Raw genomic sequence first — 1,153,433 nt, forward strand, 5'->3', positions numbered from 1 at the left:
TGTAATTAAACTCTGGAATTCATTGCCATAGAATGTGGTAAAGGCGGTTAGCTTAGCAGGGTTTAAAAAAGGTCTGGACAGCTTCCTAAAGGAAAAGTCCACAGACCATTATTAAATTAACTCGGGGAAAATCCACTGCTTATTTCTGGGATAAGCAGCATAAAATGTATTGAACGTTTTTGGGGATCTTGCCAGGTATTTGTGACCTGGATTGGCCACTGTTGGAAACAGGATGCTGAGCTTGATGGACCTTTGGTCTGTCCCAGTATGGCAATACTTATGTACTTATACAAACAATACTGAGTAAATCAACATTGCATGCATAGTAACAGTAAATGACAGCAGATAAAGACCAGTATAGTCCATCTCTGCTCTATAAGATGGCTAGAATTGTACCTGCCACTCTGCGCAGGTTACATTCTTCTAAACCTTGTTTGGAGGTCATTTAAGTTTTGCTTTGATTTCTACATAGCAAGTGGATGGAATCAAAGGAAAATTTTATATTTATTTCTTAATGAATATGTAAGGCAGTTTCCACTTGTGCCAATACTGCAGCACTGTTGTGTTGGTAGTCTCATGGGAAGTTAACAAGAATTGGAAAGCAGCCATAGAGGCACTAGTTTTCCCTAGCTGCTCATCCTTAAAAGTAACACTAATATCTGTTTCATCATATAATGAGACAATTTCACCAGTTGATTCATTAATAAGAAGGGCTGCTATTTTGCCAAGATGGGTAGAAAGATTAGAGAAAACAATAGATGAGCAAAATCTCATAGGTAATGTTTTCAGTCTGGCCTTCTTTTATGTTTCAACAGTTTTTATTGATGATAAACATTATGAACATAATAAAGTCAAACACTTTGTAATCGTAATAACATGTCTCAGGGGTATCCATACATTTTAACTACATCGTCAATATATATATATACAGTGGGGGAAATAAGTATTTGATCCCTTGCTGATTTTCTAAGTTTGCCCACTGACAAAGACATGAGCAGCCTATAATTGAAGGGTAGGTTATTGGTAACAGTGAGAGATAGCACATCACAAATTAAATCCGGAAAATCACATTGTGGAAAGTATATGAATTTATTTGCATTCTGCAGAGGGAAATAAGTATTTGATCCCCCACCAACCAGTAAGAGATCTGGCCCCTACAGACCAGGTAGATGCTCCAAATCAACTCGTTACCTGCATGACAGACAGCTGTCGGCAATGGTCACCTGTATGAAAGACACCTGTCCACAGACTCAGTGAATCAGTCAGACTCTAACCTCTACAAAATGGCCAAGAGCAAGGAGCTGTCTAAGGATGTCAGGGACAAGATCATACACCTGCACAAGGCTGGAATGGGCTACAAAACCATCAGTAAGACGCTGGGCGAGAAGGAGACAACTGTTGGTGCCATAGTAAGAAAATGGAAGAAGTACAAAATGACTGTCAATTGACAAAGATCTGGGGCTCCACGCAAAATCTCACCTCGTGGGGTATCCTTGATCATGAGGAAGGTTAGAAATCAGCCTACAACTACAAGGGGGGAACTTGTCAATGATCTCAAGGCAGCTGGGACCGCTGTCACCACGAAAACCATTGGTAACACATTACGACATAACGGATTGCAATCCTGCAGTGCCCGCAAGGTCCCCCTGCTCCGGAAGGCACATGTGACGGCCCGTCTGAAGTTTGCCAGTGAACACCTGGATGATGCCGAGAGTGATTGGGAGAAGGTGCTGTGGTCAGATGAGACAAAAATTGAGCTCTTTGGCATGAACTCAACTCGCCGTGTTTGGAGGAAGAGAAATGCTGCCTATGACCCAAAGAACACCGTCCCCACTGTCAAGCATGGAGGTGGAAATGTTATGTTTTGGGGGTGTTTCTCTGCTAAGGGCACAGGACTACTTCACCGCATCAATGGGAGAATGGATGGGGCCATGTACCGTACAATTCTGAGTGACAACCTCCTTCCCTCCGCCAGGGCCTTAAAAATGGGTCGTGGCTGGGTCTTCCAGCACGACAATGACCCAAAACATACAGCCAAGGCAACAAAGGAGTGGCTCAGGAAGAAGCACATTAGGGTCATGGAGTGGCCTAGCCAGTCACCAGACCTTAATCCCATTGAAAACTTATGGAGGGAGCTGAAGCTGCGAGTTGCCAAGCGACAGCCCAGAACTCTTAATGATTTAGAGATGATCTGCAAAGAGGAGTGGACCAAAATTCCTCCTGACATGTGTGCAAACCTCATCATCAACTACAGAAGACGTCTGACCGCTGTGCTTGCCAACAAGGGTTTTGCCACCAAGTATTAGGTCTTGTTTGCCAGAGGGATTAAATACTTATTTCCCTCTGCAGAATGCAAATAAATTCATATACTTTCCACAATGTGATTTTCCGGATTTAATTTGTGATGTGCTATCTCTCACTGTTACCAATAACCTACCCTTCAATTATGGGCTGCTCATGTCTTTGTCAGTGGGCAAACTTACAAAATCAGCAAGGGATCAAATACTTATTTCCCCCACTGTATATATGTTGTTTAACATCATTTTCTCCCCCTCCACCCACTCCCCCCCTGTTTGGTGCCAATATTGGTTTATTGATAACAGTACACTTGCTTTGTTCACAAGATAAAACCAAATATGCATATGTGTTCTTCAATGTCAGATGTACATATAAAATCATCAATTTGCCCCCCCCCCTTTTAAACCCATATCCTCCCTCATTAAATCCCCCCCTTTACTAGTAACAATCTGAACTGTAAAAATAACTAAAGAAATAACAGTCACTACAAAGGTTAGTACAATTCTAAAATTCAACAGTCCCTCTTTCCCCCTGATAGCCTCCCCTTCCCACCCAAGTCTACCCATTCATCAAACGCGGGGGCTTGTTGGATGTAAATTGTCTGACTGATACACCATCCGAACTCTTCAATAGTCATGTTGACCTTCCCGAATCATATTCTTATCGTTCGGCCGTATATCAGACTATTCCAATTATATGCTCCCTCGCATATCATCTTTTGTTCCGTCGCTGTTATCCCAGTCCCCTTTTAATGAAGCTGAGACCAACCCTCCAGATCCCTCCCCCACCGCTCCATCGTAGGTATTGCAACCAACTCGTACATGTCACTAGGGTCCTGGGCTATCCCATATAACTGCTAATCCTCCCTCCCTTCTTCCAAGTCGTCTGATCTTACTACTACTACTTCTACTATTTAGCATTTCTATAGCACTACAAGGCATGCGCAGCGCTGCACAAACATAGAAGAAAGACAGTCCCTGCTCAAAGAGCTTACAATCTAATAGACAAAAAATAAATAAAGTAAGCAAATCAATTAATGTGAACGGGAAGAAAGAGAGGAGGGTAGGTGGAGGCAAGTGGTTACAAGTGGTTACGAGTCAAAAGCAATGTTAAAGAGGTGGGCTTTCAGTCTAGATTTAAAGGTGGCCAAGGATGGGGCAAGACGTAGGGGCTCAGGAAGTTTATTCCAGGCATAGGGTGCAGCGAGACAGAAGGTGCAAAGTCTGGAGTTGGCAGTAGTGGAGAAGGGAACAGATAAGAAGGATTTATCCATGGAGCGGAGTGCACGGGAAGGGGTGTAGGGAAGGACAAGTGTGGAGAGATACTGGGGAGCAGCAGAGTGAGTACATTTATAGGTTAGTAGAAGAAGTTTGAACAGGATGCGAAAACGGATAGGGAGCCAGTGAAGGGTCTTGAGGAGAGGGGTAGTATGAGTAAAGCGACCCTGGCGGAAGACAAGACGGGCAGCAGAGTTTTGAACCGACTGGAGAGGGGAGAGGTGACTAAGTGGGAGGCCAGCAAGAAGCAGATTGCAGTAGTCTAAACGAGAGGTGACAAGGGTGTGGATGAGGGTTTTGGTAGAGTGCTCAGAAAGAAAGGGGAGGATTTTACGGATGTTGTAAAGAAAGAAACGAGAGGTCTTGGCAATCTGTTGGATATGAGCAGAGAAGGAGAGAGAAGAGTCAAAGATGACCCCAAGGTTTCGATCTGAGGAGACAGGGAGAATGAGAGAGCCATCAACAGAAATAGAAAACGGAGGGAGAGGGGAGGTGGGTTTTGGGGGGGGGGGGGGGGAAATGAGAAGCTCAGTTTTGGTCATATTTAATTTCAGGTGGCGTTGAGACATCCAGACAGCAATGTCAGACAAGCACGCTGAAACTTTGGTTTGGATGCAAGGTGAGATATCAGGGGTAGAAAGGTAGATTTGGGAGTCATCAGCATAGAGATGGTAGGAAAAGCCATGGGATGAGATTAATGAACCAAGGGAAGAAGTGTAGATAGAAAAGAGGAGGGGACCAAGAACAGAACCCTGAGGTACGCCGACAGGCAGAGGGATAGAAGTAGAAGAGGATCCACCAGAGTGAACACTAAAGGTGCGGAGGGAGAGGTAGGAAGAGAACCAGGAAAGGACAGAGCCCTGGAATCCAAGTGAGGACAGGGTATTGAGAAGTATCATTCAACCACATCAAACTCCAAACAAGCAACAAATATAAACAAAAAAAAAAAAGGGGGAATGGGGGGGGGGGGGGGGTAGGGACCCAAAATAAGGCCAACCACCTCCAGGCCTCAAGTTCTTAAGAAGAAGTTCCTGGATAGGCTATATTAAGCTGTGGGGCTTCCACACCCTATTTGGGCTGTTCTCACCCAACATTTAGCAGCAGGCTTCGTGCTCTATGCGGTAAGGAATCAATATACACTCCCCATACGTCGTGAAACTGCTTCATCCTCCCAGGAGCGCGCTTGGCATATCTATGCTCAAACGCGGCTAGGGTATGAAGTTTGTTCCTCCACGCCCAAAAGGATGGAGCCTCATCTCCTACCCATACCCCCATTATCACTTGTTTCCCCAGGTTTCCGGCTTTTCGCAGTAAAAGTGTGTGTGCTCTGTTTGCTAAATGATATTCCTCATAACAATCTAGCAAGATTGCCCGAGGGGAAAACAAGATGGTGCGCCCAATCAACCTCCCCAAGTACCTAATTATCGCCTTCCAAAAGATCTGAGTTTTAGCGCATTCCCAAAGTGAGTGATATAAAGAATTTGTATCCCGGTTACATTTTTGACATATCGGCGTATCCAGTGCGCCTATCTTGAATAATCTTTCCTGTGTAAAATATGCTCTGTGGAGAACCCGAAACTGACACTCTCGTAAGGCTGCATTAACCGAGAGTTCAGGGATTCGCCTGATTAATTTTAATGGTTTTATTCTGCTGCCCAGTTCTGGAGCCCACCTCATCACAAGATCCATATATGTCCTCTCTTGGGCACATTTCTGCATTGCCCCATGTATCCCTGAGATCGATAGGCCTCCCTCCCGGAATTTATCATAAAATCCCTGTAGCAAAGCTCCCAGTGAAGGGACCAAGACGCTGCTCTCCAGCGATGTGATATAATGCCTCAGTTGCAAATAGGCCATTACATCTCTACCTTCCACCTTCGCCTCCAAAAGGACCTCCCATGTATATATCCAACCCTCCTCATCTATCACATGTTGCAGTAAAGTGAGTCCTTTGGCTGCCTATCTAATAAAACTCGCGTTGTCATTCCCAGGTGCAAAACAGACATTTCCCTTAATTGGGAGCTGATCCGACACATCGCCCCGCCCCCCCAACAGTTTTATCAGGAATTTCCAGGTCTGTCGCATCGCCCTCAGCAAACCACTCTGCCGCAATCTATTTGGTAACTCTGTTTGCGAGCAATGTAACAAAGAATTTATGTGCCATGGGGCGTAATAAGCCGCCTCATATATTCTAGGTGTGTATCTATCCTCCTCCAGTATCCAGTCTCCCAGGTGCCGGAGAAGGCAAGCATAATTATACAAGGACAGATCCGGTATGCCCATTCCGCCATACTTCCATGCACCCACCAGATATTTAAACTGCATTCTAGGTTTCTTCCCCGCCCAGCAGAAAAAGGAAATCATCCTCTGGAGCTTTTTAAGATCCTTCTTCAATACCTGGAAAGGTATCAACTGTATAACATAGAGCCATTTCGGAAAAAGCACCATATTAAACAATTGAATTCTTCCATGCAATGATAGTGGTAGTTGATGCCAATGTGCTAAAGTCACCTTACAATGCTCTAGTAGGGCATCCATATTGATTCTATATAGGCGCGCTGTACGACCTGAGAGTTGAATTCCCAAATATCTGAACGAGTGAAACTCCCACTTTACTGGGACGGACTGTATCCAACTCGCTCTCAGTGCATGTTCCGTAGGCATTGCTATGGATTTATCTAAATTCAGTTTAAACCCAGAGTAATCCCCGTATTCCTCAAAACACTCCATTAATGTGGGAAAAGAAACTCGAGGGTTCGTAACATGCACTAATAAATCGTCTGCAAGGAGTCACGTGATGGGCTGAGGGAAGAGGTCGCATTCCTTTTCGCTCTCGGGTCCTCCCTCCCTCGAACCCTCCACAAACTGGATTGACTTGCTGATAAACAAAGGAAAGTAATCGGAATCAAACTTAAGACACATGGACTCTTATATCATCCGCGAAACTAGAGCGATGACGGGGAAAACAGCAAAAAAAGAGCCAGAGAAGCAGCGAGGGGTTGGCGAAAGCAAGATGGCGCCGAGCCCAGCGTCAGACTCGGCGCCAAGGTTCCATCAGGCCCAACTCGAACAGCTCACAGAAGCGGTAAAGTCCGCTTTGGAACCGCAACTAACCCAGATTGCTGAAAGGCTAACAAGCGTAGAAACGAAGCTTGGTGAAACAACAAAAAGAACGGGCGAACTTGAAGCACGTGTATCGGAAGCAGAGGACGCCGCAGTTAGCGCTGTGGCGTCGTTGCAAGAGATACAAAAAGAATTGAAAGCGCAGGCAATGAAAATGGATGATCTTGAAAATAGATCTCGAAGATCCAACTTGAGACTTATAGGTGTCCCGGAGTCGATACCGGATCGGTCACTGGCGGAACAATTAGAACGCTGGTTAAAATCAGAATTTGCCCTTTCTGACAGTATGGGACCACTCTGCCTCGAAAGAGCTCACAGGTTGGGGAAAAGACTTAATAATGGAACTCGACCAAGAGCAGTGATTGTTAAAGTACATAATTTTGTACATAAAGAAGAAATTTTAAGGGGAGCACGATTAAAATGGGATTCCTTAAACTTTGATGGAGTTAGTATTAAAGTGTTCCAAGACTATTCACAGGCGTTACAGGAACGCAGGAAAGCTTTTACCCCGATTTGCAGACAACTTGCAGAGAGGAACCATCGATTTTTGCTACTATACCCAGCACAATTAAAAATCAACATGGATGGCACTTGGAGATCCTTTGGCTCTCCTAAAGAAGCTCAAGAGGCACTTCAATGTCAGGATCATAAAAACTCTGAACAGGAGGGAAGCAACAGTTGAAGAGCACAACTTAATTCAATGAGAGCTAGAAACTCAGTAATCTGAAGTCAAGTCTCAGTTGGATGTTAGAAAGTTGGCTGAATAGCCTAATGTTGAATAGTAAGTACAATATGTAGTGATTTACAGCGCTGTGTTTTTTCCTGCAGAGAGAGATGAACCAGTTTGAACAGTGAGATACTATCTATGGCAAGTGTGGAGGGGGGAGGGAGGAGACCCTACCATCGTTGACTCAGCACACCTGATCTAAGATAAGAGAGGGGAGTGCAAGGTTGGAGTCAAGGGGGATAGGGGAGGAGGGGGGAGGGGGGGAGGGGAGGGGGGGCGGGAGAGAGGGGGGGATGGGTGGGAAAGTTAAATGTAGGACTTTCTGGGACATACAGTGGGGGAAATAAGTATTTGATCCCTTGCTGATTTTGTAAGTTTGCCCACTGACAAAGACATGAGCAGCCCATAATTGAAGGGTAGGTTATTGGTAACAGTGAGAGATAGCACATCACAAATTAAATCCGGAAAATCACATTGTGGAAAGTATATGAATTTATTTGCATTCTGCAGAGGGAAATAAGTATTTGATCCCCCACCAACCAGTAAGAGATCTGGCCCCTACAGACCAGGTAGATGCTCCAAATCAACTCGTTACCTGCATGACAGACAGCTGTCGGCAATGGTCACCTGTATGAAAGACACCTGTCCACAGACTCAGTGAATCAGTCAGACTCTAACCTCTACAAAATGGCCAAGAGCAAGGAGCTGTCTAAGGATGTCAGGGACAAGATCATACACCTGCACAAGGCTGGAATGGGCTACAAAACCATCAGTAAGACGCTGGGCGAGAAGGAGACAACTGTTGGTGCCATAGTAAGAAAATGGAAGAAGTACAAAATGACTGTCAATTGACAAAGATCTGGGGCTCCACGCAAAATCTCACCTCGTGGGGTATCCTTGATCATGAGGAAGGTTAGAAATCAGCCTACAACTACAAGGGGGGAACTTGTCAATGATCTCAAGGCAGCTGGGACCACTGTCACCACGAAAACCATTGGTAACACATTACGACATAACGGATTGCAATCCTGCAGTGCCCGCAAGATCCCCCTGCTCCGGAAGGCACATGTGACGGCCCGTCTGAAGTTTGCCAGTGAACACCTGGATGATGCCGAGAGTGATTGGGAGAAGGTGCTGTGGTCAGATGAGACAAAAATTGAGCTCTTTGGCATGAACTCAACTCGCCGTGTTTGGAGGAAGAGAAATGCTGCCTATGACCCAAAGAACACCGTCCCCACTGTCAAGCATGGAGGTGGAAATGTTATGTTTTGGGGGTGTTTCTCTGCTAAGGGCACAGGACTACTTCACCGCATCAATGGGAGAATGGATGGGGCCATGTACCGTACAATTCTGAGTGACAACCTCCTTCCCTCCGCCAGGGCCTTAAAAATGGGTCGTGGCTGGGTCTTCCAGCACGACAATGACCCAAAACATACAGCCAAGGCAACAAAGGAGTGGCTCAGGAAGAAGCACATTAGGGTCATGGAGTGGCCTAGCCAGTCACCAGACCTTAATCCCATTGAAAACTTATGGAGGGAGCTGAAGATGCGAGTTGCCAAGCGACAGCCCAGAACTCTTAATGATTTAGAGATGATCTGCAAAGAGGAGTGGACCAAAATTCCTCCTGACATGTGTGCAAACCTCATCATCAACTACAGAAGACGTCTGACCGCTGTGCTTGCCAACAAGGGTTTTGCCACCAAGTATTAGGTCTTGTTTGCCAGAGGGATTAAATACTTATTTCCCTCTGCAGAATGCAAATAAATTCATATACTTTCCACAATGTGATTTTCCGGATTTAATTTGTGATGTGCTATCTCTCACTGTTACCAATAACCTACCCTTCAATTATGGGCTGCTCATGTCTTTGTCAGTGGGCAAACTTACAAAATCAGCAAGGGATCAAATACTTATTTCCCCCACTGTATATAGAGATCATCGCGCTGTTGGACACATAGAAAGGGGAAGGGCAACAGAACAGGTCACTGGAGTCATGTGGACAGATAGGAAGGAACACGGGTGGAGCTGGGCCCCGGGGTTCCTCACAAACAAAAAATTTCACCGCTACTCGACAACCGGACATAGTAATGACTAAGCACAATTTAGTTCGGTTCCTTACTTGGAATGTGGGAGGTATTTCATCCCCAATCAAAAGAACAAAAATTCTAGCAGCCCTTAAAAAACATAGAGCGGATGTAGCCTGCTTGCAGGAAACCCGCCTCAATACAGAGGAACATCAGAAACTGAAGCGGGCGTGGGTAGGAGAAGTACATGCGATTCCAGCTGAGGGGAGGAGTAAAGGAATAGCTATTCTGATCCGCAAGGGATTAGTGGCCAAATCGGAAGTTATAGAAAGAGACACTCAGGGGAGATATCTGCTGATTCACCTATGGATTCAACATCGCGAATATACGCTGGTAGCACTGTATGGGCCAAATCTATTTGACAAATCATTCTATGAGCGGGTGGCCCAAAGATGTCTCATCCGCAAAACTATCCCCCTAATTATAATGGGAGACTTTAATCTCGTAGCAGATCCAACATTAGATTGTTCAACACCTAGACGGGCCAGCAGGGGAGGAATGAGATCGAGAGCCCTTCCACAATTCATGCAATCACTAAATTTGGTAGATGCGTGGCGGACTCTACATCCAGACTCACGAGACTATACTCATTTATCACGGGCACATGGCAGCTGGTCAAGGATAGATTACATACTTGTAGATCAAAACATGTTTCATATGGTAGCAGACGCAGTAATAGGGCCAGAAGAGGTCTCAGATCACGCGATGACATGGATTGACTTGACAGATCCAGGGTCATCTGGAGCCGGGGCGGGGTGGCGCTTCCCAACATACTTAGCCGCAGATACTGAATTCAAACGATACATACAAGATAGCTGGGAGGAATATGAAAAATTTAATGCAGTCCACAAAAGCCAGCCATCCTTGTTTTGGCAAGCAGCTAAAGCAGTATTAAGAGGGGCAATTATAGCCTTCACAGCAAAAAGAGAAAGGCGAATCACTAGAGCAATCACCAACCTAGAAAAAAGACTCCAAAAAGCAAAGCGCAGGTACATTAATAATCCCAACACACATTTCAAAGAACAAATGCAGTCAGCAAGAATAGCGTTAGATTCCCTCCTACAAGATCGAGCCTCTAGGGCATTAATACGTAGGAAATATCGGTTACAACGTTTTGGGAACAAATCGGGAGGCATGTTAGCACGTGTAATAAAAACCTGGGGAGGAAGCAGAGTAATAGTGGCGGTCAAGGATAAGGAGGGCCATATTCAAAACCAAAGAGACAAGGTAGCGAAGTTGTTTCGAGATTTCTATCAAGACTTATACTCTACGCCCATGCCCCACTCTACAGACTCTATTAATCAGTATCTAGAGCAGGCAGGGCTAAACAAACTTGGTGAGATGGAGTTAGAGGAACTCAATTCACCAATAACAGGGAAGGAGCTACAAGACATAATTAAAACGATGCCTAAACACTCGGCTCCGGGGCCAGATGGGTTCTCTAGTGCATTCTACCAAATGTTAACCCAGCAGATAATAAGACCTCTGCTCTCATATTACGAAGAGGTGGTGGATCTGGGAGAGTTCCCACTCTATGCTAATGAAGCGTTAATCACATTACTTTTAAAGCCAGGAAGGAAAGAAACGCAGGCAGACTCCTACAGGCCCATATCACTAATCAATGTGGATACAAAAATCATGGCCAAGCTTCTAGCAAACAGAATTCAGAGAGTGTTGCCGACATTAATAGATCCAGAGCAAGTGGGTTTTGTACGAAATAGACATGCCGCAGTAAATGTGAGGCGTCTACTTATGGCAATGGGACAATGTAGTTGTACAGAAACAAAGGCGGTCTTGGTGAGTCTGGATGCCGAGAAGGCGTTCGACAGAGTGGTATGGGAGTACATGTTTGCAGTGCTACAACACATAGGTGTCAAGGGATGGGCATATCAGGCGATTCAATCGTTATACTCGGGTCCCACAGCCGCAGTACTGATTAATGGCTCAAGAACAGCACAATTTTCTATAGCAAGGGGCACGAGGCAGGGCTGTCCATTATCTCCGGCCCTCTTCCTCCTCTCGATAGAACCACTGCTGAGGAGCCTGAAACTAGAAAGGGAGATAGCTGGGGTAGAGGTAGGGGGAGAGACAGTGAAAGCATTAGCGTTTGCAGACGACTTATTGATAATGACCTCTAAACCAACAACGTCACTGAGTGTGCTGATAAACAGGGTCTCCCAATTTGGTAAACTCTCAGGCTTTAAAGTCAATTTAGAGAAATCTAGTGTTATGCACATCCAGTCCAGCCCCGATGACATGAAGAGATTTAAATTCCCATTACGTAGAGCGGCAGGCGCCATCAAATATCTGGGGGTACAGATCCCGAGCGACTTATCCCAACTCTATAATCTGAACATTCAAAAACTGCTGACTGAAACAGCAACAAGGCTGGGTCATTGGCAGGGGCTACCTCTCTCTCTCTCGGGACGCATAGCGTTGTATAACATGATGATAGTGCCACGCTGGCTGTATATCTTTCAAGTTTTGCCATTATACCTTTCTAGTAAAGATGAAAAGCAGTTGAATGTAATGCTAAAGAAATTCCTCTGGCAGGGGAGAAGACCGCGACTGCCTCAGTCAGTGATGGAGATACCAAAAGAATATGGGGGAATGGGAGTGCTGAGCATGCGGCATATGACGGTGGCCTGTGCAATGAGACACATCAATGACTGGTTCCGTAACACATCAGATTTTTCAGCGACTCAAATGGAGAAAAACTTATTAAAACCCTTCCACTTCAGTAGTGCCCTTCATGGTTTGGGTAAGAGAACATTCCCAGTTTTGGCGGCCACTAACATTTTACAGACTGCGCAAAAAACCTGGAAGTGGATTTGCAGAATGCATCAATTCTCTTATAAAACTACTCCATACTTGACATTGAAGGGGAATCCAGACTTCCCTCCCGGAGATTTATACACGATGTTTAAACGATGGGAAGACCAAGGAATAATCTACCTTCAACAAATACTAACAGAGGAAGGGAAACTAAAATCATCTACAGATCTTCAAAGGTCAAAGCTGATAACTCCGAAAGACTATTTCCACTATTGGCAGCTACAGCATTATGTGTCTAGCCTGGAATGGGAAGACCTAACAGAAGATGTCCAAGTGGAAGTGGCAGAGGCATTCTCATTCAACTCTCAACAGAAAGTGCCTTTGAAATACCATCACAGACACATCAAAGATCATAAGCTGGAATTGGACTATGATAAATATGCTGGGGGATGGGAGAGTGACTTGAATATCACAGTAACGTCTGACATGTTCAAAAGACATGTCCTGACAATCCAACGATCCTCCTTATTATCAGCACATTGGGAGATGCAGTATCGATTTGCCCTCAGACTACACATTCCCCCACGGCGAGCGTTTCACATGGGAGCCTCCCCAGACGGAGAATGCCCCAAGTGTGGGAAGGAGGGAGCGACTTTGGGGCATATGTTCTGGCTCTGTGTACAGGTGGAGGAATTTTGGAAGATCATTCTGAGACAAGTCTCTAAATTGTGGGCTATAGATTGGCGATATTCCCCGTTGCTGCTATTTGGTAATCCTGAGGTGAATGCCCCGGTCCCAGGAGGCTGCATTGCATTCATAAACCGGGCCATAGTCATAGCGAAGGCAACAATTCTTGTAGATTGGCTTTCCCCAGATGGTCCCTCAGCACAGGTGTGGAGAATGAAAATGGTGGCATTAATGCGTTTGGAAAGACAGATGTGTCAAGGCAGGCCAGAATCAGACTTGCAGCAATTCCTAAAGAAATGGAACCCATTTATACAGACATTACCACATGCTTCAAAGAGTTACCTGTTGAACTTTTAGTGACAACAGCTTGTATTCAGACTGTCAGAAAGTATCCTAGATTTTGAAGGGAAGGGAGGGCAGGGAGGGAGGGTTTGATAACTGGGAAAGGTAGGAGAAAGGGGTTAATTGCGGATCAAAGAGTTACACTATGATTCATTGTGGAATGTGAAGCGAAACTTGACAACTCCATGATATAAGATTGTTTATTATTATACGCTCTGAAATAGTATGTGTGGTCTCTGTCAATATCAACTGCAATGGTTAAATATAAACAGATTTAAGGCAGAGGGATAAGAAACGGGGTTGGGGTGTCTGGGGATAAAAAGAAATTTCATTGACTGTGAAATGCTGACTGATGTTCTTGTATAAGATTTGTGTACAAGTTGATGTTTCCTGTTCATATGTATTGACCTTTCAGTCAATAAAAAGATTTAAATATAAATCGTCTGCAAAAGCAGAAATTTTAAAAGTGTGCCTCCCTATTGTAACCCCTTGAATCTCCTGATTACTCATGATGTCCCTAATCAAAGGATCCATAGTTAAGATGAAAAGCATAGGCGACAGGGGGCACCCCATGCCTGGTCCCTCGATATATTGCAAAATCAGATGATGTTACTCCATTGACTTGAATCCTAGCTCTGGGGGATTTATATAATATTTTTAGAGCTTCCATAAAGAAGCCGGGAAATCCATACCTCTGAAGCACTGTAAAAAGAAAACTCCAGTGCACCCGGTCAAATGCTTTTTCAGCATCAAAGCTGACCAATACAGATGGTATCTTGGCTGCCTCTACATGTTCCATGGACAGCAGTATTTGCCGCATATTATGCGCTACTGTTCTCCCTGTCACAAACCCCACCTGCTGTTCCGAGATTAGCTTGGGCAACACCCCAGCCAATCTATTGGCCAGAATCTTTGCAAAAAGTTTCAATTCGACATTTAACAGCGAGATTGGCCTATAAGAGGATGGTTTATTTGGGTCTCGCCCCAGCTTTAACAGTAGCACTATCTGTGCCAGCTGCAGTGACTGTGGCGCTTCGCCATCCACCAAAAACTAGGAAAAGTATGCTCTTAGCGTCGGTAAAATCGAGGGAGATAACAGCTTATAAAATTCGGCTCTAAAGCTATCAGGCCCTGGGGCTTTATAGAGTGAGCTCTGCTGAATAGCCAACTCTACATCTTCCAATGTTATATCTCCATTCAATCTACGCGCCTCTCTCTCACCCACCCTAGGCAGACACAAATTATCTAGATACAGATTTCCATCCATAGGGGCATTTGGGGTCCTGCCATATAGCTTTTGGTAATATTGACAAAACACCTCAGCTATCTCCTTATCTGTTCTCACAAATCCACCCCCTTCTTTTTCTAGCTGGAGGATGACTCTGGAACTTCCCGCCTGTTTTATTGGACACTACAGTGAAAATTTCAGGGGGAGTAAAAAATTGTGGTCCCTCAGTGGATTCTACTGACAAAGATTTTAGTGGACCAGTGCATACAGAGTAATTATAAGCATTCCTCAAAGTTACAAGTGCATTGGTTAAAAGCTTCTAATGTGTGACCTCAAGTGAACAGAACAACTGTGCAGTGTGAAAGCCCTAAACCTCACTTCTATCTCTAGCAGAGCAAATAACAGTTTGTTAAAGTAAACTGCTTTGACTGTATTTACAGAAAGGCAATATATCAAGTGTGGAATATATCAAATGTGGAATACATTTTATTGCTTAAAGTACTTGTGGTGTCAGTTTGAGGGGAAATCTGGACTGTTAAAATAAAAAGACTTGGGGCCAGATGCACTAAACTTTAACGACCCTTTTACAACCCTTTAACAAACAAGTTTTAAACCATGACATGCATTAAAGGCCTTTTTCCGAAGATGAAAACGGAATGCAGATGAGCAAATTGTTTAGAAACCCTATTGGAATGAGATGCACTAAAGTTTTCCGCTTGCCCTAACGCAGGAAAACTCCGTGAAAGCTAACGAGAGGTCTGTACCTCTCGTTAGGGTTGCCCGGCCTAAAAAAGTAAAACGTAAAAAAAAAAACAAATCGCGGGGGGGACAAAAACGCTCGTCATGAGCGTCTTAATGTAAAAACAACAACAAAAAATCGGGAGAGGGTAAAAACGCTCGCCAGGAGCGTCTTTTACTGACGTCCTTGCCCCCCCCCCGAGGTCGCCGCTGCTCCCCGCTCCCCCCTGCATCAAAAACACAAGTTGAGGCAGCCCGGCCCCCCCTCCTCCCTCCCTTCCTTCCTTGACAGCTTCCGTCATCCTCCGCCCCCGTGCCCCGCCGCTCCCCCCCTCCGTCTTACCGGGCCTGTGCAGCACCTCTCACCTCTGTGTGAAGGTGCTGCACGGGCAAGAACCGCTGATCGGCGATCAGTGAGGCCTCCTCCGATGTCCCTCCGTTCTTCCTGGGCCCGCCCTCCTCTGACGTAAGTTACGTTGACTAGGTAGGCAGTGGACTCTGATAATGGTAGCCTCAGGAGTCGGCATTCAATTTAAAGTCCACCAGGATGATGTAATCAAGTGGCGGCAGCCGCACTGCACTGAACCTCCTAGCACAGAGTTGAAACAGTAGAAATAGAAGTGCTAGCTGGAAAAACACCTCCTGTTGAGTTGACTAGGTGGGTGATGTCATCAATAGGCGCCAAAACCGAAACTGCAGCTGAAACCAAAACCAAAAATTAAAGTTGTTTTTGTTTACTCTCCCTACATAAAGGTTTGTGGCCATATTTATAGCTTCTTTCAGCCTGGACCACTGCCCTTCCACTTCTCGTATGTCCTCCCAGCCCATCAGCTCCTTCCTCAGGTATTCCCCCATTTTACTAAAGTCAGCATACTTGAAATCCAGGACTTTGAGTTTTGAGTGACTGCCCTCCACTTCAGCTGTTATATCAAACCAAACTGTTTGATGGTCACTGCTGCCCAGGTGGGCAACCACTCGGACATTTGACATACTATCCCCATTTGTGAGCACCAGATCCAGCGTCGATCTTTCTTAAAACTGATTCAAAGAAGTAAAATATCGCAACAGACCTGGAAAGGAATGCCATAATAATGGACCTGCCACAGAAAATGTACGTTTTGTTATTTCTGTATAGTGGATATGTCTCAAATCGGGTACTTTTGCTTTCTTATCATTACATGTTCTCAATGACCTAACTGATATCTGAAATTCTATTACATCAGAAAAAAAAGGAAAGATGCTACAAGTTTGATTAAAATGCTGCATCTTCATCATACCCAGCAGAGCCTGGAAATTCTTTAGCATTACCCAAAAAGTATCCAATTCAGAATATGTATATATAATAATTTAAATAATTAAAGACCATATTTTACCTCCAAGCAAAGTAGTCTCTGCACATTGGACGTCAGCTAATGAAAATTGAAACTAAAAGTCACAGTGCTTTTACAATGGCTGATGCCACATTTGGAGTGATGGCTGATGTCATGTCTTCACAGAGAGGCTAATTCCTAAGGAGCTTATCATCCCAACTTTATAGACTTAAATTCCTGCTAAACCTTCCTATGAAAAGCATTTATTTCCACACACATACACACAAAAGCAAAGAGTAGCTACCCCCCACTGTCACGTCTGTGGCCGTGCCTCCTCTCAGACTCACCTTATTTCCTGTGGTCAGCTTCTGAGCTGGCTTCTGTCTGTTCTTTGTGAGTTAGTTCTGTCTCTGTCTCTGTGTGCTGGCTGCATTAGATTGCCTGTGTGCTGTCACCCGTTCCAGATTTCAGCCCAGTCCGGTCCGGATCTTCCAGACTGCCAGACCTGTTTGTTTTGTTTGAACCTGCACAGCACCCTTAGTTGCCTGGTGATTGTTGCAGCTGAGTCTCAGCTGCTGCTGGGCTTATTAGCCATTTTGAAACCTTGCTGCTTTGCCTTTGCATTGCGTCTAAGGCCCTGGTGCTTTTGCACTTCAGCCTGAGTTTGTTTCCTTGCTCTAGTTCTTGCCTGAAGTCTTGCCTGTTCTAGTTAGTCTATGTTTAGTTTAGAGTATTGCTTGTTTCCTGTATTGCTTGTTTCCCAGTCTTATGTCTTGTTTGTACGTCTTTGTCTAGTTCTGGGTTTATCTGTGTTTGTTCCCTGCTTCAGTGGCTGCTTGCAGCTTTCACTTCAGTCTCCTGTCTAGCTGTGTTTGTTCCCTGTTTCAGTGGCTGTTCGCAGTTTTCAGTCCTGTCCTTTAGCCTATCCTTTCCCTGCCTTGCTGTCCCTGTGCTGCCCAGCTGCTATCCAGTCCTGCCCTGCCCTGTCCAGTAAGTCCTGCCGGCCACCTGAAGCCTGGAGCTCAACTCTTGGTGAAAGGTGGCCACGTGCAGGTGAAGCCTAACTGTTTGTCAGAGATCTGCCCTGTCTCTAGCGTGGGGTGGTTTTGCCTGCCACTGCCGCTCCTTGGCAGTGGCCCAAGGGCTCACAAACCCAGTTTCCAGCTTTGAAAACGTGACACCCCCCCAAACTACCTTACAATCCCCTTGTGGCTAGTGGTATAGTCAGGGGAGGAGTGAACCCCAATCTTACCCATGTCAGCTTTGCTCTCAAAATAGCTGTTGTGACCTCTTGCGTCAGTCTTGTGAGATTGCCAAAAGAGGTCATTGGCAGCCATTTTAAGAGTAGAGACAGCACAGGCAGGAGCGACTGGGGATCACTCCTGCTCTGACTACACCCCTAGACCACCAGGGATTGTAAGATAGGCCCTAGGGAGGCACCTACAGATGGGCAGGGGGGAACGGCAACTCCTGTTCAAAGGGAAGGGGGAGGGAGGGAGAAAAACAGGACAAAGCACAAATTTTCATCTTCCACCAAAAACACATGGTTAGTTTCGGCTGAAACCGAAACCATGGCCATAGCATTTTGGCTGAAACTGAAACTAGGCAGAAAAAGGATTTTGGGCTAGTTTCGGCACCGTAACCGAAACCAAAATTCAGTTGGCATCTAGAAATCATATATCTGCTGTGGTGCCAGCCTCTTGCATCTGCCTAAAGGGAAACCATGCATAGTAAATTTTTTTTAGATATATTAGAAGCCAGTAAAAGAATCAGTTGGATGGCTAGGTCACTGAGGGGTAAAAGGGGCACTCAGGGAAGTCAAGATCATAGTGAAGAGATTAAATTAATTATTTGCTTCAGTTTTCACCGATGAAGATATAGGTGAGATACCAGTGCCAGATATGGTATTCAATGCTGATGAAACTGTAAATATGGAAGATGTAATGGAGCAATTTGACAAATTGAAGAGTAGCAAATCGCCTGAACTGTATGGTATAGAGCCCAGAGTACTGATAGAATTGAAAAGTTAATTTGCGGAGATATTGTTAAATTGTTCCAATGACAAGCTTTGTTGCATCCATCAAGTTGAACTGCCAGTGTTTGATTGATTACTACCTTTCAAGAGTGTCCCGGGCCGGTATCCACTATCCCCTGAAGAAGCTGTATGGTGAAACGGGTCTGTTGGGTTTGGATACTTGCTACAGGGACAATCAAGTAAAATCAAACAAAGCTAAGTTCAATTTTGATTTATCAGAACTTCAGGATTGCTGTGGAGAGCTATTGCCTTAATAATGTTTTTTTCACAAGAGCAATACGAACAATTAAAAATCAGTGATTACACACCTAGGTTGGATTGAGGATTTTTATGACTGATGATTAAAGCTATGTACTGTGATTTCAATGTTTTTGATTCTTGCACATAACCAGCCAATGAGCTGGTGACCACAGCTTTCCGAGACCTTTCCCCCCGTTCATCCTTTTTAAGGAGCTCACTCTACTGTGGTGTACAGAGATATTGTTAACAATATGTAATTTATCTTTAAAATCAAGCATGGTACTGGAAGATTGGAGGATGGCCAATGTAATGCCAATTTTTAAAAACAGTTCCAAAGGTGATCTTGGAAATTATAGACCGGTGAGCCTGACTTTGGTGCCAGGAAAAATGGAAGAGACTATTATAAAGAACAAAATTACAGAGCATATATTTAAGCATGGATTAATGAGAAAAAACTAACATGGATTTAGGCAAGGGCAATAATGCCTCACTGATCTACTGCATTTCTTTGAAGGGGTGAATAAACATGTGGATAAAGGTGAGCCGGTTGATATTGAGGGGCATAATCGAAATGGATGGCCAAGTTTTGTTGAGGACGTCCTTGCAAAATGTCCCGTATCGAAACAAGATGGATGTCCATCTTTCATTTCGATAATACGGTCGGGGACGCCCAAATCTTGAAATTGTGGTCGTCCTTAGAGATGGTCGTCCCTAGACTTGGTCGTTTCTGATTTTCGGCGATAATGGAAACCAAGGACGCTCATCTCAGAAACGACCACATGCAAGCCCTTTGGTCATGGGAGGAGCCAGCATTTGTAGTGCACTGTTCCCCCTAACATGCCAGGACACCAACCGGGCACCCTAGGGGGCACTGCAGTGGACTTCATAAAATGCTCTCAGGAACATAGCTACTACTACTACTACTTAGCATTTCTATAGCGCTGCCAGGGTTACGCAGCGCTGTACAAGTTTAAACATGGGGAAGGACGGTCCCTGCTCAAGAGAGCTTACAATAGCTCCCTTACCTTGTCTGCTGAGCCCCCCAACCCCCCCTAAAACCCACTACCCACAACTGTACACCACTACCATAGGCCTTATGGGTGAAGGGGGACACCTAGATGTGGGTACAGTGGGTTTCTGGTGGGTTTTGGAGGGTTCACTGTTTCCTCCACAAACATAAAGGTAGGGAGGGGGATGGGCCTGGGTCCGTCTGCCTGAAGTGCACTGCACCCACTAAAACTGCTCCAGGGACCTGCATACTGCTGTGATGGACCTGAGTATGACATCTGAGGCCAGTGGCGTACCAAGGGGGGGGGCGGTCTTCCCCGGGTGCACGCCGCTGGGGGGGTGCCGCGCGCCTGCTGACTTTGCTCGTTCTGTGCTCCCTCTGCCCTGGAACAGGTTACTTCCTGTTCCGGGGCAGAGGGAGCATGGAACGAATGAAGCCAACAGGCGCGCGGCACCCCCCCCCCAAGCAGGTAAAAACGCACCCAGTGGGGAAGCAGACACAATTCAGACTAGGACCTACCAAACTGAAGCAGCTTATGCCTTGTGTTGAATGAGAAAAAGCTCAAAAGATTTAAACACGTATATATCCTGGAGGAGAGGTGGTTTTCAAAATACTGCTACCTCAAGAAGATAGATGAGCAACATTGAAGAGCTAAGAGCTCTTTTGATGGATAGGAAGTATTAAGATTGTGGAATCTTGACAGGAGACTGTTGTGGAGGCCTCAGAAAACGTTTCTCTCAAGCAATACATAAACGTCTGTGCCTACCCGAAGTGCCATGTTTTGCAGGTAGATCTCTCAGGGTGTAGGCCTGGCAGCAAAAATTGCACCTTTCCTTCTTGCAAATCAATAAGTACAGAAAACTAGAAAGGTCTGTAATCTTTTCCTACGCAAATAAAGCTAGAGTTTATTGTAAAAGCCAAACCAGATAGAGGGAACCCTCAGAGAAATCAGGTAAACAAGAGGAATGGGATCTGCTATTTGCACTGGGCAGCTTTGTTGTGAATGTGGAAGTTTTGGAGGCAGGCAGCCGGGTGGTGTCGTGCTGCACCCCGGGGGGGGGGGTGTCCTTTCAACTGGGGGGGGGGGGGGGCGCTGCACATGGGGGGGGGGCGCATCAGCGACCTGCCCCGGGTGTCAGCCACCCTAGGAATGCTACTGTCTGAGGCTGGCAATCAATATTTTGAAAGATGTTTTTTGAGGGTGGGAGGGGGTTAGTGACCACTGGGGGAGTAAGGGGAGGTTATCCCCGATTCTCTCTGGTGGTCATCTGGTCATTTCAGGCACCTTTTTGTGCCTTGGTCATAAGAAAAACATGACCAGGTGAAGTCGTCCAAATGCTCAGTTTTGGAGGCCATATCTTGCTAAGGATGTAAAAAGAATTGAAGCGGTGCAAAGAAAAGGTACGAGAATGGTATGGGATTTGCGTTACAAGACGTATGAGGAGAGACTTGCGGACCTAAACATGTATACTCTGAAGGAAAGAAGAAACAGGGGTGATATGATACAGACGTTCAAATATTTGAAAGGTATTAATCTGCAAACGAACCTTTTCCGCAGATGCGAAGGCGTAGAACGAGAGGACATGAAATGAGATTGAAGGGGGGCAGACTCAAGAAAAATGTCAGGAAGTATTTTTTCACAGAGAGAGTAGTGGATGCTTGGAATGCCCTCCCGCGGGAGGTGGTGGAGATGAAAACGGTAACGGAATTGAAGCATGCGTTGGATAAACAAAAAGGAATCCTGTTCAGAAGGAATGGATCCTCAGGAGCTTAGCCGAGATTGGGTGGCAAGAGCCGGTAGTGGGAGGCGGGGATAGTGCTGGGCAGACTTATACGGTCTGTGCTAGAGCCGGTGGTGGGAGGCGGGGCTGGTGGTTGGGGGGTGAGGATAGTGCTGGGCAGACTTATACGGTCTGTGCCCTGAAAAAGACAAGTACAAATCAAGGTAAGGTGTACACAAAATGTGGTACATATGAGTTATCTTGTTGGGCAGACTGGATGGACCGTGCAGGTCTTTTTCTGCCGTCATCTACTATGTAAGATGATAAGGAAACAAATAACAAAACAACAACAAAAAAAGAAAATATGTATAGGAGATACGCCCCTCCCACCTGCTACACCAGCCACTCCATAGCAAGTTAAGTCTCTTAATCTGATTCTCCAGATATTCCAAATGCTGCTGGGTAAAGTTCTTCTCCTTAATTGAGACTCTCTCCAAGCTAAGTTTTTGTACCTAGGGCAATGGAGGGTTAAGTGACTTGCCCAAGGTGACAAGAAGCTGTAGTGGGAATCAAACTTAGGTCTCCAGGATCAACGCCTGCTACACTAACCATTATTGTCTACTGCTGTAAGTCAGTCACTGTTTAATGTGTGTTCATTAACTAAAAGCCATTTACACGTTTGCTACCATTAAATATTTCTTTAGCAAAGATAGCAACCATTTTATTTTATTTTTTGTGTCTTTTTGTTTGTCCCTTCAAATATGGTAACCCTAGGGGGGAATGTATCTGAAAAGTTTCTGGGAATGCTACTTACTCCTTTGTGTTTAGGCATGAAGGAGATAAGATACCAATTCCTCTAGGAGTGGACTGTAGTTTCTTTCTTTTCTTTTTTAGAATGAAGGAAAGCGTTGAGGTGGTGTGCTGCTCAGAATTTCCCGCTTAAAAACAATTCCCTTTTTAGAGCTCTATGGCTGAAAGGCGAATCCACACCACCAACTGTCAATGTCAAAGTTCTGGGTGTGTATTATGTCTGTGTATGACTTCTTGCTTCTGCTGAGATAATAAAGCTAAGTTATTGAAAGAAAAAAATAAAACATTAGCGTTTCCGGTCTTCCCGAAGGCAGAGCGTTGTGATTGGCCGACGAATTTCCTTACATACGGCTAGGCCCCGCCCTGCGGCCTTCTCTTTCCTGTTGGCGTTCGAAGTGCTTGGTCCTTCCTTGGAAGCTAAGGCCGGAGAGCGGGGTTCCCTTCAATCCGGCGGCTAGCACCCTCAGCCCAGGCCATCCGATTACCGGCCAGCCACAGACGCACGCAGACATGGCATCTGTCTCCGAACTGTCCTGCATTTACGCCGCTCTCATCCTTCACGACGACGATGTGACGGTGACGGTGAGTCAGGGCCTGGCCCGATCCAGTATGGCGCGGGCTGAGATTCGTGGGTTTTTTTTCCAGGTGCCTATAGTAAAGAAGTGGCGCAACCGTGCTCTCGGGTTTTCAGTTCGCAGCTTCTGGGAGTGTGGCTCAGCTGGCTCAGGGTTTGTACATGCGCGGACAGGACCTGCTTTTGTTAAACACCCTGCACTGGGATGTTCTCTCTCAACACACACCCGTTTTTAAATATGGGGGAGGTGCGCTGGTGGTGTAATGTATCACAATTGTGTCCAGGGAGAATAGACAAGTCTCCAGTACTGACAGGTGTCACTCCTGAATAGGGACGTTCTGTTCTATGCTGAGCCACGAGGCTGGCAAAAGCAGGACCGGACTGCTCTGGCTGGTAGCACAGCGCTAACTTTTGTGATCGTCTTTTCTTAGTTAAATTAATGCTTGTCAATCTCATCAGTAGAAACTACTTCTGCTACTTTGGAAGAAGGTGGCAGCGGTTTTAGGTTATGCCCCTAACTGTGGGAGACTGAGACTTGTCAAGTTTGGACTCTATGGTCCGTGAGTGGGGAAAGACTACAGGATACTGTGCCATTGGTTTTGCTCCTTCGAGATCCCTGTGTCTGTTTTGAAGTAGAACCGGCAAATGCAATCGTAAATTGGGTTTGTGCATTGGCGGCGCCACTGGAGATGAATGAGCCAGATCCTCAAAGTGGAAATTAAAGTATCTGGTTCCCTTTTATCTGTACAGGTCAAGCTACTGAAGCTATGACTGTTTCTGAGTGGGGTCTAGAGGATCCGGTTCCTTTTGGTTCTTTGCTAGCAGTTTACCCATACATCATTTAAAAAAGGGTTGGGAGATCTGAGGATTCTTGCAAAAAATGATGGGGGGGGGGGGAGGAAGGATCTGGGTCCTATGCTTTCCACTGGGAGGATATGGCATATTTTCAGCAGCTCAAAAGCCCCCATCATCTGGATCTGTGGATTTATTTGTCTGATTTAAGGTGGAATATGCTGGATCCAGAGGATTCAGCTTTTACCTGTCTTCTGTGTGTTTTGCGATGCACTAACCTTCCCCTGCTGAGCTTGTCACAAGGCTGGCCCAGTGCTTACATTTTTTTTAGTGGTGGCTTTAACCACATGTTCTCCTTTTACACCACAGGAAGACAAGATCAATGCTCTCATTAAGGCAGCAGGCGTGACAGTTGAGCCTTTCTGGCCTGGCCTTTTTGCCAAGGTAAGAAACATGAGTGAATGCTGTTGATTATGAAGGTGGAACTTCTTATAGAAAAAAATGACTTTTGGAATACATGGAATAAAAATTGGTATTATATGAAGTATGATTCTGTCCACAATCTTCAGTAATGAGTTTGGTTGCAAGCTTAGGATTCTGCTTAATATATGCCAGTGGCCAAAAAAAGCAAACAATTCTGTGACTTATTAGATAAAATAATAGTTATAAAAAGAATATCATAGTGCCTCTGTGTTTCTGCTTAGTACGACCATAGCTGCGTATTGTGTGCAATTCTGGTCATTGCATCTCAAACATATTGTGGTAATAGAAAAGGTACAGGGAAGGGTGATGAAAATGATGAAGGGATGGAATGGCTTTCATGAGGAAAGCTAAAGAGATTAAAGGCTCTTCTGCTTAGAGAAGTGATGACTGAGGGGGAAATATGTTGGAGACCTGAAATATTTTTAGTGGCGTGGAATGGTTAGATGCAAATCAATTTACTCTTCCAAAAAGTAATGTATTTGAACTAATTGCTGGAAGATGTGTAAAGCAACTAGCGTAGCTGAGATTAAAAAAAAAAAAAAAACTTGTACAAATTCTTGGAAGTAAAGTGGGGAAAGCCACTGCTTATCCCTGGGAAGTAGGTAGCATGTAGAAGATACTTGTGACCTGAATTAGCCACTGTCGCAAAACGCCTAGAGCCCACCTCCCTTTGGCCACCTAAAGGGTCTGTCCCAGCACTGCTCAGGTCCACTACCACCTGCGCACATTCTCTACACTGGTGTACCCTCCCACCTGCTGGGTCCCACTTGCCACTGGGTGAGTCTCCCACCCTCAAATTATTTCCCTGTTGGTTTCTAAGGACACTGGGGTCACAATCCCAGGAGTCCCACAGTTAACACTCACAGACCAATACTCAAACCACCAGGATTCTTAGTCCAGGACAGCAGAGTCAATAAACTAATAAGGTTTATTGTCAGGAAATTGAACAATGAACTGTAAGAGTAAAAAATTGTTAAAATTATAGCAACAGTAACAGGCTATAGAAATGCTAAGTAGTAGTAGTAGTAAATCAAACAGGTATCAATATTAAAACTAGCTAAGCATTTGTTTACTACCTGAGTAGTACCTGGGGAGTTCAGGAACTATAACTGCTCAAAAGGCCTCTATGAAGAGATCTTTCTCTCTTCTCTCCCTATCTAAAACTAAGATTACCTCACATCTTGGTTGGGAAAAAAACTGTCACTTCTGTAACTGTTAAAAAAAAAAAAAAAAAAGACAGTCACTATCTGTTGGCCAAACAAGGAAAATCCACTGTTTCGCAACAGCCTGTGTTGGAAGCAGGATACTGGACTAGATGGTCTGACCCAGTATTGAAGGAAGTACTTTAAAGCAGTGAGTCTAGCTTTCTGTGACTGGAAAAATTAAATGCAATAAAACTGAAGGGTAGTGGAGTTTTGTGATGTTTCTTTTTTCTTTGTAGACTTGTTACACACTTACTGTCACTTGTCTCTATGCTTTTTGAAGCAAATGCTAAGTGCAGAGGAGTTCCAAGGAGGAGAAAGGGATTGTTATTGCTGTACTGGGACAGACTGAAGGTCCATCAAGCCCAGCATCCTGTTTCCAACAGTGGCCAGTCCAGGTCACAAGTACCTGGCAAGGTCCCCCCAAAATACAATACATTTTATGCTGCTTATCCTAGAAATAAGCAGTGGATTTTCCCAATTCCATTTTAATAATGGTGTATGGACTTTTCCTTTAGGAAGCCATCCAAACGTTTTTTAAACCCCGCTAAGTTTACTGCTTTTACTTTTTACTACATTCTCTGTCAGTGAATTCCAGAGTTTAATTACATGTTGAGTGAAGACAACTTTTCTCAGATTCATTTTAAATTTACTACTTTGTAGCTTCATTGTGTGTCCCCTAGTACTAGTATTTTTGGAACGAGTAAACAAACGATTCACGTCTACCCGTTCCACTTCACTCGTTATTTTATAGACCTCTATCATGTCTCCCCTTCAGCTGTCTTTTCTCCAAGCTGAAGAGCCCTAGCTGCTTTAGCCTTTCCTCTTAGGGAAGTCATCCCATCCCGTTATCATTTTCATCACCCTTCTCTGTACCTTTTCTAATTCCGCTATATCTTATGTACTTATGTAGATACCATTTCTCCTTCTTTGACATTGGAGGCAGCTCGTGGTGTTCTTTGTTGATGGTTGCTGCTTTGTTGCTTTCCCTATTCAGAGACTATCTGAACTATTTGGGAGGCTATCCAATCTCTGGGAAACTTGTTTGCTCTCAAGTAGATGGTGTGGTAGCAGTGTTAATCCACTTTTAAAGGAAATAAATCAAAACATAGAAAAGAAGATACCTTTTTTTATTGGATCAACTTAATGCATGTTTTGATTAGCTTTCAAAAGTAACCCTTCTTCAGATCGAAAATAAATGTTGACAAATATGAGAATATATAAGTGAAACACAAAAGCATTCCAATGACAGTCTCAAAGGAAGAAGGTGGGGTAGGTTAGTTGAGAAACAGGGAGAGATGGGTGGCCGATAAGAGAGTGACAAAGCAGTAGAATTTTATGGTTTATATCATACCCAGGACCGGCCCACCAATGGATGCAACATCCTCCCGCACCAAGGATGTGTCTCCAGGAGCCTCTGGCCAGGAGGGAAGGGCTAGGATCGCTGTCTTAGTCGGTGACTCGACCACCAGGCATGTAGACAGCTGGGTGGCTGGTGGACACGAGGATCGTCTGGCCACCTGCACGCCACCCATACAGGATCCGAGACAGTGCTGGGTAATAACCAGCTCTCCCAGCACACATGGGCACAAATGACATAGGAAAATGTGGGAGAGGCTCTGGAAGCCAAATTTAGGCTCTTAGTTCTAGGGTAGCACCCTTCAAAGTGTGAGATGCTCCACATGCAGGGAAGACATGCACTGGCTTTCCACTTCTGCTGTTCCCCCTCCCTACCCACTTATGAAGGTGGCATAGCTACTAGAGATCCTGGGTTCCCCACTTTGGGTTCAGGCCTCCTATATCCCACAAATTGTGGCAGCATCCGCTGCTGTGTCTGGAGGGGATCCCTAAGCCTTACCAGCAGACCATGTCCTCAATTCGATGCTTGTGTGCAAACTGAGCGGGTGTGGGGGGTGGTGACCGGCCTGCTGCAAGGGCCCATGGGAATCCCTGCCATTTTAGGTATTGGAGGTTGTGAGGCAAGATTTTGTGGGCCCCCCTCCCACTTTGTGCTCAGGCCCTTCCACAATTGAAGGTCTGATTATGTGACTGAGACATAATTACTGATGCAGAAGTAGTGCAGCCTTGCAGAGCTGGAGCTGTTTGCTCAGTATTTTGCTGATACTTGTAGCCCTGCCTAGCTGATCACTGTATGATTAGCAATCCTGCATCATTCATTGTTACCCGTCTTGGATAAAGGCAGGATATAAATGTAGTAAATAAAAATAAATTGCCAAACTGGCCAAAATTCATCATGTGAATCCAATGTCACTTATACCAGTGTTTTCCACATGGTGTGTGGTTCACTATTTTGTTGGGATTTGGCTTGCACCTTTTTCAGTTGTAGCTCAAGGTGAGTTAAATTCAGGTTCACTATCCTTTAAGGATCAGGATAGGACTAATGGCCAAATAAAGGTGGGTAAAGTTAACAGGGGTCTTTTCTTCTTATATTCATAGCATTTTAACTAGCCAGAAACAGCCCCTGGCTGGTAAATTGCTTGAGCGCAACTATTTGTGATAATTGGAGGCACTTTTTAATACTGCCGAATATTACCACAGACCACTGAAGTGAAAGCTAGTTATTTTGTGAGTGGTCTCTGGGCGGAGTCAGCAGTTAAGTGGCCATATCTTCTGATTTCATAAAACAGTCCTATCTTTATTCAGTGTTGCTTAGGCAGTTAAGTGCTGAATATCGCACTTCACTGCATAAGAGAGCTGGCTAGATATTTATTTCCAGTGTCCAAACATGACCTGGCATTGAATATCTGGGAATAATGCTGCCGGCAGCTAAAGAAAAAAAAATGCTCACCACTGTTGGGCTCTACCCCATAGTAAATAACAGTTAGACTAGTATGGCCCATCCACTTTGGGTAGATGGATATAAAGGATTCCCTTACAGAAATACCCTGTGACCCACATCCAGTTAAGTATATCTTCAGCTGTTAAGGTTCTAATAGCTGTTGTATCCATGTCTGTGGTCCCATGTCTTCTAGGGAGCACAATACTCAGCTCATTTGAACCAGTGGGTATGAATCGAAGAATTATTACCTCTTTGGCGGTAAACGCTGCTCTGTTCAAGTTACCACAAATTCATTTCCATCTCTTGCCACTGTGGCCCCCACATGTGAGTCTGTCATAATGTTTATTTTATAAAGTCAATATATATAAATAATAATTTGAGGGTTCTCAGAGAATCTGACTACATCAAGTTACTATTATAGGAGGGAAAAGCCTCAAGAAGCTCAAAAGGTTGCTAAAAGCAACATGAGCAGGACTCCTTTATCATTGGCTTTAAAACGGCATAAAATAACCTCCTAATACATTCAACCTGTTGTTCAATGTTATGGAAACGTGCTGAATTCTCAGTATTATTCTAAAACTCTATCCACAACAGTAATCTGACACGCTACTTAGCTTCGAATCGATCTTCCTTGCTATTAGCTCTTCACGCGCCTCTCATTTCAACTAACAGACCATAACCTACGGTGGCCAGCATTTTCGTCGCCTGCATCAGGGTTCATCGGTCATATTTTGAGTATAGAGAAAGCCTGGCGTGTTTCTTCTCGCTTCCGAGGTTACGGTCTGTTGGTTGAAATGAGAGGAGAGTGAAGAGCTAATAGCAAGGAAGATCGATTCGAAGCTAAGTAGCTTGTCAGATTACTGTTGTGGATAGAGTTTTAGAATAATACTGATAGAGTTGAGCACCTTTCCATAACATTGAACAACAGGTGGAATGTGTTGAGGTTTTTTAATGCCGTTTTAAAGCCAATGATGAAGCAGTCCTGCTCATGTTGTTTTAGCCACCTTTTGAGCTTCGTGAGGCTTTTTCCTCCTATAATAGTAACTTGATGTAGTCAGGCTCTCTGAGAACCCTCAAATTATTATTTATATATTGACTATAATATAGAGGGCTCTACCCTATTTTTTTAAAAATAATGTTTATTTTACAACATTTGGAGATTGCCTGTTACTGTAATTTCAAAGTAGTTTACTGGATGCATTTTAAAATCAATATAATAAAACAGCAATGCTCAGTGGCTTTTGAAATTAATAAATGCATCTGCCACGGCATGAGGCGATTGTCGCTCCACCATGGTACCAGCATGTACTGGATGTAGTTACATAAGTGTTTGTATGTACACACACAAAATCAGCATGCAAGTGTCTGCTACAAGTGTCTCTTCCCCCCCCCCCCCCATCTTTCTCCTTGGATTGATCCTTTGGCATTGGAGGATGAAGTATAAGTTATGTTTGTGGATAGAGTTTTAGAATAATACTGATAGAGCTGAGCACCTTTCCATAACATCGAACAACAGGTGGAATGTGTTAGGTTTTTTTATGCCGTTTTAAAGCCAATGATGAAGCAGTCTTGCTCATGTTGTCAAAGCAAATGCAAGGCGCAGATAAAGAAGGCCAAGAGGGATTACGAAAAAAAAGATAGCATTAGTGGCAAAATAAACATAGTAGTAAATTTTTTCAGTATATTAAAAGCAGGAAGCCGGCAAAAGAATCGGTTGGGCCGCTGGATGACCGAGGGGTAAAAGGGGCGATCAAGGAAGATAAAGACGTAGTGGAGAGACTGAATGAATTCTTTGCTTCGGTCTTCACCGAGGAAGATTTGGGTGGGATACCGGTGTCGGAAATGGTATTGCAAGCGGACGAGTCGGAGAAACTTACTGACTTCATGGTAAACCTGGAGGACGTAATGGGGCAGTTCAGGAGTTACGTACCAAGAAAGGGATCTGGGTGTCGTCGTCGTCGATAATACACTGAAACCTTCTGCTCAGTGTGGTGCTGTGGCTAGGAAAGCGAATAGAATGTTGGGTATTATTAGGAAAGGTATGGAAAACAGGTGTGAGGATGTTATAATGCCATTGTATCGCTCCATGGTGCGACCGCACCTTGAGTATTGTGTTCAATTCTGGTCGCCGCATCTCAAGAAAGATATAGTAGAATTGGAAAAGGTGCAACGAAGGGCGACTAAAATGATAGCGGGGATGGGACGACTTCCCTATGAAGAAAGACTAAGGAGGCTAGGGCTATTCAGCTTGGAGAAGAGACGGCTGAGGGGAGACATGATAGAGGTATATAAAATAATGAGTGGAGTGGAACATGTGGATGTGAAGCGTCTGTTCACGCTTTCCAAAAATACTAGGACTAGGGGGCATGTGATGAAACTACAGTGTAGTAAATTTAAAACAAATCGGAGAAAATTTTTCTTCACCCAACATGTAATTAAACTCTGGAATTCGTTGCCGGAGAATGTGGTGAAGGCGGTTAGCTTAGCAGAGTTTAAAAAGGGGTTGGACGGTTTCCTAAAGGACAAGTCCATAAACTGCTACTAAACGGATTTGGAAAAATCCACAATTACAGGAATAACATGTATAGAATGTTTGTACATTTGGGAAGCTTGCCTGGTGCCCTTGGCCTGGATTGGCTGCTGTCGTGGACAGGATGCTGGGCTCGATGGACCCTTGGTCTTTTCCCAGTATGGCATTACTTGTTTGGCCCCACTTTAATATAGAAAGGTATTGCCTCAGGTCCCTATCTTCTATCTTACTGCTCCCTGCCTCCACCCTCACCTGTCACTTAAGTTGGGGGTATTGCCCACATGTTCAGTTGCTCACTATGCAGATGCCTTAAGAAAAGAGCAAAATCCAATCTTGAGCTGCTTGCCATTTATTAAACTTCCATCTTCTATTATCCTTTGATTCTCGTCATTCAGAGCTCCCTATTTTCAGACTCAACGTTCTCTGTACAGGGTGTCAAAATCTGCAGTGAAGGCACCATCTTGATTAGCTGTGGGTAGGATATGATTATGTAGTTGCCGCTACCAACACTGGAACCCAGGACATGTTCTCCCCACGTTGCTCAGTCTGTGAATAAGAGATAACAGCATAAGAGTTGCCCTACTGGGTCAGACCAAGGGTCCTTCTAACCCAGTATCCATCCCTTTTCCAACAGTGGCCAGTCCAGATTACAAGTACCTGGTAGAATCCCAGAAAGTGGCAAGATCCCATGCAACTTAATCCCAAGGATAAGCAGTGGATTTCCCCAGGTTACCTTAATAGTTTGTGGACTTTTCCTTCAGGAATTTGTCCAGACTATTTTTTTTTTCCAAACCCTGCTGCGTTAACTGCTTTTACCACTTGCTCTGATAAGAGTTCCAGAGCTTACACACTGAGTGAAGAATATATTTTCATCTATTTCTTTTAAATGTGTTACTCTTCTACTTCATGGAGTGTCTCCTAGTCTTTGTACTTTTTGAAAGAGTAAACAGATTCACATTTACCCATTTCACTCCATTCAGGATTTTAGACCTCTATCATATCAGCCATTTTTTCTCCAAGTTGAAGAGCACCCTAACCTCATTGGCCTTTCCTCATATGAGTCTTTCCATCCCCTTAAACATTTTGGTTGCTCCTTTTCTGTACCTTTTCCAGTTTCTCTATCTCTCTTTTGAGGTGTGGCGACTGTATTGCACACAATTCTCAAGGCGCTGATTCACCATGAAGCAGTATAGAGGTATTAAGATATATTCTATGATTTCTTCTCTATTCCTTCCCTGATAATTCCTAACCTTCTGTTAGCTTTTTTGGCCACTGCCGCACACTATTGAAAGGACTCTTAGGAGGTTTAGGAGCAGAGGGAAGAGGTGCTGTGTGCAAATTAAAGGTTATCCTTACTTTTCAATGTTACTTAATTCCCACACTTTTTACTACTGGGAAAATTCTGTGTACAATATTTTAATGTACAATATTTTAAAATTCTGCATTGTTTGTAGTGTGTTTAAACAGATTTCCCTCATCATAAGCTCTGAAATCACCACCTGCCTTTTCCTTCCTCAGATTTCAGCCTCCCCAGTTCCCTGTCCAACTGTAGTTCTCTCTCACAGATGGAATACCCCCACCTGTCACCCTCCCCCATGCAGACACCTCTACCTGTCATTCTTTCTCTTCCCTCACTGGCAGACCATAAGCTTGTTCTGCCCCCACAGCATAATTTCAGCTTTTCTGTATAGCCTCTCCCATCCCCATGGCACACTCACCTTACTCTGCTTCCCCCCCCCCCCCCCCCCCCAAAAAAAAAAATCTCCATGGCATTTAGCAGACATCAGGTCTCTCCTCATTCTGTCCCTCTCCCCTGCAGAGGTTGCATGGCAAGTGGAGGAGGAAGTGAATTTGCACATCAGGCCACTTCCTCCTCGGCCTCCCTATAGCCATGCGGTTCACATAAACAGATGGGTCTAGGCCATCAGAGGAGGAAGCGGGTGGCCTGATATGCTGCAATTCACTTCCTCCTCTTGCTGCTTGCTTTCTGGGTAGGGGAGAAGAGTGAGGAGAAACCGGATGCCAGCACCTATGCATAATTCTACACAGTAAGTGTGGAGGTGTGGGATTCTGCACTGTTCAGACTTCCTCCAAGAGTAACTCTTGGGGGGGGGGGAGGGGTCATGCATTATCTAGGATGGAGACAGGAATGACTATACAGATGCTCAGAAAGGAGCTTCTTCCGATTTCAGCCAAGGTTGGTGCCTTGCTGTTGAGCTTGAGCCCAAGTGCTGATGTAAACTTCAGAAGCAGGTGACTCATGGTAGGCTGGTTAAGAAGCACTGGAGCGGGCAGTGGCACAGCCAGTTTGTGTTGCGTTGATCAAGCCCTGGTTTTACATGGTTTAATGGAGGAAGGTGCAGTGAAGGAAAGTATTGGCTTGTTTGGAGTTTTTGGCAGGAATAAATCATTAATAAAAGGAATAAAATAAATATATTAAACCAACCTATTTATTTTGTAGGCTTTGGCTAATGTTGACATCGGGAGTCTGATCTGCAATGTAGGAGCTGGAGGTGGGGCCCCAGCTGCTGGTGGCGCTGCCCCTTCTGCTGCCTCTGCTGGTGGTGCTGCTCCTGGTAAGATTTTAGGTTTTAACCCTAACACTTAGGGTCTCTTTTATTAAAGCTTTTAGTTCGTGCTAAATGTTGTACATCCTATTTTATACTTGCGGGCCACGTGACACAGCGCATGTTAATGTCAGTGTGTGCTAAGCTTTAGTAAAGGGGCTCTTTAGGACCACAATGATCCACTTGTAAAGGGAAAATGATACTCAAAAGGATTCATATAGCTAACTTTGGAGTTGACAGCTTTACTTTGTTTTTTTAGGTTTACATAGTCTGAATGTCTGGCCATGTTTATGCAGATAAATGGAAGGACTGATTTTAATAAATTTGATATACCACTTTTCCCAGTGGAAGCTGTATCAAAGTGTTTAACAATAAAATCAAAGATATACATAAATTTAGTGCTTACAAAGGTTATCAATAGAAATCAAACAAAATAAAACATGGAAAAGAAAATAAGATGGTACCTTTTTTATTGGACATAACTTAATACATTTCTTGATTAGCTTTCGAAGGTTGCCCTTCTTCGTCAGATCGGAAATAAGCAAATGTGCTAGCTGACAGTGTATATAAGTGAAAACATTCAAGCATTACTATGACAGTCTGACAGGGTGGGAGGATGGGGGTGGGTAGGAGGTATGCATGGGGACATCAAAGCATATCATTGATATTCTAACAGGATGGGTGTGGATAGGTGAGGGGTGGGGTGATCAACAGAGACATACAGCTTTATGGTTTATAATGGGCTAGGAACCCCAGATCCTTGTTAAGTCCTTTCTGTTGGGTGTTAAAATATTCAATCATTCTGACTTCAAAGGTCTTACGTTCTTGTATGGTTTTAAAGTTACCTTTCAGTACTCTCTCTGTGAAATCACTGGTACAGTGTCCTGGTTCTGTGAAGTGCTGTCTCACCGGGGTGGGGGCCCTACTGGCTGTATTGTTCATGTGATGTCTATGTAAATTGAATCTTGTCTTAAGCATCTGGCCTGTTTCTCCAATATAGCATCCTTCATTACATTTTTTACAATGAATGATATATACCACATTGGAAGATGAGCAAGTGAAAGATCCCTTTATGTTGAATATCTTTCCTTTGTGGATAACTGTGGGGTCCTGTGAAATATTTTGGCATAGTTTGCAACTGGATAAATTACAGGGACTAAACTGAGGAAAATCATAAGAGATCTACAACCTATACTCCAGGAGGATGAATTACTGAGAGATATTCCCATCCCCACCAGTACTGGCCTTCTGACAGCCACCCAACTTAAAACACAAGCTAATCAGAAGTAAACTTCCATCACAGACTGAAAAGGAACAGAAGGGCACACGTCCCTGTAATTTATCCAGTTGCAAACTATGCCAAAATATTTCACAGGACCCCACAGTTATCCACAAAGGAAAGATATTCAGCATAAAGGGATCTTTCATTTGCTCATCTTCCAATGTGGTATATATCATTCAGTGTAAAAATGTAACGAAGGATGCTATATTGGAGAAACAGGCCAGATGCTTAAGACAAGATTCAATTTACATAGACATCACATGAACAATACAGCCAGTAGGGCCCCCACCCCGGTGGGACAGCACTTCACAGAACCAACAATACAGCCAGTAGGGCCCCCACCCCGGTGGGACAGCACTTCACAGAACCAGGACACTGTACCAGTGATTTCACAGTGAGAATACTGAAAGGTAACTTTAAAACCATACACTACTACTTATCATTTCTAAAGCGCTACTAGACATACGCAGCGCTGTACACTTGAACATGAAGAGACAGTCCCTGCTTGGCAAAGCTTACAATCTAACAAGAACGTAAGACCTTTGAAGTCAGAATGATTGAATATTTTAACACCCAACAGAAAGGACTTAACAAGGATCTGGGGTTCCTAGCCCATTATAAACCATAAAGCTGTATGTCTCTGTTGATCACCCCACCCCTCACCTATCCACACCCATCCTGTTAGAATATCAATGATATGCTTTGATGTCCCCATGCATACCTCTTACCTACCCCCATCCTCCCACCCTGTCAGACTGTCATAGTAATGCTTGAATGTTTTCACTTATATACACTGTCAGCTAGCACATTTGCTTATTTCCGATCTGACGAAGAAGGGCAACCTTCGAAAGCTAATCAAGAAATGTATTAAGTTATGTCCAATAAAAAAGGTATCATCTTATTTTCTTTTCCATGTTTTATTTTGTTTGATTTCTATTGATAACCTTAAGAGTGGACTAACACGGCTACCACACTCCAGTGCTTACAAAAAAATTGTAAATTGTCAAGTTTTCAGGATACCCACAATGAATATGCATGAGAAACCTGAGGGCTGGAGTGAGAACCACCTGCCTTAGAGCAACAGTAGCTATTGTGAATCTCTCTACAGCTTCTCTGTTGGACCTTTTGTAGAACTGCTGTATGATCTAAAGTCCATACATTTGCTAGCCATATGGAACGTGATCTATTGGGTGATATGGGGAACAAATACATAGATGATGATGTGACACACATTTTTTCACAAACTAGAACTTTCTCTAGCTACCTGTGTCACATTATTAAGGGTTGCTTCCTGAGTATACTACACCTCCAAGGTAACACTCAGCTTTGCAGTCACCATATACAGTGTGCTTGCATCTTCTCTGTGGAGAAGGTGATTTACCTGTAATGGTGGTTCACTATAGATAGCAGGGGAATGCAGCCACACTTCTCTCCCTCTTTCCCCCTTCAAAAGTATACTTAGAATCTACTTTGATATGGACTAGTGTGAAAGGAGCAAGCCTGCCTAGAGTGGGAATACATGTTTGTCAGGAGAACCCCAGTTACAGGTAAGCAACTCTGCTTTATCCGTTGATTTAGGACCCTGCTTACTTGGTGAAATCAGATTTAGATGGGATGACCTTTATAGTGACTGCCTACTGTGCCATTTCTTTTAAGCAGTGGTAGGGAACCCTCTGTCCTTGAGGGCTGCAACTCAGTTGGGTTTTCAGGATTTCCCTAATGAATATGCATGAGATCTATTTGCATACAGTGGAGGCAGTGCATGTAAATAGATCTTGTGCATATTTGTTGGGGAAATCCTGAAAACTTGACTGGGTTGTAGTCCTTGAGGACCGAGGTTGTCCACCCCTGCTATGGGAAATGGGATTCTCCAGGCCTGCTGCTGTGGTACCATAGAGCAGTGCTTCTGAACCCAGTCCTTGGGGCACACTCAACCAGTCAGGTTTTCAGGATATTCACAATGAATATGCATGAGGTAATTCTGTACTGCCTTTTCAATATGCAAATTTCTCATGCATATTCGTTGTGGATATCCCAAGGAGATTTAGGTTCAGGTTGCATTTGTTTGATATACCGCTAAGGAACTACAGCAGTATAGTGTACGATATCAACATTAGAAGAGATATAAGGAAGTGATAGGACAGCAGAAACATAAAGGAGGAGTATTGTGAAGGAGAGGAAGAGATAAAGGGCTGGAAAAGGTACAGTCTCCAGCAGGCTATGCACTTGGAACTGTTGCAAGCTAAGGATCAGAAGAAGCCAGTAATCTAATTTCCATATCATCAAGCTGATCAATCCATAGACTGGTGGGTTGTGTCCATCTACCAGCAGGTGGAGATAGAGAGCAAACTTTTGCCTCCCTATATGTGGTCATGTGCTGCCGGAAACTCCTCAGTATGTTCTCTATCTCAGCAGGTGGTGGTCACACACAGCAGCAGCTCTGGCTAGGCCTCCAAGCCTAATTTTTAGGTTTTGTTGAGTGCCTGGGGTTGAGGGCTCTTCTTGAGCAAGTGCAAACCTGGTGGCGCCAGGTCCCTCCTTTTCTCCCCCCTCCCGCTGGCTCCGTTGAAAAAAAAAAAAAAAAAAATTTTGAACGTCCTTAAAGGCGTTTATTTCGACGTTTATTTAAACGTTTATTGCAGCTACTCACTGGGATACCAGGTCGTTACAGCTCGGAGCGGAAAGCAGGTAATTTTTACCTTTTATAGCAGGCAGGGGGTTCCCCGATTGGTCTCCACGTGGCCTATGGCGTCGGAGGGCGAGGGCGCAAAGAGTCGCTCCCCGGATCGCGTGTGCGCTTCTAGAGGGGATGCGGGGGTCTTAAAGTCTGATCGCCCTTGTTGGGTGACAGTTTCGTGACCGATGAGTGTCCCGGTCCTTCCTTCGGTGTGGCGGTTTTTCCCGCCATAAACGCCCATCCCCCGCGGCTCGCCTCCGCCATATTGGCCGGCCACGCGGCTCGGACGGCTTCTTCTTGGTCCGCCCTTGAGGTGGGAGACATTGATGCCATGAACGCCCTTAATTTGGGCGACGGCACAAAGCGGCTAAAGTTAAGCGCCGTTTTTCCCGCGCGGCTCCTTCGCGGAGTGTCGCGCCGGACGCCATCTTGGATGCGCAGCATGTTTCTCCCCCGCGCTTGCGAGCGCCGGTTGAGGGTGCGTCTAGGGCTGTAGCCCAGGCTGCGGAAGTGCACAGTCTGGGGGGTTTCTCCCCCGAGTTTGTTTTGCTGCTGCATCAGGCCTCCCTTATGCAAAACGCTGCCCCTGCTCCCTCGTCTGGTAAAGAGGTTGAGGCCCCGGAGGTAAACGCCCTCGGGTTGATTCCCAGGCCTTGGAGGACTTTGAGGCTTATTTTCAAAGCACTTAGCCTCCCAAAGTTCCATAGAAACCTATGGAACTTAGCCTCCCAAAGTGCTTTGAAAATATGCCTCATAGTCTCCTCCGATGTAGATGAGGGCAGCGTATCTGAGTTCTCCCAACGGTCCTTTGCGGATTCCTTGGAGGAGACTGATCCCCGCTTGGATGGAGCGGATGACCCCTCTGCAGCGCGGCTCTTTAGCTCAGAGGATTTGCCCAACCTGTTAATGCAGGCCATGGGCATTTTGAAGATTTCCTCTCCGGAGGACGTCTCTCCCTCAGCCCCTGTTGGTTCTGCCATTATGCTGGGGACGATGCGCCCGCATAGAACCTTCCACGTGCATGAGGCCATGCACACCTTAATTTCGGCTCAATGGGATGTCCCAGAAGCGAGCCTTAAAGTGGCTAGGGCTATGTCCCGCCTCTATCCTTTGCCTGAAAGTGAACGTGAGGCCTATCTGTGGCCTACCGTGGTTTCTTTAATCACTGCGGTGACTAAGAAAACGGCGTTGCCGGTGGAAGGTGGCACAGCCCTAAAGGACGCCCAAGACAGAAGATTGGAGGCGGCCTTAAGGTCGTCCTTTGAGGCGGCTGCTTTAAGTTTGCAGGCCTCAGTTTGCGGCTCCTATGTGGCCAGGGCGTGCCTGTCTATGGTGCAGCGGGCTTCCCCCTCGGATCATTCCTTGAGGGATGATTGGCCGGCCCTGGAATCGGGCTTAGCCTATTTGGCAGACTTGCTGTATGATGTCTTGAGGGCCTCAGCTAAAGGCATGGCTCAGACAATCTCTGCGCGGCGGTGGCTTTGGCTGAAGCATAGGTCTGCTGACCATGCCTCTAAATCCCGCCTGGCTAGATTGCCTTTTAAAGGCAAGCTGCTCTTTGGGGTCGAGCTGGACAAAATCGTGACCGATTTCGGCACGTCTAAGGGCAAGAAGTTACCAGAGGTCAGGGCTCGGGCTAGTGCTCGCCCCGGTACCTCCAGAGGACGGTTTCAGGAAGCCCGTCGGTACCGCCCGGGCAGGTCGGGCTCCTCTGCCCCCTCTTCCTTCAAGAGGAACTTCTCCCCCAAACAGCATTCCTTTCGCAGAGACCGCCGTCCCGGAGGTGCTCCCTCCGGTCCTCCCCTAGGATCTTGTACCCAATGACGGGGCCTTGGTCCATGCCCCAGTACAGATTGGAGGACGGCTGTCCTCGGTTCTGGACGAGTGGACCACAATAACTTCAGACGCTTGGGTGCAGGAAGTCATCAGAGACGGCTACAAGCTAGAGTTCTGCCGACCCTTAAGAGACGGGTTTGTACTCTCTCCCTGCAAGTCTCCGGTCAAAGCTGTGGCAGTGCAGCAGACCTTGGACAATCTGATCCGCCTGGGTGTGGTCGTTCCGGTGCCAGAAAATCAGCTTGGCAAGGGACGTTACTCCATTTACTTTGTGGTACCAAAGAAAGGAGGTTCTGTCCGGCCTATCCTCGACCTCAAAGGGGTCAATCAGGCACTTTCGCATGGAGACCCTCCGCTCTGTTATAGCGGCAGTGAAGGCAGGAGAGTTCCTGGCATCCTTGGACATCAAGGAAGCGGACTTGCATATTCCCATCTGGCCTCCTCATCAACGCTTTCTGCGTTTTGCAGTACTGGGCCGACACTTCCAGTTCAGAGCCCTCCTGTTCGGGTTGGCTACTGCTCCGCGGCCTTCCTGAGGAAGGAAGGAGTACAAGTCCATCATTATCTGGACGACTGGTTGATCCGAGCCCCCTCTTATGCAGAGTGCGGCAAAGCTGTGAACCGGGTGGTTGCTCTTTTGAGCTCCCTGGGGAGGATCATCAACTGGGAGAAAAGCCAGCTGCGCCCAACTCAGTCCATGGAGTATCTGGGAGTTCGATTCGACACCCAAGTGGGCAGAGTGTTCCTGCCAGACAATCGGATTGTCAAGCTTCAGGCTCAGATGGACCAGTTCCTAGTAGCCTCTCCTCTTCGGGCTTGGGACTATGTGCAGCTGTTGGGCTATGACGGCCACGATGGAAGTAGTGCCCTGGGCCAGGGCTCATATGAGACCACTACAACACTCTCTGCTGCAGCGCTGGACTCCGATGTCGGAGGATTATGCTGTGCGCCTTCCCTTGGACCCAGCAGTGCGCAAGGCGCTGAGCTGGTGGACGCAGACAGACAAGTTGTCTGCAGGAATGCCTCTGGTGACCCCGGAGTGGATTGTCGTCACGATGGACGCCTCTTTGTCGGGCTGGGGAGCCCACTGCTTGGGAAGGACAGCGCAGGGGCTCTGGTCTCCTGCAGAGGCAAAGTGGTCTATCAACCTCCTGGAACTCAGAGCCATTCGGTTGGCGCTTTTGGAGTTCATCCCGGTACTGGCGTTGAAGCCTGTACGGGTCCTGTCGGACAATGCCACGGCTGTGGCCTATGTCAACCGCCAGGGAGGTACCAAGAGCGCCCCTCTAGCCAAGGAGGCCATGAATCTATGCCAGTGGGCGGAAGCGAACCTGGAACAGCTGTCAGCGGCCCACATTGCCGGGGTCATGAATGTCAAGGCGGACTTTCTCAGTCGCCATACCTTGGAGCCCGGAGAGTGGCAGCTATCTGCTCAGGCGTTCTTGGACATCACGAAGCGCTGGGGCCAGCCGAGCCTAGATCTGATGGCGTCATCGGCCAATTGCCAACTGCCGCGCTTTTTCAGCAGAGGACGGGACCCTCGATCCCTGGGAGAGATGCTCTTCTCCAACAGTGGCCGACACAAGAGATTCTCTATGTGTTCCCGCCCTGGCCCATGTTGGGCAGGGTGCTAGACCGGGTGGCAAAGCATCCGGGCCGGATAATCCTGGTGGGTCCGCATTGGCCCAGACGTCCCTGGTATGCGGACTTGATCAGGCTCTCAGTGGACGAACCTCTGCGACTGCCAGTGGAGCAGGGCCTGTTACATCAGGGTCCCGTGGTGATGGAGGATCCCTCCCCCTTTGGTCTTACGGCCTGGCTATTGAGCGGCAGAGTCTGAGGAAGAAGGGCTTCTCAGACAAGGTCATCGCCACTCTGCAGAGAGCGAGGTAGCGCTCTACTTCTACTGCTTACGCCAGGGTTTGGCGTACCTTTGCAGCGTGGTGTGAAGCAGGTTCACTTTCTCCATTTGCTGCTCCAATTTCTTCAGTGCTGGCGTTCCTGCAAGAAGGTCTGGAGAAAGGCCTGTCGCTCAGTTCCCTGAAAGTCCAGGTAGCGGCCCTGGCTTGCTTCAGGGGCCGCCTGGAGGGTGCTTCCCTGGCTTCGCAGCCAGATGTGGTGCGTTTCCTCAAGGGAGTTAATCACCTGCGCCCTCCTCTGCACTCAGTGGTGCCTGCGTGGAATCTCAACCTGATGCTAAGAGCCTTGCAAAAGCCGCCTTTTGAACCCTTGTCGAGGGCATCTCTGAAAGACCTGACGTTGAAAGCAGTATTTTTGGTGGCTATCACTTCAGCCAGAAGAGTTTCCGAGCTCCAGGCACTCTCTTGTCGAGAGCCTTTTCTGCAGTTCACTGAGGCAGGAGTGACTATTCGCACAGTGCCTTCCTTCCTACCCAAGATTGTTTCTCGCTTCCATGTGAGTCAGCAGCTCTGTCTCCCTTCCTTTCGTAGGGAGGACTACCCAGAAGAGTATTCTGCTCTCAAATATCTGGATGTGAGACGGGTCATCATCAGATACTTGGAAGTGACCAATGATTTCCGGAAATCGGATCATCTGTTTGTCCTGTTTGCAGCCTCGTAAGGGTCTGCAGGCTGCTAAGCCTACAGTGGCAAGATGGGTCAAGGAAGCCATTGCAGCGGCTTATGTGGCCGCGGGGAAGGTGCCGCCTATCCAGCTGAAGGCTCACTCCACTAGAGCTCAGGCGGCCTCGATGGCAGAGGCCGGGTCCGTCTCCTTGGCAGAGATATGCAAGGCGGCAACTTGGGCATCGGCCCATACATTCTCCAAGCATTACCGCTTGACTGTGGCTGCTCGGGCGGAGGCCCGGTTTGGAGCTTCAGTGTTGAGGTCAGGGATTTCAATGTCCCGCCCTGGGTGAGTACTGCTTCGGTACATCCCACCAGTCTATGGATTGATCAGCATGATGATATGGAAGGTAAAATTATGTATCATACCTGATAATTTTCTTTCCATTAATCATAGCTAATCAATCCATAGCCCCTCCCAGATATCTGTACTGTTTATATTCTGGTTGAATTTTAGGTTCAAGTTTAGTCTTCAGTTCCTTCAGGAGGACTTCGTGTTCAAGTTTTTCACTTGGATTCTTCAAGAGTTGAGACGAGTTTGTGTTACAGTGAGCTGCTGCATTCCTCTCCCCTCCGTTTTACGGGGCTGGATTGAGACTTAAATTTTGCCGGCACTCCCTCCCGCTTCGTGCGGCTGTAGGGCAGCTTTGTACCCCTCCCGCTTCGGCGGTGTTAGGGTCAGTCAGCTCCTCCCGCGGTTGCGGTTGCAGGATAAGCCAGATCCCCCCGCATCGGCGGGTGTGGTGTCCCTCCCCCGCTTCGCGGGGATGAGCTGGATGGATTCCCCTCCCCCACTTGTGTGGGGATGAGCTGGGTTAATTCCCCTCCCCCGTTTCGGCGGTGGTGAGCTGGGCAGAGTGTCCCTTTGTGGATGTAATTCTCTAAGTGCTGAGTCCTGTGGATGGAGCTTTGATATCGACATACTGAGGAGTTTCCGGCAGCACATGACCACATATAGGGAGGCAAAAGTTTGCTCTCTATCTCCACCTGCTGGTAGATGGACACAACCCAGCAGTCTATGGATTGATCAGCTATGATTAATGGAAAGAAAATTATCAGGTATGATACATAATTTTACCTTACCACAACCTCACTTTGTATTTGTTCAAACCGATATTGGCGATCGCCTTTACGGTAGTATGTAAGCCATATTGAGCCTGCAAATAGGTGGGAAAATGTGGGATACAAATGTAACAAATAATAAATAATAATAATTGTAGATTTATACATCTGCTGAAAAAGATGTTTTTTTAAGGTTACCTTAAGTTCTGAGGAGAACGGGTTGGTGCAAATGTAAGGGTGAGCCCCAAGGACTGGGTTCAGAAGCACTGCCATAGAGGTCAGTGTTGGTAGCATTTACTTTTAATTGTATGAAAACAGCTTTGAAAATTGGTCTTAAAAATTGTTTTTATGATTATGAAGGCATTTTATTTCTGAAATGGGGTGTTAACATCTTTTTTTTTTTGCAGCTGAGGAGAAGAAAGAGGAAAAGAAAGAAGAGGAGTCTGAGGAGTCTGATGAAGACATGGGCTTTGGTCTTTTTGACTAAGTGATCTTTGTAACAAACTTTGTAATAAAGTGAATGAAACATTGAACTTTGCTTGTATGTGCTCATAGTAAATGATGACAAAAAAACTTAGCAGCCCCTCCAGGTGTGATCTAGCTGTGTTTCCTAAGAATTATTATACTGGGTCAAAGGCCCAGGAAATTTTGTTATGGATAAGTTTGCCCAGATGAATTAAGCACTTGGAAAGCATTGAATAATTTTTTACAGAACAAGTTTTACTCCAACAATTACCTGATCTACATCAAAGTTTTTGTAGTAAACAGTATATGAAAATGTAATGGAATAACAAAGTTTCAAAAAAGTCTCGTATTCCAGTTTAAAAGTCTTACTTTAGCAAGGCCCAGTACTGTTAAAAGTGCTTCAGGCATCTACTTTTGCGTTTGTGACCGGTCATATTTTCCTGTTGCCAAAACCAGCAGTAGTCCCCCATCATGTTGAGATTCCAGCGGCCTTGATATCTGTTCTCCATTGTAGAAATGTCTATGGAACCTCTCTCCATGTTTGTCACTTATGTATCCCAAATTGGGTGGGAAAAAGTTAAGATGGGAATGTAAGAAATGCATTTTCAATGACATTCGGCAGCCAAGTTGTTCATATGCTTTAAGCATGTTGTCTACTAGTTCAGCATAGTTTTCAGCTCGTCTGTTCCCAAGGAAGTTCTGCACTACTAGCACACATGCATCCCAAGCATTAATATTATAAGTGAATACGCTTTGCATGTATAACTTAAAATCTAGACGTGTCAGGCAAATTCGGAGTTTATATTTGGAATCGGTGGGTTCAATTTGTTACAAGGAATAATTTGTACTTGGGGATAGCTCTAGAGCACTCACTAATGTTTATAATTTATATATATATATAAAACTCACCCTCAACGTTCTGAAGACAGTGATGTCAGTGAAGCCAAGCCCTGACTTCCTTCAAAAAGGTTCGTGGTGGTGAAGCCACCAAAATCGCTCCGGGCTCTGCCCTCAAGGGCAGAGCAGTGGCAGAACGAAGGGGGAGGCGGGGGGTGGGAAATCACTACGGGCCCCGCCCTCGAGGGGCAGAGCAATGGCAGAACAACCAAGGGGTTGGAGGCGGGGGGTGGGAAATCGCTACAGGCCCCGCCCTCATGTCAAACGTCATGACATTGAGGGCGGAGCAATGCCACAACAACGAAGGGGTTGGCGGGGGGGGGGGTTGCCGACGAAAACCTTGCGCCCGTTCCATTTGCTCAGAAATGGGCCTCTTTTACTAGTTTTTAATATATTTTAATTCTCCACCAGTTGCCAATTAAAGCAACAAGATTCACAATTGCAATGAATTAAGCATTAAGTACATTTATTAGATTACATTAACCTTTCTTAAACCTGGTAATGCAGAACAGGAGCACTATATATTTAGATTCAAAAGGGTTTATTAAGTTACAATTTTAGCGATTAATGTTGCAGCGAGATAAGAGTCCTAAGAGATCTTACAGAGAATCTGTGCTTAAGTAAGGTAGCAGGTCTAGATCAAAAGTTATGTTACAAGTCCTTGTTACAAAGTATGAACAGCATGAGGTAAACACATGGTTGCAGGAGAGGTCCTCATAGCAGGCAGGTGAGCTTCAGGTCAGGTCCCAAGAGCAGCAGATCCCAAGAGCGTGAGCTGGCTATTTCCAGGCTTTTTTATAGTTAGCAGAGAAGCATGGTGGGTGCATGTCCTGGATAATTTGCTTCCTGGTTTGCACTGGATATTTTGCAAGGCACTGTGGTTATTGTAGTCTGTTCACATAATCACATAAGTCTTTCCTTTCTGCATATGTCCTTGCATCCATTTGTCTAATAGCTGATGGGAGGGGGCAGGTATACCTCTGATGACAGGCAAATGTTTTGTTTATGGTTTCTTCTCTGAGTCCTTTGTTTTCAGTATCTGGATGTACACTTTTCCAGACTCTCTGTCTGCTGGTGGAGGTGTCTTGATGAGCCTTCAGGTACCCACCTTAGTCATGCTTTGTTACTAGTCCTTCAGGTGGGAGGAGAAGGAAGTTTTATATCTCTCTTTTGTCTTTAAGTGTTTGTAATTGACTAGCCCTGCTATCAGAAATTCCCAGGAAAAGGGAGGGGAAGGGAAGATGTGTTTGAAATGAAAGCCAGTTTCTGCTGTAGTTTAAATTAGTCTTTTAAAATTGTATTTTTATATTGTTATATTGTATCTGATCCAACACAACATCATGCTACATATATTTCAATAATCCTGACAAACTGATACCATTACAAATTTAGTATAAATCACGCTTTTCTCTCAGTAGTAAAATCATTGTTGTGTTGTGTAGTATTTTACATTTTTCTTCCATCCTTTCTGGATAATTCCAAACATTGTTTGCTTTTTTTAGCTACTGCTGCACACTGAGCAGATCTCTAGAAGTTGTCCACAATGACACCTGGGTCCTTTTGCTTGGAGGTGATTCCAAATGTGGAACTTTGCATCGTAGAACTGTATCTGCATTCATTCTTCCCTATGTGTATCACTTTGCAGTTGTCCATGTTAAAATTCATCTGCTATTCAGATGCCATGTCTTCCACTGTCCTTACAAGCCACATATGATTTATAACAAAACAAGTTATATTGTCATTTGTGGGAGGTGATCAGATTCTCAATGTCATTATTTCTAGATCATTTATAAATGTTACAAAACGTATAGGTCCTTGTGCCATGCCAGTATTCACCTTCTTCCATTGAGAGAATTAGCTATTTATCCCTACTCCGTTTTCTCATTCAGCCAGTTCTGAATCCATACCACGGACACTGCCTATTATCCCATAACTTTTTCATGTCCTCTAGAGTCTCTCAGAAGGGGCTTTGTCAAAAGCTTTCTGAAAATCTAGGTACAACATCAACTACCTCACTTTATTCATACCTTCTAAAAATGTCATGTACTAAATTGCTGTTAACTCTGTTCCATTAACATGTCTGTGTTCAGTCATTTTTATTATTATTTTTTTAATAATAGTTTTCTTATTTTGACCAGCACTGATACCAGGCTCCTAGAGCTGTAGTTTCCCAAATTGCCTGGGGAGCCCTTTTATATCTGCCAGGTTCCCAGAGATTTGGTTTAGCTTCTTCTGAATTGTTGGTTTTAAGTACCATTCCTTTTCATTCTGCTAGACTAGTTATACCACCCTACCATGAGAGAAGCTGAAGCTTCTGGTGACTTCCAGTAAGGAGTGTTGCAGCCTGGAACTTTGGCCTTCAGCAGATGGTGCAGCATGATTCTTCAGGAGGCCTGTTCCCAGTGGTTGAGTCCAAGCCAGCTCCTGAGTAGGCCTTTGTACATTTGCTCTGATGAAAGCAGAGTGGGATGTCACTGGTGCCCCAAGTCTTGGTTCTGGGTCACGCTGGGTGAGTAGATGTTTGCCATCCTCACTTCTGCAACTACCATTTAAAAAAAATAATTACTCAAGATAGCAGAGGGTACTATTAACTATAAGGAAACAATAAAATGGGGGAGGGGCAGTCTCTAGGCCTGTGGAGCTCTGGCTTGATGTATAAGTCCAACATGGAGAGGGTCGAAGCACAAACAAAAGAAGCACCAAGGCCTCTAGTATGGGATAAACACCAGTTCTTTATTCAATGACCCGACACAGGCCATGTATTGCTACTATTTTATCACACAGGCAATGCCTATGTCTTAAAAGCTAGTGGGTTCATTCATTTTTTTTTAATTGAATGGAAATGCTTAATTCTGGACCTATAAGTTGAATTTTGTATATCTATTTGACCTGACACAGGCGCTTGGCATCTAAACAAGGCCTGTGTCAGGTCAAATAAAGGAGCAGTGTTTATCCCGTACTTGAGGGCCCTTGGTGCTTTTGATGGTATTATTTCTAAGGGGTTAAGCGCCACCTAAGAGCAAAAGGGGAGTGGGGGTCTTTGGGGTGAACATTTTTGTATTGGTGTGGATCCATGTTAGTGGCCCAATGTACTTGGGCAGGAAAAATAACACCCAATAGTTCATTGACCCCTTACACTAGTATCCACACTACTGCTAGGAGTTGCTAGTGCTATTTTGAACCTGGTGTGGGCAGGAATGATTGGAGATCACTTCTACTCCAGACCGCTTAGGCTACCAGGGATTGACTGAGGTAGGCCTAGAAGGGGCCACTAGAGTGGATGGTGTAGTTGGGGTATTTGGGGAGAGTGCATAGTTGGAGGGGACACTTCTGTTTGTGTAGTACCAGCCCCTTTAAGTTGGCACCTGGGAGCATCAGGCCGTATGTCAGTGGCCCCATCCATGGGGCACTGAATAATGCACCTTTTGAGGTTGATCCTATTAAATTTATTTACTGCTGGACAGGGACGTTGCATAATTCCAAGAGGTCGTTTGTTTCCTGTAAAAGTTTCAGTCTATTTGATTCAATGCCCTCATTAATATACAATGCTACTCCTCCCCCAATTCGGTCCACTCTCACTGCGATACAATTTGTATCCCTGTATGACAGTGTCCCACTGGTTATCCTCCTTCCACCAGGTCTTGGAGATGCCTATTATATCTATTTTTTCATTTAGTGCAATATATTCCAATTCTCCCATCTTATGTCTTAGGCTCCTGGCATTTGCATAAAGACTCTTCAAATAAGGTTTATTATTCCTAGTCACATTATGTTGATTACTTGACAGTATTAATTTACTATCTTCTGCCTGATTTTTATTATTTCTATTTACAGACGAATCTATTATGGTTGCCTTTGCAACCTCACCATCAGGAACTCCCCTATCCTCTCTGTTTGGGCAATATCTTTGAAAGATACCTCATTCCGAACCATTGTGCAACTGTCAGCCTTCCCCTCGTTTCTAGTTTAAAAGCTGCTCAATTTCTTTTTAAATGCCGATGCCAGCAGCCTGGACCCATCCCGGTCAAGGTGGAGCCCATCCTTTCGGAATAGGCTCCCCGTTCCCCAGAATGTTGCCCAGTTCCTAACAAATCTAAAACCTCCTCCTTGCACCATCATCTCATCCACACATTGAGATTCCGGAGCTCTGCCTGTCTCTTGGGCCCTGCGCGTGGAACGGGTAGCATTTCAGAAAATGCTACCCTAGAGGATCTGGATTTGAGCTTTCTACCTAAGAGCCTAAATTTGGCTTCCAGAACCTCTCTCCCACATTTTCCTACGTCATTGGTACCTACATGTACCAAGACAGCCGGCTCCTCCCCAGCACTATCTAAAATCCCATCTAGGTGACGCGTGAGGTCTGACACCTTTGCACCAGGCAAGCAAGTCACCAGGCGATCTTTCCATCCACCCAGCTATCTATGTGCCTAATGATTGAATCACCTATTACAACAGCTGTCCTATCCCTTCCCTCCCGTGCAGCACCGTGAGACACATCCTCGGTGCAAGAGGATAGTACATCCCCTGGTGGGCAAGTCCTGGATACAGGAGAACTTCCTATGTCACCTTCTGGGGGGGGGGGGGGGGGGGGGGGTCCTCCCTCTTCCAAGCTAGCACAGAGGCTATTTAAGCTATTAACCTGTCCTGCCTCTCTTGCTTAACCTGCCATGCTAGGATTTTCCCTGACCTAACCCCCCTGTTCACATTTGTGCAACTTAAGCTGAAATTTAGCCATAGGGGTGCCTTGGGGGCTCAGGGCCCCTCCAAACCTGAAGCACCCCCTTAAATTGATGGTGGAGATGCTGAAGCCCTACCAGCCAAAGAAATACAGTGCCCAAGCCACTCCCCTCCTCCTTGCACTGTGCTTCTGTAATGCAGATGTCTGCGGTGTGCCTCCTGCTGCTGACCCTGGGACTTCTCATGCATGCTCCAGAGTTCACATTACAGAAGTAATGCAAGGAGGCGGGGAGTGGCCCGCGCACTGCATTTCTTTGGCTGCTTCCAGCAAAGCTATATTTAATGTGTTCACAATGCAAAAGCAAATGACTGAATGATGAAAAACTATCCCAGCCAGGAACTTGAGGTCAACATGAAGCCTAACTTCAAAAAAGAAAAGAAATTTTACAAAAAACACTAATGGGAAAAAATCACTGTTGGTAACGGAATTAAAAAAATGCATGGGATAAACATGAAAGAATCCTGTTTAGAAGGAATTGATCTAAAGAAGCTTAGTGGAGACTAGGTGGCAACACTGGTAATTGGAAGGCAAGGCCAGTGTGGGGTGGACTTCTACGGTCTGTGCCTTGATTGTGGCTGGAAAAATTTGGATGGGCTGGAATGGAGCGTATCAAGGTCATCGAAAACAACTTCAAAGGTTTTTTGAACAAGTACAGTGCTGGATAGCGAATGATACATACCTGTAGCAGGTGTTCTCCGAGGACAGCAGGCTGATTGTTCTCATGACTGGGTTGAGGTCCACGGCAGCCCCTCAAGACCGGAAGAAAAATCTTGCGGGAGGTCCCGCACGCGGGATACGCCCACCGCGCATGCACGGCCGTCTTCCCGTCTGTGCGCGACCGCTCCCGCTCAGTTAAATGACAAGCAAAGAAATGAGGAAAAAACGCAACTCCAAAGGGGAGGAGGGGCGGGTAGGTGAGAACAATCAGCCTGCTGTCCTCGGAGAACACCTGCTACAGGTTATGTATCATTCGCTTTCTCCGAGGACAAGCAGGCTGCTTGTTCTCACGACTAGGGTATCTCTAGCTCCCAGGCTCACTCAAAACAACAAACAGGGTCAATTGGGCCTCGCAACGGCGAGGACATAACAGAAATTGACCTACGAAGAACAACTAACTGGGAGTGCAGCCTGAACAGAATAAAACCGGGTCCAGGAGCGTGGAGTTGGATTCAAACCCCAAACAGATTCTGCAGCACTGACTGTCGTGTCGGGTATCCTGCTGGAGGCAGTAATGTGATGTGAATGTGTGGACAGATGACCACGTCACAGCCTTGCAAATCTCTTCAATAGTGGCTGACTTCAAGTGGGCCACGGACGCTGCCATGGCTCGAACACTATGAGCCGTGACATGACCCTCAAGAGTCAGCCCAACCTGGGCGTAAGTGAAGGAAATGCAATCTGCTAGCCAATTGGAAATGGTGCGTTTCCCAACAGCGACCCCCTTCCTATTGGGGTCGAAAGAAACAAACAATTGGGCGGACTGTCTGTGGGGCTGTGTCCGCTCCAGGTAGAAGGCCAATGCTCTCTTGCAGTCCAATGTGTGCAACTGACGTTCAGGGCGGGTATGAGGCCTGGAAAAGAATGTTGGCAAGACAATTGACTGGTTAAGATGGAACTCCGACACCACCTTTGGCAGGAACTTAGGGTGAGTGCGGAGGACTTCTCTGTTATGATGAAATTTAGTATAAGGAGCATGAGCTACCAGGGCTTGAAGCTCACTGACTCTACGAGCTGAAGTAACTGCCACCAAGAAAATGACCTTCCAGGTCAAGTACTTCAGATGGCAAGAATTCAGAGGCTCAAAAGGAGGTTTCATCAGCTGGGTGAGGATGACGTTGAGATCCCATGACACTGCAGGAGGCTTGACAGGGGGCTTTGACAAAAGCAAACCTCTCAGGGGGAGGAATGCTGGCTTCGGCCTAACCCCTGGTAAGCCTTTCCTCAGCTGAGAGGTGCCCAGCTCTACCACCGGCTGCCTTTCAGGTGCTGTGGAAGACTTGCAGCTCATCTGCATATCCTTACAGCCTTCTCCGGGGTGACACCCAGGTCCACTCCGATCTACTCAGGGCCTCCGCTCTAGGTGCCCAGCGCTCCCACCAGGTGCTGTGGAGGACTTGCAGCCCTTCTGCATTTCCTCACAGCTGTATCCGGGGTGACTCCAGGTCCACCCCGATCTTCCCAGGGCCTTTGCTCCAAGTGCACAGAGTTTCCAGGTGCTTTTTGGCTAGGATCAGGCGACCCTCAGGGGGAGGAATGCTGGCTTCGGCCTAACCCCTGGTAAGCCTTTCCTCAGCTGAGAGGTGCCCAACTCTACCACCGGCTGCCTTTCAGGTGCTGTGGAGGACTTGCAGCTCATCTGCATATCCTTACAGACTTCTCCGGGGTGACACCCAGGTCCACTCCGATCCACTCAGGGCTTCCGCTCTAGGTGCCGCGTGCTGGGGCATTTTTCTCTTTATATCTAACCTTTTTCCAGTTGCTAAAGTACCTCAATCGTTTATGGCCCCTATTCACATTCTCTTCCTAGCTCTGTCCCTTCCTAATCTTTTCCCTCACCCCCTACCTCTCTCCACTACAGGAACTCACTGCCCATCCATCGACTTCATCACCTCACCTTCTCTCCTACCCTCTTCCTCCCTCTTGGCTTTTAATCTCCGTCTCTTTCTTCCCTCCATTTTGCCTTCCCCATTCCACCTAAATACCTCTCGCCTTCGACGCCTTCGTGGCCACACCTCTCCTACTCTCCTCCGCTCTCTTTTACTCCTTCTCTTACTCTCAGCCGGTGACATCAATCCCAATCCTGGCCCTCCTCACCAACTATTATCCAAACTCTACAGATCTCACCGTGACCTCTCTAACCTCATCTCTATTCCTCTACTCCACTCCTCTTCTCTGCCCTTCTCTTGCGCCCTATGGAATGCCCGCTCTATCTGTAACAAACTCCCCTATATCCTCGACCTCTTTATCTTGCGTCACACCTCCATCTGCTTGCCATAACAGAAACCTGGCTCTGCCCTGACTCTGCTTCAGTCGCAGCCCTTTGCCATGGCGGTTATCTTTTTTCACATACTCCTCGCCCTGCTGGTCGCGGGGGCGGTGTTGGACTACTTCTCTCTCCCTCCTCCAGATTTCAACCCCTTCTTCCACCTCAATCTCACTGTTTTTCCTCCTTTAAAGTCCACTCTATCCGCCTTTTCTCTCCTCTGCCTCTTCGAATAGCGGTCATTTATCGTCCCCCTGATAAGTCCCTTTCATCCTTTCTCAGTGACTTTGATGCCTGGCTTGCCTTCTTCCATGATCCTTCCTCCCCTTCTCTCATCCTTGGTGACTTTAATATTCCTGCTAATGATCCTTCCAACTCTTATATTTCCAAGTTACTCGCTTTAACATCCTCCTCTAATCTCCAACTATGCTCCACCTCCCCCACTCATCAAAATGGTCACTGTCTTGATCTCATCTTCTCCTCCACTGTTCACCCTCTAGTTTCCTTGCCTCTGATCTTCCCCTCTCTGATCACCATCTTATAACTTCACACTTAAATCTCCTCCCTCCCAGTCCCGTCCTATCTTATCTAATTTATCTAGGAATCCTCACGATATTGACCCTTCATCTCTATCCTCCCATGTTTCTAACCTCCTCTCTACTGTGGCACCATCCACGTCTGTCAACGAGGCTGTTTCTTCTTACAACAATACTCTATCCTCTGCCTTAGACACTCTTGCACCTTTGATGACCCGCCCTATAAGCCGTACAAAACCCCAGCCTTGGCTGACTTCTAATATCCGCTACCTACGTTCCTGTACCCGCTCCGCCGAACGCCTCTGGCGGAAATCTCGGGCCCTTGCTGATTTCTTACACTTTAAGTTCATGCTGACCTCCTTCCAATCTGCTCTTTTACGTGCCAAACAGGATTATTATATCCAACTGACCAACTCCCTTGGCTCTAATCCTCGACTTCTCTTCACCACATTGAACTCTCTCCTCAAGGTGCCCCTCCCCCAACTCCCCCTTCATTATCTCCTCAGACCCTTGCTGAATTCTTTCATGACAAGGTTCAAAAGATAAACCTTGCATTCTCTACCTCGCCACCTCTCCCTCCACTTGTCCGTTCCCCTTTCTCTCCTCCCCCTCATTCCCTTTCCTCCTTTCCTGAAGTTACTATTGAGGAAACTACACTTCTCCTTTCTTCCTCAAAATGTACCACCTGTTCCTCTGATCCCATTCCCACCCACCTTCTTAATGCCATTTCTCCTGCTCTTATTCCTTTTATCTGTCACATTCTCAACCTCTCACTTTCCACTGCGACTGTCCCTGCTTCCTTTAAACATGCTGTGGTCACACCTCTCCTTAAGAAGCCTTCACTCGACCCTACTTGTCCCTCTAATTACCGACCCATCTTCCTCCTTCCCTTTCTCTCCAAATTACTTGAGCGTGCTGTTCACCACCGCTGCCTTGATTTTCTGTCCTCACATGCTATTCTTGACCCACTACAATCTGGTTTTCGCCCTCTTCACTCAACCGAAACTGCGCTTACTAAAGTCTCCAATGACCTATTACTGGCTAAATCCAGAGATCTCTATTCCATCCTCATTCTTCTTGATCTTTCCGCTGCTTTTGACACTGTTGATCACAGCATACTCCTCGATACCCTGTCCTCACTTGGATTCCAGGGCTCTGTCCTTTCCTGGTTCTCTTCCTACCTCTCCCTCCGCACCTTCAGTGTTCACTCTGGTGGATCCTCTTCTACTTCTATCCCTCTGCCTGTCGGCGTACCTCAGGGTTCTGTTCTTGGTCCCCTCCTCTTTTCTATCTACACTTCTTCCCTTGGTTCCTTAATCTCATCCCATGGCTTTTCCTACCATCTCTATGCTGATGACCCCCAAATCTACCTTTCTACCCCTGATATCTCACCTTGCATCCAAACCAAAGTTTCAGCGTGCTTGTCTGACATTGCTGTCTGGATGTCTCAACGCCACCTGAAATTAAACATGACCAAAACCGAGCTTCTCATTCCCCCCCCCCCCCCCAAACCCACCTCCCCACTTCCCCCGTTTTCTATTTCTGTTGATGGCTCTCTCATTCTCCCTGTCTCCTCAGCTCGAAACCTTGGGGTCATCTTTGACTCTTCTCTCTCCTTCTCTGATCATATCCAGCAGATCACCAAGACCTGTTGTTTCTTTCTTTACAACATCCGAAAAATCCGGCCCTTTCTTTCCGAGCACTCTACCAAAACCCTCATCAACACCCTTGTCACCTCTCATTTAGACTACTGCAATCTGCTTCTTGCTGGCCTCCCACTTAGTCACCTCTCCCCTCTCCAATCGGTTCAAAACTCTGCTGCCCGTCTTGTCTTCCGCCAGGGTCGCTTTACTCATACTACCCCTCTCCTCAAGACCCTTCACTGGCTCCCTATCCGTTTTCGTATCCTGTTCAAACTTCTTCTACTAACCTATAAATGTACTCACTCTGCTGCTCTCCAGTATCTCTCTACACTTGTCCTTCCCTACACCCCTTCCCGTGCACTCCGCTCCATGGATAAATCCTTATCTGTTCCCTTCTCCACTACTGCCAACTCCAGACTTTGCACCTTCTGTCTCGCTGCAACCTACGCGTGGAATAAACTTCCTGAGCCCCTACGTCTTGCCCCATCCTTGGCCACCTTTAAATCTAGACTGAAAGCCCACCTCTTTGACATTGCTTTTGACTCGTAACCACTTGTAACCACTCGCCTCCACCTACCCTCCTCTCCTCCTTCCTGTACACATTAATTGATTTGATTTGCTTACTTTATTTTTTGTCTATTAGATTGTAAGCTCTTTGAGCAGGGACTGTCTTTCTTCTATGTTTGTGCAGCGCTGCGTATGCCTTGTAGCGCTATAGAAATGAGTAGTAGTAGTAGTAGAATCGAATGACTAAAGGCTCTCCAGAGATGGCTTTTCCCTCTACACGATGATGGTAAGCACTAATTGCACTAAGGTGATTCCTTACCGAGTTGGTCTTGAGACCCGACTCTGACAAGTGTAGAAGGTATGCAAGCAGGGTCTGCGCAGGACAAGAACGAGGTTCTAGGACCTTGCTCTCACACCAAACGACAAACCTCCTCCACTTAAAAAAGTAACTCTTCTTAGTGGAAAGCTTCCTAGAGGCAAGCAAAACACGGGAGACCCCCTCAGACAGATCCAATGAAGCAAAATCTACGCCCTCAACATCCAGGCCGTGAGAGCCAGGAGACTGAAGGTTGGGTGCACAAGCGCTCCGTCGTTCTGTGAAATGAGGGGTTGAAAAACACTCCAATCTCCACGGTTCTTCGGAGGACAACTCCAGAAGAAGAGGGAACCAGATCTGACAGGGCCAAAATGGCACGATCAGAATCGTGGTGCCTCGGTCTTGCTTGAGCTTCAGTAAGGTCTTCCCCACCAAAGGTGTGGAGGATATGCATACAGGAGGCCCTTCCCCCAATGGAGGAGAAAGGCATCTGACGCTAGTCTGCCGTGTGCCTGAAGTCTGGAACAGAACTGAGGCAGCTTGTGATTGGTCTGGGAGGCGAAAAGGTCCACCGAGGGAGTGCCCCACTCTTGGAAGAGCTTGCGTACCACCCTGGAATGGAGCGACCACTCGTGAGGTTGCATGAGTCTGCTCAGCCTGTCGGCCAGACCGTTGTTTACGCCTGCCAGGTACGTGGCTTGGAGAAACATGCCGTGCTGGCATGCCCAGCGCCACATCCTGACGGCTTCCTGACGGCTTGTTGATGTAGTACATTGCAACCTCATTGTCTGTCCGAATTTGGATAACTTGGAAGGACAGCCGATCCCTGAAGGCCTTCAGCATGTTCCAGACCGCTCGGAGCTCCAGGAAATTGATCTGAAGACCTGCTTCCTGGAGGTACCACACCCCTTGGGTGTGGAGCACATCGACATGAGCTCCACACCCCAGGAGAGATGCATCCGTCGTCAGCACTTTTTGCGGCTGAGGAATTTGGAACGGGTGTCCCAAGGTCAAATTGGTCCGAATCGTCCACCAGCGCAGCGAATTGCGACAACTGGTGGGCAGGCGGATAGCATCTTCTAGATTCCCCGTGGCCTGGCACCACTGGGAAGCTAGGGTACATTGAACAGGTCTCATGTGAAGACGAGCCACGGGAATCACATGGACTGTAGAGACCATATGGCCCAGGAGTCTCAACATCTGCCGAGCTGTGATCTGCTGGGACGTTCTGGTTTGGGAGGCGAGGGACAGAAGGTTCTGAGCCCTCGCCTCGGGAAGGCAGGCATGAGCCGTCTGTGAATTCAGCAGAGCTCCTATGAATTCGAGAGATTGAACTGGCTGGAGATGGGACTTCGGGTAATTTATTACAAACCCCAGCAGCTCCAGGAGTTGAATAGTGCACTGCATGGACCGAAGAGCTCCCGCCTCTGAGGTGCTTTTCACCAGCCAATCGTCGAGATATGGGAACACGTGCACCCCCAGCTTGCGAAGGTACGCCGCAACCACTACGAGACACTTTGTGAATACCTGTGGTGCAGAGGCGAGCCCAAAGGGTAGCACACAATACTGGAAGTGACGTGTCCCCAGACGGAATCGCAGATACTGTCTGTGAGCTGGCAGTATCGGGATGCGAGTATAAGCATCCTTTAAATCCAGGGAACATAGCCAATCGTCTTTCTGAATCATGGGGAGAAGAGTGCCCAAGGAAAGCATCCTGAACTTTTCTCGTACTGTTACAAGAAATGATTTATCTTGGGGGAAAGAGCTCTAGAGCACTCGCTACTGTTTATAATTTAAGAGCAGGCGCTGTATTTATAAGTTTTAGGATATTAATTTCTCCACCAATCACCAAAGGTGATAATTGCAATAAATTAAGTATATATCTCTGTTGAAATGCAGTATTCTGTACTGCAAGATTTGAAAGCATGTACTCAGAGCATGGCACTAAGTTTAAAAGTTTCCATGCGCTATCAGTATAACCTTAACAGATACTATATACTCAGAACACAGACTATATTTTTAGCTTCAGGAAAGGTTTATTTTAAAATACAATTGCAAACGAGAGTTAAGAGATCTTTACAGATAATCTGTACTTAAGGTAGCCAGGTCTAGATCAAAAGTTATGTTACTTACAAGTTCTTGTTACATAGTATGAACAGCATGAGGTAAGCACATGTTTGCAGAAGAGGTCCTCATAGCAGGTAGGTGGGCTACAAGAGAGAATCTGTAGAGAAGAATCTGTGTTGCAGTTGAAGGGAAGCATCTGCTTGTCTGGAACAGCTTCTATCTTTTATACTCTTGCAAGCTGCAGGAAGACATGCCATGTGAATATTTGTCTTGGTTTCCTGGTTTGCACACGACCCTTGGGCATTTGCAAAGCATTGTGGTATCTTGGTCTCATGTCTTATGACATCACAAGGCTTGCTGTCTGGATTTGCTGATAAAGGTTTATTGTAGTGCAAGGTTTCCCTGCTTGAATTCTGTGATAGATATTCTGATAAGATTTGTCTGGGGCGGCCAGCAGGTGTCCTTTGTATTAGTAGCTGTATTTCACACCTTTCCCACCTGCCTGTCTCCTTGCCTCTACTGGTTACCTTTGATATTTGTTGTGTTGATCAGCCAGGCTTTTGATTAGAGGAAGAGAGTCAATTTAACCTTGAGGCAGTCCTCTTATTTGAGAAGTCTTTTGTTAACGAGGGGAGGTGAGGTCAGCAGTACCTTTGTCTTTTAAATGTTCCCAAAGGGAGGGGGAGAGGGCTTTGGAATGAAAGCCAGTTGCATCTTCAAATATATTTTAAAGCTGTATTTTGTATTGCTATATATGATCCAGCAAAATATCATGCTACATATTTCAATAATAAACTGATACCATTACACTACTAGATATTTGTTCAGGCCTCTCAGGTCTATGATGGGGGCGCATACCCCCTGTTTTCTTTTCCACAAGGAAGTACCTGGAATAGAATCCCTGCCCTTCCTGCCCGGGCTCGACCGCATTGGCGCTGAGAAGGGCGGAGAGTTCCTCTGCAAGTACCTGCCTGTGGTGGGAGCTGAAGGATTGAACTCCCGGTGGGCAATTTGGTGGGGTGGAGATCAAATTCAGGGTGTATCCGCACCGCACTATTTGGAGAATCCACTGGTCGGAGGTTATAAGAGGCCACTTTTGGTGAAAAACTGTCAACCTCCCCCCAACCGGCAGGCCGTCCGGCATGGCTACCTTTATGGCGGCTATGTTCCCATGGATCCAGTCAAAAGCCCGTCCCCTGCTTTTGCTGTGGAGCTGCAGGGGCCTGCTTAGGCGCACGCTGTTGCCAGGAACGAGCGCGCTGGGCTGTCCCTGTGCCTGAGGAGGCCTTCGGGCTGGCTGGTTGTACCTACACTTGTTGTAAGCGTAGGGTGCAGCCTGCTGGGCCTGGGAAAAATGTCCACCTGTGGAGGTGGATGCTGAAGGCGCCCGGTGGGAGAGCTTGTCGAGAGCGGTTTCCTGCTGGTGCAGTTGGTCCACCAACAGCTTGACTTTCTCGCCGAAAATATTCTCCCCCTGGCAAGGGACATCCGCCAGCCGTTGTTGAGTCCGGTTATCCAGGTCAGAGGCACGCAGCCATGAGAGCCTGCGCATCACTATACCCTGGGCTGCGGCTCTGGATGCCACATCACAGGTGTCATAAATACCCCTAGACAGGAACTTTTTGCATGCCTTCAAGCTGCCTGACCACCTCCTGAAAAGGCCTGGACTGCTCTGGCGGGAGCTTGTCAACCAGGTCCGCCAGTTGCCGCACATTGTTCCGCATGTGGATGCTCGTGTAGAGCTGGTATGACTGGATTCTGGTCACGAGCATGGAAGAATACTAGGCCTTCCAAACGAGTCCAGAGTGCGAGACTCCTGCCCTGGGGGCGCCGAGACGGTATCCCTTGAACTCCTGGCCCTTTTGAGAGCAGAGTCCATGACCACTGAGTCATATGGTAGCTGAGACCGCTACCACTCCGGGTCTGTGTGGACTCTATATTGGGACTCTGCTTTCTTAGGGATGGTGGGATTAGATAAGGGCTTCAACCAGTTCCGAAGCAGTGTCTCCTTGAGGACATTGTGCAACGGTACCGTGGAAGACTCTCTAGGTGGTGATAGTCATCTCAGCCCTCGGTTCATCCACGGTAATCACTGGGAAGGGAATGCTAACAGACATATCCCGGACAAAGGAGGCAAAGGAGAGGCTCTCTGGGGGCGAGAGCTTCCTCTCCGGTGAAGGCGTGGGGTCGGAGGGAAGACCCGCAGACTCCTCAGAGGAGAAATATCTGGGATCCTCCTCCTCCCCCCATGAGGCCTCCTCCTCGGTGTTGGACATGAGCTCTCTGAGCTCAGACCGCAACCGGGCCCGTCTCGACCCCAAGGAACCACGTCCTCGATGATGGTGCCGAGAGGTGGACTCCTGCGCCGGCGGGGACGAAGCTCCCTCCATCGACTGGGATTCCACCTGAGTGGCAATCGAGACAGGCGGCGCAAGCGGCACCGGCATCGAAGACCGCATCATGGGGCCAGAGCCAGCCGGCGCTTCCATCGACGGCACCGCAGGTGCCGGCAGAGCCTAGCGCATCAGCCCCTCCAGGATACCTGGGAGGATGGCTCGGAGGCACTTGTCCAGGGCTGCTGTTGGGAGAGGCTGGGGAGTCGGTGCTCGAAGCTGCCCGGGTCCAGGAGACGGTACCAGGGTACCCGACGACCTGCGCATCGACACCTCTTCAATAGAGGGGGTGCGCTCCTCTCGGCGCGGGCACTTCTTAGGGATCGAATCGTCTCGACGTCCATGAGCTGCCCGTGCCATGTGCCGTGGGCGACCGATGACGGTGCTTTTTCGCAACCTTCTTCCGATGCCCGTCATCGGCGCTCCGCGGCATGGACGAGGAGGTGGAGTCTCCGCACCCTCTGGGGCTCGGATCCGACAGGGTTTGGTCCCGATGGCCCTGGGCGGCGGGACCAGCAGAGGCGGACAGCCCACTCGGTCGCTCACCGCCGCCATCGCTGGCAGGTTGTCGGGCCAAGGGAACCTGTACTCCTGGGATCGATGCCATGCTCGGCATCGAAGTCGTCGATGTCGGTATCGATACCGAAGTCCCAGCCGTCGACACCGATGCCACTGACATCAACGGGCCGGCGCAAGTTCCGAAAAGACGGTCCCGAAGAACTTGCCTCGCCACCTGCGTCTGCTTTTTCAAGCCGAGACACAAGGTGCATGCCTTGGAATTATGCTGCAGGCCGAGGCACTGGAGACACCAAGCGTGAGGATCGGTCTGCGAGATCTGCTGGCCGCACCGACCACACTTTTTGAATCCGCTCGGGACCTTCGAGGACATCGACAGAAAAATCGCGTCGGCGAAGTCCAAACCGTCGATGGTGGTGGTAAAAATAACACCACAAAAAGAAAGAAACGGTCGCATGATAAAAGAAAAAACTCAACGATAAGGATTTTTTTTTAAACGAAAAGAAGGGGCGTGCGAATGCTTGTACAGTAAAAGGAAATTGCGGGCTAGGCCGCAAAACGGTTTTCTGGGGCTGACACGGAAAGGGATGAAGCACGTCTCTCTCCAGTGTGGAAAATTGAAAAACTGAGCGGAAGCGGTCGCGCACGGGCGGGAAGACGGCCGCGCATGTGCGGTGGGGCATACCCTGAGTGTGGGACCTCCCGCGAGATTTTTCTTCTGGTCTTGAGGGGCTGCCGTGGACATCAACCCAGTCGTGAGAACAAGCAGCCTGCTTGTCCTCGGAGAAAGACTTCTACAGTCTTTGCCTTGAAAATGGCATGGACAAATCAAGTTCAGGTATACGTACGGTATATCACCTCATACCTTATGTAATGAGTTCATCTCTTCGGGCAGACTGGATGGACCGTACAGGTCTTTATTTGCCGTCATCTACTATGTTACTATGACAGTGACAGAACTCAAAGAAAATGTACAAACTGTAAATAATTTGGAAAAATAATGTTCCTAATGTGGAACCTTGTATTAATTACGCAGCTATAGTTTGGGTTCCTCATTCCCACATGCATCACTTTGCACTTGCTCACATTAAACATCATCTGTCACTTGGATGCCAAGTCTTCCAGTCTCATAAGGTTCTTGTGTAATTTTTCACAATCCTATTGCGATTTAACAACTTTGAATAACTTTATATCATCAGCAAATTTCATTATCTCACTAGTTATTCCCATCTCTAGATCATTTATAAATATGTTAAAAAGCAGCAGTCCCAGCACAGACCCCTGGGGAACTCCACTATCTACCCTTCTCCATTGAGAATACCCTACTCTCTGTTTTTCTATATCTTTTAACCAGTTTTTAATCCACAATAGGACACTACTTCCTGACTCTCCAATTTCTTCTGGAGTCTTTCATGAGGTACTTTGTCAAATGCCTTTTGAAAATCCAAATATAGAATATTGACCGGCTCACCTTTATTCACGTTTGTTCACCCTTTCAAAGAAATGTAATAGATTGGTGAGGCAAGATTTCTCTTCACTAAATCCATGTTGGCTTTGTCTCATTAATCCATGCTTTTGAATATGCTCTGTAATTTTGTTCTTTATAATAGTCTCACTGGTCTATAATTTCCTGTATCACATCTTGAGTAGAGAGGTGTGGTAGCCGTGTTAGTCCACTTTTAAAGGTAATCAATAGAAATAAAACAAAATAAAACATGGTAAAGAAAATAAGATGATACCTTTTTTATTGGACATAACAATACATTTCTTGATTAGCTTTTGAAGGTTGCCCTTCTTCGTCAGATTGGAAATAAGCAAATGTTGGTAGATCTGTGAATAAAGTGGTACTTTGTACATCAGTATCCCGTCTCCCTGGAGTCATTGGTCCACTTCCCTCTATCTTATGTCCTCTCTGCACCATGCATCTTTGTGATAAGCTGAGCCACGTGGTCCAGGAACTCTCCTTTGGTTCTCAGATCCCAAGAACCCAGCACAAGAGTTCTTGTATCACAGAGCTCAGACTCACAGAAAGTGCAGTACATGAGAGATGAACTTCCTGCTCCGGTAATGGATGGAAATTGTGTTGTGAAAATTCCCAGATGGAAATTTCTGGCTGATATGACAACCTGGCAGCTGAGACTTGTCAAGCCTGACTTAAGAACTGAAATCTATGGCAAATGTCCAATACTAATGAGAAAACAAAAATATTACACCACATTGTTTCACTGGTAACACCTTTTTAATTAGGTCAAAGTAACTGTACAGTTCATTATATTCTTCCTGAGAATAATTTATATCCCCCAACAAACAAAAGGGAGTGCTTTTTAAAAATCAAACAAATGGTATAACTGGAAACAAAGTAAAACAAATCAAATCAAAACAAAACAAAAACCATTCAGCATCAACTTTCAGACAAGACAAAGATAGGTTAGTAAGTACAACATTTTAAAATATCTAACATGGCTTTTCTTATAAATTATCTAAAAGTGAAAAATTTTATGGTTACAGAATCTGGCATGCATACCATCAGCGGCATGCCTGCAGCCCTGAATTTCTGCATTACAAAGTAGTATTTTTGCTTCCATGGAAAGTAGCTACATCAGTATTCAAAGGTACTGGCACTGGATAAAGACAACCAGACTACCTTGAATATTGACCAGAATATTTCTACAAAGAAAAGGGCATATCATCCTAGAAAAGAAAGGAGACGTACATGAATTTTCAGTTGTGTGTTACTGCTAGTATCCAGGCAAATACTTCACACACACCCCAAAGGGAAAGCAAAGACAGAAAGATGAAAAGAATCATAGTGTTAGATTTTAAATGACCAAAGACTCGAAAAAATACCTTTTTTATTTTCATTTCTCTTTAAATTGTGATTAGCATATTATGACTTAAGTGTAATAATTAAAAAAAAATTTTCCAGTCAGGACAATTATTGTACTGTGGGCAAGAACTCTCAGCCATTTGGTTTCCCAGAATTCTTTACATCACAGTAACTCTCATCTTCAGCTTGCACAGTTCTGGCTCTGTGATTTTTAACTTTTCCATGATTTTGGCTCACACTTTTTTTTTTTTTTTTTTTTTTTTTTTTACAAAATTGAAAGTCCCCCCCCCCCCCCCCCCACCTCAGAGTCCCATGCCCTTTCTTTAAGAGCTCCTGTACAATCTTCATTTTTTTTAACAGCACCAGGATCAGAATTTCAGACCGTCTTTTATTGTTTAAAAAAAAAATTGTGAACGGGAGATATCAACAGTTGTCGGTCAGGACTGATCAAGTAGGAAGCCCAAGAAATCCAAGACTTCAGAGGGTTAATCCTTGTTGCTGGTGGAAGGTTAGATAACATTCTTAAAGAAGAGATATTCTTAATAGAATCATAAGCAGAACTACATCCTAAAATATTAATGTGGTCTTGACTGTCCAATCATTTTTAGTCTAGCTTGGTCAATAACATCCAGTAAGTTTTTGGCATCTACAGCCAAAGCATGAGCAGCTGTAAGCATCTGTTTTTTGTATTCTTGTTGGAGGCTGGTCATTACATACTGCTGTGCCAATTTCATTTTATTGATCAGCTCAGCCAAATCAGAATTCAACAGCTTCTGTGCCATCTCAATCTGAAAGACAAAGAATAATATGCATAAAAGTTAATCACAGGGCTACTCTAAGATAATGGTTTCTAAACTTGTTCTCAGGGGTAAGCAATGCGAGCAAATTTGTTTCATGCATATTCACTGTTATGTCTTGAGTTGCTCTGAGGACAGATTTGGGAACTACCTCTCCTAATGCATCTACACATTGCTACAAGTCAGTTTGTGACATTAAGATGCCTGCATTTGATACATGTCCCTCATCAAGGACTTCCAGACTGAAGCGTTGCAGTTTTCTATTTAGAATTCCTTCTTTATCTTTTCAGTTTGCTGTTGAGCAAAAAATGAAACTGTTCATCTGGGCATCTTCTTTCTAGAGCAACACTCTTAAATTTAACTTCTCCCCCATCCTGATGTCACATGAAGTTCACCACTCATGTATAGTTAGATGTGAGAGGTAAAGATGGGTCCCCAGAGCGGGGAATGGAAAGTCAGACTTGAGTTATCCTGGGAGGGGGGAGGGAGAGGGGCTTTATAGCATGTGTTTGTTTATAAACAGATCTTGGTTTTGTATTGTGAGGTGATATTGGATGATATCATGGCCCTGAAAAATATGGACAATCTAACCAGCTTTCGCAAATCTTTGAAGACACATCTCTTCAACAAAGCCCACTAAAACATCTAATAATAAAACTCACCCTCAACGTTCTGAGGACAACGTTCTGAAGTCACTCAGACTCCCAGAACGGTTTGTAACTTCATGGTGGTGAAGCCACTGAACATGACTCGCTGCCCCGCCCTCGCGTCAAACGTCATGACTTCGAGGGCAGAAAAACAAAAGAAAAATGAAAGAAGGGAACGCATCCAGGCAGGGGGAGGAGTAGGGAAACACGCGGAGCATGTTTCCCTACTCCTCCCCCTGCCTAGGAAACGCTGGCCACCAACCTCACAAACCACCCGAAAGCTACAGAGTTAAAATGAAGCCCCGCCAACAGAATGACCGAGGTCCAACACCCCCCCCCTGCGCCCACCCCCCCCAAACAACCAACAAAGCTCATCAGAAGAAAAAAAGACCAGACCACAAAATGCTGGAGGTGCAACACCCACCCCCCGAGCCGCCCCCCCCCCAAAGCCACCCACCGTTGCGCGTTGCTTTGCTGACGGGGGACACGAAACCCCGCCAGCACAAGTCCTGTCTTCAGACTCTGGTGTGAACTTCAGCATTTACTAGCCTATGCAGGCAGGGCTTCTGTGCGTCTGACGTCATGCACGTGCAGGACGTCCGACGCACAGAACCCCACCCTGCAAAGGCTAGCAATGCCGAAGATCAAGCTGAGTCAGCAGACAACAAAGAACTTCTGCAGGCGGGATTTTGGGTCCCCCGCCAGCAAAACTACGCAACGGTGGGTGGGATGGCAGCAGGGGGGGGGGGGGATCGCGGTGGGTGGGATGGCGGCGGGGGAAGAACATCGCGCGGAGGAGGCAGTGACGGCAAAAAAACAAACCCCTGCAATCTGGCAGCGCTTCTTTCCATCATCTTCAAAGCACCGCTTCCAGAAACCCCTGCCCCCCCCCCCCCAACCACACTCACTCAATCATCTGGCAGTGGCTCCTGAACCCCCCACCCAAACACACACACTTACTCTCAATTGGCCACACTTCCTAAACCCCCCCCCACCACACACACACACTCTCTCATCTGGCAGCGCTTCCTGAAAACCCTGCCCCCCCCCACACACACACTCATCTGGCAGCGGTTCCTGAACCCCCACCCACACACACACTTACTCACTCTCATTTGGCCACACTTCCTGAACCCCTGCCCAACACCACACACACTCTCATCTGGCAGCGCTTCATGACCCCCTCCCACACACAAAATCACTCTCATCTGCAATCGCTTGATAAACCGCCCCCCCCCCCCCCACACTGACTCATCTGGTAGCGCTTCCAGACCCCCCACACACCCCTCTTCTTCCAAGCTGAACACCCCAACACACCCCTCCAAAACACACACTCTCTCTCTAAAAATCTCATCTGCCAGCGCTTCCTGAACCCCCCTCCCCCCCACAAACAATCACTCTGTCTTATCTGGCAGCGCTTCCTGAAACCCCGTACACACACACACAAGCTCTCTCATCTGGCAGCGCTTCCCAAAACCCCTGCCACCCCCAACACAGTCACTCACTAATCTGTCAGCCGTTCCTGAACCCCCCCCCCCCCACACTTACTCACTCTCATTTAGCCCCGCTTCCTGAACCCCCCCCCCCACACACACACACTCACTCTCTCATCTGCCAGTGCTTCCTGAACCCACGCCACAAACACTCACTATCATCTGGCAATGCTTGAAAAACCGCCCCCCCTCCCCCACACCCACTCACTCACTCATCTGACAGCGCTTCCTGAACCACCCACACCCCTCTTCTTCCAAGCTGAACCCCCTACCACACCCCCCACAAAACACACACACTCTCTCTCTCATCTGGCAGCGCTTCCAGAAACCCCATACACACACACGCACTCACTCTATCTATCATCTGGCAGCGCTTCCTGAACCCCCCCTACCCCCCACACATACTCACTCTCTCATCTGGCAGCGCTTCATGAAACCCCATACACACACACTCACTCTCTCTCTCATCTGGCAGCGCTTCCAGAACCCCCTGCCCCCCCCCCCCACACACTCCCTCACTCTGTCATCTGGCATTGCTTCCTGAACCCCCCCTCCCCCCCTTTCCTGAACCCCCCACACCCCTCTTCTTCCAAGCTGAACCCCTCCAAAACATCCCCCCCCCCACACACTCTCTCTCTCTCGCCCTCCTTCAGCACACCAATTGCTTAGGTGCAGTGGCGGCAATCTCAGACACCAGAGAGAGAGGGGGGCCTGACACCATAGAGAGAGAGGGAAAGAGGTATCTCTGTCACACACACACACACACTCTCTCTCTCACAGACAATGTCTTTCTGTCTCTCACTCACACACACTCTATGTCGCACAGTGTATCACATTCACTCTATATGTGTCACAGTCACTTACACACTCGCTTGGTCTCATACACTCAGTCTCACAGACAATCTGTGTCTCACACACACTCACTCTCACACACACTCTCTCTCTATCACACCGTGTCTCACATACGCAATTGCACACACTCATTCTCACACACACACTCTCTCACAGACACACTCACACCCAGACTCACTCTCTCTCTCTCACACACACACACACACTCGCACTTTCACTCTCTCTCTCTCTCTCACACACAGTCACTCTCACATACACTTTCCAAAACATACACACTATGAGGAAAACCTTGCTAGCGCCCGTTTCATTTGTGTCAGAAATGGGCCTGTTTTACTAGTCCTTAATAAATCAGTCCTCAAACTACTCAGGTGCATCAAACACCTCTCAACACCATACCTAGCACCTTGCATCTAAATCACCTACCTCCAGCCTATTATCGATTGTATTTAAGATCATGTAATGACTGCATCATAACAATACTCTGTAAGCCACATTGAGCCTGCAAAAAGGTGGGATAATGTGGGGTACAAATACAATAAATAATAATAACAATAATAATATTGGATTTGGATTTGTGGAAAATAATAAACATACGTTAAAAAAAAAAAAGATGTGAGAGGTAAGCAAAGTGCTTCTACTTAAAAGTAGTCCAAATATGACCCAAAAGTCATAGATTAAAGGCATGTGTAGAACCCAAGTGTCTTCAGCATAGAGAACATGCTTACTTGTAGAGGGGGGTTTCTGTAGACAAGCAGAATTAAATCATCCACATAACTGAGGATTCTCAAAATGAGGGATGCAAAGAAAAGTATGTCTGCAGAGACATTAAAGAATAGAAATGACAGATATGCTGAATGTTTGAATAGTAATCTTTAGTGAGCAACCTAGGTATAGAATGGAGCCTGGCAGACTTGAAGCTATTATTTAAAAAGACTTTGTAGGACTGCTTGATCAATCATGTAAAGTGAGCTGCAGTCTTGCATATTTCTTCTACAGGAGGCTACGTGGAGATGAGCCACTGATGTAGCCATGACTCTGACTTAATGCGCTTTGACACAAGCCAGCTTGTGAACAACAGCACTGAATGCATTCTACTATCCAGCTGGAGAGTGCTCTTTGTTACTGCTATTCCTGACCTATTTGGATTGGAATATAGAAAAAGTTGAGTTAATTTTCCATATAGCTGTTTGTCTGCTTAAATGTTCTTTTGCAGTCAAGAGTATGAGCAGCTTGCTCACTGTGAGGAGTTTACAGAACACTGCCCCTCCAATAGCCTGGGCCACCTTAAGAGCCAAGAAGGGTGGAGTTAATAACTGGGAGATTAAAAGACAGGGCCAGGCTGAGGTCCAGGGAAGGAAGAAGTGAAGCCCAAGTCTATGCATTTACTGAATGTGTTTAGCTGCTGTGACCTGACTGAGGTAAGCTTCTTGTTAAGGCGCTTGCAAGCTGTAAGTCAATGCATTTACTGAATATGTTTAGTTGCTGTGACCTGACTGAGGTAAGCTTCTTGTTAAGGCTTGCAAGATGTAGTGGAAGTGAATTTTAAAGATTGTTTTTCAACTCTGCCTTGACCGACCAGTGCACTCGGGGTCTGTATTTGTGATTAGAAGTAATTTTGTTTAAAAATGATTGCTTAACTTTGATTGTGTGAAAATAAGTTGGAATGTAGAAGATAAGACACAGCTCTAATTAATTTGTTATGTGAAGAGAAAGATGGGGCCTGTTTTCGAGCTCAGACTGGTCACCTGGATGACCACATTCCCACAGTATGGCTTGTTTACCTAAACAGAGAAGCATCCTGTAATTTTCCTTAGCTCTGAACATGAGTTTTAAGCCTAATAAAACGGGGAAGTTTCTTTCAGTGAAACTGGGAGCTCATCTGTGAGTAACGTACGAACTGCACAGAGAACCATGTTTCCTGGTCAAAGAAACTCCTGGCTTTCACTGTGAACTGCCCCCCCCCCCCCCCCAGCTCATAAGAGCCTGGATGATGTAAGGACCAGTGATGATTGTTTAGTTGCTTCCTTTCCTGGTCTAGGAACTCTTAGCATTGCTTAGATGTACAGACCGGTGATGTAATGATTGTTTATAGATAGGTATTGTTTCTTTATAGTTATATAGCTAATCATTGTATATGTCATAATCATTGTATATATTTTAATCATTATAGATTTTAGAACCTCTAATAAAAGTCTCATTTACCTAATATAAATCCAAAAGAATCCACAATAATTATTGAGTAGTCTGTGTCAGTGAAGCAGGCTGTAAATCCATAGCGGTACACAAGCCTTGCTGAGGTCTGGCAGGGACAAACCTGAGTTCTCAGAAGACCTGAGAACCTACAAGCTGTGTTTTGGGTGGGGCAGCCCCACAAGCCACAGGCTGCTTGGCCTGCTAAGTCAGTGGCCTAATCAAGACTGTTATTAAATAAGAGAACTTGTTGCATCTGATGTTCCTGACCTGTGAAGCAACAGGTCCCAGGGCCCAAGCAAATAAAGCGAATATACTTACCTGTATTAGGTATTCTCCAAGGACAGCAGGCTGATCATTCTCACAACTGGATTGACAATCTGCATTGGCCTGGGAATCGGCATTAAAAGATAGCAAAAATCAAAAGATTTGCTAAAGCCTTCTGGGGTGCGTGCAGCAATGCACCACGCATGTGCGGACTGATTTTCTGCCTGCTGCGCGAGTGCGTATCTCAATTAAGTCCAAAAACATAAAGAAATACACAACTCCAAGGGGAGGTGGGCGGGATTGTGAGAATGATCAGACTGCTGTCCTTGGAGAATACCTGCTACAGATATCTTCGCTTTCTCTGAGGACAAGCAGGCTGTATCCTTCTCACAACTGGGGTATCCCTAGCATTCAGGCTCACCCAAAACAATAAACATTGGTCACTTGGGCCTTGCAATGGCGATTAACCTGAAACTATAAACAGCTAGCTGAGAGTGCAGGCTGGAACAGAATAAAACGGGCCTAGGTGGGTGGAATTGGATTCTAAACCCCAAACAGATTCTGCAGCACCGACTGCCCAAACCAAATGTCACGTCGGGTATCCTGCTCAAGGCAGCAATGTGATGTGAATGTGTGGACTAAAGACCACGTTGCAGCCTTGCAAATCTCTTCAATGGAGACTGACCTCAAGTGGACCACCGATGCAGCCATGGCTCTGACATAATGAGCTGTGATATGGCCCTCTAAAGTCAGCCCAGCTTGAGCATAAGCGAAGGAAATGCAATCTGCTAGCCAATTGGAGAATGTGTGTTTTCCGATGGCGACTCCCCTCCTGTTGGGATCAAAAACAACAAACAACTGGGCAGACTGTCTGAAGGGCTTCGTCCGCTCCATGTAAAAGGCCAGTGCTCTCTTGCAGTCCAAGGTGTGCAAGCTGCTTTTGCCAGGGTGGGCATGAGGACGGGGAAAGAATGTTGGCAAGACAACTGACTGGTTCAGATGGAACTCTTGACATCACCTTTGGCAGGAATTTAGGGTGCTTGCGGAGGACTACTCTGTTGTGATGAAACTTAGTATAAGGTGCATCCACTACTAGGGCCTGAAGCTCACTGACCCTATGAGCTGAAGTAACAGTCACCAAGAAAATGACCGTCCAGGTCAAGTACTTCAGGTGGCAGGAATTCAGTGGCTCTAAAGGAGCTTTCATCAGCTAGGTGACATTGAGATCCCATGACACTGGAGGAGGTTTGACAGGGGGCTTTGACAAAAGCAAACCTCTCATGAAGTGAACAACTAAAAGTCTGTCCAGAGATAGGCTTACCTCCTACTCACTGATAAGCACTAATTGCACTGAGATGAACCCTTATGAAGTTGGTCTTGAGACCAGACTCTGACAAGTGTAGAAGCGGTCTGTGTAGCAGGGTCTGTGTAGGACAAGAAAAAGGATCTACGGCAAACCTCCTCTGTTTGAAAGAGTAACATCTCTTCGTAGAATCTTTCCTGGAAGCAAGCAAGACACCCTCCGGAAGATCCAAGAAAGTGAATTCTAGGCTCTCAACATCCAGGCCGTGAGAGCCAGAGACTGGAGGTTGGGATGTAGAAGTGACTCCTCGTTCTGAGTGATGAGGGTTGGAAAACACTCCAATCTCCATGGTTCCTCGGAGGACAACTCCAGAAGAAGAAGGAACCAAATCTGACGTGGCCAGTATGGCGCTATCAGGATTATGATTCCATGGTTTTGCATGAGTTTCAGTAAAGTCTTTCCTACTAGAGGTATGGGAGGATACACATACAGAAGGTCTGTTCCACAATGGAGGAGAAAGGCATCTGACGCTAGGCTGTCGTGGGCATGAAGCCTGGAGCAGAAATGAGGAACCTTGTGATTGGTTTGAGATGCAAAAAGATCCACCGAGGGGGTGCCCCATGCTAAAGATCTTGCAGGCTATGCCCATATTCAGCAACCACTCGTGAGCATTACCCTGCTCAGCCTGTCGCCAGACTGTTGTTTACGACTGCCAGATAAGTGGCTTGGAGAAACATGCTGTGACGGCGTGCCCAAAGCCACATCTGGACGGCTTCCTGACACAGAGGGCGAGATTCGGTGTGCCCCCGCTTGTTGATGTAGTACATCGCAATCTGATTGTCTGTCTGTATTAAGATGATTTGGTTGGAAGCTCCAGGAGGTTGATCTGAAAACCTGTTTCCTGGGTGGACCAAGCTCCCTGAGGGTGAAGCCCATCTACATGAGCTCCCCACCCCAGGAGAGATGCATTTGTCATCAGCACTTTCTGCGGCTGAGAAATTTGGAATGGCCAGCCCATGATCAAATTGGTTCGAATCATCCACCACCGAAGGGAATTCTGAAAATTGGTGGACAGTTTGATGATATCTTCTAGATTCCCCGCAGCTTGATACCACTGGGAAGCTAGAGTCCATTGAGTGGATCTCATATGTAGATGTTCCATGGGTGTGACATGAACTGTGGAGGCCATGTGCCCCAAAAGTCTCAACATCTGTCGAGCTGTGACTTGCTGAGACGCTCGAACTGTGGACACCAGGGACAGAAGGCTGTCTGTCCGTGTCTCGGGGAGATAAGCTTGAGCTGTCTTCCGAGGTGCTCCTCACCAGCCAACCATCGAGATAAGGGAACACATGCACTCCAAGTCTACGTAGCAATGCTGCGACTACTGCTATGCATTTAGTGAACACTCTGGGCACAGATGCCAAGCCAAAGGGCAGTACGCTGTACTGAAAGTGTTGTGTTCCCAGCTGAAACTGAAGATATTTCCTGTGAGTTGGAAGTATTGGAATGTGCGTGTAAGTATCCTTTAAGTCCAGAGAGCATAGCCAACAGTTTTCCTGAATCATGGGAAGAAGGATGCCTAGGGAAACCATCCTGAACTTTTCTCGTACCAGGAATTTGTTCAGGGCCCTTAGGTCTAGGATGGGACACATCCCCCCCCCCCCCTGTTTTCTTTTGCACAAGGAAGTACCTGGTATAGAATCCCAGCCCTTCTTCCCCTTTAGAAGGGCGGAGAGTTCCTCTGCAAGTACCTGCTTGTGCTGGGAGCTGTATGAATGAGCTCCCGGTGGGCAATTTGTAGTTTTGGATTCCAGATTGAGGGTGTATCCTAACCAGACTATTTGAAGAACCCACCGGTCGGTTACGAGAGGCCACCTTTCGTGAAAAAAACATTAACCTCCCTCCAACTGGCAAGTCATCCGGCACGGACACTTTTACTGTGGCTCTGCTCTGCTGGGGTCAGTCAAAAGCCCGTCCGTTGCTTTTGCTGGGGAGCAGCAGAGGCCTTGGGCACAGGCTGTTGACGGGAATAAGCGCACTGGGGCTGAGCCCGAGTATGCTGGCGAGACCCGGGAGTGTACCTACACCTAGCATAGGAATAGGGAGCATTCCGTGATCCACCAAAAAACCTCCTAGATGAGGAGGTGGTAGCAGAAGGTGCCCAGAAAGAAGCCATAGCATCACTTTGCTTCTTGATCTGGTCGACTAGGTCTTCTACCTTCTCTCCGAAAAGGTTATCTCCCCGGCAAGAGCATCCACCTCTCTGCTGGACCAAGGTCACAGACACGCAGCCATGAGAGTCTGTGCATCACTAAACCCTGAACGGAGATTCTGGATGCCACATCAAAAGTGTTGTATGCGCCCCTGGCCAGGAAGCTACGACACACCTTCTGCTGCCTGACCACCTGGCGAAAAGGTTCGGCCTGTCTGGTGGGAGGGCATCGACCAAACTAGACAGCCGTCTTACCGAGTTCTATAAGTGGACGCTCGTGAAGAGCTGGTAAGACTGAATACGAGCAGCGAGCATAGCGGCCTAATACGTCTTCCTCCCAAAAGAGTCCAAGGTTCTAACTTCTCTGCCTGGGGCGCCGAAGCATAGTCCCTAGAACTCTTGGCTTTCTTCAGAGCAGAATCCACCACTATGGAGTTATGGGGTAACTGAGACCTCATTAACCCAGGTTCTCTGTGGTTCTGATACTGGGAATCGGTATTCTTAGGGATCAAGGGTCCAGACAGAGGGGACATTCAGTTTCGCATAAGGACTTCCCTGAGTACCTTATGCAGAGGAGCTGTCACTGCCTCTTTAGGATGAGAGGTGTAGTCCAGGACCTCTAGCATCTCAGCCCTGGGCTCATCCTCTATGTCTTCGGGGAATGGAATGGCCTCAGCCATTTCCCGCACAAAAGAGGCAAAGTAGAGGCTCTCCAGGGGGAGATAGTCTCCTTTCAGGTGGAGGGGATGGTTCAGAGGGTATCCCAAAGGATTCATCTGAGGAGAAGTACCTGGGATCCTTCTCTGATTCCCACGAGCGCTCCTCTTCAGTATCGGAAAGCACTTCCCTCAGTGACCTCCAAGACTGTACCTGCCTCGACGCCAAAAACCTACAGTCCTGATGGCAATGTTGAGGGGTCGACGCCCGCATGGACTGCGGCGAAGCTTCCTCCACAGACGTCGATGGGGAGTCAACCTGGGTGGCGGCCGACACCAGAGCCGCAAGCAGCACTGAGCTCGGGGACCTCACTGCAGGTAGGGGGCCAGTCGCTGCTGCAACAGAAGACGCGGGAGGCGCAAGCACCCCCGACGCAACGCAGACTGGCGCAGTAGTCCTTTCAGGAGCTCTGGAAGTAAAGCCCGGATGAGCTCGTTGAGAGCCGCCATTGGAGAAGGCTGCAGGGCCAGTGGAGCAGTTGGTGGCAGAATCAGTTGAGGCTTGGTAGCAGGAACTGGACTGCTGGGAGGCGGACGCATCGGCACCTCCTGTATGGAGGGGGAGCAGTTCTCCCAGTGCCGACGCTTCTTGGGAGCTGAATCCCTCGGCGCCCCGGAGCTGCCGGCACCGTGTGTCGAAGGGGAATGGTGACTGTGCTTCTTTGCCTTTGCTGGATGTACGTCACTGAGGCTCTTTGGGGTCGAGTCCAACGATGGACGGTCCCGGGGGGCCTGCACAACAGGAGGCCTCGAGATAGGTGGAGACCCACTTGATGCATCACTGCTCCCAGCGTGCTGCAAGATAAGTAAGGAAGGGAAAAATAAACTTTTTTTTTTTGCAGAAAGGAAGCAAAAACCGAAGTGAAGGCTTCAATGTCGCTGAAGGCTCTTTCACGGGCTCGAACAGAACAACAGAAATCCTGTCACTCCTTGTTGCGGGTAAAAGAAAACTGAGATATGCACTTGCGTGGCAGGCAGGAAATCAGTCCGCGCACGCGCACCAAAAGGCTCTAGCAAATCTTTTGATTTTTGTTATCTTTTAATGTCGATTCCCGGGCCGACGCAGATAGTTAACCCAGTTGTGAGAAGGATACAGCCTGCTTGTCCTCGGAGAAAAACATTTACTTTCACATTTATATACCTTGTCTGGCTGAGTTATTCACAGGGCTACCCCATAACCCTCACCCAGGGTTTCATACTCGCCTGTATAAATATGAGGTCTGGGAAGAAACATAGGAAGGATGATGGACTGATTTAGGAGCAATGAAGTTAGTACTTTAGGCATAAACTTAAAACGGAGCACTCAGAACAACTCTGTGGAAGAATTCACTATATATTAAGACTAGTGATTGCAATTTACGCTCTGTGAGCAGATGTTACTGCTACTAAAAATAAGACCCTCCAAAAAAGGTGCTTTAAAGATGCTGAATCTAGAGCAGGAATTCTCAGCTCAGTCCATGGGACACACCTAGCCAGTCAGGTTTTCAGGATATCCAAAATGAATATGCATGAGATAAATCTGCATTCACTGCCTCCACTGTATGCAAATTTATCTCATACATATTCACTACGGGTATCTTGAAAACCTGACTGGCTAGGTGTGCCCAGAGGACTGGGTTGAGAAGCACTGATCTAAATATTAGAATACTGGCTGCATCAGTTGTATGAAGATCATAATAGCGACTTGGCACGGAATAAACCTTGCATGAATCTTGAAATCAAAAGATAAAAGAAATAGCTGATGTTGATCATAGTATACACAATAAAACTTAGGTGTACCTTTAGATATTTTTTAAAGTCGGTTTCCTGATAAGAGAAGATGGAGAAAAGGTGAATGTGTTTTGCCCTTTTGGTAAGCACCATGATGAAACTAATTTTCTATCTAAAGCTGTACTATCTTCTCATGGAAATCTTCATAGAATTACTGTTATCTTGAACTATTTCTGAAAGACGTTAGGTAAGAAATTAGAAAATACTTAGCATTCATACCATCAGGGTTAAGGTCTGGGTATTGGGATGTAGAAGGCTGCCCTGATTTTGTGTAATTAGCACATCTTCAGTCTTTCAGGTTCCTTGACAGAGTTCCAGTAGCAGAAAAAAAAAACAATCTGCCACGGCCAAAGGGGCTATAAATATAAACGAGCTATTGTCCTATTGTTAACTTCTGAAGGTCTATGATATTTATTTATACTTATTTATATTTTGGAAGTCATAAATGCAAAGTGGCCCCTCCTGTTTTCTTCACCTTTCAGGTTTTTCTTTGGTGCGAAGTGCTCTAGTGCATAAGTACATAAGTATTGCCATACTGGTACAGACCAAAGGTCCAGCAAGTCCAGCTGTTTTCAACAGTGGCCAATCCAGGTCACAAATACCTGTCAAGATCCCAAAAAAGTACAAAATATTTTATACTGCTTATCCCAGAAATAGTGGATTTTCCCCAAGCCCAATTTATTAATGGTATATGGACTTTTCCTTTAGGAAGCCGTCCAAACCTTTTTAAAACTCTGCTAAACTAACTGCCTTTACCACATTCTCTGGCAACGAATTCCAGAGTTTAATTACACGTTGAGTGAAGAAATATTTTCTACGATTCGTTTTAAATTTACTACTTTGTAGCTTCATTGCATGCCCCCTAGTCCTAGTATTTTTGGAAAGCATAAACAGATGCTTCACATCTCCGTTCAACTCCACTTATTATTTTATAAACCTCTTTCATATCTCCCCTCAGCCGCCTTTTCTCTAAGCTGAAGAGCCGTAGCCGCTTTAGCCTTTCCTCATAGGAAAGTCGTCCCATCCCCTTTATCATTTTCGTCGTCCTTCTCTGCACCTTTTCTAATTCCATGATATCTTTTTTGAGATACGGCGACCACAATTAAACACAATAGCTGAGGTGCGGTCGCACCATGGAGCGATACAAAGGCATTATAACGTCCTAATTTTTGTTTTCCATTCCTTTCCTAATAATACCTAACATTCTATTTGCTTTCTTAGCCGCAGCAGCAGCACACTGAGCAGAAGGTTTCAATATATCATCGACGACGATGGTGAGTCAGATTTCAAAATCAAGAACAGAATTTCTCTCTGCTGCAAAATTCTGCTCTTCTTTGCTCTTGCAGACATCATAGCACATATTGCGCAATCTGTCAAAATATAAGATGGGCCAAGATAAAGCAAAACAGATGTCAGCATGGTTAGTTATTGACATCTTAGGTGGAGCACGGGTGATTCAGTGGTACAATTCTCGGTTGCCATACAGGAGGTCTGGGTTTGACTTCTAACCACTGCAGCTGAAAATTTTCCTTCCTTCCTTTTTCTTGTGTCTAGATTTTCAGAAAGTTGTTGACAAAAAGCCATGGTATAGGAGGCAATGTTCCACTGTGGACTGATAGAAAACAGAGTAGGGTTAAATAGCCAATTCCCTCAATGGAGGAAGGTGAGCAGTGGCATGCCAAAAGATCTCCTACTGTGACTGGCATATTTATAAATGATCTGGAAATGGGGATGATAAGTGAGGTGACACAAAACTATTCAAAGCTGTTAAATTGTATGCAGACTATGTGAAACTGAAGGACCACCTTAGCAGGCTGGAAGACTGAGCATCCAAATGGCCAATGAAATTTAAAATGGACAAGTGCAAAGTGATACACATTGGGAAGAATAATGATGCTAGGTTCCACATTAAGAGTCACCACTGAGTAAAGGATCTAGGTATCATCATGAACGATATGTTGAAATCTTCTGCTCTGTGTGCAGTAGCAGCCAAAAAAAAGGAAACAGAATTTTGAGAATTATTAGGAAATGAACAGAGAATAAAACAAAAAATATCATAATGCCTTTATATAACTCCATGGTGAGACCGTATCTTGAGTACTGTGTGTAATTCTGGTCACAATCTCAAAAAAGATATAGTGGAACTAGAATAAATACAAAGAGAAGCAACCAAAATGACTAAGGGGCTGGAATGACTCATTTGAAGAAAGGCTAAAGAGGATAGAGCTTTTCAGCTTGGAAAGGATACGGAGGGGAGATATGATAGAGGTCTATAAAATCCTGAATGGAATGGATTGAGTAAATGCATATTGATTATTTACTCTTTCAACAAGTATAAAGACTAACGGGTACGCCATGAAGTCACATAGTAGCACGTTTAAAACAAACAGGAGGAGTTTTTTGTTTATGGTGGATAGAGAAGAGATCGGTACAAAGTACAGGGAAGGGTTGGGAGGGGGATTAATAACCTTGGAAATTTATCTAATGATATCTGTTTCAATACTGCTTGCCTTGTGTTCCTTTGCTGTCTGTCATCAATAAAAATGATTTAAACATAAAACAAACAGGAGAAAATATTTATTTACTCAATGTATAGTTAAGCTCTGGAACTCATTACTGAAGCAAGCGGTAAAAGCAGTTAATGTAGCTGGGTTTAAAAAAGGTTTGTACAAGTTCCTGGAGGAAAGGTCCTTATGCCATTAAGAAAGTAAACCTAGGGAAAGCCACTGCTTATCCCTGGGGTTAAGCAGCATGGCATTCTGCTAGGTACTTGTGACCTGGACTGGCTGGAAACTGGGCTAGATGGACCTTTCGTTTGACCCAGAAGAGCAATCTTTATGTTTTTATATTCTTATCTCTCTCTTATATTTTAGATCTCTTTTTAAATCCACTGGAAGATTTAACTATCATGGCAAATATTGATGAAACAAGGTCAAATTCAATTTTGAAATATATACAGAAGTAGAAAGTGAAAAAGGAATTTTTTTTCACTCCACAGGAGCAAAGGAAAAGAAAAGATGTTTTTGAGACATGGAGACTGGGTTGTAGGGAAAATATAACATGTCAGGTCACAGAACAGACAAAAATACAACCGAAGTAGCTTATGTAGAACTGCAGCACATGCTTAGAAAGTAGTTTCTTTGCTATACTGTTCTGTTTTGAGTCTGATGACATCACTCAACTGTTTCTATGATTTGATTCTGTTTGTCCAAGTGGCTTTTAGCAAATCTATCTCTTTAGTGTTAGTTCAACATATTTTCATCTTTATTTTCTTTTCATTACTGGATCACGGTTATAAGAAGATTATGTCAGCAAAATATATTTAAAAAGTCTAAAATACAAGTAGTTTCTGAATAGGGAAGCCAGCAGAGTCACCTCAGTAAGCCAGTGTAGGTAACATATACCACTAAGGAAGGAGTTATCAATGTGGGCTATTGTTAAGATAGATTATTTTATCAAAAGTCATACTATTTTATCACAGTGTCCCATTTTTATGCAATGACACCTTTGTTAAATTAGCAAGACTTGTGGTAAAATAACCTATCTTAACGGTAGCCCACTTTGATAAATTCTCCACTAAGTTTCACACTCTTGTAATAAATCAGATTTGTTTATTCCCAGTACTTTTTATTTATGCAAATTAAAACAAACTGGTTTTCTATGGGTGTCTCAGAGTTTAATAGCAGCTGATGTTTAGTAGAGGAGCAGCCTAGTGGTTAGTGCAGCAGACTTTGATACTGGGGAACTGGGTTTGATTCTCACTGCAGCTCCTTTTGACCTTGGGCGAGTCACTTAACCCTCCATTGCCCAAGTACCAAAACTGGGATTCTGAGCCCTCTAGGGACACAGAAAGTATCTGCATATAATGTGTACAGCGCTATGTAGTAGCACTATAGAAATGATTAGTAGTAATAGTAGTAGTAGCATGAGCTAAAAACGCTAGTGCACCTTAGTAAAAGACCCCTTTAATGTTTAGAAGATTACTACCTACTTTTAGATTTTGCACTACTAATTATACCAAAGATAGGACTATGAATTTTTGTTTTTTTACCTCTCTGTGCATGCTTGCTGGAAGTACTGGAATGGTTTCATCTACTGTTGCCAATAATGTTCTTAGAGCCAAACCAACACCCTAAATGAAAAAAACAAAAACATATATGAAAAAGCAAACTAAATCAATGCAAAAGAGTGGTTACTTACCTGTAACAGGTGTTCTCCGAAGACAGCAGGCTGCATATTCTCACAAGTGGGTGACGCCACGTCGGCCCCGGAGGATTTTAAAGCAAAATCTCAAAATCTCTTTACGGCGTTCCGTCGCGCGAGCGATCGTACTGCGCATGTGCGCACACCTCTTCCCGCTCGCCGTGCGGACACGCCCCTCAGTTAAATCCAAAAGATGGAGGAGACAACTCCAAAAGGGGAAGGTGGGAGGGTTTGTGAGAATATGCAGCCTGCTGTCTTCGGAGAACACCTGTTACAGGTAAGTAACCACTCTTTCTCCAAAGACAAGCAGGCTGATATTCTCACAAGTGGGGTATCCCTAGCTTCCAGGCTTACACAACACAACAAACAGTGGTCAATTGAGTCTCGCAACGGCGAGGCCAGAATAAAATTGACTTGAAAAGAAGAAATATCTAAATGAGTGTAGCCTGGAACAGAACAAAAATGGGCTTAGGAGGGTTGGAGTTGGATTCTAAACCCCAAAGAAATTCTGCAGCCCCGACTGCCCAAACCGACTGACGAGTCGGCTATTGCTGAAGGCAGTAGTAAGATGAAAATGTGTGGACTGATGACCACACCGCAGCTTTGCAGATCTCTTCAATAGTGACTGATCTTAGATAAGCCACCGACTTAGCCATGGCTCTAATTTTGTGAGCCGTGACATGGCCTTCTAGAGTCAGTCCAGCTTGGACAAAAATGAAGGAGATGCACTCTGCTATCCAAGAAGAAATTATGCAGTTTCCGACAGCAACTGGCATTAAAAGAAATAAACAACTGGGCGGACCGTCCGAGGGAGCTCGTCTGCTCCACGCAAAAAGTGCGGAGCTTGCTTTCGCCAGGGCTTGTAAGATGAGGGAGAAAGAATGTTGGCAAGACAACTGACTGGATCAGCTGGTACTCTGATACCAGCGCCAGTAAGAACTTTGTCTGCATGCAGAGAACTACTCTGTTAAGATGAGAAGTAAGGTAAGGCGCTTGAGCTACTATAGACCGAAGCTCACCGACCTTACGAGTTGAAGGAACAGCCACTAAGGAAAACGACCTTCCAGGTCCAATACTTCAGATGGCAGGAATCCAGTGGCCCGAATTGAGCTTGCAGCAGCTGGATGAAAACGACATTGGGACCCCAAGATACTGGATAAGGAGTGATAGGAACTCTGACCGAAGCATAAGAGCCAACTGTCAAAATTATTGTGGGTGCTAAGCCCAACAGAAATAATCTCCCCTAGACACATACAAGGAATTCTCTCAATATTGGGGGAGAGATAAACCTCTCGTGAAGTGGACAGCTAAAGGCTGACCTTTCACACGTTGATGATAAGCTCTATTGCACAAAGATGAATACTGACAGAGTTGGTCTTGAGACCAGACTCAGACAGGTGTAGAAAGAACTCAAGCAAGGTCTGTATATGACAAGATGCAGGATCTAGGGCCTTGCTGTCACACTAGACGGCAAACCTCTTCCATGAAAAAGAATAACACCTCTTTGTGAAATCTTTTCTGAAAGCAAGCAAGAGTCGGGAGACACTCTGGAAAACTCAACGAAACCCTACTCTCAACATCCAGACCGTGTGAGCCAGAGATTGGAGGTTGGGATGTAGAAGTGCCCTCTCGTTCTGTGTAATGAGAGCTGGAAAACATTCCAACTCCAGAAGAAGAGGGAATCCTATCTGACGCAGCTAGAAAAGAGCAATCAGAATCATGGCTCCACAATCTTGCTTGAGAAACAGCAAAGTCTTTTCCACCAGATGTATGGGAGGATACGCATACGGAAAACCTGTCTCCCAAAGAAGGAGAAAGGCATCCGATGGTAGCCTGCCGTGAACCTGCAGCCTGGAACAGAACTGAGGGACTTTGCGATTGGACTAAGCAGGGGCGTATCTGAACTGCGGCGATAGGGGGGGCCAGGGCCAGAGAGGGGGGGCACATTATAGCCCCCCCCACGCCGCCGCCATTGCCGATCCCCCTCCCCCCAGCCGCTGCCATTGCTAACCCTCCCCCTCCGTTGCTCGCCTACCTTCGCTGGCGGGGGACCCCAACCCCCGCCAGCCGAGGTCCGCGTCCTCCTGCCGCTGCCGGCTGCCTTTGGTCCTTTCATTCTTCCATTGAAGCTGGCGCCGACGAAAAAGTTTCTTTTGAATCTGACGTCGCTGCACGTTGCACGTTGTACGTGCAGGACGTCAGACTCAGAAACAATTTCTGAGTCTGACGTCCTGCACGTACAACGTGCAGCGACGTCAGACTCAAAAGAAACTTTCGTCGGCGCCAGCTTCAATGGAAGAATTAAAGGACCAAAGGCAGCCGGCAGCGGCAGGAGGACGCGGACCTCGGCTGGCGGGGGTTGGGGTCCCCCGCCAGCGAAGGTAGGCGAGCAACGGAGGGGGAGGGTTGGCAGCGGTAGGGGGGTCCAGGGCGAAATCTGCGGGGGCCCAGGCCCCTGAGGCCCCACGCAGATACGCCCCTGGGACTAAGTAGCAAAAAGATCCACTGAGGGGTCTTTCGAACTATAGGCATGCTCAACTGTAGCATTATCCTGCTCAGCCTGTCGGCCAGACTGCTGTTTACGCCAATTAGATAAGTGGCTTGGAGAAAACATGCCGCATTGCGGGCCCACCGCTACATCTGCATGGCATCCTAACTCAGAGGGCAAGATCCAGTACTCCTTTGTTATCGAGTACATCACAACCCGATTGTTTGTTGAATTAAAATAATTTGGTTGGATAGCCAGGAGGGATGCAACCTTCGTCAGCAGCTTTTGACTGAGTAAGATGCCTCAGAATCAAAATAGAGAGAATTAACCACCTCTGAGGGGGATACCGAAGACTGGCGAACAGTCGGGTTACATCCTCTAGATACCCTAAACTTGATACCACTGGGAAGCTAGGATGCACTGAGCGGATGTCATGTGCAAAAGTGCCATGGGAGTTACATGAACTGCGGAAGCCATGTGTCTAGAAGTCTCAATATGTACTGTGCTGTAATCTGTTGAGACGGGCAATCATCGTGTTAAGGGAACACATGCACTCCCAGTCCATGAAGATACGCTGCAACAACAGCCAGGCACTAGGAAAAAAACATACTCTGGATGCAAAGAGAGTATAAGTATCCTGTAAATCCAGAGAGCATAACCAATCGTTTTCCTGAAGTATGGGAAGAAGGATGCCCAGGGAAAGCATCCTGAACCAAATCTGTTTAGGCCCCTTATGTCTATGATGGGACGCAACCCACAAAGAAAGACCTGGAATAGAATCTCAACCCTTCTTGCCCTGGTGGAACGGGCTCGACTGCATTGGCGCTGAGAAAAGCAGAGAGTTCCTCTGCAAGTACTCACTTTTGATGGAAGCTAAAGGATTAAGCTTCCAATGAACAATGTGGAGGGTTTGATTCCAGATTGAGAATGTATCCTAACCGGACTAGTTGAAAAACCCCACCGGTTGGAGGATAAAGAAGTCACCTTTGGTGGAGAAAATGTAAACTTCCCCCCGACAGGCAGAATGGCCGGTACGGACATTTTTTTTTTTTTTTTTTTAGTGGCTATACTGAATTGGAGCCAGTCAAAAACCCCTCTGTTTCCTGGGGAATAGCTGCAGGGGCCTGATTAGGTGCACGCCGCTGACTAGAACGAGCGTGCTGAGGCATAGCCCGAACCGGCTGTCGAGAAGTAGGAGTATAGGTACGACCCCTTAAGGCACAAGGAAAACTACTCCTCTCTCTAAAGAACTTCCAAGATGAGGAAGTGTATGTACAGCATATCTACAGTTTTCTGCTGAGTCTCCTCCTCCAGGAGAGAGGCACACAGTCATGAGAGTCTGCGCATCACTGTACCTAGAGCAGAAATCTAGGTGTTACATTACAAGTGTCGAAAATGCCCTTGGACAGGAACCTGCGACACACCGTGTGCTACCTGACCACTTGGTGAAAAGGTCTAGCCTACTCCGGTGGGAATGCTCGTAAAGATCTGACAAGACTTGATTTGGGATGCGATCATGCCAGCCTGGTACGCCATTCTCCAAAAGAGGCTAAGGATGTATGCTCTGGCCCCGGGGGCGCCAAAGTAAGTTCTTAAAACTCCTATCTGTTCTGAGTGCAGAAGACTCAGGTGAAGATAGTAATCCAGGACCTCTAGCATCTGGGCATTGGGATTCACAATCTCCACTGTAATGTCAGATGACCATCATTGAACTGAACTAACTACTCAAACAGAGCAGCTCAGATCCAAACACGTCCGATATGGAGGCTACTATGGGTCGAGAAGTTGCCCCAGTAGGGTGCGAACACCCATACCAGAGGCAGCATCGGTGAAGGAGACCAGGTGAAAAGCCAGATGCCGCAGGAGGCGGTAGCACCCATGGCATCCAATGGTACCCATGGTCCCGAAGCCAAGGACAAAGTCTGGAAATGCAAGGGAATCGAAACCAGACTGCTAGACCATGGCACCGACGGTACCGATGATACACATGGTACCGATGGACCCCGGTACCAATGGTACCCATGGTACTTGGTACCGATGATAGTCATGGTATCTGGTATCGATGGTACCCATGATACCTGGTACCGATGGTAACCATGACATGTGGTACCAATGGTACCCATGATATCCGGCACCAACAGCACCGACGGTACCGATGGTACACATGGCACCGACGGTGCTCATGACACCTGGTACCAATGGCACCCATGGCACCGATGGTACCTGGTCATGATATCTGGTATCGATGGTACTCATGTGCCGACGGCATCCATGATACCTGATACCCATGTATCCACGGTACCGACGATACCTGATACTATGGTACCGATGGCAGTCATGATACTCGGTACCGATGGGCGATGATACCTGGTACCGATAGTCGATGGTGCCCATGATACCTGGTGCCGATGGTGCCCATGATTCCCGGTACCGACAGCACCCATGGCACCGATGACACTCGGCATCAACGGCACCCATGGTACCGATGATACCCGGTGCCGACGGGACCCATGGTACCGATGATACCCGGTACCGACGGGACCCATGACACCGACCATGGTACCAATGTAGTTGGCATCGATACTCCTCGGTACCGACGCACCGATGATATTCGGTACCGACAGTACCCATGGCACCGATGATACTCGGTACCGACGGCACTCATGGCACCGATGATACCCGGTACCGACAGCACCCATGGCACCGATGACACTCGGCATCGACGGCACCCATGGTACCGATGATACCCGGTGCCGACGGGACCCATGGTACCGATGATACCTGGTACCGACGTACCGGTGCATCGACGTCCAATGCCAGGATACCTCCATAACAGAGGGAGCAACGCTCTCGGCACCGACTGATGTCTGAAGCCCGGATACCTCCATAACCGAGGGAGCAAAGCTCTGGGCATCTCCTTTGGGCATCCCTGGCAGAGTAGAATACGTCTCGTTACTTTGAGACACTACTTGCGCTTCACAGGGAGATGATCCGGCCCAAGACACATCCGCCGATGCGCCCGAATGACCTGCCAAGCAGGAGGCGCCGAGGCAGGTGGAGACCTATTCGATGCATAACTATACCCAGCGTGCATCGGTCTCTGTCGGACTCCAGAATGATCTCCTTTGGGCATCCCTGGCAGAGTAGAATACGTCTCGTTTCTTTGAGACACTACTTGCGCTTCACAGGGAGATGATCCGGCCCAAGACACATCCTCCGATGCGCCCGAATGACCTGCAGAGCAGGAGGCGCCGAGGCGGGTGGAGACTCACTTCAAAGGTTACACCACTGATATTGTGTCACCAGGTTGCCCATTCAGTGGCTGACCAGGGATGCACCTGCTTAGGTTCCTGGTTTTTCCTGTGACATACACCTTTACCACTTGTGGGGCTTAAAGACAGTGGTGTGCTGGAGCAGGCTGTCACAGCTCTGGAGAGCCGTTTGTAAAGTTTTAATAAATGGATCATAAAAATGTGGGCTTGTTTAGTTTGCTGGCTAGAGAGAGCCCACAGATAACAATATACCAGCACTTTCAAGAAAAAAGAAAAGAGAAGCTTATATGCTTTGTTCAGGCACAGCCCCTTGTGACTCTGGCAATTACTTAAATTTTTTCTTGCCTCAGGTACAAAAAAAAATACCTGTATATATAAGCCACAATGAGCCTGCCATGAAAAGTACAAATGAAAAAATAAAAAAGAGATTTAACTCCGAAGACCTGAAGAAAACACGAAGCCCTAACGAACTCCGTGTCTCCTCAGACGCGGAAAAAGAAAAACTGAGGGGCGTGTCCGCACAGCGAGCGGGAAGAGGTGTGCGCACATGCGCAGTACGATTGCTCGCGCGACGGAACGCCGTAAAGAGATTTTGAGATTTTGCTTTAAAATCCTCCGGGGCCGACGTGGCGTCACCCACTTGTGAGAATATCAGCCTGCTTGTCTTTGGAGAAAATAATTTCACCAGTATATAAGCAACAGAATTCTAAACAGAGAACTAACCACAGGCCTTTTTTTTTTTTTATTGCGGGCAATGTCTCCAATGTGTTATTTTTGTGCATATCATGACCCTGTGGTAGATTTTTCATGATCCTTCAGGAAGTTTGCAAAATCTGTGGAGGCTTCTAAAATTATGTAGCATGTGGTGTATTTGCACTAAATAAGAATATATGCACATTAAATTAGGTAAACTTTTTTTAAATATTTTACTTTATAAAAATAATTTTCTGATATTTCTTACATGTCCAGTTAAAAAAAGGTTTGGATATCTTCCTAAAAGTCCATAAGCCATTATTAAGATGGACTTGGCAAAATTCACTGCTTATTTCTAGGATACAACTATAATATTCAAAAATAGAAAAGTTAGTGCCACCAGGTACTATTCTAACTGAATATCAGGGACGTCTCATATAGTCACATTTGGCTGTATGTACAAAAGAATACTCGTATCTTCCAGCCATGACAATCTTTAATCATTGACGACCCCCACCATCCAATTTTTATAAATGTTTTTTATGCAAAAAATATTAATGTGAAAGTGCTTGGGGCACACACTTAAAAACAGTAGGAAGGCATCAGTTTACACCACCACTATTTGTGCAATATCATGTGAAAACTCTGGCATTCAACAACTACGTGAGACTTTGTCACTTATCTGTATGTGTATTGAGGAGCGTCCAGGAACCATTATGAATAGCCATGCCCACGTGATTAGCTGTGCACAGGAAGTACGTAATAGTTTCGGTGCAGGCTTTAAAAAAATGCCGCCGCCATTTCTCTGTTTGCACAGAGAGAGCGTGAGGCATTCCAGGAAGTTGAAACCGTAAGTCTCGAGCTACGTATTTTAGGAAGAAGACATTTGGAAAGCATCCATTAATTTTTTATTTTGTATTGGTGGTTTTGCAGGATTATCCCTTGACAAAGCAATTCAGCGAAACAGGTTCTGTCGGGATAATAAAGGTTCCTGGACGCTCCTCAATACACATACAGATAAGTGACAAAGTCTCACGTAGTTGTTGAATGCCAGAGTTTTCACATGATATTGCACAAATAGTGGTGGTGTAAACTGATGCCTTCCTACTGTTTTTAAGTGTGTGCCCCAAGCACTTTCACATTAATATTTTTTGCATAAAAACATTTATAAAAAATGGATGGTGGGGGTCGTCAATGATTAAAGATTGTCATGGCTGGAAGATACGAGTATTCTTTTGTACATACAGCCAAATGTGACTATATGAGACGTCCCTGATATTCAATTAGAATAGTACCTGGTGGCACTAACTTTTCTACTTTTCTATTTTTGAATATTATAGCTGTGTTCTTTTGGACATAACAAGTAGAACGTCTTATAGTATTTTGACAGTATTTCTAGGATAAGCAGCATAAAATTGTACTGTTTTGGGATCTTGCCAGGTACTTGTGATCTGGATTGCCCACTGTTGGAGACAGGATACTGGGCTTGATGGATCTTCGGTCTGTCCCAGTATGGCAACACTTATGTTCTTATAGTCTACTTTGATGAAAAAAGGATTTTAGTGATCAATGCTGGAAAAGGAGGTGGTGACCAGAGAACAAAGGGAAAGGGAGGGAGATGAGGAGAGAGAGTGGATCTGAGAGAAGGAAAATGGAGAAATAATATCAGGTAGGACAAACAGGGATAGGATGGAAGGGGAAGATTGGAGTGCCAAAGGGGAAATCAGGGAAAGGAGGAAACAGGATGAGGGAAAAGAGGAGGATCCTGTAAGAATAAGGGGGATCTGGGATCAGAAGAACGATTATGATACAAGAGTTGATGGTTAAAACAGACAGACTTGTTTGGTTCTGCTTGACCAAAAGCACTATGTGCTACTGAAGACTGATCTAGGCAGTAGTGTGTAATAAATGTATGTAACAAAGACCAAACAATGCTTTGCATGAGATTTCAAGCAAAGCAGCTCCCCCCTACCCAATAACATTTTATTAGAGCTATAACCTTGTGACTCTGGGCAAGTCACTTAACCCTCAACTGACCCAGGTACAAAAAAAGTACCTGCATATAAAACATAAACCGTTCTGATTATAATTACAGAAAGGTGATATATCAAGTTCCATCCCCTTTCCTTTCTGAGCCCACTGCCCAGTATTCAGCATGATGATGCTCCATCTTTCACCCTCCCTTTAGAAACAGATGACAAGATACTTAAGTAGAAGTTACTCATTCTAGTACAAAATTTCTTGAACCAAGGTTGATAATTCCCCTTCCAATACTATGCTATTTCACACTATGCAGCTACTAGGAGATATTTTAGACATTTCCACTCATTACGACCTATACCCTGGAGTCTACTATGCACCAAAAAAAAATCTTTGTATTATGGTCTAACACAATACGATCTAATACTGATACAATAACTCCCACAATTTCTCGCACCCCCACCATATATGCAGATATTTACCCTCCTCTCCACATTGCTGCCAACACTCTACTGGAATAGTCTTGTAGATTTTTTTTTTAAAGTCTTGTGGGATGCCACCTGTATAGCAATTCATATCCACTTTTTACCAGTTTAGTTGCTATAGAAATAACAGCAATATCTTGAAAAATTTGCTCCCATTCTGATGCCTCCAAGGAACCTCCCAAATCCTCTTCCCAAGCCTGAATGTAAGAAGGCTTACATGCCACAGGTAGAATGAGGGTTTGGTTACAGCTTAGATATAGTACCCTAAACCCAAGGTGACCTGAGCATACAGCTTCAAAGAGCATTTGCTTCACCTGAATCTCTTAAGCAATTTGGTTAGTATGTATACAGTGTCGAAGCTGCATATAGCATGTATCAAAATCCAGAATCTGTCCAATCCATTTAAGCCCTTTATCTTCCCAAATCTTAAACAGCCCTGGGGGTGGGGTGCCAAACATAATACAAATTATCCCTTCTTGGATACAGTGAAGGAGCTTGCTCAATATTGCAGGTGCTCAGTATACAGGGAGCTGGCTCTTATGCCTCGCATACTGTACCGTTTTCTTGGGTTTTGCAGCCCAAATGAATGACCCAGTTTCTGACAACTTACCTAATATAATTAAAGAGTTAGCGTCTTGTATAAAGAAAGTTTATAACTGGGCTCTGAGCAACAGATTAAAGTTAAACACTAATAAAACACAAATCCTATAGTTTAAAATCCATGGAACGGTTACTCCGAGCTCTGTTGTGCATCCCATTGGGTAGCTCTTTTCCTGCTGAAGATAAGTCTCAGGTTTAAGGGGTGATTCTTGATTCATAACCTCAAGTAATTGAAATATATTTTATTAAGATTGAAATAGAAAACAATAAGATAAAGCAAAGATAGATACTTACATGTTAGCAGGTATTTTCCGATGACAGCAGGCTTCATATTCTCACAAGTGGGTAGACGCCGATCCACGTTGCCTGGTCCGGCATCCATGCCATGGAAAAGAACAAGAGCTTTGAGGAGCATGTGCTGCACCCCACTGTGCATGCTCAAGTGCCTTCCCGCCCGCTGTGTTAATGTGACTCCCTCAATTTAATACTAAAGCAAAAAAAACCCAAAACAAATAAAAACATGAAAGAAGACAACCCCAAGGGGAGGCGGATGGGACTGTGAGAATATGAAGCCTGCTGTCCTCGGAGAATACCTGCTACAAGTAAGTATCTTCACTTTCTCCGAGAGCAAGCAGGCTCCAATATTCTCACAAGTGGGGAATCCCTAGCATCCAGGCTCACCGAAAACAACAAACATTGGTCAATTGGACCTCTCAATGGTGAGGACTTAACGCAGATTAACCTGAAACTATATACAAACTAGATCAGCCTAGAACAAAAGAAAACGGGCCTAGGAGCGTAGAGTTGGATTCTAGACCCCAAACAGATTCTGCAACACTGATTGCCCAAACCAACTGTCGCGTTGGATATCCTGCTTAAGGTAGAAGTGAGATGTAAATGTGTGGACTGAAGACCACGTTGCAGCCTTGCAAATCTCTTCAATGAAGGCCGACTTCAAGTGGGCTACCGACGCAGCCATGGCTCTGACATTATAAGCCGTGATATGACCCTCCAAAGTCAACCCAGCCTGGGTATAAGCGAAGGAAATGCAATCTGCTAGCCAATTGGATATGGTTGTGTTTCCTGATGGCGAACCCCATCCGGTTGGGATCAAAAGAAACAAAAAGCTGTGCGGACTGTCTGAAGGGCTTCGTCCGCTCCATGTAAAAGGCCAATGCTCTCCTGCAGTCCAAGGTTTACAAGCTGCTTTCGCCACAATGGGCATGAGATCGGGGAAAGAATGTTGGCAAGACAATCCACTGTTCAGATGACACTCCGACACCACCTTCGTCAGGAACTTAGGGTATGTGTGGAGGACTACTCTGTTGTGATGAAAGTTAGTATAAGGTGCATCCACTACTAAGGCTTGAAGCTCACTGACCCTACGAGCTGAAGTAATAGCCACTAAGAAAACGACCTTCCAGGTCAAGTACTTTAGATGGCAGGAATTCAATGGCTCAAAAGGAGCTTTCATCAGCTGGGTGAGGACGATGTTGAGATCCCATGACACCTGTGGAGTTCTGACAGGGGGCTTTGACAAAGGCAAACCTCTTATGAAGCGGACAACTAAAGGCTGTCCAGAGATAGGCTTACCTTTTACACGGTGATGATATGCACTAATTGACTAAGGTGAACCCTTACGCAGTTGGTCTTAAGACCAGACTCTGACAAGTGTAGAAGGTACTCAAGCATGGTCTGTGTAGGACAAGAAAGGGAATCTATGGCCTTGCTGTCACACTAGACGGCAAACCTCCTCCATTTAAAAGAAGAATACCTCTTAGTGGAATCTTTCCTGGAAGCCAGCAGGACTCGGGAGACACCCTCTGAAAGACCCATGGAAGCGAATTCTAGGCTCTCAACATCCAGGCCTGAGATCTAGAGACTGGGATGTAGAAGTGACCCCTCATTCTGTGTGATGAAGTTCAGAAAACAGTCCAATTGTCACAGATCTTAGGAGGATAATTCCAGAAGAAGAAGGAACCATATCAGCCGTGGCCAGTACGGCGCAATCAGAATCATGGTTCCACGGTCTTGCTTGAGTTTCAAAAAAGTCTTTCCCATTAGAGGTATTAGAGGATACGCATAAAGAAGGCCTGTCCCTCAATCAAGAAGGAAGGCATCTGACGCTAGTCTGTCGTGGGCCTGAAGCTTGGAACAAAACTGAGGGACCTTGTGATTTATCTGAGTGGCGAAAAGATCCACTGACAGGGTGCCCCATGCTTGGAAGATCTTGCGAGCTACGCTCATATTGAGAGACTACTCGTGTAGTTGGATTATCCTGCTCAGCCTGTTGGCCAGGTGGTTGTTTGCACCTGCCTGATAAGTGGCTTGGAGACACATGCCGTGGTGGCGAGCCCAATACCACATCTGGACAGCTTCCTGACACAGAAGGTGAGATCCGGTGCCCCCTCTTGTTGGTATAATACATTGCAACCTGATTGTTTGAATTAGAATAATTTGATGGGATAGCTGATCTCTGGAAGCCTTTAGAGCATTCCAGATTGCTCGAAGCTCCAGGAGATTGATCTGAAGATTCGTTTCCTGGAAGGATCAAGCACCCTGAATGTGAAGCCCATCTACATGAGCTCCCCATCCCAGGAGAGATGCATCCGTCATCAGCACTTTTGGCGGCTGAGGAATTTGGAATGGAAGTCCCAAGTACAAATTGGCCTGAAATGTCCACCATTGAAGAGAGCGTACAAGCTCCGGGAACACTTGGATAACATCTTCTAGATTTCCTGTGGCGTAGTACCACTGAGAAGCTAGGGTCCATTGAACAGATCTCATGTGCAGTTGTGCCATGGGTGTAATGTTCACTGTGGAAGCCATGTGGCCCAACAATCTCAACATCAGCCGAGCTGTGATCTGCTGCAATGCCTGAACTTTGGATGATAGGGAAAGAAGATTGTTCACACGCGTCTCTGGGAGATAAGCTCGAGTTGCCCTCATGTCAAGCAGGGCTCCAATGAATTCCAACTGCTGAACAGATTGGAGATGGCTCCAGACCCAGAATAATCATTCCCATGGACTCCCGAGCACCGTCCTCCAAGGTGCTCTTCACCATCCAATCGTTGAGATAACAGAACACATGAACTCCCAGTCTGTCTAGCGACGCTGTGACTACTACTAGACACTTGGTAAAGACCCTGGGAGCTGATGTAACGATATATATATTCCTTTTAAACAAGACATTAATGAAATCTCCAACGAAATCAACCAAAGTCTACACATCATGAACACCTGGGCAGATGCATTCTGACTGAAACTGAACGCAGAAAAAACTCAATGCCTCATACTCACCTGCCAATACAACACGAAGAAATTTATCGCTATCAACACACCTAAACTAAATCTGCCAATATCAGAAAATTTAAAAATCCTTGGAGTCACTATCGACCGCCACCTAACACTTGAGACTCACGCAAACAGCATAACAAAAAAAAATGTTCTACTCCATGTGGAAACTGAAAAGAATAAAACCATTCTTTCCAAGATCTGTCTTCCGCAACCTAGTGCAATCACTCGTACTCAGTCACCTGGACTACTGCAACTCACTATACGCAGGCTGCAAAGAACAAATATTGAGAAAACTTCAAACAGCCCAGAATATAGCAGCCAGACTCATCTTCGGAAAACCAAAATACGAAAGTGCAACACCCTTACGTGAGAAACTACACTGGCTCCCATGCATGTTAGGTCACAAAATCATTCACGGTGAAGCCCCTGCATACATGTCAGACTTAATAGACCTGTCACCCAGAAATGCCAAAAGATCATCCCAAACTTTCCTCAATCTCCACTTCCCTAAGTGCAAAGGCATAAAGTACAAAGTACTACATGCATCTACCTTCTCCTACATGAGCACGCAATTCTGGAATACATTACCACGCAACCTGAAAACGATCTACGAATTAATCGACTTCCGCAAACGATTGAAGACTTATCTCTTTGAAAAAACTTACGGCAAGGATCAAAACACATGAACTCCATACACTCTAACAGAAATGCATCAATACACTCCCTTCTGAATTCTCTTCCCCTGTATTCTCTCCACACCTAAAATCTACCCACAGATAAAGTTGTCATACCCTAACGCCCTCTTACTATTATTCGATCATCCTATCATTTCCCCAATGTCACATTCCATAGTTTCTATGCCCCAAAGATGTTTTGACTTGACTTTGTCTTCCATAATCCTTCACAATGTAACTCCGTCTTCCATAACTCCTCACAATGTAACCTATAATCGCATTGTAACAAACTGTATTTCCATCATTCACAATGTATTGTAAGCCACACTGAGCCCGCAAATAGGTGGGAAAATGTGGGATACAAATGCAATAAATAAATAAATAAATAAATAAATAAATAAATAAATAAATGCGAAGCCAAAAGGCAACACATGCAGTACCGAAAGCGATGTTTTCCCAGTTGAAACTGAAGATACTTCCGGAGGGCTGGAAGAATCGGGATGCAAGTATATGCACCCTTCAAGTCCAGAGAGCACAGCCAATTGTTTTCCTGAATCATGGGAAGAAGGGTGCCTAGGAAAACCATCCTGAACTTTTCTCGGACTAGCAATTTGCTCAGGGCCCTTAGGTCTAGGATGGGACGCCTCCCCCTTGTCTTTTTCTGCACAAGGAAGTACCTGGAATAGAATCCTCGCCCTTCTTTCCCTGGCGGAACGGGTTCGACCATATGAGCCCTGAGAAGGGTGGAGAGTTCCTCTGCAAGTACCTGCCTGTGCTGAGAGCTGAAAGAATGGGCTCTCGGTGGACAATTTGGAGGTTTCCACATCAAATTGAGGGTGTATCCGAGCCGGACTATTTGAAGAACCCACCGATCGGATGTTACAAGAGGCCACTTTTGGTGAAAATATTTTAACCTACCCCCAACTGGCAAGTCATCCAGGATGGACACTTGTACTGTGGCTATGCTCTGCTGGAGCCAGTCAAACGCTTGTCCCTTCCTTTTGCTGGGAAGCAGCAGGGGCCTTGGGTGCACACAGTTCACGAGAACGAGCCATATGCCTAGAGTAGGAATAGGGAGTACTCTGCGACTTGCCAAAATACCTCCTAGATGGGAGGCAGTTGCAGAAGATGCATGGTGGGAGAGAGAAGATATAGTACTGGTGTGTTTCTTGATTTGGTCAGCGACATCCTCAACCTTCTCTCCAAAAAGATTATCCCCCCCCCCCCCCCCCCCCGGCAAGGGGCATCTGCCAACCTCTGATGAACAGCATGTTCCAGGTCAGAGACACGCAGCCATGAGAGTCTGCGAATTGCTATACCTTGATGCCACGTCAAAAGTGTTATAAGTGCCCCTGGCCAAGAACTTACGACATGCCTTCTGCTGCATGACCAACTGGCGAAAAGGCTCAGCCTGCTCTGGAGTGCATCGACCAAGTCCAACAGCTGCCTCACCGAGTTCCGCAAGTGCACGCTCGTAAAGAGCTCTTATGACTGGATATGGGTGATGAGCATATAGAGACCTGATACATTTTTCTCCCAAAAGAGTCCAGGGTTCTAGCTTCTCTGCCTGGGGGAGCCGAGGCACAGTCCCTAGTACTCCTTGCTCTCTTGAGAGCGGAGTCCACCACCATGGAATCATGAGGTAACTGGGAGCCTAGCTGTGTGTACTTATCGCCGTAAGATACCGAAGGCAGTTACACTGTCCAGATTGTAAATGTAAAAGAACCCTTGAAAAAGCCGTTACAGCGGAACAGGCACCTGTCGGGGGGGGGGGGGGGGGGGGGGGGGGGACACCAGTACCTGGGGCACGAGAAGTACCTGGACTGACTGAATAGCGAAGGACAGTATTAATACCAGATAAGTACACACGGATAGGCTGAATGTAGATAATACAGCTGACAGAGCCATTATTACTGATTGATACCGGCTGCAATTCTCTGATTTGTAAGGGAGTATGCATAACTACAGCTGAGAAGCATAGAAATTATATAAGCTTAATCATCGACTGTATGAATGTGAATATTGACTAGTGAAAAAACAAAAAAGTACACAAAAAATATACAAAAATTAAATAGAGGTAGGATGGAGGCAGTCAATGATTAAAATTGTCGCCATTTAAAAAACATGCACCGAAGTGGTGTTAAAGATTATTGTGGTGACTGGATGAGACGCTCCCTTTATTAGCAAACTAGTGAAAAAGGCCCGTTTCTGACAGAAATGAAACAGGCGCTAGCAAGGTTTTCCTCGGAGTGTGTATGTTTGAGAAAGAGTGTGTGAGATTGACTGTGAGAGAGAGAGAGTGAATGTGCGAGTGTGTGTGTGACAGAGAGAGAGTGAGACTGGGTGCGAGTGTGTCCGTGAGAGGGAGAATGTGTGTGTGAGAATCAAAGTGTGTGCCAGGGGCCCCTCCCTCCCAGTTCCCCCCTCCATCCCTCCCTCCGAGTTCCAGGGTCATCCCCCCTCCGAGTTCCACGGTCCCCCCCCACCCTCCCTCAGAGTTTGGGGGTCCGCACCCTCCCAGTTCCAGGGTCACCTTCCCTCCCTCCCAGTTCAACGGTCCTGTCCCCTTCCCTTCCTCCCTCCCTCCGAGGTGCTTGGGGGGGGGGGGGGGGTTGCTAATTGCTGTCAACCTAAGGAGAGACTGCTTCTGGCATCCAGCAGCTAAGTCCTGTTGTTACCCACAGGCAGCTGGAGCTCCCTCATACTCTGACACACATTGACAGGCAACGGCGGGGCTGACGCAGCCACGGGCACTTACCTGGATAAAGTTTGTATTGTTGACAAATGATCTGACAATACAGAGTTTAAAATTGCTGTTTCTACCAGGTAGAATATTTTTTAAAGCTGTTTTAGTGATATTTAATTTAGATTTCATGATATTCATATGTACAGATGGGTAGCTTTCAAATAAATTAAAAAGGTGTGCAGTAAGAAACCAAAAACAAAACCCTTTTGTCCTTTACCTTTTAAGGCGCAGCTTATCCAGTTGAAACAGCTGTAGACGTGTTTCAGATGGAAGAAGAAAAAAAAAAAACCCGACAATGTGGATCAGCAGCTCCTAGGTGCGTTTGGTTTTGAGTGTATGGGAATGACGGCAGCGTTGTGGAGTGGAAACAGATTAACCAATGGGCTTCCTTGATTTGTTGAGTGTCAGTGCTCCGCCCTCGACGTCATCACGTTTGACGCGAGGGCGGGGCAGACACTCATGGGCAAACCGGATATCTATGCCACTTCAAGTTTCCGGCTTGAGGCTTCATTAGAACGTTGGAGGTGCGTTTTATATATAAAGATAACATTAAGTTGCATATTAAGATAACAACATATACTTCTGAGATCTTCTCTACTGGATTAAGTATTGGATATTGAATTGTTACACTACAGTATTGCCAGTATTTATTGACCGTATTCTAGAAGTAAGCAGTGAATTTTTCCCAAGTCCATTTTAATAATGGTCTATGGACTTTTCCTTTAGGAAGTCATCCAAACCTTTTTTAACCACGCTAACTGCTTTTACTACATTCTCTGGCATCAAATTACTAATACAAATCAATAATATAACAAAACAATTACAATATAGAAACAAACAACACTAGTGTCTAGTGAAAATCAAATAATATTGTAAAGTGTGTCTCTATACTGAAAATTACAATATTGAACTTATGTACTAGTATATTTTATTACAAGTATCCAGATTTTTTCATAAGCCAACGTACTTTTATTTTTTTTCTGCTGCAAACTTTTCAAATTTAGAGATTAAACACAAAGAGTTCCGTAGTTCACACGTAGGTAAATAGTAAGGATGGCACCTCCTTAGGGGGTGGGTAGAGGGGAGGGATGGGGGGATGGAGGGACTTCCGGGTGGAGAGGAATAATGGGGTGGGAGAGGGATAACAGGATAAACGTTTGATGATGGATTATATCATTTGATGTAACGAGTCCATTTCCTTTGTATCAGTGTATTTTAGTAACACTGGATGTATCTTTCGCCTTGTCATCCATAAAACACAGATGAACTACAAGTGAAGGAGGGGGAGGGCAGGGAAATAGATCAGAGCAGGAAAATAGTAAGTAACACACAGTAAGAGTTGTTATTTGCATCCAATACTTTATTTTGACATTTGTTCAACAACAAAGATATAAACATCATGTTCACAGTACCAAGGATTGAGGGGGGAGGGGGGGAAACAAACAAAAAAAACGAGCTAACAGAAGTTTATGAGCTATGTATATAAGTATGTTATGTTATTTCAGCAACTCTATATAGCGAATGCTACATACCTGTAGAAGGTATTCTCCGAGGACAGCAGGCTGATTGTTCTCACTGATGGGTGACATCCACGGCAGCCCCTCCAATTGGAAACTTCAATAGCAAAGGCCTTTGCTAGCCCTCGCGCGCCCATGCGCACCGCGCATGCGCGGCCGTCTTCCCGCCTGAACCGGGTCATGTTCGTCAGTCCCTTATGTAGCAAGACAAGGGAAGACACAACTCCAAAGGGGAGGCGGGCGGGTTTGTGAGAACAATCAGCCTGCTGTCCTCAGAGAATACCTTCTACAGGTATGTAGCATTCGCTTTCTCCGAGGACAAGCAGGCTGCTTGTTCTCACTGATGGGGTATCCCTAGCCCCCAGGCTCACTCAAAACAACAAACATGGTCAACTGGGCCTCGCAACGGCGAGGACATAACTGAGATTGACCTAAAAACTTATCCAACTAACAGAGAGTGTAGCCTGGAACAGAATAAAACATGGGCCTAGGGGGGGGGAGTTGGATTCTAAACCCCGAACAGATTCTGAAGCACTGACTGCCCGAACCGACTGTCGCGTCGGGTATCCTGCTGCAGGAAGTAATGAGATGTGAATGTGTGGACAGATGACCACGTCGCAGCTTTGCAGATCTCTTCAATAGTGGCTGACTTCAAGTGGGCCACTGACGCAGCCATGGCTCTGACATTGTGAGCCGTGACATGACCCTCAAGAGCCAGCCCAGCCTGGGCGTAAGTGAAGGAAATGCAACCTGCTAGCCAATTGGATATGGTGCGTTTCCCCACAGCCACTCCCCTCCTGTTGGGATCAAAAGAAACAAACAATTGGGCGGACTGTCTGTTGGGCTGTGCCCGCTCCAGATAGAAGGCCAATGCTCTTTTGCAGTCCAATGTGTGCAGCTGACGTTCAGCAGGGCAGGAATGAGGACGGGGAAAATATGTTGGCAAGACAATTGACTGGTTCAGATGGAACTCCGACACTACCTTCGGCAAGAACTTAGGGTGAGTGCGGAGGACTACTCTATTATGATGAAATTTGGTGTAAGGGGCCTGGGCTACCAGGGCCTGAAGCTCACTGACTCTACGAGCTGAAGTAACTGCCACCAAGAAAATGACCAGGTCAAGTACTTCAGATGGCAGGAATTCAGTGGCTCAAAAGGAGGTTTCATCAGCTGGGTGAGATCGACATTGAGATCCCATGACACTGTAGGAGGCTTGACAGGGGGCTTTGACAAAAGCAAACCTCTCATGAAGCGAACAACTAAAGGCTGTCCTGAGATCGGCTTACCTTCCACACGGTAATGGTATGCACTGATTGCACTAAGGTGAACCCTTACAGAGTTGGTCTTGAGACCAGACTCAGACAAGTGCAGAAGGTAGTCAAGCAGGGTCTGTGTAGGACAAGAGCGAGGATCTAAGGCCTTGCTGTCACACCAGACGGCAAACCTCCTCCATAAAAAGAAGTAACTCCTCTTAGTGAAATCTTTCCTGGAAGCAAGCAAGACACGGGAGACACCCTCCGACAGGCCCAAAGAGGCAAAGTCTACGCTCTCAACATCCAGGCCGTGAGAGCCAAAGACTGGAGGTTGGGATGCAGAAGCGCCCCTTCGTCCTGTGTGATGAGGGTCGGAAAACACTCCAATCTCCAGGGTTCTTCGGAGGACAACTCCAGAAGAAGAGGGAACCAGATCTGACGCGGCCAAAAGGGAGCAATCAGAATCATGGTGCCCCGGTCTTGCTTGAGTTTCAACAAAGTCTTCCCCACCAGAGGTATGGGAAGATAAGCATACAGCAGACCTTCCCCCCAGTCCAGGAGGAAGGCATCCGATGCCAGTCGACCGTGGGCCTGAAGTCTGGAACAGAACTGAGGGACCTTGTGGTTGGCTCGAGATGCGAAGAGATCTACCAAGGGGTGCCCCACACTCGGAAGATCTGGCGCACCACTCTGGAGTTGAGCGACCACTCGTGAGGTTGCATAATCCTGCTCAACCTGTCGGCCAGACTGTTGTTTACGCCTGCCAGATATGTGGCTTGGAGCCACATGCCGTAACGGCGAGCCCAGAGTCACATGCTGACGGCTTCCTGACACAGTGTCCCCCTGCTTGTTGATGTAATACATGGCAACCTGGTTGTCTGTCTGAATTTGGATAATTTGATGGGACAGCCGATCTCTGAAAGCCTTCAGAGCATTCCAGACCGCTCATAACTCCAGGAGATTGATCAGCAGATCGCGTTCCTCGAGGGACCAGCTTCCTTGGGTGTGAAGTCCATCGACACGAGCTCCCCACCCCAGGAGAGACGCATCCGTAGTCAGCACCTTTTGTGGCTGAGGAATTTGGAAGGGGCGTCCCAGAGTCAAATTGGCCCAAATCGTCCACCAATACAGGGATTTGAGAAAACTCGTGGACAGGTGGATCACGTCCTCTAGATCCCCAGCAGCCTGAAACCACTGGGAAGCTAGGGTCCATTGAGCAGATCGCATGTGAAGGCGTGCCATGGGAGTCACATGGACTGTGGAGGTCATGTGGCCAAGTAATCTCAACATCTGCCGAGCTGTGATCTCCTGGGACGCTCGTACCCGGGAGATGAGGGACAGCAGATTGTTGGCCCTTGTCTCCGGGAGATAGGCCCGAGCCGTCCGAGAATCCAGCACAGCTCCTATGAATTCGAGTCTCTGTACTGGGAGAAGGTGGGACTTTGGATAATTTATCACAAACCCTAGTAGCTCCAGGAGTCGAATAGTCATCTGCATGGACTGTAGAGCTCCTGCCTCGGATGTGTTCTTCACCAGCCAATCGTCGAGATAAGGGAACACGTGCACTCCGAGCCTGCGAAGCGCTGCTGCTACCACAGCTAGGCACTTCGTGAACACTCTGGGCGCAGAGGCGAGCCCAAAGGGTAGCACACAGTACTGGAAGTGACGTGATCCCAGACGAAATCGAAGATACTGTCTGTGAGCTGGCAGTATCGGGATGTGTGTATAAGCATCCTTTATGTCCAGAGAGCATAGCCAATCTTTTTGCTGAATCATGGGAAAAAGGGTGCCCAGGGAAAGCATCCTGAACTTTTCCTTGACCAGATATTTGTTCAGGGCCCTTAGGTCTAGGATGGGACGCATCCCCCCTGTTTTCTTTTCCACAAGGAAGTACCTGGAATAGAATCCCAGCCCTTCTTGCCCGGATGGCACGGGCTCGACCGCATTGGCGCTGGGAAGGGCGGAGAGTTCCTCTGCAAGTACCTGCTTGTGCTGGAAGCTGAAGGATTGAGCTCCCGGTGGGCAATTTGGAGGCTGCGAGGCCAAATTGAGGGTGTATGCTTGCCGGACTATTTGGAGAACACACTGGTCGGAGGTTATGAGAGGCCACCTTTGGTGAAAAACTTTCAACCTCCCCCCGACCGGCAGGTCGCCCGGCACAGACACTTTGATCTCGGCTATGCTCTGCTGGAGCCAGTCAAAAGCTCGCCCCCTGCTTTTGCTGGGGAGCTGTGGGGCCTTGCTGAGGCGCACGCTGCTGATGAGAGCGAGCGCGCTGGGGTTTAGCCTGGGCCGCAGGCTGTCGAGAGGGAGGATTGTACCTACGCTTACCAGAAGAGTAGGGAACAGTCCTCCTTCCCACATAAAAACATCTACCTGAAGAGGTAGATGCTGAAGGCTGCCGGCGGGAGAATTTGTCAAAAGCGTTATCCCGCTGGTGGAGCTGTTCTACCACCTGTTCGACTTTTTCTCCAAAAATGTTGTCCGCTCGGCAAGGGGAGTCCGCAATCTGCTGCTGGATTCTATTCTCCAGGTCGGAGGCATGCAGCCATGAGAGTCTGCGCATCACCACACCTTGAGCAGCGGCCCTGGACGCAACATCAAAGGTATCATATACCCCTCTGGCCAGGAATTTTCTGCACGCCTTCAGCTGCCTGACCACCTCCTGAAACGGCTTGGCTTGCTCAGGAGGGAGCTTGTCCACCAAGCCCGCCAACTGCCGCACATTGTTCCACATGTGAATGCTCGTGTAGAGCTGGTAGGACTGAATCGTGGCCACGAGCATAGAAGAATGGTAGGCCTTCCTCCCAAAGGAGTCTAAGGTTGTAGAGTCCTTGCCCGGGGGCGCCGAAGCATGTTCCCTAGAACTCTTAGCCTTCTTTAGGGCCAGATCCACCACACCAGAGTTGTGAGGCAACTGAGTGCGCATCAGCTCTGGGTCCCCATGGATCCGGTACTGGGACTCGATCTTCTTGGATATGTGGGGATTAGTTAGAGGCTTGGTCTAGTTCACCAGCAATGTCTTTTTCAGGACATGATGCATGGGTACTGTGGACGCTTCCTTAGGTGGAGAAGGATAGTCCAAGAGCTCAAACATCTCAGCCCTGGGTCATCCTCCACGACCACCGGGAAGGGGATGGCCGTAGACATCTCCCGGACAAAGGCTGCAAAAGACAGACTCTCGGGAGGAGAAAGCTGCCTTTCAGGGGAGGGAGTGGGATCAGAAGGAAGGCCATCAGACTCCTCGACAGAGAAATATCTGATGTCCTCCTCCTCCTCCCACGAGGCCCCACCGTCGGTATCAGACAAGTTCATGAACCTGTGTCTGAAGCCGTGCCCGACTCAACTCCGTGGAAACACGGCCACGGTGGGAGCGCCGAGAGGTAGACTCCCTCGCCAGCACCGGCGAAGCTCCCTCCACCGACGTCGTCGGGGAGTCTTCCTGGGAGGTGGCCGCAGCCGGTACCGATGTCGGAGACCTCACCCCGCGCAAAGGGCCAGCCGGCGCCTCACTAGACGGTACCGGTGGCGCAGGCATCCCCGGTACCGGAGGGGAAGGGCGCAACAGCTCTCCCAGGATCTCTGGGAGAACGGCCCGGAGACTCTCGTGCAGAGCGGCTGTGGAGAAAGACATAGAGGCCGATGCCGGGCGTGGAGGCGGTTCCGGGCTGTCCAAGGTGGAGTGCATCGACACCTCCTGAACAGAGGGTGAGCGATCCTTCCGGTGCCGATGCCTACTGGATGCCGACTCCCTCGGCGACCCAGAGCTCTCGGTACCGATGCGAGAAGGAGACCGGTGCCTATGCTTCTTTGATTTCTTGAAACCAAGCATGTCACCAGAGCTTCCCAGTACCGACGAGGAGGACGTAGAATCCAACCGTCTCTTCCTCGGGGCCGAGGAAGGTCGGTCTGGGGGGGGGGGGGGGGGGGGGGGCTGTACCGCAGGAGCCCTCAGGGCAGGAGGAGACCCACCCGAAGGCTCACTGCCACCAGCAGGGGAATGGACAGCCCTCACCTGCACTCCAGACGAAGCACCACCGTCCGACGACATCAGCAACAGCGGAGGTCCCGGTACCGCCGACGCAGCCTTCCGATGTCTCAGTACCGACGAAGCAGAGGGTCGAAACCTCGATGCCGTCGATGCCGAGGTCGAAGACTTCGATGCTGTCGACGTCGATGCACTCAATGCCTCCGGTGCTGTTGTCGATGAAGAGCCCGAGAACAAAACGTTCCACTGGGCCAATCTCGCTACCTGAGTCCTCTTCTGTAAAAGAGCACAAAGACTACAGGCCTGCGGGCTGTGCCCAGCCCCCAGACACTGAAGACACGAAGCGTGCCTATCAGTGAGCGAGATTACCCGGGCGCACTGGGCACACTTCTTGAAGCCGCTGGGAGACTTCGATGACATGAGTGGAAAAATCACGCCGGCGAGATCAAAATTCGCGATGGTGACGAAGGGCACCAAAATCAAGGGAGAAAGAAAAAAGCCGTACCGAGGCCACAAAAAAGGCCTACCCCGAAAGCAAAAGGAAACTTACGCCGGGGAAACAAACTGGACACACGGGAAGGGACAAAGGTCTCTTTTTTTTTTGTAGCGAAATCGCGAAGACGCGCGAGGGTCAACTTGAGGGGCACGAAACGGCGGCAAAACACGACCGTCCCGAGCGCGGACAAAAGAAGACTGACAAACACGAGCCGGTTCGGGCGGGAAAACGGCGCGAGAGCTAGCAAAGGCCTTTGCTAGTGAAGTTTCCGATTGGAGGGGCTGCCGTTGACGTCACCCATCAATGAGAACAAGCAGCCTGCTTGTCCTCGGAGAATGAAATGTACGTTCATGTGTAACATGCTGAACCATCAATGAAAAACTGTTGAAATAAACACAAAGAGTTCCACCAGTGGGTATATTTCAATTTAGAGAAGTCTTTCTAATGCAGTAGTATCAATTTTATTGCAGTGCGCAACAATATAAGCAACAATTTAGAGCTATGCACATCTATTATTTATTATTATTAATTAGGATTTACCGCCTTTTTGAAGGAATTCACTCAAGGCGGTGTACGGTAAGAATAGATCAAACATGAGCAATAGGCAATTAGAGCAGTAAAAATATTTGAATACAAAGTATGGCATGGTATACTACTTGCAATGACAAAACAATATGTACTAGAACATTATAATTGGTAGTGAAGGGTAAGGCAAAGTTGTAACATATAGATAAGTAAGAAAGTAGGAAGAATTAGAAAGTAAGGTGATTGATTTGAAAAACGTTGCACATGAGGTCAGAGAGATGATTAAATATAAGTACATACGTACATAAGTATTGCCATACTGGGAAAGACCAAAGGTCCATCGAGCCCAGCATCCTGTCCCCGACAGTGGCCAATCTAGGTCAAAGGCACCTGGCAAGCTACCCAAACGTACAAACATTTTATACAAGTTATTCCTGAAATTGTGGATTTTTCCCAAGCCCATTTAGTAGCGGTCTATGGACTTGTCCTTTAGGAAACCGTCCAATCCCTTTTTAAACTCTGCCAAGCTAACCGCCTTCATTACGTTCTCCGGCAACTAATTCCAGAGTTTAATTACGTGTTGGGTGAAGAAAAATTTTCTCCTATTTGTTTTAAATTTACTACACTGTAGTTTCATCGCATGCCCCCTAGTCCTAGTATTTTTGGAAAGCATGAACAGACGCCTCACATCCACCTGTTCCACTCCACTCATTATTTTATATACCTCTATCATGTCTCCCCTCAGCCGTCTCTTCTCTAAGCTGAAAAGCCCTAGCCTCCTTAGTTTTTCTTCATAGGGAATTCATCCCATCTCCGCTACCATTTTTGTCGCCCTTCGCTGCACCTTTTCCAGTTCTACTATATCTTTCTTGAGATGCGGCGACCAGAATTGAACACAATACTCAAGGTGCGGTCGCACCATGGAGCGATACAACGGCATTATAACATCCTCACATCTGTTCTCCATACCTTTCCTAATAATACCCAACATTCTATTCGCTTTCCTAGCCGCAGTAGCAGCACACTGAGCAGAAGGTTTCAGTGTATTATCAACGATAATACCCAGATCCCTTTCTTGGTCCGTAACTCCTAATGTGGAACCTTGCATGACGTAGCTATAATTCGGGTTCTTTTTCCCCACATGCATCACCTTGCACTTGTTCACATTAAACGTCATCTGTCATTTAGCCGCCCAGTCTCCCAGTCTCGTAAGGTCCTTCTGTAATTTTTCACAATCCTCTTGCGAGAGGACTTTGAATAACTTTGTGTCATCAGCAAATTTAAATACCTTGCTAGTTACTCCCATCTCTAAATCATTTATAAATATAATAAAAAGCAGCGGTCCTAGCACTGACCCCTGAGGAACCCCACTAACTACCCTTCTCCATTGTCAATACTGCCCATCTAACCCCACTCTCTGTTTCCTATCCTTCAACCAGTTTTTAATCCACAATAGGATATTTCCTCCTATCCCATGACCCTCCAATTTCCTCTGTAGCCTTTCATGAGGTACCTTATCAAACACCTTTTGAAAATCCAGATACAGAATATCAACCGGCTCCCCTTTGTCCACGTTTGTTTACTCCTTCAAAGAATTGAAGTAAATTGGTCAGACAAGATTTCCCCACACTAAAGCCGTGCTGACTTGGTCTCAGTAATCCATGTCCTTGGATGTGCTCTGTAATTTTGTTTTTAATATTAGCTTCTACCATTTTCCCCGGCACCGACGACAGACTCACCAGTCTATAATTTCCCGGATCTCCCCTGGAACCTTTTTAAAAAAATCGGCGTTATATTGGCCACCCTCCAATCTTCCGGTACCATGCCCGATTTTAAGGATAAATTGCATATCACTAACAGGTCATACTACAAAACTAAAATAGGGCCAGATTACAAAGACACAAAGAAACTATACCATCTTGTGAACAAACTACTAGACACAATGCCGATCACCACAACCAATACTGACATTCCATCTGCAGACAACCTTGCTAAACACTTCAATGAAAAAATTGCAAACCTACGCAAAAAGCTACCTCAGGACAACACGGACATCGAAAACTTCATCAATGAACTGGACCCATCCCCTGGTGAACACCCAGCGGATCGAATCTGGTCAAATTTCGCTCTCCTCATCACCGATACAGTTACCCAGGCAATCAAGAGGTACTCCAACAGTCACTGTCAACTGGACAACTGCCCCAGCTACCTATTAAAATCCGCTCCCCACCGCTTCATAACAGACCTCACATCCCACTTAAACTTCATGCTTCAACAAGGTACCTTCCCTAAAGAAAAAGGCAACAGCCTACTCACCCCAATACCAAAAGACACCAAGAAAAAAAAAAACAAATGACATTACCAACTACTGTCCAGTAGCATCTATCCCACTGGCAGTCAAATTAATGGAAGGCTTGGTAACCAAATTAAATGATTACATAGACAAATTCACAATACTACACGAATCACAATCAGGATTCCGCCCCCAACACAGCACCGAAACAGTATTACTTACTCTCAACTAAATTCAAGCAAGAAATAGCAAGAGGTAAAAGTTTACTTTTCCTACAATTTGACATGTCCAGTGCATTCGACATGGTCAATCATAATAGATTACTTCAGAATCAGTGGAAATACACTCAAATGGATCAAGGGCTTCCTATCCACAAGAACATATCAAGTGAAAGCTAGCACAAACATATCATCACCTTAGAAACCTGACAGCGGAGTACCGCAAGTATCACCACTATCACCGATCATTTTCAACCTCATGATGACCCCTCTAGCCAAGTCCTTATCCATTCAAGGCCTTAACCCATTGATATATGCTGATGACGTCACAATATATATCCCCTACAAACACGATCTGGCAGAAATCACGAACGAAATCAAGCTCAGTCTGAACATCATGGACTCATGGGCAAATGCATTCCAATTAAAACTCAACACAGAAAAAACACACTGTCTCATCATCTCATTCCAATACAACACATACAAACCCACAAACATAAACACCCCAGGTTATACCCTTCCTATTGCAGACAGCCTGAAATTTCTCGGAATAATAATCGACCGGAACCTCTCACTAGAGAACCAAATGAAATCTACCATAAAGAAAATGTTTCACTCAATGTGGAAACTTAAACGTGTGAAACCATTCTTCCTGAGGGAAATATTCCACACCTTGATACAATCAATGGTACTGAGCTATGTAATCTATGCAGGCTGCAAAGAACAAATTATAAAGAAACTTCAGACCGCTCAAAACACAGCAGCCAGGCTTATATTTGGAAAAACACGTTTTGAAAGCGTCAAACCCCTCCAAGAAAAACTGCACTAGCTCCCAATCAAAGAACGTATTGCTTTTAAAATCTGCACCCTGGTTCATAAAATTATCTACGGCGCAGCCCCAGGATACATGACAGACCTCATAGACCTGCCAACCAGAAATGCAACAAGATCAGCACGAACATACCTAAATCTTTTTTTTTAATTTTATTATTTTCAAATTAAATTGACAAGCAGTTTATTACATTGTCTTGAAACTCAGCATCATAATGTTAAATAAAGTAAATGGATACAAATCAAGTAAAGAAAAACCAAAACCAAAAGAAAATATTCCCACCTATTTACCGTCAGTATCCACTAAACTATTAGTCCATAGCATTCAAGTAATTTGCTTCCTTAGACCACATGTGATAAGGGGGGGACAGGCAAACATACCTAAATCTTCACTACCCAAGCAGCAAAGGACTCAAATACAAATTAACGTATGCATCCAGCTTTTCCTATTTAAGTGCACAACTATGGAACGTACTGCCAAAAATAGTAAAAACAACGTATGACCACCTAAATTTCCGGAAAGGACTAAAAACAAACCTGTTCAGAAAGGCATATCCCACCGACCCAACATAAAAGCCTGAGCAACTGGAACACAACAAAACAAAACAAAAAAATGGACACACCCAACTTCCCTCTTCCTTCCTAAGTTCCCTAATGTACCTACCTTACATGAACCTATTCTACTACAATAACACCTGTATTTGTTCATTCCGGAACTGGCGAACGCCACTACGGTACTATGTAAGCCACATTGAGCCTGTAAATAGGTGGGAAAATGTGGGATACAAATGTAACAAATAAAAATTAATAGATAGATTTGTCTGAAACATTTAACAAAGTTGAGATTAGCATACATACCCAACTGGGCATTAAAAAAAAAGGCAAGTGCATTTTTATAATATACCACTGCAATCCACAAAACAAAAGAAGCAAGTTCCCACATGCCATCTTTTTGTCTTTTGATGCAGGCACAGGTAGGAAAAAAAAGCTTTTAAATGCTCCCAGGTTTCAACCTAATTCATGTTTAATGTGGGATATAAATGCCATAAATAAGTAAATAAATAGAAACTCTGAACGTTGTGCACCTGACTCTCATAACATGATGTCTGATTACATAAGTACATACATATTGCCATACTGGGAAAGACCAAAGGTTCATCAAGCCCAGCATCCTGTTTCCAACAGTGGCCAATCCAGGTCACTAATACCTGGCAAGATCCCCAAAAAGTACAAAACATTCTATACTGCTTATCCCAGAAATAGTGGATTTTCCCCAAGTCCATTTAATAATGGTCTATGGACTTTTTCTTTAGGAAGCCGTCCAAACCTTTTTTAAACTCTGCTAAGCTAACCGCCTTTACCACATTCTCTGGCAACGAATTCCAGAGTTTAATTACACGTTGAGTGAAGAAAGATTTTCTCCGATTCGTTTTAAATTTACTACATTGTAGCTTCGTCGCATGCCCCCTGTCCTAGTATTTTTGGAAAGCATAAACAGACGCTTCACATCTACCCGTTCCACTCCACTCATTATTTTATAGACCTCTATCATAGCTCCCCTCAGCCGCCTTTTCTCCAAGCTGAAGAGCCCTAGCTGCTTTAGCCTTTCCTCATAGGGAAGTCGTCCCATCCCCTTTATCATTTTTGTCGCCCTTCTCTGCACCTTTTCTAATTCCACTATATCTTTTTTGAGATTTGGCTACCAGATTTGAACACAATATTCGAGGTGCAGTTGTTGCACCATAGTGCAATACAAAGGCATTATAGCATCCTCATTTTTGTTTTCCATTCCTTTCCTAATAATACCTAACATTCTATTTGCTTTCTTAGCCGCCGCAGCAGCACACTGAGCAGAAGGTTTCAACGTATCATCGACGACGACACCTAGTGGCCCTTTACCAGGCGAAAAAACATTCTCTGCATGAACATACAGTACTAGGGTGTCCCTTTAACCAGCCCCTCCAAATGACACACTGATTAGATTTATAACAAATTACTACTCTACCTATAAAAAGTTATTCTGTTATAATACTTTCTCTGTGTACAACCCGTATGCACAAGCCGTCATGTTTGAAAATCTAAGTGAAATTAAATAAAAATTCCACCAACAATAAAGAAAGACAACGTGGATGCAGCAGCTCATAGGTTTGTTTGCTTTGTTTTGAGTGCAGAGGGATCTGGCTGCGTGAAGGAGAAACAGATTAAAAAAAAAAAAAGTTAACAGGATCCTCCCCTCCCACATATTCCAGACCTCCTTTCCTAGCCGCAGGGTGTCCTCCCAGCACATACCTAAAGTCACCCTGGTGGTCTAATGGATTCTTTGGGGCAGGAAATATCCCCCCCTCTTTCATGTCCGCTGCCTTATCTTCTTTAGAATGACTGCAGAGACTTTCAGCGGTGGTCTCACAACACTTTAACGGAAGTCTCATGAGGCCTCCATTGGAAGTCTCGGCATCCATTTTAAAAAAGCGATGTGGCAGCGGGCAGGAAAGACTGTGGATCTTTTCTGTCCCGAAGAATCTACTAGACCACCAGGGTGTCTTGTGGTATGTGCCAGAAGGGCACCATGCAGCTCGGGGGAGGAGAGGCAAAGCTCAGATCAGTGTGCATTTCTGCAGGGACCCCACAAGACCTGAGTCCATCCTTGCGGGATTCCCCGCAGACCTGGAGGGGATCCCCGCAGTAATCCCATCATCCCTGCTCCTGTGCAGCTCTCTAACTTCTTGCTAGGGATTCTTGAGCTCTTGTCGGGGGGGGGGGGGGGGGGGGGGGGGGGGGGGGAAGAGAGGGAGGAATTCTGTGGGGAGGATTATATACATAATTGTCAGTTTCAGTTTGGGGCCTAAGAGATTTGGTCCTAGACTGCTACTGTGTACTTCTCTTTCTATAAAGTGCATCATTTGTTTGCTATGTGCATGATGTCGGGGTTGGGGAATTATGTATGTGGATGGCTGTTGATGTACTTGTTTATATTTTAATAAAAAGAGTCTAATAAAGAGAAAATGAAACAATGTCCTCTCTACTAAGAAAAAAAAAAATAAAGCAACAGTTTTCCCAGAAATATAAAATTAGAATTTAAATAAACCTGTTCCTAAAATAAATGTAACAAATACAAAATAAAATAAAAAAATAAATCAGGTACAGCACTTGATGCAAACAACAACAAAAAAATTTACTCCAATCAATAATGTCTGCCTCCTAATTGGCTGGAGCCTATAAATCAAAGATTAGCCATAGCGTGAGAGGGAGGGAATTATTAAACACTAAACAAGAGGCTTCCCTCAACTGGTATCTGTACTTTTTTTTTTTTTGGTTACATTTGTACCCCGCGCTTTCCCACTCATGGCAGGCTCAATGCGGCTTACATGAGGCAATGGAGGGTTAAGTGACTTGCCCAGAGTCACAAGGAGCTGCCTGTGCCTGAAGTGGGAAATGAACTCAGTTCCTCAGGACCAAAGTCCACCACCCTAACCACTAGGCCACCCTCCCCGCCCCTCGATCCCTCAGACCCCCTCCTCCTAATACTTTAAACATCTCTCTGACCGTATACAAATATCAACAGTTACAGAAACATTTGCAAACAATAATTATCAACTCCCTGTCAATAACCACCTTCCAGTATACATAGCCCCCCATTTACCTTACTATATGTCTTGTCAAGTGTTAATACTGCTTATCTCCATCATTCCTCTATCCCTCCCTTCCTTACCCGCCCTCCCCTTTTCTCAAGAAGCTTGTCAACTGCAAGATATTGAGAGGTCTCTCCCTGGGCCGTTTGAGCCCTATGTCCAGTCCATATTTCCACATGTGATCGTATACAGTGTTACCTAAAGTCAACTTCTGTGTTGTTATACACATGGAATCCCGGGAGTGTGTCAACTAGTGATTTGCTCAGCATTCAAATTCACCTTACCCTCCCTCCCCTGTTCCTAATAAACTAGACTCTAAAACACTATTTATTAGGACTGTACATTTAATGGTTAATACACTAAATGCTTAACTAGTGTTAAAAAATTTAATGCAGTTAACGCATTCCTCTGACTCCCATCCCCTGAATCCAGCTTTGCCCCATCTTGTCTCCCTGTCCTCTCCCTCTCCCACTGGCTTACTCATTTTAGATGGTCTGTAGTGGCAGCAAGCAAAAGACAGGTGCAGGGATGTTCCCCTGTGTGTGCCGTCGCTGGCTCTGCCGGACACAGAAACAGGAAGTTAGTTATGGATGGTCATAAGTACATAAGTGTTGCCATACTGGGACAAACCAAAGGTCAGTCAAGCCCAGTATCCTGTTTCCAACAGTGGCCAATCTAGATTACAAGTACCTGGTAAGATCCCAAAACAGTACAAAGCGAATGCTACATACCTGTAGAAGGTATTCTCCTAGGACAGCAGGCTGATTGTTCTCACTGATGGGGTGACATCCACAGCACCCCCTCCAATTGGAATCTTTACTAGCAAAGATGTTTGCTAGCCCTCGCGCGCCGATGCACACCGCGCATGCGCGGTCGTCTTCCCGTCCGAACCGGCTCGTGTTCGTCAGTCCCATATGTAGCAAGACAAAGACATGGGAAGACACAACTCCAAAGGGGAGGCGGGCGGGTTTGTGAGAACAATCAGCCTGCTGTCCTCGGAGAATACCTTCTACAGGTATGTAGCATTCGCTTTCTCCGAGGACAAGCAGGCTGCTTGTTCTCACTGATGGGGTATCCCTAGCCCCCAGGCTCACTCAAAACAACAAACATGGTCAATTGGGCCTTGCAACGGCGAGGACATAACTGAGATTGACGTAACATCTTATTCAACTAACTGAGAGTGTAGCCTGGAACAGAATAAAAAATGGGCCTAGGGGGGTGGAGTTGGATTCAAACCCCAAACAGATTTTGAAGCACCGACTGCCCGAACCGACTGTCGCGTCGGGTATCCTGCTGCAGGAAGTAATGAGATGTGAATGTGTGGACAGATGACCACGTCGCAGATTTGCAGATCTCTTCAATAGTGGCTGACTTCAAGTGGGCCACTGACGTTGCCATGGCTCTAGCATTGTGAGCCGTGACATGACCCTCAAGAGCCAGCCCAGCCTGGGCGTAAGTGAAGGAAATGCAATCTGCTAGCCAATTGGATATGGTGCGTTTCCCCACAGCCACTCCCCTCCTGTTGGGATCAAAAGAAACAAACATTTGGGCGGACTGTCTGTTGGGCTGTGTCCGCTCCAGATAGAAGGCCAATGCTCTTTTGCAGTCCAATGTGTGCAGCTGACGTTCAGCAGGGCAGGAATGAGGATGGGGAAAGAATGTTGGCAAGACAATTGACTGGTTCAGATGGAACTCCGACACCACCTTCGGCAAGAACTTAGGGTGAGTGCGGAGGACTACTCTATTATGATGAAATTTGGTATAAGGAGCATGAGCTACTAGGGCTTGAAGCTCACTGACTCTACGAGCTGAAGTTACTGCCACTAAGAAAATGACCTTCCAGGTCAAGTACTTCAGATGGCATGAATTCAGTGGCTCAAAAGGAGGTTTCATCAGCTGGGTGAGAACGACATTGAGATCCCATGACACTGTAGGAGGTTTGATGGGGGGCTTTGACAGAAGCAAACCTCTCATAAAGCGAACAACTAAAGGCTGTCCCGAGATCGGCTTACCTTCCACATGGTAATGGTATGCACTGATTCCGTTAAGGTGAACCCTTACAGAGTTGGTCTTGAGACCAGACTCAGACAAGTGCAGAAGGTAGTCAAGCAGGGTCTGTGTAGGACAAGAGCGAGGAACTAAGGCCTTGCTGTCACACCAGACAGCAAACCTCCTCCATAAAAAGAAGTAACTCCTTTTAGTGGAATCTTTCCTGGAAGCAAGCAAGACACGGGAGACACCCTCTGACAGACCCAAAGAGCCAAAGTCTATGCTCTCAACATCCAGGCCGTGAGAGCCAGAGACCGGAGGCTGGGATGCAGAAGCGCCCCTTCGTTCTGGGTGATGAGGGTTGGAAAACACTCCAATCTCCAGGGTTCTTTGGAGGACAACTCCAGAAGAAGAGGGAACCAGATCTGATGCGGCCAAAAAGGAGCAATCAGAATCATGGTGCCTCAGTCTTGCTTGAGTTTCAACAAAGTCTTCCCCACCAGAGGTATGGGAGGATAAGCATACAGCAGGCCTTCCCCCCAATCCAGGAGGAAGGCATCCGATGCCAGTCGGCCGTGGGCCTGAAGTCTGGAACAGAACTGAGGGACCTTGTGGTTGGCTCGAGATGCGAAGAGATCTACCAAGGAGGTGCCCCACACTTGGAAGATCCGGCGCACTACTCTGGCGTTCAGCGACTACTCATGAGGTTGCATAATCCTGCTCAACCTGTCGGCCAGACTGTTGTTTACACCTGCCAGATATGTGGCTTGGAGAAACATGCCGTGACGGCGAGCCCACAGCCACATGCTGATGGCTTCCTGACACAGGGGGCGAGATCCGGTGCCCCCCTGCTTGTTGATGTAATACATGGCAACCAGGTTGTCTGTCTGAATTTGGATAATTTGGTGGGACAGCCATCTCTGAAAGCCTTCAGAGCGTTCCAGACCGCTCATAACTCCAGGAGATTGATCTGTAGACCTTGTTCCTGGAGGGACCAGCTTCCCTGGGTGTGAAGCCCATCGACATGAGCTCCCCACCCCAGGAGAGACGCATCCGTAGTCAGCACTTTTTGTGGCTGAGGAATTTGGAAAGGGCGTCCCCAAGTCAAATTGGACCAAATCATCCACCAGTGCAGGGATTCGAGAAAACTCGTGGACAGGTGGATCACGTCCTTTAGATCCCCAGCAGCCTGAAACCACTGGGAAGCTAGGGTCCATTGAGAAGATCGCATGTGAAGGCGTGCCATGGGAGTCACATGGACTGTGGAGGTCATGTGGCCAAGTAATCTCAACATCTGCCGAGCTGTGATCTGCTGGGACGCTCGTACCCGGGAGATGAGGGACAGCAGATTGTTGGCCTTTGTCTCCGGGAGATAGGCACAAGCCGTCCGAGAATCCAGCACAGCTCCTATGAATTCGAGTCTCTGTACTGGGAGAAGATGGGATTTTGGATAATTTATCACAAACCCCAGCAGCTCCAGGAGTCGAATAGTCATCTGCATGGACTGTAGAGCTCCTGCCTCGGATGTGTTCTTCACCAGCCAATCGTCGAGATAAGGGAACACGTGCACTCCGAGCCTGCAAAGCGCTGCTGCTACCACAGCTAGGCACTTCGTGAACACTCTGGGCGCAGAGGCGAGCCCAAAGGGTAGCACACAGTACTGGAAGTGACGCATTCCCAGACGGAATCGGAGATACTGTCTGTGAGCTGGCAGTATCGGGATATGCATGTAAGCATCCTTTAAATCCAGAGAGCATAGCCAATCTTTTTGCTGAATCATGGGAAGAAGGGTGCCCAGGGAAAGCATCCTCAACTTCTCTTTGACCAGATATTTGTTCAGGGCCCTTAGGTCTAGGATGGGACGCATCCCCCCCTGTTTTCTTTTCCACAAGGAAGTACCTGGAATAGAATCCCAGCCCTTCTTGCCCGGGTGGCACGGGCTCGACTGCATTGGCGCTGAGAAGGGCGGAGAGTTCCTCTGCAAGTACCTGCTTGTGCTGGAAGCTGAAAGACTGAGCTCCCGGTGGGCAATTTGGAAGCATGGAGGCCAAATTGAGGGCGTATCCTTGCCGGACTATTTGGAGAACCCACTGGTTGGAGGTTATAAGAGGCCACCTTTGGTGAAAAACTTTCAACCTCCCCCCGACCGGCAGATCGTCCAGCACGGACACTTTGATCTCGGCTATGCTCTGCTGGAGCCAGTCAAAAGCTCGCCCCCTGCTTTTGCTGGGGAGCTGTGGGGCCTTGCTGAGGCACACGCTGCTGACGAGAGCGAGCACGCTGGGGCTTAGCCTGGGCCGCAGGCTGTCGAGAGTGAGGATTGCACCTACGCTTACCAGAAGAGTAGGGAACAGCCCTCCTTCCCCCATAAAAACGCCTACCTGAAGAGGTAGATGCTGAAGGCTGCCGGCGGGAGAATTTGTCGAAAGCGTTATCCCGCTGGTGGAGCTGTTCTACCACCTGTTCGACTTTCTCTCCAAAAATGTTGTCCGCACGGCAAGGGGAGTCCGCAATCCGCTGCTGGATCCTATTCTCCAGGTCGGAGGCACGCAGCCATGAGAGTCTGCGCATCACCACACCTTGAGCAGCGGCCCTGGACGCAACATCAAAGGTATCAAATACCCCTCTGGCCAGGAATTTCCTACAAGCCTTCAGCTGCCTGACCACCTCCTGAAACGGCTTGGCTTGCTCAGAAGGGAGCTGGTCAACCAAGTCCGCCAGCTTCCGAACATTATTCCGCATATGGATGCTCGTGTAGAGATGGTAAGATTGAATCTTGGCCATGAGCATGGAAGAATGGTAGGCCTTCTTCCCAAAGGAGTCTAAGGTTCTAGAGTCTTTGCCCGGGGGCGCCGAAGCATGCTCCCTAGAACTCTTAGCCTTCTTCAGGGCCAGATCCACCACACCAGAGTCGTGAGGCAACTGAGTGCGCATCAGCTCTGGGTCTCCATGGATCCAATATTGGGATTCTATCTTTTTGGGAATGTGGGGATTAGTTAGTGGCTTGGTCCAGTTCGCCAGCAATGTCTTTTTCAGGACATGATGCATAGGTACTGTGGACGCTTCCTTAGGTTGAGAAAGATAGTCCAAGAGCTCAAACATTTCAGCCCTTGGCTCATCCTCCACAACCACCGGGAAGGGGATGGCCGTAGACATCTCCCGGACAAAGGCCGAGAAAGACAGACTCTCAGGAGGAGAAAGCTGCCTTTCAGGGGAGGGAGTGGGGTCAGAAGGAAGGCCATCAGACTCCTCGTCAGAGAAATATCTGATGTCCTCCTCTGCCTCCCACGAGGCCTCATCATCGGTATCAGACACAAGTTCATGGACCTGTGTCTGAAGCCGTGTCAGTCTCGACTCCGTGGAACCACGGCCATGGTGGGAGCGTCGAGAGGTGGACTCCCTGGCCGGCAGCGGCGAAGCTCCCTCCCCCGACGTCGTCGGGGAGTCCACCTGGGAGGCAGCCAAAACCGGTACCGCAAGTGGCACCGGTACCGGGGACCTCATCCCGGGCAAAGGGCCAGCTGTCGCCTCACTCGACGGCACCGGTGGCACAAGTACCCCCGGTACAGGAGAAGGGCGCAACGGCTCTTCCAGAATGCCAGAAAGAACGGCCCGGAGACTCTCGTGCAGAACAGCTGTAGAAAAAGACTGAGAAGCCGGTGCAGGCGTCGAGGTCAGAATCTGTTCCGGGCATGGAGGTGGTACCGGGCTGTCCGGGATAGAGCGCACCGACACATCCTGGATGGAGGGTGAGCGGTCCTCCCGGTGCTGATGCCTGCTGGGTGCCGACTCCCTCGGCGACCCAGAGCTCCCGGTACCAAGTCGGGAAGGTGACCGGTGACGATGCTTCTTCGACTTCTTCGAGCGAAGCATGTCACCGGAGCTCCCCGGTACCAATGAGGAGGACGTTGAATCCAGACGTCGCTTCCTCGGGGCCGGGGCCGAAGGTCGATCCCAGGGGGGCTGTACCGCAGGAGCCCTCAGGGCAGGAGGAGACCTACCCGAAGGCTCACCGCCACCAGCAGGGGAATGGACAGCCCTCACCTGCACTCCAGACGAAGCACCACCATCTGACGACATCAGCACCAGAGGGGGTCCCGGTACCACCGACGCCGACGCACTCTTCCGAAGCCTCGATACCAACGATGCAGGAGGAGGACGCCTCGATGCAGTCGATGTCGATACTGTCTCCGAAGACTTCGGTGCTGCCGACGCCGATGCGCCCGACGAATCTCTAGATGCCGATGCCGTTGAAGCGCCGGAGAACAGAACGTTCCACTGGGCTAATCTCGCTACCTGAGTCCTCTTTTGCAAAAGAGCACAAAGACTACAGGCCTGCGGGCGGTGCCCAGCCCCCAGACACTGAAGACACGAGGCGTGCCTATCAGTGAGCGGGATTACCCGGGCGCACTGGGTGCACTTCTTGAAGCCGCTGGAAGGCTTCGATGTCATGGGCGGAAAAATCGCGCCGGCGAAATCAAAATTCGCGATGATGACAAGAGGCACAGATACAAAATGGGGGAAAAAACCCGTGCGGACGGCCAACAAGGCCGCTCCCGAAAGCGAAAAGACTAGAAATACGGGAAAAAGGCTCTCTCTCTCTTTTTTTTTTTTTTCAAAAAAAAAAACGAAAGACGCGCAAGGTCCTCTGAGGGGCATGAAACGGCGGCAAAACACGACCGTCCCGAGCACAGACAAAAGAAGACTGACGAACACGAGCCGGTTCAGGCGGGAAGACGACCGCGCATGCGCGGTGCGCATCGGCGCGCGAGGGTTAGCAAACGTCTTTGCTAGTGAAGATTCCGATTGGAGGGGGTGCCGTGGACGTCACCCCATCAGTGAGAACAAGCAGCCTGCTTGTCCTCGGAGAATACATTTTATGCTGCTTATCCTAGAAATAAGCAGTAGAGTTTCCCCAAGTCCATTTTAATAATGGTCTATTGACTTTTCCTGTAGGAAGCCATCCAAACCTTTTTAAAACCCTGCTAAGCTAACCGCCTTTACTACATTCTCTGGCAAAAAAATTCCAGAGTTTAATTACATGTTGAGTGAAGAAATATTTTCACCGATTTGTTTAAAATTTACTACTTTGTAGCTTCATTGTGTGCCCCCAGTCCTAGTATTTTTGGAAAGAGTAAACAATCAATTCACGTCTACCCGTTCAGCTCCACTCATTATTTTATAGACCTCTATTATATCTCCCCTCGGCCGTCTTTTCTCCAAGCTGAAGAGCCCAAGCCGTTTCAGCCTTTCCTCATAGGGAAGTCATCCCATCCCCTTTATCTTTTTAATCACCCTTCTCTGTACCTTTTCTAAGTCCACCATATCTTTTTTGAGATGTGTTGATCAGAATTGCACACAGTATTCAAGGTGGGTCCAATGTCCCGTCTGTGGCCGTGCCAACCCTCAGACTTACCCTGTTTCTGGGAGTCAGTGTCTGTGCTGGCTTCTGCTTGTCTCTGTGTCTGTCTTAGGTTCTCTCTGGCTCTGTGTGCTGATTGCCCTACTGAACCTCACCTGTGTGGGCTATGCCTCTTCCAAGATGGCTGCCGCCTCTTCCTCTCTGCCAGTATCCAAGATGGCTCCCGCTGTTCCTTCCTATGGGATGACTGCTCTGTGTGTCAAGCCTCTGTTTGGTTGCAAGGTAATTGCTGCAGCTGTGGCTCTGGTGTTGAAGGGCTTTATTAATCACTTGAAGACTACAGTCCTGGCCTTTGCATCTCATCTAAAGGTCCTGGTGTATAGAGTGCTCTGTACACAGTTTCAGTGTTTGCTCTGTGTGAGTTTCTATGTTTGTTTAGACTAGCTAGCTTAGGCACCGTGTGGCTTGTAGCCTGTGTATAGCTTTGCTAGTGCTCTGTGTTTGTGTAGACTAGCTAGCTTAGGCACCGTGTGGCTTGTAGCCTGTGTATAGCTTTGCTAGTGCTCTGTGTTTGTGTAGACTAGCTAGCTTAGGCACCCTGTGGCTTGTAGCCTGTGCATAGCTCTGCTAGTTCTCTGTGTTTGTTTCCAGTGCATGACTAGCTAGCTTAGGCACCGTGTGGCTTGTAGCCTGTGTATAGCTTTGCTAGTGCTCTGTGTTTGTGTAGACTAGCTAGCTTAGGCACCGTGTGGCTTGTAGCCTGTGCATAGCTCTGCTAGTTCTCTGTGTTTGTTTCCAGTGCATGACTAGCTAGCTTAGGCACCGTGTGGCTTGTAGCCTGTGCATAGCTCTGCTAGTTCTCTGTGTTTGTTTCAAGTGCATGACTAGTTAGCTTAGGCACCGTCTGGCTTGTAGCCTGTGCATAGCTCTGCTAGTTCTCTGCGTTTGTTCCTAGTGTTAGACTAGCCGCCCTTGCTAGCCACTATCCCAAGACTGTGTTTGTTCCTAGTGTTAGACTAGCCGCCCTTGCTAGCCACTATCCCAAGACTGTGTTTGTTCCTAGTGTTAGACTAGCCGCCCTTGCTAGCCACTATCCCAAGACTGTGTTTGTTCCTAGTGTTAGACTAGCCGCCCTTGCTAGCCACTATCCCAAGACTGTGATTGTTCCTAGTGTAGACTAGCCAGCTTAGGCACCGTCTGGCTTGTAGCCTGTGCATAGCTCTGCTAGTTCTCTGTGTCTGTTCCTAGTGTTAGACTAGCCGCCCTTGCTAGCCACTATTCCAAGACTGTGATTGTTCCTAGTGTAGACTAGCCAGCTTAGGCACCGTCTGGCTTGTAGCCTGTGCTTAGCTCTGCTAGTTCTCTGTGTTTGTTCCTAGTGCAGACTAGCCAGCTTAGGCACCGTCTGGCTTGTAGCCTGTGTAAAGCTTTGCTAGTGTTCTGCGTTTGTTTCCAGGGCATGACTTGTTAGCTTGGGCACAGCTTAGTTGTTAGCTGGTGTATAGCCTTCCAAGTCTCCTGAGTTTGCTCTGTGTATGTTCCTGTGTATGACTGGTTTGCCTAGGTATAGCGTTCCTATTAGCCTGGGTACAGTTTACTAGTCATTGTGTTGATTCCTGCCGACTGCCAGAACCCGGACAGTCCCTGCTTGTCTGCCTTGCCTTCGCCTAGGTGCCAGGGGGCACTCCTGGATCTTCATTCCTGCTGTTCCTGTAAGTCCTACCGGCTGCCAGAACCTTAGGGCTCAACCCTCGGGGAAAGGCAGTCAAGTGTAGGTGAAGCCTAGGTCCAGGGTGTTCCAGTTCCACGAGTTCCGCTCCAGTGTGTTCCAGTCCAGCGGGTTTCACTCCTGTATGTTCCAGTCCAGTGGGGCCACTCCAGTGTGTCCAGTCCAGCGGGCCCCACTCCAGTGCGCACCCGTCCGGTGCGTTCCAGTTCCGAGTGTTCCGGTGTAGAACTCCAGTCCGGAGTTCCGGTCCAGTCTTGTTTCCTCTCTACCTGGAAGGTGATTTTGCCTGCCACTGCCGCTCCACGGTAGTGGCCTATGGACTCACAAACCCCGCGCTCCCGGGGAAGAAGCCTGAAGGTATGCCAAGGTCCTCGAGAGCGCGGCAAGCGCGAGAGACGCGACATCCAAACAGGAAGGTATATAACTTCCTGTTACTGCGTCCGGTAGAGCCAGTGGCAGCACGCACAAGGAACGTTCTTGTGCCTGTTTTTTGCTTGCTGCCGATACAGCCACAGTGAAGAGAGAAGCAAGGGATCGGTGCACAAGCTCCAGACCATCTAAAATGAGTAAGCCAGCGGGAGGAGGAGAGGACAGGGAGACAAGATGGGAGCCAGGGGAAGAGACAGGGCAACTCAGGATATGGAAGATGAGGAAAGACAGTATATTGGGATGAGGTGAGATGGGGCAGTGCAAACTATGGGGGATTGAAGAGAGACAGAGCAGTGCACACTATGGAGAGGGGAAAAGATGGGGCAATGAAGGATGGTTGGGGGTAGAGAGGGAGAGAGAGGTGGGACAGTGAAGGATGATGGTTTTGTTTTTTGGTAGTGGTGATGGGGAAAGAAGGCGAGACAGAGAGGTGATGCTGGATGGTGAGAGGAAAGAGAGAGAGAGAGAGAGATGGGTCGATGGTGGATGATGGAGATAGGAGCAATGCTGGATGGTTGTGGGAAGAGGGCGAGAAAGGGGTGATACTGGATGGCTGAAGGGGGAAGAGAGGGATAGATGTGGCAGGGGCGTAGCCAGACACCCAATTTTGGGTGGGCCTGGGCCCAAGATGGGTGGGCAGAACTCCGCCTTGTCCCACAAGAGATATGGTCTCGCCCTCTCTCGCCTGCATGCCATATGGTCTCTCAAACATCCCCCCCCCCACATATCTTTTAAATAGTAGATTTTCATTGGCAGTGAGCAGCAACTAGTACACACTGCTCATGTTGGCCCCACAGCATGTATCAGTTGCTGCTTGCTGCAGGTGAAGATCTGCTATTTACAAGGTATGCAGGAGGGACAGTTGTTAGAGTTTTCGGCTGGTGGGGCTTGGGATCCCTGCCAGCCACATCATAGGTGTGCTGCTACTGAGTGGGCCTGAGCTCAAAGTGGGTGCGCCTGGGCCCACCCTTGGCTAAGCCACTGAGATGTGGAAATGGGGGATGAAAGAAAGAAAAAAAGGGAGATGGTGGACATGAACAGAAGGTAGGAGAGGGGAAATGAATATAGATGGCAGGGAAAGGAAGAGAAGAGATAAGGAAGGATTTGCAGCACATGGATGGAAGGAAAGGGAAGAGTTGGAAACTAGATACACAAGAAGGATGCAGAAAAATGGAAGAAAGTTGGATGTGAAATATGGATATAGTGCAGGGAGTGAAGAAGAAAGGAGGAGAGAAAAGATATAGTGAATGGACAGGAAGTCTTGGAAACAGAATTCAGAGCACAAAGACAGTGAAGCAGAACCAGAGACAGGAAACAACATGATTAGAAAAATAAAATCACCAGACCACAAAGATAAGAAAAATGATTTTATTTTCGGTTTAGTAATTGAAACATGTCAGTTCTGAGAAGTTACTTCTTGCTGTCTCTATTTTGCACTGAACAGAAGGAAATGTGAGTGGGGATGTTTTACGTGATTAACCAGACGATCAAAAATTTCAATCATGATCAATCGTGTGATTAAAATTTTTAATCGATGAACAGCCCTACTATTTATATAAAACCCTAACAGACTTAAAAGGCTACACCATTGCCTAAAATGACTTTACTAAATAAGTAGGGCAATTTAACAAAAGAGACAATGAATGCAATTTCCAGTAGGTAAGATACACCAATGAAGTTTCCCTCCCTTCAGCAGGTCCTCTCTCTCAGCACTTCTTTAGGAGGTCATTCTTCCCATAAGGTTTAATCTTGTGCTACTTTTCTTGGGGCTATTGTATGTCCAACACACGTGGTAGTTATGTGCCCTTATATTCAGTGTTCTACATATTTCTGCTTGTTCAATTTTAACTTCTTAGGAATAAGGGCACTATTAAGGGCAGATAAACAATGTCCTTAGTCCGATGCACAATTGTGGTAGATATTGCCTCCTTACCTTCACCATGGGTACATATTCTTCTGGAGGTGCTGGCTGGATCTTACTGGACATTTCAATGACAGCTTTCACCAATCCAGTTACATTCTCATATACTTTGTCATTGGAACGATCCAAATTGGCAGTAGGGGGAGGGCTAATTTCCTGGGGCTGAAGCTGAAAACATGAAAAGCAGAAAGTAATATTTTTCTTTCTTTAGTCATCAGATGGTGCTTATTACAGCAATGTTAAAACACTTAAAGAGGCTGCAGGTAACAAACTACTTACAACCCATCTGAGAAAATCTTTTGACTATGATAAAACGTTTATATAAAACATTCCATTAAAATAAAATTATCTTCTTCATTCAGACATGAAGCTCATCCTTCCAGGGTTATCACCACCAATGTTAAGAGTAAATATTACTGAATAGCTCAATCATATCAAAATTAAAAGGGAAAAATATATGGGTCATATGTGCCTTCTTGGATGAATCCCTGATGAAAACAAACAGTACTGAAACAGCACTAAGCAGGACAATAGGCTGCTGTACTAAAGAAATAATTTTATGTTCCTGTCTGTTCTCTGTGGATCTTGTTTTTCATTGATATGTAAAGTGAAGTTACTTACCTGTAGCAGGTGTTCTCCGAGGACAAGACACAACTTGGGTGATGTCATATCAACGGAGCCCAGTGTGGACGCTGCCCAGTGCATTATAACTGTAAGAGGCTTTTGGCAGCGGTATCATTTCTGCCCGAAGTGCGAGCGCGGGACTCTCAGTAACATAAAATAGCTAAAAAAGAATTCAATTCCAAGGGGAGATGGGAGGGGTATAAGGATACCTGTCCTGCTGGCCTCGGAGAACACTTGCTATAGGTAACTAACTTCACTTTCTCCGAGGACAAGCAGGACAGATGTAGCCTTACACTTGGGAATCCCTAGCTACCAGGCTCACCAAAAACAACACAAGGACAATAAAGTCTCACAACTGCAAGACTAACTTGAATCCAATTAGCCTTAAACTATACACATACTGGGTGTGGAGGTGCAGCTTTGAACATAATAAAAAGGGGCCTAGGAGAGTGGAGTTGGTTTCTAGACATCAAACATAGGTGTTACATGTACGGTGGAGGCCATATGGCCTAGAATCTCAACATCTGCCGAGCTGTTACCTGCTGGCTGTTTCAAACGGTGATCGCCAGTAGAGCTGTCGCTAAATCTTGAGGGAGAAAGGCTTGAGTGTGAACTGTGTTTAGGCAGGGCTCCTATGTTCTCCAATTGCTGAACGGGTTGGAGATGGGACTTTGGTTAGTTGATTACAAACCCTAGCAGCTCCAACACCTGGATAGTTCTCTGCACTGATGCTTGAGCACCCTCCCGCGATGTGTTCTTGATCAGCCAATCATCTAGGTAGGGAAACTCATGCACTCCCAACCTGCGTAGTGATGCTGCGACTACTGCAAGACATTTTGTAAAGACACTGGGCGCAGGTGCAAGGCCAAATGGCAGGATGCGGTACCGGTAGTGGTGTTTTCCTATTAGAAATCTGTGTGACCAGGAGGTACCTGGGTGTGAGTATATGCATCCTTAAAGTGCAGCGAGCATAGCCAATCATTTCCCTGAATCATGGGAAGAAAGGTGTCCAGGGAAACCATCCTAAACTTTTCTTTGATCAGATATTTGATCAGGGCCCTTAGATCTATGATGGGGTGAAATCCCTGTGTCTGCTTGGTCATGAGCTTGTCCCCGCTTTTGACTGGGGTGCAGGTTGTGACTTTTGTGGATGTTGCTGGCAGGCACGAGGGTGTTAGGTCTGGGGATGCTGCTGAGGATGGGTAGAAGGAATAAATCTATGTCTTTGAGAGTAGTAGGAGCTCCTTCAGGACCCATCAGGGAACCTCTGAGTAGTGAAGGATGCAGAAGGAGGCCACCGGGGGAGGGACTGGATGGTGTTAGTATGTTTCTTGATGAGGTCAGCAACATCTTCCATCTTGTCCCTGAAAAGGTTATCTCCCCGGCAAGGTATGACTAATAGCCTCTCCTGAACTGCAGGTTCAAGATCAGAGACATGCAACCATAAGAGTCTGCGCATTCCCACATCCAAAGCGGAGAGTCTGGATGCAAAATCAAAGCATAAGATGTGCCCCTGGCCAGATATTTCCGACACTCTTTCTGCTTTTTGGCCAGCTGGCGAAACTCAGCAGCCTGCTCCTGTGACAGTGTGTCTGCAAAGTCTAGCACACCACGAGCCAAGGCTGCAAGTAAATGCTCATGTAGAGCTGTTTGTCCTGGATGCGGATGACTAGCTAAATCTTCCATACAAAAGAATCTAAGGTTTGGGCTCCCTGCCTCGGGGCACCGAGGCATAACACTTAGAACTCCAGGTCCCTTAGAGAGTGGATTAGATCATCAGGGAGTGGTGTGGCAACTGGGCCTTCTTGAATCCGGGAACATTCTGAATTTGATACATGGAATTCACCTTCTTTGGTACACTTGCACAGAGAGAGTGCCATCCCAGTTCTTCACCTGTGCATCCCGGACAACTTTGTACAGTGGAACTGTCACAGAATCTCTGTGCGGAGAATCAAATTCCAGGACTTGGAATAACTCAGCCCTAGGTTTGTCCTCTGATTCCAACTTGAAAGGAACAGCATCTGAATTTCTTTGACAGAATGGGAAAAGGTCAGGGGCTCAGGTGCAGAGGGGTCAGAGTGTTTGCTATTATGAACGTTCCTCCCAGAGGTAGTCTAGCTCTTCCTCAGACTCTCATGACCATCCGTGTCAGACTCAGCAAAATAGTCCTGGTGGGACTCCTGAGTCTATGTCTGTCTCAGCTGTCTGACAGGACGTCCAGGCCTTGGGGCTAGGCGCAAAGGTGCATGCTTACTTCTTGACTTCAAAGAAGCTTCCTCTCATGACGTTGAGTGTTGCTGTACATAGGGAGGCACCGACACCGATGCCTCTCGAGGCAAGGGGGTTGAGGACCACTCCACAGGTGAAGCATAGGCCTTGGGGTTCGAGTGGCTGAATGCAGCTGCTGGCATGAGCACAATTTTTGCCTAAGCACTTTGGAGCTGTAGCAAACTTGCTAACTCCTCTTTCAGCATGGCCTGTTACCAGTCATCGAGGGAAGGCTGGGGGTAGTTGTCCTGGAGCTCCCAACACCACGTGTTGAATGCCTGACAATGGGGTCCCTCCATAGGCGGTTGGGGTGGAGCCAGGGGCGGAGCTTATATCCACAATTGACAACACACAGAAAAAAAATAAGTCACAATTAATACCTTTTATTAAATTTAGATATTAGATATATATCATATGTCAAAGAATAAAGTGGTTGCTCAAAGCATATACTAACCACAATCGCTCAACTGTAAAACACTATGGACAAATTTGTGCAAAAACACACTCAGAACCTTACTGTACCATAACACTAGGCAGACCCTAATACACCAATATACCACCCATATGGAAAATGCAGACCGTCAACAATATGAAACAAGGGATCATAATATCTCAATTCTCATGTAGAGCCACAGAACACCCTTTTAGGGTGGATAGTGTTCACAATGAGCTCCTTTTATTAATGACCATATGTAGATCCTTCAAGAGGTAGTGTGTCATGATTTAAGTTCTACACCCTTTCTGATGTTTTGATGCCACCTCAGTAAGGCCAACACACAATCTCTCCACTGCAAAACACTATACACAAACTTGTGCAAAAACACACTCATAACCTTACCAAACCATAACAGCACTAATTCCAAGGACAGGACGAGCTACAACCTTATGTGTGGAAAGGCAGCAGTATAATTACACTGGGCTCTAAAATACCAGTACACAACCTAGTGAAAATGCCGGCAAATATTACACGCTAGCAGAATACTGCATCTTGATCACACATGAAAAACACATGACACAACAGAAATGAAGGCAAAACTGGAAAGTTACCTCAAGAAGTCAGACTCGGCATGCAGCAATACTAGAAAAATTGAAACTTACATGCAACATATCACAGATGCACATTTCCAAAAGCTGATATTTCAATTAATAAATTCAGAATAAAATTCTTCTTTCTACCTTGTTGTCGGAGCATTTTATTTTTGTAGTCACGCTGGTCCAGTGTCTATTTTCTGTTTTTCCTGTTTTTGCAGTATTCCCTGTCTGTTTGACATTTGTTCTGCCTTGTCCACCATTGATCTTCCCTCTGTGTCCCTACTGGTCCCGTCCAGCATCTCCATTCTGTGTGTCCCTGTCCCTATGTTCCATCTGCCCTCTCAGTGTCTCTGTCCTCCCATTACATTCATCATCTTCCCTCTGTCTTGCTGTTTCCTGCATTTCATCCTGTTTGTCCCTCCCCACCCTACCCTACCTCATTGTGTCCAGCATTGCCCCTGTGTGTCCCTTTCCCTATGCTTTCTCCATGCCCTGCATCTCTTCTCGCTCTCCCTGACCTTCCACTCTTCTCTGTCTTTCCTTCCTCCTGCACTCCTACTCTGGGGCCTGAATGCCTTCCTCTTTCCCCCACCCATGGTCCAGTATTGCTCTCTATATCTCCCACTTTCTTCCACTTCGTCAATCCTCTCTCTCTGTCTCTCCCCTCCCCCCGTATCTATCCTCTTATTCTCAGATCTAGCACCTCTCCCTCCCTCCACAAATCCAGCGTTTCTCCCCTTTCCTTTCACCCCAACCTCACTGATTCTCACTCTCCTCTCTGTGGTCCGATGGTGCAACTAATTTGTCTTGATCGCTGAGAGTAGTGACACCGAAGCGATTAAGGCAGGCTGCCTCGGTCTTCCCAGTGATGCCTCCCGCCCATGCGGAACAGGAAGTTGCATCAGAAGAGGGCGAGAGGCATCACTGGGAAGACAGAGGCAGCCTGCCTTAATCGCTTCGGTGTCGCTACTCTCAGCGATCAAGACAAATTAGCAGCTACTCTCAGCGATCAAGACAAATTAGCAGCACCATCGATCGCACGAAGACAGATGCCCATACCTGAAGCCTAGTACAGAGCCTGGAGATCGTGAGGGGGACACACCGATCGCTGCAGTAAGAGCTGATAGGCTGGGTTTTAGTTGCTGCTATGATCAGGCGCCTCTTTGATCACCAACATGGGGGGGGGGGGGGGGGGGGGGCTGAGAGAGGGATGGGTTCGGGAGTCGGGACATTTGGAGCAAGAGGCAGGCGGGGAAGGTCACAGCTGGGCTGGGGAGGCTTAGAGGCTCATTTTCAAAGCACTTAGCCTCCCAAAGTTCCATAGAAACCTATGGAACTTAGCCTCCCAAAGTGCTTTGAAAATATGCCTCTTAGCCTCCCCAAGCCTCTTATACGGGGTGCCTATGGGTCCCTTGATGCAAAATAGGTCGTCAAATCCATAAGTCCTTGGTGTTGGTCCCAAGGCTTGCTATTAGCATCCGACTTTGAGTGAGGTGGAGATCTCTTCAATGTTGGTGTACTCTCAGTGTCAGACAGTGCCCCAGAAGCCACTGGATCCATGCTTCCGATGCACCGGACTTTGAAATTCCAAAAAGTTCCCTCTGGCGGGTCTGACGTAATTTCTATGTTCTTTTCTGCATTCTTCAAGCACCATGCACCAACTGTGTGGGTCAGTGCTAGATATCACCCGATTGAACTGGGCACTTCTTCTGAAGCCACTGGGGGTCTTCTGGGGCATGGCAAAAAGAACCACGGCTAAATCAAAAGGCTCAACGGTAAGGCCAAAAAGGAGATCCCCTCAAACTGAGATAGCCGCAAAAATCAAGAAAACTTAAAAGAGCTGAAAATGCTAAGAAGAGTATGAGGGATAAACCGAGGGAAGAAAATAACAAAACGGGAAGGTACAAATATGTGAGAAAAATGTGCTGAGATCAGCAAGATGATCTCCTTGCTCCATGGAAAAAACATGATTGAGGGTCCCACACTCCACGCTCGTGTGGGGAAGCACTTGCACAGTAGGACTATTGCCAAAAGCCTCTTAGTTATAGTGTGCTGGGCAGCATCTGCACTGGGCTGTGTCGGGATGATATCACCCAAGCGTAAGGATACATCTGTCTTGCTTGTCCTTGGAGAAACACAATTACTTTAATGAAATATTTCTTTAAACCTGCTGTAGCTTCAGTTTTGTGTTTGAACATACTTCACCTGACATCTTCACGATCATTACGAAGCACCTGCTTGACTTACTACTACTACTTATTTCTATAGCGCTACTAGATGTACTCAGCGCTGTACACTGAACATTAACAAGTAATTCTTTAATTGGAATTCCTGGAATGTATCCCAAAACTAGGAGGATGCACCAGCTCATTAAAAATAAAATTTATTGAACAAATGCACTAAAGAAAAAAAAGTAGTGGGGCAGCAGTGATACGTTTAGTAGGCTCAACCCCCCCCCCCCCAAAAAAAAAAAAAAAACAAACAGAAAAAACAGAACTAAAAATAAAGAATGAAAAGAAACCAAGCCAGTATACAGACCAATCCTAAATTAAATAGCTTAGTACACTGGCATAATCAGATGACACATTTTGGGTGGGCTAATGGGTAAAATGGGTGGGCATGATGCACTTCCTCTGCCCCATTGACCCCTGCTTTCCCATCCCATATCAAATTAAAATTGAAGTATCTTAGCTGGTGAGGATCCCCAAGCCCCACCATCTGAAGCCTGCTATAATTTCCCTCAGTTAATTTTGGTGGTTGGTGAAAAGGTTCTCGAGCAGCTGATGCTTTCGCATGATTCAGTTCTTGCACTTGAATTGAACATGCATGGAGTCATAGCGCTAGCAGCTAAAGAACACTGCCACTGACTACTAAGGCTGGCTGAGGGGAGATAAGGTGGGCTTCAGATGTCTTAAATTGGCAGGGCCTGGAGATCCCCACCAACACCAAGGGTGTACCCCTGAGAAGAACAAGACCCTGAGAAATGGCAATGAGAAGTTCCGGCATCAGAGCAGCAGGTTTCTCCCAATACCCTCTCATACCATGAAGCAGATGAGAAGCCGAAACATCTCTTTTACTTTTGTCGGCATGAGTGTTACGTTTAAGTAATGACATTTGCATTGGAGAAATAAGCAGACAAGTGGTCACTCTTGGTTATACTTTTTGCACTTTTGTGATTATGATTGTAACTTCAGTCCGACATATATAAGGATGCATTTATCCAGTTTTTATTATTGAAATAAAGGTATATGTCACATGCTGAGACCCTTTTGTTCTGCGTAGAAATAGAAAAGGGACAGCTGAAGCACATGTGTGACATTTAGTCAAGTGATAAGAAATCTGTACCCAAAGCCATGTCTCTGAAATAGCCGGGGCTATAAAAGACCTTATGCCGTGAGATGCAGATGTTTGATGTTCTTCCCTCATTTGGCTTCTTGTTTGATTGATGTGAATTTGGCTTGGTTACCAGGGAGAGATTAATGGTCTTTACTTTCTTTCTGGCTATCTTAACTGCTGACAGTATTCATTGTGGAGGAGGATTTTTCTTAAATACATCATTCTCCTCAAGGAATTTTAGCCACTGAACACACATTTATATCTTCCAATGCTATTCTTTAGTATGATTCAATCAATACATTAATTATGTTACGTTTATAGGGAACCACTTAACAAAAATAAAATAAAGTTCATTTTGTGTGACTGCAAAAGAGATTTGTTCTATAGCTATCCTGTGTATTTTAATGTTAAGGATGAGCAGAATTAGATATGTATTTCCTTATATTTTAGTAACACAGGCAAAAAAGAAACTAGGACAACATAAAAGTAACAGCTTACACACACATATACAATGTGCTTACCCGCCATGGCTAATGTTGAACAGAATGTGAGGGAAGGGTAAAGAAAATTTACCAAAGAAAGGGAAAAAAAGAAACACAATATTAATAAATCCAGCAGGAAATAAAATAAAAACAAAAAAAGGCAAGTTGAAAGTTGCAATAAAAAATGCAATGCATTCCCAATATTACTGCTTCAGAAAGGTAGCTGCCAGTCCATAAAAGCATCAAACTTGCACCATCTGCTAAGTACCCTTTCAGAAAAAATAATGTATGCCATACATCCATGCTTATTGCTTTATGCAGCAAAACCTGAAAATTGCATGCAAAGCCTGACAAAGATAAGTCAATCTAGCAATAGCAAAGTAGTAAATATAGCTTTTAGGTCACGTTAAATTGGGAAGATGTGTTTTTATTTTTTACTTTAACTTTATTAAAGGTTTTTCTTTAGATGGCAATCATACAATGCATGGGAGATGTGTTTATTATGAAATAGTAAAAACAAAAAGGCTATTTTTATATTGCCCAGCCATTTAAAAGTGTACTTAAGGATGCACAGTTCAGAACTAAAACGCACCTTTTTTTTTTTTTTTAATTTGAAAAAGTGGTTATCTTGGGGGTCCTATACCAAAATATTAAAAACAGCTGTTTTCTTCTGGATGGGAACATCTTAACCCAGATGCTCAGAACTCCGGCACTGTAGGGAACAGCGCTGGAAAACACTAACCCCGACACAAAAAAAAATTAGTACACAATGCTCAACACCAACAATATGCAAATTATATGCATGCTGCTAGTGTTGAGCATTGGAAGTTAAAAGGGGAGGCACATGCCTGGTGCATACCCACAAGAACTGTGTGGAAGGCACAGCTCTTGTGCGCAAGCCCAGTCAACAGGGAATGGCTGTGGAAACCCTGGCAGGAAATAGTGGGGGTTGATGAAGAGAACTGAAGAAACGGTTCTTTGCTTCAGCTGGCAAGCATAGCTGAAGCTAATAGGAGAAGCACAAAAACCTCCTGCAAAAACTGATTAGCAAAGATGAGCTGCTCCAACCCCTTTTTCTACTCCCAAGGGACTCTCCTCTGCACAGTCACCCTAACGCCTGCTCGGAGCTGTTGGTAGGTTTTAGTTGTCAGGGCAAGGGGTTTTTGTAAGCCATTTCTCTCAGCATTGGAAGAAATCGCTAATGGCATCATTTACATCACATTTTGATACTAACAAGCTCATTTGCATAGAATCTTCGGTTGCTGCTTATGTGAGTAGTAAAAGCAGCACCAAAACCTTTAGTGCATTAGGTGCACAATAACATGCATGTTAAACTGGCTGAAACCTGTCTAAATGAAACATTGAAAACCCCAGTTAGCTTGGAGCATCGGAGCCATTGTCTTGTAAAGTCTACTAGTAGAGCCAGCAAATACGATAGTATCTTTCTGCTACACATATTTAAACAAGCATGTCAGGAAAGCCAGAAATTTGTCAAATTAACATTTAATTGACTTGTCAATTTCTCTTGCTGTTATATAACACTAAAGGGCTCTATTTATATGCATTAAGGGGGTCTTTTACTAAAGGTTAGATCGAGTTATCTGCAGCAGGTCCCATTTTATTCCTATGGGCCCTGCAGCAGATAATTCAAGCTAATCTTAAGTAAAAGACCCCCTTAGGGAATAATACAGGTTTCTTGCCAAAGGGCCCTTTTACTAAGCTGTGGTAAATGCTAGTATATGCTTACAGCAGCTTAAAATGGCTTACTGTGGAATGCACTCAGGTGTCCTGCGGTAAGTTTCAAATCTGCACACTCTAACCATGTGAAGAAAAGAAAATAACATAACATTTTTGTTGGAGGGGTCGTGTCTGGGATCGGAGAGTAGGGATTATTGCTCTAATCAGTTAGCACGTCCGCATTACTACACACCAACTGGTTAGTGCAGGATTACCGTGTGAGCCCTTACCGCCTACAAAATAGGTGTTAGGAAGTGCTCACACAGTAATTTTTTCAAAAACATCTATTTATTCAAATATTTATAGCCTGCCTAATATTGCCACAAACCAACGGCAATATTAGCGCATGACCATTAACAGAAATTTGTCCATTTTCTAGCTATGGTAAAAATGGCCACAGCATGCTAGAACAACCTCCATAAGTGTGCTAAGGCCACTTTTTACTGCAGCTTAGTAAAAGGACCCTTCAGTGCATTAAATGGAAAAATTGTGCATCATCCATCTTTAATGCATGCTAATTTAGGGTAGTGCAAGTTAATGAGATGCAAAGCAGTTCATTATTATACAAATTAATAATGAAGCACTGAGCAGGCATTATCTGTCTTTCAGCAAGCACTAAGCTGTAATGTGCAAATTTATGCTCCCTGGAAGCTTCTTAAATGATCCATTGCCCAAACTCTCTCACCCACCTGGCACCTACTGGGGGGGGGGGTCTCCCTGGTGGTAGATAAAGGGTTAACCAGGACTAATCCCCGTATGATCCTGTCCCAGCAGTTCCTGGATTCAAAATGGCACTGCTAGACCCCTAGGAGTCTTATGGTATTATAAGGCATTATTAGGAAAGGAATGGTGAATAAAATTGATATTATTATAATGCCCTTGTATGGCTCCCCAGTGTGACCACACCTTGAATATGGTACACGTTTTTGTTTACCACATCTCAAAAAAGCTACATAGCGGAAATAGAAAAGATACAGAGAAGGGCAATGAAAATGATAAAGAGGATGGGACAACTTCCCTATGAGGAAAGGCTAAAGAGGCTTGGGATTTTCGAGCTGGCAGAAAGATGGCTGAGGGGAGTTATTATGGAGGTCTATAAAAAAACTGAGTGCAGTGGAACGGGAAGATGTCTTTTTTTTTTTTTTGAAACAAATTAAAACAGCAGGGAAACTCACGAAAAAACGAAGACTCCTTTCCTGGGCCTCAATGAGGAGCACAGGAGGAACCTGCAGCACCTCGTCGCGGAAAAAGAAAAACTGAGGAGATGCGCTTACACGGCGGGCAGTCAGCCGTGCGCGCGCCAGAAGACTCTGGCAAAAGTTTATTTTTTGCTCTTGCAAAACGCCGGTTCCCGGGCCGACGCGGACGTCGACCCACATATAAGAACAAGAAGCCTGCTTGTCCTCGGAGAATCCTTAACTCATTCTTTATACTGCACTGTTTTTATACTGTACCTGAAGATTAATCAACATTGTTTAAAAAAAGAAAAAAAAGTATGAGTGAGTGGAAGGAATCATGGTTAAGAACCACTTAATAGAATGGAGATGTTGGAGAATAAAGAAATACTTTTTACAAATATTCAATACCTGAGCGGTGAAGGAGAGTTGGTAATCTATGGTGATCCCCAGGTAGTGAAAAGACTTCACTGTGCAGTTGCAAATTGGCTCTCTGATTGTCAACTGATTTTAAATAAGGATAAAACAGTAGCCAAACTGGGAGGACTTAAGCACATTTTACTGCAGTGTGTGTGGGAGAGGAAGCATTTTTTGATTGTTTCTTTTTTATCAATGATCTTTTCTCGTTTTCATTTTCAGCTGGTTGGCTTTCTGGTTAATAAATACCACTGTCCAGGAAATGATGTAATGAATCCTTTAAGAAGACTGTGTGTGACAAGTTCTGACCCTGAAGCAGCTTGTAATATTGAATTGAGTAAAATTCTGCTAATCCATGGTTGGGTGTTTATATGAGGAATTTGAACATTGAGATAAGGGAACTGTTTGGATCTCTCTATATTAAATTTGTACAGACAGATTTAGGAATTTTTTGTAGTACCAATGATTGTTTTTAAAATAAAACCCATGTAGCTTGAAAGCTTAAGGTTTATATTGAATTCTTTTTTCTCCTAATTTTTAATTATTTTGATGAATGAATGATTCATCTCTAGATTTTTTTTAAAAAATGTGTGATTAGTGTTCTACATGTGTATGTCAATCTACACATGTATAAGAGTTAAATGAAAAGTAATACCTCCACCTCCATAATTCATCAATAGATGTCAGCACTGACGCACATGTTCACTTCACCTCAGTAACAGACTCATGATCAAAAACAAACACCGGCGCTAGAGGCTGTTAGCACCATACTAGCGCCGGTGTTTGCTACCGCCCCATGATCTGAGCCCTGGAGCGTGTGAAACAACGTGCTCGAGGGCTCTTAGCGCAAGTAGCCTGCAAATGCATGCTAATCAGCGCTTAACGCATTCATCCCCAATGATCAGCATCCAGCACGCCAAAGATTGGGTTGCTGGCCGCGACAAACCCTACGCCAGCTCCGAGCTGGCTTTAGGGTTTGCAGATCATTGGGGAGGAATAGTGAGCCCTGTCCAGCATGCATTTGCATGCTGGCAGGCCCCCATTCCCCTCTACAGCAAACCTGCCAGTGAGGGCAGTTGAGGACGTCCAAAATTTGGACGTTTCTGTGACGGGGCAGTTGAGAACGTCCAAATTTTGGACGTTTCGGCAATGGGCAGTTAAGGACGTCCAAAATTGGATGTTTCTATGAGAAAGACGTTTTTCTCATAGAAACATCCAATTTTGGACGTCCTTAACTGCCCATTGCCGAAACGTCCAAATTTTGGATGTCCTCAACTGCCCCGTCGCTATACCTCCGACAAACCCTTGAAATTTGGCCGTCCCTGCAACAGGCCAGTTGAGGACGTCCATCTTCTGATTTAAAGATGGGCGTCCTTCTCTTTTCATGGGTCTCCAGCCCAGACCTGTCAAATAAGTGCGGGAGGATTGTGCTGAGCGCATGCTCAGGCACAATTCTCCCGCACTTCTACCCCATAATCAGAGATAATTGTGCTACTTAAATTTGCATGCATTATCTCTGATCATAGGTCTAATAGCACCCCACGCTGTTCCAGCGCTATTTTAGAACGCTGTTTGGAACAGTGTGGGGATTTTGATCATCTGCCTGTAAGTTAGAAGTGTCTGTGTGAAGAGGCTGTTTTGCTACTGCTTGTGAAATGAAAGCATGTAGTGAGCATTCATCCCTGCAATTTAAGCAACATGCTTTGATGACTGTTGAAGGAATCTCTCCAACTGAAATTCACCACCACATGCAGGTTGTTTATGGTGATGACTGTGTTGATATGAGCACTATGCACTGCTAGGCAAAAACATGTAAAGACTGTGGACCGGGAAGGGCTGATTTGTGTAATAAAAAATAAAATGGATGACTCGTGATAGCAATGGACAAGTCTCGCATGAGAAACGTTGATGAACTCAAAAGAGGACCACTGACAGCCAGGGCCGTGCCTAGGGTCTCCGGCGCCCCCCCTGCAGTTGGCCCCGCCGGCGCCCCCCCCCCGAAAACGATCGCTACACTACCCGCCCTCTTCTCCCCAGATCCTTTTCCTTTAAATTTACCTCTCCGGCGCGCGGCAGCGTAGCGTTAGTGAGGAGGCGGCGCTCCCCCGCCCCGACGTGTCTTCTTCCCTTCGCTCAGTGTCCCGCCTTCTTCTGACGTCATTTCTGACGTCAGAAGAAGGCGGAACCGAGCGAAGGGAAGAGACTGACATGTCGGGGCGGGGGAGCGCCGCCTCCTCACTAATGCTACTCTGCCAGCGGGAGAGGTAAATTTAAACAAAAAAAAAAAAAAAAGGACAAGGATCTGGGGAGAAGAGGGCGAGGTAAGCATGGTGCGGCGGGGCGCCCCCCAGAGGATGGCGCCCTCCTGCCATGCTTACCTCGCTTACCGTGTCGGCACGGCCCTGCTGACAGCGTTACACTGCAACCCTGAAAACTCTGAAAGAATGAAAGAGAAGAGTTTGGAAGCATAAGGAGGAAGTTTTGTTGTAACATGACAAACCTATGTCTCATGCAGCATGAACTACCACAGAGGCAATTGTAAAGATGGGTCTCAGTCTTACCCCATCCGCCAACCAACCTATATTTAGAGCTATATGATTTATATCTTTTCCCCAAATTGAAGACATACCTTTGGGGATATCTGTTCGACTTGGACAAAGCAGTAGAAAGGACTATGAGCAATTGGTTGAAAAGACAAGATGTGCAGTTCTTTTGTGATTGTTCTCAAAACGTGTGGCGACTGGTGGCCACTATGTAGACTAGTAAGTACATGTGATAAAAGAGCAAGTTTAAAGCATTATTTTTGCTTTTTATGGAGCTGGAGGAATCACTTTTCATTTAACCCTTGTAAAAACTGCCAGTTACATGTTAAGATGCTTCTAAAATAAAGGTCATTGTATTATATGTATAGCTGAAAATACCCTACATGCTATAGACACAGTGCCCCCCCCCCCCATTTTTTTTAAAGTAGTTAGATGTTTGGTACAGTGCCAAATGTATAACTGTTTTTTTTTTTTAAATAACCACCTGATTTCATGTTCATTTGTGTAAAACTTCTTTTGATATACTTTTGTGCACCACATTTCTTAATAATCATTAAACCAAAATTTTGAATGAATGTGGGCATACATCATGTACTATACTGCTATTCAAGTTCATTTATTTCAAATTTTTCCACTTCTTCCCTGATTTTCTCTTTTCCCTCAATTCAAAGATTCTAGGAAATTTACGTCTCTATTTGAAATCACCACCAAAATCAAATGGGGATTACTCAAAAAGGTTAACTTACCTATCAGTGAGGAGAAACATTTATGTCCATAAATTGGAAGCAAACAAGTATATATCTTTTTAACTTGAACTTAACAAATAAAAATAAAACACAATTTCAACCAATAATACAATATCATTCTTAACTCTATAATCTTAACATTTCATTCACCAACTGAGACAATACTTGACAGCATTCAGTATTTAGATATGAACACATTTAGGGGGTCTTTTACTAAGCTTAGCTCGAGTTGTCTGCAGAAGGGCCCATTTTATTCCTATGGGTCCTGCTGCAGATAAATCGAACTAAGCTTTAGTAAAAGACCCCCTTAGTAGTCAGCCCCATTTGTATGCTTTAAAGTGGCTAGTGACCCTTCTCTTAAATTCTTCCTGGTTTGCATCAGGTATTAAAAAAAATTATGAAAAACTGTATTTAATTTGGAAAGAAAGCTGATACTGCAAACTCTGTGCTCTGAAATAGACCACCTCTTTCATAATTACAATGGAAAAAAAGGAACATATATCCTTCCCTATAATTTCTATTACTGTTTTCCTTAATAAATGTATATCCAATAGTATTTAAATAATCATACCTTTACTCCTTCATTGTAGCTGTCAACAGGATTGTTAAGACTGGCCAGACTACCAAGATGGCTGGGGGCTCCGGGCCGAGGTGGTTTCTTTGGTGGAGCTGGATGATCTGGGTAATGATATAATTTGACTTTAAAAAGATGACATCAGTCTTTAAAGTGGCATATGAATCTTCAAATTGTACAAGATTGTTTTTCAGTGCTCACATCTTCAAACCATATAACTCAGTAACTCCATTACATAAAATAAAATATCCTATCAATATCTTATTATGATCTTACTATATATTACTATAAATAATACTTACTGTATTAGAAAATGGGCAGAAAGACAATTCTTATACTCTATTCAGCTTTTTAACGTGAGACACCCAGTTCATTTTCTGGATTCATTTTATTATCTTTTGAACAATAAAGGCTGGCTAATCTTTTGAACAATAAAGGCTGGCTAATAACTACCACAGTTTCTAGGAGTGATGCCTGTTGGCCAAGCACAGGAGGGAAGGGAAGGTTTGAAACCCAAACACACAGGTCTGTTATTGCAATAAAAAAATGTTGAGATTTGTAACATGTTATGACAGTTCTGCTATTTCGAGATGACAATTTAAAATATTAGGCAGCAGAGCACTTTTCAAAGATCCATTTTCAGTAAACACAGATTATCTAGAAAAATCATGATCTCAGAGCCTTATTTCCTTATCCAGAAAAACTTTAATTATTTGGAATTTGGTTTCTGTTTTTGTCTTCTAACTCTAACCTTCCCAGAATTTCCTGGTCACATTCACCTTTTTTTTCTTCTCCAACCATTCTTTTGGTATAAACAGATTCCCCTCACTCATACAGGTTAATCTCATCAGTACCCCTTGTGACAAGGCTAGCATCTGGGGCCCCCCAGAGAGGCAACTAATCCCTGAACTACGATTCCCAGAAGCCCTTGCAAGAAGGAGAGGAGGGTAGCCCCCAAAGGGGTGGAATGGATTTCCAACCCCAGCAGGGGGAGCAGTGGCTCAGTGCTAGGTGAGCCAGTTACTCCCTTCCCCACTAAAGGGAGAAGGGGAGGTTAAGCTCAGTCCCTTGGCTGCATTGCCAGTATACAATTCCCTCCAGCTGTGAGAGAAGGAGGAGATTTCCTGGTGGCTCCCAGCCACCAGGGGAAGAGGAGACTGATCGAGAGAGAGAATCCATGGAGTAGGTGGAGAATGGAAAGGGCCTGCCACTGGAGCTTCCTTGGGGGGAGAGAGTAAGCTACCATGGAGGGTGAGAATGCAAATGCACGCCTGTCCAGCACATGAAGGCAGTGTGAGAGGCCACAGAGGTTGTGGTGCTGTGAGGCAGGAGGAAAACTGCCAGCCCTGCTCAGTACAAGGTCCTCTTGGGTGCTGTGAAGAGGACAGGTGAATTGAGTATTGGTTTCCTGTGAAGAGACTGCTTGTGAAAGTGTTGGAACTATTGGGATATATAGAAAAGCAGGCTGAACTTTGACTGAGCCCTTCTGAGGGAGAAGAGAAGGTAGTGCAAAGGAAGTGGGCCTGAACTGTTAAGGAACTGAATGTTTGCTGGAGTTTTGAACCCGGCCTGAACCATTTTTGTGAACTGCATTTTGATGTTGGGAGTGGAACTGAATTAAGAATAAAACACTTTGGCCCTAAGTCCAAATGGCAGTCTTGTTCTTTACTGGCCACCTGTTAGACTAACCGGGCTGCCGGCACTAAACCAGAGCGGACTGAGAATAATCCAAATCATAGTTACCCGATGCTAGGTTCCACCTTGGGGGTCAGCACCCAAGAAAAAGATCTAGGTGTCGTTGTAGATATGTTGAAATCTTCTGTCCAGTGTGTGGTGGCAACCAAAAAAGTAAACAGGATGCTAGGAATTATTAGGAAAGGGATGGTAAATAAGACCGAAAATACTGTAACGCCTCTGTATCCCTCCATGGTGTGACCTCACCTTGAGTACTGTGTTCAGTTCTGGTGGCTGTATCTCAAAAATATATAGCGGAATTAGAAAAGGTCCAAAGAAGAGCGATCAAAATGATAACAGGGATGGAACTCCTCTGAGGAAATGCTAAAGAGCTTAGGGCTCTTCAGCTTGGAAACGAGACGGCTGAGGGGAGATATGATCGAGGTCTACAAAATCCTGAGTGGTGTAGAATGAGTAGAAGTGAACTGATTTTTTACTCTTTCAAAAAGTTCAAAGATTAGGGGACACTCAATAAAGTACATGGAAATACTTTTAAGATAAACAGGAGGAAATATTTTTTCACTGAAAGAATAGTTAAGCTCAGGAACTTGTCGCCGGAGGATGCAGCAGCAGCAGCAGCAGTAAGCGTATCTGGGTTTAAAAGAGGTTTGGACAAGTTCCTGGAGGAAATGTCCACAGTCTGCTATTGAGACAGACACGTGGAAGCTACTGCTTGCCCTGGGATTGGTAGCATGGAATGTTGCTATTATTTGGGTTTCTGCCAGGAACTTGCGACCTGGCTTGGCCACTGTTATTATTATTAGCATTTGTATAGTGCTACCAGACGCACGGAGCGCTGAACACCTGATACAAAGAGACAGTCCCTGCTCAAAAGAGCTTACAATCTAAATAATACAGACAGACAAGGCAGTTACGGGTGAGGGAAGTAATGGGAGCTAAAAAGCAGCAGTGAAAAGGTGGGTTTTCAGCATAGATTTGAAAACAGGTAGAGATGGAGCTAGATGTATAGGTCCAGGAAGTCTATTCCAGGCATAAGGTGCAGCGAGAGAAAAGGAGCGAAGCATGGAGTTAGCAGTGGAGGAGAAGGGGGACGACAAGAGAGATTTGTCCAATGAGTGGAGTTCATGGGGAGAAATGTAGGGAGAGATGAGAGTGGAGAGGTAATGGGGGGCTGCAGAGTGGTACGAGAAGTTTAAACTGAATGCGGAAGCGGACAGGGAGCCAGTGAAGTGACTTGAGGAGTGGGCTAGTGTGGGTATAACGATTCTGGCGGAAAATAAGTCGTGCCGCAGAATTTTGGACAGATTGGAGAGGAGAGAGATGGCTGAGCGGAAGACCAGTGAGAAGTAAATTGCAATAGTCCAATAGTCTGTTGAAAAAACAATACTGGGATAGATGGATAATTGGTTTGACCCAGTATGGCTATTCTTTCGTTCTTATGAGCTACACACTGGGCTTATAGAGCACAGCACAATTCTGTATTTTCTATCTCCACCTGCTGGTTGATGGACACAACACCCATCAGTTCTGGAAAAGTCAGATGGATGAAAAGGAAGTAGTTTGACTATCGGCCCGTGTTTTTTTCCACACTTCTTGAAAATTATTCAAATATATATGTTTTTATATTTCTTCTACATTTTTGAGAACTAACTTTAATACAGAAATTGTCAGAAACACAGTTGGGCTTGTTGACTTCTTCCTGCAATATATTTACCCTCCTTATCTATACAATAACAGACTGAAACAAGGATCAAAAGAAAAGAAAAACAGTCTGGAAAGTAATAGAAAATTAAAATACCAAGAAAATCTTACCTGGTTTTCCCACTGGTTGGTATATGTGCTGGTTACCAGCCTAGAAAAAGAAAGTGCATATTTATTTAGGTTGGTGCAGTCCAAAGATTTATAACTAAGGACATTCTGGTACTCAGAATGTTAAAAAGTCTGTTGTTTGCTGTGTCTTAACTATTAAGACTGATCCAAGTTTCTTTCAAACATTCCAAAAATATTTCTTTACTTTGCTTCGTTCAGAACCAACCACAAACATTCCAAAAGTATTTCCTTAGTTTGCTTCATTTAGAGATATCAGAAGGCACATGTGATCTGGTTTCCACATCACAGTTTGTGAGAGAACTTTTATTTTGCATTATAAGGTACATAAATCTTTGCATCTCTAAATATCATTAACTTGTTTCTCATTTGTAAATATCCACTCAAAGCTAATCCAAAGGCTCAACACTGCAGACAACCATACTGGTTACAAATTTAGCTCTTTGCTATGAAACTGATGCAAGTAGAAGAAAACTGCTTCCTTTTTCTACAGTCATTTGTGCAATTCTCACATTAAACCTAATAGTAAAATTTTGTATGCGATAATGTTTTTAATATCTGACCAATATTCATAGCAACATATGACCTATTTAGTCTGCCCATCTATGTCATCTATCATCTCTTCCTCTCCCTTAGAGATCCTAAGGACTGGACAAGTGGCCTAACGGATAGTGCAGTGATCTGACAACCTAGGAATTGGCTTCAATTCCCACTGTAGATCCTTGTGACTCTGAGCAAGCCACTTAACGTTTTAACTGTAATCACAGAAAGGCGGTATATCGAATCCCATCCCCTTTTCCTTTCATATGTATTTATTTGTCCCAAGTTTTCTTGAATTCAGATTTCCTTTCTACCACCTCCACTGGAAGGCCATTGCACAAATTTACCACCCTTTCCATGAAGAAGTATTTTGTCAGATTACTTCTGAGTCTGTTCCCTTTCACCTTCATTCTAGGCCCCCCTCATTCCAGGGCTTCCTTTCAATTGAGATGCACCTCCTGTGCATTTATGCCATGGATGTATTTGAATATCTCTATCAAGCAGCAGAGATCAGCATTCTTGTAAAAGCTGACTGCCACAGGAAGAACTAGGCCCAGATATTCAATGCTGAACCATATCTAGGTACCGGCATTGAATACTCGGAGGCTGATTAAGAGTTTGCTGTTGAAATTTATGTGGATCCTGTATGACATTCAGCTGGGACCGGCTTAAGACACTTATATGGGTTCTGGCTAAATATTGGCCAGGATCAACGTACAAGGATCAGTCATCCACTAGCCCCTGATTCTGATCCCCCACATGGAATCTGCCACCATTACAAGCCTCCTCCTGATTCCAGGGCCGCTGAGAAACTGAGCTGGGCCAGGGCCACCGCTGGCGGGCCACTGCCCCCCCCCCCCCCCCCCGCACAACTGCAAATACCTTGGCTGGCAGGGATCTTGAGGCTCCGCCAGCAGAAGAGGTCTTCCTCCAGTGCTGCCTTTCCGTCTGCCATATGGCCTGCCCCTGCTTTTTCTTATGTCACGCATGCTTGGTTTTAAAACCGAGCATGCGGGGCCTGAGGGGAAAAGCAGCTGCTTGGCAGGCAATGTGGTAGAGTGAAGAGCAGGGCTGGAGAAAGACCTCTTATGCTGGTAGGGACCCCCAACAGCCAAACCAGAGGCCCTGGTCTGAAGTTCTGCTGTGTCTGCTCCTTCCCAGCCTCCAAGGGGGGCCCAGCAATGGAGTTTTCTCTCTCCTGCTCCTGGTTTATAAGCAGTGGTGTGCTGGAGCCAGCTCACACTGGCTTATGAGAGCAGGTTGTTAACTTTTGAACAATTTTGCAAAAAGCCCCAAAATTGGGATCTTGGCTTATAGTTGAGTTGGCACACCATTTCTGGCCTTCTTCCCTCCCCCTGCAATGACCGATACATCTTTCTCTCTCCCTCCCCTCCAGTGATTGTGATTCTTCTTATTGATACACTGCATGTTGCCGCTGAAGCTATGGCTGACACAGAAGTATGTTAACTGCAAGCTGGGTTGGTGGGGGCTGACATGACTTGAGAATGCACATATGCTCAAGGCTCCCCACTGGCCCAGCTTGCAGTTACCGTACTTCTGTGCCAGCAGTAGCTTCAAAGACAGCATGCAGGCATACTGGTAAGAAGAATTGTGGTCAATATGTGTGTGTGTATGTGGCAGGGGTGGGAGGGAGGGAAAGACATGCTGTGCTGGTCATCATGGGGGGGGGGGGGGGGAGGTGGAGAGAAACGAGCTAAAGGGAGCAAGATTCATTTTCCTAGTGCTTCCAATGCAGTTTATTCAGTGCTGTGCTGTAACCCTTTCCAGTGGATTCCTCCACTTTGTAGCATCATTGCGTACCCCCCCCCCCCCCCCAGTCCTGTCAAAAATTGTTAAGGTAGTGTTCATACAATTACAGCAATACGTTGATCCCTCCCACCCACAACAGTCTGGCTTTAGGCCATGTTATCCTACAGAGATCATTTTGACTGCTGTCCTGAATGAGGTTCACTCATTTTAGACAAGGACCTCATTACCCTTGCTATCTTCCTCGTCCTTTCACAGTTGCCTTTGACCTTGTAGACCATACTTTACTTCTGAACCACCTACAGACCTTGGGACTAACTGGTACTGTATTAGCCTCTTTCCAATCTTTCTCTCTGACAGGACTTTTTGGGTTATCATATCTTCTACTTCATTTGTCAAACCTCTTACTTGTGGAGTCCCCCAGGTATCAATCCTTTCCCCTATGTAGTTCAATCTGTTTCTGAGTCCATTAGCTACTCCGATACAAACCTTCTCTATATCATTTCATTTTTATGCTGATGATATCTTGCTACTCTATCATACGGATCTTGATAACCCCAATCTTGTACCTGTTCAACACTGTCTCAATCGAACAGTGGCTAACCGAATATCGCTTAGTCTTAAATCCTGACAAAACAGTTACATGCTGGCTTGCGGGTCACTTATCTTACCCAAACACTCCTCTATCCTTGTTAAAAAATACTGTCACTCCAGTTGACCACTTTCATTTATTCTCAATTGTTTTTTTTTAACCTCAAATCTTCATATTTTCAAATCAGGTTTTTTTCATTTTATGTCAGCTGCATTCCATTAGATCTCTGTTTAACCATGATTCTTTTCATAATATCCTTCTTGTGCTCTTTACAACTAGGTTAGACTACTGTAATATCGTTTACTCAGGTATCTCCCTTAACTGTCCTACAGAAATTGCAAACGCTCCAGAACATGGCCATCAGACTTCTTATACTTCTTTACTAAAAAAAATAAAATAAAATCACTGCTTCCAGGTTGAATATAGAATAAAATTCAAGATCCTCCTTTTGGCTTTTAAAGCTTTCCATTTTGGTGCCCCTCTTATTTATTCACGCTTACCCATCCCTTACTTTCCAGCTCATGTTTTACAGTCTTTAAATGATCATCGTATGGTTCTTCCCAGACCTCGCTCAGCTCATTTGGAATCAAGTAGGCACACTGCTTTTTATTTCATAGCCCCAGCGTTATGGAACTCTCAATCTACAGCTAACTAAAGTGAATCATCACTCAAGAATTTTAAATCTACAGTGAAAACATGGTTCTTTCAGCAGGCTTTTGGTACTTGATGGGTGGGCTTCTTCTTGTCATCCTGAAAAGATGTATATAGTCTGTCCTGGTAATTTAATGTTATTTGTGCTGCAGTGCTGTGTTTTAGTATGTCTGGACTTCTTTCCTATTAAAATTGGAGTTCCTTTACTTTTATGTGTTTTAGCCTGTAAACCGCATTGCTCTGCTGTTAGTTAAGTGCAGCATAGTAAGTCAACCAAATACAGTGCAATCCGCTTAAGTGCAAGGGTCTAGGACCAAAGAAATACATGTAGTTAACCGGAGTGTGCACTTAACCGTTGTGACCCAAAGAAGCTTGACATCTGATAAACATATGTACAGTACTGTTTATTATTATATGTACAGTATACAGTCTCCGTTAACTGACGTTAGGCTTACTTGAAGTAATCAGTTATAGTCCTCTGTACACTATTGGGTCTGTGAGTTCCATAGACTACATCTGCTCATTTCATCATCTATTTCATCATCATCCATTGTTGCCTGATTGTAGGTGCATATCTCGACATCAGTGCTGTCGTCAGCTGTTTGTAGATCGTAATCAATAGCTATGTAGCGATGAAACTCCTCTTCAGTAACACTGGCTGGGATGTCAATAACCTGTTCATCTGATGCATTTGCAACAGCTGCATCTGTTTCGTCCCTCTCCACATCCTTAACAAATCTTGCCCCCATGTAGCAGTTCACAATGGTTGTCTGTGTAACATGATTCCAGGCTTCTTTCTGCATATGTAGGGAATCCAACAGTGATAAGATTACGAGCCAGTTCAACAGCACGTTTATCCTTGCCAGTCTGGTCATCCATAATGGTCATCAGACGACTTAGCACAAGAGCCCGATAATGTTGTTTGAAATTGGCTATTATGCCCTGATCCAGAGGTTGGATCAGAGAGGTGGTGTTTGGTGGCAGGAAGACCACCTTGTTAGACAGCCTGACATCATCCCTGTGTATAGCACAATTATCACAAAGCAACAAAATCTGATGCTTTTGTGCCCGCATTCTAGTGTCTAACTTGTTTAGCCACTGCTTCCAAATTTCCCCAGTCATCCATGAATTTGTGTTAGCCTCGTATGACACAGGAAGTCGCTTAACTTTCTTGAAGCAATGGGGCAGTTTGCTCTTTCCAATGACGAAGGGTTCCAACTTCTCACTCCCATCCATATTGCAGCAAAGGAGGATCGTCAGTCGGTCCTTCGACGTTTTACCTCGAGTGTTTTGGCGGTATGTTTGAATGCAAGTGTTCCATCAGGAATCGCTTGCCTGTAGAGACTGTTCTTGTCAGCATTGAAAATGTCACGAGGTGCAAACTCGTTCAAGATGGTAGGAAGAACTGAAACAACCCAATTTTCAGCACCAAATTCATTAGCGTCCTGTTTCTCACCATGCTGTTTCTTGAATTTTATGTTGTTCCTCTCCTTCCATCTTTCCAACCATCCAACAGTGGCTTTGAATTCAGTTAGTCCAAGACTTTCAGTTAGCTGGTTAGCTTTCTCCATAAGCAGTAGACCACTGACCGGAAACTGTCTGCTCCTGACTCAGGAAAACCACAGAAGAGCATCTTCTCCCGCCTGTTTTCGTTGTGGATTTGTATTGTTTTGCCAGTCTTCCAGAAGCTGGTCTTTCTGCTTCAAGACACGTAAAATTTGACTGGGATTGACACTATATTCTTTAGCAATAGATGCTTGACTGTTTGTTTTCTAATTTTTTAAGAACTTCTATTTGTTCAGCCAGTGTTAAAGTCTTACAGTTGCGCGACGACGACCTCAATGTACACTCTAAGAACATTCTTTTGCTTATTCTGCCTGTGGCAGTTAAAGGGGCGGTACATTTGAAATCTCGTTGGTTGTCACGCACCAATAGTCTTCCTTATTCTGTGCGCGCACTTATGTGGAGTCTTTCCTGCAGAGGAGCAGTCTTAAACCATGCATATAAGCGAATCTTGCACTTTCAGTGGTGCGCTAAACCGAAGTTTGTCCCCATAGAAATTGATGGCGCCAAAAACGGGACCTAACTACTGTATGCAGTTAAATAGAGCATGCGCTTATCCAACGTGCACTTAAATGGACTGCACTGTAAATGAAAATCCTCAGCCACTACTAGTGCATAGTCAGGGAGCATCAGTAGCTTAGTAAATACTTCAGAAAAAAATTGGTGTGAATATGAATTTGGTGCACAGATGTTGCTAAGTGCTATCCATCTGCCCTGTAGTTCCCCCATAAGAGCCACCTACTGCCTCTGCGGGTCCTGGATCAACTTATGTGTACTAAAAACCACTTCTTTACAGATCAGAATGACCACTCCTCTTTAGAGGAGTATGTCACGTCCCCCACCCAGTCCCTGTGTAACTTCACATATTCTCCCACACTCATATGGGCTTCCTGCAGTGGTGTGCTGGTAAAGTTTTAACAACAGGCTCTCTCCCCGGTCCACCTCTGCACCCCCCCCCCCCCCAAAAAAAAAAAAAAAAAAAAAAAAAAAATTGCAGAGCTGGCTATACCCAGGGAGAGAGCCGGGGGGAGGGGTCATGCATTATTCTCTCTGGGAATTTTTTTTTTATTTTTAAATGCTTCCAGGTTCTAATCTAATTCAAGTTTAACTTGGGAAAAAATGCCATAAATAAGTAAATAAATAGACAGAAACTCTGAACATTGAGAACCTGTGCGGGAAGGGGAAACAGACTAACTTAAATAGCTTCAACTTTTTTTTTTACTTCATGCTGTCTTCATTTAAACCCAGCATCATCTCCCTCCTGCTGCTCCTCTGCCTACCTCTCTCTCAGTTTCCATTCCCTCTGGCCATTGTTCAAACATTACTTGTTCCAGCAGCTGTAACATGAGATGCTGCATGATCCACCCGAGACTGTCTCTGCCTAGTGTACAGCCCCACTGATGCAACTTCCTGTGGGTGGGATCTAGCAGAGAAAAGGCTCCGGATTGGTCAGGCAGTGATGAGCGGGGGATGATATCCTAAGGGACGACATGACGAGGTATGCTGGGAGCCTATGGGAGGGTGGGGGCTTGGGGAGGAGGGAGAGAGGAGGAAAAAAAACCCTGCCCCAGATGCTTGTGTGCTTGCTGCCTGACTCCAACAACCGGCTTGCAAAAATCATTAAAATTTATCAAGGGGCTCGTGCGAGCCGGCTCCAGCACACCACTGGCTTCCTGCAAGGTGGAGGAGTGGCCTAGTGGTTAGGGTGGTGGACTTTGGTCCTGGGGAACTGAGGAACTGAGTTCGATTCCCACTTCAGGCACAGGCAGCTCCTTGTGACTCTGGGTAAGTCACTTAACCCTCCATTACCCCATGTAAGCCGCATTGAGCCTGCCATGAGTGGGAAAGCGCGGGGTACAAATGTAACTTAAAAAAAAAAAAGCAATATCTACTTTCTCTTGCTTAAGATAGCCCAACAGTTTGACTCTTTTTACCGGAGAACTCAAACTAGCCACACAGAGTGAGAAATTTCAAATTAGCCATACTTCCTCCATCCTTTCAAAGGTGTTAAGAAAAGGTAATGTTCCAATTAAATTCCCTTGACAGGAAAATAATTGAGGTGAACTAGCCTCCCCTCCTGTTCCTCTCCAAACCCTACTCCAATCTGTCCCAACCACTCAAACTATGACCCCCCATCCAAAGGTCTCATTCATATCATACCACTCCCACATGCACTCCCTGGTAATAACTTCTTGTAGGAAAAAAGTTCTCCTCCCAGCAAGAACACCAAACAACCCATATAAAAAAAACATTCGTGCATCCTCTGGCTCCCCTCCCATATTTATTCTAGTCAACCCATTTTTAACCCCCCTCCCTAATGTACCACCCCAGAAAAAAAACATGCAGGTAACAACAAGGCATATTAAACTTCAAACTCATGCTATGAAGACGTCAAAAACATGGCAGTCAGAGCTATCACCTTCTACTGAGGTCTTGACACCCACTTGACTTTCAACACTTGAAGCAGCAGTGCAGAACATTGAAAGAAAGAGAGAAAATAGGGATATTGCTGCGATTAAGTATCCACCACTTGTCCACTGAATATGAGATGAAATGCCAAATGATCCACATGAGTCAGGCAACTTCAATTGCCAAAAAGGTTTCTGCACCTCCGCAGTTAAGTTTCACACATCAGGCACACCTTTGGGTGTGGAGGAAGCTAGCCACCAGCATAGTATAAAGTACCCAGGTGCCCTTGGCCTGGATTGGCCGCTGTCGTGGACAGGATGCTGGGCTCGATGAACCCTTGGTCTTTTCCCAGTGTGGCATTACTTATGTACCTGTATCCGAACCTGTTATAGAGTCCATCGCAGGCCATTCTTCCAAAGGTACAGCAAACAAAAACATAACTGTCTTCAACCAGTGCCTGCTCTCCTATTCAGTCACCAGTTTGCTTATCATAACGGTATCGTGCATGTAACATCATCTTCTTTCAGTGCCTCGGAAGCCCATTCACAAATGCTTTCATGGCATCTAATGAGTCATATACTTTAGAAACCCCCTCAGTAATATAGGTTCTTTTTCCTGCTGTCTTACATTTGTTGATTTGAGACCTGGACCAATATATGCTCCACTACCCCCACTCACCAGAATGGCCACTGTCTTGATCTCATCCTCTTCTCAAACTGCTCACTCTCCAGCTTCTGTGCCTCAGCTCTTCCCCTCTCTGACCATCATCTGATAACTTTCACACTTAAACACCCTCCTTCCCCAGTCCCGTCCAATCTTAACCAATACATTTAGAAATCTTCAGGCTATTGACCCTTCTACTCTGTCCTCCAGTGTTTCAAATCTCTTCTCTACCACTATGTTATCCAAGTCTGTCAATGAGGCTGTCTCTTCCTATAATACTATTCTCTCCTCTGGATACTCTTGTTCCTCCCATTCCCCGTCCTGTAAAGTGTACCAAACCCCAGCCTTGGCTGACCTCCAGAATCTGCTACCTACGTTCCTGTGCCCGCTCTGCCGAACGCCTTTGGCTGAAATCCCGTGCCCATGCTGACTTCATACATTACAAATTCTTGCTGACCTTCTTCCAGTCTGCTCTTTTACTTGCCAAACAGGATTATTCCCTAGTCCATTCTCTCAACCCTCCAACCCCTGCCTCCTTTTCTGAAATCACTGAAGAGGAAACTACACATCTTCTTTCCTCCTCAAAACGAGCTACCTGGTCCTCCGATCCTATTCCCACCCATCTACTTAACACTATCTCTCCTATTGTCATCCCTTTTATCTGTCATATCCTCAATCTTTCACTTTCCACTGCGACTGTTCCTGATGCCTTCAAACATGCCGTAGTCACACCAGTCCTTAAAAAACCTTCATTGGACCCTACCTGTCCTTCTAACTATCGCCCCATCTCCCTCCTCCCTTTCCTATCCAAGATACCACCATTGCCTTGACTTTCTTTCATCTCAAGCTATTCTTGATCCACTTCAATCTGGCTTTCGCCCCCTTCATTCCACTGAAACAGCACTTGCTAAAGTGACCAATGACCTGTTCCTGGCCAGATTCAAAGGCCTCTATTCTATCCTCATCCTTCTCGATCTATCTGCTGCTTTTGACACTGTTGATCACAGCCAACTCCTTGATACGCTATCCTCACTTGGATTTCAGGGCTCTGTTCTTTCCTGGTTTTCTTCTTATCTCTCCCATCGTACTTTTAGTGTATACTCTGGTGGAGCCTCCTCCACTTCTATCCCACTGTCAGTTAGTGTACCTCAGGGATCTGTCCTGGGACCTCTTCTTTTCTCTATCTATACTCTGATCTCATCCCATGGTTTTCAGTATCACCTTTACGCTGATGACTCCCAGATCTACCTCTCCAGCCCCGAAATCTCAGCAGGAATTTCAGGCCAAAGTATCAGCTTGTCTGTCTGACACTGCCACCTGGATGTCTCAGCGCCATCTGAAACTAAACATGACCAAGACTGAGCTTCTTATCTTTCCCCCTAGACCAACCTCTCCTCTTCCCCCATTCTCTATTTCTGTGGATAACACTCTCATCCTCCCTGTCTCATCAGCTCATAACCTTGGGGTCATCTTCGACTCCTCTCTCTCCTTCTCTGAACATATTCAGCAGACTGCTAAAACCTGTAGTTTCTTTCTCTATATTCCTGAGCTGGTCCGTCAAGCTCCATCTCTGGCCATCTTCAAATCTAGGCTAAAAGCCCACCTTTTTGATGCTGCTTTTAACTCCTAACCCTTACTCACTTGTTCAGTACCCTTATTTTATCATCCCCACCTTAGTAATTCCCTTATCCTCTTATTTGTCCTGTCTGTCCTAATTAGATTGTAAGCTCTGTCGAGCAGGGACTCTCTCTTCATGTTCAAGTGTACAGCACTACAGGTACATCTAGTAGCGCTATAGAAATGATAAGTAGTAGTAGTAGAATCTGCAGGCAGAGGCCTGAATACAACAGAAACCAACTTTCTTCAAGGAAAACTACTTCTTGGCATAGCTGTGCTACTGACTTCATCCAAGGACATGTTTTTTTTTAACTTCAACCTAGCCTCCAGTTATCTCCTGGGAATGTGGAGAAGTGGATCTCACAGAGACAGAGTCTCTGGTACATCTGTGAACCATGTAGGGGAGTTTGCTACCATCAGGCTTGTGTATGATAAGATATTCTTGCTGGAAGCTCACAATGCCCCTCATTGTCCTGACTGTGAGTAATTTGCTGGACAGAGGTACATGGTTGGTGATTGGTCTGTGTGTGTCACCTGGACCTGGGGGAATGCCAATGCTGGGCATGTGAGAAAGAACAAGAATCAAAACAGATGACGACTGCATATTGTACAGTTCTCTCTCAGAGGAGTTGGAGACTAATTTGCCTAAACACCTGTGAACTGTATCTCTGTGCAGAGCAGTGCACAAGGTCAAGTTCAGCCAGAGCTCTGTGGCTTCCCCAAAGACTGTGTAACCAGTTTCACAGAGCAGGTACCTTGGACTATATTCCTGATCTACAGGGGCTTGCAGGTAATCTGCTAGAACCTAGAAGAGGAGCAGATTCTTCACATCACCTGGTCTGGGACTTACGGACTGCAAGGGTGAGAAGCAGAAATTTTCCTCTTATGCTTCAGGGTGTAGTTAGGTTGGTTTTGACTGTGACTGATTGGTTATCCCAGGAGGAGGGCTGCCAGGGAGCTGAGGGCGGGAAGGAGGGGCCGAGAGCGCGTTGTGCCCCCCCCCTCCCCAAGCTATGCCCATGCCCTTGGCCACTACAGACCTTTTGTGTGCCAGGTTTAACAAACCCTGTGAAAATGCCTTTAGCAGGAAAGCAGAGTGTCTTTTGCCAGCCTTTTTAGGCAAGAGGAGGATATATTTGATGTGTGTCCGAGGCCTAAGGAAAACCACCAGAGTCTCTCTGCTGTTCAGTTCTTATTGTCTTTTGAGCTTAATGTCTGTTTCTCCTTTACAGGTCTCCTCAGATGGGTGGTACTGCTCCCCAGACAGCAGGGGCAGGCCTGCATCAGTCTGACCTGAAGTGCGTCAACAGGAGAAAGTGGGCTGCAGAAAAGAAACAGTCCATTATTCCTAGTACCTAGCAGCCGTTACACTCTTCTCAGATAGGTGGTGGGTCAGACCAGAAACCACAGGATCAATCTCTGGGGTCCACAGCTGCTGCAGGGCCTACTTCTTGTCAACCCTGCAGAGGTGGTCTCCCAGTCCTCTTAAGAAGAGGACATGGACTGACTAACCACTCCTCCTTTTTCTTCACAGTCTCTACTGTGCAAGTGAGTGCTCCATCTGCTGCCATTGTGGAGATTGTTGTTGCATTCGCAGGTGACCTGTCTAAAGACCAGGAGTGGTTTCCTTCGTTGGACTCCATCAGGGAACACAAGTATTTTTTGGGTAAGCGTATGCCTATATTGCCTTTGTTGGTCCAACATGTGTTCCCATGTCAGGGTCTGCTTGATACAGCCTCTGAGGTGACTTTCGTTACGCAGGGCAGGTGTCTGAATTTTGAGACTTTCCGGGGTGGGGTGGGGACCGGAATATACCTGGTGACGTCACTTATGACTTTTGGCAATAAGAGCATTACAACAGTAGATCAGGTTTGGCTTTCTTTACAGCTTGAGACAAGGACTGTCACACATCCTGTCATCATCTCCAAAAGTTCAAGTGAGAAATTTTTCACTGGAAATGATCTCTTAAAGAGGCTGCAGCTTATTTTGGATTATGTCCAGGAAGTGGTCTGGTCACAAGGTAACTGTCCAATTCTTATGGGAGAGTTAAGTGCTTGAGCAGAGTCTGAGGTTCCAGCTCAGTATAGCTTAGCAATACTTCCATTCAAATACATTTCCAGCATTCAGCAAACCCACACCTTTTGGAGATCCAATTGGAAACAGCTCCGAGAGGGGGGGGGGGGGGCAGGAACATGCTAAAGTAATCAGAGTCACGAATGATCCAATGGCTGACATTGCTGTAAAAGACTTGTCTGTTCCGTGTGATCAGCCGAATGCTGCCAAGGATGTACCTCAGTTGCCCTCTTCTGCTCTTTCCAATCCTGACATGTCACATCTTGGCATGTTTGTTGACAATAATCCAGAGGGTGATTATTTGACAGTCACAGTCCAGCCTCTCCAAGCCTATCTCTTGTTACTCAGTGGCATCTCCTTAAGCGGTGAACCACTTTACCAAAGTCTTGTGAACTCTGCAGATTCCATTTGTCAAGTGTCCTTCCACTTTTGTGCAGGTACCTGAGCAAGGTGCCATGCCTCTCATGAGGATTTGCAGCTTACCCTTGACCTTGGGTACAAAAACCTTCGCCTACCACTTCTCTATTGTCCGAGGCCTGCAACAGCCCTCATGTTTGGGTTTGGATTGCCTGGTCAGACAGGGAGTTTATGTAGATTTGGTGAGTCACATCCTTTGGGGTGGAATGCAAGGTTCCTCTGTGGAGCTCTGGACCTCAAGTGCCAGCCTCAAGTCTGAACTGACTGTGACCACTGTGAGGTGATGTGCACTGAAGATATTTGGATTCTGGGGAGGTCGGAAGACTTTTCTCTCAAACCATGCCTAGCACATAGCCAGAGACTTCTGGAAACGATGGTGTTCTTCGATCCTCATGCACACTTTCGAGACTTGGGCTTGTCTCTTGATGCTCTGCTATACCTGGAAATGACTGCTTCCTCTCTTCACTTTATGGTCACCAATCCTCAGCATGAAGATGTTGTCATTTTGGCAGGAGAATCTCATGGATTTCTGGTGGGAGAGTCCTTACCTGCTGTAGGGGTGAGTTTGTCTATCACTGACAGACTGCCTTTCTGTTGGGACTTCTGACAGACTAGGGGGGTGGGGGGAACATACACAACATCTGTGTTTTTACCTCTCCTGAAGGCCTTTGCTCTTTGGAGTTGGTCTGGTCATATGATTTACCGTGTTCCCAAGTGCCACTTGAGGATGACTTCATAATTTTGTCCAGAAGGTTGTCTTTAACCCAGACTCCTAGAGGGGTCAATGTCATTGCAACTTCAGCTGTTCAGGAGGACATTGAAGAGCAAGTTGCTTGAAAAAATCCAGAATTGAAGCTCCAACTGTGGAACACTGGAAATGGGGCATACCTTTCCCTCACTGCAGGTCTGTGCAATTGACCATATTTCAGAAGATTCTCCCAGTAGACTTAAGAAATTATTACAGAGGGAGCAGTTTTGGATTTTTTTTTTTTTTTACTGAAAACAGATGAACCCTCAGGACTCAATTTTAGACTGGCATGGAGGAGTTTTTTAATCAGGTACTCATAAGGATGAATAAGAGTCAATAATGGGACTCCTGTTTTGTTATTTCTGACAGCTACATCACTGCAGGTCAGCTTGAATTTTGAAAATACAAGATGCCCATTATGCAGAATATGCTAATGATTAGCACATGACGTTTACCAGAAATGACATTTCAGGATATCTAGTTTAAATTCTATAAAGAAAAGACGCCACGGCCATTTCGGTGGGGATCCCATAGCGGGAAGATCAGATGTGGTTTAAAGTTACTGGCAAGTACTTCCCTTTAACTACATTTTAGCTTTTGACTTATGGATCGAGTTTGTTTTGCATTCAGTATTTTGTATTTCATTTCACATGGATATATATTTTTTCAGTCATGTGTTTTTGCATTTCAATTGTAATTTTGTTGAACACTTTTTTTTAAGGTCTTGCACACCTTGAGACAGCTCCTAGCAGCAAAACTCTGGCCACAGTCGGTGTGATTGACCGACCACACACGTTTTTGCTCACCTGCGCTTTGAAGTTTAAGCTAAGTAGTTCTTTTACTTCTTTTTGTGGATCCATCAATTGTCATTTCTGTGAAGTTCAGCAATTTTGAACCAAAGAATTAAGGTTTTTTTATGCCGATAAAGAGAGGTAACCCATATATTTTCTTCCATCTTTGTTTCTAAAACCATTGATTTTGGTTGGAGGTTGGGTTGGGTTCAGAGGCTTTTTCCCTTTTCTTACTAAGGTTCTATTGCACTTCACAGGATTATAGTCTCGTTAAAGCACTTTGCTACCTACACTAGAGAGATTATTTTGTACAGTGGTATCAGGACTCTCTATTCCTTGTTGTGGATTGAAATATTTTGCAAATAACAATTCCAGATAGACGTGAAGGCCCTTCTTCTCCTTGGGAAAGTCTGAGCTGCCCGTGCTTTCCAAAGCATTAACTCACGGAATCTGTTTCTCCAATACCAAAAAGAGGGAGGTTCTTTTTGCATCTAATACTTAAGTATACATTTTTCCCTCAATGCATAAACTTTACAAAGTATGAGACGTAAGTTTTTGTCAGAGATCCATTTATTCAGCAAGACTCCTTTCCAGGAAAAAATTACATGTTGTCTGAAGAGAGTCCATAAATATCTATGCAGTGATCTCCAAAACACTCGAGCACCATCACATTGCCAAAAGACATGAAAAAAGGTATTGTACCCCTGCCTACATTTGGAACATTCAGCATCAGATATCCATCCTGATCTAACAGCCTGAGATTGCGACATGTACGCCTTACGGAGTATCCGATATTGACTCTCCTGGAGCTCAGTACTACCAACCTGCTTCGGGATAGCCTTTATCAATTTTAAAAAATCTACTCCCTTCAATTCGTACCCCAGATCTTTACTCCAAGCCTCCTTAAGAGGACCGTCCTCATGGTGGGGTGGGGGGGGGGGGGGGGGGGGGGGGGAAGAAGAGATACCAACGCTTTATGTAGTCTGAAACCTGACCAAAACATCCCCTTGTAAGAAATCGCGAAGTTTCTGACCCAACCTGGTGAGCAATGCCGCCTGAACTAAACTAGAATAGTAATGATTTAGCTGTCTATAAGCAAAATAATCTTTGTGAATTAAGGAAAGTCTCGGTTGTAAATCTTGTAAACTATAAAAAAATCCCTTCCTCATTAAGAAAATGCTCAATCAAGACAATACCCATTGCCGACCATCTTCTAAACAACCTTGATTCCATTCCTGGCTAAAAATCAACATTGCCTCGACATGGCAGCATATTGCTACCATTCGGGTTCTGATTCCATGATTTCAACAGAATCTGCCAAATACCCCTCAAAGGAGATAACAATATGCTCCCTCGGCAAGAGGAAGGTAAACTTTTTGATTGGGCCTGCACAAGAAAATTCAAATGCCAAGGATTATACAGTGCCTGCTCCCAACGAGTCGGAGTAAACTGCTCAGTATCAAACAGCCAATCCCTAAGGTGATGCAGAAGACAAGCCTCATTGTAATGCCTGAGACAAGGTAATCCTAAACCTCCCTGCACCCAGTTATCATACAAATATTCTAGACTGCCCCAACCTAAGTATCAACCAGTACAAACTTTCCTGGGTTACTATCCAGAATTCCCTGCCTATTTCTTTCCACCCCCTCCTCCCAATGAAATGCCCATCCATCTTTGCATTTTCCCCTCTCCCCTAACCCAACCCCTCTCCTAAAGGGCACCAAAGGTGCGTGACTTCCGTAGCTCTGACCAAAGACCCCATCTTGTAAAATAGAAAGAAATGTTGGAAAGGCTCCTGGCCCCCTCCCCCTTCACAGGCAAGTATTATATCACAGACAACAGAACTCAGCTCAGGGAAGAAAAAAAATAGTTTTTCTTTAACAAACTGTAATGCTGCCTGCATACACAAGATTCTACTAAAAAAAAAACAAAACAAAACAGAAGTATCCCAAAATATATACCTCTCCTCCCCTCAGCCACAAAGGCCCCAGGTATGACAGTGGGTCTCAAAAGTTATTTGGATACACTCAGTCTCTCTCACTCCAATTGAACAACAAAAGCCTGGGCCACTGCCACAGTATCATAATGCTGTAAAGTTCCATTGTGTTGGATCCACAGCTTTGCTGGATATAATAGACTGAAACGTATTTGTAATTTATGTAAATGTTTACAAATCAGAGAAAATTGTTTGCGTTGAAGAGACTCTCGTGGAGTAGTCCTGAAAAAAGAAAATCTTATGGCATTCAAACTCCAGGGTTTTACCACTTCTGAGGGCAGACAATATCGCCATCTTGTGATGATACTGGAGTAGTCGAAGAATGACAACTTTGGGACGATCCTTGGGCGTCCTTTTGGGCCCTAACGGATGAGCATGTTTTATCCATAGAGGGTCTGCAGTGCTTTGATTTTGCAAGAACCTGGGGAACCAGGTCTCCAGAAATCCCCTCAGCTCTGCATCCTGTACTGATTCTGGTAATCCATCCAATCTCAAATTGTTCCTACGAGAGCGATTTCACAGATTGCTGACCTTGTCTTCCAGAGAAGCTACAATATCCTGATGGCGTTTGATTTCCAATGAAGATTCATGAGCTGAAGTCTCTATCTTTCCTATTCTCTGTTGGACCTCCTGAAGATTTTTGTGACAGTAGTAAACCAATGATCCATTCCATCTAATTTATCAATAATTTGTTGTAATTGTATATTCATAGCCTCTTCTACATCCATTTGGACCTCCGTAAAAATTTACGAGGCCCAAGCGGATCCCACCGTAAGTGATGGCTTCTTCTCCGCCATCTTTAATCTTCCACCATGAGTCTTCTCCGCTCTTCTTTGGATCCGCGAGCTGCCATGCGGAAACACTGTGCCTCCAATGCAGGAACAATAGGTTAATGATCCTCTGTACAATTCAGAATTCACACAATTCCACCAAGAGGGGAGAGGCAGTAACTAGGGTGGGGGGGGGGGGGAGTTCTTCTGTGTAGCCTTGTTGCTTTACTTTCCTTGCCTCACTGTTGCCCAGAATCAGAGCAGGAAGCAGGTGAAGGGGCAACCCAGTTGAAAGCTCCAGGCAGCAAACCAAGTGAGGGACCCAGCAGTGCATTGCTCACCTCTGAGGCTCCAGGCGGCACTCTCTCCCCCAAAGATAATAGCAGCGCAAAGGAGGGACTACTGGGGGCATTGTTGCTGGATCTCCTCCTGCTCTATCAGGGCAGTCTCCCAAGGCTAGATTCAGATCCTGTGTCATGGTAGGTGCCCACTCCGCCTCAGTGACGTCGCTCCAGCTCCCTCCACCGTTCAAGCTTGCCATCCTCTTCGGTGCTGCCGCTCCAGCTACCTCATCGCTGTCGGCAAATAATGCCTCACTGCTGCCGCCTTTCAGAGCCACTCCGCAGCCAGCCACCTCTCCTAGCCGTGCTCTTCTCCACCGGTGGGACCTACTCGCTTTCCCCAATGGAGGGGGGGAGATGCACTTGCCGCCAGTGGCTCCCAACAGTTTTTCCAGAAGGCAAATTGCAGCGCCTTCTTTGCAGGTCGAATAGAGATGATCAGGGGAGCAGAGCTCACACTGTGGGAGAGGGTCTGGGTCCTCTGAATTGGGGTCCTCGATCGGGGTTCTGTGGAGTTCAACTTGCAGCGACCATCTTGGCCTGCAGCTCCACCGGAAGTCCAGAATCTACATGTTAAAAGAATCCTCTGTGGTTACAAAAGGATAAAATAGACCTGTCACCTAGTAAAAAAAAAAAAAAAATAATAAAATAAAAAATAAGGAACTACAGATTAAAAACAAATGCCTAGTCAAAAAAAAATTAAATTGAAAACCTAAGAAAGAAGCATGTGAGCAGCAGAATGCTGAAAAAAAAAATAGAGGAAATAGGGAGATGTTTTTATCTTTAAGTACAAAATACAAGATATCCATATTTTCAAAGTTATTTTCTCTAAATATTAAAAATAATTTTTTTGTACCTTTGTTGTCTGATAATTTTGGTTTTTTTCCCCCCATTTAGGTTGGGTTACTACATCCTCCCTTGCTGGTTCTCTCCTAAGTCCTTTTCCAGGATCTAAATTTCTATTTTCTGCTTTTCACTGTGTCTTCTTCCCTTCTTCTCTTATATCTGATTCTGATCTTTCTGTTTCATTTTTTTCTCCATTTCTCTCATCTGCTTATTATTATTACTATTATTTTTTTTACCTACCTGTAGCTAGATTTTATTCCTCCTCCTCCTCCCTCTCTCCCCAGTGGTGTAGCTAGGACTGAATGGACCACGGACAGAAAAATTGAAGTGGGCCCCCTATAACACCATCACTTCCTATGAGGATGCACATTTCCTAAAGCTGGTTTATTACAGTTAATAAATTAACCCATTAGTGCCCAATGTTCCCATAATAAATGTTGGGCACTAATGGGTTAATAAGAAAATCCTTTTTTCTACCTTTGTTGTCTGAGTAACGCTTTGGGTCCTAGTGTCACTCTCTTGCTTTTTTCTGTTTTTTTTTCTTAACTTTCTCCACGGTCTCTAGGTCCACCATCCATCTTTCCTGTGTCCCCCTATCCATTCTGTCCAGCATCTCCCCTCTCTGTCCTGTCCCTATGCTTTCTTCATTGCCAGCATCTCTTCTGTGTTCCTGCTTCTCACTTCTCTCTTCCTTTCCTCCACCCTCCATGGTGTGGCATCTCTCTCTACATCCCTCCATTAGTCCAGTGTCTCTCTCTCGTTCCCCCCCCCCCCCCACCCCAGTCCAGCATCAGTCCCATCTCTTCTCCGTCCCCTTTGGTCCAGGTGTCTCTTACTCTTCCATTTGTCCTTCACCCACAAGGTCCAGCATTGCTTCCCCTCTCTTCCCATTCCCCTATGCTCTCTCTTCTCCTCCATCTGCTCTCCTAGCATCTCTCCTGCCTTCCATCCCCATCATCTCTCTAGCTTCTCTCCGGTGCTGCGGTGGGTGTCGAAGTGGCAGCTCTGAAAACCGCCCATCTCCGGCCAGCGGGGCTTTTCCTCAGGTGTGTCTTGCCCACAGGAAGTTGTGGCAGAGAGGTGGGATGTGGCAAAGGAAAGGCCCCACTGGCTAGAGAAAGCCAGTTTTCAGGGCTGCCTCTGCTGGCCACCCGCCACAGTACCAGAAAGAAGCCAGAGAGACATAGAGGCATATTTTCAAAGCACTTAGCCTTCCAAAGTTCCATAGAAACCTATGGAACTTTGGAAGGCTAAGTGCTTTGAAAATATGCCTCATAGTAACATAGTAGATGACGGCAGAAAAAGACCTGCACGGTCCATCCAGTCTGCCCAAGAAATGTGCCACTTTTTTGTGTATACCTTACCTTGATTTGTACCTGTCTTTTTCAGGGCACAGACCATACAAGTCTGCCCAGCACTATCCCCGCCTCTCACCATCGGCTCTGGCACAGACCATATAAGTCTGTCCAGCACTATCCCCGCCTCCCAACCACCAGCCCCACCTCCCACTACCGGCTCTGTTATCCAATCTCGGCTAAGCTCCTGAGGATCCATTTCTTCTGAACAGGATTCCTTTATGTTTATCCCACGCTTGTTTGAATTCCGTTACCGTTTTCATCTCCACCACCTCCCGCGGGAGGGCATTGCAAGCATCCACCACTCTCTCCGTGAAAAAATACTTCCTGACATTTTTCTTGAGTCTGCCCCCCTTCAATCTCATTTCATGTCCTCTCGTTCTACCACCTTCGTATCTCCGGAAAAGGTTCGTTTGCGGATTAATACCTTTCAAATATTTGAACGTCTGTTATCATATCACCCCGTTTCTCCTTTCCTCCAGGGTATACATGTTCAGGTCAGCAAGTCTCTCCTCGTACGTCTTGTAATGCAAATCCCATACCATTCTCGTAGCTTTTCTTTGCACCGCTTCGATTCTTTTTACATCCTTAGCAAGATACGGCCTCCAAAACTGAACACAATACTCCAGATGGGGCCTCACCAATGACTTATACAGGGGCATCAACACTCCCTTTCTTCTGCTGGTCACACCTCTCTCTATACAGCCCAACAACCTTCTAGATACAGCCACCGCCTTGTCACACTGTTTCGTCACCTTCAAATCCTCAGATACTATCACCCCAAGATCTCTCTCCCCGTCCGTACCTATGAGACTCTCGCCGCCTAACACATACGTCTCCTGTGGATTTCTATTCCCTAAGTGCATCACTTTGCATTTCTTGGCATTGAATTTTAATTAAGGTTCTCTGTTACACCAGAATGTAAAACCAGACATTAATTAATTTCAATTTTTTAATTTTTTAAATTTGCAGTGCTCAGTCGTGCTGATGTGCATAAAACCATAATGATATGGAGTAATCACTGGTTCACAGAAGCAGGGAGGAGCGAAGATAGTAGACTCTCCCAGTAAGCTGAGAAATGAAGTTGGTTAAATGAAGTGTTAAAGATAGTATTGATAACGTAAAAAAACTTTTAAAAGATGATGGAAGTATGTTTGTAGTTTATTCATTAGATTGGAAATACATTCCCTTGAAAAAGCGTTAAAAGTGAAACGTGGCTTCAACATCGGGGAAAAAGAAGATTTTAAAACACAGAACACTGAATATTGGGAGATATGGAGCAAACCTGACCCAAGCATCTACTCATCAAAGATAAGTGAAGAACTATTTACCTCAGATATTAGTTGTGACCTGTTAATCAATATATGACAGTCTACTGAGGCAGCGCAAGATTAGTTCAAATTTGACAAACAAGGAAAGGAAGGAAGGACTTGTGCTGTGATGTTTGGAAGCTGAGGTCTTACTCCATATCATTATGGTTTTATGCACATCAGCACGACTGAGCACTGCAAATTGAAAAAATTAAAAAATTGAAATGAATTAATGTCTGGTTTTACATTCTGGTGTAACAGAGAACCTTTGTTAATAGCAGACACCAGGTCAGATTCAACATTGATCCCTAATTGAGAAATTGAATTTTAATTGCCAAACCTTAGACCATTCTTCTAGCTTCTTCAGATCCTTTTTCATGTTTTCCACTCCTTCCGGGGTGTCCACTCTGTTACAGATCTTAGTATCATCCGCAAATAGGCAAACATAGGCAGGACGGAGCGATGCTGGGCCAATTACAGGGGGGAGGAGAGAGGAAGGTAGGGAAGTCAGACCTGTGTGTGGGAGCAGCTTCAGGAAGCCCCTACCATTGGGTGGCCCTGGGCATTTTGCCGGGCTTGCTCAATGGTAGCTGCATCCCTACCAGACCCTCTCAATCTCCATTCTCTGTTGTTTAGCTACTTACCAGTTTTCTTTACTTCCCTTACCTCCCTAGTTCTCCCATTCTCAACTACAACCTATAACTAGGTGATTTACAAGAAAACATTCATATTATTCATAACACAAAACAAAATAATCCATGGTAAAAAATTCAACCTGCAAGAGAATTAGAAAAATGCTGATACAAACAATTCTATCTTTCCTCCACCTTAACTCCAGTACCCATACCTCTGCCCCTCCATCTTCACCTCCCTTTGCATTTACCCCTTGCTTCTCCCTATCTCTCACAAAGTAGCTGTCCTCTTCTTCCTTCTCCAGCCCCTGCATCAGCCCCCAACCCTTCTATCCCATATAGTAACATAGTAGATGATGGCAGAGAAAGACCTGTACGGTCCATCCAGTCTGCCCAACAAGATAAATTCATATGTGCTACTTTATGTGTATACCTGACCTTGATTTGTATCTGCCATTTTCAGGGCACAGACCATAGAAGTCTGCCCAGCACTAGCCCTGTCTCCTACCACCGGTGCTGCCACCCAATCTCCGCTAAGCTTCTGAGAATCCATTCCTTCTCCATATGCTCCTTTTTAGACCCTAGCCCCTTCTGCTCATGTATTAGATCCCTTCTCCAAACCTTGTGATAGCTGAGCCCCCCCTTCTCCTAGCATCAGCCCGTTCTTTCATCTGTTCCTAGCATCAGAGCATTTCTGTTACCTCTACCAATCTGCCAGCATCAGCCCTCTTTTCCTATCTTCAGCCACCTTCTTCTAGTCCCTATATCAATGCTATTTCTGAGTCCCAGCCCCTTCTCCCAACAGTCCCCCCCTTTTCAATCCCTGGCTTCAGCTCCTTCAACTACTTGCTCTCCCCCCCTTTTCAGCCTCCACTTCAGTCTAGCCTAGGCCCCTTTTCCCACCTGGCTCCCCCCCTTTTCAGCCTACAGCCCCAGTCTTCTTAAGAACGTAAGTGTTGCCACACTGGGACAGACCAAAGGTCCATCAAGCCCAGTACGGTTTCCAACAGTAGCCAATCCAGGAACCTGGCAAGATCACAAAACAGTAAAACAGATTTTATGCTGCTTATCCTAGAAACAAGCAATGGATTTTTTCAAGTCCATCTTAACAATGGCATATGGCCTTTTCTTCTGGAAATTATTCAACCTTTTTTAAAACCCTGCTAAACTAACTGCTTTAACCACTTTATTTGGCAACAAACTTCAGAGCTTAATTACACACTGAGTGAATAAATATTTTCTCTGATTTGTTTTAAATTTACTACTTAGTAGCTTCATTGCATGCCCCCTAGTCATTGTCTTTTAGAAAGAGTAAACAAGTGATTCATATCTACCATTACATTTTTGTCTGAAAAGTGTGGTAGAACTTGCATCACATGCTAATGTTTTCTACGTATGCTGATGTCATAGGACAAATGGTCATATAACAAAGTACACACCACTATCATTCTGTTTTATGGTTTTAGATGGAAGGAGAGATTTCCTATCATGTGTTATTGCTCCTCTCAAACCATGCTTAGCATCTTTCGAGATATCCTCTTTCTCTGAACTTTCTTTCTATAATTTTAGTTTGTTAGAAAGATTAACTACTTCCTGTTTCAACAGAGTTCTTAATCTCTAATGCAGCACTGGCGGCAAGAGCCGTGGCAGTGAAAAGAGATGCTTCCATTGCTCTGCATACAATTTTTAAAAGCAGGATAGGTGGTAAAAGCAGCAGCTGCGGAAAATGATTTCGATGGATCACAGCACATGCTCCTATGCCAGTGCTGTGATGCAGTTGTGGAATAGGTAAGTGGGGGCAGTTTTTTTGAACATCGATGCCCCCCGCTGTGCTTACCCTGCTTGTTACGCTGGCCTTAATCTTCCCACACCAGCTCTCACATCTACTCTAACACTCATCTACCATATCTCTTGCACCCCTTCCCAACTCTTGTGCACCTGTAATTCCTAACCATATGTTTTCACACAAAGCACCTCCTACCCTAGTGCTCTCTCATCCCTTCTTTCTGCTACCTTACTTCCAAGGTCCTCTCAAACCTGCTCCAGAACACAAGGCAGCATGGAGCTTAAGTAGAAAAATGTTGCCAAACAATTAAAGCCTACTCTTCTCAGAAATCACTCAGACATCTCAGTTCTGGTTTTGGGCTGTTTTTGCTCCAGCCCTCTCCTTTCTTGTTTCTGCTTGCAAAACCCAGCTCCCAGAAGGGGAGAGCAAGAAAAGGGGCTTGAGGTTACACAACAGGGTAAAGAAAAGAAAAAGGAGCTCCTCTGCTCCTCCTGCACAACAAACTGATGCATTTTGCCTCTAGGACAGAAGACAAATGGGCAGGAGCAGGGATTCTTTGCTCTGTACTGTCTGCTCCAGTCACATCCCTTCTCATCAGTGCAAATTAGGGACGAGAGAGTAGCTCTTTGCTCCATCATCTCCTGACTCGCCCCCTTCCCTCCTGTTCTCTTTATGCTACTTGTGGGGGGAAAGGGTAGAAAATGAAGTAAAGGGTTTGTCTCTGGGGCACTGTCCAGTAGAGATGGAGCCTTATGCACAGTGTCAGACCTAACTGATGTAGGGCCAGCCCCACTACTGAGAGACTGTGTTTCTTGTACATGGCCCTGCTTTTCAGCCCCTACTGAGTAATACAAATGAGGCCCTGCAATTAGTCTCTGCACATGGTCCAAAGCAGGACCATCCTGAGCTGGAAACGCGCCCTATGTGACACACTGCCTTACGCTCCTGCTTTGCCTACTGTGCTGCTGCCAAGCAGAAGATGCAATGGATGGGAAATAAGACTTGTACTACCACTTCCCTTGCACCCTATGCAGCCACACTGTCCGCATATAGCTTGCTGAAGCCCTGCTTTCATGTCCCTCTGCATTACCACTGGCCCGGGCTCCTGTTGCATGATATGAAATGATGTAACACTCTTCTCCTCCTAAAATAACAGTGCCAGACATGCCCTATAAAATGCCCCAGTCACCCCGCCCTAGCTCCGACCCTATTCATAAGACCATGTTTAGTCACACTCCTGGATGTTACCACCAAGGTCTCTTCCAGGACATGCAAGTGTGCCACAACACACTGGTTAAAAAGCACTGGTCAAAAACATACACTATCAATGACAGTCTTCAAACATTACTTTTATACCAGTTTTCTAAAGAAAAGCAACTGAAAACTATTTATGGAAAAAACAGCTTTGGGTTAAAGAAAACCTTTAAAAAAACAAACCCAAATAGTTATCAAATAAGTCTAACATGAAATATGAATATGTTCCATATTAAAAATACAGTCACATACCCCACAGACTGAACCTCTGTGAACTTATAATCTTCTTAATGTTATAAAAGAAATAGTTAGCTGACTGTCCCATGATCTCTAATTATATGGTAAGTTTATAGAGAAACAGGAAGTTGTACGATGAGATGAAAAGCTAGCATACTGTCACTTACTGGGCCCTGGAGAGTGCCGTCTTCTCTGTCGTTGCTGCCTCTGGAAAGCCTCACATCGGGTTTCTAAAGAAATAAGACCCAACTTTTCAAATAAATCATAGAAAACAGCAACTTGTAAAGGTTAAATTCTTCATAAAAATAAATAGAAACACTGCAGACACATTGGTATGCTACAGTTTTCCTCACTTCTTGCAACATGCTTTAGTATTGCCAAAGCCTCTCAAAAAGCTTTGAAAAAAACAAAACAAAACGACAATCTGTTTACAGCTCTCTTCTCAAAAGAAAAATGTTTAAGTATTGATTGTACCATTTTTCCGACACAACATTTGAAAACCTGCATTTTAAAAAACGTTTTCAGTGGCAAGCAACTCTAAGTGTTCTCTTCTTAACGGCGAAATTTCAACCACAGGATGAGAAACACTGCATTAATTCCTGTTTCCTGCCGAAGGAAGGCTTATATGTACTTGGCTCTCTCTCCATGACTACAAGCGGGGCCAATTACTGGTGCTCTTTAAACACTGGGACACAGAAAACTAATAAAGGAATCTGGATTCAATATTCTTCTACTAGTATGAAAAAAAAACAAACTCATTTTATTACATTAAGACAGACTTGGTGAACAGAGAGCATGCTGCATTTAATAGGGCAAACAATGCAGTATGTTGCAGATGAAATTTTATATTAGTTAAAGATTTAAACAAAACGTTATAGCATGCTTGCACTGCAGACATTCTTCAAAGGAACTTCTTAAAGTCACAAAAAATTATAGGGTTGATATTCAAAAGCTTATTTGGTCAGCACCGGGTGCTTGCTGCGTAAGTGCTTTTGTTTGAAATTCAGTAGCTGGCTCACATTTCAGTTATGTAGATTAATATACAGCCAACATAGGGCCTTCTGGTGCAATCGGTAGTTTGCTTGCCTACAATGACCAGACTTTGAATCATGTACTGGGAAGTTCTGTCAGGTAGTCAAGAAGTTGTGGTGGTGGTGCAGGTACAGTCTGCCAATAAATCATAATGCAAGTGGCAGCCCCCATTAGTCTACTATAATAAAACTCACCCTCAACGTTCTGAAGACAACGTTCTGAAGTCACTCAGTCACTCCCTGAAGGGTTCATGGATTCATGGTGGTGAAGCCACAACACTGACCATGTCTCTCTGCCCCGCCCTCACATGACGGACCAATCAGAAAAAACACCCTCAACATTCTGAAACACAAAGGACCATCACAACACCGTTCCCAGGCAACACTAGGCAACGTAACACGGACCAATCAGAGGAAACTACGTGACAATAAGGGAGGAGCATTCCCCAGCAGAATGGCTCATTATCTGTGCAGCACGGAGAGCACAGAACCACCGCTGGAACGAGAGAAGAATATTCCTGCTGTGGGTATGTGCAAAAATAGACCGGGGGAGGGGGGGGGGGAGAAATTTTTAAATGCCTAATGCCAGTACTGAAAAGTGCCAGAGGGCCTATAGCACAGATTATATTTAGGATCGCTTGACATGGAGTCAGAGGAGCCGGAAAACAACATGCCCGTCACCATCTGGGACGTGGGCGAACAAGACAAGCTGCGGCCCAGCTGGAAGGATTACCCGTGACCCAGCCAGCAGCAAACAGCGACCAAGGAAGGGGGAGGAGTACTCCTTCCCTGCCTAGGAATCGCTGGAGACTGGCTGCCAAACTAACGAAACAACCGCACACCGACGCACCACCTCCATCATTCAAAAGGCATCCACTCTTTCTTCAACAGAAATGCAAACTAATAATACAAAACAAACAAAGAATACATGGTTTCTCAGGCGGCTGCAGGTAACTCCCCACACCCTTCCTCTTCCCCTTTTGCCGAAGCGGCCAAGGACGTGCCCAACCATCCCCAGCCTCAGGCAAGCTGTCTCCCACCTCGGGGATTCCCCGAGCACCCGGAAAAAGACGGCGCTGATTCTTGCTGCGCATAAATGTTCCAGCATTCCCCTGCAGCCGGCCTGAAATGGACCAAACATACCGGATCACCCCCCGACGGCCCGAGACCGTGCTCTTCTCCCTTCCGCCAACTTAAAACAACCATCCCCGTCCTCAGGCAAGTCGTCACCCACCTCCAGGATGCCCAGAACCCCAGCCCAATGGAAAAAGATGGCGCTTCTTCCAACAGCACATTTCTCTTCCAGCGTTCCCCTACAGCAGCCCTGAAACGGCAAAAAATACCAACAGACAAAGAACGTGCTCCTCTACCTTCCGCCCATCTAAAACAACACTGCTGCCTCAGCACAACACAAAAAAAAAAACCTGGAAAAAAAAAACCACCACTCAGCAAAGGCCGACCCCCCTACAACCACATTTACATTTCACCAACAGAAAGACCCCCCTCCACAAACCTCCATGACAGACAAAACCACACACGCACAATACAACAGAAACACACCCTCAAAGCCACACACCAATCCAACCCACTTTGCCAGCACAGCACAGCATATCCCACAACCCCCAAGCAAAAAACAAAACAAAAAAAGAGACACATCAACAACCTGCACACACACCGCACCCTCACACACTCACACACAAAATAACTCTGTGACACATACACACACACACACACACACAAAAAGCCACATGCTAGCGCCCGTTTCATTGGTTTCGGAAACGGGCCTTTTTTACTAGTCATTTTATAAAGCCAACATTTATCCAAATAACTTGAGGGACTGAGACATTCTGGGGTGGGGCCATAGGTTACACAGATAGCAACAATATTCAGCTGCCTTCCATATAACTTTTCTATTTAAGTCTGAATGGAGAAATGGAAATCCAAACTTTTAAATGGCTATCTGCATAAATTTCTATAAACACAATTTAAGGATTTATTTACTGTATTTTAAAAGAAATTCATCCAAGATTGTGTAAAGATAGCAGATATCTTACTTCTAAGATATGACTGCAGATGCTTAAAATCCACATAAAAGATATATAAAAAAACCTTTATATTTTAAAGGTGGCCATTTGCTAACAGTGTGTGCTGATATCATTATTGCTGTGCTTCTTAGCTCTTGTATATCTATCCAGTTGGGTTTTCAAGATCTCCACAATGAAAATGCATGAAACAGATTTGAATGTATAGGAGACCCATTGTAAGCAAATATATTCCATGCATATTCATTATGGTAATCCTGAAAACACAACTGGTTAGGTGTGTCTCCAGGGGAGGGTTGAGCAGTATTGTATTATTGCATGCTATTGGCATTAGAATGTACTGTTAGCAAGTGGCCCCTAAGTGGTGACTGACCTGCTGAATATTGACATTTATGTATTTATAGCACTTTATGTACAGTGAGGTAAATATTCTTCATATTTGACCAATGAATCACATGAGCAAAGAGAGATATTTTTCCCACTAGAAAGAGATGAAAGTCAAAACTCCTCCCTTATGTCTCTGAATCTGTTGTGTGGCCACAGGTGGGCAGGAGCCCACCTAGCAGTAATGCATCCTTGTTATGGCTGGTGGGGGATCACCAAGCCCTGCTGGCTGAAGACTCCTAGCTTCTCTCTCTCTCCTCCCCTGCCCCTCCAACAATTCAGCATCTCCCACAGTCTCTCAAAACCACCACAGAACCAATATGTACCTTTTATAACTTCTCTTCCCTCCTGGAGGTCTTCAGCAATGAGCAGCGATTCACACATGCTACTTGCACTGGACCCACAGCCTTCCCGCTAATGCAGTCCTGCCTATATGGAAAACAGGAAGTTGCTTCAGAGGGAAGGCTCTGGGGCTAATGCGAGCAGTGTGTGTGAATCACTGCTGGTGACCTCCGAAAGTGAAGAGAAGTTTTAAAACATACTGGAGGGAGGTTGAAAGACATGCAGAGATGCCAGATTGTATAGTGTCAGCTGGGGTTGGGGGGTGTGTATTTGTGGCTGTGCTGGTTTGCGGGGAGGGGTACGAAGTGAACAGAGGACAGATGATGGACTGTTGGGGGGAGAAGGAACACACAATTTCACATTCACCCACTATGGCTCAGGCTCACCCCAAACTGGCCACTGCATCATGCCACTCCTGTTTCTCCTTTCTTCCAAGGTATACATGTTCAGGTCAGCAAGTCTCTCCTCGTACGGTTTGCAACGCAAATCCCATACCATTTTCGTAGCTTTTCTTTGCACCGCTTCCAGTTTTTTTACATCTTTAGCAAGATATGGCCTCCAAAACTGAATACAATACTCCAAGTGGGGCCTCACCAATGATTTGTAGAGGGGCATCAACACCTCCTTTCTTCTGCTGGTTATACTCCTCTCTATGCAGCCTAGCATCCTTCTGGCCATGGCCATGGCCTTGTCACATTGTTTTTTCACCTTCATATCCTCTCACAGCAACACCCCAAGGTTTCTCTCCTTAGTCGAGCTTACTAATATCTCCCCTCCTATTCAGTATCTCTCTTTTGGGTTTCTACACCCCAAATGCATCACTCTGCACTTCTTGGCATTAAATTTTAACTGATTTCTACCAAAAAAAACCCCAAAATTCCTATAATGCAGTGCAATATTTTTTTCTTTTTAAAAAAATGCTAATGGTGCTCAGTGACTGGGTATGTCCCGCTGGACTAACTTGCAGTACAAGGCTGCTTCATACCCGATTTAACATCATAGCACCCCTGTCTCCTACCTTCCTATGCTGTTATAACAGGTTGTTTCAAACGTTTGTTCCTGTATCAATACTGTGCTCAAATATTAGCAACAACTGAGTTTCAAGTGGGTGTCGGTTATGCTACTTATCTTGATGTAGTTTGGTAGCGATGATTGATGAAGGTTAGTCTTGTTGGGGACCCAGTCTGTTAAGTGACGTGCAGTAAAATAGCTGTGATGCACAACTGGTTCCCTGTCCCGGGCTTCAATGAAAATCTGGCTTATGCCAGAGAATGGAGAACGTTTAAAAGTTGGTCTAAAGAAAGAAACATTTCTCCTGCTGCAGCTGCCTTGGTGCAGATCTTAGCCTTTCTCCAGGAGGGGTTTAAAAAGGGTTTGGCTCTTAATTCCCTTAAAGTACAAGTAGCAGCTCTGGCCTCTTTTAGAGGGCATATTGGGCGTACTTCTCTGATGGCTCATCCTGAAATTGTATGTTTCCTTAAAGGGGTCAATCATTTGTGCTCTCCTCTTAAAAATGTCCAGATTGGAGTCTTAATTTAGTACTTCAGCTCTTCAAAAGTCATCATTTGAACCCCTCTTTAAAGCTGCTATTAAAGATATAACTTTGAAAATAGAAGCCATGTCTTCTGCCAGAAGATTGTCAGAAATTAAAGCTTTATGATTCTCTGAAGTGGGGGTGACAATTCGATTAGTTCTTTCCTTCCTAAGATAGTATCCTCTTTTCACCTCAATCAGCCACTCTACTTACCATCCTTTCGTAAAAAGGAGTGTGGTTCAGAATATACTTTGAGATTTTTGGATGTTAAGAGAAGTCTCTTATGTTACTTAGAGTCTGTAGACCGGAAATGGCAATCACCACTACGGCAAATGTAAGCCACATTGAGCCTGCAAATAGGTGGGAAAATGTGGGATACAAATGCTACAAATAAATAAATAATCATTCTGGCCTATTCTGCAAGGTTCTACATCTTGTGGTGGTATATTTAATTTCAACAAGCAAAGACAAATAAAAATGACTTGCAGTTGCAAACTGAATTCAGACAGAGGGCATCTGCTGAGCATTGTCTTTATGAATCTTAAATGCTGGGATTCAACTGAGCATGTGATTTTAGTACTTGAATACAGAGATGCATAGCTCTCTCTAACTGCTTAGCAGTTGATCAGGAAGGAAACATTAGTAAAGACACTTTAAAATTAGCTCTTGTGGAGCCAGTAGCGTCTTCAATAATAGCTATTGTTCACAACAAAACAGGAGCCCTTTTACAAAGCGATGTTAAGCAGCTAGTGCAGATTTTACTGCGTAGACATGAGCTCAGACCTGCACTAATGCCTACTGCGCACTAAAACCAGTCAATATGGTAAAAGGCCTGTGTAAGCTCCTTAATGTGGGTAGGGATAGTGAGTGGGCATAACAGGAGTGCAGAGCTGCCAAGGGGTCCCGATTTTTGAGAGGAAGATTTTTAGTACATGCCCCTGACCTGCCCCACTCTTCCTTGGCTCTGCCTACTGTACCTCATGGTTCTGCCCTCTGGCACACCTCGGTCCCATGGCCATTTTAGAAAATATTTTATTTACACCAGTGATAGCAGGGATGGGTAAGAGAGAGAGTTTCAGTTCACTCTATGTAATAAAAGTGAATTTTAAAGATTGTTTTTCAACTCTGCCTTGACCGACCAGTGCACTTGGGGTCTTGTATTCTTGATTAGAAGTAATTCTGTTTAAAAATGATTGCTTAACTTTGTGTGAAAGTAAGTTGGAATGTAGAAGATAAGACACAGCTCTAATTAATTTGGTATGTGAAGAAGGGGATGGAGCTTGTTTTTGAGTTCAGATTGGCCACCTGGACTGGAAAACATGTGACCACATTCCCACAGAATGGCTTGTTTCTCAAGCATTCTGTTAATTTTCCTTAGCTCTGAACATGAGTTCTAAGCCTAATAAAAAGGGGAGTTTATTTCAGTGAAATTGGGAGCTCATCTGTAATGTACAAACTGCGCAGAGAACCATGTTTCCTGGTCAAAGAAACTCCTGGCTTTCGCTGTGAACAGGGCCCCCTCAGCTGATAAGAGCCTGGTTGATGTAAGGCCCAGTGATGATTGTTTATAGTGTATTATTGCTTCTTTTCCTGGTCTAGGAACTCTTAGCATTGCTTAGATGTAGAGACCAGTGATGTAATGATTGTTTATAAATAGGTATTGTTTCTTTTTAGTTATATAGCTAATCGTGTGTATATATCTTAATCATTGTAGATTTTACCACCTCTAATAAAGGTCTCATTTACCTAATACGAATCCAAAAGAATCCACAGTAATTACTGAGCAGTCTGCGTTAGTGAAGTAGGCTGTGTAAATCCATAGCAGTACACTCTATTACATCCCCTATCCAGCATCTATTCCCCTCAAGGACATAATGCCCCCTCACTTTGAGCTTAAGCCCACTCCAAAATTGTGACACTGGTTTATTATCAACCACACAGAGATAAGAGTTTTCAGTTCTGGTACAGTATAAGTCATCACAAAAACAAAATGTAAGAAAACCAGTGGACTGCATTAGGGGCTTATAGCACATTTAGTTATGTTTAAACATAAGAGATCTGCATGAAACAAAATATTTATTTTTATTTTGACTTATAAAACCACTTGTCCCTGAAACATGTTCAAAACAGAATAATTTGTGAATCTAAAATGTAAACTTCAACAAAACAGATGCAGATGTGATTCCATGTACCCCAATGAAAGGAGAGTTTAATTTTACTTCCATTTAATTTCAGTATATTCCATCTTTATAACACCAGGCTTCCCAAGGCAGATTACAACAACAGTTAAGATGAACCCATCAAGAAACAGGATATCCCCATTGAGATTTGGCCATCTGTATTGTATAGAACAGTGCAGAAAAATGACCACAAAATACAATTTATAACTGCTGTTTCTCTACCAGCTGCAATAACTTTTTAAGCTGTTTTAGTGATATTCAATTGTTATTTCTCCCCTCTTCATCCCACAACCTTCTTCCCCCGTCTACCTTTAATTTGTTTTAAAACTTGCCGGGTGGCGGCAGCAATTCACAGGCGCTGCCCTGCAGCTGGCCTGACATCTTCTCTCTCTGATGTGCGGCTCGCCCCAGCGGAAACAGGAAGTTACCTCAGAGAGGGCGGGCCACCGCAGTAGAGAGAGAATGTCAGGCTAGAGGCAGGGAAGCGCCTGTGAATCGCTGCCACCACCCGGCAAGTTTTGAAATAAATTAAAGATAGCACTCAGGGTAAGAGGGTTGAGGGAAGAAAGAAGGAAAAGAGGAGATGCCAGTCCGGTGGGGGGGGGGGGGGGGGGGGGGGGAGTTGCAGCAGGAAGGGAAGGGAAAGATGCTGGATGAGTGTGGCAGATTCAGTGCCTCACAGGACCACCCCTATCAGCGGGAGACTTTCCTGCTTTGGTGGAGTGCGGGAGATGACCCGCAAAATGTTTTATATGGGCTGGGCTGGCTGGGTTCACATCAGGCTCTGTAACTTAGATTACTTAACTACATTTTCTGCTTATTTACAACCCAAACTTTTACTGACTTCTGCTCAGTCTGTGTTCAGGCACCAGTCCTCAATTTTACTTGGAACTTCTTCCATTTATTTTTCGCTGGAGAAAGGAAATTTTATCTCCCCTAAATAACTCTCCTCATGCCCTGAGATTGGAGCTGGATCCTTATTTACATCTATCCTTCCTCTGGGACAATACAGAAAAAGCCTACAGCAACCTGCATCAATTGGACCATCCAAGGATATCAGAACCAGAAACTCTAAAGTTCAGTCCTGCAATCCGTGAGTTAAAAAAAATTATTTTAACTACATAATCTACTTCTATAACTCAGAATCTTTTAGATTCCTTAAAACTAAAGGAAACCTATGTACTGTCTCCAAGAATTTCACATAGAAGTGCTAAGTGCAGCCATTTGTTTCTCTATTTGATGGAAGACTTTGATCTCACAGGCCTGGTCTGAATTTACAACTTTAAAAGGTCTGTTCTTTCAGCTATTAAAGGCTTAACCCTGCATTGCCAACTAGGAAGACTGCTGATCTACAGGGTGTACTCCAAAGAGTGGATTGCAGTGCCACCCAGTGGTGTGTGGGAGAGGAAACCATAACCCCCACAAACCAAAGAGAAGGTAAAAGTGCAAGAGGTCAAACACCTACATAACAGTACTTAAAAGATCACCTCATTGTCGCACCAAAGCTACCCACAGCACCCCCAGACCACCCTTGGGAACTATAGGACTGGTGAATGCCAGATCAGCTGCAAAGAAATCCTCAGTGATCCATGATGCCATAAATGAACAGCATCTTGACATCCTAGGAATAAGTGAAACCTGGCTAGATGAAAGTGGGGATTTACCACTAGCTGAACTATGCCCAACAGGTTTCAACATCAACTAAGACCAGGAAAACAGGGTGGAGGGGTAGCAGTATTGATTCGGGACACAATCAAACTGCGCAGAATATCCATCCCCCAGCTACATGGATCAGAATCTCTTTTAATCCAACTTGAAGAGGAGAAGCCAATCTGGCTGCTCATGATTTACAGAGCACCTCGTAACAACACATTATCTGTACAAGAACTCCTAGACCTGATTACTCAAGTGACCCTGAATTACCCTAGGCTGGTGATCAAGGGAGACTTCAATCTACACATCAAAACCCCAGATATCACCACAGCTGCCTTTCTGGACATGATGACAGCACTAGGATTTACACAGGTGATCAATTCTCCAACCCATGAAAAGGGTCACATACTAGACTTGGTATTCTACAAAGGGGTGGATAACCCAGAATTCTGGGATAACAGTATTGAAATAACACCCCTATCATGGTCAGACCATTTTCTAATTAAATTTTCCCTAAGTGACCACCTGAAACAAATGGCACCTCCCAGAGTTTGGAAGGAGATCAGACACAAAAAAAAAGGTGACCGCTGAGAATTTCCTAGAAGCCTTGGACTATCCACATGCAGATGAAAAGTCAACAGTGTCAGAACAAGTTGACATCTGGAATACACATTTAGTCAAGACCTTAGAGAAAACAGCACCACTAAAAAAGGTCTTATGCCCCACTCACAAACGCTCACCTTGGTTTTCTCCAGAACTTCGGATCCTTAAACGCGAAGGACGAAAACTGGAAAGGAGATGGCGCAAATCTCACCTGGATGAAGACAAGCTAAACTGCAGGAAGCACATGGCAAAGTGCTGCCAAGCCTTAACAGCAACCAAAAAATAGTATTTCTCTCAATGCATTGCACAGGCTGCCAATTCAACCAAACAGCTGTTCAGTATAGTAAACAGCCTACTGCAACCCCCACAACAAAACCAGCCTCACCAGTCTAAACTGAACTGCAATGATTTTGCTGCATACTTTGCCAACAAAATTAAAAGTCTCCTCCAGGATTTACAGGCAATCCCACCCAGTGCCCAACCAGTCAACCAGGGGTGCACAAACTCGCCCCTTCCTAACAGAGACAGATGGAACACTTTTAATCTAATGACAGAGGAGAGCCTTGACAAACTCCTAAGAGACCTTCGACCAACTACCTGCTCCCTCGATCCCTGCCCATCAAAGATAGTGCAGCAGGCAAGTATGGGCCTTATAGAAGACGCCACAAAAATTGTGAACACCTTTCTCTCTAATGGGCAACTATCAACAGCATTAAAAAGGGCAGTGGTTCGCCCTCTGCCGAAGAAAAACAACCTTGACCAGGACAAACTTGAAAGTTACAGGCCAGTATCCAACATCCTGTTTCTAGGGAAACTCAGAACAAGCAGTCTGTGTTCAACTTAATGAATGGCTAGAAAAGAGTAACTGGCTAGATCCATGTCAATCTGGATTCAGACCCGGTTATGGAACAGAAATGGTCCTCGTATCCCTGCTAGATGATCTTCACAGAAACCGAGACAAGGGATTCACCTCGATGTTAGTACTGCTAGATTTCTCAGCAGCTTTTGACACTGTGGATCATGATATCTTGCTAGCATGACTGACAGAAACAGGTATCAATGGTACAGTACTTGCCTGGTTCAGATCCTATCTATCAGACAGGCAACAATCCATAATGATTAGCAGCAACTCATCACCACCATAAGCACTGACCTGCGGGGTACCACAAGGATTGATACTGTCACCTATTCTGTTCAATATCTACCTCAAGCCACTAGCTGAGCTGATTCGGTCAATGGACACTCAGTTCTACATCTATGTGGATGATGTGCAGCTACTCATACCCATTGAACCTGACTTACCTACAGCCTTGAATAAACTGATTACTTGTCTAACATCAATTCAAGAATGGACTAAACACAACAAACTTTGCCTGAACCCAAGTAAAACTGAGCTTCTCTGGGTCCCTATCACAAGTGGATACATACCTGACATCAAAATCCCTTTTGGGAAGTAAGAACTCCCCCTCAAACCACATGTCAGGAACCTTGGAATACAGTTAGATTCAACACTTACTCTGATTCCCCAAAACCAAGCAACCTTCAAGAGCTGTTTCTACTATTTGTGATAGCTATGCTGCCTCTCTCCTTACATCGAGAAGGTAAATCTTATCCCAGTTGTGCATGCCATGCATGGTAACATCAAGACTGGATTACTACAATGCACTATACAATGGTCTGACTACAAAGGGCCTGCACCAGCTCCATTTGATTCAGAATGCAGCAGCAAGACTCATAGAAGGTTGAAAGCGACGTGGCCACATCAAACCATTTTTGCAAAAACTTCAGTACAATACATGGCTAAATTTAAAACTCTATGTCTGATCTTCAAGGCCATGAAAGGAAATGGCCCAGAGTATCTGAAGAATATGATGATCCTCCACACACTGCCAAGGACACTAAGGTCCTCCCAAGGACTTTCACTAACTACACCCTCTCCAAAAGACTTTACACAATGTGATACCCACAAGCGAGCCTTCTCTGGAGTAGCCCCCACACTCTGGAATGCATTGCCTGAAAGGCTCCGCTTAACACAAGACAATCTCTACTTCAGGAAGCAAGTGAAAGCTTGGCTCTTCAACCAAGCCTTTAATGGAAGAAGTATCTAACTTGTTAGTCTCACTCACACACACAAGGATTGACTCGGGCTGCACATACTGCAGTGGGACATGTTTATCCACTCCTAGCCTGAGATAATATTTAACCATCTCTCTGACCTCATGTGCAACTTTCTTCAAATCAGTCACCTTACTTTCAAATTCTTCCTACTTTCTTACTCATCTATATGTTACAACTTTGCCTTACCCTTCACTACCAATTATAATGTTCTTCTACATATTGTGTTGTCATTGTAAGTAGCATACCATACCATATTTTGTAGTGTTACTTGAATACTTTTACTGCTCTAATTGCCTATTGCTTATGTTTGATCTATTTTTACTGTACACCGCCTTGAGTGAATTCCTTCAAAAAGGCGGTAAATAAATCCTAATAATAAAATAAATAAAAGCGGGAGTCTCCCGCTCCATGCGGGAGACTTGGCAGGTCTGGAGGTGGAAAGGAGTGGCCTATTGTGACAGCTAGCATGCAGAGCAGTACTGCATGCTGTATGACAACTGCCAATACATGGTTGCACTTACTGCCCACTTTAAGAGGTGGCAGTAGGTGCAGCCGTGCTATCAGAAGACCAGTAGCATGGCTGTGGAGGTCAATCCCACCTCCCCAAGCTTGCCCCCATCGATCTGATCCTTTGAAGATCCTTGTTTGCTTAGCCCTGCTCCCTTCTTTTCTAACAGCAAGTTAGACTTTTCCTACCCAAGTAGATCCCCCTCCACTCGAGGACCCCTGGACTAGTAGGACAGAGCAGGCCTCTGTTCCTATTCCTTTGGGCTGCAGAAACAAAACTAACTCCCAGTGGTTATACAACAAAACAAGGGATCATGGGCACCCCTTCCTAGCCTAGCATCCTTCTGGCTTCGGATACTGCCTTGTCATGTTGTTTTTCCACCTTGAAATCTTCAGACATTATCACCTCAAGGTCCCTCTCTCCTGGTCCATGTGCATCAGTGTCTCTCTCTGTATGTCCTATACAGCTTTTCTGGATATCTGCAAAACAAAAATGCAGCACTCTGCACTTCTTTGCATTAAAGTTTAACTCCAAGCTTAACTCCATGCTTCAATATTTTTGTAGATCACTTATATGGTTTATTCCCTCCAGGGTGTCCACTCTGTTGCAAATCTTTCAGTACTTGTTATCCTCTAAATAACCATGCCACATTTCATACTCTGCAATAAGTGCTGCTCAACACAGCCCATGGCTTTAGTTTCAACAACTGGAAAAAAACACATTTAAAAATCCTTGTTTTGAGATGTTCCCATAAGATATGGGTCTTAACCATAATTCTCTGTACACTGCCAATATTCACTCTGCTGGACAAAGATCAACTATGGGTGTCAGCCAGAGGCGTAGCTAGGTCTTGATGTCTGGGGGAGCAGACTTTTGTAAAATAGGCACCAGATATAGGCATAGTTTGACTGTTTCATTTTGGGGGGCAAAGGGTGTGGCTTGGCACATTTGCATATGTACATCTCATACATATTCATTAAGGCTATTAAAAAAAACAAACACACACACGCACCAGAAAATGCTGAATATGAAGCCAGCATATCAAAAACAATAGGGCCAGACACTTTATGAAATAACACAAAACCCTACAAAAAGACACTCAAAATCTATACAGAAAACTTAACACACAAGAGCCCTAACCCACCTATGAAAAGACACTGGACCCTAGAGCACCAATATACCTGTTACTGGAAAATGGAACATTCCTACACAAAACACTACATGCTAGCAGAATCTGTCACCTCAGTCACATATGCAGAACATGGACAGACCCTCATGTGATACAAAATAGGGAACCACAAAAAACATGCCCACAAAAACTGAAATAGAGATCTCGTCAAGAAAGCCAGACTCTGTAAGCAGTGCAAATACTGGTAAAAGAGAAACAGAAACGTATTTTCTCCTGTACTCTGCAAAATACAATACGAAAAACATGTACATTTCACAAAGCAGGCACATCTTAGTCCTTAAAAAGCATTAAATAAAAAGAATGTTTTGTTTTCTACCTTTGTTGTCTGAGCATTCTATTTTTCTAGTTGGGCTGGTCCCAGTCTCTTTTCCACTTTTCATGTGTAAGTCTTCTCCTAAATTCTTTTCCAGGTTGGCTTTTCCATTTCCTTGCTCTTCTCTTGTCTTCTTCCTGTTCTTCTCTGCATCTGTCTGCCACTGATCATTCATTTTATGTTTTTCCCCACTTTTCTCTCTCTCTTTAGTCCTTAGTGTCCGTCTACCTACTGGCTTTGACCATCTCCCTCTCATTCCTTTTCCAGCACTCCCATTCCCCCCTCTATCTCTCCCTTACCTAGTCTCCTAAATTCCTCTTCCATCTTTCACCCACTTCATAAGTCCCCAATTCCCATCCTCTGTACTCACTCTCTTTGCCCTCATCTACCCTCCACTGCATCTCATCACCCTATCGGTCCCAGCTCCATTCATGTCTCCTTCCCTCCCTTGCCTTCAAGGCCACTCTTCTGTCTGTTACCCTATACCCCATGTCCCATAGCTTCTCTTTCACCATCTTTTTAACCTCTTTCTACCCTAACTCAACTCCCTTCAGAAACTCATCCCCTTCTCCTATACCCCTCATCAGTACCCCAATCCATTTTCAATGACTCTTACCCTCTTTCCTGTCTTCTAGGTCATTCACATTATTTCTCAACCTTTCCCTACATCATCCCCTTTTCCTGCCCTTCTTCTCATATCCCTATTTTCACATCCTGCTTCTTCTCCTCTCCCACCCCTCAGTCCCATCCATCTCCTTCTCCTTCCCTCTGTCCCACCTCTCCCAGTCTCATCCATCTACTGCTCCTTCCCTCTGCTCACCACCCTTCCCAGTCCCATCCATCTTCTGCTCCACCCCCACTGCCGCCTCCTGTGTTGATGCACCCGCCCCCCTCTGAACTCGGCTTCCCCTCCGACGTGAGTGGCCTGCCCGAGGATGGTAATGCATGCATTACTACCTGCGCCGCCGTCCCCTCAGCTGTTATCCGCCCCCTACCCACCCTCAGCCGCGGCAATGCTGGGCAGCAAACGGGGCTGAGGCCGACCATGCAAAGCCAACCTGCTGGACTTGGTGCTGTTGGGCCCCGGTCGCGAGCCGCTTTTGCTGCCCTGCGGTCTCTGCGGGAAGGTCTTCATGGATGCTGGGCGCCTGCGGCAGCATGAAGCCCAGCAGAGTCACTAGCCTGCAGTTGGGCTATGGGGAGCTACCGCCTGCCTCTGCCTCCGGTCTGGATGAAACGCCCCGCAAGCGCAACCGCACCCGCAAACAGGTGGTGTGCAAACTGTGCGGCAAGATTTTCCGCGACGTCTATCACCTGAATCGTCATAAGCTCTCGCACTCTGGGGAGAAACCCTACTCTTGCCTGTCTGCGGCCTCCGGTTCAAACGCAAGGACCGCATGTCCTACCATGTGCGCTCGCACGATGGCTCTGTGGACAAACCGTGCATGCGGGAAGGTGACAGTGCTTGCGCATAGGCGGTGCGGCACCACCAGAGCGACACAGCGTGCAAGCAGGAAGGTGGGCCGCTTGCATGCGCATAGGCGCCGTTTTTTTGAGAAATCGATTTAGGGGAGTGACCGCTCCCCCTGCGCCCCACCTAGCTACGCCACTGGTGTCAGCGAATTTAATTTGGTGAATTGAAGGAATTAGGAATTAGGTTCCACTGGATCTCACTGAGCAAATTTTAAAATGTAATTTTAAGTATAAATACTGGCAATGTGTTAGCCAGTCAAGGATAAATGTGCTTATAACACAAGTCAATAGCCATGAGGCTGCATTCTGTACAACTTGCAGTGCCTTAATAGTGTTATTTAGCAAATGCAAGTACAATGAATTACAATAATCTAATCAGGTTAAAATCAAGACTTGCAGAATTGTTCAAAAATTGTTAAAAGACGGCAATGCTAATTTGCATAACAACTGTAAAAAAGATGGGCCAGATAACATAAGAGTCACTGGCTGAGAGAGACATGCCAGCAGTCTCCCCTTACTCTTGACCACTGAGGGAAAAAAAACTGTAAAACAAGGCAGGAGTAGACCAGATAAATGTCAGTACATATATGCCATCTTGGACTTGACTATAGTTTACTCCTTCTGGAATTCTGAACAAAAATTTGCAAATTCTGTAAAATTCTGTGCACAAAATTTGCAAATTCTGTAAGTTTGTCATAATTTAACCAATATTACAGCACCCTCCCTCCACAGCACCTGCCTTTTCTTAACAGCCACCTGCTCCCTCCATAGCATCCTCTTTTTCTTCTTTTACAGCCCCTTCCCCTCGCGGGCAGCAGAGGAGCAAGCCAGCCAGCACTGTGGGCTCGGAGGGGCAGCGGGGGGAACCAGTCAACTAAGCAAGCCTCTCCTAGAGGCAGAGCTCATATTCTGCACAAAAATGTTAAATTCTATGTGATTGGAGAATTCTGTGTAAATTCTGCACACCACAGTCGCACAGAATTCTAGTAGGAGTGGGAGAGAATTCCATTATGAAGGAACTATACATCCAAATGCTTCTGAGTGAAGAATCTAGCCATAAACTGGAATGAGTGGGAACCACCACATAACTAGCCTGAGAAAAATGCAAGGATTGAGATGGCTGTTAAGGAAGAAGGGTGTGGAACAATATTTCTGTTCTTGGAAATTATATCCAAATGCAAACAAAGGAGCAGTAAAAGCCTTCTACCTTGATAGTAAAGCTACTGCTCAGAAGCTGGGTATCTATTTTTGTGGGAAGAGGTTGGAACAAGCACATTTTGTACAAAATCTAGGAGAATGACTGGATCACTTCTCTAAAATTCAAGCAGTATTTGCCAAAAATCAAGTTTTTAAAAAACTTACCATCATAAATTTAAAAAACAACATTAAGGTTACTTGATTCTGAAAATTGGAAAACTAAGGAAATAAGTGCAAAATCAAACAGTATATAGAAAATAAAATCCCCAATGTATTAGTTGAGAAAAGAACCACAAAACCAGGGAAATCTAGAGGAAATATAACGTTATGACAGAAAATAAAAAAAGGGGGAGGAGTACCTTGTAACTTTAAAAAAGAGAAACAATATACCACCCATACTCTTATCAGCTTCATCTCAAATATACCCTGCACATATCTAGAAAAGAATGTTAATAGCTTAGGTTCAATGATGACATGCATATTTTGCAACCTAATTTGCTCCATGGCATAAAGCTTCCTGATGCATAGCAATAAACTATTTTCTTTGTTCTTGAGTAACTTTACAGATATCTGGGAAAATCTAAATCTTTTAGCCCAGAAATAACATATGTATTTTATGGAAACACAATCTCAAAATAATGATCTCTATCTGATGGAAAAACAAAAGCCATAAGTAATTCTCCTAGACTCCTTAAGTCCATGATTATTCCAGATATCTAGTTAAATTCAAACTATCTGATTACCACAGACCGTTATTAAATGGACTTGGGGAAAATCCACTACTTCTGGGATAAGCAGCATAAAATGTTTTGTACATTTTTGGGATCTTGCCGGGTATTTGTGACCTGGATTGGCCACTGTTGGAAACAGGATGCTGGGCTTGATGGACCTTTGGTCTTTCCCAGTATGGCAATACTTATGTACTTATGTAAACGACTTCTTGTTAGAGCACATCCCCATCTCCCTTCCCCCTTTCATGGCAGAAAAAAAGGCTTTATTTATTGGCAGAACTGCTTCCTGCTTAATGTCCAAAATTTCCATCAATTAATTTTTAGAAATATCCACTAATAGCCCCCTAATGTGAACAGCAGTGAAGAATGAAGCAGTTTCTCTGTGAGGAACCGCTGGATTTTCCCAGGATACTCAACCAACTCCTCAAGCAGAAGCCACCGACACCAGCCAGAAACTAAGTCCTTAGCAACCTCTTTTTTTTTCCCCCCACACTGTGAGGAAGGAGAAGGCCAAGACTCGGGGGGGGGGGGGGGGGGGGGGGGGATGGGAAAGACCTGGTACCAGATATACCCTAGAACCAGCAGAAGCCTTAATCTCCCTTCTCAACTGGACAAGAAAACGGAATAGGAGTTGAACTGCAGCAATGAACCCAGGAGCTTATGGGAGACCGGCTACTGCCTGCTGGAGATAGAACAATACTGGATCACCAGGAGCTTTACCGTCCTATATGGCTGAGTTCAGTTTTGCACTTTATCTCCACCTGCTGGTAGATGGACATAAATCATAAGTTTCTGGATTCATCTGCTCTGATGCTATGGAATAGATCATAAACAATAAATACAGCAAAACAGCAGTTTAATCCCCCCCCCCCCCCCCCCCCCCCAAAAAAAAATCAGTCATCCTGGAACCGAAGGAGCTCAACTTTCTCTCTACCGGGTTTACTGTATCACCCTGGTGGGCCAGTGGCTTGTACAGGCAGGAGCAACCCACAGTTGCTTCTGCCCATGCTATCTCCACAGTCAAAATGGCTGCCACAACTTTATTTATTTATTTATTTACAGAAACTTAATATACCATGAATCGAATTAAAAAATGCAGCAAAGCAGATAACAATATTAAAAAAAATGTAAGGGTTGGCAATAGAAGCAAAGTAAAATCAGGAGGAGAAAAATAAGAAACTAATTATATGTGTTAAAAGTCTGGATAAAATGTCAGTTCTTCAGTAATTTTTTATGTTTCAATGTTTTTATTGAAGCTTCAACCATTAAACATCCAACACGTTACAGTTACCTTTAACTAACATCCAGAAGCTACTGGTTGGAATTACATAAAAGTTTTATCAAATAAATTTTACATTCCCCCCCCCTTTCCCCCCCCCTCCACCCCCCTCACCTACTAGCCATACCAAACCCCCCCTCTTCTCCCCCTTCCCTCTAACTACCCTCATGAACTTACGCTCTGATCGTCCAGGAGGATCCTCCCCCCCTCCCCTAGGCTTGTGGTTATATTTTATACAGTACTAATGTCTATCTTTCTAACTCTGAGGCATTGTAGTATTCCAGTTAAGGCGCAGACTGCGTCCTCTAGGGCTCAACGCCTTCAAATAGGGGTCCCAAATTTATAAATAACGCATGTGCCTTTTGAGGGAACCCCTTGCTTCTCGGGCCTCCCAGGTCGCCAACAAATGTACCTGGTTCCTCCAGTGCCAATATGCTGGTACCTCCGGGACTGTTCAATACTGTAATATGGTCTTCCAGGCTACCAGGCTCAATTTACGGCATAAGGAGCATGCACCTGCCGAGTGTGTCTGAAATGCTCTATGTGTATCTAATACAAAGTTATCCCAGGTCCCTGTCACAGGCACCCCCAATAACTGGACCATGAATCTCCTAACTCGCTCCCAAAACCCCTCACCCGGGGACAAGCCCAAAATGCATGAAAAAGTGTGTGTGGAATGTGGCTACACTTCACACAATTAGCTCCCTGTGGAGGAGACATATAGGATCTCTGCTGTCCTGACATATAGGCTCGCATGATTACCCTATATCCACACTCTCTCAGCCGTTCATCCGAGCTGAGATCTAGAATACTATGCAACATGTTCCTAACCTTCCACCCCCCCAGAGAATTCCCAGACTCTTGCTCCCATTTGTCCTTGATATCTGCATAACTTCTCGGAGGCCCCCGCTTTACCAGTGACTTCTGGAGTGCTGACACTGTCACCCCTGTTATTGCCATTTCTTGAAATAATTCTCTTATTCTCCGTCCCAAACCTACTCTCAGCTTAGATTGATCCAATGCATTCATATAGTGAGCGTAAGCAAACCGGTTCCCCCCAGATATTCCTACCCGGGTTTGCAACTCTTCGTAACCCACTATCTCTCTTTCCCTTCCCATTAAATGTTCCAGCCTCCTGATTCCATTCCTCTCCCACTTTATAAATACTGGATTCTCTCTGCCTGGCTTAAAGGCCATGTTGTCCCTGATAACCAATTGGTCAGACACTACTGGGCTCCCCCCTAATCTCTTCACTAATCCCTTCCATACCTCTCTCAGAGAATTGAGTAGTACACAGTTTTGAGTAATTTTTTTTTAATGAAATGTAAGAAGTTTCAGTTCTAATTTCAATTGGTAGAGTCTTGCAAGATTGCAGCTGGAGGTCTTGGCAGCCATTTTGAGATTGAAGCCAGCATGGGTAACAGCTTGCTCCTGCCCCAATAAGCCACCACATACAGTAGGCTTACAGGGCGTATGGGTAGATCCAGGAGTTGGGGGGGGAGGGGAGGAGGAGGAGGAGGAGGAGGAAGTTGAGTTCCTTCAGTCCTGGGTGAAGGGAGGGGAAGAGGACAGCTAGGCAGCATAGAACCAAATGTTTTGGTTTCAGCCAAAAATGCACTAGCATTTTTGGCCTAAACCAAAATAAAGCTGAACGTGGATTTCAGGAAGATTTTGATGCTGAAGCCAAAATTTGGCCAGCTTCTACAAGTAAGGCCTCACCAATGACCTGTATTGAGTAATTATCCCCTCCCTTTTGCTGGTTATGCTCCTCTCTTTGAAGCCTATCATTCTTCTGGCTTTGGGTACTGCTTTGTCACATTGAAGAGCTCACAATGGCGAAGCTAACATCTCAAGGTCTCTCTCCTAGTCCATGTAAATCCTCTTCATTTCTATACTCTACGCTCCTTTGCATAAATCTTAGCTGCCAAACATTAAACCATTCTTCTAATTTTAGTACATTACTTCTCCTTACAGCCCCCTTCACCCACCTATCAACCCTCCAGAAGCAGATATGATAAGGTGAGCAATAAAAATTAGTAGAATGTTCCAATGCTCAAGGTGAGTTACAATTCAGGTACTGAAGTTATTTGCCTGCCCAACTTAAATTGTAACTAAGGCACGAGGGTAAAGTGACTTGTCTAAGGTCATAAGAATCATCACATGAGTGGGATTTAAACCCTTGCTTCTCTGATACTCAGCCCACTGCTCTGAACATTAGGCCAACAGTTCTCAGTCCACTCCTCGGGGTACACCCAATCTGTTGGGTTTTCAGGATATCTACAATGAATATGGATGAGACAGATTTGCATGGCGATCTCTCTCATATTAAATGTTGATATCCTCAATACATGATTGGCTAGATGTGCCTTGAGGTCAGAGTCGAGAAGCACAGCAGTAAGCTACTCCTTTCCTTGCAAAACTTCTAGGGATACTCTAATCCAGTGCTAGTTTTGTACCGGTACGTACTGGTATGGCGTACCAGCACCTTTTTTCCCCCTACCCTGCTCATCTCCCCCATCTTCCGTGGCCACATTTATTTATCCTATAAGCAGCAGCAGCGCCGCAGGCACAGCACTGCAAGCGCGGGGCTGCAGTGCTAGAACACACGTGGTTGGAGAGTGAGAGAGAGGGGACAAGAGGAGAAATGCTGGATGGAGAGAGAGAGAGAGAGGGGGAAATTTTTTTTTCCTGGTTTTATCCTACATGCCAGAGTCTGGTTTTGGGGGGTTTCGGTTGACTTTTTATCTACATATTTTATTAGTTTATAGTTAGTCTTCAGGGTTCTTGTTTTGGGCCTAGGGACTTGTATACTATTTTCAATGATACATTTTTATATATTCTGTGGCTAGTAAAATGGGTGTGGCTATTGTGGGGGTGGAGCCATAGTGACACCGCCCTTAAGGCTGGCTCTATATGAGTACCAGCATATTTTTTCCTTAAAAAAAAAGCACTTTTGTAACTGGAAGATAACATAACAATCCAGTGTTTTTATACCACAAATACTTCTGAAGTGATTCACTGCAGTTTACAAAAATACAAAACGGAAACATTCTTCCATGAATATACATTGTAGATAATATAAAAAAACAACTATCTGAATCTAAACAAACAACTGATAAAAAAAAGATTTTAAGTCTTTTCTAAAAGAATAATAATCATTAATCTGATGTAAACTACAGGGAAGCAATTTCCAATGTTTAGCAGCTTGAAATGCCCACAAAGAGTTAAACATTCTTTTATTTCTCTTTCCTTTAAAGCTAGGGAAACCAAATGTTAGCTATCTTGTAGCTTTAGAGCTTTTGAAGGAGAGATTTGAACTAGAAAGGTGTATATATAGGGGTGCATTGCCATATAAGATCTTAAACAGAAGAAAGTAAAACTTAAACAAAGCTCTAGTCTCAACCATCAATCAATGGAGGCAAATTAGATAAGGAGAAATTCTGTCTGTTTTAAACAGAATAGTTTGCAACCTTTTCATTACTGTTCTTGAACAATCCAGGTAGATGAGATTATAATACTCAGTGTGATAACAGTAATGCTTGAACCAAAAGTAAAAAAATCATATTTCCCTAAAAATGTACGGATTCATCTCATTCCATCCATTCGATAGTTTCTTATTCTTACTGACCTTAAGATCTTTTTAGAAAACTCTTGAACCAGTTCATTACATTCCCTAGACCATCTAGTAAAAGTAAGAGATTATCAATATTCACTAGGTCAAAGGCACAAGAAAGGTTAAATTGTAAGTGGTGATGGAATTCTAATTAAACGAGAAAATACTAAATGAAGGGAATGACCTTTGGTCTGATCCAGTACAGTAACAGGTACACTAGGGACAGAGAAATTCATGACTACCCACGCAGGGCCGGTCTTGGCAAGTGCGGGGCCCTATGCAGACCAATTTGATGGGGCCCCACCCTAGCCCTGCCCCCATCCTTGCTCCGCCCCCACCCTAGCTCCAGGGCTGGCCACCCCTCCCTCCGAGCTCCTGGGCCGCTCCCTCCGAGCTCCAAGGCCCCCAGCTCCAAGGCCCCCCTCCTTCCCGGTCATTTTTTAACACCCCCCTCCAAAATCCAGTACTAGGTATGCCGAGAATACAAAACACTCAGGACCTATAGAGCAATTCTACCATACCATAAGCAGTCATTTCTACGAATCACACAAAGAAAAGGAAAACATCTTAAAACACTACAGTGAGCACTAGAACATCAATTCACCTATTGTAAAATGAAACCAGACAGAATAGTACAGATCGCCGATCCTGCACAGTCAATGCCAACTGAAAGCCATGTCTTTTTCACACAGATACACCCTAATCCACTATAGAATAAGTAGTAATATTTAAACTTTCTATTTAGACAAAAATTAAACTGAACCCCCAAGATGCCAGACTCTACATACAATGCAACACCACAGAAAAAGAAAATGTCCCCTAGTAATGTGCAAAATATAAAGACTGCAGATGTAAATTTGAAAAAAAAAAAACTAACAAATACCAATCACCACTTTACAAATTAACAAATAGAAATAAAACAAATATAGAAAATAAAATAATACCATTTTATTGGACTAATAGATTTAGCTTTCAGAGGCCAAAACATCCTTCCTCAGGTCAATATAGTATAGTACATAAGTACATAAGTAATGCCATACTGGGAAAAGACCAAGGGTCCATCGAGCCCAGCATCCTGTCCACGACATCGGCCAATCCAGGCCAAGGGCACCTGGCAAGCTTCCCAAACGTACAAACATTCTATACATGTTATTCCTGGAATTTTGGATTTTTCCAAGTCCGTTTAGTAGTGGTTTATGGACTTGTCCTTTAGGAAACCGTCCAACCCCTTTTTAAACTCTGCTAAGCTAACCGCCTTCACCACTTTCTCCGGCAACGAATTCCAGAGTTTAATTACACGTTGGGTGAAGAAACATTTTCTCCGATTTGTTTTAAATTTACTACACTGTAGTTTCATTGCATGCCCCCTAGTCCTAGTATTTTTGGAAAGCGTGAACAGACGCTTCACATCCACCTGTTCCACTCCACTCATTATTTTATATACCTCTATCATGTCTCCCCTCAGCCGTCTCTTCTCCAAGCTGTATAGCCCTAGCCTCCTTAGTCTTTCTTCATAGGGAAGTTGTCCCATCCCCGCTATCATTTTAGTCGCCCTTCGCTGCACCTTTTCCAATTCTACTATATCTTTCTTGAGATGCGGCGACCAGAATTGAACACAATACTCAAGGTGCGGTCACACCATGGAGCGATACAACGGCATTATAACATCCTCACACCTGTTTTCCATACCTTTCCTAATAATACCCAACATTCTATTTGCTTTCTTAGCCGCAGCAGCACACTGAGCAGAAGGTTTCAGTGTGTTATCGATGACGACACCCAGATCCCTTTCTTGGTCCGTAACTCCTAACGTGGAACCTTGCATGATGTAGCTATAATTCGGGTTCTTTTTTCCCACATGCATCACCTTGCACTTGCTCACATTAAACATCATCTACCATTTAGCCGCCCAGTCTCCCAGTCTCGTAAGGTCCTCTTGTAATTTTTCACAATCCTGTCGCGATTTAACGACTTTGAATAACTTTGTGTCATCAGCAAATTTAATTACCTCGCTAGTTACTCCCATCTCTAAATCATTTATAAATATATTAAAAAGCAGCGGTCCTAGCACAGACCCCTGAGGAACCCCACTAACTACCCTTCTCCATTGTGAATACTGCCCATTTAACCCCACTCTCTGTTTCCTATCCTTCAACCAGTTTTTAATCCACAATAGGATATTTCCTCCTATCCCATGACCCTCCAATTTCCTCTGTAGCCTTTCATGAGGTACCTTGTCAAACGCCTTTTGAAAATCCAGATACACAATATCAACCGACTCCCCTTTGTCCACATGTTTGTTCACTCCTTCAAAGAATTGAAGTAAATTGGTCAGGCAAGATTTCCCCACACAAAAGCCATGCTGACTTGGTCTCAGTAATCCATGTCCTCGGATGTGCTCTGTAATTTTGTTTTTAATAATAGCCTCTACCATTTTCCCAGGCACCGACGTTACTGTTACAGAATCCTATCCTGACCTGAGGAAGGGGGTTTTGTTCTCCGAAAGTTAGCCAAAATGTATTAAAATTAGTCCAATAAAAAGATTACCTTGTTTACATGTTCTATTATAAACATTTATTAACACATCTACAATACTACTTTATCCTAAAGCAAAAAAATAAAAAAATATATTTTATTTACAGTTTGTTGTCTCTGGTTTCTGCTTTTCTCATCTTCTTTTCACTGTCATCCTTCCATCCAGCATCTGTCTTCGGTCCCTCTCTGCCATCCAGTGTCTGCCCTCTCTGCTGTCCCCTCCATCTAATGTCTGCCCTCTCTCCCTGCCCCTTCCATCTACATCTGCTCGCTATCTCTGCCCCTTCCATGATCCATCCACCATCTGCCCGTCTGCCCTCTCTCTCTCCCCCATCCATTCACTGTCTGCCCTTTCTCTCTGCCCCTTCAATCCACAATTCAATCCTCTCCCATCCATCCAGGGTTTGCCCTCCCTCTCGCTCCCCCATCCAGGATCTGCCCCTCTCTCCGCCCTTTTTTTTCAGCCCCCAGTTCCAGCCCCACTATCCCACCAGTCCCCCATTTCAGCCCCAGCCCTCTTCTCCTACCAGTCCCGAGCTTCAGCCCCCCAGCCACTTCTCCTTGTCCCCTTTTCAGTCCCCAGTTTCAGCCCCTGCCCCTTTTCAGCCTCCAGTCCCAGTACTAGCCCCCTTATCCCACCTACCCTCCCTTTTCAGCCCCCAGTTCCAGCCCCCTTCATCCACATGCCTTGTATTAGGGCCCCCCTTTTCAGAACCATTCTCCCACCTGACCCACGCATACCCCATTTTCCCACCAGCCCCAGGCATGGCCCCCATTTTCCCATATTGCCCCTTCTCAGACCCCAGTGCCAGTCCCCTTCTCCCATCCGAGAACACCCTCCCCAGTCCCCTTCTCCCATCCAAGAACCCCAGTCCCCTCCCCACCCGTCCCCTTCAACCATCCAAGAACCCCCTCCCCAACCCATCTCCCATCCGTGAACCCCCTCCCCACCTCAGTCCCCTTCTCCCATCCAAGAACCCCAGTCCCCTCCCCACCCGTCCCCTTCTCCCATCCGAGAATCCCCTCCCCAACCCCAGTTCCCTTCAACTATCCAAGAACCCTCTCCCCACCCCCTTCTTCCATCCGTGAACCCCCTTCCCCACCCCCTTCTCCCATCCAAGAACCCCAGTCCCCTCCCCACACGTCCCCTTCTCCCATCCAAGAATCCCCTCCAACCATCCAAGAACCCCCTCCCCACCCCCTTCTCCCATCTGTGAACCCCTCCCCACCTCAGTCTCCTTCCCATTTGAGAACCCCTCCCCAGCCCACCCTTCCCCCACACCCTTCTCCCATCTCAGTCCCTCCCCCACCCCGACCCACCTACCAGCTCCGTTCTCCTGCCGCCCACCACCCTCACTGCCTTTAAAAAAACAATTTTGAAGCGCCGGAGTGACAGGCAGTGCCTCGCGTCTGCCCTGCTACTAAAAATCTCTTCGACGTCGTTCGGGGTGGGCCTTCCCACATTGAGTCCCGCCCGCCCTCGCGGTAATTGGAAGTTACCTCAGAGGAGGGCAGGACTTAATGTGGGAAGGCCCAACGACGTCGAAGAGATTTTTAGTAGCAGGGCAGACGCGAGGCGCTGCCTGTCACTCCGGCGCTTCAAAATTGTTTTTTTTTAAGGCAGGACAGGGTGGGAGCAGTGGAAACGGACTTGGAGCACCCCCCTCCCCCTGACATCTGGGACGGACAGCCCTCACCACGCTGCCGTCGCGCACTGTTGGGAGGGAGGGAGGGCTGCAGCTCGGGCGATTGGGGCGGGGCGACCTGAGGCACGCCGCGCGGGGCCCCCTGAGCGAGAGGCCCTATGCAACCGCCTCAGTCGCCTCGCCTTAAGACCAGCCCTGTACCCACGAACTCTTATGTTCTTATAAATTGTTGATTCATATTAAACATGAATTGATGTACTACTATGAAAACAGCAATTCTCTCTAGATTGTTTTAACACATTTCTCCTTCTGAAAATTCACAATGAGTAGCTCTTAGCTCCATTCAAGAACTACAAAAGTCTCTTACCAGGAATCTCTCCTCTTTTTCAAGCCAGCGTTGATCATCTTCCATTTCTTGTTGTTGTCTTATTAATCTTTCCTCCATCAAATGTGTTGGCAGGACTTGACTCATCCCTCGCATATCCAAGGGTCCTGAATCCTGATGAAAAAATACAGATTTGTCTATACTACATATTCTCTTTATAACCTATATTTTGATAGATCAACGTATCTCTCACTTATCAGAAAGCAATACCACAACAGCAACACGACATTGGGTTAAATGAAAAAACATCAGCAATATCTTCTAAGAACAGATGTATCTCTCTCTATATAAAACGCACCTCCAACGTTCTAATGAAGCCTCAGCTGGAAACTTGAGGTGGCATAGATATGTTTAGTGTCTGCCCCGCCCTCGTGTCACAACGTGATGTCGTCGAGGGCGGAGCACTGACACTGAACGAATGGCATCACCTCGCCAACCCGTTGCTCAGCGGCCTGCAGCGGTGAAGGCGGCTCTGCGCCAGCGAGGGGCAACGGTCTGCGTCCTCCTCTCCTGCTCCGCTGTCTCCTGCAGCTGTTACCGTGGAGGACTGTCAGGCAGGCGAGAAGCTCTACCGGGCTGAGTACGCCAACAGCGGCCGAGGTTCGTGCAAGAAATGCGGGCACAGCATCGCCAAGGACTCGCTGCGACTGCCCATCATGGTGCAGGTAGGTGAGCGCGCTGCAGCACATGGGGGTGGGGAGCAGGCCTTGCATACCGGCGATCGCGCTGCTCGCTCAAAACCTTGCTAGCGCCCATTTCATTGCTTTTTGAAACGGGCCTTTTTTACTAGTATTATATAATAGTCAAACAACAAATGTCTGGCAACGCTCTCTGCTGGTGCTTCAGATACCATCTACTAGATATCCAATGTCTTTTATTGAATATCAAGCACAATCAGCTTCAACATAACCCTTATAGATTTTAAGTGATAGGCAATGAACCTCAGCCGCACCGCACTGCCTTCACAACTTTTAGCAAAGTCTTATGCGCTCACGTCGCCGTCGGTTCAACCGTCTCCACTACCCTTAAGTATTTAGTTTATACTTGTAAATGACAAATTTTTTTTTAACTTTTTTAGGCTTTTCACGGTATACTCCTCTTAAGATGGAAAATTCAAATATTGTCGGCAATAGGGGCACAGTGCTCTGACACGGAACATGTTTTGCAAAAGCTTTTTCAACCTTGGCTGACTTCTAATATCCGCTACCTACGTTCCTGTACCCGCTCCGCCGAACGCCTCTGGCGGAAATCTCGGGCCCTTGCTGATTTCTTACACTTTAAGTTCATGCTGACCTCCTTCCAATCTGCTCTTTTACGTGCCAAACAGGATTATTATATCCAACTGACCAACTCTCTTGGCTCTAATCCTCGACTTCTCTTCACCACATTGAACTCTCTCCTCAAGGTGCCCCCTCCCCCAACTCCACCTTCATTATCTCCTCAGACCCTTGCTGAATTCTTTCACAACAAGGTTCAAAAGATAAACCTTGCTTTCTCTACCTCACCAGCTCTCCCTCCACTAGTCCGTTCCCCTCTCTCTCCTTCCCCTCATTCCCTTTCCTCCTTTCCTGAAGTTACTATTGAGGAAACTACACTTCTCCTTTCTTCCTCAAAATGTACCACCTGTTCCTCTGATCCCATTCCCACCCACCTTCTTAATGCCATCTCTCCTACTCTTATTCCTTTTATCTGTCACATTCTCAACCTCTCACTTTCCACTGAGACTGTCCCTGCTGCCTTTAAACATGCTGTGGTCACACCTCTCCTTAAGAAGCCTTCACTTGACCCTACTTGTCCCTCTAATTACCGACCCATCTCCCTCCTTCCTTTTCTCTCCAAATTACTTGAGCGTGCTGTTCACCGCCGCTGCCTTGATTTTCTCTCCTCACATGCTATTCTTGACCCATTACAATCTGGTTTTCGCCCTCTCCACTCAACCGAAACTGCGCTTACTAAAGTCTCCAATGACCTATTACTGGCTAAATCCAGAGGTCGATATTCCATCCTCATTCTTCTTGATCTTTCCGCTGCTTTTGACACTGTCGATCACAGCATACTTCTCGATACCCTGTCCTCACTTGGATTCCAGGGCTCTGTCCTTTCCTGGTTCTCTTCCTACCTCTCCCTCCGCACCTTTAGTGTTCACTCTGGTGGATCCTCTTCTACTTCTATCCCTCTGCCTGTCGGCGTACCTCAGGGTTCTGTTCTTGGTCCCCTCCTCTTTTCTATCTACACTTCTTCCCTTGGTTCATTAATCTCATCCCATGGCTTTTCCTACCACCTCTATGCTGATGACTCCCAAATCTACCTTTCTACCCCTGATATCTCACCTTGCATCCAAACCAAAGTTTCAGCGTGCTTGTCTGACATTGCTGCCTGGATGTCTCAACGCCACCTGAAATTAAATATGACCAAAACCGAGCTTCTCATTTTCCCCCCCAAACCCACCTCCCCGCTCCCCCCGTTTTCTATTTCTGTTGATGGCTCTCTCATTCTCCCTGTCTCCTCAGCTCGAAACCTTGGGGTCATCTTTGACTCTTCTCTCTCCTTCTCTGCTCATATCCAGCAGACCGCCAAGACCCGTCGTTTCTTTCTTTACAACATCCGTAAAATCCGCCCCTTTCTTTCCGAGCACTCTACCAAAACCCTCATCCACACCCTTGTCACCTCTCGTTTAGACTACTGCAATCTGCTTCTTGCTGGCCTCCCACTTAGTCACCTCTCCCCTCTCCAGTCGGTTCAAAACTCTGCTGCCCGTCTCATCTTCCGCCAGGGTCGCTTTACTCATACTACCCCTCTCCTCAAGACCCTTCACTGGCTCCCTATCCGTTTTCGCATCCTGTTCAAACTTCTTCTACTAACCTATAAATGTATTCACTCTGCTGCTCCCCAGTATCTCTCCACACTCGTCCTTCCCTACACCCCTTCCCGTGCACTCCGCTCCATGGATAAATCCTTCTTATCTGTTCCCTTCTCCACTACTGCCAACTCCAGACTTCGCGCCTTCTGTCTCGCTGCACCCTACGCCTGGAATAAACTTCCTGAGCCCCTACGTCTTGCCCCATCCTTGGCCACCTTTAAATCTAGACTGAAAACCCACCTCTTTAACATTGCTTTTGACTCGTAACCACTCGCCTCCACCTACCCTCCTCTCTTCCTTCCCGTTCACATTAATTGATTTGATTTGCTTACTTTATTTATTTTTTGTCTATTAGATTGTAAGCTCTTTGAGCAGGGACTGTCTTTCTTCTATGTTTGTACAGCGCTGCGTATGCCTTGTAGCGCTATAGAAATGCTAAATAGTAGTAGTAGTACTTTTTCAAGAAGGACCCCTAAAAAAATAAGGGTAAGAGCATTAAACCAACCCTGTTTCATACTAAAATAACTACATTTATGAAATCCAATTAATGATCTTTTTCAACTTTAAATGTTTTATTCAGTTTTATAATATAAAGCCAACATTGCAATGCAGTGCAATCAAATATACAATTATGCCTTCAGCACCAGACCTGGGCCAGTTAGCTCATGAAATACATAGCTTATTAGTACTCTCCACCGTCACTTCAGCGATGGTCTACTTACACTTTTTATGCTCCATGGGTTTTATATAATTCTTACATATAAAGTCAGATGTTTCAAACTTTGTCACCAGGCCCCGCATATCATCATGCACTCTTAAACTTACTATTTTACACAATCTAAGGTAACTCCCCCTTCCCACCCCACCCCCTGCACCTATCCCCGTCACTCTCTCATTCCCCCCTCCCCCTTCTACTGAACAAGCTAAAGTCATAACAAGTCAATACAAAAGTTGGGCTAAGCAGTCTTGAAGTTGGGCCCATCCCCCCTTGCGCCGTAACTCTCCATCTCTACGATACGCCGTGAGGCATTCCATGACTATAAATTGTCCCAGTTTACATTTCTAGTCCTCCATTGACGGGGGATCAATAGTCCGCCATCTCCGCGCTATAAGACATTTTGCTGCTGCTAGCCCCGATCTCATCAATTTGCTCCTCTCCCAGGAGTCACTCTCATTATGCAGTCCCAACAAACACACCGGCAATCCCCTATCATAGTTACTAAGGCTTTCATTACGGCATGCCAGAATGGGATCAGTCGTGGACAGGTCCACCAAATATGCACAAAGAAGCCCGTATGCAACCCACATCTCCAACAAAGATCAGAGGCATTAGGGTACATGAACTTCAGTCTCTCAGGGGTATAGTACCACCTAGTGAGTACCTTGTAAGCATTTTCTTGCACTAATGCAAATGTTGATGCCTTTTGGACCTCCCCGCAGATCACTTCCCACTCCCGTTCATTAAAATAGCAATTGAGATCCGCTTCCCATGCCCCCTTAAAGCTGAAGGGGGAGGGATCACTTCCCCTAAAGAATTTATACAGCATGGAGATGGGTCTGGGCACCCTCTGCAACAAGCCCCACAAATTTTCCAAGCTTTCCTTCTCTTGTGGACCCTCTCCCTTCCACCCCATCGTTCTCACAAAGTGTTGGATTTGCAGATAGGGGAAAATATCACCTTCAGGGAGTCCATACTTGGACCTCAACTCCTCAAAACTCTTCATCTTTCCCCCCTGCAACATATCTCGAAGACTCGAAAGGCCTATCTGACGATCTCTATCTCCGCCCCGAATACAGGCAGGGATATGGTCAATCACAACACACCTGAAGACTTCAAATTTATGGGAATATTCTATGCAATGTAGAACCAAAGGGGCATCTACTCGAGAGTACTTCAAATTATGCTTATGGTCGCTCAATCTGTTTTTTAACGAGTGAGTCGTTTTGCCTACATATAATCTACGGCAGTGGCATATCATGATATATACCATGTGATTCGATTCGCATATCCTCGCCTATATTCAGGGCGGAGATAGAGATCGTCGTTTAACACAGAGGGAACAGCGCTGGACATATCGTTTAAGATCTTTAATGTCTCAGGACTTAAATAACAAAGTTGAATGGAAAGTGTTCCTTTAAGATTTGCCCAGTTGGGTATTTAGGCTAGCCCCTTAAATGATCCATCGTCAGGATTGGCGGAGGGTAAGTAGGAAGTAGTTTAAATATTCCCCACCTAGGTCGTCAGTTGTTACAATCTAGACAGCTGGTGGTTTTGGAAGGTGACTACCGGATTCGCGTATGAGTGATAGCCGATTACTCTCCTCTCTTTGAAGATAACCGGTTTCAAGATAACATTTTTACTGTTGCAGGTGCTGTAAAGAGATGCACAGTCCGGCTCCTTATGAAGCACTGAGCGAAATAGGAGCTTGCTGTTGGGCGCGGACATTCACAATTGCTCCAGCACAAACCACAGCTAAGTACTTTTATAGTATTTTTTTTTTGTTGCACAGCATTTACATGAAAGAATAATCATTGATAGAGTTTTAGAGGTTTTTCAGACTAATGAGGATTCTCGCCAGCATGAGCTTAAATTTAGCCACACAGAGCAGAGCGGTCAGCTGTCCTATTAAAAGTGTTGTCAGCTGTTACCGAGTTTCTGAAGGCTGTTAGCTCTGGACTGCTGCACAAGGCCCTGAAGTCTTTTCCTCTATTACCTTACAGTTATTAATATATTAGAGAGATTAGCTTGCCCTAAGTAGATATTGTATATTCAAATAATATATGGGCAAATACCAGGAGAATTGTGAAGTATGATATATTATTGTAAGCCACATTGAGCCTGCAAATAGGTGGAAAAATGTGGGATACAAATGCAACAAATAAATAAATAAATCTACATCTCATTTATTAGACATATCCTTGACATAAAAAAACCAAATTTAATCATGATTAGATATCATGGAAACATGGGCCTCCACATTTAGATTGGAACTAAACAAAGATAAGACTAAATTCTTAATAATATCTAGTCCAACTTTCTCTACTGCCCTGAGCTAGACAGGAAAAGGAGTTTAAAAGTACTCAGAATCATAACAGACCAACACTTGATATTTGAGCAACAGATATCCACAGTAATTATGAAGATGTTCAGGACACTCTAGAAACTGAGGAGAATAAGGAACTTTTTTCTGCCACACCATACTGGTACAAACGCTGACACAATCTCACACTGATTACTGCAACTGAGTATACAATGGATGCAAAGAATCAAGCCTAAAGAAATTACAAACAGCACAATATACTGCTGCACTGATTTTCAAGGTCTCACATTATCAAAAAGCAACTCCCCTACTACGCTGCCTCCCAGTGAAAGCAAGAATCCAATTCAAAATCATGGCCATTGTCTTTCAAATATTAAACAGAATGCCTCCCATTAATAACCTTGCCTCTGTGGAATGCCGAGATAGGTGTCAGAAATGTTTTACTATTACATTTACCCAAATACAAAGGAATAAAGCTTAAGTCCATTTACACCTCAGGATTTCCCCATCTTGCATCCACAATGTGGATGGAACTCACTACCAATAGCCTTAAGGAAGATAAACTATTTGCACTTTTTCAAGGCCCTCAAAGCATTCGCTTTCAATAATTACTTTACAGACAATGGTTAATCTACCAAGTGCAGTGCTAATATATGCAGAATGACACACGCCATGAAGAGAACTGCTAACCTTCCCTTGTGCTATACAAATGAGAATAACTTTAAAAAGATCTACTTCACATGAAATGAAGAAATTAATTAAAAAAAATACCAAAACAAACCAAAACCATCCACATTAGGTCACACACGGATGTCACTAATTTTCCAATAAAAGTTCCTGTACTGACATAATGATGTACCAGTCTAAATGCTACACGTTACATCTGTTTGATAGATTTTAAGATACTGTTCTATATACTCTTTTGTTACATTGTCAGCAGCTGCTGTTATATGTATTCATCTTAGTTACATTGTAATCTGCAGTTCTAAGTATTCATCTTAGTTATACTGCAAGACATATTGACCCAAAAGCTTGCTTGGATAATGTGGGGTATAAGAACTAATAAATGGAAATGGAAAAAATGTACTATTCCTGAAAACACTCCATTCTCCTGGATCCAGAACATTTCTGCTGAGAAAATTTGCCTGGACCTTCTCCACTCCTGCCACATGTGCCACTGACAAAGCTCCAAGATGCTGTTCCACCCAGGGCGTCAACCAGCTCATCTCCTCTGACACTTGCTGACTCTGCATTCCTCCTTGGTGACCGGCATAAGCCGCTGCTGTTGCGCCATTTGACAATACACAAACAGCGTTGTCCAGACAAGCAGCAGAAAGGCACCCCTCCAGGCAAATGGCTCTCGCTTCCAAAGGGCTGATATCTGCTTTCAATCACTAGGAAAGGCTGGCTGGTGCATCTTTCAGGAGTGGAGAGATCGAGTTGAGCATGTTTGCCTCAGGAGACCATGAGGACAGCAGAGTTCTCTGCAGCAGATACATGTGTGCCATGGCCCATGGTATGAACTTCAATGTTTTTGCCATGGAATCCAACACCCGCAGATGATCCCAGGCTGTTAGCTCTGGACTGCTGCACAAGGCCCTGACAAGCTTGGATATCTCTCACTTGGCCTCTGGCAGAAAGACCTTCCCTGGCAAACTGCACTCTCAGATACGCAAATAATTGGGTTAAAACCAACTTGCTCTTGACAGAGTTGACAACCCAGCTCAACTCCTGCAATAATTGAATAACTCAGCTGGTGGATAGTAATTTTATTCTTTATAACAGTTTCTACTATTTTGCCCGGCTTATTGATCAGTAATTTCTCAGATCACCCCTAGAACCCTTTTTAAAAATTGGCATTTCGTTGGCCATGCTTCAATCGTCAGGTACTACAGATGATTTCAACGACAGGTTACAGATCACAAACAGCAGATCAGCAGTTTCATGTTTCAGTTCTTTCAGTACCCTAGGGTGTACAGTGGGGGAAATAAGTATTTGATCCCTTGCTGATTTTGTAAGTTTGCCCACTGACAAAGACATGAGCAGCCCATAATTGAAGGGTAGGTTATTGGTAACAGTGAGAGATAGCACATCACAAATTAAATCCGGAAAATCACATTGTGGAAAGTATATGAATTTATTTGCATTCTGCAGAGGGAAATAAGTATTTAATCCCTCTGGCAAACAAGACCTAATACTTGGTGGCAAAACCCTTGTTGGCAAGCACAGCGGTCAGACGTCTTCTGTAGTTGATGATGAGGTTTGCACACATGTCAGGAGGAATTTTGGTCCACTCCTCTTTGCAGATCATCTCTAAATCATTAAGAGTTCTGGGCTGTCGCTTGGCAACTCGCAGCTTCAGCTCCCTCCATAAGTTTTCAATGGGATTAAGGTCTGGTGACTGGCTAGGCCACTCCATGACCCTAATGTGCTTCTTCCTGAGCCACTCCTTTGTTGCCTTGGCTGTATGTTTTGGGTCATTGTCGTGCTGGAAGACCCAGCCACGACCCATTTTTAAGGCCCTGGTGGAGGGAAGGAGGTTGTCACTCAGAATTGTACGGTACATGGCCCCATCCATTCTCCCATTGATGCGGTGAAGTAGTCCTGTGCCCTTAGCAGAGAAACACCCCCAAAACATAACATTTCCACCTCCATGCTTGACGGGACGGTGTTCTTTGGGTCATAGGCAGCATTTCTCTTCCTCCAAACACGGCGAGTTGAGTTCATGCCAAAGAGCTCAATTTTTGTCTCATCTGACCACAGCACCTTCTCCCAATCACTCTCGGCATCATCCAGGTGTTCACTGGCAAACTTCAGACGGGCCGTCACATGTGCCTTCCGGAGCAGGGGGACCTTGCGGGCACTGCAGGATTGCAATCCGTTATGTCGTAATGTGTTACCAATGGTTTTCGTGGTGACAGTGGTCCCAGCTGCCTTGAGATCATTGACAAGTTCCCCCCTTGTAGTTGTAGGCTGATTTCTAACCTTCCTCATGATCAAGGATACCCCACGAGGTGAGATTTTGCGTGGAGCCCCAGATCTTTGTCGATTGACAGTCATTTTGTACTTCTTCCATTTTCTTACTATGGCACCAACAGTTGTCTCCTTCTCGCCCAGCGTCTTACTGATGGTTTTGTAGCCCATTCCAGCCTTGTGCAGGTGTATGATCTTGTCCCTGACATCCTTAGACAGCTCCTTGCTCTTGGCCATTTTGTAGAGGTTAGAGTCTGACTGATTCACTGAGTCTGTGGACAGGTGTCTTTCATACAGGTGACCATTGCCGACAGCTGTCTGTCATGCAGGTAACGAGTTGATTTGGAGCATCTACCTGGTCTGTAGGGGCCAGATCTCTTACTGGTTGGTGGGGGATCAAATACTTATTTCCCTCTGCAGAATGCAAATAAATTCATATACTTTCCACAATGTGATTTTCCGGATTTAATTTGTGATGTGCTATCTCTCACTGTTACCAATAACCTACCCTTCAATTATGGGCTGCTCATGTCTTTGTCAGTGGGCAAACTTACAAAATCAGCAAGGGATCAAATACTTATTTCCCCCACTGTATACCATCTGGTCCAGGTGATTTACTGTTCTTTAATTTGTTGATTTGGCTCAGTACATCTTCCGGGTTCACCGAGATTTCTTTCAATTCCTCTGCATCGTCACCCTTGAAAACCATTTCTGTTACAGGTAGATTTCTTACATCTTCTTCAGTAAAGACCGAAGCAAATAATTCATTCAGTCTCTCTGCTATGGCCTTGTCTTCCCCGAGTGCCCCCCCTTTGCCCCTCGATGATCTAATGGTCCCACAGATTCTCTTACAGGCTTTCTGCTTCAGATGTACCTGAAAAGCTATCACTATGAGTTTTTGCTTCTGTGGCAACTTTCTCTTCATATTGTCTTTTAGTCTTCTTTATCAGTATTTTGCATCTAACTTGCCAGTGCTTATGCTGTTTCTTATTTTCTTCATTTGGACTCTTTTTATAGTTTTGCAAAGATGGTCTTTTGGCTCTAACAGTTTGCTTTACTTCACCTTTTAACACTATGCTGTGCTGAATTTGTTTGTTTGAGAGGATACGACCACTGCTACATATGTCCCTGGTGAAGGAAGAACTCTTAATTCAGGTGAGCTTGAACAATGTTAAAATTAGAGAGAAGAGTTTTCAAGGGAGGAGTGCAATTGAGACTGGGGAGTGATAAAAATAAATAGCAGTGTTTGCTTAAAAATTATAAATGTTTTGGCTGGTTGAAAATTTGTTCTACAAATGTACAATGAGAAGAGGGAATGCCTGCAGGGAAGTGTGAAGGCATGACATGGAGACAGCTACAGCTAAAAGTCATCTGAACTACCTTTTGCTTTACTGAACTTGCCAAAGTTTAGACTGAGATACTTGTGAGGGATAAATATATAATCCTCACATACTGAAATCTGATGATTTAGCTGTTTCCTTCTGGCTTTCTTATCTTGTTGGAAACTAGGGGCTATAAATGAGGATGGGTTTGGGAAAGACAGGAGAGATGTTGGAGTTGAGGGAGGGAGAGAGAGGGAGCAATGTGGGACCCAGCCTTGACTTATACAAATATCACAGCGTTTTTGGCCATTTTTAATCCAAAAACTGACCTTGATTTATATATATAAGATCAACTTATAAATGAAGGTAAAAGACTGCAATACTGTTCTACACTTGAAGCTACCATCCCAAAGGATTATGTGATAGAATCCCTGTGGGTCAATTTTTGGGGGTTACAAAGGCTATGTACTTCCATTTTTTAAACTGCTTTTATGAAATATGTGTTTCCCAAAATTACACAGGAAATTAAGCAGAAACAAAAATTTTCCCAAAGTTACAAATTACAAGTTAGAAATTTTATAAACAAAAATAGCCCACATCAAGGGAGAAGTAGATATACTTAAAGTACAAATGCCATTAAGCAAAGATAAGATAAACAAAGACCAAATTCTTAATTTTTGACAAAGCTAGCAGTTGAGGCTCCACAGGGAAGCAGCTAATCCCTGAACTACGGTTCCCAGAAGCCCTTGCAAGCAGGAGAGAGGAGGATAGCCCCAAAAGGGTGGAACGGATTTCCAACCCCAGCAGGGGGAGCAGTGGCTCAGTGCTGGGGGAGCCAGTTACTCCCTTCCCCACTAGAGGGAGAAGGGGAGGTGAAGCTCCGTCCCATAGCTGTATTGCCGGTATTTAATTCCCTCCAGCTGTGAGAGGGGGAGGGATTTCTGGGTGGCACCCAGCCACCAGGAAGGAGAAGAAACTGATTGAGAGAGAAGCTGCCATGGAGTAGGTGGAGGACGGAAAGGGACTGCCACTGGAGCCTCCCTGGGGGGGGGGGGGGGGGGGGGGGGGAAGAGTAAACTGCCATGGAGTGTGAGAATGTAAATGTGTCACGATTGTGGTAGTGACCCCTCTCAGACTTACCTTATTTCTGGGGGTCAGCTTCTGAGCTGGCTTTTGTCTGTCCTTCCTGAGTTAGCTCTGTCTCTGTATGCTGACTGCTTCCAGCGTGGCTCTAATTACTTCACTATACTGCACCTGTGTGTGTTGCCTGAGTTAGCTCTGCCTCTGTGCTGGCTGCTTCCAGCGTGACTCTAATTACTCCACTATACTGCACCTGTGTGTGTTGAGCCTCTCTGTGCTTCAGTATGCTTTCTGCCTGAGTCCTGTAGCTGTGACATCATCAGTCAGGCCCTTGACAAGGAAGTGGTGTTCTTCCCTTCAGGGCCTTTGCAAACACCAAAGGTCCAGGTCAGTGTTGGTGCAGTGAGCACCTCTGCCTTGTCTTGCTTCATAGGTGTTGTTCCTAGTTTGTATTCCTTGTTTGTATCTGGAATCCTATTCTGTTGGCTCCCTTTCCTTCCTGTCTGTGTAACCCTGAACCCCTTGTGCAGTTAGAACTGCAGCCCTGTTTTTGTCTAGGTGCCTGTGGGCACTTCTGAATCCTGGCTGCTGTTGGTTTCCTTTCCCTCCTGTCTGAGAACCTTGAACCCCTTGTGCAGTTGCACTTCTACCTTGCTTTTTGTCTGGGTGCCTGTGGGCACTGCTGTATCATGGTTCCCTGTTTCCTTGGGCTTTTGTGCCACGTCTGTGGCCGTGACCACCCTCAGACTTACCTTATTTCTGGGGGTCAGCTTCTAAGCTGGCTTCTGCCTATCCTTTCTGGAGTAGTTTTCCTTCTGTGTGCTGGCTGCTTCCAGCATGGCTCTAATTACTCCACTCTACTGCACCTGGGGGTGCTGCCTGAGTTAGCTCTACCTCTGTCTCCAGCCTGGCTCTGTTTGCTCCTCTGTGCTGCACCTAGGTATTCTAAGTCTCTCTATGTTCTGTGTGCGCTCTGCCTGCTCCTTGGTTTGTGCTCCTCTCACCCGCTGGTGGCCAGAGCCAGTGGCTGCCATAGTTTGTCTTGCTGTTCCTACCCATTCCAGACTTTAGCCCAGTCCAGTCCGGTTCTTCCAGGCTGCCGGACTTGTCTCTCCTGTTTGTGCCTGGACAGCCTCCGTAGTTGCTTACTGATGGCTGCAGCTGCTCCTCAGGTGTTGAAGGGCTTTATTAATCACTTAGAGACTGCAGCCTTTGCATCGTCTAAGGTCCCTGGTATGTTTGAGTGCTCTGTGCACTGCTACCTTGCCCAGTTCAGTGTGAGTTTCTAGCTTGTAACTAGTAGCTTGGGCATAGCTTTTCTTGTTAGCTTGTGTACAGCTTTACTAGTTCTCCTGTGTTTTGCTTAGTGTGAGTTTCTAGCTTGTGACTAGTCAGCATGGGCATAGCTTTCTTGTTAGCTTGTGTACAGCTTTCCTAGTTTTCTTGCGTTTAGCTCTCTGGTTTTCCCGTGTGTGTTTTCCTTTGCTTCTGCAGCTTCAGCCCTAGTCCTGTCCTCTGCCAGTACTCCTTGCTGCTGGAGCTCCAGCCATAGTCTTGCTGCCTGCTGCCTGACCCGACTACTGCCTGAAGATACTTGCTGCCTGACCCGACTACTGCCTGAACCCCGATACTTGCTGCCTGCTGCCTAACCCGACTACTGCCTGAACCCCGATACTTGCTGCCTGCTGCCTGACCCGACTACTGCCTGAATCCGGATATTCTCTGCCTGTGTCCAGACCTGACTATTGCCGGAACCCGGACATTCCCTGCCTGTCTGCCTTGCTTTCGCCTAGGTGCCTGGGGGCACTTCTGTATCCTGATTCCTGTTGTTCCTGCTTGCCAGTTCCAGTTCTCCTGTAAGCCCTGCTGGCTGCCCGAACCTGAGGGCTCAACCCTCAGGGAACGGTGCCTAAGCATAGGTGAAGCCTAGGTCCAGTGTGTTCCTGTTCAGCGGGTTCTGGTCCCGTGTGTTCCAGGCCAGTGGGCTCCACTCCAGTGTGTACCAGTCCAGTGGGTTCCAGTGCGCACCCGTCCGGTGCGTTCCAGTCCTATGTATTCTAGTGCAGAGCTCCAGTCCGGGGTTCCAGTCCAGCCTTGCCTCGTCTCTGCTTTGAAGGTGACCTTGCCTGCCACTGCCGCTCAATGGTAGTGGTCCAAGGGCTCACAAACCCAGTGCTTCCAGGGAAGAAGCCTGACATTCTGCCCCACCCTGGTTAGTCAAGCTTGTTTTAAAGTCCTTCTCCCTGTATAGTATCTGTACTTCCTCTGCTGGGGCTGCTTGGCTTCAGCTTCAGTACCCCTCCTGCTTGTGTCTGCCCTGCTTGCTTTCAGTTTCCTTCCAGTCTGGTCTGTTTGGTAATCCGGTATCCTGATTCCTATCCTGAACCCTGTTGTGGTCTGGCTTGTTTAGTGTCCCTCCTAGTGTGAGTTCTCGGGTGTTTCTGCCTGCTAGTTCCAGTACCAGTTTTCCTCCAAGCCCTGCCGGCTGCCTGCACCTGGGGGCTCAACCCCCGGGGAACGGCAGCAAAGTGTAGGTGAAGCCTAGGTCCAGTCCCGTGGGTTCCTGTCCAGTGTGTTCTGGTCCAGTGTGTGTGTTCCAGTCCAGGAGTTCCAGTCCGGTGGGTTCCAGTCCAGTGTGTACCAGTCCAGTGGGTTCCAGTCCCGTGTGTTTCAGTCCAGTGCGGCAGTCCAGAGCGCGCTGAGAGGGAAGCAACAAGAGAAAAGACGAAGACAAACCTGCCTGCCTGCTGTGTGTGTGCCTCACTGCTGCCTTCACTTCCGGACTGGTTCGCCGCGACTTGGAGAGGGGAGGGCAGGAGAGAGAGGGGGGAAATGCTGGACAGGGAGGGCAGGGGAGGGGAGAGAGAATCGCTGGACAGGGAGGGCATGGGGGAGAGGAGACATGCTGGACATGGGCAGGGGAGGGCAGGGGAGAGAGGACGGAGAATTGCTGGGCATGGATGAGGGGATGGCAGGGGAGAGAGGCGACATGCTGGGTATGGAGGACAGGAGAGGGGTGAGAGAATCGCTGGACATGGAGGGGAGGGCAGGGGAGAGGAGACATGCTGGACATGGGCAGGGGAGAGCGGACGGAGAATTGCTGGGCATGAATGAGGGGAGGGAGGCGACATGCTGGGTATGGAGGGCAGGGAAGGGGAGAGAGAGAATTGCTGGACAAAGAGGGAAGGGCAGGGGAGAGAGGAGACATGCTGGACATGGGCAGGGGAGAGAGAGGACAGAGAATTGCTGGGCATGGATGAGGGGAGGGCAGGAGAGAGAGGTGACATGCTGGGTATGGAGGGCAGAGGAGGGGAGAGAGAATCGCTGGACATGGAGGGGAGGGCAGGGGGGAGAGGAGACATGCTGAACATGGGCAGGGGAGGGCAGGGGAGAGAGGACGGAGAATTGCTGGGCATGAATGAGGGGAGGGAGGCGACATGTTGGGTATGGAGGGGAGGGGAGAGAGAATCGCTGGACATGGAGGGGAGGGCAGGGGAGAGAGGAGACTCGCTGGATATGGAGGGGAGGCCAGGGGGAGAGGAGACATGCTGGACATGGGGAGGGCAGGGGAGAGAGGACGGAGAATTGCTGGGCATGGATGAGGGGAGGGCAGGGGAGGGAGGCAACATGCTGGGTATGGAGGGGAGGGGAGAGAGAATCGCTGGACATGGAGGTGAGGGCAGGGGGGAGAGGAGACATGCTTGACATGGGCAGGGGAGGGCAGGGAAGGGAGGAGAATCACTGGGCATGGGTGGCTGGAGGGGGGGCAGGGGGAGAGGAGGGTTGCTGGACATGGGCGGATGGAGAAGAGGGCAGGGAGAGAGAAGAAATGCTGGACATGGATGGAGGGAAGAGCGAGTAAAGAGATGAGATGAGGGAAAAGGAAGAGAGGAGAAAAACTGCACATGGATGAAGAAAATAGGCAGAAGCTGGATCCACTGGACAGTCAAGTCTGCGGAGTAGGACCCAGCTTTTACTTACGGATGTAGGGCAAGAAATGAAGAAGAAAGGCGGAATGTAAAGAAATAAATGGAAAGGAAGCCCTGGAAACGGAGTTAAGAGGACAGATAGCAGCAGAATCGGATACTGGGCCAACATGATCAGAAAAACAGTCACCAGACAACAAAGGTAGAAAAAATCATTTTATTTTCATTTTAGTGTCTGGAATATGTCCAATTTGAGAATTAACATCTGCTGTTACAGGTCCAGTATCCCACTGGGGATACTGGATCTGTAACAGCTTACAGAAATTATTTATAATGAATAAAAATCACATTATTTTTTTCTCCTATACTAGTATAATATTTTCAATGATGTCTGTTTATATGCGCCATGGCTGGCATAAGGGGTGTGGCTAACGTGGGTGTGGCTAAAATAGGGGTGGGGCCATATGTGGTGACCCCCGCCCACGAGTACCGGCACCTTTTTTTCTACAAAAAAAGCACTGCCTAGCAGATATAATTATCAGTTGAGTCCTCCAGAAATGCTGTTAAATCAGCACTGTCTAAAGGACCCACCACTGCTGGACCACCCTGCTGGCCCTCCATCAGAATTACACAAAACCAATACTTCCTTAAAGTATTTTCTCACTAGAATTTCTGCAAAAGGAAAATGAGTAATAGGAAAATTAAGGAACTGAAGATTCCTATTTCTAAACAAATTTTCAATAGTCTCTATCTGGAAATGTGAAAAAAGACGAGAGAATGGGTGAAGGCAAAGGAGGGCACATTTGAGAGAGATGGGTGAATGCATGGGGGGCACATATGAGAGAGGGAGAATGGTGGAAGGAATGGGGGAACATGACAGGGAGAATGAGGGCACACATTTGAGAGAAAATAGGTAACGGCTCGAGGGGGGGCAGATATGAGAGAGAGAGAGAATGGGTGAAGGCACAGAGGGGGCACATACGAGAGAGGGAGAGAATGGGTGAAGGCTCCCTCCAAAGTTACAGTACCTACTTGTTCAATGGCTGGTGGCTATTGAACAGGTACTGCAGCTTTGGAGGGGGCGACTCAGGCAGCAAAGGAATCTACCGCTTGAGTCACCCACTTCCTCCTCATACTGCCTCATGAGCAAGTAAGTCAGCAGGGTGCCTCCAGCCACCAACACTTGCACTTCAAAGCACACTCCGTTCGCGCATGAACTGAGCATAAGTACATTAAGTATTGCCATACTGGGACAGACCAAAGGTCCATCAAGCCCAGCATCCTGTTTCCAACAGTGGCCAATCCAGGTCACAAATACCTGGCAAGATCCTCAAAAAGTACTAAACATTTTATACTGCTTATCCTAGAAATAGTGGATTTTCCCCAAGTCCAATTTAATAATGGTATATGGACTTTTCCTTTAGGAAGCCATCTAAACCTTTTTTAAACTCTGCTAAGCGCCTTTACCACATTCTCCGGCAACGAATTCCAGAGTTTAATTACACGTTGAGTGAATAAAAATTTTCTCCGCTTCGTTTTAAATTTACTACTTTGTAGCTTCATTGCATGCCCCCTAGTCATAGTATTTTTGGAAAGCATAAACAGACGCTTCACATCTACCCGTTCAACTCCACTCAATATCTTATAAACCTCTATCATATCTCCCCTCAGCCACCTTTTCTCCAAGCTGAAGAGTCCCAGCCGCTTTAGCCTTTCCTCATAGGGAAATCGTCCCATCCCCTTTATCATTTTCGTCACCCTTCTTTGTACCTTTTCTAATTCCACTATATCTTTTTTGAGATGCGGCGACCAGAGCTGAACACAATATTCACGGTGCAGTCGCACCATGGAGCGATACAAAGGCATTATAACATCCTCATTTTTGTTTTCCATTCCTTTCCTAATAATACCTAATATTCTATTTGCTTTCTTAGCCGCAGCAGCACACTGAGCAGAAGGTTTCAACGTATCATCGACGACGACACCTATATCCCTTTCTTGGTCTGTGACTCCTAACGTGGAACCTTGCATGGCGTAGCTACAATTCGGGTTCCTCTTTCCCACATGCATCACTTTGCACTTGCTCACATTAAACGTTATCTGCCATTTAGATGCCAATCTCCCAGTCTCATAAGGTCCTCTTGTAAGTTTTCACAATCCTACCACGATTTAACCACTTTGAAAAACTTTGTGAAATCAGCAAATGTAATTACCTCACTAGTTACTCCCATCTCTAAATATGTTAAAAAGTAGCGGTCCCAGCACAGACTCCTGGGGAACCCCACTAACTACCCTTCTCCATTGAGAATACTGACCATTTAACCCTACTCTCTGTTTTCTATCCAGTTTTTAGTCCACAATAGAACACTACCTCCTATCCCATGACTCTCCAATTTCCTCTGGAGTCTTTCATGAGGTACTTTGTCAAACTCCTTTTGAAAATCCCAATACACTGGCTCGCCTTTATCCACGTTTGTTCACCCCTTCAAAAAAATGTAATAGATTGGTGAGGCAAGATTTCCCTTCACTACATCCATGTTGGCTTTGTCTCATTAATCCATGCTTTTGAATATGTTCTGTAATTTTGTTCTTTATAATAGTCTCTATCAATTTGCCCAGCACCGATGTCAGACTCATCGGTCTATAATTTCCCGGATCTCCCCTGGAACCTTTTTTAAAAATCGGCGTTACACTGGCCACCCTCCAATCTTCCAGTATCACCCTCGATTTTAAGGATAAATTACATATTACTAACAATAGCTCCGCAAGCTCATTTTTCAGTTCTATCAGTACTCTGGGATGAATACCATCCGGTCCAGAAGGTTTGCTACTCTTCAGTTTGTAGAACTGCCCCATTACATCCTCCAGGTTTATAGAGAATTCATTCAGTTTCTCTGACTTGTCAGCTTCAAATACCATTTCTGGCACTGGTATTCCACCCAAATCTTCCTCGGTGAAGACCGAAGCAAAAAATTCATTTAATCTCTCTGCTATGGCTTTGTCTTCCCTGATCGCCCTTTTTACTCCTCGGTCATCTAGCGGTCCAACCGATTCTTTTGCCGGCTTCCTGCTTTTAATATACCTAAAAAAATTTTTTACTATGTGTTTTTGCCTCCAACGCAATCTTTTTTTCGAAGTCCCTCTTAGCCTTCCTTATCAGCGCTTTACATTTGACTTGACATTCCTTATGCTGTTTCTTATTATTTTCAGTTGGTTCTTTCTTCTATTTTCCGAAGAATTTTCTTTTAGTTCTAATAGCTTCCTTCACCTCACTTTTTAACCATGCCGGCTGTCGTTTGGTTTTCCGTCCTCCTTTTTTAATATGTAGAATATATTTGGCTTGGACTTCCAGGATGGTGTTTTTGAACAGCATCCCACGCCTGATGTAAATTTTTGACCTTCGCAGCCGCTCCTCTAAGTTTTTTTTTCCACCGTTCTCATTTTATCACAGTCTCCTTTTTGAAAGTTAAACGCTAATGTACTGGATTTCCTGCGTATACGTACTCCAAAGCTAATATCAAATCTGATCATATTATGATAACTGTTATCAAGCGGCCCTATCACCATTACTTCCCACACCAGATTATGCGCTCCACTAAGGACATCATCAGCAAACAAATTAACTTTATGTTCAATGTCACCCATCGGAATTCCCCCCCCCCCCCCCCCAGATGTCAGGATTGACGCAAGTGGTTCCATCACTAGGGCAAAGAACACGGGAGATAACGGACAGCCCTGCCTTGTACCTCTGGTGAGAGAAAACATAGCCAAGTCACCACCACTGATACGAATACAAGCAACTGGTTTGGAATAAAGTTCTAGTATCCAAGTCCTAAACAAAGGACCAATACCCATGGTTACCAAAATGCAACCTAAAAGCCCCAATGAACCCTGTCAAAAGCTTTCTCAGCATCTATTCCCAAAAGGAAAGACTGCGACCAGCCCTTGGTACAATGTAATTTAAGCTAATAATTTTACGAATATTATCAGTGGTCTGCCTCTTAGAGACAAATCCAACCTGATCGGGGTGTAGTAGGCAGCACAGAATCCAAACGCACAGTCAAACCTTAGCCAAAAGCTTGATTAACACCGAAATAGAACAGTATGATTGACAATCTGTTTTATCTTTCCCATCTTTTAAAAGGAAAGAAATCCAAGCCTCTTAACATGAAGGGAGACATTTGAGCCCTGTCTCTCACACCATTCATAACTTCTGATAACAAAGGGGAAATCTCAGCTGTGAATGTTTTATAGAATTCCAAAGAAAGTCCATCCAAACCTCGCGATTTCCCCGTTGCCATTGATCATATAGCCTTCAAAACTTCCTCAGGGGAAATTACCACTTCCAATTGCTCCTGCTGTGACTCTGAAAGGCAAGGCAGAATGGACGAGCCCAAATAAGAAACAATAGCAGATGCCTGTATCTCCTCATCTTGGGCATACAGTCCTTCCAAAAATTCAAAGAAACAAGCCCTAATTAGAACTGATTTATACAATAAATTTATACAATAAATGGTCTTTATTATCCTTAATTTTCTGAATTGTCCTATCTGCCCGTGCTCTCCAGAGCTTGCAAGTCAAAATAGAGCTCGTCTCACCAGAGTATTCATAATGGTGTTGCTTCACCTTGTCCAAAGCGAACTGTACATCCTCATAGTCACACAACTTCCAGTTGGGATATAACAGTAAGAAAAAATTCTTTATGGGAATTATGTTTTTGTTTTTTTCAAAGTAGCGTGTTTTGAAAAAAAAAAAAAAAAACCCTCATAACAGACTTCAAAGCATCCCAAACCACAGAAAATGAAGGACCTGAGTGCAAATTATGTGATAAATATTACTTCAAAAGCTAATCTCATACTACTGAAGGAGTAAACAAACATGTGGACAAAGGGGAGCCGGTTGATATTGTGTATCTGGATTTTCAAAAGGCGTTTGACAAGGTACCTCATGAAAGGCTACAGAGGAAATTGGACGGTCATGGGATAGGAGGAAATGTCCTTTTGTGGATTAAAAACTGGTTGAAGGATAGGAAACAGAGAGTGGGGTTAAATGGGCAGTATTCACAATGGAGAAGGGTAGTTAGTGGGGTTCCTCAGGGGTCTGTGCTAGGACCGCTGCTTTTTAATATATTTATAAATGATTTAGAGATGGGAGTAACTAGTGAGTTAATTAAATTTGCTGATGACACAAAGTTATTCAAAGTCGTTAACTCGCGACAGGATTGTGAAAAATTACAAGAGGACCTTACGAGACTGGGCGGCTAAATGGCAGATGACGTTTAATGTGAGCAAGTGCAAGGTGATGCATGTGGGAAAAAAGAACCCAAATTATAGCTACGTCATGCAAGGTTCCACGTTAGGAGTTACGGACCAAGAAAGGGATCTGGGTGTCGTCGTCGATAACACACTGAAACCTTCTGCTCAGTGTGCTGCTGCGGCTAGGAAAGCGAATAGAATGTTGGGTATTATTAGGAAAGGTATGGAAATCAGGTGTGAGGATGTTATAATGCCGTTGTATCGCTCCATGGTGCGACCGCACCTTGAGTATTGTGTTCAATTCTGGTCGCCGCATCTCAAGAAAGATATAGTAGAATTGGAAAAGGTGCAGCGAAGGGCGACTAAAATGATAGCGGGGATGGGACGACTTCCCTATGAAGAAAGACTAAGGAGGCTAGGGCTATTCAGCTTGGAGAAGAGACGGCTGAGGGGAGACATGATAGAGGTATATAAAATAATGAGTGGAGTGGAACAGGTGGATGTGAAGCGTCTGTTCACGCTTTCCAAAAATACTAGGACTAGGGGGCATGCGATTAAACTACAGTGTAGTAAATTTAAAACAAATCGGAGAAAATCCTTCTTCACCCAACATGTAATTAAACTCTGGAATTCATTGCCTGAAAATGTGGTGAAGGCGGTTAGCTTAGCAGAGTTTAAAAAGGGGTTGGACGGTTTCCTAAAGGACAAGTCCATAAACCGCTACTAAACGGACTTGGAAAAATCCAAAATCCCAGGAATAACATGTATAGAATGTTTGTACGTTTGGGAAGCTTGCCAGGTGCCCTTGGCCTGGATTGGCCGCTGTTGTGGACAAGATGTTGGGCTTGATGGACCCTTGGTCTTTTCCCAGTATGGCATTACTTATGTACACATTCATCTTTAAGAAGGGTAATGTTAGGAGTGCAGAAATGGTCCACAGACTCAGTACAGATCTCTAATAACTCAAACTGGCAAGTAAAATTTCCTATAGAAGCTGTCCCCATTTGGCCCTGAAAGACTACATCCAGCAACATATAGTCAATACGGGAATATTGCCCTTGGGGGTGGGGTGGGGTGTAAAAATAGGTATAATCTCGCCGAGTGCCACTGATCTCTCTTCAAGCATCAAATAACCCCATCACATGCACAAAAAGATTAAAAGCTTTCGTAACAGGTTTGTCAGCCACAGAATGAGTACCTAATCATCAATGGTAGGGTTCAGGCATGTATTAAAATTCCCAGCACAAACCAAGGGGCCCTGAATAAAACCACCAAGTTGAAGTTTAACTTCTGCCAAAAACTCAATCTGTCCAACATTTAGAGCATAAATATTGGCCAGGGTCAAACCTACCTCATCTATCTGGACCTGGGCCAATAATTATCACCCCTGGGAATCCCTTTCTGCCTTCTGGACCTGTTTTTTCAAATCTATATGAAACAGAATAGCCCCCCCCCCCCCCCCCCCCCCCCCCCCCCCCGTTTTTAGCATCAGAAGTATCTGATACAAACAATATATGGGAGTACATTCTATGGTTTAACAAATATTCATAGAATCTTCTAAGGCGAGTCTCCTGTATAAAGACCACCTGTGCCTCCTGACGCAGCAAAAATTGAAAAAATAATGAACACTTTCTAGGTGAGTTGAGTCCATTCACATTTAAAGTAACTTTGTTCACAGCAGGTGGCACAGAAAGTAAACAAAAAGCAGGAATAGCATCACAATCCACTAGAGCTCCAAGGTCAAAATCAAAAATCATATCCCCCCCCCCCCCCCGAGTCCCCAGGACAAAGCAGAAAATACATAAGGCAACACAAAACAAAAACCACCCAACCCATACAGACAAGAAAGAAAATCAAGCACCCCCCTTTCCACTACCAAAATCCCCATAATTTGCTGCATCCCCCCTCCCCCCCACCATCAAGCTAAAAACAAGGAGGAGGACCAACAAGAAATACACTGAGAGGAAAGCCACCCCCATCCCGCATAGAATATCCAAACTCCCTCCCCCTGCAAAAAGAATCCAACACATAGCTCAAACAACCAACACTTACAACTTTATACAACCAATTAACAGCAAAAGAAACCTCTTAGCTTAGATAACAAAGTTCTCCTATACAATGTAAGAAGCAACTCAGCAGTTGTAATACTCAGCCACTGATTTTTAAACCAACAGTCACAGTCAGTACTCTCCTCTTCATGTACAGAGAACTGAAAAGCAAACCAGTCAAGTGATGAGAAAACCAGGTCCTGTGATAGTCCTGCAGAACAAAAAAAAAAAAAAAAACTCAAGTCACCAGCCATAGAATCTCAGATCTCAAAACTTGTCATGGTCCGAGTGGAGCTGAAGGCGTTTTCCTTTACTGGACACACTAGTCTAGTGTTTAGCTTTTGAAGCCACCACTAAGGAGGCATTGTGAGGCCCAGGTGAAAAGGTTTTAGCCAATCCTGCCGCCCGCAGCAACTTATAAGCTTCATCTGGCCTCTTGACTCTGTGCAAAGCTCGTTGAAGTGGAAAACTAAGAGCTAGGGGAAAAAGCTAGCGATATTTAATCTGTTCCTTCCGAAGTATTTCCAAAGCAGGCTTGAATTCCCGCCTCTTCACCAAAGTAAAGGCTGATAAACTGCAACTGAGGCATCTTGAAACTGCAATGAAGGAAGGGCCCCGTGCCTTCTGCAAGATTGCCTCTTTATCCACATATCTCGCGAAACACACAATAATGTTGTGGGGCCTATTATCCAAGGGAGCGTGTCATGCATGCCCTGTGAGCCCATTCCAGTTCAATGGGAAGTGCAGGCTCCAACTGTTGACATATGACCTGGATCATCTCCCAAACATTTTCCTGGTTGTTATTCTCCAGTATTCCTCTAAATCGTAAATTACTACGATGTCCCCTGCTCGCAATGTCATCCAATTTGAATTGCAAATCTTCAAATTGAGTCTCTTAGGCAATATATTTAGTTTGCAAATCAGAAACCACTTCTCCCTGTTCTTCAAACTGTACCTCCAGGTCCTCAAAATGAGCACCCAGTTCTCGCATATCCTTATGCATAGTGTCAATGCTCGTCGCAAGTTCCCCACCTCCTTCAACTCCACTCGATCTCTGAAACAGCACTGAACTTCTCGGATGATACTCTGAAAGTTAGTAGGCTCCGCTTCCTTATCATCCTCTGAACCACTATGAGAAGAACCCGATCAAGGCTGGTCGGGGGAAACAAGTCGCGCGGCCTCCAACATGACATCATCAGATCCAATCCGCCAAATCTGATGCACAGTTTCTTTAATATCTCCAGATTTTGGCTTTTGGGCCATCTTGAATAGCCAGCAAGGCAGAGCTGTGTAAAATAGCACTTTACAATTGCAGATGGTTAGAGATTAAGCTTTATTTTGGGAGGAAGAGCTGAAGCCCAAAATCAGGCACCCATCTCTCAGTACCCTTCTCCACCACTGCCAACTCCAGGCTCCGCTCATTCTGCCTTGCCTCACCCTATGCCTGGAACAATCTTCCTTTACCCATATGCCATGCCCCCTCCCTACCCATCTTCAAATCTCTGCTTAAAACTCACCTCTTCAATGCTGCCTTCGGCGCCTAACCGCTTGAGAAATATAGAATGCCCCAATCTATCCACCCTATCAGATTAACTGTTCACTCGTCCTCTAGATTGTACACTTGTCTTTAGATTGTTCTCTTGTCTTTTAGATTGTAAGCTCTTTGAGCAGGGACTGTCTTTCTATGTTTAAATTGTACAGCGCTGCGTAACCCTAGTAGCGCTTTAGAAATGTTAGTTAGTAGTAGTAGTTAGGAAGCTGACATCACTTCCTCAGTGCTTTTTAATATTTTTATAAATGATCTAGAGATGGGGGTAACTAGTGAGGTAATGATGACACAAAGTTATTCAAAGTTGTTAAATTGTAAGAGGATTGTGAAAAATTACAAGAGGACCTTATGAGACTGGGCATCCAAATGGCAGACAACGTTTAATGTGAGCAAGTGTAAAGTGATGCATGTGGGAAAGAGGATCCCAAACTACAGCTATGTGATGCAAGGTTCCACATTAGGAGTCACCAACCAGGTAAGGGATCTAGGCGTCATCACTGATGACATGCTGAAACCCTCTGCTCAGTGTGCGGAGGCTAAGAAAGCAAATAGAATGTTAGGTATTATTAGGAAAGGAATGAAAAACAAAAATGATGTTATAATGCCTTTGTATTGTTGCATGGTGCGACTACACCTCAAATACTGTGTGCAATTCTGGTCACCACATCTAAAAAAAAAAAAGACAGTGGAATTAGAAAAGGTACAGAGAAGTGCGACAAAAATGATCACGGGGATGAGACGACTTCCCTATGAAGAAAGGCTAAAGTGGCTAGGGCTCTTCAGCTTCGAGAAAAGATAGCTGAGGGGAGATATAACAGAGGTTTATAAAAGGAGTGGAGTGGAATGGGTAGATGTGAATTGCTTGTTTATTCTTTCCAAAAATACTAGGACTAGGGGGGGGGCATGCGATGAAGCTACAAAGTAGTAAATTTAAAACGGATCAGAGAAAATATTTTTTCACTCGAGTAATTAAACTCTGGAATTCGTTCCCAGAAAATGTGGCAAAAGCAGTTAGCTTAGCGGGGTTTAAAAAAAGGTTTGGATAGCTTCCTAAAAGAAAAATCCATAAGCCATTATTAAGATGGACTTGGGGAAAAATCCATTGCTCATTACTGGGATAAGCAGCATAAAATCTATTGTACTGTTTTGGAATCTTGCCTGGTACTTGTAATTTGGATTGGTCACTGTTGGAATGCTGGGCTTAATGAACCTTTAATCTGTCCCAGTATTCCAATGCTTATCTATATAAATAATTCTCACCTCCAACGTTCTGAACCTCACTGTGTGGCAGGGAAACACTGAAGCCCTGTAGTCTTCTAGGCTGTCAGCACCACTCACTCTCACTCATAGACCCGCCCTCAGCCACGCCCCATCCACACATAATTCACAACCCCAACATTCTAAATGTAAATTTGTAGTTGCAAGATCCCATGAGTGTCTGCCCCACCCTCGCGTCACAACGTGATGACGTGGAGGGCGGGGCTATGACACTCAGCCAATCGCCAGTTCCACCGCCCTCCAACGCTACCCCCCGATGCACTGCGAGAAACAGCGGCCTACGCAGGGTCTCCACCCCCCCCCCCCCGAAGCACAGCAACAAACACCGAGCTACGCAGGGGGAGGAGTGCCGTCCGAACACCTGATCCGCCGGGAACCGAAGCTGCCGCCCTCCAAAAAAAAAACATACCCACCTGCACCCTCCCCACGCTGCCGTCCTGCGCCCTCCCGACGCTGCCACGCTGCCGTCCTGCGCCCTCCCGATGCTGCCGCAGGTAAACCTTGCTAGCGCCCGTTTCATTGCTCACAGAAACGGGCCTTTTTTACTAGTGTTTTTATATTCTTATGTAAAACGCTGGCCATCGTCTATTTTAAAAAGACCTGGATCTGATTATATGAATAACTCCCGAGGAACTGGTGGGCAACGATGCAGTGACATTCTATAAAGATAAGTTTTATGTTTATAATTTTGGAAGTTTTTTTTAAAGTAAAGGATAGTTATCTTTGAGCTTTATGTACAAGGAGGTTTTCATGAAAATGATTGATATACGCTAAGCAAGGGGTTAATATATTGCTGTCTTCTGAGGCTTTTCATTATTGACCATTGCAAAGTTTCCTTGCATATATATATTTTTGATTTGATCATTTCACTAACCACTTGATCGTCATTATATAAGATAAGTTTGTATTTATTGAATACCACTTTCAGCCTTATTAGATTGGTAGTTAAGAAATCTATATTTATATTATATATTGTTTATAGTAAGTTTAGTATATTTATTCTGTTGTTGCAGTCTCTGTCTTTATGAAAGTATACTGTGAATACAATTATCTTAAGTTGCAGTGTTTTGTCTGCTAGCACTTTATGAACTTTATTGTACCTCCATACTGGGTTGCCACACTGAAATATCCTGAGTCCGATGGTTCCAGGAATCCGGATGATCTAATACAGATGTTTGCCCTGGATATATACTACATTGCATGGATAGAGTGCCATGAGAACCAGGATAGCCAGAGACCTATAAAGCAAGTAAAATGCTTGAAAATATATAAAATTTGTGTTATACCCATACTGATATCTTCAGCATATCTTAAATAAAATGGAAGATACAGCCAACACCATGCTCGAACTGTATGCACAGTGTCTGCTATATGCTATACTGTTGAAAAACAACACGATCAAACACATTTTTTGATGGTATTGAGATTAGACAAATATCAATGCAGGAGATGATCAGTGTATTTTGCATCTTACAGTGATGTGAACATGCACCCCCCCCCCCCCCCCCCCCCCCCCCCCCCCCGATTTCCTCTACTGTTGCATATATGTCATACTGGATGATTTCTGATCCTTAAACAAAATGGACTAGATTCAGTACATCATGCTGACAAATCATCATGGAAAAAAATTATGCATTGAGCGGTATTCTAGAAAGGGCATCAGCACTCTAAAGAATAGTGCCTAAACGCCTAATTCAAGTTGCCTGCATTTACTCCTGCTGAAAGCAGGTGTAAATGCTAGTGCCTAAATCAGGCGAGGATTGGGCATATTCTATAAGAGTGCACGTAATTCTTAGAAATGTCTTGAAAGGCTCCTTAAACATGACCCCCAAAATACGTGTCTTAGGATTTACACCAGGTTAGTTATAGAATACGATCTATGTGTAAATCCCAATTAGGGCCCATTAACACTGATAACTGGTTCTTAGCCAATTATTGGCATTGATTGGTTCATTAATCAATTAAGTTGCAGGTGCAAATCCTCAATGCATGCTGATTTTCCAAGTACAACTTTAATCACCATATAGAGAATCCGGGGGAATGCAATACTAGACAAAGGGAATCCGAGTAAACACATAACACAGTTTTTACATTTATTTACGGATCAAGGTCAACAAACACCCATATCATCCATCTGAAAAAGTAACCACCCTCTTAGTTACTCAATCAACCAACTGACCAAAGTTAACTGATAATTAGATTCAGCTGATTGGACAGAGCCAGGTCTGATTTTTTTGGCTGCCTAATGAAGAGAGACAGACCTTTCATTTGATGCTAGAGTTCTAGCAGCATTTTTTCTTAATTGAGTGAACTGGTATATTGTTTTTACTTTTACATGTGTTGGCTTTCCCCATTGACATTTGAAAGAACAGAGGATGTTACCTTGACTGTAATGTTGATATTGACGACCCCTGACGCAGGTACTATGCTGAAACACAGTCTGTGTGTGTTCCTTCAATAAACTTTGGATACCAATCCATTCTTGGAGGCCCATTGTGATGAGAATAAAGTCGTAATCACAAAGTTTCTACAAGAAGGCCATGACACAATCAAAGGAAATTCCAGAAGGGATGGAAAAAAAAAGGTTCTTGAAATATTAGCAGACTGGAAAGGGTTACAAAGCCATTTGTAAAGTTCTGGGATTCCAGTGAAACACAGTGAAAGCCCTTACCTCCAGATGAAGATGACCTGAAACAGTGGTGAATCTTCTAAGGAGTGGCCAACCTGCTGAAATTACTCCAAGGGGGCAGCGACAATTCATCCAGAAAGTAACAATAAATCCCAGAACATTCAAAGAACTGAGGGCCTCTCTAGCCTGAGCTAAGGTCAGTGTTCATGACTCCACAATAAGAAAGAGACTAGGCTAGGGAGCCCATTTGTCATTTGAAGGAGCTGCTGATGAGGAAGAGCAAAGACGCCTTATTGAAAGCCTCCAAACTTTCTGGAATGCTTGGAAGACTTGTGTGCATAGGAGTGACATCAGTTATAGGTGCCACCAGAACAACTTAAAACTGAGTGGCCCTTGTGATCTCATTGGAGCCTATTTGTCATATGGAGGAGCTTCTGGTATGAGGGAGAGTGAGGACGCCTTATTGAAAGCCCCAACACTTTCTGGTATGCTTGGAAGACTTGTGCCCATAAGAGTGATGTCAGTTATAGGCACCACTGGAACACCTTAAAACTGAGAAGCCTCTATGAAATGTGGTCACAGAGAACAGAGAAGGGGCATGCCCTGCCCCTTGTGAGCCTCTTGGAGCACCGAGGAGCAAGTTCTTCTGTTAACATCATGGGGAAAAAACCCAGAAGACTTAGTCTACGTTAGTGGTAACTGTGAATAGCCTTCTCTGAGGGGTAAACATGTTATTTCTGTTAGCATCCATATGACTTTGCCCTCCTCTCTTGAAGGAGCTTCCATAAGCTTGCCAGAAAGAAACCCCCCCCCCCAATATCTAGAGCCTCTTTGCCTCCTCAGGCTAGTATTCCAGTTTCTGGTGGGGGGGGGGGGGGGTGTTGACTGTGCCTGATGGTTTGATTTTGGTATCATCTCCAGCTGTTCCTATGCCTAAGTCAGTTTTTTTTGTTGATATTGGGGAAGTGTTTCTCCCCAAACCAGGACATGATATTAGCTTACAATATACTTGGACAGTGGTCACCAAGACTGAATCTATGATTAAATCTCAGGTTTGCCTCGATGGGTATGAGGCTTCAAGAGTTTGGAGCCTTAGATTTCCACTCCTCAAGCTTCAGGAATTTCAGTCATTAGCTTCACATTGCTGTTTGCAATGGAGAGGCTAGAAAAAAAAAGCTGTGCTTCAAAAACCTGAAATTTTTGAGCAGGAGGAGGAGGAGAAGACGATGACGACTGGGCAAAATTGGGATTCATGGGAGACTAGCAAGGAGGAAACTGCTGCTATCCATGCACTCATCTCACATTTTCAAAAACACACCTGGATGATCCCCAAGCCTTCTGGGATAATGTTTTATGGATAGACCAGTCAAAAGTAGAACTCTGGACAATACAGGTCATATTATGCCTGGCATAAAGCAAATACAGTATTCCACAGTAAGATCATCATATCAATAGTCAACATGGTGGTGGTAGTGTGATGGTGTGGGGATGCTTTGCTGCCTCAGAACCCAGAAAACATGCCATTATTGAAGGAACCACAAATTCTGCACTGTAACAGATAATACTTAAGGAGAATGTCCGATCATCTGTCCATGAGATGAAGCTGAAGTGTAACTGGGTTACACAGCAAGACACTAATACAAGACACAAAAGCAAGTCTTATACAAGTCATTTATCCTTTACTCACCTATCCAATCCTTGCGATCCTCCCAACATTTACTTGTGCTTACAAATCTTCAGATCCGGTCTCACTTCATTCGGATGTCTTGTTTTGCTGTGGCTTCTTGCTTGCTCTGGAAAACCATCCTTGTTGAACTGCAACTTGAGCTCTCATTTCAAACGTTCAAGGCTCTTCTTAAAACTTACCTTTTCTCCAAATCATTTTCTTCTCAAATATTTAAAAGTATGGCGTGGTTTAACCCACTTTTGTGCACCATGCAGTGGAAATTGCACTCTAGTCTGTGTTTGCTACTTCGCTACCGTCCTCTCTAACGTATTTTAAAATAGACCCATCTCTGCTATTATCTATTTTATTCCCAAATTATGTATTTGATACCATTGTAAACTTAAGTCTCCTTGTATGTCTGGTTCCTCCTATATCCATTTCTTTCTCATTTTTATTGCTGAGAACTGCTTAGATATTTTTGTTTGTGATATATAAAATGTGAAACATGACAATGTACATATGAATGGCTGAGGAGAAACAACTGAAAGTCTAGGATTGGCCTAGTCAAAGTTCTGACTTGAATCCTTTACAGATACTGTGGCAAGACCTGAAATGAGCAGTTTATACATGAAAACCTATGGTGTGTCTGAATTAAAGCAGTCCTGCAAAGAAGAGTGGGCTAAGATTCCTCAACAGCAATGTGAAAGATTGATATCAAATTACAGAAAGTGTTACTACTGCTGAAAGTAGTGTAACCACTTATTATGTTTAGGGGACAGTCACTTTTTCATATGGGTGATATGGGTGTGGCAACCTTGGATTCCCCTTCTGTCGCAGCTCTCAATGATAAACGTATAACTGTTGTTGAATAGCTCTCATCCATAAAACTAAAGCTTAATCCTGAAAAGACATGGGCTATACTCCTCACTCCGGTAGCTGCCTCTGACCTGACTCTGTCCATAGCTGGCTCCCCTGTTCAGATTTCTCCTACTCTCAAGATTTTGGGAGTCACTTTTGACTCCACTCTCTCCAGTTTCAATGGTCTTACAATGCTGCTCCTATACACTGAGACTGAGTTTGTCTGTCAGGCACCTCTTCACTAAACCAGCCTGTCTTTGTTCATTCTCTTATTATCTAGCAGCTTGATTACTGCAACAGCCTCTTCCAAGGTTGACCTCTATAAAGCAAAGACTACTCCAATTGGTCCAAAATACTGCAGTTAAATTATTGACCCAATCCAGGAAACATGATCATGTGAACCCCTCCTCATAAAAGAATATTGACTCCTTGTCAGATACCGGATTTTTTTCAAAATTCTCTTGCTAGTGTACAAAACCCTTCATTCAGGATTGCCGCCTTATCTCTCTCAGTACTTACTCCCTTATACCCCCTCTCCCCAGGACTTCCTCCCTGTCCCATCTCTTGCGGGTTTCTTCCTTTTGGCATATTTGTTACGCTTTTATCAGAATAAAGCCTTCCACATAGGCCCTTCCCTGTGGAATGCCCTTCACCCTCCATTGCGGTCCCTCCCTATCCTTGGAGACTTTCGATCTGTCCTGAAAACCTTTTTCTTTAAGGTGGCTTATGACCTCAATCCCTGAGTTTACTTTTGGCTGGTTCAGCTTGGCCCTTATGGTGACAGTTATTGGCTTTCCATCCTTGGCCTCTTTTCCTTTCCTATAACCAATGGAGTTCCTCTTCTCTTTTACTGTGTGCTTCCTCTCTCCTTCATTGTTGTTTATATTGTAAACAGCTCAAAAGGCCCTAGGGCGGTATATCAAGCTCTAAATAGACTTGAAACTTTGTTCCTTAAATCAAGTTTAAGTTTCAAGCTTACTAAAGGCTTATACCCTGCCCATCAAAAAAATGTCTGAGCAGCTTACAATGTAAGGGGGGAAAAGAGAGTAAAGAGGAAAATAGAGATGACAACAGAGCAAGGGGATAAAGGGTGAAATACAATATAAAAAGAAAAACAAAAGGGCAACACGAGAGGGGGAAGGGGGCAGCGTGTCATCCAGGATACCATCACTCCCAAGGAGCGTGGAGGGGGTAAGTTAATTAAAGCGTTTATAAATAGGAAAGTCTTCAGATCAGTTTTAAATGACTGTAGGGAGGGTGAGAGTTGTAAGACTCTTGGTAGCCTGTTCCAAAGGTTGGGGGCCTGCACAGAGAATATGGATTGTTAAGTGGCAGCATGCCTAATTTCATGAACAGATGGAACGGCGAGTTGATTCTGCTGAGAGGACCTAAGGTTGCTGGAGAGGTAGCACTGCTACTGACCTCAATTAGGTGTTAAATACGATGTGAGGAAGTAGAATATTAGCAGAGGTTACTAAGGACAACCTGATTACTGAGTTAGCTAGAAAGGGTCTGTTTGAAGCAGTCCCCTTAGATTAAAAACTAAAGAGGAAAGGTCCCACTTAACTTTCTTTCTGAGAAGTTCTGAGAGAAGAGTACATTTCTAGGGTAACAGAACATTATTTTGCTTTGTGCTTTGGGAACTTAAAGATTGGGGATTAAAGGAGAAATTGTAGGTTAGTGATAGGCAGAATAAAAATATAAAAAAGCAAAGTATCAACTACCCTCCATACTCTTTTCCCCTAGTTTTAAAACTTCACCTTTGTACCACAGCATTAACAGATAGCCTCTAGCAGGCACTGCAGGAACTAGTTTAGTCTTCATCCCGCCCACCTTCCCCTAGCACAACTCTTCATTTATAATCAGTTATTTTAATTAGGATAACAAGCAAGGGAGTGCCCTTACAGAGTTTTAAATATATTTCATTACCTACTAAGAAGAAAACACTAAATAAATCACACAATATACCATATAAACTAAAGACATTTTTATATTAGGCTAATTTCCTTAATACCTTAGCAAGTTTTAAATTATTGAAAAACTCAAAAATACTAAAATGGAGTTAGCAGTCCAGCAGCGAGAAGGGTGCTATCCAGTCTTTTGCATAGAGCGTCACATGTACGATTATCTCCCAGTATGATGCAAAAAGCTCCTAGCTCACAGAGAATGGGTCTGTTCTCTTGAGGCTAGAATAGCTGACTTGGTGGAGCTGAGGGAGACAGAGAGGTACAAAGAGGAGACCTACAGGGATGTTGTAGAGAAGTCTCACCTCCAGTCTGGTACCTCCTGTGCTGCCTTGGAGGAGAGAGGTCTCCTAGGAGGAGAGCATCATGCTGGTGAAGTAGGAAGCACTCCTGTAGCCAGGACCTGCCCACCAGGGGATGTACTATCCTTTCGTGCTGAGGATATGTCTCCAAGTTCTGCCCAGGAGGGAAGGGTTAGGACAGCTGTTGTAGTTGGTGATTCGATCATTAGGCATATAGAAAGCTGGATGACTGGTGGACGTGAGGATCGCCTGGTGACTTTCCTGCCTGGTGCAAAGGTGGCGGACCTCACGCGTCACCTAGACAGGATCTTAGATAGTGCTGGGGAGGAGTCAGCTGTCTTGGTAAATGTGGGCACCAATGACATAGGAAAATGTGGGCGGGAGGTTCTGGAAGCCAAATTTAGGATCTTAGATACCAAGCTGAAGTCCAGATCCTCCAGGGTCGCATTTTCAGAGATGCTCCCCATTCGACACGCAGGACTCAAAAGGCAGGCAGAGCGCCGAAGTCTCAATGCATGGTTGAGACGATGGTGCAGGGATGAGGGTTTTAGATTTGTTAGGAACTGGGCAGCATTCGGGGAAAGGGAGAGACTGTTCCGAAAGGATGGGTTCCACCTTAACTGGTTTGGAACCAGGGTGCTGGTGCTAACTTTTAAAAAGGAGATAGAGCAGCTTTTAAACTAGAATGGGGAGGAAAGCCAACAGCTGCCCAGGAGCGCATGGTTCGGTGTGGAGTATCCTTGAAGGATACTATTGAAACAGGACGTTTAGGGAATCCCAATAGAGAGGTTTCAACACTGCTTAAAATAAGCCAGGTGTGCTTAATGAGACAGCAGGATACTTGTGCGGGGTCTGTCCAGCATGCAAAGAATTTGTATATCATCAGCGTAAATGGAAGTCTAAAGACTGTAAGAGTGTCGAGAGGTGCAAAAAAAAAAAAAAAAAAAAAAAGATTAAAAAGGGTTGGAGCCAGAACCGAATCTTGTGTCACACCAGAAGGGAGAAGGGCTTAGATGCAACCGTAGGGGTTTGCACTGTATAGGAGCGGTTGGATAAGTAGGAAGTGAACCACTGAAGAGCAGCATTCCTTAATCCAAGTTGATAAAGTCTGCTGAAGAGAACAGTGTAGTAAATTAGATCAAACATTGCTGTTAAATTGAGGGAAAGCAGACGTATACAGTGAGAACGAGGAGAGACATTTTCAGTGCTGTAGTGGGGACAAAACCCTGTCTGATCTGGATGAAAAGCTGATGCATTGTCCAAGAAATCAAGGATCTGAGAATGGACAACAGTTTCAGCAATTTTGGCCAGAAAAGGGAGGATGGCAACTGGATGATAATTACTGATGCCTGAAGTTGATTGTGAGCCATCTTTAAGCTTCAGCTGGATTGTGGCTTGCTTCCAGGAAGGTGGTAGATAGTCGTTATGTAAGCTTGCTGAGATCATGGTTTGGATTAAGGGACACAGTGAAGCAGAGAGTTTCTTAATAAAAAATTAAGGAATAGGGTCAAGTACATAAGTAATGCCACACTGGGAAAAGATCAAGGGATCATCGAGCCCAGCATCCTGTTCACAACAGCGGCCAATCCAGGCCAAGGGCACCTGGCAAGCTTCCCAAACGTACAAACATTCTATACTTGCTATTCCTGGAATTGTGGATTTTTCCCAAGTCCATTTAGTAGTGGTTTATGGACTTGTTCTTTAGGAAACCGTCTAACCCCTTTTTAAACTCTGCTAAGCTAACCGCCTTCACCACGTTCTCCAGCAACGAATTCCACAGTGCAGTATTCTGCCTCATAGCATTAATGATAGAGGAGATGAGAGTGGGATTTGGTTCAGCACATCTCTCCAAAAGAATACACAGAAGAGAATTAGAGACTGGCGATGGGGCTTGATTGGTAGAAGCAGCAGGAAGAGAGGTACATAAGTAACTTGTTCATATAATGGGATGCCAAAGCTTAGGCTGTGGGCATGGAACTCACAGAAGAGGCTGTGCTAGGTGGTGTAGTGAGGGATTTAAGGACACCATATAGAAGAGAAGGTGTTAGGTGCTTTGGATAGTTTCAGTATAACAGGTTAGTTTAGCAGTAAAAAGAGCTGTCTTATAGGATGAGCTACTGCCTTGTAAAGAGAGAGTTTTAGTTTGAGCTCAGCAATTCCTCCACAGTTGCTAAGCCTGCCTGAGCTGGTGTTTCAAGGTACCATGGTGTACCATGGATGTTTTTTGTATTGGAAGTGGCGAGATGCTATGAACAGCCTATCTGAATTTAAACAAAAAAATACATAAAATAAACCTAATACAGTCATTAAAAGACTGATGAAAAGCCATGCTACATGTTTCCAAAACGAATCAGAAGTAAGCCTCATTTCATGGGCGGCAGAAATGGGTCTATATAACAGAACAATTTCAAGTATGAACAGGGTTAGGGGAATGTGAAATTACTGATCTACAGAAGGTGTTCTCTGAGGACAGCAGAACATGTATTCTCACATATGGGTGACATCATCCGAAGTAGACCTGGTGCAGACACTACCCAGAATTCTGTATCTTGAAGCAGCCTCTGGCAGCATCATACTGTGCATGTGTGAATGCCTTCCCGCCCGACATGAGCGTGCAGGACCAGCAGTACAATATCAAAGCTAAAAGAATACAACTCCTAGGGGATGTGGGAGGGGATGTGAGAATACATGTCCTGCTGTCCTTGGAGAACACTTGCTACAGGCGCGTAACTGTTTTCTCTGAGGACTGGCAAAATGTTGTTTCTCACATATGGGAATCCCTAACTATCAGGCTCACTGAAAACAAACCACCAGGGACAACAGGGACTTGCAACAGCAAGGCCAACCAGAAACCAATCAACTTCAACTTATATATAAGTCTTGTTGTGGTGAAGTAGCCTGGAACAGAATAAAAATGGGCTGAGAAGTATGGAGTTGGATTATGACAAACATATTCTGCAGAATTGTCTGACCGAATTGTCAGTTATTCTGTTCAAGGGAATAATGAGATGTGATAGCATGGATTGAAGACCACGTTGCAGCTTTGCAAATCTCTTCAGTGGAGGTTGACCTCAAGTGGGCTACCAACTCAACCATGACTAACATTATGAGCTGTGACGTGAACTTCCAGAGTCAGCGCAGCTTGGGCACAAGTGAAAGAGATGCAGTCTGCTAGCCAAATGGATAAAGTGTGTTTACTTATGGTTGCTCCCATGCTGGGTTGGTAAACAAAAAACTGGGTGGACTCTCTCTGGGCTTTACTCCGCTCTAGATAGAAAGCTAAGGCTCGCTTGCAGTCTAAGGTGTCTGTGCACTTTTGCCAGGATGGGCATGAGGTTTTGGGAAAAATGTTGGAAGGACAACTGACTGGTTAAGATGGAACTACGACATCACCTTAGGAAAGAACTTAGGATGCATGAGGAGAATTACTCTATTAAGGTGAAACTTTGTTTAAGGTGGACCAGCTACTAGGATTTGAAAGCTTACTGACTTTACGAGCCACCAAAACAAAGACCTTCCAAGTCAGGTACTGCAGGTGACAGGAATCAAGCAGCTCAAAAGGAGCTTTCATCAGCTGGGTGAGAATGACGTTGAGGTACCATCACACAGTCAGAGGTCCAATAGGGAGCTTTGTCAACAGCAAACCTCTCATAAATTGAATTAGAGGATCTACAGAGATGGGTTTACCTCCTAACACAGTGATAGTAAGCACTAATGTACCGAGATGAACCCTTACAAAATTGGTTTTTAATCCAGAATTAGAAAGGTGTGGAAGGTGCTCAAACAGTTTTTGTGTAGAACAAGAAAGAAGATCTAGGGCCTTGCCCTCACACTGGAGAGCAAACCCCTTCCATTTAAAAGCATATCACCTCTCAGTGGAATCTTTCCTAGAAGCTAGCAGGATCTGGGAGTCAACCTCAGGCAGCTGAAGAGATGCAAATTCTATGCTCTCAACATTCAGGTCAGGGACTAAAGGTTGAGATGCAGAAGAGACCTCTCATTCTGCATGATGAGGGGTAGGAAAACAGTCCAACCTCCATGTTCTTTGGAGGACAACTCACAAGAACAGAGAACCAGATTTGTCTCAGCCAGTAAGGTGCAATGAGAATCATGGTTCCTTGGGTCCTGTTTGAGTTTCAGCAAAGTTTTTCCTATCAGAGGGATTGGAAAATACGCATATAGAAGGCCCTCCCCCCAATCAAGGAGGAAAACATCCAACACTAGCTTGGCTGGGTGACCTGAGTCTCCAGCGGTACTGAGGGACCTTGTTGAGGTGAGTGGCAAAAAGATCCATTAAGTGGGTGTCCCATTTTCGGAAGATCTTGCAGGCAATGCCCATGCGGAGAGACCACTCATGTGGTTGCATCATCCTGCTTAGTCTGTCCATCAGAATGCTGTCTCTCCCCATTAGGTATGTGGCTCAGAGCACCATACCGTGGCTGGTTGGCCAACTGCCACATCCCGACTGCTTCCTGATACAAGGGGTAGAAGGCCATACCCCCTGCTTGATGACACAGTACATGGCAACCTAATTATATGTTTGGATGAGAACAATTTGGTTCATCTGCTGATCTCTGAAAGCCTTTAGAGCATTCCAGGCTGCCCAAAGCTCTGGGAGATTGATGTGAAGCTTGGCTTCTTGAGTGGACCAGTGTCCCTGCATATGAAGCCCATGCACATGAGCTCCCCAGCCCAGACTGGATGCATCTGTGGTCAGAGTCTGCTGGGGCAGATAAATTTGGAATGGGAGTCCCAGAGCCAAACTGGACTGAAGGTAAAATTATGTATAATCATACCTGATAATTTTCTTTCCATTAATCATAGCTGATCAATCCATAGACTGGTGGGTTGTGTCCATCTACCAGCAGGTGGAGATAGAGAGCAAACTTTTGCCTCCCTATATGTGGTCATGTGCTGCCGGAAACTCCTCGTATGTCGATATCAAAGCTCCATCTGCAGGACTCAGCACTTAGAGAATTACACCCACAAAGGGACACTCTGCCCAGCTCACCACCGTCGAAACGGGGGAGGGGAATTAACCCAGCTCATCCCCACACAGTGGGGGAGGGGAATTAACCCAGCTCATCCCCACACAAGTGGGGGAGGGGAATCCGTCCAGCTCATCCCGTGGAGCGGGGGAGGGACACCACACCGCTGATGCGGGGGGATCTGGCTTATCCTGCAACCGCAACGCGGGAGGAGCTGACTGACCCTAGCACCGCCGAAGCGGGAGGGGTACAAAACTGCCCTACAACCGCACGAAGCGGGAGGGAGTGCCGGCAGAATTTATGTCTCAATCCAGCCCCGTAAAACAGAGGGGAGAGGAATGCAGCAGCTCACTGTAACACAAACTCGTCTCAACTCTTGAAGAATCCAAGTGAAAAAACTTGAACCTGAAGTCCTCCTGAAGTAACTGAAGACTAAACTTGAACCTGAAATGCACCAGAACAGAAACCATACAGATATCTGGCGGGGGCTATGGATTGATCAGCTATGATTAATGGAAAGAAAATTATCAGGTATGATTATACATAATTTTACCTTCCATATCATCAAGCTGATCAATCCATAGACTGGTGGGATGTACGAAGCAGTACTCACCCAGGGCGGGACATAGAAATCCCTGAACTCAACACTGAAGCTCCACACCGGGCCTCCGCCCGTGCCGCCACAGTCAAGCGGTTAATGCTTGGAGAATGTATGGGCCGATGCCAAGTGCCGCCTTGAATATCTCTTCAAGGAGACGGACCCGGCCTCTGCCATCGAGGCCGCCTGAGCTCTAGTGGAGTGAGCCTTCAGCTGGATAGGCGGCACCTTCCCCGCGGCCACCTAAGCCGCGGGCAATGACTTCCTTGACCCATCTGCCACTGGAGGCTTAGCAGCCTGCAGACCCTTACGAGGACCTGCCAACAGGACAAACAAATGATCCGATTTCCGGAAATCATTGGTCACTTCCAAGTATCTGATGATGACTCGTCTCACATCCAGATATTTAAGAGCAGAGTACTCCTCTGGGTAGTCCTCCTTACGAAAGGAAGGGAGACAGAGCTGCTGATTCACATGGAAGCGAGAAACAATCTTGGGCAGGAAGGAAGGCACTGTGCGAACAGTCACTCCTGCCTCAGTGAACTGCAGAAAAGACTCTCGACATGAGAGTGCCTGGAGCTCGGAAACTCTTCTGGCTGAATGATAGCCACCAAAAGACTGCTTTCAACGTCAGGTCTTTCAGAGATGCCCTCAACAAGGGTTCAAAAGGCGGCTTCTGTAATGCACTGAGCACCAGGTTAAAATTCCACGCAGGCACCATTGAGTGCAGAGGAGGGCGCAGGTGCTTACCTCCCTTGAGAAAACGCACCACCCTCTGGCTACGAAGCCAGGGAAGCCACCCTTCAGGCGGCCCCTGAAGCAAGCCAGGGCCGCTACCTGGACTTAAAGGGAACTGAGCGACAGGCCTTTTCTCCAGACCTTCTTGCAGGAATGCCAACACTGGAGAAATGGAGCAGTGAATGAAGAAAATGAGCCTGCTTCGCCACGCTGCAAAGGTACGCCAAACCCTGGCGTAAGCAGTAAAAGTAGAGCGCTTCCTCGCTCTCAGCATAGTGGCGATGACCTTGTCTGAGAAGTCCTTCTTCCTCAGACGCTGCCGCTCAATAGCAGGGCCGTAAGCCCAAAGGGGGAGGGATCCTCCATCACCACGGGACCCTGATGTAACAGACCCTGCTCCACTGGCAGCCCCACCCGGATTATCCGGCCCGGATGCTTTGCCAATCGGTCTAGCACCCTGCCCAACATGGGCCAGGGCGGGAAGAACACAATAGAGAAGCTCTTGTGTTGGCCACTGTTAGAGGAGAGCATCTACTCCAGAGATCGAGGGTCCCGTCCTCTGCTGAAAAGCGCGGCACTTGGCAACTGGCCGAAGACGCCAATAGATCTAGGCCTCGGCTGGCCCCAGCGCTTCGTGATATCCAAGACGCCTGAGCCGATAACTGCTACTCTACGGGATTCCAAGTATGGCGACTGAGAAGTCCGCCTTGACATTCATGACTCCGGCAATGTGGGCTGCTGACAGCTGCTCTAGGCTCGCTACCGCCCACTGGCATAGTCATGGCTGCCTTGGCTAGAGGGGCGCTCTTGGTACCTCCCTGGCGGTTGACATAGACCACAGCCGTGGCATTGTCCAACAGGGCCCCGTACTGGCTTCAACGCCAGTACCGGGATGAACTCAAAAACGCCAACCGAATGGCTCTGAGTTCCAGGAGGTTGATAGACCACTTTGCCTCTGCAGGAGACCAGAAGCCCCTGCGCTGTCCTTCCCAAGAAGTGGGCTCCCCAGCCCGACAAAGAGGCGTCCGTCGTGACGACAATCCACTCCGGGGTCACCAGAGGCATTCCTGCAGACAACTTGTCTGTCTGCGTCCACCAGCTCAGCGCCTTGCGCACTGCTGGGTCCAAGGGAAGGCGCACAGCATAATCCTCCGACATCGGAGTCCAGCGCAGCAGCAGAGATTGTCGACGTGGTCTCATATGAGCCCTGGCCAGGGCACTACATCCATCGTGGCCGACATAGAACACAACAGCCTGCACATAGTCCAAGTCCGAATAGGAGAGGCTACTAGGAACTAGTCCACCCTGAGCCTGAGCTTGACAATCCAATTGTCTGCAGGAACACTCTGCCCACTTGGGTGTCGAATCGAACTCCCAGATGCTCCAGGGACTGAGTCGGGCGCAGCTGGCTTTTCTCCCAGTTGATGATCCACCTCAGGGAGCTCGAAGAGCAACCACCCGGTTCACAGCTTTGCCGCACTCTGCATAAGAGGGGCTTGGATCAACCAGTCGTCCAGATAAGAATGGACTTGAACTCCTTCCTTCCACAGGAAGGCCGCGATGACCACCATTACTTTGGAGAAGGTCCGCGGAGCAGTAGCCAACCCGAACGGGAGGGCTCTGAACTGGAAGTGTCGGCCAGTACTGCAAAACGCAAAAAGCGTTGATGAGGAGGCCAGATGGGAATATGCAAGTACGGTCCTTGAAGTCCAAGGATGCCAGGAACTCTCCTGCCTTCACTGCCGCTATAACAGAGCGGAGGGTCTCCATGCGAAAGTGCCGAACTTTCAAGGCCCAATGGACCCCTTGAGGTCGAGGATAGGCCGTACAGAACCTCCTTTCTTTGAATCACAAAGAAAAGGAGTAGTAACGTCCCTTCCAGGCTGATTCTCTGGCACCGGAACGACCCGCCCCCAGGCGGAACAGATTGTCCAAGGTCTGCTGCACTGCCACAGCTTTGACCGGAGACTTGCAGGGAGAGAGTACAAACCCGTCTTTTAAGGGTCGGCAGAACTCTAGCTTGTAGCCGTCTCTGATGACTTCCAGCACTCAAGCGTCTGAAGTTATTGTGGTCCACTCGCCCATAAACGAGGACAGCCGTCCTCCAATCTGCACTGAGGCGTGGACCAAGGCCCCGTCATTGGGTACGAGACCCTGGGGAAGGACCGGAGGGAGCACCTCCGGGACGGCGGTCTCTGCGAAAGGAATGCTGCTTGGGGGAGAAGTTCCTCTTGAAGGAAGAGAGGGCAGAGGAGCCCGACCTGCCCGGGCGGTACCGACGGGCTTCCTGAGCCCGTCCTCTGGAGGTGCCAGGGCGAGTACTAGCCCGAGCCCTGACCTCTGGTAACTTCTTGCCCTTAGACGTGCCGAGATCGGTCACGATTTTGTCCAACTCGACCCCAAAGAGCAGCTTGCCTTTAAAAGGCAATCTAGCCAGGCGGGATTTAGAGGCATGGTCAGCAGACCAATGTTTCAGCCAAAGCCACCGCCGCGCAGAGATTGTCTGAGCCATGCCTTTAGCTGAGGCTGTCAAGACATCATACAGCAAGTCTGCCAAATAGGCTAAGCCCGATTCCAGGGCCGGCCAAACAGCCCTCAAGGAATGATCCGAGGGGGAAGCCCGCTGCACCATAGTCAGGCACGCCCTGGCCACATAGGAGCCGCAAACTGAGGCCTGCAAACTTAAAGCAGCCACCTCAAAAGACGACCTTAAGGCCGCCTCCAATCCTCTGTCTTGGGCGTCCTTTAGGGCCGTGCCACCTTCCACTGGTAACGCCGTTTTCTTAGTCACCGCAGTGATTAAAGAATCCACGGTAGGCCACAGAAAGGCCTCACGTTCACCTTCAGGCAAAGGATAGCGGCGGGACATAGCCCTAGCCACTTTAAGGCTCGCTTCCGGGACATCCCATTGAGCCGAAATTAAGGAGTGCATGGCATCATGCATGTGGAAGGTTCTAAGCGGGCGCTTCGTCCCCAGCATAATGGCGGAGCCAACAGGGGCTGAGGGAGAGACGTCCTCCGGAGAGGAAATCTTCAAAATGCCCATGGCCTGCACTAACAGGTTGGGCAAATCCTCTGAGCTAAAGAGCCGCTGCAGAGGGGTCATCCGCTCCATCCGAGCGGGGATCCGTCTCCTCCAAGGAATCCGCAAAGGACCGTTGGGAGACCTCAGACACGCTGCCCTCATCTACATCGGAGGAGACAAAGTCCTCCAAGGCCTGGGATTCAACCCGAGGGTGTTTACATCTGGGAACCTCAACCTCTTTACCAGACGAGGGAGCAGGGGCAGCGTTTTGCATGAGGAAAGCCTGATGCAGCAGCAAAACAAACTCGGGGGAGAAACCCCCCAGACTGTGCACTTCCGCAGCCTGGGCAACAGCCCTAGACGCACCCTCAACCGGCGCTCGCAAGAGCGGGGGAGAGACACGCTGCGCATCCAAAATGGCGTCCGGCGCGACACTCCGCGAAGGAGCCGCGCGGGAAGACGGCGCTTAACTTTAGCCGCTTTGTGCCGTCGCCCAAATTAAGGGAGTTCATGGCATTAATGTCTCCAACCTCAAGGCGGCCACGAACGAAAGCCGTCCGAGCCGCGTGGCCGGCCAAGAGGCGGAGGCGAGGAGCGGGGGATGGGCGTTTATGGCGGGAACAACAAACCGCCACGCCGGAGGAAGGACCGGGAATTCATCGGTCACAAAACTGTCACCCAACAAGGGCGAATCAGGCTGTAAGACCCCCGCATACCCCTCTAGAAGCGCTCAAGCGATCCGGGGAGCGACCCTTTGCGCCCTCGCCCTCCGACGCCATATGCCACGAGGAGAAGAATCGGGGAACCCCCTGCCCGCTATAAAAAGGTAAAAATTACCTGCTGTCCGCCTCCGAGCTGTAACGAACTGGTGTCCCCAGTGAGTAGCTGCAATGAACGTTTAAATAACGTCGAATAAACGCCTTTAAGGACGTTTAAAATTTTTTTTTTTTTTTTTTTTAAACGGAGCCAGCGGGAGGGGGGAGAAAAGGAGGGAACCTTGGCACCACCAGGTTTGCACTTGCTCAAAAGAGCCCTCAACCCCAGGCACTCAACAAACCTAAAAATTAGGCTTGGAGGCCTAGCCAGAGCTGCTGCTGTGTGTGACCAACCACCTGCTGAGATAGAGAACATACTGAGGAGTTTCCGGCAGCACATGACCACATATAGGGAGGCAAAAGTTTGCTATCTCCACCTGCTGGTAGATGGACACAACCCACCAGTCTATGGATTGATCAGCTTGATGATATGGAATTGTCCACTACAGAAGTGACTGAGCTAACTCCGGTGCGATGGAGATGACATCCGCAAGATTCCCTGTGGCTTGACACCACTGGGAAACAGGGGTCCACTGGGTGTTTCTCAAAATGCAGGTGTGTCACGGGCACGACATACTAGAGATCATGTGGCCTAACAACCTCAACATTTGCCTGCAGGCTGGGCTGAACCTGAGTGGTGATGCCAATTAGAGCATCTGCCCGCACCTGAGGCAAGTAGGTCCAAGCCTGAACTGTGTCTACCAGGGGCTCCAATGTACCTCCAATTGTTGTACTGGGAGCAAATGGGACTTGGTGTATTGATAACAAATCCTAGTAGCTGCAGCACCTGACACAGATCTCTGTGTTAATACCCGAGCACCTTCTTTTGATGTGCTCTTGACTAGTCAGTTGTTTACATAGGGAAACACATGAATTCCCAAGCAGTGGAGGTGAAAGGCTGTTCATCTTTTCCCCTGATGACCTCATAGGAAAAATAGTGTACTCCTGTTGAGATTTGTGTTTCCAGTGACTGTCATATGAGTATTGTGGTTTTTGTATTTGATTGCTAGTGCCATTTTTGAACTTGCTACTGTTGTTATAGACTGATCGCTGAGGACAACATTATAAGCCTTTGGCAGTAACTTGAACATTAACCTACTGTAATGCTGAAAAGCCTTTTTTTCTATTAAGTGGAGTCTTTTTCTAACCTATGATTATGTAGGATTATTAGCTGCTGTGGCATGACTTCTTGTCGTCTGGGTCTTTTTCTCCACACTTTATTTGGTTTTTTTTTTTGTTGTTGCTATTTTTGCATTACAGTAGAAGAGGATACATTTTTCAGTTTTTTGTTATATTCCCACTCTTGCCTGGTTTGAATATATCTTGGACTCAAGGTAATGAATCACCCATTATTATAGTGTTGCCCAATTTGCCAGCTTTCCTAATCTCTGTAAACATTTCTTCATCCATCTGTTCGTTCAATCCCAGCGAACGGTAATATAGCCCTACAAGAGTACTCCTTCCCTTCACACATGGAATTTCTATCTATAATGATTCCGTGCTGTTATCTGTTTCATGTGGAATGTTTATTTTGACTCAATTCCCTCTAACATACAGCACAACCCCCACACCAATTTGATCTTCTCTATCATTGCAATACAATTTGTACCTTGTTAACACAGTGTCCCATTGATTGTCCTCTTTCCACCAAGTCTCTGAGATGCCTATTATATCTATCTCATCATTTAGTGCTATATACTCTCTCTCATCTTATTTTTTAGGCTTCTAGCATTTGTATACAGGCATTTCAAATTGTGTTTTTCCCTTTGATCTACAAGCTGCTTAGAAGTTGAAGGGGATAAAGTGCATCCTTTATCCTGCTCTCTCATTAAGCACACTTGGTTTACTTTCAGCATTGTTGATACCTCTCTACTGGGATTCCCTAAATGTCCTGTTTCAATAGTATTCTTTAAGGATACTCAGTGCTTTTTTTGTAGAAAAAAAGGTGCCAGTACTCATTATGGGCGGGGTTACCACATATGGCTCCACCCCTATTATAGCCACACCCCTTATACAGCCATGGCGCATATAAACAGACATCATTAAAATATTATACTAGTATAGGAGAAAAAATAACGTGATTTTTTTTCATTATAAATAATTTCTGTAAGCTCCTCCATCCATCCATGTCCAGTAATTCTCCTCTATCTCCTGCTCTCCTCTCCATCCATTTCCAGCATTTCTCCTCTCTCCCCTGCCCTCCCCTCCCATCCAAGTGCATCTCCTTCCTGTCTTCCCTTCCCTCCATCCATGTCCAGCATGTCTCTTCTCTCCCCTGCCCTCCTCTGCCATGTCCAGCAATTCTCCTCTATCCCCTGTCCTCCCCTGCCATCCATATCCAACGAATCTCTCTTCGCTGACCTCCCCCTCCCATTCAGTCCAGCAATTCTCTCTCCCCTGCCCTCCCCTTCCACTCCATGTCCAGCAATTCTCCTCCCCCTCCATGTTCAGCAATTCATTCAAACCCCAGCCCCTGCCCGCCCTCCCTTAGCTCCCCAACTTTCTGTTCGTGCACCCGTGCTCCCTGCCTTGAAATCTTTAGTTTACCTGAAGTTGCGGCGAACCGCAGTAAAGGCAGGAGGCAGGAAGGCTCGCCTCCTCGTCGCTTCCCTTCCCTCTCAGCGCATCCTGCCTTTGTCTGATGTAATTTCCTTTCCATGAGGGCGGGGCACGCTGAGAGAGAAGGGAAGCGACGAGGAGGCGAGCCTGCCTGCTGCTTTTACTGCCGGTTTGCCATGACTTCGGGTAAATTAAAGATTTCAAAGCAGGGAGCACGGGTGCATGAACAGAACGGAGTGGGCAGGTGAGCCGGACCTCATAAAAAAGGTGCCAGTATGTCGTACCGGCGCGTACCGGCACAAAAAAAGCATGGAGGATACTCCACAACGAACCATGTACTCCGGGGAGACTGTCGGCTTTCCCCCCATTCTAGTTTAAAAGCTGCTCTATCTCCTTTTAAAAAGTTAGTGCCAGCATCCTGGTTCCAAACTGGTTAAGGTGGAGCCCATCTTTTTGGAAAAGTCTCCCCCTTTCCCAGAATGCCGCCTAGTTCCTAACAAATCTAAATCCCTCATCCTTGCACCGTTGTCTCAACCACGCATTGAGACCGGAGCTCTGCCTTCCTTTTGGATCCTGCGCGTAGAATGGGGAGCATCTCTGAAAATGCTACCCTGGAAAATTTGGACTTCAGCTTGGTACCGAAGAGCCTAAATTTGGCTTCCAGAACCTCCCTCACACATTTTCCTATGTCATTGGTACCCCAGGATGTGCTGGAGTGGGTTTTGACAGAAACTCCAGTAGATGGGAAGTAGGGCAGTGGAGGGCAGACTTTTTTTATAGTTTGAGCCCTGAATATGGTAAGGATGGATGATGAGAAAGTATGCGTATTATATACCACATTCATATTGTATGAGTGCCAGTCTTGTATACCTCAGAGAGGGAGGGGAATACATCCTACAGTGGAGCTTAGCAAATAAAATGTTATACTTCTACTGGATTGTTGGTTCAATATTGCCTTGATAATGAATGTGACTGTTGGGCAGAATGGATGGACTATGCAGGTCTTTATCTGCCATCATTTACTAGGTCAATGAATTGCTTGGTTCTAAATTGAGAATTTTTCCAGATGTATATAAAAGCACCCAGGAAAGGAGGAAGCAGTTTTTGGCTTTGAGACAGAGGTGCTCTCCCTGGGGCAAATTTTTTCTTGTGTTTTCCTTATAAGTGCATGAAACAGTTTAGGAACTCTTCATATATTTTCTTGAGCAGTCTCAGTTACAGGCTTCCTTGCAAAACTAAGCAACTGATGCTTTTGGAGGTGGTGATCTTTCTAATTATGGGCACTGGGTACTGATGTCTGAACATCTGCCTTAATTGACTTGATTTATTTTTTAGTTCATGTTCCTGATTTCTGAGGTTTCTTTCTAATTTTTGGATCCTCCCTTTCTGTGGCTATAATTCCATTTATTTTCTTTGAATTTTGGAAGATTTCTTTTCATTATTTTACTATAATTTACTGTACGATTAGGGAAATTTCTTTTGTATCAAGGTTATCTTAATTGCATATTGTGTTGACATCTATTTACATACATATCAATATAGACCAAGAAAAAAAAAAGAAAATACTCATTGATCACACAAAGCTCCATAATGAAAACAAAGTTAACCACTAAGACCATCATAAATAATTAAAATTCAAACTCATAATTACCTGGTAATGGTTAGGCTGTACCACGTGCTGAGGACTTGGATAAAACCCTTCACTTGATCTTGGACTGGGGTAACCTGGTCTACTGGGCTACAAACAGAAATAGAGTATTAAGCGAATGGACTAGAATGATAATAAAAGTATATAATACACACATTTATGAAACACATCTGTTTCGGTTATAAGATTCCACAGTATGAAAATATTTTCTAGATCCCAGTATGTTCCTACTTAAGCAAATAACTCCTGCTGTAAGAAATTTTCTCTCATCTCAATGGTGTATTTATAAAGAATTCACTATAGAGAGACATAGGGGTAGATGCATCAAGCAAACGTAAAAAAATCAGAAACGTAAAAACCTTTACCGAATCTCAAATAACGAAGCATGCTCCAAAAACACAGCCCCAAAAAGTTTGGTGCGGTATTGTAAAGAACGATGCACTAATCCCCGTCGGTAATCGGCTCGTAAAGCATGCGCAAAGCAGCCAAGCGTTATGCTGGCTGCTCTGCGCATGCCAGAAACGTAAGAAAAAAAAGAAAACACAAACACGTGGCTCCCCACTTTCCCCTGCATGTCTCCACAAACATTAAGGATCGGGAGGGGGCAAAGGCGCTCATCAGCAGCGTCCTGTATGGACGGCCTTGCCTTGCCCCCCCCCCCCGAAGTCCCCGCTGCTCCCCGCTGCTCCGTTTGTGAAATAAAGCTTTTAAAAATGAACCTTTGCAGTTGCTGGGCTCCCCCTCCCTTCCTGTCTCTCTCTTCTTTAGTCGGCAATGCTCCGCCTCCTGCCCTCCTCCCCCTCCGTGCCCCGCCCCCCCCGATTTCGTCCCCGCCGCTCCCCCCCACCACCGGACCCCCCCTCCACCATAATGGCTGGTGCAGCGCCTCTCACCTATGTTTGAAGGCGCTGCACAGGATGGATCAGCTGTTCTTGAGCTCTTCTGTCTCCTCCGATGTCTCCTTTTTCTTCCTGTGTCCGCCCTCCTCTGACGTCAGCTATCTACGTAGATAACTGACGTCAGAGGAGGGCGGAAACAGGAAGAAAAAGGAGACATCAGAGGAGACAGAAGAGCTCAAGAACAGCTGATCCATCTTGTGCAGCGCCTTCAAACATAGGTGAGAGGCGCTGCACCGGCCATTATGGTGGAGGGGGGGGGGGGTCCGGGGGGGGGGGGGGGGGAGAGCGGCGGGGACGAAATCGGGGGGGGGGCGGGGCACGGAGGTGGAGGAGGGCAGGAGGCGGAGCATTGCCGACTAAAGAAGAGAGAAACAGGAAGGGAGGGGGAGCCCAGCAACTGCAAAGGTTTCATTTTTAAAAGCTTTTATTTCACAAACGGTGCAGCGGGGAGCAGCGGGGACTTCGGGGGGGGGGGGGGGGGGGGGGGCAAGGCCGTCCATACAGGATGCTGCTGATGAGCGCCTTTGCCCCCTCCCGATCCTTTTTTAATTTAGTTTCCTTTTTTATTTTAGGCACAGGGAAGCAGGGAGCCACTTTTCTTTTAAAACATGCCAGCAATTTGGTTTTTCATCGTGCAGGGGGCAGTGGGGAGATGACAGCTCAGGCTTTAACGACAGGTCTGAGGTGACGTTAAATTTCTGGCGGTAAGTGAATCGTTGCTATCGTCGGTATGGTTAGTGCATTCCGAATTGTCTACATTTCAATGGTAGTTTCTCATTTGCATTCCAGTTTCGTTAGCTGCTACTGCCGTCGAAAAATAGGCTTTAGTGCATGGAAAGGATAGGAAATTCTTCCTTAAGGGCTCATTTAACGATGAAAAACGTTTAGTGCATCTGGGCCTTAGTTCTTTGAATATTTCCCAAAAAAAGAAGCAAAGCATAAGATGGTAGACATGAACTTTAAGGCCTATCAAGTCTTCCAAATTTCCTTATTGTTACAACTAAGGATCCAATTACTGTTTGGATTCTCCAACTACTACGTATATTCTGTAGAAGCCAGTGGAAGTTCTTCTTCCAACAGATCTACCAGAAGAGCACTCCTGGTGAAAACTAAGCACCACAATCTAAGAGTGGTAAAGCAGCAACCAAATTAGATTCACAGTTATCTAAGGCTTCCAAGTGGGTCCTCTTTGCTGAGCTATCATCTGTAGTAGGTCCTTGAAGAAAAGGAGAATCTGCACTCCTCTGAACCCTCAGTTTTATTCATTAAGACATTATGCAAAAGTAAAATAAATTCAAGGGAAAATGATTCCCCTACCCCTAGGGCTAGTGAGAAGGCTCAGGAATAGCAGAAGGAGCTTTAAGGTCAATATTGCACTGCACTACCCCCCCCCCCCCCCTCACAACCCCTGCTAGGCACCATAAAGACAGAGGTACCAGAAAAGTGAGGAGATAAAAGGCCACTCTTCCCACCTCTTCTCTTTGGGGAATGTAGCCCTGAGTTGAAGTCCCTTCAATATCCTCCTACAGGGATATTAGTGACCAACTTTCCTCTTGGGCTGATCGTAGCAAAAGCCCTTTAGCAGGTAAGAGGGGGAACTCCTTTGCAGCAAGATCACACTGCTCTGCTGTGCTTTTGTAAGAACTGCACTGGAAACAGTGTTTAACCCACTCTGCCAGTGCTTCCACTGTGATGAAAACAAGAAAACCACCACTGCCACCAAATAAAACAGTAGAGCAATTAAATCAGCTCAAATTACACCACACTGCTCAGAGCAGATAGAGCTGAGCACTTGAATGAAACTGCTGGTTTAAAATTATCTCTATGCTACTCCTGGTCCTTTAAGTTGGAACTGCTAACAAGATGTTGGATCCTCCATATGACAACCAAATCTCCTCTCCTCAGGCCCACTGACAAAGGTTTACCTTAACCCCTTCTCCACAGATCTGCTACCTTGCTGTTACTGCTCTCAAAACTCATCCTCAGAATAAGAACTCTCAAATCTTTAATTTCTACTGAGGAAGGGGACAGTCAAAAACTCCAAAGCAGGCAGGCAAAAGGAGTGTATGTGTGGTGGTGGTGGGGGTACTCAGACTCCTCTGAGTTTCCCCCAAATAGGGACCCCCGCCCCATAAACTAGTAATTTCTGCTCAACTGGCATGCAGTTCTCAAACTGAAGCAGGAATTGCACAATATGAGTCACCATCTGATGGAGACAGAGTAATACTGAGGAGCCAAGGCTATAGGATGCCATTATAGCACAGGGCTTACAACATTTTGCTCTCTATCTCCTTGGCAATGGACACAACCCACAGGATCTGTATTGGTCTTGTTGGAGACGATAAGGAATGATCTTTAATTTCTCTGACACTTTTAAAAACATTTTAAAGTTCACAACTATTATTTGGCCTTATCCCTAAAATTTCTTGAGATGTTCATATCTAATTGCACAAACAGTAACTCCTAGAATAATGTACCTTCCTCTAGAATAATGTACCTTCCTTCACAAAGTGTCTATCAGAAGATCACATAACTTACTTAATGAGGCACGGTTGTTTTGCTGAACACTATCTCTAACTTCTCTGTTAGCTGTAATTTTCCTCACTGTGAACTGTGTTCTATCATTGTCTTCCATACAGGTGCCTTCTCAGTGCCACTGGACTACCAACCCCTCTAGGGTTCTGTTCACTTACTCTTCACGTTGAACTGAAAGTCCAACATCAGTAACATATCAGCACTACAAACGTTTTCATAGTAGTGCCTGAGGGGCAGGCCATACTTCTTGAGCAACATAATTAAATTGTGGTTATTCCCAAGTCCTTCCTAGCAGGGATTTTGGTTCACTCTTTGTGGTTGCTGGTTACTGCTGCCCTCATGTGTCATTCTATTTCCAGTCTCCTGGGCCATTATACCTCACCCATTTTCCACCACTTTCTAAAAAACTTAATGTAAGAAGCAGGAACAGGAGAAGGGGGAGGGGGGGGGGGCTTGTAAAACTACTGAGAAAGGGGGAAAACTTCAGTCAGGTCCCAGAGCTGAGATAAACTGTTGCACGAGGTCAGGAAAGGGAGATGTTGTGAGAGCCTCAAGGCCAGGAGGCGGGAACTGGACATCTGTGAGATAGCAGGGAAATATGAACAGAGAGGAAGTTAAAGGGGGGGGGGGGGAGGGATGAGAGTGAGAAGTCCCAGCTGTTGTTACGCAGAACACTAGCAGACAGGCAGGTGACCATCGGCCAATGAGAAAACTTAGGGGCAGACACTTAAATGTAACTATAAAATCTGTGGAAAATTATAGAATGTGTGTGTGTGTAGCTCACAGTTTAGAGATACAGAGACACACATCCATTCTTGCAAGGATGATTTTTGAATAATAAATTGCTTAATTAAGACTTGGTTCATCAATCTGATTTTATGAGTCCTATTTTTGTATAGGTTCTCAGGTTATCTGGGGGCTATTTATAACAAACCCACCAGATAAAACCGCACCAAAAAGCTTTCAGTAACCTTTGAGATGTCTTTTCTAGCTGTAAAACTACCCAGGTCTCCAGAATTATTTATTAGTTACATTTGCATCCCACATTTCCCACCTATTTGTAGGCTCAATGTGGCTTACATAGTTCTGGAGAGGTGGTTACAGACTCCGGTGTGAACAAATACAGAGTGGATAGTACAATTGATTATATTTAGTATGGTTCGTCCCATGCACATTGCAAGGGTGGGATCATGCGGAAAGGATTGAGTGTTGTGACAAAGTCTCTTGAAATTGCTGTCTATCTTCCTAGATTCTAAAGCTGCTTTGTGACCAATTAAGAGCCACATTAGAAAATTTTCCCATGGTATCATAATGGTTTTTGCCTTCTCAAACAGCTGTGAAGGGCTGAATGGCAATGAAAACATCATGGTTTCCAAACCCTAAACCTCTGCCAAAAACACCAGTATGATTACCAGTGCTCTATTAAGATGGCTAAACAATCTTTCTATGGCTCCCTTGTTATACAACTGCTAACTGGCTGGAACAATTATTTACAATAATCTCATAATTACACATCGCTGGTTTACAAGATGATCAATTATTCTGAAGAGGTGCTGAGAGAGGACCCACTAAGGGGAAGAAAATGTCACTAGTGTACCTTAGCTGCTGGAAATTGCATTCAAACTTGGAAAAAGATAAACTTGGGGTTGAAGTGGTAACTTCGTTGTCTTTTTTTGTTAGATTACTCTACTTATTTAGCAAAGTCAGTTTAGACAATAGGGTAGCCTTTTAAGCCTCTGTTAAGGTTTTATATAAATAGAGTTTTAGTCCGAGAGTCTAGTTTAGTATTTTAGGTTGCATTTTAGAGTTTGGCATAATATCAGTTTAGAGCACACATACCAGTTGAGGGAAGACTCTGTATAGTGTTTAATTCTCTCCCACCTATCCCAAAGCTAGTCTTTGATTTATAGGCTCTCCAGCCAATTAGGAGGTAAACCTTCTAGACGGAAGTAGATTTTTTTTGCAACAAGTGCTGTGCCTGATTTATTTATAAGAACAGGTTTATTTAAATTCTAATTTTATATTGCTGGGAAAACTGCTGTTTTAGCTTTTATCTTGGTAGAGAGGACTTAGTTCAATTTTTTCTTCAAGGAGCTTCTTTGCTTGCTTGCTCCAGGACTTATTTTTTCGCTTTTATTTCAAATGGAGAGGTGTCCTAAATAATCTCTTTTGAAGTCCCCGTACTTCTCAGGGTTAGACCTTACACAATAGAAGACAACTTTTACTTTTAGCCTACAGGACATCTGAGGAAAAGTTAGGGACTTGGGTAGGGCCTTTTCTGTTTTCTTTCTACAGGTGCAAATGCTTCTACAACTGCAGCACAGATGGGAGCATTGTATCATCAAAGCTGTTGCCCCAGTTACAGCTTTTATTTCTGTGCGGACAGAAAATGTGTTCCCAGGGGGAGGGGCTGGTTCCATGTGCAAGATGTCTTCTGCTTGAATCCCTCATAAAAGAAATGAAAGAAAAGAGAGGATATGGCAAGGTTGAAAAGCATCCACAAGAATGAGAAATACACTGAAGGAATGCTTCATGAAGCATCAAAGATTTCCAGCAGTGAGGAGGCAGCAGTTGTGCTGAAAGAGAACAACTGGACTCAGATCACGAGACCCTGCAGCTCGATACCATGACTCTACCTACTCTTGAACTGAAGAGCCAATATGCAGTTCGGGCGGTAATTGGTGATTTCATTTGCTTTTTTCTTTGTATCTTTGGGTATTGGGGTGAGTAGTATGCTGCCTTGTCCTTAGGAAAGAGTCCATGTTGTAGCATGTAGTTTAGGTGTAGTGTGAGGTCTGCTATAAACCATTGAGGAGCAGATTTTATTAGGTAGTTGGGTCATGTGTCCAATTTACAGTGGGTCTTGGCGAACCTGTTAATTGCTTGTGTGATGATTTCATCGGTAAGTAGAGCGAAGTTTGTCCAGATTCGGTCTGCTGGGTATTCACCAAGGGTTAGATCCAGACAGTCAAAGAATTTTTCAATGTTAGTGGAGTTCTGTAGTAATGTGTTGCGTAGGTTTATTTTCTCGTTGAAGTATTTAGCAAGTTTGTCTGCAGATGGGGTGTCTGTGTTGTTTGTGGTAACTAATGTGGTATCTAGTAATTTGTTCAAGAGTTGATATAGTTTGTTTGTGTCTTTGTAGTCTGGCCCTATTTTGGTTTTGTAGTAGGACCTTTTGGTTTGTCTTATTACATACTAGTAAAAGAAGCCCATTTCAGAGCAAATGAAATGAGCGCTAGCAAGGTTTTCGTCGCCAACACCCCCCTCCCTCCCTCCCTGGCCAACCCCTTCGTTGTTCTGGTATTGCTCCGCCGCCAACGTCATGATGTTAGATGCGAGGGCGGGGCCCGGAGCGATTTTCCACCCCCCGCCTCCCTGCCAACCCCTTCGTTGTTCTGCCATTGCTCCGCCCTCGAGGGCGGGGCCTGTAGCGATTTCCCACCCCCCTGCCTTCCTGCCTCCTTCCCTGCCAACCCCTTCGTTGTTCTGCCATTGCTCCGCCCTCGAGGGCGGGGCCCGTAGCGATTTCCCACTCCCCGCCTCCCTCCCTGCCAACCCCTTCGTTGTTCTGCCATTGCTCCGCCCTCGAGGGCGGGGCCCGGAGCGATTTTGGTGGCTTCACCACCACGAACCTTCAAACCTTTTTGAAGGAAGTCACAGCTTGGCTTCACTGACGTCAGTGTCCTCAGAACGTTGAGGGTGAGTTTTATTATAGTAGATTTGTATTTTCTTTGCATTTGTTTCCATGCATTGAGTGTGTGTTCATCTTTTATTTTTTTCCATGCTCGTTCAAGTCTCCTAGCTTGTGTTTTTAATTTTTTCAGTTCTTTGTTATACCATGGTATGGAGTTTTGTCTTTGTGAGGTTCTTGTTTGCAGCGGTGCTATGTCGTCTAATATGCTTCTGCATCTGTCCTCACAGATTTTTATTTCGTAAATCCAACCCGTCACTTAAAGAGTGAAACAGAAGAGTCTTCTATGAACCCGAGTCCTACTCAATATTTCACACAGCCATAACACTTGGGGTCGGGTTTCTGAACCATAATTCCCCTCAGGAGAGGTCGGCTCACTCCATAGTGCTTTGAGTAGTAGCAATGATCTACGACCTCAACATGATGAAATTGGACAGACCATCCCACCATTCAATCCTGATACTGGGTCTCAATATGGTGCTGCATAACTGGATTGCCCATGACCACAGGACAAGGTGGGGTTCTTCCTCATACACTGGAAAATCTCTTCCTTGCACTATATTTCCTGCTGAGCATTTACCAGGCACATAACAGGAGGAGACATATGGGTAGGGCAGTCCCCACAAATCCCAGACCAGTCTTTTTAAATATCAGTCAGCCCAGCTCATCCTGGGCAGTTTAGTGACTGCAGCTCAGACACTCTCAATCCAAATCTCCGTTAACAATTTTTCTGAGACTGTGTTATGATTCTGCCGGTTTGGCTGAGGGGGAGACGTCTCTTCTGATTGGCTGCCAGGGGTTGTGCTGACGTCAGGGGATAGTACTTTAGCCTGTAGCTGAAGAGTTTCTCTGCTTTTGCGTTACTTACGCTTGGTGGTAACTGGAAAGCCTGATAGTTTTCTCTCAGAACGTGCTCTAGGTTCTGACAGGGATCTGTGTTGTGTTAGAGTATTCTTTTCCTTCCCTCTGGGTTAGCTGCTGTTGTGTGTGTGTGCGTAGCTCTGTAATCAGGGTCAGCTGCTCGTTTGTTTAGTGGGGGCTGGGCATTGCTCAGTCTCCGGGGCTCTGGGCTGAGTGAGAGCGTTCTCCTTTGTTTGTTTGTTTTAAGGATTTCTCTTCCCAGTGTCCCGGCCTGCTGGCTCAGTGAGTTTAACCCTTTGTGTACTGCGTTCCTGCCTCTGCCAGTGTGTTTGTTCTATTGGTCTTGCTCCCTCTCGGGGAAGGGAAGCGTTCTCTCTGATTATTTGTTGATTTATGGAACTCTCTCTCTGCTGGCTCTACAAGCTTAATCCTTTGCATTCTGGTTGTCTCTGTCTACACTGGGTTTGAGGCAAAGGCTTTCTGCCTTCCTTTTGTGTCTGGTTCCTCTGGCTTCTGCCTGGGGCTTCCTACCCTGGTGGGGGGGAGGGGGGTTGCTGTGTTAGTTCCCCTGTCCTGCACTAGTCCCCTGGGTGGGCGTGGCCCGCTCTGGTCCTTTGTTTCTCCCTATTGTTGGTGTTCAGCGCGTGTCTGGCATCTTGGGGCCCGGGGGGCCCTCTGGGTTCTTTCACCCCTCCCTGTGTGTGATTGGGTTCCAGTTCAGCCGTGAGGCTCGCACGAGTGGCTCTGTGTGCGTGGGTTCCGGTTCGGCCGCGAGGCCCGCTTGTATGCCTATTTCCCTTCTTCCTGAGGGACTGCGGGAAGGGGTAGCTTAGGGGTATTGGATAGCTGGGGTGTGTGGTGGTGGGTCGGTCTCCCCTTGGCCTCGGCCAGGGCCCAAGGGCTCACGACCAACCCAACGGATTACAGACTGGCTCACCCAACCAGCACCCCCTCCAGAACTTCAGGGTTCAGCCCTGGCTGCCCCGCAGCATCTATCACATTGGTGGGGATCCTCAGGGTCCGGAGAAGGCGGTCCACTTCTGGGCTATGAACCAACCATTCTGTGGCTAGGTTGGCTGGTATACTCAGACCCAAATCCCCCGTGGCCAAAAAGAGGAAATCTAACATAATGCTGGAACAGGCAGCCCAATGTCCAAATCCCTCAGTACTTTCCACATGAAATAACTCCCTCATGGGCAAAAGAATTCCACGGGTTTTCCGAGGAGGCCACTTTTCCCTTCATCAGCATGGGCATGGAGGCAGCCTTCCTTAGTATCACAGTTGCACCCTCCAGGGCTTCCTTGACTTCAGTGTCCAGTGGTAGTCATCATCATCTCTGACCCAATGCAGTAGGGGGTTCCAGGCTGCTCTCTGACATGGATGAGGTTGTTGTGGGGCAACTCCCACTCAAGGTTTCCTCTCTCACACTTCCCTGGTTAGGCACTAGAGCTGTTGATCTGGCAATGCCCTGTTCCATGATCATCTCCACTGCCAATTCCTCAGCAGAAACTCCAGCAGTCAACTTCCATCCACCTCTTGGGCTTATCACCCTCTCTGGTTGTGGGCTGAGGCTCTTCACTTGGACCGCCTCTAGGACAAGGTCTCTTACTCCTTTCACAGTCTCGCTGACCTAGCTCACACTCTTCTCAGCCTCCTTCTCTTAGGCGCCTCCAGATCAGCTCTCCGATCACTGCTGGATCCTTCCCCACATATCACTGCGGTGCTGATAGGGAGGCCTTCCTTCTCCAGCAGGCCCGGGTATCGGGCTTGCCTCCCCAGTGGGGATCCTGTCTCTCTCCTTCTCCGGAGCTGCCCCAGTTGCATCATAAGACACGCTGCCTCCCTCACTCTGATAGAAGCCCATCCCACAGTCAGAGCAACATAATTTTACTGGGGTTGGTTCACTCCGGTAGAGGCAACTAGTGCATATCACCCAGCCCACCACCGAACTTTCCTCTACAGTCAGTTCAACTCTAGCTTGCAGTTTATGGGCCATTTTCTTCCAGCATGCCTCCAGTCCGTCTGCCACACTTTCTGAATCTCCCACATGGTAGGGCGGTGGTCCCTCTCCTTTTATAGGACTGGTCTACGTCCAGTTTCTGCGCATGCCCAAGGCCATCAGCTAACAGTGGTGCTGTCACGCGTCCCTGGCATCCAGCAGCAATTAGTTCCCAGAAGTCTTTGTAGCATGCTGTCTACACGAGCACTCTGTCCCTCCTCCTCCCCGGCTGGCACGGGAATCCCTGCCATGATGCTTACTCAAGATCCTCCTGTCCTTTTTCCCAGTTACTCACAGTTTTGGCGCGCTTCGCTCTGTCCATTACCACGAGCTTTTACTAGGCGGAAAACTTGAACTTTTACTAGGTTGGTCTCTATTAGTCTCTCTGGTACCAAATTTTCAATCCCAGGCCTACGTGACAGGCCCACAAATATTTGTAATCCTCAAGGCAAGTTCTGCAATCCACATGCAGCAACAAAATTTGTAATCCTTTATCGATTCTCTCCTTCAGTCTCTTTTGCCAGTTTCCTGCCCTCTCTTATGTCAACTTCCAGGGCAGGGGACTGGCAGAGCTGTCAGCTGCGCACTAGCTCTGCGCACCCTCTTGCTTGGAGGAGGGGGTATGCTCCATCCTGGGGGGGGGGGGGGGTGCTCTGCCTCGCCCCGGGCAGCATGTAAGGTAGGTATGCCACTGTATACAATTGGACTATTTGGCAATGTCTTAAGCTGGTTCTGTATTTATCATTTTCTCATTTGTATTTGTCTGTGGATACATGTTTCATGTAAGCAGATCTGCTTCCTTTATGCATTTTTTTTCTTAAATATGTTTACCATTGAACATTCACTGTTTGTCAATGGAAATGTCTTCCTTTTCACTTGTAATTGTCACCATTATGTAAATGGGTGGTATGTGGGTTTTTAAAGGTTTTCACTGTATGTGATCACCACAATTTTTGGTTAATTATGATATGAAATGATCATGGATATGTTGTTTTATACAGACCCCTGGCGCAGGTGTTGTGATGTTGAAACACAGCCCAAGTTGAGTCTTTGAATAAAGAACCATTGTCTATCCTAATCTTAAGGCTCCTTGTGCTGTTTTTTTTTTCACGCTTTGTGATGTGTACTTTAACCCTCTCTTCTTTGTGCTGTTAAGCTGGTTATCATCATTTCTACAAAACTGTACATTCCAAATCTCTTTTCAAAATTCCACTTCCTCGAAACATGATCTGCCTTGCAGAGTCCTCCAAGGCTCCGTACTTAACCCTTCTACTGTTAAACATTTTTTTGGCACCTCTTGCCACTATCATTCAGACTGCTAGCATCAGCAAAAATTATTATGCCAACACCATTCTTCTTTTACATTATGCAGATCCCTTAGATCCCAAGAAAGAACCCCGCAAAATTGCCTTACCTTGAGATCAGCTCAAAGCTGCAGGATAATTGCCTTGTCTTTAATCCCTCAAAAACAGTGGCCTCCTGGTTAACCAATAGACCTTTACAACCTCAGACATCTTGTCTTCATGGGTCACCAATTCAATTAGTCAAATCCTTTTGTTACCTTGGGGGGGGGGGGGGGTCATTCTAGATAATAAGCTACGATTCGACCAACACATCATTTCTGTTGCCAAGCACAGCTTTACAGCTCTTCGTCAATTTTGCTTGGTACAACTATACCTCACTTTTCATGAGCAATAAACAGCTCTTCATACGCTGGTTACCTCTTGCTTAGAGTGTGCTAATGTAGTCCTCACTGGTCTCCCTCAATAGTTTACACACAATACAGAAAACAACAATATCAGTCCTTTATAGAGCATAGCAGCACAACCAAGTCACTTCTTTATTTTGGAAACACTGGCTGCCAATTTTTTTCTGTATCCATTTCAAAATGTTTGACTTCCTTTTCGGTAGAGCATATGCTGTGGGCCCTCCTGGTGTTACATCCCTCTGAGCCACGGCAGCCACATCGACAAATTGTCACCGTCCCCTCTCTCCCGTTCCCTCCCTGTTGTTCCTCTTTCCCTTCTCTGACGCTAATTCCTGTATTTTGTATTAATGTTGTTTAATAGACTATTGTATGTCACATTGAGCCTGTCCATGGGCGGGAATAATGTGGGATATAAATGCCATAAATAAACTAGCCCCATCAAGGGCTCCATCTGTCTCTATCCTCTTTACTAGTTCCCTATAAACTAATCTGTTACCGCCACTTATCAAATGATTCACTTCCAACTCGACTCTCGTTGTCACGGGCCTGCTACAATTCTTGATTTTATTTCTCAGCAATTACATTATGGAAAGCACTCTCCACACCCTTTGTGCTGACTCTACCCGAAAGTGCTAAGGCTGCTCTCAAAACTCATTTATTTGGCCTTGCTTTTCCAAACTACAATTGGAATGAATGGGTCTAGTGGTACACTGAATTGGCATCCTGCTCTTGCTATTTTTCTTCCTGTCTGATAATAAATAATATTTTGGAATTTCTTCATATATTACATTACTCATAATGCTTAATCTGATGATTAGACATGTTTAATTTCTGTCAGAGCATTATTGACTAGCTGACATGGTATCACTCACTCAGGTTAAGATCATATAAGCATATTAAGCAGCTCCATATAGAAGACCCCATATAATGCAGCTTATATCATGTAGGATTGTTTATAACATCATCAAGGGTTGGACCCAGGATTTCTTTTTGTTATAACATTTATACTGTGGACCTGAAGTTCTGAGAGAAGAGGACATTTCTCTGGGTGGTATTATTTTGCTCTGTGCTTGGTAACTTAAAGATTTAGTTTAAAAGAGGAATTGTAGGTTATTGATAAACACAGTTAGAACAATAATAATAATTAAGAAAAAAAACAGAAAAGTTTATTAACTGCTCTCCATTCCTGTTTCTCCATAGTTTCTGCCACAGCATTAACAGATAAACTCTAGAAAGCAAAGCAAGGCCTAGTTCAGTCTTAGAAAAAAATAAAAAATAAAAAGAGAGAAAAGCAAGCATTATTAACTAGTTTTCATAGCGTATAACTCTTTTCTCATAGTTTAAACTGAAACTTTCTCTAGAGGAAGAAACAGTGTAATGGTATCAGTTTATTATTGAAATATGTAGCATGATATTTTGCTGGATCATATATAGCAATACAAAAATATATAATTGAAGATGCAACTGGCTTTCATTCCAAAGCCCTCTTCCCCCTCCCTTTGGGAACATTGAAAAGAAAGGTACTACTGCAAGGACCTCACCCCCCTCTTTAACAAAAGACTTCTCAAGTAAGAGACTGCCTCAAGGCTAAATTGACTCTCTTCCTCTGATCAAAAAAGCCTGGCTGATCAACACAACAAATATCAAAGGTATCCAGTAGAGGCAAGGAGACAGGCAGGTGGGAAAGGTGGGAAATACAGCTACTAAAAACAAAGGACACCTGCTGGCCGCCCCAGACAAATCTTATCACAGAAATTCAAGCAGGGAAAACCCTGCACTACAATAAACCATTTGTCAGCAAAATCCAGACAGCAAGTCTTGTGATGTCATAAGACATGAGACCAAGATACCACAATGCTTTGCAAATGCCCAAGGGTCGTGTGCAAACCAGGAAACCAAGACAGAGATTCACATGGCATGTCTTCCTACAGCTTGCAAGAGTATAAAAGATAGAAGCTGTTCCAGACAAGCAGATGCTTCCCTTCAACTGCAACACAGATTCTTCTCTACAGATTCTCTCTTCCTGGGACCTGTAGCTCACCTGCCTGCTATGAGGACCTCTTCTGCAAACATGTGCTTACCTCATGCTGTTCTTACTATGTAATAAGGACTTGTAAGTAACATAACTTTTGATCTAGACCTGCTACTTTACTTAAGCACAGATTATCTGTAAAGATCTGTAAGACCTACCTCTCGTTTGGTTTGCAATATTATTTACATGATTTGTATATTAAATCAACCTTTTTGAAGCTAAAAATACTGTCTTTTTGTGTTCTGAGTATATGGTATCTTTTAAAGTTATACTGATAGTGCATGGACACCTTTAAACTTAGTGCCATGCTCTGAGTACATGCTTTCAAATCTTGCAATACAGAATACTGCATTTCAACAGAGATATATACTTAATTTATTTAATTTATTGCAATATTGCAATTATCACCTTTGGTGATTGGTGGAGAAATAAATATCCTAAAACTTATAAATACAGCGCCTGCTCTTAAATTATAAACAGTAGTGAGTGCTCTAGAGCTCTTTCCCCCAAGTAAATCATTTCTTGTAACAACAGCAGCCAAGACTATTAAAAAAAGATTGTAGAAAGGCTCAAACTTTGCTGGAGAAGTAGCACTGTTACTGACCTGATATAGATGTTAAGGTGTGAGGAAGTAGAATTTTTGCAAAGATTGCTACGGGCAATCTGATTATTGAGTTTGCTTCAAAGGGTTTGTTTGAAGCAGTCCCATTAGAATCCAAACTATATAGAGAGGAAAGATACCACTTAACTTTCTTTCTGAGAAGTTCTGAGAGAAGAGGACATGTCTCTGGGTAAGTGACATTATTTTGATCTGTGCTTGGTAACTTAGAATGGGTTAAAAGATGAATTGTAAGCTATTGATAAACAAAGAATAAAAAAGCAAAAGGAAGCAAACTTTATTAATTAACTAGTCTCCATACCCTTTCCCCATAGTTTTAAAACTTAACTTTTCTGCCATTGCATTAACAGATAGACTCTAGAAGGGATAGAAGAGCCTAGTTTAGTCTTTATTTTCACCCCTACCTCCTCAGCAACCACCTACTCTTAGCTCAGATCTTCATTTATAGGCTATTATTCTAATTAGAACAACAAGAAGAGAGCTTTCATTAAAGTTTTAATTATATTCAATTAGTTTCTGTGAAGCAAACACGAAATAAATTACACATTATAACATATAATCTTAAGGTCACCTGATATCCCTACTATCTTAAGAAGTTTTAATTAAGCAACTCTATAATACTAAGATGCAGACAGAAGTCCAGGAGCAAGAAGGATGCTGCTATCCAGTCTTTTCCACCGAGTGTCACATGCATGATTATCTCCCAGTTGGTAAGAGGTTATATGTGTGTGCTCGATGCAAATAGCTCCTAGCTCTCAGAGAACAAGTCCGTTCTCTTAAGGCTAGAGTAGCAGACTTGAAGGAGCTGAAGGAAACAAAGATGTACATAGAGGAGGCCTACAGTGATGTTGAAGAGAAGTCCCACCTCCAGTCTGGCAGCCCCTTTGCTGCCTTTGAGGAGGGAGGTCTCCTAGAAGGAGAGCATCACTCTGGTGAAGCTGAAAGTAATCTTGTAACCAGGAGCAGCCCATCAGTGGATGCAATATCCTCTCACACCAAGGATGCATGTTCAGGAGCTTCAGACCAAGAAGGAAGGGTCAGGATGGATGTTTTAGTTTAGTGATTCGATTATTAAACATGTAGATAGCTGGGTGGCTGGTGGACAAGAGGATCACCTGGTCACCTGCCTGGTGCAAAGGTGGCGGACCTCATGCATCACCTAGACAGGATTTTAGATGGTGCTGGGGAGGAGTCAGCTGTCTTGGTACATGTGGGTACCAATGACATAGGAAATGTGGGAGGGAAATCTGGAAGCCAAATTTAGGGTCTTAGTTAGAAAGCTCAAATTCAGAACCTCCAAGGTAGCATTTTCAGAAGTGCTCCCCGTTTCATGTGCAGGGCCCAAGAGATAGGCAGAGCTCGGGAGTCCTCAATGCGGTGAATGAGACGATAGTGCAGGGAGGAGGGTTACATTCTGGGGAAGGGGGAGTGTATTCTGTAGTGACAGGCTCCACCTTAACCATGGTGGGACCAGGCTGCTGGAATTGGCAATTAAAAAGGAGATAGAAAAGCTTCTAAACTAGAAACTGGGAGAAGGCCATCAGTTGTTCAAAAGCATATGGTTCTGAACAAGGTATCTTACAAAGATATCACCAAAACAGGGAAAATAGGGTATCCCGACACTGAGGCTGTAATAGAGACCATAGTAGACCAGGTGTCTTTAAACAAAAAGTAAACAGATTTTCAAGACTGAACATTATCACTGTCAACTGCTGAGCAAGATGTAATTAGGAACAACACAGATTGAAATGTCTATATGCAAATGCCAGAAACCTAAGAAATAAGATGAGAGAATATATTGCACTAAATGAAAAATTAGATATAATAGGCATCTCTGAGACCTGGTGGAAGGAGGATAACCAGTGTTACATTGTCATACCAATGTACAAATTATATCATAGTGACAGGTGGATTGAAATGCTGGAGGAGTTGCACTGTATATTAAGGAGGGGATTGAATCAAATAGATTGAAAATTCTGCAGGACACAAAATACATCTCGGAATCCATATGGATTGAAATTCCATGTGTAAAGGGAAAAAGGATAGTGATAGGCGTGTACTACCGTCCGCCTGGCCAGGATGAACAGACGGATGTTGAAATGTTATCAGAAATTAGGGAGGCTAACAAACTGGGGAACACAATAATAAATACTTAAATTTCAGAAAAATATTGAAGTCCGTCTTGTTCAAGAAGGCTTACTCTACAGGTTCAACATAATTCTGATCATCTCCTAGTTTAATCAAGACTCTTGGACACTAATTATCTTTATTATCTCCATTATCTTTTACACATTGTTGTTTAAATGATGTTTACTATCTTACTTTTACACTGTTTAATTGTACTATCTGTACTGTAGCCTTCTTACAGATTCATGTAAGCCACATTGAGCCTGCATCTAGCGGGAAAATGTGGGGTATAAATGTATTAAATAAATAAATAAATAAATAATGGATGATTTCAATTACCCCAATATTGACTAGGTAAAAGTAATATCAGGGCATGCTAGGGAGATAAGATTTCTTTACAAAATCAAGGACTACTTTATGGAACAGCTAGTACAGGAGCTCCATAAAGGAGGAAAAATTCTAAAACTTGTCATTACTTGAGCGAATGATCTGGTGTGGGAGGTAATAGTGCTGGAGCCTCTTGACAACAGTGATCATAATATGATCAGATTTGATATCAGCTCTGTAGTAAGCTTACACAGGAAATTCCATACACTAGCACTTAACTTTCAAAAAGGAGATTATGACAACATGAGAAGAATGGTGAAAAAAACCTTAGAGGAGACGCTGTGAAGGTCAAAAATTTACATCAGGTGTGGCTACAGTTCAAAAATACCATCCTGGAAACCCAGGCCAGTTATAATCAATGCATAAAAAGGGAGGAAGGAAAGCCAAACTACAGACAGCATGGTTAAAAAGTAAGGTGAAGTAAGTTATTAGAGCTAAAAGAAAATCCTTTAGAAAATGGAAGAAGGATCCAACTGAAAATAAGAAGAAACAGCATAAGGAATTGCAAGTTAAATGCAAAGCGATGATAAAGAAGGCACAGGGACTTTGAAATAAAGATTGCGTAGGAGGCAAAAGTATATAGTAAAAACTTTTTTAGGTACATTAGAAGCAAGAAGCCGACAAAAGAATCAGTTGGACCACTAGATAACAGAGGGGTAAAAGGAGCACTCAGGGGAGACAAGGCCATAGTGGAGAGATTAAATTAATTCTTTGCTTCGGTCTTCTCTGAGGATGATTTGAGCGAGATACAGGTGCCAGAAAGCGAATGCTACATACTGTGAGAAGGGAGAGGCTGTCCTACCCTGGTTAGGCCCCTAGAGGGCGCTGTTCCCCTAAAATGTCCAGGGAGAAGGAGGGCTGGGTGAGTCGCTGAAGGGAGCCAGTAAGGGGAGGTATAGCTGGAGGTCGCTAGGACCGGGGAGAGTCCTGGAGGTGGAAACAGGTGCAGCAGGTTGTGGGCTGGGTCCTGTTTGGCCATTAAACACTTAATACCCCACCTGAGTGGTGAGGGGGAGGGAGAGCTAGCAGCGGAAGAAGAGAGCTGGTAGCTGAAGCAGGAGGTCCCCATACTGGCTGAGCCCTTTGGACTGGTGGTGAACTGTGTGCAAAGCAAGGAAGCTGGCTGGGGTAAGAAGGCCCTAGAGTGCCAGGTATAAGAACTGTGTGTTACAAGGACGGACTGGGTGTCTGGGTTACAAGGAAGGACTGGGGTGTTCATGTTACAAGGAGAAGGACTGAGTGTCCAGGTGCTTAAGCTGGAAGATTGAACCGACTAGGAAGAAATGTTTAAGCTGGAAGGACTGTTTAAGCTTGTAAAAGTGTTTTAAGCTGGAAGAAGTGTGCCCCAGGAAGGGGGAATAAAAGATTTGTAAGAGAGTATCCTGTTGGTGAGACCTGACTGTGTTTGCCTTTGAGAAGCAGGTCACCCTGAGCAGAAAGGGGTAGTAGAATAATTTGCATAAAATCTGCATACTGAGAACCAGCTCACCCTGAGTGAAATAGGGACGTGGGATCCTGAGGTGGGAGCTTCATCTTCACAATAGCCTCATCTTGACAATACCTGTAGAAGGTATTCTCCGAGGACAGCAGGCTGATTGTTCTCACTGATGGGTGACATCCACGGCAGCCCCTCCAATCGGAAACTTCACTAGCAAAGGCCTTTGCTAGTCCTTGCGCACGCGCGGCCGTCTTCCCGCCCGAACCGGCTCGTGTTCGTCAGTCTTCTTTTGTTCGTGCTCGGTACGGTCGTGTTCGCGCCCCTTAAGTTGACCCTCGCGCGTCTTTTGACTTTTCGCTTTTGAAAAAAAAAAAAGGGATTTCGGAGAAGGGCCTTTCGGTCTTTTTCCCTTTCCTGTATTTCTAGTTTTTGGCCCCGTTAAGTTTTCTTTCGTTTTCGGGGTAGGCCCTTTTGAGGCCTCGGGTCGATTTTTTCTCCCCCTCTGTTTGGTGCCTTACCGGCAATTACGAGTTTGAATTTCGCCGGCGTGATTTTTCCGCCCATGTCATCGAAGTGCTCCCAGCGGCTTCAAGAAGTGCACCCAGTGCGCCCGGGTATCTCGCTACACTGACAGGCACGCGTCGTGTCTTCAGTGTCTGGGGGCTGGGCACCGAGCCCGCAGCCTGTAGTCTTTGCGCCCTTTACAGAAAAGGAGTCAGGTAGCGAGATTAGCCCAGTGGAAACATTTGTTCTCGGGCTCTTCGTCGGCACCGGAGTATCGAGTGCGTCGATGTCGACAGCGTCAAGACCTCCGCCCTCGTCCAAGCGACTGTATCATTGCATCGATGCATCGACCCTCTGCATCATCGGGGCCAAGACATCGGAAGGCTGCGTTGGCGTACTGGGACCTTCCACTAGTGCTGATGCTGTCGGACGGTGCTGCTTCGACGGAGTGCAGGTGAGGGCTGTCCATTCCCCTGCTGGTGGCGGTGAGCCTTCGGGTGTGTTCTCCCCCTACCCTGAGGGCTCCTGCGGTACAGCCCCCCCGAGACCGACCTTCTTCAGCGACGGCTGGATTCTACGTCCTCCTCGTCGGTACCAGGGAACTCCGTTGACATGCTTCGTTGAAAAGTCAAAGAAGCGCGCACCGGTCTCCTTCCCCGCTTCGGTACCGAGAGCTCTGGGGTCGCCGAGGGAGTCGGCACCCAGTAGGCATCGGCACCGGGAGGACTGCTCACCCTCTGTTCAGGAGGTGTCGATGCGCTCCACCTTGGACAGCCCGGAACAGCCTCCACGCCACAGGAAGTGCATCAGAGAGAGCCGGAGGACGCGGCAAAGGGGAGGAGCGGGAGTGAGGCTGCCTGTGAGATGAATGGCAGGCAGCGCTGATGGCAACGGGTACGGGTGAAGGCAGGCAAATTGCGAGGGGATGTTGGGTGGGCCCTGGCGGGGGGGTTGGGGTTACGTGCGGGGGGGTGGGGGGCAAGGAGACCTGCCAGTTGGGGAGAGCAGGAAGGACGGTGGGAGAGCTCCCTGGCTGCTGCGGAAGCCCTGCATTTGTGAGGGCAGCAGCCAGGGGAACGTCAAGATTGGGCTGGGGAGGCTTAGCCTCCCCAAGCCTCTTATACGGGGCACCTATGGGAAAATCCACTGCTTATTTCTAGGATAAGCAGCATAAAATGTATTGTACTGTTTTGGGATGTTGCCAGGTACTTGTAACCTGGCTTTGCCACTGTTGGAAACAGGATGCTGGGCTTGATGGACCTTTGTTCTGTCCCAGTATGGCAATGCTTATGTTCTTATCTTACCAGGTACTTGTGACCTGGATTGGCCACTGTTGAAAACAGGGCTTGATGGACTTTCGGTCTCTCTCAGTATGGCAACCCTTATGTAATGCAGGTTTATTCATAACCTGGCCAGATATCTTGGACCCTCACATCAATGCTTTATGAGGTCTACAGGGTGCATGTGTTTCTCTCTCTCTCTCTCTACATATATAGATACAAACACACATACATACTCATATAAATGATTTCTGTTTTTATGTTTAACTTAAAACTCCTCCAGTCAAAAAAAATGAACTTCCAGAAAAGCAGTACCCTCTCAACCTGCCTCCCAACTCCCTTGCCTGCCTTAGAACTGTCACTTTTTTGCACTATTTCTGTGATGACTACTCTCCAGTTGTACAAGCTTATTTCAGCTGATAAATTAAGAACCTAATCTCCTGCCAATGCAAGTTCTAGGTATGTCTATTATTCCGCATGAACACATAGGAAATTATCCATTGGTTGAAGTAGTAGCCTACAAAATAGGAGACCTGAGATCAAATGTATTTCTGTCACTGCTGTATACTGTAGCTTTGATTATTACTATCTTCTATTGACCCAGGTGCCTACGGATATAGTAAACTCATCAGTTCAGAACTTCAATGCACCATTATTCTATTTTCTGTATAGCACACTACATAAAAAAAGAGGCAAAATGAAACAAGGTATACTGAGTCCAACATTCAAAAGGCCACAAAACATGTAACTAAATATATATGATGCTTTGCTGAATATACATGTGTAACTTCAAATGCTGCTCCTGGAATATCCCTAAACCCTCCTTTCCTAAAATGCCTAACATTTGGCTAAACAATGACTTATAATGGTCAAAAATTAACCATTCCCTGATCTGGCAAATTTTAATAAAAGGATGTATGCCATTAGCACTTGCTACAGAGTTTTTTTAATATCAGCACCATCTCAGAAAGATATATTAAAAAAAATATAAACCAAAAGTGATTATAATCCATCATGGGCACTTTTTAGCAATATCTTAGTACTTGTGAATTAAAAGAACCTAAATAATTTAATTTCTATAAAGTAAACCTAAAGAACGCCTAATAACAGAAAAGACAGTACAAATACACACACAAAGCAAAAAGTTCACAGAGTCTCTAAAAAGTGGGATTTTCTTGCATGACTGGAAAAAAATTGCTTTGGTCAATCCATTTGGAATTCCACATCTCATCTAATTTTTTAGTCCCTTCAATTTTTCTTTTAAGTCCTTTCCATTAACTTTACTGTTGCTCATTTGCAGACATAACATATCTCTAATAAGAATGTAATAACATAAGAATAGCCATACTGAGTCAAACTAATAGCCCATCTAGCCCAATACCAGGTCACAAGTAAATAGCAGAAACTCAAATAGTAGCAACATTCTATGCTACCAATCCCAAGGAAAGCAGTGGCTTCCCCATTGAGCCTGCAAATAGGTGGGAAAATGTGGGATAGAAGTGCAGCAAATACATTTCTGTCTCAATAACAGACTATGGACTTTTCCCTCCAGGAACTCGTCCAAACCTTCTTATTAAACCAGATATGCTAACTGCTGTTACCACATTCTCCAGCAACGAGTTCCAGAGATTAATTATTCGTTGAGTGAAAAAATAAGAACATAAGAATAGCTATACTGGGTCAGACAAATGGTCCATCTAGCACAGTATCCTGCTTCCAATAGTGGCCAATCCTGGTCACAAATACCTGGCAGAAACCCAAATAATAGCAACATTCCTCCTATTTGTTTTAAAAGTACTTCGATGTAACTCCATTGAGTGTCCCATAGTCTTTGTACTTGTTGAAAGAGTAAAACATCGATTCACTTGTTCTATACCACTCTGGATTTTATAGACCTCAATCACATTTCGTTTGGTTGTCTTTTTTCAAGCTGAAGAGCCTTAACCTCTTTAGCTTTTCTTCATATGAGAAGAGTTCCATTTCTTTTATCATTTTGGTTGCTCTTTGAACCTTTTCTAATTGCACTATATCTTTTTTGAGATACAGCAACCAGAACTGAATGCAATACTCAAGGTAAATGAACGCAACACTGCCATGTATTACTATAGCTTACCTTCCTTTCATTGGTCTGTCCACTATTCTCGTCTCTCCTCTCTGCTTTTCTTCTATCATTCTATAACTCTGGCTCTGTTCTTAAATGTTCTAAATAACATTCATTTTCTCTCAGCAGCTTTATGTAATGTTTAATAGATTTATTTGTGATAAAGTTACAAAAAGAGCTGCAGTTCCTGAATAACTGTATTTCTTATAGATTGCAGATATTTCCATATTCCATTTTATGATATACTTTTATAATTTATTTACAGTATTGCTCATATTGTCATAAATTAATAAATTATTCAGCACTGATTGTTAGTTTTCTGACTGGCAATAGCATACCTTGGGGGGAGCTTCATCAGATCCTCCAGAATCCCAGGATACTGTGACCTGTCGTCTTGATTCCATTCTCATTCGTTCTTCCTGCTGTTGCCTCTCTTCTTCCAGTATTGTACTAAGGCAACAATTAAAAAAAACCAAACTAAACAAGGTTGCTAATCTGATGGAGTAAAAAAAAAAAAAATCCAAGATCTTCAAAGCACTTCATCTCAACTATGTTAACTAAGAATGTTACATAATGTACTTCTATAATCAATTAGATAAGAAAAAGGGGAATTCTGATGATAATAAATAAAGGAAGAATGTTTAAATATTGAATATCTTGAAGATATATAATTTTGTTGAGGTACTTTTAAAAAGGTGAGTTTCAAACAATAAAAAATAAAACAAAAAACAAGATAGCCACCTTTCCCACAACAAGTAGGACTAACATATTACTTTTTCAATTGCTTTCATAGTAAAGCAATGCTATAAAATTGCAGTAAGCTGTCATGCATCACAGTAAGAATAAATTCCAGTTTACTACATATTCATATAATATATAGTATGTATATACTAGCACACTAAAAATCAGATCAGTGTATAATTAGATTTAAGTTAGATCTTTGCCAATCCAAAATCATATCTAAAAAGCAAATGCACAGATTCTTCTATAGAAATACAGGACAAGTAACAAGTTATAGGACAAGGACATACTTTTTTAAAATTTTAATTCAACTCAATGCATTTGTGACTAGCTTTAGAGAATCATAAATCTACTACAGGAACTTATATTCTGCAATTACTACCTAAGTTCTACATAGCTAGATATTACTAGGGTGTCACATGCAAATAAAGCAATTATACAACAATATACAATAACAAATTTAAATATTCAAAATTGTCTTAACAAAAATGCTCAATGTTCTACAAAACAGCATGTAATCATTTTGAATCCATAATTCTGATGATAATCCATTCCAGATCACAGCAGCTTGGTACATAAAGGACTGCACTAACATTTTCTTAGATTCTACTCCTTCGTATTAAATTTGTCCAACATAAAGTTAAACCCTTGATCTTTATTTCTGACTACTGAAGTAGACTAAAATGGCAACTATATGAACATTTCACACAGTTTAATACAGATACCAGGGAGACTATACTACAAAGCTAACTTTTCAATCTAAACCCTAAATTGCTTTCCTACTTACCACAGTTCAGAATATTAACATGATTATATGCAGCTGAATACAATACTGCTGCCTCTGCTGCAGCCTCCTCCCTGTTCTGCTATGTGGATTGTTAATCTTGGACATTTGCCATATTTAAATACTTAGAAGACAGCTTTTAAAGCATGGTAGTTTCTCAAATCATTCAGCTTGACATATTTCATAGATTCTTTATGACATCTAGTTGGTCAGGTTACTTTCATATTGACATGTCCAACAGTAAAATAACCAATCCTTTGCAGAAGCATTTCACCAGAGCTGTGGGAATCCTAATAAAGAAGTTAGTTCAAGTTTTAGAACCTTCCCTTTCAGAACACTGAATAACCACCCCAAATTACTCATGCAGCAAATGAGATCTGCTAGACTCCTTTTTATTCTGGGAACTTTCCTACTGGTTTGGATAATGCATTCCAACTTAATAGGACTGTAATCTTTTGCAATCATTTATCCCAGCCCAAGCTTATAAATGGCTTATATTTTGAACAAGCAATAAAAGATTAAAAAAAATCAAGGTATAAAAATAAATCCAGTTACTTAGATATGTGACAACTCCTTTCTGAGAAAAAATTCCAGCAGATATAAATTGCATAATGAAGGAACTATGTAGGACATCAAAATAACATTTCACACAAAGCTGATTCTTATGCTTAAAAACTCTTGAAACTTTAAATGTATTTAATTCCTCTATCCCTTCTAATAATTACAGCATTAAACTATAAGAGATGAAGACTTAGGGCTTAAAACACTGAAAGGGCAATTCTATAACACTAGTAAAAAAGGCCCGTTTCTGACACAAATGAAAAGGGCGCTAGCAAGGTTTTCCTCGGCTCCCCTGCAGCCACCCATGTCCAGTGACCCTCCTTCTCTCCCTGCGCCCACTGCAGCCACCCATGTACAGCGAACCTCCTCTCTCCCCTGCTCCCCCCTGCAGCCACCCATGTCTAGTGACCCTCCTCTCTCCCCTGCCCCCCCTCCAGCCACCCATGCCCAGCGACCCTCCTCTGGACATGGATCAGCTGTGAGGCATGTTTCCCCCCCCCCCCCCCCCTGAAGTTGACATCATAATGGCTACGGTGATGTCAGCCTGATCTACAGAGCCTAGCAGACCAACTCGGAATGAGCCACAGTCCCAGGCAAGTCAGAACGTTGGAGGTGAGAATTATTATATAGGATAAGTGCTCACCTTTAGGCATTTATTACTTATAACAATGTTTAGAATACATGTATGCCCATAAATGTTAGGTGCCATGTGGGGGAAGGGTGGGGGGGGGGGGGGGGGAGAAATAACAAATTAAAGTTTGTATCTGTTCCTTTGCAGATTTATAGTTGCTTAATAAGAGAGAATGCTTAGAATGAGAGATGTATAGCACTGTATACTATTGAGGAAATATTCAAATGTCTGCTTTGAATTGTGGAAGTAATGTTTATTCTGTTGTTTATTAATAAAAATATTGAAATAAAAAAAACATGTTAGGTGCCATGCTAAGTGCTATTTTATAAATATGGAGTTAAGGAAGATGTTATCAAGCTGTCTTAGGGCACAAACTCATGCTATTTCCCCCTTAATGCTTGATAAAGAGTTCTAATGCTGGGTCCACTGCACTAATGTAGTATTAAATAAGTCAACTCATGTTACATAATAATGAGATGCAAAAACCATGCAAATATATATAAAGCGGCTTATTACTATGAAATACCCAGCTACAAGTTGCAGTTATTTTACTGCCTGGGAGCATCAGGGGCTGCCAAGCCACATCTGATGCTTCTGGCCTGCCTCTTTTTTTTGGATTTGAAAACGTTTATTAAACACTATAAATGCTGCACACAGGCTGATTGCAAACAATCTTACGCACAATAGAAATGACATCACTTTCTCAATCCCTGGGCTATTACTTAAAGGGGCCAGCGAATTAAAAGAAAAAATTAATAGGCTCCCACTAACCACCCCAACAAAAAAGCCCCTGTTATGGCCCTTCCCAATTAAGCCTCCAATAGAGCACAACCATCTCCCCCAACCGAAGGCCCCCCCGCCCCGCAAGATGTGACCCCTCACCAGCAAGCTCTGCCACCAAATCTAGGAGGGCTTCCCAAAGCCCTCTTCTAGATGTGGAAAAATTATGTCTTACCTGATAATTTCCTTTCCTTTAGCCGCAGCAGATGAATCCATGAACTGGTGGGTTGTGTCCATCTACCAGCAGGTGGAGAAAGAGATAACTAACTTAAGTGAGTGGTACTGAATGATCAGCCACTCTATAGGCTAGTATATATCTCATCACATAGTAGAACCCGGCATGAAACCGGAAAACCTTCTTCACCAACGAAAAGAAAACCAGAACAGACTGAACAGAACAAATGGTTTTTAACAAATAGAATCTCAAAGTTCATGTTTGATTCTGAAATTTGTGTTCATGTCTGTCTGTGCATATCTATTATCTAGACAGATAGGAAAAACAAACACACAGTAAAGAAAGAAATGTGATGGTACGCCAGGGAGGGATCATGGATTCATCTGCTGTTGCTAAAGAAAAGAAAATTATCAGGTAAGACATAATTTTTCCTTCCTCAGCACAGGCAGTAGATGAATCCATGAACTGGTGGGATGTAACAAAGCAGTCTCTAGCTAAGGAGGGAAACCGTCGCCTTCCAAGCCAAGACCGCTCCAAAAGAAGCATTGGATCTGGCAGCCACATCAACTATATAATGTCTCAAAAAGGTGTGCAAGGAGTACCAAGTAGCCGCCTGACAATTCTCATCCAAGGACAGAACTGAGGACACTACCCATAAAGCCAATTGCGCCCTAGTAGAATGGGCTCGCAATGGCTCTGGTGCTACCTGACCAAACAACACAAATATGCAGAGGAATAGCTTCCTTAATCCATCTAGCAACAGTAGGTTTAGAAACCACCTCACCACAGCGGGAACCCAAAAGAAGCACAAACAAATGATCCATCCGTCGAAAGTCATTAGACACCTGAAAGAAAGGATCACGACACAAGAGAGCTTGAATTTCTGAGATCCTATGAGCTGAAGCAATAGCCACCAAAAATACCGCCTGCAGGGTGAGGTACTGTCACTGTCTCAGGCTCTAAACAAACAGTCACGGACTCTGGAACAACGTGAGCCCTTGGCCTACTGTCGTTGAGCAGCAGCAGGAGGCAAACCCCCCCCAACCAGGACTGGACTAACAAGCAAGAATGGAGCTGAAGCTGTAGGCAGGCAATGCTGGAACAGACAGGATTGGAGCTGTAGACAGGCAATGCTGGAACAGACAGGACTGGAGCTGTAGACAGGCAATGCTGTAACAGAGAGGTCTGAAGCTGCAGACAGGCAATGTTGGAACAGACAGGACTGGAGCTGTAGACAGGCAATGCTGTAACAGAGAGGTCTGAAGCTGCAGACAGGCAATGCTGGAACAGACAAGACTGGAACAACAGGACTGGAGCTGAAGGTAGAGGTGACTAGAGCAAGCAAGGCAGACTAGGCAGAACACAAAGCTGACCCACACAGACAAACAACAGAACTAAGGCTGAAGGCTGACCCTAGCACACAAACAAACAGAGAAGAACAGAAGCAGAAGTGCACACATGCACCCTAAACAGGAAATCAAGACAGAAGTGCCCACGATCACACAGACAATGAACAAGGCAGAAGTGCTTCACTGCACACGGACTAACCTGGAGACCTTTGGCATTGCAAAGGCCCTGAATGAAAGTCCACCACTTCCTTATAAAGGCCCTCACTAATGATGTCACAACTACAGGACAGAGGCAGGAAACACACTGAACACCACAGTGAGGCTTGAAACACACAGGAAGTGAAACACTACAGGAAAGAAACAACAATGCAAGGTGAAAGAACAGACAGGAGCCAGCTCAGAAGCTGACCATCGGGAAATAAGGTGAGTCAAAGAGGGGCCACTACCACAGTCGTGACAGGTACTTATCCGAAGACCTACGTAAATACTCAAAAGGCGGACCTTGCAACACCCTGATAACTAAATTAAGGTTCCAGGACGGACAGGGTAGATGTAAAGGAAGGCACAGATGAAGCACCCCGCACAAGAACCGCACTACATTTGGATGAGCAGCCAGGGAAGTACCAGACACTCTGCTCCGAATACATGCTAAGGCTGCTACCTGGACTCGAACCGAGTTATAGGCTAACTCGAACCGAGTTATAGCCTAACCCTTTCTGTAATCCATCCTGCAAAAAAGCCAAGAGTTGAGCCGATGCCTGAAAAGGAGACCAAGCGTGAGACTCACATCATGCAACAAAGTGCGCCAAACGCAGGTATATGCTGTTGAGGTAGACCACTTGCGAGCCAGTTATCACTACCTCTGAATAACCCTTTTTCTCAAATGTGCCCATTCAAAAGCCAAAATGGCAGGGATCCTCTATCTGAACCGGCCCCTGATGAAGAAGGCTGGGCAGACCCGGAAGTAGAAAAGGCGGATCCACAAGAAGCCGAACCAAGTCAACATACCAAGGGCGCTGGGGCCAATCTGGAGCCATCAAGATGACCCAACCTGGGTTCCATCTGATCCAGAGCAGAACCCATCCGATCAAGGGCCATGGGGGAAAAATATACAGAAGAGTGTCTTCCGGCCATGGCTCAAGAAGGGCGTCCAGTCCTGCAGACCCGGGTTCTTTTCTTCTGCTAAAGAAGACGGGCACCTTGGCATTCACCTGGCTCACCATAATGTCCAGCCATGGAGTGCCCCATTTCTAACAAAGCAATTGGAAAGCCTCCACAGACAGCTCCCACTCCGTTGGATCCAGGGTGTGACAGCTGAGAAAATCTGCCTGCACACTGCTGTCCCACAACGTGTGCTGCTGACAGGCATAGGAGGTGAGCTTCCGCCCATTGGAAGAGATGATTCGCCTCGGCCGCCAGGGCTGGGCTCTGAGTGCGGCCTTGATGATATAAGCTACTGCTGTCGTGTTGTCCTAAAACACATGGACCTCCTTGCCTGACAACAAGGTCTGAATCACCTGCAGGGCATTCATGAATGCCTGAAGTTATAGGCGATTGATCAGCCAAGCTGCTTCCATCGTTGACCAAGTTCCCTGCACAAAACGGCAAAGACAATGAGCTCCCCAACTGGAAAGACTGGCATTTGCGACTATGACTACCCACTGCGGAGCCGCCAGAGACATGCCCTTCCATAAGAGGGGGACTATAAACCACCAGGTCATACTGTGACACGTCCAGCGAAGTCAAGGCAGCCAGCATCGATAATCCCGAAACACCAGAGACCATTGTGGAGAAGCAAGGATTGAAGAGGCAGCATGTGAGCCCTGACCCATGGAGCTACATCCAGGGTTGCTGCCATGAACCCCAAGACATGAACATAGTCCCAGGCCCAGGGACTCAACAACTTCAGAAGATTGGAAATCTGAGAATGGAGCTTGACCATACGCTCCTTCAGCAGGAAGACACGTCCCAGCACCGTATCAAAGTAAGCCCCCAGGTAATCCAACTGCTGAGAAGAGGCTAGATGACTTTTGGGGAGTTTGCTAACCCAACCCAAGACTGCAACAGGACAATGACCCGGTCGGTAGCCTTGCGACTCTCCTGAACCGAGTCCACTCGAATCAACCAGTTGTCCAGGTAGGGGATGGACTCTGATCCATTGCTTCTGCATGAACGCTGTTACCACCATCATGACCTTGCAGAATATTCGCGGAGAAGTGAGAGCCAGAGACTGGAGGTTGGGATGTAGTAGTGATTCCTCGTTCTGCGTGCCAGAAACAACTCTGTAAAAGGGGGGGGGGGGGGGGGGGTCCGCTTCCTCCTCTTGAGTTGAGCCAGCAAGCCTGCGGGCTTGCCAGGGTTCCAAGATAGAATGCTTTTGATACTGGGACTCAGGGCCAAAGTATTTTATTATCAAGGCAATTTCATACCAAAAATTAAAATATATTCTTCAAAACAAAAGATACAGCCCTCTTAAAATAGTCTTCAAAAGAAAAAGGTACAGTCCTCATAAGATAATTTTCAAAAGCAAAAAAGGTACAGTCCAGATCCCAAAATCCCTCAGCAAACGCTCAGCTCCTCAAGACCTCAGATCTTCTATTAGGGCATTAGCTTTCCCTTCCCCCTCCTTCAGAAGGGTTTAGTAAGAGTTCAGCACACTTCCAATATAGCACAACAGTTCAGAACAAATCTTCATGGACAGTCTTTGCACATCAAACCAATACCACAAAATCACCTTTTCATAGCACAGAGGGAACCCTGTAAGGAGCAGGTTGGCAGTTTCTCCCACCTTTCAGCACCATGCTCAGTGTGGCCCCCTCCACTGCCCTCAAGTGCTGGGCAGGGCAACCTTTTGAATCTCCCACTCTATGGTAGCTGGCTCCTCTCCCTTAGGCAGCTCTAGCGGCAGGCTATTTCCTTCCTCCACATACTCCATTGAATCTCTCTCTCCATTAATCTCCCCTCTCTCCTGGTGACTGAGAGCATCCAGGAAATCTGCTCTCCCCTTCTCACAGTTGGGGGAATTAGATACTGATGGTGAAGCCATGGAAACTGAGCTTCACCCTTCCCTCACCCTCTAGTGGGGAAGGGAGTAACAGGCTCACCCTGCCTTGAGCCACTGTGGATGCTCAAAGTGCCTTCCCACCCGCAGCGAGACCACATCTCTCAGTTTTTTATTTTTCCGCGTGAGAAGCGGCATCTTGTCTTGTTGCTATTCATATGACTGGGAAAAGAGCGTCTTTGTGCCATCACTGTATTTTTACTGTTCCGCTTTTTTTCTGCAACTATGAATTACTCATCTTTAGGTTTCAATTCACTTCTCCTTAACCATCCATGCATCTCAGTTTGATCAACAAATGGTTTCTGAAGCTACACTTTGTATTTCCTGTTGTTCTAACACATTGGCCACTTGATTTTCTTCATTTGATTATCTAATTCTTTGAAGAGATTTTTTTTCTGTTCTTTTGCAAATTATGTTGCTTCCTTCCCTAACTAAGTATGCTGGTAGATTCTCACTTTCCTTCTACCCATTTGAATGCTTGTACAAGGTTAACAGTTGAAATGCATTCCGGATGTTTACTTACATATTTCAAAACCTTTTGCTTATTTAGATCTCATGATGCTGTTAAATAAGTCTGGAGGCCTGTGATAGTAGCTCCATAGGTACAAAGTATTTCTGTGACACCCTCTTCTCCTTTGGCCTGGGGAATGCACAATCCCTGTATATGCTATTTCTTCTAATTAGAGTTTACTTGTTTGTACATCCAGTTTTTCAAGATCTTTAAGAGGCCGGGCTACAATTCCAAAGCTGTATGAGTGTGTGCGAATTTCCAGCTGATTGATGGCGTATGCTATTTCGTGATGTTAATACAATCTTCAATATCACTTTTTAGTCTCCTATAATATTCTTTAATGACTTTTACTCTCAGTGATTTATGCCTGATTGCTGCTCCTTCTTCCACTCCTAGATATTTAAATACACCTTTCACCTCAAGTCAGTGGCGTAGCTAGGGTAGTTGACACCCGGGGCCGGTCATTTTTTAACACCCTCCTCCCCCCCGAAATCCAGTACTAGGCATACCGAGAATACAAAACACTCAGGACCTATAGAGCAATTCTACCTTACCATAAGCAGTAATTTGTATGAGTCACACAAGGAAAAGGAAAGCATCAAACACTACAGTGAGCACTAGAACATCATTCACCTATTGTAAAACGAAAACAGACAGATTAGTACAGATCGTCGATCCTGCACAGTCAATGCCAACCGAAAGCCATGTCTTTTTCACAAATAGATACACCCTAATCCACTACAGAATAAGTAATCATAAACTTTCTATTTAGACAAAAATTAAACTGAACCCCCAAGATGCCAGACTCTGCATACAATGCAACACCACAGAAACAGAAAATGTCCTCTAGTACTGTGCAAAATATAAAGACAGCAGATATAAATTTGAAAAAACTAACAAATACCAATCACCACTTTACAAATTAACAAATAGAAATAAAACAAATAATATCATTTTATTGGACTAATACATTTAGCTTTCAGAGGCCAAAACCCCCTTCCTCAGGTCAATTCAGTATAGTACTGTTACAGTGTCCTATCCTGACCTGAGGAAGGGGGTTTTGTTCTCCGAAAGTAAAATGTATTAAAATTAGTCCAATAAAAAGATTACCTTATTTACATGTTCTATTATAAACATTTATTAACACAGCTACAATACTACTTTATCCTAAAGCATAAAAATAAAAATATATATTTACAGTTCGTTGTCTCTGGTTTCTGCTTTCCTCATCTTTTCACTGTCTTCCTTCTATCCAGCATCTGTCTTCGCTCTCTCTCTGCCATCCAGTGTCTGCCCTCTCTCTCTGCCCCTTCCATCCACTGTCTGCCCTCTCTCCCTTCCATCCACTTCTGCCCCTTCCATGCACCATCTGCCCCAGTCTGCCATCTCCCTCCCCCTTCCATCAACATCTGCCCTCTATCTCTGCCCCTTCCATCCACCATTTGCCCCAGTCTGCCCTCTTTCCCCTTCCACCCACCATCTGCCCTTTCTCTCTGCCCCTTCAATCCGTCTGCCCTCCCTCTCCCATCCATCCAGGGTCTGCCCTCCCTCACGTGCCCCTCTTCCATCCAGGATCTGTCCCCTCTCTCGCTGCCCCCTCTTTTCAGCCCCCAGTTCCAGTCCCCTTCATCCACCACATGCCTTGCATCCCCCCCTTTCAGCCCCAGACCAATTCTCCCACCTGCCCCAGGGATGGACCCATTTTCCCTCCTGCCCCCATGTCAGACCCCAGTTCCAGCTTCAGACCCCTTCTCCCATCTGAGCACTCCCCTCCCCCCTCTGAGCACCCCCACCCTCCCCAATCCCCTTCTCCCCTCTCTGAGCAGCCATCTGAGCTCCCCCACCCTCCCTAATCCCCTTTAAGCACCCCTCTGAGCTCCCCCACCCCTCCCCAATCCCCTTCTCCCCTCTCTGAGCTCCCCACCCTCCCTAATCCCCTTTAAGCACCCCTCTGAGCTCCCCCACCCTTCCCCAATCCACTTCTTCCCTCTCTGAGCTCCCCCACCCTCCCTAATCCCCTTTAAGCACCCCTCTGAGCTCCCCCACCCTTCCCCAATCCCCTTCTCCCCTCTCTGAGCTCCCCCACCCTCCCTAACCCCCTTTAAGCACCCCTCTGAGCTCCCCCACCCTTCCCCAATCCCCTTCTCCCCTCTCTGAGCTCCCCCACCCTCCCTAATCCCCTTTAAGCACCCCTCTGAGGTCCCCCACCCCTCCCCAATCCTCTTCTCTCCTCTGAGTCCCCCCCCCCCCGAGATCCGTTTTCCTGCTGCTCCTACCCTGTCCTGCCTTTAACATTTTTTTTTCGAAGCGCCGGAGAGTGGCAGGCAGTGTGCCTCGCATCTGCCCTGCTAGTAAAGAAGATCTCGCTGACGTCGTCGCCCTTCCCACATTGAGTCCCGCCCCCCTCTGAGGCAACTTCCTATTACCGCAAGGGCGGGCGGGACTCAGTGTGGGAAGGGCGACGACGTCAGCGAGATCTTCTTTACTAGCGCAGGGCAGACGCGAGGTGCGCTGCCTGCCACTCTCCGGCGCTTCGAAAAAAAATGTTAAAGGCGGAGCAGCGGGAGCGGAGCACCCCCCCACCCGATGACACCCGGGGCGGACCGCCCCCCACCGCCCCGCCCTTGCTACGCCACTGCCTCAAGTTCCTTTATCTTGCAGTAATCAGAGGGATATTTTCAGTTTTGTTCAATTTTTCACTAAAGAAAGTTGTTTTAGCACATTTATCCAGACCAAAATGTGACAAAGTTTTGGCTGTAGCCAGAAGAATGTTATACTGCATAGAGAGAGCCATAAACAGCAGAAAAAAGGGGATGTTGATACGCCTGTACAAGTCATTGGTCAGGTCCCACTTGCGAGTACTGTGTTCAGTTTTGGAGGCCGTACCTCTTCAATGACAGAAAAAGATGAGACAGTCCAGAGGAAGGGGACAAAAATGGTATAGGGTTTATGCAATAAGACATATGTGAAGAGACCTGAAGACCTGAATATGTATATGCTAGAGGAAAGTAGAGAGGGAGGATATATGATACAGAAAGGTATTAATATACAAATAAATCTCTACCAGAGATACGAAGGCGGTAGAACTAGAGGACATGAATGCAGGGTGGTAGACTTAGGAGTAATATCAGGAAATACTTTTTCACAGAGGGTAGTAGTCGATACCTGGATACAGGGTATGATACATACCTGTAGCAGGTGTTCTCCGAGGACAGCAGGCTGATTGTTCTCACGACTGGGTGACGTCCGCGGCAGCCCCCACCAACCGGAAAGAAGCTTCGCGGGACGGTCGGCACGCAGGGCACGCCCACCGCGCATGCGCGGCCGTCTTCCCGCCCGTGCGCGACCGCTCCCGCCAGTTGAATGACTAGCAAAAGATGAAACACACAACTCCAAAGGGGAGGAGGGAGGGTAGGTGAGAACAATCAGCCTGCTGTCCTCGGAGAACACCTGCTACAGGTATGTATCATACCCTTTCTCCGAGGACAAGCAGGCTGCTTGTTCTCACGACTGGGGTATCCCTAGCTCTCAGGCTCACTCAAAACAAGAACCCAGGTCAATGGAACCTCGCAACGGCGAGGAAACAACAGAAATTGACCTACGAAGAACAACTAACTGAGAGTGCAGCCTGACCAGAATAAATTCGGGTCCTGGAGGGTGGAGTTGGATTTACACCCCAAACAGATTCTGCAGCACCGACTGCCCGAACCGACTGTCGCGTCGGGTATCCTGCTGGAGGCAGTAATGTGATGTGAATGTGTGGACAGATGACCACGTCGCAGCCTTGCAAATCTCCTCAATAGTGGCTGACTTCAAGTGGGCCACTGACGCTGCCATGGCTCTAACACTATGAGCCGTGACATGACCCTCAAGAGTCAGCCCAGCCTGGGCGTAAGTGAAGGAAATGCAATCTGCTAGCCAATTAGAGATGGTGCGTTTCCCGACAGCGACCCCTAGCCTGTTAGGGTCGAAAGAAATAAACAATTGGGCGGACTGTCTGTTGGGCTGTGTCCGCTCCAAGTAGAAGGCCAATGCTCTCTTGCAGTCCAATGTGTGCAACTGACGTTCAGCAGGGCGGGTATGCGGCCTGGGGAAGAATGTTGGCAAGACAATTGACTGGTTAAGATGGAACTCCGACACCACCTTCGGCAGGAACTTTGGGTGGGTGCGGAGCACTACTCTGTTGTGATGAAATTTGGTATATGGAGCATGAGCTACTAGGGCTTGAAGCTCACTGACCCTACGAGCTGAAGTAACTGCCACCAAGAAAATGACCTTCCAGGTCAAGTACTTCAGATGGCAGGTATTCAGTGGCTCAAAAGGAGGTTTCATCAGCTGGGTGAGGACGACGTTGAGATCCCATGACACAGTAGGAGGCTTGATAGGGGGCTTTGACAAAAGCAAGCCTCTCATGAATCGAACGACTAAAGGCTCTCCAGAGATGGCTTTACCTTCCACACGATAATGGTAAGCACTAATCGCACTAAGGTGATTCCTTACTGAGTTGGTCTTGAGGCCAGACTCTGATAAGTGCAGAAGGTATTCAAGCAGGTTCTGTGCAGGGCAAGAACGAGGTTCTAGGGCCTTGCTCTCACACCACACGACAAACCTCCTCCACTTGAAAAAGTAACTCTTTTTAGTGGAATCCTTCCTAGAGGCAAGTAAGACCCGGGAGACACCCTCAGACAGACCCAACGCAGTGAAGTCTACGCCCTCAACATCCAGGCCGTGAGAGCCAGAGACTGAAGGTTGGGGTGCAGTAACGCTCCGTCGTTCTGCGAAATGAGAGTCGGAAAACACTCCAATCTCCACGGTTCTTCTGAGGACAACTCCAGAAGAAGAGGGAACCAGATCTGACGGGGCCAAAAGGGCGCTATCAGAATCATGGTGCCGCGGTCTTGCTTGAGCTTCAGTAAGGTCTTCCCCACCAAAGGTATGGGAGGATAAGCATACAGGAGGTCGGTCCCCCAATGGAGGAGAAAGGCATCCGACGCTAGCCTGCCGTGTGCCTGAAGTCTGGAACAGAACAGAGGCAGCTTGTGGTTGGTCTGAGAGGCGAAAAGGTCCACCGAGGGGGTGCCCCACGCTCGGAAGATCTTGCGTACCACTCTGGCATGGAGCGACCACTCGTGGGGTTGCATGACTCTGCTCAGTCTGTCGGCCAGACTGTTGTTTACGCCTGCCAGGTACGTGGCTTGGAGGAGCATGCCGAACCGACACGCCCAACGCCACATTCCGACGGCCTCCTGGCACAGGGGGCGAGATCCGGTGCCCCCCTGCTTGTTGACGTAATACATTGCAACCTGATTGTCTGTCCGAATTTGGATAATTTGGCAGGACAGCCGATCTCTGAAAGCCTTCAGTGCGTTCCAGATCGCTCGGAGCTCCAGGAGGTTGATCTGCAGATCCTTTTCCTGGAGGGACCACAGACCCTGGGTGTGAAGCCCATCGACATGGGCTCCCCACCCCAGGCGAGATGCATCCGTCGTCAGCACTTTCACGGGCTGCGGAATTTGGAATGGACGTCCCAGGGTCAAATTGGTCCGGATGGTCCACCAGAGCAGTGAAGTGCGGCAACTGGTGGAGAGGCGGATGACATCTTCTAGATTCCCGGTGGCTTGGAACCACTGGGAAGCTAGGGTCCATTGAGCAGATCTCATGTGAAGACGAGCCATGGGAGTCACATGAACTGTGGAGGCCATATGACCCAGAAGTCTCAACATCTGCCGAGCTGTGATCTGCTGAGACGCTCTGGTCTGCGAAGCCAGGGCCAAGAGGTTGGTGGCCCTCGCTTCGGGAAGGTAGGCCTGAGCCGTCTGGGAATTCAGCAGCGCTCCTATGAATTCCAGAGACTGAGTTGGCTGGAGATGGGACTTTGGGTAATTTATCACAAACCCCAGCAGCTCCAGAAGTTGAATAGTGCACTGCATGGACCGGAGGGCTCCTGCCTCCGAGGTGTTCTTGACCAGCCAATCGTCGAGATATGGGAACACGTGCATTCCCAGCTTGCGTAGGTAGGCCGCTACCACCACGAGGCACTTGGTAAACACTCGTGGGGCAGAGGCGAGCCCAAAGGGCAGCACACAATACTGAAAGTGCCGTGCGCCCAGGCGGAATCTGAGATACTGTCTGTGAGCTGGCAGTATCGGTATGTGAGTAAATGCGTCCTTTAAATCCAGGGAACATAGCCAATCGTTTTTCTGAATCATTGGCAGAAGGGTGCCCAAGGAAAGCATCCTGAACTTTTCTTTTACCAGGAATTTGTTCAGGCCTCTCAGGTCTAGGATGGGACGCATCCCCCCTGTTTTCTTTTCCACAAGGAAGTACCTGGAATAGAATCCCTGCCCTTCCTGCCCGGGTGGTACGGGCTCGACCGCATTGGCGCTGAGAAGGGCGGAGAGTTCCTCTGCAAGTACCTGCTTGTGATGGGAGCTGAAAGACTGAGCTCCCGGGGGACAATTTGGAGGCAGGGAGGCCAAATTCAGGGCGTATCCGCACCGCACTATTTGGAGAACCCACTGGTCGGAGGTTACTGAGAGGCCACCTTTGGTGAAAGAAGTTTAACCTCCCTCCGACCGGCAGATCGTCCGGTACGGACACTTGTAGGGCGGCTATGTTCCCGTGGATCCAGTCAAAAGCCCGTCCCCGGCTTTTGCTGTGGAGGCGCAGGGGGCTGCTTAGGCGCACGCTGTTGACGAGAACGAGCGCGCTGGGGCTGTCCCTGTGCCTGACGAGGCCTTCGGGCCGGCTGGTTGTGCCTACGCTTCGCAAAAGAATAGGGTGCAGCCTGCCGGGCCCGGGAAAAACGTCCACCTGTGGAGGTGGATGCTGAAGGCGCCCGGTGGGAGAGCTTGTCGAGAGCGGTTTCCCGCTGATGCAGTTGGTCCACCATCTGCTCGACCTTCTCACCGAAAATGTTATCCCCCCGGCAAGGGACGTCAGCCAGTCTCTGCTGGGTGCGGTTGTCCAGGTCAGAGGCACGCAGCCATGAGAGCCTGCGCATCACTATACCTTGGGCCGCAGCACGAGATGCCACGTCACAGGTGTCAAAAATACCCCTGGACAGGAACTTTCTGCACGCCTTCAGCTGCCTGACCACCTCCTGATAAGGCCTGGACTGCTCCGGCGGGAGCTTCTCGACCAGGTCCGCCAGCTGTTGCACATTGGTCCGCATGTGGATGCTCATATAGAGCAGGTATGACTGGATGCGGGTCACGAGCATGGAGGATTGGTAGGCCTTCCTCCCAAACGAGTCCAGAGTGCGAGACTCCCGCCCCGGGGGCGCCGAGGCGGTATCCCTCGAACTCCGTGCCCTCTTGAGAGCAGAATCCACGACCGCTGAGTCATGGGGCAATTGGGGCCGCATGAGCTCTGGGTCAGAGTGGATCCTGTACTGGGACTCTGCTTTCTTGGGAATGGTGGGGTTAGTTAATGGTCGCACCCAGTTCCGGAGCAGCGTCTCCTTCAGGACATTGTGCAGCGGCACCGTGGAGGACTCTCTAGGTGGTGATGGATAGTCGAGGACCTCGAGCATCTCGGCCCTCGGCTCTTCCACAGAGACCACGGGGAAGGGAATGCTGATAGACATATCCTGCACAAAGGAGGCAAAGGAGAGACTCTCAGGAGGTGAGAGCTTCCTCTCCGGTGAAGGCGTGGGGTCCGAGGGAAGGCCCGTAGACTCCTCTGAGGAGAAATATCTAGGGTCCTCCTCTTCCCCCCACGAGTCCTCATCCTCGGTATCGGACATTAGCTCATGTAGCTGAGTCCTGTACCGGGCCCGGCTCGACGTCGAGGCACCGAGGTCTCGGTGTCGTCGAGCGGTGGCCTCCCGCGCCGGCGGGGACGGAGCTCCCTCCATCGACGTCGACGGGGACTCCACCTGCGTGGCGGTCGAGACCGGCACCGCAAGCGGCGGCGGTGTCGACAGCCCCGGCGCCGGGCTAGAGCTCGCCGGCGCCACAGTCATCGGCGCCGAGGGCGCAAGCACCCCCGGCGCCGGCACAGCCTGGCGCATCAGCCCTTCCAGGATCCCCGGAAGGATGGCTCTGAGGCACTCGTCCAGGCCCGCTGCCGAGAAAGGCGGTGGGGCCGGTAAGGGTGTCGGTGCCGGAAGCTGCTGGGGGCCAGGAGACGGCACCGAGGTGCCGGAACCCCGACGCGTCGGTACCTCCACAACCGACGGAGACCTCTCCTCACGACGATGACGCTTCGGCGTCGTCTCCTCTCCGACATCGGGATGCACCGAAGGCGACCGGTGACGACGCTTCTTGTCTTTCTTCCGATGCACGTCACCGGCGCCGGAGGGCATGGAGGAGGAGGAGGTCGATCCCCCTCGGTCTCGAGGTACCGGGTCAGACAGGGTTCGGTCCCGCGGCCCACGAGCTGAGGGCGTGACCGGGGCCGACTGCCCACGCGGCCTCTCACCCCCACTCTCACCGGAAGACCGGCGGGCCGACGGGACCTGTTCTCCTGGGGTCGCTGCCATCGGTGCCGATGTCTCGGGCATCGATACCGGTACCGAAGGGCCGGGCGTCGATACCGATGCCTTCGAGGTCGACGTCGAGGGGCCGGCGCAAGTTCCAAAAAGACGGTCCCGCAGAACTTGCCTCGCAACCTGAGTCCGTTTCCGGAGACCGAGACACAAAGAACACGACTTGAGATTGTGCTCCGGCCCGAGGCACTGGAGGCACCAAGCGTGGGTGTCGGTCTGCGAGATCGGCCGGCCGCAGCGACCACACTTTTTAAATCCACTCGGGACCTTCGAGGACATCGACGGAAAAATCGCGTCGGCGAAGTCAAAGTCGTCAATGGTGGCTAAAATCACACCACGAAAAACAAACGACCGAGCGGCCACTAGGCCGCAATGTGGCGTCCCCGCTGGAAGCGAGGGAAAAAAGGGAGCGCGTGTCCCACACGCGCAGGGTTTCTCTTTTTTTTTTAAAGGAAACCGGGCGGTAACTAAAATCCGATAAACAAAGTTAGAAAAAAACACGATCAGCGTATACGCGATCGAACGATCCGGCGGCTGAACAGAGAGAGCGCAAAACACGACTCTCTCCAGGCGCGGAAAAAAAGGAACTGGCGGGAGCGGTCGCGCACGGGCGGGAAGACGGCCGTGCATGCGCGGTGGGCGTGCCCTGCGTGCCGACCGTCCCGCGAAGCTTCTTTCCGGTTGGTGGGGGCTGCCGCGGACGTCACCCAGTCGTGAGAACAAGCAGCCTGCTTGTCCTCGGAGAACTTTCCAGTAGAGGTGGAGTCAAAAACAGTGAAGGAATTTAAAAAATGCATGGGATAAGCAGAAGGGTTGCCCTAAATAGGAGAATGGACACAAAACAAAACATGGCTGTTGAGGTAATATGTTAGAAAAGACTAGTTGGGAACTAAGGCCAGTGCTGGACAGATTTCTATGGTCTGTCTCCCGCAAATGGCAAAAGACAGATGACGATCAAGTATGTGTATTGTATATCGTTTTATTATCATATGCTATGAGTTAAGGGTACTGTACCCCTCAAGCAGAAGGGGAAAACATCTTAATGTTGATTTTAGCAAATTAAATACTGTTAGCAATACTTCTGGTTATAAAATATTGTCCCAAGACTGCATTATATTTAACTACTTATATATGGTTGGTATGATGGCAAATTGCCAGTGTTTAAAAGCATGAATCACTATAATCTGCACAGTGGCAGGTTCCACTTCACCTATGCTGGGCAGACTGGATGGACCGTCTGATCTTTATGTGCCATAATTTACTGTATTAGTGTGTAAAATTCATCCTGTCATCTGAGCAGCTCTCTTTATAATGAGAAGCTAATTTGTAATGTAACACACACATTACACAAGAAGATAACATAAGAACATAAGAATAGCCATAATGGGTCTGACCAATGCTCCATCTAGCCCAGTATCCTGTTTCCAACAGTGGCCAATCCATGTCACAAGTACCCAGGGCCGGTCTTAAGGCGAGGCGACTGAGGCGGCCACATAGGGCCTCGCGCTCAGGGGGGCCCCGCGCGGCACGCCTCAGGTCGCCCCGTCCCGACCGCCCGAGCTACAGTCCTCCCTCCCTCCCTCCCAACGGTGCACGACGGCGGCATGGTGGGGGCGGTCCGCCACAGATATCAGCGGGTGGGGGCTCCGAGTCCGTTCCCGCTGCTCCCACCCTGTCCTGCCTTAAAAAAACAATTTTGAAGCGCCGGAATGACAGGCAGCGCCTCGCGTCTGCCCTGCTACTAAAAATCTCTTCGACGTCGTTGGGCCTTCCCACATTGAGTCCCGCCCTCCTCTGAGGTAACTTCCAATTTCCGCGAGGGCAGGTGGGACTCAATGTGGGAAGGCCCGCCCCGAACTACGTCGAAGAGATTTTTAGTAGCAGGGCAGACGCGAGAAGGGGGTGGGGAGGGGGTTCTTGGATGGTTGAAGGGGACTGGGGTTGGGATTCTCGGATGGGAGAAGGGGATGGGTGGGGAGGGGACTGGGGTTCTTGGACGGGAGAAGGGGACTGAGGTGGCGAGGGGGTTCACGAATGGAAGAAGGGGGTGGGGAGGGGGTTCTTGGATGGTTGAAAGGGACGGGTGGGGAGGGGACTGGGGTTCTTGGATGGGAGAAGGGGACTGGCACTGGGGTCTGAGAAGGGGCAATATGGGAAAATGGGGGCCATGCCTGGGGCTGGTGGGAAAATGGGGCATGCGTGGGACAGGTGGGAGAATGGTTCTGAAAAGGTGGGCCCAAATACAAGGCATGTGGATGAAGGGGGCTGGAACTGGGGGCTGAAAAGGACGGTAGGTGGGATAAGGGGGCTAGTACTGGGACTGGAGGCTGAAAAGGGGCAGGGGCTGAAACTGGGGACTGAAAAGGGGACAGGGAGAAGTGGTTGGGGGGCTGAAGCTCGGAACTGGTGGGAGAACAGGGTTGGGGCTGAAATGGGTGACTGGTGGGATAGTGGGTCTGGAACTGGGGGCTGAAAAAAAGGGGCGGAGAGAGGGGCAGATCCTGGATGGGGGAGCGAGAGGGAGGGCAAACCCTGGATGGATGGGAGAGGATTGAATTGTGGATTGAAGGGGCAGAGAGAAAGGGCAGACAGTGGATGGAAGCGATAGAAAGGGCAGACAGTGAATGGATGGGGGAGAGAGAGAGGGCAGACAGGGGCAGATGGTGGATGGATCATGGAAGGGACAGAGATAGCGAGCAGATGTAGATGGAAGGGGCAGGGAGAGAGGGCAGACATTGGATGGAGGGGACAGCAGAGAGGGCAGACACTGGATGGCAGAGAGGGACCGAAGACAGATGCTGGATGGAAGGAAGACAGTGAAAAGAAGATGAGAAAAGCAGAAACCAGAGACAACAAACTGTAAATAAAATATATTTTTTTATTTTTTTGCTTTAGGATAAAGTAGTATTGTAGAAGTGTTAATAAATGTTTATAATAAAACATGTAAACAAGGTAATCTTTTTATTGGACTAATTTTAATACATTTTGGCTAACTTTCGGAGAACAAAACCCCCTTCCTCAGGTCAGGATAGGATACTGTAACAGTACTATACTATATTGACCTGAGGAAGGATGTTTTGGCCTCTGAAAGCTAAATCTATTAGTCCAATAAAATGGTATTATTTTATTTTCTATATTTGTTTTATTTCTATTTGTTAATTTGTAAAGTGGTGATTGGTATTTGTTAGTTTTTTTTCAAATTTACATCTGCTGTCTTTATATTTTGCACAGTACTAGGGGACATTTTCTGTTTCTGTGGTGTTGCATTGTATGCAGAGTCTGGCATCTTGGGGGTTCAGTTTAATTTTTGTCTAAATAGAACGTTTAAATATTACTACTTATTCTATAGTGGATTAGGGTGTATCTGTGTTTGTGAAAAATACATGGCTTTCAGTTGGCATTGACTGTACAGGATCGACGATCTGTACTATTCTGTCTGGTTTCATTTTACAATAGGTGAATTGATGTTCTAGTGCTCACTGTAGTGTTTTAAGATGTTTTCCTTTTCTTTGTGTGATTCGTAGAAATGACTGCTTATGGTATGGTAGAATTGCTCTATAGGTCCTGAGTGTTTTGTATTCTCGGCATACCTAGTACTGGATTTTGGAAGGGGGTGTTAAAAAATGACCGGGAGGGAGGGAGGGGGACCTTGGATCTGGGAGGGAGGGAGGCCTTGGAGCTGGGGGGAGGGAGGGAGGGGGGCCTTGGAGCTGGGGGCCTTGGAGCTCGTAGGGAGCGGCCCGGGAGCTCGGAGGGAGTGGTGGCCGGCCCTGGAACTAGGGTGGGGGCGGAGCAAGGATGGGGCAGGGCTAGGGTCCCATACTTGCTAAGACCGGCCCTGCAAGTACCTGGCAGAAACCTAAATAGTAGCAAGATTCCATGCTACCAATCCCAGGGCAAGCAATAGCTTCCCTATGTCTCAATAGCAGACATGACCCCTTCATTTGCAATGAAGCATATTTCATTCTATAATTTTTTTTCAGTTTTCATAACCATTTTCTACTTGACCTGATTGTAAACTTTTACTTGTTCTCTATCTTTAATACAAAAATGAATTTTATACAACTGCAAATAGCCAAATCAGCCTGTTCAATAAGATTACAACTGTGAATCAGGTTCCTACTGATAGTAATTTTATAAGGCGGTGTTTAAAGAGCCCATGTACTTACTTAGGCGCTATTTTATGAAAACACATAGGCACCTATGAATCTTTTCTAAATATTAGCACAACAAGCAGAAATGTTTATATTGTGCACACCTTGGTAGCAGGTGTAAATGTCTGTGCCTGGATTATTTAATATATGCATGTAAATTAGCATATTTTAAAATATATGTACATTTGTGAACTTCACCTTTGCTTTGCTCTGCCCTGCCCATACATGCCTATCAGCAAAGAAAGTGCCACTATCTCAACACACATACATTTACACTGGTCACACAATAAGCATCAAAATGACTATACAATTACACCCAGAACAACAACTATGTAGAACTTGAATGGGTTCACACAAAACTGTACTTTGAAAGTAACCTTTGTTTGGGGTGTATGGGCTTTGGATGCTCAGAAACAGATTTTTAGTTACTGAATTAAAATGATCTTAGGACTAGGTAAAAATAGAAAGGATAAAAAAGGGTGAAACTGAGCTTTGATCAGTCAAATTTAGTCCTTGATACCAGGCATTTGTTTCAGCACTGCTGAAACCCCATGCCTAAAACATTCAAGAATGTACCACAAAACAAAAACCAAATGGCTCTAAAAGTAGCTATTAAAATACTGTAAAATACCTCAGAAAACCTGCTTTCACAATGGAAAAGAAAATCTAAAGATGGAATAAAAAGCATGCCTTAGGATATTTTTGATCTTTCCTTCATAGACTTGACGCAGTCTGTGCAGTTAGCTGAATTCATATAAGGTCAAAAGCCAAATCTAGCAAATTTTTCTCAAGCTACAAATATTTTTAGCAACAACAAGTACAGAAATACTTTTGCTATGAACCATTCTCTGGCAATCCGAATGACACCACCATCAAATTTAATTCATCTTTCTAGAAAGCTTATTTCAGCTAGGAAGTATTTTAAGAATATTGTTACCAAACATATCAATTTTAAGTTTTATTTTTGTAAAACAATGTTATATTTTGTATATGCTTTCATAATATTAATCCATAGAGAAACTGAATGAGATTAAAATTTGTTTTCAATAATATAAAAAACTGCCTTATCTTCTGCTTTTACTACCAAACTGGAAGTCAGTTTGTAAATCTGTTAAAAATAAACAAGCACGATTTAACTTCACCAGACTATAAACAGATCATTCAGTTCCCATGACATATTAAGATCCCAGTGTACATACAAATCTCACTCAGTGATAGACAAATGACAATCTATATACAGTACACTAGCAATCAGGCAAATGTAAACCAAAATAACAGTGTTTAACTAATCTAAATAATTTGATTAGGGAGGAAAAAGCTTCAGGAAATCAGTCACCACTTATAATGGTAAACTCACTTATAATGGTAAACTGAAAGCTTCAACTGAAGCCATCATTAGAAAAAACTCCCAAATATTGCAACCTGGAAAATGGAATGGCGAGTGAGGTCATTAAATTTGCAGATGATACAAAACTATTCAAAGCTGTCAAAACACATATTGATTGTGAAAAATTACAGAAAGACCTTAGGAAACTGGAAGACTGGGCATGCAAATGGCAGATGAAATTTAATGTGGACAAACACAAAACATTAGGAAGAATAATCCGAATCATAATTACCTGATGATAGGGCCCACCTTAGGAGTCAGCAAGCAAGAAAAAGATGTAGGTGTCACTGTAGACAATATGCTGAAATCTTGTGCGGCAGTGGCCAAAAAAGCAAGCAAGATGCTAGGTATTATTGAGACAGCGTGGGCATAGAAATAATTCTATTTTAACTCTTCAGTCCTGTAAAGTGATGGAAGAATGCCAGGTGGTTTAGATTATTTAGAAGTCTAGCTTTTGCTGGGCTAAAGGTTAGAAAGGTCAGAGAGAGAAACTTTCTTTGACCCCTTGTGAGTGATGGATGGTTAAGGCTAGTTCATAGATATTATTTTACCACATCTGGAGGCCATTAAATCTTGAGGGGATCAGCAAAGCAAGACATACTGTAGTTTTAAAAGGATTAGTTTAAAATGCTGCTTAGAAGAAAATAGTTAGATTTTAGAAGTTCTTGATATGTAGAATTTGTCTTATAAGGAATTTTGATTTCTGCTTATTTTAGAATATGTTTTATTCTGTGTAATTAATAATTCTGTGTGGAATGTCTGTTCAACTCAGTGTTACTTTATAAGTAAGACTGCAGTTGAAAAGGTCATCATCTGGTTTGAATTATCCACAGTCCTAGCTAGTTCAATGTATGAAGCTAATAGGTGAAAAAGGTCAGAAAAAGTCAACTTACTTCCTTGATGGATTATAGTAAAATGTAGGACTGTATGCCATTAAGCAAGACTGGCCTCTTAGCCCCTAAATGAACCCAGTTTAAGCTATGACTGGGATTATGTGAATAATAATAAAATGTAAGAGTTCTGGTGCCCAATTGTCTAGTGTGAGGGGCCCCAGGTCATAGGTCAGTTAGGAAATATCAAACCTATGTAACTGATATTTTGGAAATATATGTATAGAAATGATTGGTTCAGACAGGGTAATTAATCTATTCTTTACCATCTGGAAAGTAAGGGGGGCTAGGAGGGGGTTAGAACTGTATATAACTGGGAGCAGAGGCAGCTTACGTTGGTACAGACAGAAGAAGGAGCTGAGAAGGAGAGAAGAGAACTGAAGAGGACAGACAGAAGCCACAAAGACACAGAGAGCTGAGAAAGAGAAGAAGAGACTTAATGCTGATGTCCTACTTTGTTTGCTGGCAAATAAAGAAGATTTCTCCCTCATTCTGGTGTGTGCTGTTTGACTCCTGAAGTACCACAGATTCTGCTAACACTAGTGGTAATTCCTGCAACATTATTAGGAAACAGATGCAAAATAGGATCAAGAATATTATAATGCCTCTCGCTCCATGGTGCAACCTCACCTAGAATACTGCGTTCAATTCTGGTTGCTTTATCTCAATAAAAGATACATCAAAATTAGAAAAGCTTCAAAGAAGAGCAACTAAAATGATAAAGGGGATGAAACTCCTCCCATATGAGGAAAAACTAGAGCCTAGGGTTCTGCAACTTGGAAAAAAGATGGCTGAAGGCGGAATATGACTGTGGTCTATAAAATCCTGAGTTGTGTAGAATGGGTAGAAGTGTGTTGATTTTTCATCTTTTAAAAAGTACAAAGACAAGGGGACACTCAATGAAATTGCAATAGAGGAAATATTTTTTTCACTCAAATAGTTAAGCTCTGAAACTCACTGCTGGAGGATGTGATAACAGCGGTTAGCGTATCTGGGTTTAAAAAAGGTTTGGACAAGTTCTTGGAGCAAAAATCCATAGTCGGTTATTGAGATGGACATGGGGAAGTCACTGCTTGCCCCAGGATTGGTAGCATGCAATGTTGCTACTAATTGGGTTTCTGCCAGGTACTTGTGACCAGTACTAGCCACTGTTGGAAGCAGGATATGAGTTAGATGGACCATTGGTCTGACCAAGTATGGCTATTCTTATGTGAAAACTATTCAACTTTTTAAGTAATATTAATCTTGGTTGAATACCCTCTGAAAACAATTATTGTAGTTCTGAAATTGGCAGTGAAGAGGGAGTGAAAACAGCTAACCATCCTCCCTTTTTTTGCATTTTGCTAGTAGAGAAAGTCACAAATTCAGGAGGAAGGCATTGGGACACGAGTGGTACCTCACTGCTATGAAGCCACATTTCAGTGACACAAATCAGTGAATTGGAATAAGTAGTAGCATCATGAATTAATGCAGTCTATTCCAGTAGATCCACTTGGTAAGATGGCCACACACTTTTGAGCTACTCTGCTGAACAGAATGTTCCCAGTCAGAAACACGCAGCCATGAGAGTCTGTGCTTTGTTATACTCTGAGCAGAGATACTGGATGCCACATCAAAAGTATCATAAGCGCTCCTGGCCAAGAATTTTTGACACAACTTCTGCTGCTTGACCAATTGGTGAAGTGACTCGGCCTGCTCCGACAACTTGCACAACAAAGTTTTGCAAGTGGATACTTTGGAAGAGCTGGTATGACTGTATTCGGGAGATGAGCATTGAAGCCGGGTACATCTTCCTCCCCAAAGAATCAAGGGTTCTAGCTTCTCTACCCAGGGGCGCAGAGGCATAGTCCCTGGAACTCATAGCTCTTTTGAGAGTGGATTCCACCACCACAGAATTGTGAGGCAACTGAGGCTTATCAAAACCAGGTGTACTGTGGATCTGATACTGGGTGTCGATCTTCTTGGCCATGACAAGGACTGACAGAGGGGACTCCCAGTTCCTACCAAGGACTTCGTGGAGTACCTCATGGAGAGGGACAGTCACAACCTCCCTAGGAGGAAAGGTGTAGTCCAGAACCTCGAGCATCATAGCCCTGGGCTCGTCCTCCATTTCAAAAGAAAGGGAATAGCTTCTGTCATTTCCTTAACAAAAGAAGGGAATGAGAGGCTCTCCGGAGGAGACTTTCTCATTTCAGGTGAAGGGGAGGGTTCAGAGGGAATTCCATAGGACTCATCTGAGGAAAAGTACCTTGGATCCTTACTCTGAATCTCATGAGCACTCCTCTTCGGTGTTAGAGAATACCTCCTGATGAGAGTGTCGAGACCAAACCTGCCTTGACGTGGGGGAACCATGCCCTCAAGAACAGTGTAGAGAAGTCGGCTCCCACTTCGACTCTGGCGAAGATTCCTCCACGGACGTCGAGGGAGTGCCGGAATTGTTGTCTGATGCCGCACTGCAGGCTGAGGGCCAATTGGGGCCGCAATGGTAGGCAAGGTAGGCAAAAGCACCCCCGATGCCCACAGTTGCATTAGGCCATCCAACAGTTCAGGGAGCAAGGTCCAGATGCACTCATCGTGGGCTGGCACTGGGAAAATTTGGGGTGCTGGTTCATGCGCAGGTTGCAGAGCTGCCGGTGTTGATGCGGGAGCTGGGTCTTGGCTGCTGGGACACTGAAGCATCAGCACCTTCTATATGGAGGGGGGCAGTAATTATTATGATTCTGAAGACCATTATGATCAGCTTGCCAAAAAGCAATGGGTACAAATTGAGAGGGAATGTCTTGGCCCCTTTGTCTGTATTTGATTTTTTAGGTAAGCTGTTGGGAGACTGGACTCTCAGGTTGGGAGAGCAAAGTATTTTGTTCACTCTTCATCACCATTCGTTGGCTGAAAGGGAGCCTAGCCACAACTGGGCATAAGCACCCCTATAGCTGTACGTGAGATTTTATGCCTTTTTCATCGATTTTACTCCCTTGTGGAAGTCATTAGAGGCATTAGATTTTGTCTACTGTAAACATTAATTGTCTAGGCGACTTTGCTCTCCCTACAACAATTACAGGATCTTATAGAATTAAAGATTCCATTTTTTTTCAATATTTTCAAATGAGAGATGTATTTCATAGTTCAACATTTCAGGCTAATCTGAATAGGAAACCTAAGAAGCTAGAGAATATTTTATTTAAATCCTTGCTTAGGAAAAATCTTTTAACCCCTATCTCCCAAAGTCTACAAGATTTGGTTATCCCAGTTCATCGGCCCTATCATCAGGCTTGGGAAAAATGATTGGGGGTAGCCTTGGGGGAAGATGATTGGAAATGGGTATATGAGTATATTGCTCACTGTTTGAAAGTTACAAATTATCAGCAGTTACAATATAAGTTAGTGTTACGGTTATATTGGTACCCTGCAAAAATCTCTTTAAAACAAGGGGAGAATAATGAGACATGCCATTGCTGGCGGAATTGTGGGCAAGTAGGGACTTATGAACATCTTTGGTGGGAGAGTCCCAAGAGTCAGACATTTTGGCAGAGGATTTGGAGGTTGGCGAGACAATGGAGTGGAGCGGATTGACAACTTAGCCCAGAGATTGTTGGGCTTCTTGCTGTGTGGGCCACCAGGGAGCAGTTGGTAGCGTCTCTGCTATTGGTGGCTCTGGGTCAATTCTGCTACTGTTAATAAAGACCTTGTTCAGGAAGACACTCATTGTGAGAGGACTTTTATTGGATCCACTGTGTGTTTTGCCTATCATTGGTGGCTCTATGACATTTGTGAGGGATCTGGTGGGTCCCAGGACTCGCCGGTGGTGCCTGATAAGTGCAGATATTAGGAAATATGAGAAAACAGATGCAGCGCTTAGTGGCCGGAAAAACCAATTTGATCTTAAATGGGCAAATGTCCCCTGTGAACATAGGGGGTGGAGGGGCTCCCAGATATGGTATGACTGCATATGGGGTTGGGTGGTTGGGGGATTATGAGAGTACAGATTGTGATATGTTGGAGAAGTTAGGGATGTATTTGAAGTTGCAATTGGAACCTCTGTTGCTGCCATGAAGTGGGGGGAAGGGTGGGGTGGTTAACTATTCATATTTATATGTAACTGTATTGTTATTTGGTTCTACTCTGGTACTCCTGCATACGTTTTCAATAAAAACTAAATAATAAAAAAAGAATGAATGCAGTCTCTGTATGTAGGGATTTGCAATTGAGAAATACCAATGAAAGCACAGAGAGGTACAAGGTGTTAGGAGCCCAACAAGATGTAAGGCTCTTGGCATTAGTGGAACCAGAGACCGCAGGAAAACAACATAACTAATTATGACAATAAATACAAAGAAAAAAATATTCTAAAATTAATATAATTGGGTTACTAGTCCAAATGTTAGCCCTACCTCACTTGGATTACTGTAACGATCTATTTCTTGGTATTAACTGTCAATATCAGAAAAAACTGCAAATCATACAGAATACTTTTCTCATACCAAGCAGCTCTTCTTAGTAAAGACGTTCAAATTTCTCTGTCGACTATTTCAAGTTATTTTCAGTTTCGCAAACATATTAAAACTTATTTAGAAAATCTGATTTGCAAACTAATAACTAGTAGTTTGTTTTTTTTAAAGCTTGAAATGTGTTTATTTGTAATCAATAGTTTGTAATTTCTGGAAAAGACCAGCTTCTTTTTACTGGAATCAGCTTTGAACCGAGAGGTAATAGCGGAATAGAAGCCATATTGTTATGTTTGGACATGTTCCTAGAGGAAAAGTCCATAGTCTGCTATTGAGATGGACACGAGGGAAGTCACTGCTTGCCCCGGGATTGGCAGCATGGAATGCTGCTACTAATAAGGTTTCTGCCAGATACTTATGACCTGGATTGACCACTGTTGGAAACAGGACACTGGGCTAGATGGACCATTGGTCTGACCCAGTATGGCTATTCTTATGTTCTGAAACTGATGGGAGATTTACTGTGGTTACTGGAACTGAAGATTCTCAGACCCAAGTTTTAGACTAGTACTCCATTAAACTGGTATCCTTAGATGCAAGGGATACTGAGCTGCAGAAATTAAATGGAGTGATGAGAAATAAAATATTTCAACACAGGAGATTAGAATATTTAGAGAAGAACACTCTTAGGTTTTTGAATTTTCCACAGTCTTCTTTAATCTCTCCTATTGATATGGTGTGTAAGTATTTGCAAGATGTTTTGAAAATGTCAACTGAGAAGCTTCTCCTGATTATGAGGGCAAAATATTTTTCTATGTTGGGCTGTTCTGGAGCTGTAAACTCACAATGAGGAGGTTCACCCGAGATGAAGTTGAAAGAATTTCTGGAATCCTCTTTAGAGTTTGTGACTCAAAGGACTACTTTGGTGGTTAACTTTGCTTTGGAGCTTGACTGAAATGTGGTGTTGCATCTTTACTTCCGAGTTATAAATGAATTGTTCTCAGGTTTTGAAATCAGGGTTTTTCTTATCTAGGGGCAGGGCTTTTTTTGAGGGGGTACTGAGTACAGGCACCTTTTCTATTGTCTGCTAAAATTGACCCATGGACCCCAAGTTTTAATGAATGAGCTAAGGTTCTACACACCAATTCTGCCTTGTCATAGATTCTGTGACTGATTGCAGGGGGCCTGGCCATTGTGGGGTGGATCCCTCAGTGATCACCTCAATCCTGACCTAGCATTTGAGTACCGGCACCTTTTTTGCTAGTAAAAACGTACTGTCTAGGGGCAACACAAAAGTGGCACCAAGAGTTCTTGGTTTTGCATCCTAGAGCTTTGGCACTGGGTGTTACCTATTTAGTTCATTGTCCTTGTACTTGTGTTATAACATTTGAGGGCAAATCTTATTTTTTTTTAAATCCTAAGCAATTACTAGAGTTTATTACTGAAAATGATTTTGGGATTCTGCCAGGTACTTGTTGGAAGCAAGGTACTGGGCTAGCCTGACCTATTAAGGCAGTTCTTATGTTCCTATGCATACTGTAACTTGCCCATCCAGACCTCCCAGCAAACTCTCTGTCTTTAATAAAATCTATTCATAGTTCAGCTGTATGGCTTTTCTTTTTCCAGTATCACTGCATCTATATATTCCTCTTTTCTCAAGTCTCCAAATGGGCTTCCTATCTACTTTTGCAGAGTCAAATCTTAATCACCTACACAAATATTCTGCAGCTCCTTACTATGTCTTTTGTCACTCTCTACTCCCCTCCCATTCAAACTCTTCTCATTGGGTAAGTTCACTCTTATTTTTGCCCTCTTCCACTGCCAACTCCAGACTCTGAGCTTTTCATCTTGCTGTACCATAAAGAAACTCAGAAGAAAAATTTTAACTTTCAACTCACAAGTTTCTTTGTTTGGTGCTCCCATAATCTAGGAGCCCAGACTTAAGTGCTTATCAAACGATTCCCTGCAATATTTTTTTGTTAATTTAAGAGGGGAACAAAGACCTCTGTAAAACACAGAAGAAAACAGCCAACAGGTTTGCCTCCATCATGCGCAAAGTACCTCCAAAAAAGTCAAGTGCATATTTATTCAAAGAAGGCTAATCAAGAATACCAAAGCTTATTTATAAAACTGAAATACTTAGCTTGGAGAAAAGCTGAACTTAAAGCACATCAAGATGTGAAGAAGCGTTCTACTCTCCCCAGTGTTGTCCACCATCCTGAGTTAGTGTGTAATATGTTCTCTAACAATTTTTCAAATTTAGTTTAAAAACCATCCTTAAGGCTGCTCTTAAATATTCAGCCCTTTTCTCCTGATCAAAATCTTGTTGGTTTTAAACCACGTTGTAAATAAGTTCCTCCAGTCTTTTGTTATTTATACTGCCATTTGTGGATACATCATTAGAGCCTACATAGGAAGGACTGTGATATATACTTGTATAGCACTACATACATCTAGTAACACTACAGAAATTAATTTACATCTCTACAATATTCCTTAGCCTTGGCTGATTTAGGGGATAGAAGATGAGCCAAGAATCAAACTCAGGTCCTTCTACACAGTAGTGTATGGTACTACCACCATGTCATGAGTAAGGCATAGAAAAAATAATGTAAAATAATTCATGAAATATGCCACCATGTTAATAAGGTATAAACTATTATAGGACATGAAAATGGATAGATCTGGTACCAAATTCCTCTCTATCATCATACACACCAAGCATAATTCCCCAGATGTTCTGGAATAGAAATAAGCAACAACTCAAGTGTATTGGGAAAATGGGAAGAATATGTAATGCTTTCTTGGGATAAAAAAAATTAAAGAGAGGATATTACAGAATCATAGAACATAACAGAAAAATATCATACAGTCCATTTAGTCTGCCCATACAAATCAACCTCTTAGTTCTGCAACCCATTCATCTTCCTCAGAGATCCTTTGTGTTTCTCCCACACTATGAAATTCAGATACTGTCCTTGTATTCACTACCTTCCTGCTCATCCTATAACCCCTCATTCCAGAGCTTTCCTTCAGTCAAAAGAAGCTGGCATCATGGGCCTTAAAAATATTTGAACGCATCTACCATATTTCCCTGCCCCACCTTTCGTAGGTATGTGTATATTTGTTTTCAGACCAATGGTAAAACGCATTGAATGAGGGCCTTTTTAGTTCATATATCTTTAATCAAAGCAAATGGATGGGAGGGAAGAATACGCTGAATCCTCATTTGTGCTATTTGTTTTTCGCAGCAAGGTGTGGTCCACAGGGCAAGATACAATAGAGAGAGTCTGTGAGGGGTAGAAGGCTGAATCATGGGTTACTTCACCAATCATGCTGAAACGATTATGAAAAGAAGCCAAAAAATATATATTCCTGCCTTCCTTATCTGAAATCCAATGGGTGATCATGTCAGCAGCTGAGCAGGAAAAAGAAGTCACCACACCAATAAAGAACCATTTTCTGTCAGGTATTGTCAGAAAAGGAAAGCGATTCTTTTGTAGCCGAATCAGAAAAAAATTTGCTTTGCTGATGTGGAAAAGGTGTAAAAAAAGAATTAAAAAAAAAAAAACAACCATATAATCCAAACATTCAACTCCGTGACTCAAAAAGATCAGAGAAGTGAAAGTAAAAATATTTCAGGCTTTCTACTTGTGGCTGGCTGGCTGCAGGGCTACACTGTCAACAGGAAAGTGAGTGAAAACTGCAGTTACACAGCATTACTGTAATCTCTCTCAGAAACAGAAAGAACTGAATTGTAAAAATCTCTCATCCTCTAGCTCCACAGAAAAGGAACCCATAAAGAGTACAGACAGACAGATGAATGACTGTCGGTTCTGCCTGTATATCCTATCACTATAACATCTTTAAAGCACTGCCAAATGTATGCAGAGCTGTACAAACTCATAAAAGACATAGATCTTATTCCATAGTGCTTACAAGCTATTATGATCAAATTAAAAAAAGCATAGGTATGGAAATGGTGCTAAAATCAGAAGAGGTAAGGCAGTTGAGAGATCCAGGGCCAACTACATCACTAGTGGAGAGGAACTGAAAGGGTAGGCTATGAGTACAACTCCAACTATGTTATGAGCCCATCAACTACACTAAAGTCACCTGGAACTGGTCTGTCACCAACAAATTGAGCTTAAGCGCAGAAGAATCTGAGGTCTCGATTACTGTCTATGCTGTCTGTCAGACAGCATAATACAGCTTAAACTATATGGTATTAAACTTGTTAAAAAAGAAAGAGATCAAACAATCTTGGCATCCATCTAGAATTAAATCTGAATCTTCACTATCTGATGACATTTTTCATCACTTACGCTTTATATCAGCTCTGGTGAATTAGGAAGGTAAAGCCATTCTTCAACACCTCTCAGTTAGTCATTCTTATACAAGTCCTGTTCACACAGCTGCTGTTGTGTTATATCCAGTGTGTTTTTTCTAGCAAAAAAGGTGCCAGTACTCAAATGCTACGCTACCTTCAAAGTTGGGGTGATCACTGAGGGACCCACCCCACAATAGCCAGGCCCCCTACAACCAGTCACAGACTCTATGACAAGGCAGCATTGGTGTGCAGATCCTGAGCTCTTTCATTAAAACTTGGGGTCCATGGATCAAATTTTAGCAGACAATGGAAAAGATGCCAGTACTCAGTACCCCCAAGTACCCCATCAAAAAAAAGTCCTGGTTATATCCAAAATCCAAGTAGAACCCTGCCCTGACTCAATCAGGGTTCCTCAAAAACATGTCTTAGCTTTCTGAAGAATGGATCATTCAACTGTTGAAGCTTTCACCTCTCCACTGACCCAATAGTACAACAGACTTTTAGGATCCTGAGCAGCTAGTTGAAATTTCAACTGGTGTCACAACCTGAGAACACACTTTGCTACTTATGACTTAAAGACGCCTATAGGCTCCCACTCTCCTCAGGCAGTACACTCCAGAGGCACTGCCCATAAGAAGCAGTGTCTTTACTGTCTCAAAGTTGCCAATATATAAAGTATCAAGACAAGCTGCAGAATCCTTGGAGTGTGATGTCAGGCTCCAGTTAGGCACAAGCTGGAGAATCCTTGGAGTGTGATGTCAGGCTCCAGTTACGCACAGCCTGAGCAATATTCCAGGTTACGTGAAGCATACAAAATAAACTTGGTGCACAGCAGATGATTGAGAGTATTATTTGCTGGCAAGAACTTTGGCAATATCTTCTCAGTAACCAAAAGAGGATTCATTTTAGAAGTGTAGGTTCTTGCACAATTTCTGAAGTGGTGCCAGGGGTTGGCTACCTGATTAGAAACAGGCTTTGGCATACAGCCTACGACCACAGGTTCTCAACGGATATCCAGCAGAATAAAAACTGGCTTCTGAATAGGAGACAGGCGCTGAGAAGCACCCCCTACTAGCAAAAGCTCAGGCACCAAGTACAGGAAAACAGGAAGTGGCTCTTAAGTAGGAGCCAGATATTGGTGGGAGCACCCTGCTGGTACAAGTATGGTTGTTAGAATAACTAGCGCTGATTCTCTTCTTAAGAGCAGGGGTGCCAGACTGCCTTCTATAAAGCACAGGTTCAGGCACAGTGCTCTAAATGACTAAGTTCACACGAGCAAGTAATATTAAATCAGAAAATCCAACAAAAACAACAGCACATGTGAAATTACACTGAATGAGAAAAAAAATCTTCACACTCACAAAAACTACTACTACTACTTATTTCCATAACGCTACAAGACGTACACAGCGCTGTACACTTGAACATGAAGAGAAAGTCCCTGCTCGACAGAGCTTACAATCTAATTAGGACAGACAAACAGGACAAATAAGAGATAAGGGAATAAACTAAGGTGGGGATGATAAAATACGGGTACTTAACAAGTGAGTAAGTGTTAGGAGTTAAAAGCAGCATCAAAAAGGTGGGCCTTTAGCCTAGATTTGAAGATGGCCAGAGATGGAGCTTGACATATTGGCTCACGGAGTCTATTCCAGGAGAAAAAGTGGAGAAAAAAAAAGACCTCAGTAAAGCTACTCAAGCCAACCAAGTTTTAAGGCTTAAACACAGCTCACCATCACAGGTCTAAAAAAAAAAAAAACAACCCTCCACTCTATCAAAGTGTTAAGAAGGTTTTTTTCAAATCTCAAACAGAGTAAAAAAAAACAACACATTTTCATCTACAGGAACAAAAACTTTGATTATAAACATTGTAATCCAAAATCGATTATTTTGTAATCCACTTACCTCATATACTGTCTTATCATCAGATTTGGAGGTACACCAGCATATCCAAAGATCCCCAATACCTGACAGGGATTCCCCATTTTGTTGAAGCTGCATCAGTAACATTGAGGGGCATAATCAAACGGCGCCGGCGAAATCGATCGCCGGCGCCACAACAGCTGGCCGGAACCGTATTATCGAAAAAGATGGCCGGCCAACTTTTGTTTCAATATTACGGTTGGGGCCGGCCAAATGCCACAGATCGCCGGGTTTGAGATAGCCGACTTTGTTTTTCAGCGATAATGGAAACTGGAACAGGCCATCTCAAACCCGGCCAAATGCCAGCATTCGTAGTGCACTGGTACTTCTGGATGTTTAGATCTTGCTGATCAGTTATGTTATGACTTACTTGTTCGGGAGTGCTGTATTTTGTGAAACTGTTTTGAGAAATGTTCAAGAAAGACTTCATACAAATGAAAAAAGTCCCTGCAGTGCATTTTCCCTTGATGGCCGTCCCTGACGTGCACTTCCCTTAATAGCCGTCTTTCTCTCCGAAAGTGCACTTCTCTTAATGGCCGTCTTTCTCCCTGAACAGGGAAATCAAAAGTTTTTGCACACTGCTTTTTTTGTAGTAACAGTGGGATTTGAACCAGCCACCTCTGCATTGCAAGACCAGTGATGTAACCACTTGGCCACAGCTCCACTTACTTGGGTGTCCCTCCCTTTTGATTATACCCCTCCAGGTCTCTCTCAGCCACTCACAGACAGCTTAACGCACTGTGATTGGCCGAGAGAGACCTGAAGGGGTATAATCAAAAGGGAGGGACATCTAAGTAAGTGGAGCTGTGGCCAAGTGGTTACATCACTGGTCTTGTAATGCAGAGGTGGCTGGTTCAAATCCCACTGTTACTACTAAAAAAACTGAGAGTAAAAATTGTTTTGATTTCCCTGTTCGGGGAGAAAGACGGCCATTAAGAGAAGTGCACTTTCGGAGAGAAAGACGGCTATTAAGGGAAGTGCACGTCAGGGACGGCCATCAAGGGAAAATGTACGGCAGGGACTTTTTTAATTTGTATGAAGTCTTTCTTGAACATTTCTCAAAACAGTATCACAAAATACAGCACTCAAGAACAAGTAAGTCATAACATAACTGATCAGCAAGATCCTTTTTTTTTTTTTTTAACGAGCTGGCCGACTGGCTTCCCCTCCTAGGAAGGAAATGTTTTAAAGTTTTTTTTTGGGTGGGAGGGGGTTGGTGACCACTGGAGGAGTATGGGGAGGTCATCCCCGATTCCTTCCGGTGGTCATCTGGTCAGTTTGGGCATCTTTTTGAGACTTGGTCGTGAAAATAAATAGACCAAGTAAAACCGGCCAAATGCTCATCATCGCCGGTTTTCTTTTTTCCATTATCAGCTGAAGCCGGCCATCTCGTAAGCACACCCACATCCCGCCTTCACTACCCTGCCGACACTCCCCCTTGAAGTTTAGCCGCCTCCGCGACGGAATGCCGGCGAGTGTGTCCAAAAATTGGCTTTCGATTATACCGATTTGGCCGGTTTTAGGAGATGGCCGGCCATCTCCCGATTTGTGTCGGAAGATGGCCGGCTATCACTTTCAAAAATAAGCTGGATAGCAACATAATAGATGACAGCAGAAAAAGACCTGCACGGTCCATCCAGTCTGCCCAACAAGACAAACTCATATGTGCTACTTTTTGTGTATACCTTACCTTGATTTGTACCTGTCCTTTTCAGGGCACAGACCGTATAAGTCTGCCCAGCACTATCCCCGCCTCCCAACCACCAGTCCCGCCTCTGGCACAGACCGTATAAGTCTGCCCAGCACCATCCCCAAAATAGATGACTTTTAAAAGTCAGAGGGAGGGGGCCTGGAACTCGAAGGGAGGAGGAGGGAGGAGGGAAACAAACTCCCGGTGGGTGGAATATTGGGGGTGCTCGAGCACCCAAAGCACCCACGGAGTTGGCGACTATGGAGTGAGAAGTTTGTATCAAGAGTAGAGTGAAGATCACGTATCAAAAAGGGCAAAACAGATTCCGTTTCATGATAGTGGCGAAAGCCAGCTTGGTGAAGGTGGATAAAGCATCTTCAGAGAAGCAATATAGAGGAGAATTCACAACCCTCTAAGTATGCTTAGATAGCATAGGTTTGAAATTGGATGATAGTTAATAGGGTCACCGGGATCAAGGTGAGGTTTTTTGAGGCTCAGACAGACCACAGCATGTTTCTAGCATGAGGGAGCAGCCTACAGACAAATTATTGTTAATCAGAGAGAGAATCAGTCGGAGAAGATCATGCTGGGAGAGGTTATACCAGCTATGAGGAATAGGATCAAGAGAAGAAAAACTGGACAGTTAAGAAATGGTGTATTTTTAAGGAGGACAATGAGAGTGACGTAAAGAAGAGACAGAGGACAGCAGAATGGGGCCGATTAGAACAAGAACCCGAGAAGAGGATAGAGGGGAGGGGGCAAAAGGAACAAGAGGGGGCAAGGGGGAGAGAAGAAAGGGAAGCTATTAATGAAAAAATCTTCCATGAAAAAGAATTAGCTAAGAGATCAGCAGAGGGAACCAAAGAGGGACCTAACCTGTTAAGATGGAAGGACAGATCCGACATGAATTTGAAAAGGAGTTTAGAAGGTTTAACCGGTGAAGGAGCTCCTTAAAGTAAGATTTCTTAGCTTTTTTGAGCTGATCATTGTAGATACGGACTCGGAGTTCCTGCTTGCAAAGCAGGCGGGCATCAGACGTTCAAAGCTTACGCCAAAGCCTCTCTGCATGTCTGAGCCTCTTTTTGCAAGGGCGGAGCTCAGGATTATACCAAGGAGATTTAGGGCAAGGAAGGGCAGAACCAGGTATTGACTTAGAAAAAGACTCCATGGTTGGATCATGCTTCTGTTTGTGTTGTATGGGTTCAGTGGAGGGAGGGGGGTTAGGGTGGGGGGAGGGGAGAAGAAAAAGACTCCATAGCTTTGCTAAGGCTAGGATTCCAGCAACACACAATCTTCAAGTGGAAGAGAAGACAACGAATTTGGGAGACTTGGAGAGGTGGGAACAGGAAGAAGGGTCAAGGGAACAAAAATTAGGTTGAGTGCAACGGGGAGTAGAAGAACGCAAGACAGTAGTCTTCAGAGAGATGCAAAAATGGAGGTGGAAGCAAGGGTCACATACATAAAGGTGACAAGAAAATGCTGCTCACCACCTAGTTTGTGTCGCTGTTCTCAGGGGTGTGGGGGGGGGGAGAGAGAATGGACCCCAGAAAAGAAAGAGAGATAATGGACCTGGTGGAAGAGGAGTGGAAGGGAAGGAAGAGAAAGGGAGAGATGCTGGATTTGGGGATGGGAAGGAGGGTGGGGGGGAACAGGTATGGGATTTGATATACTGCCCTTCTGTGGTTACAATCAAAGAGGTTTACATATTATATACAGGTACTTATTTTGTACATGGGGCATTGGAGGATTAAGGGGCCCTTTCACCAAGGAGTGGTAGGGCTACCGTACGGCAAAACAGCACTACGGCCGGGTGCGCCCAGGTGCCCTGTGGTAGTTTTGATTTTGCTGCATGCCGTTTCCCACACTAGAAAATAACTTGTATTTTTTTGTGGGGGGGGGGGGGGGGGGGGGGGGAGTAGGTGTCCTGGTGGTAAATTGGGCAGCATAGGCATATTGCTGCACGCTGACTGATTACCAAACAAGTACTGCATAAGCCCTTACCGCCTTCTAACTAGTAGGCAGTAGGGGCTCAGGCGGAAATGGCCATGTGCTAATCTGGAAATTAGCGTGTGCCCACTAATACAAAAAATTGAAATGTGGCCATTTCCGAGCTGCACTAAAAAGTGGCTGGAGCCCACAGGAAACCCACATATTATAACTACCACCGGCCACTTTTTAGCACGGTTTAGTATAAGGACCCCTATGTGACTTTCCCCCAGCCACAAAGAGCTGTAGCAGGAAATAAGTAAAACACCTTTAATTGCACGATTAACAATTTTAATCAAACTGCAGTCCTAAAACAACAAAACTGAAAACGTATCTCCAGTTAAACATAACAGCAGTTACGTCAACAACTATACAAAGCAAGATAGCCTATCATGAAGGAGGAAAAATATTCTGCCACAAATAGTGGCCTACCAAAGGCTTAAATGTGAAATCAACAAATCAATCAATAACAAAAAATAAACATGAAAGAAAACAAAAAAAAAATGTCAATCTACAATTCCCATGGGACTTTGTTTCAAAGGAATGATGTACACATGGTGCTTTGTGTTACTGGAACAGATTTTCCTACACAAGAACAATATGGCAGAATATTCTCTGGTGAACAATCCACATAGGCTGAGCACTTATACGTAAAAGTGTGTTAGAAACTATAATGAATCAATAAAAGAAAAAAGGACTCAAACTCTCAATTAATCAACTCACCTAAGTTGTGCTTTAAGTTCAGTGAATCTTGGTCTCCTGCTGGGGTCATAAGCCCAACACTTTGTCATAAGGCTGTAGAGGGTGGGAGGACAGTTTGGAGGCATTGGTAACCGCTCACCATTCTCAATTCGACCAATCACATCATTGTTCTTCACGCCTTGAAAAGGCTTCACACCATACATTAAGATTTCCCACTTACAAACACCTATGAAAATTTTTAAAAACTGTTAAAATTTTCTATAAAATAATTATTCAAAATTTGCTGTTTAATGAAATTTAAAAATATGAATAATAAGGTTTTGCAAGGTACCAGAAATATTTATTCCAAAGTAAATTAGCCTTTTTAAAAGGTTAATGTTTGCAACAACCCCTCCAGTTTTCTCACTCATACAACCACACAATGCTGTCATGTACTTCCTACCCCTTCTAACTTCTTCCTGCCTCCTCCAATCCGTTTGGTGGCAGTTTGGTGTCTTGGGCCTATCCTCCTCCTTCTTCCCCGTTGCCAATGCTCGAGTGTCATGGTTTGAACCTTTAAGTCAGTGCACTGTGCTGTTCAAAATGCACCATGCCGGCTCTTGGTACCAGAGGAGAATGATGCAGTTTGAGGTGCTACATAATGGCTTCTGCTGTCTTAAGAAGTTATTGCTGACGACACTGTTTTAATTTACACTAAGCTTAGTTTCTATCACATCCTGCCTGTTCCATTGGCCAAAGGAAATTATGTGGTAAGAAAAGATTGTGCAGTCCCTACTTTGGGAGATGAGAGGCACTAACTATATGTATTCATATGTAGGTCCTTACCTTTCATTTCATATGGTTTGCAAGACAGGACTGCCTATACCTTGTATGCACACAGATGTTAACATCATCTGCACAAAAAGATATGTTTCTTTCTAGTCCTCTGCAAGATTGTCTATAAAAATATTGAAGAGCATCAAACTCAGGACTGAGCTCTCAAGCAGTCATCTGGTATTCTACTTCTTAGGAGTAAAATGAAGTTGCTAACATTAACACATGTTTTCCAAAGATGGAAGTTAATGAGTGCACAAATGGATCACATGACTGCACCTGGCACCCAACAGACGGATTTTTCCAGAACTTTCTGGACAGGCCTACAAGCTGCATACATGTGTAAATGGCAATTTCAAAAAGACACTATTTATTTTATGCTTTCTTGTATCCCGCTGTTCTCCAAAACAGATTTCGGTTCAAAGTGGCTTACAGTTTACAGTTAGGTGAAATTACAATTACGGTTCATAGTTAGGAGGTAGAAAGGACATTGATAGTTTATATAATTAGATTTGGAATTTTTGAGGTAGGTTTTTATTTCTTTTCTGGGATGTAGTTAGGACATGGCGATCCACACCACAGAAATTTTAAGAGGCGCATGACATATATGTTTATGGGAACAAATTTCCCCGTCAAGCATTACATAAGCTAAATGGCAAGCACAGATTTCAAAAAAGTGCTTCCTTTGACCAAGGATTAAGGAAGTAATTCTCCTTAATGCTCTGTTGCTGATTTCTGACTCCCAACTGAAAGTAAATAAAAAATTTGTTCTCATTAATTGGTAGCACTTACACATCTAGGTTTGTAAAATGAGAAAGCTACACATGGAAGTGGTGTCATTTACATGTGGAAGTTGTGAAATCACTTCTTCCAAAGTGAAGTGACATTTCCACGTGAAAGCTCATGGGATTATGCTGCTTATTTTTTCCATGTGCTTATAAAATAGCTGCATTAATACAAGTCTCTTCGGCTAATTATATCACTAGTGGGAGTCCAAAATTTATATCCTTACATATTATCAATGACTCCCTCTCCTCTGTTCATCTGTCAACCACATATATTCATACAGTCTTTGGAAAATATCTTGTGGTAACTTAGGAACCTCAGCTGTGCATATTGCCAACTCAACTTTATGGCAATAAAACTTGCACACAACTCTTCATCGGCTCACCATGATGCCACATTTTTATATATACTTTTCTTCTTTTATATAAATTCTTTTAACTCTATGTTCAACACTCATCTTATTTCAAAAAATCGGACCCAGGGGTTGTTATTAACGTCTGACATGCACGTTTCGCCCTTCCCCAGGGCTGTCTCAAGGACTGACCCCTTTTGCCGTCTTAGCGCCAGCTCTACTTAAATAAGCAACTGATTTCAGTAGATTTAAGTAGAGCTGGCGCTAAGACGGCGAAAGGGGTCAGTCCTTGAGACAGCCCTGGGGAAGGGCGAAACGTGCATGTCGGACGTTAACAACCCCTGGGTCCGATTTTTTGAAATAAGATGAGTGTTCAAGCATAGAGTTAAAAGAATTTATATAAAAGAAGAAAAGTATATATAAAAATGTGGCATCATGGTGAGCCGATGAAGAGCTATAAAATAGCTGCTACAGCTGTGTGCGTCAGTAAATGCATGTGTACTCCTGCATGTCCTTATAGATATTTTATTGAGAGCCTTTTGTAAAATATTTCACATGAGCCCGTACCCTCAGGCAATCCAGCTGATGCATAACATAAAAATAGCCACACTGGGTAAGACCAATGGTCCATTTACCCTAGTATCTTGCTTACAACAGTAGCCAATCCAGATCATAAGTACCTGGAAGAAATCCAATTAGTAGCAACATTCCATGCTACCAATCCCGGTGCAAGCAGTGGCTTCGCCCATGTCTCTCTCAATAGCAGACTAGGGACCTTTCCTCCAGGACCTTGTCCAAACCTTTTTTAAACCCAGATATGTTAACTGCTGTTACCACATCCTCTGGCAGCGAGTTTTCAAAGCTTAACTATTCTTTGAGTGAAATTTTTTTTTCCTCCTATTTGTTTTAAAAGTATTTCATCGAGTGTCCCCTGGTCTTTGTACTTTTTGAAAGAGTGAAAAATTGATTCACTTGCACTCATTCTACACCACTCAGAATTTTATAGATCTCAATCATATCCCCCCTCAACCGTCTTTTCCAAGCTGAACAATCCTAACCTCTTTAACCTTTCCTCATATGGGAGGAGGTCCATCCCCTTTTTCATTTTGGTCGCTCTTTGAAACTTTTCTAATTCTGCTACATTTTTTTTGTGATACTACGATCAGAACTGAACACAGTTATCAAGGTGAGCTCGCACCATGGAGCGAATATACAGAGGCATTATAATATTCTGTGTCTTATTTTGCATCCCTTTCCTAGCATCCTGTTTGCTTTTTTGGCTGCTGCTGCACACTGGGCAGAAGATTTCAGCGTATTGTCTACAATAACACCTAGATCTTTTTCTTGAGTGCTGACTACTAAGGTGGACTCTAGCATCAAGTAACTATGATTCTATGGCTACAGGGTGGGAGTCCCAATTAGGCATGTCTGTAGATTGAATATCAGAACTGATGTCAAGAACTTGTTTGTTTGTGACGTCAGAGGATGGCATAACTATAGACTGGGTCTGACATTCAGAAACTGCACAGATTTGTTATTCGTACAAAATATCATGCAATGCCTCTAATAGAATATTTGAGCTCTTTGAGCAGGGACTGTCTTTCTTCTATGTTTGTGCAGCGCTGCGTACGCCTTGTAGCGCTATAAAAATGCTAAATAGTAGTAGTAGTAGTAGTAGTAGTAGTAGTGATTCCTCAAATTACTCAAAACAGGATCAAACTGGTAACTATACCATCAAATTCAAAAACCAGTTTGTAATTGGACCATTTCACTCGCAGATTAAGCACTTCTTTTACACATTAAAGGAACGCAAAGCTTCTCAGTGAGACCATTAATTCCTGAACACACTCTCCTCTACTGGCTACATCTCAACTATATCAGGAGCAAAATTCCTTGCTTGCCTTAATTGAAATAAATAGTTAAGAATTAGATTACACATTTTTTCTGTTGGAACGTCTTGGACACTTTTACTCACAGATATTGTTGATATTTATACAAAGGGTTTTTTTTTGAGGAACCAATGATTTTTCTCCCTAGAGGGAGTTTTTTTTCATTGATTTGTTTTTTACCCTTTGCAGATTAGTACATGAACCAATGATAAAATTTTGCTCCTGACATAATTGAGTCGTAACCAGTAGAGGAGTGTGTGTTCAGGAATGAACAGTCTCACTGGGAAACTTTGAGGTCCTTTAATGTGTAAAAGAAATGCTTAATCTGCGAGAGAAATGGTCCATTTACAAACTGGTTTTTGAATTTCATAAATGGTCTAATAGAATATTCTCATACACAGTGACTCACTAGAGGTCTGCGTCTTTATAAGGAACCACGGTTTTTGAATGATGCACAATATGTCTCCAGATGGAATGTCATCATTTCTAGATGCTCATTGGATCTCATGCTTTTGATCACAGAGAAGCTTAATAAAATGTTACAAGAATATCAGCGGGAATACATTTCCAAGTTAGATATTTTGAAACAATCTCTTTCAACAATGGTGTATGATCAGCAGTGCCAACATATTCTCTTGATAAATATAAACAAGAGATTTGCGCCCAGAAAGTGGTGAAACACAAGAGAGGTTTCATATATCCTTGGATGGATAAAAAAACCCCATAAGTCTAGATGTAATCGCAAGTTAATCAAGATGGGATTTATTAATACATCAAATGACTATTCAGGTGATGTAGCCAGACCATCTCGGGAAAAAGCAATGGAGTCTTCAAGCGAAGGTGCAGTTAGTACATCTTTTTTTGCTATCGGGACAGGATTCACAGCAGACAATGCTGGACCGCCCTACACCCAGACTGACCAGGACAGCAGCGCAAAATCAAAGAGTAGTTTACAATTTGTCATCAAAAGTGTTATCGGAAGATCAGTACCAACTTTGGAATTTAGGGCTGTTCTTTGTACCTACTCTTTGCTTTTTGGTAATGAAGTAAATAACAGCGAAGCCCCCCAATATAGGTGAGAGATCTTTCATTTCTACGCATCGGTTACCATCAGTTTGGATGCTACCAGGGCCTAGTGATTCAATAACTGACACTTTTCAACAGCTTGTTTTGAAGGGTGTGGAAAAAAATGGAAGGAAGTCTGCAATATCCATTCAATAATTTAACTGAGGCCCAATAGGTGGCTTGGAAAGATTTACAAGATGCCTCTATTGTAATATCTAGAGTAGACAAGGGGGGGGGGGGGTTGTGGTTCAAGATAAAGTTAAATATTTTCATGAGGCATATAGGTAGTTGTCAGATCAAGGATTCTACTGTCTTTTAGATGCACATCCTACCAGTTGTTATGAAAGAGAGGTCTGGGAGATTTTAGTGGAGGCAGATCGTCAGGGGGTTATTACTCCGAGGGAATTTAAATATTTGTACAAACAACCACCATTGGTGCCATGGATTAATTTTATTCCCAAAATCCATAAGTACCTAGTGAATCCCCCAGGTAGGCCTACAGTTTCAGGCAGAAATTCGTTATTTGAGCCTTTGTCCCACTATTTAGATCACTACCTTCAAACCATTTGTCTCCAATATTTATTTATTTATTTGGATTTTGCTCACACCTTTTTCAGTAGTGGCTCAAGATGAGTTACATTCAGGTACACTAGGTATTTATAATACAGTCATATATTAGGGATTCTTCTCATTTGCTGAGAATTTTGGAGTCCTTTACACAGTCCATGATTTTGGTGATGTTAGATGTTAATGCACTTTACACCAATGTCGCTCAAATATAGTGCTTTGTATTCATAGACAGGTGTGTTCATCCGTTGGAGATTTCAATGAATAAGTCGTCTTTTTTTTTTTTTTTAAATCAGACAGACAGGTTAGTAGCCACTAAGAAGTACTTTGTTTTTGGTGAGAAGTTTTCTTTACAAATGAAAGGAGAAGCCATTGGGCCACAGTGGCCCCCACGGTTGTCAAAATTTGAAAAATCTTGTGAATATGGGTCCTGCATTTGCTGCACACATTAGTCTACGGAAACGTTTTATTGATGATTTTTTTTTTAATCTAGTCAGGTAACACTGGAAGCATTTTTACACTATCTCAATAATTGTGATTCCAAAGATAGCATTTTCTTCACATGTAGGTGGACATATCAATTTTTTATTTGTCCATATACAATACAGACAAGGTTGTTTTCAGACTTCAGGCTTTAGAAGACCCACTGATAGGAACACCATTCTTTATTATAAAAGTCACCATCCTAGAAAATTGAAGGATGGTACTCTGGTGGGACAATTTTTAGATTATATAGTACACAGAAGACCTTTAGGCATCAAGCACATCAACTGATTGGTGGGTTTAGACAGAGGGGGTATCCAAGTAAGGTGATTTGTGCAGCATATGAATGGGCTACTAATGCCCATAAGTGCTGGCTAATGGGGAATGATCAGTTCAATCAGAGAAGAATGAATTTTTAAGTGTATTTTACCGTATTCTCGTCAGGGGGACCTAATATAACAAATTATTAGCAAACATTGGTCCATTTTAAGGTTAAATTCTCAATTTGTTAACTTTCCTCAGTTTGCATATACCAGGGCTCGCAACACAGGGGAGATGCTATCTATATTTAGGAATATTACCCCACTAAGTGAGACATTGGGGGGGGGGGGGGGGGCATACATGTTGTTGCAAATGTGTGCATTGTAGGTGTAACTACACAGTTTGTCATTTATGCACACGTCAGGAATTTAAGTTACAATTTCACACAGATTGTGATTCAATTTAAGTTATATGTGATTTAATGCCCGTGCCAAAAGTGATATATAGGTCACACCAAGTGTAAGGTCAAACAGAGGATAGCAGAGCACTTGAGTAATTTAAGAACCCATAAAAAAGAGGCACTCTTGGTTGAACATTGGGACTTGCATGGCCATTTAGATAGTTATTTACGGTTTGTTGTTTTGACTCAAGTTCATTTGTAGTGGGGAGGGGATGTTAGTGCTATTTTAAATCAAAAGTAACAGCGTTTTATATTCAACTAGTAAAAAAGGCCCGTTTCAGAAAGCAATGAAACGGGCGCTAGCAAGGTTTTCCGCGATCAGCGCGATCGCCGGTATCTGAGTCCTGCTCCCCGCTCCCACGTGCTGCAGCGCGCGTGCTTCTCGCCTACCTGACAATGTCCCATGGTATCGGCTGCAGGAGAGGAGGACGCAGACCGTTGGCCCTTGCTGGCGCTCCGTTCGGATTCCTGGGCAGGGGGAGGAGTAGGGAAACAAGCTCCGCATGTTTCCCTACTCCTCCCCCTCCAAATTGGACACTTGCGACTCCTCCCCGACCCTGACGTTTCCCTACTCCTCCACCTCCATATTGGACACTCACAGCTCCTCCCCTCTCCCTGACGTCACAATCTACTCCATGAAAGACACCACCACCGGAAGCCACCAGGCAGCCTCAGAACATTGGAGGTGAGCTTTAATATATAGGATTGGGCCACAGTCATCCCAAAAAGGCTGAACAGGGAGACTGAGTGGATCAGTTAATGTTATTGACAGAAGAATGAACATATCAGCTTTTGAGTAGGTAGTTGGGACTAGTTAAAGAGAGTATACTCTAGTGTGCATGTGTTGGCGTTCCAGTGTGGAGGGGAGGAGAGAGGGTTAGGATAGCCTTCCTGTGGGTAGCTGAGAATTGGTTAATACATGCCTCATATAATGATTTTTATTCTAGGTATAGGTAGGCATGAGTTATTAATGTGTTTGATTTACAGTTCTGTTTTCCTGATGATGCCACAGATGGCAAAATGTGGTTCTGCTTTGGGGACAGCTACAGGAGTTGAAGATTGTATGTCACTTGTATATCACATGAACCTCACATCAAAGACATTGGGGAGCATTTGAACAACTCTAAGTTTTGAATCAGATGAATCATTTCTAGATAAGTGACTTTGAATTTTTTGTTGGATTGTATTTGGGACATTTATAAGACTGATTTTGAACTTTTAACATCTTTTAGATCATTAGATTTGAACAGCAATTTTTCACAATCTACATGTGTTTTGACAACTTTGATTAGTTTTGTGTCATCTGCAAAGTTAATCATCTCACTCATTCCGTTTTCCAGATCATTTATAAATTTCTCATATTTTTCATTTCTCATTAGCATTTATATACCACCATTATACAAAGCGGTGTACAAATGAAACATCCATAATAAAACATTGCAAACATATCAGATGCAATACAAACTCAATAAAGACATAACAAATAAACAAATTGCCATATCGTGTCCAACAGCTATGTAGATTGCTATTTAACCTGCACTAAGTGTTGCTTCAGCAGTCTCTAACACCAGACTTTACTTGTCCAAGTAAAAATCCCTGCAGCACACCACTATTCACCCTCTTCCATTGAGAAAAATGGCCATTTAACCTTACCCTCTCTGTTTGCTGTCCAATAAACAATTCCTAATCCACAGAAGGACATTGCCTCCTATCCCATGACTTTTTATTTATTTTTTTTCAGGAGTCTCTCATGAGGAAGTTTGTCAAAAGCTTTCTGAAAATCTAGACATGGTACATCAACCGGTTCACCTTTATCCACATGTTTGATTACGCTTTCAAAGAAACGAAGCAAATTGGTGAGGCAAGACTTCCCTTGGTTGACTCCATGTTTTGTTCCATTAAACCATATTTGTCTATGTTTTCTGTAATTTTATTCTTTATAATAGTTTCTACTGGTGAGTGATCAGGGGTCGGAAGTGAGTGATTGGGGGGACGGAGCAAGATGGCGGCACTCTGAGTGTCTTGTGAATGACCTCTCTGTGCTAGCAGCGTTTCCAGTCTGTATTTTTTCTTTACTTCTTTAAACAACATTGCCTCATACAAAAAGGAAAGGCTCCGTGAAGGTCGGTACCCCGCCGACCAGAACTTCATCGCCCACGCAGCAGAGCATAGAGAGATATACCACGAGGCAGCCTACCATTTCTGATGTTGGAGAGATTCCCGCTGAGTCTTCGGATCAAGGAGAGTCCGAGACCTCGGGACTGGACACAACATTGTCCCCTCCGACTCTTTTCCCGCCACCGCAGCCAGCCGGACTCGATCGACGGGGCGGAACTTCCACACCTGAGGTAGATGGAGGTCGACCGCATCGGGGGCCCGAGAACAATGTTCCGACTGAGGCCCGAAGAATTTTGAATCTCCCGGCTGAATTAGAAACAGCTAAAGTCCCTGTGGTGGTAATGCTGGAGTCTATTTGGAATAAACTCCAACACCTAGATCGGACTGTGACGAATTTAGCAGGCCAAATAGAGACATTAGTGAGTACCGTTCAAAATTTATCCACAGCTCTTGTTACTATGAAAACTGAAGTTAATGAGAAAATAGATTCTATGAATATAGAAATGAATAGAGTGAAAGAAACTTCAGTACAACTTGTAAAGGATAACTCTATTATACATCGTAAAATGGAATATTTTGAGAATTATAATCGAAGGTTAAACCTTCGTTTATTGAACTTTTCTCGAATGCCTGTATATGCTCCGTTGGAGATACTTAAACGATATTTGATTGAGAATTTCAAATTTACCCCAGAAACTATTCCACCTTTAAATAAGATATATTATTTGCCTAATAAGAAGAATAAAGATGAACTACAGAATTTACCACCAGCTCAGGAATTGAATATTTCAGAAATATTGGAAACGTCATTAACAGCAGTAACAGAGAGACAAACTTTATTTGTTTCATTTATATTCGACAAGATCAAGAAGCTGTGAGAAAATTAGCCTTGAAAAACTTGCAAACATTATTTTATGGAGGAAAAATATGGGTTTTCCCTGATGTCACCAAGCAAACCCAGGAGAGAAGAAAAGCTTTCCTGGCGTTAAGAACTGAGACAATAGCCTTGGGAGCATCATTTAACTTAAATTATCCCTGCAAATGCAATATCAAATATCTGGGAATAAAATATGTTTTTCTCTATCCAGAGCATTTAAGACAGTTTATCGACCAAAAAAAAATTATTAATGGTCCTGCGTAATTCGCATATTCACGATCTATGGTTTGAGGAATATTATGAAAATAATGGAGGATAAAGTGTTAGGCCTTTTCCTTTAAGTGTATAAATATTTTCTTCTTTAGAGTCTCATCTCCTGAGTTTATAAGGATCCTCCCCCCCACTATTTGTGGTCTAATATAAGATGTAAAAGTAATTCTTCTGCTTAGATTTGATTTTTTTAAAGTTATTCTTGTCTGTTTTTTCCCTGTTCAAGTTGTAATGGCTTGTAAAGAATATAAATCTATAAATTAAAAAAAAATAGTTTCTACTATTTTCTCTGGCACCGAAGTCAGGCTTACCGGTTTGTAATTTCCCGGATCACCCCTGGAACCCTTTTTAAAAATAGTCACTACATTGGCCACCCTTCAATTTTCAGGCAAGACGGACGATTTTAACAACAGGTTACAGATCACTATGACTATGAAATGTTGTCACATTGACCCCCCAATTTGGAGCCCTGAATCTCAAGAAAAGCATGAAGTGACATCAAAAGACATTCTTGTGTTTTTGTCAACCAAAACAATGGGGTATAGCCAACCACCATTTGGGGTCTTATCAAAACATCTGAGACACTGAGGATGGCATAAATAATATAAAAAAGGCACCATTGAGGTAAGACTTGAACCTTGGTCTCTCTAGACTTTCGTCTGATCTCCTATCAACTCATCTCATTGTACACTAGAGCACGCTAGAACTACTACTACTACTACTATTTAACATTTCTAAAAACGCTACCAGGGTTACGCAGCGCTGTACAATCTAACAAAGAAGGACAGTCCCTGCTCAAAGGAGCTTACAACCTAAAGGACAAAACGTGCAGTCAATCAAATTGGGGGCAGTCTGGATTTCCTGGATAGAGGTACAATGGTTAGGTGCCGAAAGCGACATTGAAGAGGTGGGCTTTGAGCAAGGATTTGAAGATGGGCAGGGAGGGGGCTTGGCATATGGGCTCAGGAAGTTTATTCCAAGCATAGGGTGAGGCGAGGCAGAAAGGGCGGAGCCTGGAGTTGGCGGAGAAGGGTACTGAAATGAGGGATTTGTCCTGTGAGCGGAGGTTACAGGTAGGAACGTAAGGGGAGATGAGGGTAGAGAGGTAATGAGGGGCTGCAGATTGAGTGCATTTGTAGGTTAGTAGGAGAAGCTTGAACTGTATGCGGTACCTGATCGGAAGCCAGTGAAGTGACTTGAGGAAAGGGGTGATATGAGCGTATCGGTCTAGGCTGAAATAGAGAGTGCAGGGAGAGGAGAAGTGGGTTTGGGTGGAAAGACAATGAGCTCGGTCTTGGCCATGTTCAGTTTCAGGTGGCGGTTGGACATCCAGGCAGCAATGTCGGATAAGCAGGCCGATACTTTGGCCTGGATTTCCACAGTGATGTCTGGTGTGGAGAGATAAAGCTGGGTGTCGTCAGCATAAAGATGATATTGGAAACCATGAGATGAGATCAGCAAGCCCAGGGAAGAGGTGTAGATTGAAAAAAGAAGGGGTCCAAGGACAGATCTCTGAGGAACTCCAACAGAGAGTGGGATGGGGGTGGAGGAAGATCCATGAGAATGTACTCTGAAGGTGCGGTGGGAGAGAGAAGAGGAGAACCAGGAGAGGACAAAGCCCTGGAACCCAAATGAGGATAGTGCAGCAAGAAGTAAATTATGATTGACAGTGTCAAAAGCGGCGGATAGGTCGAGGAGGATGAGGATGAGAACTAGAACTGCCAACTGCTATGACGGACGTCCCAGTGAGAAGACTGGCATTAAATGCAGGTTGTATTGTCAAAATCCATAATCAGTTTGGGATAATAAGCAGATGCACCCAACTAAATTGGCTACTGAGCCAATTAGTGCCAATAATTGGGTGCTAACTAGCACAAATTTGGATTTGCATGCAGATATTGCTATGCCCTATGACAAGTGACCAAATTGCATAGAACGAAACCCAAGAGGCATAGCCATGGGAGCTGCAAGGGTGGGTCAGGGGTGTTCCTAGAATCTGTTACAGAATACCAGGGATGTGCGCCTAAATTGGGCACCAAGAATTACACCTGGGTTCAGAAGGTGTAAGTATTGGTGCCTAAATCAGCACTAAATGGTATTCTATAATGGGCACTCATCTGTGAGTGCCTATTGTAGTATAGCGTTGAGCACCGATTTTCGAGCGCCATTTATAGAATCTATTCCATTGTGTCTAGAGGCATGTACTTGTTTTAGATAATATCTGATCCTTGTTTATTTTAGCAGTTTTAAACTGACATGTTACTTTTCTTCAGTGACTTTTATATTGTAATTATTTCTGCCTTATCATTTGTATACAGTCTTCTTATATTCATGTAAATAAATTCTTTGCTTCTGTTACAGTTACTTGTTCTTATCTATACCTACACAGAAGGCGAACTCAGAAAGCTGTTGGGACATGGTGTATTTATTAATTCCAGATTGCATACCATTACACATCTTATCCACGTCATCCTTCCACACCTGTGGTGAAAAGTGTGATACCCACAAAAAAAGCCAGTCCACAATTTCACAATGAGTGTAGTCAAACAGCCCATGTGTGCAATTTAATTCTTTGGTCAACTAGAAAAAGAAATTTATCAGATTTGTTTGAAATGATCTCATTCTGGTAAAACTAGGCTGCCTGAGGTCTTGTAACCTACTGGATTCAGGATACTCTAGTATTTTTGCCTTTAGTATTTATTCTTTACTCCCTTTTTTAAAAACTGTTTTATGCTTTATTACGATATGGGTTATCAGAGACTTAGCCATGGGTGGGCCTAGTTTCCTCCACTTTTGCTACAGGTCCACCCAGCAGCTGAGTGCAACATTCCTGTAGCTGGAGGGGATCCCCAAGCCCAACAGGCTTAAGAAATCTAGAGTGTGCCATGCCGAGTCAGAAAAGTGCAGCAGCCACTGGTAGCATTTCAAGCCACTAACACCAGCACCGTGAGCATACGCAGTTCATGTGAGAACTGAGCATGCTTGTGATACTGCACTGGCGGCTCAAAGTATTACTGTTGACTGCTGCGGTCTTCTGACTTGGGTGCCGGAATCCTGATTTCTTCAGCTGGGGTGGACTGGGGATCTTTGCCAGCTAAGGCATTTTTAATTTTGGTAAGGAAGCGGTTAGGGGAGGGGGAGAAGAGGAGGAAGAGATAATGGGCACCCACCTATGTTAACTGTTCCCATCCCCTAAAATGACTGTTTATAATACTGCTGTACACCAACTTAAAGCAGCAGAGTACATTTCCATAAATCTATCTTTATTGTGCACCGCAACCCCCCACCCCTCATTAAATCACCTTCACTCACTCCCTATCTGGATCATTACCAGCACTGAACAAAACCATCAAATTATAGAGCAAGGATAGTTACTGCTAGGGAATTCTGGGCAAAAGGATTCTGCACACAGAATTTGTAAATTTTGAAAAATTATGCAATTTTCTCAAAATATTTTGGCAATCACCACCCCAAATTTCAGGTCTCCATTGTTGCCTCTGCTCCAGGTAACATGCGCCTAATGGCACACAAAATATTTTCTCTCTGCAGGTTTTATTTTCTTTCTACTATTCCTGACTCCATTACAATTTCTTTTCTTGATACTGTAACCCTATGGGTTAAATTTTAAAAGATTACCTGGCTCCTTCTAGATCTGGTGTAGAGACAGTGAGCAGCAGTGCAGTGAAACTGAGTAGTCTGTGTGAATGCGCTGAGTGTTCCGCATGCTGATGGAACTCTCAGGAGAGTGACAAACAGCTCAGGCTGGCAGTTGGGAGGTAAGAGCGATGCTGTACAGACGTGTGTTAGTGGTCTGTGTACAGCTGTAGTAGGAAATCTGTTTAAAAAAACAGATTTGGGGTATCTTTTGAGGTTGTTGCTGTGTGAGTGAGAAGTGTAACTAAGATTAATTGCTTAATTGTAGAGTGGTGACTAACAGCTGCCTGGAAAGCTGTAGTGTTAAAAATGAAATAACTTAAGTTCTACAAGAATATTAATAGTTTAATGAGATAAATGTACTGGTTCATCTAACAAGGTGACATATTTAACATTTTTAACAAAAGTGCTGGCTTAAAGTGCACTTTAAAACTCTATTAAACCTAAGGGGTTTTAGAGGGGGTTTGAAAAGTGAAAAGCTGCATTGTAGTTTTAAATAATTGTTTATTTAGGGAAAATAACATATATCTCACTGAACTTAAGCTGCAGTGCATAAGAAACAGCTGAGAGCTGTTTTAGCCTTAGAGAACCGTACGTTTTCTGTAGTTTTGAAAGAAAACTATCCCAACTTATCTGTTGCTTAATTCATTGTGGGAGGGAAAGTATAGGGAGTAAAAATTATCCATTTCTTTACTTAGGGTAGTTAGATAGGAAAATAATTCCCTAATCATCTTTGAGAGTTCCTGTCAATTAGTTAGAATTTAGGGATTTTGAGTTTCTTTAAGATTAGAGTAGTAGGTAACCTGGATGGTTCGTGGTTGCTGGTTCCTGAGATCATTGCTGCACTAAATGGTACCCAACGATAAAAGAAAGAAGAAAATACAAGAAAGCAGGAAAAAAAATATCTTTTAAACCCTTTTGCACGCTCGAGTGGGACTGCAAAGGACTATCAGATTAGTGAAAATTGATTGTTTAACAGTGTTGAATAAATTAATTAATTTTAAAAGTATAACATCTGCTTAACAAATTATTTACTTTAGATTTAATTCCCTTCTTGTTTTAGAAACAAGTAAGCGAGGTTTGTGAAAATAAGTGCACCTCACCTCTGTGCATTTCACAAGAGTTCACCCGAGGTATTCCAAGGGTAATTGTAGGGTGAGCAATTGTGCCAAGAGGTGGGGTCTGGACAGATTTCTGAAGGAAAAGTCCATTGATCATTATTAAATTTTGGGTTTTTTGCCAGGTTCTTGGGGCCTGGATTGGCCGCTGTCGGAGACAGAGTGCTGGGCTTGGTCTTTTCCCAGCGTGGCAGTGCTTATGTACTTATGTACCAATCCCAATCCTGGTCCTCCAAATCAGCTCTCACCCTACTCAAGCAGGTCACAATGCAATGTCTCCAATCTAATTTCTGTTCCTCTCCTCTCCCCTTCTTCTCTACCTTTCTCATGTGCCCTGTGGAATGTCCGCTCTGTCTCCAACACTCTCCATCTGCTTGTACTAACTGAGTCTTGGCGTTGCCCTGAAGACTCTTCTTCAGCTGCATCACTGTGTCATGGAGGTTACATTTTCTCCCATATATCTCGCCAGGCTGGCCACGGAAGTGGTGTCAGGCTACTACTCTTATCCTCTTGTAGATTTCAACCTTGTCTTGCACCTCAGTCTCACTGCTTTTCTTCCTTCAAAGTCAACTCCATCTGTCTATTCACTCCTCCATCTCTCTGAGTAGCAGTCATTTATCGAACCCCTGATAAGTCCCTTTCTTACTTTCTCACTGACCAACTTGTGGTTTTCCTTCTTTCTTGAACCCTCATCTCCTTCCCTCATTCTTGGGGATTTTAACATTCATGCTAATGATCCCCCTGACTCTTATGCCTCTCTGTTTCTTGCTTTAACATCCTCCTTCAATCTTCAGCTGTGCTCCACTACCCCTACTCATCAGAATAGCCACTGTCTTGATCTTGTCTTCTTTTCCAACTGCTCACTCTCCAGTTTCTGCACCTCAGTTCTTACCCTCTCTGACCATCATTTGATAACATTCACACTTAAATCACCCTCCCCCCAAATCCCATCCAATCTCCACCTATACATAGTAACATAGTAGATGACGGCAGAAAAAGACCTGCACGGTCCATCCAGTCTGCCCAACAAGATAAACTCATATGTGCTACTTTTTGTGTATACCTTACCTTGATTTGTACCTGTCCTTTTCAGGGCACAGACCGTATAAGTCTGCCCAGCACTATCCCCGCCTCCCAACCATCAGCCCCGCCTCCCACCACCGGTTCTGGCACAGAACGTATAAGTCTGCCCAGCACTATCCCCGCCTCCCAACCACCAGTCCCGCCTCTGGCACAGACCGTATAAGTCTGCCCAGCACCATCCCCACCTCCCGCCACCGGCTCTGCCACCCAATCTCGGCTAAGCTCCTTATGATCTATTCCTTCTGAACAGGATTCCTTTATGTTTATCCCATAAATTTGGGAATCTTCAGGCTATTGACTCTTGCACTCTCTACACCAGTGTTCCATCCCTCTTCTCAACCATTATGTTATCTAAGTCTGTGAATGAGGCTTCTCTTCCTATAATACTATTCTTTCCTCTGCTCTGGATACCCTCGCTCCTCCCATTCCCCAGTCTGTAAGGCATTCCAAAACCCAGCCTTGGTTGACCTCTAAAATCTGCTACCTAAGTTCCTGTGTCCGATCTGAACGCCTTTGGCTGAAATCCCGTGCCCTTGCTGACTTCATACATTTCAAATCCTTACGAACTCCTTCCAGTCTGCTCTTTCATTTGCCACATAAGACTACTACATCCACTTGACAAACTCTCTTGGCTCAAACTCTCAATGTCTCTTTGTCATGCTGAACTCTCTCCTTTTTTTTGTTTTGTTTTTTATCATTTTACTTAATTACATTCACATTTATCACGTAAATGTAAGGAAAAACAGAAATTAATATAAGGAAAAAGAAAAAACATTTTCTCTCAACAATATATATAATTGTCCACAATTGGGGGATCCAAGATCAGGAAAACAATCTCAAAGAAAATAAGAAAAACACCAAGTGGTTAATCTTACAAATTCATATTTTCTGAGGGAGGAAGGTTAATCGGTAATTGCAGCCGGTACAGTGGTAACTAAAGGAAGTTGCTGCAGAGGGTTCTTCATCTGTTCTTTTAACTCCACAAACTCTTGTAATTTCTTGGGTTCAACAAATAAGTAATAAGGAAATAAAACACTTACAAGGGAATCGCTCTAGGAAGGTCCCACCTAGGGCAATGATTCTTGGCTTAAAAGCCACACCTCCTAGTCTGCGATTCCCTTGATATATCAGGAAATATATTTATCTTTGAACCCAAAAAACTATCAGCCATGTATCGGAAATACAATTTCAAAACATTGTTCCTATCTAAATCAAAGGCAAAAGTGACTAGTAATATAACTCTCTATATAGGGTATTTTAGGAAGATTTATCATTCTCAAGTTATTTTTCCTTAATTGGTTCTCCAGAAGTTCCACTTTTTTACAAGAAACATGACTGTCCTTCATTACCAGATTAACTGATTTTCGTAGAGAAACCATTTCCGTAATCAACGTCTCTATTTTTATATCTTGGACTTCCACTTTGTTAGATAAGTATTGATATAATCACATATTTATTCCTGACAAATTTTTGACATCTGAAGAAGAGAATTATTCGCACTTCCCATAGTGCATCCATTATGACATTTTTGGCTTCACCAGGTCCAATTTCTCCACAGAAACCGCTCCAGATATCTTCGGGGGGGGGGGGGGGGGGGGGGAGGGAAGAGCTCACTCTCCAATCCCCCAGTTGGCTTATTATCCGGAGTCAATGCTGCGCCAGGACCTCCTCGGATCACGTGAGAATCCTAACCCACTTCGGGCGTTTCCACTGTCGACCTCCATAGCGAAGTGTTACTGTTTCCAGGTCTTGGAGAGGTCATGCCAACAGGGGGACTCAAAGTCACTCCCTCTCCACTGAGATTCGGCGATAAAGCCTTGCTGTTCCCTGAAGCAGGAACCGATATCCCCGACGTTATGACCCCGAATCTCTCCAAAGTAGACTGAGAAGTGGTGGGAACCCCAGCCGTGTTCGAGGAGGACAACACCACAGCTTTGCCTTTTTTCTTCCCCATTCTCTGGGGAGCACGCCTACTTCTTCAGGTATTCTGGTGTAAAACAGGAACTCAACTAACATACGTCCTCCCTCGACGCCATCTTGGATCCTCCAGTTTGGGACACTCTTTGTCTGGTTTCTCCTCAGAGGCCTGTCTGATATAGGTAACCCTTCAGCATAGCCCTCTAAGTCATTGAAACACGGAAGCCCCTCCACCACTTACAAGGTGGTGTCCCTTCGGAGGGGCTGAACTCTCTCAAGTACCTTCACTTTCAACCCCTCCTTCACTTTCACCCAAGATTATGGCTGAGAACTTTCATGATAAGGTTCATAAGATTAACCTTGAGTTCTCAAACAATTTACCTCCACCTCTCCCCTTCCCCAGTCCATTCTGTCAACCCTCCTTCACCCCCTTGCCTTCTTTTCTTCCTTTTCTGAAATCACTGAAGAGGAAACTGCAAATTTTCATTCCTCCTCTTAAATGACAACCTGTTCCTCTGATCCTATTCCCATCTATCTGCTCAGCACTATCTCTCCTATTATCATCCCTTCTACCTGTAATACCCTTAATCTTTCACTTTCCACTGCAAGTGTTCCTGATGCCTTCAAACACGCGTACTTACACCACTCCTCACAAAGCCTTCATTGGAACCTACTTGCCCTTCCAACTACCGCCCCATTTCCCTCCTCCATTTCTTATCCAAGATTTTTAAATGTGCTGTTCAGCACTGTTGTCTTGATTTTCTATCATGTCAAGCTATTCTTGATCCACTTCAAACTGACTTTTGCCCTCTACATTCAACTGAAACAGCACTTGCTAAAGTCTTTAATGACCTGCTCTTGGCCAGATTCAAAGGTCTCTATTCTGTCCTCATCCTTCTCGATCTATCTGCTGCTTTTGACACAGTTGATCACCACTTACTCCTTGATACGCTGTCCTCATTTGGATTTCAGAGCTCTGATCTTTCTTGGTTTTCTTCTTATCTCTCCCTTCGCATCTTTATTGTATGCTCTGGTGTATCCTCCTCCACTTCTATCCCACTATCAATTGGTGTACCTCAGGGTTTGTCACGAGTGTGATTGTGCCCCCACTTTCAGACTCACCTTATCTTCCAGTGGTCAGCCTCAGAGGTGGCTCCAGACTGTCTTGCATTGTTGCCTCTGATACCAGTTCTTCTGTATTTCAAGCCTCACTCTGGTATTACGTGTGTTTCAAGCCTATTTCTTGAAGTCATGACATCATTGGTGAAGGCTGTCATAAGGAACGTGAGGACCTTCAATCAGGGTCTTTACAACTTCAGAGGTCTCCAGGTTCTCCTGTGTGCTTGTTTAGCACTTCTGCCTTGTTTTTTGCTGGTTTAGCACTTCTGCCATTTTTCTTGTTTGTTTGCTAGTGTGCTTGTTTAGCACTTGTCCCTTGTTTCTTGTTTGTTTGCTAGTGTGCTTTGTAGTACTTCTGCCTTGGTTCTTATGTGCTTGCCTTCAGCCCTTGTGTTTGTGTGGGTTCCAGTGCAGCCTGCTGCTTGTGTGTGTTCAGCCTTCTTGTGTTTGATTTTTTTCTTCTTAGGTCTCTGCCTGTGTGTGTGTGCCTTCTCGTTTGCCTTCTGCCGTTGTGCTTCGTCTTGCATCCCTTCTGAAATGGCTCTGGTGTGCTCAGGTTCCAATTGGGCCTTGCAGCCCATTTGAGTGTCTTTTTTCTAGCTTTACTTGGCTCTGTTCCTGTGTACCCTGTTCCTGCCTAGTCAAGCTCTGTTCCCTGTGTACCCTGTTCCTGACTAGCCAAGCTCTGCTCCGGTGTTCCTTGTTCCTTCCTAGCCAAGTGCTGTTTCTTTATTCTTCCCTGTGTGCATTTAAACCTCTAGTCTGTTCTAGTCCTGCCCGTCCAGTCCATTTCTCCAGTTCCAGTCCTTGTTTGAATGGTTCGCCTGCTACTGCCGTTCGCTGGCAGTGGCCCAAGAGCTCACTTTTCCCTGAGTTTGTGACAGTTTGCAAAGGCCCTGAGTTTGGCAGAATCATCCATCCAGCTTGGCTTTCAGCAAATAAATTTCTTATTTGATGCTTTCCAAAACAATTTTCTAGCCTTGGTTCCAGTCCAGACTTTGGTTCCAGCACAAACCATGCTTCCAGTCTGGGTTCCAGTTTTAGCATGATCCTCAGTTCCCGCTTCAACTGTCTTTCCACTTCTGAAGCCAGGGCTGAGATAGAATGCCTTTCCAGTCCAGAAGCCATGCATTCATTACAAAAACTGCTTGCTCAGGTACAACAGGTTATGGGAGCCGTTGATACGTTGAATTAACAGATGGGTACTCTTTCGACTACTGTATCTACTACTGGAGCTATCGGGAACCCCTTATCTCCCAGTTTGCAAAACAAATTTTCTAGTCTTGGTTCTAGCCTATGTTCCAGTCCAGAAGTCAGTTTCAGCACTCCTGATTCCAGTCTGGGTTCCAGTTCCAGCCAAGATTCTGATTCCAGTCTGGGTTATAGTCCAGGTCCAGTTCCCGATACCAGTCTGGATTCCGCTTCCAGCCAAGATTCTGATTCCAGTCTGGGTTCCAGTCCGGGCTCCAGCCTAGTTATTGTTTCTAGGTTGGGTGTCAGCTCTAGCCTAGTTCCTGCTACTAGACTTGCATTCCAGGAGGGCAAGGAGGTTGTGGATTCCCTCGGGGGAGGGTTCTTTCTGAGTATCACTCCTTTTCTTGGTGCATCCATGACTCTGACCCTACCTAAAGGTTGTCCGAAGAAGCCTCTTCCAGCACTGATGTCTTATACCATGCCCGAAAAACTGGACCCTAGATATGGGGTTCAAGACATCCCCGATGTCAAGGAGGCCTATGGTCTCGAGGTCAGCCCTGTTTTCAAGCTTCACTCCTGTTTACAAGAACCAGCCCCATCTTCAAGCTCAAGATTTCCTTTCTACTTCCAGTCCAACAATCCTTGTCCATGTTTTGAAATCTATCAGTAGGTTTCATCACAGTTACCCTTGGAAACATGGGCCTCCTGTGGGGACCACGGGAGCTTGGAGGAGGAGGTGCTGTCATGACTGTGGTCGTGCCCCCCCCCCCCCCCCCCACTTTCAGACTCACCTTGTCTTCCAGTGGTCAGCCTCAGAGGTGGCTCCAGACTGTTATTTCCTTGTATTGTTGACTCTGCTACCACTTCCCCTGTGTTCCTATCCTCACTCTGGAATTCTGTGCGTTTCAAGCCTCACTCTGGCGTTGTGTCTTTCAAACCTCGTTCCTAAAGTCATGACATCATCAGTGAAGGCTCTTGCAAAGAACGTGAGGAAATTCAAACAGGGCCTTTGCAACTTCAAAGGTCTCCAGGTTTTCCTGTGTGCTTGTTTTCACTTCCGCCTTCTTTATTGTTTATTTGCTAGTGTGCTTTGTAGCACATCTGCCTTGGTTTTTGTTTGTGCGCTTAACTTCAGCCCTTGTGTTTGTGTGGGTTCCAGTGCAGCCTTGCTGCTTGTGTGTGTTCAGTCTTCTTGTGTTCGTTTTTTTCTTGTTTGCCCCTGCCTTCTCTTTTGCCATTGTGCTCAGATTCCAATTCGGCCTTGCAGCCTGTATGAGAGGGCTCTGGTGTGCATGGGTTCCAGTTTGGCCTTGATTTGAGTGTCTTTCTTCTAGCTTTATGTGGCTCTGTTCCTGTGTACCCTGTTCCTGCCTAGTCAAGCTCTGTTCCTGCCTAGGCAGGCTCTGTTCCTGCCTAGCCAAGTTCTGCTCCCGTATACCTTGTTCCAGCCTAATCAAGCTCTGCTCCTGTGTACCCTGTTATTGCCTAGCCAAGTTTTGTTTCTTTGTTCTTGCCTGTGTGCATTTGCACTTCTAGTCTGTTCTAGTCCTACCTGTCTAGTTCAGTTCTCCAGTTCTAGTCCTTGTTTGGGTGGCTCGCTTGCAGCAGCCCAAGATCTCACTTTTCCCTGAGTTTGTGACAGGGCTCTGTCTTGGGAATTCTTCTTTTCTCCATCTAGTCTTCTTCCCTTGGTGCTCTGATTTCATTCCATGGTTTTCAGTATCACCTTTATGCTGATGACTCCCAGATCTACCCTTCTACACCAGAAATTTCAGCAGGAATTCAGGTTCAAGTCTCAGCCTGACATTGCTGCCTGGATGTCTCATCGCCGTCTGAAACTAAACATGGCCATGACTGAGCTTCTTATCTTTCCCCCTACACCCGCCTCTCTTCTTCCCCCATTCTCTATCTTTATGGATAACATGCTCATCCTCCCTGTCCCATCAGCAAGTAACCTTGGGGTCACTTTTGACTCTCTTTCTCTGCATATATCCAATAGAGTGTTAAAAGCTGTCGTTTCTCTCTCTATATCACCATCAAAATTTGTTCCTTCCTTTCCGAGCACACTACCAAACCCCTTATCACCCTCTAGCTTAGACTATTACAACTTGCTTTTCACAGGTCTCCCACTAAGCCATCTCTCGCCCCTTCAATCTGTTCAAATCTGTGCTGCATGACCTATATTCTGCCAGTGTTGCAATGTTCATATTAGCCCTCTTCTCAAGTCACATCATTGGCTCCCTATCCGTTTCCATATACAGATCAAACTCCTCTTATTGACTTACAAGTGCATTCACTCTGCAGCTCCTCAGTACCTCTCCACTCTTATCTCTCCCTACACTCCTCCCTGGGAACTCCGCTCATTGTGTACATCTCTCTTATCTGTACCCTTCTCCTCCACTACCAATTACACTCCATTCCTTTTATCTTGCTGTACTATACCCTGGAACACACTTCCTGAATCAGTACGTCAAGTTCCAGCTCTGCCTGTCATCAAATCTAGGCTAAAAGCCCACCTTTTTGAGGCTCCTTTGAACTCCTATTCACTTGTTCAGTACCGTCTGTTTTATAATTCCCACCTTAAGTAATTCCCTTATCCCTCATCTGCCTCGATTAGGTTGTAAGCTCTGTCAAGCAGGGACTGTCTCTTATGTGTTCAGTGTACAGCACTGTGTATGTCTAGTAGCGCTATAGAAATGATAAGTAGTTGTAATAACAGCTAGCAATGTGCATGTCATACTGCAGGGCCTTGTCTAGTCTAAATGTTTAAATTGCCACAATATCCATCTATGATGAGGTTGTCTCGGGGGCTATGAGAGTGGTGTGGGCACAGGACAAAAGGGAGAAGGGGGGGCACAGAAATCACTTTCCATCTGCTGACTCCCTTGCGGTGATCATGGGGCAATAGGCGGGATAGGGTGTTAGGAGACCTGTCACATAGGCTGCAATTCCAGCTAGTGACAACAGTAAAGGAGGAATTGAGTGCATCCATCATTAATTCTTTCTCATTTTGAAGAATGTGGAAGGGGATTCCTTTTCTTAGATAGGATTGGACCACCCACCAGGACAGTAAGTCCTTGAGTGGAGAAGGTGACTGAAATGACATCCTGAAAGCTCCCTGTGGTCTGTATTCACTGGATTGAAGGGGCCCATTGAGCTTATCTCAAACTGAGGAATGCCATATTGAGTTACATGGACTGCAGAGGCGATGTGGCGAGACATTCTCAACATCTGATTAGTTGATACTGCAGACTCTGGGGCACTTCTACAACTATTAATGTGACAGATAAGATACTCTGCTGTGGAATAAATATAGATGACAGAGTCGTGTCTAGCAGGGCTCCTATGAAATCCAATTTCTGTTATGGGTTCAGTTGCTCTAACACCCAAATAGTCAAGTGCGTGGATTCTTTTGCACACTGTCAATTATCCAAGACATGAGGCCCTAGTCTGCATAGAGATGCTGTGATGACTGCTAAGCACTTTAAATACTACTGGTGCTGACAAGGCCAAATGGTAATATTCAATACTGGAAGTGGTGTTTCACTACTATGAATCTCAGATACTTCCTGAGACATGGATGTATCTGTATGTAGGTATAAGCATCCTTTAATTCAAGAGAGCATAACCAAGCCCCCTTTTGAAGTATGGGAATGAAGGTGCCCAAGGAAACCATTCTGAATTTTTGTCTGGCCAGGTAAATGCTTAGGGCCCTTATGTCTGGGATGGGATGTAATCCCCCCATCATCTTTATGATTAGAAAGTAGGTCATGGATAGTAGGACATGGAACTATTCCATCAGTAGTGCCCACGCTATTTGGACAAAATATTCCTACAGTTAAATCCTTTAGATATCTAGGGGTCATTATTGATTCTGCCTTAACTTTTGAGGAACAAATATCTGATGTAGTTAAAAAGTCCTTTTTTCACTTAAGGAAGCTCCGTTCAATTAGAAATTTAATAAGTAGAGACTCGTTAGAAACATTGACGTATGCGTATTACATCACGGTTAGATTATTGTAATGTTATCTATGCAGGGATTACCAAAGTGAATTTAAAAAGAATACAAAGAATTCAAAATACAGCAGCACGTATGATCTATAGGGCATGGAGAGATGACAGAATAACACCTTTATTATATCAACTGCATTGGCTTCCGATTGAAACAAGAGTCAAATTTAAAGTGTTTGTCTTAACATATAAGGCATCTCATCTACTTAATCCTAGCTATTTATCCAACCTGACAATTCCTTATTCTCCTGCATGGACTCTCAGAACACTGACGACAATAGGGTAGTCATTCCTTAGCCTACTAAGGCTCGATGGGAATCCACGCGTGCATCGGCGTTCTTCTTTCTGTCTTCTACTCTTTGGAACGGACTTCCAAAAGACATTAGATTGGAGAAATCCTACACTCATTCTTGAAAACTGCTGAAGATTTTTCTTTTTACCAATCATATCGAACAGAATCTATAAGAGTAGGGTAGGTGTTAAAATCTAGGTTAAACTGTATTTAATTTGTATTTAATTTAGATAACTGTGTTTTATTAGTTACTAGTAAAAAAAGGCCTGTTTCTGGAGCCAATGAAACGGGCGCTAGCAAGGCTTTCCTGTGGCCCCCCGACCGAACGCACCTTGGTTGTTAGTGACGGCATTGCGCCACCTTGGCCGCCGTCGATGTGTGACTGTGGCCCCCCCCCACCCAACGCACCTTCATCGTCAGTGGGTGGCCCATTGCGGCGCCCTGGCCGTCGTCGATGTGAGTGAATTGCTCCACCTCCGCCCTAATGTCATAACGTTTGACGTGAGGGCGGGGCCCCGAGACTGAGTTTCTTGGCTTCAGAGCTTCGAACTTACGAACCTTGGCTTCAATGACGTCATCACACAATAGAACGTTGAGGGTGAGTTTTATATATATAGATGTTCTTATTATTTTTTGGTTTGCTGTGCTTTCCTATTATTGACTGGAGTTCCTATTTGTTTGGTTATGAGATGTATTTTTTAAATGTAAACCGTTCTGTTTTGTAAATGCAATAAAGCGAATGCTACATACCTGTTGAAGGTATTCTCTGAGGACAGCAGGCTGATTGTTCTCACTGATGGGTGACGTCGACGGCAGCCCCCTCCAATCTGAAACTTTACTAGCAAAGGCCTTTGCTAGTCCTCGCGCGCCGATGCGCACCGCGCATGCGCGGCCGTCTTCCCGCCCGAACCGGCTCATGTTCGTCAGTCCCATATGTAGCAAGACAAAGACAAGGGAAGACACAAATCCAAAGGGGAGGCGGGCGGGTTTGTGAGAACAATCAGCCTGCTGTCCTCGGAGAATACCTTCTACAGGTATGTAGCATTCGCTTTCTCCGAGGATAAGCAGGCTGCTTGTTCTCACTGATGGGGTATCCCTAGCCCCCAGGCTCACTCAAAACAACAAACATGGTCAATTGGGCCTCGCAACGGCGAGGACATAACTGAGATTGACCTAACAACTTATCCAACTAACTGACAGTGTAGCCTGGAACAGAATAAACATGGGCCTAGGGGGGTGGAGTTGGATTCTAAACCCCGAACAGATTCTGAAGCACTGACTGCCCGAACCGACTGTCACATCGGGTATCCTGCTGCAGGCAGTAATGAGATGTGAATGTGTGGACAGATGACCACGTCGCAGCTTTGCAGATCTCTTCAATAGTGGCTGACTTCAAGTGGGCCACTGACGCTGCCATGGCTCTAACATTGTGAGCTGTGACATGACCCTCAAGAGCCAGCCCAGCCTGGGCGTAAGTGAAGGAAATGCAATCTGCTAGCCAATTGGAAATGGTGCGTTTCCCCACAGCCACTCCCCTCCTGTTGGGATCAAAAGAAACAAACAATTGGGCGGACTGTCTGTTGGGCTGTGTCCGCTCCAGATAGAAGGCCAATGCTCTTTTGCAGTCCAATGTGTGCAGCTGACGTTCAGCAGGGCAGGAATGAGGACGGGGAAAGAATGTTGGCAAGACAATTGACTGGTTCAGATGGAACTCCGACACTACCTTTGGCAAGAACTTAGGGTGAGTGCGGAGGACTACTCTATTATGATGAAATTTGGTGTAAGGAGCATGAGCTACTAGGGCTTGAAGCTCACTGACTCTACGAGCTGAAGTAACTGCCACCAAGAAAATGACCTTCCAGTTCAAGTACTTCAGATGGCAGGAGTTCAGTGGCTCGAAAGGAGGTTTCATCACCTGGGTGAGAACGACATTGAGATCCCATGACACTGTAGGCGGCTTGACTGGGGGCTTTGACAAAAGCAAACCTCTCATGAAGCGAACAACTAAAGGCTGTCCTGAGATCGGCTTACCTTCCGCACGGTAATGATATGCACTGATTGCGCTAAGGTGAACCCTTACAGAGTTGGTCTTGAGACCAGACTCAGACAAGTGCAGAAGGTATTCAAGAAGGGTCTGTGTAGGACAGGAGCGAGGATCTAAGGCCTTCCTGTCACACCAGACGGCAAACCTCCTCCATAAGAAGAAGTAACTCCTCTTAGTGGAATCTTTTCTGGAAGCAAGCAAGACGCGGGAGACACCCTCCGACAGACCCAAAGAGGCAAAGTCTACGCTCTCAACATCCAGGCCGTGAGAGCAAGAGACTGGAGGTTGGGATGCAGAAGCGCCCCTTCGTTCTGTGTGATGAGGGTCGTAAAACACTCCAATCTCCATGGTTCTTTGGAGGACAACTCCAGAAGGAGAGGGAACCAGATCTGACGCGGCCAAAAGTGAGGATCATGGTGCCTCGGTCTTGCTTGAGTTTCAACAAAGTCTTCCCCACCAGAGGTATGGGAGGATAAGCATACAGCAGGCCTTCCCCCAATCCAGGAGGAAGGCATCCGATGTCAGTCTTCCATGGGCCTGAAGTCTGGAACAGAACTGAGGGACCTTGTGGTTGGCTTGAGATGCGAAGAGATCTACCAAGGGGGTGCCCCACACTTGGAAGATCTGGCGCACTACTCTGGAGTTGAGCGACCACTCGTGAGGTTGCATAATCCTGCTCAACTTGTCGGCCAGACTGTTGTTTACGCCTGCCAGGTATGTGGCTTGGAGCAACATGCCGTAACGGCGAGCCCACAACCACAAGCCGACGGCTTCCTGACACAGGGGGCGAGATCCGGTGCCCCCCTGCTTGTTGATGTAATACATGGCAACCTGGTTGTCTGTCTGAATTTGGATAATTTGGTAGGACAGCCGATCTCTGAAAGCCTTCAGAGCGTTCCAGACCGCTCGTAACTCCAGGAGATTGATCTGCAGATCGCGTTCCTGGAGGGACCAGCTTCCCTGGGTGTGAAGCCCATCGACATGAGCTCCCCACCCCAGGAGAGACGCATCCGTAGTCAGCACTTTTTGTGGCTGAGGAATTTGGAAAGGGCGTCCCAGAGTCAAATTGGACCAAATCGTCCACCAATACAGGGATTTGAGAAAACTCATGGACAGGTGGATCACGTCTTCTAGATCCCCAGCAGCTTGAAACCACTGGGAAGCTAGGGTCCATTGAGCAGATCGCATGTGAAGCCGAACCATGGGAGTCAAATGAACTGTGGAGGCCATGTGGCCAAGCAATCTCAACATCTGCTGAGCTGTGATCTGCTGGGACGCTTGTACCCGGGAGACGAGGGACAGCAGGTTGTTGGCCCTTGTCTCCGGAAGATAGGTACGAGCCGTCCGAGAATCCAGCAGAGCTCCTATGAATTCGAGTCTCTGTACTGGGAGAAGATGGGACTTTGGATAATTTATCACAAACCCCAGTAGCTCCAGGAGTCGAATAGTCATCTGCATGGACTGTAGGGCTCCTGCCTCGGATGTGTTCTTCACCAGCCAATCGTCGAGATAAGGGAACACATGCACTCCCAGCCTGCGAAGCGCTGCTGCTACTACAGCCAGGCACTTCGTGAACACTCTGGGCGCAGAGGCGAGCCCAAAGGGTAGCACACAGTACTGGAAGTGACGTGTGCCCAGCTGAAATCGCAGATACTGCCTGTGAGCTGGCAATATCGGGATGTGCGTGTAGGCGTCCTTCAAGTCCAGAGAGCATAGCCAATCGTTTTCCTGAATCATGGGAAGAAGGGTGCCCAGGGAAAGCATCCTGAACTTTTCCTTGACCAGATATTTGTTCAGGGCCCTTAGGTCTAGGATGGGACGCATCCCCCCTGTTTTCTTTTCCACAAGGAAGTACCTGGAATAGAATCCCAGCCCTTCTTGCCCGGATGGCATGGGCTCGACCGCATTGGCGCTGAGAAGGGCGGAGAGTTCCTCTGCAAGTACCTGCTTGTGCTGGAAGCTGTAGGACTGAGCTCCCGGTGGGCAATTTGGAGGCTTCAAGGCCAAATTGAGGGTGTACCCTTGCCGGACTATTTGAAGAACCCAACGGTTGGAGGTTACAAGAGGCCACCTTTGGTGAAAAACTTTCAATCTCCCCCCGACCGGCAGATCGCCTGGCACGGACACGTTGATGTCGGCTATGCTCTGCTGGAGCCAGTCAAAAGCTCGCCCCTTGCTTTTGCTGGGGAGCTGAGGGGCCTTGCTGTGGCACACGCTGCTGACGAGAGCGAGCGCGCTGGGGCTTAGCCTGGGCTGCAGGCTGTCGAGAGGGAGGATTGTACCTACGCTTACCAGAAGAGTAGGGAACAGTCCTCCTTCCCCCATAAAAACGTCTACCTGAGGAGGTAGATGCTGAAGGCTGCCGGCGGAAGAATTTGTCGAAAACGTTATCCCGCTGGTGGAGCTGTTCTACCACCTGTTCGACTTTTTCTCCAAAAATGTTGTCCGCTCGGCAAGGGGAGTCCGCAATTCGCTGCTGGATCCTATTCTCCAGGTCAGAGGCACGCAGCCATGAGAGTCTGCGCATCACCACACCTTGAGCAGCAGCCCTGGACGCAACATCAAAGGTATCATATACCCCTCTGGCCAGGAATTTTCTGCACGCCTTCAGCTGCCTGACCACCTCCTGAAACGGCTTGGCTTGCTCAGGAGGGAGCTTGTCCACCAAGCCCGCCAACTGCCGCACATTGTTCCGCATATGGATGCTCGTGTAGAGCTGGTAGGACTGAATCTTGGCCACGAGCATAGAGGAATGATAGGCCTTCCTCCCAAAGGAGTCTAAGGTTCTAGAGTCTTTGCCCAGGGGCGCCAAAGCATGTTCTCTAGAACTCTTAGCCTTCTTTAGGGCCAGATTCACCACACCAGAGTCGTGAGGCAACTGAGTGCGCATGATCTCTGGGTCCCCATGGATCCGATACTGGGATTCGATCTTCTTGGGAATGTGGGGATTAGTTAGAGGCTTGGTCCAGTTCGCCAGCAATGTCTTTTTTAGGACATGATGCATGGGTTCTGTGGACGCTTCCTTAGGTGGAGAAGGATAGTCCAGGAGCTCAAACATTTCAGCCCTGGGCTCGTCCTCCACAACCACCGGGAAGGGGATGGCCGTAGACATCTCCCGGACAAAGGCCGCAAAAGACAGACACGCGGGAGGAGAAAGCTGCCTTTCAGGGGAGGGAGTGGGATCCGAAGGAAGGCCATCAGACTCTTCGTCAGAGAAATATCTGATGTCCTCCTCCCACGAGGCCTCACCATCGGTATCAGACACAAGTTCACGAACCTGTGTCTGAAGCCATGCCCGACTCAACTCCGTGGAAACACAGCCACGGTAGGAGCGTCGAGAGGTGGTCTCCCTCGCCAACACCGGCGAAGCTCCCTCTGCCGACGTCGTCGGGGAGTCTGCCTGGGAGGCGGCCGCAGCCGGTACCGCAAGCGGTACCGGTACCGCAAGCGGTACCGGTACCGGAGACCTCACCTCGGGCAAGGGGCCAGCCGGTGCCTCACTCGACGGTACCGGTGGCGCAAGCACCCCCAGTACCGGAGGAGAAGGGCGCAACAGCTCTCCCAGAATCTCTGGAAGAACGGCCCGGAGACTCTCGTGCAGAGCGGCTGTGGAGAAAGACTGGGAAGCCGATGCAGGCGTCGATGTCAGAGTCTGTTCCGGGCATGGAGGCTGTTCCGGGCTGTCCAAGGGGAGCGCATCGACACCTCCTGAGCAGAGGGTGAGCGGTCCTCCCGGTGCCGATGCCTACTGGGTGCCGACTCCCTCAGCGACCCAGAGCTCTTGGTACCGAGACAGGAAGGAGACCAGTGACGATGCTTCTTAGACTTCTTCAAGCGAAGCATGTCACCGGAGCTTCCCGGTACCGACGAGGAGGACGTAGAATCCAGCCGTCGCTTCCTCGGGGCCGAGGCCGAAGAAGGTCGATCTCGGGGGGCTGTACCACAGGAGCCCTCAGGGCAGGGGGAGACCCACCCGAAGGCTCACCGCCACCAGCAGGGGAATGGACAGCCCTCACCTGCACTCCAGACGAAGCACCACCGTCCGACGACATCAGCAACAGCGGAGGTCCCGGTACCACCGACGTCGACGCAGCCTTTCGATACCTCGGTACCGACGATGCCGAAGGTAGGGGCCTCGATGCAGTCGATGCCGATGCTGAGGTTGAAGACTTTGATGCTGTCGACGTCAATGCACTCGATGCCCGTGCTGTTGTCTTTGAAGAGCCCTAGAACAACGCGTTCCACTGGGCCAATCTTGCTACCTGAGACCTCTTTTTTAAAAGAGCACAAAGACTGCAGGCCTGCGGGCGGTGCCCAGCCCCCAAACACTGAAGACACGAAGCGTGCCTATCAGTGAGCGAGATTACCCGGGCGCACCGGGTGCACTTCTTGAAGCCGCTGGAAGACTTCGATGACATGGGCGGAAAAATCACGCCGGCAAAATCAAAATTCGTGATGACGACGAAGGGCACCAAAAAGAAGGGAGAAAAAAACCCCGAATCGAGGCCAAATAGGCCGGTCCCGAAAGCGAAAGGAAACTTACGCGGGGAAAAGCTGGAAACATGGGAAAAGGGTAAAGACCGATCGGTCTCTTTTTTTTTTTTTTGCGAAAATCGCGAAGACGCGCGAGGGTCAACTAGAGGGGCACGAAACGGCGGTAAAACACGACTGTCCCGAGCGCCGACAAAAGAAGACTGACGAACACGAGCCGGTTCGGGCGGGAAGACGGCCACGCATGCGTGGTGCGCATCGGCGCGTGAGGACTAGCAAAGGCCTTTGCTAGTAAAGTTTCCGATTGGAGGGGGCTGCGGTGGACGTCACCCATCAGTGAGAACAAGCAGCCTGCTTGTCCTCGGAGAAGAAACGGTATTTAAAAGGAATAAATGATAAATGAATGATGATGATTTTTAGTCTAGTCTGTCTTTGAAGAAATGCTGCATTGTGATTAGCTGCACATATGCAATTAAATGACATATGCCTTCAACTTACAGTACGTGTTCAAAAAATGAATTTTGTTTCATTTGATTTGTGGATGGGTTTCTAAATATGTAATTTAATATTTTCAATATAAACCCCTTATGCAGATTTATATGTTGAATTTTATTGTATAGATATCCTGATTTTGCTTTGCATTTAATACTTATCTTGCCACTAATGTTTCAATTATTTTAGAACCATTAGTTAATAAATATGTAACATTTTATTAGCGGTAGTGCTCCTTGTATTGTCTTATATAAGTTTGTATACTTCATCTGAATTGTAAAAAAAAATACTAAAAAAAGATAAACACAAAATGAAAAATTACACATTTGCTAATACTTCCTATCATATTGAAAAATGTGCTAAAGCGAACTTATTCACCTGTAGCAGATGTTCTGTGAAGACAGCAGGACACATCACAGTTGGGTGATGTCATCTGATGGACCTCCAGTGCAGACCCTGCTCATTATTCTTTTCTATAAGCCTTTGGCAACCTCAACTGCACATGTCTGCCCGCCTCAGCCATGTGGGACTCACAGCTGAATATAAAAGCTTAGAGAATACAACTTCTGGGGTAGGTGGGAGGGTTTGTGGTAATGTGTATCCTGCTGTCCTCTGAAAACACCTGCTACAGGTGAGTAACTGCATTTTCTATAAGGATGATCAGGACAACAATTACGATAGTTGGGAATCCTTAGCTACGGGGCATACCAAAAACAATCAACTTTGGACAATAGGGACTTGCAACAGGCAAAGTCAACCAAAAACTAAACATTTATGTATATTCCTATTGTGGAGGTACAGCCTGGAACAGAACAAAATGGACCTAGGGAGGTGAAGTTTGATTGACTCCTAACAAATTCTGTAGAACTGCCTGACCAAAGCAGCTGTTGCATCGGGAATCCTGCTCAAGGCAGTAGTGAGATGTGAATGCATGGACTAAAGGCGACATTGCAGCTTTGCAAATCTCCTCAATGGAGGTTGATTTCAAGTAGACTGCAGACACAGCCATGGCTCTGACACTGTGAGCCATGATGTGACCCTCCATAGTCAGCCCAGAATGGGCATAAGTGGAGCAGATGTACTCTGCTAGCCAAAAGGATAAAGTATGTTTACTTTTGGTTCCCCCTGCCTGTTGGGGTAAAAAGAAATAAAATTCTGGGTGGACTGTATGGGCTTTAGTCCACTCCAGATAGGATAAGGCTCACCTGCAGTCTAAGAGTGCAGTGCGCAGGATGGGCATGAGATTTTGGGAAGAATGTTGGTAAACAATTTTGATTGGTTATATGGAATTCCAACACTACCTTATGAAGGAACTTGGAATGCGTGCGGCGAACTACTTTGTTATGATGAATCTTTGTGCAAGATGGATCAGCTACTAGGGCCTGAAGATTACTGATTTTGAATGCTGAAGTGACTGCCACCAAAAACAAGATTTTTCAGGTCAGCAGAGATGGCCACACCATTAGGCCACCTGAGGTGGGGGAAGGGAAGGTGTCTCAGGCAGAACTCTTCAAGGAGTGGCATCTCCCCAGTCTTCGGACAGCAGCATCTCCACCTTCCTTCCTCCACCCCGTTTGTGGCGTTCACCTGTCTCATCCATTCCACACCCGGGAGTGGCAGCGATGCCCATACTCTGCCCTGTCGCTGGCACCCACCTATCTGCCTCTTCCCTTTACTGTGGCCACCTCTCTGATGTAACTTCCTGTTTTGTCAGAGGCTCAGGCAGCCGCAGTAAAGGGAAAAGGCAGCTGTCGGCGGCAGGGCAGCATATGGGAATCGCAGCCGCTGCTGGGTTTGGAATGTGATAGAATAGATAAACGCCGTGAACAGGCTGAAGGTAGGATGGGGGGAAGCATCTCGACCCAGGAGGGGGAGGCATCTCGGCATGGGGTGGGGAGCGGCATCTTGCCTTAGGCCGGCGCTGCAGGTCAGGTACTTCAGATGGCAAGAATCAAGGTGTATGAGAATGATGCTGAGGTCCCATGACACTGCTGGAAGTTTGACAGAGGGCTTTTTCAAAAGCACTAGTCTAATGAAATGGACAACTAGAGGCTGTAAAGAGATGGTCTTACTTTCCACATGGTGATAGTAAACACCAATTCCATTGAGTTGAACCCTTAAAGAATTGGTTCTCAATACAAACTCAGAAAGGTGTAGAAAGTATTCAAGTAGTTTTTGTGTAGAGTAAAAAAAAGGATCTAGGCCCTCATGCCAGACAACACACCTCTTCTATTTAAAATTATATGACCTCTTAGTGGAATGTTTCCTGGAAGCAAGCAGGACTCAGGAAATACCTTCATGCAGGTGAAGAGAGTCAATTCCTAATCGCTCAACTTCCAAGCCCAAGAGGGATAGGGTCTGAAGGTTAGGGTGCAGGAGAACTAAGAACATAAGTGTTGCCATATTGGGACAGACTAAAGGTCCATGAAGCCCAGCATCCTGTTTCCAACAGTGGCCATTCCAGGTTACAAATACCTGGCAAGATCCCAAAACAGTACAATACTGATGCTTATCCTAGAAACAAGCAGTGGATTTTTCCCAAGTCCATCTTAATAATGGCTTATGGACTTCTTTTTTTAAGATGCTATCCAAATCTTTTTTAAACCCCACTAAGCTAATTGCTTTTACTACATTCTCTGGCAACGAATTCCAGAGTTTAATTACAAGTTGAGTGAAGAAATATTTTCTCCAATTTGTTTTAAATTTACTACTTTGTAGCTTCATTGCATGTCCCCTAGTCCTAGTATTTTTGGAAAGACTAAACAAGTGATTGTTTACCCGTTCCACTCCACTAATTATTTTATAGACCTCTATCATATCTCCCAGCAGCCGTCTCTTCTCCAAGCTGAAGAGCCCTAGCACACTTTAGCTTTATCTCATAGGGAAGTCCCCATATCCTCTTTATCATTTGTCGCCCTTTAATGTACCTTTTCAAATTTCACTTTATCTCTTTTGAGATCTGGTGATCAGAATTGCACACAGTGCTCAAGGTGTGGTCACACAATGGAGCGATACAAAGACATTAAAACGTCCTCATTTTTGTTTTCCATTTCTTTCCTAATAATACCTAACATTTGCTTTCTTAGCTGCTGAACAATGAACAGAGGGTTTCAATGTATCATCAACGATGACACTTAGATCCTTTTCCTGGTTGATGACTTCAAATGTGGAACCTTGCATCATCTAACTATAGTTCAGGTTCCTCTTTCCTACATGCATCACTTTGCACTTGCTCACATTAAACATCATCTTCCATTTGGATGCCCAGTCTCCCAGTCTTGTAAGGTCCTCTTGTAATTTTTCACAATCCTCTCGCGATTTAACAACTTTGAATAACTTTGTGTCGTCAGCAAATTTAATTACCTCACTTGTTACTCTCATGTCTAGATCATATATAAATATGTTAAAAAGCAGCGGTCCCAGCACACACTCCTGGGGAACCCCACTATCCACCCTTCTCCATTGAGAATACTAACCATTTAACCGTACTCTCTGTTTACTATCTTTTAACCAGTTTTTAATCTACAATACAACACTACTTCTCCTATCCCACAACTCTCCAATTTCCTCTGGAGTCTTTCATGAGGTACATTGTCAACTGCCTTTTAAAAATCCAGATACATAATATCAGAGGCTTAGGAAGGGGAGGCGGTGGGGCGGTCTGCCCCGGGTGCATGCCGCTGGGGGGGTGTCGGCTCTGCTGGTTCTCTGCTCCCTCTGCCCCGGAGCAGGTTATTTCCTGTTCTGGTGCAGAGAGAGCAGGGAACCAGCGGAGCCGACGCAGCTCCCAGCGACGTGCACTCGGGGGCGGATCGGCCCTCTCGCCCGCCCCTCGCTTCCTAATTCAAGTAAGAATGCCCTCCGGGGGGGGGGGGGGGGGGCGTGGAGCGGTGACCCGCCCCGGGTGTCAGCCACCTTCGCTACGGCACTGCACAATATCAGCCGGCTCACCTTTATCCACATGAACCTTTTTCCTACCACAACTTAACCTTGTAACTGTAATTGTTTACTCCAGAGTCAACCAACACCTCTCCAGCACCATGTAAGCCACATTGAGCCTGCCAAAAGGTGGGAAAATGTGGGGTACAAATGTAACAAATAAATAAATGATTGTTTACCCCTTGAAAGAAATGTAGTAGATTAGTAAGGCAAGATTTCCCTTCACTAAATCCTTGTTGGCTTTGATTCATTAATCCACGTTTTTGAATATGCTCTGTAATTTTGTTCTTTATAATATTCTCTACTATTTTGCCTGGCACCAAAGTCGGGCCCATCAGTCTATAATTTCCTGGATCACCTTTGGAACCTTTTAAAAAAAAAAAACCAGCGTTACACTGGCCACCCTCCAATCTTCCGGCACCATGCTTGATTTTAAAGATAAATTACATATGACTAACAATAGTTCTACAAGTTCATTTTTCAATTCTATCAGTGCTCTGTGATGAATACCATCCGGTCCAGGTGATTTGCTACTCTTCATTTTGGCAAATTGCGCCATTACATCTTCCAAGTTTATAGAGATTTCATTTAGTTTCTCTGACTCTCCAGCTTTGAATACCATTTCTGGCACTCTTTGTTCTCCAGAAGTTGAGAGAACCATATCTGTTTCAGTCAGTAAAGTGCGATGAGTATCATGGACCCTCATCCTGCTTGAGTTTCAGTGGTCTTCTGCATAAGAGGTATGGGAAAATGCATGTACTAAAGGCCTTTCCCCTAATCAAGGAGAAAGGCATCCAATGCTAGTCTGCCATGTGATCTCAGTCTGGAGAACAACTGAGGGACTTTGTTGTTGAGATGAGTGGCACAGAGATCCACTGAGGGGGTACTCCATTCTTGGAAAATCTCCCGGACAATGTCCAAGTTGAGAGACCACTTGTGTGGTTGCATAACCCTGCTTAATCTGTCCACCAGGCTACTGTCTTTCCCCTCCCCACCAGGTATGTGGCCCTAAATACCATGTGATGGTTGGTGGAGGCCCACAGTCACATCCCAACTGCTTCCTGACAGAAAAGGTACAATCCCAAGCCTCCCTGCTTGTTGACCTGATTGTCTGTTTGAATGAGGATAATTTGGTGCAGGAGCCAACATCTAAAAGCCTTTAGAGCTTTCCAAATGGGCCTCAGCTCCAGGAGACTGATGTATAACCGAGTCTCCTGGGCAGACTAATGACCCCGAGTGTAAAGTTCATTGATGCAAAGCCCCCCCCCCCCCCCCCAATTCCAGCTTGGACATATCTGTTGTCAGCATCTGTGAATGAAGAATATGAAATTGGAGCCCCATGATCAGATTGGACAGAATGTTCATCTTAAGAGCAACTCCGTGAGCTCCAGAGATGACATCCACTAGGTTCACTAGGTTCCCTGTGGCCTGACAATACTGGAAAGCTATGATCCAATGGGCCTCTTAAGTGGAGGCATGTCATGGGTATGAAATGCACTGTAGAGGCCATGGCCTAACAAACTCAACATTTGCCAAGCACTGACCTGCTGAACCTGAGAAGCAATGCTGATCATGGCTTTTTCCCTGGCGACCAGTAGGTAGGCATGCTTGAACCTGAACCGTGTCTAGCAGGGCTCCAATGAATTCCAACTGCTGAACAGGGAGGAGAAAGGACTTTGGGTAGTTGATAAGAAACCCTACCAACTTCAGCATTCGAATAGGTCTCAGCATCGATTGTTGAGCACCTTCCCTTGACATGCTCTTCATCAGCCAATCATCCAAGTGGGGAAACGCATGCACTTCCAAGTCTGTATAGCAATGCTGCGACTACTGTGAGGCATTTTGTGAAAGATCTGGGAGCAGAAATGAGGCCAAAAGGTAACTTTTTCCTGCATTTCCTCAGTAGAAGATTCCAGTATAGCAGAAATATCAAGAACTTGTTGATTATTAGATTCAGACCTGACTCTTCTCTGAGGCAAGTAAGAGACCTTATTAACTGGAGGAAAAGATGTAAAGCTTGACCCAAAAAAATTATTCCATGTAATCATTGAGCTTTATCCATAAACAATAGGAAAATTCAAAATTCGTACATTTAAATGTCTGAGGTAATTTTTGACTTGCTCCAATTTTCTGTGCATGATAAGTTTATCCTTTACCAGCTGTCACAACTGTCAAAACTCAAAGTCCTGGATTTCAAGCGTGCTGACTTTACTAATATGGGGGAATACCTGAGGAAGGAGCTGATGGGCTGGGAGGAAGTACAAGAAGTGGAAGGACAGTGGTCCAGGCTGAAAGAAGCTATAAATAGGGCCACAAACCTTTATGTAAGGAAAGTAAATAAAAGCAAGAGAAAAAGGAAACCGATATGGTTCTCCAAACAAGTGGCTGAGAAAATAAAGGCTAAAGAGTTGGCGTTCCAGAAATACACAAAAACTCAAGAACAGGAACACGGGAAGGAATACCGGAGGAAACTGAAAGAAGCCAAGAGAGAGATACGTCTGGCGAAAGCACAAGCGGAAGAACAAATGGCTAGAAATGTAAGGAGGGGTGACAAAAATTTCTTCAGGTATATTAGTGAAAGGAGAATGACTAAAAAGGGAATTGTGAGACTAAAAGATACTGCGAACCGCTATGTAGATAGTGATGAAGAAAAAGCAAATTTGCTAAATAGATACTTTTGTTCTGTTTTCACTGAAGAAAATCCTGGAGCAGGACCACGATGGACTGGAAAAAGTACAAATGAAAATGGAGTGGATACAGCATCATTTACAGAAGAGAGTGTGTATGAACAACTTGTAAAGCTAAAGGTGGACAAAGCCATGGGACCAGACGGGATCCACCCCAGGATATTAAGGGAGCTCGGAGAGGTTCTGGTGGGTCCTCTTAAAGATTTGTTTAATAAATCCTTGGAGACGGGAGAGGTTCCGAGGGATTGGAGAACGGCGGAGGTGGTCCCCTCTTCACAAAAGTGGTGATAGGGAAGTAGCTGGAAACTACAGGCCGGTAAGCCTCACTTCAGTTATTGGAAAAGTAATGGAAGCGATGCTGAAGGAAAGGATAGTGAATTTCCTGGAAGCCAATAAGTTGCAAGATCCCAGACAACATGGTTTTACCAAAGGGAAATCGTGCCAAACGAATCCCATTGAGTTTTTTGATTGGGTGACAGGAGAATTGAATCAGGGACGAGCTATGGACGTAATCTACTTAGATTTCAGCAAAGCTTTTGACACGGTTCCCCACAGGAGGCTTTTTAAATAACCTGGATGGGCTGAATATAGGACCCGAAGTGGTGAACTGGATTAGGAACTGGTTGACGGACAGATGCCAGAGGGTGGTGGTGAATGGAGTTAGCTCGGAGGAAGGAAAGGTGAGTAGTGGAGTGCCTCAAGGATTGGTGCTGGGGCCGATTCTGTTCAATATATTTGTGAGTGACCTTGCCGAAGGGTTACAAGGTAAAGTTTGCAGTTGTATGTATCTGTATAAGTATATATAACACAATAAAAATTATAAATAAAAAAAAGAAGGTAAAGTTTGCCTATTTGCGGATGATACTAAGATCTGTAACAGAGTGGACACCCCGGAGGGAGTGGAAAACATGAAAAAGGATCTGAAGAAGCTAGAACAATGGTCTAAGGTCTGGCAATTAAAATTCAATGCCAAGAAATGCAAAGTGATGCAATTAGGGAATAGAAATCCACAGGAGACGTATGTGTTAGGTGGCGAGAGTCTGATAGGTACTGATGGGGAGAGGGATCTTGGGGTGATAGTATCTGAGGATTTGAAGGCGACGAAACAGTGTGACAAGGCGATGGCTGTATCTAGAAGGTTGTTGGGCTGTATAGAGAGAGGTGTGGCCAGCAGAAGAAAGGGAGTGTTGATGCCCCTGTATAAGTCGTTGGTGAGGCCCCATCTGGAGTATTGTGTTCAGTTTTGGAGGCCGTATCTTGCTAAGGATGTAAAAAGAATCGAAGCGGTGCAAAGAAAAGCTACGAGAATGGTATGGGATTTGCGTAACAAGACGTATGAGGAGAGACTTGCTGACCTGAACATGTATACCCTGGAGGAAAGGAGAAACACGCTGTTAGTAATGCATCAACACATTCTCATCTGTACTCTCATCCCCCGTAATTTTAACACACTTAAACCTTAATCTACAGGTAATAATGTTATACCCGAACGTTCTCTTGCTATTGTTATGTAATCCTATCAATGTTGGTTGTTCTTCCATTGTTCTATCATTCTACTCCATTGTTTTATTCCCCTTAGCGATACGTAGACTTTATTCTAACCTAACTCCTCACATGTAACCATAATTGAGTTGTAACAAATTGTATTTCCATCAGCACAATGTATTGTAAGCCACACTGAGCCCGCAAATAGGTGGGAAAATGTGGGATACCAATGCAATAAATAAATAAAATAAATAAATAAATATGATACAGACGTTCAAATATTTGAAAGGTATTAATCCGCAAACGAACCTTTTCCGGAGATACGAAGGTGGTAGAACGAGAGGGCATGAAATGAGATTGAAGGGGGGCAGACTCAAGAAAAATGTCAGGAAGTATTTCTTCACGGAGAGAGTGGTGGATGCTTGGAATGCCCTCCCGCGGGTGGTGGTGGAGATGAAAACGGTAACGGAATTCAAACATGCGTGGGATAAACATAAAGGAATCCTGTTCAGAAGGAATGGATCCTCAGGAGCTTAACCGAGATTGGATAGCAGAGCCGGTAGTGGGAGGCGGGGATAGTGCGGGGCAGACTTATACGGTCTGTGCCAGAGCCAGTGGTGGGAGGCGGGACTAGAGGCTGGGAGGCAGGGATAGTGCTGGGCAGACTTATACGGTCTGTGCCAGAGCCGGTGGTGGGAGGCGGGGATAGTGCTGGGCAGACTTATACGGTCTGTGCCAGAGCCGGTGGTTGGGAGGCGGGGCTGGTGTTTGGGAGGTGGGGATAGTGCTGGGCAGACTTATACGGTCTGTGCCCTGAGGAGCATAGGTACAAATCAAAGTAGGGTATACACAAAAAGTAGCACACATGAGTTGTCTTGTTGGGCAGACTGGATGGACCGTGCAGGTCTTTTTCTGCCGTCATCTACTATGTTACTATGTCCAGACGAGGCAAGGAAAAGAAGGCAAAGGGCCAGAACTGGAACCCAGACAGGACAAAACACGGAAGTAGATTAAAACTGGGTCTAGAAAAGGGCAAGACAAGGACAAGATCAGGAAGATGTTCTGGCAATCCTCTGATCCGAAGGTTGCCCCTCCAGGATCTGTTGTCCAAGTCTTCCAACTTACTTTCATGGAGTTGTAATTATTTCTGTATAACAGTGATCACTGGGCCATGTTGAGATTCCATGTCTTCTACATTCGACACTCTCTGTTCTAATACACTGGTCCAAGTTGTGCGATCAACCAACATAGTTTCCCATTTTGGTCATTTGACCTCTAAGTGTTTGTAGTCTGGGTCCGATGGCTTTTTCCACTGCAGCTGTTAGTTGTATCAGCTAATGATCTCAAAAGGCTACAACTTCCGTCAGCCCCGGTTCCGCAATCTTAGAGTCTCCACCACGTGGCTTCTCAACTTCTTTTTTCAAGCTTTTTCTGGGCATATTTTTATCGCAGAAAAGCAGATATTTGTCCATAAAACTATCAACTTACTCGGTGATGAGAAGGCTCTGAAAAATATGCACCGTCATTTTTTTGCTAGAGTGGGGTGCGGGGACCTGGAGCCGTTCTAATCCACATCTGACTCTGTCAAGGCATCACATGGTCTCTCACCTAATGAACGTATGTATCTTACACCTTTATTTTAGTGGCTTTGTTTTACACGTTCTGAGAATTTTCATCATGTCTTTTATGCACTGAGACAGCAAATTTGAAATCTCTCATTTCTAGTAATGTGACAATTGTGCTTCCACATTTCATTACATACATGCTCTTCTTGAAAGCATGCACACAATCATTTTATATCAAAGAAATGATAACTTTTAAATAGGAATACTTTCATTAACTAATTGATGAGATCATTTTAGTCTACTCTATGAATGCACTTCCCCCTAATGATTAAAATAAAATGAATACTTATCTTTTTCTCTTCTCATTTATACTTAGTTCAAAAGTTACCAAATATCCTATAAAATACAGAAGTGGGAACAGAAATTATATGAAATTTGTTACTTGTGGAATTTTTTTTAGACTAAAAATTCACAGCCTGACATGAACTAGTTCAAATCAAACACGGCGCATGTAAACCGGCTCATGGAAAAACATTCAACCCCTCTTTGTGTGCATTTCTGTGTTTGGGTGGGGGAGAGAGATGTTCATTATATGTATTTCATTTGTTTTGTCTCCATACATTTGTGGTTGGAACAGGAGAGGAGTAAGGAGGGTGGTTCAGTTTGAAGGGAGTAACTCCATAACCACTGTGTTTCAAATGTTTGTATGCTGCAGCTGTTGGAATCCCCTATGTAATAAAAATGCATTTGCCAATTTAGCTGGGGACTATTTTTCTGAGCCCATGATCCAATAGTGGCCATTTCAAACCTGATCTGCCTTTTCTACCTTTTATTTTTTTTTTGTATTGTGTAATTTCTCCTGTTTTTCCCACATACAAAATTTGGCCCAGTCCTGTTAATTTTTTGCAGAGTTATTTTTCTCCCCAGATAGTTTTATGAAATCTAAAGAAAATGTCTATCAATCCACTGGGTTAGAAGAAAAAAAAAAAAAAAAGAAAAGAAAGGGACAAATATAAATGGCAGTTACTTGTGTACGGTGCAGGTTCAAGTGCTCACCTCAAAGTTACAATCGTACACCTCTACTGATGTGAGCGATTCAACAAGAAAAAACAAACAAACTTAAGAACAAATCCTTCAGGGGAATTACATGACTTCTTACAGTGTTGACTTGTAGCTTGTGCTCTCTCCCTGTCGGGTTTTAAAATTCTTCACTGTTTAGCAGTCTTACCGTCTTATTTTTGAATGCTATTATAGCATATTCTGCATTTGTAAGATCATGGGTTACAAATCTAATAAAAATGATGGTTCATTCATTCTGCTTCGAAGAATTCTAAGAATGAACCAAGCACTCCAGAGAAGGCCCTGATGTTGCTGCTACCTCCAGATAAATCAGATGTCAAAATCAAAGACAAAATTGCTGCATAAACTAATGCAGCAGAACTTCAACACAACATCGGAGATTAAATCTGATCTTAAAGTCATGTCAATTTAACGCAAGGCTGAAGCTTACTGAAAAACGCATCTCTGCACATGATGAACAACATCTTGCTACAGAGCACGCATTAAATAAGATAGATTTGCTTCAATACGAAAATGAAGACTTATTCAATCAGATGCAAACAACCAACCTAAACCTCTTGGGTACCCCCAAGGTAAAGCTATTTCAGCATGTCTACAATCTTTTTGTTTAACTTGTTAAATATAAAACCGGAAGTTACTCTGGATACTAAGCGTGCTCATTGCACCCTCATGCAGTCTTCACCAGGAAATAATTTTCCTCAACAGATTATTATTACATTTTTAAGACACAATCAAGTTATGTTATTGGAAGCAGCTTGTTCCAAAAAATTGCTGATACACAATGGCTCTAAAATGCTACTGGCTCCGGACTTTTCTAAACCCACTGCTAAAAAGAGAAAATTGTTCTTGGAGATGTCCCAAGTTGAAAGCTCTGGGTGCCCAGTATGGCCTCCTTTATTCAGCCATAATGTGGGTAACATTCCAGACCCCCACTAAGCACTACTCAGACCCTAATGAGCAACTGAGATTTTTGAGGCACACTCTGCTCAAACAACATGATATATTAAATGTGCTCTTCCCCCCCAACCATAATAGTTTGTTGTATGAAATTGGTTAATCACTTGATGGCTGCTAGCTTTTTATCTTCATCTGTTCATACACCAGCATAGGACTATGTGCTCCTCAGTGGCGTAGCAAGGTGGGGGCGGTCCGCCCCGGGTGTCAACGGGTGGGGGGGGGGGGGGTGCATCCATCCACCCCCCCGGTGCAGCGCCTCCCCCCTGACACAGTCCCCACCTGCCTACGAGCTCCGTCCATCTGCAGACGAAGATGGCACCCTCCCCACCGGCGTGGACCCCCCCCCGGCATAGCGTTACCCCCCCCCCCCGACACAGTCCCCACCTGCCTACGAGCTCCATCCATCTGCAGCGCTGCTGTAAAGAAGAAATCACTTCGTCGGCCCTTCCCCTACTCACTGTGTCCCGCCCTCTGACGTAACTTCCTATTTCCTCAAGGGCGGGACACAGTGAGTGAGGGAAGGGCCGATGAAGCCATTTCTTCTTTACAGCAGCGCTGCAGATGGATGGAGCTCATAGGCAGGTGGGGACCGTGTCGGGGGGGGGGGGGGGTGGCGCTATGCCAGGGGGTCCATGCCAGGGGGGGGGGGGTGCCACCTTAGTCTGCAGATGGACGGAGCTCGTAGGCAGGTGGGGCCTGTGTCAATGGGGTGGTGCTGGGGTGGGGGGGTGCTGTGTTGGTCTGCACCCGGGGGGGGGGGGGGTGTGCAGCGGCAATCCGCCCCGGGTGCCAGCCGACCCCGCTACGCCACTGGTGCTCCTCCATTCTGGATATAAGAAACCCCGTTCATTGAGACATTTATTATTTTGTTCAGATGTTTTTTTTTTTGTTTTTGCCGTTTTGGCCTGATTTAGTCTACAATTTGTTTTATACATAAGGATTTTTCTCCTTACCAGCAAAATGTCTCTGTTGTGCATAAAAGATGAGGATATGGATGTCCTGCTTCTTCACCTTAAAGCAGTTTCAATAAGAAAAAATTACAGATCACTACTCTTAACATTAAAGGGTTTTCCCATCTATTAAATGTAAAAAAAAAAATCCTTTACCTTCAAAAAATTAGGAACGGATATATGTCTACTCCAAGAATCTCACCTGGATATGAAAGAAGCATCCAAACTGTCTGGTAAACGGTTTGATCAATGTTAAACTGCCCCTGCACAGGGCTGAAAAAAATGGCGTTATTACCCTTACACGCAGATCTTTTCCTTTTTATATTTTTTTCTCATACATTTGATCCTGGTGGTCACTGGTTACGTTTAGAAGGCTGGCAAGCCTCTGACAGTAGTCAACGTAACGTTTAATGTAGCAAACACTGATGGCCCCACTTTCTTCCACATTACTAACAGTTCTGGCTCCTCCCCTCTTTATCAAGTACTACCATATTAGGTGATGATTTTAATTTCCCTTTGGACTCTTGTGTGGACACATTACTACTACTACTACTACTATTTAGCATTTCTATAGCGCTACAAGGCGTATGCAGCGCTGCACAAACATAGAAGAAAGATAGTCCCTGCTCAAAGAGCTTACAATCTAATAGACAAAAAAATAAATAAAGTAAGCAAATCAAATCAATTAATGTGAATGGGAAGGAAGAGAGGAGGGTAGGTGGAGGCGAGTGGTTACAAGTGGTTACGAGTCAAAAGCAATGTTAAAGAGGTGGGCTTTCAGTCTAGATTTAAAGGTGGCCAAGGATGGGGCAAAACGTAGGGGCTCAGGAAGTTTATTCCAGGCGTAGGGTGCAGTGAGACAGAAGGCACGAAAGTCTGGAGTTGGCAGTAGTGGAGAAGGGAACAGATAAGAAGGATTTATCCATGGAGCGGAGTGCACGGGAAGGGGTGTAGGGAAGGACGAGTGTGGAGAGATACTGGGGAGCAGCAGAGTGAGTACATTTATAGGTTAGTAGAAGAAGTTTGAACAGGATGCGAAAACGGATAGGGAGCCAGTGAAGGATCTTAAAGAGAGGGGTAGTATGAGTAAAGCGACCCTGGCGGAAGATGAGACGGGCAGCAGAGTTTTGAACCGACTAGAGGGGGGAGAGGTGACTAAGTGGGAGGCCAGCAAGAAGCAGATTGCAGTAGTCTAAACAAGAGGTGACAAGGGTGTGGATGAGGGTTTTGGTAGAGTGCTCGGAAAGAAAGGGGCATCTTTGCACTCTCAAACATCTTAATGGTTGGTCTGACTTATGAAGGTTACTACATCCTACCGCGTGGGAGTATTTGTACTCCAGATTGGACTACCTGCTATGTTCTAAAGACTTGCTCCCTATGCTTGAATCTGGAAAAATTCAAGAACTATCAATTTCTGACCATGCTGCTGTTACTTGTGATTTCTCTTGGTCCCCTGAGTCTTCGAAAACCTCCTCTTGGAGACTCAATATTACTCTACTAGCAGATGACTCTTTTGTTGCAATGTATCTCCCAGAAATCTGCGGAATGTTTTGCTATCAACTGTGGTCTGGGTATATCATTTGTCACTATGGGCTAGATTCTATATATGGCACCTGAAAATTTCAAGCGGAAAAAAAATACGCCTAGGCGTACTCTTTAAAGTATGCCTAAATTTATAGAATTGGCTTAAATTTCCACATGGTATATAGAATTATGCCGAGCACTTCTCCATGTGACCAAATTTAGTCACGGCCATTTATGCCACGTTTTACTTGGCGTAAATCCCGACATCTAAATTAGGCATAAAGCAGATGTATTCTATAGCAATGCACATAGAATTTAGAAATGCCCACACTCCGTTCCCTCTTGAACTATGTGACATAGTATTTAGGCACACCACATTACAGAATACACTTAGCGAGTTCTGCACGTAAATCTTAATGCCAATTAGTGCTGTTAATTGCTTGTTAACATCCAGACACTGCTGATTTGCTAGTTAACCAATTAAGTTACACGCATTGTTATAGAATACGCTTCGATTTCTGCACGGAAATTAAGGTGTGATATATAGAATCTGGCAGCATATGGGAATCCTACAAAGCCTGGTTATGTGGTGAGACAATTAGCTACTCAGCTCACCTTTGAAAGACTAACAATATTACTAATACTCAACTGGAACAAGAAATTTGTCAACTTGAGTCTGCCCTTTATTCTGGTCCTTCTAAACTATAATACAGAAACTTTGCTTACTCAAAATGCAATACAACTATTTTACCTCAACAATTAATTTCAAACAGAGCATAGTATATCATTCGGAAGCCAATAAAGCTGGAAAGCTATTGGCCTATCTCATCTCAAGGGCAGAGGTGTGAAACAACGTATTACTTGCATCAGATCACTCTCTGGGCTATCTTGTACAGCTTCTTCTCAAATCTTAGCTGACTTTAAACACCTTTACATTGACTTATATTCATCAGAAAGTTCTGCTACTGACGCTGTTATAGTCTCATTTCTATCTGGATTACAGTTACCTCATCTCTCAGATCAACAGACGCTACTTTTAAACAAGCCCATCCTTTAAGTGAAATCATATCAGCTTATATCTCTTCCACCAGCAAAAAGCTCCGGGCCCTAATGGCCTCCCGATGGAGTTTTACAGATCCTTTTCTTCATTCCTTTCAGCGAAATTACAGCAATATCATCAAGCATTACTCAACTCTCAACGAACGAGCAGATTTCTAGAGGCCAGTATTGTGGTTCTAACAAAACAAATAGCTGATTTTTTTTCAATACAGTGATACTTACCAAACATCCATACATCACTAGCTGAGGTAAAACGTCTAAAGTTTATAGACTCTGGAGCCATCCATTTGATAGGCAATTTCCCTTTGGAAGCTGTAGAGAGGGAGAAAGGTTTATAAGAGAAATCCATGCTTACTTTTTCAGTCAATGAGATTAGCATTTTTGTAATACAAAGTACTTTTATGGTTCTACTTCTAAAGATAATAAACAAAAATAAAATAAAACAAAACCAAAAGATAAAATACCTTTTTTATTGGATTAACAATACATTTTTTGACTAGCTTTTGAAGGCAATGTGTAAAAGATGACAAATATAAGAATATATAAGTGAAACATAAAACATTCCAAGGACAGCCACATAGGGAAGGTTGGGGTGGGGGTGAGAAACAGGAAGAGAGAGATGGGTGATCAGAGGGTGACAAAGCATATGGATTATAATGTGATAGGAAACCCAGATCTTTGAGCTAAAAGTCCTATCTGGTGGGTGTCAAAGTATTTCATCATTTTAACTTCAAAGGTCTTATGTTCCTGGATTGTTTTAAAATTTCCATTCTCACCATAAAGTCCCTGATGCAGTGCTCTTATCTTGCAATGTGCTCTCCCACAGAAGTGTCACCCTTGTTATCTTTGTGGTATATAATGTGGTACCTGTTTAAGCTGATTTTTGTCTTAAGCATCTGGCCTCTCTCTCCAACACAGCATCCTTCTTCAGTTTTGCACTGAATGATATATACTACATGTGAAGAACAGTATGAGTAGGATCCTCTTATGCTGAACATTTTCCCCATGTGAATAACTGTGGAGTCCCTGTGATGAGTGATGGCAGTTTGCAGCTTGGTATATTGTAGTGATGTGTAACTTTCTCTTCATTTTGAGCATCTGTTGGGAGTTGGCGTTTCACTAATTTTCACTTCACATTAGGTGGTTATAGAAAGGTCAGCATTGGTGGAGCTGAGAATATCTCTTTCAATGATCCATCTTTCTGGGGTAGTGGTTGTAAATCTTTTATAATTTTTTCTCAGTTTTTCCAGGTCTGGATTGTACGTCAGTACAAGGGGGACTTTCTCTGTGGTTTTCTTTTCTTTGAACTGCAATAGGTTTTCCCTGTGTGTTTTAAGAGAAGAGGCAATTTTCTTGGAGACTTTGGGGTTGTATCCTTTTTGTTTTAGGGATTCAGTCAGGATTTTAAGATGTTTCTCTCTTGTCTTTTAGGCAAAGCATATACAATGGTGTCATGTGGCTTCGCTTTGTATAATAGACTTTTTTTGATTGTGAAGGGTGGAAGCTGGAGTTGTGGATTTACAAAACAGGGGGGGGGGGGGTCTTTGGGGAAATTCTTTGCTAAAAAAAGAAAATACATAATATGATTGTTTCCATTCAGCCTGTTGGTTACCATTAAAAAAAAAAATGAACAGGGAAATGATGATGCCAGAGGAGGCTGGGTAAGGAGGCCTGAAGAGAAGCAAGAAACTAGACACTAGAAACCTGTTTCTGTTACCATCATTACACAGAAACTACAGAGAAAGGAATTGTTGCTTTCATACAATACCATGTAGATCAGTAATTATGGAACTAGAGACTGCTGGACAACAAAATCATGAAATATATGGGATTTTCTGTATACTGGGTGAGAGGGGAGAGAATAGTGAACCAGGAAGATGAATGAATTTGGGGAGAGGGGGTTGAGTGTGTGAGGTGGAGGGGGTGAGGGCTGTTGTATTTGGGCATTAATTACATTACATTATATAATACAGAGTTTATAGCCCATAGATAACAATACAGTTCACTGTGGACTCCATAAACATTGATAATTGAACCATTTGTGTTATATAGATGCATATTTTCAAAGCACTTAGCCTTCCAAAGTTCCATAGGTTTCTATGGAACTTTGGAAGGCTAAATGCTTTGAAATATGCCTCAGTCGTCAGCAAAATGATCTCTAAAAACTAATTTTCCCATAGAGTACAACACATTTACAAAAAGGAAAGTTTTAAGTGTCCTTTTGAAATCTAGAAAAGTTCTGATCTAATTCCAAACTGTAATGAGTTCCATAGAGAGATGGCCTGATAAGGAACGGAAGGGGGGGTCAAACATTTTTCAGACTTAACCTTTTTCACAGTAGGATAACATCATAATAATTGGTCATGAAGACGACTACATTTATGGTCTAACAGGCTGACCAAATCAATCATATAATGTGGGGCTTCGCCATATAAAATTTTAAAAACCATAACCCCTAGTTTAAATTGGACCCTAGTTCAGCTGGGAGCCAGTGCAATTCCAGCATGAAGGGAGTCACAGAATCAAATCTGCCTAATGAACAGATCAATTGGATTGCAGTGTTTTTGGACTACTTGTAAACGTTTTACAGAAGCTTTTGTACACCCAGAGAGGACAACATTACAATAATCCATTCTAGACAGGATAAAAGCTTGTACTATAAGCCTAAATGCTGATTTGTCTAAATACTTTTTGATAGTGCAACATTTTTTAAAGTAGATAAGATTTCTTGATCAATGTGTTTATATGGGGTTTCATAGTAAGAGCACTATTAACCTCTACCCAAGAAGGTTAGAAGTTTTCTCGAAAGAAAATAGATCCACACTACCAGTGAAATGCTGAAGTTTCAGTGGATGGTCTATATGACCGAGCCACAGAAACTTGGCTTTGTCCCTGTTCGGTTTAAATCTACGAGACACTCCACAAGATGCCCTCCAGGACTATGACATTGTAGCTCTAACTTTAATTTGATAAGAGCTATTGCAAGAAAGCCATGAAACCACTGTAGTACAGCACCATGAATACCAAAACCACTCAGAATAGATAACAAAATCCCGCAATCTACTAGGTTAAAAGCACGAGAGGTCAAACTGAATAAGAACTGCACATTTGCCTTGACTTATTAAAGTTTTTCCAAAAGCAATAATGAATGATACAAGTGTGGAGAGATGGGATGGTAAACCTAGGGGTAGGGGAATGATGAGTATGAGTCCTGGTTTGGGTCACTCTTTAAAGAATGAACAGCAGAATGTTGGCGATGATCCAGTTAGAAGATGTATGGGAGGCTCATGGGGAATGGGAGGAGACAGAGGGAAAGGGGAAATTGGACTTGATATACCGCCTTTCTGAGGTTTTTGCAACTATATTCAAAGCGGTTTACATATATTGATACTAATTTTGTACCAGGGGCAATGGAGGGTTAAGTGACTTGCCCAGAGTTACAAGGAGCTGCAGTGGGAATCAAACTCAGTTCCCCAGGATCAAAGTCCACTGCACTAACGACTAGGCTACTCCTCCACACAGAGAGGGAGAAATAGCTAAACAAGGTAAGAAGGGTTGTAGAAAGGGCCAGGAAGGAGAGGGATTATATAAAAGTATCAATAAAATTGGGTTAGGGATTGTGACTATGAACGTGTGAGAACCGAATGTGCCATGAAGGAAAGGGCTATAATTTAGAGAGTTGAATTAGTTACAAGTGGATGTATGTTTGATACAAGAGATGAACCTACTTAAACGTCATGAGAGGGCATCAAATGGGGCTCACAAGAAAGGAAGGGTGTGAATTTTATTTGTCAAAACACTGAGGATGGAATCCCATTAAACATGCTAGAAAGGAGAAGAGTGATTTATCTTTCTGAACCTATCAATGATCAGAAGTTCAGAACAGTCAGTATGTATGTACCAAAATGTGCAAGGGGTCTTTTCAGACCTTGTTTAGGGAAGCTGTTGAATTTTAAGGCTGGGACTCTGATTGTGGGGGTGATTTCAAACTTATAATTCATCCTATAATAGATAACTTGAGGAGTGAAATGCACAGATTTGTACACCCTAACTGAAAGGATTACATCTTTTATTCACAATACCATCATACTTACACAAAAATAAACCTGATATGTCTAGAGGTTACTGGCAGTAAAGGGGTAGAACATATTATGTGGTTGGATCATATGTCATTATGCAGGGCCACTTTAACTACCTATAGAACTCTGGGCAAACTTTAGTGGCTTGCCCCCTTCTCCCTCCAGCCCAGCACTCTGGAAAAGAATCTTCCTTCCCTTTTCCCTCCCCTGGTCCAGCAGCTTCCATAGCATCCTGTCAAACAAGCCTGTCAAAAAAGAAAAAAAGGAACATACAGGTGGGGGATCCTCTGCCAGTTCCATCCCTTAGAAACAGGAAGTCCATTGTCAGATGTAGCACGACCAGCAGAACCATTAACATACGTGGAGGGGCATAATCGAACAGGGCATCCAAGTTTTCCTGAGGGCGTCCTCGCAGAACGTCCCCACGCAGGGGCGGGGAAACCTGTATTATCAAAACAATATGGGCGTCCATCTTTCGTTTCAATAATATGGTCGTGGACGCCCAAATCTCAACATTTACGTCGTCCCTAGAGATGGTCGTCCCCAATTTTCGGTGATAATGGAAACCGAGGACGCCCATACTACTACTTAGCATTTCTATAGCGCTACAAAGCATACGCAGCGCTGCCCATCTCAGAAACGACCAAATCCAAGCCATTTGGTCGTGGGAGGAGCCAGCATTCATAGTGCACTAGTCCCCCTGACATGCCAGGACACCAACCGGGCACCCTAGGGGGCACTGAAGTGGACTTCAGAAAAAGCTCCCAGGTGTATAGCTCCCTTACCTTGTGTGCTGAGCACACCAAAATCCACTCCCCACAACTGTACACCACTACCATAGTCCTTATGGGTGAAGGGGGGCACCTACATGTGGATACATGTGGGTTTTTGGAGGGCTCACATTTACCACAAGTTTAACAGGGGGGGGGGGGGGGGGGGGATGGGCCTGGGTCCGCCTGCCTGAAGTGCACTGCAGTACCCACTAAAACTGCTCCAGGGACCTGCATACTGCTGTCATGGAGCTGGGTATAATATTTGAGGCTGGCATAGAGGCTGGAAAAAATATTTAAAATTTTTTTTAGGGTAGGAGGGAGTTAGTGACCACTGGGGGAGTAGGGGGGAGGTCATCCTCGATTCCTTCCGGTGGTCATCTGGTCATTTAGGGCACATTTTTGTGGCTTGGTCGTAAAAAAAAAAAAAAAGGACCAAGTCGACCAAGTGTTCGTCAGGGACTCCCTTTTTTTCCTTTATCGGCCGAGGACGCCCATGTGTTAAGCACGCCCCAGTCCCGCCTTTGCTATGTTTGACACGCCCCTGTGAACTTTGGTTGTCCCCATGACAGAAAGCAGTTGAGGACGCCCAAAATTGGCTTTCGATTTTGCCGATTTGGGCGACCCTGGGAGAAGGACGCCCATCTCCCGATTTGCGTCGAAAGATGGGCGCCCTTCTCTTTCAAAAATAAGCCTGATAGTAACATAGTGTCACGTCCCTCACCCGTTAGACGCTGCCCATGGCCGGTCCGCTCCCCGGGGCCGCCGCTTCTACCTCGACAGACTTGCTTGTGAGTGGTGGAGACTTAATTTACTACTCTCTGCTTGCTGCCTGACCTCTGCTTAGAACCCGACTACTCTCTGCTTGCTGCCTGACCTGACCTCTGCTTGGAACCCGACTACTCTCTGCTTGCTGCCTGACCTGATCTCTGCTTGGAACCCGACTACTCTCTGCTTGCTGCCTGACCTGATCTCTGCTTGGAACCCGACTACTCTCTGCTTGCTGCCTGACCTGACCTCTGCTTAGAACCTGACTACTCTCTGCTTGCTTGCTGCCTGACCTGACCTCTGCTTGGAACCCAATTATTCTCTGCTTGCTGCCTAACCTGACCTCTGCTTGGAACCCGACTACTCCCTGCTTGCTGCCTGACCTGACCTCTGCTTGGAACCAGACTACTCCCTGCTCATCGGCCGACCAATTCTCTGTTTGAGTCCTCTCTGCTAGTGGCTTGCCCTGACTCCTGCCTGTTCCTGATCGTCCTTCGTCCGCCGCTTACCCTGACTACTGCTGATCCTTGCTTCCCCTTGTTGGACATCCTATCTAACTCGAGCTTCAGTCTGAGCTCAGTCTTCCGTTGTCTGCTGTCTGTGGCCGTCTGACCCCTGCCCTATCCGGAAGTCCTGTTGGCCGCCTGCACCTGGGGGCTCAACCCTCGGGGAACGGTGGTCCTCTCAGGTGAAGCCTTCGGGTTTGCTCGGCTGCCCAGCAGAGCGCAAGTTCCTGACCTCAGTGCTGTGCTCAGTCTGGGCACAAGGGCTCACGAACATGACACATAGTAAATGGCGGCAGATAAAGACCTGTACGGTCCATCCAGTTTGCCCAACAAGATGAACTCATTTTATATGGTTTATGATACTTTATATGTATACCAGAGTTTGATTTGTCCTTGCCTTTCTCAGGGTACAGACCGTAGAAGTCTGCCCAGTACTGTTCTTGTACTTAGTTCTGAAGCTAACGTCGAAGCCCCTTAAAATTTACACTCCAGCCCATCCCTATCTATTCAGTCACGATCAGGGTGTAGACCGTAGAAGTCTGCCCAGCTCCTGTTTTGTTTCCCAATTACGGTGTCGCCACCCAATCTCCGCTATGATTCCATTGAACCATTCTTTAGTAGTATGGCCTAGGCAGCAGCTCCAAGCGGGGGGGGGGTTGGGGGGGGGGGGGGGGGGGGTCGTGTTGAAGGGGGAAGGGGAAGGAGAGATTAAGGAAGCTGCTGTAACAGGGAAGGAAGATTCTGTACCTGAATGCAAGGAAACCAAGGGGTGGATTATCTTAAAGAATGAGATTTGGTACACCAATGACTGAGACTGAAGGCCAGTGAGATATTCATTGCCATACATTCAGGGTATAAAAATTAGTCATGTTTGTCACGGTCCTAGGCTTTAAACAAACAGTCATAGACTCTGGAACAACGTGAGCCCTTGGACTACTGTCGACGAGTGGCAGCAGGAGGCAACAACCCCCAACCAAGACTGGACCAACAGGACTGGAGCTGTAGGCAGGCAGGGCTGGAACAGACAGACTGGAACAACAGGATTCTGGAAAGGACTTGGCTTGGCTGGACCCGCATTCTGGAACAAGCTTGGCTTGACTGGAACCGGATTCTGGAACAAGCTTGGCTTGACTGGAACCGGATTCTGGAACAAGCTTGGCTTGACTGGAACAGGATTCAGAATACTCAAGCAGAATTCAGGATTTCTCAAACAAACTTGGCAGGAACAGGATTCAGGATTCTCAAACAAGCTTGGCAGGAACAGAAGCTGAAAGCAAACAGGGCAGACACAAGCAGGAAGGGAACTGGAGCTGAAGACAAACAGAGCAGACACAAGCAGGATACAAAGCTGACCCACCCAGAGAAACAACAGAACTATGGCTGAAGCTGAGGGTAGAGGGGACTAGAGCAAGCAAGGCAGACTAGGCAGGACACAAAGCTGACCCACACAGACAAACAACAGAACTAAGGCTGAAGCTAAAGGTAGAGGGGACTAGAACAAGCAAGGCAGACTAGGCAGGACAAAACTGACCCACACAGACAAACAGAGAAGAACAGAAGCAGAAGCGCACACAGGCACCCTAAACAACGAATCAAGACAGAAGTGCCCATGGGCACACAGACTAGAACAAGGCAGACGTGCTATACTGCACATGGTCTAACCTGCAGACCTTTGGCATTGCAAAGGCACTGAATGAAAGTGCACCACTTCCTTATAAACAGGACAGAGGCAGGAAATACACTGAACGCCAAAGTGAGGCTTGAAACACGCAGGAAGTGGAAACCCTACAGGACAGAGGCAGGAAACACACTGAACACCAAAGTGAGGCTTCAAACACACAGGAAGAAACAACAATGTAAGGTAAAAGGCCAGACAGGAGCCAGCTCATCCTCCTTTTTGCCCATCTTACCTATCCACACAAACGATTACCTCTTTACTTACAATATCATAGCTGCATCCATTTTATATCACTTTGATAACATGATTTCTATGTAAGACGCATTGAACCCGCTATTGGGTGGGAAAGTACGGGGTATAAATGTTACAAATAAATAAATAAGGTGAGTCAAAGAGGGGTCACGGCCACAGTCGTGACAATGTTCTTTATAATAGTCTCTACCATTTTGCCTGGTTCTTTATAATAGTCTAAATCATTAAGCCCGGTACCGACGTGAGGCTTTTAACATACCTAAAAAAGTTTTTACTATATGTTTTTCCTCCAACGTAATCTTTTTTTTTCCCAAAGTCCCTCTTTGCCTTCCCTTTGCATTTGACTTGCCATTCCTTATGCTGTTTCTTATTATTTTCAGTCGGATCCTTCTTCAATTTTCTGAAGGATTTTCTTTTAGCTCTAATAGCATGCTGACTTTAGTAAAATGGAGGAATACCTGAGGAAGTAGCTGATGGGTTGGGAGGACATACAAGAAGTGGAAGGGCAGTGGTCCAGGCTGAAAGAAAATGACCACAAACATTTATGTAAGGAGAGTAAATAAAAGCAAGAAAAAAAGGAAACCGATATGGTTCTCCAAGCAAGTGGCTGAGAAAATAAAGGCTAAACAGTTGGCGTTCATGAAATATAGAAAAACTCAAGAAGAGGAACACAGAGAGGAATACCGGATGAAACTGAAAGGAGCCAAGAGAGAGAGACGTCTGGTGAAAGCGCAAGTGAAAGAACAAATGGCTAGAAATGTAAAGAGGGACGACAAAAATTTCTTCAGGTATATTAGTGAAAGGAGGAAGACTAAAAATGGAATTGTGAATCTGAAAGATGCTGCGAACTGCTATGTGGATAATGATGAAGAAAAAGCAAATTTACTAAACAATTACTTTTGTTCTGTTTTCACTGAAGAAAATCCTGGAAAAGGACCATGATTGACTGGCAAAAGTACATATGAAAATGGAGTGGATATAGCACCATTCACAGAAGAGAGTGTATATCAACAACTTGTTCCCTGTTTACGCAAGGTATGGGCATCTAAGGATATGGCGGCCATCTTGGATTTGGGCATCTCCAGTATAGGGCGGCCATCTCAGAGGTGGGCGCCTTAGGATGGGGTGGCCATCTTGGAGCTGGGCAGCCTCAGGAAGGAAGCCCACATTTGGGCTTGAGGGCATCTCCGGTGGGGGCAGCCATCTTGAAGACAGCTGTGCATGTTTGGGCTTAATTCCTGTCCTATTTAAAGCCCTGCCTCCAGTCCTTCCACGCTTTGGCTTCTATTTGGTTTCCTGGATAGCTGCAGTGCTTCTGGTTTTGCTACTATTTGCTGCCTGGTTTTGACCTCTGCTTGATTCTGGACTTGCTACTGTTTGCTGCCTGGTATTGACCTCTGCCTGATCCTGGACTTGCTACTGTTAGCTGCCTGGTATTGACCTCTGCCTGATCCTGGACTTGCTACTATTTGCTGCCTGGTATTGACCCCTGCCTGATTCTGGACTTGCTACGGTTTGCTGCCTGGTACTGTTCTTTGCCTGTTCCTGGATCTGCTACTGCTTGCTGCCTGGCATGGACCACTGTTTGTTCCTGGTCCCGCTTTTGCCCATTGCTTGGCCGTGCCCCGTGGACTTTGTTCTGGACTCAGTTCTCTCTGCTGTCTGCTTCCTGCACCTGGGGGCTCAACCCCTGGGGAACAGAGGGGGGCACAGGGGGAACTCGGGGTTGGCCGACAGCCCGGTGAGGAATCCTCCTCCATCGGGCACAAGGGCTCATATCTCCACTGGGTGAGCCTGACAAAGGTAAATCGTGCCAAACGAATCTCATTGAATTCTTTGACTGGGTGACTGGAGAATTGAATCAAGGACGTGCTATAGATGTAATCTACACAGACTTCAGCAAAGCTTTCGACACGGTTCCCCACAGGAGGCTCTTGAATAAACTTGACAGGCTGAAGATAGGACCCAACGTGGTGAACTAGATAAGGAACTGGTTGACAGACAGACGCCAGAGGGTAGTGGTTAATGGAATTTGCTCCGATGAGGGAAAGGAGAGTAGTGGAGTGCCTCAGGGATCGGTGCTGAGAACCGTATATATTTGTGACATTGCCGAAGGGCTAGAAGGTAAAGTTTGCCTTTTTGCGGATGATACCAAGATTTGTAACAGAATGGACACCCAGGAGGGAGTGGAAAACATTAAAAAGGATCTGCAGAAGCTAGAAGAATGGTCTAATGTTTGGCAATTAAAATTCAATGCGAAGAAATGCAAATTGATGAACTTAGGGAGTAGAAATCCACGGGAGACGTATGTGTTAAGCAGTGAGAGTCTGATATGTACGGACAGGGAGAAGGATCTTGGGGTGATAGTATCTGAGGATCTGAAGGTGACGAAACAGTGTGACAAGGCGATGGCCGTAGCTAGAAGGTTGCTAGGATGTAAAGAGAGAGGTGTGACCAGAAGAAGAAAGGAGGTGTTGATGCCCCTATATAAGTTGTTGGTGAGGCCCCACCTGGAGTATTGTGTTCAGTTTTGGAGGCCGTATCTTGCGAAGGATGTAAAAAGAATTGAAGCAGCGCAACGAAAAGCTACAAAAATGGTATGGGATTTGCGTTACAAGACATATGAGGAGAGACTTGCTGACCTGAACATGTATACCCTGGAGGAAAGGAGAAACAGGGGTGATATGATACAGACGCTCAAATATTTTGAAAGGTATTAATTCACAAACAAACCTTTTCTGGATACGGGAAGGCAGTAGAACTAGAGGACATGAAATGAGGTTGAAGGGGGGGGGGGGCAGACTCAAGAAAAATGTCAGGAAGTATTTTTTCACGGAGAGAGTAGTGTATACTTGGAATGCCCTCCCGAGGGACGTGGTGGAGATGAAAACGGTAACGGAATTCAAAAAAGCATGGGATAAACATAAAGGAATCCTGTTCAGAAGAAATGGATCCTCAGAAGCTTAGCAGAGATTGGGTGGCAGCACTGGTGGTTAGGAGGCGGGGCTAGTGGTTGGGAGGCGGGGCTAGTGCTGGGCAGACTTCTAAGGTCTGTGCCTTGAAAATGGCAAATACAAATCAAGGTCAGGTATACATATAAAGTAGCACAAATGAGTTTATCTTGTTGGGCAGACTGGATGAACCGTACAGGTCTTTTTCTGCTGTCACTTACTAGGTTACTACGTATATTTGTTGGGACTGCCCGATCAGCCAGTGGGCTTTCTTTTTCTGTCCAAGATAATTAAGGGGAAAGAGTCCATATTGGTTGAGGTGGCATTGTTGAATGTTAAAATGTCAGGGGTGGAGGGCCCCAGATAAGTTGTTTAACTTAAGTGTTATAGCCACATGCTTAGTACTAGTTTTAAGTTGGAAATGCCAAAGGCCCTTGTGATTCAGAGAGTTCAAGATAAAATGCAACTTTTATGTAATACTAGTAAATAAGGCCCGTTTCCGACACAAATGAAACGGGCGCTAGCAAGGTTTTCCTCGGAGTGTGTATGTTTGAGAGAGTGTGTGTGTGAGAGTGACTTTGTGAGAGAGACAGATTGAATGTGTGTGGCTGCAAGTGTGTCTGTTAGAGAGTGTGTGTGTGAGATTGACAGTGTGTTTGAGTGGGTATGTGAGCGAGATCGAGAGTGTATGAGAGTGATAGAGTGTTTGACAGTGACTGTGTGACACATAGAGAGTGAATGTGATCGAGTGTGAGACATAGCGTGTGTTGTAGACAGTGTTAGAGAGTGAGAGAGACAGTCAGTGTGTGAGAGAGAGAGAGAGTGTGTGTGAGAGATAGTGTGTGTGACGGAGATACATCCCCCCCCTCCCTATGTTGGCTGGAAGGACCTCCCTCCGTCTGCATCTGCCACTGTGTTGTCGCAGGACCCCTCATCTCCTTGTCTGGTCAGTCTCCCCCCCTCCTTTCAGGTCTCCCTACAGCCCTTCTCTCAGGACTGTGGGTCGCCCCTCCCCCCTTCACCTGTGCTGTCAGGACCCCCTCCTCCGCCTCCATCTGTGGTCTATGTACCTGTTCTGGCCCTCATCCTCCCCTCCTTGTGCCTGAACTGTTGCTTAGCCTGTGGCAACAGTGGAGAGAGCTGTGCAGGACCTCCTGTTCCAACCCCCTTGTCATGTTTGTAGAGAAAGAAAAGAGGGAAAAAGAGGAAAAGTGGCATAATGTTTGTAAAAAGGAAGAGGGGCACGGCAGGCAGCGACCAGCTATCAGCTGTGCAAGTGTAAACAAAAGAAAACAAAAAGGAGTTTTGTGCTGCCTGTTCAGTCCCAGCTCGTATTCTCTCGTATTCGCTGCTTGAAAGGACAGGAGGGGAGGGTGCACAGCAGAAGCTGACTTACTTTGCCAGATGCGAAGCAAAAGCTCCTGCCCTTGTTAAACAAAACAAAACAAAAAGGAGTTTTGTGCTGCCTGTTCAGTCCCAGCTCGTATTCTCTCGTATTCGCTGCTTGAAAGGACAGGAGGGGAGGGTGCACAGCAGAAGCTGACTTACTTTGTCAGATGCGAAGCAAAAGCTCCTGCCCTCGTTAGTTCTACATTCAGCTGCCAAGGCCACCGGAGAAAACAGAGGTAGGAGAAACGGGTGCAGAACTCCTCCAGCACATGTGCACAGCAAAGCGAGTGACGCTCCTCCCGAGTGACCCCTTCACCTCTGACGCTCCTCCCTTCTTCTATTTGACTTCCCTGATAGGTCCCTCATTGGTGTGATGCTCCTCCCTTTTCCTGTTTCAGTTCCCTTTGATAGGTCAGAGCGGTGCAGCTGTGAGGCTCCTCCCTTCTCTGATAGGTCAGGGCAGGGCAGAGATGTACTCTGATAGGTCAGGGCGGGGCAGATTCAGATCATGGCGGCGCACAGATGGACTGTGGTTAAAAGTGGTTACAGAGCTTCGAACATACGAACTTTTGAAGCCTCAAAGTGTGGTTCAGAACGTTCATGGTGCTTTTTATGTCCAGTTGGGGCGTGGCGTAGGTCGCAGATGGGGCGTGGCTGAGGGCGGTGGTGAGTAGTCCGAATAGCCAGGAGGACTACAGCAGTTCAGGACTTCACTGCCACAGTTGGAGGGAGCTTCAGAACGTTCAAGGTGGGATTTATTTATATAGATGTATAGTTTAACAGCTCTGAGTATGAATAGGGTAACATGTTTTGAGAAGATATGGAAATATATTTTGGAGTGGGAAAATCTTAAGATATACAATTTTGCAAGGGGGGGCATGGGGTAAGAGGGGACTCGGGTATCGTCTTGTTATGTGGTGTAACAAAACGCCTACCGCCTGCCTGAGGTAATCCTGTGGCCACTTGGAGGGCCTGTCTCCAGCACTGCTCAGGCCTGCCTGCACCTGTACACGTGCTCTATACTAGCATCCTCCTCCCACTGACTGGGTCCTACTTACCTCTGGGCTGGTCTCCCACTCTCAGGTTATTGCACGGTGATTTTTAGGACACTGGGGCCACACTTCAGGGGTTCCAGAGTTACTAGAAAGCACCCACAGACCCAAAAACACACACCAGGATTCTTAGTCAGTCCAGGACAGCAGAGTCAATAAGCTAATAATGTTTGTCATCACAGAACTTGAACAGTGAACACAAAAAGGTGAAATCAGCAAACAATAACAGGTAACTAAATATAAATCACTAAATATAGACCAATTATAAAACTATCTAAACATTTGTTTACTACCTGAGCAGTACCTGGGGAGTTCAGGAGATGTAGCTGCTCACAGGTTATAAAATATAACTGCTCAAAGGCCCACAGTAGAGATCTTTCTCTCTCCGCTCCCTGGCTGAAACTGAGAAAAATCCAGTACTTCCTGGCTAGATTTAAACTCCAGGGTGAATCAAAAATCCAAAGAACCAATTTTGAAAGTATCTGGCAATTGGTACTGCAGATTGCCTTTCCACAAGCTTAAAGTGGAAAAGAGAAAGTCTTTTTCTGCAACAGCTTTAAAATTGAAAACAATCGCCATCTGTGGCCAATTAGGAGAAATAAAATTCATGAAATAATACAGTTTTCAGGCCTAGAAACCCACTGTTTCGTCACATGTGGTTATAGGATTTTGGGTACAGGGATGATGTTTATGGGCTGAGGTTTAGCGCTACGAATAACAAGAGGCTTCAAAAATATATAAAGGGACAGAAGACAAGGGGATGCTTTAGGGATGAAGGCTGTTTCTTTTGTTTCTTGGACATATTAGTTTGTGTACAATAGTGATGATGCTTACTAGGGCACTTTCTTGTTAATGAGGTACAAGAATATAGCTGAGCCTCAAGGCCAGGGATTTAGTAATTCAACCTGTATGGTAAATTTGTATAAACATGCCACATTCTTATACTTCATGTTGGTTATAAAGTTAGATAAAAATTACAGTTAAAAAATAAGCAGATCATACAGAGGCGCATTTCTGATATGATATCTAAGACCGACTTTGATCGTTTTGCTCAAAACACCCAGAATCCATATGGCAAATATAGCATTTTTCAAAATAGCAAAAACAGTGACGTAGCTAAGGGGGGGGGGGGGCACAGGGGAAGCAATCACTCCCTCAAACAGATCTTTAGGCGCCTGCCACCTCATACTATTAACTTTTCCTCCCTGCTGCTGCCTTTTGAGTCCATGGCAGCCTGAAGGAACCATGTTACGCTTTCCAAAAGCAGGAACTAGGATCGTGAGCCCTTGGGCCACTGCCGAGGAGCGGCAGTGGCAGGCAAAACCACCCCACACAGGGATAAGACAGAACTCTGACAGGGACAGCTAGACTTCACCTGCACCTGGCCACCCTTCCCCAGGAGTTGAGCCCCTGGGTGCAGGTGGTCGGAACTGGAAACCAGCAGGATACACACAGGGACTAGAGCACACAGGGAGGCTAGGCAGAATACCAGACTAGGACTCTAGGGGCAGAACTGAAAGCTGCAAGCAGCCACTGAAACAGGGAACAACCACAGATAGACAAGAGACAGAACTGAAAGCTGCCAGGCAGCCACTGAACAAGAAACATAGAACTAGACAAAGACACAAGAAACAAGACTGGGAAACAAGCAATACAGTACAAGAAGCTACATAAAGACTAAACTAGAATCAGGCAAGAATACAGACTATAAACTGGACTAGGCAGAAGTGCAGCAAGCACCAACAAACCAGAGCCTTAGGCGATGCAAAGGCAAAGCAGAGAGTTTCCAAATGGCTAATAAGCCCAGCAGCAGCTGAGATTCAGCTGCAGCAATTACCAGGCAGCTATGGGTGCTGTGCAGGCTCAAACAAGACAAGCAAGTCTGGCAGGCCGGAAGATCCGGACTGAACTGGGCTGAAGTCTGGAACGGGAAACAGCACACAGACAATCCAATGCAGCCACCAGAGGGCAAGAGGAACACAAACCAAAACACAGGTAGAAAGCATACTGAAGCACAGAGAAGCTTAACACACACAGGTGCAGTAAAGTGGAGTAATCAGAGCCATGCTGGAAGCAGCCAGCACACAGAAATAAGAGGCAGAACTAACTCAGAAAGAACAGACAGAAGCCAGCTCAGAAGCTGACCGCCGGAAATAAGGTGAGCCTGAGAGGGGTCACGACCACAATCGTGACAAACCGCAAGCTTCTCTTCCCCTCACTGACTGGACCACTCAAGCCACTGCCTCCCCGACTGACTCGGCTGCAACAAAACGAAGCTGTGCACTGGTCCATATCCCTATGCATGCTACTGCCATCTCTGCCAAATTCCCTCCTCCACCCCCACCCCCCAAGATGCACATAGGGCCATGGCCCTGCATGCACAGCTTCATTTTTGTTGCAGCCAAGTTGGAGAGGCAGTGGCGCAAACAAGGAGATTGAAGTCAAAACGTTGAAAGCCATTAGGTATGTATTGTCTCCCTCCCTTTTCTCCACGCAGCCTTTAAACTCAGCCACCCACCTATCTACATACCTAATGATTGGATCACCAACTACAAGAGCTGTCCTCATCCTTCCTTCCTGGGCAAAAGCTCCTGAATATTGCATTCCCTGGTGGGCAGGTCCTGGATACAGGTTTCTTCCTACTTCACTAGGGTGATGATCTCCTTTTAGGAGACCTCTCTCCTCCAAGGCAGCACAGCGACTGCCAGACTGTAGGTGAGACTTCTCTGCAATGTCCCTGTAAGTCTCCTCTATGTACTTCTCTGTCTCCCTCAGCAAATCCAAGTCTGCTACTCTAGCCTCAAGAGAACATACTTGTTTTCTGAGAGCTAGGAGCTCTTTGCATCAAGCACACACATATAACCTCTTGCCAACTGGACTCCTGTCTGCATCTTAGTATTATTGAATTATTTAATTAAAACTTGTTAAGATACTAGGATATTAGATTAATATAAAGAGCCTTAACATATGACATATCATGTGATTTATTTAGTGTTTGCTTCTCAGAAAGTAATTAAGTGTAATTAAAACTCTAATGAAACTCCCCTTGTTATCCTAATTTGAATAATTGACTATAAATTAAGACTATAAATGAAGAGATGTGCTAGGGGTGGGTAGGAGTTGGGAAGGGGGAGGGAATGAAGACTAGGCCCTGAAGTGCCTTCCAGAAGCTGTTAATGTTGTAGGCTGTGGCAGAAAGTTCAAATTTAAAACTATGGGGTAAAGGGTTTTATACTACTGAGACTAGTCATTAAAGTGCTTTTTTAAAATTCAACCTATCAATAAAACCTATAATTCCTCTTTTATCCCCTCATGTGTGTGTGCGTGTTCAGCTTTGTCTTTTCTGTCTGCTGTCCTGAACCCAGTTCAAGGGACAAATCAATACTTTTCTAGACACAGCACTAAAAAGTTATTTACAGAACAGATCCAATAAAAAAAAAAATACCTTTTTCATTGCTTGGGTTGTTCTACCACTTGTTAGAATATTTGTTTATACCTTATTAGGCATTACCTGAATACCCTTTTAATGCTATACCTTATATAAGCGAGAGGTGCTGGGAATTAAAGTATGGCTTTTATTTAGTTCAAATTAATAGTCAACACAGATTAACTAATTTAACTAAGGTCTGACTAAAGAAATACATAAGACCCTTACAATTTCTGTGTTCCAATAAGATGTTATGTTTAATATTTCCACACAGAGTCAATACCACATATTTACTCTAGCTTACCCCTGTTTGCTTGAATGGACTTTAAATTTTGCTATTTGCTTTCAGGTCAGTATTGTTTAAAAAGTCTGATTTAAAACAGAAATTTCAGAATAGAAATGTCTCACCTCTTTCTAGAGAAAGAAGCATATCTCCCCCTCCCCCCTCTGGGAGACATCTTTCTCCATGGCACATCTTTCCAGTCCCTCTGCTGGGATAGAGACACCTTCTTTCATATACTCCAATTCACTCACTCAACTGTCACTTTTGCTCTGTCGCTCTGTCACTCTCCACTCTCCTCATTTTGGCTCATCTAACTACCATCTCTCACTCGCACACGGCTAATATCCAGAAAATCCAATGTTATATAGGATTTGTCACCACAGCCATTAATGGAAGTAATGGAGCTTGGCATTTTATGATTGGTCAGGCTAATGAGGATTATGTCATGGAATTGGTCCTATGATACAAAGGCCTCGTCAGCTTAACATACACAAGCCACTTCTCTGGTAGGCCTATGAAGGGGAGTCTCCGCAGACCAGCCCCTCTGACCACCCTTCATGGGTTGGGCATAATTATCGGAGATTCATTCATGACTCTACTGACCTTGCACCATGGTTCTTCTGTCCCATGATCTCACCTACAGTAACAGTCAGCTCTATGATGCAAAGCACTTTAGTACATCAGCTTGGATCAATGTTGCTGAAAGCTTAATTGTCCTAAAAATACAGCTCAAGCCTGGTCTGGGCAGTTAGGAAGCACAAGTCCAATTTTTACCTAACTTCCCTATAGCTACAGGCCCAAAGTCACCCCAAAATAACCATAACAATACTGTACACCAAGCCTGTGAATGGGAAATGGAGAAGAGATTTTTATCCAGTGGAAAGCAGATAGCTATTCACCTTCAAGCTTTTAGAGTTCGAAAACAGCCCAAACAAAAGCCTGCCTGGGCTGAAGATGATGTTGCAAAACAGATTTCATATAGGTGGATAAAATATTTTCTTAATGCCTTTGCAGAGAAATGGAAGATTAGAAATGGAATTATAATTGAATAGAGTTGTCATCACAGATTTTTTTTTTTTTAAACTGGTGGTAGGTGATGAGTTGTAGGTTTGAGAGAATAAATGAAGTGCCAGAGGGGAAGGCTGGGTTGGCAATGACACTGAGGTACAGAGTTGTGGAATAAAAGGCAAGAACAGAACAATTGCTATATTGTTAGCACAATATGAAAAATATCAGAGATGAGACAGGGGGGTGAAGAAAAAAAGAGCTAAAGTGGGGGAAGGATTTTTATGTTTTAAATATATATTCCTTTTTTTTTTTTTTTTTTTAATCTGAGCTCAAACTGACTTACAGTTCAGGTTGTAGTAGGTATTTTTCTAATCTCATGGGCTTTGCACTGGCTTATGGTAAACTATAGGTCTATGTTTAAGATATGCACTTTGATTTTTAGAGTTCACTATTCCACTGTTCTTGCAGGCTACTGGTTCGGAATGTACATAAGAGATTGCTCACTAGTGTATCTCCACAATCACTCTTTGCAATTTGATTTGATTTATTGACATATTATTCTGCTCTTCATTAGGCATGAGGAAAGCTAAAGTAGCTAGGGCTCTTTAGCTTGGAGAAGAGATGGCTGAAGGGAGTTATGTGAAGTCTTTAAAATACTGAGTGAGTGGAATGGGTAGACGTGAATCACTTGTTTATCCTTTCCAAAAATATAGGACTAGGGGGCATGCAATGAACTTACTAAGTAATACATTTAAAACAAACTGGAGAAAAAATTTATTGCCAGAGAATGTGGTTTAGCTTAGCAGGATTTAAAAAAAAAAAAAAAAAAAAAAAAGTTTAGATAATTTCCTAAAGTAAAAGGCCATAAGCCCTTATTAAGGTGGACTTGGGAAAATCCTCTGCTTATTTTTAGGATTACTATGATAGTTAGAAGTTCACAACCATGTGTCACAATTCAACCTTAAATTTGATCTGAGGGGGAGAAAAAGGTCTCGTATAATCACCCGGGCTTCAATGCAATTTCGTACAGACCAATATTGGGGTATTGACTGGACCCCCCTCTACCAAATTCAATTTTTAGTTTTTCTTAATTTTTATTAGTATTTTTTAATATGTTTCTTCTTATCCCAAATATGTGCTTAATATGAACACAAACTCTCTTCAATGCAGTGTATCTCAGTGTACACAAAAACTTTCTTCAGTGCAGTCTCTCAAGGTGGCAAATGACGTGAATAATGGAGCACCAAAAATCAATCAGACTTATCTGCAATGTCCAGGTCTCTGTTAGCCACCGAGACTCCGACACCATAGGCGTTCGGTGGCCCAACTGGGGAGGCTAAAGGGGGCGGGGTAAGGGTGGGTCCAGGGGTGGAGCTAAATCCATAATGTCTGATAACACGCAGAAAAATAAATAAATAAAAATGTCAATACCTTTTATTAAATTTAGATATTAGATATGTATCATATGCCAAAGAATAAAGTGGTTGCTCAAAGCCATATTCTAAGCACAATCGCTCAACTGCAAAACACTATGCACAACTTTGTGCAAAACACACTCAGAACCTTACTGTACCATAAATATTACACTGGGCAGACCTAATACACCAATATATCACCCATACGGTAAATGCAGACCCGTCAACAATATAAAACAAGGATCATATCATCACAGTTCTCATGTAGAGCCACAAAACACCCTAATTCATGTTTAATGTGGGATAAAATGCCATAAATAGTAAATAATATAAACTTTTAATGTTGAGCACCTGATTCTCAAAGTGGACATATTCCAAACACTATAATGAAAATAAAATGATCTTTTCTACCTTTGTTGTCTGGTGACTTTTTCTGATCATGCTGGCCCAGTATCCGTTCTGCTGCTAACTGTCCTCAGTGCAGGTCAGGAAGTCATCCTCCTTAAATATCTCCCTGGCAACCCAGGACACCTCCAGCCAACCCCCCCCCCCCTGCTTTCCCAGCAGTAAGGTAAAACAAACCATGAACCAATTTCTACAACTGCTAGAGGGCTTTCACTGCAGCTCCTGCTGTGAGGATGGAGGTAAATCAACAATTTAATCCCCTCAGAGCAACTGGACTCCACAGCTGATCCATTCTGCTGCAGCAGGGGGGAGGCTTAGCCTCTCCAAGCCTCTTATACCAGGTGCCTATGCCCGACACCTGTTTCGCAGAATGCTTTCTCAAGGGATCAAGGCTGGTCCTGTCTTTAGGCTGGTGCTATCTTGTTGGAGAGAGTAATGATAGAATACCACACCATCCAAGTGAATTTAAATTCTTTCCAAAAACCTGGTTTGTACTTACTTGGATCACCACATCATGCAAGCCCACCGTGTGATTAGAAAAAATGGCAACGGCGTTTTTTAAAGGGCCGATAAACCGGAAATGTTTGATACAACAACCGGAACCAAGAGCCAGCTGAGTTTTGTCAACAAAAATTAAGGCAATCATATATAGCACCCCAAAGTATATGGGTGTTGAGACCGATGGGTTCTATAGTATTGAAGTGATAAATCCAAAACAATTCTTTCTGCAATAGTATTCTCTCAATATCACCTCCCCGTTGTGAAAGAATAAGATGATCGATTTTCATGTATTGTAGACCGAGCTTCTCATTTCCCCCCCCCAAACCCACCTCCCCGCTCCTCCCGTTTTCTATTTCTGTTGATGGCTCTCTCATTCTCCCTGTCTCCTCAGCTTGAAACCTTGGGGTCATCTTTGACTCTTCTCTCTCCTTCTCTGCTCATATCCAGCAGATTGCCAAGACCTGTCGTTTCTTTCTTTACAACATCCGTAAAATCCGCCCCTTTCTTTCCGAGCACTCTACCAAAACCCTCATCCACACCCTTGTCACCTCTCGTTTAGACTACTGCAATCTGCTTCTTGCTGGCCTCCCACTTAGTCACCTCTCCCCTCTCCAGTCGGTTCAAAACTCTGCTGCCCGTCTCATCTTCCGCCAGGGTCGCTTTACTCATAACTACCCCTCTCCTCAAGACCCTTCACTGGCTCCCTATCCGTTTTCACATCCTGTTCAAACTTCTTCTACTAACCTATAAATGTATTCACTCTGCTGCTCCCCAGTATCTCTCCACACTCGTCCTTCCCTACACCCCTTCCCGTGCACTCCGCTCCATGGATAAATCCTTCTTATCTGTTCCCTTCTCCACTACTGCCAACTCCAGACTTCGCGCCTTCTGTCTCGCTGCACCCTACCCTGGAATAAACTTCCTGAGCCCCTACGTCTTGCCCCACCCTTGACCACCCTTTAAATCTAGATTGAAAGCCCACCTCTTTAACATTGCTTTGACTCGTAACCACTTGTAACCACTCGCCTCCACCTACCCTCCTCTCTTCCTTCCCGTTCACATTAATTGATTTGATTTGCTTACTTTATTTATTTTTTGTCTATTAGATTGTAAGCTCTTTGAGCAGGGACTGTCTTTCTTCTATGTTTGTGCAGCGCTGCGTATGCCTTGTAGCGCTATAGAAATGCTAAATAGTAGTAGTAGTAGATCCCCAAAGGCATGCGCATGGGAAATGCAATGTTGTACCAGCGGGGCTCCAATCAGATGTTGTGTAATACGAGAAAGGTGTTGTACCATCCGTTTATGTAGCTATCTGGTGGGTTTGCCTATGTATAACTTATTGCATGGGCATCTAATTAGCTATACCACTTTGGAAGTCAAACTTTGCCCTGAAAAATGTAAGCTGCTTTAATAGTTGACTTAATCCACCATGCTAATGAAGAGTTAGAGGATGCTTCTCCCCTATATGTTGCCCCTGAAATAGAACAATTTATTTGACTTGCAGAATGAGTTGGTGACCTCCAGTTATCAGAAAAGTACTCTCCTAATTTCCAATCTGTCAACCCTTTTTACCATTTCAGATTACCACCGCTCTATAAAAGCCAGGAGGATGACTGCCTGGTTGAGGTGGAAAGGAGACACCAGATTCAGAAGAAGGATAGAACCATCCTGACTGAGACCAATACTGGTCTCTGCAGGACAAGGCTGGAGCACAGAAACCCTTCTAGCTGAGCAAATGGCCACCAAAAACACGATCTTCAAGAGATATCTTTGAGAGATGCCCTCTTCAAAGATGGGCCTCATAACATTAAGGACCAAATTAAGGTCCCATTGTGAGACTACTAACCAGCTTGGTGGATGAATGTGCTTGCCCCCTCCCCTCCCAAAAAAACAAAACCACATTGCACTCTGGTGATGGACCAAGGAGACTCCTTGAATCTTCCCTCTATAGCAAACAAGTATCACCACTGGTATCCTTAAGGTTTACTGGATTTAATATATGGCTTTTTGCAGGTAATATCAAAGCAGTGTACAACAGTTAAAATAAAAACATATATTAAAAAAATAGGAAAGGAACTACAATATGGTATTAGGAAAGTTAAAAATTGGAGGAAAAGAAAGATTACATGCAATGCTGTTGTTCCAAGGAAGGGAACAATATACTGCTGCGAATGGGTAACGCTGAAATGAATCAAAAGCAATCGCAAACAGGTGGGTCTTCAAGGAGGACTTAAATCATGGCTAAGATGCATCACGATGGCAATATTTAGGAAAAGAATTCCAGAGAGAGGGAGCAAAGTAGAATATTTTAGAAGCGCAAGTGGGCTCAAGTTAAGAGGAGGACACAGGAGGGAGGAAAAGTCAATTTTCCAAAGAGAGGAAAGGACCGGAAGGGGTATAAGGAATTAGAGAAGAAAGATAGGAAGGGCTGATAGAATACAGTGTCTTGTGGGTTTAAATGGGCACATTAAATTTTATCTTATAGAGAACATGTAGGCAGTAATATTCTATTAGAAGAGAGTTAATATTATCAGTACGTCTGCCATGATAAAGAATTCTGATTGGAGCTGTAGGAGGGTGTGAAGGAGTCTGGTGTGTGTGTTATAATAGTAATCAAGCTTTTAAGTCACTAAGGTTAGCAAAATAGTGATCTGTGAGGAATAGTCAAGAACGGGCATTGAATGAAACTGTCTTATGGCAAAGAAACAAGACAACAAGGGAGGAAGTTAAAAGAGGAGGATTTCTTTTTTTTTTTTTTTTTGTATCTATATGTTTATAAAAAAAAATTTCTATATACATATCAAGCAGTATCGCAAGTCATATTATACAAAAAGCTTCGAAATAAATATACATGAGAGTGAATATAACAAACCGATAAACTAGAACCCGCCTGTGTGGTAAGTGGAAAGTACTCCTCTCAGCCTCACCCAGTATTACTGAGAAGGTGGGGGGGGGGGGGGGGGGGGGGGGGGGAGAAGACAGAAGGGCGCAGGCCTGAATGACAACTGGCAACAGACTTACATATCAATCCCAGGAGGAACTGCGCATGTGGTCATCTCCGTACTCTAATATGTGATAGGGATAAAAATGATTTTATTGATCTGTAAAGGCCAGCAGTCTGTTGTGAAACTTTGCTGCTGCAGTTTCCATGGTCACAAGACTCCAGACTTTTGTCCACCAGTGCTGTAATGATGGGGCCTCTACCTGCTTCCACTGTGCAGCAATAACCAGTCGAGCAGCTGGTAACAGGTGAGATGATATATCATACTTTGATAGTATTCTGAGCCCTGCCGACCTACAGAGGCCCAACAGCATTTCTTTTCAATGGTAGCTTCTCCCCAGTGATCCTATCTCATTTCTGACATTTATCCAAAAGACTTGTACCGTGGGGCACAACCACTACGTATGATCAAATTCGCCTTTCTCCGTGCAGCCCCTCTAGCATGTATCTGGTATGTCCCCCTGAATCTGATGTAGTTTAAGAGGCGTGACATACAACATACAAACAAAATCTTGTACTGTGTACCTAAATAAGACAAACATCTAGTTATCTTGGGAGTAGCAGACCAAAGCTCCATCCACTCTCTTTCAGTTTATTCCCCAAAGGTTGCAATAAGGGGGTCCTCCTTGTGTATGACGAACATCCAGTAACCTATATAATGTTGCAACCAGTCCCCTTCCTTTATGTCCCTGATATAGAAACTCTTCTAAGGGTGTAAGTTTTCTCAGGAAGTCCCTCTGTTGAGTGTGTATATAATTATATACCTGAAGGAGTGAAAATATCTTTAGCACCTCTCCCCTACTGCCCTGCATGTTCTCCTTTGGGCAAAACCATTCTTGAAGTACAAAATCAAAAACCCTCTGGAATCCCCTGTATCCACTGAAATCTCCTAGAGTCCATCTGTCCAGGTACAAACCCTCGGTCACCCAGTATATCTTTTATGGGGGAGGTGGCTGGGTCAAAACCCATCATTATGGCCATACGGAACACATTTGTAAAGTTGGTCTAACCAATTTATGCCGTTTCCAATGGTAGGGGATACTCTCCTCCTTCCGAAATAGAAGTGAAGAAATATGTTCTACCCCCATGGAACTCCCTCCATCCAAATCCAGCGCTGATCCCCATGCTTTCCCATCCAACAGTATATATTATGGAGTTGGGATACTACATAGTACTTTTTAAAATGTGGCAAAGCAAGACCACCCTGAGCAACTGGTAATTTAAGAATACGTAACGTGATTCTAGGTTTTCTACCATTCCAGAAGAATCTTCAAACCACTGAGTCGAATTGTATAAAGAAGTCTTCTGGAACGGAGCAAGGCAGCATCATAAATAAAGAGTAGTATTAGTAAAATATTCATTTTGACCACATTAATTTGTGTCAAGAGAGAGGGGGTTAGAAACCGCCACCTCCCTAAGATTTGGATAGTGCACTGAATACATCTCTGATAGGTCAGCTATCACCTGAACCCTCAAGTAGTGAATCCTATTATGCCATTGGAATGGGTATAATTGTTTAAGTTCCTCCCTGGATTCATCAGAAATACTGAGAGGCAGGATAATCAATTTGGCAGTGTTTAATTTATATTCTGATACTTGACCATACCTAACACAGATATCCAAGAATGAAGCGAGGGACTGTCTCGGGTTCTGAAGAAAGAGCAAAGCATCATTGGCGTACAATGTCAGTTTATGTACCATACCCAACCCCATCCATATGCCCTGAATATCCTGGCACTGATGAATAGCCTCTGCCAGAGGTTCCTGGGAGACTGCAAACAATAAAGGGGACAAAGGGCATCCCTGTCGAGTCCCACGCCCAAGGCCAAAGTCACTAGTGAGAAATCCATTTATCTTTAATCTAGCCTATGGGGCCTGGTAGACAGCTTTAAGTGCACCCAGAAACCTGGGCCTGAAATTTAAGGCCTCCAACAAGTTAAACAGAAAGCCCAACCCACCCTGTAGAAGGCCTTCTCTGCATCCAAAGCCAGTAGCAAGGTTGGAGACTGGGGGCCCTCAGCTGCCCGCTGAATGACACTGAATACTGTCTGGACGTTATTATTATTTATTACATTTGTACCCCACGCTTGCCACACATAGCAGGCTCAATGCGGCTTACATAGTAAAAAAAAAATACAATTTATGTAAGAGAATATTACAAACTGTAATAAACATTATAATGATAAGGTTTTAAGAATAAATGATTTGGATATGGGCAGGTAAAGGATAGGATAGGCAAAAGGAAAGGAAATTGGGAGGGGTATGATATGGAAAGTTGGAGAAGAAAGGATTGGATGAGTATGATAAGATTTGGGAGAAGGTCAAAGGTATAATCGGTGTTGTTATCTGAAGCATTCCTACTTCTGATAAAACCAGTTTAATCTGTATGATCCCCTCCCATTACATCATTCAGTCGTGTGGCTAATATTTTAGTAAGTAGTTTAGCATCTATGTTTAAACAAAGAAATGGGGTGGTATGAGCTACATAATTTAGGATCTTTCCCTGATTTGTGCAGTATGGCGATATTAGCTAAGGAAAAAGAATCTGGGCTACCCCTTCCATACAGAGCCTGACTGAGGACTCTGACAAAAGGGCCCCCAATTATATGCCAGAATTTATTGTAAAACTCGATGGGCAACCCACCCAACCTTACCATCGGGGAGGATTTGATTGCAGCCTAAATCGCTGGGGCATCCAGAGAAAGCCTCACATCTTCAGGCAACTGTTTTGAAGCCATCAGTGACAAACTCTCCCTCCTGCAGCCCCCTCCCCGACACCTCTGAGGAGCATAATTTTGAGTAATAATCTACAAAGCAATGGGCTATGCCTGTCCTGTCCACATGTGATGTTCCACTCTCCCCAGTGATTTCCTGTATCGAATTTTGAGCTATCAGCTGCGTCAATTGAGAAGTGAGTAATTTATCTATTCTGCCTCTCATCAGATAATGAACAAGCCCAAATTTCTTATGGATCAACTTCCTCATTGACTACTCGATTCATCTCCCTCCGCAACTTCCCCACCCTATTCATTCAGTAGTCAGAAGGATCTTTTTTATGCATATACTCTGCCTCCCTTAGTGCTTGCCTAGCTTCATCGTCCTTACGAGATTGATCTTTTTTCACCCTTGTTCCCAATTCTATGCACTTCCCCCTAAACACACCTTTCATTGCGTCCCAGAGAATATTAGGGTGTACCTCCCCTGTGTCATTATGTCTGAAAAAAATCCACCAGGCAACCCTCCAGCTCCCTCACACATTCCAGGCGACCTAAGAGAAATGTATTCATGCACCACGCTACATCCATCCTCTTCCTCCCCCCTCCCCTAGGGCAAGGCGAATGGGTGCTTAGTCAGAACTCACTATATTACCAATGGAGCATGAATGCACCGAAGAATTTAACTAATGGCCCACTAGGAACATATCAGTACATGAGTAAGTATTGTGACTGGCTGGGTAAGCATGTATAATCCCATTGTTGGGGGTGGCGCGAGCACCACAAATCCAGAGACTAAACTCCCAACACAAATCTTGCAGGTTACAAGTGGGGGGACGAGTGGCTATCAAGGGGCCAGATCTGTCTACACTCAGGTCCATAACCCAGTTAACCTCCCCCCCCCCCCCTCAAAACACAACTGGTAATCTGGACCAACCCCTCAGTTTAGAAAGAATAGTGTTAATAAAATCTGCCTGACTCTTGTTCGGAGCATATATGTTTGCCAGACAAATTGTGCCACCCTCTTCCACCCTGATCCCTCCAAATCTTTTGTATCTCCTCCAACACTCCCTTCCTCAGCAGTATAGCTAACCCAGCACTACTGGAGGAGCCTCCTGAATGATATGCTGCCCCCATTCAAGTGGCTTGTAGCTTCTTGAGGTCACCCCTTGTCAGATGTGTTTCCTGAATCAGAAATATATGTGCCCTAAGTTTATCTAACTCAGGCAGCATTTTCCTTCTTTTAGATGAGGTCAGGAGGCCTTTTATATTATAGGATAATATTTGCAGCAGCATCTTCCCAAACTCATAAGATCTCATCCCCCCAAAGTATAATCCAACTCCAATATATAACAGCCTCCAGCACCATCATCCCATGCCTCCACCCCCTCCACCCACCCACACAGGCATAAACAGTTAAACTTACAAACCGAGAACTCAAAATGTAGGGCCTTGCTTGGATCGCCATCACCACTCAAGTCAAACTGACTAACCAGGCTCCAGAGCAAGTGTCAAAGTCCCAATGACACCACAGATGCAGCAGGCGCCAATCACTATCCTCTCTGTCTAGGCCCCTGTTGAGTGTGAGATCAGGACCATAATATCTCTCTCACAATTGAGAAAACAAATGTCTCTCAGTCACGTTACCATATGTGCCTCTGCTCCAGCAAAGAATTAAATGAGAACCCAGGGATCTCAACCAGTCACTGTCTGGGTGCTCCCCTGCCTCTCCAGATCCTGCTGCCCCACAATCTTGGTTTAGAACATCTTCTCTCTTTCAGTCAAGTGTTTAAGGAAATGAGTCTCTCATTGTTGCTCTTTGCCTCTGACGGACTGAGAATCAAATGGTGGGTCATCAGGAAACTGCAGCCGTAAAGAGTAGTTACTTACCTGTAACAGGTGTTCTCCGAAGACAGCAGGCTGCATATTCTCACAAGTGGGTGACGCCACGTCGGCCCCGGAGGATTTTAAAGCAAAATCTCAAAATCTCTTCTACGGCGTTCCGTCGCGCGAGCGAACGCACTGCGCATGTGCGCACACCTCTTCCCGCTCGCCGTGCGGACACGCCCCTCAGTTAAATCCAAAAGATGGAGGAGACAACTGCAAAAGGGGAAGGTGGGAGGGTTTGTGAGAATATGCAGCCTGCTGTCTTCGGAGAACACCTGTTACAGGTAAGTAATTACTCTTTCTCCAAAGACAAACAGGCTGATATTCTCACAAGTGGGGTATCCCTAGCTTCCAGGCTTACACAACACAACAAACAGTGGTCAATTGAGTCTCGCAATGGCGAGGCCAGAATAAAATTGACCTGAAAAGAAGAAACATCTAAATGAGTGTAGCCTGGAACAGAACAAAAATGGGCTTAGGAGGGTTGGAGTTGGATTCTAAACCCCAAAGAAGTTCTGCAGCCCCGACTGCTCAAACCGACTGACGAGTCGGCTATTGCTGAAGGCAGTAGTAAGATGTGAATGTGTGGACTGATGACCACGCCGCAGCTTTGCAGATCTCTTCAATAGTGACTGATCATAGATGAGCCACCGACTCAGCCATGGCTCTAATTTTGTGAGCCGTGACATGGCCTTCTAGAGTCAGTCCAGCTTGGACAAAAATGAAGGAGATGCACTCTGCTAGCCAAGAAGAAATTATGCGGTTTCCGACAGCAACTGGCATTAAAAGAAATAAACAACTGGGCGGACCGTCCGAGGGAGCTCGTCTGCTCCACGCAAAAAGTGCGGAGCTTGCTTTCGCCAGGGCTTGTAAGATGAGGGAGAAAGAATGTTGGCAAGACAACTGACTGGAGCAGATGGTACTCCGATACCAGCACCAGTAAGAACTTTGTCTGCATGCGGAGAACTACTCTGTGAAGATGAGAAGTAAGGTAAGGCGCTTGAGCTACTAGAGACCGAAGCTCACCGACCTTACGAGTTGAAGGAACAGCCACTAAGGAAAACGACCTTCCAGGTCCAATACTTCAGATGGCAGGAATCCAGTGGCCCGAATTGAGCTTGCAGCAGCTGGATGAAAACGACATTGGGACCCCAAGATACTGGATAAGGAGTGATAGGAACTCTAACCGAAGCATAAGAGCCAACTGTCAAAATTATTGTGGGTGCTAAGCCCAACAGAAATAATCTCCCTTAGACACATACAAGGAATTTTCTCAATATTGGGGGAGAAATAAACCTCTCGTGAAGTGGACAGCTAAAGGCTGACCTTTCACACGTTGATGATAAGCTCTTATTGCACGAAGATGAATACTGACAGAGTTGGTCTTGAGACCAGACTCAGACAGGTGTAGAAAGAACTCAAGCAAGGTCTGTATAAGACAAGATGCAGGATCTAGGGCCTTGCTGTCACACTAGACGGCAAACCTCTTCCATGAAAAAGAATATCACCTCCTTGTGAAATCTTTTCTGAAAGCAAGCAAGAGTCGGGAGACACTCTGGAAAACTCAACGAAACCCCACTCTCAACATCCAGACCGTGTGAGCCAGAGATTGGAGGTTGGGTTGTAGAAGTGCCCCCTCGTTCTGCGTAATGAGAGCTGGAAAACATTCCAACTCCAGAAGAAGAGGGAATCCTATCTGACGCAGCTAGAAAAGAACAATCAGAATCATGGCTCCACAATCTTGCTTGAGAAAACAGCAAAGTCTTTTCCACCAGATGTATGGGAGGATACGCATACGGAAAACCTGTCTCCCAAAGAAGGAGAAAGGCATCCGATGGTAGCCTGCCGTGAACCTGCAGCCTGGAACAGAACTGAGGGACTTTGCGATTGGACTAAGTAGCAAAAAGATCCACTGAGGGGTCTTTCGAACTATAGGCATGCTCAACTGTAGCATTATCCTGCTCAGCCTGTCGGCCAGACTGCTGTTTACGCCAATTAGATAAGTGGCTTGGAGAAAACATGCCGCATTGCGGGCCCACCGCTACATCTGCATGGCATCCTAACTCAGAGGGCAAGATCCAGTACTCCTTTGTTATCGAGTACATCACAACCCGATTGTTTGTTGAATTAAAATAATTTGGTTGGATAGCCAGGAGGGATGCAACCTTCGTCAGCAGCTTTTGACTGAGTAAGGTGCCTCAGAATCAAAATAGAGAGAATTAACCACCTCTGAGGGGAATACCGAAGACTGGCGGACAGTCGGGTTACATCCTCTAGATACCCTAAACTTGATACCACTGGGAAGCTAGGATGCACTGAGCGGATGTCATGTGCAAAAGTGCCATGGGAGTTACGTGAACTGTGGAAGCCATGTGTCAAGAAGTCTCAATATGTACTGTGCTGTAATCTGTTGAGACGGGCAATCATCGTGTTAAGGGAACACATGCACTCTCAGTCCATGAAGATACGCTGCAACAACAGCCAGGCACTAGGAAAAAAACATACTCTGGATGCAAAGAGAGTATAAGTATCCTGTAAATCCAGAGAGCATAACCAATCGTTTTCCTGAAGTATGGGAAGAAGGATGCTCAGGGAAAGCATCCTGAACCAAATCTGTTTAGGCCCCTTATGTGTATGATGGGACGCAACCCACAAAGAAAGACCTGGAATAGAATCTCAACCCTTCTTGCCCTGGTGGAACGGGCTCGACTGCATTGGCGCTGAGAAAAGCAGAGAGTTCCTCTGCAAGTACTCACTTTTGATGGAAGCTAAAGGATTAAGCTTCCAATGAACAATGTGGAGGGTTTGATTCCAGATTGAGAATGTATCCCAACCGGACTAGTTGAAAAACCCCACCGGTTGGAGGATAAAAGAAGTCACCTTTGGTGGAGAAAATGTAAACTTCCCCCCCGACAGGCAGAATGGCCGGTACGGACATTTTTTTTTTTTTTTAGTGGCTATACTGAATTGGAGCCAGTCAAAAACCCCTCTGTTTCCTGGGGAATAGGTGCAGGGGCCTGATTAGGTGCACGTCGCTGACTAGAACGAGCGTGCTGAGGCATAGCCCAAACCGGCTGTCGAGAAGTAGGAGTATAGGTACGACCCCTTAAGGCACAAGGAAAACTACTCCTCTCTCTAAAGAACTTCCAAGACGAGGAAGTGTATGCACAGCATATCTACAGTTTTCTGCTGAGTCTCCTCCTCCAGGAGAGAGGCACACAGTCATGAGAGTCTGCACATCACTGTATCTAGAGCAGAAATCTAGGTGTTACATTACAAGTGTCGAAAATGCCCTTGGACAGGAACCTGCGACACACCGTGTGCTACCTGACCACTTGGTGAAAAGGTTTAGCCTACTCTGGTGGGAATGCCCGTAAAGATCTGACAAGACTTGATTTGGGATGCGATCATGCCAGCCTGGTACGCCATTCTCCAAAAGAGGCTAAGGATGTATGCTCTGGCCCCGGGGGCGCCGAAATAAGTTCTTAGAACTCCTATCTGTTCTGAGTGCAGAAGACTCAGGTGAAGATAGTAGTCCAGGACCTCTAGCATCTGGGCATTGGGATTCACAATCTCCACTGTAATGTCAGATGACCATCATTGAACTGAACTAACTACTCAAACAGAGCAGCTCAGATCCAAACGCGTCCGATATGGAGGCTACTATGGGTCGAGAAGTTGCCCCAGTAGGGTGCGAACACCCATACCAGAGGCAGCATCGGTGAAGGAGACCAGGTGAAAAGCCAGATGCCGCAGGAGGCGGTAGCACCCATGGCATCCAATGGTACTCATGGTCCCGAAGCCAAGGACAAAGTCTGGAAATGCAAGGGAATCGAAACCAGACTGCTAGACCATGGCACCGACGGTACCGATGATACACATGGTACCGATGGACCCCGGTACCTATGGTACCCATGGTACTTGGTACCGATGATAGTCATGGTATCTGGTATCGATGGTACCCATGATACCTGGTACCGATGGTAGCCATGACATGTGGTACCAATGGTACCCATGATATCCGGCACCAACAGCACCGACGGTACCGATGGTACACATGGCACCGACGGTGCTCATGACACCTGGTACCAATGGCACCCATGGCACCGATGGTACCTGGTCATGATATCTGGTATCGATGGTACTCATGTGCCGACGGCATCCATGATACCCGATACCCATGCATCATGATACTCGGTACCGATGGGCGATGATACCTGGTACCGATAGTCGATGGTGCCCATGATACCTGGTGCCGATGGTGCCCATGATTCCCGGTACCGACAGCACCCATGGCACCGATGACACTCGGCATCAACGGCACCCATGGTACCGATGATACCCGGTGCCGACGGGACCCATGGTACCGATGATACCCGGTACCGACGGGACCCATGACACCGACCATGGTACCAATGTAGTTGGTATCGATACTCCTCGGTACCGACGCACCGATGATATTCGGTACCGACAGTACCCATGGCACCGATGATACTCGGTACCGACGGCACTCATGGCACCGATGATACCCGGTACCGACAGCACCCATGGCACCGATGACACTCGGCATCGACGGCACCCATGGTACCGATGATACCCGGTGCCGACGGGACCCATGGTACCAATGATACCTGGTACCGACGTACCGGTGCATCGACGTCCAATGCCAGGATACCTCCATAACAGAGGGAGCAACGCTCTCGGCACCGACTGATGTCTGAAGCCCGGATACCTCCATAACCGAGGGAGCAAAGCTCTGGGCATCTCCTTTGGGCATCCCTGGCAGAGTAGAATACGTCTCGTTTCTTTGAGACACTACTTGCGCTTCACAGGGAGATGATCCGGCCCAAGACACATCCGCCGATGCGCCCAAATGACCTGCCAAGCAGGAGGCGCCGAGGCAGGTGGAGACCTATTCGATGCATAACTATACCCAGCGTGCATCGGTCTCTGTCGGACTCCAGAATGATCTCCTTTGGGCATCCCTGGCAGAGTAGAATACGTCTCGTTTCTTTGAGACACTACTTGCGCTTCACAGGGAGATGATCCGGCCCAAGACACATCCTCCGATGCGCCCGAATGACCTGCAGAGCAGGAGGCGCCGAGGCGGGTGGAGACTCACTTCAAAGGTTACACCACTGATATTGTGTCACCAGGTTGCCCATTCAGTGGCTGACCAGGGATGCACCTGCTTAGGTTCCTGGTTTTTCCTGTGACATACACCTTTACCACTTGTGGGGCTTAAAGACAGTGGTGTGCTGGAGCAGGCTCTCACAGCTCTGGAGAGCTATTTGTAAAGTTTTAATAAATGGATCCTAAAAATGTGGGCTTGTTTTATTTGCTGGCTAGAGAGAGCCCACAGATAACAATATACCAGCACTTTCAAGAAAAAAGAAAAAGAGAAGCTTATATGCTCTGTTCAGGCACAGCCCCTTGTGACTCTGGCAATTACTTAAATTTTTTTCTTGCCTCAGGTACAAAAAATACCTGTATATATAAGCCACAATGAGCCTGCCATGAAAAGTACAAATGAAAAAATAAAAAAGAGATTTAACTCCGAAGACCTGAAGAAAACATGAAGCCCTAACGAACTCCGTGTCTCCTCAGACGCGGAAAAAGAAAAACTGAGGGGCGTGTCCGCACGGCGAGCGGGAAGAGGTGTGCGCACATGCGCAGTGCGTTCGCTCGCGCGACGGAACGCCGTAGAAGAGATTTTGAGATTTTGCTTTAAAATCCTCCGGGGCCGACGTGGCGTCACCCACTTGTGAGAATATCAGCCTGCTTGTCTTTGGAGAAAAATTTCTGCACTCCCTTTACCGTGGAGAAAGTACTCTGTTCGTCCTTCCACCAAACCTGTAATTTAACAGGGTATAGCATAGCCAACTGCACATTATGAGAATGTAAGCAGCACTTAACATCCCTGTACATCATTCATTTTTTGTCAAGCTCTATACTGTAACCCTGGAACACCCAGATAACTTGATCCTTATATTTCAAAGGGCCTGCCATCCAGGCCTGGGTCAAGATAAGTTCTTTATGTCTATAGTTAAGCAACTTAGGTAATAAGGGCCATGGCTTAGCCCCAGGAGGAGGTTGTTGACTAGGCATCCTCCTCTGTGCCTGTTCCACCATCTCGCTTGGTAGTTCAGGGGATGAAAATAGATATGTAAAAGCTGTAGTCCATTGGATTATTCTGCTCTGAACCTTCTGGGACCCCTAATAACCTTAAATTGTAGCGATGAGATCTATTTTCTAGATCATCAATCTCGTTGAGCAATTTTTGAATAAGGCCTTGTGTACCTGTGTCCTACCAAAGTAGCTGTAGATCATCTTCCGCCGCAGCTACTCATTGCTCCAAATGTTTCACCCATTCTGCTAAGTCCCATTTCTCAACACGGACTCCACCTAAGTTTGCCTGAGTTTGGGGCAGCGAGGCATGAATGTTGGCATTCCCTTCTTTTATTGTTGCGAAGATCATCTCAGTTTCAGATGAAGGTTTCAAGTCATCCAATTTCTCAGGGGTCCCGGGAGAGGCACTCTGTCTTGAAGGCTTATGAAAGATTGGCCTGTCCTCGCTGCCATCTTGTTGCTGTATGCACTCCGCCATAGTCTTTTCTTGTGCAGCTTTTTGAAATTTAGGGAGCGGAACCACAGTGCTCAACAATCTGCGAACTTCTTGCCACATCTGGGGTAATGACTGACTCAATACCTGAATAACTAGTTTATCAGCATTTAGTATTAACTCTGTGGGAGCTTAGGAGAAATGCGTCTGCTCTTAAGTGTGCATCATGTGACCCCAAGATTTCCATCTCAATTGGAATGATACTATTAGTTTATATAAGGGGGCAATAAGAAAGGCAAAAATCTCCTATTAAGATGTAAAGATACAGGAAGCAAATATTTCTTCAATGACCTTAGTTAAAGTTCATCAAAATTGAACTCGTATAGAGTGCTCACGGTAACTAAATTAGTACAAACTTTGACAGAAAAGTTGGTGTTATACTTTCAGACTAAAGTTAATAATATTCGTTCTTCAATTCAGTAAGATAGGGATGAGATTAGTGAGATGCCAACTGATAGAAGATCCAAGGATAGGGATCCCACCAGACAGATGTTGGAATGGTTTCTCCTTCCTTAGTTTCTCCAAAAACTGTCTCACTAGTTTTTAATAAGTTGGTAAAGAAAAGTTGCTCTTTGGATATATGTCCTGCTTTTAATTTGGAAACAATGCTTTCTTCCATCTTGGAATGGTTTACTGAATTTCTTAATACAGCACTAAAGGGACTTTTAACAAAGACGCGCTAGCATTTTTAGCTTGTGGTAAAAATCAGCTGGTGGTAAACACTGAGATGCTCATAAGAATATATTGGGTGTTTCAGTGTTTACCGCCAGCTGATTTTTACAGTGAGTTAAAAAAGCTAGCACAGCTTTGTAAAAGGCCCCTTAAGACAGGGAAAATATCCTACAGAAGTAGCTAAGAAACTAACGCCTATTCCCAAAAATACTGAAGGACATTTTACAAATGTGGGTAATTTTAGACCAGTAGCTACTATTCCATGGGTAGTAAAGCTCTTGGAATTTGTAGTTAAAATTTAATTTTCAGAATATCTTGTTTATTCATTCTTCCTACATGTTTCACAACATGGCTTCCGTACAATGCACAGAATAGAGACCATGTTGCTAACATCAGTATCTGAAGAAAGAAGATTTGGCCTTAGGAAGAGATGTAATTATTCAATTTGACATCTCCGTGGCATTTGATGCCGTCGATCATGATCTGCTATTAAGCAGACTGAGTGAGATGGGGATAGGATGTTCAATCATTAATCGGTTTTTCATCTTCTTGAAAAATAGATCATATTCTGTCTTGAAAAATGGAGTTAAATCACAAAGCTTGCGGTCGAGCTGTGGGGTCCCTCAGGGCTCTCCATTATCCCCTCAGTTGTTCAATGTATACATGGGTCCTCTAGGTGGTTACCTTAAAGATATGAACATCTATTCCCTTTCATACGCGCATGATATATTTGCACTTTGTCCTGAACTAGATTCAATAGATGAAACACTCGTTGCAGTAAAAAAAAGATATATTTCAATAGTTGAAAACTAGGCTAAGTCCAATTTTCTTAAATTGAATGTTAAAAAGACTAATCTGTTATGGTTTGGCAATCAAGACTGGGTTTGGAAAAATCAACTGATTTGAGTTCTGTAATCTGTTTGAGATTTGAAGCCACATCTAGAGTACTGGAAATTATACTGGACTGGAGATTGACCTTTTAGAGTCAGGTGAATGCATTGGTTAACATCTTTTTTAATTTGAGAAGACAGAGTGATACGCTCTTCCTTAAGTTCTTCTAGTTTTAGGACAGTAGCTCAAGCAAATACTACCAACTCAACCTGATTATTATAATTCTTTATATTGTTCTATTAATATGCATTAAGGAAGCAGTTTCAACTATTGCTAAATACATCAGCAAGGTTGATTATTAACATGGGAAAATTTCATGTGGCTACTCCATAAATTACACTGATTTAAAATTGATTCTAGGAGACACTTCAAAATTGCATATTTAAAGTGCTTTCATGGACAGAACTCAGAATCGGTGGGAGGAATTCTTCACTGTCAAGTAAAGGAAACCATCTTAGAAGTAGGGCAAAATTATCATTGGATATTCCTTCATTAAGGGGAATGATTTTCAATGTATGTTGGGAACGATCATTTGGATTTCAAGCAACCAGAATTTGGAACAGCATTCTACACTCATTTGTAAGGCACTCAAAACTATCTCTTTACTAGAAAAGCATTCTGACCTAACTACTGATGTAATTATAGGCTCTGTAATGTTATAGCCTAATTGGAATCAGATATGTAAATTCCTTCCATTTCGGAAGCAGCTTGCTCTGTACTCTGTTTTGGGTTTTAAGGCAGACTATAAATATCCAAATACAACAGAACAGTTTACCTGGGGTTCAAAAAAAGCTTACTATTGATAATTCCAAAATACCTGAAGCTGGAAACTAGTTGTAAGGTGGAATCACAGAAGGAAGTTGCTAAGGTTGGCATGGAAAGATGACCAGTGATCCAACAGCACATTGTTTTTGAATGGTTTAAGACAAGATAATTGTTAGATAGCCATTTTGAAATGGCAGCAAGTGCAGTTAAAGACAGGAAATATTAGTGGTGAACTATAAGATCAGCAGCAGCATAGAAATAGGTGGATATACCATGAAACGCTGGCCAACGTTGGTCTGGGGACTATTTAGAGATGAAAATATAACTTCAGGACAGATGACCTTATTCTAGCTAAGTATTTAATCCTCGAGTGTTTGAGCCAAGTACTCTTTTGATGTGATACCCTAAGTTAGTGGGGTTTTGGGTTTTGCATGTTCTGAAATTGATTTATTATTGAAGATTTTGTTGTGTAATGATTTTTGAACGTGAGGGAAGGTTTTTTCACCCAATGATGAAGGAAAGATCATATTGATCGCCTTTAGCTCTACAGACCGAAAAGAAAAGTTGGTCTGAAGCTCTTTGAGGCTTTTTCCTTCCCTTTAACATTACATGCTTTATTTTCACATATTTGTTTGCCAAATAGTGGGTCAAGTTTGGTTTTGTATTCATGAATTTTGATTTGATTGATTCCACATCTGCCTGAGTTATTTTGCCCTGACAGACTCCACAGGACAGGGGAAAGGGAAGAGAGGTATAGGTAAGGATAACCACCAAAATGGATCTGTCAGTTATAAAAGAAGTAAGCAATTCCAAGGCTTTGTTAGTGATGTGGAAGACATGGAGGCAACGCAGTATAAGAGCACAATCAACCAAGTCAAACACTGCTGTCGGATCTAAAGAGACTAGCAGGGCAATCTTCCCCTTTTTAGCGCTGAATGGAGTTCACTAAGGTGGCCAGCAATAATTGTTTCTGTGCTGTATCCATTTCTGAACCTTGATTGCTGTGTGTGAAGAATACGCTTGTCTTCAGCATATTGGGAGAGCTGCCTAAAGACAGCTCTTTCAGCCAATTTAGACACAAATGGGGAGATTGGATACTGGTCAAAAGTTAGAGATGATTGAAAGCTGTAAGGTCTGCCTTTTTGGAATAGGTTGCATATTTGCATTTTTCCAGCAAGTGGGGCATAATTCTAAATTACAACTATTATTAATTATGGATAATATCAGAGGAAACACCCATATGGAAGCTTATGCCAAGGAGATGGTATTATGTCCAAAGAACAAGTGGTTGAGCAAGCAGACATGATTAGCCTAGTCAGTTGAGTAAGCAACAATGGGGAGTACTTTGAGAAGGAGGAACTAAGGAAGGCGATGAAGGAGGAGATAGAGATCCAATGGTACTAAAAATGAATGATCAAAGGGAGGGAAGACAAAGCAAGCAAGTGCAATCTTCTGATGAAAGTAATTCACAAAATCAGTTTCTGGGATAATTACAAAGGAAGCACCCGTGGCAGACGGTGTACTTAAATGAGACACAACCGAGAATAACCTTTTTGGTTTGTTAACAACATTCTGAATTAGTGTAGTACAGCTTGAGATGTGAGTGATAGCTTGAATAGTCAATATTATAATGAGAGAGTTTGTTCTGTTTGGGATTTTCTCCACAGCTGCTTTACGTGACACAGAAGACAAAGACTGTCCTGAAACCAAGGCTGACGAATCTTAAGTTGATTACGAGAGGGATGCTTTGGAGCATGCTGACCTAAATACTGTTCAAGAATAGAGTTCCAAAGGGAGGGAAACAAATTGGGGAGAAAATGTTATGTTATGTTACATGACTCTTGTATCCGCAATTACCATTGCTAGTTCTATGTGGATCACATGGCAAGACAAAAGGATCAGTTTCCCGGAATTAACAATAATGTATGATTACATAATTAGAATAATTGGAAGTGTTTTACAAATAACTTTTGAGAGTCTTATGAAATACTAGATAATTTGACATACGGCAAATTGATAAGGGCAATGAATTACAAACATATGCAACCTAGTAATATACGGAAAAATCCTTTGTATCTCTCCATGGTGCAACCACACCTCAAATATTGTGTTCATTTCTGGTCGCCACATCTCAAAAAAGATATAGTGGAATTAGACAAGGAACAGAGAAGGGTGACAAAAATGATAAAGGTGATGGGACGACTTCCCTACGAGGAAAGGCTGAAGCGGGTAGGGCTGTTCAGCCTGGAGAAAAGACGGCTGAGGGAAGATATGATAGAGATCTATAAAATAATGAATGGAGTGGAATGGGTAGACGTGAATCGTTTATGTTTATTCTTCCAAAAATACTAGGTCTAGGGGGCATGCAATGAAGGTACATAGTAGTAAATTTAAAATGAATTGGAGAAAGTGTTTCTTCACTCAATGTGTAATTTAAACTGTGGAATTCTTTGCCAGAGAATGTGGTAAAGACAGTTAGCTTAGTGGGGTTTAAAAAGGTTTGGACAGCTTCCTAAAGGAAAAGTCCATAGACCATTATTAAATGGACTTGGAGAAAATCCACTGCTTATTTCTAGGATAAGCAGCATAAAATGTATTGTACTTTTTTGGGATCTTGCCAGGTACTTGTTACCTGGATTGGCCACTGTTGGAAACAGGATGCTGGACTTGATGGACCTTTGGTCTGTCCCAGTATGGCAATATTTATGTACTTATGAATTAAAGATTTAAGACTCTTAGCCTGCTTAAATGATGGAAAACGGAGTAACAGTTGATTGCAAGTCTAGATGCCATTTCTGGTAGAAAAAAAGGCCACCCAGTCAACTAGATATAATGGGGATTCACCATATAAGATCCGAAACGCTAGAGTACACAATTTAAATTGAATTCTAGCATAAATAGATAACCAATGTAATTTCTTAAGCAACGGGGAAACGGAATCTGAATGTTGGGCAAAATATATCAAACTAGCAGTTGCATTCTGCACCAGTTGTAGACGACCAATTAATGTCTTAGAACAGCTTATGTAAATAAAATTACAATAATCTAATATGGACAAAACCACGAATTGTCCTAACACTAAATTTTTCAGGTTCAAAGTATTTACTTATCGATCTAAGTTTTGTTTAGCATTTAGAAAGACTTAATAATCAAAGATTTAACTTGGTGAGAAAATACAGGGGGGGATAACTTAGGGGTTAAGCGAATCAATGTTTCTAAAGGTCAGGGGGACTATGGAAGATTTAGGTAGCAAACATGAAGGACGGAGATTAAATGAGTGAATTAAGGGCTAACCCCTGCTCCAGACCTCTTTGCAGAAAGGTCAAAATGTCAGACAACCATGCTGACCAAGGAGAAAACTGTTCATTATACCATAATTTGAAGATACTCCATATATACACATATGCTAGGGACACAGACTTCTGTTAAGCAAGTAGAAGGGTGACTCCCACCTGAGGCAAGTGACCTTTGGACCTCACATAGTGTCTTTAAAGGGCCAGGCTGTAAGCCAAAAGGGATCCAGATTATTTTTTTATCACGACCAGACCTTGTCAAAGGAGACTCAGACCCTGTGGAAAAGGGAATGGCGACAGAAGGTGAACTACGTCAGTGTATAATGGATAGAAAAAACAATCTGGAGCCACTAGGATGAATAGGAATGGACTGCTGGACAGCCTGTGGAGGACTCTGCCTACAAACAGCCATGGACGAAACACAAAGAGGTTCTTGCGTGGACTAGGGTTGCACTAGTGCAAAAATGTCCTCAGAGTCTGGTTCTTTGTACCAGCTGAGAAGTGAGTGCACTTAATATTTTGCTGAGACACCATTAAGTTGAAACAAGGGGGGACTCTCTACCACTTTCTCAAATGCCTCTAGGTTCAGCTCCTATTCCCCCAGGGCTAGAGAATTCAGCTATATGGATGTCAGGAATGGCTTCCACATGGCAATCCACCCACCTGCATAGGGAGGCTGCCTTCTTTGCCACCTTCAAGATCCTGGTTCTTCTTTGTTAGCTGATATATGCCATAACTGAGGCATTGTTCATCAGTCAGACCACCTTCCCTGACAGTTAGGAACCAAAGCATCAAAGAGCCAGTTGTATGGCTTTTGTCTCCAAACAACTGATGGACCAGGATGTCTCCTGCGCTGATCACCTGCCCTGGACCATTGTGTCCCCATAGGGCACACCTTAGCCAACCCTGAAGCAATTGAGATGGTTAGTCCCACCAGGCAAGTTCCTTCTAAAGGAGCCTTAGCAATGCGAGATGGATCTGGAAGTCCTGAGAGCAGGGGAACCCAGCTGGACAGCAGTAACTTATGCAACACTCTCTTCTGCTGCCATGGGTGAATATACGTGTTTTCAGCAAATTGGGAGAGCTGCCTAAAGACACCTCATTCAGTCAATTTAGACACACCAATTTAGTACCATCTCAAGCGATCCCAGAGTTGAAGGTAGTCCCACTCTTGGTATGGGCTGCAAATAGAGAGAACATAAGAACAGCCATACTGGGTCAGACCTATGGTCCATCTAGTCCCGTATCTTGCTTATAACAGTGGCCAATCCAGGTCACAAGTACCTGGCAGAAACCCAAAATAGTAGCAACATTCCATGCTACCAATCCCAGGGCAAGCAGTGGCTTCCCCATGTCTGTTTCAAACTATGGTCTTTTCCTCCAGGAACTTGTCCAAACCTTTTTTAAACCCAAATACACTAATCACTGTTACTACATCCTCTGGCAAATAGTTCCAATGCTTAACTATTCGTTGAGTGAAAAAATATTTCTTCCTATTTGTTTTAGAACTATTTCCATGTAACTTCATTGAATGTCCCCTAGTCTTTCCACTTTTTGAAGAGTAAAAAATTGAATCACTTCTACTCAATCTACACCACTCACAGTTTTATAGACCTCAATCATATCTGTCAGCCATCCATCTCTTTTCCAAGCTGAAGAGCCCTAACCTCTGTAGCCTTTCCTCATATCCCCTTTATCATTTTGGTCACTCTTCTTGGAACTTTTTCTAACTCTGCTATATCTTTTTAAAAATATGGTGACAAGAACTGAATGTAATACACTAGGTGAGGTTGCACCATGGAATGATACAGAGGCATCAGTTTTATTTACCATCCCTTTCCTAATAATTCCTAGCATCCCGTTTGCTTTTTGGCTGCCGCTGCACACTGTACAGAAGATTTCAGCATATGAACTATGACAACAACTAGATCTTTTTCTTTGGTGCTGACCCCCAAGGTGGACCAATTTCCTAAGGTCTTCCTGCAAGTCTTCACAGCCCACATGTGTTTTAACAACCTTGAATAGTTTTCTGTCATCTGTAAATTTAATCACCTCACTTGTCGTTCTGATTTCCCTATCATTTATAAATATGTTAAATAGCACTGGTCCCACTATTCATACTCCTCTCCATTGAGAGAAATGGCCATTTAACCCTACCCTCTGTTTTCTGTCCAATAACCAATCCCTAATCCACACCATAACATTGACTCCTGTCCCATGACTTTTTAATTTTCTCAGGAGTCTCTCATGAGGAACTTTGTCAAAAGCTTTCTGAAAATCTAGATACACTACATCATCCGGGCTCACCATTATCCACATGCTTATTCACACCTTCAAAGAAATGAAGCAAATTGGTGAGACTTTCCCTTGGCTGAAACCATGCTGACTCTGTCCCATTAAACCATGTTTATCTATGTGTTCTGTAATTTTATGCTTTATAATTTTTTTCACTATTTCATCTGGCACTGACGTCAGGCTTACTGGTCTGTAATTTTCTGGATCACCCCTGGAACCCTTTGTAAAAATCAGCGTTACGTTGGCCACCCTCCAATCTTCAGGTACAACAGATGATTTTAATGACAGGCTACAGATTACAAACAACAGATCAGCAATATCATAGTTGAGTTCTTTCAGTATCCTTGGATGCATGCCATCCAGTCCAGGTGATTTACTACTCTATAAGAGAGCGCACACCTATGACAGCAGCTTGTGCATCCATATGTCTGGAAGGTAGACCTTCCCCTTTTTTGGTACCCAACTAGATTCTGAGGTCCTGTTGCGATGGAACCAGGTGACTCATGGCAAAATTCATTACCCAGCCAGGTGCTCCAAGCAGGGCAATCAGTCCTGAAGTTGCTTCCCTGGAGTATGCTTCCAAACTCACCTGAATTAGCCAATTGTACAGATACAGGTGAACTCAGGTATCTTCCTTGTTAAGTGCTATAGCCACCACCACATCACCTTGGAGAAAGTACTTGGGACTGTGGCTAGTCCAAAGGACAGCGCCCTGCACTGAAAATGGTTACCTAGCATTCAAACCTGCAGGAAGCAATTTTGGTACTGTGAAACAGGGATATGAATGTAAGCCTCTGTCAGATCCAGAGAGGTGCAACACACTCCTAGTCTAATGGAAACAACCACCAAGTACAAGGTATCCATACTGAAACATGGAACAATTCTTAAGAAGGAATTGATCCCCTTCAGATTTAGAATGGAGAGAAAGGAGCCTCCTTTCTTTGGGACAACAAAGTGGATGGAATATTGATTCAGCCCCCTATACAGGTACATAAGTACATAAGTAGTGCCATACTGGGAAAGACCAAAGGTCCATCTAGCCCAGCATCCTGTCACCGACAGTGGCCAATCCAGGTCAAGGGCACCTGGCACGCTCCCCAAACGTAAAAACATTCCAGACAAGTTATACCTAAAAATGCGGAATTTTTCCAAGTCCATTTAATAGCGGTCTATGGACTTGTCCTTTAGGAATCTATCTAACCCCTTTTTAAACTCCGTCAAGCTAACCGCCCGTACCACGTTCTCCGGCAACGAATTCCAGAGTCTAATTACACGTTGGGTGAAGAAAAATTTTCTCCGATTCGTTTTAAATTTACCACACTGTAGCTTCAACTCATGCCCTCTAGTCCTAGTATTTTTGGATAGCGTGAACAGTCGCTTCACATCCACCCGGGATGGGAAAGCTCTATTGCCTTCAAGTGGATAAAGTGATCTTGGCTTACCTGCACTGCCTGGAGTGGAGGAGTAGCCTAATTGTTAGTATAATGGCCTGAAAATCAGGGGATCCAGGTTTGATTCCTACTGCAGCTCCTTGTGATTCTAAGCAAGTCACTTAACCCTCCATTGCTCCACTTACAAAATAAGTACCTATATATAATATGTAAACTACTTTAATTGCAACCACGGAAAGGTGGTATATCAAATCCCATCCCTGACTTTAAGGGCAACCTGCAGGAGATACCATAAAGGCAATGGAAATGTGTCTGGCGAATTTTTGGGAATGGCGTTGCTGAACTACCTTGAGGTTCAAGGTTATCAGGACCCACTTATGGTAGAAAAAGGCAAGTCTGTGCTCGCTGCTACCTCTGAACGACCTGATGCATTATCACTGAGACGATGGAGGAAGGGGGGGGGGGGGGTCAGGGGACTGTGTCCCTGGGCTTTCTTTCTGCACAAAAGAACAGGCTTTTTTGGACCTTTGGCCCAGGGATGTCTAATTTGCCTAAAACCCTCCTACTCTCTATAGTATGACTTAAAGCCCAGGATTTTTATTAAGACCCCTTAAACAATCTTCATACAACCAACTATTATAGCCAGAAGGTAATTCTTGGGTGGCCCAATAGGTAGGTTGGGTAGGCACATAATTCCTCTCCCCCCCCCCCCCCCCATGAAATTTATAAATTAAACACCTTAGCTGGTGGGGATCTCCAAGCCTCGCCAGCTGAACACATCCATAGCCCTCCAACCTATGTTTAGAAAATCATGGCTGTCAGCAGCAGCACTCTGAGCCACCGACAACAGCATCCCAGACATACTCATCATGCATGAACTGAACAAATGTTAAGATTATCGTTTATTTATTTACTATACCGTTACTTATTGCATTGGCAACGCAGAACGGTTTACATTGTAAAAATATACATTTAGAACACAGACATACAAACTAAGAAATCCATTAGTCGATAGGAAAGCACAGCAAAAACAGAAACATCCATACTAAGAGGTGAGTGAACAAAAATACAGTACCAAACATACAAAAACCAAGATTATAATGCTGCATTTTGAAAATAGCACATCCACTGCGTCTGTTATCCCTTTATCATGCGTTGTTTTCAAACGTACTGTGGAAAAAGTATGTTTTTAAGGTTTTACGTAAGCGGGTATATGATTCCTCTAATCTAATTACTTTTGGGAGGTATACAACAGCATCCCCGGCATATTAAGATCTCGTGTATGAGCAGAGCATTTGCAAGAAAGGAAAGGAAAGGAGGACACAAAGGAGAGGGAGACCAAAGCACACTCAAAATAAAGTGAAAGAACAAAAAGCACAAGGAGCTTTCAAGAGTGGGAGCATCGAACCAATACTTTATTTCAACAGACCAGAGGTGCTAATGTGCCATTCATTGCGTCTAGTGTACACCTGATTTAAGTGGATATAAATAAGGAGTATTGTGCTATTGAGTGTAAAGGCAGGGGTTAAAGTGCCAGTGAAGCAGATTAATGCTAATTTCATTCATTCATTTCAGCATTTATTTACGGCTTAGACATAAGTGGTTTACAGTTTCATTTTACAGGTACTGGATCTGTCCATTGTGGGCTCACAATCTAACTAGTACATTGTACTACTGCTGTACCTGGGGCAACGAAGGGTAAAGTGACTTGCCTAGGGTCGCACGTAGTTGCAGAGAGAATTGAACCTGGTTCCCCAGGATCTCACCCAACTGCCGACCATCAGGAAATAATGGGAATCGCTGCACTAAGCATTAGGTCCGCAACCCACTGCACTAACCATTAGACCACTCCATCATGAAGGTCCTGGCACCATAATTATAACAACAAATATGAACAATGAGGTACAGAAACAATAAATGGTAAAATTATGTTTTATTTGATAACTTTCTTTCCTTTACTTGCAACAGATGAAACTGGTGGGTTGTGTCCATCTACTAGCAGGTAGTGATTAGTAGACTGAAGATAGTGATACCAGACAACCAGCCTCTTCATTTTGCATCACAAAGCAGAAACAGGCAACAAACAGGAAGTCTTCCTCACCAACTATGCTTGAAGGCAACTCAAAACAGCACCAAAATGCACTGTAGGTGCCCACACTAGAAATCTCCTCGAGGAGAGAAGTCGGATATCCATCTGTTTAAATTTTTTTTGTTCTTTAGTAATGTCTTCAAAAGAACCTGGACAAAGAGAAGGAAAAACAATAGAGGCCCAGGAAACACACACACAGCAGAACCTAGCAGAAGAGAAGGGAGGGAACCTGGATTCATCTGCTGCGAGTAAAGAAAAGAAAATGATCAGGTAAGACATAATTTTACCTTCATTAGCCTCAGCAGCAGATGAATCCAGAAACTGGTGGGATGTACCAAAGCAATCCCTAAAGAGGGTGGGAAACCGCCGCCCTCGCACCAAAACTGCCGTTCCCAAAAGAAGCATCCACCCTCTCTGCCACATCCACTCTACAATGGCGCAAAAAGGTATGCAGATAGGCCAAAATAGCTGCTGTACAGATATGGTGTAGGGTCAGAACTGAAATCTCTGCACATGATGTCCATTGTGCCCTAGTGAAATGGGCCTTCAACCCCTCCGGTGGAGTATGACCACCCAAAATATATATGGAAGAGATGGCATCTTTAAGACACTGGGCTATAATCATGCTGTGGGCCTGAGAGTACAAAAAGGTGACCCGAATGCTAGAAACTTGTTGGTCACGTGCAAATAACAAAGGAGAATCCACCAAACATCCAGGAGCTGAAGGTTCCCAAATTCTTCCAGATAGTCGGCAGTTGAGTGAGATCCTGGGGAAGCAGGAGAAGCTGAAGGCCAAGGCCATTTTAGGCAAAAAGAAACTGTATATAAGGCAACCCCAGGCTCCGAGAACTGCAAAAAAGGGGTCCCGACAAGACAACACCTAGATCTCAAGAGACCCTATGCGCTGACGCCATAGCCACCAAAACACTGCGTTCAAGTTAAGATCCTTGAAAGAGGCCTTGTGCAATGGCACAAAAGAAGCTCTCTGCAGGGCACAAAGAACTAAATTCAGGTTCCAAGTCGGAAACGGAAGCTGGAGCACCCTCCCTCCCCACAATAAACAAATCATGTCTGGATGAGAAGCTAGGTAGGAACCCGACACTCGCCCTCGGAAACATACCAGGGCCGTGACCTGGACTCTTAAGAGAATTATAGGCCAATCCTTTCTGTAAACTGCCCTGCAAAAAGGCCAACAGCTGAGCCACAGAGGCCTGCAAAGGGGACCAAGCCCTAGCAGAACACTAGGCCATACAGTCCTCCAAACGTGAGCATACCCCAAAGTAGAATGCTTCCGCGCTTGCAACAAGGTAGCAATAACTGAATCAGAGTAGCCGTTCTTCCTTAAGCGTGACCTATCAACAGCAAGGCCATAAGACCAAAGCAGGAGGGATCCTCCATCAAAACCGGCCCTTGGTGCAAGAGATCGGGGTTGAGAGGAAGTCGAAGGGGTGCCTCCATCAGCAGCCCACATACCAAGGGTGACGTGGCCAATTCTGGGCCACAAGGATAACCCGCTCCCGGTGTCGCGCAATCCTGTGTAACACCCAGCATATCAATGGCCACAGAGGGAATACATACAGGAGCTCAGACTAAGGACAGGATAGAAGCAGAGAGTCCAGGCCTGCGGACTCTGGCTCCCTTTGTCTGTTGAAGAACCTGGCCACCTTGGCGTTTGCTCAGATGCCACCAGGTACAACTGTAGCCATTTGGATGACCAGTTTCCCAGTCTCGTAATTTTTCACAATCCTCATGGGAATTTAACAACTTTGACTAACTTTGTGTCATCAGCAAATTTAATTACCTCACTAGTTACTCCCATCTCTAGATCATTTATAAATATGTTAAAAAGCAGTGGTCCACTTAATGCTACTCTGTTTTCTATCTTTTAACCAGTTTTTAATCCACAATACAACACTACCTCCTATCCCAGGACTCTCCAATTTCCTCTGGAGTCTTTCATGAGGTACTTTGTCAAACGCTTTTTGAAAAACCAGATACACATAGTAACATAGTAGATGACGGCAGAAAAAGACCTGCACGGTCCATCTAGTCTGCCCACGATAAACTCATATGTGTATACCTTACCTTGATTTGTACCTGTCTTTTTCAGGGCCACAGACCGTATAAGTCTGTCCAGCAGTATTTCCCGCCTCCCAACTACCAGTCCCGCCTCCCATCACCGGCTCTGGCACAGACCCCGTATAAGTCTGCCCTCCCCTATCCTAGCCTCTCAACCACCAACCCCTCTCTTCCCCCCGCCACCCAATTTCAGCTAAGCTTCTGTGGATCCATTCCTTCTGCACAGGATTCCTTTATGCCTATCCCACGCATGTTTGAATTCCGTTACCGTTTTCATCTCCACCACCTCCCGCGGGAGGGCATTCCAAGCGTTCACCACCCTCTCCGTGAAGAAATACTTCCTGACATCTTTCCTGAGTCTGCCCCCCTTCAATCTCATTTCATGTCCTCTCGTTCTACCGCCTTCCCATCTCCGGAAAAGATTCGTTTGCAGATTAATACCTTTCAAATATTTGAACGTCTGTATCATATCACCCCTGTTCCTCCTTTCCTCCAGAGTATACATGTTCAGGTCAGCAAGTCTCTCTTCATACGTCTTGGAACGCAACTCGCATACCATCCTCGTAGCTTTTCTTTGCACCGCTTCCATTTTTTTAACATGCTTCGCAAGGTACGGCCTCTAAAACTGAACACAATACTCCAGGTGGGGCCTCCCCAAAGTCTTATACACAATATCGACAACGTGCAGGACGTCAGACTCAGAAAGAAGGAAGAAGAGGACCTCGGCTGGTGGGGGTTTGCGTACCTCGCCAGCAAAGGTAGGCGATGGCGAGTTGGCGGCGGGGTCCAGGGCCAAATATACGGGGGCCCAGGTCCCCATGGCCCCACGTAGCTACGCCCCTGGAAGAGGTGATAGAGCAAAACGCCTCCTGCAATTAGAGCAACAATGGATCTTTAGGCTAAGCTCTTTAGAACCCGATGGTCTCAACACCACAATCCAGTGGGCCACGTTTTTTTAGCAGTGGCCCTTTAAAAAAGGTGCTGGAGGTTGGCCCTTTTAAAAAAATCTTGAAATAAAATGCATTGCATATCGGCCAATAGAATTCCTTCTAGCAGAGGTGACACTTTACCGAGCGTTGATATAAGTGGCGGCCATCTTCAGTCTGGCTGGCAGAGAGAAGCGAAGCAAATTTATGCTGTGAAACGAGTAGTGGATCCACCAGTTGATAAACCCAGGGGAAACACCCGGGTGAAAGATATTTGTGAATATGTCTGGCTATGCATAGGAGTGTGGCTGCTTTCAGTGACAATTTTGTGTTTACAGATTATCTACACAAGTGCAAGGGCAGTTCCTTGAGAAAGCAAAACACGGCGAAACTGGACCCTGTCGGAACAGGGAAAAGATAAGTGCTTGTTGCCTTCAGTTAAAGAATAAATACATTAATTGATAAAATTGACAGTCACAATATATGCCATTAAGGAGGTTTTTTTGCCAATGAAGATTCTACCCCAAAGACCGAATTGAAATTAACTTGAGTCCGGGGATACAGAGGCTTTTTCCTCCATAAAACAGTAAATACTGTCACGTTGATTAGACCACGATTTGGTGAGAAGCAGAGCTTGGATTGAGTTTAGTGGTCAAGTCCTATTCATTGGTTAAAAGCTGTTTAGTCTTCTGCCTTGGGAGCATTGGCTCATGTTTGGCTTCTTCACCTTGCTTGCCTTGAGAGTGTTGGCTTGGGCTTTTTTGCTCTACCTTGCCTGCCTTGGGAGCATTCGGCTCGGGCGCCTCAGTGACTGTTTGCCTGTCTTAGGTTAACATCCATGGTCTTCAGTGTGTGGTGTGGCCTGCTCTTGCCTCTACCTGTGGTGCAGGTCCATAAGAGACTTTTCCCTTTTCTCTTTGTTTTGATTCTGCTCCACTCTGGTTATGAGGGAGTTTACCACGGTTGTTCTGCGGCTCATCTGAGTGTACTGACAGAATGAACCCTCTCTTAACCACTAGTGGTGTTACCTCTTTTAGCTAAGCACTGCCTGTTTGTCTTTGTCCCACTAGGGTGGGCCCTTTGCCCAGTCTCTTTTGCTCTATTGTATGCCATATGTTTGATTTGCTCTGTTAGTATTGAGATGCGCAGCTAGGCTGCGTATGTTTGATTTCCCTATACAGCTAGGCTGTTCTACTTTACCTTTACTGTATATGTTTTGCGATGTTTCCGCTAGTATTAAGATGCGCAGCTAGGCTGCTTATGTTTGATTTCCCTATACAGCTAGGCTGTTCTACTTTACCTTATTTTATGATTTATGTGTTCCTTGCTTTAGCCAGGCTAGACTGTATTGCTAGGCTGCCTGTTTTCCTTTCTGTGCCGCTTTTAGCCTTGTGGGTTTTTTTTGCTATTAATAAAGCTGCCTCAGTTCATCTCCACTTGTGGTCCAGTCCAGTTCTTGGGAGTACTCTTAGTTCTGAGGGAACTTGGTCTACCCAGAGGTGACTGAATGATTCTCACGCAGCCAGCTCTGGGCCAAGGGTTCACAAACGTCACAATGTTAGCCTGTAGCAGAGTAGAGCTGGCAGCAGTAATTCCACTCTTTAATATGGCCCTCTTCTCCTGTTGCTACTCACCCTTCCCCCAACTCTACAGTTCCATTTACTTTTGGTCTATAAGTAAAGCCCTAATCTGGAGAAAAGAGCAAAAATTGAGGTGATGTAATTTGCAGATGACAAAAAAACAAAACAAAACTATTCAAAGTCATTAAAATGAGAAAAATAATCTGCTGGGATCAGTGTTAGAGCCACGACCCAAGAAAATGATTGTGGTGTCATTGTGGGCAATAGGATGAAATTTTCAGCCCAGTGTACTATGCAACTTTTCAAGCAATACTAAAACAAGAATATACTCCATAAAACATCCAACAGACTTACAAACTGTAGGCAGTTTTTTTGAGGGGGGAGGGGGGAAGTCAAACACGGGCTACCGCTCATACTAGGCTCAATGGCTTTTGGTGACAGTCAGCACGGTCTACCTTATGCCATATGAATTTAGTACAGTTTTTAAAGAGGTGTTAAACATGTGGACAGTGAATATATTGTGTATGGATTTTCAGAAGGCATTTGACAAAGTTCTCAGTTGGAGACGGCTTGGCAAATTAAAAAGCCATCGGTTGAGGGAGTTAATGTTCGTTTCCACATTTAGAACGAATGAAAGATAAAAAACATTGAGGAGGACTAAAGGATCAGTTTTCCCATTAGAGACAGTTAAATAGTGGGGTGCCCCAGGATTCTGTACCGAGACCAATGCTATTTAACAGCTCTCTTTTTCAGCTTATGTATGAATGTTACCAGTGAGGAAATCAAATTTGCATTGACACTGAATTATTCAAAGTTGTTATAGTTACATGTATATACTGCATAATCCAACAAAGTTAAAAATAAGTAGACAATTGTAGGATAACCTTGTCATACTGGAGTACTGGAAATCTGTGAGCTAAAGTAGGAGTGATTAAAATATATGTAAGTAAAATACATTTTTAAGGTAATAAGTGAGAGTCTCCATAGTCCAGGGTGTAAGGCTTTTCTCATATAAATTCTTGGATAAAAAGTAGAATGCACAGTTTCATTTTTTACAAGAAAAGGTGTTACAACTTTGAGTAAAAACTTGAGATGAATTTGAAGAATTACTTTGTCATGACAAAACCAAGTGTACGAGTCCTATGTCACTAAAGCTTAGGTTCACTTATTCTTATAAATGAGCTAATTACTACAGGATGAGTACTTTCCAGGTGATATGTTTAAGCAAACAGATTCCATTGATTCAAATGGTGGTTTCATAAATAAGGTCAGGACTATGTTGAGGTCCCATGCCACATGAGGCTTGTACAGTGCTGGTTTGATATGGAGAACCCCTTGTGTATGTGTGTATGTGCATGAGTGTGTGCGTGTAGTATGTGTGAGTGTGTGTGAGAGCGAGAGAAGGAATAAGTAGTGCAAGATTATGTTAAGCAGGTAACAAATGATGCAATGGCCATTTGTGAAAGAGAAAATAGAAATATTTTTCCACTTGAAAAGTGTAGGTTCGTCTGGGAGATGGTTTTCTTGGCTTATAAACACTAGTATATCTTAAATAGGCTTTGGTAGCTCTTGAGTAGATACTAATTGTTGCTCAACTTCCAGGCTGTGAAGGCTAACAATATGAGACTGGGATGGAGAAAAAGTGGCCCTCATTTTGAACAATTAATGATGGAAACAATGGTAGCCTACATGGAAGTAGAACTGTGAACATTTTTAGGAGAGGAAACCAGTTCTTACAAAGCCAGTATTGCACTATGAGAATCATGTTGCTGGGCCTTCTTTGAAACTTGTGCAGGGGCCTTTGCTACAAGTGGGATGGTGGACAAGCGTAAAGAAAAGGCCAAATTCATTGGATTTCTAAGAAAAAAGCATGCAAGCATCTTTTGAGATTTAGTGTATGCAGCCAGTAGCATTTTTTGAGAAAAGGCAGAAGGGGGAGGGGGAAGTATTCATCTTGAATTCTTTTCTGGGGAGTAAATCTTTTTTTGGGGGGGATCAGGAATTTCCTGATGTACAAGCCTCGGTTTCTTTCTTGTTGAGGGGCTATTACATTTGAATGATAGAGAATATGGACTCAAGAAAGTGTAGACTTAGGCAGGTGAGCCCTTGTGCACTGGCTGACCTAGTCATCAAGTGAGGAACCACAGCCAGTAGCCATGTTCTTGCTATGCTGAAAAATCCAGGAATTTGGGGTGATCTGTTCTCAACATTGTCGAATCTGTTGCCAGGGAATGTGATCAAGGTGCTAACACAAAGGGGTTAAAAAGAGGTCTGTATATCCATAAAAATTTATTAGCCAGATAGCTCACCCAAGTCTATTATTTATCCTTTGAAATGGGCTATGAGAACTAGATCTATTTGTTACCTGGACTGACCATTGTCAGAGATAGGATGCTGGGCTCGACAGACCTTGTTATGACTTCTTATGGTTTTTCTTATGTTCTTAAATTAATAAAATTACATTAAATTACAAGGTGTGTCCTTGCTCTTTTGGATAACATCACCCACTGGTGGTGACAATCTATCCTGTTTGTTATTTCATAAAAGATAATTCCACCACCAAGGCATGAGGTCTTGAAAATGGGATTACAGTGGGAAATACAGGAAATAAAAAGTACATAAGTACATAAGTAATGCCACACTAGGAAAAGACCAAGAGTCCATCAAGCCCAGCATCCTGTCCACGACAGCGGCCAATCCAGACCAAGGGCACCTGGCAAGCTTCCCAAACGTACAAACATTCTATACATGTTATTCCTGGAATTTTGGATTTTCCCCCCAAGTCCATTTAGTAGTGGTTTATGGACTTATCCTTTAGGAAACCGTCTAACCCCTTTTTAAACTCTGCCAAGCTAACCGCCGTCACCACGTTCTCTGGCAACGAATTCAGAGTTTAATTATGCGCTGGGTGAAGAAAACTTTTTTCCGATTTGTTTTAAATTTACTACACTGTAGTTTCATCGCATGCCCCCTAGTCCTAGTATTTTTGGAAAGCGTGAACAGACGCTTCACATCCACCTGTTCCACTCCACTCATTATTTTATATACCCTCTATCATGTCTCCCCTCAGCCGTCTCTTCTCCAAGCTGAAAAGCCCTAGCCTCCTTAGTCTTTCTTCATAGGGAAGTCGTCCCATCCCCGCTATCATTTTAGTTGCCCTTCGCTGCACCTTTTCCAATTCTACTATATCTTTCTTGAGATGCGGCGATCAGAATTGAACACAATACTCAAGGTGCGGTCGCAACATGGAGCGATACAACGGCATGATAACATCCTCACACCTATTTTCCATACCTTTCCTAATAATACCCAACATTCTATTCGCTTTCCTAGCTGCAGCAGCACACTGAGCAGAAGGTTTCAGTGTATTATCGACGACGACACCCAGATTCCTTTCTTGGTCCGTAACTCCTAACGTAACTCCTACGTAAAATATGTATATGATTTGTGAAGTGCTATTTAATTTACGTAGTGCTGTAAAGCCACATGAAATCTAGAAAGCTACAGAAATTATGTTCATGAAGAGTTCCAACATAAGAAATAAAGTAATAAATAAAAAAGCTGCAGAACTTCATTTGGAAGGGATTATAGTTTAAGAGATGACAACGTTTACGTAGGGAAGAAAAACAAGTCAGGGGCAGGTGGTTCATACAGTAAAGAAGCAACACACGTCAAGGCTTCAAAGTTAACAAAATGCATTATGAAATCTGAAGAGAAATATCAGGAAGTATTTCCGGTTACCTTTGTAGTATGTGCTGTCTTCCATATACCGGGACAAACCAAAATCTCCTAATTTCACACAATCAGTGGAAGAAACCAATACATTTCTAGCAGCGATATCCCTGCCAAACAAAAAGAATGCTCATCACAATGAATCATTAGTATTTATTTTTTTTTATTTCATCATATTTGACATACCCACTTTTCCTTGCACACATCAAGATGGTATACACAAAAACTAACACATCTGTGTCCATTATGGAGCAGACACACTAAGTATATATTGAGAGCATTCTTGTGAAAATTAAGAACTACTTCCAAATCTGCACTCTCCAGACCAAGCTCTCATACAAATTTGTAGATGCTGAATACAGAAAATTATTCTCAGATACCACCACATGCTGGATATCCTTGTTTCCTGGAATTACAAGGCTGTTTCAAATGTTTTCAGTTTTAAAGTCTTTCTTCTTGTCTGAAAACAAATCCTCTAATTTTTTCAAATACATTTTTCATTACAAACCTGAGTGGCATATGCACTCTAATATGAACATTTTCTACTCCCACACTATTCATGACACTTAAATTTATGTTGATAAGAGAATACAAAATTAGCTTTCCTTTTCTACAGTGAAAAACAAACCCTCCTATGGGACATTTTTGTCTAATTGCCTGGCTTTCTATATCTTCAATTATCATGCCAAAGGGGATATGTTTTGCATCTTTATTTATGTCATGTCCATAATATTTATTGATACATACAGTATATATGTGCACATATACCACAGTAAAGTCATATATATATATAACTCCAAGCCAGCAATTTATGCATTATATTTAGATAATGTGGTAAGCCCTTTGTGGTTAGACTGATGTACAAATGAAAGCCCAAGAAAGTAGGGGTGGACCAAGAAATCTCATCACTCGGTCAGTAGAAACAACTTAATTCAGCACCACACATGTATATGACCTGACACAGGGCTGTGTTTCGACAGAATAACCATCTGCTTCGGACCAGTTGTAGTCTTTTTTTTTTTTTGTTTCAATAATTTTTATTGTTAAACAACAGAATAAACATTACTTCCTTAATTCACAGTAGACATTTGACTATTTCTTCTTTGATATACAATTCTATACTTCTCTCACTTTACACCTTCTCTTTTGTCCATCAACTGTAAATCTGTAATTGAACATTGACAAACTTTAATTTTTCATTTTCCCCCCCCCCACCCCTACCCCTCCCCCCCCCCACCCCCCCATCAAACGCCTATTACTAACTCACTTGGGTCATTGCTCTAATATGTGTCCAGAGTTCATCTTGCCTGTTATAAATTCCCAACCGTTTATCAGTTAATTTCTCCATCTCCTCAATTAGAGAAAGTTTTAGAGTCCAGTCTTGCTCTGTTGGTGCCGCTTGCTGTTTCCACAACCGAGCAATGACACTCTTTGCAGCTGTCAAGCACATCCTCTTCAAACGTCTTTGCCATTTGACTCCTCGTCTGTTCCCCAGGCCCAGCAGGCACCATTGAGGCTCACACAAAAAGTTTTTGCCTGTATGAGCAGTTATCTTTGCCGTTATAGATTGCCAATACATTTGTAATTTCCCACAGGACCACCAGATATGCAAAAAAGTTCCCACATCTGTTAAACATCTCCAACAATACTGGGAGGCCCCTGGAAACATCATATGTAGTCTATATGGGGTAAAATACCATCTCGAGAGTACCTTGAAGGCGTTTTCTTTCAATAACACGCATGTTGATGCTTTATTGACCTCCGAGATAATGGCCTTCCATTCATGAACTGTCAATTCCTTTTCCAAATCTCTTTCCCATTTAGTCATATATAAACATTTTTCAAAACTCCCTCCCCTTATAAATTTATATAACCGGGATATAACTCCCTTCATTGTTCCCAGTGAGCCCCACATGTTTTCTAAGACTTCATAGTCCTCTGGATCGTTTCTCAACCATCCTTGTGTGTAAATGTAATGTTGGACCTGTAAGTAGAAGAATCTGTCCCTGTCCATAACCCCATAGTCTTCCTTGAGTTCTGTGAACAATCTCATTTTCCCATCTTCCAATAAATCTCGAAACCTCAATATGCCCCTCTCAGCCCACCTCTTTGCTACCGGATTTCCCAACCCCACTCTAAAAGTAGGTTCCCCTTGAATATATGCGTATGTAGATGTTTTTCTAGTTTTCCAGAAGCGTGTCCTAAGGGAACCCCATAGTGCCAACAAGTGCCCAACAAACGGATTGGTAGTAAGCCTGCCAATAGTAGGATAAGCAGAAGATGCCCATATTACTGACTGCAGGCTATGCTGCTGCACCATCTCCTGATCCATGTGTGCCACCACTGACCATTTCTCCTGACCCCACAGGGATATAAGTTTCATTTGTGCTGCCCAGTAATACCATTCGAGGTTTGGGACCCCTCTCCCACCCAACTCTGTCGAACGCCAGAGCAGCTTCCTGCTAAGCCTGGGGGCCTTGCCTCCCCAAACAAACTTCACTATAGCCTGTTGTAGGGTTCTCAGTTCCCTCCCAGGGATTGCTACCGGTAATGTTTGAAACAAGAACAAAAGTCTGGGCAATACATTCATCCTAATCGATGCTATCCTGCCCCACCATGACAACCACTTTCCCGTCCAACCCTCCATGTCTTTGCGTATTTGCCGGAATAACGGTATATAATTTAGCTGATATATCTGAGAAATCTGAGCTGGTATTTGGACTCCTAAATATTTAATTTTATCCCTCCTTAATTTAAAAGGAAAGTTTCGAGAGAGCTCCTCCATCCTAGGTTGTGCTATGGATACCCCAATCATGTCAGATTTATCATAGTTTATCTGAAAACCCGAGAGCCTACCAAACTCCTTCAGTTCTGCCATCAATATAGGAAGATGCAGCCCCGGGTTATTTACAAAAAATAAGACATCATCAGCAAATAATGCCAATTTGTGTTCAGAGCCACCTATCATTATTCCTGGAATGTCAACCGATTCACGCACCCTCTGTGCTAAGGGCTCAATCGAGAGTGCGAACAGTAACGGTGACAGTGGACACCCCTGTCTGGTACCCCGTTCAATCTGGAAAACAGATGTATACCCCCCATTTACTTTGATTCTTGCCACTGGTTTCTCATATAGTCGTTGTATCCATCCTATCAATCCCTGGCCAAACCCTAGATGTTCTAGAACTTCCCATAAATAAGGCCAGTCCACCCTGTCAAACGCTTTATCTGCGTCCGTACTCAAAAGGGCCACTGGAATCCCCCTCTGTTGGGCTACCCACATAACATGTAAGGTGCGTCTAATATTATCCGCTACCTGCCGCCCCATGACAAACCCTGATTGATCAGTATGAATCAATGAAGGCAGGACCTTTCCTAGCCGATCAGCAACTACTTTAGATAAAATCTTAATATCTAGATTTATTAGTGATATGGGGCGATAGGAGGCACATACCGCCGGGTCTCTACCTGGTTTCAAAAGCACGGAGATCCCCGCTTCATGCATACTCCCCGGCAATGGTTGGCCAGCCAGGCATGCATTCCCAACCCTCAACAACATGGGCCCCACCTCCCCTACAAAAGTCTTATAAAACCTAGCAGAATACCCATCCAGGCCGGGCGCCTTCCCTCCTTGGAGACCCTTAATCACCCTTTGAATCTCTTCAAGACGAAATGGGGCCTCTAACTGATTGCGTTCCAAACTTGATAACCTTGGAAGATGCAGCTTTCCTAAACCCCTCCTGATTTCTTCCCCCCCTGCCCCCCTCTCACTGCTGTATAACTTCTGATAAAATTTTTCAAACTGATCCCTGATTTCTCCATCTCTATAGTACATCTTATCGCCCGCCCCTTTTATTTTTGTTATTGTGTGGCTCCTTTGTCTCTGCCTCAAAAGATGAGCCAACATCCGTCCAGATTTGTTTCCAAATTCATAAAACTTCTGTTGGAGTCTTGTATGTAAAAACTCCACGTGTTCCACCTGCAATTTCTCTAATTCTGCTCTACACTGTCTTAATTCTTTCAGGACTATCCCAGAGCCTCCCTCTTGGTGACAACATTCTAATTTCGCTAATCGTGCCCGGAGGTCCAACTCCCTCTTCTCTCGTAGCCTCTTTTTCCGGGCTCCCCATTTGATGAAGTGACCCCTCACCACTGCCTTTAGGGCATCCCACAATGTGCCATCCAAAACCTCGCCAGTGTCATTCACCAACATATAATTCTGAATGACCTGGCGAATGTCATCCCGTACCTCACTATCCCCAAGAATCAATTCGTTTAATCTCCAAAAGAGTTGGCGCCTTTCCTCAGTCAAACCTTTGAGCTCAAGCTCCACGGGGGCATGGTCAGAGGTGGAAATGGACCCAACATGTGAATCAACCACCTGATCCCACAACTGGCGGCTACACCATACCATATCGATTCTTGTGTAAGTATTCTGAGAATGAGAAAAGAAGGTATAGGACCGCTGGCCTGGGTGTCTCAGCCTCCATACATCCACTAAGTCTAAGTCAGAGACAAGTGATTTTAACTGTGTACAGTGTGCTGAGGACTTATCAATCAGCCCCTTTGAATGATCCATTAATGTCATGCTAGTGTTAAAGTCCCCACCCAGGACCATCCCCCCTTTCTGGAACTGGGAGAGCTCCTTATGAATCCGTGTAAAAAATTCTCCTTGTCCTGAGTTGGGGGCGTATATATTTACTATGGTCACCTCCTTGCCATACAGCTGACCCCTAATCGCCAGGCACCTTCCCAAAGTATCCCTATATGTTTCTTCTATGACCAGTGGGATGTGTCTACGGATGTAAATCACTAATCCTCCCACCTTGCCCCCTCTAGCATCACAGTGTGAGATACAGTCGCTGTACCCCCTATGTTTAAGTAGGTGTAAATCCCTCTTCTGAATGTGTGTTTCCTGCAATAATATAATATCCCACTTAAGTTTCTGCAATTCTCTATGTATCAAATTTCTCTTCTGTGGAGAGTTCATACCATTAACATTCCATGACCCAATGTGAAGACCCTTGATCCCCTTCCCTCCCCCCCCTCTCCCCCCCTGCTGGGCTGAGCCATTAGCCGCCAGCCGCTAGTAATGAGGAAATCACTCCCCGCCGGAGCTCATCGCCCTCTTCCCCCCAACAACATTTCCCGGTCCCCTCCCCCCATATTTCACAGATTTTACTGAGTTCCCAGAACCCTTTCAAACAATAAATAGACATCCTGTAACAACTCCAGAACAATCCCCCCAACTGCATATCATCTTTTTCTTAACAAAACCCCATGAAACCTTTGAGGTAACTGAAATCCTGAGTATCTCTCGTGTCCATTCAGGGTACTTTCTCCTCTGTTGATAGCTGTGAAGTATTCTCTCTTCGTGGGCGCACTTTATGCCAGGATGACTCTTTTTTTATCTTTGCTGTTATACTTGATCTCCCCTCCGAAGCTGCCGGAGGCAGATTTGTATATCCCAGCTCTGTAAGTACCTTCCAAGCCTCTCCCAGCGTAACCACTCGTCTGGTGATACCTTCCGCTGTAAACTGGAGGCCAAAAGGGAAGATCCATCTATATCTGAAATTAGACTGCTGGAGATATGTGGTTAAGTCTTTAAATTCTCTACGCCTCTGAAGAGTGCCCAGCGCTAAGTCTTGAAACACCAGAATTTTTTTATTTTCCCAGAGTAACTCCCCCTGGGATCTGGCTTTCTTCCAGATCTTGTCTTTGATAGTATAGTCTTTAAAGCATACAACAATGTCCCTGGGTTGCTGGTCTCTCCTGGGCCCCAGACTTCGATGTACCCGATCAAATCTTATTTCAGACTCCTCCATATTAGTCTGCCCCTCATTATTTATGTCCAATATTCTAGCACAAATTTCACGAATCACCTGTGCACAGTCTTTATTCTGGTCCGTTTCCGGAACCCCTTTGAATCTCAAATTATTCCTTCTGGAGCGATTTTCCAGATCTTCCACCTCTAATTGCAATTTTGCTTTTTCAGCTTGCACAATCGTGAGAGCAGTACGCAGGCCCTCCATTTCTCCCTCCACGTGCTCCAGCCCTTCTTCCACCTGCTCCACCCGTCCTCCAATCTCTCTCACCTCTTTTTGGATATCTGTGACCGCCTCCCGGATAGTTTTCCGAACCGCCGACATTTCAGCCTTTAAGGCTTTAAACCACCTCGCTACCTCTTGTTTAGTCAGCTCGGTATCACTTTCTAGCTGATCTGTTGGATCCTCCGTTTCGGAGCCAGAATCCGCGGCGGCCATTTTGTTGTGAGCTTTCTGCTGGGAGCAGCTCGTGTTCGCCGCCTCGTTTTTCTGTGCCGCGGCGAACTTGAATTTTTCCAGCCGCTTTCGTGTCGCCATTACTTCTCTATATCTTTCACCTCAAAACCACCAATCTCGGGGGTTAGGGAACCAGGAAATAGCGCTTATTTCTTCACTGCCCCGACGGAGCTCTGGATTCAGGCTTCCATCCCCGACGGTGACGTCACTTCCTCCCCCAGTTGTAGTCTTTTATCAGTTTTAATATCTTTATTAGTCCTTTATTAATTAGTTTTTTGGTATAATATAGCGGCTTATCTGCTTCCATTTCTTTCCTCTCAGCACTTAGATAGTGCACATAACTCCACACAGCCAGTGATCACAATGTTGCTTTGGAGTATTTTTGTTCTCATTCATATGTTCTCTAGGTAATCAATAGAAATAATAGAAAATAAGATGATACCTTTTTTAGTGGACATAATATATTACATTTCTTGATTAGCTTTCGAAGGTTGCCCGTCTTTGTCAGATCGGAAATAAGCAAATATTGGTAGATGACAGTATACAGAAGTGAAACATAAAAGCATTTCAGTGACAGTCTAACAGGATGGGGGTGGATAGGTGAGAGACAAGAAGAGTCGGGTGGATGATGGACAGGGAGATATGCATGGAGATAGGAGGGTGACAAAGTAGTACAATTTTATGGTTTACTAGTAAAAAAGGCCCGTTTCTGACACAAATGAAACGGGCGCTAGCAAGGTTTTCCTTGGAGTGTGTATGTTTGGGAGAGTGTATGTGAGAGTGACTGTTTGAGAGTCAGAGTGAAAGTGTGAGTGTGTGAGAGAGAGAGAGAGTGAGTCTCTCCCTGAGCCCTGCCCTCCCAATCCATGGCCATCCATGTTTCTCTGTCACCTGCCCCCTCCATTCATCCCTATCCTGCATTTCCCCTCTCTGCCTGAGGCCTGCCCTGCAATCCATATCCATCCATGCCCATCTGTCCCCTCCATTCATCCCTATCCAGCAATTCCCCTCTCCCTGAGTCCTGCCCTTCCAATCCATGCCCCTCTGTCACCTGGCCCCTCCATTCATCACTATCCAGCAATTGCCCTCTCTCCCTTAGGCCTGACCTGCAATCCATATCCATCCATGCCCATCTGTCCCCTCTATTCATCCCTATCCAGCAATTTCCCTCTCTCCCTGAGTCCTGCCCTCCCAATCCATGCCCATCCATGCTCCTCTGTCCCCTGCCCCCTCCATTCATCCATTTCCAGCAATTCCCCTCTCTCCATGGGCACTGCCCCCTCCATTCATCCCTATCCAGCATTTCCCCTCTCTGCCTGAGGCCTGCCCTGCAATCCATATCCATCCATGCCCATCTGTCCCCTCCATTCATCCCTATCCAGCAAGTCCCCTCTCCCTGAGTCCTGCCCTTCCAATCCATGCCCATCCATGCTCCTCTGTCACCTGGCCCCTCCATTCATCCCTATCCAGCAATTGCCCTCTCTGCCTGAGGCCTGCCCTGCAATCCATATCCATCCATGCCCATCTGTCCCCTCTATTCATCCCTATCCAGCAATTTCCCTCTCTCCCTGAGTCCTGCCCTCCCAATCCATGCCCATCCATGCTCCTCTGTCCCTTGCCCCCGCCATTCATCCCTTTTCAGCAATTTCCCTCTTTCCCTGAGCCCTGCCCTCCCAATCCATGCTCCTCTGTCCCCTGCTGCCTCCATTCATCCTTTTCCAGCAAGTCCCCTCTCTCCCTTCCATGGCCCCCCCTCGCATCCATGCTCCTCTCTCTCCCATGTCCCAGCCTGGCCCACCCTCTTCTCCCCCACCCCCTTCGCATCCATGCCCCCCCCCTCGCATCCATGCATCCCTTTTTTGTTTTTTTATTCTTTTTAACTTTACCTCTGTGGCGTTTCCGGCAGCGAAGCGTCAGGGAAGGAGGCGGCGCTCCCGACGTCTAGCTTTCCCTTCGCTGTGTTCCGTCTTTTTTTGAAGGCGGAACACAGCGAAGGGAAGGCTAGACGTCGGGAGCGCCGCCTCCTTCCCTGACGCTTCGCTTCCGGATTTGTTTGTTTAGACGCGAGGGCGGGGCAGAGACGGCTGGGTGGCTTCACACCACGAACGCCACGAACCCTACAGCCAGGGACTCAGGGAGTGACGTCAGATGGCTTCAGAACGTTGTCCTCATTAGAACGTTCACGGTGCGTTTTATTATGGTTTATAATGAGCTAGAAAACCCAGATCTTTGTTAAGTCCTGTCTGGTGGGTGTCAAAATATTTAATCATTCTGACTTCAAATGTCTTACGTTCCTGTATTGTTTTAAAGTTCCCTTTCAGGATTCTTACCATGAAATCACTGGTACAGTGTTCTGGTTTTGTAAAGTGCTGCCCCACAGAGGTGACATCCTGATTGGTACTAGCATTTTTCATATGGTGTCCATGTAAATTAAATCTCTTCTTTAGCATCTGACTTGTTTCTCCAATGTAGCAGCCTTTGTTGCATTTTTTACACTGAATGATATATACCACATTGGAAGATGAGCACATGAAAGATTCCTTAATGTTGAATATTTTTCCTTTGTGAATGACTGTGGGGTCCTGTGAAATGTTTTGGCATAGTTTGCAGCTGGATATATTGCAAGGATGTGTGCCATTCTTTTCTTTTTGAGTCTGTGTTGGGAGCTTACTTCTAATTAGCTTGTGTTTTAAGTTGGGTGGCTGTCTGAAGGCCAGCACTGGTGGGGATCGGAATATCTCTTTCAGTAATTCATCCTCCTGGAGTAGAGGCTGCAGATCTTTTATGAATTTTCTTAATTTTTCTAGCTCTGGGTTGTATGTCACTATAAGGGGGATTCTATCTGTGGCTTTTTTTTCTTTGTACTGAGGCAGCCTGGGCAGAGAAATCATATTAATTTGTTAATTCTGTTTGTTTGGTTCAGTCCTGTAAAGTGGTTGAATGCCATCTGGGTTTAATTGCTCAGAAGTCTAGCTTTTGCTAGACTAGAGGTTAGAAAGGTCAGTGAGAAATGAAACTTTCTTTGTCCCTTTTTGAGTGATGGATTGTTCATAGGTATTATTTACCACATCTGGATGCCATTCTGAGCAAGGCATACTGGACAGTTTCGCAGGCAGTTTAAAAGATTAGACTGAATGTTTAGAAGAAGATAGTTTAGATATAGATATTCTAGATGATTTAGATTTTGTCTTATAAGGAATTCTGATTTCTGCTTATTTTAAAATATGTTTTATTCTGTTTAATTAATAAGTTCTATTTCTATGTAGAATATCTTTTCAATTCAGTGTTACATCAGTGTCTGACTTTCAAGTGAGATTTGTCTGCAGTTTAAGAGGTCATCATCTGGTTTGAATTATCCACAGTCCTAGCTAGTTCTGTGTATGAAGCTAATAGGTGAAAGAGGTCAGGACAAGTCAACTCTCTTCTCCTTGATGGATTATAACTAAGTGTAGGACTGGCTTTCTGAAAGTAATAACAAACCATGTCTGTGTGCCATTAAGTAAGATTGGCCCTTTAATGAACCCAGTTTAAGCTATGACTGGGAATCTGAGAATTTAATAATAATAATAATAAAATGCAGGATATAGGTGCCACATTGTCTAGTTTGAGAGGCCCCAGGTCATAGGTCAGTTTAGGAAATATCTCAAACCTATGTAACTGATATTTTTAAGTAATGTGTAAAGATAATTAGTTCAAGACAGGGTAATCAATCTATTCTTTACCATCTGGTGAGAAAGGGGGGCTAGAAGGGTGTAGGACCCTATATAAAGGAGAGCAGAAGCAGTTTACGTTAGAAGAGAAGGAGCTGAGAAGAGAAGGAGCTGAGAAGAGAAGGAGCTGAGACGAGAGAGACAAGACACAGAGAGCTGAAGAGAAGGAGAGAGCTAGCGCTGATGTCCTACTTTGTTTGCTGGCAAATAAAGAAGATTTCTCTCTCATTCTGGTGTGTGGTGTTTGACTCCTGAAGTACCACAGATTCTGCTAACAATAGTGGTAATTCCTGCAACAGTACTATAGCAGATTTTCCCTGGGTGTTTTGAGGGAGGAGGCAATATTCTTGGAGATTATTTTGGGGTTGTAGCCTTTCTGTTCGAAGGATGCAGTCAGGATTTCAAGGTGTCTGTCTCTGTCCCCTGGGTCGGAGCAGATATGGTAGTATCTTGTGGCTTGGTTTATTATTACAAGGTATTATCACTCTGCACCCATACTTTGTGATTTCCAATTGCAAGGTCAGTTCTGTCATAATTTTCTACATGCCTTATTGATTTCTTTGATATATTGTTTCTGATAATGTTTCTTCTTTCTGCTTTATGTATATTTTGTTTATTAGTACGCCATTCACATCCTTTTGATCATTTTTTCTGTGGCTTTTGTGTATGTTTATTTATTGATGTAATTTGATTTTAATGCTTTTTAAATTATTTTTATATGTAGTGTTTGACCCCTGAAGCAGAGAGTTATACCGTCGAAACACGGCCCTGTGTCGGGTCATATATATGTGTGGTGCTGAATAAAGTTGTTTCTATTGACCTTCGGCTGATGAGATTTCTTGATCCACTCCTAATTTCTTGGACTTTCATTTGGACTATACATGTTTGTTTTTTTTTTTTTTAAACCTTTCGGTTGTTTTCTAGACTGACGTACAGCCATTACAGTAGTGAATTCATGTTATCACAGCATAGACCACTGTGATCAGACTTTCCTTTTCAATGTTGAAAAAACTCCAAAACAGCTCATAACACTGCAGCCAGGATCATATATAAAATCACTCGTTTTTGAAAGTGCCTCCCCTTTATTAATCAAATTACACTGGCTTCTCATCAAGCGAGAACCACCCTCAAATTATGTACCTTTATCTTTCAAATACTAAATGGAACAGCTCCAGACTATACGGTACCATTAATAAACTTACCTCAAAGAAACACTAAATATGAAGCAAGAAACTATCTCAGACTACACCAAACTGCAAAAAAGTGATCTGTAAAACTGTCCACTCTGCAGACTTCACTTACCTAGGAACCAAATGGTGGAACTCCTTACCACCCAAAATAAGAAATATACAGGAATATACTAGATTCCGCAAAATCCTCAAATTGTTCCTATTCAAAAAAACCCTCACAAAGAACGACCATATCTCAAACAATTAATTAATACCTCAATTGGTTATTAATCTGTTTACCATTAACTTTCTCTTTGCTTCATGTACAATTTCTCATTCATAATAGATTTTCTAAATGTTAAACATCCATAGCTATCCCAGTATGTTTATGATATTGTATTCTAAAATTGGATTCTTACAAGAAATTACTTTCTTATGCATTATTCATTGTTATGTATCTTATACTGTTTATTGTAAGCCACATTGAACTCGAACTTGTTTGGGATGTGGGAAATAAATGTCACAAATAAATAAATAAATGTATGTAAAGAGATTTGTAGTTGCCACAGGAGACAGAAGCAGTTTTTAAAGGTTGCTAAGATTTCTAACCTGTGATTTTAGAGGTACTTTTTTGCATCTGTTAGGAACCCACAGAATCTCTGTTTTAGGTTCAATCAAAATTTATTGTTTTTTGGCCTACTCTTAAGTTGCTGATAGGCAGGCAGGCAGTTTACTCAAAGCTGTAGATAGTTCTGTGTTGATGGGAATAAGTAGCTGTATCAGTGGCATAGACACAGAATATTGTGTCTATGAACCAAAACAGAGTAGCGACAAAACAAAAGATGAAGCAATCACGGGGCTGCTGTGTTCATATTCATGGCTGCCAGTCCTGCCCCCCTCTGATATCACTTCCTTTTCCAGTGCAGAGTCAGCAGCCGCAAGTAAGAACAGAGCGACTCCCTGATCACTTTTTCTTTGTTTTGCCACTGTTGGTTCACAGAAACAGTGGTGGCAGAGGTGGGAGTGGGTGCACTCTCCCATAGCTTAAAGGTACCATTGGTTTTTGGGGGTGCCATGGCACCCATGCCCCCCCCCCAATTCCGACACTTATGGTTCAGAGTCTTGAGATAAATATCAAATAAAATAGGTGACAGTAGGGATTTGTAGTTCAGTATCCAAAGGGATGGCTTATTTTGCTGATCAGAACTGACTGTTGTCTGATAGAAAGAATATGAACCATGAAAATGCTATGCTATGGATGCCTGTTTCTGCCAGCCCAACAAGCATGATATTAGTTAACAGTGAGAATCTATCATTACTAGTATTGAGGGCATATCTCCTATCATTGTTTCTGTGGAGATCATCTAACAGGGATACCTATAGCAACGCCTCTGTTCTATATCCAGGTCTAAAGCCATAGTGAAACAACTAGTTTCATTCATCCAATCACTATTTGATCTATAAGTTTACCCAGAAATAGGATGCTAGATACTGGCAGGCAATTTACCAGCTTTTCCCGGTCAAGTGTGCTCTTTTTCAGTAGGTGGTGCATCACAGCCTTTTTTAGAGCTGTTGACAGCTGCTCTTCCAGAATGAAAACATTCAGAATTTTAACGGACCCTTTAATGAGGTCTCTGCTTACCTGCTGTACTATTTTTTAGGGTTGCATTTCAATTAAAATTTGTAATTGCAATTAATCACAAAATCAAAGGACTGAATTTCCCTCCCTCCTGGTTCCAGATCCAATATCTCTCCCTTTCTCTTCATGGGGTGGGGGGGGGGGGGGGGAAGAGATGCTGGATTGTACCAAGGACAGGGCTTAGGAATGGAAGAGAGAGGGAGAGCAGTGATAATTTTTTAAATTGCAGCTAATAAATAACATGCTAATCACAGCATTAACTGCAATTAACATGCAGCCCTGCTATTTTTGATGAATAAGGGTCAAGAGAGCAGGCAATGTCTGTACACCTTCAATATTTTTTTGAGGGAGCACTCTGTTACTTGGTTGAATGAGTCCTGAATGACTGCAAATGAGCGGGGGTGGGGTGGGGGGGTTGAGTTAGTGCTCTCTTCATTAGCTAGTTATAACTGTGCTGGATAGCTCTGTTGTAGGGCTGCATAGGCTATTTACTATTTTAAATACCTGCTTGGCTGAATTTCAGCCAGTTGAATGAATTGAGAAATATTCCCCCAAATACTGAGCAGAAGGTGGTCAGCAAATTTATATAAGAACTTAAGTATTGCTATACTGAGACAGACTGAAGGTCCACCAAGCCGAGCATCCTGTTTCCAACAGTGGCCAATCCAGGTCACAAGTACCTGGCAAGATCCCAAAAAATTACAATACATTTTATGGTGCTTATCCTAGAAATAAGCAGTGGATTTTACCCATCCATTTTAATAATGGTCTATGGACTTTTCCTTTAGGAAGCCATCCAAACCTTTTTAAACCCCGCTAACTGCTTTTACTACATACTCTGGCAACAAATTCCAGGGTTTAATTACATGTTAAGTGAAGAAATATTTTCTCTGATTCGTTTTAAATTTACTACTTTGTAGCTTCATTGCGTACCCACTAGTTCTAGTATTTTTGGAAACAGTAAACATTCCAATTCAGTCATTATTTTACAGACCTCTATCATATCTCCCCCTCAGCCGTCTTTTCTCCAAGCTGAAGAGCCCTAGCCATCCCATCCCCTTTATCATTTTTGTCACCCTTCTCTGTATCTTTTCTAATTCCACTATATCCTTTTTTAAGATGAACTGACCAGAATCAAACACAATATTTGAGGTGCGGTCGCACCGTGGAGCGATACAAAGGCATTATAATGTCCTCATTTTTGTTTTCCATTCCTTTTTCTAATAATACCTAACAGCCATCTCTGAGACCTGATGGATGGAAGATAACCAATGGGACAATGTCATACCAGAGTCAAATTATATCGCAGTGACAGGGTGGATCAAATTGGTAGAGGGGTAGTGTTATGTCAAAGAGGGCCTTGAATCAAATAGATAAATTCTACAGGACACAAAATAAACCTTGGAATCTTTATGGATAGAAATTCCATGTGTAATGGGTAAAAGGATAGTGATATACTGGAGTATACTACCATCCACCAGTTCAAAACGAACAAGCAGATGTAGAAACATTAGTAGAAATTAGGGAGGTTAAACTGGGTAATACAATAATAATGGGTGATTTCAATTAAATTTATCTAGTCAATATTGGGCTAACATAAGGGCACACTAGAGAGGTAAAATTCCTTGATATAATCAAGGACTGCTTTATGGCACAGTTGGTTAACGAACCAATAAGAGGGGAAGCAATTCTAGATCTAGTTCTTAAGTGGACTGCATGAGCTGGTGTAAGAAGTAACTGTAGCCACTTGAAAACAGTGATCATAACATGATCAGATTTGATTTAACCACCAGGTTAAGTACACACAGAAAATCGAATGTGTTAGGCATTTAACTTTCAAAAAGGAGACCATGATAAAATGATGAAAATGGGGGTTAGGGGAAGACAAAGGAGTAGTTGCAAAGGTCAAAAAGTTAAATCAAGCATGAAAGAGTCTATTAGAGCTAAAAGAACATCCTTCAGAAAATGGAGGAATATCATCCAACTGAAGATAACAGAAAACAGCATAAGGAACAGCAAGTCAAATGCAAAGTGCTAATAAGGAAGGTAAAGAGAGACTTTGAAAACAAGATTGCCTTAGGGGCACAAACACATAATGAGAACATTTTTTTAGGTATATCAGAAGGAAAATAAAAACATTAAAAGAATCAACTGGATTGCTAGATGATCGAAGGGAAAAAAGGGGCACTCAAGGAGCACAACAAGGCCATAGTGGAGAGACTAAATGAATTATTTGCTTCTGTCTTCCGTGAGAAAGATACCCATGTCAGAACTGGTATGTAAGGGTGGTGAGTTGGAGGAACAAACAAATCTATGTAAACCTGGAAGATGTAATTGGGAAATCTGGCAACTACCTGGACCAGATTGTATACATCCCAGAGTACTAATAGAACTTGAAACACACACACACAAAAAAACCTTGCAGAGCTATTATTAATAATACATAATTTATTTTTAAAAACAAGTGTGGTACCAGAAGATTGAGGGTGGTAAATGTAATGCATTTTTTAAAAAGGATTCCAGAGGTGACCCAGGACCCAGGCAAAATGGTAGAGGCTAATATAAAGAACAAAATTACTCAACATATACACAGGCATGGATTAATGGGACAAAGCCAACATGGATTTAGACAATGGAAATTTTGTCACCAATAATCTGCTACACTTCTGAAAATCCAGATAAACGTTATCATCTGGTTCACCTTTGTCAGCTTGGTTTTTCATCCCATCAAAGAAGGCATGAAAGACTCCTGGGAAAATTAGTAAGTCATAGGAAAGGAGGCAGTGTCCCATCGTGGATTAAGAACTGGTTAAAAGATAGGAAACAGAAAGTAGGATTGAATGGTCAATATTCTCAATGGAAAAGGATAATTAGTAGGGTTCCCCAGGGGTCTATATGCTGGGACCGCTGCTTTTTAACATATTTATAAAATATCTGGAAATGGGAATGAGTAAGGTGATTACAAGTTATTCAAAGTTGTTAAATCATAACAGGACCTAACAAGACAGATGACATTTAATGCAAGCAAGTGCAAAGTGATGCATGTAGGGAAAAGGAAACTATAGCTACATGATGTAAGGTTCCATATTAGGTGTCACCACCCAAGAAAAAGATTTAGATGTCATCATTGATATGTTGAAACCCTCTGCTCAGTGTGTAAGAAAGCAAACAAAATGTTACGAATGGAAAACAAAATTGAGATTACAATGCCTTTGTATCACTTCATGGTGTGACAGCACCTTGAATACTGTGTGCAATTTTGGTTACCAAATCTTAAAAAATATACAGTGGAATTAGAAAAGATACAGAGAAGTGTGACAAAAATAAGGAGATGGGGCAACTTCTCTACTAGGAAATGCTAAAAAGGTTAAAGCTTTTCAGCTTGGAGAAGAGACATGATGGAGCTCTATAAAATAGTGAGTGGAGTGGATCAGGTAGACATGAATTGTTTACTTTTTCCAAAAATACAAGAACTAGGGTGCAATCAATGAAGCTAAACAGTAAATTTAAAACAAAGTAGAGAAAATATTTCTTCACTCAGTTTGCAATTAAACTCCATAATTCATTGCAAGAGAAAGTGGAAAAAGCAGTTAGCTTAACAAGGATTACTAAACGGTTTGAACAAGTTCCTAAAAGAAAAGTTCATAAGCCATTATTGAGATGGAATTAGAAAACTCCACCGCTTATACATGGAATAAGCAGCATAAAATCCATTTTTACTCTTTTGGGATCTTGCCAGGTACTTATGACCTGAATTGGCCACTGTTGGAAGCATGATACTGGGCTTGATGGACCTTCGGTCTGACCAAGTAGGGCAATGCTTATGGTTTTATAATTTTCTGGCCTGGTTTGCTATTTTAACTTCTGATTTTCCCATTTCCTTAAGAATTTCCTTCTCATGCTTTTGTGAAGACTTATTTTCTCTAGCTTGGTATTTGCAAAGTAGAGGCGGAAATGCATGTCTTTCTGTTTTTACTGTTAAACATTGCATGTAGTCCAGTGGTGTGCTGGAGCCAGCTCACACCGGCTAACAAGAGCCAGTTGTTAAATTTTTAAACATCTTGCGAGTCGGTTGTTCTGGCAGGCGAGCCGGCTCTCCAGGGGCAGCACAACCCTGCGGTAAGCAAGGTAAGCATGGCAGGAGGGCGCCACAAGCCATGTTTTCTGCTGCTTACCTCACCTCCCACAGCCCTCATATGCCAGTGCCCGCGCCGCCCTGGGGGTTTAAATCTTTTATTTACCTCCGTCGCCGCAGCCACAGTGAAAGCTCTGCCCGTCTCTAGCCTTCCCTTCGTTCCCTGTCAGTGTCCCGCCTTCTTCTTCTGACATCATTTCCTCTTTCCGCAACGGCGGGACACTGAGAGGAAACAAAGGGAAGGCTAGAGACAGGCAGGGCTTTCACTGACACAGCCACTGCGACAGAAATAAAAGATTTAAACCACGCAGGGTGGCAGGAACAAAAAGAGGGATGTTGGGGGGAGAAGAGGGCAGGCAGGTGGACATGGGAGCGGAAGGGCAGGGGAGAGAGGAGAATCTCTGGACATGGAGGAGAGGAGAGTTGCTGGACATGGGTGGATGGAGGGGAGGGGAGAGAGGAAAAAAACTGGACATGGATGGAGGGGAGGCGGGAGAGGAAAAATGCTGGACATGGATGGACGGGAGGGAGAGGAAAAATGCTGGACATGGATGGAGGGAGGAGAGGAAAAATGCTGGACATGGATGGAAGGGAGGGGAGAGAGGAAAAATGCTGGACATGGATGGAAGGGAGGGGAGAGAGGAAAAATGCTGGACATGGATGGAGGGGAGGGGAGAGAGGAAAAATGCTGACATGGATGGAGGGGAGAGAGGAAAAATGCTGGACATGGATGGAGGGGAGGGGAGAGAGGAAAAATGCTGGACATGGATGAAGGGGAGAGAGGAAAAATGCTGGACATGGATGGAGGGGAGGGGAGAGAGGAAAAATGCTGGACATGGATGGATGGGAGGGGAGAAAGGAAAAATGCTGGACATGGATGGATGGGAGGGGAGAAAGGAAAAATGCTGGACATGGATGGAGGGGAGGGAGAGGAAAAATGCTGGACATGGATGGAGGGAGGAGAGGAAAAATGCTGGACATGGATGGAGGGGAGTGGGGGAGGAAACATGCTAGACATGGATGAGAGGAAAAATGCTGGACATGGATGGAGGGGAGGGAGAGGAAAAATGCTGGACATGGATGGAGGGGAGAGAGAGAAGAAATGCTGGACATGGATGGAGGGGAGGGAAGAGAGAGGAAGTAGATGAGATGAGGGAAAAGGAAAATGAAGAGGGGAGAAAAACTGCCCATGGACGGAGAAAATAGGCATAAGCTGGATCCACTGGACAGTCAAGTCTGAGGAGGACCCAGCTTTTACTTATGGAGGGCAAGAATTGAAGAGGAAAGTAAAGAAATAAATGGAAAGGAAGCCCTGGAAATGGAGATAAGAGGACAGATAACGAGCAGCAGAATCAGATACTGGGTCAGCATGATCAGAAAAACAAAGTCACCACACAACAAAGGTAGAAAAAAATCAATTTATTTTCATTTTAGTGTTTGGAATAGGTCCACTTTGAGAATTTACATCTGCTATCATATTTTGCAAAGTATAGCAATGTGTTTCTGTTTTTCTGGTATTGTAATGCATGCAGAGTCTAACTTCTTAGGATTTCAGGTTAATTTTTGAAGAATTTGAAGAGAGGCTCTCTCTGTTCTGCATGTGTGACTGAAAGGCCAAGTGTCTGAATAGGGATCTGTTTGTTAGGTTCTGAGATTTTGATAACACATTGTTTTTCAGAGTTGGCAAGACTGTCTGTTCTCCTAATTTCTGGTCTGTATGCTAATTTGGTTTCTGTTATTTTGGGTATACTGCAGAGATTTTTTTTCCTGGTAAGGGGCTACTAAAACAGACATCGTGTTATGAGAATCAGGTGCTCAACATTAAAAGATTATTTTTATTTACTTATTTATGGCATTTTATCCCACATTGGCTTCCAGTTAAAGAACGTACTGTGTTCAAAGTTTGCACTCTGGTTCATTAAACATGAATTAGATTGGAAACTGGGAGCATTTTTTTTCCTGGACAGAGTACTGCATTGCCCCCCCCCCCCCCCCCGGCTCTCTCCCTGGCTATAGCCAGCTCTGCAATTTGGGGGGGGGGGGGGCTCCAGAGATGGACCAGGGAGAGAGCCTGTTGTTAAACATTTGCCAGCACACCACTGATGTAGTCTATGATATATTCTAAGAACCATTACACTAGATACAGCAGATATCACTCTTGAAATAGTTATGTTTGAATGAAGACAGCTATAAATAGATGTTTTGCAAGCTGACTTAAGGAAAGGTTAAATATATTTTTTAAGATTATTTTTTTTCCAATTGTGAGAATAAAGAGAATATAAGAAAAATTATTTGTCCAAATTTGCAATCTCTACCCCAAAGTAAAATGCCATCAGTGTTTAATAAGTGATGTGACACTCTTACCTATGGACAAATCTTTTGCTCTCCAGGTAGGCAAGTGCTGTGCTGAGCTGGTAAGCATAGAGAATCAAAGATGCTAAATCCAAATTGTACTTTCTTACTTGCAAAAATGATCGCAGCTTTTCAAATAAAAAGGAATAAAAAGAACAAATGTAAGCTTACACATCCATAACATCAATACTCTTTAAACTGATGTAAAAGATGTACTAAAGATCACAGTTTTGGATAATCTCCAGGGCTGCAATGAGATAGCTTATTATTTCCACTTCACATCAGAACTGAAAGCACAGGAGCCTCCAAATAACATGATTTTCTCTTCAGAAAAGCTAACTATGCAACTTGAATTTAATGGAGGAACTCAAACTTTAGCTTTAAAAGTAATAAAAACAAGACATACTTCAATGAACTGATTAATAATCAATTTAAAAATATTTAATCAACACAACAGATTTATACAAAGTACATTATAGTCAAGACTAGTGAGTATATATAAACAGTGATTTTAGAAAAGATGCAACTTATATGTATAAATGGTAGAACATAGAATTGTCTCTGTATAGAAAGGTAGCATGTTCTGGCTGGTCCTGGGCAGTACAACTGTATCCTGTATCTTTGAACAGCAATGAACATATACTGGTGAATTCTATAAATGGCGTCTAGGGTTAGGCGCTAATTCCACACCCAACTTTCAGCATAGAAGCACATTCTAATGGAGGGAGGGCACAGAAACAGGGCAGAAACGGCAGATCAGCACAGAAAGAAGAGATACTTACCAGTAGCTGGTGTTCTCCGAGGACAGCAGACCAATTCTCACATCTGGGTGGCATTATTTGACGGAACACAGTGTGGACAGACTAGTGAGTTAAGTAGAAAATTCTAGCAGCGTGTGCATGAGCTGGTGCCTTCCCACCCAATGCATGAACGCAGGTCCTCTAATCAGGTGAAAAAGCAAAAAGCAGATAGCCTATAACTAAATTCAACTCTTAGGGGAAGTGGGAGGGTATGTGAGAATAATCGGCCCACTGTCCTTGGAGAACACCAGCTACAGGTAAGTATCTTTGCTTTCTCTGAGGACAAGCAGGCCTTCTTAGTCTCATATCTGGGAATACCGAGCTATCAGGTTCACTGAAAACAAGAAAGCTAGGATAATTGTGTCTTGAAACGTTGAGATAAACTTCAATCAACATAAAACTACATACATACTAGCTGTGTAGGTACAGCCTAGAACAGAATAAACAGAGCCTAGAGGGTGGAGTTAGATTCTAGACACCAAACAAATTCTGCAGAACTGCCTGTCCACACCAACTGTCGTGTTGGGTATCCTGATCCAGACATTGGTGGGATGTCAATATGTGGACTGAAGACCATGTCGCAGCCTTGCAAATCTCCTCTATGGAGGCTGGTCTTAGGAAGCCATGGCTCTGACAATGTGAGCTATGACATGTCTCCCCAAGAGTCAGCCCAACCTGGGCATAAGCAAAGGAGATGCAATGTGCTACTGAAAGTGTGCATTTGCCGATGGCCACCCCCAATCTGTTGGGGTCAAAATGAACAAAAAGCTAGGTGGACTGTCTATAGGCTTGAGTCTGCTCCAGATAGAAGGCTAAGGCTTGCTTGCAGTGTAAGGTATAGAGTACACTTTTGCCGGGATGGGCACGAGGTTTTGTGAAAAATGTTGGTAGAACAATTGACTGGATAAGATGGAACTCTGACACCTCCTTAGGAAGCAACTTAGGGTGCGTACAGAGAACTATTCTGTTGTAATGAAATTTAGTATATGGTGGATGAGCTACCAGGAACTGGAGCTCAATGACTCTGTGAGCTGAAGTGATCTTAACTTTCCAGGTCAAAAACTTAAGATAACAGGTATTCAGAGGCTCAAAAGGAGCTTACATCAGATGGTTGAGGACTATGTTGAAATCCCATGACAAAGTGGGAGGTTTGGTGGGGAGTTTGTTATCAACAAACCTCTCATGAAACAAACTAAAGGCTGTAAAGAGATAGACTCGCCTCCCAAATTTTGATAAGCACTAATTGCACTGAGATGAGCTGTTACAGAGTTGGCTTTCAAACCAGACTCCGAGAGGTATGGGAGGTACTCAAGCAGTTTATATGTAGGGTAAGAAAAGGGATTTAAGGCCTTGCACTCACACCAGATGGCAAACCTTCTCCACTTAAAAGAATTCCATCTTAGTGGAATCTTTCCTGGAAGCCAGCAAGATAGGGGAGACAACCCCACCAATCCTAGGGTTCGAGTTCTACACTCTCAACGTCCAAGCTGTGAGGGCCAGAGATTGGAGGTTGGGATCCAGAAGGGAACCCTCATTCTACATGATGAGGGTCGAAAACAGTCCAATTTCCATGGCTCTTCAGAGAATAACTCCAGCAGAAGAGGGAACCAGATCTGCCGCGGCCAATAATGAGAGATCAGAATCACAGTGCCCTGGTCTTGCCTGAGTTTCAGTAAAGTCTTCTCTGTGAGAGGTGTGGGAGGATATGCATATAAGAGTCCTTGTCCCCAATGCAGGAGAGACGCATCTGATTCTAGTCTGCAATGTGACTCGAGCCTGGAGCAGAACTGAGGGACTCTGTTGTTCACATGAGTGGCAAAAAGATCCACCAAGGGAGTGCACTACACTCAGATCTTCTAGGCTACACCCATGTTGGCAGACTTCTTGTGCGGATGCAATATACTGCTTAGACTGTCTGCCAGGCAGTTTTCTTGCCAGGAAGGTAAGTGGCTTGAAGGTCTATAGTGTTAAGTAGAGTCCACTGCCACATGCCGACCACTTCTTGACACAAGGGGTAAGAACCAGTACCCCCTTGCTTGTTGACATACAACAATACAAGAGCAAATGACAGCCAACATGGTTAAAAGGTGAGGTGAAAGAAGTTATTAGAAACAACCTTCAAAAAATGGAAAAAGGATCTAAATGAAGAAAATGAGAAGCAACATAAACACTGTCAAAGCCAGATACAAATCATTGATAAAGTTTGCTAAAAGAGAATATGAAGAAAAACTTGCCATGGGGATGAAAACTCATAGCAATACTGTTTTTTCAGATATATCAGAAGCAGGAAGCCTGTGAGGGAATCTATGGGAACACTAGATCAAGAAGGAGCAAAAGGAGCACTCGGGCAGGACAAGGCCATAGCAGAGAGATTAAACAAATTCTTTTTTCCATCTTTATGGAAGAAGATGTAAGATATCTACCTATACCAGAAATGGTTTATAGGGGTGATGATGTGGAGGAACTGAAAGTAATCCCAGTGACCTTGGAAAATGAACTGATCCAAATTGACAAGTTAAAGTGATAAATCACCTAGTCCGGGTGGTATACACCCCAAGGTATTGAAAAAACTCAAACATGAAATTGCTGATCTACTTCTAGTGATTTATAATCTGTTGATAAAATCATCTGGAGTACCTGAAGACTGGAGGGTGGCCAATGTGATGCCAATTTTTAATAAGAGTTGCAGGGGTGATCTGGAAAATTACAGACCGGTAAGCCTGACTTCAGCTTAATGGGCCAGAGTCAGCATGGATTCAGCTAAGGGAAGTCTTGCCTCACCAGTTTGCTTCATTTCTTTGAAGGTAAGTCGTGAATAAGCATGTGGATAAAGGTGAGCCAGTTGATGTAGTATATTTAGATTTTCAGAAAGCTTTTAACAAAGTTCTTCATGAGAGACTCCTGAGAAAATTCAAAAGTTATGGAATAGGGATGCAATGTCCTTTTGAGAATTAGGAATTGTCTATTGGCCAGAAAACAGAGGGTAGGGTTAAATGGCCATTTTTCTCAATGGAGGCGGGAGAATAGTGGAGTGCTGCAGGGATCTGTACTGGGACTGGTGCTATTTAACATATTTATAAATGATCTGGAAATCAGAATGACAAGTGAGGTGATTAAATTTGCAGATGAAACGAAACCGGTCAAAGTATCAGCCTGCCTGTCTGACATTGCTGCCTGGATGTCTCACTGCCATCTGAAACTAAACATGACCAAGACTGAGCTTCTTATTTGTCCCCCTAAACCAACCTCTCCTCTTCCCACATTCTCTATCTCTGTGGATAATCTCATCCTCCCTGTCTTATCAGCTCGTAACCTTGGGGTCATCTTCGACTCCTCTCTCTCCTTCTTTGAACATATTCATCAGACTGCTAAAACCTGTCGTTTCTTTCTCTATAACCAAAATCCGTCCTTTCTTTTCTGAGCACACTACCAGAACCCTTATCCACACTCTTATCACCTCTTGCTTAGACTACTGCAACCTGCTCCTCACAGGTCTCCCACTAAGCCATTTCTCCCCCCCTTCAATCTGTTCAAAATTCTGCTGAACGACTTATATTCTGCCACTGTCGTTATGCTCATATTAGCTCTCTCAAGTCACTTCATTGGCTTCCTATCCATTTCCGCATACAGTTCAAACTCCTCTTATTGACTTATAAATGCTTTCACTCTGCAGCTCCTCAGTACCTCTCTACTCTTCTCTCTCCCTACACTCCTTCCTGGGAACTCCATTCATTGGGTAAATCTCCCTTATCTGCACCCTTCTCCTCCACTGCTAACTCCAGACTCCATTCCTTTTATCTTGCTGCACCATATGCCTGGACTAGACTTCCTCAGCCTCTACGTCAAGCTCCATCTCTGGCTGTCTTAAAATCTAGGCTAAAAGCCTACGTTTTGATGTCGCTTTTAACGCCTAACTCTTACTCACTTGTTCACCCTTTATCATTCCCGCCTTTGTAACTTCCTTATCCTTTATTTGTCCTGTTTGTCTGTCCTAGCTAGACTGCAAGCTCTTTCGAGCAGAGACTGTCTCTTTATGTCCAGTGTACAGCACTGCGTACGTCTAGTAGCGCTATAGAAAAGATAAGTAGTAGTAAGTTGTCAAAACACAAGCGGATTGTGAAAAATTTCAGGAAGACTTTATGGAACTAGAAGACTGGGAATCCAAATGGCAGATGAAATTTATAGTAGACAAATGCAAAAGAAACAAAAATCTAGGTGGACTTTTTAAGAGCTTTAGTCTGCTCCAAGCAGAATATTAAGGCTCATTTGCAATCCAAAGTATTTAAGTCACTTTCACCTTTGAGTGCATGTGTCTAAGGGAATATTTTTGGCAGGATGATGGACTGACTAAGGTGGAAATTCAATACCATCTTAGGAAAAAAATTTAGGATGGGTGTACAGAACCATCCTAGGTGGATCAGTCACTAGAGTCTGGAGCTCACCAACTTAGTGTGCCAAAGTGACCGACACCAAAATTATTTATTTGTTGCATTTGTATCCCACATTTTCCCACCTATTTGCAGGCTCAATGTGGCTTACACAGTACCGTAAAGGTGTTTGCCAATTCCGGTAAAGAATAGATACAAGGTTATGTTGTGTTCGAATAGGTAGGTGTATTCCTGGCTCCATTAGGGTAGAAAGGAGAGAGGTTGTATATTGTCCAGTACAATCATTGGTTTGGTTGTATAGCCGGATGTAGGGATTTACGCTGGATCTGTAGGGTAGGCCTTTTTGAAGAGGTTGGTTTTTAGTGATTTTCTGAAGTTTAGGTGGTTGTGGATTGTTTTCACAGCTTTTGGGAGTGTGTTCCATATTTGTGTGCTTATGTAGGAGAAACTTGATGCATAGGTTGATTTGTATTTGAGTCCTTTGCAAGTTGGGTAGTGGAGGTTTAGGTATGTACGAGATGATCTGGATCTGTTTCTGGTTGGTAGGTCAATAAGGTCTGTCATGTATCCTGGGACTACACCGTAGATAATTTTGAGGACCAGGGTGGAGATTTTGAAGGTGATCCGTTCTTTGATTGGAAGCCAGTGTAGCTTTTCTCGGAGGGGTTTGGCACTTTTGAAACGTGTTTTACCAAATATCAGCCTGGCCACTGTGTTTTGGGTGGTCTGGAGTTTTTTTGTGAGTTGTTCTTTACATCCCGCATAGATTCCGTTGCAATAATCTGCATGGCTTAGAACCATTGATTGTATTAGGTTTCGAAATGTTTCTCTTGGGAAGAAAGGTTTTACGCGTTTAAGTTTTCACATTGAGTAGAACATTTTCTTTGTTATGGAGTTTATTTGGCTCTCCAGAGTGAGGTTGCGGTCGAGTGTGATGCCCAGTATTTTGAGGCTATCTGAGATAGGGAGGGTGTGTTCTGGAGTAGTTATGGTTGTGGGTTTGTTCTTGTTGTGTTGAGATGAGAGGTTAAGGCAATGTGTTTTTTCAGTGTTCAGTTTCAGTTGGAATGAGTTTGCCCATGAGTCCATGGTATTCAGACCTGCTTTGATTTCATTGGTTATTTCTGACAAGTCATGTCTGAAGGGAATGTAAATTGTAACATCATCTGCATAGATGAACTGGTTGAGGCCTTGACTGGATAAGGCCTTTGCCAGTGGATCATCAGTATGTTGAAGAGTATTGTGGTGACAGTGGTGAACCTTGAGGTACTCCACAGACTGCTTTCCACGGTGATGATATGTTTGTATTTGATTTAACTTGGTATGTTCTGGAGGTTAGAAAACCCTTGATCCAATTGAGTATATTACCATCAATCCCAAAGTGGGCAAGGAGTCTTATTAGTATATTGTGGTTTACCATGCCAAATGTGCTCGACATGTCGAATTGGAGAAGAAGTATGCTTTTACCTGTAGCTATTTCCTGCTTGAATATGGCCAGGAGAGTGACTATGACAGTTTCAGTACTATGGTGGGAACGGAATCCTGATTGTGAGTTGTATAGTATTGAGAATTTGTCCATGTAATCGTTGAGCTGTTTAAGCTCTCCGTCAATTTGACTACTAGTGGGATGGATGCAACTGGGTGGCAGTTTGTGAGATCATTTGTGTTTTTCTTGGTGTCTTTTGGTATTGGGATAAGTAGTATGTTACCATACCCCTCGGGGAAGAGACCTTGTTGTAGCATGAAGTTTAGGTGGGATGTGAGGTCTGCTATGAAGCAGTCAGGGGCGGATTAAAGTAGATAGCTAGGGCAGGTATCCAGTTTACAGTGGGTGTTGGGGAACCTGTGGATTGCTTGTATAACTAATTCAGTGGTGAGGGGAGTAAATGTTATCCAGGTATGGTCAGCTGGGCATCCATCAGGGGTTAGGTCCAAACTATGACATTGAAAACTATGAAGTTTTCAATGTCAGTGTTGTGCTGAGGAAGTGTACTACGTAATTTTGTTATTTTTTTCATTAAAGTAATCAGCAAGTTTGTCTGCAGATGGGATGTCTGAGTTGGTTTTGGTGATTGGATTGGTGTCAGCTTATTTACGAGTTGAAATAGTTTCTTCAAGTCTTTATAATCCGGTCCTATTTTAGTTTTGTAGTAGTATCTTTTGGTCTGTCTTATTGCATATTTGTATTTTCTATGTATTTGTTTCCATGCGTCGAGTGTATGTTCATCTTTCCTCTTTCTCCATGCTCGTTCAAGTTTCCTGGATTGTGATTTGAGTTTTTTTTAAGTGGTCGTTAAACCATGGTATCAAGTTTGGTCTTCTTGATACTCTTGCCTTTAATGAAGTGCTGAATGAAAAAAGAAAGCTAAGTGCTGTCTCATACTCAACGTTTTTCTGTTATCATGCTTTAAATAAGCTGACATTGACATTATAAGAGATTGTATATAAGAATTTGGAGAAGTTTGTAAAAGGATTTCACTATCACTGTTGCACTTTACTTAAACTCAACAAGCATTGTTAAAAATTACTTAAAAATCATTTGGAGTTTTTCAGCCCAATGATAGAAATCAAATGCTGATTACATATTGTAACAGCGTTTAAACCAAGGAGTATTTGCCTTTGGTTTCTGAGGGCTTTTCTCCAAATAGTTGTTATACCATAGCTGTTTTGTATGATACAGGCTACTGTTAGGCATTAGTAGTATTAGATTACCTGTATTCAACACTAGTATTTACTTCAACTTTTTCAATTGTAAGAAATTAATAAAGCAGTATGTCCAATAACCCATGGAACATGGCTTTTAGTTTTTCAACACAAGTCAATGATTTACTTAGCTGCCCTTCAGATTTTAACACAGAACAACATGGTTCAGCAACTATTTTTGGCTGTAATGAGATTACACAAAAAAACAGGATCATCATTAAGATTGAACTTAACAGTGGTCTTTTGATTGAATATTGCAAAAAAGAAAGAATACCGCGAGGCTTACTTTTAAATAAAGCCCCACAGAGTTTGTGATGATAAAGAATTTGCTGACAAATGGAACAAAATACTAAACAAATGTTCGTTTGACTTAATGTTATTATAGAGAAGAGCCAGACCTATTTTAACAAATTGAAAGAAGAACTAGATACTGAGTTACTTAAATTACAAAACAGTACCTCTTTAGATGAATTTGACAAACAAATCAATGTCTTAAAGACAACATAGAGAAATTCAGGGAAAGTGTTAAGAAATCAAAGCTCAAAACATTTTCACGTGATGAGAAAGATTATTTGAGCAACAATGTTTACTCCTGGGTCTATTTAAAAGAAGCAAACACATCAAATAAGGAAGCTGGAAACAAACACCCTAGATTTACTGACTCCTCCTGCCTCTTCTAGTAGCAGCGATGATTCATCTAGCAGTAGGGGTGGACATGTTTTTTTAGGAGCAAGATCATTAAGAGGAAGAGGCGAACAGAGAAACAGACCATGGACACGGTCTCAGACAAAAAACCCCAGTGGAAATCAATCTATCGGGTAGACCCTTGACATTTACAGAATAACAAGTCCTGAGAAAAAAGGCCTCTCTTTTGTCCCGTCCCTCCAATTCAATGAATTTCAATTCGCGGTAGATCTAAAAAAAATTCATTAGGAAATTGCAATTGAAAATGTTCTTTAAAAATGATATAGGTTTGCCTGATAGAACCATAGTTAAACCGAAATTTATTTATTTGTAGCATTTGTATCCCACATTTTCCCACCAATTTGCAGGCTCAGTGTGGCTTACATTTGCCGTAATGGCGGCTGCCGTTTCCGGGTAACAGAATTACAAATGGTACTGCGATAAGGTGCATACATACGTGGTAACATACATGGAGCATAACATATATGGAACAGATCATGGTATATATATATACCATGTGCATATATACATGATAAAAAAAGAATACATTATGGTATTGCATGAAGGTTCCTGAGTAATAAATTGGATTGCAACATACATTAGGTCATCGACTATAGAGAGATCCTATTCGATATAAGGTTTAAAGTGGTAGAGCTTGATTATAGCACAGAGGTTAATCAGTTATGTGATAGGAGTTCGGTTTTGTATAGATCGTGTATAATGTTATTATTTAGTGTTTAAGATGGATGTTTATGGCATGCCTTCTTGAAAAGATCTGTTTTCAGTAGCCTTCGGAAGATGGTTAGGTCTTGCGTTGTTTTTATGGCCTTCGGTAGTGCGTTCCATAGCTGCGTGCAGATGTATGAGAAACTGGTCGCGTATGTGGGACAGCTTGATCCAGTGTTAAACACCTTCAAACAAAAGATCTAGATAAATTTAAAAAAGGGGGCCGTTATCTATTTCAGCACAAATACAATCTTTCTAAAAATCAGACGTAGGCGTTACGGACATTGCAAGAAGATGACAATATAACAATCAAAAAAGCTGATAAGGGAGGAGCTATTGTCCTCCAAAACAGAGCAGATTATTTGGAAGAAGGCTCACGTCAGTTTAATGATAAAAACCTTGACAGAAAAATATTGTTAAATCCGACAAAACAATTGCAAACTTTAATAACGAGGATTACCAACAAAGCTTTACAAGAAGGTGTCATCACAATGAGGGATAAAAGATTTTTAAATTGTCATAGTCCCAGAGTTCCAGTAATGTATTTTTTTGCCAAAAATACATAAAAGGCTTATAAATCCTCCTGGCAGGCCAATTCTGTCAGGTCGGCAATCTGTTCTGGAACCATTGTCAACATTTGTGGATGCATTTTCGAAGCCGGAGGTCTCTAAAAGTCCCTCTTACATTAGGGATAGCACTCATTGTTTGCAGAAATTAGAAAGTGTTGATTTTGGGAATGGCCAATTTTTAATGGTGACCCTTGATATCTGTTCTCTGTATACATCAATTATGCAGGAGGAAGCTTTGCAAACCATCAGAACAGTACTTGAATCTAGGATTAGACCATACCTTGTACCAACTGATTTTTTATTGACATTGGCGAGAATAGCACTAAAAGAAAATTATTTCATGTTTAATGGTGTTTTCTATCTCCAGACAAGTGGTGTTGCGATGGAAGCAACCTTTGCACCATCCATCACCAATGTTTATAGGACACAATTTGAAACTGAATGGATTGCTCTGTCCCCTTTCAGTGATCTTATACTTCATTGGTGGAGACATATCAATGATGTATTTATGCTTTGGAGAGGTACAACGCTGGGATTTTCGAAGTTTATGATTTGGCTCAACGGCTGTAATTCTAACATACAATTCACTGAACAACATTCGCCCACAGTCATTCATTACCTTGATGTTGAGGTTTCATTACATAAAGAAAAATTTGTAACAAAGGTTTAAAAAAAAAAAAAAGACACTGACAGAAATACTTTTTGGTACAATTCTAGCTGTCATCCGGTGCAACTTAAAAACAGCCTTCCGTTCTCTCAGATGCTTAGATTGCGGAGGATTTATATGGAATTATCTACTTTTAAGAAACAAGCTAAAGACTTGATGGCTAATTTGAATGACAGGGGGTATTAAAAAAAAAAGTTCTCAGAAGAGCCTATAGGAGAGCGAAATTCAACAACAAGGTTCTCCTTCTATCTAGTTCAGAGACAAAGATGATAATACTCTTACCATGGTGATGCAATACACTGAAGCCAGTTCCAACATAGCACGAATTGTTAAAAACCGTTGGGACATTATGCAGTCCATTCCAGATTTTCATGACAAAGCTTTACGTATAGCATTTTCAAGAGGCAGTAATTTGAAGGACATTTTAAGTCCTGCAGATGTAACATCAAGATTGAAAGGGAAAGATAAACACATCACTGGCCATTATAAATGTGGCACTTGTCAGATTTGCCAGATCACCAAACCGACCAAGGATTTTTATAATCAGACTACTGACAAAGTGTTTGGGCTACAACATTTTACGAACTGCCTTTCAGATCATGTTGTGTATACCATCAGCTGTCCGTGTCGAAAAACCCATGTAGGGATGACAACACGACCTTTAGGAGTGAGAATTCTTGAACACAGGTCAAATATCAGAAGGATGGCTCGTAAGGAACATTTAGTTGAACATTGTTTAGACATGAAGCACTCGTTTGAAGAACTTGAGTGATGTGCAACAGACAAAGTACAGATTTTGAAAAGAGGAGGAAACCATAAACTTCTGTTACAGAGGAAAGAAGCTAAATGGATTTTCACACTTAAGACTACTGAACCATTGGGTTTAAATAGTTCTATTGACTGGCATGTTTTTATTGAAGAGTTCATCTATTACTTTCAGCATTGGCTAACAATATTATTGCTTGTGCATACGCTGTCCCTTTAAAAGTTTTCAAGGGATGTGCCTATTTAAATTCTTTGCACTGGCGTGTGACGTTACAGTGCCATTTTGAGATGTAGAATGCAAAATGGAAAAAAAAGTGAACCAGTGGATTGTTTTGACTGTTGGATTTTATAATGAAAATTTAGTTATGTTTAAACTTATAAGCAAAATATTTGCTTTTCCAGATTACTGCATTGTTATTCAGCACTTGCTCATGAGGAAGCCTATCGAGGGTTGAAACAGTGGCCCCGTTGAACAAAGAAAGCTAAGTGCTGAATGAAAAAAGAAAAAAGAAAGCTAAGTGATGTCTCATACTCAACGTTTTGCTGTTGTTATGCTTTAAATAAGCTGACTGACATAATAAGAGATTGTATATAAGCATTTGGAGAAGTTTGTAAAAGGATTGCACTTTCACTGTTGCACTTAAACTCAACAAGCATTGTTAAAAATTACTTTAAAAATCATTTGGAATTTTTCAGCCCAATGATAGAAATCAAACACTGATTACATATTGTAACAGCGTTTAAACCAAGGATTATTTGCCTTTGGTTTGAGGGCTTTCCTCCTAATAGTTGTTATACCACAGATGTTTTGAATGATACAGGCTAGTGTCAGGCATTAGTAATATGACAATAATTGCCAAATAGCCTCACAACTGACATATCCTAAGTCTAAAAAACCTCACCTCATTTAAAGGTGAGACTTTTTCCTCTTTGTGAGATTTTTCATTTAATTCTTTATGCTCCCAATAATATAGAGCTCAATGACTCAGCTCAAATATAACATCCACAAAACTGCATATTATTCTGTCCAAGAGCTTTCAATGCAATACAAATGCAGTGCAAACATTTTTCAACTCTTATGTTTGAAGTTGTTCTCATCTGTTCAATGGAGCTACCCCTTTCACTTCATCAGGAGCTGCTTCAAAAACTTTTTGCTGTTTGCACTAGGACCAACCTGGAGTTTTAATTACATTTAGTTTCTGAGAAGCAAACAATAAATAAATGACAAATTACACCAATCTTAAGGCTCTTTATATTCATCTGATATCCCTAGTACCTTAAGAAGTTTTAATTAAACAACTCTATAATACTCAGATGAAGACAGTAGTCCAGCAGTGAGAGGGGTGCAATCCAGTCTTTTGCATTGAGTGTCACATGTATGATTATCTCCCAGTTGGTGAGAGGTCATATGTGTGCTCAATATAAAGAACTCCTAGCTCTCAGAGAACGAGTCTGTTCTCTTGAGGCTAGAGAAGCAGACTTGGAGGAACTGAGGGAGACAGAGGGGTATATAGAGGAGGTCTACAGGGAATTTGTAGAGAAGTCCCACATCCAATCTGGCAGCTCCTGTGCTGCCTTGGACGAGGAAGGTCTTCTAAGAGGACAGCATCACCCTGGTGCAGCTGGAAGTAATCCTGTAGCCAGGACCAACACACCAGGGAATGCAACATCCTCTCGTACCGAAGATGTGTCTCCAGGAGCTACTGCCCAGGAGGGAAGAGTTAGGACTGCTGTTGTAGTTGGTGATTCGATTATTAGGCATGCAGATAGCTGGGTGGCTGGTGGATGTGAGGATCACCTGATCACTTGCCTGCCTGGTGCGAAGCTGGCAGATCTCGTGTGTCACTTACATAGGATTTAAGATAGTGCTGGGGAGGAGCTGGCTGCCTTGGTACATGTGGGCACCAATGAAATAGGGAAATGTGGGAGAGGTTCTGGAAGCCAAATCCAGAACTTCTAGAGTAGCATTTCCCGAAGTGATACCCATTCCACGCGCAGGGCACAAGAGACATGCAGAGATCTGGACTCTCAATGTATGGATGAGACGATGGTGCAGGGAGGAGGGTTTTACATTTGTAATGAACTGGGCAACATTCTGGGGAAGGGGGACCCTATTCCAGAAGGATGGGCTTCACCTTAACCAGGATGGGACCAGGCTGCTGGCATCAGCATTTATTTATTTGGATTTATTTACCGCCTTTTTGAAGGAATTCACTCAAGGTGGTGTACAGTAAGAATAGATCAAACATGAGCTATAGGCAATTACAGCAGTAAAAATATTCAAATAACAATACAAAGTATGGCATAGTACACTACTTACAATGTCAACACAATACGTAATAGAACATTTTAATAGCTAATGAAGGGTAAAGAAAAGATGCAACATATAGATAGGTAAGAGAGTAAGAAAAGTGCATGAGGATAGTTATTTGTAATGTGAAGGGAAGATAAAATTTCCTTTTTCCAGCCAAAATAAATGGAAGAAGTTCAAAGTAAAATTGAGGACTGGTGCCTCAACACAGACTGAAGTCAGTAGAAGTTTGGGTTATAAATAAGCAGAAAATGTAATTATTTAATCTAAGTTGCAGAGCCTGATTTGAACCCAGCCAGCCAGCCACCCAGGAGATACAGCAGCTTTTAAACTAGAACCTGGGGGAAGGACGACAGTCGCTGCAAAAACGTATGGTTTGGAACAAGGTATCTTTCAAAGATATTACCAAAACAAGGAAGATAGGGTATCCCGATAGCGAAGTTGCAACAAAGACCATAGTAGATCAGTTGACCTTCAATAAAAATCAAACAAAAGATTGCAAATTAACAATGTCAACTACTTAGCAAAATGTAAATAGGAACAACAAACAGTTTGAAATGTCCATATGTGAATGCCAGAAGGCAAAGAAATAAGATGAGAGAGTTAGAATATATTGCACTAAATGAAAAATTAGATACAATAGGCATCTCCGAGACTTGATGGAAGGAGGATAAAAATGTGGGACACTGTCACACCAGGCTACAAATTATATCGTAGTGATAGGGTGGATCAAATTGGTGGAGGAGCAGCTTTGTACGTTAAGGATGGCCTTGAATCAAACAAATTGAAAATTCTGCAGAAAACAAAACACATCTTGGAATCCCTATGGATTGAAATTCCATGTATAAATGGGAAAAGAATAGCAATAGGCGTGTACTACTGTCTACCTGGCCAGGATGAAGAGACGGATGTAGAAATGCAATCATAAATTAGGAAGGATAACTAACTGGGGAACACAATAATCATGGGCGATTTCAATTACCCTGACATTGACTGGGCAAAAATAACATCAAGGCATGCTAGGGAGGCAAAATTCCTTAACAAAATAAAAGACTGCTTTATGGAGCTGCTGGTACAGGAGCCAACAATTCTAGACTTAGTCCTTAGTGGAGCACATGATCTGGTGCAGGAGGTAATGGTGATGGGACTGCTTGAGAACAGTGATCATAATATGATCAGATTTAATATCGGCTTGGGAGTAAATACACACAGGAAATGCAATACATTAGCATATAACTTTCAAAAAAGAGATGAAAGATGAAAAAAAGGTAACAGCCAGCATGGTTAAAAAATGAGGTGCAGGAAGCTATCAGAACTAAAAGAAAATCCTTCAGAAAATGGAAGAAGGATCTGACTGAAAATAATAAGAAATATTATACAGAATGTCAAGTCAAATGCAAGGAGCCGATAAGGAAGGCAAAGAGGGACTTTGAAAAAAAGATTGCACTGGAGGGAAAAACATAGTAAACATTTTTTTTAGGTATATTAAAAGCAAGAAGCCAGCAAAAGAATCAGTTTGAATGCTAGATGACCAAGGGGTAAAAGGGGCACTCGGGGAAGACAAAGCCATAGAAGAGAGTTATATGAATTCTTTAATCGGTCTTTACCGAGGAAGATTTGGGAGAGATACCGGTGCCAGAAAAGATATTCAAAGCTGATGAGTCAGAGAAACTGAATAAACTCAGAAGATATAATGGTGCTATTTGATAAATTGAAGAGTAACAAATTGCCTGGATCGGATGGTACTCATCCCAGAGTACTGATAGAACTGAAAAATAAACTTGCAGAACTATTTTTAATAATATTTAATTAGGCATGATACTGGAAGATTGGAGGGTGACCAATGTTAATGCCAATTTTTTAAAAAAGGTTCCCAAGGTGATCCAAGAAATTACAGACTGGTGATACTGACATTGGTGCCGCACAAAGAACAAAATTACAGAGCATATTCAAAACCATGGATTAATGAGACAAAGCCAACATGGATTTGGTGAAGGGAAATCTTGCCTCACCAGACTACTATAATTTTTTTGAAGGGGTGAACAAACATGTGTATAAAGGTGAGCCGGTTTATATTGTGTATCTGGACTTTCAAAAGGCGTTTGACAAAGTACCTCATGAAAGACTCCAGAGGAAATTGGAGAGTCATGGGATAGGAGGTAGTGTACTATTGTTGATTAAAATCTGGTTAAAAGATAGAAAACAGAAAGTAGGGTTAAATGGTCAGTATTCTCAATGGAAAAGGGTAGATGGTGGGGTTCCCTAGGGGTTTGTGCTGGGACCATTGCTTTTTTAACATAAGCACATAAGCACTGCCACGCTGGGAAAAGACCAAAGGTCCATCAAGCCCAGCACTCTGTCTCCGACAGCGGCCAATCCAGGCCCCAAGAACCTGGCAAAAAACCCAAAATTTAATAACGATCAATGGACTTTTCCTTCAGAAATCTGTCCAGACCCCCTTTAAACTCAGCAAGGCCAGCTACCATCACTACCTTTCTCCGGCAATGAGTTCCAGAGTCTAACTACGCGCTGAGTAAAGAAAAACTTTCTCTGATTTGTTTTAAACCTACCACATTCTAATTTCATCTTGTGTCCCCTGGTTCTATTATTGTTAGAAAGCGTAAACAAACGCTTCACATCTGTCCGCTCTATCCCGCTCATTATTTTGTAAACCTCCATCATATCACCTCTCAGCCGCCTTCTCTTCAGGCTAAAGAGTCCTAGCCGTCTTAACCTCTCCTTATAAGGTAGTCATCCCATCCCTTTTATCATTTTTATCGCCCTTCTCTGCACCTTCTCCAATTCCTTTATATCTTTTTTGAGATGAGGCGACCAGAACTGAACACAATACTCCAGGTGCGGTCACACCATGGAGCGATATGACGGCATTATAACATCCTCATGCTTGGTTTCCATCCCTTTTCTAATAATATTCAACATTCTGTTCGCCTTCAAATGATCTAGATATGGGAGTAACTAGTGAGGTAATTAAATTTGCTGGCAACAAAGTTACTCAAAGTTGTTAAATCGCAAGAGGATTGTGAAAAATTACAAAGGACCTTACGAGACTGGGCATCCAAATAGCAGATGACGTTTAATGTGAGCAAGTGCAAAGTGTTGCATGTGGGAAAGAGGAACCCGAAAGCGAATGCTACATACCTGTAGAAGGTATTCTCCGAGGACAGCAGGCTGATTGTTCTCACTGATGGGTGACGTCCACGGCAGCCCCTCCAATCGGAATCTTCACTAGCAAAAGCCTTTGCTAGCCCTCGCGCGCCGATGCGCACCGCGCATGCGCGGCCGTCTTCCCGCCCGAAACCGGCTTGTGCCGGCCAGTCTCATATGTAGCAAGACAAAGAGAAGGGAAGACACAACTCCAAAGGGGAGGCGGGCGGGTTTGTGAGAACAATCAGCCTGCTGTCCTCGGAGAATACCTTCTACAGGTATGTAGCATTCGTTTTCTCCGAGGACAAGCAGGCTGCTTGTTCTCACTGATGGGGTATCCCTAGCCCCCAGGCTCACTCAAAACAACAACCATGGTCAATTGGGCCTCGCAACGGCGAGGACATAACTGAGATTGACCTAAAAAATTTACCAACTAACTGAGAGTGCAGCCTGGAACAGAACAAACAGGGCCCTCGGGGGGTGGAGTTGGATCCTAAAGCCCAAACAGGTTCTGAAGAACTGAGTGCCCGAACCGACTGTCGCGTCGGGTATCCTGCTGCAGGCAGTAATGAGATGTGAATGTGTGGACCGATGACCACGTCGCAGCTTTGCAAATTTCTTCAATAGAGGCTGACTTCAAGTGGGCTACCGACGCTGCCATGGCTCTAACATTATGAGCCGTGACATGACCCTCAAGATCCAGCCCCGCCTGGGCGTAAGTGAAGGAAATGCAATCTGCTAGCCAATTGGATATGGTGCGTTTCCCCACAGCCACTCCCCTCCTATTGGGATCAAAAGAAACAAACAATTGGGCGGACTGTCTGTTGGGCTGTGTCCGCTCCAGGTAGAAGGCCAATGCTCTCTTGCAGTCCAATGTATGCAGCTGACGTTCAGCAGGGCAGGAATGAGGACGGGGAAAGAATGTTGGCAAGACAATTGACTGGTTCAGATGGAACTCCGACACAACCTTCGGCAAGAACTTAGGGTGAGTGCGGAGGACTACTCTGTTATGATGAAATTTGGTGTAAGGGGCCTGGGCTACCAGGGCCTGAAGCTCACTGACTCTACGAGCTGAAGTAACTGTCACCAAGAAAATGACCTTCCAGGTCAAGTACTTCAGATGGCAGGAGTTCAGTGGCTCAAAAGGAGGTTTCATCAGCTGGGTGAGAACGACATTGAGATCCCATGACACTGTAGGAGGCTTGACAGGGGGCTTTGACAAAAGCAAACCTCTCATGAAGCGAACAACTAAAGGCTGTCCCGAGATCGGCTTACCTTCCACACGGTAATGGTATGCACTGATTGCACTAAGGTGAACCCTTACAGAATTGGTCTTGAGACCAGACTCAGACAAGTGCAGAAGGTATTCAAGCAGGGTCTGTGTAGGACAAGAGCGAGGATCTAGGGCCTTGCTGTCACACCAGACGGCAAACCTCCTCCACAAAAAGAAGTAACTCCTCTTGGTGGAATCTTTCCTGGAAGCAAGCAAGATACGGGAGACACCCTCTGACAGACCCAAAGAGGCAAAGTCTACGCTCTCAACATCCAGGCCGTGAGAGCCAGGGACCGGAGGTTGGGATGCAGAAGCGCCCCTTCGTCCTGCGTGATGAGGGTCGGAAAACACTCCAATCTCTACGGTTCTTCGGAGGACAACTCCAGAAGAAGAGGGAACCAGATCTGACACGGCCAAAAAGGAGCAATCAGAATCATGGTGCCTCGGTCTTGCTTGAGTTTCAACAAAGTCTTCCCCACCAGAGGTATGGGAGGATAAGCATACAGCAGACCCTCCCCCCAGTCCAGGAGGAAGGCATCCGATGCCAGTCTGCCGTGGGCCTGAAGCCTGGAACAGAACTGAGGGACTTTGTGGTTGGCTCGAGATGCGAAGAGATCTACTAAGGGGGTGCCCCACACCTGGAAGATCTGTCGCACTACACGGGAATTGAGCGACCACTCGTGAGGTTGCATAATCCTGCTCAACCTGTCGGCCAGACTGTTGTTTACGCCTGCCAGATATGTGGCTTGGAGCACCATGCCGTGACGGCGAGCCCACAGCCACATGCTGACGGCTTCCTGACACAGGGGGCGAGATCCGGTGCCCCCCTGCTTGTTGACGTAATACATGGCAACCTGGTTGTCTGTCTGAATTTGGATAATTTGGTGGGACAGCCGATCTCTGAAAGCCTTCAGAGCGTTCCAGACCGCTCGTAACTCCAGAAGATTGATCTGCAGATCGCGTTCCTGGAGGGACCAGCTTCCTTGGGTGTGAAGCCCCTCGACATGAGCTCCCCACCCCAGGAGAGACGCATCCGTGGTCAGCACTTTTTGTGGCTGAGGAATTTGGAAAGGACGTCCCAGAGTCAAATTGGACCAAATCGTCCACCAATATAGGGATTTGAGAAAACTCGTGGACAGGTGGATCACGTCTTCTAGATCCCCAGCAGCCTGAAACCACTGGGAAGCTAGGGTCCATTGAGCAGATCTCATGTGAAGGCGGGCCATGGGAGTCACATGAACTGTGGAGGCCATGTGGCCTAGCAATCTCAACATCTGCCGAGCTGTGATCTGCTGGGACGCTCGCACCCGCGAGACGAGGGACAACAAGTTGTTGGCTCTCGTCTCTGGGAGATAGGCGCGAGCCGTCCGAGAATCCAGCAGAGCTCCTATGAATTCGAGTCTCTGCACTGGGAGAAGATGGGACTTTGGATAATTTATCACAAACCCCAGTAGTTCCAGGAGGCGAATAGTCATCTGCATGGACTGCAGGGCTCCTGCCTCGGATGTGTTCTTCACCAGCCAATCGTCGAGATATGGGAACACGTGTACCCCCAGCCTGCGAAGTGCCGCTGCTACTACAGCCAAGCACTTCGTGAACACCCTGGGCGCAGAGGCGAGCCCAAAGGGTAGCACACAGTACTGGAAGTGACGTGTGCCCAGCTGAAATCGCAGATACTGTCTGTGAGCTGGCAGTATCGGGATGTGCATGTAGGCATCCTATAAGTCCAGAGAGCATAGCCAATCGTTTTCCTGAATCATGGGAAGGAGGGTGCCCAGGGAAAGCATCCTGAACTTTTCTTTTACGAGATATTTGTTCAGGGCCCTTAGGTCTAGGATGGGACGCATCCCCCCTGTTTTCTTTTCCACAAGGAAGTACCTGGAATAGAATCCCAGCCCTTCTTGCCCGGGTGGCACGGGCTCGACCGCATTGGCATTGAGAAGAGCGGAGAGTTCCTCTGCAAGTACCTGCTTGTGCTGGAAGCTGTAAGACTGAGCTCCCGGTGGGCAATTTGGAGGTTTTGAGGCCAAATTGAGGGTGTATCCTTGCCGGACTATTTGGAGAACCCACTGATCGGAGGTTATGAGAGGCCACCTTTGGTGAAAAGCTTTCAACCTCCCTCCGACTGGCAGGTCGCCCGGCACTGACACTTGGATGTCGGCTATGCTCTGCTGGAGCCAGTCAAAAGCTCGTCCCTTGCTTTTGCTGGGGAGCCGAGGGGCCTTGCTGAGGCGCACGCTGCTGACGAGAGCGAGCGCGCTGGGGCTTAGCCTGGGCCGCAGGCTGTCGAGAAGGAGGATTGTACCTACGCTTGCCAGAAGAGTAGGGAACAGTCTTCCTTCCCCCAAAAAATCTTCTACCTGTAGAGGTAGAGGCTGAAGGCTGCCGGCGGGAGAACTTGTCGAATGCGGTGTCCCGCTGGTGGAGCTGCTCTACCACCTGTTCGACTTTCTCTCCAAAAATATTATCCGCACGGCAAGGCGAGTCCGCAATCCGCTGCTGGATTCTATTCTCTAGGTCGGAGGCACGCAGCCATGAGAGCCTGCGCATCACCACACCTTGAGCAGCGGCCCTGGATGCAACATCAAAGGTGTCATACACCCCTCTGGCCAGGAATTTTCTGCACGCCTTCAGCTGCCTGACCACCTCCTGAAATGGCTTGGCTTGCTCAGGGGGGAGCGCATCCACCAAGCCCGTCAACTGCCGCACATTGTTCCGCATGTGTATGCTCGTGTAGAGCTGGTAAGACTGAATTTTGGCCACGAGCATAGAAGAATGGTAGGCCTTCCTCCCAAAGGAGTCCAAGGTTCTAGAGTCCTTGCCCGGGGGCGCCGAAGCATGCTCCCTAGAACTCTTGGCCTTCTTTAGGGCCAAATCCACAACCCCAGAGTCGTGAGGCAACTGAGTGCGCATCAGCTCTGGGTCCCCATGGATCCAGTACTGGGACTCGATCTTCTTGGGAATGTGGAGGTTAGTTAAAGGCTTGGTCCAGTTCGCCAGCAATGTCTTTTTTAGGACATGGTGCATGGGTACAGTGGACGCTTCCTTAGGTGGAGAAGGATAGTCCAGGAGCTCAAACATTTCAGCCCTGGGCTCGATCTCCACAACCACCGGGAAGGGGATGGCCGTAGACATCTCCCGGACAAAGGAAGCAAAAGACAGACTCTCGGGAGAAGAAAGCTGTCGCTCAGGAGAGGGAGTGGGATCGGAAGGAAGACCTTCAGACTCCTCGTCAGAGAAATATCTGGGGTCTTCTTCTTCTTCCCACGAGGCCTCACCCTCGGTGTCAGACACAAGTTCACGAACCTGTGTCTGCAACCTCGCCCGACTCGACTCTGTGGAACCACGTCCACGATGGGGGCGTCGAGAGGTAGACTCCCTCGCCCGCATCGGCGAAGCTCCCTCCACCGACGTAGTCGGGGAGCCCTCCTGGGAGGCGGCGGCACCGACGCCGGAGACCTCACCTCGGGCGATGGGCCAGCCGGCGCCACGCTCGACGGTACCGGTGGCGCAAGCACCCCCGGTACCGGAGGGTTAGGGCGCAACAGGTCTCCCAGAATCTCTGGGAGAACGGCCCGGAGGCTCTCGTTCAGAGCGGCTGCAGAGAAAGGCATGGAGGTCGATGCAGGCGTCGACGTCAGAACCTGTTCCGGGCGTGGAGGCTGTTCCGGGCTGTCCAGAGTGGAGCGCATCGACACCTCCTGAACAGAGGGTGAGCGGTCCTCTCGGTGCCGATGCCTGCTGGGTGCCGACTCCCTCGGCGACCCAGAGCTCTCGGTGCAGACACGGGAAGGGGACCGATGACGATGCTTCTTCGCTTCTTGGAACGAAGCATGTCACCGGAGCTTCCCGGCACCGACGAGGAGGACGTAGAATCCATCCGTCGCTTCCTCGGGGCCGAGACCGAAGAAGGTCGGTCTCGGGGGGGCTGTACCGCAGGAGCCCTCAGGGTAGGGGGAGACCCACCCGAAGGCTCACCGCCACCAGCAGGGGAATGGACAGCCCTCACCTGCACTCCAGACGAAGCACCACCGTCCGACGACATCAGCAGACGAGGTCCCGGTACCACCGACGTCGATACAGTCGTCCGATGTCTCAGCGCCGATGCAGAGGGCCGATGCCTCGATGCACTGGCAGCCGAGGATGAAGGTCTGGACGCTGAAGACGTCGATGCACTCGATACCCCCGGTGCCGATGCCGACGAAGAGCCCGAGAACAAAATGTTCCACTGGGCTAACCTCGCTACCTGAGTCCGCTTTTGTAAAAGGGAACACAGACTACAGGCCTGAGGGCGGTGCCCAGCCCCCAGACACTGAAGACACGACGCGTGCCTGTCAGTGAGCGAGATTACCCGGGCGCACTGGGTGCACTTCTTGAAGCCGCTGGAAGGCTTCGATGTCATGGGCGGAAAAATCACGCCGGCGAGATCAAAAGTCGAAATGGCGAAATTTGGCACCAGAAAATAGCGAGAAGGAAATTTCGACCGGGGCCTAATTAAGGCCTACCCCGACGACGAAAGAAAACTTACCGGGGCGAAAAAAACTCGAAGTACAGGAAGGGAAAGACCAAAAGAGGTCTGTCCGAAACAATTTTCAAAGTTTCTCACGGAAACGAGTCGAAAACGACGCGCGAGGTCGACTTTTCGGGGCACGAACGGCAAAACACAACCGTACCGAGCGCGGAGAAAAGAAGACTGGCCGGCACAAGCCGGTTTCGGGCGGGAAGACGGCCACGCATGCGCGGTGCGCATCGGTGTGCGAGGGCTAGCAAAGGCTTTTGCTAGTGAAGATTCCGATTGGAGGGGCTGCCGTGGACGTCACCCATCAGTGAGAACAAGCAGCCTGCTTGTCCTCGGAGAACTATAGCTATGTAATGCAAAGTTCCACATTAGGAGTCACTGACCAGGAAAAGGATCTATGTGTCTTCGTTAATGATAAGTTGAAACCCTCTGCTCAGTGTGCTGCGGAGGCTAAGAAAGCAAATAGAATGTAAGGTATTATTAGAAAAGAAATGGAAAACAAAAATGAGGCTGTTATAATGCTCCATGGTGCGACCGCACCTCAAATATTGTGTGCAATTCTGGTAACTGCATCTCAAACAAGATATAGTAGAATTAGAAAAGGTACAGAGAAAGTGTGTGTCACTGAATGTGCGGGGTCTTAACTCCCCTATTAAAAGGAAACTGATGTTTAAAGAAGCAATGTGGTTGGGAGCGGACATACTGTTCATTCAGGAGACACACCTACTCACCAGGCATGAACACTTACTGCGCCACCCCAGATATCCTAAGCAATGTCTAGCATCTAATAGACAACAGACAAAAACAGCGGGAGTGGGGATACTCTTTAAGCATGACTGTGCATGGGAGATACAATCAGTTAAAATGGATACGGGGGGCAGATATGTGCTTGTGGTACTGAATATTGAAGGGCATGTCTACACTCTGGTTAACATATATGCCCCTAATCACTCCTAGGGAGACTTTTACGATTCATTGAGCATCCATCTTTCCAGGCTTGAGCAAGGGGAGTTGTTGATTGGGGGAGACTTTAATTTGACGATGGATCCCACGGTAGATAACTCGACTAGCATGGCTGGGTATGCTCAGCCTGAGCGGGATAAACTACTTCAATTTTTGAATCACTGGGGTCTGGTGGACATCTGGAGGGTAATGCATGGGAATGAGAGAGATTACACTTGCTATTCAACCCCACATGATACATACTCAAGGATAGATATGTGGATGGGAAGTGCAAATCTAGCACTGCAGATAGAATCCACAGAGATTCACACACGCTCATGGTCCGATCATGCTCCAATATCTATAGAAATACGGGGAGCAGGCATACAGAGGGTGACTAGAAATTGGCAATTTCCCGAAGGGGTTTTAGATGACCCGAAGATTGTTCAAAGAATTGAAGGAGAGATAAAGGAGTTCAGTTTAATGACACCCAGGATATAGCCCCAGAGATTCTCTGGGAGAGCTTAAAGGTGGTATTTAGAGGGCATATAATTTCAATACAAGCACATATACAGAAAGATCATAAAGAGAAAGAAAAAGAGCTTAGACAATTAGTGCACCGCCTGGACCTGCTGGTTAAACAACAGCAGGCCATGGCTAGACAGCAGGAGGAGTTACATAGGTCGAGAGTACAGCTTCTGGATTTGGAACTTATAATTATTAAGGAACAAATGAAATGGGTACAACAGGAATACTATGAATTTAGTAATAAAGCGAGTAAGTTATTAGCTTATAAACTGCAACAACTTAAGGGGCGTAACAACATAGGTAGAGTGAGGTCGGAGGATGGGCAGCAATGGGATCATATAGAGGACATTCAGAGAGTGTTTTTAAACTATTACCAGAAATTATATCACCCTGATGAACCCATGGCTGAGGAGTATATAGAGAGTGGACATCCCAAGATTAGGGGGGACCGAACAGGAAATGTTATCTGCACCTATAGAGCTGGAGGAGGTGACTGAGGCAATTAAGGGTCTGCCAAGAGGGAAGGCCCCGGGAGCGGATGGATATAGTAATCGGTTTTACAAATGCTTTAATGCATTATTAGCACCACTATTACTTAGAATGTTTAATGCTATTCAGTCTGATACGGAGCTCCTGCGGTCCTGGAGATTGGCCACTGTGGTCCTACTCCTTAAACCACATAAAGATCCACAAAGTTGTAGCTCCTACCGACCCATAGCTTTATTGGGGACTGATTATAAAATTCTAACTACAATACTAGCCACACGCTTACAAAAAGTGCTGCCCTGCTTGGTACATGAAGACCAGGCGGGGTTTATAGCAAATAGGCAGACTTTTCATAACACCAGACGGGCACAATATATACTGGATAGAATTGAACAGCTGGGACAACCGGCGGTGCTTCTGTCTCTCGACGCTGAGAAGGCGTTCGATAGGGTGCTGTGGCCATTTCTTTTTCAATTACTTCGGAAGGTGGGCATCAGTGGCCAATATTTGCACTGGGTCACAGCGCTCTATCGACGCCCTTTATCGCAGCTGCGGATTAATTGCACAAACACGGAGGCCTTTGAACTTCTCAGAGGTACACGGCAGGGGTGCGCCTTGTCACCGCTCTTGTTAGCGTTAGCTATGGAACCTTTGACAATTCTAGTTCGGACTGACCCATTGGTACAAGGCATCCGAATAGGGAGGCAGGAAACCAAAATTATGCTTTATGCAGACGATGTCCTACTCACGTTATCATACCCAGAGACCTCATTGAGGGCAATGATGCAGATACTTCACTCTTATGGTCGGGCAGCAGGTCTTAAGATTAATATTCAAAAATCTGAGATTATGCCTATACAATGTCCTGCTGCGTTACAGGAAGAATTACAAACTCTTTTCCCTTTTAAATGGTCCTCTAAGAGTATACGATACCTGGGGGTCAATTTAACACCAAACACTAGGGACCTATATAAGGAAAACTTTGTCCCTAAAATGCGGGAACTTCTCCAAGAGCTGGAGAGATGGGGGGGGGGGGGGGGGGGGGTTGCAGATGTCATGGATGGGAAGAATAGCTGCTGTAAAGATGACAACACTGCCAAAGCTGTTTTACTTATTTATGGCTGTGCCGACTTTTATACCACATACTTTTTTTTCGCACACTTAACAGGAACGTTTTTGCTTTCATTTGGCATAAAAGACCACCAAGGGTGAACAGTAGAATACTGTATCAACTTAGGAAGGATGGTGGTATGGGAGTACCTAATTTTAGGCTATATTATAGAGCTGCTTTATTTCAAACGCTCTCTACGGTACAAAGAGGGCCGAATAAGTTATGGACCTACGCAGCACAGTGGGGTCTGAAGGGGGTTCCACTATGGGCGGTGCTCTGGCTCCCCTTACCATTGGTGAGAGGACTACAATCGGACATGAGGGGTCAGATGAGGGTAATTTTGGAAGAATGGGTCAGGTGCAGAGCACTCTGGTTCCCGGGGCGTAAATATCACTTGACTACACCCATCATATATGCTACAGATTTTGGCCAAGGGAGAACGATAGGGGCATATGGGCATTGGTCAGCGTCCTCCTTACGGATACTGGGGCAGATCTGGGAAGATGGGGATTTCCACTCATTTGACACATTAAAAGAGGAATTTGGCTTGACGGACAGACAGGTTTCCTTATATGCAGATTAGAGACTTTATACAGAAAAAGGCTAAAGGAGAACTGTCCCTGGCAAGTACAGAGCTTGAATTGGCTATGCGATCAGGGGACGGACGGACGGACGGGGGGGGGGGGGGGGGATCTCTCGAATTTATAGAGCTCTACTTCATCAAACCCAACCCTTAGCTAAATGTATAAATACATGGGAGTCATTGTTGGGTATTGAGTATGAACCAAGTATATGGAAAAAGATATTTCAACGTTTACTGTCATTTACAGTGGCAGTCCCACTACTGGAAAATGGATATAAAATGCTATATCAGTGGTACCTGACCCCCAGCCGCCTGTTTCGCATTTTCAAAACTGGTGAAGTGAAATGCTGGCGCGGATGTGGGGCTGAGGGCACTTTTTGACATGTGTGGTGGGACTGCCCGGTGATGCAACAGTTTTGGAAGGACTTGCAGGCGAGACTACGAGGTGGAAACTGCACAGAACAAATGCAGCGTGGCTGGAGTGAAATATGTAACCTAATACCAAATAAAACAGCTCCAGCCAATATTAACTTTAGGTCGCAATACTCAGTGGGTAAAGTGGAGAAAAAGCCCTCAGAAGCCACTAGTATGATACTGGTGGTTTAGTGCGGGGTTATACAAAGTTTTATAAAATAACTCACGCAACGGTTCTATCATTGGGCAAAAAACTCCACTTCCCGGACTACTATTCAAATCTCAAGGTTCTACACACAGTTTGAGCAATATTTAAGCAGTATTGTTTGTGTGCTCTATGTTCAACAACACACAGAATGGCGAATAGCACTTAGCTTGTAATTTAAATCGGCACTCTTCTATATCCGGACCAAGTGTTGGCAAAGGTAGATTACTGTTGCCTGATGGACAAACTCACAGCCCTGAGGCGTGGAGGAATGGTGAGATTTTTAAAAACATGGACACCATATCTGGAGTGGCGAGGGCTAGACATGTGATCTGCTTACTGGGGGACTTATAGTACATGAAGAGACTGATATATTCCTGAGATGCTCTGAGGGGGGAGGGGGAGGGAATGGGGAAATTTGAAGTTGTTTTATGAGCCGAGGACTAGAATATTGTGCTGTTTACAATGCTGTTATGCAATGTTAGAGAAAAACGTTAATAAAAACATTTTCAAAAAAAAAAAAAAAGAAAAGGTACAGAGAAGGGTGATGAAAATGATAAAGGGGATGGTACGACTTCTCTATGAGGAAAGGCTAAAGCGGCTAGGGCTCTTCAGCTTGGAGAAAAGACGGATAAGATAGAGGTCTATGAGTGGCATGTAACGGGTAGAGGTGAATCATTTTTTTACTCTTTCCAAGAATACTAGGAATAGAGGACACGCAACGAAGCTACAAAGTAGTAAATTTAAAACTAATCAGACAAAATATTTCTTCAACGTGTAATTAAACTCTGGAATTCGTTGCCAGAAAATGTAGTAAAAGCAGTTAGCGTAGCGGAGTTTTAAAAAGGTTTGGATAGCTTCCTAAAAGAGAAGTCCATAAGTCATAATTAAAGTAACTTGAGGAAAATCCACTGCTTATTTCTACGATAAGCAGCGTAAAATGTATTGTACTGATTTGGGATCTTGCCAGTGATGCTAGCCTTGATGGTTCCTGGTGCAGCTTATAACACTGGTTCCTTTATTTATTACTATAAGGAACCATTCCCCAAACCACTCAACTTCTCGTGCAATAGTATTGAAGAGTACTGAAATCTCAGGAAACCACATCTATCATTTTCATTTGACATACATTTGGGTCACTCACTCAGAATCAGTCAAATCTGTATTATACAGTGACACATAATGGATAAAATTATGTACTAGGAATCTGGAGACCTACTACTACTACTCATTTCTATAGTGCTACTAGACGTACGCAGCGCTGTACACCTGAACATGAAGAGACAGTCCCTTCTTGACAGAGCTTACAATCTAATTAGGACAAACAGGACAAAGATATAAATCCTGATTTTTTTGCAACTAAAATGTATTGTATCTTAAGGCAAACATCCTTCATTGTTTCAAATATCCAATTAGATTATTAACTCATTGAATCATAAGTACATAAGTAATGCCACACTGGGAAAAGACCAAGGGTCCATCGAGCCCAGCATCCTGTCCACGACAGCGGCCAATTCAGGCCAAGGGCACCTGGCGAGCTTCCCAAACATACAAACAATTCTATACATGTTATTCCTGGAATTGTGGACAAATCTGTAAATTTGTTTGTAACATGTTGAGTTAGAGTACTATAAAAAAAAAAGTAGATGAATTATATTTTTTTCATGTGTTATAGAATCTGAATTTATTTCCATAATGCTCTACTTCAGCAGTTATTATGTTAATGTCTTCGCCACTAAGGCCATCTTGAATGGCTTGTGGTTACAACTACTAATCATTTCTATAGCACTACTAGTTGTACGCAGCGCTGTATACACTATACACAGGTTCTTTCTCTGTCCCTAGGGGCTCACAATCTTTTTTGTACCTTTAGCAATGGAGGGTTAAGTGACTTGCCCAAAGTCACAAAGAGCTGCAGTGGGAATCGAACCCAGGTTGCCAGGATCAAAGCCCACTGCACTAACCATTAGGCCACTCCTCCACTCACAGGTTATGAGTCTTTTGTCCTTTTAGATTACAGTGCAGTACTTTTAACCTTTGAATCCCTCATCTCCACTAACTGATTGAGCATCACTTTCTGTTATGCACTTTTTCTGAACATCATACAGTGTGTTAAACATGCCATACTAAACTTTGGACAGATTCTGTCCAGCAGCACATACATTATTTCCTAGTAATAATGACTTTTTTCATTTACAATAATGGTTCTCAGCCCAGCCGTGGGGATAAACCGAGCCAGTAAGATTTTCAGGGTATCCACACAGAAAATGTTCAAGAACCACTGTATTATAGTTAAAATAAAAGAAAATATTGCATACCTCACCAAGTGTACAGAGTTCCATGATTATCCATACTGGATTTTCTGTTATAACTCCAATCAGCTTCACAATGTGTGCATGATCAAATTGGCGCATAGTTACTAGAAAAAGTGAAACAAAATATTGCAACTTAAAACTCAGCCATGAATAGTACTCTGAACTGATCCAACCCATGTAAATGAAATTCAGATAACAAGAATATATTTATTACTACTTACAGTAAATGGAGTTCATAACTTTCTATTGATAGCTCAAGGCAAGTTACAATTATTATTATTAGCATTTGTATAGCACTACCAGACGCACGCAGCGCTGAACACCTGACACAGAGAGACAGTCCTTGTTCAATAGAGCTTACAATCTAAAAATCAGGTACCCTAAGTATGTCCCTACACTCACAGGGTTTGCAATCTAAGCAGCCAGCATAATGTTTAAAAAAATGCTCTACATTTTAACTCATGTGCAAAAAAAAAAAAGAGAGCATCATTGCTCACCTGTAACAGATGTTCTCTGTAGATGGCAGGATTGATCTGGCACACAAGTAGGTGACATCACCTTGATGTAACAAGCTGTCCTTGCACTCAGAACCTAATGTAAAATTCTGTACATGCACAGCTTTTCTGTTGGTTCCATAGCTCTAAATCCCATATATGGGTTTCAGACCCAAAAGTGATGAACAAAATCCATAAATCTCTATCTATTTAAATTTCAGTTTACTACCACTTCTGCTGTTGTATTTTGATCAGTATTTTATAGCTCAGAGGTCAGATAAGAGCACTGGCCACTAGACAGCTTTATGACAAGATCTATATTCTTATAAAATACACAGAAACCATTGCTCACTTCTCATTCATCTATTATTTTTTTATTTTTCTGCTATGCTGTGAGCCCCCAACTCGAACACACTGTACTTAAATAGTATAAAAGTGCTCAGTGAAATGCATATTACTCAGGCGAGTCAACTGGAAAAGTAACATGTCTATTTAGGCATCATTGCACTTCTGCCCTCCCTTACCACCTATATCTTATAATGTACTTAAATACACACTGCTATTGCTTAATAGACACTTAGCTGCGGGCAGGTGCAGTTCGTTGTTATCACACTGTTAGCCAGTTCTTGCCTCGTAGTAGCCTGAGTGCTTGGTGGATGTGTAAACGTGAAGTTAAAATTTTTGTGCTCATGCCGTCATCCTTAATGTGGCTTCTGTTTCATTAGTCTTCCAATTATTAATGTGTTATCTTTTTGTATAAAAACTTGAGATGAATTAAAAGAACAATCTTGTTATGATGAAACCGAGTGTATGGCTCATATATCTCTAAAGCCTGAATTTCATTTATTCTTTCAGTAGGCAATAAGTTAATTCTGATCAGACAACCAGGCTATCTTTTGAGCCATGTATTAAAGAACTCTGTCCTTTAGACTATAGGGCTATTTCAATGTCTCAAAATGGAAAAAGAGGAGGAGGACTTGCTCTTATTTATAAGGATATATATGAGGTTTCTCTTCTTGACTTATGTCCTCAGACATAGAGATTCTTGCTTGCCATCTTAAAGACTACTCTTCAAGATCATTTAACATGTATACTGTGCTATTGCCTTCCTAAGAAATGGTCCACAGCTTTTTTCCCCCAGCAATGATATTTTTATTAAGTGTAAAAAAACCACAAATACGGTCAATTGCTGAAAATAACAGAAAAAATGCAATACAGTACATCTTGCTAAACACAAAACACTTCATACCATAACTCTTTAGTATGATGCATGAAAGCATGCCTATAGCAAGAAGGGCTCCATAAATTATATCATCTCAACTAACCCCCTCGTCCCTCCCAACTGAATCCCTAGACCTAAGTCCCTTCAACTCCACCCCCCCACCGAGAGTAGCATCTTGAGAGATTAAGGGGTGCTAAATCATGAATTTTATTTTATTTTTTTAATACAGACAATCCAGTTCGCCATTGGACAAAAGGATCACATGTACGCATGTAAGACAACATTTTGTTTCTGCGAAGGGCTGTCAGCTTATTCATACGACAGACAAAGGTCCACTTTAGTTATTAAAGGGTCACGTATAGGTATCCGGGATTGCTTCCACAAAGCCGCCAGAGCTAAGCGGGCTGCTGTCATAATATTAAAAGTCAGTTTGCAATACTACTTCAACGCCACAGGCTTAATATGTAGAAGTCCACAGCCCTTGCTGGGTTGAATCGACATACCCAAAATATCTTGAAGGAGAGCAAACCCATTGTCCAGAAAATCTGTGCCTGCGGGCAGTCCCACCAAATATTTATAAAGGTTCCAACATTGATCGTAAGAGGATGGAAAAAAAGTTTAATCACAATTTGTGAGTTTGTTCTTCAGAATTCAATAGGAAGGCCTTATAGTTTAATACTGGGGGACATTAATATACATTTGTCGATTTACAAGATGCCAGGAGAAATAAACTTTGTTCTTTTTTGTCCTCATTAAACTATGTGATACCTAGCCCTTTTCTAACTCACAATAAAGGTCACCAATTAGATTTGGTCACCTTAGTGATAGCTGGTCTTTGATGGCAAGTATTGGCTTGTCAGATGTACTATGGGAAAAATCTTTATGGTCTGATCATTATTGCTGTTCCTTTATATTACATTGGCATCAATTTCAGAAAATGAATAATTCACAACTTTTCTCAACAAGAGGTAGATTAGAACCCCAATATATTTTTTTTGGGCAGGGGCTACTGTATTATTAGATTTACCAGAAGGAAAATATTTAGATATGGAACATGATTGGCCAAAAGTTAGTTGTGATATCTTAGATACGATAGTCCTTTTCCAAATTAAAACTAAACAACAGCGGAAAAGTGAAATGTTCTCTCCAGATTTGCAAAAAATTAAACCGTGAATGTATGAAACATGAATGTAAATGGAATAAGGAAAAGTCTTCAACAGCAATGAATAACTGGATGGCTGCAATATGTAATTATAAACAAGCAATAACTCCAGCTAGAAAAAATAATTATTCTGAATTGATTCAAAAAGATAGTGGTAATTTCAAACAATTGTTTTCCATCATTAATTCATTGTTTAAATCTGGAGTCTTCACAAGCCCCGACAAGAAAGAATACACTGCTGTGGGTCAGCTAGCTTTATATTTTCAGGAGAAAATTCAAAAGTTGAAAACTGTTTTTTCTTCTATTGCAGCTGATAAAATAGAATTATCTATTGATACAACTATAAGGCTGGGGATCCATGTAGACAGAACTATGGAATCTGAAGTCATTTCAATGTCTGTTTTTCTAAGTTTTTTCAAAAATATGTTTCCTGTTTCTGTATATTGCAAACATTCTCCTTATGTAATGGAACTAGCCCTAGTGTTTTTTTTTTTTCGAACCAATGCTTATTTATAGATTAACCACCACCTATCTGAAAGACTTTTTTTCTAATACTAAGGCAGAAATTATAACACCACCAATACCCAAAGATCCTAATCATTCTAAACTGGTGGTTTCCAATTATAGACCAGTGGCCTCTATTCCTTTTCTTGTGAAACATATGGAGGGAATGGTTACTTTACAACTTAATCACCACTTAAATCTGCATAATATTCTCCCTATACCTCAGTCTGGGTTTTGTGCGTTTTTTAGCACAGGAATAGCATTATGCTCATTATTAGATCATGCTAGGTTATTATGGAGTGAAGAAAAGTGTGCTCTACTCCTCCAATTTGGTTTGTCATCAGCTTTTTATTTGGTGGATCATGTTTTGCTATTACAGAAGTTGGAGGAGTTGGGAATCATGGGAAATGTTCTGAAGTGGTTTAGAGGTATTTTTAGGAAGTAGATCTAATAGAGTCAAGTTATTATTAGATTTATCTTCTTGTTGGAGTAACCCAAGTGGAGTACCGCAGGGTTTGCCACTTTCTCCGGTATTGTTCAATATCTTTTTGTGGTCTTTAAGTACACTATTAGATATGAATAGTTTCCTTCATTATATTTAAGAAGATGACATTTCGGTACTAATTCCTTTTCCATTTAATTACAAAATTAATATTACAAGAGTCCAGAGTTGTTAGAAAGATGGATGCATTTCCATAAGTTAAAACTTAACATGGAGAAGACAAAGTTTTATTTTTTAATTGCATTTTTCATATTTATACAACTCCAAAATAGAGAAGATTGGAAAAAGGAAAAAAAAATCACATTATTACAGTAATTTTAAATTATGTCATATACAGACATTAAATGAAATGAGTTAACAGCACTTTCGTCCATAAAGTTTGGAAATAGTATCCAAGATATAAGAAATTATCATCATCAAATACATATTTGAGGAAACAAGAAAATAATAGTTTACTGCTTCCCAGCAATTCCTTTCAAGCCTATCTTAACAGTGCACGTCAGTTACCCTACTGTTACCACTAGTTCTTCTCTACTTAACAAAAATTCCTCTAACTGTTTGGGCTCAAAAAACTGAAATTGTTTAGACTGATACAAAATACGACAGACACAAGGAAATTTCAAAATAAAACTCGCTCCAAGAGCCAGAGTCCTGGCTCGAAAGGCCAGGAAAGCCCTGCGCCTTTTCTGAGTTTCTCTAGATAAATCAGGGTAAATTCTGACTTTTGAGCCCAAAAATTGAGAGTCCAACTGTCTAAAGGAAAGTTTCAAAACAGCATCTCTGTCCATTTCAAGCGCAAATGTGACCACCACTGTGGTTCTCTGAGTAATTATTTCCAACGATGATTCTAGAAATGCTGTCAAGTTCATAGCTTCTCCTACTTGTGCTTGTGAAATTTCTCCATCTTTCTTTTTGTTAGCTTGCAAATATTGCGCACGTACAATAGGAGGAAGTGATTCACTTGGCATTTCCAATATTTCAATTAAATACTTTTTAACCATATCTATTGGAGATATCAATGGGGATCTTGGAAAATTAGTTATTCTCAAGTTCAGTTTCCTTACTTGGTTTTCCAAATATTCTAAGCGCCGGAAAGTATAATTCCGGTCTCTTGTTGTAATTTGTCCCACTGTTTCCAATGTTTGTACTTTCTCTTCCAATTGATTTATTTTAGAAGAACTTTGGGTAGCCGTTTGAGCTTGTAATAGGGCAGCCTCTGATAACATTTTTATATGCTCCTCATTTTTCCCAACCGATTTTAAAAGAGAAGTGTGTAGTGTGTACATTAGGTCCCAGAGTGACTCTAAGGTCACAACGGCCGGCTTTTCCACTTTACCCGAACTAGAGCCAGTAGTAGGAGTGCTAAGGATTTGATTCAGGGTACTCACTGTTTGAGGTGGTAATATCGAGGAAATACAACTTCCTGAAATCACTGCACCTTGCAACTCCACCGGTGTGGGCTGGCTCCCTCCCTGAAAAACAACAGTCCCTCGTGGGTTCAGTGTTTCAGGCCCAGCCTCCGCTCCTCTTCCTCCTGGCTGCGGGGGGGGGGGGGGGGGGGGGGGGGCCACTCGCTGGACGGGGCTCAGGGAGACCCCGTCGACACTGCTGTCCAACGCCGTCGCGTCAGCCCCGATAGTAGGAGAGGAAGTTTGCCTGGGAGCGGTCGAGACACCGAACTGCTCCAAAGTTGCCTGCCGTCAAGGATCAGACCCAGCGCCGAGAGCGGGAACCTCTCGCACTTTGCCTCTCCGTTTCCCCATTTTCCACAGGGCACGGAAGAGCCTCGCGGTCCGGACCTGGAGAAAACCTCAGCATTCGTCCTTAGCGGTAAACCTCTAGGCAGCCATCTTGGATCCAGACAAAGTTTTTATGCTTCCATTCTAAACCAGAAGAAATTCCTCAGATGCTATCAATAATGTTGATTTTCAGTTTTCCTTAACAATTAAGGTTTGGGGGGTTTATATGGATACTGTAGTTTAAAAAAAAATGTTTCTTTCTAAAATTCATGCAATTAGAAAATGTTTTGAATCTAATCAATATGAGTGATAGGTACATTCTTTATTGCTATCGTCTCTTGACTACTGCAATCAGATTTACTTGGGCTTTTCTAAGGGTTTATTGAGAAGGCTGCAAACAATGCAAAATAAGGCAATTAGACTGATTTTTGTTTTATCTAGTACTCTAATTTTTTTATATTCTTCCTTTTTATATTAAGCTTCACTGGCTGTCTATTGCAACCAGAGTCTCATTTAAAATGGATTCTCTCTAGTATTGTTGCACGGGCAGATTCCTAGTTACATGCTTCCTCATTTTTGTTTTGCACCATCTAATAGAGTTCAGAAAAGTATCGTTGATAATTTTTTCACATTTACAACTGTCAAAGCAAAGAAAAGATTTAAGTTTTCTTGATAGGTGCAGTTCAAGGTACAACGTTTATGGAAAGATGTTGCAGGATTGTTTTTTCCATCACAGTCCTATATTTCATTTAAGAAGCATATAAAAACGTATCTGTATAGAAAATTCTGTATTTAATTGTGTTATTTCCTTTTTATTGCTTCCCAGAAGTTTGTTCTGGCTTTTTTTTTTTGGGACCCACAGTGGAGGAGTGGCCTAGTGGTTAGGGTGGTGGACTTTGGTCCTGGGGAACTGAGGAACTGAGTTCGATTCCTGGCACAGGCAGCTCCTTGTGACTCTGGGCAAGTCACTTAACCCTCCCTTGCCCCATGTAAGCTGTCATGAGTGGGAAAGCGCGGGGTACAAATGTAACAACAACACAACTTAGAACTGTAAGGTGAAAGCAGGTTACAAGCCAGAATGTAATGTAAAATGTTCTACAACTTTTCACACTACTGTTACGTGCAAACACACACGTAATACATGCACGTGGCACATTTAACATACGTGCAAATACTATTCAAAAATGCAAGCAGACTGCTCCACCGAGAAGCCACCCTCATACAACAGCACCAGACCTGCTGGAACATTCTGAATTTTAAAAGGAAGGCCCTTCTTTCTGTACATTACACGGAATGCTCATTTTAGTACTAATGAGCTTCTTGTAATACATTTGCACAGGGAGGAGATCAGAGTTGCAGCTCTGAGACCCGCGCCTGTCAATGTGCCATTTTCAGCATTACCCGTAGTTTGCTTCTCACCTCATACGATCAACAGTGTGATACTTACATGGACAGATTTTTAGATAAATCTCCAGCGACGATGATACAAAAAGTGGCAAAAAAGGAGAGCAACAAGCCAGGGAGCGGGGACTCCAAGATGGCAGCGGGCACACCTGTGGCAAGTACAACCTTCACAGATTCTCAGCTTTTACAGCTAACAGCGGCAGTGGAAAAAGCGTTAGAGCCACGCTGGGAAGTGCTCTCACAGAAATTTGATAGCTTTCAGACGGGGTTAGATGGTTTAAACATCAGAACCAACAATTTGGAAACGCGAATGTCGGCATTAGAAGACATCTCACGAGAACAGGGCCCCGGACCTTGTTTGCCTTAAAAAACAAGTAGCGGATCTTTTTCACAAATTAGAAATCTAGAAAGCCGCTCAAGACGGAACAATGTAAGAATTGTGGGCCTCTCGGAACGGGTTCCAGACTTGAACTTGTCCGCATGGCTTGAAAATTGGTAAGAATTGGTACTGACAGATTCGGCGGGCCACTTGGTTGTGGAAAGGGCGCATCGGGTGGGGCGGAAGATGGAGAATCGCAGAAGGCCAAGAGTGGTCATAGCAAAGATACTAACTATAAACACAAAAGAGAGATTCTTCAGGGAATTCGTTTGAAAAGAGAAAACTTATGATGCGCATACAAGTCTGATTTTCTCTCTTATTTTTTCAGCCCAAGGGACGGGGAATAATAAAACACAACAGGAATAGGGAGCAGTCCTCTTCCCTCCAAAAAACCTCCTAGATGAGGAGGTAGTAGCAGAAGACACCCGGCAGGAGAGAGAATCCATAGCATCATTGTGCTTCTTGAGCTGGTCAACTAGATCCTCTACTTTCTCACCAAAAAGGTTATTCCCCCAGCAAGGAACATCCGCCATCCACTGCTGGACTGAATGATCCAGGTCAGAGACACGCAGCCATGAGAGTCTGCACATCACTATACCTTGGGCAGCGATCCTGGATGCTACATCAAAGGTGTTGAAAGTACCCCTGGCCAGGAATTTTCGACACGCCTCCTGCTGCCTGACCACCTGGCAAAAAGGCTGTCACGTTCGTGAGTCCTTGTGCCCAAGCGGAGCACAGGGACGAAGACTCGAACCTGCGCTCTATAGGGCAGCCGAGAAATCCCGAGGCTTCACCTGTGGTGGCTGCCGTTCCCCAAGGGTTGAGCCACCAGGTGCTGGCAGCCGGCAGGGGTCAGACTGCTGCAGGCAGTAGGCAGAGAGAACGCTGGGTTCAAGCGGAGAGTAGAGGCAGACAGCAGGCAGAGAGTGGTGCGGGTACAGGCGGTGGTCAGGACAGACATCAAGCAGAGAATAACCGAGTACAGGCAGTAGTCAAGTCCGGCAGCAGACAAAGAGAGTAATCCGGTGTTCATGCAGAGGTCAGGTCAGGCAGCAGGCAGAGAGTATCCGGGTCCAGGCAGTGGTCGTGTCAGGCAGCAGGCAGAGAGTATCCGGGTCCAAGCAGTAGTCAGCAACAAGTTTGACAGCAACATGAATAAAGGATAACACAACAAAGTGTAGAGGAACCTACCGGAGTAGAAGCCAAAGCACAGAAGTGAGGCCAGGCTGCTCCTCAAATAGCCCCCACTATCAGGGGAAATGGAATCAGCTGGCAGGGAGAACCTCCCATTGGCTAGCCAGCCGCAGGAGGAGGAGGAGGAGCCGGACCAATCAGGAGGAGCAGGAGGCGGAGCATTTTAACAGGAGGCGGGGCCAGACTCGGCGTTCCATGTGGCGGACTGACAAGGGAATTCCCGGAGCACCAGCCCAGCAAAAATGGCAGTTGCTCTGCGTTGCGGAAATCAGAGACGCCCTTCCCGGAGCCCTCCCTGGAGCTTCACAGGCACGGGATCGCCCGGAGTGTCGGACCTGCCCGGATGACCGGCGCTCCATGTCGGAGGCGTGGGCCTCACTGAGGTGAGGAGCGTGACAGTACCCTCCCCGGAAGACCCCCTCTCCGTCTCAGCTCGGGCTTCTAGGGGTACCGAGCAAGAAACTCCTGGACTAGGTCTGGTGCATGGACACTGCTGGCTGGTTCCCAGAAATTATACTCCGGCCCACAGTGTTTCCAAGAAATTAAATAGAAGAGTCGCCTCCTCTGATGCTTCGAGTCCAAAATCTCCTCTACTTCAAATTCAGGGTCGGGTTCTGAGTCAGAAGTGATGTCTTTCTTTGGCTCGGGATGCCACTTAGAAGTCACAAACGGTTTCAATAATGATACATGGAAGGCATTATAAATTTGTAGGTTACCAGGTAGTTGCAGGCGATAGGTGACCGCGCCCACTCGGCACTGAATAGGAAAAGGCCCAATGAAACAAGGGGCAAACTTAAATGAGGGTAGACGGAGTCTTAAGTACCTGGTGCTGAGCCAGACCTTCTGTCCTAGTTGAAATATAGGGGCAGTTTGTCTCTTTAGGTGAGCAAAATGCTTGTATTTTGCTACCACGCACTGTAGCTGGCGCTGAACCTCATTCCAGGTCACCCGAATATTTGCAAGAGCGTGCTGGAGCTGTGGAATGGAATAATCCGTCAGGATAAGAGGAGGTGTTCGAGGATGCCTTCCAAAAACTGTGAAGAACGGAGATGTCTTGGAGGCGGAGTGGAGACTGTTATTGTAGGCGAGCTCGGCCCAAGGGAGCAATGAAGACCGGCTGTCCTGACGGTTGTTAGAGAAAACCAGTAGGAAGGTCTTGAGGGTTTGGTTGGTTCTTCCTACCATCCCGGTGGTTTGGGGGTGGTAGGCCGAGACGAAAGTGAGTAGTAACCCCTAACGCAGAGCTTTCCAAAATTTGGAAGTAAATTGTGACCCTCGGTCACTGATGATTCATAGAGGCAGGCCATGGAGATGGAAGATATGTTGAATGAAGTTGGAGGCCAGCGTTGCAGCAGATGGCAAAGTTTTAAGGGAAACAAAGTGAGCCATATAACAGTGTAACCTTGAGAGCGAGGAAGGTCAGTAATAAAGTCCATAGAGAGCTCTTGCCAAGGATGTGCAGGGACAGGTAGGGGCTGAAGAGCTCCCCAAGGTTTGCCAGCAGCGGACTTATTCCGGGCGCAGGTGGGACAAGAGGAAACAAAGTGCAGAATATCCTGGGCCATGCATGGCCACTGATAGTTCCTGGAAATAAGGTGGAGGGTCTTCCAGAATCCAAAATGCCCTGCGAAAGTAGAGGAATGTCCCCACTGCAGCACCCTCCTCCTGGACTGCAAGGGCATGGAGATCTTCAGGGAGGTCGAGGCTGTGACAATAGGTGGGATAAAGGCTACGTTCAGCATCGGGTAAGGTTCCTCAAAATCCTCGGATGGCTCAAAGGCCCGAGATAGGGCATCATCTTGCACATTTTTTTCTGCTGAGCGGAACACCAGTCAAAAATCAAACCTGGCAAAGAAGAGGGACCAGTGCGCCTGTCTTGGGTTCAAGTCTTCTGGCGTCCTACAAGTAAAGGAGATTTTTATGATCCGTAATTACAGTGACTGGGTGCGCGGCACACTCCAGTAAATACCGCCACTCCTGGAAAGCGAGTTTCAAAGCCAACAATTCCCGATCCCCGATGATATAATTTCGTTGCGCAGGGGAAAACTTTTGCTGGGGAGCCCTAGAGGCCTGAGGCGCACGGCGATGACGAGAACGCGCACGCTGCGGCTGAGCCTGAACCAGCTGCCGAGAGGCAAGAGTGTACCTACGCCTATTATAGGAATAGGGAGCTCCTCTTCCCTCCAAAAAACCTCCTGGATGAGGAGGCAGTAGCAGAAGACATCCGGCGGGAGAGAGAATCCATGGCATCATGATGCTTTTTTTCATCTGATCAACCATATCCTCTACTTTTTATCCAAAGAGATTATCCCCCCCGGCAAGGAACATCCACCATTCGCTGCTGGGTCTTCTGATACAGGTAGAGACATGCAGCCATGAGAGTCTGCGCATCACTATACCTTGAGCAGCTATTCGGGATGCTACATGAAAAGTGTCATAAGACCCCCCTGGCCAGGAATTTGCGACACACCTTCTGCTGCCTGACCACCTGGTGAAAAGGTTCAGCAAGCTCCGCAGGAAGTGCTTGAACTAAACTGGACAGTTGCCTCACCGAGTTCCGCAAGTGAATGCTTGTGTAAAGCTGGTATGTTTGGATCTTGGCGGCGAGCATTCCGGCCTGATACGTTCTCCTCCCAAAAGGATCCAAGGTCCTAGACTCACTACCTGGGGGCGCCGAGGCATAGTCTCTAGTACTCTTGGCTCTTCTGAGAGCAGAGTCCACCACCATGGAATCGTGAGGAAGTTGGGCCTTCACCATTACAGGCTCTATGTGGACTTTGTACTGGGACTCGGACTTCTTGGGGACCACTGGATTATAGAGAGGGCGACCAATTCCGCATCAGCACTTCCCTGAGTGTATTGTGCAGGGGGGCCGTTGCAACCTCTGCAGGTGGAAAAGGATAATCCAGGACCTCGAGCATCTCAGCCCTGTGCTCATCCACAACCTCCATAGGGAATGGAATGTCCCGAGACATTTCCAGAACAAAGGATGAGAAAGTAAGACTCTCAGGTGGAGACATCCTCACTTCAATCGGTGGAGTAGGATTAGAAGGAAGCCCACAGGACTCCTTCTCCGAAAAGTACCTGGGGTCCTCCACTTCTTCCCACGAATGCTCCTCTTTGGTATCAGACAGAAGCTCCCTAAGAGCAGCCCGAAACCGAGCTTGACTCAACATCGAGGATTGACGACCTCATGGGAGGTGTCGAGAAGTCAACCCCTGCCTGGACTCCGGTGAAGCTTCCTCCACTGACGTCAAGGGGGAGTCTACCCGGGTGGCAACCGGCTCCGGTACAGCAAGCGGCACCGAGGGCGGGGACCTCCTCACAGGTGATGGCCCAGATGCCGTCTCTGTAGTCGGTAGGGAGGCGCAAGCACCCCCGCCACCGACGCCGACTGACGAAGCAACCCTTCCAGAAGCTCTGGAAGAAGGGCCCGGATGCGCTTATCGAGAGCTGCCATCGGAAAAGTTTGTGGGGTCGTTGCCGGAGTCGGTGCCAGAATCTGAGGGGGTTAGGGGGCCGGTACCAGGCTGCCAGACGACCGACGCATCGGCACCTCCAGAATGGATGGTGACCAATCCTCCCGTCGCCGACGCTTCTCAGGTGCTGACAGCGTCGGCTCCCCGAAGCTCTCGGTACCATGCTTGAAAGGAGATCGATGACGATGCTTCTTCGCCTTCGCTCGACGCCCGTCATCGACACTCCTGGGTACCGACGAGGAAGACATGGAATCAACACGTCTCATTGGGGCTGGGTCCAACAAAGGGCGGTCCCAGGGGGCCTGCATAGCAGTAGGCGCCGAGACGGGTGAAGACCCACTCGATGCCTCGCTGCTCCCAGCTCGAAGCGGTCTATCGGCAGCCATTACCTGGGCTTCCCTTGACGTCGAAGGACCAGACCGATCAGAAAAAAGCCTCTCGCGCTGAGCCTCTCGAGCCACCTGGGTCCTCTTCTTCATTAACTTACACAGCTTACAAGCAGCTGGAAGATGATCGGGCCCAAGACACTGGAGGCACCACACATGGGGGTCGGTACTCGAGATGGTCCGGTTGCAGCGAGTACAGCGTTTGAAGACGCTGGGAGTCTTCAATAACATGGGCAGGAAAATAGCGTCCGCGAAATCAAAAGGCACAAAAAGGGAAAAAGAGACGCAGTTGTGCGGCCGCACGAAAAAGAAAGGAAACTTGAAAATCTGAGAAAAACCTAAAAAAAAGAAGGGAAAAAAAGTTTTAAAAAAAAATTGTATTAAAGTAAAGAAAGGGAAGAAAGAGGGCATGATAAACGCGAAAAAAGCACAAAAGTGATTCTCCTGGGACAAAAGAACAGGAGAGCAGCGGTAGAACACAACTCTCTCGAACGCGGAGAAAAAAAGAACTAGTTAGGTTACGCTCACGTCACGGGCGGGAAGCCACTCGCGCATGCGCGGTGTGCTCAGGCCTGCGCCACGGAGCATTCTACAAACTTCTAGTTTTTACTAAAAAAGTTCTGGTCTCCTGGGGCCGTCGCAGAGGACGACCCACAAGTAAGAATTTGAGCCTGCTTGTCCTCGGAGAAGAGGAGTTTCAACTGTATGCGGAAACGGATAGGAAGCCAGTGAAGTGACTTGAGGCTAATATGAGCATAACGACACTGGCGGAATATTAGTCGTGCAGCAGAATTTTGAGCAGATTGAAGAGGAGAGAGATGGCTTAGTGGGAGACCTGTGAGAAGCATACAAATGTTAATAATAATAATAATAATAATAATATTATAGAGAAAGAAACGACAGGTTTTAGCAGTCTGCTGAATGTGTGCAGATGTCAGGCTTCTTCCCTGGAATCACTGGGTTTGTGAGCCGTTGGACCACTACCGTGCAGCGGCAGTGGCAGGCAAGGTCACCTTCAAAGCAGAGATGAGGCAAGGCTGGACTGGAACCCCGGACTGGAGTTCTGCACTGGAATACACAGGACTGGAACGCACCGGATGGGTGCGCACTGGACTGGTACACACTGGAGTGGAACCCATTGGACTGGAAAACACGGGACCGGAACCCGCTGGACAGGAACACACTGGACCTAGGCTTCACCTACGCTTAGCCACCGTTCCCCAAGGGTTGAGCCCTCAGGTTCGGGCAGCCAGCAGGGCTTACAGGAAAACCGGAACTGGAGCTAGCAAGCAGGAACAACAGGAATCAGGATACAGAAGTGCCCCCAGGCACCTAGACGAAAGCAAGGCAGGCTGGCAGGGAATGTCCGGGTTCCGGCAATAGTCAGGTCTGGCTACAGGCAGAGAATATCTGGGTTCAGGCAGTAGTCGGGTCAGGCAGCAAGTATCGGGGTTCAGGCAGTAGTCGGGTCAGGCAGCAAGTATCAGGGTTCAGGCAGTAGTTGGGTCAGGCAGCAAGTATCGGGGTTCAGGCAGTAGTCGGGTCAGGCAGCAGGCAGCAAGACTATGGCTGGAGCTCCAGTAGCAAGGAGTACTGGCAGCGGACAGGACTAGGGCTGAAGCTCCAGAAGCAAAGGAAAACACACACGGGAAAACCAGAAAGCTAAACACAAGAAAACTAGTAAAGCTGAACACAAGCTAACAAGAAAGCTATGCCCAAGATAGCTAGTCACAAGCTAGAAACTCACACTAAGCAAAACACAGGAGAACTAGTAAAGCTGTACACAAGCTAACAAGCAAAGCTATGCCCAAGCTAACTAGTCACACGCTAGGAACACACACAACACACAGGAGAACTAGTAAAGCTGTACACAAGCCAACAAGAAAAGCTATGCCCAAGCTACTAGTAACAAGCTAGAAACTCACACTGAACTGGACAAGGTAGCAGTGCACAGAGCACTCTTAACATACCAGGGACCTTAGTCGATGCAAAGGCTGCAGTCTCTAAGTGATTAATAAAGCCCTTCAACACCTGAGGAGCAGCTGCAGCCATCAGTAAGCAACTATGGAGTGTTAATATATGGCCTGGTTTTAGATCTACCACTGGAATAGTGATGGACAAAGCCACAGAGCCAAAAACATCTGAAAAAGTACTGATTAGGCCAAACAAGTAACAAATGAATTAATATTTGAGAATCTGCAGAAAGCAGGTCTGAACAATGAGTCTTGACACAAACAGGTACAGGTACAATATTCAAATAATATATAGCACCTGAAATGAAAGAATGATGGATAAAATGAATAAAATGTGGTTCTCAAAATGGGGCCTATTTTAGTATATTATTGTATAAAATGATACTGATACAGAGATCAGAAGGTGTTGTGAAAGGTGTTGATGAAATATGTGAAACTGGTATCTCAACAGAAAAAAAAAATGTTAGTAACCGCAAAAACAGTTTGTTCCAAAAAAACATGTTGATATTACCGGAAAATGTTGCAACCTTGTGAAATACATGGAACGGAAGAGCTGGGTACAAAATGCACAGATGGCAGAACGCGACAGTTTAACCGCAGAAATTGAGAAATATTTGAAAAAAAACAGGTCCCAAAATAGGTGCTGCCATAGACTTCAATAGAGAGATGAGAGTATAAAAGAAGGGTGATTTGGGCTTAATTTCGGAGTCGTCCCCAACGCATCTCAGACGGCAGAGCGCTGTGCCATTGAACCCAGAATCCATCCGATGTCTGTATTAATTTGAAACTTTGGTAAGAATAAATGCCTTCTATCTGAAACCTTTCTCTGTCTTCATTTTCAAGTATTCCTTACCTGTCACTTATTTTACTAACTAAACTAAACACACACCAGACACTCATTTTGTGCACAAAATACTGATAGATTCTAATAGACTATATGAGGGAACATAAATGGCCCAGAATACACCTAGACCCAGAAAGGCAGAAAGCAGTGGTCATGGGGATAAGTTTTGAATTACGCCTTCTGATGCCTCCCCAGAACCAACCACCCTGGGATTGGAGGGAAACTATAAAGAATCTTCTGGATGAACTTAAGATGTTCCCCTCCCCATTTGGAAAAGTCCAGAAGGGGTCTAAAAGAGGTCAATTTAAAAACAGGAGGCTGTCCAGGCACAAACAAGAGAGGCAAGTCCGGCAGCCTGGAAGAACCGGACTGGGCTAAAGTTTAGAACGGGTAGGAACAGCAAGACAAACTATGGCAGCCACTGGCTCTGGCCACCAGTGGGTGAGAGGAGCACAAACCAAGGAGCAGGCAGAGCGCACACAGAACACAGAGGAGCAAACAGAGCCAGGTTGGAGACAGAGGTAGAGCTAACTCAGGCAGCACCCCCAGGTGCAGTAGAGTGGAGTAATTAGAGCCATGCTGGAAGCAGCCAGCACACAGAAGGAAAACTACTCTAGAAAGGATAGGCAGAAGCCAGCTTAGAAGCTGACCCCCAAAAATAAGTTAAGTCTGAGGGTGGTCACGGCCACAGACGTGACAGCAGAGAAGGGGAGGGAGGAATCGAAGATGACCCCAAGGTTACAAGCTGATGAGACAGGAAGGATGAGAGTGTTATCCACAGAAACAAAGTCATTATAACATTCTCATTTTTTTTCCATTCTTTCCTAATAATTCCTTAACATTCTATTTGCTTTCTTAGTCACTGCTGCACACTGAACAGAGGGTTTTAATGTATCATCCACAATGACATCTAGATCCTTTTCCTGAGCGGTGACTCCCAATGTGGAACCTTGATCACGAATCTATAGTTTGGTTTCCTCTTTCCCACATACATCACTTTGCACTTGCTCACATTAAACATCCGCCATTTGGATGCACAGTCTCCCATTCTCATAAGGTCCTCTTGCAATTTTTCACAATTCTCTTGCAACTTATCTTTGAATAATTGTGTCATCAGCAAATTTAATTACCTCACCAGTTATTCCCATCTCTAAATCATTTATAAATATGTTATAAAGCAATGATGCAGCAATGATGCCAGCACAGACCCCTGGGGAACCCATTAGGAATACTGTCCATTTAACTCTACTCTCTGTTTTCTATCTTTTAACCAGTTTTTAATCCACAATAGGACATTACATCCTATCCCATGATTTTCTAATATACTCAGGAGTCTTTCATGAGGTACTTTGTCAAATGCCTTCTGAAAATCCAGATACACAATACTGACCAACTCACCTTTATCCACATATTCATTCACTCCTTCAAAGAAATGTAGTAGATTGATGAGGCAAGACTTTCCTTGACTAAATCTATGTTATTTTTGTCGCATTAATCCATATTCTATAATTTTGCTCTTTATAATAGTCTCTACCATTCTGCCTGGCACAGACGTCAGGTTTACCAATCTATAATTTCCCAAATCAACTCTGGAACCCTTTTAAAAATTGGTGTTAAATTGGCCACACTCCAAGTTATCCAAACCTTTTTTAAGCCCTGCTAAGCTAACTGCTTTTACAACATTCTCTGGGAACAAATTCTAGAGTTTAATTATACGTTGAGTGAAGAAATATTTTCTCCAATTTGTTTTAAATTTACTACTTTGTAGCTTTATTGCATGCCCCCTAGTCCTAGTATTTTTGGAAAGAGTAAACAAGTGATTCACGTCTACCTATTCCACTCCACTCATTATCTTATCATATCTCCCCCCCTTCCCCAGCCATCTTTTCTCCCAAGGTGAAGAGAACTAGCTGCTTTAGTCTTTCCTCATAGGAAAGTCGTCCCATCACCTTTATCATTTTCGTCGCACTTCTCTGTAGCTTTTCGAATTCCACTATATCTTTTTTGAGTGATTACAGTGATCAAAATTGCACAGTATTCGAGGTGCAGTAACACCATGGAGCGATACAAAGACATTATAACGCCCTCATTTTTGTTTTCCATTCCTTTCCTAATAATACCCAACATTCTATTTGCTTTTTTAGCAGCCGCCGCTGCACACCGAGTAGAGAGTTTCAAAGTATCATCAACGATGACACCTAAATATCTTTCCTGGTCGGTGACTCCTAATGTGGAAACGTGCATCAGGTAAACATAGCTCGGGTTCCTCTTTCCCACTTGCATCACTCTGCACTTGCTCACATTAACCATCATCTGCCATTTGGATGCCCAGTCTCCTAGTCTCGTAGCATTCAAAAGAACTCATTTCCATAATTTATCTTTCATTATTACCTGTGTAGTTACAACATTTATCAGCTTTGCATAGGTAGACTGCCTAATTCTTTTCCTTAGGCCTCCATATATACCATGTCCAATCCATTCCGGGATCTGCTCTCCAATATTATTTCAAAAGCACATCTTTACAACCAAAAGCAACAAAGAGCCTTAAAAGCAAAGGAAACTACCTTCCAAAATGCCAGAGTCCACCCAAAATTCACATGAAGGGCCACACAAATGGTCCTTTCGCATGACCTGCTGGCAGACCAGAACCATCTGAAGGCTCTTGCTTAAATTCTGTGTCAAGGTCGGCTCAGTGCTGACATCTCCTGCAGGGGACAGAGTCACAGTGTGATCCTCCAGCCACACAGTGGAATCGGACGGTAACAATGGTCTGTTTTGACAGGATAACGAGTTTGCCTCTTGATTAAATGTAGGTTAGGTTTTAAATTAATATTTTTAGCAATTTGTTTTTGTGGTTATTTGTCTCTTTCCTTTTAATGACGATGTTCTTTTCCTTATTTGTTTTATTAGTCTGTACACTGCTTTAACTTTCCCAGAAAAGGCAGTATAGAAAGTCTTAATAAACTATAAACTAAACTATAACAATAGCAGAACGGTCCTGATCCCCAAGTTGTTAAAGCATGAAGCCAGAAAACTGAACTTCAAATGGATTGTTCTAGTAAGAGGAGGCCATCACCAGCAAAGCATATACTTTGGTATGCACCAATTTATCTTTACTGTTAAGAACTCCAATAGCACTTTCTGTGATGAATTCAACAGCCCTTTATTTACAGTATATCTTGGCAACATAATCTGGTCCCTTAGAGCAGCCATTCCAAACCCAGTCCTCAGGGCACACTTAGTCACATCGGGTTTTCAAGATATCCATAGTGAATATTCATAAGTTACATTTGCATGCAATGAGGCAGTGCATGCAAATCTATCTCATGCATACTCACTGTGGATATTCTGAACACCCAATAAGACTAGGTGTGCCCCAAGGACTGGGTTAGGAATGGCTGCCTTAGAGTCATCATTTTAAACTTTTCTCTTTCTGCCAACAGGAACCTAAAACAGAGGTGGTACTTTTTCCTTTCGTGGCATCTGCAATACAAGTTTTGCTGGCAACACCTTAATCAACTGAAATTTATATAGCTGTTTTGCTGGTAAGCCCAAATAATTGGCTGAGAGGGCCTTGTGTTGTACAGCTGTACAGGGCTGGCTGCATGCAAGTGAAAAAGATTTCCAGGTTTCTCTAGTTGTAGTTGGCATACTTTCAGACCTCAGCACTGCAGAATGATGTCACTCACACATGTGGGAACTGATTTAGTCTTACATGTCCATGAAGAACTATTGTAGAGTACAGCATTTCCACAAACCGCAATAATTCATGTAAAAGTGCTACACAAGAACACATTGCTGTTAAATCATGTTAATGTTTCAACACAGCTCTCTAAAGAACATGATTTCCAAACAGTCTTTCCATACATAAGAACCAGACAATGTTTAGAATACTTTTAGGCATGTATGTTGCTATACCATATGTTTATGGAACTAGCTAGAAATTTTCAGTTAAGTTGGCAAAGATAGTACAACCCACCTTACTTAGAAAAGTTTACTGATATGAGCCAGTCAGTGTAGGCAAACAGCTACATTTACAGTGTCATATCAAAAGAACCCTTGACCTTGCTTGAGCTAGGCTTCAAGGAGCAAAAATGAACCCTAGAGAGACTGAAATTTTTTCCAATGTGTGTTACTTACCATACCATTTCAATCAATCCTATTCTTTTTTCTTTACAATTTGTGAAGGGAAAATGGTCAAAACCACATCTAAACATCGGGACAATATATTATTTTCAATTAGGTTATAATGGTGTAAATAAAGAAAACACATGAATGAGATCTTACCGTTCAAAAAGGCTTATAGACCACTAAAAATAAACTATCATGTAATAAATATTTCCCAAAGTTTTATTAATGAAATATAAGACTTACAAGCTTCCTGCAGGAACTTTTCTCTCACACTGTCAGAAGTACAGTTTTTACATGTTTTAATTGCAACAGCCAAAGTTGGGTTTTCCTGCATTGACAGTACATAAAGAGAAAGACATCACAAATAGATAAGAAATTAAACTACAACAAATTAAGAAAAAACGCTTACCATCTCAATTTTATTATTTTATGATAATGTGTTTGGGCATTAAAAATTGTGTGTCAACAAAAATAATAAACATTAAGGCCCCTGTTTACTAAGATGTAATAAGATGTTGCAGTTATCAAATTGTAATTGCTAAATTAATAGATGGTAACTGCAACACCTCTACATTAACTTTTGAGGGCAATCCCATCATTTCTGGGAGGGTTTACAAGCTACTTTGTATTAACAGAATGGTATATAATATGCAATACAATTAGCTTCATCTCTTGAGGTGGCATTAACTGCTTTATGCTATCTGCTGAGTTAAGAGTCCATGGGTGGTAAATACAGCTGAACTGTAAGGCACAGTCCCATCCATTTTATTCTCCTAAATGATAATTTTAGCTCATGAAATGCTTATCTCAAAGGAAATACTTGCATTTGTGCCTAGCTTTGGTAACCATGAAAAAGAAACTCTATTAATCTAGAGGCTATAACTGGTGAACAGTTTAACTCTCATCAATTGGCTCTGACATGCCCCTAACAGGATAATAAAGGACAACATATGATTTGCCCATTTGGCACCAGTAATTTCTGGTATAGCCACAGTGACCACTTCTAGAATCAGGATATTTGTATTGAAAATTGATAAGGCCGGAGAAATAGTTTAAAAAATAATCTTGAAAAGGAGTCCGTCCTAAATATGTGTGTGGCAAGTTTTCAGAACTTTGCACTCTCATCTGCACCCTTTGTATGTCATTCATATAAGTCATTCTTGGACTCTAGGTGACAATGTTCAGTTGGAGCCCAGGCCTTACAAAGATTCTTTACCCAATGCTTTGGATCTGTGCTGCCAGAGGTCCCCTACGCTGATGGACATCACCTACCCTGATGGACACCTGAGTGTCGAGCTCCTTTTCACTAGCTTTGGGGCTAAGGGGTAGTTCACCAAGTTATCATATTGAATCATGGGAGGTTGTAAGAAAACAGGCCTTTCACTGGTAGATGTATAGAGTAGTTGTCTAGGGGGGAGAACTGCCAATGGGGCAGTTGCCATGAGAGAGGGCAGGGAGGATGAGGACCAGGATGAACTGTTTTACTTGTTGTAAGCTGTTACAAAGTTTCTGTTTGCTTTGTGGACAAGAAACACAAAAGAAAAGTACAGAAAATCCCAAACAAGTGATAAAACAGTGGAGACAAATAACAAATGGATGCTTCAGTATCTTTAATGATAAACCTCCACTAGACTCAACATCAATCATGTTTTGGCTGTAGATTACTTGTATTATAAACAGTTCTGGGGAATGCAGATGTGCTCCTAAAACAAAAATTCAAAATGTTACACTACAATCTAGTTGGTCTGACTGGGTTTTTGGATTGGTTAAAAAAGATCATCAAGTGATCAGGAGTCTCTTTACAAACTTGGAAGACACTGCGGCCATGCTAAGCAAGGGAGCAAGCTGAAATTTGGCCAGATGAATATAAAGGTAATTGGGTCTGAAGGATATCATTTAAACTGAAATGTGGAATATGCGGCATGCATGCGTTTACTTTATAGGGGAGTGCATTGAAACAGCGAAAGGCGAAACACGTGTCTGCACTTATCCCCTCTAGACTATATGAAGAATGCATAAGATAAGTACTAGTGAATATTTATAAGAAGTTTTGTGACACTCAATGTAGATTAAGAAACATTTATGAAAAAGTACACAAATATAAAATAATTGCTTGGACTGATGATAATATAAGGTGTTCCACCTCGTCCAATATTTTATGGGAGCTCATCTCTGATGGTCCATTGCATTATAAGGAGGAGATTTAGATCACAAAACTCAGAGGCTGAGTCAGAGAGGCGGGGCTCAGGCCAGGAAGTGGATAAATGCCCTGGGGTAGATCAGAAAAGCCCCGAGGGAAGAGGTCATCAAGAGCGAGACCCTAAGTACAGAGGTCTCCTAGAGGACTGAGAGTAAGGTGTTGGCTGGGCTGCAGTACTGGTGGGTGAGGAGTGGGGGGAGAGATCCAGGCAAGCAAGGACTGTCTTTATTTTGAAGGTTTGCACCCAGGGATAGTAACCACCCAAGGGTTATAAGAGAAGACTGCAAAGGTAAAGAGTGCATTTCTTTATTTCAGAAGATTCAAACTTGAGTGCCCTGACTAGGAGACAGACCTGGATTTATCCAAAAAGTGACAAACTATGATATAGAAGCTAACAAGTTAGGACTGCTAACTAGAGGAAAAACCATTGTTAATATGATTGTTGCCATGTTAAGGCCTGAGTCTGTTAGAGAACAGACTGCTATTTTGTTTGCCTGTTAAAACTACTACTACTACTATTTAGCATTTTTATAGCGCTACAAGGCTTACGCAGCGCTGCACAAACATAGAAGAAAGACAGTCCCTGCTCAAAGAGCTTACAATCTAATACAATACAGCTTCCTTTTGATTTACACTGTTTGCCAGCCACACTGCCACAAGCAGTCATAACCAGAAATCTTTAGAGATATAATATCCTCAATTTTGTTGTTTGTTTTTTAATAAGCTCTAACATCTTAATTGCCTTTTTAGTAGCCATAGTACACTGGGCTGAAAATTTCCATATAATCAAACAATGTTTCCAAGATAATTTTTTTGGCTAGTAACTCTCAACCGAATCTAGCATGTTGTACCTGAGTTGGGATTATTTTTCTATATCTGCATCACTTTGTATTTATTAAATTTCATCTGCCATTTAGATGTCCAGTGTCTTGCTTTCAAAAGATCGTTCTGCATATCCCCACAATCATCTGGTGATATAGATTTTGAATAATTTTATGTCATCTGCAAAACTGATCCTATTTCCAGATCATTTATGAATACGTTAAAAACTGCACAGTTCTTCGTACAGACCCTCAGAGCACTTCACTACCGACATTTTCCCACATGGATAAAAAAACACATTAAATCATCAGCACATTTCCATCCTGCTCTCCTCTAAGATAGCCAGAAACCATCCTATAAACAGAGCAAAGAGGAGGGGTGGGGGGCTCCAGACTAGGGTCTATGAAGCAAACAGAAATCAAGGAAAATCCAGAAAGCCAAACAATCTTGCCCAATGGCAAGTAAGTCAAATGACTGGTCACTGATGAGAATACAGAGATATTTCTAGGATTCTGTAGCCACAATAACCACATTTAATTCTGATATATGTGGTTTGTAATTGGGAACATAAAATTAGTTTTTGTGTATGGACCAGGATCGTGGCATTTGTAATGGCTAGGGATATAGAAATCCTTGTTCCACATTCCCTTTATCCTTTTACAGCAGTAGCAACAATTGTGGAGCGAGCCAGCAGCTGCATAAGTGGTGGAATTAGCAGTTAGCCTGTAACAGGAGCAGTGGCAGAGAGAATAGTACTATAGTGAAATTAGCAGAGGGCTGAGAAGAGCAGCAGTGCAGCAGCAATATAGTAAGGAACTATACTGGTGGCAGAGATGAGGAAGTAAGCCAGGGAGTTAGGCCACAGGAGAGAGAGAGAGAGAAAAAGATTGGTTAGACTGGAGGACAGAGAGAAACTGGTAGGTCAAGTTGAAGGGCAGAAAGATACTAATAGGGACAGGCGGGGAGAAAGAGAAAAATGTGGGGATACTCTGCAGCAAAAGAGCAACTGATGGGGAAAAAGTTGGGGAAAGAGAAGGGGCACGGGTAGGAACTGGCTGGCGAGGAAGCAGAGAGATTGATGGGGACTGGCCAAGGAAAGGGAGGGGGAGACAAAGATTGGTGATTGGTTTGGGGGGATGGAGGTAAAGTCTAGTAGAGAAAGGAAAGAGTACAGTTGGGTTAAATCAAGGGTCCCCACAATATCTGCTGGTCGAGAAGGTGTCCTCGTGGCTGAAAAGACTGGGAATACGATCTATTAGAACAACCAACTAATAAATAAATATCATAGCAGGATCACAATGAAAAGTGGAAGTAGTAAAAACGTACTGACATTTGACAAAGTGTCTATATTTGCTGAAGTTTTTAGACACATACTTGTATAATATTTACTTCTGAGAATACAGATTTTACAAATTTTACTTATATTTCCCAAAGGCAATAGGTCCTGCTAGTGTATCACAAAATTGTTACTTACAGGACTCATGTAAACTCCTTGATGTACATCTCCAAACTGTCCTTCACCAATGCAGCGTCCCAGTTCAATTCTGTCCCTCTGAATCTCATAATCCCTGGCTGCAAAAACAACATGTCAAAAAGTTGCTAATGAAAAATATTTCATGGAAAAATTAAAAGGTGTTAAACTGAAAATGAAACCCACTCTAATATCTGAGACATGACCAAGAGATTGATACTTACTGTATATCAACCCACAAATACCATCAAGGCAGTGAAATCCTCTACAGCAAAGTAAAGGAACGTTTACTGAAGATAAAATTCGAAATAATGACCTAAATCATTAGTTTAAGCCTACTGTTCCACAGCTTTTACCAAATCAATACAAACTGGTTGAGTGACAGAAGTGCTAAGCATTTTCCCCATAAACACAAAATGGTAGAAACCCTTTGGTATATCAAGCCCTTAATGAATATTATTTCATCTCTAATTTAATTATGTAGATTCAAAAGAAAAAAATAACTTAATTAAGCAAATCATGTATTTGGATTGAAACCCAGAAATGATGTGGTGATAAGATTCCATACCCAACATGCTATATGCATTCATTCCATGCTATTACCGACATGTTACATAGACCAGCAGCAACTACTGTTCATCAACAAGAGGCTGATGTAACTAAGTGCACTAATATTGGATGATGACATGTTAATAAGGTGTTTATTATGTATACTACCAGTCAGCGCTAATGGCACACTAATGAGGCAGAAGCCAATTCCATGCATTAATGCATCTGAAGCATTTTCCAAGTATTTTTACTACATGTACAATGCATCTTTTTCTCTCACTAGCATGGATTTAGCAATAAAATTCTTACAAGTTAGTTTACATAAGTTAAAAGCATCGTAACCAGGGAAACGCTGTCCAGTCCAGCCATGCTCATACATCTTTCTTCCACAGTCCCGTCCGTTTTGAACGGAAACAAATTAGGCCACAGTTTTATTAATTGCTCTGAGGGGAACCTAAACAGCGTTCCGTAGCCCAGCATTGAGCACAGATAGCAAGGAGAAGGGATGTAGTGTCCCTCCCTCTCTCTTTTTTCTTTGGCCTGCCTAATTCAACCAAGGTCATGGATAGTGAGATGTCTAATTTGGCCCTTGCTTTTTGGATAGCCCACCCCATTCAAGCAATGTCACATGACTTCTAGGGGCAAATACATCTATATGCTGAAGCTACTGATCTGATATTGTGCTGGGACATTGCAACTCAGGTGGCAGGCAACCTTCAGCTATGTTATGATTATCCCAGGGATTGTAACTTCACCCCTCTAAATCCAACCCCCCCCCCCCCCCCCGGGCTAGGTTATCCCACTTTCACAAACTGACAGTTCACAACTGGGAGAAATAAAGATTACAGTCAATGGTGAACAACAATGAATAATTAATGTAACCTAATTCAGACAAAATTGCTATACACTACTAGGTTAATGTAAAAGGAAGATGAGGAGTGAGTGAAGATGATGCTAAGCAAATGATGGAGGCAGGAGGAAGGGACCAAGGTTTGTGGCTGCAGCCACTTATAAATTACTTACATCCAATTAGAGGGGCCTAACTTCCCCATGAAGTTACTCATTATGCTGATTGCTAGGATGGCACAAGATTGGTAAGGAAGATGTCTACTCCCAGAAAGGGCCTCCATCCTCCAACATTTGGCCCACTGGTAGACTTGTACCTCCCTTTCCATTGCAGCCAGAAACTGGGGATGCAGCATAAAAAGCAGCAACATCTATGTCCTTACAGCTAACCCCAACTGCCAATATTGAAGATGGAAACAGCTTGGGCATGTGTAAGTACTGTGGTTATGAAGAAACAGAGAAAATGAAAGCAAATAAGACCATATAGTCTACCCATCCATACCATCTCCCATTGCTTTCTCTCCCTTAGAAATCCTATGTAGTTATCACAAGCATTCCTGAATTCAGATAGTCTTCATCTCCATCATCTCCACTGGTAGGCTGTCCAACTAATTCACCCTTTCTGTGAAGTAGTATTTACCTTGCAGAAACTAGCTGTGTGTGCTCGAAGTCTAACAAATCTTTTAAGGCATGTTCATGCTTGCAAAAGTGTTAATGCACTTTAGTACATCAGCCCCTTAGTCATGATGTTAAACTCTTCTTTAAACAATAGAGTATTTTACTCAAAAACAATAAAATTTAGACACTTCAAATATGTAAATGTTCTGAAGTGCAAACATACAAATAAGGTTATTAAAAATGAATGGTGTTACCTTCATCTAATCCATAGTTTTCTGCATTGCATTTAAAAGAAAAGTTAAAACTGACTTAATATTAATAATCTGCTTAACTGTGTGAACATTGAATCCATTTGTGAACATCTTAAACATTACAACTACAGCTATAAAAAATAAATGACATTTCCTTATAAAGGTTTGAATCAAAATAGGTTTGTCAGCAGATAATAAACCATTTATCACTATTTTCTTCTACAGAAATACTCAAAATGGATTTCTACAGTAATTTACAGTGAAAGTCTCAAAATACTTTATTCAAATTCATTATTAATCTAATAATAGCTATACATGCCTATAAAAATGCCTCAAATTATTCCTAAGTTATTAAGGCAGCTAGTCACCTACTGTATATACTCGACTACAAGTCAACATCATGCATGTCGAAGGTAGTTTTGTAACTAAAAATAAACAAAAACACTGTGACCACAGTATAAGTCCTCCAGCTCTCCCTCCTTCCTGCCTGTGGAGTCCTAAATTGCTCCCTCCCCGTCAGTATCAGCGTAGACTTAATTTGCAATGAAAAAAGTATAACAGCAACGCTTTCACTGGCATCCCAGTTACTTAGAAAAATAGCTTATCACACCGACCTTAGGTCATATGGGTTCAGTGTTTCAACCCCCAACCCCCCTCGATGCGTACCAAGAAAGTTAGATTGAGAATGGGTGACGGCATGAGCCTATCTGGCCCATTATGTGAGCTGAAGCTAGTACGCAGAGCTTGCTGGTATTTTAGTTCACTCAAAATAATAGCAAACACTATTGAAAACAGCAGAAGATTTATTAGAAATAATGGGTTCATCTGTAAAGTCTAAAGCTGTCCCAGTTGGGTAGGAGGTGCCTTTAAAGGTGGAGGATAAACTATTAAAAAAAAAAAACTTGACAGCTTTTTTATTTGAAAGCTTCCCATATCTAGAAATATATCATGAAATAAATTGAATATCACTAAAACAGATTAAAAATTATTATAGCTGGTAGAAACAGCAATAATAAACTCTGTATTTTGTGCTATTTTTTCTACACCGTACTATAGAATACAGTAATACATAGCCAAATTTAAGTGAGAATATCCTGTTTCCTGATGGGTTCATCATAACTGCTGTTGTAATCTGCCTTGGGAAGCCTGGTGTTATAAAGATGGAATATACTGAAATTAAATGGAAATAAAATTAAAAACTCTCCTTTCATTGGGGCACATGGAATCACATCTTCACTTCATTTCATTTGTAGAAGTATACATTTTAGATACATAAATGGATTATTTTGTTTTGAGCATGTTTCAGGGACATGTGGTTTTATAAATTTAAAAAAAATTTTGTTTCAAGCAGACCTCGTTTGTTTAAAAATAACTAAATGGGCTATAAGACCCTAATGCAGTACATTGGTTTTCTTATATTATTTTTCTTATGCTGACTTATACTGTGCCAAAACTATTCTCTCTTTTATCTGGTAAATAATAAAAATGGATCACTGTGAACACTATCCACCCTAAAAGGTTGTTGTGGGGGCTGTACATGAAGAATTGTGATATTGCACAAATGTGTGTTTTTGTTCCTAGTCATTCATCCAATAATCTTTTTAAGAAAGCCAGTTACTCATTTAACTTATTGGTGGAACATAGCATAGTATGTTCACATTTTCAATATGGTAATACTAGAGCCCAGCTAAGGAGCAGGTTATCTTGAGTTAGTCTTCACTGGACCAAACTTGCTTTCCTTGAGCCATCAGCATCCAGTTGGATAGACAGTGCCTTAAAAAGTGGAGGATGGGAAAATTAGGTTCTTACCTTGGTAATTTTCTTTCCTTTAGTCACAACAGATGAATCCATTAACTGATGGATTATGTCCACCTACCAGCAGGTGGAGATAGAGAACACTGAAAAACCATAATGCTCTATGGACGGCTAGCTCCATCTGCCTTCAGTATTCAAAACTTCCAAAGCAGAGTGTATCCTCAAAGTAGAATAACATGAACTTTCCTCACAGCAAACGAATGCCCCAGAACAGGAGCAATAATCACACAAAGGAGGGACGATCTCAACCTCCTGTAACAGAACAGAAATCCTGACGACTGTTTTCCAACTTCTCCCAATGAGGGAACATGTCTGTAGGAAACAACTGAACAAATAGACAGGGAGGGATCATGGATTCATCTGCTGTGACTAAAGAAAAGAAAATTACCAAGGTAAGAATCTAATTTTCCCTTCCTTGTCATCAGCAGCAGATGAATCCATTAACTGATGGGATGTACAAAAGCACTCCCTAGTTAGGGGGGGAATCTGTCACTCACCGAGCAAGCACTTGCGCTCCAAACTGTGCGTCCCGCTTCGCTGCAACATCCAGCCTGTAATGCCGGACGAAGGATAGCTTAGAAGCCCAAGTAGCCGCACTACAGATCTCATGAAGAGAGAGTACTGTTTCAGCCCACGAAGAGGAAATCGCTCTTGTGGAATGCACTTTAAATGCATCAGGCGGAGACCGCCCTGACAGCAGATACGCAGAAAAATGACTTCCTTGAGCCAACGGGCTATAGTGGCCTTAGACGCTATAGTGGTCTTCGAGGACCTGACAACAAGACAAAAAGGTGATCAGAGGTCCTGAAGTCATTTGACATTTATAGATACTGCAATAGAGCCCTGCGAACATCCAGAAGATGTAACTGCCCAAACAATTCCGGAAACTCCTCCCTAGCAAAGGAGGGCAGATAAATGGGCTGGTTTAGGTGAAACGCTGAAATCACTTTAGGCAAGAAGGAAGGCACTGTACGTACCGTTACTCTGGACTCTGAGAATTGCAGAAAGGGGTCTCGATAGGACAGAGCCTGGAGCTCAGACACACGTCTCGCCGAAGTTATGGCCACCAAAAAGTGGTCACACCCTTCTCAGACGCTCGCCTCAGCGGCTCGAAGGGTGAACACTGGAGCGCCTTCAACACCAGACCCAGGTTCCAAGCCAGACACGGCAGCCGCACTGGAGGGCGAAGCCAGAGCGCCCCTCTTAGAAATTAGGCAACATCCGGATGAGCGGCTGGGGAAAGGCCAGAGACCTTCCCTCGAAAGCATGCTAATGCTGCCACTTGCACTTGCAGGGAATTGTAGGCCAAGCCTTTTTGTAGACCAGTATTGGCGAGACTGTAGCCCTCGTGGGTGTGATCATCTTTGAAACACTGGCGTCAGATCCGAGCATAAAGAACGGAAGTGGAACGCTTGCGGGCCTGCAAGAGAGTGGAGATGACTTTGTTAGAATAGCCTTTGTCTCTCAATTGCGCCCTCTCAAGAGCCATGCCGTAAGACCAAAGCGGCAGGGATCCTCCATGGTCACCAGACCCTGCATCAACAGGTTCGGTACCAGAGGCAAAGGAAGAGGGGCCTCCACCAGCATCCGCCGAAGGTCCGCGTACCACGGCCGCCTGGGCTAATCCAGAGCAATGAGAATCACCACTCCTTGGTGTAGCCGAATTCGCAGGAGGACTCGCCCTACCAAGGGACAAGGAGGGAACACATACAGGAGGCCCGGAGGCCAGGGTAGAGCCAAGGCATCCAACCCCACCGAGTGAAAATCTCTCAGTCTGCTGAAAAAGCACGGGACTTTGGCATTTGTGCTTGACGCCATTAGATCCACTATGGGCGTTCCACATTTGGCACAGATCTGAAGAAACACTTTGTCTGCCAGTTCCCACTCCGCTGGGTCCATTTGATGCCTGCTTAGAAAATCGGCTTCCACTTTGCTCTGATCTGCTATGTGAGCTGCTGACAGAAGCTGCAGATGTAGCTCGGCCCAGTGGCAAATCTGAGCGGCCTCCGCGGCCAGTGCTCTGCACTGAGTGCCGCCCTGTCGATTTATGTAGGCCACAGCTGTCGTGTTGTCTGACAGAACTCTGACAGCTAGCCCCTCCAGATTCTTGTGAAAGGCCAGAAGAGCCTTAAATATCGCTCTAGGTTCCAAACGATTGATGGACCACCCCGATTCCGCGGGTGTCCACAGGCCCTGGGCATAGCTTCTCTTGCAATGTGCTCCTCAGCCGACCAGGCTGGCATTGGTTATCACCAGGCACCAAGAGGGAAGCGCTAGCGGCATTCCTCGCAGCAGCATGCTGTCAGAGAGCCACCACTCCATACTGAGCCGGGCCGCAGGGAGCCACTTGAGTCTGCGTTGATAATCCTGGGACATTGGAGACCATCGTTGAAGCAGGGCAATCTGCAGAGGGCTCAATTGTGCTCTCGCCCATGACACTACCTCCAAAGTGGCCGACATCGACCCCAGCAGCTGGACAAAGTCGCAAGCTCGCGGGCGAGGCATCCGCAGGAGCAGACGGACCTGATTCTGAAGCTCGCACCGCCTTTGGTCTGGTAGAAAGACAAACCCCGAGGCCGTGTTGAACCACACCCCCAAATATTCGAGAGATTGAGAGGGGGTGAGGTGACTTTTGGCTACATTGACGACCCAGCCCAGAGATTGCAGTACTGCGACCACTCTGGCTGTGGCCAGATGACTTCTGTCTGCCGAATCCAATCTGATGAGACAGTCGTCGAGGTACGGGTGAACCCGGATACCCTGTCGCCTGAGAAAAGCAGCTACTACCACCATAGCCTTGGAAAAGGTGCGGGGAGCTGTGGCGAGGCCAGAAGGCAAGGCCCAAAACTGGAAATGTTTTCCCAACACTGCAAACCGGAGAAACCGTTGATGCAGGGGCCAAATAGGAATGTGCAAGTAAGCTTCTTTTAGGTCCAGAGATGTGAGAAATTCTCCTGGCTGTACCGTCGCAATGACGGAGCACAGGGTTTCCATGCGAAAATGTCGCACTCTTAGAGCCTCGTTGACTGACCATAAGTCGAGGATCGGTCGGAAACACCTGCCTTTTCGAGGCACCATAAAGTAAACGGAGTAGCGACCACAGTCACGTTCGGCGGGAGGCACAGGGATCACCGCTCCAAGGTGCAACAAGACTTATAAGGTCTCCTCCACCACCGCCCGTTTGATGGCAGTACCGCATCGGGACTCCACAAACACGTCTCTCACCGGGGCGCTGAATTCTAATTGGTAACCTTCTCTGATCAGGTCCATGACCCAGTGATCGGAGGTAATCTTGGCCCATTCCTCGAGAAAGAGGGAAAGACGTCCTCCTACTACAGGAATCGAAGAATGGACCGGCGCCCTGTCATTGAGGGGGCCGCCCCTGAACTCCAGGCCTTGAACTAGCCGCTGCGGAACGCTTGTCCGAGCAAAAGGAGTTCCTCTGCTGAAAACGGGCACGCTGAGAAACCCCAGCAGAGTGCCCCGGGCAATACCTGTGAGCTTCACGGAAGCGAGGTCTGGAAGAGAAGGGCCACACAGAACCCTTGGAAGAAGGCCTCGGCCTATCCTCGGGACAGTCCCTGCTCAAAGAGCTTACAATCTAATGGAAAAGCTTGACATTTGTTCAAGAGAAAGGAGGCAGAAAAAGTTACTGGCACCCAACACTCCAGTCTTCCAAAGCAGGTCCTGGACTGGACTAACAGGATTCAAGGAAAAGAAATTAACAGATATGAATAAATTTCATCTTCCCTTTCATACTGCTAGATCAGACCACACAAATGGGATATACCAGAATAGTCCCTTAAAATGTGGGAGAAAACCAGTGCTTTTTTTGTGCCGGTACACGACGATACGGCGTACCGGCACCTTTTTCCTGAGGTCCGCTCACTTGCAAAATCTTTTACCGGAAGTTATGATTCTCCTCTCTCCCCTGCCCTCCCCTCTTCATGTCACGGCGAACTGGAAGTGAAGGCAGCGCAGCAGTGCTCACTGAGGCAGGCAGGCTCTGCTGAAGTTGCTTGAAAGAATACAACCAGTGCTATATATGTCTTTGGTGTGGGAAGAACTCCTCATTCAGGGTGAGCTTGAACAACATTCAAATTAAAGAGAACAGGTTTGGAGGGAGGTGTGCAAGTGAGACTGGGGAGAAATAAAAAATAAATAGTGTAATTGAAATAGTGTAATTGTTAAAATCTGTAAGTGGTTCAAAGATTTTTTTTTTTTTTTGAGCATGTACACCGAGAGGAGGGCATGACTGCAATGACGTGTGCATAATTATCAGGTAACCTGGGACATCTACAGCTAAAAACCATTTCATTGGCTGATGGTTTCAACAGTAGTTTCAAAGAGGAAGTTTAGCTGACATAGTGTTGAAGAGCTGGTAAGTGAAAATCTGATTGGATTCTTTTGTGTTTGTTTTTATATAAAACATTCTTCTTGGATAGGAAGAGTCTGTGATATGTGAAAATACATTTTGCTTTAATGAAATTGCTAAACTTTAGAGTCAGAGACTTATCAATGAGGGATACATACAGTGCTATTTTTGTGCTGGCACCTTTTCCTGAGGTCCGACTAACTTGCCCGCTCCCTTCTGTTCCTGCTCTCGCGCTCCAAAATCTTTTACCCGAAGTCGCGATTCTCCTCTCTCCCCTGCCCTCCCCTCCATGTCCAGCAATTCTCTCTCCCCTCCCCTCCATGTCCAGCATGTCGCCTCCCTCCCCTGCCCTCCCCTCTCCAAGTTGCGGTGAACCGGAAGTGAAGGCAGCGCAGCAGTGCTCACTGAGGCAGGCACGCAGGCAGGTTCGTCTCCTCTCGCGTCACTTCTCTTTCACAGTGCATCCCGCCCTTGAAGGCGGGTAGAGAGGAGAAATGCTGGTCTTGGATGGAGGAGAGGGGAGAGAGAATTATTGCTTTATATGGATACAGGGGAGGGAAGAGAGAGGAGAAATGCTGAACACGGATGGAGGGGATGAGAGAGGAGAAGTGCTGGACATGGATGGAGGTGAGGAAAGAAAAAAGAAGAAGATGCACACGGATGGAGATGAGGGAAAGGGAAGAGAGAAGAAAAATTGCACATGAATGGAGAAAATACTACTACTACTACTATTTAGCATTTCTATAGCGCTACAAGGCGTACGCAGCGCTGCACAAACATAGAAGAAACACAGTCCATGCTCAAAGAGCTTACAATCTAATAGACAAAAAAATAAATAAAGTAAGCAAATCAAATCAATTAATGTGAACGGGAAGGAAGAGAGGAGGGTAGGTGGAGGCGAGGGGTTACAAGTGGTTACAAGTCAAAAGCAATGTTAAAGAGGTGGGCTTTCAGTCTAGATTAAAAGGTGGCCAAGGATGGGGCAAGACGTAGGGGCTCAGGAAGTTTATTCCAGGCGTAGGGTGCAGCGAGACAGAAGGCGCGAAGTCTGGAGTTGGCAGTAGTGGAGAAGGGAACAGATAAGAAGGATTTATCCATGGAGCGGAGTGCACGGGAAGGGGTGTAGGGAAGGACGAGTGTGGAGAGATATTGGGGAGCAGCAGAGTGAGTACATTTATAGGTTAGTAGAAGAAGTTTGAACAGGATGCGAAAACGGATAGGGAGCCAGTGAAGGGTCTTGAGGAGAGGGGTAGTATGATTAAAGCGACCCTGGCGGAAGATGAGACGGGCAGCAGAGTTTTGAACCGACTGGAGAGGGGAGAGGTGACTAAGCGGGAAGCCAGCAAGAAGCAGATTGCAGTAGTCTAAACAAGAGGTGACAAGGGTGTGGATGAGGGTTTTGGTAGAGTGCTCGGAAAGAAAGGGGCGGATTTTACGGATGTTGTAAAGAAAGAAACGACAGGTCTTGGCAATCTGCTGGATATGAGCAGAGAAGGAGAGAGAAGAGTCAAAGATGACCCCAAGGTTTCGAGCTGAGGAGACAGGGAGAATGAGAGAGCCATCAACAGAAATAGAAAACGGGGGGGAGCGTGGAGGTGGGTTTGGGGGGGAAAATGAGAAGCTCGGTTTTGGTCATATTTAATTTCAGGTGGCGTTGAGACATCCAGACAGCAATGTCAGACAAGCACGCTGAAACTTTGGTTTGGATGCAAGGTGAGATATCAGGGGTAGAAAGGTAGATTTGGGAGTCATCAGCACAGAGATGGTAGGAAAAGCCATGGGATGAGATTAATGAACCAAGGGAAGAAATGTAGATAGAAAAGAGGAGGGGACCAAGAACAGAACCCTGAGGTACGCCGACAGGCAGAGGGATAGAAGCAGAAGAGGATCCACCAGAGTGAGCACTAAAGGTGCGGAGGGAGAGGTAGGAAGAGAACCAGGAAAGGACAGAGCCCTGGAATCCAAGTGAGGGCAGGGTATCGAGAAGTATGCTGTGATCGACAGTGTCAAAAGCAGCGGAAAGATCAAGAAGAATGAGGATGGAATATTGACCTCTGGATTTAGCCAGTAATAGGTAATAGTAATAGGCAAAAGCTCGATCCACGTTATACCTCCTCCAGTCAATTCCACGGAGGAGGACACAGCTTTTACTTATGGATGTAGGGCAAGAAATGAAGAAGAAAGGAAGAAAGGAGGAAAGTAAAGAAATAAATGGAAAGGAAGCCCTGGAAACGGAGTTAAGAGAACAGATAGAGAGCAGCAGAATCAGAGACTCGGACCAATATGGATAGAAAAACAAAGTCATCGGACAACAAAGGTGGAAAAAGTCATTTTATTTTCATTTTAGTGTTTGGAATATGTCCAATTTGAGAATTTACATCTGCTGTCTTATTTTGCACTGGGTATACTGGAGCTGTAACAGCTTACAGAACTTATTTATAATGAAAAAAAAAATCACATTATTTTTTTTCTCCTGTACTAATATAATATTTTCAAGGATGTCTGTTTATATGCGCCATGGCTGGTATAAGGGGTGTGGCTAATGTGGGGCAGAGCCATATGTGGTAACCCCGCCTATGAGTACCGGCACCTTTTTTTCTACAAAAAAAGCACTGGAGAAAACAATGCCTCTTATAATACAGCTCTGCCAAAGGAGTATCTCCTCTAGCCAGAACATCAATTTTGTAATGCTTCACCAAAGGAGTGCAGTCGTGACCAGATCGATTCCTTATAAATATCTTCTGGACAAACTGCTCTGGCTTCTGCCTGGGACACAGCTTGAGACCTAGTGGAATGAGCCTTCAGAACATTTGGTACCACCTTACCCCAAACTATTTAAACCATTTCAATGGCAGTCTTTATCCAGAATGCTGTGAAGGCCTTAGAGGCCATCTCTCATCTTCGCAACCCCTGAAAGAGCCTAAAGAGTCTATTTGACTTCCAGAAGGGATTAGTGACCTACAGATACCTCAGCAAGACTCTTCAGATGTCCAGTTTGAGCATTTTATACAAGGAGCCTGAATCCCACCTCTCCAAAAAGGTCAGAAGGGCGAAACCACATTAGGCAAAATAGAAAGAACTAGACAGATCAAGATGGAAACCTCCGAGAATGAAAGGTATAGATCTTTATAGAAAAAGCCAAGAATTTGGAAACTCATCTAGCAGAATGAATTGCCACCAAAACAGCAGATTTGAGGGTAAGGTTTTTTATATCTTGGCTCTTTTCAGAGGCAGATCTATCAAGACATTGAGAGCAAGATTCAGACCTCATTGTGGGAGGACCACCTAAGTGGGGGATGCATGTGCTTTACTCCATGCAGAAACCTCACTACTTCAGACTGGCCAGCCAGGGAAATACCCAGAACATTGCCCTTAAAACAAAAAAGGGCTACTCAATTTTCCCCAAACGAAATATATTTCCGCAAGAGAAATGTTTCATAAATTTCTTAAAGAAATATTCAAATCCAAGAACAATCTCTTCCTCCATTACAGAGAATATATTACATTACTGATAAAAAGAGCTTACAATAAAATTCTTTACAACCAGTTTCCACTCAATAAGTTCCATCAGAGACGCTGGATTTAACAGGATTCCTTGAACAATCCAAAGAGGAAATTAAAACTAGAGCAACAGTAGTTATTATGTTTGTATTTTTGCAAGATAAAGAATCATTGCTCCGTTTGTATTTCAAAAATATTCAACCAGAATTTCTGGGTGGTAAAGTCCTGATCTTCCCAGATATTTCTTGTTGGACGCAACAAAGGAGAAAGAAATTCTTGGAATTAAAACAGAGTGTCCTGGGGGTTGGTGCTTCTTTCCAACTGAGATTCCCCTGTAAATGTTTGATTTTCTTTAAAGAACATAGATACATTTTCTATGAGCCAGAACAGTTGAATAATTTCTTAGATACAAGACAGCAAGAAGGCATGACAAATAGATAGGCTGGACTGTTTAAGAATAGGATAACCGCCTACTCAACTTGATTTGATTTATATTTCTTTGTAATGTTCCAACTTCCTTTGGTAAAGCCTTGGATTCTCTCATACTTGTGGACTACAAAAAACGATGTAATTTTCCTTGAAATTTATATTGATTATTGTTAATTGATCTACATTTGTGGATTTATTTGAAGTTGGTGTATCTTTCAAAGATTTATTGGTCTTTGTATATATGAAAATTAATAAATAAATTAAACATAAAACAAAAATGGGCTGCTACCTGAACCTTAGAAGAATTAAGGGCCAACCCCTGCTCCAAACATAACTGCAAAAAGGTCAGAATAGAGTGTAGCTAAACCTTCCGAGAAGAGGACAGCCCTTGATCAATGCACCTTTGATCAAAAACCTTCCAAACCCAAATACGGACCAAGAAGGAGTTCCAACAGAAGGATCAATGACCAGACAAAAGCAACACTTGCTCCATCAACATCTTCTTTCAAGAGCATGCTGGAAGCCAGAAGGGATCCGGATCTTCCATCACCACCAGATGCTGAAGTGTGTCATCAAGAAGCTGTGATAAATGCCTCATGGACACCTGCACTGTATCGTCCTGCAGAGCCACTGGCAATGAAGCTTGTTGTTGCTGGGACGGGGCCAGCAACGCCATTTTTTTGGCGCTGCGCTGCCTCTTTCCCCAGCCGTGGAGTTTTCATCGGCATCCTGCAGGAACCCCGGCACTGCACCAGCAACCACCACTTGCGTGCAGGAATCCCACTGTGAAGCTAAACCATCAAGATTTTGTCGGTTAAGTAATTATGAATGAAGGATGGGGAGCTGAGCCATCAAGCGTCCGCTCAGGCTAACACTATCACATGACCCCCCAGGAATTATTTTTTTTGAGGGGGCATGTCAGTGGCAGAGAGTGGGTGTTTCTTCGCTAACCAGATAACGAATCTACATTATCGCACGCTAACTAGTTAGTGCATGGATAACACAAGAGTCCTTACTGCCTGCAAAAATAGGAAGTGGTGCTACCTTGGTATTTTTGCAAAAAATGGCCATGTGCTAATGGCTAGACATGAAAATAGATAAAAAGTATTTTTATAGCTGCAATAAAAATGGCCTTAGCGAGGTATAGACTCACATAAGGGTGTGTAAAGGCCATTTCTTACCACAGCTTAATAAAAGGATGCTTAAACCTTTTGAGCGTTATTAATGATTTAAAAAAATAGCTATGAAACAACTGGAAGGGTGTACAAACTTTTGAATCTGCCATACTGATTTTGTTTTTAATTTTCAATCTGTATGCATTAAAATCTGCTGAAAGATATTATCTGTACCCTTTTCCTAACGTGCATTAAGCAGTCAAGATGGGAATTAGCATGTGCTAACAGTTAACAAGACAGAGTGGTGATAGGGAAGAAGCTGGAAACTACAGGCCAGTAAGCCTCACTTCGGTTATTGGAAAAGTAATGGAAGCGATGCTGAAGGAAAGGATAGTGAATTTCCTGGAAACCAACAAGTTGCAAGATCCGAGACAGCATGGTTTTACCAAAGGGAAATCGTGCCAAACGAATCTCACTGAATTCTTTGACTGGGTGACTGGACAATTGAATCAGGGACATGCTATGGATATAATCTACTTAGATTTCAGCAAAGCTTTTGACACGGTTCCCCACAGGAGGCTCTTGAATAAACTAGATGGGCTGAAGATAGGACCCAAAGTGGTGAACTGGATAAGGAACTGGTTGACGGACAGACGCCAGAGGGTGGTGGTGAATGGAATTCGCTCGGATGAGGGAAAGGTGAGTAGTAGAGTGCCTCAGGGATCGGTGCTGGGGCCCATTCTGTTCAATATATTTGTGAGTGACATTGCCGAAGAGTTAGAAGGTAAAGTTTGCCTTTTTGCGGATGATGCTAAAATTTGTAACAGAGTGGACATCCGGGAGGGAGTGGAAAACATGAAAAAGGATCTCAGGAAGCTAGCAGAATGGACTAAGGTTTGGCAATTAAAATTCAATGCGAAGAAATGCAAAGTGATGCATTTGCGGAGTAGAAATCCATGGGAGAAGTATGTGTTAGGCAGTGAGAGTCTGATAGGTACGGACGGGGAAAGGGATCTTGGGGTGATAGTATCTGAGGATCTGAAGGCGACGAAACAGTGTGACAAGTCGGTGGCCAAAGCTAGAAGGTTGCTAGGCTGTATAGAGAGAGGTGTGACCAGCAGAAGAAAAGAAGTTTTAATGCCCCTGTATAAGACGTTGGTGAGGCCCCACCTGGAGTATTGTGTTCAGTTTTGGAGGCCGTATCTTGCGAAGGATGTAAAAAAAATGGAAGCGGTGCAGAGAAAAGCTACGAGAATGGTATGGGATTTACGTTACGAGATGTATGAGGAGAGACTTGCTGACCTGAACATGTATAACCTGGAGGAAAGGAGAAACAAGGGAGATATGATACAGACGTTCAAATATTTGAAAGGTATTAATCTGCGAACAAACCTTTTCCGGAGATGGGAAGGCTGTAGAACTCGAGGGCATAAAATGAGAATGAAGGGGGGGCAGACTCAAGAAAAATGTCAGGAAGTATTTTTTCACGGAGAGAGTGGTGGATACTTGGAATGCCTTCCTGCGGGAGGTGGTGGAGATGAAAACGGTAACGGAATTCAAACATGCATGGGATAAACATAAAGGAATCCTGTTCAAAAGGAAGGGATCCTCAGAAGCTTAGCGGAGATTGGGTGGCAGTATAGCGCTGCGTGAGTCTGTTAGCGCTTTGGAAATGTTGAGCAGTAGTAGTAGTAGTAGTAGAAGAGCCAGTGGGGGGAGGCGGGGCAAGTGCTGGGCAGACTTATATGGTCTGTGTCCTGACAATGGCAGATACAACTCAAGGTAAGGTATACACAAAACGTAGCACATATGAGTTTATCTTGTTGGGCAGACTGGATGGACCGTGCAGGTCTTTTTCTGCCGTCATCTACTATGTTACTATGTAATACTTAGCGCACGTTAATATCTGCCTCACCTGCAGAGCAAGGAATGGGAAAGGGAATAAGAATGGACTGCACCATGCAGTTAACATGTAATAAGTATATTAGCACTGCTTTAATTGAATAGGAATATGCTGGGCACAGGTCCAACAGTTAACACGGAGGCTTTAAAGTTACACACACTAATTTTTGTAACACACGGTAGCAGCAAAGTTTTACTTTACTTTAGTAAAAGGGCCCCTACATATCATTTACAAAATGTATCAGCTTCTGCTCACTTAGGGATTCAAAATGAAACATACAATTTGACCAGAAGTATCTAAACCTTTGCACACAACTATATAGTTCAAGAATCTTACTATGGGAAATCTTAAAAACATGCTTTTTTTTTCTTAAGGATCAAAATCTAGAAGACTACTTACAAAGTTATTACAGTACTATACCTTTTTGTTATAACAGTAAACAAAGGAGATTTCATGTTTATATTTCTAGATTTAGATAACATTATGGAGCAATGTGGTTTAGAATAGAGAAAGAACCATAAAAAGCATGCTCAATAGTAACATAGGATTAGATTTAGTAAATGGTGCTCAAAATTTGTCGCTCAAACATTGGCGCTAAGTGCAATTCTATAAAGAATGCGTACACATTATAGAATTGCGCTTAGTGCTGATTCCACACAGAACTTTTAGGCTCCGGACTTATGCCTGGTAAAAACCAGTTGTAAATGCCGGTGCTTAACTTGGGTGTGTTCAGGCTGTATTCTATAATTCCATGCGTAACTTTTTGTAACATCTCAAACATGCCCCTTTATTCAGATAAGCACTATATAAGTTAGAAGCAGAGTCTTATAGAATAGCGTACAGCCAGAAAAATGTGCAAATCCTAATTGGAGCCAATTAACTGCAATAGTTTTTTGTAGCACCCAAATTATTGCTAGTTAAGGGCTCATTACTCAATTAAGTTGCATGGGCAACTTGGGCACACAAGTTTGGGTGTTATATACAGAATCTGGGGGATATAGTTTTTGTTAATATTGTTGCTTTTCTAATAATCTTATTAAAAAGACTGGTCAAAAATGTTCTGTTTTCAAATGTGTCCAGGCAGTGTAATTTGGTTGGTGTGAGAACTGGAGGTTCGGAGAAACATATATTATGACTTATCTGTTAAATGGGATGCATAACACCAGGGTTAAAATTAATTTTACATTGCATCAGTTTCAGTGGTTCCATATAACACATTAATACTTGTTTGCATATGGAAAGGTAACTGATATTTGAAGACTTTTACTAGAGTAAATGATGGATAATGAAAAGCCTAGTGGTTAGGGTGGTGGACTTTGGTCCTGGGGAACTGAGTTCAATTCCCACTTCAGGCACAGGCAGCTCCTTGTGACTCTGGGCAAGTCACTTAACCCTCCATTGCCCCATGTAAGCCGCATTGAGCCTGCCATGAGTGGGAAAGCGTGGGGTACAAATGTAAAAAAAAAAAAAACACATTGTCCTCAGCATAGAATTTTAGTTTAGGATTCTGATACCCAATACATTAATAAAATTAGCAGCAAGCATATCTTTTAAACAACAGGTGTCACAAAAGATATTAGGTGCCTTTTCAGTTTGTTGAAGCGTAGACATGAATTAACAGATTCTGTAAGTATATTTTTTCAATTTAGTGGCATCAGTATTTCTGCCAATGTTTTGCCATGATGAACAGTTACAATATACGTTTCTGCAAGTTGTAATTTATATACAAAATTGTCAAGATAGTTTTGTAAAAGATAATATCTGCTGATTCCAGAATTCTAAAAGCTAAACGCAACACAAGCAGCAAATTGGAAAACTTCTATGCCAATGTTTAACAAGAGGAGAAAAATAAATGCTAACACACCCCAAAACATAACTCAACATTTTTATATTTTAATAGTCTACTTACTAGAGGGCATAGTGTAAGTATCTTCCTCATCTATTATTTCTGCATAGTCATCCGTTTCTATAAACAAGGAAAAAGAGTTATATACATATAAAATTTTGTTTAAATGTTACTATAAATCTATACAGAACATCAGAAACAAATCCTGCATTATGTGTACTGCATCAGACAGTTAATATATTAAATAATATTTTGCTTTAAAATCTCAATTTTTATCCCAGTGCTCAGAAGAAACTTTGGTGTTTTAGAAAAATAAAATTTTATTTTTGTTCCAGAGATCTAATTTTATGTCCCATAGCTAAGCTAGAAGCTTGTGGTGAATGCTAAAGAATGAATTACTGGTAAATATAGACAGAAGCCTGCTGTTGAAAAAACTTGAACACCCCCCTGCCTTGTAGTCTTTACCTGACATCATTTTATATATTTCTATGTTACCAGAAGCTACCTTTCAAATATAAAATATTTATCAACTGCCAACTTGAGAAAATGAAACTTCAGAGAACACCACACCACCTCACCTCTCAAAAATGCCTTTATCAGTTATTAGGTTGCAGATATATTTCATAATGATGTATTAAAGAAGTCTTAATACATTCATTATGAAATCTGCAACCTTTTTCTTCAGATTAAAAAAAAAAAAACTTCGTCTCACCACAAATGTTAACTGTTACTTTATGTTTTAAATTCTCTTTATTGAGCACAACTATCTCAATAAAAGTTCACAGACTATGTAAAAAATACACAGTAGTTTCTTATCTGCGTGTAAAAATGAATAAAAACAACATCTCATAGCAAAATAACAACAGTTCTACTGCACATATCCAGAAATCAGTTGGTAATATAATTTTCTCATTTATACTTCTCTTAACCCTAACTCCCCCTTAATTACCATCACATAATTGCATAATTACTACACTATAACAACTCCACCTTCCTCTTCCGGAAATACTTCTCTCTATAACTACATCTCTTCTACCTGCTATACTACTACTACTTAACATTTCTAAAGCTTTACTAGGGTTACGCAGCGCTGTACAGTTTAACATAGAAGGACAGTCCCTGCTCAAGGAGCTTACAATCTAAAGGACAAATGTACAGTCAGTCAAATAGGGGCAGTAAAATTGGGGCAGTCTAGATTTCCTGAATAGGTATAAAGGTTAGGTGCCGGAGGCAACACTAAAGAGGTGGGCTTTGAGCAAGGATTTGAAGATGGGTAGGGAGGGGGCTTGGCGCAAGGGCTCAGGAAGTTTATTCCAAGCATAGGGAGAGGCGAGGCAGAAAGGGCGGAGCCTAGAGTTGGCGATGGTGGAGAAGGGTACTGAGAGGAGGGATTTGTCCGGTGAGCGGAGGTTTCGGGTGGGAATGTAAGGGGAGATGAGGGTAGAGAGGTAAGGAGGGGTAGCAGACCGAGTGCATTTGTAGGTAAGAAGGAGAAGCTTGAACTGCATGCGGTATCTGATCGGAAGCCAGTGAAGTGACTTGAGGAGAGGGGTGATATGAGCATATCGGTCCAGGCGGAATATAAGACGTGCAGCAGAGTTCTGAACGGATTGAAGGGGGGGATAGATGGTTAAGTGGGAGGCTAGTGAGGAGTAGGTTGCAGTAGTCAAGGCGAGAGATAATGAGAGAGTGGAAGAGAGTTCGGGTGGTGTGCTCAGAGAGGAAAGGGCAAATTTTGCTGATGTTAAAGAGAAAGAAGCGACAGGTCTTGGCTGTCTGCTGGATATGCGCAGAGAAGGAGAGGGAGGAGTCAAAGATGACACCGAGGTTGTGGGCAGATGAGACGGGGAGGATGAGGGTGTTATCGACTAAGATAGTGGGGGAAGAGGAGAAGTGGGTTTAGGTGGAAAGACGATAAGCTCGGTCTTGGCCATGTTTAGTTTCAGGTGGTGGTTGGACATCCAGGCAGCAATGTCAGATAAGCAGGCCGATACTTTGGCCTGGGTTTCCGCAGTGATGTCTGGTGTGGAGAGATAAAGCTGGGTGTCATCAGCATAAAGATGATATTGGAAACCATGAGATGAGATCAGCGAGCCCAGGGAAGAGGTGTAGATTGAAAAAAGAAGGGGTCCAAGGACAGATCCCCGGGAAACTCCAACAGAGAGTGGGATGGGGGTGGAGGAAGATCCATGAGAATGTACTCTGAAGGTACGGTGGGAGAGATAAGAGGAGAACCAGGAGAGGACAGAGCCCTGGAACCCAAATGAGGACAGTGTGGCAAGAAGTAAATCATGATTAACAGTGTCAAAAGCGGCGGATAGGTCTAGGAGGATGAGGATGGAGTAATGACCTTTGGATTTGGCAAGGAACAGGTCATTACAGACTTTAGAGAGCACCGTTTCTGTCGAGTGTAGAGGGCGAAAACCGGATTGAAGCGGATCGAGGATGGCATTAGAGGAGAGAAAATCAAGGCAGCGGCTGTGAACGGCGCGCTCAAGTATCTTGGAGAGGAAGGGTAGGAGGGAGATGGGGCGGTAGTTGGAGGGACAGGTAGGGTCTAGTGATGGTTTTTTGAGGAGTGCTATACAGAGCCTCTCTTACAACCACTTAGTTGCTGACTCTGCTTTTACTATTAGATGCAATAGCAAAGTAGGGCAAAGCTTCACTCTCTATAGGGGAGTATCTCCTGATTTAATTCCCAGATGGATTGAAAGTTTTTTTCATTTCTGAGTTTCCCCATAGCTTGCAATCTCTTGCTCTATCAACAGCACCTCCTTTATGAGCACTTGCCATTTGTGCCAGTGTCGCCCTCAGCATCTAACAAAAGGTACTGCTTTCTTGGTCAAACAAGGGCCTTTTCAATAAATATTTGGTGCCCCTCTAGTAATAGTGATACCCCCTCCAGATGGATCAGTGGGAACAGCAACAGTTTCAGCAAACCCACAATCTGTCTAGATGACTCTACTGTTCTATGTGGCGGTGATATACTGAGGAATTCCCGGAGACGGGGGGAGTGAATTACAGTTGGAGTTAGAGTAGACTGTTTCTTTGTTTAGCAGTTATTTTAAAAAATATATGTATGGGATTTTCTGATATTGTAAAACTGAAGTCGAACCATGCCTTACATGCTCTACCTGCTTAGCTTCTGGTTGCTATTGCTGTGTTTCACGTTTTTGCTATTCAATGCATTTGTGAACACTCTATACTATAATAAAGATATTTTCAAAAAAAGAAAAGAAGAAGAAAGGAGGGAAAAGGGAGATGATGCAGACATTTAAATTCTTGAAAGATATTAATATAAAAAAATATTATTCAGAGATTGGGAAGTGGTAGAACTAGAGGACATATATTGAGGGTGCAGGATGGAAAAATTAGTTAATTAGATTCTCTTTCCTTTAGTCCCAAAGGATCAGTCCAGACAAATGGGCTGTGACCTGCCAGCAGGTAGAGATAGAGAACTCTAATAACTTGTAACTCATAAGCTCCTGTGCTTAGCAAACAAGCCAGTATTCGATTACAAAGCAGTGAAAGAGAGCGAATTCCAGAGAAAAAAAAACTCAAAACCTCTGGACAGAAAAAGAACTATGAAATAAAGGGTAAAACTCATGCCTTAAAAACAACAGAAACAGAATACAAACACCCAAAATTACATAGAATCCAGAAAATCAAAAACCATCACAGAAGGGCGGGCTCTGGACTGATCCTTTGGAACTAAAAGAAAGAAAATTATCAGGTAATTAACTTTCTATTACATCCCAAAGGATAAGTTGAGACAAAAGCAATCCTTAAGAGGAGGGGAGGAACTGCGATATCCCTGCAGCGAGAACTGAGGTCCCTAAGGAAGCATCTGCTCGAGTAGACACATCCAAACAGCAATGCTTAACAAAGGAATTAGAAGACAACCATGTCACAGAGAAGGTAGTGCATGCAAGGAATAACTTCCTGGTGAAGGTGGTGGAGACAAAAACAGTGACGTAATTAAAAAATGTGTGGGATAAACAGGAGATCCCTATATAGAAAAAAAAGGATGAAATCAAAACAAAACAAATAGTATCGTGGCTGTTGATGTGTTATCATGGGAGTGGTGTTTAGACAGTTACTTCAATAGTTGGGAAATAAGTCCAGTGCCGGACAGACTTCTACAGTCTGTCCCAAAAATGGCAAAAAACAAGTCAGGATCAAGTATGCTTCTCTCTGTTAAGGAAGGGAAGAAATCTTGTTGAAATTAGAAAGTAAAATATTATTAATTAACAATATGGTTGGATTGTTGGTTTAATCATGTATTGATAATGAATGGGACTATGATGAAGTCATAATAATAAAACCACTCTTCATACTATTGGCATATTGTTGTGGTATTGTGGCATCAAGTGCCTATATGCGATACGAACAGTGACAAATTAATGACTGCCCTGGTTGTGATGCCAGTGTTCAACCATGAAAGCATAAGTCATGAAGGTGTGTAAGCTGCACAGGGTGGCTGCCTTGTTAAGCAGACTGAATGGACCACACAGTAAATGTGCTATCAATTACTGTGTTAAAAAACAAAACTCAAGGAAAGTTATAAATTCAGGTACAGTTGGTATGTAACTACCAAGAAAAGTTACAATAATTTACTAAAACTGAATATGGAGAAAACAACCTTATTATGGGTTAGAGGAAGAAAAGTGTACCTATATTAGAAATAGGACCAATGTCGGTTGGTAAAACTATACCTTGACAGTCAACAACTCCTAGTCTGGGAATTACAGTGGGGGAAATAAGTATTTGATCCCTTGCTGATTTTGTAAGTTTGCCCACTGACAAAGACATGAGCAGCCCATAATTGAAGGGTAGGTTATTGGTAACAGTGAGAGATAGCACATCACAAATTAAATCCGGAAAATCACATTGTGGAAAGTATATGAATTTATTTGCATTCTGCAGAGGGAAATAAGTATTTGATCCCCCACCAACCAGTAAGAGATCTGGCCCCTACAGACCAGGTAGATGCTCCAAATCAACTCGTTACCTGCATGACAGACAGCTGTCGGCAATGGTCGCATGGACTCCAGAGCACCTTCCTCCGAGGTGCTGTTCACCATCCAACTGTCAAGATAAGGAAACACATGCACTCCCAGTCTGTGTAGTGACGCTGCGACTACAGCTAGACACTTTGTAAACACTCTGTGCGCAGACTCAAGGCCAAAGGGCAGTACACGGTACTGAAAGCGGTGTTCCCAGCCGAAATCGAAGATACTTCCTGTGAGCTGGAAGTATTGAGATGTGTGTGTAAGCATCCTTGAAGTCCAGAGAGCATAGCCAATCGTTCTTCTGAATCATAGGAAGAAGGGTACCCAGATTAACCATCCTGAACTTTTCTCGAACTAGGAATTTGTTCAGGGCCCTTAGGTCTAGGATGGGATGCATCCCCCCTATTTTCTTCTGTACAAGGAAGTACCTGGAATAGAATCCCAGCCCTTCTTCCCCTGGTGGAACGGGTTTGACCACATGGGCCTTCAAGAGGGCAGAGAATTCCTCTGCAAGTACCTGCTTGTGCTAGGAGCTGTAAGAATGAACTCCCAGTGGGCAATTTGGAGGTTTGGATTCCAGATTGAGTGTGTATCCTATTTGCAAAACCCACAGGTCAGAGGTTATGAGACACCACCTTTGGTGAAAAAACATTAACCTCCCTCCAACTGGCAAGTCATCCAGTACGGACACTTTTACTGTGGCTATGTTTAACTGGAGCCAGTCAAAAGCTCATCCCTTGTTTTTGCTGGAGAGCAGCAGGGGCCTTAGGCACACGCTGTTGACAAGAATGAGCGCGCTGGGGCTGAGCCTGGGTAGGCTGCTGAGAAGCCGGAATGTACCTACACCTAGCATAGGAATAGGGAGCACTGCACTTTCCTCCAAAATACCTCATAGATGAGGAGGTTGTAGCAGAAGGCGCCCGGCAGGAGAGAGAATCCATAGCATTACTCTGCTTCTAGATCTGATCAACAAGATCCTCTACTTTCTCACCACCGAGTACAACGTTTGAAGCCGCTGGGTGTCTTCGATGATATGGAACTTTTACACATCACCACTCCACCCTTATTCTGAATGTCTTCTTTCCATAACTGTCTGCTTAATTCTTTTCTGTCATCCTTGATCTCTTTGTAACACCAATTGTATCTTTCACCCTGAAATGGCGATGCCATAACAGGTCTTTGTAAGCCATATTGAGCCTGCAAATAGGTGGGAAAATGTGGGATACAAGTGCAATAAATAAATAAATAAATAAATAAAACGGCCTCAGCAAAATCAAAAGATGCGACTGTGCCAAAAAAGAAAGCACAAAAAGGGAAGAAACCTGACTGTGCAGCCTAAAGGCCGGCTGCGTCGAAAAACAAAGTAAACTTAAAAAGAGGACAAAAGAAACTACAAAAAAAAAAAAACTAAGGGAAACTTCATTTTTTTTTTTTTAAACAGGCAAGATAAGAGAGCGAAAAAACTTGCGAAAAGTCAGAAAGCCCTTTCCTGGGCCTCTACGAGGAGCACAAGAGGAACCTGTCACACCTCATCACAGAGAAGAAAAAACTGAGGAGACGCACTTGAGCGGCGGGTAGGAAGTCAGTCCACGCACGCGAGCCAGAAGACTCTAGCAAAACCTTTAATTTTTGCTTTTGCAAAATGCCAAATCCCAGGCTGATGCGGACGTCGATCCACATGTGAGAACAAGCAGCCTGCTTGTCCTCGGAGAAAAATGGTTTCTCACCTTCAAACAATATAAAGTATAATCATAGGTGTCATATTTTGTAAGTCTAAATTTCATAGGTTACCCCACTGTTAATTTCTTTGCACTGTTGCCAATTTCTACCCCACTGAATTTAAAATTCTTTGTTTTTCTTTTTGGATATTTGAGTTGTGTCCAGAATATTTATCCATTATTTTCCTTTGCATCTGGAGATTAGATCTTAATGAGTGTCTTAGCTAAATAAGCTAAATTTTTCAGCAGCTACTTCTGTATGTCTGTCATCAGCTTGTAACAAATTATTTACGGTCGTTGTCACTGTTCTATGGAATTCTCTCCCACTTAGAACAGAGAATTGAGCAGGATTATCTTAGGTTTTGAAATCTGTTAAAAACTTGGTTATTTCAAAAGTATCTAATGTAATTGTATTTGACTGAATTTTATAATCTAAAGTGTTTAAGCTCATTGCTATCTGATTTTATTTTATACTGTGAACCATCTGGTATTTGAAGGTATATAAAAATGTTGTATTACTATTACTATATAAAGTTGGATCCGAAGAAGTAGAGGGTAAGTTGACTTACTCAAGGACACAAGGAGCTTATTAAAAATGAATTAAAAGCTATTATGACAGATCATTTTTTTACAACTGAACTCAAACTTAACCCAGAAAAAACTAAGGGGTCCTTTTTCTTAACCTGCAGTAAGAATCCGAATAGTCTTGGGATTGGCACACACTTCCCATGTGCTAAAAATAGATTTTATTTTTATTTTTGTTACATTTGTACCCCGCGCTTTCCCACTCATGGCAGGCTCAATGCGGCTTACATGGGGCAATGGAGGGTTAAGTGACTTGCCCAGAGTCACAAGGAGCTGCCTGTGCCTGAAGTGGGAATCAAACTCAGTTCCTCAGTTCCCCAGGACCAAAGTCACATAGGGGCATGTTTGGAGGCAGAAATTAGGTATGCCTTGTGCTAATCAGTTAGCACATGGGATTTGGTGCACACTGACCAATTAGCACAGGATTAGCATGGGAGCCCCTTCTGCCTATAAAATAGATGGCAGTAAGGGCTCCCGCGCTAATGGCCACACATTAATTGGGAAATTAGCTTATGGTCATTAATGGAAAAAAAGAAATTGTGGTCATTTTACAGCTGTGCTAAAAATAGCCTCAGCATGTGGGGAAACTCACACATTTAAACAGCAGAAGCCACTTTTTAGCACAGATTAGTAAAGTCCCTAAGGCAGATATGCTGCCCAGAAAAAGGTAACTGGCATATTCTTTTACTCTCTACATAGGTATCAGGTTCCTCGTCAACTCTATAAAAAGGGTTCAAAGCGGTTTATAATAAAATACTTAACTACAATTGCACAAATGAAAATAAGAATATAAAAATTGACCCCAATTCAAAAACTGTTGGAAAAGTTACATTTAAGACCTCTGCAAAAGGCATAAGAGATCTATTTCTTCACTTGTAAAGGAAGCTCGTTCGTGATCACAACAGATGTATATGAAAAAGACAATGCCGATATCTTTTAAAACGATATAAACAGACAGGACTCTTAACATGGAAATTTTCTGGCTGATGGAAATACCACCAAGGCAAACTATTTAGAGCCAAGCAATGTAAAATTTTAAACACTAAGCATGCTAGTTTAAACAATACTCATCTCTACTATAATAAAAAGCACCTTCAACGTTGTGAAGCTGACTCCGTGGCTTCACTGAAGTGTAGGGTTCGTAAGGTTCGTCAGATTCGTGAATCTGTAACCATCTCTCTTGGCCCCGCCCTCAAGCCTCTGATAGGTCCGCCGCCCTCGACGTCATCACGTTTTGACATCCGCAACGTCATCACGTTTTGACGTCGAGGGTGGCGGACCTATCAGAGGCGCGAGGGCGGGGCCGAGAGAGATGGTTACAGACTCACGATTCTGACGAACCTTACCAACCCTTCACTTCAATGAAGCCACAGAGTCAGCTTCACAACGTTGCAAGTGCGTTTTGTTACACTACACAGCTCCCTAATTTTTCACTTAAACATCGCAGGGTGGCTGGGGGGGGGGGGGGGGAGAAAGAGGGGGGGCAACTACCCTGGAACTGGGAGGGAGAGGGGGGGCAATGACCCTGGAACTGGGTGGGTGGGAGGGAGGGCGGACCCTGGAGCTTGAAGGGGGGGCGGGCGGACCCTGAAACTGGGAGGGAGAGGGCCCCTGGCACACACTCTCATTCTCACACACACACACAGCTCCCTAATTTTTCACTTAAACATCGCAGGGTGGCTGGAGGGGGGGGGGGGGAAGAGGGTGGGCAACGACCATGGAACTGGGAGGGAGGGAGGGAGAGAGGGGGGCAACAACCCTGGAACTGGGAGGAAGGGGGAGAGGGGGGGCAACAACCCTGGAACTGGGAGGGAGAGGGGGGGCAATGACCCTGGAACTGGGTGGGAAGGAGGGAGGGCTGACCCTGGAACTTGGAGGGGGACCAAGCGGACCCTGAAACTGGGTGGGTGGGGGAGGGGGGGCAATGACCCTGGAACTTGGAGGGGAGGGCGGGTGGACCCTGAAACTGGGAGGGAGGGAGGGGGCCCCTGGCACACACACTCATTCTCACACACACTCGCACACAGTATCACTCTCTCTGTCACACACACTCACACATTCACGCTCTATCATACACTCACTCTCACACATACTCCGAGGAAAACCTTGCTAGCGCCTGTTTCATTTGTGTCAGAAACGGGCCTTTTTTCCTAGTGCTTTAATAAGAAGCCAACAAACAAAAACCAACAATGGAGAAACAGATCAAACCTTTTCTTTCCAAATACCAACTTAACAGCTGTATTCTGCAAAAGCTGTAATCTCTTCATGAGAATATCTGAAATCCCAGAATATAAGGAGATATAAACAGAGCTTGGACCAACACTACAAACTGGCTTTCATAGAAGTAAGGAAGAATGTTCTTCAGCTGCCTTAAAACACAAATTATTAATTTGGGCTTCACAGGTCAGAGCTGAATCTATTATGAAATCCAAACCTTTAGATGAGTTTACAATATTCAGGATCTCATTATTATTCAATTAATAGTGGTTGGAGCATTTTACCATCTATTTTCCAAACAAAGGTTTTATTTTAGCTGAATTATATGAGTCGATTTGATTATACCAAGATTCAATCTGATTACTGCAGGATAAAACTTTTGATTGTAATAAGGTCATATCCATAGGAATAGTCAATTATAATATCAGCATATAAATACAGGTGCTTTCTCTTGTCCAACACCAATAAAAGCATAAGCGTTGCCATACTGAAACAGACAAAGTCCATCAAGCCCAGTATCCTGTTTCCAACAGTGGTCAAGCCAAGTCACAAGTACCTGGCAAGATCCCAAAACAGTAAAACAGATTTTATGCTGCTTATCCTAGAAATAAGCAGTGGATTTCCCAAGTCCATCTTAATAATGGCTTATAGACTTTTAGGAAGATATCCAAACCTTTTTTAAACCCTACTAAGCTAACTGCTTTTACCACATTCTCTGACGAATTCCAGAGTTTAATTACACATTGCGTGAAGAAAGATTTTCACCAGTTTTAAATTTACTACTCAGTAGCTTCATTGCATGCCCCCCTAGTCCTAGTATTTTTGGAAAGAGTAAACAAGTGATTCACATCTATCTGTTCCATTCCACTCAGTATTTTATAGACCTTTATCGTATCTCCCCCTCAGCCATCTCTTCTCCAAGCTGAAGAGCCCTAACCTCTTTAGCATTTCCTCATAGGAAGTTGTCCCATCCCCTTTATCATTTTCGTCACCCTTCTCTGTGCCTTTTCTATTTCTGCTGTATCTTTTTTGAGATGTGGCAACCAGAATTGCACACAGTACTCAAGGTGCGGTCACACCATGGAGCGATACAAAGGCATTATAACATTTTTATTTTTGTTTTCCATTCCTTTCCTAATAATCCCTAACATTCTACTTGCTTTCTTAGCTGCCACTGCACATTGGAGATAAGGGAAAGTCCTGAATACTCCACATAGTGGACACCAAAAATGAGAAAACATACCTTCTCTCTTCAAGCATAAGAACGGTTAACTAAAAACTTTCTAAACCACTCAAAACTGTTCCACCCATTCCAAAGTTTCTCAATCTAATGAGAAGTTCATAAGCCACCATATCAAAATGCAACAGAGAAATCAAACTGCAACAACACAGCTTGTATGCCATTGCTGATAAATTTTCTTCACTTTAGAAACCACAGCAAGAAGCATTCTAGGCATCACCACTGATTGAGTTTTCAACCACACATTATCAGAACTCAGTAAGAAAAGTTTATTTAAATATGATTTGTTCCGTCAGAGCCCTTTTTTTAAGGAAATCTATTTCAATACTTCTACACACTATTATTCAATCATTTGGATTATTCTAGCACTCTGTTTCAAGGTATGTGGAAAACGGATATGTCTTCAGATAATCCAGAATGGGTGGCAGAGCTGGTGGTTGGGAGGCGGGGCTAGTGTGGGCAGACATATACGGTCTGTGCTGGGGCTGGTGGTTGGGAGGCGGGACTAGTGCTGGGCAGACTTATACGGTCTGTGCCGGGGCTGGTGGTTGGGCGGCGGGGATAGTGCTGGGCAGACTTATACGTTCTGTGCCAGAGCTGGTGGTTGGGAGGCGGGGATAGTGCTGGGCAGACTTATACGGTCTGTGCCAGAGCCGGTGGTGGGTGGTTGGGAGGCGGGGATAGTGCTGGGCAGACTTATACGGTCTGTGCCAGAGCCGGTGGTGGGTGGCAGGGATAGTGCTGGGCAGACTTATACGGTCTGTGCCAGAGCTGGTGGTTGGGAGGCGGGGATAGGGCTGGCCAGACTTATACGGTCTGTGCACTGAAGAGGACAGTACAAATAAAAAAAGTAGCACATATGAATTTACCTTCTTGGGCAGACTGGATGGACCGTGCAGGTCTTTTTCTGCCGTCATCTACTATGTTACTATGTATTTAGATTGTAAGCTCTTTTGAGCAGGGACTGTCTCTTTGTATCAGGTGTTCAGCGCTGCATGCGTCTGATAGCGCTATACAAATGCTAATAATAATAATAATAATGTAGCCACAAAATGTCTTACGGCTACAAAGAAGTTCAATCATATTACCTTTCTCCTAAAAGGAAGAACATTGGTCAAATTCTTTTTACGCTTCTTAAGTTGGTACATGAAATATACTATTCAGAATTGCCATTATTCTTGCCTGTTGCATCTTAATACTTCCACACTTGGACTCTTACATCTATTCAACAAAATTTACTAGCAATTCCTTCTTTCAGGCTCATTCGTCTTGATTCTAAAAGGAAATCAATTTATACTCTAGCAGCTCTGCCTCCTTGAAATAGTTTGCCTATGCACCTAAAATTAGAGATGTCCCTCCCAAAGTAACATAGTGAGTGACAGCAGATAAAGACCTGAAAGGTCCATCCACTCTGCCCAACAGTCACATTCAGGGCCGGTCTTAGGCAGAGGCGACCAAGACGGCCGCATAGGGCCCTGCGCCTAAGGGGGGCCAGTTCAGCGTGCCTCAACTCTGCCTCGTGCCTCCGCTCCGACCCGGACCGGGACCGCATCGAGTCACTCAACCTCTCTCCAGCCATAGGCAGATAAAGCATTCCTGGCATACCTTGTACACTGTGCTGGATCTTTTCTTAATATTTTTTCTTATTTTCTCCTTTGTTATGAGAATTGGAACTACTAATTGTAGTGGACTTGAACTGAATAATTTCTGGGGAGGGGAGGTTTCATGATGATAGCATTGTGCTTATTATTTCAATCAGTTTTTTTGTACAAGTTTAGCTTCATTTGTCTTTATTTGAAATTTCATAAATAAAAAAAATTTCTAAAAATGGAATAATCTTATCAATGGGGTGGAGCTAGGGTGGGGACGGGGCTAGGATGGGGCCCCACCAAATTGGTCTGCACAGGGCCCCACACTTGCTAAGACCGGCCCTGGTCACATTCATTATCAACTCAAGATTAAAACAACAATGAATGTGATATTATATACTTGATCATGGTCTTTTTTTGTTGTTTCTGGGACAGACCTTAGAAGTCTGCCCTGCTCAGTTTGTATGTTCCAACTAATGGAGTTGTCACCAAAGCCCAATCCAGCATTTGTGGGACACAGACTGTAAATGTCTGCCCACACAGACTGTAAAAGTCTTAAGATAGGGCTCAAAACATATTTTTAAATAGAGCTTTTAACTGATAAGCTTATTCACTTGTCAAATAAGTAGCATTCAGACACTGATGATGTGCTTGATGTGAGGCACACGCTGCATGTGCTAACTTTTTTGCTCATTTATTTGGCTTATGTAAGCTATTTCCATTCTTTCTTCTGAATATAGGTTTTAGTTTTCCTGAAGATATTTTTGATTATTGTAAATCACTCAGATCTTTACCATGATGGAGGTATATCAAGCACTGAATAAACTTAAAACTTGAAGCAGGATTTGCACTCTTGTTCTCAATCAGCTGCTTTAACCTCTAGGCTCCTCTTTCAATTCCTTCCCCCAGAATCCTCAACACTACTTCCACAGCTCCTCAGCAGATTCAAGAAACAGAAGAAACGAGCAAGAATCAAATCATATATCCCATATGGAAATGTGCAGCACTATCTCCGCGGCATCAGACCAACTCTGTGTTATTTCACAGATATATTCTGTTATGTCTGCAACATTATTGGTAGTCCAAAAACTGCAATTCCACACTTCTCAAACTTAAAGGAAATACCTTTTTAAATTAAATTTTTGTTTAAATTTTTGAATTAATTCTTGAGACCTTTATGACCTTAATTGTCTTTTCATGGAAAACAAGTGTCATTGTCATACTCATTGCACAAACATGCACCCCTATGCATTTCAATTGTCTTTTTAATGTTTTGTGCATATAGTATCAAAAACATCAAAGTTCTACATTATGGTGACTATGTAAATCAATCCTTTAAGGAAAGTATATTATAATCCACTTAAAGATCAAATGTAGAGCTCTGACATGGATCATGTTTCGTATCCTGTCTTGGTAGTGCCTTGAGAATTAATATACTATTTAATACAGTATCATTATAGTCTAATCCTCATATACATCCAAGGACTACCAGAAGGGCATTCTTCCAACTGGAAAGTTTTAAATTACTGATAAGAATGCTTAATCTGCCACGTGAGATGAAAACAAGATTTTTAAAGTCACAGAATACTTTCCCACGCTCTACTCGTGGGAATAAAACAAAGGATCAGGAATTGGGGATAAAGAAAGAATATAAAAAGTAACAGAAAAGATGCACTATTTCAGATTAACAGATTTAAAAATGTTTAATCATCAAAAGAGGTATTACCGTCCCCACTAATTTCATCTGCAGATCCAGGCAGCATGCAAGGAGAGAATAGAAAGATGGGAAAACAAAAAATTAAAATGGCAGGTTATCATAGTAGAAATAATATATACTGTATGCATCTTTGGGGCTCATGTACTAACACCATATGCTGACGCACTGCAATGGCATTAGCATGTGCTATTAGTAAATGCTGATTCACATTACAATTCTTGAAGTATAATATCCCTACCTCCATGTCCATAGTATGATGGAGGGAAACCTAGTCATGGTAAGATAGAAACAGTCACAATATTAATGAAGGTAATCCAATTCATATCTGGAATTTTTTAAAATCTTTAATTTGACCAACATAATGAAAGTGATACACATTTTATTTTTTAGTATTTTAAAAGATATTGCAAGTAATATAAAAAAAATGAAGTTATTCAAAAATCCAGCATCCAATAAATGGAAAAAAATACCCCACCTCACCAAAATAATTTGAAATAAATTCTTCATATAGAATGGCTAGTCAAGATTTGTTTTAGTGAGTTTGTGGCGTATCTGGCATTCAGTGTAGCATTATTAAACCACTCGTTTATTTTATTTATCTGAGTGTGATTTATATTTTCTCTCTTTAGTTTTTACTTCTAAGGAAAACCACAGTCAAAGGAATTGGGTGGGCCATAAGGGTCATGGTTTAATCAACTTTGCCCACACAGCATTAACACCTAGTACACTTGGAGGACATGAGCAGAGGCTAGTTTATTATCTCTCTCTCCCCCCCCCCCCCCCCCCCCCACATACACACAAAGATGTTCTACTGTAATATATTTTCTCTCTTTTATGTAGTTTATTAATAAAAAAAGGCCAGTTTCTGACACAAATAAAACAGGCGCTAGCAAGGTTTTCCTCGGAGTGTGTATGTTTGAGAGAGTGTATGTGAGAGTGACTGTGTGTGAGAGAGAGATTGAATGTGCGAGTATGTGTGTGAGAGACAGTCTGGGTGCGAGTGTGTCTGTGAGAGAGACAGTGTGTGTGTGAGAATGAGAGTGTGTGCAAGTGCGTTTGTGAGACACAGTGTGAGAGAGAGAGAGAGTGTGTGTTTCACACAGATACGGTGTGTGCGAGAGAGAGAGAGTGTGTGTGTGTGACACAGACTCTCTGTGAGACTCAGTGTATGAGACCAAGAGAATGTGTGAATGACTGTGTGACACATAGAGAGTGAATTTGATACAGTGTGAGACACAGTGTGTGAGAGAGAGAGAGAGAGAGAGAGAGAGAGAGAGAGTGTGCGTGACAGAGATATTCCCCCTCCTCCCTCCCTCTGGTGTCAGGCCCCCCCTCTCTCTCTGGTGTCTGAGCTCTGGTTGTGCTTCAAGGAACTGACCAATCCTACTTAATAGAATGCACCTCCAACATTCTGAAGCCAAGAAACCTCGTGTGGTTGGTCACTTCTGCTTGTGACGAACCCGGAAGTACGTGATGTCAAGTCAGGAGATGGATACAGAGAACAGGAATGCCTCAGACATGCAGTCAGCTTCAGAATGTTGGAGGTGCGTTTTATTATACAGGATGACAAATGTTTTTTTAATTGGCTGCTCTTTTTATGCTGGGGTTAACTTTATGTTTTTTTAAATAAATTACATTATAATCATAACATGCTGAGCAAATATGTATTTGCACTGATGGACTGAGCTACCTGATTCAGTCAACATGGACAACTGTTTTAAGTTAACTAAGAATTTTTTTTTACAGGTCTATCTTGCTCCAACTCTGAAATTGCTATTTTTTGCTTTCAGTGCATGAAATAATTATTCTTTGTTGTGTACTGTTATAGAAAAATTATGAACGTAATAAAAATTGGTGTGGAGAAAGATTAGGTAAAATACATATTTTACGCAGATAATGAAAGGCTGGTTGGAAGTGTTAGTAATATGGGGGAGGCAGTAGGTGTTAATTACAAAAATCACAATGGGTGTGGTAACAAAATATCCAAAACAACCAAAACATGTCTCACGTACGTAAGAAAAAAATATATTCAATATAACAAAGAATAGCTGTTAACGTAGCATAACTGATCTGCTCATCATTGGCAAAAACCTTCCTTGCAGCAAAATAACAAAAACCATCTCAAAAGTGTCCAATTCCACTGTAGTCAAATCTTTTACAGTATCAAATCTAAACAATGAAATACTAAGCTCATAACAAGTCCATTTAACTTGAACAGACACACGTATCTTAAAATAATGTAGTACTTAAAGCACCTTTTAGTACCTGACTTTGTTGAACAAAAATCCTAATTGGACTGATCTGCATTGGAGAGTAATTGATAAAATTGAGTTAGGCTGAGAGAGTGGCAATTTGGAACAACTACTCTTTCTAACAATAATAGAAACAGGGGACATAAGATGAAGCTAGAATGTGGTAAATTTAAAACAAATAGGAAAAAGTTTTTCTTTACTCAACGCGTAGTTAGACTCTGGAACTCGTTGCCAGAAAATGTAGTGACAGCAGTTGGCATTGCTGAGTTTAAAGGGGATTTGGACAGATTCCTTAAGTAAAAGTCCATTGAACATTATTAATTTAAAATTTATATAGAAATGTGTCAAATGTTTTGCTGAAATCTGACTATACCACTTCTAACACTCTCTTGGATCCACCTTTCATGTCAAAGAAATAATCAAAGCTCACCCTCTGGAAAAATACCATCCCACTTCAGATCCTTTAATCTGCTGGGTTTGAGAAAGTACACTATTGGTTGATTAGGAACTTAAACAATAATATATTAACACTCTATCAGTTTGTAGAATCAATAATGAAAAACATTTGTGAAAAAATTAATGGCTTACATCAACCACCATTATAATTCAACAATAAGATTCAATGCTTACAACTATTTTCTATAGCGCTACTAGACATACCCATTAGTAGCTAGCTTACAAATGCCAACAGCAGCAACTTAATTTAATAATTATTGAATCTACCAAAAAAAGTATTAATCACAAGAAATCTACATTGTGTTGTGTCTTTTTGTTACAGATAATAAATTAAAGCTGCTCACCTGTACAGGGTGTTTCAGTGCCATTTCAGTTTAATTAGAAATTGAAAATTAGCCTACTAGCTATAGCAATGTGCTAAGAACCAGAGAAGCCAGAACTGAAATCACGCTTTTCCCCATGATACCGTGGTGACCAGGTACAAAATGTAAGCCCTCTGGAGATCAGGAAATACCTACTGTACAAACTATAAGCTAAAAATCAAAACAGACAGATCAAGCAGAAACCAGGTGTTCTCCATATACAGCATGACATAAGCCCTCAGAACAAAGGTCACCGATGAAGCCTGGCACAGGAAATGCAACTGTAGCTTAGAAACTTTTCAACAAGCTTATTACACACGTGTGCCATTTTTTGGCCTTCAATGCACTGTGGCTGAATCAACTGGTGACAGCAGCAAGCACATACTATGCTATACTTTGGGGTTGCTGCTTTTAATATCTCCCTGTCAAAATGTTGAGTATCCATTGGGTCAAGTAGATTAGCTGAGAAAGGGCAAATTGATCATGTTGGGAAGGTCCCTGGACTGGCTAGATGGTTATTTAAAAATGTGAAAGAATATTATGTGCATGAGGGCTAAGGGCAGATGCCAGTTACTGATTTATGCTAACCAGCAGGTTTCAATTTACACAGATCCACATGAGTGGTTGGTGTGTTCAGGCAGTAAACAGGGCGTCGAGACTCATTTCTTCAAGATTGGTGCAGCACTCAGTGCTGCTATGTCCAGACTGTCAGGGCTCACCATATACCATGTTGCACTCTCCAGCCTACCTATGCTGTGTCAGACAGATCAACAGTACTTTGAGGAAATTCAACACTAATAATCATCATCTCTTCCAGATCTCAAATGGCAGCAATTAAAATAGCAGAAAGAGGAAGGGAAAATGGTTAGCATTCATAAACTACAAGAGATCATAAAGAGAGATAGATAATAATCTGGAACAAACTAGGAAAGTAAATATTCAAATGGAAGAAACAATAGCTAATACAGTAAAATGGAAGGAGGCAACTTTTTTTCCAGAAATGTTAGTGAAAGAAAGTACAAAAGTAGAATCCTCAAATTCAAATATGAAAGGGAAGTATATGCAGAGAGTGAGAAGGAAAAGTGGAACTGCTTAAATATTTTTGATTAGCTTTCACTGAGAAAGGATCAGTGGTAGGCTTGAAGATGTTGTTCACAAGTAGGGTAAATGAAGGAACTTAAAGTTCTGGCAGCACCACTATCTAAGCTTTTTAGTAATTCTTTAGAATTGGAAGTTGCTCTGGAGAATTGGATGGGCAGATGTGATTTCTCCTCACAGAAGAGGAAAAGCAGACTGGGAACTACAGGCCAGTTAGCATGACTTCCATGATGAGCAAATTAATGGAATCACTGCTTAAAATTAAAAAAAAAATTTTTTTAGAATCCCATGGACTGAAGGACTGCAGGGTCTGAAGCAATATGGTTTTACCAGACGTAGGCCTTGCCTAATCAAACGTGGTCAATTTATTTGAATGGGTGACCAAAGAGCTAGTGTAAAGGCAAGTGTTAGATGTAGTGTAGCTCAATTTCAGCAAGGCTTTTGATATGGCTCCTCACACAGGAGACTTATTAATAAACTGAGTACCCTTGGTTTTGGCCCTGAAAGAACTGACTGGATTAGGAACTAGATGAGTCGGAGGTGACAAAGCATAGTCAAAAATGGAGCTCATTCTGAGGAAAGAAACCTTATCCAGCAGTCTGTGCTTCAAAGATTGGTCCTTCGCTAGGTTCTTTTCAACATTTTTGAGAATGGTATTGTAGAAGGGCTACTGAGAAGACTGCCTTTTTGTGGATGATACCAAAATCTGCAAAAAGGAAGAGAACAAATTATGCTTAGGGAACAGTCAAGTGAGTGGCAGCTAAGATTTAATGAAAAAAAAAAAATGCCTAAGAGGCCGATACAGTATAAGGGTGTGGATGATACCAAAATCTGCAAAAGGAAGAGAGCAAGTTAAGCTTGGGAAACAGTCTGGTGGGTGGCAGCTAAGATCCAAGACAAAAAAATGCCTAACAGAAAGATACAGTATAATTGTGAAGTTCTTCTTTAAATGAAAGAAAAGTAGGATATGGGGATATATGGGAAAATGCAATAAATAAATAAATAAATGTCTTCTTTTGGAAAAGTAAAGCATATGTGTTTAACCAAAGACAACATGGGGAAAAAACTGAATAGCAAAAAAAAGGCTTGGGAATGGAACCAGGCTCTTCAATGATCAAACCTGAGATGTTCAAAGCTGGAAAAATATTTTTAATAAATAAGAGACTCTACAAGGTACCCTATTTCGGCAACACCTCGTTTTGCCAACTTTTCCATACATAACACTTTCATGTCAGTATCGTTTCAAGCATTCACTTCATGTTTTGCACACTATATTTCTATTGCCAATCGTAAACTCAAGTCCAAATAGTACCACCATTTAACGTTTTGTTACATTATCAACATACAAATACGTTCCTACAATTTGCTTTTAAATACAATATGTTCCTACCTTTTGCTTCACATCCCTCCTTCTCACAGTATTACAAATATTCATTCAATTTTTATTGCTTGTTATATATTTTCACAATTAATTTATTTAAAGCTCCATATATATTTTTTAAAGACTTTAGTTATATTGTTAATATTTTTTTTTAACAATATAGTGGTGGATTGGCCTAGTGGTTAGGGTGGTGGACTTTGGTCCTGGGGAACTCAGTTTGATTCCCGGCACAGGCAGCTCCTTGTGACTCTGGGTAAGTCACTTAACCCTCCATTGCCCCATGTAAGCCGCATTGAGCCTGCCATGAGTGGGAAAGCGCGGGGTACAAATGTAACAAAAAATACAAATACTAGCAAAAAAGGCCCGTTTCTCACACAAATGAAATGGGCGCTAGTAAGGTTATCATGTAATGGCGATTATGTTTTTAAGGGAACCGTTAGGAGAAATGTTCCGTCATGATAAGTAATAATTGTGAAAGGTGTATAATGAGTAATATGCACCAGGGGTATGAGATATGGATTGTTTTATCTTTCTTTTTTTGTGACTTTTATTTATAGTATTTTTTTTTTTAAAGACAAAGAGTATGCAGACTCCATCCATGTCCAGCATTTCTCCTCTCTTCCCTCAATTCATGTCCAGCATTTCTCCTCTCTTCCCTCCCCTCCATCCATCCATCCATGTCCAGCAACTCTCCATTCTCCCCTGCCCTCTCCCCCATCCTCCACTGCATCCATGTCCAGGAACTCTCCATTCTCCCCTACCCTCTCCTCCATCCACCCATATCCAGAAAATTTCCTCTCTCCCCTGCCCCCCATTCATCCATCCATGTCCAGCAATTCTCCTTTCTCCCCTGCCCTCCCCTCCATCCACCCATGTCCAGCAACTCTCCATTCTCCCCTGCCCTCTTCCCCATCCATCCATGTCCAGCAACTCTCCATTCTCCCCTGCCCTCTTCCCCATCCATGTCCAGGAACTCTCCCATTCTCCCCTACCCTCTCCTCCATCCACTCATATCCAGCAACTCTCCATTCTCCCCTGCCCTCTCCTCCATCCACCCATGTCCAGCAACTCTCCATTCTCCCCTGCCCTCTCCTCCATCCATCCATGTCCAGCAATTCTCCTCTCTCCCCTGCCCTCTCCTCCTGTCCAGTGATCTCTTCTCCCCCTGCCATCCTCTCCAATTCTAGCCATCTCTTCTCTCTCCCTGCCCTCTCATCCATGTCCAGCGATTCTCCCTGCCCTCCCTCAGCTCCCTGACAGCCCTCCTCTCCATTCCTTCCCCCCCCCCCCACCACGTGTTTAACCCTTTTAATTTCAGGCGCAGCGACCGCAGTGAAGAGGACAACACAGTTTCTCCCTTCCCTCCCTGAGTGGAGGAGTAGCCTAGTGCAGTGAACTTTGATGCTGGGGAACTGAGATCAATTCCCACTGCAGCTCCTTGTGATTCTGGGCAAGTCACTTAACCCTCCATTGCCCCTGGTACAAAATAAGTACCTGAATATAAGTAAACCGCTTTGAATGTAGTTGCAAAACCCTCAGAAAGGCAGTATATCAAGTCCCATTTCCCCTTCCCTCACACACTGTCCTGCCCTCGCGGAAACAGGAAATGCATCACCGCAGAAGGCAGGACACTGTGTGAGGGTAGGGAGAAGCTGGAGGCAAGCTCGCTGTGTTGTCCTCTTCACTGCCGTCGCTGCGCCTGAAAGTAAAAGGTTTAAACATGCGCAAGGGGGAGAGAAACGGAGAGGAGGGCTGTCAATCAGGGAGCTGAGGGTGGGAAGGAGCGGAGGGAACGTCCGAGAGCTGCTGTGCCAGGCAGCCCTGCGTTTGGGGGGTGGGGGGGGGTGGAGCAGCAGCCAGGGGAAGGTCACAGTTGGGTTGGGAGGCTTAGCCTCCCCAAGCCTCTTATACGGGGCGCCTATGAGTCTGTCCTCCCATCCCATCCATGTCCATCAATTCTCCTCTGCCCTGCCCTCCCCTTTCCTTCCTCCATCCCTCCCCTCGATGGCCCACGATTCTCTCCTCCTCACATCATCTCGCCTCTAGCGTTCCCTTCCCCTAATTTTTCCGCCCTGTGACGTCATTGCGTTTTGACATGAGGGCGGTGCAATGAGTGGGAATGGATATTACAAACCCAGGCATCCAGACATAGAATGTTGAAGGTGCAAATTATTATATAGGATATCTGTAATACCATGCTCTATCAACCCACTTTACTCTCAAACCATATTGTTTTTTATGCATAACCGGCCCATAACTGCCCCTAATATTATGTCTAGTGTATTTAAAATCAGCTTAGACTTTGGCCAATCTACATTATTCAAGTGTTTAAAAATGTATAGTTAATTTTATTGACCAGTTCACCGAATTTTCATCAAATAATGTTTTATGATTTTATGATTTATGATTTTATATGTCTTACATATTTATGACTATATGTGCCCTTTACCTACCTACGTTTTTTAATTATTCAATAATGTATACTTTTTTAGTTTATTCCATAATTGACCAATTTATCGATTTATCAGAAAATCCTCCATATGTTTTGTATATGTTTTTACATATTTTTTTTATATTTTCATTACCTTTTTATAGACCATTTTAAAATTGGCACTTATCGATTTATTAATCATTCTTTTAAGTGTCCTATATATGTCTACTCATGTATTTAATATTTTTATATATATTCATTGATTATTTTTTCAAAAAATTGCTCATATATGCCTTATACATGTTTTTCTTGTTCGTACAGACTCCTGAGGAAGGCACTTGCGGTGCTGAAACAGGGTACCTTGTAGAGTCTCTATTTATTAAAAATATTTTTCCAACTTTGAACATCTCAGGTTTGACCATTGAAGAGTCTGGTTCCATTCCCACTCCTTTTTTGCTCTTGAGATTATCCGTGGGACCTTGTTGTTCTCTATCCACCTTGGTGAATGTGTTCTCCTTTGCTCGAAAAAACTGAATTACAGCAAAGACATAAAACAAATGCACCCATCACATATTTTTACCTATTCTGCTTTTGAGAAGCTGTGCATAGTCAAAATGTGTAGTGAAAGATGCATGGTATTAAAATGCTGTGAGTAAACTGAGTTGGGTGTGGGAAGGACTCATGCATTTCACTGGCCAGTTCTTAAATTTGCACCTTAGAGTAACTATGCATCACCTGTTGCTGCTTTCCTATTCACGATGGTGTATTGTGTAAGAAACTAGATTCTGAGAGGTTGAAAATGTCAGAAGGGGTAGCAGTACTGAATGTGTGGACAGTGTGGATACCACAATGGCATTTTCTTCTCCCCTACTTCTAACTCTCTTCAATCTTCCATGTCATTTGATCCCCTCTGCCAAAGATGACCCAACTTAATGAAATGTTGCAATTTTTTTTCTGATTTTATTTATATGTAGATTGTGCAGCTCATATCCCCAGACTGGCCCCAAAGTAGGGTGTGAGGCAAAGGGTGAAACAAGTGAAGGCAGGGAAGAGTGAGGGGCAATGAGTGGGATAGGTGGAAGGTAGGGACATTAGGGGGCACAAAAACAAAACTTGGTCTGGGGCACCACAACCTGTTGAGCAGACCCTGGAGAGGGGACTTTGACAATACCAAACCTCTCATGAATCAAACAACCAGAGGCTGTCCAGTGAGGGGCTTACCCTCTACAAGATAAGTGCTAACTAAACTGAGATGCAACCTTAAAGAGCTGGGCTTACCCGCTACACAATGATATGCACAAATTGAACTGAGATGCACTCTTACAGAGTTGGTCTTGAGAACAGACTCGGAGAAGTGTAGAAGGTATTCAAGCAGGGTTTGTATAGGGCAGGAAATGGGATCTAGGGCTTTACCCTCACACCAAATGGAAAATCTCCTCTACTTGAAAGAGTAACATCTCTCAATGGAATTTTTCCTGGAAGCCAGCTAGACACTGGAGACACCACTGGAAGATGAAAAGATGCAAATTCTAAGATCCCAACATACAGGCCATGAGGGCCAGAGACTGGTGGTTGGAATGCAGAAGAGACCCCTCGTTCTGCATGAGGAGGTCAGAAAACAGGCCAATCTCCACGGTTCTTTAAAGGATAACTCCAGAAGAAGAGGGAACCAGATCTGCAGGGGACAATTTAATACAATCAGAATCATGGTCCCACAGTCTTGCTTGAGTTTCAGCAAAGTCTTCCCCACACGAAATATGGTAAGATATGCATATAGAAGGCCGTTCCTCCCAGGCCTACAGCCTGGAACAGTACTGGGGAACTCTGACTGAACTGATTGGCAGAGAGATCCACCAAATGGGTGCCCATAATCAGATCTCACAAGCAATGCCCATGTTGAGTGACCACTCATGCAGTTGGAATCTGTCAGCCAGGCTGTTGGCTATGTCCACCAGGTAAGTGGCTTTGAGGAGCATCCTATGCCGGGCTGCCCAATGCCACATCCAGACAGCTCCCTGACAAAGGACATGATTCAGTACCCTTCTGCTTGTTGGTGTAGTACAACGCAACTTGGATTGCCCGTTTGAATGCATACAGCTGATCTCTGAAAGCCTTTAGAGCATTCCAGATCGCCCAAAGTTCCAGAAGGTTGATGTGGAGATCTGTCTCCTGGGCTGACCAGACATCCTGAATGTTAAGGACTTCTAAATGTGCTCTCCACCCCAGATGGAATGCATCTGTTGTTGGCACCTTCCGAGGCTGAGGAATTTGGAATGGGAGTCCCAGAGTCAAACTGGATCAAATTGTCCACCAAATCTGGTGACACTCAGATGACATCCACTAGGTTCCGGTGCCCTGAAACCACTGAGAAGCTATTGTCCACTGGGCAGTTCTCATGAGAAGATGTGTCACTGGTGTCATATGGACAGTGGAGGCCATATGGCCTAACAACCTCAACATCTGCCGAGCTGTGATCTGCTGACAGGCTCAAACTTGAGTGGCAACAGCGACAAGAGTGGCCACCTTCTGCACAAGGAGAAAAGCTCATGCCTGCTGTGTATCTAGCAGAGATCCAATGAACTCCAAATGGATCTCTGCCATATAGAAACACTAACTGAAAAATGTGGGATAGAAATGCTGTAAATAAAATAAATTGCTGGACAGGGAGCAGATGGGATTTGGGGTAGTTTAAAATAAACCATAGGGGTGGATCACATGATGGAGTTCTGGAGGCTCCCCACCAATATTTTTGCTTTAGTCGGGCATTGCACGATTGTCCCCGTCTCTCAACTCTAATTAACCACCCTGTGAGCTATATGGACAGGTTTATTATGGTGACTGGATCAGCAATGTCCGCTCAAAGTGCTAAAAAAGACAAGTCACAGCCGCGTGCTGAGGACAAAATGACAGACCTTGGGACTTCTATGGATCGAGAATTTTTGTCAGCGCAGCTTAACTAGACAACAATGGCAGTAGAACAAGCATTAGAAACTCGCTGGGATAAACTCTTTCAGCAAATGCAGACCTTTGAGTCGCAGATCAAAGGCATGGCAAAACGAGTGGGGGGAGCAGAACAGCGCATATCTGATACTGAGGATGTGTCAGCAACAACAGGCCCTGATATTGAGGTGCTCCAAATGCAGATCATGCAGAAACAATGTGAGACTAGTCAGAATACTGGAGGCGCTTGCAGATCGTTCACTAGTAAGTACCTTGGGAGTCTTGGGCTTAAATCCTACTTACCTATGGGCTGTGACAAAGATTCCTTCCGAATCGAGCAGGCACATCACCTAGGCTGCCTATAGCCTGAACAAACGAGGCCCAGAGCAGTAATAGCAAAACTTCTTAATTGAGATCACAAAGAAGTTCTGCTACAGCACTACTAGAAGAATTGTGATGCATTAAAATATGAGGAGGAGTAGGTGCTTTTTCAAGATTTCTCACCAGCCCCAGTGAAATGAAGGAAATGCTTCTTGCCAATCAGCGCTGCTTTATGTAAGAAAGGGCATCAATTTTCTTTACTTTAGCCAGCAACCTTAAAGATTCTACTAGAGGGTCAATGGAAAACTACAGACTCGTTACAGGAAACACAACATGTACTTAATTCGCTGCCCACTGTAATACAACTCTCCTAAGGTATTCCTGGAGATTTCTCTGAAAGTAATTTGTCTGAACCACACCGTATAAGAAAACATGCTCATTTATGTTGTATTACCTGAATATATCGAATTGTTATATTTTTATTCTTACTAGAGGTGGAGAGCCTCCTAGCCATTAAGAAGATCTTCAGTTCCACTGCAACATGAGGGCAGGGCACTCATTGGGAAAGAAGTGGGGGAAAGGGAGGGGGAACATAGGGGGTAACAGTTTGGGGCAGGTGTGTGGAGTTGGGGAGGTAGTCATAGCCTGCTTTGGTCACGGATGGGAGAACTTTTGCTGTCCTGGGGTTTTTCGGGGAAAAAGTTACTCTGTTTTCACCAGGCAAGGCTGGGCATCCAGGGGGGAACTAATTAGCATGTTAATAATTTTTGGAATTAGTGCTACTAATCTCCATATTCTTTTTTTCCACCTAGTTTTAAAACTTGAACTTTGTACCACAGCATTAAAAGATAAACTCTAGCAGGGCACTGCAGGACCTAGTTTAGTATTCATCCTGTCCACCCACCCACCCCTAGCACAAATCTTCATTTATAATCAGTTATCGTAAATAAGATAAAAAGCGGAGTGCTCTTACAGAGCTTTAATTTTTCACTACTTTCGAAGAAGAAAACACTACATAAATCACACAATCTATATAAATAATTCCCACCTCCAACGTTCTGAAGCTCACTCCATGCCAGTGAAGCCCTGAAGCCCTGTAGTGTTTGTTGGCTCTCAGCACCAGTCATAGACCCGCCCTCAGCCCTGCCCCACCCACACATAATTCGCACCTCCAACGTTCTGAAGCTCACTCCGTCCCTGTGAAGCCCTGAAGCCTTGAAGCCCTGTAGTGTTCATAACCTCACAACACCACTCTTACAGCCGCCCTCAGCCCCTGCCCCGCACAATACGTCACTCAGCCACTCACAGCACCCCTCTTACTCCCGCTCCAGTCAACCCACCAGCAATCAATGAAACCGGCGGCAGGGGGGTCATTTAACCCTCCCCCCCCCCCCCGCCACCTCCAAATTTGCACCTCCCCCCCTCCTAAACAACCCTCTCCACCCCCCTCCCACCGCCAACCCGCCGTCGCCTACCTTTGCTGGTGGGGAACACCAACCCCAGTCAGCCGAGGTCGTCTTCTTCCTTCAAAAGGCTTCCTCCTCCTGATTCTGATGTCCTGCATGTTGTAGGTGCAGGACGTCAGACTCACAGAACGAAGCCTTGCTGAGCTGATCTGCAAGGCTTTGTTCTGCGAGTCTGACGTCCTTCACGTACAACGTACAGGACGTCAGAAACAGAAGGAGGAGGAAGCCTTTTTTCAGGAAGACGACGACCTCGGCTGGCGGGGGTTGGAGTCCCCCGCCAACAAAGGTAGGCGACGGCGGGTTGGCGGCGGGAGGGTCATCGGCAGGGGGAGGAGGTCCGGGGGGGCCTGGAACTCGAACGGGAGGGGTGCCCTGGAACTCAGAGCACAGGGAGAGAGGCAGGTAGGGGGCACTGCAACTCGACGGGGAGGAATGCCTGACCACACAGAGAGGGACGGAGGGAGGTGGCCATGGAACCTTGCTAGCGCCCGTATCATTGCTAACAGAAACGGGCCTTTTTCTCTAGTATAACATATAATTAAAGACATTTTATATTAGGCTAATATTCTTAATACCTTAGCAAGTTTTAAATTACTGAAAAACTCAAAAATACTAAGATGGAGTCAGCAGTCCAGCAGCGCTAGGGGTGCTATCCAGTCTTTTGCAATGAGTGTCACATGTATGATTACCTCCCAGGTGGTTAGCAGTTATATGTGTGTGCCCGATGCAAAGAGCTCCTAGCTTTCAGAGAATGACTCCATTCTCTGGAAGCTAGAGTAGCAGAATTGGCAGAGCTAAGGAACACAGAGAGATATATAGAGGAGACTTAAAGGGATGCTGAAGAGAAGTCCCACATCTCCAGTCTCACAGCCGCTATACTGCCTTGGAGGAGGGAGCTCTCCTAGAAGGAGAGTTCACCCTGGTGAAGTAGGAAGTACTCCTATAGCCAGGATATGCCCACCAGGGGATATACTATCCTGTCGCACTGAGGATATGTCTCTCAAAACTTCTGCCCAAGAGGGAAGGGTTAGGACAGCTGCTGTAGCTGATGATTCGATCATAAGGCATATAGATAGCTGGGTGGCTGGTAGACATGAGGATCACCTGTTGACTTCCTGCCTGGTACAAATGTGGAGGGCCTCAAGCATCATCTACACAGGATCCTAGATAGTGCTGGGGAAGAGCCAGCTGTCTTGCTACATGTGGGTAGCAATGACATAAGAAAATGTGGTAGGGAGCTTCTGGAAGACAAATTTAGGCTCTTATGTAGAAAGCTGAAGTCCAGATCCTACAGTGTCTCATCTTCAGAGATGCTCCCCATTCCACATGCAGGACCAAAATGAAGGCAGAGCTCCGAAATCTCAATGCGTGGTTGAGATGATGGTGTAGGGATGAGGGAGATTTGTTAGGAACTGGGCGACATTCTGGGAAAGGAGACTGTTCTCCAATAGGACCGAGATGGAACCAGGCAAATGGTGCTAACTTTTAAAAAGGAGATAGAGCAGCTTTTAAACTAGAAAGTGGGGGAGAGCAGACAGTCGCCCAGAAGCACATGGTTCGGTGTGTTGTATCCTTCAAGCATACTATTAAAACAGGACATTTAGGGAATCCCAGTAAAGAGGTTTCAACAATGGTGAAAGTAAGCCAGGTGTGCTTAATGAGAGAGCAGTATAAATGATATGCATTATCCCTTTCAACTGCTAAGCAGCTGGTAGATCAAAGGAAAAAAAACATCATTTGAAGTGCCTGCATACAAATGCTAGAATACTAAAATACAAGAAAGGAGAGATAGAATATATAGCGAATGCTACATACCTGTAGAAGGTATTCTCCGAGGACAGCAGGCTGATTGTTCTCACTGATGGGTGACGTCCACGGCAGCCCCTCCAATCGGAACACTTTACTAGCAAAGGCCTTTGCTAGAACTCGCGCGCAGATGCGCACCGCGCATGCGCGGCCGTCTTCCCGCCCGAACCGGCTCGTGTTCGTCAGTCCCATATGTAGCAAGACAAAGACAAGGGAAGACACAACTCCAAAGGGGTTTGTGAGAACAACCAGCCTGCTGTCCTCGGAGAATACCTTCTACAGGTATGTAGCATTCGCTTTCTCCGAGGACAAGCAGGCTGCTTGTTCTCACTGATGGGGTATCCCTAGCCCCCAGGCTCACTCAAAACAACAAACATGGTCAATTGGGCCTCGCAACGGCGAGGACAAAACTGAGATTGACCTAACAAGTGGGCTACCGACGCTGCCATGGCTCTAACATTATGAGCCGTGACATGACCCTCAAGAGCCAGCCCAGCCTGGGCGTAAGTGAAGGAAATGCAATCTGCTAGCCAATTGGATATGGTGCGTTTCCCCACAGCCACTCCCCTCCTGTTGGGATCAAAAGAAACAAACAATTGGGCGGACTGTCTGTTGGGCTGTGTCCGCTCCAGATAGAAGGCCAATGCTCTCTTGCAGTCCTATGTGTGCAGCTGACGTTCAGCAGGGCAGGAATGAGGACGGGGAAAGAATGATGGCAAGACAATTGACTGGTTCAGATGGAACTCCGACACAACCTTTGGCAAGAACTTAGGGTGAGTGCGGAGGACTACTCTATTATGATGAAATTTGGTGTAAGGGGTCTGGGCTACCAGGGCCTGAAGCTCACTGACTCTACGAGCTGAAGTAACTGCCACCAAGAAAATGACCTTCCAGGTCAAGTACTTCAGATGGCAAGAATTCAGTAGCTCAAAAGGAGGTTTCATCAGCTGGGTGAGAACGACATTGAGATCCCATGACACAGTAGGAGGTTTGACGGGGCGCTTTGACAAAAGCAAACCTCTCATAAAGCGAACAACTAAAGGCTGTCCTGAGATCGGCTTACCTTCCACACGGTAATGGTATGCACTGATTGCACTAAGGTGAACCCTTACAGAGTTAGTCTTGAGACCAGACTCAGACAAGTGCAGAAGGTATTCAAGCAGGGTCTGTGTAGGACAAGAGCGAGGATCTAGGGCCTTGCTGTCACACCAGACGGCAAACCTCCTCCATAGAAAGAAGTAACTCCTCTTAGTGGAATCTTTCCTGGAAGCAAGCAAGATGCGGGAGACACCCTCTGACAGACCCAAAGAGGCAAAGTCTACGCTCTCAATATCCAGGCCGTGAGAGCCAGAGACTGGAGGTTGGGATGCAGAAGCGCCCCTTCGTTCTGGGTGATGAGGGTCGGAAAACACGCCAATCTCCACGGTTCTTCGGAGGACAACTCCAGAAGAAGACGGAACCAGATCTGACGCGGCCAAAAAGGAGCAATCAGAATCATGGTGCCTCGGTCTTGCTTGAGTTTCAACAAAGTCTTCCCCACCAGAGGTATGGGAGGATAAGCATACAGTAGGCCTTCCCCCCAGTCCAGGAGGAAGGCATCCGATGCCAGTCTGCCGTGGGCCTGAAGCCTGGAACAGAACTGAGGGACTTTGTGGTTGGCTCGAGATGCAAAGCGATCCACCAAGGGGGTGCCCCACACCTGGCAGATCTGGCGCACTACTCGGGAACTGAGCGACCACTCGTGAGGTTGCATAATCCTGCTCAACCTGTCGGCCAGACTGTTGTTTACGCCTGCCAGATATGTGGCTTGGAGCACCATGCCATGACGGCAAGCCCAGAGCCACATGCTGACGGCTTCCTGACACAGGGGGCGAGATCCGGTGCCCCCCTGCTTGTTGATGTAATACATGGCAACCTGGTTGTCTGTCTGAATTTGGATAATTTGGTGGGACAGCCGATCTCTGAAAGCCTTCAGAGCGTTCCAGACCGCTCGTAACTCCAGAAGATTGATCTGCAGATCGCGTTCCTGGAGGGACCAGCTTCCCTGGGTGTGAAGCACATCGACATGAGCTCCCCACCCCAGGAGAGACGCATCGGTAGTCAGCACTTTTTGTGGCTGAGGAATTTGGAAAGGACGTCCCAGAGTCAAATTGGACCAAATCGTCCACCAATACAGGGATTTGAGAAAACTCGTGGACAGGTGGATCACGTCTTCTAGATCCCCAGCAGCCTGAAACCACTAGGAAGCTAGGGTCCATTGAGCAGATCGCATGTGAAGGCGGGCCATGGGAGTCACATGAACTGTGGAGGCCATGTGGCCCAACAATCTCTACATCTGCCGAGCTGTGATCTGCTGGGATGCTTGCACCCGCGAGACGAGGGACAACAAGTTGTTGGCTCTCGTCTCTGGGAGATAGGCACGAGCCGTCCGAGAATCCAGCAGAGCTCCTATGAATTCGAGTCTCTGTACTGGGAGAAGATGGGACTTTGGGTAATTTATCACAAACCCCAGTAGCTCCAGGAGGCGAATAGTCATCTGCATGGACTGTAGAGCTCCTGCCTCGGATGTGTTCTTCACCAGCCAATCGTCGAGATATGGGAACACATGCACTCCCAGCCTGCGAAGCGCCACTGCTACGACAGCCAAGCACTTCGTGAACACTCTGGGCGCAGAGGCAAGCCCAAAGGGTAGCACACAGTACTGGAAGTGACGTGTGCCCAGCTGAAATCGCAGATAATCTCTGTGAGCTGGCAGTATCGGGATGTGCGTGTAGGCGTCCTTCAAGTCCAGAGAGCATAGCCAATCTTTTTCCTGAATCATGGGGAGAAGGGTGCCCAGGGAAAGCATCCTGAACTTTTCCTTGATCAGATATTTGTTCAGGGCCCTTAGGTCTAGGATGGGACGCATCCCCCCTGTTTTCTTTTCCTCAAGGAAGTACGTGGAATAGAATCCCAGCCCTTCTTGCCCGGATGGCACGGGCTCGACTGCATTGGCGCTGAGAAGGGCGGAGAGTTCCTCTACAAGTACCTGCTTGTGTTGGAAGCTGTAAAACTGAGCTCCCGGTGGACAATTTGGAGGTTTGGAGGCGAAATTGAGGGTGTATCCTTGCCAGACTATTTGGAGAACCCATTGGTCGGAGGTTATGAGAGGACACCTTTGGTGAAAAACTTTCAACCTCCCCCCGACCGGCAGGTCGCCCGGCACTGACACGTTGATGTCGGCTATGCTCTGCTGGAGCCAGTCAAAAGCTCGTTCCTTGCTTTTGCTGGGGAGCCGAGGGGCCTTGCTGAGGCGCACGCTGCTGACGAGAGCGAGCGCCCTGGGGCTTAGCCTGGGCCACAGGCTGTTGAGAAGGAGGATTGTACCTACGCTTACCAGAAGAGTAGGGAAAAGTCTTCCTTCCCCCATAAAAACGTCTACCAGTGGAGGTAGAAGCTCAAGGCTGCCGGCGGGAGAACTTGTCGAAAGCGGTATCCTGCTGGTGGAGCTGCTCTACCACCTGTTCGACCTTCTCTCCAAAAATATTGCCAGCACGGCAAGGCGAGTCCGCAATCCGCTGCTGGATCCTATTCTCCAGGTCGGAGGCACGCAGCCATGAGAGTCTGCGCATCACCACACCTTGAGCACCGGCCCTGGACGCAACATCAAAGGTGTCATATACCCCTCTGGCCAGGAATTTTCTGCACGCCTGCAGCTGCCTGACCACCTCCTGAAATGGCTTGGCTTGCTCAGGAGGGAGCTTGTCCACCAAGCCTGCCAACTGCCGCACATTGTTCCGCATGTGTATGCTCGTGTAGAGCTGGTAAGACTGAATTTTGGCCACGAGCATAGAAGAATGGTAGGCCTTCCTCCCAAAGGAGTCTAAGGTTCTAGAGTCTTTGCCCGGGGGCGCCGAAGCATGCTCCCTAGAACTCTTAGCCTTCTTTAGGGCCAAATCCACAACTCCAGAGTCATGAGGCAACTGAGTGCGCATCAGCTCTGGGTCCCCATGGATCCGGTACTGGGACTCGATCTTTTTGGGGATGTGGGGATTACTTAAAGGCTTGATCCAGTTCGCCAGCAATGTCTTTTTTAGGACATGATGCATGGGTTCTGTGGACGCTTCCTTAGGTGGAGAAGGATAGTCCAGGAGCTCAAACATTTCAGCCCTGGGCTTGTCCTCCACAACCACCGGAAAGGGAATGGCCGTAGACATCTCCCGGACAAAGGCCGCAAAAAACAGACTCTCGGGAGGAGAAAGCTGCCTTTCAGGGGAGGGAGTGGGATCAGAAGGAAGGCCATCAGACTCCTCGTCAGAGAAATATCTGATGTCCTCCTCCTCCTCCCACGAGGCCTCACCATCGGTATCAGACACAAGTTCACGAACCTGTGTCTGAAGCCGTGCCCGGCTCGACTCCGTGGAACCACGGCCACGGTGTGAGCGTCGAGAGGTAGACTCCCTCGCCCGTACCGGCGAAGCTCCCTCCGCCGACGGGGAGCCTTCCTGGGAGGCGACCGCAGTCGGTACCGCAAGCACCCCCGGTACCGGAGAGGAAGGGCGCAACAGCTCTCCCAGGATCTCTGGGAGAACGGCCCGGAGACTCTCGTGCAGAGCGGCTGTGAAGAAAGACATGGAAGCCGATGCAGGTGTCAAAGTCAGAGTCTGTTCCGGGCGTGGAGGCTGTTCCGGGCTGTCCAGGGTGGAGCGCATCGACACCTCCTGAACAGAGGGTGAGCGGTCCTCCCGGTGCCGATGCCTACTGGGTGCCTACTCCCTCGGCGACCCAGAACTCTCGGTACCGATGCGGGAAGATAACCGGTGTCAATGCTTCTTTGACTTTTTCAAACGAAGCATGTCACCGGAGCTTCCCGGTACCGACAAGGAGGACGTAGAATCCAGCCGTCGCTTCCTCGGGGCCGAGGCCGAAGAAGGTCGGTCTCGGGGGGGCTGTACCGCAGGAGCCCTCAGGGTAGGGGGAGACCCACCCGAAGACTCACCGCCACCAGCAGGGGAATGGACAGCCCTCACCTGCACTCCAGTCGAAGCACCACCGTCCGACGACATCAGCACTAGTGGAGGTCCCGGTACCATCGGCGTCGACGCAGCCTTCCGATGTCTCGGCCCCAACGATGCAGAGGGTCGATGCCTCGATGCAATCGATACAGTCGCGGCCGAGGGCGGAGGTCTTGACGCTGTCGATGCACTCGATACTCCCGGTGCCGATGCCGACGAAGAGCCCAAGAACAAAACGTTCCACTGGACTAATCTCGCTACCTGAGTCCTTTTCTGTAAAAGGGCGCAAAGACTACAGGCCTACGGGCGGTGCCCAGCCCCCAGACACTGAAGACACGACGCGTGCCTGTCAGTGAGCGAGATTACCCGGGCGCACTGAGTGCACTTCTTGAAGCCGCTGGGAGAGTTCGATGACATGGGTGGAAAAATCACGCCGGCGAAATCAAAACTCGTAATTGCGGTAAGGCACCAAAAAGAGAGGGAGAAAAAACTCAACCCGAGGCCTCAAAAGGGCCTACCCCGAAAACGAAAGAAAACTTAATGGGGCCAAAAAACTAGAAATACGGGAAAGGGAAAAGACCGAAAGGCCCTTTCCAAAATCCCTTCTTTTTTTTTTTAAATCGAAAAGTCAAAAGACGCGCGAGGGTCAACTTAAGGGGCGCGAACGGCGCAAACACGACCGTACCGAGCGCGGACAAAAGAAGACTGACGAACATGAGCCGGTTCGGGCGGGAAGACGGCCGCGCATGCGCGGTGCGCATCGGCGAGTGAGGACTAGCAAAGGCCTTTGCTAGTAAAGTGTTCCGATTGGAGGGGCTGCCGTGGACGTCACCCATCAGTGAGAACAAGCAGCCTGCTTGTCCTCGGAGAAAGCACTATATGATAAGGTAGATAAAATAGGCATCTCAGAGACTTGGTGGAAAGAGGACAATGAATGGGGCACTGTGTAAACAGGGTACAAATTGTATCACAATGATAGAGAAGATCAAATTAGAGGGTGGAGTTGAACTATATGTTAAAGAGGGAGTTGAGCCAAATAAACTAAACATTTCAAATGACACAGATAGCACAGTGGAATCATTATGGATAGAAATTCCATGTGAGGAGGGAAGGAGCAGCTGGTCCAGGAACCAATGAGAGGGGGAGCCATTTTAGATCGGGTCCTTGGTGGAGTGCAGGGCATAGTGCGAGAAGTGGCAGTGTTCGGTCCCCTGGGAAAAAGCAATCATAACATGATAAAGTTTGAGTTGCAATCTGGGATGAACCCACAGAGAAAATCTACTGTAGCTGCATTTAATTTTTGACCCGGCAACTATAATAAAATGAGGGAAATGGTTAAAAAGAAACTAAAATGATTGGCTGCTAAGGTTAGGACACTAAATAGGGAGTGGATGTTATTTAAAAATACAATCTTGGAAGCCCAGCCCAGTTGCATTCCATTAATTTGCAAAGGTGAATAGAAGAGAAAATGACAGCCAGCATAATTAAAAGATGAAGTACATAAATACACAAGTACATAAGTATTGCCATACTGGGAAAGACCAAAGGTCCATCGAGCCCAGTATCCTGCTTCCAACAGTGGCCAATCCAGGTCACAAATACCCGGCAAGATCCCCAAAATGTACAAAACATTTCATACTGCTTATCCCAGAAATAGTGGATTTTCCCCAGTTCATTTAATAACGGTCTATGGACTTTTCCTTTAGGAAGCCATCCAAACCTTTTTAAAATTACGCTAAGCTAACCGCCTTTATCACATTCTCTGGCAACAAATTCCAGAGTTTAATTACACGTTGAGTGAAGAAAAAGTTTCTCCGATTCATTTCAAATTTACTACATTGTAGCTTCATCACATGCCCCCTATTCCTAGTATTTTGGAAAGCGTGAACAGACGCTTCACATCTACCCGTTCAACTCCACTCATTATTTTATAGACCTCAATCATATCTCCACCTCAGCCGCCTTTTCTCCAAGCTGAAGAGCCCTAGCCGCTTTAGCCTTTCCTCATAGGGAAGTCGTCCCATCCCCTTTATCATTTTCGTCGCCCTTCTCTGCACCTTTTCTAATTCCACTATATCTTTTTTGAGATGTGGCAACCAGAACTGAACACAATATTCGAGGTGCGGTCGCACCATGGAGCGATACAAAGGCATTATAACAATCATTTTTGTTTTCCATTCCTTTCCTAATAATACCTAACATTCTATTTGCTTTCTTAGCCGCAGCAGCACACTGAGCAGAAGGTTTCAACGTATCATCGACAACGACACCTAGATCCATTTCTTGGTCCGTGACTCCTAACGTGGAACTTTATATGACATAGCTATAATTCGGGTTCCTCTTTCCCACATGCATCACTTTGCACTTGCTCACATTAAACGTCGTCTGCCATTTAGACACCCAGTCTCATAAGATCCTCTTGTAATTTTTCACAATCCTCCGCGATTTAACGACTTTGAATAACTTGTGTCATCAGCAAATTTAATTACCTCACTAGTTACTCCCATCTCTAGGACATTTATAATATGTTAAAAAGCAGCAGTCACAGCACAAGCCCTGGGGAATCCCAGTAACTACCCTTCTCCATTGAGAATACTGTCCATTTAACCCTACTCTCTGTTTTCTATCTTTTAACCAGTTTTTAATCCACAATAGAACACTACCTCCTATCCCATGACTCTCCAATTTCCTCTGGAGTCTCATGAGGTACTTTGTCAAACGACTTCTGAAAATCCAGATACACAATATCAACCGGCTCCCCTTTATCCACGTTTGTTCACTCCTTCAAAGAAATGTAGTAGATTGGTGAGGCAAGATTTCCATTCACTAAATCCATGTTGACTTTGTCTCATTAATCCATGCTTTGAATATGCTCTGTAATTTTGTTCTTAATAATAGTCTCTACCATTTTGCCAAGCACCGACTTCAGACTCACCGGTGTATAACTTCCCGGATTTCCTCTGGAACCTTTTTAAAATCGGCGTTACATGGCCACCCTCCAATCTTCTGGTACCAAGCTCAATTTTAAGGATAAATTACATATTTCTAACAATAGCTCCGCAAGCTCATTTTTCAGTTCTATCAGTACTCTGGGATGAATACCATCCGGTCCAGGAGATTTGCTACTCTTCAGTTTGTAGACCTGCCTTATTACATCCTCCAGGTTTACAGAGAACTCATTCAGTTTCTCCGACTCGTCAGCTTTGAATACCATTTCCGGCACCGCTATCCTACCCAAATCTTCCTCGGTGAAGACCGAAGCAAAAAATGTATTTAATCTCTCCGCTACGGCTTTGTCTTCTCTGATTGCCCCTTTTACTCCTCGGTCATCTAGCGGTCCAACCGATTCTTTTGCCGGCTTCCTGCTTTTAATATACTGAAAAAAATTTTTACTATGTTTTTTTTGCCACTAATGCTATCTTTTTTTTCGTAATCCCTCTTGGCCTTCTTTATCTGCGCCTTGCATTTGCTTTGACAACATGAGCAGGACTGCTTCATCATTGGCTTTAAAACGGCATAAAAAAACCTAACACATTCCACCTGTTGTTCGATGTTATGGAAAGGTGCTCAGCTCTATCAGTATTATTCTAAAACTCTATCCACAAACATAACTTATACTTCGAAGTCCCTCTTAGCTTTCCTTATCAGCGTTTTGCATTTGACTTGACGTTCCTTATGCCGTTTCTTATTATTTTCAGTTGGTCCTTCTTCCATTTTCTGAAAGACTCTATCTCCTTTTTAAATGCCGATGCCAGCAGCCTGGTCCCACCCTGGCTCATCCTTTTGGAATAGGCTCCCCCTTCCCCAGAATGTTGCCCAGTTCCTAACAAATCTAAAACCCTCCTCCCTGCACCATTGTCTCATTCACGCATTGAGACTCCGGAGCTCTGCCTGTCTCTTGGGCCCTGCGCGTGGAACAGGTAGCATTTTAGAAAATACAACCCTAGAGGATCTGGATTTGAGCTTTCTACCTAAGAGCCTAAATTTGGCTTCCAGAACCTCTCTCCCACATTTTCCTATGTCATTGGTACCCACATGTACCAAGACAGTCGACTCCTCCCCAGCACTATCTAAAATCCTATCTAGGTGACGCGTGAGGTCCACCACCTTCACATCAGGCAGGCAAGTCACCAGGCGATCCTCATGTCCACCAGCCACCCAGCTATCTATATGCCTAATGATCGAATCACCAACTACAACAGCTGTCCTAACCTTTCCCTCCTGGGCAGCACTTGGAGACATATCTTCAGTGCGAGAGGATAGTACATCCCCTGGTGGGCGGGTCCTGGCTACAGAAGTACTTCCTACTTCACCAAGGTGATGCTCTCCTTCTAGCACAAGGGCTACCAGACTGGAGGTGGGACTTCTCTACAACATCCCTCTAGGTCTCCTCTATATACCTATCTGTCTCCCTCAGCTCCACCAAGTCTGCTACTCTAGCCTCAAGAGAACGGACATGTTCTCTAAGAGCTAGGAGCTCTTTGCATCGGGCGCAAACATATGACATCTCACCAACTGGGAGATAATCATACATGTGACACTCAATCCAAAAGACTGGATAGCACCCCTCTTGCTGCTGGACTGCTCACTCCATCTTAGTGTTTTTGAGTTTTTCAATAATTTAAAACTTGCTACAGTATTAAGGATATTAGCCTAATATAAAAGTGTCTTTTAGTTTATATAGTATAATGTATGATTTAGTTAGTGTTTCCTTCTTAAATGGTAATGAAATGTATTTAAAACTCTGTAAGAGCACTCCTTGCTTCTTACCCTAATTACAATAACTGACTATAAAAGATGCATTCTACATATTTAAATGCTTAAAATGTGAAGTAAAAGAGGCCATTACAGCCAAAAGACTGTCCCTTCAAAGAATGGAAAAAGGACCCATATGAAGAAAATAAGCAGCAACATAAGCACTGGCAATTCAGATGCAAAGCATTAATAAAGAAAGCTAAAAGAGAATATGAAGAGAATTTGACACAGAGGCTAAAACTCATAGTAACAACTTTTCAGATACATCAGAAGCAGAAACACAGTGAGGGAATCCGTGGAACTGCTGGATCATGAAGGAGCAAAAGGGGCGCTCAGGGAGGACAAGGCCATAGTGGAGAAATTGAATGAATTCTTTGCTTCTGTCTTTACGGAAGAAGATGTAAGAGATCTGCCTGTACCAGAATTGATTTTCAAGGGTGATGACGCAGAGGTACTGTAAGAAATCTCGGTGAACCTGGAAGATGTACTGAGCCAAACTGGCAAATTAAAGAGTAGTAAATCACCTGGACTGGATGGAATACATCCAAGGATACTCGAAGAACTCAAGGATAAAATTAATGATCTGCTGTTAGTAATATATAACCTCTCATTAAAATCGTCTGTAGTACCAGAAGATTGGAGGGTGGCCAATGTGACGCCGATTTTTCAAAAAGGTTCTAGGGATGATCTGGGAAATTATACACTGGTAAGCCTGACATCGGTGCTGGGCAAAATAACAAACTATTATAAAAAAATAAAATTACAGAACACGCAGACAAAAGTGGTTTAATGGAACAGAGCCAGCATGGGTTCAGCTGAGGGAAGTCTTGCCTCATCAATCTGTTTCATTTCTTTGAAGGTGTTAATTAACATGTGGATAAAAGTAAGCCAGTTGTTGTAGTTTATCAAGATTTTCAGAAAGCTTTTGATAAAGTTCCTCATGAGAGATTCCTGAGAACATTAGTGTCATGGGATAGGAGTCAAGGTTCTGGTGTGGAATTGGAATTGGTTATTCGACAGAACACAGAGGGTAGGGTTAAATGGTCGTTTCTCTCAATGGAGGAGGGTGAACAGTGGGGTACTGCAGGGATTTGTACTGTGACTGGTGCTATTTAATATATTAATAAATGATATGGAAATCGGAACGAAGAGTGAGGTGATCAAATTTGCAGATGATATTACTACTACTAATCATCATTTTCATAGCACTACTAGACATACGCAGCACTGTACACTTGAACATGAAAAGACAGTCCCTGCTCGACAGAGCTTACAATCTAATTAGGAAAGACAAACAGGACAAATAAGAGATAAGGGAATATTAAGATGAGGATGAAAATAAGGGTACTGAACAAGTGAATAAGAGTTAGGAATTAAAGCAGCATCAAAAAGGTGGGCTTTTAGCTTAGATTTCAAGACGACCAGAGATGGAGCTTGATGGACCGGCTCAGGAAGTCTATTCCAGGCATATGGTGCAGCAAGATAAAAGGAATGGAGTCTGGAGTTAGCGGTGGAGGAGAAGGGTGCAGATAAGAGAGATTTACCCAGTGAACTGATTTCCCGGGGAGAAGTGTAGGGAGAGACAAGATTGGAGAGGTACTGAGGAGCTGCAGATTGAATGCACTTATAAGTCAATAAGAGGAGTTTGAACTGTATGTGGAAACAGATAGGGAGCCAGTGAAGTGACTTGAGGAGAGCTTATATGAGCATAGCAACACTGGTGGAATTTAAGTCGTGCAGCAGAAGTTTGAACGGATTGAAGAGGAGAGAGGTGGCTAAGTGGGAGACCTGTGAGAAGCAAGTTGCAATAGTCTAAGCGAGAGGTGGTAAGAGTGTGGATGAGGGTTCTGGTAGTGTGCTCAGAAAGGAAAGGGCGAATTTTGCTGATATTATAGAAAAAGAAACGACAGGTCTTAGCAGTCTGCAGGACACGTGCAGAGAAGGAGAGAGAGGAGTCGAAGATGACCCCAAGGTTACAAGCTGATGAGACCAGGAGGATGAGAGTGGTATCCACAGAAATAGAGAATGGGGGAAGAGGAGGGGTTGGTTTAGGGGGAAAGCTAAGAAGCTCAGTCTCGATAATGTTTAGTTTCAGATGGCGGTGAGACATACAGGCAGTAATGTCAGCCTGGATTTCGGCTGAGATTTCTGGTGTGGAGAGGTAGATCTGGGAGTCATCAGCATAAAGATGATACTGAAAACCATGGGATGAGATCAGAGTACCAAGGGAAGAAGTCTAGATGGAGAAAAGAAAAGGTCCCAAGACAGATCCCTGAGGTACACTAACTGACAGTGGGATCCACCAGAGTATACACTAAAAGTACGCTGGGAGAGATAAGAAGAAAACCAGGAAAGAACAGAGCCCTGAAATCCAAGTGAGGACAGCGTATCAAGGAGTAGGCTGTGATCAACAGTGTCAAAAGCAGCAGATAGATCGAGAAAGATGAGGAAAGATGATAGAAAACTATTCAAGGTGGACTGTGAAATATTGCATTAAGACCTTAGGAAATTGGATGACTGGGCGTCCAAATGGCAGATGAAATTTAATGTGGACAAATGCAAGTTGATGCACATTGGAAAGAATAATCTGAATCATAGTTACCTAATGGTAGGTTCCACCTTGGGGATCAGCGCTCAAGAAAAAGATCTGGGTGTCGTCGTACATAATACACTTAAATCTTCTGCTCAGTATGTGGCAGGAGCCAAAATAGCAAACAGGATGCTTGGAATTATTAGGAAAGGGATGGTGAATTAGATGGAACACACTATAATGTCTTTGTATCACTCCATGGCGCGTCTGCACCTTTAGTATTGCGTTCAGTTCTGATCGCCATAACTCAAAAAAGATATAGCAGAATTAGAAAAGGTTCAAAGAGCACCACAAAGATAAAGGGGATGGAACTCCTCTTGTATGAGGAAAGGCTAAAGAGGTTAGAGCTCGGAAAAGAGACTGATATGGGGGGATATGATTGAGGTCTACAAAATCCTGAGTGGTGTAGAACGAATAGAAGCAAATAAATTTTTTACTCATGCCAAAAGTACAAAGGCTAGGGGACACTTAGGAAGTTACATGCAAATACTTTTAAAACAAACAGGACCCCTCCGAAAGGACACCACCTTGTAGAGGTGGAGGGGCTTGTGTGTTTCAATGCCTTTGAGGGCTATGCTGAAGGGTTACCCATATCAGACAGGCTTCTGAGGAGAAACCAGACAAAGTGTCCCAAGCTGGGAGAGTGGTAAGATGGTGACCTGAAGTTCGAATGCCCAACGGCCCAGCTGCCCTCTGAAGTTTCATCTTCTTTACGTAAATTTCCTCTCTGCAATTGCAGTTACCTTAACTGAGAGGAAGGGGACAACCGGCGGTCAGCCGCCGATGGCCAGTGTTTTATCCCCTGAGCAGCAAGTGCGGGTCCGTTGCACGACGAACTGCCCACAGAAGAAAGGGTTGGCGAGTCCTTTGATTAGCGCCAGCGAAGGAGAGTTGACGCTCTTGGACCTGGAAAAACAACTCCATTGCTCCCGAATTATTCAACCACCATGTCCAAAGGAGTGGAGGAGTGAGTTAGAGGTATATGCTGAAATGGAGGACATTTACAGCAGAACCCAAATTGGCGGAACCACTCCTAAACACCTAAGAGAAATGAACTTGGAGTTTTTGGCTCCCGTGGAGGTTACATTGAATACCATCTGGAAGGCGCTTTGGGACCTAACCGTGGCAGAAAATAATTTTGTTTCAGATATAATTTTATTAGAGAGTTACATGGACAATTCAATTGAAACCTTTGAGAGTAAAAAATTGATATAACAAATGATTCTACATGAGCAAGAAGTGGTTATGATAATAGACCAGAAATTTTGAATAATAAAATCAATATTATTATAGATGATTAATATCGAGATTATTGTTTTTCCCAGAGTTCCGGGTATGACTCCTAAAGTTTTCCTTAGAAATATTTCCTCAAATTATTACTTTAAAAGGAGTGAAGCCTGTGAAAACTGGGATTACTTTAATCAGTGGGATTTGAATTAGAGACTTGTATTGTTAAATAACTTCTGGTTTTTAAAAGAGAAAGAATGTAATCAGATGTATTATTTCTAACTAATATTGGACAATAAGTATGTTTTTCAATGAAATGATTTGACTATACACCGTATTGGCCTTGAAGAAGCCAACCACATGATCAATGTGGAATAATGAATTAGACTAGTAATATCTGGGGATAATCAGGTTAATACCATTTTTTTTTGTTTGTTTACTGTTTAATTGATCTCCTTATCTTGTTTCACTCTCCCTATTTAGTGGTCTAAGGAAGAGAATAGAATTACCTGACTGAAATAATTCCTACATATTACTTTCTCTGTATTTCCAGCAAGTTGTTTTATCGCTTGTAAAAATTTAAATGGGTATAAATAAAACATTTAAAAAAAAAAAAACAAATAGGAGGAAATATTTTTTCACTCAATGAAAAGTTAAGCTCTGGAACTCCTTGCAGGAGGATGTGGTAACAGTGGTTAGGGTATCTGGGTTTAAAAAAGGTTTGGACAAATTTCTGGAGGAAAATTCCATAGTCTGCTACTGAGACAGACATGGGAAGCAACTGCTTGCTCTGGGATTTGTAGTACAGAGTGTTGCCATGATTTGAGTTTCTGCCAGGTACTTGTGACCTGGCTTGGCCACTGTTGTGAAAACAGGATACTTGGCTAGATGGACCATTGGTCTGACCAAGTATGGCTACTCTTATATTCTTAACCAATGGGTAGTCCTTCACAGGGGACAGTGCATTTTCTTTCCTGGAATGTGGGGGGGGGGGGGATATTATCACTGGTGAAGGATTCAAAATTCTCACAGCATTGCAACGTCATAAGGCGGATGTGGTCTGCCTTTAAGAGATGTAGTTGTAAACTGTCAAGCGTCAAAAGTTATCTAGGCAGTGGGTTGGGGAGATACATGGGTCCTCCTCAGCTGGCAAATGGGGAGGAGTAATAATATTAATATGTAAATCTCTACCATGTTCTAGTAAATTATTATTCCATGATAACTGGGGTTGTTTTGTTCAGGTCCATCTAAATATCCAGGGTAAAGAATTGGTGATAGTGGGAGTCTGTGGCCTGACGCCTAGTAATGCTGACTTTTTTCGACAACTTGTTCCCAATATTCTGGCACATCACTGATCATAGCAGGAGATATGAATGATGTGATGGATCCTTTTCCGGATAGTCTAGATCAGGGAAGGGGAGTGCCCAGGGGGTGCTGGTACACTTTAGTCAATCCTTAGAGGTCATAGATACCTGGCGGATTCTCCACCCAGAAGAAAAACCACTCCCACTCCTTCTCTATCTAGATTAGACTATATTCTTGATCTCTTATCATGCTATCATATGGCTAGATTTAGAATTAGAACCTTACTTCCAACATCTGATGTGTTGGCAGTTCCCCACCTACCTTTATTCCTAGCTGGATTTTTCTACATATTGCACACAGTGGGATGAATTCGCAGACTATAACAAGCAGCATATTGAGAACCCCACTTTGTTTTGGAATGCTGCTAAGGCGGTAATGTGAGGGGCGATAATTGTGTATGCCAGCAGCATAAATAACAAATAGCGAAGATCTAGAGCGTAAAATGAGAACTGCAAGGGGCAAATGTATAGTTAGCCCTACTCCTGAGGACTTTGATAATTTGGCAGCCACCTGAGCTGTGCTGAATACACTTTTGCATGAACGCATATCTTGAATGACACTATTTTGTAAGCATACAATTTTTTCAATATGGTAACAAATCAGGTCTACTAGCTTGGGTGACAAAGAAGTGAAGGGGTGCCAAGTAATTTCTCATTATTCAAGATCCAGGAAGGATAAGACATACTAAGATGAGTGAAATAGAACTATTTTGCTCACCCATTTCCGTAGGACGTGGAATCCTCACGCCTCTCGGGGCCGGGTCCGAAGAAGGTCGGTCCCGGGGGGCCTGCATAGCAGTAGGCCTCGAGACAGGTGGAGACCCACTCGATGCCTTGCTGCTCCCAGTGCGATGTGGTCGTTCAGCAGCCATTAACTGTGCTCTCGAAGTCGATGCCGCTGACCTCGGTACCGATGCCGATGTTGAAGGACCAGACTGATCTGCAAAATGTTTTTTCTCGTAGAGCCTCCAAGACACTTGGGTCCGTTTTTTCATTAAAGGACACAGCTTACAAACAGCTGGAAGATGATTGGGTCCAAGGCACTGGAGACACCACGAGTGGGGGTCGGTACCCGAGATGGTCCGGTTGCAGTGAGTACAACGCTTGAAGCCGCTGGATGTTTCTCGATGACATGGGACGGAAAAAACGGCGGATGCGAAATTAAAAGACTTGATGATGCCAATAAAAAAGGCACAAAAAAGGAAACAAAAACCGGCCGAGTGGCCTAAAAGCCGGCCGCTGCGAAAAAGGAAGGAAAAACTTAGTGAGAAAAACTAAGGAAATAAAGGGAAAATAAACTACTATTTTTTAAAAATTTCGTCAAAAACAAAAAAGAGAAGAACAACAACAAGGAAGCGGTAATGCGCAAAAAAGTCTCCTGGGCCAAAAGGAGCACAGCTGAAAACCGTGTTACCTCAGACGCGGATGAAATGAAACTGAGGAGGGCACAATCGCGTCACGGGCAGAAAGCCGTTCGCGTATGCGCGGTGCGCTCTGCCCGCACGATGGAGCATTCTCTAAGGTTTTTTGTTTTGCTTGCAAAGTGTTGCCGGTTTCTGGGCCGCCGCAGATGTCAACTCATTGTGAAAACAAGCAGCCTGCTTGTCCTCGAAGAATGATAGATTAAGTCTGTATTTTACTGTATTGCTGATTGTTTTGAAGGTTTGTAGAGATTTTTTTTGTGTCTTTATTTTTTTGTTTTAATTTTATGACTGTTCTTATGTAATCCACTAAGAACTTTAGATTAAGCAAAATAAAAGTTTTCAAATACACAAAATTGAAGTAGAAATGGGAATCACCAACGATGAACAAGATAGCTACTGTAGCAGCAGGCACTCCCAGCCCAGATGGAGTACCCAGAGCTACTCTGCCCTGTCCAATCAGAAAAGGTTCTGGAAACACAGACAGGCGAAGATAAACACGGAGTTGAGCTCCACAGAAAATAACAGTGCCCCGGAGACAGAGATGGGGGGCTGAATAAGACATTGGTGATGCCTCACTTGGACTATTGTGTTCAGTTTTGGAGGCTCTATCTTGCTAAGGACGTAAAAAGATTTAAAACGGTTTAGAAAAAAGTGACGAAAATGGTATGGGATTTGCATCATAAGATGTACAAGGAGAGACTTGAGGACTTGAACATATATACCATGGAAAAAAGGAGAGAGAGGTGTGATATGATGCACACATTAAATATTTGAAAGGTATTAATTTACAAACAAATCTTTTCCAGACATGGGAAGGTGGCAGAAATAGAGGACATGAATTGAGGTTGCGGGGGGGGGGGGGGGGGGGGGGCTGACTCAGAATAATTTCAGGAAATATTTTTCCACAGAGAGGGTGGTAGATACCTGGAATGCCCTCTGCGGGAGATGGTGGTGATGAAAATAATAATGGAATTCAAAATGGATGGAAAACACAAATGAATCCTTATAGAAGGAATGGAAATAAACAAGCTTAGCGGTGATTAGATGACAACACCAGTATCTGGGAAGCAAATCAAGTGCTGAGCAGACTTCTATGGTCTATGCCTTGATTGTGGCTAGGCAGATTCAGCTTCAGTAGCTAGAGAACAAGGCCAGTGCTGGACAGACTTCTATGGTCTGTGCCCTATCGTGGCTAGAGAAATTTGGATGGGCTGGAGTGGGGCTTCAATGACATTTTTAGTAGTTGGAGAACATGGCTAATGCCGGCCAGACTTCTGTAGTCTATGCCCTGAAAAAGGCAAGTTTAACTCAAGATCAAATATACATATATAGTATCACATCATACCTTATGCTATGAGTTTATCTTGTTGGGAAACATGGATGAACTGTACAGGTTTTTATGTGCCATCGTCTATATAAGAAGGCACTCCACAAGAAAGCAAGTGCCTCCGAAGTACACTGTGCCAGAGAACGCACACCACCATAACAAGGCTCAAACAGAAAGAAAGCATCTAGGTAAATGCCCACTCAGCAGCATAACCATTGGAATTCAAATGGTCAGAGTTATCAGAGAGAGTACTTACCAACAGAGAGGGAAAGCTCATTGAAAATATCAACTTGTTATGTGAAGGTTATCCAGCTTGCACCAGAAGGTATCTTACTAGCTTGTAGCCTCTTAGAAAAATTCCTCAGCAACTGCTAAATAGCAAAGAAGTGAGGGGGGAGGGCCTTCATACCATCAGGTATCACCCAGATCCATTCAGAACATTCTGAAAGTAAAGGAGCTAATATCCTCCACGAGGAAACCCCCTGCTCAACTGACACCCAGCTAGAACTAGGTTAGGAGCGGGAGGAGGACCTAGTGGTTAGGGTGGTGGACTTTGGTCCTGGGGAACTGAGTTCGATTCCCACTTCAGGCGCAGGCAGCTCCTTGTGACTCTGGGCAAGTCACTTAACCCTCCATTGCCCCATGTAAGCCGCATTGAGCCTGCCATGAGTGGGAAAAATGCGGGGTACAAATGTAACCAAAAAAAAAAAAAAAAAAAGCACCACAGAGGAACTGCATGATCCATCAACCATTCACTTGCAGACAGAGAAAAATGCTGAACATTCTAGGGTGCATGATGTCCTTAAGGGGCGAATCAGAAGAACTATTTTTGTTCTGTCCTCCATCTGCTGGTAGATGGACATAAGCCATTAGTTGGAACTGGTCTAGTCTCATGACAAGGAAAGTCTTATTTCAGACTTTAGCTAAATGTCTAAAGAAAGAAGTTGAGTGGAAACTATCATGGTCGAAGAGATGACAAATAGTCCATAACTGTTGAAAGGTAAAGAAGCAAAGCTTGGATAAGTGTGAGAAGTGTGGCAAAAATGATGAGGAGTCCAGAATTACTCCCAGATAGCAAAAATGTTAAACAGGAGAGATTATTTTTCCAAAAAGGGAAATAGGAGAGGAAGGGGGATGTTGCGGAACTGGAGAACCAACAGGCCACAGTCTTATCAGCATTAAGGACCAACTGGTTTTCAAAGAGCCAGGTAGCAATGCAATCTAAAAAGGCTTGGAGGGCAGAAATCGAGAAAGAGAGGATTGTTGGTTGGATACAGAATAAGAATACCATCCACACAGAAATAAGTGGATAGACCGAATGATTGATAAGTGCAGCCAAAGGACTCAGATAAAGATTGAACAGTAAAGGGGAGAGAATCAAACCCTGAGGAACTCCACAGCGGACAGCCTTCTTAGAAGAGGTGGATGAGGGAGTAATAACTGAAATGAGCAGTTAGACAGAAAAGAAATAAACCATGAAGGACCGCACTGGAGATACTAGTGAGGATAGACTAGAAATTAGAAGAGAGTGGTTGACACGATCAAAGCAGCAGAGAGTTCCAAGGAAACTGTCAAGACAAGTGTATGTTGGTCGAAATGAGAATGAATTTCACTTAAAAGAGCTATAGAACAGTTTCAGTACTATAATGAGACCTAAAGCCAGACTGATTCAAGTGTAGAATGAGAGTTTTATCCAAATAATCAAAGAGCTGTAAGAAAACTATTTTCTCAAGGACTATGGATATAAAGGTAAGGTTAGAGACAGGACGATAATGACTAGCTATTGAAGGATCCAACGTAGGTTTCTTCAGAATAAGATGAACAATAGCTCATTTCCAAAGGTCTGGGAACTGACCAGTAGAGAGGCTTAAATTAACCATAAAGAGAAATGTAGGAAGCAAATCTAAAAAAAAGTGTTGTTTTTTTTTAAACCAGGATGCTGGAATAGGATCAGTTTGACAGAAGGTAGTGCACATTGAGGACACTATGGCTTTCAGAGACTGCAGGGATTGTGGTTGGCAAGTCGTCCAAACAAAGAAGCCAGATTGGGGTACAGGAACAACCATCTCTGATGAAGGATGAACTGGTAGAGATGGAAAGGGTTTGAGACTCAATCTTATTAGTAAAGAATGTGGAGAGATCCCCTGAAGAGGGAATAGGGTAAGAGGGTAGAGGTTGACGGGGACAGCATTTGTTGATAAATCAAAGTAAGGTCTCTTGAGGGTTTGGTGATTTCAAAAGTCTCCCAGAAATAAGACTTTTTTGCCCTAAGGTGAAGATTAAATTCATGATTAAGAGACCTACATTTTTTGTAGGTCTGACAGATTTGGACTTTTCCCTGAGCTTCTCTGCACAACAATACTGATGTTTAAGTAACTGTAGATTAGTGGAGAACCACAGTCAGCCACGAGAAGACCTAGAAGTAAGAAGAAAAGCCATATATTGCAGTGATAGTCTGCATCCAGAAGATCTGGAATGCATGCATCTTGGACCTGTCTACCAAGCATTCTCATACAGTAGCAAAAAATCTCTCCCTCGAGGGGTTGTAAATATTGCTTGCTAAGTAACGGTAGCCTCAGATGGTTCAGGGGAGAAGCAGAGAGTCTATTTTATCCTTCCCACATGAATCAACCTTTTAATTACCCAACAAGTTCAACATTATCTGTGCTTGATATATAAACAGGCAAGCGCTAGAAAACTGTATTAAAACGGATGTCAGAATTTCTGTAAATGTTAGTTTTTGATACATCATCTCACATCAAGCTTAGGAACCAACTATGCATTTCAAGGTTTTAATGACATATTGTAAAAACATGGATGCAGTCAGACGTATTTTATAAAGAGAACATGCCTTTCATTTGTTCCTCACATTAAATATCTCATGTTACATTCATAGAAGTTTATTTTTACATTTAAATTATATATATAAATCATATTAGAAAATATTTTTCAAACTGGATTAAATTTCAGCACTTATGAATGTCATCTCTCTAGCCATTTTTGTTTAGTGCTGAGTAAGGCACAAAACAGCATGAAAATTACTAGTAATCTCGTATACTACCGAAACAAAACTATTAAATGTTGTCCTTTCCATGGATAAAATAAGTGATCTCTCACTGTTTTAAGAGCCCTTACCTGACACAGACACTGTGTGTGTTCGTACTCCTGCTTTCGTTGTTGGCCAGCCTGAAAATAAAGTTAGAAATCTGTGAATGCTGTATGTTCTTCATTATCAAAGAATCACACAATTCATTCTAATAGCGCAGCTACTGTAATTAAGATGACTAATCCATTTTCCATATAGCTGGCAAGTTAGGATATGGGTCAAAAAAAAATCAAAATTACTATTCTAAAGCCTTAAGGAGGCAAAGGTAAGGTAATACTTAAAAAGTTCATTTTAACTCAGAGAAATTTCTCAATGGTTATCAAAACTTAAAATAGATTATCTTTGCTAAATTAACTTTCATACTTTTTATTTATTTATGAATTACAAGAATAATATCAAGCGTTAATCCTTGAAAAAAAAAGTGATATATATAAAGGAAATAAAGAAAATTAAGGACAAAGTTTTTACATAATCTTTAAATTATCACTGAAGTCCACAATTTTGGGGGGATCCAAGATCAAACTGAGGAATTTAATAAGCAATCAAAAAATAGAGGTAATTTTAGCATCTACAAAGAGGCTGGGATTTCTTCTTTTGAGCTTCCCGAAGATTTCTTAGAGGCGATGAACGTTGAAAGCTGAGACAGGTCCATGAAAATATATTTAGTAGTACCAAACCTAATTATGCATTTGCAGGGGTATCTCAAAGAAAAGGTACCACCTGCTTGCAGAACAGCCGGTTTCAGTATGAGAAATTGTTTCCTTTTTCTTTGAGTCCCTTTTGACAAATCGGGGAACAAGGAAATACGTAAACCCAAAAATGGTTTTTCCTTATGTTTAAAAAACAATTGGAATAGCCATTGTTTATCTGGAAGTAAAGCAACGGTAGCAACTAATGTTGCAGCCGTAGCTAATTCTGTCCGATGTATCTAAGAGAGCTGAAATATCCAAGTTTTGAACCTCTTGTTGTTGTTGTTGATCCGTTAATTTTTTTGGTAGATAATATACCTTTGTAAAAGGTGGTAAATTAGTCTCTGGTATATTCAAATTTTCTTGTAAATATCTTTTTAACATATCACCTGGTTTACCATTGGAATCAAAGGAAAACTGATAAAACAAAGATTATGACTTCTGATATAATTCTCAAAATTTCAGATTTAAGTCTTAAATTAGAAACGTCTTTCAAGATTAAAGATTGAACATTATCGATTTTCTTTACTCCCTGTTCCATTTCGTCTATTCGAGAAGTCATTTTATCAAAGTCAATTTTTTGTTTTTCTGTCTTTTGCTCTACCACAGTTATTTTCTGAGTTAGGTTAGTAGTTTGAACAAGAAATATTTGCCCCAATTGGGACATCAGATCCCATAGTGAATCTAACGTTACCTCTGAGGGTTTAGTAGTAAATCCTATAGGAAAACAATTTTCTGTTCAGCTTTTCCCTCTCGATCTGCGTCCAGATTCCCCGCAGCTTCTATGGTCGAGCAAGTTTCTCCCAGAGCTAAAAGTAACCTCCTTTCCTCCGATTCAAATTGTTGTAATTAGGTTCCCAGCAATATCGGCATTAATCCACTGACTTGTGGTAATGCCGTTGCTCCTTGAAGCGGGGAACTTGTTATCGACGGTTGCGGGGGTGGAGCTCTGTCGTCGGGGCTCAAGGTAGTATCTGGCCCAAAAGACACCGAAAGTTCTTCCGATTCACCAGAGTCCCGTAATGAACCACTCCCAACTTAATTGCCAGCACCCTGCAGTCTCACAAACCGATCCATCGGTCTAGGAATTGTGGAAGGAGGTAGGAGGACTCGGGCAGCAGCCTTCCCACGTCTCTTAGGCATCGTGAGGTAAAGAGGTACTGCAGCTAGTCGCAAATGCGTGCAGCCATCTTGGATCCCCTCAACATTGATACTTAGTAACTAGTTTACAGTTTCTTGTTTAAGACTTCACACCCTTGTATATTTTTCACATCATGCTATATGTAAAGAACAATTAAAAATGTATTTACATATATACTCTATACTTGATATTCTGCTTTCCATAACAGCAAAGTATTCAAGTAGGAGATCTGCAAATTTATGGCATCAGGGAAACAAAGCAAAAAAAAATCAATTATAGCAATATTTCAAAATAATAATAATAATGAACCAAAATGTCTTGACTGCTTAAGTCTTATAGTTTATATACTTCTTATTCCACCTTTCCTGAGGCATAGCAAAGCAGTGAACATACAATTAAAAAGTTCAGAAAGGAATGCCAAATTCTAAGAATGAACATAAATAGGAAATAACAGCCATACAGAGTACGCTCACATCCAAAAGGCAAACACACTTAAAATATGCAATTAATAAATCATATGAGGCATAGATTTAAACATTCCTAGAGACCTCCGACTCAGTACTTGGTTTCAACCCCTTTTGTAGCCATGAATTATTTAAGATAGGTGCCTAACAAGTTTATACAGCAGCACAAAGTTTTTTCTCATTCTTCACACAATAGTTTGAGCTCTTTCAAGTTCACAAAGGATCATCTAATACTAATACAATGCTTGTACCTAGTTTAATTTAGTTCAATGCAGTTAACAGACTACCGAATGGGGCATCCTGGTGTAGATTTCCAGTAGGGGGGTTCCTATGTGTGATGCTTAGTGGACCCAATTTTAATAATCTTAAAGACTGTTCATTGGTAATGCAAAAGCAAGATTACTACAGTCATACGAGTTAGGAGATATAAGACATTTAAAGGACAATCTCAGTTTAAAACTTTTTTAGGAAATTGCAGCACTTATACACCGGTCCCTAGGTGGCAGTAAATAGGTGGAGATTATAAGAGATTTGATTGAAGAATCCCATCGGGTCTGATATTTTTGACAGAGACCTGGATTTCACTTGTAGATGATCCAAGATTGAGGGACTTATGTCCTGCTGGTTATAAAATATTACATGCTCCTAGGCAGAGTAAAAGAGGGGTAGGGGAGGACTTGCAATTTCATACAAGTTTTTTTTACACTATTAATATATTAGATAAATTTTCTGAGGCCTCACTAGAAATGGTTTGTTGCACTATACAAGATTCAATGTTTTCAGGAACTATTGGGGCCCTTTTTACTAAGATGCAGTAGGGTTACCGTGCTGATAGTGCACGCTAAATCGGCCCTATTGCTGGGGTAGCATGGGAGCCTTGCAGTAGTTCTGAAGTTGGTACGCGTAGTTTCCCACGGTAGAAAAATAATTTTCTATTTTCTACCGTGGTGGGGTGGGGGGGGGGGGGGGCCTTCCCGGCAGTAAACAGCAGGGTGGCCACATTGCCACACACTTTCTGATTACTGCACAAACAGAATGTGAGCTCATACTGCCTACTAAATTGGTGGCAGTAAGAGCTTAGTCAGTAAATAGCCACACACTAATTTCAATATTAGCGCACAGCCATTTATGCCCCATTTTTTTTAAAAGGCCTTTTTCCCACCATGGTAAAAAGTGGCCTACCAAGCACTAATTTCAAGTACGAAAACTAGCACAGGCCACTTTTTACTGCAGCTTAGTAAAAGGGCCCCATTGTGTTGTTATGGTGGCTTATTCCCCTCCGGGGAAATGGATTAACTGTAGGAATAATTTTCAGGATTGGTGACCAAATATTCAATATAATATCAGGCCATTTGTTGGTGGGTGATGTTAATTTACATCTCGAAAGATTAGATTTTAATTCAGTTGACTTTTTAGATTTTTTTTTAAGATTCCTTGGGTTTTAGTTAGCTTGACTTACAGTTCAGATGAGGACTACTCATTAGATATTCTTGCAATGGCCAATACTGATACAAAAGGTTGTTACCTGCATTTTAAACACTTGCACTCATCCTCCATGATCAGATCATTTTTTATTTGATTTTACTATTTCTTTTTTTGAAAGCAGCTAGCTCTAGTAAATGTAAGCCAAAAATTGTTACGAAAAACTAGAAGGAAAATTGATCCCTCTCTGTTTTGGACAAGATAAACAAATTGACTGATTCTAGTTCTGTACAAGATTTCTTTTTAAACTGGAATGAATATGTTTCAGTTATACTAGATGAAACTGCTCCATTTAAATCCAAATCTAAAGGAAATCAGAGAAATAGTTTGATGCAGAGCTGTTAGCCATGAAACAAGAATATAGGAAGCGTGAAAGGAAATGGAGAAAATCTCCTTCTTTAGTCATTAGATATAACTGGCGTTAGTTATTTTAAGTTTGAGTAGGGAAATCATCTAAGAGAAAGAATTATTCCAGGTGGGATACTACTCATAAAAGTACACAAAAGCTGTTCAAGCTAGTGGATAATCTTGCAATGTTGATGATCTAATGCTAGAATCTGGATTTAACACACCTACAGCTGATGCACTGACCTTGTATTTTAGGAAAAAGATAGTTAACTATCTGATCTAAACTACAGTCGAATGTTATGGAATTTGATATCTGAGAAGTTTAAATGATATCCCTGGGGATCATATATGGAATCGTTTTTGAAACCATTATTAACTCAAGAAGCTAGGCGCTGTTAGCTATGCTAAATCTAAGTGTAGTTTCGATCCAGGCCCATTCTATGCTATTAATAACGTCAGAACTGCCTGTTTTGAACACATAGCCTAAATAGTTTGGATAGTGGGCATTTTTCAGTAAACTAGGATGAAATTGTTTTGACTCCAATACCTAAACCCTCCAGTGGAACTTTACAATTAAACAGTACTTATCATCCTTGTTGTTTCTATTCCACTGTTTTGTGAAAATTAAGCGAATGCTACATACCTGTAGAGGGTATTCTCCGAGGATAGCAGGCTGATTGTTCTCACTGATGGGTGACGTCCACGGCAGCCCCTCCAATCGAACACTTTACTAGCAAAGGCCTTTGCTAGTACTCGCGCGCCGATGCGCACCGCGCATGTGCGGCCGTCTTCCGCCCGAACCTGCGTGTCGTCAGTCCCATATGTAGCAAGACAAAGACAAGGAAGACACAACTCCAAAGGGAGGCGGGCGGTTTGTGAAACAATCAGCCTGCTGACCTCGGAGAATACCTTCTACAGGTATGTAGCATCGCTTTCTCCGAGGACAAGCAGGCTGCTTGTTCTCCTGATGGGGTATCCCTAGCCCCCAGGCTCCACTCAAAACAACAAACATGGTCAATTGGGCCTCGCAACGGCGAGGACATAACTGAGATTGACACTAACACTTTATCCAACTAACTGAGAGTGTAGCCTGGAACAGAATAAACATGGGCCTAGGGGGTGGAAGTTTGGATTCTAAACCCCGAACAGATTCTTAAGCACTGACTGCCCGAACCGACTGTCACGTCGGGTATCCTGCTGCAGGCAGTAATGAGATGTGAATGTGTGGACAGATGACCACGTCGCAGCTTTGCAAATCTCTTCAATAGTGGCTGACTTCAAGTGGGCTAACCGACGCTGCCATGGCTCTAACATTATGAGCCGTGACATGACCCTCAAGAGCCAGCCCAGCCTGGGCGGTAAGTGAAGGAAATGCAATCTGCTAGCCAATTGGATATGGTGCGTTTCCCCACAGCCACTCCCCTCCTGTTGTGATCAAAAGAAACAAACAAATTGGGCGGACTGTCTGTTGGGCTGTGTCCGCTCCAGATAGAAGCCAAAGCTCTTTTGCAGTCCAATGTGTGCAGCTGACGTTCCGCAGGGCAGGAATGAGGACGGGGGAAGAATGTTGGCAAGACAATTGACTGGTTCAGATGAACTCCGACACAACCTTTGGCAAGAACTTAGGGTGAGTGCGGAGGACTTACTCTGTTATGATGAAATTTGGTGTAAGGGGCCTGGAGCTCACTGACTCTACGAGCTGAAGTAACTGCCACCAAGAAAATGACCTTCCAGGTCAAGTACTTCAGATGGCAGGAGTTCAGAGGCTCAAAAGGAGGTTTCATCAGCTGGGTGAGAACGACATTGAGATCCCATGACACTGTAGGAGGTTTGACGGGGGGCTTTGACAAAAGCAAACCTCTCATGAAGCGAACAACTAAAGGCTGTCCTGAGATCAGCTTACCGTCCACACGGTAATGGTATGCACTGATTGCACTAAGGTGAACCCTTACAGAGTTGGTCTTGAGACCAGACTCAGACAAGTGCAGAAGGTATTCAAGCAGGGTCTGTGTAGGACAAGAGCGAGGATCTAGGGCCTTGCTGTCACACCAGACGGCAAACCTCCTCCATAGAAAGAAGTAACTCCTCTTAGTGGAATCTTTCCTGGAAGCAGGCAAGATGCGGGAGACACCCTCTGACAGACCCAAAGAGGCAAAGTCTACGCTTCTCAACATCCAGGCCGTGAGAGCCAGAGACCGGAGGTTGGAATGCAGAAGCGCCCCTTCGTCCTGCGTGATGAGGGTCGGAAAACCACTCCAATCTCCACGGTTCTTCGGAGGAACAACTCCAGAAGAAGAGGGAAACCAGATCTGCCGCGGCCAAAAGGAGCAATCAGAATCATGGTGCCTCGGTCTTGCTTGAGTTTCAAACAAAGTCTTCCCGACCAGAGGTATGGGAGGATAAGCATACAGCAGACCTTCCCCCAGTCCAGGAGGAAGGCATCCGATGCCAGTCTGCGTGGGCCTGAAGCCTGGAACAGACTGAGGGAACCTTGTGGTTGGCTCGAGATGCAAAGAGATCTACCAAGGGGGGGTGCCCCACACCTGGAAGATCTGGCGCACTACTCGGGAATTGATGCGACCACTCGTGAGGTTGCATAATCCTGCTCAACCTGTCAGTCCAGACTGTTGGTTAAGCCGCCTGCCAGGTTATGTTGCCTGGGAGCACCATGCCGTGGAACGCGACCAAGCCCAGAAGCCACATGCTGACGACTTCCTGACACAGGTGCGCCGGAGATCTGCGGTCCTGCCCCAACTGCTCTGTTGATGTAATAACATGGCACCTGGTTGTCTGTCTGAATCTTGGATACTTTTGTGGGACAAGCCGATCTCTGAAAGGCCCTTCAGAGGCCGTTCCCTAGACCCGCTCGTACCTCCCAGAAGATTCGATCTGCAGATCGCGTTCCTGTAGGAGGATCAGCTTCCCTGGGTGTGAAGCCACATCGACATGAGCCTCCCCACCCCAGGGAGAGACTAGAGACGCTATCCGTAGTCCGACACTTTTTGTGCTTAGGAATTTGGAAAGGACGCTCCCGAAGTCAGATTGGACACAAATTGCGTCCAACCAATACAGGGATTTGAAGAAAACTCTGTGGACAGGCTGGATCACGTCCTCTAGACCGTCACAGACCAGCCTGAAACCACTGGGAAACTAGGGTCCATTGAGCAGATCGCATGTGAAGACGAGCCATGGGAGTCACATCGACTGTGGAGGCCATGTGGCCCAGCAATCTCAACATCTGCCGAGCTGTGATCTGCTGGGACGCTCGCACCCGCGAGACGAGGGACAACAAGTTGTTGGTCCTCGTCTCTGGGAGATAGGCCAGAGCCGTCCAAGAATCCAGCAGAGCTCCTATGAATTCGAGTCTCTGTACTGGGAGGAGATGGGACTTTGGGTAATTTATCACAAACCCCAGTAGCTCCAGGAGGCGAATAGTCATCTGCATGGACTGTAGAGCTCCTGCCTCGGATGTGTTCTTCACCAGCCAATCGTCGAGATAGGGGAACACATGCACTCCCAGCCTGCGAAGCGCCGCTGCTACTACAGCCAAGCACTTCGTGAACACTCTGGGCGCAGAGGCGAGCCCAAAGGGTAGCACACAGTACTGGAAGTGACGTGTGCCCAGCTGAAATCGTAGATACTGTCTGTGAGCTGGCAGTATCGGGATGTGCGTGTAGGCGTCCTTCAAGTCCAGAGAGCATAGCCAATCGTTTTCCTGAATCATGGGGAGAAGGGTGCCCAGGGAAAGCATCCTGAACTTTTCCTTGACCAGATATTTGTTCAGGGCCCTTAGGTCTAGGATGGGACGCATCCCCCCTGTTTTCTTTTCCACAAGGAAGTACCTGGAATAGAATCCCAGCCCTTCTTGCCCGGATGGCACGGGCTCGACCGCATTGGCGCTGAGAAGGGCGGAGAGTTCCTCTACAAGTACCTGCTTGTGCTGGAAGCTGTAAGACTGAGCTCCCGGTGGACAATTTGGAGGTTTGGAGGCCAAATTGAGGGTGTATCCTTGCCAGACTATTTGAAGAACCCACTGATCGGAGGTTATGAGAGGCCACCTTTGGTGAAAAACTTTCAACCTCCCTCCGACCGGCAGATCGCCCGGCACTGACAATTTGATGTCGGCTATGCTCTGCTGGAGCCAGTCAAAAGCTCGTCCCTTGCTTTTGCTGGGGAGCCAAGGGGCCTTGCTGAGGCGCACGCTGCTGACGAGAGCGAGCGCGCTAGGGCTTAGCCTGGGCCGCAGGCTGTCGAGGAGGAGGATTGTACCTACGCTTACCAGAAGAGTAGGGAAAAGTCTTCCTTCCCCCATAAAAACGTCTACCTGTGGAGGTAGAAGCTCAAGGCTGCCGGCGGGAGAACTTGTCGAAAGCGGTATCCCGCTGGTGGAGCTGCTCTACCACCTGTTCGACCTTCTCTCCAAAAATATTGTCCGCACGGCAAGGCGATTCCGCAATCCGCTGCTGGATCCTATTCTCCAGGTCGGAGGCACGCAGCCATGAGAGTCTGCGCATCACCACACCTTGAGCAGCGGCCCTGGACGCAACATCAAAGGTGTCATACACCCCTCTGGTCAGGAATTTTCTGCACGCCTTCAGCTGCCTGACCACCTCCTGAAATGGCTTGGCTTGCTCAGGAGGGAGCTTGTCCACCAAGCCCGCCAACTGCCGCACATTGTTCCGCATGTGTATGCTCGTGTAGAGCTGGTAAGACTGAATTTTGGCCACGAGCATAGAGGAATGGTAGGCCTTCCTCCCAAAGGAGTCTAAGGTTCTAGAGTCTTTGCCCGGGGGCGCCGAAGCATGCTCTCTAGAACTCTTAGCCTTCTTGAGGGCCAAATCCACAACTCCAGAGTCATGAGGCAACTGAGTGCGCATCAGCTCTGGGTCCCCATGGATCCGGTACTGGGACTCGATCTTCTTGGGAATGTGGGGATTACTTAAAGGCTTGGTCCAGTTCGCCAGCAATGCCTTTTTTAGGACATGATGCATGGGTACTGTGGATGCTTCCTTAGGTGGAGAAGGATAGTCCAGGAGCTCAAACATTTCAGCCTTGGGCTCGTCCTCCACAACCACCGGGAAGGGGATGGCCGTAGACATCTCCCGGACAAAGGCCTCAAAAGACAGACTCTCGGGGGGAAAAAGCTGCCTTTCAGGGGAGGGAGTGGGATCAGAAGGAAGGCCATCAGACTCCTCGTCAGAGAAATATCTGATGTCTTCCTCCTCCTCCCACGAGGCCTCACCACCGGTATCAGACACAAGTTCACGAACCTGTGTCTGAAGCCGTGCCTGGCTCAACTCCGTGGAACCACAGCCACGGTGGGAGTGTCGAGAGGTAGATTCCCTCACCCGCACCGGCGAAGCTCCCTCCGCCAACGTGGTCTGGGAGCCTTCCTGGGAGGCGACCGCAGTCGGTACCGCAAGCGGCACCGATGTCGAAGACCTCACCCCGGGCAAGGGGCCAGCCGGCGCCTCACTCGACGGTACCGGTGGCGCAAGCACCCCCGGTACCGGAGGGGAAGGGCGCAACAGCTCTCCCAGGATCTCTGGGAAAACGGCCCGGAGACTCTCGTGCAGAGCAGCTGTGGAGAAAGACATGGAAGCCGATGCAGGTGTCGAAGTCAGAGTCTGTTCCGGGCTGTCCAAGGTGGAGCGCATCGACACCTCCTGAACAGAGGGTGAGCGGTCCTCCCGGTGCCGATGCCTACTGGGTGCCTACTCCCTCGGCGACCCAGAACTCTCGGTACCGATGCGGGAAGATAACCGGTGTCAATGCTTCTTTGACTTTTTCAAACGAAGCATGTCACCGGAGCTTCCCGGTACCGACGAGGAGGACGTAGAATCCAGCCGTCGCTTCCTCGGGGCCGAGGCCGAAGAAGGTCGGTCTCGGGGGGCTGTACCGCAGGAGCCCTCAGGGTAGGGGGAGACCCACTCGAAGGCTCACCACCACCAGCAGGGGAATGGACAGCCCTGACCTGCACTCCAGTCGAAGCACCACCGTCCGACGACATCAGCACTAGTGGAGGTACCACCGACGCCGACGCAGCCTTCCGATGTCTCGGCCCCGACGATGCAGAGGGTCAATGCCTCGATGCAATCGATACAGTCACGGCCGAGGGCGGAGGTCTTGACGCTGTCGACGCACTCGATACTCCCAGTGCCGATGCCGACGAAGAGCCCGAGAACAAAACGTTCCACTGGGCTAATCTCACTACCTGAGTCTTTTTCTGTAAAAGGGCACAAAGACTACAGGCCTGCGGGCGGTGCCCAGCCCCCAGACACTGAAGACACGACGCGTGCCTGTCAGTGAGCGAGATTACCCGGGCGCACTGGGTGCACTTCTTGAAGCCGCTGGGAGACTTCGATGACATGGGCGGAAAAATCACGCCGGCGAAATCAAAACTCGTAATTGCGGTAAGGCACCAAAAAGAGGGGGAGAAAAACTCGAACCCGAGGCCTCAAAAGGGCCTACCCCGAAAACGAAAGAAAACTTAACGGAGCCAAAAACTAGAAATACGGGAAAAGGAAAAGACCGAAAAGGTCCTTTTCCGAAATCCCTCTTTTTTTTTTTTTTGTAAAGCGAAAGTCAAAAGACGCGCGAGGGTCGACTTAAGGGGCGCGAACGGCGTAAACACAACCGTACCGAGCGCGGACAAAAGAAGACTGACGAACACGAGCCGGTTCGGGCGGGAAGACGGCCGCGCATGCGCGGTGCGCATCGGCGCGCGAGGAATAGCAAAGGCCTTTGCTAGAGAAGTTTCCGATTGGAGGGGCTGCCGTGGACGTCACCCATCAGTGAGAACAAGCAGCCTGCTTGTCCTCTGAGAATAGTGGGTTATATTACCAAAAGGTTGGAAACTATCCAGATAGATACAATGTTTCACAACCGTCACAGTCTGGATATAGGAAGAGTTACAGTACCAAGACAGTGGTAGGCTCTATTCAGTGGCGTAGCAAGGGGGGGTGCCAGGGGAGCGGCCGCGCCCCCAAACGGAGTTCTGCCAGCTCCGGCGCCTATTTTTTTCTCAATGTGTTGCATTGAAAATGTGCGCCAGCGCCGGTGGAAGTCCACTCTCGCTCCCCCCACGCCGTCAACCTGGCTCCGCTTCTGGCTAATATTACACAAGGAAAAGTTCGGTTAAGCCAAGGTCAGAACTCAGTTATTATTCGGTTTAATCTTTCCTGTGACTTTGACCTGTTTGATCACGATCTTATGTTAACCAAGCAAAGTGGCATAGGTATACATGGCAAAGTATTAAACTGGTTTAGCGGTTTCCTGTATACTTGGAGTTATAGTGTAAAGAAAAGCAATAGTTTTCCAGTCAACTGGAGTTCTACTTGTAGAGTATCACACGGTAATCCCCCTATCGCCTTCTTTGTTTAATGTGTTACTCCAATTTTTAGGAGTAGCGTTTGATAAATTTAAGAGCCCATTTTTTATGTTCAAATCATCATTTTCTCACATACATCATAAAATAAACACACAAAATGTTTAAAAATATCAAATGCCAAATGAGTGAGTCTCCCTCTGTGCAAGGAACTTAAAATTACAATTCCTGTTATTTTACTGACTTAACAAAGGACCTCAAATCTCCTACTGGGGAAACTACTGCAAACTTTAGCCTGCAAGTATAAATCTTAACCCCATCTTTATAAGGAGTCAATTACTATCACAGGTCCCAGTGGGAGAAGAAACAGGAGAAAAACAGACCAGACGTAAAAAACTCACCTTAACGTGAGAAAACCGAATGATCTAAAAAACTCACTGTCTTCTACACCACTTTAACTATATAGCACAGTGAGACCACCCACTTAGATTAAATCGCGAATTAATAATAATAAACCCAAATCTGACCCTCGTAGTTGTAAATCAAAAAATCAATCCAAGGCACCTCCCCCTAAATTCAAGAGCGTTTTCAAAAATCCTTCAACTGTTCAACATCCATGAAAAACATGCAAAGCACTTTTACTCATCCCAAATGTTCAGCTCCTGACAGGGTAATCCGACACTCCAGCTGCAGAAGAATCCCTCCCTGTCAACAGGCTTGGGTTGAAGGGGCCGTTCTCAGTGCCCTTGGCAAACAACAATCCGTGCGGTCTAAACAGTCTCCGTTCTTTCTTAAATCAATCTCAAATTTCCTTTTCTTATATCTCCCTTCAACAAGTGTGCCTCGTTTCGCCAAGTTACTGGCTGCCTCAGGAAGGGGACAATCAAAAAGTCCCACACCGGACTAAAACTATCCAAATGTCCAAATCGCTCTCCACAGAGATAGTGTAGTTAAAATGCCCCAGTGTCTCTGCTTTTAAATTAGACCACAAGCCCACTCTTTATCTAGGCCACTCCCCCTCTCTCTCGTTCACCCTATAGGAAAACAGCTATTCAATTAAGGGGAGGGACCATTAAGACTTTAATAAAAGGCATTCCATTCGATGTTACGATTCATTTAATATTTTTATATGTAGGGCACACTATACGTCAATTTAAAATGAGGGTTATTGAACATCGCCACTGTATCACTCATTGTAAAACAGAAGCACCTATGGTACGACATTGTTTCCAAAAACAACACCAATTTGATCATTTGGTGTGTATGATCATCGACCAAGTAGTATTGGGTAAGAGAGGGGGGGATATTAAAAATATTCTGTGGGTTCCAAGATGGCGCTCTGACCGGACGCACCTGAGTTTGCTGCTGAGGTCCTTTGTAGTTCTTTCTGCTGTTTTCGCTGTTTCTGTGCCCTCCTCGATGGGGAAACTGAGGGGGAAAGTTAGGGAGCATTCCTCGGCTCCAGGGACACCCTCGGCGCTCCGGCAGACGACTCTGCAATTTCCAACGCAGCAACCGGGACCTCGGGGAACTTCGACCCCCTCTGCCGCTCTCGACGCATCGGCGTCGATTGAGAGCGCTAACGGGGCTTCCCTGAGCCCTGTAGAGCGCATTGCTCCGCCTCAACCCGGAAGGGAATTGCCGATAGCCCAAGCAGGGAGGGAGAATGAAGGCGTTCAACCTAACCTGCTCGAGGGAAGGACTGCGGCGATAGAAAATGGTCCCCAACCGAAAGAAATGCTTTTTCAATCAGCTTTACAGGTACTTCCTTTGGAAATTGTTTCTAAATTATCTGAAGTTGGTGCTCAAATTCAATCCCCTCCTGGAATTTCTGGCGTGACTAGACCAGCAATTGTGACATTAGAGTCACTATGGGATATGGTACATAATATTCAAATCTCTATGCAACCTACATTGAAAGAAAATACTGACAATATAAGAACTATTTCTGAAGCTGCGTTATTCCAAGCACAGGTATCTGCGCAGCAGGCCTTGAAATTGGAAAATTTAAATATTAAATTACAAGAAATGGGAACTTTAGAGACTGCTTTGGTTAAGGACAATGTTTTTCTCCATAAACGAACAGAATATCTGGAGAATCAGATTCGGAGACTTAATCTTAGGTTTCTAAATTTTCCTAAATCTCCTCTGATTTCACCTGTTGAAATGATTAAGAAATATATGGTGGACATTCTCGGAATGGACAAGGATTCATTGCCCCCCATAACACGGGCCTATTACATCTGGAATCCACAGGGGTGCGATGGAAACCTCCCAATGGTGGGGGATGGAATGAATTTAACTTCATTCCTAGAGAGCTCACTGGAGATTATTACCCAGAGGACTACTATGCTTGTTACTTTTGTCTTGGAACCTGACCGCAATGCAATACTAAGACTTTCCTTAAGACACTTAGAAAACCTGTTTATGGGTTCAAAGGTTCGCGTTTTTCCTGACCTCTCAAGGCCCACTCAAGCTAGGCGCAAGGCCTTTTTGGAACAGCGTCCTAGAGCGTTGGCATTGGGATTAAATTTTGTACTACGATTTCCTTGTATATGTAATTTCACGCTTGAGGGTAAACAATTTCAATTTGCTGACCCTAAACAGTTAAAAGAATTTCTTGATGCTAGAGTAGATATGAATGTGGTGTGCCCTCCATAAAATGCAGGTTGGGATCAGTACCCTGAGGTAGCAACTGGTGGGGATTAATTATTGTTTGTTATTTATACTTATATTTCTTGATTCTTGGAACCATGTTTCTTTATCTGTGGACAAACAGGCTTTAAATGTTATTTCTTGTTTTTATTTTTTTTTTCCTGTTGTAAATGCCTATTGCATATTCTGTGGCGCAAAGAACAGCGCTGGATACATTTGCTACAGACAGTAGAACCGCAAGGGTTGAATCGTAACATCGAATGGAATGCCTTTTATTGAAGTCTTAATGGTCCCTCCCCTTAATTGAATAGCTGTTTTCCTATAGGGTGAACGAGAGAGAGGGGGAGTGGCCTAGATAAAGAGTGGGCTTGTGGTCTAATTTAAAAGCAGAGACGCTGGGGCATTTTAACTACACTATCTCTGTGGAGAGCGATTTGGACATTTGGATAGTTTTAGTCCAGTGTGGGACTTTTTGATTGTCCCCTTCCTGAGGCAGCCAGTAACTTGGCGAAACGAGGCACACTTGTTGAAGGGAGATATAAGAAAAGGAAATTTGAGATTGATTTAAGAAAGAACGGAGACTGTTTAGACCGCACAGATTGTTGTTTGCCAAGGGCACTGAGAACGGCCCCTTCAGCCCAAGCCTGTTGACAAGGAGGGATTCTTCTGCAGTGGAGTGTCGGATTACCCTGTCAGGAGCTGAACATTTGGGATGAGTAAAAGTGCTTTGCATGTTTTTCATGGATGTTGAATAGTTGAAGGATTTTTGAAAACGCTCTTGAATTTAGGGGGAGGTGCCTTGGATTGATTTTTTGATTTACAACTACGAGGGTCAGATTTGGGTTTATTATTATTAATTCGCGATTTAATCTAAGTGGGTGGTCTCACTGTGCTATATAGTTAAAGTGGTGTAGAAGACAGTGAGTTTTTTAGATCATTCGGTTTTCTCACGTTAAGGTGAGTTTTTTACGTCTGGTCTGTTTTTCTCCTGTTTCTTCTCCCACTGGGACCTGTGATAGTAATTGACTCCTTATAAAGATGGGGTTAAGATTTATACTTGCAGACTAAAGTTTGCAGTAGTTTCCCCAGTAGGAGATTTGAGGTCCTTTGTTAAGTCAGTAAAATAACAGGAATTGTAATTTTAAATTCCTTGCACAGAGGGAGACTCACTCATTTGGCATTTGATATTTTCAAACATTTTGTGTGTTTATTATATTGTTATATGAGTTTGAAAAAATTCCTAATTTAGTTTAGAGGCTCACATACATCATACAATGTTCCAATAAGATTAAACACACAACCAAAAACAGAAAACTATTTCCCGCAGTCCCTTAAACTCCCCTCCCTTCCTTTATATCTTACCAATTCCGGCAATAATACCACTCATGAGGAGAACTAAGCTCTAGTTAAGAAGTCTACTTCGTGCTGCTGGCTGAAGGGTAGTCCAAAAGTGTTCCCAAATCCTCTGGAAACTTTTGCCTTCCTCAAAAGAAATGTCTTTAACAGCGTTCCAATTTTAAGAGCTCAATCATTTGCATGTGCCGTAGTCCAATTGATAGTGCATATGTCTCTCTCCAGCACAACAATATCGTCTTTTTCCCTATCAAGATAACTTTTTGCATAGACAGTTTGAAACCCGGAGGTGATGGTGTCGCGTACTTGTATGCATCAAAGTGTAATAGCAGGTGTAACTCCACTCTGCATTTCCAAAAGCTGTACACTGTATCTAGTAATTGTGTCCAAAATTGTCTGATTTTAGGGCACATCCAAAACATGTGTCCCAGTGTTGGTAGACCTTGTGAACAGCCAAAAAATTACAATGCACCATTAAGGCATTAAAGCTCTTCTCTGGGGGTAGGCCCCGGTGGAGCTCAACACTACCCTATAAGCTCTTCTCGGAGATATGTATAAACGCAATGCAAATTTACACTGTAGCTCCCAATAACGCAAAAAAGCTGAACGCCATTGTAGACTTAAAACATGCTGTCTAAACTGATCCTCCGCCAAATCCACCTTTAACTCCACTGTCCATATTTGTGCAATCTTCTTGAAATCCAAATCCTCCATCGTATCTCTCAGGTACCGGTGATGAAATCTCCGTGGAATTACATTACTAGATCCTAAAGTGAGTGCTGTGTTGAGAGTGTCTTGGACATCTTCGCTTAAGTTAATCCAGCCCAAAGAGGAGACAAAATAGCGGAGCTATGAGTAAGCAAACCAATCTGTAGGTAGTAATGCAAATGTTCTTCTTAACTCCGCAAAGTCCTTCATTTTCCCCTCTTCAGTAAGAAGTTGTCTCAAATATTTTAGTCCTGATCTCCCCCAGCACACAAATACAGGGGAATCCGTGCCCGCTGGGAAATCCGGATTCCAACTGATTGCCAAATATGGTGTGGCGGATACAGAAAAAACATGCCTTCTGCAAAGCCACCTCCATGCTGCCCTTGCTGAGAGCAGAAGTGGATTGTGAGACAGCACTAGGTCCGACCTCCCTGGGATTGTGTGCAATAGCCAGCTGAGATGTGCTGCAGATGCAGTGCTTTTTTTGTGCCGGTATGCACTGGTATGGTGTACCGGCACATTTTTTTCCTAGGCTCACCTACCCGCCTTAGCTCTCCAGCCCTGCTTTCCGTTCCTGCCACCCGCGATGCCCCTTTTAAGCCCCTGTCGAGTTCCAGCGCCCCAGCCCCACCTGCCCACTTTTAGCTTCCTGACAGCCCCACCACCACCCTTCCCCTGCGACGCGTTTAAACCTTTTTTTTTTTACGTTAAGTCGCAGCGCCGGCATTAGTGAGAGGACCAGGCTCGCCTCCTCCTGCCTTCCCTTCATTCCCTCTCAGTGTCCCACCCTTGCGGAAACAGGAAACTACATCACAGAAAGGCGGGACACAGAGGGAACAAAGGGAAGGCAGGAGGAGGCGAGCCTGGTCCTCTCACTAACGCCGGCGCTGCGACTTTATATTTAAAAAAAAATAAAGATTTAAACACGTTGTGTGTTGGGGGGGGGGGGCTGTCGGGAAGCTAAGGGCGGGCAGGTGGGGCTGGGGCGCTGGAGCTCGACGGGGGCTTAAAAGGGGGGCAGGTGGAGGCCTGGGGCGAGTTAATGGACATGGAGGGGAGGATAGGGAGCAAAGGAGAATCGCTGGACATGGAGGGGCAGGGGAGAGAGGAGAATCGCTAGACATGGAGGGGAGGGCAGAGGAGAGAAGAAAGGAGAAATTGCTGGACATAGATGGGAGGGGAGGGCAGAAGAGAATCGCTGGACATGGAGGGCAGGAGAGAGAGGAGAATCGCTGGACACAGATGGGAGGGCAGAGGAGAATCTGGACATGGATGGGAAGAGAGGGCAGGGGAGAGAGCAGAGTTTCTGGACATGGATGGTTGGTGGAAAGGGCAGGAGAAATGCTGGACATGGATAGAGTGGAGGGAAGGCAGGAGGGAGATTCACATGAATGGAGGGGAGAGAGGAGAAATGCTGGACATGGATGGAGTGGAGGGCAGGGAAGAGAGGAGAAATGTTGGACGGAAGGAAAGATATGCACACAGTTGAAGGGGAAGGGAGAGAGAAGAAATACTGGACATGGATGGAGGGGAGGGAAGACAGAGGAGGAGATGCACATGGAATTAGGGGGGAGAGTTGAAATGCTGGACATGGATGGAGGGAAGGAGAGAGAGTTGAAATGCTGGACATGGATGGAGGGGAGGAGAGAGATTTGAAATGCTGGACATGGATGGAGGGGCAGAGGAAAAATGCTGGACGTGATGGAGAGAGGAAGGAGATGCATTCTGACAAGGTGAGGGAAAGGGAAGAGAGGAGAAAATCTGCACATGGATGATAGGCAAAAGCTGGATCCACTCTATACCTCCTCCATTCAAGTCCGCAGAGGACTCAGCTTTTACCTATGGATGTAGGGCAAGAAATGAAGGAGGAAAGTAAAGAAATAAATGGAAAGGAAGCCCTGGAAACGGAGTTAAGGGATCAGATAAAGAGTCTCAGAATCAAAGACTGGGACCAACATGTTCAGAAAAAACAGTCACCAGACAACAAAGGTAGAAAAAATCATTTTATTTTCATTTTATGTCCAATTCGAGAATTTACATCTGCTGTCTTATTTTACACTGGGTATACTGGAGCTGTAACAGCTTATAGAAATTATTTGTAATGAAAAAAAATCACAAGTTATTTTTTTGCTCCTATACTGGTATAGTATTTTTAATGATACTGCTTATATGCGCCCTGCGTCAAAACGTAATGATGTCAGAGGGCAGAACAGTGAGAGGGAAGGGAAACCAGCGCCAGCAAGCCACAGAACGTTCAGGTACAAATTGAGGGGAGGAGAGAATCGCGAGGGGAGGGGAAGGGAGGGCAGAGCAGAGAATGGATGGGATGGAAGAACAGTAGAGGACAGAATCGCGGGACATTGAGGGGAGGGGGGAGAGGAGGGGAGGGCAGGGCAGAGGAGAATTGATGGACATGGATGGGATGGGAGGACAGTAGAGAGAATTGCGGGACACGGATGGGAGGGCAGGGAAGAGGAGAATCGCGGGACACGGATGGGAGGGCAGGGAAGAATCGCTGGACATGGAGGGGAGGGCAGGGGAGAGAGAAAAAAAAAAGCTTACATGACAGCCTTCCTAGGGTCAGTTTCATTGTTGAGGGAAACGGGCATGGTTCCACTAGTCTTACATAAAAGTGGCTCCAAAGAAAGGAGAAACAACAGCGGGGACAGCGAGCATCCCTGGCGAGTTCCACGTCCTATGGGGAACACCTCCATTTTCACTCCATTCACCAACAGTGCTGCCTGTGGCAAGGAATATAATGTCATTACTGCCTGCAGAAACCAGTCCTGCAACCCCACCCATCACAATGTTGCAAACAAGAGCCACCACACTCTGTCAAATGCTCTTTCCGCGTCCAGGCTCACCCACCATGTAGGAGGCCCCTGTTGTTCTCCCATGCAACATAGCTACTATTGATTTGCGAACATTGAGCACTGACTGGTGACCCCTACTACTACTACTTAACATTTCTAGAGCGCTACTAGGGTTACGCAGCGCTGTACAGATTAAGAAAAAGGACAGTCCCTGCTCCAAGGAGCTTACAATCTAATGGGCAAAATGTCAAGTAGGGGCAGTCCAGATTTCCTGAATAGAGGTATGGTGGTTAGGTGCCAAAGGCGACATTGAAGAGGTGGGCTTTTAGCAAGGCTTTGAAGATGGGCAGGGAGGTGGCCTGGCGTATGGGCTCAGTGAGTTTGTTCCAGGCATGGGGTGAGGCGAGGCAGAAAGGGCGGAGCCTGGAGTTGGCGGTGGTGGAGAAGGGTACCGACAGGAGGGATTTATCTTGAGAACGGAGGTTACAGGTAGGAATATAAGGGGAAATGAGGGTAGAGAGGTAGGGAGGGGCTGTAGATCAAGTACATTGTAGGTTAAAAGGAGAAGCTTAAACTGTATGCAGTACCTGATCGGAAGCCAGTGAAGTGACTTGAGGAGAGGGGTGATATGAGTGTACCGGTTCAGGCGGAAGATAAGATGTGCAGCAGAGTTTTTGAACAGACTGATGGGGGGATAGATGGCAAAGTGGGAGGCCAGTGAGGAGTAGGTTGCAGTAGTCAAGGCGAGAGGTAATGAGAGAATGGATGAGAGTTCGGGTGGTGTGCTCAGACAGGAAGGGGCGAATTTTGCTGATGTTATAGAGGAAGAAGTGACAGGTCGTGGCTATCTGCTGGATATGCGCAGAGAAAGAGAGGGAGGAGTCAAAGATGACCCCGAGGTTGCGGGCAGATGAGATGGGGACAATGGGGGTGTTATCGACAGAGATAGAGAGTGGAGGGAGAGGAGAAGTGGGTTTGGGAGGGAAGACAATAAGCTCGGTCTTGGCCATGTTCAGTTTCAAGTGGCGGTTGAACATCCAGGTCGCAATGTCGGCTAAGCAGGCCGATACTTTAGCCCGGGTTTCTGCAGTGATGTCTGGTGTGGAGAGATAAAGCTGGGTGTCATCAGCATAAAGATGATATTGGAACCCATGGGAGGAGATTAGAGAACCCAGGGAGGAGGTGTAGATTGAGGAAAAGAAGGGGTCCAAGGACGGATCCCTGAGGAACTCCAACAGCGAGCGGGATGGGGGTGGAGGAAGAACCCTGAGAATGTACTCTGAAGTTACAGTGGGAGAGATAAGAGGAGAACCAGGAGAGGACAGAGCCCTGGAACCCGAGTGAGGACAGTGTGGCGAGAAGTAAGTTATGATTGACAGTGTCAAAAGCGGCGGATAGGTCGAGGAGGATAAGGATGGAGTAGTGACCTTTGGATTTGGCAAGGAACAGGTCATTGCAGACTTTTGAAAGTGCCGTTTCCATCGAGTGTAGGGGGTGAAAGCCGGATTGGAGTGGATCGAGAATGGCGTGAGAGGAGAGGAAATCAAGGCAACGGCTGTGAACGGCGCGTTCAAGTATCTTGGAGAGGAAGGGTAGTAGGGCAATAGGGCGGTAGTTGGAGGGGACAGGTAGGGTCAAGTGATGGTTTTTTTGAGGAGTGGTTTGACTACAGCATGCTTGAAGGTGTCAGGGACAGTTGCAGTAGAGAGAAAGAGGTTGAGGATATGACAAATGGGAGGGGTGACAGTAGGAGTGATGGTGTTAAGTAAGTTGGTGGGGATGGGGTCAGAGGAACAGGTGGTGCATTTTGAAGAGGAGAGAAGATAGGCGGTTTCCTCTTCGGTGATAACAGGAAAAGAGGAGAAGGAGGCCTGGGTTGGTTGGTTGAGGGAGTGTGTTATAGGGTGAGGAGGAGGAGAAGATGGTTTGGTGGTGAATTAGAGGTTGATTTTCTGCACCTTGTCGCGAAAGTACTCCGCCAGTGATTGAGGAGAGAGTGAGGGGGGGGGGGGGTGGTAGCGGAGGGCACTTTGAGGAGGGAGTTAAGGGTGGCGAAGAGACGGACGGGGGTTAGAACTGAGGGAGTTAGTCAATTGGGTGTAATAGTCTGTTTGGCGGAGAATAGGGAGGACTGTAAGGAGGATAACATGAATTTATAATGAATGAAAATCGGTGTGGGGTGCGAGGATTTTCTCCAGAGGCGTTCAGCCGAATCGGGCGCAGGAGCGAAGGTATCGGGTGCAAGGGGTCAGCCAGGGCTGGGGATTGGTACGCCTTATGGGAAGGGAGATGGACGGTTGCAAGGGCGTAAAGAGCGGAGGAGAGGGTGGCATTGTATGTGGAAACAGCCTTGTCGACAGTCTCGGAGGACATGATGGAGGGGAGGAGATCAGAGATAGTAGAGGATAAGGTGGGAGGGTCGACCGCCTGGAGATTCCTAGAAGTAGTGGTTAGTTATTGGCGCTGGGACTGAGGGGGAGGGTTGCTAAAGTGTGAAGGTGATCAGGTGATGGTCAGAGAGAGGAACAGCTGAGGCGCAGAAATGGAGGGGGAGCAGGTAGCAAGAGAGGACGAGGTCAAGATAGTGGCCAGATTGGTGAGTAGGGGGTGTGGAGCTCAGTTGGAGGTTGAAGGAGGAGGTTTAGAGTGAGGAATTGAGAAGCGTATGAGTCGGAAGGGTTATCAGTGGTATGTTAAAATCACCAAGAATGAGGGATGGGGATGAGGGCTCAAGAAAAACGGAGAGCTAGGCATCGAAATCGGTAAGGAAGGGAAGGGAGGGATTATTAGGGGGGCGGTAAATGACTGTAACTCTGAGTGGCAGCGGGTTAGAATAGACGGATGGAGTGAACTTCAAAGGATGAGAAACAGTGAGACTGTGGTAGAAGGAGAGATTGAAAACTGCAGGTTGAAAACTGCAAATCAAACCTTGTCCTCTACTATTACTTGAGGCAACAGCAGAGCCAACAACAATTTCATATTTATTTATTTATTTAACACATTTATACCCCACATTTTCCCACTTAGTTGCAGGCTCAATGTGGCTTACACAGTACAGTGGAGGCAGGCTCCAGTTCGGTAAAATACAAATACACCATATAGTAGTAAGCATATAAGTAACGCAATATAAAGCAACGACGAAATAAAGAGGAGGTGTGTGTTAAAAGTCCAATACGGTCCATAGCTTTGCTGTGTCGCAGGAAATAGAAAGTTAATTTGGGTCTGAGGGGTTAGGCCTTCCTAAACAAGTGGTTTTCAGCGACTTCCTGAAGTTAAGATGGTTATGGATAGCATTCCATAGTTGTGTATTTATGTAAGAAAAGCTGGGTGCATAAGTTGATTTGTATCTAGGTCCGTTGCAGTCTGGATAATGCAAATTTAAGTAAGTTCGGGATAGACTGGAAACTGTTTTTGGGTGGTAGATTTATGAGGTTCAACATGTATCCAGGAACTTCACCTCCACAGGATTATTTGTAGTAAATAATCATGTGGACCAGAGTGCAAACCTTGAGCAATACGTTCCTTGGTGGAAGCCAATGCAATTTTTCACAAAGAGGTTTGGCACTCCCAAATTTTGATTTTCCAAAGATCAGTCTGGCTGCTGTATTCTGTGCAGTCTGAAGTTTCTTAGTTAGTTGTCTTTACAACCTGCATAAATTCCATTGCAGTAATCCAAATGGCTCAATTACCATTGATTGTATCAAGTATGAAATACATCTCGTGGGAAGAAAGGTTTTATTTCAATAATTTTTATTGATGAAATATACAAACATATAAAGCACCATTCACACATTATTCTGATAATTCCGCAAACCACAGTGCTTATTACTAGAAAACAATTTTTTCCTCACCATTTTATCCCCTTTTTATGTTTTGTAAACCCTTTCCCCACCCCCCTATCTCCTTCCAAATCGAACAGCATTATATATAGCACCTGTATGTACTTCCAAACAATAAAGTTCGTTATCAACTATGTATTATGTACATGCACCTGTATAAGCTACACTCGAATGTAGAGAGCTTTGTTTCTTATTAGCTCTACCACTTTCATATCAAAGGCCTTTGTCCCAAAAACAATCCCTCCCCCCTCCCTTCCCAGTTCCTTGAAATATAGATGCAGTTTGACCACGGCACTTTCTCGTTCACTCTGCTTCAGATGCTTCCCGCCTCCCTTGTCTATATGTCTCAGCTTTGAAGAATGTGGCGGCGGACAGCAGGATGCATCGTGTTCCAATATTTCCTCCATGTTGCTTAAACACATTAGGGTCTCTTACATGGTTAGTTACTGAAACTACTCCACAGAGCTCCTGGTGCATTAGCTCAGTATCTTCGTCCTCCATAATTCTCTCGTAGGGGGCTGCTCTTTCTCTCCATTTAAGGAGGATCACTTGTTTTCCAACTAGTGGTTACTCTTTGTAAAAATCCCATCATGCCCGATGGCATATGGTTGCCCCAACTGAAATATATCAAACAAAAACAAGGGTCCCGCCGACAGTTTTCGTTTCCAGTACTGCCCCAATTCTGTTATTATTTGTATCCAGAATTTCTGGATATCTGGGCATTTCCAAAATAAATGGCCCAGGGTCGCTTCTGCCATTCTGCATTTAGGGCACGTCCCAGTGCCAAACCTGCTTTTTGCGCCCTACTTGGTGCTATATAAGTGCGCAGGGCAAACTTGTACTGCTGTTCCCAATGTCGTATAAAAATGGATCTCTTTAAAATTGCCCTCAAGAAGTCCCGAAGATCTTCTACCGTTAACTCGGTTCCCAGATCTCGGGACCAACTTGTCGCAAGTTTGCTAGTAATCTATATCTGGTGTGGTGTCTTGAAGATTGCGATGATTGAAAGCGCAGGGGCACTATATTTGTGATCCAGTGTTAATGCTGTTGAGAGCACATTCTTGCACGTCCTCGCTTAAGTTGAATGCTCCCAGCGTCTGAGCATAATGTTGTACTTGTGCATACCCAAAAAAGTCTGTATCCACAATGCCGTACTCTCTCTTCAAATCCTCCATGGATTTAAGCTGCCCCCTCTTCGTCTACAGCTGATATAGATATAAAATTCCAGCGTCTCCACCGCACAAATACTTTATCTGTTGTTCCCGCTGGAAAGTCCGGGTTCAACCTCAGGGAGACAAATGGTGTCGCTGCTGCCGAAAAATCATGTCTCTTACACAGCCATCTCCACATTGCTCTAGCTGAACGCACAAACCAGTTCATGGGGGTTTTAATTCCCACCCCGTTTTTGGTGGTATGCAGCTGGCAGCTCAGGTGTACTCCAGGTGTCAAGGAAGCCTCCAACTGCGGTGTTCGTGAAGTGTTGACTACTACCAGCCAATCCCTTACATGTCGCATAGTGCAAGAAATAGTGAGGTATCTAATACTCAGTAAACCCATTCCCCCATGTGTTTTAGGCTTATATAGTACTTCTAATGGCAACCTGGGTCTTTTGTTGTCCACAAAACTTCCTCAACATGACCTTCAACTCCCTCTCCTCCCTTCCCCTCAGATGCAGTGGCAATACCTGGAACTTATATAACCATTTTCGGGGCTATGAACATGTTAAAGAGAGCTATGCGTCCCGACAGGGAAAGCGGACAAGCGCTCCACATTCCCAGTAGGCGTCCAGTCTCCGCTAACAGGGGTCTCACATTTATCTTATACAGTGTGGATAATTTAACCGGAATTTCTACCCCTAAATATTTCAATCTCCCCTCTGCCCACTGGAAAGGGAATGGCCCTACCCAACTTTGTTGTGCTTCCTCTGTCATCCCCATTGCCATTGATTTTGACAGGTTCAAGCGGAATCCTGACAGATCTCCATAACCTGTACCTCCTTCAACAAGTTCCGTATGGAGTCCCGTGGTTGTCTACCATCAGCATTAGATCATCTGCATATGCTAAGAGCTTAAGTACTCTTTCCTACCTCCACACCTTTGATCCCAGGGTTTTGCCTTATATTACATAAAGGGGTTCTAACGCCAACAGAAAAAGCAATGGGGATAGTGGGCATCCCTGTCGTGTCCCTCTTCTTATCAGAAATTCATCCGTTCTTACCCCATTAACTATCAGTCGAGCTCTCGGATCTGTATAAAGCGCCACCAATACTCCCGCAAACCAACCCTGCACTCCCATCCAACGCAATGTTCCCTTTGTAGGAAAGGCCATGTTCCCATGTCAAAGCACGCTCTGCATCCAAAACTGATCGCTTATACTCTGGGTGCCCTTTCTGGAGCTTCCACTACTGCTGCTATAGTTTCCTCACATTAATAACGAATGACGGTCCCGGAACAAAGCCAACCTGTTCCCCTTAATCAAGGAGGGTATTACCTGGGCCAAGCGCTCAGCCCATAACTCGGGTCAGAATTTTAATGTCGACGTTTATTAAGATATTGGGTCTGTACGCTGCTGGATCATCTAAGCTTCGTCCAGGCTTCGGTATTCAAACTAATCAGCGCTTCCATTAGCATATCTAGGTAATTTCCCCTCTTTCATCACTGTTTCATAGACACTCATAAGGGGGCCCATGATCTGCCGTTTCAGGGATTTATAAAATTCCCCCGAGGAAAACCGTCGGGACCTGGAGCTGAATACAGTTTTAATGCCTGTATAGCCTCAGTACCTCTTGGCTCCCAAGGAGACTCTAAAGTATTCAGTTGTTCTCCTGTCAGTTGGGGCATATTCGACCACTGTAGATACTTTCTTTATTTTTTCCCCTATTTTTATCCTGTGCCTCTGCTCCCATTTCTTCCGCCGCATACAGACGGGCAAAATGCTTATGAAAAGTGTCTGCTATCCCTTCCGGATTCGAATATGAGTGTACCTGAGGGAGTCCGTATTGTGTAATAACCTGCGGCCTGCGGACACCCTTTATCAGGCGCGCCAGCATACTACCTGGTCTGTCTCATAGCGGCGGAGATTGTATCTGTGCGTGGTCATGCCTTATGATATCTTTCCTGTAGTAAACTATTTAACTCCACCCCTCGCTGCAATCAAGGAGTCTAAATTAGCCCTGGTGTGTGTCTCTGCATGTTTCTTCCTAGCTATTTTGACCTTTTCCTTCCGGTTCTACTATCCTTTGTGCAATCATTCGATTTCTCCTGAGACATATGCAATTATCTCTCCACGCATCACTGCCTTAGCTGTGGACCAAAACAGTGTTGGGGCACTAAGATGTTGTTCATTATTTTTTAAGAATTCTTCCCATCTTTTGGCCAAGAATTCTGTAAACTCTGTGGAGGAGTGTAAATACGATGGGAATCTCCAGCCTCCCAAACCACGATAATACGGCCGGGGTCAATATCTACCCAAATTATAGCATGATCGAGAGCTCCTCTGGGCCCACTTCCGCACTGACAATTCGATTAAACCACTCCAGATGTCACCAATATGTAATCAATCCTAGACTGGGTTCCGTGGGCCCTCGAAGTGTGCGTGTAATCCCGCTCTTCTTCATGCAGCAATCTCCAAGGGTCCACCAAACCCAGTCCGTCACATAATGTATCAAGCACCCCAGACCCAGAAGTCCCCCCATCCGTTGATTCCTCGATCTATCTAGTATGGGATCCAACACCTGATTCATGTCTCCAGCCATATTATGGGATCTGACCCCCTGTTTCTGCACTGCGCAAAAAGCTCTGAAAAAAATTTTCTCCCGCCAGTTTGAGGGCATATACTGCTACTAGTAAATATGATTGCCCTTGAAGATTAAGACGGACCCTACGTATCTTCCCTCATTATCTGCAAATAGTAGCTTGGCCTGTACCATGGCATTTTTATGGATTAGTATTGCTACTCCGCCTCGTCTACCCACTGCTGGGGAGCCAAAACCTCTCCTACCCACTGTCGTTTTAATTTCTGAAGCTCACCCATGGACAGTCGGGTCTCTTGAATACAAGCTATGTCCACCCGATGCGTTTAAGTGCACTAAGAATTTTGCTCGCTTTACTGGGGATGTTATCCCGCACACATTCACGAGATCACCCGTGTAACGCACTCAGTCGTTTACTCATTACCTACTTTCTCCTTATTAAAAGGTAACAGCCTGTTCGCCTTCCTTGTCCCTAGGGGACCAGCCTCCCCCAGGGATCCGTGTTATGTCCTGCCATCTGCCAATTCCTCATCCCCTGCTGTTTCATCACCTGAACCCTTATCAAATGCCTCTGTATCCCAATGCCAACCCGCACTCTATATGTCTTATTTCCCTCTATGTGTCCCTCCTCTCCCCCTTCCCCACCTCCCCCACCTGCCGCCTAACCCTTTCCCCCCCCGTTTCCTTTTAATTCCCATGTCCCTTACCATGATATCTTATGGCTAGGTGGGGTTCCCCGCCTCCTCCATCCCCCAACTCCTTGTGTGTTAATTACACTGCGTGTTGTTGGAATTCATTGTCTATATCCTTATGTAGTCTTATCATACCCATAGGTGTGTGTACCTCAGGAGACCTGATCTCCTTGACATTTTTCAAAACTTCCTCTTCTGGCGAGCCGGTCTTACCCATATGTATTAGTTCTTGAACATGTTTTTGTGCCTCTTTGAAATTATCATACGATTTCCATCTTCCTTCTGTCTTCACTTTTTAAAATGGCTAGGTATATCAACCTAAAAGGCACTTGTGCTTCCTGCAGCTGCTGGCAGAGTGGCGTATAACGTCGGCGCTTCTCCTGTAGGGCCATGAATAGTCCTGATAAATACGTCTCTGATGCCCATCATATCTCAGTTCATTCCTTTTGGAGGCGCGCTCCTCTTAATATTTCGTCCTTATGTACATAGTTATGTATTTTTATCACTGTTCGCGGGGCATTTTCCCGTCTTGCTTTCTGCCGATTCGATGGGCCCGCTCCAGGACACAGTTTCCCTGCGTGATCCGACAAGGCAAATTCTTCTGCCAGCCACTTCTCTAAAACTATAGGCAATACCTTGTCGGTCACCGTCTCGGGAAGCCCTACGATCCGAAGGTTGCCACGTCGTGATCGATTTTCAAGATAGTCCTACTTTCGCTTGTAAATGCTCAATCTCCGTCGCCATCTTTTGCAGCTTCTGTGTTACTGGGCTGCCGTGTCTTCCACTTCCGACACCCGATGTTCAAGTTCTCCCAGCCTCTGCACCGTCTCCACTGCTTGCGCTTCCAGGTTGATATTTTTGAGCAAAGTTTATCTAATTTTTGATCCAATGTTGTGCTCACCACTTCTGTCAATTGTCGTATTTGCTCCTCGTGAAGGAGCCGCCTCCATGCGCCGTCTTGGCCATCTTCCGCGCTGCTTGACGCCTTTGGTTTTTCTTTTTTTCCCGGTTCTACTCGCCATCGATGCTTTTGGTTGTACTCAGAAATCTTTCCATAAGATTTCCCTCTTACTTGAAGATGCGTTTTAGGTATGTTTCCAACGTTTTAAAGCGGCATTAGGAGTCGGGGCATAGGAGGACGCGGGACACGTCTTCCTCTCTCTAGAGCATCACGTGACCCCCCGGAAGAAAGGTTTTATACGTTTAAGTTTCCACATTGAATGGAACATTTTCTTTGTATTGGAATTTAATATCTACATTAATCAATGATATGGGGCGGTAAGAACCAGGCTGAGTCTGCTCTCACCCAGGCTTCAGTATGAGACTTATGAGAGCTGTATTGGCATGTCGGGGGAACCCCCCCCCCCCCTCCACAACGACTGTAATATAATAATCTAATAGAGGGGCCTACGACCTAATTTTGTAATATCTTGTAGAACTCACTCGTGTACCCATCTGGGCCTGGAGCAGGCTTTAATGCCTTAATGGTGCATTGTAATTCTTTGGCTGTCATCGGTTGGTTAAGGGACTCTAACGCCCCTTCCTGGAAGGCTGGGCATCCCCGAAGCCTGAAGATACCTATATATACTGCCTCTGCTTCTTTAGTGAAAGCTCCAGGTACATATAAAGCTGCGAAATGTCGCCGAAAGATCTCCGCTATGTCTTCTAATTTGGTAAAGATAACTCCGGATTGGCTGTGGAGGGCGGAAATGAAATGTGATCTCACTTGCTTTTTGGACTATCCTTGCCAACAGCCCCCCCCCCCCCCCCCCCCCCCCCCCATGTTTTACAATTTATACTTGTGGTAAATCAGTGTTCTTGTTATTCTCTCATGTAGTAAACTATTAAGGGCCGCCCTCGTTGCTGTCAGGTATCATATGGTGGTGATGTGGGGGTGCCTAGCATATCTACACTTGAGTGCCGTAATCATTTTCTAAGTCCACTATTTCCTGCACGATGCGTCGATTCCGTTCCACTAACGTAAGCCAATTATGTCCCCTCTTAAAACCACCTTGGCCGTGGACCAGAACAGCATCGGGTCATCCAAGTGCTGGTGATTCGAGGAGACAAACTCCTGTCATTTAGTCTGTAAGTACCAAGTGAACTCCACCGAGGGGAACAGATATGCCGGGAACAACAAACCCGAAGCCCGCTGGAAATTGCTTGCAGCCTCTAAATCTACCCAAATCAGCGCATGGTCTGAGATTTCCTCTGGTCCCTATTGTGGCAGAAAGTGCCTGAGAAAACAGTCCCTGTGATAGCAATATATAGTCTAACGCGACTTGAGTTCTATGCGCCCAAGAGATGTGTGTAAACTCTTTGTCATCTAGATGTAATAACCTCCATGTATCTACTAGTCCCATTGCCGTACAGAATAACTCCAGCTCTGACGGGGCTAGTCCCACTTGAGTTTGCTGGGGACCCTTACGGTCCATAGCCAGGTCAAACACTGAATTCATGTCCCCCGCCATAATTACTGACAAGTTTGGGTATCTCTGGCACTGAGCTAGTAACTGCACATAAAAGGTCTTATCAGGCCCTACTGGCGCATATAATGCCACCAGCAGCACCTCCCGGCCCTGTAAATTAAGTTGAAGCCTCACATATCTGCCTTCCGAATCCTGAAATTGTAATTTAGCTTGACAGGCAAAGGATTATGCAATAAATTGTCACTCCTCCTCTGGAACCCTCTGCTGGTGACCTCAAAGACCTCCCCTACCCATTGACGCTGCAAATTCCCATGTTCCTCTGTAGATAGCCTCGTCTCCTGCAGGCAGGCAATATCAGTATTGTGCCTTTCAGGGCTGATACAATTTTTTGCTCTCTTAATTGGAGAAGTATTCCCACAACATTCCACGAGACTACCCGAATTGAACGTGAGGGTTTAGCCAGTATCTCTAAAGAAAAAGTGTTTTGAAGTATCTGTCCTCTGTGTGAACCCCAGGGCACCCAGCTTCCCCCCCAGGGAACTTCCAAACCAACGTCCCATCTACCCTTAACTTCGCTCTCATCAGATGATTCCTTCTTTCAGTTTGACTTATGCTGCCACCCACATCAAATCTTTCCCCATGGAGTGTTGTGTGCTTGCCCTGAACCCTTTTCCCTCCCTCAACCATCCCTCATCCCTCCCCTTCCATCCCCCTTCCCCAACTCTGCCCCCCCTTAAGGTCCCTTACAAAAATCCAACTCGTCATCGAGATGGATAGCAAAGCCACATTTGATGCCTGAGGCCTCTCACCCCCACTTGATATAAAACATTGAAACTGAAACTTTTGAGCAACTGATTCATTCTATATAGCATTAAGATAAACACATGACTTCTCAAATACCTTTGTCATTATGATATCACACAGTCCACATTATTAATGTTTGCTTGAGGATTTAGCACAGCTCTCTTTCACCAGTTTCTCCACAAATTCCCGCGTTGACTCAATGGTGGTCAGAGACTGCCAGTGACCATTATGCTGTACTTTAAGCACTGCGGAATAAAGTAGCAAGAATTTTATGTTATTCTCATGCAGCTGCCTGCATAGCGGTGTAAACTGCTTTCGATGCTCCTGCAGAGACAGCGAGTAATCTTGAAGATATGAATTGTATTGCCATTGTATTGGAGCAATACAATCCACAATTCCAGGAATAACATGTATAGAATGTTTGTACGTTTGGAAAGCTTGCCAGGTGCCCTTGGCCTGGATTGGCCGCTGTCGTGGACAGGATGCTGGGCTCGATGGACCCTTGGTCTTTTCCCAGTATGGCATTACTTATGTACATCTCTCTTTTTAATCTGTATCCTCACAGAATCTCCACTTTATGACTATAGTTGTGAACCTTTACTAGAACCGCACGCGGGACTTGTCAACCATATTGAGTTCGTCCTACGCAGTGTGCCCGCTCAAGACACAGAGGCCCTGAATGATCAGACAGCGCGAATTCTGCAGTTAGCCATTTCTCCAGGACCGATGACAAGGCTCTATCTCCTACCGTCTCTGGTAAGTCAATAATCCATAGATTAGCTCAACACAATCTATTCTCTAAATCGTCCAGCTTTGCCGCTAATGTGTTCACTGTAGTCTGGAGCTTCTCCATGGCTGATGCTGCCGAAGGAGAAGCGTCCTCCAGTACTGAAACCCTTTGCTCCAGTTCTCCTGTACGTTTGCTGGTATCCGCTAATAAGGTCTAAAAACTAGCAAGTTTCTCTGTGAGGCGTTCCATCTGTGGTTCTAGCGCCTTCTCCACCACCGCTGTTATCTGCAAGAGCTGCTCCTCTGAGAATGCCTGCCCTCCTTGTAGCTGCTTCACCTCCAACTTGGTGTCAGCCGCTCGTGGTTTTTCTTCTCGCGTTTCAATCCCTTACCAACCATACCCGAAGCCTCCAAATATTTGTCCATCTGATAGACACTTCTTAAATGAAGTTGAGGGGCAGGTCGCCATAAACTAGTGTGTTTTACTGATTGCCAGGGGTTTAGGGCCTCGGAGAGCTAGCACAACACGTCTTGCCCAAGAGGCCCATTTTTTATATATGTGGACAATGTTACTGTGTTTCTTCCAGTGACTGAGGACTGGGCTACCACAATAAATGTGTGGAACTGACAATCTTAGCTCACTGACTTAAACTGAATCAAGATAAAACCATATTTTTGTGAATAGGTTCATCTGAAAATATTAAATTTCCTCAGCATTTTTCTATAAAGACAGATACTACTATAAATCACTTCTATAGCGCTACCAGTCATATGCAGCGCTTTACAATTGAACATGAAGAAGACAGTCCCTGCTCTAAAGAGCTTACAATCTAAATCAGGACAAACAGACAGGACCAAAAAGGAGAAGGGAAGGACAGACAGAAGGACACATAAGGATAAGAAAAAAGTTACAAGTCAGGAGTCGAAAGCAGCATCAAACAGATAGGCCTTTAGCCCGGATTTGAAGGCACCCAGGGATAGAGCTAGACGTAATGGCTCAGGAAGCCTATTCCAGGCATAAGGTGCGGCGAGATAGAAGGAGCGGAGTCTGGAGTTAGCGATGGAGGAGAAGGGTGCAATTAGGAGAGATTTGCCTAGTGAACGGAGTTCTAGGGAAGGAGTGTAGGGAGAGATGAGGGTGGAGAGGTAGTGAGGGGCTGCAGAGTGAATGCACTTATAGGTCAACAAGAGGAGCTTGAATTGTAAACGGAAACAGATAGGGAGCCAGTGAAGTGATTTCAGGAGAGGGCTGATATGGGCATAACGACTTTGGCAAAATATTAGTCGTGCGGAAGAGTTTGAACAGATTGAAGAGGAGAGAGATGGCTGAGTGGAAGACCTGAGAGAAGCAAGTTGCAGTAGTCTAAGCGAGAGGTGATGAGAGTTTGGATGAGGGTTCTTGTAGCGTGTTCAGAAAGGAAAGGGCGAATTCTGGCGATGTTATAAAGGAAGAAACAACAGGTTTTAGCAATCTGCTGAATATGGGCAGAGAAGGAGGAGGAGTCGAAGATGACCCCAAGGTTGCGAGCAGACGAGACAGGAAGAATGAGCATGTTGTCGACAAAAATAGAAAATGGGGGAAGGGGAGAGGTTGGTTTAGGAGGGAAGATAAGGAGTTCAGTTTTGGACATATTGAGTTTCAGGTGGCGGTGAAACGTCTAGGTAGCAATGTCAGAGAGGCAGGCAGATACCTTGGACTGGATTTCTGCCGAGATTACTGGTGTGGAGAGGTAGATCTGGAAGTCATCAGCGTAAAGGTGATACTGAAAGCTGTGTGATGAGATCAAAGCACCAAGGGAGGAAGTATAGATGGAGAAAAAGAGAGGTCCTAGAACAGATCCTTGAGGTACACCCACTGACAGCGGGATAGAGGAAGAGGAGTAACCACCAGAGTATACACTAAAAGTACGCTGTAAGCGATTAGAAGAGAACCAGGGGAGAGCAGAATTCCGAAATCCAAGTGAGGACAGCGTGTCAAGGAGTAGGCTGTGATCAACAGTATCAAAGGCAGCAGAAAGATCAAGAAGGAGGAGGATAGAATAGAGCCCTTTCGATTTAGCCAGGAATAGATCATTGGAGACTTTAGTAAGTGCTGTTTCAGTTGAATGAAGAGGACGAAAGCCAGATTGGAGTGGATCAAGAATAGGTTGAGAAGAAAGAAAGTCAAGGCAGCGACGGTGGACAGCACTTTCTAGTAACTTGGATAAGAAAGGAAGGACGGAGATGGGGCGATAGTTGGAAGGAGAGGTAGGATCCAGAGAAGGTATTTTGAGGAGTGGGGTGACCACGGCATGCTTAAAGGCATCAGGGACAGTCGCAGTGGAAAGTGACAGATTGAGGATATGACAGATGAAAGGGGTGACAGCAGGAGAGATAGTGTTGAGTAGGTGAGTGGGAATAGAGTCAGAGGAGCAGGTGGTTAGTTTGAGGATTGAAGAAGAAGTAAAGTTTCTTCTTCAGTGATTTCGGAAAAGGAAGAAAAGGAGGTAGGAGTAAGAGGGTTGGGAGAGTAGACTAAGGGAAGAAGGGGTGAAGGAGAGCTGGTTGTGAATTCAAGTTTTATCTTGTGAACCTTATTGTGAAAGTAATCAGCCAAAGTCTGGGGAGAAAGTGAAGGGGGAGTTGGAGGAGAAGGCGCTTTGAGGAGAGAGTTAGCATGGCAAAGAGATGTAGTACAGTCTTGATTATCCAAGAGATAAATTACAGTCTTGATTATCCAACATACGCTAATCCAACTATCCCGCATATCCAACAGACAACCCCCTTTCTCAGTGATGTTATCGTATCTCTCTCCATTTTCTAGAGTAGCATAGATGTAAGTTTTGCACTTGAGACAATTTGTTTCAGAACGGGGGCATTGCTTTTACAGCAAAACAGCACTGTTTGGACCCTACTTTCATAGCATTTGTTTATGCACTGTTTGAGGGGTTACAGTTATTTTCCATATTATTCAATAACGGATCGGTCCCATTTATATCGGATAATCGAGAATTTACTGGTCACTTTTGAGTCTCTAAGATTTTGCAGGTGGTTGACAGTTCATTAACATTTGCATTTTGTGTAAAATCTTTATTCCACAAATATTTCTATATGCTTAAAAATTGAGAACGGCCAAATTTAGGTTACTAGTTCAGATCTTGATTCTGTCTAGGATAGATTACTGTAAAGCGAAGGTACTTACCTGCAGCAGGTGTTCTCCAAGGACAGTAGGCCTTATATTCTCACAAGTGGGGTTAACGCGATGCCGTGGTGCCCAGTCTGGAGCTTGTAACAAGCTCAAAACAGAGCTTTGTGGAGCACAAAACACCCTCCATCGTGCATGCGTGAGTGCCTTCCCGCCTTCCAAAAGGGCACGTCTCCCGTAGTTAGATACTATATCAAAAATAAAACTGTAAATAGGAGACAACTCCAAGGGGAGGTGGGTGGGTTTGTGAGAACATAAGGCCTGCTGACCTCGGAGAACACCTGCAACAGTTAAGAACCTTCGCTTTCTCCAAGGACAAGCAGGCCTATTAATTCTCAAGTGGGGAATCCTTAGCATCCAGTTTTAAGACAAATAACAAACATTGGACAATTGGGCCATGCAACGGCAAGGACATAACTCAGATTTACCTGAAACTACATACAAACTGAGTGAGTGTGCAGCCTGGAACAGAACAAAAAGGGCCTACTAGGGTGGAGTTGGATTCTAGACCCCAAACAGATTCTGCAACACTGTCTGCCCGAACAGACTACCGTGTCAGGTACCCTGCTCGAGGCAGTAATGAGATGTGCATGTGTGGACTGAAGACCATGTCGCAGCCTTGCGAATTTCTTCAATGAAGGCTGACCACAAGTGGGCTACCAATGCAGCCATGGCTCTGATATGCGCCTTGACATGACCCTCTAGGGTCAGCCCAGCCTGGGCATAAGTGAAGGAAAAGCAATCTGCCAGCCAATTAGAGATGGAGGCCCCCACCCTATTGGGATCAAAAGAAACAAAAAGCTGGGCGGACTGTCTGTTGGGGCCTTGTCCACTCCGTGCAACAGGCCAATGCTCGCTTGAAGTCCAAGGTGTGCAAGGTGCTCTCGCCAGGATGGGCATGAGATTGGGGAAAGAATGTTGGCAAGACAATCGACTGGTTCAGAGGGAACTCCAACACAACTTTCTGTAAGAACTTAGGGCGTGTGGAGGACTACTCTGTTGTGATAAAACTTAATGACTAAGGTGCATCCACTAAAAAGGCCTGAATTTCAATGACTTCAAGTGAAGTACTTCAGATGGCAGGAAGTCAGAGGCTCAAGCGGAGCTTTCATCAGCTGGGTTACAATGAAGTTGAGGTCCCATGAAAACAGGTGGTTTGAAAGGGGGCTCTGACAAAAGCAAACCTCGCATGAAGCAAACAAGATGCTGCCAGAGATGGGTTTACCCTCTATATAGTGATTAGCACTAATTGCACTGAGGTGAATCCTTACAGAGTTGGTCATAAGACCAGACTCAGAAATATGCAAGCAGGGTCTGTGTACGGCATGAAATAGGATCTAAGGCCTTGCCCTTACACCAATGCTGGAGGAAGGCATGCCACGCTGGTCTGTCATGAGCCTGAAGCCTGGAACAAAACTGAGGGACTTTGTGATTCATCTGTGGCAGAAAGAACTACCCAGGGGTGCCCCACACTCAGAAGATCTGACAGGTAATGCCCATGCTGAGAGACCACTCGTGCGGTTGCATAACCCTGCTCAATTTGTCGGCCAGACTGTTGTTTTTGCCCACCCGGTAAGTGGCTCAAAGGAACATGCAGTGCTGGCGAGCCCAGCGCCACATCCGGACGGCCTCATGACACATAGGGCATGATCCGGTGCCCCGCTTGTTGTGTTGGTGTAATACATTGCAACCTGGTTGTCTGTTTGAATGAGTACAATTTGGTGAGATGGCCAATCTCTGAAAGTCTTTAGAGTGTCCCAGATTGCCCGGAGTTCCAGAAGATTGATCTGTAAAGACACAAGTAAAGGACCTCCAAGGATTGCTCTCACACTGCAGAAAAGAAACTCACTCTGCACCAACTCTTTTACAATCTCATCCAGATGTCAGTCAAAACGGTACATCAACCAATTGCTTTAGCCAGAGGTGGCTCCTAACAGAGGAAGTATAAAGTTTAAACCATCACTTTAACTGAAACTGTCATAGAAAAATGTATTATACCAGCTATAAAGTTGCAACTGGTGTTGTCAGAAATGCAAGAAATGTCTTTTTGACCTGGCAGTTTCCTCCTGCTCCTCTCTCTTAGTTAGGTCCCCCTAGCCAAAATACCAACCACAACTTACTTTTCTGAATTGAATATACCACTCTCAGTAATGACTCTATTCATATTTATTTATTTATTTATTGCACTTGTACCCCACATTATCCCACCTTTTTGCAGGCTCAATGTGGCTTACAGAGTAGGTTATGATAGAGACAGTACCTGATTTAAATACAATTGATCAAAAGCAGAGGTAAGAGAGGTGGTAGTTGGGCGGATGCTTGGGTAGATTATATGTAAAGTCTAGTTGAATATTTTCAATCCTTTTCAGCATTACCCCTCTCCAGCCACTTATTTCCAGGCACTGCCACCAATTCTCTTCTCCCTCCTTCCATCATCCTTAATCATATAATACATTGCAGAAAACAACCTGAAGATTTAAAAACTTTTAGTTTAAAGAACAAATCAATTCAAATCTTATTTCTCATGGAAGGTGGTTCCATAACATGGCAGCGACTGAAGGAAATGCTCAGTTTCTGAGACCCAACTTGATCAATGAAAACTAAGTAACCTCTACATCCCATTTATTTAATTTTAATACTGTTTAGACAGTCAATTTGAACATGACAATTTCTCTCCTGAATTATATAACTGCTTTAAGCTTTGCAAAAACACAAGACTGAATTTTAAAATGTTTCAGCAAAACTTACTTTGGTATAGACGGCAAAGCTCTTTCACCTTCTGCAGAAAGAGAAACAAAAGTGATTTTAGTAAGGGTTTCAATTAAATATAATACACATTTCTGTAATTATAACAAATAATTTAATTTTTGCTTGATATTAATTTTCAAGTACAGAAAATTTAATTAGTTACTTGTAACAGGTGTTCTCCATGATACAGAATACAAGTTCTCACAATTGGGTGACAACTTTCAATGGAGCATGGGCAGTTTCTCACTCTGCTGTCACATGGGAACTCCCTCTGAGTATTTATATCCTGCTGACCATGGAGAATTCCTGCTACAGGAAATCAACTTGATGTTCTCCAAAGATAAGCAGGATAGCAAGACCTCACAGATGGGACTCCACAGCTGCAGAACAGAAATGGGTAAAAATAAATGCCAAATGTGCAACAAGATTAAGATATAAATGTACAGACTGAAGCTAATGTTGCAGCTGTGTTACTATCCTTCATAAAGGTTAATTCTCAAGAAGATTATCAATACAGTCATGGATTGCATATTATGAGCTTTGACATGGTCCTCAAAGAGCAAACATATCTGGGTATAAGCAAAGAAATGCAGTCTGCAACCCAACTAGATAGTGTTTCACAATGGCAGTCCTAAGTTTGTTTCCAATTTGCAATTTTGTCAAATATGAAACGATTTTAGCTGAACGTCATGATACTTTAGATAGATTTAATAAAATATGGAATCCTTTACTATTTTGTAATGTTCCTGAACTCAATTGATATCTTTCCTCTTAAACGATGCTCCTTCACTAGTGTTTGAATTCATTACTAACATGCTTTATATCTAATAACTAGTATAAAAGGCCCATTTCGACAGGCAATGAAACTGGCGCTAGCAAGGTAATCCCCCCCTGCAGCGTCCTTCCTGTCTCCCCTGCCCCCCCTGCAGCCACCCATCTGGTCTCAGGACCCCCTCCCCACCAACTCTCCTTTGCCCCTGCAGCCACGCATGTGCAGCGGCCCTCCTCTCTCCCCTACTCCCCCTGCAGCCGCCCATGTCCAGCGACACTCCTCTCTCCTTGCCCCCCCTGCAGCCACCCATGTCCAGCAACCCTCCTCTCCCCTGCCCCCCTGCAGCCACCGATGTCCAACGACCCTCCTCTCCTTTCCCCTTGCCCCCTGTAGCCACCCACCTCTCTCCCCTGCCCCCCCTGCAGCCACCCATGTCCAGTGACCCTCCTCTCCCCCTGCCCCCCCTGCAGCGTCCCTTCTGTCTCCCTGCCCTCCCCTGCAGCCACCCATCTGGTCTCAGGACCCCCTCCCCACCTCCCTCTTCCCTGCCCCCCCCGAAGCCATCCATGTCCAGCGACCCTCCTCTCCCCCTGCCCCCCTCCAGTCACCCATGTCCAGCGACCCTCCCCTCCCCCCTCGGCGCATCACCCAAACCCCTACCCCCCCCCCCAGCGCATCACCCAAGCCCCTACCCCCCCCCCCCCTCGGGCACATCACCCCCTCGCCACCCGCAGCCACCAATACTAACGCTGTCCGGCCGCTGCTGCGTCTCCTGTTGAGCTGTTGAGCAGCAGCGGCCGGTACAAAAAGAAAAAAGCCAAAAAAAAAGATTTTAAACCTGAAACACGGCTCTGTAGACAGTCATCTGGCATTGGCTGTCATCTCTGCAGCCGCTCCTCCTCTCCCCTCTGACGTCGCTGCGCTCCTCCAGGGTCTTCCTGCAGGGGCAGTGACATGGAGGGGAGAGGAGGAGCGGCTGCAGTGACAACAGCCAATGCCAGATGGCTGTCAACGGAGCCGCATTTCAGGTTAAAAAATTTTTTTTGGCTTTTTTCTTTTTGTACCAGCCGCTGCTGCTCCACCAGAAGCAGCAGCAGCCGGACAGCGTTAGTATTGGCGGCTGCGGGTGGCGAGGGAGTTGATGTGCCCGAGAGGGGGGGAGTAGAGGCTTTGGTGATGCGCTGGGGGGGGGGAGGGTCTTGGGTGATGCGTCGAGGGGGGGGGGGCACTGAGAGCTGATTGGTAGGCAGGAAGAGTGTTTCCCTACTCCTCCGCCTGCCTGGCTCACGGTTTTGCAGGGCAGGGGCTTGGGTGTTGCACCGAGGGGGGGGCACTGACAGCTGTTTCCCAGGCAGGGGGAGGAGTAGGGAAACACGCTCCCTGGAAATGGGAGGGAGGAGGAGGGAGGGGGGATGACACTGGAACAGAGGGGGGGGCCCTGAAACTGGGAGGGAGGTGGAGGGGGGAGGTGTGATGAGGAAGGGGGCAGGGGAGAGATGCTGCACATGGATGGATGGAGGGGGCAGGGCACAGAAGACGTTGCCTGCATATGGATGAATGCAGGGGAGAGAGCATAATTGGTGCACACGGGACACACACTATCACTCACTCACACAGACACACACATTCGGTCTCTCTCTCTCACACACACACTCTCTTTCTCTCTCACACACACTCTCTCCTAACAGTTCCCTTTAAAACATAATTGCCATTAGAGGACAACCTTGCTAGCGCCCATTTCATTTTGTTCAGAAACGGGCCTGTTTTACTAGTATATTATGTATATGTATGCGTGTGTGAGAGAATACCAACAATGTTATTCAATTTATAAGATACTGTAAAGTGCAGTGTTTTTTTTTTCTGTTTACATTATTATTGTTATAAATATAAAGAAAATAAAAAAGGACTGAACTTAAAGAGTAGAAGGCTAAGGATCATTCGCAATCAGACTGCACAAATCATCATAACTTTTGTGGGCACGTAGCCAAGAATAAAAATTTTGCAGGATGTTCGATTATATTTTAGGAAGGAAGTTCAGATGGGTGTGCAAAACCACCTTATTGCTGAAAGACATAGTATAGAGTGGATCAGTCTCAAGAGTCTGAAACTCATTAACTCTGCATGCCAAAGTTACTACCACAAAAATAATAAGACCCCCCATGTCAGCAGTGGCTTAGCTACGCGGGGCCTTGGAGGCCCAGGCACCCCCATTCCAGCCTCAGGCCCTCCAACTCTGGTAGCCAGTCAAATGCCTGTGTTTTGGTCACTACCGACTGCCCTCCTGCTCCCTGCTTTAGCTGTAATGACGTCTCCTGTTCTCAATCTAACTGCCTTGGTCAGCTCTTTCCTACTCCCTTTCAATTTTCCAAGCTGCTAGTAGCATCAGTGAGGTAAGCACAATGACTTTGGCAACCCGGAAGCTTTCCCTCTGCTGCAATTTCCTGTCCCGTATAGGCAGGATACTGCAACAGAGGGCAAGCTTCTGGGCCACTGAAGGCAGCGTGTTTACCTCACTCATGCTGCCAGCAGCCCGGAAAACTGAAAAAGGATGCGGTGCTGGGAGCTGGAACTAAAAGAGTGAGTAGGAGAGAGCTGACCAAGGCAGTTAAATTGAGACAGTTGAAGCCCATAAGGTTTGTCTCCCTTCCCCTCTCCTTCACGTACCTGTCAACCCGTTACCAAAACAAAGCAAGCAAATTCATGAGCATCTATACCTATGTTGTCGTCGTTTATTTTTGGTGGCATTTTTATTTGATCTCGCTTATATTTTTCAAAATGCCAGCTTGTGCAGCATAGGGATGTATACAGAGGAAGTATTGGTTTCAACGGTTAGAGTAGTAATTAGTTCCAAATCATAATCATTGTGTCATTTAGAGGGGCTAGTTATAGGGCTTCACTGTATTCTGATATTTTCACCTAGTAAAGGGCCAAAAAAACAGGCATTATGAGTATCAGGTGCTTAACAATCAGACTTACTATTTATAAGAACAGTTTATCATTAATTAGGTTGAGACCTGAGAGCATTTAACATCTTTTTTTTCCTGTGCCTACATTTAAAGAAATGGCATGTAGGAACTTGCTCCATTTGTTTTGTGGAATGAAGTGGTATATTATAAAAATGCATCTGTCCTTTTTTTTAATTGATACTACTTCACAGAGAAGGTATTGAATAATGATGAAAGGGTTTTCTTCATGCAGAACTGTCCAGAATCAGTCTAAAAGTGCCAACATTGTCCAGTTCAACACACTATTAGCTGCCAAGTTCATATTATGTTCAGTGGAAAATAAATCTGTTGGCTCAGGCTGCTTGCTATATGAATATTCCATCACAGTTTCATTATTGTTACCAAGTATTACATATTAAGGGCATTTGCTTTAAACTTTGTTTTAACTTATTTATGCAGCCCTTACATGCACATGGTTTTGCTTTTTAAACCCAAAGGTGAATCTGAAGAGTATCTGAACAATTAGGTATAAACTGTGTTGATCCAGACTTACTTATTTTGGACTGCTTTGGTTCCTACTGATCTGTACATCTGCTGTCTAGGATGTTGCAAGATGGAAATGAGAAAATAAAATTAAGTTTTGGATATACTCTGTAGAAATGTTGTTTATATTTGCAGTGTGTATATGGATGCCTGTTCTGGTGTGTGCATGTCTATACATATGGCTATGATTTCAGAACATGCGGCATAATTAAAAGGAGACTTTTAAATGCCCAGTTGGGTATATATGCTAATCTCAACTTTGTTAAATGTTTCAGACTTATCCATCTACTTGCTCCCATGTCATAACTGAATTCAATTAGTCTGTTTCACTGTATTTTCAAATGTACGCCACGTGAAAACTAACTCAAAATAACCTTTTCCTTAGCTGGGCTCTAGTATTACCATATTGAAAATATTACCATATTATGCCTCTGTGGTTATGCTCCACTAATATGTTAAATGATTAACTGGCTTTCTTGAAAGGGTTATCTAACCTTTGGATGCATGACTAGGAACACAAATATATATTTATTTATTCAATATCACAATTCCTCACAAAAGGGAGAACAAGGTGGAAGGAACACCGTCAGGAACTCCAGGGAAAGAAAGCAGTAAAACCAGAGGAAGGGACAAGAAGATTGGGGTACAAATGTAATAATAAATAATAAAATAATTTGTTAATACAGCTTAATAAGGCATTTTATATTTGTTATAAAGCAAAGTTGAGGGATATGTGCCACAGCAGTAATTATTTTCCAGAATACTGTGATATGTGTTGACAGGTTGTCCAGACTCAAGTCTACTATAATAGCAAAGTTCAAGATGTGGGATAAAGCGAAGATACTTACCTGTAGCTGGTATTCTCCGAGTACAGCAGGCTTCACATTCTCACAAGTGGGTAGACTATCCATGTCGCCCGGGATTTGGCACATTAGCCAGCATAAAAAAATATTTTGAGAGCCTCCTGGGCGTAAGCCGCATCCCACGGCGCATGTGCAGAGCACCTTCCCGCCCGCAGCACATCCGCTTTTCTTCAGTTTAATACAATAACATAAATTGAAACAGAGTATGAAGAAACAACTCCACGGGAGGTGGATGGGACTGTGAGAATATGAAGCCTGCTGTCCTCAGAGAATACCAGCTTCAGGACAAGCAGACTTCCAATTCTCACAGGTGGGGAATCTCTAGCATCCAGGCTCACCCAACACAACAGTGGTCGACTGGGCCTCGCAACGGCGAGGACGTAATGCAGATTACTCTGAAACTACATACAAACTAGCTGAGAGTGCAGCCTGGAAAAGAATAAAATGGACCTAGGAGGGTGGAGTTGGATTGTAGACACCAAACAGATTCCACAACACTGACTGCTCAAACCGACTATCACGTCAGGTATCCTGCTCAAGGCAGAAATGAGATGTGAATGTGTGGACTGAAGAGCACATCGGAACTTTGTAAATCACTTCAATGGAGGCTGACTTTAAGTGGGCCACCGACGCAGCCGTGGCTCTAACATTATAAGCCGTAACATGACTCTCCAAAAAAGACAGCCCAGCTTGGGCATAAGCGAAGGAAATGCAATCAGCTAGCCAATAAGCGATGGTGTGTTTCCTGATGACGACCCCCATCCTGTTGGGATTTTTAAAAAAAACAAAAGCTGGGCGGACTGTCTGAAAGGCTTTGTTCACGCCATGTAAAAGGCCAACGCTCTTTTAGAGTCCAAGGTGTGCAAACTGCTTTCGAAAAAGATGGCCATGAGAACATGGAAAAATGTTGGTAAGACAAGCGACTGGTTTAGATGGAATCTCCAAAACCACCTTCGGCAGGAACTTAGGGTGCATGCGGAGGACTACTCTGTTGTGATGAAACTTAACCTAAAAAGCATCCACTACTAAGGCCTGAAGCTCATTGACCCTACAAGCTTAAGTAACAGCAACCAAGAAAATGACCTTCCAGGTCAAGTACTTCAGATGGCAGGAATTCAGTGGCACAAAAGGAGCTTTCATCAGCTGGGTGAGAACGACGTTGAGATCCCATGACACTGGTGGAGGTTTGACAGGGGGGGGCTTTGACAGCAGCAAACCTCCCATGAAACGAACAACAAGAGGCTATCCAGAGATAGTTTTACCTTCTACACGTTGATAAGCACTAATTGCACTGAGGTGAACCCTTACAGAGTGATCTTGAAACCAGACTCTGATAAGTACAGAAGGTATTCAAGCGGGGTCTGTGTAGGACAAGAAAGGGGATCTAGGGCCTTGCAGTAACACAAGACGGCAAACCTCCTCCATTTAAAAGAATAACACCTTTTAGTAGAATCTTTCCTGGAAGCTAGCAAGATTCAGAAGACAGCCTCTGAAAGACCCAAGGAAGCGAATTCTAGGCTCTCAACATCCAGGCCGTGAAAGCCAGAGACTGAAGGTTGGGATGTAGAAGCGACCCCTCTTTCTGCATGATGAGTGTCGGAAAAACATTCCAATCTCCACGGTTCTTCGGAGGAAAATTCCAGAAGAAGAGGGGAACCACATCTGACGCGGACAGTAGGTTGCTAATCAGGATCATGGTTCCCCAGTCTTTCTTGAGTTTCAACAAAGTCTTTCCCACTAGAGGTATGGGAGGATACGCATACAGAAGGCCTGTCCCCAATCAAGAAGAAAGGCATCTGATGCTAGTCTGTCGTGGGCCTGAAGTCTGGAACAGAACTGAGGGACCTTGTGGATGAGTTGAGTGGCTGAAAGATCCACCGAGGGACTGCCCATATTCAAAGACCACTCGTAAGGTTGCATTATCCGGCTCAATCTGTCGGCCAGGCCGTTGTTTAAGCCCACCAGATAAGTGGCTTGGAGAGACATGCCGCGACAGCATGCCCAAAGCCACATCTGGAGGGCTTCCTAACACAGAGGGCACAATCCGGTGCCCCCCTGCTTGCTGGTGTAATACATTGCAACCTGATTGTCTGTTTGAATTAGGATAATTTGATTGGACAGCCTATCTCTGAAAGCCTTTAGAGCATTCCAGATCCCACGAAGCTCCATGACATTGATCTGAAGATTTGTTTCCTGGAGTGACCAAGCTCCTTGGTTGTGAAGCCCTTCTATGTGAACTCCCAACCCTAGGAGAGATACATCTGTGAGCACTTTTTCTGGCTGAGGAATTTGGAATGGTAGTCCCAAAGTCAGATGGATTGAATTGTCCACCATTGCAGAGAGCACACAAGATCTGGGGACACTTGGATGACCTTCCAGACTCCCCGTGGCTTGCTACCACTGAGAAGCTAGGGTCCATTGAGCAGATCTCATGTGAAGACGTGCCATGAGTGTAACATATACATCAATGCTGAGGTGGGGCACATCTTTGGTGTTGAAAATCTGTATAAGTGTTCAGATTAATAGCTAACTATTCTTTGAGCTGCATGATTTTTGGCTTGATCGAGCTAGGGAGAGGCCCTCAAGATAAAAGTAAGTGAGATAGGTTTTAATTGGAGATGACGATCCCTACACTGAGACCTGCAATGTTGCAGAATCAAATTTCCTTTAATATGATGCCTCTTACAGCATAATCCCACGCTGTGTCCTGGGATCAGGATTTGCTTCTCAAACCTGAGGCTCTCTCACACACTCCCTTAACAGACCCAGATTTCTCACCCATTTTGACCTTGCCGCCAGCTAGAAAGGATGACAAAACATTTTATAAGCCCTCTGATGCTTTGCTCTTCTGGATACTCTTAACACAGAGACAAACAGTGATTTGGATCATGATGACCTGATCCTAAACACTGGTATCAGATCACATATGCCCAACAGGCAGTGCTTAAATCTGTTCATGATGTCCACCTTATGAAAAATACAAACAAAACAAAATTACATTTTGGGGATGGGATACCAAGAAAGATGGGAGGAGAAGTTGTTAAAACTGGGAGCTTTTCTACGGTACCTTGAATTTTCTAGAGACAGGTTGCACATCCAAGCAACAAAAAGGATTATGATTAAAGGGATTTGTAAGTTAACAAATGCACATGAATGCTGGCACATACTCAAAAACTTGATCTGTCTGTACAGGCACTATCTGATGGCATCATCCAATCATATGACTGATTCATCCTGCTTGTCGACAGGGAAATAAGACATTTCTAAACCAGAAATAAATTGGTTTTCCGAGGTTTTTCAGAAGATACTAACTGGTCTGACAAATACTGAAAACTTCTGGTCAAAGACAGCATTTCAGCTACCAGTTTGATTATCACACACAATATCCTCCTGTTTTGAAGAAAATTTCTAGTCAAACAGCTGCTTCTCTGATACAAACATCTAGATATTTAAAGCGATTAGGCCACAAACCAAGAAAGCTCAGGTTTATTTGATGATCTGAATGCCACTAAGGCATAAATGAATGGCACATATGTTGAACGGAAACAGGATTAAAATAGCAGATAAAAGAACACAGTATGATGGAATTGAACTAAAATTTCTTTTACAGTTTTTCATTCCTTAATGCTTTCCTTTATAACAGCTCATTTGACTTGAATTTGCTGTGTCTGGCACATCTGCATCCTTTGAACTGAGCGTTTCTCATTTTTGTTTTTTTTTATTTATCTTTATACAAAATAAAGAATATTTGCAGAGTAGCATAACAGATCAGAGGCTTGCATATTTGGTGGTATATACACTCGGAAAGGTTCACAAAGTTTGACGTAGATGAAGTAGCTAACACAAAATCTGTGTGCACTTTTTAAAATTATAACACAATCAGCAGGTACAAAACTAATTGTTCAGGACAGATGACATTCCTAATTCAACATTAGCTGGATTCCAACATTTGCTTCCACTCAGACAAACTGAGTATTTTCCAGTATCAAACTTAATGTAACACAAACAACTTAGTAGTTGTACTAAACTTCCTCAGAAGCAATTTCATTTCTCTACAATAAGTTTTCAAATTCAATTGGTAATTTTCATTATTTACCATAATAGGTAACTCAGTTTTAGTTTTATGTTTGGTTCCAGTTACCTTCAAAAATTAAGACTCTCTCTTCTCCTAGCATGTATAAATTTGCCCCCCACCCCACCCCACCCAAGGAACATACCCTCCAAGGTTTCTCCACCTATTTCATTTAGCACCTGCTGTATCTACCGAATCTTAGTTCTGATGTTCTAAAAAGCTTGTCTTCATTCTGTATTACTATTTATGTTTGTTTTTTCCAATTGCCAGGTTTGTAAACTCGCAGGTATGATGCCAGGACCAAAGTACATTTAATCAACATCAGCATACGCATGGGAACACCTGCCATGCGTGACCATTTTTGAATGGGGTTTCCTATGTTTATAAAACTGGAGAGCAGATATGTCCAACATCAGCCCTCCACCAGATCAGTTTTTCAGGATTTCCACAATGAACATGCATGAGATTTATTTGCATAAAATGGAGGTAGTACATGCAAATAGATCTCATGTATATTCATTGGAAATCATACAAATTCTATAACAACTATTGTGCCATCTATATTGACTCTTTATTAAATACTGTATAATTCTCTCAAATTTTATTCAACACATTGCTACTGCTATCATGTTAAAACTTTTAACACATACCAACATCACTACACATTCTTGCAACCACTCACACCTACAAACAACATAACAAATTACGTATACTAATACAAATCTCAGTCCATATTCCTCATAGTCGCTGCAAGATGATAAAGTCTACAGTTCCTCCGTTGCAGAGAAATAATTGTTTGTAAAGCGTATTCATGCTGACCTTTTACTTAATATTCCCATGTATCAATGTTCATAAAACTATAATTCTCCACCAGGATAGTAGATACTTGCAAGCGTTACTGCTATTTCCATATTCCATAAAGGACAAGAGGACCATGCGACTGTCTCTTCATCACTTTAACCGAAAACTGCTGGCTCCATGTGTGTTCTTGTTCTACAGCTTCATACAAACACAAGCAGAGACCCTACACGCACGTGTTTTGCTATTAAAGCGTCATCATGGGTCAGATATTCAGCTACCATAAGGGCTGAGCATTCAATCGAAACCACATACCCGTGGCGCGTCTTTCTTGGTGATGAAAAGACAGTCGCATGGTCCTCTTGTCCTTTATGGAATATGGAAATAGCAGTAACGCTTGCAAGTATCTACTATCCTCGTGGAGAATTATAGTTTTATTGAACATTGATACATGGGAATATTAAGTAAAAGGTCAGCGTGAAATACGCTTTACAAACAATTATTTCTCTGCAACAGAGGAACTCTAGACTTTATCTTGCAGTGACTATGAGGAATATGGACTGAGATTTGTATTAGTATGCGTAATTTATGTTGTTTGTAGGTGTGAGTGGTTGCAAGAATGTGTAGTGATGTTGGTATGTGTTAAAAAGTTTTAACATGATAGCAGTAGCAATGGGTTGAATAAAATTTGAGAGAATTATACAGTATTTAATAAAAAGAGTCAATATAGATGGCACAATAGCTGTTATAGAATTTGTATGATTTACATAGTACAACTTATTATTGAGAGTGTACCTAGAGTAGAACGGTGATGTATATTAATTGAGGAAATCCTGAAAATTCAACTGGACTGTGGACCTCAAGGACTGAGGTTGCATATACTCATCTTCACTGACAAGAAAATTAAAAATAGTGAATTACTCAATTGAGGATGTTCACTAACTAGACCCCCCCTTTTATGAAGCCACACTATCGGCTGCACATAGCAATGCAGACAGAGCCTATTCACTTTGAATGGGCTGTGTCGGACTACCACCAGCAACCGCTAGCGCGGTTTTGTTAAAAAAAATGGAGGGGTAGAATTTTGAAATGTAATTATTATTGCCAACTGTCAAGGCTTCAACCATTTGTACATTCACAATTTAATCATCTTAGAAAAATATTAGTTCAACTGTTCACATTATTATATGTAATATACACGAGTGCTTTTCAGGATAAAGACTAGAATTTTCATAATCTAATATATGCAACAGAAATAAGGGGCAAAAAGTAATGCAGGTTGCTTGAACAATTTGTTTTTAACAAAGTAATTCAGAATCATATACTTTGTATAGTAATCAGTATTCATTGAAAGTTGGTGTTTTAAAAATACATATATTTCATACTATAACACAAATAGCTCATACTCCTGACAATCTAAATTTGTATCAATACATACAAAGAAATATTTCTACAAAAGAATAAAGACCCATACCTTTCAGGGGCCTGATAATAAATGAGTCCGTAGCTCCATTCACCAACCGACAATATCCATCTACTAAGTCAGCCATATTTTCAGCAATGGTTAAGGATGGTGCTGTCACCGTGAGAGGCTGAAGAAACATTTAAAAAAAAACACACACACAAAGAGGCATTATCATTCTCACAAACATCCCACATAGCAGCTGTACCCTTACATTAGAGATTTTAAATACATACTTGTAAATAATGAACTGAAGGCAAAAATATAATCAAATGAATAATTTCAGAGCATTAGCAAACAAATTTTTAAGAAAACAGCAATAGTTTTCACAAGTTCCATAACCAGACTAGAGATTGCATGAAAATTCAAATACCTTTTAATATGGTATAAAATGGATGTTCATGTAAATAACATTCCTGCAATATTTAAAGAACTGCTGTTGGGACCAGTTTAAAGTTACATAAGCAGGATAGAGTACAAAAGGCATACAAGTCACTCTACAAAATTTTACGTTAGCACCTTTTAGGTGAGCTTAATAAAGCTAGAATAAATTTTCATTTACACATGTACCTAAAAAGTTATATAGTTAGTATTAAGAAAACACAGATCTATAATAACATAAGAAAAATTTTAATTTTACTGCTCATTTTCTTTCCTCAAGCCCAACCAGACCAGTCTAAAACATAGGTTATACAAATCAGCCAGCAGATGGAGACAGAGATCAATGAACTGCAAGCCCTACCCTATAAAAGTCACCAAGCAGCTCTAGACAAAGCAAATGAAAATACTCCCTATGATAAAATGCAGGAGAGAGAATATAGGTTTCAGAAACTTAGCTGTCTTCCCTGGAAAACATAAAGAGACTTCTGCCCCTCCACACAGATCACAAAAGACAGGAAAGTAAATCAGAGTAACCAACAGGAATCACCCTTTTTCTAAGCTAATGGGTGGGTTTTGGACTAGTCTGGCTAGAATCAAAAAAGAAAATTAGCAGGTAAGACCAGATTGTCCTTCCTTCTTGTCCTAACCAGACCAGTACAGAATGCATGAGATATAGAAAAGTAAGCCTTACTTTGGCTGGGAAGACAACACTACTACTAAAACTCCAGCTCCATATATTGCATTTTCCCTAGCTTGCATATTTAACCTGTACAATTTGGCAAAGAAGTACAATGAAGACCAAAACAGCTCTATAAATCTCTCCCACAGGATTGGATTTATTAATTTTATATACCACATAAATACCTTAGTGTCAAAATGGCTTACAATTATAATTTCAATGCACAATATTACAAACATACATTTCGACTAGATCAAGAAAGACCTGGCCAAAGAAGCCACTATCCCCTTGGTCAAATGAGATCTGAGACCATGGGGAACCTCTCAGTCCTCGAGAAGACAAGTCAAAGCTACTGTTTCCTTCAGCCAACTAGCAATGGTCACTTTCATCACCACCTCTTGGTTCACCCAAATAAGACAAGACAAACCAATCAGATCTGTAGAAGTCATTAGTTACTTTCAAGTAATGTAACATCACTCTACCAATATCCAAATGCCAGAGGAATTCTGAACTACAATCCCATCCCCAAATCTTCACTACGAAAGATTGGCAATATGACCACCTGATCCACATGGAAAACCAACACCAATTCAGGAGAAAATGGTGTGAATTCAAACTCCCATTTCTGTAAAACACAAGAGGGGATCTCTCAGCATTATAAGGCCTGAAATTCTTCTAATCAAGCAAATCGCTATTAAAAACAGTGCCACCTGCAGTCCCAAAGCTGCTGTTTCAAAGACTTGTTTGAGTACAAACTCCACTTACAATCCTGTTTATCTTTTAGAGCCATACCACCTTCAACTTGGTTGTCTTTTTAGTGACTGCCCCACCAAGGCATTCACCTTCAGTAATTTCAATTTTTCCTTCTCTTGAGGAAGGATGTCTTCAATTAAATCTTGGCCCATTTCTTCAGTCTGTGAAAAAAGACTGCATATCACACCAATGTGTATTTGCCATTCTCTCTTTACAAATTAGCCCACTGTGCCTCTTCCATAACCTATAGGTCCTGCAATTATGTGGCTTTATTATCATCTTTAATAAACAATCTGACTCGACACAGCCATATTTCAGTAACAGGGCCTGTGTCAGGAGTCTACAGATACATAAAAATACAACCATGTATATCATATAAAAACTGTAATCATATGAAATCAGACTGAACAAAAAAAATAAAAATTAACATCAATACAAAGATAAAAGCAAACCTGAGATATACAACATATAATAATGTGTGCATACTCTACATAGTCTTATTGAGATGGGCACTGCTTGCCCTGGGATTGGTAGCATGAAATGGTGCTAACTGGGTTTCTGCCAGGTAGTTGTGACCTGGATTGGCCACTGCTGGGTCCATTGGTCTGACTCAGTATGGCTATTCTTCTGTTCTTAAAGTGGTTGTCACATGCAGGCAAACCATGTAGGGGAAAAAAAGGGAAGGGAATTAATATTTACACCCCACCTGTTAGGAACTATAAAAACACATACAGACCTTCCAAAACTAAATATGAATTCAAAGCCGCAGATGCCACAGAAAATAAACCACTATCACAGCGAGTATAATCACATGTCTGTTAGGAGAAGAAAAGTGTACTTATTAAAAGGTAAAGATAGATGGATCTATTTAAAACACAAAAGAAATTGCTCCATTCCAAAACAAGATATGTATACATTGAGCACAAAGCTCCTGAAAGGCTATGTGCAGAAATGTATGTGCAGCTACACTGATACTGACTGACCCACAGCACAAGTCCATTATTAAGCATTAAGTAAAAAAAAAAAAAAAAAAGACAAACGTGACAGTAAAATCCAACACTAGAACTCACCAAGCGATTCTCCTGCCAATACTGCAAAAAACAAATGCTGCACATGCTCAAAAAATACTAGCTTGAAAAGTAGGCATCAGCCCAGCGTGTGCAGCGTGCCTCAATGTCCATGAATATGCAAATTGGTAATATCAAAACGGGCCAACGGCACACACTGCTGAAACCAGTGAGTGGAGAAAGAAATGTATATACAGAGCAATTGAAAACAAAAAATAATTAAAAAAAAAAAAAACGAACCCAACATGTGAGGATGGGGATGTAAAACGTACTAATGACATGCTGCTGAGAACAATGAATGGTGAAAAAAGTGGTAGTAGATCTCATAAAACTCCAAGATGTGCAAAATGTACAAAATGTTCAATTTATTCACCACTAAAATAATACATAAATAATTGAAAGCCTGACACAGCCATGTTTCACACTTTCAAGGGATGCGTCAGGGGCTCGAAACAGAACTGTCAATAAACATACAAAAACATATTAGTATAAATGATAAAATCAAATATATCATAAAAAATTAGAGTACAGACCATATGTAAAAACACAAATAATTTTTAACCATCCATATGAGTGCTATGCCTTAAATAAATATATCTTAAACAAGTTATCTTAAACAATACATACCCCAGTAGTGATGACAGAACACTTCACCTACTGGTGACGGGATATTTAACCTACAGGAAATGGGGAAAATTAGGTTCTTACCTTGGTAATTTTCTTTCCTTTAGTCACAGCAGATGAATCCATTACGAATGGATTGTGTCCACCTACCAGCAGGGGGAGGTAGAGAACACTGAAAACCATTAGTGCCTCTAGGACGGCTAGCTCCATCTGCCTCTCAGTATTTTGAAGCTTCCAAAGCAGTGTTAAACACAAAGTAGCATAACATGAACTTTCCTCACAGCGAACGAACACCCCAGAACAGGAGCAATAACAAAGGGGGGACGAACTCAACCTCCTGTAGTAGAACAGAAATCGTGAAGACTGTTTTTCAACTTCTCCCAATGAGGGAACATGTCTGCAGGAAAAACTGAACACAAAACTGAGTCAATCAGGGAGGGATCATGGATTCATCTGCTGTGACTAAAGGAAAGAAAATTACCAAGGTAAGAACCTAATTTTCCCTTCCTTGTCATCAGCAGAAGATGAATCCATTACGAATGGGATGTATCAAAGCAATCCCCTAGATAGGGCGGGAACAAGCCACACCATGCGCAAGCACTTGTGCTCCAAAAAGTGTGTCCCTCCTGGCAGCCACATCCAGCCTGTAATGACGGGCAAAGAGAGCTTAGAAGCCCAAGTAGCTACACTACATATCTCTTGAAGAGAGAGTGCTCCCGCCTCAGCCCAAGAAGAAGAAATCACTCTTGTGGAATGTGCCTTAAAGGCATCAGGCGGAGGCCGGCCAGATAGCAGATATGCAGAAAAAATGGCTTCCTTAAGCCAAACGGGCTATAGTGGCTTTAGACGCTGGAGACCCTCTGCGAGGACCTGACGAGACAAAAAGGTGATCAGAGGTCCTGAAAGCATTAGACATCTGCAGATAATGCAACAGAGCCCTGCGCACATCCAGAAGGTGCAACTGCCCAAAAGATTCCGGAAACTCCTCCCTAGTAAAGGAGGGCAGATCAATAGGCTGTTTAGGTGAAACGCTGAAACCACCTTAGGCAGGAAAGAAGGCACAGTACGTACCGTTACTCCGGACTCTGAGAATTGCAGAAATGGATCTCGACAGGACAGCGCCTGGAGCTCAGACACCCATCTCGCCGATGTAATGGCCACCAAAAAGACTGTCTTTAGAGTCACATCCTTCTCCAAAGCTCGCCTCAGGCGGCTCGAAGGGCGAACACTGAAGAGCCTTTAATACTAGCCCCAGGTTCCAAGCTGGATAAGGGGCCCGCATGGGAGGCCGGAGCCGAAGCACCCCTCTAAGAAACCATGCAATGTCCGGATGCGCAGCCAGGGAGAGGCCAGCGACCTTCCCCCAAAAACATGCCAAAGCTGCCACTTGAACACGCAGGGAATTATAGGCCAAGCCTTTTTGTATACCATCCTGCAAAAAGTCAAGTATCAGCGAGACAGAAGCCCGCATGGGTGTGATTGCTTTAGAAACACACCAAGCCTCAAACTGGCGCCAGATCCAAGCATAGGCACGGAAGTGGAACGCTTGCGGGCCTGCAAGAGAGTGGAGATGACCTAGTTAGAATAGCCCTTGTCTCTCAGTTGTGCCCTCTCAATAGCCATGCCGTAAGACCAAAGAGGCATGGATCCTCCATGGTCACCGGACCCTGCGTCAACAAGTTTGGTAACAGAGGCAAAGGAAGGGGAGCCTCCACCAGCATCCGCCGGAGGTCCACATACCACGACCACCTGAGCCAATCCGGGGCAATGAGGATCACCACTCCTTGATGCAGCCGAATTCGTAGGAGTCGCCCTATTAAGGGCCAAGAAGGGAACACATACAGGAGGCCGGGGGCCAAGGTTGAGCCAAGGCATCCAACCCCGCTGAGCGAGGATCTCTCCATCTGCTGAAAAAGGACGGGACTTTGGCATTTGTGCTTGAGGCCATAAGATCCGCTACAGGCGTTCTCCATTTGGCACAGATCTGAAGGAACACTTGTCTGCCAGTTCCCACTCTGCTGGGTCAATTTGATACCTGCTTAGAAAGTTGGCTTACACGTTGCTCTGACCTGCTATGTGAGCTGCTGACAGAAGCTGCAGATGTAGCTCGGCCCAGTGGCACATCTGAGCGGCCAGTGTTTGACACTGAGTGCCGCCTTGTCGATTTATGTAAGCCACTGCTGTCGTGTTGTCCGACAGAACTGACAGCCAGTCCCTCCAGAGTCATGTGAAAGGCCAGAAGAGCCTGGAATATCGCTCTCAGTTCCAAGCGATTGATGGACCACCCCGTTTCCTCGGGTGTCCACAGACCCTGGGCATAGCTTCCCTGGCAATGTGCTCCCCAGCCCTTCAGACTGGCATCCATTACCACCAGGCACCAATCGGGAAGCGCTAGCTGCATTCCTCCTGCAGCACGCTGTCTGAGAGCCACCACTCCATACTGAGTCGGGCCGCAGGGAGCCACGCGAGTCTGCGTTGATAATCCTGGGACATAGGAGACCATCGTTGAAGCAGGGCAATCTGCAGAGGTCTCGCCCATGGCACCACTTCCAAGGTGGCCGTCATCGACCCAAACAGCTGGACAAAGTCCCAAGCTCACAGGCGAGGCATCCGCAGGAGCAGATGGACCTGATTCTGAAGCCTGCACCGCCTTTGGTCGGGTAGAAAGACAAACCCCGAGGCCGTGTCAAACCGGACCCCCAAATATTCTAAAGATTGAGAGGGGGTCAGGTGACTTTTGGGTATATTGATGACCCAGCCCAGAGAATTGCAGTACTGAGACACTGTGGCTGTTACATGACGACTCTCTTCTGCGGAATCCGCTCTGATGAGCCAGTCGTCGAGGTACGGGTGAACCCGGATACCCTCTCACCTGAGAAAAGCAGCTACTACCACCATTACCTTGGAAAAGGTCGGGGAGCTATGGCGAGGCCAAAAGAAAAAAGGCCCGAAACTGGAAATGATTTCCCAACACCGCAAACCGGAGGAACCATTGGGCGGGGGCCATATAGGAATGTGCAAGTAAGCTTCTTTTAGGTCCAGAGATGTGAGGAATTCTCCTGGCTGTACTGCCGCAATGACAGAGCGCAGGGTTTCCATGTGAAAATGCCTCACTCTTAGTGACTCGTTGACTTTCTTTAAGTCGAGGAATGGGCCGAAAAGACCCGCCTTTTCGCGGGCACCACAAAATAAATGGAGGTAACGACCGCAGCCGTGTTTGGCGGGAGGCACAGGGATCACCGCTCCAAGGTGCAACAAGACTTGTAAGGTCTCCACTACCGACGCCCATTTGACGGCACTGCCGCATCGGGACTCCACAAACACGTCTCTCACCGGAGCACCGAATTCCAATTGGTAACCTTCTCTGATCAGGTCCAGGACCCACTGATCTGAGGTAATCTTGGTCCAATCCTCGAGAAAGAAGGGAAAGGCGTCCTCCTACAGCTGTAAAGGAGGAGTGGACCGGCGTCCCATCATTGTGGAGGACAGCCCTGAACTCCTGGCCTTGAGCCTGCCGCTGCGGAGCATTTGTCCAAGCGAAAGGAGTTCCTCTGCTGAAGCGGGCATGTTGAGTAAACCCAGCAGAGCGCCCCGGGCGATACCTTCTAGCTTCACGGAAGCGAGGTCTGGAGGAGAAGGGAACCACTTGACCCTTGGAAGAAGGCCGTGGCCTATCCTCAGGTAACTGCTGGGGTTTAGCATCCCCCAGGTCTCTAACAATCTTCTCCAACTCCTCTCCAAATAACGAAGGCCCCAAAAGGGCAACTTCACCAGCCTTTGTTTAGAGGCCATGTCAGCCGCCCAATGCCATAGCCATAGAAGGTGGCGGGCAGACACCGCCACAGACATCTGTTTAGCCGAAGCTCTGACCAGATCATACAGGGCGTCAGCTAAAAATGACAAGGCCAACTCCACGCGCGTTGCAACCTCAGCGAGGGACTCCGCACCGTCACGGGCTGTTCCACTGCCTGTTGTAACCAAGAGAGGCAGGCTTGAGCAGCATAAGAACTGCAAACAGACGCCTTAAGGCTAGGCCAAAAATCTCAAGGACCGTTTTAGCGCTGATTCCAGCCGCCGGTCCTGAATGTCCTTCAGGGCGACCCCTCCCTCTACTGGGAGGGTGGTCCTTTTTGTCACCGCCGTAACTAAGGCATCCACTTTAGGCATCCCAAAACGGGCCAAGTGCTCCTCACTCAGAGGGTAAAGATGCCCCATCGCCCTGGCCACTTTCAAGGGCCCCTCGGGGTCAGCCCATTGAGCAGAAATAAGCTCTTGGATGGAGTCATGCAAAGGAAAAGGCACGAGCAGGCTTCTTAGTACTCGCCATCCTCGGATTGCCAGAGGAGGCCTCGACTTGAACAGGGTCATCATAGAGAGGGCCTGTAAGGCATCAGAGATAAGTGCTGGCAGCTCATCGTGGTGGAAAATCCGAAACCGCAGTGGGATCATCCAGATCCAGTGGCAAACTGGCTCCTTCATCTGGCTCTTCAGACCACAAAGGCCTGCCAGATCCCTCAGAGTCCCCACAGCCCGACCACGGGGAATTTACCGTCTTCGCTTAGCGCGCATCCAATGCTCAGGGGCATCCATGTCTGGCATCAGCCCCGGGTCATCATCAGTCGGAAGGGAACCAGGTAGCAACGCAGTGTCAGACACCTGCGGTAGAGCTCTTTTCAGCATGAAGGCTTTATGTAAAATAAGCACAAACTCGGGGGAGAAAAACTCACCCTAACCTCCCATCTCCGAATTAGGAGCCACGGGGAACGGAGCTCCTATGGTAGCCTCAGCCCGAGGCGCCCCTCTGCTCTCAGAGTCCTCCGCAACCGCGGGGGTCGAGCCATGTGGCGCTTCCAAGATGGCACCCGCTGCCAGCTCCATCGAGCGGAAGAACCATCGCTTGCCATGCTCATACTGGCTCTACCGTCTAAACGGCACGTTTTACAGAGCCCCGCTGCTGATCTGCGCTTGCCCACAACGGGAACAGCGCTTACTCCCTCAGCAGCTATCGCCGAAAAATGGCAGAATAAATTCAAAATGGCAGTTTCGCGCCAAAATCACCCCGATCGGAACGCCGTCCACAGGCCCTCCCCAGAGGGAGCTGAGTACCGCTCTTACCTCAAAGGACCGAGTCCACGAGCTCCGGTCACACTGCACAGTCAGGAAAAGCCTCAGAAATAGCAGCACTGAAAAGTGCGTGTTTTTTTTAACGCTGTGAGGAAAGTTGGAGGCAAACAGCTACAGAGGCACTCCGGAGGCAGAAGAGGGTGGGAAAGGCAGGGAAAGGGCGAACCTATGTGCATCCACACAGGGGGAAGGGTAAGGCAGGGAAAGGGCGAACCTATGTGCCTTTAAAGTGGGCTCCACTTAGCCACAACACCCCTGCTACAACTGGCAAAAGCACAGGAGCCACCCCAGGCAGAATCTTCAAGGAGCTGAACAAGCTGCGTCCAACACTGCTGGGAGATAGAGAAATACTGAGAGGCAGATGGTGCTAGCCATCCTAGAGGCACTATGGTTTTCAGTGTTCTCTATCTCCCCCTGCTGGTAGGTGGACACAACTCATTCGTAATGGATTCATCTGCTGCTGATGACCAGGAACAATTTCTTTATTTGTCAGAAACTGTCTATCCTTAGCTATATTATTTCCATTTGACTGGAGGCGGTTGGATCATTTCTAAGCTTCTTATAAAAGCTTATATCAGCTGCCTTCTAATTTCTGCAACTTATATGTCCATGTCCATAACAACTACAGCACCCCCCTTATCTGCAAGCTTAATAACAACCTCTTTGTCTGCATTAAGTGTGTCAATGGCTGTCCTTAGTAATATTATGGAATATTGTCCTTTTTATCTTTAAACTTGCTAATGTCTTACACCTGTCTGCTTCACCCTGTGAAAGGGGAAGTATTACTAATTGGTAATTTTAATATGCCAGATGTTGATTGGGGTATTCCTATTGAGGGGTCTTTGAGAATCAGGAGATCTGAATACTCTACAGGGGGAACTATTTCAGTAGTTGGTAATGGAACCCAGGCGGGATGAGGTTATACTAGACTTAGTGTTTACTAATGAACACCAGTGATCACCACTGTCACGTCTGTGGTCGTGACCCCTCTCAGGCTTACCTTATTTCTGGCGGTCAGCTTCTAAGCTGGCTTTTGTCTGTTCTTCCTGAGTTAGCTCTGACTCTGTGTGTGGCTGCTTCCAGCTTGGCTCTGATTGCTCCACTGTGCTGCACCTCTGTATGTTGAGCCTCTCTGTGCTTCAGTATGCTTTCTGCCTGCTTCTTGGTTTGTGCTCCCCTCGCCCTCTGGTGGCCAGAACCGGTGGCTGCCATAGACTGTCTTGCTGTCCCTACCCGTTCCGGGCTTGCTGTCCCCTACCCGTTCCAGGCTTCAGCCCTGTCCGGATCTTCCAGGCTGCCAGACTTGTCTTTCTTGTTTGTGCCTTAACAGCACCCGTAGTTGCCTTGAGATTGCTGCAGCTGAGCCTTAGGTGCTGACGGGCTTTATTAATCACCTAGAAACTTCTGTGTTTGCCTTTGCAACGTCTAAGGTCCCTGGTGTGTGCTCTGGCACTTCTGCCTAGTCCAGTTTTATTCTGAGTTCTTTGCCTGGTTCTTGTTTGTTTGTTTGTGTGTGTGTAGTTAGCTTTGGTTTTAGTGTTTAGTTTCTAGTCTTGTTTCTGGTCTGCATTTCCTTGTCTTGTGTCTGTGTTCTTTATTAGAGGCTGCTTGGCAGCTTTTAGTCCTGACTCCCTCCTGTCTGTGTTTCTGTCTTAGTGGCTGCCTGGCAGCTTGTAGTCTTGACTCTGTTGTGTGTTTCCTGCTGGTATCCAGTTCCTGCCGGACACCTGCACCCAGAGGCTCAACTCCTGGGGAAGGGTGGTCAAGTGTAGGTGAAGCCTTGCTCCAGTCCTGTGTTCCAGTCCAAGTGTTCTGGTCCAGTGTGTTCCTGCTTTGCTTATCCCTGTCTGCAGTCCCTGCTTTGAGTGTGTGTTAGCTCAGTGCTCACTCCTCGGCAGTGGCCCAAGGGCTCACAAACCTAGTTGCTGCTTTGAGTCCTGACAACCACGTGGAGGAGTGCCTAGTGGTTAGGGTGGTGGACTTTGGTCCTGGGGAACTGAGGAACTGAGTTCAATTCCCATTTCAGGCACAGGCAGCTCTTGTGACTCTGGGCAAGTCACTTAACCCTCATTGCCCATGTAAGCCGCATTGAGCCTGCATGAGTGGGAAAGCGCGGGGTACAAATGTAACAAAAATAAATAAAATGGTGTGCTTTAATATTAATATTGGTGTGGAGACGGTTCATCAAAAGTGAAGGTTCTAGACATTAAAAAAAAGAACTTTGTTGAGATGGGGGAATTACCTCAGTGAATTGTTGTCTGGATGGGAACATCTGGAAGAAGTTGAAAAGCAGTGGGCAAAACTGAAAGAAGCTATTAAGGGAAACATATCTTTTTTGTAAGGAAAAAAATAAAAAGGAAAAGAAGGCTGCTTTGGTTCTCAAAATAGTAGCTGCAAAGGTAAGGGAAAAGAAGTTAGCCTTTATGAACTACAAGAGATTACAGAAAGAGGAAGACAGCAGCAATATCTAGAAAAGTTAAGAGAAGTTGGTAGTCAGGAAAGCAAAGATGTAAATGAAAGACAAAACAGACAATAAGGTAAAATAGGGGATGGACTAACAGTTCTGCTCTGTGTTTACAGCTGAAGGGCCAGAAGAAGGATCACACAAGGCAAACACAAATAGGAATTGAGGGCTGGTAGTCATAAGAACATAAGCACTGCCACGCTGGGAAAAGACCAAAGGTCCATCAAGCCCAGCACTCCGTCTCCGACAGCGGCCAATCCAGGCCCCAAGAACCTGGCAAACCCCCAAAATTTAATAACTATCAATGGACTTTTCCTTCAGGAATCTGTCCAGACCCCCTTTAAACTCAGCAAGGCCAGCTGCCGTCACTACCTTCTCCGGCAATGAGTTCCAGAGTCTAACCACGCGCTGAGTAAAGAAAAACTTTCTCCAATTTGTTATAAACCTACCACATTCTAATTTCATCTTGTGTCCCCTGGTTCTACTATCGTTAGAAAGTGTAAACAAATGCTTCACACCTGTCCGCTCTACCCCACTCATTATTTTGTACACCTCTATCATATCACCCCTCAGCCGCCTTTTCTCCAGGCTAAAGAGTCCTAGCCTTCTTAACCTCTCCTCACAAGGTAGTCGTCCCATCCCTTTTATCATTTTCGTCTCCCTTCTCTGCACCTTCTCCAATTCCTTTATATCTTTTTTGAGATGAGGCGACCAGAACTGAACACAATATTCCAGGTGCGGTCTCACCATGGAGCGATATAACGGCATTATAACATCCTCGTGCTTGTTTTCCATCCCTTTCCTAATAATACTCAACATTCTGTTCGCCTTCTTAGCCGCCGCAGCACACTGAGCAGGAGATTTCAACGTCCTATCCACGATGACTCCCAGATCCCTTTCTCGGTCCGTAACTCCTAAAGCGGAACCTTGCATGACATAGCCGTAATTCGGGTTCCTCCTTCCCACGTGCATCACTTTGCACTTGTCAACGTTGAACTTTATCTGCCATTTGGACGCCCAATCCCCCAGTAACACGAGGTCCTCTAGTAAATCTTTCACACTCCTCCCGCGACGAGACGACCCTGGATAACAATTTTCAGAAACTCTGTTCATGAGAAGCTGGATAAACTAACGGTAGACAAAGTGATGGGGCCAGATGGAATACAGCCAAGGGTACTAAGGAGCATAGGGAAGTTCTAGAGGTTCCACTGGCTGACCTTTTCAATGCTTCTCTAGAGTCGAGAGAGGTACCAGAGGACTGGAGAACAGCAGATGTGGTCCCTTCTCCACAAAAACAGAAAGGGAAGGGAAAGGGAATAGGATTTATATACGCTTTTCTGTGGTTTTTCAACTACCTTCAAAGCGGTTTACATACTATATACAGGTACTTATTTGTACCTGGGACAATGGAGGTTAAATGACTTGCCCAGAGTCACAAGGAGCTGCAGCAGAGGGAATCAAACTCAGTTCCCCGGATCAGAATCCACTGCACTAACCACTAGGCTACTCCTCCACTCCTCCACTAAGGAAGTAAGGAAGAGGCTGGGCCTACGGGCCAATGTCTAATTTCTGTGGTAAGTAAATTAATGGAAATGCTTTTGAAACACAGAGAATAGTAAAGTTTTTGGAAACCAATGGATTTACAGGACCTGACGCAACATGGTTTCACTAGAGGAATGGTCTTGTCAGACCAAATCAGATTAATTTCTTTGACTGGGTGACCAGAGAGTTGAATCGAGGACAGGGGCCAACCCAACCCAGTAACCACGGCAGGGGGGCCCTGGCCTTTGGAGGGTGCCTTTGAGCCAACAATCATGGTCACAGTGGATGTGGGAACAAACATTTTTTACCGCCCTACAGAAACAGTGAACAATTTTTATTCCCACAGTTAAAAAAAAAAACAAGAATCCTTTCCTCTCTTCCCATCTCTCTCCCCCACAGGTCTCACATACTGTGAATCGCTGCCGGCTGCAGGATCTTATAAAAGGCTGTCCTTCTGTGGCCTTCCTCCTGCCATGTCCCGCCCTCTCTACTGAACTTCATGCTTAGCATCAAAACAGGAAAACGGCCTCTGACTGTGAATGGCTGCCAGCTGCAGGAACCTGTACGTGAAACCTGTGGGAGGAGGAAGGAGAGGAGGAGGAAAACTGCCTGCTGGACCCATAAGAGAGGAAAGCAGAGGTGGGGGGGGGATGGAACTAGACCCATGGAAGGAGGGAGTAGAGTTAGGGCTGGAGGGAAAAGGAAAGAGATGCTGGGTGGACCCTTAGGAGGGGGGGAGGAGGAGCAGCTGGAGGGAAAGGACACATGCTGGCAGGACACATGGCAAGGGGAGGAAGAGGAGTGGTGTGGCTGGAGGGAAATGAGAGAGGTGCTGGCTGGACCCATGGGAGGAGGAGGAGGGAAGTAGAGGGGGTAATGGGTGGACCATGGAAGGGAGAGGAAAAAGGAAAGGAGAGGAGTTCTGGCTTGACCCATGGGAGGAGGGAGGGCCTAGAGGAAAGGGAAGAAATGCCTAACGAAGGGGAAGAAGGAACAGGAGTCAAATACTGAACCCAAAGCAGGAAGGAGAAAGGAACAAAAAGGCAGGTAAGCCAGATGTTGGAAAGGGTGGGGAAGAGAGAGAGAGAGAGAAGCTGGACAAAAGGAGGTAATAGAAAGGGGAGAAACTGATATGCATGGGGAGGGAGGGCAACAGGGATAGGGACACAACTGGGAGATGCTATGGAGGGATAGTATATGACATTGTAGACACAGAAGGGAAATTTTGTTTGACACAGGGGGTGAGGATAGGGGGAGAGAGGTAAAGATACTATGAGGGGAGATACAGGACAGGAAAGTATAGGATCACAGAGGAAGATGCTGAAAGTGGGGAATGATAGGGAACAGAATGGAAGATGGATGGTGGACACCGAAAGAGAAGAGATGTCAAATGGACAGGGAGATATGATCGAGGCATTTAATACCTATGCGGCCATAAATGCGTTAGAAGCAAGTTTTCAAACTGAAAGGAAGCTCTGGAACAAAGGGGCATATGATGAAGGTGAGAGACTAGGAAACAACTTGAGGAAATACATCTCCACAGAAAGAATGGTTAATTCATGGAATGGCATCCTGGTGGAAGTGGAGACAACAAAAACAGTATCTGAATTTAAGAGAGATTAGGAAAAGTACGTAGTATCTCTAAGGGAGTGACAGAGTAGATGGCATGGTTGGGCAGACTGGATAGGCCATATGGTCTTTATCTGCCTACATTTTGCTATCTTACTAAAGATAAGTAAAGCTTAATCATGGCTCTTTCCACAAAAGTCTGGAGGAGCAGCCTAATGGTTAGTGCAGTGACCTGAGAACCAGGTTCAAGTCCCACTGCAGCTCTTTGTGACTCTGGGCAAGTATAAATGACTCCATTACCCCAGGTACAAAATAAGTAACTGTACATAATATGAAAACCCTTTCTTTGTAATCACAGAAAGGCAGTATATCAAATCCTTCTCCCTTTCCTTTCCACAATTTCACACACTGTAGTGGCTTAAATTGCTAACAGAAAATTCTCTAGTGAATTTAAGAATCCTCTTGAGAATGGAATCCCCAGAGACAACCCCCTGCAAGGAAGGTTCTGCAGTACTCAGTTCCTCTAATGCCTGAGCGATCATCCCCACAAGCTCTCTCCTTCAGAAGAAACAGTCATGGAGTCACGGGAGTCATGCATTCATCAGTGAGTTCTCTTCTTCTTCCAGAGGATTTATAAGGAGATCCCTCTATCCACAGAAACTAAGCATACAGAACTAAGAATACTCTGGCAGTTGCTTACAAGATCACGAAAAGAAACTGAGGCCCTCAATGTCCTCCAATAAGGACCATCTTCAGCCCTTTTGAGTTCGAATTTTCCAAGCCCCTGTCCTCTCTGCAATGATATAGCAAAAAGGTTTGTGAAGGAGGACAACACTCTGAAGGTAAACCACAGACCTGATATTTATCTATTTAAAATATTTATAACCCGTGCTATCCTTCCATTCTATGCAGGTTACAAACTGAAAACATACATATAAAATTAAACGGGAAAACGAAAACATTAAAACATATCTGAGCAGATTAATTAGGAAAATTAATTCTTACCTGATAATTTTTCTTTCCATGAGTCCCAACAGATCAATCCAGAGACTTGTGGGTTGTGTCCCTTACCAGCAGGTGGAGAGATAGAGAGAACCTCCGAGGTTGCTATATGAGGACCTGTGCAGCACAAGTAAATCTCAGTATGAACGATACCAAAGAAGTGGAAGAAACAATAGAAAACTCTCCTGACAATCAGACCAATGCCAACATACTTACGCCACTCCTAAATTTATTTCATTTTATTATTTAATCAAACAAAGGAACATTCAGAACCACGAAACCCCGAAAAAAACTAACAACCAAAACAAAACACAGACAGTAAATCGGGGGGGGGGGGGGGGGAGGGGGAGGTCTGAATTGATCTGTTGGGACTAATGGAAAGAAAATTATCAGGTAAAAATTAATTTTTCCTTCCATAGCGTCCCACAGATCAATCCAGAGACTTGTGGGATGTACCCAAGCAGTCCTCAAGTAGGGCGGGATACCCCCAACCCGCCAGAAATCACGGACGAGCCAAACACCGCATCTTGACGAGCTGCTACAACCACCCGATAAAGATGAGTGAACGTATGGACCGAAGACCATGTAGTGGCTCTGCAGATATCTTCCAGAGAAGCCAAACAGGACTCTGCATAGGAGGAAGCCTGAGCTCATGTAGAATGAGCACAAATTTGCGCAGGGGCTTGCTTGCCCAATGCCAAGTAGGCCGAAGAGATGGCCTCCCAAACCCAACAGCTATGGTGTCCTTGGAAGCATTTTGACCCTTCTTACTGCGTCCAAAAGGACGAAGAGATGGTCAGAAAGACAAAATTCATTAGTCACCTCCAAATACCTGAGAAAAGCCCATCTCATGTTGAGGCAGCGAAGAGTCCGGAATTGCTCCAAGTAATCTTCCCAGCGAAAAAGCCAGCAAATGCAGGGACCTGCCCAAGTGGAAACGAGAAACCACCTTGGGCAAAAAACGAAGGAACTGTCCTAATCGATACCCCTGCCTCGTAAAACACCGGAAGGGGTCTCTGCAAGAAAGAACCTGCAACTCTGAAATTCCTCCGAGCGGGAAGTAATGGCTACTAGGAAAATCGCCTTCAAGGTGAGATCTTTAACTGTAATCCCCGATAAGGGTTCGAAAGGAGGACGCTGAAGCTCTTTGAGAACTTGATTAAGGTTCCAGGATGGCAGAACTGGCACGTGCGGAGGACGCAACCAATTTATGCCCCTCAAAAAACGAACCACATCCGGGTAGGAGGCGATCAACGCCCCCTGAAGCCGGCCTCTAAAACGTGCCAGAGCTGCCACCTGCACCTTAAGAGAACTCAACAAGAGTGATTTATGTACACCCTCCAAGAAACGCGAGGATAACCGATACCGAAGCCAATCCTGAACTCGCACACCACGAATCGAAGGTACGGCATACCCTAGCATAAGCTATCGAGGTGGATCTTTTCCGAGCCTGAAGAATCGTAGTGATAACTGCGTCCGGATACCCTTTCCTTCTCAACTTCGCCCTTTCAAGGACCAGGCCGTAAGACCAAAGGGGGAGGGATCGTCCATCATGACTGGTCCCTGCAGCAAGAGACTGTCCTGCGCCTGGAGCTGGAGAGCACAATCGAACAGAAGCCTGAACATATCCGCATACCAGGGATGTCTGGGCCAATCCGGGGCCACCAGGATCACTCAACCGGAATGACTGGCAATGCAAGTCAGTAACCTGCCCACCACTGGACACGGGGGAAAGGTATAGAGCAGGACCCTGGGCCAAGTTTGTAGAAGAGCATCGATGCCTTCCGAGCCCAGCTCTCTTCCCCTACTGAAGAAAGGGGAACCTTCGCATTGAATGCGGTGGTCATTAAGTCCATCACCGGCATCCCTCAACGGGCAGCTATCTGATCGAAGGCCAGAGGGGAGTGTGTCCACTCCCCCGGCTCCAACTGGTGGCGACAGAGAAAGTCTGCTTGCACATTCTGTGACCCCGCTATTTGAGTCCCGTCAAGAGAGAGAGAGAGAGAGAGAGAGAAGTCTCTGCCCAATGGCAGATCAGAGCCGCCTTGCGCACCAGTGGTGCACTCCTGGAGCCCCCCTGATGGTTCACATAGGCGACCGCCCATCGCATTGTCTGAGAGAAACTGGAACTGGACAATCGCGGACGAAGAGACAGAAACTCCCGAAGGGCCAGACGAAGCGCCCGCAACTCCAAGCAGTTGATGGACCAAGACGCCTCCGTCGAGGTCCAAACTGCCCTGGGCCGTCTATTGGAGGCAATGAGCCGCCAATCAGACAGTGACGCATCCGTGGTCACGATTTTCCATTCCAGGGTTGCCAGAGGAATGCTCAACACTAGATTCTTTTGAATGAACCACCAGTGCATGATTGTGTGCAGATGGCCCGAACATAGCACCCCAACCTTATAATCCTCCGAGAGAGGAGACCAATGGCTCAGAAGGTGTCACTGCAGGGGGTGCATATGAGCTCTGACCCACTTTACAACGTCCAAGGTGGAGACCATGGAACCCAGCTTGTACAAGTCCCAAGCCTGCGGGTTCAGAGTTTGGAACAGAGTTCGCAATTGACCCTGCAACCACTGTGGTCGAGCTAAAGGAAGAGAAACTATCCCTGTTCGGGTATCGAAGCACACTCCCAAGTATTCCTGCGTCTGGGAGGGCATAAGGCTGCACTTTGGGAAGCTGATCAACCAACCAAGTGACTGAAGCAACCCGACCACTCTGTCGGGTTGCCCATCGACTCTCCTCGAAAGAAGACACCCGCACAAGCCAGTCGTCTAGATAAGGATGGACCTGAATCCTTCCTTCCTGAGATAGGCCACCACTATGACGAGGACCTTGGAAAGGTCCGGGGCGCTGTGCTAGGCAAAGGGCATCGCTTTGAATTGAAAATGACTACCGAGCACTGCAAAGCAAAGAAAACGCCTGTGGGGAGGCCAAATTGGAATGTGTAAATAAGCCTCTGAGATCGAGAGACGTCAAAAACTCCCCTGGCTGTACTGCTGCGATCACCGAGCGGAGGGTTTCCATGCGGAAAAAGCGAACTCGTAAGGACCTGTTGATGCACTTGAGATCTAGGACAGGTCGCCAAGAATCGCCTTTTTTTTGGCACCACAAAATAAATGGAGTATCGACTGCACCCTCTTTCTGCTGGGGGTACAGACTGTACGGCACCCAGTCGTTTTTAAGTTGAGGAGGGTGTGACGAACCGCCCGCACCTTGGTGGGAGATTTGCAAGGAGATTCCAGAAAAGAGTCTACAATCGGATGAGCCAATTCTAACTTATAGTCATCTCTGATAACCTTCAAGATCCTTTCATCGGATGTTACCCTGGTACACTCCACCAGGAATAGGGACAGCCTGCCCCCAATAACTGGTTGGAGATGGACTAGAGCCCCATCATTGGGTGGATCTGGCTGTGGGCTGGTTTCTGTTACCGGAAAGGAAGGCCCGCCTGTCCACCTCGAAAGGGCTGAGGTCTCCGAGAAGACCTTGCTCTCTGAAAAGAGGCCCTGAAACCTGGACAGCAACGCCATGTATCCCTAAACTTAGGTCTAGGTCCCGCAGTCACACAAATTTGGACCTGTCCTCCGTCCGGAAGGCACTGGCCATTGGAGTCACAGAGGTCCTTCACAATCTGTTCTAGGTCTGTCCCAAACAAAGCTTTCCCCTAAAAGGAAGCCTTGCTAACTGTGACTTAGAGGCCACCTCTGCAGCCCAATGCTGCAACCACAGCCAGCGACACGCAGTGACCACTAGGGAAATCTCCTTCGCCGAAACCCTCAAAAGATCATAAAGAAGATCCGCAAGGAAGGCTAAACCGGACCTCTAAGGCCGGCAAAACAGCCACGAGCTCCTCCAGAAAGGAGGCTTTCTGTACCCACGATAAACATGCCCACGCCACATAAGAGCCACAAACTGAGGCCTGCAAGGAAAGGGTTGCTACTTACGATCCTGAGCGTCCTTCAGCGCCGTGCCACCTTCCACAGGGAGAGTGGTTTTCTTAGTGACTGCTGTGATTAAGAAATCCACCATAGGGACCTTCAGCAAGTCTAATTCAGCAGCAGGCAGCGCGTAAAGACGTGACATAGTTCTAGCAACCTTAAGCCCACTGTCTGGCGTATCCCACTGCGCCAAAATAAGGATTTTCATGGCCTCATGCACATGAAAGGAACGAGGTGGGCATTTGGTGCCTGACATAATAGAGGGCACTGAACCTGTTTCCCCTGACGATTCAGGGGGTGAAAATGGCCATAACCTCAAAAGCCCTAACAATCAGGGAGGGAAGCTCTTCCCTGTGAAAAAGGCGGGCAGCCATTGGATCATCCCCCTCCTCAGAAGGCAGGCTGATCTCATCTGCTAAATCCAATGATTCTGAGGGAGAGCCCGGAGACAAAACCGGGCCATCTGTGTCAGATAGCTCCTTGGGAGTGAAGGAGTGGCCTAGTGGTTAGGGTGGTGGACTCTGGTCCTGGGGAACTGAGTTCGATTCCCACTTAAGGCACAGGCAGCTCCTTGTGACACTGGGCAAGTTCACTTAACCCTCCATTGCCACAGGTACAAATAAGTACCTGTATATGTAAGCCGCATTGAGCCTGCCATGAGTGGGAAAGCGTGGGGTACAAATGTAACAAAAAAAAAAAAATCTCCAGGAAAGACAGAGATTGCAAGCAAACCGAAGGTTTGCTGAGGAAGAGACGGGGCTGCCTGAAGAGAAGCTCCTGACTTCTTCAGAAGGAAAGGCATTGTGCGTTAATAAAACAAATCCGGGGAAAAGGGAACTGAAAGGATCTCCCCTACTCCCTCTAAATCGCTTCCCTCCATCGGAGGCCTGTGCCACAGAAGCGCGCTGCGCCTCCTGTCAACCGTCACATGCGGAACGGGTTGCATCCCTGAGAGGAGGAGAATTGCGCCCACCAATGTGTGCTGCACTAACTGCCCCGAGGAAACCGCTGAACTATCTCCTACGCTTCCGACTCTCCGGACTCCTGAGGGGAATCCCCATTGCGTTGAGCACCTGCTGCGGGCTACGGCGGCAGGACTCACACTCCCCCGATGCTGCTCTCTGGCCCCCACACCGGGCCGCAGCGCTTAGCCACCTCAGAAGGCACTGACATGCTGCACAAACGCCTGCCCCAAAATTGACTCGGCAGTCCGTCTAGCTCCTCCATATGATTAAACAAAAACCAAGGCTCTTAAAGAGAAGCTTACCTTTTTTTTTTTTGTCAGGAGAGAAAGGAAGCACCCGATCAGGCAAACAGCCTCGGGCGACAGGAGAGAAAGGAAACACCCGATCAGGCAAACAGCCTCGGGCGATGGAGGAAAGGTAGGGGGAGACCGGGAGGGACCTGGCACCACCAGGTGTACATCACAAGCTGCAAAACAGCCACTCATCCCCTGTCTGTGCTAAACTAGGCCCAAAGGACACCAGTAGCCAGATCAAACCAGAGCTGCACAGAGATGTCCCTCCACCTGCCTAGATAGAGAGAATACTGAGGTTCAGCTGGCTGCACAGGTCCACCTATAGCAAACCTCGGAGGTTCTCTCTATCTCCACCTGCTGGTAGAGGACACAACCCACAAGTCTCTGGATTGAGCTGTGGGACTCTATGGAAGCTTCAATTAAACTCTGAACAGTGTTGAATTTACTTGAGCCTTAGATTAAACTCAAAGCTCTAAGATGTTGTTGAAAATAAGACTGGAAATAATTACACTGTTAGGAATACACCTGAGCAAACAACAAGTTTGTACTGTTTCCTAAATTATATAATGGAACTAATAGACTGCAATTCAAAGGGTAATGTATTCCATAACCAAGCACCTTCAATATATATTTTAAAAAAAACTGAGAAACAATAAACATCTAGTCTCATCTGTTTAAATGAAGGAACATCAATTAACATTTTGGCCCCCAGAACATAATGACATTTTGTCCAGATGAAACAGTTCTGATCTCTGCACAAATGAATGGCTAGGAAGAGTGAGTGAGCCAGACCACCTCCAAAGTCAGGGAAAGTGAAAACCCTCCCCATGTATTTGAGCAGTCTGACATCAAGAAAGGCCTCTCCACACCATTTTACATGCTGGTGGTTCTGTAGCTTAAAACAATCCCCCCTGGAGCTTTTAAAAGCTAGACTGCTATGGACAAGCTGCAAATTCCCGGACATTACACTACCATGATAAACATTATGTGCAGAGTCCTGCAACCTGTCACCTTTTAAAAGGCTCTGTTAAGTCAATGACCTTGGGACTGAAGTTCAACTTACACATCACCAGAGCATACATATAACTGTTATGACTCTCTCTGAGCTATGTGCCAATTTATTTATTAGGATTTATTCACTGCGTTTTTGAAGAAATTTCCTCAAGGCGTTGGGAGTCGGCTTCTTTAAATATTTTAGATACAATTGTGCCACTGGTTACTAAGAAAGTATTATACAGAGATATTCTTCTTTGTTTACCACTGAACTTAATGTTTTGAAGCAAGACTGTAGACGATTAGAGAAATCCTGGCGTAAAAGTAACAATAAAGATGATAAGCTGTCTTGGAGGGTGGCCATTAAACTTTATCAAAAAGGGTGTACACAATAAGAGAAATATTATAGCCAGCTGACTGGAAGTGGACCTATTAATAGTTAGAGAATGGCAGTTACCATTACCGTGGGATATACGGTAAATCCGCAGTAATGGCAACACTAAAAAAATTCCTGCAACATACGGTAACAAACATTTTTATCACCCCAAATGGGTAAAAAGCCTTGTTCCCGCAGCAAAAAAAAAAAAAAATCTAATCCTCCTGTGGGTGTCACCACTTACGCTTTCCTGTAGTCAGCCGGGAGCGTCAGTGATTCACACAGACCAATCCAATGGCTTCCTCCTGTCAAGTTCCGCCCTCTCTACTGCAACTTCCTGCTTAATGTCAAACAGGAAGTTGCAGTAGAGAGGGCAGAACTGGCAGGAGGAAGGTCACAGAGCTGGCCGTGGTGAATCGCTGCCAGCAGGAAAATGTAAGTAACACCATTTGATCCTCTTTAGCGCTGCTAGAGGAGCCTGCTGCAATTGCTGAATAAGGGCTTCACTCTGTTTTATTTTGTTATTTTTTTTTATCCCTTGGTTAGAACTTAAAGATTTATTAATTGTACTGATGTGTGCAATCTCCCCTCTCTCTTATTTCTTAGCAATAGTTAAGGCTTGCGGTTGTCCAACTTTAACATTCTAGGATCATGGAGAGAGATGTGACTTTTGTGATTTTTCAGAAGCCTAGAGTGTTGCAGGCATGATAAGACCCATCAAATTAGGCCGAGCAGCTTACGTTTAAGTCTGCACATCAGCGAGATGAGAGCACTTAAACCAATGCTATTTTGTTATTTAGAATGTCCTATGTACAGTGGTGGAAATAAGTATTTGATCCCTTGCTGATTTTGTAAGTTTGCCCACTGACAAAGACATGAGCAGCCCATAATTGAAGGGTAGGTTATTGGTAACAGTGAGAGATAGCACATCACAAATTAAATCCGGAAAATCACATTGTGGAAAGTATATGAATTTATTTGCATTCTGCAGAGGGAAAAAAGTATTTGATCCCCCACCAACCAGTAAGAGATCTGGCCCCTACAGACCAGGTAGATGCTCCAAATCAACTCGTTACCTGCATGACAGACAGCTGTCGGCAATGGTCACCTGTATGAAAGACACCTGTCCACAGACTCAGTGAATCAGTCAGACTCTAACCTCTACAAAATGGCCAAGAGCAAGGAGCTGTCTAAGGATGTCAGGGACAAGATCATACACCTGCACAAGGCTGGAATGGGCTACAAACCATCAGTAAGACGCTGGGCGAGAAGGAGACAACTGTTGGTGCCATAGTAAGAAAATGGAAGAAGTACAAAATGACTGTCAATCGACAAAGATCTGGGGCTCCACGCAAAATCTCACCTCGTGGGGTATCCTTGATCATGAGGAAGGTTAGAAATCAGCCTACAACTACAAGGGGGGAACTTGTCAATGATCTCAAGGCAGCTGGGACCACTGTCACCACGAAAACCATTGGTAACACATTACGACATAACGGATTGCAATCCTGCAGTGCCCGCAAGGTCCCCCTGCTCCGGAAGGCACATGTGACGGCCCGTCTGAAGTTTTGCCAGTGAACACCTGGATGATGCCGAGAGTGATTGGGAGAAGGTGCTGTGGTCAGATGAGACAAAAATTGAGCTCCTTGGCATGAACTCAACTCGCCGTGTTTGGAGGAAGAGAAATGCTGCCTATGACCCAAAGAACACCGTCCCCACTGTCAAGCATGGAGGTGGAAATGTTTATGTTTTGGGGGTGTTTCTCTGCTAAGGGCACAGGACTACTTCACCGCATCAATGGGAGAATGGATGGGGCCATGTACCGTACAATTTGAGTGACAACCTCCTTCCCTCCGCCAGGGCCCTTAAAAATGGGTCGTGGCTGGGTCCTTCCAGCACGACAATGACCCAAAACATACAGCCAAGGCAACAAAGGAGTGGCTCAGGGAAGAAGCACATTAGGGTCATGGAGTGGCCTAGCCAGTCACCAGACCTTAATCCCATTGAAAACTTATGGAGGGAGCTGAAGCTGCGAGTTTGCCAAGCGACAGCCCAGAACTCTTAATGATTTAGAGATGATCTGCAAAGAGGAGTGGACCAAATGCCTCCTGACGTGTGCAAACCTCATCATCAACTACAGAAGACGTCTGACCGCTGTGCTTGCCAACAAGGGTTTTGCCACCAAGTATTAGGTCTTGTTTGCCAGAGGGATTAAATACTTATTTCCCTCTGCAGAATGCAAATAAATTCATATACTTTCCACAATGTGATTTTCCGGATTTAATTTGTGATGTGCTATCTCTCACTGTTACCAATAACCTACCCTTCAATTATGGGCTGCTCATGTCTTTGTCAGTGGGCAAACTTACAAAATCAGCAAGGGATCAAATACTTATTTCCACCACTGTATCTCTTAAGGGGAGGAAAAAAAACTGATTCCAGCAAAGCTCTATGCATGCACAGAGATGTTTGTTTTGGGTGAGTGCGCCATTGCATTGTGTTGTGCTGATTGATCACAATCTTGCCTCTAACAGTCACTCCAGGCATTAAAATTAAGCTATTTTTCTGTGTGTACTTCACTCTCCTTTTAGCAAGTGAAAACACATCGATGGCTAAGTTTCTATACAGTTTATTTTATACATACTAAGCAGCTTGAGGTTCCTGGCATTTTTGTGTGTGTGTGTGGTGTGGGGGGGAGTTTTTAGATCTGTATATATGGGAGGGGGGAGATGTTGTAGATCTCTGAATGCCTGATTCTTTCAAGATTGTACTTCCTTTTTCTTCTGCTTTCTTAATATCTGTAAACTGCTTGATCTAGATATGGGAGTAACTAAGAGATAATTAAATTTGCTGATGACACAAAGTTATTCAAAGTTGTTAAATCGTAAGAGGATTGTGAAAAAATTATAAAAGGACCTCATGGAGACTGGGCATCTAATGGCAGATGACGTTTAATGTGAGCAAGTGCAAAGTGATGCATGTGGGAAAGAACAACCTGAATTATAGTTATCTAATGCAAGGTTCCACATTAGGAATCATCGACCAGGAAAGGGATCTGGGCGTTGTCGTTGACGATACATTGAAACCCTCTGCTCAGTGTGCGGCAGCAGCTAACAAAGCAAATAGAATGATAGGCACTATCAGGAAAGAAATGGAAAACAAAAATGAGGATGTTATAATGCCTTTGTATCACTCCACTGTGAAACCGCACTTCAAATATGTGTTCAATTCTGGTCACCGCATCTCAAAAAAGATATAGTGGAATTAGAAAAGGTACAGAGAAGGGTGTCGAAAATTATAAAGGAGATGGGACAACTTCCCAATGAAGAAAGGCTAAAGCGGCTAAGGCTCTTCAGTTTGGAGAAAAGATGGGGAGATATTATAGAGGTCAATAAAATAATGAGTGGAGTGGAATGGGTAGATGTGAATCCCTTGTTTACTCTTTGCAAAAATACTAGGACTAGGGGGCATGTAATGGAAGCTACAAAATAGTAAATTTAAAACAAATCTGAGAAAATATTTCTTCCTTCAACGTGGAAATTAAACTCTGGAATTTGTTGCCAGAGAATGTAGTAAATGCAGTTAGCTTAGGCAGAGCTTAAAAAAAGTCTGGATGGCTTACTAAAGAAATAAGTGGTTCTCAATCCTGGTCCTGGAGGCACCCCAGCCAGTCAGGTTTTCAGGATACCCACAATGAATATTCATGAGACAGATTTGCACGCACTGCCTCCACTGCATGCAGATCTCTCTCATGATTATTCATTGTGGGTATCCTGAAAAACCTGACTGGCTGGGGTGCCTCCAGCCAGGACCAGGTTTGGGAACCACTGCCATAGACCATTATTAAAATGGCCTTGGGGAAAATCCACTGCTCATTTCTAAAATAAGCTTTTACAGTAGGTTATGCCTCCCTCGACGCAGACGTCAACTCCTTCAACCTCGATGTCAATGTCTAAGGACCAGACCGAGCTCCAAAATGTTTGTCTCTGAGCTTCTCGTAACATTTGCGTTCTTTTCTTCATACGAAGACAAAGGAAGTAATTTGCAGGGCTATGGTCGGGCCCAAGGTACTGGATACACCAAGAATGTGAATCAGTACATGAGATAGGCCGGTTGCACCAAGTACAACACTTGAAGCCACTGGAGTCTTCGATGACATGGAAGGGAAGACTACTTTGGCGAAATTAAAAGGCACGACTGCCGCTCTTCACGTGGAAAACGAACTGAGGAGAGCAGTCGCGCAACAGGAAGGAAGCCACTCCGAAAATGCGGGGTGCAGCACGCCCGCCAGAAGCGTCTAGCAAAACTTGTTCTTTTTTTCTATACGATATGCCGGTTTCCAGTCCAACGCGGATCATCAACCCACTTGTGAGAAGGATACAGCCTGCTTGTCCTCAGAGAAATATAGCAACCTGGTTGTATGTTTCAATGAAATAATTTGGTTCTGGAGCCAATCTCTGATACCATTTACAGCATTCCAAATAACCCTGAACTTGAGGAAATTGATGTGGAACTGAACCTCCTGAATGGACACCGGCCTTGAGTGTGAAGCCCATCTAACATGCACTCCCCAATGCAGGTTGGATGCATCTGTTGTCAACACCTTCCAAGGCAGTGGAATTTAGAATGGAAGTCCCAGAGGTCAAACTGGACCAAATTGTCCATCAGAGAAGGGGGTGTGTGAGATGTGGTGGTATGCGGATGACATTGGTTAGGTTCCCTGTCACCCGATACCCCTGGGCCACTCTCAAGTGAAGACGTGCCATGGAACAGACATGTATGGTGAAGACAATGTGCCCCATCAGTCTCAAACTTTGCTCAGGCTGAAATCTGCTGGCTGCTGCGGACATGCAAGACAAGCGTTACTAAAGGTATCTGCTCTCAATCAGGAAGGAATGCCTGAGCCTGCGCTGTAACTAGCAGGGCTCCTATGTATTCCAACTGACAAACTAGTTGTAGATGGGACTTGGGGTAACTGATGACAAATCCCAGTAGCTGTAACACCTGAATAGTCATTCTCAATTGACTCCTTGGCTCCTTCCTGAGATGTTCTCTTGACCAGCCAATCATCCATATAGGAAAACACATACACCCCCAGTCTGCGTAAATATCCTGTGACTACTGCCAGACAGTTGGTGAAAACTTTGGGTGCAGATGCTAGCAAAATAGCATAACACGATACTGCTAGTGGCATTTCCCCAGTCAATTCTGAGATACTTCCTGTGCCTTGAAAATATCAAAATATGGGTATAGTATAGTACTTAAGTCCAGAGAGCACAGCCAATCAGTTCCTGAATTAGAGGAAGACATCTGCCCAGGGAAAGCATCCTGAATTTTTCTTTGACTAGGAATCTATTCAGACCCCTTAGGTCTAAGATGAGACAGTATCCCCCTGTTTTTTTTGGTCACAAGGAAGTACATGAACATAGTAACATAGTAGATGACGGCAGAAAAAGACCTGCACAGTCCATCCAGTCTGCCCAACAAGATAACTCATATTTGCTACTTTTTGTGTATACCCTACTTTGATTTGTACCTGTGCTCTTCAGGGCACAGACCGTATAAGTCTGCCCAGCACTATCCCCGCCTCCCAACCACCTGCCCCTCCCTCCCAACCACCGGCTCTGGCACAGACCGTATAAGTCTGCCCAGCACTATCCTCACCTCCCAACCATCAGCCCTGCCTCCCAACCACCGGCTCTGGCACAGACCGTACAAGTCTGTCCAGCACTATCCCCGCCTCCCAACCACCAGTCCCGCTGCCCACCACCGGCTCTGGCACAGACCGTACAAGTCTGTCCAGCACTATCCCTGCCTCCCAACCACCAGCCCCGCCTCTCGATCTTGACTAAGCTCCTGAGGATCCATTCCTTCGGCACAGGATTCCTTTATGCTTATCTCACACATGTTTGAATTCCGTTACCGTTTTCATTTCCACCACCTCCCGTGGGAGGACATTCCAAGCATCCACTACTCTCTCCGTGAAAAAATACTTCCTGAAACACAATTGCTTCTGTTCTTCTCCTAGTGGTATGGGATCAACTGCTTTGGCATGTAAAAGGGTGGAGAGTTCCTCTGCAAGTACTTGCTTGTGCTGAGAGAACGATGCTCTCGGTGGACAATGTGGAAGTCTGACACAATTTAGTATGTAGCCAAGATGGACTATTTGAAGACCCCCACTGGTCAGAAGTCAGAAAGGGCCACCTGGGTTGGTAAAAAAAAAAAAAAAAAAAAAAAGTGAACCCCTCCCGACCAGAACGTGTCCAGAATGGATACGTTTTCAGCAGCTATGGTCTTCTGGAACCAGACAAAAGCCCTTGCCCTGCTTCAACTGGGGAGCCAGGCTTGGACTTTTGAGGATGGGGCTGGCAGGTTTGTGATGCTGGACCTAAGTTGCTGAGTGGAATGAGTAAGGAGGTGGGTACCTAAACCTTTGAGAGTGGTTGGTTTGCCACCTAGACCCAGTCGAAAATCTTCTTCCTGAAGATGCACATGGAGTATGCCAAGAGAGTGTGTGGCTATTATCTGTATGCTTCTTTATGAGGTCAGCAACCTCCCACTTTCTCTCTAAAAAGTTGTCCCTTCGGCATTGCACAGCCGACAACCTTCTTGAACCACTGGTTCCAGGTCAGAGATATGTAGCCATGAGAGTCTGTGCATCCTCACACCCATTCCAGAGTCTGGGCAGGAAATCAAAAGTATAATAGGAGCCCATGGCCAGATAATGCCTACACTCCATCTGTTTGTTGGCCAGCTGGTGAATCTCTGTGGCATGCTCCGAAGGGAAAGAGTCTGCCAGACTCAGTGTACTCTTTACCAGAGACTCAAGTAAAGGCTTGTGTACGCTGGTAGGACTAGTTGCAGGCATAGAGCAATGAGGCCTGAAAAAGTCTTTCTCCCAACAAATCCAGAGGTCCTAGCTTCCTACCCTGGGAACGCCAAGGCATGAGACCGAGAACTCTTGGCCAGTTTTTTAGTGCATTCAACCACCACAAGATGTGGGGCAACTGTGGCTTCTCAAATCCGAGAGCCTTCTGGATACAGTACTGTGTATCCACCTTCTAGGGTGTGACCTTAATTTTGAGGGGAGATTTCCAGTTCTTCAACAGTGCCTGCTTAAGGATAGGGTTGCAATGGTACAGTAACCCCTTCCTTAGGAGGAGACACAAAGCCCAGGACAATATCTGTGCTCTAGGTTCCTCCTCCTTCCATCTTAAATGAGACGGCCACCATTTCCTCACAAAAACTGGTGAAAGATGCGCCTCTGGTTCAGATTGCCATCTCTCTTGAGGAGGTGAGGGATCAGTTGGAATTCCATATGACTCCTCCTCCGACAAGTAATGTGGTCCTCATCTGACTCCCACGAACGGTCCCAATCAGACTTCACCATACCCAGAAATAGGTCAATGAGACAGTGCCATCTACGCTCTGAGGAGCTTTCAAGGGCAACCCTACTCTCAGATTCCAGAGAAGCTTCCTCCCCAGTCATTGACGTTGACACCTGGCAAGGCACTGGCATTGAAGATCTGGGCAACAGCATCAATGGTGCCTCAGAGGATCTTTGGCTGTGCCAGCAATGGCACAAGTGCTCTCAATGCCAAATCAGGAGCCCCCTGCAGCAACTGCACCAGTTCCTCCTGGAGCATGCTGTGGAACAGCTCATTGAAAGTGAGCTTCTGCAAATGCATGTATCATGTTTGTGACTGTTTTCCATGTGGGTGCTCTCTTTGCCCTCTGGTGGCTGCTATGTTTTCTGCTGTCTTCCATGTTCCAGACTTCAGTGAGTCCGGTCCGGATTTTCCAGGTTACCAGATTTGCTCTGCTGGTTTGTCCTGGAACAGCACCCTTACTTGGCTGGTGATTTACTGCAGCTGTGGGTCAGCTGCTGAGGGGCTTATTAGCTTCTGTGAGCCTTGCTTGCCTTGCCTTGGTATCAAAGGTCATCCTGAGTTCCTGTTGGTTCGTTGGAGTTCCTGCTCTGCAAGTTTCCTGTGTGTTTGACCCTTTGCCTGGACCTGGACTTTGATTTTGCTTTCTGCCTGCCTAAAAGACTCTGGTTAGTTTATGGATTACCCGTGTTTTGCTGCCTGCCCTTTGACTTGCTGTGCTACTGGATATTGTTTACTGTCTACTATTAAAGCCTCTTCTAGTTATATTCTGTGGTTCCTGCCTGTTGTGTTCAGCACTGCTTTCTGCTTGGGTGATTTGCCTGCCGCTGCCACTCCTGGCAGTGGCCCAAGGGCTCACAATTTCAGAACTGGGTGAGAGCCCTGACAGCATGGGAGCCAGGGCAGAGGCAGTCCAAGATGATGTTGGTGCTGAACTGGTGGCGGGGCCGGGCTGCTCAGCAACTTCCAGTCCTCCCACCACTGGCGTTTCTCGAATTTTATATAGACTAATGTTCCGGTGCCCCTGGCACCGAGCGTCGAAGAAGATCAATGCTTATGCTTCTTGGACTTCCCTCGATGCATACAGCCAATCATCCAGACAGCACAGCCAATCGTTTTCCTGAATCATGGTAAGAATGGAGCCCAGGGAAAACATCCTGAACATTTCTCAAACTAGGAATTTGTTCAGGGCCCTTAGGTCTAGGATGGGACGCATCCCCCCCTGTCTTTTTCTGAACAAAGAAGTATCTGGAATAGAATCCCCGCCATTCTTCCCTTAGTAGAGTGGCCTTTAACAGTACATTATAAACTATGTACCTAAGTATTCTTTTTAATTATATTCTGCACTATCTAAAAAAAAAACTAATAGTTTCAGGAGATCTTATTTATGGACTGATTCTTCAGCATTGTCACAAAGCTTATATATGAAGGTTTGTCTTACCTCAGGAGCACCTGCAATTTTGAGCTGCAGCATTCCTTTTTGTCCTTGTCTTCACTAGCTGAATACTGAATAGTCTGAACCTGATTGAAGTCTGTTAAATGAGTAGGCTGTAAGAAAATAAGTAAAACATTTGAAATATTAATGCATGACCATTCGTTTTACTTAAGTTTAAATGAAATCAGTTTTATCAAAATCATTGAACACTTCATATTACTAGATTTCAACCAATTTAACCAGGCACCGATCTGAATAATTAGTTTGGTGCCTGGTTAATGTCCAAGTCAGCACAAATACTCAGATATTCGATGCCATAAGCCACAACCCCAGCACTGAATATCTAGGGTTAATTCATGAGCTGAATACTACCATGAATGGGGGGGGGGGGGGGGGGGGGGGTTGTCTATTGTTAAGGCCTAGAGGTACATGTCCCACAGATTTCTTAGAGTTGAGCTTGTCTTCATCTAGGTAAGATTTCTGCCATTTTCTTCAAGTTGTGTATAAAGTTAATGAGAGGAGATCAATTGATGTGGTAATCAACAAAGGATGTGTGCCTGAGTCACTTGGGGGCCCCCTGCATAAGCCTTATTATTTTCTTGGATTTTGGAGCCAGAGCAGTCCGATACTCATTGTTGATGCTCTTTACTGTAGAGACAAATACCTGACCAAGTTGTGATTCCTAATGGTGGAAAATGCACAGCCCAAAGATAAGAGATCTTTGCGACCTGCGGATGATAAAATGGCAGAAGCGCCTTCTTCTCGTGCCCTGCTCCCAAACTTGCTCCATTCTCGAGATTAAAGATTTCGTGGTGCAGGCACTGGACCTGCGCTTGGTGATGCTTTCTGAACAGCTTCTTGAGTAGAGAGGTGTGGTAGCCGTGTTAGTCCACTTTTAAAGGTAATCAATAGAAATAAAACAAAATAAAACATGGAAAAGAAAATAAGATGATACCTTTTTTATTGGACATAATACATTTCTTGATTAGCTTTCGAAGGTTGCCCTTCTTCGTCAGATCGGAAATAAGCAAATGTTGGTAGATGACAGTATATATAAGTGAAACATCAAAGCATTCCAGTGACAGTCTAACAGGATGGGGGTGGATAGGTGAGAGACAGGAAGAGTCGGGTAAATGAGGGACAGGGAGATATGCATGGAGACAGAAGGGTGACAAAGCAGTGCAATTTTATGGTTTATAATGGGCTAGAAAACCCAGATCTTGTTAAATCCTGTCTGGTGTGTCAAAATATTTAATCATTCTGACCTTCAAAGGTCTTACGTTCCTGTATTGTTTTTAAAGTTCCCTTTTAAGATTCTCACCATGAAGTCACTGGCAACAGTGTTCTGGTTTTGTAAAGTGCTGCCCCACGGGCGTGACTTCTTTATTAGTACTGCCATTTTTCATATGGTGTCTATGTAAATTAAATCTCTTCTTTAGCATCTGACTGGTTTCTCCAATGTAGCAGCCTTCGTTCCATTTTTGCACTGAATGATATATACCACATTGGAAGATGAGTGCATGAAAGATTCCTTAATGTTGAATATTTTTTTTTCCAACTCTGGTTGTATGTCACTATAAGGGGGATTCTGTCTGTGGCTTTTTTTTCTTTGTACTGTAGCAGAGTTTCCTGGGTGTTTTGAGGGAGGAGGCAATATTCTTGGAGGATTATTTTGGGGGTTGTAGCCTTTCTGTTCGAAGGATGCAGTCAGGGTTTCAGGTGTCTGTCTCTGTCCCTGGGTCACAGCAGATACGGTGGTATCTTGTGGCTTGGCTGTAAATAATGGATCTTTTTTATGTGAAGGGTGGAAGCTGGAGTTGTGGAGGTAGCTGCATTTGTCAGTGGGTTCTTGTATATGGATGTTTGTATATAGCCATCGCTGATTGAGACTGTGGTGTCCAAAAAAATCGACTTTTTTGGGGAGTTGTTAATTTTGAATCTGATTGTAGGATGGTATGCATTGAAGGAATTGTAAAATTGTTTCAGAGGTTCTTCCCCCTCAGTCCAAATCATAAAAATGTCATCGATGTACCAGTAGTATTTTAGGGGTTGGTCTGGTATGTATTCAGAAAATGTCTCTTCCAGCTCAACATAAAGAGGTTGGCATACTGGGGTGCAGCCTTGGTGCCCATCACAGTGTCCATTATTGTAATAGATGATATTGTTAAAGCGGAAATAGTTGCCAGTTAAAATAAATTGGATTAGTTTTGTAATGGTTTCTGGTGAGTATGATGGTCCAGTGTGTATGTTTTTAGGAGTTTCTCACATGCAGCTATGCCATCCGCATGGGGAATATTGCTGTATAGTGAGTGATTCACACCTGTGGGGCAGCACTTTACAAACCAGAACACTGTACCAGAGACTTCATGGTAAGAATCTTAAAAAGGGAACTTTAAAAACAATACAGGAACGTAAGACCTTTGAAGTCAGAATGATTATTTTGACACCCACCAGACAGGACTTAAAGCTCTGGGTTTTCTAGCCCATTATAAACCATAAAATTGTTACTGCTTTGTCACCCTCCTGTCTCCATACATATCTCACCTGTCCCTCTTCCTGTCTCTCACCTATCCACCCCCATCCTGTTAGACTGTCCACTGGAATGCTTTGATGTTTCACTTATATATACTGTCATCTACCAACATTTGCTTATTTCCGATCTGACGAAGAAGGGCAACCTTTGAAAGGTAATCAAGAAATGTATTAAGTTATGTCAAATAAAAAAGGTATCTTATTTTCTTTTCCATGTTTTATGTTGTTTTTATTTCTATTGAACAGCTTTCAGAATTGCGGGGCCTGCTTCCCAATTTCCCCATAATACCCAGTGTACTGGAGAGCTGGAGGTGAAAGTAGCCAGAGTGGAGGAGAATATACAGGCCACAAGGAAGAGGTGCGAGAGCTTCAATGTCTCCTGCGTTAGCAGGAAGACCACATTGAAAGAGTTGGAAAATCAATCATGCAGGGAAAATCTGCGCTTTGTGGGGTTTCCAGGACATTATCTATCATTGCTTGTAAGAATCTTTGGAGCACTGCCAAGAGAACACCTTCCTGGCTCAGAATAACTATGTAAAAGTGCGCCTCGATTGGTGCATCGGCTGAATCCTAATAGGGAACCGCAGTACAGCCCAGCGTAGTGATAGATGAATTTCATTGCTATGATCAAAAGTTGGAAGTGCTGCATAAATGCAAGCAAAGCAAAAAAGCTGCACTTTATGAATCTGTTCCTACTCATATTTTTCAGGACTATTCTCAAGCCCTCACAGAAAAGCGACGAGCTTTCACCCACTTTGCATACAGCTAGTTGAATAAATGGGGCACTTTATACTGCTCTACCCAATGCTGCTAAACGTTCCCGTGATGGACGTTGGCATACTTTTGCTATTGTACAGCCAGCGTAAGATTTCATAATAACTGACACATCAGCTGTGGCGGAATACTCAAAATGCTCTATCAGTCTAAATAAGGAGATATTACGCCAGATTCTGTTTTATGAATTACTAAGGCTGGTGGTGTATGTTTCTGCCCATTACGTCTGTGTTCTACTAGGGGGTCCTGAGTGCTATTCTGTCCACTATTTTGGAGACGAGTATAGATTGTTCTGTTTCCTTTAGGGAATGGTTGGGAGGTGGAGGGGAACGGACTGTTGGGATTTATCGTCTTGGTGGGTTGGGGGTTGGTGAGGTGTTATGCTATTGCACATTAGATGTATAGGAAAATGAGCTATTGGCTATTTTATTTATTGGGATTTATTAACCACCTTTATGAAGAGATTCACCCACGGCAGTGGTACAGCAGATATAGTTTAACATAAAACTTACAATGTTATAAACAGCATAACAATAGTAAAATAACCGAGAATAAACATAAATACAATAAATGAGATAAACTGAGAACAGTAAACTGAAACCTAATAATAGGAGCTAGCTGTGAAACATCATCAAAAATATACACATTTAATAACACTGGAATTCAAATAGCCAGAGATATAATACTAATGATACATCTAATAAGCATGGCATTAGAACATTCAGCAAATAGATATGATGCTAAAGATTTCATCAGTTGGGTGAGCATGACATTGAGGTGCCATGACACAGGTGGAGGTTTGACAGGGACTTTGATAAAAGCAAACCTCTCATGATACGTTTATATTGTTGGGGTCTTCTGTTTCAATGGGTTTGCAGCTCACTGTTATTGATTTGACATATTGGGGGGGGGGGGGGGCTCCGGGTAAGGGCTAGGAAACCAAGGGCAACAAGATTTACATGAGGGTTTTTTGTTCCTAGATAGTGAAGATACATACCTGTACAGGTATTCTCCAAGACAGCAGGTTCTCACGATTGGGTCGTCATCCGTGAGGGCCCAGGAGAACGGCAAAATGTTTTTACAGCAAAAAACAACGAACTCTCCAGAACGTTCACCCGCACGGGCCAAACACACCACACATACGCGAACAGCTTCCCGCCGCGACGCAAGCGTGCCTACTCAGTTTAATAAAAAGCAAAATAGAGAACTGGAACAATTCCAAAGGGGAGGAGGGTGGGTTTGGAGAACAATCAGCCTGCTGTCCTCGGAGATACCTGCTATAGGTATGTATCTTCACTTTCTCCGAGGACAAGCAGGCTGCTTGTTCTCACGATTGGGGTATCCCTAGCCCCCAGGCTCACTCAAAACAAAGAACACTGGTCAATTGGGCCTCGCAACGGCTAGGACATAACAGAGATTGACCTGAAAAAGAAACACAACTAAATGAGAGTGCAGCCTGGAACAGAACAGAAAAGGGCCTAGGAGAGTGGAGTTGGATTCTCAACCCCGAACAGATTCTGCAGCAACCGACTGCAGGCAGTAATGGGATGTGAGTGTGTGGACTGATGACCACATCACAGCTTTGCAAATCTCTTCTATAGTGGCTGACTTCAAGTGGGCCACCGACGCTGCCATGGCTCTAACACTATGAGCCGTGACATGACCCAGCTTGGGCATAAGTGAAGGAAATGCAATCTGCTAATCAATTGGAAATGGTGCATTTCCCAACAGTGACTCCCCTTCTGTTGGGATCAAAAGAAACAAACATTTGGGCGGACTGTCTGAAGGAGCTTGTCCGCTCCACATATAAGGCCAATGCTCTCTTGCAGTCCAATGTATGCAATTGATGTTCAGAAGGGCGGGTATGAGGACGGGGAAAGAATGTTGGCAAGACACTGACTGGTTCAGATGGAACTCCGACACCACCTTCAACAAGAACTTAGGGTGAGTGCGGAGGACTACTCTGTTGTGATGAAACTTGAGGGTAAGGAGCATGCACTACCAAGCTTGAGGAACTTCGTACTTCCCAAAAGAAATTTTGATGTCAGGTATCTCCCCACTTGTTTTAGGGACCCATAGAAGCTTGTTTTACCTGGATTCAGGCAAAGTTTGCTGTTTTTTTAGCCCATTCCTGAACTGATGTTAGACAGGTAGTCAGTTTATTCAGGGCTGTGGGTAAGTCAGGTTCAATGGGTTATGAGCAGCTGCATGTCATCTGCATAGATGTAGAACCGAGTGCCCATTGACCCGATCAGCTTGTCTAATGGCTTGAATAGATAGGTGACAGTATTGATCCTTGTGGTACCCCACAGGTCAGTGCCAATGGTGGTGATGAGGTGCTGCCAAACACTACGGACTGTGCCTGTCTGATAGGATCTGAACCAATTAAGTACTGTTCCACTGATACCTGTTTTTTCAATGCTTGCTGTAAAATCATCTCATCTGTAATCCTCTGTCCTGAGCTGCAACTATCAATCGCTCATCCTTAGGTTTCAATTCACCTCTTCTTAATCATTCATGTGTGTCCAATTTTGATCAATGAATGGTTCCCTGTAGTAACACTTTGTATTTCCCACTGTACTTATGCATTTGATACTTGTTGTTTCTTTCCTGTTGATCCAATTCCTTGAAGACTTTTTCCTCTCTTCCTTTGCAAATCTGTTGCTTCTTTCCTCTCGTCAGAATGCTTTCCAAGTTTAATCACTGAACTGGATTCTGCACTTTTTGTGTATTGGAATCTGATGATGCCTTTAACTAAGCCTGGAGGGCTATGATAGCAACTCGATAGGTATAATCTATTTCTATAAGACCAACCCCCTCCTTCAGATCTAGTAAAGTACAGTCTTGGCATACACTGATTCTTATAGATGATCTTTGGACATGGAGGAGTTTTCTTGATCGCACATCTAGTTTTCAAGATCTTAAAGATGCCAGTTTACAATACCACAACTATCTGAGAGTGCAAAAGTGCCAGTACCTTATTCCATGATGTTAATGCACTCTTCAGTATCAGGTTTTAGTCACTTTTCAAACCAGATAAAGTAGCCAAACAGAACACAGCACATCCCCACAAAAAATCTGGACAAAAAATAAAATATGATAAAAATAAACTGGTAGAGCGAAAAAATCTTGTGATTAGTATTCTGAAGACTATATAACTGCAAAAAAGATAGTGAAGGTACCAATGAGCCTTCCTGTGCAGTTTCCTTTTCAAAATTCAGACAGCATAAATAAACATTTAAGGTGAGTTACGTTTCCCACAGAAATCTTCGAAATAAATCTCCATATTTTCTCTCCCAAACTAACTCTGCCCCTCTTTTGTGCACGTAAAAAATACTCATGCGGAAAATAAACCTGAGTATTGTTAATGGGGATGGGGCGGGGGGGTTGGGTCACAAACATTTGTTTATGTTAACATCCATATTTACAACACATAAAAACCTTTGGACTATTGTCTCCCCACCCCGATAAAAATTCATGTCTTCCGTAACTACAGTATAAGAATCCCTATATATATATATATATATATATATATATATATATATATATATATATATATATATATATATATATAGATATAGATATAGAATAGATATATCTATTTATATAGGATATATAGATAGATATATATATAGATATAGTCAAATGCTACATACCTGTAGAAGGTATTCTCCGAGGACAGCAGGCTGATTGTTTTCTCACTGATGGGTGACGTTCACGGCAGCCCTCCAATCGGAAACTTCACTAGCAAAGGCCTTTGCTAGCCCTCGCGAGCCCATGCGCACCGCGCATGCGCGGCCCGTCTTCCCACCCAAACCGGCTCATGTTCGTAGTCCCATATGTAGCAAGAGAAAGACAAGGGAAGACACAACTCCAAGGGGAGGCGGGCGGGGTTTGTGAGAACAATCAGCCTGCTGACCTCGGAGAATACCTTCTACAGGTATGTAGCATTCGCTTTCTCCGAGGACAAGCAGGGCTGCTTGTTCTCACTGATGGGGTATCCCTAGCCCCCAGGCTCACTCAAAACAACAAACATGGTCAATTGGGCCTCGCACAGGCGAGGACGTAACGGAGATTGACCTAACAATTTATCCAACTAACTGAGAGTGTAGCCTGGAACAGAATAAACATGGGCCTAGGGGTGGAGTGGATTCTAAACCCCGACACAGCTTCTGAAGCACTGACTGCCCCGAACCCGACTGTCGCGGTCGGTATCCTGCTGCAGCAGTAATGAGATGTGAATTTGTGGGACAGATGACCACGTCGCAGCTTTTGCAGATCTCTTCAATAGTGGCTGACTTCAAGTGGGGCCACTGACGCAGCCATGGCTCTGACATTGTGAGCCGTGACATGACCCTCAAGAGCCAGCCCAGCCTGGGGTAAGTGGAAGGAAATGCAATCTGCTAGCCAATTGGATATGGTGTGTTTCCCCACAGCCACTCCCCTCCTGTTGGGATCAAAAGAAACAAACAATTGGGTGGACTGTCTGTGGGCTGTGTCCGCTCCAGATAGAAGGCCAATGCTCTTTTGCAAGTCCAATGTGTGCAGCTGACGATCAGCAGGGCAGGAATGGGACGGGGGGAAAAAATGTTGGCAAGACAACTTACTGGTTCAGATGGAACTCCGACACTACCTTCGGCAAGAACTTAGGGTGAGTGCGGAGGACTACTCTGTTATGATGAAATTTGGTGTAAGGGGCCTGGGCTACCAGGTCCTGAGCTCACGACTTCCTACGAGCTGAAGTAACTGCCACCAAGAAAATGACCTTCAGGTCAAGTACATCAGAGTGGCAGGAGTTCAGTGGCTCAAAAGGAGGTTTTCATCAGCTGGGATGAGAACGACATTGAGATCCCAGTGACACTGTAGGAGGTTTGACGGGGGGGCTTCGACAAAAGCAAACCTCTCATGAAGACGAACAACTAAAGGCTGTCCTGAGATCGGCTTACCTTCCACAACTGTAATGGTATTACTGATTGCACTAGGTGAACCCTTACAGAGGTGGTCTTGAGACCAGACTCAGACAAGTGCAGAAGGTGTCAATCAGGGTCTGTGTAACATAGTAACCATAGTAGATGGCGGCAGAAAAAGAACCTGCATGGTCCCATCTAGTCTGCCCACGATAAACTCATATGTGTATACCTTACCTTGATTTGTACCTGTCTTTTTCAGGGCACAGACCGTATATAAGGTCTGTCCAGCAGTATTTCCCGCCTCCCAACCTCCAGATCCCGCCATCCCATCACAGGCTCGGAGCACAGACCCGTATAAGTCTGCCTCCCCTACTCCTAGCCTCTCAACCACAAACCCCTCTTCCCCCCGCCACCGATTTCAGCAACCTTATGTGATCCATTCCTTCTGCACAAGATTCCTTTATTGCCTATCCCACGCATGTTTGAATTCCGTTACCGTTTTCATCTCCCACCACCTCCCACGGGAGGGCATTCCAAGCGTTCACACCCCTCTCTGTGAAGAATACTTCCTGACATCTTTCCTGAGTCTGCCCCCCTTCAATCTCACTTCATGTCCTCTCGTTCTACCGCCCTTCCCATCTCCGGAAAAGATTCGTTGCGGATTAATACCTTTCAATATTTGAACGTCGGTATCATATCACCCCTGTTCCTCCTTTCCTCCAGAGTATACATGTCAGGTCAGCAAGTCTCTCTTCATACGTCTTGGAACGCAACTCCCATACCATCCTCGTATCTTTTCTTTGCACCGCTTCCAATTTTTTTTAACATCCTTCGCAAGGGTACGGCCTCCAAAACTAAATACAATACTCCAGGTGAGGCCTCACCACGTCTTATACAGGGGCATTAAACCTCCTTTCTTCTGCTGGTCACACCTCTCTCTATACAGCCTAGGCAACCTTCTCGCTACGGCCACCGCCTTGTCGCACTGTTTTCATCGCCTTCAGGTCCTCAGATACTATCACCCCAAGATCCCTCTCCCTGTCCGTGTCTATCAGGCTCTCCCCACCTAACACATACGCCTCCCTTGGATTTCTACTCCATAAGTGCATCACTTTGCATTTCTTCGCATTGAATTTAATTGCCAAACGTTAGACCATTTTTCCAGCTTCCTCAGATCTTTTTTCATGTTTTCCACTCCTCCGGGGTGTCCACCTCTGTGCAAAATCTTGGTGTCATCCGCAAAAAGGCAAACTTTACCTTGTAACCCTTCGGCAATGTCACTCACAAATATATGAACAGAATATATTTGTAGGACAAGAGCGAGGATCTAGGGCCTGCTGTCACACCAGACGGCAAACCTCCTCCATTAAAAGAAGTAACTCCTCTTAGTGGAATCTTCCCTGGAAGCAAGCAAGATACGGGAGACACCCTCTGACAGACCCAAAGAAGCAAAGTCTACGCCCTCAACATCCAGGCCGTGAGAGCTAGAGACTGGAGGTTGGGATGCAGAAGCGCCCCTTCGTCCTGTGTGATGAGGGTCGGAAAACACTCCAATCTCTACGGTTCTTCGGAGGACAACTCCAGAAGAAGAGGGAACCAGATCTGCCGCGGCCAAAAAGGAGCAATCAGAATCATGGTGCCTCGGTCTTGCTTGAGTTTCAACAAAGTCTTCCCCACCAGAGGTATGGGAGGATAAGCATACAGCAGACCTTCCTCCCAGTCCAGGAAGAAGGCATCCGATGCCAGTCTGCCGTGGGCCTGAAGTCTGGAACAGAACTGAGGGACTTTGTGGTTGGCCTGAGATGCAAAGAGATCTACCAAGTGGGTGCCCCACACCTGGAAGATCTGGCGCACTACTCTGGATTGAGTGACCACTCGTGAGGTTGCATAATCCCTGCTCAACCTGTCGGCCAGACTGTTGTTTACGCCTGCCAGATATGTGGGCTTGAGCACCATGCCGTGACGGCGAGCCCACAGCCACATGCTGACAGCTTCCTGACACAGGAGGCGAGATCCCCCTGCTGTTGATGTAATACATGGGCAACCTGGTTGTCTGTCTGAATTTGGATAATTGGTGGGACAGCCGATCTCTCTGAAAGCCTTCAGAGCGTTCCAGACCGCTCGTAACTCCAGGAGATTGATCTGCAGATCGCGTTCCTGAAGGGACCAACTTCCTGGGTGTGAAGCCCATCGACATGAGCTTCCCACCCCAGGAGAGACGCATCCGTAGTCAGCACTTTTTGTGGCTGAGGAATTTGGAAGGACGTCCCAGATTCAAATTGGACCAAATCGTCCACCAATACGAGAGATTTGAGAAAAACTCGTGGACAGGTGGATCACGTCTTCTAGATCCCCAGCAGCCTGAAACCACTGGGAAGCTAGGGTCCATTGAGCAGATCGCATGTGAAGGCGGGCCATGGGAGTCACATGAACTGTGCAATCTCAACATCTGCCGAGCTGTGATCTGCTGGGATGCTCGCACCCGAGAGACGAGGGACAACAAGTTGTTGGCTTTCGTCGCTGGGAGATAGGCACGAGCCGTCCGAGAATCCAGCAGAGCTCCTATGAATTTGAGTCTCTGTACTGGGAGAAGATGGGACTTTGGATAATTTATCACAAACCCCAGTAGCTCCAGGAGGCGAATAGTCATCTGCATGGACTGTAGAGCTCCTGCCTCGGATGTGTTCTTCACCAGCCAATCGTCGAGATAGGGGAACACGTGTACTCCCAAGCCTGCGAAGCGCCGCTGCTACTACAGCCAGGCACTTCGTGAACACTCTGGGCGCAGAGGCGAGCCCAAAGGGTAGCACACAGTACTGAAAGTGACGTGTGCCCAGTTGAAATCGCAGAGTACTGCCTGTGAGCTGGCAGTTTCTGGATATGCGTGTAGGCGTCCTTCAAGTCCAGAGAGCATAGCCAGTCGTTTTCCTGAATCATGAGGGAGAAGGGTGCCCAGAGGAAAGCATCCTGAACTTTTCCTTGACCAGATATTTGTTCAGGGCCCTTAGGTCTAGGATGGGACGCATCCCCCCTGTTTTCTTTTCCACAGGGAAGTACCTGGAATAGAATCCCAGCCGCTTCTTGCCCCGGATGGCACGGGATCAACCGCATTGGCGCTGAGAAGGGCGGAGAGTTCCTCTGCAAGTACCCGCTTGTGCTGGGAAGCTGTAGGATTGAGCTCCCGGTGGGCAATTTGGAGGTTTTCGAGGCCAAATTGAGGGCGTATCCTTGCCGGACTATTTGAAGAATCCAACGGTCGGAGGTTGGTGAAAAACTTTCAACCTCACCCCGACCGGGCAGGTCGCCCGGCACTGATAAGATTGATGTCGGCTATGCTCTGCTGGAGCCAGTCAAAAGCTCGCCCCCTGCTTTTGCTGGGGAGCCGTGGGGCCTTGCTGAGGTGCACGCTGACGACGAGCGAGCGCGCTGGGGCTTAGCCTGGGCCACAGGCTGTCGAGAAGGAGGATTGTACCTACGTTTACCAGAAGAGTAGGGAACAGTCTTCCTTCCCCCATAAAAACGTCTACCTGAGGAGGTAGATGCTGAAGGCTGCCGGCGGGAGAACTTGTCGAAAGCGGTATCCCGCTGGTGGAGCTGCTCTACCACCTGCTCGACTTTCTCTCCAAAAAATGTTGTCCGCTCGGCAAGGGGAGTCCCAAATCCGCTGCTGGATCCTATTCTCCAGGTCGGAGGCATGCAGCCATGAGAGTCTGCGGCATCACCACACCTTGAGCAGCGGCCCTTGGACGCAACATCAAAGGTATCATACACCCCTCTGGCAGGAATTTTCTGCACGCCTTCAGCTGCCTGAACCACCTCCTGAAATGGCTTGGCTTGCTCAGGAGGGAGCTTGTCCACCAAGCCCGCCAACTGCCGCACATTGTTCCGCATATGTATGCTCATGTAGAGCTGGTAAGGACTGAATTTTGGCACGAGCATAGAAGAATGGTAGGCCTTCCTCCAAAGGAGTCTAAGGTTCTAGAGTCTTTGCCCTGGGGGCCAAAGCATGCTCCCTAGAACTCTTAGCCTTCTTAGGGCCAGATCCACCACACCAGAGTCATGAGGCAACTGAGCGCGCATCAGCTCTGGATCCCCATGGATCCGGTACTGGACTCGATCTTCTTGGGAATGTGGGGATTACTAGAGGCTGGTCCAGTTCGCCAGCAATGTCTTTTTTAGGACATGATGCATGGGTATGTGGACGCTTCCTTAGGTGGAGAAGTATAGTCCAAGAAGCTCAAACATTTCAGCCTGGGCTCATCCTCTCACGACCACCTGGGAAGGGGATGGGTCGTAGACCATCTCCAGGGACAAAGCCGCAAAAGACAGACTCTCGGGAGGAGAAAGCTGCCTCTCAGGGGAGGGAGTGGGATCAGAAGGAAGGCCATCAGACTCCTCGTCAGAGAAATATCTGATGTCCTCCTCCTCCTCCTCCCACGAGGCCTCACCATCGGTATCAGACACAAGTTCATGAACCTGTGTCTGAAGCTGTGCCCAACTCGACTCCGTGGAAACACGGCCACGGTGAGATCGTCGAGAAGTAGACTCCCTCGCCCGCACCGGCGAAGCTCCCTCCACCGACGTCGTCGGGGAGCCTTCCTGGGAGGCGGCCGCAGTCGATACCGAATGCGGTACCAATGTCAGAGACCTCACCCCGGGCAAGGGGCCAGCCGGCGCCTCACTCGACGGTACCGGTGGCGCAAGCACCCCCGGCACCGGAGGGGAAGGGCGCAACAGCTCTCCCAGGATCTCTGGGAGAACGGCCCGGAGACTCTCGTGCAGAGCGGCTGTGGAGAAAGACATGGAAGCTGATGCAGGCGTCGAGGTCAGAGTCTGTTCCGGGCGTGGAGGCTGTTCCGGGCTGTCCAAGGTGGAGCGCATCGACACCTCCTGAACAGAGGGTGAGCGGTCCTCTCAGTGCCGATGCCTACTGGGTGCCGACTCCCTCGGCGACCCAGAGCTCTCGGTACCGACGCGGGAAGGGGACCGGTGTCGATGCTTCTTTGATTTTTTCAGACGAAGCATGTCACCGGAGCTTCCCGGTACCGACGAGGAGGACGTAGAATCCAGCCGTCTCTTCCTCGGGGCCGAGGCCGAAGAAGATCGGTCTCGGGGGGGCTGTACCGCAGGAGCCCTCAGGGTAGGAGGAGACCCACCCGAAGGCTCACCGCCACCAGCAGGGGAATGGACAGCCCTCACCTGCACTCCAGTCGAAGCACCACCGTCTGACGACATCAGCAACAGCGGAGGTCCCGATACCACCGACGCCGACACAGCCTTCCGATGTCTCGGTACTGGCGATGCAGAGGGTCGATACCTCGATGCAGTCAATACAGTCGATGCCGAGGTCGAAGGTCTTGATGCTGCCGACGTCGATGCACTCGACTCCGGTGCTGTTGTCGACGAACAGCCCGAGAACAACACGTTCCACTGGGCCAATCTCGCAACCTGAGTCCTCTTTTGTAAAAGAGCACAAAGACTACAGGCCTGCGGGCGGTGCCCAGCCCCCAGACACTGAAGACACGAAGCGTGCCTATCAGTGAGTGAGATTACCCGGGCGCACTGGGTGTACTTCTTGAAGCCGCTGGGAGACTTCAATGACATGGGCGGAAAAATCACGCCGGCGAAATCAAAATTCATAATGGCGACGAAGGGCACCAAAATAAGGGAGAGAGAAAAAACCCGTACTGAGGCCCCAAAAAAGGTCTACCCCGAAAGCGAAAGGAAACTTACGTCGGGGAAACAAACTGGACACACGGGAAGGGACAAGACCGAGGTCTTATTTTTTTTTTTTTTTTTGCAAAATCGCGAAGACACGCGAGGGTCAACTTTGAGGGGCGCGAAATGGCGCAAAACACGACCGTCCCGAGCGCGGACAAAAGAAGACTGACGAACACGAGCCGGTTCAGGCGGGAGGACGGCCGTGCATGCGCGGTGTGCATGCGCGCGCAAGGACTAGCAAAGGCCTTTGCTAGTGAAGTTTCCGATTGGAGGGGCTGCCGTGGACGTCACCCATCAGTGAGAACAAGCAGCCTGCTTGTCCTCAGAGAAATATATATATATATAAAATTTGCTCCTGCAACGTTCCAATGTCTCTCACTGCATTCGTAACCATCTCCTGATGTCACTCTCCCGCAGTAGAAGCCTGCATGCCTGACGTCAGGAGATGTTACTACCCCCTCTCCTCCCATGTCCACCGGCCAGCGCCTCCCTCCCTCTGTCTCCGTGCCCTCAGACAGCAAGGAGGACATGTGCGGGTGCCCCAGCCCTTCGTACATGGCAGCTGCTGTTTAAAAAGTTTTACCTACTGCTCGGCCGCCAACACTGAAGTCCAGCAAGTACAGACGCTGCTTCAGACAGGCTGTGGTTTCGCTTCTGTTATCTGCAGTTCCTGTGGTCCCAGCCTTCTGCAAACAGGACATGAGGGAGCGGGGAACCAGAGGAACAGCTGAAACAAGCGGTTGACGGACGAGCAGGAGGTAAAACCTTTAAACAGCAGCTGCCTCATACGAAGGGCTTGGGCACCCGCACACATCCTCCTTGCTGTCGGAGGCCACAGAGACAGAGGGAGGGAGGCGCTGGCCGGCAGAAATGGGAGGGGCGGGCGCAGACATCAGAGGAGAGGGGGTCCTGAGAGGAGAGGGGGTCCTGAGATGAGAGAGAAGGGGGGAGGGGGGTCCTGCGATGACAGGGGGAGGAGGAGGGGGGGGGGGGGGTGATGAGGAGGGGGGAGGAGGGGGTGGATAGGGGTGATGTGGAGGGGGGGGGATGAGGAGGGGGAGGAGGGGGCCCTGGAACCTTGCTAGTGCCCGTTTCCTTTCTGTTGGAAACGGACCTCTTTGGTCATGGTTCCCTTAAGAAGATAATTACCATTGCATCATCATTTTCCTAGCGCCCGTTTCATGTCTTTCAGAAACGGGCCTTTTTTTACTAGTGTGTAGATATATTTTACTATATAAATGAAGAGTGACCGATGTGCCGCGCATGCGCAGAACAGCACAGCTGTTCTGCGCATGCGTCACATCACAGGTCTGTCTCGTGCATTTGGCCGCTCCACCCAACTGCCTCCAAGAAGAGGGCAGGACAGACGCGCGCCTTTGCTTTGCTGTGCCCCGTGTTGCTTCAGCCTTCCCACACCCCCATGTAGGTATGAATGGACCCCTTCCAATGGAAGGGCCGAAGGGTTAGGGTGCTGCTCCGCTTTTGATCGACCAATTCCCCGCCTAAAGGGCAGGCTGTCTGTGTGAAGAAGCAGACGGCAGCCATCCGTCCTCCCCCTAGCTCCAGCGTAACATGGTATGGTCGGGTGGAATGTTCTGATTTCCTTTTTTTGGTGTTTCGAGACGTCATTGCTGGGTTGTTTGCACTCAGGGCTGGCGCGGGGGAGTGAGGTGGTGCTGGCGGGGCAGCACAGCCTGTCGGTTTAATTCTTTCTTTTTCTCAGTTCCCCTTCTCTAGAATCAAGTCCACCCCGACTAGATGACAGCTCATGAGGGATTTTAAGCGGTAAATGTTCGCTCTACCTGCGAAAAGGGTGTGGCCGGTGGTACCTGGACCCTGGTGTTTTCCCTGCAGGCCCCAAATTCTCTCCCCAGCATGACAGAACACTATCAATGCCTCTACCGAGGGCTGGGACATAGGGAGAACACAGTCAACCGGTGCAGACTTTAGCTTTTATTTTTTGTTAAACAACTGAGAAAGGAGAAAGAGGCAAGGAGAGGAAGCAGTGCTGGGTTAGGGGTGGCCAGGTGTACTCCCCAAAGGTGGTGCCGCTCAGCCGAACTCCCCACAAGCTGAACTGAACCCCAAAGGCCAGGAACTAACAGCAGAAGAAATCAGGAGCTGGCAAAGATCTGTCTACTCCCCTGCTGCAGATAGAGAATACTCTCACTCTCTCTCTTTCAGACAGACACACACACACACTCTTTCTCTCTCTCTCTCTCTCTCTCTCTCTCTCTCACACACAAAATATTAGAATAAGGGATATGGGAAATCAAATAAGTCACACACACATACATATACACACACACACTCTCTCTCACTCTCACTCTGAAAACAAACTCACTCTCACACACACAAAATATTAGAACAATAAGGGACATGTGAAATCAAATAAGTCACACAATAACAAGGTTCACATTCAGTTTACTGAAAGAACGTAGTATATAAAAGTGTACTGTACACATCCACTCTCATTTCTTGCTTTGGCTATTTCATTACGTTTCACATTTCTCCTTAAGGTAGCTTTTAAATTACATTTAAGAAATAAAAATTCTTGCCCGTTTTAATGGGCTTAACGGCTTGTAGATATATATATATATATATATATATATATATATTATATATATATATAAAAAATGTTCTGGCATTATCACAACAAAACAAAACAAAATGAGAAGGCAACACTTACGTTAGAGCCTTTGTCAGTAAGGTAGCTAATTCCTTCTCCAGGTCCAATTGCTAGCTCCACAGAAATAATCCAGCTTGACTTTATAGGTATAAAAAGGTGGGAGTAAAGGGAAAGAATAAAACGGAAAACACAGGATGAAGCAACATTAATTTCACATAAAAGTCACAAATCCTTCCCAGTTCCAAAAATGGGAATGATTTATATTTGTTTTTAATTCTTCACAACTTCCAGAAGCTAAAAACTAAGTTTTAGTATGGTTTAGACTACATATAGTTAAATACCTTAACCACTAAGGGACAGATTCAGTATAAGGTGCCCAAAAGGTTAAGCACTGTCAAAACCCACACTAGGCGCCAATTCTACAAAAGTGGCTTAGTGCAAAGCAACCTTTATAGAATAGGTCTTACCGCAGATTCCCACACACAACTTTGGATGCAATGATTTACGCCTTCTCAAACCTGGTATAAATCCTCATGAACAACTGGTGGCAGTTAGGCATGTAAATCCAAGTATTCTATAACATAGCACCTAATTTCTGGGAATGCCCTTGACCCGCACATACCTCTCCATAGCCATGCCCTCTTTTGAATTCCGTGATATGAAATTTAGGCGCACATGTTATAGAATAGGGTGTAGGGCAGATATGTGCTTAATTCCACATTATTGCCAATTTACTCCAATAATTGACTATCAGTGTCTTATTGAAAATGAGTGACCTATATAGAATCCAGGGGATAAATGATTCTAAAAAAGACATTCATAAAAGAATAAAGTAAAACATGAATTAAAATAGAAACCATCATAGATAATGTAATTGAGAAGCATTACAAAATTTGAAATAAACACAGCTAAATAATTGCAAAATTAAACAATGTAAATTAAAGCAATTTGATAGTTTTCCTTTCTGACCGCAACAGTTTCTATACTTACACCAAGAGCACATTTGAAGCACTCCTTATCAAATCTGTATACAGGCGAAAGAATTTCAAAGAATTTTAAAATACTTTCTTCTCTGTTAAGGTTAGCAAATTGTCGAAATGTTTGTTGGATCAGTTTTCGCAGTGTTTTGGCCTGTAAAATAAATTATAATTTAGTTTAAATCAATAAGAATGTAATACGCTCAGAATAATTTCCAAACATACAAAGCTGCTTGCATGTGAAATGGGTGTTATATAAGAACATAAGAGTTGCCACACTGGGACACACTGAAGGTCCATCAAGTCCAGTATCTTGTTTCCTAGCAGTGGCCAATTCAGGTCACAAGTACTTGGCAAGATCAGAAAACAGTAAAACAGATTTTATACTGCTTATGCAAGAAATAAGCAGTGGAGTTTTCCAAGTCCATCTTAATAGCAGCTTAAGATTTTTCTCTTTTAGGAAATTGTTCAAACCTTTTTTAAACCCTGCTAAGCTGAATCTACCACATTCACATGTATAGTGAAGAAATATTTTCCCCAGTTTGTTTTAAATTTACTACTTAGTAGCTTCACTGCATGCCCTCTAGTCTTGTCTACCCGTTCCACTTCACTCAGTACTTTACAGACTTCTATCATATCTCCCCTCAGCCATCTCTTCTCCAAGATGAAGTCTCAACTACTTTAGCCTTTCCTCATAGGGAAGTCATCCCATCCCCTTTATCATTTTCGTCACCCTTCAACTGTATCTTTTCTAATTCCATTTTTTTTTTTTAGATACGATGACCAAAACTACACACAGTATTCGAGGTGCGATGCATGATTGAGCAATACAAAGGCATTATAATATTCTCATTTTTGTTTTGTATTCCTTTCCTAATAATTCCTAACATTGTATTTGCTTTCTTAGCTGCTGCACACTGAGCAGAGGGTTTCAATCTATCATCAATGATGACACCTAGAACCTTTTTCTGGGCGGCGATTCCTAATGTGGAACCTTGCATCATGGTTCCTCTTTCCCATATACATCATTTTGCAATTGTTCACATTAAATGTTATTTGCTATTTGGATGCCCAGTCTTCCAGTCTCATAAGATACTCTTGCAATTTAACAACTTCGAATATTTTTGTGTCATCAGCAAATTTAATTACCTCACTAGTTATTCCAATCTCTAGATCGTTTATAAATATGTTAAAAAGCAGCAGACCCAGAACCAACCCCTGCAGACCCCACTATCTACCCTTCTCCTTTGACAGTGCTGATCATTTAACCCTACTCTGTTTTCTACCTTTTAACCAGTTTTTAATCCACAATAGGACAGTACCTCCTATCCAATGACTTTCTAATTTCCTCAGGAGCCTTTCATGAGGTACATTGACAAATGCCTTTTGAAAATCCAGATACACCATACTGACCAGCTCCCAGGGCTGATCCAGGAAAGGGCAAGAGTGCTTGAGCAATGACAGACCGGACATGAAACCAGATGGCCAAAGAGACTGGCAGAGACCTCCTCAGAGATAGACAGACAGATACACATTTACAAACAAAAAACAATCAAACATTTTTTTGTCTGCACATCCCCAATGGTTATTAATGTGGTGATCCTCCCTAGTACTGGAAACAGGAGCCATTAACAGCACTGCCCATCATTAAATTCATTCCAAAGCCACACAACCTGGGCATGAATGAGCTGTACGTGCAGCTCAATAAGATTCACTTTTCTTTGAATGACAGCCAGCTACATACAAACTGTAACCTACACTACAACTAGTAATTTACGATAGTGAATATCAAACACAGGTTGAGGAACAAAAGGATGAAATCCCAGCCCACCTCACTGACATGGAAAGAAAATCAGACTCGTCACAGAACCTATGCAATTATAAGAATAATCATTGACTTTAAGATGCTTCCGTTCTTCTTCCCCGCCTAGCGCCCAACATGTGTCTCCATAGGCCTATCAAGGTAACATCAAATAGAGGCCGTGATGGGTCTCTTCATAATGTACGTAAATACTGGAGGAAACCATACGGTGTCAAGCAAACCCTGAGAAATGGGAATATTCACGTAGACAAAACTTGTAACTTAAAAGTAGGCCTTCTAGATCTGTTTGTAACAAGATGCCATCAATACACAACCTAATTGTGCAACATAACTTTGACATGTTCTGTGTTACAGAATCATGGCTCCTAAACTCACAATCAGTACTGGTTAGACAATGCTGCCCTAAAGAATTTAATGGGACTGGTCATGCAGGTCATATGAAAGAGGATGAGGAGGAGTAATTAAAAAAAAAAACAAACTGTCACTTAAGCTACTTGGTGCAGAATCATCCGAATTCATAGAATTCCTAATTATAAAATGCACATATATAGCTCTCCGCTTATTCTACTGCCCTCCAGGAAAAATAACCACAGACTGTTCACCATTCTTAGAATTATCGACTTTACCCACTGATCTACAGAAAGTATGCATTCTAGGTAATTTCAGTGTTCCAGGTGAACTGTCCATGGATGAAATATCACAACAAACATCATAGAAAATAAAACTAGAGCAATCACAATTCAGATAAATCGTGAAAGACTCTACACACTTAGCAGGGCACATCTTAGATCTAGTATATTTATCTCCCGACTTATTCCAAATCCTTGATTGCATCCCCTGTTGTTCAAGGAATTCCATGGTCAGATAATGCTTTAGTAACATTCGAACTCTCGAGGAAAGATTTAAAGAGCTAAAAGGACAGACAAGTCAGAATGTTACAAACCCAAATTTGAACTGGCAGACCTAAACACTTGTCTAGCAGATAAATTCTCAAACCCCATAGACATGTGGCACCATGATATGGTAATCCACTGGACCAAATCAGTAACAGATGCCTTAGATCAGGTAGCACCAATAAAGACAATAAAAGTGAAGAGCACAGGAGAGACTTGGTGTTGGCTTACACCTGCACTAAAACAACGAAGAAAAGATGTAAGGGCGGCAGACAGAATATTAAAAAAAAAAAAAAAGAATCAACAATAACCTGGAGACATACAAGACTAAAATGGCTGAATATAAACAATCATGGGGAGAAGAAAGGAACACATACAGTGGGGGAAATAAGTATTTGATCCCTTGCTGATTTTGTAAGTTTGCCCACTGACAAAGACATGAGCAGCCCATAATTGAAGGGTAGGTTATTGGTAACAGTGAGAGATAGCACATCACAAATTAAATCCGGAAAATCACATTGTGGAAAGTATATGAATTTATTTGCATTCTGCAGAGGGAAATAAGTATTTAATCCCTCTGGCAAACAAGACCTAATACTTGGTGGCAAAACCCTTGTTGGCAAGCACAGCGGTCAGACGTCTTCTGTAGTTGATGATGAGGTTTGCACACATGTCAGGAGGAATTTTGGTCCACTCCTCTTTGCAGATCATCTCTAAATCATTAAGAGTTCTGGGCTGTCGCTTGGCAACTCGCAGCTTCAGCTCCCTCCATAAGTTTTCAATGGGATTAAGGTCTGGTGACTGGCTAGGCCACTCCATGACCCTAATGTGCTTCTTCCTGAGCCACTCCTTTGTTGCCTAGGCTGTATGTTTTGGGTCATTGTCGTGCTGGAAGACCCAGCCACGACCCATTTTTAAGGCCCTGGCGGAGGGAAGGAGGTTGTCACTCAGAATTGTACGGTACATGGCCCCATCCATTCTCCCATTGATGCGGTGAAGTAGTCCTGTGCCCTTAGCAGAGAAACACCCCCAAAACATAACATTTCCACCTCCATGCTTGACAGTGGGGACGGTGTTCTTTGGGTCATAGGCAGCATTTCTCTTCCTCCAAACACGGCGAGTTGAGTTCATGCCAAAGAGCTCAATTTTTGTCTCATCTGACCACAGCACCTTCTCCCAATCACTCTCGGCATCATCCAGGTGTTCACTGGCAAACTTCAGACGGGCCGTCACATGTGCCTTCCGGAGCAGGGGGACCTTGCGGGCACTGCAGGATTGCAATCCGTTATGTCGTAATGTGTTACCAATGGTTTTCGTGGTGACAGTGGTCCCAGCTGCCTTGAGATCATTGACAAGTTCCCCCCTTGTAGTTGTAGGCTGATTTCTAACCTTCCTCATGATCAAGGATACCCCACGAGGTGAGATTTTGCGTGGAGCCCCAGATCTTTGTCGATTGACAGTCATTTTGTACTTCTTCCATTTTCTTACTATGGCACCAACAGTTGTCTCCTTCTCGCCCAGCGTCTTACTGATGGTTTTGTAGCCCATTCCAGCCTTGTGCAGGTGTATGATCTTGTCCCTGACATCCTTAGACAGCTCCTTGCTCTTGGCCATTTTGTAGAGGTTAGAGTCTGACTGATTCACTGAGTCTGTGGACAGGTGTCTTTCATACAGGTGACCATTGCCGACAGCTGTCTGTCATGCAGGTAACAAGTTGATTTGGAGCATCTACCTGGTCTGTAGGGGCCATATCTCTTACTGGTTGGTGGGGGATCAAATACTTATTTCCCTCTGCAGAATGCAAATAAATTCATATACTTTCCACAATGTGATTTTCCGGATTTAATTTGTGATGTGCTATCTCTCACTGTTACCAATAACCTACCCTTCAATTATGGGCTGCTCATGTCTTTGTCAGTGGGCAAACTTACAAAATCAGCAAGGGATCAAATACTTATTTCCCCCACTGTACTTCAAAGATAAGATTAAAACTTCCCTAAATAAATCCAAAGAACTATTCCACACAATGAACTATTTAATCGAGGGAAGAAAAGAAGAGTCAGCACAATATGCAGATCCTCAAGATTAGGCGATATGGCTACATCAGAAACTTAGCACAAAAAATTCAAACTCAATCTGTTGCACTAGTTCTGCCCAAATCAAGAGTAGACACAGCGGATAATGCTTGGAATTCATTCCACTTAGTAGACGACAACACAATGGAGAAATTGTTGAAGAGCCTATCACCCACCAGAGCTCAAGTAGACCCCTGCTCTTCGCTAATATTTAGATCAATGTCAGAGATAATTGTGTCCTTTTGAAAAAATCTTGTAAATAAATCACTGCAGGAAAGTGTACTAGTAGACTCGCTTAAAGAATCCATTGTTAAACCACTACTAAACAAAATCTTCACTTGATGTAAGTATAATAAATAACTACAAACCAATTTCAGTCATCCAATTCCTAGCAAAAATTATTGAGAAATCTTTACTGCACCAACTAATGTAGTTTGTAGAAGAAAATCATCTGTTAAATAACTTTCAATATGGCTTTAGACCAAACCACAGTGTGCAACTTTTGCTGTTATGAATGCTGGATGAATTAAGGATTGGAATGTACCAGAACATCAAAATCTGCGTTATCACACTAGACACTGCATTAACATTTGACACTATCGACCATCAACTCCTGCTCAACAAGATGGCATACTTTGGCATTGGTGGGCAAGTCACATATCCTGGTTTCTCTCACACTTACAGAGAAGAAAATTCCATGTCAAAATACTAGACACAGTTTACACTAACTTTCCAATCACCCGCTGTTTACCTCAAGGGTCATCTCTCTCGGCAGTACTATTTAACTTATTTATGGCATCCCTAGGAGATATTTTCCAAAATTTACACATATCGTATAGAATATATGCAGACCATGTACAATTCATTATCCCCGTTAACAAACATGACCAGACTCTAGCTGTACAACTAAAGAATGTGTTTGACAAAATTGTTGAATGGTTGGGACAGGCCAAAATGTTATGAAATGTTGCAAAGACAGAAATGTTTGTAGGCAAGACCCTGACCTCATCCCTACCAGCAATATTTTAATATCAGGGTGAAAAAGTGACTGTGAAGCCCTATATCTATAGTTTAGGCATCTTTCTAGATACAAACCTAACAATGCAAAAACATATAGACCATGTGTTTTCATCATTCTTCTTTTAATTACGCATGCTGAGCAAGCTGAAAGATATGGTAACACCATATGATTTTCAGACAATTGTACAGAGCTTGAGTCAAAGATTGATTACTGCAGCTCCCTATTTCTGGGAATATCGCCATCCCGAATCCAAGAGCTGCAGGTCATCCAAAATGCAGCTACACAACTAATCATTGGAATCTCAAAGTCAGAACCCATTACTCCAACACTAAAAAAAAATTACACTAGCTCCCTGTGACATACAGAGTTCAATTCAAGATCCTTGTTCTGACTCACCAATGAATATTCAGAAATATTCCAGTCTATTTTCGAAATACCCTGCACTCATACAAGCCAAAACGAGCACTAAAATCTGAGACATCCCATCAGCTCTGCTTACCCCCCCCCCCCCCCCTGAAATTATAACTATGCAGAGGCAAAATTGCAAGCCTTCTCTATCGTTGCCCCCTCCTTATGGAACGTCCTACCAGGGCATAAGATGAAGATGAAAGAGGATAGACTAAGAAGTAACCTGAGGAAATACTTCTTCAAGGAAAGGGTGGCGATTACATGCAACAGCCTCCTGGTGGAAATGGTAGAAAAAAAAAAAACAACAGTATCTGATTCAAAAGAGTGAGAAGTACATGAGATCTATACAGGGAGTGATAGGGAGACAGATGGTACAGATGGGCAGACTGGATAGGCCAATATGGTCTTTATCTGCCTATATTTTTCCATTTATGTCTGCTCTGAATATATTACTCTGCCGCTATCACCCCTTGGTGCTTTTTGGCCTGCTTTCTACGCCTCTCAACTTTCTGGTATAGATTTCTCTCTCAGATAAGAACCAATCAAGGGGGTGTAAGGAGACTAATTTGCATGCTTGTTTGGTTTGTGGACTGGCAATACTAGACATAATGTGTCTTGCTTTTGTTTTATTGCTTTTGTTGTGGTGTTGGCCTTTTTGCTGTGGTATAAAGATTAAAAAAAAAAAAAAAAACAAACAGAACTGCAACTGGTTTAGAAGCATTCCACTTCACCATTCCTTGAAAGCCAATTAGCAACTACTACTACCAGATGAGAAAAGATAAGAGCCCCCTCCGAAGGGACACACCTTGTAGAGGTGGAGGGGCTTGTGTCTTTCAATGACTTAGAGGGCTATGCTGAAGGGTTACCCATATCAGACAGGCCTCTGAGGAGAAACCAGACAAGAGTGTCCCAAACTGGGAGAGTGGTAAGATGGTGACCTGGAAGTTTCCGTATGCCCAATGGCCAGCTGCCCTCTGAAGTTTCGTCTTCTTACGTAAATTTCCTCTGGCAATTGCAGTTACCTTAACTGAGAGGAAGGGGACCCCGGCGGTTCAGCCGCCAATGGCCACGTTTTTATCCCCTGAGCAGCAAGTGCAGGGACCGCTGCGCGATGAACTGCCCACAGATGAAAGGGTTGTCAAGTCCTTTGATTAGCGCCGGACGAAAGAGCATTGACGCTCTTGGACCTGGAAAAACAACTCACATCGCTCCTGAATTATTCAACCACCATGTCCAAAGGAGTGGAGGAGTGAGTTAGAGTATATGCTGAATGGAGGACGTTACAGCAGAACCCAAATTGGCGAACCAATCCTAAAACACCTATGAGAAATCAACTTGGAGTTTTGGCTCCCGTGGAGGTTACATTGAATACCATCTGGAAGGCGCTTTGGGACCTAACGGGGGCAGTAAATAATTTTGTTTCAGATATAATTTTATTAGAGAGTTACATGGACAATTCAACTGAACCCTTTGAGAGTAAAAAAATTGATATAACAAATGATTCTACATGAGCAAGAAGTGGTTATGATATAGCCAGAAATTTTGAATAATAAAATGAATATTATTATAGATTATTAATATCGAGATTATTGTTTTCCCAGAGTTCCAGGTATGACTCTAAAGTTTTCCTTAGAAATATTTCCTCAAATTATTACTTTAAAAGGAGTGAAGCCTGTGAAAACTGGGATTACTTTAATCAGTGGGATTTGAATTAGAGACAAGTATATGTATTGTTAAATAACTTCTGTTTTTAAAGAGAAAGAATGTAATCAGATGTATTATTTCTACTAATACTGGACAATAAGTATGTTTTTCTATGAAATGATTTGACTATACACCGTATTGGCCCTTGAAGAAGCCAACCAGATGATCAATGTGGAATAATGCATTAGACAGTAATATCTGGGGATAATCAGGTTAATACCACGGTTTTTTTTTTCTGTTTATTGTTTAATTGATCTCCTTGTCTTGTTTCTCTCCCCCTATTTAGTGGTCTAAGGAAGAGACTAGAATTACCTGACTGAAATAATTCCTACATATTACTTTCTCTGTATTTCCAGCAAGTTGTTTATCGCTTGTAAAAATTTAAATGGTTATAAATAAAAAAATTAAAAAAAAAAAAAGAGAGAGATGAGGAGTTGTCACTATCAGGGATCAATGACAAAGAAGCTGAAATCTTGGAATTAACAAAAAAATGTAAAACTAATGTCTGTAGCAGTAGTGCTAAAGGAGCCAGACAAATATTAAAAGTATTGGACCCAAATGGAGCCCTGGGTAATCCATATGACAGGTTATAGATGGAAGAGAAGGAAATAGACCAATGAACTTTAAAGGAACAATTAGATATTTAAACCAAGAAAAAGAAATTCCTGAAAATCAATAACCTCTGAAGGAAATAGAACAGTTTACTAAATCAAAAGCAGCAGAAAGGTCTATAGAAATTAAAAGAACACTCTTATCTCCATCCAAGTTAGGGCTGCATTTCAATTTACATTTTAATCGCAATAAATCGCGGGATTAAAGGTATGTTATTCCTCTCCCCACTCCCCCACTGTAGCTCTTTGTGACTCTAAGCATGGAGGGTTAAGTGACTTGCAGTGAGGAAAAAAAATATCATACTGCTATTTACACAATTAATCACAATTACAAATTGCAAAAGATCAACCTTGAGTTCATGACCAAGCCACCACCTCCTCTTCACCCTTTAACCCTCTCCCTCATCCAACCTACCCAGGTCTCTTTCTCCTCCTTCCCTGAGATCACCGAGGATGAAACTTCCCGCCTTCTTTCCTCCTCGAAATGCACCACCTGTTCCTCTGATCCCATCCCACCAACCTACTCACACCATCTCCCATACTGTCACCCCCGCCATCTGTCGCATCCTCAACCTCTCTCTCTCCACTGCAACTGTCCCTGACACCTTCAAGCACGCCGTTTTCACACCTCTCCTCAAAAACCTTCACTTGACCTACCTGCCCCTCCAACTACCGCTCCATTTCTCTTTTACCTTCCTTTCCAAAATACTTGAGCGCGCCGTTCATAGCCGCTGCCCTGATTTTCTCTCCTCTCACGCCATCCTCGATCCACTTCAATCCGGTTTCGCCCTCTGCACTCGACTGAAACGGCCACTCTCTAAAGTTCTGCAATGACCTGCTCTGGCCAAATCCAGAGGTCACTACTCCATCCTCATCCTCCTCGATCTTTCCGCCGCGTTTGACACTGTCAATCATGATTACTTCTTGCCACGCTGTCCTCTTTTGGGTTCCAAGGCCCTGTCCTCTCCTGGTTCTCCTCTTATCTCTCCCACCGCACCTTCAGGGTACACTCCCATGGATCTTCCTCCACTCCCATCCCACTATCTGTTGGAGTTCCCCAGGGATCTGTTCTTGGACCCCTTCTCTTCTCAATCTACACCTCTTCCCTGGGCTCGCTGATCTCGTCTCATGGTTTTCAGTATCATCTTTATGCTGATGACACCCAGCTATACCTCTCCACACCTGACATCACTGCGGAGACTCAAGCCAAGGTATCGGCCTGTTTATCCGACATTGCGGCATGGATGTCCAACCGCCACCTGAAGCTGAACATGTCCAAGACCGAGCTCCTTGTCTTTCCTCCTAAACCCACTTCTCCTCTTCCTCCACTCTCTATCTCTGTTGATAACACCCTCATCCTCCCCGTCCCATCTGCCCGCAACCTCTGAGTCATCTTCGACTCCTCCCTCTCCTTCTCTGTGCATATCCAACAGACTGCCAAGACCTGTCGCTTCTTCCTCCTCAACATCAGCAAAATTCGCCCTTTCCTCTCTGAGCATACCACCAGAACTCTCGTCCATGCTCTCATTACCTCTCGCCTTGATTACTGCAACCTACTCCTCACTGGCCTCCCACTCGGCCATCTATCCCCCCTTCAATCCGTTCAGAACGCTGCTGCACGTCTTATATTCCGCCAAAACCGATATACTCATATCACCCCTCTCCTTAAATCACTTCATTGGCTTCCGATCAGATATCGCATACAATTCAAGCTCCTCCTCCTTACCTACAAATGCACTCAGTCTGCGGCTCCTCACTACCTCTCCACCCTCATCTCCCCCTATGTTCCCGCCCGCAACCTCCGCTCACAGGACAAAGCCCTTCTCTCAGTACCCTTCACCACCACTGCCAACTCCAGGCTCCGCTCATTCTGCCTTGCCTCACCTTATGCCTGGAATAATCTTCCTTTACCCATACGCCATGGCCCCCTCCCTACCCATCTTCAAATCTCTGCTTAAAACTCACCTCTTCAATGCTGCCTTCGGCGCCTAACCGCTCGAGAAATATAAAATACCCCAATCTATCCACCCTATCAGATTAACTGTTCACTCGTCCTCTAGATTGTCACTTGTCTTTAGATTGTTCTCTTGTCTTTTAGATTGTAAGCTCTTTGAGCAGGGACTGTCCTTCTATGTTTGAATTGTACAGCGCTGCGTAACCCTAGTAGCGCTTTAGAAATGGTTGTTGTTGTTATACAAAATGCAGCCCTAAAAATTTAAATTATTTAAAAATATAATATATAAATTCAAAATTTATAAATTAAAGAATCCAAAACAGCATGCAGAAGAGTTATAAACTGTTATAAACTTCACAGCCTACTTCAGAAAAGCAAGCCTAATCCAAATTAGCCAGATTGAAGTCAGTGAGGCCTAGAAGTGAATCTTCCGTATTATGTCCATCAAAAAAACCCAATCTGCATTGAATATAACACATTATTATCAACCAAATAAAATGGAAGCTGGGCCAAACAAGCTTCTCTACTCTTTTCAAAATAAAGGGAAGTTTTGAAATAGGCAGATAATTATTTACTATATCAGGATCTGCATTGGGATCCTTTAACAGAGGCTGAATAATTGCTTGCTTCCAGGATAAAGGGAATTCACCTTCATTCAAACAATTAGAGACTAGAATGCATAAAAGGAAGTAAAATGCTAATAAAAAAATTTTCAAAAGAGGTCTTCTTGCAATTCTTCAGAACCCTCTTGTGATTTAACAACTTTAAATAACCATCATCAACAAATTTAATCACCTCACTCATTATTCCTGTTTCCAGAACATGGAAAAATTAATTCTTACCTAATAATTTTCTTTCCATGACTCCCAACAGATCAATCCAGAGACTTGTGGGTTGTGTCCCTCTACCAGCAGGTTGTGAGATAGAGAGAACCTCCGAGGTTTGCTATATGTGGACCTGTGTAGCCTGCTGAACCTCAGTATGAATGATACCAAAACAGTGGAATGGAAACAATAGAAAACTCTCCTGACATTGTCAGACCAATTGCCCAACATACTTCCACCACTTCTATATTTATTTATTTTTTTAATCAAACGAAGGCACATTCAGAACAATGGAACTCGAAAAAACTAACCAAACCTCAACAAAACCGCAAACAGTAAACCCAGGGGGCCTTGGATTGATCTGTTGGGACTAATGGAAAGAAAATTATCAGGTAAGAATTAATTTTTCCTTCCATGGTGTCCCACAGATCAATCAGAGACTTGTGAGATATACCCAAGCAGTCCTCAAATAGGGCGGGACACCCCCAACCCGGCAGAAATCACCAACGAGCCAACACCGCATCTTGACGAGCTGCCACATCCACCCGATAATGACGAGTGAATGTATGTACCGAAGTCATGTAGCTGCCCTGCAGATATCTTCCAGAGAAACCAAATGGGACTCTGCATAGGAGGAAGCTTGAGCTCGCACAGAATGAGCATGAACTTGCAAAGGGGCTTGCTTGCTCAATGCCACATATGCCGAAGAGAAGGCCTCCCACAACCAACGGGCTATGGTGTCCTTGGACACCATATGACCCTTCTTACTGCCTCCAAAAAAGACAAAGAGATGGTCAGAAAGACGAAATTCATTAGTCACCTCCACATACCTGAGAAAAGCCCGTCTCACGTTGAGGCAGCGAAGAGCCAGTAATCTTCCCAGCGAAAAGCCAGCAAATGCAGGGACTGCCCCAACTGGAAACGAGAAACCACCTTGGGCAAAAACGAAGGAACTGCCCTAATCGATACCCCCACTTCCGTAAAACGCAGGAAGGGGTCTCTGCAAGAAAGGGCCTGCAACTCTGAAATTCTCCGAGCGGAAGTAATGGCTACTAGGAAAATCGCCTTCAAGGTGAGATCATTAATCATAATCCCCGATAAGGGTTCGAAAGGAGAAATGTGAAGCGCTCTGAGAACTAGATTAAGGTTTCAGGATAGCAGAACTGGCACGTGAGAAGGGCACAAATGATTTACGCCCCTCAAGAAACAAACCACATCCGGATGGGAGGTGATCGACACCCCCTGAAGCCGGCCTCTAAAACATGCCAGTGCTGCCACCTGCACCTTAAGAGAACTTAACGAGAGTGATTTCTGAACAGCCTCCTGCAGAAACGCGAGGATAACCGATACTGAAGCCGAAGCCACAGACAATCCCGAACTCGCACACCATGAATCGAAGGTGCGCCACACCCTAGCATAAGCTATCGAGGTGGATCTTTTCCGAGCCTACAGCATCGTAGCAATAACCGCGTCTGGATACCCTTTTCTTCTCAGCCTCGCCCTTTCAAGGGCCAGGCCGTAAGACCAAAGGGGGAGGGATCCTCCATTGTGACTGGCCCCTGCAGCAGGAGACCCTGCTGCACCAATAGCAGAAAAGGACGATCGAATAGAAGCCGGATCACTCGACCGGGATGACTGGCAATGCAAGTCAGTAACCTGCCCACCATTGGCCACAAGGGAAAGGCATAGAGCAGGCCCCTGGGCCAAGGTTGAAGAAGGGCATCGATGGCTTCTGAGCCCAGCTCTCGTCCCCTACTGAAGAAACGGGAAACTTTCGCATTGAATGCGGTGGCCATTAAGTCCATATCTGGCATCTCCCAACGGGCAGTTATCTGACTGAAGGTCAGAGGAGAGAGCGTCCACCCCCCCCCCCCCCCGGCTCCAACTGGCGACTGAGAAAGTCCGCTTGCACATTCTGTGACCCCGCTATATGAGCCGCTGTCAAGAAAGACAGATGAGTCTCTGCCCAACGGCAGATCAGAGTCGCCTCACGTTCTAGGGGTGCCCCCCTGAGGGTTCACATATGCGACCGCCATCGCATTGTCTGAGAGAACTTGAACTGGGCAACAGCGGAGAAGAGACAGAAACTCCCAAAGGGTCAAACGAATCACCCACAACTCCAAGCGGTTGATGGACCAAGACGCCTCCGTCAAGGTCCAGATGCCCTGGGCCGTCTGTTGGAGGCAATGAGCCCGCCAATCAGACAGTGACGCATTCGTAGTCATGATTTTCCATTCCAGGGTTGCCAGAGGAAAGCCCGACACCAGATTCTTTTGAATGAATCACCAGTGCACGATTGTGTGCAGACGGGCCGAACACAGCACCCGAACCTCGTAATCCTCCGAGAGAGGAGACCAATGGCTCAGAAGGTGCCACTGCAGGGGCCGCATGTGAGCTCTGGCACACTTTACGACGTCCAAGGTGGAGACCATGGAACCCAGAACTTGTACATAGTCCAAAGCCCACGGGTTCGGAGTTTGGAACAGAGTTCGCAATTGACCCTGCAACCGCTGTGCTCGAGCTGAAGGAAGAGAAACTAACCCTGTTTGGGTATCTAAGCACACTCCCAAGTATTCCTGCGTCTGGGAGGGCATAAGACTGCACTTTGGGAAGCTGATCAATCAACCAAGCGACTGAAGCAACCCGACCTCTCTGCCGGTTGCCCGTCGACCCTCCTCAAAAGAAGACGCCTGCACAAGCCAGTTGTCTAGATAAGGATGGACCTCAAACGATCATAAAAGAGATCCGCAAGGAAGGCTAAACTGGACTCTTAAGGCTGGCAAAACAGCCACGAGCTCCTCCAGAGAGGAGGCTTCCTGTACCCACGATAAACATGCCCACGCTGCATAAGAGCCACAAACTGAGGCCTGCAGGAAAGGGCCGCTACTTATGATCCTGAGGGTCCTTCAGCGCCGTACCATCTTCCACAGAGAGAGTGGTTTTCTTAGTGACTGCTGTGATTAAGGAATCCACCATAGAGACCTTCAGCAAGTCTAATTCAGAAGCAGGCAGCGCGTAAAGACGCGACTTAGCTCTAGCAACCTTAAGCCTGTCTGGCGTATCCCACTGCGCCGAAATTAGGATTTTCATAGCCTCATACAAATAAAAGGAACAAGGTGGGCATTTGGTGCCAGACATAACAGAGGGCACTGAACCTGTTCCCCCTGACGATTCAGGGGGTGAAATGGCAAAAACCTCAAAAGCCCTAAAATCAGGGAGGGAAGCTCTTCCCTGTGGAAAAGGTGGGCAGCCGTTGGATCATCCCCCTCCTCAGAAGGCAGGGTGACCTCATCTGCTAAATTCAATGATTCTGAGGGACAGCCCGGAGACAAAACCGGGCCATCTACTACTACTATAAATCATTTCTATAGCGCTACCAGTCATTTCTACCATCGCTTCACAATTGAAAAGACAGTCCCTGCTCAAAAGAGCTTAAAAATCTAAATCAGGACAGACAGGACCAATAAGGATAAGGGTAGGACAGACAGAAGGACACATAGGGACAGGGACTATTGAAGAGAGGAAGACAAGATAAAGGTTACGAGCAAGTGACAAGTTAGGAGTCAAAAGCAGCAGCAAACAGGTAGGCCTTTAGCCCGGATTTGAAGGCGGCCAGGTATGGAGCTAGACGTAATAGCTCAGGAAGCCTATTCCAGGCATAAGGTGCGGCGAGATAAAAGGAACGGAGTATGGCGTTAGCGATGGAGGAGAAGGGTGCAATTAGGCGAGATTTGTGTCAGATAGCTCCTTGGGATCCAAAATATCCACCCGGGGATGTTTTGGCAGGAAAGACTGAGATATTGCAGTAACCGAAGTTTGCTGAAGAAGAGACGGGGCTGCCTGAAGAGAAGCTCCTGACTTCTTCAGAAGAAAGGCATTGTGTCACATCTGTGGTCGTGACCACCCTCAGACTTACCTTATTTCTGGGGGTCAGCATCTGTGCTGGCTTCTGTCTGTTTCTGTGTTAGTTTTGTTTCTGTCTCTGTGCGCTGATTACTTCACTAGACCTCACCTGTGTGGGCTATGCCTCTCTGGGGAGCCAGCATCTAAGATGGCTTCCACCTGTTCTGTTCCAGCTTCCAAGATGGCTCCTGTCTGTCCTTCCTGTGTGTTCACTTCCTATGTGCTTCAAGCCTCTCTTTGGTGGCAGTGTGTTTCCTGCTTCTGTCCTGCTGTAGGTGACATCATCAGTGAGAGCCTTCATAAGGAAGTGCTGTACTGGTATTCAGGGCCTTTGCGTGTGTTATGCCAAAAGGTCGTCAGGTTAGTGAGTGCACGGCTGCGCTGCTACTTAGCCTTTTCTCTGGGGCTCTTGCCCATCTGCTATTTGTGTCTGTGGACTGTTAGTCCTTCTGTGTGGGCTCTGCCCTTCTGCGTTGTGTCTGTGGACTGTTAGTCCTTCTATTGCCTTGCTCTGTGTTTGGCGTCTGAAGCTTCAGCCCTGACCCTGTTATCCCTGGTTAATTCTTCTGTCTGCTGCCTGCCCCAAGACTCTGTTAGCTCCTGGTTTATTCTATTGTCTGCTGCCAGCCCCCAGACTCTGCTATCCCTGGTTATTCTATTACCTGCTCCTGCCCAGCTTATGTGCACATCCTGTACCCTGTGTCTGCCCAGCGTGTGTGCTTATCCTGAACCCTGTTTCTGCCCAGCTTGCTGGTATAAACTGAGTCCTGTTTCTGCCAAGCTTGCTGGTATATCCTGAGCCCTGTTTCTACCAAGCCTGCCTGTATGTCCTGAGTCCTGCTTCTGCCTAGCTAGTGTGTATACCCTGAGCGTGTATCCTGTATCCTGCTTCTGCCTAGCTAGTGTGTAAATCCTGAGTGTATCCCCTGAACCTCGCTTCTGCCAAGCTTGTATGTATATCCAAGCCCCTGTTTCTGTCTAGCCTTTGTGTACGCACTGTCTGCTTAGCCTGTCTTGTGTTTCTTGCTAGTGGCTGCGTAGCACCTTTCAGTCCTAGTCTAGTATTTAGCCTAGCTTCCCTCGTGTATCCCAGACCCAGAGTGGGTCCTCTGGATCTTCAGTTCCTGCTCTGTCCTGCAAGTCATGCCGGCCACCTGCACTCCGGAGCTCAACTCCGGAGGAACGGTGGTCAAGCGCAGGTGAAGCTGTTCCTGTTCTGCCTGTTCTAGTTGCCTGCCTTAGTTACTTCTCCAGTCCACCAGTCCGGCTCTTCCTTGTATCCAGTTCCAGCGTAGTCTTGCCTGCCTCTGCCGCTCCTCGGCAGTGGTCCAAGGGCTCACGAATTCCGGTCCTGCTTTGAGGACCTGACACATTGTGCATTAATAAAACAAAATCCGGGGAAAAAGGAACTGAAAGGGTCTATACTAAACAAAAAAACACCAGTCAAAAGTGGCCAATCACAGAGTGATAATATTTTGTATAGGAGAGACTCCTCAGAACCTATCGGACCTTTATTCAGAAGCGGGCTAAGTGAACAAAACTGGATAGCTATTTAAGCAAAGCAAGCAAGCACGAAAGTCCCTGAGGAAGCCACTTGACGGTGAAACGGTGGCACCGTTGGACGCAAAGCTAAGTGCTATTTTCATTGCTTTGATGTTGAGCAGTGTGTATTTTTGTTCGCAATTGGCGCTTTCAGTATTAATTGGTTTCAGCTGTATGTTGGAGGCATTTTAGTTGCACATTAGAAAAAAAGAGAAAAAAAACCTTTAGAGAAAAACGAAAACCCCCATATCAACGGCCATATTTTTTGGCTAGTTGTATACCTAGGACTGTAGAAATATATTGTCACTTGCTCTCAGTGAAATACAGGCCAATGGCTCAGGCTGAGAGCTAGGCCTCTTAAAATCAAAAATCATCTCTGATGCAAAATACATTTCACTGCAGAACAAGCTGAAGTGAGTTCCCAGAGAGCTGACAAGGGAGGGGGACTTTGCTCTTGTCAACAGTGCTGGGACTGGCACCTGCAAGAAGTCATGAGCAAAGATGTTTTGGCTAATGCAAGATAGTAGTGGGTCAGATGCAAGTAGAGGGAGGGGGAGCTGAGGAGGGCAAAATGACCTGTGAAGTCATTTCTTCACAGATGTTGTCCTGAAAATATTTTGTTTATACTTAAGAGTTTGGGAACATGTGAAGTCATTCTTATCAACTGATAAGAGCCAAGAGCTCTGGTGAGAAAGCTAGGGTCCATTGAAATGAATAGGGTCAGAAGGGTATAAAAAGGGAAGTCTAAAGGGTATTAGATCAGAAGACTGCAGAAGGCTACAGAAGACTAGGGAAGACTCTAGAAGGCTGGAGAGAGTGGACGTGTCATGAAATGCTGTTCCACCATTGACTGCCTGATTTGCCTGTACAACTTTTGGGTAAGATGCTGATGCAAATAAACTATCTTACTATATCTACTGAATACTGGGTTCCTTTCTAATTGTGGAGCATGCTACTGCCCAGACAGTGTAAAGCGGTCATGAACAGATACAAGGTCAGGGTAATTAAGTATTTAGAGGGAACATGCAATCCTTTTCAGGATAGTAGAAAGCCCATGGCTTCCGCTGCCCAAACTGTTCTGGCAGGACCCATTATAATAATACCAATTAGGGGATAATGCTTATTAACCTAGAGTCTCCACTAACATCTATTACAAAAGGACTCCACTATTCTTTCAATGTCACAAAAGAATTTATTACATTGCAGTACCACCCTATAACGACTGATACTGCTACCTAATATTAAAAACCCACTCACTCAGGGCCTTGCTGATGCAGTAAGCAAGGTAAGCGCCGTAGGGGGGCGCTTGCCTTCAAGGGGCGCCACTGCCCTGCCATCCGTCTGCTCACTTGCAAAATCTTTCACCTGAACTTGTGATTCTCCTATCTCCGCTGCCCTCCCCTTTTCATGCAAAGGAGCAGTATTAATTGAGGCAGGCACGCTCTTCAAGTTACCAAGTTACGTGAGAATACAACCAGATTGCTATTTATGCTTCAGTTTGGGGCTAGCTCCTCAGTCAGGGTGAGTTTCAGAGCTTGAAACAGCATTCAAATTAAAGAGAACCTGAAATTTTAAAAGTGCTAAAAAAAAGTTTTAAAAGTATTTGCCTTAAATCTAATTGCAGAATTCAGGTGCTGGGAGTCTGTACTTGGTTGTCATATGCTCAGATTTGTTTAAATCATATGCAAATTAGTCTGGTGTTTTTCACTAAACATTCCCATGAGTGTCTGTATTTTAATCTGCATTCAAATAGAGCTCTCTGATTGGATGATCAGCTTCTGTTAAGAAATCTGCCCGGGAAGTGAACAGAGTGAAAGCTGTCCTTTGCCAAGAGAGACATCCAGCTGTGACTTCCTGTGTTTGTTGACTGAAGTTATAAAAGAGTGCCTGATTGTGTAAATGAGAAAATATAAGTGAAAAGAGATTGGTGGCGATTGAAGTTTCTCTAGTGAGAAAAGGATCTGAATATTTCAGGATTACTTGAAGTTTATGAAGAATAGAAAAGGGTGAATTTCAGTTTAAGAGTGTTTAAATCCTATAAGCTATATAAAGGCTAGGTAGATTTAAGTGACTGTAAGCAAAGAAACCTTAATATTTGATCTGAAATAAATATTTGATCTGAGATAGTTGATCAGAGATAAATGTTTGATCTGAATTATATCCTTTGGTGCAAAGGAGATTAGAATGCAATAGAGTATTTCTTTCTGTTTACCAGTACAGTCAAATAATTCCATTCCACTTAAATAATTTTTTGTTATATATATGAGGGAGTAGTATCTGGATTTATTGTAAATCAAATTGATTCCATTCACCTTCATGCATTCATCCGATATTATCTTTTAAGGATGAAGTTTTATTTTATGTTCACTCTGTCTCTTGTGAGCTGAGCACAGTTAGTTTCCTCGGCTGGCACGACTACATATTAGAGGTATTTTGATACTGTGTGAAGTTTTACCACAGACGGGTGACATATATAAAACATTCTCCTTGGATAGGATGTGATATGTGAAAATACATTTTGCTTTAATGAAATTGCTAAACTTTAGAGTCAGAGACTTATCAATGAGGGATACATACAATACAGTGCTATTTTTTCCTGAGGTCCGGCTTACTTGCCTGCTCCCTTCTGTTCCTGCTCTGCTGGACGGGAGGGGGGGGGGGGCGCCAACCGATAGTCTGCAGGGGGGCACCAGAGACCCTAGGCACGGCCCTGCACTCACTCGTCCTTTCATTCACCGCACACCACCTGTATCTAAATATAAATCGTTACATTCTAAACAGCCAACATAAGCTGTTCCTTGATGATACTTATATTTTACATCAATTACATTCTATGTTATACAACAAAACTATAGGGCACATACCAGTCCTCCCAGCACGATGTATAGTAGTCCTTGTAACGCCAAGCCGTCTTCTAGGCTGCTATAAACAGTTTATACTCAAATGCTGGGTGACTGGCCTCCCAAATGTAAACACAGTTAGTGAGCAAACGCTCCGTTGACTACTTGTAACACATCAAACCAATTGTCTTTATCACGGTACAGGTGCTGTGTGCTCAGTGATCAACTTGTTCATCCACCATATAGTTCTCCTGTATTTGCCGGTTCCCCGATGCTGGACCGCATTTCACAATTCTTCCTCAGGAGGAACCACCGTCACATTTTTAATCCTCAGAACGGCTGCACGCCAAATTGAAGCTCCCTCCAGAGCGGGGCACAAACGCCCCCCTGTGTGAACTGAAGACCACGTCACAGCTTTGCAAATCTCTTCAATAGAAACTGACTTTAAGTGAGCCACTGACGGAGCCATGGCTCTGACATTATGAGACGTGACATGACCCTCTAGAGTCAGCCCAGCTTGAGCATAAGCGAAGGAAATGCAATCTGCTAACCAATTCGAAATAGTGTGATCAAAAAAGACAAACAACTGGATGGTCTGTCTGAAGGGCTTCATCCGCTCCATGTAAAAGGCCAAAACTCTCTTGCAAATGCAAGGTGTGCAAGTTGCTTTCACCAGGGTTGGCATGGGGACGGGGAAAAAATGTTGGCAAGACAATCGACTGATTCAAATGGAACTCAGACACCACCTTCAGCAGGAACTTAGGGTGTGTGCGAAGGACTACTCTGTTGTAGTGAAACTTAGTATAAGGTGCATCCACTACTAAGGCCTGAAGCTCACTGACCCTACGAGATGAAGTAACAGCAACCAAGAAAATGACTTTCCAGGTCAAGTACTTCAGATGACAGGAATTTAGTGGCTCAAAAGGAGCTTTCATCAGATGGATAAGAACGACGTTGAGATTCCATGACACTGGTGCAGGTTTGACAGGGGGCTTTGACAAAAGCAAACCTCTCATGAAGCGAACAAATAAAGGCTGTCCAGAGATAGGCTTACATTCTACACGTTGATAAGCACTAATTGCACTAAGTTGAGCCCTTACAGAGTTGGAGATCAGTGTAGAAGGTATTCAAGCAGGGTCTGTGTAGACAAGAAAGAGGCTCTATGGCCTTGCTGTCAAACCTCCTCTATTTAAAAGAACACCACCTCTTAGTGGAATCTTTCCTGGAAACAGCAAGACCCAGGAGACACCCTCCGAAAGACCAAAGAAAGCGAATTCTAGGCTCTCAATATCCAGGCCGTGAGAGCCAGAGATGGGAGGTTGGGATGTAGAAGTAATCCTTATTCTGCATGATGAGGGTCGGAAAACAGTCCAATCTCCACAGTTCTTCGGAGGACAATTACAGAAGAAGGGTGAACCAAGTCAGACAGCTGCATCACTGAGTTCTGCAAGTAGACGCTCATGAACAGCTGGTATCATTGAATATGGGCGATGAGCATCAAGGCCCGATACATTTTTCTCCCAAAAGAATCCAAGGTCCTAGCTTCTTTGCCTAGGGGAACCAAACAATAGTCCCTAATACTCTTGGCTCTCTTGAGAGCGCCATCCACCACCATGGAGTTGTGGAGTAACTGAGACCTTGCCAACCACGGGCTGGGGGCCAGGCAGGCCGCAGAGGAAGGCATGGGCACCCCTGATGCTGATGCACATCGCTGCACAAAGGCCTGCAAAAGCTCTGGGAGCAAAGCCTGGAGATACTCATTGAGATTTGCCAGTACAGGGGTGCGGGAGCTGGATCTCGGCTGCTGGAAGACAGGCGCGCCAGCACCTCTTGAATGGAGAGGGAGTACTCCTCCAGGTGCCAATGATTCTCGGGAGCCTGATCCCTCGACGTCCCGGAGCTCCCAGCACCATGCATCAAAGGAGACTGGTGTCGGTGCTTCTTGGCCTTCACCCGATGCACATCACCAAAATTCCTCGGTGCCGAAGACGTGGAATCCTCACGACGCCTCAGGGTCGGGTCAGACAATAGTCAGTCCCAGGGGCCTGCACAGCAGGAGGTCTTGAGACAAGTCGAGACCTACTAGACGCCTCACTATTCCCAGTGGGCCTGGGTCTCCCAGCAGCAGCAGCAGCCATCCCTATCATGACCTATCATGACTCCCGATGTCGATGCCTCCATCGACTCAGACACCACTGACCTCAATGCCGATGCCAAAAGACCGGATCGAGCTCCAAAAAGTTTCTTTCTGAGCCTCTTGGGAAATTTGAGTCCTTTTCTTCATATGAAGACAAAGGACACAATTTGCCGGGCTATGGTCGGGCCCAAGGCACTGAATACACCAAGAATTTGTATCAGCACTCGAGATGGTCCGGTTGCACCGAGTACAACGCTTGAAACCACTGGGAGTCTTCGATAACATGGAAGGGAAGATGGCTTTGGCAAAATCAAAAGGCTCGATTGTGCCTATGAAAAAATAAAAAAATGAAAAAATAGAGAATACCCCGGCTGAGCAAGCCTAAGTACGGCCTGCCACAAAAAAATAAAGGAAGCAAACATAGGTGAACAATACAAAAGAAAAATAACGGTACTTTTTTTTTTTTTTAAACAAAAAGGATAATTAAGGGTATAAGGGTAAGTGAAAAATAGCCAAAAGTTACTGACAAAAACGAAGAAGGCTCTTTCCTGGGCAGTAGAGGAGCCGCAGAAAGTACCGCTGCTCCTCACGCGGAAAAAAAATGAACTGAAGAGCGAGGTCACACGGCGAGCAGGAAGGCACTCTGCGTATGTGTGGTGCGGCGCTGTACACATTTAAGAAAGCTCTAGCAAACTTTTTCATTTTGCTATTCAATATGCCGGTTCCCTGGCCGACATGAATCGCTGACCCACTTGTGAGAACGATTCAGCCTGCTTGTCCTCAATGAACATAATCCACTCAAATGTATTTGCAATAGGCAGTATAACATCATAATAAACCTGAACTTGAAACTTTTACTGATTCTATGTTCTGAATGCTATATTCAAGAATTTATAGCAATGTTTCCAAAGGCCTTTTCAAGCCTGAGTCACATGTACATTTTCAAAAATATTCTGTGGCACACCACATACCACAGAGCAGGCAATATGGACATTAGAGGGGGCTTATGTGGTCAAAAAAATTAACCCCCCCCCCCCCCCCCAAGAAAAGGATGCACTTAAAGCACTACTAGAGGCTGGAAAGACTCAGAGGAGATTACTTATAAGGGGGAAAGAAAGCCTGTTGGTATATAAAACATGTGTACTACACAAAGTAAGATCTAGCTAACAAGTCACCTGTTAATTCCACACACCTCAAACTAGAGACCTGCACAGGAACAGGGTTTGCGGGAATCCCACGGGGTTCCCACGGGGATGGAACAGTTGTGCGGGGATCCCATGGGGACAGAAGCAGTTCCTGCAGGGTTTCTGTAGGGACGGAAGCAGTTCCTGAAGGGTTCCCGTGGGGACAGAAGCAGTTCATGCGGGGTTCTTGTGGAAGTGTATGCTGCACTTGCGCCAACCTCTCACCTACCGAGTACCAAGTTCTTTGAATGTTGTCTCTTCCTCATCCTCCTTGCTTTAACAGCACAGATGCAGAAAGTCTCCATTAAGGAGGTGGTAGAGATACAAATGGTGATGAAATTCAAAAAGGCAAGGGATGAACACAGAGGATCTCTAATTAGAAAATGGAAGTTGTAAAAAAACCTAAACTTAAATGGCTGCATGTGTGTGGATGTGTCGAATGACACTTAAATGGCGACTCTGGCTGTGATGAACTAGGGCCAATACCAGGAGACCTATACAGTCTGTCTCTCATTTATGGCAATCTAGTTTAGGATGGGCTGGAAATGGTTTACACAGCAACTTTAGTGGCTGGAACATGAGGACAGTGCTGGACAGACTTTTTCGGTTTGTGTCTCGCAAATGAGAAGATGAATAGGCTGGAGTGGGCTTGAGGGCAACTCCAGCAGTTGGAACATAAGGATAGGGCTGGGCGGACTTCTACAGTCTGTCCCAGAAACGCCACAAAAAAACCACAATCAAGTATATAATATTTTTTTTTTTTTTTTTTGTTACATTTGTGCCCCGCGCTTTCCCACTCATGGCAGGCTCAATGCGGCTTACATGGGACAATGGAGGGTTAAGTGACTTGCCCAGAGTCACAAGGAGCTGCCTGTGCCTGAAGTGGGAATCGAACTCAGTTCCTCAATCACATTCATTGTTGATTTAATCATGAATTGATAACGACTGACTATTGGGCAGACTGGATGGACCGTTCCGGTTTTTATCTGCTGTCATTTACTATGTTACTATTAATCCTCTCTGCTCCCGGGCTGATGTGCAGACCTCAGCTCTGACATAAGCATGAGCTTCAGAAGTCACCTGACCTACTGGCGGTGTGTGGGGCAATCACTTAGCACACAGTGCCAGTGAATCAAAGAAGTCTTACATGTGCACACCAGAGTGTTCCAACTTCCATTCCTTCCTTGCCTGCAGTGCTGTGGCTCAAACCCACAGAGAGACTGAGAGAACTGACAGGAATTTTTTTTTTTTATGTACCATTAAATTCTTGTGGGACTGGGTGAGGACAGGTTAAATTCTTGCGGGACTGGGTGAGGACAGATTAAATTCTTGCAGGACTGGGTGAGGACGGGTTAAATTCTTGTGGGGACGGGCGGGGACGGGTTAGATAGAAATGTTAAGTAGTAGTAGTAGATTCCCCACGGGGACGGGCGGAGTCGGGTTAGATTCCCCACGGGGACGGGCAGAGTCGGGTTAGATTCCCCACGGGGACGGATGGGGACGGGTTGGATTTCTGACCCCGTGCAACTCTCTACCTCAAACCTCAAGCTGTACCTAGGAAAGAGAAAGGTGTGTGACTGTACATGAACTCCAAAAACAGCTCTTACACTTTTAAAAGTCACTACTGGTGTCTCCTGTTGCTGTGATGAAAGGTGCTAATCTGGATTTGAGCATCAGGAAGCAGTGACTTTTCCATGGCACACCCAATCAAGTCTGAAGGCACAAAAGTGTCACAAATATCGAGCGGTTTACAACAAATAAAACCCATACCAAAAACACTAAAGCCCTTACAAAAATTAAAACCCACCCTCTACATAAAATCTCTATATCCCTCCCCAACTTCCCACCCATCTGACCCAAGTGGAACCTACCCATTCAAACTTCTCACTCTCCGAACACCTGGGAAGACAGCCACAATGGTACAATATAACTAAAAACAATTCTGAGTAGAAATCAGTTCTACCTCATCGAGTAAGTGAATGATTTAATTTAAAGAAGTACTATATGTGACATTTCATAGGGTAAAAACAATTACCTTGACAGACTCCAATAAACTCTTCGGAAAAAATCGTTTTAATCCCACATCTTTCCTGAAATGCACAAGAATGAGTACATTTTTTTTTTTTAAATCTCAACTCTAAATTAAGTTTTGCAGTCATAATAACAGTACTTATTATTTAAGAACAGTTTAAAAGTTTTACGTATAAAGTTTCAACTATTAAAATACAACAGAATTAGCCAAACGGAATGTCTTACCTATCGTTTTCCTTCCTTTTATTGCAACAAATGAGTCCAAAAAATTGTGGGTTATAACTATTCACCAGCAGAAGGAAATAGCCAACAAACTATCGTATAGGACAGTAAGCAAGTTGGTCAATCGGTTTTCTCTTGAAGAAAGGGAAATGGAATGGGACTTGATATACCACCTTTCTGTGGTTTTTGCAACTACATTCAAAATGGTTTACATAATATATACAGGTACTTATTTGTGCCTGGGGCAATGGAGGGTTAAGTGACTTGCCCAGAGTCACAAGGAGCTACAGTCGGAATCAAACCCAGTTCCACAGAGTCAAAGTCTGCTGCACTAACCACTAGGCTACTCCTAGGTCCCAGAAGATTCATAATAAGCAGAACAAACTTCTCCTTCCTCAAAGAAGAACCAAGAATTCATGAATGCAAACTAAATGTAGCAAACTTAGGGGTCCTTTTACTAAGGTGCGCTGAAAAATGGGCTGCTCTAGTGTAGGCGCGTGTTTTGGCTGCACGCGGATCCATTTTTCAGCGCACCTATAAAAAGGGCCTTTTTAAATTTTTGCTGAAAATGGATGTATGGCAAAATTAAAATTGGCACGTGTCCATTTTGGGTCTAAGACCTTACCGCCACCCATTGACTTAGCAGTAAGGTCTCACGCGATAACCATGCAGTAATCAACTACACACATAGAATGACCATTACCGCCCTGTTTCCGCCACATGCAGGAAAATAAAAATTATTTTCCAGCACAAGTAGCAGATGCGCGTAAAAAATGAAATTACCGCTCGGGCCACATGGTAGCCAGGCAGTAACTCCAAATTGATGCATGCGCCTATGCGCTTAATAAAAGGGCCCCCTAAACAGAGAAACTAACTTAGGACAGGTTTCTGGACTTATCTGTTGCAATTAAAGAAAATTACAAGATAAATTTTACTTCCTTGACATGAGCAAAAGATCAGTCCACAAAACTGTAGGATGTAGCAAAGTAGTTCTCAAATAGGTCAGCAAATAGAAACAGCTGTCCTAGCTGAAAGAATCAAGTGATAATGTCTGGAAAATATGTGCAAAGACCAAGCAGCTAATCTACAAATTCCTTCAAAAGAAAAGGAGAGAGACACTGCCCACCATGTAGAGTGCTCTGGTGGAAGAAGCTCTCAATGAAATGGATTGATCCAGCAAGCAATTGTTGCCTTGGAAACCAATTTTCCTTCCTTGACATAAGCAACAGATCAGTCCAGAAACCTGTGTAGCAGCAAAGTAGACCTCAAGTAGGGCAGGAAATAGAAACAGCTGTCCTAGCTGAGACAACTAAGTGATAATGTCTGGAAAATATGTGCAAAGAGGACCACGTAGCTGATCTACAAATCCCTTCAAGAGAAAAGGCATGAGACACTGCCCACAATATACAGTGCTCTGGTAGAAGAAGCTCTCAATGAAATAGGTTTACCAGAAAGAATACATGCTGATGAAATGGACTGATAAAGCAAGCAATTGTTGCTTTAGAAACCAAATTACCTTTATTTGGGCCTGCAAACCAGACAAACAAATGATCCGATCTGCGAAAATCATTAGTGACTTGTAGGTACTAAAGGAAAACAGGTGGAAATTTAAAAAAACAAAAACAAAAAAACATATTGAATGAAATTCTTCACATTTGTCCCTGTGAAAGGAGGGAAGAAAGAATGGTTGATTCAGAGGTAAGGAAGAATGAAAGAGTGCTCTTTCTGAACAATAAAGGAGGAAGTAACTAACTTGTTAGTCTCACTCACACACACAAGGAGTGACTTGGGCTGCACATACTGCAGCGTGACATGTTTATCCATGTGCAACTTTCTTCAAATCAGTCACCTTACTTTCTAATTCTTCCTACTTTCTTACCCATCTATATGTTACAACTTTGCCTTACCCTTCACTATTTTATAATGTTCTTTTACGTATTGGGTTGGCATTGCTAGTATACCATGCCATACTTAGTATTGTTTTTGAATATTTTTACTGCTGTAATTGCCTATTGCTCATGTTTGATCTATTCCAACTGTACACTGCCTTGAGTGAACTCCTTCAAAAAGGCTGTAAATCAATCCTAATAATAAATAGATTTTTTTTTTTTTTAATCTCCAAACTTGAGCATAAGCTGAAAAAGAATGTTCTAGCCTGGAGCAAGGTTGTAATTACTTATGCAGAAAAACCTTTATTCCTTAACTTTGACCGCTAACGAGCCAAGCCATAAGACCAAATGAGTACAGATCCTCCATTCGTATGGGACCCTGAGACAGCAATCAATGGATAAGAGAAAAATGGAATGGTTTTTCTGCAAGACAAAGAATTAGATCTGCCTATCCAGATCTTCTGGGCCAGTCCAGGGCTATTAGAATTACTCTAACAAGATGAAGGATTCAGTGGAGAACCTTGTTATCATGGGCAGGGTGGAAAGAAAACCAACCCTTCCAAAACAAACTATCTTCTTCTTATGCTGGAGACTCAAAAGTACCTTAGTATTGTGCTGAGAGGCCATTAGATGCAGGACTAGAGTGCCCCATTTCTTTGCAAACAGATTAAATACTTCTGCTGACAGTTTCCATTCTCCTGCGTGAGTTCCTGTTCAGATAATCTGCTTTAAGATCATGGTCCCTACTATGTGAGCCACCAAGATCATGGAGCACATCTCTCCGCCTACTGACATAAAAGGCAAGCCTCCGGAACTAGTTGGATACTCCAAGTGCCTCCTTGCCTGTTTATGTCTGCTACTGCTGTTACACTGTCCAAAGAAATTCATACCGGATTTCTCTCGAGAAGGGTGAAAGGCCGGCAGAGACTTCAGGTCTGTTCTGAGTTCTAGATGATAGGCCAAAGAGATTCCATTTTGGTTCAAAGACCTTAAGCACTGTGAAAGAGACAATGAGCTAGTTCCCTTGAGCAGACTGCATGACTAAAGCTGCTGGGACATGCTCAGGTTTGCCTGAGGGGACCAAAAGAGTCACATCCTGAGAGATGGATTACTACTACTACTACAGCACTGCGTAACCCTAGTAGCGCTCTAGAAATGTTAAGTAGTAGTAGTAGTACTAATAGCATTTATATAGCGCTACCAGACGCACGAAGCACTGTACATTTGACATAGAGAGACAGTCCCTGCTCAAAGAGCTTACAATCTAGGTAACACAAACAGACAAGACATTACGGGCAAGGAAATTACAGGGTAAAGAGGAACAGGGGAGGAGGCAAATGAGTAGCGGTTAGGAGCCAAAGGCAGTAGTGAAAAGGTGAGCTTACAGCATAGATTTGAAGACAGGTAGAGATGGAGCTAGACGTATGGGTTCAGGAAGACGGTTCCAGGCGTAAGGTACCAGAAGATAAAAGGAACGAAGTCTGGAGTTAGCGGTGGAGGAGAAAGGGGACGACAAGAGAGATTTGTTCAGAGAGCGGAGTTCACGGAGAGGAATGTAGGGAGAGATGAGAGCAGAGAGGTAGTGAGGGGTCATAGAGTGGATGCATTTAAAGGTCAGTAAGAGGAGTTTGAACTGTATACGGATGCGGACAGTTAAGTGACTTGAGGAGTGGGCTAGTGTGGGCATAACGATTCTGGCGGAAAATAAGTCGAGCTGCAGAATTCTGGACAGATTGGAGAGGAGAACGATGACTGAGCGGAAGACCAGTGAGAAGTAAATTGCAACAGTCCAAGCAAGAAGTAACAAGGGTGTGAATAAGGGTTTTGGTGGCGTGTTCAGAAAGGAAGGGGCGAATTTTGCTAATGTTGAAGATAAAGAAGCGACAGGTTTGGGCAATTTGTTGAATATGAGCAGAGAAGGAGAGAGAGGAGTCAAAGATGACTCCAAGGTTATGAGCCGAGGAGACAGGGAGGATATGAGAGCCATTAACAGAGATAGAGAATGGGGGAAGAAGGGAGGAGGGCAGTGAATCAGGAACAACTGCTGACGAGGACGCACAAAGGCGCATGTGAGCTCTGGCCCAAGGAACCACATCCAGGGTTGCTGTCATGGAACCGGCACCTGTAATTAATCCCTCTCAGTGTCTCGCCCCCAAGGAAATGATGTCAGAAGAAGGCAGGGCACTGAAAGAACGAACGAGCGAAGGGAAGGCTGGTGGGTCATCATACAGCGTTTCACTGACGCTGCCTGCAACGGAGGCAAATTTAAATACTGCGTTTCCTCTTTCTTTTCGGCCGGGTCTGCCATAGCCGCTGAGTCCGTGTCTCTCTTCACAGCCATCGGGCTGAACGAGCAGAAAGCTCGGGAGACGCTGAAGAACAAGGCTCTGAGTGCGCTGCTGCACGATGCCATAGTACAGGCTCAGGGACTACAAGGTCTAGTGGCTTCCCGTCTCAAGGACCATAGGCGGCTGGGTTTTCTGGTGGGATACATTGTGGGAAAGAAGATCACCACTGACTTGCAGCTCAATGGTATGAAAACTGATTTTAGACTTATGCTCCCTTTGGAGCTGATTTGCTGCTGTCTCAAGGGATTTGTCTGTTTGGTGGTTCCAAACTTCCTACTGGCTTTTGGCCTCCTAGTCCTAGCTCAAGGGATTTTAGAAATAAACAAACACATGCACAGAGGTATAGTTGTTTACAAAACTAGGTCTGTGAATCTACCCATATTTTATGTTTGTTAAATTTTAAAATGGATGAGTTGTGCATACTGTAGCTTGATAACAGCTCTTTCGTTTTATGTATTTATAACAATTTATGTACTGAAATTCCTGATTAGTAATTTAATACAGTTTACAGTTTAAAAAACACAATATTATGAAATTGTATCTTTGAATGTGATAACAATAAATTATAGTTGTGATGTAAAAAAACTCCCCCCACAATATTAAACATAAAAGATCTATACCATCAGTCTCCCTTTGATGAGAAAGCAGCAGACAAAATAGCCAACTCATAAATGGTGCTTTTAATTTCTTTAAAAAATATATTTTTTTTAATTTGCCCCAAAGTAATAGATGTCTTGCATTTCCAACATGTACGGTACAATAGATGTCGATGGCATAGTAGATAAATAGCTCGTGGACAGGATGCTGGGCTCGATGGACCCTTGGTCTTTTCCCAGTGTGGCATTACTTATGTACTTGAAGATCTGAGCCTGCCATGAGTGGGAAAGCGTGGGGTACAAATGTAACTTTAAAAAAGAGAAGAGGGGAAGGGAGAGAGAGTTGCTGGCAGTCTGTGAGGAGAGGGAGAGATGCCAGACCAGGGTGGGTGGGTGGGGGAGGTCATTAAGAGAGAACTGTGGGAGGGGAGGCAAGACAAGGCACGGCATATTAAAAAGAATGGGTGAAGGCACTGGGGAGGGGGGAGGTTACATGAGAGAGAACGGGTGAAGACACAGAGGGGCCACATAAGAGAGAGAATGGGTTAAGGCATGGGGACACATGAGAGAGACAGAATGGGTGAAGGCACAGAGGGCACATGAGAGAAATAGAGAATGGGTGAAGGCACAGGGAATACATGAGAGAAAATGGGTGAAGGCATGGAGGGGGGCAGGTGGACATGGGAGCGGGAGGGAAGGGGAGAGAGGAGCATCGATGGACATGGATGGGAGGGCAGGGCCCAGGGAGAGAGGATTAATTGCTGGACATGGAGGGGAGGGAGGAAAATTGCTGGATTTGGATAGATGGAGGAGGGAAGGGGAGAGAGGAGCATCGATGGACATGGATGGGAGGGCAGGGCCCAGGGAGAGAGGAAAATTGCTGGACATGGAGGGGAGGGAAGAGAATTGCTGGATCTGGATAGATGGAGGAGGGAAGGGGCGAGAGGAGCATCGATGGACATGGATGGGATGGGAGGGCAGGGCCCAGGGAGAGAGGAAAATTGCTGGACATGGATGGGAGGGCAGGGCCCAGGGAGAGGGCAGGGGAGAGAGGAGAATTGCTGGATATGGAATGGAGGGAAGGAAAGACAAAGGAAGGAGATGCACATGGATGGAGGGGAAGGGAGAATGGTAGACAGGACCTGGAGGATGGTGGACATGGTGAGAGAAAAAATATCAAATGGAAAGAAGACACTGCATAAAACAGAAGACACTGGGACCAAAGCGAATAGAAAAACTAAATGATCAGACAACAAAGGTAGAAAAAAGTATTTTATTCAGAATTTATTAATTGGAATGTGTCAGCTTTTGGAAATGTGCATCTGTGATATTTTGCACGTAAGTTTCAATTTTTCTAGTATTGCTACATGCTGAGTCTGACTTCTTGAGGTAACTTTCCAGTTCAGTATTTTGCCTTCATATCTGTTGTGTCATGTGTTTTTCATGTGTGATCAAGGTGCAGTATCCTGCTAGCGTGTAGTATTTGCAGCCCTTTTTGTTTTGTTTTTTTCATGAGGTAGTGTAATGGTGTTTTAGAGCCTCATGTAATTAGTTCTGCCTTTCCACGCATAAGGTTGTAGCTCGTCCTGTCCTTGGAATTAGTGCTGTTATGGTTTGGTAAGGTTATGAGTGTGTTTTTGCACAAGTTTGTGTATAGTGTTTTGCAGTGGAGAGATTGTGTGTCTGCACCTGTGACCCCCCCCCCCCCCCCCCCCCGGGGTTATGAGAATTGGAACTACTAATTGTAGTGGACTTGAACTGAATAATTTCTGGGGAGCGGGGGTTTCATGATAGCATTGTGCTTATTATTTCAATCAGTTTTTCTGTACAAATTTAGCTTCATTTGTCTTTATTTGAAATTTCATAAATAAAAAATGTTCTAAAAATTTATTAACCAATGGGGTGGAGCGGGGGCGGGGGTAGGATGGGGCCCCACCAAATTGGTCTGCACAGGGCCCCGCACTTGCTAAGACCAGCTCTGGTCATCAGGGTTCTCAAACTAAAAATTACAGCATTATTAAATGAGCGATTTTAGTCTATCTGTATTTTTCATTTTGGTGTCTATTTCATGTTATTTTATTCATTTATTTATTTTATTTTTGTTTCATTTGTACCCCGCACTTTCCCACTCATGGCAGGCTCAATGCGGTAGGCAATGGAGGGTTAAGTGACTTGCCCAGAGTCACAAGGAGCTGCCTGTGCCGGGAATCGAACTCAGTTCCTCAGGACCAAAGTCCACCACCCTAATCACTAGGCCATTAGGCCACTCCTCCATTCATTCACTGTATTCTCTAATTATGAGGAATTTTAGTAAGCTTTTGGATGCTATTCATTAGAACTACACTAACTACATATGCCTCTATGTTTTCTATAATTTTCTGAATTTATTTGCAGTATGTATTTTCTGTAAATTGCTGTGAGCAGTTTGTATAACAATCAACAAATTTAAATAGTCCCATTTATAAATTGCTTTAATTCCATTTTTCTGGTTGTTATACTGTATAAAACAATGAAATATTACTTACTCTAATACTTCATAGTTGGACTTCTTTTCTAGTGCATTTCCCCTCATTTCCCCATATGACCTCCTAAAATAAAGCAGACATTTACAAAAAATAAGTATTCCTCAAATTAAATCAAACACCTAAACTCCTCTAGGTAAGCACTAATCATAGTAAGCTTTATTTTTTTTTTCAAATACAAAAAACAAAAATATACATTTTGATTAGTAAATATACTACATAGTACAAATTAACATAACCAGGATCTTAAAAAAATAACTATGTAACTTTATTAATAAGACCACTAAATTGGGTAACAAACAGGCTTATTTTCGAAAGTGATCACCAGCGATCTTCTTACATAAATCGGGAGATGGCCAGCGATCTCGCAAAAGCGGCGAAATTGGTATAATCGAAAGCTGCTTTTTTTATACCATCGCCAAGCCAGCGAAAGTTCAAGGGGGCATGTTGGCGGCGAAGCAAAGGCGGGACATGGGCGGGCATGGGCGTGGCTACCAGATGGCCGACTTTTGCGGATAATGAAAAAAAAAAAGCGGCGTTAATCAGTATTTTGCCGCTTTTACTTGGTCCTTTTATTTTCACGACCAAGCCTCAAAAAGGTGCCCGAACTGACCAGATGACCACCGGAGGGAATGGGGGATGACCTCCCCGTACTCCCCCAGTGGTCTCCAACCCCCTCCCACACTAAAACAATAAAACTAAAAACCTTTTTTGCATGCCTGTATGCCAGCCTCAAATGTCATACCCAGCTCCCTGACAGCAGTATGCAGGTCCCTGGAACAGTTTATGTTGGTGCAGTGAACTTCAGGTAGGTGGACCCACGCCCATCCCCCCCTACCTGTTACACCTGTGGTGGTAAGTATTGAGCCCTCCAAACCCCCCAAAACCCACTGTACCCATGGGTGCCCCCCCTTCACCCATAAGGACTATGGTAGTGGTGTAGAGTTGTGGGGAGTGGGTTTGGGGGGGGATTTGGGGGGGCTCAGCACCCAAGGTAAGGGAGCTATGCACCTGGGAGGTATTTGTATATATTTTTTTTAATTTTTAGAAGTGCCCCCTAGGGTGCCCGGTTGCTGTCCTGGCATGTCAGGGGGACCAATGCACTACAAATGCTGGCTCCTCCCACGACCAAATGCCTTGGATGTCGCCGGGTTGGAGATCGCCTGCATTTTTTTCCATTATCGCTGAAAAACAAAACCGACCATCTCAAACCCGGCAAACTCTGGCATTTGGCCGGGCTAAACTGTATTATCGAAAAAAAAGATGGCCGGCCATCTTTTTCGACAATACGGTTCTGGCCAGCTGTAGCGCCGCCACCAAAATAGATCGCCGGTGATCTATTTCGCCGGCGACGTTCAATTATGCCCCTCATAGCCAAGTGAACAGAAGTGAAAATGTTGTACAATCAATAGAAAGTGGGGAAAGCATCCAAGGCATGGCTCAAGGAATTCTGGTCAACCCCTCTGTATGTGGAGATATGTGTCAACTGCAGTTAGAGGGAAAACAGTTTTCAGAATGGTGGGGCAGTTGGAACAGTTTGGTGGGACGGTTACAGCTACCTTTCCAAGATGGGGCAGTTTGCAGGAGGTAGATTTGAGGACTGGGGCAGCTTGCAGAGTGTGAAGCAGTTGCAGGGGTTAGTTACAAAAGAGTAGTTTTTGGTAGTGGGTGGTATTGAGAGATTTGGGGCTATTTGAAAGGTATATATTTGAGAGTAGGGTAGTTTGCAGGATGATGGGCAATTGTAGAGGTTTAGATTTTGGGGGTGGGGGTCAGACTGCTGGGTAGTGACAGTTGCACGGTACATTTTGGGGGTGGGCAGTTTGAAAAGATTGATGAACAGAAGCCCTGCGCTGTTCCAAACCGAACTCTAAAAATAGCACCGGAACAGCGTGGGGCTTCAATGCCCCTATGATCAAAGCTAATAGCATGCAAATTTCTGTGTGCTACTAGCTCTGATCACAGGGGTACTTTTTGTGGGAGGACTGTGCCTGGGCATGCGCCCAAGACACAATCCTCCCACAGAAATTGTTTGACATGTCCTATCTCAAACAGAAGGTTTGACAGGTCTGGGATTTTCTCCCAGACCTGTCAAACCTAAACCTGCCCACCCCCACCCCCACAAACACTAGATTTGGAGGTCCGGTTGATCTACAGGCACCCCACCTCCAAAGCACAAAAACCCTGCTGGTCCAGTGGGACCGCTAACTTCCCCCTTCCACCCCACCCCCATATCGTACAAAAACACCCTGGTGATCCAATGAGACTGCTATCTGCCCCCTCCCACCGGCAGCCTACCTCTCCGTAGTCATAGTAGTGGGAGGAGGGAGGAAAGAGCACTACCTCCCTCTTCGGGTGTCTTCCCAAATTGGTGGCATCCCGCCCTGCCCAGTGCATCCTGGGATGAGCTGAGGATGCACCAGGCAAGGTGGCACCGCCATTTTGAGAAGGCACTCGAAGAGGAGGGAAGGATCATTAGTCCCTCCCTCCTCCAACTACTACTACTGCGGAGAGGTAGGCCGCCGGGAAGGGGCAGATAGATTGGGGGGGGGGGGGGGGCAGGCTTAGGTTTGACAGGTCTGGGAGAAAATCCTGGACCTGTCAAACCTCTTCAGTGGGTCTCCCTCATTCCTCCCTCGCTAGCAAACTCTAATGCCAGCTCCAAGCTGGCATAAGGTTTGCAGCAGTAGCAGTGCCCTTGTTTGGCATGCTGCCCGCTGATCATCAGGGATGAATGTGGAAGACCCTTGTTTGCATGCATTTGCATGCAATTAGCATTCAGAACTGGCAAGCGTGTTATTACATGCACTCACTGGTTCTGATCATCGGGCGGGAGCAAACAGGTGCTAGTATGGCGTTATTGGCCTCTAGCGTCCATGTTTGCTTCTGATCATCGGCCCATAAGTCTGTATCTGCTAAGTTTCACTATCAGTATGTTTCCATACTACAGGCGCTGGAACTCCTTCTCCCATACAAATTCACAGGGACTTTTTTTTTTTTTGGAGTGAGAGGCTAATTTCTCAGGAACATCCAGTCCAAAATGGTCCATTTTCAAACTCCATGTCTTTTTACTGGTTTTTCCCATATGCCAAGTTACATCTCATTTTAAAAGTGTTATTTTGCCTCTAGAAAGGCATCCTCAACACCTTTTACATAATTCTTTTCAGTGCTTTATTTCTAGGAAAAAAAGTTCCAGTACTCATGCACAGTCAACCTCAAATGACGGGGTAACTAGGGCTTTTTTTTCATCCTGGAAGGTGGCTGCCTCTGAATCTGAGGGTCACATGTTTGAACCTGGTTGGTGCACCGAAAGGGGGGGGGGGGGGGGGAAGTAAAGCTACTACTACTACTATTTAGCATTTCTATAACGCTACAACGTGTACGCAGCGCTGCACAAACATAGAAGAAAGACAGTCCCTGCTCAAAGAGCTTACAATCTAATAGACAAAAAATAAAGTAAGCAAATCAAATCAATTAATGTGTACAGGAAGGAGGAGAGGAGAGTAGGTGGAGGCGAGTGGTTACAAGTGGTTACGAGTCAAAAGCAATGTTAAAGAGGTGGGCTTTCAGTCGGAAATACTAAGTGAAAAATGTAATGGGATGAATAAGACACTTTTGGAAGGCAGGGGAAATAAAAAGGTGTCAGTACTCCTCAACTTCAGGGTGAAAGCCATAGCACAATGGCTGAAATGTTCCACTTACTCAGACTCAGCAGGACCCAGACAACTGCAATAATCATAAAAGAAGTACTTCCCCCTCCATAACATCTCACTTTATATATACATGGAACATGCAATAAAAACAAAAAGTTGCCAAAAAAAAAAGCCCTTGCCTCTTCTCTTCTGGGAGGCTCTGGAAATAGGAAAAACAGAGGTGTGAGACCTGTATAAAAATGCTACAGCTATGAGCCTTGGTCCCCTGCCTAGACTTTGGTTCAGGCTCTAAAATGAGGGAAAAGCTTACAGGCCTGTGTGGCTCTTGCTTGAACTCCCAGTGTTGGAGCACTGCAGAGAAGAACAGAAAACACAAAGGTGGGGTTCCAAAGGACAGAGTGACATTGTGGTCAGCCATGGTTTTGCTTAAGATTTGTGGTCAAGCGAGCTAAAGACAAAACCATGTTAGCAAGATAAAAGCTACTCATTAGCATGAGCCAATCAGTGGTAACCGTGACATTAGCATAGATCCAATCAGGTATATCTACTGTCATATTATCCATATCCTGAGGGCACCTATAAAAATCAGGGTATTTCCTGGTTTAAGCTAGAGAGAAGGGTTGCCACTCTCTCTCTCCAAGGGAAACCAACAGAATTGACAAATTACCTAATTGCTTTCCCTTGTAAAACCTTTAATTGGTAAAAGAAATTATAAAAGATTAGGAACTAATTAACACCTGTTTGCAGCTAGATTATTATATTCCTATAGTTAATTGATTGTACGTGCCTGTTGTCAATCACTGATTTGACTTGTATCTTGGCAAATAAACTCCTCATCCCAAATGATGTTCTGTGGACTTCACTTAATGATCAAAGGCTGTAAGTATAAATGCTTTTGCTTTCTTTCGCTGCATTGTATGTATAACCTGTAGCCTAAATCCAGTTTGTCATAAGGCTGGTATATTTTCCTTGCCAGTGCGGGTCCCTTAGACCTGATGTCTCTCTCAGTGGCAATTCCTTCTAGAACTTCACAACTTCTTGATTACCCCAGTACTAGTGCTATTTAGAGATGGAGTCAGCCTTCTTGGGTGTTCTCTCTGCCACTGGACAGCTGAGCTCCAGTACCAGACAGAACCTAGGGGTCTCTGAACCCCTAAATTAAACCAGACCTCAAGAATCTCCTATATTTGAATTTAGTAATAGTTAGGGACTACAATTTCCAGTAAGTTAACAACCATCAGGTTTATACTTGATTGTTCTAGAATAGTCAGTTGATGCATTCCCTTATAGATAGACAGAACAGTATTTATGAATATAAGAAGAGACATACTGGGTCAGACCAATGGTACATCTAGCCCAGTATCCTGCTTCCAACAGTAGGCAATCCAAGTACCTGGCAGAAACCCAAATAGTAGCAATATTCTATGCTACCAATCCCAGAGTTTCCCTATGTCTGTCTCAATACCAGACTATGGACTTTTCTTCCAGTAACTTCTTCAAACCTTTTTTAAATCCAGCGATGCCAACCACTGTTACCAAATCCTCTGGCAACAAATTCCAGAGCTTGACTATTCCGAGTGAAAATTTTTTCCTGTTTTAAAAGTACAGTGCAATCCGCTTAAGTGCAAGGGTCTGGGACCAAAGAAATGCATGCAGTTAACCGGAGTGTGCACTTAACCGTTGTGAACCAAAGAAGCTTGACATCTGATAAACATATGTACAGTACTGTTTATTATACGTACAGTATACAGTCTCCGTTAACTGACGTTAGGCTTACTTGAAGTAGTTATAGTCCTCTCTGTACACTATTGAGTCTGCGAGTTCCATAGACTACATCTGCCAGACGGTAAAAACTGTCATAGCACTGACATCCAGTGGCTTCCAGATAGGCCCGCACGGTGTTGAGACTCTCCAGCGCTCTTGCAAAAGTGACAGGAGGTTGTTGAATTTCATCAGCATGTGGCTCGCTGCTCATTTCTTTATCTGTTTCATCATCAGCTGTTGTTGCCTGCGTGTTGGCATATATCTCGACATCAGTGCTGTCGTCAGCTATTTATAGATCGTAATCAACAGCTACGTAGCGATGAAACTCTTCAGTAACACCGGCTGGGATACCTGTTCATCTGACGCATTTGCAACAGCTGCATCTGTTTCATCCCTCTCCACATCCTTAACAAAGCTTGCCCGCTTGTAGCAGTTCACGATGGTTGCCTGTGTAACATGATTCCAGGCTTCTTTCTGCATATGTAGGGAATCCAACAGTGATAAGATTACGAGCCAGTTCAACAGCACGTTTATCCTTGCCAGGCTGGTCATCCATAATGCTCATCAGACGACGTAGCACAAGAGCCCGATAATGTTGTTTGAAATTGGCTATTATGCCCTGATCCATAGGTTGGACCAGAAAGACAGTGTTTGGTGGCAGGAAGACCACCTTGACGTTAGACAGCCTGACATCATCCCTGTGTGCAGCACATTTATTACAAAGCAACAAAATCTGACGTTTTTGTGCCCGCATTCTAATGTCTAACTTCTTTAGCCACTGCTTCTAAATTTCCCCAGTAATCCATGAATTTGCGTTAGCCTCGTATGACACAGGAAGTCACTTAACTTTCTTAAAGCAACGGGGCTGTTTGCTCTTTTCAATGACGAGGGGTTCCAACTTCTCACTCCCATCCATATTGCAGCAAAGGAGGATCGTCTGTCGGTCCTTCGACGTTTTACCTCCAGTAGTTTCGGCATGTTTGAATGCAAGTGTTCCATCAGGAATCGCTTGCCAGTAGAGACCATTTTCGTCAGCATTGAAAATGTCACGAGGTGCAAACTCATTCAAGATGATAGGAAGAACTGAAACATCCCAATTTTCAGCACCAAAGTTATCAGTGTCTTGTTTCTCACGATGCTGTTTCTTGAATTTTATGTTGTTCCTCTCCATCCATCTTTCCAACCATCCAACAGTGGCTTTGAATTCAGTTAGTCCAAGACTTTCAGCTAGCTGGTTAGCTTTCTCCATAAGCAGTGGACCACTAACAGGAAATTGTCTGCTCCTGACTCGAGAAAACCACCGAAGAAGAGCATCTTCTACCTCCTCAGCTTTTCCCGCTCATTTTCATTTCTGTTGTGGATTTGTAATGTTTTGCCAGTCTTCCAGAAGCTGGTCTTTCTGCTTCAAGACACGTGAAATTTGACTGGGATTGACACCATATTCTTTAGCAATAGATGCTTGACTTGTTTTCTAATTTTTTAAGAACTTCTATTCGTTCAGCCAGTGTTAAAGTCTTACAGTTCCACCGCGACGACCCCAGTATACACTAACAACATTCTTTTGCTTATTCTGCCTGTGGCAGTTAAAAAGGTGATAAATTTGAAATCTCAATGGTTGTCACGCGCCAATCGGCTTCCATATTCCATGTGCGCGCTTATGCGGAGTCTTCCCTGCAGAGGAGCAGTCTTAAACCATGCATATAAGTGAATCTTGCACTTATCAGTGGTGCGCTAAACTGAAGTTTGTCCCCATAGAAACTGATGGCACCAAAAATGGGACTGAAATACGGCATGCAGTTAAACAGAGCATGTGCTTATCCAACGTGCACTTAAATGGAGTGCAATGTATTTCCATTTAAATTAGTGTCCCCTAGTCTTTCTACTTTTTAAAAGAGTGAAATATCTATTCACTTTTACCTGTTCTAGTCCACTCAGGATTTTTTTTCTCTAATTTATGAACAACTATTTGGAAGGTCACGTGATGCAGTAGAGGGAGAGAGACGTGTTCTCCTGCTCTCTGGGGCCCCGATGACTTATATTTACATATAAACCCCTAGAAAGGACTCCAGTGCCTGAGATTTGGTTCCCAGCTGGTTTGCTGACGTATGGACAAGTTTTTAGAGACTCCGGCGAGAACAATGAGCAGCAGAGGAATGAAACGCAAGAAAGAAAAACTTCACGCGGCAGATGGTACTACTACTACTTGACATTTCTAAAGCGCTACTAGGGTTACGCAGCGCTGTACAATTTAACATAGAAGGGCAGTCCCTGCTCAAAGGAGCTTACAATCTAAAGGACAAATGTACAGTCAGTCAAATAGGGGCAGTCTAGATTTCCTGAAAGGTATAAAGGTTAGGTGCCGAAAGCAACATTGAAGAGGTGGGCTTTGAGCAAGGGGGAGACCAAGGGGGGAGACCAAGCGTATCTTGCAACTTTGGGGACCATGTCCACTTTATCAGGGCACATAGCATTGTTCAATATGATAGTGATTCTCCAGTGGTTGTACGTTTTCCAAATGCTACCCTTGTATCTGAGGCAAAAAGAAGAATGGGCATTATGTCAGGTGGGGCAGAGGTTCATCTGGAGGGGTAGGTGCCTGCAGCTTCCCATAAGTGTCATTCAGAAGCCCAAAGTACAAGGGGGAATGGGTCTGCTGAACATTAGATATTTGACACTATCATGCGCTATAAGACATGTGAGAGACTGGCGGACAGGGAATCAGAGTTTCTCGGCTACTCTGGTGGAAGCTGCTATTCTTCCTAAAGCACACTTAAGCTGGCTGATGCACACGCAGAAACGAAAAACAGAAACTGGAATCTCCAGGAATCCACTTGTTTTTTCAGTCAGAGCAGCTTGGAGGTGGCTTTGCAGAAGACATGGTCATTCAGCGAGGTCTACACCCTTTCTGTCGTTATACCAGAATCCAGATTTCCCGGTGGGGATCACTTCACAGACATTTGTCAACTGGAGAAAGGCAGGGATCTCATACTTACACCAGCTGCTTGATGAAGAGGGAAAGATGAGGGCCTTTGCGGACTTGCAGCAAGAATTTAAGGTGCCGGCTACGGACATATTTGCATATACCAGGTAAAACATTATGCTTCCGCATTAGGCTGGGAAAACCTCTGTGAAGATGTGCAAGACACACTCAGCACCGCTCTTACCCTGGGCTCTCAGAACCCAGTTCCTCTTCGGTTCTATCACCGGTACCTGTTAGACATTACAGAAGATGTTGAATATAAGAAGTGGGAACAGGCGTGGTCGGAAGACTTAGGAACGGAAGTGACTGAGCACCTCTTACAGAGCTTTGTACTGTCTGTTGTGCATAGCTCTCCAATTGTTAAAAATTGGGAACTAAAATACAAATTTGCATTGAGGCTATACGTGTCGCCCTATAAGGCATACTGAGCTAGATTTGGAGCGTCCGGGGCATGCCCTAAATGCGCAACACAGCCGGCAACCTTGGGGCATATGTTTTGGACATGCCCGAGAGTGATCTTCTGGTCACGGATATTAGAGACAATCCAAAAATACTGGTCTCGGAGAGTGAATCTACAGCCGCTCATATTATTCAAAGTAAGCAAATGCACAAGGCCTACCCTGCCTGGATTTCAGAGATTTCTAAAGAGGTCCATATTCATCAGAAAAAAGGTCATACTACTTTGTTGGCGGGAAGACCCTCGCTGAGTCAGTGGAGAACGCATATGATCGAACTGATGAAAATGGAGAGGTGTGGTGTGCAAGAACTTAAATCTAGAGAGGGCAGACGCCTCAAACAAACATAGAGCGACATGGAAGAGGAACCGTCTGGTGGGGTAGAAGAAGGGAAAGGGGGGGGGGGTAGCTTGGATGGGAAGGGGTGGCGCAGCTTTAATGTTCCGGGGCTGTAGGAGTAAGTGTTGCTACTGTTTAAGATAGTTAACGTGAAAGAGTGTACAGCTGATGGGCAAGGGGTAGACTTTTGGGGAGGGAGGGTGGAAGGGAATAAAGGGGAGTTCATTGTAAAATGTTCATTAACTCGCTGGAATTGTTTTCAATTGGACGAATAAAAATGATTGAAACAAACAACTATTTGAGGCTTGTGCTAGATTTTCTAAACTGGTGATATTGGAGGATTTAAATTTACATTTAGATTGTAATAACAGGTCTGTTAGGGACTTTTTTATTAATCTGTTTTGGACCATTTGCATTTTAATGTTCAAATAACTTTTCCTACTCATGAAAAAGGTCATGTGTTAGATCTAGTAACTGCTACTAATCTTCTTTAATAACTTTTATTAACTGTGAGCCTCTGATTTGGGCTGACCATTATTATTGTACATTTACGTTGAATATTTCCTAATCCCGATTACAACCTTCCTTTTTTAGGAAAACAAAAATTTGGAGAGGAAAAATTGGTAAAATACAGTATTGGTCTTCAGTAGTTTCATTATTGGATAAGTTTGCGAATGATCCTGATGATTTATTTTCTAATTGGAAGTTTTCCACTTTGAAAGTTTTAGATGAAGTAGCTCATGACAGAGAAGTAAGATTAAATAGGAAGGTAAGGTATCCTTGCTTTACAGTAGAATTATTAAAACAGAAAAGACACTGCCGCAAGTTAGAGTGATGCTGGCCGAAAAACTGCAGATTAGGTTCACTTGGAAATTACAATTGAAACAATGTAAGATCATCATAGATCTGGCAAGAAGAACTTTATACAGCATTAGTAGGTTTAGAAAGGCCTAATCTGACATTACCTCTTTCATTAAATATAATTCAACCTTGTGCTGAGACTAGCTACTAAAGTACAATTTATCATTCATTTGAGAACTTTTCAGTAAGCGGTTAGAAAGATTATTGAACTATTGATTCTACTTTTATTCCAGCTGATAGACTTTGGGCTACTTTTAGTGCTATTTCGGTAGATTTGTTTCCTTTTGTGAATAGTTTATCTTGCTCAAATTGCCCACTAGATAAATTGCCTTCTTTTTTCTTTGAAGATCCTTCTTCTGAATTGTTAGAATAGCTGGCATGCTTTGTTAATGTTTCTCTTGCTTTAGGCTGGTTCTCAGCTGAATTGGGGAATATAGTTTTAACTCTGATACCTAAAAAAGTTGAATGGAACTTGTCTCAGGTTTCAAATTTTAGGCCTATTGCCAGAAGCCATTTCTCACTAAATTGGTTGAATTTGTGGTCAGTTCTCAATTATTTGATTACATTAAGAGATTCAATCTTTTGCATGGTTCCCAGTATGGGTTTGGTCCATTCCACAGTACGGAAACACTGTTATTGTCCATGACTTCTGCTGTCAGACTGATGCTATATCGAGGCAGAGATGGTGTTATTAGTTTGACATCTGTGCCACCTTTGATACAGTTGACCATAAGATACTGTTAAATCTTCTATAAGGCTGTAGCATGAAGGACTCTTTCTTTGGTTTAAATCTTTCTTACCAAATAGACAGTATTTAGTTTTAAAGGATGGAAGTTTCTCAGACCCCTGGATTCCAATATGTGCAGTCCCCTAGGAGCCTCCTATTTCCCCTTTCTTGTACAATGTTTACATGAATATTTTGGAAAAAAATTGATTTGGGAAAAGGAGAATGGCTAATGTCTTATGCTGATGACATCTTTCTGTTAATTCCCATTAGGCAGGGTACTGATTCCATTTCATTTATATTTAGGATAGCATACAAAAAATTGTTGATTGGTCTATTAATTTGCGACTTAAATTGAGCACAAACAAAACCAAACTTCTTTGGTTTGGCTTATCAGATTCAAATATTCCCAATCTGTTTTGGAAGGACAAGTTTTAGATATTTTACAAGTTGAAAGAGAATCTAGAGTGCTGGGCATTTTACTGGATTCTTCATTATCGATGAAGTCACAAGTTAAATTAATTTGGAAGGACTATTTCAAACTTAGACAATTTAGACTAGTTTGCTGCTATTTTATTTTTACAAGATCATTTTAGGATAATAGCTCAATTATCTATTCCTTCTATGCTGGATTAGTGTAATTCCCTCTATTTAGGAATATCTATAAAGCATATATCTAAAATACAACTGATCCAGAATTCTGCAGCTAGGATTTTTTGTTTTTTTTATAAATCAAGGTTTGATCACGTTTCCCCTTTGCTCTTGGAGTTACACTGGGTGCCAGTTCAAGTAAGGATTGCTTTTAAGGCACTATGCTTGATTTTTAAATCTTTGTATGGTATCTGTGCAGAGGATGTCTCACAATCTTTTAAGATTTAACAGTCTAGTACCAAGTCTCAGACTTGTAACTCATTAATCCTAGCTTTTCCTTCCATTATACAAATTAGATTTAAAACAATTTCTTCTCATTCATTTCATTTCCTTGATGAAATTCCTCGGCTTTGGAATCACTTTTCCGTTGATCTCTGTCTTGAGGTATTTCTCAATTTCTCGTAAGGCTTTGAAGACTTATTTATTTACTTCAATGTAATTAATGAATTTTTGTTACTGTAAATTTTTTTTTTACTTTCTTTGTAATTCCTGATTGTATCAGTTTTTTTACTTTATTATATCCCGCCTCGAATCCCGCCCAGAATTGGCAGTCTATATGTCCTTTGTAATGTAATATAATGTAATGTAAACCTCCTAAAATGTTTATTTTTCAGCTTTTTCCTAAATGAGAAATGAAAACAATCCAACCTTAGGTCGGAAGGCAAACTATTCCAATTAGAAACAGAAACTTGCCAAGATTCGAGCGAATCAAGAGATAAAGGGCCTTAGAGGAGGGGGCATTGAAACCAAGATACTCCTTTTCGCAGATGACATTCTCATCACCCTAAAAGATCCTCAAACGGCCCTCCCGTGATAGGAGAAGAGATACAAAGTTATGGGGCAATATCGGGTTTCAAAATTAATTTTGACAAATCTGAGGCACTTGATGTGAATATACCTAGCTCAACACTAGTTTTACTGAAAAGGCAATTCCCTTATAAATGGGCAACTAATTACATTAGGTACTTGGGGATAAATATAACACGCCGAATAGAGGACCTATTCGAGTATAATTTCCCGGGTAGGGTACGTGACTTATTCCGGGAAATGGAAAGGTGGGAGGGCCTGACACTATCCTGGGTGAGCAGGATTAATGCTATTAAGATGATAATGCTTCCGAAATTGTTATATTTGTTCATGGCACTACCCATAGACATACCTGATGCCTTTTTTCAAGGCCTACAAGGCAAAGTCTTCTCCTTTATTTGGAGGAAAAGACCACCCAAGGTAAAACGAGACACAATGTACCAACCCCGAGACAGAGGAGGTATGGGGGTCCCTCCCTTTTACGATTATTACTGTGCGGTACACATCAGACTTTTAGCAACTTGGTCCCAGAACATAGAGAGGATATGGGTTGGCATTGAACAACACTGGCTGGAACCATACCCACTTAGGGCGATCCCATGGCTGCCCAAACAGACACTTAAGGAACTAAGCCAGAGAAGCCCCTATCTTCTACAATGGCCTTTAGCAATATGGATTAAGATAAGGGAAAATTTCTTCCCAGAGCGCACTTACTTTCAACATACTTACCTTAGATTTGCTCCTCAGTTCGGCTCTGAAGAATTTGGCAGGGTATATAAAGACTGGGAAGAAATGGGGTTGTACGAACTGGGACAAATGTGTAAAGAAGATAGGATTCATACGTATCAGGAATTGTGTCAGGAACATGGGCTCTCCCCGCTTCAGGCCTTCCACTATTTCAGGGTGCAAAATTTTATTAAGCGAAAAGCGGGAGAGGAACTTGAGCTAATTGAAACACAGTTGGAAAGGGGGATGACGGGAGGAGGAGGACGAGGGTGTATTACTAGAATATATAAAGCTCTATTGGCACGAGAGTACCCAGTAGAATATTATACACAAAAATGGGACCTAGCTATGGGAACAACCCATAACCCTTCACAATGGGCAAAGGTTTTTAAATCTCTGCTGCAGGTGTCAGTATCCAGCACTATGGTAGAGAATGGACATAAGATTTTATATAGCTGGTACTACACCCCTAGCCGTTTGGCTAAAATGTTTCGATTAAGCTCAGCAGAATGCTGGAGGGACTGTGGAGAGGAGGGTGATATCATGTCTGGTGGTCCTGTATACATGCGCAAAGATACTGGGCAAGCATTGTAGATTTTATTTGCTCAGTGACTACTTTACATTATCAAGTGAAAATGGAATATTGCCTATTACACTTTAAACCACCCAATATACCACGGCATATACATCAATTTGCCACCCAGGTGTTTGTGGCAGGCAAATTAGTACTTGCAGCGGCCTGGAAAAAACCGAGACTGCCGGACACCTCAGTGGTATTGGGAAAATTGGAGTATATTCAATTGATGTCCAAACTTACTGCCTTAAGAAAAGGGCGTTTGACTCAACATCAAAAGATCTGGGAACCTTATATAGCCTGGATGGCTACCACTGTAAAACCCTAATGCCACATAATTTGCAGAAGAGTGAAACAGGGGAGTTGAGAGGGGGGGTGGGGGGCTTGGGAATTATATCAGAAGACACATTATTGATATTGGTTAAGATTTGGCAATGTTAACGATTTGATCAGTTAATGCACTTTGGAGAATTGTAGTGTTTGAACTCTGGCTTGTATAACTTTGAAAATGCAAAATAAAAGATAAAAAAAAAAATAAAAAAAAAAGAAACAGAAACTTAAGAAAAGGAAGCCTTCCTATATGTGCTATACCTAAGACCAGCAGGTGAAGGAAACAACAACTGGTGAAGTTTAGACAGACACGTTTAAATAGAGGAAAAATGTTCCAGTAGGCCAACTACATGATTGGATGTTAAACCAAGGAAGGCCTTATGAACCAGACACATGGATTTAAATATAATTCTGGCTTTTTCAATAAAGGTGATACACTCTCATACTTGGTGCATCCAAAAATCATCCTTGTAGCTGTATTTTGACTTAATTGTAATTTAGTTAATTTATGGGAAATTGCACTAGTCTAGTTGAGGAAGTATCATTGCCTGAACCACTAAAGCAAAATGTTCCCTATGAAAGGATGAACGAATAAGACTCAGGTGTTTTAATTTCAAGAACACTTTCTTCACCAGTCCATTCATATGGAACTCGAAAGATTAAGACGAAAATAATACCCAGAACTCGAGACTGTTGCACTACTAGCAGCGTACTACCATTGGATGGAAAGACAGAAGATGGAATATCAGCCACAGTATTAGAAAACCATACTATATTGTTTTATCTGCATCCAATTTGAGTAAATGACTATGAGCCCATGCCGGGTATTAACGTTTGCTAATCAGTATTAGCAAACGTTAATACCCGATCATATTGAGCTGACAGTAAGATAAAAATATCATCAGCTTATGATGCCAAGAACCTCCTGGTAATAAAATAGTTACCAGATCATTCATAAACAAATTAAATAAGAGAGGCAAAAGAGGTGACCCCTGAGGAACACCACAAGAAGATTTCCAATTTCCAGACTGAATCCCATTCAGAGCTTTGATTTTTCTAAAAGCTTATCGTGTACCGGAAATGATTTTCAAGGGTGATGATGCGGAGTAACTGAAAGAAATCTCAGTGAACCTGGAAGATGTACTGAGCCAAACTGACAATTTAAAGAGTAATAAATCACCTGGACTGGATGGCATATACTCCAGGATACTGAAAGAACTCAAGCATAAAACTGCTGTTGTTAGAGATCTGTAATCTATCGTTGAGTACAGAGGTGTGGTACCCGTGTTAGTCCACTTTTAAAGGTAATCAATAGAAATAAAACAAAATAAAACATGGAAAAGAAAATAAGATACCTTTTTTATTGGACATAACTTAATACATTTCTTGATTAGCTTTCGAAGGTTGCCCTTCTTCGTCAGATTGGAAATAAGCAAATGTTGGTAGATGACAGTATATATAAGTGAAACATCAAAGCATTCCAGTGACAGTATAACAGGATAGGGGTGGATAGGTGAGAGACAGGAAGAGTCAGGTGGATAAGGGACAGGGAGATATGCATGGAGACAGGAGAGTGACAAAGCAGTGCAATTGTATGATTTATAATGGGCTAGAAAACCCAGATCTTTAAGTCCTGTCTGGTGGGTGTCAAAATATTTAATCATTCTGACTTCAAAGGTCTTACGTTCCTGTATTGTTTTAAAGTTCCCTTTTATGATTCTTACCATGAAATCACTGATACAGTGTTCTGGTTTTGTAAAGTGCTACCCCACAGGTGTGACACCTTTATTGGTACTAGCATTTTTCACATGGTGTCTATGTAAATTAGATCTCTTCTTTAGCATGTGACTTGTTTCTCCAATGTAGCAGCCTTATACATCAACTCTACAAGAAGAAGAAAATGATAAAAGCCCAAAGGGATGAAATCACGAGGAACATGGAGGAACTACATCCACACCGTATGAGCCAACTTAAGGAGGACCTGCAGAACATCCAAGGAGAAAAACAATACATCGCTATCCGCAAAAAAGAAATAAAGCTGTCTTCTCTCCTGATGCTCAATGTCTGAGAGATGTGTTTCTTGCAAACATGCAATATCAATATGATGTCTCTACAAAGCATTCAAAATTTTAGTACACTTGATGTGTGATATAAACCCTCCCACATTCCATGATGCTGAACAACAAGATGGAGCCATCATGTCACTCCAGCATGTGGAACAGAGGTACAAAAGAGCTGCAAAGTAGTGCTGTCAGGGTTTCCAGCCCCCACCCCAAACAGCCCATAATGCACATTGATGCAGCAGTCCACTACACTTGGGCCCACAGTCTCACATAGATACGACCATCTCCTTGGAATAAGCTCCTGCAGACGTCCACTTTCAAACCCCCTGAGACCTCCCACCCGAAGCCCAACAACTCCCTCTCCCTTTCCTCTCTTCTCTGTCCCCACACCCTCTCCACTCACTAAATAAACTACCCACAGTAGCCAACTGAAGTTAAATACTGACAAGAGCCATTAAAAATACATAGAGGGTCCCCGTCTTGTCTCCCAACCTCCCAGAGGTACATATAGTATGTACATACATACTGTGCAATACAGAAAATACAGAACATAATAGAGGATAAGCAGCCTAGCAACAAAGAAAAATTGATATGTAAATAAACTCTGGTATACTGGCTTGAAGTTGTTGCATGAAAGCAGGGTCTTGAGGATCTAAGCTTGCAGGGGAGTTTGAGTCATTAAGTTGATCCAAAAAGGATGCAACCTTCTCTAGATTATCCACGACTACCTATTTGTCAGCATAAGACTTTCAACACTGTAAATTGTCAAACTTCAAATGTTTGTCCACCAAAGCGGTGCAAACGGGAGAAAAATGACGCCGTTGCTCCAGGAGTGCTGCAGAGAGATCTTGAAACACATGATTAGATGTTCCATGAAACGTGAGTGTCTCTCTCTGGGCATGATAAAGCTGCAGTACTGCTTGGTGGTGTTGGTGTGGAATTTGGTCATAACAATATGAGGCCGATCATGTCCTTCCTGTTGATACCACTGATCCAATAGGGCCTATTCCAGCACGCAGAGGCAGTTCTTTATTTTACTAAGCTTCCAAACAATGTTGAATTTGGAGATCAGGATTAGACTCTGGGATTCCAAGGAATCACAGATTATCATGGCAGGTGGTTGGGAGTTCTCAATTCCTAATTTTTTTTATAATTTTTACTCTGCTGTGATACAAAAAACTTTATGTTTAAATAATATACAAGTGCTCAGTGAAGTGCATATTAACTCTGACGAGTCATCTGGAAATGTAATATGTCTCAATGAACATCATCGCACTTGTTCCCTCCCTCACCTCCTATACTAATCAGCTAAATGATGACAATATAATGATTCAAAAGTACTTAGCTGCAAGCAGGCAGGCAGGCTTGGATAGTGCGGTATAATCCACTTATCCTGTATGGAGAGAAAGAAACAGTATGTATCTTCCAATTTAAGCCTAGAACAGCGGGAGGCCCTTCGGGAATTGAGTCGGGATGTTTCTATAAAAATTTTGAAAGCAGATAAGGGAGGGGGGGTTGTGGTGCAGGATGTTGAGAAGTATAGGGCGGAAGCTTATAGACAACTAAATGATAGTCAATATTATAGAATATTGGATGAAGATCCTACTAATAGTCATCAGAAGGAGATACAACTATTGTTGGTAGCTGCAAATAAAGGAATTATTACCATTAAAGAATTTAGATATTTGTACAAGAAGTTTCCTTCCATACCTCAAATTTACTTTGTTCCCAAGATTCATAAGACCTTACAAAACCCCCGGGGATGTCCCATCGTGTCTAGGATAGGCGCATTAAATGAACCATTATCTCAATACCTGGATTACCATCTGCGCCCATTGGTGGATATTATTCCTTCATACGTGAGAAATTCAGCACATTTAATTAGCATGTTACAGGACATGGATCTACAGGGAGAAAGTGTTACGCTAGTTTCTATGGATGTGGAGTCTTTATATACGAAGATCCCCCATGATGAAGCTTTAAATTTGGTGTCTACGTTATTACACCAGCTGGATCTATCCAGTGAGAAGATCGATTTGTTAAATAATATGGCAGATATAGTGTTAAGGAAGAACTCATTTCAGTTTGAGGGGGCTAACTATATTCAGATACATGGGATTGCTATGTGGGCCACGGTAGCCCCCACAGTAGCGTGCCTGTATATGGCGAATTTTGAAAAATCTTTTGTACAACAATGTAGATTTTCCCCCTACATCCAAATATGGAAGAGGTTTATTGATGATATTTTTCTAGTATGGAGTGGAGATAACACGAGGCTGATGGAATTTTTTTACTTCTATCAATAACTGTGACTACTACTACTACTACTTGACATTTCTAAAGCGCTACTACAATTTAACATAGAAGGACAGTCCACAAGTGGGCGGTCAGCAAATCAACTATCTGGACATCAATATATCTCTTCATGATGGAAAATTCAATACCAAGTTGTACAGAAAGCCCACTGATACTAATACAATTTTGCATTTTAAGAGCTTTCACCCCAGATCAGTGAAGAAAGGAATACCCACAGGGCAGTTTTTGAGAGCTAGGAAGTTATGTGGCTCCACTGAAGATTTTAAAGAAGCAGCACAGAAGATGCAGGAAAGATTTCTGGGTAAACATAGTAAATATAGCAGATGACGGCAGAAAAAGACCTGCACGGTCCATCCAGTCTGCCCAAGAAGATAAATTCATATGTGCTACTTTTTTTATTTGTACTGTCCTCTTCAGTGCACAGACCGTATAAGTCTGGCCAGCTCTATCCCCGCCTCCCAACCACCAACCCCGCCTCCCTCCACCAGCTCTGGCACAGACCATATAAATCTGCCCAGCACTATCCTCGCCTCCCAACTACCAGGCCCGCCTCCCACCACCAGCTCTGGCACAGACCGTATAAGTCTGCCTAGCACTATCCCTGCCTCCCACCACCGGCTCTGGCACAGACCGTATAAGTCTGCCCAGCACTATCCCCGCCGCCCAACCACCAGCTCCGGCACAGACCGTATAAGTCTGCCCAGCACTAGTCCCGCCTCCCAACCACCAGCCCTGGCACAGACCGTATAAGTCTGCCCAGCACTAGCCCCGCCTCCCAACCACCAGCTCTGCCACCCATTCTAGGCTAAGCTCCTGAGGATCCATTCCTTCTGCATAGGATTCCTTTATGTTTATCCCACGCATGTTTGAATTCCGTTACCGCTTTCATCTCCACCACCTCCCGCGATAGGGCATTCCAAGTATCCACCACCCTCTCCGTGAAAATCCACCCAACATTGTAAGAATGGCACAGAAAAGAGCACATAGCACTCACCAGCAATGGCTGTTAGCCCCAAGAACTGTACCTTCTAATAGGAATGATGAAAGATTTAAGTGTATATTACCTTATTCCAACAGGACAGTGAATGTGCAAAGGATTTTGCGAAAACATTGGCCGATGTTGTCCTTATTACAATTCATGGACCCACCACTTTTTGCCACTACGAGATCTAGAAATCGTGGAGAAATGTTTAAAACCAAACCTATACAGATGGAACTGAGGCAAGGGGTTGGTCATACATCTTGCCATCATTGTGTATATTGTAAATATGTGTGGCACACGAATTGTGTTATCCAGCCCAAAACAGGGAAGCCTTTTCAATTAAAGTCCCTTACTGATTGTGAATCATCACAAGTGGTTTATGGTATCATTTGTCTCACAAGTGGTTTATGGTATCATTTGTCCTTGTGGCAAATGGTATGTGGGGTACACTGTTAGAAAGATCAAACAGCGGATTGCTGAACATGTGAGTAATCTAAGAATACAAAAGAGAGAAGCTCCGTTAGTGGAGCATTGGATTACAGCTTCACATAGTCTTAAGGATCTGCAATATGTAGTCCTTAAACAAATGGTAACGGGGCATGGTGGGAACATCGCCAGGAGATTGAAACATTTTGAACAAAGAATCATTTTTGAATGGGACACCGTGGCCCCTCATGGTCTGAATAGAGAAATTGAATGGATCCATCAATAATCTCTGTGTTGACACGTCAGAGGGCGGTGGGTGGCCCCCTGGGATCTGGTTGGTGGATCTGAAGCAGTTGACCTGACGTCATCAGATATTTAACAATGCGTATGTGTCGGCGTATTTGGATCGTGTGAATGGGAAGCGTTCCGCCTGAAGGTATGCCTTTGAGAATATTATGAGGGATTATATTATGCGGGAGAATGAAGTTTTGAAGCATAGAGGATGATATTATGTTAGTAGTAATTGAATGTAAGTGGAGGCACTATATCAATATTTGCGCTTATATTTGGTTTGACAGAATGAAGCAAGTAAAGCACACCACAATTTGAAGTTTTATCTTTCACTTTTTATACAACACCTGAGCGAGGATGGGACTGTAAGTGGATTTAAGTGGATTATACCGCACTATCCCAGCCTGCCTGCCTGCTTGCAGCTAAGTACTTTTAAATCATTATATTGTCATCATTTAGCTTATTAGTATAGGAGGTGAGGGAGGGAACAAGTGCGATGATGTTCATTTGAGACATATTACATTTCCAGATGACTCGCCAGAGTTAATATGCACTTCACTGAGCACTTGTATATTATTTAAACACAAAGTTTTTTGTATCACAGCAGAGTAAAAATTATACAAAAATTAGGAATTGAGGACTATTCAATGGTTTCTATATGTGTGATATGATTGTAAAGTCAGATTTTCAGCTTTTTCCTTTCCTTAGAGAGAGACATCCATCATGCAATGTGAAAAAGAAAGAACAGGGGAAACTGATGGCATACTCAGAGCTAGGAGGATACCAACGAACACTGTTGGCTAAAGCGGTTTTGACTAAGAAACTAGAGAAAGCATGTGTAAGCAGGAAGCCTGTGAAGGCGGCTACCAAGTAGGTGCATTATCCTGTGGACATGGACAAAAAGGAATATAGGGCCTTGCCTTCACACCAGATGGCAAACCTTAGAAGTGTAACACCTCTGAAAAATTCAGGGTAAAGTCAGCAGCTGATGGCTAGCTAATCTGAGCTTCTGATGCCTGTAGCTAAATCTAGCTACATCTCCCGTTAATCCTGCATCTGAGACCATCTCTTGTGCTTCTGGTGCAGATTCAGTATCACTTACCTTGATCAGATGATGCTGAGTAAGACAATTAGTGTACTTTTTTTCCCAAGTACAGCTTGTGATGCTCTGATAGGTCCGCATGGTAATATGAATGACTTATCTGGGGCAGTGGAAAATGCAGAACTTAAATTGCTTGAGCCTAGCGGGGTGGAAAGACAACGTTCTACTCGAGAATCCCTTACTAAAAGCAGACCTTTATGGAGTATTTTGCAGACTCAAAATCAAAACTGAGAGGGCACACAATGAAGCTACTTAGTAGTAGATTTAAAATGAATCGGAAAAAAAATTCTTCACACAACGTGTAATTTAAACTCTGGAATTTATTGCCAGAGAATGTAGTAAAACCACTTAGCTTAGCAGTGTTCAAAAAAAGGTTTTGATAATCCTAAAAGAAAAGTCCATACATTATCAAGATCGACTTGGGCAAATTCACTGCTACTTCAAGGATAAGCAGCATAAAATATATTTTACTGTTTTTGGATTTTGCCAAGTACTTGTAACCTGGATTGGCCACTGTTGGAAACAGGATACTGGGCCTGAAAGCATCTTCAGTCTATCTCAATATGGCAACCCTTATGTTAACAACATCGTGGGAGTCCAAGATGACTTCATGGTTGCTGGCACAGGGGGAGAGAGAAGGTTGTTCAGAGCACAGAAGCCTCTTATGTGCAGCCCCACTGCTTCCCACGTCAAATCTTGCGCGTCTTGGACCCAAAATCAACTCGAGCACTGCCCCGACATTGCTCTCTACTTTCTGCAGCGCTTTACAGCCTCTGTCACAATACGAACACCGAAAATACTGCCGTTAAGTGAAACCTGACAGGCAATTCAAATTTAAAGCAGTACACACATAAAAGAAAGAACCCTGTTGCTGGTTTCTCTGCCCAGTCTCTGCAGTTAATGCTGACTGGAGCGCAGAAGCAGCCCCCTCCCTAAAGGAGCCACAGCAGCAGTTTTATTTCTGCTGGGTTTCTCCCCTCAGTAATGCTAAGCACTTTCCTCCTTTTTTTTTCCCCCTGAATCCTATGAAGGAAAAGTGAGGGAGTGGCAGGAGGGGGGAGGGAGCTGGCTCCACCAGGTGTACCCCTATATCAGGCATCAAGCAGCCTAAACGCCCCAAGCTCAACTGAGCCAGGAGAACCCAGAACAGGAGTGACAGCTAAGATGAGACCAGGAGCTTACAAGAGCTCGTCCCCAGCCTACTGGAGAGAGAGAACATACTGACTAACCAAGGAACATACCGTCCTATATGTAGCACACTTCAGTTCAGTGTTCTCTCTCCCCACCTGCTGATAAACAGATAGATATAACCCACATGTCTCTGGATTCATCTGCTGCTGCTAACAAGAAATAAAACATTTTTTACAACCTGATTGAGTGCTCAAAAGCTACATGGAGATACAATGCAGTGTTGGGGCTTTCCCGGGGGATCACTTTGCCTATTGCCACATACACTATCTTCATTTGCTAGGTATCTCAGGACACAATGTACAATTTGGTCACAATTTGTGTCATTTTTTGGAGGAGGATAAGAACAAGAGGTATTCTCTGAACTTCACCAGGCTTTATCTTATTTAGTTTTCTCTTTTTCCCTATTTTATATGTACTGTAAACCACTTAGTTAATTTATTTGCAGTACAATAAAGTTGAAATGTGAAATCTAAAGTTTATCCCTCTACAGATTTTCAATATTTAAATGACAAATGTACATAAGTAATACCACACTGGGAAAAGACCAAGGGTCCATCGAGCCCTGCATCCTGTCCACGACAGCGGCCAATCCAGGCCAAGGGCACCTGGCAAGCTTCCCAAACGTACAAACATTCTATACATGTTATTCCTGGAATTGTTGATTTTTCCCAAGTCCATTTAGTAGCTGTTTATGGACTTGTCCTTTAGGAAACCGTCTAACCCCTTTTTAAACTCTGCCAAGCTAACCGCCTTCACCACGTTCTCTGGCAACGAATTCCAGAGTTTAATTACGCATTGGGTGAAGAAGAATTTTCTCCGATTTGTTTTAAATTTACTACACTGTAGTTTCATCGCATGCCCCCTAGTCCTAGTATTTTTGGAAAGCGTGAACAGATGCTTCACACATACATTGAATTGTCTATACGCAAATGCCAGGAGCCTGAGGCATAAGATGGGAGAGCTGGAGTACATTGCACACAATGAAAAACTGGATATTATAGGCATCTCTGAGACCTGGTGGAAGGAAGATAACCAATGGGACACAGTCATACAGGGCTACAAATTATATCGTAGCGATAGGGTGGATAGAATTGAAGGAGGGGTAGCACTGTATGTAAATGAGAACCTTGACTCAGATAGGCTGCAAATATTGCAGGAGACAAAACATCTATTGGAATCCTTGTGGATTGAAATTCCACATGAAAAGGGGAAAAGGACGGTGATAGGAATGTACTACCGTCCGCCTGGCCAAGACGAGCAGACGGACGCAGCAATGACAAGGGAAATTAGGGAAGCGAATAAAAAGGGAAATATAATATTAATGGGTGACTTCAATTATCTGGATATAGACTGGGTGAATGAAACATCGGTACACGCAAAGGAGGTGAAATTTCTTGATGAAATCAAGGACGGCTTCATGGAACAGCTGGTTCAGGAGCCGACAAGAGAAGGAAAAATACTAGACTTAATCATTAGTGGAGCTCATGATCTGGTGCAGGGGGTAACGGTGCGAGGGCCGCTTGATAACAGTGATCACAATATGATCGGTTTTGATATTGGCTGGGAAGTAAGTGAATTCAGGAAATCAAATTCAAGCACGCGTGGGATAAACATAAAGGAATCCTGTTCAGAAAGAATGGATCCTAAGGAGCTTAGCCGAGATTGGGTGGCAGAGCCAATGGTGGGAGGCGGGGATAGGGCTGGGCAGATTTATAAGGTCTGTGCCAGAGCCAGTGGTGGGAGGCGGGATTGGTGCTGGGCAGACTTATACAGTCTGTGCCAGAACCGGTGGTGGGAAGTGGGGCTGGTGGTTGGGAGGCGGGGATAGTCCTGGGCAGACTTACACGGTCTGTGCCCTGAAAAGGACAGGTACAAATCAAGGTAAGGTATACACAAAAAGTAGCACATATGAGTTTATCTTGTTGGGCAGACTGAATGGACCATGCAGGTCTTTTTCTGCCGTCATCTACTATGTTACTTTAGAAAAGGAGATTACGATAAAATGAGAAGAACGGTGAAAAAAAAGACTGAAGGGAGCAGCTGAAAGAATAAAAAACTTGAATCAGGCGTGGATGCTGTTCAAAAACACCATCCTAGAAGTACAGGACAAATATATTCCGTGTATTAGAAAAAGAGGAAAAAAGACCAAACGTCAGCCGGCATGGCTAAACAGTAAGGTAAAGGAAGCTATTAGAGCCAAAAAACAATCCTTCAGAAAATGGAGAAGGGAACAGACTGAAGACAATAAGATAAAACATAAGGAATGTCAAACCGAATGCAAAAAGGAGATAAGGAGGGCTAAGGAGGACTTTGAAAAAATGTTAGCGTTAGAAGCAAAAACACATAGCAAAAAGTTTTTTAGGTATATTAAAAGCAGGAAGCCGGCTAAAGAATCGGTAGGGCCGCTGGACGACTGTGGTGTTAAAGGGGCAATCAGGGAAGACAAAGCCGTAGCGGAAAAATTGAATGAATTCTTTGCTTCGGTCTTCACCGAGGAGGATTTGAGAGGGATACCGGTGCCGGAAAAGGTATTTGAAGCAGACGAGTCAGAAAGACTAAATGATTTCACTGTAAACTTGGAGGATGTAATGGGGCAGTTCTGCAAACTGAAAAGTAGTAAATCACCGGGACCGGATGGTATTCATCCCAGAGTATTAATAGAGCTGAAAAATGAACTTGTGGAGCTACTGTTAGTAATATGCAATTTATCCCTAAAAACAGGTGTGGTACCGGAAGATTGGAGTGTGGCCAATGTAATGCCGATTTTTATAAAGGGTTCCAGAGGCGATCCGGGAAATTATAAACCGGTGAGTCTGACATCGGTGCCGGGAAAAATGGTGGAGGCTATTATTAAGAATTAAATTACAGAGCACATACAAAAGCATGGGCTACTGAGACAAAGCCAGCATGGTTTTAGTGAAGGGAAGTCTTGCCTCACAAATCTACTGCATTTTTTCAAGGGGGTGAACAAACATGTGGACAAAGGGGAGCCGGTGGATATTGTATATCTAGATTTTCAGAAGGCGTTTGACAAAGTGCCGCATGAAAGACTACAAAGGAAACTGGAGAGTCATGGGATCGGAGGCAGTGTATTATTATGGATTAAGAGCTGGTTAAAGGATAGGAAGCAGAGAGTAGGGTTAAATGGCCATTATTCTCAATGGAGAAGGGTGGTTAGTGGGGTCCCTCAGGGGTCTGTGCTGGGACCGCTGCTATTTATAAATGACCTCGAGATGGGAGTAACTAGTGAGGTAATTAAATTCGCAGATGACACAAAATTATCCAGGGTTGTCTCGTCACGGGAGGAGTGTGAAAAATTACAAGAAGACCTCGTGAGACTGGGGGATTGGGCGTCCAAATGGCAGATGAAGTTCAACGTTGACAAGTGCAAAGTGATGCATGTGGGAAGGAGGAACCCGAATTACAGCTATGTTATGCAAGGTTCCGTGTTAGGAGTTACAGACCGAAAAAGGGATCTAGGAGTCATCATGGATAGGACGTTGAAATCTTCAGCTCAATGTGCTGCGGCGGCTAAGAAGGCGAACAGAATGTTGAGTATTATTAGAAAAGGGATGGAAACTAAGCATGAGGATGTTATAATGCCGTTATATCGCTCCATGGTGCGACCGCACCTGGAGTATTGTGTTCAGTTCTGGTCGCCTCATCTCAAAAAAAGATATAAAGGAATTGGAGAAGGTGCAGAGAAGGGCGACAAAAATGATAAAAGGGATGGGACGACTACCCTATGAGGAGAGGTTAAGACGGCTAGGACTCTTTAGCCTGGAGAGAAGGCGGCTGAGAGGCGATATGATAGAGGTTTACAAAATAATGAGTGGGATAGAGCGGACAGATGTGAAGCGTTTGTTTACGCTTTCTAACAATAATAGAACCAGGGGACAAAAGATGAAATTAGAATGTGGTAGGTTTAAAACAAATCGGAGAAAGGTTTTCTTTACTCAGCGCGTAGTTAGACTCTGGAACTCATTGCCGGAGAAGGTAGTGACGGCAGCTGGCCTTGCTGAGTTTAAAGGGGGTCTGGACAGATTTCTGAAGGAAAAGTCCATTGATCGTTATTAAATTTTGCCAGGTTCTTGGGGCCTGGATTGGCCACTGTCGGAGACAGAGTGCTGGGCTTGATGGACCGTTGGTCTTTTCCTAGCGTGGCAGTGCTTATGTACTTATGAGTCCAGGAGCTCCCCAATCAGAATCCAGGAGCTGGAGGGAATCCATCCAACAACTGCTGGAGATAGAGATATACTGAAGGGATGAGGAGCTGGACGTCCAGGATCACTGCTTTCATTTCAGTGTTAGACTCTATCTCCACCTGCTGGTATATGGATACAACCCACCAGTTTCTGGATTCATCTGCTGCTGAGGCTAAGGAAATCGGGTATGGAAGAAAAAAAAGAAAGAAGGGAGATAGTGAACATAAACAAAGGGCAGGAGAAGGGAAGAGAGGGGAAATGAACATAGATGGCATGGAACAAAAGGGAGGAGATGCAGCCCATGGATGGAGGGCAATGGAAGAGCTGGAAATTAGATTTGAGAAGCAGGCAGAAAAATGGAAGAAAGTTGGATGTAAAAGATGGATATAGGGCAGAAAGTGAAGAAAGGAAAAGAGAAAAGAATGAAAGGACAGGAGGCCCTGGAAACAGAGTTCAGAGCACAGAGAGAGAGAAGCAGAACCAGAGACAGGGAACAAGATGATTAGAAAAATAAAATCAACAGACAACAAAGGTAAGAAAAATGATTTTTCACTTACGTAATTGAAACATGTCAGTTCTGAGAATTTACTTCTGCTGTCTATATTTTGCACGGAACAGGAGGAAATGTGAGGGAGATGCTTTATGCGATTACCGTGCAGTTAAAATTTTAATCGTGATTAATCATGCAATTTAAACTTTTAATCAATGTGCAGCCCTAATATACACTTATGTACAAATGCTCAACATCAGCTTACCGAATTTCGAGACAGCCCAACTTCAAAGCAATTTCCTGGTCCACCTGATCTGCTATTTCTAACATGTAATCGTTTTTTACCTAAAGGAAAAAAAAAATAATTGTGGGTACTCAATATAGTTCATTATTAAAGGCATGTATGTGTAGTATTTATTCAATCTATCTCCTTGCAAAATCAAGGTAGTATGCTGCTTCATTCATACAATAATCCTGTTGTATACAGTCCAAAGATGATTTTGAGAGGTTATATATCTATTCTCTGTAGGTACCACTCAAGATTAGTGTAGATTCCTATCAGACCCATCAAAAGCTTTATAAGAATTGCACTGCTCTCAAGTTTTTCAATCTTTAACAATCTGTTAACTATATGAATCTATTTTTCTATTAATTATTGAAACATTTTAAAATTCATACTGAAATATACAAATCTACATACTCAAGGCTATACATCTCCCGATACCTAAAAATTGGCATCTGGCCTTAGCCTGCATCCAGAAGAAGCTGCTGCAACACGCTCAGCACCAGAAAACAGTTGCTGCTGCAGCAAGCCTAAGGGCAGGAAGGAGTCACTGCTGTAAGCTGGGCCCAAAAAAGGAGTCATTACCTACCACCACCACTATGTGGAAGGCCTTATGCCTAGTAAAAAAAAAGAATTCTGTAGGTCCAGGATCTGCTCCTGTTTCAGCAACTGAGGTTGCACCCTAACAACTCTGAAGAAACACTGGAGAAACTTTGGTTCAAGAATAGAGAAAAACAGGCAAGAACACAAAAAACATTTTTTAAAAACCTGCAAAAGCTAGCAAAAATGACAAACATGAAATATGGACCAAAATTCTCAAATAAAACAAAAATGAGTCAAGAAAGCAAGAAAAAAAATACTTTGCTCTGGCTCTTAAATTTTGTCTATCTAAAGGCTTACAGCTATACATACAAATATCAGGGGTTGCGATGGGAGCTACATTATCTCCCACAGTAGTGAATCTATTCATGTCAGCTTTTGAACACAAATGGATCCTGCAATCGCCATCTATACAATATATATTTTATGGCATAGATATTAAAGATGATGTCTTTATATTGTGGACAGGAGATGAGGCTACATTTCAGCAGTTTATCACATGGCTAAATCTGTGCCATAAGGATATACAGTTCACCTCCACATTTTCTAGAACCACTAGAAAATGTGGAGGTGAACTGTATATCCTTATGGCACAGATTTAGCCACTATACATTTCTTGGATGTGGAAATAAAAATCGACTATAAATAGTTTCCATACCGATGTATATATAAAACCAACAGATAGAAACACTATTTTAGAATACCACAGTTGCCATCCAAGACAATTGCGGAATAATTTACCTTATTCACAATTTTTGCGGTTCCATAGAACATGTACAGTGAATGAGGATTTTAAGGATATTAAGGTGCAGTTCAAAAGATTTTATCAGAACCTTGCTGCAAGAAATTATCCTCAGAATGTATTACACCGCACATATAAGAGAGCTAAATATAATAATAGAGCATTGTTACTGAATGATAAGCAGCCAAATACGTCACAAACAGTTTTCAGCACTTTTGTTATGCGGTTTATGTCGGGAGGGGATGCGGTGGCCAATATAATCAAACAGAATTGGGACATCATGAGGACCCATCCAGTTTTCAAAGATCAACACTTATGAGTGGCATTTTCTCAAGCAAATAATTTAAAAGAATTATTAAGTCCTGCCCAACTAACTATTGAAATCAGCACAACAGAGGGGATGTCTGCAGGTCACTTTAAATGTGGTATCCAGGGCTGTAAAACACACGATTTTACTGAACAAGCCAGCACTTTTCAAAATGTAGTCAATAACAAGATTTACCACTTGTGTGACCACTCAGGTAATTTATGTGCTTAAATGTCCCTGCAATAAAATATATGTAGGTAAGCCAAAAAGAACTTTACATACACGTATTACTGAACATAGATCTTGTGTGAACAGACAATGTTTTGGAGCACTGTTAGTACAACAGTGTTTGACACAAGCACATAATTTTAATGATTTTGTATGCTTTGACACTGACTGTATATTTCCTTCATGACGTAGAGGTAACACCAATAGAATCCTGCTACAAAGGGAGCTTTTCTGGATCTATCATCTGCTTGGTTTAAATACCAGTATTCAATGGGGATATTTTATGTGAATATTTCCATGCAGTTGTGGTGAAGATGTCAGTTGACTGATTATGTCAGTTCCTGTCAGCTGCTCCTTTGAAGTTCCGGAACGTATTGGTGATAAACATGCCATGTTTTTGAGTTTGACAGCAACAGCATTAATTAGAAGGCACTAAGTAGGTGCAAGCTAGATTTGGATATATTGACATTTTTTGTTCACTATTCTTGTCAAGTGACATTAGCTGTATTTTGTTGTAGGTAACTCGTGGCTCAGATCCCTTGAGAAAGCAGCAGTGTCCTTCGGGACTTAACAAACCAGAAGACAAGTGTTGCCTTGCATTGCCACTGTTTTCATGTCTATTGCCTGTCACTCAGCACAAAGTCGCGTGATCAAAATAATGAATATATCATTTAAAAAATATATTCAATAAGGATGGAGAGGATTTTTGTCAATGATTACAACAGTCACCAATGGGCTCCGCTGATTAATCCAGTCCTTAGAGATTATTATTATTAACATTTGTATAGCGCTACCAGACGCACGCAGCGCTGAACACCTGACACAGAGAGACAGTCCCTGCTCGATAGAGCTTACAATCTAAAAATTCAGACAGACAAGACAATTAAGGGCGAGGAAAGTACTGGGTGAAAAGGAACAAAGATAGGGGAATTGCGTAATGGTTAGGAGATTGGTGGGTTATGATCTGGTGACAGATTAGACTTTTTTCCCCTATCCATCTTTGTATATATTAGTGAACCATAAGTCAATTGCATGTTGTTTTAAATTTTGTCACCTAAATATATTCTAAATATTTTTCTTCTGTTGATAGTTTAAAGAAGCATTTTCAAAAAATTATTACAAAGGCTCCCAAATTCAGGCACATCAGAAATAAATGTGCTAAACAGCAAAGTTAACACACCTGTAGCTGGTGTTCTCCAAGGACAACATATATTCTCACATCTGGTTGACATCATCTGATGAAGCCCTCAGCAGAGACTCATCTGCATTCTCTGGATGCCTTTGGGACCATTGTTCTGCTGCCCACTGCTGCTGCATGGGACCAAAACAGTCTAATGTGGATGGGGATGTGAGATTATAAGTCCTGCTGTCCTCAGGAACACCTGCTACAGGTGACTAACTTTACTTTCTCCAAGTCAAGCTGGACATTATCTGCTCACATCTGATAATTCTTACCTACTAGGCTATCCGAAAACAAAAGTGGAGTAGCCTAGTGGTTGGAGCCAGTGACGTAGCTACATGGGGCCGGGGGGGCAGGGGGGCCTGGGCCTCTGTAGATTTGGCCCTGGACCCCGCTGCTGACGACCCTCTCGACCCCCCCCTCCCACCGTCACCATCACCTGCCTTTGCTGGCAAGGGACCCCAACCCCCGCCAGCCGAGGTCCTCTTCTTCCCGCAAAAGGATTCCTTCTGTTTCTGACGTCCTCAGACTCACAGAACGAAGCCTTGCAGATCAGCTGACCTACAAGGCTTCGTTCTGTCAGTCTGACGTCCTGCATGTCAGAAACAGAAGGAAGCCTTGCGCGGGAAGAAGAGAATCTCGGCTGGTGGGGGTTGGGGTCCCCCGCCAGCAAAGGTAGGCGACAGTGGGTTGGCGGCAATGGCGGGGAGGGGGTCGGTGGCGCCGGGGGGGGGGGGGGGGCTAAAATGTGCCCCCTCACCTCGGGCTCTGGACCCCCTCCCTCCAAAGTCTGGCTACATTCCTGGTTAGAGCACCAGTCTCAACATCCAGATGTGGCCGGGGCAAGCCTCAGGTACAAAATTAGATTGTGAGCCCTGAAAAAGGTGAGAGCAAAAAAAAAATCTAAAATAATAAAAAGGGGAAAAATAAACAGAACATGCCCACACCTAGCAGGGCGAAGAATGTGTTACTGTTCTTCTAATTTTTTTTTTTTTTTTTTTTTTTAACAACCTAGAAAAGAAACAAAACAGGCCTAAGCTAGATCCCAAAAAGAGCTGAAGGACTGACCAAACCGGCTGTTGAGTTTGCTTAAGACAGTAACGAGATGTGAATGTGTGGACAGAAGACTATATTGCAGCTTTGCAAATCTCCTCTATGGAGGCTGACCTCAAGTGGGTTACTGACAGCCATGGATCGGATATTATAATCTGTAACTTAACCTTCCAGATTCACCGCAGCCTGGGCATCAGTAAAGGAGATGGAATCTGCTAGCCAACTGGAAAGTGTGTGTTTACTGATGGCAACACCAATCCTGTTGTGGTGGAAAGAAACAAAAAACTGAGTGGTCTGTATGGCAGTGATTTTCAACCTTTTTCATCTCGCAGCAAACTGACAAGGGGCAAAAATTGCAAAGGCACACCATCAGTTTTTTAAAGGATATATATTTTGGCATTTCCATTACATCCCAAGGATATGGGTTATGCCCATCCGCCAGCAGGTGGAGTTACAGAACACTAATGAGCTGAGCCTTATAAAGTCCTGTGCATAGCGACTCAGACAATATTCTCTCTCTCCACTGCAGCTCCCTGTGACTCTGGGCAAGTCACTCCTCTGCCCCAGCTACAAAATAAGTACCTATGTATAATATGTAAACCGCTTTGATTTTAACCAAAGAAAGGCGGTATAACCAAAGAAAGGCGGTATAACCAAAGAAAGGCCTATCCCCTTTCCTTAAGTGTTTCAGACTGCACCAGCCCTTATACCAGTGATATCATTGTAAAAGCTCTACCTCTATCTGCTGGTCAGGGAAAACAAGCAATTCATCTGAGAAGGGATGGAAATTTAAGGGCTCATTCTCAAAGCACTTAGACTCACAAAGTTGAAAATGGAAAAATTATGTACTTACCTGATAATTTTCTTTCCATTAATCATACCAGAACAGTCCAGACTAATGGGTTGTGTCCATCTACCAGCAGAAGGAGACAGAGAAAATAGTTCCAAGTAAACTGCCCCTTAAGGGTATCGTGCAGACTGGAATGTTCAGTATTTCAAATAGCCAAACAATGGTGCTCTGAAGTCTAGAAGAAAACACAGTTAATACCAAACAGGCAAACTCTTGGAGCCAATATGCAGAACCTCACTGTTCCCGCTTGGCTGAAGGCAACTGCAACCTCCCCTCGCAGTAAAGTAAGCGAGAGGGAATGGTCCATACAGAGTTTGCCCAAGCACATAGAGATCTACCCCTGAATCTGGGGAAAGAACTCCATAATCCCAAGTAACAAGAGTCATACAGAGCTGGCACAACAACAAGTGGCAGGAGATTGAATAGGGAAGATGAAGTAGGCAGTGCTGTAAGACATACTACCGTATTGAAGCGTCATGGAACCGCCAGGGATACCTAAAGGAAACAACACTGACAGACTTTAGCCAGGGAGGGTATCTGGACTGGTCTGGTATGATTAAAGGAAAGAAAATTATCAGGTAAGAACATAATTTTTCCTTCCTTGTCATCTATACCAGACCAGTCCATACTAATGGGATGTAACAAAGCAGTTTCCCAAAGGGGGGGGGGGGAGAAAAGAAGAATGCAGAAGGTTGAAAAATCAACAAAGCTATACACACAGCAAAAACTGATCAGCAGAAAAGGATTTGAATATCCGAACCACCAGGCTACCAAAATGGAACAGAGTTTGACACTAGAAAAGGAACTGAAGTCGTAGGACGTAAAACAAACATCCTGAGCAAAACAAACACTATGTACCCCTGTTCTGAGAGTAGCAAAAGAAGCAGCAAAGATACTCATGCCAAAGGACCCCCCTTGGAAGGAAAGCAACAGTCGTATCCCAGCAACAAGGAGAAGAACTGTCTCTCCTAGACGAGGATCCACTTCTCCAAACCCTGGCAGGACAAAGACTAATTCCCAAACCTGCCTTTCTGCTTTGAGTCCAAGATAGTCAGAGGAAGCGACCCTAACAAGTACTAGGAGTACGCAACCCCAAACAGTGCACCACACTTCATAGAAGAAAGGAAGCAAGGCCCAGAAACCACCCAGACCTGCGCCTAGTGAAAGAATCAAACTCCACAGAACAAGAAGAGACTCCAGAGTTCAACTGGAGTGCTAGTCTCTCCACGAGAACCATGAAAAAAAGGGCAGCAGCATACCAAGGTAAAACTGTAGAAAGAAAGTACTCTTAAACTAGCTCGCTCTGGACTTAGGGATGAAAGAACAGAGCCAAGAGAACAAAAGGAGACAAAAAGAAAGATAGTCTAGAGCCACACTGCAGAGAAAAGACCCTCAAGGTGCCAAGAAGCCACAAAAGGAGCATAAACAAATTCAAACTCCAGCAATGGAGACGCTTCTCGCCAGCCACCAAGAGGCTATGGCAAGAAAAAGTGCTACAGGAATGGTAGCTAACAGGAGTGTTGTAGAAGGTGGAAGGCCTCCAATTATTTAATGTACAGAAATTAATGTCTCATATGTTGGACAGAGAGAAATGAAGGTTTCTTTCCTTCTAATCATGAGAAGCTTGCTGGCTTGCTGGAATGGCAATTACACTATAAGCCCTGATTGCCCACAATCTCTCCCATTGAATATGGTCAGGAGACAGAATTCTTTCCCATGCCCTTTGAAGTAAGGCTACTATCCAGCTAATTAAGGGGGTAAGAAGAAACCCTCCCCCCTTCTTGTGTTCCTCTGGTATTGAAAGGGGAAAGAAATCCTATATAATATCTCTCTGCCAGATAGGAGGCTGGTCAGTGTGCAGCGCTCCTGGTCTCATGCCAGAGAACTGGGAGACTGCCCTGGCCAATTTTCCATTGTAATTTCCATTTCTATATATGTTCTCATTTCTGTCATATTCTAGACTCTCTCTATGACTATTTCTTATTATTTATCCTAAATCTCGGGATAAAGAATAAACTTGTGTTTTTCCCCAAAGGAAGCTTCCTTGGTTCTGTTCTTTGTTTTTAAGGCTTAATCCAGCTGTCCGGTTTCTAAGATATAGTTGAGAGGGTTTGTCTGCGTAGTATTGCTGGCCTGATTGGACTCCGCCGGCCGCAAGAACAGACGCAAACAGGAGACAAGGCAGCCTTGTCTAGCAATCTAAACTGTGGTATGCCACAGCTGCCAAGAAGTTACTGTATCCAACCCGCAGAAAAGAGCTGGGGTTGACCGACAAGATGAAAAAGTGCCCAACAAGCAAAGGTGAAAATATACTCCACAGTCAGAGACTGAACTGTACTCAAGGGATAGAAACGAAGCTGCGCTCATCAGGCAGAGTAGGATCCGTGCTGAACGAGAACAAACGGATTTGCACTCAAAGCACACAAACTGAGTCACGCAACACAGGCCGAATAGGAGTTGCACACCTCTGGCAAAGATAGAATACACTGAACAAGCAGAGAAGCTGAGAGTAACAGACAGAGGATGAGCAGTGCCCCACTTAAAAGAGCTGGATGTTAGAGGTACCTGCAGAACTGAAGCTGTGGTAGTGATGGAACTGTGTATAAAACGCAGACAATGAGCTGCGCTCCAGATGCCAGCAAGGAACTATGCTTCCTACGCAGACATGAAGTTGTGCAGTACTTGCAGTCACAGAGCTGTGCTCCACATACCACCCTGGAACTGCACTCAATCTGCAGAGAAGCGTTGTGCTAAACACACCGAGATGGAGCTACACTCAACAGACGGTAAAATTGTGTCTTACCTGATAATTTTCTTTCCTTTAACGTAGCAGATGAATCCAGGAACTAGTGGGTTAAGCCCGCCTACCAGCAGGTGGAGATAGAGATAAACAAACTGAAGGCAGTGATGTCAGACGGCCAGCTCCTTCCTCAGTTAGTATGTCATTCATAAGCATTTGCCAAGGCCAAAAATATGAAACCAACAACAACCAGAAGCCATCCTCACTATGAAAAACAGAGAACCAAATAAGAACTTCGAAATAACTGCAACTTGATCCAGAAATCGGAACCTTTCTGTTTTCCCATATCTGTCTGAACTCTGCAAAAGAGAACCCGGAAGGAAAAAATAGCCACACTGTGCCGAAAAAGAAAAAACTGTCGGCTGAACTAGGGAGGGATCCTGGATTCATCTGCTGCGTTAAAGGAAAGAAAATTATCATGTAAGACATAATTTTACCTTGTCACTTGCAGCAGATGAATCCAGGAACTAGTGGGATGTGCCAAAGCATTCCTTAAGTAGGGTGGGAAGCCAATGCTCCCTGCGCCAACACTCCTGCCCCCAAAACTCGCATCCTCTCGAGCAGACACGTCTAAGCCTGTAATGCTTTGCAGAAGTATGACGGGACGCCCATGTAGCCGCCCGACAAATCTCTTCCAGAGATAAGGCCGACACCGACGCCCAAGAAGCCACCTGTGCCCGAGTAGAATGCGCCTTCAGGGCCACTGGAGACGCCGCCCTTGTAGCAGATACGCCGCTTCAATGGCTTCCCTAATCCAGCGAGCAATGGAAGCCTTAAAAGCCACCTCACCTCTTTTCGATCCCGACAAGAGCACAAAGAGATGATCCGAGCGTCGAAACTCGTTAGAGATCTGCAAGTACCGAAATAAGGCTCTCCGCACGTCCAGGAAACGTAGCGAGGCAAACTCCCCCAGATAATTCTCTCTTCGAAAAGATGGAAGATAAACCGCATGATTGACATAGAAAGCCGAAACCACTTTAGGTAGAAACAACGGCACCGTCCGAATCGACACCCCTGCTTCTGAAAACTGCAAAAAAGGATCTCTGCAAAACAAAGCTTGAATTTCAGAAATCCTCCTAGCCAAAGCAATGGCCACCAAAAACACTATTTTAAGTGTTAGATCCTTCTCAGAAACCTTATTCAATGGCTCAAACGGTGGGGCCTGGAGGGCTCGCAGTACCACATTCAAATGCCACGCCTGGAACAGCTGCCACAGAGGATGACGAAGCCAAAGAGCCCCGCGTAGAAAACAGACCACATCAGAGTGAGCTGCTAAAGAGGAACTGTCCAGTTTGCCCCTAAAACAAGCTAGCGCTGCTACCTGCACTCGAAGGGAATTATATGCCAATCCTTTTGAAGACCATCCTGAAAGAACTCCAGAATAACCGGAATGTCCACCCAAAAAGGTGATTCAGCACGCAAAGCACACCACGCCAAGAAAGCTTTCCACACTTGCGCGTACGCTGCTGAAGTAGACTGCTTCCGTGCCCCCAAGAGTGGCAATGACTGGTCCTGAAAATCCCTTCTTCCTCAGCTGCCACCTCTCAATAGCCAGGCCGTACGACCAAAGCGGGAGGGATTGTCCATCTGAACTGGCCCTTGATGCAGCAGATCAGGAGTCACCGGAAGTCGCAATGGTGGCTCTGAGAGTGCTCGAATGAGATCCGCATAACAAGGCCGTCGGGGCCAGTCTGGGCCACTAGAACGACCAGCCCCCGATGCCGGCCTATGCGGCAAAGAACTCTCCCTATCAGAGGCCACGGAGGAAAAACATACAGTAGCTGTTGTTCCGGCCATGGCTGGAGAAGAGCGTCCAACCCAGTGGATCCTGGCTGCCGTTTGTGGCTGAAGAACTGGGGAACTTTGGCATTGCAAGCCATGGCCATGAGATCCATTACTGGTCTTCCCCAACGTTGACAGATCAGCCAAAAAGCCAAGTCAGACAGCGTCCATTCCGCTGCGTCCAAGAGTCCAGCTGAGAAAATCCACTTGAACATTGTCTTGACCCGCAATGTGTGCTGCCGACAGACTCTGAACATGCGCTTCCGCCCCTACTAGAAGACGAGACGCTTCCACTGCCAAGGGAAGACTGCGAGTGCCCCCCTGCCGATTGATGTAGGCCACAGTCGTGGTGTTGTCCGCGAATACATGAACCGCCTGCCCCTGCAGAGGGTCCTGAAAACTCCACAGCGCATTCACGACTGCTCACAACTCCAGACGATTTATCGACCAAGTCGCTTCGAGAGGGGTCCACGATACCTGGGCTACTCAATAAAGACAATGGGCTCCCCAGCCCGCAAGGCTGGCATCTGTCACAACTACCACCCAACTGGGAGACGCCAGAGAAACACCCTTCTGCAAATTGGCTGACCGGAGCCACCACACACGAGACTATCCCTGGCCCGGCTCGAGCAAGGAAGGCGTCGTTGATAATCCAGCAACATCGGCGACCATCTGCGCAAAAGGAAATTCTGAAGAGGCCTCATGTGAGCCCTTGCCCATGGAATGACCTCCAAGGTCGCCGTCATGGAACAGAGGAGCTGAAAATAGGCCCACACTCGGGGAGCGCGACGACTCAATAAGGTCCGTACCTGAGAAAGCAATTTGATCCTTCAGCCCTCGGGGAGAAACATCTTCCCCCATTTCGTATCGAATTGCACTCCAAGATACTCCAAACTGAGTAGGAACCAGATGACTCTTGTCCATATTGACCACCCAACCTAAGGATTGCAACACCGCAATCACTTGGTCGGTGACCACTCGACTCTCCTCTGCTCTCGTCGCCCAAATCAGCCAGTCGTCGAGATATGGATGCACTCGAATCCCCTCCTTCCGCAGGAACGCCGCCACCACTACCATGACCTTGGAAAAAGTGTGTGGGGCAGTGGCCATTCCGAAAGGAAGGGCCCAAAACTGGAAGTGCTGACCCAGCACCGCAAATCTGAGAAATCTGTGATGGGGCTGCCAAATGGGAATGTACAGGTAAGCTTCCCTCAAATCGAGAGCCGTCAAAAACTCACCTGGTTGAACAGCAGCAATAACTGCCCTTAATGTCTCCATGCGGAAGTGACGAACCCGCAAAAACTGGTTTACTTTTCTGAGATTGAGAATAGGCCAAAAAGCCCCTCCCTTCTTTGGAACCACAAAGAAGATGGAGTACTGACCTGTGCGCCTTTCATGAGCAGGAACAGGCACGACAGCCCCTATTCCTTAGCAGGTCTCGCAAACACTGCAGAACCATTGTCCTCTTGGACACGATACACAGCGGGACTCCAGAAAAAGTCTGTGATGGGAGAGAAGAATTCTAGCTTGTAACCTTCTCGCACCACATCGAGGACCCACTGGTCTGAAGTAATTCTGGCCCACTCTGGAAGAAACAGAGAAAGCCGACCACCTATCTGCTCTCCTCCCGAGTGGACCTGCGCCCCATCACTGGGAGGCCCGAGAAGGAGCCCCCTGACGAGAGGGGGGTCCAGCCGGAAGCTTCTCGATGCGAAAGGAAGAACGCTGCCCAAAACGAGGATGCTTAAAGGCTGTGTTGGACTGCCCCGGGCGATAACGGCACGTCTCTCTGAAACGTGACCTCGAGGCTCCTTTCTAGGTCTTCCCCAAAAAGCAATTTCCCTCGGAAAGGCAACTTAATGAGCCATTGCTTAGAGGCCATATCTGCGGCCCAATGACGGAGCCACAGAAGACGCCGAGAGGAAACGGTCAAGGCCATGAGTTTGGCTGAAGCACGGACCAAATCATACAAGGCATCCGCCAAGTACGCCACCCAATATCCATCAGCGACATCTGAGGAGTTCCCGGCATATCAGACTCCGAAATCGATCCATGACAGAATGTAGCCAACTGAGACAAGCTCTAGCCGCATACTCAAAAGCGCCAACCGAATGGCTCTGAGTTCCAGGAGGTTGATAGACCACTTTGCCTCTGCAGGAGACCAGAGCCCCTGCGCTGTCCTTCCCAAGCAGTGGGCTCCCCAGCCCGACAAAGAGGCGTCCGTCGTGACGACAATCCACTCCGGGGTCACCAGAGGCATTCCTGCAGACAACTTGTCTGTCTGCATCCACCAGCTCAGCGCCTTGCGCACTGCTGGGTCCAAGGGAAGGCGCACAGCATAATCCTCCGACATCGGAGTCCAGCGCTGCAGCAGAGAGTGTTGTAGTGGTCTCATATGAGCCCTGGCCCAGGGCACTACTTCCATCGTGGCCGTCATAGAGCCCAACAGCTGCACATAGTTCCAAGCCCGAAGAGGAGAGGCTACTAGGAACTGGTCCACCTGAGCCTGAAGCTTGACAATCCGATTGTCTGGCAGGAACACTCTGCCCACTTGGGTGTCGAATCGAACTCCCAGATACTCCAGGGACTGAGTCGGGCGCAGCTGGCTCTTCTCCCAGTTGATGATCCACCCCAGGGAGCTCAAAAGAGCAACCACCCGGTCCACAGCTTTGCCGCACTCTGCATAAGAGGGGGCTCGGATCAACCAGTCATCCAGATAAGGATGGACTTGTACTCCTTCCTTTCGCAGGAAGGCCGCGATGACCACCATTACTTTGGAGAAGGTCCGCGGAGCAGTAGCCAACCCGAAAGGGAGGGCTCTGAACTGGAAGTGTCGGCCCAGGACTGCAAAACGCAGAAAGCGTTGATGAGGAGGCCAGATGGGAATATGCAGGTACGCTTCCTTGATGTCCAAGGAAGCCAAGAACTCTCCTGCCTTCACTGCCGCTATAACAGAGCGGAGAGTCTCCATGCGAAAGTGCCGCACTTTCAAGGCCCGATTGACCCCTTTGAGGTCGAGGATAGGCCGGACAGAACCTCCTTTCTTTGGTACCACAAAGTAAATGGAGTAACGTCCCTTGCCAGTCTGATTTTCTGGCACCGGAATGACCGCACCCAGGCGGATCAGGTTGTCCAAGGTCTGCTGCACTGCCACAGCTTTGACCGGAGACTTGCAGGGAGAGAGTACAAACCCGTCTCTTAAGGGTCGGCAGAACTCTAACTTGTAGCCGTCTCTGATGACTTCCAGCACCCAAGCGTCTGAAGTTACTTTGGTCCACTCGCCCAGAAACGAGGACAAGCGTCCTCCAATCTGCACTGGGCCATGGACCAGGACCCCGTCATTGGGTACGAGACCCTGGGGGAGGACCGGAGGGCGTACCTCCGCGACGGCGGTCTCTGCGAAAGGAATGCTGCTTGGGGGAGAAGTTCCTTTTGAAGGAAGAGGGGGCAGAGGAGCCCGACTTGCCTGGGCGGTACCGACGGGCTTCTTGAAGCCGTCCTCTGGAGATACCGGGGCGAGCACTGGCCCGAGCCCTGACCCCTGGTAACCTCTTGCCCTTAGACGTGCCGAGATCGGTCACAATTTTGTCCAGCTCGACCCCAAAGAGCAGCTTGCCTTTAAAAGGCAACTTAGCCAGGCGGGACTTAGAGGCGTGGTCCGCAGACCAATGTTTCAGCCAAAGCCAGCGCCGCGCAGAGACTGTCTGAGCCATGCCTTTAGCCGAGGCTCTCAAGACATCATACAGTAAGTCTGCCAAATAAGCCAAGCCCAGGGCCGGCCAGTCAGCCCTCAAGGAAGGATCCGAAGGGGGAAGCCCGCTGCACCATCGTCAGGCACGCCCTGGCCACATAGGAGCCGCAAACTGAGGCCTGCAAACTTAAGGCAGCCGCCTCGAAGGACGACCTTAAAGCCGCTTCCAATCTTCTGTCTTGGGCGTCCTTTAGGGCCGTGCCACCTTCAACCGGCAACGCCGTTTTCTTAGTCACCCCAGTGATTAAAGAATCCACGGTAGGCCAAATAAAGGCCTCACGCTCACTTTCAGGCAAAGGATAGAGGCGGGACATAGCCCTAGCCACTTTGAGGCTCGCTTCCGGGACATCCCATTGAGCCGAAATTAAGGTGTGCATGGCATCATGCACGTGGAAGGTTCTAGGCGGGCGCTTCGTCCCCAGCATAATGGCGGAGCCAACAGGGGCTGAGGGAGAGACGTCCTCCGGAGAGGAAATCTTCAAAATGCTCATGGCCTGCATTAACAGGTTGGCCAAATCCTCTGAGCGAAAGATCCGTGCTGCAGAGGGGTCATCTGCTCCATCCGAGCGGGAATCCGTCTCCTCCAAGGAATCCCCAAAGGACCGTTGGGAGAACTCAGATACGCTGCCCTCATCTACATCAGAGGAAACAGCGTCCTCTAAGGCCTGGGCATCCACCCGAGGGCGTTTACTTCCGGGGGCCTCAACCCCTTTATCGGACAAGGGAGAAGGGGCAGCGTTCTGCATAAGGAAGGCCTGATGCAGCAGCAAAATAAACTCGGGGGAGAAACCCCCCAAACTGTGCAATTCAGCAGCCTGGGCTACAGCCCTAGACGCACCCTCAACCGGCGCTCACAAGAGCGGGGGAGAACCATGCTGCGCATCCAAGATGGCGTCCGGCGCGACACTCTGCGAAGGAGCCGCGCGGGAAGAACGGCACTTAACTTTAGCCACTTTTTTGCTGTCGCCCAACTCAAGGGCGGCCATGGTATGAACGTCTCCCAGCTCAAGGGTGGCCCAAGAAGAAGCCGTCCGAGCAGAGTGGCCGGTCAAGATGGCGGAGGCGAGCAGCGGGGGATGGGCGTTTATGGCGGGAAAAACCGCCGCGCCGGAGGAAGACCCGGGACACTGACCGGCCTCCAAACTGACACCCAACAAGGGCGAATCAGACTTTAAAACCCCCGCATCCCCGCTAGAAGCGCATACGCGGTCCGGGGAGCGATTCTTCGCGCCCTCGCCCTCCGACGCCATAGGCCACGTGGAGATCAATCGGGGAACCCCCTGCCCGCTATAAAAAGGTAAAAATTACCTGCTTCTCGCTCCGAGCTGTAACGACCTGGTGTCCCAGTGAGTAGCTGCAATAAACGTTGAAATAAACGTTGAAATAAACGCCCTTAAGGACGTCCAAAATTTTTTTTTTTTTTTCAACGGAGCCAGCGGGAGGGGGGCTATGGATTGATCAGCTATGATTAATGTGGGATACAAATGCAATACATAAATAAATAAATAAGAACTACAAACAGAAGATTGAAGTGTCAAAGCAGTCACCTCAAAGGCACGTTTTAAAGAGGCCTCTAGCCGCCTGTCTTGCATATCCTTAAGTGCCACACCACCTTCAACTGGAAGAGTAGTCTTCTTAGTGACCGCTGTCACCAGGGCATCCACCCTAGGTAGAGCAAACTGCTCTAAACGGTCCACTGAAACCGGATACAGCCTGACCATAGCCCTGGGTACTTTCAGCCCCCCATCTGCATCCACCCACTGGGCAGAAATGAACTCTTCAATAGCTTCATGTACCGGAAAGGCCTTAGAAGGTCGTCTGGTACTAGCCATCTTGGGGTTGACTGCCTGAGAAGCCGCAACTTCAGGGTCCTTCCAGCACCTGAGAGATAAAGGAGGACAACTCCTCCTTATGGAAAATCCTCACGGCGGAAGAGTCCTCCGGTTGGTCAGTGAGGACACCGTCCTCCACGTCCTCTACCCCCGTCTGCTCCGAGAGAGCCACCACGGAGGAAGCTGCAGGCGACCATATGTAGGACCCCTCCTCAGACCTCAAAGAAAGCCTAGGCTTTTTAAGGGAAGAGAAATCCTCTGAGGAAAACCCTCAAATCTCTTGGTTACCCCCAGACTCCCTGAGAGAATCAAAGGCTGAAACTGTCGCAGCCGTGTTGGGGGAGGGGGGGCAAGGCCCTTTTCAACAAAAACGCCTGATGGAGTAGCAAAATAAACTCTGGTGAAAACCCCTCCCCCGCAACAGAGGAGGTCGCAGCCATGGCACCTGCACCATCGCCCACAGTGCCTGACGGCCCCCCTCCTGACTCCCCTACCAGCGGAGAAGAAGCTTTGCCTAAAACTTGGTGCGAGAATTGCCAGGCTCCGGGCGGGAAAGCACACTCTCGGGGGGGGGGGGGGGGGGGGGGGGGCACCACTCCATCGAGTCCCACAAAATCAGCGCACCCTGCGCTGCAAAGGCCCGCCGCCGAACGCCATTTCCCCGCATTGGGAACAGCGTTTTACCGCCTCTGCTGCCATCGCCGGTCCCCGAACAGGAACCCAGCAGGACTTACCCCGGACCAGGAAAGCGCAGGAACTGACAGCTGAGCCGAAGAAAAAAAAACTCTCCGACTCCACTTCGAGGCAGGCTCTGATATGCAGGCAACAGAAAACAGGACATGGACAGCAGTAACACAAACCTGCTCTCAGCAAAAACACACTTCCCTTTGCTTCTATGTTTCTCTTTTAAATAAATTCTATGGTTCTCTTTTTTGTTGGGTTTTTTTTTTTAGTGAGGAGGCAGAAACAAACAGGGAAGAAAAGGAACAGCAAAAGCCTGTTCAGAGGGAATTTGGGGTGCAGCAGGGTCCCAGCAACCACTTATGCTGCCAAAGGGGACACCACCAGTCCGCCACCCCTGGCTCAAACTGGCCACCGGCCCAGGAGCACCCTCATTGGGCCCAGGAGCTGAAGAAAAAGCCCTCCACCACCTGCTGAGATAGAAACATGCTGAGGAAGAAGCTGGCCGTCTGGCATCACTGCCTTTAGTTTATCTCTATCTCCACCTGCTGGTAGGCGGACTTAACCCACTAGTTCCTGGATTCATCTGCTGCAAGTGATAAGGAAGGTGGAGATGTGCTCTGCACGCAGACAGGGAGCTGCGTTCCATACGCAGAGAGAGAGAGCTGCATGCCACATAACTGTGTTCTACACGCAGACACAGGACTGCGCCCACACTGAGACCTGCAGAGAAAGAAACTACACTCAACATGCGACAATGGAGCTGCGTTCAACATGCAGAGAAGAAAGGTTGCAGAATATGCAGCGAAGGAACTTCATTCAACATGCCATGATAGAGATGTCCTCCACATACAGCGATGGAGCTAAAGCCAACCTGGAACTGTGGAGCCGTGCCCAACATGGAACAGTGGAACTGCATGGAACAATGAAGCCGCGCTCAACATGCAGCAACAGAGCCGTGCTCAACAAGCAAAATGCATAGATGGAGCCGGGGGAACAGCCAGAGAAGAAGGTGCTACCAGGAGGCCAACAAAAAAGGAGCACAGCTTGTGGAAATGCAGACCTGGCGCTGCACTCCCCTGGCCCAGAGGGACTAAAACTACAAGAACAAAAGGCCCCATGCCCCAAGAGACACTCTCGGCCCCCAAGTGGTCTCTGAGCCACAATGACCGCCCTCCGAGGCAACCAAGACGGAGCAGCAGTCAACGTAGAGAAAGTACTCCTGCGAAGAGGGAGGTAAGCACCACAAATCTGGAATCCTCAGACCATAGGGAGCAAAATGCAGCCGTAAGGCAGTAAGGAAGAAACAACTCTCGCCAGGCCAGAAACAAAGAGGAAGCTGGCCACTAACACCAAACTGAGGAAAAAAACAGCAAAGGGAGAATCAAACTCCACACCTAGAACAGAGCCACTTCCCCACAGAAAAGTAGAGCAAAGCACAGAGCTAAGAGGCGATAATCCAAATGCACAGCAATAGATCTGCTCAGCAGGAAAGAACTGCGCCCCTTACAGAAAAAGGAAGGAGTGCCAAATGTGCCAGGAGAGAGGCGCCTGAAACTAGAAAAGGCAAAATACGCCTGTGCCAGGCTAAAATTCCCGCCCAAAAGCAAGGGAAAGCAAGGAAGAGCTGTGGCAAACTAGTCCTTAAAAGGCACATTCCCGTAAAGAGACACTGAACTGAGTCCAAGCAAAAGACTGGCAAGAATGTTCCTGAGGGTACCCAGAAGAGGGATATGAGCTAGCAGTTGCACACCAAAGGCAACCTGGACCCCCTCCAGAAGGAAAGTACCCTGCAGACAAACCAGAGCAGACAGGAGGGATCCACAGAGATGAGAGAACCAGAACCTCCCAAAGGAAGGGAGGAAAAACTGCTGCCAAAACAAGAATCAAATAGCAGGGGTGTCTCAAGCAAGATGCCTGAAGCAGCAGAGACTGAACGGTCTGAAAAATAACTGACCAACAGCCGCGTAAGGCTGACAGGAAAGAAAAAATAGCCCTGGACCAAAAAGGCCAAGCCTGCAGCCAAACAGAGCCTGCGAGAGACTTCCCCCACTTTGGAAACGGCAGACTAAGAACTCCGAACTGCAAAGGTTCAAGTTCCAGCAACAGGGCCACCCTCTAGGGCCGTGAAGAGGAGAAAAACAACTGAGTTTTGTGATCCAGATACCAGCTCGGAAGGGTCCAAGATCAGAATCAGATGCCGGCCAGCGAAATTCAAAGAAACTTCGCAAGCGGCCCCCTAGAATACATTGCCACAGCGAGGGAACAAAATGGCCCGACAAAACCAGAGACAGCAGAGAAGCGAAGCCGAATGCAAGGACAGTGCTGCCAAAAACAAAGGAGGCCCCGAGAAGAAGAAACAAAAAATAAATCAGGTAACAGGCAAGAGAAAGAAGGAAAAACAAAGTTTCTTCTTTTTTTTTTTTTTTAGAACAACCTTCTTCACTAGTGACAGAAATAAAGGCTTACCTCAGATGCAGAAATTCAGATAACCTATCACCACAGAAGAGAAGAACCCCACAGGGAAAGACAAGTTACTCCATACCACAATCAACCATCACCCTGCTATAAAGACAGCAGGGGAAAAAACCAGGGTCACTGGATATCACCCTAACTGGCAGATGAGGAACTCAGGACCACTGAGTATCATCTAAAACTAGCCCCAAAACAGCTACCAGCACACCCCTGGCTCCACTGTCACCAGAAGAATACAGATTGCTACCAGCCAGCAATCCAGAGCAGCTGCACGATCCATCCACCATCCGCTAGGAGACAGAGAAAATACTGAACATTCCACTTGGAACTATTTTCTCTTGTCTCCTTCCACTGGTAGATGGACACAACCTATTAGTCTGGACTGGTCTGGTATAGATGACAAGGAAATGCCTCTTAAACTCCAAACACACCAAGTTAAGAATCAACAAACAGGATGTTACCTAATAAGGAAATCATCCTTCTCACTTTTCAGGGAGAAAATAAATATAATGTTTGTATTTGTAATAAGTAACAAATCCTACAGTATATTCTTAAGCTTATGACACATGTCTTAACTTAAGATTTTTTTAATAATATTAAATACATTTTTTCTTAACACTTGTAAACAAAAGAAGCTATATAAAAGCTATATATAAAATACTGCACCTGTTGATAGAAGAAATTTAATGTTGGCTTATCCTCAGTGAACTGGTTTAAAAACCCTTTTGGTAGGTAGCGGACTCTAAGTTCATATCTGAAAAAGAGGAAAACGTTAAAAGTAGAAAATGCTATATATACTGGAGGCGATTTTCTGCTATAATACAGCCAACTAAAATCAACTTGACATGTTCTCCAGTTAATTTACAAAGGATATTCAAAAGCTTATCCCGTTATATTAAATATAAGTTTTGGTACAGAGCATGGTGCTTTTATGGGAATTAACTTTACTATCATTTTTAATTACTGTTGTTATAGATACAAGTTAAGTTTAACCACCCCTACTAACCATGGGAGTGGAGAGAGCAATGAAGCTCAGTGGATCTCAGTGAAGCTCAGTGGATCTCATGACTTAATGGGCGAGGATAGGCAAGGCAAGGGCCTCTGGCCCATGGTGTTCATTCTAGTATAACAATCCATCAGATTCTGGGATATTGATTCTATTGGTTTCTAAGCCTGAGTCTCCTGGTTAGACATTCTAGATCTAGAAGGCTGACAAACATTCCCATCCCTATAAACCCTGTAACAAGTGCAACTAAACCTGGGACCAACACCACCAAACCCATGTTCTCTGACTGTAATCTGAGGGCTGGGTACTTGACTAGGGACATGTAGCCCCAGAGATTTTGAACTAGGGGTTTCACAGTCCCCTACTTTGGAATTCCAAGTCTATGGGTGGATGCTTTTTAATTGTATTTTTTCAAGATTTACTTATTTTAAAGATAATTGTATTTTTTTTGTATGTCCACTAACTTGCAACAGAGGCAAATTCAGAACCTGAAGTAAAAAGTCAGTATTAAAAGGTAATTAAAATTGAGTTAGTACAGCTTAGTGAACAGGGCATTAAGGCAGCACTAGCATTTTTAGCATGCGCTGAACACTAAAGACACCCATATAATTTCTATGAGTGTCTCTAGCATTTAGCGCATGCTAAAAATGCTAGTGCGCCTTAGTAAACAGGGCTCTTAATCATCAGATCACTTCATAGCACTAGGTGGCAATGTAGTCATTAACATTCTACTTGCCTGAAAAGTGCACTAGAATTAGGTCACTCAACTACTTCAATACTTTCATTTTTTGTGTGCTAAAACTTACGAAGCAGCAATTATTTTAACACACAAAAAATGTGCAAAAATGGTCAGTTAAAAGTGCACTAATTTTATGCCCTTTATTATATCATCAAAAGAAACAGAAAAAAATAAACACTGGGCTTTCAGGATAGAGATAACTGTCGTCCTTTAATCTGAAAATGACCCGACACAGAAACAGAACGCCGTCTGTGGGGGGGGAAAAAAAAAAACTTTTGGCGTTTTTTTTCCACAGACGGCTTTCTGTTTAACAGGACAATCACAACTTAGTGGGCAATATGCCCTAACTTCGTGGTTCATTTCCATTATTCCATATTATACACATAAGAACCATTCTGACCCCTGAGGCAGGCGTTTGTACGCCGAAACACGGCCCGTGTCGGGTCATTTTCAGATTAAAGGACGACCATTATCTCTATCCTGAAGGCCCAGTGTTGCTTTTTTTCTGTTTGTTATGCTTGTATGCTGTTTTTATCCTTTCTTCTGTGACTTTATTATATCAACCCCATATCAAAACAGGAGGCCAAGAAAACATATCCTTGACTCATGACTCCGAACTTATTTGATCTTTAAAAAAAAAGTGAAGAAAATTTATAGTAGCTAACATGGGAGTTGAATTTAAATCCAATAGCAAGAAACTTCCTTGCTTGCTTTAGCCTCCCAAATATGAAATGCAATTAATTGTGACCTGCTAAGTCCAAACTCACATTCCTAAACCAGTGCTTGAGTTAAGATTTTATACCTCTTGACAGCTTTTGACCATAATAGAAAAAAAAAAGTTTTACAGCACAAAGAATTAGGTAATCTACACTATTAGTATTTAAATTCAATATAACAAGCCCCTCTCTCCATTCCTCCCCACTCACAGAACTAGACATGTACTGTATCTAAAAGAACATTTTGACATCATCTAAATTAACATCTACCTCAGCTCTAAAATAAACGTATTAAGACATTAAACAAAGACTCAATGAGTTTAGACATCATCTCTTTAAACAAGACCCAAAAACCTTGAACCCCCCCCCCCCCAGGCAATCCTGAAACATGCAGCATAGAGCCCTCTTGTCTATATTCTAACAGACCCCATTATGGTGAAAACTCAGTCAAAATAAGCGCTGTGGAAAATAGCAAAGAAATAGAATTTTAATGCCATTTTCAACAAAGACTGGCTAATATCACGATCTAATGTACACTAACTTGTATTTGCAGAAATTGAGACAATCAAAAACCTCCCCCAGGTCTCACTCCCAAGCTCTTTCATGTTTGAGGTCCTCCAATGCATCGTAAAGCCTAGAAAGTAACTTGCTTTGACCTGCTCCCAATTTATGCAAACACTCAAAATGAGTTGCAGTGAGGAAGCCATCTCTATGACCCAAGCTTGCCTAAGCTGTAAGTAAAACTAAGAAGAAATCTGTCCTCAACATATTATACTCTTCTTGGGGACCTGCACATGTCCTCATTCTCTGCTCCTAAAAAAGCTGATTTATGGAGTTCAGCCCTAGCCCTCCCCATCTCACTACCCCATGCCCACATGTTTCTAGAGGAAGATCAATGAGACAATGTAATGGCACAATACCGGCGACTCATCTTCTCCCAAATAATTGGTTAAGAAGATACACTCAAATGTAATAAGTGAGATTCCTACTGCAAAGGCCCGTCTTCGCTCTAGGCACCTAAATTTTCTTTTCGCCACAAATTAACCTGAAGGGGCTCTCCTCCATGAACATATTGCTTTATTCTGACCAACTGCTGAGGTTTACACTTGGCCCATTCCAATACTGCTGTAAGCTCAGCTGCTATATAATAATGCTTAATATCAGGAACCCCAAAACCTCATCCTCGCTAAGCATCATGCTATAGTAGGGGAATCTGTGCTGGAGAGCTGCATGGGAATGGGGATTGAGGGAATCCCGCAGAACCCCCACAGGTATGGAAGAAGTTGCTACAGAATTCCTGTGGAGATGGAAGATGCTCTGCGATTCCCACGGGAGTGTAGTCAAAATCTCTGGCGACTCTAGAAGGCAGCTTAGAATGCACTATATGTGTGTGGGAGGGGGGGGTGGTCTGTGCGTGTGTATGTATTCCGACATAACAGCAGTGCTACAGTCCTGGGGACCCTATGATGTGGTTGTCGTTTTTCCCATGGGCATGCGTATAAAGTAGACGCTTACTGTGAGACGGTTCTACACATGTGCCAGGCACACTGCCTACCAAGCCACTTGCAGAATTTCCATACATCTCATTTGCATCTGATTTCCTTTGAGAACAGATTGCTGTTTCATAATCGGTAAATTCAACCACTGATATAGATGCACATGGTATTTAGTGGAGACTTTTGAGCATCAAGCCCTGAGATAGAGCCTTCTACATACTGACCAATTGAACTAAGGTGCATCCCTAACAGAGCTGGTTTTCAAATCTGACTCAAAAGTAAAATGTTAACAAGCAGTTTTTCTCTGGGACAGAAAAAGTGGTCTAAAGTACATTCCTCTGTGCCCCTATGGGGGAAAAAACCTTAAATTGGAGTCTTTTGGAAGAAAATATTTTCAGACTACTATTCTCACTTCCCATATAGCTTATCAGCTCATCACAGGCATACACTTGTAAAACAATGTGTGCAGTATTGGGGAGTTTACAGACGCTCTCCCTTGAGAGTAGGCCAAACTCCTCTATTTGCTACTGGAAAAGGTGAAGGAATGTGGAAAATATACGGTCTGAGCAAAGTATGATAAGGCACCCAGAGTTCTGCTATGACTTATCAGTGCCCAAAGACTTGCCTGACTCCAGGCTTCAGACCTCAAATACTACGTATATATGAAAACTTGTAATATTCTATGCCATCAAGAAAACCTCTTTGAAGATAAAGATGAAGGCTGCTGTTGTGATCAGCCAACTGTCCAAATAAGGAAACATGTGCAATCTCAGTCTACGTAGATATGCTGCTATGACCAACAGGGAAGTGAGAATAGAATTCTAAAACATTCTCTCTCAAAAGGCTCCAATTTCTGAGCTTCTCTCCACACGGGCAACGAGGAATAAGTCTTGGAATTTTTGGTTCTTTTCAGAGTGAATAAGACCACCATAGAATGGCTTCTGGAATCTGGGAGCCTTCTGGATTCTATACACAGTCAGCCTTTTTGTTAATAGGTGCTACATTCTGTAAATGGGCACCGTCAAAAATTCCTTGGCAGAGGTTGAGGAACTGGAGAATGTCCAGTGTGTCTGCCTAGATTCTTCTTCCATCTCTTAACTTAAATGGAATGGCCTCAGCTATTTCCCCTCAGAAAATCAATAAAATGAAAGCTTCATTTGTGGGGAATTTCTCCTCATTTTAGAAAGATGGGTCTGATGGTAAGCTAGTTGAATCCTCTTCAGGAAAACAAACAACCCAACATAGCTCTTAACCAAAGTCCAGGAACACTCAGTCAGATCCAGAAAAATGCTTCAAAGGTGAAGTTTGGGTGTCAGGCTGTCTCAACCTACTGAACGAATCTGGCCTTGAGCATAGGTGTCAAGATATCAAGGATCTCCAATGCCTTAGTGAAGCTTTCTCCCCTAATGAATTAGATATCGAACAGAATGAGGCAGAAATCAACTACAAAGCCCTTCAGTGTCAAAGCAGCAGCAACATGCCAAGCAAAGCAATCCATCCACTCATCAAATCTCTTCAAGGGCAGCTACCCAAAGGTTGACATTAATAACGGCATAAGGAAAACAGTAAGAGTGGCCATGTCATCCAGTCATCTGAAGAGTATCAGAAGCCACGTCTCGGGGCCTTGGAGGCTGCTGCACTCCTGATACTGAGGAGGATGAGCGCTCCTTACATCAAGGGTGTTTTGAGGAGGATGAGTGCTCCTTACATCAAGGGTGTTTTGAGGACACCAGTGACCTTATTACTTCTGTGCTCAATTCCACATTGATAAGATACAAAAGATTCCCAAGATGAAGTTGATGAACTGGAATTCAGTACCTAAAATGTCTGTACTGCTTATTTATTTTATACCCCACATTATCTCAAACTGGCTTGGGTTCAATGTGGCTTACAAGCAATAAACAGCAATGACTAACAATAAAAGGTTAACAGTGAGCATAGACCATTAAGACCTCTCCAGGACACCAATGAACATAATCTACAATAAGAGATTATGGTCAGGCACCACTTATAGGTACGGCTCGATTATCAGACTTAAACGGGACCGACCTGTTGTCAGATAATATAGAAAACAATGGAAACACCTTTAAAAAAATGTATGGAAAACATACCTTATGCCTAAACAGGCATAGAGTATCTGTATTTAAAATAGTTTACCACCACTAATCATCAACCAAATAAATGAAAAAAATTGTACAGTATAGGGCACGACTGTTCATCTTCTACAGCAGACATTTTGAGCACAAATACAGAGAAGTATACAGTATCACAACAACAATTGTATAGAGGCAGTGTGAACAAAAATAAAGAACCGAGCAAGGGAACCATATATATCTACTTCATGCTCAGCCTCATTTGAATTGTCTTCTACAGCAAGCAATGTGAACAGAAATACAGAACTGAACAGAGCATGATTGGAAACCCATTTCTCAAGCTCAGCGCTTTGTCTTTTCCAGTTATTAACAGTATGAAGCAGACATCAAGTCAGCAGAACTGAAACTGGAAACTCTCCACAGTACAAGTTCACAGGCAAAACAGATCTAAGAATAAGAGTAAGAATAAAGTGCTGTAAATGTAAATGAACAGGAATAGGTGTACATACAGTACTGCATAAAACTCATTGTGCACAAGAATCTTACCATGGTTCCATTTCTGCAAAACCAAGGTCACAGATTAAAAATAGTTCTCTGGCAGGAAAAGCAAGGTCTCAGTTCAAAACATCTTTAATGTTCACTTTTATTAGTAGTTCCTTTACCATCACGATGAAGCAGCATCTCGGATCAAAAATGGTTCCCTCGCTGCAAAAGCAGGATCCCAGATCCAAAAATTGCTGCCATGCTGTAAAAACAAAGTCTCAGTCCAAACATCTTTAATGGTTCCCTCGCTAAAAAAGTGGTGACCCAGGTCCAAAAATTACTGCATATACAGTACAGTACTGGAAAACTGGAAGAGAGGGAAGCCAGACACTTAATAGATATGAGGGGTGCATGAAGGAGTATCAGCTGCAAAGCATGGTTCTCATGCAGAAAAGTACAGACTCGCCTCAAGCATGGCTTCCATGCAGAATGTGAAACTGGAAAAAAAGGAAGAGAAGCCGTGGCGCTTCTTAACGGCAACGTGATGACATCACAGAGGGGTCTGTCAGATATGGCAGACAGATTAGCGAAGGTCAGATAATCGAAACTATACCGTATTCATAACGGATATGGGTCTTTTTGAGAAGTGTCACCCAGTGCAAGCAAAGACACTGATTGCTTTTCTGGGGTATCTTATCTGGAAAAACAGCCTCTGCAAAATCACAAAACTTGAAATTGAAAATAAGCACACTGAAACAGGAACCAGAGGTCCTCAGCAAGTTCTACATATGGAACAGCAGAACGAACTCAGGGGGGGAGGGTCAGAATCTCCCCGGCCCCAGAGAAGCCCCCAGATTGGCCAACGTGCATCTCGAAACACAATACGCACCGCAGAAGGACCATCAGATTCCTTCTGGAAAACCTTGCAGTCTAGAACCCAACCGCCCAAGATGGGAGTAAAAACTCCCCCGAGTCCGAAGTTATCGAGGTGGAACCAGAGAGGGATCCCAATGACATTCACCTCCAACACGGCACCCAGCCACCTCTCCTGGAACACCCCACAGAGGATAGCTAAGCCATTACTGTACCCGAGGAAAACCTCAAAAGGGGCGGGCTACAGACAAAATGCTGAGGAGGCAAAAGCCACTTCAAGCAGTGGACGTGGAGAAAAGACGACAAAATCTGGCCACAAAACAATTCCCCCAAATCAGGAGAGGTCGGTACAAAGCCTGAAGGAGTCCCCATAGCAGAAGCGAAGCCGCCATTGCAGCTAACAGCTAGAAAATAGGAGCCGCATCAGGAGGCGCCAAAAGAAAATGGCGCTTGCACCCGACACCTCAGAGCAGGAATCCCGTTTGAGGGAAAGAAAACCCTGGTGCCTGCCTGTGCCTCTGTGCACCTGGCAATACATGTCCCCGTTGCCGCCGCTTGCTCACAACAAGCTTGCTTCCGCCGCCAATAACACACGTCCCTTGATGGCAGAAAAAAATGCACTCTCTGAAGACGTTTAATTTGACTTCCCACCGACAGAGGGCTCTCCCAGGCAAGCCTACCACCAAACCGGCTCAGCAGGCTACACACACAGCGAATCCAGAGACGCTGCCCCCAAGGCTCTTCTTAGCAACCTGCTGCCCTGTTGCAGCTGCAGACCCTGTGCCCTGAATTGCTCTTTCATTTTTCTTTTCTTTTTTTTTTTAACAGCTGATAACAGCAGCAAACATGAGGTCTGTTGTGGACTAGAGGGTTGTTTTTGTTGTTCCCCCCCCTCCCCCCGTGAGGAAGGCTACAGTCCAAACAACAGTCCAAATTCTGGGAGGAAAGGACCACAGTTTGAGGCAGGGACCCAGGAAACCAGGTATGCCCCTAAAGTTGGCACAGAGTCCAAACACCCCCTAAGGTCAATGAGCCAAAAGACCCAGGAGCAGGCCCAAGAGACGTATCCTTGAGCTGTAGAGACACCGCCTACCACCTGCTAGAGATATAGATATACTGAAGTGAAAGAGGAGCGGACTACCTGGTATCACTGCCTTCAGCTTTGTAATCTCTATCTCCACCTGCTGGTAGATGGACACAACCCACCAGTTCCTGGATTCATCTACTGCATACACTAAGAACAATAAGTACATAAGTATTGCCATACTGGGACAGACCAAAAGGTCCATCAAGTCCAGCATCCTGTTACTAACAGTGGCCAATCCAGGTCACAAATACCTGGGAAGATCCCAAAAAGTACAAAACATTTTATACTGCTTATTCCAGAAATAAGCAGAGGAGTTTCCCCAAGTCCGTTTTAATACTGGTCTATGGACTTTTCGTTTAGGAAGCCATCCAAACCTTTTTTAAAACCCGCTAAGCTAACCATACGATCACCTCCAATTCAGGAAAAAACTAAAAACTCACTGTTTCAAAAGACATACCCTCCTGACCCAACATAAATGCATGAACCTAGCGACACCGTAGCACTACAGTTCGTAATGATCACCAAACAACTCCACCTGCTCTTGATTTCCTTCATGTGGTCCCACCACATGAATCTATGCGGTTCGTCCACATGAACCTTTTCCTACCATAACTTAACCTTGTAACTGTACTCCGGAGGCAACCAACACCTCTCCGGCTCCATGTAAGCCACATTGAGCCTGCAAATAGGTGGGAAAATGTGGGGTACAAATGTGTGGTACTACTTGCCATTCAAGCAGTGCTTTATGACAGGGCGTCCTTCCCCTGACGAAGCCCCACTGGCGAAACGGGTCCATTGGGGAGGTCCGAGTTTGACGCTGCTACAAGTAGTGTTTTTGCACTTTATGTCCTGAATGTTTGGATGTAGCGTTTTTTTTGCATTAAAAAATTATCTATAAAAATGTACACCAACACCTAGGGAGGAGGTTGGTTAAGGACCAATGATTGAATCACAGTGACTGTTTATGAGCAATCCCATTAATTTGGCTAATTGTCACCTGTCTGAGGTTCCCCCCCCCCCCCCCCCCCCCCCTTCCATTATTTTTTCACTATCTTGCAATCTGTTTGATCAGACCCACTGATTTTGCTGCTGGGTACAAATGTAACAAATAAATAAATAACCGCATTTACCACATTCTCTGGCAATGAATTCCAGAGTTTAATTACATGTTGAGTGAAGTAACATTTTCTCCGATTCATGTTAAATTTACTACTTTGTAGCTTCATCGAATGCCCCCTAGTCCTAGTATTTTTGGAAAGAGTAAACAGACGCTTCACGTCTACCCGTTCCACTCCACTCATTATTTTATACACTTCTATCATTTCTCCCCTCAGCCGTCTTTTCTCCAAACTAAAGAGCACTAGCCGCTTTAGCCTTTCCTCATAGGGAAGTTGTCCCATCCCCTTTATCATTTTTGTCGCCCTTCTCTGCACCTTTTCTAATTCTAATTTCTAATTCATCTTTTTTGAGATGCAGTGACCAAAACTGAACACAATATTCAAGGTGTGGTTGCACCATGCAGCGATACAAAGGCATTATAAATGTCCTCATTTTTGTTTTCCATTCCTTTCCTAATAATACCTAACATTCTATTTGCTTTCTTAGCCACCGCAGCACACTGAGCAGAACAATATCTTGAGGCGATTTCCAATTATGCACATACAACTGGCCCCATATAACAGAAGTAGACAAGAGCAGCACGCATGCATGGTGGAGCAAATCAAAAGCTCTGGAGCTTATTCTAAGCTGGAGAAGCTTCTTGTGCAGGCACCAGTAATGTCATATGTGCTGTAAGGACTTGCAACAATGCCTGTTCTCAGAGAAAATTAGTTCATATAAATGTAGGGTTGCATTAAGTTGCTTTATTTCTCTTTAAAAGAAATCTCAGAAGGTAACACTTGCCTGGTAATTATATTGTGGGTTATTAAACTGAATCCCAATTACTTGGTTAAAGCATAATACTTTTATACAGTTAATATCTGTGGGATATTTTTCTTCAAACCTAGAACAGCTACAATGTAATCACTATATACTCCAACTGTCCAACTTTTTAGTCATACCATTCTCAGATTTATCATTACACGAGTTACTTTAAAACAAGCATTTTGTTGCAAAGTGTGAGAGGCAACATCAACAAAGCAAAAGAGGTACGATTGTGCAGTATAATATTTCTCATCTTACTTCCATTCCTCTGCTGGATGACCTAGTTCGTATTTCTCCCTCACATGTGATACACCCATGTCCATGTGCAGCCAGTGAACCTCCTCTGAAGAGAGATGACCGAGACGTAATCCATAACACGCCACATTCTTCACTTTGTGGCTATCTACTATCTTCTGAATTATACCCTAAAATATTTTTTAAAAAAAGTTTATTGTAAAACTTGTATGGAATTTTAAAACATTTACACTGCTATGATAATGGGAACACAATATTTAATCAAACGACTTCATTGGATTTAATAACGGACTGACACTGGATTCATGACTCATAGCATACTCAGTTTTTATGACTCAACTTCTTTTCTCTTTTCTTTACATACAGTTAGAGATTTCACAGAAATTATCTGTTGAATAATTATATTTATAAACTTTGTACAATAGAAGCATAAATTTAAAACAAAATTATATAAAGGACAAAAACTACAAAAGAAAATGCGCTTGCCTGTCTTTAACAGGTATTTTCCCTAGGTAGAATTAGTTAGAAAACACAAACTAGTGACATCAGACAATGCCAAGACAGAGTAGTTCCCTCAAAGCTCAGAAGTAGAAGTACTGCATATTTGACTCGGAAGTCTCCTCAGTTTAAAGCTTAAAATCAATCTCAATGTAGTAGGATTATGTTTCTGATTAATCCTACTTACAAATAAACACCTATTACAGTTAATCAAATTTGCTTTCTCAGTCAAAAAACTGAGTTAAAACAGCTACAGAAATTCCTGCACCTGAAACAACTATGCCACTAAAATATTTATCCCAGAGGTGAACAGTTCATATAGACAGTTTAGTACTGCTTGACCAAAGGGACTGTCCTTTTTGGTACATGCAAGTACCAACATAGGAATGTACAGGAAGGATGTTCTGGAAGCCAAATTTAACTAGAAAGTTAAAATCTAACATACAAGGTAGCATTCCCAAAAATGCTCCTTGTACCACACATATGACCAAAGAAGCAGGCCATGTTCTGGAATCTCAGTGCCTCGAAAACAGGCAGGAAAGAGGGATATAGAATTGTTAAGAAATGAGCAACATTCTGAGGAAATGGAAGGCTTTTCCAAAAAAATGGGCTTCACTTTAACCAGGATGGACCCAGGATCCTAGTACTAACATTTAAGAATGAGATGGGAAAATTAGGTTCTTACCGTGGTAATTTTCTTTCCTTTAGTCATAGCAGATACAGCCATTACAGATGGGTTGTGTCCATCAACCAGCAGAGGGAGATAGAGAGCACACTTTTTTCAGTGCCTCATACCAGCTTGCTCCACTGCCTCTCCTTCAGTAATTGAAGCTTCCAAAGCAGTATAGCAAACCGCAATGGGAATAACATGAGCTTTCCTCACAGCAAACGATGGCCCTACAACAAAGGGCATTAACTCAGAATGGAGGGAATGAAACATCCTCCCGGAGGGCATAAACTCATCCTCCACTGAGACATAAATGTAGGGAATAAACTCATCCTCCCAGAGGGAATAAACATCCTCCAAAACATGAAACTGGAGGGAATTAAGTCATCCTCCTTTAATTGAACAAGAATCCTGAAGACTGTTTTCCGACTTTCTCCCAAGGACGGAATCTCCAGGAAACATAAACAGAACCTGAAATAGATTTACAGCAGATAGCATCAGACAGGGAGGAATCATGGCTGCATCTGCTATGACTAAAGGAAAGAAAATTATCACGGTAAGAACCTAATTTTCCCTTCCTTGTCATCAAGCAGATGCAGCCATTACAGATGGGATGTATCAAAGCAATCCCTAGATAGGGTGGGAACAAGCCACACCACGCGCCAGCACTTGCGCTCCAAAATGTGCGTCCCTCCTGGCAGCCACATCCAGCCTGTAATGTCGGGCAAAAGATAGCTTAGAAGCCCATGTTGCTGCACTACAAATCTCTTGAAGAAAGAGTGCTCCAGTTTCAGCACAAGAAGAGGAAATTCCTCTAGTGGAATGCACCTTAAAGGCATCAGGCGGAGGCCGGCCGGCAAGCAAATAAGCTGAAAAGATAGATTCTTTAAGAAAATAGGTTGGTTTAGGTGAAACGCTGAAACCACCTTAGGCAAGAAGGAAGGCACGGTCCGAACCATGACCCCGGACTCCAAAAACTGCAGAAAAGGGTCTCTACAGGACAGCGCCTGGAGCTCTGACACCCGTCTTGCCGAAGTAATGGCCACTAAAAAGACGGCCTTCAGTGTCAAATCTTTCTCTGAAGCACGCCGAAGCGGTTCAAAGGGAGCACCCTGAAGGGCTTTCAGCACTAGCCCCAGGTTCCACGCTGGACAAGGTGCACGCACGGGAGGACGGAGCCGAAGCACCCCACTAAGAAACCGTGCCACATCTGGATGAGCAGCTAAAGACACGCCTTCAACCTTGCCACGCAGGGAGGCCAACGCTGCCACTTGCACCCGCAGGGAATTATAGGCCAAGCCTTTTTCTACACCATCCTGCAAAAAGTCCAGAACTGGCGAGACAGGAGCCCGCAGGGGTGTGATCTCTCTGGAAGCACACCAGACTTCAAACTGGCGCCAAATCCTGGCATAAGCCACGGAAGTGGAACGCTTGCGGGCTTGCAGGAGTGGTAATTACTTTATTGGAACAGCCTTTGTCTCTCAATTGCGCCCTCTCAATCGCCAGGCCATAAGACCAAATCGACCGGGGTCCTCCATGGTCACCGGACCCTGTGACAACAGGTTGGGAACCAGAGGTAACTGAAGGGGATCCTCTACGAGCATCTGTCGGAGGTCCGCATACCAAGGCCTCCTGGGCCAATCCGGGGCGACGAGAACCACTTCTCCTGGATGCAGCCGAATCCGCAGGAGCACTCGCCCTATCAAGGGCCACGGAGGGAACACATACAGTAGGCCCGGAGGCCAGGGTTGAGCCAAGGCATCCAACCCCGCCGAGCGAGGATCTCTCCGTCTGCTGAAGAAGCACGGGACTTTGGCATTGGTGCTTGTCGCCATTAGATCCATCACGGGCTTGCCCCACTTTGCACATATCTGCAGGAATACTTCGTCTGCAAGTTCCCACTCCGCTGGATCGATCTGATGTCTGCTTAGATAATCGGCTTGCACGTTGCTCTGACCTGCATTGTGAGCTGCCGACAAACTGTAGATGCAGCTCGGCCCAGTGGCAAATTTGTTCGGCCTGCGTGGCTAGAGCTCTGCACTGAGTGCCGCCTTGTCGATTTATGTAGGCCACTGATGTCGTTTTGTCCGACATCACTCTGACAGCCAATCCTTCCAGGGTCACTTGAAAGGCCAGAAGCGCCTGAAACACCGCTTTCAACTCTAGGCGGTTGATGGACCACTCCGACTCCTCGGGTGTCCATAGACCCTGGGCATGCTTCCCCTTGCAATGTGCGCCCCAGCCTTTCAGGCTGGCATCTGTCACCACTAGGCACCAATCGGGGAGCGCCAGCGGCATTCCTCGCCGCAGCATGTTGTCTGAGAGCCACCACTCCATGCTGAGTCGGGCCGCAGGGAGCCAAGAGAGTCTGCATTGATAATCCTAAGATACTGGAGACCATCCTTGGAGTAGAGCATACTGTAGAGGTCTCAGGTGCGCTCTTCGCCCAGGGCACCAGTTCCATGGTGGCCGTCATCGATCCAAGCAGCTGGACAATGTCCCAAGCTCGCGGGCGGGGCATCCTCAGGAGCAGACGGACCTGATTCTGAAGCTTCCACCGCCTTTGCTCGGGTAGGTACACATACCCCGAGGCTGTGTTGAACCTGGCCCCCAAATATTCTAGAGACTGCGAGGGGGTCAGGTGACTCTTGGCCAAATTGACGACCCAGCCCAGAGATTGAAGTACTGAGACCACTCTGGCTGTGACATGCTGACTCTCTGCAGCAGAGTTTGCTCGAATGAGCCAGTCTAGGTGCATACAGGTGAACCCGAATACCCTCTCGCCTTAGAAAGGCAGCTACTACCACCATAACCTTCGAAAAGGTGCGGGGAGCTGTGGCGAGGCCAAAAGGCAAGGCCCGGTACTGGAAATGCTTTCCCATCACCGCAAACCTCAGAAACTTCTGGTGCGGGGGCCAAATTGGAATGTGCAAGTAAGCTTCTTTCAGGTCCAGAGACGTGAGAAACTCTCCTGGCTGTACCGCCTCAATGACGGAGCGCAGGCTTTTCATGTGAAAATGCCGCACTCTCAGGGACTTGTTTAATTCGTTTAAGTCCAGAATAGGGCGAAAAGACCCTCCTTTTCGCGGCACCACAAAGTAGATGGAGTAGCGGCCGCAGCCGTGTTCGGCGGGAGGTACCGGGGACACGGCCCCTATCTGAATCAGACCTTGCAAAGTCTCCTCTACCGTCGCCCGTTTGGCGGCAGAACCGCATCGGGACTCCACAAACACGTCTCTTACAGGGGCATGGAATTCTATTCTGTAACCATCTCTGATCAGGTCCAAGACCCACTGATCTGAGGAAATGTTGGCCCACTCCTCGGCAAAGAGGGAAAGACGACCTCCGATGACAGGACTAGAGGAGAGGGCCGGCGCACCATCATTGAGAGGGTCGCCCCTGAACTCCAGGCCTTGAGCCAGCAGCTGCGGAACGTTTGTCCGAGCGAAAGGAGTTCCTCTGCTGAAAACGGGCACGAGAAGTGAACCCAGCAGAACGCCCCGGGCGGTACCTTCGAGCTTCACGGAAGCGAGGTCTGTAAGAGGAGTGGACTGCCGCACCCTTAGAGGAAGGCCGAGGCCTATCTTCGGGCAAGCGCTGGGGTTTAGCCTCACCCAGGCCCTTCATAATTTTCTCCAACTCCTCACCAAACAGGAGAAGGCCTTGAAAGGGCAACTTCACCAATCTTTGCTTAGAGGCCATGTCCGCCGCCCAATGCCGTAGCCAAAGAAGACGGCGAGCCGCCACTGCTACTGCCATGTGGTTAGCCGAAGCTCTGACAATATCATAAAGGGCGTCAGCAAGAAAGGACAAGGCCTACTCCATCCGCGGAGCCACATCTGAAAAGGGCTCCGCTCCATTACCGGGCTGTTCCACTGCCTGTTGCAACCAAGCCAGGCAGACTCTAGCAGCATAACAACTGCATGCAGACGCCCGAATAGTGAGACCTGCAATTTCAAATGACCGTTTAAGTGCTGATTCCAGTCTACGGTCTTGAATATCCTTCAGGGCAACACCTCCTTCAACAGGGAGGGTAGTTCTCTTTGTCACAGCTGTGACTAGGGCATCCACTTTAGGCATAGCAAAGCGAGCCATATGCTCCTCACTCAGAGGGTATAATTGCCCCATAGCCCTGGAAACTTTCAACGGTCCCTCGGGGGTCAGCCCATTGAGCCGAAATAAGCTCTTGGATGGAGTCATGCAAAGGAAAGGCTCGAGCAGACATTTTGGTACTAGCCATCCTAGGATTCACAGAGGAGGCTGAGCCACTGTCAGGGTCCTCAATAGAGAGAGCCTGCAGGGTATCAGAAATAAGCGCTGGCAGCTCATCACAGTGGAAAATCCTCACCGCGGAGGGATCATCTAGATCCTGAGTCACTTCTGCACCAGACTCTGGCTCCTCAGACCATGAAGGCCTGCCAGAGTCCTCCGAATCCTCACAACCCGACCGGGGGGGGGGGGGGGGGGGATGGAGGTGCAGCACTCTCTGAAGGGGAATGAGCCCTTCTGCGCTTCATATTCTGCCAATTATCAGGGAATAACGCCTCAGAGGGCATACCCAGGCTAGAATCCACCGGGGGGGCATTAGAAGAGGCCCCTGCAGGGCTTTGTGGGAGAGCTCTTTTAAGCATGTATGCTTTATGCATTAATAAGACAAAATCAGGGGAGAAAAACTCACCCTGGGCACCCGGATCTCTGCCGAGGCTAGTAGCTCTCATATCAGCCTGACTCCGAGGCCTCCCCCCGGGCTCAGGACTCTCCGTCTCAGCGGAGGTCGCGCCATGTGGTAAATTAAAAATGGCGTCCGCTGCCAGCTCAGAGCGCGAAGAATCGTCGCTCGCCATGCTCGGGCCAGCTCTAACGTCTGTACAGCCCGATTTACAGAGCCCCGCTGCTGATCTGCGCTTGCCACACTTGGAACAGCGCTTTACATTCTCTGCAGCCATCGCTGAAAACGGCGGTAAAATTCAAAATGGCGGTTCGCACCAAAATCGCCCCGATTGCGGGCCCACCCCGGAGGAGTCAGAAAACACTCTTACCTCACTGGACCGAGTATCACAGCTCTGGTCCCACAGAAAAAGGCAAGGAAAAAACCTCTGTTCCTTTTTTTTTTTTTAACGCTGTGAGGAAAGCAGAGGTAAATAGAACTCCGGAGGCTCAGGTGAGTGGGAAAGGCAGGGAAAGGGCGAACCTATGTGCCTGCATCCACTGTTGGTGGGGAAGGACAGGGAAAGCTAAGCAATGTGTCCACATCCACGGAGGTAAGGGTAAGGCAGGGAAAGGACAAACCTATGTGCCTTTAAAGTGAAGCTGCTATAGCCTCCAACACCCCGGCTAACAACTGGCAAGCCAAGAGCCACCTCCAGGCAGATTTTAGATGGAGCTCGAAGATGCTACAACCACTCTGCTAGGGGAGATAGAGATTACTGAAGGAGAGGCAGTGGAGCAAGCTGGTATGAGGCACTGAAAAAAGTGTGCTCTCTATCTCCCTCTGCTGGTTGATGGACACAACCCATCTGTAATGGCTGCATCTACTTGATGACAAGGTAACAGCAGCTTTTAAACTACATGTTTGAGGAAAGCAGATCATTGCTTAGGATTGAAAGGCAGCATTAGTGATCTTGAAAAAAATACTGACAAAATTTTCACCTTGGAATATCTTGATAGAGGGTTGTTGTAAACGCTAAGATCTCTATTCTTTCTTTAAAAACAGGTAAGTTAAATTATTTCAAATTATCCCCATCAACTGCTGCAGAAGTTGAGAATAGTGAAGTTACTCACCTGTAGCAGCAGTTCTCAGAGGACGGCAGGACTAGTATTATCATATGTGGGTACATCTCTGATGGCGCTCCTGTGCAGATGCAACCCAGCGTTCCTATCACTTTAAGAAGTTTTTGGTAGGCCTGCACTGGGCATGTGCCTTCCTGCCCACCAATATAGATATGAATGCAACTCCTATGGGAAGTGGGAGGCTATGTGAGAATGCTAGTCCTGCTGTCCTCAAAGAACACTGCATCAGATGAGCAAGGAGATGCTGAGGTCCCATAACACAGTAGGAGGTTTGATTGGGGTGGGGGGACTTTGTCAACAGCAAACCTCTCATGAAGCAAACAACTAAAGGCTGTACAGAGATGGGCTTACACCCAACATGGTGATAAGAACAGACTGCACTGAGGTGAACCCCTACAAACGGTTTTGAAACCAGATTCAGGGAGGTGAAGGAGGTACTCAAGCAGGTTTTGTGTACGGGGGACTTGATATATCTCCTTTCTATGGTTTCACTGGTAAACGGCATTTTTGTTACAAAGAATGTGAATGGTGTTCTTAACTAAGTCATGGGTGCTGAATTCGAAAATGAAAACAGTTTTTGCCTATCGGGCTCAGTTTTCTTGTGACACGCTACCCTTTTTATAAAAATCCTTGAAAACGCTGCATTTTGGTACCCTGCCGTGCAGGGCCGCCGAGCGGGGAGGGGGGGGGGGGTGAGGACAAAATCCCCAGGGCCCGGGCCTTCAAGGGGGGCCCAGTGCCAGTCCCACCCGCCCTCTGACCGTCTGCCACCGGGCCGGCCCCCTGTATTTAAATCACCGCGCGGTACGACTCTCCCTCTCACCTCCTTGTGAGGCGGAACTCCTCCCTTCGAGTCTCCTTCCCTCCCTGTATCCCGCCCTCAGGGGAGCAGCAGCCGCGGCGGCGGCGACCTCAGGGGGGGAGGGGAGTGGTGACCTCGGGGGCGGGGCTGCGGCGGAGGTGAGGCGGCCTTGTCCCGGGCCCGGCCAAGTTTCTCGGCCGCCCTGCTGCTGTGGATTAATTTAATTCAGCAGTTATAATTGTTGGAAAAACAATTGAAATATACTAGGAATTACAATACAAAACCCTTAGTTTAGAAAGCCACCACCAGGAAATAAGTGAGGTTTGGCAACATTGCCCATGAGTCATGCTCGAACATGTTCAAACACGTTCTGTTGCGTCAGTTGCCACCTGTATCTCAGCATTGAGAGTTCAGTCAACAATTGCTGTTGGAAGTGACTGCTTGTAGGTTCTACGTTTGTGAAGGTTTGTGTCATTTCAGAAGAAATGCCTCGTACCTGTGCAAATAGCCCAAATTCTTTTTGTTATATCTGTGGAGAGTTTACTCTGAAATCGCAAAAACGAAAACTTAATCCTCTTGTAAAAAAGTGCTACGAACTATATTTCAGGTGTAAGGTTGGTGAACAGGACCGCAAATGGGCTCCCCACATTTGCTGTTTGATGTGTGTTACACTCCTGACAGGCTGGTTAAAAGAAAGACGTCGCATGCCCTTTGCTGTTCCCATGATTTGGAGGGAACCAACGGATCACACAACAGACTGTTATTTCTGTCTGACAAAAATAGCAGGAATCACCTCGAAAACAAGGAAAACTGTGAAATATCCTAACTTACCATCTGCTATAAGACCTGTATGTCACAGTGAAGAATTGCCAGTACCAGTGCCTCCTGAGAATTTGATAGTGAGTGAAGATGAATACAGTGACGAACATGCAGAAGACAGAGAAGGGGATATGCATACCGACCCATCATTTCAGGACCTCTGTGAATCAAATGTGCCCCACTTTTCTCAACGATCTTGTTCGTGATTTAAATTTGTCGAAGCAACAGGCTGAGCTTTTAGGTTCAAGATTAAAAGGATGGAATCTTCTTTCTTGCGATACGAAAGTGAGTGTTTTTCGTGACCGACATGCTATTTTTTCTGAATATTTCTCCAAGGAAGGTGACATGGTCTTTTGTAATGATCTTTTACTGGTCTTTTACTCTTATGTTGCTTATATCTTTGATTTCTTTGTGAACTGACACAGTTTTTTTGGAACTCTTGTAGCAGAAGCGTGTCATTTTGCCAGATACATATAATAGCTACATATGCAGACAAGCATTTACAAAAACCATTATCACATGAAAACTGAGGCTGATACAGAAATTCTGAAATGAGATCTGGAACCAGGGAATAATTATCTTCCAGAAAATGTATGTTTTGTTCTTGTTACAGAAAAAAAGTATTTTTTTGTAGACCAGTGTTTTTAGCAACTACATTCAAAGTGGTTTACATAGTATATATAGGTACTTAGTTTGTGCCTGGGGCAATGGAGGGTTAAGTGACTTGCCCAGAGTCACAAGGAGCTACAGTGGGAATCGAACCCAATTCGCCAGGATCAAAGTCTGCTGCACTAACCACTAGGCTACTAGAAATGGGATCTCACACCAGACAGTAAGCCTCCTCCATGTAAAAGGATAATATCTCTTAGTGGAATCTTTTCTGGAAGCCAGCAAGATCCTGGAAACACACTCAGGTAGTTACAAGCAGTCAAATTCTATGCTTTCAACATTCAGACCATTAGCCCTTCATTTTGCATGTTGAAAGTTGGAAAGCAGTCTAGCCTCCACAGTTCTTTGAAGGACAACTCCATAAGTGGAAAGAACCACATCTTCCTGAGCCAGTAAGGCATAATAAGGATTATGGTCCTTCAATCCTGCTTGAGTTTCAGCAAAGTCTTCCCAATCAGAAGAATGGGAGGATACTCATACAGAAGACCTTTCTCCCAATCACGGAGAAAAGCATCAGAAGCTTATGTGCCATGTGACCTGAGTCTGCAGCACAACTGAGGGACCTTGTTATTGAGAAGTTGCAAAAAGATCCACCGAGGGGGTGTCCCACTCTCAGAAGATCTTGAGGACAATGCCCATGAAAGACCACTTGTGCAGTCAGCTAGACTGTTGTCTTTCCCTGTCAGGTTTGCAGCTCAAAGTGCCATACCATGGCTGACAGGCCACCTGACAGCATCCTGATGTAAGAGCTAGGATCCACAGACGTGGAGAACTGAATGAAGTCCCACAGATAAACACAATACAGCAAGGCAGTGGGTAAAAAACCAGGAGTGCCAGAGTAGAGATGAACCAAACTTTATTAATCAATATAATGACGCGACACAATGTTGTGTTTCGGCCAAAAGGCCTACATCATTTTAGACTCCTGATGTAGGCCTTCTGGCCGAAACACAACGTTGTGTCGAGTCATTATATTGATTAATAAAGTTTGGTTCATCTCTACTCTGGCACTCCTGGTTTTTTACCCACTGCCTTGCTGTATTGTAAGAGCTAGGATCTCATACCCCCCCCCCCCCCCCACACACACACACACACGGCAACCTGATTGTTTTAATGAGTACAATTGGAATCATCAGCTGGTGGTGGGGCTGTTCAACAACAATAATATCAGCATAGGCCAGATGGTGACCATTAAAAATTAAATAAGATATTTTCAGATATATTGGAGAAAGAAGAAAAGATAGGAATGGACTAGCAAGACTGAAAGATAATGAGAATTGCACTGTGGAGAGAGACGAGGGTAAAGCAAACATGCTAAACAATTACTTTCCTTTGGTGTTCACGGAAGAAAATCTTGGAGAAGGACGGCGGTCAGCCGCTGAGGGAATATCTCAATATTGCACTGTTTACGAAAAAAAGCCTTTTTTAAACAGCTTCAGAATCTGAAGGTGGACAAAGCTATGGGGACCGATGGGATATATCCAAGGATACTGAGGAAGCTCAGAAAAGTCCTGGTGAAACCTCTTACAGATTTATTTAATAGATCTTTAGAGATGGGAAAGGTTCTGTGAGATTAGAGATGAGCAGATGTGGTCCCCCTTCAGAAAAGCAGAGACAGAGAAGAAGCGGGAAACTATAGGCCAGTAAGTCTCACATCGATAGTAGGAAGAATAATGGAGTCACTGGTGAAGGAAAGGATAGTTGACTTTCTAGAAACCAACAGATTGCAGGATCCGAAACAACATGGCTTTACCAAAAGAAAAAACTGCCAAACGAATCTGATTGACTAGAGCTGGATGAAAGACGTGCGCTAGATGTAATATACATGGATTTCAGCAAAGACTTTGATATGGTCACTCACAGAAGGCTCGCGAAAAAGCTGAGAGGGCTGAACTTAGGACCCAAAGTGATGAACTTTATAGGAAACTGGTTGACCGGCAGGTGGCAGAGGGTGGTGCTAAACGGAATATGATGAGAGGAAAGGAGGATGAGCAGTGGAGTGCCTCAGGAGTCAGCGCTGGGGCCAATTGTCTAATATATTTGTGAGATATTGCTGAAGAGTTAGAGGGAAAGGTTTGCCTTTTTGCGACCAACAAGAAGATAGCCAATAGAGTGGATACCCTGGAGGGAGTAGAAACAATGAGAAAGGATCTCTAAGCATTAGAAGAATGGTTGAAGATCTGGCAGTTAAGATTTAATATACAAACTGTAACCAACTTGGGGTAACAATATCTTCTGGTTTCAAAAGTATGTTATCACCTAAACTAAAGAAACCGTTTTTACTGAAATACTTTTTTTTTGTTTTTCTATGTAATGCTCTGTGCATTCATTCATGTGTGTTTAAACATGTCTATACTTCTATGCACCCTTTATTATAATGGATTTAATAAATACTAGTAAAAAAGCCCCGTTTCTGATGCAAATAAAACGGGGGCTAGCAAGGTTTTCTTCTGTGTGCATGTGGGAGTGTGTGTGTCCCTGCCCTCTGCCCTCTCTCCCTTCCTCTGTGCTGTTTGTCCCCTCTCCCCTCAGAGTCGAGTCCTTCAGTGTTAAGTTTCTTGCTGTGCTGTGTTTGTGTTACAGAGATAGTGAGGGCTTCTGCCCTCCCCCCTCTGAGTCCTTCACTGTTACAGAGAGAGCGATTTGATTTCGTGCTTTGCTGTGTTTTCCTTCACTGTTTGTGTTAGAGAGAGCGAGGGCGGGGCAGACACTCATGGGGAAACCAGATATCTCTCCCCCTTCACACTTCCGGCTGGAGGCTTCATTTAGAATATTGGTGGTGCCTTTTATATATAGAGATATATGGGTGCTCAGTGAAAAATCAATGTGCTATGGTTTGTCTACTGTACAACGTATTTGTTCATGTTCCATCATTGCACTTCAGCCCTCCCTCTCTCCTATATTCATTTTGTAAAGCTAATGCCTAATATGTAACAGTAATACTTAGCTTCGGGCTGATTATATTTGCTGTGCTTGAATCTTCTGATGAATACGCTGCTGTAGACCGCCACAGTGCCATGCATACGTGACTACTTAAAACCTCTAGGACTTCAATTGCTTAGTAAAGTCTTAGTCACGTCTTATAGTTTTCATAGTTCTCATTCTCCGTTCGCGACACAACGTGTGTTTCGCTTTAATGGCTTTCTCAAGAGAGCATATTACTATCGTTTCCAATAACTTGCAAGACTGTTAATTTCATTCGTTCATATCCTAGAATAACAAGAATTAATAATCGTTTCTGTTGTTTATATTTTTCACACGAATCCACCCACACTCTTCAAGTAGATAAACTTCGCTATCATATTTTTAACTCCGTGTTATAATCATAATAACTTATAATAGTCTTTTTGGCTTACATACGAGGTGGGACACCAACCACAATCGGGATTCAACCGTTTGGAAACGCCGATGCATGCGCCCTGTTTAAATATGTCCCTTAGTTGACGTAACCTCACCATCACTCATGCAGCCATTCTATCTCACGGTTCAATCCACTGGGGGCGACCGTGTTCCACTGGAATATCATCCGCTGCTCATTATGGTTTAAAGCCCTAGCTACATTCCCTCCATGAGTCTTGTAACACTGTATAATTTAAATCCAGTATAGTGTGCTTTTTTTTCAATCCAGTGTTCAACTAAAGGTGCCTCCTGCTTCTGTATCCTCAAATTGCTGACATGTTCTGCAATATGTTGTTTTATTTTTCTGGTGGTGTACCCAATGTACCATTTTAAGCAAGGCCAAATTATTCCATATATTACTTGAGTCGATTCACAGTCAGTCTGTTCAAGGAGGTAAAAAGGATGTCCCATTCTGGGATGGGTTACCTGGTTAGTGTGCCATACATACCGACAAGAAACACATCTTGTGCATGGTTTATGACCCCCATCACAGTTTTCCCTGATCTTCATATTAGTACTGGTATAAGATTTCAGGAGTTCTATGTTTTTTGCTCTTGTATTGGCGAATACTGGATAGTCCTTAATCTGCACCAAAGACAGCGTTGACCAATGTTTTTTAATGATGCTTTGTACTGACTTAGTTCTGTTAGAGTATGGCAATACACAAGTAAGCTTCTCCTGTTTGTTAGTCTTGGATTCTTTCTTAGGAGTCAATAGCCATTCAGGATGGGTGTTAGACGTCAGCTTATGCGCTGCTTTAAGTATCTTAGATGGATACCCTCGATTTCTGAATCTCTGATACATGATGTTCGCTTCTTTGTCAAAATTTTCTTTCGTACCACACAATTTTCTAATCCTTAGGAATTGACCCAACGGGATGCCTTTCTTAACCGACTCAGGATGAAAGCTATTGAAATGCAATATGGTTTTAGTATCCGTGGGTTTCCTATCTAAACTTGAATCGAATTTGGATTCTGCATACGAGATTTTAACATCTAAATAGTTAATGAACTTGCCTCCTAAGGATGATTCAAATGTGATGTTGCTATCACAGGAGTTTATATATACTAAGAATTCTTGCAGCATATTGTCAGTGCCAGACCACACTAAAAATACATCGTCTATGTATCTTTTCCATATTTTAATGTAAGGAGTAAATTGATTGTTATACACATACATGCTCTCAAAACGTAACGAGAGGCAAATGGAAGACACAGTGGACTGAGAAGACTTAATACGTATTAACAAGTTAGCAATTAGAACACAATATCATCAAAACTCTGAATACTGCCACATCCAACGAGTCCCTAGGGGACTACAATGGAACAAGGAACCAAGATATCTAGACGATAAGGACTTTGTCACCCAATGGAACAACATAATTACAAGATGTTCACTTGATTTAATGCTACTGATCACTGATAAACTTAAAAAGATTTTGAAACACAACAAAGAGAAATAGATGTAAAAGTTGAACAGTTAAAAATTAAGGAAACTACATATGAGACACGATACTCACAACATGTTCAATTAATGGAGAAGTATGCAGCTGATGCTCGAGGTCAAAAAATATCAAAATTTAAGAGAGATGAGTTGGACTATACCAAGGGGTATGTGTACCCCTGGATGGACACGCGCAGAAGATCCAGGAGATACCGAAAAATGAAAAAAGTCGGATTTATAAATACATCAAGCGACTCATCTGGGGAGGAAGCCTTTAGGATGTCAGTAACCATTAAGACTCGATCTGACCAACCACTGAAGCCACACGGAAACGATGAGAATCAAAATAGTTAATCTTTTTTAGATAACAGCGATTCTGCTCCACAGGGCATTCAGAACAATACCCAACCGAGAAAAACCAGGTATCGCTGTCCAGCCCGGAACTACAAAGAATCCTCCTATATAATAATTCTCACCTCCAACGTTCTAACCTGCCTGGGACCGTGGATCCCTCGGAGGTGGTCTGCTAGGCAGCTAAGAACACACTGACGTCAGTAACATCACTGACAGCCGATTCCCAGGCAAGGGGAGGAGTAGGGAAACATGCGGAGTGTGTTTCCCTACTCCTCCCCCTGCCTGGGAATCAGCTGTCAGTGCGCCGCTCCCTGCCACTTCTGAGCAAGTGACAGGGAGCAGGGCAACACAGAACCTCCCCCGGCGCATCACCAAAGCACCCCCCACCCGAAAAACATCAACACCCCCGCCCCCCCCCCTCCCACACACACACGTCACTCTCTCCCTCCCATCCCGTTCAAGGCCCCCTCATGCCCCTCCCTCCGATTTCAACACCCCCCCTCCACGTAACTGACCCCTGGACCCCCCTGCCGTGACTCTCTCGACCCCCCCTTCCGCCAAAAACCCTACCCCGCCGCCGTCGTGTTTCTGTGCTGACAACCACCAAACTTCTCTTCTCAGCTGCGTCGGGGCGTTGCTTGATGAATGATCATCTGTTCAAGTTTCTGTGCATGTGTCTGACATCAGACGCACGCACAGAAACTTCAACAGATGATCATTCAACATGCATCGCGGGCACAGATGAGAAGAGAACTTTGGCTGTCTTCAGCACAGGTACGCGACGCCGGCGGGGGTGGTCTTTCTGCGGGAAGGGGGGGTGTTGAAATCGGAGGGAGGGGAGTCATTACCTTGCTAGCGCCCATTTCACTGCCTACCAAAACGGGCCTTTTATACTAGTAGTATATAAAATTTATCGACAAAACCTTTAACTATAGCTCAAATGCAGGTTCTACAATTAGGTCTGTCATATGTTACCACCAAACAGTATGATGCCTTTGCAATGAGATGCAGTCTGCACAAATTCTTCCAAAAACTAAAATTAAGAGCTTTCTCTGACAAACAGAAATCAGCTGATGACATCCCATTGCAAGAAGATACAGAAGTGTACAAAACTTTTATGTCTGAACACAGGTTACCATCTACATGGTTGCCTCCAGGACCACCCGGAAGCCCTCATTGAGGCGTTCTCTAAACTAGTTTGAAATGATCTAACAGAGTTGGAAAAAACCAAATGGCACACAATGTTCAATTAAGTAGAGACCACCAAATAGCCTTGGAGGATCTAAGACGTGACGAGAATATAATTATCATGCGAGGCGATAAGGGTGGGGGAGTGGTGGTCCAAGATATAATTCAATACAGAGAAGAAGCACATAGACAACTTTTGGATCAAAGATATTACTTAAGATTGGATCATGATCCATCTAAAACCAATCAGGAGGGGGATCACGTGACGCTATGGTGGAGAAAGGTCGCGGGTGAACTTCTCTCCGAAACCTGCCTGTTAATCCCTATATTTGCAAGAGAATCGTTCTTCCCAAAATTGCACTATCCGCTACAGCAAGACTTAGGACTCAGTGCAGGCACCTGGTCAACTAGAACGGGCAAAAAATTGGTCATGGCAACAAAATCAGCCCAAAAGGAAAGGCAGAGGGGAAGGACATGATGGCGGCGACCTCTCCCGAAACAGGTTCTTCGATATCATCCGCATGGGTGGCTGAGATCACCTCTGAATTAATGGTGGTGATGGAGGATCTGCTGGACCGATGATTGGTCCCACTAGACCAGAAACTGGATATCAAACTGGAGAAGTTAAAAGCGAAATTAGAGGACTTGACTAAGGAATGTGTAGCATTTCAATCTAAAGCTAGCGAAGTGGAAAACAGAATGGCGGGAGTGGAAGATTCTCAAAAAAATTTACAGAAAAAATATCAGACCTGGAACTTAAAATCGAGGATCTGGAGAACCGCTCCAGGTAGAATAACATTCGCCTGGTGGGTCTGCCTGAAGCGCTAGGTGGAAGACAACTGGACAGAGTCCTGGAACAATGGCTGACCAAAAATATCGATTTCCCGGCGGAGCTTGGTCCCTTAAGCATCGAACGTGCACATCGGTTGGGAGCTCGCCAGATGGACAACGTTAAGCCACGAGTGATTATCTGCAGAGTGCTCAATTTTATGCACAAGCAATATATACTACAAGCAGCAAGATCAAATAAATCTCCGACTTATGAAAATACAAAAGTACTCTGCTTTCAAGACTACTCGGCAGGAATTGCAGCTAAGAGAAAGGCATTCTCACCAGTGTGTTCAAAACTCTTTGATTTGAAGATCCGTTTTAGCCTACAATATCCTGCTACTTTGAAAATAACACACAAGGGCAAACTTTGTTCTTTCACATCGGAAAAGGAATCGAAAGATTCTGTGGCAAAGCTGGAACACCCTGAAAATACTATTTTTCTGAGGATACAGAACCTGCATGAGCCAACAAGAATTCGCAGCAATGAGGACAGGCTTATGTAAATTCGACGCTGGATGAGATTTCCTACAATAACACACATGGTGCAAAGGAAATCTTATGGTGAAGAAAAGAGAGAGTCTTTGAAAATGAAGACGGCAGAACTGTTAACCGTTACTGATGGTATTTAATTTCAAATGTTAATACCGTTATGATTACTGTGTTCAGAATATTGTGGGGGGGAGGTCAAGACGGGGATTATGAAGAGAAATTTTAATTTTGGAATATGTTAGAATGTTAAATTGAAGTGATAAGAAGACTCTGGAGGAACTGGGAACTCAAAAGTATAAGAATAGGGGAAAGGGTGGGTTAGCGTTATAAAGTGACGGCTTCATATAAGGAAGCACATGGTAGGAGGGGACGGGGAAGAAGGAGGGGAGGGAAGGGGGGAGTAAGCTGGGGGGGAAGCCGACAATGGAGAGTGGTAATACAGAGAGTTAAGCATGTGAATGAAGTCGTCGGATATGCAAGGTGTACCATAAAATATATTATACTCAGGCACATAAAGCAGCTAATGTATAAGAAGAAGGGGAGCCATAGGCTGGGATGGCTTCTCTCATACCTAAAAAAAACAATTTTTTCATCCAAAGATAATGTGAGCTTATACTATGTAAGATGATTAAAATAATTACTTGGAATGTGGGCGGCATACACTCCCCTATCAAAAGATCAAAAATCTTGCAACATCTACAAAGATTAAGACCAGATATAGCATTATCGCAAGAAACCCATCTATCAGAAGAAGAGCATACAAAGTTGGTTAAATGGTGGGTAGGGGATTGCATAGCTTCCTCGGCGGTGGGCAACAAAGGGGGAGTAGCCATCCTTATCAGAAAGGGGGTGGTATCCCAAATTCATAATCTGCATAAAGACACAGGGGGCCGCTTTGTTTTTTGTACGGCTACTATTGCTAGAAAACAAATAATATTGGGTAGTGTTTATGCCCCAAACACACTGGATCTCAAATCTTACAAACAAGTAACTGTGACCATCGCCAAAATGGAGGCACTCCCGGTGATGAGAGGTGGGGACTTCAATATGCCATGGGACTCACAAATTGATAAATCTCATCCACCACTGATGCGAGGGGACTCTAGTACTAGAGGGCTGCCAGACATGTGCAATACATTAGATCTAATAGATGTTTGGCGTACACTACACCCAACAGAAAGGGAATACACTCACCAATCTAGGGCCCACCAAACCCACTCCAGGATTGATTATTTGTTAATCTCACGCAAGATTTTTACGTATGTAAATGAAGCGGAAATAGGTCCCTGCGTGATTTCAGATCATGCCACAGTTTGGATTACCTGGCAAGCGGGGCATGATAATTCCCAAAGAGGGGGAGGGTGGACATTTCCTTGCTATCTTTATAAGAATGGGAAATTTAGGGAATATCTAATAGCTAAATGGGAAGAGTTCAGACATTTCAATGAAGGATCAGTACTGGAGGCACCAACATATTGGGAGGCAGCAAAGGCGGTCCTCCGAGGGGAGGTTATCAGCTATGTCAGTAACTACAAAAAACAACGTGATAGAGAATTATTGAGGTTGGAGAAACAACTTACGCACTTCAAAAAACAATATGGGTACAACCCGACCCCAAGGGGGCACAGAGACCTAATCTCGATTCAGACGGAGGTAAATTCAATGTTGCACGAGAGGGCAGTAAAGTCCCAAACTTATTAACTTCATAAGCATGGTAATAAGAGTGGTAAATTCTTGGCTAAATTGATAGCTCCACAATCTAATTCAAGATACATAGCCGCTATTAAAGGCAAGGACGGAAAGCTATTAAATAAGGACAAAGAAATAAGCAGTACTTTCCAGGAATATTACCAACAGCTATATAGTGCTGGGGAAAGTCAAGGCTTACAGAATGATTTTTACTTGCAGAATATTGACACCCGATTGCTGAGACAGACAGAGTTGGATTCCAGGGCTCTGTCCTTTCCTGGTTCTCTTCCTACCTCTCCCTCCGCACCTTCAGTGTTCACTCTGGTGGATCCTCTTCTACTTCTATCCCTCTGCCTGTCGGCGTACCTCAGGGTTTTGTTCTTGGTCCCCCCTCTTTTCTATCTACACTTCTTCCCTTGGTTCATTAATCTCATCCCATGGCTTTTCCTACCATCTCTATGCTGATGACTCCCAAATCTACCTTTCTACCCCTGATATCTCACCTTGCATCCAAACCAAAGTTTCAGAGTGCTTGTCTGACATTCCTGTTTGGATGTCTCAACGCCACCTGAAATTAAATATGACCAAAACCGAGCTTCTCATTTTCCCCCCCCAAACCCACCTCCCCGCTTCCCCCCGATTTCTATTTCTGTTGATGGCTCTCTCATTCTCCCTGTCTCCTCAGCTCAAAACCTTGGGGTTATCTTTGACTCTTCTCTCTCCTTCTCTGCTCATATCCAGCAGATCGCCAAGACAGTGAATGATACATACTTGTAGCAGGTGTTCTCCGAGGACAGCAGGCTGATTGTTCTCACTGGGTTGACGTCCACGGCAGCCCCCACCAACTGGAACAAAACTTCGCAGGCGGTCCCGCACACAGGGCACACCCACCGCGCATGCGTGGCCGTCTTCCCGCCCGTGCGCGACCGTTCCCGCTCAGTTGAATGACAAGCAAATTAATGAATAAAACGCAACTCCAAAGGGGAGGAGGGAGGGTAGGTGAGATCAGCCTGCTGTCCTCGGAGAACACCTGCTACAGGTATGTATCATTCACTTTCTCCGAGGACAAGCAGGCTGCTTGTTCTCACAACTGGGGAATCCCTAGCTCTCAGGCTCACTCAAAACAAGAACCAAGGTCAATTGAACCTCGCAACGGCGAGGGTATAACAGAAATTGACCTACGAAGAACAACTAACAGAGTGCAGCCTGACCAGAATAAATTCGGGTCCTGGAGGGTGGAGTTGGATTTAAACCCCAAACGGATTCTGCAGCACCGACTGCCCGAACCGACTGTCCTGTCGGGTATCCTGCTGGAGGCAGTAATGAGATGTGAATGTGTGGACAGATGACCACGTCGCAGCTTTGCAAATCTCTTCAATAGTGGCTGACTTCAAGTGGGCCACCGACGCTGCCATGGCTCTGACATTATGAGCCGTGACATGACTCTCAAGAGCCAGCCCAGCCTGGGCGTAAGTGAAGGAAATGCAATCTGCTAGCCAATTGGATATGGTGCGTTTCCCCACAGCCACTCCCCTCCTGTTGGGATCAAAAGAAACAAACAATTGGGCGGTCTACTACTACTACTACTACTTAGCATTTCTATAGCGCTACTAGGGTTACGCAGCGCTGTACAAGTTAAAACATGAGGAAGGACAGTCCCTGCTCAAGAGAGCTTACAATCTAAAGGTAACAAACTATGTAGTCAGTGTAGTCAGTGTATCATGAATGGGGAAGGTGGTTAGGCGCCAAAAGCAAGGGAGAAGAGATGGGTTTTGAGTAAGGACTTAAAGATGGGCAGGGAGGGCGCATGGCGTATGGGCTCGGGGAGTCTGTTCCAGGCATAAGGTGATGCGAGGCAGAAGGGACGGAGTCTGGAGTTAGCGGTGGTGGAGAAGGGTACAGATAGGAGTGATTTGTCCAGAGAGCGGAGGTTACGGGTGGGGACATAGGGGGAGAGGAGGGTGGAGAGGTAATGGGGCTGTGTCCGCTCCATATAAAAGGCCAATGCTCTCTTGCAGTCCAATGTGAACAGCTGACGCTCAGCAGGGCAGGAATGAGGACGGGGAAAGAATGTTGGCAAGACAATTGACTGGTTCAGATGGAACTCCGACACTACCTTTGGCAAGAACTTAGGGTGAGTGCGGAGGACTACTCTGTTATGATGAAATTTGGTGTAAGGGGCCTGGGCTACCAGGGCCTGAAGCTCACTGACTCTACGAGCTGAAGTAACTGCCATCAAGAAAATGACCTTCCAGGTCAAGTACTTCAGATGGCAGGAGTTCAGTGGCTCAAAAGGAGGTTTCATCAGCTGGGTGAGAACGACATTGAGATCCCATGACACTGTAGGAGGCTTGACGGGGGGCTTTGACAAAAGCAAACCTCTCATGAAGCGAACAACTAAAGGCTGTCCTGAGCGGCTTACCTTCCACACGGTAATGGTATGCACTGATTGCGCTAAGGTGAACCCTTACAAAGTTGGTCTTGAGACCAGACTCAGACAAGTGCAGAAGGTATTCAAGCAGGGTCAGTGTAGGACAAGAGCGAGGATCTAGGGCCTTGCTGTCACACCAGACGGCAAACCTCCTCCATAGAAAGAAGTAACTCCTCTTAGTGGAATCTTTCCTGGAAGCAAGCAAGATGCGGGAGACACCCTCTGACAGGCCCAAAGAGGCAAAGTCTACGCTCTCAACATCCAGGCCGTGAGAGCCAGAGACCGGAGGTTGGGATGCAGAAGCGCCCCTTCGTCCTGCGTGATGAGGGTCGGAAAACACTCCAATCTCCAGGGTTCTTCGGAGGACAACTCCAGAAAAAGAGGGAACCAGATCTGACGCGGCCAAAAAGGAGCAATCAGAATCATGGTGCCTCGGTCTTGCTCGAGTTTCAACAAAGTCTTCCCCACCAGAGGTATGGGAGGATAAGCATACAGCAGACCTTCCCCCCAATCCAGGAGGAAGGCATCCGATGCCAGTCTGTCGTGGGCCTGAAGCCTGGAACAGAACTGAGGGACTTTGTGGTTGGCTCGAGATGCGAAGAGATCTACCAAGGGGGTGCCCCACACCTGGAAGATCTGTCGCACTACACGGCAATTGAGCGACCACTCGTGAGGTTGCATAATCATGCTCAACCTGTCGGCCAGACTGTTGTTTACGCCTGCCAGATATGTGGCTTGGAGCACCATGCCGTGACGGCGAGCCCAAAGCCACATGCTGACGGCTTCCTGACACAGGGGGCGAGATCCGGTGCCCCCCTGCTTGTTGATGTAATACATGGCAACCTGGTTGTCTGTCTGAATTTGGATAATTTGGTGGGACAGCCGATCTCTGAAAGCCTTCAGAGCGTTCCAGACCGCTCGTAACTCCAGGAGATTGATCTGCAGATCGCGTTCCTGGAGGGACCAGCTTCCTTGGGTGTGAAGCCCATCGACATGAGCTCCCCACCCCAGGAGGGACGCATCCGTAGTCAGCACTTTTTCTGGCAGAGGAATTTGGAAAAGACGTCCCAGAGTAAAATTGGACCAACTCGTCCACCAATAGAGGGATTTGAGAAAACTCGTGGACAGGTGGATCACGTCTTCTAGATCCCCAGCAGCCTGAAACCACTGGGAAGCTAGGGTCCATTGAGCAGATCTCATGTGAAGGCGGGCCATGGGAGTCACATGAACTGTGGAGGCCATGTGGCCCAGCAATCTCAACATCTGCCGAGCTGTGATCTGCTGGGACGCTCGCACCCGTGAGACGAGGGACAACATGTTGTTGGCTCTCGTCTCTGGGAGATAGGCACGAGCCGTCCGAGAATCCAGCAGAGCTCCTATGAATTCGAGTCTCTGCACTGGGAGAAGATGGGACTTTGGATAATTTATCACAAACCCCAGTAGCTCCAGGAGGCGAATAATCATCTGCATGGACTGTAGAGCTCCTGCCTCGGATGTGTTCTTCACCAGCCAATCGTCGAGATATGGGAACACGTGCACCCCCAGCCTGCGAAGTGCCGCTGCTACAACAGCCAAGCACTTCGTGAACACTCTGGGCACAGAGGCGAGCCCAAAGGGTAGCACACAGTACTGGAAGTGACATGTGCCCAGCTGAAATCGCAGATACTGTCTGTGAGCTGGCAGTATCGGGATGTGCGTGTAGGCGTCCTTCAAGTCCAGAGAGCATAGCCAATCGTTTTCCTGAATCATGGGGAGAAGGGTGCCCAGGGAAAGCATCCTGAACTTTTCCTTGACCAGATATTTGTTCAGGGCCCTTAGGTCTAGGATGGGACGCATCCCCCCTGTTTTCTTTTCCACAAGGAAGTACCTGGAATAGAATCCCAGCCCTTCCTGCCCGGATGGCACGAGCTCGACCGCATTGGCGCTGAGAAGGGCGGAGAGTTCCTCTGCAAGTACCTGCTTGTGTTGGAAGCTGTAAGACTGAGCTCCCGGTGGACAATTTGGAGGTTTTGAGGCCAAGTTGAGGGTGTATCCTTGCCAGACTATTTGAAGAACCCACTGATCGGAGGTTATGAGAGGCCACCTTTGGTGAAAAACTTTCAACCTCCCTCCAACCGGCAGGTCGCCCGGCACTGACACTTGGATGCCGGCTATGCTCTGCTGGAGCCAGTCAAAAGCTCATCCCTTGCTTTTGCTGGGGAGCCGAGGGGCCTTGCTGAGGCGCACGCTGCTGACGAGAGCGAGCGCGCTGGGGCTTAGCCTGGGCCGCAGGCTGTCGAGGAGGAGGATTGTACCTACGCTTACCAGAAGAGTAGGGAACAGTCTTCCTTCCCCCAAAAAATCGTCTACCTGTAGAGGTAGAAGCTGAAGGCTGCCGGCGGGAGAACTTGTCGAAAGCGGTATCCCGCTGGTGGAGCTGCTCTACCACCTGTTCGACTTTCTCTCCAAAAATATTATCCGCACGGCAAGGCAAGTCCGCAATCCGCTGCTGGATCCTATTCTCCAGGTCGGAGGCACGCAGCCATGAGAGTCTGCGCATCACCACACCTTGAGCAGCGGCCCTGGACGCAACATCAAAGGTGTCACACCCCTCTGGCCAGGAATTTTCTGCACGCCTTCAGCTGCCTGACCACCTCCTGAAATGGCTTGGCTTGCTCAGGGGGGAGCTTGTCCACTGCCGCACATTGTTCCGCATGTGTATGCTCGTGTAGAGCTGGTAAGACTGGATTTTGGCCATGAGCATAGAAGAATGGTAGGCCTTCCTCCCAAAGGAGTCTAAGGTTCTAGAGTCCTTGCCCGGGGGCGCCGAAGCATGCTCCCTAGAACTCTTAGCCTTCTTTAGGGCCAAATCCACAACTCCAGAGTCGTGAGGCAACTGAGTGCGCATCAGCTCTGGGTCCCCATGGATCCGGTACTGGGACTCGATCTTCTTGGGAATGTGGGGATTACTTAATGGCTTGGTCCAGTTCGCCAGCAATGTCTTTTTTTAGGACATGATCCATGGGTACTGTGGACACTTCCTTAGGTGGAGAAGGATAGTCCAGGAGCTCAAACATTTCAGCCCTGGGCTCGTCCTCCACAACCACCGGCAAGGGGATGGCCGTAGACATCTCCCGGACAAAGGCCGCGAAAGACAGACTCTCGGGAGGAGAAAGCTGCCTTTCAGGGGAGGGAGTGGGATCCGAAGAAAGGCCATCAGACTCCTCGTCAGAGAAATATCTGATGTCCTCCTCCTCCTCCCACGAGGCCTCAACATCGATATCAGACACAAGTTCATGGACCTGTGTCTGAAGCCGTGCCCGGCTCGACTCCGTGGAACCACGGCCACGGTTTGGGCGTCCAGAAGTAGACTCCCTCGCCCGCACCGGCGAAGCTCCCTCCGCCAACGTCGTCAGGGAGCCTTCCTGGGAGGCAACCGCAGTCGGTACCGCAAGCGGCACCGATGTCAGAGACCTCACCCCGGGCAAGGGGCCAGCCGGTACCGGAGGGGAAGGGCGCAACAGCTCTCCCAGGATCTCTGGGAGAACGGCCCGGAGACTCTCGTGCAGAGCGGCTGTAGAGAAAGACATGGAAGCCGATGCAGGTGTCGATGTCAGTCTGTTCCGGGCGTGGAGGCTGTTCCAGGCTGTCCAAAGTGGAGCGCATCGACACCTCCTGAACAGAGGGTGAGCGGTCCTCCCGGTGCCGGTGCCGACTCCCTCGGCGACCCAGAGCTCTCGGTACCGATACGGGAAGGAGACCGGTGTCGATGCTTCTTTGACTTTTTCAAACGAAGCATGTCACCGGAGCTTCCCGGTACCGACGAGGAGGACGTAGAATCCAGCCGTCGCTTCCTCGGGGCCGAGGCCAAAGAAGGTCGGTCTCGGGGGGGCTGTACCACAGGAGCCCTCAGGGTAGGGGAAGACCCACCCGAAGGCTCACCGCCACCAGCAGGGGAATGGACAGCCCTCACCTGCAATCCAGTCGAAGCACCACCGTCCGACGACATCAGCAGAAGTGAAGGTCCCGGTACCACCGACGCCGACGCAGCCTTCCGAAGTCTCGGCCCCGATGCAGAGGGTCGATGCCTCGATGCACTTGAAGCAGTCGCGGCCGAGGACGAAAGTCTTGACGCTGTCGACGCACTCGATACTCCCGGTGCCGATGCCGACGAAGAGCCCGAGAACAAAACGTTCCACTGGGCCAATCTCACTACCTGAGTCCTTTTCTGTAAAAGGGCGCAAAGACTACAGGCCTGCGGGCGGTGCCCAGCCCCCAGACACTGAAGACACGACGCGTGCCTGTCAGTGAGCGAGATTACCCGGGCGCACTGGGTGCACTTCTTGAAGCCGCTGGGAGACTTCGATGACATGGGCGGAAAAATCACGCCGGCGAAATCAAAACTCGTAATTGCGGTAAGGCACCAAAAAGAGGGGGAGAAAAAATTCGACCCGAGGCCTCAAAAAGGCCTACCCCGAAAACGAAAGGAAACTTAACGGGGCAAAAACTGGAAATACAGGAAAGGGAAAAAGACTGAAAAGGCCTTCTTCCGAAATCCTTTTTCCCTTTTTTTTTTTACTAGCGAAAAGTCCAAAAAAGATGCGCGAGGTCAACTTAAGGGGCGCGAACGGCGTAACACGACCGTACCGCGCGCGGACAAAAGAAGACTGACGAACACGAGCTGGTTCGGGCGGGAAGACGGCCGCGCATGCGCGGTGCGCATCGGCGCGCGAGGACTAGCAAAGGCCTTTGCTAGGAAAGTGTTCCGATTGGAAGGGCTGCCGTGGATGTCACCCATCAGTGAGAACAAGCAGCCTGCTTGTCCTCGGAGAATTATGGATTCTCTGGTTGGTTTGTACAAGCAATTAAAGCATCATATACCTCGTCTAGAGCAAGGGTCCTGGTAAATGGAATGTGGTCTGCGAGCTTTGAGATCTCTAGGGGGACCCGACAGGGATGTCCACTCTCCCCATTAATCTTTGCATTATATCTAGACCCTTTGATTCGACACAATCTCAGCTAGATCCATCAGGGAAGTAGAGGTTAGAACGATGGAATTTAAAATTGCAGCGTTTGCCGACGACTTGCTAGTGACTCTTACTAATCCAAGAATGTCACTTGAAGATTTTATAGAAGTAATCAAAGAATTCGGGGATTACTCAGGATTCAAATTAAATTTAGATAAGTCGGAGGCCCTGGCGATCCCATTGAGTACCAGATCCCTTTGGAGAGATGATTTCCCTCTGAGATGGACAGAGGGTTCATTTAGATATCTGGGAATTCTTCTTGCATCTCAGACGGAGGACATCTATAGATTAAATGTCAATGGGTTGTTAAGTCAGACAGAACAACAGCTGGCAGCGTGGAGGATGTTACCGGTGCCATTGATCGGTCGAGTCTGTCTCATACGAATGGTGATCCTACCCAGATGGCTATATGTGTTACAAGTTCTACCGCTGAGATTACTACAGAAAGACATCAAGCATTTTTATCAATTAGTGGGGCGCTTCTGTTGGGCAAAGAAAAAAAGTTAAGCTTAAGCTACAGTTTTTGCTGGGGGCCTGGCAGCAGGGTGGACTGGGTTTGCCTAATTTACAATACTATAATTTAGCTAGTCTATTACGGCTGGTGAGAGATTGGATTTACTCCACGAACACACACTCCCCACTAGAGTTAGAAAGAACATACTTCAGTCCTTATAACTTAATCGCCTTGCTGCATCTCAATAATACCTCGGTGCCAAAGGCTTTTAAACGTAGTATCCTACTGATCCCTTTACAAGAGGCATGGAAAACTCTGGGGAAAAAATTGGGGGGTAAACTGAACATGTCAGAATTGCTGACCATAAGAGGGAATCCGATGTTCATACCAGGTTTGGAAAACCCGGTTTTTCAGCAGTGGACAAGGGGTCTCACGTGTCTGAAGACACTATTAGACACGGAAGGGAAAATTAAACCTTTAAGACACCTCATACCTGCTGAAAACGGGGACTGAGGGGATATTTTTGGATATGGCCAGGTAAAACACTATGTCCAAACCTTACATGAGGAAGCGCTCAAGTTTCAATTGGGGGAAAAAGTCAAGCACTTTTACGATGAAATATCAGATGAGGCTCTCACAATTTCATAACTCCAAAAAATACTGTGCACTTTGGTGTCGAGTAGGGAATGGTCTCCACTCCGTCAAAGATGAGAGGCAGATACAGGGGCAGACTTAGCTAATTGGGACATAACAGCCTACATTCTGAGCATCCCCAAACTGATCAGTGGTGCAAATTATAGAGAATGTGCATTTCGGGTGGCACACAGAGCATACTTCACACAGCTCCAGCTCTTTAGAATCGGAGGGATCAACATACCAACTTGTTTGAAATGCAAGCTGGAAGAAAACTCGTTTTACCATGCATTTTGGGAATGTACAAATGTGCAGTCTTTTTGGAGAAAGATAGTGGCTTTTTTTACCTCGATCATCTCACGTAAAATAGTGGGCACCTCCCTACAATTACTATTGGATTGCCCAGGGGCATTCCGAGCCCTTACGGCAGATGAGACATGGCTATGTCGCAACCTGTGCTTAGTGGCAAAAAAATGCATTTTACAATACTGGACTTCGGATAAACCCCCTGAATATTGGCACTGGCGTAACCAGGTACATCTTTTAATGACATGGGAAGCAAGAAACGCAAAAGGTTTTTGCCGTCGAAAAAAATGTTTTCTTAAAATCTGGGGGCCTATGACAGACACATTATCTCAGAGAGGCCGGAGTCTAATACTTAACACGCTCTGATAAGATTATTGGATGCTGGTACACACAGATGGAACAATAATTACATATATGCTTTTACTGGGACATAAGGGGGGAGAAGGGTGGGGGGAGGCATTGGTAGGGGGAAGAGGGGCAAGGAGTAAAGATTATAGGGAATGTTCGTTTTTGGAAGTATGCTTTATAAAGTTCAAATGAACAACGGTTAAATTTCCATATAACAACAATAAACACCACACAATATGAAGCATAAGTTGAATTAAACATTTTATTGTGATGCTCATTTAGCAATAAAACTGTAAACATTTTGGTTACAATGGGAACGACTGGAGGGGAAGGGGGGGGAATGATAAAAACATTGATGATAGAAGTTAATGATGTATGTATACAAGTATGATGTATCATTTATAATGCCAAATGTTAAACTTAATGGCTATGTTTAAAATGTTGAGTCATCAATATAAACTGTTGAAAAATAAAACCAATCAGGAAGAAATTTATACCATATTGCATGCAGCCACTAGCAAAGGCATCATTACAATAAAAGAATTCAAATATCTATTTAACAAGCATCCAGTTATGCCTCAAATTTACTTTGTACCGAAAATTCATATATCTCTTCATCATCCACTGGGACGACCCAGTGTCTAGCAGAGACTCTCAAAATGAACCTTTGTCTCAATACTTAAGACTTCTATTTACAACCTTTGATCAAAGAGATCCCATCATACGTTAGAGATTCAACACATCTCATCAATATGTTAAACGAAACAGAAATGCAAGATGATTCTATCAATTTGATCTCTATGGATGTGGTGTCCCAATCAGACTTAGCTAGTGGGAAAATCGATTTATTAATTGAAATAGCCAAAAGGGTACTATATAATAATTATTTTGAGTCTGAAAATAAGATCTATATTCAACAACATGGAATAGCGATGGGGGCCACTGTAGCCCCATCAATAGCCTGTTTATACATGGCCAATTTTGAGAACATGTATGTGTATAACAATCAATTTACTCCTTACATTAAAATATGGAAAAGATACATAGACGATGTATTTTTAGTGTAGTCTGGCACTGACAATATGCTGCAAGAATTCTTAGTATATATAAACTCCTGTGATAGCAACATCACATTTGAATCATCCATAGGAGGCAAGGTCATTAACTATTGAGATGTTAAAATCTCGTATGCAGAATCCAAATTCGATACAAGTTTAGATAGGAAACCCACGGATACTAAAACCATATTGCATTTCAATAGCTTTCATCCTGAGTCGGTTAAGAAAGGCACCCCGTTGTGTCAATTCCTAAGGATTAGAAAATTATGTGGTACGAAAGAAAATTTTGACAAAGAAGCAAACATCATCAGAGATTCAGAAATCGAGGGTATCCATCTAAGATACTTAAAGCAGCGCATAAGCTGGCGTCTAACACCCATCCTGAATGGCTATTGACTCCTAAGAAAGAATCCAAGACTAACAAACAGGAGAAGCTTACTTGTGTATTGCCATACTCTAACAGAACTAAGTCAGTACAAAACATCATTAGAAAACATTGGTCAATGCTGTCTTTGGTGCAGATTAAGGACTATCCAGTATTCACCAATACAAGAGCAAAAAACATAGGAGAACTCCTGAAATCTTATACCAGTACTAATATGAAGATCAGGGAAAACTGTGATTGGGGTCATAAACCATGCACAAGATGTGTTTCTTGTCGGTACGTATGGCACACTAACCAGGTAACCCATCCCAGAACGGCACGTCCTTTTTACCTCCTTGAACAGAATGACTGTGAATCGACTCAAGTAATATATGGAATAATTTGGCCTTGCTTAAAATGGTACATTGGGTACACCACCAGAAAAATAAAACAACATATTGCAGAACATGTCAGCAATTTGAGGATACAGAAGCAGGAGGCACCTTTAGTTGAACACTGGATTGAAAAAAAGCACACTATACTGGATTTAAAGTATACAGTGTTAAAACAAATTAAGACTCATGGAGGGACTATAGCTAGGGCCTTAAACCATAATGAGCAGCGGATGATATTCCAATGGAACACGGTCGCCCCCAGTGGATTGAACCGTGAGATAGAATGGCTGCATGAGTGATGGTGAGGTTATGTCAACTAAGGGACATATTTAAACAGGGCGCATGCGTCGGCGTTTTCCAAACGGTTGAATCCCGATTGTGGTTGGTGTCCCACCTCGTATGTAAGCCAAAAAGACTATTATAAGTTATTATGATTATAACATGGAGTTAAAAATGTGATAGCAAAGTTTTATCTACTTGAAGAGTGTGGGTGGATTCGTGTGAAAAATATAAACAACAGAAACGATTATTAATTCTTGTTATTATTCTAGGATATGAACGAATGAAATTATCAGTCTTGCAAGTTATTGGAAACGATACTAATATGTTCTCTTGAGAAAGCCATTAAAGCGAAACACACGTTGTGTCGAGAACGAAGAATGAGAATGAGAACTATGAGAACTATAAGACGTGACTAAGACTTTACTAAGCAATTGAAGTCATAGAGGTTTTAAGTAGTCACGTATGCACGACACTGTGGCGGTCTACAGCAGCGTATTCATCAGAAGATTCAAGCACAGCAAATATCATCAGCCCGAAGCTAAGTATTACTGTTACATATTAGGCATTAGCTTTACAAAATGAATATAGGAGAGAGGGAGGGCTGAAGTGCAATGATGGAACAGTGTCCCCATTGAATGTCCTCTTTCCACCAAGTCTTTGAGATGCATATTATATCTACCTCATCATTTAGTGCTATATAATCCAACTGTCCCATCTTATTTTTTAGGCTTCTAGCATTTGTATACAAGCACTTCAAATTGTGTTTTTCCCTTGGATCTACAAGTTGCTTAGAAGTTGAAGGGAGTAATTTGCATCCTTTATTCTGCTCTCTCATTAATCACACCTGGCTTACTTTCAGCATCGTTGAAACCTCTCTACTGGGATTCCCTAAATGTCCTGTTTCAACAGTATCCTTCAAGAATACTCCACACCAAATCATGCGCTCCTGGGTGATTGTCAGCTTTCTCCCTATTCTTGTTTAAAAGCTGCTTTCTCTCTTTTTAAAAAGTTAGCGCCAGCAGCCTGGTTCCATCCCGATTAAGGTGGAGCCCATCCTTTCAGATCAATCTCCCTCTTTCCCAGAATGTCGCTCAGTTCCTAACATCTAAATCCCTCACCCCTGCACCATCGTCTCAACCACGCATTGAGACTTCACAGCTCTGTCTGCCTTTTGGGTCCTGTTCGAAAAACCATGTTTTAACATCTTTAAAGTTCTTAAAGCAACAGAAGGGGGTTCCATTGGGCAGGAGCCGGGTTGCTGGAAGCCCAGCCATGCAGAGGAGCAAGTGGGGATGCATCTGCACCCACTACCCACCAACAAGGTAGGCCCAAAGGGGATGGGGATGGGGCTCTTTGATTCGGTGGGGAGGAGGGAGTGGGGGCTGTAGGAGGGGAGGCAGTTCCATTTTTGGCTTTGGTTTCTGTTGAAAGTAAGCAGTCAACTTCTGTCATGGATTCGGTTTCAGTAGAAAATAAAGATTCTGTATGATGTCAGGCTCTGTCAGCTTCCTTCAAGCTCACCAGAATCTTGGGGGAAGAGGAGCACAATAAACTTGCCATGGCTCTTAAATCACTCACCGCCTCCTCCTAAGAAACCTTTATATGTTAAGGTTGGCTTGTTCCAGGATAAGCTCTCTCCCATTTTGGATGAAGTTACCCTGCGCAAAACTGTTCCAATCTCAGATCATAACACTGCTCCATGGTACCACTCGACTGCACACAAGAAATTCAATAAGTTGGCATTTAACTTTAAAAAATAAAATGAGAAAAATTGTTTAAAAAAAGGGGGGGGGGGGGAAGAGGAGCAGCTGCAAAGGTCAAAAATTTACAGCGGACTTGGATGTTGTTCAAAAATACCCTTCTAAAAGCCCAGACCAGATATATTCCACATATTAAAAAAATAAAATAGAAATTAGGGGGTCAAGCAAGATGGCGGATGCAGCTCGTTGACGCTCGCTGAGGCTCTGCAGACCTAGGTTCCTATACTTCTGAATTATCTTCAAAAACCCAGCTATGCCTCATACAAAAAGGAAGGGGTTGGTCAGGGGCTTACCGACTGCACCGAGAGCCTCCCCTATGGTCCAGCGGACCCTTAACGGGTTTACGACGAGCACACCACGGAGTAATGGGGCGAGGAGCCCTGCTGTGGAGGACGTCGGAGGAGCGGCGGCTTCCCTGGGGCCAGATACAACGCTCTCCTCGCCCGAACTAAACCCGCCTCCATGCCCTGCTGAACTCCGTCGGGAGGCGGAACCTTTGGAGGCGTCCGAAGTTGGCGTCGGGCAAGGTTTTGCGGTCGGAGCCACCCCCGGAAAAGCAGGTGAAATTTTACTGGAGCCAGGAGCCCGCGTGGAGGTTACCTTGGAAGGCATTTGGGCAACGCTGCAGAGTCTACAAAAAACAACTTTGAAAGCTGCCTTGGACACAGCCTCTTTAGTGACTAAGGTAGATGCTTTATATGAATCTTTTGAAAAATTTAAAATAGACTCTGATAACCAAAAGACCTTGTTTCAACAGGAAATTACCACATTAAAGAATACAACAGAAAGTTTGATTAAGGATAAACTTAATATACATAATAAGTTAGATCAAATTGAAAATTTTAACAGACGTCTCAATTTAAGGATCTTAAACTTTCCAATCATGACAGAGTTGGGCCCAATGGAACTATTTAAAAAATACCTAAGTGAAGTCCTCGGTTACTCTTCTGACTGTATTCCTCCGATAAATAAAATTTATTACCTCCCAATTCCACGGAAAAAGGAGGAACAAAGAAGAACAAATGCTCAACAGGATTTACAACCTTTAGGGTTACAGGACTTGACTGCATTTCTTGAAAACTCATTGACTGAGATTCGATCTCGTGCCACCCTATTGGTGTCATTCATTTTTGAACCCGATGTTAACTCTATCATGAAATTATTCTTTAAGAATTCTCAAAAATTATTCTATGGTGCTCGAATATGGATTTTTCCGGATGTCATAAAATCTACTCAAGAAAAGAGACGAAAGTTTTTGCTATTGAGAGAGGAAGTTAAAAAATTGGGAGCTAGTTTTTTACTAGCTTATCCTTGTAAATGCCTTATAAAATATCAGGATAATAAGTATACCTTTTTCGAACCGGAACAATTGACTAGTTTTGTTGAACTAAAGAAATTAGCAAAATGACTTTCCAAGAAAAGGGTTTAAATATAAAAGTTTAATGTAACCGTGGCTGCTCCATGCCTAATTTTCCTTATATATGAATGATTTAAATATCTCCTCAATTATATTTGACCCTCCTTTTCTTAAAGTGGTGGTCTAAGAAAGGGATAACCTATCTTTTTAGTTATCATCTATCAGATGTTATATGATTTATTTCTTTTCCCTGTATTACCTACACAAGGATATCTTGTATATTATTGTTTGAAATTATAAATAAATAATAAAAAATAAAAAAATAAAAAAATAAAATAAAATAAAAGGCAGACTTCAAAGTCTCGGCGGCCATTTTGAAGCGCGAACCGGCAGGGGAGAGTCAGCGCTGGTAGTGGGCATAGCGGGCAGGCAAGACTGCCTGCCCCGCCAAAGAATTAGAAGAGTCAAAGGTCGGTGAGGGACGGATCCGGAGGGAGGGAGGAGAAGTCGCCGGTGAACAACGCGGGAGGGGTGGCAGGGGAGAGAAGGGAGTCCCTGGGCATGTGTGGATGGAGGGCAGGGGAGATTAGGGTCACTGCTGGGCATAGGTGGATGGAGGGCAGGGGACATTAGGGTCACTGCTGGGCATGGGTGGATGAAGGGCAGGGGAGAGGAGGGTCACTGCTGGGCATGGGTGGATGGAGGGCAGGGGAGATTAGGGTTACTGCTGGGCATGGGTGGATGAAGGGCAGGGGAGAGGAGGGTCACTGCTGGGCATGGGTGGATTGAGGGCAGGGGAGAGGAGGGTCACTGCTGGGCATGGGTGCATGCAGGGCAGGGGAGAGGAGGGGAGAGAGAAGAAATGCTGGACATGGATGGAGGGGAGAGAAGTGTGAGGAAGAAGATGAGATGAGGGAAAAGGAAGAGAGGAGAAAAACTGCACATGGATGAAGAAAATAGGCAGAAGCTGAGGACCCGAAATGAAGAAGAAAGGAGAAATGGAAAGAAATAAATGGAAAGGAAGCCCTGGAAACGGAGTTAAGAGGACAGATAGCAGCAGAATCGGATACTGGGCCAGCATGATCAGAAAAACAGTCACCAGACAACAAAGGTAGAAAAAAAAATCATTTTATTTTCATTATAGTGTTTGGAATATGTTCACTTTGAGAATCAGGTGCTCAACATTAAAAGTTTATATTTATTTACTTATTTATGGCATTTTATCCCACATTAAACATGAATTAGATTGGAACCTGGGATCATTTAATTTGTTTTTCCTGGATACTGTATTGCCACCCCCCTCCCCAGGCTCTCTCCCCGGCTATAGTCATCTCTGCAACTTGGGGGGGGCGCAGAGGGGGACCGGGGAGAGAGCCTGTTGTTAAACATTTACCAGCACACCACTGGGTGCACTCATATACCCTGCTTGCGAAGACAAGCTGCTGTTATTACCATGACTTTCACCAAAGGTTTGTTGTTGGGGTTTTTTTTTTTTTTTTTTTAAATAACCATTTAAATTTTTACAAGTGATAAAACAACTTGCCGGAAATACAGAGAAAGCGAATGCTACATACCTGTAGAAGGTATTCTCCGAGGACAGCAGGCTGATTGTTCTCACTGATGGGTTGACGTCCTCGGCAGCCCCCTCCATCGGAAAGTTTACTAGCAAAGGCCTTTGCTAGTCCTCGCGCGCCCATGCGCACCGCGCATGCGCGGCCGTCTTCCCGCCCGAAACCGGCTCGAGCCGGCCAGTCCAGTATGTAGCAAGACAATACACTTCAAGGGAAGACTCAACTCCAAAGGGGAGGCGGGCGGGTTTGTGAGAACAATCAGCCTGCTGTCCTCGGAGAATACCTTCTACAGGTATGTAGCATTCGCTTTCTCCGAGGACAAGCAGGCTGCTTGTTCTCACTGATGGGGTATCCCTAGCCCCCAGGCTCACTCAAAACAACAACCATGGTCAATTAGGCCTCGCAACGGCGAGGACATAACTGAGATTGACCTAAAAAAATTTACCAACTAACTGAGAGTGCAGCCTGGAACAGAACAAACAGGGCCCTCGGGGGGTGGAGTTGGATCCTAGAGCCCAAACAGGTTCTGAAGAACTAACTGCCCGAACCGACTGTCGCGTCGGGTATCCTGCTGCAGGCAGTAATGAGATGTGAATGTGTGGACAGATGACCACGTCGCAGCTTTGCAAATTTCTTCAATGGAGGCTGACTTCAAGTGGGCTACCAACGCAGCCATGGCTCTAACATTATGAGCCGTGACATGACCCTCAAGAGCCAGCCCCGCCTGGGCGTAAGTGAAGGAAATGCAATCTGCTAGCCAATTGGATATGGTGCGTTTCCCTACAGCCACTCCCCTCCTATTGGGGTCAAAATAAACAAACAATTGGGCGGACTGTCTGGTGGGCTGTGTCCGCTCCAGGTAGAAGGCCAATGCTCTTTTGCAGTCCAATGTGTGCAGCTGACGTTCAGCAGGGCAGGAATGAGGACGGGGAAAAAATGTTGGCAAGACAATTGACTGGTTCAGATGGAACTCCGACACAACCTTCGGCAGGAACTTAGGGTGAGTGCGGAGGACTACTCTGTTATGATGAAATTTGGTGTAAGGGGCCTGGGCTACCAGGGCCTGAAGCTCACTGACTCTACGAGCTGAAGTAACTGCCACCAAGAAAATGACCTTCCAAGTCAAGTACTTCAGATGGCAGGAATTCAGTGGCTCAAAAGGAGGTTTCATCAGCTGGGTGAGAACGACATTGAGATCCCATGACACTGTAGGAGGCTTGACAGGGGGCTTTGACAAAAGCAAACCTCTCATGAAGCGAACAACTAAAGGCTGTCCTGAGATCGGCTTACCTTCCACACGGTAATGGTATGCACTGATCGCACTAAGGTGAACCCTTACCGAGTTGGTCTTAAGACCAGACTCAGACAATTGCAGAAGGTATTCAAGCAGGGTCTGTGTAGGACAAGAGCGAGGATCTAGGGCCTTGCTGTCACACCAGACGGCAAACCTCCTCCAATGGAAGAAGTAACTTCTCTTAGTGGAGTCTTTCCTGGAAGCAAGCAAGACGCGGGAGACACCCTCTGACAGACCCAAAGAGGCAAAGTCTACGCCCTCAACATCCAGGCCGTGAGAGCCAGAGACTGGAGGTTGGGATGCAGAAGCGCCCCCTCGTCCTGTGTGATGAGGGTCGGAAAACACTCCAATCTCCACGGTTCTTCGGAGGATAACTCCAGAAGAAGGGGGAACCAGATCTGACGCGGCCAAAAAGGAGCAATCAGAATCATGGTGCCTCGGTCTTGCCTGAGTTTCAACAAAGTCCTCCCCACCAGAGGGATGGGAGGATAAGCATACAGCAGGCCCTCCCCCCAATCCAGGAGGAAGGCATCCGATGCTAGTCTGCCGGGGGCCTGAAGCCTGGAACAGAACTGAGGGACTTTGTGGTTCACTCGAGATGCGAAGAGATCCACCAAGGGGGTGCCCCACGCTTGAAAGATCTGGCGCACCACTCTGGAGTTGAGCGACCACTCGTGAGGTTGCATAATCCGGCTCAGTCTGTCGGCCAGACTGTTGTTTACGCCTGCCAGATATGTGGCTTGGAGCACCATGCCGAGACGGCGGGCCCAGAGCCACATGCTGACGGCTTCCTGACACAGGGGGCGAGATCCGGTGCCCCCCTGCTTGTTGACATAGTACATGGCAACCTGGTGGTCTGTCTGAATTTGGATAATTTGGTGGGACAGCCGATCTCTGAAAGCCTTCAGAGCGTTCCAGATCGCTCGCAACTCCAGAAGATTGATCTGTAGATCGCGTTCTTGGAGGGACCAACTTCCTTGGGTGTGAAGCCCATCGACATGAGCTCCCCATCCCAGGAGAGACGCATCCGTGGTCAGCACTTTTTGTGGCTGAGGAATTTGGAAGGGACGTCCCAGAGTCAAATTGGAGCAAATCGTCCACCAATACAGGGATTTGAGAAAACTCGTGGACAAGTGGATCACGTCCTCTAGACCCCCAGCGGCCTGATACCACTGGGAGGCTAGGGTCCATTGAGCAGATCTCATGTGGAGGCGGGCCATGGGAGTCACATGAACTGTGGAGGCCATGTGGCCCAGCAATCTCAACATCTGCCGAGCTGTGATCTGCTGGGACGCACGCACCCGCGAGACGAGGGACAACAAGTTGTTGGCTCTCGCCTCTGGAAGATAGGCGCGAGCTGTCCGAGAATCCAGCAGGGCTCCTATGAATTCGAGTTTCTGCACTGGGAGAAGATGGGACTTTGGGTAATTATCACAAACCCCAGTAGCTCCAGGAGGCGAATAGTCATCTGCATGGACTGCAGGGCTCCTGCCTCGGATGTGTTCTTCACCAGCCAATCGTCGAGATATGGGAACACGTGCACCCCCAGCCTGCGAAGTGCCGCTGCTACCACAGCTAGGCACTTTGTGAACACCCTGGGCGCAGAGGCGAGCCCAAAGGGTAGCACACAGTACTGGAAGTGGCGTGTGCCCAACTGAAATCGCAGATACTGTCTGTGAGCTGGCAGTATCGGGATGTGTGTGTAGGCATCCTTCAAGTCCAGAGAGCATAGCCAATCGTTTTGCTGAATCATGGGGAGAAGGGTGCCCAGGGAAAGCATCCTGAACTTTTCTTTTACGAGATATTTGTTCAGGGCCCTTAGGTCTAGGATGGGACGCATCCCCCCTGTTTTCTTTTCCACAAGGAAGTACCTGGAATAGAATCCCAGCCCTTCTTGCCCGGATGGCACGGGCTCGACCGCATTGGCGCTGAGAAGGGCGGAGAGTTCCTCTGCAAGTACCTGCTTGTGCTGGAAGCTGTAAGACTGAGCTCCCGGTGGACAATTTGGAGGTTTTGAGGCCAAATTGAGGGTGTATCCCTGCCGGACTATTTGGAGAACCCACTGATCGGAGGTTATGAGAGGCCACCTTTGGTGAAAAGCTTTCAACCTCCCCCCGACCGGCAGGTCGCCCGGCACTGACACTTGGATGTCGGCTATGCTCTGCTGGAGCCAGTCAAAAGCTCGCCCCTTGCTTTTGCTGGGGAGCCGCTGGGCCTTGCTGAGGCGCACGCTGCTGACGAGAGCGAGCGCGCTGGGGCTTAGCCTGGGCCGCAGGCTGTCGGGAAGGAGGATTGTACCTACGCTTACCAGAAGCATAGGGACCAGTCTTCCTTCCCCCGAAAAATCGTCTACCTGTAGAGGTAGAGGCTGAAGGCTGCCGGCGGGAGAACTTGTCGAATGCGGTGTCCCGCTGGTGGAGAGACTCTACCACCTGCTCGACTTTTTCTCCAAAAATGTTGTCCGCACGGCAAGGCGAGTCCGCAATCCGCTGCTGGTCTATTCTCCAGGTCGGCGGCACGCAGCCATGAGAGCCTGCGCATCACCACACCTTGAGCAGCGGCCCTGGACGCAACATCAAAAGTGTCATAAACTCCTCTGGCCAGGAATTTTCTGCACGCCTTCAGCTGCCTGACCACCTCCTGAAAAGGCTTGGCTTGCTCAGGGGGAAGAGCATCAACCAAGCCCGCCAACTGTCGCACATTGTTCCGCATGTGTATGCTCATGTAGAGCTGGTAAGACTGGATCTTGGCCACGAGCATAGAAGAATGGTAGGCCTTCCTCCCAAAGGAGTCTAAGGTTCTAGGGTCTTTGCCCGGGGGCGCCGAAGCATGCTCCGTAGAACTCTTAGCCTTCTTTAGGGCCAGATCCACAACTCCAGAGTCATGAGGCAACTGACTGCGCATCAGCTCTGGGTCCCCATGGATCCGGTACTGGGACTCAATCTTCTTGGGAATGTGGGGATTACTTAGTGGCTTGGTCCAGTTCGCAAGCAATGTCTTTTTTAGGACATGGTGCAAGGGAACAGTGGACGCTTCCTTAGGTGGAGAAGGATAGTCCAGGAGCTCAAACATTTCAGCCCTGGGCTCGTCCTCCACAACCACCGGGAAGGGGATGGCCGTAGACATCTCCCGGACAAAGGAAGCAAAAGACAGACTCTCGGGAGGAGAAAGCTGTCTCTCAGGGGAGGGAGTGGGATCAGAAGGAAGACCCTCAGACTCCTCGTCAGAGAAATATCTGGGGTCCTCCTCTTCCTCCCAGGAGGCCTCACCCTCGGTGTCAGACACAAGTTCACGAACCTGCGTATGCAACCTCGCCCTACTCGACTCGGTGGAACCCCGTCCACGGTGGGGGCGTCGAGAGGTAGACTCCCTCGCCCGCATCGGCGAAGTTCCCTCCGCCGACGTAGTCGGGGAGCCTTCCTGGGAGGTGGCCGCTGTCGGCACCGCACGCGGTACCGACGTCGGGGACCTCAACCCGGGCGATGGGCCAGCCGGCGCCACGCTCGACGGTACCGGAGGCGCAAGCACCGCCGGTACCAGAGGGGTAGGGCGCAACAGCTCTCCCAGAATCTCTGGGAGAACGGCCCGGAGGCTCTCGTTTAGAGCGGCTGCAGAGAAAGGCTGAGAGGTCGATGCAGGCGTCGACGTCAGAACCTGTTCCGGGCGAGGAGGCTGTTCCGGGCTGTCCAGAGTGGAGCGCATCGACACCTCCTGAACAGAGGGTGAGCGGTCCTCTCGGTGCCGATGCCTGCTGGGTGCCGAATCCCTCGGCGACCCAGAGCTCTCGGTGCCGACATGGGGAGGAGACCGGTGTCGATGCTTCTTCGACTTCTTCCGAAGCATGTCACCGGAGCTCCCCGGCACCGACGAGGAGGACGTAGAATCCATCCGTCGCTTCCTCGGGGCCGAGACCGAAGAGGGTCGATCCCGGGGGGGCTGTACCGCAGGAGCCCTCAGGGTAGGAGGAGACCCACCCGAAGGCTCACCGCCACCAGCAGGGGAATGGACAGCCCTCACCTGCACTCCTGACGATGCACCTCCGTCCGACGACATCAGCAGATGAATTCTCGGTACCACCGACGTCGATGCAGTCGCCCGATGCCTCGGCGCCGATGCAGAGGTTCGATGCCTCGATGCAGTCGATGAAGCGGCAGCCAAGGAAGATGGTCCGGACGCTGACGACGTCGATGCACTCGATGCCTCCGGTGCCGATGCCGACGAAGAGCCCGAGAACAAAACGTTCCACTGGGCTAATCTCGCTACCTGAGTCCGCCTTTGTAACAGGGAACACAGACTGCAGTTCTGAGGGCGGTGCTGGGCCCCTAGACACTGAAGACACGCAGAGTGCCTATCAGTGAGCGAGATTACCCGGGCGCACTGGGTGCACTTCTTGAAGCCGCTGGAAGGCTTCGATGTCATGGGCGGAAAAATCACGCCGGCGAAATCAAAAGCCGAAATGGCGAAAATTGAAGCACCAAAATTTAGAGGGAGAAAAATCTCGACCGAGGCCAAAAGAGGCCTACCCCGACAACGAAAGAAAACTTACGGGGCAAAAACTGAGAAATACGGGAAGGGCAGAAAACCCAAAAGGGTCTTCCGGAACACTACCGGAGCGCTTCCCGAACTTTTTCAAGGAAAAACAGCAAAAAACACGTCGAAAAGGACGCGCGAGGTCGACTCTCTGGGGCACGAACGGCGTAACACGACCGTACCGAGCGCGGACGAAAGAAGACTGGCCGGCTCGAGCCGGTTTCGGGCGGGAAGACGCATGGGCGCGCGAGGACTAGCAAAGGCCTTTGCTAGTAAACTTTCCGATGGAGGGGGCTGCCGAGGACGTCAACCCATCAGTGAGAACAAGCAGCCTGCTTGTCCTCGGAGAAAGTAATAAATAGGAATTATTTCAGTCAGGTAATTCTATTCTCTTCCTTAGGGAGAGTGAAACAAGATAAGGAGATCAATTAAACAGTAAACAGAAAAAAAAGAGTGGTATCAACCTGATTATCCCCAGATATTACTCATCTAATTCATTATTCCACCCTGATCATCTGGTTGGCTTCTTCAAGGCCAATACAGTGTATAGTCAAATCATTTCACTGAAAACATACTTATTGTCCAATATTAGTTAGAAATAATACATCTGATTACATTCTCTTTTAAAAAACAGAAGTTATTTAACAATACATAAGTCTCTAATTCAAATCCCACTGATTAAAGTAATCCCAGTCTTCACAGGCTTCACTCCATTTAAAGTAATAATTGAAGAAATATTTCTGAGGAAAACTTTCGGAGTCATACCCGGAACTCTGGGAAAAACAATAATCTCGTTATCATCTATAATAATATTCATTTTATTATTCAAAGTTTCTGGTCTATTATCATTTTCAAAATCATAACCACTTCTTGCTCGTGTAGAATCATTTGTTATATCAATTTTTCACTCTCAAAGGGTTCAGTTAAATTGTCCATGTAACTCTCTAATAAAATTATATCTGAAACAAAATTATTTACTGCCACCGTTAGGTCCCAAGGCGCCTTCCAGATGGTATTCAATGTAACCTCAACGGGAGCCAAAAACTCCAAGTTGATTTCTCTTAGGTGTTTAGGAGTGGTTCCGCCGATTCGGGTTCTGCTGTAAACGTCCTCCGTTTCAGCATATGCCTGTAACTCAATCCTCCACTCCTTTGGACATGGTGGTTGAATAATTCGGGAGCGATGGAGTTGTTTTTTCCAGGTCCGAGAGCGCCGCTGCTAATCAAAGGACTCGCCAACCCTTTCATCTGTGGGCAGTTCATCGTGCAGCGGTCCCGCACTTGCTGCTCAGGGGACAAAACGCTGGCCATCAGCGGCTGACAGCTGGTTGTCCCCTTCCTCTCAGTTAAGGTAACTGCAATTGCAGAGAGGAAATTTACGTAAAGAATACGAAACTTCAGAGGGCAGCTGGGCCATTGGGCATACGAACTTCAGGTCGCCATCTTACCACTCTCCCAGTTTGGAACACTCTTTGTCTGGTTTCTCCTCAGAAGCCTGTCTGATATGGGTAACCCTTCAGCATAGCCCTCTGAGTCATTGAAAAACAGAAGCCCCTCCACCACTACAAGGTGGTGTCCCTTCGGAGGGGCACCAAAGTTTTTAGCAATGTGGCCAGACCAAAAAGGGAAAGCCTTGAACTGGTAGTGCTGCCCCAGCACCCAGAAGTAAAGAAATCTCTTGTACTGTTCCGATGGCAATGTGAAAGCACACTTCAGAAAGTTCTAAGGACATGACTAGGCCTCGTAAAATAGTACGGAAACACTGCTGCTAGTTCTAACTACTTATGTCAAACACAACCTATGCAAAGGCAACCAAGTAATTCTTCTCAATTTGATGTATCGGCAGCGTTCAATGCAGTATATCACACATTCCTACTCGAACGCCTGGATCAAACTATGTTCAAACTATGTCATCCTTTGCCTCAATTCCCCTGGGTTTTAATGAACTACTACCATACGCAGATGACATCCTGCTTCTCTTACCAGTGACAGCATCAAACAAAGGCCTAACTCAGTCGGTATAGAATGGCATGACTGCTGCCAGCACCTGGGCCCTGACCAATAAACTGAAATTGAATGTGCAAAAAACCAAGGTCCTATAGTTCTGAAATCAGAGAGTTGAGCTCCCATCATCAATTTACATAAGTATTGCCATATTGGGACAGACCAAAGGCCAATCAAGCCCAGCATCCTGTTTCCAACAGCAGCCAATCCAGGTCACATTTTCCCCAAGTCCATTTAATAATGGTCTATGGACTTTTCCTTTAGGAAGCCGTCCAAACCTTTTCGAAACTCTGCTAAGCTAACTGCCTTTACCACATTCTCTGGCAACAAAATCCAGAGTTTAATAACACGTTGAGTGAAGAAAAATTTTTCAAATTCGTTTTAAATTTACTACTTTGTAGCGTAATCACATGTCCCCTAGTCCTAGTATTTTTGGAAAGCATAAACAGACGCTTCACATCTACCCGTTAAACTCCACTCATTATTTTATAGACCTATATCAGACCTCAGCCGCCTTTTCTCCAAGCTAAAGAGCCCTAGCCGCTTTAGCCTTTCCTCATAGGGAAGTCATCCCATCCCCTCTATCATTTTCGTCGCCCTTCTCTGCACCTTTTCTAATTCCACTATATCTTTTTTGAGATGCAGCAACCAGAATTGAACACAATATTCAAGGTGTGGTTGCACCATGGAGCAATACAAAGGAATTATAAAATCCTCATTTTTGTTTTCCATTCATTTCCTAATAATACCTAACATTCTATTTGCTTTCTTAGTCGCAGCAGCACACTGAGCAGAAGTTTTCAACGTATCATCAACGACGACACCTAGATCCCTTTCTTGGTCAGTGACTCCTAACATGGAACCTTGCATGACATAGCTATAATTCGGGTTCCTCTTTCCCTCATGCATCACTTCGCACTTGCTCACATTAAACGTCATCTGCCATTTGGTTAATTTATCTTCTTGTCGCCATTGCTGCTGAACAAAGCAGCAGCAGCTTGGATGACAGTGGGAAGGAGGGAGGGAGGGAGGGAGAGAAGCAGCTGTAGCAGCTTGGGTAACAGTAAGCGAGTGGGAGGCAGCAGCTTGGTGTCAGCTGGAGGCAGGTGGGGGAAGTCACAAATCAGGACTCCCAATTTTATTCTGAATCGAATCAATTCATCCAAAACAAATTGACAAAATCAATTCAGATCATAAATTGGACAGCACCACTGGCCACCAATAAAACAAAAGACCCACTGAAACCCCAAGAACCCCGGACCAGGTAATAAAATATACCTGAACCCACTGGTTACAGTAACATCAGGAAATTCTTTTTCATGAAGAAGGTTGTCTACCCTTCCAAGGAAGGTGGAGACAGCAAAAATGGTTACAGAATTCAAAAAGGTGTGGGATGAACCCAGAGGATCCCTAATTAGAAAATGGACAGTATAAAATCAAAATCTTAACATGTGCTGATGTGTCATGTGCTCAGATGGCGACTCCAGCTGTGAAGAACTAAGGACAGTGCCAGGCGGACTTCTACAGTCTATGTTCCCTATATGGCAAGGCAGATTAGGATGGGCTGGAGAGGGTTTCAACATCAACATCAGTAGATGGAACATAAGGACAGTGTAGAGCAGATTTCTACAGTATGTCCCAAAAGCGACAAGGCGGTGGCAGTAGCTAGAAGATTGCTAGGCTGTATAGAGAGAGGAGTGACCAGCAGAAGAAAGGAGGTTTTAATGCCCCTGTATAAGACGTTGGTGAGGCCCCACCTGGAGTATTGTGTTCAGTTTTGGAGGCCGCATCTTGCGAAGGATGTTAAAAAAATGGAAGCGGTGCAAAGAAAAGCTACGAGAATGGTATGGGATTTACGTTCCAAGAAGTATGAGGAGAGGCTTGCTGACCTGAACATGTACACCCTGGAGGAAAGGAGGAACAGGGGTGATATGATACAGACGTTCAAATATTTGAAAGGTATTAATCCGCAAACGAATCTTTTCCGGAGATGGGAAGGCGGTAGAACGAGAGGACATGAAATGAGATTGAAGGGGGGCAGACTCAGAAAAGATGTCAGGAAGTATTTCTTCACAGAGAGGGTGGTGGACGCTTGGAATGCCCTCCCGCGGGAGGTGGTGGAGATGAAAACTGTAACGGAGTTCAAACATGCATGGGATATGCATAGAGGAATACTGTGCAGAAGGAATGGATCCTCAGTAGCTTAGCTGAAATTGGGTGGCGGAGCAGTTGGGGGGAAGAGGGGGAGGTGGTTGGGAGGCGAGGATAGGGGAGGGCAGACTTATACGGTCTGTACCAGAGCCGCTGATGGGAGGCGGGACTGGTGGTTGGGCTGGGCAGACTTGTATGGTCTGTGCCCTGAAGGGGACAGGTACAAATTCAAGGTAAGGTATACACTTATAGGTTTCTCGTTGGGCAGACTGGATGGACCGTGCAGGTCTTTTTCTGCCGTCATCTACTATGTTACTATGTTACTATGTTACTAAGTGGCAAAGAAACCAGAATCAAGTATTTTTATACCACATTCACTGTTGGTTTAATCATGAATTAATAATGAATGTAACTGCTGGGCAGACTGGATGGACCCTTCAGGTCTTTATCTACTATCTTCTATTATGTTATCATGTTCCTGTCAAAAACTCTCCTCAGAGAAACCGATTTCCTTACATCCCATGACAGAACTGCAAGCTAAACTACAGTGCAGCTCCTCGGTGCTGTCAGGCAGAGGTAAAACAACACAGTGTCCCTGTCACAAAAGAGGGCAAAAAGAGCATGCTGTGGAGAAAACACCCCAGACGCACTCCACCTCCAGCAACAAAGATAATGGGACTGAAGAATAATCCACCTGAGCTGAAATCCAAACAAACCTTGTGTCTCCATTGCCAACAGCAAGAATAAAACTTGACAGCCAACAGCACAGCTTTCTGAGCATTGTCTGAATGTAAGATTTTAAAAGGGCCAGCACAGCCACACAACACTCGCAAAGTGAGAAAAAAAGTACAAGGAGGGAAGGGGGAAAAGTAGGTACAAAGACAGGAGACCTTACCCTATCAATGGGGCCCCTGGGAACTATCACTAGTCCCCCAGCACTCTCAGGATATCCTTAGGTAAATCGGAGCTATGGAGGGCAAAGTCACCCCTGGCTTAACCAGGAAAGGGTCCATATCCTAATGCCAAGGAGCACTGAACAGAAACTTAGCCTTAAAGTTGAGACCCCCAGGAAAGAGCAAAAAAAAAAGGTACAAAATAATCTTGTGTTATACCAGTTCAGCCTGCACCATCTGCTGGAGGCACAGAAAATACTCAACTGTTCCAGTCTACACCACTCCTTATAGTGGTGATGTCACCAGAACGTTCAAGATTTTTCTCTACCTCCCATACCTATTTGTCTGGACTGATCTAACAGGATAACAATGCAACTTAATTGAACTTACACAGGAGTAGCTATGAACAGCTTTAATGCATGATCAGAATTTAGTCTAGTAGTTAAGTTCTGCAGATTTGTCGTCTCTGTGCTGTTGGATATTGCTCCCAATTTCTGTAGCTGATTTCTCCCCAGCTATCTAGATTTCTCTTTGTAGGTAAGCAACTTTGCTATCTACTTGCTATTCTTTTCCCAGAAGACCTCTTTCTAAATGCAACTAAAAATACATAAGTATTGCCATACTGGGACCAACCGAAGGTCCATCAAGCCCAGGATCCTGTTTCCAACAGTGACCAATTCAGGTTACAAGTAACTAACACAGTTATTTTTAGCCAAGCTGTGTATGGGGGGTGGGGGGAGAGGGAGCAAGGTGACTATTTTCAGACAGCCAAATTGTGCATGTAAAATCACTACTTACCTTGGCTTGGAAATTTCTTTGGCCACTATCGCACATTCTACTTGAATTTACTTTGCTATTTTACATTTTTAATACATTTATTCATATTTCACCCAATATTTTCTGCCATAAGCAGCATTTTAACATACAAATCAAACCCTAAATTATATCAAATGACTAGAGTGAAGATTTCAACAAGAAAAATGATAAACTTATTAACACACTATGAACTGTTCAGTTAAATGTAGTATACTGTTGTGTTGTCTACCATTAAACTTTGTCTACCATCTATCACCTGTAATATATAAATATACTGAAAGCCAACTTACCCGGACATCAGTAGCATCTCCATGTCGTATAATACTAGCCCAAGTTGTTGGCTCACTGTTATTTTCAAAAAAATGAAAGACTTTCAATACACGTTCCATAGCGCCTGGAGAGCGTTCCATGCCAGTACTAAGACGCGTTTTTGCACTAGAGGCTGGTGTATGGTTTAAGTTTGGATCAAGGTAAGCAGTGGCCATATTTCTTCTAGATGCTAGGTGTCTATCATGTTCTGCAAAAAAAAAAAAAAAAAAAAAAAACATTAATTTGTAAAGCATCTAAACCTAATCATTTCATAAAGGCATAATTCTCTAAGCAATAAATCATACAAAACAAAAAAAATATTACAAGAGTTATTCTTCCAAGAACCAATACATTTATATTTAAGGTTTTGCCTTAAATAGCTATAAAACATGACATACTTTTAGTATTTTGTATTGTTTTTCAAATCAAAGACCTGCAAACAGTAGCTTCAAGCCTAGTGGTCTCAGGCAATGTGACTAAGCTATATTATGATTTTTTTTTTCCTGAGTTTAAAATTGGGCATTATTGTACTCCACTGAGGTCTTTTCTCCACAGCATCCTATATGATTATATTTCATTAATTGCACACAGATTAGGTTTTTCCCTTTCTTTATTATTTTTCCCCCCTCTACCTTTAATTCTGTTCAACTTTACTATGTTAGCCATTTTCCAAGAGATCTACTGGTCTAACCTGGGCCTATTACTGAACGAAGGCAACTAAGTACAGATTCCACAATTTAAAAGGTTATTGGTATTTTTTTTTTAAAGATAAGGCAGAAATATGTAACGGTAGTAATTCATTGTAAATATGATGAGTATTTTATGAATGGAATGCTTCAAACTTTTACTAGACATGCAGTCATGTAATGCACAATAAATAGTATTGAGTACGGATGTGCACTCATTTTCAAAACATGGAAAACATCCAACAGCATGACCCACATCTTTAAAATCTGAGTGCTGGCGCAGCTGCAAATCTAATTTGAAGATTGCCAAACATACATTTTATCTTCTCCATGAAGATGCCAGTTGTTGGCAAAGCATAGTGCTGTAACAGAGGATCAAGGGTTATGAGCATGTCAAGTATCAAATTGAACATTAAGGAAAGTTTTTTTTTTCTTCAAGATGCACTAAAATTTATTCATATCTGTTAACTTCTTTTCATTGAGTTCTGCTAGACCAGTTTAGACCAATGAGCTGAGTTCCCTACCAACACATGGTGGTAAATAAAAAGAATACATATTTTTGCTTTCTTTATTAATAGTCCATCAAGTACAAGCAACAGTCAAAGTAAAGTAAAGCAGTAACCAAATATTCTCAAAAAGCTATAGGAAAACAGATCAACTACGGATTGACATCACAACTCATTTTTTTTTCCTCTAATGTGGGACTACCACTCCCCTCCCCATTATAATAGATGCTTATGTCAACTGCTGAGCAAGATGTAAATAGGAATAACAGAGAAACTACAGTTTGAAATACCTATATGCGAATGCCAGAAGCCAAAGAACTAAGATAGGAGAGTTAGAATATAATGCAGTAAATAAATATTAGGTGTAAAAGGCATCTCTGAGACCTGGTGGAAGGAGGATAACCAGTGGAACACTGTCATACTAGGATACAAATTATATTGTAGTGACAGGGTGGATTGAATTGATGGTGGAGTAGCATTGTATACTGAGGACACGGAATCAAACAGATTGAAAATTCTGCAGGACACAAAACACATCTTGGAATCCTTATGGCTTGAAATTCCATGTGTAAAAAGTAAAAGGATAGTGATAGGAGTGTCTATTTACTCTTTCCAAAAATACTAGGACTAGGGGGCATTCGATGAAGCTACAAAGTAGTACATTTAAAACAAATCGGAGAAAATATTTCTTCACTCAACGTGTAATTAAACTCTGGAATTCATTGCCAGAGAATGTGGTAAAGGCGGTTAGCTTAGCGGGGTTTTAAAAAAAAAAGTTTGGGCAGCTTCCTAAAGGAAAAGTCCATAGACCATTATTAAAATGGATTTGGGGAAACTCCACTGCTTATTTCTGGAATAAGCAGCATAAAATATTTTGTACTTTTTTGGGATCTTTCCAGGTATTTGTGCCCTGGATTGGCCACTGTTGGAAACAGGATGCTGGGCTTGATGGACCTTTGGTCTGTCCCAGTATGGCAATACTTATGTACTACCGCCCACCTGGCCAGAATGAACAGGTGTATAAATGTTATCAGAAATTAGGCAGGCTAACAAACTGGGGAATATAATAATGAGTTGATTTCAATTACTCCAATATTGACTGTGTAAATGTAACATCAGGGCATAATAGGGAGCAACTGGTATAGGAGCCAACAAGAGGAGAAAAAAAAATGATATAAAGCTTTGTAACAGAGCGGACACTCCAGAGGGAGTGGAAAACATGAAGAAGGATCTGGAAAAAGTTTGAAGAATGGTCTAATGTTTGGCAATTAAAATTCAATGCAAAGTGCAGAGTGATGCCCAAGGAGTAGAAATCCAAGGGAGCCGAATGTATTAGGCTGTGAGAGACTGATATGCACAAACAGGGAGAGGGGATCTTGGGGTGATAGTATCTGAGGATCTGAAGGCAATGAAACAGTGTGACAAGGTAGTGGTTGTAGCCAGAAGGATGCTAGGCCATACAGAGAGAGGCATAACCAGTAGAAGGAAGGAGGTGTTGATGCCCCTGTACAAGTTGTTAGTGAAGCTCCACAACAGACATTTAAATACTTGAAAGATATTACTAAAAAAAACAATATTTTACAGAGAAGGGAAAAGGAAAGGGGAACAGGAAATGGGACTTGATATACCACCTTTCTGAGGTTTTTGCAACTACATTCAAAGCAGTTTACATATATTCAGGTACTTATTTTGTACCAGGGGCAATGGGAGGGTTAAGTGACTTACCAAGAGTCACAAGGAGCTGCAGTGGGAATTGAACTCAGTTCCCCAGGATCAAGGTCCACTGCACTAACCCCTAGGCTACTCCTCCACTCTATGGTAAAACTAGAGGACATGAATTGAGTTTGCGGGGTGGTAGACAGAGGTAATGTCAGAAAATTATTTTTTCAAGGAGAGGGAAGTTGATGTCTGGAGCAGGTAGTAGAGAAAAAAAAACTGTGACAGAATTCAAAAAGGCATGGGATGAACATAGAAGATCTCTAATTAGAAAATGAATGGTATGTTAAGTGGTGTTTAGATGGCAACGCTGGCTATAAAAACTAAGGCCGGTGCTGAGCTAGCTTGTACGCTCTATGTCCCTCATATAGCAATCCAAGTTAGGATGGGCTGGAGAGGGCTTCGACTGCGTCCAGTAATTTAGAATGTCAGGACAATGCCAGGCAGACACTTATGGTCTGTGTCCCACAAATGACATGACAGATTCGGATAGGCTGGAGTGGGCTTTGATGGCAACTCCAGTAGTTGGAACACAAGGACAGAGCCGGGTGGATTTCTATGGTCTATGTCCCAGAAACACCAGGGATCCTTAAAGAATTGTGAACAAACAGCACATATCTCTTAAACATCTTCAAAAAAAAATGGAGGAACAAGCCTCAAGAAGCCAACATAGGCTTAAAAAAGCTCAAGGCTTAAAAGCCCAAAAGGATTTTTTGCTTCGTCACAGGCAAAAAAAACTTCCATAAAGTACACTTGCTTCTATGTACTAATGGTCTTCATAATTACAGCATACTATTTAGCAGAAAAACACTTGTACTTGCATTCAAGTCGGACTCTCCCTCAATATAGACCAGGACCATACTGAGGGAGAATCAGACTTGGATTTTTCTGCTAAATAGTTTGCAATAATTATGAAGACAGTTAGTACATGGAAACAAGTGTACTTTATGGAGGTTTTTTTGCCTCTGATGAAGCAAAAAAAAGTATCTTGGGAAATCTTGAGCTTTTTTAAGCCTATATTGGCTTCTTGAGGCTTTTTCCTGCATTTTTTTTAAAGATTTAAGAGAGATATGCTGTTGGTTCATGATTCTTTGAGGATCCCTTACTTTGATTTTTTGTTCACTGCAATTGTGGAACCCTTATCCCATGTTTAGCTTTACAAATATATAATCTCATATTCATTGTTGATTTTTATCTTGACTTGATAATGATGTAACTGTTGGGCAGACTGGATGGACTGTTCAGGTCTTTATCTGCCATCACTTACTATGTTACTCTGTAGTCCTTAGTGGAGAACATGATCTGGTGCAGGAGGTAATGGTGCTGGGGCCGCTTGATAACGGTGGTCATATGATCAAATTTGATATCAGCTCTGGAGTACACACAGGAAATCCAATACGTTAGCATTTAACTTTCAGAAAGAAGACTATGATAAAATGAGAAGAATGGATACCGCTCAAAAATACCATCCTGGAAGCCCAGGCCAGTTATATTCCATGTATTAAAAAAGGAGGAAGAATGACCAAACGACTGCCGGCATGGTTAAAAAGTGAGGTGAAGGAAGCTATTAGAGCTAAAAGAAAATCCTTCAGAAAATGGGAGGTTTGACTGAAAATAATAGGAAACAACATAAGGAATGGCAAGTCAAATGCAAAGCTCTGATAAAGAAGGCAAAGAGGGACTTTGAAAAAAAAATAAAAAAAAGATTACATTGAAGGCAAAAACACAATAGTAAAAACTTTAGGTATATTAAAAGCAAGAAGCTGGCAAAAGATTCAGTTGATGGCCAAACGGTAAACAGGGCACTCAGGGAAAACAAAGCCGTAGCAGAGAGATTAAATGAGTTCCTTGCTTCGATCTTCACCAAGGAAGATTTGGGAGAGGTACCGGTGCCAATTCAAAGCTGATGAGTCAGAGAAACTGAATCAAATCTCTGTAAACCTGGAAGCTGTAATGTAGCAATTTGACAAACTGAAGAGTAGCAAATCGCCTGGACAGGATAGTATTTATCCCAGAGTACTGATAGAATTGAAAAATGAACTTGCAGAACTATTCTTAATAATATGTTACTTATCTTTAAAATCAAGCATGGTACTGGAAGATTGGAGGATGGCAACACCAATTTTTTTTAAAAGATTCCAGAGGTGATCAAGGCAATTATAGACCGGTGAGTTTAATTACACATTGAGTGAAGAAATATTTTCTCCAATTTGTTTTACATTTACTACTTTGTAGCTTCATTGCATGCCCCCTAGACCTAGTATTTTTGGAAAGAGTAAACAAGCGATTTACATCTACCTGTTCCACTCCACTCATTTTATAGACCTCTATCATATATTTCCTCAGCCATCTTTTCTCCAAGCTGAAGAGCCCTAGCCGCTTCAGCCTTTCTTCACAGGGAAGTCATCTCATCCCCTTTATCATTTTCGCCACCCTACTCTGAACCTTTTCTAATTCCACTAGAGGTCTATAAAATAATGAGTGGAGTGGAACAGGTAAACATGAATCTCTTATTTACTCTTTCCAAAAATACAAGGGCTAGGGGGAACACAATGAAGCTACAAAGTAGTAAATTTAAAATGAATCTGAGAAAATATTTCTTCACTCAAGGTGTAATTAAAATCTAGAATTCATTGCCAGCGAATGTAGTAAAAGCAGTTAGCGGGATTTAAAAAAAGGTTCGGATAGTTTCCTAAAAGAAAAGTCCATAAGTCATTATTAAAATGGACTTGGGGAAAATGCACTGCTTATTTCCAGGATAAGCAGCATACAATATATTGTACTGTTTTAGGATCTTACCAGGTACTTGTAACCGATTGGCCACTGTTGGAAATAGGATGCTAGGCTTGATGGACCTTTAGTCTGTCCCAGTGTAGCAACACTTATATACTTATGACAGATGACAAGAATAACACAGCAGTCTCAATGACTGACATACCTGGTACCACTGCATTTCCGAAGAGAAGCTGAACTTGTAGAGCAGCAGCCCCAGCCGAGAGTGGATCCTGTATCAGAGAGATGTTCGTCCCAGGGTTGGTCTCTGGAAGACCCCACCGGAGACTGTGATGCAGAGCAGCCGTGACCGGCAGCATAGCGTGCCAAGGAACACCACTGAGACGACCACTCCTAAAGAAGATACTACATCCGGGTGTGCAGGAACCCCATAGGCAAGATAACCTCCAAGTAGTGATAGAATTGCAGAAAACCAATTGAGTTCACAGGATCAGAAAGTAACTACTTGACCCCCATAGATGAGAAAAAAATGACAGGGCACAATTGTAGTCCACATGACCCCACATACAACGAAATTAAGAAAATGAGAAAAACTGACATCTTAATCCAACGTGAGGAACTCCACCAAAAGCTAAAAGCACTCCATCCCTTGAAGATTTCAAGTGTTAAGGAAGCAACAAGGAATCTTGCATCCTTCAGAAAAAAAGGTGTTCAAAACGGCAATGTGAGGAAATCCAGCAGAATGTCGAGCACATCATAGTGGAAGGTTTCAAGAATTCAGAAAAAAAGGGATCATGCATCCTTCAAAAACAAATGGTCAAAATGGCAATAAAACTCCTCTGTCCGATAGAAAGAACCAAAGGCTTCTCCGGCTGCGTCATCTTGGTCTACAGGCTTTCACCAAGGATGGCTTATAAAGGTTAGGGAAAAGTAGTAAGAGTACAGCCACGAACAGAACATTAACCACCTCAGGAGACTTAAGGTATTCACCACCGCACTGTGCAGAGCTGACTGAGAAATCTCTTGGATAAAGATGACAGTGGCCCCAGAGGAAAAACCACCAGAAGGCAGCGGTCTTTCCCAAATTGTAAAAGAAGTCTGTTCTCAACTGGAGTATGAGATCCTGAAAAGAGGACAAACAAGCAAGGTGTTAAAAAAAAAAAATAGATGAGTCTAGATAGACTACCATCTGCCAACGGCTATATTTACATGGTAAGGTACTGCTTGCTGATAGAACACCCACGGAGATGAACAGAATTGAAAACTATAATTCTCCTAAAGACACTGCTGATTCAAGAGACAACCAATGCTGGAGCTGGCCAACTGCAATGTTCCCCTGGACTTGCCCAAGAACCTTGATTGCTAGATGCAAGGGCTTGGACCAGACAGACTTGCAAATCCCTCACATGAAGAGAAACACTGCACATAGTACAGGAGCTTACCATTCCTTTCTAAAATAAAGAACCTGGAACTCTCTGTTATGAATTACCCTCAGCACCAAGGGGTTCCTCACCCAGAGACCAGACAGCTGAGAAAATGAATATGTCATAGCACACTTAAAGCCCTCATCCTCCCAGGGTTGTTCTTCCAGATTCCACATACCCTGACCTAGAAATGCTTGGAACCCTAGCAAGCCCCCCCTCCAGCAGGGGTTGGAAGGCTGGAGAAGAAAGCCCCCCAACGCACTAGGACGAAATATGGAGGAAATCCCCCCCCCCCCCCGAGAAGTCCTCTCTGCACTTCCAAGGAATCCGATGGAAAAGTAGCGGTCTGCTGCACGAGCTGCCTGGTCCACTCCCCCAGTGCGACCAGCACAACCAAAATGGCAGTTTCCCGCCGAAAACCGAACAGTCCAGAAAGCAGCTTGTTTCCCACTCAAAAGCGGTACCACTGCAACCGCTCCACACTGAGAAGTTGGTCTTTTTTTTTTTTTTTAAAGACAACTCCGCAGCTCCAGGCGAATCCAATGCCCAGCCAAGAAACCAAACCCAAGCAGCACTAAAAACCTCACCGTTTGGAAACTGAACACCGGGACCATGTCTGCCCAAAGGATGAGGCACCCGAATGCTACCCTGAGCCCAAGACCCTGCAGGGAGACTGCCACGTGCTGAAGAAACAGCACTTCACTTTTTATTTTTATTTTTGCGGTTCTGCAAATTCCCTTCCCTCAAAGGGGTTGAAGCCAGCAACAGACCAAAGTCCACCCTGGGCCCATAGGCATTCAGGGAAAACTCGGAGAAATGAGGGTGGAGGGACTCAGCCGCCCAAGTTTAACACCCCTGAAGCATCAGAGAAACCCCCACAGGCCTCAGCCAGCAAATTATCCAATCGGAGAACAGATGCAGAAAAGAGGAAAGAAAACAGAAATCCTTAATCTCCCTACTATGACTTAGAATTATTTGTTTTTTATCTTGTTCTGTTAAGAAGACAGATATTAGATAGAAAATGAGAAGAAGAGAAACTTTGAGACCAAGGGGCTCACCATATCTACCACCTGGCTGTAGACTGACAATACTGAGGCTTTCAGGAGCTGAACAGAGGTCTTATAGGCTTGCTCAAAAATCTGTGTTTTCAGTCTCCACCTGCTGGTAGGCATGCATTACCCATCAGTCATTCTGGGTCAGTCTGGAGGAACACTGAGAAAGCACACATTTATAACTTAATTCTGCAAATTAATCCAAAAGTTAGCAGCTTTCAGGCATGCAACTGTGTGTGATTCTAAGGCACACCCTGTGACTAGGCATAGTATAGGGATGGATCTAAAATAACTGTAAATTACTCCAACTACTATTCAGGTTATAAATACAAATAAGCCAAGAATTCTCAGCTGGGGTGATGTCATCCAACAGAGCCCGGTGCGGACGTTGACTAGCAAGATTATTATAGAATTTTCTAACAGGGTCCCACCAAGCATGCACTGCTGTCTTCCTGCCTGACATGCATGCATGGGTTCCTTTAGTCATATAAGATAGCTAAAGAATATAACTCCAAGAGGAAGTGGGAGGGTATGTGAGAATACTTGGCCTATTGTCCTCAGAGAACACCTGTTATAGTTAAGTAATTTTGTTTTCTGTGAGGGCAAGCAGGCCAGTTGTATTCTCACATCTAAGAATCCCTAGCTACCATGCTCACTGAAAACAATGGTAGGACAATATGGACTCAAAACGTCAAGGCTTGAAAGTCAATTAACCTGAAACTATTTACATGCTAGCTGTGAAAGTGTAGCCTAGAAATAGAAAAAACTGAGCCAGGGGAGGGGGGAAGAGTTAGATTCTACACACCAAACACATTTGTAAGGGTGGGGGGGACTATCATGTCGAGTATCCTGCACAAGGCAGTAATGAAATGTAAATGTGTGCACAGATGACCATGTCAGCATTGCAAAGCTGAAGTCAAGTGGGCTACTGATGTAGCCATGGCTCTCACATTATGAATCTCGACATGACCCTCTAGAGTCAGCTCAGCCTAGGCATAAGTAAAGGAGATACAATGTGCCAGCCAATTAGAAAGTTTGCATTTGCCGATGGCTACCCCATCTAGTTTGGATCAAAAGAAAAGGCTGGGTGAACTGTCTACGGGCTTTACTCCACTCAGAGAGAAGGCTAAGACTCGTTTGCAATCTAAGGTATGCAGTACACTTTCACCAGGATGGGCATGTGGTTTCGGAAAAAATGTTTGCAGAACAATTGACTGATTAAGATCAAACACCAACACTACCTTAGGAAGGAACTCAGGGTGTGTGCAAAGAACTACTCTATTGCTGTGAAACTTAGTGTAAGGTGGATCAGCTACTAGGGCCTGAAGCTCACGGACCCTGTGAGCTGAAGTAACAACCACCAAAAACACAACTTTCCAGGTCAAATACTTCAGATGACAGGAATCAAGAGGCTCCAGAACTTTCATCAGCTGAGTGAAGACAACGTTGAGATCCCATGACAACTGGAGGTTTGATAGGGGGTTTGTCCAAGCCGTAAGGACCAGAGATGGAGATTCAGAAGGGATCCCTCGTGCTGCGTGAAGAGAGTCAGAAAATCCTCCAATCTTTTTTTTAATTTTTGTTACATTTGTACCCCGCGCTTTCCCGCTCATGGCAGGCTCGATGCGGCTTACATGAATCTCCATAGATCTTCTGAGGACACCACCAAAAGAGGAGGAAAGCTGATCTGCCACGGAAAGTAGGGGACAATTAGGCTCATAGTTCCTTGGTTTTGCTTGTGTTTGGAGGATATGTTTGTTACATTTGTATCCCACATATTTGCATATAGAAGACCCTTCTCCCAGGGTACAATGCACCAGACACTAGTCTGCCATGTGATCTGAGCGTGGAACAGAACTGGGGGACTTTGTTGTCGAGTTGAGTGGCAAGAAAATCCTTTGAGGGGGTGCCCCCACTCCAGGAAGATCTTGCAGGCTTCGTCCATATTGAGAGACCACTCGTGTTTACAAAACCCTGCTCAGTCTGCCTGCCAGGCAACTGTCTGTTCCTGGCAGGTATGTGGCTCGAAGTAGTCTTTGAAGGAGGCTCCACTGCCACAACCCCACTGCTTCCTGACAGAAGGAGTAGGATCCCACACCCTCCTGCATGTTCACATAGAACACTGCAACCTGGTTGTCCATTTGAATGAGAATGATTTGGTTCTGTAGCCAATTTCTGAAAGCCTTTACAGCATTCCAAAATGGCCCTCAGCTCGAGCAGGTTGATATAGAGAACTGTTTCATGAGCAGATCAAGTTCCTTGGGTGTGAACCCATCTACATGAGCTCCCCATCCCAGAATGGATGCATCTGTTAGCAAATTCTGAGGAGGTGGAATTTGGGAATGGTAGTCCCACAGTCAAATCTGAACAAATTGTCCACCAGAGAAGGGCATGAGTCAACGCTGGTGGAATCTGGATTACAACTGCTAGATTACCAGCCACCTGAGACCACTGGGAAGATAGGGTCCACTAGGTCTCTCTCAAATGGAGCCGTGCCATGGGAGCGACATATTCCATTGAGGTCATGTGGCTCATCAATCAACATCTGCTGAGCTGCGATGTGCTTGCTGCTTTGGATCTGCAAAGCCAGTGCTATCCAGGTCTCTGCTCTCACTTCCGGGAGAAAAACCCAAGCTTGCAATGTATTGAGCAGAGCTCCTATGTACTCTAAATTGGTGGACCAGGAGAAGGTGGGACCTGGGGTAGCTTATGAGGAAGCTTAGGAACTCCAACACCCAAATGGTTAAACGCACTGACTGTCACTCCATCCTGACCAGCACATACACTCCCAGTCTGCGAAAACACACTGCAACTTCTGCTAGGCATTTGGTGAATACTCTGGGAGCTGACACAAAGCCAAAAGACAACGTAATAACTGATAGTGGTGTTTCCCCAGCATAGAATGTTGCTACTATTGGGTTTCTGCCAAGTACTTGTTTATGACCTGGATTGGCCACTGTTGGAAACAGGATACTGGGCTAAATGGACCAAGATCTGACCCATTTTTTCGGTCATTCTTATGTTCTTATAGAATCTGAGATAGTTCCCAGTCACAATAAGTACTGAAATGTGGGTATAGGCATCCTCTAAGTCCAGAGAGCATAACCAATTTTTTTTTTCCTGAATCATGGGAAGAAGGGTACACAGGAATATCATCCTGGACTTTTTTCTTTGACCAAGAATTTATTGAAGGCCCTTAGGTCTAGGGTTGGATGAAACCTCCACTTCCCCTCCCCCCCCCCCTCGTATTTTTTGGGCACAAGAAAATACCTGGAATAGAAAATTGAATCCTTTCCCTTCTTCCCCTGGTGGCAGGGGTTCAACTGCATTGCCCTGTATAAAGGAGATTTCCTCTACAAGTACCTGCTTGTGTTGCGGGCTGATGAACGATGCTCTCGGTGGGCAATTTGGTTGTCTGACACCAAAGCAGGGCATACCCAAGAGACTAGACTACTTGAAGAACCCAGAGGTGCAGGTTACAAAGAGCCACTTGTGTTGGAAAAAAATCAGCATCCCTCCCCCCCCCCCCCCTCCAACCACCAGTACAGTAGGCTGTCCAGGATGATTACTTTGAGTGTGACTATGCTCTCCTGGAGCCAGTCAAAAGCTCATCTCTTGCGCTGACTGGGGGAGCTGGCTGGAACTTCTGAAGTCAGGACTGACGAAGCTGAGAATGCTGGGCCTGGGGGTTCTAGGCAGAACGGTATGGCAGCAGAAACCTATGACTTTGAGAGAAGTAAGCTCACCGTCTAGGCTCACTCGAAAACCTCTGAGATGAAGAGGCTGCAGCTGGAGGGTGCCAAGATAGGGTTTGGATGCTATCAATGCTTCTTTATGAGGTCAACGACCTCCTCCACCTTATCCCCCAAAAAACTGTCTCCTCAGCAAGGCAAGTCCACCAACCTCTCCTGAACCACTGGCTCTAGGTCAGACACGCAACCATAAGAGTCTGCGCATCCCCACACCCATAGAGGGTAGTCTAGAGAAGATGATATATCAAAAGAATCATACACACCCCTGGCCAGATAATTCCTACACACTAGCTGATTACTGGCCAACTGGCGAAGCTCTGCAGCCTGCTCCTATGGAAAAGAATCCATGAGACTTAGTGCATTGTATAGCAAAGACTACAAGTAAAAGCTTATGTAGAGCTGGTGAATCTGGATGCAGGCAATAAGCATCGGGGCCTGAAAAGCTCATCTCTCTCGGGTAGAGAGGATCAGACATTAGATTCGTTTGGGAGGAGAGGAATGAGTCCTGGAGCTCCTAGCTCATTCAAGGTCAGATCTGACAACAAAAGAGTGGCCAGGCAGTTGAGCCCTCTTGCATCCGGAAGCCTTCTGGATACAGTACTGCATATCCACCTTCTTAGGTGCGACCTGCACAGAGAGGGGACATTCCCAGTTCTTCGTTGGTGCATCTTTAAGGACAGGGTGCAATGGTACTATGACCCCTTCCCTTAGGGGGTGACTCAGTCCAGAATAGTTAACATCCCTACCCTGAGCTTCTCCTACATCTCCAACTTAAATGGGATAGCAGAAGCCATCTCCCTGATGAAACCAGTGAAAAAGACACCCTCAGATGGAGATTTATGTCTCTCTTAAGGACAGAAGGATCATAAGGTGCCCCATAAAACTCCTCCTCCAAGAAGTAATAAGGGTCTTCTGAGTCTCATGAGCGGCACCTTTCAAACTCCTCACCGTATTCTGATTAGACGGAGCAGAACTACGTCCGCACCCTGTTGAGCACCAAGCTACAGCCCTACCCTCAGACTCAGAGGAAGCTTCCTCCCCTGACGTTGAGAGCAGTCCTGCAGGTGTCGATGTCGACACCCTTTGAGGCACTGGCATCAAGGACCTCTCCATGGCATGAACAGAGCCTCAGGATGAATCTGGGGCTGATCCGCAGTTTGCACAAGTGCTCTCAATGCCTGAGTGGATAGCAACTGCAGCATCTGCGACAGCTCCTACCTCAGCATGGCGCGAAACCACTCATCGAAGATAGGCAATGGCAAAGGCAGGGGAGCTGGGAGAGAAGCAGCCCAAGAAGGTATCTGTGTCAAACCGGTAACAGGGACCTGGCTGCTTCGAGGCTCATGCACCGGTACCTCCTCCAAAGAGGGAGGGTGCTCCTCTTGGTACCGGTGCTTCTCGGTTTCCAGTAATGCTTGTGCTTCCCCCGATGCACTGCATCTCAGTCCTTTGGTGCTGAGAATGATGTCAAATCCGAGTGTGCCCTCACTGTTGGGTCCGACACGAACCAATCCTGAGGCCCACTATCAGTCCCTGATGTCGAGAAAGGTGGAAACCTTCTTGATGCCAGTGCACTCCCAGTGGATGTCAATTCCTGTGCCAGTGGCGTAGCCACAGGGGGCATTGGGGGCCTGGGTCCCCCAATTTGGGTTCAAGGCCCCCAAGTTCTGCTGGTTTGGCTGGCAGGGGATTCCCAAGCCCCACTAGCAGAAGCTTTCCTGCCACCACGATGCCTGCCCTGCTTTCCCCCTCTCCCGTGTGTATGCTCATTTTCAGCTCGCATATGATCAATTTCAAAAATGAGCATGCATGCTGGGGCGGGACAGCAGGACAGGCAGCACGGCAGCGAATATCGCTGCAGGAAAGCTTCTGCTGGCGGGGTTTTGGGATCCCGCCCAGGTATGTGGGATACAGCAGAGGTCTAGAGAAACAGGGTGGAGGGGCAAAGTGCCCCCCCCCCTTTGGGCTCATACCCTTCCCAAATCAAGGTCTGGATAAACCTCCGGTGTGTGCAGTAATCATGGCCGATGCTTTCAGTGCTAATGTCAATGGACCAGACTTTGAGGAGCCAAAAAGTTTCTCCTGTTGGGCTTGCCGCACTTTCTGCGTCTTAACTACATTTTCAAACAAAGAGAGTAAATATTAGGGTCATGGTCAGGCCCAATGCACCCGATGCACCATGAGTGCGGGCCCTTAATGGAAAATCACCCGATTACACTCGGTGCACCTCCTGAAGTCACTGAAGGATCTTCTGTGACACTGAAAAAAGAATAGAGATCAAATTAAACTCCTCAATTTTGACCAAAAAAGGGGCAATAGCCAAATCGAGCGTGGGGCTCCAGCCAAACAAATAGGCCTAGCCTGTCACGAAAAAAATACAAAAAATTTTAAAAGGTCAAAAATACTAAGTACTAAGGGGAAGGACAAAAGAAAGAAAAATGAAAAAAATAATGTAGAAACCCAAATGGGATGGTACAGAAAAACGAAGAATTTGCGCCACAGTGAGAAGATACTTCCTCTCAGCTCCGCAGAAAATCCTAATACTGAGGGACCTGCGCATGCGTGTCAGGCAGGAAGGCATCTGCGCAGGGGGACACTACTAGAAAATTCTACTCATAACTAGTCAACATCCGCGCTAGGCTCTGTCAAATGACATCACCCATCTGTGAGAATACGAAGGCCTGCTGTCCTCGGAGAACACAGTCACTTAGCAGTAGCAGAGAGTTCTCCTTAAATAGCAAGATAAATTAAGACACACAAATGGCATGGTGTCATCTGATAGCTCTAACATGGGCACTCTGAGCATGGAAAAACCTGGAAGGATCAGAAGCATGCGCAGAAGTCACACAGTCACACTCTCTGAAGGCCCCTCAGTCTAATGTTAACTTCCTGGAGAAGTGAGCAGATATGTGTAATTGATTTACCCTGCAGTCTACTGAGAATCCTTATTACAGGTATGCAGTCTTAATTTAACCTGCTTTTTCATTAAATAATCAGCCACAAACAAGCAGCAAGTTCTGAGATTCAGAGTTGCCCTGTGTGAGTTATTATTCCTTAAAAATGCTAGGGTATGGCAGGTGAGTTTAATATTATGTAATAAACAACATAGTACATAGTAGATGACGACAGAGAAAGACCTGTATGGTCCATCCAGTCTGCCCAACAAGATAAACTCGTATGTGCTACTTTATGTGTACCTGACTTTGATTTGATTCATTTTTTTAAATAATATATTAATGAGTTCTGTTTTAAAGAAAATTAATAAATATTGTTTGTTGGATTTTTAACATTTGGTTTGGTTCCAGTTTTTTGGATAAGCCTATTTTTTTCCCACTTCTTTTTTTTTCATTATTTATCCCGTGGAATCTACTGAGTTCTCCACGCACGTGGATTCTCTTTTGATTTGTATCTGTCAGACCGTAGAAATCTGCCCAGCACTAGCCCCGCCTCCGCCACTCAATCTCTGCTAAGCATCTGAGAATCCATTCCTTCTGTCTCAGCATGGTTCATACAGGGGCGTACCTGCGTGGGGCCACAGGGGCCTGGGCCCCCGCAGATTTCGCCCTGGCCCCCCTCCCCGCCGTCAACCCTCCCCCGCTGCTTACTTTTGCTGGCGGGGGGCCCCAACCCCCGCCAGCCGAGGTCCGACCCGCAGTCTTCAAATTTCGTCTTCCTCCGTGGCCATGCTGCAAGGAAGTAACGATGCTGTGCTGATTCGTTGAATCCAGTTCGGAGTCTGACGTCGCAGCACGTTGTACGCGCGTACAACGTGCTGCGACGTCAGACTCCGAACTGGATTCAACGAATCAGCACAGCATCGTTACTTCCTTGCAGCATGGCCACGGAGGAAGACGAAATTTGAAGACTGCGGGTCGGACCTCGGCTGGCGGGGGTTGGGGCCCCCCGCCAGCAAAAGTAAGCAGCGGGGGAGGGTTGACGGCGGGGAGGGGGGTGGAGAGAGGCGGCGGCGGCGTGGGGGGGGGGAGGCAAAAATGTGCCCCCCCCTCTCTGGCTCTGGCCCCCCCTACCACCGGATTCCAGATACGCCCCTGGGTTCATATACTTCTTTCCAAAGTGTCAAAGGATGTATTTTACAAGTCTAACACAGGGGAGCTCATGGATGTCCGAGTGCCTGGTTTATACTGTGAGCTTAATACCAGGCCATGCAGAAAATTAAATGTATTCTAATGTTGTGAGCAGAAAACTTGCGGCAAGGGTGGGGGGATGGAAACATGCACAGAAAGGTTTTGCAGAACCCGCAGGTTCTTGCGTGCCTATACAAAAAGAAAAAAAAATAAAACAGTACCAGCAAAATTTGACTTTGTCAAGTTTTTGCAAGGCTTATATTTAAGCACAGAAAAACAAGTACCGCTATCTGCTTCCACTCACACAACTCTGTAAATCTCCTGTCTGCCTTTAAACCTTGCAGGGGCTTCCTTCAGGTTGCAAAAAGATACAAGACTGACAGTTAAACCCTTCTCCACGAACCCTTGTGGGTAACATTGGATCTGGCTAAAACATTCTCACGGTAGCTCTGCTTCAAAAGCCTGTTTGTCTCGCTGCACTGCTGTGGGATACTCAATGACCTCATTAGCGTTCACTTAATGCAGAGGTTCCCAAACTGTGCGCCACAGCAAACTCTCAGGGGTGCCATGGCAAATCCTGACCTCTCTCCCACTGCCACCTGAACCCATCCCTGCCGCATCTCTAGATGAGCAGCAGCAGCCACATGGGGCCGGACTCTTCATACATGCGCTGATGATCCTGCCCCCTTGAATATCACTTCCTGATCTGGGGCACAGCAGGCAGTGCATGTACGGAGAGTCTGGTCCTGCATGGCTGCAGCTTGTTTTGCCACTGCTGCTCATCTAGAGAAGCAACAGTGGAAGGGAGCCTGAAGTGGAGCCTACCCCCCCCCCCCACCCCACCCTGCTCCAGGTAAAGGTGAGCAGTGGTTAAAAATGTGTGGTGAGGAGGCAGTAGAGAACTGTAGAGGTTCTCATAGTAGAGGCTGGGGGGGAGAGGTGGAGACCTATGTGGTCAAGGGTGCCATGAACCAAAAAAAGTTTGGGAACCACTGACAGTGTATTCCACACAAGCTAACATCCACATCCAATCCCTCTCTGAACTGCTCAACATGTACAGCCCACCTACAACCCTCTGTGTAGTAAGGCTCACAGTAGCTTTCTGCATCTGCCCCAGGGTGCCACTATCCATGGCAACAGGCACCATGCTTCACCACCACTAACTGACAGTATTTATAAAAACTATTAAGAAAGCTATATAGTTCAGTCACTTGTTTTGACAGCAGACTTCACAACAAAAAAATAAAACAAACCTGTGAACTGCTAAGAGGCAACCCAGAATGGATAGAGCTGTAGCAACAGTGAAGGTGCATAAATCATAGAATTATTTCTGATACCTCCGCGTGTGTGTGCGCATATATGTCTGCTTGTGTGCATTTGCCTGTATATCTGGCTTAGATAATAGACAAAGGGTAAGGCATTTTACAAAGGAGCAATTCCAAAACTGCTGTCTTTCAAGTGCATCAAGATTTATATGTGCAGGAACTTAAACTGCTACTCCAGTACCAATACACTGATGCCTAGGTGCTCAAAACTCTGGCGCTGTATGAGAGTTTTACCACCACGACAGTGCCAAGGAATTACTTCCTCATGCGCAAAGCTAGCAGTATGCAAAGGATATGCACGCCATTAGCTGAGCATGAGGAAGTAAAGTGGGAGAATGGTGCCTGGCACATGCACAGGCCCCTTCATCTTTGGGGGGTGGGGGGGTCTGGAGTCCACCAGGTTTGACAGGTCAGGGCTTTGTACCTGAGCATGTGCTCAGAATCTGAATGCATGCACAAGTACAATTCTCCTGCAGAACTGCAAAATAGCTCTCTAATGCTCAGCGCCGACATTGTACCTAAATTTGCATGGTCATTAGCACTGAGCATTAGGGAGCTGTGTTGCAGCGCTGTTGTGGCAGTATTTTTCCGGCGCTGTACTGAACAGTGCCCGAGTTCTGAGCATTTGCCTATGAGCCATTGGGGGGGGGGGGGGAGAGAATATTTCTGGCCCTCCTTCCCATTCTGATGCAGCCCATTTTCAAATTTGATATATCCACACACACACAAAAATATAGAACCATTCCATTAAATTTTTCGAGAATTATAGAACCCTCAGACAGGACTCTTTCAGCCCTTTATGTTTTAATTTTTCCCAACATCTGTTGAGTTGTGAAAAAAAATTCACTTAAGCACTTTTATAAAAGTGCATCTTCTCAGACTATACATATTTCAAGGCCTGGTTGACAGTGTTGTACAGTATCCTGATGAAAACATCTCTCTATATAAAACGCACCTCCAATGTTCTAATGAAGCCGGAAGCTGTAGTTGTGTAGATCGCTTTTGCCCATGAGTGTGTGCCCCGCCCTCGCGTTACAACATGATGACATTGAGGGCAGAGCAATCACACTCACCAACTCACCGTTGGAGGGAGAGAAGAAGGGAGGGTTGGGGATTACCTTGCTAGCGCCCAATCGTCATGACGTCGAATCACATCGCTCAGACGCATAACGGAGCTATCCACCACTCAAACAACATCGCCGGCACAAAGAAGAGAAATGTGGCTTTCATCAGCACAGGTATGCGACGGCGAAGGGGGAGGGTTTTCTGCGGGAAGGGGGGGGTCGACAGGGTCGCGGCATGGGGGTCAAGGGGTCAGTAACGCCAGGGGGGGGTTGAAATCGGAGGGAAGGGGAATCTGGAACTCGGTGGGAGGGGCGTGAGGGGGCCTTGAACTGGGAGGGAGGGAGAGGGGGTCTGCAACTCAGAAACAAGGAAGGGAGGGGGGTCTGGAACTCAGAAGGAAAGGAAGGGAGGGGGGTCTGGAATTCGGGGGGGGAGGGAGGGACTAGAATAAGGGAGGGGGGTCTGATGGGTGGGAGGGAAGGGGGGGGGGAATACCTTGCTAGCGCCTGTTTCATTGCCTACCGAAACGGGCCTTTTATACTAGTGGATTAATATCACCTTTACGCTGATGACTCCCAGATCTACCTCTCCACACCAAAAATCTCATTAGGAATCCAGACCAAAGTATCAGCCTGCCTGTCTGATATTGCTGCCTGGATGTCTCACCGCCATCTGAAACTAAACATGACCAAGACTGAGCTTCTTATTATTATTATTATTATTAGCATTTGTATAGCGCTACCATCTTTTCCTCTAAATCAACCTCTTTTCTCCCATTCTCTATCTCTCTGGATAACACTCTTAACCTCCCTGTCTCATCAGCTTGTAACCTTGGGGTCATCTTCAATTCCTCTCTCTCCTTCTCTGCACATATTCAACAGACTGCTAAAACCTGTTTCTTTCTCTATAATATCACCAAAATTCGTTCTTTCCTTTCTGAGCACACTACCAGAACCTTTATCCACACTCTTTATCTCTCACTTAGATTATTGCAATTTGCTTCTCACAGGTCTCCCACTAAGCCATCTCTCTCCCCTTCAATCTGTTCAAAATTCTGTTGCACGACTTATATTCCGCCAGTGTCGCTATGCTCATATTAACCCTCTCCTCAAGTCACTTCATTGGCTCCCTATCCATTTCTGCATACAGTTCAAACTCCTCTTATTGACTTACAAACGCAATCACTCTGCAGCTCCTCAGTACCTCTCCACTCTTATTGTAAATATATATAAAAAAGAAGCCTTTACCTTACCCCCCCCCCCCCTTTTCCCTGGGAGGGGGGGCATCTTGCAGAGGACAGGGAGGTACAGAGGTCTCAGGGCAGCCCAGAAACAGCACTGACACCTTTTAGTTAAAAGGTTTAAAGTGTTTAAAATGCTCCAGCACTGTTATAAAAACTAAGAACTCAGGTGCCCATAGATGCCAGAGGTGTGTTTAAATGTTATGAGTTTGTAACTGTGGGGGGATGTGCAGTGAAGTCTGTTACAAGGCTTCTGATTGGCTGTCTGAGACCCCAGTGAGAGCTGGGAGCTTGAGGGGCATGTAAGGCAATCTTGAGGGGCAGTGTGGGAGGCAGCCAACAGGAGCCAGGATCTGCTAAAGGGCATGAATTTGGACCAATGAGGTGGCAGGAGGCAGCCTGACCCATAGATTGGCATGAATTTCAAGCCTATTCAGGGGACAAGAGGAGTGGTGGAACAAAGAAAAAGAGAAGCAAGCCTGGGCAAAGAGAGGAGGGTGAAAGCATGCTCTGAGAGGGAAAGATCAGATCCAGGCAGGAGTGTGCAAGCTGGGGCAGAGGAGGGCATGCTCAGGCAAGAAGAGGCACCTGCAGGCTGGAGGAGAAGATCAAACCCAAGCAGGAGTGAGCTGCAGGTTGGAAGAGAAGGACCCACTGACGAGCCCTAGATGAACAGAGAGAACTGGTGAGTCCTGTAAGGGGCCAGGCACCAAAGCAGACAGGAACAGAGGAGGAGAAGAAGGGGGTCTAGAGCAAGCCGGGGGCAAGAGAGGAGCCAAGTTGCAAGGGAACGGGCCAAGAAGATGAGCTGTAGCAGTAGGCACGGAGGCCATTCTTCAGGCAGAGAGAGAAGCAGAGGCGGAAGAGGGACCACACTGGGGAGCTGAGACGTGTTGGGAGAAGTGCAGAGCTGAATAGACAGCAGCGTGGCAAGGGCCCTGAATCCCAGAGAAGTTCACCCAGCCCATCCCTCCGTGTGTGTGCTTGCCTGTCCAGAGAGGAGAAAGCCGGCCGTGTGACTGCCTGTCCTGTAAAGAGGAGGCCTATCCGGAAAGGGAAGAATCCCCACAAAGAGAGAGACAAAGAGACACCCCCACATCCTGCACTGAGAGCCCAGACTCCAAAGGAACTTCTTTTAGAGTGTTTGCCAGAGTGAGGGTCTGCCTCAGGAGGATCCAGCACAGAACCCTGCTGGTTCGAGTGTCCACACCTAAGCAAGCCTGCCCTGGGGAAGGAAGGGTGTATAACAAAAAAAAGAAAAGGGGTCATGTATTGGGAGGGCTAGATAGGAATTTCCCTTGCTTATCTTTTTATTTGAATTTAGTTGGCCCACAAGGTCCCTTGCCAAAGAAAATACTGATTGAGGTTAGCACACACAACGAGCACAGAGAGTCAGAATTTTCATTTTTTTTTAAGTTCTTTGAGTCAGTGCAGTAGGTATCCTGGAGTTCCTGAGCCGGTGAGCTGACCTCGCCAACCAAGAACACGTGGAGAAGACCAAGGTACCCAACGCAAGAAAGCAACGATGCTAGAGAAGATTTAATACACCGGTAACATTATCAAATTGAAAAAAAAAATATATATATATACACATATATATCAGATCTGAGTACAATAATTGGGGTGGTGTTTGGGATGTTTTATGTTATTGCAGAAGTGGGGTCAGGGTCTTGGTAACTGTAATTGTAGTTTTGAACATCTTATTGCCTTTGTAACTTATCACAAAGTATTTAACACCTTGCACTATTTTTATTTAATACTAGCAAACTAACAATTGGTACCAACATTAAGAAACATATTCAAATGTTTCTATTTACCATTTAATAAAATATTTAATATTTTTCTTGTCAAACCCCTTGGTTGCATGGAGTTTATTTGGGAACCCTATTTGAAACTGTGACGTTCCTATACATTTATTTCTTTAATTATTGTAATTACCTGCTCCACGACTAGGGGGTTTACATTATCTCTTCCTATACTCCTCCCCAGGAACTACGTTCACTGGGTAAATCTCTCTTATCTCCACCCTTCTCCTCCACCACTAACTCCAGACTCTGTTCCTTTTATCTTGCTGCACCATATGCTTGGAATAAACTTCCTGAGCCAGTATGTCAAGCTCCATCTCTGGCAGTCTTCAAATCTAGGCTAAAAACCCATCTTTTTAATGCTGCTTTTAACTCCTAACCCTTACTCACTTGTTCGGTACCCATGTTTTATCAATATCACCTTAGTAATTCCATTATTTGTCCTATTTGTCTGTCCTAATTAGATTGTAAGCTCTGTCGAGTAGGGACTCTCTCTTTATGTCCAGTGTACAGTGCTTTATACATCTAGTAGCGCTATAGAAATGATTAGTAGTAGTATTATTAGATCCCCAAATTAAACTTCTGCTTCTTAAATAATGACATCTACTGGCCATACAGAATACACAAATTGATATTTATAAGTTTCCAGGCTATAGTCCTTGTCAGCAACAGTCATTCAAATGAGAGGACTAGGTCAATATGGATAACATTATCCTGTTTTTCTCGGAGAAGAGTAAAATAGTATGTGTAAGATAAAAAAACACTCCAAATATTTGCTTCCTTATTATAGTACTTGCCACACCAATCTGAACAAGTGGGTTGTGTCCCCTTCCTACTAGCAGATGGAAGAAGAGAACTGGAGTATTCTCAATTTTATCACTGGTATATAGGCTGGTGCCCACTGGAACTCTTAGGATTTCAAGATCATATTGCTCCTGTCACTGCAGAGGAGTATAGCCTGGTAGGGCCATTTGAACCACCTGCTGAGAAGGGTTCCTGTGGACCCTGATTGGATGGAGGTGACCAATGATGCCAGCTTACTGGGTTGGGTTAGCCACTGCAGGAGCTGGTTGTCACAAGGGCACTGATCACCCAGAATGCCTCCAGGAACGACCATAAGCTGGAAAAGACAGCCATCCATTTGGACCTGGTGAAATTCCTGTCCCTCCTTCAAGGGAATGCCATCCGAGTGAGATCAGCCACTGCAAAAGAAGCAAATATCAAGAATGGGGAATTTAGAGGCAGTCAGCCAGGAAGTGGTAATGATCACCCCGTGAGCAGAGAACCATCTTGTGGCTCTCAACAGTTCACATTGCTGGACAGGATAACGCTCAGGCTGACTTGGTCCAAGTACAGCATGGAGTGGCTAAGAATTGGGAGTTGTAGCCAGCAGCATTCCAGTTGTTTGTTGCTCAGTGGGCCTGCCAGCATTCGGATTTGAAGGCCTCAACCCAGAATTTCAAGGCAGAGCAATTTTTCAGTCAGAGGAGGGAGCTCAGCTGATAAACTAATGCAAGAGTAGCCACATTGGGAGCTTTTATACATCTCTTCCCCCCCCCCCCCCCCCCCCCATGGCCTTCAATATGGAGGGTGTTGAGCAGGGCAGCTCACCATCCATTTCTGGTGCTTTTTCTCCCAGATTGGCCTCGGAAGCCTTGGTACAAAGATCTCATTCTGCTTTGGATGGCTCCCCCTCTACTCCTTCTGAGGGGTCGGGTCCAGGGACTCCTCAAGCTAGGACCAGTGGAGACAGAGGATCCAGATTCCTTCTGGCTTACGGCATGGCAGTTGAGCCACCTTTCAAGGTGAAGGCACTCAGCCTTGGTGATGTCTACCCTTCTCAAAACCCTTAAATCCTCCACTTCACTGGCTTATGGAAGACCTTCAAGTGCTGGTGTGGAGAACCTGCCCTCTACTCCTGGAGGGTGTAGATCCCTGATGTTTTGGAGCTCCTCCCAAGAGATAATGAACATGAGCTAGCCCTTAATTCATTGAAGGTACAAGTGAAGGTGTTAGTCTGTTATAGAGGGATTACTGGTGGTTCTCCCTAGCAACGCAGACATATCGTTCTTGAAGGGTGTGATGTACTTGCACTCCCCACAGCCAGGTCTACATTACCTCCACGGGACTTAACTCGGGTACTTATTTTGTCAGGACCACCCTTGGAACCTGAAGGATCTCATGCTAAAGATTGTCTTTCTGGTGGCCACTGCATTGGTACCCAGGATATCGGAGCTGAAGGCCTGGTTGTCTCGACCCATGCAAACAGGAATACTGTAATTCACATTTAAATTCAACTTCAAAATCTAAATAGCAGTGATGTTAAAATAGTTGTCCTGGAAACTTACCAGTAAATAAAATTACTATAACAAATGTAGAGCTGGCATACCTAAAATATAGGTTTTGATTAATAAGATAAAATTTAGTCATACCTGTTGATTTCCTTTCCTTGAGTCCTTCCACGTCAGTTTGAACAAGTGGGTTTAGTCACCCCTTCTGTCAGCAGATGGAGGTAGCGAATTATTTTCCAGTGACATTAGCAGAGCCGGTAGTGGGAGGCGGGGCAGACTTATACGGTCTGTGCCAGAGCCGGTGGTGGGAGGCGGGGATAGTGCTGGGCAGACTTATACGGTCTATGCCAGAGCCGGTGGTTGGGAGGCGGGGCTAGTGCTGGGCAGACTTATACGGTCTGTGCCCTGAAGAGCACAGGTACAAATCAAAGTAGGGTATACACAAAAGTAGCACACATGAGTTGTCTTGTTGGGCAGACTGGATGGACCGTGCAGGTCTTTTTCTGCCGTCATCTACTATGTTACTATTCTGGCCACAAACTTAGTAAATGACAGGAGATAAAGGCATGCCAGTCCGCCTCTGACAGAGATATCATCCAGGTGGCCTTGTAGTCACCCTCCTAGTGAGATTTTGCTTAGGTACACCCGCTGGTATGGAAAAGATGATACCAATTACCTTTCCTTGAGTCTTGCCACACGTCTGGGACCCACCCTTGAAGACTTTGGCTATATGGGACCAATGTGGTTCTCAGCTTCTCTCTCAGTTGATAAACAGTTCCTGAAATAGGTTAATTAGTTAATATAATTAAGCTGCAGTGGTAGATGGGGCTTGGGTATGGCACAATGGCCCTTACGTTGCTTCAGTAGTGGAATACTGGAAATTTCCAGGGGGCGCCAGCCTATATACCAGTAATGTCACTGGAATATAATTCGTTACCTCCATCTGCTGACAGAAGGGGGACAAAACCCACTTGTTCAAACTGACGTGGAAGGACTCAAGGAAAGGAAATCAACAGGTATGACTAAATTTTATCTTATTAATCAAAACCTATATTTTAGGTATGCCAGCTCTACATCTGTTATGGGAAAATTAGGTTCTTACCTTGGTAATTTTCTTTCCTTTAGTCATAGCAGATGAAGCCATTACGTATGGGTTATGTCCATCAACCAGCAGGGGAGATAGAGAGCACTCAAACTTTCACAGTGCCCTCTTGGCCAGCTAGCTCCACTGCCTCTTCAGTATTAAAAGCTTTCAAAGCAGTATGGCAAACCGCAATGGGAAACACAAGAGCTTTCCTCACAGCGAACGATGGCCCATCACAAGGGCATGAACTCATAAAGGAGGGAATGCACATCCTCCTGGAGGGGAATAAACTCATCCTCCTTATTGTATAAGTGGAGGGGAACTCACGCGCCTCCTGGAGGGAATCACACATCCTCCCAACACACTGGAGGGAATGAACTCATCCTCCTATTTATAGAACTGGAGGGGAACACACGCGCCTCCTGGAGGGAATGAACACATCCTCCTAAATTTAAACTGAACTTGAATCCTGAAGATTGTTTTCCAACTTTCTCCCAAGGAAGGAACTTCAGGAAATTAGAACAGAACCTGAAAAACAGATTCACAGCATACAGACAATCATACAGGGAGGGCTCATGGCTTCATCTGCTATGACTAAAGGAAAGAAAATTACCAAGGTAAGAACCTAATTTTCCCTTCCTTGTCATCAAGCAGATGAAGCCATTACGTATGGGATGTAACAAAGCAATCCCTAGATAGGGTGGGAACAAGCCAGACCATGCGCTAGTACTTGTGCACCAAAGCGCACATCCCTCCTGGCAGTCACATCCAGCCTGTAATGTCGGGCAAAGGAGAGCTTAGAAGCCCATGTTGCTGCACTGCATATCTCTTGAAGAGAGAGTGCTCCAGTTTCAGCCCAAGAGGAAGAAATCGCTCTAGTAGAATGTGCCTTAAAAGCTACAGGCGGAACCCTGCCGGCCAGCAGATAAGCTGAAAAGATAGTTTCTTTGAGCCAGCGGGCAATAGTGGCTTTAGACGCTGAAGACCCTCTGCGAGAACTGGATAGCAAAACAAACAGATGATCAGACGTCCTGAAAGAGTTAGTAACTAGCAGATACTGCAGCAGAGTCCTGCGCACATCCAAAAGGTGCAGCTGCCCAAAAGATTCTGGAAACTCTTCCTCTGAAAAAGAGGGCAAGAAAATAGACTGGTTTAAGTGAAAGGCTGAAACCACCTTAGGCATAAAGGAAGGCACGGTCCGAACCGTGACTCCGGACTCTGAAAATTGCAGAAATGGGTCTCTACAGGACAGCGCCTGGAGCTCTGACACCCGTCTCGCCGAGGTAATGGCCACCAGAAAAACGGCCTTCAGTGTCAAGTCTTTCTCCGATGCTCGCCGAAGCAGCTCAAAAGGAGATGCCTGCAGGGTTTTCAAAACTAGCCCCAGGTTCCAAGCTGGACAGGGTGCTCGCACCAGAGCTCGGAGCCGAAGCACCCCTCTAAGAAACCGTGCCACATCTGGGTGAGCAGCCAAAGACAGGCCTTCCACCTTACCACGAAGGGAGGCCAACGCTGCCACCTGCACCCGTAGGGAATTATAGGCCAAGCCTTTTTGTACACCTTCCTGCAAAAAGTCCAGAATCGGCGAGACAGGAGCTCGCATTGGAACAATGGCTCTGGAAGCACACCAAGACTCAAACAGGCACCAAATCCTGGCATAAGCCACGGAAGTGGACCGCTTGCGGGCTTGCAGGAGAGTGGAAATAACTTTATTGGAATAACCTTTATCCCTCAATTGCGCCCTCTCAATAGCCATGCCGTAAGACCAAAGCGGCCGGCGTCCTCCATGGCTACCGGTCCCTGAGTCAACAGGTTCGGTACCAGAGGTAACGGCAGAGGAGCCTCCAGGAGCATCTGTCGGAGGTCTGCATACCAAGGACTCCTTGGCCAAACCGGGGCGATGAGGACCACTTCTCCTGGGTGCAGCCGAATCCGCAAGAGCAGGCGCCCTATCAAGGGCCATGGGGGAAACACATAAAGTAGACCCGGAGGCCAGGGTTGAGCCAAGGCATCCAACCCCGCCGAGCGAGGATCTCTCCGTCTGCTGAAGAAGCACGGGACTTTGGTATTGGCACTTGTCGCCATTAGATCCATCACGGGCTTGCCCCATTTGGCACAGATCTGCAGGAATACTTCGTCTGCCAGATTCCATTCTGCTAGATCGATCTGATGCCTGCTCAGATAATCGGCCTGCACATTGCTCTGACCTGCAATATGAGCTGCCGACAGACACTGAAGATGCAGCTCGGCCCAGTGGCAAATCAGTTCGGCCTGCGCGGCTAGTGCTCTGCACCTTGTTCCGCCTTGTCGATTTATATAGGCCACCGTTGTCATCTTGTCCGACATCACTCTGACAGCCAATCCTTCCAGGGTCACTTGAAAGGCCAGAAGCGCCTGAAACACCGCTTTCAACTCTAGGCGGTTGATGGACCACTCCGACTCCTCGGGTGTCCATAGACCCTGGGCATGCTTCCCCTTGCAGTGTGCGCCCCAGCCCTTCAGACTGGCATCTATTACCACTAGGTACCAAACGGGGAGCGTCAGCGGCATTCCTCGCCGCAGCATGCTGTCCGAGAGCCACCACTCCATGCTGAGACGGGCCGCAGGGAGCCAAGTAAGTCTGCATTGGTAATCCTGAGAAATAGGAGACCAACTCCGGAGGAGGGAATACTGTAAAGGTCTCAGGTGCGCTCTCGCCCAGGGTACCACTTCCATCGTGGCTGTCATCGATCCCAGCAGCTGGACAATGTCCCAAGCTCGCGGGCGGGGCATCCTCAGGAGCAGACGGACCTGATTCTGAAGCTTGCACCGCCTTAGCTCGGGTAGGAACACACAGCCCGAGACTGTGTCGAACCTGGCCCCAAAAAACTCTAGAGATTGTGAAGGGGACAGGTGACTTTTGGCCATATTGACGACCCAGCCTAGAGATTGCAGTACTGAGACCACTCTGGCTGTAGCAGAGTCTGCTCTGATGAGCCAGTCGTCTAGGTACGGGTGAACCCTGATACCTTCTCACCTGAGAAAAGCAGCTACTACCACCATTACCTTCGAAAAGGTTCGGGGAGCTGTGGCAAGGCCAAAAGGCAAGGCCCTGAACTGGAAATGTTTTCCCAACACCGCAAACCTCAGAAACTTCTGGTGCGGGGGCCAAATCGGTATGTGCAAGTAAGCTTCTTTCAGGTCTAGAGACGTGAGAAACTCTCCTGGCTGAACCGCCGCAATGACGGAGCACAGGGATTCCATGTGGAAATGCCGCACTCTCAGGGACTTGTTCACTTCTTTAAGTCCAAAATAGGGCGAAAGGACCCACCTTTTCGCGGCACCACAAAGTAGATGGAGTATCGGCCGCAGCCTTGCTCGGCGTGAGGCACCGGGGTCACTGCCCCTAACTGAATCAGACCTTGTAAAGTCTCCTCCACCGCCGTCCGTTTGACGGCAGAACCGCATCGGGACTCCACAAACACGTCTCTTACTGGGGCGTTGAATTCTATTCTGTATCCATCTCTGATCAGGTCCAGAACCCACTGATCTGAGGAAATCTTGGCCCACTCCTCGACAAAGAGGGAAAGCCGTCCTCCGATGACAGGCATCGAGGAGAGGGCCGGCGCACCATCATTGAGAGGGTCGCCCCTGAACTCCTGGTCTTGAGCCATCGGCTGCGGAACGCTTGTCCGAGCGAAAGGAGTTCCTCTGCTGACCACGGGCACGTGAAGTGAACCCAGCAGATTGCCACGGGCGGTACCTTCTAGCTTCACGGAAGCGAGGTCTGTGCAAGGAGTGGACCGCCTGGCCCTTAGAGGAAGGCCTCTGCCTATCTTCGGGCAAGCGCTGGGGTTTTGGATCACCCAGGCCTTTCACAATTTTCTCTAACTCCTCACCAAATAGGAGAAGTCCTTGAAAAGGCAACTTCACCAACCTTTGCTTAGAGGCCATGTCCGCTGCCCAGTGTCGTAGCCACAGACGACGGCGAGCCGCCACTGCTACTGCCATTTGTTTAGCCGAAGCTCTGACAAGGTCATAAAGGGCATCAGCCAGAAAGGACAAGGCCACCTCCATCCGCGGAGCCACATCCAAGAAGGGCTCCGCTCCATCTCCGGGCTGAGCCACTGCCTGTTGCAGCCAAGCTAGGCAGGCTCTCACAGCATAACAGCTGCATGCAGACGCCCGAACAGTGAGACCTGCAATTTCAAAGGACCGTTTCAACGCTGTTTCCAGCCTACGGTCTTGAACGTCCTTCAGGGCAACACCTCCTTCAACAGGGAGGGTAGTTCTCTTTGTCACCGCAGTGACTAGGGCATCCACTGTAGGCATTTGAAAACGAGCCATATGTCCCTCACGCAGAGGGTATAACTGCCCCATAGCCCTGGAAACTCTCAAAGGTCCCTCGGGGTCAGCCCACTGAGCCGAAACAAGCTCTAGGATGGAGTCATGCAAAGGGAAGGCCCGAGCAGCTTTCTTGGTACTAGCCATCCTGGGATTACCCGAGGAGGCCATGCCACTGTCAGGATCTTCAATCGAGAGGGCCTGCAGGGTATCTGAAATAAGCGCTGGCAGCTCATCACGGTGGAAAATCCTCACCGCGGAGGGATCATCCAGATCCTGTGGTAAATCCGCACCTGACTCTGGTTCCTCAGACCAAGAACGTCTGTCAGAGTTCTCCGAATCCTCACACCCCGACCACGGGGGGGGGGGGGGGAAAAGGTGCACCACAATCTGAAGGGGAATTAACCCTTCTGCGCTTATCTTTAGGCCAAGCATCCAGGAAAAAAGCCTCACTGGGCAGTCCCAGGCCAGAATCCATCGGGGGGGCAATCAGAGGAGCCTCAGGCGACCCTTGAGGAAGGGCTCTTCATCATGTATGCTTTATGCAGCAAAAGCACAAAATCCGGGGAGAAAATCTCACCCTGGGCACCCAAATCCTGTCCGGTGCTAGCCACTCCTGAAATAACCTCATCTCGAGGTGCCCCACCCGGCTCAGGTCTCTCCGTGTCCACGGAGGCCGCGCCATGCGGTGTAAGCAAAATGGCGCCCGCTGCCAGCTCAGAGCGGGAAGAAACATCGCTCGCCATGCTCGGGCCTGCTCCTACGCCAATACAGCATGATTTACAGAGCCCTGCTGCTGATTTGCGCTTGCCACAAGTGGAACAGCGCTTTACATTGTCCGCAGCCATCGCCGAAAAAAGGCGGTAAAATCCAAAAAGGCGGTTCGCGCCAAAATCGCCCCGATCGCGGGCCCACCCCGGAGGAGTTGGAAAACACTCTTACCTCAAAGGATCTAGTGTACAACTACGATCCTGCTGAAAATCAGGTCAAAAAACCTCTGTTCCAGCGTCTCTGCGTTTAAAAACACGACGCGACTTTTTTTTTTTTTTTTTTAAGCTGTGAGGAAAGCAGAGGTATTGAAGACTCCGGAGGCTCAGATGAGTGGGAAAGGCAGGGAAAGGGCGAATCTATATGCCTGCATCCACTGTTGGTGGGTAAGAACAGGGAAAGCAAGGCAATATGTCCACATCCACAGAGGTATGGGTAAGGCAGGGAAAGGGCTAACCTATGTGCCTTTAAAGTGAAGCTGCTATAGCCTCCAACACCCCGGTTAACAACTGGCAAGCCAGGAACCACCTCCCGGCAGATTTTTCTGGAGCTCGAACAAGCTGCAGCCACCCTGCTAAGGGAGATAGAGAATACTGAAGAGGCAGTGGAGCTAGCTGGCCAAGAGGGCACTGTGAAAGTTTGAGTGCTCTCTATCTCCCCTGCTGGTTGATGGACATAACCCATACGTAATGGCTTCATCTGCTTGGTGACAAGGAAAGTAATTTTATTTATTGGTAAGTTTCCAGGACAACTATTTTAACATCACTGCTATTTAGATTTTGAAGTTGAATTTAAATGTGAATTACAGTATTCATGTTTGCACGCATCTTTTGTTCAGGTTAAAGATAATGAATTTTAACATGCAGTCTTTTTTACATGAGTTCTAACACCAGAGTTCTTATTTTAAACTACAAATATTAAGACTAGCTGTAAAACAAATGTTAACAAAAGAATAACCCTGCAACAGAAAAGAGAAATTAGGTCCTACCTGCTAATTTGTTTTCTTTTAGTCCCTCCGGACTGGCCTAGAATGACTGACGGGTTGTGCACGCATACCAGCAGGTGGAAACACTAATTTTGAGGCAGCTAATATGACCCATGCTCAGCCCCTTGGAAACCTCAATATTGGCATAGCAAAGCAAAAGGAAAGAAAGACACTAAACATCTATGCGCCAGCCAGTTCATACAACCACCTACCAACAAAGAGACCTTGCTGGCCACTGTTGAAAAATTTTGACTACTCCAATCTGTGTCAGCAACATCAATAATGTGCCTATGTGCAATCACATACAAACGGTTGAATAATTTGTCTCTTTGCAAATAAAGACATATCCATAAATATAGGTATATCTTTGGGGGGGGGGGGGGGTTAATTATTTTTTTTTAAACAGCTTCCCACAGAGACAAGAGCAAATGAAACTGATACTAGTACAAATCTATCGCCAAGAACAAATCGGATACTGAATAGAGAGGGATCTGGGCCAGTCCAGAGAGACTAAAGGAAAGCAAATTAGCAGGTAGGACCTAATTTCTCCTCCCTTAGCGTCCCTCTGGATCGGCCATAATGACTGATGGGAAGTGCCAGAGCAGTAAGTCACAAGAGGGATCAACTTAGAACCACTGCCAGATCCCAGTAAATGAAAACCGAGACCCAATGCACTTGGACATGTGTCCAACTATACAAACAAGTAACAATGTCCAAGACACCTGAACACTAAAACTCAGTTCCCGCCGCACGGGTCGCTAAAAGAGCAACCGGATGCAATTCTGTCTAACTCATGAGCTGATCTGAGCACTAGAATACATCTCTACAGATTCACCAAAGAATGCTATCAATTAAAGATCTGAATCCTTTCAGAACGAGCAGAAGGAAGAAACTGTTCACCAAGAGAGCAGGAAAAGACCTGTCAAAATACTGAACAATGAACGCACAAGATAACTCCAGAACTAAGCACTTCTCCCCCTATCACGCAGAGATAGTTAACATATTACATAGACTGCCCTGCCAACCTTCTCAAGGGATGAAGTGCCTGCAAAACCCAAGACAGGTCCTAGAAGATTAAGGAGAATAGACTGGAAATACTAAGGAATGACCATACTTTCTGATGAAAGAAAGAAACTGGTACCCAATGTTCTCAAGTAACAGAAAGAGAGAGAGAAAAAGAGAGAGAGGCCATATAGGCCTGACTGAAAGGGAAAATAAGGTTATTCCCCCCAGCCCAAAATACTTACGTATATGTGGTATCGCTGAACGGCAGCGGACCAGTCTATGGGTATAGGAGAGATGTCCGAGTGATCCCAAACTAAGACAAAAGCCAAAGTAGAGCTTTGACAAGAGCACGCATCCGAGCTAAGCCAACAGAAGATCTCCAATGTCTGAACTACGGGTCCATCAGCGACAAGGCAGAAGGCATCAAAAGGCTGTACATGACCCAGTCATCGGCCCTAGAAAGAACTGTGAAGTCAGTGAACTACTGATACAAAGAACCATCAAATATGGGCTAGGAGATCAAACCAAAAACACGAGGAAATCCAGGAACGCTGTCTTATCATTCTCTAGAAAAACCTATAGGAATCTGTCTGTCTCACAAGACGACTCACAGGTCATTGAGACCGCTGATCTTGCCACTCTGACAGAGAAGAACACACATGGGCCTCCTTGACTGACCAGTTACCGAAGAGGAGGCTCCACTCAATGTCGCAAGCAAATCACTTTGACCCTGGAACCACAACCGCTATCCCAGCCTAGCCAAGGTAAGAGTGGCAGAAGAGAAAAATGAGCTCCAGAAAATTTCCACTGTCAATCGAGAAGCCGAGCAGTCAAGATGGGAAGCATAACTGAGTAAGGAAGACTGTGTGAGGGATAGGTGGAACTCCCTCCATCTCGACAAACGCTCAGTAGCGATAGAGCTGTTGGAGGAAAAACCGCCGAGATCTCAGGAGCAAAGCTATCCTTAGATTCCCAACTCCTGGCAAACAACAGATACAAGAAGCCAACCGGCCTACATAGAAAAGGGAAAAAAAAACCAGCTGACTACTCTGCGAATCCAACAGGAGGAAATCTGCAGAAATGCTTAACATCTTATGTTGGGGAGTTCCCAACTCATTAGGAAACCACCAAGAAACTTGTAGGAGTCAAAAAAAAAAAGACAAATGATCAAGAATAGCTGCCTAAAACATGTCTGAGGGAATGAGAGATGGAACAGTTAGTCCTGGTGCACCATTCCCGTGCTGTAGGATCTCAGCTAGACAGGGTTAAACAGAGCAGAGGAAGAATGTATGAGAAATGCTGAAGATAGCAACGCCTGGTGAGGCTAAGCCACATGGGATGCAATAACCGCCATAGAAGAGAGTGAGGGTTGCAGGCAGCATGCTGAGAAATGTATTGTCAAGCCTTTGAATAATTTAGAGTTCAAAGATCTGAGAGAGGAAGAACAACAAGAAGGCAGCTAGCTGCTTCAAATGGTGAAAGAAATGAGGTCAGCAAGGAGTAATGAGATCACAAAGGAGAAAAGATAACAAGGCTCACCACTATCTCCAACACTCTTCAACATAATGCTGATTCCTTTGGCCAAGTCCTTATCTAATCTAGGCCTTAACCCGTTCATTTATGCTGATGATGTCTCAATTTATATTTCCTTCAGACATGACCTGTCCGAAATCACCAATGAAATTAATCTTGGTCTGAACACAATGAACTTATGGGCAAACTCTTTTCAACTGAAACTGAATACTGAGAAAACGCACTGCCTTATCCTTTCATCTCAACACAATAAGTCCAAACCTTCAACTCTAATCACCCCAGATCTTACCCTTTCAATCTCAGAGAGCCTAAAAATACTTGGTGTAACAATTGATCGCAACCTATCACTTGAAAGTCAAATACATTCCACTACAAAGAAAATGTTCTTCTTGTTGTGGAAACGTAAACGAATTAAACCTTTCTTCCCAAGAGAAGTATTTCGTAATCTAATACAATCAATGGTATTAAGCCACTGACTACTGCAATGGAATTTACGCAGGATGTAAAGAACAATTTACAAAGAAACTTCAGACCGCCCAAAACACAGCAGCCAGATTAATTTATGGTAAATCCAAATTCGATAGTGCTAAACCTCTTCGAGAGAAACTGCATTGGCTTCCAATTAAGGAGTGAATCACCTTCAAAATCTGTACCCTAGTTCACAAAATTCTTTACGGAGAAGCCCCAGGATACATGACCAACTTAATTAACTTACCATCCAGAAATACATCCAGATTATCCCATTCATACTTAAACCTTCATTACCCTATTTATCCCATTCATACTTAAACCTTCATTACCCTAGCTGCAACGGCCTCAAATATAAATCCACTTATGCTTCCACCTTCTCCTTTATAAGTACACAACTATGGAACGCACTGCCAAAAGCTGTAAAAACTATTCACAATCATCTTAATTTCAGGAAATCACTCAAGACAATCTTATTCGGAAAGGCCTACCTCAAGGATCCAACATACGTCCCTACATCCTGCAACACAGCAAATTAATGGACCGTTTTGGACACTCTCACCCTTCCCTCCTTTTCCCCTGTATACCCTGTTCTTTTGATGCTTCCTGATCACTACACTATATTGTATTTGTATATTTACAAGATTGGCGATTGCCTCTACGGTTTGATGTAAGCCACATTGAGCCTGCAAATAGGTGGAGAAAATGTAGGGTACAAATGTGATAAATAAATAAAGCAAGAGAAAGTGAATCAAAATCCACTAATGGCACTATAAGGGAGCTGTGATGGCTAGCAAACTTGTGCCAACACCTGGAAAAAGGATACTGATATACGACATATGAAGAGAAAAAGTGGAAAGCATAAGCCCCCCAAAAAAAATGATTTGGCTCAAAATGACAGTTATAAATTCCTTACAAATGGCTGAGGAATGACCACTGATACAGCAGGTATGTAGAGAAACACCTGTGAACTATGATCTCCGTAGGATCATTTGGACAGAAAACTGTCAATGCAAAATACACTTAACAGCAAGTAACAAACATTACAGAAATTCCTCGACGTCTGGAATACTGAAGGATTAAAAAAAAACAAAACATATGGTTCACCAAAGATAAAAGAAGGGCCCCCTAAAATAGACCCGCAGAAACAGAAAAATACGAGAAATTGACATGCTGTCACAATTCCGGTGGACATACATTGTGCCTTTTCTAAAGTGTAAAAGTCTTCTTTTTTTTTATAAAGAATGTGAAATAATAGGAGAATCATCCCCAAACCATCCACTGGGCTACGAGGAACCTAACAGTTCAACAGATAGTGCCTCACTACCTAACTCAGGGATGAGAGGAGATGAGAACCTAATGTAGCAGGCCACAGAAAGTAAGGAGATCTTCCAACAATAAGCATCTTCCAAGAAAGCACACCATAATAAACAATACTTGATGCTAAACCCACAAAACAGGTGCCCAACACTTCCTCTAACCAAAACAGCACAACTCATTAGTCATACCAAACCAGTCAGACAGCCGTCCAGACAAAAACCCCCGCATCAGCAAGGTTAGACACATGTACTGAATTGCCAGGCAGTACCAGTGCAGCTACTGGGCGAAAACCTGAAAGGCATGAGCAAACAGCAGAACAGATGGGCGAAAGGTAACAGTCCCAGACATTATCAGGGCTGGCACACGTCTAGAACCCTAGAATACCAGAGAGAACGTAGCACAGCAGATAAAACGATAAAACAGACTGTAAAAACAGACCCTCAAATAAATAAGGGTATAAATTCCAGGAGAATACAAAAGGGAAAGAAACCTGAACCATGTAGAGAAACAATAGGTCATGCCCTGGCATTATATAGAGACCAGAGAAATACTGTATAACTTGTCTACATTAGTCTGCTTTGAGCAGACAAACAAGACACCATCAACAAGTAAACTGTACTAGTAAAAAGCAATAGGTTACGTCCTTGCAGCTTTCCAATTCTAGAAAAAAATATTAGATATTGTCCATGCACCACAGAAACTGTAGAGAAGTACAGACAGTTTCCGTGCCCCATTTAGATGCCAGAGAAAATAGTATAATGTGTCCTTGCAACACCCAGAATCTAGAGAAATTAATTATTTTATCCTGCATTACACAGAATCTGGTCGTCAGAAAAGAATCCTTACCAAAGATAGTTTTATTTACACTCATATAGTATCAGACTCTGGCAGCTTCACAACCCATCAAGTCATTCTGGGCCGGGCCGGAGGGTCGCTAAGGAAAATGCATTTATTGACACTTATAAAATCAAAGCAGCCTATTTACTAAAGGGTTTCTCCAACTTGACTCTGAGAAAATTGCTTAGTAAATAAAGGTCCACAGTATGATTTTATGCAATGACCTCCTCTTTCATATATCTTAACACAATTTAAATATTAAAGTAAATAAAGACCACCACTGAAACTTTTATACTCTAGGTACAGTACCAAATACTATACTTTCCCTTATCTGTTACTTCAATTAAATAAATGTTAATGTGAGCTTAAAATATAACAAAATCCAACATACAAAAATTTAAGTTGCTTGTACCTTTAGACCAGCATATTGGGAAAGGACTACAGCCCTTTTTCTCCATACAGATAGCACCTGCTTGTTTCAGGCCCACTTAGCCTTCCAGTTCCAACAACATACACACAGTTGTGGAGAGAAAGAGCCAGGCTTCAGCACACAATGTCCCATTTCAGTGTTCAAACATTTTTTTGTTCCTACAAGGGGCTGTCAAGCAGCTTTTCGAATGTACTGAGTTCAAAAGCAAGAATAGCTCAGTTCTTGGCTGCATATGTTCTCATTTCATTTAATCAGCAGACATGGTCATCGGTATTCCTTCGGTAATATATTCCATCAACACAAAGTTGTGTTTCAACAACAGAATCTTCTCATGCCTTGAAAATTTAACACACACCATCCCCTTAGAGAGTAAGCTGCTGAACAGAATGCAACCAGTCAGTAATGTGACACTGTCTATGCTTCTAGATTCATTCAGAGGGGACAGGAGGAGGGGGAAGGGAAGGCAGGCAGGCTATTAGCAAGCACCTTATTAATATGCTAATCTCACCCTTCTGTTCCATTCACACAGCAGACTCCTGTTTACAAAACTCACAGCAGTCTAAAACTAAGCTTCAGATCAAGTTTGACCCAGGTCACATCTATAAAATGTTTGATAACATTTATTCATATCCTACATTCAACCAACATTCTATTTTTTTTAAATCTCTAATAGCTAGCTTGAGCTGATAAAGACCAACTGAAAAAAAGCATTAACAATTTTAATTATTTAACAAAATTATTTTAAGGCAATGAATTTGTAATTTATTTTAATTCCACTATCCTACAATCAAGAAAAAACTTTAAAAGCACCAATATTCAAATGTATCAAAAAAATAATGTTTTTTTTCTTAATGAGGATCACAAATTTCTGAGATGAGTTCATAAGGCAAATAAGACATTACAATATCCTAGATATAGCATCACAGTTAGCTTCAGTAAACATGGGAAAACAGTCAATTTACACTATTACTGGGAAAACTAAAACGATTACAAATTTCTAAAAGGTTTAAGACAACTGAAGCCACAAAAATTTAATGTAGTGGACTAAAACTCTAGGGAGCTGGGTTTAATTCCCACTGTAGCTCCCTGTGACCCTGGGCAAGTCACCTAATCTTCCATTGCCACAGGTACAAAAACAAAACAAAAAAAAAAAACCACCACCAGAAATTGTGAGCTCAGTAGAAACAGAAAAAGTACCTGCACAGAATATGTAAACCGCTTTGGTTGTACCACAGAAAGGTGGTATGTCAAGTCCACGACCCTTCATTTTTAAATTACACAGATTAACATATTTTACATTATACCACACACACCCCTCTTCCTTTGACGTAGTTTTCACTTTTAAAATTTATTTCTGTATGCTCTTTTTCAACACATTTGACCAATAACCCGTAAAGACCACACAAAGTGCTGGTATTCAGGGGAAAAAACCATTTTCAGACTTGGAAAGTAGTTATTAAAATATAATAAGTCAACCTTTTATCACATCTTAATTTACTATGGGAGTGATTAACTGCAGTATTCTCAGAACTGCAGGCTACATACTCCTGCAATACATAAACAACACTGCTGCAATCAACCTTGCAAGTAGTGTTTTTTCATACTGCACTGGAGAACTAAGCCACAGACCAGAACTCCAGGACCACAACTGAAAAGGGTCATCCAATTTAACATAAAAAGGTCCCCCTTCTTCCTAACACCCCTCCCCATCACAGCCATCCTTCCTAAAGTGCCCCTTTATCTTAACTCCCCCTTTCCAAAAAAGACCCCCCCCCCAACTTCCCCCAGCCCCCCCCCCCCCAGCCCACCTTCAGAGATTCCCGGGGTCTACAGGAGTATAAGCCAAAATAGGTGCCAGCTCTGTGGTTTCTTCAGCAAACTCCTTTACCATGTCCAGGGAGGGAAAATTTCTATTGGGTTTAGAACCCCTCAATGATTTCGATAATTTGGCCGAGGCAGGAGCAACCCCCAATCCCTGCTGAGTTCAACATGGCACTAGTGAACCTAGCAGTAGTCTTACAATATTACCACTAGAGGTCAAGCTGCTTTTTGCCACACTAAAAACCAAGACTGAGGTCCTCCAAAAGCAGAGTTGAGATATACACCCACATCTACTATAATAATTTGCACCTCCAACATTCTGAAGCTGACTGCCAGGAAGTTGAAGCCCGGTTCATAATGTCTGAAGCCTTCCGGTGACGTCACCGTGTTGCCTGGGAAACCGCGACACGTTTTGTAATTCCATTTAGAACCCTAAAAAGAACTGAAAAGAAAACATGAAAAATATGCGTGTGCGCTGCTGCAAGTGAGCAGGAGGGAGCAGCAGCAAAAGGAGGCACAACAAGGCACCCCGGGAAGAAGGCCCTCCCCTCTTCGTCCTCACACACACACCTCCGCCAAACTCATACCTGAAGTCACCTACTAACAAGCCCACAGATTTCCTTCTCCGGTGCCCCGTCCCCTATGATACACAACTTCCCTACTTCTCTCCCTCTGGCCTCTGTATCCGCCTTGCCGGAACCAGGAAATTGCGTCAGAGGGGAGTGCAGTATGTCTGAAATCGAAACTGGAGGAGTCGGTTAACTAAGTAACGTCCAATGTTGATGCAGTAGTGCTCCGTAAAAGTATGTTAGCTGCTTTACAGATATTTAATTGGGGGGGTGGGGGGGGGGAAAGCTCTGTGAAGGTGAGCTTTTGTACTAACAAGCCGTAGTCCGATGGTGATGAGCAGTGTCATGAGGATTCTGCTTGTTTTCAGTAGAAAAAGATACAAACCGCTATCCTGAGTGCCTGGAGATATTGTGCCCGGGGGAGTTAAGGGAAAATTAGGTTCTTACCTTGGTAATTTTCTTTCCTTTAGTCATAGCAGATGAATCCATTATGAGTGGGTTGTGTCCATCAACCAGCAGGGGGAGATAGAGAGCACTGAAAAACCATAGTGCCTCATGGCCAGCTAGCTCCATCTGCCTCTTCAGTATTTGAAGCTTCCAAAGCAGTGTAACACCGCAAAGCATAATAACATGAACTTTCCTCACAGCGGATGAACGCCCCAAAACTGGAGCTATAATTCAAAGGAGGGAATGAACTCATCCTCCTGGAGGGAATGAACTCATCCTCCTGTAACTGAACAGAAATCCTGAAGACTGTTTTACAACTTCTCCCAATGAGAAAACATATCTACAGGAAAAACTGAACATAAAAGTAACATGAATCACACAATGAACCACTGAGGGAGGGCTCATGGATTTATCTGCTATGACTAAAGGAAAGAAAACTACCAAGGTAAGAACCTAATTTTCCCTTTCTTGTCAACAAGCAGATGAATCCATTACGAGTGGGATGTATCAAAGCAATTCAAAATCAATTGGCAGTATAACAAGTGTCCCCAACACGGTAAACTAATACAACATCACCAAATGACACTGTATGGGTGGCTATGGGAAAATTAGGTTCTTACCTTGGTAATTTTCTTTCCTTTAGTCATAGCAGATGAAGCCATTACGTATGGGTTATGTCCATCAACCAGCAGGGGAGATAGAGAGCACTCAAACTTTCACAGTGCCCTCTTGGCCAGCTAGCTCCACTGCCTCTTCAGTATTTGAAGCTTCCAAAGCAGTATGGCAAACCGCAATGGGAATCACAAGAGCTTTCCTCACAGCGAACGATGGCCCATCACAAGGGCATGAACTCATAAAAGGAGGGAATGCACATCCTCCTTATTGTATAAGTGGAGGGGAACACACGCGCCTCCTGGAGGGAATCACACATCCTCCCAACACACTGGAGGGAATGAACTCATCCTCCTATTTATAGAACTGGAGGGGAACACACGCGCCTCCTGGAGAGAATCAACACATCCTCAAAAAAAAAAAAAAACATGCTGAAGGGAATGAACACATCCTCCTAAATTTAAACTGAACATGAATCCTGAAGATTGTTTTCCAACTTTCTCCCAAGGAAGGAACTTCAGGAAATTAGAACAGAAGCTGAAAAACAGATTCACAGCATACAGACAATCATACAGGGAGGGCTCATGGCTTCATCTGCTATGACTAAAGGAAAGAAAATTACCAAGGTAAGAACCTAATTTTCCCTTCCTTGTCATCAAGCAGATGAAGCCATTACGTATGGGATGTAACAATGCAATCCCTAGATAGGGTGGGAACAAGCCACACCACGCGCTAGCACTTGTGCTCCAAAACGCGCATCCCTCCTGGCAGCCACATCCAGCCTGTAAAGTCGGGCAAAGGAGAGCTTAGAAGCCCATGTTGCTGCACTGCATATCTCTTGAAGAGAAAGTGCTCCAGTTTCAGCCCAAGAGGAGGAAATTGCTCTAGTAGAATGTGCCTTAAAAGCTACAGGCGGAACCCTGCCGGCCAGCAGATAAGCTGAAAAGATAGTTTCTTTGAGCCAGCGGGCAATAGTGGCTTTAGACGCTGAAGACCCTCTGCGAGAACCGGATAGCAAAACAAACAGATGATCAGACGTCCTGAAAGAGTTAGTAACTCGCAGATACTGCAGCAGAGTCCTGCGCACATCCAAAAGGTGCAGCTGCCCAAAAGATTCTGGAAACTCTTCCTCTGAAAAAGAGGGTAAGAATATAGGCTGGTTTAAGTGAAAGGCTGAAACCACCTTAGGCATAAAGGAAGGCACGGTCCAAACCGTGACTCCGGACTCTGAAAATTGCAGAAATGGGTCTCTACAGGACAGCGCCTGGAGCTCTGACACCCGTCTCGCCGAGGTAATGGCAACCAGAAAACAGCCTTCAGTGTCAAGTCTTTCTCCGATGCTCCTCGAAGCGGCTCAAAAGGAGATGCCTGCAGGGTTCTCAAAACTAGCCCCAGGTTCCAAGCTGGACAGGGTGCTCGCACTGGAGGTCGGAGCCGAAGCACCCCTCTAAGAAACCGTGCCACATCTGGGTGAGCAGCCAAAGACACGCCTTCCACCTTACTACGAAGGGAGGCCAACGCTGCCACCTGCACCCGCAGGGAATTATAGGCCAAGCCTTTTTGGACAGCTTCCTGCAAAAAGTCCAGAATCGGCGAGACAGGAGCCCGCATTGGAACAATGGCTCTGGAAGCACACCAAGACTCAAACAGGCACCAAATCCTGGCATAAGCCACAGAAGTGGACCGCTTGCGGGCTTGCAGGAGAGTGGAAATAACTTTATTGGAATAACCTTTATCCCTCAATTGCACCAGAGGTAACGGCAGAGGAGCCTCCAGGAGCATCTGTCGGAGGTCTGCATACCAAGGTCTCCTTGGCCAATCCGGGGCGATGAGGACCACTTCTCCTGGGTGCAGCCGAATCCGCAAGAGCAGGCGCCCTATCAAGGGCCATGGGGGAAACACATAAAGTAGACCCGGAGGCCAGGGTTGAGCCAAGGCATCCAACCCCGCCGAGCGAGGATCTCTCCGTCTGCTGAAGAAGCACGGGACTTTGGTATTGGCACTTGTCGCCATTAGGTCCATCACAGGCTTGCCCCATTTGGCACAGATCTGCAGGAATACTTCGTCTGCCAGATTCTATTCTGCTGGATCGATCTGTTGCCTGCTCAGATAATCGGCCTGCACATTGCTCTGACCTGCAATATGAGCTGCCGACAGACACTGAAGATGCAGCTCGGCCCAGTGGCAAATCAGTTCGGCCTGCGCGGCTAGTGCTCTGCACCTTGTTCCGCCTTGTCGATTTATATAGGCCACCGTTGTCATCTTGTCCGACATCACTCTGACAGCCAATCCTTCCAGGGTCACTTGAAAGGCCAGAAGCGCCTGAAACACCGCTTTCAACTCTAGGCGGTTGATGGACCACTCCGACTCCTCGGGTGTCCATAGACCCTGGGCATGCTTCCCCTTGCAGTGTGCGCCCCAGCCCTTCAGACTGTAGAGGTCTCAGGTGCGCTCTCGCCCAGGGTACCACTTCCATCGTGGCTGTCATCGATCCCAGCAGCTGGACAATGTCCCAAGCTCGCGGGCGGGGCATCCTCAGGAGCAGACGGACCTGATTCTGAAGCTTGCACCACCTTTGCTCGGGTAGCAACACATAGCCCGAGACTGTGTCGAACCTGGCCCCAAAAAACTCTAGAGATTGTGAAGGGGACAGGTGACTTTTGGCCATATTGACGACCCAGCCTAGAGATTGCAGTACTGAGACCACTCTGGCTGTAGCTTGTAAGCTCTCTGTTGCAGAGTCTGCTCTGATGAGCCAGTCGTCTGGGTACGGGTGAACCCTGATACCTTCTCGCCTGAGAAAAGCAGCTACAACCACCATTACCTTCGAAAAGGTTCGGGGAGCTGTGGCAAGGCCAAAAGGCAAGGCCCTGAACTGGAAATGTTTTCCCAACACCGTAAACCTCAAAAACCTCTGGTGCAGGGGCCAAATCGGTATGTGCAAGTAAGCTTCTTTCAGGTCTAGAGACGTGAGAAACTCTCCTGGCTGAACCGCCGCAATGACGGAGCACAGGGATTCCATGTGGAAATGCCGCACTCTCAGGGACTTGTTCACTTCTTTAAGTCCAAAATAGGGCGAAAGGACCCACCTTTTCGCGGCACCACAAAGTAGATGGAGTATCGGCCGCAGCCTTGCTCGGCGTGAGGCACCGGGGTCACTGCCCCTAACTGAATCAGACCTTGTAAAGTCTCCTCCACCGCCGTCCGTTTGACGGCAGAACCGCATCGGGACTCCACAAACACGTCTCTTACTGGGGCGTTGAATTCTATTCTGTATCCATCTCTGATCAGGTCCAGAACCCACTGATCTGAGGAAATCTTGGCCCACTCCTCGACAAAAAGGGAAAGCCGTCCTCCGATGACAGGCATCGAGGAGAGGGCCGGCGCACCATCATTGAGAGGGTCGCCCCTGAACTCCTGGTCTTGAGCCACCGGCTGCGGAACGCTTGTCCGAGCGAAAGGAGTTCCTCTGCTGACCACGGGCACGTGAAGTGAACCCAGCAGAACGCCCCGGGCGGTACCTTCTAGCTTCACGGAAGCGAGGTCTGTACGAGGAGTGGACCGCCTGGCCCTTAGAGGAAGGCCTCTGCCTATCTTCGGGCAAGCGCTGGGGTTTTGGATCACCCAGGCCTTTCACAATTTTCTCTATCTCCTCACCAAATAGGAGAAGTCCTTGAAAAGGCAACTTCACCAACCTTTGCTTAGAGGCCATATCCGCTGCCCAGTGTCGTAGCCACAGACGACGGCGAGCCGCCACTGCTACTGCCATTTGTTTAGCCGAAGCTCTGACAAGGTCATAAAGGGCATCAGCCAGAAAGGACAAGGCCACCTCCATCCGCGGAGCCACATCCAAGAAGGGCTCCGCTCCATCTCCGGGCTGAGCCACTGCCTGTTGCAGCCAAGCTAGGCAGGCTCTCACAGCATAACAGCTGCATGCAGACGCCCGAACAGTGAGACCTGCAATTTCAAAGGACCGTTTCAACGCTGTTTCCAGCCTACGGTCTTGAACGTCCTTCAGGGCAACACCTCCTTCAACAGGGAGGGTAGTTCTCTTTGTCACCGCAGTGACTAGGGCATCCACTGTAGGCATTTGAAAACGAGCCATATGTCCCTCACGCAGAGGGTATAACTGCCCCATAGCCCTGGTAACTCTCAAAGGTCCCTCGGGGTCAGCCCACTGAGCCGAAACAAGCTCTAGGATGGAGTCATGCAAAGGGAAGGCCCGAGCAGCTTTCTTGGTACTAGCCATCCTGGGATTACCCGAGGAGGCCATGCCACTGTCAGGATCTTCATTCGAGAGGGCCTGCAGGGTATCTGAAATAAGCGCTGGCAGCTCATCACGGTGGAAAATCCTCACCGCGGAGGGATCATCCAGATCCTGTGGTAAATCCGCACCTGACTCTGGTTCCTCAGACCAAGAACGTCTGTCAGAGTTCTCCGAATCCTCACACCCCGACCACGGGGGGGGGGGGGGGGGGGGGGGGGGGGGGGGGGGGGGGGGGAGGTGCACCACAATCTGAAGGGGAATTAACCCTTCTGCGCTTATCTTTAGGCCAAGCATCCGGGAAAAAAGCCTCACTGGGCAGTCCCAGGCCAGAATCCATCGGGGGGGCAATCAGAGGAGCCTCAGGCGACCCTTGAGGAAGGGCTCTTTTCATCATGTATGCTTTATGCAGCAAAAGCACAAAATCTGGGGAGAAAATCTCACCCTGGGCACCCAAATCCTGTCCGGTGCTAGCCACTCCTGAAATAACCTCATCTCGAGGTGCCCCACCCGGCTCAGGTCTCTCCGTGTCCACGGAGGCCGCGCCATGCGGTGTAAGCAAAATGGCGCCCGCTGCCAGCTCAGAGCGGGAAGAAACATCGCTCGCCATGCTCGGGCTGGCTCCTACGCCAATACAGCACGATTTACAGAGCCCTGCTGCTGATTTGCGCTTGCCACAAGTGGAACAGTGCTTTACATTGTCCGCAGCCATCGCCGAAAAACGGCGGTAAAATCCAAAATGGCGGTTCGCGCCAAAATCGCCCCGATCGCGGGCCCACCCCGGAGGAGTTGGAAAACACTCTTACCTCAAAGGATCTAGTGTACAACTACGATCCTGCTGAAAATCAGGTCAAAAAAACCTCTGTTCCAGCGTCTTTGCGTTTAAAAACGCGACGCGACTTTTTTTTTCTTTTTTTTAAGCTGTGAGGAAAGCAGAGGTATTGAAGACTCCGGAGGCTCAGATGAGTGGGAAAGGCAGGGAAAGGGCGAACCTATATGCCTGCATCCACTGTTGGTGGGTAAGGACAGGGAAAGCAAGGCAATATGTCCACATCCACAGAGGTATGGGTAAGGCAGGGAAAGGGCTAACCTATGTGCCTTTAAAGTGAAGCTGCTATAGCCTCCAACACTCCGGTTAACAACTGGCAAGCCAGGAACCACCTCCCGGCAGATTTTGCTAAGGGAGATAGAGAATACTAAAGAGGCAGTGGAGCTAGCTGGCCAAGAGGGCACTGTGAAAGTTTAGTGCTCTCTATCTCCCCTGCTGGTTGATGGACATAACCCATACGTAATGGCTTCATCTGCTTGATGACAAGGAAACGGCCATTAAATCCATTTAATATGAAGAGAATCCCTCAGAAACCTATCGGACCCCTTAAGTCCTAGGTTCACAACGGACACATAAAAACGCCGTTGATAAATTTCTATCATCGGGATTTTTTTTATATTCAAATACTCTTCATGTGATGATCCACTTTTTTTATATATATATTTTTAAGTGCTCAAAACTGTGTTCTTAACTGTATAATTCAGACTGGTATCACTTTAAATCAAGGAAAGCACCATACAAAATGCAGCAACACTTAGCTTAAGTCCTACGGCACCACCGTTTCACCAATATGTGGCTTCATCAGGGACTATGGTTGCAATGGTCGGCTTTCCAAAATTTTCACACACTGGATTTCTAGGCAGAAAGGGAGCGAAAGGAGTTCCTCTGCTGAAAACGGCCACACGAAGTGAACCCAGCAGAACGCCCCGGGCGGTACCTTCTAGCTTCACGGAAGCGAGGTCAGAAAGAAGAGGGGACCTCCTGACCCTTGGAAGAAGGTCGCTTGATCAAGCTGCAACCACCCTGCTTGGGGCGATAGAGAATACTGAAGAGGCAGTGGAGCTAGCTGACCATGTGGCACTATGAAATTTGAGTGCTCTCTATCTGCCCCTGCTGGTTGATGGAGACAACCCATACGTAATGGCTTCATCTGCTTGATGACAAGGAATGGCGCCCGCTGCCAGCTCCACGGAGCGGGAAGGAACATCGCTTGCCATGCTCGGGCCAGCTCTACCATCTGAAAAGCACGCCTTACAGAGCCCCGCTGCAGATTTGCGCTTGCCACAAACGGAACAGTGCTTAACTTTCTCAGCAGCCATCGCCGAAAAACGGCGGAAATGCAAAATGGCGGATTCATGCCAAAATTGTCCTGAACGCGGGCCCTCCCCGGAGGAGCTACAAAATGCTCTTACCTCACCGGACCCAGTCTCCGAGCTCCGGTCACGCTGCACAATCAGAAGAAAACCTCTTTTCTGGGATCGCAGCGCCAAAGCGCGACGCGACTTTTTTTTTTTTTTTAACACTGTGAGGAAAGTTTGAGGCAACAGCGAAAGAGGCAAATTTCCAACTCCGGAGGATCAGTAGCGTGGGAAAGGCAGGGAAAGGGCGAACCTATGTACCTGCATCCACAGCGTGGGCAAAGACAGGGACAGGGCTTGCCTATTTGTCTACTTCCACATTGGGGGCTGGGTAAGGCAGGGAAAGGGCTAACCTATTTGTCTTTAAAGTGGGCACTATCAGCCACAACACCCCTGCTACAACTGGCAAAAGCACAGGAGCCACCCCAGGCAGATTTTCTGAAGGAGCTTGAACAAGCTGCAACCACCCTGCTGGGAGATAGAGAATACTAGAGAGGCAGATGGAGCTAGCTGGCCATGAGGCACTATGGTTTTTCAGTGCTCTCTATCTCCCCATGCTGGTTGATGGACACAACCCACTCGTAATGGATTCATCTGCTTGATGACAAGGAAAAATCAAAAACATAATTATAACTTCTCCACCCATGTGAAGTGTCTGTTCACGCTTTCAAAAAATACTAGGACTAGGGGGCATGCGATGAAACTACGGTGTAGTAAATTTAAAACAAATCAGAGAAAATTTTTCTTCACCCAACGCATAATTAAACTCTGCAATTCGTTGCCGGAGAACATGGTGAAGGTGGTTAGCTTAGCAGAGTTTAAAAAGGGGTTAGACAGTTTTCTAAAGGACAAGTCCATAAACCACTACTAAATGGACTTGGGAAAAATCCACAATTCCAGGAATAACATGCATAGAATGTTTGTACGTTTGGGAAGCTTGCCAGGTGCCCTTGGCCTGGATTGGCCACGGTTGTGGACAGGATGCTGGGCTCGATGGACCCTTGGTCTTTTCCCAGAGTGGCATTACTTATGTACTTATATACATCTAAAAGAAAAAACAACCACACATGGAAACAACCAACAGAAAGAAAAGAAAAGACACAACAAAACCAAATACCAAGAGAACAGACAACTAATAAAAATCAACACACCTTCGGCCTAAACCAAACCCTACCAACCAATTAAACTGGGTTATGTTACAAAATGGACTCTTCCCGAAGGAGAAAGGAAACATTCTACTCACCCCCATAACCAAAGTCGCAAAGAAAAGTGCTAGTGAACTAAAACTACAGACCAGTAGCATCCATTCCCTTAATAACCAAACTAACGGAAGGAATGGTGACCAAACAACTCACAAACTATTTAAACAAATTCTCAATACTACACGACACCCAGTCAGGATTTCAGTCTAACCACAGTACTGAAACAGTACTAGTTACTCTCATGACTAAATTCAAACAATTGATCGCAACTGGCAAGAACATACTACTGCTACAATTTGACATGTCCAGCGCCTTCGACATGGTTGATCACGGAATACTAATACATATCCTAGAGTACTTCGGAATTGGAGGCAATGTTTTCAATTGGTTCAAAGGGTTCCTAACCACACGATCATACCAAGTGACATCCAATTCAACCACATCAGCCACATGGATACCTGAATGCGGAGTTCCACAAGGATCCCCCCTCTTACCGACCTTATTCAACTTAATGATGATACCCTTGGCCAAACTACTATCAAACCAAAACCTCAACCCATACATATACGCAGACGACGTAACGATCTACATCCCATTGAATCAAGATTTAAAGGAAATTTCCAATGACATCAACCAGAGTCTACATATCATGCACTCATGGGCGGATGCATTCCAGCTGAAACTCAATGCAGAAAAAAAAACCAATGTCTAATACTTACCTCTCAACATAACACAAACAAATTCACCACCATCAACACACCAAAACAAACTTCCAATCTCAGATACCCTAAAAATTCTTGGAGTTACCATTGATCGTCACCTAACACTTGAGAACCACGCGAAAAACACAACCAAAAAGATGTTTCACTCAATGTGGAAATTAAAAAGCGTAAGACCTTTCTTCCCAAGAACCATCTTCCGTAACCTGGTACAATCAATGGTACTCAGCCATCTAGACTACTGCAACACCACTCTATGCTGGCTGCAAAGAGCAAATAATCAAGAAACTTCAGACAGCCCAGAACACAGCAGCCAGACTCATATTCGGTAAAACTAAATATGAAAGTGCTAAACCCCTACGAGAAAAACTACACTGGCTACCACTCAAGGAACGCTTCACATTCAAAATATGTACCCTAGTTCACAAAATCATTCATGGAAATGCCCCAGCCTACATGTCAGACCTGATAGACCTACCACCCAGGAATGCTACAAAATCATCCCGCACATTCCTCAATCTTCACTTCCCCAACTGCAAAGGTCTAAAATACAAACTAACGCATGCGTCAACCTTTTCTTGAGCACACAATTCTGGAATGCGCTGCCGCGCAACTTAAGAATCTAAGAACTACGAACTAACTTCCGCAAACTACTGAAGACCCATCTCTTTAACAAGGTATACCACAAAGATCAACAAATGTGAACTCCTACACACATATCCAGAATTGCCTTACAATATTTGCTCGTTATGCTACTATCATGCTTTATCATAATCATGCTACCCAAGATCCTTTGTAATACTAAATGTCTATTTCCTTATGTACGTCCACTATTCATGATGTAATGTAAGCCACATTGAGCCTGTATAGAGTGGGAAAATGTGGGATACAAATGCAATAAATAAATAAATGCTAGATCAGTAGTTAATAAAACTACAACAACAACAGGCTGGGTCACAAAAGACAATCTCGATCTCTTACTCATCACTGAAACCTGGATTCATGACCTCAAAGATCCCATAATATTAGACCTATGCCCCCCAGGTTACAGAATTATCCACTGGACAAGAAACTGAAAAAGAGGAGGAGGAATAGTCATAATCTACAAATCCCAGTTCAACGTCACAACCATAGCCGAATCCATTTTGCCCCAAATTGAAATCGCCTCAGTCAGAATAAACCATCCAAACTTGCAGGAACACCTTAATGTAGTCCTACTCTACAGACTGCCAGGCAATTGGCAGGACTGTCAAACACATTTCATGGACTTCATATCAAATATATGCGTCTCTACCTCCAACCTTCTAATAATAGGGGGACATCAATCTACACCTCAAAGATCCTACTTCAACAAACACCCAAGAATGCGAAGAATTCCTCCAAATATGGAATCTCCAAAGGCCAAATACACAGCCAACCCACATCAAAGGACATGCACTAGACATCATCACTCATAAATTCACCCCAGAATCAAACCTAGCACTAACCGACACAAAGTGGACACCCACACCATGGTCCGACCGCTATAAAGCAAACCTCTCCCTCCAATGGTGAATGAAAGATACACCCCACAAACAAGAACGAATAAGCTATACCACGAGAGGCAAAATAGATCAGTCAACATTTTTGCAACAGCTCTACGACAATGGATGGACTACAAAGACTAATACAAACCAATTTCTCCAAGAATGGGACAATAGATGCAGATACATATTAGACAACATAGAACCACTCCAAACCAGAGTCTCACACAGAAAGAACTCCATACCATGGTTCAACGAAGAATTTAAAAAACTAAAAACACAAGTTAGAAGGCTAGAACGAACATGGAGTAAAAAGAAAGACGACTCCTCACTCAACGCTTGGAAGCAACTACAAAGAAAATATAAATACACCATAAGACAAACTAAAAGATATTACAAAACTCAAATTGGATCAGATTACAAGGACACACATAAACTCTTCCAACTCGTGAGCAAATTACTAGACACTACACCGGTGACCTCTAATAATACAGATATACCAACAGCCGACAATCTCGCGAAATACTTCAACGAGAAAATCATAAAATTACGACTCAAGATACCTGCCAATACCACCGAAAACACAAAACTACTTGATTGCCTAGACCCAAACCCTGACGAATATCCAGCAGACAGAACCTGGACCAACTTCGATATATTATCGGATGAAACCATCTCCCAAACACTTAAAAGGTTCGCCAAGTCACATTGTAAATTAGACATATGCCCTAATCTACTATAATAAAACTCACCCTCAACATTCTGAGGACACTGACGTCAGTGAAGCCAAGCCCTGACTTCCTTCAAAAAGGTTCGAAGGTTTGTGGTGGTGAAGCCACCAAAATCGCTCCGGGCCCCGCCCTTAAGGGCGGAGCAATGGCAGAACAACAAAGGGGTTGGCAGGGAGGGAGGCGTGGGGGGTGGGAAATCGCTCCGGGCCCCGCCCTCGAGGGCGGAGCAATGGCAGAACAACGAAGGGGTTGGCAGGGAGATGGGAAATCACTCCGGGCCCCGCCCTCACATCAAACGTCATGACGTTGGGGGCGGAGCAATGGAAGAATAACAAAGGGGTTGGCCAGGGAGAGAGGGAGGGAGGGGTGTTGGCGATGAAAACCTTGCTAGCGCCCGTTTCATTTGCTCTGAAACGGGCCTCTTTTACTAGTAACTTAATAAAGACGGCCCCTCAACAGTTCATATCTGACCTCACGGAACACCTGAATTTCATGCTACAAAACGGACTCTTCCCAAAGGACAAAGGAAATATTCTACTCACCCCAATACCCAAAGATGCAAAGAAAAGCACAAGCGACTTAACTAACTACCGTCCAGTAGCATCTATTCCTCTGATAACCAAAATAACGGAAGGTACAGTGACCAAGCAGCTCACTAACTACTTAAACAAATTCTCAATACTCCACGACTCCCAATCAGGATTCCGATCTAACCACAGCACTGAAACAGTACTAGTAACCCTCATATCAAAATTTAAACAAGCAATCGCAACTGGCAAAAACATACTTCTACAATTTGACATGTCCAGCGCATTCGATATGGTTGATCATGGAATATTACTACATATCCTTGAATACTTAGGCATTGGAGGCAACGTTCTCAACTGGTTCAAAGGCTTCCTAACCACACGATCATACCAAGTGGTATCAAACTCAAACACCTCAGCCGCATGGAAACCGGAATGCGGAGTCCCCCAAGGATCTCCTCTCTCGCCGACCCTCTTCAACCTAATGACACCCCTGGCTAAACTACTATCCAACCAAAACCTCAATCCATACATATATACAGACGACATAACGATCTACATCCCGTTTAACAATGATTTAAACGAAATTACCAACGACATAAACCAAAGCTTCCACATTATGCATTCATGGGCAGATGCATTTCAGCTGAAACTTAACGCAGAAAAAAACTCAATGCCTCATTATCACCTCAACATAACACGAGTAAATTCACCACCATAAAAACATCAACATTGTCCCTTCCCATCTCGGACACCCTGAAAATTCTTGGAGTCACCATAGATCGACATCTAACACTTGAAAATCATGCGAAAAATACAACCAAGAAGATGTTCCATTCAATGTAGAAACTAAAAAGAATCAGACCTTTCTTCCCAAGAGCCACTTTTCGCAATCTGGTACAATCATTAGTGCTTAGTCACCTAGACTACTGCAACACACTCTACGTCGGATGTAAAGAGCAAATCATCAAAAAACTCCAAACCGCCCAGAACACCGCAGCCAGACTCGTATTCGGAAAAACAAAATATGAAAGTGCTACACCTCTAAGGAAAAAACTACATTGGCTCCCACTCAAAGAACGTATCGCATTCAAAGTATGCACCCTAACTCATAAAATCATCCACGGAGATGCCCCAGCTTACATGTCAGACCTGGTAGAATTGACACCCAGAAACGCTAAAAGATCATATCGAACATTCCTTAATCTTCACTTCCCCAGCTGCAAAGGTCTCAAATATAAACTAATGCACGCATCAAACTTTTCTTACTTGAGTACACAAATATGGAACGCACTACCGCGCAAATTAAAAACTATCTGGGAACTAACAAACTTTCGTAAATCCTTGAAGACCCACCTCTTCAATAAGGCATACCACAAAGATCAGAAGATGTAACCACAACACACCACCACCTTATCTACATCAGAATTGCCTTCTGTATTATAAATACTTGCTTATATTCTTTATTATGTTAACCACGGCCTTTATGCAACAACATATGTTATTTTAATCTGTATTTACCAATAACAATATACTGTAAGCCACATTGAGCCTGCAAATATGTGGGAAAATTTGGGGTACAAATGCAATAAATAAATAAATAAATATAGATCTAGCAGTATCTAAAATAGAACCAGTCATTGTCTCTGTACTATAATCTGTATGGAAACCAGATTGAAAACTGCAAAATATTGAAATGGTCCAAGATAGATGTCAACCACTCTTTCCATGATTTTGACAAACAAGAGGATGGACGCAACAGGCCTATATGATTTGACAATGATTTCAAAGGTTCATTAGGGTCTTTAATAATAGGGGTCAAATCTCTCTCTCTCTCATTCACAGTGGAAAAATACCCTCATATAGACAGGAATTAACCCAAGCCAGTAATAAAATTTTAAGTTCAATTGGGGCACTTTTAATCAAATAAACCAAACATCTAATCCACAAAATAAAATGCATATTTTCTAAAAAGAATTAAATTCCAACCATTGGACCTGACTAAAGGCAGACCAACTCCTGTCAGCTAATTAAAAATGTAACAAAGGTAGAATATTACAGAGCATAATATAATCTTGAGAGAAGAGAGCAAATTTTAATCATTTTATGATCAAAACAAAGTTCAGCAAGCTGGGTAACACTAGGAGCTAAAATTGAATTAGACAAAGTTAAAGTATGTGTGTTAAGTGATTAAATATTTTGAATTAATTTCTTCACATTCAAAGTAGTTGGCCTTGTTAATCTAGTATAGTACTCCTTTCCACACAACATGGACACAGATGCCTTTACAACACCAGGAACCTCGCATACCATTTTGCCATTTAGTTTATTTCTATGTATTTATTTCTATGTAAAAGATCATGGAAAGTGTTTTTATTTCATTGCTCTATTGCTGGTGCCTGAAGCTAGCAGTTAAGTCAAAATGTTGTATTCCATTATGAAATCTGTCATACCAAGTCAGAGCCATGGTACAGCGAATGCTACATACCTGTAGAAGGTATTCTCCGAGGACAGCAGGCTGATTGTTCTCACTGATGGGTGACGTCCACGGCAGCCCCTCCAATCGGAATCTTCACTAGCAAAGTCCTTTGCTAGTCCTCGTGCGCCCGCGCGCACCGCGCATGCGCGGCCGTCTTCGAGCCGGCCAGTCCAGTATGTAGCAAGACAATACAAGGGAAGACACAACTCCAAAGGGGAGGCGGGCGGGTTTGTGAGAACAATCAGCCTGCTGTCCTCGGAGAATACCTTCTACAGGTATGTAGCATTCGCTTTCTCCGAGGACAAGCAGGCTGCTTGTTCTCACTGATGGGGTATCCCTAGCCCCCAGGCTCACTCAAAACAACAACCATGGTCAATTGGGCCTCGCAACGGCGAGGACATAACTGAGATTGACCTAAAAAATTTACCAACTAACTGAGAGTGCAGCCTGGAACAGAACAAACAGGGCCCTCAGGGGGTGGAGTTGGATCCTAAAGCCCAAACAGGTTCTGAAGAACTGACCGCCCGAACCGACTGTCGCGTCGGGTATCCTGCTGCAGGCAGTAATAAGATGTGAATGTGTGGACAGATGACCACGTCGCAGCTTTGCAAATTTCTTCAACAGAGGCTGACTTCAAGTGGGCTACCGACGCAGCCATGGCTCTAACATTATGAGCCGTGACATGACCCTCAAGAGCCAGCCCCGCCTGGGCGTAAGTGAAGGAAATGCAATCTGCTAGCCAATTGGATATGGTGCGTTTCCCCACAGCCACTCCCCTCCTATTGGGATCAAAAGAAACAAACAATTGGGCGGACTGTATGTTGGGCTGTGTCCGCTCCAAATAGAAGGCCAATGCTCTCTTGCAGTCCAATGTGTGCAGCTGACGTTCAGCAGGGCAGGAATGAGGACGGGGAAAGAATGTTGGCAAGACAATTGACTGGTTCAGATGGAACTCCGACACGACCTTTGGCAAGAACTTAGGGTGAGTGCGGAGGACTACTCTGTTATGATGAAATTTGGTGTAAGGGGCCTGGGCTACCAGGGCCTGAAGCTCACTGACTCTACGAGCTGAAGTAACTGCCACCAAGAAAATGACCTTCCAGGTCAAGTACTTCAGATGGCAGGAATTCAGTGGCTCAAAAGGAGGTTTCATCAGCTGGGTGAGAACGACATTGAGATCCCATGACACTGTAGGAGGCTTGACAGGGGGCTTTGACAAAAGCAAACCTCTCATGAAGCGAACAACTAAAGGCTGTCCTGAGATCGGCTTACCTTCCACACGGTAATGGTATGCACTGATTGCACTAAGGTGAACCCTTACAGAGTTGGTCTTGAGACCAGACTCAGACAAGTGCAGAAGGTATTCAAGCAGGGTCTGTGTAGGACAAGAGCGAGGATCTAGGGCCTTGCTGTCACACCAGACGGCAAACCTCCTCCATAAAAAGAAGTAACTCCTCTTAGTGGACTCTTTCCTGGAAGCAAGCAAGATGCGGGAGACACCCTCTGACAGACCCAAAGAGGCAAAGTCTACGCTCTCAACATCCAGGCCGTGAGAGCCAGGGACCGGAGGCTGGGATGCAGAAGAGCCCCTTCGTCCTGCGTGATGAGGGTCGGAAAACACTCCAATCTCCACGGTTCTTCGGAGGATAACTCCAGAAGAAGAGGGAACCAGATCTGATGTGGCCAAAAAGGAGCAATCAGAATCATGGTGCCTCGGTCTTGCTTGAGTTTCAACAAAGTCTTCCCCACCAGAGGAATGGGAGGATAAGCATACAGCAGGCCCTCCCCCCAATTCAGGAGGAAGGCATCCGATGCCAGTCTGCCGGGGGCCTGAAGCCTGGAACAGAACTGAGGGACTTTGTGGTTCGCTCGAGATGCGAAGAGATCCACCAAAGGGGTGCCCCATGCTTGGAAGATCTGGCGCACCACTCGGGAGTTGAGCGACCACTCGTGAGGTTGCATAATCCTGCTCAACCTGTCGGCCAGACTGTTGTTTACGCCTGCCAGATATGTGGCTTGGAGCACCATGCCGTGACGGCGAGCCCAGAGCCACATGCTGACGGCTTCCTGACACAGGGGGCGAGATCCGGTGCCCCCCTGCTTGTTGACATAGTACATGGCAACCTGGTTGTCTGTCTGAATTTGGATAATTTGGTGGGACAGCCGATCTCTGAAAACCTTCAGAGCGTTCCAGATCGCTCGCAACTCCAGGAGATTGATCTGTAGACCGCGTTCCTGGAGGGACCAGCTTCCTTGGGTGTGAAGCCCATCGACATGAGCTCCCCATCCCAGGAGAGACGCATCCGTGGTCAGCACTTTTTGTGGCTGAGGAATTTGGAAAGGACGTCCCAGAGTCAAATTGGACCAAATCGTCCACCAATACAGGGATTCAAGAAAACTCGTGGACAGGTGGATCACGTCTTCTAGATCCCCAGCAGCCTGAAACCACTGAGAAGCTAGGGTCCATTGAGCAGATCTCATGTGAAGGCGGGCCATGGGAGTCACATGAACTGTGGAGGCCATGTGGCCCAGCAATCTCAACATCTGCCGAGCTGTGATCTGCTGGGACGTTCGCACCCGCGAGACGAGGGACAACAAGTTGTTGGCTCTCGTCTCTGGGAGATAGGCGCGAGCCGTCCGAGAATCCAGCAGAGCTCCTATGAATTCGAGTCTCTGTGCTGGGAGAAGATGGGACTTTGGGTAATTTATCACAAACCCCAGTAGCTCCAGGAGGCGAATAGTCATCTGCATGGACTGCAGGGCTCCTGCCTCGGACGTGTTCTTCACCAGCCAATCGTCGAGATATGGGAAGACGTGCACCCCCAGCCTGCGAAGTGCTGCTGCTACTACAGCCAAGCACTTTGTGAACACCCTGGGCGCAGAGGCGAGCCCAAAGGGTAGCACACAGTACTGGAAGTGACGTGTGCCCAGCTGAAATCGCAGATACTGTCTGTGAGCTGGCAGTATCGGGATGTGTGTGTAGGCATCCTTCAAGTCCAGAGAGCATAGCCAATCGTTTTCCTGAATCATGGGAAGTAGGGTGGCCAGGGAAAGCATCCTGAACTTTTCTTTTACGAGATATTTGTTCAGGGCCCTTAGGTCTAGGATGGGACGCATCCCCCCCGTTTTCTTCTCTACAAGGAAGTACCTGGAATAGAATCCCAGCCCTTCTTGCCCGGATGGCACGGGCTCGACCGCATTGGCGCTGAGAAGGGCGGAGAGTTCCTCTGCAAGTACCTGCTTGTGCTGGAAGCTGTAAGACTGAGCTCCCGGTGGACAATTTGGAGGTTTTGAGGCCAAATTGAGGGTGTATCCTTGCCGGACTATTTGCAGAACCCACTGATCGGAGGTTATGAGAGGCCACCTTTGGTGAAAAGCTTTCAACCTCCCCCCGACCGGCAGGTCGCCCGGCACGGACACTTGGATGTCGGCTATGCTCTGCTGGAGCCAGTCAAAAGCTCGCCCCTTGCTTTTGCTGGGGAGCCGCTGGGCCTTGCTGAGGCGCACGCTGCTGACGAGAGCGAGCGCGCTGGGGCTTAGCCTGGGCCGCAGGCTGTCGAGAAGGGGGATTGTACCTACGCTTGCCAGAAGAGTAGGGAACAGTCCTCCTTCCCCCAAAAAATCTTCTACCTGTAGAGGTAGAGGCTGAAGGCTGCCGGCGGGAGAACTTGTCGAATGCGGTGTCCCGCTGGTGGAGATGCTCTACCACCTGCTCGACCTTCTCTCCAAAAATATTGTCCGCACGGCAAGGTGAGTCCGCAATCCGCTGCTGGAGTCTATTCTCCAGGTCGGAGGCACGCAGCCATGAGAGCCTGCGCATCACCACACCTTGAGCAGCGGCCCTGGACGCAACATCAAAGGTGTCATACACCCCTCTGGCCAGGAATTTTCTGCACGCCTTCAGCTGCCTGACCACCTCCTGAAAAGGCTTGGCTTGCTCAGGGGGGAGCGCATCAACCAAGCCCGCCAACTGCCGCACATTGTTCCGCATGTGTATGCTCGTGTAGAGCTGGTAAGACTGGATTTTGGCCACGAGCATAGAGGAATGGTAGGCCTTCCTCCCAAAGGAGTCTAAGGTTCTAGAGTCTTTGCCCGGGGGCGCCGAAGCATGCTCCGTAGAACTCTTAGCCTTCTTTAGGGCCAGATCCACAACTCCAGAGTCGTGAGGCAACTGGGTGCGCATCAGCTCTGGGTCCCCATGGATCCGGTACTGGGACTCGATCTTCTTGGGAATGTGGGGATTACTTAATGGCTTGGTCCAGTTCGCAAGCAATGTCTTTTTCAGGACATGGTGCAAGGGAACAGTGGACGCTTCCTTAGGTGGAGAAGGATAGTCCAGGAGCTCAAACATTTCAGCCCTGGGCTCGTCCTCCACAACCACCGGGAAGGGGATGGCCGTAGACATCTCCCGGACAAAGGAAGCGAAAGACAGACTCTCAGGAGGAGAAAGCTGTCTTTCAGGGGAGGGAGTGGGATCAGAAGGAAGACCCTCAGACTCCTCGTCAGAGAAATATCTGGGGTCTTCCTCTGCTTCCCACGAGGCCTCACCTTCGGTGTCAGACACAAGTTCACGAACCTGTGTCTGCAACCTCGCCCGGCTCGACTCAGTGGAGCCACGTCCACGATGGGGGCGTCGAGAGGTAGACTCCCTCGCCCGCATCGGCGAAGCTCCCTCCGCCGACGTAGTCGGGGAGCCTTCCTGGGAGGTGGCCGCAGTCGGCACCGCACGCGGTACCGACGTCGGGGACCTCACCCCGGGCGATGGGCCAGCCGGCGCCACGCTCGACGGTACCGGAGGCGCAAGCACCGCCGGTACCGGAGGGGTAGGGCGCAACAGCTCTCCCAGAATCTCTGGGAGAACGGCCCGGAGGCTCTCGTTCAGAGCGGCTGCAGAGAAAGGCATGGAGGTCGATGCAGGCGTCGACGTCAGAACCTGTTCCGGGCGTGGAGGCTGTTCCGGGCTGTCCAGAGTGGAGCGCATCGACACCTCCTGAACAGAGGGTGAGCGGTCCTCTCGGTGCCGATGCCTGCTGGGTGTCGACTCCCTCGGCGACCCAGAGCTCTCGGTGCCGACGCGGGGAGGAGACCGGTGTCGATGCTTCTTCGACTTCTTCCGAAGCATGTCACCGGAGCTCCCCGGCACCGACGAGGAGGACGTAGAATCCAGCCGTCGCTTCCTCGGGGCCGAGGTCGAAGGAGGACGATCTCGGGGGGGCTGTACCGCAGGAGCCCTCGGGGTAGGGGGAGACCCACCCGAAGGCTCACCGCCACCAGCAGGGGAATGGACAGCCCTCACCTGCACTCCTGACGATGCACCACCGTCCGATGACATCAGCAGACGAGGTCCCGGTACCACCGACGTCGATGCAGCTATCCGATGTCTCGGCGCCGATGCAGAGGGCCGATGCCTCGATGCACTGGCGGCCGAGGATGAAGGTCTGGACGCTGACGACGTCGATGCACTCGATGACCTTGGTGTCGATGCCGACGAAGAGCCCGAGAAGAAAACGTTCCACTGGGCCAATCTCGCTACCTGAGTCCGCCTTTGTAACAGGGAACACAGACTACAGTTCTGAGGACGGTGCTCGGCACCCAGACACTGAAGACACGATGAGTGCCTATCAGTGAGCGAGATTACCCGGGCGCACTGGGTGCACTTCTTGAAGCCGCTGGAAGGCTTCGATGTCATGGGCGGAAAAATCACGCCGGCGAAATCAAAATCCGAAATGGCGAATTTGAGCACCAAAAAGTTTTAGGGAGAAAATCTCGACCGAGGCCGAAAGAGGCCTACCCCGACGACGAAAGAAAACTTACCGGGGCAAAGACTGAAAAATACGGGAAGGGACAAACGAAGCACGGGGGGCTTCCGGAGCACTTCCCAACAATTTTTTAAAGATTTTCCGAAGAAAAACACACGTCAACGAAAAAAGGACGCGCGAGGTCGACTTTCCGGGGCTCGACACGGCGAAAACACGACCGTACCGAGTGCGGACAAAAGAAGACTGGCCGGCTCGAGCCGGTTTCGGGCGGGAAGACGGCCGCGCATGCGCGGTGCGCGCGGGCGCGCGAGGACTAGCAAAGGACTTTGCTAGTGAAGATTCCGATTGGAGGGGCTGCCGTGGACGTCACCCATCAGTGAGAACAAGCAGCCTGCTTGTCCTCGGAGAACTTAAATTCCCTTATGGCGAGTGCCTGCTGGTGGAGCCTGCATGCATCGTGAGCTCAGATGGACCCAAAAGAAGGCTTGCAAATAGCACTGATAACTGAAACTTACAAATAGCAGCAGAAACAAACTGAGCTTTTGCTATCATTTTACTGGGAGGGGGGGGGGAGGAAGGGGGGAACTGGAGAGAAAGGAGGTGGTGGTGGCTGGGCCTATGGGAGGAGGTGGGGGGTGGGGTGACACAGGCTCTCTCTTGTTGACACCAGCTCGCTCTCTCCCCAAGGCATGGTAGAGGCACCACAGTGCTGTGCATAGGCAGGTTAGCAGAGACCAGAAGATGCACAAGTTGAACGAGTAGCCAGACATGCCGCTGCCATACCCCTGCCAAACCTCCTGCCAGCTGCAGCTCAGGGCTTGCACTGTTATTTAAGCTTGTAACTTCCTCTTCCAAGCTAGCAAGAGGGGTGAGCGGAGAAGGCTGTGTGACATGAGAAGAGAGAGGGACTGGACACATAGGAAGAGGGGGCAGAGGGAAAGGAAAGAGGTGCTGGTTGAACCCATGGAAGGAGGGGATAGAGGGAAAGGAGAGGTGCTGGCTGGACCCATGGGAGAGGGAGAAGGGCCAGAGGGAAAGGTGCTGACTGGACCTTGAGAGGAGGATGGGGGCTACAGGGAAAGGTAAGAGATGCTAGACCAAGGGGAACAAGGAGGAGGGAGTCAAATATTGAACCCACAGCAGGAAGGAGAAAGGGAAAGAGGACAGGCAGATGAAAAAACAGATGCTGGAATTGGTGGGGGAAGAGAAGCTGGGTTGGGTTGTTGAAAAGAGACACATTGGTCTGGAAGAGAAAGAAGGGGGAGAAGCAGGACAATGCAGAATGTAACAGAAACAGAGGTTAAATGATGTGCTGGGGGGGGGGGCACAGGGACACAAAGTGGAGACACAATGTGAGGATGGTATATGGATACAGAGGGGCAATGTCAGACACAGAAGGGAGATGATGTTCAACACAGGGGGAGAGAATAAGGAGACAGAGATATAGAGAGGTGATGATAGATATGAGAACAGGGGAGATATTGGACAGGGAACTATAGGACACAGAAGGAAGACTGAACATGGGGACGAGAGGGACAGAGAAATGGAAGATGGATGTTGAATATGGAGAGAGAAGTCAAATGGACAGGAGAACCTGGTGAGTGAGTTAAGAGAAGAGAGAGAGAAGCTGAAACCAGACCCAGAGACCAACAAAATTTTAAAAATACAGTGACCAGAAAACAAAAGGTAGAAAAAATAATTTTAAATGTTCCATTTTGTGATTAGTGTATGGAGAAATTATGTCCCACCTGCTAATTTGCTTTCCTTTAGTCCCTCCGGACCGGCCCAGCTGAACCGATGGGTTGTGCACACCTTCCAGCAGGTGGAGACAGAGAACAATGTTTCTTGAGAGAGCCAATAGGAGCCGAGCACAGCCCTTCCAGCAGGTTGAGACAGAGAACAATGTTTCTTGGGAGTCAATAGGCGACCAGCACAGTCCCCTCAAGTCTCAGTATATCAGCAACAAAGCAGAAGATAACATCTGTACACCGCTGGGTTCAATTTCTGTCCACTGAGAAGAGTCCAGCAACCACCCCTGCAACAAATTGCTTGACCGAAGCCACCAGCGGAGATCCTGAAGTACTGTGAATAGTAAGAACAACCTGGCATTCAAAGTCTCTCTCTAGGGGGACCATCTGGAGAGGAGCGAGTTCTGAAGACTCCTCATTTGGGCTCTGGCCCACTGCACTGCTCCTATAGACATCGCCATAGACCCCAGAACCTGAAGGTAAAGCCAAGCACATGGAGCCAGCTGTCTGCGGAGAGCAGCTGCCGCCTCCTGAATCTTGAGAATGCACAGTTCCGGAAGAACACCCTTCCCTGAAGCATCTCAAAAGTAACCCCCAGATAGAGAGTCTTTGATGGCACCAAACAGCTCTTGAGCAGATTGATCACCCAACCTAGAGATTGCAAGAATTGAACTATCTGTGCGGTCACTTGACAACTCTCCTGATATGACTTCGCTCTGATCAACCAGTCGCCTAGGTACGGATGCACCAAGATGCCTTTCTCGAGAAGAGCCGCAGCCACTACTACCATCACCTTGGTGAATGTCCAAGGAGAAGTCACAAGACCAAATGGCAGCACACAACCACTGAAAATGCTGACCTAACACTGCAAAACGGAGACAGTGATGATGCACCCGACGAATGGGAATGTGGAGATAAGCTTCCATCGAGGTGGAGCCCAGTGAGGAATTCTCCCGAGCAAACAGCCACAATAACCAAAGGGTTTCCATACGAAACGATGCCACCCGTAGAGCCCAGTTGACCCTTTTGAGATCCAAAATAGGCCAAAAATAACCTTCTTTCTTTGGAACCACAAAATAGATGAAATACCTGCCTGCGCCCTGTTTCTGCACTGGAACCAGCCAAACTGTTTTTAAGGCAACCAACCAGACCAGAGTGTCCCTTGCAACATGAGCTTTTACCCGAGACTGACAGGGGGCTTCCAGAAAAACATCTGGCAAAGTGTGAGCGAACTCAAGAGCATAACCATACAGAATAATTTTGAAAACCCAGTGTTCTGAAATAATCTGGGCCCACCTCCAGTAAAATTCTTTCAAGCGACCCCCAATCAGTACTTGTGATCTGGCTTAGCCACTGTTTGGAAAACAGGATACTGGGCTAGATGGACCATTGGTCTGACTCAGTATGGCTACTCTTATGTTCTAACCTTCAAAGTGCCACACACTAGAAGACTGGGAGGGGAAGTTACTATACCTGCCTCCCCGATGTGCTCTCTGAAAAGGATGGGTACGCTGAAAATACCAGGACCTTTTAAAAGGTACCTCTGGCCTGCCTGAAACACCTAGTATCACACCCTCGACCTCTTACAAAAGAATACCCCCGGTCAACCACCCTCAGATGGTCCTCCGGACGTTGAGGCACCTTCACCAGCTTATCCAAATCATCTCCAAACAGGAGAGATCCCCTAAAGGAAACTTACTCAGCTTTGACTTTGATGCCGCATCTGCCAACCAACCTCTAAGCCAAAGCGTCCTGCGCGGACGCTCCTAACGCCATAGATTTAGATGATGTCCTAAGCAGATCATAAAGACCATTGGACAGAAAGGTTGAGTCCATCTTCATCTTGGCGACCTCTTGATCAATGAGGGTAAAATCATCCGCCTCTCTACCCAATACCCGTTCTGACCACCTGAAACAGGGCCAGGCAACCAGAGCTCGACATAGCCGCCTAAACTGCTAAAACAAAAACATCAAAGGCATGCTTCAAGAGTGTCTCCAGATCCTTTATGGCATTGCCCCCATCCACTGGAACCGTGTTCTTCTTGGTCACTGCTGACACTACTGCATCCACCACTGGAGGCTTGAGCCAATCCCTGTCCTGCTCTGGTACAGTATAGAGACGAACCATGGAGCAAACCAGCTTAAAGGCAGCGTCAGGGACATCCCACTGTGCATGAACTATGTCCCTTATATCCTGATCAATAGGGAAGGATCTACATGACCAAGGACCCCTTTAACAAGATCCAGTTTGCAGCGAACCACAGGCTCCTGCTCCTTCTCAAAATTTAAAGTAGTAGCCACTAGAGCAATTAATTCCTGAAAGACTCTCAGGTCTTCCTAAGGCAACTCTGCAGATGCAGGGAAGGAGACTTCCTCTCCCTCATAATCCTCCGTGTCAACTAAAAGAGCATCTCCTTCCACCAGGGACTCTGAATCAAGAGCTGCCACTACCTCCTGATCTTCCCAAGAAACCCGAGGTCTTTTAGCGTTAGATAACAGACCCTGAGAATTGCACCGTAAATAAGCCTTATACATAGCCAAAACAAAGTCTGGAGGGAAATCCCCCTCAGGGGACCCTCCCCCTTGTACCCTTGCCGAGTCAGCCGACAGCTGGGCCTGCTTAGCCCCGCACACCACAGACTGCTCCGATGCAGCCAGCATTTACAAGATGGTGGAAATTACCGCCAAAACCATCACCGCTGCACTGCTCAGCCCCGCCAGAACAGAAACCGCTGAAACAGAGGAAACACAAAGGCTGCCCACACCCGGTGCCGAACACACCAAAATCTCCAATTCAGACACGGTACAAATCGTACAAATGTCATCCGACAAAACACTGCTACGCTGACGGCACACCACTGAAGCTTGTGCGACATCCCTGCCAAGCCCCCAGTGCTCAAACCTCTCGTGGAAACAGCCTCTGTACTGTGCAGGGAGAGAAAAGCAAGCGGCTTTGCGCTGGTCTTTTTTTTTTTTTTAAGCCACTGCAGTGCTCTGAAAGGAAAACTTTCCCTTTAGACACTTTTTTTTTTATCAAGGCAATGTGGCTGTTCCCCGCTGTGCTACAGGACCCTTCCCTTGAACGGGTGTAGACCAGACTTCAAATACTAAGTTTGTCAGAGCAAGCATCCAAGGAAAGCTCGGAGTGAGAGTAGGGAGGAGGGACTCGGCCACCCGAGTGTACACTCCAGAGGCAGTAGAAAAAAAACCCACGGGTCTCAGTCTCATCCAGCAAACACCCCTAGAGAAGACCAAAATTAAACCAAATTAAAGAATGAGAAGCAAAGGCAAAGATATTTATATACAGAATAAATCAAGGACAAGAGACTAAAGGGCTCACCACATCTTCCAACTGCTTGAAACTGAGAATACAGGGCCTTGAGGAGGCTGTGCTGGGCTCTTATTGGCTTGCTCAAGAAACATTGTTCTCAGTCTCCACCTGCTGGAAGGCGTGCACAACACATCAGTTCAGCTGGGCCGATCCGGAGGGAACACTAAGGAAGTCAGATTTGAAATGTACATCTTGCCAGTGCTAGTGTTAGACATGGTTGGGGCCCAGGACAGAAATTGGAGAGAGGACCCCAAAGCCCACTACCAGGCCACTTCTTCACCTTTCATCAGGCTTGGGGCTCTCTCTGGTCAGATGCCAAGGGGAGCTGCCCTAATCACACTCCCCTAACATGTGACATCTTTATATTTTGCAAAGCACAGGAGTAAATGCATATTTCTGGCATTCTACTAAATAACTGTTTGAGGTAAATGGGGGTCAGAGCTCACAGGGACAGAGACAAAGTTTGTCACCGTGTTATTCTCCAACAAGGATCAGCTGCCTCCGCCTCCCTCCCCCCACCCCTCCAGATGGCTCTTCACTTTTCTAGCATTGTCCTGCTACAATTACAAAAGAGAAATTATGTCTTACTGATCATTTTCTTTTTTTCCATCAAGTACTCTGTTTTGCACAAGTGGACACTATACCTTTAGCCCCCTACTCCAGCTGAAGCTTTCCATCAAGCTCCACGGAGGTAAGTAAGGTTTAACTACCAACTCCTGTGGGGGGGAGGACACAGACTAGGAGCCTAGAGCACCAGCTTTAGCCCAGCATGGCTCCATCCTTGTGAGAGGAACACAGTGCCACTGGTGCCAATGATTTGTCGGCTTTCCAATTTTTTTTTTTTTAATGGCAAAGCCTGTACAGCCAGAAGCCCTTATGAAAGGGGACAGGTGGCTCTTCAGAACAGAGGATCTGACAGCAACCCCTCCAGAATGATGGACAGCAAACTTCTGGAGGGGTACCCCTTCAACCAGCTTTTCAGCACCAGACGCTAAGGTCTGTGGCCCAAATCTGCATGGAGGAGCAAATTGTAGGGACTCCTTGCCTGTGCATCGCCCTAGGATCCCACTTCAAATAGCAGGAATAATATCTCCTGTAGTTGCCTCTCTAGGTGTCACGTCTGTGGCCATGCCCCCTCTCAGACTCACCTTATTTCCTGTGGTCAGCTTCTGAGCTGGCTTCGGTCTGTTCTTTGTGAGTTAGTTCTGTCTCTGTGTGCTGTCACCCGTTCCAGATTTCAGCCCAGTCCGGTCCAGATCTTCCAGACTGCCAGACCTGCTTGTTTTGTATGAGCCTGCACAGCACCCTTAGTTGCCTGGTGATTGTTGCAGCTGAGTCTCAGCTGCTGCTGGACTTATTAGCCATTTTGAAACCTTTCTGCTTTGCCTTTGCATTGCATCTAAGGCCCTGGTATGTTGGTGCTTTTGCACTTCAGTCTGAGTTTTGTTTCCTTCCTCTAGTTCTTGCCTGAAATCTTGCCTGTTCTAGTTAGACTATGTTTAGTTTGGGGTATTGCTTGTTTCCCAGTCTGGTGTCTTGTTTGTATGTCTTTGCCTAGTTCTGGGATTGGCTGTGTTTGTTCCCTGCTTCAGTGGCTGCTAGCAGCTTTCAGTCCTGTCCTGTCCTTTAGCCTATCCTTTCCCTGCCTTGCTGTCCCTGTTTATGCCTTTTCCCTCTGACCCTCAGTCCTGGTTCAGCCTAGTGGGTATCCAGTCCTGCCCTATCCAGTAAGTCCTGCCGGCCACCCGAAGCCTGGAACTCAACTCTTGGTGAAAAGTGGCCAGGTGCAGGTGAAGACTAATGATTTGTCAGAGATCTGCCCTGTCTCTAGCATGGGGTAGTTTTGCCTGCCACTGCTGCTCCTCGGCAGTGGCCCAAGGGCTCACAAACCTAGTTTCCTGCTTGTAAACGTGACACTAGGGGAGGAGAGCTATAACATGCAGAAAGATGCCCCAATCATATTACAAGAGACTGGAAATCTGTGTGTTGAAGTGATTTACCAGGATCACATGGAACAGCAGTGGGAGAACCAGGAATGGAACCCAGGTTCCCTGGAGTGCAGCCTGCTGCATTAACCACTAAGATAGTCCTACAGTATGAACAGTCCTTATCAACAAGGAGGCACTTTAACTCCCAACAAAGGGGAAGGTGACCCCAGATTTTGTTTTTTGGTCAAGCTATTGGAACTGAAAGGTCCCAGCCACCCTCTAGACTGCTCACCCAGTGATTGGGGGCAGGGGAAGGAACTCAAAGCCAAAATAGGGAGAGGAATAGGGAGGGTGGTAAAAGGGACACTCGCTTCCCGAATGCACCACTTGACAGAAGGTACAGGAGGACTAGAACCCCCACTCATCATCCCTGCAGGAAATGCACAAGTGGAGTTGCACAGAAGCCCTGATTAGAGAAGGCTGGCAAACAAAATACAGCAGTTCACTCAGAAACTTGTCAACAGCCTTGCTTGTCATTGTACCTTTTTATTCAATTAACTGTGGCCATGCAGCCACACAAAAGTTCTGCTGAAACTCTGACAGACCAAGCTGGTGGAACAGGCTGGAACCCAAACCACTGGGCTGGAAACACTCCAATATGGCTACTTCAAGGGTTTGACTTACCTGGCCCAGCCATTACCTTGCCATATGTTGAAGGGTACAGCAGGGCACCCCACGTTCCCCAATTCTCATTAATATTAATTTGAGTGGATTACATGTGCTTAGACCTTATCAGCATAGGAAGGTACTTGATATGATATTTATTATTTCCGATGGAAAGTACCTTAGAGGAAAGTTTTTGCCTAATGTCTAAAGTGTTTGATAAAATATGTCAACGGATGTTATCTAAGGATCTAAAGATCAATCCTTATAAAAACCAACATCTTATGGGTGGGGGGATAAAGATGCAGATTTAACAATCTTAAACTATAATTAGCCAACTCTGAAGTTCTGAAGTGTCCCTCCAATCAAAAATTAAAATTTTAGGAGCAAAATTAAACTCTACTCTGAGTATTACTGCAACATTGTTCTCTTAGGTCTAGATTCACAGTTATGGCGATTGCAGATTATACAGAATGAACCAGTCGATATTGTAAGGAAAATGTTACTGAACATGTTACTTTGCTTTTAATAAGGCTGCACTGCCTTCCAGTCAAAGACAGAATACACTTCAAGTTACTGATTTTTGTTTTTAAACTACTGTATGGTCTAGCCCCTGTATATCTTTGTGATATGGTTTACTCAACCACTAGACTACTATGCTCATAACAGAAAGTTAAACTAAACATACCTTCTAACTCCTAACTTCTACAAGTAAGATCTGCTGTGTCCTGCCCTTGTAGAAGCAGAAAGTTAGGTCAAAAGTGGGCAGGGAACAGCACAGAACAGGCTTGGGCAGATGACCTGTTTGAATCACTGCCACTGCTAGACACCTGGGCACAGAAATGATTTAAGGTACTGGAGTGCCAGACCCAGGACCAGAGGAAGGGGTCAGTCCACCCCTGCTGCAGCAGCATCAGATTAAAAAGGCACCCCACCACCACCACCACAATGGTCCATACATGAGGGCCCTATGTTCCACCATTTGAGTTGATCAGTGGCAGCCCGTTGCAGGTAAAAATAGTCAGTGAAAATTTGTGGTGACTAAATATGATACTCCCTTTGCTGTGGGGGGTATGCTTTCTGATAACTTGATTCATCTAAATATTGAGAACCAACTTTTTTTGCTTTTCTCCAGAATATTCACAGACTTTATAAAATGAGTTTGAACCTGTATGATTGAGACTGATTTGAGTGCAGCTGTGTGAACAGTGCATAGCTGTGATATTGTCAGCCCTCTCCTCCCCCCCCTTCAAGCCATCTGGGAGAATGGTTCATGAGCCTCCATTTTTCCTGCAGCTTGGTGGAGTGTTCCTCTTGTTACTCTGTGGGTGAAGGGTTGGACTACAATGAGCTGGGAGGGCAAACTAAGCCATTAGAGAGGGTAGACTTTGGCTGCTAGGGTATTGAGATGAAGGGGGCTGTAAAGTACCCACATTGTGACCCTCAATGTTAAGGACTTGAATTCTCCTAGAAAAAAGGCAGCGGCTCTATGAGGAACTGGTCACTTGAAAAATTCCATTACATTGCTGCAGAACGCCCATTTCCATCCAGAGGAGGAGGAACTGCTTCATCACAGACTGCACCCATTATTTGTTTGCTTCAGAGGTTTGGGGATCCAAAAAGTGTGGAGTAGCTATTTTATTCCATCAAAGTTTGCAGGCTCAAGTCCTGAAAGTTAAACAGGACCCAGGTAGCTGTTACCACAGGATCTGAACCCCCACCACAGAGGACAAGCAGACCCCACCTTCAGTAGAAAGGAGGGACAGTACGCCGGGACACTGAATCCTTCGTGAAGGAAAGGTATAAGTCCCAACAAGACAGGGTTTGCAGCTCAGAGATTCTACGAGCAGAAGCAATGGCCACAAGAAATACAGTCCTGAAAGTAAGGTCTTTGATAGAGGCTGAGCACAGGGGCTCAAACAAAACCTTGGACAGCACCCGGAGAACTAGACTGAGGTCCCAGGTCCCCTCTTTTTTTTTTTTTAAAGTTGTGTTGTTGGTTAGGAGGACTCAGTTTGACGCTAAGGTTGGTGTGGGTTAGTTAGTTTACTTGATACTTAATATATTAAAAAGTGGTGTTGTACCTAGCATTCTACTTCTCAGCCTATTGTTTAAAATAAAGTAGCATGTTGTAAGTGGAAGACACTTTGTATTATACTGCTGACAGGTACATTTGCTTTCATAAAGTGATAATGTAGCTGGACTCTTCTACTTGCTGTAATGTACCACACAGTACTTTTCAATAGGAGACCTTTGTATAATTATAACAATAGAATCACACACTCATCCAGCCCACATGATTCTTTAAATTAAATAAGCTTCTGCAAACGTAAGAACAGATGGATGCCAAGATTTTGCTCTCTCTAGAAGTTTTCGCTACATCCTGCGTAACAAGTGAAAAAGAAAATCCTAGATCTCCAAACACGTTACACCAACCAAAAGAGCAAATGGAATTAGAGGCAATACATCTTTTTACACTAGATCTTTTTGGTCCTTATCAATCTAAAAAAAAATATGAGTAAAAAAATGAAAACAGAATAAAAGCTGTAGAAGAAACACAAATGCATTTTTTCCTCATTACACAAATGGTTGTTGCCTCAATAAATCCATTAGCTACCTGGAAATTAAAATGCCTAAGTTTCCCTGTTTAAGTATTAAACTGTATAAATGGGAATATATTGACTTACCACAAGAAACACTACTACCTGTTTATGATGCAAAAATGCATCTTATCTTTAACACACTTAAGTTTACTTTTAGAAATATGATCTACACAACTGTTATTGTTAGAAATTAACTTCCTACTGTCATAGCAACTCTCCTTATACCCAATATTGCCAAATCATACAAAATGTATAACTTATAGAAAGAAAGTTGAAACCAACTCCCATATGCTGTAGGTAGCAACATAGCTGGAAAAAAATGCACCTGCCAAAAAACTACATTTGGAAAACGTCATCCATATAAGAAATCTTCACCATAAAGCATTTTGTAATTCTTGCGCACTTCAGCTCACTGCCAACCTTGCCCAACTGTGTAAAAGGAATAAAAAGAATCGATGTGTTTATCTGGATATACACAACTTGAAGCTAGGTAAACAAAGATCTTTCTTTCAACAGCCTTCCAAACTTTTAATTGCTTTTTCAAGTAAGTTATTTACATCATCATATTTTAGTCTACAATTACAGTTTAATAGGGGGCAACAAATGCAGCTAGAACCTTAGCTTTAAATCCACTATTCAGAAAGTTCTGCCATCAACTGAACTGTTTTATTTTTCCATCTGGTTCGTATCTTTACAACAACGTTACTATTAAAGGGGTCGGGCTACCAAAACCTCAGCTGGAGGATGAACATGAGAGAATGACAGGCAATTAAGTTTGCTTAAATAATATACGTGATTGTGTTTTAAAAATTGCTTCTCCAGCAGCAAAGTAAGCCAGTCTTTCAAGGTACAGAGACAATCAATAAAACTGGACCACATTAATAAGATAACGGGCAATGGTTTAAGACACAAATAACAGTGAATACAGAAAAAGGGGATAGAAACCAAATAAAAATATAATTAATATATAACAGAAACAAGCTAATTGTTTTCCAATAGTAAAAACTTTGAAGATCACAGTTCCCTGGTTACACTTATAAACAAAGGAAAATATCAAAAAAAGTCGCTTGCTCTACAGGCAATAAACACCGGGTCTTCAAAATTGGCAGCCTCGTATTTCTTAAAATTTTGCACCAGGTACAGCCAGTGAAAGCACATACAACCCCAGCCAACAATAAAAATACAATTGCCGATGTTTGACTAAAGCCCCGAGCTCCTTTTTCCGCATCCTCCGGATGAAGGAGGCAGACCCCCCAAACCCACCAGTCCCTCTTCCCGTCCAATACAGAACTGGGAGGCAGCAAAGGCGACCAGGGCCGGCAGCCTTCCCGCCCCCCACCCCCAGGGCCTACACCCAGCGCCCGCCCCGCCCCCATTTACAGACCCCCCCTTGTTAAAGAAAGAGAAGAAAAATAAGGCTTTCTGTCCAGGGATGTCCTCGCAACCACAGGGGCACCCACAATCAGCAAGGTCACCATTCATCGCTCTCCTGCCGCTAACCTCGTCTCAGGTGAGAACTGAGACAAGAAAGGCTGCCTGCAGCCAGCATACCATACAAACTTCTGGCTCACCTCACGTTTCAGATCCCCCGACTACAGCTGCTAAAAGCCCGAGAGTGGGACATGCAGGAGGAGAATGAGGGCCGCCACTAGTGGCAGACTCGGAATAAAAACGGAACGGAACTGAAAAGAAAGCAGGCGGGAAATGCTCCCCCTTCCTCACTTTTTTTTTTTTCTTCAACGGGAAAGCCGTCGAGAAATTCCTCTTCCTGCGCCTACTGTACCGCCCCCTTTTCCCTGCCCTTTCGCGCGCTCCCCGAACTCTCATTCACGCGCTCTTGCTACTCACAATCTTTTCCTCCCATCTTTCTTTTTCTTCCAACTAGCTTGAGCTCGCGCGGGGTCCTCGTCAGTTAGCTGCTTGGGAGGGGAAGCAAACAGCTCGCTCGAGCGCGTGCAGTAGTTCAACCTACTACCACCTCCTCCTTTGCCTACGCTCGTGCTGCCTCCCTTTGGAGACTATCAGGGCCCGACCCGTCCCTTCCTTTCATTCCTCCATCCCCCGCCCCAACCTTAAACGCCGGCTCGGCTCTCTAGCTTTTCCAGAAGAGAAAGGGATAAAGGTGCATTGCATTCTGGGAAACGTCATGTTCCCACCGCACCGGCCTCTTTTCCTTTCCCTCGTTCCTCTTTCTTTGCTTCTTTCCAGAATATGGCCGATCCTACCGGAGCTGCTGGAAAATTATTTGGTCCATCATCTTAGCTGTTGCACACAGAGCGAGAGAACGAATGATGGCGGAACTAATTAACGGACTTTGAAATAATGGGATATTAATTGCATTTTCTTCCCGACTCTCGCTCTTTCTTGGCTTCCTATATATATATATATATATATATATATATATATATATATATATATATATATATATATAAATATAAATTTTATGTTTATGTTTATCTGTACCCTGTGCTTTTTCGGTATGCAGCGAATCCCAACTCTCAAATTCCATATCTGATGAACTAATACATTTTCACTGTTATTAACAGGAAGATTTGTGGGGAATTACAGCGTGATATCTGTTAGTACTACTGGAAAGCATTACCTAGAAGTTGCTTCACAGTTGCCAAGTTCCAGCATTCTAATCTGCCCTGGTGAACTATGAGACATGCTGCAGTGCTTTCAGTTGGTACAGTCAAGGCCTATACAATATATACAAATATATAATATCGCTACAAAATGTACACAGCACTGTACAAACACATAAGAACATGCATACATTTGGATTTTAACCATAGGCAACTCTTAGGATGCTTACCCCCTTGTTTACCAAGCCGCGCAGCAATGCCGATACAGCCCATTCAAAGTGAACAGGCTGTGTCTGCATTATCGGACCGCCAGCCCGGCTTTGTAAACAGGGGGGGTTAATTTTGAAGACAAAAAGTACCCAGGACAAAGAGGAGCCTGTATTCCAGCTTACTTTAGGACAGCGGTTCTTAAACAGTGGTGCCTGCATCCCCAACAGGTACAAGGAGAGTCTTGAAATCTGAGACTTTCAAGATAAGAATGAAAGCAGTTATTAGGCCAATTTTCAAAGGAATTTGGCCAGGTAACAGTAGTTAGCAGAGTAAATTCCTCAGGCTGAAAACTGTAGCTAGTATTTACACAGGTACAAATTTACCAGTTGAGTTCACTATTCCAGCTCAAATTTAAACAGCATCAATGCTCTAAAGGTTTGTTTTCTGTTTTTTGTTTTTTATTTCATTTGCACAATCATGTCTTCATGACAAAGGCTGTGACCAAAAGACCTGAAATTACTAAATTGTTGTTGCAATGCTTGTGAATATGTACAATTTATTGTAATTTTAGGGATATGTTAGCACTGTTAGCAGCTAACAATAACCTAAGTACCAGTCAGTAGTAACTAATGGACTAATGTTTAGGAAGGGGGTGCAAGAAAGTGTTTCACTGATCAGTTAAAAGGGGTGTGAGAACCACATAAAATAAATAAGGACCCCTTCATTAGGACAATGCTTATCAAACTTTCTGTGGCTGCATCCCATTGGTCTCAGAAAGCATTCAACCCCAGGTGGCCTAACTTTCCTCTGCTGTGTGCTGTTCCTGACCCTCCTACATCATCACAGCCAATAATACTGTCATCTTCCACATTTCCTGGAGTCTGCACAGGCTCATTGGAAGTGGTGTTTTGGCCTGGTTGCAACCCCATTTAGGATTACAACAACCCAGAGTTTGAGAAGCCCTACTTTAGAGCCATAACATGTGAAGCTTCATAGGAGTGTCACTGCTTCATCTGCTGCTCTTCTTTTGGATCTAGTTTGTACCTGAAGTAATAGAAGGTCAAACACCTTGCCCAAGATCACAAGAAGTGTCAGTGGGATTTGAACCCTGGGTTCCCTGATTCTCAGTCCACTGCTCAAGCCATTAGGATGCTCCTCTTTTAAGTACATAAGTAATGCCACACTGGGAAAAGACCAAGGGTCCATCGAGCCCAGAATCCTATCCCCGACAGTGGCCAATCCAGGTCAAGGGTACCTGGCAAGCTTCCCAAACGTACAAACATTCTATACATGTTATTCCTAGAATTGTGGATTTTTCCCAAGTCCATTTAGTAGCGGTTTATGGACTTGTCCTTTAGGAAACCGTCTAACCCCTTTTTAAACTCTGCCAAGCTAACAGCCTTCACCACCTTCTCCGGCAACGAATTCCAGAGTTTAATTATGCGTTGGGTGAAGAAACATTTTCTCCGATTTGTTTTAAATTTACTACACTGTAGTTTCATCGCATGCCCCCTAGTCCTAGTATTTTTGGAAAGTGTGAACAGACGCTTCACATCCACCTGTTCCACTCCATTCATTATTTTATATACCTCTATGATGTCTCCCCTCAGCCGTCTCTTCTCCAAGCTGAAAAGCCCTAGCCTCCTTAGTCTTTCTTCATAGGGATGTCGTCCCATCCCCGCTATCATTTTAGTCGCCCTTCGCTGCACCTTTTCCAGTTCCACTATATCTTTCTTGAGATGCGGCAACCAGAATTGAACACAATACTCAAGGTGCGGTCGCACCATGGAGCGATATAACGGCATTATAACATCCTCACACCTGTTTTCCATACCTTTCCTAATAATACCCAACATTCTATTCGCTTTCTGAGCCACAGCAGCACACTGAGCAGAAGGTTTCAGTGTATTATCGACGACGACACCCAGATCCCTTTCTTGGTCCGTAACTCCTAACGTGGAACCTTGCATGACGTAGCTATAATTCGGGTTCTTTTTTCCCACATGCACCACCTTGCACTTGCTCACATTAAACGTCATCTGCCATCTAGCCGTCCAGTCTCGTAAGGTCCTTCTGTAATTTTTCACAATCCTGTCGCGAGTTAACATCAGCAAATTTAATTACCTTGCTAGTTACTCCCATCTCTAACTCATTTATAAATATATTAAAAAGCAGCGGTCCTAGCACAGACCCCTGAGGAACCCCACTAACTACCCTTCTCCATTGTGAATACTGCCCATTTAACCCCACTCTCTGTTTCCTATCCTTCAACCAGTTTTTAATCCACAATAGGACTTTTCCTCCTATCCCATGACCCTCCAATTTCCTCTGTAGCCTTTCATGAGGTACCTTGTCAAACGCCTTTTGAAAATCCAGATATACAATATCAACCGGCTCCCCTTTGTCCACATGTTTGTTTACTCCTTCAAAGAATTGAAGTAAATTGGTCAGGCAAGATTTCCCCACACAAAAGCTGTGCTGACTCGGTCTCAGTAATCCATGTCCTTGGATGTGCTCTGTAATTTTGTTTTTAATAATAGCCTCTACCATTTTCCCTGGCACTGACGTCAGACTCACCGGTCTATAATTTCCCGGATCTCCCCTGGAACCTTTTTTAAAAATGGGCGTTACGTTGGCCACCCTCCAGTCTTCCGTACCACGCTCGATTTTAAGGATAAATTGCATATCACTAGCAGTAGCTCCGCAAGCTCATTTTTCAGTTCTATCAGTACTCTAGGATGAATACCATCAGGTCCAGGAGATTTGCTACTCTTCAGTTTACTGAACTGCCCCATTACGTCCTCCAGGTTTACCGTGAAGTCAGTAAGTTTCTCCGACTCGTCCGCTTGAAATATCATTTCCGACACCGGTATCCCACCCAAATCTTCCTCGGTGAAGACCGAAACAAAGATTTCATTCAATCTCTCCACTACGTCTTTGTCTTCCTTGATCGCTCCTTTTACCCCTCGGTTATCCAGCGGCCCAACCGATTCTTTTGCCGGCTTCCTGCTTTTAATATACCGAAAAACAAATTTACTATGTTTTTTTTGCCTCTAATGCTATCTTTTTTTCGTACTCCTTCTTGGCCTTCTTTATCTGCGCCTTACATTTGCTTTGACACTCCTTATGCTTATCCAATCTATTTTGGAATTTCTGACCCCTTTCTCTGCCTCTCATCCCCTCTCCCACCCCACCTCCTGTTCTCTGGAATCTGCTGTCAGGTCTCCCTGTGGGCAACAAAATCTTAAATCTGGCTCTGCATTGGACAAAAAGATTTTCTCTACTGGAGCTGGGCAACGGCATCTTGGGAATTCAGGGTAAAGAAGAAAGGATGCATGATGATGTAAATAGGGAACATTGGGAAGTCATAAAAAGGTGCTTCTAATAAGGAAAGTTGATAACTATGGATAACAATCATTGCTTTTGAAGTACACTGTTATGCCTTAACTCTGTGTGACGGGGTTTATAGAACACTGTCTCTCATCCTTTAGCCTGGGCCACCTTAAGAGCGCTGATCCCCCCCCCCCCTCCCACCAGGAAGGGCTGAGTCAATACCTGGAAGTTTAGATGACAGAGCCATGTTGAAATTTAGGGGGCACAGGGAAGGAAGAACTAGAACTCAAGTCTATGCCTGTTCAGAATATGGTTAGCCACTGGCAGAGGTAAGCCAACCTTTGCTTCTTGTTAAGAGTGCAAGCTATACTTAGGTCTAGCTAAAGCCAGACTCAAGTTCTCAGAAGACCTGAGAACTAGTGAGAGCTGTGTGTGGTGTGGGGTGGAGTAGGGCAGCCCTTGGCCTGATAGCCAGAGGCCTACTCTAGGACTGTTACTAAACCAGATAAATTGTTGCATCTGAGGTTTTTGGCCTGTGAGGTAATAGATCCCAGGGGTCAGGTGAATAAAACATTTGTTTTTACATTTATATACCTTGTCTGGCTGACTTATTTCCAGGACCACCCCCATAACCCTTGCCTGGGGTTTCGCGCTCATAAAAAAATACAGCAATTAAATTTCTCTATGGTTGTCAGAGATAGGACCATGTTATTCCATTCTTTTCAACAGAACTCTGCTTCCAATAGCTTACAGAATCCCATTCAAATTCAACATCTTGTCTCAGTAGATCAAATCCTCTGGACTCTCCTCCTTTTTTCACCAATCTTATCATTTCTTATGCTCCTGAAAGAACTCTCTGATTCTCCCAGCAATGCTTTCTGACAGTTCCCTCCTTCTGCCAGGTTTACCTGGATGCTACCAGAATGTCTTGCTTCAGTGTAATCATCCCTGCCATTTGGAATGGAACATAAGAATAGCCATACTGCAGAGCTGCCAAGGGGTCCCAATTTTTGAGAGGGAGATTTTAGTACTTTGCACTTTGCATTCGCTCCACCCACTCTACATGGCTCCGCCCCTGGCACACCTCAAACCTGCAGCCATTTCAGAAAATATTTTATTTAATAGCCTAATACCCTTTTCAATTAGCTTTCAGAGGTCAAAACTTCTGCCTCAGGTCAGTATAATGCTGTTATGGTATCCTCTCCTGACCTGAGGAAGGAAGTGTTAGTCTTTGAAAGCTAATCAAAAATGTTTTAAAATCAGTGAAGGTATCACCTTATTTTCTATTTTGTGTTTTATTTGCATTTATTAAACTTCATTAACACAGCTAACACGTTGCTTTATCCTAAATTAAAAATAAAATCATTTTCTTTACCTTTGTTGTCTGGCCATTGACTTTTTCTAATTGTGTTGCTCCCAGTCTCTTGATTCTGCTTTCCTTCGTCTTTCTCTTGCCAGGGTTTCCTGCCATTCACCATTTTCTCTCCTTTTTTCTTTGTTTTCTTCAATATTTTTCTGCCTCTCTCTCTGTCCAGATTTTATTCATTCTTACTCTCCATTCTTTAATTTTCTTCTTTTTCCTTCATCTACCTATGGCTTTTCATCTCTTCCTCACCCATGTTCTCCACATGCCCCTTCCTCTTATTGTCACGTTTTCAAAGCTTGAACAAGGTTTGTGAGCCCTTGGGCCACTGCCGAGGAGCGGCAGTGGCAGGCAAAACCACCCCACACCGGAGACTAGGCAGAACAGGACTGGAACTCCAGACTGGAGTTGCAGCAGAGGCAAACAGGCAGGACTAAAGCAGAGCAGGTACCCTTAAACTTCAACTGCACTTGGCCACTTTTCACCAGATGTTGAGCTTCTGACTGCAGGTGGCCGGCAAGACTTACTGGACAAGGCAGGACTGGATACCCACCAGGCTAAACTAGGACTGAGGGTCAGAGGGGAAAGGAATAAATAGGGACCGCAGGGCAAGGAAGGGAAGCTAGGCAGAAAACTAGACAAGGACTCTCAGACAGACAAGGGGCAGATCTGAAAGCTGCAAGCAGCCACTGAAACGGGAAAAAACACAGACAACCTAGCACTAGACAGACATACAAACAAGAGCAAGACTGGGAAGCAAGCAATACAGAAAACAAGCAGAACAGGACACAAAGCTACACAAAGACTAAGCTAGAATCAGGCAAGAATACAAACTATAAACTGGACTGGGCAGAAGTGCAGCAAGCACCAACATACCAGGGCCTTAGACGCAATGCAAAGGCAAAGCAGCAAGGTTTCAGAATGGCTAATAAGCCCAGCAGCACCTGGAGCTCAGCTGCAACCATCACCAGGAAACTACGGGTGCTGTGTGTAGGTTCAATCCAAGCAAGCAAGTCTGGCAGCCCGGAAGATCTGGACCGGACGGCGGAAATCTGGAACGGGTGACGGTCCACAGCAGCTACCGGTTCTGGCCACCAGAGGGCGAGGTGAGCACAGACGTAACACTTATTCTCCAGTCTTTCACTACTCTGTCCTCTCCCCCATTCCATTCAGCAGCTCCCCTCTTTCTCTCCCCATCCCTCTAGTGTCTCCCCTCTTTCTTTCTGCATCCTTCCATCCAGCATCTCCTTTTTCTCCGTACCCTTCCAGCGTCTTCCCTCTTTCTCTCCCCATCTTTCCACCCATCTACCCTCTCTTCTGATCCTTCCATCTAGTGTCTCTCTCTCTCCCCCTCCTTCTATCCAGTGTCTCTCTATCTGTCTACCCTTTTCTGTTCAGTGTCCCCTCTCTCTCCACATCCTTTCAGTCTCTCCCCTTTCTCTCTGCATCCTTTCATCCATCTCCCCTCTTTCTTTCTTTCTCTCTCTCTCTATATCCTTCTATCCAATGTCTTCCCTCTTTCTCTCCCTATCCAGTGTCTTCCCTCTTTCTCTCCCTATCCTTCCATCTTCCCTCTGTCTCTCCTTATCCTTCCATCCATCTACCCCCTCTCCCGATCCTTCCATCCAGTGTCTCTCTCCCCTTCTTTCCATCCAGTGTTTCTCCCTCTCTCTCTACCCTTTTCTATTCATCATGTCCCCCACTCTCTCTCCCCATCCTTCAATGTCTCTCCTGTTTCTGTCCCTACCCTTCCTTCCAGTGTCTTCCCTCTTTCTGCTCTCAGCCAGGATCCCCCCCTTTCTCCCCATCTTCAGCAGCTTCTCTCTTTCTCCAGCCCTTCTCCATGTCCCCTCCTTTCCCCATCTTCCCACTCTCTGCATTCTACCTGCCTCCCGCTCTCCCTTCCACCTGATAATCATTTCCTGGCTACTGCTGCTTCTCCTGTTGAGCAGCAGCGGCCGTGACAAAAAAAAAGATCTAACAAAAAAATTAAAAAAGCAAGCATGGGCTGTTGGTGCTGCAGCCGCTCCTCTCTCTGTCTCCAGAGCAGAGCAGGAAGTCAGTCAACTTCCTGCTCCTCCAGGGGCAGAGAGAGAGAATAGAGGAGCGGCTGTAGAGCCGACAGCCCATGCTTGAAGGCTGCTGCGGCCATAGGAGCCAACTTTTCAAAATGATTGGGGGTGCTGAATTTTTTTTTTTTACAGGTGGTGCATTCCCCCATCCCCTTGACTCCTCCCCCTCATCCCCCTCCCTCTCCCCTTGTCCCCCTGCCTCTCCCCTGTCCCCCTCCACCTCCCTCCGAGTTCCAGGCCCCCCTCCCTCTCTTCGAGGTCTAGGCCCCCACCCCTCTCTCCTTTCCCTTTCTCCAAGTTCTAGGGTCCCCCCCCTCCCTCCCACCCAGTTCCAGGGTCTTTGTCCCTCCCTTCCTCCCTCCCTCCCTCCCTTCAAGTTCCAGGCCCCCTCCCTCCAAATTTTAAAAGTCATCTATCTTACCTCGTCGGGGTTAGGGCGGTAGCAGCAGTAAAAATCATGCAGGCTCGGCGCTTAGTTCCATTTTCCCTTCTCTCTCTCTCATCTCTGGTCCCGCCCTCATTTCCTGTTTGCGCAAGGGCGGGACGAGCTGAGAGAGAAGAGAAAACGGAACTAAGCGCCGAGCCGAGCCTGCATGCTTTTTACCGCTGCTGCAGCCCTAACCCCAACGAGGTAACATAGATGACTTTTAAAATTCGGAGGGAGGGGGCCTGGAACTCAAAGGGAGGAGGGAGGGAGGGAACGAACTTCCGGTGGGTGAAATACTGCGGCCCTGCACTTGCTTTTATAATGTTTTTTTTTTTGTCACGGCTGCTGCTGCTGAAGAGGGGAAGCAGCGGGAAAGTCTCCAACTGAGACACGGCATCGGCAACTCCCCCTTCCTCTTGGTATTAATTTCCTAGCCACTGCTGCTGAAGAGGGGAAGCAGCAGTGGCTAGGAAATTAATACCAAGAGGAAGGGGGAGTTGCCGATGCCGTGTCTCAGTTGGAGACTTTCCCGCTTTGCTGGGAGTGCGGGAGATGACCTGCCAAAGCCGGAGTCTCCCGCTGAATGCGGGAGACTTGACAGGTCTGATACTGGGTCAGACCAATGGTCCATCTACCCCAGTATCTTGTTTCCAACCGTGGCCAAGCTAGGTCACAAGTAGCTAGCAGAAACCAAAATACTACTACTACTACTACTACTTAACATTTCTAAAGCACTACTAGGGTTACGCAGTGCTGTACAGTTTAACAAAGAAGGACAGTCCCTGCTCAAAGGAGCTTACAATCTAATGGACAAAATGTGCAGACAATCCAATTGGGGCAGTCTAGATTTCCTGAATAGAGGTTTAATGGTTAGGTGCCGAAGGCGACATTGAAGAGGTGGGCTTTGAGCAAGGATTTGAAGATGGGCATGGAGGGGGCTTGGCGTATGGGCTCAGGAGGTTTATTCCAAGCATAGGGAGAGGCGAGGCAGAAAGGGCGGAGCCTGGAATTGGCAGTGGTGGAGAAAGGTGCAGAGAGGAGGGATTTGTCCTGTGAGCGGAGGTTTCGGGTAGGAGCGTAAGGGGAGATAAGGGTAGAGAGGTAATGAGGGGCTGCAGATTGAGTGCATTTGTAGGAGAAGCTTGAACTGGATGCGGTACCTGATCGGAAGCCAGTGAAGTGACTTGAGGAGAGGGGTGATATGAGCGTATCGGTCCAGGTGGAAGATAAGACGTGCAGCAGAGTTCTGAACGGATTGAAGGGGGGATAGATGGCTACGTGGGAGGCCAGTGAGGAGTAGGTTGCAGTAGTCAAGGCGAGAGGTAATGAGAGAGTGGACGAGAGTTCGGGTGGTGTGCTCAGACAGGAAAGGGGCGAATTTTGCTGATGTTATAGAGAAAGAAGCGACAGGTCTTGGCTATCTGCTGGATATGTGCAGAGAAGGAGAGGGAGGAGTCGAAGATGACTCCGAGGTTGCGGGCAGATGAGATGGGGAGGATGAGGGTGCCATCGACTGAGATAGAAAGTGGAGGGAGAGGAGAAGTGGGTTTGGGTGGAAAGACAATAAGCTCTGTCTTGGCCATGTTTCAGGTGGCGGCTGGACATCCAGGCAGCAATGTCGGATAAGCAGGCCGATACTTTGGCCTGGGTTTCCGCAGTGATATCTGGTGTGGAGAGATAAAGCTGGATGTCGTCGGCATAGAGATGATATTGGAAACCATGAGATAAGATCAGGGAGCCCAGGGAAGAGGTGTAGATTGAAAAAAGAAGGGGTCCAAGGACAGATCCCTGAGGAACTCTGACAGAGAGCAGGATGGGGGTGGAGGAAGATCCATGAGAATGTACTCTGAAGGTACGGTGGGAGAGATAAGAGGAGAACCAGGAGAGGACAGAGCCCTGGAACCCAAATGAGGACAGTGCGGCAAGAAGTAAATTATGATTGACAGTGTCAAAAGCGGCGGATAGCAGCTGATGTCTAAGTTGACTGCGATGCGTCTGGGTCGTTTGCTGCCATACCACCAAACTTGGGACCCATACACGGAGTGGTTGGCAAGACCAGACTCTACCCTGACAATTCAATAGGGGGGACGGAGGGTGGGGGAGGGGGGATGGTGGGAAAGGGGGACATAAACAATTGGTTAAAAAATGTATTGAAGATGTCATACCGATATGTTGGAGGGTGCATGATTGTGTACTTGAATTTATGGTTGTATGTTGGATCTTTATTCAATAAAAATTTTGGAAAAGTTAAAAAAAAAAAAAAGCGGCGGATAGGTCAAGGAGGATGAGGATGGAGTAGTGACCTTTGGATTTGGCAAGGAACAGGTCATTACAGACTTTAGTGAGTGCCGTTTCTGTCGAGTGTAGAGAGCGAAAACCGGATTGAAGCGGGTCGAGGATGGCATGAGAGGAGAGAAAATCAAGGCAGCGGCTGTGAACGGTGCGTTCAAGTATCTTGGAAAGGAAGGGTAGGAGGGAGATGGGGCGGTAGTTGAAGGGACAGGTGGGGTCTAGTGATGGTTTTTTGAGGAGTGGTGTGACTACAGCATGTTTGAAGGTGTCAGGGACAGTTGCAGTGGAGAGAGAGAGGTTGAGGATATGACAGATGGAGGGGGTGACAGTAGGGGAGATGGTGTTAAGTAAGTTGGTGGGGATGGGGTCAGAGGAACAGGTGGTGCGTTTTGAGGAGGAAAGAAGGTGGGCAGTTTCCTCTTTGGTGATAATAGGGAAAGAGGAGAAGGAGGCCTGGGTTGGTTGGTTGAGGGAGTGGGTTAAAGGGTGAGGAGGAGGAGGTGGTTTGGTAGTGAATTCAAGGTTTATCTTCTGTACCTTGTCGCAGAAGTAGTCAGCAAGTGATTGAGGAGAGAGTGAGGGGGGGGAGCGGAGGGCACTTTGAGGAGGGAGATAAGGGTGGCGAAGAGACGACGAGGGTTGGAGCTGAGGGAATTAGTCAATTGGGTGTAATAGTCCTGTTTGGCAAGGAATAGGGAGGACTGGCCTAGTTGCAACATTCCATGCTACCAATCCCAGAGTAAGCAGTAGCTTCCCCATGTCTATCTCAATAGCATTTCCTCCAGGAACATGTCCAAAACTTTTTTAAACCCAGATACGCTAACTGCTGTTACTATATCCTCCAGCAAAGAGTTCCACAGCTTAAGTATTCATTAAGTGAAAAAATATGTCCTATTTGTTTTAAAAGTATTTCTGTGTAAGTTCTTGAGTGGCTTCTAATCTTTGTACTTTTGCAATGAGTAAAAAATGACTCACTTTACTCAGAATTTTCTAGACCTCAATCATATCTCCCCTCATCTGTCACTTTTCCAAGCTGAAGAGCCCTAAACTCTTTAGCTATTCCCTCATATGAGAGGAGTTCATTCTTTTTATCATTTTAGTCGCTCTTCCTTGAACCTTTTCTAATACAGCGAAATCTTTTTTTGAGATACGGCCAGTGCTTTTTTTGTAGAAAAAAAGGTGCCGGTACTCATTGTGGGTGGGGTCAGCACACATGGCACCGCCCCTATTATAGCCACACCCACATTAGCCACACCCCTTATACTAGCCATAGCGCATATAAACAGACATCATTGAAAATATTATACCTTTGTTGTCTGGTGACTTTGTTTTTCTATCCATATTGGTCCCAGTCTCTGATTCTGCTGCTCTCTATCTGTTCTCTTAACTCCGTTTCCAGGGCTTCCTTTCCATTTATTTCTTTACTTTCCTCCTTTCTTCTTCTTTTGTTGCCCTGCATCCATAAGTAAAAGCTGGGTCCTCCTCCATGGAATTGACTGGAGGAGGTATAACATGGATCCAGCTTTTGCCTATTTTCTCCATCCATGTGCAGTTTTTCTCCTCTCTTCCCTTTCCCTCATCTCCATCCATGCGCATCTTCTTTTTTCTTTCCTCCCCTCCATTCATGTCCAGCACTTTTCCTCTCTCTTTCCCTCCATCCATGTCCTGCATTTCTCATCTCTCTTCCCTCCTCTGTATCCATATAAAGCAATAATTCTCTCTCCCCTCTCCTCCATCCAAGTCAGCATTTCTCCTCTCTCCTAGCCAACTCCTCCATCCATCCATGTCCAGCAATTCTCCTCTATCTCCTGCTCTCCTCTCCATCCATTTCTAGCATTTCTCCTCTCTCCCCTCTCATCCATGTCCAGCAATTCTTTCTTCCCTGTCCTCCCCTCCCTGTCCAGCGATTCTCCTCTCTCCCCTCCATGTCCAGCAATTCTCTCTTCCCTGTCCTCCCCTCCCCATCCAGCGATTCTCCTCTCTCCCCTCCATGTCCAGAAATTCTCTCTTCCCTGTCCTCCCCTCCCCGTCCAGCGATTCTCCTCTCTCCCCCCCATGTCCAGAAATTCTCTCTTCCCTGTCCTCCCCTCCCCGTCCAGCGATTCTCCTCTCTCCCCCCCATGTCCAGAAATTCTATCTTCCCTGCCCTCCCCTCCATGTCCAGCAATTATCTCATCCCTGCCCTCCCATCAATGTCCAGCAATTCTCTCTCCCCTGCCCTTCCCTCCCATCCCATGTCCAGCAATTCTCTCTCCCCTGCCCTTCCCTCCCATCCCATGTCCAGCAATTCTCTCTCCCCTGCCCTTCCCTCCCATCCCATGTCCAGCAATTCTCTCTCCCTTGCCCTTCCCTCCCATCCCATCCTATGTCCAGCAATTCTCTCTCCCTTGCCCTTCCCTCCCATCCCATGTCCAGCAATTCTCTCTCCCCTGCCCTTCCCTCCCATGTCCAGCAATTCTCTCTCTCTTGCCCTTCCCTCCCATGTCCAGCAATTCTCTCTCCCCTGCTCTTCCCATGTCCAGCAATTCTCTCTCCCCTGCCCTTCCCTCCCATCCCATTGATTTCCAGCAGTTCTCTTTCCCCTGCCCTTCCCTCCCATCCCATGTCCAGCAATTCTCTCTCCCCTGCCCTTCCCATGTCCAGCAATTCTCTCTCCCTTGCCCTTCCCTCCCAGCCCATCCCATGTCCAGCAATTCTTTCTCCCCTGCCCTTCCCATGTCCAGCAATTCTCTCTCCTCTGCCCTTCCCTCCCATCCCATCCCATGTCCAGCAATTCTCTCTCCCCTGCCCTTCCCTCCCATCCCATGTCCAGCAATTCTCTCTCCCCTGCCCTTCCCTCCCATCCCATGTCCAGCAATTCTCTCTTCCCTGCCCTTCCCATGTCCAGCAATTCTCTCTCCTCTGCCCTTCCCTCCCATCCCATTGATTTCCAGCAATTCTCTCTCCCCTGCCCTTCCCATGTCCAGCAATTCTGTCTCCCCTGCCCTTCCCTCCCATCCCATTGATTTCTAGCAATTCTCTCTCCCCTGCCCTTCCCATGTCTAGCAATTCTCTCTCCCCTGCCCTTCCCTCCCATCCCATTGATTTCTAGCAATTCTCTCTCCCCTGCCCTTCCCATGTCTAGCAATTCTCTCTCCCCTGCCCTTCCCTCCCATCCCATTGATTTCCAGCAATTCTCTCTCCCCTGCCCTTCCCTCCCATCCATTCCCATTGATTTCCAGCAATTCTCTCTCTCCTGCCCTTCCCTCCCATCCCATTGATTTCCAGCAATTCTCTCTCCCCTGCCCTTCCCTCCCATTGATTTCCAGCAATTCTCTCTCTCCTGCCCTTCCCTCCCATCCCATTGATTTCCAGCAATTCTCTCTCCCCTGCCCTTCCCTCCCATTGATTTCCAGCAATTCTCCGCCTCTTTCCTGCCCTCCCATCGACGTGCAGCGATTTTTCCGTCCCTCCCCTGCCCTCACCTCTCCCATATCCAGCGATTCTTCGTCCCTCAGCATCCTCCTTCACTGCATGTCCCGCCTACAACTTCCTGTTTACGCATAGGCGGGACTTGCAGAGGGAAGCTACGACGCTGCCAGCCAATCGCTGCCTGCACCGTTCGCTTCTGAGTCCGACTGGCTGGCAGGGCAGGAGAGAGGCGGAGAATCGCTGGAAGTAATGGGAGGGGAGGGGAGGAGGAGAAAAAGGTGCCGGTACGCCGTACTGTTGCGTACCGGCACAAAAAAAGCACTGGATACGGCAACCAGAACTGAAAGCAATACTCAAGGTGAGATCGCACCATGGAGCGATGCAGAGGCATTATGTTAGATTGATCATGAGCCCATGTGCCTAGGCCGAGGCCTAGGAAGGACCTTGGCCAAGGCCTAGGGAAGACCAAACAGGCGCTACTCAGTAACAAGGGCCATGAAGCCCCGCACACTCATGGAAATCAGCAAGCACCACCAGAAAAGGGAAATAGACCACTCATGAGGGCTGTAAGGCCGAACGGAAACCCACTCGTACAGAGTCCAAGTGTACGGGCCGCAAGGCCGAACCGGAATCCACTCATACACTAGGGAAGGGGGAAAAAAATGAGAGGTCCCACAGGGGACTAGAGCTCGGGCAGTGCACCAGCACCAGGCACTGACATCAAGGGAAAGAAGTCAGACCAAACAGGTAGATACAACAATCAGAGGGGGCGAACTCAGACAAAGGCTACACAAAACCCGGGTAACAGAAGGCAGTTCCCTACAGTAGGTAAAGGGGTAAGGCAGGGTTGGAGCGAGATACAACTAGGCTCATGGGACCTGAAGGAGCAGAGCTCCACAGAAGGCAGAGAAGGAAAAGACAGAAGATAGGGACTGCTAGAATCCACACGGCAGAGAGGGGCCAGAGCCCCCCAGAGCCAAATAACAAACACAGTACGCAAAGGGGTGCTCACAAGAGCCAGGAACAAACACAGCACACCAAAGGAAAAGCTGACTAAAGGAAAAGGCAGCTTCTATCTATAAAACCCAGGAAAGAGGAACAGAGTACACAAGCGCTAAATAAAAAACACTGCACACAAAGAGTAAGAGCAGATTACAGATCAAGGCTGCATAAAGAAGTAGGGCTCCCAAGAGCCAAATAACAAGCACTGCATACAAGGGGTTAAAGCAGGCTACAGAGCAAGACAGATAAAAGAATCAGGGCTCACAAGAGCCAAGTAACAAGCACTGCACACAACGAGATAAAGCAGATTACAGAGCAAGGCTACTTAAAGAAGCAGGGCTCCCAAGAGCCAATTAACAAGCACTACACACAAGGGGTTAAAGCAGGCTACAGGGAAGACAAAACAAGCAAAGAAGGAACAAGCTTACCATGAACAGGTCAACAACCAAAGCCAGGAAGGCAGAGGCAAGGCAAATGGAGAGACAGCAGACACAGCTGCATAGCAATGAAACAAACAGGGAGAAAGCTAGCTACAACCAACACATAGAAACTACAGACAATGGGAAAAGCAACAAAACTACAGAGAGCACACCCTGTGCCACAAGCACAGGCTCAGCAGGACGAGAGCTCACAGCTGCTAGGGATACGCTAGAGCATCTGTTGTAGGGAGCGGTAAGTTTAAATAAGGTCTTACGTCTGCTGCCTCAGACATCAGCCCAATCCCTGACAGGCCAGCTGTTATGATTGTGGTCAGAACCCCTCTCAAACTTACCTTTTTCCAGGGGGTCAGCTTCTTAGCTGGTTTTTATTTCTTTTGTCTGTCCTTTCTGAGCTAGCTCTCTCTCTCTATGCTGGCAGCTTCCAGCAGCATGACTCTAATTGTTTCACTTTACTACAGCTGTGTGTGTGGACTGAGTTAGCTCTACCTCTCTTTGGGTATACTGGCTTCAAGTGCTTCACGGTGCTGCATTGGTGTGGGTTGTGCCTCTCTGGGTTTGAGTGTGCTGTCTGCCTGGGTCTAGGGAGTGTGACATCATCAGGGAGGGCCTTGATAAGGAAGTGGTGTTCTTCCCTTCAGGGCCTTTGCAACGTTTGCTTTTGCTACTTGCTTTAGGTCCAGGTTAGTATTAGTGCAGTGTGCACTTGTGACTGTGTGTTTAGCTTTTCTGCTTTTCCCTTGTGGTTCCCCCACTTTTCCCTCTTGGTGCTTTGGAAGCATTGCTGTGTGTAGGGCTTTGGAAGCTCTGTTGCTGATAGAAGTACTTCAGGGTTTGGTGTTGTTAGGAACACTGCAGATCTGGCTGTTAGAAGTACTTCTGGTGTTTGTGCTGTTGGGAGCATTGCAGTCTTTGCTGTTTGTGTTTGGTGCTTTGGAAGCACTTCTGTGTCTAGGGCTTTGGAAGCTCTGCTGTGTTTGGTGCTTTAGAAGCACGGTTGGGTCTGGTGCTTTGGAAGCACTTTTGGCTTATGTGTTTAGCTTCCCTGTTCTTCCTTGTGTCTCCCCTGCTTTTCCTTTTGGTGCTGTGAGAAGCACTCCTGTTAGGTCAGTGCCTAGGGGCAGTCCTGTTAGTATAGGGCTTAGGAAGTCCTTTTGTTAGTTTACTGTGAGGAACACTTCTGTTGGTTTAGGGCTTAGGAGCACTTAGGTCAGTTTAGGATTTAGGAGTACTTCTGTTTCCAGTCCTGGCCCCTGTGTCATCCGGTGTCATCCAGTAAGTCCTGCCGGCCACTCAAACCCAGGGGCTCAACCCTTGGGGGGCAGTGGCTAAGTGCAGGTGAAGCTGTACGGACCAGTCCAGGGTGCTCCAGTCCAGTGTTCCAGTCCTGTGTCCTCCAGTCCAGGGGATTCCAGTCCGTGTGTTCCGGCTCGCTGGGCAGTGCCTGCAGTCCCTGCCGGTGCCGGTGTGCTTGCCCAGCGTTGGTTGGTGGGTTTTGCCTGCTGCTGTCGCTCCTCGTCAGCAGCCCAAGGGCTCACGTTTGCTCTAGAGCCCGGCCCCGCGGGCTCTGAACCTGAGAACCTGACACCAATCAGGAGCAAGTCCCAGTCATTCCCCTGCCTGTCCCAGAAATTCATAACACATTATAGTACTTTTGGTCTTATTCACCATCCCTTTCCTAATAGCATCCTGTTTGCTTTTTTGGCTGCCACCACCACACATTGTGCAGAAGATTTCAGCGTATTATCTGCAATGACACCTATATCTTTTTCTGGAGTGCTGAAACACAAGATGGACCCTAGCATCAGGTAACTATGATTTCAGATTATTTTTTCCAATGTGCATCACTTTGCATTTGTCCATATCACATTTAATCTGCCATTTGGATGCCCACTTTTCCAATTTCCTAAGGTCTTCCTGCAATTTTTCACAGTCTGCATGCGTTTTAACAATCTTGAATGTTTTTGTATCATCTGCAAATTTAATCACCTCACTCGTCGTTCCAATTTCCATATCATTTATAAATATGTTACATAGCACTGGTCCCGGTACTGATCCCTTCGGCACTCCACTATCCACCCTCCTCCTTTGAGAGAAATGACCATTTAACCCTACCCTCTGTTTTCTGTCCAATAATTTTCTCAGGAGTCTCTCATGAGAAACTTTGTCAAAAGCTTTCTGAAAATCTAGATACACTACATCAACTATCTCATCTTTATACAAATGTTTGTTCACACCTTCAAAGAAATTAAGCAAATTGGTGAGGCAAGACTTCCCTTGGCTGAGCCTACTGTCACACTGACATGCAGCTTGAGTGTAGTCCGTCACTTGTAAATCCAGGAATGCGGCTCCACTCTGGGTTTTCTATAGAACTTCCCAAAAACTGAATCATAGTGGTTACTGAATGCAAAGTTCTAATTTTGGAATCAATCTTCCTCAAGTTCATAGCATTTAACAAATAAGTTCATAGGCGCCCGGTATAAGAGGCTTGGGAAGGCTATGCCTCCCCAGCCGCCCAGCAGTCTCATTCTCCGATGCGACGCCGGCCCGACACGCCGTCTTTCTTGATCCGTTCACCATCCATCTGTCCTCTCTGCAGTGCTCTGAGCGCTGCCGGCCGGCTCACCATCAGCTGAGCGCCATGCCCAGTTCCGGCGCGCCGCATCTCTCCTCCTCCTCTTCTTGCATTGACGTGGGCCGTGGATCGTGGGGACAGTCAGAGCTCGCACGGGGAAGGGGCGAAATGGATCGGCGGAGCGGGTGGGATATTCATGATGTGCAGGCTCTCAGCCAGTCAGCCTTCCCTATGCGAGAGCGATGCAACTTCCTGTTCCCCACGGGAGGGGCCGTCAAAGTATGGAAGGGAAGGCTCAACGCTCAAGGCTGGTTACAATGGTTGTCTGAGTCTATTAGAGGAAAGTAAAATGTCTGGCATACTGAAAGCATGTATTGTATTAATGTTAATAAAGATAAATTTAAAAAAAAAAACAATGGTTGTCTGAGGTGTTCCCACTTCCTTCAAGAAGAGGAAATTGTGGCACGCAGAGCACATTGGATTTCAGGAGAGGTAGGTGCTGACTCTGAAGGTTTAAGTCAAAATAAAAAAAATAATATTTTGTTTCATGCAGATCTCTTTTTGTTTAAACATAACTAAATGGGCTATAAGCCCCTAATGCTTTGGGTTCCTATATTTTGTTTGTGATGACTTATACTGTGCCAAAATTGAAATTTGAAAACTGTTTTCTCTATCTGGTCATTAATAAAAGGAGCTCATTGTGAATTTCCACCCTAAAAGGATGTTTTGTGGCTGTATATGACACAGTGGCGTAGCTACGTGGGGCCTGAGGGGGCCTGGGCCCCCGTAGAATTCAGTGGGGACCCCCATCCCGGCGAACCCGCCCCGCCTACCTTCCGTTTTGCTGGTGGGGGACCCCGCTCCCCGCCAGCCGACGTCCTCTCCCGTAGAACGCAGCGGCACTGGCAGAGAAAAGTCTTCTTCCTTGCATGCTGACGTCCTGCATGTTGTACGTGCAGGACGTCAGGCTCAGAGAACAGAACTGTTCTCTGAGTCTGACGTCCTGCACATACAACGTGCAGGACGTCAGCATGCAAGGAAGAAGACTTTTCTCTGCCAGACAGTGCCGCTGCGTTCTACGGGAGAGGACGTCGGCTGGCGGGGAGTGGGGTCCCCCGCCAGCAAAACGGAAGGTAGGCGGGGGAGGGTTCGCGGCGGGAGGGGGGTCGGCAGAGATGGGGGGGCAACAATGGCGGCGGGAGGGGGCAGAGGCAGGGGGGGCTGAAATGTGCCCCCTCCCCGCGAGCTGTGGACCCCCCTCCCACGCAAGTCTGGCTACGCCCCTGATGTGACATGAGAATTGTGATATAATCCCTTGTTTCATATTGTTGACGGTCTGTGATGTTGTCCGTTTGGGTGGTATATGGTGTATTAGGGTCTGCCCAGTGTAATATTTATGGTACAGTAAGGTTGTGAGTGTGTTTTTGCACAAAGTTGTGCATAGTGTTTTGCAGTTGAGCGATTGTGGTTAGTATATGCTTTGAGCAACCACTTTATCCTTTGACATATGATACATATCTAATATCTAAATTTAATAAAAGGTATTAATTGTGACTTTTTATTTTTATTTTATTTCTGCGTGTTATCAGACAATTATTGATTTAAGCTCCACCCCTGGCCCCGCCCCTAACCCCGCCCCCTTTAGCCTCCCCAAACAGTTGGGCCACCGACCGCCTATGAATAAGTTCACAGAAAGTGCCAGCTCAAAGTCTTTGCTTTATGAAGGAGATGGATAAAGACCCCTCCAGAGTCCTTTGTCTTCCACTTCCCGCAGAGTTCAATACAATCTTTTAAAGAAAGCGCCTTCAAGAAAATTAATTCATTATCATTGACCTCTTTTAAACACAAACCTTTTATACCCTCACCTCAATAAATGTTCTGAGGCAAAGGGGACCCCCCCCCCCCCCCGCACCTTGCCTTTGACATACCAGCAACCAAATATCTAGTATCCACCCCAGGGTCAGGCTTGAAGACAGCACCAGGTTTCTATTACAAAAAAACTCAGTTTAAATGCTTGCAGTAAGTTCATGAGTGGGACCCAGTGTCTCAAACCTCAAGGTTTCTCCCTTAGGGAGCCTTCTTCCACATTTGAATTAAATTAGCTAGCAAGGTCATTATCAGACTCTTAGGCTTCTCTCTCTTTACCTTGGCAAGGGCAGAAATGTCCATAGGTTCTGGTTCCGGCCGTACAGCCTCCCCTGGAACTCCTGAAACCCCTTCTATCGGTAACCACTCCATTGGTTCCTCCCCCTCCCTCCTCTCCTGTAGCTCATAATTCTTCTGATAACCCTGCCTGAAAAGGTCATGGGGCCCACCCCCATGAACTTGGGAATTGTATTCAGGATTACCCTCCCTCCATGGCCCTAATTTATATGGGACAATTTTGAAACCCTGCAAGTTGTGAATAAAGACTCAAAGACTCATGGTGTCTCTACCTCAGTTGGGGCAGGTCCCAAATGAGCAAGAGGAAGCTACCAGACTTAAAAAAAAACATGAAGTGAACTTTCTAGCTGTCTGTTAAAATTAGATGTCTAGCAACTATATTCTCACTCATATTTGTTTTTCAAAAGTAGCATTCTTTGTTGGGAAAAATCTTAAAGATCTGAACAGACACTTTAGCACTGGGGAATGGTCAGTGCTATGCTAATATCTTTCATTTGCTTCCATTGCAAAAGGAAATTTATTTCAGTGGTTTAATTCCACATTTTCATTATCTTTCAGTGTACAATTTGCTCTTAATACTGAAGGTGTTTGTGTGCTGAACTGGAACTATCTGTCCTTAGGGCTGTATATATGATTGTTTTGCTCAGTTAGATACATGCATCAGTATATTTGTTTTTCTCTTGTTATCAAAGGCATGATGTTTTGGCCATCATTTTATTTTTGCTTGTATTATAAAACATGAAAATATGTATTTTGGGAGAATTAACTCTGTCAAAGTAGCAGTTCTAGGTGGCAATTTACCATCACATTTCTAGAATTCCAGGAAATGATAAGAGACAATGTCAGCATGTTTCTAAAAGGAACTGGGAATAAAAGCATTGGGGAGGCTGGAGCGAAAGAAAAGCATTGGATCTGGGGAAAGAAGGAGGGGATAGAGGACCTTGGTGGAAAGGAGAGCGATAAAGAAAAACTGGTAAAGAAGGAGACAAAGAAGAGCTATTGGGGAAAAGAAGTGGGAGAATTTGTTAGGAGATAAGATGCTAAATATGTTTCTCCATCATCATCATTATTCCAATGTTACATTGCTTCTTTGCTCATTACTCTGGCTTCTGGTCAAGTTCCAAATACTATTTAAATAAGTACATAAGTAATGCCATACTGGGAAAAGACCAAGGGTCCATCGAGCCCAGCATCCTGTCCACGACAGCGGCCAATCTAGGCCAAGGGCACCTGGCAAGCTTCCCAGACGTGCAAACATTCTATACATGTTATTCCTGGAATTGTGGATTTTTCCCAAGTCCATTTAGTAGTGGTTTATGGACTTGTCCTTTAGGAAATCCTCTAACCACCCTTTTTAAACTCTGCTAAGCTAACCGCCTTCACCACATTCTCCGGCAAAAAAATTCCAGAGTTTAATAATGCGTTGGGTGAAGAAACATTTTCTCCAATTTGTTTTAAATTTACTACACTGTAGTTTCATCGCATGCCCCCTAGTCCTAGTATTTTTGGAAAGCGTGAACATTGTAAAGTGGATCCCCTTTTCTCCGTGGTTGCAGCTCTTCCAAAAACCCAAAAAAAAAACAGACTCCCAAAAAAAAAAGACAATGAAGCTTTTTATTAAACAGGAGGGTCGTCCCTCCTTCCCTCAGTTACGTCTCCAAAAACACCAAACAAGGTTACGCAGTACAGGCTTCAACATCTGCTTCCTCCCCCCCCCCCCCGGTCACCTGGAGAGTAGCAGAAAAGAAAAAAAAAACACACTGCGCAATTCAGCCCTTGTTTTAAACCACAGTTCACCTTTTTGCTCTGCTTTAAAACACAGCTCAGTCAAGTCAGGCTTTCAAAACACAGTTCAATTTTAGCCAAGCTTTTAAACACAGCTCAGTCAAGTCAGGCTTTCAAAACACAGTTCAATTTTAGCCAAGCTTTTAAACACAGCTCAGTCCAGCCAGGCTTTCAAAAACACAGTTCAATTTGAGCCAGGCTTTAAACACAGCTCAGTCAAGCCAGGCTTTCAAAAACACAGTTCAATTTGAGCCAGGCTTTAAACACAGCTCAGTCCAGCCAGGCTTTCAAAACACAGTTCAGTTTTAGCCAAGCTTTTAAACACAGCTCAGTCCAGCCAGGCTTTCAAAAACACAGTTCAATTTGAGCCAGGCTTTAACCCCAGCTCAGTCCAGACAGGCTCTCAAAACACAGTTCAATTTTAGCCAGGCTTTAAACACAGCTCAGTCCAGCCAGGCTTTCAAAACACAGTAATGGCTCTGCGCGGGCTCAAAGCCTAGGGTCCCACCCTCTTGGTCAGTCATACTCCTACCTGACCTCCTCCCGCTTGACCCGGCTTGGCCCCGCTACTTCCTTGGCTTTCGCTGAGCCAGAGCTGAAAAGTCTATCGGCTCTCCCAGGGTGTTCTCCGGTTCAGTCAACTCCATAGGGCAAGGCTCACTCTCTGCCTCTCTCTCCTCAGGAGCCCAATCCATATTCTCTTCACTCCGCCCTTCTCCCAGCTGCTCACCCTTTCTTTCATTAAAGCTCTTTGGTGTCTCTTCTTTCTCCACCCACCTGTTCCACCACCTCTTCCACCACGTTGGAGAATCAGCCTTACTTCTTCCCCTGCGGCCCCCCTCTGGAGACTCCTGGGAATGCACATAGTTTCTCTTATCCTCAGGTTCCCTTGGAGCATGTTGGGAGTTGTAGTTCCTTATTTCTAGTTCTTTCTTGGGGAATGCCTGCCTATAACGGGGGTATTCTTGCTTAGCCCAGGGTTCCCCTGAGGCATGCGGGGAGTTGTAGTTTCTTGCTCTCCTCTTTTCTTTCTGTTCCCCAGAGCTGCCTACATACTCTTTACAACATACGCTTCACATCCACCTGTTCCACTCCACTCATGATTTTATATACCTCTATCATGTCTCCCCTCAGCCGTCTCTTCTCCAAGCTGAAAAGCCCTAGCCTCCTTAGTCTTTCTTCATAGGGAAGTCGTCCCATCCCCGCTATCATTTTAGTCGCCCTTCGCTGCACCTTTTCCAATTCTTCCCTTCAGTTTTGCAGATGATTCAAAATTATTCATGCACAAGTATATTCTGAGGACTTGTAGAGGGGCATTGTAGGGATTTGGGATTCCCACAAGCTATAACAAGGGTGTGCCTCTGTTGGGGTGGGCCTGAGCCCAAAGGCGATGAGCCCCTGGCAAGCAACAATAGGAATGGTGGTGGAGGGAGGAATTTGACAATGGTGATTGTAATGCAATCAATTGTTACATAACTACTGGAGGGAGGATTGTGAGGGGGTTTATAGAACTCTGCCCCTCACCCTTAAGAATAGTCCATAGACAGCCTGAGCCACCTTAAGAGCCCTAGATTCAAAACCAACTACCCACAACTGTACACCATTACCATAGCCCTTATGGGTGAAGGAGGGGCACCTAGATGTGGGCACAGTGGGTTTCTGGTGGGTTTTGGAGGGCTCACTGTTTTTTCCACAAACGTAACAGTTAGGGGGGGTGGGCCTGGGTCCGCCTGCCTGAAGTGCACTGCACCTACTAAAACTGCTCCAGGTACCTGCATACTGCTGTGATGGACCTGAGTATGACATCTGAGGCTGGCAATCAATATTTTTAAACATATTGTTTGAGGGTGGGAGGGGATTAGTGACCACTGGGGAAGTAAGGAATAATCTTTTTTTGTTGTTGTTGTCTTTAAGTTATTCTGTATCTTCTCCTTCTCTAACCCATGATAAGGGGCATCAACTTGATCTAATTTCTTTTAGTGATGATGGATCCCCTACTCCTAATATTAATGCGATACATGTATTATTTTATTTATTTTAATTTATTTGTTACATTTGTATCCCACATTTTCCCACCTATTTGCAGGCTCAATGTGGCTTACATAATACCGTAAAGGCGTTCGCCAATTCCAGTATGAACAAATACAAAGTGATGTTGTGGTAGAATAAAGTTCATGTGTAACAGACACGTTAGGGAATCGTAGGTAGGAAGAGTTAAGTTATGTCCATTACGAGCTTTGGTTTCGTTGTGTTGCTGGGTTCAGGCATTTAAGTTGGATTGGTGGGCTATGCCTTTTTGAACAGGTTAGTTTTTAGTGATTTCCGGAAGTTTAGGTGGTCATGTGTTGTTTTCATGGTGTTTGGTAATGCATTCCATAGTTGTGTGCTTATATAGGAAAAGCTGGATGCATACATTGATTTGTATTAGAGTCCTTTGCAGCTTGGGTAGTGGAGATTTAGGTATGTTCGTGTTGATCCTGTTGTGTTTCTGGTTGGTAGGTCTATGAGGTCTGTCATGTATCTCGGGGCTTCGCCATAGATAATTTTATGAACCAGGGTGCAGATTTTGAAAGCAATATGTTCTTTGATTGGGAGCCAGTGCAGTTTTTCTCAGAGGGGTTTGGTGCTTTTGAATCGCGTTTTTCCAAATATAAGCCTGGCTGCAGTGTTTTGAGCAGTTTGAAGTTTCTTTATTATTTGTTCTTTGCATCCTGCATAGATTCCATTGCAGTAGTCTACATGGCTTAGTACCATTGATTGTATCAGGTTGTGAAATGTTTCCCTCAGGAAGAATGGTTTCATGCGTTTGAGTTTCCACATTGAGTGGAACATTTTCTTTGCTGTAGATTTCACTTGGCTCTCTAGCATGAGGTTACGGTTGATTGAAACGCCAAGAATTTTCAGGCTGTATGAGATAGGGAGGGTGTAATCTGGGATGTTTATGTTAGTGGGTTTGTTCGTGTTGTATTGGGATGAGAGAATGAGACAGTGTGTTTTTTCTGTGTTGAGTTTTAGTTGAAATGCATTCACCCATGAGTTCATGATGTTCAAGCTGAGTTTGATTTTGTTGGTGATTTCTGTCATCATGTTTGTAAGGGATGTATATTGTGACATCGTCTGCATAGATGGAAGGGTTAAGGCCTTGTTTGGATAAGGACTTGGCTAGTGGGGTCATCATTAGGTTTTTGATATAAAATTTTAGCAGGAATTTAAGTCTTTAAGTTTGGGATGATAAGCTCCTTAGGGATTAGCTTGTCTGTAAGGTTATGATGTCAGCCATCTCTCTGAGAGTGGCACAAAGTGAGTCATTGTAAGAGCATTGTGGCTTTTAGTTTTAGTTTTCATTAACCGCAGTCCATGTGTGTGTAGGCTATTTTGTGTAGAGGTACAATCCAGTCTTTCATTATTTAAATTATATTCTGGCTTGGATACTGTGGGTTTAGCAGAGGAATGCAGATTGCAAGCTCCGACAATCCCTGGCAACCCTTATTAGTCTATGTTCACACAACCAAACTTGAGTTTTCGCTTTCGGCTTCAGCCGAAACCAGGTGACGAGAGTCCACTGTAGCTTTGGTCGGCCTCTAACGCCTGTACCTAGTTGTGAGTTGGAATGCATATATATTGTAGTATTCTGTAATGTATACGTGTACTTGTGTGTTCTCCCCTCTCTCTGTCCAAACTCCACCCATGTGCACGCCCACTAGCAAAGTACACACCATTAAATCATGGCATGCACTTTTCCGCTAGTCGGTATTTTATAGCGAGGTTTGCATTAGTGGCCACTTATGTGTCTAAATGAATTAAAACACCACCATGTATGCGCCTTCTTGCCATCTACTAGGTGGCTCCTTATTGAATTTCTCCCATAGAGGGCAATTTTTAAACAAGTTGCCTAAGTAGGAAGTTCAAGTAGGTGCCTATTGTGAGGTTATTTTATGAAAGACACATAGGTGCCTATAGGGTAAGTTATCAATGTGGCCTACCATTAAGACGTGTGTTGACTTTTTTTTTCATCTCAAACTATTCTTGATCTACTTCATTTTGGCTTTTGCCCTCATCATTCAACTGAAACAGTCCTTGCTATAGTCTCCAATGACCTGTTCTTGGCCAGATCCAAAGGTCTCTATTCTATACTTATCCTTCTCGATCTATAGGCTGCTTTTGAAACTGTTGATCAGTGCCTACTCCTTGATATGCTGTCCTCACTTGGATTTCAGGGCTCTTTTCTTTCCTGGTTTTCTTCTTATCTCTCCCATCACACTTTTAGTGTATACTCTGGCAGATCCTCCTTCACTTCTATCCCACTATCAGTTGGTGTAACTCTGGGCTCTGTCTTGGGACCTCTTCTTTTTTCCACACTACCAAAACAGTTATCTACACTCTTATCACCTCTCACTTAGACTATTGCAACTTGCTTCTCATAGGTCTCCCACTAAGCCAGCCATCTTTTTCCCCTTCAATCTGTTCAAAATTCTGCTGCACGACTTATATTCCCAGTGTCGCTATGCTCATATTAGTCCTCTCGTCAAGTCAGTTTATTGGCTTCTTATCCATTTCCACATACAATTCAAACTCTTCTTATTGACTTACGAGTGCATTCACTCAGCAGTTCCTTGATACCTCTCCACTCTTATCTCTCCCTACACTCCTCCCTGGGAATTCCGTTCATTAGGGAAATCTCTCCTATCTGTACCCTTCTCTTCCACTGCCAACTCCAGACTCCATTCCTTTTATCTTGCTACACCATATGCCTGGAATAGACTTCCTGAGCCAGTACATCAAGCTCCATCTCTGGCCATCTTCAAATCTAGACTAAAAGCCCACCTTTTTGATGCTGCTTTTAACTCCTAACCCCTATTCACTTGTACAGTGCCCTTTTACGTTTTATCTTTCCCACCATATTAATTCCCTTATCCCTTATTTGTAACATAGTAACATAGTAGATGACGGCAGAAAAAGACCTGCACGGTCCATCCAGTCTGCCCAACAAGACAACTCATGTGTGCTACTTTTGTGTATACCCTACTTTGATTTGTACCTGTGCTCTTCAGGGCACAGACCGTATAAGTCTGCCCAGCACTAGCCCAGCCTCCCAACCACCGGCTCTGGCATAGACCGTATAAGTCTGCCCAGCACTATCCCCGCCTCCCACCAGCGGCTCTGGCACAGACTGTATAAGTCTGCCCAGCGCTATCTCTGCCTCCCAACCACCAGTCCTGCCTCCCACCACTGGCTCTGGCACAGACTGTATAAGTCTGCCCCGCACTATCCCCGCCTCCCAACCTCCAGCCCCGCCTCCCACTACCAGCTCTGCTATCCAATCTCGGTTAAGCTCCTGAGGATCCTTTCCTTCTGAACAGGATTCCTTTATGTTTATCCCACGCATGTTTGAATTTGTCCTGTTTGTCCTGATTAGATTGTAACCTCTTTCGAGCATGGACTGTCTCTTTATGTTCAAGTGTACAGTGCTGCGTACGTCTAGTTGCGCTTTAGAAATGATTAGTAATAGTTATTTTAGCACAAGTCGGGTTATTTTAGCACAGGGTTTCACTGCATAAAATGGGAACCTGTGCTAAAATAGCACAACTTGTGGTAAAATAACACGTCTTAACAATAGCCCACGTTGATAACTTCCCCCCTATGTGCCTTTATAAATTAGCCTTTAAAAACCTGTAACAATCACAGGTGAATGCACTCACATAAATTTACTGTACATCTACTTGGGGCTGGGGTAAATTTACACGCATATTTTACAGAATGTTTCTATATTATGACTTTGTCTATGCTCCACTTAAACACCTCCCCAGATCATTCAAGTTCACTCTGTGGAATAGCCCATTTCCAATCATATGGTTTGTTGAACTTTTGACAAAATCATGTAAAATATTTTCCATGTCAGTATATATTCCTTTGTTACATTTCTTTTACATTATTTCACATCCAGTCTTTCTAACTGCCTAACATTTGTCATTCTGTCTTACCTTATTGTTGATGGGTATTTTTCAGTGCACTTATACAAAATACATTTGTGTGTGCCATAAGGTAAGGCCAATTTAGTAAAAGGTCCAAAGCCTGAAATCAGTTTCAGAATGTGGGACAGTTCTCCCTGTTGTAAGGATTGTTCCTGTAAAGTAATTTAAATATTTGTAATTTCTCCATGATTAGGACATCTTCCCAAAAAAAAAAAAAAAAGTTTGACATAACAAACACTATCTAGCAAAATCCTTGAGACAAAATCAGATTCTCTAACCTCCAGTACATATCTTTTTATTTCTATGCCAACAATGGTAATACCTCACATTGCATCTGTTTCAATGAGTAATTAATAGAATTTAATGTTTTGTTAAGCAGTCTTTGAATAGTGTCTACTGAAATATTTATGTCTTTGTTTTCTGCTCCACTCATTGGATACATTTAAAAAAACTAACTTGTCATTTTCCATTTATATAATTTATATGATGCAGAGACTGAGTTCTTTCCAACCCCTGCTTGTTCCATTTCTCCACTTAGCTCTAATTCATTTTGTATTCTCACTATAGTTACATTGAGTGTACTCACATAATGCCAGAGTTGTAAATATGCGTAAAATTATGTGTTTGCAATATTATATTCAGCTTTTTTTTTTGACTGAAATTGTAAATAATAGTAGCTGTTTTCTCATTAATTCTTTGAAAACTTGTAGGCCCCTCATAGTAGCCTAATGGTTATGCAGTGGGCTTTGATTCTGGCAATCTGGGTTCAATGGTTAGTGCAGCAGACTTTGATCCTAGCATCCTGGGTTCAGTTCCCACTGCTGCTGCTTGTGTCCCTGGGCAAGTCACTTAACCCTCCATTGTCCCAGGTAGAAAAACAAGCCATAGGGACATTTGTCTGCCAGCATTTCTAATAAACTGGCCACACAGATATCCCAGCAGTGAAGAGGGGCAGCCTAGTGGTCAGTTCAGTGGACTTCTTGTAACCCAGTTCTGGGCACCATCTAGCTCTATCTACTTGAACTAGGCGTAGGCCAGGGCTGGACTTATACTCCAGTAGGCCGTATGGTTTTATGCCACACTTTACTTGGATTTCTTTATTAGTATGGGATCAAATAAACTTTACTCTCACTCCAAAGAAATATTCCCGTCACTCCACTTAGTTCAGCCTTAGGTTATTGGGCCTATCCAGGACACCATTCTCTACATGGGTCCTGGCAGGGGTAGAGGCAACCAAAGACCATGTGCTCTGCACAACAACAGTTCTTATAAACTCCAAACTCAACCACTACTGTCATTCAACAGCCAGAAACATTTCCCTCAGCACTTTCCTATAAACACTCCCCTTGGGGCTGGGCTTCTCACTCACTCTCTCTTTCCAACCAGTTCCCTCCCTCTGGTGACTCGAGAGAAGGGTCTCTCATCAGTTTAGTAATTCCCCTTATAATGGGGGATTACCTAAGTTGTTTATGGAAGCAGTTCATTCAATGAAGTAGAAGCTGAAGGGTGGGGAACCTCAAGACTACTCATTTTATGTTTGCAGGGTGGAGAAGGGGAGGGGCGATGGTCGAATAGTTTGAGAAGACCAGGACTGTATTAGTATAGCCACAAAGTTGGATAGTTTGCTTCACCCTAGGCGTGGTGGTTTCTAATGGTAACTTATGATTTGCTGTTGTAATAAGTAAAGGGGGTAGTGTAATGGGATGGATAGGATTGGGGGGGGGAATAACATAAAATTCATTGATGATGTTGACGTCATTTCATATTTGTTAAGTGTACTTGGATATTAAGATTTTTGGAGGGATACGGTTGTTCATGTATCTTGTCATCAATAAAAAGATTGAAATATAATGGGGGATTACATTCATATAAAAGGACCCAGGTACAAACTCCCTTCATATTGTATTGTGAGCCCTCCAGGAACAGAAAAAAACCTACTGTACCTAAATGTGACTTAGTTGTGACTGAAACAGGTCTAGATAAAAAAGTACTTCTTTTTTTCCCTAAATGTTTTTCAGTGATAATGGAACAGAAAAAATGTTCAGATTTTAAGCCTGCCGAAGTCCTGCCCCAAAACATGCCTTCAACACACCCCCTTGTGTTTTAGACGAACTGTGGAGTAAAAAACATCCTAATGCTGAGTTTTGAAAATTGTGACATTTTTGCAAGAAAAATGCCCATCTGTCACTTTGTTCTGCCTTTGAGATGTTTTTCTTTTTTTCAAAATGAGAACCAAAGCGTTTATATTGAGGGATATTGATTGAAGATTCTGATATGGGAATACCATTCATTGTAGAGACATGGTCACAAGAACATTCAAATCCTGTTCTACTGGATTTATGCCCATTAGGTTACAAAATCTTACAGGTTCCTAGAACATTTAAAAAAATGGTGGTAGGTAAACTGAGACTAGAATTACTGCTATACCAGTTAACTGGAGAATATCCTAATGAGACTGTAAACATTTTATTGGTATACAGATGTCCTGGTGCTTTGTCTTCTGTATCTCCTACTATATTTGAATGAATTGAAGTGCCTCTACAAGGTTCTCTAGTCTAATAATTTTAGGTGATTTTAATTTACTAATAAAAAATGAGAGTGATAACAGTGTAGAAGGACTATTATATTTTTTAGATAATTTACAATTTACTATGCAAGATTTTGTACCTACACATGAAAGAGATTGCCATATCTCAGAAAAGATGTAGTGGAATTAGAAAAGCTTAAAAGAAGAGTGACCAAAATGATAAAGGGGATGAAACTCCTCTCATATGAGGAAATGCTAAAGAGATTAGGGCTCTTCAGCGTGGAAAAGAGACGGATGAGGGGAGATATAATTGAGGTCTACGTAATCCTGAGTGGTGTAGAATGAGTAGAAGTATATTGATTTTTTACTCATTCCAAAAGTACAAAGACTAGGGGACACTCAAGGAAGTTACTTTTAAAACAAATAGGAGGAAATATTTTGTCACTCAACAAATAGTTAAGCTGTGGAACTCTTTGCTGGAGAATTTATAAACAGTGATTAGCGTATCTGGGATTAAAAAACATTTGGACAAGTTCCTGGAGGAACAGTCCATAGTGTGCTATCGAGACAGACATGGGGAAGCAACCGCTTGCCCTGGGATTCTTAGCATGGAGTGTTGACATGATTTGGGTTTCTGCCAGGTACTTGTGACCTGGCTTGGCCACTGTTGGAAACAGGATACTGGGCTAGATGGACTATTGGTCTGACCCAATATGGCTACTCTTATGTTCTAGATTTGATTACTGCTTTTCCATCTCAATTAGTTACTTTCTGTGAATATACATATGTTCCTTTGTCAGATCATTTTTTGGTGAATTTCACTTTAAATATACATCTCTCATCTTTTTTTGCCCACCCTCAGACAAAAACTTCTACTACTAGAGGTAAAGTTTGCAAAGAAATATTGTGGGTCAGCTAAATAGCCACTTAGCCACTAATATTATGGATCCGGAGTTATTGTGGATAGATTGGAATAAGAACATAGCAGAGGTATTAGATAATATAGTCCCTCTGAAACCATATGTTCTTCTAGGACTTTGCAGGCTCCTTGGTTCTCAGACAGGCTATTAGATCTTAAACAGGGATGTCATAGAGCTGTGAGAATTCGGATAAGTAAAAAAAAAATGCTGAGGCTAAGAATCATTGGAATGATCTAGTGATCTCTTACAAACAAGAACTAAGATAAAACAAACTTGTTATTCATTCTTGATAGGGACTGATTCTACAGATTTGCACAAGTTATTTAAACTTATAAAAAGTTTGACTACATCTACTGTTAGTTTGCTCACAGGTGCCACTCAACCTTCAGCGAATGACCTAGTTTGCTATTTTTTTTTATTCCATTTATTCAATTTTATACAAGATACACTCTTGGTTGGAAAAGTGTTCATAAAATAGAATTTCACAAAAGAAGAAATTAACATTTCCAAGTAAATAACACTCAAGTCCATAATTACAGATCCAAGATTTAGGAAATCTGGGGACATATAATAGAAAATATATAAAAAAAAACCCTGGAATAACACAAACTCTACTAAGCTGAGTAATTATTACATTAACGCTTCTCCGTTCTCATCAAGGCTATAAGCGCTGACAGATGTGCTGGCTCTATAAATACATATTTCTTCTCCACAAGTCTTATTATGCACTTGCAGGGGTATCTTAAAAAGAAGGTATCCCCCAATTGCAAAACTTCAGGCTTGTTTAAAAAATTGATCTATATTAGGTTTATTGAATTCTGAATGAGTTTTTTTTTAGATGTAAGCTTAATATATATGTACGTATGTATGTATGTATGTATGTAATACTTACATAATTTATTTATTTAAAAGAATAAAATGATCCCTAATTCACAGATGTGTTGGATTGATTTGGAATTGATCTAGGTATAGATTAGATTTGTAACTGGGTTTGCTTCTTAAAAAATATTTTTGGAGGACATATAAATTGCAGGCCAAAATTACCCCCCTATTTACTAAGCAGCGTGGCAATGCCGATTCAGCCCATTCAAAGTGAATAGGCTTTGTCGGCATTAGTGCAGGGTAGCTGCTAGCATGGCTTAGTAAGCAGGGGGGGTGGGGGTTTAGGTACTCAGGGCCTCTTTTACAAAGCCGCTCTACCGATTCTCGGTGTGGCAAAGCAGAGGAAGCCCATTCAATTCCTATGGGCTTCCTCTCATTTGCCGCATGGGAATCACTAGTCCAGCTTTGTAAGAGAAGCCCTCATTTTTTAGGATCCTAAGGGGGGAAGCTGTCAACATAGTCTATCTCAAGACATGCTATTTTAGCACAAGTTTTTACTGAATAAAATGTGAATTTGTGGTAAAATAACCCATCTTAACCGTAGTCCACATTGATAACTTCCCCCCTCAATGTAGGTGAATTTCCAGTTCATAACTTAACTGAAAACTGTCACCCAGCTTAGGTGCTCAGCCTTTTATTTCATTTTATTCATTTATTTATATATAGTTTTGAATATTGGCTTAACAGAGTAAATGATGGCTGAAAAAATTACCAAATTGGACTACCCATTCTGCCCAGTTGTATATAGAGGATTTTGTTTGGGTTAATAATTTAGATCCCTGTCAATCAAAGTTTTGGAAAAGGTACAGCAAATTCATTTTGGATTCCTGAAAACTTGACTGCTTAGATGTGTCCGAGGGCTGAGCTGAGAACCACTGCAGTAGACTATGATACCCTTTAGAGGGACCAGCAAAAAAAGATGTTGTTGTACATGAGTATTCAAGACCACATGAATATGAGGAAAAGAGCTGTGTGGTCTTTAAAGCTATAAAGTCATAGGCTTTAAAGCTCATAGGCTATAAAGTCTTTTGTTTTGTTTTTTTTTCCCCCTAAAAGAAATTACAACCTACAAAAACTGTGCCAGTAAGTGCCTATTGTGAAGATGGAGGATTTTTGGGAAATAAAATACTCTTCTGCTGAAAAAAAAAAAAAACTACCTCCTTTCATGGATCATAGGACCTTTCAGATAGTAATGATCCCTTGTTCCTTGTTAGTACTAACAGGGGCTGGCTTTAAACTGATGATTTGGAAGTGAAAGGCTTTATATTACTGTGAATAACCACTGAGTCATCCAGTCCCTGAAAAGAGGCTTATAACAAAGTAAAACTGACATTAGTCATAGTTTAGGAAATAAACAAGAACTTTGTAATGATGACTCATCTTTAATGCTGGACTTGCCAGTATAATGTAAGGGACATGATCTGAGTTCTCTAGGAAGGTGATCTTCCTCTTTTACACATAGAAAAAGGCCTTTTATAAAACCACACAGCCATTTACACATGTGCCTAGATCTCACAGGCTTAAATGCGTGCTGCACATAAATGTTCCCAGGGGTCTAAACTGAACCCTGCGGAGGTGGAATTGTGGTATGTATGCATGCACATTTTATAAACTGCACAGCATTTTTTTTCTATACTGTTTTATTACTAATCATTTCTATAGTGCTACTAGACATACTAGATGGAGTGCAGGAGTGGCCTAGTTGTTAGAGCATGGGTCTTGATATCCAGAGGTGGCTGGTTCAAATCCCACTACTGCTCCTTATGATCTTGGGCAAGCCACTTAACCCTCTATTGCTTGAGCTACAAACTTAGATTGTGAGCCCTCCAGGGATAGAAATACCCAGTGTACCTGAATGCAACTCATCTAGAGCTGCTACTGAAAAAAATGTGAGCAAAATCTGAATAAAACAATGCACACAGCACATTATATGCAGGTACTTTCGCTGTCCCTAGTGGGCTTATAATCTAAGTTTATATACCCGGGGCCCTTTTACTGAAGGGTTGTCGTGTGGCAACAAGGAACCATTGTCGGTTCAACGTGGATGGCGGCAGTAGTTCCACCCCCAGCACGCACCATTTACAGCGCTAGCAGAATATTTTTAAAATATTTCTGCAGGAGGGTTACCCGGCAGTAATCAGGCAGTGTCATGCACTGCCCAGTTACCACCGGGTTAGTGCATGAGATCTTATCGGCACCTCAGTGGGTGGCGGTAAGTGCTCCTCCTGAAATGGCTGTGCAGCAAGTGTGAACTTACATGTGTGTGTAAGTGACAGTAAAGCATAGCAACTAAATGTTATTTTTAAGGGCACGCATAAGTGGCATAAAGAACAAGTCTATAAATGTACGCCAGCGGTTAGGTGCAGATGAAATTTAATGTGTACAAATGCAAAGTGATGCACATTGGGAAAAATAATCCGAATCATAGTTACCTGATGCTTGGGTCCACCTTAGGTGTCAGCACTCAAGGAAAAGATTTAGGTGTCATTGTAGACAATACGCTGAAAATTTCTGCCCAGTGTGCAGCAGCAGCAGCAGCAGCAGCCAAAAAGCAAACAGGGTGCTTAGAATTGTTAGGAGAGGGATTCAAAATAAGACCAAAAACATTATAATATCTCTATCATTCCATGGTGTAACCTCACCATGAGTACTGCGTTCAATTCTGGTCACCGTATCTCAAAAAAGATATAGCGGAATTAGAAAAGGTTCAAAGAAGAGCAACCAAAATGGTTAAGGGAATGGAACTCCTCCCATGTGAAGAAAGGCTAAAGAGGTTAGGGCTCTTCAGCTTGGAAAAGAGACAACTGAGGGGGGATTTGATTTAAGTTTACAAAATCCTGAGTGGTGTGGAGCGGGTGGAGGTGAATCAATTTTTCACTCATTCAAAAAGTACAAAGATCAGGAGACACACAATGAAATTACATAGAAATACTTTTAAAACAAATAGAAATATTTTTCACTGAAAGAATAGTTAGGCTCTGGAAGTCACTGCTGGAAGATGTGGTAACTGGTTAGTGTATCTGGGTTTAAAAAGGATTTGGACAAGTTCCTGGAGGAAAAGTCCATAGTCTGCTATTGAGATGGATATGGGGAAGCCACTGCTTGTCCTGGGATTGGTAGCATAGAATGGTGCTACTAACTGGCTTTCTGCCAGGTACTTGTCACCTGGATTAGTCACTTTTGTAAGCAGGATACTAGGCTAGATGAACCATTGTTCTGACCCAGTATGGCTATTCTTATGTCTTATGTTTTTAATGGTGCCTTAATTGCCAGTTACACACGCACTTGCCTTAAGTGCTAATCTATAAGGGCACATATAAATGGCACTGTGCGTATCTGCAAGAGGGGCGTCCACATGGGTGGACCTTAGGCGGGACATGTGCATGTCTCCCACTCATGCGCATACCTTACAAAAGAGTATAAGATATGCACATATCTTGCCACTTTTCCTCACGCCCATTTACCTGCAGGCATGTGTACATTTTGGTGCACCAGTGCCAGTTTGCACTAGTATTCTATAATGGAATCTGGATGTCCAGATGTCCTTAATAGAATTGGTATGAACTGCACTGCATTGAGGTGCCAATTTATAGAATTACCACAATAGTGCACAAATGTGTTCACATGGGTGGGGCTGACACACATGTAGCTTATTTATTTGGATTTTGCTCACCCCTTTTTCAGTACTAGCTCAAGGTGAGTTACATTCAGGTACTCTAGGTATTTCCCTGTTTCTGGAGGGCTCACAATCTAATTTTGTACCTGAGACAATGGAGGGTTAAGTGACTTGCCCAAGATGACAAGGAGCATTAGTGGGGGATTTCAACTGGGCACCCCTGGATGTCAAGCCTGGTGCTCTAGCCACTAGGCTACTCCTCCACTCCACTTACACCATACTGTAAGTTACACATGCTTCTGCTGTGCTTAGATGCCCATGGTTAAGCCAGCTCTATGGCTGGTAGAACTGCGAGCACCTGATGCTGGGTGGCATATTCACTGATACTCATCAATAAAATATTATCAGCACTGTCTACATCTCTGTGGTTGGACTGGAAGGCTGTTTATGCATCCATACTATTTCCTGTTTGGGTTACGCTGGTATTGTTTGATGAAATCTGGGCACCCAGATGATGTTATAGAATATGATTTCATTCTGCAGCCTCAGGGCACCTAAAAAGAGACGACGACTTATAGAATTGACCCCTATATGATGCCAGAGCAGTCAGGAAAAAATTTCAGCACCACTATCCATAACCCCCCCCCCCCCCCCCCCCCACACACACACACACACAACCACCAAATTCTATATATGGTGCTCAAAATTGTGTGCACAGATTTGGGTGTGTGCACAGTTTGCTATTTAATTGAACAATGAGCCAGTTAGCACCAATAATTCAATGCTAATAATCAATTATTGGTGCTATTTGGCAACAATTAGAATTTACATGCACTTCTTCCTAGTTGGGATTCTATACAGATGCACGTGTACATTTTTCCATGGGTGTTCCTACAATTTGCGCGCAGTGTTAAAGAATATAGTAGATCAAAGCCTAATTTAGGCAAGAGAATTTACACCAGGTTTCAGTTGGTGTAAATCCTTGCACCCAAACTGGGTGCGGATCCTGGCACTAAATGCTATTCTATAAATGGCGCCCAGCTGTTTATAGAATAGTGCTTAATGCTCATTTTTTTCAGCATCCATAGTTGGGTACCAGTTACAGAATCTAATCCATAATGCATAAAGGAATCCTGTGCAGAAGGAATGGATCCTCAGAAGCTTAGCTGAAATTGGGTGGCGGAGCAGGTGGGGAGAAGAGGGGTTGGTGGTTGGGAGGCTAGGATAGGGGAGGGCAGACTTATATGGTCTGTACCAGAGCCGGTGATGGGAGGCGGGACTGGTGGTTGGGAGGCGGGAAATACTGCTGGGCAGACTTATACGGTCTGTGCCCTGAAAAAGACAGGTACAAATTCAAGGTAAGTTATACACATATGAGTTTATCTTGGGCAGACTGGATGGACCATGCAGGTCTTTTTCTGCCGTCATCTACTATGTTACTATGTTACTATGTAAAATGGGAAAAGACCTTTAGTAAAAGGCTCCTGAGTTTACTATTGAGTTATTTACCTGTAGATCAGGGTTTCTCAACCCAGTCCTCAGGCACACCTAACCAGTCAGGTTTTCGGGATATCCACAATGAATATGCACAAGTTTAATCTGCTTGCACTACCTCCATTCAATGCAAATCTATATCATGCATATTCATGGTGAATATCCTTAAAACCTGATTTTCTAGGTCTGTTCTGAGGCCTAGGTTGAGAACCCCTGCTGTTAGTAGCATTTTTGTGGTTGGTAAACATAGCAAAGAGTTTACCTAGTTATCAAAAGCTGTGTGTGGTAGTCATGGAGGGGCATTTTCGAAAGGGACGTCCATGTTTTGATATGGATGTCCTCGCAAAACATCCCGATCCAGGGGCAGGGAAGCCCGTAAAAATCGAAACAAGATGGACTTCCATCTTTCGTTTTGAAAATACCTTCAGGGACGTCCAAATCCTTAAATTTGGTTGTCTCTAGATTTGGTCATCCCTAGACTTGGTTGTTTCTGATTTTCGGCAATAATGGAAACCAAGGACGCCCATCTCAGAAAGCCATTTGGTCGTGGGAGGAGTCAGCATTTGTAATGCACTGGTCCCCCTGACATGTCAGGACACCAACCGGGCACCCTAGGGGGCACTGCAGTGGACTTCATAAATTGCTCCCAGGTACATAGCTCCCTTACCTTGTGTGCTGAGCCCCCAACCCCCCCCCCCCCAAAACCCACTACCCACAACTGTACACCACTACCATAGCCCTTACGGGTGAAGGGGGGCACCTAGATGTGGGTACAGTGGGTTTGTGGTGGGTTTTAGAGGGCTCACTGTTTCCTCCACAAACATAACAGGTAGGGGGGGTGGGCCTGGGTCTGCCTGTCTGAAGTGCACTGCACCCACTAAAACTGCTCCCGGGACCTGCATACTGCTGTCATGGACCTGAGTATGATATCTGAGGCTGGCATAGAGGCTGGCACAAAATATTTTTAAAGATATTTTTTGAGGGTGGGAGGGGGTTAGTGACCACTGGGGGAGTAAGGGGAGGTCATCCCCAATTCTCTCCGGTGGTCATCTGGTCATTTCGGGCACCTTTTTGTGCCTTGGTCGTATTAGCCCTCTCCTCAATCTTTCACTTTCCACTGCGACTGTTCCTGATGTCTTCAAACATGCCATAGTCACACCACTCCTTAAAAAACCTTCATTGGACCCTACCTGTCCTTCCAACTATCGCCCCATCTCCCTCCTCCCTTTCCTATCCAAGATACTTGAACATGCTGTTCACCGCCGTTGCCTTGACTTTCTTTCATCTCAAGCTATTCTTGATCCACTTCAGTCTGGCTTTCGCCCCCTTCATTCAACTGAAACAGCACTTGCTAAAGTCTCCAATGATCTGTTCCTCGCCAGATCCAAAGGTCTCTATTCTATACTCATCCTTCTCGATCTATCTGCTGCTTTTGACACTGTTGATCACAGCCTACTCCTTGATACGCTGTGCTCACTTGGATTTCAGGGCTCTGTTCTTTCCTGGTTTTCTTCTTATTTATTTATTTATTTATTTTATTGCATTTGTATCCCACATTATCCCACCTTTTTGCAGGCTCAATGTGGTTTACAATTCATCGTGGAAACTGGAAATAGAAAAGAATATACATTTGGTTTTACAGCAGGTATTAGGTGCATGATGGTGAAATACATAGTACTGGAAATAGAAAAGAGTATACATTTGTGTTAGCAGAAGTTTTGGGTGCATGATGGTGAGATACATGATAGTATTAAAGTCATAGACATTAGGTACATGATACTGTGAAAACAAAAGACATTAGAGAACGTTCCTGGATATCTTAAAGAATGTAGAGTTATGCGTGTTGTTCTTTATGATATATTTTGTCGAAGAGATAAGTTTTCAGGAGTTTGCGGAAATTGGTCATTTCGTAGACCATTTTCAGGTTACGTGGCAGTGTGTTCCAGAGCTGTGTGCTTGTATAGGAAAAGGTTGATGTATGCATTGATTTGTATTTCAAGCCTTTACATTTGGGAGGATGAAGGTTGAGGAATGTGCGGGAAGACTTTTTTGCATTTCTGGGTGGTAGTTCTATTAAGTCTGACATGTAGGCTGGGGCGTCACCATGGATGATTTTATGGACCAAGGTACAGAGTTTGAACGTGATGCGTTCTTTGAGTGGGAGCCAGTGTAGTTTTTCGCGAAGGGGTGTAGCGCTTTCGTATTTTGGTCTGCTGAATATAAGTCTGGCTGCCGTGTTCTGGGCTGTCTGGAGTTTTTTGAATATTTGCTCTTTGCAGCCAGCGTAGAGTGAGTTGCAATAGTCCAGATGACTAAGTACCAGTGATTGTACCAGGTAGCGGAAGACATTCCTGGGGAAAAATGGTCTGACTCTTTTTAGTTTCCACATTGAGTGGAACATCCTTTTAGTTATGTTTTTTGCATGATTCTCAAGTGTTAGGTGTTGATCAATGGTGACTCCAAGGATTTTTAGGGTATCTGAGACTCGTAGACTTAGACTAGGTGTGTTGATGGTGGTGAATTCCTTTTTGTTGTATTGCAAGGTGAGAACTAGGCATTGGGTTTTTTCAGCATTTAGTTTCAGTCGAAATGCATCTGCCCAGGAGTTCATTACGTGTAGGCTTTGGTTGATTTCATCGGAAATTTCTCTTAGATCATGTTTGAATGGGATAAAGATTGTTACATCATCAGCATATATATATGGGTTTAGATTCTGATTCGATAGTAGCTTAGCCAAGGGTGTCATCATTAGGTTGAATACGGTCGGTGAGAGGGGGGATCCCTGTGGAACTCCGCATTCAGGTGTCCATGTGGCTGATGTAGTCGAGTTTGATGTCACTTGATATGAACGGGTGGTTAGGAAACCCTTGAACCATCTGAGAATGTTACCTCCGATTCCGAAATATTCGAGGATGTGTAATAAAATTCCATGGTCAACCATATCGAATGCGCTTATCGAATCTCTCCCAGCGTACCTTTAGCGTATACTCTAGTGGATCCTCCTCTACTTCTATCCCACTGTCAGTTGGTGTACCTCAGGGATCTGTCCTGGGACCTCTTCTTTTCTCCATTTATACTTCTTCCCTTGGTACTCTGATCTCATCCCATGGTTTTCAGTATCATCTTTATGCTGATGACTCCCAGATCTTCCTCTCCACACAAGAAATCTCAGCAGGAATCCAGGCCAAAGTATCAGCCTGCCTGTCTGACATTGCTGCCTGGATGTCTCAGCGCCATCTGAAACTAAACATGGGGCTTCTCATCTTTCCCCCTAAACCAACCTCTCCTCCTCCCCCATTCTCTATTTCTGTGGATAACACTCACATCCTCCCTGTCTCATCAGCTCGTAACCTTGGGGTCATCTTCGACTCCTCCCTCTCCTCTGCACATATTCAGCAGACTGCTAAAACCTGTCATTTCTTTCTCTATAATATCAGCAAAATTCGCCCTTTCCTTTCTGAGCACACTACCAGAACCCTTATCCACACTCTTATCACCTTTCGCTTAGACTACTGCAACTTGCTTCTCACAGGTCTCCCACTTAGCCATCTCTATCTTCTTCAATCTGTTCAAAATTCTACAGCACGACTTAAATTCCACCAGTGTCGCTATGCTCATATTAGCCCTCTTCTCAAGTCACTTCACTGTCTCCCTATCCGTTTCTGCATACAGTTCAAACTCCTCTTATTGACTTACAAGTGCATTCACTCTGCAGCTCCTCAGTACCTCTCCACTCTCATCTCTCCCTACATTCCTCCCCGGGAACTCTGTTCACTGGGTAAATCTCTCTTATCTGCACCCTTCTCCTCCACTTCTAACTCCAGACTCTGTTCCTTTTATCTTGCTGCACCATGTGCCTGGAATAGACTTTCTGAGCCGGTATGTCAAGCTCCATCTCTGGCCATCTTCAAATCTAGGCTAAAAGCCCACCTTTTTGATGCTGCTTTTAACTCCTAACCATTACTCACTTGTTCGGTACCCTTATTTTATCATCCCCACCGTAGTAATTCCCATATCTGTTATTTGTCCTGTTTGTCTGTCCTAATTAGATTGTAAGCTCTGTCGAGCAGGGACTGTCTCTGCATATGTCTGGTAATGCTATAGAAATGATAAGTAGTAGTAGTAGTAATTAGAATTTACATATACTACTTGCTAAGAGCATCCTATAACGTAGCCCACGTAAATTCTACTGCATGGATCCCAAAAGGGGTGGCTATGGGAGGAGCATGGGTGGATCATGGGTGTTCCTAAAATTTACACTTAGTGTTATAGAATAACCTGCTTCAGTTAGGCATGGGTATTTATACCAGGTTTTCACTGGTGTAATTTGCTAAGCCTAAATTCTAGTCACATGGATGGGCTTAGGCATATTCTGTATACCACGCCTAACTTTAGACGCACTTTATAGAATACTCCAAAGTGCTTTTTCTATTGGCACCAATTTTCTAGGCACTATAAATAGAATTAGGTCCATTATGGGTAAGTTATATGTTGTAATTGTTTTTCTACTTTGATGTTATTGCTTTGCTAGCAGAATTTTCTTCTAAACTGGATAAAATGGTATGGTTGCTGTGCTAGTCCACTTTAAAAGTTAATAAACAGAAATAACATAAAACGAGAAAAGAAGAAATGCAAGATAATATATTTTTTATTGGGCTAAGTTACTTTCATATCTGGGGTCATAAAGAAGCTGCAGGAAACAGAACTGGGGACCAGTAACATCAACAAAAATAATGTGTGTATGTGAAACAGACAGAACTGATTTATGGCACAATTAGAATCTGTCAATAGACAAGGGAACTGTGCTTTCCACTAGATATCTAAGATTAACAATGTCTTTGTTTACTTCCTAAACTATGACTAATGCCAGTGTAGAAGGTAAAATGGTAGCTGTTGAGGAGAATTAGACTTTTTTTTTTTTTTTCAAATAGCTGTAGGGTTTTCAGAGAAAGGTAGAGAAGAGGTTAAGTGAGAAACTGCCCAAGGTTAGACTGTTGTGATTTGCATTGTGCAAGATGCTGTAGTGCAGTTTGAAGCACTACACACTGGCCCTGGGCAGCAAGAAAAGATTATAAGGAGCCAGCCAATGCCATATCAAGGGCCAAAACATGGTTTTCCATCAAAGGATTCTGGAACAGTCACACTTGCATTATGGTTTATTTGAGATACTGCTCTTCCTAAAAATAGGAAAGCAGTTTACAATGGGAAAGGGGATGGAATTTGATATGCCAACTTTCTGTGGTTAAAGTCAAGGTGGTTTCCATATTATGTGCAGGTATTTATTTTGTACCTATGGTGATGGAAAGTTAAGTGACTTCCTCAGGGTCACAAGGAGCTGGAGCTGCAATGGGAACTGAACCCAGTTCACCTTGTTCTCAGGCTACTGACCAAGCCGTAAGGCTACTCCTCCACTCCTAATCTAATCTAATCTGATTCATTGCTTATATACAACACCTAACCCAACAGAAGGCTCCAGGCAGTTTACAATACAAAAACTCACACAAAGTGAAGGATAACAATATACATAAAATAAAATGAAAACATAAAATTATGCATAAACTTTATCAAAAAGTTTTCAACTTCTTACGCAAACACATGTGGAGGGGCATTTTCAAAATCTGAATAGGAAAGAAGGTCATTTTCAAAAAAGAAAAACATCTATCATTTGCTTTCGAAAATACAAGGTTTTGTGATTTGGACATTTTGTTTTTTGGTCCATTTTCAAACAAAAAACGTTCAAGTGCAAAACGCACAAAATCAAGCCATTCTCGTCTTCCGCCAGGGTCGCTTTACTCATACTACTCCTCTCCTCAAGTCGCTTCACTGGCTCCCTATCCGTTTTCGCATCCTGTTCAAACTTCTACTAACCTATAAATGTACTCACTCTGCTGCTCCCCAGTATCTCTCCACACTCGTTCTTCCCTACACCCCTTACCGTGCACTCTGCTCCATGGATAAATCCTTCTTATCTGTTCCCTTCTCACTACTGCCAACTCCAGACTTCGCGCCTTCTGTCTTGCTGCACCCTACGCCTGGAATAAACTTCCTGAGCCCCTACGTCTTGCCCCATCCTTGGCCACCTTTAAATCTAGACTGAAAGCCCACCTCTTTAACATTGCTTTTGACTCGTAACCACTTGTAACCACTCGCTTCCACCTACCCTCCTCTCCTCCTTCCTGTACACATTAATTGATTTGATTTGAATTGATTTGATTTGCTTACTTTATTTTTTGTCTATTAGATTGTAAGCTCTTTGAGCAGGGACTGTCTTTCTTCTATGTTTGTGCAGCGCTGCGTATGCCTTTTAGCGCTATAGAAATGCTAAGTAGTAGTAGTTTTTGCACAAAGTTGTGCATAATGTTTTGCAGTTGAGCGATTGTGGTTAGTATATGCTTTGAGCAACCACTTTATTCTTTGACATATGATACATATCTAATATCTAAATTTAATAAAATGTATTAATTGTTAATTTTATTTATTTTTTCTGTGTGTTATCAATTATGGATTTAAGCTCCACCCCTGGCCCCACCCCTACCCCCGCCCCCTTTAGCCTCCCCAAACAGTTGGGCCACCGACCGCCTATGGGAAAGAGGAACAGAACAAAGTCCCAGAAGGGAATACTAACTAGGCCGCGCACACTGTGCAAAACACAGTCACCAACGAAAGGTCACAATACCAAACACACAGGTACAAACAGTACCAACAAGAGCAAATAGAAGGTAAAAGGGAAACCACACAGAGAGGAGGCAGCTCAGGGCTGTGCCACACAGCTAAGCTGCTTATCCTAGAAATAAGCAGTGGATTTTCCCCAAGTTCATTTTAATAATGGTCTATGGATTTTCCTTTAGGAAACCATCCAAACCTTTTTAAAACCTCACTAAGCTAACTGCTTTTACTACATTGTCTGGCAACGAATTCCGGAGTTTAATTACATGTTGAGTGAAGAAAATTTTTCTCCAATTTGTTACTACTTTGTAGCTTCATTGCGTGCCCTCTAATTCTAGGTTACTTACCACACGACCATTTCTTTTCCCCCAAAATGGCCAGCCTTTTACCCGCTGCAGTAAAAGGAGGCCTCAGCACGCATCAAAAATGCTGTACTTTGCTTTGAGTGACTCTCTTCATAAAGGCGGTTAATAAATCCCAGTAAATAGATAAAATTTATGCAAATAAATTACTAAAATACCGGTATTTACATGCATTTATAGCACTTTAAACTAGGGGGCTAATTATAAAATTAGGCCCTTTATGCGCATGCAGAAAGTAATTTAAATTCCCTTCTTTGGTACTTGTCTTCAGCAGAAGCCATGGAATTTTGACTTTGTGATGAACGATCTTGGTGTGACCTCAGTCCCTTTATTTTCTTTCTACTCTTTTATTGCTCAAGAAGTGAAATGATGCCCGGTGTGTGTCTATTTGCAGTTCTCTGCTGCCCAAGGCAGTTTTCCAGAATCCTGTCTAACCCAAAGGGAACAGAGATGCACTTACGCCGTATGTCTTTCTTTGTCAGGAAAATTGAAGCAGAAAGCACGTCAAGAGGGCACAGATGGAGCATGCTCCAATCTGCTGTGAGTTGATTGTTTAGGATAATAACATTGCCTACATCAAACAAACGTGTCTTAGTATTTTTCATTTCCTGCAAATAGATGTCTTCATTTGTGCATGCATACCAAACAGTCCTACTTCCCCTTAGGCAGTCTGCTGTGCAGCTATGACAATAATGGCAAGATTGTTTGTTGGCAGGTGCTGTGGGAGGCAGCACTGGATGGAATTGAAACTCTTAGCATGAACTATGCATTCCATAGTAGCTCTGCAGTTTAACCCATGGATTTATAGTCTTATTCCCCTGTGGTATGAGCACCGACTGCTCAGTTTACTAATGTGCTTTCATCTTTGCTCTGACATCCAAACTGTGTCAGAAAGCAGTACCCAAGAGATAAATAGTTGTCAGAAAACTAAATATATGTTTTGATATGTCCTGGGCAATATGATCCACTGATATGATGCCTTATTTTACACAGAATGTTGAGTTTGGAACTAAGATGTCCAGGTCAAGATATGCTTAGTTTCCCCTACATATAAGAATGTGTAGGAGTGTATGTATATTTACCGGCAAATGTAGTGGGAGCTGCCATTTTACAAATATACCCATAGAGAAAAAAGTGCAACATCGATTTGGTGATTTCCACATGGAATGCTTTCAGTTCCACAGATCAATGGCAGCATATACAGTGGGCCCTTTTTACAAACCTATATGTAGAATTGTCGTCACATAATTAGAAAAGCTGAATTAAAAAGAAATTGGAGGTGCAAATAAAAAATAAGGGTTTAAGGGGAATTACATCCTTAAGGAGCAGAGGAGCAGCCTAGAGATTAGAGCAGTGGGCTGAGAACCTTGAGAACTGGGTTCAGTTCTCACTGTGGCTCCTTGTGACTCTGGGCAAGTCACTTAGGGGCCCTTTTATTAAGCTGCACTAAAAAGTGACCTGTTCTATTACTAGCACGTGGGTGCCCCACATGTTGAGGCCACTTTTAGTATGGTTGTAAAATGGCCGCATTTTCTATTTGTTCAATTAATGGCCATGCACTAATTTCCCATTTAGCTCATGACCATTAGCATGGGAGCCCTTACCAATATTTACTAGGTGGTAAGGGCTCCCGTGCTAACCATGCACTAATTGGTTAGCATGCAACGATTCAGCTGCAATAGCCCATTTGCGCTGTGCACACCTACTCTCTGCCCCCAAACATGCCCCAGCGCTAAAAAATATTTTAAAGATTATAGCATGTGGGAAGCATGCTCCAATCCCTAATCTACATAAGTAATAACCAGTACAAGTTAATGTATAATACATATTATGAAAACTGTAAGAGTTAAAGGAACATTCTTGAAAAAATAGTGGTGAGGAGAAAGATCTTTGCTATAACCGATTTCAATGTCTAATGAAGGAATTTATTGAAAAGAAAAGTCTTTAAGAGCTTGTGAAAGGTCAGATAGTAATTGAATTGCCTTATTTCCCTTGGGATGATAGAATTCCACCATTTAGTGCCTAAATGAGAGAAATATTGAGTTAGAGTGGATTTGTGTTGATATTTTTGATTTTTATAAGTAATTTATTTATTTATTTATTATTTATTTATTGCATTTGTATCCCACGTTTTCCCACCTCTTTGCAGGCTCAATGTGGCTTACAATACATCATGGATAGTGGAAGTAAGAAGAGAATAGATATTTGGTATTACAGGATTTGGGGTTGCATGGTAATAGAATACATAATAGTAATATAACAAAAGGCATTATAAAACATTTCTGGATATATGTGGGGAGTATCACATGTGTTGATCTCTGTGGTATATCTTGTCAAAGAGATGAGTCTTCAGTTGTTTTTGGAAGTTGGTCAGTTCATAGATCGCTTTTAGGTTGCGTGGCAGCGCGTTCCAGAATTGCGTGCTCATATAAGAAAAGGTTGATGCGTGCATTAATTTACAGTTGGGGAAATGGAGATTAAGGAATGTGCGAGATGATTTTTTAGCATTCCTGGGTGCTGACATGTAGGCTGGGGCATCACCATGGATGATTTTGTGAACTAGGGTACATACTTTAAACATGATGCGTTCTTTGAGTGGGAGCCAGTGTAGCTTCTCTCGTAGGGGTTTTGCACTTTCATATTTTGGTTTTCCGAATATGAGTCTGGCTGCCGTGTTCTGGGCTGTTTGGAGTTTTTTGAGTATATGCTCTTTGTAGCCTGCGTAGATTGAGTTGCAATAGTCTAGATGACTGAGTACTAATGACTGTACCAGATTACGGAAGACGGTCCTTGGGAAGAATGGTCTTACTCTTTTCAATTTCCACATTGAATGGAACATCTTTTTGGTTGTGTTTTTCGCTTGATTTTCAAGTGTTAGATGCCGATCAATGGTAACTCCAAGGATTTTTAGGGTTTCCGAGATTGGTAGGTTTAGTTTTGGTGTATTGATGGTGGTAAATTTGTTCGTATTGTGTTGAGAGGTGAGTATTAGGCATAGGGTTTTTTCTGTATTAAGTTTCAACTGAAATGCATCTGCCCAGGAGTGCATGATGTGTAGACTTTGGTTGATTTCATAGGAAATTTCTTTTAAGTCTTCTTTGAATGGGATGTAGATCGTTACATCATCAGCGTATATGTATGGGTTGAGGATTTGGTTTGATAGTAGCTTGGCCAAGGGTATTATCATTAGGTTGAATATGGTCGGTGAAAGGGAGGATCCCTGTGGGACTCCACATTCAGGTGTCCATGTGGCTGATGTAATCGAATTTGATGTCACTTGATATGAGCGTGTGGTAAGGAATCCCTTAAACCAATTAAGAACGTTGTCTCCGATACCGAAGTATTCAAGGATGTGTAGTAAAATTCCATGATCAACCATGTCGAAGGCGCTTGACATATCGAATTGCAATCATTTGTTTGAATTTAGTCATGAGCATAACTAGTACTGTTTCAGTACTGTGATTAGAACGAAATCCTGACTGGGAGTCATGTAGTATTGAGAACTTGTTTAGATAGTCTGTGAGTTGTTTGGTCACTATCCCTTCTGTTATTTTGGTTAAGGGAATGGATGCTATTGGTCTGTAGTTGGTTAGTTCACTCGCATTTTTCTTTGCATCTTTGGGTATGGGGGTAAGTAGAATGTTTCCTTTCTCCTTTGGGAAGTCCATTTTGTAGCATGAAATTCACATGTATCATTAGGTCTGTTATAAATTGTTGAGGGGCCAATTTCATGAGGTTATTTGGGCATATATCTAGTTTGCAATGAGATTTGGCGAATCTTTTAAGCGTTTGGGCGATGAGATCTTCCGGTAGCATCTCAAATTCAGTCCAAATCCTATCTGCTGGGTATGCTCCAGGGTTTGGGTCTAGACAGTCTAGGAGTGTAGTGTATTCGATGGGGCTGACAGGTATTATAAGTTTTCTTGGTATTTGGCTTTGTTGTTACCTTTCTTCCCTTTCTGTTGGTTGTTTCCGTATGTATTTGTTTTTCCTTTTAGTTGGTTGTTATCCTTTTGGTCTGGTAGGTTGTAGATGGGTTGTCTGTAGGGTTTATGTATTGTGGGTAGATTGTTGTTTAAGTTGGAGTGGTCCATACGTGGTAGATTAGGGGGAGGAAGTAAATTATCATGAGTAGTTTTTTGGTGTTCATGTTAGCTATTGTTCGTGGTGTTTGGTTGTGCTTGAAGGTGTTAGTGAATGAACTTTTGTGCGAGCAGTAGGCAGTGTCACATCTGAAGGATATTCAAAGGATGTTTAGAAGTTAGAGGTTGGAGAGCACGTCAGACATCATTATAATAATAGTCATTACAGTATTGCTATAGTTCATCAATATAGAGAGTTTTACTGTAGGCAATATGGTAGTAAGCAGTGTTGTATAGGCAGTGCAACATAAGCATTACAGTATGAGCAGTGCAGTGCCGTATGAGCAGTATAGTATAAGCAGTGCTGTATGGCAGTACAGTGTAAGCAGTACTGCTTAAACATTAGGCAATACAGTATATGCTGTATAGTATAAGCAGTACAGTATAAGCAGTGCAGTATAAGCAGTGCAACTTAAACAGTAAGCAGTACACAGTTTAAACAATAAACGCAATGCAATATAAGCAGTACAGTATACGCAGTGCAGTATAATTAGTGCAACTTATCCAGTAAGCAGTACAGTATATGCAGTATCGTATAAGCAGTGCAGCTTAGACAGTAAGCAGTGCAGTATGCGCAGTGCAGCATAAACAGTAGTTTAGCGCAAAGTTAAAGTTCTTTAATGCAATATTAAGGTAATACAGTTCTGGAATACCAAGTTGGCTTTGTTTTTTTTTTTTTACTTTTCAGCTGATCAAGTAGTTACCTGGAAGAGTGATATACTGCAGCTGCTCTTTTTATTTTCACTTGAGCAAGCAGTGAAAGAAGCATCAGCAGCTTTAGTGGTCTAGCAGCTCTGCTGTTGATTCGGCCACCTCCGGGCTAATGGTTCGCGCCAAGGGTGATGGTGATGGTGCCCTCCGATGTCTGCGGTTCGTCACGACGTGGCTGGTCGGTATTATCTATCTCCGGGTGGGTCAGTCCACCAATCCGTCTCCTCGCTGGATCGTCCGCTCCGTTGCTGGGTTGTGAGCCCACTGGAGATTCACTCTCGGCGTGCCTCTCCGTGTTCTCTGAGTCGCTGGTCTACACCTTCGGTTCTCCCATCAGCCTGCCGTCCCGCGTTCTCTCGCACAGGTGTGTACTCGGCATCCTTCTCCTCTTCGCCTCGGTGGCTGGCACCTCTCTTGACCTCTGCCTCCTTGCCCGCTCCGACGCTTCAAGGACCAGCTCCTCACAATGAGCTTGAGTCGGGAGGTCGCTCGGCCCTGGCCTCACTGGGTCTGGTCTGGTCCGGGTCGTTTCGCAGCACGAACCAGGCAGAGCAGCAGAGGCCTCGGTCAGCCCATGTGCCCCTGCTCGCGCTGGGGCTCGGTGGGTCAGGCTCTGTGGTCATGCGCTTGGCAGTAGTTCTTCTTGGGGCAGCCGCCCAAAGCCGTTAGAACAGCTATGGCTTACCCCTGCTGTCTCTCCGCTGCTGGTTACTCCTCGAGTCGCGGCCCGGATTTGGATGTTTTATTTTTTGGTCCATTTTCAAACAAAAAACAACCAAATGCAAAACATACAAAATACACAAGGAAATCTACAATAGAGTGAAACCATTCACATGTTCTAAGTGTGGTAAAAGCTTTGGTTGTAATGTAAATCTCAAAGTGCATCAGAAAGTCCACACAGGAGAGAAACCATTTGTATGTATAGAGTCTGGTAAAAGCTTTGGTCAGAAGGTAAATCTCACAATGCACCAGAGAATACACACAGGAGTGAAACCATTTATATGTCCTGAGTGTGGTAAAAGCTTGGGTTGGAAAGAACGCCTCACATGGCATCAGAGAATCTACACAGGGATTAAACCATTTACATGCACTGAGGAGGTAAAAGCTTCAGTTGCATTGGGACAGGTAATGAGGGAACGCACACTCTTGCTATGAAGTATGGAAAAATAGCACTCTGGTATTTAGATATATGTAATGAGACCTCCTTTTCATCTATAGATCTGAATTCAAAGCCCAAATCTAATGATAAACAATAGACACAAGGCTCAGATGTTATAGAAAGCTTGGCATCAGGTAGAATAGTTGAAAAGTGAAATCCCAGGAAGGCAATAGGGCATCCTTGGGGGAACTACAGTGGACTTTATAAAATGCTCCCAGGTACACATCTCACCATTGCTCCCTTACCTTTTCTGCTGAGCCCCCAAAACCCACTACCCCCAACTGTACACCACTACCATAGCCCTTACAGGTGAAGGGAGCACCAATATGTGGGTACAGTAGGTTTCTAGTGGGTTTCGGAGGGCTCACAGTTGCCTCCACAAGTGTAACAAGTAAGGGGAGGTAGAAGCCCAGGTCCACCTGTCTGCAGTGCACTGCACCACTACTAGACTACTCCAGGAACCTGCATGCTATTCTAATTGACCTGAGTATAACATCTGAGGCGGGCATAGAGGCTGGTAAGTAATATTTTTAATCACATTTCTTTGGGGTGGGAGGGGGATAGTGACCACTGGGGGAGTAAGGGGAGGTGATCCCCGATTCTTGTGGAACCTCTTGTGTGGAATAGAGAAGTAGGCTAGTGGTTATTGCAGCAGATTTTGATCCTGGGGAATTGGGTTCAATTCCCACTGCAGCTATTTGTTATAAAAACAGATTTAGCTCAAAATGTCTAAATTTTAGTCTTGGACATTTTTGTTTTGTTCCATAATGGCTGAAAGACGTCCAAATCTTAGGAACGCCCAAGTCCCGCCTTGAACACGCTGGCATGCCCCCTTGAGATTTAGACATCCCTCTGATGGACTTCAGAGAAAAATGTCTAAAAAGCTGTTTTGAAAATACTGATTTGGATGTTTTTGTGAGATAAACGTCCAAATGCAGATGTATGCCACTTTTTGGACGTTTTTCTCTTGAAAATGAGCCTGATAGTCTCTCTGCTATGGCCTTGTCTTCCCTGAGTGCCCCTTTCAACCATTGGTCATCCAGTGGTCCAACTGATTCATAAGAACATAAGAATAGCCATACTGGGTCAGACCAATGGTCCATCTAGCCCAACATCCTGTTTCCAACAGTGGCCAAGCCAGGTCACAAGTACGTGGCAGAAACCCAATTGGTAGCATAGAATTACAACATTCCATGCTACCAATCCCAGGGCAAGCAGTAGCTTCCCCATGACTATCTCAAAAGCAGACTATGGACTTTTCCTCCAGGAACTTGTCCAAACCTTTTTTAAACTTAGATACGCTGCTATTACTATATCCTCTGGCAAAGAGTTCCAGAGCTTAACTATTTATTGAGTGAAAAACTTTCTTCCTATTTGTTTTAAAAGTATATCCATGTAACTTTCTTGAGTATCCCTTAGTCTTTGTACTTTTGGAATGATTCACTTCTGTTCGTTCTACACCACTCAGGATTTTGTAGCCCTCAATCACATCTCCCCTCATCTGTCTCTTTTCCAAGCTGAAGAACCCTAACCTCTTTAGCCTTTCCTCATATGAGAGGAGTTCCATGTCCTTTATCATTTTGGTTGCTCCTCTTTGAACCTTTTCTAATTCCTCTACATCTTTTTAAAGATATGGCGACCAGAACTGAACACAGTACTCAAGATGAGGTTGCGCCATGGAGTAATACGGAGGCATTATAGTATTTTCGGTCTTATTTACCATTCCTTTCCTAATAATTCCTAGTATTCTGTTTGCTTTTTTGGCTGCCGCCACACACTGAGCAGAATATTTCAGCATATTATCTGCTACAAGACCTAGATCTTTTTCTTGGGTGCTGACTTCCAAGGTGGATCTTAGTATCAGGTACCTACGATTCGGATTATGCTTTCCAATGTGCATCACTTTGCTTTTGTCCACATTAAATTTCATCTACCATTTGGATGCCCAGTCTTCCAATTTCCTAAGGTCTTCCTGTAATTTTTCACAGTCTGCATGTGTTTTAGCAACTTTGAATAGTTTTGTATCATCTGCAAATTTAATCACATCACTCATCGTTCCAATTTCCATATCATTTATAAATATGTTAAATAGTACCAGTCCCAGTACTGATCCCTGTGGCACTCAACTATTCACCCTCCTCCATTGAGAGAAATAACCATTTAACCCTACACAATTCCTAATTTCACCAGGACATTGCCTCCTATCCCATGACTCTTTAATTTTCTCAAGAGTCTCTCATGACGAATTTTTATCAAAAGCTTTCTGAAAATCTAGATACACTACATCAACTGGCTCACCTTTATCCACATGTTTATTCACGCCTTTAAATAAATTAAGCAAATTGGTAAGGCAAGACTTCCCTTGGCTGAACCTATGCTGACTCTGTCCCATTAAACCATGTTTGTCTATGTGTTCCATAATTTTATTCATTATAATAGTTTCCACTATTTTCCCCAGCACTGATGTCAAGATCACCCCTGGAACCCATTTTAAAAATTGGCGTTACATTGGTCACCCTCCAGTCTTCAGTTACTATGGATGATTTTAATGACAGGTTACATATTACTAACAGTAGATCAGTAGTTTTATGCTTGAGTTCTTTGAGTACCCTTGGATGTATGCCATCTGATCCAGGTGATTAACTATTCTTTAATTTGTCAATTTGACTCAGTATGTCTTCCAGGTTCACCGAGATTTCAGTTTCTCTGCATCATCACCCTTGAAAACCATTTCCAGTACAATAGATCTCTTACATCTTCTTCCGTAAAGCCCAAAACAAAAAATTAATTCAGTTTTTCCGTTATTGCATTTTCCTCCCTGAGTGCCCCTTTTGCTCCTTCATGATCTAACAGTTTTATTGCAGGCTTTCTGCTTCTGATGTACCTGACAAAGTTGTTATTGTGAGCTTTAGCCTCTGTGGCAAGTTTCTCTTCATATTCTCTTTTAGCATCCAACTTGCCAGTGCTTATGTTGTTTTTTTATTTTCTTCATTAGGGTCCTTTTTCCATTCTTTGAAGGACATTCTTTTGGCTGTAATAGCTTCTTTTACTTCACTTTTTTAACCATGCTGGCTGTCGTTTTCTCTTCTTTCCATTTTTTACCAGCTTCTTGGTTCTAATATACCTAAAAAGTTATTTTTTTGCCTCCAAGGCAATCTTCTTTTTATAGTCTCTCTTTGCCTTCCTTATCGGTGCTTTGCATTTGACTTGCCATTTCTTATGCTCTTTTCTATTATCCTTAGTTGGATCCTTCTTTCATTTTCTGATGGATGTTCTTTTAGCTGTAATAGACTCCATCATCTCACTTTTTAACCATGCTGGCTGTTGTTTGGCCTTCCTTCCGCCTATTTTTATACAAGGAATCAGTGGTGTGCTGGGAAATTTTTAACAGGCTCTCTCTCCGGGCATAGTCAGCCGTTCAATTTGGGGGTGGCCTGAGGTGGACTAGGGGCAAAACATTCCTCTCTCTCTCCTCCCTCCCCCCCCCCCATGCAGGCACACTAGACATACCTTTGCTGGCAGGGATGCTGAGCCCCACCAGCCAAATAAATGGACTACTGCCACTCCCCACTGCTTGTTTCTGGCTCTGAGCAGCATGCCAGGAATTCTCATGCATACTTGCTTGAGATGTCCTGGCATGCTGCTCAGAGCCAAAAACATGCAGCGAGGAGCAGTCCATTTATTTGGCTGGCAGTGCTTGGTATCCCTGCCAGCAAAGGCAGAGACGCCAAGGGTGGTCCATCTCAAAGCTGGAGTTTTACCACCGCTATTCTGGAGACTGAAGGCCAATGAATGAAGGTCTTCTTGTGGGCACCCATACACATATTGCAAAAGTAATCAACAACCTCTGCAGAGTACATCCAAAACTTAATTATTTTCTCATTTCCATCTTCCAAAATTCCAGACAGATCAACAGGACTCAAAGTAGTCCAAAATAAGTAATGTCAGAAACATAGTTTATATCTAATTATTCAACCATCCTTAAGATTCACCTTTGGGTTAAAAAAGCAAAACCATGTACATGTAAGGACTGGATAAAAGTTTAAAGCAAATGCCCTTAATATGTAATTATTGGTAGCAATAATGAAACAGTGATAGAATATTCACATAGCCAGCAACTTGAGGCAACAGATTTTTCCACTAAACATAATTAATTTTGTATGAACTTGGTGGCTTAATAGTGTGCTGAACTGGAAAATGTTGGCACATTTAGACTAACTCTGTACAGAACTTCTGCATGAAAGAAGCCCTTCCCTCAATATTCAATACTTCTCTGTGAAATGGTAGTAATAAAAAAAAGGCAAGTGCATTTTTATAATATACCACTGTAATCCACAAAACAAAAGGAGCAAGTTCCCACATGTCATCTTTTTCTTTTAATGTAGACACAAGGAAAAAAGATGCTAAATGCTTCCAGGTTTCAACCTAATTAATGCTTTTTAAAAATTGTAATTATAAATAGTATGTCTGAATGTTAAGCACCTGATTCTCATAACATTTTTGGTGGCTGTTTATTAGGTGAAGACATCTCTGCATGCATACATGGAGTCCCTATAACCAGCTCCACACAATGATTTACAATTTAGAACAAATTAATACTCTAACTGATGAAACCAATAGTTCCTCTGTGTACATCCCTATGCTGCACAAGCCAGCATTTTTAAAAATGTAAGTGACATCCCAGATAAGAATTCTACCTACAATAAAGAACCATAACATGAATAGAGCAGCTTACTGGTACCTCTTTGCCTCTTCTTGTTCTGCTGGCCGCCTGTGGCGCGATTAGTTTTTTTTTAAGCAGTGCTGGTACACATCGGCAGGAACAGGCTGCTTCAGCCAATCCTAGGGGCCTTTCTTCAGCCTGTCCCACCCCCAAGGACTGAAGGAAGGCTCCAAGATTGGCTGAAGTAGTCTGCTCCTGCTGACGTGTACCAGCACTGCTTAAAAAAAAATTAATCTTGCCGCGGCTGGCAAAACAAGAAAAGGAAAAGAGGTGTGGGGAAGACAAAAACTGAGAGCAGAGAGGTGCTGGGGGGAGGTCAGTGGAGAAAAAAAGAGCCTACAGCTGAAGCCACACTGGGGAGGAGGACACTGACGCAAGGAGGGTATCCGAGCCCAAATTTTGGGAGACAATTGTTAAAGTAGCTACTTTAACAACTGGCTCCCAAAATTCTTAAAAATCTAACAAACGTCTCTTGTGACCCTCTGTGAGTCAGCTTCAGCCACCACTGTGTGGAATATATCTGGTCTGGGCTTCCAGGGTGGTATTTTTGAACAACATCCATGCCCGATGTAAATTTTTTACCTTGATAGCTGTCTCCTTTTTGAAAATGAAATGCCAACATTTTGTGTGTACTTAACCGGGTTATTAAATCAAATCTGTTCATGTTATGACCACTTTTGTCAAGTGGCCCCAGTACCATTACCTCTTGCACCAGATCATGGGTCCACTAAGGACTAGATCTAGAATTGCTCACCCTCTTGTTGGTTCCTTGACCAGCTGCTCCATAAAGCAGTCTTTGATTTCACTAGGAATATCACTTCCCTAGCATGCCTTGAGGTTACATTAATCCAGTCAATATTGGGGTAATTGAAATCAATATACTTCACTATGAGAATAGCTGCACAAATATCAGAATATTGAAAAATCACAGCTCACAACAGGGACACTGCCTTTGATTCCCTTAATTCAACTAATGACCATAGACTGGTAAGTGAATAAGCCTGTGCCCTGTTGCACGCTATGTGTTAATGGATTAGTGAGCACCTATTATTGCAATTTTGTTAGTTTCATTAGTTGAAATAAGGGAATCAAAGGCAGTGTCTTTGTTGTAAGCTGTATGTATTTGTTTTTTTTTTTTAAATATTTTCTGGTAATTGAAATCACCCGTTATTATTGTATTACCTAGTTTGTTAGCTTCCCTAATTTCTGCTAACATTTCTGCTTCTGCATCTGTCTGTTATTCTTGGCCAGGTGAACAGTAGTACACTCCAATCATTATCCTTTTCCCTTTAACTCATAGAATTTCTATTTATAAGGATTCTAAGGTGTACTTTCTGTTCTGTAGAATTTTTAGCCTGTTTGATTCAAGGCCCTCTAACATACAACGCTACCCCTTCACCAATTTGATCCACCTTATCACTGCAATATAATTTGTACCCTGGTATGACAGTGTCCCATTGGTTATTCTCCTTCCACCCGATCTCATAGATGCCTATTGTCATGACTCTCGGGGCTTGGTAATAAGTAGCCCCAATATCATGGAGCATAACCCTGGCGCAGCAATCACCTGAAGTCTCTATTATTTTATAAAGTCTCTTTTATTGAATAAATCACAGATAATTTACTCACAGATAGATGTTCAGGATACAGAGACTTCTTAATCTGGAGGCTGTGGGAGGTGGAGATCTGAAGAGAGGTAGTTGTATTGCAGGGGGAGGGGAAAGTAGTTGAACAGGTAGAAATAGTCCAAAGCTGGGTGACTGCAATGTGCAATATCTCATTTGGAAGAAGATATTTACAGGGTAAAAAATCCAGGTTCGTTACAGGGAGTTTGAGCCGGACAGAGCTGTCTGGAGCGAGATGGTGTTAACTCCATGTCCCTGGCTGTAATGGAGGAAGAAGCCCCTCGTGGCTGAAAGGACAAGGAAGTGGTGGGGCTTCACACAGGGAGGAGCAGATAAAGACCAATGAGGACAGAGCCTGCTATCGGATAGCAAGGGGTAGTCCTAGAGATAGGAGGGAAAGGTCATACCTGGCTGACCTCTGTGGACAGAATAGTAAGACTGAGCAGGAAGACAAAAGAGCCAAGCTTGGCAGAGAGAGAGGGAGAGAGAGAAGGTCTGAGCAGCCTCACAACCAGTGATAGCAGTTCTTACACAGCCAAACAAGTGTGGTTGCACTGCCTGTGAACTACATTACCCACAGTGCATTGCTCATGTATTTTTCCAGTGGGGAAACTGCAGCAATGATAGTCCTTGGGACTGAGAATAACAGTAAAGGCATTACACACATTTTAGGATCACGTTATAAACTAGTGCGAGGCTGTCGGAGGACAGAACACTCCCCCCTGGTATCGGTAGATACCACTATCCTTATTATCACACTTTATCAAATTAATCGCATGTAAGGTCCATTATTGACATTCAGGCTGTCCATCGGCTGTCACGATCCCAGACTTCAAAAAACAGTCGCGAACTCTGGAACAACGTGAGTTCTTGACCTATTGTCGTCGAACGGCAGCAGTAGGCAAACCTCCCGAGCAGGACTGGACTAACAAGCTTGGTTTGGCTGGAACCAGTTGCTAGGATGGGCTTCGCTTAGCAGGAACAGGATTCAAGATGCTGGAACCAGGTTCAGGATGCTCGAACAAGCTGGATGGGAACAGGATTCAGGATGCTGGAACAAACTTGACAGGAACGGGAGCTGAAAGCAAACAAAGCAGAGACGAGCAGGCAGGGGACTGGAGCTGAAGACAACCAGGATAGACACAAGCAGGATACAAAGCTAGCCCTCACAGACAAACAACAGGACTAAGGCTGAAGCTAAGGCAGAGAGGGACTAGAACAAACAAGGCAGGCTAGGCAGGACACAAACCGACCTAGAGACAGACAACAGACTAAGGCTGGAGCTAAGGTAGAGGAGAACTAGAACAAGCAAGGCCGACTAGGCAGGACACAAATCTGACCTACACAGACAAACAACAGAACTATGGCTGAAGGTTGAACCCAGCACACAAACAGACTGAGAAGAGCAGAGGCAGAAGTGCCCATAGGCACACAGACTATGAACGAGGTAGAAGTGCTACGCTTCCTTATAAACAGGACAGAGGCAGGAAATACACAGAACCCAAAGTGAGGCTTGACACACACAGGAGAGAAACATGCAGACAGTAGCCAGCACAGCAGCTGACCCTCAGGACAAGGTGTGGACCAGAGGGGGATCACGACCACAGTTGTGGTACTGGCTGAAGGGTCATCTTCTTCATCACACAGGAGCTGAAACGAGAGACAGACAACAACAACAGTAGACAACACAAAAGAGAGAGAGAGTCTTTGAGTCCTTGGTCTTCATGGGAGGATGGCGACTCTCTGCTTGTGCTTCTTCGGGTGGTCCAGGAAGCGAAATCTTGGCGATGGGTCATACGGGCCATTCACTGTAGACAGGATGCTTCGTTGGGTGCGCTGGTGCAGCTGGGTGGAGACCCAAAGGGTGAATTCCCAGTTTAGGCCAAGGCGGCGTTGAAACGAGGGTGTGTCCACACCCAAGTCTAGATCTTTCAGGTCTCTGGCATGGTCTACTGAAGGGAATGACTCATCTTTACTGAACTCTTTGTTCATCATGCTCAGGAACTCTTTATCTTTTATGGAGAAGGCTGGTTCGTCTCCATCCTTGGTGTTCTGGAACACTGAGCTTCCCAGGTGTTCTCCTAGATCTGCTGGAGAGACTGTTTTGTAGAGCGTTGGGACAATGCTCTGTTCCTTCTGGGCGGGAGCTTCTTTGGTGGTTAAGTGGTTGGTACATGGCTCGAACAAGGAAGAGCACCCGCTGTCTAGGACATTGGTGTGAAGTACCTTGACATTTGACTTTCTTGTTCGCTTGAGGCAGGCATCGCCTGCCGTTGTCCCATCCAAGTTGAGTGGGTGTGCATAGGGAGCACTGCATGGGCTCTTGCCTGATTCATGGATACCCAGGGGTTCTGGTGCATCTCTGTCTGGCAAAGGCGAGATCTCAGCGTCTGGCTTCAAGTATGCAAGCTGGTCGGTGGTGGGCCTCAGGTAAGGGTGATTCCGGGCAGCCTGTAGCGTGGGACTCTCACCCTTGTCATTTGGTATCTGGTCACATTCAAACTTTGTTAGTGACTATGGCATGGTGTCGCCATTCATAGCCTCTATCGCGTAACTGCTTGCTGCTTGCCTTGCCGTCTGTACGGCCTTTGCACAAGTTTTGATGCTGTCTTGGGCGTAGTTTTGGTGGATGTCGAACAGGTCATGGCGCTCTGATCTTGCAAGAGGCCTGTTGCTCTGCTCATTTATGACAACGTACGTTTTGGCTGCTTCGTCACGTCGTCCTTTAAGGTGCACTTCGGTCAAGCATGTCTTGGTGCGGCATCTACCTTCGCAGTTTCCTTCACACACCTTTGTGCATCTCGGAGTGGCTTGGAATGTTGGTGCCTTCTCCTCCTCCGTCTCCCCGCCATGATTCGATGCGGGGTTAGAACTCGGTTCGGCATCATCTGGGTGTACGGCATAGATGCTCTGGTCGTTGCCATGTTCTGTACCCTTGATAGGTACTCTGCCATTTTTGGCAGGATGATCTGAATTCAATTCTTCTACACGTGTGGCTGTTTCCTTTCTCAGCTCATGCAGCATCGTGTGCTTCTCTTGCTTAGGAGTAAGCTTCATACTTGCTATGGCATCCTCGGAATCGGATTTCTCCGTCCTGTGCCGCTCAGGGCGGTCATTGGACTGGGTAAGCTCTGCGCTTCCCAGATCTTTGCCGGTCAGACACTCTGTTGGCTCATCTCTTGCTGTGGCTTTAAGTCGAGCCGCTGACGTCACTGTCAGTTGGTTGGCTTGCGCCTTTCCGACACTTGATGCGGAGTGTGGCTGTCCAGCTCCCTCTGGTTTAGACCAAAGGAGTTCAGCCGATATTCTGCTTGAGAGCAACTGCTCCGGTCTCTCTTGCTTCTGCCCTGTGCGAGGGCTTAGACTTTGCGATGAGCGTTCTAGCTCATTTCCCTTTCGCTTCAGCCCTATGTGAGGGCTCAGACTCTGAGGTGAGCATTCTTGCTCATTTCCCTTTTGCTTCTGCCCTGTGCGAGGGCTCAGACTCTGCGGTGAGCGTTCTTGCTCGTGTCTCTCCTGCCCCCAGTCTGCGTGAAGGCTCGGACTCTGCGGTGAGCGTTCCTGCTCGTGTCCCCTTTGCTTCTGCCCTGTGCGAGGGCTCAGACTCTGCGGTGAGCATTCTTGCTCATGTCTCTTCTGCCCCCAGTCTGCGTGAAGGCTCGGACTCTGCGGTGAGCGTTCCTGCTCGTGTCTCTCCTGCCCCCAGTCTGCGTGAAGGCTCGGACTCTGTGGTGAGCGTTCTAGCTCGTTTCCCTTTCGCTTCAGCCCTATGTGAGGGCTCAGACTCTGTGGTGAGCGTTCTTGCTCATTTCCCCTTTGCTTCTGCCCTGTGCGAGGGCTCAGACTCTGCGGTGAGCGTTCTTGCTCGTTCCTCCTTTGCTTCCGCCCTGTGCGAGGGCTCAGATTCTGTGGTGAGCATTCTTGCTCGTGTCTCTCCTGCCTCCAGTCTGTGTGAAGGCTCAGACTCTGTTGCTGAGATGGAGCGTCTCTGTTAGCGCCTCTTTCTGGAGCGAGCGCTAGTGGTAGTGCATCCGTGCGCATGCTTGCGTGTGAGTCACTGTCGTACGAGCTTGCCTCTGTAGTGTGCTCTGCTTTAGGCTCATTCATCTTGGGTGCTTTAAACTCTGACGAAAGTAGATCAGGTTCCTCGGTATATGAGGGTTCTTCTGACTCAAATTGCTTTAATGTGCTAGTAGGTGATGGGGTGTGTGCCATCGCATGAGCTTTGGTTCTTAGCGCAGGATCTTCAGAGACAAGGCGGTTAAGTCGTTTCTTTCTGTCATTCTGATCTGCAGCAGCTTCGAGAGCCTTGGCCTTTGCCTCTAGTGAAGCTAGTTTTTTCTCATGCTGGAGCACTTCTGTGATAATGTCTCGCCCAGCTTTTTCACGCACAGTTTCAGCCTCTATCTCCGCCCTTATGCGCGCTTCTCCAACCTCCATCTTGGCCTTTCTGCGGGCTTCCTCAGCATCCAGCGCAACCAGTTTTAGCCTCAGGGCGGCTTCTTGTGCAATGTAAGGAAACTGAGCCTTGGCCACCTGTGCCATAACCCGCGCCTGAAGGGCCGCCGACCTGGCTGTCGATTGGCTGGAACGGCTTAGTTTCTCACTGTACTTTTCTTGCTTTGCTTGATAAAGTTCCAGGAGTTTCTGGGTTACCTGGCAAGTTCTTCTGCTCTTGAACAATGCGATGCCCTCTGGCCATTTCTGTGTGCCTGGTGCAGGGGACACTTCATCTGGTCTTGTCTGTAAGGCATTAAGTTCTGCCATCCTGCCCTGGTTTGCTTATCTGTCTTTATTAAGTGAAAAGTCAACTCTTGTGTGCAGGGGGGCTGGGGATGTAAGGATTACCCAGCACGAAGCAGTTTGTCTTTCAAGCTGTTGGATTCAACTGGATCAAGTTTCACTGTTATGTTACTGGGCAAAGGAGGAGGGAGGGGGGGACTGGAGAGAGTAGCTCTGAGTCAGGGCTGTGGCTTCAAGCAGTAACCTAGCAACAGATTGCCTCCCGCCCTTCTTGCCCAAAGACCTTCAGGGCTCAGATTTCTGAGGCTGGAGGGAGAGGGGAGGGGGACCTTCCAAATGTCCTCAGTAATCACAGAGGTGTGATATTCAGACAAAGAGCTAGCTGCACATTCTTTGGCTTACTCTGATGTCTTGCTTGAAGGTTAAACGTTCACAGGTTTGTCAACACAAAACATTTTTCTTCTCTCTCTGACCCTTTAGCTGCTGGCTTCATTTACTGATGACTCTGCAAATCCACTGCTTTTTCACAACTAAGTTCTTCTGATAAATGCTTTTAAACTTTAAACAGTCCAATGTTGCTTTCTTTAGCTGCAAGTTCACTTAAATGCGTCTCAATTAACATAGGCAGTGCTTACTGGAGAGCCAGATGAGAAGGGGTCCCTTCTGTGCAGGAGAGGGTATTTAAATTAATCACTATCAAGAATGCAGGCAGACACTGGATTCAGTTTAAACCTCCACGATTTTCTGCTTCTTTCACAAGCTCCACTTATCTAGTAAATGCTTTTTAACTTTAACAGATCATCCAACATTGCTTTCCTTATGGCTTCACTAGAATGCAGATCAATTAACATCCAGACAATGCGCAGTTACTGATTTTCCTTTTCTTTTCCACACACCTGACCCTTCTGTTCTCTTAAAGGCACAGTTGTCCTGCTCCAAACTTTCCTCACAGCTATTCAGTTATAATACTGGATTTTTTACTGTCATGACTGTCGGGGCTTGGTAATAAGTAGCCCCAATATCATGGAGCATAACCCTGGCGCAGCAATCACCTGAAGTCTCTATTATTTTATAAAGTCTCTTTTATTGAATAAATCACAGATAATTTACTCACAGATAGATGTTCAGGATACAGAGACTTCTTAATCTGGAGGCTGTGGGAGGTGGAGATCTGAAGAGAGGTAGTTGTATTGCAGGGGGAGGGGAAAGTAGTTGAACAGGTAGAAATAGTCCAAAGCTGGGTGACTGCAATGTGCAATATCTCATTTGGAAGAAGATATTTACAGGGTAAAAAATCCAGATTCGTTACAGGGAGTTTGAGCCGGACAGAGCTGTCTGGAGCGAGATGGTGTTAACTCCATGTCCCTGGCTGTAATGGAGGAAGAAGCCCCTCGTGGCTGAAAGGACAAGGAAGTGGTGGGGCTTCACACAGGGAGGAGCAGATAGAGACCAATGGGGACAGAGCCTGCTATCGGATAGCAAGGGGTAGTCCTAGAGATAGGAGGGAAAGGTCATACCTGGCTGACCTCTGTGGACAGAATAGTAAGACTGAGCAGGAAGACAAAAGAGCCAAGCTTGGCAGAGAGAGAGGGAGAGAGAGAAGGTCTGAGCAGCCTCACAACCAGTGATAGCAGTTCTTACACAGCCAAACAAGTGTGGTTGCACTGCTTGTGAACTACATTACCCACAGTGCATTGCTCATGTATTTTTCCAGTGGGGAAACTGCAGCAATGATAGTCCTTGGGACTGAGAATAACAGTAAAGGCATTACACACATTTTAGGATCACGTTATAAACTAGTGCAAGGCTGTCGGAGGACAGAACACCTATTTATATCTCTCTTTTCACTAAGTGCTATATATTCTAACTCTCCCATCTTATTTTTTAGGCCTTTAGCATTTATATACAGACACTTCAAACAATGGTTGGTTGGTTTGTTTGTTTTTTTATTCCAATTAACAACGTGCTCAGCAGTTGAAAATGATAATTTGTGATCAATGAAGTCTGTCTGCTCTTTAGTCTACTATGGCCTTTACTGCAACTTCACTATCAGAATGCCTTATCTTTCCTGTTATGGTGATATTCTTTAAAGATATCTTGTTCAGAACCATGGTATTCTGAGTGGCTGTCAGCTCTCCCCCATTTTCTTGTTTAAAAGCTGCTCTCTTCTTTTTAAATGTTGATACCCGCAGCCTGGCTCCACCCTGATTAAGGTGACCTCCATCCTTCTGGAATAGGCATCCCCTTTCCCAGAATATTGCCCAGTTCCTAACAATCTAAAACCCTCCTCCTTGCACCATCATCTCATCCAGAAGTGGTGCTATGAGAGGACTTCCAGAGAGGAAGAGAACACCATTTTACCTGTTGGGAAATTGCTTTTAAACTTTGAAAAAGGAAGACTTAGAGTTAAATGGATAATCTCTGTATCGTTATTTTAGTTAATCAGCTTATTTAGCAAAGGCAGTTTAGGGAATAGTTTTATTTAAGCATTTAAAATCTCTCTTACACTTGCACAGGCTAGTATTTAAAAGTACTGTTTTAAAGCTTACCATAACATCACTGTAAAGCACAGATAATAGTTTAGAGATTAATTCCCTGTCACACACTCCAGCTTCCACCCACCCCTGGCCTGATCTTTAATTTATAGACCTTTCAACCAGTTTGGAGGCTAGGACATCTCCATCAGCCAGTAATTAGCTAAATGGCAGATGACTTTTAATGTGAGCAAGTGCAAAGTGATGCACGTGGGAAAGAGGAACCCAAATTATAGCTATGTCATGCAAGGTTCCACATTGGGAGTCACGGACCAAGAAAGGGATCTAGGTGTGCTGCTGCGGCTAAGAAAGCAAATAGAATGTTAGGTATTATTAGGAAAGGAATGGAAAACAAAAATGAGGAAAAAATGAGGATGTTAAAATGCCTTTGTATCGCTCCATGGTGTGACCGCACCTCGAATATTGTGTACAATTCTGGTCGCCGCATCTCAAAAAAGATATAGTGGAATTAGAAAAGGTGCAGAGAAGGGCGATGAAAATGATAAAGGGGATGGGACGACTTCCCTATGAGGAAAGGCTAAAGCGGCTAGAGCGCTTCAGCTTGGAGAAAAGGCGGCTGAGGGGAGATATGCTAGAGGTCTATAAAATAATGAGTGGAGTTGAATGGGTAGATGTGAAGCGTCTGTTCACGCTTTCCAAAAATACTAGGACTAGGTGGAATGCGATGAAGCTGTGTCTACTAGCACAGTCCTGTGTATCCTCTCTGTTTGATTCTGCTTGAGTGGGTGGATCTTCTGTTTAGCTGGGACTAGTAGCCCAGCCCTGTGCTACCTCTCTGTGTTTTTTCTGTTGACCAGGAGACCAGGCTGTAGAAAAAAAAACAAGGTAGGTTTCAGTACATGTGCAGGGATACTGAGAACACATACAGTGCCGCTGACAATATGAAAAACAGGTATAAACAGATGAAGCACCTGAGATTACTACGTACTTTAAAGAGCAGGAGTGGAAGGAACACCATGACTGGGAGACCAGGAAGGGACTGTGGGAGGTTGACTTGTCACCCAGGGTGAAGAAAAAAAATACAAGGTAGGTTTCAGTACATCTGTAGGGATAATGAGTCTGAACACAACAAGCACCTGAGATAGTATACTTACTTGGAAGAGCAGCGCTGGTAGTGCAAGAAAGGACAGAGGTGGGCTGGCTTGTCGTCCAGGCTGCAATAAAAATAAAAAAAACGTTTAAAGTGCACTAATATGTGTGTTGTGTGTTTGGTGGATAGCCACGGGAGATACTAACAGAGAAGTGCTGGGAGACGAGAGTAGGGGGGAAAAAAGATGACAAAGGGGATAGAGAATATGTGACTGGGGAAGAGATGTATATAGGGAATACATAATGAGAATATACCATTTGCAGAGCGGGAACTGATGGCAGAGCCATCACCCAACACCTCATGCCGCATGCCCCTGATCTCCTGCCGGACATCCAGAAACATCTGCTGTTGCTGCGCGAAATGCCTTTCTGCTTGCTGGGAATTCCTTCTCATTATGTCGCACAGCTCGCTCAAAAGGGCGTTGGTCTTCTCCAACTCACGCATCGATGCATTGCCCTGCTGACATATGGCATCTGTGGAATGCTGGACACGCACTGCCACTTCTTTAAGCAGTGTGTTGATCCCCTCATTCCACTTCGCCTGCATCTCCCACAACTGGCGACGATCCTCCCATTCCTCCATTGGGGGTGTATGAGGATGGTCATTGGGCAACTGCATAGCAGAAGATAGGGGGGCAACATCAACATCGAGGGGGGTTGTGACATCTAACAGCTCAAGGGTCACAGTTTCCTCGGCCTCCCCATCCTCTCCTCCCTCTGTAGGTGTCATCAACCATAGACCTAACAAATAGAAAGGCAAGTAATTAAACACACGAACACAAACATACACACAAACAACGCCAATGTCCTATTGTAACTTCATGCAACACACAATGACACCTCAGTATTCACGTGCTTCTTGTTCATCTTGCCTGCAACATGGTGCTGCAGGCTCTGACACCCCTGTGGAAGTGCCCACAACCGGATGAGCACCTACCAAAAAAAAAAAGAGGCCAGCCGATTAACAACTTGCTGCTGAGCCCACTGTTATTGGTCCCTTCCAGCACCACACAGCACATCACATTACTCACCACCCTCTGTGTCCTCAGTTGTGGGACCTGGGGTCGCACCTGGCAATCTGGTGTCATCTTCCAAATGTTCACCTACAAAGACATACACAAATGAGTTTCATCCAAACCCACCCATCACCACAGTTCTTACCACCACCACACTGTTTGCAACACGCAAAACAAACTCACCCTTCATATCACCAATGGCCTCCTCCGATGTGTCGACACCACCACACAGGCCGACTACCTGCTCACCCCCAAGGGTGAGCAACACAGCCTCCTCCAGGGGAGTCAGCTCCAAGGCTCAGTGAGGGCCACCCCCTGTACCCTTTCCATGTTTCCACTTCTTCCGTGCCTTGGCTTTGACGATACCCCTGAAGTCTTGCCAGCGATGCTTACACTGCTCCACAGTGCGCATCTGCACACTGACAGCAGTCACATCATCCGCAATGTTCCTCCATATTTTGTTCTTTTGTCCAAGCGAGAGCCTGGTCTTTTTAAAAAGCCTACCAAATTCTTCGCATACACGACGCACCAGAACTTGTAGCTCGTCCTCCGTGAATTTAGGCGCACGCTTCCGCTTAACATTGCCATCAGGGACCTCATTTTCAAGCACGGTTTCCTCATCCTCCTCACGCCATGGCACATTATCCTCCATTGCTTACAGAAAAATAAAATGGAGGAGATGTTAACATCTAGAAAATGCACACTTTCCACCTTGCCATCACCCTGCCATAAGCTCAAGCTCATCTCTATGCTTCAAATGGCACTTGTTGGAATGTAATTGTATTTTACATGCATTGCCTGTCACCTATTATTTCTCTGTGATTACTCTGTGACCTCTGATGTGAATTACTTAGAGAGGTCACACAGCTATGCAACTTCCTGTGGGGGTTAGATGCAGCAGATGCAGCACATGGAGCACATGGAGCTCATGATCTCTCCTAACCTGAGAGGATCTATGGTGGTGTGAGCATCCATTACCATCTAAGCACATGGAAGGAGCTGATAAGACAAATGTATAGTAATATGTAAATATAAGCCTGTCTGATTATAATCTAACTGCAAACTGTGAGTAAACAGATGTTTTGTTACTTCAACTTTAAAGTGACTCAGCAGTGAATTATTCAGGGGTGAATGAGAGAGAGATGAAGAAAGAAATTAACATTTCTAAAGCTGAAGCTGTGTGTACTAAAATCTGCTAATTATTTACTACAAATAATCCAACAAAAGGGTTATGGGCCCAGGGCTCAGGAATTGAAAAAGAAGAGAAATATTACCAGGCAGAAAAAAAGGCCACATTTTTCTCTTAAGTTTTAAAGGAAAGATTCAGTCTGTCTCTCTCTCCCCCCACACAGCAGACAGAAGGCTAAGAAAATGGCTGAGGGAGGAAATTCACCATTGTTCTATTCTCTCAAGGTGCCTAAATTAACTGAGTTTAATTATCAGCAGTGGGAACTAAGATTCATATGTCTCCTTCGAGCAAAAGGATTAAATATATGCTTAGACCAAGACAGAACAGCTGAAAATATGGCTGAATGGGACAATGCAAACTATTATGTGAAGTGCATGCTTTTGGAAGCTCTCTCAGAGAAACAAGCCATATTAGTAGAGGGAAAAGATACACCAAAGGACATTTTATATAAACTGAGAACTATGTATGCAACTACATATGCAAAGCAGCAACCAATTTGGTTGGCAGAGTTGAATGAAACCAAATTAAGGGATAAAAGTAAATGTAATGATCACATTATGCATCTTATGTCTTCATTTCAAAAGTTAGAACTTTCTGGAATTCCCATGTGTGATGCATTGAAAAGAGCATTTCTTTTTACCTCACTATCAAAGAAGTTTGATGTTTTTAGGTCTGTAAATGAGGCCATTGAAGGGCAATCTTTTGAACAGACAACATCAAAACTAAGGCAGGAATGCATAATAAATGATTCTGAGGAGATGTGTTCTCAAAGCAAGTCAGAGAGAAATGAAACAAATTTCTTGGCAAAGAACAGAGGAAGGCGGAGCTATGGGAAAACTCCACCCAAGGGCAAGCTGATTTGCTACTCATGTGGAAAGGAGGGACATGTATCTAAATGGTGTAAGGAAACACAAAACACTCCCTCTAGCTCACCTAAGCCAATGGAACTAAAGAATTTTCAAACCAGGAAATGTATGAAGGACAAAGATAAACACAAGGGCTTTCTAATGGCAGAAAAATCTTTGACTATGGTAAATAATAATTCAAATGAAAGTACTTGGATTTTGGATTCAGGGAGCACATGCCATTTAACCAATTGTAAAGATTTCTTTCAGGAAATGTGTCCAGAGGAAGGTATTCTTAAAACTGCAAACGCAGGGACTGCTAAGATCCAAGCAAAAGGTATTGGATTCTTAAAATGCAAAGTGTCTAATGAAGTTAAAGAAATTCCTGTAAGTGATGTCTTGTATATTCCCCAAGCAGTTTGCAATATGCTTAGTGTATCTACATTAGATAAGAAGGGATTTGTGATTCATTTTGAAAACAGTAAGTGCACAATCTCTAAAAATGATGAAGTGTATGCTGAAGCTTTTATGCATAATGATGTTTATAAGCTGAACATTTCAGGTGAAGCCTCACATATGGCGCAAGTAAGGAAGAATGATGGTAAATGTAGTCTGGAAATCTGGCATCGCCGCCTGGGACATCGTGATTCTAAGGTGATCCAGGATCTTTACAGTAAGCAACTAGCCACCGGCATTCAGATAAGTGCAGATGCTGGTAAAATGGAGAAATGCATAGACTGTGTTACTCAAAAAGGTGTGAGACCCTCATTTCCTGCATACACAGGAAATAGGAGTAATAAAGTACTGGACTTAATACACAGTGACTTATGTGGACCGTTTAATATCCCATCATTGGGAAATAACAGATTTGTGCTAATATTCTTGGATGATTTCTCTAGATACTGTGTGGCCTATTTGCTGAAAGAGAAAAGTCAAGTCACAGACATGCTGAAGAAATACGTAGCCATGGTGAGCAATAAATTTGAAAGAAAACCAAAGGTTCTTCAGACCGACAATGGTGGTGAGTTCACTTCACAAAGCATGCGCACATTTCTAGAACAAGAAGGCATTCAGCATATCACAACAGTAGCTTATACACCAGAGCAAAATTCTGTTGCAGAGAGAAAATTTAGGTCACTTGTGGAAATGACCAGATGTATGCTGTCAGATAGCAATCTCCCTAAAAGACTATGGGGGGAAGCCATTCTCACAGCAGTGTACCTACAAAACAGAATGCCAACTAAAGGCGCTGAGCGCACACCACATGAGACATGGCATGGTAGGAAGCCAAACCTGTCACACATAAGAACATTTGGAAGTACAGCATATGCTCATGTACCAAAGCAAAGAAGGCATAAGCTGGATTCCACAACAGAAAGGGGCATTTTAGTTGGCTATGCTCCAGGACACAAAGGATATAGAATTTTAAATCTGAAAACTGGCATTGTTGGCATAAGACATGTTACATATTTTGATGAAAACAAAAGGGTTGATAAAGGCTGGATTATCCCAGATGAGCCTTATCATCCAGAATATGAAACTAGAACCATAATAGACATGCCAGTGTATATAAATGCCATACCAAGGCAGATGTCTGAAAGCAACTCATCTGTATCTAACGAGGAACAGGCAGAGGAAACAGACACAGAAAGGATCATTGAAGAAGACAGTACAGTTGGAGAAGGGGAATCAATTGGAGAAGAACTCTCAGATTTAGAGGATGCGGAAAGGTCGGACCAACCTGTTGTCAGACGCTCATCCAGGGAAAACAAAGGTGTTCCACCCCCAAGACTGTCTTACCTAACAAAGTCAGCAGAAGCTCAAGAGCCCTTAACATGGGATGAGATTGAGAAAATGCCAGCAGAAGAAGCTGCTGAATGGCATAAAGCTGCACAAGAAGAAATTGATGCATTGGATAAAAATAATACTTGGATTCTTACAAAATTACCTCCTGGCAAGAAAGCTATAGGATGCAAATGGGTATTCAAGTTAAAAAGGAATGCACAAGGAAAAGTGGAAAGGTATAAAGCCAGATTAGTGGCAAAGGGATATCTTCAAAAATATGGAGAAGATTTTGATGAAGTGTTTGCACCTGTAGTGAAACACACGACAATCAGAACACTTCTGAGCATTGCAGTCTCAAAAGGCATGCAAGTCAAACACATTGATGTGAAAACAGCGTTTCTTCACGGAGATATAACTGAGGACTTGTACATGGAACAACCAACAGGTTTCATAAATACAAAACAAAGACAGCTAGTGTGTAAATTAAACAAAGGTCTTTATGGTTTAAAGCAAAGTGCAAAATGTTGGAATGATAAATTGCATGAAATATTGACAAATTTAGGATTTAAGCAAGGTGAAGCAGATAAATGTTTGTACACTAGGTGCACAAATGGACAATATGCATACATTTTAGCTTTTGTTGATGATCTGCTCATTGCAAGCAAAAGTGAGCAAGAGTACAAGGACATTGTAAAGTGTTTAAACCAGAATGTTGAGATAAAAGAACTGGGTAATGTGTCATACTATCTTGGTATAGAAATTGAGAAACAAAATGATGGTTCTTATCTTCTAAGCCAGAAGCAGAAAATAAATGAGCTTATTGAAAGTTTAGGTATGCAAGATGCCCAAGTTGTAAGCACTCCCATGATCACTGATTTTCTGAAGGATGAAACAGTGAGAGAACCTTTACCAGATAACATCCAATATAGATCAGCCATAGGTAAGCTTTTATATCTAGCTACCACATACAGGGCTGATATAGCAAATGCAGTAGGAATTTTGAGCAGAAGGGTCAGCTCACCTACCAAATCAGATTGGACTGCAGTTAAAAGGATGGTAAGGTATTTAAAGGGTACCATTGATTGTAAATTAAAGATTTCAGCCAATAGTAATCCAAAACTAATATGTTACTGTGATTCAGATTGGGCAGGGGATCATTCTGATTATAAATCCACAAGTGGATATGTGTTTATGTATGGAAATGTACAAATTTCATGGGCCAGTCATAAACAAAGTATTGTGAGTTTGTCTTCTACAGAAGCTGAATATGTGGCCGTATCGGAAGCGTGCAGAGAACTGATGTGGATTGAAAAACTTTTGCTGGATTTTGGAATAGCTGAAAAGAGACCAATCCAGATAATGGAAGATAATCAGAGCTGCATCCGACTGTCACAGAATGACAAGGTTCAGTCACGCACCAAGCACATCGCAACGAAATACCACAACGTGCGAGAGTTGGCAAAAGAAGGGGTCATCAGTCTACACTATTGTCACACCAGTGAGATGACAGCTGACATCATGACCAAACCGTTACCCAGAGAACATTTTGTGAATCTGCGTATAAAGCTTGGACTTTGTATGAATAAATAATTGCATGACAGTTATGCATGAGAAGGGGTTTGTTGGAATGTAATTGTATTTTACATGCATTGCCTGTCACCTATTATTTCTCTGTGATTACTCTGTGACCTCTGATGTGAATTACTTAGAGAGGTCACACAGCTATGCAACTTCCTGTGGGGGTTAGATGCAGCAGATGCAGCACATGGAGCACATGGAGCTCATGATCTCTCCTAACCTGAGAGGATCTATGGTGGTGTGAGCATCCATTACCATCTAAGCACATGGAAGGAGCTGATAAGACAAATGTATAGTAATATGTAAATATAAGCCTGTCTGATTATAATCTAACTGCAAACTGTGAGTAAACAGATGTTTTGTTACTTCAACTTTAAAGTGACTCAGCAGTGAATTATTCAGGGGTGAATGAGAGAGAGATGAAGAAAGAAATTAACATTTCTAAAGCTGAAGCTGTGTGTACTAAAATCTGCTAATTATTTACTACAAATAATCCAACAGCACTTACCAATGAAAAGTTGAAAACAGAAAGGAACAACCAATGTGGCACACACCACACACCTTAAATCAAATAAAATGGAGGAGAAGTTAACAAAAGGAAAATGCAAGACAAATCCCATTAAACACCATTCATAAGCTCATGGAAACGTGTTACTTACCTATGAAAACGTGAAAACAGAAAGGAACAAACAATGTGGCACACACCACACACCTTAAATAAAATAAAATGGAGGAGAAGTTAACAACAGAAAAATACAAGAAAAATCACATTTAACACCATTCATAAGCTGTGGAAAACGTCTTACTTACCTATGAAAATGTGAAAGCAGAAAGGAAAAAACAACGGAAAATCAAGCAGAAGTCAAGCAACGAGGCAGACACTACTCACCAGTAGCCGTTGTGATCGAAAAATCACTTGCGCCTATAAAATCTGCTTAGATTTTTAGAGAGTGACATGTATCTTACACACCTTGGACGCACGTCTATGATGTGCGACATGCGTACACTAGCCGTGGTGATACCGTGTGTTTCCCGAATGAATGTGCGCATGCATTTCCTACACCGCTAGCAGGGATTTCACCAGATTAGTGATACTTTCATGCAACCAACTTTTGAATACCTCGACAAACATTTTCCAGATGTTTTTTTAGAGCATCCATCATTTTTTTCAAAATCAGTAAGTCTACTATGTGACTTTTACGTTTTCGGTTAAGTTTTGTTGATGCATCTGGCCCTTGGTTAGGATTATTCGTTTATAGCTGTGGATCTAGCACAGCTTTGAGTGTCCTTTCTGTTTGGTTCTGTTTGTGCTTGAGTGGGTGGTTCTTCTGTTTAGCTGGGACAACTAGCCCAGCCCTGTGCTACCTCTCTGTGTGATGTCTGTCTGACTTGATTAGGACTATTTATTTATAGCTAGGGTTCTAAGCCCAGTCCTATGCTGCCTTCCTGTCTGGTTTTGTTATCTTTTACTTGTGGTTTCTACCATGTGAGTTTAAGTGGGGTTGTCATTTCCCCTTCAGATTCTTTGTGCCTGTGTGTAGGGTCATTTGACCCCTTGTTTGTGGCTCTGTTTAGTGCAGTGTGTGTGCACTGCTTGAGTAGTACTTGCTCAAGAGATTCTGTTCTGTTTCTTTTGTCTTCCCTCTGGTATGATTGGGTCCGGAACAGCTGTGAGGCCCGTACGCTTGGACTCTGTATGAGTGGGTTCTGGATCAGCTGTGAGGACCGCCTGAGTGGTCTATCTCCCTTTTCTGGTGGTGCTTGTTGCTTGACTTGAGTGTGCTGTCTATTTACCATCCTGTGTGTATTCAGTGCCTGGTTTGCCTCTGCTCTGCGCCTCCCCAGAGGACTTGTCTACTGCAGCCTGGCTGCAGCCCAAGGGCTCACCATCCCGGGTTCTGTGACAGATGGAAGGATGAGAAGAGAAAGAGGGAAGATGGATGGAAGGATAGGGAGAGAAAGAGGGAAGATACTGAATAGAAGGATAGGGAGAGAAAGAGGGAAGATGGATAGAAGGATGCAGAGAGAAGGGGAGACACTAGAAGGATGGGGAGAGAGAGGAAACACGTTGAATGGAAAAGGGTATAGCAATAGAGAGACACTGGATGGAAGGATCAGGAGAGAGGGTAGATGGGTGGAAGGGCAGGGAGAGAAAGAGGCCACTGTTTGAAACAGGATTCTGGGCTTGATGGACCTTCTGTCTGTCCCAGTATGGCAATACTTATATACTTATGTACTTATAGTCATTTGATTTTTCAAATCATATTGGTCCCAGTCTCTGGTTTCTGCTTCCCTCTGTCTTTCCTCTCCATTTGATGTTTCTTCTCCCTCCATGTCCACCATCCATCTCCCATCTCTTTGTCTCTATTTTTCCTTGTCCAGCACCTCCCCTGTGTTCATATCCCCGCATCCATTATCATTCCTTTGTGAACCCATGTACCCCATGCCCAGCATCTCCTTTCTGTGTTCCTATTCTCCCCATTGTCTGGTACCTCTATTCCCATATCTCCCATCCCTCCCGTGTCAGGCATTGTCCCTCTGTGCCCATATGCCATCCCAATACAGCATCTCACCTGTGTCCCTGTCCCCATGCTCCCACCCAATGCCCATCATCTCCCTTCCGTTTCTCTATACCTCCCTATGACCCCTTTCTCCCTTCCTCCCCCAATGTGTCCCTCTCCTCTTTGACCTCTGACCCCACCCAGCTCCTCTCCTTTTCTCTTCCCTCCGCCTTATGCATCTGGCTCATTCTCCCACTGGGAGTTCAGCATTTGATCCCCTCTTCTTTTATCTCCTTGGTCCAGCATCTCTCTCCCTTCCCTCTAACCCCAACCCTTCCCATAGGTCCAGCACCTTTCTCCCTTCGCTCCAGCCTCCCTTGCAGGTCCACATCTTTCCTCCTTCCCACCAACCCTCCCCTGCATATCCAGCACCTCTCTCCCTTCACTCCAGCTCCTGCTCCCTTGCATGTCTAGCACCTCTCCCTCTTCCCTCCTGCCCCTCCCACATATCTAGCACCTCTCACCCACCCCCTACTTATCTAGCACCTCCCTTCTCTCCCACCCCCTGCATATCCAGCCTCTCTCCCCTCTCACTCCCTGCATACCCAGCACCCCTCTTCCTTCCCTCTCACCCCCCCACCCCCCACATATCTAGCACTTGTCCCTTCCCTTCCACCCCTTATATATCTAGCACCACTCTCCCTTCCCCCCTCCACTTGCAGGTCGACATCTCTATCCCTACCCTCCAGCACCTCTCTCCCTTCCCTCCAACCCCTGCATTTCCAGCGCTTCTCTCTCCTCCCACAGTTCCGGCACCTCCGTGTCTTTCTTACCCTCCCCATCCCCACCATGGTGCTTGCACTTTGTGCTATCGTTGCTGCCGAGCTGAAACTCCAAACAGGCCTGTGTCGGGGAGTTTTCTCTCTGCCGCATCCTGCCCTGCCCGTGTAAACAGGAAGTTGCATCAGTGGGTGAGAGACAGGAATGCCCCAATGCAGGCCTGTGTGGAGTTCCTGCTAGGCGGCATGATAGCATAAAGTGCAAGCGTCACCGAAGCAGGGCGGGGGAGAGTAAGAAAGATGTGGAGGTACCTGAACTGCGGGAGGGGGGCTAGAGGGATGTTGAATTTTCCATGGATGTGGTGTAGCACTTCTGGGTGGGCCTGAACCAAAACTGGGTGATCCGTAGCTTCGCCCCTCGTATAGAAAAATAGAAAATGGATCTATGAAGAACTGGGTGATTTTTTTTTTTCTATTGCTGACCTCACCATCTGAAGATCCGCCTTAGATGAATGGTTTGTGGGCTGTTCCGTCCCCCATTTGCATGGAGGGGGAGTGAAAGAGTTGCCTAATGTTTGGTGCGGTGGGCTTTGATCCTGGTGACCTGGGTTCAATTCTCATTGCAGCTCCTTGTGACCTTAAGCAAGTCACTTAACCCTCCACTGCCCCAGGTACTGCAATAAAACTTGATTGTGAGTCCTCTAGGGACACAGGAAGTACCTGCATATAATGTGTACAGTGAGGTATGTCTAGTAGTGCTATAGAAATCATTAGTGGCAGTAGTAGGCAGATGATAAGATACATAATAAGACTACAAATTGCTGAAATAGGCTCTTTCAGGGGCCGATGATCAGAAGCAAATGTGGGCGCTAGAGGCTATTAGCACCACACTAGCGCCCGAGTTTGCTCCTGCCCCATGATCAAAGCTGGCGAGTGCATGAAACAACATACTTGCTGGCTCTGACTGCAAGTAGCATGCTAAACAGGGCATTAACTACTTCTCTCCAATGCTCAGGGGGCAGCGTGCCAAACAAGGGTGCTGCTACCATGGTAAACCCTGCACCAGCCCTGACCCCCCCCAATAGAAGAGAGGGCTGGAGGACCCCCCCTTGTGGTCTAGCGCCCTCTGAATCCGCCTGTACTTTGACAGAGGAGAAAGTAGTACTCCCTCCTCCTTCCAATGCCGCCTCCCTTATATGGTAGGGAAGCCCTGCCCAGCACACCCCAGGATGCACTGGGTAAGGCAGATGCCATCATTTTGGAGGTGGCGCTGGGGGGGGTTTCAGGGGTGCTAGACCACACCCCTCTCCCTTACCTCTACCATTCTCCTTCCTCACCCTTCTTACCTACCCACATCTAAACTAATACCTTATTCACTTTATTACAGCTGTATCCATTCTATGTTACTTTGTAAACTTATTGTACTATGTAAGCCGCATTGAACCTGCTAATGAGTGGGAAAGAGCGGGGTATAAGCGGTACAAATAAATAAATAAATAAATAATAGACCACCAAGTGGGGCTGGAGATCTAGAGGATCTCCAGACCTCTAGCCCTCTGTAAAGGGGGGAGGTGTTTAGGGTCGGCAATGTTTGACAGGTCTAGGGCTTTTTTTTCACAGCTCAGACCTGTCAAACAACTTTCTTGGGACGATTGTGCCTTGGGCGCATTCCCAGGCACAATCCTACCACAGAAATACCCCCATGATTGAAGCTAATAGTGCGTATAAATTTGCATGCTATTAGCTTCGATTATAGGGGTGTTATTTTCCCGTGCTGTTGCGGTGTTAATTTTACAGTGCTGTTTGGAACAGCGCGGAAAAACTGATCGTCAAGGCCTCAGAGCACATACCCAGTTCCCTGAGTGTTATGGGACTCTTTCTATTGGCTTGCCTTGTTTTCTAAGCTTGATGGGCAACTTGTCCCACGTCTCTCTCCATTGGTTCAGTAAGAGTCTGCAGCATGTCTCCTCTGTGAACTGAAACTGCCTGTGCTGTATTTTGCTGTATGACCCCCTTCAAGCTACTGTGAGGCTATCAAGATTTTACCAGTGTAAAAGTATAAACAACATCTGTACTCAGCATGTTGCTGAATCTCTCCCAGCCTCTTTTGCTAGAGAGAACAGACTTCCAGTTTACAAGGCAACAACTCAGCACATCTGAAATGTAAGTTATTTTTCCTTTTTTAATTACTGCATTAAAGATGATTTTGGGTCAAGAGTTCTGTGTCTTCTCCAGTGGCGTAGCAAGGGCGGCTGACACCCGGGATGGGTCACCGCTTGCACCCCCCTGGGTGTAGCATGGCGCACCCCCCCCCCCCCCCCCCCCGGAGCGCATTCTTACCACTGGCACTCACCACCTCCCTCAGGGCACACACTAAGTCCTGCTGGAAGCTCTCCATCACCGCCAGCTCCAGACGCAGCTCAGTACTTTCTCCTAGCAACCAACGCCAGACACTCATGCCACAGTTGCGTCACTTCCGCCCAACACCAGAAACCGCTGCTCGAGTCAAATGATCGGGGCCGAAGCGGGTGGTGGTACTGCAAAAGCAGTTTCCCTGCTCTCTCTGCCCCAGAACAGGAAGTAACCTGTTCCAGGGCAGAGAGAGCAGGGAAGCAGCGGAGCCGACCGACACCCCCCCAGCGACGTGCACCCGGGGAGGACCACCCCACCGCCCCCCCCTTCCTACGCCACTGGTCTTCTCATAGTGATGTTCTAAACTCTGGTTTAAGCTGCATGCTAATCACACCCAGTGATAGGGCAGAACATGGGGAGCATATTATTATTATTATTATTTTGCCATTTTCTCCTCACTCAAGAGTATTATATACCACGATTTTGAAACTAAGTTAGACATTCCAAATTATACATTTTCCGTGTGGCTGAATATTGACCTCATAGGTTTAATTGAACAAAACTGGCTGTTTCCTCTCCTAACTACACATTGTGTTCGAGAATACCTCAAAATAGAGTGGTGGTTAAATGTGTGTGTGCTGTTTAACAACCCACGCACCTTTGCCCATGTTGAGGATGGGCATGAAAAAGTCCATTTCTACAGGCAAACCAAGGTTTTACTGCTTTAAAGGGCTTTGATCATTGTCCTCTGTCTGGCTTGAAAGCCTACTCCATTCATTTGCAGGAAGTGACATATTATCCATCTGGAGCTTGTTACAGACGAGCGGTACATAGATATAAGCTATAAATACAAAAATACCACACACATAACCGGGATTTAGCACACTACACACGTCTGCCAGAAACATCTTTAGCAAATGAAGGTCTGCTCAGCCAGTGTTTAATGTAGCGTGCAGGAGGCACCCAGCAAACAGACTGAGCTTTTTCTTGAACTGCAAACTCCCTAGCCCCCCCCCCCCCCCCCCCCTCACCTCCCAACACCAAACCAACAAGGTCAGTCAATTTCTCTAGCAAACAGGGGGATTTTCTGTCAAGCAGGGGCTGGAAGGGCCTTGGCAGCTGTGTGAAATATTTGTGCAGCAAGCGGGATCAGAGGAAAGCCAAAGGCCTCTTTCCTGACAGGAAGAACAGCGGCGTGAAAAACAATGGCCAGCTCTGGCAGGCTCCCTCAGGCTTCTCCTGACAACGATTCTGACCTCATGTTTAGACAAAGCCGGAAGGGAATTCGGGACACCAATGAGTCACATCCAACAGAAATACATTACATAGTTGAAAGCGTAGCATCCTTTTGCTTTAGAAAAGAACTATGACAACGGGAATGCACAGTATGTTCACATTTTAACATAAAATAGAGTTCTCTAGAGATCTGTATAAGACTGGTCTGCAAATTCTGATTCAGCTTGTTATTTTTTTTACAAAAGTGCAAGTGGGGTTTAGCCAAATTAAGTTACTTGTTACACCCATTAGTACATTGCTGGCAATAACATTGCTCTATTTCCTTTCTCTTGTTTAGGCAGTGGGCCATGCTGCTCTGTCAGGACTTGGACATTGGACAGAGTATAGGGCCAGCACTAATGCTTACTGTGTATTCAGCATTGAGAGCTGAACAGGGCAGTATTCAAAAGATCTAGTCACCTAATGTTAAGAGTTAATCACTCAGATCTTCCTAAAAATATTCTCCCATTTAGGGATGTAGTTACTAAAGTATGTTAAGGGAATAATACAGTTGTGCCTCAAGACATAAATATTTGGGGTTGCAAAAGGGGGTAAGCTACGTGTGTGTGTGTGTGTGTGTGTGTGTGTGTGTGGGTGGGTGGGGGATAGCCAAAGTGACATTTCCATACATACTACTACTACTACTATTTAGCATTTCTATAGCGCTACAAGGCGTATGCAGCGCTGCACAAACATAGAAGAAAGACAGTCCCTGCTCAAAGAGCTTACAATCTAATACATAAAAGAAATCCTCCCCCTCCAGTCTGTTTAACTACCCTGTAAAACCATCATTATATAATTGATAGTATCATTTAACAAATTCTTCTATGTGGGCTTGAAGTTTGGATTCTCTAAAGGATTGGTCAGAATGTCAATATAAACCTTGAAGCTCCAGTTCTGTATCACAAACTCATATTCCCCAACAAATATGACACTAGTTCGGCATTTACTTCTCAAAACAACCAAATCCCAATGCTCACTGGACATTTGCTCCAGTTACCTATTAAAAGAAACTCCCACCCAATTCCTAGAAAGCATCACAGCCTACTTAGCTGACCCACTAACTGCAGGCGTCTTACCTGAGGAAAAAGGTAACTTCATTCTAATGCCCACCCCCAAAAATCCCAAATCAAGCAAAAGCGACGTCAAAAACTATAGACCAGTGGCCTCCATACCCCTCATTGCCAAATTATTAGAATGTATAGTCAATAAGCAACTCACTGAATACCTGCACAACTTCTCAGTACTCCACGACTCTCAATCAGGCATTAGATCTCTGCACAGCACAGAAACGACTCTAACTGCCCTCATCACTAACTTCAGAAGAGAAATCAGTCAAGGCAGAAACATACTACTATTACAATTTGACATGTCCTCGGCCTTCGACATGGTTGACCACTGCACCTTAATATGAATACTCAACAAGATCGGCGTAAGTGGAGCAGTACTCCAGTGGTTCGAGAAATTCCTGACCAAGAGATCATATCAAGTCAAAATGAAAAGCGAACTATTCTCCACATAGAAAGCACAATCATGATCCTCAATTTCTCCAATTCTCTTCAACATCACGATGACCCCGCTAGCCAAAACAGTCAACATCTATGCAGATGACATGACCATCTTTATCCCATTCGAAAATGACAAGACATCTCAGAGAAAATCAAAAGAAGCCTAAATACACCAGAAAGCTGGGCCACCACTTTAAAACTCAGACTCAACAGAGACAAGACACAATTCATGATAGTAACAGCACCACACACCATACCCAATATAACCATGACGGGACCACATACCCCCTCTCAGGTTGCATAAAACTCCTGGGAGTAATCATCGATCAAAAACTGGCCTTCAAACTCCAGGTTACAAAGGTTGTAATGAACACAGAAACAACTTCCCCACAAAAGTATTCTGACTCATTATGCAATCTACAGTTTTTACACACTTAGACTACTACAACACACTCGGGATGTAAAGAGCAAATCACAAAGAGACTCCAAATGGTTTAAAATACAGCAGCCAGACTCATTTTCAGGAAGCAAAGATATGAAAGGGCCACCCCTCTACTACAAGCACTACACTGGCTCCCAATCAAACCAGTATTACCTTCAAACTCTGTACCATGGTCTGGCTCATAATGTACAGTGAAGCGCCTGCCTACCTCAGAGAAATGATTATCCTACCCCTCATGAACACACTGAAAGAGGCAAGGAACTATTTGACCCTTCACTACCCCAGATGTCACAAACTCATATACAAATCTGTTCACTCTGTGAACTTTCCCTACCTAAGCTCCAAGATGTGGAATGCCCTGCCAAAATCTATAAGGTCCTTAACACCCCACACTACCTTTTGGAAACACCTCAAGACCTACCTGTTCAAAAATGAACCATCTTCACAGACGACATTAATCCTAATCCCCATTCACACAAATTAAACTCAAGACATCAATACACCCAAACCTATCTCCCAACATCCCGATCAACCAAATCCTCAACCACACAGATCCTACCAACCAACACCTTTCTCTTGATCCCCTGCTCTCCCTTCCATTCTCTCTGCCTATTTGAATCGCTTACGATGGTTATCTATTGTTGGTTACCATTGATGGTTACCTACTGTTTATTTTAAATGTAATTCTCTGACTATTGTCCTTCTTACCTACTGTTCATCTTAAATGTAATTCTCTGCCTACTGTCCATCTTAAAATGTAATTCTCTGTCTCTACTATCATCCTTTGTAAGACACATTGAACCAAACATGCTTGGAAAATGTGGGATATAAATGCTGCTATAAATGAATAAACAATAAAGCTACCCCCTTACAACTGACCACATAAAAAATATTCAAATTATGACAATCAACTCAGGAACAGCACACGCTCCTTCCACTGCCAGATAATTTGTTTAAAGTACACGGGTTTTGGCTGTTTTTGGGAGGGGGCAGAGCAAGATGGTGGCATGAGCAGAGTATGTGAGCGTTGCTCTGTGTGGTGCCATTTTGTTTCTGTTTCCTGGTCTCAATGTCACATACAAAGTACAAAGGAGTGGTTCAGGTGCTTCCCCACCAGCCAGAACCTCTTCTCCAGCACAACAGTGCATTGAACGTTTCGCCACTCAGAATCCCCAGAATGCTTCTGTGGGTTCCCCTGCTGACCAAGTGCTTGGAGGAGCAGCCGTGATCTTGGGAATGGAAACATCTCTTTCTCCTCTGGAGCCTGTTCCACCACCCTGCCCACCAGAGCTCTCTACTCATGTGAAGCTCTCTCTGTGTCCAAAGTGGCAGCAGAAGAAGAGTTTTGTGAGGGGCCCGAGTGGAGGAGTGGCCTAGTGGTTAGAGTGGTGGACTTTGGTCCTGGGGAACTGGGTTCAATTCCCACTGCAGGCACAGGCAGCACCTTGTGACTCTGGGCAAGTCACTGAACCCTCCATTGCCCCAGGTACAAATAAGTAACTGTATATAATATTTAAGCCGCATTGACCCTGCCATGAGTGGGAAAGCGTGGGGTACAAATGTAATAAAAATAAAATAAAAATAAATTTAGGCCTGCTGTTGAAGAGGTCAGCTTGAGAGCTGGTAAAAGCTCCAGAGACAGTGACTCTTGGTGAGATCTGGGAGGAACTTTGCAAGCTGGAAGGTATGGTGGCCAAATCTTTGCCAGAAGTTTCATCACTTGTGCGTAGAATGGAGTTATTAATTAAAACTGTTTCTGATATAAAGCAAGAGAAATTTAAGTCAGCTTTCTGAAGCCTGGGAAGAAATTGTGGCTTTGAAATCTGTATTAGCCTCTTTGGTTAAAGATAGTTTGCTGATTCATAATAAGCTTGAACAATTTGAAAATTATAATAGAAGATTAAATCTTCGCTTTCTGAATTTTCCAAAACCACTTGGGATGAACCCAGTGGATGTGTTTCGAAAGTATGTTGTGGAAATTTTGAAGCTATCCTCTGAAGCTATTCCTTCTTTAAACAAAGTTTACTTTCTACCTGAGAAAGGCTACTAAGGTCCTTGGGGCTACTTTTCTCTTGGCTTATCCCTGTAAATGCTTAGTTTGTTTTGCTGGAGTGAAATACATTTTCTTTTTACAGGATCAGCTGAAGACTCTCCTAGATCTAAAGAAGATCAGTACTGGGACAACCGTGTTAAAGAGTGAAGGGGGGAGGGGTTGTGATTTTACACTAAGCGTTTCATATATATATATGAAAGGCTTAGCGTATATACAGTGGTGGAAATAAGTATTTGATCCCTTGCTGATTTTGTAAGTTTGCCCACTGACAAAGACATGAGCAGCCCATAATTGAAGGGTAGGTTATTGGTAACAGTGAGAGATAGCACATCACAAATTAAATCCGGAAAATCACATTGTGGAAAGTATATGAATTTATTTGCATTCTGCAGAGGGAAATAAGTATTTAATCCCTCTGGCAAACAAGACCTAATACTTGGTGGCAAAACCCTTGTTGGCAAGCACAGCGGTCAGACGTCTTCTGTAGTTGATGATGAGGTTTGCACACATGTCAGGAGGAATTTTGGTCCACTCCTCTTTGCAGATCATCTCTAAATCATTAAGAGTTCTGGGCTGTCGCTTGGCAACTCGCAGCTTCAGCTCCCTCCATAAGTTTTCAATGGGATTAAGGTCTGGTGACTGGCTAGGCCACTCCATGACCCTAATGTGCTTCTTCCTGAGCCACTCCTTTGTTGCCTTGGCTGTATGTTTTGGGTCATTGTCGTGCTGGAAGACCCAGCCACGACCCATTTTTAAGGCCCTGGCGGAGGGAAGGAGGTTGTCACTCAGAATTGTACGGTACATGGCCCCATCCATTCTCCCATTGATGCGGTGAAGTAGTCCTGTGCCCTTAGCAGAGAAACACCCCCAAAACATAACATTTCCACCTCCATGCTTGACAGTGGGGACGGTGTTCTTTGGGTCATAGGCAGCATTTCTCTTCCTCCAAACACGGCGAGTTGAGTTCATGCCAAAGAGCTCAATTTTTGTCTCATCTGACCACAGCACCTTCTCCCAATCACTCTCGGCATCATCCAGGTGTTCACTGGCAAACTTCAGACGGGCCGTCACATGTGCCTTCTGGAGCAGGGGGACCTTGCGGGCACTGCAGGATTGCAATCCGTTATGTCGTAATGTGTTACCAATGGTTTTCGTGGTGACAGTGGTCCCAGCTGCCTTGAGATCATTGACAAGTTCCCCCCTTGTAGTTGTAGGCTGATTTCTAACCTTCCTCATGATCAAGGATACCCCACGAGGTGAGATTTTGCGTGGAGCCCCAGATCTTTGTCGATTGACAGTCATTTTGTACTTCTTCCATTTTCTTACTATGGCACCAACAGTTGTCTCCTTCTCGCCCAGCGTCTTACTGATGGTTTTGTAGCCCATTCCAGCCTTGTGCAGGTGTATGATCTTGTCCCTGACATCCTTAGACAGCTCCTTGCTCTTGGCCATTTTGTAGAGGTTAGAGTCTGACTGATTCACTGAGTCTGTGGACAGGTGTCTTTCATACAGGTGACCATTGCCGACAGCTGTCTGTCATGCAGGTAACGAGTTGATTTGGAGCATCTACCTGGTCTGTAGGGGCCAGATCTCTTACTGGTTGGTGGGGGATCAAATACTTATTTCCCTCTGCAGAATGCAAATAAATTCATATACTTTCCACAATGTGATTTTCCGGATTTAATTTGTGATGTGCTATCTCTCACTGTTACCAATAACCTACCCTTCAATTATGGGCTGCTCATGTCTTTGTCAGTGGGCAAACTTACAAAATCAGCAAGGGATCAAATACTTATTTCCACCACTGTATATGGTCAAGTTTCTTCTTTTTTTCTTCTCATTGTGTATATCACCCTCCCCCTCACGGTTTAGTGGTCTAAGGAGAATAGCATTTTTTTACTTATTATTGTGATGTTTTTCATTATATCTTGATTATTAGTTACTATTCATGTTACTTTAAACAAGTGTATGCTTGTGATCGTATTTTTCAAATTATAAATAAATAAAAATAAAGTACACAGGTTCTTGTTTGTATGGTGACTCTATTGCAGTGCTTTAAAGTGTCTGGCCTGTTTGAAAAATCAAAATGCTCAGGACCAGTAGGGTCTCCAGTTCTGGTAGAGCAGTGCTGGGCACACCCAGCCAGTAGGGTTTTTGGGATATCTACAATGAAGATACATGAGATAAGTCTGTATACCAAGGAGGCATTGTATGAAAATCTCTGTTATGTATCTTCATTGTGATCAGGGGCGTAGCTAGGTGGGGCCACGGGGGCATGGGCCCCCACAGATTTAGCCCTGGCCACCTGTACTTTTCACCCCCCCCCCCCCCCGCAGACGACCCTCCCCCGCCACTTTTGATTCCCCATCCTGCTGCCGCTGATCCTCCCCCACCGCCACCAGGTACCTTTGCCTCAACCCCCGCCAGCTGAAGTTTTCTTCAGCACCGGTCTCCAGCGCCTTCCCTACATAAGTACATAAGTACATAAGTAATGCCATACTGGGAAAAGACTAAGGGTCCATCGAGCCCAGCATCCTGTCCACGACAGCGGCCAATCCAGGCCAAGGGCACCTGGCAAGCTTCCCAAATGTACAAACATTCTATACATGTTATTCCTGGAATTTTGGATTTTTCCAAGTCCGTTTAGTAGCGGTTTATGGACTTGTCCTTTAGGAAACCGTCCAACCCCTTTTTAAACTCTGCTAAGCTAACCGCCTTCACCACTTTCTCCGGCAACGAATTCCAGAGTTTAATTACACGTTGGGTGAAGTTTCTCCGATTTGTTTTAAATTTACTACACTGTAGTTTCATCGCATGCCCCCTAGTCCTAGTATTTTTGGAAAGCGTGAACAGAAGCTTCACATCCACCTGTTCCACTCCACTCATTATTTTATATACCTCTATCATGTCTCCCCTCAGCCGTCTCTTCTCCAAGCTGTATAGCCCTAGCCTCCTTAGTCTTTCTTCATAGGGAAGTCGTCCCATCCCCGCTATCATTTTAGTCGCCCTTCGCTGCACCTTTTCCAATTCTACTATATCTTTCTTGAGATGCGGCGACCAGAATTGAACACAATACTCAAGGTGCGGTCGCACCATGGAGTGATACAACGGCATTATAACATCCTCACACCTGTTTTCCATACCTTTCCTAATAATACCCAACATTCTATTCGCTTTCTTAGCCGCAGCAGCACACTGAGCAGAAGGTTTCAGTGTGTTATCGACGACGACACCCAGATCCCTTTCTTGGTCCGTAACTCCTAACGTGGAACCTTGCATGACGTAGCTATAATTCGGGTTCTTTTTTCCCACATGCATCACCTTGCACTTGCTCACATTAAACATCATCTGCCATTTAGCCGCCCAGTCTCCCAGTCTCGTAAGGTCCTCTTGTAATTTTTCACAATCCTGTCGTGATTTAACGACTTTGAATAACTTTGTGTCATCAGCAAATTTAATTACCTCGCTAGTTACTCCCATCTCTAAATCATTTATAAATATATTAAAAAGCAGTGGTCCTAGCACGGACCCCTGAGGAACCCCACTAACTACCCTTCTCCATTGTGAATACTGCCCATTTAACCCCACTCTCTGTTTCCTATCCTTCAACCTCCTATCCCATGACCCTCCAATTTCCTCTGTAGCCTTTCATGAGGTATCTTGTCAAACGCCTTTTGAAAATCCAGATACATGATATCAACCGGCTTCTCTTTGTCCACATGTTTGTTTACTCCTTCAAAGAATTGAAGTAAATTGGTCAGGCAAGATTTCCCCACACAAAAGCCGTGCTGACTCGGTCTCAGTAATCCATGCCCTCGGATGTGCTCTGTAATTTTGTTTTTAATAATAGCCTCTACCATTTTCCCCGGCACCGACATCAGACTCACCGGTCTATAATTTCCCGGATCTCCCCTGGAACCTTTTTAAAAATGGGCATTACATTGGCCACCCTCCAATCTTCCGGTACCACACTCGATTTTAAGGATAAGTTGCATATCACTAGCAGTAGCTCCGCAAGCTCGTTTTTCAGTTCTATCAGTACTCTAGGATGAATACCATCCGGTCCAGGAGATTTGCTACTCTTCAGTTTGCCGAACTGCCCCATTACGTCCTCCAGGTTTACCGTGAAGTCAGTAAGTTTCTCCGACTCATCCGCTTGAAATACCATTTCCGACACCGGTAACCCACCCAAATCTTCCTCGGTGAAGACCGAAGCAAAGAATTCATTCAGTCTCTCCGCTACGTCTTTGTCTTCCTTGATCGCCCCTTTTACCCCTCGGTCATCCAGCGGCCCAACCGATTCTTTTGCCGGCTTCCTGCTTTTAATATACCGAAAAAAAATTTTACTATGTTTTTTTGCCTCTAATGCTATCTTTTTTTCATACTCCCTCTTGGCCTTCTTAATCTGCGCCTTGCATTTGCTTTGACACTCCTTATGCTGTTTCTTGTTATTTTCAGACGGTTCCTTCTTCCATTTTCTGAAGGCGTTTCTTTTAGCCCTAATAGCTTCCTTCACCTCACTTTTCAACCAGGCCGGGTGTCTTTTGGACTTCCGTCTTTCTTTTCTAATTTGCGGAATATGTATGGCCTGGGCCTCCAGGATGGTATTTTTGAACAGCGTCCACGCCTGTTGTACAGTTTTTACTCTCTCAGTTGCCCCCCTAAGTTTTTTTTTTACCGTTCTTCTCATTTTATCATAGTCTCCTTTTTTAAAGTTAAACGCTAACGTATTTGACTTTCTGTGTACAGTTACTTCAAGGTCAATGTCAAAACTGATCATATTATGGTCACTGTTATCAAGCGGCCCCAGTACCATAACGTCCCTCACCAGATCATGCGCTCCACTAAGGACCAAGTCTAGAATTTTTCCTTCTCTCGTCGGCTCCTGCACCAGTTGCTCCATAAAGCTGTCCTTGATTTCATCAAGGAATTGTATCTCTGTAGCGTGTCCCGATGTTACATTTACCCAGTCTATATTTGGATAATTGAAGTCACCCATTATTATCACATTGCCCATTTTGTTCGCGTCTCTGATTTCTTTTATCATTTCTGTGTCTACCTGCTCATCCTGGCGAGGCGGACGGTAGTACACTCCTATCACCATTTTTTTCCCTTTTATACATGGAATTTCAACCCACAGTGATTCAAAGATGTGATTTGTGTCCTGCTGAATTTGTAATCTATCTGAGTCAAGGCTCTCGTTAATATACAATGCTACCCCTCCACCAGTCCGGTCCACCCTATCATTACGATATACTTTGTACCCCGGTATGACAGTGTCCCACTGGTTATCCTCCTTCCACCAGGTCTCAGTAATGCCTATTATATCCAATTTTTCATTTAGTGCAATATATTCCAACTCTCCCATCTTATTTCTTAGACTCCTAGCATTTGCATATAGACATTTCAGAGTATGTTTGTTGTTCTTATTTGCATGATGCTTAGTACCTGACACTATTGATTTGACATCTTTTGTCTGATCTTTAGTTGTATTTAAGGGCACCTGGCCTACCACGGTCTGTTGTGTAACCTCACTATCCAGAAACCCTATCTTCCCTGTTTGTGAGGTATCTTTGCAAGATACCTTTTCCCGAACCATGCGCTTTTGAGCGACTGTCGGCCTTCCCCCCATTTCTAGTTTAAAAGCTGCTCTATCTCCTTTTTAAATGCCGACGCCAGCAGCCTGGTCCCACCCTGGTTAAGGTGGAGCCCATCCTTTCGGAATAGGCTCCCCCTTCCCCAGAATGTTGCCCAGTTCCTAACAAATCTAAAACCCTCCTCCCTGCACCATCGTCTCATCCACGCATTGAGACTCTGGAGCTCTGCCTGTCTCTTGGGCCCTGCACGTGGAACAGGTAGCATTTCAGAAAATGCTACCCTAGAGGATCTGGATTTGAGCTTTCTACCTACTGTAAGAGCCTAAATTTAGCTTCCAGAACCTCTCTCCCACATTTTCCTATGTCATTGGTACCCAAATGTACCAACACAGCAGACTCCTCCCCAGCACTATCTAAAATCCTATCTAGGTGACGCGTGAGGTCCGCCACCTTCGCACCAGGCAGGCAAGTCACCAGGCGATCCTCACGTCCACCAGCCACCCAGCTATCTATATGCCTAATGATCGAATCACCAACTACAACAGCTGTCCTAACCTTTCCCTCCCGGGCAGCACTTGGAGACATATCCTCAGTGCGAGAGGATAGTACATCCCCTGGTGGGCAGGTCCTGGCTACAGGAGTACTTCCTACTTCACCAGGGTGATGCTCTCCTTCTAGGAGACCTCCCTCCTCCAAGGTAGCACAAGGGCTACTAGACTGGAGGTGGGACCTCTCTACAACATCCCTGTAGGTCTCCTCTATGTACCTCTCTGTCTCCCTCAGCTCCACCAAGTCTGCTACTCTAGCCTCAAGAGAACGGACATGTTCTCTAAGAGCTAGGAGCTCTTTGCATCGGGCGCAAACATATGACATCTCACCAACTGGAAGATAATCATACATGTGACACTCAATGCAAAAGACTGGATAGCACCCCTCTCGCTGCTGGACTGCTGACTCCATCTTAGTGTTTTTGAGTTTTCCAATATTTTAAAACTTGCTACAGTATTAAGGATATTAGCCTAATATAAAAGTGTCTTTTACTTTATATAGTGTATTGTATGATTTATTTAGTATTTCCTTCTTAGATAGTAATGAAATGTATTTAAAACTCTATAAGAGCACTCCTTGCTTGTTACCCTAATTACAATAACTGACTATACTGTAAATGAGGAGTTGTCCTAGGGGTGGGTGGGTGTTGGGGAGGGTGGCTGTTAGATTCTAACTATAAATGAGGAGTTGTCCCTGATCTGTTTCTGTCAGTCCTGACATCCTGCATGCACATCCTGTATGTAGCCCCGTGCAGGACGTGTATGCAGGACGTCAGGAGTCAGGACTGACAGAAACAGATCAGCGAAGGCGCCGGAGACCGGCACCAAAGAAGACTTCGGATGGCGTGGGTTGGGGACCCCCACCATCAAAGGTAACTGATGGCAGCGACGGGGAAGGGTCAGCGGCGGGAGGGGGGGGGGTCGAAAGTGGGGGGGGGGGTCGGCGGAGGTAGGAGGGGTGAAAGTGGTGGGGGATGTCGGCGGCTGGGGGACGTGGGCTAAACTGTGCCCCCCCACCTCGGTCTCTGGACCCCTCTCCCACTGAGGTCTGGCTACGCCCCTGTGATTATCCTGAAAACCCGGCTGGGTGTGCCCATCACTGCTCTACCAAAAGTGGAGACCCCACTATTCCTGAGTAATTTTATTTTTCAAACATTCAAAAAGCAGCAAGGCAGGTGGTCCGCCAAATCCAAAATGGAAGATAAAACAACAAGGCAGACCTTATAAAAAACACAGTTTTTATTACTAGATTAAAAGCTCCCAGAAATTTAACATAAAATGCCACGTTTTGCCAGTATAAAATAGCTGCTTCAGGGGCAGTGGGTCACCAGCTGATATAAAATTCCAAAAAGAGCTTGGCTGGTGTAACTGTTAAAACGCATGCAAGCTATACTGACGCAACATGGCATTTTATGTTAAATTTCTGGGAGTTTTTAATCTATTAATGAAAACTATGTTTTTTACAAGGTCTGCCTTGTTGTTTTATCTTCTGTTTTTCAAACAGACCAGACACTTTGAAAAATAACACAAAACCCTGCAAAAAGGCACTCAAAACCAGTGGTGTACCAAGGGCGGGGCAGTGGGGGTGGTCCTCCCCAGGTGGAAATCAAAAAGGAGTGCTCCGCTCCCGCTGCTCCAGTCCCTGTACTTGGGCTGTTGCCGCAGTCTTTCCTCTGTCTGGTCCTGCGCCTTCCTCCAGCTGCCTTCACCCCTGCCAGGCTATCACCATCGCTGCTGTTGCTGCTGCTGCTGCTTCTCCTCCCACAGACTAGCAGCAGTGGCGGTATACAAATAAAAGCAGGAAGATCTTGGGGTTTACGCTACCCGTGGCTGCCGACCCTGCCCCTTTGACGTCACTTCCAATTCTGGGGCAGAGTTGGCAGCCACGGGTAGAGACAGAGAGGGAAGATGGGGCAGAGAGAGGGGGAATGAGGGAGAGCAGACCCTGGATGGAAGGAAGAGAAAGGGCACATGATGGATGGACAGGGCAGAGAGAGAAAGAGAGAAAAGGCAGACAATGGATGGAAGGGGCAGAGACAAAGAGGGTAGACCCAGGATGGAAGCGAGAGAGAGGGCATACAGTGATTGGCAGGGGGAGAAAGAGGACAGACACGGGCAGACAGTGGATGGAATGGGCAGAAAGAGGGCAGATAGTGGTTGGAAGGGGCAGAGAGGGCAGACATTGGATGTAAGGGAGAGAGAAGGCAGACAGTGGATGGATGGGGCAGACAGACAGAGAGAGAGAGAGGGCAGGCGCTGGATGGAGGGGGCAGAAAGAGTGAAAAGAAATCCGCTGGCAGGCGGAGAACTCAAAATGCCCCAAGGTAAATATAATGTAATAGGGGTAAAAGAGGGGAGAAAAAAAAGATGTTTTTTTTTTTGTTTTTTTTCTTACCTGAGGTGACCGGGAGCGCAGGGGTGCATCGGCACTGTGCTGGGCCTGAGGATGTGATTCGGAGTGGGAGGAGCGCTCTGGATGTGGGGTAGAGCTGAGGAAAGAGGAGTCCGGGGTAGAGGACGCTGCCAGAGGCAGCGCTGGGTTTTTTTCTGGCTCCCAGAGATGATTGAGCACATCTCCGGGAGTGAGGAGCATTAGGGCCCGAAACGGGGCCAGAGGGATGGTGGCGCCGGGTTTTTCTGCTCCCGGGGACGATTGAGCATCCCCGGGAGTGAAGACGCATTCGAGGCTGGTGAGGGCGCTGCATAAAGCAGCGTTGAAGGGTTTTTTTTGCTCCCGGGGCGAAGGAGCGAGGCCCCGGGAGTGAAGAGCGGTTCCGGCGAAGAAGAAGGCCGGCAAGACGTTGTTGGAGCGTGCGGGCTTGTGCTTGATGTGGCGCGCCTCATGCACACATCGGGAACTCGAGTTTCGCGTTTAGGCCGAAGCCGGGGCCTAAATTTTGGGCCCGGCTTCGGAGTTTTTTTATTTTTGTCTCCGTTTTTGCGTGAGGACGTCAAGGACCGAAACCGAAGGCAGGGATCGAGTGAGGGGAAAATCCTGGTCAAGGTAAGGGGTCTTTTGACCCAAAATTTTAATTTATGTATTTTTAAAATGTGTAAATTTTGGTTTTTATTTTTTAAAAAATCAGGGTTTTGTTGAATTTAAATTCTGTTTTTGGTTTTGGGGTTGGGGAATTTTTTAGGATTTTTGTAGTAATTTAGTTTTTTAATTTTTGTTTTTTAAATAGGAGTTTTTGACAGGAGTGGGTTTAATAGGGTTAGGAAAGGGTTAATTTTTTAAATTCGACAGGGTAGGTCCGGGAGGGGAGTTTGAAATTTTTGGGATAGTTTTTAATTGGATCTGGGAATTTTAGAGGGGTCTAGAATAGTTTGTTTGAAGGCGGACGTCGGATTTTGGGATTTTTAAAATTGAAAAACAGGGATGGATAGGGAATAGGGAGTTTAATTTTTGGGTCAAGTTTGAAGTGATTTGAGTAAATTTTAAGGTGATTTTGGTTAATTAGTATGATTTTCCTATTAAAATTTATGGGGTTTTATTTTTTAAAATGGAGCTGTAGCAGCGCTGGCCAACATTCCGCAGGTCAGTTTAGCCAGCTTGGAATGTTTAAAGGGGATAGTGATTGGCTGAGCTGATCTTGGAATGGCAAGCCAGCGCTGGTCTCCCTGGAAACGGTGGTTTAGGCAGTTGGTCAGAAGGTGTTGGTCAGTCAAGGAGAGAGTTGTGTTGTGTGTGGTGGGAGAGAGTGGAAGGTGTTTGGAGGGTAAAAGTGAAGGAATTTGAGAAATATTGAAGGAAAAATAATTAGAGAATAGTGTATGATTGAGAGAGTTGTTGTGGTTTAGTGAGGATGTTTGGTTAAAATTTATCAAGGTTAGGAAATAGGATTAATAGTAACTGGGTTTGTAAGAGGTGTGGGGTGTGGGTTATAAAAGGGGGTGTTTGAGAATAAAGTAAGGGGGGGTAATAGTAAAGGAATTGGAATTTAAAATAGTATTTTTTTAGGAGTTAAGTGTTAAATTAATAGAGTGGCTAGAAAACAGCATAGAAATATCTGAATGGAATGTAAGGTGGTGTAAAGTACTGTGAAAGAGTAGCGAAAGTGCATAAGACCGGCCAACACTATTACATTAGTATTAGTTAGGGAAAGAAAAAAATAGTTAGAAAAGGAGAAGACTTGAGAGAAAGGGACAAACTGAACTTATTTTAATTTTAAGAGACAGAGGACCACAGTGTAAAATCTTCCTAGCGGCAGAATTCCTGCCGTTACCCAGAGCAGACAGGGTTTTGATTCCGTTTACTTTGTTGTTGAAGGAAGGTTTAGGAGGAAGAGTCGTACATTTCAGGAGACTACAAGGGCCCCGGTGCAAGCAAGATTCCACCGGCACGCTTGGAAGAAAAGGAATGGAGTCACCGACAGCTAAGTGACTGAGAGCAATACTGGGACTGAGTATCAAGGGGAAAGTGGGTGTTACTTACCTTGAATGGAAAAAGGGAAAAGAGAAAAGAGAGGGAAAAAAAACCCAAACAAAATACTTACCTGTTCCTGAAGGGTGGTAAAAACTCCTGTAAAACATAAAGGGTGACACAAAGTATCAAAGTCCGGAGAAACATCCTTTAGGAGAGTATAAAGAATTGTTAAACAGAGGAAGGGTTTAGTGAAAACAAAAACACAATACTTATCTGATGTCTGTTCTGGTTCTGTAGTAAGAATACCTGAAAAGAGAAAAGAAGCGAGTCTATATTTCTTTTTAAAAGAAAAGGGTTATTCATGTACATAAATTGTGGGGTCTATTGTATAATTTTGTAGGTTTGTCTTTAATTTATTTTGAGGTTGAATTGAAAGAATTTAAAATAAATACTATTTTGTTGCATTGAAAAGAATCCTGCAGCTGATTGAGTTTGTGGGCATCCGCAAGGGAGAATCCTAAATGTAGTTTAATTTTTCCTCTTCCGTTTTTCGAGAACGGAAGACGAGGATAGTGGTTCTACCACATTTCCGGTAACTTGTAGTGTGTTCGCATACAGGCCCGACTACAAACACCTGATTTTGAGTGAGCACACAGTTACATCTGAGGTACCGGAAGTGCTGGTTAGAATAACAGTGCAAAGACAGTGGGAGAACAACCAAGGATACCAAAGACAGGAAGATGTTCCTTAATAAAAGAGTTTATTTGGAGGATGAAGACTCGACACAACGTCGTGTTTCGGCCGTTAGGCCTGCATCAGGAGTCTCTTGTGCAAAGTGTTGCTGGTCAATGTTGAAGACAATCTTCAAAGTAGTATATCAATCTCTTGCATGAGCTGTGACTTAAAATGATGAAGAAAAATCATCAAAAATAACACAATAGTCTTTAAAAAGACTGTTGAAAGCGTAGGCACATGGATCGCGATGACCTTCTGCGTGCGCTGCAAAATATCCATGCAAGAGATTGATATACTACTTTGAAGACTGTCTTCAACATTGACCAGCAACACTTTGCACAAGAGACTCCTGATGCAGGCCTAACGGCCGAAACACGACGATGTGTCGAGTCTTCATCCTCCAAATAAACTCTTTTATTAGGGGGCAGAAAGAGAGCAGATGCTGGATTGCAGGGGCAGGAAGAGAGAAAAGGCAGATGCTGGATGGAAGGGAGAGAGTCTAATGGTTAGTGGAGTGGAGGAGTAGCCTAGTGGTTAGTGCAGCGGACTTTGATCTTGGGTAACTGGGTTTGATTCCCACTCCTTGTGACCTTGGGTAAGTCACCTAACCCTCCATTGCCCCAGGTACCAAAACTTAGATTGTGAGCCTTCTAGGGACAGAGAAAGTACGTGCACACAATGTGTAGAGTGCTGCATACATCTAGTAGGGCTATACTACTACTACTACTATTTAGCATTTCTATAGCGTTACAAGGCGTACGCAGCGCTGCACAAACATAGAAGAAAGACAGTCCCTGCTCAAAGAGCTTACAATCTAATAGACAAAAAAATAAATAAAGTAAGCAAATCAAATCAATTAATGTGAACGGGAAGGAAGAGAGGAGGGTAGGTGGAGGCGAGTGGTTACAAGTGGTTATGAGTGATTAGTAGTAATAATAGTAGTAGAGAGTGAAGAGAAGATGAGGAAAGCAGAAACCAGCGATAACAAAGGTAGATAAAAGATATACATATATATATATATTTTGCCTTAGGTTAAAGTACTATTGGAAATGGAAATAAGGTAATCTTTTTATTAGACTAATTTTTAATATATTTTGACTAACTTTCGGAGACCAAAACCCCCTTCCTCAGGTCAGGACAGGATTCTGTAATAGTAGTATACTGTATTGACCTGAAGAAGGAAGTTTTGGCTTCTGAAAGCTAAATGTATTAGTCCAATAAAATGGTATTATCTTATTTTCCTTATTTGTTGTACTACTAGTACTACTACTACTACTTATCATTTCTATAGCGATTTCTATTTGCTAATTTGTAAAGTGGAGATTGGTATTTGTTAGTTTTTTTTCAAATTTACATCTGCTATCTTTATATTTTGTAGAGTACTAGGGGACACACACCACTGTCACTGTTTCTGTTTCTTTGGTTTTGCACTGTATGCAAAGTCTGGCTTCTTGGAGGTTTAGTTTAATTTATGTCTAAATATTTCTATTTTTAGTTTATAGTTTATTTAAAATTGCTCTACTGCTAGTGCTAACTAGCAGGTCTTATTAGGTCTCATTGGTTTACAACAGTGGCATAGCAAAGTGGGGCCACGGGGGCCTGGGCCCCCCCAAATTTCCTCTGGGCCCCTGGTTTTGCTGGCGGAGGTCCCTAGCCCCGCCTACTGAAGTGTCCATGCAGCCGCATTGCCTGCCCTGCTCTGTCTTCCCCTCATGTCCAGAACGCATTTTAGGGAAACTGAGATTTCACTAAAAGGAGCATGCAGGACGTGAGGGGAAGGCAGAGTAGGGCAGGCAACGTGGCAGTGCCAGAGGCCAGCGCTGGACAATGCTTAAGCTAGCAGGGGTTGGGTACCCCCCCCCCCCAGCCAAGGTATTTGCTGCGGCAGTGGGTGGGGAGCAGCAGGGCGGTGGCTGGGCAGCGATGTGGCGGGAGGGCGGCACACCAAGGTGTGCCCTACTACTACTATTTAGCATTTCTAAAACGCTACAACGTGTACGCAGCGCTGCACAAACATAGAAGAAAGACAGTCCCTGCTCAAAGAGCTTACAATCTAATAGACAAAAAATAAAGTAAGCAAATCAAATCAATTAATGTGTACAGGAAGGAGGAGAGGAGGGTAGGTGGAGGCGAGTGGTTACAAGTGGTTACGAGTCAAAAGCAATGTTAAAGAGGTGGGCTTTCAGTCTAGATTTAAAGATGGTCAAGGATGGGGCAAGATGTAGGGGCTCAGGAAGTTTATTCCAGGCGTAGGGTGCAGCGAGACAGAAGGCGCGAAGTCTGGAGTTGGCAGTAGTGGAGAAGGGAACAGATAAGAAGGATTTATCCATGGAGCGGAGTGCACGGGAAGGGGTGTAGGGAAGGACGAGTGTGGAGAGATACTGGGGAGCAGTAGAGTGAGTACATTTATAGGTTAGTAGAAGAAGTTTGAACAGGATGCGAAAACGGATAGGGAGCCAGTGAAGCGACTTGGAGAGGGGTAGTATGAGTAAAGCCATTTGTCTGAGCAAAACACTTTGGAAAGCATCCACGATCCCTCTACTTCTTTCTGATTCCGCAGACGGAACCTTCCAATTTACATCCGGCAGATTGAAATCTCCCAGCAACAGCACCTCTCTCTTGCTTCCCAACTTTTGAATATCTGCGATCAGGTCTTTATCTAATTCCTCCAATTGTGTCGGAGGTCTGTAGACAACACCCACGTGGACAGAGGTTCTATCTTCCTCTTTAACATCAGCAAAATTCGCCCTTTCCTCTCTGAATACACCACCCGAACTATCGTCCACGCTCTCATTACCTCTCGCCTGGACTACTGCAACTTACTCCTCACCGGCCTCCTACTTAGCCATCTATCCCCCCTTCAATCTGTTCAGAACTCTGCTACACGTCTCATATTCTGCCAGAACCGATATACTCATATCACCCCTCTCCTCAGGTCACTTCACTGGCTTCCGATCAGATACCGCATTCAATTCAAGCTTCTCCTTCTTACCTACAAATGCACTCAGTCTGCTGCCCCTCACTATCTTTCTACCCTCATCTCCCCTTACGTTCCCGCCCGTAACCTCCGTTCACAGGATAAATCCCTCCTCTCAGTACCCTTCTCCACCACCGCCAACTCCAGGCTCCGCTCATTCTGCCTCGCCTCACCCTAGGCTTGGAACAACCTTCCTGAGCCCTTACGCCAAGCCCCCTCCCTGCCCAAGTCTTTGCTTAAAGCCCACCTCTTCAATGCTGCGTTCAGCACCTAACCCTTACCGTTCAGTGAATCCAGACTGCCCCAATTTGACTGCCCCTATCGGACCGACCGTTCACTTGTCTATTAGATTGTAAGCTCTTTGAGCAGGGACTGTCTCTCTTTGTTAAATTGTACAGCGCTGCGTAACCCTAGTAGCGCTCTAGAAATGTTAAGTAGTAGTAGTAGTAAAGTGACCCTGGCGGAAGACGAGACGGGCAGCAGAGTTTTGAACCGATTGGAGAGGGGAGAGGTGACTAAGTGGGAGGCCAGCAAGAAGCAGATTGCAGTAGTCTAAACGAGAGGTGACAAGGGTGTGGATGAGGGTTTTGGTAGAGTGCTCGGAAAGAAAGGGGCGGATTTTTCAGATGTTGTAAAGAAAGAAATGACAGGTCTTGGTGATCTGCTGGATATGAGCAGAGAAGGAGAGAGAAGAGTCAAAGATGACCACAAGGTTTCGAGCTCTGGCCCCCTCTCCCGCTGAGGTCTGGCTACACCCCTGGTTTACAATGATTAAAACCAGTTTGTGGTTACGTATTCTATAGCGGATTAGGGTGTATCTGTGTCTGTTGAAAAGACATAGCTTTCTGTTGGCACTGACTGTGCAGGATCGATGATCTGTACTATTCTGGCTGGTTTAGTTTTACAATAGGTGTATTGATGTTCTAGTGCTCACTGCAATGTTTAAAATGCTGTCTTTTCCTAAGTACACCCTTGTGTGACTTGTAGAAGTTACTGCTTATGATATGGTAGAATTGCTTTGTAGGTTCGCAAAATTTGGTAACAAATGGCTTGCACCAGTGCAACGCAGTCTTCCTTACTGTTAGGCTCCGGGATTTCATTAAATCCAATATTAACCCAGTACACTTGATTTTCCAAGTCATCCACCTTATCAGCTTGCGTGGTAAGTTGTCCGGAGGTGGTGTCCAAGTGAGTACCATTATTAGCCAGGCATTCTGCATGCTCATCCAAGTGTTGCTCCATCTCCTTCATTCATGTTCCAAGATCTTCCAGTCCTCCACAAAGGTCATGTCATGTATTAAGGCCTTCAGCTCACCCAGTCACATTGCAGCATCCCTCTGTAGTGCCAGTTTTAGTTCTTGTAGTATTTGCAGTAGGTCTTGTTTAGTAAGGGGCGCTTGTGATTCTCCCCCTCCGACTCATATTCAGCTGGGGAAAGCAGTAAGGTGCCCCCCTCCAAGAGAGCACGAACTGATTAGGTCCCACTAGTGATCCGCCAGGCTCCTCACATGGCTGTGAGGAGAAATATTGCTTTATTTCACCGGGCCAACGTTGCACCATCACTTTGTTGTTTTTGTGGGGTCAGCTGTTGATAGAGAAGGAGAGGAGGAGTGAATTCACCCACAATTGGGTTACGATGCGCTACTGACAACACCAAAATTCAGGGGAAAATACACAGAACCTCAGGCTAGAGCTGCCATCTGTCTGATGACATCATCAGAAGTCCATGGGTGATTTTTTAAATTTTTTATTAATCGCCACACGCTAATGTTGCAATTAGTTCTTGGCCATTAAAAAGGATTAGCGCATGAGCCCTTACTGCCAACTATTTTGTAGGGGATAAGGGCTCACGCGCTAATCAGTTAACATGCAGCAATGTAACTGCATTGCTTACTGCAGACACACTCACTCTTCCACCCCCTCCATAGTAAAAATAAAAATAATTTTTTAGCATGTAGTGTGCATTTGCTATCCTGGAACTTACCACAGGATACCTGAGTGTGCTCTGCAGTAAGCCCTTTTAAGCTGTGGTAAGCACACACTAATGCTTACTACAGCTTGGTAAAAGGATCCCTAAATATCTGAACTGCTTCCCAGATAATGCAGATGACTTTATCCATTCCCAAGCTTCCACTAAATTATCCTCATTGTTGCAAAAGTATATGCTGCCCCAGGATTTGCAGTCAGAGCAACAGGATCTGCTGTTATCTTCCTCCAGAGTATGTGGTTTGTAAAAGTTCAAACTTTGTTATCTGCAACTCTTGGAGTTCTTAAAAAATAATAGGCCAACATGACCCCATTTTCTCCTCATAAGGGCTATGTGAGGGGTGCACTGCAAGCAAATACAATTAAACCAATATAAATTAAAGATATGCAAAATGATAATAAAAGATGTAACAAATTATATTAAACCAATGAAACAAAGTTCATTTCAAAAGTATAAAAAAATATATAAACCAGATTAAAAGTAAAAAATTTTTAAAAACAGATTACAAATAAAATGTAATTAAGATGTTTCTTGGCACATACCCCAAAGGATTAAGGAATGCACTTCTTTCAGATAAATATAGTGAATCCCAATGAATCTAAAAGATAAATAATGTTGGCTGTTAAAAATACTTAAAAGGCTACATTTTCTATGAGGTTCATCATCTAACTTGTCTGTCATCACTGTATCCACGGAAATGGTTTCACTCACGTGTGCAATGAGAATTAGATCATTGGAACGTATGCGCATCACTGGAATGCATAGCTGCATCATTGGAACACTGGAAAATGTAGCATTTGTTTTAGTGTTTTTAAGCATTTTTAATAGTGATTTTGATGTGGTTTAAATATATATGTGTTCCTCTTTACACCCCATTGATTTTATGTAAATTCAGTGTTTTTTGGACATTTTTGAAATGAAATCAGCACATTTTTAAGATCAATGCTGAAATATTTGACTGTTCTTTATTGTTTTGTTCATATATGTAACTCAACTGCATTCTGCATAGGTTGCTCAAACCTGGGTGTGCAATTTTGGATGTGGATCAGCTAATTAGGTGATAATCAGTTATTGACATTAACAAGCATTTAATTGGCATTAGTTAGGAGTTATGCTTGGATCTGCCCTACGCACTATTCTATAACAATGTGTGCCTAGATTTCATAGCCCAAAACTTCAAAGGGGACATGACCATTGGACGGGCGTAGGTGGGTCAGTGGCATTCCCAGAAATTAGGTGCGATGTTAGAGAATGCATTCATTTTGTGCGCCTAACTGCCATTAGTTGGATGTGAACATTTTACACCAGCCTTTGGCAGGTGTAAATGATCATGTCCAAAGTTAGGCATGAAATGCACATTAAGCTAGTATTTTGTAATGGTCGTTCTGTTCAGAGCACCCTTTACAGAATACTAGCTCAACGCAGATCATCCTGGCACCTAACTATGGATACAAACAATAAATAGGGATAACAAATTGTTACTGTAGACTAAACTGCACCAAATTTAAGTTTGTTAATAAAGACACCATCCATCCACCGCTCCTGTATTAATATTTTAATAAATGAAACCTCAAATCACCAACTAGGGGAATATTCACAGAGGGTTTTCTTTTTTACCCTTTATCATGTTAGGAGTCAGGTTCATATCATTGGTTTCCTGATAGAAGAAAACAAAACCAGGGTAAAACACTCCAGTTTTTGGAGAAAAACAACTGGTTCCAAAAAGTTCTCAAATTATCTATTAAACAGGATTTTGTGAATGCGTGAGCTTTATTTAGGTTCAAAAGAAGGGGTTCTACTTCTAAAAAAATACTACTCTATTACTACAGTATAACTGAGAAAGCAGGCCTGCAAGATTCCCCAAAAAACATTGCCAAAAAGAATCCAAACGTTAGCACTTATCTTGTGGATGGTTAACTTGGAATCCCAGCTTGATATGGCTTTACACAGGTTGCTTCTTTGTTGCTATGTCCAATGCCTTCCAATGTCCGTATCTCATAATGCAATAGGTAATGATTAAAGCAGTGCATTACTATCCCTGCTTTTTCATCCTCAACAAGGGCACCTTGTTTATCTACAACTTGCTGCTTCAGGAGGATACCTGCCAGCAAGTTGTAGTAAAATATAGCAGTGCACTGCTTTAATTGTTGCCTATTGCAGTATGAGTTAAGGACATTGGAAGGCAGTGGAACTTGAGACACCGAAGCAAGCTGTGTAAAGCCGTATCAAGCTGGGATTCCAAGTTAACCATTCACAAGATAAGTGCTGATGTTTGGATTGTTTTCGTCAATGTTTTTTTGGGGAATCTTGCAGGCCTGCTTTCTCAGTTATATTGTAGTAACAGGGGCGTAGCCAAACACCTAATTTTGGGTGGGCCTGGGACCAAAATGGGTGGGCAAAGGAATCCTGCCCCATCCCACAGGTAATTTGGTTTCTCCTTCTCTCACCTGCATGCCATGTGGTCTCTCAAATATCCCCCCCACCCCCCCCCCCCCCCGCATACCTTTTAAATTGCAGATTTTCACTGTCAGCGAGCAGCAACTAATACACACTGCTCATGTTGCCCCCCACAACCTTCCCACTGATGCAACTTTCTGTTTCTGCATAGGTGGGAATACATCAGAGGGAAGGCTGTGGGGCCGAAGCAAGCAGTATGTATCAGTCACTGCTTGCTGCGGGCGAAGATCTGCTATTTACGAGATATGCAGGAGGGACAATTGTTGGGAGTTTTCAGTTGGTGGGGCTTGGGAATCCCTGCCAGCCACATCATAGGTGTGCTACTGAAGGAGTGGAACGCCGAATACTACCCTAATACTGCTGAACAACAGGACAACCTCATGTTTTGTGCCTACTGATGGACTTATGCACTCTACCTCTGCTTTTGGCTGTTTAGCCACACCTTATTACTGCACTGGACATTTGTGCCTTATCCAGTTTTACTGTTTACTAACCAAGAAGGTTGTTGTTTACTAATGTAAGGACAGAATGCAGGACTATTAGACATATAGCTTGTAACAGTAGTTTGCAAGGCCTATACAAGACCAGCTTGCATGTAGCAACGCGACCTTGGAGGGTGCTGACACCCCCTGCATTCCTGAGCCGAACCTTATCTCCTGTGCTAGAAAGGAGCATTGTGTGTGTGTGAAGAATAAGCTGCTAAGTTTCGTTTTTCTTGCCAGTATCATTTCAGTGTTATGACGTGAGTATGTACTGGGACTACAATTTTGTACTGTAAGAACTACAAAAGTTTACTGCGCATGCCAGTTGTGATGTGTAAGGGGCCAAATGCGCAGGCCCAGTAGGGAAGTATAAATGTAAGTGTCAGATGATTTATGACACACAGTGTCCCGAGACTACTCGGTGCTGTTCACTTGCTAGCAATAAAGTTGCCTTGTTTGGAACCAAAGTTTGCCTTTCGTCTCCTGATTTCCCACCTGTTTCATTGGCGACCCAGATGGGACAGAAGTAGAAAGGGGAATCGGATTATATTCTTCCCCTCCCCCACTGTGGTCGGGTCAGGTTATCGATCCCCACCCGAGAAGCTGGTGAGTGGCCACCGCTGATTTCAGCGTCCATCTCCCGGAGGAGGGTCGATCAACTCCGCCTGACTGTAGAGGGGGCTGTGTGGTTCCGGCAAAGCACCTTTTCTATTTCAGAAAGAAGCGTACGACGGCGCAGCCTGCGACCCCGGCGGACAGGCGAGTATACTCTACGTAGTGACCGGCCCAGTAAGGACCGAAGAAGAGGCGTGATCACCCTCTTTTAGCCAGTGACTAATACGGACTATTGGTATACGACTAGGTCCCGAAACTCACTAGGCTCCGGCGACGAAACCGAGCGGCGAACGGGAGGGTTTCTTGTGGCGTATGAAAGTGTGTGATTGGGCTTGCAGTTCCAGGCCGGGCGACCACGTCCTGGTCAGGCCGAGTGTTGACCCTTTTGTGTCTGGTGGAACGAGACCCCTTACTCCTCCACCGCCCCTTCCCCCTTTGTCCGTCACCTGTCCTTTGGCACTCAGGTTAGGATGGGCGGGGGTGGGTCTTCACCGTTAGACTTAATGACGGAACACTTTAGCGAAGTGTTCGACCTAGATAAATGTAGCAGGGCCGGGATGATACAGAGATGTCAATTTATGTGGCCAGGGCTAGGAATTGCCGGATGGCCCCCGGGAGGGTCATTCGAGTATGAAAAAGTGGCGGCGGTCATGAATATTGTTATAGTTGAGGGAAACCCAGGCTGTCCCGAGGACATCCCATACATAGAAGCGTGGTTGGATGTAGTCCGGGACCCGCCGGCTTGGGCCCAACGGAAGGTAGAAAAGGCCGCCCTCATGGTGGTAAAGCAGAGAAAGGGCCGGAAAACTAAACTTAAGGCCCTGCCGACCCATGCCTTCGCTCTCCAAAGCTCGGCAACCGCTGCCGTTCAGAAGGCCGCAGGGCCCGCCCCCATACGGCCTACCGCCCCTAGCGCTGAAGCCACTGAGACCACGCCCCCTGCTACCATTGGTAAGGTAGGAGCTACGCCCCGTACGACCAACACACTTTCTAGAATGAAACCCCCAAAGGAAACCCTAGGGAAAGTTCAGGGTTTGCCCAAAAAGAAGCCTCCGAAGGCCCCGATACTTGCTACGGCGGAAGCATACGAAGACGACATCGCGCCACCGCCGTATGCCCCGATATACCCTGACATCGCGAGCCTGGAGGAGGGCCCGGATAACGATGATGCTTCCGGGTCAGAGTCGGAGGCCGGAGAGACGTCCCGTCCAGACTCACCTGAGTTACCGGGCCCCGCAACCATACGGAAGAGTAAACGGGTTGTGAAGAACATTACTCGGTTCCCCCAATCGAGTCCGCGCAACGCTCTCCCTTCGAGCAGGAAAGAGGGAGCCACTAACCTATTCCCAGTTCGACAATCTACCACCTATACCCCTAACCCGGCGGAAGGGGGGGGCCAGCCCATTGAATCAACAGTTTATAGCCACGTTCCCTTCTCAAGTGCTGACCTGTATAACTGGAAATTGCATGGGCCGTCCTACGACCAGAAACCCGAGCAGTTGGTGGAGCTGGTGGAAGGCATTATATACAGTTATAATCCGACTTGGGGGGACCTTAGGCAGTTGAGCGCCCACATCCTGACCACTGAAGAACGCCGCCTTTTACAACAAAATATGGAGCAAGCTGTCCGGGATGCGAACCCCACCCATGCCAACTTACAGAATCTAATAGAGACGGAGGCGCCCCTCGCTGCTCCTGCGTGGGACTACCGAACCGCTGAAGGCCAAACCCTTATCCGCCGATACCAGCAGGCGTACCTGGCCGCCTTAAAGAAGGGGAAACAGAAGGTTACCAATATGGGGAAAATTCACAGTGTAGTCCAACAAAAGGACGAGAGTCCGGGGGATTTTCTGGAACGGCTTATGGAGGCATTTAGAAGGCACAGCCCGATAAACCCCGAAGACCCCAGGAACCTCCCAACCGTAGTTATGAGTTTTGTTAGCCAGTCGGCACCGGATATACGAAGAAAGCTACAGAGAACGGAGGGGTTCGAAGGGATGAGCCTCAGCCAACTGAAAGCTATAGCGGATCGCGTATTCGGATATCGCGACCAGGAAGAGAAGACGGAGGCCCGAAAGGAATCGACCAGGCGGATGCGGGAGAAGGCAGATGTGTTGGCCACGGTGCTGGAAGAACGGATGAGGTCTAGACCAAAGGGGAGGGGCAGAAGGACAAGAGGAACGCGGTCCCCCATAGGACGTAACCAGTGTGCAAATTGTCGACAAGAAGGACACTGGTGGGCTGATTGTCCAGAGGAGATACGGGACAGCCCGAGAGAAGATGAACCATGGGACCGGCAGAGAGAGGAGGAGACGGGCGACCGTACAGGGGCCCCCAGACGAGGCCGGGGAAGGGGCCGAAGAGATAGAGGACGGGATGACCGGAGGGAATGGCAGATGGCCATGGAGGCTACCCGAGACAGTACCGCATGAAGAGACCGGGAGGGCAGAGTCCCCACTGACCCTCTGGTGGAAATTCGGGTGGGGACAGAGTCTATGAAGGCCTTACTAGACACGGGGGCCCAACGATCTGTTATCACCACCGCCATAGCCCCAGCCACGAAAGAAACTATACCAATTGTGGGAGCCTCCGGGAAATCCCTTGCAGCCCCCCTCCTCAAGGAACGCCAAGTCCAGATCGGAGGGACAATGGTGTCTCATCAGTTCATACACATCCCTGGATGTCCAGTCCCCTTGATTGGTCGAGACCTACTCTGTAAGCTCCAGGCCACCTTGAAGTTCAAGACCACGGGTGAAGTGGAAGCTCGCTTTGAAGATCGGCCAGTGACACTTATCTGCCCGGTAAGGGAAGAATGGAGACTACACGCTCCCCCAACCGTAGGGCCTGGCAGCTGCCGTTACGACCAGAATACCCCTTTTGCCCAGCAGAGGCGAGACATAATGGATGAAGTGCCTGGTGTATGGGCAGAAGTGAACCCCGGAGGACTGGCCGTTAACGCTATCCCCATCTGGATTGAACTCAAACCAAATGCTCAAGTTGTCAACCAAGGACAATACCACATCCCCTATGCAGCCCGGCATAGTATGCAAACTCATCTACAGAAACTCCTCCAACAAGGGGTCCTTAAACCGATCAGATCCGCGTGGAATACCCCATTGTTGCCCGTTAAGAAGCCAGGAACATCCGAATACAGACCCGTCCAGGACTTGAGGAAAGTCAACAACCAGGTGGCCGACATAGTTGCTCTCGTACCAAACCCCTACTCCATCTTAGCCCAAGTGCCAGCCCAGACCAAGTGGTACAGTGTCATTGATCTGAAGGACGCCTTCTTCTCCATCCCCCTCGCCGCCGACAGCCAGAAATTGTTTGCCTTCACGTGGGAAGACTTACAGACTGGTAATAAGCAGCAGTTTACCTGGACCCGACTCCCCCAGGGATTCAAGAACTCCCCCACCCTCTTCGGCGACCAACTTGCCCAGGACCTGAAAACGTATCAGGACGAGTATGGGCCGGTCGTCCAATACGTGGATGACTTGTTGGTGGCCCGGGAAACGTACACGGACTGTGCAGAAGCTACTTTTTACCTCTTGAAAACCCTGGAAGCCCAGGGGTACCGAGCCAGTCGCAAAAAGGCCCAGATATGCGAGATCGAAGTCGAGTATCTGGGGTTTCGCCTCCGAGAAGGAACCCGAAGGCTCGGTACCCCCCGAACCCAAGCTATCCGCAACCAACCCACCCCTGTGAATAAGAAGGAATTGCGAGCACTCCTCGGAGCCGCTGGATACTGCCGGATATGGATCATCAACTTCGCTGTTCTGACCCATGATCTGTACGCCAAGCTAAAAGGACCTGAACTCGAGGGCCAAAACCTCCAGTGGGAGAAAAACGAACTGAAAGCCCTTCAGGACCTCAAGGAGGCCCTTGTAGCCCCACCAGCGCTCGGACTGCCAGATGTGACTAAGCCGTTCCACTTGTTCGTCGACGAAAAGAAGGGACTGGCACTTGGAGTCCTCACCCAACTGATCGGCACCTGGCAGCGCCCTGTAGCATACCTCTCCAAGAGCATGGACAACGTGGCACGAGGATGGCCGGGCTGTCTCCGAAGCATTGCGGCGGCCTGTCTGCTGATACACGAGGCCAATAAACTCACGTTTGGCCAGACACTCTTTGTGACCACACCCCACACCATCCGCGGTCTACTCGAGAGCCACGGACCTAGATGGATGACCAACTCCCGATTGGTTAAATACCAGGCCCTCCTGTGCGAGAATCCGGAGGTGCGGATCCTGGACACGACCAACCTCAATCCTGCCACCCTCCTCCCGGCCCCTGAACCACCACTCCACGACTGTGAAGAGGTAATGGCCACTGTGCACTCGAGCAGACCTGACCTGAAGGACCAACCCTGGCAAGGGGGCATCACCCTGTTCACCGATGGAAGTAGCCAAGTAATAGAGGGAAGTCGAAGAGCTGGCTATGCTGTTGTATCTGAGGACCACGTGATCGAGGCTATGGCCCTGCCGCCCGGAACGTCAGCCCAGAAAGCGGAGCTGATCGCCCTCACCAAAGCCCTCCTGTGGGCTGAAGGAAAAGTTGTTAACATTTACACTGACTCCAAATACGCTTTCCTCACCCTCCAGGTGCATGGAGCCTTGTACAAGGAGAGGGGATTTCTGACAGCTGAAGGAAAAGGACTCGCGAATGCCACTGAGATTTGCCAACTACTCGAGTCAGTCTGGAAGCCAAAGAAAGTGGCTGTGATGCATTGCAGGGCCCACACCGGCCGGACGGACCCTATCGCCCGCGGTAACCAACGGGCGGATGATGCCGCAAAAAGGGCAAGTCAGCTCCCTTACTCATCTCATCCTTCTGACCCCGTACTCGTCGTCCAGCTCCCCGCAGAGACCCCTATCTACACCCCCCAAGAAACGGAGTGGGCCCGACAAGAGGGCCTGGAGTCACGCAATGGATGGTGGATACTACAGGACGGGCGCATATGGATACCCGAAGCCCTGGCCTGGGCAGTGACCAAAGAGGCTCATGATCGCACCCACCTGGGCAGAGACGCTCTGGGGCGCCTACTTGAGAAAACTTACTACATCAACAGACTGTCCCTGTGGACCAAAAATGCTTCCAACCGATGCGCAACTTGTGCCCGGAACAACCCTCGAACGGGGCCCGGTCCTATGCCAGGACATGTTCTCCGAGGCACTAGCCCCTTCCAAGTCTGCCAGATTGACTTTACACACATGCCCCCGGCTCGGGGCTACAAAGCTATCCTCGTCGCCGTGTGTACCTACACCGGATGGATTGAAGCCCAGCCCACTAGAACGGAAATGGCTAAAGAAGTCACCTCCCTACTGCTTCATCAAATCTTACCCAGATACGGTCTCCCCAAGCAGATAAACTCCGACAACGGTCCTGCCTTTGCCAGTGAAGTAACTCAACAGCTCAGTACGAGACTGGGCCTCGATTGGAAGTTACATTGTGCCTGGAGACCCCAAAGCAGTGGAATAGTGGAGAGAGCTAACCGTTCCCTGAAGAACCAGCTAGCCAAGCTATGCCAAGAAGCCAAAGCCAAATGGCCCGATCTGCTTCCACTGGCCTTGCTCCATCTTAGGTGTACCCCCAAGGCTACCGGCCTCACTCCTTACGAGATGATGTATGCTAGGCCACCACCACTACCCTCTTTTCCCGACTCCTTGCAGATACAGGGCGAGAGTTCCTTAGTGAGACAGATGAAAGCATTACACGAGGTAGTGCAAGACATCCAGCAATACACTGAAAGAGTAGCTCCCTTGGTTCTCACCAATCCCACACATCGGTTCAGGGTAGGAGATGAGGTCTGGGTAAAAGAGTGGGATGAATCTGACTGTCTAAAGCCCAAATGGAAGGGGCCCTCCCTTGTTCTCCTAACGACCCCAACCGCTGTTAAAATTGCAGGAAGCTCGGTGTGGATACATTGGACCCGACTGAAACCTGCCGCTCCCACTAACAGCACCCCGAAGCGTTGGACTGCTCATCACCATCCAGACGCTCCATTACGGCTGACCTTAAGAAAGACGTGAACCACCAGATTCATGCCTGCCCAGCAACAGGAACTCAGCTTCTGGACCCACTGCGTTTTTGGCTCCCTGTTTATCGCAGCCTTCATCGTGGGCCTCATTATCTTCTTGCTGCAAAAGCTCGGATACCTCCCACCAAATCTATAATGCTGAACATCTTCCTTCTCCTGTGTGCAGTCCCGAGCTATCCTACCACCCTGAGCAAGAATTGCACCGAATGTTTGCGCCTGGTGCGCCATCGTATAGAGGGAGGATATCACCTGGTTACCACCCTCATCCACCAGACGCAACCCCCAGAAGGCGGTTGCCAGCTTCTCCCGACTTGTGCCCTCATCACCCCGAATGGCCTCCAACAGTTCCACAGATGCCTCCAAGGCAATCTCACTATCTGCCATAGCCCTACCAAGCCAAGATACTACAATGTCACCCTCAGCGTAGGACTCCCTGCGTATGTGGCCGGGCCCCCGGGAGTCGAGGGCGATGGCATTCTATATTACGTAAATTCCACTCGCCTCCTCGTTGGTGGCATCCAAACTATAGCAACCCTAACCTTCGACGTCTGTGTCGCCATGGACAAACACCCTTGGTCTCGCAAATGTGGTAGCCAGAGTTGGCGTCAGGCATATGTGAACGACCACAAGTATGTCTGCCCCTTCAGTCCAGACATGAGATGCTGCTCCCCGTGGGTTTGGCTCCCATGCGCCGGTGACACTCGAGCCTCGGGCTGGGACCGAGTATGTGCTTATACGGGAGGAGGATATGCCGGATGCACCGGCCTGGGCGAGTTTCGTCGAGGTTCTGGTAACTATGTGTCCCTAGACTGGCCCATTCGAGGACACGACATGCCTTGGAGAGGGACGTGGGGCCTTGGCATTGACGGTGGAGGAATGGATCCCTTGACATATATTACCATATATCAGAGCCTCGAAACAAAGCCTCCTACGCACTACCAGACTACTGTCGTCGGCTACCAAGAAGTATTCGATGAAATTGCTCGTGCTGAACAGACCGAGACTAAGTTCCCCATCTCCCCAGAAGCCCGGAATATGTTCCTTAACTTGGCCGAGAACATTGCCCTCTCCCTGGGAATTGCCAACTGTTTCGTCTGTGGAGGCACCGACATGGGTGAACAATGGCCCTGGGAAGCGAGAGAGATCCGACAACAAACATGGGATGCACTTAACACCACTAACATTACCTTTCCCCAGCGGCCGAAGCCGTACGAATGGGCCTTGAGAACAAATATCATAGGCACCCTCTGCGCTAGTCGAGCGCCATCGAAGCGGTACTCTGTACCAGTGGGAGATTCTGCTTGCACGGGGGTTCTTCAGTATAATGGAAGCCGGACGACCTGGTGGCAAACGGATAACCTGCCCGCCCCGGAACCTATCTGGACAGAACCCACCTTGAACACAACATGGACATACGGAGGAAACGCCTCCCTCAAGTGGGTAGCCCCGGGGGGCTACTACTATATCTGCGGGCGCAGGGCCTACGAACAGCTCCCGGCCCGCTGGTACGGTACCTGTCTCTTGGGCACTGTTCGACCTAGCTTTTTCCTTCTGCCCCTGCGAATTGGCGAAACTTTGGGTATCCCCCTATACGTGGAAAAAGGGCCAGATAACCCTGCCAGACGTAAAAGGTCCTTTCTAAACACCAAGCCCAAAGTCCAAATTGGAGACTGGAAAGACAACGAGTGGCCGCCAGAACGCATCATTCATTACTATGGACCGGCCACATGGGCTGAAGATGGTACATACGGGTACCGCACCCCTATCTATATGCTGAATCGCATTATTCGCCTACAGGCCGTGCTCGAAATCCTTACTAACGATTCGGCCTTTGCCCTCAATATCCTAGCCCGACAAAACACTAAGCTCATTACCGCAGTTTACCAAAATCGCTTGGCTCTTGACTACCTCCTAGCCCAGGAGGGCGGGGTGTGTGGCAAGTTTAACCTCAGTAATTGCTGCTTACAGATTGATGACCAGAGCCATGTCATCAAAGAGATAACTGACCGGATGGTCAAACTAGCCCACGTCCCCGTCCAGACCTGGAATAGCGCGTGGGACTGGACTTCCTCCCTAACTAGCTGGTTGCCAACCTCCGGGAGCCTGCAAGGCCTCCTTGTCATGGGTGGCCTGTTTCTGTTGTCCTGTTTACTAATTCCTTTATCTCTTCCCTTAGTTTTCAGGTGTCTCCGCTCCACCATGGAAAGCATCGCTGACCGCCGTGCTGCTGCCCAACTTATGGCTCTCCAGATGTACTCTCCCATTCCCCAGTCTGATGAAGCTGACAATGAAGCACCTTGTGGCTGATGTGCACTTTGAACCCCCTGAGTCACTTAATGGGCCATTACCCTTGTGCCAGCAAAAGACCGGCTACAAAGGGGGGGGGGATTCCTCTAGGGACCCTCCGTCTCAACCCCGGCGAAGCAACCAACGGCTGCGCAAGGGCTTAGGGCTCGCTTGTTGCCTCCCTCGCTGACTATCCTTGTCCTTTCTTTCCTTTTCAGGGTTCATGGAGGTGATACTCTCCACCAGAATGGATGTTCAAGTATCAAAAGGGGGGAATGAAGGAGTGGAACGCCGAATACTACCCTAATACTGCTGAACAACAGGACAACCTCATGTTTTGTGCCTACTGATGGACTTATGCACTCTACCTCTGCTTTTGGCTGTTTAGCCACACCTTATTACTGCACTGGACATTTGTGCCTTATCCAGTTTTACTGTTTACTAACCAAGAAGGTTGTTGTTTACTAATGTAAGGACAGAATGCAGGACTATTAGACATATAGCTTGTAACAGTAGTTTGCAAGGCCTATACAAGACCAGCTTGCATGTAGCAACGCGACCTTGGAGGGTGCTGACACCCCCTGCATTCCTGAGCCGAACCTTATCTCCTGTGCTAGAAAGGAGCATTGTGTGTGTGTGAAGAATAAGCTGCTAAGTTTCGTTTTTCTTGCCAGTATCATTTCAGTGTTATGACGTGAGTATGTACTGGGACTACAATTTTGTACTGTAAGAACTACAAAAGTTTACTGCGCATGCCAGTTGTGATGTGTAAGGGGCCAAATGCGCAGGCCCAGTAGGGAAGTATAAATGTAAGTGTCAGATGATTTATGACACACACCTGCTTATAATCGAACGAGAAAAACGCCCAAGTTCCGACCTAAATCGGGAGATGGGCGTTTTTCTCACAAAAACAAATAAAGCGGTATAATCGAAAGCCGAACTTTGGACGCTTTCAACTGCACTCCGTCGCGGATGCGGACAAAGTTGACGGGGGCGTGTCGGAGGCGTGGTGAAGGCGGAACTGGGGCGTGGTTATCACCCGAACAGAGATGGGCGCCTTTCGCCGATAATGGATACGTTTGTAGCTAGAATTTAGGGCACTTTTCCTGGACCCTGTTTTTTCACGAATAAGGCCCCAAAAAGTGCCCTAAATGACCAGATGACCCCCAGAGGGAGTCGGGGATGACCTCCCCTGACTCCCCCAGTGGTCACTAACCCCCTCCCACCACAAAAAAATGATGTTTCACAACTTTTTACTTTCACCCTCAAATGTCATACCCTCCTCCCAAGCAGCAGTATGCAGGTCCCTGGAGCAGTTGTTAGGGGGTGCAGTGGACGTCAGGCAGGTGGACCCAGGCCCATCCCCCCCCTACCTGTTACAATTGTGCTGCTTAATGCTTAGTCGTCCAACCCCCCCAAACTCACTGTACCCACATGTAGGTGCCCCCATTCACCTCTTAGGGCTATAGTAATGGTGTAAACTTGTGGGCAGTAGGTTTTGAGGGGGATTTGGGGGGCTCAACACCCAAGGGAAGGGTGCTATGCACCTGGGAGCTCTTTTACCTTTTTTTTTGTTTTTGTAAAAGTGCCCCCTAGGGTGCCCGGTTGGTGTCCTGGCATGTGAGGGGGACCAGTGCACTATGAATCCTGGCCCCTCCCACGAACAAATGCCTTGGATTTATTCGTTTTTGAGCTGGGCGATTTCATTTTCCATTATCGCTGAAAAGCAAAAACGCCCAGCTCACACCTTGGCGAATAACACATGGGCGTCTATTTTTTTTGAAAATACGGTTCACTCCGCCCCTTCACGGACCCGTTCTCGGAGATAAACGCCCATGGAGATAGGCGTTTCTGGTCGATTATGCCCCTCACAGTGTCCCGAGACTACTCGGTGCTGTTCACTTGCTAGCAATAAAGTTGCCTTGTTTGGAACCAAAGTTTGCCTTTCGTCTCCTGATTTCCCACCTGTTTCACTACTACTGGGTGGGCCTGAACCCTAAGTGGGTGGGCATGGGCCTTCCCAGGCCCACCCTTGGCTACGCCACTGTGTAGTAATAGAATAGTAATAGAAGTAGCCCCTTTCTTTTGAACCTAAATAAAGCTCATGCGTTCATGAAATCCTGTCTAATAGATAATTTGAGGAGTTTCTGGAACCAGTTGTTTTTCTCCAAGAACTGGAGTTTTTTTTTAACACTGCTTCTTTTTTTCCTCTATCAAGAAACCAATGATATGAACCTGACTCCTAACATGATAGAGGGTAGAAAAACTCTGTGAGTATTTCCCTATCTGGAGATTTGAGTTTCATTTATTAATATTGAATACAGAGATGGTGTCTTTATTAACAAACTTACATTTGGCACAGTATAACCTAACTATGGATGTCATATACTGAATCTACTTCTAAGTCAGGGGTGTCCAGCTTTGGCCTTCGCTAGGTCGTGTTTTCAGGATTTCCTCGATGAACATGCATGAGATCTATTTGCATACAGTGGAGGCAGTGCATGCAAATAGATCTCATGCTTATTCATTGAGGAAATCCTGAAAACCCAACTGGTTTGCAGTCCTTGAGGACCGAGGTTGGACAACCCTGCTCTAAATCATTAACATGCAGTTACTGTGTGATAGGCTACCGCACAAACACATTGAAGCATTTTGCATTATTTTTCCTGTTCTCACGCAATACACCATACAATAATTAAAAAACAAATACTTTTGGGAGGGTCATGGCATGGGCAGAGAATGGGCATGTTAGCATTATACTTCTAGTATATTATGATTATTGCACGTGTTCTGCCTCCCATGGAGGCAGATAATAGGATATATAATAAGACTATAAATCCCTGTAATCCTGTAGTTCCCTGTAACAGGTGCTTTCAGAGCACATGTCCTGCTTCTTGTGTGTTATGGGGCCTGTTCTATTGGTTTGCCTTGTTCTCTGTGCATGCTGGGCAAGTTGCCCCCCCCCCCCCCCTTTCTCTTTCCATTGGGTCTAGAGAGTTAGTCTACAGCATATCTCCTGTGTGAACTGAAACTGCCTATGCTGTATTTGGTTTTATGATCCTTTCAAGCTACTGGGACTACCATGATTTTGCAGTGTAATAGACAGTATTATTACTCAGTGTGTTGTTGAATTCCTCCCAGCTTCTCTCTTGCATTGAGAGAGAGCTGGTTGAGAACAGACTCCCAGTTTGTAAGGCAAAAACTCTTGTCAAGCAAATCTGAACAGTAAGTTATTTTTCCTTGTTTAATTATTGCATTAAAGGAGATTTTGGTTCAAGAGTTCTGAGTCTTCTAATACTGATGCTCTGTACTCTGGTTTAAACTGAATGTCAAGCGTAGAGTTAGGAATACTTTGCAAGGACAGAACAGTGCGCTGTTAATGCAGAGTTAACGCAGGAGCAGTTACCGCCTCCTAAATAGGACCCCTCTACCTTTCACCCCTAATCATCTCTTATACCCCCTCCCGTACCCTTCGCTCCCTTGATTCATACCGATTGGTCCTTCCCTCCCCCAGGCAGGCTCACTATGACACTACTAGGAAGTCAGCCTTCTATTTTTTTGCACCTCACCTTTGGAACAACCTGCCCCCAGACATTAGAGCAGAGACTTCTCTTGCTCGTTTCAAAGCGTTCCTTAAAACACACTTCTTTCACTAAGGGCCCCTTTTACTAAGTGGCGGTAAGCTCAACGTGGGCTTACCACTTGCTAAACAGCAAGAACCGCCAGGCTATCGCAGCAGCCCAGCGGTGCTTCCCACCCCTAGTGCGTTGTCATATCCGGCGCTACAAAAAAAGTTATTTTTGTAGTGCTGGAGTGTACCCGGCGGTAATCGGGCAGTGTCGCGCGCTGCCCGGTTACTGCCGGGTTAGCGCGGGAGCCCTTACCGCCACCTCAATGGGTGATGGTAAGGGCTCCCCCCCCCTCAAAATGGCTGTATGGCAAGTGCTGCGGTAAAAGGGGGCCTCTGTGCGCATGAAAAACATGCGCCAATGCCAGCGCAGGCCCTCTTTTGCCACAGCTTGGTAAAAGGGGGTCCTTAGCTTTTAATATTTAGCCTTAACTACAACCTATGACCTATTTGTACAGCACAACCCAGGAAACCCAAGAAACTGTTTTTTTTTCTCCCTCCCTCTCTCTCTCCCTCTTTTTTATCTTGATGGCTTATATACTTAGGACCTGATGCTCAAAACTCTGGTGCTGTTCTGAATAGTGTCATAAAAATACTGCCAAAACAGCGCAGAACAACAGTTCCCTAATGCTCAGTGCTAATTAGATGCAAATATAGGTGCACTCAAAGCATTGAGCATTAGGGAGCCTGGCAGGAGGATTTTGCTTTGGCGCATAAGGATTGTGTTTGGTTCATGCGCAGAAGAGTTCTGAGGTAAGCCTGGCTCCTGTGCACATGTGCCCGGTAAAACCCGACTGTGACGCATACATTGGCGTTTGTTTTCTGCGGCCTAAATATTTTATTTTATTTGTTGCATTTGTATCCTACAATTTCCCACCTCTTTGCAGGCTCAATGTGGCTTACAATACATCATGAATAGTGGAAATGAGAAGAGAATAAAAAATTGGTATTACAGAAGGATTTTGGGTTACATGTTAATGATAAAGCATAGTAGTGAAATAACAAAAAAGCATTATAAGACAGTTCTGGATACATGTGGGGTTTCACATGTTTTGATCTTTGTGATAAATATGAGCATTTAAATTTTTTTTTTTTAGCTTGGATGCTTATATTTAGACACAAGAAACAGACATCAATGTGTGCTTACATTGGGCATGTTTAATTTTTTTTTTTTAGCATAGCTGCTTTAAATTTAGATGCAGGAAAAAGACACCAATATATGCTTTCACTTGGGTCTGCTGTTTCTCATGACCAGCACTTAAGGGCTTGCACAGGCTTCTTTCTGCTTGCAAAAGCAATCAAAACTGGCAGATTTTGCAGAAAGAATCATGAGAAGCATAAGAATCATTAGAAATACTCTCTTCCAACACTCTTACGCCTGCTCCGACCTAGCATTTTCTTGCAGCGATAAGGCAGTTTTGTTTCGGGCGCTCTTTTCTGAGCATTGGAGAAGAATATAAAATGACCTCATTTACATGAGCTTGACTACATTTGCATTCTATCTGCATTAAGGTCTGTCGAACTCGTTTCCCGCACTAGAGTCGTCTGAACATTCTGTGCTAATGGCCTCTAGTGCTGGGGCTAATGAAGACGCCGCAGCCATTTTGTTTATATGAACCTATGAAGTTTTATATGGTATATCACAGTGAATCTATCTTTAGGAATAGTTATTTGTGGTGGATGGGACTTTTGATATTTTGCTGATGTACGTTTTCTTTTTTTAGTAAACCTCTTCCCTGAAGAAGACCTCCGAAACCTGGCCAAGTCGGTAGAGGTTTATTTTGGAGATATAATGCTGCTTTAGGTTTCTTCAAAAGCTGTTATATTACTTTATTTTTTCTGGAAAAAGATTTAAAAAGTATTTAAAAAAAATTTTAAGAAGAAATGCATTTAAGAAATGAAATAAATGAACAAATAAGTATAAATAAGTAAGAAATTAGGAGAAAACGGGTGATCTATGACGAGGTGAACAGCTCCATCAGTATAACTGAAAAGTTTTTTAGATGGCTTTCTGCTGTTATTAATTCTGAAGATCCCCGTGTACTACAGTATGAAGGAGTTAGTAATGAATACACTGTGAAAAGACTATAAATAATTTTTTAGTGTTTGGGATGATTTGAAGACTAGCGTTTACTTTTGAGCATCGGGGCTTTAATGAATGAATGTTTTGTACCTCACTTTGACGACTGTGTTTTTTCCCGCATTAATGGAATTCCTTTCTGTCCTAAATTGAGTTGTTGAATTTAACATTTAAAACGTTTTGACCTTTTCAAAAGAAAGGGCAGTGTATCAAGTCTTGATTACATTTAAACTTAAGTGCTAAGTGCTCTTGAATTAACATTTTGCAAGTCACACGTGCTAATATGCCATTACCGCATGACCTGCAAACCACAAAAAGGAAAATGCCCTAAAATATGGAAGCACTAAATTTGAGTTAGTGCATGGGAAAATCCCACATTAAGCTGCGTTACCTGAAATTTTAACACATTTTATTAAAAGGGCCCTAAGTCGTTTTTATGTGATTTTGTACACGTTTGGAATTAACTTTTTATATTTTATTGGTTTAATAAGCTTTGTTACATGTTTTATGATTAATTTTGCATGTTTTTAATTTACATTGATTTATTGTGTTCGTTTCACAGTGTACCCCTGACACAGCCCTTATAAGGGCGAAACATAACCAGGTTGGGCTACTATTTTAGGGGCCCTTTTACTAAGTTGCAGCAAAAAGTGGCCTTGGTGTAACCTTATATGTGTCTTTCCCATGCACTAAGTCCATTTTTACCACCATGCACGAAAGTTTTTCTTTCTTTTTTTCATGCACTAATGTTGCTGTTAGTACATGGTCACTTTTAAAAATTCACTAAAACAAAAAAAAATTGGGTGTGGAATTATATATTCGCTAGAATAAAGCAAACACTAAAAAATCCACAGCATGAAAATGTTACGGATATCAAAGTATTCATGAAAGGAAGGAAAAAGCTTTAAAGAGCTAACTTGATCAAACGATCTTCATTTCATCATTGTCAAAACAAACCTTCCCAATACTGATATCTTTTTATGAATCTCTTTTTATCTTTTTTATTGTTATATCAATCAGAAAAAAAGTGAGAAAAATCTCTTATGTACTGTGCTTAGCCATTTCTAACTTTCAAAGTCCATCCATTACGGCTAATGCAAAAGTAAAGCACTTATCTTTATGAAGCATTTGTAGCATATGGAGTAAAACAATTAATTCTCCCCTTGCCTCCAGGCCAACGATGGCCAGCGTTTCGCTCAGCTGCTTCAGGGTCCCGGTTGGTGGGGCTTCTTTGCACTGACAGTACTTCTGGCTCTAAGTGCCTAACATAACCATGTGAGCACTTATTGCAGGAAGACGGTAAGGACTCACACTGTATCCCTGTGCTAACCAGTTAACACATGGTAATGTAGATGCGCTACCTGGTTAGTGCAGGAACGCCCACTCTCAAAAATGCCCTCTCAAAAAAAATTATTTTTTAGCACACATCTAGCATGCACACATTTCAGAGTTACCACAGGACACCTGAGCGTGTCTCACGGTACTCCATTTTTAGGTGTGCTAGGTGTGCATTAGCACCTAACACAGCTTAGTAAAAGGGCCCCTTAGAAATCCAAGTGCTGCAGATAATAAAGTTTGTGGACTTTTTATCTACCTTTTGCTATTGGTTTGCTGCTGTTGCTTCTTCTGCTCTGGTTTCTGCAGATCATAGTAGTTTGGTAGTTTGTAAAGGCTCTATGTAAGTTTGGGTGTTTTCAGTCACTAGCCCATTGTTGTGGAATTTGTGGCCTGTGGATTTTTATATGGAATAGGACTTGCTTTCATTTCGTAGGAAATTAAAGACTTACCTGTTTTCACTTGCTTTTGAAACAGTAGGGTGAGACAATGATGTATTTTCACCATTTGTTTTACTATATAGGTTTTATTTTAAGTCACCTAGAATTGTACACTAGATACATGTGTTGTAAATATTACTATACGAGTGAAAAAAGGAAATAAAATATTCATATTGATGAAAGATGGGACAACAAAACCTCATGATCTCTAGCATCAAAGGCTAAGTAGATAAGTCAAGGAAAATCAACAAAGTATGTCAGCCCCCATCTGCTTCTATGCCCATCATTTACTAATGAGAAATGCACTATTTCTATCTCATAATCTCTCTGAAATCCAGATTGTAGGGATTTATAGCTTCTAGCTTTCCAAAATAAGATCTAATAGTTGCTTTTAAGCCAAGTTTTCAATAAATTTCCCTAGAAAGGGAGATTTGATACAGGGAAATTAATGCTGAAGGACATTAGCTTTAAAAACAAGTATTGGTTTTATAGTTGCCTTCTTCAAGGGCGAAGGAATAGTCCTGTGTTAAGTATGAATTATCTAATTGTAAAAGAACATGAGCAACTGTCTCACCATGTTTTTCAACACTTTCTTTGTAAAGGGTCTAATATACATCCGCTGGGGTTGAGGGGATGTTGACTTCAAACTTAGAAAATTCCAAAGAAAGGTTTAAGCATATCTATAGCACTTGGGTGATGGGGTATGAATTGCATATATAAAAATACCCTCCCAAAAAAAGTTATATGAGTAACCCGATGAAAGATGTGCTATACCACTGATTGGCGGCTTTATTGTCTGCACTTATAGTGGGTTATATATCTGAGGGTACTCAAAAAAATATTAAAAATATATACTTGCAAACGTGGACACAATAAAATATTTGTACTATATGCCTTTTTTTTATTTTTAGTAGCTTGAGACCTGGTTCTTATAATAGCAGTATTGGATATTACCAGTGATAAGGATATATATTTTGATTTTGTATTCTGTTAGAGGTATAGCAAAGGCATGGACATCCTTCTCACAGAAACATCCACATTTTGGACGCCCTCAACTGCTGTCGTAGTGGAGGCATAGCGAAGGCACCTAACACTTGGACGTCCTTCACCCATACTAAAAAAAAAAAAGACATCCCTGACAAGCACTTGGACGTTAGACGGCTATTATACATGCAGCTTGTCTGCGTGTATGAAGCCGTCTTTGGCATGTGCAGAAAAGCCATGCATAACGCTTGGCTGCTGTGCACTGGCTTCCCCTCCTTAGGAAGGAAATCGCGTGCAAATGAGCTAACAGCGAGCAGCTCATTTGCATGCGATTTCATTCATGCATGCCCGTTCTTTTCCGAATTGCTAAGGGATCGGTAAGGGAAGGGCTTTTTCCATTCAGTTAGTGCATCAGTTAGTCTATTGCAGTGCCCCCTAGGGTGCCCGGTTGGTGTCCTCGCATGTCAGGGGGACCAGTGCACTACGAATGCTGGCTCCTCCCACGACCAAATGAGTTGGATTTGGTCGTTTTTGAGATGGGCGTCCTCGGTTTCCATTATCGCCGAAAACCACGTCCCCAACTGTATTATTGAAACAAAAGGTGGACTCCCATCTTGTTTTGATAATACGGGTTTCCTGCTCCTTTGTGGGGACGTCCTGCAAGGACGCCCTCAGGAAAACTTGGGCGCCCCGTTCGATTATGCCCCTCCACGTGTACTTCAAGAGAGATATTGTAAGTTCATATGAATATTGGCTGTTTGGGGTGGGGGTCCTTAGCATCTAAGTAGATCTCTCATTTCCACAGGTAATTGGTGCCTGTGAAAATGGTTTGGGGAAGTTTGGGGGGGGGGAGGTTTAGGAGAACAGGGTTAGGTTGGAGGGAGGGGTGGGAGGCAGGGGTTGAAAATTAAGTCATGCCAAAAACTGAATACCTTTGGGATACTTGGAGACACACATCGGGGCAATTATTTCTAGGACCACGGGGTAATTGTCGGATTTGCTAGTTGTGGATTAGTAAAAATATTCCTTTGGGTCTCCATTGTACAGGTTTATAAATGCCTGTCCGAGTAGCAACGTGGAATGTGTGTGTGTGTGTGGGGGGGGCATAACATCCCCGGTAAAGTGCTCTAAAATACTCTCCGCCTTGAACCGCGATAAGATTGACATAGCTTGCTTGCAGGAAATCCGCCTCACAGATTTGGAACACAAGAAGTTACAGAAATCATGGGTAGGGGAAGTATTTGTGGCTTCTCCCCAGGGTAGGAAGGGGGGGAGTAGCGGTGTTATTTAGGAAAGGCACTCCATATAAAGCATCCCTGGTTGCTAAGGGAATACAAGGCAGGGAGGTCTCCTAGAAGGAGAGCATCACCCTGGTGAAGTAGGAAGTACTCCTGTAGCCAGGACCTGCCCACCAGGGGATGTATTATCCTTTCGCACCGAGGATATATCTCCAAATGTTGCCCGGGAGGGAAAGGTTAGGACAGCTGTTGTACTTGGTGATTCGATCATTAGGCATATAGATAGCTGGGTGGCTGGTGGACGTGAGGATCGCCTGGTGACTTGCCTGCCTGGTGCGAAGGTGGCGGACCTCACGCGTCACCTAGATAGGATTTTATATAGTGCTGGGGAGGAGACGACTGTCTTGGTACATGTGGGTATTAATGACATAGGAAAATGTGGGAGAGAGGTTCTGGAAGCAAAATTTAGGCTCTTAGGTAGAAAGCTGAAATCCAGATCCTCCAGGGTAGCATTTTCTGAAATACTACCTGTGCCACGCGCAGGGCCCAAGAGACAGGCAGAGCTCCAGAGTCTCAATGCGTGGATGGTGCAGGGAGGAGGGATTTAGATTTGTTAGGAACTGGGCAACATTCTGGGGAAGGGGGAGCCTATTCCGAAAGGATGGGCTCCATCTTAACCAGAGTGGGACCAGGCTGCTGGCATCGGCGTTTAAGAAGGAGATAGAGCAGCTTTTAAACTAGAAATGGGGGGAAGGCCGACAGTCGCTCAAAAGAGCATGGTTCGGGATAAGGTATCTTTCAAAGATATCACCATAACAGGGAAGATAGAGTATCCTGATAGTGAGGTTGCAAAAGAGATTGTAGTAGATCGGGTATCTTTAAATAACAATAAAAATCAGACAAAAGATTGCCAATTAATACTGTCAAGTACTAAGCATGATGTACTTAGGAACAACAAACATAGTTTGAAATGTCTATATGCGAATGCCAGGAGCCTAAGAAATAAGATGGGGGAGTTGGAATATATTGCACTAAATGAAAAATTAGATATAATAGGCATCTCTGAGACCTGGTGGAAGGAGGATAACCAGTGGGACACTGTTATACCGGGGTACAAATTATATCGTAGTGATAGGGTGAATCGGATTGGTGGAGGGGTAGCATTGTATATTAACGAGAGCCTTGAATCAAATAGATTGAAAATTCTGCAGGAAACAAAACACTCCTTGGAATCACTGTGGATTGAAATTCCATGTGCAAAGGGGAAAAGGATAGTGATAGGAGTGTACTACCGTCCGCCTGGCCAGGACGAACAGACGGATGCGGAAATGTTAAAGGAAATCAGGGACGCAAACAAACTGGGCAACACAATAATAATGGGGGATTTCAATTACCCGCATATAGACTGGGTTAATGTAACATCTGTACACGCAAGGGACATAAGATTTCTTGATGAAATCAAGGACAGCTTCATGGAACAGCTAGTTCAGGAGCCGACAAGAGAAGGAAAAATACTAGACTTAGTCCTTAGTGGTGCTCATGATCTAGTGCAGGGGGGTAACGATACGAGGGCCGCTTGATAACAGTGATCATAATATGATCGGTTTTGATATTGGCATTGAAGGAAGTGAAACTAGGAAATCAAGTACGCTAGCGTTTAACTATAGAAAAGGTGATTACGACAAAATGAGAAAAATGGTGAAAAAAAGACTGAAAGGAGCAGCTCGCAGAGTAAAACACTTGCATCAGGCGTGGATGCTGTTTAAAAACACCATCCTGGAGGTTCAGGACAAATATATTCCACGTATTAGAAAAAAGGGAAAAAAGACTAAACGTCAGCCGGCGTGGCTAAACAGTAAGATAAAGGAAATCATTAGAGCCAAAAAACAATCCTTCAGAAAGTGGAGAAGAGAACCAACTGAAAGTAACAGGATAGATCATAAGGAATGCCAAGCCAAATGCAAAGCGGAGATAAGGAGGGCAAAAAAGGACTTTGAGAAGAAATTAGCGTTGGAAGCAAAAATACATAGTAAAAATTTTTTTAGATACATTAAAAGCAGGAAACCGGCCAAAGAGTCGGTTGGGCCGCTGGACGAAAATGGTGTTAAAGGGGCGATCAAGGAGGACAAAGCCGTAGCGGAGAAATTAAATGAATTCTTTGCTTCGGTCTTCACCGAGGAGGATTTGGGGGGGACACCGGTGCCGGAAAGAATATTTGAAGCGGGGGAGTCGGAGAAACTAAACAAATTCTCTGTAACCTTGGAGGATGTAATGGGTCAGTTCAGCAAGCTGAAGAGTAGTAAATCACCGGGACCTGATGGTATTCATCCCAGAGTATTAATAGAACTAAAAAATGAACTTGCGGAGCTACTGTTAGAAATATGCAATCTGTCCCTAAAATCGAGTGTAGTACCGGAAGACTGGAGGGTAGCCAATGTTACTCCGATTTTTAAAAAGGGTTCCAGAGGAGATCCGGGAAATTATAGACCGGTGAGTCTGACGTTGGTGCCGGGCAAGATGGTGGAGGCTATTATTAAGAATAAAATTGCAGAGCATATACAAAAACATGGACTGATGAGACAAAGTCAGCACAGATTTAGTGAAGGGAAGTCTTGCCTCACCAATCTAATGCATTTTTTTGAGGGGGTAAGCAAACATGTGGACAATGGGGAGCCGGTTGACATTGTATATCTGGATTTTCAGAAGGCGTTTGACAAAGTGCCGCACGAAAGACTCCTGAAGAAATTGCAGAGTCATGGAATCGGAGGTAGGGTATTATTATGGATTAAGAACTGGTTGAAAGATAGGAAGCAGAGAGTAGGATTGCGTGGCCAATATTCTCAGTGGAGGAGGGTAGTTAGTGGGGTCCCGCAGGGGTCTGTGCTGGGTCCGTTGCTTTTTAATGTATTTATAAATGACCTAGAGATGGGAATAACTAGTGAGGTAATTAAATTCGCCGATGACACAAAATTATTCAGGGTCGTCAAGTCGCAGGAGGAATGTGAACGATTACAGGAGGACCTTGCGAGACTGGGAGAATGGGCGTGCAAGTGGCAGATGAAGTTCAATGTTGACAAGTGCAAAGTGATGCATGTGGGTAAGAGAAACCCGAATTATAGTTACGTCTTGCAAGGTTCCGCGTTAGGAGTTACGGATCAAGAAAGGGATCTGGGTGTCGTCGTCGATGATACGCTGAAACCTTCTGCTCAGTGTGCTGCTGCGGCTAGGAAAGCGAATAGAATGTTGGGTGTTATTAGGAAGGGTATGGAGTCCAGGTGTGCGGATGTTATAATGCCGTTGTATCGCTCCATGGTGCGACCGCACCTGGAGTATTGTGTTCAGTACTGGTCTCCGTATCTCAAAAAAGATATAGTAGAATTGGAAAAGGTACAGCGAAGGGCGACGAAAATGATAGTGGGGATGGGACGACTTTCCTATGAAGAGAGGCTGAGAAGGCTAGGGCTTTTCAGCTTGGAGAAGAGACGGCTGAGGGGAGATATGATAGAAGTGTATAAAATAATGAGTGGAATGGATCGGGTGGATGTGAAGCGACTGTTCACGCTATCAAAAAATACTAGGACTAGAGGGCATGAGTTGAAGCTACAGTGTGGTAAATTTAAAACGAATCGGAGAAAATATTTCTTCACCCAACGTGTAATTAGACTCTGGAATTCGTTGCCGGAGAACGTGGTACGGGCGGTTAGCTTGACGGAGTTTAAAAAGGGGTTAGATAGATTCCTAAAGGACAAGTCCATAGACCGCTATTAAATGGACTTGGAAAAATTCCGCATTTTTAGGTATAACTTGTCTGGAATGTTTTTACGTTTGGGGAGCGTGCCAGGTGCCCTTGACCTGGATTGGCCACTGTCGGTGACAGGATGCTGGGCTAGATGGACCTTTGGTCTTTCCCAGTATGGCACTACTTATGTACTTATGTACTTATTTACTACTTCGGATATGGTTGCAGGGTGTAGAGTTTTACTTGCTAGTTATCTATGGCCCTACCCAACAAGATCCCAAATTTTTCCATTCACTAATTCAGACAGGTTTGCAGGCTGGAGGGCAACATTTTGTGGTATTGGAGGACTTCAATTTGGTTTCGGATCCAAGGTTAGTACATACGTAATGCCATACTGGGAAAAGACCAAGGGTCCATCGAGCCCAGCATCCTGTCCACGACAGCGGCCAATCCAGGCCAAGGGCACCTGGCAAGCTTCCCAAACGTACAAACATTCTATACATGTTATTATTGGAATTGTGGATTTTTCCCAAGTCCATTTAGTAGCGGTTTATGGACTTGTCCTTTAGGAAACCGTCCAACCCCTTTTTAAACTCTGCTAAGCTAACCGCCTTCACAACTTTCTCCGGCAACAAATTCCAGAGTTTAATTATACGTTGGGTGAAGAAACATTTTCTCCGATTTGTTTTAAATTTACTACACTGTAGTTTCATCGCATGCCCCCTAGTCCTAGTATTTTTGGAAAGAGTGAACAGACGCTTCACATCCACTTGTTCCACTCCACTCATTAATTTATATACCTCTATCATGTCTCCCCTCAGCCGTCTCTTCTCCAAGCTGAAAAGCCCTAGCCTCCTTAGTCTTTCTTCATAGGGAAGTCGTCCCATCCCCGCTATCATTTTAGTCGCCCTTCGCTGCACCTTTTCCAGTTCCACTATATCTTTCTTGAGATGCGGCGACCAGAATTGAACACAATACTCAAGGTGCGGTCGCACCATGGAGCGATATAACGGCATTATAACATCCTCACACCTGTTTTCCATACCTTTCCTAATAATACCCAACATTCTATTCGCTTTCCTAATCGTAGAAGCACAGTGAGCTGAAGGTTTCAGTGTATTATCAACGACGACACCCAGATCCCTTTCTTGGTCCGTAACTCCTAATGTGGCACCTTGCAAGACGTAGCTATAATTCGGGCTCTTTTTTCCCACATGCATCACCTTGCACTTGCTCACATTAAACGTTATCTGCCATTTAGCCGCCCAGTCTCCCAGTCTCGTAAGGTCCTTCTGTAATTTTTCACAATCCTGTCGTGAGTTAACGACTTTGAATAACTTTGTGTCATCAGCAAATTTAATTACCTCGCTAGTTACTCCCATCTCTAAATCATTTATAAATATATTAAAAAGCAGCGGTGCTAGCACAGACCCCTGAGAAACCCCACTAACTACCCTTCTCCATTGTGAATACTGCCCATTTAACCCCACTCTCTGTTTCCTATCCTTCAACCAGTTTTTAATCCACAACAGGACATTTCCTCCTATCCCAAGACCCTCCAATTTCCTCTGTAGCCTTTCATGAGGTATCTTGTCAAACGCCTTTTGAAAATCCAGATACATGATATCAGCCGGCTTCTCTTTGTCCACATGTTTGTTTACTCCTTCAAAGAATTGAAGTAAATTGGTCAGGCAAGATTTCCCCACACAAAAGCCGTGCTGACTCGGTCTCAGTAATCCATGCCCTCGGATGTGCTCTGTAATTTTGTTTTTAATAATAGCCTCTACCATTTTCCCCGGCACCGACATCAGACTCACCGGTCTATAATTTCCCGGATCTCCCCTGGAACCTTTTTAAAAATGGGCATTACATTGGCCACCCTCCAATCTTACGGTACCACGCTCGATTTTAAGGATAAATTGCATATCACTAGCAGTAGCTCCGCAAGCTCACTGACCAAAGAGGTGCAAATAATAGCTTGTACCACTTTTTGAAAATCTCCCCTCAGTAACATAGGACGTAGTTTGCTTAACAATGGCAGTTTTGAAATATGAATCATGATTTGTTGAGTTTAATTGTCAATTTCCAGAGAGGCTTGAAAAGTAATTGAGGGGGGGGGGGGGGGGTGAAGATTTGCCTAGGGCTTTCAACACCCTTGCACTGGCTCTGACCAGATTTCAGAAGGAAACCATGCACATCCTCACTGCTGTAAATGCCCAGTTTTGAACTCTAAAATGAGCCTTTACTTATTTTTCTGTGAGTTTCCAGATTCAAAGGAGAGAATAAAACACAAAATTCCAGGTTCTTTTATCTCTTAAACTTTGTAAAATGGCAAGGATCAGTGAGCATATTTAGGTCCCATGATGGCAGACCTCCAGAAACAGCTGTGATATCTAGCCCCCAGCCCAGTGACAGATTTCAGACATGTCCTGGGGGCCAGTCAGGCTGACCAGGTGGTGCTCAAGAGGCTATAAAGCAGCAGCAGTGCTTTCCCCTTTGTTTCAAGCACCTGCTGCATAGAAAAAAAAAGTGCTATGCTCTGTTACAGGCCTTCCCCCATCCCCTCCTGGTGCTCACTGACTCTGACTCCTGCAGGCAGCTGCACTACCACTTTAACCATGTGAGTGCTGCAACATGGCCTCATTCTGTCCTAAGAAAGGCTAGCTGCCCCAGCCCTATTGCAGGTGTTCATTTTCTGGTCCAGCTGCCCAGCACTTAGCAGCCTGCGACTCTTGCAAGCACCACCAGCTCAGCACGCTTGCTGTTCATCAGAGGACTGGAAAAAAGAATGAGCTAATTGAGGCAGAATTGGTTAGAACAAATCCTAGGAGTGGAGCGAAGGTGCAAAGCCTTCTTTAAGGCTGAGGCCAGTGGCAGTGCCCCTTTTATCCAGCTGTCTCCTAATACAGGCACAAGCTCCTATGAAGCACAAGAGGCCTGTGTGCTAATAGAGACTGAGTTTACCAGGTGATATTTTTTATTCTCTAACTTTCTCTGTAGGAGTACTGTGACCTGCACTTAAAATTCTGTGGGAAAGATGGAGCACATTTAATCCCTGAAAGAGAGACTGCTAGGAATGAGAGGAGAAAGAGAGAGAGTAAGAGACTGTTGCATATGAAGGGGGGGGGGGGGGGGGGAATCAGAGAGACACTGCTGGGCATGGGGGAAACAGAGAGTGAGAGAGAGAAAGAGACTGCTGGGCATGAGTAGGAAGTAGAGAACGAAAGAGAGAGAGAGACAGCAATAGAGGGACATTGCTGAGCATGGGAAGAATAGAGACTGCTGAGCGTGAGGGGCTAGTAGCGCTTTAGAAATTTTAAGTAGTAGTAGGGGAAAATAAGAGAGAGAGAGAGAGAGAGAGACTGCTGGACATGAGGGAAGAAACAAGAGAGAATGTCTATATGTGTTAAGCATGTGTGGTAAGAAATGAGAAAGAGAAGGAGAAAAGGACTGAAAACAAATAGTAAAATGGTTCTGCTTTTAATGATTGCAGATCCCTGGCTTAGGCTCAAAACTCCACTCATGATTTGGATGTGTAAGTATTAGCATTTTTACATGCATATAGAAAAAATGTAGATAACCCAATTTTAAAAAAGCCAGGATTTACACGTATGAATCACGAATACGTGCACATGGTAAGGGTGTGTACCTTGGTGTGGTTAGGGCAGTGCTGAAAAATGCATGTTTTATTTCCCATTTATTTATTTTTTGTACATTTATATTGTTGCAGGAATTGAGATAGGAATTTGTGATACTTCAGGAGTCAGACAGCACACACCAGAATGAGAGAGAAATCTTCTTTATTTGCCAGCAAACAAAGCAGGACATCAGCATTAAGTCTCTTCTTCTCTTTCTCTCAGCTCTCTGTGTCTTTCTCCTTCTTCTATCTGTTCCTTCTGTCCTTCTCTTTCTTCTGAGCTCCTCCTGACATAAACTGCTTCTGCTCCTACTTAAATAGGGTCCTAAGCCCTCCTCCTAGCCTAGCCCCCTTTACTCCCAATTGGTTAAGGAATAGATTGGTCACCTTGCCTCAACCAATCATTACTTTTGAAATATCAGTTACATAGGTTTGGTATTCCTCAAACTGACCTCTAACCTGGGGCCCCTCAAGCCAAACAATATGGCACTAGAACTCTTATCTTCTCATCATGATTGATTTCTCATCTATAGCTTAAATTGCTTACTGGACTCTGGCATTCATTAAAGGGGTCAAAAGCTAATCTTATTTAATAGCATACGGCTATGGTCTGTTATTTCTTTCAGGAGGCCAGTCCTACACTTAGCTTATAATTAATCAAGGAGAAGAGAGCTAACTAGCCCTGACCTCGTTCACCTATCAGCTTATACATTGAACCAGCCAGAACTGCAGATAAGTCAAAACACATGTTTGACCTCTTCACTGCAGTCCTTGCAAATACAGCAGAGAGTAACATTAGATTTAAAAAGGTATTCTACATTTAACTACACAGAATCAGTATTTCTTATAAGACATATTCTAAATATCAAAAACTTGTAAATACTAATCTATTGCCTCTCTCTAAACAGTATTTTTTCTAAGCATTTTAAACTAATCCTAAACAAACAGCCTGCTATTTACCGGCTCATAATAGAATACATGTGTTTGCTTAGCAATCCATCACTCACAAGGTTGAAAGAAATTCCTGTCTCTGACCTTTCTAACCCAGCCCGGCAAACGTAAATAACCTAAACCAGATAACATTCCTTCACTTGCTAGCAGAACTGAGAATTTAAAATAATATCTGAGCACCTTTAAACAAAATTAACCCTTCATATGATTTCTCAGAATTATTCAATTTCTTTTGCTCACTGCCTCATTCCCCCCTTTGAGACTAAAATCAGCTTATGCAGAGATAAGTCTCACAACTCAGACTCTGGAGATTATAGTGGTCCTAAGTAGGAATAGACTTATGAACCACCATTACCCTACTTGTTAAGGTCCGACGGCATACTGCCGAAGCACATGAGGCCAGGAAACAAAACAAAAACCCTGCTAAAACTAAGACTATTAGGGAAATGAACAAGGGACGTATCCAGGAGGTCAATGACCACCACCAGGAGGTAAGGTCTAATCCTCCTCGGTAATCCTCCACATTAAGGCTGGCCAACTGTAGGACTTTATCCATGGCATGCCTAACTACATGCGTCCTATTTATGACAATAGTACAGCACTCTGAAGAATTTAGCACTGTGCAGAGGCCACCCTGGGCTGCAAAGAGATAATCAAGGCCCATACGGTTATACCGAGAAACTATACTTAATTCATTAATTTGATCCTGCAATGCATTGACTACCACATTCAACTCATGAACTAAAACATGAAGTAGGGACTGAAGTCTCCGAGTAGCCATACCTAGTTCAGTAATACCCGCTACCGGGCCTCCAATTGGAATCCAGGCCGTGGCAGAAAGGGCTACAAGTCTCTTTTTAGTCAGAGGATAAGTAGAATTAATATACTGGAGGGCTAATTCAATCGCCTCATCCTCTGTGGCAACGGAGGAAGGTAAGGACAAAGCCTCTCGCTTAGAGCGGTGCGGGGATGGTGGCTTAAGAGGAATAACTTTAGGAAAATAATTCAAGGTTACCAATACACAAAAATCATACGTGGAGGGAAGAATCATGTGGAGGACATTATCACAGAGCCAGTAATGACCAAGGAGAGGGCGACGAAAGTTCCCAATAAATGTAGGCACAGGATGGAGATTAGGATGCCCATAATGCGAGCCCCTATCCCAGGGGGAACGAAGAAGAAATGGAGACTTTGTACACCATAGGTGCCAATCCCCAATTGTAACAGACCGCTCATATGATGCAACCCCTTCATACCCCGGGGACTTATGAAAGTAGAAAATGGGATGGGACACTATAGTTTTCTCAGTAGTATAGTTAGGAGCCAGGTAATCACCCTGGTCATAATCTACAGGTATGGTAATAGGGCACATAGGAGTACCTGGAGAAACTACCCACACAGGTTCCTCCTTCTCTGGGAGAACATTAGTATAGTTACAGGGAATGGGAAGAACAGTTGAGATGTCTCTTGTTAAACAAAACACTCCAGAAGCTGGATAGGAAGACGTAAAGACTGGCCTTAGAGAAGAGTCAGAGGGGGAAGTAGCATTATAAAAGGACCACCAAGTATAATCCTGGCTCCAAGGACCTGAACTCGAAAAGTAGGGAGGTATAAGAGCTGGGAGTTGCACAGGAACAGGAACAGCTGGAACATCTGTGGTATAAGGAGAAAATCGGGAACACACAATACAAGGGGAAGTAATCTTTGCCTGGCTAATTAGTTCCTGGACAGAGTGTAACCAAAGGTTGGAGCGAGTTGGGGTATTAGGAACAAGGAGGCAAGGAGTAGAAAACAACAAAAGCATCCAAACTACTAACATTTTCTTTCTTCCTAATCTAAAACAAATACAGCAAACTAATTAAGCAGTAATATTTCAACAGTCTGTGCTAATCACAGATTACTCTCATATAGTGTTCTCAGTCTTTGAGTTCTTATACCAGTTGGGATAGACCCTCAACTGATAAGGATCAAGCTTTCAAATTCCAAGAAAGCCAGAATCAGGCAAGAAAGAGTCTCAGTATGAAGCCGAAGTTCAGCCGCTCCTGCAGTATGCAGTTGACCCTTCTTTTCAGCTAGTAGATTCTTTGGTTCGGGTCAAGCGCAACTTCAATGGCTCCGCTGGATCACTTTCTGCTCTCCACTGTTTAGGCTCCGTCTGATCCGTGCTGGGCTCAGTCTGGTCAGCAGACTTAATTCGAGACCAATGGACCCATGGAGTAATCCCTGCGACCTTCACAGCTGCAGGGGTAGAAAGCAAAACAGTAAAAGGTCCTTTCCACCGGGGCCCCAAAGGCTGGAGCTTCCAGTCTTTCACCCAAACTCTATCCCCTGGCAGGAAGGAATGTACCTGAGCCTGGAAGGGGACAGGGTTTATTTCTCTCACATAAGACTGAAGCTCAGAAATTATCTTACCCAGGAGGGCTACCTGCTCCTGCACCTGGGCAGACCCTAAAATCCCTATGTCTCCCTTAATTCCCTGTAAAATGGCTGGGGGCTTCCCATACACAATTTCAAAGGGAGAAAGGGCTGTTCCTTTAGTTGGAGTGCATCGGAGGCGGAAGAGGGCTAGTGGCAGTGCCTGTGGCCATTTCAATTGGGTTTCCTGACAAATCTTTGCTAGGCTATTTTCAAGGTTCTGTTTGCTCGCTCAACCTGCCCTGAACTCTGGGGACGGTAGGCACAATGCAATTTCCAGGTAATGCGCAATGCGCGGGACAGGGCCTGAAGTGTAGCTTCAACAAAGGCGGGACCATTATCTGAACCTATGGCAAGGGGCAGTCCATACCTGGGGATGACATCCCTAAGGAGGGCTCGAGCTACTTCTGTGGCTTTCTCAGTGACTGTAGGATATGCTTCCACCCACCCAGAAAAGGTACAGACCATGACTAAGAGGTATCGGAACCTACCACTCCTGGGCATTTCTGTGAAGTCTATAACTAGGGACTCAAAGGGTGTTAGTCCTCTAGACTGAACTCCTGGTGGAATACGGGGTCCCTGGCGGGCATTATTCTGGGCACAGAGAGTACATCGGGCAGAGGCAGTGGCAACCAGACTATCCAATCCTTCCAGCACCACTACTCAACTGAGTAGGCGGGCTAGTGCTGTTTTCCCTAAGTGTGATAGGTCATGAGCTTGAGACACTACAGGCCAAGCTAGGTGGCGTGGCACCAGAACTCTGGTATCAGGGAGATGTAACCAACCATCAGGTCTCCTTACTGCACCTTCTTCTTGAGCCCATTTCTCTTCCACTTGGGTATATATAGGCGTCCATTCTTGCAGTCGGATTTGGAACAGGGGGTCACAGTACTTGCTGGGGGTCCTCGAGCAGCTTCCTTGGCCACCCGATCAGCATGGCGGTTCCCTCGGGCCACTGGAGTATCTATTCTTTGGTGTCCCCTGCAATGAATGACAGCTACCTTCTTAGGGGCCCACACAGCCTCTAGCAGCTGAAGTATTTCAGATCCATACTTAACAGGTTGGCCTGCAGCATTTATGAGTCCCTTTTCCTTATACAAAGCTCCATGAGCATGTAGAGTTGTGAAGGCATATTTGGAATCAGTATAAATGTTGGTTACCAGTCCTGCTGCTAACTCCAGAGCTCGTATGAGGGCCACAAGTTCTGCTTTCTGGGCTGAAGTTCCTTGGGGCAGGGCCCTTGCTTCTATCACCTTGTCTTCTGTCACCACAGCATAGCCTGCCAGTCGCTTGGAGTTCTCCACATAACTGCTTCCATCTGTGAAATAAATTACATCTGGGTCCCTCCATGGAACATCTTTAAGATCTGGTCGACTGGAATACACTTCATCCATGGTTTGGATACAGTCATGATCTGGTGGTCCCTCAGATGCTGGCAAAAGAGTGGCAGGATTAAATGTAGCCACTGTTTCCAGGTGTATCCGTGGATTCTCACACAAACTAGCTTGGTACTTAACCATACGGTTATTTGTAAACCAGTGATTGCCCTTATACTCCATGAGGGTAAGAACTGCGTGGGGGACTTTAACAACCAGTTCTTGCCCCAAGGTCAACTTATCAGCTTCCTGGACCAGTAAGGCTGTTGCTGCAATGGCCCTCATGCAGGCTGGCCATCCTTTAGCCACTCCATCCAACTGTTTAGACAGGTATGCAACAGGCCTCTGCCAGGATCCCATCATCTGGGTCAGCACACCCAGAGCAACCCCCTGTCTCTCATGGACATACAATGAGAAAGGTTTCTCCACATCAGGAAGGCCTAACGCAGGGGCTTGGAGTAGGGCTTTCTTTATGGCAATGAAAGATTGTTGAGCAGTAGATCCCCATTCAAATGGTTCCTTTTCACCCCCCTTTGTGGCTTGGTATAGGGGTTTCGCCATCAATGCAAAATTTGGAATCCAAATTCTGCAGAATCCAGCTGCTCCCAGAAATTCCCTAACTTCCCTTCTGGACTTGGGTGGGGGAATTGCAGCTACTGCTTGCTTCCTACTAGCATCCAATCTCCGACTTCCCTGGGAAATGCAAAAGCCCAGATACTTCACTTCTGACTGACAAAGTTGGGCCTTTGAGCGTGAGACCTTATAGCCTGCATCCAAGAGTAGCTCCAGCAATTCTCTAGTAGCCTCAAAACACTCTTCCTGGGTCACTGCTGCAATCAGGAGGTCATCTACATACTGGAGTAAAACTCGCCTGGAAGGCTCAGATTTAAAAGTCTTAAGGTCTTGTCCTAGGGCTGTCCCAAAAATAGTGGGGGAATTCTTGAACCCCTGTGGCAGGCGGGTCCATGTATACTGAAGCTTCCTTCCTGTTACTGGGTTTTCCCATTGAAAGGCAAAAAGCAATTGACTGGCGGGGGCCACCCGAATACAAAAGAAGGCATCTTTTAAATCTAGTGTTGTGAAATGGGTAGCTCCAGAAGGTATCAATCCTAGCAGGACATATGGATTAGGCACTACAGGGTGTAATGAGATAGTGGATTTGTTGACCACTCGTAAGTCTTGGACTGGCCGGTAGTCCTCAGTCCCTGGCTTCTGAACTGGCAATAGTGGCGTATTCCATGGAGACTGGCAAGGACGAATAATTCCATGGGATAACAGACGATTCAAATGTGCTTGGATCCCTTCCAGAGCCTTTCTGGGAATTGGGTATTGGCGAAGATGGATTGGCCGGGCACTTGGAAGTAAATCTACATGTACAGGAGGAATATTTCGGGCCAACCCTGGGGGATTATCTTCTGCCCATACCCCTCTGACCTGAAAGCTGTCTGCCAGGGGTAGGTCAACTTGGCCCTGCGACTGATGCAGCCGCCATTCTTCTTCAAGAGGGCAACAGAAACTCAGTATACCCTTAGGGCTGGATGTTGGGGGCCGAAAGGAGACTGAAGTCTGGCCATCAGAGTCAAAGGAAATTTGGGCCCTAAGCTTGGACAGCAGGTCTCGACCTAACAAAGGGATTGGACAGTCTGGCATATACAAGAATTCATGAGTGACTATGTGTGAGCCTAATTGGCATCTACGGGTTGTCAGGAAGGGCCTCCGGTTCTGCACCCCCGTGGCACCCACCACTCGGACAGTTTTTCCAGACACAGGCGCTAATCGCTCCGTCACAACAGAATGTTCAGCTCCTGTATCAATCATGAATGGAATTGAGCGGCTCCCTATAGTTAACTTGACCATAGGTTCCTGGGAGCCCAGTTTGTAGGAACCCGGTCTGTCCTATTCGTCCCATTCTGCCATCTCGGCTATCCCGATGATGTCAGATTCAGGAGGCTCATATCTTCCCTCTCGAACTCGGCCTCGGCTTCCTCGATCTCCTGGTCCCCTTCTCAGTCCCTGGCGCCTCTGGGGGCATTCATCTTTCCAGTGCCCTCTTTCCTTACAATAGGCACACTGATCCTTCTCCAATCTTGGTCTGGGATTCTCCCCCCTTGGCCGGGATTGATTGAAGGAATCTCGGGGCCTGGCTGGTGGTCCGGGATCCCACTTTGGCTTCCCATTAGCTAGAGGTCGACCTCGATTAAGAGTGGAATTAGTAATGGCTGCCGCTAAAAGGTCGGCCTTCTTCTGCATCTTCCGGTCAGCCTCTCGGCGCACCTCCTGATCTCTATTAATGAAAACCTTGGTTGCGATCTCAATTAGCTGGGTGGTATTCATCCCTGCGAATCCCTCCTGACGCTGCAACTTCTTCCGGATATCTGGCATACTCTGGGCCACCAATGCGCTATTCACCATTCTCTGGTTTTCTTGGGCTTCAGGGTCAAATGGGGTGTATGTTCTGTAGGCTTCAATTAGTCGCTCTAAGAAGGCCCCAGGGGATTCAGTTGCCCCTTGGAGAATTTCAGAGACCTTTGCCAGATTAATGGGCCTCTTTATGCCTTTCCTCATACCTTCCAGTAAGTCCCGGCAATAGCCAGACAACAGTTCATAGTGCTGCCCATCATTTGGATCCCAATCTGGAGCTGCGCGAGGAAACCGAGCTCTAACCCATCCCTCTGGGTCCTGTATTCCCCCGGGGACACGCTCTCGCGTGATGGCCTCAGCATTTTGCAAAATCTTCCGCCTCTCCTCAGTTGTGAAGAGGGTCAGGAGAAGTTGTTGACAATCAGTCCAGGTTGGGTTATGGGTGGCCATAATGCTAGTCACTAGGTCCACCACTGCCTGAGGCTTTTCAGTATAAGAGGGATAATGCGTCTTCCAATTCAGGAGATCGGTGGTTGTGAAGGGTACATACTGATAGGCCTGTGCCTGTATAACCTGACCCTGATTATTAGGATCCGGTCGAGTGGTAGTTACCTGACGAAGTGGCAGAACTCTCGAGGAGGTGGGAATGGAACCTGAGGTAGAGCTAGGAGCTACCCTCCTATCATGCTCAAAGGTAATTGCAGCGGGTCTAACCCATTCAGTAGAGGTAGGTTGAAATCCTGAGGGATGGGGAGGGGTACTCATAGACTGAGAGGTGGTCACAGGTGAGTCAGTCCATTGAAAGGGATGCCGGGCCCCTGATGAGTGGGTAGGGGTATTAGAAGGAGAGGCTGGGCTGTCGGGAGTTGAGGAGTCAGGGAGTGGAACCCAAAACGGGTCTTCAGAGGTTAACAGGAGAGGATTTGGCACAGAAGGGTAGAGGCCAGGTGAAAAGTCCAACCTAGGGTGTGGCAGGTTTGGCACAGGAGGGGAAGAACTATCCGGAGAAGCCTGTGCTGGAGAGGCTTGGGCTGGGCGGCGTGGATCTCTGGGGGTAGCACGGAACCCCAACAATGGGCCATAAGGTGGTGGCTCAAGATCTGAGGGGTCATCAGAGAGTATGGGTTTCTCAGACAGGGTAGGGGCGGAAGCCACCGATTGGGTGGTAGGCTTCCTAGGGCTCTTTCCCTCTTCTAGTTTAGATTTTCTAATCTTTCTTTGAACACGGCCTAACATGAATTTTACTGGGGATCCCATATAAGTTTTCAACCAAGAGGGAGGGTCAGTCACAAGGCTGTCCCAGGAATCTATATAAGGGAGTTGTTCAGAATATTCTGGTCCTCCTACTACTATGCTGTAGACCTTCCGGATTACTTCAATATCTAAGCTGCCACTAGGGGGCCACCCCACTCCCATAGATGGCCACTCAACTTCACACAAGGTTCTTAAAGTACTTGAGCTTAAAGTCTGTCCATAATCATTAATTAAAAAGCCTTTTTTGAAATTTCTAAGCATACAATCTAGGGGGGTAGCAATTGTTCTAGATGATGTCCCACCCATAATGCTTACAGTTACAACACACAAAGAGGGAAGGAGTTTTTGAGAATGCAGTAAGGGGTCTGCACTCTTCTAACATTCAAGCATCACACATTCCATACAGAAAATCCCACCCAACAATTTCAAATTTCTCAGATACAGATAAGCTCAAGCGTTTTCGCTTCTAGTCCCCGCGACTAGAAGGTACTAGGGCCTTCGCTGAAAATTGATCAGATTCTCCTTCCCTCTTTCTTGAGGGGCTGGTTTACAACTTCCTAGCTAGGATTACAATACAAAATACAGAATACATACCCGGCGAATGTTCTCCAGTCAGTTGGGTGCTGGGATTAATGCAGGATTTATCCCACCGCTGCCACCAAGAATTGTTGCAGGAATTGAGATAGGAATTTGTGATACTTCAGGAGTCAGACAGCACACACCAGAATGAGAGAGAAATCTTCTTTATTTGCCAGCAAACAAAGCAGGACATCAGCATTAAGTCTCTTCTTCTCTTTCTCTCAGCTCTCTGTGTCTTTCTCCTTCTTCTATCTGTTCCTTCTGTCCTTCTCTTTCTTCTGAGCTCCTCCTGACATAAACTGCTTCTGCTCCTACTTAAATAGGGTCCTAAGCCCTCCTCCTAGCCTAGCCCCCTTTACTCCCAATTGGTTAAGGAATAGATTGGTCACCTTGCCTCAACCAATCATTACTTTTGAAATATCAGTTACATAGGTTTGGTATTCCTCAAACTGACCTCTAACCTGGGGCCCCTCAAGCCAAACAATATGGCACTAGAACTCTTATCTTCTCATCATGATTGATTTCTCATCTATAGCTTAAATTGCTTACTGGACTCTGGCATTCATTAAAGGGGTCAAAAGCTAATCTTATTTAATAGCATACGGCTATGGTCTGTTATTTCTTTCAGGAGGCCAGTCCTACACTTAGCTTATAATTAATCAAGGAGAAGAGAGCTAACTAGCCCTGACCTCGTTCACCTATCAGCTTATACATTGAACCAGCCAGAACTGCAGATAAGTCAAAACACATGTTTGACCTCTTCACTGCAGTCCTTGCAAATACAGCAGAGAGTAACATTAGATTTAAAAAGGTATTCTACATTTAACTACACAGAATCAGTATTTCTTATAAGACATATTCTAAATATCAAAAACTTGTAAATACTAATCTATTGCCTCTCTCTAAACAGTATTTCTTCTAAGCATTTTAAACTAATCCTAAACAAACAGCCTGCTATATACCGGCTCATAATAGAATACATGTGTTTGCTTAGCAATCCATCACTCACAAGGTTGAAAGAAATTCCTGTCTCTGACCTTTCTAACCCAGCCCGGCAAACGTAAATAACCTAAACCAGATAACATTCCTTCACTTGCTAGCAGAACTGAGAATTTAAAATAATATCTGAGCACCTTTAAACAAAATTAACCCTTCATATGATTTCTCAGAATTATTCAATTTCTTTTGCTCACTGCCTCAATATCCCACGTTTTCCCCACAGTTTTGCAGGCACAAAGTGGCTTACAATGCACTGAGAGGCTATTGCCAGATCAGAGGAGATACAGTTACAATTAAATTAGAATTAAATTAGATAGAATCAAAGAAACAGAGAAAATAGATAAGGAAAGGTGAAAAGAGTCTAAAAATGGTCCGTAAATATGTTGGTAGGAAGGACTTCAGGTGATATGTTGAAGCCTAGGACTAGGCTGAACCTCTTTTGGCTGAAGGGGAATGCAAGTCTGTGTGCACCAAAATCAGCATTGGAATTCACACCTGCTCCTGGGCATGTCTAGGTTTTGGCACAATGCTTGTTTTAAGATTAAGGGTGGTTACCCCCTTAATCTCCCTCTAAATCTCCCCTCCCTTGCAATTGTGCCAAATGATTGCTGGCTCTGTGCCTAAATGAGCACAAATAGATGTGTAGGTTTCTAACATGACACTGAGATTCTGATATGTACAGGCAGGGAGAGGGGTCTTGGGGTGATAGTATCTGATGATCTGAAGGCGAGGAAACAGTGTGACAAGGTGATGGCTGTAGCCAGAAGGATGCTTGGCTATATAGAGAGAGGTGTGACCAGCAGAAGAAAGGAGGTGTTGATGCCCCTGTACAAGTCGTTGGTGAGGCGCCACTTGGAGTATTGCGTTCAGTTTTGGAGGCCGTATCTTGCTAAGGATGTAAAAAGAATTGAGGCGGTGCAAAGAAAAGCTACAAAAATGGTATGGGATTTGTGTTACAAGACATATAAAGAGAGACTTGCTGACTTGAACATGTATACCCTGGAAGAAAGGAGAAACAGGGGTGATATAATACAGACATTCAAATATTTGAAAGGTATTAATCCGCAAACAAATCTTTTCTGGAGATGGGAAGGCGGTAGAACTAGAGGACATGAAATGAGGTTGAAGGGGGGCAGACTCAAGAAAAATGTCAGGAAGCATTTTTTCACAGAGAGAGTGGTGGATACTTGGAATGCCCTCCCGCGGGAGGTGGTGGAGATGAAAACGGTAACGGAATTTAAAAAAATGCATGGGATAAACATGAAGGAATCCTGTTAAGAAGGAATGGATCCTCAGAAGCTTAGCGGAGATTTAGGTGGCAGCACCGGTGGTTGGGAGGCAGGGCAAGTACTGGGCAGACTTCTACGGTCTATGCCCGAAAATGGCAAGGATAAATCAAGGTCAGGTATACATATGAGTTTATCTTGTTGGGCAGACTGGATGGACCGTACAGGTCTTTATCTGCCGTCATCTACTATGTTACTATTAGGCTTATTTTCGAAAGAGAAGGGTGCCCATCTTTCGACACAAATCGAGAGATGGGCATCCTTCTCTCAGGGTCACCCAAATCGGCATAATCGAAAGCCGATTTTGGGTGTCCCCAACTGCTTCCCGTCGTGGGGACGACCAAAGTTCCCGGGGGTGTGTGTCGGAGGCGTAGCGAAGGCGGGACTGGGGTGAGCCTAACAGATGGGCATCCTAGAGTGATAATGGAAAAAAGAAGGGCGTCCCTGATGAGCACTTGGGCGACTTGGTCCATTTTTTTCTTACGACCAAGCCTCAAAAAGGTGCCCGAACTGACCAGATGACCACCGGACGGAATCGGAGATGACCTTCCCTGACACTCCCAGTGGTGACTAACCCCCTCCCACCCTGAAAAAAACAACTTTAAAAACTTCTTTTACCAGCCTCAAATATCATACTCAGGTCCATTGCAGCAGTATGCAGGTCCCTGGGGGGGGGGGGGGGGGGTGTCAGCGGAGGCTTAGCGAAGGCATGGACGTCCTTCTTTCAAACATTTTGGATGTCCTGAACTGCCTCCCCTCCACAGGGACAGCCAAATTTCAAGGGAGAGGAGTGGCTTAGTGGCTACAGCCCTAGTCTTGCAATCTAGAGGTGGCCAGTTCAAATCCCACTGCTGCTACTTGTAATCCAAATAAATAAATAAAGGGGGTGTTAGAGGCATAGCAAAGGTATGGACATCCTTCTCACAGAAACTTCCACATTTTAGATGTCCTCAACTGCCTGTCGCAGGGACGGAGGCATAGCGAAGGCGCCTAACACTTGGACGTCCTTCACCCATACTAAAAAAAAAAAAAAAGACGTCCCTGACGAGCACTTGGACGTTTTCACCTGGACTTGTGTTTTTTAAGGTTGTAGATGGCTATTACACATGCAGCTTGTTGCGTGTATGAAGCTGTCTTTGGCATGCGCAGAGCAGCCACGCATAACGCGTGGCTACTCTGCACTGGCTTCCCCTCCTTAAGAAGGAAATCGTGTGCCCATTCCTTTCTGAATCGCTAAGGGATCGGTAAGGGAAGGGCTTTTTCAGTTCAGTTAGTGCATCAGTTAATCCACTGCAGTGCCCCCTAGGGTGCCCAGCTGGTGTCCTGGCATGTCAGGGGGACCAGTGCACTACGAATGCTGGCTCCTCCCATGACTAAATGAATTGGATTTGGTCGTTTTTGAGATGGGCATCCTTGGTTTCCAATATGGTCAAAAACCGGGGACGACCATCTCAATATTTATGTCGACCATCTCTAAGGTCGACCTAAATGTTGAGATTTGGGCGTCCTCGACCATATTATCGAAACGAAAGATGGCCACCCATCTTGTTTTGATAATACGGGTTTCCCCCGCCCCTTTACGGAGCCGTCCTGCGAGGACGGCCTCAGGAAAACTTGGGCGCCCCGTTCGATTATGCCCCTCCATGTTACTATGTAAATACTTTAATGTGTCTGCACTTTCATGACTATGTTCTGAAATTACCAATGTATGTATGTCAGTGCCAATTCATAAATATGTATGTTGCAAGTTGCCACCATTAATGTTTTAGACTGTTCACTGCCTTGAGAGATTTCCTTCAAAAAGGCGGTTAATAAATCCTAATAAATAAATAAATAAATAAACAAATGTTAATTGTAAAATGGATACTTCCGATACATGAAGCCTGTACATACACCTTCATTCCTGCATGTATTTTAGAAAAGGTCCTACGCTGGCAGATCCTTTTACATAGAAACAGAGAAAAATGTAGGCAGATAAAGACCATATGGCCAATCCAGTCTGCCTATCCTTTCCATCTACTCTCGCTTTCACTCCAAGTTTTCTCAAATTTGGATACAGTTTTCATCTCCATCATTTTTCCCGGGAGGCTGTTCCATGAAAGAAACATTTCCTCAGGGTACTTCTGAGTCTATCCCCTTTCACTTTCATCCTAAGCCCCCTCATTCCAGAGTTTCCTTTCAGTTGAAAGAAACTTACCTCCTTGTACATTTATGACATGAAGGTATTTAAACACTGTAATCCCCCATTATATTGAGAATTACTAAACTGATGGGAAACCCCTCCTTCATAGGCACTGGGGAGGGGGTGGGGAGGAGGGAGTTAAGTGAGAAGCCTAGCCCCAAAGGTGTGGGTGTTTATGGGAAAGTGCTGAGGGAAATGTTTCTGTTTACTGAATAACAGGGGGTGGTGTTAGGAGATTATAAAAACTGTTGTGCAGAGCACATGGTCTTTGGTTGCCTCTACCCCTCCCCCCAGGACCCATGTGGAGAGGGTGTGTCCTGGATAGGCCCAATAATCTAAAGCTGAACTAAATGGAGAACTGTACCTTTGGGAGAGAGGACAGACAGGGAGGTCCGTTCCTAAGTGGAGACCGTTTGTTGCAAAAGTGCTGCAAGCCCAGCCTTGGAGTATTCTGTCCAAAAGGATGGGGTGTAGACTGGAGAAGCTGTAAATATATAAAAAGGATTTATAAATGGACTATTAAATTACACCAAGAATCTTGAACTGGCACTTAAACCTCATTTCAGCAAGTTAACCATTTGGATATAATTTGAACTGATTGTTAGTGAAAGAACTACTATTAGTGGAGATATGAACTTTGGATAAACTGCCTGTTGCAGAGTTTAAAGTTCATGTTGGTTTATAAAACGTGGACTGGAATATTTATTTGAGTGAGAGTGAAGGTTATTTACTCCTGGACTAACAAAGAAAGGTAAAGAATACAAGTGTGGCTTAACTCCACCCCCCCCCCCCCCCCCCCCCCCGGCCTCGGCTGTGACCCTGGTTTCAAGTATAGCTAGCTGGTGCCCAGATCTCTTGTGGTGAGAGCAGGGTTACACACTACTGAAATTTTGACACGTCCTGACCTGGAAGTCTCAATTCTGATTTGTATGTTATTTCTAAAATCTGTCTTAAACTCTACCAGCCTTCTGTTTGTAGATAAGACAGCCCTTCAAATTCAAACTAGATTGGGAACTGTCAAAAATGTTGTGCATACTTACAGGGCCAAATTAAGGCCAACTGATGCCCTAAGCACAGCCCAAGAATGGTGCCCCTCGGCCCTTGTATTGCTTAACTGACAAGACATTAAGGGCCCTGTTTACCAGTGGCGTAGCCAGACAGCCAGTTTTGGGTAGGCCTGAGCCCAAAGTGGGTGGGCACAAAAGTTTCTCTGCTCCGCCCTCCCTCCCTCCACCACTATACCCACCATTTCTCCCTCCTCTCCACCCCTATGTCTACCATTTTCTCCCCTCCCCACCAGGGGCGTATCTGGAATCCGGCGGTAGGGGGGGCCAGAGCCAGAGAGGGGGGGCACATTTTTGCCTCCCTCCCTCCCCCCCCCCCCCCGCCGCCGCCGCCTCTCTCCACCCCCTCCCCGCCGTCAACCCTCCCCCGCTGCTTACTTTTGCTGGCGCCGAGGTCCCGACCCGCAATCTCCGTTTTTCGTCTTCCTCCGTGGCCATGCTTCCAGGAAGTAACGCTGCAGTGCTGATTCGTTGACTCCAGTTCGACGTCTGACGTCAGACGCCGAACTGGATTCAACGAATCAGCACTGCAGCGTTACTTCCTGGAAGCATGGCCACGGAGGAAGACGAAAAACGGAGATTGCGGGTCGGACCTCGGCGCCTTGAAAAGTAAGCAGCGGGGGAGGGTTGACGGCGGGGAGGGGGGCCAGGGCGAAATCTGCGGGGGCCCAGGCCCCTGTGGCCCCACGCAGATACGCCCCTGCTCCCCACCTATCCCCTCTGTATGCAGCATGTGTCCCTCCCCTCCACCTCATACACAGCCAAGACTTCTCCCTTCCTCACCCCTCCACCCCTTTGCTGCATCTCCCTCACCCACCAATCAAGCCTCATCTTTCCATCTTCCCTTCCCCCTGTGCAGCTGCTGTGTCCCTCCCCCCTCGTCTTCCCTCCCCCGTGCGACATCTTCCCCCCCCCCCCCCGTGCAGCTGCAGCATCTCACCCTCCTTGCAGGCCCGCCCAGCAGCAAAGTTCCTGACGGCGATTCCAGTCGCAGCGATTCCCACACGCTGCCTGCCGGCTGCCGCTCAACAATCTCCTCGCGCTACTAAGCGCTAACCCAGAAGTCTCTCCTGCAGAGGAGAGACTTCCGGGTTAGCGCTTAGTAGCGCAAGGAGATTGAGTGGCAGCCGGCACTGGCAGGCAGCGTGTGGGAATCGCTGCGACTGGAATCGCCGTCAGGAACTTTGCTGCTGGGCGGGCCTGACCCGAAATTGGGTGGGCCCGGGCCCATGGGTGGGCCCAGGCCCACCCGGGCCCGCCCGTGGCAACGCCCCTGCTGTTTACTAAGCTGTACTGTAGGTGAGCTAGCGTTTTTAGCACGCGCTAAAAATCAGCGCACACTAACGCTAGAGACACTGATGGGTGTCTGTAGCATTAGTGCACAAGAATTTTCTGCGCATGCTAAAAACGCTAGTGCATCTTAGTAAATAGGGCTCTAAGTCTCAATAAATGCTGAGAAACATCATTATTATATGAAACAAAACATCATATATACTTATAATGATTAGAAACACACAAATTCATATTGGATAATGGGTGTAACAGATGGCAGTGAAAGAGTTAAGGACATGACAACTGGGGGAAAAAAAAACTCTGTGGTGTCTCTCCCCCCCCCCCCCCCCCTCCTCACACACTTCCCTTGGTGCCCTAAGTACTGCTTATTTTGCTTTATGGTTAATCCAGGGCTGCATACTAGAATATTTATTTGTGGCTCTTAGATAAAGTAGCATCTGAATATAAGGATGAAATTCATTAAACTAATAATTGTGTCTTGATTTTGGTGCAAGTTGATATTCCATAGGGCAGTAGGCAAAAAAAATTTCCTTAGCTGATAGTTCCCTTCAATCCACCCTTGTCCTGTCCACCCTTGTCCTGGCAATAATGAACTAAATAAATGTGGAGGATAGAAACTAAAGGAAAAACCTCCAGGTAATTGTGAATGAAAGCTCCTGGCATTAGACCCTAGCCTTAGTTTTGAACTGGAAGCCAAAAAGAAGCAGGATGAAACTTCACGGTGAAAAAAAAACCAAGACAAAATGTAACCCTGGTCTTGCCAGTCTCACACTCAGTTCCAGGGCACCAGCTAGCTCCTCGCAGGTCAGGGGCACCCAAGACCAGTGCCACAAAATACAAATTTTTTAACAGTTTCTGGACACACACTGAGCTGGGTCTTGGCCTGGAAGGCTGTATGTTATTGAGCCAGGGCTTTTACTCTCTCTTCATTTTTCCTTTGGTAGCTCAGGAGCAAATAAATTCCACTCTCACACCAAGAAATAGACTCCCATCTAGGTTTTTATGCAGACAACAGGAATGTTACTGAAACTCTCTGCAACAGGCAGTTCAAAATCCTTTCTGACATAAATCAAATCAATTTGTAATCCAACTTCATATCAGATGCAAACAAGCCAGAGCCAGCTCAGGGATATGGTGTATCTTCTCTTGTTCAATTTATAAATTCTACAGTATATACATATTTACAGTTCCTCTTGTCCATACCCATCCCTTCTGTGTGTAACAACCTAAGGCTGTGCCTGCACCACTTTTGCAGCAAGCGGATTTTCACTTTGGGTCAGATCTCCTTGTCTGTCCACACTTTTCCAAAAGGTGTTCCTTCTCTGGACTACTACCTTTTCTCCAAACAGGTTCTTTCCTGTTCCTACCCCCAGGTTGGGATCCCCTATTACCCACCTGGAGCACTGTGTTAGCCCAGTGCTGGTTGGGGTGGTTTTGCCTGCCACTGCTGCTCCTTGGCAGCGACCCAAGGGCTCACAAACCTAGTTGCTGCTTTGAAAACCTGACACTGTCTTATTTTGCATTGGGTATACTGGAGCTGTAACAGCTTGCAGAAATTATTTATAATGAAAAAAAATCACGTTATTTTTTTCTCCTATACTAGTACAATATTTTCAATGATGTCTGTTTATATGCGCCGTGGCTGGGATAAGGGGTGTGGCTAATGTGCGTGTGGCTATAATAGGGGTGGGGCCATATGTGGTGACCCCACCCATAATGAGTACCGGCACCTTTTTTCCTACAAAAAAAGCACTGCCTATACCTATCCTCCTGGCAAGAGGTCTTGATACTAGGGACTGGTTACTTCCCATGTCCAGAAGGGCCACCAGCTTAGTCTGGACCTGGGTTCAACCTCCCTCTGTCTGGGTAGAGCTGACAATCACCCCAAAAAGGAACTATTCATCAGGGGGCATGATGTTATAGTATTGGGTTTAAACTGCATTCTAATCATTCTGGGAATGGAGTAGCAGAACAGTGATAAAGGCTTGCCTGAGAAGTCACATCATGTTTGTGATGTTTAATATGATGTCTGCGTAAATTGATTCTCGTCTTTAGCAACCGGCTTGTCTCTCCAGTGTAGCACCCTTCTTCACATTTTTTGCATAGAATGATATATACCACATTTGAAGATGAGCATGTGAAGGATCTCCTTATGCTGCATGTTTTTCCCATGTGAATGACTGTGGGATCCTGTGAAATGTGTTGGCAAAGATTATAGCTTGGTATATTGCACATGTGCCATTCTCTTCTTTTTGAACTTGTATTGGGAGCTTGGTTTTCACAATTTTTTTTTTTCAGATTAGGTGGTTGTCTGAAACTCAGCATTGGTAGAGCTGTGAATATCTCTTTCAGTAATTCATCCTCCTAGAGTAGTGGCTGATTCTTCTCAGTTTTTCCAGCTCTGGATTGTATGTCACTACAAGGGGGATTTTTTTTCTGTGGGTTTCTTCTCTTTGTACTGCATTAGGTTTTCTCTGGGTGTTTTAAGAAAAGAGACCATATTTTTTGGAGATTATTTTGGGGTTGTAGACTTTTTGTTTGAAGGATGCAGTAGGGACTTTGAGGTGTTTATCACCATCTCTTGGGTCAGAGCAGATACCATGGTATCCTGTGGCTTGGCACTGTATAACTGATTTTTTTGTATGTGAAGGGTAGAAGCTGAACTTGTGGAGGTAGCTGTATCTGTCCATAGGTTTCCTGTGTATAGATGTTTGTATATAGCCATTGTTGAGAGAAACTGTGGTGTCTAGAGAGTTTACTTTTTCTGAGGAGTAGTCGATTTTGAATTTGGTCTGTTCCAGTATGGCAATTCTTATATTCTTATCCATTGATTAGAATGGCAGGAGGAGAAAGAGTATGTGCGTGTGGGGGGTGCTAAGGCACTGGTTCCTAAACCTGATCCTAGAGACACCCCAGCCAGTCAGGTTTTCAGAATATCCACAATGAATATTTATGAGAGAGATTTGAGTGCAGTGGAGGCAGTGCATGCAAATCTCTCTTATGAATATTCATTGTGGATATCCTGAAAAGCTAACTGGCTGGGGTGCCTCCAGGATCAGGTTTGGGAATCATCGGGCTAAGGCCATCTCCTACTTCTCTGCAGCCTGATCGTGGCTTAGCAGGCAGCAGTGATTGTGGCTACAGAAGAGGAAATATAAACCCACATTTCTGGGGAATCACAGGTAGGTTTAGGATGCAGTGGTGCTGATATCCAGTGCTGCAACAATTCTAACTTGGGCTGACAGCATCAGTGATCTTCTGGGGCAGGAGAAAGCAGAATTATGGAGCAGTTATGATGATTTCAAGCACTTGCTTCCCTGCTTTGCACTCTCCCCAGACTGTGAGCACACATGATTGTTAAGGAAATCATGAGCTTGCTGTGTATTTCAAATCTTTGGTATTACGCCTTCCAGCTTCTGGCGACTCACTAGTGCGTCCTGCCATACTGGTTGAGAACTGCTGCTTCAGAGTAAAGCCTCTATCCTTAGGCATCTTCCACACATGTTCCCTCACAGAGAATCTGAGGAGAATGCCTGAGGGCCAGGCATAGTGATGTTCATGGATGCTCACTATATACTTTCAATAACAGTGTGGCAAACCTGGTTTCTCTGAAATGATTAATCAGGGTTTCCTGGATAAGTAGTAAAAGAAAGCAAATTAAAAGTTGTAATTAAACTGCCTTGAAAATTCTTTAGTAAAAAAAAAAAAGTGCATTAACATCTGATTTTAACATTTTTTTACAGCTAATTGAACAAGCCAGTTGACATAAGTCTCAGCATCAAATTAAAACTCTATTGATTTAAATTTAATGAAATTTACCTCATTAGTATGCAATCTGTTTTCTTCAGATACAAGAGATGCTAGAAATTTCCCAGACTTTGCCTTTTAGCTGCTATTTAAAAGTGTTAGCTGTTATGTAGAAAAACAAATTGCTTAGAGTGATCATTGTTCTGCTGTGCCGAAATTCTGCAACAAACACTGGATGCTTTTGGGTCAGTTTTCAAACCATCATCAGCATTTGTTCTAAACCCTGGCTGCAGTGTTTAAATTGTCCATGTATATTCAGCAATGCTAGTTGCAGAATTGGCAGTGCTGAGTATATGTATTTAGGTAAAGGGTCATGGATTTGATATACTGCCTTTCTGGGGTACAACCAAACCAGTTTACGTATTATATGCAGGTACTTTTTTCTGTCCTTAGTGGGCTTACAATCTACCCTCCCCCCCTGTTTACTAAATTGTGCTAGTGGCTGGCGGTGCGCTAATACCAACACAGCCCATTCACTTTGCCTCGCGGCAGCCACTACCACAGCTTAGTAAACAGGGGGGGGGGGGGGGTAAGTTTTGTACCTGGGCAATGGAGGGTTAAGTGAATTGCCCATTGTCACAAAGAGCTGCAGTGAGAATGGACCTAGTTTCCCAGGTTCTCAGCCCACTGCCCTGATCATTAGGCTACTCCTCCATAGACTGGTGTTAGCTATAGGTATAGTCAACAATATTCAGTTGCTGTCTGGATAGCTGTATGGATAAAGATAAGTCAGCAAAGATGCTTTCCTGTCTTTACCCGCATGGGGGGACAGAGAAGAAGTGGGGAAACTACAGGCCGGTAAGCCTCATGTCAGTGGTAGGAAAAATAATGGAGTTGCTGCTGAAAGAAAAGATCATTAACTTTCTAGAAACCAATGGGTTGCAGGATTCGAGGCAACATAGCTTTACCAAAGAAAAATCCTGCCAAACGAATCTGATTTCTTTGACTGGGTGACCAAAGAACTGGATAAAGGACATGCACTAGATGTAATCTGCTCTGATTTCAGCAAAGCCTTTGATACAGTTCTGCAAAGAAGACTCATGAATAAGCCGAGAGGGCTGAACTTAGGACCCAAAGTGGTGAACTGGATTGGAAACTGGTTGACCGATAGACAACGGAGAGTGGTGGTAAACAGAATCTGCTCAGAGGAGAGGAAGGTGAGTAGTGGAGTGCCTCAGGGGTCACTACTGGGGCTGATTCTATTTAATATATTTGTGAGAGACATTGCTGAAGGATTAGAAGGAAAAGTTTGCCTTTTTGCGGATGACACAAATAGATAGCCAGTAAAGCGGATACCCTGGAGGGAGTAGAAATTATGAGAAGAATTCTCCAAAACTTAGAAGAATGGTCAAAGGTCTGGCAGTTAAAAATTAATTCACTCAAAAACACTGTTATGGGATATAAAATTTGCTTGGTTCCTAATTACCCAGTTATATCAAAATATTGAAACCAATGATAGATATCAAAATTATTCCTTTTATATTAATCTTTTTTAATATTATTAATTAGATTAATTTAGTGATAGTACTCAGAATTTTAGTGTGCCACACTGGAAGGGTAATCTTCATTATCATGTAGTTCGCACTTCACCATTCATTATCACATTCCAGACCCTCTGTACCTGTTGAATTTAATATTCCTAACCATATCTCTCCAACGGCATAACAGTTCTGTCCATCAAATTTCTATAGAATTGCTTCAAATTAAACCAGTACTTATCTGCGGGGGGGGGGGGGGGGGGGGGGGGGGGGGGGGTTGGTTTTTTTTTTTGCTCTTCTGGAGCGCTGGTGTAGATTTGATACTGCATGTCCTTTATTAAACTTTCCTTCCAGTTGATATGTGCTTTAATATGTGTGCAAATCAATAAAGTGACTCCATTGTTACAATTCTTCTGTCCTCTACACAGAACCGCATTTCGCCAATCACGTCATCTTCAGGAGAACAGACATTTATCTGGAGCGGGACCGCCCTCTTGCCTCATGAAACTTGCAGCGATACGGTTAGGAGTATTAGATTCAACAGGCAAGGAGGGTCTGGAGTGCAGTGATAGATAGTGAAGTGTGAAAGGTTACCCCCTTCCAGTGTGGCACACTAAAATTCTGAGCACTATCACTACATTTATATAATTAACAATATTTTAAAAAGATTAATATATAAGGAATAATTTTGATATCTATCATTGTTTTAAATATTTTGATATAAATAAAGTTAAAATGTAATGCCAAGAACTGCAGAGTGATGCTCTTGGGGTGCCAAAATCCAAAGGAGATGTACCAAATAGATGAGAGATTGTTAAGCACAGCTCAGGAGAGGGATCTTGGGGTGATAGTGTCTAAGGATCTCAAGGTGATGAAACAATGCGACAAGGCAGTGGTTACGGCCAGAAAGATGCTAGGCTGTGTAGAGAGGGGTATAACTAGCAAAAGAAAGGAGGTGTTGATGCCCCTGTACAAGTTGTTGGTGAGCCCCCACTTGGAGTATTTTGTTCAGTTTTGGAGGCAGTATCTTGCTAAGGACTTAAAAAGACTTGAAGCAGTTCAGAGAAAAGTAACTAAAATGGTATGGGGTTTGCGTCACAAGACATAGAAGGAGAGACTTGAGGACCTGAACATATATACCCTGGAGGAAAGGAGAGACAGGGTTGAAAAGATATAGACATTCAAATATTTGTAAATGCATTTAAGTATTGAGTTTGTCATTTTTATTGTAGGATTTTTTGATGGAGATATTGGTGAAGCCATTACAAAATAGCAGCACTTTGTCTAGCAGGACCAATCAGCTAGATAAGCTGTTATTCTTCAGCCACGTTTGTTGCAATATAATCAAGCTTTTGAAGCAAAACAGCAAAAATAAATTAAGAGGAATATGTTATAATAATAAGTTTTGTTAAATGGAGTATAGTAAAATGGTAAATGAGGAGGAGGTATTTTTAGACCCATGACAATAGTGCTCAATATTATAACTGGTAATGAGTCAGTTATTAGATTTCAAGATACAAACTCTTGATTTTTGTTGTTGAGCGATTAAGGACTTTTCCTCCTACCTCTTTGCTTTATTTCAGACTCAATACAAGAGTTTGGTATTGGTATTATGCTGACATGGTACTATATTTCTGTTATGTGAATTTTAGCACTGTTAAATGTGTATATTTTTGATCCTGTTTCATGGTAGTCCTATTATTAGGTTTTAATTTGCTGCTGTCAAGTTTAACTCATTTATTGTATTCATGTTTATATTTGGCAATTTTTACTATTGTTATGCTGTTAAAAAAATTGTTTCACAACAAAATTGTTTTATGTTAAACTGTACCTGCTGCACACCACCTTGGGTGAATCTCTTCATAAAGGCAGTTAATACAGCCCAATAAATAAAATATACATGCATATGTGTCAGTGGTGTAGCTACGTGGGGCCTGGGCCCCCGTGGATTTGGCCCTGGACCCCACTGCCGACGAACTTCTCGACCCTCTCTCCCGCCTTTGCCTGCCTTTTCTGGCGGGGGACCCCAACCCCCGCCAGCTGAGATCCTCTTCTTTCCGCAAAAGGCTTCCTTCTGTTTCTGACGTCCTGCACGTACAACGGAGGGGGGGGGGGAAGTTAGTGGTGGCGGCAGCGGTGGGTTCGGCAATGACGGGGGGGGGGGGGGGTCGGCGGCACCGGGGGGGTTAAAATGTGCCCCCTCACCTCAGGCTCTGGACCCCCCTCCCGCCGAAGTCTGGCTATGCCCCTAATATGTGTACATATATGCTAGTATTCTGAACACTAACAAGCCCAGCTCCTATATATATTTCTCACAAATTCACTTTAAAAATCAATTATAAAGATACTGTTGGATCCATCAGATACGTATGCTTCAACCATTAGGCTATGTTATTTGAGCCAAGCATACATATAGGATGAGCATGTAATCTTCATCGATTCTTTAGCTATATATATATATATATTTATTATTTTCTTTTCAAAAATAGTTTAGACAGAGTACTTAAACCATAGTAAAAAAGAAGCTATGTGGAGACAGACCTACCTTGAGACAGCCTTTGGCGAAACATAAATTCATGTCGGTTTTGATGTGTCTCCTATTATGATTTTACCAATACTTCAAAATGAAAAATTTAAGAAGAAATAAAGATAAGTAATCTGTCTAAACTGTTTCTGAGAAGAAAATGATAAAAATAATTTATAGCTAAAGGATCGATGAAGATTACATGCTCATCCTATATGTATGCTTGGCTCAAATAACATAGCCTAATGGTTGAAGCATACTTATCTGATGGATCCAACAGTATTTCTATAATTGATTTTTCAAGTGAATTTGTGAGAAATATATATAGGAGCTGGGTTTGTTGTATTGTGGATTTTCTGCCTCCTCCTCGACAGCAGAGCTGGTTGGTGCTTACTTGGTAGTATTCTGAACACTGACACATGTAACTGGTGCATAAAGGTTAGCACTTATTACCCCCATAGTGGCTGAATATTGCTGACTATCCCTTGTTAGGCAGAATGCCCACAGGCTGCCCTTGCTTGGCACTATCCATCTAGTGCTGAGAGGCTTGGGGTAGTGCTACCGAAAATTCACAGACAGAGTATGGATAGGACACTGAGGAGGAAGTTATGAATGTGGAGCTATCATTAAGGCGTTATTTTACTGTTAACCGCAGTTATTAGTAAATAGGTCTCTTTGCATAAAATTGGACCTGTGCTACAAATAGCACGAGCTACTGGTAAAATATTATGGTGCCAATGTTGAGACCACGGGAGGGAGCCCAGTTAACTCCCGTGGTCAGTGGTAACCCGGAAATTCAATGCCAGTGCCATATCCGATCACTGGCATTGAATTTCTGGGTTTTTTTTGGCCACTTAAAACATAGCCAGTTAAGCCAATATTCATCAGCTCACCAGCTAAGTTATAGCGGCCAAAGATAGAACTCATATTTATGCAGGTCTATCTGGCTGCTAAACTTAGCCGGTCAGCCAGTGAATGTTGGCACTAAATGGCTATCCTGCTTATTTTTGAAGGAGAAGGGCGCCCATCTTCCGACACAAATCGGGAGATGGGCATCCTTCTCCTAAGGTCGCCCAAATCGGCATAATCGAAAGCTGATTTTGGGCGTCCTCAACTGCTTTCCGTCGTGGGGATGACTAAAGTTCAAGGGGGCGTGTTGGCAGTGTACCGAAGGTGGGATGGGGCGTGGTTAACAGATGGGCATCCTCGGCCGATAATGGAAAAAAAAGGGCGTCCCTCACGAGCATTTGGCTGACTTTACTTGGTCCATTTTTTTTCATGACCAAGCATCAAAAAGGTGCCCGAACTGACCAGATGACCACCGTAGGGAATCGGGGATGACCTCCCATGACTTCCCCAGTGGCCACTAACCACTTCCCACCCCGAAAAAAACAACTTCAAAAACGTTTGTCTTTTTTTTTTTTTTTAGAGTATGTCCTTTACTATGCCTCCGTCCCTGCGATGGCAGTTGAAGATGTCCAAAATGTGGATGTTTCTGTGAGAAGGACATCCATGTCTTTGTTATGCCTGTGACACCCTCTTTATTTATTTATTTGGATTTTGGATCACAAGTAGCAGCAGTGGGGGGGGGGGGGGGAAGGTATGTGTGTGTCAGCGGAGGCATAATGAAGACGTGGGCGTCCTTCTTTCAAACATTTTGGACATCCTCAACTGCCCCCCACAGGGATGGCCAAATTTCAAAGAAGTGGAGCAGAGTGGCCTAGTGGTTAGAGCACTGGTCTTGCAATCTAGAGGTGGCTGGTTCAAATCCCACTGCTGCTACTTGTGATCCAAAATCCAAATAAATTATACCAAAGGCACCCCATTTTTGAGGACTCTATCCCCGGCTGCACATAGCCAACTGTTGAATATGTAGCCAAATTCATAATTAATGGTTAACTCTGTATGTATAAGATAGTTTGGAGTGCGAAGAGAGGGGAAGAGGGGAGGGTGGGGGGAGGAGAGGGTGGGAAGGGAATAAAAATGGAACTGATGATGGAAATCAATACAGAATTGTATATGTTCTGATTGTCATCAATAAAAATGATTTAAACATAAATTATACCAAAGGCATGGATGTCCTTCTCACAGAAACATCTACATTTTAGACGTTCTCAACTGCCGTCACTTCCCCTCCTTAGGAAGGAAATCATGTGCAAATGAGCAAGCAGCTCATTTGCATGCAATTTCTTTCATGCATGCCTGTTCCTTCCAGATCGGTAAGGGAAGGGCTTTTTCCATTCAGTTAGTGGGACCAGTGCACTATGAATGCTGGCTCCTCCCACAACCAAATGGCTTGGATTTGGTTGTTTCTGAGATGGGCGTCCTTGCTTTCCATTATCGCCGAAAACCGAGGACGACCATCTCTAAGGTCGACCTAAATTTCATGATTTGGGCATCCACGACCGTATTATCAAAATGAAAGATGGACGTCCATCTTGTTTTGATAATACTGGTTGCCCCGCCCCTTTACAGGACCGTCCTTAGAGATGGGCACCCTTAGAGATGGGCGTCCCCATTCGATTATCCCCCTCGCACGTCACACAACACAGCCAGTGAGGAGAAAGGATTTTTAAAGCATTACTTTACATTGTGCTGGTCCAGTTGAGAGTGAGTGCCCACCGAGACTACTTATCACTAGTGACTTTTGTGTGACAGATACGTGTCTCTGAGTTCCAAAAGTTACAATTAATTAGTGGGAGACAACATCCTTTGAAGACACCTGAGGCAAGTCAGATTGGCTGCAACACGATATTGTTGGATGTTGGATAATAAACCTTTTATCTTTTGAAACATCGTCTGTGCTTTCATGACTCACCTTCGCTGTGTTCTGTGTGATTTTACATCTGCGGAGGCTTCTGTTCTTCTGTTTTTTTGTGTCAAATTGTGCTAAAATAGCATGATATGGTAAAATAATGCATCTTAACGGTAGCCTGCATTGATAGCTTTTCCTCTTATTGGGATAATGGCTGCTGTTATCTGGAGAGGTGCCTTTGAATATAGGGTCACTTGCTTATTAGGGCCTGTGCTATATCTTTCCAGGGCTAGAAAGTTCAAGGAGTTTCTCACCATTGTGTTTGTCCCAGCATCAGTAAACACAAGAAATAATTGCCAGATTATCGTAATTCTTTTACTCATTTGCACATCACCCACTTAGTAATTCTTTGGGTGGATAAGGTTTGGCCTTATACAACAACACATAGGCCTGTATTCCCGAGCACATAGTGTACAGTTTTATTTCCTCTTTGCTTGGTACTTGCTAATTTAAGAGTATAGTGCCGTCTGCTGGCTCTGTTAATAATATATATATATATATTTTTTTTCATAAATAGGAGAGTAATTGGATTCACTCAGTCAATAGAAAATTTTATCATCGTGCATAGTAAATATTTAAGCCTTTCAGGGAGCTATTCATCTCAGAGCAAATATGCAAATATGTTCTCATGTTATTTAGTAGGAGAACTACTGCTGGACAGAACCCATTAATACTCTCAGCTGAGACCAAGTGGAGGTGTGTGACAATAGGAATATAGCAGTTAGCTGCTTGTGGCTTCATGTCCTCAGATTTCTCCAGGAGGAAAGCACCATTGGTGTAGTTTTATGTTTATTAGTGACTTTGATATACTACCTTTCATAACAAAACACCAAAGCAGTTTACATTCAAAAATGGGGAAAAACATGTGAAACTCTATAAACTTAATAGGACAGCCTACAGCATAGAAAGAGAGAAAGATGAGAGATCTGCTAAATATGTATATTCTGTCCCACTTGAACCCAAGATCTGCCTACAGCTCACGGGAGGCAAATGAGAACAAGTGGATTTTGAAACCAGTCCTGAATTTCTTATTAGAGGACTCAGTACAGAGAGAAATTGTGCAGAGCATTCAAGTAGACTGGGACCAGGGGTGTAGCTATGGGGGGCTTGGAGGTCCAGGTCCTCCCAATCTTGGCTCAGGCCTTCCCAGTCAGGTTTACAGGCTTCCTGGAATCTCTGTCCCTCCCACTACCACCTCCACCTCTTCCCTTCTCTCTTCTTTCCATCCCTTCGCAGTCTGATACCTCTCCCTCTTCTCTTCCTACCCCCCCCCCCCGGCACCGCAGTCTTCCAGCCTTCAAGCAGCATCGCAGATCAAGGCAGCCTCATTGCCTGCTGACCCCAGAAGTCTTCCCTTTGCACATCTTCCTATTCCCGCGGGTTGATGCAGAGGGAAAGCTTCCAGGGCCAGCAGGCAACAAGGCTGCCTTGATCTGCAGTGCTGCTGGAAGATCATACAACTTCAGCACTGAGGGGCATGAAGAGAAGTGGAAGATGCCAGACCACGGGTGGGTGGGTGGAGGGAAGGGAGGCAGATACCGGGCTATGTGGGGGAGGGGGAGGAGGTCCAAGGGAGGGAGAGAGAGAGAGAGAGATATGGATTATGCACCCATGGTGGGGGGAGAGAGATGGATGATGCACCCGGGAGTGGGGAGAGCTGAGGGAGGGAAAGAGAGATAGGGAGGAACAGAGAGAGATGGATCATGCGTCCTGGGTGGGGGTGGGGGTGGGGGGAGAAAGAAAGAGATGAAGATGAGTGTTGCACTCATGGGGAGGGGGAGGTCCGGGGGGGAGGAAAAGTTGGATGATGCATCAGTGGGGGAGTGGGGGGAGAGGAAGTCCAGGGAGGGGAAGAGAGAGATGGATGATGCATCCGTGAGGATGTGAGGAGAAAGAGATGGATGATGTACTTGCTTTGGGTGGGGTGGGGAGAGAAGAAAGAAGAAATGCCAGATCACAGGGAATGGGAGTGGGAAGAGGGAGCTCGAATGAAGGGGTAGGAGAAGATGGACCCACAGAGGGAAGGAAAGAGAAACAAGATTGACCCAGAGAGAGAAAGGGAGGAGAGATATACTATGATGGGGGTAGTGAGCAGAGGGAAAAGAGACTGGATGGCGAAGGGGGAGAAGGGGAAATGCTGTACTATGGGGAGGGGTCATGGGACAGATGCTATCCCTTGGTGGGGGATGCAGAAGATAAAGAAGAGAAGGGAAGAAGCTGAACACAGGGAGGGAAAGGAGAGAGAGACAAGATGGACCCGGAGAGAGAGAGAGAGGAGGGAGAGTTATGGTTGGATGGGGGGTAGTGAGCAGAAGGAAAAGAATAAGAGACTGGATGGGGGAGGAGAAGAAGGTGAGATGCTAGCCATGGGATGGGGGATGCAGAAGATAAAGAAGAGAAGGGAAGAAGCTGAACACAGGGAGGGAAAGGAGAGAGAGACAAGATGGACCCGGAGAGAGAGAGAGGAGGGAGAGTTATGGTTGGATGGGGGGTAGTGAGCAAAGGGAAAAGAATAAGAGACTGGATGGGGGAGGAGAAGAAGGTGAGATGCTAGCCATGGGGTGGGGGATGCAGAAGATAAAGAACAGAAGGGGAGAAGCTGAACAGGGAGGAAAACGGACATAGAGGGATATGGACAGAGAAGAAATATAAAAGCAGTCAGGAGACCCTGGAAAGAGCAGAAGATGGATGGGACTTGGTAGGGTTGTTGTTTCAGTCTGTTAGACTGAAACAGATATGAAGGGGCATTTTAGATATGATGTCCTAAGTCTGAATTTGGACGTTTTACAAAAACATCCAAAATCTGAACAGGAAAGAAGGTGATTTTCAACAAACAAAAACGTCTATCTTTTCCTTTTGAAAATACTGTTTGGAAAAACGTTTTGTGATTTGGACATTTTATGTTTTGGTCCATTTTCAAACAAAAAACCTCTAAATGCAAAACGTACAAAATACACAAGAAAATCCATAATAGAGTGAAACCATCCACATGTTCTAAGTGTGGTAAAAGCTTTGGTTGTAATGTAAATCTCAAAGTGCATCAGAGAGTCCACACAGGAGAGAAACCATTTGCATGCATAGAGTGTGGTAAAAGCTTTAGTCAGAAGGTAAACCTCACAATGCACCAGAGAATACACACAGGAGTAAAACCATTTACATGTTCTGAGTGTGGTAAAAGGTTTGGTTGAAAGAAAGCCTCACATTGCATCAGAGAATCCACACAGGGATGAAACCATTTACATGAACTGAGGAGGAAAAAGCTTCAGTTGCATTGGGACAGATAATTAGGGAATGTACACTCTTGCTATGAAGTATGGAAAAATATCACTCTGGTATTTAGATATATGTAATGAGACCTCCTTTTTATCTATAGATCTGAATTCAAAGCCCAAATCTAATAATAAACAATGGACACAAGGCTCGGATGCTATAAAAAAATAGAAAGCTTGGGATCAGGTTGAATAGTGGAAAAGTGACATCCCAGGATAGCAATAGGGCATCTTTGGGAGCACTTCAGTGGACTTTATAAAATGCTCCCAGGTACACATCTCGCCACTGCTCCCTTACCTTGTCTGCTGAGCCCCCCCAAAACCCACTACCCCGAACTTTACACCACTACCATAGCCCATACAGGTGAAGGGAGCACCAATGTGTGGGTACAGTGGGTTTCTGGTGGGTTTTGGAGGGCTCACAGTTTCCTCTACAAGTGTAAGAGGTAAGGGGAGGTAGAAGTCTTCGTCAGCGCTGGTCTCTGACGACGATGCATTCCCTGCCCTGCTCTTTCTTCCTCTTCATGTCCTGCATTCTCCTTTAAGTGAAACTGAGCATGCTCAGTTTCACTTAAAGGCGCGTGCAGGACATGAAGAGGAAGAAAGAGCAGGGTAGGGAACGCGGCGGTGCCGGAGACCGGCGCTGAAGAAGGTTTCAGCTAGCGGGGGTTGGGGACCCCCGCCAGCAAAACAAGGGGCCTGGATGAAATTTGGGGGGGCCCAGACCCCTGTGGCCCCACCTAGCTATGCCACTGGTGTTATGGTAAAGTAGATTATAGGTCCTGAGTGATTTTTGTAGGCTTTGTATTACAGGTACTATACAGTATGCTTGGGCTGGAGAGTGTCTATGTTTTTACTGAGATTAAGTCAAAATCAACTTTATTTGTATGGGGAAATGCCCTTTTTCTGCTTTGCATCCATTCTTAGAGGAGTAGCTATGGAGGGTTTCAATGGATGCAAAAATATGTTTAAATGAACAACTAGATAGTCCAGTGTGCAGTGTTAGGAGTCAGTATTTTCTATATATTAGATTTCTTAGGCTACATATTTGAACTGCTACTTCAAAGGTATTTATCTGTTTTATTAATACAGCTTAATAAGATGTTTATATTTGATATAAAGCAAGTTGAAGGATATGCACCATTTAAGTAATTATTTTGCAGGATACTGTAATGTGTGTTGAGATGTTGACCAGGCTCAAGTCTACTATAATGGCAGAGTTTAAGTTATGGGATAATGTGACTATATTTTAAAATGTCAGTGTTTTGAAGGCAAGATGGCATCTAGAGAATCTGTCGGAGTTTCTGGAGCAATGTTGAAGTAGGCGTTTGAGAGAAGCATTAAGAATATTCAGTGTTTGTCTTCATTACCTGCAAAACCAGCTGTGATTACATTGGAATCGACATGGGATGCCCTGGTGAGTCTGGAGATTTCTTTTTCAACTAAAATTTCAACCTTTAGTGACTCAAACCCAATTACTTCCTGGTAAAGTAGCGGATTTGGAGTTGAAGGTACAGAGTTCGGAGACTTTTGGTTCATTTACTAGACTTGATATTGGGAAACTTCAGGAGGGACAATGTGCATTGATTAAAGAGAACTTAGTATTACAACGGAAAATAGAAAATTTGGAGAATCAGCAAAGATTGAAGACATTACGTTTTGCTAATTTCCCTAAGTTACCTGCTGTTGCCCCTTTAATTACTTTTAAAAGATGCCTTGCTGAAATATTGAAAATACCAGAACAATCATACCCACCTATATCTAGAATATACTATCTGTTGCCCTATATAAAGAAAACTATGGGTCAGGTGATACAAAGGAGCCAACTTTTCAAAATTATTGGGGGTGCTAAGCTCAATGGAAATAACCCCTCCCTGGACACATACAAGGAATTTTCTCAATATTGGGGGTGCTCAAGCACCCACAGCACCCACAGAGTCGGCTCCAGAGGGGTCTGAAGTATCTTTTGATAATTTGAATTTGACACAGACAATAGAGGATGAAACCATTGGAATCAAGGCTGCTACTTTGATTGTAGACTTTGTTCTGCAACCTGTCGTGATTGGATTTTGAAGATGTTTTTTCGCCATAGTCAAGATTTATTTCTTAATGATAAGATTAGAGTTTTTCCTGATGTCTCCAGACAAACCTAGTGGAGACGTCAAACTTTGAAATTAAGTCTACGTGTTTTGCAGCTAGGAGACATATTTTGGTTTAATTTCCCATGTAAATGTGTGATTAAAATTCAGTCAGTTAAATATGTTTTCTTTGATCCGGCACATTTAGAGGCGTTTTCAAAGTACTTACTTACAAAGTTCCATAATAACCTACATAACTTTGTATGTCTAAATGCTTTGAAATTAAACCCCATAGTGACCTTTTTTGACTCTAAGCTGATTGTTACCCCCTCCCTTAGCTTCAGTACTTGCTATATCTACTCCATAAAGTATAATTAGCTTGGACTAGGCTTTCTGCCTTTTTTTTTTTTTTTTATGAAACAATATTTCTTTAAATTGTGCCTTTCCTTCTACTAATTGTGGACTATAGATATGATTCTCTTTTTTGAATATTTCTTTAGTTTTTTTTGTGAGATATACAAGGAGGATTAGTTGGATTTGTACTAGTTATATATTTTGTTTATCTTGTATGAGAACTTTTACTCCTCGTTAATGACATATTGTATCTTTCTTTTCAAGAGTTTTCTTGTAAAATTTGAAAATTACTAATAAAAAAAATGTCATTGTTTCCAAAGTTTCCATGGGGTTTAAGTTTATTTGGGTTTTACTTACACCTTTTTTAGTAGTAGCTCAAGGTAAGTTACATTCAGGCACACTGGGTGTTTCCTTGTCCCTGGAGGGCTCACAATCTAAGGGGTCCTTTTACCAAGCTGCAGGAAAAAGGGCCCTGCTCTAGTGGCAGGGGGCTGTTTTTCCCGCAGCGGGTAAAAAAGCCCCGACGACACCCAGCTTTATCTCTCCACACCAGAAATCACTGCGGATACCCAGGCCAAAGTCTCGGCCTGCTTATCCGACATTGCTGCCTGGATGTCCAACCGCCACCTGAAACTGAATATGTCTAAGACTGAACTTATTGTCTTCCCACCCAAACCCACTTCCCCTCTCCCTTCACTCTCTATCTCAGTTGAGAACACCCTCATTGTCCCCGTCTCATCTGCCCGCAACCTCGGTGTCATCTTCGACTCCTCCCTCTCCTTTTCTGCACACATCCAGCAGATAGCCAAGACCTGTCGCTTCTTCCTCTATAACATCAGCAAAATTCGCCCCTTCCTCTCCGAGCACACCACCCGAACTATCATCCACTCTCTCATTACCTCTCGCCTTGACTACTGCAACCTACTCCTGACCGGCCTCCCAGCGCTCTAGAAATGTTAAGTAGTAGTAGTACATGGCCATGTGGTGAGAGAGCTCTTACCGCATGGCCATGCGGCATGGATCCCTTACCACCGCCCACTGAGGTGGCAGTAAGGGCTCATGCGCTAACCCGGCAGTAACTGGGCAGCGTGCGGCGATGAAGGTAGGTTATCGCCGCGCAAGCCATTTCAGGGGGTATTCTTTTTCCCGTGGAAATGGCACATGCTTGGAGCGGGACTACTGCCGGTGGCCATGTAGGGCCGGCTGTAGTCCCGGAAGAGCAGGTGGTAAGCCCGTGTTGGGCTCACCGCTGCTCTGTAAAAGGGCCCCTAAATTTGTATCCAAGGCAATGGAAAGTTAAGTGACTTGCCCAAGATCACAAGGAGCAGCAGTGGAATTTGGACTGGGCAACTCTGGATGTCAAGACTGGTGCTCTAATCACTAGGCCACTCCTCCATACCACTTGTTGATGCAAGACAGCTGTTGGGCAGAGTTTTTACTCAGAAACCCATCACTCTAAGGGGCTCTTTTATCAAGTTGTGGTAAAAAGGACCCTGCGGTAGCAGCGGGGGCCATTTTTGCTGTTCGCCAGGGCTCTTTTTACCGCACCGGTAAAAAGCCCCTTAAAAAGATATGGCCATGCAGTAAAATTATTCTTACTGTGTAGCCATGCAGGAGGGGGCATTTACTGCCACCCAATTACTGCAGGGTTAGCGCTGTGCTAGAAAATACAGAATTATTTTCCATAGCGCCGGAAATGGTGCATGCTCAAGGCAGAACTACTGCTGGCAGCCGCGTTTGGCTGGCGGTAGTTCCGGGTTGCTGTGTGGACACAATTGCTACTGAAGAACCCAAAGGGAGATCAGGAGTGGATTTGGAAGCCTGGACTTTTTCTCAGTGGAAAGCGATCTCGATTCATTCCTATAGGACACTGTACAATTATTCTGAAAATGGTGGGCCTTATAGAGTTATTATTGTGCTTGACTTGAGGTGGGATGTTTTGAGCATAATATTCCAAGGTACATTCAGTTAGGGACAGAAGCAGGAGACCTGTGGTTTGGTAACGGCATTCAAGGGAGTCAAGATCCATAAATGGAAGATTATTGAGACAGCTAGTATGAAATTAGAAGAGCGGCATATCTATAGCTGTTTACCTTGGGAAATGAAGCAAATAGATGGAGAGAAGATTTTGTGAGTCCCACAAGACTACTTGAAGGCACAAAATTAGTAATATAGTTCTGACAATTCTGATAAAACATGCCAAGATAGGGGCAAAAAGAAGGCTCTCTTTACCCTTTTCCGAATGCTCATGGTCGTTGGTAGGGGGTTAACTAATCTTGCATGATTAGGAGGAGCTGAGAAGAGAATGCGACCTGTGTCACCTCAGATATGTAAGAAAGCCTAGATACATGGCATGAATGCATCCTTTTAAAATATTTCTAGATCAATATTCAAAAGCCTTTAAATAATCAAGTTCCCAATATGTAGATTTTCAGTGGTGCTACCTGGATAGTGCCACTAAAAATCCCTCTAACCAACTCAATGCTATCCGGATACCGCCACTAAAAATCTCTCTAACTGACTCAGCACTATCTAGATAGTGTCACTAAAAATCCTTCTAACCGACTGGACACAAAAATCTCTCTAACCAAGTGGACACTATCCAGATAGTGCCACTAAAACTCCCTCAAACTGACTCAGCATAATCTGGATAGTGCCACTAAAAATCTCACTGACTCAGCACTATCCAGATAGTGCCACTAAAACCCCCTCCAACTGACCTGACTTTATCCAAATAGTGCAGAGTTAGAGTTAGGGTTGTGTAAGAGTAGATCGACCAATTATACAGAGAGCAGTGATATTCAGCAAAAAAGCAGTTCTAAATTTATTCACTTAGCACAGTGGTTCCTAAATCTGGTCCTGGAGGCACCCCAGCCAGTCAAGTTTTTGGCATATCCACAATGAATATTCATGAGAGAGATCTGCATGCAGTGAGGCAGTACATGCAAATATCTATCATGAATATTCATTGTGGATATCCCAAACACCTGACTGGCTGGGGTGCCTCCAGGATCAGGTTTGGGAACCACTGACTTAGCATATGGCAGCTGAATATCACTTCTGTATGTATATATCCAGCACGGCCATCTATCCATATAGCAGTGTTAAATATGCCTAGTTTTTAAAATTCTGAAGATGTTTTAAAAAAACTGACTACTGACCCTGTTGACCAAGCATTATCCATCTGTTCCTGTGGGCTTTCAGCTCAGCTGGTACCGGCCTCTATTAGGCAACAGTGTCACAAGCCTTCATTTGCAACTTCCTAAAGTATTTCACCTGTTTTAGGGACAGAATTTTCAGTAGCCTGCATTATTTATAACGTATGCAGGCACTTTTAGCAATCATTCCTCAAAGAGACAAGGATCAATATTCAAATGCCAAAGTCAGCCTTTTACTCAAACACTGGCTGTGTTGCCATCTGAATAGCAAGTAGCACTGAATAGTCGTATTCAGCAGTGACTGTTGCCAGCTGTATGTTTAGTGGTGATATATAGCTACTTTCTACCTTTGCATTTTAAGTTAAGACATCCTGTTTTGCTGTCCTGAATTATATTGTATACCTCTACAGTTACCCCCAAATTCTATAAAAGTTGGATGCCCAATTGGAGGTGCAATTATAGAATAGGGCCAGTTACGCACATAACGTAATTGGCACTAAATTGGCAAATAATTGGTGATAAATGCCAATAATTGGCGCTAATTTGCTGTTGTGTATATAACAGACTTGCACCCCATTCTACAAACAGTGCACTGAACTTCTCATGTCTATTCATAAATACATAATTATTGCCATACTGAGATAGACCGAAGGTCCAACAAGTCCAGCATCCTGTTTCCAACAGTGGCTAATCCTGGTCACAAGTACCTGGCAAGATCCCAAAAAAGTAAAATATGTTTTTTGCTGCTTATCCTAGAAATAAACAGTGGATTTTCCCCAAGTCCATTTTTTGGTTAAGGCGGTATAGTAAATAAATAAATAAATAAATAAATGTATACACACATACATACATACCTTTTATTCCCCACTCCATTGTTCTTACTCCTGAATACTTTATGAGTGGGGGTGGGAGCATTTTAAGTAGAACATGAAGCAGAGAGATACAACCTCATATGTGGTCTGACCATGGCCCTGACTTGCTAACATTGCAAATAAACAATTCTCAGGCTAAGTGACTTCTGTGGAGACTTCCTGAAGCATTATTACTAGATCCTGTGAATGTGGAGTGCTCAGAGAAAGACCTGCTTGAGTTTTTTTTTTTTAATTTAAATGATACCTCTTGTTGAATAAAAGCATGAAAGATGGAAGTGGAAGGCTCCAAAGAACATGCAGAGCAAGCTGTGTCAACACTAAGACCTCCTGAAGCATGAGAAAAGAATGTGACAGACATTAAACATCAGCCAAAGGCACGGCTCCAGAAAGTCTGGGGGAAAGAAGGGGGAGCAATAAGGGGAAGCAGATGCGGCATGTTCTGCACATGATTAACAGCTTGTGGTATTCAGAGACTTGCACAGGGATGTTGTATGAGAATTAGTCAGATGCCAAAGAAAAATGCTATATAAGACCAACGGGAAATCTGTGTATTAAGCATTCTGACTTCTTTGCCTGTACATTGCTTGTTTAAGCATTCTGATTTCTTTGCCTGTACATTGCTTGCTAGTACAGATATGTTTCCTGTATATCCGATTGATGCTATACAGTAAACTGTAAATTAAGAGGTGAATAAACATCTTATATTAAATGTAAAATTCGTCTAGCCTTTTCGTCAAAGTGGCGACCGCGGCAGGACTTATGCCGCACATGGAACGAAAGGGCGAGACGAATGACAAATTAAGTGTTTGTTGTTAACGAAAGTTTTACAGGATTTTGAGAGCAAGCGTTGTTTAAGCCTGATTTCTGTGCACCACTGATGTGGGAGTGATCAACCTACTGACGTGGACATACAGGTGACGACTCCTGGGCTTGCTAAAGAGAAACGAGAAGACGCGTGAGTAAGCTTACACTGTGGCCTTATTACCGGTATATTTGTTTAGCTTTGTGGTTTTCTTTTTTGTATATTTTCTTTGTTTAAGTGCATTAGTATATTTTTGTAGGTTGTGGCTCTATAGGAGAAATTGTAATAGTCAGAATAAAATGGAAGGGAAAGGGGCAGATAAGAAAGAAAAGCCCCCTGTATATACTTTGTATTTAGATTTAGATAGTTCAAAAAAATGCACCCCTTTGCAGCATGTCATAGAATTATTCCCGTTAGAAAAAAAACAGATTGAAGAAACACATGTGAAATGGGTCAAATATGATGCAAAAGATTCTTTTTTGAGCTGGTCTCAGTATGGATCGTTTGATCGTCCAAAATTATTATCTCTCCTGAGATACATACAAGAAAATAAAAAGAAGCAGAAAAGTTTAGAGAAGCATCTTACAATTTGGAATTTATTTTCTGTAGCAGCAGATCTTTTTCATGCTGATGTAGATAGGATACAACAAGAGGCAGAAATGTATAAAAGAAATAATCCCCCGTCGTATGAATCTAGCAGGGACACGTTGTGCCCCCTAAGGGCGACTGATAAAATGAAGGAATCAAAGCCAAAGCGCCCTGTGTCATGCGCTGGGTATTCGGCTCTTGATGACCCCCCCAGTGATTCAGAAAGTGAAAAGGGAGGGGATGAGAAGGATTGGGAATGGGGCAGGAATGAACAAAAAAGGGAACAAAAACGAGTCCAACAAAAAGAGAGAAAGATTAGGACCAATGCCCCGAATGTATATCCTGATGTGAAGGATATAATTACTTCTGAACAATATGATTTGGCCACCCAATTTGAAATTGAGGGACGGCTTCGGCTATGTACCGAGCCACCCCCTGAACCTTCCCTTAAAATGGATCCTCAGACACCCATGTCTAAAATCAGGGAAACACCGCCCAAATTGACACCCAGACCGTCAAAGGCAATTTTTAAGGAAACCCATGTAGCTGCAGAACTTGTGAGATTGGATAAAACTAAATATGGGGCAGAATGGTGGGGAGTTACTAAGAACCTGTTGGAAGTTAAAAACCTCCTTTTCCCCTGTGATAAGGGAGGACCTACCTCACATGAGGACGTACAGAATTTGACAAAAGTAATAAATAAATATTGCCCCAAGGCGGGAAGCCTGGACTTTATTAAAGCAGGGCTGGAGTACTTGGACAATTGGTTTTACAAAATAAAACAGGCTGAAGAAGAGGTGGAAGAGGAATGTAAACAGGAGATTTGCGGCGCTTTAGATAGTAGTGCTTTACACATGCCAGTTATGACGCGCTTAGACGCAGCTGGCAATCGAGTACGCCATTACAAACCATACACCCCCGTAGATGTTACAACTTTAGTTGCAAAAATTCCCAGTATAGTGAAGGGAGCCCGTATGTGGTTAGATGGAATAGAACAGGCAACAGCAGGAACTCAATTAACTATTGGGGATTTTAAAGCTCTGTGTGCGGCATCGGGAGTCAGTATACCTCAGCTTGCGGTACAATGCGGGTATCAGCGTTTGATGTCATACACAGCAGATGGGGATGTATATGTAGGAGATATTAAGGCTACTCTTTCTGCAGCACTGCATGTGATGTATCCAACCCCGATTGATTTTTCAGCCATAACGGCAAATAAATGGGACCCTAAAACTGATTTTTCGGCGCATTTGACAAAATGTATAAATTTGTATAAGGCTCAAACAGGGCAAGATGCAGATGTGGACCATAATGTAGCAGTATTTTTACACCTATTCATGTCCACACTGCCTGATAATATGCGTAAGAATTTAGATGCTGTCATTGCCCTGTCCTCAAAGCCGTGGCCAGAAATAAGAGAGACGTTGATGCATTTTAGCAATGTGCATCGTAAAATGATAGAGACCCCTCAGAAAGAACATGCTAAATTAACTTCTAAGTTAATGACTATGCAGTTAAAGGATTTGGAAAGCAAGGAACAGGATAGAAACAAAAAACAAGAAACAATTGTGACGCCCTCTGCTCCACCTCCACAGGTTATTTACTATGTACAACCGGGATATAGCCGGCCGTACCAACCAAGGGGACGAGGCATGGTTAGAGGAAGGGGTAGAGGTCGAGGGATGCAAGGATCAGGACCATCACCTAATAGAAGGGCACATGTACAATGTTGGGGATGTCAGCAATATGGTCACTATGCCTCAGAATGTTATCAGAATACAGGAATGCCCCAAGTGCAAATGCAGACGCAGCAAGGATTGATGCCCCAAGTAGTAGGGATACCTGCGAGTGCCCCGCAGACTGCAATACAGCAGCCGGCGACGCAATCACAGGGACCAGGGGCAGCAGTACAAGGACTGGGCACTGTAAATGCCTTTCCAACTTGGCAGAATACTCCAGACCAATGCTATTGACTGGAAGCGGACCCGTGTCAGGAAGAGGGAATGATTTTCAGGTTAGACACAAGGGAGCCCTTTATTACATTGACAATTGGAAAATATGGAACTCCTGTGAGATTTTTGATAGATACAGGGGCGAGTACCTCTGTGTTATGTGCAAAACCACAGGGAGTTAAGCTTTCAAATCAGTATAGAACAACAGTGGGATTTACGGGGATAGAACAAAGAAAAAGGCTAACGGAACCGACTCTGGTGCGCCTGGAATGCCAACCGCACGGTTCAAGGGAGGTTGTGGTACCCTTCTTAGTGGCACCTGATTGCCCAGTAAATTTGTGTGGTAGAGACTTGTTGTCTCAATTAGGACTGTGTTTAGATTTTGGAGATAAAGAAATACCAAGTTTGCTCACCATGGTCCAACAGTTGAATAATGAAAATAAAGTAAGGGTTATGGAAAAATTACCGCAACATATTTGGAGTACAAGTGAGTCACCATATGGACTAACCGTAAATGCAAAACCCCATAAGATAGAATTAATAGAAGGGGCACAGGGGCCGAAGCAAGACCCTTACCCCATACGACCTAAATTAGTATCCAAAACCCTGGAACACATTGGTAAATTATTGAAATGTGGTATTATTGAACCTTCAGTATCCCCGTACAATACCCCATTGTTTCCGGTCCCGAAAGGGGAAAATAATGTAAGGATAGTACATGATTTAAGAGAGCTAAATGAGGTTACAAAAAATCAATTTCCAATTTGTGCGAACCCCGCTACTCTTTTGCATACCCAGAATATATATGCGTACAATACTGTCATTGACTTGTCTAATGCATTCTTTTCAATACCTCTTCATCCAGAGTCTAGGGATTTAACGTCATTTATAGTACAGAATGAGGCATACCGGTGGACTAGGATGCCGCAAGGCTTTACTGATAGTCCATCGGTATTCTCAAAACAACTAATGATGGATTTAAAGGATTTCAGGAGTCAATTGCCTGACACGGTGTCATTGTTTGTCTATGTAGATGATATTCTACTGTCTGCTGAGACTGAAGCAGAATGCCTAGAATGGACTAGAAAATTATTTTTGTTGTTAGGAGAGTTAGGATATAAATGTAATAAGGAGAAATGTGTTATAGCTCAGTCTACTGTCACCTTTTTAGGACAAAATGTTTCAGCAGAACATAAGGTCATTATACCGGAAGTTATATCTTTGTTAAATGAAACCCCGGTACCGCAAACAGTTACCCAGTTACGTGCTGTTTTGGGAATGTTAAATTACTGCAGACAATGGATACCAAATTATACACAAAAAGTAATGAGACTTTATAAACATTTGAAACTGCCCGCAGCCACACCAAAGAATACTCTGATTGTGTTGGACAAGCAGGATAAGATAGTACTGGCTGAGATTGTGAGGGATTTGTTATCCCCAGGACCCTTAGCAGTAATAGATATACAATCACCTGTGCATCTATGGGTAAAAGACATGGGAAACAGTTGGGCAGTCATGATTAATCAAAACAATGAAGTAAATACACCAGTAGCTTTTTTGTCAGGCTCTTTTAATTATGTGGAAAAGGGAATGAAAGAAATACCAAAGTTATTGACTGCTATTGTGGCTGCGGTAGGCAAATGGAGGGCACAAATGCCTTTTGTTCCTATTATAATACATACCAACCACACGATTAAAACGCTGTTGAGCCCTAGCCAGACGGCATTGACAGCCACTAGATTTGGAAAATATCAAGCAGTACTTTTAGGACAAGATATAAGAATAATACCATTAACTAAAGATCAGAGAAATAAGATAGATCTGCTTTTTCCTGTCAATCAAGAGGGTGAGATCGATACTATAGAAATCCCTACATTTCACTGTCTTACTTTTGAACCCTTATCTGATGGGTTGATATGGTTTACAGATGGAGCTTGTGAAAGGACTGTTGCAGGCTTTGCCTGCGTGCAGGTGGATGAGAATCTAACAAAGATAACACAAGTACAATATAAAACCCCTCCTGACCATACTGCACAGCATGCTGAACTTTTGGCCGTTATTACGGCCTTACAACAAACTGATATGACTCAAAATGTCACCATATATACTGATAGTGGTTACGTTGCAAGTTCACTACAGTATCATATATTAAAATGGCAACGTAGGGGGATGATAACTAGTGCAGGTAAAAATTTACAACATTATACATATTGGAATTTGCTGTTTGAAATTTTGGCAAGAAGGGAACGTGAAGGTAGAAAAACGGCAGTTGTGTGGACCCCGGCCCACACTGAAAGGCCAACCTTTGAGGCACAAGGTAATGCAATGGCTGATGCAGCAGCAACGGAGGTGGTTAAGCAAAGTGAAAAGATTTTGTATAATACTAGACAGACACAGGAAGGGCCACTTACGAATGTAGATAAGATTGAAATGTGGCAGCCGGAGGGACAGGAAAGTGAAAAATGGTTGAAGAAAGGATGTATGAAATTGGGAAGTGAATGGTTTAATGAAGAAGAAGGATTACCTTGCATGCCAATGAGCCAGGCGATTAAGGTATTGACTGGGTGGCATGCAACCATGCATTGGAATAAGGAAACAATGAAACAACAATTTGAGCAAAGATTTTGGACTTTAAAAATTGATAACCTGATTCAACAGGTTGTGCAGAATTGCATGGTATGTAATATTAACATACCTAAAAGAGGTCCTAAAATATCGCCTGGGACACTTCCAATACCAGAAGGCCCAGCTAAAGAATGGTACATTGATTTCACTGATATGATTGTTCCAGTGCAGGGAAAAAGATATTTGTTAGTTTGGGTGGATGCTTTCTCAAGGTGGATAGAAGCATTTCCATGTAAAAGGGAGACAGCACATGAGGTGGTACAATGCCTGGTAACTCACATTATGCCAAGACATGGGTGTCCGTCTAGAATAATTTCTGATAACGGGACACATTTCAATAACAGTATTTTGAAAGAAATGGAAACGATTATGGGTTTAACACACAGGAAAGTATCAGTGTATCGCCCCACCTCCAATGGTTTGGTGGAGCGCTACAATGGTATTTTAAAAACAAAATTGAGAGTCTTATTAAAATCTCTCAATAAAGAAATGGTGGGAAAATTATATACATGGCTTGATGTATTGCCATTAGCATTAATGACAATAAGGGCCCAACCTAATGGGCGTACAAAATTGTCCCCATTCCAGATACAGACGGGGCGTCAATTTTTTCCCATACAAACTGTAAATGTGGATAGCACTATGCAGTATTGGCAAAAATTACAACCAATGCTAAATTTGACCAGTGACATGATTCGTACCAATGTGTCACATCAGGTAGGGAATAATGATGTTTGTGCTTTTAAAGTAGGTGATTTAGTACTACGAAAGAACTTTACACATAAAACGTGGAAGGATCCTGTGTATGTAGGGCCTTTTGCTATCACGGCCCTTACTCAGACCACTGCCCGTCTGGAAGGTCATACTTCTTGGATACACTTATCAGATATTCGACGAATTAATAATATTGAAATGGACAAAGAATAAACAAACATCATGTCCCTAAACATGATGGTATTGGGATGTTGTTGTTTATTAATGGACAATGAACACATATGAGAATAAACTTGTTACAGCGGCCATGCTTACGGACAAATACCCACAGACATCATGTTGGTGTCTGATTAATAGTATGACAACTGGAAACATCCCCGATAAAGTGCAATTACACGCACAATGTTGTAACAGGTAATTGGTTTATAGGAGGAAGTACAGTGATTGTAAATGTCACAGCCACCAAAGAAAAGTGTGGCAATAAAACAAGCTGCAATAAGACTTTAACTCAATGGTATGTAACAACTGATGCAATGAATGTTAGCACCCTGAAATATGCTTTTAATTTATGTAATTTTTAATACCACATCAGTTAATGCAATTAGGCATTATCCTTATAATTGTTCTTATATGAAAAGCAAGAATGACAGTGTACTTCCCTTTGATGAAGCTCACTGTCTGTATTCAAAAGAAATATAAATTTTGTACCCTAGTACAATTGAATCTGTTTAATGCTGTGTACCATGTGTATTAGCATGTTTTCAAAAGATGTGCCTTTAAAATGACAATGATAACTGAAATCAAGAATGAACAGAACTTTAATATGTCAGCCAAAAATATTGAAAAACGTATGTTAAAAATGATAGAAAGACAAACCTTGTAGAAACTGAATACCACAAACAAGGGGGAGGAGATTTAGAAGGGAGGTAAAAAGAAACAGACTGGAGCTGAAACAGATGTGTGAGTCCTGGAATACCAGTCCTCAAGGGAGGATTTGTTGAATAAAAGCATGAAAGATGGAAGTGGAAGGCTCCAAAGAACATGCAGAGCAAGCTGTGTCAACACTAAGACCTCCTGAGGCATGAGAAAAGAATGTGACGGACATTAAACATCAGCCAAAGGCACGGCTCCAGAAAGTCTGGGGGAAAGAAGGGGGAGCAATAAGGGGAAGCAGATGCGGCATGTTCTGCACATGATTAACAGCTTGTGGTATTCAGAGACTTGCACAGGGATGTTGTATGAGAATTAGTCAGATGCCAAAGAAAAATGCTATATAAGACCAACGGGAAATCTGTGTATTAAGCATTCTGACTTCTTTGCCTGTACATTGCTTGTTTAAGCATTCTGATTTCTTTGCCTGTACATTGCTTGCTAGTACAGATATGCTTCCTGTATATCCGATTGATGCTATACAGTAAACTGTAAATTAAGAGGTGAATAAACATCTTATATTAAATGTAAAATTCATCTAGCCTTTTCGTCACTCTAAAATAACTCCACTGACCCTTTGAGAGACACTGAAGGTAGTCATGAGAGAAAACTTATATCCTTGCATGCACATATTCATAGGGAAAAACTAGAACAAGAGGGAAAACTCAGCAAAATCATTAAAACATTAGATACTATTTAGGGGTACCCGCCAAGGATGAGCATTATCCCTGCTTCTCTTTACGCTTTCAGTGGAACCACTTGTGCAACTTATTAGAGAACGGGAAGATATAACTGGCATTATCTGTGGTGGGATGGCTCATATAATAATGTTATTTGCAGATGATATTCTATTGACTTTATTTATTTATTTATGCATTTTTACTCCACATTTTCCAGTTAGGTAGTCGGTTCAATGTGTCTTACAAGTTATTTCAGTTATACATATTACAAAGTCGTTATAAGTTGGCACTTGTCTTGTTCAGTTTCTGAGATCAGGTATCGCTGTGTCAGTTGTCAGTTTGATTATGTGGATTCATCAAAAGATTGTCTAAAGAGGTGGGCTTTCATGTGTTTTTGGAATGCTAAGTAGTAGTTCATGCATTTGAGGGGTTTTGGTAACGTATTCCATATCTTGGGACAAATGTACGTGAAGTTGGTTGAGTACAAAGGTTTGTATACCATGCCTTGACCCTAAACGTTCTATTCTAAAGGTCATAGAGATTTTATAGGTTTATAATTTGGTCTCTTGTTTTAAAATCAATACGGCCAATATTTAAAACCGTTTAACCGGCCAGGAATGGCTCCTGGCCAGTTAAATGGCACTTAACTGGCTATCCAGCAATATTCAGCAGGAGATCACCAGTTATCTCCCGCTGAATATTGATGGTTAGCGATTAGTTAATAACGAGTTAGATCGCGTGATATAACTGGCTATACACTAATATTCAGTGCATTGCCGGCTAGCCCTAAATATCGACTTGGCCAGTTAAGTTTAAACTGGCCAAAAATAAACTGGATATTCAATGCTGGTCACCAGAAACAGCCCGGCATTGAATATCCAGGCTCAGTGCTGACCACAGGAGGCAACCCAGCTGTCTCCTGTGGTCTGAATATCAGCCTCAATATGTCTTAATCAGATATTTTGAACGTTACAGTGGATCTTCAGGACGCTCCATATGTACAAATGAATTTCCCCTTCAAATGGGCACTATGCAGCATTTGTTACTTAGGGATTAACAAATCTGCAAAGAACCTTTACCAGCTCAATTTCTTGCCAATGTTGAAACTTTTTCTATCAGACCTTGAATGTTGGTAAGTTTTAAACCTCTCCTGGTTAGGAAGGATTCCTGCTATCAAAATGCCGGTCCTACCTAAATTACTGTACCTTTTCATGGCCCTACTGATCCCTTTGCTGTGCAAATTTTTTTGAAAATTTACAAGAAAAGTTTTTCACTATATCTGGAGAAAAAAAAACACCTAGAGTGAAGCATGCCATGTTTTATCAACTGTGATCTTCTGCAGAGATGGAAGTTCACTGGTTTGAGTACTACCACAAAACAGCTCGGTTGAAAATTGTGGCTGAATGGATACAATACTCTATGAAACCTTGGTTTAGGATTGAACAGGCATTCTTAGGTGAAACTCCACTATGGGCATTGCCTTGGTTACCCAAACAAGACTTGCTAAAATATGTACATAAATTGAATTTCTACAAGCAGGTGTCTTTGTGCACTTGACTGACCTTGTGTCTTGCCCTCTTCCCGGATAGACAATGCTTTCTATCAACAGCAATAATGCATACTCCAGGATTTATACTGGGTAAGCAAGATGCAACCTATAAGAGATGGGCATCTTTCTCACTGCGGACATTGGACCAGATTTGGGATGATGGTAAACTAATCCCCTACTAAACTCTGGAATTCGTTGTCAGAGAATGTGGTAAAGGCGGTTAGCTTAGTGGAGTTTAAAAAAGGTTTGGACAGCTTCCTAAAGGAAAAGTCCATAGACCGTTATTAAATGGACTTGGGGAAAATCCACTATTTCTGGGATAAGCAGTATAAAATGTTTTGTATATTTTTGGGATCTTGCCGGGTATTTGTGACCTGGATTGGCCACTGTTGGAAACGGGATGCTGGGCTCGATGGACCTTTGGTCTTTCCCAGTGTGGCAATACTTATGTACTTATATGTATGTACTTATGTACTTATTAGGACTGGGATTACTAAAAAGAGTAAGACCCTGTAGAGAGTCACTAGGGGGAGTGACTGGGAAGTCCCCGGGTGGGAGAAAGCCCAGCCCAAGGGGAGTAGCTTTGAAATAAAATGCAGAGAGGTAGTGCTGAGAGAGGAAGAGTGACAATGTGGGAGGAGACTAGGAGAAGATAAAGTTAAGTGTTTTGCCGTATAAGAGGGTTCTACCTTTTGGGTCTTTCTTTTGCTTTTTTTTTTTAAATGTTTGTAGCTGTGGGTCTTTGGTTGCCTGCAACCCCTTGCCATGTGACCTAAAGAAGGAGAAGGGGGATCTCATTGAAAAGAAGTGAATCCATTGGCTAAAGGAAAGGAGAGTTGCTGCTAGGAGAAACAGCAGATGTGAAGGAGAGCTCTGGGTAGACATTGGAGAGACCCAGCCCAGGAGCACGGGATAGGAGTCAGAGAGTGCCCATCCCATAGCCAGGGTAAGCCAACGCAAAGGTCACCTTGAATAGGGGTTAGACCAGGAGGGTCTGAACCTGAAGCATTGAGAGGAGCACAGCCTTTGAAACACTGTCTTTGAGGACAGGCAGGACTGGAGCTCTATAAAGTGTAAACAACCCTGTTTGAGTGCCTTGTAATATATACCCCAATTATGTACTTATGAAGGAGAATACAGGGGTTCCACTGGGGAACTACCAGAGGAAGATTTATTTAAAGATTGTACTATTAGATGAAGAGTTCATACAGTTGGATGCTCCTGTGGTTTGAAGTTGAAGAATAAACTTTTGAGTTTTAAGCTGCTGACTGTGGAGTGGTCATTTGGATTAAAAGGTGAACAGCTGTCTTCCTACAGGCAGCTTATCTTAACTGCCAGCCTTGTTTCCCACAGAGATTTGGCCTTGACTTTGAGTTTCCTAGGGGAGAAGAGGGTCATCCCACCCACTAACAGTTCTTTCCCCAGGTGGATGTACTGCTTGCCAAGTCAGTGAGTGAGTAAGGGTCCGATGGAGTCTACCCTTCGTGGGAGCTCCAGCGCCCAGGCAGAAGGGCATTACAGAAGATACTGTCTGTTGCTGAATTAATAGATGAATATGGTCTATCTACTAAAGATACATTTCATTATCATAAAATGAAAGGATTTTATTACGCTTAAAGCTATCAAAGAACTTTGCCTAACAGTCCATATAAGAGCAAGCATTGATGTGGTAGAGGTGGAATCTCCAGACTATATAGAACTTTGCTGGACAAACATATAACCATTCTATGCTATTTAGCCTCTTGGGAAAATGATCTGCATAATACATATGAATATCTGTGTTGGAAAAAAGCTTTCAATCCCTTTTTAGGGGTTCTGTATCAAGCAATATGATTGAAAATTGCTATAAAATTCTTCACAAGTGGTATTATACTCCAGTACGATTATATTGGATCTATAAAACAGGATCCACTCTTTGTTGGCGGCAATGTGAAGGGTCAGAGCAATTTTTACCTGCCCTAAAGTATAGCTTTTCTGGAAAACTATACTTAATGCTTTGCATCAGGCCACTGCAGTGACTTATCCCTGCACTGCAGACATTTGCTTACTCCATTTTAAGGCTCCAGCTGCAAATTATTATTATTATTATTTGTTGCATTTGTATCCCACATTTTCCCACCTTTTGCAGGCTCAATGTGGCTTTCATATAACCGTTAACGGCGTTAGCCAATTACGGTCTGAACAAATACATGGTATGAATGAATACAAAGTGATATTGTGGTAGAATGAGGTACATGTATGGTAGGAACAGTTGGGGGGAACTTAGAGAAGGAAAGGGGGAAGAAGAGTCAGGTAATGTCCGTTATGGTTTTTGGTTACATTGTGTCGCAAGTGACCAGGTATTTTTATGTTGAGTCGGTGGGATATGCTCTTCTGAACAGGTCTGTCTTTAGTGCTTGTTTGCCTTGTAGCGCTATAGAAATGCTAAATAGTAGTAGTAGTAGTATTGAAAAAGCATTTAAATATTATCCCGCCAAACAGGAACTGAAGAATGCATGACATCACGTCCGGATGTTTTGAATTGGTGAGAAGACTCCTGACGCAGGCCTTACCAAACGAAACACAGCTGTGTCGAGTCCTGTTTGTTTGATTTCATAGATGCGAGACGCCAACTTGAGCAGCTCCAGTCTATATTGCTTTGAGCGATTTTGAGCACCACAAGTTCCTCCCTGAAGAGACAACTGGTGAGTTGTTTATACAGATGTTCTCAATACAATTCACCTATACCTTGTTCTACATATCAATTTAAAACATCCATTGTAGAATTAGAGAAAGACACTTTATATGGTGAGAAGACTCCTGACGCAGGCCTTACCGGCTGGAACACAGCTGTGTTGAGTCCTGTTCTCCTTTACTCTGCAATATTTTTATGGTTAATAAACAAGATTACTCTTCCTGCACGACCATGCGATAGGGAGCACATACCGCCACCCACTGAGGTGGCAGTAAGGGCTCCTGCGCCGTGGTAGAAATTAAAAAAATATTTTCTGGTGCACTGGAAATGGCACGTGTTCGAGCTAGAACTACCGCCAGTGGCTGCCTTGGGCCGGCGGTTTTTCTGGGTTGCCACGCGGCAACCCTGTTGTGAAAGGGCCTCTCAACAATGTAGATAGTTGATTTGCTATTATATGTTTCCTGAGGCATGGTTATTCTTAACACCTGACTAGAATAATTAATATTTGTTCTGTCTTCCAAGAGGGAAGGGAAGTGGGGGTGGGGGGGGGGGGGGGGGGGGGGTGGGGGGAGAAAACTATGTATGGGGTAAAGTCATCAGTATTACACATATTTGCCCAAATTCTATACAATGCGCCTAGAGTTATGTGAGTTGGACACGTGCCCAATTTACATGCGTAACGTAATTGAATAATGAGCCAATCATCACTGATAATTGGGTGGTAACCAATTATCAGCAATAATTGGGCTTAATTGGGAGTTGGGCACACCTCAGATCTGCCCCTGTGATGTTATGTGCACATTGGATCTGCGCCTAACTTCTATCGTGTGTAACTATAATGGGGCATGGTTAGGGGCATTTTTGTGCCAAAATTTGTGTGCATAAATATAGAATCACCCCTAAATGTAGGCATCTGCATTTAGCTGCTCAGTGCAGGCCTAACTCCAAACGCCTACACTTAGGCTTGGTTATGTGCGAAGCGTGATTCTGTAAAGGATGCATACCCCTTATAGAATTGTGCTAAGTGCATTTTTTCAGCTCCAATTTTGTAGCCGCCATATATAGAATTTGGGCCATTATGCTTGTATTAATCCTTGTAAAATTCAGTAAAAATACATACTTAAAAAAAACTTCTCTAATCCAGCCATTGCAGTGATGAACTTTTCCATTCCTCGGCCCTTCCCTCCCCCCTTGAAGGACTGTGAATGTTGCTTCCATAGCATTTACAGCACTGGCAAACTCTGAGAATGAAAGACAGATCCAGGAATTGAAGTCGTGGCTTCAGCACACACCTTGAGCCACCGGGTCAGCTCACATCCTACAGTTAAACCATGTGCAAATATTTTTATTTGAATTAACAAATATAGATCACAAAGACTACATTTATACAGCTGCCCTAGTTTTGAAGAATCAAACTCTGTGACTTGTAACTCAGAGCTGCTTAGTTTACTGGTTAAAATAACTTTTATACACATTGGGCCAGATTCTATATAAAGTGCCTAAAAAATCCGTGCAGTAAACATTTCCGCCTAAGCGTATGCTATAAGTGGCGCCTAGATTTAGGCACAGTATATAGAATATGCTTAGTTGATATCCCAGCACCCAAAACTATGCGTCCCCATTTGCACAATTGAAAATGTGTCATAAATCCTTGCACATAGATTTACACACACTGGGTCATATTCTATAACTGCGTGTGTAAATTTTGGAATGCCCATTTCCCTGCCCATAACCACGCCCATTTTGAACTGCACATATTAGAATTTAGGCGCAGTACATTAGAGAATACGCTTAGCGAGTTGGGCGCATAAATTCTAATTATTGCCAATTAGTGCTCATTATCGCTTGTTAAGTGCTGTAATCAATGCTGATTAGCTTCTTAAGCCAATTACGTTATGTGCGTTGTTATGGAATATGCTTAGATTTTGGCACGGAACTCTAGGCGAGCTATATAGAATCTGGCAGATTTCTGTGCATAAAACATGCATTATTTTGGAAATGAGTGGCAGGGAGTTTAGTTTGAGTGGAGTAGGGGCAAACTTGTCATGTATGTAATATATGTATGCATTTTAGAAGATATGGAATTACATGCATAGGGAAAATTCTATAAATAACGCTGAAATTTATGCGCTGAAAAGATCGGTGCTCAGCTAGTATTCTATAAAGGGTGCCCAACCTTTATACCATACCGGCTGAGCGCGCAGATTGTACCTAACTTTAGGTGCTGGAACTACGCCTGATAGAAACAGGTGTAAGTCCAGTACCCAAAGTTAGGCGTGAATTGGCCTAATTCTATCACTTGGCATCTAACCTTTGGGAACACCCATTACCCCCCCCCCCCACCCCCACCACCACCTTGGCTCTCCCATGGCCATGCCTTCTTTTTGACTATTTGTGAGAAAAGTTACGCACCAAGTTTTAGAATAGCACGCAGGAGAGATCGATGTGCAACTTCAATTAGGCACCAATCAATCCAAACCATATCTTGTATACTGCTCTATCCCAGCAGGAGGTTCCAGGTGGTTTACTGTAAACGAGACTCAGCCAAAATGAGGAATTACAAATGTACACAGTCGTATAATTTTGATCTAGTTGTATCATACATGGTAAGTTATTCCAGATAGCAACTGCTTGAAAAGAAAACATAGAGTCACGTTAACGTTTAAACCAAATGTTTTTCGGTGCAGGATATTTCAATTGCAAAATATCACGAACTCGGGATGACACCGAGAAAAAAACTGCATGCTGGACAGGGCTCACCATTCCTCCCCAATGGTCTGAAAACTCTAACGCCAACTTGATCTGGAATAGGGTTTGCCGCAGCCAGCAAGCCAATGTTTGGGGAGGAATAGGTTTAGCATGCATTTGCAGGCTACTTGCGCTAAGAGCCCTGTTTTGCATGTATTTGCATGCTAGTTGTGTTCAGAGCCCGCAAGTGCATCGTTTCATTCGCTCAGGGGATCTGATCATGGGGCAGTAGCAAACCGCTAGTATGGCACTAACAGCCTCTAGCACCTGCATTTGCTTCTGATCACTGGCCCATGGGTGACAGAGATTGTGCACAGGAACCCCAGATCAAAAGGAAATGTTTCCACTGCCTGGGCGTGGAATAAGTCAGTCCGTCCTCCCAGAGAAGGAGCGTATGAAGTTAGTTCCTCCAGTTCCCAATATTGAGGAGGATCCGCTAAACTCAGTGTTGTAAAATACTTCTTCCAAACAAAGAAGGCCTTTTGAACAAAGCGTTTATTCCCTTTGCCAAGGATATTATATGCTTCCAATATGTCCAGTAAACAGGACTTTGGGTTTAAATTAATAGATTGAACTATCATAGACAGTACTTAAGAACTCCCTTATTCATTTCCAAAAGGTCTACCTAAGTGGCATTTTATGGAGGATATTATAATGTTGTTCTTTCTATATTTTAAGTTCATGCCTGAAGTTCATCTGAATAATACCCATTTGTGTCAGAGAAGATGGAAGATACTGCCAGAGAAGAGGAATCAAGATACCCAGAGGTGCTGTTGTTGAGTGATTGACTTCTTGGATATGTGATCTGTATTCACTGGCTTTTCTCTGAATAGCAGGACCTGCTGTTCAGATAGTACTACTACTACTACTTATAATTTCTGTAGCGCTACTAGACGTACGCAGCGCTGTACACTTGAACATGAAGTGCCACTGAATAGCCAGAGAAAGTGCCTCAGCACTAGTGCCAGGGCTGTCTGTGAACAGAGACAGGCAGACCAGATTAACACTATATTGAGCCCTAAATGTACATTTGTGGGCCCCCTTACCATGGACCCCTATTCACTTTCCCTGACCCCTCCCCCCCGATCTTCATTTATAGACTAGCAAGGGAAAGTGCTGAGTTTAGCTGTGAGTGTGGAAGCTGTAATAGTTTGTGAGTGAGCATGGGGACTACAGGAGCATCTGCCTTGAATGGAGTGACTTAATGGTTATCTAATGGTTACAGCTGGAGAATAACAAATTACCTAATTCCAAGAGGAAGATTTTAGGCCGGTCCTGGATTTCGGACACCCATACCCTGTTGTATTATGGAGGCAGTATTAGGAAAGTTCAAAGGAATTTGTTCAGGTTACTTAATAGTTAGCTGGGTAAATCCCCTAGGTTTAAAACTTAATTTAATATGTACACAGTGGACCTTTTCAATCCAGCTCAAATTTTCAAGTGAAACTATTTATTTGAGACTTTCCCCACCAGAGACACAGAAACATACACATGTATACACTCTTGCTCTTCAGATACATGTGCGCACCTCACGCATACGTACAATCTTGAATTCTCATTCTTCAGATGTATACACGTGCACACATATGCACTCTCTCTCTTAAGATACACACGTGCACATTTTTGTGCTTCAGACACACAAACACATATGCATGCATGCGTGTTTGTATTCTTCAGACACACAAAAGCACATGTATACATATGCAAACTATCTCTTCTGGTGCTGTTTTACTGTCTGCTGTTCATGTTCTCCCTCCACCCAGCTTTGCTCACCATTGTATAAAGTTCTTGCATTTGCCACCAGCTCTTTCTCAGCCTGCAGCCACTTCCTCACACTTTCCCCTCTCCCTCCCACATTCCAATCCCTTCGCAGCACTTCCCAGGACATTCACTGGTTCTCCTCAAGGCCCCATACAGAGCTCAGTCTCCTCCGCAGCACTAGCAGCTCAGCCCTTCCTTCCTGTGACTAATCAGCCTTCCTGACAGCTGGATCCTACCATAGTCTCTCCACTGGAAAGGAGGACGATAGGAGAGCAACAGAGTGCTAAACTTTGGAAAAATATTCAGACGCTTTAGTCATGCTTCTGACTTCTACACCGTTTACAAATCTGTAGAATCCTGAAAAAATCTAGACAATCCTAGCCTCCTGAGAATTGAGAACATCTGAAAAGACCTGCCCCTTAAGTTTGGCCCTAGGCACATGCCTTATTTGCCTATGTTTTTAATCCAGCTCTGGAGCTAGGGTGATTAGCAGCTGTCTTCAGCCCAGTAACTGGATACCTATCCATATAAATTTAGCACAGCAAAAAGATTGTCCTAACTTTCTTATTTATTTACTGCCTTTCTGTGGTACAACCAAAGCAGTTTACATATTTTGTGTACAGGTCCTTTCTCTGTCCCTAGTGGGCTCACAATCTAAGGCAGAGGTTCCCAAGCTTTCTCAGGTCACGCCATCCCTAGGCTACACATTTCCTCTCCGGTCTCCCCCAGGTGTTGTGTCAAGGCTTCTTAAGGCGTAATATCTTTAAAGCTTTACTATCCAAGAAATATAACCTCTGCACACCAGCACATACCCGGAGCCTCTTTATTTTCTGAAATTTGCTTTACTGAATAAATGTAGTTCATTTACTCACAGCTGGTAGCTCTTCAGAAGGTATTGCCTTCTGAAGAGATATATTGGTGGGTGGGTGGGTATGGAATTCTGAAGAAAGAAAGCTTTATTGGAGAGGTGGGAGAGTGATCAGGGAGATGAAAGCAGTTCAGAGATGGGGTGCTGGGTTTGTGCAATATCTTCTTGAGAGAAAGAATGAATGAGGTAAAAAGACGAGTCTTCTTCAAGGGAACAGGAGGACCCGTGCTGTCCCAGGCAAGATGGAGAATGTCTGCCTCGTGGAAACAGGGATGTCAACAAAAGACCCACACAAGCCCAGAAAGGGAGAGGTAAAGGGACCAATAGGGACAGAAGCTGCCACCAGGTAGCAGAGATGGTCCCAGAGGGCAGTTCTCGATTAGGGAGAAAGGTCATACCCCTCAGGACAGAGATAGTATGAATAATCAGGAAATAACAATAAATGAACAAAGGAACAAATTGGTGGCATGCTTCAGCCACCAATGCCGGCATTACCACACATGCCCTCCTTCTCTTCCCCCTTGCCATCCAGCATCTGTCCTCTTTCTTCCCCCCCTTCCATCCATTGTCTACCCTCCTTCTCTCTCCCTTCCATCCAGTGTCTGCCCTCCTTCTGTTCCCCCTTCCAAATAGCCACTGCCCTCCTTCTTTGCCATCCAACCTGTTGGTCCACCCAAAAATTGCCTTTTGGCTATGCCACTGCTTTCTAGGATCTCATTTCTATTTTCTATTTCTTCACTGTCAGTTTCATTTTTGTCTCCATTTCTTTTATCTGCCATTTTATAAACCTGTAACTAGATTTAATTCCTCCTTCTCCCCACAATCCTTGGTCTCCTTTTTCATCTACTTATCAGCTTTCTATTTCCTACACTTTCTTTCCTTCTCCTCCCATCCTTACCCCTCTCTCATTCCTTCCCCAGCCTCCTATTTCCTGGATTTCATTCACTTTTCAGTCCCCCATTTCCAGCCCCTGTATTCATTACCTCCCAGGCCTTATCAATCTCTGCCACTCATTTCCTCCCCACCTCCAGTCCCTTTCTTATGTCTTATCCCCTTATTCAAGTTCCCATTTTCCCTTTTGCCTCCCCTATTTCTACCCTCTCTCATCTATGTCACCTTCTTTTATCCCTCAAACATTCTTTGTAGCACTCTTTTTTCCCTTTCCCCAGCAGCCATTGTCTCTGCCTCTTCTCCCATAGTTCCTTCTCCACTTCCCCAGTGTCCATTCACCTCCTTCTCCAATATTTTTCTACCCTATCTTTCTTCCACCTTAACACCAGCATCCATCTCTGTGCCTCTCCATCATCACCTTCTCCTGCATATGCCCATGTTTCTCCCCCCCACAACAATATCTGTCCTTCTCTGATCACCAATTCCCTCCTCCCATCCCTTGTACCAGGCCCATTTCTAAGCCCCAGCTCCCACCTGACCCCTTGTTAGTCCTCAGCCCCCTTTAACCATTCCCAGCAACAGACTGGTCTTATAAGATTCCTTCTATCTTCCCAGCACCACTAAATCTGCTATTCTAGCAACGTTGAAGGTGAAGGGAAGTACAAGAGGCTGCACTCTTCATCCCCCATTGAACCACAGTCCCCCAACACACATATGATTCCCCAAAATATTCTGCACCCATAGAACCCCCAGGTTCTCCCCTCCCCCCAGTGGATGCAGAGCAGAACTAGGACATTTCTCCATAAAACCATACAAAAAGTTTTGTATCTCAATAACAAGCATATTGTAAATTAACACAAAAATCTATCAAACAAAAGTCACTCCGAACCTAGAGCAAATCTACCATGCCAGCAGTAAGATCCAAAATAAGGATCCTACCTATGATATTTTAGTGCCCTAAATATTACAGTGGGGCCCTAAAATATCAGTACATCTAAAAACTGAATAAGCCAAATTAGTACAGAATACTACATAGAAAATTCATGCTAAAAATGACTTGGTCACACACACAGAATACAAATACCAAATACTGAGTAAGTGAACATAATCAAATGAAATCAAATTCCCAAGAAGCTAGACCTTGCATGTAGTACAACACCAGAGATATAGAAAGATGCACTTCTTCCTATACTGTACAAAATATAAAGACAGCACATGCTAGGGATGGTATTAGTGGGGTAAAACTAGGACAACTGCCATTAGCCCCTTGGCCATAGAGAGCTCCAAGCCTGCCGTAAGCTGAAGAAGATGCAGCCCGTTAGTAAGCTTTCTGCCCTGGGCCCCAGCCATGTCTAACACCAGCGCTTGCATGATGCCCATTTCAAATCTGACACTAATCACAAAATAGAAAAATAAATTTATTTTTTCTACCTTTTGTTGTCTGGTCATTTTATTTTTCAAACCCACCAAGGGTTTTTATGGGCATGGGTGGTCAGGGGGTCAGAAGGAGGTCTACTTGTTCACTAGGGATTTTCTGGATGCGTAGGGGAGGGTTGGGTCACTAGACCACTACGGAGTTTTTTTGTTCTCCGGTGGATCCTCTCTCAAGCTCCCCACTCTGCGCAACTCTAAATGCATTTGACAGCTTCAAGTCATAAACAGCAACCGATACACAAAGGGGGATCAGTGCATCTCATTTGCATGCCGTCCCCTTTATGCATCAGTTGCTATTTGCAACTCAGTAAGTTCTCCCACGGCAGCCGCATTTAAGGGCTGCCTTTGTGCATCTGGACCTCACACTAGGCTTCTCTCACTCATTCTGCACTTGAACTAGTGCAACACACTGTAACTTAGATAAGTTCTTTAGTTCTTATTTAACTGTACAAAGAACTTGCCTTGAGTTTAGTCACCCATTTATTTATCCCAACTGACTTTGTTTTATTGTATTTTATATGTCTCATTGATGTTTTTATTTTGTTTTATGATTATGCATGTTATTTTATTAGCTGCCTTGTGGTGGGTTATAAATGAATAAACCACTGGTACATTAGCAATTGCAACAACTTTAGGGACCCTGTTTACTAAGATGCACTAGCATTTTTAGGCGTGGACAAAATTAGCATGTGCTAACTATGTAGGCACCCATAGGAATATTAAACTATGTGCACTAAAAACACTAACTTGCCTCTAGCGCGGCTTAGTAAACAGGCCTAGGTTTGGATATACTACTACTATTCTTAATTTCTAAAGCACTACTAGACATATGCAGCGCTGTACACTTGAACATGAAGAGACAGTCCCTGCTCGACAGAGCTTACAATCTAATTAGGACAGACAAACAGGACAAACAAGAGATAAGGGAATATTAAAGTGAGGATGATAAAATAAGGGTTCTGAACAAATGAATAAGGGTTAGGAGTTAAAAGCAGCATCAAAAAGGTGGGCTTTTAGTTTAGATTTGAAGACGGCCAGAGATGGAGCTTGACGTACCGGCTCAGGAAGTCTATTCCAGGCATATGGTGCAGCAAGATAAAAGGAACGGAGTCCGGAGTTAGCAGTGGAGGAGAAGGGTGCAAATAAGAGAGATTTACTCAGTGACCGGAGTTCCCGGGGAGGAATGTAGGGAGAGATGAGAGTGGAGAGGTACTGAGGAGCTGCAGAGTGAATGCACTTATAGGTCAATAAGAGGAGTTTGAACTGTATGCGGAAACGGATAGGAAGCCAGTGAAGTGACTTGAGGAGAGGGCTAATATGAGCATAACGACACTGGCGGAATATTAGTCATGCAGCAGAATTTTGAACAGATTGAAGAGGAGAGAGATGGCTAAGTGGGAGACCTGTGAGAAGTAAGTTGCAATAGTCTAAGCGAGAGGTGATAAGAGTGTGGATGAGGGTTCTGGTAGTGTGCTCAGAAAGGAAAGGCGAATTTTGGTGATATTATAGAGAAAGAAACGACAGGTTTTAGCAGTCTGCTGAATATGTGCAGAGAAGGAGAGGGAGGAGTCAAAGATGACCCCAAAGTTACGAGCTGACGAGACAGGAAGGATGAGAGTGTTATCCACAGAAATAGAGAATGGGGGAGGAGGAGAGGTTGGTTTAGGGGGAAAGATAAGAAGCTCAGTCTTGGTCATTTAGCATTTAGCACGCCAATATACTTTTTGTTTGAGGTATAGTGTGAACACCTTGTTACTATCAATGGTGGACTACTTACTGGCTGAAAGGGTGATGATATGGCATATTTATTGCAGTTTGTTGGTTGATTGTTGGCATCTGTTTTGTATATGCACCAATTAGGTACTCCATCCTCTTAGAGACATTATCCAGGATTGGAACTTGTGCAGGGGTTCTGTTTTGGTTTCTCTTTTTTTTCTTGGCGATTGGAAATTTCAGGTGAGGGTAAGAAATAGGGTGTCCTTAATCCTTTAAGCCAAAAATGTACATTTTAAAGATTCTGCGACCTCAGTGCACTTCAGTAGGGGATCATGGCACTGGCAGCACCTTCTTTCTCCCAGTTCAGTGGTTCTCAATCTTTCTTCTGTTGTGACACACCTGACAGTGTTCATGTATGTGACATGCTGAATACTAAGGCGAATTAACAGATTTAGGGTACACTAATGATTAGTGCGTGCTAAATGCTAAGAAGCCCATTTTATACCTATGGGCTTCTTAGCATTTAGCACGTACTAAATCCGTTAGCGCATCTTAGTAAAAGGACCCCTAAAATTCACAGCCGAACAATAAAAAAAACCTCCTAAATATTTAATTGTTAAATGATTCAAAGGAAATATGAATATAAAATATTCTTAAACAGAATTTACTTTAATTTTAACAGTAGTTCATAAAACAAATAGAGGGTCTTTTATAAGGCCGCTCACGTTTTTGGCGTGTGCTAAAATTTGTGAACGCGCTAAACATTAGAGACGCCATATTGGCGCCTCTAATGTTTAGCACTCCCACAATTTTAGTGCGCATCAAAAACATGAGCATTCCTTAGTTAAAGACGGCCATAGTTATTAATTTGTTTTTCAAAAAAGTTTTGATCTTTACTTTATTAATGGGACCGGTGAGTTGTGTGCAGTATTTCCATATGGGATTGTGCAGTTGGCAAATTCATAACCACCTTATTGTCAGGTCAAGAAACTTTTATCCATTCTTGAGTCTATACAGCTTATCATACAAAACAAATCTATTTTCAAATTCTGGTGTCACCTCAGCATAGCAGCTCAAAATCCCTCTACTTATCCACATAGAACCCAAAAAAGATAGTTGCGGAATAAAAGCATTAAGATAAGATAAGATTGTGACGTAACACAAAACCCTGCAAATGTTCAGAAACTATATATAGCAAACAGAACATACGGTAAGCAGACCTGCAGTATTTCTATTTGGTACTGATGGCAGCAGGATAGTCAAGAAGCAGAAATAAGGACCAGTTATGATTATTTCAAGGGGCACACCTTCCACCTCTTGGGGACACATCAGTGTGTCCCGACAAACTGTTTGAGAACCACTGTCCCAGCTCATCTCTCGCTGACAAGTTTATAAGTGCTGGCAGTGTGCAGTTGTTGAACAGGGTCCAGATGCTGTCTGCAGAGCACCATGTTTATCGTTAATGCTTTTGAAGTGACATGGTTACTTAGCCAAAGCATCACCCTTGAATCGGATGAGGCTATATAAGGAGACATTTTGTAACAAATGGGTACCAGTGTTTCAAAGACTAATAGAATGCAACCTGACAGCATGTTCATTGTACGACGAATTCAGGTCCAGGTTATGTTTATTTGATATACCACTATGGAGAGTACAATCATAGCAGTGTCCAATATATAAACTACAAGAGAGTCTGCATCAGAAAAGAAGTACAATAATTGACAGGACAGCAATCAAAAAGGGGTAAAAAGGACAAAAGATAAGTAAGAAACAACAAACAAACAAGCACAGCAGGCAGTGCACCAAAACTGGTCAATGGCTGAAAACATGATTCTTAAGCTTTTGCAGTTTGCAAATGACAGCATGAGTCATATGGGTTAATTGCTTGTATTCAGAGGGAGAGGGAGTGGGAGCCAGGGCTGTTGAAGAGACAGTTTCTCTGAAGTCCAAAAGCAGCAGGAATGAACTGTGAATGAATGCTTCTAAAAGCAAATATAAGATTGTTAAGAGGAAACAGCAGTTTTACCTCTAGCTTTTGTACAATCTGTGTTTACACAATCACATTTTCACATGAGGCTTTCATTTGCTCCTGGATCTACAGTTGGTTACATTTGCTACTCATGACTGTTTCCCCAAAACAATGGGGGGGGGGGGGGGGGGGGTCACTGAAAGGAAATATGTTAACACATTATTACAGATATTATTTATTATATCCCAAAAACTGTCACCAACTAATGGTCCACATACAAATGGAAGAAAAGATAGCCAGTAAAATTGGAGGTCAAGACGTTTTTCAGATATATACTCATCACAGTTCCAGGAGACAACGACAATGACCTTGACTATCTTTCCCACCTAAATTCCATATGCTTAACCTCTAATCCATCCCCCTCCTGCCTCTTCTACCCTTGCTCATACATCTCCTACTCCTTCATCCCTGTCCTTCTCTACCTACCTATCACTTTTGTTATTCTGTTATACTTAACTTTTATTTTCTCTATCAATACTCTGTAATCCCTATTACTATGTAAGCCACATTAAACCTGCTTTGACATCTGGCACCGTCATCTTCAAAGAGGCAGCACCCTTCCCTTTCTGGGACACACCGGGTGGCACCAGTCTGCTATGTAAGGAACTACCAGGCATTCAAAAATAATTTCAGGGCTGTAGTGTTGAGTCGAGGAGGCCACTAGACTACCAGGGAAAATTTGGGGTGGCTGTAGATTCCTATTGGGTTAGGCGGTTCAAGTCAGGAGGCTCTCCCTAACATGTCTATGCCAGGGGCGTAGCCAGACACCCAATTTTGGTAGCCCAAGATGGGTGGGCAGAAGAACTCCGCCTTGTCCCACTAGTGATTTGGTCTCTCCCTCTCTCGCCTGCATGCCATATGGTCTCTCAAACATCCCTCCTCCCTCGCATACCCACTTAAATAGCAGATTTTCACCGGCAGCAAGCAGCAACTAATACACACTGCTCATGTTGGCCCCGCAGCTTTCCCTCTGATGCAACCTCCTGTTTCCGCATAAGTGGGAATACATGAGAGGGAAGACTGTGGGGCCGGGGCGAGCATATGTATCAGTTGCTGCTTGCTGCAGACAAAGATCTGCTATTTACAAGGTATGCAGGAGAGACAGTTGTTGGGAGTTTTCGACTGGTGGGGCTTGGGGATCTCTGCCAGCCACATCATAGGTGTGCTGCTACTGGGTGGGCCTGAACCCAAAGTGGATGGGCCTGGGCCCACCCTTGGCTACGCCACTGGTCTATGCTGCCTCAGAGTACCTGGTGGTAGAGTTCTCATGCTGAGGACATCAGCGCAGAAATCTGAAGCTTCTCTGCATTTGCTGGAGATTTGTTAATAGCCTCTTTAACATGTATTTTAAAACGCTGTGCTCTGATGTCTACCACATGAGCTAATCTGAATGCTGATCCTTTTTCTGCATCATGTGGCCTGTAATGAACACATAGATTGCTTTCTAATTCCACGCTGCAGCTTGTGGTAGCCTGGGGTAGGGAGCAGTTGTGAGTAATGTGCATGCATGGGGACACGCATGAGTGTGTGCATAGGTACGCACCTGCAGCAATTAAAGTTAGATGGAGCTGGGAGCTGAAACTGGTGCTGGGGCTTATCAGGGCACAGAGCAGAACTGGGACTTGTGAGACTTTGGTGAGTACCAAATTCAGGGCGTTCTTCTATGTGTGGTACTTTTTTTAGACTGTGGCCTAGATGCACTAAACGTTTTTCATCGTTAAATGAGCCCTCAAGGAAGAATTTCCTATCCTTTTCATGCACTAAAGCCTATTTTCCGACGACAGTAGCAGCTAACGAAAACTGAATGCAGATGAGCAATTCTTCTACAAATCCCATTGAAATGACATGCACTAACCTTTTCCGATTCGTTTAACGCAGGAGAACACCGTGAAATCTAACGAGAGTCTGTACCTCTCATTAGGGCTGTCTGTCTGCTAGAAGTTAACAAAATCCAATAAAAAAAATAACTGGGGGGGGGGGGCGAAAACGCGTCAGGGGCGTCCTTTATTGACGCCCCAGGTCACCGCTGCTCCCCTCTCCCTCAGCACCAAAAAAGAAAAAAAAAAAGGATCGGGAGGGGGCAAAGGCACTCGTCATGAGCGTCCCGTATGGACGCCTTGCCCCCCCCCCCCGCTGCTCCCCGCTTCCCCCCTCCCCCCGCACGAAAAATCTCCAATTTTAGCAGCCCCGGGCCAGCCCTCCTCCCTTCCTGTATTCTCCCACACTAGCTCCGCCTCCTGCCATGCTCCGGTCCCGTGCCCCGCCCCCGCCACCCCCCCTTTGGTCGTGGCTGCCGCTCCCCCCGTCCAACGACCCCCCCTTTGCCTTACCGGCCCGTGCAGCGCCTCTCACCTCTGCTGCACGGGCAAGAACAGCTGATCGGCGAGTCAGAAGGCCTCCTCAGACGTCCCTTCTTTCTTCCTGGGCCCGCCATGACTAAAGGGGGGGTGGCGGGGGCGGGGCACGGGACCGGAGCATGGCAGGAGGCGGAGCTAGTGTGGGAGAATACAGGAAGGGAGGAGGGCCGGCCCGGGGCTGCTAAAATTGGAGATTTTTCGTGCGGGGGGGGGGGGGGGGGGGAAGCGGGGAGCAGCGGGGGGGGGGGGGGGGGCAAGGCATCCATACTGGATGCTCATGACAAGTGCCTTTGCCCCCTCCTGAAACACACGTGTTTGTGGGTTTTTTTTTTTTGTTTTGACAGCTGGGCCTTTGTGGCATGCGCAGAGCAGCCAGCATAACGCTTGGGCTGCTCTGCGCATGCTTTAGGCGCTGATTAACGACGGGTTTAACGATTTTGTGATACATCCTACTTTGCAATACCGATCCGAACATTTCTGGAGTGTTTTTGTAGTGCATGCCTCGTTTTTTAAAAATCGTTAAGCACTTTTACAATTCTTATTTTTTAATGTTTGGTTGATGCATCTGGGCCTGTGTGCATTGTAGAGGTGTGAATATCCTAGGAAGTGAGCTGAGCGCAAAACTGCAGGACAGAGTGACTCATGTGGTGGATTATGCTGACAGCTCATGGCTGCTGTGAGCTAGAAGCAATGACAGTTTTCAAAAAAATCCATTTGTTAGTTGGGGTTGGGTCTTGAGAATGAAAGGATGTGTGTAATGAGACTATGACTGAGTTGTGAAGAATTTGAAGCTATGGCATTGGTCAATACGGTGTTCATTGTTAAACTGTCAGAATTTTATATATTGGTACGGAAGAGCTGGTAAGAAAAGTGGTTGAGCAGTTTATTTTTGTGAAGAATGATGTCGCTTACTATTAAAAAAAAACTCTCCAATGTTTTTTTTAGAAAGAGTGCTTAACAAAACTGAGCAATCTTATTGTAACAAGAAAGATGTGAGAAAAAAAATCTGAAGAGCTTTTATCTATAATCAGTTAAAGGAATGAGAATACAAAAGAGCCTGTTGTGAAGACTGTATTAAATTGATTTTTGAGAGGTGACATGTAGAGATCTGTGACAGCAACTTGTTATTTCTAGGCTGTGACTCTGAATGATTCCGAATTGGCAGATTCATTATATTCATAAGAAACTGGTATACTGTGGAAATAATTATTTATATTTATCTCAAAACTACCATAAACAAATATGTAATGACTGGAAAAAAATAATATATGTTAATGACAATGAGGTGTTTAGCCATAAGTGCAGCTGATGGACAAGCTTTGTAAGAGACAGTTCAAAAACCAGGGAAAAAACATCAAGGCACTAATTTTCGAAGCAGATGGACATCTCAAAATGGCCAAAAAAACTCCATCTGTCGAAAACGTCCAAATCGTGATTTTTTTGAAGGGCAGAATTTGGACATTTTACACTGCAGTTTGTCTAAATAGCAAGGGGGGCATGCTGGAGGCATGTTTTGTGTGGAACTAGTGTGGACCGAAGATTAGGCTGTCTTGCAGTGATAATAGAATGGGAAGAAATGTCCAAGACCAAAAAAGGAAAGTTTTATCTCAATTGCATCCAAGATACAAAAAGCAGCTGACCACAAGAATGATGAAGATATGGCCCTTCCTTCATCGCCCAGTGGTTACTGACCCCATACCACACCCCGTAAGAAGTGAAAGTGACAGTCCAGCTTATTTTCGAAAGAGAAAGACGCCCATATTTCGACCCAAATCGGGAGATGGGCGCAGTGGCGTTCCTGGCCTGGATGGCACCCGGGGTGGATCGCCAATGCGCTCCCCCGGGTACAGTGTGCCCCTCCCGCTAAATGACACCTCCCCCCTCAGGCGAAATGACACCCCCCCAGGTGCACGCCGCTGGGGGGGGGTGCCGTGGCGCACGCCTGCTCCAAGTTCGCTAACTTTGCTCGTTCGCTGCAGCGAACGAGTGAAGTTAGCGAACTCGGAGCAGGTGCGCGCTGTGGCACCCCCCAGTGGCATGCACCCAGGGCGGACCGCCCCCACTGCCCCCCCCTTGGTACACCACTGGATGGGCATCTTTCTCCCGTGGGCGAACAAATTGGTATAATCGAAAGCCGATTTTGGTCGTCTTCAACTGCACTCCGTCGCAGGAACAAACAAAGTGGATGGGGGCATGTCGGAGGCATGGTGAAGGCGGGACTGGGGTATGGTTATCGGCTGAGGAGAGATGGGCGTCTTTAGGTGATAATCGAAACAAGAAGGGCGTTTTGGACGAGAATTTGGTCCGTTTTATTTGGACCCTTTTTTTTCAGGTCCAAGTCCCAAAAAAGTGCCACAACTGACCAGATGACCACCGGAGGGAATCAGGGATCACTTCCCCTGACTCCCCCAGTGGTCACTAACCCCCTCCCACCAAAAAAAACCCATTTTACATACTTTTTTTCCCAGCCTGTATGCCAGCCTCAAATGCCGTACCCACTTCCATGACAGCAGAATGTGTTCTATCCTCTGACAGCCTTTCCCTGGTTCTGATGTGGCTCTCGGGTGAGTGTGACACCTTTTCTGTTATGCGGACTGCAGAGTCACATCAGCAATGCATTGTGGTGGGTATAGGGTATTGGGATCCGTGATTCCACTAGCTTGTGTTACATGCTCACGATGTTGGTAGTTGGTAGGCTCTACTCTCATGGTGTTTTTCCTTCTGCTTACTGGGTTTCCGGTAGTCCATGAGGTAGTGGCCATTTTTGTAAGCCAGTTTTAGCTCCCTTTCATGTGTTACCCACGTTACTGAAAGTGGGCATTGTACAGCATTCTGCCAGCTCTGACCTACTGCTAATCTCAGTACCGGGAAGACTCTTTGCCAGTGGGGCACAACCTCTGATCTGCAGTTAACTGTGAGTATACGTGCTTATTCAAATAAAGGACGTTTTCGGAGACATTAGTGTTCAGGTGTCAACTGGTGTGCCAAGATTCTACAGCAGCAACAAGTCCTAGAGGCCTGCATGTATGCAGGTCCCTGGAGCACTTTTAGTGGGTACTGCCGTGCACTTCAGGCAGGCGGACCCAGGCCCATCCCCCCTACCTGTAACACTTGTGCTGGTAAATGGGAGGCCTCCAAAACCCACTGTACCCACATGTAGGTGCCCCCTTCACCCCTAAGAGCTATGGTAGTGTTGTACATTTGTGGGTAGTGGGTTTTGGGGGAGGGGGTTGGGGGCTCAGCACCCGTGGTAAGGGAGCTATGCATGTGGGAGCTGTTTCTGAAGTCCACCGCACTGACCTCTAGGGTGCCCAGTTGGTGTGCTGGCATGTCAGGGGGGCTAGTGTACTACGAATCCTGGCCCCTCCCATTACCAAATGGCTCGGATTAGGACATTTTTAAGCTGGCCGGTTTTAGTTTCCATTATCGCTAAAAAAAAAATGTGGTCTAAGAAAGAGAAAGATTGTATAAAATCCATTTATCTTGTTGAGATTGTTTTTTTCTTCTAATATTGTTTTAATGTACAATCATCTCTGTTTTACTGTTTTGCAAGTGATCCTTGTAAAATGAAAAAATTATAAATAAATGATTAAAAAAAAAAAAAAAAAAATGCCCAGCTCAGAAACGAACAAATCCATGCCATTTGGTCCGTACAAACCGTATTTTCGAAACAAAAAAAGACGTCCATTTTTTTTCAAAAATACGGTCTGTCCCTCCTCTTCACATACCCGTTTTCGGACATAGACGCCCCTGGAATCGCGTTCGATTATGCCCCTCAGTGGATACCAAGCTGTATGACAGCTTCAGTTATTTTGGCCATTTCTTACAGAGCAGTAAGCAAGTGTAGGGGGTAGTGTAGTGGTTACTGCAGTGAACTAGAGAGTTGCACGGGGACAGAAATCCAACCTGTCCCCACCCATCCCCGCTGGAATCTAACCTATCCCCATCTGTCCCCATAGGGAATCTAACCCGTCCCTGTCTGTCCCCGTGGGGAATCTAACCCATCCCCACCCATCCCCTTGGGGAATTTAACCCATCCCCGCCCGTCCCCACAAGAATTTAATTGTACATTAAAAAAATTCCTGTCTGCTCTCTGGGTTTGAGCTGCAGCACTGCAGGCAAGGAAGGAACGGAAGCTGGAAGTTGGAACACTGGTGCGCACATATAAGACTTCTCTGATTCACTGGCACTGTGTGCTAAAAGATCGCAAAATGCACATGCCAGAGCTGGTGGTGGGAGGCGGGGCTGGTGGTTGGGAGGTGGGGATAGTGCTGGCCAGCTCCAAACTCCCTCTACATAGTAACATAGTAGATGACAGCAGAAAAAGATCTGCACGGTTCATCCAGTCTGCCCAACAAGATAACTCATATGTGCTACTTTTTGTGTATACCCTACTTTGATTTGTACCTGTGCTCTTCAGGGCACAGACCATATAAGTCTGCCCAGCACTATCCCCGCCTCCCACTACCAGTCCTGCCTCCCACCACCAGCTCTGGCACAGACCGTATAAGTCTGCCCAGCACTATCTCCACCTCCCAACCACCAGCCCCGCCTCCTACCACCGGCTCTGGCACAGACCGTATAAGTCTTCCCAGCACTATCCCTGCCTCCCAACCACTAGCCTCGCCTCCCACCACCGGCTCTGCCACCTAAACTTGGCTAAGCTCCCAAGGATACATTCCTTCTGAACAGGATTCCTTTATGTTTATCCCACGCATGTTTGAATTCTGTTACCGTTTTCATCTCCACCACCTCCCATGGGAGGGCATTCCAAGTATCCATCACTCTCTCCGTGAAAAAGTACTTCCTGACATTTTTCCTGAGTCTGCCCCCCTTCAATCTCATTTCATGTCCTCTCGTTCTGCCGCCTTCGCATCTCCGGAAAAGATTCGTTTGCGGATTAATACCTTTCAAATATTTGAACATCTGTATCATATCACCCCTGTTTCTCCTTTCCTCCAGAGTATACATGTTCAGGTCTGCAAGTCTCCCCTCATACGTCTTGTAACGCAAATCCCATACCATTCTCGTAGCTTTCCTTTGCACCACTTCAATTCTTTTTACATCCTTTGCAAGTTACGGCTTCCAAAACTGAACACAATACTCAAGGTGGGTATTCTATCTACTCTCAAAAATAATAGATAATTATGAGAAACAACTAACCCTCCCCTTAATTTTATTAGAGCTCTTTTCAGAATGATCTGTCACATACATTGTCAGTCAGGCTTTCAGTCTCTCTCTCCTGTCAGTTTAATGTTTTGAATTTCCTGTTGAGATGGTTCATATCATGAAGTGAACATCCCACAGACCTCAGGATGCACAGGTAAGAACTCAACTCTCATAGTCCCTGCTCTTCCCTTCTCACCTCATCTCCCAATTGCAATGCCCAACAGGATACCCCCTATCCTCATGGGTCTTGGCAGGGGTGAGGGCAACCAAAAACCATGTGCTCCAACCAGCACCCCTTTTCATTTTACCCAATACTCCTCCTCTTTGCGAGGTTAACCACCCCTACCAGCCAATAACCACTGCGGACTCTTCCTGGTGAAAGTCTCCTAGTCTTTTTAGTAATCCCCTTCCCATTTCTCTAAGGGATTACATTAATATTAAGCCAAACCATCTGGTGATCACTGGATGACAGATGATCACCCACTATAAGATCAGAAACACTGTCTGCATTAGTAAGCGCTAAGTTTATAGTTTTATTAAATTTACTATATCACTCTAACTGGCGAGCAGAGTGGTGTACAAACTAAAAAAAACCACACATAATAAAAGAAAGGAGGAAAGGAACCACAATTTATGATAGGACAGTAAAATCAGTTAAATAACAAAGTAAAGTGAGACAGACTAAGGGCAGGGAAAAATGAACAATTAAAAAAAAAGAAACTGGAGTCACTGGGGATCCTAATCAAGTACCCTCGCTGTAGGCTTAAAAAAAAAAAAGAGAAATTTGATCTTGAATATTTTTGAATGAGAGAGTGCCATGGAGAGAGAGGGGAAGCCCATTCCAGATAAAAGGAGCAAGATAAAAAGAAAACAGAGTGTCTAGTTGATTCAAGTTGAGCAAACTTGGGACTGGGAAGAACCAGGCGATGATCTTTAAATGAGCAGAGAAGTCTGACAGGAGAGTACGGAGTTGTGAGACAGGGTGGACAATCAGGAGTGCCAAGACAAAAGGCCTTAAAGGTGAGTGTAGCTACTTTATGAATGATGTTGTTCCAATGGTACCCATCCTTCATGGGTTCCATTACCAATGGGATTAACCCAGCAGAATGAAGAGATAGTAAATACAAGGAGAAGCCTTGCAGAGGAGGTGAGAGAAGTCCCAGCAGAAATAGTAAGAGTGCCTGGTGAAAGGATGGAAAATGTGAGAAAGTGAAGGTAAACCTGAAGAACAGGTCAGGCCTGCCGAGAGACAAAGCCGGGCCCGGCACAAACACCCCCTCCATGGGTGCCTCCCCAGGACTGCGTGTGTCCCTCCTAGGCCTGAGTACGCCCCCCCAGGCCCCTGCTTACTTGCTTGTCTCCTGCTTCCCTCTCCTGCACAGGTCTTTTTCCCTGCCGCGTCCAAACAGGAAGTACTTCACACAGGAGGCAGGAAGAAGGACCTGTGGCCGGCAGAGCAGAGTTAATGCGATAACGCGATAACTCTGCAGCACACAGGAGCAGGAGAAACCAATAAGCCATCTGAGCCATGCCAGCGACGGGCAGGCCCCCTTAGAGGCTGGGCCCTGGGAAATTTTGCCCCTCCCCCTCTCGGCAGCCCTGGGACAGGTGAGCTCTATAGTACTGCAGCAGAACAGAAACTGGCCAGATTACATGAGCCTATGATTAGTGCTGGCTGCCAAATGTCTAATTTTCACTTTGAACAATTTTTAAATAGCACATTTTTTGCTCAAGGTTTTCTGTCATGAAAAGATCATCATCCATGGAAAATACTGTGCAAACAATTGTGGGGCTTCTGCCACTAAATTTAGGGCTCTGGTTAAAGCTGCACAGTGCTTTTAACCCATATCTACTTCAGGAAGCAGTTGAAAGCCTTTAATGGAAGAAGCAAGTAACTAGCAGGTCAAATACAAAGGAACTAACAGATACTGCAGCAGGACTTGCTAATTACTCGTCACATGCACCTTTTCTAGCTTCATGTGTGCAATCTGGCCTTCAGTTAGTCTTAAATCCTGTTACTCTGTCTTATCTGTTTATATGTTCTAGTTCTACTTATTCCCTGAGATGCCAGTTATTTTAATGTGTACTGGGTTGATATTTTAAGTGGCACACTATGCTATAATGGGTACTGTAATTTGATTTTTTTTTTTTTTTTACTGCTGTAATTGCCTGTTGCCTGTGTCCATGTTATTCTTGCTGAACACTGCCTTGAGTGAATTTCTTCAATAAGGTGGCAAATATATTCTGATAAACAAATTAATAAATATAGTATTGCCAGATCCTTACATCTGCTCCCCAGCATGTACTACTGTCTGTGACCACTAGGTGAAGCATTTGCTTAAAGCTTTCTGCCTTGGTAATAAGGGCAGCCATTCAGTTTTTCTGAAAATCCAAAGGACATTGTTATTATTTTATACTGCTTTGTTTATCACATACTAGATGTGTAACAGAAAATAGACAGTCTCTACTCCTTGAAACTATTCAAGACAGGCTGACACACAGGTCACACAGCAACTACAATTAAAAGGTACAATAGCAGATTTTTTGATCATCATATGTGATCCTGGCATTGTATAAAAACATTTAGACAAAACAAATGAAGCCTGATTTTTTAATATAGGTCATCTAGGTAGAAAGAGCACATCCACTCTGTATATGAGCTTCCGTAGAAAATTGAAAACCTGGCTTTTTTTTACAAGTGCTATGGACCACAAAAGAACCCAACCTAGTGATCACTCAACTCCCTGCATACTCCAAGGGGCTACAAAGGAAACAGAGCAATGACGCAGACAATTCTGTACAACCAAGAATCATAGCCATTTCATTAATTTGTTTTCTCTTTTTAGTTACTAAGTGCTACTTAGACATGACACACACACACAAATGTAACGACATTCCTCTTCTTGTTTTAATGTAATGATTTTTAGAGGGTTTTTTTTCAGTTTCATTGTTCAAACTCTTCCCAATCTGGATTGGTTCTCTGCCTAGAACTTAAAGGTTAAGCGGACTATAAATGCCAAAATTAAATAAGATTTGTCAAGTATTGTATAAAGGACTTGCTAAATAAAGAGCCTTTAGAAAAATAAATATAAGGACATGGGAATACATGTATAGTTTGTAGCTTATACAGTTGGAACAGCCATTATAGAAAGAAACACCTTGAAAAAAACGAGCAGAATCAATCAGGGTTTTGAAGTGTAGGAGTGGCCTAGTGGTTATAGCACCAGTCTTGCAAGCCAGAGGTGGCCAGTTTAAATCTAACTGCTGCTTCTTGTGATCTTGGGCAAGTCACTTAACCCTCCATTGCCTCAGGTACAAACTTAGATTGTGAGCCCTCCTGGGACAGAGAAGTATCCAGTGTACCTGAATATAACTCACCTTGCGCTACGACTGAAAAAGGTGTGAGCAAAATCTAAATAAATAAGCGCCTGTACTTGCACAGGTAAGTGTCAACATTTATTTTTTTAATTTACAAGCAGTGATATAGCCGGGGCCCACCGAAAATTTGTACTCTTGTTACTATGGCTGTCCTGGCAGAGATCCCCAAGCCTCACCAGCTGAAGACCTCCTCTCTGCTGGACGAACTTACACCTGGGACGGCCGGCAGCAGTGCCTCTGAGCCACCATTGCTGAGTACTGCTCCCCCCCCCCCGCGCACATGTTCGGTTTTTACACATGTGTGAAACTGAGCATACGCAGAGGCCAGCAGTTGTGGAGACTCGGGGACACTGCTGCCAACTGCCCAAGGTGTACATGAGAGGTCTTCAAATGGCAGGGCTTGGGGATCCCTCACTAGCTCAGGCATTTCTTTTAGACTGGGGGGGGGGGGGGGTGGAAATGAATTTGGATATTTCTTTTAGTTGGGGGAAGGCAGCGAGGACAGATGACATTTTGGGCCCACCCACTTTAGTCTCGAGCCCACCCTAAATCAGCTGTCTGAATGTGCCACTATTTGTAAGTACTTGATATACAGTGGGGGAAATAAGTATTTGATCCCTTGCTGATTTTGTAAGTTTGCCCACTGACAAAGACATGAGCAGCCCATAATTGAAGGGTAGGTTATTGGTAACAGTGAGAGATAGCACATCACAAATTAAATCCGGAAAATCACATTGTGGAAAGTATATGAATTTATTTGCATTCTGCAGAGGGAAATAAGTATTTGATCCCCCACCAACCAGTAAGAGATCTGGCCCCTACAGACCAGGTAGATGCTCCAAATCAACTCGTTACCTGCATGACAGACAGCTGTCGGCAATGGTCACCTGTATGAAAGACACCTGTCCACAGACTCAGTGAATCAGTCAGACTCTAACCTCTACAAAATGGCCAAGAGCAAGGAGCTGTCTAAGGATGTCAGGGACAAGATCATACACCTGCACAAGGCTGGAATGGGCTACAAAACCATCAGTAAGACGCTGGGCGAGAAGGAGACAACTGTTGGTGCCATAGTAAGAAAATGGAAGAAGTACAAAATGACTGTCAATCGACAAAGATCTGGGGCTCCACGCAAAATCTCACCTCGTGGGGTATCCTTGATCATGAGGAAGGTTAGAAATCAGCCTACAACTACAAGGGGGGAACTTGTCAATGATCTCAAGGCAGCTGGGACCACTGTCACCACGAAAACCATTGGTAACACATTACGACATAACGGATTGCAATCCTGCAGTGCCCGCAAGGTCCCCCTGCTCCGGAAGGCACATGTGACGGCCCGTCTGAAGTTTGCCAGTGAACACCTGGATGATGCCGAGAGTGATTGGGAGAAGGTGCTGTGGTCAGATGAGACAAAAATTGAGCTCTTTGGCATGAACTTAACTCGCCGTGTTTGGAGGAAGAGAAATGCTGCCTATGACCCAAAGAACACCGTCCCCACTGTCAAGCATGGAGGTGGAAATGTTATGTTTTGGGGTGTTTCTCTGCTAAGGGCACAGGACTACTTCACCGCATCAATGGGAGAATGGATGGGGCCATGTACCGTACAATTCTGAGTGACAACCTCCTTCCCTCCGCCAGGGCCTTAAAAATGGGTCGTGGCTGGGTCTTCCAGCACGACAATGACTCAAAACATACAGCCAAGGCAACAAAGGAGTGGCTCAGGAAGAAGCACATTAGGGTCATGGAGTGGCCTAGCCAGTCACCAGACCTTAATCCCATTGAAAACTTATGGAGGGAGCTGAAGCTGCGAGTTGCCAAGCGACAGCCCAGAACTCTTAATGATTTAGAGTGATCTGCAAAGAGGAGTGGACCAAAATTCCTCCTGACATGTGTGCAAACCTCATCATCAACTACAGAAGACGTCTGACCGCTGTGCTTGCCAACAAGGGTTTTGCCACCAAGTATTAGGTCTTGTTTGCCAGAGGGATTAAATACTTATTTCCCTCTGCAGAATGCAAATAAATTCATATACTTTCCACAATGTGATTTTCCGGATTTAATTTGTGATGTGCTATCTCTCACTGTTACCAATAACCTACCCTTCAATTATGGGCTGCTCATGTCTTTGTCAGTGGGCAAACTTACAAAATCAGCAAGGGATCAAATACTTATTTCCCCCACTGTACCACTATTAAACACCAATGGCTTAAGAAAGTGGTTTACAAATAACAGGAGAAGGAAGTAGAGATAAAGGAAAGAAAAGGAGAAGAGGAAAAACAAAAACAAAATATGCTCCCTAGTCCACAAGATCATTCACGGAGATGCACCAGCTTACATGTCAAACCTGGCAACAGATCTATCACAACGAATGGACAGCAAAGGCAGACACAACCAAATTCCTCCTAGACTGGGACGATAGATGCAGAACAATATTAGACAAAATCGCCCCAATTCAAACTAGAACCTCACATAGAAAGAACTCAATACCGTGGTTCAATGACGAACTGAAAAAACTCAAAACACAAGTCAGGAAATTAGAACGTGCATGGAACAAAAAGAAAGACGATTCCACACTCAATTAATGGAAACAACTCCGAAGAACATATAAATACACCATAAGACAAACCAAAAGACTATATTACAAAACTGAAATTGGACCAAATTACAAGGACACACATAAACTTTTCCAACTCGTGAATAAACTACTAAATACCACACCAGTCACGAACAACAGTACAGACTCACCAGAGGCTGAAAACCTCGTGAAATACTTCAAAGAGAAAATAGTACAACTACTACTCAAAATATCTGTCAGCCCCATCGAATACGATACACTTCTAGATTGCCTAGACCCAAACCCTGGAACATACCCAGCAGATAGGATCTGGAATGAATTTGAGACAATATCGGAAGATCTTATCTCCCAAACACTTAAAAAATTCGCCAAATCTCATTGCAAATTAGATATATGCCCCAATACCCTTATGAAACTGGCACCCCAACACTTCATCACAGACCTAACGAAACACGTGAATTTTATGTTACAAAATGGACTCTTCCCAAAGGAAAAAGGAAACATTCTACTCACCCCCATACCCAAAGATGCAAAGAAAAATGCAAGCGAAATAACCAACTATAGACCAGTTGCATTCATCCCCTTAATAACCAAAATAACAGAAGGAATGGTAACCAAACAACTTACAGAATATCTAAACAAATTCTCAATACTACACGATTCCCAGTCAGGATTTTGCTCTAATCACAGCACTGAAACAGTATTAGTTACGCTCATGACGAAATTCAAACAAACGATTGCAACTGGCAAGAACATATTACTTCTACAATTTGACATGTCAAGCGCCTTCGATATGGTCGATCATGGAATCCTACTACACATCCTTGAATACTTTGGCATCGGAGGCAATGTTCTTAACTGGTTTAAAGGATTCCTAACCACACGCTCATATCAGGTGACATCAAAGTCGACTACATCAACTGCATGGACACCTGAATGTGGAGTTCCACAGGGATCTCCCCTTTCACCGACTATATTCAACCTAATGATGACACCTCTGGCCAAACTACTATCTAACCAAAACCTCAATCCTTACATTTATGCTGATGATGTAACGATCTACATCCCATTCAATCAAGACCTAAAAGAAATTTCCAACGACATCAACCAAAGCCTCCACATCATGCACTCCTGGGCAGATGCCTTTCGGCTAAAACTCAACGCAGAAAAAACCCAATGCCTAGTACTTACTTCTCAACACAACACGAGCAAATTCACCACCATCAACACACCAAAATTAAACCTACCCATCTCGGAAACCTTGAAAATTCTTGTAGTTACCATTGACCGGCACCTAACGCTTGAGAATCACGCGAAAAACACAACCAAAAAGATGTTCCAATCAATGTGGAAATTAAAAAGAGTACGACCATTCTTCCCGAGGACAGTCTTCCGTAATCTGGTACAATCATTAGTACTCAGCCATCTAGATTACTGCAACTCACTGTACGCTGGCTGCAAAGAGCAAATACTCAAAAAACTCCAAACAGCCCAAAACACGGCAGCCATACAACTCTGGAACGAACTGCCATGTAACCTGAAAGCGGTCTACGAACTGACCAACTTCCAGAAACTGCTAAAGACCCATCTTTTCGACAAGACCTATCACAAAGACCAAGTCATCTGAATTTCCCACATATACCCTGAATGTAAATTATTGCCGTCTGTTTTTTTTCCTACTATTATGTATTACATTACCATGCAACCCAATTCCTTTTGTAACACCAAATGTCTACTCTCCTCACATTTCCACTATCCATGATTTATTGTAAGCCACATTGAGCCTGCAAAGAGGTGGGGAAATGTGGGATACAAATGCAATAAATAAATAAAGATTCACGGAGATGCACCAGCTTACATGTCAGACCTGATAGACATACCACCCAGGAATGCCAAAAGATCATCCTGCACATTCCTTAATCTGCATTTCCCTAACTGTAAAGGTCTAAAATACAAACTAATGCACGCGTCAAACTTTACCTACTTGAGCACACAGCTATGGAACGCATTGCCGCGCAACCTAAGAACGACTTACGAACTAATGAACTTCCGCAAATTGCTGAAGACCCATCTCTTTAACATGGCATACCAAAAAAATCAACCAATGTGAACATACACAACTCATCCTCATATATTCAGAATTGTTTTACAATATTTGCTTATAATACTACTATCATGCTTATCATTACCATGTTGCTCAAGATCCGTCAGTAATATTAAATGTCCATCTCTTTTATATTTCCACTATTCATGATCTATTGTAAGCCACATTGAGTCTGCAAAGAGGTGGGAAAATGTGGGATACAAATGCAATAAATAAATAAATAAAACAGAGAAGGGAAAAATGTAGGTGTAGAGCAGAGGGACAGAAGAGTAGATAGAGGGGAAAGAGGAACGAGAAAAAACAAAGAAGGTTAAGCGAGAAAAAGAAAAAAAAGGGTAAATGCAGAATTTTACAAAACTGGACATCCAAGGGGCACCATTTAAGCAGCCAAGGTCAAAAACTCTACATGTTTGCAACACCAGAGAGGTAAGTACAATTAACTGCTCAACCACTCTTCTAAACTCCATCTCCAGATGAGCAGCAAGCTGATGTGCATGCCTCAAAGTAAGTGTAAATGCCAACATCCTGATTTTTATGAAGTATACAAGTATTGTCATTGCAAAAGAAACCAGAAATGCATGCATACTTTTCAGCCCCCTCCCCCACCACAAATCATGCCCCCTTTTAAAACTGTGCATGCTACCGATCTATGCATGTAAGAGGTGACTTTCTAAAAATCATTGTTTACATGTGTACATGCTGTGAAAGCTTTCTAAAGACCTCCTCTGGGGTGAATTTTCAAAATCCCTTTCTTATATAAAACTGTTTTATATGTAGAGAAGGGCTCTTATAAATTTCCAAGCAGCTATTGCACATAAACAGCACATGTGCCAAAAGGTTGTGCATATTTTGGCACAGGCCATGAGTAGGCATTACTAGTGATGTATTTTTGGTGAAGCAGGGGCAGGGTGGTGATATATGCGCATATTTTATAAAATACATCCATTTCATTGGAGCAGGTGTAGATTTGTGAGATAGGATTTTTGCACCACAAGGACTGGTAGGTGCTTAGGCTGGGTTTGTAAAACAGGCATAAAATAGGCACCTTTAATCAAGCCCTATGAGGGTTTTTCAAAACTGTGCACTTTGAAGCGAACTCCATGGTATTTTCCCTTTAAAAACTGCCCAAAGAAAGAGTATATGGAGAGATTTATACTTCCTTTTTCTGCAGGTATTTTTCTGGCTAAGATAATTCACATAGGGCTCCTTTCACCAAACTGTGGAACCAGCATGTCAGTCCGGAACTACTGCCAGGCTACTGCAGGAGCCCGCAATAGTTCCCACCCCCAGTGCGTGCCATGTAGCACCGGTGTTTACCTGGATGTAATCAGGCAGTGCTGTGTGCTGCCCATTTACCACTGGGTTAGCGCAGATGCCCTTACTTCTACCTCATTGGGTGTCAGTAAGTGATCCCTCCTGAAATGGCTGAGCAGTAGGTGGTTCATGTACCGCACGGCCATTTCTTTTCAAAAGAAAGAAACAGCCTTTTGCTGTGGTAAAAGGGAGCCTCAGCATACATCAAAAACAGGCACTGATGCTGGCGCAGACCCCCTTTTACCGCAACTTAGTATAAGGACCCCTGTGTTAGGTGCTAATGTGAACCTAACACAGCAAAAAAAAAAAAGCCTAATGTGGGATGTGTTAATGACGTCCGTGTTAGCTTTGGGATGTGTGTGCTCTAACTGCGCTATTTTTAAAAGGTTTTTTTTGAGGGGGTATCATGAAACACATAGCAACCTGCCTGGGGCTACCCCATAGCCACTTAGAGGGTATATTCCCAGCACAGTTCAGGTCTTCCTGCACCTGTTGCTTGTGCTGTACACTTGCACCCTCCTTCCACTGACTGGGTCTCAACCACCTCTGGGCGAGTCTCCTGCTATCAAATTGTCCCCAGTAATTTCTAGGTTACAGGAGGCCACACTCCCAGTGGTCCCACAATTCCCAGAAAGCACTCACAGACCCAACATACAAACCACCAGGATTCTTAATCAGTCCAGACAAGCAGAGTCAATAAACTAAAAGGAACGTTTATTGTCTGAAAATTAGAACAATGAACAGAAAAGGTGCAATCAGCAAAACTATAACATGTAACTGAAATATGGATCAATTATAACACTAACTAAACATTTGTTTATTATCTAAATAGTACCTGGGGAAATCAGGACGTATAGCTGCTCACAAGTTATCAAATATGATATGACTTTTCAGATGGCTTCAGCAAAGAGATTTCTCTCACTCTCTCCCCCCCTCCTTGGCTGAAACTGGAGCAAAAGCCAGTAGCTCCTGGGTAACTTCAAACTCTAGGCCAAACAGAGCCGCCAAACAACAATATTTGGAAATAGCTGGTCACATCACTGCAGGCACTTCCTCTTTGTGCTTAAACTAAGGAGGAATCATTCATTTTTCTGCAATCGCTTAAAACATAACATGCACCACCTTCTGGCCAAACTAGAGAAATACATTTCAGGAATAATTATCACGTCTTAAAAATCCACTGTTCTGTCACAGGGGGCATGTCGGGAGGGGGGGAGAGCAGGTGTTCTACTTACCACATGCTAACTTTGAATAACATGGGAGCCCTTAGTGTCTACAAAATAGGTGGCATGTAGTGCTCCTGCAGTAATTTTTTTAAATGCCTGAGTGCTAATGGCATTAATGAAATAAATAGAAAATCGGGGGGGGGGGGGGGGGGGGGGGTTACAGCTGTGGTGAAAATGGCCCGTGTAAGGGTGCACTATGGCCATTTGTTACCACAGCAAAATAAAAAGACCCAATAGTAGTTTGGAAAATGTCAAACAACAGGCATTGTTGCTTCCACTATGCTGATCTACCCAAATATAGGTGGGCAATCTTGAAAAATCCCTTTTCTTGGGTAAATAGACATTTTTATGGGCAAAATACTTTTACAAATTATTCTCCTTAAATGCTGAGAAAAGAGTAAAGAAAATATAGGAGTAGCCTAGTGGTTAGTGCAGTGGACTTTTATCCTGGGGAACTGGGTTCAATTCCCACTACAGCTCCTTGTGACTCTGGGCAAGTCACTTAACCCTCCATTGCCCCGGTACAAAATAAGTACCTGAATATATGTAAACCACTTTGAATGTAGTTGCAAAAACCTCAGAAATGCTGTATATCAAGTCCCATTCCCCTATAAATTTAAACGTGTGTGTGTGTACATATAACTCTTTGCTAGTTGAGACAGCTTTTAACAGACAGCCAAAATTATCTAAAATACTGTTCTACATGAGCATTTCAGGTAGGCCCTTCTGTTCTGATGGGAGATCATGGAATTTCCTTGAGATGAAAAGGCCACTTGACTTTTGTACTACCAGAACAGAGTAATTGAAACCATGATCATTGACATTTGGGGATTCCGAGTTGGACCTTAGGAGGTTATTCCAGAAAGGATAGCTTAGGGGAGAGAATCCTAAGAAAATAAATATATTATTCCAAGCAAAAAAAAAAAAAGAATATTATATATATTAGTACATATATTGTATAAATGGAAGCAATTTCTGGTCTCATTATTTATTGGTTTTGTAAGGCTCCAGAAGGGACAGACTAAGGTGTAACATTAGAAAACATTTCTGGACTGACTGGGCAACACAGTGGCAGTGCCACACATACAGCCCCATGGAGGGATATAGATTTAATTCCTAGCTCAGCTTGTCTGCTTCCTGGGTCAGGCTGCAGATACTCCAAGATTAATTTTACTGCTTCCTGCACGAGTAAAAATTATGTGCATGCCTTTCATTCTCCAAAGTGAAGGTACGCACGTACTTCCAGTATGAAAATTATCCCAGGAAAAATACCCACACCCATTTCTATCTACTTGCTTGCACAGATATACTTTCTGAGTTAAAATACAGCACATTTTTTTAAATTCAAAAGATATATGTGGCAATGGGAATCCCAGCCGCTCTTCAAATACAAGTAAATGCGTGTATAAGCACTAGGCACGTAAGTTTAGCTGCAGATAGGGTAGTCAATGATATGAAAGCCCATTACTGCAGTAAAACCCTGTTTTACCTCCAGAAATGTATTTTAAAAATGTCCACCCTATACAAATACTCTTGATCAACTTGCAGGGAAACACACAATAGTAATACATCACAGCTAGACAAAATGGCAAAATGTGAACAATTGTTGATAAGTCAGAGGGGAATGAGAGTGAGTGCTTGACTGAGCAAGCTATAGACAAGTGAAGAGAGCAAGTGTGAGTTAGAAACCAGATGAGAAAGAGAAGAGGCAAAAGCTTGACATCTTGTGGTGACTGACTGGTTTCAGCAAGTCATTGTAGCACCTGCTCTCTGCCTCTGTATTAAACCTCAGAGAATTGGTTATGCAACTCCAGCAGCTGTGCCACAAGAGGAAGCCTTAATAAGAATATTAATAGAGAACTAGCAGGCAGTCTGGTTTCCGTCTGTTGTGATTTCCTAAAATTTGAGTAGTGAAACTAGCTGTACACTTTTTTTTTTTTTAATGTATGTGTGTTCTGCTTTGCTTTGCTTTTTTCTCAGGTCTTTTGTTCTATTTCTTTTTTTTATTATATACACTTTTTATGTTTTTGTAATTATATTTGTGTATCTTTGGTTGTAGCCATGCCCTCATTCTAAAACTTCTGCTAGTGCTACATTTTCAAAAATTTAAAAAAAAAGCACCATAAACCCCATCCAGTCTGTCTAATATACTTCCTGCTACAGCGCTATGATCTCCATGTTCTCTTTCATTTTCTTGCAAGAGAGGGTTTTAAATCCTTTGCTGTTTTTTTCCACATCACCTCCACTAGAAAGCTATTCTATTGAGGCAGCCATGGGCAAAGAAAGTGTTAACTCTGAGAAATAATTATATATATATAAGAAATGATATTAAAAGCTTGAAGTTTGAATTCTTTTCACTCTGCCAGCAAAGTAGTGAAGGAATGCAGGCTGGAATTAATTAGAGTCTAGTTTGGCCGAGCTAAGGTTAGGAAAGGTCAGTGAGAAATGAAACTCTGTCCCTTGTGAATTGCCAATGCTAGCTGGCACATCTGTAAATTATTAGGCTTACTGAATAGTTTTGTAAGCAGGCACGAGCCAGACATATGACATATTGTAGTTTAAGAATAGGCTGAAATACTATTTAGAAGTGCTTAATATGTAGATAGCTTAGATATAGATATATCTTATAAGATATATCTGATTATGCTTATTTTAGAATATGCTGTATTCTGTGTAAATTAATAAGTTTTGTGTCTATGTAGAATGTCTGTTAAATCCTGTATTACTCTTTGTCTGACATTTCAAGCAAAGACTGCTGTGAGGAGATCAACATGTGTTTTGAATTAACTATGGTCTTAGCTAGTTCTGTGTATGGAGCTGAGAGGTGAAAAGGTCAGAACTAGTCAGCTCTCTTCTCCTTGATTAATTATAGGTAAAATGCAGGAATGGTCTTGGAAGTAATAACCTGATATGTATGCTATTAATTAAGATTGGCTTTTGACCTCTTTAATGAATGCCAGAGTTTAGTTAGCAGTTAGTACTAGGAATATGAGAAATCAATCATAATAACATGTAAGAGACTGGAGCCCAAATGTCTGGCTTAAGGGGCCCCAGGTCAGAGGTCAGTTTAGGATGTCTGGAACCTATGTAACTGATATTTGTATGGAGCTGATTGGTTGAGGCAAGGTAGCCAATCAATGTCTTAACCAATTGGGAGTAAAGGGGGCTAGGCTAGGAGGAGGGCTTAGGACCCTATTTAAGTAGGAGCAGAAGCAGTTTACGTCAGAAAGAACTCAGAAGGAGCTCAGAAGAAAGAGAAGGACAGAAGGAACAGACAGAAGAAGGAGAAGACAGCATAAGAAGAGAGGCAGCTGAGACAAAGACACAGAGAGCTGAGAGAAAGACCCAGAGAGCTGAGAGAAAGAGAAGAGAGCTAGAACTGATGTCTTGCTTTGTTTGCTGGCAAATAAAGAAGATTACTCTCTCATTCTGGTGTGTGCTGTCTGACTCCTGAAGTATCACAAATTCCTATCTCAATTCCTGCAACAATTCTTGGTGGCAGCGGTGGGATCCTGAATCCTGCATTAATCCCAGCACCCAACTGACTGGAGAACATTCGCCGGGTATGTATTTTGTATTCTGTATTTTGTATTGTAATCCTAGCTAGGAAATTGTAAACCAGCCCCTCAAGAAGGAGGGAAGGAGAATCTGATCAATTCTCAGCGAAGGCCCTAGTACCTTCTAGTCGCGGGGACTAGAAGCGAAAACGCTTGAGCTTATCTGTATTTGAGAAATCTGAAATTGTTGGGTGGGATTTTCTGTATGGAATGTGTGATGAGTGAATGATTAAATGAGTGCGGACTTCTTATAGCTGCATTTCCAATTAACGCGAGTTCAATTGGTCAGCAACGGAAGGAAGCGATTGTTGTCTGTCTACCTAGTGTCTCGAGAGTGCAGACCCCTTACTGCATTCTCAAAAATTCCCCCCTTTTTGTGTGTTGTAACTGTAAGCATTATGGGTGGGACATCATCTAGACAAATTGTTACCCCCCTAGATTGTATGCTTAGAAATTTTAAAAAAGGTTTTTTAATTAATGACTATGGACAGACTTTAAGCTCAGGTACTTTAAGAACCTTGTGTGAAGTTGAGTGGCCATCTATGGGAGTGGGGTGGCCCCCTAGTGGCAGCTTAGATATTGAAGTAATCCGGAAGGTCTATAGCATAGTAGTAGGAGAACCAGAATATTCTGAACAACTCCCTTATATAGATTTCTGGGACAGCCTTGTGACTGACCCTCCCTCGTGGTTGAAAACTTATATGGGATCCCCAGTAAAATTCATGTTAGGTCGTGTTCAAAGAAAGATTAGAAAATTTAAACTAGAAGAGGGAAAGAGCCCCAGGAAGCTTACCACCCAATCGGTGGCTTCCGCCCCTACCCTGTCCGAGAAACCCATACTCTCTGATGACCCCTCAGACCTTGAGCCACCACCTTATGGCCCATTGTTGGGGTTCCGTGCCACCCCCAGAGATCCACGCCGCCCAGCCCAAGCCTCTCCAGTACAGGCTTCTCCGGATAGTTCTTCCCCTCCTGTGCCAAACCTGCCACACCCTAGGTTGGACTTTTCACCTGGCCTCTACCCTTCTGTGCCAAATCCTCTCCTGTTAACCTCTGTAGACCCACTTTGGGCTCCACTCCCTGACTCCTCAACTCCTGACAGCCCAGCCTCTCCCTCTAGTACCCCTACCCACTCATTAGGGGCCCGGCATCCCTTTCAATGGACTGACTCACCTGTGACCACCTCTCAGTCTATGAGTACCCCTCCCCATCCCTCAGGATTTCAACCTACCTCCACTGAATGGGTTAGACCCGCTGCAATTACCTTTGAGCATGATAGGAGGGTAGCTCCTAGCTCTACCTCAGGTTCCATTCCCACCTCCTCGAGGGTTCTGCCACTCCGACAGGTAACTACCACTCGACCGGATCCTAATAATCAGGGTCAGGTTATACAGGCACAGGCCTATCAGTATGTACCCTTCACAACCACTGATCTCCTGAATTGGAAGACGCATTACCCCTCTTATACTGAAAAGCCTCAGGCAGTGGTGGACCTAGTGACTAGCATTATGGCCACCCATAACCCAACCTGGACTGATTGTCAACAACTTCTCCTGACCCTCTTCACAACTGAGGAGAGGCGGAAGATTTTGCAAAATGCTGAGGCCATCACGCGAGAGCGTGTTCCCGACGGGACACAGGATCCAGAGGGATGGGTTAGAGCTCGGTTTCCTCGCGCAGCTCCAGCTTGGGATCCAAATGATGGGCAGCACTATGAACTGTTGTCTGGCTATTGCCGGGACTTACTGGAAGGTATGAGGAAAGGCATAAAGAGGCCCATTAATCTGGCAAAGGTCTCTGAAATTCTCCAAGGGGCAACTGAATCCCCTGGGGCCTTTTTAGAGCGACTAATTGAAGCCTACAGAACATACACCCCATTTGACCCTGAAGCCCAAGAAAACCAGAGAATGGTGAATAGCGCATTGGTGGCCCAGAGTATGCCAGATATCCGGAAGAAGTTGCAGCGTCAGGAGGGATTCGCAGGGATGAATACCACCCAGCTAATTGAGATCGCAACCAAGGTTTTCATTAATAGAGATCAGGAGGTGCGCCGAGAGGCTGACCGGAAGATGCAGAAGAAGGCCGACCTTTTAGCGGCAGCCATTACTAATTCCACCCTTAACCGAGGTCGACCTCTAGCTAATGGGAAGCCAAAGTGGGACCCCGGACCACCAGCCAGGCCCCGAGATTCCTTCAATCAATCCCGGCCAAGGGGGGAGAATCCCAGACCAAGATTGGAGAGGGACCAGTGTGCTTATTGTAAGGAAAGAGGGCACTGGAAAGATGAATGCCCCCAGAGGCGCCAGGGACTGAGAAGGGGACCAGGAGATCGAGGAAGCCGAGGCCGAGTTCGAGAGGGAAGATATGAGTCTCCTGAATCTGACATCATCGGGATAGCCGAGATGGCAGAATGGGACGAATAGGACAGACCGGGTTCCTACAAACTGGGCTCCCAGGAACCTATGGTCAAGCTAACTATAGGGAGCCGCTCAATTCCATTCATGATTGATACAGGAGCTGAACATTCTGTTGTGACAGAGCGATTAGCGCCTGTGTCTGGAAAAACTGTCCGAGTGGTGGGAGCCACGGGGGTGCAGAACCGGAGGCCTTTTCTGACAACCCGTAGATGCCAATTAGGCTCACACATAGTCACTCATGAATTCTTGTATATGCCAGACTGTCCAATCCCTTTGTTAGGTCGAGACCTGCTGTCCAAGCTTAGGGCCCAAATTTCCTTTGACTCTGATGGCCAGACTTCAGTCTCCTTTCGGCCCCCAACATCCAGCCCTAAGGGTATACTGAGTTTCTGCTGCCCTCTTGAAGAAGAATGGCGGCTGCATCAGTCACATGGCCAAGTTGACCTACCCCTGGCAGACAGCTTTCAGGTCAGTGGGGTATGGGCAGAAGATAATCCCCCAGGGTTGGCCCGAAATATTCCTCCTGTACATGTAGACTTACTTCCAAGTGCCCGGCCAATCCATCTTCGCCAATACCCAATTCCCAGAAAGGCTCTGGAAGGGATTCAAGCACATTTGAATCGTCTGTTATCCCATGGAATTATTCGTCCTTGCCAGTCTCCATGGAATACGCCACTATTGCCAGTTCAGAAGCCAGGGACTGAGGACTACCGGCCAGTCCAAGACTTACGAGTGGTCAACAAATCCACTATCTCATTACATCCTGTAGTGCCTAATCCATATGTCCTGTTAGGATTGATACCTTCTGGAGCTACCCATTTCACAACACTAGACCTAAAAGATGCCTTCTTTTGTATTCGGGTGGCCCCAGCCAGTCAATTGCTTTTTGCCTTTCAATGGGAAAACCCAGTAACAGGAAGGAAGCTTCAGTATACATGGACTCGCCTGCCACAGGGGTTCAAGAATTCCCCCACCATTTTTGGGACTGCCCTAGGACAAGACCTTAAGACTTTTAAATCTGAGCCTTCCAGGCGAGTTTTACTCCAGTATGTAGATGACCTCCTGATTGCAGCAGTGACCCAGGAAGAGTGTTTTGAGGCTACTAGAGAATTGCTGGAGCTACTCTTGGATGCAGGCTATAAGGTCTCACGCTCAAAGGCCCAACTTTGTCAGTCAGAAGTGAAGTATCTGGGCTTTTGCATTTCCCAGGGAAGTCGGAGACTGGATGCTAGTAGGAAGCAAGCGGTAGCTGCAATTCCCCAACCCAAGTCCAGAAGAGAAGTTAGGGAATTTCTGGGAGCAGCTGGATTCTGCAGAATTTGGATTCCAAATTTTGCATTGATGGCGAAACCCCTTTACCAAGCCACAAAGGGGGGTGAAAAGGAACCATTTGAATGGGGACCTACTGCTCAACAATCCTTCATTGCCATAAAGAAAGCCCTACTCCAAGCCCCTGCGTTAGGCCTTCCTGATGTGGAGAAACCTTTCTCACTGTATGTCCATGAGCGACAGGGGGTTGCTCTGGGTGTGCTGACCCAGATGATGGGATCCTGGCAGAGGCCTGTTGCATACCTGTCTAAACAGCTGGATGGAGTGGCTAAAGGATGGCCAGCCTGTATGAGGGCCATTGCAGCAACAGCCTTACTGGTCCAGGAAGCTGATAAGTTGACTTTGGGGCAAGAACTGGTTGTTAAAGTCCCCCACGCAGTTCTTACCCTCATGGAGTATAAGGGCAATCACTGGTTTACAAATAACCGCATGGTTAAGTACCAAGTTAGCTTGTGTGAGAATCCACGGATACACCTGGAAACAGTGGCTACATTCAATCCTGCTACTCTTTTGCCAGCATCTGAGGGACCACCGGATCATGACTGTATCCAAACTATGGATGAAGTGTACTCCAGTCGACCAGATCTTAAAGATGTTCCATGGAGGGACCCAGATGTAATTTATTTCACAGATGGAAGCAGTTATGTGGAGAACTCCAAGCGATTGGCAGGCTATGCTGTGGTGACAGAGGACAAGGTGATAGAAGCAAGAGCCCTGCCCCAAGGAACTTCAGCTCAGAAAGCAGAACTTGTGGCCCTCATACGAGCTCTGGAGCTAGCAGCAGGACTGGTGACTAACATTTATACTGATTCCAAGTATGCCTTCACAACTCTACATGCTCATGGAGCTTTGTATAAGGAAAAGGGACTCATAAATGCTGCAGGCCAACCTGTTAAGTATGGACCCGAAATACTTCAGCTGCTAGAGGCTGTGTGGGCCCCTAAGAAGGTAGCTGTCATTCATTGCAGGGGACACCAAAGAATAGATACTCCAGTGGCCCGAGGGAATCGCCATGCTGATCGGGTGGCCAAGGAAGCTGCTCGAGGACCCCCAGCAAGTACTGTGACCCCCCTGTTCCAAATCCGATTGCAAGAATGGACACCTATGTATACCCAAATGGAAGAGAAATGGGCTCAAGAAGAAGGTGCAGTAAGGAGACCTGATGGCTGGTTACATCTCCCTGATACCAGAGTTCTGGTGCCACGCCACCTAGCTTGGCCTGTAGTGTCTCAAGCTCATGACCTATCACACTTAGGGAAAACAGCACTAGCCCGCCTACTCAATCGAGTAGTGGTGCTGGAAGGATTGGATAGTCTGGTTGCCACTGCCTCTGCCCGATGTACTCTCTGTGCCCAGAATAATGCCCGTCAGGGACCCCGTATTCCACCAGGAGTTCAGTCTAGAGGACTAACACCCTTTGAGTCCCTAGTTATAGACTTCACAGAAATGCCCAGGAGCGGTAGGTTCCGATACCTCTTAGTCATGGTCTGTACCTTTTCTGGGTGGGTGGAAGCATATCCTACAGTCACTGAGAAAGCCACAGAAGTAGCTCGAGCCCTCCTTAGGGATGTCATCCCCAGGTATGGACTGCCCCTTGCCATAGGTTCAGATAATGGTCCCGCCTTTGTTGAAGCTACACTTCAGGCCCTGTCCCGCGCATTGCGCATTACCTGGAAATTGCATTGTGCCTATCGTCCCCAGAGTTCAGGGCAGGTTGAGCGGGCAAACAGAACCTTGAAAAATAGCCTAGCAAAGATTTGTCAGGAAACCCAATTGAAATGGCCACAGGCATTGCCACTAGCCCTCTTTCGCCTCCGATGCACCCCAACTAAAGGAACAGCCCTCTCTCCCTTTGAAATTGTGTATGGGAAGCCCCCAGCCATTTTACAGGGAATTAAGGGAGACATAGGGATTTTAGGGTCTGCCCAGGTGCAGGAACAGGTAGCCCTCTTGGGTAAGATAATTTCTGAGCTTCAGTCTTATGTGAGAGAAATAAACCCTGTCCCCTTCCAGGCTCAGGTACATTCCTTCCTGCCAGGGGATAGAGTTTGGGTGAAAGACTGGAAGCTCCAGCCTTTGGGGCCCCGATGGAAAGGACCTTTTACTGTTTTGCTTTCTACCCCTACAGCTGTGAAGGTCGCAGGGATTACTCCATGGGTCCATTGGTCTCGAATTAAGTCTGCTGATCAGACTGAGCCCAGCACGGATCAGACGGAGCCTAGACAGTGGAGAGCAGAAAGTGATCCAGCGGAGCCATTGAAGTTGCGCTTGACCCGAACCAAAGAATCTACTAGCTGAAAAGAAGGGTCAACTGCATACTGCAGGAGCGGCTGAACTTCGGCTTCACACTGAGACTCTTTCTTGCCTGATTCTGGCTTTCTTGGAATTTGAAAGCTTGATCCTTGTCAGTTGAGGGTCTATCCCAACTGGTATAAGAACTCAAAGACTGAGAACATTATATGAGAGTAATCTGTGATTAGCACAGACTGTTGAAATATTATTGCTTAATTAGTTTGCTGTATTTGTTTTAGATTAGGAAGAAAGAAAATGTTAGTAGTTTGGATGCTTTTGTTGTTTTCTACTCCTTGCCTCCTTGTTCCTAATATCCCAACTCGCTCCAACCTTTGGTTACACTCAGTCCAGGAACTAATTAGCCAGGCAAAGATTACTTCCCCTTGTATTGTGTGTTCCCGATTTTCTCCTTATACTACAGATGTCCCAGCTGTTCCTGTTCCTGTGCAACTCCCAGCTCTTATACCTCCCTACTTTTCGAGTTCAGGTCCTTGGAGCCAGGATTATACTTGGTGGTCCTTTTATAATGCTACTTCCCCCTCTGAATCTTCTCTAAGGCCAGTTTTTACGTCTCCCTATCCAGCTTCTGGAGTGTTTTGTTTAACAAGAAGCATCTCAACTGTTCTTCCCATTCCCTGTAACTATACTAATGTTCTCCCAGAAAAAGGAGAATCTGTGTGGGTAGTTTCTCCAGGTACTCCTATGTGCCCTGCTACCATACCTGTAGATTATGACCCAGGTGATTATCTGGCTCCTAAGCGTACCACTGAGAAGACTATAGTGTCCAAGCTTATTTTCTACTTTCATAAGTCCCCGGGGTATGAAGAGTTACTAACAAATGAGCAGCCTGTCACAATTGGGGATTGGCGCCTATGGTGTGCAAAGTCTCCATTTCGTCTTCGTTCCCCCTGGGATAGGGGCTCGCATTATGGGCACCCTAAGTACCCTGTCCAGCCTGAGCCAACATTTATTGGGAACTTTCCTCACCCTCTCCTTGGTCATTACTGGCTCTGTGATAATGTCCTCCACATGATTCTTCCCTCCACATATGATTTTTGTGTATTGGTAACCTTGAATTATTTTCCTAAAGTTATTCCTCTTAAGCCACTATCCCCGCACCGCTCTAAGCGAGAGGCTTTGTCCTTACCTTCCTCCGTTGCCACAGAGGATGAGGCGATTGAATTAGCCCTCCAGTATATTAATTCTACTTATCCTCTGACTAAAAAGAGACTTGTAGCCCTTTCTGCCACAGCCTGGATTCCAATTGGAGGCCCGGTAGCGGGTATTACTGAACTAGGTATGGCTACCCGGAGACTTCAATCTCTACTCCATGTTTTAGTTCATGAGCTGAACGTGGTAGTCAATGCATTGCAGGATCAAATTAATGAATTAAGTATAGTTTCTAGGTATAATCGTATGGGCCTTGACTACCTCTTTGCAGCTCAGGGTGGCCTCTGCACAGTGCTAAATTCTTCAGAGTGCTGTACTATTGTCATAAATAGGACGCATGTAGTTAGGCATGCCATGGATAAAGTCCTACAGTTGGCTAGCCTTAATGTGGAGGATTACCGAGGAGGATTAGACCTTACCTCCTGGTGGTGGTCATTGACCTCCTGGATACGTCCCTTGTTCATTTCCCTAATAGTCTTAGTTTTAGCAGGGTTTTTGTTTTGTTTCTTGGCCTCATGTGCTTCGGCAGTATGCCGTCGAACCTTAACAAGTAGGGTAATGGTGATTCACAAGTCTATTCCTAGTTAGGATCACTATAATCTCCAGAGTTTGAGATGTGAGACTTATTTCTGCATAAGCTGATTTTAGTCTCAAAGGGGGGAATGAGGCAGCCATGGGCAAAGAAAGTGTTAACTCTGAGAAATAATTATATATATATAAGAAATGATATTAAAAGCTTGAAGTTTGAATTCTTTTCACTCTGCCAGCAAAGTAGTGAAGGAATGCAGGCTGGAATTAATTAGAGTCTAGTTTGGCCGAGCTAAGGTTAGGAAAGGTCAGTGAGAAATGAAACTCTGTCCCTTGTGAATTGCCAATGCTAGCTGGCACATCTGTAAATTATTAGGCTTACTGAATAGTTTTGTAAGCAGGCACGAGCCAGACATATGACATATTGTAGTTTAAGAATAGGCTGAAATACTATTTAGAAGTGCTTAATATGTAGATAGCTTAGATATAGATATATCTTATAAGATATATCTGATTATGCTTATTTTAGAATATGCTGTATTCTGTGTAAATTAATAAGTTTTGTGTCTATGTAGAATGTCTGTTAAATCCTGTATTACTCTTTGTCTGACATTTCAAGCAAAGACTGCTGTGAGGAGATCAACATGTGTTTTGAATTAACTATGGTCTTAGCTAGTTCTGTGTATGGAGCTGAGAGGTGAAAAAGGTCAGAACTAGTCAGCTCTCTTCTCCTTGATTAATTATAGGTAAAATGCAGGAATGGTCTTGGAAGTAATAACCTGATATGTATGCTATTAATTAAGATTGGCTTTTGACCTCTTTAATGAATGCCAGAGTTTAGTTAGCAGTTAGTACTAGGAATATGAGAAATCAATCATAATAACATGTAAGAGACTGGAGCCCAAATGTCTGGCTTAAGGGGCCCCAGGTCAGAGGTCAGTTTAGGATGTCTGGAACCTATGTAACTGATATTTGTATGGAGCTGATTGGTTGAGGCAAGGTAGCCAATCAATGTCTTAACCAATTGGGAGTAAAGGGGGCTAGGCTAGGAGGAGGGCTTAGGACCCTATTTAAGTAGGAGCAGAAGCAGTTTACGTCAGAAAGAACTCAGAAGGAGCTCAGAAGAAAGAGAAGGACAGAAGGAACAGACAGAAGAAGGAGAAGACAGCATAAGAAGAGAGGCAGCTGAGACAAAGACACAGAGAGCTGAGAGAAAGACCCAGAGAGCTGAGAGAAAGAGAAGAGAGCTAGAACTGATGTCTTGCTTTGTTTGCTGGCAAATAAAGAAGATTACTCTCTCATTCTGGTGTGTGCTGTCTGACTCCTGAAGTATCACAAATTCCTATCTCAATTCCTGCAACACTATGAGTCAACTATGCAGGACCTGCTTCATGGACCTCACTGACTAGCAATACCATACTAGCTACTGCTTTGATAAACCTGCCATACAGCACCTCTGTCAGCAGCTACAACCCTTCCTCCAGCCCATGACATCCAGGAATAATCCAGTGCCAGTTCATTTTAAGGTCACTGCCTCCCTTGCCATTCTTGCCACCGACACTTTCAGTCAGTGCTAGCAGTCAATGCAGGCCTCACCCAGCCTGCCATCTCCAACTATCTTGCCCAGTTGATTGATGCCTTCCTCACCCACACCTCACACTATATCACCTTAACCCACTAGTGCCCAGGCCCTCCAGAACAATGTGGCTCAGTTCTACGCCATAGACTGCTTCCCCCCGTCATTGGCATCATCGACTGCATACATGTCGCACTCAGAACCCCTGGGCACACAAAGAAACCTATAGAAATAGAAAATCATATCACTCCATGAACATGCAGGTCATGTGTGATGCACAGGGGGAGATTGTGGATGTGTGTGCTCACTACCCTGGGGCCACTCATGATACATATATCCTGCAGCATTCTGGAATCTACCGTAGGTTTGACCGAAGGGAGATCACCAGCAGCTGACACCTAGGTAAGCACTATCCTTCACACCAATGGCAAATGTCACCAGTATCCACACCACCCAGCCCACCTTGATAGCAAATACCTCAGCTGTGGAGAAGCAACTGGCATCCAAGAGGCACCGAATGGGAACTCACTGGACCCCAGGCCAGTACTGGGATTCCTAACCTCCATACCCACCTCCATTCCCCTTACAAAAACACCCTCCTTCCCTCAAGGACCCACACCCATGACCTGCTCCTAGAACCCACACCCATGACCTGCAGTCTACAAAGTCCACATACAAATACACACCCATGTCTGTGATTCCTGCTCTCCCCACAGGTGACAGAGGCTACCTCCAGTGAACTTGGCTCATGACTGCCACAATGAGGTGGAGGATAAATATAACAAGAGCCATAAGAACATCCGCAACATCACTGAATGCACCTTTGTCCAGCTCAAAAACAGATTCAGATGTCTTGACTGTTCGATGGGGGAGGAGGGGGAGAGATCCTCTACAGCCCTGAAAAGGTTGCCAAGATATTCATAGCCTGCTGTACGATGCACAACTTTGCACTGCAAAGAAGACAGCATCTGCAAGAGGACACACAGCAGCAGCAGCAGCTGCAGCCAGAAGAAGTGGAAGATGATCCCCTCTTTCCCACTTACAGAGCTGACCAGGTATCACACCAGCTGGGGGTCCGTGCCAGACAAAGACTCATACAGACCAATTTTCAGTAAACGTAAGTGCAGTATTTATTTGTGCTACCCCCCACTCTCCCCTCCCCTCTCCCCCCAGCATGTACACCCCCTTCCCCCAGCACACACCACTACAGCATGGTAATTAGTTGACTCACAGCCCTACCTCATCCTCCCCTGTCCCCTGTCCCCTCTGAGGTCCACTTCTCCCACTGCTGCCTGTAGCTGCTGTGGATATCCAGGCCTTGCAAGAGCAAATACAGTGTCAGTCCTCCCCTGTGAGGCTGCCACTGCCCTCAGAGCTGCTAGTAGATGCAACTGCTGCTGCCCCTTGAAAATCTGGCCACCTGGTTGGCTCTGTGGTTGAGCTGTTGCTGAGCCCAGCCAGCACCCAGCAAAGCAGTGTGTGCCTGAGGGACCTGGCCTCAAGTTTGACCTACTGGCCTGGGGTCCAATGACTGCTATCCAGTGCCGCTCGGATGTTGTTTGGTTCTCTGCAGCTGAGGTGCTTGCTGTGAAGGTGGACTAGATGGTGTGGGCACTGGTGGCATTTGCTGTTGGTGTGGAGGGTGGTGCCACAGGCACACAGACAACAAGCAAAAAACAAGACAGAAGTGCTAACCCTAGTACACAGGCAAACATGTAATAACAAGACACCCTAGCACACAGGCAAACAAATAAGAAACAAGGCAGAAGGGCCACAAAGGCACACTAGCAAACAAAAGAAACAAGGCAGAAGTGCCCACACAGGTACACAGGCAAGGAAACAAAGCAGAAGTGCTACACCAGCACACCGGCAAACCGACAAGGAACAAGGCAGAAGTGCTACAAGCACACAGGAAAACCTGGAGACCTTTGGCATTGCAAAGGCCCTGCATGAATGTCCTCACCTTCCTTATGAAGTCCTTCACTGATGATATCATGACTTCGGAAAGAGGCTTGAAACACTTGAAACACACTGAATACCAGAGTAAGGCTTGAAGCCCACAGAATACCAGAGTGAGGCTTGAAACATAGAAGTTGTAGCAGAGGCAACAATGCAAGGAAAAAACAGACTGGAGCCACCTCTGAAGCTGACCACTGGAAGACAAGGTGAGTCCCAAAGTGGAGTCACGACCACAGTCGTGACACCAGAGTTAGGTATAGGAACCAGCACTACGCATTGTTCTATAAAGGGCACCCACCCTTCATAGAATAGCACTTAGTGCCAATTTGTTCTGCCAGCCATTTTTGAGCACCACTTATAAAATTCCCTCCTGTGTGTGGGGGAGGGGAGGGAGTCATTTACTATATTTACTAAAAGTGTGCACTAATGCAGGGCCACCGAGAGACAGTCGGAACCAAGGCAGGGCCACCACAGCCTCCATCGCTCCTCCCAACATGGGAATGCTGCCACCCCTCACCCCTCCACTCCCTACCTTCTTGCATCAGTGCATCTACTCCTCCCCGGCCTCCAAGAGGGGGCCCAGTGCCGGGGTCTGTCTTGCTCCTGTGTGCCAGGACCAGGTTATCTCGTTAATGCAATCACCCGGGTCCTGACAGGAGCCGGAGAGAAACAGACCCCCAGCACCAGGCCCCTCTTGGAGGCTGGACCCAGGGAATTTTGCCCCCCCCCCCCCCCCCCCACTGTCGGCAGCCCTGCATTAATGTGGCTAACATGCACGATTTACAGCACAGCTCATTGCATAGAATGGGATTTCACACATACTAATGGTGTTATTATTCATTAACAGGTACTAAATGACTCCTGTATACAGGTAAAGGCTTGCGTAGTATCATAAGCGGAGCCAGGTTGATGACGTGGGGGGGGGGGGGGAGAGCGAGAGCGGACTTCCACCGGCGCTGGCACACATTTTCAATGCAACACATTGAGAAAAAAATAGGCGCCGGAGCTGGCAGAACTCCATTTGGGGGAGCGGCTGCTCCCCTGGCACCTCCCCTGGCTACGCCACTGCGTAGTATATAGGTTCTGTTAGGGTTGCTGTATCCTACCTGTGCTGTGATAGAACAGCTGTTCTGTGACTATTCTGATTTAATTAGATGCATACTGACAGGAGTGACTAAGGCCTAGTGTAAATAACCTTTAGGTGCCATTGTCTTGCCTGCAATAGAATGCTGAAAAGGGAGAATGCTTGCCAACTGCTGCTTTAAGAACAGATTTTTCTTTACTTTGTAATACAGATCATTAGGATAGATTTTCTTGTAATCTTACTGAACAGGTTTAAGAAGCTTAATGCTTAACCAATTAAAGATATTCTGCCATTTCTCAAGTAGCGAAATCCATGTTAGATTTTTTTGCAAGCCTAGACAAGAAGTGTTCCACTATATACAGATGGTATCTGGTTTTGCTCTGTAAAAAGCACAAATGCTATCCATTCAAACCTTTCAGGATGACGAATATCTTAGGTTGGTTTATTTGACCCTTCACAGCGCATAAATCACCTTTTCAAAGCTACTAAAGCAGAAACAACTGGCCAGAAGGCAATTTTCAATTAATTATAACCTTATCTAACCCCCTCCTGCTTATTTACCCCTCCCCCTGCCTTTGTATCCTTCTGGAAAAATACTTGAAATTGCATATGAAATCTACATTCTTCTCACAACCCATGACTCTCCCTCTCTTTTCATCTCTTATTTTCCCTCTCCCTCCCTTGTCTTTCCGTTACCCGAACCCCAAATTTTGGAATGTTATCCAGGAGGAGAAGATGCAACAGTCCTCCCTGGCTAAGCAATACACAGACTTCTGTACCATAGGCCAGTGTGCACTCAATGAAGTAAACACAGGTATGTGTATGCAGTTGGAGCGTAGAAGGAAGAACGAAAGAAACAAATTTGTTTCCCTGCTCATTGTAGCAATTGCTCTTATGTGAGATGGAGCCAGATTATCATTATCTCCCACAGAAGGCCCAAATGTAAGTATCTCATTCTACATTTTTAGACTGAAGAAATAATTTAAATATACCCACTATATGGAAAATGAGTTCAGGGCAATCCACACCAAAAATCAATACTCCATTAGTAAATCCATTGCTACTTCCAACAGTATTCACATGCATGTAAAGAATAACATCCAGTCTTTAACATTCAAGACCTTTCACCATCTTTCTAGGAAGGAACAACCTCAGCGAGTCTGCACTTTTCTCGTGTGCCTTATTGTGTGCTTAAAAAAACTTCTTTTCCTTTGGGGCAAAAACATATTGAGGCAATGCTGTAAAGTAGGCATTAACACATGTATAAGTGGAGTAGTTATCAATGGGTGAAAGTTACCAATATGGGCTACCATTAGGTTGCATTATTTTACTGTTAACCCTTGCTATTAATAACTAGATCTTATTGCATAAAATGGGACCTGTGCTAAAATAGCACAAGTTAGTATTAAAATAATACGTCGCCCCTAAGAGCACGTAGATGGATTATTGGCATGTACTTGCTAGAATTCTAAATATATGGGAATGTAGCTATCAACGTAGGCTACTGTTAAAAGGTGTTATTTTACCATTAATTCAAGCTATTTTAGCACAGGTTCCATTTTAAGCAATGAGCAGTTACTAATAACTGAGTTTAAAAGTAAAATAACACTTCTTAATGGTAGTCCACATTGATAACTTCTCTTAATTAAAGAAAAAAAAAATGTCTTTAGAAAGTGAAATCACCGCTATATGTAATAAAAGTGAGTCAAGTAGGCAATCAAGTCATTGTGACATCACTGATGAGGGTGGCTCTTAGGCACTGGTGAACGGGGTATTATACTCTATTGAGGACTAAACCACTATATGAATAAAAACTATTAAATACCAAAGTGGTTTACAAATAGTGTGGTAATACCTTTGTGTGTATTTTAAGGAGGAAAAAGCCTCTGTATCCCCGGTCTAAGTTTACTTGTCTTATGACTCACGGGTTGAAATCTTCATCGGCTTAAAAAAACCTCCAATTTTTTCCATCTAGCTTTGAAATTAAGAAACATAAGCATAGAGCACTTATCTTAGACTTCCAACATGAAGCATGAAGTGCTGGTTCTAGTCTTTCTTCCGACGGGGTCCCGTTTTGCCGTGTAGGCTTTGTTGAGGAAACAGATCTCCTGCTTATGCTGATGTCTATAACATAGAAAGCCACAATCAAACGCATTAAAGTAGGTGTCTAGTGCTGCAGTGCATACTGCGTGATGAACATACATTTAGAACAAACGCAAAACTAATTGAGAGATACCATATCCAGAGGATGGCGTTTGATTGTGGCTTTCTCTGTTATAGACGTCAGCATAAGCAGGAGGTCTGTTTCCTCGACAAAGCCTGCACGGTGAAACGGGATCCCATCGGAAGAAAGACTAGAACCAGCACTAAGACGTGTTATATTACTACTAATTTGTGCTATTTTAGAATAGGGGGTTAACAATAAAATAAAATGCCTTAAAGGTAGCCCACATTAATAACTTCCCCCTTCACTCAACTAAGAGAACACACGTTGTGAAAGTACTTTCAAGGTCTTTGATATGTGAGCTTGGATTTGGTCATTTTTGAGATGGGCGTCCTCGGTTTCCATTATTGGCGAAAACCAAGGTCGCCCATCTCTAAGGTCTGTGATCTCAACATTTAGATCAACCATCTCTAAGGTCGACCTAAATGTTGAGATTTGGGTGTCACTGCTACTACTACTACTACTACTACTATTTAGCATTTCTATAGCGCTACAAGGCATACGCAGCGCTGCACAAACATAGAAGAAAGACAGTCCCTGCTCAAAGAGCTTACAATCTATTATCGAAACGAAAGATGGACGCCCATCTTGTTTCGATTATACGGGTTGCCCCGCCCCTTCCCAAGGATGCCCTCAGAGATGGATGCCCTTAGAGATGGGCGTCCCCATTTGAAAATGCCCCTTAAAGTGATGTTGTGGTAAGAAAGTTCATGTGGCCCAGCCACACTAGGGAATCGTACAACGGAAGGGTTGTGTTATGTCCATTACGTTCTTTAGTTTAGTTGTGTTGCAGAGATCAGGCATTTATGTTGGATCGGTGGAGTATGCCTTTTTAAACAGGTTCATTTTCAGTATTTTCCGGAAGTTTAGGTGGTCGTTCGCAGTTTTCAAGGCTTTTGGTAATGCGTTCCACAGTTGTGTGCTTATGTAGGAAAAACTGGATGCGTAAGTTGATTTGTATTTGAGTCCTTTGCAGCTTGGGTAGTGGAGATTTAGGTACGTTCGTGTTGATTCGGATGTGTTTCTGGTTGGAAGGTTGATCAAGTCTGTCATGTATCCTGAAGCTTCACCGTAGATAATTTTGTGAACCAGGGTGCAGATTTTGAAAGCAATGTGTTCTTTGATTGGGAGCCAGTTTAGCACTTTCAAATCGTGTTTTTCCAAACATAAGCCTAGCTGCCATGTTTTGAGTGGTCTGAAGTTTCTTTAAGGTTTGTTCTTTGCATCCCGCATAAATTCCAATGCAGTAGTCTACATGGCTTAGTACCATTGATTGTATCAGGTTGTGAAATATTCCCCTCGGGAAGAATTGTTTCACGCGTTTGAGTTTCCACATTGAGTGGAACATTTTCTTTGATGTGGATGTCACTTGCCTTTCTAGTGTTAAGTTGCGGTCCATTGTGACGTCGAGGATTTTGAGGCTGTCTGAGATACGGAGGGTGTAATCTGGGGTGTTGATAATTGTGGGGTTATCAGCGCTGTGTGGGGATGAGAGGATGAGACAGTGTGTTTTTTCTTTGTTTAGTTTTAGTTGAAATGCATTTGCCCAAGAGTACATGATGTTCAAGCTGATCTTGATTTCGTTGGTGATTTCTGTCAGGTTAGATTTTGTAAGGAATGAATATTGTGACATCATCTGCATAGATGAAAAGGTTAAGGCCTTAGCTGGATAAGAACTTGGCTAGTGGGGTCATCATTAGGTTGAAGAGGATCGGTGATAGCGGTGATCCTTGTGGTACTCCACAGTCTGCTTTCCACGGTGATGATATGTTTGAGTTTGATTTTACTTGATATGTTCTTGTGGTTAGGAAACCCTTGATCCAGCTAAGTATGTTTCCACCAATCCCGAACTTATCTAGTAGTCTTATTAATATATTATGGTTTACCATGTCGAATGCACTAGACATGTCAAATTGGAGGAGGAGGATGTTTTTGCCTGTTGCTATTTCCTGCTTGAATTTGGCTAGGAGAGTGATTAGTACTGTTTCTGTGCTGTGTAGGGGGTGGAAACCTGATTGTGATTTGTATAATATTGAGAATTTGTTTATATAATCTGTAAGTTGTTTGGTTACCATGCTTTCCATCAGTTTGACTGACAACAGAATGGATGCTACTGGATGGTAGTTAGTGATTTCATTTGTTTTTTTCTTGGTGTCTTTTGGTATCGGGGTGAGTAGGATATTAACATTTTCCTTAGGGAAGAGACCTTGCTGAAGCATGTAGTTCAGGTGGGATATGAGGTCTGCTATGAAGCGGTCAGGGGCGGATTTTATTAGGTAATTGGGACAGGTATCTTGTTTACAGTGAGTGTTGGAGAACCTTCTGATCGCCTGTGCAAGTGCATCACCAGTAAGGAGGGCGAATTTTAACCAGGTTCGGTCAGCCAGGTATTCTCTGGTGGTTGGGTCCAACTCATTAAGGAAGATTTCGATGTCAGTGTTGTCCTGAGGTAGCATGTTGCATAGGTTTGCAATTTTTTCATTGAAATACTTAGCGAGTTTGTCTGCAGATTGGATGTCTGTATTCGATGTAGTGACCAAGTTGGTGTCTAGGAGTTTGTTCACGAGTTGGTATAATTTCTTCGTGTCTTTGTAATCTGTCCCTATTTTAGTTTTATAGTATGATCTTTTGGTCTGTCTTATTGCGTATTTGTATTTTCTTTGTGATTGTTTCCATATGTTGAGTGTGTGTTCGTCTTTTGTTTTTCTCCATGCTCGTTCGAGTTTCCTGGATTGTGTTTTTAGCTTTTTCAGTTCATCATTGAACCATGGTATCGAGTTATGCTTACGTGAGATTCTTGTTTGTAGGGGTGCTATTTCATCTAGTATGCATTTACATCTTTTATACCATTCCACGAGGTAATATATGAAGTCTGTTTGTGCTGTCCATTCATTGTTGTATATCTGTTGCCAGAATGTTTTCGTGTTTACTTGACCTCTTGTGCTGTAGGATGTGTGTTCTTATGTTTGGTGTAATCCTTTCTTCCGCCAGTGTAGGGGTAAGTTTAATCTGTAGTGATCAGACCAGGGTGTTTCTGGCCACTTAATATCTGTTATTATTAGGTTCTTGTCTGTTGAAAGTTTGCGTGAGATAAGATCAAGTGTGTGCCCTTTGATGTGGGTTGCTTGCATTTGTGGCCATTTGAGATCCCATAGGTGGAGGAATTCCTTGCATTATCGTGTGTTGATTGAGTTTGGGTCTTTTAGGTGAAGGTTGATGTCTCCTAGTACTAGTACATTGGAGTTGGTTACACATGTGTTTGAAAAAAAGTCCATGAAGTTAGTCTGGCCTTCATTCCAATTACCTGGAGGTCTGTAAAACAAGTGATCGTGTAGAGTTTTGTTGTGGATTCTAATTGAGGCAATTTCAAGTTGAGGTGTTATGGACTCGGTAGTGGTTTTGGTGGTAAAGTGGGATCAATAGATTAGTGCTATGCCTCCGCCTCTCTTTTCCTTCCTGGTCCAGTGTGTGATTTTGTATCCTGGAGGGCACAGGTCTAGGATTATGGGGTCCTTTTGGTCCTGGATCCAGGTTTCATTGATGAAGAGTAGGTCAAGGTCATCTGCCATGATCCAGTCTGTTAGTATTGCTGTTTTGTTTACTGTGGATCTGGATTGATGTAGCCCACTTGGATTGTTTGGAATGGGTCTTCAGCATCTGGTGTTGTGTGGACTTTTATTAGTTGTCATTTCTTTGTTGAGGTGAGTTTGTTTGGACCCTTCTTTGCATTATGTGGTGGTTGTCCGCATGTTGGTGTTCTTCCATTGTTTACGTTGTTGTCAGTTTGATGAGATGTGGTGTATCTGATCAGTCTTTGATGATTGTGTAGTATGTGTATAATGTTACTTTCTGCAAGCGGGGTGGTTAGTGTTAAGTGGATCAGTGTTAAGGAGTAGATTATTAGGACTAGTTTGAAGGTATTCATTTTGGTTTCTTTTCGCTGTGGACTACTAATAAGACCGAGTTCTGCTGACTGGATATGTGATAAGAATTTTTCAGGCTTCCCTCTCTTCACCGAGTTCAAATCCTTATTGAAGCAAACAGTCAATTTATAATCAAGCTTGATATCGGATGCAAACTATAAATCCAGAGCAAACTTAGGGGATATGGTGTATCCTCTTAAATGTAATTTAGAATCCTACATTATATACATATTTACAGCTCCTCCTGTCCATACCCATCCCTTCCGGGTGTAACAGCCTAAGTCTGTGCCTACAGCACTTATGCAACAACCAGATCTTCCTCTGGCTCAGACCTCCCTGCTGAGGAGTTTGAGGCCTGTCCAGTGGTGTGGTCAGGGGTGGGCCTGGGGCCCACCCAATTTGGACTCATGCCCACCTAAAATTGTGTCACTCTTTCTTTGGCTGGTGGGGATCTCTAAACCCTGCCAGCTGAAGACTTCCTCCAACTCGGGCAGCCAGCAATCTTCCAAATGGCAGCCGGCATCACTTGTTTCAAGTTGAAGCTAACACTGGCCTCTCTAATAAGCTAAGTTTTTGCGCATGTGTGGCTCGCTGGTAGTGGTAACAGCCCAGGTACAGTGTGTGTGTCTGGCTATCACTTGGAAAAGCACTGGCTACCCAAGGAGGAAGTCTTCAGCTGTTGGGGTTTGGGGATCCCTGCCAGCTCAGGTATTTAATATTTTGGGTTTTGGGTGTGGGGTGGGGTGGGGTGGGGCAGAGAGCTAAACCAAGTGGGGGGAGGGAGGATGAATTTCATGCGCACCCACATTGGGCTCAGGCCCATCTAAAATCAGCCATCTGACTATGCCCCTGGGCCTGTCAAAGGCCAGGCCTTTATGGCCTTACACTGAAGGACTGATTATGTTAAATTGACTTGCCTGCCTGAGAGAGAAGTCAGGCTTATGTTATATGGTGAATCCAACTGCATGAATAAATCCATAATAAAGATTTTTTTTGGTTTAATTGTCTGCTGCCTGTATGTGTGAGGGCCTGTGCCCACAGCTGCACCCTTGCCACTACACCTGCACACTAGCCTACTCTGTCTAATACCTAAGCCAATCCTGTGGTGAATAAACTCCTGAAAAATGCCTAACTGAAATGCACAAGACTGCCCTATGAACTAAAAACACCTTGGGTGAATTTCTTCTAGAAGGCAGTAGATAAATCCAAATAAATAAATAAAGTGTATTTTGGCACCCTTTAGAATTTCTGTTTCTAGATGAAAGAATTTTTTTAGTTTGCTATTGCAGGAGGAAAGATGATTTGGTGGTTTGCCAAATAACTCGTGCAAACAACTGATGCACCAAACCTGAAGTTAGCAGTCTGGGAAAACTACCAGTTGCACAATATCATTGTAGCCCCACAGAGGACGAAATAAAGAATGCAGCCAAGACACAAGAGGGTTTGATAAATCATGAGCCTTTGAAGTTTTTCTTTTGTTTTATTTAATTAATTGAAATTTGATGGAAACCAGATTGGAAGCTTTCTCAAGGGCATCACGTTTTTGGAAAGACTTATTTTCATGACATTCAGTAATGAAGCCTGGGAGAAGGATGCTATGAATAATTACTATCAGTACTTCTGGGAGGTCTCTGTACCTGAACTGACTTTTACCTCTTGGGGAAATCACTAGATGTGTTTGACTGGGGAATGTTTCCTCACACTATCTCCCATAAATGGACTTTGAATCCTCCAAGCCTAGATGTTTTGTTGGGAAATTTGTGCCTCCTGCTGAATAAAAATTAAAATCTTATGTGACAGTAGACCACACAAGCTGGTATTCTAAGGCCCAGGGCTGGCTCCCGACATGTAGATGAACCTTCAGCAGTCTGCCCTCACCAAGAGGCAGTTCAAGGCTCTTCGCCTCCCATGTCCCACATCGTCCCTTTCTTTTCCTATTTTTCACTAGTCCAGATCTCTACTTTCCTACCTCCCCTCCCCAACAAGGTGTCCAGCATCTCATCTCCCTGAGGTGTCCAGCAACTCCCCTTCCTCTCTCCTTTCAAAGGTGTTCAGTAGCTTCCCTTCTCTACCCTCTCTGGGGTGGCACAGAGGCTCCATCAAAATGTTTAAAGAACCCTCAATAACAGGGCAGCCCATAACTGGGGTTCTGAACCAAATATTTACCAAAAACAGACTTCAAGCAAAAAGGACAGACTCATAACAATAACAATGGGCAGAGAGCAAACAACACATCAGACGCCAGTTACTTAAAGGCCCTTTTACTAAAGCTTAGCGTGCGCTAATGGATATTAGCATGTGCTAAATGCTGCTTGTCCTATTTTTATACCTATGGGCCATGTGGCACTTAACACAAGCTGTCAGCACATGCCAAGCTTTAGTAAAAGGTCCTCTTAGTTCTTCAAGGATTCTTGAGTAGAAGAGTGGCCTAATGGTTAGTGCAGTGGGTTGCAGATCTGGGGAACTGGGATCAATTCTCACTGCTGCCTGATGGTGAGCAGTGGGTTGAGATCCTGGGGATCCAGGTTCAATTCCCTCTGCAGCTTTGTGTGACCCTGGGTAAGTCACTTAATCCTCCATTGCCCCAGGTACAACAGTAGTACAATGTACTACTTAGATTGTGAGCCCACCAGGGACAGACCCGGTACCTGTAAAATGAAACTGTAAATTGCTTTGGTCTAAGCAATATATATACTGAAATGAATGAATGAATTCTCCATCAATCCCTAAGAGACTCTCTTTCACAGAATTGGATTGAACTCAAATGTGGTCATAGCTGCAGTTCTCTCTGGCTGCCAAGCCTGGCCCTCTTGCTCAGATTCAAGGGACATTCACTGCATCCTCTCTTTCTTTCCAGGACCAGTGGCTCCCTGCTCCACTCTTGTACTCTCAAGCTGCTTAATTTCTTAATTTCTCTTTAGGAGCAGTGGTGTGCAGGAACATTTAACTAGAACACATTTACAGGAGATGCAGAGGCCTAAGCAACTCCTGTCACCTCTCTCTACTTCTCTCCTCCTTTTGGTATAATGGCTGTGCTAATGTCAAAACATAAGAGATTCCTTAGCATCCCTCCGGACCGGCCCATAATGACTGATGGGGGTTGTGCACACCTACCAGCAAGTGGAGACTGAGAAGACTGATTTTGAGGCAGCCAATAAGAGCTGTGCTCAGTGCCTTGGAAACCTCAGTATTCTCAGTCTCCAGCAGGTGGTAGATGTGGTGAGCCCCTTGGTCTCAAAATGTCTATTCTGTTTTCTAATTTCTGTTAGCTCAGGTAAATGTACCTATTTCTTTCACAGTCTAATAAGTTTGAAGTTTTCTTTTCTCTTATACATCTGTGCGCTGTTTTGGTTATCTGCTGGCAGAGGCTGAGGCCCGCGAGGGTTCTCTAATGCCTCGGGGGTGCTACATTCGGGTGGCTGGGTCCCTCCCCCCTCCTATTTCCGAGCTTTCCCTGTATGCCTGAGGGCACAGGGTAGACTGTGGTCCATTGCTGGCCTCAACCCCTTCGAGGGAAGGGAGTTTGCAGAGCTGCGGGGAACAGCCCTATGATAATAATTTTTTTAAAAAGCAGGCAGGTTCAATGACTTTAGCCTGCTGTCATGGCTGTCTCCCTGCAGGGTTGAGCTCAGGAGTGTGTTATAGTTCCTCTTCCTCTGTTCTGGTTTGGGTTCAAGCACCAGCTGGTTGTTCTGGACAGGTGTTAGTCCAGTTTAAAAAAAAAAGGAACCACGGGGTTCTGTTTAAAAAACAAACAAACAAAAAAACCCCAATGTGGAGGTATGAGGACTTCTCGGTTTAGCAAAGCGGTGCCGGTTTTCAGTATGGCATCAGCGGTTTTCTACACCACCTGGGTTTTCAGCGGAAAACTCCATCATTTTGTTTGTAGCTGTGGAGGAGCGGCACAGACCTTTCTGACAGCGGTCTGCTATCGTTACAGCGGCCTCTTTGGTAGTGCTATGAGGTCTCCTCTTGAGGGGGGAAGATATCCTCTGCCTTTCGTGCTGTTAATTTGAAGGACAAACAGCCATTGCAGAATGAGAGGTTTGAGTGTGCGGGGGCAGTCTCTCTCTATAGTTTTTTCTTTCAGCTGCTTTATGGCGAAGTGATCTAGAGTGTAGACTGCCATGTTTTGTGGTTGTCTGGAGCGGGAGGCTCTGGTACTCTGTCCTGTGGTTTCCCTTTCCTTGCTTTGAAGCTGCCAGAATCTGATACAGTATGAGCGTAAATTATCTCTGGTAAGGATTCTTTTCTGACGATCAGATTCTGTATAATGCAGGATAAAATAATTAATTTCTCTACACTCTGTGTGTTGCAAGGACACAATATGCTATTTTCTCTGGCATCTAAATGGGGCACTGAAACTGCACTTCCCTACAGTTTGTATGGTGCATGGACAATATCTAATATTTTTTTCTAGAATTGGAAAGCTGCAAGGACATAACCTATTCGTTTTATACTAGTACAGTTTACTTGTTGATGGTGTCTTGTTTGTCTGCTCAAAGCTGACTAATGCAGACACAAGTTATACAGTATTTCTCTGGTCTCTATATAATGCTACGTCTTGCAAGGTTCCGCGTTAGGAGTTACGGATCAAGAAAGGGATCTGGGTGTCGTCGTCGATGATACGCTGAAACCTTCTGCTCAGTGTGCTGCTGCGGCTAGGAAAGCGAATAGAATGTTGGGTGTTATTAAGAAGGGTATGGAGTCCAGGTGTGCGGATGTTATAATGCCGTTGTATCGCTCCATGGTGCGACCGCACCTGGAGTATTGTGTTCAGTACTGGTCTCCGTATCTCAAAAAAGATATAGTAGAATTGGAAAAGGTACAGCGAAGGGCGACGAAAATGATAGTGGGGATGGGACGACTTTCCTATGAAGAGAGGCTGAGAAGGCTAGGGCTTTTCAGCTTGGAGAAGAGACGGCTGAGGGGAGATATGATAGAAGTGTATAAAATAATGAGTGGAATGGATCGGGTGGATGTGAAGCGACTGTTCACGCTATCCAAAAATACTAGGACTAGAGGGCATGAGTTGAAGCTACAGTGTGGTAAATTTAAAACGAATCGGAGAAAATTTTTCTTCACCCAACGTGTAATTAGACTCTGGAATTCATTGCCGGAGAACGTGGTACGGGCGGTTAGCTTGACGGAGTTTAAAAAGGGGTTAGATAGATTCCTAAAGGACAAGTCCATAGACCGCTATTAAATGGACTGGAAAAATTCCTCATTTTTAGGTACAACTTGTCTGGAATGTTTTTACGTTTGGGGAGCGTGCCAGGTGCCCTTGACCTGGATTGGCCACTGTCGGTGACAGGATGCTGGGCTAGATGGACCTTTGGTCTTTCCCAGTATGGCACTACTTATGTACTTATGTACTTATGCCAGGGCATGACCTATTGTTTCTCTACATGGTTCAGGTTTCTTTCCCTTTTGTATTCTCCTGGAATTTACACCCTTATTTATTTTTATGGAGGGTTTGTTTTTATAGTCTGTTTTATCTGCTGTGCTATGTTCTCTTTGGTATTCTAGGGTTCTAGACGTGTGCCAGCCCTGATAATGTCTGGGACTGTGTTACCTTTCGGCAGAGCCGTAGCGAGGGGAGCTGACACCCGGGGCGGGTCGCTGCTGTGCACCCCCCCGGGTGCAGCACGGAGCACCCTCCTCCCGCTGGAGCGCACCCCCCCGGAGTGCATACCTCCCCCCCCGGAGCGCATACCTGTGGCGAGAGACAGGTGGGAGGGCCGATCCGCCCCGACTGCACGTTGCTGGGGTGTGTCGGCTCCGCGCTGGTTCACTGCTCTCTCTGTCCCGGAACAGGAAGTAACCTGTTCCGGGGCAGAGAGGGCAGTGCATCAGCACGGAGCCGACACCCCCCAGCGGCGTGCACCCGGGGCGGACCGCCCCCCCTCCCGCCCCCCCTTCCTACGCCACTGCCTTTCGGCCATCTGTTCTGCTGTTTGCTGATGCCTTTCAGGTTTGCAGCCAGTAGCTGCACTGGTACTGCCTGGGTTCAGTACAAGCTTCTAGCCTTGCTCATTTGGGGATTTTTTTCCAGAGGGTTGTCTGATTGGTTTGGTATGACTAGTGAGTTGTGCTCTTTTAGTTAGAACAACTGTTTGGGACCTGTCTTTGTGGGTTCATCTCCCACTATTATATATTATGGTGTGCTCTCTTGGAAGATCCTTACTGTTGGAAGATTTCCTTACTTTCTGTGGTCTGCTACATTAGGTGCTTATCTCCTCTCCTCCCTGAGTTAGGTAGTGAAGCACTATCTGTCGAACTGTTATGTTCCCCATAGCCAAGTGGACGGCTTGGGGATGTTTCTCCTATTCTGTCACATTCTAAAAAGAAAAAAAAAAGACTTTTACACTTTAGAAAAGGCACAATGTATGTCCACCAGAGATTGTGACAGCATGTCAGTTTCTCATATTTTTCTGTTTCTGTGGGTCTATTCTCAGGGGGACCTTCTTTTAGGCTTGGGGAACCATATGTTTTTTTTCTCCTTCAGTATTGCAGACAGCGAGGAATTTCTGTAATGTTTGTTACTTGCTGTCATGTGTATTTTGCATTGACAGTTTTCTATCCAAACGATCCTACTGAGATCATAGTTTGCAGTTTGTTTCTCTACATACCTAGTGTATCAGTGGTCTTTCCTCAGCCATTCACAGGGAATTTATAACTGTCATTTCAAGCCAAAGCATTATTTTTGTGGGCTCATGGTTTCCATTTTGTTTCTCTCCATACTTCTTATATCAGTATCCTTTTCCCAGGTGTTGGTACAAGTTTACTAGCTATCACAGCTTGCATATATTGCCATTAGTGGATTTGATTCACTTTCTCTTGCTTGTTTATTATCTTTTCTCCTTTGTGATCTAATTTCTCCTTGGTGACCTCATTTCTTTCACCATTTGAAGCAACAATGGCCTTCTTGTTGTTCTTCCTCTCTGAGATCCTCAAACTCTAAATTTTTCAAAGGCTTGATGGTGCCTTTCTCAGCGTGCTGCCTGCAGCCCTCAATATCTCCTATGGTGGTTATTATGTCCCACGTGACTTAGCCTCGCCAGGGGTTGCTATCTTCAGTATTTCTCTTACACCCTTCTTCTGCTCTACTTATCCCTGTCTAGCTGAGATCCTACAGTGCGGGAATGGTGCACCAGGACTAACTGCTCCATCTCTTATTCCCTCCGTGAGACACATTTTTGGCAGCTATTCTTGATCATTTGCCTTTTTTTCTGATGCCTACAAGTTTCCTGGTGGCTTCCTAATGAGTCGGGAACTCCCCAACATAAGATGTTAGGCATTTCTGCAGATTTCCTCATGTTGGATTCGCAGAGTAGTCAGCTGTTTTTTTTTCCTTTTCTATGGAGGCTGGTTAGCTTCCTGTATCTGCTATTTTCCAGGAGTTGGGAGTCTAAGGATGGCTTTGCTCTTGAGATCTCGGCTGTTTTCCCTCCAACAGCTCTATTGCTACTGAGTGGTTATCAAGATGGAGGGAGTTCCGCATAGCCCTCACACAGTCTTCCTTACTCGGTTATGCTTCCCATCTAGGCGTCTCGGTTGACAGTGGGAATTTTCTGGAGCTCATTTTTCTCTCTGCTGCCAGTCTCTTACCTTGGCTAGGCTGGGATGGTGGTTGCGGTTCCAGGGTCAAAGTGATTTGCTTGCGACATTATGAGTAGCGCCTCCTCTTCGGGAACTTGGTGCTGGTCTGTCAGGGAGGCCTCTGTGTGTTAGTTCTCCTCTGAAAGAGTGGCAAGATCGGCAGTCTCGATGAGCTGTGAGTCTTCTTGTGAGATAGACAGATTCCTCTAGGTTTTTCTTGAGGGATGATAAGACATAGTTCCTGGATTTCCTCATGTTTTTGGTTTGATCTCCTAGGCCATATTCGGTGGTTCTTCGTATCAATAGTTCGGTAGTACTGCGACTCCACAGTTTTTTTCCAGGGTTGACGACTGGGTCACGTACAGCCTTTTGATGCCTTCTGCCTTGTTGCTGATGGACCCGTTGTTCAGACACTGGGGATCTCCTTCTGTTGGCTTAGCTCGGATGCTTGCTCTTGTCAAAGGTCTACTTCTTTGGCTTTTGTCTCAGTTTGGGATCCCTCAGACATCTTTCCTTTACCCATGGACTGGTCTGCTGCCATTCAGTGGTGCCACATGTATGTGAGTATTTTGGGCTGGGGGGAATAGCCTTATTTTCCCTTTCAGTCAGGTGGTCATGCTGACTTTTGGTTTGCTCCTTGAGTGACTCTTTGCAAATCTTTCTGAGGCTGTGTGGTCTTTTTGCAATACTGTTTGCCTCTTTTGTTGCCTGAGTGACTTTCTTTACTCTTTGTGATTTCACTCATAGTTTATTCTCGCTCTGCTTCTTCTTCTTCCTTTGTGCTCTTTTCTCTCCCCTCTTATCTTCAGAGCCATTTCATGGATGAGTTAGGGAGCCTAGATGGTCTCGCTCTCTCTCTCTCTCTCTCCCTCCCCCTCTCAGTGTTCTCTTTCTTTCAGTGGCTTGGGCCCTTGAGAACATTGGGTACCAGTTTCTTTCTTTCTTCAGAAAGTCTGGTCATTCTTTAGTATTTCCAGTCTATGTTCCTTTTTCTTCTAGGACCTGTCTGGGGTTTTGCAGGCACTTCATTCCTCGAGAAGGTTGGCAGACAGTCTATGTAGTAACTGCCTCTGCGTGATAGGGGGAGGAGTGCTTAGTTCTGGAGTTATTTTGCACGTCCATTGTTCAGTATTTTGACAGGTCTTTTCCTGCTGTCTTGGTGCACAGTTTCTTCCTTCTGCTCGTTTTGAAAAGATTCAGTTCTCCAATTGACAGGAGTGTTCTTTGGCAACTCTGATGAGGCGTATTCTAGGTTTCTGTATTCTAGTGCTCAGATCAGCTCATGAGTTGGACAGAATTGCATCTGGTTGCTCTTTTAGTGGCCCACGTGGCAGAAACTGAGCTCTAGTGTTCCGGTGTCTTGGACATTGTTACTTGTTTGATATAGTTGGACAGATGTCCAGGTGCGTCGTGTCTGGGTTTTCGATTACTGGGATCTGGCAGTGGTTCTCATTTGGTCCCTCCCTTGGTTTACTGCTCTGGTACTTCCCATCTGGGCTGGTCTGGAGGGATGCTAAGAAAGGAGAAATTAGGTCCTACCTGCTAATTTGCTTTCCTTTAGTCCCTCTGGGCCAGCCCAGATCCTCCCTATTCGGTATCCGATTTGTTCTTGGAGACAGTTTTGTACTGATATTAGTTTCATTTACTCTTGTCTCTGTGGGGAGCTGTTTGATTTAAAACAACAAAAATTTACAAAAGAAAAAAAAAGTATCAATATTTATAGATATGTCTATATTCGCAAAGAGACCAATTATTCAACCATTTCTACGCGGTTGCACATAGGCACATTACTGATGTAGTTGACTCAGTTTGGAGTAGTCAAAATCTTTCAACAGTGATCAGCAAGGTCTCTTTGTTGGTATGAATCGACTGGCGTGTAGGTGTTTAGTGTCTCTCTTTCCTTTTGCTTTGCTATGCAAATACTGAGGTTTCCAAGGGGCTGAGTACGGCTCTTATTGGCTGCCTTGAAATCAGTCTTCTCAGTCTCCACTTGCTGGTAGGTGTGCACAACCCCATCAGTCATTCTGGGTCGGTCCGGAGGAACTAAAGGAAAGCAAATTAGCAGGTAGGACCTAATTTCTCCTTTCTCAATCAGTATCAAAGAAAGTGTCCAAACTGGTTCACATTCCTTCAAAAAAGATTTATTCTCAAAATGTAATAACAAACAATGTGGTAACTCACAAAAACCATGGCCAATACCAAATAAATGGATTCTTAAAGCGCCTGCATAACCCTGTTTAAAGGTATTGTCAGTGTTGCACACAAATCTTGACGGCAGCATATAAACTGCAAAAGAAATCTGAAATGATGAGTATAAGCAGCACTGCTTACACTGTGTGTAGATTTTAAAAGCCAAACCTACAGAACCTGTTTCGCCAACATTCAAGGCTTCGTCTGGGTCTAATTAACAACAGGCTTGAAATCTAAAAGAAAACAAAAATACAACTATTAATAACAAAATAAAAAAATTGAAAAAGCTCCAAACCGTGAACACTTTCTTAGTAAACCTGTGTATGTGATCAAGACCAATTGAATTCTAAATCATGGCGCTGCTGAGATGCCTTTATTGGCGCTTTAAAAATCCAGTGCTCAAACATAATTGGGTACAAACTTAATACTAGTACAATCATTACAAAAAAAACCAAACAAACACATATAAAAATACAAAAGATAAAAGCGATAGAAAAATACAAAAGTCAGGAACAAAAAACGTACCATTTAGCTGAACACAATGTTATCAATAGGTATTAACGAGTCACAGAAAAATAGTCCAGTCCACTTCCTGGTTCAAACCATCTGGCTGTAAAATTTTAAGAGTATAAATCCATTTTACTTCTTTTCTCTGTAGTCATTGATGACGATCTCCTCTCAGCCAAAATGGTTCTTGATCAATTATAAAACACCTCAAATCATAAAACTGATGTGAATATCGGATGCAATATTCAACTAGAGGTGCATTAATCCTCTTCATCTTGATAGTGGATTTATGTTCCAGTAGTCTGATTTTCAAACACCAGGTGGTCATGCCTACATATAACTTGTTACATGGACAAATTATGGCATATATAACATGATCACTCCTACAATTAGTGAAATGTCTTAAACCATAGACTTTCTCATCACTGTATGCAGGAAGCTGTACAGAGAAGGTTTCTGGGGCAGGCTGAACGCAGCACTTACATTACTGATGCTGCTGGCAGGCCTGGAAGCTTGGATGCCTACAGAGCGGGGCAGGGGTGGAGAAAGGAGGGAAAGCAATGTCAGACCCCCTCTAGGAAAGGGAAAGTGGGATGGAGAGAGGATGATATGATGCCAGACCAAAGGAGAAGGGGGATGAAGAAAGGAGGGAAAGTGAAGCCAGGCCATAGTGGAAGGGAAAGGTGGGTGGAGAGAAGATGGAGAATGATGTGATGCCAGACCACAGGGGAAGGGGAAAAGGATGGAGAGAGAAGGGACAGTGATGCCGGACCAAAGGGGAAGGAGGAAGTGAGAGCAAGGACCAAGGGTGGGGGAGTGGAAGCTGGACCACCGGGGGGAGGGGAGAGAGAAAGGTGAGATGTATGAGGGAGGGGAGACTGGGAAAAGGCTGGATGTGGGGAAGGGGAGAATGAGAGGCAGTACTATGGGGCAGGGGAGAGAAGAGGGAGACGCTCCCCCCTTCTTTTTTCCTCTCCCCTGCACTCCCATCCCAAGCCCAGCAACATGGGAATGGGGGGGGGGAGGGGGGAGGAACCGGGATACAGAGGGCAGATGCTGTACATGGAGGAATAGGGACAGGGACACAGAGGGGAGGTTATGGACAGAAGAGATAGGAAGCTAAAGGGAATGGTGGTGGAAATGAAGAGAAAAAAAAGTCAAATAAGAAATACTGGAAAGTAGAAGATAAATAGAGATATGGATGGGGATGGGGAACAGAGAAGAGATAAAGATGGAAGGGGGAGATGCTGGAATGCATCATGTAAAAAGGAGGGGGGCACAGGCCTGGATGGAAGGGAAAGAAGGGGCAGGTAGTGGATGGAAGGGGCAGAGAAAGTGGGCAGACACCATATGGAAAGAGGGATAGGGCAGATAGTGGATGGAAGGGGCAGAGAAAGCAGGAAGACGCTGGATGGAAGGCAGAGAGAGAGAGAGAGGGCGGACGCTGGATGGAAGGGAGAGAAATAGGACAGACGGTGGATGGTGGATGGAAGGGAGAGAGTGAAGAGAAGATGAGGAAAGCAGAAACCAGACATAAGAAAGGTATATTTTTTGCTTTAGGTTAAAGTAGTATTGTATTTAGAAAATAAAAATAAGGTGATCTTTTTATTGGAATAATTTTAATAAATTTTTAACTAACTTTCACAGACCAAAACACCCATCCTCGGGTCAGGACAGGATACTGTAACAGCAGTATAATGTACTGACCTGATCTGAGAAAGAAGGTTTTGGCCTCTGAAAGCTGATTAAAAAATGCATTAGTCCAATAAAATGATATCTTATTTTCCATTTGTTTGTTTTATTTCTATTTGCTAATTTGTTCCATTTATATTTTGCACAGTACTAGGAGACATGCATCACTGTTTCTGTGGTGTTGCATTGTATGCAGAATCTGGCTTCTCAGGGGTTCAGTTTAATTTTTGTCTCTATATTTCTATTTTTAGTTTGTGGTTACTTATTCTACACTGTGTGAGGATGTATCTGTGTTCTATGTATGTGAAAAAGACATGGTTTTGTTGGCAGGATCATCCTTACTAATCTGGCTTGTTTAGTTTTACAATGGGTTTATTGATGTTCTAGTGCTCACTGTAATGTTTAAGATGCTGCCTTTTCCTAGGTACAGCCTTGTTGTGTGACTCATGGATTATTACTAAAAATAATTTTTTCATGTAGAGGAGGGGGGTGTTAAAAAATGATCAACCCCGGGTGTCAAATATATTAGGTACACTACTGAGTTCCCCTCAGTCAAGAACAGGTGCAGTGAGAGAACTCATAGCACTAAGTACTATTCTATAAATGGCACCTATGTCTAAACTGAGGTTTCCTGTGACTATGAGCTGTGCTTTATACTGATACTATGGTAACTTTAAAATAATTCCTGTAAATGTTAGCCTATGAAACTGTAACAGAGACTTCATATGCTAGAAAAAAACTATTCCTTAAACTTCTTTGCTAAGTGAGAGAGCAACTTAAAATAAAGTCCCTGAGGTTACCTAGTTAACTGTCTGCCTTTTCACAAGATAGGATAGCAGTGGCATTCCTGGCCTGGATGGCACCTTGGGCGGAGCGCCGATGCGCCCCCCCCCCCCTGCTAGATGACACCTCCCCCCCCTCTGGTGAAATGATACCCCCCTGGGTGCACACCACTGGGGGGGGGTGCCGCGGCGCGCGCCTGCTCCTCCGAGTTCGCTAAACTTCGTTTGTTCGCTGCAGCTCCCTCTGCCCTGGAACAGGAAGTAACCTGTTCCGGGGCAGAGGGAGCTGCAGCGAATGAATGAAGTTTAGCGAACTCGGAGGAGCAGGCGCGTGCCGCGGCATCCCCCAGCGGCGTGCACCCGAGGCGGACCGCCCCCACCGCCCCCCCCCCCTTGGTACGCCACTGTAGGATAGGTTTCTTGGGAGGCTGCAACCCGTGGGAAGCTCCTTCCTTTTCTCTCCTTCTGATTCCCCTCCTCCAAGCATTTCTCTGGTACCTATTTTTGTGTTTCCTTTAGTACCTTCTCTACTTTTACTCTTGTCTCAATGGTTTCTTACAAAAAAGGTCTCAGTTCTTCCTGGCTATCAGGATCAGTATACAATGGTGTACCAGCATGGCTTCTAAAGGAATATTCTACCCATTTGTCACCACTATTAATATAAAGAACCTTAAGATTACATAGTATGCTGTGTGATTTATTTAGTGTTTGCAGCTCAGAAAGTAATTAAATGTAATTAAAACTAATGAAATATCCCCTTTTGTTATCCTAATTAGAATAATTGACTGTAAGTTAAGACTATAAATGTAGAGATGTGCTAGGAATAATGACTGAAACTAGGCCCTGCTGTGCCTTCTAGAGGATATCTGTGGTTCAAGTTTTAGAAACCATAGGGAAAAGGGTAGGGAGACTAGTCAATAAAGTTTGCTGTATCAACCTACCTTACCTCTTTTGAACCCTGACCTTTAAATCACCAAAGCACAGATCACAAACAATGTTCACTTACCCAGAGAGATGTCCAATTTCTGTATGCTCCTGCCACCTTTTTTTGGTTTCTTATTGCATTAATGTGTGCCTGCTGTTGGGCACTGAATTCAGGGACTGGGCAAAAGTTGCGTCTGCCAGATCCAATCTATACCACCTTAAAGCTGGAGGAGCTGGCTTTTACATAGTGGGCTGCATTCCCTGCTGTGCCTTGGCTTATCCTGCTCAGGAACACTGACATTTTTTTTCTTCACATGAAAGTTAGATCTGGGGGTCACCTCTGGATCCTGCCTCTGGCTGGTTCTGAACAGCTCCAGGCAGGTTGATTCCTAGCAATAAAGTCAGATGGAAATATACCTCACGCATACTCTGTAGGTATATCCTTAAAATCAGATTGGCCGGGTGGAGGATCACTGCTCTAGTCTATAGCTGTTTCTTGCTTTCTTTGCTGCAGTGTATATTAGGGAAAGGGAATGGAACTTGATATACCACCTTTCTGGGGGGGTTTGCAATTACATTCAAAGCAGTTACATAGTATATACAGGTGCTTATTTGTACCTGGGGCAATGGAGGGTTAAGTGACTTGCCCAGCAAATGGAAGGTTAAGTGACTTGCCCAGTGTCACAAGGAGCTGCAGTAGGAATTAAACCCAGCTTCCCAGGATCAAAGTCCACTGCACTAACCACTAGGCTACTCCATGTTTTATCATTAGTTTTAAAACAAGTGTGCATTTGTTTTTAAACTAAGGCTAAAACATGACAAATGGGGCCAATTTTGGTTTGGTTCTTTCAAATAAACTGAATGACTGCATAATCCAAAATCATTCATTTTTGGATCAACGGGGCCAGAAAACAGCCTTCTCTTTACCTGACCATGCACAGTGTAGAGCCACTTTGTGGAGGGACAACAAAGATGAAGGAGTCACTTCAACTTTGCTGAAACGTTTTTTCATAGGCAGCCAGCTCTCTCTTTAGCCTCTCTACTTCCAATTCTCAGGGCTGATTATGTTAACAGAAAACTAAAAGCAGAAAGTAATGACATTGTCTGTTCATTTTTTTCCCGTGGATTTTTTGAAGGATAGAGCGGCTTGTTAGCTGCAGTTAAAAATATCATGTAACCTTAAACAGAAATAAAGCAAATAGCACATTTAGAGCATAGGCACTGGGATAGAGGGCTGGGCTCTCTGATAAGGGAGCAGTGGTCTAGCAAAGACAGGACAGAGGAAGGCAGAGGAAAGGGCATATACATGCACACTTTCCTTTTCCAGGTGTGAGAGCCACTCTGAGGGGAGATATGATAGAGGTCTATAATATAATGAGTGGAGTGGAATGGGTAGACATTAATCACTTGTTTACACTTTCCAAAAATATTAGGACTAGGGAGCACGCAATGAAGCTACAAAGCAGTAAATTTAAAACAAATTGGAGAAAATATTTCTTCACTCAATGTGTAATTAAACTCTTGATGTGGTAAAAGCAGTTAACTTAGCGGGGTTTAAAAAAAGGTTTGGATAACTTCCTAAAAGAAAAATTCATAAGCCATTATTAAGATGGACTTGGGGAAAATCCACTGCTTATTTCTAGAATAAGCAGCATACTGTTTTGGGATCTTGCCAGGTACTTGTAACCTGGATTGGCCACTGTTGGAAACAGGATGCTGAGCTTCATGGACCTTCAGTCTGTCCCAGTACAGCAACACTTATGTTCTTATGCACAAAAGTGAGTGGCTGTGCTCAGTATCACAGCCTCCTTAATAAGCAGAGCAGAGGTCATAAAACATACCAATTCTGTTTGAGGACATGAAGGTCATTCCACTCTTAAAGTCTGGCATGCTGTGTGGGTGCACAGAAATGAGTGACTGTGCTGCAGTGTCACTGTGACAGCATCCTCACTAGGTAGGGCAGAGGCCATTCCTTACAGCAAAAAAGTCTGCATTACTGTAAGAACAACAGATTAGCTTCTTTTAGCTCACACCTGAGTGAGTTACATTCATGTATACTAGGTATTTCTCTGTTCCTGGAGGGCTTATAGACTAAGTTTTGTAACTATTATGTATTCTAAGTTCGTAACCTCAGGGTGATCTTTGATGCCTCTGTCTCCTCTATACATATCCAAACCACTGCTCAAGCATGTAAAATCTTCCTTTTCAACATTTTCTCAAATCTGTCCTAATGGAAATAAACTGGTTTATTTCACTGCACTTAAGATACCGCCAAAGACCTACACGTAGGCAACTAAGCAGCTTACAAAAGAAAGCACACAATAGGGAGATAAAGTAAGGAGGGGGAGAACTGATTGGTAGCAGAAAAGGAAATAAAGAAAAGATGAGTCTTTAGAACTTCTTTAAAGGCTAATGGCTGATTCCTGATGCGAAGCAGTAACTCATTCCAACCTAAGTGCGGGGTCACGGGAAATAGTGAGTCGTAACAACATAGGTGAAGGGAGAGCTCGGAGCAGTGGCGTAGCCAAGGGTGGGCCCGAGTGGGCCCAGGCTCACCCACTTTGGACTCCGGTCCACCCAGTAGCAGCACGCCTATGATGTAGCTGACAGGAATTCCCAAGCCCAACCAGCCAAAAACTCCTAACAACTGACCCTCCTGCATGCCTTGTAAATAGCAGATCTTCGCCTGCAGCGACCAGAGACTACTACATACTACTCGCACCAGCCCACAGACTTCCGTCTGACATATTTCCGCCTATGCAGACGCAGGAAGTTGCATCAGAGGGAAGGCTGTGAGGCCAACATAAGCAGTGTGTATTAGTTACTGCTCGCTGCCGGTGAAAATCTGCTATTTAAAAGATATATGGGAGAGGGGGGATGTTTGAGAGACCATCCAGCTTATAATTGAAAAAGAAAAATGGCTATATTGCGACCCAAATCGGGAGATAGACGTTTATCTCCCCAAAACGAATAAATCGGTATAATCGAAAGCCGATTTTGGACGTTTTCAACTGCACTCCGTCGCGAATGCGGACAAAGTTGATGGGGGCGTGTCAGAGGTGTGGCAAAGGCGGAACTGGGGCGTGGTTATCAGCCGAACAGAGATGGGCGCATTCCACCGATAATGGAAAAAAAGTATGCGTTTTTAGCTAGAATTTAGGACACTTTTCCTGGACCCTGTTTTTTCACGAATAATGCCCCAAAAAGTGCCCTAAATGACCAGATGACCACCGGAAGGAATCGGGGATGACCTCCCCTGACTCCCCCAGTGGTCACTAACCCCCTCCCACCACAAAAAATGATGTTTCACAACTTTTTATTTTCACCCTCAAATGTCATACCCACCTCCCTGGCAGCAGTATGCAGGTCCCTGGAGCAGTTGTTAGGGGGTGCAGTGGACTTCAGGCAGGTGGACCCAGGCCCATCCCCCCCTACCTGTTACAATTGTGCTGCTTAATGCTTAGTCGTCCAACCCCCCCAAACCCACTGTACCCACATGTAGGTGCCCCCCTTCACCCCTTAGGGCTATAGTAATGGTGTAGACTTGTGGGCAGTGGGTTTTGAGGGGGATTTGGGGGGCTCAACACACAAGGGTAGGGTGCTATGCACCTGGGAGCTCTTCTACCTTTTTTTTGTTTTTGTAAAAATGCCCCCTAGGGTGCCCGGTTGGTGTCCTGGCATGTGAGGGGGACCAGTGCACTATGAATCCTGGCCCCTCCCACGAACAAATGCCTTGGATTTATTCGTTTTTGAGCTGGGCGCTTTCATTTTCCATTATCACTGAAAAACAAAAACGCCCAGCTCACAAATTGTCGAATAAAACATGGACGTCTATTTTTGTCGAAAATACGGTTCGGTCCGCCCCTTTATGGACCCGTTCTCGGAGATAAACGCCCATGGAGATAGACATTTTCGTTCAATTATGCCCCTCCATATGGCATGCAGGTGAGAGAAGGAGAGTCCAGATCACCTGTGGGATGGGAAGGGGCTCTTATGCTCACCCATCTTGGGCCTAGGCCCACCCAAAATTGGTTGTCTGGCTATGCCCCTGGCTCGGAGATTGTCAGCAAAGCGAAGACAGCATAGGGGAGCATAGGAGATGAGGGGCCTATTGAGATAGGAAGGGGCAGAAGGAAACCTAGATTTATAAACCAGTAGGACAATTTTGAATTTGATCCAAGCAGAGACAGGAAGCCTGTGTTCAGTACAAAGGAGGGGAGTGATGTGGTCAAATTGGTGAGCAATGTGGAGGAGCTTAGCTGCAGTGGACTGAACAAGTTGTAGACATTTGAGGAAGTAGAAGGGGATATCAGCATAAAGGGTGTTGCAGTAGTCAAGGTGAGAAATAACAAGATCAAGGACAAGTGGGTGCAAGAGGGAAGCATGGAGAAAAGGATGAATGGAGCGAACCCGGTGAAGAACGAAAAATGAATCTTAACAGAATCTTTAAAAGGGAGCAGGAGACAATCAAGCAAAGGGGCAGGAAGTGAGGTGTCATGGGAGAATGGCAAAAGGATGGACTCACACTTGGAAGTGTTAAGATAAGAGTAGATTGGTTTTGAGCAGGAGGAAACATGGGACAAAAAGTTGTTTAGATGGGTAAGAGAAGAGGCATCAGAAATTTTGCAAAAGGTTTTAGTGTTGTTCACCTTAGGAAGTAGCAATACTCAACTAAAGCACCTAGAACAACTTACTTAATCAGCACTTCAATGAATGAACTCAGTAAAACTTTCTGTAATCACTTCACAGACCTCTCAAAATATATACAGCCAGTTTTCCCTCTACACATCTGAACACCAGCAACACATAGATTTCCACAAACTTCTACATATGGCCCATCACTTAGACCACACTGAATTAAAACTGTGACCAGGGTGATGGAATCATACCATTTTGCAAACTGCTCTTGGGTGACATTTGGGATGCTTTTCATCGGAGTGTAGAAATGATGGTTGTCTAGTGGTGGTACTCATCTGGGAGTAAGAGACTGATCCAGGAGGAGTGATGCATGGATATAGATAATCTTTTATTGATTTGTCTTGTTGGGAAAAGTTACAAGTGCTTACAAAGAATGTGCATTAATTTGAAACAAACAAACATGGAAAATGTCAACAGCATAATCCAAATTATTTCATGTTGTTATAAAACAAAAAAGAGCAGAAATAAATCATGACATTTTACGTTTTTGCATTTGTGGTTAATAGTGCAAACTCTTTAGAAAGAGTACATGCTCCAGAAGAGTGCACACTTTTCAGAAAGAGTGCATATACTATTTGCAAAGAGGGTGCACTATTTAGGAAAGAATGCACACTCTTTCCCGATAGTATGCACATGCACGCAAGCATGCATGCAGTCTTAATGACATTGCTTCCATAATGAAAAATGCCCCCAAAACTTTAATAACACATTTTCTAGCCGTACACCCATAGTGCATAAGTATTGCCACACTGGGACAGACCAAAGGCCCATCAAGCCCAGCATCCTGTTTCCAACAGTGGCCAATCCAGGTCACAAATACCTGGCAAGATCCCAAAAAAGTTCAATATATTTTATGCTGCTTATCCCAGAAATAAGCAGTGGATTTTCCCCTAGTCAGTTTAATAATGGTCTATGGACTTTTCCTTTAGGAAGCCGTCTAAACCTTTTTAAAACCCCGCTAAGCTAACCGCCTTTACCGCATTCTCTGGCAACAAATTCCAGAGTTTAATTACATGTTGGAATTCGTTGCTTAAAGCAGTGCTTCCCAATCTTTTTGTGACTGTGACCACATGATGGTTGCCAAACAAAATTGTGTGCCCTCCCCTCGGAGGTGCAGAATAATGATGTACCTATGGAAAGCCCCAAAGACAGGTCCTGACCCACAGTTTGGGAAGCTCTGGCTTAAAGCAAGTAAAAGACTCCTGTACATTTACTCTGATTCTGCATAACCAGACTGGGGTGAGACTGGAAACAGTTCTGGTTCATGTGCACTCTTAAACAAGAACTGGTTAGTGTAGAAGGTTTCCAGTCCAACTGTGATTGTGCGTATATAGACTGTGATTTTGCCATTTTTTTGCTGTAACCATGAAAGAAACACATTGGGAACCTCAGGACTCTGTGTAGACTATTTCTTTCACAAAAGCAGGCAAGATTGAGTTGATCTCAGCAGTACAGCCTTGAAAGATTAGCTCATTCCTGACCTCCCACTCACTGTTCAAGAATCCTTTAGCCTTGCCTGATGACCTTGAAAGCAAAAGAGTTGCAAACATATATCTCCACCAAATACAAAATGAGCAACTGCAAATTAGAAACAAATGAGCAGAGAAAAATGGAAGCAGAAACCTCAAGATGCCCAACTTTCTGCATGCAGTGTAACTGGAAAAACAGAACTAGAAATGCATTTCCTCCTATACTGAGCAAAACAAAGCTGACAGAGAAAATAGTCTTTCTTACTAGAACAGAATGAGCAGGAAAGACCCTGCCTGACCAGAAACAATACTGCATATCACTACAACCCTAGAAATTCCCTTGTTATTTATCTTTTCTACTTTGTAAAGGCTCTCTTTTCTATCATTTGATATATTTTGTTGGTAAGGCATAAACAGGTTGTCATCCCAATAAAATTTCTTGAATCTTGAGGGTGGGGTTAATTCCTCTGAGCACTGGGACATTCATATCCTTCTCTCCACCCCCCCCCCCCCCCCCCTCTGTTTTCTGTCATGTTAGTATCTCCTTCCTATTTGACATTTCTTCTCTTTTTATTTATTTATTTTGTTTATTTGCTGCATTTGTACCCCACCTATTTGCAGGCTCAATGTGGCTTACACTATGTTGCAAAAGGTATAATCATAAACAGAGTAAGAGGTATGGACTAATTTAACATATTACTGTGTAAGAAATTAGGTAGATAGGTCAGTAGAATTATTTACATAACACAAAATAAAACAGGTAAGATATAATGACCAATAGTGATAATGTGATTAACATAATCAAATTAGAAGGGATCAGTATTGGTTTAGATGTAGAATGGAATCAAGTCATTAAGGAGGATTTTTATTGTAAGTCTCTTCGAACAGGTGCGTCTTCAATAACTTCCGGAAGGTTGTCAAGTCATGCGTCCACCATCCATTTTCCCTCTGTATTGTATTATGTGACGTATTTTGCCTTTATCCAACAGAATGCAAAGCAGATAACAAAAAGAGCATTTTCACATTAGAAGGCATTTACAATTCTCAATATCAAATTCAAAGATAAAACATTAAATGAACAGATAATTTATTCACTACCATAAATTCATCTATACTGCTATCATTGCCTGGAGAATAAGTAGAATTCATCTTCATGACGATCTCCATCACTCATCTTGGATTTTGGTGATTTGTCTTTATGGCCTCGTGACATGGTTAGAGTCTTGGGCTTGCTGCTGGATTCAACCCTGTCTTTTACAGCTCATATATCTGCAGTGGTTAAAACATGTTTCTTTAGGCTACGACCAGATACACTATGAACAGCATCTGTTTGATAAAAAGGCTTTGCGTGTTGTAATTCATGCTTTAGTTATGCAAAAGCTGGATTACTGTAATATTCTTTTCAAGGACTAGGTCAGAGGGAGACCATGCGACTGCAACTGAAGCAGAATGTCACTGTAAAGTTACTTTTTCATGCTACGAAATATGACCATGTGACTCCATTTACCAGTGGAATACAGTATTACCTATAAAACTTTGCTTCTAGTATTCAAATTTTTTCATACAAAGTTGCCTGCATTCTTGTCATTTTGCTTGCAGTCTTATGTGCCTGGATGGTCCCTCCGCTCTAGCCAACAATCATTGCTATCTGTCCCTTCGTTGCATACAATTCCATCTTTTACATTTCGAATAGTGATGTTTAGTGTGGTGGGACTGTCCCTCTGTAACAATGTACCCATCCTTTTGTGTACTGAGATCTCCCTCCCTTCTTTAAGGCTATGCTTAAAACTCATCTCTTCCAGTTGGTCTTTTCTGATTAAATTTTGGTCTTACATTGTTTCTTTGCTCTGGCCTTAGGATACTGTGAGACATAGCAGGACTGTTTGCTTGTCTCTATCTGCATCTATTTGTATTTGCTTATCTATATTTGTTTTGTTACTATTTTATTTTATGTGTGCTGCTATATTTGCTTATAGTGTAAAATTTTAAAAATGCAATGCACTGTGCTGTATGTGGAATTCTACTTTATTTTTTTTATAATAGCTTTTATTAAAGAATTCAGCAAATCACAGCAATAAATAACCAGTTTGGGTACAACATCAGCCACAAACACAGTAAAAAATACTTCAACAGGTATCACCCTACTGGAAAGCTGTACAGGTAGTCTCTAAACCTCCCTATCTAACCATCTCCCCCTCCCCCTGAAACCCCCGCCCCCCTCCCCATACTCTGCTGCCTCTATAGGACAATCCGGGGAAGAATCCGGGCAGGCAGACCATTGCACATATGGGTCCCAAATATTATGGTACGATAATAAGCAACCAGTTCGTAAGGCTGTTAATTTAGACATCAGATGGACATAGTCCAACTTGTGCAGCATCACTGAGAGGCCAGGCAATGTTGTCTGTTTCCAAGCCGCAGCAAGCACCAATTTGCTGGCTACAAACACATAAGTAATCAAATGGTGCACGAGTCTTCACGCCCACCGGTTTAACATGCAGGAGACAGTGGTCCATCCTCATAGGGTATGTGAGCTTAGTGAGGCTGTAAACAAACTTCAAAACATTAGTCCAATACTCCTCCTGGGCACGGGGACAAGCCCACCATATGTGATACATATCTCCCTCCATACCACACTGACGCCAGCATAAAGCTGACTCCAGATGGAACATTTTAGCCAACTGCTTGGGAGTACAGTACCAGCTATACAGGATCTTGTACCCATTTTCCATTAGGGCACTAGATATAGATACTTTAAGCAATGACCTAATGTCCGCTCCCACTGTGGGTATTCATAAGACACACCCAAAGCCCGCTCCCATTTAATGGGAGAGGAGAGCCCTATACAATCTGGAAATTCCTCCTCTTCCCCCCGCTCATGATCACCCTCTCCAAATTCATTTCTGTTAAACTCAAATCCCCTCTAGCCTTCCTAGAAATAAAATCCCGCACTTGGTGATATTGAAAAGTCTGAGAAATAGGGATCCCATATTCCTTCCGGATATCCTCGAATGAAACAAAATCCCCCTCTTCCCAAACCTGCCCCAACTCACGTAAACCCAGTTTTCCCATAAAACATACCCAGAGGTCACCATGGAATTTTACCGCTTTTGATGGCTTCGGCCTTAGGCAGTCAATAAATGTAACCCTTGAATCCTTGAAGTGCCTTGCAAAACGAGACGTAAGAAGAGATTTGGGATATCATTCCAAATCTTAGTATTCTTCTGATAAATAAATGAGCATTCCCAGACCGAGCTGTATTTTACATTTTTCATAGATGGAAAATCAAGAGTCAGCCTTTGAGCACTTCTTAGATGTAACCTATTAGTTGGAAATAATAATCATGTGATACTTTCTGATCCTAGGCCATAAAAACATTTAAAAACCAAACATGCTATTTTAAAATAGATCTGAGATTCCATCTTAAGCCAGTTCACCAAAGGAGTAGCGTCATAAAATGTTCCTTCCCTAAATATCAGTCTTGTAACTGTAGTCTGCAGCAACTTTAACTTCTAACAGAACCATATAGTGAATTGCAATAATCTGCATCCCTATCTCCCCCTTCAGTATCTCCTCTCTCTCTGTCCTTATCATCCTCCCATGTACAGCATCTCTCCTCTCTGTATCTCTGTCTTCCCCTGTCTAGTCTGTCCTCTGTGTCCCTAATCCCCCATATCTAACATTGTCCCTGTGTCCCTATCTACCTTACTTATCCAGCATCACCCCTGTGTCCATTTGGAATATGCAGACTTGCCTTTTCTCTGGTGTTTTAAATTATCTTGCTTTGCACAGAACAAGCCCCATACTTACTAGAATCTTAATAAATACAAATAAAACAAAACAAAAAAGAAAAATAAGATGATGCCTTGTTATTGAGCTAACAATACATTTTTGTCTAGCTTTTGAAGGTCAGAACCTTCTTTCTCAAGTCAGGATATTTTACTTCTATTTATTAACATTTAAAGTGGGTTTACATGGCAACCACCCTACTTTATACCAGAATGCAAGTGCTCCAGTACTTGGGTTGAGATATATTTACTATCTGTCTTCTAGTGCATTCCTCTGTGTTATAGGCCAAATTTGTGATTTTGTCTCTACAGTAGTTTCACTTTCTAACATGTTTGTGCTGTTGTGTAAGCAAATGTGCAGACCGCAGTTCATTTCCTGTCCTTAGGGTCACAGTCACACGACTAGTAAAATATTTTGCTTTTAGGAAGACTGATACATGAAAATCTAATCTCTCAGGATTTTTTTGTTTTGGTCATTACATTCTGCAAGGAAAGATGATTTTCAGTGTAACCAAACATATGTTAATTAACCTATGACTTTCACAGACAGATCAAGTTTAAAGACTGTTGAATTGGGGAGACTGTAACATGGCTGGTTCAGGCCAGTTGAGAGGAGGGCAAGATTCCGTGGGCCCAGCTGACCCAGTGGCATGGGGGGCCTAGGCCTCTCCACGTTGGGCTCAGCCCCCCTCCCAACTGCAATACCCTGAATGGCTGGTGGGGATGTTCAAGTCCCGCCAGCACAGAACTCCGCGGCCCGAACCTCCCCTGGTGTGAGGAAGTCGGCAGCATGCTTTCTAGCAGCCAATGCCGGCACTCCACGCGTGCTCAGTTCGCGCACTTGAACTAAGCATGTGTGAGGAGTGCTGGCATTGGTGGTTAGAAAGCATGCTGTTGACTTCCTCATACCAGCACGGGCAGTCCAAGACAATTCATATCAAGCTACTCATATCAGAGGGCATACACTAGACCTCTTCTCTTACAAATTGGCAACAGACCTTAACCTACGTATAACGTATATTAATTGGTCGGAAACTCCTTGATCCGACCACTACAAATGAAACCTAACCCTATTATGGCGGAAGAAGGGTCTTCACCTCACTCGTGACCATACAATTTGCAGCACAAGAGGCCATATAGACATTAAGAAATTCTGGCAAATGATCTATGATAATGAATGGTCTGCATGAACAGATTCTATACATTTCCTCTCTTAATGGGATGAAAGATGCAGAAGCATATTAGATGTTTTAGCTCCTGTTAGAACATGAACTCCAAAAAGACAAGTCTCAATGCCTTGGTTCAATGATGAACTAAGAAAACTCAAAACTCTTTCTAGAAAACTTGAACGGGCATGGAAGAAAAAAAAGGATGAGCATACTCTCTATGCATGGAAACATATGCTAAGAAAATATAAATATGCAATTAGACGATCCAAAAGGCTTTACTGTAAAACTAAAAATGGTCCGGACCTGAAGAAATTAATTCATTTTGCCAATAAGCTAACAGATACTCACTCACTCACCTCAATCAATACTGATATTCCATCTGCTGTTAATCTTGCCATATACTTTAAGAAAATAATAACAGAATTTGCGCAATTCACTACCTCAGCACAACCCAGACATGGATCATTTCATCAGCTGCCTGGATTCTATCCCGGGAGAACTCCCTGCAGATTGGTCACTGTTGAACTTTGCCCCCTCACCAATGAATTAGTTACCCAGGCGTTTCATAAATTTTCCAATTCCTATTGCAAACTGGACACCTGTCCTAACCACTTTCTTAAATTCGCTCCTGACCGTTTTATCGCAGACCTTACAAACTATCTAAACTACATGCTTGAACATGTTTTTTTCCCTATGGAATATGGTAACATTTTACTCATTCCAATACCAAAGGACACCAAGAAAAAAAGTAATGATCTCACAAATTACTGCCCTATCACATCCATCCCGCTTGTTGTTAAATTGATGGAGAGCATGGTGACCAAACAACTTAATGATTATCTGGATAAGTTCTCTATACTGCACGAATCACAATCAGGATTTCGCCCCCCCCCCCCCCCCCCCCCCATAGCACTGAAACCGTGCTTATTACTCTTATTGCCAACTTCAAGCAGGAAATAGCTTCAGGTAAAAGCATACTTCTTCTCCAGTTTGACATGTCGAGCGCTTTTGACATGTTATCCATAACATTCTACTAAACCTTGATTACTTTGGAACTGGCGGAAATGTACTTAGATGGATTAAGGGTTTTTTAACCTCTAGAACTTATCAAGTAAAATCCAATTCAAACCTATCACCACCATGGAAAGCAGACTGTGGAGTCCCTCAAGGTTCACCATTATCTCCTACACTCTTCAACATAATGCTGATTCCTTTGGCCAAGTCCTTATCCAATCTAGGCCTTAACCTGTTCATTTATGCTGATGATGTTACAATTTACATTCCCTTGTCTGAAATTACCAATGAAATCAACCTTGGTCTGAACACTATGGGCAACTTCTTTTAACTGAAACTGAATGCTGAGAAAACGCACTGCCTTATCCTTTCATCTCAATACAGTAAGTTCAAACCTTCAACTTTAATCACCCCTGATCTTACCCTTTCTATTTCTGAGAGCCTAAAAATACTTGGTGTAATAATTGATCACAACCTATCATTTGAAAGCCAAATTAATTCCACTACTAAGAAAATGTTCTTCTCGTTGTGGAAACTTAAAAGGATAAAACCTTTCTTCCCGAGAGAAGTATTTCGTAATCTAATACAATCAATGGTATTATGCTACTTAGACTACTGCAATGGTATATATGCAGGATGTAATGAACAACTTACAAAGAAACTTCAGACTGCTGAAAACACCGCAGCCCGATTAATTTATGGTAAATCCAAATTTGATAGTGCTAAACCTCTTCGAGAGAAACTGCATTGGCTTCCAATTAAGGAGCGAATCACTTTCAAAATGTGTACCCTAGTCCACAAAATTCTTCATGGTGAAGCCCCAGGATACATGACTAACTTAATTAACCTACCATCCAGGAACACATCCAGATTTTCTCGTTCATTCTTAAACCTTCATTACCCCAGTTTCAACAGCCTCAAATATAAATCCACTTATGTTTCCACCTTCTCCTTTGTAAGTACACAACTTTGGAATGCACTAAAGCTGTAAAAACTACTCACAATCATCTCAATTTCAGGAAATTACTCAAGACAAGCTTATTCGGAAAGGCCTACCCCAAAGATCCAACAAATGTCTCTACATCCTGCAACACAGCAAATTAATGGACTATTTAGGACATTATTACCCATTCCTCCTTTTCCCTGTATATCCTGTTCTTTTGTTCCTTTCTGACTACTACATTATATCTTATTTAAGTTATATATTGTATTTGTATATTTTCCGGATTGGCAATTGCCTCCACGGTTTGATGTAAGTCACATTGAGCCTGCAAATATGTGGGAAAATGTGGGGTACAAATGTGATAAATAAATAGATAAAATTGCCCCTCAGGCGGGGAATGAGCTGCCACCGCTCCCCTGAGGTGAGGAATGAGCTGCTGCTGCTGCTGCCACACCCCCACCACAGTGTGCCTTCTCTCCCCCCTTCTTCCCTCAACCCTCTTCTACCAATTTACTTTTTCTTTCTTGTTTTTCCAAAGGTGGTGGCAATGATTCCCAGAGAATGGCGTGCTGCCAGTCCCAGCCCCTTCTCTCTACTGCGGCCCGCCTCTCTGATATAACTTCCTGTTTCCTTGGAGGCAGGCTGCAGTAGACAGAAGGGCCACGACTGGCGACAGGGCAGCCTCTGGGAATCGCTTCTGCCACCTTTAGAAAAATGAGAAAGAAAAAGGTAAATTGGTGGAAAGGGGTTGGGGAAGTAAGGGCGGGAGGCAATGTTGCCTCAGAAGAATGCCGCCTGAGCTTGAAAATCCCTGCCGGCAAAGGTAAAATTTTTCATGGGGGGGGGGGGGGGGGGTGTTGGGGAGTGAGCAGAAAGGAATGGGTGGCCTTCACTTGAAAAATGGACTGCTGGCTATGCCTCTGTTTTCCACTGTGACTGATGGTGCATGGGGTGGGGGGGGGCCTCTAAGACTGTTTGCCTCGGGCCTCGTTTTGTCTCTTGGTGGACCTGGGCCGGTGCCAGGGTGTTGGGCACTATAGATGAATTTTCAGCCTTGCGCCCTCACCCTCAACTTTCAGGCCCCTAATCTGCCCTCCCCCAAAATTTCATGCTTTTAAATATTAAACCTTGTTGTTGTGTCTGTGTGTGTGTCTGTATCACACACAGAAATAATGAGGGCAGTTTCCAAAAGTGACTTACCAAGGTATATGGGCTATTTGGAAACTGCTCACCCTTCGTGCAGGTAAAAGTACACATTGATGATTCTTTGGGTTTGTGTGGATGTTGGGATCTATTGTTTGCTTTAACTGTAACTTTTCTTTGTTGCCCCCCTTAGAAGCTGCTGCCCTAGGCAGATGCCTAGTCTTGCTTACTGGTTAGGGCTGTGGGTATACAGCATGATCTTTATCACCAGTTTCACTCAGTGTGCAGCATCCTTCTGCCCTCCAAAAAATTAAATCCAAATCGATCTGAAGATACAACCAGCAACACCAGATTGGCATAGTCATTGAAAAATCATTTTATAGTAAAATAATTTTCCAAATAATAGGTGACACAAGAGCTTTTGTACTGCATGCATACTCTTCAGTGTGCATATTACGTGCATTGACTGCATGTTCTAAAAAACAGTTTATTAAGGTGGCAGTTCTATAAGTGGGTGCCTCCTTTTGAGACGTGCTGATGCAGTGTGGGAAGCACCTGTTTAATAATGACATCTAGATTCCATTTTAGAATAGTAGTGTAAGTTCTCATTGACATGCCTAAAATGTACATGCCCACAGTTACACCAGCCATAGCCCAGGTATAACTGCAGGCATGTAAATGCAACAAAAGCACAGTGAGTTCTGTCTGAAAACACAAAGAAGAACCATGAATCCACTGGTGAAAAAGGCCTATGAACTGTATTTAGAATGTAAAGTCGGTGGTCAAGACAAGAGCTGGGCTCTTGCACCTCCTGCGCAAATGGAGAAGTTAGACAAGGATCTGATAGAAGATATTCAAAAAGATTGGTATGAAAGGGGAGGTGCTACTGTTGGGAGATTTCAATTTGTCTGACGTGGATTGGAACGTCTCGTCTGCGGAATCGGAAAGAAGTAGGGAGATTGTGGATGCCTGTCAAAGTGCCTTGCTCAGACAAATGGTGACGGAACCCACGAGGGAAGGGTCGATTCTGGATCTAGTGCTCACTGATGGAGGTAGTGTTTCCAATATCTGGGTGGCTGCTGGCTATAATTGGGTCTGCCACCTCCGTTTGGGCAGCGGAAGCCATGGACTTTCTACTATCCTGAAAAGGATTGCAGGCTCCCTCTAAATACATAATTACCCCAACCTTGTATCTGCTCATGACAGTTTTACACAATCTGCACAGTAGCAAATTACATAATTAGAAAGAAACCCAGATTTCAAAAGATATAGTAAGATAGTTTTTAGCATAAGCATCTCACCCAAAGGCAGTACAGGCAATCAGGTATTCACATGGTAGAACAGCACTTCACGACAGATGACATGTGCCTTCACCGGTTACTGGCTTCTTCTCCCTCTGTCTCTGTCTCTCTAAGGCACTGCTTAGGTAGCAGACCTTTTATACTTTTTTGGTCCCATAGATTCCTATGAACATTTTACTTTCCCACCTGCACTTTCGTCATATTTGGCACATACATCCAATTATGACCAAGTCTCAACTTCAGAGAGTTTGCTTATCTCTTATCCAATTAGGACCAAGTTTCAACCTTATTAAGTTTTCTTATCTCCAAGCTTCGCTCATCCTTAAATTTAACTTTTCTGCACCTGGCCCAATTATTTTTTATAGTTTCTCCGCATGCCTACATCCAGCTGTACACATCCCTTGCCAACTTTGTAACTCTGCCAAGGTTAATCAGGCTGTCACATTTCTTCAGTAAAGTATCAGGACTGAGAGATGCTTACAGGCCTAGTTTGCTTTAGGAAGCCTGAACCTGTTTTTCACTGCATTCAATTTGTGACAATTATTTACAGTGCCCACCTATATAATAGTGATCATCACACCATATGGTTTGATATAAGGAAGAAGGCGGAGTGCGGACACACAAAACTCAAAGTATTGGATTTCAGACGTACTGATTTTGATAAAATGGGGGAATACCTGAAGAAGGAGCTATTGGCGTGGGAAGGCGTAGGAAAAATGGAAAAACAGTGGTCCAAGCTAAAGGCTGCTATAAATATGGTGACTGATCTTTTTATGTAGAAAGTAAACAAAAACAAGAGAAGCAGGGAGCCTTTATGGTTCTCCAAACAAGTGGCTGAAAAAATAAGAGCAAAAGAGGCTTAGTTCAAGAAATACAAAAGAACGCAACGAGAGGATCACAGAAAAGATTATCGGATTAAACTCAAGCGAAGAGGGAAATACAGCTAGCGGAAGAAAAAATGGCTAAAGATGTAAAGAGAGGTGACAAGACCTTTTTCAGATATATTGGAGAAAGGAGAAGAGATAGGAATGGAATTGCAAGACTGAAAGATAATGAGAATGGCTATGTGGAGAGTGATGAAGATAAAGCGAACGTGCTAAACAATAATTTCTCTTCGGTGTTCACGGAGGAAAATCCTGGAGAAGGACCGCGGTTGACTGCCAAGGGAATGTCTGGGAATGGAGTAGATACTGCGTCATTTTTGGAAGAAAGAGTTTATAAACAGATGGAGAATCTGAAGGTGGACAAAGCTATGGGGCCAGATGGGATACATCCCAGGATACTTAAGGAGCTCAGAGAGGTCCTGGCAGGACCTCTTAAAGATTTATTTAATAGATCTTTAGAGACGGGAGAGGTTCCGCGGGATTGGAGACGAGCGGATGTGGTCCCTCTTCACAAAAGTGGAGACAGGGAAGAAGTGGGAAACTAAAGACCGGTAAGTCTCACGTCGGTGGTAGGAAAAATAATGGAGTTGCTGCTGAAAGAAAGGATAGTTAACTTTCTAGAAGCCGATGGGTTACAGAACCCAAAGCAACATGGCTTTACCAAAGGAAAATCCTGCCAAACGAATCTTATTGACTTCTTTGACTGGGTGACCAAAGAACTGGATGAGGGATGTGCGCTAGATGTAATCTACTTGGACTTCAGCAAAGCCTTTGATATGGTCCCCCACAGAAGACTCGTGAATAAGCTGAAAGGGTTGAACTTAGGACCAAAAGTGGTGAACTGGATAAGAAACTGGTTGACCGACAGGTGGCAGAGGGTGGTGGTAAATGGAATCCGCTCTGAGGAAAGGAAGGTGAGCAGTGGAGTTCCTCAGGGGTCGGTGCTGGGGCCTATTGTGTTTATTATAGTTGTGGGAGATATTGCTGAAGGGTTGGAAGGAAAGGTATGCCTTTTTGCGGATGACACAAAAATATCCAATAGAGTGGATACCCTGGAGGGAGTAGAAACGATGAGAAAGGATCTCCGAATGTTAGAAGAATGGTCGAGGGTCTGGCAGTTAAAATTTAATTATAACAAACAAGGGTTCCTAAAGTACTCCTTACAGCATAAATTTCTTTAACTAGTTTATTAAATCACATATACCTATATCTTGCCCCAATCCTTGGAACTACTCACACGTCGCATTCACTCATAACACTCAATTCTCTTCACTGTCGTGATCACCTTATCACATCTTATCAATTAATGCAAAGACCTTCATTTGGTTATACGAAGAGCATGCTTCAATCATTGCTGTACTATCTTCGTGATCGTACTATAGCTGTTCAGTCCAATGTTCACAAGCTCAAACAAAGACTTTGATGATTTAATTCTCTTATGCACATGAGTGGAAGCTCAATTCTGTTAACGAGCCCTGGAGCATCAGGCCAGCCGCAGATCTTTTCTGTTGGCCCCTACATTCCTACATAAACCCACAACATCCTCCTCAACATCATTTTCCTTTAGAACAATGAGGAGCCCATGCAAGTGGATCAGAGAGCTTTTCGACCATGAAAAGAGACAGAGGAAGGCACAGAATTTGTGCTTATATTGTGGCGAAAAAGGACACTATGTCTGCTGATGCCCAAAGAAGCTGGGACACTCACTGGTCTGGTCCTGGGTGGAGAGGCAGGACTAAGGCCATCACCATGAACTCCCCCTATTCAACCACTAGTTCCAGTCACCACTGATGTGGAACCTGATTTTTTCACTGTGGTGTTTATAGTTTCTGGAGTGGGTGGCAACTTTATTGATGAGGCCTTGGTTCTTCATTACTGCATTCCTACACAGAAGTTACCTTGGCCTATTCCAGTATCCTCGGTCTATGGATGCATCCAGGAGGAGTTTGAGGCCAAAACCCTTCGGCTACAACTTCAGGCAATAACTATATGTTTATATAGACAGCCGTGAACCCTGGGCCTTCCATGGCTACAATGGCAGAGTCCCCATATTGATAGGACACAAGGCTAGTTAACTGCTTGGGGCATATCCTGTACAAGATGCGTTTGGACTCTGTCTCTCCTCCCAAACCAGTGGCCCTGCACGCACTGGAGATAGGGCAGTACTTACCCCAGGCCTACCAAGAATTTGCAGACACCTTCTTTAAGCAAGTTATGGCTGTCGCACTGAACTGTTGTCTGGGAATAACCCTGCCACCCCCGGGGCAGGGTTTATTTACTCTCGCGTCCACAGACTGAGATCAAGTCCGCTTATTTCAAAGACCACATGCAACGAGAGTTCATAATGTCCCTTCGAGTCTCCGGCTGGATCTGGGTTCTTTTTTGTAGGCAAAAAGTACAGAGGGCTGCAACCATGTATCGACTACCATGGCCTAAACGCTATTACCATAAAGAACAAGTACCCTCTACCGCTCATCTCCAAATTATTTGAGTGACTGCAGGGAACCAGCATTTTCACCAAACTAGATTTGCGAGGTGCATATAACCTTATCTGTATCAGGGATGGAGATGAATGGGAAAATGATTGGAAAATAGATGGCTGAGGGGGTATATGATTGAGGTCTACAAAATGCAACAGGTGGAGGTGAATCAATTTTTTTCACTAATTCAAAAAGGGGTGGGTGGGGAGAGTGATTAGAAGCTGGGATGAAGTGAGATGGGATGATTGGGGATCGTATGCTCCTTATTTATTAATTTTCAGTTTGTATATGGGGTAAGTCAACTTGGGTTGGAGGTAGAGGAGTTACTTAATGGTTGTGTAGGTAAAAGGGAAGGGATTCTCTGGGAGCACCTGAGTAGGAGGGAGAGCAAGGAATTCATAGTGTTAAGCTTGTTCTGTTGAATTTGATCTCACTAAATACATATTTGGTTTACAGATTATTATTATTATTATTATTTGTAGCATTTGTATCCCACATTTCCCACTAATTTGCAGGCTCAATGTGGCTTACATTTGCCGTCATGGCAGTTGCCATTTCTGGGTAACAGAATTACAATGGTATTGCGTTAGGTGCAAACATATTTGCCGTAATAGCGGTTGCCATTTCCGGGTAACAGAATTACAAATGGTAATGCGTTAAGGTGCAAACATCATGACCAAGTTGTAAAGAGATGGCTAATGGCCACCCCTAGTTCTCAGTCTATGTATCTCCCAATATTGGCTTCCGCACTGAGGGGAGAGGGTTTCGAGGTCGTGGGAAGGGAGGGGGAAATACTGTTTCTGTTGCATGCAAAAAGACTCTTGACACACAGTTGTATGAAGTGATCATAATATATTTTATTGTTGAAGTAAAAAGGTCATAATACATGAAAGGCATAGTTTCTAGAGTAAGGGTGGGTGTCAGGTTTGGTAGATAACAAAATTATGTTGGAAGTATTCGTAAAATTTGTGGTCCAAGGTTATAGGTTACTTGCTGATTCACTGTGGTTTTGTAAGTAGTCATCTATTGTTTGTACAGTTGTTCTTGTTTACTATAAAAACTGAAACTTAAGAAGCAAGTACTGTCTAAACCCATTCATAAATTTATTCATAGATGCAAAGATGTATTTTAGTCCAGTTTAAACTGACATCTCTTCTCTTTCTAACTCACTTATCCTCCACCATTTGCAAATCAAGGGTTGTATATTGTGACCCTGTAGCACATCTTGAAAACTAGATCCAATCAACAGTTTTAAGCATAATTTTTGTTCTCAGTGACCTATAATTAGCAAAGTTTCACTACATTTATTTATCTAGAACAATTACTTGGCAGTAAAAGAACAAATTCACAGGAAAGTGACAGGAAAAGTAGTAGTTTCCTGTTTCTAACCGCATCCTGGAAATGCATATGAAGCTGATTATATACTCATCAGTTTCTTAGGAAATCCCTTAAACATATTTTCATTACAAAGTTGCCGTTCATTTGATGGCTGAACACACTGAACTGTTTGTTTCCCCACTGGGCCACTGTTAGCCTCAGCTCTTTAATCCAGTGCCAAATGTAAACCCTCTTATTTTGCTTATCTAAATAATTTTTACTTAACAAGGACAAAGCAGTGGCGTAACCACGGCATGGGCCAGGGCAGGCTGGGACCCACCCAATTTGGACTGAGGCCCACCCAAAATTGTGGTGTTCTTGCTGTGGCTGGAAGTCTTTCCCAAGCCCCACCAGCTGAAGACCTCCTCCTCCCAGTAGCCAGAGGTTCTTCGAAGTGGTAGCTGACGACAGCATCCCTAAGCCAACACCGAAACAGGCCCCTCCTCACATGCTCAGTTTTTGTGCAAATGCAAAATTTGAGCATGAGCAGTCTGTTAGTGATAGCAGTGGCCCAGGGATATTACCACTGACTGCCACTTGGAAGAGGCTCTGCTTGCCAAAGGGGGAGGAGATCAGCTGGCAGGGGTTTGGGGATCCTTGCTCGCTCAGGTACTATATTTTGAGGGGTGGAGGCTGTTTGACTATGCCACTAGGACTAGGACAAAGTAAAGTTTATATTTATAACATACTCATTCAGGGCTGGGACCAGCAGAAACCGGGAGGCTGCAGGCAGTTCTAATACACGAAATACACACTCTTTTCAGTCAATGAGACAGACCACTCCACGTTTGATGTTCTGAATCATTTAATTTACTTATAAATCTCTTAAGGTACTGTAGTTAACTGGGACAATAACTGTACTGTTCTAGGCAAAGTATAGTGTAGCTTAAACAGCCAGCGTAAACCATCCTTAAGCAGAAGCTTCACAGTAGACTCTCAAGCAAATCTTTATTGTAGTACTCAGAATAAACAAAGAAAATCCAACTTACAGTTCAGTTGCTTGTAAAAGAATTGTGGCCTTCAGCCTATAGAGTCTGTATCTAGCCACCTCAGAGGGAAGGAAATGGCCAGAACATCAGCCTAGCTGAGAGGAAAAGCTGTAACACTCAAAGAAAACAAGGGGGAGAACTCTTGGAAAATAAATGGGGAATGACTTGGGGTAATGTCTTGAGAAATGTCTTTGGGAGATAACTTGAGATAGGGTTACCATATTTGCCCTTACAAAAAAGAGGACACAAAATAAAATTCAGCCCGCCCCAGTCCCGCCTCCTGTCACGTCCCACAGTTTCACCTTGATCTCTCCCCCAAGAAAACCAGATTCTGTAAACAGCGAAAATACTGGTAAAGTAACAGAAATGCATCTTCTTCCGTGCTAAATACAAAATGAACATGACATACTCATGAATTGCTTAGACATGTACATTTTATGAGCATGTCCCCCTTTCTTTTCCCTCTAATCCATGAGCAGCATATCCCTCTCTCTTCTCTCCATCCCCTTCTATGTACTTCCCTCTTTTCCCTCCCTCTTCCCTCCCATGTTATGTCCCCTCGCCAATGTTTTCTCCAGCCTCCTTCCACCCACCTTTTTTAACAGCTCCCTCCCTCTACCCCTCCACCCACTCACATGGCTCCATCCACATCCCAGTACCCGGTCAAAATAGCCCTGTCAAAAAAGCCCCGACAAAAAAGTTCCCAAAATAATAGCCCCCGACATAACAGCCACTGTCAAAATGGCCTGCCCACAATATAGCCCTTGACAAATTAGTCCCTCTGACAAAAGGGCCCGACCAGGCTACCCAGAATATGACCTCTGACAAAGTAACCCTAACAGTACTAGACAGGGGGAGAACTTATCTTGCAGCACGCTGCAAGAGGATCTGCCCAAGTTTACTTGTAGAGGATCCCTGTATTCGTGGAGAACTGATCACCAGCCAACCCTGGAAGTCTTGTGTCTGGCTTGCCTCTGCCACGTCCCCCTTATGCAGTAACAGGAAGTAGCAGTAGAGATAAGAGTTCTGGGTTTGGCTGGTGATAAGTTTTCCTTGAATACAGGAAGTCTGCTGAAGTCTTTGCTTTGAGCTAAAGTTTTTAATACTAATTTTATAGGTAATAATGATAAAATAGTTTTAGATTAAGAGTTACAACACAATTTATTTGGGTAAATGCCTTTGTTAAGATAAACAGACTGTTGGATCTCTTAACAAATACTAGTTTTATTGCTATTACCTACAATACCGACAACTTCATTGTCTGTAGCCACAGTTGTCTGAGGAAATAAAACCTTAGAAAGTGATCTAAGCATTGTGGTTGCTTATCCAGCTTATAATCAAAAGTGATCGCCGGCCATCTTCCGACATAAATCGGGAGATGGCCAGCGATTTCTTGAAAGCGGCGAAATCGGTATAATCGAAAGCGGCATTTTTGACAGCATCGCCGCTTTCCCGTTGCTTCGCTGGCGAAAGTTCAAGGGGGCGTGTCGGTAGATTAGCGAAGGCAGGACATGGGCGGGCATGGGCGTGGCTACCAGATAGCCGGCTTTCGCCGATAATGGGAAAAAAAAAGCGGCGTTAAGCAGTATTTCGCCGGCTTTACTTGGTCCTTTTATTTTCATGACCAAGCCTCAAAAAGGTGCCCCAACTGACCACTGGAGGGAATGGGGGATGACCTCCCCATACTCCCTCAGTGGTCACCAATCCCCTTCCAAACTAAAAAAATAAAACTAAAAACCTTTTTTCCAGCCTGTATGCCAGCCTCAAATGCCGTACCCACCTCCATGACAGCAGAATGTGTTGTATCCTCTGACAGCCTTTCCCTGGTTGCGATGTGGCTCTGGGGTGAGTGTGACACCTTTTCTGTTAGGTGCCCTGCAGAGAGTCACATTAGCAATGCATTGTGGTGGGTGTAGGGTACTGGGCTGTACTCCCATGGTGCTTTCCCCCCTGCTAACTGGGTCAGAGTGTGCCCTGTTTTGTTTCCTGTTGTAGTCCATGCGGTAGTGGCCATTTTTGTAAGCCAGTTTTAGTTCCCTTTCCTGTGTTACCCACGTTAGAGAACGTAGTTCTTACCTTGAATGGTGCTGAAAGAGGGCATTGTACACCATTGTGCCAGCTCTGACCTACTGCTAATCTTAGTACTACTACTACTACTACTATTTAGCATTTCTATAGCGCTACAAGGCGTATGCAGCGCTGCACAAACATAGAAGAAAGACAGTCCCTGCTCAAAGAGCTTACAATCTAATAGACAAAAAAATAAATAAATAAAAATAAAAATAAAAAAATAAAGTAATCAAATCAATTAATGTGAACGGGAAGGAAGAGAGGAGGGTAGGTGGAGGCGAGTGGTTACGAGTCAAAAGCAATGTTAAAGAGGTGGGCTTTCAGTCTAGATTTAAAGGTGGCCAAGGATGGGGCAAGACGTAGGGGCTCAGGAAGTTTATTCCAGGCGTAGGGTGCAGCGAGACAGAAGGCACGAAGTCTGGAGTTGGCAGTAGTGGAGAAGGGAACAGATAAGTACCAGGGGACTCTTTGCCAGTGGGGCACAACCTCTGATCTGCGGTTAACTGTGAGTAAACGTGGTTATTTCAAGAAAGGACTTTTTCAGAGAGATTAGTCTTCAGGTGTGAACTGGTGTGCCAAAGTTATACAGCAGCAATAAGTCATAGAGTCTGTATGCAGGTCCCTGGAGAAATTTTAGTGGGTGCAGTACATTTGTGGGTAGTGGGTTTGGGGGGCTCAGCTCCCAAAGTAAGGGAGCTATGCACATGGTGCGAGCTTTTCTGAAGTCCACCGCAGTGACCCCTAGGGTGTCTGGTTGGTGTCCTGGCATGTCAGGGGGGCCAGTGCACTAAAAATGCTGGCTCCTCCCATGGCCAAATGCCTTGAATTTGGCCGGGGTTTGAGATGGCCGACATAACTTTCCATTATCGCTGAAAAACAAACCCGGCCATCTCAAACCCGGCGAACTCCACGGCATTTGGCCGGGCTAAACCGTATTATCGAAAAAAAAGATGGCCGGCCATCTTTTTCGATAATACGGTTCCGGCCAGCTATAGCGCTGCCGCCAACATAGATCGCCAGCGATCTATTTGGCCGGCGACGTTCAATTATGCCCCTCCATGTGAGCAATAAGGCTTACATTTTCACTAGTGTCATTAAATATCAGAACTATGTTAAAATTAGGTTCTTTCCTCAATTTCCTTGCTACTGATGTCCCTCACATTTGTTGGGGTCGATTGTGTTTTCCTGCTGTGTTTGTACATTGCTTTGGCTCTACAGATCAAGGCAACTGATAAGCTTAAAAAAAAAGTTCATAGATGCTAATTTGTAGGTTAACACATGTTAAGTTAATTTGGCATGCACTACATTTGAGGAGCATTAAAAAAACCAAAACAAAACTGAATGCACTCTAATAAATACACATCTCTGGTACACCCCAATCAGTGAACCTATCCAACCAGAAGCCTTGGTTTAATCTGATTGCCTACCATTCCACTATCAGTCCTTGGTGTACTACAAAATATATATTCCTATTAAAAACAGTACTATAATGATAATTTAAAACAATTGTATTATGACTGAGTCTTAATAATTGAATCCCAACAAACCCCAAAATAAACACATGTTTTTCCTAATAATTTTACCTTGCCAAACAGGATAAGTTTGGTAAGACTATGAAAATGATGACAATATTGGGTTTTTTTTAATTAGCATATTGATGGAAGAATAGTTTCCTTAAACAGCAGAACAGATCTTGAATACCGGTTGGTAGCTATAGAATTTTGTTTATTTATATATGCTTTATACAATGCAATGCTGGTAGGAGCCTTTATCAGTGATGATTTCACTTGTAGTTTATCTTTTTTTGTGATGTGTTATTTTTTTCTAGGGGGCTATTTTGTCTAGGGGCTATTTTGTCAAGGTTTATTTTGGGGGAGGGGCCATTTTGTCTAGGACTATTTTGTTAGGGGCTGATTTGTTACAAGGCTTTTTTGTTGGGGCTATTTTGTCAGGGCTATTATGTCGGGGTGCCCCACATCCCATCCCTTCCCCTCCTGTACTACTACTACTTATCATTTCTATAGCACTATAGTGCCTAGTGGTCTGGTGGCCTATTCAGGGCAGAAAGAAACCCTTCTTTCCTGCCCGGTACTGCTGCAGACCGTGCTGCTTCAAAATGGCTACCGAGAGTGGTCTAGTGGTTAAACAATGGTAAGCTGGGAGACTTTGTAGAGAAATGGCTATCATCTGAACTGTTGCAAGATTCTTCCCTGTGCCTGCATCTGTCATCCCTGCTCCTTTCCCTCTGGACCTCCCCCTAAGTTCTGAATCCTTACCTGGAACCCCCAAAATAATAAGCTCTGCCCCCATTCCAGTCCCCCATCTGGACCCTCCCAACTTAACAAGCTCCTCTCTCCACTTCATAGTTGGTCCCACTAACCTGTCTAACTATCCCTGGTGATCCGGTGGGTCATCAGGACTGAGTCTAGTGGTAGTACCGTGAGATTATTTTACAACTGGAGCAATGAGGGACAGGAGCAAGTGAGCTTCATTTCTTCCCTGATGAACCACTGGATCACCAGGACAGGAGCAAGTGGGCTTCACGTCTTCCCTGATGACCCTCTGAACCACTTCCCTATGACCATCCGAAAATTACTGAAGACTTACTTGTTCAAAAAGACTGAAGACCATCCGAAAATTACTGAAGAGTTACTTGTTCAAAAAGACGTACAAAAAGGATCCCCCATAACGATCTGACTCCTAAATTACATCAGATACAACTATTATGGAACTCTTCTAATTTGTTTATTTTAATAACATCCTCATTATTGAATAATATCTTGTCATGGTATCATTATGTTATGTTTTACCTATTTATCCACTTCTAATCCTATATGATATTCTTATGCACCTTATTTGTAACAATTCTGAAATTCTTATTCCGTTATTATGATTGCCATGATATTCTTATGCACCTTATCTATATCTATACTCTGAAATTCTTATTCCATTAATGTGAGTGTCGTCGTAACATATTGTAAGCTACATTGAGCCTGCACATAGGTGGGAAAATGTGGGATACAAATGCAGCAAATAAATAAAAATAAATAGGAATGGTCAGGTAGGCCGGGGGGGGGGGGGGGGGCTACTGAGAAGTGGTGGTGAGGGAAGCTTTTTAGATTGGAGGGTCTGGAGAATTGCAAGATAGAGAAGGGGCTTGTTAAATTGTGGGGGGGGGGGGGGGGGGGGGGGGGATCTGGGTGGGGGAAATTTACATCCTTTATGTGGGTTCTGGCCAATTCAGTTAGGGTCTGCATAAGAGACAGCAGCTGACACATGCCTGGAGATCCCTATATATTCAACGAGTCTCTCTACTGGTGCTGCGAATAAAGTGTGTTTAAGCAACATTTCCTTTGGTGGATTGTTGTTTGGTCACCCTCTACTTTCTCTTGTTAGTACCTGCATAGATGCCAGCCCTGAATATAGGGTCTAATTCAGCTAGCAGATGTCAGCATTTAAAAATATTGACACTGGTTAATATTTATAATTGGCACATTTATTCTTGGAGAGGGAAGGGGATGCTTAATATGGATATTGATTTGTCAGTTGTGGTTTTTTTTGCCTTAAGTACTTTGCATGTGTGGGTCTGGGATCGTTTAGAAAGAGCTACATTGTGAAATGTGCAGGCATCAGCATTTTTTGGAGTTTGTTTTATTGTTGCATGTAAAAAAACAGGTGCTGATGTGTTGCATGGAATGTTAATGGCATACATTGTAGAGTGTATGCTTTTAAAGCAGTTTTTAATTTTGTTTTTGGATAATTTTTTAGTTTGACTGAGTGACAGGAGGAATGCTCCTTGACAGTTTTGACAGCAAAACCACCAGCTAATCTGGAGCTTATTGGTGGAATAACTGATTGAAGTATATTATAAATTCACATGGTGGATTTCTACCGTAGATTTTTATGGAACTTATTGGTATACTAGTAAAAAAAGCCCCGTTTCTGATGCAAATGAAACGGGGGCTAGCAATGTTTTCTTCTGTGTGCATGTGGGAGTGTGTGTGTCCCTGCCCTCTGGCCTCTCTCCCCTCCCCCCTCTGAGTCCTTCACTGTTACAGAGCCAGCGATTTGATTTCGTGCTCTGCTGTTTTCCTTCACTGACTGTGTTACAGAGAGGGCGGGGCAGACACTCATAGGGAAACCGGATATCTCGCCCCCTTCACACTTCCGGCTGTAGGCTTCATAGAACGTTGGTGTTGCCTTTTATATAGAGAGATTTTGAACTCACATGGTGAAAATCTACAGTATCCCAATAACTGAGTGGAGCACTTTATGAAGTCATGTTTCCAGCTGCAGCAGCTGATATAAGTGTGCTTAAAGAGATTTTAAAAAATGTGCGGGGATATTTGCAAATGTTTTTTTAACTGTTATTGGGGCCATGATGTATATTTGCTGCAAAACTGGCAAAACAAATGTTCTAAGGGGTCTTTTACTAAGCTGTAGTAGCATTTTTAGCTCACAGTAGAAATCAGCTGACGGTAAACACCGAGACACCCAATATATTTCTATGGGCATCTCAGCATTTACTGTCAGCTAATTTCTATTGCGAGCTACAAGTGCTACCACGGCTTAGTAAAAGACTGAGGGGTTTGGTATCTGAACCCTCTGACATTTTTTATGAGGTGTAATTTAGATTTAAATTATTATTTTGATTTAATAAATTAATGTATTTGTCTACATCATTATTGTTATTCACTTCATGACATGAGGGAAAGATGCAGCATATGGTGAGAAGTTATGTCTTCCTATGCACCACGATCTCTTCTATTTCTGTTGAGTTTCACACTAAGATCACAAATGGCTCTGTGAAAAGAAAAAAAAAATAATAAAGGCAAAAGTGGACAACCTTGATGTGTTTCATGCTCCAAAAGAAGAGTCATAAGTGATAGGCGCCCCGTATAAGAGGCTTAGGGAGGCTAAGCCTCCCCAGCCCAATCTTGACGTTCCCCTGGCTGCTGCCCTCACAAACGCAGGGCTTCCGCAGCAGCCAGGGAGCTCTCCCACCGTCCTTCCTGCTCTCCCCGTCGGGGAGTCCCCGACCGGCAGCTCTCCTTGCCCCCCCCCCGCACGTGACCCCAACCCCCTGCAGGGCCCACCCAACATCCCCTTGCCCGTACCCATCGCCGTCAGCGATGCCTCACTGCCTGCCATTCATTCTCACAGGCAGCTCCGTTCCCGCTCCCCTTTGCCGCATCCACTCCTCCGGCTGTCTCTGATGAACTTTCTGTTAAACAGGAAGTGCATCAGAGAGAGCCGGAGGACGCGGCAAAGGGGAATGGGAACGGAGCTGCCGCCTGCCTGTGAGTCAGGGACCGAGGCAGCATGCTGGCAGGTAGAGGTGAGAGAGGGAGGTGGGAAATGTTGGGGGGAGATGCATGGGGAGAGAGAGGGAGAAATGCTGGATGTTAAGGAGGAGGGAGGGACAGATGCACAGCAAGAGAAAAGGGGAAATGTTGAACATGGATGTGGGAGGGAGGGAGACAGAGAGAGATATTGTATGGGGATGGGAGGGATGCTAAAAGGGGAAGGAAGAGGACGAAAGAGATAGATGTTGGGCCCAGGGTGCAAGGAAAGGAGATACTGAGAGTGATATGGGCAGTGGGAGAGAAGGAGGGAAGAGAGGTTGTACATGGGGATGGATGAGAGGGAGGGATAGATATACACTAGAGGGGAAAGAGAAAAAGAGGGAGATTGTGGATCCAGGGACAGAAGGGAGTGAGGAGAAATGCTGGATATGGATGGAGGGGAAATTGCTGAATTTAAGGGCTGGATTGAAACACTTTGAGGGCAGATGTTTAAAGTGGAGAAAGGATAGGGACAGGGCTACAGATAGACAGGACGCATAAGGACACAGGAGGATGGTGGACATGGTGAGAGAAAAAATATCAAATGGAAAGAAGACACTGCCTAAAACAGAAGACACTGGGACCAAAGCGAAGAGAAAAACTAAATGATCAAACAAAGGTAGAAAAAAGTATTTTATTCAGAATTTATTAACTCGAATATGTCAGCTTTTGGAAATATGCATTTGTGATGTTTTGCATGTAAGTGCTGAGTCTGACTTCTTGAGGTAACTTTCCAGTTCAGTATTTTGCCTTCATATCTGTTGTGTCATGTGTTTTTCATGTGTGATCAAGGTGCAGTATTCTGCTAGCGTGTAGTATTTTCAGCCCTTTTTTTTTGTTTCACTAGGTTGTGCACTGGTGTTTTAGAGCCCGGTGTAATTACAGTTCTGCCTTTCCACCTTAAGGTTGTAGCTCGTCCTGTCCTTGGAATTAGTACTGTTATGGTTTGGTAAGGTTATGAGTGTATTTTTGCACAAGTTTGTGTATAGTGTTTTGCAGTAGAGAGATTGTGTATTGGCCTTACTGAGGTGGCACCAATCATCAGAAAGGGTTTTAGAGCCTAAATCATGACACACTACCTCTTGAAGGATCTACATATAGTCGTTCATAAAAGGAGCTCATTGTGAACACTTTCCACCCTAAAAGGGTGTTTTGTGGCTCTACATGAGAATTGTGATATTATGATCCCTTGTTTCATATTGTTGATGGTCTACATTTTCCTTATGGGTGGTATATTGGTTTATTAGGGTCTGCCCAGTGTTATGGTACAGTAAGGTTTATGAGTGTGTTTTTGCACAAATTTGTGCATAGTGTTTTGCAGTTGAGCAATTGTGGTTAGTACATGCTTTGAGCAACCGCTTTATTCTTTGATATATGATACATATTTAATATCTAAATTTAATAAAAGGTATTAATTGTGACTTATTTTTACTTATTTTTTTTCTGTGTTGTCAGACAATTATAGATGTAAGCTCCGCCCCTGGCCCCACCCCAAATCCCGCCCCCTTTAGTCTTCCCAAACAGTTGGGCCACCGACCGCCTATGCATAAGTCTATTCATTTACTTGATCTGTAGCTCAGAGAGCAACATATAAGGCCTTAATCCAACAGCAAAAGTTAACATTTAATTTAGAGAAAACAGAAAATAAATAAGGCTACACAATTTTATGAAAAGGTTTCTGTGTGTCAGATAGCATATTTAGAACTAAACATCTTGATAGACCTCAAGGAAGTTAGTGACACATTTAACAAAACCAAAAGTAATGTTAATCTTAAGAAGACCTTTGGGCTCATAAATCAGAAGATGGACGTCCTTCTCCCAGTGTCGTCCAAATTGGTATAATTGAAAGCCGATTTTCGACGTCCCCAACTGCTTTCCGTCGCAGGGACGGCCAAAGTTCAAGGGGGCGTATTGGAGGTGTAGCGAAGGCCAGACTTGGGCGTGCCTAACACTGGACGTCCTCGAACCATAAATTAGAGAAACAAGGACGTCCTTGACGAACACTTGGACGACTTTACCTGGTCGTGTTTTTCTTACTACCAAGGCACAAAAAGGTGCCCGAAATGACCAGACGACCACTGGAGAGAATCAGGGATGACCTCCCCTTACTCCCCCAGTGGCTACTAACCCTCTCCCACCCTCAAAAAATATCAACCATGTTGTGTGTTGCACTGCTGCAGGTGTGTAACTAAAGGAGCATACTTAATGGGTAGGTCCTGCTCCTTAATACTCTGATTTGCACCGTGAACTTATGTGAGTGAATTTCAGTATTTTGGATGCAAATTTGTTATCTATCTGTGCTTGACTGTGGTGTGGAGGGAATTTTTGTTGCTGATATTGAGGTGACCCCAGTCCTTGATTGGGAAGTTTTATGTGTTGTACAATGAGAAACATGCTTTCTAAAATAAGTCTTACCCCTCTGTTTACTAAGCCGTGCTAGCGGCTGACGTGCGTTAATGCCAACAAAGTGAATAGGCTCTGTTGGCATTGCCATGCATCTTAGTAAATAAGGGAGTTAGTTTATTCTTCAACCTATAGAATTCCATCTTTGCATGAGCACATAGGCAGAAAACTATTACCCAGTTCCAGGATGGAGACTTTTTGGCCAGATTTAAACCTAAATCCCATTGAAATCAGTGCTAAAATTTCCTTGCTGGAACTGGGGAACTTGGAAGCTCTGGGTGCAGACTAATAAAGAGTTACAAGAAATGATCTCCCTAACGGAGTCCTTTTTTAGATACTCAATTTGTTTTTGTTCTCAGGAATTATCCAAAATAACTGCTTCCCCGGTTTAACAGCCAATGGATTCAACAGAGTAAGTGAAGAAATCAAGCTCAGCATGCCTGGTAGGCCAGTGTTCACTTATATGGTCTGTATTTGAACAGTTGGATGATGAAACTGAACTGAGCAGAGAAACTGTGAAATGTACGCTATGCAAAGTTAATTACAGAGGTGGCACCGTAATCTTTGGCAGCACGTTGAAAGACATCATAAAGCAAAATTTGTTGATCTGCAAGCTGAAGAAACTTCTAAGAAATCCGTTAAGTTTGACACCTCTGTAGCCACAAAGCCTAAAGCATCAGAAGCATCTTCTCAAGCCTGGATTACATAATTTTTCCGCAAGCTACTCCCACCAGGAGATAAGAAAAAAAATTGACACAGCCCTCATGTACTTTATTGTTATAGATATTTATCTGTTTAGTGCTGTTACAGATGAAGGCTTTTTTGGCTTATTCTCATGCTCTCAATGGATGTTATGCCATGCCATCAAGTCAAACTGTAGGTAAAATAACTGAAGCTAAATATTACTAGATGCCCGCCTATGTTTTGAGTCAGCTTCAAAGTCTGAGATTCGTAAGCATTACCACAGACCTCTGCAGCTTGCACAGAAGTTTCTGTGTACACCAGCCACTTCTGTGCTGTCGGAATATTTTCTGCTGCTGAAAAAATTACAGCTGTAAGACGCAGTTGTTTGAAACCGGCCAAAGTGGACAAAATGATGTTTCTCTATGAAAACTGGAAGATGTAGGACCTGACCTACAGTAACTTCACTTTTGACATTATGTAAGACTGTGTGCTCACACTAAGAGTTGTTCATAATACAGTTAGGCCTTGTTCAATTGCTGCTACTCTGTTATAATATTAGCATAGACCTGAGGCTATTGGTCCCTCTATTTCAGTTAAGCTGAATCGAATCAAATAGAAAACAAAAACAATTCATGTGAACGAATCAAATCAAAAAATTTGACTAAATCGGACAGCAATAGTAAAAATAAAATAAAATAAAATAAAGAGGCCAGGACTAATCCAGGTGGAAAAAAAAAAGAAAAATCAAATGATCAGAGTAGAAGGAGGTACAAAAAATGTATTTTTGGTTTTTTTTTGTGTGTGTGTGAAGTGAGGAGAAAAGCAGCTGCAGGGCTGCTGGAGAACAGTGCTGGAGGAAGGCTTTTGCTGGCGGGGCTTGGGGACCCCTGCCAGCCAAGGTATGTGGAGTTGCAGTGGGGGGCAGGGAGGTGGAGCAAAATGTGCCTCCCCCACTTTGGGCTCTGGCCCCCCCAAGGTTTGAAGTATGGCTACATGGTGGTCCTGGGGGACAGCGGTGGCGGTCCCTTGTGTGGGGGTGGTGGTAGTGGTGGTCTCAGGGGGGCAGCAGAAGCAGCCCAGCCCCAGGCTGGGCTCAGTATTAGATTGTAAGCTCTTTTGAGCAGGGACTGTATGGTGTACAGCGCTGTATATGCCTGGTAGCGCTATATAAGTGTTAAGTAGTAGTAGTACTACTACTACTACTCAACATTTCTAAAGCGCTACCAGACTTATGCAGCGCTGTACAGTCAGTAGTCTCTTGATGGACCTGTCTGTACCCATTTTTGGGGAAGATTTATTGGTCAATCTGGGAATGTCTAGACAACACACTGGAGGAAAAGACCTCATAAATGTAAGCCCTAAGCAATTACATGCATGATTTTAAGGGGCGTATATTCTTAGCCAAATGTCACAAAAATATCCTATATGTTGAAACTGTGCTATAAACAATGAGCCCAATTCAAGCTTCTTTGAATTGGAGCTACTCACAGTGCTTCAGTCATGTCAAAGAGCAAACCTGATGAAGGCTCACATTTCACCCAGCCAAGCTGCCTCAGGGGTGGTATCCATTGAATTAATTCAGATATGTTCTTTGGAACTTTCCATTTCTGAGTTTACATTTGTGCATGAGAATTGATTCTAGGAGCCATAAGTTGAGTACTGAATTTCTGTAGAAGAGATCATCAGAGCTTCCTGTTACTAAGTTTATAATTTTGCTATGAGAGATATCATGAAGTAACAGGAGGTGAAATTCAACTGGAGAATTTTGCATTTAAAACATTTAGGGGCCCTTTTATTAAGCTGCAGCAAAAAGTGTCCTTAACACCCTTCTGCAGGTTTTTCCTGCATGCTAAGGTTATTTTTAACCTAGCCATAAAAATGGCCTTTTTGTATTAATGGCCATGTGCTAAAAACTTTTATTGCATGTGCACTTACCACCACCCATTTTGTAGGCAGTAAGGGCTCATGCAGTATTCCTGCACTAACAAGTTAGCGTGCGGTAATGTAGTTGCGCTGATTAATGCGGGAACACCCACTCTCAGTGCAGCAAGGCTTTGATCCTGGTGAACTGGGTTCGATTCTCACTACAGCTCGTGACTATGGACGTCACTTAACCCTCCATTGCCTCAGGTACAAAATAAGTACCTGTATATAATATGTAAACTGCTTTGATTGTAACCACAGAAAAACAGTATACCAAGTCCCATCCCCTTTCCTTTTCTCTGCTCCCTTACACACCACCTCAGAAAAAAATATAAAATATTTTTAGTATGGTTAGCATGTGCTAATTTGGCAGTTACTGCAGGATGCCTGAGTGCATTCCATGGTTCACCATTTTAGCTGCACTAGGGGCATCTTTTACTAAGGCGCGCTCACGTTTTTAGCGTGTTCTAAAATTGTGGGCGTGCTAAATGTTAGAGACGCTCATAGGAATGCATTGGCATTTCTAACGTTTAGCGCACCCACAATTTTAGTTTGCTAAAAACGTGAATACACCTTAGTAAAAGACCCCCTAGATGCGCATTAGCACCTAACACAGCTTTGTAAAAGGGCCCTTTAAGTAGTACAAAGAAGTTCACATTTTTTGAATTTAAAAGAACTTTAAAAGTATCAAGACTGGAAAAATTTGTATTCTTATAGGATGTTATTCTGTTGTATGATTGAGAATATTTGCTCTTTAAAAGTCAAGTAAGTTACCAAGGATTTACATTTCTGAGATCTTTTCCTCTTTAACAAATAATGGGCCTCTTTTACTAAACTGTGCTAGTGATTCCAATGTGGCAAATATGATGCAAAATCGCTAGTATGATTTAGTAAAAGAGGCCCTATATGTTGTCCCACCTTTTTTAATTTTCCTCTTTTTTTCCCCCCCAATTGTCAAGTGAATCTCTTTGGTCTGATGTTGATCTGGGAATGTCCCATGTGATGAAACAATTATACTCTAATTTACATAAAAATATATGCTAAGGACTAAGTGGAAATGCAATGTGAAAAATCAGGGTGGGAGCTAGGGGGTGGAGCTGAAGTTGAACACAAGCCTTTTTGCTAGCACTCCAATATTAAGTTTCTCACAGCCATGCAGCTCTGAGAAAACTCATTTCTGTGCCCAGGAGGATGTAAGGAAAGCATCTCATTCTTCCTCTCATTAAGCAATTTGCATGCATACTCAGTAGTGGCATGGCTGTCTTATTAGTTTAGCCCAAGTCTTTATCCATGCTAACTCAGTAGAGCAAACTGCATGCTCAAGCTCTTGAAAGCATGCTAATAATAGCATTATTTAGTGAATCAGCCCATAAGTCTTGGTCTTGCGGGTTCAGCATTACTTACTGTGAGTAACACATTCTTCTGACTTTGAGTCAGAAAAGACTGGCCAGTTTTCCACAGTCTTCTTGTACTTTTCTAATGCTGGGCTGTCCATAGCAATCCATGCTGGAAACACTAAAAATACTGTTATAATAACACTTCATTTGCTGCAGCTGGTTTTCACTACAACTGTCCAAATAAAAACAGCTGGAGCCTGGAGAGCTTTCATCTTTTTAGTTTGGTGTAGCTATGGGTGGGCCTGGATGGGCACAGACTCATCTATTCAAGGCTTAGGCTTACCCAGCAGTGGTGCCTCATTCCTCTCTCTCCCTCTCCTCTGATGGCTCAGCATATGCTCCTCTTTCTGAACCCCCTTGTCCCTCCCTGCTGTACCTCTGAGGCGTCACTGGTGGCAGCAGAAATTTATATTCGTTGCCTGTGCTGGCCCCGCAGGCATTCCTCTACCATGCTCTCACCGCTCACTTATAGTTTCCTCACCGGTGGGATGTGGCAGAGGGAAGCCTGCAGGGCAGGCACAGACAGCGAATATGAATTACTGCTGCCAGCTACGCATTGGTGATACACTGGGAGGGACGGGGTGGGGTGAGAGATGCAGACAAGTCTGGGAGGCATTCCAGATTAGGCACATACGCACCTCAGCCTACCATCCCCAGACTAATGGGTTAGTTGAGCGGTTCAATAGGACCTTGAAGGGAATGCTTAGGAGAGGGTTAGGCACGAAGCAAGAGACCTGGGATCAACTACCTTCATGCTTTACACCTGTCGGGAAGCTGACCAGGCCTCCTAGGTGGGGTCTTCACTTTTTGAGCTAATGTTTGGGAGACGACCCCGAGGAGTCCTGGACATTTTAAAGGAGCAGTGGGTGGCCCCAGAGCCCGGGGATAAGTCAGTGGTGTCCCACCTGTATGATCTGAAGGGATGGTTAAACAGGTTGAGAGAATATTCACAAGAAAAGTTAAAATGTAGCCAAGAGTATCAGAAGGAATATTATGATAAGGGGACTCAGTAGAGAGAGTTTAAGGAGGGGGACAAGGTTTTAATATTGGTGTCAATCACCCCATAAATTTGATGCTAGGTGGAGGGGTCCTTGGACTGTAAAGAGGAGGCAGGGTCCCTCACATATACTGTGGCTAGCGATAGGGGAAAGGTTCAGATCTTGCACGTTAATTTCATGAAACCCTGGATTGAAAGAGAAGGATTTATGGTTAGTCTGGGGAAGAGCTGGCGGAAGAATTGGGGCCGCAAATAACAGATATTTTTAAACCAGAGGCTCCAGGGATGTTAGAACTTGGGGTCATAGAAGAGTCCAACAGTCCCTGGTCCAGTCTGGTAGTGCTAGTGCCCAAGGCTGACAGGTCATGGAGGTTCTGTATTGACTTCCGTCAGCTTAACACTATCTCACAGGCCGATGCTTATCCCATGCCCCATATTGATGAACTGTTAGATAGGCTGGGGGCGGCTAGGTTTCTCACCACCTTACATTTGACCAAGGGGTATTGGCAGATACCCCTCACGAGGGAAGCCCGGCCCAAGACAGCATTCAGTACTCTGTTAGGACTATATCAGTTTACCCGATTACCTTTTGGATTGAACTCGGCGGCGGCTATTTGCCAACGCATGTTGGACCAGGTACTAAGGCCCCACCGGGATTACGCAGCCACTTACATGGATGTCATAATCCATAGCTGAGACTGGGACACCAATATAGCGCTTGTTCGGGCTGTCCTAAAATCCTTCAGGGAGGCAGGGTTAACCCTAAAATACTTGGGATATGAGGTGGGGCAGGGAGAGGTAATGCCCCTCTTGGACAAAATTAAAAGTATTCAGGAATTTCCCCTTCCCTGTACAAAAAAAAGTTACGGGGTTTCCTAGGATTGACAGGGTATTACAGAAGATTCATTCCCCATTTTTCTTCTCTGTCCACCTCTTTAACCGACATGCTAAAAGATAGGCATCCTCATTAATTGTGTTACAAGAAATGATTTATTTGGGGAAAAGAGCTCTAGAGAGCACTCGCTACTGTTTATAATTTAAGAGCAGGTGCTGTATTTATAAGTTTTAGGATATTAATTTCTCCACCAATCACCAAAGGTGATAATTGCAATAAATTAAATAAATTAAGTATATATAAAAGATACCATATACTCAGAACACAAAGAGACCGTAATTTTAGCTTTAAAAAGGTTGATTTAATATATAATTGCACACGAGAGGTAGGTTTTAAAGAGATCTTTACAGATAATCTGTGCTTAAGTAAGGCAAAGTAGCAGGTCTAGATCAAAAGTTATGTTACTTACAAGTCCTTGTTACAAGCATGCTGTGGTCCAGCTGATTGATGAGCACATGTTTCAGGAGCAAGGCATCAGCGGACCCCAAAGACAGCAGCAGGTCCCAAGAGGAGGCAGGTTCCAAGAGAGCGAGCTGGGCTGTTTCCAGGCCTTTTATAATGTTAGCAGAGAAGCATGGTGTGTGCATGTCCTGGATATTTTGCAAGGCATTATGGTTAATGTAGTCTGTTCACATGACCATATTATAAGTCCTTCCTTTCTGCACATATCTGAAAGCTGATGGGAGGGGCAGGTATACCTTTGACAAGCAAATGTCCTGTTTATGGTTTCCCCTCTGAAGTCTTTGTCTTCAATGGGCTCTCCAGACTTTCGGTCTCTTGGGTCTTTGGTTTTCAGAGATGTCCTGATGAGCGTCCAGGTACTCACCTTAGTCATGCTTTTGTTCAGTCCTTTTAGGTGGGAGGGCAGAGAGAGTTATATATCTCTCTTTTGTCTTTGTTAAGTGTTTGTAATTAACTATCCCTGCTATCAGAAGTTCCCAGAAAAAGGAATGGGGAGAGAGGGGCTTGAAATGAAACTATTTTCTCTGCTGCAGTGTCAAATATATAAAAGCTGCACAAATATATTGGTGTATATATAATCCAGCAAAATATAATAAACTGATACCATTACACTCCCTCTCTTGGTTCTAAGTGACAAATATTAACATAAAATGTGGAGCGAAGAACCATAAAAATAAACTATAAAGGCTACAAAAGAAACCCTTAACTCTAACCTAATACAGTAGCATAATTTCAAAAGAACAATAGCAAAGGTACTGAACTGTTTACATGGGCATGTGTACTGTAAGAGGTGAATCTTTTAATAATGGACATTGAACAGACTGGACCGAGCAGGTATTTTCCTGCCGTCATCTACTATGTCACATCACTATGAATCTTGGAATATGTCCTTAGCTGGAATATGACTGTTATAAGCAAAAAGACTCATCATTATTACTTTTGTTTACTCATGACTTACATTTAGGTAGCTAGGGTTAAGTTTTCTGTGGTCAGTTTCATTAGGCTTCCATTCAGTCAGGTGGCAGAGTATGGCTTTGCTCTGGTTTAAAATAGGATTGCAAGTACACTTTATATGACTTCAGCCACAGAAGTGCCATTTTGCTCTATTTCCAGAGACCACCTCTTTTTGTGTCACCTGCTCAGGGGCATAGGCTGCTCCCAAGTTTGTGCCACAGGATATCTTACCCAGTATGCTAGCCAAATCAATAGCATGAGAGTGCTCAATTGACCAATTTATACCACCACAATGGGATGGAACAATCTATTCAGTCACTATTCTCAGCGTTTGACATTCCAAGGAAAAATACTCTGTGAATGTTTCCCTATATTCTCTATCTCAGAGGCTAACTGAGGTATTCACAGCAGTGATAAAAAGACAGATAGTTCTAATACATAAGCAAGAGTGTAAATGTGGAGCTATTATACTACTGTTTCATTAGAAATAAGAAAGGCATATGTAAGCAATTATCATAGTAATTTCCTAGGTTACTATTACACACAAAATAATTATTCCTATCAATCCTATGCAACAATATTTACTTAATCATTGACCAAATAAACAAAAACAGAGTCATGGTATAGTGCCATGAACTACCTTTCAGAGAGAAACTTTTTTATTTTTCAGAGAGAAACTTTTTTTTTTTCAGAGAGAAACTATTTATGGGTAATGAGTGTGGTAAAAGGTTACCATATTTATCTGCTTTAGCAGTGTTTAATGTAGCACTTTAATGGACAATACTCATGTGTTTAATGTTATAAAGAATTTAGAAAAGATATGTTAATTGTGCTTTGCACACAGCCAATATTTCATTCCAGAGAGAGCATTTTGTGTGTACTGGCTGTAATGTAGAATAAACTAAAAAGGTCAGAAACATTCCCTGTACTGATTGTACCTGATATATCATGTAAAGAGAAACCTTTGCTCATAATTTCAAATATACACATGTGAATATATAACCTTAGATAGCAATTGGTAGAACTTAATATATGTCTGTAGCCATAGCTTCAATAATAGTGAACATGGTTTTCTTTTCTATAGCTTGCCTGCCAGTGAAAATGGTCTCTTTTTTTTTTCTTTCTTGGACAATGTGAGCTAATGGAGGGACTGTTAGTATGGAGGGTCTATTAATGTCTGCTTATAGTTTCTTGGGTACCCCATAACATAAAACAAACAAGGAACTCTCTTAGGCCTTTAGGTCTCCGATCGTCCATTCCAGATCCAGGATTGAGCTTAACCTGCAAGTAGAACACAAAAAGCACAGAAGCAATGTACGCGGCATCCATCTTGGATTGCCAAAGCATTTTCATTCATTTAGAAGTGAGCAACAATTAGCAAAATTAATAAAGCACAAAAGCATCATCTGTGGCATCCATCTTGGATTACCACAGCAGTTTCATTTACTATCTCATAAGTAGAACAACATAGATCTGTTTATTTTTAAAATATAGAAATATATCTGAGATAGCCATATATATATCAATTCCTAGCACCATAAAAATATTAATCTCCTAAGTAGAACAGAATCAGATCTATTTATTTAGAAAAGTATCTGAGATAGCCATGTATGTATTAATTACTAGCGCCATAAAAATATTAATATCTCATAAGTAGAACTCGAACTCTGAAAAAGACAGAAAGACACTTTCACATTAATTTTAGCAGGTCACATGGCTGGTTCTGGTGGGGGGTCCCTCTCTTGTTCACAGTTCCTTCCCATAATCTTAGACCATTGTATGTGAGCAGCGTGCAGTGCAGACAGGCTTTATTTTCTTAAGCTTTAGTTTCCTTTCTATAAAAATAAGCATATCTTGTTAATTCACATTAAAGCACAATATTAAGTTTCAGCTCAGGTGGGAGTTACTTATTGGGCAGAGGCAATTTTAAAACTTCTTACCCAGTATTTTAGTTTCAACTCCAGTGGGAGTCACTCATCAGAAAAAAAAAAACATTTCTGAATCCTTAAACAATATTATCAAAAATAAATTACAACAGAAGCTATCACAGAGAGACATTTTAAATCTTACTTACTGCAAAGAGATATTACTAAATCTTACACATTCAAAAGAACAATAGAAGCTACATTTTAAATTCTTTAGAACAATAGAAGCTACATTTTAAATTCTTATCAGTGTTCAAAAGGTTAATGCAAAAACTTTTTCTATTTTCCTGTCCAACCTATTTTAAAAATTAGCACCTGGATTTCCCTGCCGTCTGCAGAGTGGGTCATGCTGTGGAGAAGTCCAGTCCAGGCTGGATGCGTCTCCTCATGTTTCTAGGAATTAAATTGCAGGAAGAGCTGACAGAATAATGTCAGTTTCTGGTCCAGTAGGACCTGCAGTTATAGGTTTCTGTTTATCTGGCGGCAAATTTCTCTTTTTATTGTTAGCTATCTGCAATATCTGCAAGGCTCCATGAGATTTTAAAATGTCACATGCTTGCTGGCGGTTTTCAGTAGCTACATACTGAGGAGCTGATTTCTTTATTAGAGGTTCCCTTCTATGGGAGCTTAGATCAGAATGCAGCCCAGGTAGTGCATCTGTGTGTTGAGGAGCTGAATCATGAGTATTTAAATTAGACTGCAGAACAGGTTGTGCATATATGTGCTGAGGTTTTGGATGCTGTGAGGGGGCCTGGGAACTAATGGTTCTAGTTGAACCTCCTGCTACGGGTGTGGACTGTGATACTGTTACCACAGCTGAAACAGGCATGGCTGTAGCTGTATTTGGGTCTGGAGGGGCACATGGGAGACCCGTAATGGCTGAGACCTGCATACGAGCATCCTATAATTTTTGTCTTAAGATTTCTATCTCCTTGTGACAGTGTACATGATCAATATTCTCATCTATATGTGGCGTTTGCAGTATTAATTCTCTGATTAAATGCTTCAAGTCTGGAGCCTGGCTGGCCTGCGTTTCTAAAGCTAAAATTTGGGCTTTCATTTTAGTCTCCTGTGCTGCCTGCCTTTGCACCTGTATTCTAAGGGCATCTAATTGATCATTTAAGCAACTAGCCATTGTGATCAGAAAATCCTTTTCTGTGTTTACCTGCATGCATTCTCTCTCTTTGGCTAGTAACTTCTCATTCAATTCTGCATGTTCCCTTAAGGCTTTCTTATATATGGTCCACATTAACCAAGTGCATGCAGAAACTCTCTTGCTCCCTTCCTTAATTGAATATAAATCACATTTTGTTTCAATATCAGAGGGGATGGAAATATCATCAGTTACATTAGGGGTCCAAGGATTAGGGCCAGAGGATTCTACGCATTGCTTAGGCAAAGTGGGGTTATCTATGTCCTTCTCAAAAGAAACTGCAAAATTGGTTTTTATTTTATGCCAGAGCATGCCTAAAGATTTGATTATGAAATACATAAAGTACATGAGTGCATAAGTACCTAAATAAGACCAAACATCCATCCAGCACAGCATTCTGAATAACTGAAAACCTTATCAGTTTATCAATCGGAAATTTAATTAATGAAACCTGATACTCAGTTCACTATAAAGTAGCAAAATACAAAAATATAATTTAAGAACACTGCTATTTCACTGTACTCGCACAGAATACCTGCCCGCATTCTCCACAAATAAATATGTTACAAGAAATGATTTATTTGGGGAAAAGAGCTCTAGAGAGCACTCGCTACTGTTTATAATTTAAGAGCAGGTGCTGTATTTATAAGTTTTAGGATATTAATTTCTCCACCAATCACCAAAGGTGATAATTGCAATAAATTAAATAAATTAAGTATATATAAAAGATACCATATACTCAGAACACAAAGAGACCGTAATTTTAGCTTTAAAAAGGTTGATTTAATATACAATTGCACACGAGAGGTAGGTTTTAAGAGATCTTTACAGATAATCTGTGCTTAAGTAAGACAAAGTAGCAGGTCTAGATCAAAAGTTATGTTACTTACAAGTCCTTGTTACAAGCATGCTGTGGTCCAGCTGATTGATGAGCACATGTTTCAGGAGCAAGGCATCAGCGGACCCCAAAGACAGCAGCAGGTCCCAAGAGGAGGCAGGTTCCAAGAGAGCGAGCTGGGCTGTTTCCAGGCCTTTTATAATGTTAGCAGAGAAGCATGGTGTGTGCATGTCCTGGATATTTTGCAAGGCATTATGGTTAATGTAGTCTATTCACATTATAAGTCCTTCCTTTCTGCACATGTCTGAAAGCTGATGGGAGGGGCAGGTATACCTTTGACAAGCAAATGTCCTGTTTATGGTTTCCCCTCTGAAGTCTTTGTCTTCAATGGGCTCTCCAGACTTTCGGTCTCTTGGGTCTTTGGTTTTCAGAGATGTCCTGATGAGCGTCCAGGTACCCACCTTAGTCATGCTTTTGTTCAGTCCTTTTAGGTGGGAGGGCAGAGAGAGTTATATATCTCTCTTTTGTCTTTGTTAAGTGTTTGTAATTAACTATCCCTGCTATCAGAAGTTCCCAGAAAAAGGAATGGGGAGAGGGGCTTGAAATGAAACTATTTTCTCTGCTGCAGTGTCAAATATATAAAAGCTGCACAAATATATTGGTGTATATATAATCCAGCAAAATATAATAAACTGATACCATTACAATTGAAGTGGGGAAAGGAGGAGAAGTGGGCAATGAATATATTACAACAGGCCCTGTATCAGGAGCCTGTGCTTAGGGCGGTAGATTTTTCTAAGTCTTTTATCCTCCAGACGGACGCCTCAGGGGTAGGACTAGGAGCAGTGTTATCCCAGGAACATCAAGGGAAGGAGCATCCGGTGCTATACCTGATTAGGAAACTGCTTCCTCACGAGACCAATTACTCCACCATTGAGGAGTGACTGGCCATCCGGTGGGCGGTCCAGGCGTGCCAGGTTTATTTAGAGGGAAGGGTATTCACATTAATAACGGACCATGCTCCTTTGAAATGGCTCAACCAAATGAAAAATAACAACGCACAGTTGATGAGATGGTATCTGGCCTTACAGCCTTTCCACTACTCAGTAGAGCATTACCCAGGGCGGTTGTTGAACAATGTGGATGCTCTGTCCAGGATTATATATATATATGTATATATATATATACACACAGTGCAATCCGCTTAGGTGCAAGGATCTGGGACCAAAGAAATACATGCAGTTAACCGGAGCGGGCACTTACCCGTTGTGATCCAAAGAAGCTTGACATCTGATAAACATATGTACAGTACTGTTTATTATTATACGTACAGTATAGTCTCTGTTAACTGACATTAGGCTTACTTTAAGTAATCAGTCATAATCCTCTGTACCCTCTTGTGTTTGTGAGTTCCATAGACTACGTCTGCCAGATGGTAAAAACTGTCATAGCACTGACATCCGGTGGCCTCCAGATAGACCCGCACGGTGTTGAGACTCTCCAGCGCTTTTGCAAAAGTGACAGGAGGTTGTTGAATTTCGTCAGCATGTGCCTCGCTGCTCATTTCATCATGTTTCATCATCAGCTGTGTAGGCGCATATCTCGACATCAGTACTGTCGTCAGCTGTTTGTAGATCGTAATCAACAGCTACGTAGTGATGAAACTCCTCTTCAGTAACACAGGCTGGGATGTCAATAGCCTGTTCATCTGACGCATTTGCAACAGCTGCATCTGTTTCGTCCCTCCTTAACAAAGCTTGCTCGCTTGTAGCAGTTTATTTATTTATTGCATTTGTATCCCACATTTTCCCACCTTTTTGTGGGCTCAAAGTGGCTTACAATACATTATGAATAATGGAAATTACATTTTGTTCCAATTCGGTTATGGATTACATTGTGAAGAGTTATACAAAACAAATCAAATCAAAGTATTGTTAAGGAATATATCAATGGAAAAGAACATAGAAACATTGAAAGGAAAACAACGAGAAACTAGAGATTCTGAGGACAATATATAGCATATAAAAAACAAATAGCCTATGGTATACATTTTCTTTGGTTAAAGGTATGAGTGTGGTGTGATTTCACGATTGAGAATTCTTAGGTGGATGTGTTGATGTATAACGGAGCAGTGAGTGTGGATTTTATATGTTTTGGTTCTTTCCGTAGATTTTATCAAAAAGATGTGTTTTCAGTAATTTGCGGAAGTTGGTTTGTTCGTGAATCGTTTTCAGGTTGCGCGGAAGTGTGTTCCAGTACTGCGTGCTCATGTAGGAAAAGGTTGACGCGTGTAGCACCTTGTATTTCAGGCCCTTGCAGTTAGGGAAGTGTAGGTTGAGGAAGGTTCGTGTTGATCTTTTGGCGTTTCTGGGTGGTAAGTCAATTAACTCAGTCATGTAGGCTGGGGCTTCGCCGTGGATAATTTTGTGGACTAATGTGCATACTTTAAAAGTAATGCGTTCCTTAAGTGGGAGCCAGTGTAACTTCTCTCGCAAGGGTTTTGCACTTTCATATTTTGGTTTTCCAAAGATGAGTCTGGCTGCTGTATTCTGGGCTGTCTGAAGTTTCCTCAGGATTTGCTCTTTGCAGCCTGCGTATAGCGAGTTGCAGTAATCCAGATGTACGAGGGATTGCACTAGGCTGCGAAAAACAGATCTTGGGAAGAATGATCTTAATCTTTTCAGTTTCCACATGCAGTAGAACATCTTTTTGGTTGTGTTGTTTGCGTGGGTTTCGAGCGTTAGGTGGCGATCGATAGTAACTCCAAGGATTTTTAACGTTTCTGAGATTGGGAGGTTTAGTTTTGGTGTATTTATAGCGGTAAATTCCTTCGTGTTGTATTGAGAAGTGAGTATCAGGCATTGAGTCTTTTCTGCATTCAGTTTCAGACGAAATGCGTCTGCCCAGGTGTTCATGATGTATAGGCTTTGCTTAATTTCGTTGAAGATTTCCTTGATGTCTTGTTTGAAAGGGATGTATATTGTTACATCATCGGCGTATATATGTGGGTTGAGGTTATGGTTTGATAGGATTTTTGCCAAGGGGATCATCATTAGGTTGAAGATGGTTGGTGAGAGAGGTGATCCTTGCGGTACTCCACATTCAGGTGTCCATGCGGCAGACATGGTTGAATTTGATGTGACTTGGTATGAACGCTTGGTTAGGAACCCTTTGAACCAGTTTAGGACATTTCCTCCAATGCCAAAGTATTCAAGTACAGTATATGTAATAGGACTCCGTGGTCAACCATGTCGAAGGCACTCGACATGTCAAATTGTAGGAGGAGCATATTGTTACCGGTTGCAATCAGTTGTTTAAATTTAGTCATGAGGGTAATTAATACTGTTTCTGTGCTGTGGTTTGATCGGAATCCTGATTGGGCATCATGCAATATTGAGTGTTTGTTTAGATAGTTGGTAAGTTGTTTAGTTACCATTCCTTCCGTTATTTTGGTTGTTAGTGGTATGGATGCTACTGGTCTGCAGTTGGTTATTTCTCTTGCGCTTTTCTTTGTGTCTTTGGGTATAGGCGTGAGTAAAATTTTTCCTTTTTCTTTTGGGAACAGTCCGTTTTGTAGCATGAAGTTTGTGTGGTTCGTTAGGTCTGTTATGAATTGTTGAGGAGCTGATTTCATGAGGTTGTTTGGGCATACGTCTAATTTGCAGTGGGATTTGGCATATCTTTTAAGTGTTTCAGAGATGAGGTCTTCTGATAGTGGTTCAAATTCAGTCCAGGTTCTGTCTGCTGGGTATATTCCGTCTTCGGGGTCTAGGCATTCTAGGAGTGTGGCGTATTCGCTATGGCTGGCAGGTATTCTGAGTCGTAATTGTATAATTTTCTCCTTGAAATATTTCGCAAGGTTGTCTACGTCTGGCATATCTTTGCTATTGTTAGTAACTGGTGTAGTGTCTAGCAGTTTGTGCACAAGGTGGAAGAGTTTATGTGTGTCTTTATAGTTTGGTCCTATTATTGTTTTGTAGTGTAGTCTTTTAGTCTGTTTAATGGTGTATTTGTATTTCCTCCGTAGTAGTTTCCAGGCATTTAGTGTATGTTCATCTCTTTTTTTTATCCATGCACGCTCTAGTTTCCTGACTTGTGTTTTAAGCTTTTTCAGCTCTTCGGTGAACCATGGGTTTGATTTTTTTCTGTGTGATGTTCTGGTTTGGATTGGGGCGATTTTGTCTAATGTTGTTGTGCATAGATCGTCCCATTCTTGGAGGAATTGGATGGTATCAGCATTGGTTGACCATTCTTTCTGGTAGATCTGTTGCCAAAATGTTGTGGGGTTGATTTTTCCTCTCGCGGTGTATGTTATTCGCTCATGTTTATTTATTGTGTGCATGTGTGTTTTTTGCCAGTAGAGAGAGACATTTGCTTTATGGTGGTCTGACCATAATGTAGGTGTCCATCTTGTTTCAGTGAGTGTGATAGTTGAATCCTGGTCAAATTTGTATGTTATGATGTCCAGTGTGTGTCCTTTTTCATGTGTTGGTTGCGTGCTGGGTGCGTGCAGGTCCCAGGGTTTTAGGAATTCTTTGCATTCTCGTGTTCCTGTTGAGGTGTCATCTTCGAGGTGTAGGTTGATGTCTCCTATTATAAGGACGTTTGTGGCAGATACACATGTATTCGAGATGAAGTCCATGAGTTGTGTTTGGGAGTCTTGCCATTTACCTGGTGGTCTGTAGAATAGGATTGCATTAAGGTGTCCTATGAGGTTTGGGTGGTTAATTCTTGTCGATGCGATTTCAAGTTGTGGTGAGGTAGATTCACCCGTGGTTGTGATGGTGAATTCGGGTTTGTAGATTATGGCTATGCCGCCCCCTCTTTTTCCACTCCTTGCCCAGTGAGTGATTTTGTATTCTGGTGGGCATGTTTCTAGGATGGCAGGGTCTGTGGGGCTATGGAACCAGGTTTCTGTGATAAATAGAAGGTCTAAATTCTCTGTGGTGATCCAGTCTAGTATGTCTACTGAGTTTCTTACTGCTGATCGTGCATTGATGTATCCTAGTTGGATTGAGCGACGTGGGTCTGTGGCAGGGTTCGATGTGTTTATTTTTATTAGTTGTCTGTGGTTGAATTTGTTGCTGTTATTGTTTTCCTCCTTTAGTTGGTGGTGATTGTGTTCGGAGATTTTTCCATTTGGTTGTTGTTGTGTCTTTGGTTTGGTAAGTTGTTGGTAGGTTGTGTATAGGGTTGGTGTGTTGTGGGTAGGTAATTATGGATGTTCTTTAAGGTGGGCATTTTGTGTATGTGAGTGCTGTGTGATTTGTAAATTATGGGGTTGTTGTATTCTGGGTTGTGTTTGCATGTAGATGCAGGGTAAGATGCAGTTCACAATGGTTGCCTGTGTAACATGATTCCTGGCTTCTTTCTGCATATGTAGGGAATCCAACAGTGATAGATTACAAGCCAGTTCAACAGCACGTTTATCCTTGCCAGTCTGGTCATCCATAACGCTCATCAGACGATATAGCACAAGAGCCCAATAATGTTGTTTGAAATTGGCTATTATGCCCTGATCCATAGGTTGGATCAGAGAGGTAGTGTTTGGTGGCAGGAAGACCACCTTGACGTTAGACAGCCTGACATCATCACTGTGTGCAGCACAATTATCACAAAGCAACAAAATCTGACGCTTTTGTGCCCGCATTCTAGTGTCTAATTTCTTTAGCCACTGCTTCCAAACTTCCCCAGTCATCCATGAATTTGCGTTAGCCTCGTATGACACAGGAAGTCGCTTAACATTCTTGAAGCAACGGGGCTGTTTGCTCTTTCTAATGATGAGTGGTTCCAACGTCTCACTCCCATTCATATTGCAGCAAAGGAGGATCGTCTGTCGGTCCTTTGACGTCTTACTTCCTGTAGTTTCGGCTTGTTCAAATGCAAGTGTTCCATCAGGAATCGCTCGCCAGTAGAGACCGTTTTCGTGAGCATTGAAAATGTCATGAGGTGCAAACTCGTTCAAGATGGTAGGAAGAACTGAAACAACCCAATTTTCAGCACCAAAGCCATCAGCGTCTTGTTTTTCACCATGCTCTTTCTTGAATTTTATGTTGTTCCTCTCCTTCCATCTTTCCAACCATTCAACAGTGGCTTTGAATTCAGTTAGTCCAAGACTTTCAGCTAACTGATTAGTTTTCTCCATAAGCAGTGGACCACTGACAGGAAACTGTCTGCTCCTGACTTGCGAAAACTACCGAAGAAGAGCATCTTCTACATCCTCAGCTTTTCCCCCCTGTTTATGTTTCCTGTGTGGATTTGTATTGTTTTGCGTCTTCCAGAAGCTGATCTTTCTGCTTCAAGATACTTGAAATTTGACTGGGATTGACACCATATTCTTTAGCAATAGATGCTTGACTTTGTTTGTTTTCTAATTTTTTAAGAAATTCTATTCGTTTAGCCAGTGTTAGTCTTACAGTTGTGCGATGACAATGACGACTCCAGTGTACACTCTAACAACTTTCTTTCGCTTATTTTTAATTTTTTTTATTTTTGTTACATTTGTACCCCGCGCTTTCCCACTCATGGCAGGCTCAATGCGGCAGGCAATGGAGGGTTAAGTGACTTGCCCAGAGTCACAAGGAGCTGCCTGTGCTGGGAATCAAACTCAGTTCCTCAGTTCCCCAGGACCAAAGTCCACCACCCTAACCACTAGGCCACTCCTCCACATATTATTCTGCCTGTGGCAGTTAACCAATGAGATTTCAAATTTATCGCCCCTTTGTCACATGCCAATCGGCTTCCATATTCCGTGCGTGCGCTTATGCGGAGTCTTTCTTGCAGAGCAGCGGTCTTAAACCATGCATATAAGCGAATCTTGTACTTATAGTGGTGCGCTAAACAGAAGTTTGTCCCCATAGAAATTGATGGTGCCAAAAACAGGACTGAAGTACGGCATACAGTTAAATAAAGCATGCACTTATCTGACGTGCACTTAAATGGAGTGCACTGTGTATTTATTCACACACACATGTATATATATATATATATATATATATATATATATATATATATACACACACACACGTACACACACAGGGGAGAGAGGTAGGAAAGGCAGGGGAGAACTCTGGGCCCATCCAAAATAGCAGGTCTGGCTACGCCACTAGTTCATAATGGGGCCAATAAATATGCAGCCAAGCAATCTTTTTATTCTTTGCAAACCCACAGAATCTGATGAGAAGTGTACAAAAAGGGGTCAAGAATGTGGGCAAAATAACTCTCTTAAAATGGAATGGAATGGGATGAAACTTGCCGTATGGAAAAAAGATGGTAGAGATCAGTAGTTTAAAAATGACACAGATCTGACTAGGGGTTCCAGAGAAATAAGCCCCCCCCTAAAAAAGTCTCATGCACTTATATGGGAGGAGTTCCAGCTTCTGTAGCATAGAAACTTACAGTGAAACATAGCAGTTAGGGAATTCTCCTTTCAAACTGTCTCTCCCCATCCTGTTCTCTCCCAAACATCCCCCCCCCCCAAAATACCCACTGCACAAACTGCCCCACCCCCAAAAACTGTATCATACAATGAAGACGGTCAAAGTACACAATAACAGCAATCCAAGAAAGAAGCACAAAGTGATCTCAAGAATGGTACAAATATGCTTTATTTGTGACCCGACATGGGCCGTGATTCAGCGTATAACAACGTCTGCCTCCCAAAAATTACCACTACATATTTCTTTAGTGGTATTAGACAAAACACTCAGAACACAGAAATGAAGAAAGCACTTGTCAGCATCTCAGATAAGTATGCCTCAGACAGATTGCGGGAAGCCAGAAACTCCTCCGGTCTTATTCAGATTTCTGAGTGCAAAGTTTCCATCCAAAAATGCAGGACCCACAGACAAGCCTTGACCCCTTTCAGATCCAGAATAGGGTGAAATGTCCTTCCTTTCTTAGAGACTACAAAGTAAATCAAGTAGCGACCCTATCAGTGCTCTTGAAGTGGGACCAGCTCAATGACCACTAGATTAAGCAAGTAAGGTCTCTTTCACCATGTTCTTCTTAGGTCCTCCAACGACCTCTCTGCTCACGGATCCACACCTTTTTTTTTCTCTCTTCCTCTCTGGTTTTCAGCATTTTGCTTTTCTTGGGTTTAACGCTTTTTTTTACTTCTCTATGCTCTGCTTACTTATTTATACTCCATTTTACATATACCCTTTTCCTCATTACAGACAGCAAGTTTACATATTCATATCAAGGTGTGTTTCTCCGATTTTTATTGTTCTTTTTTTACATAAATATATTTTAATTTACATCTATGGTATTTGTGATAACACAAACATGTTTTCTGTTTAACATATTTTTTCTTTTTTTTTGAGACACTGTTGTATTCTATATTTCATATGTATAGTTTGCGCTTTTATTATGTATTTTTTCATTTCTATGTACTCTTATTATCATTAAGGTATATGAAACAGGTTCTGCAAATTCAAGCAAGTAACTGTGCTGAACTACCTCTAAGACCCCCCGCTCAAAGATAACAAGGGCTCATAGTTGGTGAAACGGACTAAGCCTGCCCCCCACCAGTTCAGCAGAGGAGGGGACCCACAGAATCTCAGTGGAGCTCATTGGCAATTCCAGCCAAAGACACAAAAGAGGGGCAAGAAATACTGTATCCTGTCCTTCGTGTTCCCCAAAAAGGCTGATTCTTTTGTGAGCCTGCTGAGGGACAAAAAAAACTTTTTCTATTAAAATGGGAATGACGCCAACCCCTGGGTCGAGACCTACTACCCAAAGCCTTTGAGGATCTTGCTCTATCCTCTGGAAGGTGCTGAGGTCTGGCTTCTCCAGATACTTAAATGTTTCTTCAGATCCTTGCCAAACAGCAGACAACCATAGAAGGAGAGCTCGTTTAGATGCGCTGAGGCAGCATCTGCAGACCAATTCTATAGCAACAGCCAATGAATGTTCAGTACTGGATTTATACAGATATTTTGGAAATACTAACTCCTCTCAATAGCCTTATGGTTAACATTAGGTTGGCTTTCTTGAAATGTATAACATCAGTGCAATAATGGATGAAGCAGAATGGCATAAGAAAGCAGAGGTAATATGGACCAATTATTTGAGGCTTATCAATATTCCTGATGTTCCTTCTTTGTCCTCACATACTGAACTCTGATGCGAAATATCACCATTCCTGTCAGTATATCAGCAGTAGCTGGCTAACAAACCACACAAGTGAAGTCACTAACATCCGCATCAGCTGGCCACCCTCCTTTTCTATACCAATCCTGCAATCCCTTGTGTCTAGAAGCACCCCCCAATGCCTTGGAATCTAGTGGACCCCTCCCTCTCTCCAACCTAACCACATTCCCAAGACAAAGTCAAATTCCTGGTGTCTAGCAACACACTCCATCCACCTGACCCCTCCCCCAGGTCTCTCTGGCTATACCTTAAGGGGAAGGAGTGATGCCATCTTGAAAAATAGCAGCACCCAACCCTGTGCAGTGCATCCTGGGAAGCACCAGGCTGGGTCAGTCTACCAGTTTCTTCATCCTGAGATGTACTGGGAGGGCTCAATCTGCCACATAATGAAAAAATATGGCAGACTGACCTCACCTGGTGCATCCCATGATGCACCATGCAGGGCCAGGTACTGCCAATTTTCAAGACAATGGTGCCGGAGGCAGGAGTGAGTGGGCATGAGAGGGAGGGGCTGTATGGTGCCCTTAGACACCAGTGATTTGACTTTTTTTAAATCTGGGGAAGGGGGTTGGGTTGGATGGAGGAGGCCACTACATACCAGGGAATTTCTTTTTGAGTCATGGAGTGGAGAGAAGGGGAGGTCATGTCGGGTAGGGAGGGGGGCACTAGAGATCAGTTGAGGAAGGGAGGGAGGGGTGCCACTAAACACCAGGGAAGGTTTGTTTTTGTTTAAATATTGAGAGAGAAGAACAGTGAGGGTTGGGTTGCCAGTGCAAAAAGTTGTTGAGGCATGGTGCTAGACCTCGAAAAGTATTTCTGCAGTAACCGTGCGACAAAACTGGCTGATTCCTTCTTTGCATCCCATGGAATATTTAGTGGCCGCGTATGCATTAATTTTAATGCAATAGTGGCCATGTACTTCATGGGAGTTAACTGCTACGCTCCAATCCTTTCCTGTATTGCTCCACTTGTACAATCAGTGGTAACCCCATGGTTAGACTTGTGGTAGCTTTCTGCATCGGCACCGCAATAGTCATGCCCTCACAATGGGAGAATTCTATACCTCCAACTATGCTATTCCTGCCAGGAGCCCAGTGTTCAGTACACCCATTTGCCATGTATGATAGGAATTGCTTACACATTGATAAAGATAAGTAGGCAGTGTACAGACATTACAAATGATGTAATCATAGTAGGGATTAGTAGCTGGTGTGGATGGGCAAACTAGATAGGCTATATGATCTTTAGCTGCTGTAATTTCCCCATGTTTAGGGGATCTTTTACTAAAGGTTAACTTGAGTTATCTGTATACAGGTCCCATTTTATTCCTATGGGCCTTGCTGCAGATAACTCTAGCTAATCTTTATTTAGTAAAAGGCCCCCTTAATTTGTTAATAATTTTACTTCATAAATAAGTGATGGAGGAGTGGCCTAGTGGTCAGAGTGGTGGACTTTGGTCCTGGGGAACTGGGTTCGATTCCCACTGCAGGCACAGGCAGCTCCTTGTGACTCTGGGCAAGTCACTTAACCATCCATTGCCCCAGGTACAAATACGTACCTGTATATAATATGTAAGCCGAGTGGGAAAGTGTGGGGTACAAATGTAAGAAAAATAAAAAAACAATACAGAAACCTATACAAGTATGCCTAGAAGTTAACTTTCTGAAAAGATTATAAGAGCTGAACTCAACAGTTTATCCCTCTGTAGACACAATAAAGGAGTTTGCTTGCTTCTATTAGTATATGCATATACTATGTGGTCCCATGTACTGTATATTTTTAAATGCAAGCAGCTGGTTCCTTCTCACTTTTATTTAAAAAAATAAAGCAAAACCTACCTTATGAATTCATTTCAATGTTAATAAATTGTATTGTATACAACCGTACAATTATACTAGGCTAAGACATTTTCCGGCAGAATGTCTGTCATGGTCATGCCAACCACACGTGTCTGTAACCACATCTGTTTAAGTTTTTTTTTTTTTTTTTTGCTTGACTGAACTATCACAATTTATTTCCTCAGGACGGGAAACAGCACATTTTCAACGAGGCAACTGATGAGTCAAAATCACGCAGTAAATCACGGCAGTCGAAGGTCACTTTTTAGCACCTGGGCTGGTCTCTACTCGTACCCTCTGACGCAAACCTTCGTCTCTAATTTCCCCAGCTCGCACCCTCTTCTCGTACATTTCTTTCAACGGTCGGGATATGTTTATCTATCCTTCAGCAGAATTAAGTAACCCAGCAGAACAACAAAAAACCTGAGAGGGTGAGAGACGAAAAAGCCCGCTTAGCCCGAAGCGCCAGAATACCGGCAGTTGCTTGGCAGCGACCACTTCAGGTATAGACACGTAACAAACACCCGCGAGCATTAACAACCAGGGCGGTGCAGCAAGGAAACGAGGCTCGAGAACGTCCTCCTCCCACCTGCGTCTGAACTGTAAACCAAGCAGGGGTGTGGGTGTGTGAGCGGTTCGACGCGCGTGCACGTGTACCGACGCCAACAGAACAGACAGCTCGTGAGCTAGAAGAGCAGTGCCGACGTAAGCATCGCATCGCTCGCGGCACGGGACAGGATTTGAACAGGCTTTCTGCGGGCGGTTACTGTGTGAGGAACCTGCTTAGGGTTAACCTGTCAATAGCCGCTGCCTTAAAAAAACAAACAAACATTGTCCTGTCTTATCTTCCTGCCGGCTTCAACAGCGTTGCGTTCGGGGCTGTTGCTGTGCACCTTCTAGCTACTTTCTCTCCCCACGGGTGATACAGAGAAGAACGGGCGCCGTCTGGCTCGTGTCCGCACCGCAAGTAATCATGGAGGATATCCTGCCGTCGGGCTTGTTAGAAATCTGTGTGTTGGTTGGGGCTCCTAGTAACAAGGTTAAAGACATCGCTGAGGTAACTGACTTAACCACAATAATAGTAAAGGCATCCTATGAGTGACTATCTTGCAGGAGTTGACGTCGTTCCTTGTTTCCTTTTAAATATTATTTTTGTAGGATGTTAAAACCATATTGTTGCCTTACAGTCAGCGCAGCAAGACATGGTTGAAATCTGTTGTGTACTCACTCTCTAGATAGAAGATCAAATTCGCTGTTTTCCTGCATTTTAGAGTAATGTGCTGCCACTTTTTTTTTTTTTTTTACTTAGGGGGTACTTACTAAGCTGCACTATGGCATTTACACCAGAATCACTAAAGCTCCAATGATCAAATTCCTCACATTGTTCCAAACAACACTGAAAAATCAGTGCCAGAACAGTGCAGGGAATTAAAGTCCTGAAGAACAAAACTAATAGCATGCAAATTTATGCACACTGTTAGGTTTGATCATCTGTGGGCATGCGCCCAAAAACAGAATCCTCCTGCATGAGGTTTGACAGTTCCAGGGGCTGTCAAACATTGGGGCTGGAGGCCTCCCATCCCATGTTGGACAGAGAGGGCTAGAGGTCTGGTGGACCTCCAGGCCCCCCACCTGGTGGTCTAGCACCCCCTCAAACCACCTCTGTATCTTGAACAGACGGAGGTGGGAGTAACACACCCTCCTCCTTCCATCACTTTTTGAGGCAGTGCTGGAAGGAGAGGGAGTGCTACTTCCTCCTCCGTTTTTTTTGAGATATGGGGGGGGGGGTGAGGTTAGGGGGGTGCTAGACCACCAGGGGAGGGCAGGGCAGGTGGACCTCCTGCCCTTTATGTCGGGGGGGGGGGGGGGTTGTGGGGCTGGAGGTCCGCTGGACCCCTAGCCCCCATGTCTGGTGGCTTGTGGAGCTTGTTGGGAGGGCTTCTTGGCCCAGGGTGGGATGGGGAGGCTTGCTAGCGTGCAAATGCGTGCTGGACAGAGTTCCCCATTCCTCTCCAATGCTCTGCAAACCCAAATTCCAGCTCTGAGCTGGTGTAGGGTTTGCTGCAGCATCAGCACCCTTGTTTGGCGCACTGCCCACTGAGCATTGGGGAAGAATATGTAATGCCCTGTTTAGCATACATTTGCATTCTACTTGTAGTCAGATCTGGCGAGCTGATTGTTTCACAAGCTCGCCGGCTCTGATCATGGAGCAGGAGCAAACACAGGCGCTGGTATAGTGCTTATAGCCTCTAGCGCCTGTGTTTGCATCTGATCATTGGGGCCTCAGAGATGGAGGCAGAAAGCCTCGTGGTAGAGCAGTGTGTGCTGATGACTGAGCTTGTGGTAATAAAGAAAAAAAAATTCCATGGGGATGCTGAATGCTATTGAGATACAAATGCCAGTGTTAAAGGTGACTAGCGTTGGATTAGCTTGCACATTAATGTGTGCAGAATGTTCAGAGGGCTCTAGAGCTACACTGGTATCAATGTATGTGCCAAAGATGGCTGCAAATTTATTTAAATGTATTGAAATGGATGTTAATGAGGCTACTCAGTATGCCCTTCCAATGCTCAGACAGCAACTCAGAAAAAAAACGCTGCTTTAACGCTGAAAACATCCTGCCAGCTTGGGGGGTGGCGTTGAAGGTTTTGAGGAGGGGATTTCTTCTGAATTTCTGACACTAAACAAACTATTTTGGTTTGGAAGCGAAAGGAAGCCAGTGCAGCCTCTAAGTGCTGATAGTGCAAAACAAATGTGTGCAAGTCCAAGCAAATGTGAAAGCACACATTGATGCATGTTTTTCTGTGCGTAAATATGAGCCTTTCAGTAATTTAAGTGCAAACAGTTTTTGAAAATCCTATATTTAAAGGCGCAGAACACCGCCGATGTGTGCTTGCACTTCTGGTTTTGCCTGGGCATGCACACAGGAACTGTGCTTACTGCAAAAATTTTGTGTGCATGTGCTAGGCATGTTCCTCCCCCTTGCTTTTGGTTGAATAGTGTGCATAAAATTTGAATGTAATTTGCGTTGAGCATTGGTTAGCTAGGATTCTGCACTGCTGTTGCACTATCCTGCTTATAATCGAAAGAGAAAAACGCCTATATTGCGACCCAACTCGGGAGATGGGCGTCTTTCTCCCATGGGCGCCCAAATCGGTATAATCGAAAGCCGATTTTGGGTGTTTCCAACTGCAATCCGTCATGGAAACGGGTAAAGTTGATGGGGGCGTGTCGGAGGCATGGTGAAGGCGGGACTGGGGCGTGGTTATCGGCCGAGGAGAGATGGGCGTCTTTAGCTGAAAATAAAAAAAAAAAAAAGGCGTTTTGACCGCGATTTGGGGGTCACTTTTTTTGGACCCTTTTTTTTTCACGAACAAGTCCCAAAAAAGTGCCCCAACTGCCCAGATGACCACTGGAGGGAATCAGGGATGACCTCCCCGGACTCCCCCAGTGGTCACTAACCCCGTCCCACCAAACCCCCCCCCCCATTAAAAACTTTTTTTCCAGCCTTTATGCCAGCCTCAAATGCCGTACCCACCTCCATGACAGCAGAATGTGTTCTATCCTCTGGCAGCCTTTCCCTGGTTCTGATGTGGCTCTCGGGTGAGTGTGACACCTTTTCTGTTAAGGGCACTGCAGAGTCACATCAGCAATGCATTGTGGTGGGTATAGGGTATTTGCCTCCGTGATTCCACTAGCTTGTGTTACATGCTCACGATGTTGGTAGTTGGTAGGCTCTACTCCCATGGTGCTTTTCCCTCTGCTTACTGGGTCAGAGTGTGCCCTGTTTTGTTTCTGGTAGTCCATGAGGTAGTGGCCATTTTTGTAAGCCAGTTTTAGATCCCTTTCACGTGTTAGCCATGTTACAGAACTTAGTTCTTCCCTTGAATGTGGCTGAAAGAGGGCATTGTACAGCATTCTGCCAGCTCTGACCTACTGCTCATCTCAGTACCAGGGAGACTCGTTGCCAGTGGGGCACAACCTCTGATCTGCAGTTAACTGTGAGTAAGCGTGCTTATTCCAATAAAGGACGTTTTCGGAGAGATTAGTCTTCAGGTGTCAACTGGTGTGCCAGTGTTATATAGCAGCAACAAGTCCTAGAGGCCTGCGTGTATGTAGGTCCCTGGAGCACTTTTAATGGGTACCGCAGTGCACTTCAGCCAGGTGGACCCAGGCCCATCCCCCCTACCTGTAACACTTGTGCTGGTAAATGGGAGGTCTTCAAAACCCACTGTATCCACATGTAGGTGCCCCCTTCACCCCTAAGAGCTATGGTAGTGTTGTACATTTGTGGGTAGTGGGTTTTGGGGAAGGGGGGTTGGGAGCTCAGCACCCATGGTAAGGGAGCTATGCATGTGGGAGCTTTTTCTGAAGTCCACCGCACTGACCTCTAGGGTGCCCAGTTGGTGTCCTGGCATATCAGGGGGGCCAGTGTACTACGAATCCTGGCCCCTCCCATGACCAAATGGCTCAGATTAGGACGTTTTTGAGCTGGGCGTTTTTAGTTTCCATTATCGCTAAAAAAACAAACGCCCAGCTGAAAAATGTCCATTTTTTCGATAATACGGTCTGTCCCGCCTCTTCACGTACCCGTTTTCGGACATAGATGCCCATGGAGATAGGCGTTCGCGTTCGATTATGCCCCTCCACGTGGTTTGTGCTATTGGTTTTAGCACCAAAATTTTGAGCATCGGCCTCTTAGGTTAATATTTATACGCAGAACAACATTCTTGTTCATATGCAGATGTGTATTGGTAATTTTGTTTTGTTTTTTTGTTTTGACATAAGCGTAGGCATTTTCTCTCCTTCTAAAATTGCAGAGGTTAATCTGGTTGCAAAAAAAAAAAAAAATCCCAAACACTGGCATTAAATTTTGTCAAAGCAAGAAGCAGGGTTATAACCTCTGCAGAATCAGCAAACAGCACCAAAGACAGCAAAGGTGGTCCAAGGGAAGCATGACAACCAACAGTGTGGCATAAAATTTTATTAAGGAACAGAAATTATGTACATGGTCAGTGAAGAATCCGATGACCCTTGATGAAGGCTGTTGCCGAAACCTGGTTGTCACTCCTCCCTTGGATCACTTTTGCTGTCTTTGGTTGTGCTTATTAAATTCTGTCAACCAACTCTTCTATGCTGCCCTGGACCCACTATTGTGCATTAACAAACAAACAAAAACCCGGTTTATTTCTGTGCATTGCAGAGGAATAGCCTAATGCCATCATTACCATGCATTTTAATATGCTCTGTGTTCATGTTCACTGTATGAGTTAACTGCTGAGCAGATCATGTTCACTGTATGAGTTAACACCTGAGCAGATCCCATTCCTGCATTATGCATCTGTTAATCTATTGTGTATACCTTGTGTAACCTCCACTTCTGCTTGTGATAGCTTTCTGCATCGGCCCATCAGTACAGCAGGTTAGTGACTCCCGTGGTGAATGAATAATGCAACTTGGTGTTCACCCTCGCAAATTGTATTATTTAGCTGCTTGGGATTATGGGGGCCCGTATGTGATGTCAGATGCTCCCCAGGAACTTTCTGAAAGGAGCCAGCACTGCACAAAGCTGAACAGTGTCCTCCCCACCCCACCTCTGCCAATCCCTGGTTGGACTAGGGCAGAGGTTCTCAACTCAGTCTCAATACTCAGGATGCTCCTAGCTGGTCAAGTTTTCAGGAATAAGCATGAGAGAAATTTGCATGCACTACCTCCATTGTATGCAAATCTGTTTATGCGTATTCATTGTGGGGATCATGAAACCTGACTGGCTGGGTATGTCCCAAGGACTGGGTTGAGAGCTACTGGTCTAGTTAGTCCCTAGTCCAGCACTTCCCGTCTTTATGCTGTGGCTCCATTATTGCAGCCAAATAAAATTGTCTGACTCTCCCTGGAGGTGCAAACTAATGATGCATTTATGGATAGCTCACCTAGGTTGTGACCTCATTTTGGGTCCAGACCCACAGTTTGGGAAGTATCATGTTCAAAATGGCACCAGTGACTCCTAACAGCAATCTTTCGGTACTACCCCTACTGGTCAAGCTGTCATACAAGCTGCTCTGCTAGTAAAATACTCTTCCTATGTCTTTTTAGATTCGTACTGAAGATTTTCAGATATTGTAATTGCAGGGTGGTTGATTTTTGCAGTTTGCTGGAGATTGAGATGTAACTAACAAAAACCAGCTCATTAAGTATTTAAGTAAGGGTAATTTTCTCAAAATGGCTTTCTTTTGTGCATACCAAACAGGAATGAAAAAGGGAAAGTCTATGGAATTTGATACATTGTCTTTCTGTGGTTACAATCAAAGTGGTTTACATATTATGTACAGGTACTTATTTGGTACCTGGGGCAGTGGAGGGTTAAATGACTTGCCCAGAGTCACAAGGAATTGCAGTGGGAATTGAATCCAGTTCCCCTGGTTCTCAGGCCATTGTACTAACCATTAGGCTACTCCTTAGACAACACCTCCACTCTTGTTATATTGGATAGCAAACTATTCAGGTTTACAACAAATGCCCTTAATACTTGAAATGTGCTAAAAGGAGCTACCTTCTAGCATTCATAGGGTGTAGCATGTATAGGAAATACACCAGGGTTCACTTGGAAGCTCTTTCAGTCAAGCCTATGATTCACAGTACAGTTGGAACAAATTCTGTATTGTTCACTTATATTTTTGTAACATTTTCCTAGTCTCATTGCATTTCTTGATATTTGAGGATCTTCCCTTTTGCCATCCCCTTGTGCAGAAGAGTTGCTTGGTACTGATACTTACAACAGTGCCTTGTGTCGTTCACAGTGTCCAATTTTCTTGTGTTACATTACATTTTGGTTATATATCCCGCTAATACCACTAAGTTCTAAGCAGGTTACATATAACAAGAGAGCTAGGACAATCTCCTAGGATATCAAATTAACAAATTTGTATTGATAAAAATTAGATGTGTTCTAGATGACCATTACCTCTTCACTTTCTACACTTCTGTCAAGGTTGTGATCCTGGTGTTTAATGTTGCTACTAATTGGGTTTCTGCCAGGTACTTGTGACCAGGGCTGGTGTTAGGAGGGGCAAACAGGGCAGCTGCCCTGGGCCCCTACAGGAGCCCCAGTGGGCCAGCATGTTTTCCCCGTATCTCCACCCCTGTCCGGCGTCTCCCTCACCTTCCCGGTCTAACTTAAAAATGTTTTTTTTTTTTTCTAGGCAGAGGATTTCTGGTACAGGAGCAATTGAAACACACCTTTGGTGAAATTTGGCCTCCTCAGCACTCTTCCTCTGCCATCGCGGTCCACCCCACCTCTGACGCAACTACTTCCTGTTGCCGCTTGGATGGACCACGGCGGCAGAGGAAGAGTGCCGAGGAGGCCAAATTTCACTGAAGACAGCGTGTTTCAATTGTTCCTGCACTGGAAAACCTCTGCGTAGAAGAAAAAAAAACATTTTTTTTTAGACCAGGAAGGTGAGGGAGACGCTGGACCGGGGTGAAGGGGAAGGCATGCGGCCCATGGGGGTCACCCTGGACCAGCTGTTTTTTTAACTAAACGGGGTGGGGGGGAGGGTTCAAAGAGAGGGGGAGATGCTGTAACGAGGGTGATGGAGGAAGGTGAAACGGAAGAAATAATGGACTTGGAAACAGAAGAGAGGGAGAAAGATGGTGGACAGTACATGGATGGAGGAAAGAGGGTGATAAGTTGGACCTGAGGTGTGGCAAGAGGGGGACAGAGAGAGTGGATGTGAGGGCAGTTGGGAAGAGGCCTGGGGGTGGCACAGAGGAAGGTAAAAGAGAGATACTAGATGGAAAGCTAGTTGCGAAGAGAGAGGGAGAGATGGTGGACCTGGGGTGGTGGGGAAGGAAGGAAGGACAGATCCTAAATGGAAGGGCATTCTGGAAGAAAGAAGCTGGAACTGGGGATGGGAGGGAGGGAGGGAAGAGAGAGGGTGAAATATTGGGTGTGTAGGTGGAAGGGAAGGATAGATGCTGATCAGTGGGATGGAGAGAGGAAAGAGATGCTACATCAGTAGAAAATGAAGTGCATTTCTATTTTTATTTCTCCAATGTGGCAGTACTTGCCGAGTTTAACTTCTTGGGATTCTTAGTTCCGTTTTGGTGTTAATATTTCTAATCTGTGATATTTGTTGAAGGTGTGCCTGCGTTTTGTGTGTGAAGAAGTCATGGTAGTAATGATGGATAGGGAAATCAAGGGAGGGGGCAGGGAAGAGAGGGAATTGGGGGTCCCCCTCCTTAATTTCTGCCCTGGGCCCCAGCATGTCTAATACCAGTCTTCTTGTGACCTGGATTGGCTACTGTTGGAAGCAGGATACTGGGCTAGATTCATTGGTCTGACCCAGTATGGCTATTCTTATGTTCTTTTTCTGAAGCAGTGTTGCAGTGTTTACAGAGTATCTGGTGAATGACCTCTGCTACTTTACTTTATTGTGCCTTTCTATATACAGGCCTTCTGCCAGCTGAAGACTCTCGGGTGACTCACCTGGGAGTTCCTTGCTTTTTATGTAGGAAGCCCTTGTCAGAGAAACTTGTTGCTATTCCAGAATCCTTAGGATGCTGCACTGTATTATTCAAAGCCAGTACAAGATTATTGGGTGCCCTAGTGAACCTTCAACCTTAGCCCCCCCCCCCCCCCCCCCCCCCAAGGACCCTGGCCAGTGAGCATTCCCTCCACAAGATTTTGATAACTCTACAGTCATAAACACCCTACAACCATTCTTTAAAAACACATAATTGGAGGGGAACTAAGGAACTGAGTTCAATTCCCACTTCAGGCACAGGCAGCTCCTTGTAACTCTAGGCAAGTCACTTAACCATCCATTGCCCCAGGTACAAATAAGTACCTGTATACAATATGTAAGCCGCATTGAGCCTGCCATGAGTGGGAAAGCGCGGGGTACAAATGTAACAAAAATAAAAATAATTGCATGTCATGGATTTAAATATTACATTTGATTTTGCAGTAAAAGTAGGTGCTGATGGTTCTTTTAGTGTATGGCTATTGGGACATACTGTTCTGCTTTGTTGTCAGCAACCTTTTTGTTTCTGCCCCCTTCTCCCAAGTTGCTGCCCAGTGTTGCCTAATGGCTGGGCCACTCCTAATATTATGCCATGCTGTGGGTGACTTTATGATCCTGAACTGTTCTCAGGCTGTGAAAGCTATCCTGATCCTTTCCATTTTTCTAGTTTATTGTCAGCAGAGATTCATTTGCAATTCTTTGATTCTGATTGGCAGATTGAGAACCAGTGTCAGAGGCACTACTTAGCATCTGGGAGTGCGTCTCCTGATAACTTCTCAAGGCCCTTCCTTTGCACAGTTCATATCTACAATTTCTGGGGAATCTTTAGGGTTTATTTCAAAATTAAAATTCATGTGGAAATCAGTTCTTTCAAAACATTCTTGCTAATTTACAAAAATCAAAAACAAGTACATTACACTTAGGCAAAGCTTTCAGCACATTGACAGAACAAATAAAGGGTTTTCCTGTTTTATGTGGGCCCTTAAATGTTTCCTTTATATGGCAGACACCTGATGCATCCGCAGGATGCACCTCGCAGGGCAGGATACTCTCATTTTTTAAGATTGTGGCACTGGAGGCAGGAGTGAGTGGGAACTGCTCCTGCCTCTCCTTTTAAGGTATTGTGTGTGGGCTGGGGGAGGTTTCAAGAGGTGGGAGGTGCATGCTCAATGCTTACATCATGCTGTGCTATTTTCCCCAACGGTAATTTTGTGATAAGAACTACAGCTGTACTGTGAGGCTTGCTGCATCTGTAAGCTTATCTTTTATCTTATGTACATTTATATTTTTAACTCTATTACCTGCAGCTCCATTTAGTTGGGGCAGCTTCTTAATTGGGATAAAGTATTCTAGTCCCGATGTGTCCCAATCAGTGGAGTACCTAGGGTATTTGACAACCAGGGTTGGTCATTTTTTTAACACCCCCCTCCAAAATCCAGTACTAGGCATACTGAGAATACAAAACACTCAGGACCTATAGAGCATTTAATCGGTAATTTTTTTTCTTTAATTATGTATCTCATTTGTTAGTATTCAGTCTCAGTGAATGTACCATCATACTTATTACTGTTCACTATCTATCTATTATATAACCTATGTTCATATTTGTTATTGTAATTCGCTTTTTATTACCATTACCAAAAATTTGAATAAATCTTCTGGAAAAAAAAATTGAAACACTTCAAATTTACCAGCCACTGCTACCTCTACAGAGAGATAGAAAGCAGAGGAGCAGTTGGAGAAACAGGAGGAACAACAGGGGATCCTTGTAGGTTTAGACCAACTCTGAAGATATACAAGAGTAAAAAACTAAAAAAGGAGTCTGTAAGGAGGGGAGACTCCTGAAGGAAGTTGACTGTAAGTACTGCTGCTATTTTTGTGATTTATTTATTTTTTACATTTGTATCCTGCACTTTCCCACTCAGAGCAGGTTCAATGTGGCTTACATATTAATAGTGAATACAGCATATTGTTAGAGAAAGTATAAGTTAAGTATAGCAGAATAACAAAAGGGATAAGTAGGTAGAGATAGGCAATGGAGAAGGGAGAAAGATGGGAGATATAGTCTGGATCAGTGTCGTTGTCATCTGGATATGTATTGGGTAGATGTGTTCTTAAGATTAGTCTGGGTCATTTGGATAGGCTTGCCTGAATAGATGGGTTTTCAGTGCTTTCCGGAAGGGTAGATAGTTGCAGATTGATCGGATAGGTCTGGGGAGGGCATTCCAGAGTTGGCTGCCTAAGAAGGAGAAGTTGGATCCATAATAGGTTTTGTACTTGAGTCCTTTGCAATTGGGGTAATGCAGGTTGAGGTAATTTAGTGACGCTTCAGACATGTTCCTGGTTGGGAGGTCAATCAGATTGAGCATATAGTCCGGAGATTCACCGTGGAAAATCTTGTGGATTAATGTGTGAAACTTGAAATAGATTCGTTGTTTGATAGGGAGCCAATGAAGTTTTTCACGAAGAGGTGTTGCACGCTCAAAACGTGAGGAGTGGCCTAGTGGTTAGGGTGGTGGACTTTGGTCCTGGGGAACTGAGGAACTGAGTTCAATTCCCACTTCAGGCACAGGCAGCTCCTTGTGACTCTGGGCAAGTCACTTAACCCTCCATTGCCCCATGTAAGCCGCATTGAGCCTGCCATGAGTGGGAAAGCGAGTGGTACAAATGTAACAAAAATAAACATTTGCCAAAAATGAGTATTGCTGCTGTGTTTTGGGCAGTCTGAAGTTTTTTCAGGATATGGGCCTTGCAGCCTAGGAAAATGCTATTACAGTAGTCAACATGGGTAAGTACTGTGGATTGCACCAAGTTCCGGAAAGTATTCAGGGGAAGATAAGGTTTTTCACGTTTGAGTATCCACATCATATTGAACATTTTCTTTATAGTGGATTTAGCATGATTTTCGAGTGAGAGGTGGTTGTCTGTCACTCCAAGGATTTTCAGGCTATTGGAAATGGGGATTGTGATGTCGGAGGTATTAAGATTAGTTGGGAGGAGCGCAGAGTGTTGAGATGAGAGGATTAGGCATTGTGTTTTCTCTTTGTTCAATTTCATCATAAAGGCGTTGGCCCAAGAGGTTAAGATGTTCATGCCTGTGGATATATTGTCGGAGATTTCTGTTAGATCAGATCTGAAGGGAATGAATATGGTAACGTCATCGGTGTAAATGAAAGGGTTGAGACCATGCCTGAATAGAGCTTTGGCTAGTGGGATCATCATAAGATTGAAGAGTATCGGGGATAAAGGTGATCCTTGAGGTATTCCGCAGTTTGGTGACCAGGGAGATGAGAAAGTTGAGGTTGTTTTTACTTGGTAAGATCTTGAGGTGATGAAGCCTTTTATCCAATTAATGATATTTCCACCGATTCCAAGTTTGTCCAGTAGTTTGGATAGAATATTATGATTTACCATGTCAAATGCACTGGACAAGTCAAATTGTAGAAGGAGGATGTTGTTTCCAAATGAGATTTCCTGTTTGAATTTGAATATTAGAGTGACTAGGACGGTTTCTGTACTGTGGGCTGGACGGAACCCCGATTGCGACTCATGTAGAATGGAGACTTTTTGTATATAATCGTTGATTTGAGAGGTCACCCTGTTTTCCATCAATTTAATTAGTAGGGGAATGGAGGCGACAGGGCGGTAGTTGGTGACATCATAGCTGGTTTCTTGGGGTTTTTAGGTATAGGTGTAAGTAGTATGTTGCTATGTTCAGTAGGGAATGAACCTTGCTGTAGTAGGAAGTTTAGATGGGAGGTGAGATCTATGTTTCAATCATTTTTATTAAGTGAACATAATCAGCTGTAACATTTCACATTACATAAGCAAGTTCCATAACAGCAATTGGCATATCTTCACATTTTGTATTTTTATTGATATTAGTATTTCCCCCCCTAAACTACTCCCCCTCCCCTCCCTGTTCCCTACCCCCCTTCCCTCCCCAAAGCCCCCCCCCCTTTCACTTATATATCCAATAACAAGCAGAGGTTACAGGAGCAGCAGCAACGGGGATTATAGGTTCAATATCTGGCTCTGGACCTTTGGGGTCAAGGTTTCCCAAAAGGGTGCCCATCTGCATTCAAATTGTTGTCTTCTTATCCGTGGCTGGTTCCGCATTGCCAGATGTTCTGTACGTAAAAGTATAAGCATTTGAGTTCGCCAATATTGCAGTGATGGTGGTTTGTTCCCCAGCCACTCCTGCAGGATTGCTTTTTTCGCTACTACTGTAGCTCTTTTTACAAAGTCTGTGAATCCCTTCGGCGTTGGCTTGCTTAGCCTTGGGTGTCCAAAAAGCAACTTTGGATCATATGTCCATCTTCGGGACCAGAGTTCTGTCACTTGTTGTAGTATACTTTTCCAAAACCAAACCACTCTTGGGCATGTCCAAAACATGTGAGCCAATGTAGCCCCTTCTTGATGGCATTTCCCACATGCTCCATCCGGTGATGCTCCCATATGGAAAGCTCTTCTAGGCGCCACATATATCCTTAGTGCGAATTTATATTGTATTTCCCAGTGCTCTGCCAGTTTTGTGGTCTGCCAGAGCGACCGCACATGGTCCTTAAACATAGTCTCACTTATCTGGCTTCCCAGATCTTGGCTCCATTTTGCCGCGTAGCCCCTGTAATCCAATTCTGGCATTGTATCTCGGATGTGGCGATGATGGTAGGCCATGGGCACTTTCAATTGCGCCCCCAGCGACATAGCAGCAGCCAGTTCTTCCCTCACATCCTCGGTGAATTCTGTCCAAGTCAGACTGGACACATAGTGCCTCAGCTGGTAATAATGGAAATAGTCCGCTGAATTTATTTTGTACTGAGCTCTCAGTTCTGGAAACGTACTGATACGCCCTTTGTCTGTGAGCACATGATATAGGTATTCTATCCCCTTTTCCTTCCATCTGTTGAATACAGTATAACTTGTCCCAGGCTCGAACCCCGGGTTGCCACAAATCGACAGGTAGGGGGTAGTTTTAGGCGAAAAGCCATGCATGCGGCAGATCCATTTCCACACCGCTTTCATCGTAGGCAAAATATGTGACTTCTGTAGGACTGCTGGGGGATGTTGCTTGCTACCATGCAGAAATCCTGTAAAGTTGTCTGGGCCAAACAAGCCTAATTCCATAGTGGTAGCAGAGTATTCACTTGTCTTTCGAAACCAGTCATTTAGGTGCCTGATTCCACAGGCTACCGTTAAGTATCGCAAACTCAGGAGGCCCAGGCCCCCGTATTCTCTTGGGATCTGCAGAATCCGCAGAGCAATTTTTGCTTTCTTTCCTTTCCAAAGGAATTTCTGCAATATTTTGTTTATTTGCCGTTCCACTTTCCTTGGAAGATAAAGTGGGAGCGTTTGGAACACATATAACCATCTGGGTACAATCATCATGTTGTATAGCGCTATTCTGCCAAGCAAAGAGAGCGGGAGGGATTGCCACAGCTTCAACTTGTCCACCATATCCTCCAATAGCCTGTTCACATTTTGGGAACACACTTGAGCCAGGTTCTGGGGGATTTGGACTCCTAAGTACTTGATTGCCTCTTCAGCTTCTTCCACTCCCAGTTCCTCTAACCCTGTGCCTCCCACCCCAGGAGAGATGGTGAGCCAATGTGATTTGTGTGCATTTATTTTAAACCCTGAAAGAGCACTGTATTGTTCTATCCGTGCCCAGAGCTGCCTCAATGAATTCTGGGGGTCCCTCATCACCACCAACAAATCATCCGCAAATGCCAAAGTCTGCACTACCTCTCCACCCACCTCTAGCCCCTTTATCTGCTCATCCGTCTTCAACGTGCAGAGCAGTGGCTCAATAGACTGGGAGGTGAGATCTATAATGAAGCGTTCTGGGGCATCTTTCATTAGGTAGTTGGGATATGAGTCAAGATGGCAGTGAGATTTGGAGAGTTTTGGTGATTGCCATAGAAACTTCTTTATTGGTGAGGATTTGTGTCCCTTTGCTTAAAGACTATTTTCTATGTAAACATTTTGGTTCAGAACCCAAAAGTTTGACCTGGACTGAGTCAGTTATTGATGCCAGTGAAGACTGGATAGTTTTTGCCAGTGGCTCCCCAGTGATTACTGGTCCTGACCTGGATTCACCAGCAAACTTAAGAGCTGATTCTCAAAACTCTGGTGCTAAAGCCAACCCACCCCGTACTGCCAGAACAGCGCAGAAACCTAGCCCTCCATTGCTCAAAGGAAATGGTATTTGAATTATATATGCTTTATGAAATCAAAAGAAAAGGGGAGGAACATGCCTGGCACATATTACAGTAAGCACAGCTTTTGTGCACATGCCTAGGCAAGACTGGAAGTGCAAGCACACATGGGCATCTTTCTTCTGCACCTTTAAGCATTTCAAAAAAATAGTTTTCACTTGAAAAACTCATATCCATGTATCCCTACTATATGACCTTCATAGAAACTGAGACGGGATTTGCCTTGGTGTTAGTACTGCTAGATTTCTCAGCAGCTTTTGACACTGGATCACGATATTATGCTAGCACGACGGGCAGAAACAGGTATCAGTGGAACAGTACTTGCCTGGTTCAGATCCTATCTGTCAGACAGGCAAAAGTCCATAATGTTCGGCAGCACCTCATCACCACCATGGGCACTGACCTGTGGGGTACCTGAAGGATCGATACTGTCGCCTATTCTATTCAATTTCTACCTCAAGCCATTAGCCAAGCTGATTCGGTCGATGGACACTCGGTTCTACATCTATGTGGATGACGTGCAGCTACTCATACCCATTGAACCTGATTTACCCACAGCCCTGAATAAACTGACTACCTGTCTAACATCAATTCAAGAATGGGCTAAAAACAACAAACTTTGCCTGAACCCAAGCTTCAATGGGTCCCTAACACAAGTGGGGACATACTTGACATTAAAACTTCTTTTGTGAAATATGAACTCCCCCTCAAATCAAAAGTCGGGTACCTTAGAATACAGCTTGTTTCAACACTTTGATCTCCCAAATCCAAGCAAACTGCTATTTGCAACAGCTACGCTGCCTCTCTCCTTACATCAAGAAGGTAAACCTTATCCTAGTTGTGCATGCCATAACAACATCAAGAGTGAATTACTGTAATGCACTCTACACTGGTCTGACTACAAAGGGTCTGAACCAGTTCCAATTGATTCAGAATGCTGCAGCAAGACTAATAGAAGGTTGTAAGTTACGTGACCACATCGCACCATTTTTGCAAAACCTTCACTGGCTACCAGTACAATACAGAACCAAATTTAAAATTCTCTGTTTGACCTTCAGGGCCCTTAAAGAAAATGGCCTAGAGTACTTGAAGAACAAGATTTCTGTCTACACACCTTCAAGGTCACTAAGGTCTTCCCAAGGAGTTTCCCTAACCACATCCACTCCAAAGGACATCACACGATGTGATGCCCGCAAGCGAGCCTTCTCCGGAGTAGCCCCCATGCTCTGGGCTTCGCTTAACACAAGACTGTCTCTACTTCAGGAAGCAGTTGAAAGCTTGGCTCTTCAGCCAGGCCTTTAACGAAAGAAGTAAATGACACCGGCTGCACATACTATATAGCAGGGCGTGTTTCTCCACTTCTACCCTAGCTAAGATATTGTCCACAGGCTGCCTTCTGGAACTCCAGGGTCCCCTGGAGGTGGTCCCTGTCCTGGGGAATAACGCTACGCTCTGCCCCACAGGTACATTAATCCCATTCAAAGAACACAAAATGCAGGCTCCTGTGCACCAATGCT

At 44.8% G+C, this 1,153,433-nt stretch overlaps 3 protein-coding genes across 3 annotated transcripts in view; 2 read left to right on the plus strand and 1 right to left on the minus strand.

Annotated features, from left to right (window-relative positions):
- The first annotated feature begins 22,768 nt into the window (after positions 1-22,768).
- RPLP1 (ribosomal protein lateral stalk subunit P1) lies at positions 22,769-43,327 on the plus strand. Its single transcript, XM_030219592.1, has 4 exons — positions 22,769-22,986; positions 24,140-24,214; positions 33,247-33,361; positions 43,202-43,327. Exons 1-4 carry the CDS (start codon positions 22,915-22,917, stop codon positions 43,279-43,281), a joined length of 342 nt encoding a protein of 113 aa, XP_030075452.1. The 5' UTR covers positions 22,769-22,914; the 3' UTR covers positions 43,282-43,327.
- A 19,363-nt stretch (positions 43,328-62,690) lies between these two features.
- Positions 62,691-777,558, minus strand: PTK2 (protein tyrosine kinase 2). The gene is given in 36 exon segments (XM_030219604.1): positions 62,691-63,470; positions 78,981-79,061; positions 121,560-121,715; positions 129,329-129,337; positions 136,479-136,585; positions 139,989-140,028; positions 164,529-164,591; positions 191,100-191,231; positions 217,550-217,687; positions 238,243-238,329; positions 260,762-260,873; positions 299,033-299,237; positions 345,836-345,925; positions 400,044-400,144; positions 419,333-419,448; positions 448,478-448,578; positions 468,131-468,215; positions 472,384-472,481; positions 474,648-474,668; positions 489,692-489,748; positions 503,716-503,733; positions 539,036-539,067; positions 539,069-539,086; positions 576,163-576,193; positions 587,630-587,747; positions 618,222-618,262; positions 618,265-618,328; positions 634,842-634,919; positions 635,772-635,912; positions 660,712-660,766; positions 668,288-668,350; positions 695,480-695,559; positions 714,445-714,532; positions 724,453-724,619; positions 771,030-771,256; positions 776,895-777,558. Coding segments are annotated over 36 exon segments (3,387 nt in total). The 5' UTR covers positions 777,049-777,558; the 3' UTR covers positions 62,691-63,257.
- A 360,350-nt stretch (positions 777,559-1,137,908) lies between these two features.
- Positions 1,137,909-1,153,433, plus strand: part of DENND3 (DENN domain containing 3) — a 390,432-nt gene continuing 374,907 nt past the window's right edge. The window contains exon 1 of the mRNA XM_030219612.1: positions 1,137,909-1,138,233. Coding sequence (XP_030075472.1) covers positions 1,138,150-1,138,233 — 84 coding nt within the window. The 5' untranslated portion in view covers positions 1,137,909-1,138,149. The remainder of the gene's footprint in view (positions 1,138,234-1,153,433) is intronic.

The sequence above is a fragment of the Microcaecilia unicolor genome, chromosome 1 (genome assembly GCF_901765095.1).
Source record: "Microcaecilia unicolor chromosome 1, aMicUni1.1, whole genome shotgun sequence".
NCBI classification, from domain to species: domain Eukaryota; kingdom Metazoa; phylum Chordata; class Amphibia; order Gymnophiona; family Siphonopidae; genus Microcaecilia; species Microcaecilia unicolor.

Coding starts and splice junctions, on each gene's coding strand:
- RPLP1 (XM_030219592.1), top strand. CDS start 22,915: ATGGCATCTGTCTCCGAACTGTCCTGCATTTACGCCGCTCTCATCCTT. Junction 22,987..24,139: donor ACGACGATGTGACGGTGACG/GTGAGTCAGGGC, acceptor TTTACACCACAG/GAAGACAAGATCAATGCTCT. Junction 33,362..43,201: donor TGCTGGTGGTGCTGCTCCTG/GTAAGATTTTAG, acceptor TTTTTTTTGCAG/CTGAGGAGAAGAAAGAGGAA.